The sequence below is a fragment of the Rhinolophus sinicus genome, linkage group LG01 (genome assembly GCF_036562045.2).
Source record: "Rhinolophus sinicus isolate RSC01 linkage group LG01, ASM3656204v1, whole genome shotgun sequence".
NCBI classification, from domain to species: domain Eukaryota; kingdom Metazoa; phylum Chordata; class Mammalia; order Chiroptera; family Rhinolophidae; genus Rhinolophus; species Rhinolophus sinicus.
In genome coordinates, this window is record NC_133751.1 from 184,194,976 (window position 1) to 185,340,669 (window position 1,145,694).

At 40.1% G+C, this 1,145,694-nt stretch overlaps 12 protein-coding genes, 5 long non-coding RNA genes, 1 other non-coding gene and 2 pseudogenes across 68 annotated transcripts; 9 read left to right on the forward strand and 11 right to left on the reverse strand.

Annotated features, from left to right (window-relative positions):
* Window positions 1-55,761: 55,761 nt before the first annotated feature.
* Window positions 55,762-75,034, forward strand: CPO (carboxypeptidase O). The gene is made up of 9 exons (XM_019727086.2): window positions 55,762-55,853; window positions 59,872-59,965; window positions 65,723-65,824; window positions 66,800-66,904; window positions 67,797-67,907; window positions 68,967-69,057; window positions 70,175-70,377; window positions 73,704-73,788; window positions 74,632-75,034. Exons 1-9 carry the CDS (start codon window positions 55,786-55,788, stop codon window positions 74,892-74,894), a joined length of 1,122 nt encoding a protein of 373 aa, XP_019582645.2. The 5' UTR covers window positions 55,762-55,785; the 3' UTR covers window positions 74,895-75,034.
* Window positions 75,035-139,492: 64,458 nt separating this feature from the next.
* On the reverse strand, window positions 139,493-139,624 carry LOC141568090 (small nucleolar RNA SNORA36 family). The gene has a single exon (XR_012491098.1). It is a non-coding gene; the product is annotated as a small nucleolar RNA SNORA36 family (small nucleolar RNA).
* A 15,267-nt stretch (window positions 139,625-154,891) lies between these two features.
* Window positions 154,892-239,772, reverse strand: KLF7 (KLF transcription factor 7). 4 transcript variants are annotated; one of them, XM_074341045.1, is made up of 5 exons: window positions 239,611-239,772; window positions 239,162-239,401; window positions 199,922-200,552; window positions 167,706-167,829; window positions 154,892-161,039 (listed from the first exon to the last, which is right to left on the reverse strand). In XM_074341045.1, exons 2-5 carry the CDS (start codon window positions 239,261-239,263, stop codon window positions 160,988-160,990), a joined length of 909 nt encoding a protein of 302 aa, XP_074197146.1. In that variant the 5' UTR covers window positions 239,264-239,401; window positions 239,611-239,772; the 3' UTR covers window positions 154,892-160,987. The 4 variants fall into 4 exon arrangements, with proteins under 4 accessions (XP_074197146.1, XP_019582468.1, XP_019582471.1 ...); XM_019726909.2 differs by having other exon boundaries at window positions 199,919-200,552; window positions 239,611-239,723; XM_019726912.2 differs by having other exon boundaries at window positions 200,124-200,552; window positions 239,162-239,726.
* Window positions 218,953-222,486, forward strand: LOC141573226 (uncharacterized). The gene is made up of 3 exons (XR_012498935.1): window positions 218,953-219,159; window positions 221,545-221,678; window positions 222,163-222,486. It is a non-coding gene; the product is annotated as an uncharacterized LOC141573226 (long non-coding RNA).
* Window positions 239,773-257,142: 17,370 nt separating the features above from the next.
* LOC109445030 (uncharacterized) lies at window positions 257,143-539,447 on the reverse strand. 6 transcript variants are annotated; one of them, XR_012489437.1, is made up of 6 exons: window positions 539,124-539,419; window positions 533,060-533,225; window positions 500,154-500,338; window positions 469,510-469,772; window positions 330,046-330,142; window positions 257,143-257,305 (listed from the first exon to the last, which is right to left on the reverse strand). It is a non-coding gene; the product is annotated as an uncharacterized LOC109445030 (long non-coding RNA). The 6 variants fall into 6 exon arrangements; XR_012489447.1 differs by having other exon boundaries at window positions 539,006-539,419; XR_012489430.1 differs by lacking the exon at window positions 533,060-533,225 and having other exon boundaries at window positions 539,124-539,447.
* On the forward strand, window positions 539,421-598,663 carry CREB1 (cAMP responsive element binding protein 1). 6 transcript variants are annotated; one of them, XR_002136985.2, is made up of 10 exons: window positions 539,432-539,665; window positions 557,010-557,131; window positions 562,901-563,047; window positions 563,798-563,839; window positions 569,577-569,677; window positions 577,309-577,451; window positions 582,075-582,257; window positions 584,140-584,290; window positions 592,519-593,086; window positions 594,353-598,663. XR_002136985.2 is itself a non-coding variant. In XM_074341067.1 (9 exons), the coding sequence occupies exons 2-9, from the start codon at window positions 557,018-557,020 to the stop codon at window positions 592,661-592,663; spliced, it is 1,026 nt and encodes a 341-aa protein (XP_074197168.1). In that variant the 5' UTR covers window positions 539,421-539,549; window positions 557,010-557,017; the 3' UTR covers window positions 592,664-598,663. The 6 variants fall into 6 exon arrangements, 4 of the variants coding, with proteins under 4 accessions (XP_074197168.1, XP_074197179.1, XP_019582472.1 ...); XM_074341067.1 differs by having other exon boundaries at window positions 539,421-539,549; window positions 592,519-598,663; XM_019726913.2 differs by having other exon boundaries at window positions 592,519-598,663.
* On the reverse strand, window positions 558,679-616,700 carry METTL21A (methyltransferase 21A, HSPA lysine). Of its 12 annotated transcripts, none has more exons than XM_074312103.1 (6): window positions 615,098-615,212; window positions 614,738-614,828; window positions 614,119-614,297; window positions 612,483-612,594; window positions 611,470-611,559; window positions 603,583-605,287 (listed from the first exon to the last, which is right to left on the reverse strand). In XM_074312103.1, the coding sequence occupies exons 3-6, from the start codon at window positions 614,263-614,265 to the stop codon at window positions 604,890-604,892; spliced, it is 747 nt and encodes a 248-aa protein (XP_074168204.1). In that variant the 5' UTR covers window positions 614,266-614,297; window positions 614,738-614,828; window positions 615,098-615,212; the 3' UTR covers window positions 603,583-604,889. The 12 variants fall into 12 exon arrangements, with proteins under 12 accessions (XP_019582481.1, XP_074168241.1, XP_074168204.1 ...); XM_074312125.1 differs by lacking the exon at window positions 614,738-614,828 and adding an exon at window positions 605,428-605,525 and having other exon boundaries at window positions 605,127-605,287; window positions 615,209-615,340; XM_074312105.1 differs by lacking the exons at window positions 614,738-614,828; window positions 615,098-615,212 and adding an exon at window positions 615,645-616,700.
* On the forward strand, window positions 608,845-609,674 carry LOC141567077 (intraflagellar transport protein 20 homolog pseudogene; annotated as a pseudogene).
* LOC141567084 (uncharacterized) lies at window positions 612,528-670,454 on the forward strand. Of its 5 annotated transcripts, XR_012489480.1 has the most exons (8): window positions 612,528-613,147; window positions 614,790-614,976; window positions 615,128-615,592; window positions 629,261-629,351; window positions 636,286-636,411; window positions 660,485-660,578; window positions 662,281-662,338; window positions 669,835-670,454. It is a non-coding gene; the product is annotated as an uncharacterized LOC141567084 (long non-coding RNA). The 5 variants fall into 5 exon arrangements; XR_012489475.1 differs by lacking the exon at window positions 612,528-613,147 and having other exon boundaries at window positions 614,311-614,976; XR_012489477.1 differs by lacking the exons at window positions 612,528-613,147; window positions 629,261-629,351 and having other exon boundaries at window positions 614,313-614,976.
* LOC141567928 (large ribosomal subunit protein uL6 pseudogene) lies at window positions 623,334-626,253 on the forward strand (annotated as a pseudogene).
* LOC141567085 (uncharacterized) lies at window positions 626,474-674,730 on the reverse strand. The gene is made up of 3 exons (XR_012489481.1): window positions 674,108-674,730; window positions 629,321-629,410; window positions 626,474-628,540 (listed from the first exon to the last, which is right to left on the reverse strand). It is a non-coding gene; the product is annotated as an uncharacterized LOC141567085 (long non-coding RNA).
* Window positions 674,731-674,999: 269 nt separating this feature from the next.
* CCNYL1 (cyclin Y like 1) lies at window positions 675,000-710,730 on the forward strand. 3 transcript variants are annotated; one of them, XM_019726924.2, is made up of 10 exons: window positions 675,006-675,518; window positions 685,981-686,055; window positions 687,665-687,699; window positions 693,021-693,121; window positions 696,188-696,223; window positions 698,110-698,161; window positions 699,270-699,389; window positions 703,351-703,517; window positions 707,266-707,428; window positions 708,603-710,730. In XM_019726924.2, the coding sequence occupies exons 1-10, from the start codon at window positions 675,293-675,295 to the stop codon at window positions 708,720-708,722; spliced, it is 1,095 nt and encodes a 364-aa protein (XP_019582483.1). In that variant the 5' UTR covers window positions 675,006-675,292; the 3' UTR covers window positions 708,723-710,730. The 3 variants fall into 3 exon arrangements, with proteins under 3 accessions (XP_019582484.1, XP_019582483.1, XP_074168281.1); XM_019726925.2 differs by lacking the exons at window positions 693,021-693,121; window positions 698,110-698,161 and having other exon boundaries at window positions 675,000-675,518; XM_074312180.1 differs by lacking the exons at window positions 675,006-675,518; window positions 687,665-687,699.
* Window positions 710,731-712,374: 1,644 nt separating this feature from the next.
* Window positions 712,375-722,434, reverse strand: FZD5 (frizzled class receptor 5). The gene is made up of 2 exons (XM_019726926.2): window positions 722,294-722,434; window positions 712,375-721,994 (listed from the first exon to the last, which is right to left on the reverse strand). Exon 2 carries the CDS (start codon window positions 721,736-721,738, stop codon window positions 719,975-719,977), a length of 1,764 nt encoding a protein of 587 aa, XP_019582485.1. The 5' UTR covers window positions 721,739-721,994; window positions 722,294-722,434; the 3' UTR covers window positions 712,375-719,974.
* LOC109445100 (uncharacterized) lies at window positions 722,433-807,561 on the forward strand. Of its 2 annotated transcripts, XR_012489503.1 has the most exons (7): window positions 722,433-723,431; window positions 739,496-739,620; window positions 740,998-741,124; window positions 747,817-752,674; window positions 791,238-791,422; window positions 800,912-800,976; window positions 802,582-807,561. It is a non-coding gene; the product is annotated as an uncharacterized LOC109445100 (long non-coding RNA). The 2 variants fall into 2 exon arrangements; XR_002136996.2 differs by lacking the exons at window positions 739,496-739,620; window positions 800,912-800,976.
* On the reverse strand, window positions 766,548-935,600 carry PLEKHM3 (pleckstrin homology domain containing M3). 5 transcript variants are annotated; one of them, XM_019726927.2, is made up of 8 exons: window positions 935,444-935,600; window positions 918,693-919,645; window positions 900,496-901,425; window positions 872,823-872,968; window positions 862,711-862,904; window positions 840,185-840,248; window positions 796,527-796,684; window positions 766,548-772,982 (listed from the first exon to the last, which is right to left on the reverse strand). In XM_019726927.2, the coding sequence occupies exons 2-8, from the start codon at window positions 919,348-919,350 to the stop codon at window positions 772,805-772,807; spliced, it is 2,328 nt and encodes a 775-aa protein (XP_019582486.2). In that variant the 5' UTR covers window positions 919,351-919,645; window positions 935,444-935,600; the 3' UTR covers window positions 766,548-772,804. The 5 variants fall into 5 exon arrangements, with proteins under 5 accessions (XP_019582486.2, XP_019582487.2, XP_074168279.1 ...); XM_019726928.2 differs by having other exon boundaries at window positions 935,532-935,580; XM_074312178.1 differs by lacking the exon at window positions 796,527-796,684 and having other exon boundaries at window positions 772,854-772,982.
* Window positions 935,601-974,190: 38,590 nt separating this feature from the next.
* Window positions 974,191-978,022, reverse strand: LOC109445040 (gamma-crystallin F). The gene is given in 5 exon segments (XM_074330814.1): window positions 974,191-974,370; window positions 974,373-974,592; window positions 975,137-975,142; window positions 976,343-976,582; window positions 977,990-978,022. Coding segments are annotated over 5 exon segments (549 nt in total). The 3' UTR covers window positions 974,191-974,320.
* Window positions 978,023-981,983: 3,961 nt separating this feature from the next.
* On the reverse strand, window positions 981,984-984,241 carry CRYGB (crystallin gamma B). Its single transcript, XM_019726937.2, has 3 exons — window positions 984,086-984,241; window positions 983,745-983,987; window positions 981,984-982,259 (listed from the first exon to the last, which is right to left on the reverse strand). Exons 1-3 carry the CDS (start codon window positions 984,092-984,094, stop codon window positions 981,984-981,986), a joined length of 528 nt encoding a protein of 175 aa, XP_019582496.2. The 5' UTR covers window positions 984,095-984,241.
* A 9,009-nt stretch (window positions 984,242-993,250) lies between these two features.
* LG01H2orf80 (linkage group 01 C2orf80 homolog) lies at window positions 993,251-1,012,356 on the reverse strand. 7 transcript variants are annotated; one of them, XM_074312186.1, is made up of 10 exons: window positions 1,012,133-1,012,351; window positions 1,010,355-1,010,436; window positions 1,008,535-1,008,617; window positions 1,006,807-1,006,894; window positions 1,006,323-1,006,394; window positions 999,573-999,660; window positions 999,170-999,291; window positions 995,122-995,204; window positions 994,777-995,019; window positions 993,251-993,585 (listed from the first exon to the last, which is right to left on the reverse strand). In XM_074312186.1, the coding sequence occupies exons 1-10, from the start codon at window positions 1,012,171-1,012,173 to the stop codon at window positions 993,567-993,569; spliced, it is 921 nt and encodes a 306-aa protein (XP_074168287.1). In that variant the 5' UTR covers window positions 1,012,174-1,012,351; the 3' UTR covers window positions 993,251-993,566. The 7 variants fall into 7 exon arrangements, with proteins under 7 accessions (XP_074168287.1, XP_074168285.1, XP_074168289.1 ...); XM_074312184.1 differs by having other exon boundaries at window positions 995,122-995,207; window positions 1,012,133-1,012,350; XM_074312188.1 differs by lacking the exon at window positions 1,006,323-1,006,394 and having other exon boundaries at window positions 995,122-995,207; window positions 1,012,133-1,012,356.
* Window positions 1,012,357-1,025,983: 13,627 nt separating this feature from the next.
* On the reverse strand, window positions 1,025,984-1,044,595 carry IDH1 (isocitrate dehydrogenase (NADP(+)) 1). 3 transcript variants are annotated; one of them, XM_019726940.2, is made up of 10 exons: window positions 1,044,467-1,044,595; window positions 1,043,269-1,043,342; window positions 1,040,774-1,040,910; window positions 1,036,560-1,036,851; window positions 1,034,708-1,034,813; window positions 1,033,129-1,033,306; window positions 1,032,028-1,032,179; window positions 1,029,261-1,029,401; window positions 1,028,542-1,028,704; window positions 1,025,984-1,026,930 (listed from the first exon to the last, which is right to left on the reverse strand). In XM_019726940.2, exons 3-10 carry the CDS (start codon window positions 1,040,893-1,040,895, stop codon window positions 1,026,840-1,026,842), a joined length of 1,245 nt encoding a protein of 414 aa, XP_019582499.1. In that variant the 5' UTR covers window positions 1,040,896-1,040,910; window positions 1,043,269-1,043,342; window positions 1,044,467-1,044,595; the 3' UTR covers window positions 1,025,984-1,026,839. The 3 variants fall into 3 exon arrangements, with proteins under 3 accessions (XP_019582499.1, XP_019582502.1, XP_019582503.1); XM_019726943.2 differs by lacking the exon at window positions 1,044,467-1,044,595 and adding an exon at window positions 1,043,743-1,043,881; XM_019726944.2 differs by lacking the exon at window positions 1,044,467-1,044,595 and adding an exon at window positions 1,043,506-1,043,846.
* Window positions 1,044,596-1,050,798: 6,203 nt separating this feature from the next.
* Window positions 1,050,799-1,120,679, forward strand: PIKFYVE (phosphoinositide kinase, FYVE-type zinc finger containing). 8 transcript variants are annotated; one of them, XM_019726947.2, is made up of 43 exons: window positions 1,050,799-1,050,900; window positions 1,054,383-1,054,563; window positions 1,056,181-1,056,333; window positions 1,056,600-1,056,635; window positions 1,059,365-1,059,483; window positions 1,060,183-1,060,354; window positions 1,062,169-1,062,376; window positions 1,064,163-1,064,252; window positions 1,067,414-1,067,552; window positions 1,068,875-1,069,032; window positions 1,070,464-1,070,575; window positions 1,072,061-1,072,208; window positions 1,072,752-1,072,919; window positions 1,078,617-1,078,676; window positions 1,080,306-1,080,435; window positions 1,080,865-1,081,045; window positions 1,081,733-1,081,807; window positions 1,084,474-1,084,581; window positions 1,087,691-1,087,831; window positions 1,088,486-1,088,612; window positions 1,088,868-1,090,024; window positions 1,092,010-1,092,110; window positions 1,093,302-1,093,373; window positions 1,094,028-1,094,199; window positions 1,096,152-1,096,330; window positions 1,097,893-1,098,006; window positions 1,098,397-1,098,505; window positions 1,098,610-1,098,764; window positions 1,100,374-1,100,464; window positions 1,102,998-1,103,058; window positions 1,103,935-1,104,072; window positions 1,104,818-1,104,938; window positions 1,106,638-1,106,733; window positions 1,108,220-1,108,303; window positions 1,109,182-1,109,279; window positions 1,110,889-1,111,053; window positions 1,112,153-1,112,212; window positions 1,112,884-1,113,060; window positions 1,113,893-1,113,996; window positions 1,114,715-1,114,843; window positions 1,115,935-1,116,196; window positions 1,116,619-1,116,693; window positions 1,117,386-1,120,679. In XM_019726947.2, exons 2-43 carry the CDS (start codon window positions 1,054,392-1,054,394, stop codon window positions 1,117,499-1,117,501), a joined length of 6,333 nt encoding a protein of 2,110 aa, XP_019582506.2. In that variant the 5' UTR covers window positions 1,050,799-1,050,900; window positions 1,054,383-1,054,391; the 3' UTR covers window positions 1,117,502-1,120,679. The 8 variants fall into 8 exon arrangements, with proteins under 8 accessions (XP_019582506.2, XP_019582513.1, XP_019582505.2 ...); XM_019726946.2 differs by having other exon boundaries at window positions 1,050,851-1,050,988; XM_019726949.2 differs by having other exon boundaries at window positions 1,050,851-1,050,988; window positions 1,056,603-1,056,635.
* The last annotated feature ends 25,015 nt before the right edge of the window (window positions 1,120,680-1,145,694 follow it).

Sequence of the window (1,145,694 nt, forward strand, 5' to 3'; positions counted from 1 at the left end):
GACTTTACAGTGTAACCAAAATTATGGCAGATATTAAAATGCCACTGATGTCCAAAAATAGAAAGAAAAGTATGTTAAATAATATTTTATAGTGATTTGTTTCCTAAGGAATTCAAAGAGTCTTACGTAGCAGCAGTAATGTGACACACGCATATCAGTAACCATAAAATAGGGCTATTATGAGATTGCTTACTCTGTGTAGGTTGTTGTGTGCTTTTATTTAAATTATTTCTTCTGTGGACTAAATTGTTTCCCAGTGACATGCAAACGTAAGTGCACCTCTGAAAGTTTTCCATGTTCAGGCAGGATCTGCTCTTAAAAACACGGTGACGTTTGCTGTCACCTTAAAAGGAAGCCAGTGGGAAAACTAACTAGGACCTGGTCTAAGAGAGATGAACTCAAGCTTCTTACTCCCAATTTAGTTGGGTCTCTGAGAGATGGATATATATACCTATGCATATAGTGTCTGTGCACTGGTCCTGACTAATTAGGGAGCTCTGATTTCATTAAATAGAATACATTTTTAACAAATCAGGTCTTCTAAGTGCTTTCTTTTATTTTCACCTAATATTCAGAAATGTATCTAACACATAGAAAAGTATAGAGGGCAATATAACAAATTTACCAACTACCAAAAGTTAACGAAGTTATCAGCTACCAAGATTAAATAAATATTAAACTTAACAGTTTGCCATGTTTGTTTCAGATCTTCCATGGGGAAGTGATGGGAAAAAACAAAATACTCCAGATAGAATTGGGAAGGCTCTTTCCAAGCCTATTCCCCTCCATTCTCAAGGGAAACCCCTATCTTGAAGTAGACAGGTGTCCCTTCTTTCCATGATTTTATGTTTGACTAGGTGTATGTGTATGCATAAGCAATAGGGATACAGATTATACAGAATAAATGGCATCATTATTATACATATTCTACAGCTTGCTTTTTTATTTAACATTATGTGTTCTAACTCCATATTGATACAAGTGGACCTAGATCTTCATTTTAACTGGTTTAGAATTCCATTATATGAGACACACCATAGCATGTTCTTCCATTTCTCTAAGCTTGAACATTCTGCTTGTTTCTAATTTTTCTCTAGTACTAACAATACTCTAATAAACATCTTTGTACCCAGAAGTAGAACTGCCTATTTATATAATCCATCTTTTATTTTATTTTTCTTATTCATTTGAAGGAGTTATTTAAATTTCTTCATATAGTCTGTTGTTTTTATATAATGCAAATCTTCTTCAAGTCTATGGTTTATTTTTAAACATGTTTGTGCTCTCTTTTGTTCCAACTTAAATTTATCAATTCTTTTCTTTATAGTTGGTACATATTGTCTTGTTAAAAAAAACACAACCCTTTCTTTCTAGATTTAGTAAAGATAGTAACTTCTAATTTCTACTAAACACTAGAGTTTTGTTTTTCATATTTAAATCTTTAATCCCTTTGGAATGTTTGGGCGTAGTGTGAGATAGAGATCTAATTTAATATGCATATTTTTTCTATATGAAAACAAGTTTACTCCTTGCCAGTTTTTGCATTTTCCATTTTTTTTCTCGCACATCTGTAATGTCACCTCTTTCACATGGCTCATGTGTAAGGTAGACATTACAAATGCTCACCAGTATTTGGTTATCCTGTCCTTCCTGGATACACCAAGATTCTACTTCCCAGCTCTTCTCCAGCTCAGCAGGGCCACATAACTAGTAATGGCCAATGACATATGAGCAGAACCCATGTTTGTCAATTCTGGGATGAGACTGAAAAATCTTTGTTCAATTTTCCGCTTCCCTGAAGAATGTGTGCTGAGATGGCAGAGCCACAAGATAGAGCTGCCTGGACTGTTAAATAACCTCACAGTTATCCATACTAACAGCAGGCACTGCATGAGCAAGAAGTAAACTCTAAGCGCTAAACGGCTGAGATTTTTAGGGCTAATTGTTACTATAGCTTATTCTGATTAATACGCCATGGTTCTGCTTCTGGGCTTTCTATTTTGTTCCATTGGTCCATTTGTCCATCCAAGCACTAAAACCACACTGTCTTAATTATTTTGGCATATGAGAAGTCTTGGTTTTTAATAGGGCAAGACTCTGTCCCGCCTTCTCTTTCTTATCTTCCTTGACTTTTTACCTTTCCAAATGAGTTTTGAAATTATTATGAAGGGTAATGAAATTGCTGCTGAAGCTATGATTAGAATTTTATTAAATATATGCTTTAAGTTAGCAAGAAATGGCATCTTCATTATATTGAGTCTCCTATCCAAAGGCATGATAAATCTTCTCCATTTATTAGGTTTAACCATATTAAAATGCCATTTTTGTAGATCAAAAGTGTTCAGGAAACAAAAGTGGACTTGAGCAACTTGAAAGACATCTCTTGTTTTGCTTAGAACATCTGAACATAATCAAGATGTTATTTCTCTCTAAGTTAATTTATAAATTTAATGCAATCCTAATAAAACACCAATACCAACAAGCTCCTTTTTGCAACTGGACAAGTTCATTCTAAACTTAATAAGGAAAAATAAACACACAAGAATGTTAGAAAAACACTAAGAGGAAGTATGAGGAAAAACAACTTTACCAGATATCAAAGCACACTCCAAAGATTCTGTGATTAAAATAGTATATGGTACTGACTGGTATATGATAGCCAGAACAATGGAACAGAATAGAAAGTTCACAAATAAACCACCTACGTGTAGAAATCTAGTATATGACAAAGGCGATATTTCAAATCACTGGGGTAAAACCACTGTTTTTTCGTTTTCTTAACTAAATGATGTTGATACCACTGGATAGCCACTTGGTAAGAGATAAAATTAGATTCACTTTTAAAAAAACAAACTCCAAATTAATTGGAGATCTAAATATAAAAAAAAATAAGACTATAAATGTCTGGGAGACATGGATAAATTCCTCCATAACTCAGATGTAAAAGAAGTCTTTATAGCTATGATTCAAAACCAGATTTAATAATAAAAAAGATAAACTGAGAATATTCTGTCAAAGAATTGGGCTGTATATTTTAAAATGTCAATGTCTTGAAAGACAAAGAAAGAAAAAAATTGAGAAATTTTTACAGATTAAAGGAGACTAAAGCAATATGATAAATAAATGTAATGTACAATCCTGGATTGGATCCTGTACTGGAAGAAAAAGATATGTTATTGAAACAATAGGAAAAGTTGACTGTAGATGGAAGATTAAATAAAAGTATGAATTAAGATTAGATAAAAAATATTGTATCCTTGTTAAATTTTCTGATATTAATAACTTCGCTATACAGTAGTTACATATGATAATATCCTTAACAGGAAATACAAACTAAAATAGTAAGGGGCCTATCTACCTGTCATCTATCTACCTACCTACCTCTATAGATATAGATATTTTTTCAGTGTCATGATGATCATTTAGGTTATTTCTAGTTTTCTGGTATTATGAACAACATTGTGATGTACATTTTTGCCTATGTATTTTGGTGCTCACATGAAAGCTTTTCTTTATGGTATATGCATGAATGTGGTTGAGCCAATGTACATGTCCATCAGCTGCGTGTAAGTGTTACTGATATTCCACATTCTTGCCATCATGTGGACTGTACGACTTTACAATTTCTGTTAATCTGGTGAGTGTAAATAGCATCTCTTTGTGATTTCACTCTGTATTTCCTCTATTTCTAATAAGGGGACAACATTTCGTGGTTTACTGGCTCTTTGTGTTTCCTCTTCAGTGACATGCTTGTTCATGCCTTTGCCCATTAATTTCTTTGTCTTTTTTACTTTTAGGAGTTCTAAATATTCTGCATACTAATCTTCTGTTTACTGTATGAATTTCAAATATCTTCTACCAATGAGTGAATTATTTTCACATGTTAAATAATGTCCTTTAATGTCCAGAAGTTGTTCACTTTGGTGTAGTCAAAAATATCAGTATTTTCCTTTACGGTTTCTTTGTTTATTTGGTCATATTGAAATAAATTCTTTCCTAAGTCTATAAAGTTTTATTTAAAATTTTCCTAAATTAAATAGATTTTTGTTTATATTGTGAGAGAACTAATTCCATATTTCAATATGCATAGCTATTGTCCAAGTACTAGTTACTCAAAAACCCATCCTTTCTTCACTAATATGTGAAGTCCCTTTTATGATACATCAATTTTCCATATTTGTATGAGTCAGTTTCTGGACTTTCTGTTCTGTATTTCTTTTTAATTTATTTTATTTTTTGGAATTTTTAAAAATTAAATTTACTGAGGTGACATTGATTAATAAAATTACATAGATTTCAAATGTACAATTCTATAATACATCATCTCTATATTGATTTGTGTGTTTGTCACCCAATTTGTATTTTTTTAAATTTGTTTATCCCACACCAATACCATGCTATAATGCTATTTCATAACGAGAGCTTAGTATGTGTTCGGACAAGTCATCCAATCTTTTTCTTCTTTTTATGTAGAAATATTGTTTTCCTGTTATTGGCAACCTTTGTCTTCAATACATATTTTAGAATCTGTTTTTTTCAGATATATTAAAAATCTGGTTGAGATTTTGATTGGAATTACATTGAATCTATATATAAATGTGGAGAGAATTGATATCTTGGGTTTTCCCACCCAAGAATGTTGGTATGTCTCTCCATTTATCCAGTTTTTCTTATATGTTCTAGCAATGCATTAAAATTCTTTTTATCCAATGACTATGTTTGTAGTGGGAGAGCTTTGTTCCATATTAGTTCTACTTGCCATATTTACTGATAATATTCTCAAACTCTGGTAAACCATAAATCAGATCAATGTTTTTTAAGTTTTCTCAAAAAATTAATACTCTAGTGATCAAGGTTAATAGTTGTATGTAGAAAGTATTAAATAAAATCTGCAAGAAGTCTCGGTTTACTTGGAACTAAGATGGGTTGAAACAATTTACGATCCTAACCTGAGACCTTCCTTTATTAACTTCTTCCCTAATCTTAGACCTATTACAACTGAGATTTCTTTTCCAACTTGTAATATCAGCTCTTTATTTTAGACTATCTATGTAAATCCTACTTTCCCCCCTAGACCTTCAAATTACGTTAATGGTTTTCCCATACCCCAAATGCTCAAAAGCAAGGATGTTTCTCCTTCAAATTTTTATTATGAAAATTTCAGTCATAAATTTTGCAAGAACAGTAAAATAGAAACCATATACCGACCACCTAAGTTCTATAATTGTTAATATTTTCCATATTTAATCTATCTACCATATGTATCATCTATCTATCTATCATCTATCTATCTATCTATCTATCTATCTATCTATCTATCTATCTATCTATCATCTATCTGTCTATCTATCCATCCATCATCTATCTATCCATCTGTCAAGCATCTATCTATCATCTATCCATCTATCAATCATGTATCTATCTATCTATCTCTCTATCTATCTCTCTATCTCCATCAATCTATTATCTATCTGACTATCTATCTTAGTCTGCTAGGACTGCAATAACAAAATACCATACAGTGGGGGACTTAAACAACAGGAATTTATTTTCTCTCAGTTCTGAAGCCTGGAAGTCCAAGATCAAATTGTTGTCAGATTTAGTTTCTCCTGAGGCCTCTTTTCTTGGCTTGCAGGCTACTGCCATCTCTCTGTATCCTCACATGGTCTTTTCTCCGTGCATGCAAACTCTTCCTGTCTGTTCCTCTTGAGGACACAAGTCCTCTCAGATTAAGGCCCCATGCTTATGACATCCTTTAACCTTAATTACTTCTTTAAAAGCCGTCTCTAAATACAGTCACATTGATGATTAGGGTTTCAACATATGAATTTGAGGGGAGGACACGACTCAGTCCAAAATTTATCTATCTATCTATCTATATCTATCCATCCATCCATCCATCCATCCATATCATCTATCACCTGTCTGTCTTGAACCTTTTCAATGTAAGTTCCAGTCATCATGACCTTTGATCCCTACATATTTTAGCAAACATTCCCCCCAAATAAGCACATCTCCTGCATATCAAATGCTACTATACCATCTAAGAAAAGAAACAATAATTTCCTAAAACCAACTAATATCAACTCCATATCCAAATTTTTCCGGTGGTGAATTTTCTACTTCTATTCTCCCTTCTGCCCTTATTAGTCAGTGTTTTTCTGCAAAGAAGGGCTTGTATCATCAAGTAGGGATAAACTTTAGTTGTTTCTAAATAGTCAACTTAAATTAAAACACCAGTTCTTACCCTGGGATTCCTAGTGACGCGAAGATACACTATGGCAGTTTTGTGAGCCTCTCAAAACTGTATATACGTACATTTTTCTTGGGAAGAGGTCCATCGTATACTCAAGGTGTCTGTCATACCTCAAAAGATTGAGAACGACTTTTCTGATATTCCTGGTTATGCAGTGTCACACATTGAGTTCCCTGTGTTGACTCAGACGTAAGAATTATACCATTTAAAAACTAGAAATATGTTCTGTTTCAGCATGTATATTGTTACTTAAAGGCCAAATAGGAGCTCTCATATTTGGAAAAGTGAAGGGAAATAAGCGCAACTGTTATATAAATTAGGATCCGGTCCGTGATGCTATTCTGAAGGATAATGATTTCTTAGCTTAAATCTTATTCGGTATCTTGATCACAAGTACCATTAAGGGAAAATAGTGACTGATCTGGGTTCTTTGCTGGCCTGTAAAATTAAAACATACCCTAAAAATTAAAGCATCATCTTTTGCAGACAAGCACTAATGACTCTGGGGCTGGCAGGTTAGTTTAGTTCAAGCATTTCATAGACGATTAAAGTTAATGAGTAAAGTGTAAGCAGGACTCTACTTAATGAATGTGCTAATACTTTTTCATGCTGCAAATATTAGTGCTGCTTTTAACTGCAATATACAGAAGATTAGGAGCCAATTCATTATACTTTGTTTAATGAGTTATATTTATACAATGTAATGGCATTGTTAAATTCACACAGTACCCTCCTTAGTATTCAAAGCACTTTATTAGAGCATACTATTTTAAGCTCAAAGCTGTCCTTTGTCAGGAGGGAAGGCAGGAATAATATGCCTATTTTGACATGGTGGTTATGAGCCCAGACTTTGAATTCATGCTGTCTGGGTTTGAGTCCTAGCTCTGCCACTTACCAGCTGTCGGATCTCATAAAAGTTATTGACCTCTCTGTGTCTCAGTTGTCTTACTCAAAAAGTGGAGTGAGTGACAGTATTTACCTCATGGCATGCTGTAGGATTTGGTAACTCCTTATAAAGGATTTAAAGTAGTGCTGAGCACATGGCAAGTCTCGTAAGTGTGTTATTAATATTACTAGTTACACCTGTACCCTCACGATCCATTTTCCACAAAGCATCCAGAGTGGTCTTTTAAAACTGAGAATTTCTTTATGTCACTTGACTGCTTCCAGTACTCTGGGTACTGCCCATTGCCAGGGGAACGAAATCCAGACCGCTCACCATGGCCATGTATAGTCCGGCTCGGGCCTCATTCTTCACACTCCTCTTTCTCCCCACCCCTGGCTCTGTGCTCCAGACACACTGGTCTCCTTTCCCCTTCCCAAGCACACCAAGGCCTTTTCTTCTCCAAGGCCTTTTCCTGGACCTCCCTCCCTCCAGCTCCTCAGACACCCCCTTATGTTCACATCTCAAGGCAGATTCAGGAACACAGGATGCCTTCTCTACCTTATCTAGAGATGTCCACCACTGCCACCTCCCTGTTTAATAAATAAAGGAAAAGGTTTTTGTGAACCTTGGGGTTAATGGCATCCTATTGTCTTCATAGTACTTATCACATAAACAACACATAAGTATATACAAATTCATGTATCTGAATAAATTTGTAGTGGTGCAAAAGTCCTTTGGACCTCAGACTCTCTCTGGCTTGCAGGTACTATAATTCTTTCCATATGGTCTTTTAGACAGTGGTCCTTAAAATTCAATGACGGCTGGGCCCACCCCCAGAGTGTCTGATTCAGTTTGTCATGAAAGATCTCTTTGGGGAGGTGACATTTGAGTTGGGACCTAAGGAATGAGAAGGAGTCCAATCCCATGGGAGCTGAAGGAAGCACGTTCTAGGTGGAGGGAACAGCATGTACAAACACTCTGAGCTAAGGAAGTAGTATAGCATTTGAGTCACAGAGGAAAGGCTGGCATGGCTGAAGCTTGGTGAGTGAGTGGGAAAGACTTATAGGTTCAGTTTGAAGAGGAGGCAGGAATTGGATCAGGCAGTGCCCGACTGGCCATGGGGAGAGGGGAACTTTTATTCTGAGCACAGTGGGAAAGCTTGGGAAGGCTTTAAGCAGGAGAGAAACCTGGTCCATTTCACACTGTTTTAAGCCAGTACTCAGAGAGCCTCGTAGGTGGCAAAAATGCAGTAGTAGGATTCATTCTACCCCTTCTCTGAAGCAATCGTCAGCTCCATACTATCCTCTCATTGCATTTGTTTGGATTAGAAAACTGCCATAGAACCACTTGAAGGTGGGCTTTTGCCATTGTCGCAAACAGATCAATACAGTGTTTGCCTCCATCCCAGAGTTGGAGGGAAATCTCAAGCTCACAGTCTCTGCTTAGGGAACAGCCCAAGTAATTTCTCATTCTGGAGGAATTTCATATTCTGCCTCACCTGTCCTATTGTCCGGGCCCTGCTGATTGGACCAGGGGAGACACCAGGGGAGCCAGAATACAGGCAGGTCGGTAGTTTGTGATGTGGCCCGGCACAGAGCTTTGCCCAGCAAGGTCAATGATAGCGAGCAAATCGCTCCAAATAGACTCTGCTGTTTGTAGCAGCAGCAGCAGCAGCAGCAGATGGTAGCGGGACTAGGAGCTTACACACGGAGAAACGTCATGAGAGCAGAATTATGAGGCAGTTAGAAATAAGCAGAACTGATGGGTAAGCATAAAAGGCAGAGGGAAAATGCCCAGAGCAGAGGGGGCTGCCTGGTTGTGGCAGAAGAGGCAGAAGCCAAGGCGAAAAGCTGCTGATCTCCAACTGGTGGAGAGTCAATTAACGTTCGCCTCTGGGAAGGGGAATAGATGGAAGCAAAGAGGACCTGATTTCTAGAGGAATGTGGAGTCCTCAAGGGTGATCCATCTCAGGCAGCTGGAGCAGATCTGCCTTGCCTGGCTCTTCCTGAGGTCTCTGCCCTGATGGTCTCATTTCTACATGTGTCCCAGAAATAACTTCCCTGCCCCCCCACCCCAATACATGGGGTATTACCTTCCTCACTCACTCGCATTACTGAAGCCCTTAGCCAGAATGAAGCCTGACAGCCACACAACACTTAGGGACGTCTTGTTTACTGATTTTCCTTTACATCCCTCATCTGTACAACTCTATCCATAATTTAGGCCAGAAAAAATAACGTCTTCATTTTAAGTTGAAACTTCAGGTTCAGATTTAGATTTACCTTTAGAGAAAGAAGCAAATACCTGCAGTTACCAAAATATGAGATAGACTAATTTAGTGAGTTACTATTGAATAACATCCCCTCCTAAAATATAATTTCTAATTAACTGAGCTGCACACTACGACTTCTATATTTATACGTATATAGAACTTCTAAAAATTAAATGTAAAATATAACAACATTTTCTTATGGATGCAGGAGAAATGCATCACTTCTCTGTTTAGAACCATTTATTAGTGATTCATAACCTTTAGAACACAATACCCAAATTCTTAGACATGCATGTGAGACCCAGCCCTACAGGCCTATTTTTCTTCTCCTTTGTCTCCTGAAAGGCAAAGGTTCTGCTCCAACTGTATGGAACCACCTACAATGTCCCAAATAGCTGTGCTATCTCATGCCTAACACTATTGGACAAAACATGGCTGTTCTGGGAAGCTTCCCTCTAACTGCTGTCCCCGCTGGTTTGAGCGAGTCTCCTTCTCTGTGCTTCCATCATACCTTGTACTCCTTCATGTTGTGATGTGTTCCACTGGCCTCTTCTGTTTACATGTCTATTCTGGGCTTGACTCTGAGCTCCCAGAAGGCAGGGACTCTGTCTTTCTCTTTCTTTAGTACCTAGCACAGTGTCAGGCCTACAGATCGTGTGACCCACAGTAAATGTTTGTTGAATGAATGAATGAATGAATGAATATAGATTGTGCTGCAGTCTCCGACAGAGGTATGACTGGGGCTTGCCTCAGGAAGACAGACCTGTGCTCTCAGTATGACGCTACAGAAAATGCCTAAGCTCCTTCTTCACACACCATTCCTGATGGTGCTGTGCGTGGGTGGCATGCTCCATGAAGTTTCAGGATTTCCAACATTGCCCACCACCCTGAGTCCTGCTTAGAAAGGGCCAGCATGGTATGCAATCCCTTCTTCTACATGTGACAGAGATGAGGGGATTAACATCTTCTGCCACAGGGAACAGTGCTTTTCTAGTCTCAGTGCAGTATGGCTTTGATTACTTTTTAACCATCCACTTGGATTCTACCCCCTTGCCATGGTTGATGCTTACTCAGCCTGTAGGTACTAAACCTTATATCTCACCTCCTTAGAGGTGTTTTCTCTCTCTTAGGGCAGCTTGTCCACTCCTTTGTGGCACCCAGCACAATTTGTACGTATGTATTTGTTTCTTTTCTGCCTCTCTGTGAACTGGATGTGAGCTCCTCAAGAGTGGATATGGTTCCCAATGCAGTAAGGCTCTTTGTCAGCACCTGGTGAGCAACTGGCAGGATGTGTTTGAGACAAATTACCCTCTGGATAAGTGTCATCCTCTTAATTGGTGTGCTCAACTTTGAAAAAAAAAAATCATGTAATATAATTCTCAAAAAACTAAGTGGGAGCTAAGAATTCGTATTATTTTACCAATAAGGAAATAGCCCAAAAAGAGATGGACTTGATCAAAACAACATGCAGTGAGAGGAAAAAAGTCTTGGGCCCAGGTTTTCTGACACAATGCCAGTGTTTTTGACCTCTGCACTTACCTTTAGAGAAAATTTTAGGACTGCTGGACAATAGATGGCTGTTCCAAAGTTCAGCCCAATGGAGACCCTGTTGTCCCTGTGGTCAGTGCACATGAGGGAAGAGAAAGAAAATCAACAGGGCGACAATGAAACAATGGTAGACAGATCCAAATGGCCTATAGACCATGCTACTTACGTTTGTTCAAGTCACTATAGTTACCTAACTGATTATGAGACATCAAGATCCAAATCTGTAATTCACACCGAACTCCCTGTAGTCTCCCTTGTCTGCCATCTCATCTTCAGGAAGCTTTGTATGAACTGAGTTGCTCAGTGTCAACACTGAGGCCTTATCTATCCAACAAGAGTTAAGAAAACGCAAACATAAAATTCAGTTCAGTCAAGACTTTAATTATTGGGTGGGAACCAATCAAAATGAGGCTCTGAGTTCATGATTCTAGTTTTCAGAATGCCCTTTCATAATGAACACTAGAGAAATTTTCACTTTCAAAACATATGATTTGTACATAGTAGCGTAAAGCGCCATGACTCAGAAATTGTAGTGATGATATCTACATATTATGACAAAAACGGCTGTAAGAACACATAGAGTTAGTATAAGCTTCTCTGAAGTTTGATTATCAGATAGCATTGACTCATGTCTCTGTGAGTTAAACGTTGACAAATGTCTGTGGACCTTCCCTTTTGATGTCACGTTGTCTGTTAAACTATAGAAATAACTTCTTATCTATTGTCATAACGAATTCAGATGTTTTCATGCAACATTCCTCAAATGATTTTGACCGCAATCCACAATGAAAGAAAGAGTTATTACTTTAGCCTGCGGTAGGAACTGGGGAGGCCACTCACAATGAGAGGCATTTAGACTGGATCTTGGAGGATGAAAAGGGCTTTGCTGGAGGATTGAGGAGATTAGTGTGTCCCTGGTGAAGGGCCAACATGAACAGAGACTTGGAGGTGAGATATATTTGCAGTGGGTACTGAGAGTTTGTGGAATTCCTGCGAGCCTGGAGGACAAAGTGGGAACGTCGGAAGGCAAGGACAGGGAAACAAGACTGGGGAGGCAGGATGAAGCCAGGTCAAGAAGAGCCTTATGACATAGTAAGTCATTGAGGTTTCAACCTGAAAACAGTTGGGAAGTACTTCATCATATGAAATAGTGCTCACAAAATTAAAGACAAAGGTCGGCATACAAAGACATGAACCCATACGACCCTCTCCAAGTTAACAACTAAACATACATCTCTTTACTCCTGGCATTCAGCAGAGAACATTAAGAACAGAGACAGACTTTCTTGCGTAAGTAACATGCAGCAAGGATTGTTTTCATCTATGATCTACATCTGTTAAGGTGAGCTAGTATGCTGAAACCCAGGAATACACTGGGACGTGGTTTAGAAACTCAGGTGTGGAGTTGAAAAATTGGATTCCTTTTAGCCATGCTCAACTTGGAAGTCTCTGGTCTGACGTGACACTTAGGCTAGGCCTTGGGTTTTTGTTAGCTATAAATGAGGAAGTGAGACTAGATCAATGATTTACAATAGTGGTTGGCAAATTTGTTTTCTATAAAGGGCTGATCATATATATTTAGGATTTGAGAGTTTTATAGTCTCTATCACAGCTACTCATCTCTGCCATTGCAGCTCAAAAGCAGCCATAGGTAATATCTAAATGAATGGATGTCGCTGTGTTCCAATAAAACTTTATGGACACTGAAATATGAATTTTGTATAATTTTCATATGTCATGAAGTAGTATTCTTCTTATAATCTTTCAACTGTTAAGAAACTGTGAAACCCATTCTTAGTTTGTAGGCCATAGAAAACCAGGCAGTGGGCTGGATTTTAGCTCCTGAATCATTGTTAACCAATCTTTATAATTCTATAGGCCTTATTTACTTATAGGAAAAAATGTAATACTTTTTAAAAGTTCAACAATAGTATTTTTCCAATTTTTTTTTACATTTAGCAATTTATTTTTTAAAAATAGTCAGTCTGTATTGACAAAACTTATGCTGGTTACAAGGGTGCTTGCCTTGTGATTATAGAGATTTATTGAAGAACATTCTATAGGACCAAAATAAAATACTTTTCTCATACTCCCACCATGATCCCAGAGTAGTTTAAAGAGAAATTACTTCACCAATCTTTATATTGTCACTCAGAGGGATAAGAGGATATTTTTAAAATACAGCATTAATATTTTTAAGACATTGTTTTTAAAAATGAGGAAGGGTTGAACATACAAATATTCCCAACAGGCAAAAGGTAGAAATAACCCAAATGTCCAGCAGTGGATGAATAGATAAACATAATGTGATATATACATTCAATGGAATATTATTCAGCCTTAAAAGAGAATGCAATTCTGATAGATGCTACAGCATAGATGAACCTTGAAGAGATTATAATAAGTGAAATAAGCCAGACACAAAAAGACTACTATGGTACACTTCCATTTATGTGAGGTACCGAGAGTGGTCACATTCATAGAGACAGAAAGTAGAATGGTGGTTGTCAGGGGCTGGGGGGAGGGGAAATGGAGAGTTAATGCTTAATGGCCACAGAGTTTGAGTTTGGGAAGATGAAAAAGTTCTGGATATGGATGTTGGTTATGGTTGTAGAGCAATGTGAATATACTTAATGTGAATGTACCACACTGTGCTCTTAAAAATAGTCAAAATGGTCAATTTTATGATGTGTACATTTTACCACAACGATTTAATAAATGAGGTAGAGAGCAATGAGATGGTGAACATAGTATCACACAAGACACAAGGGAAAATGGAGAATAGGTGCAGGACTAAAACTTAGTATCGCGGTATAGAACTCTTTGAACACAAAATGACCATGGCCACTTCAATTTAATCAGTTTTTTTTGACCATCCTATGTACTACCAATGTATGTTTTTTGAATATTCTATTTCAGAGTGCATTATTTCAGAAAATCTTCTCAACTGACAGTTTACAAAGGAAGAAACAGAGGTTCAGAGAGGTTTGTTGTCAAGGAGCCAACAGGAAGGTTGCAAACCCATGTGTGTGCCTCCAAAGCTTCTGTGCTAAGCCACCATAGGACCCCGCCTCCCTGAAATTTCTGAATCCACCCATTTTAGAGTGTTGAAATCCTCTGTCCTTGAATACAGGATTTTCAGGGTAATTCAAGTTGCCACTGTTACCTCTGAAGGAGAGAGGACTCAGTAAACTGCATTTCCTGAATGTCTGGGCCCATGGCACAGGGCATGTGAGTTGTTGGTTTATGAAAAGGCCAAAAGGCTGATGCCATGTGCTGGCAGATGATGGCATGCGCCACGTTCATTTCTGTCTTCACTCTTGGCAGAATGACTAACACAGCCTTTTAGCCCACAGATTCCTACCTGAAATGTTTACACAACACCACTAAATAATAAATACGTGCATGCCTTATCTCCCCCGATTGACTGTAAGGGCAGGAGCTGAGCCTGTTTAATATTTATATCCTCCATAAGATCACACCCTGTGCAGTGCTTTGTACCAAGTAGGCACTCAGCAAATATTTGTTGAATGAATGCATAAATGAATGTTAAATAATCTGCCTCCAGATTTTCCTTTTGTTTCAAATTTTCTCCTCCATCTGACATATGCAAGTGCCTTCCGTGTCCCTTTCACGGATATTGCAGATGCCCTCCACTATTTTTCAGTTCTTCTGGCCCGCTTTTTCTCATCACTGCCAAAACAGACTGGGGGCCAAAAATAGATCCTCCTTGACAACTTTACAGAGGACTTACGTCCCCGATTCCTAAGGTAGCAATACCGATTCTGTTAGAGCAGAACGGGAGTTTCATGACTGTCACATGCTTGATTTTGCTTGACGTTTAAAAGGGATAAAAGATTTCCCTACATGGTGGTTAATACAAACACAGATCACCCTTGGAAGGTGGGGTTAGGGACAAATAGAGGAATGTTATCACAGAGGAGTGTCACAGCTTGTCTTAAGGATGCTTAAAGATATTTGAAAAGGAGACAGAATTCCAGTCTCTCTCTCTCTTTCCCTTCCTCTTTTCTCCTTCCCTGCCTCCACTCCTGCCTCCTTTCTTGTTGTCTTTCTTTCTCTTTTTCTTTCTTGTGATCTCTGGTTTATGGCAGTCAGTGACTCATATGTGTTTTCAAGCCAATGTGTGTTATGAAGACATAAGACAAGAATGTGTAGAAAGACATATTCTGCCATAATGCTGATTCCTTTGGATTAAACTTGGGAAAACCCACAGCAACACATACTGTCTCAATCTAGAATTATCTCTAATGCATCAGGGATACTGCAGGATGGTAAGAAGATAAGACTGCCACAAAGCTAATAATACAAGGGAACATCTAAGTGTTAAGGGATACTAACAAAGTTTCCATGTATGGAGAGTTGGTTATGTGTCAGGCACCATACCAGGGATTGTATACTTATCTCTTGAATTATAGCTTTAACTTACAACCTCAGTGCACAGGTGTGGGGAGAAGGGGTGGGGAGGCCGAGGGGTGTAGTGGGTAGTGCCAGTGTCTGGAATCACATCACCAGGTCCTGGTTCCAGCTGTGGCCTGGCCTTTCCGTGCGACACAGAGAGAACACTCCTTCCTAGATATTCAGTGTATACAGCCTCTGCTACTGGCCATGTGACCTTTTGAACATGGATGTCCCTGTCCCTTTCTTTGCTTCTATTTCCTCATCTATGAAATGAGAATAATCACGGAACTTAACTTACAGTGTTGACATTAAATGAGATAATGGACGTATAGTGCTTAAAACAGTGCCTGATGTGGAGCTAAGAGTCTGTGAATATTAGGTTTATGACCTTGAGGCTCAGAGAGGTTAAATAACTTGCCAGCATTCGCTCAATACATTTTTATCAGAACAAGAACTTAAACTCAAACCTGACCAATCCCAAGGTCCCCAGATCTTAACCATTTCACCATAATGCTAGTTCAGCGTTCAGTCATTATGGATTAGTGTGAGAAGGGGGAATGCGAGAGGGCTTGAGAATGGAGTAGAATTTACTGAAAAAGAAATGGAGGCTCGAAGTTTTGATGGAGAAAGATCTCTTGATTAACAAAATGTCCCTCTTTACCAACGACTACCTCTGGGTTTACTTTCTTTCCTGCCAGCCAGACTCACCCTCCTTCCAGTGAAGATGAGACAGCAGCTGAAATACCCAGCACTGAAGATGCTCTGAGGGTTAAAAACAATACTTTCTGCCTCTCCTTGAGTCTCCTAGAAGGTACTCTGGGTCTTGGTTTCTTTTGCTCTATTTTAGGCTTGACTTACTAATGTGCACATGGCTTTAAGAAATAAAATCTTGTATTTAGCACTTAATTATATACATATTTTATTTAAGTTAGAAACAATATTTATAAATGCGGCAGGAAAGGTGTACCATCACTGCTCTTCTTGGGAAAACTAGGATCCTCTCAAAATTAAGGAAAAAGAGGGACTATTTATATATATATATAATTTCTATATCAATATATCTATATCTCTTTTCTATCTCTGTTTCTTCTCTATAGTTATCTCATCTCTATCTCTAGCTCTCTCTATACCTATATCTATATCAGATGCAACAGAATTTGGGGAGACCTCTTAGCTTTATGAGCACAGGAAACCGGCTGGCAGGAATGTAATCTTTGTAGCTCGCTTAGTGTCTAATTATATTTTACATTTCTAATCTTAGTCTCGGCCAGAATGATGGTCTCCCTCTCCTTTTCCTTCTCCACCGTTGGGTTCTGGAGTCTTTAACAGTTTGTGAAGAGAGAGGGTGACTGGCTGGTAGGTAATGCACAGAGGAGGAGAGATCTTGGAGGAGGGGACGTAAGCAGGCATTAGCGAGGTCTAGGAGCCTGGTACAACCAGAGCAGGGAAGAGGAAAACCCTACTGCTGTGAGCTCAGAGATTCCGCAAATAGACCAGGGAGGTCACTCACCAAAGCGTGCTATCCTCTGGTTCTGCATGGAGAACCTTACTTGCATCCGCAACAGAGAAATGACTAAACCTTTCTGGGATTCCCAGTCTGCATTTGACACCTTTTTGCTGCTCCCCCTCCACCCCACTACCAGCTGTCGGCTGCATTCCCTTTATAAGGAAGACTGGGTCATGAAGACGTCCTAAACGGGCCCATTTAACCATTGACAATAAGATCATTTTGGTGACTAACCGTACCACCCCTCCTGCTATTGTAAGGGGCACAGGTCTAAGTAAAATGACTAAGCTGTTTTATGTACTACTCATTTTTCCCTCTTCACCCCGCAGTCTTAGATCTCTGGAACATTTTCCTACCTTACAAAATCCCTGGAAGTACCTTTGAAAAATCTTGTAATGGTTACATTTTGTTTCCAATTTACATCATGCCTTTCTTCAAGGTTTCATCACCTCTTGCCTGAACAACTGCTATAAACACCTTATTGGTCCTGGTATTTTCCAATTTACTTTGTAGCCAATGCTGGAATTGTCTCTCTAGATCACAAATATACACTTGTCATTTTCCTACTTTTCATTGTCACCTGATTTTTTTTCTGAAGCTTCAGTTTTCTTTTTTTCCTCAATGAAATGTAATATGGAATCCCAATCTATAAAGCACCGAAGCATCCCTGCTCTTCAGAGAAAGTGGGGTTGGGTGCAGACAGAATCCCTGCTCACTCAGCCTGTCTTACGACATCTCTTGCCCCTTGACCTTGACCAGTCTCTGGCTCAGTGGCATCCACAGCATCCCTTGGCACCCATTTTGAGCATTAGCATCCTAAGCATATGGCCCAGGCGTTTGTCCCAGTGTCCTCTTTAGGTCTCTTTCCATGTAACTTCAACTCCAGGCACTCATTGTGCTGTCCGCCTTTGCACTGTCTGCTTCCTCTCCTCGGATGCTCTCCTCCTCCTGCTACCCAATCATCTCCTCTCATCCTCTGAGAAGGAGCTCAGATGTCACCTCCTCTTAGAACCGACCACCACCCCTGGAGAGAGTTGGTCACCCTCTGTGTCCACGGCTTTTGCTGGACGTCTCTGTTACACTGTTACTACATGGCTTGGCAGGGCTCTATGTGCATCTGTGTCTCCCTCACTCGGTTACCAGGCAGGCCATGTCTTACTGTGTTTGTTCCCTCACGTTGGTTCTTATCACCTCGCACAGTGCTTCTCCATAGCGGATTGTAAATGATCATCTTTGGTGAAATGAGGAAAAACTGCAGAACCAAAGAGTATCTTGAGCTCATTGATAGCTTAGCAAATTTGGTGAAAATAAGTGAACTTGCTCTACTTCTTTGTGGAGTAAACTAACATTGTGTTTTTTTTCCTTTAAACCATATCATCAAGACAAAATAGACATTTTAGGCCACATTTTCAGTCAAGATGTCCAGAGTCAAATGAAATAGAAGAAAATGGTTCCCTAGCATTCCTGGGACGTGATCCTACTTCTCTCTCAAGGCTCAACTCATACATTCCCTTCTGTCCGGAGGGCTTTGTTGGCTTCTCAGTCTCAAGTTTGTCCTTTTTATTCAAGTCTTCTAACAATGATTGTCTCTGCTGCATAATCCATTCCTGAATTTCCTGCCTTGGACTCAATCAGGATTTTGAGTTGAAATATGTTGTTCCATGGAAGCAAAAGCTGGATCGCATGGCTCTCTGTATTCTGTCTCCTCTGTTAAGCAACAAAGGACTTGAATCTCCAAAGACTCTTTTATCAAAACCTTAGCCAAGAAAAAAAAAAATAATTCAGGGGAAAGAAGGCTTGCTGAAACATATGCCATTTGTTATTTTGAGCACGTGGGTCTTCTTTAGAAGTCTTACAGGAAAGTAAAGATTACTATCCAAATAAAAGGAAAATTACTTAGCAGCTTCCACATTTCAAGGATATGGCATGATTTAACTAAGGGCAAAAGATGTCTTTGCTCTGAGAGTCCAATAATGGGAACCAATAGGTATACAAAAGAAAGTACCAGGTAAATGAGCTAGTTGGCCTTTTTCTCTAGTAGGCAGGAAGGGCTGGGAACTGGGAGATAAGGACAGTTGGAAAATGGGTATTTTGCTAAGGACAGTGTGCCCCAGCATTACAGCGGCAGGTTGGGGCCCAAGGCAAGAAAGTGCTGGTAAGAAATTTCCCTTGGGGGTATGGATGAGGAATTAAAAGTACAGTATTCTCTTGTATTCAGTTTCCAGTTGTTTATTATCCCATGAGATGCTAGTCCCTCTTCATTATTCCCAAACATTCAGAAAAGTCTGTTTTGCACAATGGCTTTTTGTTGGTGGTATATGTCAGAAGAAATGAGGACAGAGGTGGCTGCATACAGTGTGGAAAGAGGAGAGTAGTCACAGGAGAAGGGAAAGGAAGCAGGGATCAAGAATTCTGAAGAAGCAGGAAGTCTGGGCAAGGGGTAAATAGGATGGCAATAGACCTGTGGGGAATACCACAGATGTACATGTCCAAGTTCATGGATTGGGGACTCAAACCATTGTATTTGGACATGAAAGGAAAGGGTGCCCTTTTCCTTTTGGGCTACAAAAAGAATGTATAGCAAAAGAATGGGCATAGTCTATTACTAGCAGGGGGTGGTGCTTCTCTCTAGTAGCAGGTCTATTTTAGGACCTCAGTAAGACCTGGGCATCCTGATTTTTAGAGGGCTCATGTCACATTTGTTACATTAAATAAATAGAATACAGTATTTTGTTGCAAAAATGTGAAATCATCTTTTTAATTTTGCTTTTGATATTATTATATATGCTTGATATAAGTGTTAGTTTCCATTTTAGAGTTTATTTATTTTGGACTTAATATTTTTTTTTAAGCTCAGACATTAAACATTAAACACTTTCACGGACATTTGCAAAGCTTGTGAGCCTTCAGCTCTGTGCTTAATATAGCTAATGGATAAAATGTTCATACATGAAAGTAAACTCTTTCTTCCAGAAGTTAAGCCAATTCCCAAAGAGGCATTATCAGCTTCCCTTGACAAACACAGAGATTTAACTCACACCCACAAATGCTCGATTTAGACCCTGATTTTTCAAACAAAATTTCAGTAGGTTAATTAGAATGCCATAGAAATAATTTTTAGTGTAGGTCTTTATCTATAAGCTTTTTGGGTATCAACTTGGGTCTTGTTTCTAATAAAAAAAAAAAAAAAAGCAATGCACACAGTAATTAGTAAATTATAACCTTCTAAGTAAACCTCAAGACCTGATAAGAACTCTAATTTTGTAAAGTGTTTTCATGTCAAGAGACTATTTCAAGTACAGGTTTTGTAGATATTTTTCCTTTTAAATAGAATGCCCTTAGCTAGTCGGATGCTGAGCAGGGTTGCCTTTAATTTTATCTGGCCAAGCTTCCCTCCATCTGTTTTCCCAGAATGCTCTCATTCTCTCCTCCAGATGTTTGGCACAGCATCTCAACTTGATGTCTATTTCTTCTTGTTCTCCTTCACCTCACATGAACCTTCCAAGTCATAATTCTTTGGAAATAGACACAGGGAGCTTTATTTCAAATTGCCATCTTTTACTTAAGGAGTTCCATCCCTAAGGTCAGTACAAGTCAAAAAAAATTTCATTCTCACTATAGAATTTCTTGGCTGTGTATATTAAAAGAGAAGGAAAAGAAAAGAAAGAAACCAGAAGTACAAGACTGTTAGGCAATATCCTCATGTTCCCATAAGGCCAGAGGCTCAGGACTAGGAATTAAACATCCAGAATTTTACTTCTGATTCTTTTTTTTTTTGACGTTCGATTTACTGCAAACCGAAGCTATTCTATCAGTCACTCCCTGGCTTCAACTTTGATCAATGCCTCTATTCAATAGGGGGTCAAACACCTGAAGGGAAATAAAAGAATTCTCTGGAACATATGGCAGGGCAGGATCATTTGTGTGAGCCTGCTCAAAAGACGAATGGTTCACATTCCCTGCCCTCTCACTGTGTCAGTGTTCTCTGCCGCTCAGCTAATCACACACAGTCTTGTGCTCTAGTTAATCCACAGCTTCTCGAAGCAAACTAAATGAAAATAAAAGTTTAAATGTCTGGAAACTAAATCATGATTTAAAAAAAAAAAATCTAGTGGCATGAAAAAATGTTCCTGACAAAGTGTACAGCATGTTAGGAAAATTCTTTTCTGAGACCACCTGCTGATATTCTATTTTATAACTGGAAAGAATACTGCCTTATGTCCAAAACTTAGATAGAATTACAGCTTTTTGACGAGGGAGAAAAAAAATACCCGCAACCTCATTAAGAACTTAGGTAGTTTCCATGCTGCAAAGAAATTTGCAAAATAGAAAAGCTTGTCTTCCTGTCATTGGAAGAACAGTGTCTTTTTCCTAATGTCTCATCTTTACCCTTTTTCCTTCCATCTTACTGCCAACATCTGGCTGAAGTCGGTATGGGCTCATGCCCCACTTGGGCAATGGCCTCCAGCACACAGCACCCCTCTTGCAGGCTCTCCCAGATCCCATCCATCTATCCTACCAGTACTCCTTTCAAGGAGAACCCTGCATTTGTTTAGAAGAAATACCTCATGAGGTATTGGGGGAAAACCAAGCACCAAAGACTTACCCTAGGGCATGAGTGGAATTATTCTGAGAGACAAGAAGAGCAGCTTCTTGCCTGTGTCAGAGGAAAGGGAATAGAAAAACAAAAAGCAGGGAATGGGAAATAGAAGAAATGGACCCAAGGTGATGGCGGAAGGTAGCTCTCTCTGTGATGTAATCTTTCCCCAGGACCCCCATTGATCTTTAGAGAGTTACTGAGCTCATAAAATATTTGAAGGTCGTGGATTTTGGAATTGTGGAAATCTAGGAGGGAGCTGTGCATCTTATCTCCATAGATATATGCAGCATAGGAGCACGGAAATATTGGGAAATGAGAGGAAATAAATGTATGGAGAATGAGAGCAAAGTACGGGAAATGTATGCAGGGCTTTTAGCAGTCACAGGTTGTGGCATTAGGCTCCAGTCCAAGCTCCCAGGACATGGGTAAGCTGGCTAAGTTCTAGGATAGACCGTGAATGATTTGCATTACTTATGGAGCTGACTTTGAACTTATCAGCCTGACAGTCTAACCTTGTATGATCTTGCTTTGATTGACTAAATTCCAGTCTCTTCCCAGATCTTTATTCAATTTAGCCAAACTGTGCTGGTCATTTCTCCGTGAATGTGAATATTAAATTCCAGTATCACCAGTTATACTGTCTCAATGATCTTGGGGAAGTTATTTAGCATTTCAGAATTTCAGTCTATTTATCTAGAAGTTATCTGAGAATAATCTCATAGAGTTGTTTCAAGAATTAAATGTGGTAACGTGTAAAAAATGTAAGCTGCTTCTCACACTGTAGGCATTCAATGAGTCTCACCTCCCACCCGTTCTTTCCCCTTTGTGCCTTATGCAGTTTTTCTCTTACTGGTCCTTTTCCTGGCTTGCTCTCCCATACAAAGTTCAAAGTCTAACTACTTTGAACTCTAATACTTTATCACATATGGCCTAGCATTCTAGTAATTAACAACTCTTTCACCTCCTCTTGCAGATTGTAAACACCCCAAGAACATTGCTTTTTATATCCCTTATAGTGTCTAGAGAGTTTGCAAATAGCATATTTGCAAATATCTACTGAATAAATTCTTCATTATTGTTTACCAAAATGCTCCACATGATTTTCAATCATAAACATTTAAATTTGGATTTATTCCATTCATTCTCGAAAATAAGGCAGAACTTCTCTACTAAACATTTCTGACTCTATTTTCAAGGATCGTATTTTAAATATCGAGCCACATTCCCTTGAAGATGTCTAGTATTGCCCAGGTCATAACTAGTACATGGTTTTGACGTAAATCAAGTTAATAATATGAAATTAAATAGAGCTTATTTCAAGCTCCACAATGATGAAAGAAGGAAAAGTAAATCATTTAGAAAAGAACTGCCAAACATTGGACAACCTGCTAGCGTAAAAAAATGAGATGTCCCTTTTCACCATCTCTAAATTATTCAGATGGCAGGTATGCTTGTTTTATGTTGTTGCTTATGTTTTCAGTTGAGGAGTAAACTTTGCCCATAAACAGTTAATCATCTGAGCCTTTTGGAAAACTTAATCGAGAGGTCATTATATGCTTTGCTTCCTTGTGCCGCCATATCTCCACAGCATATCAGCAATCCCAGTGACACACCACTCTGCTGCTAATTCATAGGTATGTTCAGAAGCACAGATCACGGCTCTCAGACCAGATGTTTGTAGTCTCTCGCTGCGATTAAATTCCAACCTAGCGCCATTTGAAAGAGATCAAGAATCCGCAGTTCTAATTAAGAATATTCATGAGTTTGCTCCTTGGAAAGCCAGAAATCACATAACATGCCAGAGTGGGCAAGATTCTGTCCTTCGAGAAAAGAAAATAAAAATGCCATTTTAAATAAGTCACCAGGTAGACACTACTGGAAGTTCTGAAGTATGGGATTGAATGAACTATTTGAACTTTCAGTGAAACCTGTCTTACTAAGAATTTTAAGGGCTGTGTCAGGGGCTCCTAACACTGGCTGCACATCATTATCTGAAAAGCTTAAAAAGGAAAATCGCCCATGCCTGGGCCCACCTGCAGGGCTAGTCTAGATCAATAAAAAAACAACAACAACAAAAAAACCCCCACTTGTTTTTGGCATTCTCATCTCCACACATGAGGAGCCACCTCTAGACAATTGCTATGGCAACTATGAGAGTGTTCTTCTTAGACATTACAAATGAGAATCCAAGGCATCCTCAGTTGGACTAGAAACAGGAACCATGCGTAGCATGTTCAAGTAGGGCCCACCAACCCTCCAACCACATTAGGCAATGTAGAGGCTTTCTGCTATACCTGTGATAATTTATCAGAGGTTCCTAATGGCATCGTCAGGAGAAATATAGGAAATTGTCTTTATTACGATACTTGCCTGAAGCGATAGGGTTCACACTTTGTGCACCATTTTCTGTTCAGTTCACTGTGATCTCTAGAGTTAGAACCCTTGAAAAGAAGTGGAGGACAGGGTTGCAAGTTAAGAGACCAGGGTTCTCTTCCTGCCATTAACCAGCTGTGAGACTGGGGCAAATCGCTGGACTTTTCTTGGTAACAATTTCTTTATCTAATAAAGGAAAGGTTTCAAGAGCTAATTTTAGACATGTAGGGGTTGGAAGGGGACTTGGAGGCAATGTGTTTCTCCCTGTTGTGGACATTTGCTTTGGATCTTCCCAAATCCATTTCTCCTTTATTCTGTAGCAGACTCTTGGCTTTCCTTTTGAAATCAATCTCCCCTTTGTTTGGTTCTGTACTGACTCCACCTCTGGCTCCAGAGGAGGGCATCTTGCCTAGGTCTAGCCAATGAAAACACTGCATTCCGCATTCACACAGTGAGTGGTGTGGCTCCCACACCCCTTGTTCAGTAAGTGGTTTAGGGATGGAACTGAAGTCAATCAAATCCAATGCAATTTAATTCTGAGACATTTTTTGGAATTGTGGTGAAAGGCAAGCTCTCTTCTACTAGGCTTCAAGTTTTTAGGAAGTAAACCTGGAGATGTGAGGAGTCATCACAGAGGGAGAACATGCCTGAGGATTAAGCCAACACAATAAAAATCAGAGTTAATAGATGGAGAGCAATACTGTCCTGGTGATGTAATGTAAAGCTCCTGGATCCAGCTATGCCTGAAGCTATTATATCCTTTTCAGTTATCTAAATCAGTAAAGCTCCTCCTTTTAAAAATTGAGCCAGTGCGAACTTGACTTCGTTCATGTGCATCAAAGAGTTCTGATTAACACAAACCTCTCATTTTATAGGCTTAGGAAACTGACACCAAGGGTGATGACTTGTGCTGACCTAGATAAAGGCAAAGGCAAGACTAGAACCTGCTTCCAAGCTTCTCAAATACTTGCAAAATTCACCTAAACCTTAAATTAAAAAAATAGATGAAGGTATTGACATCTTTTAAATTTCATTTAACTGATGTCCCAGTAACATCAGTCTTCTTGTAATTCTTGATAGATTTATTTTCTTGTAGCCTTTTGCTGTCTCTGAATTCACTTATTTTGTAGCTAGTGTACCTATCTACCAAGTTAATGAGAAACAAATGTAGCAACAATTCACCATTCAATTTAATGTATTGGTACAGTCGAGATTAAATAAACAATAGGTTGTCTGCGTTTCTTATTTTTCAATAGATTTACTTTTCAAATATATTTTAAATTGAGTTTTCAATATATTATAGCATCAAGACCTCAATTTCCGTTAGAGGCAGAAGAGATGGCAATCTTACAAAGGAAGAATATGGAATTAGAGCTTAATATTTAGCTAAAAATTGAGCTCCATCCACGGTCTCTCTCAATCTAGCTTGTGAATTAATAGCCAAATAATGAAATGCTTTGCTAAATCTGTCAATCTAGCTTAAGAGCTTCATTTTCCCCGACTAACATGCTCCCACACCTTGTTCATCTCTCCATTATGGCACTTACATTGAATGCTTATATGTCTGTCTTGCCTATAGGACATTGAACCCCTATATGTCTAGGACCTTGTTTAAATGATCTCCAAGTCTCATGAACACTCAATCATTATGCATTCTCTGCACGTGTGGAGTGGAGGTTAGAACACAGGACCATTCCCGATTTATTACTTAGAGCATTGAACAAACATGCTTTTTTTTGACTGTCTCCACGGTCTGGTATCAAGTTCATTCATCTGCTAGTAGTATATGTGAGAAGTAGTCTAATAGATTCAAAGTAATTCCTGGTTTTGAAAGCTTCCACATGGACCATTTTTAATCTAGTAGAATCTCTTGGGATTTTAGACCCTGAAGTGTCAGATCTAATTGTTCTCTTTTCACGTTCATGCTTTAGTAGTCTTCTAGAAGTGATATCATGGACTGACCGTCAGAAGCTGCATGAACTGGGAGACTCTACATTCTCAGATTTTCTCGAATCTTACTTGTTACCCTCCCCATTTGTCTCACATTATCTGCGGCACCGAAAATGTGAACTTTTTAGTTTGATATACCTTGAACTATTGACTCAACCAAAGGGAGACTAGAATAAGGAGTTCTATCATATTATATCTACATGTAAATTTGTAAAGTTTTACCCGACTCAGAATAGAGGTCGGGAACGCTTTTGAATGTAGGAAGGGGTCATAGTCAATGTATAAGGGCTTAACTATTGATTATTTAAACTAAAGAAAGTAGAGGAGGGATCAGAGCAATGTTCATTCTAAAAATAAAAGAACACATCTAGTTTTCAATGGAGATTTCAGTTTTCTTTTTCCATTTAAAAGTGGAATATTATTTTAAGACTTGCTTATTCACATAAAATGTGAGGCCAAGTGAACAAAGTATAAGATCGCATTCATTTCTCACAACATCCCTAATAAAGTAAATATTAGCATCCTCATTTTATAAATGAAAGACTAGCTTTAGGGAAGTAAATTGGCCATGGCCACGTAGACAGTAAGCAGCTGAACTGGATTGGAAGGCGAGTGTGTTTCCCTTAGTTTCTGTCCTGACCACTCTGCTACATAGCTTCTCAAAACATGGCCTCGACAACGTGATGGTACCTTTATATATTACGTGTCAGCTACCACGCTCCATGCACTATATTCATTATCTTTGTTAACGATCATGATGATCCTGTGACTTCAATATTGTTACCTGCACTTTAGGGAACAGGAAACCAGCCTAGGTAATATCCCCAAGGTCGTAGTAGACCTCACGCCACTCATGCCTTCAGCTCACATTTATTAAACACAGCCTCTGTGCTGGGCATCACAGGATCAGAGTTGGACAGAGAAGGAAACATGATTTCTATTCTCAGGTACTTTAAATGTTAGTAAAATATTTTTTGAATGAAGGGGTTGACTCATGGAAAAAGACAAAAAGAACAGAACAGACATTGTCAAAGCATTAAAAATAGTAATGTCTCTGAAATTTGACTTTAGACTCTCCGAAGGACCCTCACACACTCCAGCACCTCCCTGGAATGCTCTTTGAGAATTGCTAAACTGAGTTTAAGCCATTTGCTTTCTAGGAATCTATGAAGAGCCTCTGCTTTGACTCTTGGGCTGTAAGAAATCACTGGCTTCCTTTCTAGTCTCCTTTGGCCTGACACTTACCGCGTCTCTCCTACCAGGAAGAGCTTCACCTGCTGATGCCCAAACACCCACCTGCCATCTCACTATCATTCTGTCTGTCTCCTTTCCTTTCCTGTTTGTAGGCACCGCCAATGATGAGCTTCTCCCATCGGCTGCCCAGTTCTTCCTGAAGTCCCTGCAATCTGCCATTATCCTCACCCCAAACACTATTAGTCCAAAGGTCACCAGTGACCCCTAGTTACTGGCATAATGATCTCCACGAACTTCTGATTACAGAATCAAATCCAGATTCCTTCAACTGGACTTTCCTGATTCCCTACAATCTGACTCAGACCAAAGTTCTGTTTTCCTTCCCCATGACTCTCTGATGTAAACAGCTACACTTCAGCAAAACTGGTTTATTCCATGTTTCCTGAAGGTATTTTACACATTTTTGTGTCAGGCAGACATAGCAGTTGTTTTATTAGGCAGAAAAAGTATGGGTCAGAGTACCCGTAAAGTAGAAGCTCAAAGGATAGAGAAAAGTGAAGGTTCAATTCAATTACGTAGAATTTTTCTATTAGAAAATCTAGAGGGAAGCTGTTTTCATTTCAGCACATGTGGGTGATCTGTACCTTAGAGTTCAGGGTGTGTGTAGTTTTTAATTACATAAGGGATGAGTTAGAGGGTACTTTTCAGCACTTAGTACTTGAATCCCTTGGTATAGGGCTTTGGGAAAATTTTCCAACACATTGATCCTCAATTACCATCTGAATAAAAGGGAGGTGATCGTAGTACCTGCTTGATAGTATTGATTGGAGAATTAAAAGAACTAATGCACATAAAATGCTCAGCATAGAGAAGGTGTTCAGGAAGCACTACTTATCACAGTAGCTGCCATTACAGCTGCCCATATGCGTGCCTCACTCTCATACCAAATGTATTTGATTCCTGTGGCTGCTGTAACAAATTACCACACCTTGGTGGCTCGAAACAACAGAAACCTATTTTCTTACAGTTCTGGAGACCAGAAGTCTGAAGTCAAGGTGTCAGGAAGGCCACACTCCCTCTGGAAATTCTAGGGGAGAATCTGTTCCATACCTCTTCCAGATTTTAATGTCTGCTGGGATTTCTTAGTGTTCACTGGCTTGTGGTCATATCACTCGAATCTCTGTGTCTGTCTTTACATTGGTTTCCCTTCTGTCTGTGTGGGTCAAATCTCGGTCTTTCTCTTATAAGGACACTTGTGATGGCATTTAGGGTCCACCCAGAGAATCCAGGATAATCTACTTATCTCTAGATCCTTTCGTTAATTACATCTGCAAAGACCCTTTTTCTAAATAAGGTTGATCAAATAGGACTTGGATATGTCTTTGGCAGCTGTTATCAGCCTATCCCACCAAATCAGAGACTTCTTGAAAGGAGTAACCCATTCCTTGATCTTTGTACCACCTATAACATCTAAACTGTGCATAGACGATGATGGGCTCATGGGTGCTTATGAGTCATCAATAAGTAAATAAGTGCACAGATAAATAACCAAAGACGTTCATGCTCGGAGCAATGATGAGAGTGTGCGTACCTAAGATCTGACTCAAAACAGTGACGGTGTCTAGCTAACATCCACTGAACGAAAAGCCTAATATTACATATTTTATCACGAGTCAGTAATTTGATATGACTATCAATTAAATTATCAGAAAAAGTTAATTTTTCAATTAAAGACTTTATAACGTGTACTAAGCTAGGACCCAAGCAGTGTAGTTCTGTCCTGAGTGGTTTCCTGCTCAAAGACACACAACCCACAAAGGGATTCCAATGCTTACCGCACTTCTCTCTCAGGCATTTAAAGGTGCAAGCATGAGTGCACAATAACTCTTATAATATCCCCTGTTCTCTTCTAGTCTCTAGTCTACTCTGGAAAAACTGAGCCTCTCATTTGACCCCAAGTAGCGCTCCCGTACACGGTGTTCCACGGTGTTGCCCTTTCCACAGTGAATGTACCTCCGTCCTCTGCTTGCCTTACTACCCTCCCACCCAGGGAGCCGGGGGCGGCCTGGACACTCTAGTAGGGCATGGCAGGAGCAGGCATCCGGGGGACGTGGGATTGATAGCCACTCGGTGGCTGAACCAGCTGGCTTTCACTTCTTGCCTCCTTACAGTGTTCACCAATCACAGAAATGTATCAGCTCTCCCCTGGCTCTATAGACTTATCTAGAAATCAGATGTTTGGCAAATAGCCCACTGGGGTCCAGTCAAAATAAGATGACTAATTCCTCAACCAATGTGAGGTTAAAAAGACAGAATCTGTTCGTGTGCTCAAATCCATTTTCTTTCTTAGAATCTTCGAAATCACAAAGCATGCACCACAGCAGGCCCTGCAGTTTTCATTGCCGGGGAGGAAATTCAAAATAAAGGCTCACTACTGAATGGATTGCTCAGCCAAAGGAGAGCCATGGTGCATTAAATTCAATAAACCACTCAAGCTTCTGATCGAATATATTATGGGAACACTATAGGCTACAGTTTAAAAGATTAGTCCAGGAAGAAACAATATACTACTGTATTGGCTTTCTTGCTAGCAGTCTCAGCTTCAGGCACAAGACATGCTACCTGATAGTTGCCATGGTAACCATGCAAGTGTTCAGTTGGAGCATTTTCAAATGGAAAAATAGAACATCATACACGCGTCTGCTGTTTAAAGGGAAAGAGGATGGGCAGCAGCTTGGGAAATGGGAGTCTGCGAGTATAAATTCTGCAATGTCAGCGGCTGATGAGTCTTCTGATTTTTGTGAGGCTAGTTGAGACTGCCACAGCACACCTGCTGGTGGGTGTCTAAAATTGGTGGTATCCTGGGTGAGCTTCAGGGGGAAATGGGTGACAGCTGCGTCTGAAACACTGTGACGTGTGGAATGTTTCTGTCCTGTGGAGACTCGGGCTTATCATCTTGCCCAAATATAGCTCTCTGATGTCTCACTGAATCCAGCAGACCCTCTGTTCATAATGGAGTATGTATCCACTCGCTTAACAGCAATCTGCCCTGACTCTGCCTCCTATACACCAATTATTTGCTGGTTGTAGCTTTGGAAAGATTGAGGGATTCATTCAGTGTTCATCCAATGGTCCTTCCAGCTTATCTGAACATTGCCCTAGAAATTGAGGTTCATGCCTTACCTCTGTCTGCAACTGCCTCACCCCACAATCACTACTCGCTCCCTAGCATTTCATGCCCTTTCCCGTCTGTGGCCATGATTTGCAGCATGGCTGCTTGGTTTTCTATCAGTTGTCAACTTCGTAGGCAGAGGTTGCAAACTACCCACAGGGGCCATATCTAACCTTTTGTTGGACCTCCATAATGTTTAAAAAACTAAACCCACATTCAATCAGGGGATTTCATTCCCTATTCTGGCAACTCGAAACCCATGCTCTTGGAATGGCAGCAATTGGCTAGAGCTAAGGAGTAACTGCCCTCATTAGATCAAGGTCATACTCCCTCACCCTCAGTGGTGGCTGCGTTACTACAATTACTTCCCTGCCTGGCTCCTGTAACATCTGAAAGAATGCCTGTCCTTGAGGATAATATCATATGGTATTCCTCGCCCTATGTTCCTAATGCATATTTATTTCTTCCAGAGCCTACCAAGTTCCTTCACTTGGTAGGTGAGCAGTATAAATTTATTGAGTAAAATCAAAGGCAATATCATTATTTGATGGGTACTTACTGCTTACTCAGGCTCTCCTCCTCAGATAAAGTGAATCTGAGTTGCCTGCATGCTTGGTGATATGCACAGCCTCATAACAACAAAACTCTAACTAGGGGAAGGGGTTTCTGGTAGTGAGAGTTCCCCTAGAGGCATGGCCCCAGTTCAGTAATCTTTCTTTAAATGGATTCAAGGGAAGACTGGGCAATCCTGAGGACCTATGCCATGGCGGTTACTGCAGGGCTGCTCTATTCTTATGGTGCTCAACCATCATCCATCCATCCATTCATTTAGTCAGCCATTCTATCAGTGTTTACCAGAAACATTTCACAACCAGGCATTACAGAGAGTGACGAGAGTGCAAACAGTCCAATCCCTTGTCATGGTGCTTACACAGTCTAAGGGACTTTTTCTTTTTTGGACACAAAGGACTAAAGCACCAGCTAAATGGACTTGATGACCAATTGCAGAGAGATCAGACAAGTCCAACAAGGAGGAGGAGGAGATGGGGGAGTAAAAAAGACATTAATGGCCCAAAGATAGATGAAAACTGTTTAACTTCTCACTACAAAAGGAAATAAAATTAAAACATTAATGACATGTCTTTATATCTACTCAACGTGGCAAATAGTATTTAAAAAGAATCATGATGACAACTGTGGAGAATGTGTGAGGCAATGAGCACTCTTGTTTCTTTTCATGGGAAAGCAACCTGGAAGTCTTTTAAGAGGGCTACTTGGCAATAAATGTAAAAACTCTGTAAATATATTTTTTTGATTTAGTTATACAATTTCTAAGACATTCTCAAGAAGTAATGAAGGATGTGCACAAAAATTTAGCTGAAAGGATTCAGAGTTGTTAATAATAATAACATAATGGTACGTATAACTAAATAATAACTAAAGCGACTAGTATGTGTTGAGCACTTCCTATGTGTATCTCTCCCCTAAGGCACCAAACAACCCCTGCAAGAGAGGTGTGATTGCTGGTGAGGAAGTGGCTTGGAGAGATTAGTAACTGGAAGGGGGGGCTGAGCCCATTTGGTGATCACACCATGTTTCTGTTGCTTCTAGTAGTGAAAAAAAAAAAGTCAGTCTTACATTAGGAAACTGACTTAATAAATTATGAGCAGCCATACTATGGAATGCTAATCAGCCATAAAAAACAACATAGATGAAGATACATTGGCTTGAAAAGATGTTTGGAAATATACTACTAAGCTGGTTATCAAACAGTGTTTATAATATGGTCCTATGTGTGTAAAATAATTAATTTATAAGCGCATATAAGCATAGAAACATCCAGAGACGTGGATACCAAGGTTCAATCAGTGACTACATTCGGGTGGTAAGAGGATTGTTTCATTTTTTTCCATCAATTCATTTTTGTCTTATCTATATATTTTTTTTTAAAAAATCTGTATTGTTTATGTAAAAACTTTTATATTTAATTTTTAAAAATATTGTGTCATTATTGACTTGGTATTAGCATTCTGAATAATTATATGACACTCTGACTCTCACTTCCTGAACTAATATTGCTTCTCCCAGGGTGTTATAAAAATCATCCTGGATTGAGAGCAGGCAGACCTGGGTTTTAGACTGAGTTCATCTACTGATGTGCCCAGGATATATCCTGAGGCAAGTTACCAGCTCTCCTGGTCTCAGCATGATGGTGGCAGGAAGAGTTGAACTCTGAGGCCACCTTCCAGCTGTGATATGCCATGTGCTCTTACGCATTCACTTGCTCCTTTGGAGACAGCCTGTAACCATTTCCAGTCTACAGGAAAAGGATTTGAGAATGTGAAATCATTTTGGTCTACAAAAAAGCGTGGATAAACACCTTCCTAACCCATTTTAAGAAATAATAACATGACATTTATAAACCACTTTGCACAGTGCTTATGAATTCCCTCCCTGGAGGCTCTGTGTTTGACTCTAGTTATTCTAGTGATTTACATGCCTGCATTTGGGTAAAGCATTTGCAACTTTCCGGGGGGAGGAGGACACTTCCTCCTGAGTTTACTGTGGATTCAGTGTCCCCTATTATGCTGCTGGTGCTAAATGTGTCAAGACTGGTTTCTCTGACACAGAAAATGCCCACCCCACCCCATCCACTCCCCAAATGGTGTGACTTCACTTCAGCCCTATCCTTCTTCCCAGCTGTATCTGAGGGCAATGGTCCTTCATGAAGGCAGCTGAGCTGGACTGGGGTTGTATATATACCAGAGTTGCAGCTTCGCCCCATAAGGACAACTTAGAGCAGCAGGAACCACTATGAGGAGGGCTCCTTTTTCTCTGAGAATGAAAAATTTGAGTGGCGTTTGAAATCCCGTTTCCTACAAAACAATTCGAAGGCTGCTGAACTTCGGTTCCACATTTGGGGGTTTCCATCTCTCAGTATGCCAACAGACGCCCTCGCTTAGTACGTTGCACTTGATAACTGAACAGATAAAATAATGAACTTCCCAATGCATACGCCGTGTTGTTTAGATACTTTAGAATATGTAAGTTGCTAAGTCAGATGGTATCGTTTAGAAAGTTGCTAGGTGGTCTTTTTCCATATCACATGGAAAGATAAGAAACTGAGATAACACACGTTATTTTAATTTTGAGCATTTCTGCTAAGGAACTTTGGTGTCTTTCTCATTGTTCAAGCTAATGAGCAGGCACAAAGGAGTACATAGGCAACAGCCAAACTAGAAAGAGGCAGACTCTGGACCACAGGGTGGTGGGTGCTTAAGGGCCTGGCCCTGAAGTCAGACACATCTAAACTCACATTTTCACTCTGCCTCCTGTTACCATGAAGTCTGGGGGAAAACCTGGTCCCAGAAATCCCATCTGTAAAATGTGGAAACCGAATGAATAGCCACTTCATTAGGGTTGCTGTGAAGATTAAATAAGAGCCCTCTGTCAGGCATCTAGTTGGTGTCTGACTGACCCATAGTAAGTATTCAATAAATAGAAGCTGTAAACATTCCTATGAATAAAATGAAGTGTTTAATCTCTTTTATGAGACATAGCCCGTATGTAGTATCATTGGATGTGAAGCAGGATAATAGAAGATGAGCTGAGAGGAACAGATTAGAATACAAATGACTGATACATTGCCTGTAGTTTGCAATTATAGAAACTGGGCAGAAAAAATTATGGTAACCACAGGATACTTTTAGAAGACAATCTGAAAAAGGTAAAAAGATAATGCAATACTGCATATTTTATGGATGCTTTTCTTTGATGTTTCAACATTTATTGGATTGTTTAGATTTTTTTTTTTTCAGCTGTCAACTTCCATTTGGAAAAATCTTAGTTGAATTATCCCTTAATGTAACTGGTCCTGTTTCTTACTCCGTTGTTTATGTATTTCTCTCCACTACCAGATTGGATTACTTGATTACATTTATTCATTCATTTAGTAATTAATTCTGAATCCTTACCATGCTCTAGACCCTGTGCTAAACACTTAGCACAGGTGCATTTCCTGCCCTCCAGGAGCGGCCAGTCAAATACAGGGAGAAAAATAAGTGTGACCTTTGCAAAGTTTTCCTCTCCTCCGGCCTTCTAAGGAAAGTCAGCTGCTGAATTCTCCTTTGTTAAATAGGTTCAAAGTATAATGAGTCATTACAAATGCTATTGTAGGAGGTGTCTTTGGTACAATGGGGGACCTGAAGTGGGAGAAGCCAATTTAGAAAGGGAGGTGCAGAAAAGACTTCATAGGAAGAAAAAAATGTTACAAAGACCCATGTCATATATAGTGTCTTAGACGTGTTGTCCATTGGACTTCGTTGAGTTTTTCCAGGTTCAAAGAGGAGTCTTCTCCTTCAATAGGTAGTGGATTCTCTCTAGGTGGTCAAATGAGATGAGACCAAGAGCTGTGGCCCAAACAGGGGGGAAAAAAAGTCCATCAGGATAACTTTTAAGAACTAACTTCTGGGGGGAAAAAAAAACAAATTCTGAAAAATGAAATGAAAGTGAATTTAGACTTAAATTGCCTGGAGCATGGATCCTGAATTTGCCACTTAACAGTGTGTGAACTTGAATGAGGGATATAAACTCTTTTAAGTTTATGTGCCTTTAAAATGGAAGTAGTGATACCAAATCCACAATGAGATAAAAGTATACAAAATCAGCTGGCAAAATTTATGGAATTTAGAAGACTATCATTAAATTTTAGTTTTTTTCTTTTGCTTCCAGAAGGCAGTCCAGAATATTTTGACCAACCCTCCTCTCCATCATCCCTCCACCTGGCTGATTAGCAGAGGAGGATCTACATCAGATGGTATCACTTAGAAATTCAGATATTTAAGGCTTGATTCAGTGATCCCTTCCTGGGTCATAGTTCAATGCTCATACCCTTTACTGATTGTTGCTTTTATCAGCTAGGATTTTAATTGATTTGTATTTCAGATTTTAATAACAGTTTTTAGGGTTGCTTTCAGCAAAACATACCACTTATTTATCTAAGTATGGCACACGTTTTATTTAAGTGAGATAAGTAGTCAGCTTAAGTCTAAAACAGAGTTATCGGAAGTCACAGAAACTTTTAAATTTATATCAACAATTAATTCTCTGTAGCAATGTTAAATCAATTGGTGGCTATGCCAGATAAAGGAGAAAAACAGTGAAGTGGTGACACAGCATTCTACCAGGAATTAGCTATGAGGTGAAGGGAAACACACTTTGAAGGTGAGAAGAGGAAAGACGGAAAGGTGTGTTACAGAAGTGGCTACGCCAGCCTTTCACAGAATCATATGAGAAAACTCTTGACTGTATAAACTCACTTGGCTTTTGTGCAATGAGTCAACTTGATAGCTCTAATGCTTGAAATACACCTTGAAATTATTATGTGTTCTGTGTTTAAAATGGGAAATTGAAGTCTGACAAAGTCATTTGGACGAGTCCAGATCTCATGCGAAGGAATTGGTTCAGAGCTGTTAGCACAGCAGATTTCTCGGTCCATTGAGAGCTTGATATAGTAGGGGAATCTCCTTGTGATTCTTTCCATTTTCAGCTCCAGACAAACTGCCCTTTCTGGGTCTTTAGCTTGTTTTAGCTTGTTTCTCTGATTCTTTTTTTAGTGTCTCTCAGGAAAGTTTTCCTCAATTAGGTGCTCACTGTTCCAAACCTTTTGCTTCTATCCCTCTCTCCTTGCTCTCTGACAGTTGTTTGTTTCTTTTTTTTTTCAACTCTTTGAGAAACCACATCCTACAGAGATCTCCTAAATTTATTGTTCTCCACTCTTCACTCATTTCTTGGGTATCTACTCAAATTTCTCCCATATATTTTTACAATAATATTTCATATATTCACTCTTTCCCTCTACCTGGTTGCCAACATATGCAGCTGCTTCTTCCTGAGTATTGTGAAAAGCCATCCTCTTTTCTGTCAAAAGGGGAGGAAAAGATTTTATTTCCAAACCCCAAATTCTAGTTAACCATATAGGAAATGAATGGCGTCCCTAGTCAACTGTTTAGTCAATTTTTTTCCCCCTCTTGATTTTACAGCCCTGACTTCTCTTGGCTGGGTCAGCTGAGGCTTGGGCAGCCACCAACGTCATTTCCATTACCTTCACTCCACTGTTCACTTGGTTACCTTGTCCAGGCAGCTGCAGTGGACACAGCTAAAAAGGTAGCATGCTGTATGCCTGCAGCCATGTCCTTGTTGCCCTGGTCACTGGGAGGGCTTTCTTGGAGGGCTTTCTATGGAGGAAACAGTCTCTCCCTCTCACCCTATTCTTCCTGGCCAAAAAAATAGATAGTTCCAGCCTGTCTGGGGTAAGAGAAAGAAGTGTTTTTCATTTTTATGCACCTTCCCACAAAAGGAGGAGTGGTATTTAAATATTTGGTGTGATGGTGAGGGTTGGGCAACTACTGGTCTGCTGTTGGGTAATGTCTGAAAAGATGTAAGCACTTACAGCCTCATTTGCTTTGTCTCTGGGCTTTTTTTGTTGTTGTTTGTTTGTTTGTTTAGTGTCCGGTGTTCAAAACAATGTAATAGTTAGACATTTCACCCCTCACAAAATGATAACCCCCTGCCCCCAATCTATTGCCCCTCTGACATCGTATATACTTATTACAATTCCATTGACTCTATTCCCTATGCTGTACTCCATATCCTGTGACTATATATATATATATATATATATATATATATATATATATAAAATTATAGTTGACATACAATATTATTCAGCTTCAGCTTCAGGTGTACAGTGCAGTGGTCAGGTATCTATGGGGTACATTTATACAATGGAGTATTACTCGGCTATAAAGAAGAATGAAACCTTACCATTTGTAATGATATGGATGGACCTAGAGCACATCACGCTAAGTGAAATAAGTCAATCAGAGAAAGACAAATACCACATAATCTCACTTATATGTGGAATCTGAAGAACTGAATAAATGAGCTTTGTCTCTGTTAATAGGGCCCTCTGCATGCAAAGAGGATGAGGCAAGAAGAGGAAATGTAGGAGGGAAAAACAATTCCTGGTTAGGGCGGGGCTGGAGAAAGTCAGTTGAATTTTTATTGCAGTTCTCCCAAAATGCGGATTAGCTTCCACTAGAAAGGATGAAGACCTTTTAGATGCCCAAAGAGACCAGAACACAGTGTGAATTAAAGAGCAAAGAGGTAACAGTCTTCCTTTCACCATAAGAAAATCGTTTTCAATTTCTCCCATTAGGCCTCAAGTAATAAGGTAAGTAGATTTTTTGCAAAGCAGGTCTATTATGAGCATCAAATTCTAAACATCTTGCTGTGCATACAGCAGTTACATTCCAGATGGGTCGAGGCATGGCTTGTACTTTTGGGATTTTTATGAAGGCTTCATCATGTAGGCATGAGCTGTTATTAACTCAGTCTCTAGCCCCCTGCCCTCCCCAGAGGAAGGTGGGTGGGGCTTATGATCATGATTGGTCTTGCTGGTCAAGAATTGCTTTATTAGAACAAAAGATCACCAAAGAAATTCCAAGGGATTTAGCAACTCTGTGTAAGATGCTCCCATCACCCCCATTACTCAGGAAATTATTCGGGTTTTAGGTGCTCTATATCAAGAATCAGAGTCAAAGACCAAAAATTAGAACACAAAATGCTCTTAATACCCCTATCACTGAGGAGATCGCAAGGGTTTTAAGAGTTCTGTGTCAGGAACTGAGGTCAAAGACGAAATATTAGTAGGAACTGGGGGCAGAGCAATATATTCTTATTATTTTATACTCATTCTTACTCTAGAGCTTCAAGCCATATTCCCGCTCAAACTTACACCCCTTCCTTTTGGCTAATTCCTACTTGCCTACCCTCAAAACGCCCTCTCTCGCAGACTAGGTTAGATGCCCCACTTATGCCCTGATATATAGGCATATTCTTACTTTTTTATAGCACTCATCACAAAATACTGAAATGACTGCTTTCCACCTCTGTCTTCACCACTAAAATGTAAACTCTGGGAAAAGGACGTGTGTATTTTATTTTAGTGTGTCTTTAGTACCCCTCAGAGTGACTGGCACATAGTAGGCATTCTACAAATGTTTAATGGAGGGGTTAACAAAATACTAGGTTTATGGAAGTGGTAGAGGTGGCAGTTAATCACATATATATTTTCTAGCTGTCTGTTATATTTTATAATCTCGGTATCTAAAGCAGTGCTCCTGGGTGATTTTGATAGTGTTTGCTAAGGAACCACATTTTGAGAAGCAAAACCACACTTTTGGAAAAGGTACAAAAAACAGAACACTGGGGTTAAGATCCTGAGTAGGATAGAAGTGAAATGAAGCTGAAGTGTCCCCATTCTTTCAGACCTGCCTGCTTTTCTCCCCGCCCTTTAGATGCGGGCTCTTCATCCTCCCTTAATGAAAATCTATTACTTGGAAAGCATTCACAGACTCCTGGGTTAAATGGCAGAAAAGTTTAAATGACTGTGTTACTTGTTCAATATTGTTTGCATTTCTTAACAAGGAAGAAAGCTCCTGTTTGTTTTGAACCAAAGGAACAGAACTCTAATTATGCAATGTCAGGTTTAAGAAGCTAGTTAAGGAAACAGGAGACCACACTCATAGGCGACTACACACTGACTCGCTTAGGAAGCACAGCACCGAGAATGGTGCCCAGTGCTGGGTAGGAGCACAGGCATATTTGTTCAATCAATAAAGTCAGACCCGTCTAGTGTATCCTTCAGTGAAAAGAAAGGACACAGATTGTATGTGCACCGAAAATCTGAGCCACCGTGAGCCTTCTGGCGTCGTCCCTGAGACTCATAGAGAAACTTAAAAAACACACACATCCTACCTAAAGAGTACTTGTTCACTCCTCATAAAAAACTAAGAATAAAATGATCTTAAAATAGATGTCATTCTGGCTGAAAATGTGCACATTCGGTAAATGATTCACTTTATTATATAGGCAGAAATAAACATAGATAACTCACTTGGGGAGAGCCATCAACTACCGGATGCTTGGAATTAAAAGTAAGGAGAAGTATGAATTTCTGTGCCCCATTTTTTGCATGCTCCTACCAGTAAGAAAGATTCTGTTATTTCCAAATGTAGAGATTTACAGTCTCTGATTTTGGGAAATTTCTCTTGAAACTGTTGGTGCTTCCAAAAATGGGTGGTCAGAGAAGACCTATGTTGTAGAGGGTGAGAGCTGTCACAGCCTTTATAGCCAACAGAAAGGACACCATGCTGTGTTCTGGAGCATTTGTTACTTCAGTGAGGACACTTTGTGATTCCTTGTGCCTACCATCAGGAGCCAGCAAGCAATGCTGATGGATGGTTAGGACTCACACCCTGACTCCAGTACTCCATCAAGGTTAGATATGCTCCACTTTGCTGCCTTTTTGGTGGTTTTGTGTTTGCTGCACTCTTTCCTGTCTTTTATACATGCCTCCGTGTGACACTTATTGATATCACTGTTGCGATATTTGGGCATGGTTCCAGGGAAGCTCGGATTGGCTTTTACTTTTCCATCCAATCACTTCATCTCAGGATTGGGAGAAGAATTCTGGAAATGCCATCACTAGTTGGCAACTATCACATTTCTTAAGAGAAGAAAAATCTTCTCTTTAAATATGGTTTAGTTGGAACCATATTTCTTGTGCTGGAATGGATTTAAGACAAAAAATATATTGAACACTTAGGAGGCATGGGCCTTGATTTTTCAACATGTATCTTTCGTGTGTTAGGAACTGACGATGTATATTTGTCCCCTTGGGGATCTTCCTTTCCTTAAGCACTAAATCGCCTGCTCAGATGTATAAAGTATCCACAACTTGAGTGGATGTGCTTTGAGAACATACTTTGAGAAGGAGGGGAGATTAAAATCCTACTTTATTTAGGTATTTTATGTTTACAAAAAGGAAAAAGATAAAGTAACTTTCTTTGTCTAATTGACAATTTAGAAATGAAAGGCATTCATGCATTGAGTGGAAGGAGGAAAGGAAAAGCTGTCTTTTTTATGCCTCTCTGGCAACTATTTCACATCAATCATTCTTAAGCCTGCCATCCAGGAGCCCCTGAGAGAGCTCCCATGGTCGCCTCGGCCCTTGCCCACGCCTGTCTCCATCGTCTTAACTTTCCTCCATCCAACTATAACCCAGCTCATAGTGGAGGTTACCACCACCAAACAGCTCTTTAAACCTGGCCAACTCTGACAACTGTTACTCTTGTGCTATGTCCACTCTGTACTCGGTGGTTCTCACGGCGTGGTCTCTGCCCCCGCAGCCACCGTGTCACCTGGGAACTTGTTAGAAATGCACATTCTGGGGTGCAATTCCAGACCTGCTAGATAATACAGTCAGGGGTGGGGCCCAGCGATCTGTTTTAACAGGCTCTCCAGGTGATTCTGATGCAGGCCCTAACTGGAAAGATCTTGCCTCCTACTTTGAAAATGAGGTTTAAAAGACTGTTCTTTGGTCTTGGTCCAAAGTAGTAAACAAGTAACCACAGAACAAGTATTAAACCCCTATGTGGGGACAGAGCCAGGAGTGCAGTTTCCAGGCTCTTGGTCTCACGCAGAAAGGTGCTGGCTTGGGTAGTAAATGGCCATCAACTGTGATCGGATGGACGTCAGCTGTGGCTAGTTGGCTGTCAGCTGTAACCAGTGAGCCATTGGCCACTAATATAAGTTCTGTGGCTACGCTAGCAGCAAAGGGGGCTAGCAAGAAGATGGTGGCTTGCAAGCGCGGATTGTAGTGAGCACAGCGGAGTGTGGCAGTGTGTGGATTGCGGATTCAGTGGCTTCTTGTCGTGCAGGGCGGTCTGCAGGGTCTCTGCTCCTGCTCCCCACATAAGAACACAGGACATGGTGAGGCCAAAAAGGAACACCCATGGAGCCACAGATAGGGGACTCATACTACCATATTCTCGCTGGCAGCTGGGTTGGAGACACAGGAAGCAAGAGCCACACTGTCCGCAATCCGCCATCCACTTGTCTCTGCCAAACAATCTCACTTGCTAGCAATCCGCTTCTCTGCAATCTGCAATCCACACTCCGCCGCTTGCTAGCTCAGCCACTATCTTCTTGCTAGCCCCCAGTTTTTGGTAGCATAGCCACGGCAGTTATATTAGTGGCCAATGGCTCACTGGTTACAGCTGATGTCCAACTAGCCACAGCTGATGGCCATCCAATCACAGTTGACGGCCATTTACTACCTGAGCCAGCACCTTTCTATGTGAGGCCGAGAGCCTGGAAACTGCACTCCTGGCTCTGTCCCCACACTCCTGCTTCCTGCGTCTCCCACCCAGCCACCAGCGAGAGTATAGTGGTATGGCTCCCCTCCCTATGGCTCCATGGGTGTTCCTTTTTGGCCTCAGCATGTCCTGCGTTCTTATGCGGGGAGTGGGACCAGAGACCCCGCATGACACCCTACTAACCAATTAGTGACAGCCCTGTGTTTGAGAAGGTCAGACAATAAGTATCACTCCAGGAATTGCATCTGAAAGTTAGCTCATCCCTAAACTCCACAGTTGAAAGCTAGCCAATCCTGAAACACTCCTACTTCAGAATGTCTTGAACACCGTGGTTACTAAAACCTTTTATGATATCAGGTTTTGCTTTGTACAGAGAGACTGAGATTTATAAGATAGTTCTCTGTTGCTTAGTAAGCAATAAATTTAGCTTCACACACATTTGTTTCACACACATGTGACTGGGAATTTCATCCTTTAACAAAGAGATCATTGGAGATTTTGAGAAAGTCAAAATTTGTATTGAGAGAAGATTTACCAGCATTGTAAAAACTTTGGTGATGAAGGCTTTTGTTTTTAATTTCTTTTTCTATTACAGTTGACATACCATAGTATATTAGTTTCAGGTGGACAACACAGTGATTAGGCATTTCTATACCTTACGAAGTGATGATGATGACGACTTTTGTGGAACATGACATGCCTTGTTCATGACATGGACCAACTATGAATCAGACTAAAGATTTATTAAGTGATCAAAAATATACAAGAAAAAAAGAATGAGATATATACACATAGTGTTAATAGAGAGTCAACGATGAATACTGACTTTATAAAAAGCTGTGATATAATAATATCAGGAAAACAGGGAGTGAAGAAATGAAGGCATGAAGGGTGCCTCATAATTTTCTATAATAGGAAACCAAGAAAAAAAAAAGAGATACAAGGCAGAATTGGAAGTAGATAAAAATAAATGATGTCACAATAGACCAATTAAATTTTAACTATTTGTTGAGTGCAAACTTTGTACTATTAGATGCTGGATGTATAAAGATCAAACTCTGTTGGAAGAGACAGGCTGTAAGTAATTTCATACAATCCAAAGAAGAAATGAATTAATTCTGACGGTGGCAGTTGTGGTGAGAAAAAGTTGCATAGAGGAAGTCATGTGAGTTAAACCTTGTAAAGATGAGTAGGCACTTCCTAGGTAGACTGAAAAGAGAAGAGCATTCCAGACTAAGGGAGTAACATGGGCAAAGGCAGAGGTGTAAAAGTGAGAATGGAATTTTAGGAATAGTGAGTAATTTGGGGCAATGCCAGCAGTGAGGCTAGAAAAACAGTTTGGAGCCAGGATATAAAGAACCTAAACACTATCATCAGGGGTTTAGATTTATCTTGTAGGTCTACTTTTCATTTCAACCTAAAGGAATATGTTAGTTTTAATGTCTTGGTATAACCCTAAGTTGGATAAGACAAAACTTTACTGTTCTCAACAAGGGTGCACAATGATCTAAATTATGCACCCCCAAAATTATATGTTGAAGCCCCAACTGTTAATGTGATTGTATTTGTAGAAGGAAGTTTTTAAAGTTAAATGAGGTCATAAGGATGGGGCCCAAATCTGATAGAATTAGTGTCCTTATAAGAAGAAACACCTAGGCGCATTCTCTCTCTCTCTCTCTCTCTCTCTCTCTCTCTCTCTCTCGATCTCTCTCTCTCTCTCCCTCCCTCTCCCTCTCCTCTCTCTCTCAGACACAACAAGCAGGTAGCTATCTTCAAGCCAGGAAAAGGGCTCTCACCAGAACCCAACCATGCACCCCAATCTCAGACTTCCAGCTTCCAGAACTATAATAAAATCCTGTTTATTATGCCACCACATCTACAGTATTTTGTTATGCCACCCCTCACTGACTAATGCAAAATGCTACTGACATTTGTTGGAGAAATCCTTCACTATACAAGATTGTCCCTTACATTGCAGGATATTTAGTGTCTCTGGTCCCCAACTATGAAACACTAGTAGAGCTTCTCGGTCACTGTGACAACCAAAAAATGTTCCTATACATCTCTAAATGCCCCTTAATGGAGAACAGTACTGTTCCTGGTAGAAAATCAAAAAAAGAAGCTATTAGTAAGACTACTATAATGAAAATAGGATTCATCATACATTTTCCTGATCTCTTAGTCATGTGACCTTCCTTGTTTCCTGCACATGTGGTTGGGAAATGTGACATTTCTCTCAGAATGAGAAAATTATAGGATCAACATATGATAGAAACTTACTGTTAAAAATAAAGAAATTATATGTATCTATACATATATGTGTGTGTATATAAAATCTCGCAAACATAATGGCTTAAAATGATAAACATTTATCTAGCACATGAGTCCATGAATTGGCAATTTGTACTAGTTCAATGACGGAGACGTCTGCTGGTCTCTGTCAGCTTGCTCAGGCATATGGGGGCAATTAGATGGTCCTGCCTCTAAGGGTGGCTGGATGTTGGCTGGAGCACTGGGGGCAGCTGCTCTCACCATCTGAAAGTCTTGTCATGGTTTCTTCCTGTGTGGCAGAAAGGTTCCAAGTGCAGCCAGAGGGCAAACCCTAAGACACAAATGCTTTTCATGTCTCTGCTTGCGTCACATTGGCTACCGTTGCATGAGCCAAAAGAGACACATGGTCAGTCTCAGAGTCCATGTGGGGGGATACCACTGAAGCATGTGGAATCAGGGAAGGGGCAGATTTGTGGCCATTTTCACCCTGCATCAATAATTGGCAAAGGATACTGACCAAAGGCTTGACCACAAAGAATAGCAGATCATCACATGGAAACTTCGTATCAGTACTAGAGATTAAAGAAATGCACATTGACATTGGCTTCTAGCCTTCATTCTATAGAGGGGAAACTGAGGCCCGAAGCCTTGCTAAGATCATACAATAGATGTCTTGCCAGCCTAATGACTGAGCAAGGTCTCCAACACCAAGTCCAGCAGTAAAAGGCAAATCTGGGTTCAAACTTGGCTCTACTACTTCTGTAACTCTGTATAATAACTCTGAGCCTCAGTTTCATCTCCGTGGAATCAGAAAAATAATAGCTACCTCACAGATTGTGAGGATTAAGTGAGATCGTGTGAAAATATTCTGCAAAGCTTCTGGTTCCTGCTCAGTCCATGCCTCCTTCTTCCATTTCTATGATGTACTCGTAATTTTGTAAAACTAGCAAAAAAAAAAAAAAAAAAAAAAAAAAAAGGCCAAACAAAATAAACTAGGAAATAAACAGATAAAACTAAGGGCCAAGAAGAAACGGCTACATTTGTATATAACTGGTACTCTGTTTCCGCGAAAATAAGACATAGCCGGACAATCAGCTCTACTGCGTTTTTTGGAGCAAAAATTAATATAAGACCTGGTATTATATTACATTATATTATATTATATTACATTATATTATATTATAGACCCGGTCTTATATTACATTAAAATAAGACCAGGTCTTATATTAATCAAAAGACACAGTAGAGCTGATTGTCCGGCTAGGTCTTATTTTTGGGGAAACGGGGTAACTGTTCATACAGTTATTAATTCAATAACTATTGAGTGTCTCTCTGGGACTAACGCTGTGCTGGCCCTGGAAGTCCAGTGACAAACAGAAGGAAGCAGGTCCCTGCTGTCATGGAGCTTATAGTCTAAGGGCAGAGATGGACAACAACTAAATCATCACATCAGTAAATATAAAATTTCAGCCTTAATAGTGCTATAGAGGACTCTTGATTAGTGCTAGCAGGAGAGCATATAATAGGAAGACATAACCCACTTAGGAGTAGGAGAGGGCCAGGGTAAATCTCCCTGAGAAAGGAATGAGTTGAGATATGAAGGGGATGGTAATCTTTGTGTAGACCAGGATAGGATTATATGAAAGTGTCAAATCATGTTGTCCCTGTAGAGAATGACAAGGAGACTGCCTTAACTCTTACAGCAATGTGACGTCAAGGAAAAATATTACCAAAGTTGGGATTTGGAAAGTGTCCTTTGGGGTCAGGGTGGAGAACAGATGGGAGGACAGAAAGAGTGGCTGCAGGTAGACAGGTAGATAAATTAAGAGAATATGGTAAGAGTTTTGTAATTTACATTTTAGTTCAATTTTCCATAAAGTAACTGTAGACCTATTAATGTACTTTGGCAAATCCTAAGGAAATACACCCCAAGTACTTGTATATTGAGCCAAAGTGATTGGTGACTCACATTAGACTGATAACATTTTAGAATGAGTAAAGTTAACTAAATGGGTTTCAGACAGCTATGCTAGTGTTAAAATCTACAGACATTTTTGACAACCAACAGGCTATATTTGTTTTATCACGATCAGTTTTAAAACTCCATGTACCCCAGCTAGGTTTCCCCAATCTAACATAACATTGCAGAAGACTAAGTGAGCTGCACTCTACTGAGTGCAGCAAGATAGTGTGGATGATGTGAGGATGGAAAGTGCAAAACAAGGTGAATACACCTTTATTCCTAAGGAAAACTCATAAACGAAGTTCACAAGTAAAAGTGGAGTTTTTCCTCTGGCTTGGGTACTTGGTTTAAAAGACTTAGAAGTAACACTCAAGTTTAAGAGCAGTATTAGGAAAGAAGTCTACTTATTCATCAGTGAAGGGGTTCAATCACACGTGCTCCCCAAAGAAGGCTGAGAGGCTGTTCTCGCTGCACCAGTAATTATACTTGATCTGCTAATCAGATTATAAGAAATAAGGCAATGTACAAATCTTCAACACACATGCTCACCATTAGCATCACCCATCATGTACCAAATGTTTGGTACTTGATAGTACCTTTTCCTACAATTGCAAAGTGCCTGTGGAAATGATGACATTTCAAATATTTCAGCTTAATAAGAAATGGAAGAAGTTAGAGGTAGATCTGGGAAACATGCAGCTATTTCAAAAGCCATTTGTAAAATATTAGCGAAATTGGTGACCAAAAATAAAATTTCAAGTTGCTGCTGAATCTCCTAGAATAAGTCTAGACCACACTGAGCAATGAACATTTTTTTTTTCCTTTTCAGAATAAAACTACAATTTCCAAAAGAAGAAAGTTTTGGAGATTCCTGGAAATAACAGATAAATAAACTACCTTAACCTGCAACCCTAAACTATGGGAAAGAGTATGGATTTTGGCAAAGATGGGTCTGGTTCAAATCCCTGCCCTTAGCTGGGCAAATCTCATTGTCCATCTGAACTTCAATTTCTTCATGGAAAAAACAGGGATAGAAGTTATAACCATTCAGGGCAGATGGGAAATTGAAATCAGGTATTATATAAAGAAGTCTTAAAGAACATTCTATTAGAACATTAGAGTTCTTTCTCTAATGTTTTTTCTCTTTCACAGACTTAAATGAACTTCGTAGTACACATTCCCATTCCTTCCGAGGTTGGCCAGCTTGATGATAATGACTTTCCAAACAACACTGGAAGTTTGACTTCCTTCTCAGTAACAATTGTACAGACTTCTCAGAAGTCTGGGATACCTCAGATAAAGCTTGGATGTAGGCTTCACCTTGGCTGCAGTTATTTGAAAATACTATTAGTTGAATTAATCTTACTCAAAATCCTAACTAAGCAAAGATTCTTACTTGGTTTTCATCTAATCTTTCCTTCTGTCCCAACAATCAGTAGACCATGAAAAAACTAAGTGCTGTCAGAAAAAATTGTAAAAAGTTACATAATGGACCACAAAGGTTATGGGGTACCTACAATGGAAAGACTAGACACTGTCTAGAATGCTGCTTGTGGTTATCTGTGTCTTTCATTGCCTCAGATCTATTTCACAACTCTGTACATTGTAGAGAATGAATAATAATCCAAATGATTCTTATCCATAAAAATACAAAGAAATAGTTTTCGGTGGAATACAAATGACTAATTTTGCATCTTTTTGGAAATTCATTTCAACATTCCTTGTTTCCTATCTGTCTTTCTGTGACTTCTTTGAACTGGTTGTAACATCTTATTGGATCTCTCATTAATTAATGCATTAAATAAAATGTTTGATCTATATTCATTTTATATAAAAGTCTTGATTTTATGTTCTTTTTAAAAATTATTTTTTTCAGCGTTTAGTTTAGAATGACCCCAGGACTGGGCTGGAGGCATGAGAGGTATGCCAATTTGATGCACACAAAATGGTTGCAAATTAAACTTGAAAGATTGGGGCAAGTGGGATTTTGTAATAGTGACTTCAGGTTGCCATTGGATTTGAGAGGAGAAAGCGATCAGGGTTGGAGTAGTGTCAGAGAAAAGGTATAATTTCAGAGTTGGGCTTCAGACAGCACAGAGGAGATGGAGATAGAACTTGTCTGAGGGGTAAGACATACTCTAAGCTAAGACCTGGTGGAAATCACCATGGCCTGCTCAGAGAGATTTGCTCTTTGACAAGGCTTTGAAAGGAAAAGTCACAATCAAGGCTTAATTTTATTTGGCATCCCCAATATAGAAGGCAATAGGTGCTAGAGGCTCTCAAATCTGACTACCCATTAGAATCACCTGTGGAAATGTAAAAATGCTGATGCCTGGGCCCAATGGTGAGAAATTATAATCTAATTGGTGTGGGGAGTGAGGTGGAGAGAAACTCCCCCCAGGCGATTCTAAAATGGAACCAAGTTATTGAATTACTGTGCTATGCAACGTACATATGCTCTTTGGTTTAATTTAATGCTCATAGTAACCCCACAACACAGGTATTTTCATCCTTGTTTTATAGATGAGAACACAAAGTCTCAGCAAGACTAAGTGATTTGCCCAGAGGGGCTTCAGTGACTTGCTGCTGCTAAGAGAATGAGAAAAAGTTTGGTGCGGGTGGGTGGTTTGTGGATAGTTTTTAATGTTGCTATTATATTGTTTCATTATGAATATAGAATTCAGTCATTCACCATATCTTTATCAAATACCTATCACTATATGCCAATCTCTGTTCTAGAGACTGAGAGTAAATATGATGGTCAAAACAAAGTTTCTACCATCATCCTGATGAACTGAATGAGAGTGGGCTACTGGACCATCTCAAAGAGGAATACTCCAGCTGAGAAAAGAGTAACAACAGTAGTAACATAGCATTCCTCTTGGGTACTAAGGAAACACTAATACATGCAAACGCAACCTACAAAAATGAATACAAAGATCACAAAATGCGATCCCCCTGGGGGTCTTGTTAAAATGGAGAGTCTGGGGTGAGGTCTGAGGTTGTCTGGGTCAAGCTGATGCTGCTGATGCCCAGCCCACATTTTGATTTTTGGTTTTAGGTTTTAGTATAGTCAATGAAAACCTCTGTGACTCAGTTTCTCTTTCAGTAATTGGAGTCAATAATTAATCCTACTACATAAAGATTGTATTAAAGTACACTGTCTGGACATAGCAAAAACGATTAACTTGCTTTAGAATTCTATTATTTGCTTCACATTTAAAAGACTTCCCATCAGAGTAACATGGCATCATTCTAGGGCTTTAAGCAAATGCTAATATAAGCAAGCAGAACATAGGAAAGCTGGTTTAAGGAAGATCCACCCTTCACTGACAGTATTATTTTCATGCATGGAAATAACAAGTAGGAGTCTTGTGAAATTTTGGGGGTCTAAGTGTAAAAGTGTGCAATTGAACTTTTTAAATGTATTTGGGTCTATTAAACCCCATTAGTTACAACTACTTTTCTGTGTATAAAACTAATCTCAGTTTATGAAATAAAGTAGGAATTTCACTGGCATTCTTTTATAGAAATTATCTTAGAGACATAGGCAAATTCACAAGAATAAGAATATAGAAATTACATTAAATCAGGGATATTTTGTATAAGAAGTCAATTATTCTGGAAAATGTTCTCATTTTATAAACAGAAAGCTAAGATTATATATAGTTGATTTTAGTAGCTAAGATACAGCTCATTTTTGAGAGAGGCTACATTTCAGAAATGCATTTCAAAAATCTGTTTTTCTAGTATATATAAAACTAAGAACCCCTCCACCCTCTGCCCCGCCTTTAGGAAAATCCTCTTGTGAACTCTATGTTAAAAAATGGCATGGTAAAAGAGAAAATACAGTTCCACATTTTTCTGTTTGGGGATTTTAGTTTTTCTCTTCTATATAAGGTGGTTATCATGTTGGAGCGGTCCTGTGTAGAACTATAATTTAGTTAGAGATCCTTGCTACTAGTGTCAGTGATAATTACACCACATATTATTTGATGATTTTTATAATCTTCAGAGGGTTTTCACATACATTGTTTCATTTAATATGCTCCAAAACTCTGAGTGGGAGGCCAGGCAGGTATAATTGTTTATGAAGGAAGACAGGTGAGGCTTGCCCCAAATCACAGGGCTGTTAAATGGTGGAATCAGAATTAGAGTCCAAGGCTTCGGATTTCTAACCCAGTGCTCTGCACTTGGGCCATCTATTGCTGCACTGAGGTTCTGACAATGAATGTAATAATCTGTAATGATCTTGCTAAATATAGTATACAGAAATGAGAAGGTGTAGGGTAGTGCACCTGGGGCAAAATCCAGAGAAGGAATCCTGTTCTAATTGTATTGCCTTCCCTTTATCTATTTTTTCCAGTTTTATCAAGACATAATTGACACATAACACTGTGTAAGTATAAGGTGAACAACCTGTTGAGTTGATACATTTCTATATTGCAAGATGATTACCACCATAGCTAGCTAACACCCCCATCACACCACGTAGTTAGCATTTCTTTTTTGTGGCGAGAACATTTAAGATCTACTCTTAGCAAAGTATAAAATTCGGTGTTATTAACGATCTATAATCACCCTGCTCTAATGAGATCCCCAGAACTATTTTTGCCTTCTAACTAGAAGTTTGTATCTTTTGACCATTTTCTTTATCCATTCATCTGTTGATGGATGGTTAGGTTGTTTCCCTATTTTTTTGCCTTCCTTTTAAATACCTTTGAGAGATCGATAGAAGTAAAGCCCCCAAATTATAATCCTCTTTATCAAGTTTCCAGAGGCATGAATCAGAAGTGTTCTCTTTGAAAACTAGTTGGTGGCTGATGCTGAATGAGATATTATCTAACTGGGAAAGAGATGGAAACTATCCAAAGGGCTAATTCCCAAGCTAATTGCCCTGCTACACCTTGGTTCTATGCCTATCTCCCCACTGCCACTCCTAAGGCAGGTTATTGAGGATTCTGGAAGAAATCCAAGCTCCTCTCTGGTACCTCTTCAGTCTCCTTACCCTCTCATCTGCACTCCTGGCACTTGAGAACATGTATTTATTCCCTGTTCCTTTTCCTTCCCCTGGTGATTTAAATAGAAGACACGTTAGCACAAAAAAGAAAGAGCAATGTGTATCATCTCTACCAAAAGTCTGTTGACCCTGCCACACAGTACTATGAACACATTAGACAGAGCAAGCAAGCAGTGAGATAGAAAACACTTTTTTTAAAAAAGCCAACTAGTATGGTGTGCTATTTTGCGAGTGTGTGATTTCCTACGTTTTGCTGGCCGTGTTTTGGAAGCCCGATAAAGCTTTGCCATGTAGGATTGTCCCTGTTCTTCCAAAGTTCAGTTTCGTTTTTGTATTTGTCCACAAAGTCCAGAAAGGTTCTTATAACTCAAGGCTAATCATATTCATTTATTTTCATTTGTCTTGGAGTCTGGTTGGTGTTTTGGCTGCATCATCTGAGAAGCAGATGCCAAGATGGAGTTGGAAATGGGAGAGATTTATAGGGGTTAGTCCCTGTGGAAGAAAACAGGGAGAGGAAGCAGGGGAAGGCAAGGAGAACCACCCTTCAGAGACTCATACAGGCCTGACACCTGTTAAAGAGATGGAGAAGAAGGAAAGACTGGATAGGAAGAGCCTCTTGCGGGTCCAAGAAGATTGATCATAGAAGAATCCTGCACAGGTACAGTGGTGAGCCCTTGTGCTTAACCAATTCTGCACTCAGTCATTGGAGGATGTCCAGGCAACACTTAGTCTCAGCTTGAATACTGAGTCAGATTCTGAAGGCACCCATAGCCCGAGAGTGGCATCAGTTTCTTTCTTGAAAGTAGATCTCAGTGGGGGCCCTCCCAGAGCTGCCACAGCTGAGCAAAGGGAGCAGATAGTCACGGAAAGATAAGTGCCTAGCTGTATATGTGAGAGGCTTGATCTAGCCAGTGGGTTTATACCATCTGACAAGAACATGAGATTTATGCATGCATCCATGCATCCCCTCATTTAATGCCTTAGATGGCAGCAACAATCTCTGGCGCTTCAGTCAGAACAAGAAGCCATCCTTGGTGCTGTCTCAGAAATTAAATACAGATTCTGCTTCTTCTGCTACTAAAGCCATAATTTCTGAGTGACAACCAGCCTATTACCTCTCCCCAATCTGCTTACATCCCTGTTGTGACCATAAATCAACCTATCATACGTCTGAGACCAAGTCCTAACCACACCCGAACTTCTGCCATTCTGACACACCTCTTTCTTGAGTCCTACTGGTATTTTGCTCCCCAGGAAGGACTATAATTCATGTTCTAGCTCTTTGACTGAGTGTTCCAAGTATAAAAGGCACATGGCAAGTGAGGAGCTTCACTGCAATGTCCTGAGGTTCAAGGTTAATGAGAACAACTAAGGAGCAGCAGACTTGGTGAGCTGGCTTGGCTGTGTGCCTTCCAATTATTAAGTCACTGAAACTGTTTACCTCCCAAATGACACTGGCCTTTGGTAATAATATTTCATAGCAACCTCTCTCCAACTAATATGGCAACCAGCCATGAAAAATCGTGGGCATCATTTTGAGAGCACATTATTTTGGAAGATAAAGATGGTGGAATTGTCTAGGACTTGGCAGGTAATTAAAAGAGGTTGATTTTTCAAACAAATATTCCTGCCGGTTAGAATTTAATCTTTCTCTAAATCAGCAGTCTCTAAGGCCCTTTTATTTTTTTTCATGCCACTACTGACTCTATCAAAGAACATGGTTCTCACCAATATAGAAACCAATTCCCCCCAACCCCAACTCCTTTTTTTCTTTTTCTTTTTTCAGGACAATGTTTATATTTTGGCAAGCCTCTCATGTGGCTTAAAGAAACACATGTGTTTGCAAGGCATTCTCTCAAGTAGTTTAGAGAACATAAAACTTTCAGTAATATTTTTGGGAGTGAATTTTATTATTATGGCTTTAAAACACAATCCAAATAAAAACAAGAATTCTATTAGTAGTTGCATATTGTAATAATAGAGTTGAGAATAAATTTTACTGCGATAGAAACTATAAAACAGCAATAATAATAAACACTATTATTGTGAATAAATCGTGTTGAGATGACTAACTAGAAAGCTATAAAACATAATGATAAGAAATAATCTAATCACCAGGAGAGATGTGATAATAATTCACCCTTGTTAGTGAAGAGCTCATGGTTCCAGTTCATTGGCCCCGAGTTCTCTAGGTTACTGCTTGCATTCCATAAGATTGCAGAAAGATAATCTTTGGACTGTAGGCTGGCAGGAGACCACATATTACAGTGAAATTGGACATGGGGATTGAGGAAAATCCAGTTGTCAGGGACTGCTAGGAAAACCCTTTGTAGTAATGCCAAATATCATCCCAACATATTTAAAAAATTATTTGCAGGTTTCTACTAACAATTTGTATGTATTATTTGACTCTGCATTTTCACGTACTTGATAATTTTATGTTCATTTTCTTCAGAATAACTGAATGGAATTACATATCTGTTGGAGATGGAGGTCGGGGTAAGCGTATTCTAATCTTGCTTTTTATTTAAACTACCCATACATCCCTCTGCCTTCAGTCCATTTGGTCCCATTTCAATTAGCAGGAGAATGAAAAGCAAACACCTCAATTCCTGTGTTTCACTCTCCCTCTGTGGAGCTTACAGCTCCATTAAAACCCTTGCTTCAGAGTTACGACTGCCGAGGTGGCTGCCCTGTCCCTGAACTTGGGTGCGGGGAAGAGTGTCGTGGGGGTTGCATTTTGCCCCTTGTTCTGAACATCATCAAAGTTAAAATTCCAGATGTCTAAGTGGATGATATCCCAAGGCGGCAATGGAAGAGCGTAACAATGCAGCTTCCTTTAAGGTGTCATTAACTTAGGCAAGCTATGCTGATGGAGGTTTCTATACTCATTGACTCCACTCTCTCACGTCCCTTTCTTTCTTTAACTAACTCCAGTCAGGTTTTTTTTTCTTACCACATGCCACAGTCCAACTTAAATTGTTCTCCTAAGGTCTCCAGGAACCTTTATACTGCTGGATAAGATTGCTAGTTGTCAGTCATCTGACTTGACTCAACAACATTTGGCCCAGTTGGTAAGTCTCACTCTCACTTCCCTCACTTGGCTTCTGGGACACAACAGTATCTCAGCTTTATACCTACCTCACTGACTGTTCTTTCTCAATTCGCAAGGCTGGATTCCTCTCTTCTACCAGACCTCTAAATTGTTAGATCAACTCCAGGATCAGTCTTTTTTTCTTTCCTTCCAGACACATACTCACACCCTAGCTGAGCTCCTTCATGTGGTTTCAACACCATCTCTTCCATGCTGAAGAGTCACAGATTTATGTGTCTCGCTCCCCCGTCCCTCTGAGTTCCAGCCTGTCATAGCTGCTGCCCACTTGACAATCCTCTGGATGCCTAACATGCATCTCAAACTTGTCAGAGCCAAATAGAATTCTCCACTTTTCATCCTTCCACACCTATTCAACCCTCAATTTTCCCCCTCTCATAAAAAGTCACCACTATTCACTTCATTTCTTGGCCCCCAAGTCTAGGAGCTGTTCTTGAGTTTCCTAATTCCTCCACACTTCATATTCATTCCATAAGCAAATGTGTTGGGTCTGCTTCTAAAATGAATTCTCAGTGTGACCATGTCTCACCATTTCTCCATGACTGACTAGCCTGAGTCGCCATCGTCTCTCCCCTGGAATGCTATGGTATCCTTCCAGCTGGTCTTTTGTTTCCATTCTTATCCCCCTCTTGTCTTCACTCTATGCAGTAGCCAGAATAATCCTTTAAAATATAAAACCAAAACCTTTTCAGTGATTTCTTAGAGTAAAATCCAAAGTCCATGCTATGGCCCATGGTTTCTACAAGAGCTGGCTCTTGCTTATTTCCCTGATCTCATCTCTATCACTCTGTTGCTCCCACTTCACTCAAACACTGGTTTTCTTTCATTTCCTCAATTGCACCAAACTCACTTCCTCCCTAAGACCCCTGCAAACGCTGCCCCCTTTACCTAGGACACTTTTTCTACAGCCCTTTGCATGAACTACATCATTTAGAACTTAACTCAAAAATTGTCTGAAATTAGTCAAGAGAGTCCGCTCTATCTCAATCTACTCTTGGCCGACAATCACCCCCTATCTCCTTAATTTGATTTCCTTTACTTAAAATTGTATTATTTTTTGGTAGAGCTATTTTTTGTTCTCTCAACTCTACCATGAGTTCCATAACAACAAGGACTCTGTCTGCCTCATTCATCTTTGTATTTACTCATCTTTATACTAGTGCCTGGTATATAGTGAGTACTCATTGTGTTTTTGTAGGATGAATGAATAGATGAATGAATAAATATTGGGCAAAGAATTTAGACTGGACCCCCACGTGCCAAATACTCTGTGTAAGTCTTTGACTTCTCTGCACTAAACTTTGCCTTGTTCAATTAGACTTTCAGCCGTAATCTTAACCCGGGCCTTTACTTTTACTGATCACTGTTTGAAATGTCACTGTTTGAGATTCAGGCATATCCTGGGTTTGTCTGAAAACATGGTAGGGTGTCTGATAGTGAGAAGAATGTGTGGGAAAATCCACTTGAGAAAGTATTTTAAATAATTTCACTGCTCATATTTGGAGAGAACTGGTTTTGTTTAAGAAGCTGGTGATGTGGACTGAGGTGGACATCAGAACAAGAGAAGGCACTTGACTCCAATTGAAGCCTTAGATTTGAGAGTAGAATGAAGATCGTGAATAATTAGTATGCCTGCTGTGACCAGAGCAGAAGACACAGCACCTGTTACGCCCAGGGACTTTGTGGTGTGAACAATGGGAGTCCAGGGGGTGGGGATTCCTAGAAATAGGGAAGAAACTTCTCTCTGGACCTGGCGGAGTCAAGGGCTTGTGTAAACTCAGTTTTAGAGGAGAAATGAAAAACCAAATGGTAGTGCTTTCCACTACTTAAAAAAAAAATCTGTTTGAGGACATGGTGGAGTTAATGAAGCCGCTATTCACATATGTTTCTGCTGAGATATCAATTAACTACCTTATCTTATCTTGATGGTGGGAGCCAACCCCTAGATGCATTCTCAGAGACACTTGATCTATTGGCCTGCAGGAGAAGCCCAGGACTTTCTAGCTCTGTCTACAGAAGAATGAAGCCTCTGCTTGGTACCCTTTACCTCTTGGGGATGCTGGTCCCTTGGGGATTGGGAGATGATAGGTGAGTAGGAAGTGGGAAGAGGGGCTCACTATTATTATTTAAACTGTCTAAACAGAAAGTTTTTTTCAAGATCAGTGCAGCTGGATTCTCCCTATGCATACATACCACCATAAGAAGAATAATGATCACTGAACTTTTATCATTAAACATTAATAATCTTTGAATAAATGAATAAATATCTAATAAACATTTCTTAGCACAATGTATAATAAATATCAACAGATATGTCATGTTTGTGATTAAAAAAGGAAATTATAATGAAAATTCTATGTCCCTTATTTATATGGTTTCTCATCGGTAAATCACATTCTAATTATCAAGAAAAAATGTTTAAAACTACAAAATAGTTTCAACAAAAGATAATTATTGCTAATATTTCTGGATAGCTAGCTAGCTAACTAATTATACAGTACTGTTGTCAAAATTTTTCAGTTAAATTGGTAAAAAATTTTCTATGATATTTACAATTCATTTAAAACACATTGCAACTGCTAATAATATTCCATCATTGTTACCTTATGGGGCATTTATTTGATTTCTACTTTGTTATTTTTACAAATAATGCCATGATGAGCATCCAGCTACATCATTTTTTTTTGGCAAATCTTTGATTATTTTCTTAATGTAAGTGATAAAAAGTGTTATTACTGGGTCAGGAGCTGAGAAAATTTTAAGAATCTTGTTACACATTTCCAATTTGCCCTCTAGAAAAGTTGCATCAGTTTATACTTCCAACAACAGTATATAAAAGTACTTTTTAAGTATTTGCCAATTTGATAAGTGAACAATACCCATAGATGACTTCTTTTGCATTTTGTTGATTTCTAATAAGGTTATTTTGTCTTGTTTATTACTAATTTTATTGATTTATAAATTGCCCGTTCATGTCATTTGTCCATTTTTGTGTTTTTTCTTATCATAATGAATCATAACTTCCATAAATATATACTATGTATTGAACTCTCTCTGTGTGTGTGTGTGTGTGTGTGTGTGTGTGTGTGTAGTGCAGTTTCTATATAAAGTATAGTTTCCCTTGTTAATATGTAACTCAGTATTTTGCTCATTTGTTGTATCTCATCAAGTCTGTATAGTTATAAAGTGTTTCTTCTTTTTCTTCATGGTTAAAAAGTCTTACAACAAACGTTCTCACAGAACAGAGAAATACACTCTGATTTTTGCCCCAGACTATCTCTGTGATCTCAACGTGTCCCTTAGCTTCATAGGCAGCCTGATTTCATATATATAGAGAGTCCAGGATCTATGTGATATCAAAAACCTGTTTGGACATTGGCTTTTCATTTTTTCCATTAGTTTACTTGGCTTCATATAGATACTGTATTTACCTCCCTCTGAGAGTATTCATCTATAAATTAAAGACAAAGATGCTTACATTTTTTTATAGAACTTTGACTAGGAAAAAAATCAACTTGCTTAAAAATATCAAGAATCTTAAAACTTACACACCCTGCTTCTGGAAATCTAGACTAGGGAAATAAACTAAAGTATGGATAATGGAATATTATTCATCCATTAGAGTAATAATTATGAAAAATATAATAGCATGGGAAAGTACAAGTTTTATGCTAAAGGAAAGATGCAAAATACAAAATGTGATAAAATATGTAGAAAAATATAAGAAAAACTATGTACCAAAATGGTAATTATCTTTGTTGAAATTTTTTCTGTCCCTGAACTATTCTCCATTTTGCAAACATTCTACAATGAAAATTCATTAAAACTTTTATTTAAGAAAAAAAAAATTGCCAAGCCTAGGTTAAATTATGGAAATGATTCAGTTCAGGCAGTGAGACTCAGATGGAACAGCTTCCGTAGGACAGCTCTTGATGACTACATGACTACACTGGAAAGAAACATTTCTAATCTGCTAGTCCTGATTCTAATTTGCTGTTTTCATTTTCATTATTTACTGATATAAAATAATGTCCACTTTCATAGAGCTCTGACCAACTCAAAACACAGATTAGCTGCCATATTGATGCTCTTTATTCACTATGATTGATGTAATGATAGTCTAGAAAACTCACGCTTCACAAAGATGACAAGCTCTATCATCTTTCTCTCATATGTATTACATATGCCCCAAAAAAGTATAAATCTGTTGAATCATTTGGAATTTAGCAATATGAATTAGATGCCTTGAGAATGTTCATTCTGTTTGACCTACTAATTCATCTTCCTGGAATGTAACTCAAAGAAATAAACAGAAATGAGCACAAAAATTTATGCAAAAAGCCACTAATTCCAGAATTATTTACAATAGCAAAAATCCAAAAGGGGAAACAGCTTTAATATGCAGTACAGATGACAATATTTAAATAAATGATACTATGTAATATATACTTACTATCAAATATAGTCAGTTTTTAAGTATAATGTGTATGAAGAGTTTTTATTGGTTTGAGGAAATGTCTCTAGTAGAATATAGAATACACAGGAGTGAATACAAAATTATAGATAGATATAATCTGTACTGTGTTTAGGAAAAAAAATATTCACAGATAAAAGCTTGACAGGAAATATGCCAAATAGCAACAGGTTAACTTAGAGAGGTGAGAAGATTGAAGATTCATTTTTCTCGTTTCCATTTTTCTCCTTTCCATTTTTCTCCTCCTTTTTCTCTCTAAACTTTCGCAGTATTTCACTACCAGTATAAGCATATGCTAATTTCGTAAGCAGGAAAAAAAAGTTCAAAAATACTTTACTGTCATGAAATCCTTATGAAACCATTTCTTTGCTAAGTGTGTGAAATACAAAATTTGCCTCAATCATAATTCATTGCTAGTTTTTTTGCTTCTTTATACATTCCAGTCAAAATTTCATCAATGTTTGATCTTCAGTATTTATTAATAATGTACCCCAAAGGATTATTTTCTCTGTTAGACATTTTATGAATTCTTATTTAAAAAGAATACACAAAGTACAATAATCTTTTCATTTGATTGGTGAGATAAGACTGGTGGTAATTTGGGGGATTAGCTAGCTTTTTCCTTCCCTCCCCACATGTATTATACATTGTACCAGAAATTGTCTAGAAATAGGGGAATGTCTTTTCTAAGTATATGGTTTAAACATTGCCTGAACTAAGTGTTTGGATTTCTAAGGTTTAAGTATTATGTTTAATTTCATGCAAAAGAGATAAGCACTTTTAATGTCATGGATTTTCACTGAAATCCCAGACAGGTCATGTTTTTTTGCGTATGACAGGGACCCAGTAGTTCAATGCCGGCCTTAGGGGGCAACATACACATTTTGCACACCTCAGCTGGGGGAAAGCCAAACTTTGGTGCTTGCGGGTGTACAGTTACCTTTAATCTATCCCTTTCTATATATGAAATTGCCAGGGAACACTAGTCCAACTGAAACAGGAATTCATCAAGTGCTAGCCCTGCTTTTTACTATACTCACTTTCCTATCACTGAGAACATAACTGTGATAAAGCCAGACCCAAACATTTGATGAACGACACGAAGGAAGAAACCGGGTTGCTCTGAACAGCCGCCATCCCTGGTTCCAACACTATCGTGAAACCATTTCCAATGATCTCATTTCCTGGCAGGACATGACAGGCAGGACAACCAGTTCAAAGAATGAGGAAGAAGGGAGGACTAAAAAGATATCCTTCTTATTTGTTGCATTCCCTCTCCTCTCCTCATTCCGAAAAAGCACTAAAATTATTTTCCAAAGAACTTATACTGCAAATACTTATTTTGCTCGCTTTGTTATCCAAAGCAGAGACAGAAAAAAGTGTTCAATGGGCTAACAAACATTTTATGTCTAATTTCTAGGGTCTGATAAAAACAGGATTTAGCCTATGTAACAAAATCTTCAGGGGAAAAAAAATAACCTGGAATAATAGTATTTACCTTAAGGAGGTAAATGGCTTAAGTCCTCCATATGCTGTGAACATTTGTTTCTACTACCTTTTTCACCAGCCTTCCAACCTTCATGAGATGTCGGTTTCTTCAGTGCTTTCTGTCTGACTTTCTGCCCTTTGCAGATCGCGAGTACAACACAGACAAGAGGCTGTGGACAAGACTCCATGGAAGAACCTGGAGACCTATTCTTATAACAGATACCACCCCATGGAGGAGGTGAGCAAGTATCCATGGCGGGGGGTGGTGAAGGTTACAACCACCTTTAGGATGGGCAGGAATGGTTCACTGTTACTATCCATGGTCTAGAGAGGCTCAAAATGTGAGGTGGAGATTTGCCTGGGCACTGAGGTCAAGGGATTCCCAAATATCACCCACCAACCAACACCACTGAAGCAACAAATCCTGTTGACAGGAAATAAAAAGGCAAATAAACAACAAAACGAAACAGAAGGGAAAGAACACCCCAACCAGTTTTGCCAGTGTGAACATAAACCAGAATTAACCTTTACTCTCGCTCAGCAAGTTCTTGGCCAGTTTAAGCAGGACGGAGCCAATGTGTATATTGGTGTGGGATATGGGGTGGAAAAGCCTTATGGCTGAATCATATTTAGCTGAAAACGTGGTAGTTCTTGTTGGATGCAAGAGACAATCAAGTTTTTAAGAGAAAAGAAGTTTTTCAAAGAAATACGTATATTGTTACTAAGATAAGTTTGGTAATTTCCAAAACTAGTTACAGTAAGAAAAATTAGCTATATACACAAATATGTGGGGGGTGTATGTATGACATTATGCAAAACTTTTTTTTGAAGTATACGTTTTTAAAAATAGAATTGCTGGGTTAAAAGATATGCGCATCTAAAGTTTTTTCTTCTTTTTTTTATTAGTTTCAGGTGCACAAAACAATGTAATATTTAGACGTTTATCATTTATATCCCTCACACAGTGCTAACCCCCCTCCCCCATCCACAATCCCTCTGACATCACACACAGCCATTACATCTCCACTGTCTCTATTCCTAATGCTGTACTCCGCTTCTTGTAAGTATATACACACACACACACACACATATGTAAACTTGTAGTTGACATTCATTATTGTTCAGCTTCAGCTTCAGGTGTACAGTGCAGTGATCAGGCATCTACATCTTCCCTGAGGTGGTCTCCCTAATGAGACAAGTGTCCATCGGATACCCCACAAAATCTTTACAACATTATTGATTACATTCCCCAAATTAACTTTCGTAACCCCGTGGCAATCTTGTGGTTACTGACTGTGCTTTCTAATCCCCTCACCTTCCCCCTTATCCCCACCCCCCCTCCCATCTAGCAACCCTCAGTTTTTCCTCTGTCTCCAAAACTGTGATTAGTTCATTCACTTATTCTTTTCTTTAGATTCCACATATAAGTGAGATCATATGGTATTTGTCTTTCTCTGTCTGACTTATTTTACTTAACATATGTTCTCTAGGTCCATCCATGTTGTTGCAAATGGTAAGATTTCTTTCTTCTTTATGGCTGCGTAATACTCCATTGTATAAATATACCACAGTTTCTTAATCCAGTCATCTACCGATGGGCATTTCGGTTGTTTCCGTGTCTTGGCTATTGTGTATAGTGCTGCAATAAACATAGGGGTGCATTAATTTTTTTGAATTAGAGTTTTGGATTTCTCTGGATAGATAACTAGGAGTGGAATTGCTGGATCATAAGGTAGTTCCATTTTCAGATTTTTGAGATACCTCCATACTGTTTTCCATAATGGCTGCACCAATCTGCAATCCCACCAATAGTGCACAAGGGTTCCCTTTTCTCCACATCTGTGCCAACACTTGTTGTTTGTTGATTTATTGATGATAGCCATTTTGACTGGGGTGAGGCGGTATCTCATTGTGGTTTTTATTTGCATTTTTCTGATGGTTAGTGTGGTTGAGCATTTTATCATATGTCTGTTTGCCATCTGTATGTCCTTTTTAGAAAAATGTTTCTTCATGTCCTCTGCCTATTTTTTAATTGGGTTGTTTGATTTTTTGCAGTTGAGTTGAGTGAGTTTTTTATAAATTTGTGATATTAACCCCTTATCGGATATATCATTGGCAAATATCTTTTCCCATTCAGTAGGATCCCTTTTTGTTTTATTGATGGTTTCCTTTGCTGTGAAAAAACTTTTTTAGTTTGGTGTAATCCCACATGTTTATTTTTTCTCTTACTTCCCTTGCCTGAGGGGATATATCGGTAAAAATCTTACTCCAGGTAATGTCTGTAAAGTTTCTTCCTATATTTTCTTCTAGGAATTTTATGGTTTCAGATCTTACACTTAAGTCTTTAAGCCATTTTGAATTTATTTTTGTAAATGGTGCAAGGAGGTGGTCCAGTTTCACTTTTTTGCATGTGTCTGTCCAGGTTTCCTAGCACCATTTATTGAATAGACTGTCTTTACCCCACCGTAAATTCTTGCTTCCATTGTCGAAGATTAAATGGCCATATAGGCATGGATTTATTTCTGTGCTCTCTATTCTGTTGCATTGATCTATGTGTCTGTTTTTATGCCAGTACCATGCTGTTTTGATTACTGTAGCCTTCTAGTATAATTTGATGTCAGGTATTGTTATACCTCGCACTTTGTTCTTATTTCTCAAGATTGCTGAGGCTATCTGGGGTCTTTTATGGTCCCATATAAATTTTAGGATTATATGTTCTATTTCTGTGAAAAATGTCGTTGGTAGTTTGATAGGAATTGCGTTGAATATGTATATTGCTTCTGGGAAGCTCTTCATCTCTCCTTCAATTTTAAATGATAGCCTTGTTGGATAAAGCAATCTAGGTTGTAGGCCTTTGTTGTCCATCACTTTGAGTATCTCCTGCCACTCCCTCCTCGCTTGCAATGTTTCTGTAGAAAAGTCATTTGATAGTCTTATAGGAGTTCTTTTGTATGTAACCTTCTGTCCTTCTCTTGCTGCTTTTAGGATTCTCTCTTTGTCTTTAACCTTTGCCATTTTAACTATAATGTGTCTTGGTGTGGACCTGTTTGGGTTTATCCTGGTTGGAACTCTCTGCACTTCCTGGGCTTGTATGTCAGTTTCCTTCACCAAGTTAGGGAAGTTTTCGGACATTATAACTTCTAATATGTTCTCAATCCCTTGCTTCCTCTCTTCACCTTCTGGTATTCCTATGATGCGCATGTTGCTGCGCTTGATGTTATCCCAGAGGTCTCTTAAACCACCTTCATTGTTTTATATGCTTTTTCTTTTTGTTATTCTGTTTGGGTGATCTCTGCTAACTTGTCTTCTAAGTCGCTGATTCAATCCTCTGCTTCATCTAACCTGCTGTTAATTCCTTCAAGTGAGTTCTTTATTTCAGTAATTGTGTTCTTTAGTTCTAACTGGTTGTTCATTATGATTTCTCTATCCTTTTTTATGTCGTGCTCCTTAAACATTCTTATCATCAGTGTTCTGAACTGTGTCTCTGATACATTGGTTACCTCTATTTCATTTGGTTCCAATTCTGGAGGTTTCTTCTGTTCTTTTATTTGGGACATGTTTCATTCTGGCTGACTCTCTGTGTTTGCTCCGATGTATTAGGTAGATCCCCTCGGGTTCTTAGTTCTTGCTAGGTTATCTTAGGTAGTATGTGTCCTTTATATTTGACTTGCACCACTTCCTTCTTCTCCTTTATGTGTGCTCTAAAGGTGCTCTTGTGTTGTGTACATTTTCCTGTTAAAGTTGTCTTTAATTGCTTTCAGCTTGTGAGTAGGTGGGATTGACTGCTAGGCTGAGTAGTTTTGAGACTTGGCTCTGTCCACAGCAGGGTGTTCTGCTGCATGAGGGTTGACCACTTAGGTGAGGTTTGGCCTCTATGGGCTCTTGTGCCTGTGGAGAATTCCCTCTGGGTGTGTCACTTGTAGGTCAAACCCGGTAGTACTCTGGTTTGGTCTGGAGTTGGCCTCTGGGTGTATTGAATCTTATGCCTCTTAAGCTGGGCCCCGGTGTAGAGCAATTTCAGAACAAAGCAAATCACCAAGCACAACAACAACAACAAAGAAAAAATCAAATACATTCACATGTGAAAACAACCCATAACCTACACTCAACACAGGCAAAGATATCAAAGATAGAAAAACAAAACAAAACTAAAAAAGCAGTGCCAGTCTTGGCTTAAGCCCACCAAGTAATCTCCAGGTTGTCCTCTACTGTACCAAAGAGTCCTCTGTGTGTTGTGCATGCAGAGCCAATCACCTGGTGCCCAGAGTGATGTTGGGGCTGCAGATTTACATGAGTGGGGCTGAGGGGTCTGGATGGTAGTTTCTACAAAGTCAGTGCAATTTCTGCTCTTGTCTGCACATATGCGCATTGAGAGTATCACCACCAGCCCTGTGCCCAGTTCTCCTGAGTCTTAGGGCACTTCTTCCGTGTGTGTGTGTGTGTGTGTGTGTGTGTGTGTATGTAGGCAGGCCAGAAAGGGTGGGGGCTGGGGGTGGAGGAGTCTCTTCTCTCTTAGCCCAGCAAAAATCACACTCTTCCTGGACTCTTCTCTGGGTCAGAGCCACACACCAGTCTTCCCAGAGCCTGAGCACTATGGCTCCTCTGTAATCTAACACTACTTCTCAGTTCAGGGGACAGTTTAAGTCCCTGGAAGGGCAGGGGTAGGATTGGGAGAGTGCGGGGAGGGGCCCAGATATGGAGTTTGTGTCCTTTGTCTGACCTGGGGCCCAGCTGGAGGTCTCAGCTGAGGTTACTGCCTCAAATGCTGGATATGCTGCCCCCTCGGCAGGAGAGATCAGCTGTGGGACGCAGGAAAAGAGCCCACCTCCTGGCTTTTGTGTTCTCTGTTCCATCCTGGGATCCCCTGCGTCTCTGCAGCCACGGGTGCCGGCCGCATCTCCACAGCTGCGGATGCGGCTGTCTCCCCACTCTGCTTCTTCCCTTTTCCCCTGCTCGCCCAATTTGCCCACCTTCAAGTAATCCTTGTGAGTCTCTTAGCTGTTTGCGTGATGAGCAGAGAGTCCTTTGATGGGTTATAGATGTCCCGTTTGTGATAAGATCTGGAGGAGAACTCAAAAAGTTCGCCCCGTTGCCGCCATTCCTATGACGTCACCTACTATATAAATGTACAAGTTGTCCTCCATATAGACTTTACCACTTATTCTGTCAATATTTAGAAATATGTTATTATTTTTCAGAATTTGTTTCAAATAATACAAGAAAAAATTTAAAGTACGGGAGATATCTTATTACACCCCTATGACTGTCTTATGTTTGTGAATTCCCTTATTCCACTCACTCGTGTAGAACCGTGGTTATTGACTTACAGGCAAAAATGTAAGACCTTTCCTTTCTATGCATGTTGTGAGACTTGTAATTAAATCAACATCTATTCAGCTCTCCCCAGTTTAATCAAAATGGTTATCTTGGGCTTGATTTAGAAACTTCTGTTGGCATATTCTGTGAAGGACATATCCAACTCATCTCTAATCTTGGAACCATGGAAGTTAGCAAAGTATTTTGCTGAGATCCATAAAGACTGAAGAAGACCCTGCAAAATAAGCCTGACCTGAAATTTCTGGAATGATTGGGTGCCACATGAAATCTAAGTCTGGTGGCCATTTGAAGGATGTATTGTTGTATAACGTTTCTGAAGTATTATCAGTGGGTTATCGAAATTGTTCATTCTCAGCAACTTGTTTGTAAAGTTCAACAGGGTGGCCTAAGACCTATGTCCGAGTCGATTTTTAGAGAAAACGGGAGAGGATGGGTAATAATTCATTGGTTTAGTCCTTTGGTTGTTTAGCACACAGCTATTGCAATGCAGAAGAAAGAGTACAGAGTTCAGTATCTGAAGGAAAGAAGCAGTTATCTTAATTAGAGGCAAGCAAACAATCTTGGTACAGAGTTCAGTATCTGAAGGAAAGAAGCAGTTAATTAGAGGCAAGCAAACAATCTTGTTATTGATACCTGCGATCCTCCCTGGCTGTTTCAGATCTATCAGTGGATGAACCAGATAAGTGAGAAGCACGCAGAAGTGGTGACACAACATTTCCTGGGGATGACCTATGAGACTCGGCCCATGTATTATTTGAAGGTGAGTGAGAAGGCTGAAAATTGTTACTGGGGCAGAGGGGTCTCTCCCACCCAATCCAAGGATATTTGTTTACTATTCAGGGGCTCTAGTCAGAAATGTAGACACTGTGAAAAGAAGCAGTCCAGAAAGACTTTGCCTTTTCCACCCCAAACTGGGCTTTTAAAATTCAAAACTTAGAAAGGCTTCATGTTAATTATCTGGGTGGAATCGAGTTCTGGAGCAAAGAGAATTTGGGATAGTTCGGTGGGACCATTGGGGTAGGATTTAAAAACAGTAAGACCTAGAAGTAAAAGAGCTTATTCCTTTGTTTTCTCCATGCTGGGCCTACCTCACCCCGGCTGAGGAACTTGGAATCGTGGATGACAGGGCTGGACAGGAACTTAAACGTTTTGGCTGAGTGGCTGGCTCTGTGAAGCCCTGGGTGCCTCCAGGCTTTCATGGAGTTGGGAGAGGAGGGGCTGCATAGGGAAAACACCCTACTCATGCATACACCAGAGCTAGTTCACTTTTCACGTGTATTTTGAGTTTTAAAAAAATATGTATTGTTCTTTTTAAAAACCTTATTTTCCATAAAAAGGATCAAAAACCATAGACAACCTTCAGCTTTTGGTTCCTTCATTTTATGGTTGAGGGAACCAAGACCCAGGGATGCAAAGTAACTTGTACAAGGTCACACAGTCAGATAATAACCTAGCCACGGCGATAACCCGATCTCTAGCCTCCCTACAAGGCTTTGGGTGGGGGACATGGGGAGTGAGCATGTGGTCCTAAGAATAACAGCCCAGGTAAACAACAGGGGTAACCGAGGAAGGGTCAGGAAGGGTCATATTGGTAGGTATCTCTGCCAGAGTCCTCGTCTCAGACTTGCAATCACAGAGTAGAGTAAGCAAGGGAAATAAAAAACCTGCTAACTTTGCACAGTGGCTTACAATAATAAGTGATTGTTTGGTAATGGAGCACAGATGTTCCCTTCAGATCAGCCTGCCATCCAATAACCCCAAGAAGATCATTTGGATGGACTGCGGAATTCACGCCAGGGAATGGATTGCCCCTGCTTTTTGCCAATGGTTTGTGAAAGAAGTAAGTGTCTTTAGCTCTCTCAGAATGGTTAACCACCCCACAAAATACCTGTCGCATCTTGGCTTTATAGAAAGCTTCATTCATATGTTGACAATGCAAGTCTACCGAGCTATTCCTTCTCCCAGAGGGAAATGAAATTAATAAATAGCTTCGCTGAAAAGTGAGGTATTCTGATCTTTTCCTAGTGCATACAAAATCATGTTTATTGGAAGGTCAATATATCTAAGAAAGAAGAAGGAAATATATCTTGGAAGTTAGAGATGAGTGAATGCTGGTGCTGCCTCTTTCAAATAGTCTTGGGCAAATTTTCCAACACTAAAACCCCTAGTTTCCACCTGCAATAGGAGGATGAAATGACTACTTCAGGGGTCTGTTGTATGGATTAAGAGATTAACATATGGACAATCAGTAGCACAGTGAATTTTTATGTATTCCCATACCCCTCCCTTGAGGGAATAAAAAGCTTTCAAAAGTAATATAAGATACTTTTTGTGTCAGTCTCTTCAGAAATCCAAACATGAAGAATTTAACCCATAAAGAGAAATTCTTAATTGGTTCCTAGACCGACAGCATAAAAATAACTGGGATCTTGTTAGAAATGACAATTCTGAGGCTCCACCTCAGACCAACTCAGACCTAGCGGTGGGGGAGTAGGTGTGGGAGCGGAGTCAAGCAGTCTGTATTTTAACAAGTCCTGCTGCTTATTCGGATGCACACTGAAATTTGAGAACCTCCACCATCACCAATAGGCAAAAGTGAGGTGAGCTGGAGGGTGGAGGGAAGTTGGTTGGATATGTGGTCATCTCTTATGATTCAGTTGAAATCATTAAAAAATGAAGAGAGAAAAGACCGCTTTCCAGCATCATTCCAAATGTTTCTCTTAAACTTCCAGATTCTACAAAACTATAAAGACAACTCAAAGATAAGGAGGTTCCTTACGAAACTGGATTTCTACGTGCTGCCAGTTTTTAACATAGACGGTTATATCTACACTTGGACAACGGTGAGTAGATGGCGTTTGGTCCTGGGATGAGTTCATAAGCTAGATCTTGACTCAGGTTCATTTTTCTGACCTCGGTCATTGCAGCCATAGCAATGTTTTGTGGACGTGTAAAGAAAGAAACCCTATTTGGGGTAAAAGTCAACCGAACATTTTTAAGGCAACAATCTAAGTCAAGTTTAGTATCAAAGAGACCTTTTTAGAGTTGAAGTCCTCCACAGGTTTGCTTTGCTTGTTTGGACATATTCCCAGTTTTCTAGCCATATTTAACTTTTCTCCCACTCTGTCTTCTTAAAGTTTGTGGATGGCCTGCCACCTGGTTCTCCTCAGACCAGTTCTAGAAGCATGAGGGGCACAGATGATGTATAAATACTAACCCAGCCTTCGTCTTTCATTGTGATCATTTACACAGGGGGCAAACATCTCATAAAGCTTTTTACATAGCAGACAACTTCCGCTTTAAAATGTTTCCACAGCATATTACTCCACAAATAAGAGACTCTGTTTCTAGAGAACATTCATTCCTCCTCCCCCCCAAGCACTCCCCCAAAGGCTTTCATGGGACCCCTTTCTCTGCAACAGCCTTTCGCCCGGTATGTGAATGAAGTCCATCCCCGTGAACTTGTCTGGTGAAACTTGTCTTTATTCCCCTCTCCACGCACAGTCTTCTGTTTCCAGAGCTGTGCAGAGACTGTCTCTGATACATCTGGAACAGCCTTGTTCCATCTGCCAAGCTATTTCCCTTTCATCCTGTATCGCTTGGACTCACAAAATGACTCTCTGAAGCTTTCCCTGATTAAGCAGATCACGTCCCCCAGGCACTGCTAATCTGCTTGTGAGTAAAAGGCCTCGGATTTGATGGTTTACAATGTTCGTGTTCTTGGGGGTTGCTAGCCTATCGGCAAGAATAAAAATTATAAGCACAAGCTTCATCATATTACAGGCAAGTTCTTTCAGAGATTCCGAGGAATGACTATTCATATTGGAGGACCACCCGTCACGACTGACACTATGATTTATGAGACCTTCTGATGGCAACATCCTTATGTCCCTCTGTCACAGGATCGGCTTTGGAGGAAGTCCCGTTCATCTCATGATAACGGCAAATGTTTTGGGACAGATCTCAATCGAAATTTCAATGCATCCTGGTGTAGTAAGTACACGGTTAGCTGATGAATTGGTGAACAAAAAATGGAGTTGAGAAGCCAGGAAAGAGGTGAATTACTAAAGAGAGAACTTTTGAAAATAAGCGTCTAATTTTGTACAGCTTTCTGAGCTTCCCTCTAAAGAGATGTATTATCTATAGAGTAAAAAGAGGTAACACTTAAGTGCAGCACTCTTCTTCAAGTGAGGTTGGCTAACCAAAGGCAAAGGAGACGTAGACCAGTGTGAATATGTTTGAAATCCATCACTCTCTTTTGAAATATACAAATTGTCATAAAGAGAAAAAAATGCAGAGAATCATCCTTGCAGATTACTGTACAGCAGGAGGGCAGAAGTAAACAAGGTAAACATTTCCTTCTCCTGAAGGCATCTTCATGTTTCTGAATCTCAACATGCCCCATGAATTGGAAGTAAATAAAGAGTTAGAAATGGTGAGGAGCTGTCTGGTTAAAGACCAGATGGCAAGAGTTAAAATTCAGACGTAGTGGCTGTGTGATATTGGAAAAATTGCTTCATCTCCCTGTTTCACTTTTCTCTTATTTAAATGTATCCCACAGTAATACCATCTTACCAGCAGGTTGCTGTGGGATTAAAGGCGATGCCACACAGGAGAGGCTGAGCCCATGTGCACAGCATGTAAAAGGTGCTCAATGAATGATGGGCTTTACCATTTTTGTTGAGGACAGGCTACTTACTTACTTGCAAAATATCTCTAACAAGACTCAAACCAGTAAGACAGCAAGAGAGAAACTTAGGCCAATGAGACTATGTCAGAGTCTGGCCTCGGAACCTGAGAACTGGTTTCAGGGCCCACCACAAGCTTAAATAAAAGATTCCTGAAAATGCGATTCTATTTCACATCTTCCTTCCCGGGCCGTGTAAGCATGGAGTTTGTTTCTAAACCCAAATGTCAGCCCTTCTGCCTTTCTGAGTTGCTCCTTCAATGACTATCCTAGTAGACGAACTTAACCAGACTTACTTAACTAAGCAACGTCAACAAGCCCTGATTCCATCCACAGATGCCCTGAGCAAAAATGAGTCCTTGCCCTCTGTCAGTTCTAAACTGAGATCGTGATGCCTTTTTTGTGTTTTCCTGTGCATTCCAGGTATTGGTGCATCTAAAAACTGCCAAGATTTAACATTCTGTGGGACAGGACCAGTGTCTGAGCCTGAGACTAAAGCTGTTGCCAGCTTTATAGAGAGCAAGAAAGAAGACATTGTATGTTTCCTGACCATGCACTCTTATGGACAGCTCATCCTCCTGCCCTATGGCTATACCGAAAATAAAGCAAGTAACCACAAAGAACTGGTAAGACCAGAGCGCCAGAGCCTGTCGAGAAGCCTCCGTAGGACCCTTGCTTTCCTTTCCCTGATTTCCATTTCCAAGATTTTGGCTCCAGCCCCACTTTTGTTCTCTCTGCTCTTCCTTATTTTCTTTCTCCTGATTTTTACACCTTGCCAGATGCCTGCTGGGAAGGTTTCAGGTTAAATGCTGCTTTACCTACATTAATTAACCACCTGTTTCATAAAATGTCAAGTTGGGAGACATCTTAGGTCTTCGTCTATAATATAAATGAGATGACTATGTTAATAATCTGCAGGAATGTGCTTTCATTTCTGTAAATTCTCTTGAAGCTCCGTTCAGCAATTACAGCTTTTGAACTGTGCTTTAAAGAACTCGCCAGCTGTTAGTGGAATATGGCATATCTAAAATAACACGGCTAAATAATATCTACTCTCTTCTCTGCTAAACACAATGCTTTGTTTTCTTCTAAATTCTGCTTCTAGTATTTGCCTGGGAGTGTTTGTAAGGGGAAGTGCCAGTGAAATCCAAGCAGGGGCAGCGAACGTGAGCTCTGTCTCATCCAGGTCCTTCTCTGAAGCTGTGTTTACCTAAGCAGAATTGGTGGGCAGAATTGCTAAAAAGTACTTAGCGCTTCGCCCTTTTGTGAACCTGAGGACAATAGATGCGAGTCAAAGAGAGGATCAATTTCAGATTGTAATATTTGTATCTTTAAAAAATTTTTTTTTTCCAATTTTCAATTGTGGTAAGATACATATAACAAAAAATTTACCATCTTAACCATTTTAAGTGGATAGTTCAGTAGTGTTAAGTATAGTCAGGTTATTGAGCCACCAATCTCTAAAACTTCTCGTCTTGCATAATTGAAACTCTGTACCCATTAAATAACAATTCCCCAACCCCCTTACCCCTGGAAATCACCATCCTACTTTCTTTTTCTATGGGTTTGACTACTCTAGATATCTCATATAAGTGGAATCATACAGTATCTGTCTTTTTGTGATTGACTTATTTCACTTAGCATAATGTCCTCAAGGTTCATCCATGTTGTGTCATGTGTCAGAATTTCCTTCCTTTTTAAGACTGAATAATATTACATTGTATGTATAGACCACATTTCCTTTACCTATTCAACTATCAGTGGGCATGTGAATTGTTTTCACCTTTAGGCTATTGCAAATAATGCTGTTGTGAACATAGGTGTACAAATATCTCTTGAGATCCCACTTCAATTCTTTTGGGTATATAATCAGGAGTAGTTGCATCATATGGTAAGTCTATTTTTAATTTTCAAGGAACCATCATATCGTTTTTCCATAGCAGATACACACACCATTTTCCATTCCAACCAACAGTACACAACGGTTCCAATTTCTCCACATTCTGACCACCACTTGTTATGTTCTGCTAATCTTTTTTATTTTTAAAAAATAAACTCTTCATTGTCAACAAATGCTGGAATGGATGGAGACTAAGCTCACTCTGTGCTTAAGATCACAGAGGTCCGGGGACCCACTAGTTCTCTTACATGTCCTGTCCCTGTCCCACTGGAGCATGACCCATAAAACACATGTCTGGGCACAAAATGGAAAACGACTGTAGAGTTTTGCTAAAGGGAGTCTTTCCCCCAGCAGTCAAAAATAACATGCAAAATAAATTTACAATTTACAAAGGGATTTTACAGCCATTATTTCATCTGACACTCATGACAATATAATAAGCTCACTTTGGGATGTGTAAATTGAGACCTTGAGTTAACTATATTTCTAGAACCTCTAAAGGTAGTGAATGGTGGAGCCCAGACTGGAACTCATATCTTCAGACTCCAGAGGTTACATTCATCTGACCACCTCACACTGTCTCTTTCTGCTCAGGAAGTGTTTACAATTTCTAGAAGGGGTTATCAGTTTAGATGTTCAGTCTACTGTGTCCTACTTCCCCCTCACTTCTTAGCCCTAGAAGTTCCATTTCTTAGTATAAAGAAATCTGCAGGAACAGAGATTTCAGTTGAGAAGCCCAGAACTCTCTTTATTTTCCAGTTTCTGGAACGTTTGTCATAGATGTCTACTTTCTACTTAAAGGGATCTGTGACAAACACAAAGGAACCACCAAAGACAGGCCATGGTAGATCTTTGATGTGACAGGCCTCCCACCAGCAGAAAAAAGAGGCCCATGACCCCAGTATTTGTCTATGGAATTTCATTCCCTTCTTGGTTCAGGAAAACAGATACTATGTGACCATTTTGCAAGGTTTGTGTTCAAAGTTTAGAGAGTCTTGTGCTGCTGATTGGCTGTGTAGTTAGAGCCCTCTGGCCATAGGCTAGAGGGGACAAGAAGGTAGGAGGGACCTGGGGCATTAATGTTGCCATTACGGGAAAGTAACTAACTCTAAGATGGGAATTACAGACAACCCTTTAGTACTATATTCAGAAATTGGCAAACTGAATTGAGAAAGATTGCTTCAATGCTATATCATTTATAGTCTCAGGTGCTGAAGAGTTAACATAAACATTCATCTCCAAGAATTTTCAATTAAAAGACAGTGTAAAAATTTTGCCACTTTATCTTTACGTAATTGAAGCTAGCTAGCAGTGGCTTTAGGTTCTTAGAGGTAAGCTTTGATGGAGTGCACACAGAATCGAGCCAACTTTTCAAGGTTTCCATTTCTAGTATTATTTAAAACTACCAGAGACTAGTAATTAGTCTCTCTATATTTACAAAACCAAAGATGTGTAGAAATCATAATAAATATTATACTGTGTGATAGACAACTTGGCAATCACTATGTAGGGGAAACATAACTATATATAGCCTTGCTCTAAACTTCTCTGAAAATTAGAACAGCTATAAGAATTCTAATGTTTTACATGCTGACATTCTTTCCATTTGAACTCTTCCCATACCAACCCTGCATCCCTTCCCAAGCTTCTCCTCCCACATACATGCCAGGGCCTTCATCAACCTTATTAAAAGGTGACAATAGTCTATTTAGAGGTAATGAGACTGAAATAGGGTGATGGTCCTGGAACTGCAACTTGGTAACTATTTGAAAGGAGAGTCACAGATGACTGCAGGATTTCCCATGTATTTGGAGGAACATGATAAGCCAGAAATATGAAAAACCCTCACTTATTAGGGCGGAAGATGATGAAATTGGGTTTGAGAGGGTTGGTTTTGAAGTATCAGCAGGCTACCTATGTATAGATGTCCAATGGAAAGTGAAAAAGATGGTCTGGAACTCTGGAGATGGATTTGGACAAAATACCAAACCCTCTGGATGGTTGGTTTTATTTTTAACACCAGATATCTCTCTCTGCATTTCCCACCTCCAGATCCAAGTTGGACAGAAGGCAGCCACTGCATTGAAAGCAAAGCATGGAACCAATTATAAAGTTGGATCGAGTATAGATATTTTATGTAAGTATCTTTTTTTCACCTCCTCAATAGTATCTAAGTCACAAAAGAAGTCAGTGGACTTTGGGGAGTGGGGTGGGCAGAAGAGGGAGAGAGGAGTTCCTGGGATCAACAGGAAATTTTACAAATCAAAATGACCAAGGATAAAAGACAGTCTATACAAATCCAGAATTATGCTCTCTAGGGATAAGGTGTGAGCTCAAAGAAAAAAAATTAATACACTGGCTCAGACCAGAACTCTTTCTGGCTCCAGTTAAAAAGAGCTGGCAGGGAGAACGCACAGGAAGGATGTTTTCCAGTGGTCCTTGGTCAGTTGATTCAGTTCCCAGAGGACCCCTCAGACTAAGAAAGCAGAACAGGTGGGGCCCAAGAAAGGATCTTAAAAAAAAGAATTTAGTTAAAAGGAGAGTGTGCTGCTTTTCCCCATCCCCTACCACCACCTCCTCCACCCACCAGAAGACCACCTAGATAATATTTGGATAATATTTTTCCAGTTGGTTGGTTTGTTTCTGTTCCTTTATGTGTCGGTTTACATTTGCCTTAGAATATTAGTTTGTCCAGTCTTTGATTCAGCTGAGAAACAACCACACCTCTGCTACGTGCCAGGCATAAGCCCAGGTGCTTTGGGGAGAGAGGGGGAGGGGAGACAGAGAGGCTAAACAAGATGTAATTCCTGCCTTACAGGGGCTTACTATCAAGGAGAAGGAGAAGACAGCTTCCATGAGAACCTGACATGAAGGACATTAATTATTTTACTGGATTGAACCTTTATTCCTGAAATGGCTGCTAGAAATCTATGCTTTCACTATATAATTTCTAACTCTGCCTTCATGGTTTCATTTGTAGATGCCACATCAGGCTCTTCAAGAGACTGGGCTCGGGACATTGGGATCCCCTTCTCATATACATTTGAGCTGAGGGACAATGGTACATATGGATTTGTTCTGCCAGAAGCTCAGATTCAGGCCACCTGTGAGGAGTCCATGGCAGCTGTACTCTCCATCCTGGATGATGTGTATGAGAAATACTGGTATTCCAACAGTGCTGGAAAGATGACATCTGCCACCATAGTGCTGAGCCTGCTCGTGTCCTTCATGCATCTTCTCTAAGTGTGTCCTCCCCAAGCCTGCTCAGCCCCAATGGACGTGGAAGTGATTGCAGGGAAGGTGTTTGCCGTCCTAGAGGAATCAAAGAATTTAACTAAAAGTACTTTCTAGTTCAATAAAGGTAAATCGTGTTTGCGTTGTAATATTTGTTTTGCTGGGGATTAATTTTTATTACTTTAAAAAAGTATAATATTAGTTAGTGCTACAACAATGCTGCAAACCAAACCACTCTAAAATTCCATGGCTCATGAAGCTATAGGTCAGCTAGGATCAGTTTTGCTGATCTTGGCTAAGCTCATTTATGCATCTGAGGTCAATTTTAGGGCAGCTGCCCTGGGGTCTAGAGATTTTTTTTTTTCACCACCTAAATTCTTTGAAAATTTTGCTTGTGCCTTTGAGCCAGGTTTACACTTAAGTTTGTGTTTTTGAGTGACTAGCAGCATTCAGAAGATATGTAGCATAATCTTTCTCTCTCTATATATATAACTATTGCTGTTTTTATCTACTTATTTACTTAATTGTCCAAAAGAAGTGTTTTGAGAATCTACTATACAGATTTTGCTAAACTCTGGGATTACAGTGGTGAATAAGGTAGACAAAGTCCCTGTCCTCTTGGAATTTCTATTCCAGTGGCTGAACTGGAGGTGGTAGTCATAGATAGTTGGAATGGGTCCACTGTTGCATACCAGGCAAGCCTTAGCCCAGGGAAGCCATAATAATCAAGAGCACAAATCAGCTAAATATTGCAGCTTGTGACAGGTACTAGAAGAGAAATAAAGAGGAATTGGAGAGGTAAACAAGGGCCAGATTGGCTGCTTACGGGTATACAGGCATTTAATTGTGTTATGTTTTCTATGAAAACTTACGTGCTCTTAAGGTAACATCTATGACTGTCATTTCCTATGTATCTCCCTGTGACACCTTGATGTGGTTCTAAGCACTTGTCAGGCTTTGGACGAATGTTGTCGCTATGACTGGCTGACAGGGTATCCTTGGGTGTTCAGTCACCCATTTCCAAATTTCCTTGTTGGTCCTGTCACCATACACTCCTTGGTTGTAACCCTTTTATTGCCTTTCTTTGTCCTCTTTATTTCTTCAGGTTTTGCCAGTGTGTGTCTGATAAGAGTCAGGATGGAAAGTGTCAGAGGCCATGGGGCCTCATGAATCAGAGAACAGCTATTTACATAAAAATGCCAACTCCACAATTGTGGCACTGTCAGGAAGAAATGGTTGGGTTTCATCAATGGTCAACCTAGGAGGGAAGAAAACTAGTGTGACCAACCAAAGCCATATTCAAGAAGAAAGCCGAGGAGCTGTGTCTGGAGACTGAGGTTATCAGCTTTAATCTAGGCTGTGTTTTAGTTTGTAAGGCTGTCTTTTGACAATTCGGAGCTCTGAGTACTATAGGAGCTCTGATTTACAAAGCTTAATGCATGTCTAAAGAGTGAACCCATAGCAAATAAAGTTGGAAGAGAACAGATGGAAACACAAGCGGTCAACTTGCCTAAAACCTCCCACTAAGATTCTGCCAAGAATCAAGGACATACTCATAGCTTTCTTGGGGACTTCACATGGTTCTAAGGGTAGAGGAGACTAAGGACCATGATGTATTTTTCACTTCCTGTGAAAGGATCCTAAGAGCAAGGATAGATAGGTGATGAATGACCATAATGAACTTTCTTAAGGACATTTTCAACTCCCTGGCCTTAAATGGCAATAGTTTGGAAAAACTTCACTGCTGATACAACTAATGCAATCTTGAGACTATTCTGTGTTGTGGCATTTTTGTGTCTTGGATTTTATTTTACCCTACTTTAAAGCTAAGAAGTTAGCTTGTTACTGTTTCATGAATAATAGAAGACATGATGCCCCTGAGTCAGAGACAAAGGTCATTATTCCTCACAGCCCAGTAAGCTGTGCATAAGCATCAGTACGCTTACACTGCAGGAGATGTAGAGTCCAGGTAACACCTGCAAATGCAGTGAGGTGTGTTACAGGACAGAAACACTGAGCTGGAGGACTTCATTGCTTTTCCAGTAAGCAGTAAGCAACACTGATCTTTATTTCAGAAGAAGACATTTCCTCATCGCTTATGGTTGCTTCCTTGCTGCAAACACAACTCTGAGAAATGGACTAGGTAAAGAGTGGCCAGGGCCTTGCTTTCTTGGCATTGCCAGCAAAATGTATAGAAGAAACGGAGGCCCATGGCAGACTGTCTCCCAACAGGCTTTATGTATTAGGTTGAATCATATGAAATTGCTGTTTCCAAACATCGAAAATGTTTAAGTATTGGTGATTTTATATGATTCAACATAATATTATCGCAGTGCTAATAAAGGTGTCTTCATGATGCCTTTTAAAAGATTTTTTAGGAAATTTGAATATACTGCATTTTCTGTTACTATTTCTTTATTCCACCAAACTCTGTCAGTGCTTTTTTTCCTAACTATTGCTATATATGATCTAGATCTTCTTGACTTACAGGTAAATTTAGAGTTTAAGATGATGCAAAATGATAAATTCAAATGGTAGCCAAGCTTTTAGCTCTAATTTTTTATACATCAATGTTAAAATGAGTTCTATTTTTGTTTCCACTATGTGTGACCGAGCTCCTGTTTCCCTTCCTTTTCTTATGCAGTTTAGCAATCTTCTGATGTGTTACTGAAAATGCATTCTTCATATCACCCTAGTACTATTCTAATCATCTGCATATAATCTGAATCAGGCATAAATTTATTATGGCACAAAGAGAAGCCCACTGCTCAACTGTATAAATTTGTGATACTAAATACAAAGGAGTTTTTTTTTTAAAAAACACTAACATGAATTCATTATTAATTTCCATTACTACATGTAGTAATCAAAATACTTTATGTGTATTACCTTGTGTAACATGCATAAGAACCCTGCGTTAGGTACTTTTATTTATTTGTTAAAGAAGCTGAGACAAAGAGAAGGAGGGTAGCATGCCGAGGGTCACTCTGTTCTTAATAATTGTTGCTTGGTCAAATAATTTATTGGAACAGGATGTCAGAAATACTGTCTAGTGGCCACTGCCAGTGCTTCATCTGGATCCCTTCAGGCCCCTTCTCCTGCATCTCTCTCTGTCTTTGATGTGTTTTTATCCTCCAACAGCTCACACATATGTGACTCTTTTTCCAATGGCTGCCCTTGCACTACCGCACATACTTTGCCTGCAGCCACAGAGAGCTAGAAATGTGTGGAAGTTATATCCATCACCAGAAACTCCCAGCTGTTGCTTAGATGATAAGTGATGGGTCCGGAAATATGAGAGCTCAGACCCCTTACAGTGGGTTGAGGAAAACTCCCAAGTGTAACTCATAGTCAAGAGATCCTGTGGCATAAAGTTGAAGTCACCCTCCAAAGAACTTTCTCTGAGGTTACACCCATCATGGCTTCCTCCCTTTCCACGTCCTGGGGCTCCCATTCCCTTACCAGTTTCTCTTAGGATCACCTCTTGAATAAACCACTTACATGTGAGTCCTCAATTCTGGGTCTACCTCTGGGGAAGTCAATAGAAAACAACCTCCTTGGGAGTTGTTTTGAAAACAATACATTCTTAATTTCCTAAAATGATTGTTAATGAAAGTATTACTATTATTTAATATTCAGAATATGTCTGGGGATTACATTGTCATGCAGACAGAAATATTCTTATTTTGAAGATGTTATCATTCTAGAACATGAGGATTCTTGTTCCAGATAAGACTTTTACTTCAGGAAAACATATGCATTCTCCAGTTTGGTCTCTCTATTGAAGCACAGTAAATAAAGGTGAACTTTTATGGACTTGTAAATTTTGAAGTATTTGGTGTTATGATAAGACTATGAAAAAATAATAGCCACTTATGACAGTTTTCTACTCTGCTGTAATCAAGTCTTTCTTCAGCTACCCTGAAAAAAGAATTTTATTTCTTTCTAAGTAGTCACTTATTTAAAATAATAATAATAATAATAACTACAAAGAGCTTAAATGGTGAGTGTATTAACTCCTTTCCTACCTATGTATTTCTTTTCCATAGAGCTCTTACTATGTATTTTTCTGAGAATTTTTCTTTTTTAAAAACATATTTGTGCAAGTCAGCTTTAAAATAATGATGCAAATCAAAGGTGAACAGTGTCTTTTCTCTTTACACAGGTGGTGCAAAAGCAACCACAGAAACACAGAGGAGGCAAAGAGTAATGTGTATTCATGGGATTGAACCCTCCCTTACCCCATCAAAAGAAAACACACACACACACACACACATACACACAAAAAAAACCAACCAAAAAAAAACAACAACCAGAAACCCAGCTGTTGAGGTGCAGGATCCTGAGAAGATAAATTGGAAAGTCAAGTGGGAGTCAGGTGGTTGAAGGTGCTGAATGCCAGACAGGAGTTTAGACATTACCCTCAAGACGGTGGGGAGAACCCACGTTTTTGTACAGGGAGGGTAAAGATTAGTCTGGAAGGATGAATTACAGTGGCAGCTGCAGGGGAGAAGTCTGAGGCCAACAGTTCAGAAAATATTACACTGTGCACATATAAATTGAATAAGACTTGAGTTGGTGCCATAAAGGTGGAAACAAAGGGGCAGAAATAAGAGATGTTGTTTAGAAAGAGTTAATGTGCGGTCTGTTTGAGTAGGGAGATGAGAAAGAAAGAGGGTTGAAATTATAGTGAGGGCTGATTAGAAGAACTGTGGTATTGTAAGATGATAAGAATTTGTTGTAAGTCATCTTTGTTTCATCTCTACCTGGAAAGGTATACTAAACAAATGCTGAAAATCGAGTTACAGATCCATGGAGCGAGAGGGGAGCAGTGTGGGAAAATGAGGAGCCATTTAGTTTCAGACAGGAAGTAGGAAATACAAAATTGTAGCGTTGAAGTGTCAGTTGAAATTTTGGGTTTGTTTTCTGAAATTAAATCAGATCTCTAGTCACAAACAATTTTCATTTCAATCTCCTGTTTCAAAATTTCGTTCAATGTGGAACTTTGGCAAAAGCTTCTAAAAAGTTAAAAAATATAATAACCACCAGCTTCTTTCTGTACATATGCTGATTTTCCCTAAGACATTTATTTTATAATTAGGCTTGCAAGTCTATCACTTTAAAGGTTGACTGATTTCTGTGGTGCAGTTGTTTTAAAAGATTTGTTTTGTAGCAGAATTCTTATTTCAAATAAAAATTTTCCTTAAAGTCTGATATATAAATCAAATCAAAACAAAATTGCTCCTGATCTGGGGAAAGAGATAGGTAGTGGGTCTGGAGATACTCTTCTAGCTCCACCTCCAATTTCCCGGCACTCCTGAAGTGCTTTTTGTTTGTTTTTATTTTTCTAGGTCCTACCTGTCCAAGTATTATTCATGGGCCAGTAACATCAATCTCATCTGAAAGCTTGTTAAAGGTTCAAGTTCTTGGGCATCAGAGCTTAGGTTTAACAAGATCCCTGGGTAATTTGATGATCTTGAAAATTCAGGAAGTGCAGTAGTCCTATATGCAGTTTTGTTTTCCCCTGGTTTCCACTAGTTTAATTTACCCCCAGTTAACTGTGGTCCGAAAATATTAAATGGAAAATTCCAGAAATAAACAATGCATGCGTTTTTAGATTGTACGCCATTCTGAATAGCATGATGAAATCTGACACCGACCCTTTCTTTCCTACCTGGGATGTGACTTTGTCCAGTGTATCCATATCTGGAAAGCATGTTAAAACAGATCTGTGGGCCACATAAACAGATCTGCTGTTCCTCCTGAGGTCAGACCCTGATGTTTTGGGCCCCAGCACCATTTCCAAGAAAGCACAGTGACCTTGATCTAGCTCAGGTTAGGCATTCTGCTACCATGGGCGACATCTCCCAAATTACTACTTAAAAGAGACTTTGCATATCAACACACTTGACACATGCCAATGTAGATGCTCAGAAGATAAAATAGGATATTCTGTTTATTTGCTCGGAAATGGTGAAATAAAATATAAGTATTTTGTAAATAGTGAACATTGGTAATTGTGATTCATTGCTACAGTTACAACTTCCCTCTCCAATTTCTCATTCTTTCATAATTTCTTCTTAATAGCTTTCCTCTCTTATTCTTGTTTGTTTGTTTACATTAATCCACCCAGTCTACAGAAGGACAAGCTGAGTTTTTAAGATAACAGCAGTGGCCCTTTGTTAAGTCCCTGTGATATAGCAGCAGTTAAGAACTTGGGTTTTAAAACCAGGCTTCCTTCATGAAGAGACATTGTTCTAAAGAGGACATACAGATGGCAAACAGACATATGAAAAAATGCTCAACCTCACTAATCATTAGAGAAAGGCAAATAAAAACCACAATGAGATACCACCTCTCCCCAGTCAAAATGGCTATCATCAATAAATCAACAAACAACAAGTGCTGGCAAGGATGTGGAGAAAAGGGAACCCTTGTGCACTGTTGGTGGGATTGCAGATTGGTGCAGCCACTATGGAAAACAGTATGGAGGTATCTCAAGAATCTGAAAATGGAACTACCTTATGACCCAGCAATTCCACTCCTAGGTATCTATCCAGAGAAATCCAAAACTCTAATTCAAAAAAATTTATGCACCCCTATGTTTATTGCAGCACTATACACAATAGCCAAGACATGGAAATAACCAAAATGCCCATCAATAGACGACTGGATTAAGAAACTGTGGTACATTTATACAATGGAGTATTACGCAGCCATAAAGAAGAATGAAATCTTACCATTTGCAACAATATGGATGGAACTAGAGAACATTATGCTAAGTGAAATAAGTCAGACAGACAAAAACAAATATTACATGATGTCACTTATATGTGGAGTCTAAAGAAAGGAATAGATGAATGAACTAATCAGAAACAGTCTCAGAGACATAGAGGAAAAACTGAGGGTTGCTAGATGGGGGGTTGGGGATAGGGGGGAAGGTGAGGGGATTAGAGAGCATAATCGGTAACCACAAGATTGCCCCAGGTTACGAAAGTCAATTTGGGGAATGTAATCAATAATGTTGTAAAGATTCGGTAGAGTATCCGATGGACACTTGTCTCATTAGGGAGACTACCTCAGGGATGATGTACATGCCTGATCACTGCACTGTACACCTGAAGCTGAAGCTGAACAATAATGAATGTCAACTACAATTTTATATATATATATGTATATATATATATGTATGTATATATATGTATGTATATGTGTGTGTGTGTATATATATATATATATATATATATATATGTATAGTTACAAGAAGCGGAGTACAGCATTAGGAATAGAGACAACGGAAATGTAATGGCTGTGTGCGATGTCAGAGGGGTAGTAGATGGGGGGAGGAGGGTTATCACTGTGTGAGGGATATAAATGATAAATGTCTAACTATTACATTGTTTTGTATACCTGAAACTAATAAAAAAATGTTAAAATAAATAAAAGTAAAACCAGGCTTCCTTGGTTCAAATTCCAGCCCTGCCCTTTAGCTAGTTCCTTGCTCTTGCCTACATTCACTTTAGCATGATTTTATCTTGGGCATGTGTACTTTCCCTTTGCTTGATTTGGGGCTCATCCATGAGGCTTGCTTTGGCTATTTGTTATATAGGCGGGAGTGTCCCTGTGCTAGCTCTGAGCCTAAGACTTATGTGGTCATAGGTGTTTCACTTTGCTGCTTTCATCTCCATCACCACCATGGGAAGAACATGTCCTAGCTAGCCCACTGGTCCAAAACAGGGTGAAGGATAAACAGAACAGAACTGCCCCAGCTGAAGCCAGCTTAGTGCAGCCAACCTCCTGCAAACCCAGAGACGCATGGCCTAAATAACTGCTTCCCATTGTATGCTGCTAAGAGTTCACAGTTGTTAGTGACATAGCGTTATTGCAACAATACCTAACTGGATCTTCTTTCAGTTTCTGAATTTTCTCTCAAATAACTTGAGGAGATCATAACTGTACTTTTTTAGAGGGTTGTAGGGATGAGTAAATGAGACAATGCATGTGAGGTGCTACATCAGCTGCCTGATACACAGGAAACAATCAGTTTGTACCTGTTATTATTACTACTATGCACCAGGAGTTTATGTTCATGATTTTCATCTGTGTGTGATTCAGTTTTCCCATCTGCTAAGTGGAAAGAGATGAGGTTTTAAGTTGGTGAAATTCCAAAAAAATATTAAAATTGCTATATAAATATGAGACTCTGCTATTTCCGTCACATTCAGAGAAAGAAATAAGAGTCAGTTCCAAGTGAGCTGCTGCAGGGGCTCAAGCAGAAGAAAAACTGGAGGGAGAAAACTTCTTTGGAAACTCAAACCAGAAACTACCAATGCAACCACTCCACCTCTGCCAACAGATTAGGAAAGGAAGACAAAGGATTCCTTCCGGGAACTGATGACAAAGATGAAAAGACGGGGCCAAAGACACAGCCTTAGGTTAGAAGCCTGAGTCCCTGGAATCAATCCTGTATGTCTGTATTTTACTATTTTGATGTAGTTCTTACAATTCATCTCCCCTTTGTGTCATGAGATTTGTACCTTGTTTCAGACACTAGATTTCCTTGGGAAGGATGTGGGACTACTACCATGACCTTGTCAGAAAAGACGGTGTCTGATTCTCCTGCCATTGGAAGGCTGTGTTTCCAAATCACTTTCATTATGGATGCTCTCCAGGGCTAAAGGTAAAGAAAAGGACACACCCATACAGGTACCATGGCAGAACCCTTGATTCAGCTTTGTTTTCCTGGAGACAGCCAATGCGAGGTGCTAGCAGAGCTTCTCAGATGTGTGTCTCTGCAGGTCCCGGATTCTCAAAAGACGAACATTTAAAACCTGCTTTCCATATGAGGCCAGGGAACAGAAGAGAATGGGAAATACCCCTGACCATTCCTTGTAGGTGCTAACCCAGCGGTCAGCTCATTTGTAAATATTGCTGTGGCCCCTACTTCTCCCTAAAATAACCAGGAGGCCCAAGCCTTAAAAACCAGGCTTGCAAAAAAGTCTCGCTGCAAAAGTCATTTTTAAATGAGTGCTAAGACCACTTTGGCTTGGGCAATGGTTGTGATGAAGTCATACAGACTTTATTAAAACAGAATGTGTATGCATTTTTCTGGGGAAAAGATACATCAATTTTTAAATTTTTCAAAGTATCTTCCAAAAGATAAGAACTACTGATTTAGAGGGACACTAGTTCAATTTAAGCAATTCAGTTAATTCATTGAAATTAATTAACTCACTAATGAGAATATTTTCTTATTTGTCTTTATGCAGATAATCATGTATTTGTTATTTCAAAGGAAAGCTGTTGGTAGAGAAATCCATTCCCCCATTCTTGTTCATGTGATGACGAGGCTGATTATCTTCCCAAAAGCATTTTGTTCTAGCCAAAACCTGAGAACCAACCAGCTCTATCTATCTAATCAGCAAAACTGTGTTTTGGAAAACCCATGGTGCTTCAAAAACACAGTCATGTGCAGACCTTCATACGCTGTGAGTTTAAGTGGAAACTCCTAGGTGCTTTTCTGTGTCATCACTGCTTTCTGCAAACAACTCATGAGTTATCCCAACACGCCTGTAAGGTGGAATCTCAATAAACAACAGCTACGGAGCAACGGGCCGGAGAACTCGGGGCTGTCTCCTCTCCGATGCTGTGCCTGAGTGGATGGATGACTTCTGCCCTAAGTCCTCGGTACCAGCTAATGGTGTAAATAAGGTTGCAGGTTCGTCAGAAGATCCCGCAGGCAGGACTGTACTGGTGCCAGGCACTCATTTACAGGAAGCAGCGTCTGCTGCCAGCCTCGAGAGCAGAAGGTGGGAGTCAGCACAAGTGGCCTCCCCAACCTAGTTACTTGGTTTTAATTAAGATGACAATGACAACACTGTTGTTTCCTTCAGGAATTAGTGCTTCCAATTGTGAGGGGCAGGAGAAGATGGTTCTGGGCAGCCAGATATGTGGTGCTCATGATAGACCATGACCAAGGTCTTGTTTTTCGGTTGGTGGCATTGGAAAAGCCATGACAGCTGGCCTCCTGTATAGAGGGTTTTCCAGGAGATGGCAGTGCACTCTAAGTCTGGATCTTGGCTCTGCCTGCCATCCACATCAACCAAAGAATATTGTAATTGAGACATAACATTATAATGCATTCCAGACCACACAGCTGCTCGAGTGACACCTCAAAACGCTTCGTACTAGTCTCAAAGTCATTGTAAACAGGGAAGAGAGATGGAAGTGAGATGGGGGTGGGGAGAAATGGATGTGGGCTCTTCACAATGCTGGGCATTGCTGTCTGTGGAGTTTCAGTACCTCCGGGCCAAGAGCTACCCTGATACATGTTTACAATCTTCCTGGATTCACCTCTGAAGACCAATAAAGGAAATTGAAGGACATGTATTGTCTGCATTTTAATTTATAGGTTTACAAGAAATATTTCATTATTCTAATTCAGGGGGATATAAAACATTTTTCGTTTTTAAATGAAAGGTCTCCTTGTTGAGGGTGAAAAGCATAGCAAATCAGTCTATCCCCTGAGAGGCAGGGCTGTTCCCAAGATGGGCCCCAGGTTCCAGGCAGCCAGAGGCATGGGGATGTGGGGGTGATGGGGAGGCGGGGGAAGCAAGGAGGATACTGGCCATTGGCCGAATTACTGTGTGTGACGCACAGAAATGTATTCATGCTGACAGCATTACTAGTGACGCAGACCGATACTGTAATTCCCAAGACCTGACAATGACATCTCAGGGCAGAGGAATGAGAGAGATGCTAAGCAAATATCTTTCCCCTGAAAGAGGCTGCTGGCTGAGGTGCTGGTTTACACAGGCACATTTATAGGAATGAAGGAACCCGATAAGATCAAGGTCAGGTGGACTGCAATGACTCTTCAGTATGTCACGTAATTTACTGGATGTGTTCATAGCTTGAGAGCTGAATCTCTATTTCCAGGGTTCTTATTTATATGTTTTTGTTTATAACCCCTTGGACTCTGCCAGAGACCTCCATATGGATGAGAGAGCAGTGAGGTCAGCCAGGTGGATTGCTTGGAAATCTGTGCAAAGGAAAATGATACTTAAAAAAAAAAAAAAAAAAAAAAGAGGCCAGCTTTTAAATGTCTTTGAACTCCTCCAGAGTCTTTATGTGGTTTCCCTTTAATCTTTATAGAAAACTAGTTGCTTTTTGTCTTCCTTAACCCTCTTCCACTGGAACTCTGTTCTATATTCTCTGAAAATCCTTTCTTCCGTGAAACTCTCTCTTTCTTCCACACTCTTACCTAATTCTAAGAGTAACCCTCACTTAGAGCCTGAAAAGAGTAGATAATAAATGCACAGAAGTCATAGTTCTACGCTTTGCTGATAGCACTTGAAATATGCCTGCCTTTGCCACAGCCAAGTGATGCTTTAAAAGTTACTAGAAAACAAAGCAAACAAGCGAACAAAAATTCGCAAATGAAATTTAGCTTTGAGTGTTGAGGTGATGTTCTTCCAAGAGGCCAGCTCTCCCTAGCAGAAACCAGGCTGCTTTCTGGGCAAGTAGGAAAAAGTATTCATTTTGCAGAGAGTGAGAAAACCTTCACAGAGTGTAGAACTGGACTGTTCAGCGTGGCCAGTGATAGTTCAAGGAGCGCTGTCAATAATCCAGTGAGGCAGGCAGGGAGAGAAATGCTGGGAGGACTACAAAACAGGCGGACATGCTCGGTGGAGACTCAGCGAGAGCAGGAGTGAAATGAAGACCCCTCTGGGCAGTGCTAGACAGACGGTTCAGATGACCGCCAAAGAATACTTTACAAGAGGAATTCAGTGGAGAACACGGAGGGGATGAAAATGATCAGGGAAACTTTCAAATAGTTACACTCTGGTAGAAAAGTTCTATAAACAAAATAGGCGAACATTGGGAAGATCACAGAGGAAATGCATGTTACCTGCCTGCATCATACATGATAACAGGTATCCCAGACAGAACACGCAAATAAAGCCCTAAGACATGGACCAGCCTTGAGAGACACCAGTTACCAACCCTGGTGAGAAGAATGCATGGTCCACACCAAGCTCATTCTTGTTTTAACTGCACAGGTCACTTGTATTTACTTCTTATAATATTTATGAATCCTCAGAAGTAAATTATTTTCCAAAAATGGCTTTATGTTTGAGTCTTAATCAAAGGAATCAAGCATTTGTCTGATGCTCAAATATCTGAATCCATGTGTAGTTTCTGCTGACCATCTGGCAGAAATGTTATATCATTAGCCATATTTAAACTTGTAAATATCAGCCAGGAAGATAGAGGAAGTGTTGCCAGGATTATACAAGTTATTCACCAAAAATGGTGTCTACATTGTACAGAAATGGTGCAAACTTAAAAAGCACCTCATTCAAATTCAGCAAGCATTTGGGGCAATATTCTTTCTCCTCCATCAGAGAGAAGTATAGAGTTGGGTTCACAAGGGAAACCCAGATCACACAGTTCCAGAATGTGCAAGCCTGCAGTTTTTTAATATCTGGATGTTAGAATGAGACAAATTTCACAGGCCAGTGTAGGAAAATTGGTGGGAAAGATATTGAGACATCTTGTATATGAACATACTACTGACCCAGGATTTTATGTGGTTCCTATTGGTAGTAACATTTGCATCGAGTCATCTGCAGATCTGAAATAAGCATTTTCTTCTGTTGTTTTTTAAGTTTAAATGCACAAGACTAGGAACAACATCTTAAAATCATCTGGTCTAAACTCTAATATTTTAGGAGGGGAAACTCTATAAAAAACAACCCAGTGAAAAACAAAACCTAACCCTAACTAACCTATGTAGTTAGACCTGGGATGGTTGCCTCTGTACTGAACAGGTACAGACTTTTTTCTTGTCATTAGTTCCTAAACAATACAGTATAACAACTATTTACATAGCATTCACATTGCATTATGTATTATAGGTAATCTAGAGATGATTTAATGTATACGAGAAGAAAGTGCGTAGCTTATATACAAATACTACCATGTTTCCCCGAAAATAAGACCTAGCCAGACCATCCGCTCTAATGCGTCTTTTGAAGAAAAAAATTAAGATAAGACCCAGTCTTATTTTAATATAAGGCCTTAAAGCAAGGAGCCTTTTAATATAAGACCGGGTCTTATACAATATAATTTTAATATAATATTTTATTTTATAATATAAATATATTTTATAACATAATTTTATTTTATTATATTATAAATTATATAATTTTATTATATTGTAATTTACATTATATTAAATTATATTAAATTAAGTTATATTAAAATTATATATAACAATTATATTAAATTATATTATATATAAATTATATTAAACCAATATAATTTATTATATTATAAAATAAATAATATTTTATAACATAAATATATTTTATAATATAATATACTATAAAATTTTATTACTATAAATCAATATATATTTTAATATAAGACCAAGTCTTATATAATAGAATATAATACAATATCATACCGGGTCTTATATTAATTTTTGTTCCAAAAGACACATTAGCGCTGATGGTTTGGCTAGGTCTTATTTTCAGGGAAACATTGTATATATACTATTTTAGATGAGGGACTTGAGCGTCTGTGGATTTTGGTATCCGAGGAGGATCATGGAACCAATTCCCCACAGATCCTGAGGGACGACTGTATTCAATAAATCGTAGCTAGTATTATCATTGTTAACCTTCAGTCTCTTGTTGGACACTTGCAGGGACTGTGTGGGCTCTTGGGAAGAAAACCTATTCCCTCAAATAGTACATCCCTAATCGATAGCAAGCTCCTTCTTACTCAGCACAAATCTGTCTTTGCCTCTCTCAACTCAGCACTTTATGTGCTTCTTTTACTCTCATAAGCAGCAAAAAAACAGCCCTATTTCTTCCTCCACATGACTTGTTGAACATCTGAACTCAGCTATTACTGTTACTTCTAGAGGTCTTCTCTCCTCTGGTCAAAACACTCTTGATTCCATTTCTCATAAGATTGCATTTCCAGATAACCCATCTAACCTGGGAAATGTATTTTAAAATCTCTCTGTCTGTTGCATCTAGTAAGTAGTAGGTGCTAAATAAATACAGATTCCTGTACTTCCTGAGTTCAGGTTTCTAAGGCCTTAAAGCAAGGAGCCTAGATCTGAACCCACCTCTGCTCTGACAAGTACAGGTTACAGCAGGATCTACCCTCTCCCACACCTCTGGCTTCTACTTAATGTGACATGGATACATTCAGTGAAACGTGGCCTAAGATGGTGAAACCTTTCTTAAAAGCCAACTCATGCTACAACAAGCTCATGGTCGACCAAAATTCCTAGGCTCTTTCTTTTTTTACTAACCATTGCCAAATCAACTTTCTCCCTATTATTATAAAATGAATTGTTAACCTAATTAAAGCTTTTTCATTTAACCCACTACCTATAATCTTATTGTTTTGGACACTAAATCTACCGAACTCTTTCCATATCCCTGTTTTGTCACCTAACATATTAGCTACTTCTCTCAGCTTGAAGTATCCCCTGAATCCAATCAGTACACTGTCTCCATCATTAATAACTATGGTGACTGGAACAGAGCTAGAAATCACCTTCAGGGTGGTAGAGTTCATGAAATGACACTCCCTGGACATGTTACTTTCATTAGTATCATGGACACCCGTAATGTCATCCAACAAGTGGCCTTTCTTGGAGAACTGCCTCTTCTCTTTCATGTAGCCACACGGAAGGCTTCCAAGATGTGTTTGTATAATGCTACATCCGCCCCAAACCTTTGTTTCCTGGCTATGATTGATTGGTCCAGGGCTTAAATGATATAAGTGGGTCAAATTCCTTCTCTTGGAACAAAACATTGGGACACTGGAGTCCAATCCAAACTCCAGGACGCAAGAACTCTGGTATAACTGTCTTTCTCTCTCACCTGGCCTGGGACGTGGAGAAGAAAACAGTGAAGCAGGTGCAGAGAAGATGTGAATGTGCTCCTACTGAGGCTTGCCTGCAGCCCATAGGTCCTCTGTGGCACCCCAATTCTTTATAACACATCCCCCCTTTTACAGTGAAGTCACTTGGGCGGGGCGGGTTCTATTACTTGAAAACAGGAAAGTTCTAATTCATTCAAAAATCTTCAAATTCTTGTAACCCATTACTTCACCAAACCCACCTTGAACCAAGGCTGCTAATTCCCATTTGTTTGTTAGTTTGGGCTTTGCTTTTCCTGTTCTATACCACTTGGCCTCTGTTTTAAGTCAGGTTCTCTAGAACAAGAGCCTGAGAAGAGATTTGGGTGGTGTAATTTGTTGAGAGGATGCTCTTCAGGAAGAAGCCATAAAGGAGTGAGGGAATCAGAAGGAAGGGGAACGAGGTGATCTCAGCTAATGTCTACACCTTGAACAGAGGCACAGAGGGCTCGGGAGACAAACTGCACTGCAGCTTGGTCTTAGCTTTTGGAAAGGGGGTGGGATTTTTGTATTCCATCAGTCAGTGATTGGCTGGGGGCAGGGAGGAAGACAGGGTTAACTTCCTGTGCAAGGCTGCTCCCATCAGCCAACAGTAAATTCTCTGGAGAACAGGATGGCTGTAAGCTGTTAGCAGCCAACATTCACAGCAGCTGGGAAAAGGCCCCTGAGCCTGGTAAAAGGGGTGTGTGTGAGTGTGGGAGGGGGGGTACCAACTGTGTGTAGGACGACAGCCTTCTTTGATTCTAATTATTAAATCCATCTTCCTTGTTCTAGCATGCTCTTTCAAGGATAATTCCTATCAGACCTCAAAGGACACAAAGTCCCCCACCTGATGAATGCCAGTTGTCTTTTTCTGCATTTTATCATTACATTTACTCTTCATTATTCTGCAAAATATGTTGAAATTGGCATCAAGAGTAGTGACTGTTACATGAATGGGGTCTGTTTAGGACAGGAGGTAGACAGTGGTACTTATCATGGGTCTGAATATGGTAGTATGTTCCTGGGATTTTGCTGCCTGTATCCATTTCCCCCTCTTCCATGATGATAGCATCCCAGATTTCCATTGGGGAAAAGCCTCCCAGGGGAAGTGACCCCACTCTCTGCTCCAGGGGTGAGCTCTGATAAGCTTCAACCAATCTGCAAAGCACATCCAACCCCTTCCCAAGTACAAGGACTGCCTTAGAGATAAGTACGTGACCCAGTTTGGGCCAATAAAATGCCAGGAGACTTTTCCTTAGGGTTTCAGGGGGAAAAGCTTCCTTGCTTTTGTTAAAGACTATGAAAGATACTTTCTCTTTTTCTGACTGGCATGGGGAAAAGATGTGATCTTTGGAGCTGTGAAATTATTTCTTGAACCTGACCCTGGGACAAGCCTGAAGAAAAGATCTGACTCTAATGGTGGAAAAAAGGCTTTTAAATCAATGGAACCCCTAAGAATATGTTGAATCTCTGCATTAATCTACACAGGAAGCCATATACCCCTGAACCCATCAGTATGTGAACAAACAAATTCCATTATTTGTTTAAGCCAGTTTCAAATGGGGTTTTGTTTTCTGAAACATAAACTGTCCTAAGTGATAGACTGCAAGGAGTGGGAGGAGGAATGGATTATAGTCAGGGAATGTCACCACCCACTCGTTTTTGGCAAACTTCCACATGTAAACCCTCCCCTTGAGTCCCGTCCTTTATTCAGACTTAAAAGCAAGAATAGAGAACTAAGCATCCCTGATAACCCCTCATACAGCATCTTAACCTGAAAGCTGAGTACTTAGCCATCCACTGCAGGCATCCAATTTTAGGATTTGGTTTCTGGTACACTAAATCATTGACATATCAGCTTCATTTGGGAGACCTCCAATTGCTAGTAGAGTTTAGCAGAAACATCTCTTGAAATGAGAAGAAAATGACCTCTCCCACGGGGGCCTGTCTGTTCTAAAGTTTATTAATAAAACATGTGATTGAAACTGTGCATTAACCTGCTGAATCTACTTTGGAAATAGTGAGAGTGCTCAATGTAGCTTAGGGGTTACATGTATCATTTGACACCATGGTCCACGCTGTCCTAGAACTGGTCCCAGGTGTGAGCGGGCCGCAAGAAGCTACTCTGGACCACTCAGAAGACCCCAGGAGTCCTGATTTAGTCCATTTCTCTTCATCTCACTTCCTCTGCAGAATCTTTCTAGAGCTGTCTAATATAAAGGCTATTGTTTTTTGCCTTATGCCCAGAGGTTATAGCACCCCTGAATGATCTTTTTAAAGTAATATTCCCAGTTATTATCATGGTTAGATATCTCTTTTTTCTTTTCTTCATCTATGGTGCCTAATGCTATCTTTGACCAGATGGAGAATGAAATTAAAATAAATATAATGTAATATAAAAATAAAACAGAACATATTGCTTTTGCAGGGCAATCTGGGCCCAAGATTTTCTGCAGTGGAAATTACTGGCTAAATAAACCTATCTCCTCATTGACACAAAGCTGAGATGAGGGACTCGTTACAACAACAACAATAAAAAAAAAAAGACAAGAAAAAAAGAATAAAAGGAAAGACGTGATTATTTCCTATATCGAAGTAAGAGAAGTTTTGCCCAAATAGAAAATTATTGAAGTAGAAAGTTTTGTTTTTCTTTTTCCATAAACACCATCAGCAAATTCAATAGCATCACAGTCCAGGTGCTACAGGGGATGAAAAGACGAATAAGGAGAGTTATCTCCATAAAAGAGCTTCCAGTTTAGCTGGGGAGAATACATATACATGGAAGGGAAAATAGAACTACAGGGCAGGCAGGTAAATTTGAACAAAGAAATTGTTATAGCTATATTCTGACAGATGCTGTCATATAGGGTGCCCTGTGGGGTCTCTGGTCCCGCTCCCCACATAAGAACGCAGGACATGGTGAGGCCAAAGAGGAACACCCACAGAGCCATAGATAGGGGAGTCATACCACTATAGTCTCACTGGCAGCTGTGTTTGCAGACACAGGAAGCAGGAGCCACATGACCCACAATCCACATTCCACTTTTCTGCCAACCAACCAACCTCACTTGCTAACTGCAATCTGCGCTTGCTAGCTCAGCCACCAGCTTCTTGCTAGCCCCCCATTTTCTGCTAGCATAGCCACAGCAGTTATATTAGTGGCCAATGGCTCACTGGTTACAGCTGATGGCCAACTAGCCACAGCTGATGGCCATCCAATCACAGTTGATGGCCATTTACTACCCGAGTAAGCACCTTTCCACGTGAGGGCGAGAGCCTGGAAACTGCACTCCTGGCTCTGTCCCCACAGATGCCCTGCTCCCTACAATTGCTGCATGAGAAACTCTTCCTTCCCCATAAGACACTGCCTATACAGAGTGGTTGAATAATAACCTTGACCACTTAATCATTATAGACTCTGCTTCAATAAGGAGATTTTTAGTACAAGTAACAAACAGACTCACATGTGTGAAAACAAGAATTTATTGGAAGGACCCATGTGTATCTCATAGAGCTCAACAACCCTTAGGCTCCAGGGAAAAGAAATAGGAACTGAACAATCCATAAGAAACAAGGGAGCTATTGCCAATCTTTCTATCACTGGGGGATCACTTGCCTCTACTTCTTTCCAAGTGCCCACTCTATTTTTTTCTCTCTTCACACCAGCTCCTTTTGCACATGGTAGAACATTAAGGGCTCAGTCATAGAACCACATCACCTCCTGGCATCAAGGCTTCCAACTAATGGATTGCCACCCTAGATCCAAATTCCTAGGAGAAAATCTCATTGACCCACGTTAGGTCCACTGTCCATCTCTGATCCAATCAACTACCAGTAAAAGAAGTGTCAGTCAGTACCCATAAATGTAGCTACACAAGCCCACCCATTTGGACCAGTGGATAGTTCTTAGAACGGTGGTGAAATGGAAGCTGGGCAGACACAGCAAAAGGTCTTTTGCTTCAAAGTCTGTTTACAATTCATTATATTCTTGGCAGTTTACTGCACATTTCCACTTACGATCATTTCTGAGCTTACAAACCCATAAAAGAGATCCTTCTCCTTCACTAGAGTCTCTGATTTCTCACTGACATGTACAACTCAACCTCTCAGAACTCCGTTTCCCATTTCTAAAACTTAAGAGCATGACTGATGTAAGTATGTACTAAAGTCTATAGCTTCAGATGGGCCTATGTTATAGTCTATATTCTTTTCAAGTATTCTCTCTTTAAAACCCATGCACATACTACATGAGCATATCAAAATTAGTAGAGGCAAAGTTTTATCTGAAGGATTTAAATAGGGAAGCTTGGGAAAGGCTAAAAAGCCACACTCTGCCTTATCACATGCCAACAGGAATACCTGAAAAGTCAAGAAAGAGGGGAGCAACTAATTGTGGAGACTTCTCCATGCAGAAGACTGATCAGAGGCCACACTACAGTCTTGGTTAGGTATTTCTACTGATATCTTGATTATTCCTAACCAATTATATAGCTCTTTTGTTCTTATTCTTCTTCACTATGTTGAGTGTTAACAGAGGATGCTGAAGAGAACAAGCTCTAACATTTCTTGAACATTTACTACATGGAAACCACTTTATGTAATGTAAGGATAACCATGTCATCTCTACATTAGCTTCACGAGGAAGCTATTACTGTTGTTATTTTGCAGATGAGAAAAAGACAGCTGAGAGAAGTTGAGTGGCTGGCCATAGTCAGCTAGTCAGCCTATATTTGTCTATGGGTGGAATATGCCACCTCTGGCCACTACTCAGAATTGGCTCCCCATACTGATGTCTCCCTTAAGTTTAGATATGTTTTATTTGATGGTTGCACATCCAGTAGAAGAAATGCAGAGTTTCTAGGTCCTATCTCTGAAAATGCAGAGGTTCTAAGTCCTTAGGTCCTTCCTCTGAATTGAGTAGATATGCAAACTTAGGATAATCAGTTCATTTCTATAAGCCCCCCCCCTTTTTATTTTTTCATTTTGTGATGAGAAACTACACATAAGAGTGTCAAGCTGCAAGCACCATGCCAAAATACTGAAACCAGTGACACACATATCAGTATGGCCTCCTTAGGACTTTTGTTTTATAAATGGGGCAACAACCAAAGACCAGAGAAAAATATCTACCTGGGCTCCTTCCACCTTTAATGTTTCATGACTCTGAGTGAGAAGAGAGAACAATCCTCAAGGTTTATCTGGTCTCCTCAGCCAAATCTTTCTAGAAATTTTTTGGTCCTGAGAACACTCAAAGGGCTTTCTTCAAGCCCCTATCCTTCCTGCTTTCTGAGTCCAAGAGCTGTGATGTCAATACATGGGGGTGAGCTATAAAGTCAGTGCAGAGCATGCCGGGTGATAATTCACTTCCTATGTGATTTGCACATTTCATTGTGTCATTTTTGTCGTTCATTCCACATATTTGGCTGACTTATACTCTAAAGAGGCATGCACTTTAAGGGGTTCCTTTTCAGAATGAGTACTTGCATCAGCAGAGCTGCCATGCAACCTAACTCTAGGTATAAAAGAACCCTCTGGATTGTGCAACCTGAGGACTAGTGGTGGCTGAATCTACAGCACGACTTTGACTTTCTTGCTCATAATCATCACACCCAAGGAGTCAAAGGGCACAGCCTGGTTAGTCTTTGGTTCAGGTATCACATTTTCAATCCAGAGATTTTAAATTCAAACTTCACTACTTGCCATTTGATCTTAGGCAAAGTATTTAACCTCTCTGTGCCTCACTTTCTCATCTGTAAAACAAGAAGAATATTCATTCCTACCTCACGGGATTGTTGTTGAAGATAAATGTTTATGTTTCACATAAAACGCATAGCAAAATGCCTAGTATATACTAAGTATCCAAACAGGTTAATATTATTATCCCTCAACTCTCTCTCTCTCTCTCTCTCTCTCTCTCTCTCTCGCTCTCAAGAAAAAGCAATATTTTGAATATAATACATAATGGTCATTTTATCGCATAAGCAAAACATTTAGGATTTTTCTATTCTTTAAGTTTTCAAGCAAAATTGTGGGTATAAAATTCAGAGCAGGGCCAAATTGAATTTCCAGGAAAGTAATATCTGAGAAGCTTTTAAGCAAGAGAGAGGTTTGTTGGCTGAAAGGCATAAACACATCTTAACCTTTGGAATCAGAAGGGGAGCAGACAGCATGGCTGGCCCCTTACCACTTACTGATGAATTTCTACCTGCATGAGACCAGTGTATGTTAGCCAAATTTAACTCCATTCCATATCTCTGCTTGCTCTTTCTTCCTTCCTTCCTTCCTTCCTTCCTTCCTTCCTTCCTTCCTTCCTTCCTTCCTTCCTTCCTTCCTTTCTTTCTTTCTTTCTTTCTTTCTTTCTTTCTTTCTTTCTTCTTTCCTTCCTGTCTCTCTCTCTCTCTCTCTCTCTCTCTCTCTCTCTCTCTCTCTCTCTCGGTATTTATATCTTTAGAAGGAGCTTGGAAAAACAGGTGTATTCATGGACTAAAGCTATCATGAGGAATGTGGTATCATGTTGAATACTGTGGGCATGCTACGTAGTGTAAGATTATCTACTTACATGCCAGGATCACATATATAAATAGCTACTGGGATCAGACAGACAACATAACTGAGTGAAATGGACTGACTTGGAATTATGGGAGACCAGAAAACACATATTCTCTCTAAAGAAGGCAACCATTACTCTGCTCCAGGCTACTGTTGTCATGTTCATTGAGTGCTACTAGATCTTTCCATTTTTAAATAGAAGTAGAAACTTTGGATTTTAATATCAAACTTCTCAAATGTTCAATTGTTGGAAAGTCATGAAAAATTTAAAATACCAGTGGAGTCAAAGTCTTAGCCACTTTAGAACACCCAGCAGTAATCAGAATTTGCAGATGATTGGTGCGTGCGTGTGTGTGTATGCGGGGAAGGAGGCAGTGTGAAAGACTTCAGTCTCCACTGCATTGTTTTCACCAAGCAGATTTTTGGTTAGTTACAAAATCTTTACTAAGGATAAAAACAACTTTCAAACTTCTGCTCTCAACCATAAGGGAGTAACTGGTACCAGATTTGCCCTCCTATCATAAACAAGTGTAAAGATGGTGAAAGTATAAAAGGTATCTATTTTCAAACATTAAACAATAGGCAATGAACGATTGTGATGTCTAAGAGAAGAGAAACATACAAGGTGAAAATCTGTGGCTGTCTGCTAGGGGACATTTCCTGCCACAATGTAGAAAACTGGAGCCCAAGTGGAGTGGCAGTTTTGCTGGCTTGAAAAGGTAGAGGTTTCAGACTGCAGAAGTACTTGGAATTTTTAGGGCAAGTTACTAGAAAAGAGGGAACTCCAAAAGGGGGGTGTTCCAAAAGTCTATGTGGGAATTTACCTTATGTATTTTGCTGAGGGCTGGGCTGAGACTTTGCAGAGCAAGACTCAACAAAGTCTAGTAGAGAGCAGCAGCTGCAGGGCTGCTAGCTGGATGGAGAAGTAGGATGTGTGCAATGCTAGGAAACCTCGAAGCTCTGGTGCATCCAGAGTGGAGAGGCCTTACTGGTGAGCACCTTGGGCATCAGTTGAGAAATCTAAAAGACCATACTTCAGGAGTAAGGATCAATTGTCTTCTAGAGTAAGGGCCACACCAGAAGATTAAGGTTAAAACTAAAATATACCTGTTCTTAAAAAGGAATAAAACAAGGGCTAATAGAACCTAAAAGATCCTCTAATTATTTAACTATTTCCCAGAACAAAACTCAACATTCTTTCAAAGAAGATGACATAATTCAGATCTCTACAACAAAGCATCCACAAGGTCCATCATACAATACAAAATGAAGAAATATGGGAAGAGGTGGAACAATGTGACCCATAATAATGAACAAAAGCAATAAAAAGAAACAGATCTCTAGATACCCTAGACAAGACAGATAAGAACATGAAAGCAGCTATTATAACTATGTTCAAAAAACATTCTAAATATTTTTCAATATATTAAAAGAAAAGGTGGTCAGAAATTAAAAAATGGGAAATATCAACAGAAAAATGGAAACTATAAAAAGAATAAATAAAATCCTAAAACTGAAAAGTACAAATTCTAAAATGAAAAATTCACTGAGGAGGCTTAACAATATATTGGAAACTGCAAAAGAGTTAGTGGATATGAAGACAAATCAAGAGAATTTATCCAATCTGAAAACAGAGAGTAAAAAATGAACAAAGATTTATTGATTTGTAGGACAATGACACATAGTCTAACACATGTGTAATTGGAGATATAAAACAAGAGAGAGAATGGAGCAAATAAACATATGAACAAATATATGAAGAATTAATGCCGAAAGTTTTCTCAATTTGGATAAAAATATTGATTTATCAATCCAAGTAGCTTGACAAACCCAAGAAAATTTGTTTAAAAATAGATCATTACAGGCACATCATAGCAAACTACTGAAAACCAAAGATAAAGAGAAAATTGTAAAAGCAGCCAGAGGAAACAAGAAGACATCATACATTCAAGAGAATAATGTGAAAATGGATGATTTCTCACCGGAAAAAAAATTGATGTAAAAAGACAATGAAATGACACCTGTAAAGTGGTGAAAAAAACAATAGCAACAACTCTCTACCAGAAGTCGATATTCAGTGAAAATGTCCTTTACAAATGAGGGTGAAATGAAAACATTTCCAGATAAATAAAAGTTGAGAGAATTCCAGCATGCAGGCACTACAAGACATGCTAAAGGAAGTTTCTCAAGCTGAATGAAATAATACCAGTTAGAAATTTGCTCCTGCTAAAAGGAATGAAGAGAACCTAAAATAGTAAATATGGGATTAAATACAAAAAATATGTTTTCCCTCTCTTAAGTTTGCTAAAGAAAATTCATTCTTTAAATAAAAAATAACAAAATTGTATTTTGTTATTATTTAAGTACATGTAAAATATGACAAAAGCACAACAGATAGTGATTAAATGTAATTTTAGTGTTTAAACTTTCACCCATTTTGGTACAATAGTAACTCTAAGTAAATTATAGTAAATTAAAGATGCATGTTTTAATCCCTATAAAAGTGGTCCTCAAATTTTGGTGTGCAGACTAACTATATAAGCATCATCTAAGAATTATTTTTAAAATGTGAACTATTGATCTCTGCTGAGACTTACTGAATCAGGAATTCTGGGGAAAAGGCCCACCAATTTTTGTTTTAAAAACCCGAAAATAAGACCTAACTAGAAAATAAGCCCTAGCATGATTTTTCAGGATGATATCCCCTGAACATAAGCCCTAATGCATCTTTTGGAGCAAAAATTAATATAAGACCTGGTCTTATTTTCAGGGAAACACGGTAGGTGGTTTGAAAATCACTGCCTTAGAGCCACAAAAAGCAAACCAAAACAATTACAAAGATGTGTTTCTAAGGTAATGGTGAGAAACATAGGAGCAAAGGCTCCTCAACTCATTTTATGATAGCAATATATCCCTGATGTGGAAACCTTACTAAGACATTACAAGTAAAGACAATTACAGACCAATATCTCTGATAAGCATGGATATAAAAATCCTTAATAAAATATTAGCATTTGAATTCCATGAAATACAAAAAGAATATACATCATGACCAAGTGAGGTTTATCACAGAAACACGAGTCTGGTTTAATATTTTAAAAATCATTCAACATAATTAACCACATTAACAGGTTAAAAAAACAAAGAGAGAATAATTGTGTGATCATCTTAATAGGGGCAGGAAAATATTTGACACAATTCAGCACTCATTCATGATAAAAACTTCATAAGAGAACTCCCTTAGCCTGACCTACATCTGCACCTACAAGAAGCCTAACGCTAATGTCATGTTTAATGGTCAATCTTTGAGTCTCTTCTCTCCAGCATTGAGAGCATGCAAATTCCATCAGTTCTACTCAAATTGCATTGGGAGTCTTAAGAGAAAGAAAAAGAAATAAAGGGCATAAAGATTGGAAAGGAAAAAGTAAAACTAAGTTTATTCATATATTTACATGATTATTTATGTAGACTATTGTAAATGTATTCTATATATATAAGTAACAAACAATTGGAAATGAAATTTTTAAAAATATTTCAAATAGTATCAAAAATATCAAATCGCTAAGAATAAATTTAATGAAAGGTATGCAAGATACCTTTCTCATATACCTATGAGAAAATAAGTAAAACCTAAAGAAATGGAGACATATACCATTGCTCTTGATTGGAAACATCACTATGTTAAGATATCAATTCTCCTTAAACACATCTAAAGATTCTACACAATCTCAATCAAAATTTCAACTGGCTTTTCTTTGTGAAAATTGAGTGGAAAATTTTTTTTAATCTACAAGAAAATCCAAAGAACAGACTAGCCAAACAATTTTGAGAAAGTTGGAGTACTTGCACTACCAGTTTTAATCTTTCTATAAAAATATGCCAAACAACAGTGTGGAATTGGTGTTAGGATATTAGAATGCAACAGAATCCAGAAATACACACATATAAAGTCAGCTAATTTTCAACAAAGGCACCAAGGCAATTCAATGGAGAAAGGAAATCTTTTCCAAAAATGATGCTGGATATGGAAAAATAAAAACAAACAACAACAAAACTGTGACCTCCCCCCACCTTTCATGATATACAAAATTAATTTTAAATGACTTCTAGACCTAAACATAACAGCTACCATTGCAAATTTCTAGAAGAAAAACAGGAGTATCACTGAATCCTGGCATTGGCAGACTTTAGGCCACAAACAAAAAACACTAACCATAAAAGAAAAAAAAATTTCATCAGCTGGACTTTATTAAAATTCAAATTTTTCTCCTTCTCAAAGACTGCAATTAAGTAAGTGAAAAGGTAAGCCTGGGAATTTTCGAATCCAAGATGGCAGAGTAGATAAACATTATGCCTGCTTCCTTCCACGAACACATTAAAATTACAACTAAATCATAGAACAATCAACCTGGAGAACCATCTGAAATCTGGCTGAACAGAAGTTTTATAGCTAAGGATACAAAGAAGCAGCCACGTAGAGACTGGTAGGAGGTGTGGAGACGCAACACAGGCTGGCCCCAAACCTCTACGATCATTGAGAACCGGGAGGATATCTAGGCCATGGAGGTTTCCCCTGGAGGAGCAAGAGATCCCAACTCCACACCAGCCTCCCCAGTGCAGAATACTGGTGCCGGGAAGAGGAGCCCTCACAACATCTGACTGTGAAAAACAGTGGGGATTCTGACCATCCAGGTGGGATGGAAGGCTGCGGGGAAACCCAGAGGTCTTCTTAAAAGGCCCACGCACAGACTCTCACTCATGCACTTACCTTGGTCTCTGATGGAGGGACAGTAACCCAGGAGGCATTGGAGTTACTCAGGGGAGCAGACTGGGGTGTGTGGCTCAGGTGAGGGCTGGAGGAGTCACCATTTTTCCTGTGTGGGATCCTTCTCTCCTGCAGCCCACAGGTGGATGCCATCTTATTTGTGTTGAGCCCTGCCCCACAGGCCAAATCTAAATCTGATTGGCCTGGTGAGCTCCACTGCTCCACTCTGCTGACTCTCTGAGACTTTACCCCACCCAGTTTAACCAACACCGGAGACACTTTCTCCAAGAACAGCCAGCTCTGCTCCTATCGCACTCTTTTGAAAAACTATCAGAATCCACAGGACCCAGCCAGGCAGTCTCTGGCCTCGGTGTGCTCTGTCTGAGACTTTTGTTGAGTAGCTCCAGGCTCAGCACTGGCACCAAACCAGAGTCTACATTAACCGGTTGACCACAACTTTTCCCAATCTAGTGACTCCCTGAGACCCTGCCTTACCCAACTCATGTACCGCAGGAGGTTTTAGAAGGGGCTAAACCATAAGGAAGCCAGCAGGTGGCAGCAGGCCAGGGGTTGTCCTTGTTTTTTGTGGAGCTACCCCAGTCTCAGTATTGGTGGCAGCTGTCCTCAGTTCATAGCGTGGTTTCTCCCATACACCTCCAGGGCCAGCACAGGCAACAAACAACTGCGGATCACTTTGTAGCTCTTACCAGGTAGTCCCGGGCCAGTCACAGGCAGTGGGTGACCTCGGCCTGCACCAGAGCCCCTCTCAAGAGGCCCCAGAACTAACATACTTGGAGGTTTGCTTCAGACCATAGTACAGCACCACCCAATTAGCCCCACAAGTGGCACACACAAAGGGTGATCTCAACAAGTACCAGAGTGTGGTAGGGCAAATCCCACACAGTGGGGTAACCTCCCCACCCCCAACGGCAGCCCATAAGCTGTGGATGTGGCCAAACCCCACAGCCAATCAGCCTGAGAGTCCATTTCACCCACTGACCTACCAATAGCAATCAAGGCTCAACCATAGCAGGAGGGCATACACACCCACACAAGGGACACTCCTGGAGCACCCAGAGAAGTTGACCAGGGAGACTGTGCCAGGACCACACAGGGCACCTAATACATATGGCCATACAGCAAAGATTGGGAGACATAGCAGATCTACCTAATAACACAGAAACAAACAGAGAGGCAACCAAAGTGAGGAAACAAAGGAATGTGTCCCAATTTTAAAACAATATGAGAAAACTCCAGAAAAAGAACTAAACAAAATGGAGGCAAGCAACCTACCAGATACAGAGTTCAAAACAATGGTTATAAGGATTCTCAAGGAATTTAGTAAGAACTTCAACAATGAAATAGCAAGCATTTAAAAAGACATACAAGGAGAAACTATAAAAAAGAACCAGTCAGAAGAATACACTAACTGAAATGCAGAATGCCCTAGAAGGAATCACCACCAGAGAGATGAAGCAGAGGATAGAATCAATGATTTGGAAGACAAGTTACTAGAAGACACTGATCAGAACAGCAAAAGGGAAAAAGAATTAAAAAAAAAGGAATAGTTTAAGAAACCTCTGGGACAACATCAAGTGTAACAACACTCGCATCATAGGGGTACCAAAAGGAGAAGAGAGAAAACAAGGGATTGAGAACCTATTTGAAGAAATAATGACTAAAAACTTTCCTAACCTGGCCAAGGAAATAGAAATACAAGTCCAGGAAACACAGCGAGTCCCAAATAAGATGAACCCAAAGAGGCCCATACCAAGACATATTATAATTAAAATGGCAAAATCTAAAGAGAAAGAGAGAATCCTAAAAGTAGTAAGAGAAAGGCAACTAGTAACTTATATAAGGGAGCTCCCGTAAGATTGTCAGCTGATTTCTAAACAGAAACTTTGCAGGACAGAAGGGATTGACACAAAATATTCAACATGATGAAAAGCAAGGACATACAACCAAGATTACTCTACCCAGCAAAGCTATCATTTAGAATTGAAGGACAGAAAAAGAGCTTCCCAGATAAGAAACTAAAGGAGTTCATCACCACCAAAACAGTATTACAAAGAATCTTAGAGGGCTGCTTTAAAATAGAAAGAAAAAAAAAAATCAAAATTATGAATAATAAAATGGCAATAGCCACATATCTATCAACAATTACTTTCAAAGTAAATGGATTAAATGCTCCATTCAGAAGACATAGGAGGGCTGTATGGATAAGGAAAAAGATCTATACATATGCTGCCTACAAAAGACTCATTTCAGATTGAAAAACACACACAGACAGAAAGTAAAGGGATGGAAAAAGATATTTCATGAAAATGAAAAAAAACTGAGATGGCAATACTTGTATCAGACAAAATAAACTTTAAAACAAAGGCGATAACAAATGACAAAGAAGGACCCAGTAATTGCACTTCAGGGTATTTATCTGAAGAAACCCAAATGCTACTTCCAGGGGACATGTACATCCATACGTTCATTGTAGCATTGTTTACAATGGCCAAGATGTGAGGCAGCCTGGGTGTCCGTCAATGGAAGAATGGATACAGAGGAGGTGGTGCATGTGTACAATGAAATATTGCTCGGCCATAGAAAGGAATGGGTTCTTGCCATCTGCGGTGGCATGGATGGACCTGCAGGGTATGTGCCGAGTAGAGTGTAAGACAGATGCTATGTGATTTCACTTATATGTGGAATCTAAAGAACAAAAGTAACAAACAAAACAGAAACAAACTCGTAGATACAGAGAACATATTGATCGCTGCCAGATGGGAGGGGGGTTAGGGGTGAATGAAAAAGGGAAGGGATTAAGAAGTACAAGTTGGTTGTTACACACTAATCATGGGGATGTAGGGTATAGCATAAAGAATATTGTCAATAATATTGTAATAACTATGTGTGGTGTCAGACGGGTGCTAGATTTATTGTGGTGATAGATGGGAGGAACTGGGGGGCAGGGTGAAAAACATGAAGGGATTAAGAAGTACAAACTGGTAGTTACAAAATAGTCAGGGATGTAAAGTAAAGCACAGAGAATATAGTCAATAATGTACTATAATAACTATGTAGAGTGCCAGGTGGGTACTAGACTAATCAGAGGGATCATTTCTTAAATTGTATAAATGTCTAACCACTGTGCTGTACACCTGAAATTAACATAAAATAACATTGAATGTCAACTGTAATTGAAAAATTAAAAAAGGGGAAAAAGGTAAAGGGGAATGAGAGGTTCAAATTTCCTGGTATAAAACAAATAAGTCATGGGGATGTAATGTACAGTGTAGACAATATGGTCAATAATATTTGACAGCATGCTACGGTGTCAGATGGTTGCTGCACTTATCACTGTGATCACTTCTTTAGGTATAAAAATGTTGAATAACTATTGTGTACACCTGAAACTAATATAATATTGTATGTTAGCTATATTTTAATAAAAATCTTTTTTTCTAAAAAAAAAAAAGGCAAGCCTGGGAAAATATATCGCATTGGTTGTATCTGACAAAAATCTCATCCATATTTATAAAAATCTCTTATAAATCCACATTTACAAACAACAAAACTTAAAAATGGATGAAAAACATAAACAGACATTTCAAAAAAGCAGACATATGGATGATCAATAAGCATGTGCAACAAATGCTCTGTATCATTAATTATCAGGGAAGGTCATGAAGGAAATTTCCAGTATGAAGGAAATGTTCTATATCTTAATTAAGGTGCCATTTACAGAGGTGTATATTTTGGTAGAACTGATTGAACTTTACACTTAAGATTTATATCTCACCATGTGTATATCTTATCTCAAATTAAGGAAGTATGAACAGCTTAAATTTGTCTAGCTAATTCATTGCTATTCTAGTATTTTTATTTGAGAGTAGATTTGTTATTAATTTGTTTATTTTTTATCATTCATTCATTTATTCAGCATTTTCTATGTACCAGGCTTAGGGTTTTAGAGAAAATAATCTGTCATCAATTTGATTATGACTGGGAGAGCATGTAAGGGTAGGATGCAGTGTGCAATACCAATAAATGCAATTCATTTAGGAGATTATAGCATTAACACAGAAAAAAGATCACTGGGGCATGAACCAAAGAGTTGACATTGGGATGGAGAAAAGGAAAAAGGAAACTGATTTGAGAGAAATTTGGAAAGTGTACTCAACAGGATTGATTAGATTTGGGGGGCAGAATAAGGAATACAGTAAAGGGAGAAATATAGGTCTTTTAGATCCCTGTCTTAAGTCACTGAAGATGAATGATAGTGTCCAGTGATCAAGAAAGAAAATATTAGAGGGAATGGGTTAGGACAGAAAATGGGTACGGGTAATGGGCAGATAGAAGATGGTGGGCCCAGCTTCCAGCTTTGCATAGATTTAGTTGAGGTACCTAAGGGAGACCCAAAAGGAGAGGTCAAATCATCAATTGGGTAAAACATCAGAACACTGAATTCTAATTAGTTTCTACTTTGCAGTAGAAATTTGGGTTGGTCCCTGTGTATTCTTTTTCAATCTCATCTATAAAATGGACTTAATTCTTCTGATTCCTTTCACCAAAATATTACCTTGACTCGGTTTGACTCGGTTTGTATTTTAGGGAAGAAAAATTATCCCCAAACTTTAGATCTAGACTATTAGGAGCTATCATGGTGGTAAAAAACCTATGGGTTTTGGAATCAGGCTGACCTTGATTTCAATCTCTGCCATTTAGCAGCCAGGTGAACTTGGATACATAAATTTATGCATACCAGCCTCAATTTCTTCTCCAGCAAAAGAGGATTCAGAATCGTATTTTGCAGCACTGCTGTGATAATTACAAGAACTCCTGTGTGGAAAAGGACCTCTCTGAGAACCTGGCATCTAGTTAATATATACCCACGTACCAGTAGCCTTCCTTTCAGATGACGAAGGCATGATATTTCACCAACGAAACAGCCCTAGGTAAAAGCATGACGTATTATTACAAACCCTGGACTCTATCCCCATCCTTCTTCAAAGTCCAGGCTTTTCTCCCTTCTTTTCATCATCAAAATCAGCTCTCTGGAGAGGATGTGACATCAGTCATTTGCCTTTCATTGTTAATGAGCTTGCATCATCCCCTGCCTCACCAGGGAGACCTCACATTCCAAGCCTTTTATGTAACAATAGAAAGAATGGCTTTGTTTCTGGTGAAAGGCTCAGTGTGCTGGTTAAGAAGGGGGCTGTGCAGAGCAGGATACTCTTCCTGAAGCTCCTGAAATGCTACCTATGAAAGTACCTAATTCTCTCTTCTCTGTCTCCGAGTGAGTAACTTAAAGCAAAGGAGAACCCTATTTCACCGTACGTAGTGCACAGACGTCCCTACTAGTCCTGCGCAGCTTCACTCTCCACCTGCCTCCTCGTGTAATCACCTCCCTGGCTTTGTAGATTTATTTTGGATTTCTATTATTATGTTATTAGTAGTTGTAATTCTCCATAAGAAACAAATGAGGGAAAGGGCAGTATTTGTCTATTATTTATGACTCTTTAAGCTAAATGTCTGCAGGTTAATTAAATTGAAAAGTACTCCCCCTGGGATGTACCAGGTCCCTGGTGGTCCAACAAGGTAATAAAACCATGGTGAAACGGAAAGCATTATTGTGTGGTGCTTTATTCTCATCAGCAATGGCATCCAAATACAAATTTAGTCAATTATTGGGTGATTCAGAACAGGTTTTCTGGGAATTTAATTATCAGAATGGTCTGTGTGGGCACCGTGGTCGCTCTGGGGCAAATGAACTCGAGTTGCCCAGGGGCCAGTGGTCCCATGTCCTGATTGAAGACATTTACCCAGAAAGTGACTGCTGAACAATAAACGCTGCTCGGGTTTTATCAAAGAAAGTGTCGACCACAGCAGCAACCTCTGTTAGGGATATGTGGTGTGTGTGTGTGTGTGTGTGTGTGTGTGTGTGTGTGTGTGTGTGTGTATTTAAATCACCTCGTTTTCTTTGTTTCCCCAACCTCCTTCCATTAATTCATTAGTCTTTGTAAGCATCTTAAATTCCTCCAAACAATAGGATCTGATGTTATCAGATCCAGCAACAACAAAATCAATAAAGATTTTGGAGGGGAGCAGCAGTTCTTCTGACTGAAAAGCAATCTAACCCATTTTTAATTTAATTTGGAGTGCCATTATTTCAGGATTCCAAATGCTATGGCCGTATTAATCATGCAGATCCCACGTCTTATTGAGCTGTGGCAGAAAATTACTCTGTTTTGTGACCCTGAGTTAGCAAGGACAAGCTGGGCAAACAGCCAAGGTTCTATAAGCTCAACAATAATAATAGTCTGTACTTAAAGTTACCATGATGACTATTAGCCATCGGCTCTCCTGATAGGAGTGTCATCTCTTCAAAACCTGTAGCTATTTGACTTAGCACTTTCTTTAGTGAATGAGAAATATCACCAAATAAGCTTATCGTTTTTGCATGAGTGGACAGAAGGAATAAAACAAAGACTGTAGAGGAAAGCTATGAAGTAACGAAAGATAGAAAGGAAAAGCAGGTGTAGGTATGGGGAGGAATTTGCGGAAAAAAATGAAGAGACTGACCTTGTGAAGGAGGGCAAAAGCCTCCCTTTCCTAGAGAGTTGTCTTAGGGTGTTTGATGAACTGGAGATCTATTTCGAACCCATCTGCTCTTCACCAAAAGAAAAATAACTCGGTGACCTACTTCCTATAGAAGAGCAAACAGATATTAAATCCCAAAGCATTTCAGTCTGCATACAAGGCTTGGATTCTCTTTTTTAATAGCTATCATTTATTGAATTCATGTTGTATGCAGGGAGTTCACAAGTTCATTGCATACATTAGACTTACCTCATTTTTTATTGCAAAACCTGCACTGTATATATTTTCCTTATTTTATACATAAGGAAACTGAACCTATAAGAGGAAATATGTAACAAAAGGAATTTTGATCTGGAATTCCAAGCCTCCTCCTTATTCTGTATCACCATGCTTTTTTTCAACAACTTGTAAAGGTATTTTATTGTGGCTATTTGTTTTAATAAAGAGTTCAAACATAGCCTTCCAAAATGTGTTTTTCTTGAGTTAAATAGATATCCAGGCTCTCAAATAAGTACGGAGATGTTTGATCATTTATTCTCTCTTTTTCAGAGTATTCAGAAATATTTCAGTTTGTTTTAAAAGCATAACTAATTAAAAAGGGCCTTTAAAAAATAGGCATGTGATTAGTTTGAAGATAAACTCTTCTCAAAGTCTTAGAAATTAGCTGCCAGGGAAATGTGAAGCGTGGACTGGAGGACAATTCATGTATCCTATGCTAGGCTAACTTGTGCTAGAAAGTTCTATAAATTCTGGCATCAATTCTTTTCAACATCACAGACTTACCTCCTCTGTGCCTCATTAGAAAATTAGATTAGTGGTCTTAGTCATTATCTCATTTTGCAGAATGGTCAAGGATGAATTAAAAATAGTAGCAAAATACTAATTGTTAAAAAACTATGAACAAGTTTTTGTTGTTGTCCTTGTTTGTTTTTTTTTTTCTTTAACTACTTCAAAAACATTAATTTCTTCAACTTAGCTTCTAGGGAATGAGGACACAAGTGTCAATACTTCAAGTTCCCCAGTAAAATGGGAGTGTATTATTGACCCTGAGGAGCACAGAGGTTAATTTATTTGCAAAAATCACCTCCTGCCATATGCTCTGGGTGGAAAAGAAATTATGTGAGGCCTCATGAGAAAACAATCATTTCCCTCGCTCCACATGCTGCCCCTACCCATTTCCATTTGTTTTGGGTGTGTGTTGGGAGAAGAGTTGGATTCCTGGAAGCCATATAGGAGAGATATTCAAGTATGCTTGAGTATATCAGAGCTTAGATATTTTTAGTGTGTCCATGAGAGAAGCCACAGGGATCAAGAGGAGTATTGTCAACACGGATGACAGGCAAGCACATTTTGCAGGCCCAGCAGAATTTTTGCGGTCTATCTGTCTATCTATCTATCTATCTATCTATCTATCTATCTATCTATCCTCTATCTATCTATCTATCATCTATCTATCATCTATCAATGATTTGCAAGCCTGGGTAAATTGAATTACTCAGCATTGATTATAAAGCAGATTAGTAGGCAAGCCCAGAAGGTCAACTTGTTCACCACTACCACTCGTATCCTTTATCTCCACCCGAAATTATCCTTCAGGGAAATTACTCCCATCTTCAATCCAATCTATAAAGATTATGGTATTTTCACAAATTATTTCCAGTAAGTCAAATAAGAAAACACTAAATTTAAGTCATAACTGGTTGACATTTGAATTTCAAATTCACGAATGGACTCATGAAGAAGCTTTCTGATTTTAAAAGATCCTTCTTTTAAATTGCATTTTGGAATGGTGTACAGTGGATAACTGTTCTTCGTTTTTGTGTGTGTGTGGTTTTTTTTTGTTTTTTGTTTTGGTTATCTAGAATCCATCCCAATTCCCTTTAAGGAAAGTATATTTACCTCAAGGTGTATAGTCTGGGTGAGACTGTAAATAAAGTCTCCTCAGCTTCCCCTAGATTAGAGATAGAAAAGCCAGGTCACCAAAGCCAGGTCAATCCGAGCCTCCCTCCTAAACACCTTGAAGGTGGCATGCACCCATCTTGGCAGCAGAGGCTGGTGAGAGTAAATCTTGAAACAGAACTCTACAGCAATCCGGTTCCTTTTTTCCCCCTTAGTCCAGTTCCTCAGTTTTCCCTTCATTCTGTGAGCTTCCCTTAATGATACTCCACACCCCTTTACAAATTCCCATTTTGTTAAGTTAGTCAAAGTATATATATATATATATATAAATTAAAAAGAAAAGTCAGCTAGGATCCATTCCTTTTGCTTGCAACTACATACTTACATACTTTAATGCAGGATCTTAAAACACTAAGATGAACTGGAAGTAATGATGTTAATTTAAGACCAAGGTCTGACTGAGCCAAGGATGTGGATGACTTGTTTTAAATACCTTCTGCTTTGCTCTCATTTCTCCCTTATATCATTTTAGAAACATCTAGGGGAGAAAAAAAATTATAGTGGAATCTCTTAGTCACCAAATCTCTTGAAGTAGTCAAGACTTAACCTTTTTGCATTCTGTACCCTAGATGGTAGTCTCAGTAACCAAGCCACTTCTGATATAAAAAGCAAATAAAATACATCACTTAATAAAAAAATAAGACCAAGTTAGATTTTCATCTGATATTTTTCATCAGTGTCCCTTCAAGAGACAACATTGGGTAATTATGAATGAAATGAATGTTAAATTCTGTATCAGACCATGCCAATTCCTTAGCTTTGTAGATTCCAAAACCTGTTCCAAATTAAGTATTTCATTATCTTTAATGTATCTTCTAACCTGATTCAGACTCTAGGATCCATTTTGTAATTTGGGTTCATTCATAATTTACTTTTTAGGAAATTATTTTATGAATAACAGCTAGAGAAAATCATCCTCCCTGTTCTGCTCTAAGAATAGGTAATATAGGTAATATTATGAAGTAATAACAGCAAGTTAGCACAGGTTTCCTTGGATGCTCAGATAACAAGCTACTTTGGTAACATAGTGGCTGAGCTCAAAAGAAAGGAAGTAGAAAAGGGAACTAATATTTATTGCACACATACTCTTTGCCAAGCTTTATGTTAGTAATTTATTCTCCCCATTTTTTAAGAAAAGGAAACTGAGGCTTAGAGATACTAAATTTTTTTAATTTAATATGTGTACACAGTTGTTGAAGATTTACCATCTGCCAGGAACAGTGTTAGGCCCTGGAGATACAAAGATAACTAAGGTAGAGTAATAAATGGCAGATCCATGCATTCAACTCAGGTCCATCTGTCTTCCAAGCCTAGGCCCTAACTTATATGCCTCCCAAGGAACATTCCCTAGGTCAAGATCATGTCTCCTGACATGAAAATGAGACATAGCACCTCTTTTTCTAATGTATTTACATGAAAAAAACACATTCTTGAGAATTTTAAAAATTAGAACCATTTCTAGGTATAGTAAAAGAATTTTATAATTCTCAATCTTATGATTTTAATTTTCCCAAGAGTCCTATAAAATTGAGAACATTATCACACTCAATTTACACGTAGAAAAAGAAAACAGAACTTAATGAGATTACATAATGAAGATCCTAGAATGAACAACAACAAAAATGGTTATCTGGGCTTAACAGTTTAGACAAGATATCGAATTAGCATAGATTATTGGCTGCCCCAACTTCCCCACTGTACCTCAATCTTGGAGACACAACATGCGAGTATAAGAAGCTAATGGAACACAGACACTTAGTAATTTACCACTAACTGCAAGTAGCCCTTGGGAAGACCAAAAGTGGTAAGAACAGCGTTGCAAGGTGGGTCAGAGGTCAAGGAAAGGGAATGACTGGAGAACAGTTTCCTCTGCTTTATGTTCATTGTTTTAGCAGATCCCTGCTCAACCACTGCTGCCTGAAGGCAGGCAAGAGCCCATCAGAGTTGACACAGCCTCCAGGCAGTAATGGAGCCAGTAGACCATGGGGAATGTGAAGCAAAAATGTCCAGTTGGAGAACTGTTAATAGAGTTCAGACTATCAAGAACTCAATGGGTAGGTTGAACAGCAGAGTGAATGAGCATAGCTGAAGAAAGAAAGACCAAGCAAGGATTTTATATAGGGATTGCTAATGAAAATCTGTCAATGGGGGAAAACGTGGTGGATTTGACCATATGAAAATTAAAGACTTTCATCTTTCTATAGACAAATCAGCAAAATATTGGGGAAAAAGTATTTGCAAAAGTGATGTGGAATTGATATCTAAATATATAAAGAACTTTGCAAATAAGCAAGAAAGAGAGAGGAAATCCAAAAGAAGAAAAAATGGGCAATGGATATGAACAGGCAATTGACAGATGGGGAAATGGAAACAGCTACTAAGTATGTAAAGATATACATACTCATTAGTAATCAGAGAAATGCAAATTGTTTTAAATGACATACCATTTTTATACTCACCAGATGGGCAAAAATTAGAAAGTGCTGGCAAGGATGTGTGGAAGTTTTACCCTCACTGGTAGAGAAATTATAAATTGGTGCAAACATTCTGTATAGCAACTTGGAAGTGAAATAAAGTAGGTGCATCCCCTCACTACTCAGAATGCTACTCCTGGGTATACACTCTAGAGAATTCGTTGCTCAGAGATCCACAGGAAACATGGTAGTAGAGGTTTATTGTAGCATTATTTATGGTACAAAAAGTTGGAAACAATCTTAGTATTCATTAGAGAATCTAGGTATCCACCAGGGAAATGAATAAGTAAAATGTGCCACATGCAAGAGTCAGAAATAGTATATGCATGTACTGGAATAACCAGGTGGATGAAGACGCAAGGAACTGGATACATAGAGAGAAAATGTACAGGTGTCAAAAGTACTATGTTTGATTAAAAAGTAAGAAAGAGATTGAGATTTATAACATATGACCATCTACATAACTTTAAAAAGCATATGTAAATGATACATACAATTTTCTAAATAAACATGAAATGTGGATTAGAAGAATCTATGTAAAACTCTCTTGATAAGGTGATGACAGGAGTCCCAGGGAGGGGGTAGGTTGGGGATGGGGACCAAGGCAGAAACAGAAGAAAATAAGATGAAATAAAATAATAACATAAAATTAGGAGCCTTGCAGGTTGAGAGTGTTTCATTAATTGTCTCAATTCTGTATACCTGAGATAATAAACAGCCGTTGGAGTCCCTGTAACAATTCTCTCTACTTTAAAAAGTGCTATGGTCAGAAGGTATGTTTTCAAGTTCTTGAAGAAGTCCAGCAGCAGAAAGCAAACTGGAATTGAAAAAAAATAAAAATGCCACTTACAGATTCTCTTGGCTTATCACTCATTTATAGGCAGCTGTGGAATTGCGAGAGTTATTCTATCGGTTTTGAAACAAGTTTGCTGCAGAGGAGTGAATGAGCAATGGCGTTTGTGTGAGTTACATTTTCTCTTTGTTCGCACAAAGTGACCACCGCTTGAGGATTAAATACTCGATCAAACCACTCTATGTTTCTGAACACATAGCTGATTGCCAGGAAATGTGCAGGCTAGAAACATTCCTACACACGTCAGGCACCTCCAAGTCTCTGCCTTCTTTTAAAACACATAGAGACACTGAGAAGAGCATAAACCCTAAGCAAGTAGAAAGTTCAGACAGAACATCAAAGGTGGCACCTCAAATAACTTTAATTAGTCATCTTCCTACTCATTGTAGGGAACAGTGACTATAATGGGATTGCATTGCCCTCTTTATTTGGAATCAGAAAATGTGCTGTTTGTTAATAAATGGGACCCATGCTGCAAAATAGTGTTATGATGTAGGTTTCTTCCAAGCAGATCTTCAGCACGGGAAAGAGTCTCCCCAGCTCTGGAGTTCTAATAAAAAGCAAGATGAGACCCCTTTGCATCTGGCTCCACTCTATTCTGAGCTGTTTAATGTACCAGTGCCAGCTCTTTGCCACAAGATGTATATTTAGCATATTGGAAGGAAAACCAAAAGCAAGGATTTTACATGGGAGCTAATCTGATAATTATATGGGTATCCAAAAGCCAGACAGTAAGGGATAGTGAAAACAATATAATTAAATAAGTTGAATGAGGCAGGAAGACTAGAGGAGAGGAGACTGGATGCTGAAGACGTTTTATCCAAGAAGGAAATCGAAAGATGAATTTGATGCAGAAGCACATTCGCTCTCAGAAGATGGATGGTAGTTAATAATCCCAAACCTCCCCCTTGACCCAGTGTTCAGTTTTCAGCAAGAATTCAAATTGTGCTTCTAACTGAAAAGAGAGCGGTAAGAAAAACCAGGGAGGAGTTAAATTTTAACAACATTCCAGGCCAATTCTTCTAATTCCTGAGGCCTGGGAATGGAGATGGGCCATGAGAAATTTGGGATCCCTGAGAATGGCATTCTATAAATACCGATTATTTTCAGTTAACATTTTTTTTGCTATCAGCACAGCATTTCCATTTGCGAAAGTCTTCAGCCATTTCTGAAGCCACCCAAATGATGCCTGCAAGGAGCTGGCCATTATTACCTCCAGGTCCCGGGTGGTAAGGCTGGGAGGATAAGTGAGGCACCCCAGGGCACAGATTTCATTTTGAGGCATCAGGTGCCAATACAGGATTATCTCTCCAAGTTTCTGACTCTTTGTACATCAAATAAACCTTTCCAGGATAAAACATAATCGTAAGACATCTGCTGTTTAAACCATGTGAGAAACTCCCCTGATCAGTGGAGACCTCTTGAGATGTAGCATCTACCTTTAGAGGTACCCAGCACGTGTTCTTTATGATTCCCCTTGGTAACGTGGGGTGTACATCATGTTTATTCAGCAGCAAGGACAAGAGACTCGTTTAAAGAACCAGCATTGAATAGGTACCAGACCTTCCAGGTCACTAGCAAGATAGAGACAAGTCATAAACAAACACATCGGTTTTTTGTTTTTTGTTTTTAACTAAAGTTTATTGGGGTGACAATTGTTAGCAAAGTTACATAGATTTCGGGTGTATGATTCTGTATTACATCTTCTATAAATCCCATTGTGTGTTCACCACCCAGAGTCAGTTCTCCTTCCATCACCATATATTTGATCCCCTTTACCCTCATCTACCACTCCCCTCTCCACTTACCCTCTGGTAACCACTAAACTATTGTCTGTGTCTATGAGTTTTTGTTTCTCATTTGTTTGTCTTGTTCTTTTGTTGTTTTTGGTTCTACCCAAAAAAACCTGAAAACATTTATCCGTAAAGACGTGTGTGCTCCAATGTTCATTGCAGCTTTATTTACGGTGACCAAGACATGGAAACAACCAAAATGTCCTTTGATAGATGAATGGATAAAGAAGTTGTGGTATATATACACAATGGAATACTATTCAGCAGTAAGAAAAGATGAAATAGGACCATTTGTGACAACATGGATGGATCTTGAGATTATAATGCTAAGCGAAATAAGTCAGACAGAAAAAAACACATTGGTTCTTAAAGGGTACCTGTGTCACTTAAGGAGCCCAGCAAACTGCTTGTTCTCCTGAGAAGTCAGCATGATAGGAATAGAAAGAGTGTCGACTTCATTTGGAATTAGATGTCATTTGATGCTTGTTCTCCACCACTCACTAGCTGAGTGAACTTGAGTTTCATTTCCCTCATCTGCAAAGAGGAGGAGGTTCCAATTGAATAGGGTGGTTATAGTGCCCCTTCCCAAACTCGTAACCTCCAGAACCTCAGAATGTAACTTTATTTGGAAAGAGAGTCTTTGTAGATGTAGCCAAGTTAAAATGAGATCCTTAGGACTGGCTCTAATCCCATAGGACTGTTGTCTTTAGAAAAAGGGGAAATTTGGACACAGACAGACGATCACAGAGAGAACACCACACAAAGATGGAGGCCTGGAGTAATGGATCTACAAGCCAAGGAAGGCCAAAGACGGCTGACATATCACCAGAAGCTAGAAAGAAGTGAGGAATGATCCTTCCCCTACAGGAGTCAGAGGGAGCAAAGCCCTGCCATCATCTTGATTTCAGACTTCCAGCTTCCAGCACTGTGAGACAACACATTTGTTATAGCAGCCCTGGAAAGTTAATTCATTGTAAATATTAAAAGCAATTACTTAATGTAAAGCACATAGAGGGTCCTCAATAAATTCAAGTTCTCTTCTTCAAAGAAAAGGACTGACACACTGGAAAGCAGACAAATACTGCTCACTTTCTCTCTTGAAACTCCACTCTGGTCTGACTACATGGCAGGTATGGGCCTTTGAATCTAATAGAGCAGCCTTAAATTCTACAGATCAGTGCCAGAGATGATCTGGTTTCCTGGGGGATCTCTGGGTTAGAAAGGACTGAGGACTACACCAAAATTCCTAAGTCTGAACTAGAGCAGCGTAACTCCTGACTGGAACATAAACTGCCATTTATTGGGAAGAGCTGGGATGCTTTCCTCCAAGGGACACTGGGACATACTGTCAGGCCAAGTCTAACTCCTACACTCTGGGCCCCACCCACCCCATAGCTCGAGACACTCCATACTCATCTACAGACTCAAGCTCTGGCCAAGGTCTTGACCCTATAACCCTTAAAGAAGCAACTGCTTTGAGGAGCCATTGGCTGCACTGGTTGAATATGGACCCTGGAGCTGGACTGCTTGGGTTTAATCCTAATTCTGCTACTTGCTATGTATCCTTGGGCAAGTTACTCTCTAAGCCTCAGTTTCCTCCTCTGAAAAATGGGTACAATGATAATAGTACTCAACCTATGGCCTTATTGTAAGGATTAGTTGACACAACTAAAGCATATGGACTGGTGTCCAATATGTGGTCAGTACTATGTAAGTGTGTGCTGTTATTGCTACTATTGTTGTCATTAAGATCTGATCCCTACCTGCTCTCCAGTACTAGCAGCTATTTCCTCACCCTAGGCCTGAAGCCCTTGTCTTGATAGCTTACCTAGTATTTAGTTTATCTAGAACTAGGACCCAAACTAGACACTTTCTACAATCTCAACCCATTGTCCTGGGAGCGAACCCAGGGCCTGTGGCCCTGCTGTCCCCCAAAGACATACCGGATGTTACCCACCTGTGAGGATGTTGCAATGCTTTGAATTCTCTAATCCTGAGCTCCACCCTCTTATGGTGTCACCTAATGATACTCTGTGTTAATCCCTCCAGTGATGGCAAATGGCAGAGCTCTAATCTGCCACCTGCCAGCCAGAATAGACTTGCTTCGTATCTTAGCAGCTGGACTATCCCTGAAAAATCTGCCCAGACACCCACAAACAGGCTGGATGCCTCTCGTTTGCTCTAACTTCCTGCAGTATATGGAGTTATTTCTAAATCGAGATTGGATGTTTCCTCACCCCACCAAAATGGAGTGTACTCATTTTGACCACAAAGCTTCGAAAACATTAAAAATACATGGAGACTACATGGGCAGGTGACAAATACATGGGCAGGTGACAAAGTCTATTTAGTAATGACAAACCCATCATTCCCAAGGTGTTACATTTGATTGTATCAAATTATAAAATTAAACAGAATAGGAAAGGCAACATTTGTAAGACTTTATAAAAGTCTCATTTTGCAACAGTCATTCTCTCTAACTGCTTTAACGGGTGGTACTTAGAAAACAACAACAACAACAAACGTAAAAAGGTAAATCTTTTCCTGCTCCTCCTTTCCTTAGGATGACTCTACCTATAAGGTGTTAATTAGTTGAGTTCTACAAATTGAGATCCAGCGAACATGTAAGGAGGGAGGCTTGTTAAAGCTGACTTTGGCAACTACCCATTATGTATCCAACTCTGTGCTAATTGCGTCACACAAATATATAATTGAATCCTCATAATAAACTTGTAAAAGGTACGAATTCTATGTTTGCTTTGTTTTTTTTAATACAGATAAGGAAACTGAGGCACAAAAGAGGTGAAATAACTTGATCAAGATTCAAAACCTACTTTAGATGAGATTTGAACCTAGGTCCAAGTTCGGACACTAAGTTTGAGAAATAAAACTGCTCTATATTCTTTCTTCCTTTTCCAATTGATTTTGGTTCCTACAGCATGACAGTGTCCAACTAGGTCTGCTCCTTCCAAATGTATTCAGCGACATTTGCTTGTGAGAGCCACAGCCAGCAAACACTGCCCTCATTGTCCCCAGCATAATGCAAAGTCACCGTGGCCCTGGGCAGCATGGGCAGCCAGTTCCTTTGCAGTTTCATTAACTAACCTTGGGGGAAGCTGGGATGGAGAAAACACTAGAACTTCAGTTCTCCCAGCCAGCAGCCAGCCTGGCCCACGGACAGAGATGGAATGTGACTGGAACCTGTCTCAGGTGATGGCTTCCCTCTGGATGAGGTAGGCCCTGAAAGGTGATCTGTAAAGAATTCGAGTACGTTGATGAAAATGAAAGTGGAGGAGGGACCTTGGTGAAAATTTATAGGAATGTAGGCAGGAAATGGGTGGCAAAAGCTTTCCCTCAAATGAAAGAAAATGGCTTAGGAAGTTGAGTCTGTACCCCATTCCTGTTTCCTCCTCATCAGTCTATCCCTAAGTAATCTTCAGGGAATCGGAGTGGCTGCTTTTTTCCCTGGCAATAACGGGAATTCCAACGACAGGCCAATTAGAATACACCCGGAACTGCCAGTAAAATGTTTCACTGACTTTATTGGTTTCAGAAAACAAGTGAAAGGAATCAGACACAGTCCAGAGCCTTGCCAAGATGCGAATCTCTTCATGAAGTAGATTGGGGAGGGTGGGGGGACACACATGGGCTCCTGATCTGTCTTCCTTCCTCCAATGCGCTGCTTTTAGCTGCTGCCACCTGTGCAGGGTCCTGCAGGGTCATGAACACCAGGTCACCACACAGACCTGAGCTGTAGTCCATACTTCCCTGAATATCTGAGCTTCAGTAGTTAATCTGAATCCCTGGAGGATTCACTTTTTTTTTCTTCTGAGCCTCAGTTTCCTCATTTGTCAGTTTCAGGTGATGCCCTTTAATACCTGTCTCAGGCATTGGTATCATTTAAGATCTTAGAGTGTGACCCGTCACTTAGAAATGAAGGGACGCTCTTTATCCTTTTTCCCCTCCCGACAATACTCTGCTGGGTTAGTTTTTTTCAGTGTTTCAAGCCTTGGCATAAATTATCCTTGCTCCTATCGACTCCCTCTTGCAAATGCTGCGTGTGTGTATTTGCGAACGTGCGTGCCCAGCATGTCTGTATCCTTGTCATTCTTTCTTTGTTCTTTCCCGAGGCTTCTGTGAGAGTAGCAAATGGAGAGGAATGTCCTTGGCCAGCCCCTCCCCCTCACTAGGCCAGGGATGGACCACCTACTACCGACCCCCTCTCCATCCATCTCCCTTCCCCCATCCCCATCAGTGCAGGTGAAGAAATGAAAGCTGAGGAAGAGTGATTCGATTATTTGCCTGACCTTTGCCAGTGCTGGAAAGTGTGTAGATCCACGTGCTTTCCTCCAGTGCCCCTTTGGGGCTTTTCTGAACTCGTCCCGGAAGGAGCCTTCCTGTGGCTCAGTCCAATCAGCCTCCGAGGGCTGGACTTGGTTCAAAACCGTTCCGCGCTCCCCCCAGCTACCCCAAGCCTGCCTTTATCCCACATCGTGTTCATTACAAACAACAATTACTGACAGTAATTAGCTGCCCAGAAAGACAAGGACGTTATCTGTGCTCAGCTTTACTGAAAAGACGCATGAGCAAACCTTATTGAGCTTACACAATAAAGTACATTTGAAAATCCCCTTTAGAATCCTCGAAGACATGACCCTGGCTGCCTCCTTATATGTAGAACCAATTCCCCTCTTTATTGGGTTGGATTTCCCTTTGGGGTAGACTGCAAATGCTTGGAGATAAATTTGTCTTTTAAAAAACTGTGACTTTGTTACTTTTGACAATCCCATCGTTTGATTAGAATTAGTTTACCACACACCATTTCTTGGGTTGTAACGCGTCAGGTCGCCTTGAAGTTGTCAATATTGAAGCAAAACCGGCAATCAAATGTGAGGCTAGAGAGGGCAAGGTTGAGAAGTTAGGACTATTTAAACCACTGGAGAGGTTGGGAAGCCAACTTACCAAAATAGCAGTATCAAAAAAAAAAAAAAAATTCTGAAAAAACAAATTCACCACCAAACAGTTTCTACTGCTCCATTTATTTCAACTAGTGTGGTATTAATAGAACGCCTAACAGCAGGGAGTTGGAAAATAAATGTATTCTCACTCACAGGGGAATGACTAAATGACTCACAAATGCAAAAATAAATAAATGGTTCCCTATGAAAATCTGAAACTATATTACCCTGCCTGAAACAACTAAGCTTTTTAACTGTAACCTAACATGTTAAATTCAATCAGTTTTATTTGAGGCCATAGATAGATCGAGCAATCAATCTCCATTATCCTGGGCTTTTTTTCATCTTCACAGTGCTATTTTTCTTCCTACGAGACATTTCAGTTCATTTCCTTGAGCCTTCTTCAGTTTAATGGCTGATTTTCAGACAAAAAAAAAAAATTTTTTTTTCCCTTTCTCTGGAGGAAACAGGAGGAAGAGAGCAATGAACAACAACCACAAAAATGTAAGAAGGGCATGTTTTAATTCTATGTAGTAAAGAGAAGAAAGGAGGACACTGTAAAAAAAAAGATAACAGGTAGATAAATAACGTGTGGTACAGCTTGTTTCAAATGCTATGTTAAATGTTAACAGGTGCTGCCTCCTGACACTATAAAAAGATCCACTTTTTGTCTCCTTTGTAATCTGTGCACAGGTAGGCCCTGAGGACTTAAATGAGGTCATGCCAATTAACTCACCGGTTTCTGCAATCAGAGTGATAATGACGTCCTTAGCAACCATCCTATCGCTATGGCACCAGCCCGCTGCTATAAAAACCCTTTTCATCTATACTAGTTTTAGGTTAGGTGGCCAAAGCTGTGATCCTGAAATCCACAGACAGAATTTGTGTTAACCATCCCTCTTCCATCTCACTCAGGGACATGAAATCTTTTCTCTCAAAAAAAAGGAGCATGAAGAACAACATTTTCATTGGCTTCAAAAGTTAAGGATTGGGCCTTTTCACAAACAAACACAAATCGTCAGATGGCTCTGGAATCATCCCCTGTGAAGGGAAGCTAATGAATCTTATCTTTCAACTTTATCCACCCGATTACACTGTACAGACATACCCCTTGCATAAAAACGACTTGTTGCTGGACGGCCTTTATCAATAAAAACTTTATCAGTTACTTCACAGGATAACAATTGATACTCTAAACACTGCTAAACCAAAAACATCCAAAACACCCAAGGGTTTCTTCCCCTAAAAATTTAAAAAATTCTTTAACATTTTTCAGTTCTCTGGGGATACACTGAATACACACAACAAATAGGAGGGAGATCAGGAATATGTAGTCAGAAAACGCATTGGGTGGGCAAATTTATCTCAACAAGCTTCTCTAGGTATAAGCATTATAGGCTGAGCCAACATTTATTATACTGAGGCTCTCCTATATTCCCCCTATTATATGGGTCACTTTGGGAAATCCATAAAAATCGAAGACACTTGCGTGTGTCTTTATTTCAAGGAACTTAAAATCTGTTTGGGAAGAGAGAGAGAGAGGCATCTGAACAGCAATGACAACAAAAATTGATTTAAGAAGAGAAGTCTTTATGGTATAAGATTTTCAAGGCACCAAGACTTTCTTGAAAGACTTCTGACAGTATAAGTAATAAATAATAAAGAGGAAGGAAGGAAGGAAGGAAGGAAGGAAGGAAGGAAGGAAGGAAGGAAGGAAGGAAGGAAGGAAGGGAAGAAAGAAGAAAGAAGGGAGGAAGGAAGGGAGGGAGGAAGAGAGAGGGGGAAAAGAAAAGAAAGAAGGAGTAATCAGCTTGAGAAGCAATCAGAGACTAAAGAACAACTGAACATAGCAGGAAAGTAAAAAGAAGGCAGTTGAATGTATCTCAGGGCCTTTGCATTCATTGATCCCCTGGGTGACATGTTCTTTACTCAAATCTTTGTATAGCTCATTCATTTTCATTTTTATGTGAAAATGTCTTGCTTTGTACTTTTTCATTGTTTCTATGCCATGCCCCGCCATACCCACAGAAACAAGGATTCGGTCTATCCTAAAATAGTGCTAGCAGAAAGTAGGTTCTCAACAAATCTGTTGAATTAATTAATTAATTAATTAATAGGAAGAGCACGTTTCAGGGGATGGAAGTTGCACATTGGAGGAAACAGTGTCTGGTAAGAGCAGTATGCATCATAACTAAAGTAAGCGCTGTGTTCTCAGACAGATTAGCTTAAGCACTGATGATAGTGTCAGGTAGACCTGGGACTTCAGAGATGATTTGCAGAGCGGACATTATCTATGTCAGCAGTTACCATATATTTCTCATTGGAGGATATCAATTCTTCGTTTTCCTAATGGATTCCAGTAACACAGATACCCTGAGTGCTGTACACAGCTCACTGATTGCTGGGCAAACATTATTGAAGTGTCAATATTTGCTCTTTTTCCTAGAGCATCATTTTCAAAAAGACTGCAATTCATTTGGGGACACTTCTCTTATGTTTAATGCACAGGAAGTGCCGATACAAACTAAATCTTCATTTTATTATGCTTTACCCTGGCTCTGGTCACAGGGATGGCTTGACTTACCAGTGACCATGGCGGTCCTTAAGCAGCTCCACAAATGTTCCCATGAGATGCTGCTATTAGCAATTGGTACATAGTACTATTTCCACCCCTTCTGATGAGCCCTGCAGTTTAGAAAAAGAGACCCCAGAGGGGGTTGAGTCATTTATGGCCAAGGTTCTTGATCCTTCTATTCTGGACTATGTTAGATGTGGCAGCTGGCCTTTCTCTCTGACCACCTTATCCTCAGCCTCTTGGGTTAGCCTGAACCAAGCTTTAACCAAAAGTTCAGACTTGGAACAAGGACTCGTTCTGCTATCATGTGACTGCATTATTGCATGGCTAAACACATACAACATGCTTTGGAACATTCTCTTCCATCGTGACAAGCAAATCTGTAGTTCCTTTTTTTTTGGTTTGTTTGTTTTGCCTTAGAGAGGAGCGACTTGGCCTGGGTAGAGTCAGTGACCTTGAGGCTAGGTCCCTATAACTCATATGGAGGTGATTTTTCTTACACTTATTTCCAGATGCAAATAGAGCCATACTCCAGTGCTTTCTGTCTTCTGGGAAATTCCTGTAGCTTGCTTCTCCTGGATCATGTGCCCTGCCACCTCATTAAATGGTGCGTGCTATTCTAGCCCCAAGCAGTCCCATTTCTCAGGGTTACTTTTTTTTCCCCCACTCCTACTGGGTGAGAATTCCAAACTTGGAGTCACACCAGACCATGGGAGTTTAGACACTGTTTTGATCAGAGCTTTTGATCCTGACGTCCCCGAACCTTCCTGTGCTTCTAGGCCTTGATACCAAACAGGAGTTGAAGATTTCAATAACGGCTTTATTCCTTCTAGCCACGTTAATAGTAATCGAGGTGCTTCTGAAAATGAAAACAACCTATGATAGCCCTAAGATGTGATCTGGTGTGATGTGCCAGGCAGAAATAGTTCTGATTAGCCATCACCGGGCCACCTAGACTTTCAGTTTACTTATAATCGTGTTTCAAATAATGCTATTCCCAGTTAGGCAGCTGATCATTGTAATTTCTGGTAATGAAATGGCTAGGGAGCCCACTCTGTGCTGGGAAGGGAGCCAGAGCCTGGCATTTTATGAGAAACAAGTGTTATGGTCCAGGACAGACAGCTGAAGCCAAGGTGCTGCTTGAACATTTACAGCATGTATCCGTTGAGTCTTTATCTAGTGCCCTCTCTCATATTGAAGACTGATACATTTTCCAAGGGACATCCTTCAGCTTGGAAGCAACTCTGCAGAAAGTGAAGACACTGATAATTGTTCTTTCCCCTTTGCACTCTTTAATGCGCCAAAGAATCACTGTTGGCCTTTGACGATGGCAAAGTCATGTTCTCACCATGGTCAATAGCGGTTTGATTGATAACTTACACAACCGGCATCGATAAGTAATCATGGAGCTTTTTTGGTGAAAGTTATGAAATGACTCTGGAGAAGAGCTCTCTAGATGAGAAAAAGAAAGAAAAGAAATAAAAAAAGAAGGCTTGCAAAAGGTGTGGGATTGTCAGCTCTCCTCTTTTTTCATGTTTCGAACATCTGATAACCTCAGGTTCGTTCATAACAAAATAATCACCTGGCTTCAAACTTCTTGATCTTTAGATATTCCAGCAAAAAGCGGAACCCCAGAATCTCCATGGCTTCTTTTCAATATATCAAGCAGTTTCTTGTAGGTATGAAAAGCTCATCCTCCTCCAAGGTTGGAATCCATCTCTGTTGGGTCTGTAGCCGTTGATGACTTGGCAAACTACGTTTCTCAGACTGCCTCCTTACCAGGCTGCCGGCCAGCTTCAACCATGCAGGAGGCAGGAGGAAGGGCAAACCCAGGCAGGTAGCTCTCTCTGAGCTTCAGGTGACAATTTATAGCACTGGTTGAACTCCTTGGTGGTTTAAGCCCCTCCCTCCAAGGTTCCAACTTCCACCAGGTCGTCCCTGGCTTCTGGCCTCTGGCACGTCACCTTTTCCCTGTATTTCTTCAGTCTTAAGGGTGGCAGCAGCTTCCTGCTGTTGTTCACCTCGGGGCTGCTTCACCAGCTCCTGTTTGGCTTCTCGTTCCTTCCACCACCTGCATAATCAGTTCTTGTATTAAATTCCCTCTGTTTAAAATACTTAGAATGGTTTCTGTTTTCCTGACTTGACCCTGATATCACAGCCCATTCCGTTCTTTTCTGAGACTACTCATTGGCTACAGACACAGATTACACCTTTACTAAGATTTCAGGTCATCTAACCAATAATTAAAATTAGTATACGACCACAACAATAGTCAGAGCATCTCTCGTTACTCACCAGAGTTTATGGTGTCTTTACATGCAGCCAGTACCGCACTAAGCCCGTTACATGACCTCATCTAACGTTCTCAAAGCATTCTGAAGTAAGAATGATTTTCATTATCCCCATTTTCTAGATGAGGAGATTGAGGCTGAGAGAGTTTAAGTAACTCGATCAAGGTCATGCAGATCACAAGTAGCAAGACTCTGACCTGAAAGTATGTTCATTTCAAGCCCCTTTATTTTAACCCCTCTGAGAATGTTGATGACAACCAAAGCCACATTGCAAAGACACAACAACTCCAGAGTGTGTAATCATTCAGAGTTCTGAGCAGCGTGTCTTTGAATAACACTGTCCACTCCCTGTCTTAACCTCTTGGGGTTATTCCTTCTGCTTAGAGGCATTAAAATGGATATTCTCTACGTGTCAAGGACACGGGGGAAGAGCAAATGCCCAAAGATGAGGGCGACTATTAATCTCCCTCAGGGTGCTTGTGAGGGATGAGAAAACCTTCTTCTACTCAAGGAAGGCAGCCTGGGCACCTGCTGGATGCCTGCTGGTCTCTGGCTGCCAAGCGTGTTCTCTGAGCTCCCAGCGGGTCTGGGCTGCCAAGAGAGCCACCCGCTTCCAGGACCGGTGCACAAGCTCTGAGCTCTCCTTACCTAAGGGCTAAGAGATAAGCTGCAGAGAAAAATTAATGCGTGAAGGAAGAAACAGTCCTAAGAGGAGGAGGGGAGGCTTCTGAAAACAAAAGGGAATTGTCTAGACACATGCTTTCTGTTGGCTTCTCCCCTCCCTTCTCTTTCCATTTTTTTCTAAGCTTTGTTTTCAGACTGATTTGCCTAAGCATTCCTGTTTTCCCTTTTCCATGTCTAAATATGGGGGAGAGAGGGTCAGGAATAAGAACAAAATTAGCCAAACATTTTACCTTTGGGACTGAGTGACAAAAATAACAGCCCAGTTTCAGCTCTGAATCATTTCAATAGCATTGGAAGCATGTGGAGGAGCGGCACTGGAGGGCGAGCTGGGAAGAGAGGGGTTAAGACTCGCGCCCTGAATTAGAACTTGATTTATTGCATGGATCAAGTTCACGTTCCTCTCAGAGTCTGGTTTTGAGCAAAAGCGATGACTTTCGGTCACACCGTGCATGAACATGCCACCTGTCTCCTTCTGGGCACTGGTGAGACCCTGCAAGCCCATTGCTTACTTTGAAGTGTAGAAAACATCTTTGGTCCTTCAGCCCAAAGGTGTGTCAAGAAATAAAAATAGTCAACTTTCTGTTATCTGGAGGCAGCTTACCCAGTTTGTGATTAATGAAAATGCTTGGATCTTCCTGCTTTCTTCCACTTGAACTTGCCATGACCACCTCCTTCTAAAGAGGCAGGCAATGGGAAAGAATTGAGAATATTAGCAGATTGGTCAACTATTGTTGTTTGCTTCTAAGCAACGCTGGTGTTGCTTGTTTAGCTGTCATTTTTCTTTTTTTTATTTTCTTTCTTTTTTTTTTTTTTTGAGTGCACAAAATTGTTTTTGAATATCAAAAAATCAGGAGATACAGGTAACCCTTCCACTACATTCTGGTTTAGATCTAACAGTCATCATATTTTCAATTTGACTGTGTGAAGGAAAGAAGGGGAAAAAAAACAATACTCTTCTTTCCCTTCTTGTACAAACCAGTGAATGGTACATGTGTGTCAGTGCTTGAGTGGCTAATTGCACACAACATCTTTTTCTACCCAAAGCCCACAAATGCCATAATGATTTAACACTGCAGTCATAAGAGCTATTGAAAATACTGGTTTTATGAAAAGCTGGCATTTAAATATAAATACAAGGATGGTGTGAAGGAAGAAAGCAAAACAAATCCAAAGATAAATCTATAAAAGATAAGTGTCTGCTATTTTAATTATTATTAAAAAGAAAACGAAAAATAGCAGTGAGGAAAACTGAAGAAACATGTGTTGATTGAGAGACAAAGGAACTTCTTTTAACACTGAGAAATTTGCTTCAGCAACAATTGTCACTGGCATATTCTGCCCTTACAAGGGAACACATGGGTTGATATAAAAAGGGCTTTTTCAATTTTACTCTCTAGTTTGAAAATAACTGGCAATTACTCTGTCTCCTTTAAACACACTCCCCTTCTGCCTTCGGCCCCTCACAGCACAAGCACTTAAGAAATAAAAACACCACTGGGTCCGCCGGTGCTCTGCTTTCCCCAAATAGTGAAGTCTGGCCTTGATGGACCTAGATAGAGTGTGGATGATAGAAATAGGAAGAGAAAGGCTGTTTTTAAGAGGAAATCTCCTTTTCAGTCGAGGGCAGGCCTCCAGCATCACCTGAATTTAAAACCTATTTCTCCTCTGTGAGCCTGTCAATAAAAGACCCAGACAAAGGGCACAATTTTATGAAATAATATACAAAGGTTGCATTTTGAAGACTCTGCCTACTGGCAGAAGGTTGGGGATGAATTCAAAGGTTACAAAGATATAGGACAGGGCAGCCACGCCAAGTGTATTGAATAAATAGGAAATTTTACAGTAATTCAGAGCAGGGGTAAATCATGGAAAGCTTCAAGGAGGAGGACAGACTTGAGTTGCAAGGGAAGATAAAATAAAAGTGGAAAAATATAGTAATCATCCAATTTTTGCAATGCTCACCATTTGGAGACTTTTCTTTGAGGGAATAATATCATTTAAGCTAATGCTTTGGAAAACTTAACCTGAAATGCACAGGCTCATGCTACAGGATCTGTCCCCTGAGTTCTCCCAGGTTGTCTGGACCTTGGTCTTGCCCCCTCCCATCTATTCTACAGAGTGCCCCAGAGGGATCTAAAACTCTAATGGGAACCTAATGTGGCTCCACTATTTAAAACTCTTCATGGTTCCTTATTGGTTTTAGGAGAAAATCCAAACCCACAGACATAGTTTATAAGGCCACATTCATGCCTCCATCCTCAACTCTCCCCTTCCCAACACTGATTTCAGCCATGCTTTCTCTCCTACCATGTTAGAACAATAATCCCTCCCACCCCACCTTCTTCCTGACCACCAGAAAACCTGGTTAACTCCTATGCATCCTTCAGGCCTCACCCTAAAGATCATTTCTTCCAGAAACGTAATCTGATCCCCTAGACTAGGTTCCTTCCTCCTCCATATCAGCACTTTTCTGGACTCTCTGGATACACTGCTGACAAATGAGCCATGGTCCCTGCTCTTGGTGGAGCTCCCACTCTGGTGGGAGAAGACACAAAAACAGCAAATAAACACATAAATATACATGATCATTTCAGGTGGCATTAAGGACTGTGATGAAAATAAATGGGATGGTGGGCCAGGGACCAATGCGGGTAAGGAGGGGGTCAGTGAGTAGGGTATAGTTATATCCTCTTAAGTGGAGTGGGCAGAGGAATGTGGGTCCCCTCTCATGCGTTTCTCTGGTATCCTGCACTGCCCCATCACAAGTGGGAACAATCCAATGTGGTAAGTGCCATTTATTCATCCATACTCGCCATGAGATTATAAATGCAGGCACAAGGCCTATCAATTTCTTCATCTTCCCCTCATATTTACAATGGTGCCTGGAATATTATGCTTAATAAATATTTCTCGAATAAATGAGGGATTCAAAGGGTAAAGACTTGAGTTAGAAGAGTATTATGGTTATCAGTTAAAGTTTATAAGGGTCTGAGCTAAGATAGTGGTATCAGATATCAGGAGTGGTATTGTAGAGGAAATATCAACAGGACCCAGTGACTAACTGAAAAAGGATAGTTCAGAGGAAGAAATAGGGATACGCCCTTGAAGGCTTTGAACACTTGTTACAGGGAGAATAGGAGACAGCTAACTATTCACTGAAACCTCTCTCCTTCTGGGCACACAGCTAGATAACATTACCCAACCTTCTCTGCAATTAGGTCATATGACCTAATTGCCAAAGTTCTAGCCAATGGAATGTGAACAAACTAATATGTGCCACTTCTGGTGCTGGCCTAAATATGCTTCTCACATGAGTCTCAATGCCCTTTCTCCTCTTGTCATCTGGATGTCAGCACCTGAAACCTGCTTGGAAACCATGCATTGAAGATGGCAGACCTCTATCTGCCTGACCCCTGGATGACAATTAGAGCAGAGCCTACCCTTCTTCCATCTCTGCCCAGCTGAGCGATCCGGGGCAAAGCCGGTGGATGTTTCTACCTGGAGTTGTTGTTAGATCATGAACTGTTTCTAGATCAAGAAATGAACAGAAATAGGTAAGTTAGGAGAAAAAAATGGTTTAGGTTTGGGTGTAGGAAACACTAATAAATTTGATGTTAGAAAGTGGCATATGAACGTTCAGAGAAGTATTTAGTTGAAGATGTCTCGAAGGAAGTTGGAAAAGCCAATCCAGAGTTTAGGCCCAGGTTGGGAATGTGATTTGTTTACAATGAGTGGGTCAAGTTGTGGGAGTAGATGAAGTTGATAATAGAGAGGAAATAGAGAGCAAATGGGCAGAATCTTTTAAAATCACTACATTTTAGAGATCAGGAAGGAGAGTAGACGTCAAAAGGCGCTGAGAACCCAGGAACCGAGTGTCCCAAATCCTGTGGAGAGGCCCCAAAGGAAGGTCAGGGAATTTGCCGGTGCTGAGTCCTGGGCTGCAGCAGACCTCAGTAGGAGTAGAAATCAGATTGCAGATGGGTGGCATGACAAGTATGTGTATTAGTATCTGTGGAATACTCATTGTGTCTTCCAACAATGTTGGCAATGAGAAATTGAAAAGTACGTCAGTGGCTAGAGAGTATTGCAGACAAAAGCCTTGAGGGCATGTGGAAGAGGAGAGGAGGACCCTACAGACGTTGAGACAGGGAAGGAATAAGGAATGTGAAAATGTCTGGAGGAGAATTTGAGAGGTGACGCTGTGAGGACATGGGTTAGAGATGCAAATCTGCCAAAAAGGGACCCTTTTCATACGAGACAGCAGTGAAGAAGAACATAACCCACAGCTTAGACTCTAAGAGGGTAGAGAAGGTGGGAAGGAGGCAAGGTGCCACGCAAGGGGCAGGTGGCAGGGATTTGACCACCGTGGGGACCAGATGCACCTTTCCGTCTGCATCTTGCTGGCTCTACCATCACCCGCTTAGTCTCATTTCATCTGGACGTTTCTATGCACATATCTAGTCTTACCTCACCAGGTAGATGTATTTCTTAGTCACCAAGTCATTCGACTGTGTTGAGTACTAAGGACTTGGGGCCTGAATGGTGCCTGAATATCTGAAAAAGCTATGATAATTATGTGAAAGCCAATACACTGGTTGGAAGAGTTAAAAAGAACCATATTTTACACTCGTAATAGATTAATATGGAGCCTCTTCTGGAAAACAGACAACTTCTCTTGCATTGTACAATCCAAGAGACCTGGATTCCTGGGGTAGAAAAGGAAATCTATTTTCTGCCCTCAGCGTAGAGCCTGAAGTGCAGTAAGAGCTCAGCAGATGTTAGCTGCCCTTATTAATATTATCATTAACAGTTCTCCCCTGGGGGGTAAAATAGTCGGCCTAGAAATGTTATGACCAACATTAGACCAAGGGCTCATTGATCACTGCAGCTGAAGCCCAGGACTTTCATGGCACGACTTTCATAGAGGGGATGGGGGGAGTAGACAAAGGAGGCAGGATGACCGAGGGCCTGGGCTTCCCACTAATGAAGAGGGTCAAATTTATACTTTAATCATTTCACCAAATGAGGTGGTATCTTCAGCCTCAGAGTTACCCTGACAGGACTGAAAGTAGCCATTCATCATATAACTTTAAACTTGTGTTCCATTTTTGGATCACACTGCCTATGGTTCCCCAAGAATTAATATTTTCCATAAATCTTTAATTATTTTGCGAGATTAAATTGCATTGCAATCTTATATTAAGTGTTATTAGGTTAAATGTAAACATGAGTTACAGAATTCAAAATGTGCTAACTATGTAAATGATTTTTAAGCCTCATTTTCATTTTTTTATTTTCTTTCTTTCTTTCTTTTTTTTATGAAGAAGCCCTAACACATCAGAAATGAGACTGAGAGTTTCTTGCTAGAGATTACCTAGTTGAGTTATTTTTAACCAATGGAGCTCATATGAGTCAGGGGTGGAATTTCTTGAAAACCAACACCCCACCCACCCCAAGAGTCTGATTCAGGAGGTCCGAGTGTGTCCAAACATGCATCTATTCCAAAACACTCCCCAGTATTCTGACCTCAGTTCTAAGATCCACTGATGGGATCCAGGTGTCTCTCCTGATGCCCCATCCAGGGCCCCTCCCACCGGTTCACAGCCTACATGTCATTTATCAACATGTGCCCTGACCCGGAGGGCCTGGGGCAGGTGCCTTTGCAGTTTTTCAGTATTAGCAAGTGAGTCCTTTGTTTCTTGCCATCCTTAGTGAATAGAGCCCTGAAGCTGGACATGCTGTGATGCCTCCTAAAAGCCCTGTGTATCTGGTTTCAGAAACAATAAAATAAAAGAGCTATCTCTCTTTCTCTCTTATAAAATTTGGTTTGGGAGGCACATGTCCCAAAACTTGAATTACTGATTAATAAGGAAGCTTGCTTTATGAACGGGACTTTAGTTTCTATGCCACGGGGCATGGAAATGTGACGGATGGTGAATCCTCACTTTCTGAACGTAGCAGCCCTGAGTCGGGTGCTCTCAGGACCCTGGACTCTATGTCTTGTCCTCGGGGCACTCCTCCTGAAGAGGGGCTGAAGTCAAATGGCCTGGCTCCTCCCCTCCAGGACACACAGGACCTGGGACAGCTGGCCCCTGGTGCTCCAGGAAAAGACTGAGCATGTGTTGGTGTGTCGTGGACTCCTGAGGGACGGTATAGGACACAGATGCTGCCTAGGAAAGAATCGACCATGTGTCATCTTTGTGCTTCCAGAGGGTCGTGGCACATTAGCATTGCTCCTGGTACCTCTCAAAGGGACAAGGCATTCTGTCTCCAGATTTCATTCAAATTCTGGACTTAATGTCTGCACATTTGACACTCAATCATATCCTGCCTCGTGAAATCGATTACCTTGTCTGCTGTTGTTCTATTATTTTATATGAGTGTATCTCATCTCCCTCATTAGATTGTAGGTTCCCTGGGCAGGAACTGTTAAGTTGTTCATCTTTGTGTCCCCACAGCCTAGAGCCGAGGATGGGATTTCAGATCAAATGAACAAAAGAAGGCAGGAAAGTAGCCCCAATTTCGTTCTAATTACTGGTGCTATTAGCATTAAGTCGCATGCAAAGATGTCATCCTTCGGCCTCATCCCTAACTGGCAGAAAGATGAAGAGCAGGAAGGCACATCACTGAGTACAGCTGTGTTAGGGCAGCTCTCTGCAAATAAATGGATCTGGGCTTTGTCTGTTACTTGGCAATCATCTATGGACATCACCATTTCAAGTTCCTGAGTTTCCTGAAGATTGGAAACACCAAGAAGGAAGATAAGAATGACAGTGGATGGCAAATGAGGTTATATGGCTTTGGATTTTTCTGAGTTGAGGTCCAGACCACGTTTCAGGAGATGATATATAAATGGCGAAGGGCCTGAGACAGTAAGGACTCTGAAATACAACTGTTAAGAGTGTATGTAAACCAGTATCCCCTGGTATAAATAGGATTAACTTATTTAATCCATCACTTCTACTTCTAGGAATTCAACTTGAAGAAGTAATGTGATGTGTGCAGACATACATCAAAGTAGTTTTTGAAAATTTGAAAATATTGGAAACAACACCAATGTCTACTAATGGGAGATTTGTTGAGTAATTTATGACGTGGCTATACAGTGGGATATTATGAAGCTGTCAAAAGGTCAAGAAAATTTTAAATACTGTATTTCATCATTTATAAGATGCCTTTTAAAATATTTTAACACCTCTGAAGTTAAGATGTGTTTGATAGTCTATAGGACCTACTGATTATAATCTGCAGCATTCTTCTGTTCTTACTCGTACATAATCTTACAATCACAAGTGTCTTTCATTCAGTGAAGTATGGCATACTGGCATGGAACAGACATTCAATTAAAAAAGAATCTTACAGAACACTGTATAGATAAGATCTCATTTAGGTTAATATGTACTCATATGTTGATTTCTGTAGCCATGTATCAAATTCTTAATAGTGAATGTTTAGGTAGGGTTCTAAGAGTTTTAACTTTGTATTTTTTTTTTTTTTTTAATAATTTGCATCCTTCATATATGATTAGAAAAAAATAAGGATATTTTCAAATTAATCAGTTGCTTTGTCTTATTCTTTCCACTCAGTATGAGGCCATTACTCTGAGTGAGAATTTTGGGACTGACTGCTCACCTGGGAGTCAGGTGAGAAAAACGATGTCTTCTTCTCTTGAAACCATGGTCACTACCACGGTGCTTGGCTCTTCATCCAGACAGCTTTGTGTCAAGTAAACTTGCACGGTTGAGCTCCGTTATGACCTGTACTACATTTAGTCTAACAGGATTGATACCGCATTTTCTTATGAGGAAGACACGGAGGGGTTGTCAGGGGACTCTGCTTGGTGAGGGGAGAAAGGCAGAAGAGACAAGGTGGTTGTTTGAGGAAAGAAGCTAGATGTTCTTACCATGGAAAACTAAGGAATAGGAGAGAGAAAAATACGGCCTTTAGAAGCTAAGTCTGCTCTTTCCCTTCCAAGAGCCACATAGGTTTGGGAAAGGTGTGGTCATCGCGATAAGATTACCTTCCACCAGGACCTTGGGATTGAACAGTAACTGCTTCAAGGGGGAATTCAGAACACAAGACTAATCGCTTAAAGCTGTTAGGGCTTTTAAATTGTTTTGAACAGTTAATTGTATTACATTATTTAAACAACCATAATTAGGTGATAACCAGAGTCATTTAAATCTATTTCATGTGTGATTTTAAAATTTCTAAGCTTTGTGCTAACTAAGTATTATGTTATCAACTAGACTCCTGTTCTTACCACTTTTGCTCTCAGTAACTTTTTAGCTGCTCTTATCTGCCATTTTAGGAGTATCTCATCAGTAAAGGCTCATTGTGGCTGGCCCGTCTGTTCCATTAATAATTTCTTAATTAAATGAGATGACAGCAGCTGTCCCCCTTGTCCTCCATACCTTGTCACTCTCTTTCTTTCCAAAGTAATTTTTTTTTCTGATCTTCCTTCCCACCCCCCTCCCTAACACACACACACACACACACACACACACACACACACACACACAGGCTTAGCTCCTGGTGTCATTCACAAATGGATGTGAAATTTCTTCTCTGATCCTCACCGCCTACCCCAATCTGTTCCCTCTCTGTCTTCCCGATTCCAGTTCCATATTCATTTCTCCCTTCAAAACCCTTTCTCCCTTGTTACCATCTCCCATCTCTAGTCCTTTCCGTTGTCTTGAGTTACTTTTCTGCTGAGCACTGGTTTTTTTTTTTTTTTCCCCTCAAACAGTTCAATCACGTTTCTGTCCTTTTCTGTTTCTCTATATATTTCAGCTTGTGTTCTTAATATTCAGTAATAACAGCACAGTCCTTATGAGAAGACAAAATTAGTGCCAGCTTCATCATGGAAACCCCTTATGACCTCGAAACTGTCAGCATCATATAAACAATCCCCACTGCAGCCATCCATTTATTTATTCAATTCCAAATATTTTTTTCCCTAGCGATTTTTTAAATGAGAAATGGAGAATGTTAACTTTGGAACAAGTAGTCTCCTTGATACCAAAATATAACTCCCAGGAGAATGTGTTTCTTAAGTCGTTCATATTCCAGGATTGCCTTTTACTTTGAGACTGTGTTGTCATTGTTTTGAAGTTTTTTCTCTTGTTGTTAGGTAAAACAGCTATGAATTAAAAAAAAAAAAAATGTAGGATTATTTTAGACTCAAGAATAAGAAAAGTGACTCAGGAGTCAGCCCTATTTTATCCAAACTGGCTTGTCTATTCCGGAATTGTGTATGTAAAAGCATAGATAGAACTAGAAAAGCCTTCACTATTTTATAGATGAGGGCCCTGAGAAAGTAAAGCTTTTGGACTTGTATTGTCCAATAGAGTAACCACTAACCACATGTGGTTATTTACATTTAAATTAATTAAAATGAAAAAAATAAAACGTAGTGTTCCCTTGTCACACTAGTCACATTTCAAGTGCTCAATTGCCACAATGGCTGGTGGCAACAGTATTGGACAGCACAGATACACATTTCCATTTCAGCACAAAGGTCTACTGGGCAGCCCTGGTTTGGACTATGCAAGGCAGATTCTCAAGGATCTGGGATTCAGTCTTTCTGTAAATTGAAGACCCCAGTGCCCTGCAATAAAATTTATTTTGTAGTCTTAGAGTATAGGCATCTAAGAGGTCAGATACAAAGGGAAACTGAATTAAATATAATTTCATATGGTTGATCGCTCATGAAAAGATGCTTTTCAGCTTACAAAGCATTTTCACATCCATTATCATATTTGAAGCTCAGAACAGCCCTGTATGACAGAGAAAACAGGTGTTCACATCTTTATTTCCCAGAGGAGGAAACAGCAGCTCAGAAAAATTAAAACTTGTCGAAAACCACACTTCTTTTAAACTAGGACATAAACCCAAGTCTCCTATTCCAAATCCCTTGATCTTTTCATCATGTCAAAAAGCACCAGGAAAATGGACATTTTTAAAAAAATTATGTGTATTAAAAACATTTTAGAAGCCAGGTGCTGTGTCAAGTGTTTATGTGCATTATTTCATGTAACCAGCAGCCTGATCTTTAGTTTTAAATGTCCAACTGCCTTCTTGAAAAGTCTGGTAAGTTCTTGAAAGTTTGGTAAGTTCTCCAACGTACAGTGTCTAAGGCAGCATTGCAACAGCCTAAATAAATGAAGGTGGTCTCACAGAGGTGGAAAAAATTAAGATGCTTGGTGTATCTTTTAGAGGTCAAACTCACTAGATTTGTTGATTGGGAGAGAGAAGGAAACTGATGAGCCAAGGAGGGCTGAGGTTTTTCACATAAGCAATTCGATGGATGTTGATGCTGTTTACTGAGGCAGAGTGGTTGTTTAAAAAATGTAAATCAGAAAGAGGACCCCTCTGTTTAAATTCCTCAGTGGATCTCCAGGTCTCTTGGAGCAAAACCCCAATCCTGACCTTGCCTTACAAGGCACTTTGTGACCTAGCCAGTCTCTAGCCTCTCTCCTACTGCACACCCTTTTGTTCCCTGTGCTCTGGCCCCAGGGGCCTCCTTTCTGTTCCTCCAGCTCTGGAATCCCATCCCCTCCCTCAGCTTTGCTCTTGTTTTCTCTGCCCAGAAAGTGCTTCCTTAGCTCTACCCATGAAAGCTCACGCTCTTCTCCCCAGGTCTTAGTTCAAATATCACCTCCTTTGAAAAGTCTCTTCTTGCCATTCTATCTAAACTAGTCCACATGTCCATGATCAAGTCTACATTACCCTGTTTACGTCCTTCGTATCACTACATCACATTTTATTTAGCTCATTTACCTGTTTAGTTCCTGGTTTATTATCTAGGTGCCCAGCACCTACGTTTACTGAGCTCTCTTCCTGAACCTCAGTGGAGGGACGGTGTGTCGACGGGCATCGGAGACATGAGGGGATGGGGAGGAGGGGACTGAGGTATGTGGCTTCAGTAGAGGGCTGAAAGATAGTTGCTGTTTTCCCTGTGTGGGATTCTTTCCTATGCAGCTGGCAGGCAGGTGCCATCTTTCCTGTGTTGAGCACCCCACCCCACCCCTCCATGCCCCTGGTCAAATCTGAATCTGAATTGGTCTGATGAGCTCTGCTTGCTCCACCCTGGTGACTCAAGCCCACCACACTTAACTCCATACCACAGAGGTTTTATCAGGGGCTGAACCTTATATGAGCCAGCAACCAGCCACAGGCCTTGTTGTGTCCTTGCTTTTTCAGAGCTACCCCAGGCCCGGTACTGGTAGCAGATGTCCTCAGTTTGCAACACAGTTTCTCCCAAATGTCTCCTGGTCCAGCACAGGCAGCAACCAACCTTGGATCGCTTTACACCTCTTACCAGGTAGTCCCCTTTTATTCACAGCCAGGGGCTGACCTGGGCCTGCACCAGAGCCCCTCTCCAGAAACCCCAGAACCAACATACTTGGAGGTTGGCTTCATCCCACAGCAGAGCACCACCCAATTAACACCACAAGTGGCACACACAAAGGGCAGTCTCAGCAGGCACCACAGCCCACTGGAGCAAATCTTAATCCATGTGGTAAACCCTGATCACAGCATTCTGTAAGCTGTGGACATGGTCAAACCCCACAGTCAGTGAGCCTGAGGGTCAATCCCACCCATGGTGTGCCAATAACAATCAAGGTTCAAATATAACAGGAGGGCACACACAACTCACACAAGGGACACTCCTGGAAAACCAAACACAGGTGACCAGGGAAACTGTGCTCCACAGTGTACATACTACATAAGGCCACCCATTCAAGACTGGGAGACGTGGCAGATCTACCTAATACATATGAGAAAAAAACAGAGAGGCAGCCAAAATGAGGAAACAAAGAACTACATCCCAAATGAAAGAATAGGAGAAAACTCCAGAAAAAGAACTAAACAAAATTGAGGCAAACAACCTACCAGAGACAGAGTTCAAAACACTGGTTATAAGGATGCTCAAGGAACTTAGTGAGAACTTCAACAAAAAGATAGCAATCATAAAAAAAGGACATAGAAAACGTAGAAAAGAACCAGTCAGAAGTAAAGACTACAATAATTGAAATGGAGAATGCACTAGAAGGAATCACCAGCAGACAAGAGGAAGCAGAGGATCAAATCAGTGATTTGGAAGCAAGGTACCAGAAAATACCCAATTGGAATTGCAAAAGGAAGAAAGAACTTGGAAAAAAAAAAAAAAGGAGAAAGTTTAAGAGATCTCTGGAACAACATCAAGTACACCAACATTCACATCATAGGGGTACCAGAGAAAGAAAGAGACAGCAAGAGATTGAGAACCCATTTAAAGAAATAATGACTGAAAAGTTTCCTAAACTGGTGAAGGAAGTAGACCTACAAGTCCAGGAAGCACAGAGAGTCCCACACCAAGACTCACCAAGGCCCTCACAAAGACACATTATAATTAAAATGGCAAAGGTTAAAGACAAGGAGAGAATCCTAAAAGCAGCAACAGAAAGGCAACTAGTAACTTATAAGGCAGCTCCCATAAGACTGTGAGCTGATTTCTCAACAGAAACTGCAGGCCGGAAGGGACTGCCATGAAATATTCAAAGTGATGCAAAGTAAGAATCAACAACCAAGAGTACTCTACCCACCAAGGCTACTATTTAAAGTCGAAGGACAGATAAACAGCTTCCCAGACAAAGAAAAGCTAAAGGAGTTCATCAACACCAAACTAGTAATTAAAAGGAATGTTAGAGGAACTTCCTTAAGACACACACACACACACACACACACACACACACACACTAAAAAATATGAATAATAAATTGGCAATAGCTACATAACTATTAATAACTACTTTTAGTGTAAATGGATTAAATGCTCTAATAAAAAAAATAGGGTAATAAAATGGATAAGAAAACAAAACCCTTACATATGCTGCCTACCAGAGACTCACTTCAGATTGAAAGACACACACAGACTAAAAGTAAAGAAATGGAATAAGTTATATCATGAAAGTGGAAAAAAAAAAAAAAAAAGAAGAAAGCTGGGGTAGTAATACATATAGCAGACAAAAAGGACTTTAAAATGAAAAAGAAGGACCCAGTAATCCCATTTCTGGGTATTTATCCAAAGAAACCCAAAATGCGACTTCAAGGGGACATGTACATCCATATGTTCATTGGAGCATTGTTTCCGTTGGCTGAAGTGTGGAGGCAGCCTGGGTGCCCATCAATGGAAGAATGGATAAAGAGTAGGTTGTACATATATACAATGGAATATTGCTCGGCCATGGAAGGGAATGGGCTCTTGCCATCTGCAGCGGCATGGATGGACCTGGAGGACATTGTGCCAAGTGGAGTGTGTCAGACAAAGAAAGACAGATGCAGTGTGATTTCATTATATGTGGAATCTAAAGGACAAAATAAACACATGAACAAAACTAAACACATTCATAGATAGAGAACATTTTGATGGTTGCCAGATTTAGGGGAGGGGTTGAAAAAGTGGGTGAAAAAGGAGCAGGGATTAAGAAGTACAAATTGATTGTTACACAGTAATAATGGGGATGTAGGGAATAAAACAAGGAATATAATCTATAATGTTGCAATAACTATGTATGGTGTCAGATGAATACTAGATGTATTGGGGTGATAGATGGGAGGGGTGTTGGGGGACAGAGTGAGAAAGGTGAAGGAATTAAGAAGTACAAATTGGTAGTTACAAAATATTCATGAGGAGGTAAAGTAAAGCATAGATAGTATAATATGGTAATAACTATGTATAGTGCCAGGTGAGTACTAGTCTAGTCAGGGGAATCACTTATTAAATTATACAAATGTCTAACCATTATGCTGTACACCTGAAATTAATATAAAATAATATTGAATTTCAACTGTAATTGAAAAATTAAAAAAGGGAAAAGGTGAAGGGGAGTAAGAAGTCCAAATTTTCAGGTATAAAACATATAAAGCATGGCGATGTAATGTATAGCATAGTAATATTGTGATAGCGTGGTACAGTGTCAGATGGTTGCTGGACTTATGGCGATCACTTTTTTAGGTATATAAATGTTGAACAACTATGGTGTATACCTAAACTGATATAATTTGTATGTTAGCTATGTATATGTATAATATATGTGTGTATATATACACATATATATATATACATACATATATATGTGTGTGTGTATATATATATATTTTTTATTTTTTATTTTTTATTTTTTATTTTTATTTTTTTTGTAGGCTGGGAAATAAATGAATATAGTAATACTTTCTATCCAACATCTTCCCTAGCCTGTTTCAATGTCCCAAAGTTTAATTAACAGAACAGGGGGAGCTGCCCTGAACTGAACTCAACACTTTGGATAGCTATATTTTTTTTAAATAAAAATCTTTTTAAAAAATTCCCTGCGTTTGTTCATTCATTCATTCATTCATTCATTCATCAAACATTTATTGAGAATTTACAAAGTCCCAGGCACAACAGGCCACACTGGGCAAATTCTGGCTCTTCAGAAGTGTGACACATTCCTTGCTTCAGCTTAAAATCTCAGTTTAAAATATAGCTTAAAATCTCCTTTTGTAACAAAAGAATTAGGAACAAACAATTTCTTTGTCTCTCTCCCCTCCCATTCCAGGCAACAAGAATCTCTTCTTTCAGATAATTTTCTGGAATGGAGATTTTGCAAGATATTTTAATAACTGATTGAAATAAAATATACGTAACTTTATTTGGGATCATCCAACAGATTTGTCACAGTAGACTGAATTCTTAGTGACACAGTTGTGATCCCTTAAGTTAAAGACATTAAAGGAATATCCTGGAGGGGGGAGGAGTAGAAAGAACACTGAGTTGGGAATTGGAAACCTGTGTTCTAGTCCCAGGTCTATCTCTAAACTAACCTTCATTAGTTTAAAGTCACAGTTCTTTAAAAATTTCTTTCCTCATCAACATAATGGAGAAAAAAAATGTGTATCCTAGCTCCATCATAGCAAATTGTGTGAATCCAGTGAAAAAAGTTAATGTAAAAGGGCTCTGAGAAGCCAAATGTGCTATACAATGTATTTCCATTATCTCAGGACCTCATTTGCTCCTTAAAAGGTGGGGAAGGGGGGTGGGTCAAAGGTACTAAGGGACATAGAGTGCTATTACCTTTCCAACTTCATTCTTTCACTCCTACATGCCTCTGAGCCTTTGGAGATGCTATTACCTCTGCATGGAATGCCCTTTCCTCACTAATGACTTTCTAGTCTTATTTCAAGACTCAGCTGGAACCTTACTTTCTTTGTACAAATGTCTTGATTTTTCTTAGGTAGAGACATTACTCCTGTGTTTTTAGAGTGATCTGATATATTTCTCTGATTGAGCTCACATCATTATAGTGTCATTATCTGCTTATAGATCATGAGATTAGAAGCTTCATGAGTGTAGGGACTGTCCATCCTTCATAGGATTGTCTTCTCCACATCCCTCTTCTATTGGCAGCTCATTTCCACCTACACCCATATGGTTATCATAGGCTCCACCATGTTAGTCCAATGTAATACCACCCCTTACCCCCACTTACTGGTTGGAGGTGAGTACCTGACCGAAGCAGAATATCTCATCTCAGAGGGCAGAGCCATTTGGTTGAGGGAGAGCTCCTGGTCCAATTTAGGAACTGGAATTGAGAAAAGGAAATCAATCTCTTTTGATTTTTGAAGCAATAAACTTCAGTTATTGGCAGCCTTGTTTATTGACATGTGGGCAAAAAATAGTGGAAGTTTTTAGAAATAGAAGAATGCAATAAATGAGCTGAGAGGAACAGAGCTGAGCTAGAAGGCCCTGAGCTCTCGAATCCCCATTTCTAGTCATTCTAGAAGTCATGTTCCACGTCTGGGGTTTCCACGATGACACGCTTGTATTCCTACAATGAATTATCCCTTAGTCCTAATAATGAATTCCCCTTTGTGCATAGACCATTTCAAGTTGAATTTCTGTCACCACCCAAAATAAATAAGTAAACAGAAATATAGAGTCCTAACTAATATAAATTGTCTCGGGCATCTTTGAATCCCCAGTGTTGAACAGTCTTCAGCTTATTGTATTTATTAGATAAGTTTGTAATTAATTAACCCTGACCTCAATTCCTATGTCATACAGTTTTCACAACACTAAATAAAAATGCCCGATCTTATAAATGACCAAATACAATAATGCAGGTATGTTCTTAACCTTTAAACATGGACTAGTTACTTTAACAAAAATATAGTAAAACTCACTGTTTGAACAAACTTCCAGAATACTGTAATAACCTAATTATAATCATAAACATCTATTAAGTGAACCAAATCTTTGGGCATCTCATCACAGTAGGGTCAAATTTGCTAAATGAAGTGCTGATCAGCACGTGGTCAATGGGAAAGACAATTAACGAGAGAGATGTTTTCACCTCAGCTCTGTTATTTAGCACTTTTGTGACATTGGACAAGTCACTAATCTCCCTGTGCTTCAGTTTCTTTATTCAAAAGACAAAGAAGGGGTAAGAAGTTGGGCTTAAATAACATCTATCGTACTGACCTTACAAGTTTATTATGACTATTAAATGAGGTAATTTATTAAAGCTATTGACAGCTATTAAAACAATAACCAAAAGGGATATAATTTTCACTATTATCCTATCCTATCACTAGTACCTACAGAGAGCTGTGATTGAAAAAAACCGAAATAATCAAATCAAATCTTGCAATCCTATAATAGCTTTACTATTTTAAGACCTGCAACTGGTGATTGGTTGGTGGAAAACACTATAAAGTTCCTCTTAGAGAGAGGTAGTGGGTGGGGGAAGGGTGAAGATAGGGGTGGGGGGGTGGGAGTGGGTAGGGGGATATCTCAGAACATTCATCTAAAGCACTCTGCGGTGCCTTTCTCTTTTCAAGATTTTCCTCTCTTCACCTCTCACTGAGTGCTACTTCCCAAGACAGAAGCCTTTTACAATAATAGTAAGTTAGACTTGCCTGACATTTTATTTTGAAGGAAATCCAAATCATTTAACAAGCAAGTATTAGACAGCCAAGTGGCACAGCGGAAGCATGCTGGGCCCATAACAAGCAAGCACTGTCTTTTTTTAAGGACTGAGCAAACTGGCCCCATGAGAGGATGCACCCAGAAGGCCACGCTGCTGGTGAGTGACAGATCTAAAAGAAAATGCTGAATCTTCTGCTCCTATCTTCTAGGATCCATTAACAAAGACACTGTTCTTTCTACACAAAAATAACCAATGCAGGAACACCTCAAAATGCTTTCCCTCAGTTGTGAAGGAAAAGGCCGGAAATGAGTGGGCGCTTAATCACTGCTCCCCTCTGTGCTGAGCTTCCTGCCCCTTCTTCCTCCCGGTACTCTCCAAGAATCGCAGGAAATCAGACCTCTAATATGGGAAAAATAACACTTAGCAAAGAAAATGGCAAACGTTTCCACGGGTGTTGTTTTCTGAGAACACATTGATTAGGTGTTTTTGAGGATGCAGTCTCTGGAGAAAGAGCAGGATGGAACCCAGGAACCACCCCTCCCTACCCTCAGCATCTTTGGCAATTCCACAGTTGAGAATCTGAACTGGGCAAGAATTGGGGAGCTACAGGCACTTGGGGTGGCTGCAGGAGAGAAAGAAAAGAGAGAGGCTGTGTGCCATGAATGGAATTCCTTCCTCTGCATTTTCCTTCCTTCCCTGAGCCCAAAGCAGAGGTCACCAGTCCAAGACTTGGGGTGAGTGTGAATGGCGTGTCCATTTTCTCAAGGACTGTGATTAGATTGAGATACAGGAAACTCTCCTCTGGAGCGTTTAAGCTTTCTGTTAGTAATGATACTAACAGCCAGCACTTACTGAACATGTAATATGTGCCAGGCCCAACTCCCATCATTTCCATGTACTTCTTAAAACTATCAAGTTGCTAACAGAGGCTTGGACAGTCAACATGGAAGATAATTCATAATTAATGTCTGATTGTGTTTCATAGTGCTTTAACATTTATCTTTGAATACAAAGGCTTCCAGTGTTTTGGGAACTTATTCTAATAACATAAAGAGGAAGTCCTATTAGAAAGACCTGACACAGACTTGGCCAATTTCTCTATCCAGCCATGTTTATGCTTTTCTATACCAGTTAAGTGTTAGGGTTTCAAAGTATCTCACCAAGAGAGTGAAGGCTGCAGTCCCAGTTAGGTAAAGAGAAAGAAGCCATCTGTCATCAAGGTATGCAGAATTATGTAGGAGAAAATAGCATTAAACATAAAATGAAAGTTTACCTCAGAAATACTGCAATGTAGATGATAAAGGTTTTCCTTAATGTGCTAAATTGTGCCTTTTGTGATAGTAGGGATTATTTCAGTCTGTTGCCATTTGCACATCCAAAGTGTAACACAGAGATTAGCCAGCTTTAAAATTCTCAACAGAAGAGATCCAAGATGGTGGAGTAGATAACGTGTTCCTTCCATCAACACATTAAAATTACAACTAAATTATAGAACAACTAACCTAAAGGACTATCTCAAGTCTAGCTAAACAGAAATTTTGTAAATAAGGATATAAAGAAGAAGAAGCTACATTGAGACTGGTAGGAGGGGTGGAGATGTGGAAAAGGCCCAAACTTCTGTGTGGTGGTTGAGAATCAGGAGGGATATTTCAGCCAGAGAGGTTTTCCCCGGAGGAGCGAGAGACCCCAGCCCCCCAACACCAGGCTCCCCAGCCTGGGGTACTGGTGCCAGGAAGAGGAGCCCCCACAACTTCTGGCTATGAAAAACAATGGGGATTCTTGCCATCTGAGTGACACGAAAGACTGGGAGAAACCCAGACATCCTCTTAAACAGCTCACGCACAGACTCACTCTTTTACAGGCACTCACCTTGGGCTCCAGCGGACAGAGAGTAACTAGGGAGGCATTGGAGACATGGGTGGGGGGGAGCAGACTGAAGTATGTGGCTTCTCAGGGAGGACTGGAGGACAGTCGGCATTTTCCCTGTGTGAGGTCCTCCTCCCGTGTAGCGGGCAGGCGGGAGCCATCTTTCCTGTGTTGAGCCCGCCCCCACCACAGCCAAATCTGAATCTGATTGGCCTGGTGAGCTCCATTGCTCCAAGCTGCTGACTCACTGGGACCCCGCCCCACCCAACTCCCAATACACCAGAGGCACTTTCTCCTCAAGCAGTCAGCCCCACCTGCATTGCATTCTTTCTTGGAAAACTATCAGAGTCAGGACTCAGGTGGGTGGTACTGGCCACACTGTGTTCTCAGACTTTTGCTGAGTAGCTCCAGGCTCAGCATTGGCACCAAACCAGAATTTACATTAACCTGGATACCACAATTCTTCCCACTCTAGCGACTCCCTGAGACCCTGCCTCACCTAAATTGCATACCACATAAGGCTCTATCAGTGGCTGAACCTTAAGGGAACTGGCAGGTGGCAGCAGGCCTCAGGGTGTCCTGGCTTTTTGCACAGCTACCCCAGGCCTGGTACTGGTGATAGACGTCCTCAGTTCGTAGTGTGGCCTCTTCCACGCACCTCCAAGTTTAGAACACAGGCAACCAAAGAAGGATCTATCAATCCCACTTCAGGGTATTTATCTGAAGAAATCCAAATGCTACTTTAAGGGAACATGTGCATCCATATGTTCGCTGCAGCATTGTTTACAATGGCCAAGATGTGGAGGCAGCTTGGGTGTCCATCGATGGAAGAATCGATAAAGAGGAGGTGGTGCATGTGTACAATGGAGTATTGCTCGGCCATGGAAGGGAATGGGTTCATGCCATCTGTGGCGGCATGGATGGACCCGGAGAGTACTGTGCTGAGTGGAGTGTAAGACAGAGAAAGACAGATGCAATGTGATTTCACTTATATGTGGAATCTAAGGAACAAAAGAAACAAACAAAAAAGAAACACACTCATAGATACAGAGAACATATTGATGGCTGCCAGAGGGGAGGAGAGTTAGCGGTGAGTGAAAAAGGGGAAAGGACTAAGAAGTACAAATTGGTTGTTACACAGTAATCATAGGGATGTAGGGCATAGCATAAGGAATATTGTCAATAATATTGTAATAACTAGTAATAACTATGTGTGGTGTCAGACGGGTGCTACATTTATTGGGGTGATAGATGGGAGGAATTGGGGGGCAGGGTGAAAAAGGTGAAGCGATTAAGAAGTACAAACTGGTAGTTATAAAATAGTCACGGGGATGTAAAGTAAAACACATAGAATATAGTGAATAATATGGTAATAACTATGTATAGTGCCAGGTGGGTATTAGACTAATCAGGGGGATCATTTCTTAAATTATACAGATGTCAAACCACTATGCTGTACACCTGAAATTAATATAAAATAATACTAAATATCAACTTTAATTGAAAAATTTTAAAAGGAGAAAAAGGTGAAGGGAAATAAGAGGTCCAAGTTTCCAGGTATAAAACATATAAGTCTTGGCGATGTAATGTACAGCATGGGGAATATAGTCAGTGATATTGTGATAGTGTGGTACAGTGTCAGATGGTTGCGGGACTTACCATGGTGATCACTTCTTTAGGTATATAAATGTTGAATAACTGTGATGTACACCTGAAACTAACATAATATTGTATGTTAGCTATATTTTAATAAAAATCTTAAAAAATAAAATCCACATTCCTCATTAAATTTTTGTTTAATGAATAAAAAGAATGAGGGCAAAGATGGACCATTCTCTGGGACCATTCTATATTGCTATCCTATAATTTTCGTATCAAGTTCTTCTTGAAATTATGTGATCTCAGAATTTAAGAATAGGAAGGACTTATAGATTCATCTCATCTATTCTATTTGTTTTTCAGGAAAGGAAAAGCAAGGCCCAGGAAGGCTAAGTGATTTACTTCAGGTCACACAGGTCACAAGAGGCATGGTTAGAGCTAGGAAAATGTTTTCTGACTCGTCATCACTGTTCTTTCTGCCTGTACCCCATGCTGCCTCATACAAGTATTAACAAGAATACTCATCTTTGTCTATACTGTAACAGAATTATGTGGTTTCCCCCACACATACACCATCCTTGATTGCTGCAGCTTTTCTCTTGGTTCTTATGGAACTGTTTTGAAAGGTGCTCTGATTTTTTTTTTTTCCTTTTTCCCTCCTAAATCTTTTGAAAGAAGATGTAGCAGAAGTGTGCATGAGGAGGAACTGGTCGTCCTGGAAAAGAGAGTGGGTCAGTGCATGCGTTGGGGTATAGTATAAATTATGAACATAAAAATAGAACTGTTTGCAAAGCTGTGCTAGACGTTTTGAGATCCTTGACCCCAAGATGAAGAGGGAGACTCTTGGGCATTGCACTGAGGAAGGGCACCAGGGTTGCCCATCGTGTCCTCCTTGCCCATGGCCCAGTTTCAGCTCTGGGAGAATGAACACCATAAGCCTGGTTGCTCTTCTGCCCTTCCCCTCAGCAACAGCGGATTCAGCCAGTGACCATGGACCTGAGTCTGGCCTATTCAATCTTCCTTACGAGAAATTAGAATAGGAACCTGGAGTCTGTGCCAGTGGCTGTGGGTAGCCAAGTGACAGGTCCTGGAGGAAGGAAGATATGCTGGGCCATATGAAAAGGCCAAGGAAGGAAAAAAGCACATTTGTGAAAGGAAGGGCAGAGCAATAGGCAAAGAAAAACAGAAATGAGAGTGAGAGAGAATGAGATGGGAACCAATGATTCTCACATTCTTCAGGAATTACTTTTCCCACGATGGGTTTTCATGAAATTCCCAGTATCATTTTATTAATCTTTTTATCTTGACATGATCATAGTAAATATTTGTTCTTTGCAAAGGGATGTTCACTTTTGGGTGAGAGAAACCAATAGATCAAAGGTTGTGTTTTGCTATTAAAGGGGCAGGTGAACGGGCACTGGAAAGGACATACAACTGGGAGAATGAGGGGAAACAGAAGAGAAGAGAGCCTGCAGAAACAGGGAAGGGGACCAAAGAAGACCAAAGCATCAAGAATTCCAGACTGGCGAAGCAGAGGGGAGTTGGGTGACAATGGCTGCTTTCCAGCTACCCCACTGACTCGAGGCCCAGCCCGCTTCATTTTCCATCCCCAAGAGCCAATCAGCTGCTCCTCACCACAGCACAGAGAGATCATCAAAGAGATTTAATAATGGTTGGCAAATGTCAAATTACATTGAATCTAAACCAAGTCCCAGACATTTAGAGCTGTGTAGTCATTAACAATCAATTAGTGAGCTTGCTTTTCAGTCAAAGCATTTTTTCATACCCTCTCCTTTCCACGACAAGGAAACAAATGCCTGGCTTCTTTTCCCTGTCGATGGCTGAGCAATGCATCACTCCTTGGGCTTCGTCAGGGAAGGAACAATCTAGTCCCTGTTCTCATTGTGGTTTCATCTCCTTCCTTGCTCCCGCAACAGCACTTTCAGGAGTGGAAGGAAATGTTAAGTGGCGTTTGTACATCCCGTCCTGCAAACACGAGCTAAGGAAAGAGAAATCGGTCATTTTTCTCTTTTTGTTGGGAATCATGAAGCAATAAACGGTAAAGAGGATGGACAGAATCATCTAAAACCTTTTCTCTCGTTGGAAGGAAGGACGTTGGGCTCCTGCACCTTGAGGAGTGATGCACACCAATTACACAAAGAGGGCATTCGGTGAACTCATTTCACCTCTAATGGCCCATGTTCTGAGGCAGCGGGATTACATTCCAGCAACAGAATCGTAAACATTTACCACAGAACAAGACGTCTCTCTATTGATTGCTGAGTATCTGCTTCATCCTTCCCTTCCCAAATTAGCTCAGATTTACGGCAATTCCCTTCCTGTTCCCTGAGCCAACCACCTCATCTCTGGGATGCTGCGGGTCAGAGGAAGGAGATAAGCAGGAACCTGTATCAGAACATTTTCAGAAAAAGCTTTCACAATCATTTGAAAATCCCTCTTTGCTCCTATTTTTCGCTGCTAGGTCTTCCACAGGCCTATTTTTAGAATAGCTTTCACAGAATATGCAAAAGCTCATACTGTCCAACTGTGGCATGGATTCCTTCCTCTAGTTTAGTTGATAAAATATGGACATAAACCTGGGCTTTGCTCAAAGGGCTTTGCTGACAGCAGACTCATACGGGGTCTCCCAAGCTCTTAGTCCCAGGTACCTTTTGCTTCAAAGATGAACTTCAATGGCATGAAAGTGGCAGTGATGAAGGAGGCAAAGGTTTGAAAAAACAAATAGGACTTGACACAGAGAGGGCATCGCTGGCATTTCAGAAGCCAAGGGCAGGGCCCAGACTACAGTCTTAATACCCAAAGCAGTGAGTTCTTCAGGCCGGTAACAGGCTGGCATTCCTATGCCCAGGTTAGGCCCTCTGCCAGAGACCATCTCAGCACACGGCATGAGCTGCCAAGGCCAAATAAGAGGAATCAGTGAAAACCAACAAAATAAAAACTCACTGTCTCCAAAGAGTTACCACCAGAGGTCTTGTCTTAAAAAAGGCCCAGAGAAGGTCCATGTTAGTACACTTTCAGGAGAGTTTCTAGGACTTTCCCTGATCTGCCACCTTCTTGGAAGTCACCCAGTAGTAACTGGTGGTAGGATAATTATCGTCACAGATCCCAAGAAAATGCAGTCCAAGGAATAGACATACTACACTCTGAACAGATCATAAGTATATATGAAAATCTATACTTTCACAGGACAAAAATGACAGAACACTTAGTTGCATTTTAAAATGTTGCTCTGCTTTCTAAAGGAGTGTTGAGTTTTCAGACTCCGAGGTGCTCTGAAAATGGCACCAAAATAACATGTTAAAATGCAGATGTCTAGTTCTTTCTCCTGAAGAACAAGAGTCAGAAAATTGCATTTTTAAAAAGAACTTGATTCTGATGCCGGTGGTCACTGGCCCACACCCTGAAAAACAGCACACCTGAGAACCCTGAGAAACGCTTGCCTGGCTGCTTGCCCCTCCCCACCTCCTGACTCCCAAAGTTGGCCACCGGTGTCTATTTTGTCCCCATGCATTATCCCCACATCTCTCATCTTCCTTGCACCTAAAGCCATTTCTTATGAAATGATAGAATAAACCGATTCACATTAAGGTACATAGCTGGGTTCTGCATGTACCGTGTTTCCCGAAAATAAGACCTAGCTGGATAATCAGCTCTAATGCGTCTTTTAGAGCAAAAATTAATATAAGACCTGGTATTATATTATATTATTATATTATATATTATATTATATTGTATTAATTTATATTATATTATAGTAAAGTAAAATCGGATCTTATATTCATTTTTGCTCCAAAAGACGCGTTAGAGCTGATTATCCGGCTGGGTCTTATTTTCGGGGAAACAGGGTCTTTAAACAGAAGTCAGTTCCAATTTTGGGGATGATGATGTTGCATAAATCAAAACCCACCTATGTTGTAATGGACAGGACTGTGAGCTAAGGGAGAAATTTTATATTTGAGATTTTTACAATTCTGACTCTCTAAGATTCACCAGCTATTTTATTATTATTTTTTTATCATTGCTCATGTGTCTTGTTAAGAAACATTCAAAGGGGTATGTGTGTGGCCAACACATCTATAACTTGCATGCCCCAGTGACTCACCCACTGGCTGGCATATGACAGCGTTGAACAAATGAGGTTGTGTTAGAATCTGGCAGTTTTCTGTTTCTAACTCTACCGAAGGAAATCAGGAAAACAATCAAAACCATCCTCTTAGTAGCACCATTTAAATTATGCTGAAAAATGGACACCCCCTCACGGGGAGACAGTGACAGTATATGGGTACAGAGGAGAAGGGGAGAAGGAAGAAGGAGCTCCTGGAAAGAAGGGGCCAGGTCAATGGGGCAAGACCAGAGAGGGAAATCCAATGTGGGCTTTGGAGCCAGTTTCTCACAGTGATTTTTGCAGATACCAGGAGGCAGAGCGGATGAAGAAGGGAAAGAGGAAAAGAGAGTAAATGGAAAGAAGAAGGAAAAGAAAACAAGACAAAAAATCAAGATTGGGAACAGAAGGTGTTAAAAGTTCCCAGAACCAAAGACAAGATTTAAATTTTAGCCATTCATTGTCACCATATCCTAGATACATATGCTAGAGTATAGTTAGCTATTTCTAAGCATGGATGGAAAACGACTTTGTAACACATTTGACACTGAGTCAATTCATTTAAGGTTTCAAGTGGCCAGTCTTTCGGTCTTTGCTGCCATGAGTTCATCGGAGAAAGTAAATAAGCACAGGGTGTTTATTTCTTACAGCCTGGGGTCTTTGACTAGCAATCCCATAATCCCAGCCCACGTACTTCTCAGAACATCTGCAGACTTAACCCCAAGGACGTAGCATGTTGTGTAGCTGCCGAAAATGTATCATCATTGCTTTGGCTTTGATTTTAGAGTCCACAAATGGTGATCCTTTAACTATTTCCCCAGTGCCTCAAGTACATTCCCATCTTTATGAAGGAAGCTTGACTTCCTGCTCACAAGACCAAAACCACAGAAGTTGTTGCTTCAAGGAACAGAATCAAGCCCCATCACCAGGGATCTTCCATTATTATCTAACTAGAGGCCACCCAGTCACTAATAGCTGTTTCCTACGATAAGCTCTGCAGTCCCCAATTTCTGTGGAGTCTTATTTTGATCACGTAGGAGATTTTGACAGCAACAAAATATTGCTTCTGTCCCTTTATGAAGTCATTTGATAGCCCGTGTCTCCGCCTGACTGGCTGCTTACCCCTCCCCACCTCCTGACTCCCGAAGTTGGCCATCAGTGTCTATAATTTTTCCCTATGCATTATCCCCACATCTCTCATCTTCTTTCCACTTAAAGCCATTTCCTATGAAAGAATAGACTAAACTGATTTACATTAAGGTACCCATGACAGATAAAACATAAAGCATTACCTCTGCCTGGGAGTTGTAGTTTAAAAATAGGGAAGGCTGTAGGCAAACAATAAATATTTAATTGAAGACTATCAGCTGCCTGGAAGCTCATGGGAAAATATTTGGGGCACTGACTTGTGTGTTTGTGCGCATGCAGAGGTGGTGGCCTTGGGATTCCAGGAAACTTGCCATGAAGGTGAGCACGTTTTTCGAAGCCGTGTTTCATAACATATGAAATGTGTTTTCATAGCATTTGTTTCTAGGCACTGACGGAGGGACATGAGAAAGGAGTAATTTCCTTGATGCAGTCAACGCCTAATGGTTAAGGCTCCATTCCCAGAATAATGGCATGACCTGGCCACAAGCCCATCCACTGAGAGTGCCTTTCCCTGAGGGAAGATGGGTGTTCGAAGGATGGGAAAGCAAGGCCAAGAATGCACGCTCACTTCACTTATGGCCACATTATCTTCTTCCTCCTAAGAGACCTCTGGGTCCTTAAGTAACTTCCCAGTCATCAAATCAGTCTTTATTAAATTTTCACATGCACTTAGTTTTAGATTCAATTTGAAATGTGCTCCAAGGAGCATCATATGGACTAAATAATTAGCTAAAGAGGAATGGTACAGAATAGATTTTAGAGCATGGCCCAGAACCGTGCCTCTCCAGTACCACCAGTAGTAATGGAGTCTTTTAATGTAACACAAAGATGAGCACTTTTATTTTGAATTATGTATTTATTTTCATTTGTATTTAAAGGGAAAACAGTCAAATCCATGGTTTCAGGAATATTTTTGCTTAGGATAAAGCTAACACAGGTATTTACGTTTTTTAAAAGTGGATCAATTTAAAGAAAAATATTAAGGAAGTAATCGTGCAAGACTATTGCAAGCATCTCAAAGGTCATACTCAAGGGACTCGAGTCTAAGAAACACTGCCAAGATTAGTAGAGCATTAATTACTGCATAGCAATAACCCTGGTTGACTCCTGTTCTGCAAAGGGTGAGCTGTATGACCTTGGGCAAGTTGCAACCTCTCTGAGCCTCAGTTTACTTAAGTATAAAGGTGGTAAGTATAAAGGTGGCATTTAAGGAGAGCTCCAAGATCCTTTCCAATTCTAGCGAGTGATGATTTACCTATATTATAGGTTACCTTCTGTGACTAATTGGGAGGAAATGGAGAAATTAAGTCAGTGTTTCCAGTGGTGATGTCATGGCTAGACACACATAAGCATTGAGTTAGTTCTCGCTTGCCCAGAAGCAGTGAGGGGTAGAGGAAAAGTCCACTAGATTGTCAGGGGGACCTATGTGCCAACTCTACTACTTACTGTGTCCCTTCACAAAGTCACCTGCCCTCTTTGAACCCGTTTCTCTATTTGTGAGGGCAAAGTGTCATGGTGGTAAATGATGTCTATTCCATCACTGTGCATTCATGTTGCGCAGCTCAGATGCAGTTTATGTGAAGTGAAAAATTCTATGCAAACATAAATCTTGTTTTCCCACGCTCTTGTGTGTTTGTGTAACTTCATTATTTTAAAATAGAATGTAGCGGTATGTGTAACAATATTATGATCAGGCAGAATTTTTAAAAAGGTAATAGGTTATGTTCCAGCCAGTCAATATTGACAGTATTTAATGGTTCAGATAAAATGTTTAATATTGGAGAAGGAATGGTGAGTTGGCTTATTGTGGATAACCCAGAAAACCATCACCTACCAGTCACGTCAAAATCTCATTTCAGTGAAAAGTTTTAACCATATCCTCTTCTAAACCTATCATTGTAAGTGGAAGATGATGAGCTAGAGACTAAATTATTTATCTATTCCACTGAACTCTGCTTTTTATGAGGCTCCTTTCCATTAGCCCAGAATTCCCAACTGGATACACAATCTCAGATTATAGCTGTCACGAAGTTTATGCACTTATTCCCCTAGGAGGCCTGGGTACATTTTCAGAGTACTGCCTGTTGAATTCGAATTATATTTGTATTAAGTTACCAAGCTTGATTCTCTGATTCTCTAGTTGACGAGGAGATAAATATTGCTAGAAGGTGACGCAAATAACTTGCAACTTCCAAACAGCAATAATAGCACAGCTGAGAGTAGACTCACTCAGTATGAAGTGTAGAGTCCTTTACTGGGGGTCAAGCATCTCCCTAGTCTGGAGTCACCCCTGAATTTATATTATATTGCAAAAATGGACGCTCAAAAAGTTGTGAAGTGGGTAAACTACTTTTAGATATATTTTAAGCACAGGTTTATGTTTCTAAATATGAAAGCTTCAGTCATCCAGAATACTCACGTATGGAAACCACCTCGTTTCCTTATGCCAGATAGATTAGACTGACCACCTTTTCAAGATTTCAGCACAGTGTAGCTCATTCCCCATCTGAAATGTCCAATTCGATATGGTTTTACAAGGCAGGCTTATTGTTGCCTTGTTCCAAGTAATACCGCAAAGCTATTTTATCCTTCCTCATGCCAAGAAATTTCAAGAAACTTTGGTTATGAGATGGTTAAATTACTCCTCTGGTTAGTCGTGGATCTACTAAAGGACCGGGGACCAAAACGTAGGGTTGCAGACTCTGGAGCCAGTGTTTTTCCCACTGGATACTGTAGTGTCTCGTCAGTTAGCCCTGGGTTGCTGTGTTGACCAGCTCACTAGTCTGCTCAGAAGACGTGGCAGCTAATGTTTTAAAATTTTAAAAACATTTTGCTGGCCCCTGCAGTATCTATTGTTCTCTTTACCTTGTTTGGTTCGGATGAGAACACAATCACTCAGCTTCCCTGCCACACCGATCACAACCTTTCTTACACCTGCTTTCCTGTTCAGAACGCCTCTGCCAATGCAGCCGGTTCAGTTCCTATAGCTGCAGTCTTGACGACTCACTGAAAAGTTTCTTGTCAGGTTCATTTGATGAGGGATTGAAGTGATTCACTATTGTATCCGTTTCCATAAACCTGAAGTGTGAAAAGAAAGCTTGAGTAGTACTGCGCCCCATGTAAGTGGCACGTGTTTATTGTTTTCTTGGGGAATCACTCTGCAAGGGATGCTGGGAGAGCACCAGCCAGACTCTCTACTTTCCTCCGTACTTTGATGTTCTTTCCTGGAAGTTGTGTGGAGATTTTAGTCAGTGTTCTTTTCAGTTCTGAGAATCTCCCTAGGCCTTTTCATCTCCTTGTTCTTGGTGTTTGAGGCAGCTTATATTTGCACCTAACTTTTTGTACCATGTATAAACCCACTCCCATAATTCCTCTGCCTCTGGTTCGCCAGCTCTTCCCCACTTTGTCACCAAACCATCTCCTGTAAAGTGACTCCTCCCACTTCTCACCTAAATTGTTCCCTCTCACCTTTGCCCTTCTTCACTCTTCCACAAACTGCTTCAAGGTATCCTTTCTAAATATGCTATTTAACACTATTCCAGAACAAACTTTCTCTTTTTCTCACCAAATAAACTGCTTTCAATAAGCCTCTCCTCAGCCTAACATCCCATAACCCACCTCATTCTAAAATACTGCTTTTCATAACCTCCAACAATTTGCTCCTTTCCTCTCTTCAAAAAATAAAAATATAAAAAAAACCCATAAAGTACACACACACACACACACACATTAGAAAAATGACCTAATACAATCTTTTGCCTTCCCTTTCTCTCTCTGAGAAAGAAAATTCTCATGAGGTATATAAAGACCCATTTGTGTCTCTTTGAGGATATTTCTTTCCCAGTGAAATAAGCTCAAGAGAAATACAGTAAGGCATTCCAAAGCCAAACACATTCTACTGTTTATTACACATATTACATTCTTAAATAAAAATGCGTCACATAACATTTTTTGCATAGATATCTTACAATATACCAATTTAAAAAAGAATTATGAAACAGACCAGTAACAAAAATAAATTTTTTCTTCATTAATAATTTTGTAACATTAACATACCACCATCATATAATACAAATAATAGTTTTAAATCTTAAGACTTTTGTACAGCAAAAAAACTTGACAAAGTAATATATTTATATATATATATATATATAAAAAGCTTAAAAAAAATAAAATGTCAAAAAAAGGCATAACCAAGGGCTATAAGACTGGGTACTTCTGTGATATATTATAAATACCAGAGAAGGCCTGAGAGAATGTGACCGGGGAGGTGGGGGAGGGGAGGGGGCTGGGAGTAGGTCTCTCCAAACACACTTGTTAGACACATCTGGCAAAAAGAAAATGTATAGTGCAAAAATAAATTTCTTCAAGCCAACTGTTAAGAGGATAATAGAGATTTAAAAGAAAAGTGGTGGTGGCTGGGAAGTTGTGTGGTGGGAGTGGGGGGGGGTGGCAAGAGAGGAGTTCGGGGAGAATGGTGGAAAGGAAGGGGAGGCTTCAAAAATATTAAACATTTGTTTTTGCCTCTGTGTTAGCAAGGAGATCTTGGCCATAACAGGTGTATTTTTCCTCCCTGGAATGAAGCAGAAGTAAAAGATAAGGAAATTAAACTAAGTCTGGGTATAGATAGAAAATGCATGCTGGGGGGAAAAAAAAGATTGAGAACTAGCCAATGAGCTCAAAAGCCTCTCAGGACCTAGATTTGCAGAAATTATTCTGTCTCTGGTCCAAAGGCCTAGGATTAAAATGTCCCCTCTTCCCACCCGCAGCCCCTCCCCTTTATGTGGAACTCCCAGTGTGGTTTCAATATACTGGCAATTATAAGCATCCATCCCCCAAAAAAGATATTAGGCACTGGTGGCTACTCCTCTTAAACGTCAGTAGCCTGTTTTCCTTCTGCGAAGGTACAGTAGGTACATATGCACATGTCTAGGTGTGCGCACACATACCACCCTCATTATTCTGACGTGGGGTCCATTTTATGGCAGTAGACAGAAGCTGGAGTCAAAGCAATTTACGATTCCAAAGCTCACAGTTGAAAAAAATTGTATAAACAGTCCCCAACAAAGAACGTATTAACCTTCCCTCATGACGGCTGAGAGGGAGCCCTGTTTGGAAAGAGTATCTTGTTTGGGATATTTGTGAAGTGATGGCCTAGAATTTCTCTCTCCATTTTTGATACCTGTGTCCCGAGGACTTACACTTAAATGCAAAACACCTGAAGAATACAGTACTAGATCGGAAGGGTGCACATAAGAAAGTTAATTGCAGCTTTATTATCCCCTTTTCTGGGATCTATTAGAAACCAACAGAGGAGGTTTAAGAGAGTGTTAAAAGCGAGAGAAAACCCTGAAGCCTCAGGCAGTTAGTCATGGGATCTCACACTGAGAAGCAGTTTTTGCTTCCTTGGACACGTTTTTGTTGTTCCATCTCAAGTATTCCCAAAGATCCTCACTGAGGAAAGTAGGCCATCAAGGAGGCACTGATGTGTACTCAGGCCAGCCTCTCTAGTTTTCAAACTGAGATATCACCATGTTTGCCGAAATTCAATCCAGACCCAGAATGCGAATTCTCTCCTCCAGCCTCCACCCCATGCTTGGCAGGTGGCCATTTCTGGAAGATGCCAGGGAAAGCTTCTGCAAGTACATTGCAACCAAGTTCTACTTAATAAATTGTCACTCTGGCAAAGATTGGGGTGCCAAATTGTGGCCAGACATGCTGGCCTTTATAAAATTAAAAAAAAAAAAAAAAAGAAACAATGAGCCACATTTTCATAGTTAAATGTGTTGCATCTCCCTGACTTTCCCTACCTTCTTCCTTCTCTTAAAACCAACTCACGAGAGAGACAAATGCACTTTGCACTGTATTTTAGGTTTGAAAAAGTGATCTCCATAGAGGAAACCATTTTGAACCAATAAAGCGAGTCACTAGGATTTTGTTGTTCTTGCCACTTGAGTGTATTTCTCTCGACTTTGTCATGGAATTCAGGAGTGGGGGCTACAGGCAGAATCCTCTGAGCCACTGGATGCACCGCCCTGAAAGTCTCATTTATTTCCCCTTTGATGTACACAGACATGGCTAATCTGGAAGTTTATCCCAAACAAAAGTCCTAAAAAAAAAAACCTTCTCTGGCTTCTAGATTCAAAGAAGATTTTTTAAAAATAGGAATCAGTTCTGCTAATCATGTGTGAGGTTGGCTGTCTTTTTACCCTGTTAGAATCAGGCAATCAAAGATGTAAAAAGGGCACAAGAGGTGCAGAAGGGGAAGAGACGGGGCATCTGAAGGGCTTTGCAAGGGGAAGCACGTACAGAGGAGAAGGAAATGGTCAGCATGAAGTTCATTTTGGGGTCTCCAATATGTTTATAAAATGCAGCTTTGTCATAGAATCTGAACATCTCTTTTTTTTCTGGACATAACAATCATCACCACCAGGCATTAAGTTGGGCCAATTAACCATGAGTGGGGCAGGAGGCCAGTCACTAGGAGCAGCATATAATTTCAGGTTTCCACGTCTCTGACTTACAGCCAGGTGGTAGGAGAAAAAAGCACAACTTGAAATAAAGACAATTGTCAATGGCTTAGAAACACTCTTGTTCTACACATCACATTCTGAACCCTGGGTACAGTGTGCTTGAGAGGGCAACCACGAGAAACACCAGGCCAAATTTTTCCTTTCAAATTTGGGATCCCCTGGAAGGTTAGGAGGTAACAATTTAAAGGAGAAAGCAGTTTAACGTGTTTCAAATGTCCATTAAAGCACTGTTTTAAATAACCGGTCCTCTTGGGAGCAAAATATTTTCATGTTAATTCTTGGAAAGCCTGTTCACTCCAGCAGGCTCTTTACCAACCATCTCTTCCATTTGGGAGATGATGGACATTTTATCACAAATCCGTTTCCAAAATGATTGGAGTTACCCCACTCCCATGGATAGGACTGGTTATTTATTATTTACAGGTGTCAACTGGGCTAGAGAAGAACAGTTTCAAAGCCATACACTTAGCACCCACCAAATTCTCAGGCCAATTCTCACCATCAACGAATGACTCTGAAACAAGCAATCCCCACCATCACGGTGGAGCGCACCCTACTCTGAGAAAGGTCAGGAGCAGATTACAAAGGACCTCACTGATACAAAAGAGAGGAATTACTGAACCGTTCAGACACATGAAGACCAAAGGGCCTTTGTTCCACCACATTCAAATGAGATCTTTTCAAGACCACAGATGATAACAGGGAGCAAACAAGCAATGATTACTCTTTTTCATTCTTTTTTTCTTTTCACTTTCTTTTTAATAGAGCCTTGCATTGGTCAGTTCAAAAATTAAATTAAGTATTATAAACCCTTAATAATAGCATTTCGAGAGGCAAGAGCAGCTCCAGCTGGGGAGAGAACATTTATAAATCATGGCAGCCACGGCTAATGCCATCACCGGTGTGTGCGTGCATTCATGCTGGAGGCTGCTACAGAAAGGGAAATCAACGAACCAACAAAATCTGGGGTGTCTAAAGTTTCATCTAGTGCACTGACTGGAGGTGCTACAGTTTAATACAGCTGAGGTTCAAGGTCCCTCACGCATCCTTCATCCAGAAAGGATGCACCACACATTCAAATATAATTCCATGGTACGCCCTGATGGACTGGCCACAAAATGCACTCAAATGCAGTAGAGAACTACGAGATTGTCAGCAAGCAGTGCTCCAGAAATTGTTTCTAAGTCATGTATAGTTTTAAATCTTTGGAATAAAACTGATTTTTTAAAATACCCTCCAACTGACATATACATAATTGCCTCCGGCAAATGGGCAGGTTTTGTATGTGTTTTAGGGTGGTTTTTTTGTTGTTGGTATGTTTTTGTTTTTTGTGTATTATTTTAGTATTATTATTTTGTCTTTTTTGGTCTAAATAGAAAAAAAGGAAAAAGAGAAAGAAAAGTTTAAGGGCCAGACCTCAGGATGCCCCAAGTGTCCAATTGGCAGCTACAGCATTTGTGACAAGTAGGCTCCGTTACCCTCAGACGAGTAGTTTCAACATTGCAGTGAAATCAAAGGTTGCAGAAAGCTCAGAAACCAAATGCCAAGGATCTTGAAGGTTGCTGTCACAAACGTATTTGTGGTTCTTATATTATTATTTCCTTTTAAAGACTTCAGTTTTGCATCCCAAATAGGTATGGGGTGGCATTTTAACAGTCAATGAGTCAAACAGTCAAAGGAGGGTAGGAGGGAAGCCAGCTGGTATGAAGGAGCAGCAACCGTGTGCGGACCAAATGCCATTTTTGTTTTTTAGACGTGTCTTGAAGGGATGGTCCCAGAATATACAAAATATACAATCTGTCCTAATAACCACCCCGCTTGCTTGCATAGGCCATTTAATGGTCCTAAAGGCAGTCTTTGGAGTTGAGGCCAGTGCCAGCTAGCTAAGAATGCGGGTAGATGTGTGTGGGGGATCAGAAGTAAGGAATGTAAACCCCTCTGTTCATCCTGCGTGCTCTAGGTCACAAGTCAAGATGGTCTAGCCAGAAAAAAAAGAAAATTAGAAATATGTCTCTCCTTTTAGACAGACCACGGGAGAACCATCTCAACCTTTTCCTTAAATGTTCACCCTTCATTCCCACAATGGCATTTTGAATGGTGTGTTTTAACAAGTGGGGTAACGTGAGCTCAGTGGGGATGAGAGAGGAAGACAGGATGATGGTTTTGAACTTGGGAGGCATCCTCAGTTTTCCCCACTCCTGGAAAGAGTGATATTTTTGGCTTTTTGTCAGGTCATAACCCGGTGTTAGGTTCAATATGCAGCTGCCCTTTCACACTATGACATTTATGCTGAAACTGGTGACAGGGTAGCAATGACACACAGCACTGGGTTGATCACTATGAGCTGAGGTCATGGTGCCTCAAGGGGATGAGAGAACTGTGATGTCCCATCTGATTGGCTGCTTCGAGAGCTGGACATCCAGGTGCTGAGAGAGTCCTGGAGAGGTTTAGTCCATGGAGAAAAGATAAAACATTTAAGCTTCCAAATAAGCTTTTCAAGTTTTCATTAGCAAAAACAGAGAGATTAAAAAGAAAAAATCTAGCACTGGCAATAAGGTGAGGCTCAAGGGATAGACTGTGATTTATCATCAAGGACTTTATTCTCTTGGCCACTTTGCAGTCATGCTAGAAGTTTCCAGAATCCCTAGTGCATATGGTGTGCAAGAGTCAAAAAGTAAGAAAAGAAAACTCCCTTAAGAGTGAAGTCTAGAGAAATGCAGGCCAGAAAGGTGTAAGGTGTTATTCCAGAGTCTGCCGCTGCTAAGGCCGTTGGTATCGACTGGAAAGATCTCAACGGTACTAAGAAGAACCAAACTGATCAACAGTTCTTTGAGGAAGTCGGACGCATGGACTAGTAGGACTTTTCACACACAAAGGACAAATAAACCAAGAGTTAATTTTGGCTACCAAACTGCAATTTGGTTTTCTAGGTCATTTTCCCCCAACTATTTAAAAAGAAACATTAGTGCTACACATATGCAACTTTAAGACGTTGTACTCTCCTATCAAGTTGCATTGAGAAGCAAGTTAAATAAGCCCCTCTTACTGCCGTCCACCTGCAGAGACGTCACATCCATTTTCTTTGATTTCCATTGGCAACAGCGGGAAATAATTCCAATAGTGCTGAAGTGAGCAGCCGGTCTGCCTTGCTGAGTTCACCTGGTTTCCTTTTTCTTCGTCTTCTACCATCTGGCTAGGGCAAGGCATAAAGAATAGATGTATATATTTTAAATATAGCTGAGTGCAGGACAGTGTGTTTGTGTGTGGGGGGTCTGTGCATTTGAGCGTGGTGTGTGTGTGTGTGTGTGTGTGTGTGTGTGCACGCACAGAGGTTTATAAGTGAGAACTTTCTTCTGCGAGGCAATGGGTCCTCGCCTGAAGTCCAGTCCCCTGCCTCATGACATTTCCTTCAGACAATGGCCGATGCCATGGCAACTCTGGCCTTTAGGTGTTTAGATATGTCTCTTCATGTGGAGGGCAAGATGATCAGACCTGGAAAAACACCTAGGAAATATAAACAACAAGGATATGAGAGAGGTCCAGGTAAAGAACTCAACTTCCATCACCCCTTAGAAAATGATTAACCATACCGTAAAGAGAGACAGCACATGTACTGATAAACAAGACAGTGTTGGGGGGAGGTGAGCTCAGGGGTCAGATTGCTTGGGTTCAAATCCCAGCTCTTCCCATAGCTGTGTGACTATGAGCACACACAGTCACCTCTCTGTGCCTTAATTCCTCCTCAGTAAAAAGGTGGTAATTACAGCAGTGACCTCCGAGCTTGGGTGTGAGGAACAGAAGAGCTGATCTATGTCAACTGCTTAAACTACTGCCTGGCACATAGGAAGATCTCAGTGAGTGTTAACTATTATTATCGTAATTGTCATTATTGAAGAAGAAACGAATGTGCACATGGTTTGGAAACGACACGTGTCATGCTCATATACTATAAATACGCTGAGAATGATTAGCCTGTATCATCGAGTGGTGGAATGTTAACATTTCAACACCCAGATTTCAGTCTTGAGCTTTATAATTAAAGCCCAGAAACACTGCCTACGGGTCTACACAGACACTCTACATTCAAGTCAAGAAAAAGAATGAAGCAGGGTTCCCATGTTCACTAAGTATGGTATAACACGCAGGCATGTGCTAGGTATTTCCCCAACATTACCCCAGTAACATCGCCAGCAACCTTCCCCGGTAAAGTATTCACACCCTTCTGTGTGCGTGTGGTAAGGAAACTGAGCTGGTAAATGACAGATTTGAGATTAGAGCCCAGGCGGATCTGCGAGCCCACTTTCTCTTGGTACCTAAAGCCCACCACTGAGTGCCTTCCTCAGCCTTCAGAATGAATGCAGCGGTTGTCTTCACGCCTTCCCCTTTCTTCTTGCTTTCCCTTGGATAGCTACTCTTCTGTGTACTCAGTTGTATGGGGCTGACCCTCCTCCTATGGCTGAAGTTATGACCATAGTGAACGGCTAAGAGACAGTCACATGACCCATAAAGGCCAATGAGAGCCAGCCCTGGGACATTTGCCGAAACTTGGAAGGACGTCTGAGAACCTGGGTCCAGCCAAGCCTAAAGACAGCTCTCATTCTGTTCTTCTAAGTTACCCAAGCTAATAAATACCCTTTGAGGCTCACACTAGTCTGAGTCAGGTGTCTATACAGTCTAAGTACTAGATTGGGCATTTCCATACCCCCCCAGCCTACAAGCTAAGGCTCTGGCCAGAATCCCAGTGAAGTCAGCACATAGACAGCAGTCACTCTTAGCTCTGGGTGTGTGCTTCCCTTCTGGATTCTTCTCCTAAAACTGGCTACTCTTGTACCTGGGAGAATATCCGTAGGGTTTCCTATTTGGTTCATTGTTAAAACAAACAAACTAAAAACCCACTTTATCCCCTGACCCCGACATTCTCCACACAGTCTGTTTGTGTTCATTTCTTAAACAGGCACATGTGCAGGAGAGAACTCCACAGAAACGAAGCAAAACAGAGCAAAGGTAAAATGAAAAAACACAGAAGAATGGGAAAAGTACAGCAGTAATCATTCTAATCCAATAACATGTTAAATAATAATTATTCTAATTATACCCACTTATTTCAGGCCCTGATTTAGTATGAGTAAGGTATCTGGATGATCCCTTAGCATGCCATCTAAAGGGGATTTGAGTTACTATACGACAGTGATACGTTTTCTCTAAAAGCAAGTACTTGGCGTCACTGGGACACAGAAAAGCAATACAGCCTGCAGGGAATTTAGCATTTACCATGCATAGCTCTGTCCTGTCCTGAAGGTACACTCGGCAGTGCCTACTGTGTGTGTTCTTTGTTTCCCTTCTTCCCTCTGTGCCTCCCTCCTTCCTTTTCTCCTTCCTTTCTTTATCCCAACAGCCTAGAGAAAGAAGATCTAAGTTGGGAAGTTCTTTTTGCAGGTATTTCCCTTTTAAAGTTAACATCCTTACAAGAACCCTATGAAGAAGGTACCATTCTGGTATCGCTATTACCAGATGAGATATTCGTCATAAAGAGGGAAAGCCAAGATTTGAACTCAAGTAGGCTGACCCCAGAGCCCATGCTCTTAGCCACACCTGCTTTTTAGACTGAGAAGAAAGGAGAGCTGAACTGTCAATTTGAATTTGTAGGTAGAATAACAGATGGTCCCCTCCCACCCCAAATATCTACACCTAATTTCCGGAACCTGTGAATATCTTAGGTTACAAGGCAAAGGGGAATTGAGGTTGTGGATGAAATTAATTTGCTAATCAGCTGACCTTAAAATAGGGAGATTATTCTGGGTTATCTGGGTGGGGCCAATGTCATCACAAGGGTCCTTAAAAATGGAAGAGGAAATTGAAAGAGAAAACCAAAGAGATTAACAGTATGCGAAGAACTCAACAGCTTTGCTGATGGGGAATGAGGTCAGGAGACAAGAAACGTGTCAGCTTCCCAACCTCTAGAAGCTGGAGAAGACAAGGAAATGGATTCTCCCTTAGAGCTTCTAGAAAAAAGCACAGCCCTCCTGATACCTTGATTTTAACCCAGTGAGACCTGGGATGGACTTCTAACCTCCAGAATGGTTAGATAATAAATTTGTAAAGCTACATAAAAGTGATACTAAATTTATGGCAACTGGTAATGGCAGCAACTAGAAAACTGATCCCAAACATTAATCTGGTCAGGCTTGCTCAGTAAAGTCCTGTGAGAAAGCTACAAAGTGGAGACCAAGTATCCTGCCTGTTCAAGAGGGATTTGAGATGGTCAGAAGTAAAGGAGAGTCTTGGCAGCAGACAAAACCTCTTTCCTTCCCTTTTTGTACGCTGGAAACTTAGAGGATAATAGTGTTCTTGATACACAACTTCATTTGAAATAACCATTCAGTCACGTATGTGTTCTAGACTTATTCTGCCTTTACCAATTGCCCACTTGGGCTGGGTACCTAGCAATGGGTACAAGCATCTATTTTTTACCCTTCAAGTTCAGGACAAAAACAAATCCAATCTTGAACATGCTATGAAATGTAATTGCTCCCTTCCATAATCAAACTAGCACCACTATTTGTTCAAATTCTAGGAAATATATGATACTTAGAATTAGACTGGGTCCCTCACTAGGGAGATTTTATTTAAATTCAATACATCAGCAAGATATTTAGTCATGATTAATTAATATTTATTAATTTATACTTACTGAGCCCCACACAGGAATAGTATAAGGTAATAGATAAACTCAGCATCTAGAAATGCAGACGCGAATCATTCTAAGGGTAATATACCCCCAGAGGGTATTTATGATGATGCAGCAGGCAGATGACCTTAAATAAGAAGGTCCTCAATGACTGAAATTTGTTCATTACAGAGAACTAGTCAAACCCCCTAGTGTCATTTCTTTTGCTTATGAAAAACGCACACTAAACTCACGTAGGGAGAAAGCAACAGTAACCCTGTAAGGCGCCAAAGAGCTAGATACTGGCTGGTATTTCTTACCACCTGTAAGTGGGCTGACTCAATATGAGAGATCCAAGGGCCTCCTCTCAAGTGCCTAAGAACTTGGCGGCACAGTCTGCAGAGATTATAGCTGTGCTGAGTCAGCAGAAAAATGGCCTGCATATCACCCGTTGTGGAAACAGAGCCCTTTTACCTCCATCAGCAGCCTTATGCACTCCAGGCTCAGACACAAGAGTCACCCTCTAGCAGCTGGTTACTCAGTGGGCTACACGGTTCAGCCTGATGGGGGGGAAATGACAGAGCCACCTCACTGCTTTCTCCCCCAACCTAACCCTGAAGCCAGATCACAAAACCCAATGTCTTGAGGGGTCAGGCATGTAAAGTAAATGAGGGCAGTGGCCCAAGTGTAAGAAACACACAGCACTATCTGATTCCACTTGTGAGAAGGTAATAATATGAAGACTTATTTGCTCTCTGTAAGAGCAGCCAACAGAGCAATAGGGATGACACATGTCAGCTGACGGTCTGCCTTCATGTGGGGAGACCACAGGAGTGGTGGCAACAGTGAGAAATTAGTGATCATACGGCCCTCTCAAATGAGTAGTGATTACTATTCAGCTCCAGGAAATTATGGCCACATGGGAACGTGAGCCCACTGTTACCAGGTCTGATTTTTCCAGACAAAGCCAGAAATATAGAGATTTTTGTGGCCTCTAGCGAGTTTAAATGTTAGCAAAACGAACACTTATGTACTTTTTTATTCTGGCCTAGCCTATAGGCAAAAGAAAAGTATACATTAGACGTGGTACACGCTTTAAGGAAAGGAAACCCAGTACTAGCGTAGACTCTGAATAAGGTAGTCAGATTGCTCAAATAAGGAGAGACAAGCGGTAGGTTTCTTATGCTCGTACACACCGTGGTACCAATAGAATCCAGTGTCCTGCTAAGGGCTACAGATGCCCTCTGAGAAGGTAAAAGTCTTCTCAGGAATGCCAACTCCCTGGTCACTCCAGGCTTTCCTTTCATCTGCTTTGGGACCACTCCAATTCCTGATGCCACCTCCCAGACCTGCTCTATTCTTAGCACAGTCACTGCAATTGAAACGCCAGGTGCTGCCTCTCATGAGACACTAACGAGAGTCCAACCCCTCATTTCTGACATTGTCAAAACTGCACTGATGATTGGTCAACGCCACAGAACTTTGAGCTACTCACAGTCTCTCCCAAATACCATGTCACGGAATTTGTACCATCTGCTTAACAAATTTCTAGCTCCAGAAAACAGTGCATTTTGATGAAGAGAAGGAAGCACAAAACTAACCAAATTACCCCTCTCACATCACCGCCACTGGAATATCCAGTTGGCTTGAAACATTTCTCACATACATCACACAAACAATCAGATTTAACCTTAATATGTCAACTGCTGAACAGTTGTACATTTCAGTCAGTTGACTAGAAGAAATACTAACTCTAGCAATTTCCCCATAAGAACTCTTTGTCCATTTCCAAGGATTATGGCAATCCATAACGCCGTCTCCAAGTAATAGCCTCACCATCCTTCAGGGATGGGAGACGCGTGTGTGTACCTCCTACTACCATCCTCTAACAACTCACAACTCACAAAGGACTCATCTTCATCCCAGTGCATATCATGCTCTCCTTCAAAAGACAAATAATCACCCTCTATGTAGCTTCTTTATTGGTAGCCAGGGCTACAGAGGAATGAACTTGAGTTGGGAGTTGCGGGAAGATGTCAAATAAGGAGAAACATGACTGAAGCATAATCTGTAGAACAGCTGCTGGGACATCTAGGTAATGGGATAGAAATTAAAAAACAGGTTGTGTTCTTGGGTTGCAGGAGAGAGCTCCGAAGGAACGAGAGACAATAGCTTCATGGAGCGTACTTCCTCGGCCCTGGGGTGGGAGGTTATCTCTGGGCTCCAGGAGGCAAGGGGGCTTTATTTAGTTCTTCAAGAAGGAAGATAAGAGGAAAATAGCCTCTTCAGGAAGGAGGAAAAAAAAAAGGAGGAAAAACATGAATGCTCCTTTATAAGCATTTTAAAGGAGCACCAAGCCAAAGGGCCACCCGTGAGACTTGGCCACCCTGCCCTGCTCTCCAAACAAACACATACTCCTCTAGAGGAAGGCCTGGTGAGGGGAGGTGCCAGCACGGGGACCGGGCAGGCAGGATGCAAAAGCCATCGCGTTTCCTCCCACGGAGACCCAGGCCTCTATGGACATCCTGTGTGCCCCTCCTGCCATCCTGCGAGCTGCTGCCCAAGCAGGGGAACCCTGCGGCTTTCAGGGCTTTTATCGTATTAGAAGCATTTTTCTCATCATAACCGAGACCTTTAGTATTGCATTAAAAAGATGGTTAATTTTCTTAAGCTTCCTTTTAAACACAGAAATAGGATTAGAAGGCTAACACGCTCAGATGCAAGCCCATTATTTGATTATGTCTAAACCTAATCCTGCCTTCACCTTGGCCTGCAGAGTCTCCATTTTGGGGTTTATTGGTTGATAATGCCAAGGCTGTCAGATACTATTACTTGTGTAGTATCTGTTGCTACGTGCTCTTTCTTCCACTATCAAATGCTGAAGGTTTGAAATTGAATTATAGGATGCATTCTCAAAGCCTCGCCATCTTTTAGACCTTTGTACCTATTTTCAAAGGAAAAAGAACGGTTCAGGCCCCCAAAGAAAATAGGAAATCTCTTCTGTAAATTCCTTTCTAGTAATATTTCAGAGGAAAGCCTTGTAACTAACTGTCTTTCCGGTAAGCAGGCTTTCTACTCTTTCGTGTTATTAAGGAGGAGGGAAAATGGTACTGATGTTAATAAACACATAAGCAGCAGCAGCAGTGACAGGTGACCCTTCTCTGTCCTACTACTTTTCACATTATACTAAAATGACCTGTCCATCATCTCCTGGAGGGTAGGAACTGTGTCTTACTGATATCCAGGGACCAACACGGTTCTTGGCCCAAAAGTTGGTGTTCAGTAAATACATGCGTAACTAAACTGAGAACTCGTAGCTTCCCTTGGTTACATGCCAGAAGGCACCCTATATCATTGGTTTTCTCAGTGGAGCAGTAAAAGGCATTCCCAGGCCCAAGACTCTGGGAGAGAGGCTCGTGATAAACTGAAGAGCACAGGGACAGCCCACCAACCACCCACCTCCCTGTCTCCCTCCCGTCCGGGCAGATGCTAAGTTCCTTTACCTGTCGCAGTGGTTGCATTTAAAGGGCTTTGCACCTGTGTGTTTCCTGTAGTGCCTCGTGAGCTCATCGCTTCGTGCAAAACGCCACTCACACCCTTCCCATGAGCACTTATAAGGCTTCTCACCTGCAAGAAGAGATGGAATAACCGCGGTTAGTGACAGGAACAAAAGGGCCGCACACCTCATCAGATTCTGCTATCTGTTCATCAGTCTGGGAAGAGGGCTGTAGAAATCGTTCTTGAAAGACTACATTTCCTAAACACAGGTCATCACATTTTCTTCAGTCTTTCCATGTTTTTTGTTGTTGGTATTTATTTATTTATTTTTAACCTTCAAAAGTGGTTTCACAAGATCCTCAAATGTGGAGCTGTCATTTCAGTTCCCAGAGTCAAAGCATTTTCCTTGACTGGTGAGGGATCAATTTTTATTTATTTTCTGTTCCCTGGAGCACTTTGACCCCCACAGTCCAAGCAGAAAGGAAATGTGCTATTTTCATCTGAACCACAAATGCTTCTAATTCTGTTTTTCTCCAGAACCTACAGCAATTTACCATTTCAGCCTTTTTAGTCTCCTCCCTGCTACCACAAACTGCAGCCAGCTAGCTGCCTGACCAGGCAAACAGCTCCGGTCTCCCAGAACCACTGCTCCTTCCAGTAAATGGCAGTGGACGGTCACGAGAAAGGGCTACACTCTGAGAGCAAAACAAACAAACATCACTTGACGGTTGCTGGCATTTGTATGCCACACACTCACCCCGTCCTATTTAAGAAGCCCATAACTTAATGACTCCAGCGCGTTCCTATTAGAGAGAACGTTCACAGTATAACAAAATATTTTTAAAGTCAATGTGTAGAGCGAGATTTCAGCCACAGTAAAGCTGCTTCGACGCATGAAATTCGAGCTCTTGTGTTCAAGTGACCTTTTCGCACAGTAAATACAGATGGAGGGATACGGAAGAAAAAGTACACGACTTTTCCTCAGACTTTTTTTTCTTGTAAACCCATCAATGTCTGTCACCAAACATGACAGATATTTACCCTTCCAACTGTATGGTTTGCTGGTTTGAATTAAGAATAAAAATAATCTTTAAAACCCCAGGCAATCACGCGTTACTGAGCCAGCAACTGAGAGACAGGTGAGCACAGCGGTCGTGCGCTCTGAGGCCCACCTTTTTGAGCTCAGTTTTCAGTTCAGACCCTCACTGTCTACGTTAATAAACCTCTCTGTGTTTCTGTTTTCTCAGCGATCACAGGGTGTACCTCTTAGGAGTGTGGAGAGCATAAATTAATATTATGTAAGTTAATATGTATTATCTGTTCATTAGAACAGAGCCTGGAACATGGAAGACTCACATAACTGGTCAATATTATAAACTGCCAAACCCCAAATTTCAGGGTCCACAAGTGCCCGAGGACTATTATTTCTCTGTTTTTAATAGCTAGCTCTTCACTGGGCAGCACTTAAGTAGACATTGCCCAGGACTATACTTGACTCACTTTCTTCTTTCCACCTTTTTTCTTCCCTTTAAACCTGACTACAAAGTGTTCACAATTCTGTATTTGTATCACCTAGAATCAAACCAAACATGATTGAAAATTTTATTTCATTAAATCGGTGCCCTAGTGAGCCACTGCTCTATAAGACCCATAGAGAAGAGGAATGAGATACGGGGCATTTCTTTTTAAGGGAACCAGGAGGACATGAAGGAGAGCTGGAAGCACAGGAGGAAATCCATTCAGCTTTGGAAACCAGTAAAAAAAAAAAAAAAAAAAGAATCACTGAGTGGTGTTAAAAGTTCACTTTCTGGATCCTTTAAGCCAAAATTTTAGAAAAGTGCACCTGCTGAAGAGAAAGTGAAGAGTGGCACTGTCAAATCAACTTTGGAGGTAGCACCTCGGATCTTTCTGAGTTCATTACAGACACCGTGCCTCAGTGTCCTTATCTGTCAAATGGGGGTGAGCTTCCTACATTTATTGTGAGGTTTCAATAAGCTGTCGTGTTTAAACATGTTTCTTATGCCTGGCACAGGTAAATACTCAATGCATTTGAATTCCCTTTCCTCCCCAGTGCCCCTGTGTCCTCGGGGGCTGGTGAGGAGACAGGTCTCACTGGATGTCAATAAAAATGTTCAGAGCTCAGGCTCCAGACAGATGGGTCTGGCGTCATGCTGGGCAACCTACATATTGGAAAATGGAGTCCATTTAAGTTTAAAAGATATTCTCAGTGTATTGATGGAGAATGGACCAGAAAAACGGAGTATTCTTTAGATCTGCTCTGAACGAGTGGGTGCTGAAGGGGAAAATAAGAGACCCCGGTTGGAGAGAGAAGTGCCCTCTCAGAGAGGCGTGCTGGCTTCCTTCTTAATGCTGTTGATGACCCATGCACCTTTGTTACTTCAAGGAAATCTGACATGGTCACCATCACCACCAACAACAAAAGGAAAATGAGGCAGCAAAGACTTTAGAAATTCCCAAAGGCCTTCAAATGCCAAGTCAAATTGGAGGTTCCTGGAACCATGGGGCCAAACACACCCCCAAGTGCCACAAGGCACCTGGAAATCCCATGACATTCTACAGCAACAAGCAGACATCCAGTCCCCTAAAATCAATCCCACAATCGAACTGACGTGTTCATCACAGGCAACCACAGTCTGAGGGACACAGGAAGGACAGAGAGAAAAGGAAGGAGATGAAAGTGCATGTCTTTGGGTACTTTTGTTTTTCATTTCAAACTGTTTGCTTGTGAAATTTTTTAAATTAGTTTTATTTTGATAAATAAATATCAAGGGTTTAGTTATATCCCAGAAGAGAATGTATGCTCTTAGTTAATTCTGGCACAAACCAACTATCCTATCCAGTGGCTATTTCAGTGTCCCTTTTTGTCCACTCTGTAGACAGCAACCACAGGGAGCCCGACTTGACTCCGAAGCCTGTGCCCTAACACGGTTTCCTGCTTACAGGGAGGTGCTTTACAGAACCATCCTGAGGACAAGTCCTTTTGTACCCTGAGAGTTTAGTCAAGTTATACTATACTGATTCATCAAGCTATTTTTCCAATGTCTGATTAACTTACCTACCAGTTGCCATTTCTGCAAATACTCGCTAATAAGAAATTTAAAATGACCAAGAAAGAATTCAGCCAAATGAAGGAGCAGGGCCTGAAATGGGCTGGGTTAAGAAATCAGAGGAGCAGAAAGAAAATATAGAATTGGAAACATGACTGAAAATTAAGACTCAGGAATAGTGGGGTTAGGCTGACCCCATTTCCAGGTTCTGTATCAACTTCCACAAACCAATTTCTACTCACAAGGCAGGTCAGTGAAATTATGTCAGTATTTTGCATGGCCAAGATTACATCTCCCTACACACCAGCACCCACTGCTTGATCCTGGGGGAAGAACCACCTATATCCACAAGGCCCTTTCATCCTGACAGCCTACCTGAAGATTTCTGCTCATCTTATAAAAGACTTAGGTTTCTTTCTTTATAAAAGAAAGTCTTTTTAAGGAAGGAAAGAAAGAAGGAAGCAAGAAAGGAAAGAAGGAAGAGAAGGAGGGAAGGAAAAGAGGGAGGAAGGAAAAAAGAAAGACGAGAAATAGGCAGTTCAATCATAATTGGAGCAAATGTCATGCAAAATCTGCTTATACCTCACCCTGCCTCCTCTCCTTGCTCCACTCTGTATTATCCCTGGGTACAGAACAGAAAATATCACACCCCTGCACAACCTTATACTGTATGGCACCCAGAATAATGTCCCCATTCCACTCCCTGCACCTCAGGAGCGAGTGAAAATGTTCAAGGTAGGTCTATGTGAGACAGCCTGTATGAGGCGCCAAACATCAGGACTCAAGTCCAGAAGGAGTGTGTGAATCGAGGCAGGCACCACCCAAAGTGGATGGACGGGGCGCCCGCAGTGCCAGAAGTGGAGGACACTCTTCAGGACCCCTGCTTTTTAGGAGGAATATCAGCAACTCATTTTCCTATCTGGAAATTAATCCTAGGAAACTTGTTTCCCTGGGGGAGTCCATGTCACCTCTAAGGTGACAGTAAGTCTAATCAGGTATAAATAGATTTATAACCACACCAGGGCCCTTAAAGAGATTTAAGGAAGCCTGAAAAACAGGACTGACATTTAGAAGGTTGAATCATGGCGAGAATTCATGCTCTCCCACAAAATGGCCTCTGAAATGCAACGTGGTCAGAACCAATGGGGCATTTTTTAGTTTCTTACGGAGTAATCCTCCCTCTGTTGTGATCATTACATTTATTGATCAAAAACACACAATATTTAACATGTCCTTCCAGTATATGTGGATTTATTCATGAATTATATACATGTACTCATGTCCTAACATACTAGGATTTTATAAAGTGTGCACTAAATTTCTATTCAACATAGACATTTATAAGAATTAGGGTAATTTAAATAGAAATAGAAGTTATACATTTTTTCTTCCTGCACTCAAAAACCTCTGGTGCACACCCTATGTCAGAGACTACTGCCGTTTGGTACAAATGAAAACAGCGTGGCTCCAGTCTCACTGGCCTCGGCACGTCCACTCTTAGCCCCCTCTGTCTATTCTCCCTACCGCAGTCAGAGCAATCCTTTGAAAATGTAAATGAGAACATGTGTGTCCTTTACAGGGGACCTTATTCTTTATATTTCTATATAATTGGTTTCTTTGACATCCTCTGGATTTCATTGTATGCATTTAAAACATTATTCTGCAAAAGGTTCCACAGGCTTCAGCAGACTGACAAATAAGTTGAAGACCGAAAAAAGGTTAAGAAGAAATTCAAATGTAAATGTTCCAGTGGTTTCCTATCCCTCTCAGAATACAAGTGAAAAGCCTGGAAGGCCCTCTGTAGTATACAGTCTCCATGATCTGGCCTCAGCCGCCTCTCTAACCACACCTCCTACTGCGCCCTCCTGGATTCACCATGACCTATCTCGAATGCCCCCACCTCAGGGCCTTTGCACTTGCTCTTCCCGCTGCCTGGAACTCTGGCTCTCTCACTTCATTCACATCCCTGCGCAAATGCCTTCTCCTCAGAGAGGCCCCCTCTCACCATCCTCTGTAAAACAGCAGAGTCTGTCACCTTCTCCACACCACGTGATCACTTTGAAGTTTGATGGCGTATTGTTTGTATGTACTATTGTCTGCTTCCCCTACCAGAACACAAGCTTCATACAGGCATCTGTTTTGCTTACTGTGTTACCAAGAGCACTCAGGCAGGGCCTGGCTCAATCCTGTGGGTACATTAAGTGAATAAAGCATCGTGATTTGCAACAAAGACCCAAGTACTCACAGAGGGGCAGGACAGCCTGTGTGATTTCAGTCTCTCTCATTCTAGGTATTGAACTGGCTTACGAGGAGAACATGTTTGTTTGTTTCCTTGTTTAAACCTGGCCACTCTTCTGTGACAGGGACTAAAATGTGGAACACTACAATGGATTAAATATTCCTTCACCATCAAAGATCACTTTCCACTTCTTCCCTATCTGTCCACGTCTCAAAAATGAGTATCCTGAAAATCTTCTTGAAACCTTTATCATACATCTGGGACCAATCTCCCAAGCAACATCCCCTCTGGGAAACCAAGTGCGTCATTTTATGGAACTCATTTGTAAAGGCTCTCGCGGAAGAGGTGTTTGGGAGAGCATAAGTGATAAGTCAAACATATTGCACCAAAAATTTGCCTTTAAGATATAGATTGCAGCATGAAATATGAACATGTGTCACTCTTGCATTCCAGGTCTAAAAACCCTTTGAAAATAAACATCAATAATGCAAATTTTCTGCATCTATTTCCTGATCTGCAAAATTTCAAGTTCCTAATCCAATTCCTAAAGAAACTAGGATTTCCGCATGCCCAGATTTCTGTTCAAATTAATTTTATCTATTTTTTTTTTTTCTATTTTCAAATGTGGTTACCGGATTTCTCTTATCTGGACATGTCAAGGTCCTTGTCTGTTTAAGACTTGGATTAGGAACTTGAAATTTTGCAGACCAGGAAATAGAAAAGCAAAATGGAAAGGAGGAAGAATACTTTGTAATGGGTTTATATTGCCACTGAGTATATTTAGAGGAAATCGGGAAAGACCCATCAATTGCTTTCACAAGGCACTCGGCAGCACTACAGAATTTCAGCCACCTGGGGAATAAAGACCTTGAAAGAGAAAATGTCACGAAGCTTTCTGAACCCTGGAGAAAGGGTAAGCAGTAAACATTGCTCCATGGCTCGGCAATCCCTTCTCGGGTGTATGTGCTGTAACTGAAACATACCCCCAAGTTATCAACTCTGCTTTGGGAAATTATCTCCAAGTTCCTCTTAATTTTCAGCTGAATCTTAAATATTGTCTTTTTTCAAGGTTTTTAGATTAGGTGATAGATGGAAAACAAGACCAGGCCTTGTATTTCCAGAATTTCAAAAGCACATATACGTAACTCCAGCATAAAATAAGTATGTACTCATTACGCATGCTCCACGCTGATTTTTCCATTCATCCCTGACTTGACCCAAAGGTCGACAGGATGCCAGGACCTGAGCTGTTGAACCTGCACAAAGCGCTCATCACTTTACAGAACGTACATTTACTCTATTGTTTTTTATTCCTAAAACAACTTATAAACAATAATTGGCCCAGGTGAGGTTAACTCCTCACAGCCTAGAGCACTACCTTAAAACAGTTGTCTAAAATAAATCTGTAACCTAAAACTTAAACCATGTCCTCAGTGAGGTTTAGCTCCTATGTCAGAATGTGGAGACCACTGAGAAAGGATTCTGACTTCACCCCACAACTGTTGACAACTGTGGGGCAAATACAGTCGGCAGCAGCCACACGTGGCGATGAACCCTGGAAACATGGCTGAGATGAACACAGCACTGAACTTCTAATTTAATTTTAATTAAAATTTAAAAACCAAAGCAACATAAAGGATATGTTATACTCTTATTCTGGTAAAACCACATTTAACTTTAACCATTGAAAATTTAGCATATGGATTGAAATATGCTGTAAATACACAATACACACTGGATTTCAAAGACTTAGAATTTAAAAGTACGTAAATATATCTCATTAATAATCTTTTCATACTGATTTTATGTTGAAATAATATTTTGGATATACCGGTGCCAAAAAACCGTATACAAGTGGACACTTTGGTCAGTGTTGCTCAAGCAGTAGTTTGCCGTAATCAGAAGTGTCTGGACGCTGATGGTAACCACTTTGAGCACCTTTTGTAATTTCAGAAGTCAAACGTGACTTGTATTCATCTTTTGTTATCGGTATATATTGAGTATCACGATCTTAATACAGTTTTCCTTTCCTAAAGTGTGTATTCATTTTTTTGGCACCCTCTGTATTTGTTTAGGTAAATTATTTTTCACCTCTTTTTACTTTTTAAAGAATGTGGTTACTAGGAAATTTAAAATCACATACATGGCTTGAATATATTTCTATTTTGGACAGCACCGGTTTAAAATACATTTTCTGTGTGGAAACCCCACCATCAACTCAAGGATAAGGGCTCATCCTTCCTACACTTTTCCTCATGCCTCGCCCAAAAAGCTTTGTTACCACCTCAACTTCCAGACTCATAAGTCCTAGTATGCATTATCTCCCAAACACCTCATCTCTGTCCACAGGCGAGCAGGCAAAGCCAGATGCTAAAAGTACAGCCTCTGTAGTGTGACAAGTTGGATTGAACCAACATTAACTGTTCATTCTAAGATGTACTGAGCAAAGACACTGCTGGAGATTAGGGCTAAAAGGGAAGGGTGTCTGCATCAGAGTTCCCAGGTGGCAACGCCCCATGCGTTACCAATGACATAAGGCCTGCTGTCTGATCCGTGCACGTGTGTGAACGTGTGGAGGAGGGAATCTCTAAGACTCTGGAGGACCAACGGTGGGCCTCCCTCAATGCCTCGATGAAACCTGAATCATTGCGCTAGTGGTGAAAAAAGAGACTAGTTATCGAAAAAAATATGCGTTAGTCATCGAAGAACAGATTTTTATAGTTCTGTCTTTGCCACGTAATGGCAATGTGGCTCCATAGAGTCTGTTAACTTCTTCTTTAGGACTTATTGCTCTTAACTGCATGGAAAAGGAATGAACAAAAAAAATCTGTTCTGCTTCCTTAGAGTTATGAAGATTCAGTGGAATCAAGTACACGAGAGTGACTGGTCAATTACAAAGTCCCAAATGGATGCAAGGTGTTACGATGATGACGGTGATATGAAAAGGGAATTTGCAGGTATGCAGGAGGCCAGGGAAGGCTATGGGAACAGAGACCTCCATCACCTCTGTGTGCAGGGCAAGGGCCTGTCCATGAAACTTAAACTGCAGCCCAAGCATCGCACTGAATCACTTCTCACACCCATCGGGCCTGGTGAAGCACAGCCAGGAAATACACAGGAGTAAACAAACCAGTAGGGCCATATTCCATTTTTAATGGCTGTTAATACGTCGAAAAAGTTCCTTTGGAAGTGGAATGTAAGATTCTTGGTGAATTCGTTTGAAATGTTGGAGGAAGACTGGATAGGTCATGATAACTGGCAACCATCCTAGGTGCTGAAATAAGTATAGCTGTTGGCAATTAGAATTTTTACAATGTGCAACCTGTGATTTCAATACGTGTGTTTTTAGATACCATAGCATGTTTCCCATAAGCCAAGGAGTATCATAATATTTTCAAAGTCAAATTGATTTTTTATTTAAATATGAATGTATACATTATTCTAATATTTTTCAGTGAGCTGAGTGACGTACAACTAATCCCCTCCCCAAAAACAAAACAACAAAAAACTCTACAACGCTTAAGAATGCAATTCTCAAAAACTGTAAACTCACTTAAAAATTTAGATGTCATCTCTCATATCTGAAGCTCTATGTTCGCAAGTTGTGAAATAGGTAAGCATGACCATTAGGGGACACAAATGTTTTTCTAGCACAACAGTTCATTTTTTAAAAATTTTTTTCTTGTTTTGTTTTTATTCTTTTTTTTCTTTTGTTGTTGTTGTCCAAGATTAATTTAAAAAAAAAATTTATCAGCATTTTGAGAGCTAAAGCCAAAGACAGTTTAATGTCAATTTGGAAATTTAAGTATACATTGGTGATACTAAAGTTACAATAAACTTAAGAGCTAGACATATACTAAATTTGAAGGGAAAGGTTGTCAAGATGACAACTACACCATGTGAATTTATTTGAAACAAATTGGTAGGACATTTCTTCCTTTTGGTGGTAAAGGTATTACTTTGTAGGCCAGATTTCCACAATTCAATTTGATGTATTTAGGTAAGAATTTGATTATTAAAAAACATGAATTTTAAATGCACAGTCCATCTTTGGTTTTGCATTCAAATGTAAAGATACCTATACTGCAGAGGGCACATGCAAGGATAGTCTATTACTACCCACGGTGACCAAGCCCTTAATTTTTTAATAACTTTTAAGAATTTAATTTCAGAAATGAAGAGAAAGAAATGTTTCTTAGCCCCACACAGCATGTTCCAAGCTTAGTTAACAGGAGAAGTATCACCACACCACCCTGAAAGTGATGGCCTCGCTAATGCAGAAGTGTGCCCTTCAGAAATAAACCCACACAGAACAGGGACCCTCCCCCAGGGATTCAATCAACTGCAGAGGCTGGCAACTCGGGGGGACATCTTCAAGTGGGTACAGACAGAAATTTATTCTTTTTACATGGAGTGTGGTAGTAAGAAAAAAAAATAATTGTGGAGCACACCGCTTTGAGCGAGGACAGGCCTGCCTGACACCTACTGAGGAGGATTTGGGGGAGCCTGAGGGCAGTGTGGGAGAACTGCGTACCTTGGAGTCATGGGAAGGGATGGGTGTGGAGGGCCGGGACAGGTGGGTAGGGAGGGGAGGCTAAGTCAAACCTGACCCAGTCCAGGACCCATGGCAGTCGTCAATTGGCACAGATCACATCAGTTGGTGATGCCTAATTTATCATCCTAGGTTCACTGAATTTTTCTTTCTGCTAACTAAAAATTGGAAAATATAGGCCTGAATAACTCACTATTAGGATGCAAAGTTAACTTTCTGCTACATATCTTACATATATAAAAAGAGATGGATGCATAGTATAAAAAACCCCCAAGAGTGGATAATCCAAAAAACCACTTCAAATCTGATTTTGGAAGCTATTCAAATGATTGCTGAAATGATGGGTTTCCGTGTCCTGGATTTGTTCTTATTAAACTAAAGGTAGTCTGAATTGCTATCCCCTGATTACACAAACAAAGATGGAGAAGAAATGGGCTAAGCATATCAGTGTTTTATAAGGCAATTTGCCCTACAATTCAAAAGCCAAAAAGGTAACTTTACCCTCAAGAAGCCCCAACTGGAGAATTTACATAGAAATGATGGGGATGGGCTCTCCCATGGACCAGCGAAGATTCAAGTTGAACAGATAATGATCCAATTCCCTAGAGACTTTTAGAAGCAAATATTAAATCAGTCAAGAGTTTAAAAATCAATGTATTTACATAACTCTTCCAACATGATCACACACTTTTTTTCAGAGATTGAATTTCCCCATTAGCTAAAGCAACCCAAATATGTACCTTTCCTAGTATGAAGTCTAAGAAAAGAGTAACCCAAAAGAAAATTTTCAGTTTCTTATTTTGACAAATAATAACCTAAGACAGATGCTTTTCACATATCACTGCTATGTACTTAGAAGAAGATAGCCACAGAATCACCTCACTTATTTTCCTACTCTTATCTACCCACTGCTCCCTCCATGAACCCTCACTCGCCAACACCCCTAAGCAACCCTCCCCAGCCTTTCCCATGTACTGCGATGTTCTCTACTCAGAATGGGTCTGTTTTCTACGTGTCACACTGGCCTGAAGTATTCCCTGCTCAGAAAACTATAGCCTTGTCTGAGTTTTCACCCTTTGGCCACTTATATTCTATTGCTTGTAGATATTTATCTTTTTATGCTTTGATCTCGTGCCCTGCTTTTCCCCACCCACATTACATGGAAAGTACTTTTAAAATTTTAATCTGGGACATCTTACACGTTCAATGCAATAAATATGATTGAGCATCCGATGTGTGGCCAGGCACTGGGCTACATGCTTTCCTACTTGCCTCTCTGTCATGACACACAAGGTGTAGCACAGGCTCAGGTACATTATGTGCACTCGACAGGCCTGCTAATTAACACATCAGTGATGAATCAAAAATCAACAGCATGAAAGGCTTTGTTACCGCCTTACCTTCCAGCTTTATAAGCCATAACATACATTATCTCCGAAACACCTCATCTCTGGCCATGGGTGAGCAGGCAAAGTCAAATACTTAGACTTCTGGTCTAATTCACTGATGGTGAAATGCAGCCTCTCCAATGTGACAAGTTGGATTTAACCAACATTAATTGGTGGTTCTAATACGTACTGAGCAATAACACTGCTGGAGACTAAAGCTATAAAGAAAAGGACACTGAACTAGAGGAGTTCGCATGTGGGAAAGCCTCATGCGTGCACATGAACAACACAAGCCCAGATATGTTGGATAAATTCGTGTGTGTGGATGTGTGGAGGAGGGAATCCCAAGGACTCTTCAGGACCATTAGGGTAGGCGTCCCAGAGATGAGTCTCACTGAAACGTGACGGATGCCAGGGACAGAGGCAGTGGGCATTTCAGGGAGAAGGAATGGCACGTGCAAAGGCCCAGAGAAGAGAGACAGCGGTTTGTCACAGCTTAGGTGAAAGGTGAATATATGAGGAGGAATTTTAAGAATAGACTGGAGAGGTGGTAAGAGCCAGACCTGTGGGCCTTGGAGGACAGAAGGCCAGGTTTAGTGACCTTAGTGTTCCCCAAACTTAGTATGCTCAAGACATGTCAAAGACCCTCGAGGAACTTGATTGGACAAACATACCCACATATTACTGGCACTTGTTCAAACCTTCCTTTAAGTGCTGTAACCTAAATCCTCCCACATCTTCTTTCTGCTGTTCCATCATAAAAATAATTGGGAAGAAAACACAATGATTGAAGCCACCCATGGAATCCACATTAACGCACACACACACAAGCTCCCTCTCCCCCCAAATCTGCAAACAATTCAACACAAACATACTGACACCCACATATGTAGAAACACCCTCACACAATCTGTCAGCCTACATACCTCTAACCTCAAACAGCCTTAATTTTGTCAGTGCTCACCCACAGCTATAAAATATGTTCTCTTCATTCTTCTACTAAATTTTTATCTTGCTGCAAAAATGTCAATGCAATTTGACTTTACATGTTGGAGAGGGGGAAAATGCAAGAAATATTAAGATGTGGTTAATTTGACTCTATATGCTTGCTCTCTCAAGTTGTGAATTTCCTAGTCACTTCATATTAATCCAATATGCAATATTCTCACAAAATGCAAAATGTAACTTGTTTCTATTCAGAACTTCTGGCATTCCACAGGAACCTAGTTTTCATGCTGTTATTTTGATTTTGCAACATGCCACACACTAGAATGAACTAGGATTTTTCCCTTACCATGTTATACATTCAGAATTCCAGATCTCAAATGTTTCATGTTAAAATGTCTGCATTTCAGGCTGAAAAGAAACTGTTCTTAAGATTAACAACACAGTAGAAACTGCCAGTTACCCTTCTATATTCATTCTCCCCTTCTCTATAATAAGAGACCCCCCAAAAAAATTTTAGTTGGGCTTATTGCTACCCAAAATAAAGGCTCTATTTCCCAGCGTCTTTGCAGTTGCCTGTCGATACATGACTAAGTTCTAGCTGATGAGATGTGAGTGGAAGTGACAAGTGCAATTTCAAGCTGTATTTTTTTACAGCTGCATGAACACTAGGTTCCTGGAAAGCAGGGCTGGGGGCAGCCATCTTGAATTGCACAGGCAATTCCTTAACTGCAATGGGCAATTCCTTAAGTATAGAAACCCTCAGGGTGGGGGAGCTATGGGAAAGAAGGAGTCTGGGCTTCTGACAACTTCTCAGAGCACAGCTTCCCGAGAGCCTGGACTTTTATGTGAAAGAAAAAAAACACCTCTATTATCTTCAAGCCTCTGTTGGCTTGGTCTCTGTCACAAATAGTTTCATTTACGTTCTTATTAATTCAAAGGGTAACAGAAACTGATGAATGAAAATGATCCATGCCCAAATGGCCAAAACATGCAGTATCAACATTGTTTCACATCTCGATCTCACTTCTTTTATTCAGAAAGGTTACCAGAGCTTCTATAAATGGTGTCTCATGTGTGCGAGTACAGTTTAGTGAAAACACACACACACACACGAGTCAACATCAGGAGACGTGGGGTCTAGTCCTCGCTCTTCCTACTTACTATATGATCTTAGAAAAGTGACATACTCTCTGAGTCTCACTTTTCCTCCTCTGCAAAATGGGCGAACCCCTTCTTTAACACTGGCCTTACAGGACTACTGTGAAGTATAGAGATGATGTCTGTGGAGGTGCTTGGTATACTGTAAAGCACCACACAGGCAAGGTGATTATTTAAATATTCCAAACAAAAGTCTTTCTTTATGCAAGTGGCTCATATCAACACCCAGTGTCCAGATATACTTTGCTTGTGAAGAAAGGGCCTGTTTTCAGCTAAGATGGTTGGAGATCGGTGTTTAGGTGTTAGGAGAGGGCCGCTTCCAGGGGCTGGTCTTTCATTTAGTTGTCGGAGATGACACTCCAAGCCCCAAGTCCTCAGCTGACAATATGTCATTGATTACAAAGCCAAAGGATTCAGACCAAACACCACAACCCAACACCATGTATAGAAAAATAGCCCAAAGCTTGTGCACTACTAAAATATGGTGTATATATAGCTCACGACACGATATGTGAGATATCTTATCCACTGAAATATGTTTGGCTCTTCTTTCAGATCTATGGATGACAGAATCAAACCCTGATGAGATGCCTATATTTTCCTTCTCACAAAAATATACAAAATGCTATACAGAAACAAACTAGATAATAAATGTATCTTCCAGAGAAAATACCTTGAATGATCACCCTGTGCCAAGACTTGATGGCCCAATTCCACCTAACCTCGATTGATGATAGTGTTTAACAAATCCTGGGGAAATGTGCTGCTGGCTAATATTTATCAAGCATCCATTATGTCCTGGGCACTACATGACCCTAAGGGCTTTCTGTATATTCTCTCCTTTAGTCCTCTCAATAGCCCTAAGAGATACATGCAATTATCCTCCATTTTACAGATGAGGAAACTGAGGGTCAGAGAAATTAAGCCACTCACCAAGTCTCCCAACAGTCAAGATTTAAACCTAAGGTGGTCTCACCTTCAGAGTCCACAGGCTTAACCACTATATCACACTGCCTCTTATTTAACTGTCAACAATTAAAACAGAATAAATGTTTATATTCCCTTTGGAAAAACTTATGGATAAAACAAATCTTTCAATTGGAAAAAAATGTCAGAACTAGCTTGCCCCATGTCTGATGGTCTCATCTTTAGCTCATACGCCTACTCGCTACAGAACCTCAGTGCGGGGTAGGCAGTCAATTTTCCCCAGAAGAGAATGATACCACGTATCAACTTGACCAGTGTTTTTCTATTTTATTCCCTTCACTTTCTCAAAAACCATCTGTGTCACCTGATACAGCCTTAGATGAGCCAAAGATGGAAAGCCCCAATAGCAAAGCAAGGCTTCATTCTTGGGCTGCCTGAAAGCCCTGAAGCATAGGAAGTGAGAATGAAGACAGTTCGATGTTGGGCTATTTCCTCACAGGGGCCGGGCTCTCCAGCCTCTGCCACATCCTCTCCCCACCTTGACCAGAACTTGCAGAGAAGAGGACCTGGAGTGTGTGTTCTATAGAGAGACACAGTGGGGCTGGAGAAGCAGGCAGGGGCCAGACGGCAGGGGCTGAAAGACCCGCTCGGTCCCATGTGAGTCAACAGAAGGCTCCTAAGCACTTGAAATGGGAGCAATCTGAGCGGAGATGTGCTCCAAGTGTAAAACACATGCCAGGTTTCGAAGACTTGGAAAACATAAAGAATGTAAAATGGCTCATTAATCATTGTTTATATTGATTACATGTTGAAACAATAAGTTTGGCTATACTGAGTTAAATAAAGTCTAGTATTAAAATTTATGAATTAGCACAACTAATTACTTTTTAAATAAAGCGGCTAGAAATTTTAAAATTATACACATGGCTTGCATTATATATCTCTTGGACCGTGTTCTCCTGGACTGTGTTTAAGAATTTGGACATTATCCTCACAACAATGGCAGCCATTGTGAGCTTTTAAGCAGAGGCATAACATGATCAGATTTGAATTTTAAAAATATCACTCTGGCTGCAATATGGAGCACGCACTGCAGAGGGAAATAGGCTGATGTGGGGAGATGCTCCAGGAGGCTCTACAGAGTCTGGGGAGACAAGACAGTAGAACATGGAAGGAATTACTTCTGGCAGCAGGGATGGAGAGAGGTGAACAAGTACAAAACATAGCTGGAAAGTAGTGCCAGTAAGATATAGAAACAATAAGGGAGAAATGAAAGGGTGTGTACGAGGAATGCCTCCCAGGGTTCTGCTGTGAAGAGTGGTGGGCATTCAGCCACCACTGTCTAGTAATTAGACATCCAGGTAAAACTGGTCCGTCAAGTCACACTGGGGTTGCAGTCGCCCCTCCACATGAAGTTCCCCTGGAAGGGGCATGAATCATGGATGATCTGGGTACTTTGGAACTAGTACATGCTGTTCCAAAGTGCTTTCCTTTTGAAGAGCTCCCAGTACAAGTAAGTCAAGATTCTGCCAAGATGAGAAACACTTTGGAAAGCTGTCGGAAATGATGATGGTAATTGCCGCTGAGACCAGGAAATGGGTTGAAAGCACAGCAAATGGGACGGACTGTGGTGGAAACCAGGAGGGAGGTGGTCTTGGCTCCTGAGCCCCTTCCTGACTTCCTGTCTAGGAAATTCCAGAAAAATATTGCAGAAGGGGCTCTGGAGTCAGACACGGATGTAAACGTCACCTCGGCCACTTATGAGCTGGGTACCCCCGGGCTCTTCTAGCTTCCATTTTCTCCTCCGGAGGATGGGAAAATCACCACTACCTCGGGAGGCCACAGGGCAATGAGAGAGGTACAGCCCCAGCAGGCTGCCTGATCGCAGACAGAATGCCCCGTCTGGGACTGGGACCACCCTGCCTTTCCCCACCCTCCTCCTTGGCTCCAGAAAGGGGCGGCAGCTGTGCATGAACCTCACATCCTCCAGCTGTCTCACCCCTCACAGGTGAAAACACAACAAACCTCAAGAAAAGCTGAGCAGGTTGCTTCGTTGTAACCACATGGAGAACCAAACACAAGCCTGGGCTTCTGGGACACGGGAGGTACGCTCCTTCCGAGGCAAGCGTGATCATGAACCATTGAAGAGAAGCTCTGCTTATTAAAATAAACGAACAAAGGATGCCTTTGCCACAGCAGCCACTTTAAATATATACATATATATACGTATATATATGTATATATATACGTATATATATATATATGTGTGTGTGTGTGTGTGTGTGTGTGTGTATATATATATACACATATATATATTTTTGTTTTCAGTTATGGCTCCTTCCAATCTGACCATCTTCAGAGGGTCCCTTATCAATTTGGGTAAATTAGCAGGCTTCTCCTCCGTATGGAGCTGTAGCCGTAAATCACAAATACGAGTGCGTGTAAAATTATATCGCATGGGCCCAGTGTAATAATAAACACATTTATATTTTACAACTGCTGTTTTCTCCACCTTGGAGCCGGCTCCCTGCCTGGGCCCCAGAGGCTCGCAAGCACTCCCCCTGCTGCCCCCGTCCAGCAGTCTTGCTTTGTGCGCAGTTTTCCTGCCCCCTCACTCGGCTCAGACCGCTATCTGCCAAATGCCAGCCGGCTACTCTTTGTGCTGCGAGGGGCAAGGAATCATACACGCTCACGGCCCTCTGTGCAGCACAGCAGAGACACAAATGAGCAGGTGACCTTTCAAACCGTGGCAAAATGGGCCCTTGACCCAGAGACCTCCAAACTTCAGTGGTTTCACTGTCTAAATCAGCCAACTGAAAAGATCTACGTTTGTACAATGTGATTGTGTTTACACAAAGATTTAACGCCTCAGTAGAGCAAAAGCTGTTCAGTTAATTTTAATTATTGCTTTATTCTCCTCACAACAGATTTTTAAAAATGTTTAACAGTGAGCTCGTGGTAATTGATCCCATAAGCTTTGTGCCTATGGTCCTCCTAGCTCATGCGATGACAGTAGTGGGAAAGATGTATGAAAGGTTTTGTTTGGCTGAAAGGATTCTTTCCAGTCCCTGACTTTGCTTATTAACCATTCTTGTGGAGAAGATGGACGCCAAGGAAAACCACAGAAAAACTTCAAGATCTGACTGTGGGAGGGGGAAAAAGACACACAGGTGGGTTAGAAAGTGTTCTAAATGCTTAGGGGCAGATTCTAAGCCAGCGAAAGGAGAACAGTAAATGGGGATGGGGACGCTGCCAATCATAACAATTTATTAAGGTTATTTCTTTGGCAGGTAGAACCAATAAAAGAGGGAAGTAAATTTGAAAATACAAAGATGCACAGGAGCATAGGATTGGACAAAAAACAATCTATAGGCAAACAATCCTCAAAAAGTAGAGCCCTCAGGGGTCATATGTGCTATTCCTTCTATCTTCCAGGAATTTGTCTTTTGGTGTTAAAACCTCTTCTTTCCTCAGATCTCTGGAAGACAATGCAAGTACCCATCACCAGGAGGTTCCCGTAGATCCTTTGGGCAGAATGTTAGAAAAGCAGCTGTTCTTCGCCACATGCTTTTGTGAACACAGAGGAGAGACTGCTGCACACAGCAGCAGAATCTTAACCTGAGTTTGGGATCTTTGCCCATTAGGGGATTTATAATTCCTGTATTGAGCGAGTGTTTTTCTCCTTAAAACATTTAACACATCCATAAATACCCTTCAAAAAGTGGGACAAAAGGTGGATAAAACAACATTATCCTTAGCTGGATATTTATCACACAAATAAAATAAAAGCACAGATTCTTTGTTCAAAATCCCCTAGCAAAATTCCTGTGTGCCTTAGATAGCAATGTGCAACTTACACATTGATCCATCCATCCTTAGCTTCCCCCAGCCTCTTCTCTAAGGCACCTCCGTTTGGATTTAGTGATAAAAGAGGACTGCTAAGGTCCATTCTTTAAAGAAGTCAGGGAAGTTTCTATTTACAATTTCTCTCCACAAATTTTTTAAAAATAGGCAAATGCACTAGTACTGAGATAATATTTTGAGAATCAATACCTTGCGTTTGTTTGCATCTTCAAAACTAGCTTGCTTCCTTAAAATAGAAAAAAACAACAAAAACAACCCAAAGATCAAGGATTCTTAACTTCAATCAAAATAGAATACAGGAATATGTAAGACAATTATTCAGTTTTCTTAGCTATTCTGAATTTGTTGTCACATTGGACAAGTAAGATAATAACATACATGTTACTTAGCATGTATATGAAATAAGTAGCAAATATTAAGCCATTTATTTTGCTGAACCATAAACACAACTAAATTCATTTATATCCTATTTTAATTTAGGCCCACAAAAGAAATAGCTGATTTCTAAAGGCAATTATTTTGAAAGGGATACACTCTACAGTTTGGGAGAGAAACCTTTGAAAGATAATTCTCTGAGCCTCAGTTTCCTCATCTATAAAATGGGAATAAGAATACTTACCACACAGGTTAAGTGAGATCTAAATGTAATGAGGTACATGAAAGCACTTGGTAAGCTATAAAGATCAGTACGGGTGACATCACTGCTTACTTACTTGGATAAAGCCATAAAGTAGAGGCAGCCATTCCCAGACTTGGTACCCAATTGCCTTCTGATTCCCAAAGCCACCTGAGTAGGAATGCCTCGGCCTACCCTCTTTAGCACATCTGCTCTGGGGAGCTGACTAAATAACCATTGCATGGTCAGGTCATCAAGACAAATATTACTAATTCCCTACTGGGCCTAAAACTGTGGCCCAATAACAACTGTGATCCAAAACATGGCACTTACCATGCCCCCAGGAGGCCAGCTCACTAATCGCCATCTCTGAAGTGGCAAAGGATAAGCTAATCTGTGTGAAAGACACAGATGTCACGTACTCCCTACAGCCACATTCACATGTATGAGAAGAACCATGTCAGCAGTATTATCTCCAAACAGCAAGGACAATGCCGCACAATTATAATAGCATATTGTCCATTGTGTTTGGGGATGACACATCTGACAATGTTATTTTCTATGCATGTGAATGTAGCTGAAAGGGCCAATGCATAATTCACATCTCCTGACAAAATGCAAGCATAAAGTGTGTGTCCATTAGATAATGCCATTTAAATCCTTTTACCTGAGATCGGCCCTTCCTCCCTAAGACTCCAAATGCTTCACAGTACTTCCCTGAAGGTGCTGGGACTCGTGCATGAAAGGAACTGCACTGAAGTAGCACATACTTCCATATAGTTTTCCCCAATAAAGTTCTATTTGCTGACTGAAAACACTTATTCTCTGTCTTATTTCTGCCCTAACAGTCAACCTTCTTTTTGATAACAAGGAAACAACTTATAATTCAGTAAGGCTGCTGTACATGAGAGGACAGGTAGAAAATGATCGTTAGTGTCTGGTCAGCTGGGCCCATCTCCTGGCTAAAAGCCTCCCTCCCATCTACCAGCCTGGCAGCTCATGTGATTCAATCCCCTGCCTCAGCAAAATCTCAAATTATTACAGGTCAGGAGCCTTCAGTGAGAGGGGAGGGGCTATCGCTTGTGAACAGCCACCATCACAAATGTGAAATCTAGAAAGCTAAGCACCTAGTAGAGCTGGAGAGATTTCCCTCATGTCACAGGGGCTAAAACAGCACATCTTCTAAGTCCCAACAGAAATAATAAACGACATACTTTTTATATTTAGTCAATTTTTAAAAGATTATAAAAGGGAAGGCAAGACTGGTAGGTAGTCTTCAAAGGATGAGGAAATATTTTGCAAGCGGTGTGGCATAACGCAAAGAGAAGTGAAGGACAGCCAGGGTGCGTTAGGCCAGGGTTTCTCAACCAGGGTTGGCATTTGGGGCCCAGGGATTCTTTGCTGTGTGGGGCTGTCCTGTGCACGGTATCCCTGCCCTCCACTTACCAGAGGCCAGTAGCAACCACCCCCCTGCCCGCCTTCTGAGCCAACCAAAAAATGTCTCCAGACATTGGCAAATGTCCCCGAGGGGCAAACTCAGCCCAAGTTGAAAATCACTGCATTAGGCAACGAATGACCTCACATTTGACTAAAATCTTGCTCTCACACATAACGGCCTCTGTAGTCATTGAGTGGAGCCCCAATACCCTCCTTGAACAGTCGTGTGACTTTCACATTCCTGCTGGAACCTCATTAGCCTCCCGAGTTTCTGAAGGGTCAGGGAAGGCCCAACAGAGTGGATCAGCTCCTGCAGTGAGCAGGCAGCCATGTGAGGCAGTAAGCACAGGGTGCCCGGCTGAAGGGCTGAGGGGGGCTGAACCCAAGGCTTCATCTGCCCCATGGAAGGGGCACCTTTTTCTGATTCACACAAAGACACAATATGGGTTAGCAGCAGCCCAGCTGGACAGTCAGCAGCCATCAGATTCCTCTTTCCCAGGTTTTTATCAACTGATTTACCTCATATACGAGGTAGTAGCTTTGGGTGGAAGTGAGACTCAATGAAGCAGGTTTTCGCAACCTAGGACAATGGAATGACTGAAGTGGCTACATGCAGTATCTCCTTTCCTCAAGCCCCAAGGCCTGCTGTGCTCCCACTATCGCTTTAAACATGGAGACATCCAAAGAATAAAGATCTACCTGTCCAGAAAAGCCTAAAGGAAGGAAGCTTGAAGTGGGTCCTATTGTTCTTTCATGGCTTGGCCTAACCATGCATACATCAGCCTTTTCAAAGAACCCTGCCTTGGGTTTCCCAGGTCTTACCAGAGTCAGAATGCAGATACGTAACCACACGCAATGAATGGATGAAGAGTGGTGGACAAGACAAACACCCAGGACATCTTTGGACTTTTCATCCCATGTCCTTGCTTCAGCTGACTAGGGACGATCCATAATACACATGGAATGTTGTTATTCTGAAAATCTGCCATCAACAAAGACTAAACACTCAAACTATCAAAACCACCCCCTCCCAAAGTCAGAATAGAAAACCTGGCAAGCGATGAGGAATGTTCTGACTTCTGATGTCTCCTCATAATCAAATAGCTCAGTCCTTTAATGGACAAATACTTCTGAATGATTAACCACTAGTCCTCTTAATAGAGATAGAAGAAATAATACTATACCTGCTCTGTAGTTACCCTCTGATAATAAGGTTTCCTTTTGCAGTTTGAACGCTACTAATGGCTAGCTGGTTTCCTTAAGATCTATGGAGCACTGCAATATCCTGTCCATCATCCTAGCCTAGTTTGAGGCCTTCTATCTATTTTAAGGATACTTTAAGCAGAAATGATTCCACAGACCCTGATCTGATCTTATAGTGGCAGGGCTTGTTCTCAGAATAGGGCTTCTCCGGCTTCATTTTCAATAGGGGATGGTCGATCTCATTAGTATGGGAACCCAGTATCAGCCATTAGCGTCAAGAAAGAGTTGCCTTTGCTAACTATTTCTGTGCACAGTCACACAACATGCTCTGAGTTTTCTCAATAAAACAGCTCCTTCCCAGGGGATGAAGTTGCCTCTTTAAGGAGCCCCAATTTACATACACTTTCTCAACCATTTAAAGTGAAGCCTCCTTGAAGCATCACTTCACTTCTAAAGAATCTTCCTCCCTACACTTCCAATGAGAATTTCAATAATGATGAAATGGAAACGTCTATTTAAATAGGAGGTACAACTATGTGAAAAGTAATTACACTTTTTTTAAAAAAAAAATCACAAAACTGACTTTAGGTTTAATTTTGCATCACATTTGTTTGTTTGCTATAAGAAAATAAGGTGTGCAAAACATGCATTATTTCTATGTAAACGTAACATATCATCAAAAAGTGCTTGAGATATGTGTTATGCACATCATAGGAATGAAATCCATAATGCAAATTCATGGGCCTAGAAGCTTCCCTTTGCTCCTTCTGAATGAATAAAACAGTTGGGGAAATCCCATAATCACTTTTAGTCCATTTTATTTCTTACTTTATACCTGTATGGTACCAAGAAGAATGGCTACAAAGGACTTTGGTCCATTTAAGAGATGAAGTGGCAATATCCTTAAGATGTTCAAGATGTTGCTTTGCTATTAAATTAGTAACTTTAAGGTTTGCACAAATTCTATCAGTGCCCATATCAAATATAGATGTGTAATAATTTGCCAGTTCTTTCTTAAGAAGACCAAACCCATCATTTAAGTAGTAAGTCTTTAAATGTCTTGTTTCTTTTAAATCACATCCAAAAGGTATTCAGAGAAAAGAAAGACTTCAAGATTCTAACGTGTTTTCATAGCTAAAGGATTTAGTTGAGAAAGCAGGATGAGGGGACGCAGGTGCCAGACATTGTGTAGAATTTGCACTTATGCTCCATTAATTGCCAGCATATCTTCTTTCCCTTTCCCCTTCCCTCCCCCTATTAAATCCCTCTGGAAAACAGCAGAGCAGCAGGCCCAGACTGGTACCCAGCAGCAACACCAGGAGCAGAAGTAGCCAATTAGCCTCCAGAATACAAAGGGGGGGGGGGAAGGATGCAGTTACCTAGCAACCAGAAAGAGCAGAAACAGCTGTGTAGCAGGCCCAGGCTGGTACCCAGGCAGAAACAGGATAGCCAATTAGCACACTGTATTTAATGCTGATGTGGTTTCCTAGTAACAGGCTGTACAAGTCTGTCTGTTGCATTTTCTTCCTCTCTTCCTCACATTTTCCTCAATCATGCACAGTATTACTATTTGCCCTAATTACTGTTTCTCCACTGCTTCAAGCGGCCATTATTTTGTCCCCAGAGAAATTGGAAGAACTCAGAAAAAAATCTTCTGTAATGACAGTATTTAGTTTCAAATTCAGATTAGCTGTAAGCCTTGAGACACTAAACAACAACAACAAAGAATGAAAAAAACAAAAAAGCCAGCAAATTGCCTTCTGCCTAAATTTCTAAGTAGCCTATGGTACCTTTTCTACATGCTAATATTTACATGTGGGTGAAGCAAAAAAATTTTTAAACGCATACTTTCGTTTTGCCATACACTACATTTTCAAATTTCAGAGGCTCAATCCTCTGTGTACTTGAATTTATTCATATTGATTTTCTGACACTGTCTCCTGAACACTAGAAACATAAAATGTCTTATTACCTATATCAGAGAAGGTAGATGTATCTTTTGTTGCTCTTTTTAAAACACCAGTATTAGTTTCAACAGGCTCATGACCAACTGAGAATTCAATAAGAAGAATCATTATTTCCTTTCTATAATAGAAGCTGAGTACAGGCGAAGAGTGTGTGTATCCATGGTACGGGGATTCAAACAAGGTTAGAAGTTCATAATCACAGCAATGAATTCCAGTGAAGTGACATTAAATCACACAAACACAAAATGAAGACAGAAAGCTTTTAAACAGGACTACTGCACGGCTATTCTAAAATTTTCCGTACTGCATCTTGCTACACTTGTATATGCTAGAATATGTACCAGAGTCCACCTTTTAATTGGGTTCTATTCATCATGGCACAGAATATATAATTCTACGTTGTTTAGGGCATCCATTACACTCCTAGAACCTCCCTCACTTAAGTGGCTTCAATATTGGAACAATCTATAGTCCTTCTTACAAAATTTCTCTGATATGAAAACAGCAAGGGCTCCAGAGGAAGGCATTAGACATCATAACATACCTAACTGGGCAATACTCTACCATGAAGGAAAAGAACCTTCTCCACTGAGGATGGCTTCTGCTTCTTGCCCACAACAAAAGGATTGGATTGATGGCTTTTTATCAACTTTCGCTCACCTAGTGAAATGGTTGAAACTATGTTATCCCAACAAACTTGGGATTTTAAAAAATTGTACATTGTATGCCTGAAAACAGTATGTGCCATACTGTCTTACGTTACTGAATTCCATAAGTTAAACACCAATTATATTAACAGAAAGAGGATACGTTCTGAAGGCAGAAACAATAGAAACCTAACTTATGTTTTATGATACATGGTTTCAAATTAGAAATGCATTTTATTTTGCAAACAAAATAAAAAGGGTCTAACCGGAACGCAGATGACTTTTGAAGGGAAGAAAGGAAAAGATGTGGAGTCCAAAAAGGAAGGGGTCTGCCAAGCAGGTCCGGTTTAGGACAAAGCTGGGCTTAGGTTCCATAAAAACACTGGTAATGGGATGCCCTGGTCTTCTATTCCTAAAAGCTTCTGATGTCCAATCATGGGTCAGTGACCAACTCAATAAGCACGAAAGATAAAGGAGAAGGTAAGGTGAACAGAAATGTAGGACAGACCATGGGAAAGTTATTCTCACTGCAGACACTCGTTGCAGGAATGGGAAACAACTCCATCACTGGTCAGCCAAACCAGCACATTAAAAAGTTACTAACTTTTGATTTGAATGGTGTCGCTTCTACTAACATTTAACTTAATAACTGTCATGTCAACATATTTTTTTTTTTTAAATGGTTGGAAAAAAGTTCCTCTTACAAAATGTAGAAAATCTAGTAGCAGGGGAGGGGAAAGGTGAAAGTGGAGGTGGGGAATGCTGCTCTAGCTTCCAACACACCCTGGTCTTTCTCCCTACTTGCTTGCAGATTCCTGAAATTCCACTCACAGTTTCCCGTAAGTTAAGATTTTAAAAAATAGTAATAAAAGATTCCAGTGTTTTACACTGGTTGATGAATGTGCAATCTACCAATCAACAGTGTATTGCTACCCGATCCTTTCTGATGTAAAGGAGGGTAAAGAAAGGCTTCCGAAGGCAGGAAGTGACTCAGTACAGTACTGGAAAGCACCAGGCACAGGATTCTTAGGTGGGGCATGGGTAAGGACGGAACTGACATTTTAGGAAACAGGTTTGCCCAGAGCCATTCAGTTCACCTCCATTAGGGTGGGGACAAATCAAAATATCTGGTCGGAAAGGACCAGGCTCTCTTCTTTGGTATCTGAGTAGTATGGCAGAGCTGTGAGTCCCATTACACATATGTCCGCGGCAGGCTGAATTCCCAGAGTTCCATTTGCTTATCATAACTAACTTCCGTATATGAAAAGTATGATTCTCATCATCCATTTTCAAGGTTTTAACTATAATTTCTACTAAATTCAATCTGGATGGTTTTCTAAGAAAGACATATCGTTTTATAAATAGTTTTTCATCTGTCCTTATATTAACTATTTTTTTTTTAAAAGAGTTCAAAGTTTTTTAAAAAAAGGTGTTTTTTGGTTTTGTCCCTATTTTTACACATGACTTTCTTAAACTTCTTTTTTCCTGATTCAAACAGTATCACTCTATGATTGTTTCAACATCAGGAGATATAAGAAAAGTATCACCTACCACCAATTCATTCTTATATCCTCTTAGCCTGTACATTGAACTTTCCTCAAACCTCCTGACATAATATGTACAAAAGAACCATGATCATCGTGGACATTAACGTTCTTATCATAACAGAACAGCTTCTGAACAGTATCTATTTATTAAAGGGAACAGTTTTCTTTCAAGTTCACACTTGGCCTTCCCAATGTCACCCCTTCATTTGCACAGACTTGTCATGGCCCTCTTTTTCTCTTCTCTATCAGAGATGGCCTAACTTTTAAATCTTCGAAACTAAAAGTTAAATTCCTCCCACCATTCCATCAAAAAGCGAGGTCCTCAGAGGTGGAGGAAGGAATAGTGTCTAGTATAGTGGGTGTTTAATAAATATCATTTCCGATGAAATATGTATTAATTTCACATTTTTACTTTCTCCTCCGTTCTTATTTTAATCTGTTTATGTACTTTGTGACTACCAATTATCCATTAAAAGGACGTCTGAAATAGGCATCTCACAAAGCCTACATTTATTACCATATTATAATGATAAAATAAATGTGCTTGCTCTGTATATGCCATCGTATGCAATTTATGTTTAAATTGATCTCTATAAATGTTAAGACCTAGCATACTGCTAAATTATCATGGTGAAACTCAAAGATTTTCTGAATCATAAAATTCTCCCATCAATTGTCTTCCACCACCTCATTCATACTCCTTCTTTACAAACTCTCTGAAACTCTTGAATATACTAAATCCAAGCTATCAAATGCTCCTATTAAACTCTCTCCACCTTGTGAACTGAAGAGTTAACCCTTATTCCAGTTTGCATCCCATAATTGGGGTTTAATGAGTTTCTGCCTCAACTCACGGATAAACTTCATCAGCAGCCACGTGACTCAGCGTATTAAAGGACCTTTAATGTCTTAAAAATGTATTATTGCAGTTGCTATTGTGTAAGGTCAAAGAATTCTTATCTATGGTATCACGGAAATTGAAAGTGGTCGATGGGCCCCCCATAGTTCTAGACTAAGGTATATAATTTTGTCCTACTGATATGCCTGACCTTGAATTAGGGTTTCTATTTATATAAATTAGCGTATTATCACATTGGTATCATTTAAAAGGATGAACAGCATCAATAAACGTGCTGTCCAGAAAAAGAAAAGTGACTTTTTATCTCGGAATCATCCACTGAAAGGAGCCACTACTCTCATTTAAGCCTCTGTCTTCCTGGAGCACCTCCATTCTCTGACGGGCCCCCCCTTTCTCCTCTGCTGGTCACTGCATGGCACCACACTTGACATCTATGGAATGACTAAATGAACAAAGTGAGTAAGAAGCAAGATATCCAGTAAATAAGATACAAGCCTAAGGGACAGGAGATATTGGTCAAATTTTAATTCTGCCCATGGGGGCATTGTACAACCTGGGCTACGGCATTTTTACATTTTGGGTCCTCAGTGTTTCCTATATGTGATGATAATGCTTTACCTTTCTTATTTCATAAGGCTAGAGCGTTAACATTTGTCATTTTAATGAGTGCATTGGGACTACCACAGGAAAGGCTCTCTTTAATCCTAAGGTTAAAAAAAAAGGTTTAATAGTAATGACCAATAATAGTAGCTACAGCGGTAACAATAATGGGTACCAGTAATGGGTCTGGAAATGGAAGACCATTCCTTTGTAATTTCCTCATTCTGGGTCTTAGTCACTTGATGAGGGAATATGTTTAAAAACCTTCCCAACTTTTATCTATTTAGAAGACACTTAAAGTAGTTGTCATTGTCAATTTGTATTTAACTCTAAGTTTCTCATTTCCTGTTAATAATGGGTTACTAAGAAAAATATCTACTTGACTTCTTTTTCCCTCATTAGCATAAAAAAGCTTGGACAGGAGCAATAGTGCTTTGTTCAAATCCTGGCCCAGCTACTTAGGAACCACGTGCAGTTGCACAAGCTAGTTGACCTCTCCGGATCTCGTTTCCCTCATCTATAAGAATAGTACCTATATCATTACATTGATATAGGATTAAAAGGGCTAATATCTGTAAAAGACTCTGAAAAATGCATAGCAAGTGCTTTATAAGTATTTGATGAATAATAACTTATTAAATTTCAAACTTTAAAGAACTTTCATTACATGTGTAAAATAAGCACTTACACAACACATCTTTTTATGATATTTTAGCCCCCCTTTTATGTGAAAACAAACTATTTCCCTAAATCCTAATTAAACGTAGAGATTGTGCCTCATCTTGATTCATTATGACCTGCCCCCAAGCAGACATAAAATGCTCAGTAAATTGCACACTTGTATGACCTTTCCACCTGGAAACACCCCTTCACATGCTTCAGTGCAAAATGTAGAATGTCCTCCTCACCACCCACGGATTAGACTAACGCAACCCGGGTCCGTGAGAGAGCCCTCCACGTAGCACATGTGACAACACGGCCTCTTTTCTCCCTCCTCTGTGGCCAACCACCAAAGATGGCACTGCTGGCCTCTGTCCTGACTTTCCTACTAGTATAAATGTGGACATGCTCTTAGAGAATGTCCACATTAGAAAAGTCTTCTCATTGAACACAAAGCACCACTTTAATCATAGGCTTTTCTTTTCATCTCAGACGTGATCAAGAAGAAATGTGAAAAATAATTTTTGTATTTTTGCATAGAAACTACTAACATTTTAACAAATTGATTTTTGCTGAAAATGAGAATAGAGTGATTTTTTTAAAAAAACTGAAAGTGAACGTTCCCCCTGCATTAAAATACAAGAATTATTTAGCAGACTCCAAGAAGATGAATAAAACTATGATCATAATGGTGGAATTATTGAAAAAGAAAAAAATATATTATACGAAGACCAGAAAACAGTGGGAGAGAAAGGTCTGTAATGGCCTGGCTGCTCAAGGACATCTTTATGTTCATGCCAGCACTAAGTGCTCTTCCCAATGAATAAACCATATGTCCATTTTTACATGCTTCCTCTCACTGCGATTCTGCTACTCCACAGGATCTCTTTGTCCCAGGCCCTGCCTCGTCTTCTTCCATCACCCCCACCCCATCCTCCTGGATCCCCCATCCCTAACTTCACCTACTTGGGCAACCAGTATTTGTGCTGTAGCTACCGACTTGAACATCTGCTACCTAAAAAAAAAAAAAAAAAACAAGAAAAAGAAAAAAATCACCTCATTGCCTAACATCCTTCAGGGCAAAAAGTTTAAAGGATTCAGAATCCTCAAAAAATAGCTCTGGGATGGGGGGTGGGGGGAACATACTTTTCCAGCACAGTAAATTCTATCTCTATAAAGATTAAGTGAATAACACTTTACAAATTCCTCAATGAAAGCAATCCCACATCACCAACAAAGTACTGTCTTTCTTATGCACAGACAGGGACCCATGTACTTCATTTTATTTCATTTTTCCAACTGTGTCTCTTTTTCAACACATTACCATATAAAAGAGAGCATATATATAATTCTAGAGAACAAAATGCCAGTATTTCCCTCTTTCTCCTGGATGTTTTCTCGTCTTTCTTTTTTAGCCTGTCCCCAAACACTTCCCCAACTGAAAGATAAGGAAAATTTTTCACCAAGTTAAAGTGAGCCCTGTGTGAAAAGAGCTTGCCTGAATCCAACCCTAGCCCATTTTTTTTAAACTTCATGTCGACATTTGGTCAGCAGCTCTCCCAATCACTTACAGCACCAGACTCTTCTCTAACCTGAATTCCCATCACCATACACCTTTGCCCTCAAGCTTTTACTAGTCCATTTATCCTTGATATGTTTGCACTTAACATTTGATTCCATCCTTCGTGCTTTTTTCATTATTCTTAGTTCATCCACACCACATAAATTATCACCTTTGTTTTCAGTTCCCCAAGTGCCCCATTCACACCAATTCCAAATAAATACTTCTGATTCCCATCCATTTAATCCAAATTAATTCATATTCTCTCGCCCCATCCTCCACCCCCAACTTCTACCTCCCCCCCCCCTTTCTCTTTCTTGTAGCACCTACTTTTCCCTCCATGCTTGCTCTGAGGATGCAAGGCGATTGCTTCCTGTGTTGTCTTAGGAAAGCCCTATCAGCTTCAATGGGCCAACGTTTGCACGTCCAGTTTCACCCTCCACAACTGGCATCATTGAGCATCACCACCCCCACAATGAAAGTATGAATGTGGGGACAGAAAAGCTTCTTGCCTTTTGCTGGTATTTAACTTTGGCTAACTGGCTTATTTCTAGTTTACAAAAAGCTTTTTTTTAAAAGCATTGCCCATTAATATCAACAGCAAGAGTAGTAACAACAAGCAAGCCCACTCCTGCCTTGAATGAGCTCTTACAATCTGCCAAGTATTTTACATGTAGTTACTCATTTAATCTTCCAATCTAGAAGCTAAACACAATTATCCCTATTTTACAGATGAGAAAACCGAGAGTGAAGATAAATAACTAATCCGGGTCATAAATCTAGGAAGTGGTAGAACCAGAACTCAAACCCAAGTTCACCTGATGACAGAGTCCTGCCCTCAACCACTCTGCAATGCTGCCTTTCCCATAATGCATGGGGACTCCCTGAGTGAATCCCCTAGGCAGAGGAGTCTTTCCACTTCAGTCCACCAAAGGCAAGTGGTTATAGGTACTGGGGAACATAATGAGCTCCACCTTGATATTCACTCTGAGAAGATAATGCCCAAAAAACAAAGCACCAAATAATCCATCACTTCCAAAGAGTTCTCTTTCTGACACATCTTTTAGGAAGAGGGGATAAGAAAAAGAAGAAAATGCTCTGGACTTCCCCCACCAAAACAAGAACCTCTGATGCCTCACACTAGGTAGGACGTAGCCTGTCTTAGTGTCAGTAATTCAGAAACATGTCCGTAATTGTGAATTCCACACCCCGAACAAAATTCGACATTCTCCCCTCCTCCTGCTTTCTCTGGTTTCCTGTAGGGAGCAGGAGATGAGTCAGGACTGAAGCCTGGGAGCACTGCAAAGTCTTGTCGATACTTTACTCACTGACTTGAGAAAGAAACGCCTTTCAGAACAACGGCAGAGAAACGACGCTGACCACAGGAAGCATTAGCCGTGATACATGCGGAGTGGAGAATTCGAACCCAACGTTGATGGGAAACCGTGAGTGGGACTCGGAACCGAGCCACAGGGCTCAGAAGTTATGTTAGGAAACCTTCTCGGGAACCAGCAAAAGCCACCAGGGAAATGAAGTTCCAGATTAGAGGAGTATGTGCCTCCGTCCTGTGCCTAGGAAGCAATGTCAGTCTGCATCCTTCCGGGAGAAGAACTTGGCGTTCAAAACGGTGATTTCTTCTAGTCACATATGAGACATCCCTACTTCAGGCAGGGTATTTTGTACCGAACAAAGACATTTCACAGGCTGCCAGAACATTAGAGCTCAAAAGGGCCTTGAGAGGCAGATCGTCTGACAGAGGTGGGCAATGAGGCCCAGTGAGGTAAAGCGACACGCTCTAGGTCACAGCGCTGGGGAGTGGCAGAGTTAAAACTAGAACCCAGGTCTTTCTGATTTTCCAGCCAACGAACTTTGGACTGCACATTTCCTTGTGGCACAGTCCACAGACCACCACAGAGCACCAGGAAGACAAGCAGTGAGCCGCAAAAAAACTCGCACCAGACACCTCCTAACTGAGATTCGTCACCACTCTCCGACAATACTCTTACTCTGTTGCTTGTACTTTCAGAGTTTTCCTTATTCGGCTTCTACTGTGCAAGTCATAGCACAGGCAATACACTGTCGGGGACTCATTTAAAACCCCCAATGACAGTAATTGCTCCTAGGATGCTACCAGCACGAAGAGACGCTCGCCCTAAACTTCTACCTCAAAGCGGGGAACAGATACCAGCTTCAAGGAAAATGCCAGTCTCAGCCTTGTCTCTGTAGACGCCACTCTTCCAAATTCTCCCATCGCTGCAAAGATCACTGATTCCTGGGAGTCCCTGCAGAAGTTGTGAGTAAAATACACAGCACCCCTCCGTCCCCACCCACCCCTACCACACACATAGCGTGTAATCACTTTAGCAACTTCTCAGTAACAAGCTCATTAAAAAGCCATTCTGCCATCTCTCCATAAAGCACGCGCCCGAGAACAATGCAAAAGAGGAGATGCCAATTAATTATAGAATGATCACATCTAATGAACTCTGAAACCCTCCTGCTGTCAGTGACTTTGATGAAAAATCAGGGATGCTGGGAAAAAGAGTGAATGGGGACACCCGGCTCCCTTGTTTAACTACGAAATCTTTCCAATGTACCACCTCACATGCCAGTGTTGGTCAGAACTGCAGGACTACACTCCTACAGCCACACTCCTAAAACCGGCAAGTGACGAGTGCCTGGATCACGCACGGCTCTGCGCCCCGCAGCCAGAGCCCCATCCGGGCACCCTCAGAGCCGTGGTCAGCATCGCCTCAGACAGTATCACTGCCAGCAAGCGACCAAGCCGTGTCCTGTACTCGAGACCTCTCGAGACCTGAGGGAACCCGTGAGTGAGTTCTCCGCTTCCCCGCAGGCCCTCCTGCCTCTCTATCATGTCCTAGCCGGCATGGATGCCACTTCCTGGAACAAAGGAAAGCCCTTCCCCCTAGGAGGTTAGAGGAGAAAGAAGAAACCACGTGCGGCCAACTTGTACCACTACCTGTGTGAGTCCTCTGGTGGGCCTTTAAGTGGGAGCTTTTTGTATAAACTTTCCGGCACCCGTTAAACTGACAGCGGTGAACCCTCTTCTTGTTTTCGGGGCAAGCCTCAGCCCCTACCCCTCCTTGTTCACTGTCGCTCTGTCCACTCTTAACTGTCCCAGCTGCTGCCACGGCTGCCGCTGCTGTTGCCACCCCTCCCACCTTCACTGAGCTGAGTGCAGCCTTCTTGGCCACCAGTTTCAACGTCACCGTGCCATCCACGGCTGAAAGAGTCTGTGAGGTTTTGACCAGATGGCGGCTGAGCTCCGGGGACGAGGGGGGTGTTAATGAGGTCACTGCGTTGAGCTGGGCCTGGTTGACGGCTGTGTAGCTGTCTAGAGAAGAGCTGGTTGGCTGGAGGCTGAGGCAGGTCTCAGAGAGCAACTTGTCCCGAGAGAGCAAAATGTCCACTGCCGAGCTCTTCTCGCAGATGGCGGCTTCCACAGGGAGCAGCAGGGGGTCCAGGCGCCGGAAGCTCTCCTCAATGCACGGGGGAGGGGAAGCATGGAGGAAACAGTCCAGGTCCTCACCGAAGGTCTCGGAGATCCTCCTGGGCTCTGTCTGTAGGTAGCGTTCCAACTCAAGGCATGTCTGCAGAGGGGAAGGAGGGAGGGAGAGAAACAGCCATCAGAGGCAGAGAACACCATCAGGCCACATGTTGACAGGCAGTGGAGGAAGAGTCAGAAAGCTACTGAGAATGGTTTCATGGCTCATGTCTGAAATTCTCCTGTTGACAGGTCTGCCCTTGTGATTTACTCCCTGAATACTCCTGAAGGGCTCATGAGGATACACCATATGCATGCGACTACTGTAATGGACAGGGAACTGGAGGCCCAAACGGGTGACCTCACACCATCAAGACCCCAGCGAACGTTCACTGTTAAAATGATCTCCTGCCCCACAATCCAGTTCAGCGGGTGAGACGCTCCGGCATCTCTAGGAGTTCCCATGTAACCACAGAGCAGACAGAATCAGCCAAGGTTTTTTCATACAAGACTCCCCATAGTCCAACGTCATTTTTCATATAGACTTGAGCAAATGACAAAACTAAAGTCCATTTTCCAACTTGTTCTGAAGAACAAACCAGGGCCACCCAAACTACACGGTGGCCTCAGGCACAATCAGCCAACAGCAAGCACTGCCCTGAGCATGGATTCCCTAACCTTCAAGAATGAATATTGTTCAAAAGAATGCTGCTGTAAAATCTCTGATGCACCGGACAAAACCCCTATTGTTCAGAGCAAGTTATTCAAAACACAACTGCTACACATCTTATAGCAAGGGGCATGAGTCCATTACAATGATTGAACATCTCTGCCTGTGTGATAAAAATAAGTTCAAACACAGCTATCTGACTTGTTGAAGACAGGAACCAATCTATTTCAACATAAAATTTTCACCTGGTAAAGATATAGAGGGGAAAAAAAACACCCAAAAGTTCAGAGTTTCAAGAAATCTTTATCCTTGGTGCTCATAAGTGTTTGTAACATGGTGGAATCACTTTTGTGGAAAAAGTGGACATTTAAATTTGTGGTCTAAAAGCTCTCCTCATTAAAAATCCCACTCTTCCAGAATCTTGAATAAACCATGGTGCTAATTTACACCAGCAGCTCTGTTTGTTCTAACTTCTGGGCTTCAACAAAGAAACACTGGCAAATTTAAAATGTGACTTGCTCCTAATTTACTGTCTCCGTAGAGCTTCTCTGTCTTCAACTTTTATTCTGTCACAAAGTCTTCTAGGCTTTTATTCTGTTAAGAATGTATTTTAATGATATACCTAGTTGTATTGTACCTGTCAAGGATTTTATTGTGGTGACATTTCAAAAGATTGGTTTTAATCTGCCTTCTGGTAAAACTCTGCATTACTGAGTAAGAGAAACAGGTGTTTAGCTATGAATCACCTTTGGGTCTCACTGTTGATTTTTAACAGTATAAACTAATGATTGGTTCTAATCTTCATTCAACACTCACGTCATAAGTGTTCATTCAACTATTGTGTTCACAGCAAGGTGCAAGGCTTTCTGTGTTTTAGGAGAAAACAGAGTAATAGACCCAGTGATGCAGGTACAGAAGAAACAATTACAAGCTAAAAATGAGATGAATTCACAAGCAAGGTGATAGCAAACAGCAATAAAGTGCTGATTAGTTCTTCGGGGAGGAGTGGACACTGACTTCTACACTCTGTAATAGGGAGGTATTAATCAAGGCAAGCTCATCAGAAAAGTACCTTGATTCTATTTTACTTACTAATTAAATAGTAGTTCTGCTGACAAGCTTCCCACCACTTTATATTCAAAACCAGTACTTCTCAGGTCTAGAAATTTACATCATCCTCACTTGCCCCTCCTCTGAATTCCATGTCTCCAAAACTTCCCATTCCTTCTTCCATCTCATGGCTAGAAGTTATCGTTTTCTTCTCTCCAACGTGAAAATGCTCAGCCTTAGCTCCAGTCAGTTCCCTTCTGAATTAAAAGATTTTACTCCTGAAACTTCCCTTAAACCTCTTCTTCTCTTTTAAAACCTTCACCTACCAAGCACAGTGTCTGGTTCCCAACAGGCACATAATGTCTACCAAACGAAAATAAAGTCAACTTTATACTGTTACTTGGATCATTCTCCTCTACTCTACAAAAGCCATCTACTGACAACGCATTGTGGATTATGCTGAGGCCAGCAATTCTAGAAATGACTACGAATACACGTCTTCTGGAACACAATTGTAGTTAATGCTTCTTTAGCTTTGGCCAAAGAGCAGAACCAGACCTTTGAGACACGGATATGTTCCAGATAAAAATCAGCTGAATCATGGGTTATAAGAGGTCCTTGAGGACCTCTGCCTCATATGCAAGGACTATTTCACACTCCTAGTCACCACTGTCTATAGATAGAGTGTTTGTATGCCATGTCCTCTTACATACTTTCTAGCTCAAGATTTTAAAATCACTAAAAAGAAAAAAAAAATGCCGTGATTGTTAGGAAGCTCCTATCTCTTCATACTCGGAGTTCTGGGGAACCGAGATATTCTAAACACATTTACACACTCTTCTGGGAGGATTAAAAAAGAACCTATCCAGTATGCCCTAGTTTGAGTCCCAGGTTCACGTGCGTAACACTAATGATCGATCCAAGGATGATGAAGATGCCTCCCGTTACTAAAATCTGGGAAAATGTGGACCACTTAAGACAGGCTACCACATATATCTGAAAATTGGGCAGGAGTACCCATTAGGATGTGCTGGGTAGCCCTGTAAAATCATTATGGAATAATTTTTGTCTTGAGAAATTCAGTTTTTATAATATTGGCTAGAGATAAAGCTTAGATAGAGAAGGTTTTGTCAATCAGAAACTCATCAGGAGTGTTGGAGAGTAAAATGCTAAGGATAAGGAGGATTTTACTGTTACATTATTCCCAAGCCAAAAAGAAAGTATGTCTCAATGTTTTTTTTTAAAAAAAATGATTAGAAGAACTTCCTTAAGAAATGCCTATGATGTTTAATTGGAATTTGAGGTATCACTATTTACTCATAGATTTCAATACAAACATCGACACAGAGGTATATAGAGAAATAAACGTGTATATGCATGTATGAGGCTATATACATACATTGCCTAGCTCTGTCTATGGGAAGAATCTACAAGCAAAGACACCCCAGTAGCAGTGAGCATACCTGGCACAGAGATCTTGATTTCTAAGTATCATTATCCAACAAAGGAAGCAGGGCACCTTGAAGAAACAGTTGATTCAAAGGCCGGGTCAAAGGAAAGAAAAGATGAGCCTAGAATATCTTGTAGAACCAGAAGGTAAGAAAGTGCTCATAAAGTGATGGAGGTATGTCAAGAAGGAGTTCTCAATGGCCAAATCTGGACAATTTGAACAACAAAAATGAATAATTATAATAATGGGTTCTAACCCATGGAATAAAATTAATATCTATGAATCCATAGTGATATAAATAAATGGTTGAATAAACAAATGGCGGAGAAGGGTCAGCTCCTCCTTACAGTAAAATTACAATTAATAAACATAGAAGGAATGATGGAAACAGAAAATCTCCATTAGGCAAACAAAGTAAAAATGACTATAGGCAAGAATCACCAATGGATGTCAAAATTAGTAGATGAGTATGAGAAAAAACATGATACACGCCTAGTCTCAAAGTGTCCCCCCCCAAGATATCAATTACAAAAACGAAAATAATAATTTTACAGTAAGAAACCTGGCATTTACCATCTTAACCATATGATCAAAGTTAGCAGCACTAGTAATAAAACATATTGATATCACGTACCCCTGATACGATAGGCTGACAAGGGCACAATTTTCTGTGTCATTCCTGCCCAAAATACATAACCTCAATCTAACCATGAGAAAACCATCAGACCAATCCAAATTGAGGGGCATTTTACAAAATAACTGGTCAATATTCTTTAAAAGTATCAAGGTCATGAAGAACAAAGGAAGATTGAGAAGCTGTCACAGATTGGAGGAGACTAAGCAGATATGACAACTAAATGCAATGCATCCTGGCCTGGATCCTGGATTTTAAAAAGGACATCAGTGGGGAAAGTATGTATTTCAAATATAGGGTATGGATTAGTCAGTTAATAGTATTGCATCAATGATAATTTACTGGTTCTGGTCATTGTACTATGGTTACATAACATTAGGGGAAGTTGAGCAAAGTGTACGTGGGAACTCGGTATATGATTTTTACAACTTTTCTGTAATTCTAAATAATTTCAGAGAGAGAAAGGGAAGGGGAAGGGAGGGAAAGGAAAAGGAAAAGGAAGGGGAAGGGGAAGGGGAAGGGGAAGAGGAGAGGAGAGGAGAGGAGAGGAGAGGAGAGAAGAGAAAAGAGAAGAGAAGAGAAAAGAGAAGAAAAGAGAGGAGGAGGAGGAGGAGAGAACACGAGAAAAGAAAAAAGAAAAGACCCTACAGCAAACCAGCGTGTCTCCCAATTGCAAATTTGGTCATAGAGTTCAAATGTTTGTTTGTCCACCAGAACCAAAGATTTACTTTGTCCCAATGAAACTCTAGACTGCAAACTCCAAATTGGAGTTGGCAGATCTCAATTTAATGACATAAATTATGTCTGTCTGGTACCTTACCTTGGAGAAATGAGGCTTCCCTCACCCTGACCCAACATTACAACTGAAGGCTTGCGCGACTGGATAAACCTCCACCCCCTCAAAAATCCATTAGAGCCAGCAATGGGAAGGCGATGTGCCCACGTACAAAGTGACTGTCTTATTATTTACGAGTCACAGATGAGCTTTGTGAAGGCTCTCTGATATCTCCACTCTGAAATGCATGGTTTCTTCTTCTCCTAGTTTCCTAACAAACATCAGATGAAATTAGTTTTGAAATGATCCCCCTGAATTCTTTTTTTAATACTTTCTCCATTCTGTTCATAGGTTTATTACTTGTTGAAACACGCTTATTAAAAGTGATCATCCAAGACCTAGTTTAAAAAGGAAAAGAAATTCAGACCTATTACTGCCATGTCTGCTACTTCTCTGATACGTTTCAAAGGCAGAAGTTGACAGAGAACAGGATATCTCAGATCTTACAGCACAAATTCAATTCACCAAAATCTCCCTGCTGTTGGCAAGACATAGTTACTTTCATGGGATCAAGAAATATGTAAGAAATTTGGTCATATATGGGCGTGATGCAGCCAAGGCTGCCAGATAACCCGCTCAACCTGTCCTGTCTCCTCCTAAAGTACATGAAACTTGCCTGTCAGGATTGCAAATCTCTCCAGGCACTTTTGCCATTTCCTCTACAACCCTCCCCTAAAGGGTATCCTTCACCTATTTTTCCTCTCTTTACTTTCAACCTGTTATCTCAGATGGCAGAGATGTCTAAGTGTGTGAAATAGTGTAAAGTTATAGTTAGAACTTCCTGAAAAAATGAGCTACGCTGTTTTCCCGAAAACAAAAATTGATATAAGACCTGGTCTTATATTATAGTAAAATAAGACCGAGTCTTATATAAATTTTGCTCCAAAAGAGGCATTAGAGCTGATGGTCCAGTTAGGTCTTATTTTCGGGGAAACACAGTAGAATCATGTCACAATTCCCATCCACCACCAGCACTGTAACTAGATACATGGCAGGCTCTAGTCCAGGTTCCTCAATGCCATCCCTTTGAAACCAAGTGTTTGGAACATAAAACGTTCTAGTCTTTATTTCTGTGTCTTTTAATATGAACATAGGACAAAGTCATTGGTCCAGTATTTTTGCGGCCACTTGATAACTGTGTCATTATGAGTAATTATTTGGAGTCTTTGGATCCACGTGTACTTCAGTTGTGAGTCAATAAATAAACAAAAGAAACTACATTTTATTAATGATTTGTTTATGTAATAATATAATCATTGAAATAAAATGCCACCTATGTTTGTAATCAGTTATTAGTCACTTGTGTACCCTTTAGCTAGTGACATTAATCCCAAGTATTATACCTATTTCATTCACCTAAAAGGTCCGAGAGTCAAAAGTACAAAGAGAGAAAACAATTTGGGTAAAGAAGATCGATGCCAAAATATGGAGAGATACAGCTTCCCATGTCATGGAAACTTGCAGTCGTGCTTCTTCTGCGATCAGACTTTGATCCTGGTGGTGGTGACGATGACGATGGTGCTGCCAGTGAGGATGGGGGGGACTTGGGTTCCCAGAAAGAATGCTCCCCCAGGTACTTACACAGATGAACTGCACTTGGCTGCCCATGGGAACCCCTTTCCGACATTTATTGTGTGTGGTTTTGTCACGTGCTATTAACCATGGTGTCACAGTCCCCAGAGTCCGAAGTATAGAAACACGGAAGCCCAATCCCTCACCTGTCTTTTGGGAGTGTCCCAAAGCTTAATACGTTCTATGCTTTGAAATCTTCACAAACATCCCAGAATGGAAATTCAAAGCGACACAAAACAAGCTACGGGTAGTGGAGTAACCTGAGCTTCTGTTGCTAGAGGGGTGGGAGGTTCGGGGGGAGGGGGCACTATCACTTTGTGAGGGGTGTGAATGTCTACCTAGTACATAGTGTCATACACCTGAAACTAATAAAAAAAAGTGATCTTTTAAAATACTCATTCTTTTCCAACTTATAGATATGCTTTCACTTCACGCTTTTTAGCACAATCTGTATTCCTCTGACTCCTGACACCAGCTTGAAAACCTCTACTGGACTGCAAAAGTTGGTATTTATGAGAACTGTATGATTTTTTTTTTTTCAAAGGATGATATGATGTAATGGTTCTGACACATTTCTAGTCTTTTAAAATTAGGTCTGAGTTGAAGGATGGGAAAGGAAGTGGAGAGCACGGCCAGAGAGTTCTGGAACCATTTTTCTCAGGGTTGGAGGAGAGGGAAAGAAGCACCATTGTTACTAAGTTGAATAAGCCCATGGGAGCGCCTCACACACCAAGCATTTGAACTTTGTTGACCATCTTTCTGGGTGCAAAGCGGGTTTGAGGAGGAGAATCTAACTGAACCTAACTCATGGCTGAGGGGACGTATGAACCAGTGAGAAGAATCAACCCTGTGAGATCTAGAAAGTGATAAATATGAAAGTTTTAAGTAAATATTTACTTTTTCTTGACTTTCATTGCCAGAAAATATTAGGGTGAAAGGTTAGGAGAGGATGACTTTAGATTAGAAAGTGTGGGTAAGCAAGTATGCAGGAGAAGGGAAAACCTCTTCCTGAATTTTTTAGCTATTAGGTAAAAAGAGCACCAGCAGCAGCAGCACGCCCGAGGTAGAAGAGCATTACACAACACTGTCGGAACTGCTGACCGCCACAAATTAACCCCCGTCCTGTGACCGTGGAAGACTGCATTCCTTGCCACTGTTCCTTACATCAACTGGTTGCTGGAGCTGAAACCAAATGCAATAGTTCCTTCTAGTAATTTGTAAATTCTGAGAGACAATGCTGCGAAAATTAATTGAATGCTAAACAAACACGGAAGTTTAGAAAACTGCTACGGAAATCCCCTCAGCGTTTCTCCTCTCCAAACTATTCTCAACATACAAAGAAAAAATCTGTTTGTATATTTTTCCTTGGGGAGGTAGGAAAGGAAGGAAACTAGATGAGAGGCATGGGAAGAAGGTGGTATCTTGGAAAGAAATGGCCTAACCACCCCTCTCATCTTCTAAGGATTCCTTAGTTGCAGCACATAAAAGAAATCCCCAAACACCTCAAATATGAACTAAATGTTAATGTGAATTTTAAAGTCACATAACCTGGGCAGAGATGGGGCCCAGGTCTTACGTTCCTTGAAGGATGGCACTGCCCTCCTGCACACCTCCAACCATTTGGAACAGGACTGTGCTCCTTCCAAGTGTCGGGGATCCTCAAGACAAACGATCCCCACGAGGGACAAGATGGCCTGTGCACAGAGGCCTTTGCATCTGGACCCAGGGTCGTTCTTTCAGATGTTCCTTTGCAGAACATACCAATCTAAAGTCTGTGACTCTGGCCTCTACCCACAGTTGCAGCACCTACCCTCCATCAGCCCTTAAGAAGAGGCACTTGCTATTACTTGGCCACTGGACTGTAACTAAATTCAATCTTCTGAGTGGTCAAGAGAGACCACTGCTCACGCACAGCTGGATCCCATCAGAAGCTTGGATCTGCTATCATCTTATCTCGCAACTAAGCCACTATTTAGTTCAACACGCACTGGAAGAAATCCCATTTGTTACCTTACAGTTTGAAAACAAGTTTCATTAGATGTCCCTGCTTCGGTCATTACACTTTCACAGACAAAATGAAACTCATGCCTTGAGAGTCAATAAAACATCCTCCTCCACTAGAGTGAAGACCTACATCTGGGCTGAAAGTGAGGTTTAACATAGAAAAAAAAATGTAGAAGAGACACCCCCTAAAGAAAAAAGCCATCCCTGTGCATGAGTGCCAAGCAGTCCTTGCTTGGACAGGACAGATGGCACCCTGTCCCAGCACCTCCTGAGCGCCCAGGGGCCTAGGAGAAGGCCTTCCCTCCGAGGAGTGATGGCTTCCCAAGAACAACATGGCCTGACAGTTTTTCAGCTTCACCATTAATTTTCCATAAAGAGCAGTTTGCACGATGAGCGCTTGTGTCAGGCAGGGCTGATGCTTCAGAAACCTGTAATTATTCTTGGCTCCCTGCCCCCCACAGCCTCTGCACCTGTGTCAGTTCAAGGCACCAGCTGGCCATGTCCTGCTTCCTAAGCCTCTTAAGGGGGTGGGGGTGTGGGGCAGGGGAGCCTTCATTGGAAACCCAAACTCACATTACTTGCCTCTTCTTCCAAAATGCAAAAACAAAACAGCAATTTTAAACTCACCCATCTCATCCCTTCCCCCAACAGGTCTCGCCAAAGGAAACAAATAAACATTAATTGGCTAGAGTGCCTTCTTCACTCAAGGCCAAATGACTGAAAAACAGCAACAGGGAACTATCGTGGTGTCTGAAAACCTGCTCTTACTCACCCCCAGCCACTCCGGTTAACTTTGTACGCGCCCAGCCCAACCTCCTCGGGCCCCTTTGCACAGAGTGGCCACATGGGAACATGCCGAACCCATGACATCACCTCCCCTTCCTCTCCTAAATCACTTGCACAGGCTGACTCAGGCTACTGGGGTTTGTTTTTGTTTTTTTTTTAAAGCAAATTCATTTCACTGACTCTTCTGGAACAATGTTATATCCTTCTTAGTTTGGTTAATATACCTTTCCCCTATGCCCTATAAAAATATATATATACACATGCAATTGTTTCTTTGACCCAAAGCACAGTGTACAATGTACACACACACACACACACACACACACACACACACACACACATAAAGTTTGAATTTCCCAAGAACAGGTTCAAACCCCACTGGGGCCCTCAGCGGCAGATGCAATTTAGTGGCTGGTGATCACAGAGGATATTTTCAAAACTGAGCGAGTTTCCGACTCTGGTGTGGGATGTAGAAGACAATGTGGAGATGCTAAGAGGAATGTCTGTCCTACTCCTCAGACTGCAGAAGATGGCAGCCAAAAATGAATGAAACCAAGCCCTAAGCTGCTTTTCCTGACATGGAGGATTGTCCCTTTACTTAATTTGAGGCACTTGGAATTTCCCGAAGTAATTAAAGTGGCTGCCTGGGTGTGCCAGTGTGCCGCTCTCCCCAGCTAAGGAAACAGACTGGCCCCCCGTACACCGAGAGGCAGACGAGTACTGGCCCTGGAGCCAGACCGCCTGGGTCTAAATTCAGGTTATACTACCTACTAGCTTGCATTGCTGTTGGCAAATAACTTAACCCCTCTGTGCCTCAGTTTCTTCATCTGTAAAATGAGGTAATAGTACAACCTACCACGCAAGAAGGTGTGAGAGTTCAATCACTTGATACATGTCAAGTGCTTAGAACTGGGCTTGCAACACACACTATGTATGTTGTAGCTATTACATAACTACTGTTCTTTTCATTGTACTTCTAAGAGGACACTAAATATATCAAGGGCATAGAAAGGGAAAATCAGAAATCCCAAATTATTATCAAAGTAAAGCACAGCCGTTGAGTACAAAAGGTTAAGTAAGCAGGGAACTCCGGCTGGGTGACACCCCTCACTGGGCTCAGTTTCCTCATCTACCAGGTGAAGAGATTTCTAACGAACCTACTAGTGTGAGTTCTGTGCTGCTGTGAAATAGCAGCAGCATGGGTAAAGGCTGAAAAGTGAGATGGGCTCATTCACAACAGGTGCAAAGGAACCGACAATGGCTCTGCTGCCCGAGTGGGTGGTACAGAAAGGAGGCTGGAAAACCTGGGTAAAGGTGGTCCGTGGACCCTCCTCTTCACAGGGGCTCACAGCCTCGATTATAAAGCCTAGGACACTCACTAATCCAGGTTAACAAGATGCTAGGAAACTGATTCCCTAGTTCACCACGGACATCAGCACCTAAACGTGAACTTCACTAGAATGTGGGTTCTTCAAGGGCACCTAGACCTGTCCCTGACTCATGGTCTGCTTCAAGCATTTGTCAAATGGAGGATGGATGGATGATGGATGGATGGATGGATGGATGGATGGATGGATGGATGATGGATGCATGGATGGATGGATGGATGGAGCAATTCCCAAGCAAACAATCCAATTGAAAAGCAACAGTAACCACAATCCTGGTCAGCCAGGGGTCCAAGACAAAAGCCAAAGTCTTCCTTCTTCACGAAAAGAGCAGCAGAAACAATGTATATGTATTTATTACCAACATTTCTTGTAAGAGATACATCAGTATCTTAAGATTTAACTATAGATCATATTTACCTATTATCTCTTCAATGGTTTTCATTTGAAAAACATTTTTGTAAAGCTTGCAGTGTGGGACAGTTTTCCCAACTGAGAGGCACATTAGGTTCCTAAAAGGCCACAGGGCAGCCCTAAGCGTATGTACCTGTGCAGGAAGTAAAAGCCATTTCCTCACGCCAGAGAGTGACGCCCTCCCTCTTCTGCCACTTCCTCTTTTCTCCTGGCTTCCAGAAACCATGAGGAAGAGAAGCAATAAAGACAAGTGGAAAAGTTTCTATTTTCATCTCCCATTTTTTACTGATGAAAAGACCTGGCCTGGGAATCAGGTGCAATGCACCCTTCCCACACCACCTCTGCCTTCCCCACCAAACTACTGAACCTGAGCAGGGAGTTTACTTCTTTCTCTGCAAAATGAGTGAACCACACTCCCAAAGGCCCTTCCAGCTCAAACTTCTTGCTGGTGGTCCTTAAACGACTTGCCATCACTCTGACGTCCTTGCCGTGGCACATCGGACGCTCCAGGATCCGGTTGTGCTTTCCTCAACGCTTACCCTCTCCCATTCATACCAACACTCCACGCTCGGGCCTCCCTCAGAGCCACAGTGCCCGCTGTTCTTGCACCCAGAAAGCAGACTTCCCAGGTCACTGCACTCCATCCTGTTCATCTACTCTGTGCTGGCTTCATTGTCACCAGTTCAGGAAGTCCTTCTTTGATCTGTCTACATAAAGTAGCCCAAACACCCTATTCATTCTCCATCATACTATTGTATTACTTGCTTCTGAGTACTTCCCAAGCCCTGGACAGATCTACATGATCTCTCTTTCCCTAGTAAAACGGAAGTTCCGGGAGAGGAGAGACTTAATCTTCTACACCAATGAATCCGCAGCACTCAGCACGATGCCTGGAAAAGGCCTCCAAAACATACTAGTTGACTGAATAAATGAATCAACTGATTAATCAGTTGATTAATCCATCCTGGAATTCCAGGGAAGATGTGACCTGGTCGCTCCACCAGGAAATGTATCCTAAAATGCCCACCTCATTAGGTCAAAGGGCTCAAGTAGAACTCAGAAGGCCCTTGCTGATTCATACTCATCACGCAGGAGTAAAACAGAGCCTCTTCTCAAGACAAAGAAATCAGTCTTGGTCCTCACGTCTGCCCCTTTCAGACAGATGCAAAGAGGGCATTTCTTCTCAGCAGTGCATATTGCATCACACCCCTGAGTGTCACTCTGATGAACAGAACTCACCCCTCTCCTGGCCAACGCACCAGATGCTTAACTGCTGTCCTAAGAGAATAGATTCAAGAGAGAGGCTCAACCTACTTCGTATCATTTAGTGCCTTTTCCGTCACCTAAATAAAGGCAACTCTGGCCACTGGACTCCAAAATATTTGAGGGTCACATCAATTTGGTCCCCAATATTGGCATCCCCACATTCATCAGTACTTAAATGAAAGTCCTTCCATGCAAAGCCCACTCAAATACAGCTTGTGCTTTCTGTCATCCTAAGCAGCTGCACACTGCTCTTACACAGGTGAGGTCCTTGGAAATTCCTGTTTTGGCCCATTTTGGTGACTTTCCCATAAATTCCTAAGCGCAGAAGCATTTCATTCCTTTCAATTCCCTTTAAGAATTTTACATAAAAAGATATCTCTACTGAGAGGTGCCCTTTATTTCAGGACCATTATTTCACAGATAAGGAATCCTCAAACACTGCACCTGGAAGTGAGCCAGAATCCAATTAAAAGTGTATGGTGTTTGAACCAGGCAAGAGCTAAGGGTGAAAAATCTTCAATATAAGCTTTACAGGGTCGTGTGTGTTTGTGTGTGTGTGTGTATGTGTGTGTACACGTGCCTCTGACAATGAAACGTAGATTCTTTTTAATGTATTTTGGATGCCTTTTTCTAAACCTGCCATTGTTCCCACAGTCACAAAGCCATGCCCCTCTCTTTCTCATTACGTTAGGCAACAGGAATCTTTCACGTGCTGGCTGGAAGAGATGAGGGAGAAAGGGAAGCTTTTTCCATCATGTAAAGAAAACTAAAATTGTGTGTTTGGCCCGTTTCGGAACCACATTACAATGTAGCAGATTTCAAATTAACAATTTGGCCCAACTTGACAATCAAGTTTGCATTCCAGTAGCTCTGGCTACTTCACCTTAGGTAGCTTGGCTGATACCGGACGACACGCATTTCCAGGCGCACCAGGCGTTCACTAAAGAAGAGACAATTTAAATCATTACTGCTGTCCCCTTTCCCCTTTGTTCCTGTCTGAACCAATTTCCATATAGTTTCAAAGAAATCATCAGCCCCTGCAAAGGGAAAATCCCAGTGGAACAAGAACTACATTAGCAGCATAAGGGGAAAAATCTAATTTCCAATCCGGTTGCTTTGTTGTTTCAACCTCCAAGGAAGCTTGCTACATATGCACAACATAAATTAAGTTTTAAAACACCACCTTGATTTAAAATTAATAAAAACACTCATGGGAGAAAGGTGGTTCTTGGTACAAATCTCCTTACACAATGAAGGTCAACTCCACCAGAGCTTGTGGGTGGGCTGAGTCTTTGAGGTCTCAATCATCTCAGCCAACACAATATTTTCGAACAGCACATAGCCATTGAAACCAATGCACAGGCTACTTAATAGTTTATGGTGAAAGAATTCTAAGGCAGTATCCACATTAAGAATTTTGAAGCTACCTTGGTGACAGATGGGTCTTAATGGTCCAAATTAAGGGTTCTTTTTTTGGCATGATAGGATATGCCCTACTTACTGGAATAAAACTCATGGCAAGACACCCGTTTGACTACATCATTAATTAACCTGAACCACATACCAGAACATTGCTGCTAATAAAACTCCCCTATAAAGAAAACATGTTTTCTCTACTGAGAATCCTGGAATGTGGGCCCCAGCAAACCACTGCCTTAATTAAAGAGAGATTTTGATGTGTCTTAGATCTGCGATTGCCATGACATTTGGCCATTTTTGGCTTGATCTTCAATAACTTGAGTCCTTGCATGTGCTTTTTGAAGAAAGAAAATGGAAATGACATCTACAGTACCAGCATGTACAAGCAACTATGTGAACGAAAGGATCCGTTTTGCTAAAGTAGGGGATGCGCTATCTGGACTATTCTTAAAAGCACACTGAGCTCTCACCCCACAGCCACTGAATCAGAGATCTATAGAAACCTTCCATTTTCTCTACAAAACAGGGTGACAGAATCAGGAACAAAGCCATAACTATAGCAGTCAGGTGAAACTGCTACTTTTCTAATCCAATCTATATGAAATGACATATACTTTTTTACAGAGAGTTTTACTGTGAAAAGCTTCTGAAAATGCTCATCAGTATTTATCATGGAACCTCAGAGTCCCCCTGTGAGACCATGTAGGCAGCAAGGATTAAAATCCCCATCCCATTTGTGGGGAATCCACCCTAGTAAAGAAAACTGGGTTTTCCAGAGTTCTGTAGTCATACGGTCAATAACACCAGAAACAGAACCAAAAGTTTCTTGGCTACTAATAATTAAGCTTTTTCTGGTCCAACTCTGAACCTTCCACCAGTACCTCAAAACATTCTGAAAGTTCAACAAACTGTCATAACCTCAGTAACCTTGAAGGAATAGGATTCCTGATCTTCCCAAATTGGGAACACAATAACCAATCCCAAACTTCATTTCACAAGCCTTTCGACTACATATCTCTATGTAATTTCTCCTAGGGACACTGGGACAAGCGATCTTCATTTTGATAACACCCTTTATTAGGAGATATCTGAGATTTGCCCAAGCTATGCCGTATCTTGTTGGATTTTTTTTTTTTAAAGTAAATAGGATTTCAATCATTCCAACCCGTCAACATCAAGTGCAATCACTAAGATAGGAAGAAATGTAACTAGTACCATTTTTTAAGACAGGGACTGAGAAAATTTATAAATACAGTTTACCCTGAGGATTTAATTTTGTTTATTGGATTAATGCCAAATACATGAAAACTAGAAGTGATATACTTTTTATTTTTAAGTGGGAATTGAATCCGTTATCCAACATTTTAAAAACATTTCCTAACTTTAGTAAACATAAAAATATAAATTTGATTAAACCACATTCAGCATTCTCCCACCCTCAATGCCCTTCAGAATAGAGGTTCTTGGCTCATTTTCAATATCAGTACTATCAATCACTCATCCCTTTTGTTCAAGATTAAAATAGAAAATGCAGCTAGGAAAGGAATGGAAGCAGCAAGGAGAAAAGGAGGGGAAAGCAGCAATGGAAAACAGGTGAAATGCAAGCATCCCATTCCCGTGTAAAACCCTGGATGTCAATAGCTGGCTTTCCTCAAGTCACACACCTCCAACCAAGGGGAGCCATCAAACGTCGGGCAGTAGATCAATCAGCGTGAGGGCAAAACCGACACTTGGCCCTGTTCTCTACATGGAACCTGAGCATGAGTTTTGAAGTGGTGTTGTCTATAATCATCTAGTGGTAACGACCTGAAGAGAACAATGGCCGGTGGATAAAGGTTACTGTGATTCAGAAATCTGTGGTAGAGGAAGACCATCTTCATTAAAAATCAGGGAATTAAGCATCTTGTTGAGATGGGGTGTCTAATCAATCTTGGATATCAAAATCCTTCACCTTTGGGACTTTTTACAGGTATGTAAAATCAAAGGCAATGCGTGTCATGGAGACCCCACAGACCAACGTCAGCGGGATTTTTACCAGCTCCTCCTCTGTAATTAGCTTTGTGGCCTTCCTAAGGCATGTCCCCTTTGGCCCGTGGTTTCTCATGACCAACTCTTGCTTGTCGAAGGGACGCAACACACGAAGAAGACGGAATTTACTCCTCCGACCCCTCTCCTGCTGGAAGCCCCATGCCTCCAGTATCTGTCTCAGACTCTGGACTGCAGCTCTGCCTCATCTCCTAGATGACGTCCCATGATACAAGGCCACACGGTCGTCCTTGGGATGCTGTGCTACACAGGTGTTGTTTCGGAGGATGCTTTCCTCTAGAAGTTAACACTGCCCTTCCTGATACAAGCAAGTTAGGATTTGCAAACTCAAATTCCTACAGGGACCAGCAGGATAAGCTCCATTAGTGAAACAGACAAGAAGGGACAGTAGGGCTGGTGGGGACTGTGGTAACACATCCTACAGAGTATTCCTAGGAAACCCCTTATCTGAGGAGCAACCCAGCGGAAGGAAATTATGACTGAGCAGCACTTGCATTAGTCTTCTGTTCAGCTACTCCGGCCCAGGGCCATTCGGCTTGAATCCGTGCCCTGAAGAAGCATCTCAAACAAGAATGGGGACTCTGCTGACATGGCACCAGGAAATGTCAAGCAGGAGGAAGTAAAAGCTGTCAGATCTACGAGAGCCTGGAGGAGGTCGGGACCAAATTTTAAACTTCCCCTGGGCTAAGCACAGTGCTTGTCATAACCTGTAATTTCTCAATCAATATCTCCTATACGAATGTTTTAAAAATCTCGATTAGAAGCCCCTATTACCTCTCATTACATGCTCTTCTCTGGGGTGACTGGATCAGATCGGAACTCCGCTAGGTAAACAGGTTACACCCATGTGAATTCTGTTGGCCTTTCAGGGGCAGGTACTATTAATATACCTTGTACTTCCTTTATATTAATGTAGCAGTTATTTACTGAGCTGCTTCTTTATACCAGACACTTTGCTAGAGATGTCAGGGAGTCAATATCTGCCTACAAGGTGAGCCTGGTATAGTAGGGACAAGGGGATAGAAATACATCCAAGTAAAAATAACGGTCTTTGTATGACTAATACCTAGAATGAGTAAAGTGTTTGTTGTAGCAACATAAAAAAGGAACCAATTTACTCTCCTGGAGAAACCAGAGAAGGCCATGTGAAGACGTTATATTTCAGCTAGATCTTGAAAAATGACTGAGCTTTAGTCAAGTGGAGAAAGGGAGCAATGACATTCTAGAAAGATCCTACAACATGTGCAATGGCATATACACATGAAAGTCTCTGCTATGTATTTGGAAATGGATAAGAAGTCTAGGGGTTCTGATGCATAGGGTACGCAAGAAATGCACCCCTAGGGCCTAGAAAATGCCCAGTGTTTCTGGCTGACAATAATGTTGCTGATTTGCTCTGGACTCAGCTTTATAAGTATACTTACTAAGTGGCAATCTCTGTTTTTCTAGATCCTAAATCATAATTCAGGGAAAGATTAAGAGCTGAAAAGATACTAGTGAGCTCCCATGGTCATATTAATGTTGCCAAGTAATATTACTGAACCTAAATATTTTTTAAAAATCATGAGGCATTTTCCTTTTTACATCCGCGCTACTTTAACGCACACATATAACAAACCTTAAAATGAGAACATGGAGATAAATATTACAAAAAAAAGTTAGCTAAAAAAGTGCTACTGAGTAAAGCACAGAATTAAACTCAGTTCTGAGTTTCCTGGTAGCCACAGTGAAAAGATCAACCACGAGTTAAGAAAGTCTCATCATCAAATAAAAGAAACATTAGTTCCTCAGAGGTCAGTTTCTCTGGTTTCAAATAAAAGGAGAGGAGGACAAGAAAATATGAAAGAGAAGAACAAAAGGAAAGGAGGTGATTGAAAAAAATGTATCTCCCTATAAAAAAAAAAAAGGTGAAATTCCCTCATAAAAACCATCAAATGTGTTGTTGGTGAGGGGACCAAAGGTTCAGTGCCTGGGTATGTTTTTCTCCTTTGTAGCCTCTCTCTGTTGATGTTTTTCTGGCTTTCTAAGCAAAGAGGAAACCTCACCCATTCCTGTAGACATGCATTTATGACCACATTCTCCTGGCCAATAACCCTCAGCGGCTCCTCGAGGCACTTCTCAAGGGTGGAGTGTCAAGCAACTGGATCTGGTTATGAAGCTGCTGCTGCTGCTCCGCTCAGGTGGAATGCTGGCAAGTTCAGTGAGGGCTCCAGGGCAGAACTAACTCATTAAGGACAAAATTTGCGGGCACATTTGACCTTTGGAAATCTAGCCCTGGTCGGAAGCTTCCAGATTCAAAACAAAAGCTCCAGGGCTGGAAAGAGTTGCAGGAAGCACACTCTGAGTGCTGGGCCCATCCCCCACACAGTCCCCCATGACTGAGAGGCTCACGAAAAATCAATAGAGCAGCATTATTAACTCTGCAAAATCATGAGAGAGAGCGCTTCGCTCTCTGCCTGGGTGGAGAGGGAAGGTGGGGGAGAGGCAGGCTGGCTTCAAGGGAAAGGATGCTTCATTAACGTCTTAGCTCTGGGGAAGCCACCACCATGTAAGCTGAACAGATGAACCCGTTGTTGATAGCCTCCCATAAAAATCTTGCCCTTGGTCCAGGCGTCGTCATAGTGGAAGAAAGCATAGCTAGCAGAGCAAGGTCTGGATAACAAAGAGTTGTTGTTTGGTGTGGACTTCTAGAAAGTCATGCCAGGGGTCTAACCCAAGGCAGAAGTTTTAAATACATCACACAAATGTGACACTCTCATCTGCAGTCACAAATTTTAAAGCATCCCATTGTTGCTAATTTTTCACTCTGCTTTCCTGAGTCACCTACAAGTATCAAAATGAACACTTTCAAATGAAAGAAATACCGTGCTACTGCTATACCTCATGGAAATTAAACCACCAACTTATTAGTCTAGGACTCCGTCCCCCCCCACCTTCACCCCCCCTCCCGCCCCGCCCTCAGCTGAGTCACCACTTCCCTCTCACTGGTCATATGACCCAATCCCACTGCTTCTATCACCAAATCTGTGTCACCGACAAATCTCAGGCACACCCAATGAACAGGGTTCATTGACTCTTTCCTTCATGTGAAGATACGCCGCGGTCTCTCTGGTATCCTGCCACCATCCCCCGGTAGTGCCAGTAACTGTCACTGCAAGGCTGCAAATCGGCAGATGTTAAAGGTAAACAAAGTCAGTTTTCAGATATATCTTAATCCCAGAATCTTTCCTCCCATCTTGCAAATCAAACAAGTCTTATCTTTGTAAAATCCTAATTCGGCTTCTTGGATTCTGGCATTTGATTCTAAATGGAGGGTTAAGTACCCCCTATTGCAAATCACACTTACATCAAATCAATCCATTTGCTGTTAAAGAAGCATCACTCTTCCCAGAAAGGTTTTTCCTTTAGCCACATAGCAAGCCAGAATCAGACAAATGTGGCCTGATAAATTTATTGATATTATTCCCATCTCTCAACAGGGAAAAGGGCAACTCGCCAATACCGTGTTTCCCCAAAATAAGACCTAGCCAAACAATCAGCTCTAATGCGTCATTTGGAGCAAAAATTAATATAAGACCCGGTCTTATATAAGACCAAGCCTTATATTAATTTATGCTCCAAAAGATGCATTAGAGCTGGTTGTCTGGCTAGGTCTTATTTTCCTACCGGGGAAATACGGTAAGTCCTGGGGCAGAACAAAAGAAATGGATGCTCATCATATCTGTATTTTTAAAAATTGCCACCACTGACGACCATAAGCTACCTACCACTTTTACATACTAGGATGTATCTAATACGTAAAACACATGCAGTAACACATTATCAAGGCCTTAACTGACAGCCTTAGTCTAATCTCTGGCCTCAGATGATTTGCTATGTGACATGGAAAGACCCATTAATGTTTTCTTTTCTTTAGTTCCCTCATTTTTTTCCCCAATGGAAGGAATAACATAAATCTATTAGAAAAGAAGTTGAGGTTAAAAACACCTTTAAAAAATGATACATTTACTCAATGTTAATAAATAGAGACTATGAAATGTGACTTCTTTGCTTAGCAAGATTAAAACTCCAGCTACACACACAGCAGGAAAGTTATAAAACCGAGAGATTAGTAACAAATGAAAATACAGGTATCTGAAGGTTTTAAGTGTTCTCAATCTGAAATGTCTCTTCCATGTTAGATTCCTTTTGAGCAGTAACTGCAAACTTCCGGGGAAAAGCTGTGACAAGAACATTTTGGGGAAGTACATAAAAGAGCTATGAGATGGATAGGAAAACTCCTTGACTCTTTCAGATGTGACTAGGAAACTCACTGAAGAAATAGTCTCTCTTCAGCAACTAGGTCTCTGCTTGACACATCGAAATTCCTCAAAAAAGGAAGAGAGGAAGGAAGGGAAGGAGAAAGAGGGAGACATTAAATGAATGAATTAAAGAAAGCAAACCAGGAGAGCGATGTCACCAAGATGGTGACATAAGTCCTTGCTGACTTCACTCCCCCTCACGAGAAGAGCAACTAACAACTATTCATGAACAAGGCATCGCTGAGAGAATTCTAAAAAGATAACCAAAAAAAGAAATCCCAGAAGGGAAATGAAGCACAGCTACAAAGTTAAGCTTTCTCTCCTTTCTTCTCAATAATCCCAGTGGTTTATGGTGAACAAGTGTGATTATTCCAATGTCTTCCTCCCTTGGTGATGGATGACATACTCTGATCAGCAGCGGCCATCTGACTTCAGGGACAGGAGTGAGCTCTGTTCTGATGTGAAGTGGCAGAGCAGAGGCAAGTGGACAGGCGGACCAGTGAAGGGCGAAGGGGCCTGCCAAGCAGAGTCTTTTGGAGCCACGACTCTTCTGTTCTCATCTCTCCATCTACACAGCAGTTCCCCCCTTCGCCAGAGTTTCACTTTCCATGGTTTCAGTTGCCCATGGCTAACCGTGGTGCAAACATATTCAATCGGGAATCTCACACTGTGCCTAATTTAAAAATTAAACATTATCATAGGTGCATATAGGAAAAAACATTGTATATATTGGGTTCAGTCCTATCCGCGGTTTCAGGCATCCACGGGGGGTCTTGGTACACGTCTCCTACAGATAATGGGGGACTCCCGGACTCCTCTTCCAATAAGGCTACCGGTCTACAGTCCTCAAATTCTATTTTTATTGGCAGGTGAGGTTGGGTGACTTCAGGACCCACTAGAACCAAACATACCCTGGTCTCGCCCCTACCCGGATGTTTCCTCACCCCTTTCTGGCCAGTGTTCTCATGCACGCATGCTTTCCCGAGTCAGACCAACGTGACATCATCCCTGCTGACTCCTGGCTTCCTTCCTGCACCCTGAGCCCTTCCCCAGGCTTTGCTGAGCAGCTCCGTCCCCTCCCCTGGAATCCCACTGGGCACAATGCTCCCTCTTCCTCAGACTCCATGCTGTGCAGGGGAAGCTTTCCCTTGTCCTGTTTCCTGAGGGGCCTCCACTACCAGAAGTCAGTATCTTCCAGGATATCCTGGGAGTAAAGCTTTTTGGTCAAACTTCCTTTGACTGCCTTCCCTCACTCCTGCCCAATAGAGAATGTGATCAATGATACTGGAAGAACAACAACAAAAAGAAAAACGGAAAGAAAAGAAAAAAGAAAAACCAGTGCAGTGCTCACTCATCTGCCATCACCCTGACCCTTAAGGGATTTACTCTGCCCCTGCCAGGTAGGCCATGGGGAATCCTGGTGACCTGCTGTTCTGGGGAACAGACATGTTCCCACGGACTGGTGAGCCCAGAAGCCAGCAGAGGGTGGTGATAGGCTAAATACTGGAAAGGCAGAATGAGATGGCATTTCCCAACTGGGCCCGAATCCAGCTTTATCAATGATAAGCCTGATTTGTAACCTCTCTCTTTCTGGTTCCTATACGTATTTTGCCTAATAGGTTAGGCAAGGGAGAAGGGGGTTAATTTATTGGCCGCACTAAAAGAACAGCAATTGTACTGTAATTGCAGACAACTGTTAATAATCCAAACTGTTGAGCTTCTCCCTCGTCCCCAGCTCCCTGTCCTCCTTCTCCCCCAAACTGTCAACAAGTGCTTAGATGTCCTTTTATGTGCAACGTTTTGTGTATCAGCATATGAAGCAGACATTTTTATTCCTTATTTTTGTCATTTACACAAAAGATAATTGGCTTTTCATTTTAACAGCTCAGCGGCCTGGAGTGTAAAGCAGCTGGTGTGAGGGAGGCCTGGATTGCTTCTAGCTCCCCCTTCCGCCCCCCTGCCCACAGCTACCTTTGTCCTGTAAGTTCACCCCACCTTTCTAGGGGTTCTCTCCTACCACACCCACCCCACTCCCTCAGAGCAAGTGTCTCCAAATGAACTAAGTCATCTGACGGCTACAGAATAAGGTGTCACCACTGGGGGAAGCTGGATGAAGGGTGCAGGCGACTCTAGGTGTTATTTTTGCAACTTACTGTGAATCTATAATTATTTCAAAATAAAAAGTGTTTTTAAAATTAAGTCAGTCAGCGCTTGCTGGGAAAGCCACAGTGGAGGCACGTGAGCGTGCGAGGAGGACGAGGAGGAGATGGTGAAGCTCTGTGGTCACAGGACGTGCCGAAGGGCAACACCAGCCCGTAGCCTCTGCCATTTCCACGGTGTCCACTGGCCAGCACTGGAGCGTCAGCCAGTTCTTGAAATGTTTGACGATGGGTTTGATTTTCTTTAAAGGACAAAACAATGTTTTCCAATAAAGTGATTTGTTATGAACCCAGAAATGTTACCACTTGATCCGAAGGATTTTATGGTTGTTATTGTTGTTGTTTAATAGTTGAGTGAGTTGCTCTCCGCTTCTAGAAAATCAAAACTCAACCTTGAAAGTACATAAATATTTAATTTTGTAGAGAAAGGTATGGCTCTCCAGATGGGGAATCCGTCCAACTCATGATCTCAAGCATTTTACAGCCACACTTCCCTGCAAATCACATCAATGGCAAAAACCCAGCTGCATACTCAAGCGTTTTGTCACATTCCTGACCCCAGAATCAAATTTCTCATGTGGAAGGTTGAGCCAAAGGTACGTCCCGACAAATCTCTACAGATGTGGGTTGAAAGGCTGACATGGTGTCCCTCTCCATTTCTGTTTCCCCTTGAAAGTCTGGTGCCAGGACAAACTAGAAACTGTGAGCTTCAGGGACCCCACCCCACTTTACCTAGAACGAGGGGAGAGCTGTGTCTACATTCTGATCCAGACAGCACCTCAACCCACAAAAACAGAGATGGCTAAAGCCCTGGAGGCCTCTCCTAGACAGAGACCCAGCTGTGCCCTCTTTTCTACCAAGGTTCCAGGTGCGGCAGTATACACGTGACTCTTTGGACCAGACACTCTGGGCTCCCAAATCCTTGTCAATATGGCACCTGTCTTACGCAGCATGGAGATCTGAGCAGCCTCAGGGGTTCTGACCCAACACAGGCATTGTGGTCTCCATGTCAGGGAGATCTACCTCCCTTTTATCTACAGGTACCGCCTACCAGCCTTGTCCCAGGCTGGGATAAGAGTCCATGACCCAGAGAACACACGTGCTGCCCTGCGCTCCATCACCTGTGGGGCATAAGCTGGGTTTCCCTGGAAGCCAGGCTGGAAGGTCCTGTTACTAAGTTTAGGACTTCCTACCTCGGTAAGTCCCCGTCTTCTTCTCCTCTAACATGTGATAGTACATTGTTAATGAGTCATTTTAGCCTCACAGCTTCTACTTTCAGAAGCAAACTGTCCCCAGTGTTCTCACTTCTATACAAAACCCAAACTTCCTTCATCCCTGGATACCAACACACACATACACACATACATCACAAACGCACACAATTATTTCAGGAGAGTGATAAAATATTTGAATTTTTTAAAATGTATCTAAAAAAATAATTAAGGCAAATGTATTATCTTTATCCAGAAGGGTTGGTTGACATACTACATACTATGGACTAAGTTTGCTTTTTCAAATTTTATTTAAAAGCTAACACGTGCACACACGTACAAAAAAATGAGAAAGTTTTATGTCCCCACTGTTAGACAACCAGCAGGAAAAATTTTTCAATGTGCCATGAGTAAGGCACAAGTGACAGCCCCATTTGAACAACTAAGAAGCTACTATGCTTCTGCTCAGAAAACTGAATCAAATTGTAAGGAAGAATAAGGCCAAAAGGAAGTACTAGTTTAGGGCTTTAAACAAAAGCCTCCCGACCACAGAATAGAAAATACCATTGTATAGCATGTGACAGTTTACACAGCACTTTCACATCCATATATCATCTGATTATAACAATCCTATTATTATAATCCCCACATTGCAGATGGGAAAATGCAGTTTAGCAGTTTGCCTTGGTTATACTTACAAAGTCAGGACTAAATTTCAGGTTTTCTGACTCCAAGTCCCTTGAATTTTCTAACACACCAGTATTTCTCAAACTTCATTTTCATTCCACCTTCATGCGTTTTTACCAAATCAGTATTCCATATGCACAATCATTTCCCCATTATTATCATTTTTAATTGCCTCATTATGGCATTCTGTATTAAGGCTGCACATATTTAAAAATACCTTTCCTGTAAATGTCCATCAATAAAAGATAATCATAAAATTGAAAACAACAAAATCAAAATGGTATCATTAACTTTTAGCTGGATGTTTGCCTGTCATAAACTCTGGGCCTGAGATAGATCTGTTCTCTCATTATTAGAGATTAAAAAAAGAAAGGAAAAGATGGAGCAGCAGGAGGAAAAGAAGGAAAGAGTATCAACCCTTAGGTGTCAAAGACATAATGACCACAAAGCTGGGTCTTTCTCCTTGACTTAGACAGGACTGGGGGAAGAAAACTGAAAAGGGACTAACGCTTCCCAGGTGATTCCGATGTTATTCAATGCGATGTTATTCAATGCGGTGATCATGAAGGCCTTGGGGGTAGGGGGGCACCCTTTCAGAAGCACTGCCTTGAGCCAGACTGTACTGTGCAGCCCTGTGTTAACATGCAAACACATTTAAAATATTGCAAAGGGGCTCACAATTCTTGAAGGTCCAATACTGGCTGGGATTAAATAATGTCTCTAAAGGTCAGGCAGGTTATCTGTAAATTGAGAAGGGATTACAATGAGATGTCTAGTGGTCCTCAAATTCTAATATTTGTAAAGTCCTAGTCTCTGTGAATAGGGAACATTAAAAAGAAATCATGGGCGCCAAAGTAGGAGAAAAATGTAGGCAGGCACATCTTGGGTAAGCAGACAAATGTCTCACATTCTGCTCCTCTTTCACAGGAAAACTATACAAGGACATTTTAAGTCTATATAATGTGTCTTTCTTACCTTTCGTTTGCTTTCCTTTCCTCCCTCCCTCCCTCCCTCCCTCCCTCCCTCCCTCCTTTCTAGAAGTTTTTTTTGAGAAATATTTTAACAGTAGCTAATTCATACAGTAAGATAAAGTTATTAGTTTAAAAATAATTACTATATATGTTAACAAGATAATGACCCTGGACCTTTACTTAATACTCAGCAGTTTTTAAAAATTAAAAAAAAGTAATTGCAGATTGGAGAAAAGAAGGAATACAAAAGGATGGCATTTTTAACAGGAAAAGAATGACCCTGAAAATCACCATCTGGTCAACCTAAATGATATCCTTAGTAATACAGGGTAGCCAATAAAAAGAATAAATTTTTTTAAACACCACTAATGTAGAATAGCATCCTGAAAGCATTAGAAAATGAAGGCCAAGTGCCTTGCTGGCAGTGTTTGAGTGCCAAGGGTAGGAAGAAAGCAAATTACTTGAGTCTCAGGAAAGTACTTTATTATAATGCCCTGGAGTTCTTCACACAAAAAGCATCACTTCCTCAGTGAAACAAGTCATATAAAATCCACTTCCACAAAAAATACGTAGTGAAAGTATTTAATGGGATTCTATACAACATGCTTCCATGTCAGGCTGAGAAACCTTAGAACTGGTTACATGTTTTTCTTCCACAAAAAGGAGTTTTTCTCACCACTGACCAGTTGGGCCTCTGGGAGTGACAAAAGAAGGCATGACAATAGCAGTCTTTTGTTAATGAGGGCTGTCTGACTAAAAAAAAAAACACCACTTTTTGTTTGGTATTGTCCCATTTCATTCCCACTTAGACCAAGAAGAGGCTTGCATGCTAGGGAAACTCAAGAGGCAGTTTCCAAATTGGAAAATGTTGTAAATACCAACCAATAAGGAATGAACAGTGCTCTGGGGGCAACTGCTCAGCCCAGGGCAGGGAGAAGGGTAAGTCCAGACGGTCTTTTTCATCCCAGATTTTGTGATCAACAACAGAACCTGAATGACTAGGAGAAACTGAGATGCAATTTGGAAGCTGCTTTATAAGATAGAATCCCAAACAATGATATTCAAAATGCAGAGAAATCTAGAAAGAATTGAAAAACAGTCTGGGTGAGAATAGAAAGCAAACCAGCTTGAGACTATGATGAAGAAATAAAGGTTGTCCCCACATCACAGCATTTGGGAGAGGAGGCGGCCGCCAACATGGGCGTCACAAACCCAAATACATGCTCTCCAGGCCAGAGATCAGAAATGCAGCAAGGTGGAAATAATGGGGGCAAGGTTAATTGAAGAGCACACGATCTATCTAAAAGCATTCAACTTAAAAACAAAATTGAAATATGTGTGCTGGCCAAATTAAAGGCCTCTTCAAGCCAGTTCAGCTTAGGAGCTTCCTGTTTGTATTTCGGACACTCTAACTGTTCCTAACTCTACCCCACAGTACGCACGAGGACTGAGGACCAGACATCACCTCATTTGGTGACAAGCACAGAATGGTGGGTATATGTAGTAGAGCCAAAGTGCTAGGATTATGTTACACAGTGAGATGACGTTAAATCGAAAAGAAAATTAAATGACATTGAGGCAAAAATCCCGTGTGTGCCTTGGGTTCAGGTATACTAAACTCCCATGGTTCATTCTTTCAGAGAACAAATTGAACTACTTAGTTAAACACAAAGCTACAGAGAACTGGGGGAAGATGTACATAGGAAGAGGTGGTGCTAAAAAATACAAAAACAAACAAACAAAATCCAAGTAGTCAGAGACTCAGATATTTAATTTTTCAAAAACAGTAGTTAAATCTTTAGTTAAATTTGTCATAATGGCTCTGAGTAAGATATGGGAAACGGAGCTTCTGACTTCCATTTTACAGACAGGAAAAATGAGGTACTTAGAGACCTCACAGCTTAAATTTAAAAATGCATTTTTTTTAAAGTTACATATTCAAAGTTCCTTCTAGGAACTCCTCAACGAGCAAGGTAAAAAAGACCCTTTCTATTCTTGGTATTGGTTAATGTATATATTTTTAAATTGGATAAGCTTAAGACTCTCTTTTTTTAAGTGAAATTCCGGGGGGAGGGGGATCTCATTGCAAATTATTAAGTGGTGTGAAATCTTCCCAGGAAATCCATGAAGTGGGGAGAAGGATAAGAATATCCTCCACTGGGACAGCTGGAACCGTTCTTTCAGGGAGTCCCTAGCCTGCCAGCCAATGGGACTGCCCTCCCCTGGTTTCCATGTATCTAAGCAAACACAAACACATACTCCTCGGGAGAGAGAGTGCAGACTGCAAACAGGGCTGGGATCTCGGAAATAAATCTCTCCATAGGTGCGGGGCTAAACCTTCAATATGAAGACATAATCTTTAAGTTTTATAGCATCATATGCATGATTCTCCCCCCCTCCATAAAACTCCCAACACGAGCAACCACATCAAATTATTGCTTTTCAGAGGCCAATTCAAGAACACCCTACTTTATCACAGAAAGAATATTCCTTGTGTGTGTGAGTGCTTCCATTATGTCTTATTTGAAGGGGGAAAATGAAATAAAAATCCTATCTGAGATATTTATAGATCTCATAAAACCTGATTCACTCTCATAAGCTGCTGTAAGCTCAGTCATCAGGTAAGGCAGAAACGGCAGGTGTAGTAACCAGCACTGTATTTTATGTGCCTAATTCTGGATCTTAAAAAACAAACAAACCATATACTAGAAAAACCTAAGAGAAGTCTTAAATAAGACTGGAAAGGAAGAAAGGGAAATGGGTTGGATATTTGCATGAGCAAGCCAAGCAAATTCCAAGGAAGTCAAACTAGGGCCAATTTCCGGGGGCCATGGGTATTGCTAGTCTTTCTGAGTTCAAGTGATTTCGTGAGGGCCTCTCCTTTGGATGGATATAAGAATACCGTGTGCAATGCTCAGCACCCTCCCTGGATCTGTCTCTCATCATTCACCTGCTCTTAGATATTCTAGGGTCACTGGGATCTTAGAGAGACAAGTGAAACTATTCAGAAACGGGAAGAATAGTTGAAAATGGGACAGGAAAGAGCATTTGTTGAGTGGACGCTATGTGCCAGACACTGGACCAGAGAGCCAATATGCCTGCCCTTATGTAGGCATTAACTCCATTCCACAAATGACAGAATGAAACTCAGGGATGGTAAGTGGCTTTGTCAAGGTTCCAGCTCCGTCTGATTTCAAAGCCTCCAAGTAATGTGACTACTACAAAACGCTATGACCTTAAGATCTAGTATAGTCCAATCTTTTACCAATGAGAAAAAACAAGGCCCAGAAAAAAGATAGACCAGAGAACTGTTCAAATCCATACAGGTCTATTCGTTGTCAGGCCATGACCTTGGGCTTCTGCCTTGGAGTCTCCTATCTAACTGTAAAAATTCAGAGTATTGAGCTGACTGCCTGGGTTTGGATCCTGCCTCAACTACTTCCAAGTTGTGTGACTCTAGGCAAGCCATTTAACATCTCTAACCTCAATGTCTCCACCTGTAAAATGGGGATAAGCAGAATACGTAACGCACAGGTTGGTTGTGAGGACTGAATGAAATGCTTCATATAAGGTGCTCAAATGATATCATCCTTAGGAAGTCTCTGATATACATTAGATATTATGATGATGACAGAAAGAATAGCCAAGAGGACAGAGGGAAGAGGAAAATGTGTTCTACCACTGGTTTTGCAACTCATTTGCTTTGCAGCCACATTAAGACGACTTGCTTAATCTTCCTCTGCCCCAGTGTTCTCACCTCTGAAAGGGAAATTCTGTAATATCTGCCTGCTCCTTAGTTACAGAAAGAATGTGCCAATGACTGCAGAGTGTGAGCAAAACACCCCAAGCCGTTGAGAACAAAAGCTCAATACAGATGTTTGTTAGACTTTCATTAACAAACAAGGAAATCCCCATCACAGAGGATATCATCTCTGGGTCCATATTAAAGAAAGTGAGACCCCTGACACAGAGAGGCAAATGCACAGCTGAGGGCTGCGCAACCCTGGGACGCAGAAGTGAAGCCATGACTCGGTGTGACGTGGAGCCGCACCTCAAGCAGCTCCCAGATAATCAGTTCAGCACAGGGGTCTCCCCACAGAAGGCAGCCTTCAAGTCGTGGGCCTGCACTGAGCTCTAGTCACAGGGTCTCTAGCGACTGAAAGAACCGACAACTAAAGCTCAAAAGGTAGGGGGAATCTATTTCCACTCCTCTGTATGCTGAGCAAATGTGCCGCCTTTCCAAAAATAAGCGCCAACACTCTGAACACTCCATGGAGTTCCCGCTGGCTGGGCTCTGGGAGGTGAGTGAGAGCAGGTCGGGGGCAGGATGGCCAGGCACCCCGTCCCACAGCCCCTGCTGCACGGCTAATTGCCATTTTCACAGCTGGGCTGAGCTTTTCCAAAAGGCGTCCTTCAACCCCAAGCTCCAAGCGCCTCTCATGATGTTCCTCCTTGCCAACCATACCCCCATCAAAGACAGTTTATAGATGAAAGGATGGAGCTACAGTACATACATTTTTGCAAACATCGCAGTTTGAAACAGAGGCATTTCTAAGGCTTCTTTGTGAGGCTCACCACATGCCCATGGTCATTATCACAAGAGCTAAGCCTTCTGTGGACGGGGAGGCAGCCTCCTTGCCTGACTATCCTCAGCGGCAATTCTTCCACAGTTTATTTCTGCTCCTCTTACTAGAAACACCGGTCCCTTGAAATTCCGTATAAACAAGAGTCCAGTTCCAAACACTGAGGCCAGTAAGAAACATGGAGAGCTACCTCCTCCCTGGCACCACCCAGCAGACGTTCCTGCACGCAGCCAGTCCTTCAGAACCGCAGAGCAGGCTGAGGTCAGTGGAAAACCATGGCTGAGGGCCTCCTGAGAATGAATTATTTGAAGCACAGCGTGGCTGGAGTTGAAATGCCCAACACCACAAAGGTACCAGAAACGGAATCTGACCAGGTTAAGCAAACCTCCAGTGGGGCATAGGGAAAGGGAGCCAGATGGGTCTGCATTAGACACTTCAGGCTGATGGAAAGCAAAACATGATGAATGAAACAACACTTGGGCGTCGCTAGTAACCAATGCGCTAGGTGAAGTACAGCCACCAGCGCCGTCCTGACTTATTATTAACCTCTGCTACACTTGGATCCGAGCTATACAAGAAACGAACTATTTCCACATAAGCAGTAGGCGCCCACAGTTCTGATAGTCACGTTCTATAGGTTATCGGCTCAAAGCCTTGGCTACATATTGGAATCACCTAGAAGGTGTAAAAATCATTGAGGTCTAGGTTCCACCCAAAGGGATGCTGATTTCATTGGTGCACCCACGGCTGAAAACCACTGCTACAGACACAGGCACATCTTAAGTCAAGTCACATGATAATCCCTAACTCCCCCTTGAATGCCTACTGCGGATAAGGCTCGCTAAGAACCTCATGGGTTCTATGCTAAACGTTTATTATTGAAATTATAACTAAGGCACCAATTCTACTCTAAATCATACAACCTAACTGGGAAAATAAAGCAAACGGGAAAAAAAGAAAAGAAAAGGGAAAGCTATACTACAAGACAAAATTGAACCACGTAAGGAGGAAGGAAGAAGTTCTACACAAGAATGGAGTGAGCGCATCAATTACTGTTGGGTGAGGGACAAGGGAGGAGCTTCGCGGAAGAGGCAGCGACCCTCTGAAAGTTAAAGAATGGGGAGAATTTGGACAAAGAGAATCAGAGGGGAAGCGGGAGGAAGAAGGAAAAGTCTGACAGAAACGACAGAAATAGAGAGACAGAAGCAGGAAAAGCACAGTCATTCATTCGCATCGCATTTACTACACATGAAAGGGGGAAACTGTAACTACCACCTTAACCTAGTCTTGGAACATCTCGACTCTTAGAAGTTTGGCCTCATCCTATGTGGAACAGGGAGCCATTGACAGTTTGAAAACATAGTAATGGAAGTAGACAGTCTAGGGGAGGAGACACAAGCCGCCTTGAGGCGATGGCAGAGGGAGCAGGAAGTGGAAGACCACGATGAAGATGAAACACTGCAGGAGCCAAATGAAAATCAGTGATTTTTCAACTGATTAGATTCAAGGGAAAGAGAGGAGCCAAAAATGACTGGAGCTTCAAACCTAGATCACAGGAAGAAAGGTCCTATCAATAAAAGACACAGGAAAGCCAGGGCAAGGAGGAAAGAAATTGATGAGGGAAGCTTTGAATATATTCAGCTGAGGTGACCATGGGACAACCCCAAAAAGCCTGCAGTATTGTCAGTCCCATGCGTCCAATTCAAAAATGTGGGCCTGAAATGCAGAAAAATATCTGCAGTTGGAGATGTAGATGCGCTTTGAGGCAATAAAGTAGTCTCCATTGGGGAAGGAAATTTCGGTTTATAAGATCTTAGAAGTGAAACAGATCTGTGAGACAACTTCCAACAAAGCATTTTCACCATCATAACTACCACCGATTTGGTAGAGAAGGGCAAAACCTCACTGAGCCAAGGAGTGAAGAGCAGCATACATTTCCTTTCCTCGCTAAGGAAACTGTAAAAATTAGGCCTGTTTCATCCTCCAGACCCAAAAGGACTTTTTAAGGACCTGACTTTCTTCCTAACCGCTTATCACAATATTCAGTATTTTCTGCCTAAATCTGGAAAACATCACAAACTCACTGCCCATCCAACCCTCTCAAGAAATTTAAAAACACTTCCAAACAGTGAGATCAGTAAGAAACATGGCTCTGGAAGGTGAGTGTGCGAGTGGTAAGGGTGAAAATCTTGCCAGAAAGATTTCTCTGACTTGGTACATGATTGCTGTTAGTTTCATGCAGTCCCTTTGTTGGCAAGGTGTCAGAGACAAAGTCATGTCACATCTGACTTTTTTTTACATAAAACCCCAGTTCCATCATCCATCCAGCTCCCTAACACATATACGTCAATGCCTCTTCCTTACTCCCACTCCATTTGTTATTATTTAAGTGACAGTACATATATATATATATATATATATATATATATATATATATATATATATAATTAAAGTTGTAATTGGGGACTTTTGTTTTGTTTTCAGGACAATATACATTTTCCAGGTTACCACACATTATTCAAAGTGGAAAAGGGATTAAGTTACATACATAGGTGTTTTCTAAGATATTCACATAGGGCCCAGACAATTCCAAAATTCCATGTACTAGTAAACAGGGCATTTTCTTAACTCCCTTTATGGGCAGAGTGGGAGAGAGAGGGGAGAAAAGAAGGGGAAGTGACTCAAAGCATATTAAGAACAGTGTGGTGAAAAGCAAGCGAACTGATTTGGGCATCCGAGAGAGTCCTGAGCCCTGGAACCCCCACTGGAGAGAAAAACAGCTGTGTGATCTGGAGGCTTCCCTGCCTCATCTGGCTTCAGCAATCACTCTGTGCAACCCTACTGTTTTAGAGTTGAGGAAACCAAGACCCTTTTAGGATATGAAATTCTAAGATTCTGTGCTCCTAGCTTTGGTATAAGGCCTGGGGCCTGACTTTCAAAATGACCCTCAGGAAATGTCAATAAACCCATATTCAGAAATAGATATCGCATATGGCTCTACATTAATTATTTTAATTACCTCTAATCATTTCCGAATGACACAGACATGCACGCTGTTTCCTGGCCATTACGGACATGTGTATTCACACTGTATACGCATTTGGTCTAAAAGGGCCACCAGCCCCGACATGCCATTAGCTAAAAGCACAAAAGAACTTAGTAGTAAATCTCAAGCATATTTTATAAACAAGGTGGTAACAAAGCAGATAAATACAGATAGGCACAGATCAGTGTTCAAAAGCTCAGAGGACTTAAAGTCTGTTTTTGGCACTTGTGTTCTAATTTGGGACGGCTTCAAACATGCTTACTGTCCCCCACTGCCGCCAGCCTCATAGAGGACAGAATCCAGATGCAATTCAATGTTGCATCACTCAAACTGTATTTTGCACATGACTAGATTCAAATGAAGTATTTACTGTGAAATATGTTCCATATTTTAATATAAACAAAGAAAATCCCACAAGGTGTGCCCGGGTACATCTACCAGCTCAATCAAGAGTAGTTTCACTATGAATCAGAAATCGCTCACACCGAAAGCAGGCTGATGCGTGCGTGTCTCAAGGCCACTGCTGCTCAGCTGGAATATGCACACATCAGACAAGTGGTGGGCAAGCAGCTGGAAGAGCCTCGAATGGAGAGTGCAATGGACACAATGCACTTAGCAGACCACGTCCTCAGGGTCACACCAAAATACCAAGTAAGGGAAACAAAAAGGACCCAAGGCAGTAAAATAATTCTCCAAATCAGCAGCAGAAAATAAAGGCCAAGTAGGGGGAAGAGCAAGATCGTGACCAATCTTAGGCATGTCCTGTGAATGGTGATACCTCATGTCGGAGACTCAAACTAAATTGAATAAGGATGGTTTCTCACGTGGATGTGTTCAGACGACACACAATGTAACGGGGGGGGGGGGGGCCTATTTCTTGTCAATGCTACATGTACCACTAATTATAACTGGAAGGCGTTCAGCGGACTTTAACACCTTTAGTAGTTGAACAGCTTTCTAATCACTCTACTTGGTAAGATTTGGCAATTTGGGTTAAAATATTCCCACCTGTTTATGTTAAGCAAGTACTCAACTGATTTGGGAACACAGGGGTTTATTTGTAGAGATTACATCTCCACCATGCACCCTTCTAGCACCACTCAGGTTAAGTTGGGGAGCTGTCCTGAACTTTCAGCAAATCCCAATTCCAAAGTACGGCTGACGGATACCACTGAGTGAACCAGAATCACAGAGGTGGTTTCTGCATTTGCTAGACTTGGGGGGTCCAGCAAAGGGGATTAAAACCCCTCACATGGTACTACAAACTGTAGAGGCAGGGGGCATCTACTAACCTGTTTGGTCAGCTATACGACCAACAGGGGCCAGTTGGGACCGGCCAGAGCAAACCGTGTTCTTTCCCCAGTAGGCACAGCGTCATCAGAGAAGACGGTAATGCCCTCTGGTACTCATAATTTAAAATACAGGAATTCTCTGAAGGGAGAAGAATCTGGACATGTACAAGAGAATGGCTACTTAAAGGCCCATCAGGACCCTCTCTAAACTTCCCGTTGAAGTGGGGAAGCAAATAGCTCCCACTGGCATTTATATTTAGAATGAACTAGGAGAGGAAGAGCCCACATCTGAATTCTGCAGGTCTCTGACATACCCACACATAAATCATTTCAGGGTGAGGCTGTCACAGTACATCTTCTGCTCTGCCCTTTAAATGGATTGGACCCCAACATCGCATTCTCCTCAGAGTAGGGAGTGGGGGTGGGAGTTTCATGGAGAACAAAGAAGTCACCACTTCCTTTATCCCACTCAAGACAGATGTAGTAAAAATATCTGCATTGTAACATTCATCTACTTTAAAATACCAAACTGCAAACAGGTAGACTGAATGATCACGGTTGAGAACCCCTAAATCTACACAAAGCTGTATCTATTAAAAAAACAAAACAAAACAAAACAAAACATGGAAATGAATCTATTAAAGAAAGACTAAATGTGTGATTGATTGCCTTAACATGTGCTTTCATTTGTAAAGCTACATTTATTTAGTGATTGCTTCCTTATAAAGAAAATCTGGATAACAGGGGCAGTTCTCAGTTTTTTTCATCTACCAAGTCACTGTTTCAAACAAACAAACAAAAAATAAAACAGACTTATGGTCACTGAAGAGCACACAATTCACATTAAAAAAAAAAAAAAAAAAAATGCCAGCTATTTTATCCTTTCAGTGTGGTTAGCAAGGCTCCTTTGTGTCTACAAATTTCCCTGGGTGGTGCTGTTGCCAAGAAATTCTAATTCATGACAAGGTTTTCCGCAAATTGGGGACAGAGGCAAACCTGCGGATGCAAGGACCCTACAGTGTGCTTTGTCTTTCTGGCTGAGACAGTACCTTCCTGCCCAGGCCTATAAAAGGCAGTATCACCAAATAGAAGGAGAAGCAATTTCGCTCACAGATCAAATCCCAACCTTTGTACCATGAGGCTGGTCTTGGAAGGCAACCATTTCTGTAGGCTGGCCCCTAGAGATGCCTCATACCAAAGGCCCTTGTGCCTGAAACCGAGATGAAACTGCAGCATGATGGGGACACTTTAGTTCTTACAGTGGCCAAGTATGCCATTAGTTTAAAACAATGGAGAAATGGGGGAGGAGGGAGGAATGTTCTATGATTTATTTATTTGTTTCCAGTAGCAGTGGAAATTTTTCTCTGAGCCAAAGGGAGGCCTGAAATTGACCCCATCTGCCAATTATGAATCAGCATTAACAACAAGCATAATTCCATGAGTTTTTAAGTAAACCTACCATGCTTGTCAATGGCATGAAACACAGCTAAGTGCAAATAAGACTTAGAACGTCATTATTTGACCGGCACTTGTGGAAAGAGGAGGCGGGGTACAAAGAATATATCCAAATTCTAAAAGTCCTTGTAGCTTCCCAAAGAAAAACCACCAAGAATATTGTATCAAATCCTTTTTATTTTCCAAGTCAGCAGTGGATCCAGAAAAATCATGATTTCTACTGGCAACAAAACTCATGAATGGCTCTCCCTTTATCTATCAAGTGGTACCCTGTAAGTGACTCCAGCTTCTGTTCTACCTTTGACTTTTTTCTACTTTTGCTCAGACAGCTCTTGGAAAATTTCCTGCAAGTTTCCAAAGAGCTTAAGGCTGGTAGCCTTAAGATGCGTGTGTCAGCTGAATTCCATAAAATAATAGACCACAGAAGCACAGTGTATTTTACAGTTAAATGACAGGCAGAGATGATGTTACTTGGGCCAAATGCTTAAGTATGCAGTCAGAGCCCAGGAATGGAGAGCAGTTAATGTAGAATGTCCATCTGGATTTTAAAATTACACCAGCAGTGATTTTTCAGAGCTGGAGCTGTATGTAGATAAGACATCACTGCCTAAAAACCCACAATGATGACCCCCGTGACAGGCAGACCATCACAGGCTCACTGACTATGAAGCAGGATAATTATCTCAAACCATACGTTTAAAATAAAATCCCCACATAGTCCATCCTCAATGTTGAAATGCACATATGTTCTTGGGTTTATCATCCAAGACACTCTTTCTCTACAAACAAAATCAGATGATTGGAATCTCTGTATTTCGCTCATCTCAAGGCTCATCTCACTGTTCACTCTCAGAAAAACATTTAATAATTGTTCCTTATTTGACCTCTAAAATCTGATTACTCCAGAGCATGAGGAAACTTCCTTCTGCCTGGGGTTCTTTGTAGCAACCTTCTTGAGCCTTTTTGAGCAAAGGCGTCTCAAAATTTCACCATGTGATGGTTGATTTGGAACCAACAGTTGCATATAACCATCCCCCCTTCTACAATCAGAAGGGAGGAGTGGTGGGGCAGGGAGAGGGAGGAAGGAAGAGAGAGCTTGGAGGTTTTGTCATCAGTATGAACCTAAGAGTCACAGTCACCTTTATATAGAGCAGTTGTAACTAGAGTCCAGGGCACAAAGCTCCTTGAAGTGACAGCTTACATAGGAGTGCTTCCCCAGAAGTTATGTTTCAGCATGGACTACGTGCATGCCTCTGAAATAGCTTGGTAAAGGGTTTTAAGGTGAAGATTTTAAGGTTTTGGCAGTTGGAGAAGATTAAGGCAAGAAACAGGGAGGGAGGTGTATGGGGAGGGGTGAAAATTCCTTTGCCTGCAGATAGAAACTAAGCCAGAGATTCCTTGAAGGGAGAGAGATGGAGAGGGAGAAGAGGGGGGAAAAAAAGCTGAGGCTACTGAGGAAACAATAGATCTAATACACCCCCTAATTATCAAACCAATGATGTTTCGTTACAGATCTGGACTTCCTCCTGGATGGTCCAAGCACATCTAGAAAAGCAGGTTTCCTCTGGAGAGGCCTTCCCCAAAAGCAGGCTTTACTACTGTGAAAACTTGAACCAAAACAAAGTTGTGTGATTCATCAGGAGGGAACGCTGTAACAAATAAAGCCAACTTTCTTCCCTCCAACACAGCTTAACAGTTAGTCACAAACAAGAGCTGCCTGAGGCAGGCTGAGTAAATCAACAGATTCCCTTCCCTAACCTGTCTAGACAGTTGCTAATACCCAACCATTTGACACCAGTGGGCTGACAGTGTGAAATGAAGGCTATTTCAGAAAATGAAATTCTGGCAACATTTCAGTATAATTAGCATATGAAATAAAAGGAGGAAAGAGATCTAGTGAGACCCTTCATAAGATAGTCTTGGTCAGGATGGAGGAAAAGGAGGCACTGATGAAATGCTTCCTGCAAAAAATGGTGAACTATGTGCATTTAGAGAGAGACAAAGTCAAAGGGATCTGCCAGCATCCTCGGGCAGGAATGCCTGTGCGGACCCAGACACCAGAGGCCAGTACCTGGAGGAAAACTCTCAGCTTCTAATCCAGAAGAGTTGCAACTAGTAACAATGGTAGCGTCAGAGGATCAGCTTTGTCACTGGGCTGGTTATACCAAAAGCCAAACCTTACTCGCTAAAGCAGCAACTGATACATCCCAGCCTCAAGCTGGCAAATCCCGCTTTGGATCCTGGCAGAAGAAATTCAGCCGTTCATTAGCCTTAACAAGCTGCTGTCACCGAGCTGAGAAGTTACAGGAGCAGCCACACACCAAGCCTCTCACAGCCCTCCCCAATGGCAAGTGGGTTTCTCCAAAACGGACTGTGCAAGCTCACACTTCCCATGTGCAAATCTGAACCATTTTCTTGGACTTTCCTTGGTGCACAGTGTAGAAATTTTACAGAGTACCCATATCCCACCCCCTACACCACCCCGCCTCCCACCCACCATCTTTCCTGCAGAATGTCCCCTTGGCAGCTCCTAATCCTTGCTGAGAAAACCAGGTCTTCGCAGCAGATCTAGCCTTTCCACTGACCAGCACTTCAGAAAACCCAGTGAACTTGTTACCAGCCCCACTTTGCCCTCACTGGGACACCTCGCCAACTTGGCATTGGTGCCCTTCAGCATCCTAGGAGTTTCTTAACTAGTCGTCTAAGACAAAGTCAGAGGCACGGAAGCACACACCACCTTCCGTAGGAGCTTGTGCTACCTGGAGAGAGACCCAAAACGTAATCAAGAGAAACAAGGGCACACAGAGTGTTTTCTTTCTGGAGACACTGCACCGGGAAACCTACACTGCATGGTCAGCATTAGACAGATACCTGTTCCTGTCCTCCTCCTAGGTATCTTTTGTCACTAGGCTCGGCTCGCCGCTGTCCACCTTCTAATTTCCAAATCAAGTTCCTATTCTGTATTGACACTAGCTAATTACTGGGAAAACACTCCGCTTTGCTCCTGCCCCCACCCCCAGCCCCCATGTGATGGTCGTCAGCAGCAGTTAAAAGAGATGAACCTGCTTTAAGGTACCAAGTCGGTACAGCTCGTGCATGTAAGGACGCCTTATCCTGTCAGCAATGGCTCGTAAAGCCCCAAACCACCTTCCGACTCTGTTCCTCCGAACCCCAGAAGTTAGGCAGGTCTCTGCTGGGGGACAGTGAGCCCGACAACGTGTGCGTAAGGATGTGTTGGTGACTGAAACGCAGGCAGCTCGACAGGCTGCTCCGCTCGGCTCACTAAGGGGTTAGGGGGTGGGTGGAGAGGTAAGCGCAGATGACTGGTTCCGAAAACATTTTAAACAACAAACAGCCAAAAACGGGGGGGGGGGGTAAAATAAAACAAACAAAAAATTCAAACCCGAAGCCCACACCAACGCAGCCCCTGCGTCTCCGCCGCCACCACACGATTTACACAAGTAATTTAAATCATTCACCTGCTGCCAGGTCTCCTCCAGGGATGGCAAAGCTGAGAAGTAGCCGGTGTCGTGGACAAGTTGTAGCTCCTGGAATATACTATAACTAGCCAACACGTCCATGCTGCTGCTGCCGGGCAAAACGGGAGGAGAAACCCTCCCCCGAACACAGTTGGGTCTGTTTGTTTGTCAGTCTGTCTGGCTCACCCCCCAAGAAGGCAGACATCCAGTGGCCCTTTTGTTTTGTTTTGTTTCAGTCAACTAAAAAGGAAAAAAAAAAAATCAATGCAGGAGAGAGGGAGAGAGGAGGTGAGAGAGGAGAGAGTGAGTGGGGTGGATGGAGAGAAGCATCCAGCGTGTACAGTGCAGACGGCTGCCAGGAAAAGGGGACTTCTCCACGGGAGTAACAATTCCCTTCCAGGGCTCTAATCACTCCAGCTCGTGGATCAGGAAGGGGGATGCAAACTCACTGACACGAAGCTGCCATCTATTTCTGCAGCGCTGTTCGCTCCTAATGCAATCTTTGCTCTTTATTTTGGGAGGTTGCATTTTTTTTTTCTCGCGATCGCTTCTCTCCCCCCTCTTCTCTTCCTTCCCCACCCCCACCCCATCCTTGCTAGTTTGTAGTCTCTTCCCCCTCCTCCTTTTCTCCTCCTCCTGCTCTTCCCCCTCCCCAAACTCCCTCCCTCCGCGCGGCTCTCCGCGCAGCCGTGGGATCTCGGAGGAGGGCGTCCATTAGGCCGCGTGTGACCATGTAAGGTAAACAGGGGGCTCATGAAGTCACTGAGGACCAATGGGGAGCGCGGAGCGCGACCCGGGGCGGGGCTTAGCCCTGGCGGCGAGCTCGGATTGGAGCGCCGCGGATCTCCCTGCTGCCTTACAAGGCGGTGCGAGGCGAGCTATTTTTAGAGGGCTATATAAGGGGGCTGAGGCGGCCGCGCTGCGGCCCGAGAGCGCGAGAGCGAGCGCGAGGGATGGGGCGGGCAGCGTCGACATTCACGCCGGCTCCCGGGACGCCGAGGCGGCCGGGCTCGAGCCGTACGCCGGCCTCCGACCCTCGCCTTGGTGCCTGGCGGAGCCCCGGGCGCCCGGAGCCTGCGCCCCTCGGAGGGGCGTGGACGCGGCCGGTCAGGAGGTGCCAGTGCAGAATGCGGGGTTAGGATGCCTCCTAGAGGAGGAGCGGGGCGGGAGACCGGCGGAGATGCCGTCGGCCTGGAGGGAATGACACTTCCCACTCCGCCTCCCTCCTAGGCACGGGGGCGGGGAACCGCGAGGGGAGAGGCCGTGCCCGGCACGTCCTCATTTACTAAAAAATAAACCGAAAAAAAGAAAAGAAAGAGGTACCAAAAGCCCCTTCACAAATTCCCCACGGGCTGCCAGAGTTGAGCGCTGCAGGGCCAGAGGAGGAAGTGCTACACAATGGCTCAGAACAAAGGGGAGCGGCGCCCGGACCGGGCGGCCTGCGTCCGCCTCCCGCGCGCCGTGCGCCGCGCGCCGTGCGCGTCCCGGCCCCGCCCCCCGGGCGTCCGCTGCCGCCCCAGCCGCGCTCCTTTTCCTTCTGGCCCGCAGCGGGCTGTGGGGGCCCGCAGTCAGACTGCCAGTTAGAGTTGATCGCAAGGGGACTTTTCGCTTGAGTGTGTATTAGGAAGAATAAAGGCTAGAGATAAGGCGCGGGCGAGAGCCGGCAGCTTGCTAGGGGGCTTAAACGTGTGGCTCCCCGTGTGCTTCGGGAGCGAGGGCTGCCCAGAGGCGGAACCATGCTGCATTCTGCAGCTGGCACGTAGGGGTGTGTAGATAGAGATCCTCTTATCTCTTAGGTGATAACCCTGCACTGCACAACGTGCGTGGTTAAGGTTGACCAGTTGTTTGCTTGACCTTAAATGGGTAGTGTGGTTCACGCTTCCTCAAAATGCACTGTGAGCTGAACTTCCACTTTTGGAATGATTGCAGAATTCAGCACTAATTCAGAGATGAGAAACTTAACTCTACCCTTATAAAAGACACACATCCATCCACCTGAATCGCCCTTCCCAGCTTTCCCTCCTTCTGAGTATGTGGGACTCCATGTCAGTATTTGAAAGATTCTGCTTTACAGAACGACGGCAATTTGAAATTCGGTATTTAGTAGGAGAAATTAAGCAGGAATTACTGGGATAGAGGAAAGTCATTTACTTTTTGATATCTGGAATTCTGCTGATCAGATCTATAGCTTCCATTGTATAATTAGTGCATTTACTGTGGTGTATATGCACGGAATGCCCCAAGGATCTTGGTGCATTTAGTATTATGTATACATATTCGTGGTGCGAGCTGATAAATAGTATAAAAAGGTTAAAAGTCATACACAAGTAAAGTGATAATCATGATAGTATACATATATGTTAGCACCAGTATGAGAAAGCAGCTCTGCCTCTCTTTGAAAGGTGTAATGGGCCTTTCCCAGAAGTAGAAAACCACTTAGAGCCATCACATCCCAATTAATGCTCTAATTTGATCCTTATGGTCCTTGGCGCTACCACGTACTAGCTGTGTGACTTGGAGCAATTTACTGCCTCAAACCCTCTGCCTGCACATCTCAGAAATAGGAATAGTGGTACCTGTCTTGCCTTACTGTTAGGAAGAGTCAAAATAATGTTTGTAAGTCACCTAGTATAGTATCTGGTGCCAGTAGGTGAATACCAAATGTTAGCCATCATTATCTCCTGGCTTTAGCTAAGTATTAATAAACGAAATAGTACCTGAACTAATTGGACCCATGGGGGGACATACCAGAGTCTTTAAGAAGGAGGGGAGGCAGAGCCCCTTCCAATTTGTAATAAGGTTCTCCCACCCCATCCCCCCATGCTGCTCCTGTTGTGTGTGGGGATAGGGAGGAGGCCATTGAGAAGCACTGGGGCAGAAGACAAGTTCATGGGGAAGTAATAGGGGAAACAGAGGAATTCGATATAGGAGACTTGAGAGGCAAAAGGCAAGACCAAAGCATATCATTTGATGTTTGAGACTCAAGTGAACTTCATTTTTGTTTTTGTGTTACATTATTACGATTTTTGAACAAAATATGGCAACCTACTATCTTGTGTTTGAAGATTTTACAAATAATAGTTAATATTTATTAAGCACTTTCAATATGCTGGGCTGTATGGCACATAAACATTTTCTATGCAATGTCTCATTTCATCCCTGTGACAACCCTGAGGTGTTTTTGTTATCTCCAACTTTATGGATGAGGATACCCAGGCTTAGAAATATTAACTTGTTCAAGGTCATACAACTAAAAAGCAGTTGAGCAGGGGTTCAAAATCCAGGAATAGCTGACTTTCAAGACTGTGTTCTGCATGGGGTACTCTGTGTGGTAAAAGATGGAGTTTCCTGGTTTTAAGTCAAGATTTGTTTATAAAAACTACTTGAGTGTGGAGAAAGGGGGCTTCCATTGAGGTTTTCCCCATGTAAATATCAGCCATCCAACTTACAAAATAACTCAACCAAAAATTTACAGTGTAAATCCTGAAAACCTCACTATGACATTTTTCAAAACATTAGAGAATATTTTAAAATTCATTCTAAGAGATTTATGCAACAAGGCCCTCCTAAAGGTACATTTTCAATATTAGTCCTATTTAGCTACTTTTTATAGCTAGAGACCTTAGGTTCGCATGGCAAAACACATGCAAAGAATCTGAATGTACAAGATAATCAACAAATTAAGATCACAGGGGAACTTCGGCAGTCAAAACAAAAATAACTTGTACTGCTGTAACTATTATATACTGAATGTCTTCTCAGTATACCTGGCATTTTACACATGTTCACATCTGATCTGCACCGCAGTTTTGTGAGGGAACTATTATTGCTCCATTTTCACAGGTGAAGATACCAAAGTTCAGAGAGGGCACATAATTGGCCCATTACCATATATCAGTCACGTGGCAGCAGCAGATTCAAATATAGGTCTGACTCCAAGTTGATGCCGCGGTCTGTCCTCTCCATGTGTTGCCTTAGGAGATCTAATAGTACTTTTAATACTATCACCCTTTGGTAGAGATCCTATAGGAAACACCTAAGAGTAAATAAGTTACTCCCCAAGAATCAAGAAATGAGGATATTTTATGACAAAAATGGTAAAAATTTAATATGTAAATAGACACAATCAAGGCATCGGGCTGTTACTACTACTAGAAAAGTTCTGCTTCATTAGTACAGAAGACCTTATTAGCATTGTGTGATTAGCACTGGTAATGCCTCCTTAAAGTAAATCTACTTAAAACAAGGACCAAATTTCAGAGCAATTAGTGAAAAAAGGTTTGCTGGGGACTTTTTTTCAAAAGAAAACCCAACGTTATTAAAATACATCTATCCTGTATTAGACAAAATTTATGTTGTAAGTACAGCTATGTCCTAATTATAGAATGAATAACAAATCAAGGTTATTTTTGGCCTTTTTTTTTACAAAATGTGAAGCACCTTACAACATGTTTTATTTTATATTTGACTTTTACACCTTAATCAAAAAGAGGGTCATTTTTGTAAAAATGTTTAAGGGTTTCATCAGTCTTCCCAAGGGTCTCAATTAATTCTTTGATATTCAAAGTATTCTCTTCTAAAGCATCAATAGTCATCATCCCTGTTGACTTTACCTTCATTTGTTTGCTTATAGATCCTCATTTGCCAGTTGCTTCACTTTCATTGACACCATGAAACCTAATACCTTGTGTAAGATTTGCTGTTTTACTTTGCAATGGAATCAAATATATGTGCATTATATTTAAACATTTACCACCGTGAGGGGAGGGGTTGGAGAAGGGAGCCTGGGGTTTAAACGAAATGTTTGCATGGGGACTAATTTATGAGTGGTCAAATCATTAATAAATACTTTCATGTACTAATGACCTTTGCTTTCCTTCACAGTCTTACTATAGTGGAAGAAAGTGTGAACATGGGGAGCATGCTTTGGTTGTATCATAGAAAAAGAGAGTGTCACAGAGGGAGAAGTTGGTAAACAAGACTGAGAGACATAGTTTGAATCACGAGGAAAATGTACGTAGCTGTACATACAATGACATACATACCTACACAGTGTCAGAGAATTGTCTCATGATTGGAGAAAAAGATGGCAGCTTCACCAGGGCTCTCATATCTTGGATAAAATATTCTTCAGGAATACACCTCTTTTGTTTTCATTCTGTGCTGAGCTCATAAGTTTGCTTCCCACTTGTTCTGCATGCAGGGAAGGAAGGTGCTGGTTACAACCACAGGTGCCTGGTGGTCACTGTGACAGTTCTGGTTGTTATTGTCAATGCAAAAAATGTTTTAGTGTCCCTTGCGCATTTAGTTAGCATGAGTCTGACTCTCTGGGTGCGTTCAATTTTGAGACTGACATGTTGAGATTTCTGGACATGGGATGGAAAAATAAAACCCTCTTGGTCTTGATGAATTACCAAAATATCTTGGCAGGTAGACTGCTGGTCTCCAGAAAATATTTTAATTTGGCCATTGACTTTTCCGAATTCTGTGGGTATGGTACAGTTAAATAAAAACCACTTATTTTTAAATAAAATGTTAAAGCCATCCCTGAATGTTGAATTTTGTGTTGCAGTGAGTCATGCAGAAAGGGTTAAAGGTGAGACCTGAGGTGCATTGCTGACGATGGGCATATTGCTCTGTCTCAAGTAGTCTATTGCTTCACAAAAATTGACTTCCCATAAGGATAAAGGTAAGGAATTCAAGAATTCAGCAAAAGTTCACTAGCAGGAATGTCCTGCCCAGACCTTGGAATGTTGGACATTCAAAGCCATTATGATCCGTGGTGCATAATTTCCATGGAGATTAGTATCTGTAGTCACTTTTCCAGCTTGAGCTGGAAGAGTCAGTATTGTCTAATGAAGAACAAAATCATCATCTAAATTCAATCATTAACATATATTTGTGCAAAATATTCAATCATGCAGCATGTATTGTGCAAAACATTTGCTCATTTAACATGTTATGAAAGTGCATAGATTGAAAATAGAATGGTAAACACAGACACATTACCAATGTCAGCTAGTAGTACTATATCTCCGAAGCAAGAAAGGCTTTAGAAGTGTTTGGTCCAACTTTCACAGATCCACTGCTTCCCTCTGCAACATTCCTTCTAGGAGATGCCCAGTTGCTCCAATGATGGGCAAATCCCAGCAGTGTGTGTGTGTGTGTGTGTGTGTGTGTTACATGCAGTTGACTTTTCCTTCATTTGTTTAACTTTCTAGATCCTCATTTGCCAGTTGCTTCACTTTGATTCCTGGTGACCCTATGAATGAGTGATGTCTACAACGTCCTATCCCAACAGCCCTGCTGAGCTCCTGTAGACTCGTGCCTATGGCTTCTTTAATGGAGTCAATCCATCTTATATTTGTGTCCTCCTTTCCGGCTGCCTTCTATTTTTTCCAGATTGACTGTCTTTTCCAAAGAACTCTGCCTTCTTATGCGGTGCCCACAGTAGGACAGCTTCAGTTTTGCCTCTGGCAATGTTTCAGGCTTAATTTGCTCCAGGACCCAAGAAACCACTAAGACTGAGCCTGGCTGGCTGATTTTCCCCATGGAAGAACAGTATTCCAGCTATTCAGGAGGTTCTGGGCAAAGGTGTTGGGAAAGAGAACAGGAGAAAATGAGAAAAGACTTTTAAAAAATAAAAAAGAATTCTGGCTCTGTAATGATAGAAACGCCAAGGCAATTGGGAAGCTAGTGAGAAATTAAGTTGCTAATGTTTGGGGGATTATTACCCTTTGCAGTGTGTGAAGTGCAGTTTGCAGGATTGTTATATTTCATCCCAAGCATTTTTTTTCTTGTGACATGTTGAATACAGCACAGCATCACTATTAAATATACATTAAATATCACTGTCCATGTTTTATCAGAATATTATTTTTCTTTGAAACATGCCATTTCCAAAGGGTTTGGTACATGGTTAAAGAGATTTAACAGCAGAATGCATCTCAGCTTTTGTAAAAGAAATCAATGGGAGAATAAGATTGATTTGATAGAAGGTCTCTGCGCGTCAAACTTTGCTGACAATGACCATTCCCTTAAGTGAGGGATACCTATTTCACAAGTGCCCAATGATGAGTTTTTATGTGTATGATAGATCTGGGTAGTTCAGAAGATTAATAATGTCAACAGCAGTTTTTTTGCTGATGGGTCGCTCATTTGAATTTCACTGAATTTTCTTTACCAGAAGGATGCTTATGTGACTGGTTAGAAGAATCAGCTGAGTCAGTTATTAATACTGGTTACTGCTCTTCTCAGAAGTGAGTGAGACAAATGCCCTAACCTTCCTTTATACAGTGTAAATGGGGGGGGGGGGGAAATGCTTCAGTGTCCACCTCAGAATGTTTCAAAACCCTCTCTCCCTACTGCTTTGCAATGCTCAAAGATTGTTCTAAGCAAATGTGGTCATGTGTTCCACAGGATCTTTCATTTGGGCCCCTCCCAAGCTGGGCCCCAGGTATGACATACTCTTCTGCTTTACTTCAGTGTTGGTCATTATTTGGGAAGATAGGGAAATCCCATTTGATGAAGGCCAAAAGGCAATATAACTCAGAGAGTCAACCTCCCTCCACCCAGCTTGTCCAAATGTCCAAATGTGAAATTCTACCCAGCTCTCTCTGTGCCACAAATGAACCTATCCTTTGCTTTTCTGCAATATTGATTTTTGATCTTTGAGAGATGTCTGTGTTAAACCCACCCATATCGTTTTTGTCCTTTCCAAGAAGATGTCCTTATGTGCAAGTTCTCCCTTTTGAGATTATAAATTCCTAGGGAACATTTATCTGGCCACTCTATAGAGAATCTAATGTCTGTTATTGTATACATACACTTTTTTTAAAACCAATTTTTAAAAAGATCAAGCAAAATATATTCAGTAAAATTTTAAAATAATGCTACTCTTTTTCCGGTATTGTTTGGACATGGTATTGTTTGTGCTGGCTTCTGTTAGGTTGGCCTAAACAGGAGGAAGTGTTATTACCTCAAATGATGTCAAATGTGGTTGAAAGAAAATAGAAGATCTAAGGCTCCTAGTAAAAATCTCTGTAATTAAAATGACCAAATTCTACATAATGTGTATGAGATACATTGTCAAAGAACCCACTTGACAGAGTGATTAAGAGAGAATCACTTTTTTAAATAAGGTACTTCTCAGTCTGTCAGGAAACAGCTACTGTTACATTTGTAACATATTAAGAGAGACTGTAATCTTGAATATTGTAACATTTCACAAAGTGATGTAATAACAGATTTTTCTGGGAACTAGTAATAATATTAGCAAAAGGAAGCTAACAAAAGGAAACCTGGGGAACAAAATTTTGTTAAATTTGAGTTTCTTTCACATTGTCCTGGGGTAAATGATGTCTTGATGCTAAATGACCTTTTAGCTAAATGATCATTTAGCTAAATGATCACAAGAGATCTTTAAAGATCAAAAGAGATCTACTTTAGTAGATCTAGTTTTGAAAATAAATATTTGGCAAACTTGAATTTCCCCTTTCTGATTTGTCTTTACCATAGCAACCTTCTGATCTGTAATTTCATCTTCTGAGTGGATTTACTTGTATGAGATTGCCCTTTGTAAACCTATGTATCAACTTTTATTTATTTACATACTCGTTTCTTATTTCTCCTATTTCCAGAGGGAAAGTATGAATAAAGACAATAAAATACAGGAATGATAATACAGAAAACTATTATCATTAAATAAAGACAGAAGTCAAATACCAAAGAATTAGGAAAGAAGAAATATAATGGGTATCCATTATCATTCCAGCTGTGTCTCCCATTGAACACTGATCAAGCTATGTTGTTATTTATAAATTAGTTTCTTGTAAATTTGTTTCATGTGGATCAATGCCCCTGGAACACAGAATCTCACCTTTGTGAACTTAATCATTTTTTAAACTGGCAAAACTAAGCTTCATATTTTTCAGTTCTGGTGGACCCACTAAGATATGCCCAGGTTGTCTCCTTTAAAGCCATATAATTTCATTTACTCAAAAATTACTGAGCACCTATTCTGTCAAGCAGTAGGTTGGGGGCAGGAGTTATAAGGATGAATGCAAAATGATTCTTGCCCTTCTGGAACTGACGTTAACTGAAAAGGGATTTAATTAAAAAGTAATGTGGGCAATATGGCAGACTAGATTATTGGGATGGACTCCCTCTATGTAAAAACAACCAAAATAAGCATTGATGAGCTGACAACAGGATAAGGAATTATTGGGCTAAAATCTAAGTGAAAGTAGGATTCAGCATCGCTTCTGGCAGTGAGCACTGTTAAACTCAATATTTCTAGCACTGGCTATATATGAGAAAGAGCTTTAAAAATACCATTGGGTTATGTGTGCTTTCAGCAAAGGTAGACAAGCAGATGCTGCATGAACCCCACCCCCACCCCAAGAGTAACTAGAAAATCTAGACAAAATATAAAAATTACATGATGAAGGTATTGAAGAAGTAACAATGCAGCAAGAACTTGCCAAACCTAGATCCTGGAGAGAAAGGAAGCCCAAAGAAATAAACGCAAAAATCAGCATGATTTTATCCCACTGAAGTAATTACCGAAGAAAAAGCTGAGAGGCTGTGAAGATGATCAGCAAACACAGCTGAAAAAGGAAGATGAGCAAAGTTTTCAGTAATTCAAAATGCTCGGGGTATAAATATTGGAGTTTAGAGTCCGCCAAGCCATTGGGCAAAGAGAAGTGTGGAACGCAGAACGGAGTCAGGATTGAAGCTGACTTTGAAATATTGCGATACCTGATTGGAGTAAGGTGACCTGTCCCTAGTCAAGCTGCCTTCAGAAGAAACGAGTAAATCCTCTCTCTAAAAAAATAATCCAGAACCTTGAACTAACTCTACAAAGTCCAATACTCACTTAAAAACAAATAGGCATAAAAAGGTAAAACTTCCTCAAAACCAAAATTAAAAAAACAGAAACAGACCCATAAGAAATTCAGATATTGTCACTATTAAAATAACTATCACTAATATAATCGGGAAATTAAATGAGAAGATGGAGACTTTTAGCATTACTGGACTACAGAAAAAGAATAAAATAAAATTTTGAAACTGAAAATCACAATAATTAAAAATGTAACAGAAGGGTTTGGCGGCAGACCCACTTCAATACTAAGGCGAGTGTGTCAGTCAGAAGGATGACGATACCAGATGAAGGTGTAGAGATGGGCTGGGGGAAGTAAATATAAATATTGATTCTCTAAAATAACAGTAATAAGGTCTATTAGGTTATAAATTATATGGAGTTAAAATAGTCCAAAAGTAGGGAAGTAAATGGACTTGCATATTCTAATGCCCTTGCATTGTGCCAGGACATGGAAAATTTACTATTGTGTATTAGACTTCAAAAAAATCAAAGAGCAATGTTATCATTTCTAAGATAACCACTAAAAGAAATAGTTTAAAAATATTAAATAACAATGTAATAAAGGGGGAAGAACAAAATTATTAATCTAGGAAAGGAGAAAAAGAAAGTAGTATAAATAGAAAACAGTAAGATGGTAGATTTAAACCTAAATACATAAGTTACTTCAATAATTGTAAGCAGACCAAAATGTCCAATTAAAAAACAGAGTCAAACTAATTAAAAAATAAAACTCAAGTATAATGAAATTTCCATTTTTGTAGATCAAAAATAGTCTAATATTGACAATTTAAATGCTTCAACCTGAAATGTATGCTGCTGATAAGAGATACTTATTTAACATAAGAAAAAGAAAGGTTGAGAGTCACAGGAAGAAAAAAACTAAACTATGCAAATATAACCAAAACAAAATTGACTTAGTTCGAAGAATATTAGACTTTAAGTTAATAAACAAACTAGACATAAAAAGGAATATTTTATAATATGCACCAAAAAGATACAACATTTCTGAATCTGTATGCACTTATTATTATAGCCTCAAAATGATAAACTGGAAGAATTAAAGAAGAAGTAAAAAAATCTACAATCATACTCATAGACTGTAATTTTTCTTGGTAACTGATAGAACAAACAGACAAAAATCAGTAAGATATGAAAGAACTGAGGAACAAGATGTCTACCTAATTGTCAAATATAAAATATGGCACTCAATGCCTGTAGAAAACATATTTTTCAACTGGATGTGGAACAGTTACCAAAATACCAAATTAGATCATATATAGTAGCACTGACAACCCCTGAGAGCTTGTTAGAAATGCGGAATGGCAAGCCACACCTCAGACCTACTAAACTGCAATATACATTTTAATAAAATCCCCAAGTAATTTGTGCACATAATGTTTGAGAAGCATTCTTTCAGGCCAAGGACCTCTCTTTTTCTGAACTTGTTGTAAAGCCTAGAGTCAATGCCATCTGGCCACACCCACCTACCTGACTGCTATTTACTCCGAAATAATGGGGTTGTTTCCTATGGTGTCACTTCTACTTCATCAATTAGCACCTTCTTGTTGGTAAGAATTAGATTTGAAGGAACTGCTGCTCTTCTTCCACTTCCTCTAACTCCAAAGAAAAAGCTATTTTGTTCCCCCTTTCCTTCATTCCCCAAATATAAAATCTGAAATATCTCCTCTTTACTTATCCTTTACATCTGAATAGGCTATCATATTTTCAAAGGTAGTTTCATAGCTATTTTAGTTGGTTGGTCCTGACCACAGTTCTATGATGTAGCTAGTGTTAAAATGCCAAGAGCATAGATTAATATTTCCATTTGTCAGATAAAAAAAGTTGAAGCATAGAAGTTAAAGCACTTGGGCAAAACCATATAGCAAATAGTGGCAACATCAGTGCTAGTATCCAGACCCCTTGTAATCTTTCCACCGTACAACTTTATCTCCAAAGTATTATTTCAAATCTCTGAGCAGTGTTGGAAGGAGAGCTTCCCATCCTGGCACCACTTTTCAAGCATAAACACTCTCTCCTCTGCGGAAAACGCTCTTGGCTATCCACTCAATGTCCGTGCTCCTTTGTAAATTTGCTACCAGAATCCTAATGCTTTGGTTAGAATATGTTCAGCTACATATACACTTACCCAGCCTCCCTTGTAGTTAGGGGTGGCCAGCGGCACAGTTCTGGCCAATAAAATGTAAATGGAAGTCTTGTGGGATGTATTAGTTTGCTAGGGCTGCTGTAACAAAGCACCACAAGTACTGGGCGGCTTAAACAACAGAAATGTATTGTCTCACATCTGTTCCGGGTCTCTCTCCTTGGCTTATCGATGGCTGTCTTCCTATTCGCATGGAGTTCACCCTGCATGTGTGTCTCTTGACCCAGTTTCCCCCTTTCATAAGGACACCAGTCATATTGGGTTAGGGCCCACCACAATGATTCCATTTAACTTAGTTACCTTTGTAAAGACCCTATCTCCGACTAAGGTCATACTCCGAGGTCCTGAGAGTTTGAATTCCAACCTATTTATTTTGGGGGAGTGGGGGGACACAATGAGTGGTACCAGGATAGCTAGCCATAACATGGGGGGCATGTGGTTTTCTGGGGAAGCTTTTGCTTTCCTCATAAAAGGAGACAGCCACAATGTGCCGTTCTCCCACTGTCCCTGCTTCTGGGTACCTTCTGACTGCCTCAGTAGCTGGAGTCGTCGGGCCTTATGGGGATTATGAGGGAAAAACCCAAAGAACTAAGGAGTTGAACCAACATTAGGAACTGCCTGACTCTTCATATCTTGTTACATGAGAAAAATTTACCCTTATGCTAAAAGTCCTGTAGTTGAGTTTCCTGTTATTTTTAGCTAAACACATTCCTAATGTATTACCATTTTAAAAAACAATCTGGCTTTACGTGATTTTATCAAAGTATACCAATTAATCCAGACCGAAAGTGCTAATTATCGGCAGGCTACGTGTACACATGATTTAGATTGAGAATGGTGTTGAATGAATCAAATAATGACATTCTGAAAACAACAGCTAAGAAAAATATGTATTTTGGAGGAAGTCCACCAACTGCCATCAAACACCCCTTTGTTCCTAGTTCTTGAAGGTGACTGGTGTCTTCCAGCTCCCAGTGCTGCTCTTGACAAGCCAATAAAAAGGGTCCTGCTTGCTATTCTTAGCATTTATATTGAGGCTCTGGAGTGAGAGAATGAAGTCACAACTTGTTCCCCTCAACAGTGGAAATTTTAGCAAGTCCCTCCGTGTACTTTTTGACGACTAAACATGAGATCATCTCTGCAGTTAAAATTTATAGTCTTGAGTGCACCTCTGTTCCTTTTCACATGCCACGTGTCCTGTAATGCTCTCTTGTGGAATTCTTTGAGAAGTCAGAGTCTAACAGGTGGCTATTGTGTCTCCAGATACAGTGAGTGTGAAAGAAAGCGCTGAGCAGAAGGCGAGGTACAGTTGCCAGTGAGCCAGGCAGGATGTCCTCCAAACAGGACAGGGCCTTATAAGGCAGGAGAGACGTCTCAGGAGCAAATCCTAAGGAGGCGTGCTTGCTCTCCGCTCCCTGTTACACGGTTCAGCACTTGCAGAAGCCTGAGGGTGTGTGCCTCTTAATATTCACTCCAGGTGCTTCTTCTGTCTCCCAGTAAGAATCGCCTCTAATGGACACTCTGATCCCCTTGAATTGATTTCATTTTCTACGTGTCTGCTTCTTGGTTCTAACCCGTATGTTTTATAAATTTCAGTCAAATAGCTATCCTTTCAACCATAATCATAATAAGAACACATTCACAGAAAAAGAGAATTTTCTTTCCCTCATACCCAGGCATTTTATTTTTTTTACAATGATAATTCTAAATACGTGAGTACCTATGTACTCAAACTGTACAGGAATTTTACACATACAATGTATAATACTCACTAAAAAACTCAGCAGCCTAGGCATCCATATCTCACTTTGTAGACGAGACCAAGAGAGATTAAATGACTGGCCCCCACCTACCCCCACAGAAGACAGGGCCAGTCTACAGGAGTCCAGCTCCCTCCATGTCTACACTGCCTGCCTGCATCCTGTTTTCTCTTCAGGTCTCAAAATCTCTGCTTTGTGAGCTTTTCTGATTTTGATTCTCTCAATCACCACAAATTCTACCTCTTTATCTCCTGGTCAGATTTTTGTTACTTATCTAGAAGATTGCATTATTGCTTTGCTTTTGCAGTGTCTTTCTCTTTTCCAGCTTTTAAAAAAAAATTCATTGAGTTTGAGAGTAGATCAGTATGTCAAGTTTTCTCAAAACATTCTTTAAAGCCATTTCTGACTTAAATGCCTAGAGGGCAGAGCTAAATGGGGCCACCAGGTAAGAAAGCAGGGCAGCTCTACACACTCAGAGAAGATGAGGAGGGAGAAAATGGAAAGGAAAAATCTTATTAGGATTTGTAGGTCAGGGAAATCCTTTCTAGCCTGGATTTTTAAATCTTCTGAATTTTAATTGAAAGTATTCCTCCAGGGTATTTACTTTAACATGACTGTGCACTCTCAAAAAAGAAAAAGAAAAAAGATTCCTTATCCATATTAGAATATTACAAATTCCAGGAAGACAAGATTGCATTAGAAGGAAGAATTTGATGATATGCCCTTTCTGCTTCGGACAGTAGCCCTCAAATTGCTGGCAACCACAAAACTGCCAGACTTCTATTGAGCATCTCTGCTGGGAAAAAGCTAACACTCGTGAGTGTGATACATGACTATATCCTTCCACCTAGAAATCACCATTACTTCTATTTAAAAAGTGAGCAATATTTCTTTCAAGATTTACGACCATCCACACCAGAAAATACCCCCAAATTAGACAGTAAAAGATTGGTTTTAATATATCTGGGGGTTATTGTTAGAAAGGTATGAATATTATTGAACAGAACTTGAAGTCACCCTGGTTTCCAGTTTGGGCCTCAAATGCAAACTATTGCTTATTTTTCATACAGTACACACACACACACACACACACACACACACACACACACACACACACTTCAAAAGATAGAAATTCTGAATCTTTTCCTTACAACAAAAGCAAAATCAATTGATAGCTAAGTGTTATTACTCTTTTCTTAATTCGTGTGTACATCTTAACCTAAACTAGAAATTATTATCTTCTTTCTGTGCATAGATGTATTACCATAACTACAACTGTCATTATTAGTAATAATGTGGATTACAATAATACACTAGTTTAAATATCACTTTTCGTCTTTCTGGCTCAATATAGTTTTTATATTGTGTCTTCTCATCTTCATCATGTTTGTATAAAGGAAGTTATTTGTTTCTGATTTATAGATGGAAAAATCAGGTCACAGAAAAGGAAGATGACAAAATGTGAGGTCAAAGAGTCACGAAAGATTGGTCTTTCGACTCACTTCTTACATTCAAATTATTTAGTTCTCTTTAAAGACCCAAAATGGAGTGCGGTCATATATGAGAAAGGAAAATCAGAATAGGGTTACCTAAGCAGTCAATTCAGTTTTCCGTTGAAAGAGTGCTTCCTCGTTAGAACATGTTTCCTAATTAGCCATCTTCCTTCCCAAATGCCTGTAGACATTGTGCAGAAGACTGGTTATTTAGGATGGTTTCAACGCTGACCCACCTGAGCCATGACATTTACTGGACAGCCTTTTAAGGACTCTGAGTGGAATTCTGATGCTATGACTAAGGGGTCATGCCTTTACTGCTTTACCCAACTCTTACTCACATTTTCCCAGCACGTGGCTTGTGAAGAATCACTTTGACCCCTCCCTGGAAACATACTTTCCCACAGTACCTCAGAGCTTCTGCTGCAATGTCCCCGCTTGACCCTGCGCTCCCTGCTGTGGGGTAAGAGGGAAGTTTCCCTTCATCAGGACCCCAAGCTAGAAGTGGTCTTGGTGCACACGAAGGATGCACAGTCTGTCCATTGCCCAGCCATGTGTTCCAATCCACTGCCTCGGGAAGAGGTGCCCCTTCTCTCCAGGTTGCTGCCTGATTTGTTGGAGCCAACTCCCTTCCCACCTCCAACCCTCGTTCTGTTCTGCAAGTCTTAAGGATCTTGGCAGTCACAGGAGGTTCAGAGATAACAGTATATGGGCTTAGCCATGACCTCCATGGGCAGCATTTGGAATACAGGATGGTTCAGCCCAAGCATGAAATGAGAAGGTGGATGGGTTTGGAGATGGGAGGGCCACAGCCACCCACTATCTGCAACCTGTGAGATGGCTGACCTCGCCATTAGCAGGGGCACGAATCAGTCTAACACTCGGGCTCTCGGGTTCTAGTTCTAGCTTAGGCACTGTCTTTGCCTCAGTTTTCACATTTAGACCTAACAACTTTTTTCTTGGTAATGACTAGGGAATACATTAGGCACATGCTCCCTGCTTTATAGACATGATTTCTATCAGTTATTAATTTTGAGTTATGTCACACCCTGAATTGACTGCCTAGGTAACCCTATTCTGATCTTCCTCTGAGAACCACCTCTTCTCCAGTCACAGCCCATGAGTTTCAGGGTGGAGTTGACCCCTTTTCAGCTCCAGAGGTGAAGTATGCAAACAACCTGGCCCATCAGCATTTCATATGTCCCTGGGTTATGGAGATGACTCAGGTGGGCAGCCAATCGGAGTGAATCTCAGAACTCTCCTAGAAGCTACCTGAAGAGACTTGTTCTGCCTCTATTTATCTGAGTATCTGGGTTGTCATGCTAGGAACCTACAGCCACTGAGACATACCACAAAGAGCCTGAGAATGAGCCAGCCCAGAAGAAGCAATGAAGCAGAGCCAGGAAACGGGTCCTGGCAGCCTTGTTGAGGACTGAATCACACTGACCTGAAGCTATACCTATTCCTACACTTTTGCTAATAAAATCCCTTTTTAGCTTAAGCCAGTTTGTGTTGGGCCCTCCGTCACACTTTCGATAAAAAGTCCACTAACTAGTACATTCTCTCATTTTTTTCTCACTGCTTAAATTTGTATAAAAACTGGCTGAGCTAATACACTGTATTGTTGTGAATAGCAAAGAAGATAATGCATATAAGGGAAATTTCAAGAGTATATACAGAAGTAAGAAAGACTATTCTTGTTCTGTCTTAAAGGTAACCCCCTCTGGCTATTTCCTCTCTGCAATCGTGATATTTAAAATCTGATTCCTGTGAAGAAATTCTTCAAACTGTGATTTATGAAAGACCTAGATCATTAAAGTTTACTTGGCTGGATTTTTATTTCATTCCTTTCAGAATTGAGCTACATAAAATATAACACCAAGTGAACAAGCCTCTCACCTTAAAAATCCTGCCATTCCCTAACCCCCAACCCGCTGTCACCAAGTTCTATCAAATACTTCCTTAATGTCTGTTTAGTCCATTCATTTCTTGGCACATCTATTGCCACTATCTTAAACAAGGTTCTCACTATGTGTGCGAATGGCTGAAATTAGATTGTGGTGTGTACACGTCTGAGGAAGAAAACACAGGAACTTTAGGTTTTGTTGGAGTATTGCTACATGACCCCCAAACTTAGTGGCCCAATACAGCAATAAACAGTTATTTCACACAATTTCTGTGGCGCAATTTTAAAGAGTGGCTTAGCCAGATGATTCTGAGTCAGGGCCTCCCATTGGGTTACAGTCAAGATATTGGTGGGGGCTGCAGTCATGTGAAGGCTTGACTGGGCCTGGAGACCTGCTTCCAGTCTGGCTTCCTTATATGCCTGGCAAGTTCATGCTGCTTGTTGGTAGGAGGTGTCTTCCATGCCACACAGCCCTCTCCATGGTGTCCTCATGCTGAGCAGCAGGCTTCTCGGAGGGCATGTGATCCAAGAGGGAGCGTGAAAGAAGCCACAGGGTCTTTTATAACTAAGCCTTGGACAGCATACCTCATCATGTCTACGATGCTCTTGTGGTTACCCAGGTCAGCCCTCTGTAATGGGAGAAGGGATCCACGAGGGCACAGAAAACAAGAGGCAGGGATCATGAGGGTTATCTTGGGGGCTGGCCACCACTGTTAGGGACAAGGAAAATTCAGTCTGGGATGTTTGGTTTTGAACATAAAGTACTTACCTCATCGTATGAAGATGGGATGGACAGGAGAGAGCCGGATTTATGGGTTGTGTTTCAGAAGAGACGTGTGCGGGAAGTCATCAGCACAAAGATGGCAGTTGAAGACGTGACAGTGAATAAGATCACGCAGAAAGAGGAAGAAGAACGTGAAGGACTGAACCACCAATATCTGAGGATGGATAGAGAAAGGAGAGGCTGCAGAAGAAGAAGACTGAGAAAAATCAACTAAAGAGCTGGAAGGAAAGCCAAGGTAGAGCAATATCATCAAAACCAAGACAGTTTCAAGGAAGAAAAATCTCTAACTTCCTACTGAACTCTAGAATTCTACTGAACTCTAAACTCTGAAATCCTACTGACCACTAGAATTCTATGATCCCCGTCGCAGCTGCAATATCAGGTTTTGAAGAGACTGATATAATTGAAATAGAACAGGAAAACTCCAAAGATCTTTGGAAGTCAATGCCTAACACATTAGTTAAATTTCTCATTGTCTTTACAAACACAAAATGAAGAATTATTTTGTTTCACGTTTGGTGGGGATGCAGGATTTTTTTGTTTTGCTTTACAAGTTGAATATTTTCTTTCTCTATACATCCTGTGCATAGATTTCCTCAAATTATCTCCTGATCGTTAAAAGAATACTCATTATTATCTGGAATATCCAACTTGGTTATCAGCCTCTGGTATTCTCTTCTTATCTCTGGAGGCAGCCATCATTACACTACGTTTTCCATGATTCTGAGGGTTGTAGAATCTCTAGACCACTTCTGAGATCTATGACGCCATGCAGTGTCACAGTTTGTAAAAATTCTGTCAGGCTCACAGTTTTTGATTGGTTGGTCGGTGCTTTGGCCATCTATAGTCATGAGAATAAAGCTTAAGGCAAAGTACCTTTAATAGAAATATGAACTAGTCATGAATACATTATTTTGTTTTGTTTTGCCTTTGAAAGCCTTCAGGTTGGATCTGCATGGCTTAGAGATTTGTTTTGTTTAGGACTATTTTAGTCAATCTATGATCTATTTATCCAGCACCTGACCAAATATATTTGCTCTGACCCATTTCATAGATAGCTGTTTGCTGTTTACTTCCCAGGGAGAAAAGTGCTTGGTCAGCCAAGGAAAATACTGCAAATGTTAGCAAGAGAATCTTATGTGACAGCTTAGCAAATGAATTCTATGTTGACCCTCTTCTCTATATTCTGAGGAGCTCAAGTTCAGATCCCTTTGGAATTGAATCAGGAGGAAAACAAACCAAATTTATGTTACTATCTAAATTGAATTCTTTCCATGAAAATGAAATCTACAAATGTGATTAAAATTTGCACTCCTAAATACCTTATAATAGTAATTGACAGTACTAATGGCCCCCATTTTTTTTTTTTTTTTCTCTCCTTCTGTCATTACAGAAAAGGCACAGGAAACATTTCATTCATTTCTTTAGCCACCTCTGGCACGGAAAGCAACAAACTTTATTTAACAGCTACACAATAAAGCATTTCACAATGGTGTATAAAGATAGTCTTGGCCAAAGAAAGCTACTGTCCAGTATGAATTTAGTTGTAGCTTAGCTGGAATGCCGTTGGGATGAATGTGTAGCCATCACTCTGGGGAATGTTACTACTTATGGGTTGAATTGTGCTTCCCCCCACCCCCCACCCTCCCGCCCCCACCCCCAAGTTCATCTGTTGAAGTCCTAAGTCCCAGTATCTCAGAATGCCTGTATTTGAAGATAGGGTCTTTAAAGAGATAAAATGAGAGTTAAAATGAAGTCACTAAGGTGGAATCTAACCCCATATGACTGGTCTGTCCTTATACATTGTAAGAAGAGGAGATTAGGACACAGACACACTCAGATGAAAGACTCTAAGAAGACACAGGGAGAAAGTGATCATCTACAATCCAAAGAGAGAGGCCTTAGAAGAAAGCAACCCTGCTGGTACGTTGATCTCAGAAATCCAGCCTCCAGAACTGTGAGAAAATTAATTTCTGTTGTTCTAGCCACCCAGTCTGTGGTACTTTGTATGGCAGCCTTAGCAAACTAATATAGCACAGTGTTGGGCATAAAAAGCTCTGCAGCTTGGATTTACTAGGCGATTGCGTCTCAGAATCCCAGAAATGCAAGATACACAAGGCAATGTGGTTCTCTCCTTTTTCGCCCCGTCAGTCAATTAGCCCTCTTCTGAGTCTCACCTCAATTCACTCTTGGATTTAAATGGTTTTTAATCACATATAACACATTACAATCTAACTTAGCCCCGATAATAAGTAGATAGAGAGCTACATTTCTTTCAGCACATGCATACACACGTGCAAACACACTTTCTGTGTTAATAACTAATAAATATTCTAGTAAGTGTTCTAATAGCCAACAAGAGGCAAATTCTTAGCAACCTGAGGTACTCTCATAAATGAGCTACATGGGAGAAATTCAGAGTCCATTTATGTTATTCGCCTTTAATCATATATTAAGACACAGGAATTTAATATGAATCTGTCAGGTATAGTGAAAAGCTTCTCCTAGACTTTTTTTCTTTTTTTGGCTTCTTAATTTAATTCAGAATATATATTTGGGAGAATGCCCACAAACATGAATTAAACATAGGAAATGGAGACCATTAACATATGAACTAAGTGCAATAAAACAATTTTTTAATCTGAATTAAATCACCCCAGTTAATGCAGAATGTTTATGAAATTTTTGCTCTTTAGGGCAACATGTTCTCTCCAGACGTCCAACTTCTCTGGAAGGGAGAGGGCAGAAAGGGAGGGAAGAACAGCTTCAGTTTACAAATGGAGAGACAAAGTCTCGAACGAAAGCCGGCTCTGCTTCCACCATTTAATGCTGGAGTCTCTAAGTCTTGCCTGGGCATGCCCACCTCTAAGGAAAATTTAAGCAGTCACGCTGAAAATATATCTTTTTATTCATTTCTTTGTAAATGATATACTTGTACTACTGCAGTACTACATACATTATAAAGCATACACCCAAAATAGAGATGTTTGTAAGGATGAATTTAAAATTCGTTTTCTTCTCGTGGATTATCCTGCATTTTCTCTGCTTTGGAAACCACTGAATTAGTGAGTGGGGTGTGGGAGTGGGGGGCAGCTCCTTGGGTTCCCTTCATACATCTGTTTGATCATCCTGCCTCTCTCCAGTTCTAAAACGTAAATAATGTTATGCACGCAAAGGAGCACATACCATGCCCTGCTTATACTCAGGCCCACCATATCGTCTCTCTAGAAACTCCCTGAGGATCACACATTAAACATAAACATATGGACTTTTCTTCTTTTCTGTTGGCTAGGCAGTACCTATTGCCATGCTATCATTGACCAAATATTCAACTTGAACGGGAATTACACTCTAAGGTATGGCCATATGTTGCACTTATACATAACGGTAGAAGAAAATAACAAAGGGATGAGACTGAGTTCAGCATTAAATATTTGGTCTCTGTACCTTCTGTAAGTGAACATAAATGTGTGGAATACATTAAGGCAAAGGTCTCCCCTGTCCAATATTTGGGAGCAAGCATTTATTTTAAGCTCAGCAACTCCTTCTGTTTCGCTTCAGTTTATTTTTATTTGAGTTAAATTAAAATCAATTTTTACATTTAAAACAGTAGGTATAACATGGCCCAGTGTTATAAAAACATTTCTATTTACCTATTGTTTTTTAAAGTAGCTTTCCCTGAGCAATCAATGATTAGGATTTCTGGGTCATGGATTTAGTGTGGTTTTTCTCTGCTCGGTTTGTTTTTACTTTCTGTCTCCTGTATTGCCTAAAATACCTCTGTTATGTAAAATTATATATCACGTAAAAACTACAATGTTCCTGTAAATGAAATAAGTCAAATATTTACATGTAAGTGAATGAATAAATAAATCTGAAAAATTGGTTGTTTCCCAAGTTGACAGGAGACTTTGCAGATCAGAGCAAAGCAGAGGATAGATACTGGTTTTTATATGCTGTCCCCATGGAAATGAAAGCATGGTCAGCTTGAGGCCCTTCTCCACCCCCAGTAGAGACATTGCTGCATTCTCTTACCCGGTCTGCATCTGATCAACAGTACCCCTATCTGTAAGGTAACTTGCTGGTCCTGCAAGATAGTCTCTCAGCCCTAAAACCAAAGTTTTCTTTATGTTTAGCTGAATGATGAATGCCCCCCCATCCGAGAAACCTGGAACTGTAAACCTGGATGATATTTCAGCAATAATCTAATAATACTTTTCTAGCTGAGGAAGTCACAGCCCAGAGAGATGTGTCACCTCGCTCAAGGTGACCTGTATGTTAGGGACAGAGCCTGGACTGTAACCCTGCCTTTCTGGCTTCAAGCTCATTAATAGCAGCTATGTTGACTCCAGGCTTAGCACATTTCAGATTCTCGAGTCGTTTGTCCTGGCTTATTAGCTCCATTTATGGCTTTATTATTGTTGTAAGGAGTCTCAAACGATTTGTGGCAAGAGGTGGGGACTAAATATTTATATTGCAAAGTTCTGGACAGTTCTCCTAATCCCCCATCCAGTGCTCATTCCACAGTGGATGACATGTCAGCAGCCTGGGGCTCACTGTTATTTCATGGTCACTGACAATATCTGCCGTGTCCCAGGGCCGTGAAGACGTGCAGTAGTGAGCAGCGTCCTGTGCACACTTATAGGCTTCCTTCCTAACTGGAAATTCCTTGATAATAATTTTTTTCAAGTGTTTTTGCAGGTAAAAATAGAGGCAATTCAAATATCGATTCAACAACTTACTCTGTAATCAAGAATAAAATTACCAAAGGTGAGAGTAGAAATCCTTGTTAGAAGCCATGAGAATTTGGAGCTTTAAAAAATATAAAATAAGCATCTATTTGGGGGAAGGGAAATTTGTATAAAGTAGTTTCCTATTGACTTAAGAACTCAGAGATAAAAGCTAAAAAAGAAACATTTGTATAGATGGTCTGAGACAACATCAGTCGATGCAGAAGCAGATGATGCTTAGAAGGTGGGCGATATTATTTCTGGGAAATACACTTGATCTTCTATTTCTGACATCACTTTACTTTCTGTGGAAATATTCTGTGATATCAGAAAGGCTGGGAGGTGGAAAATCACAAGGTCTTTGACATATTTGTAAAAATATGTATCTCTATAATACTTGCGTGATGGAAGGACAGGGACAAAAAATACATCGACTATTTCTGACCCTGAAAACACAACTAATTAGCAATAACACCAAAAGGAATAGTAAATTGAGCTCATAGGTCAGGTAGGATGTTACATAAACAACGACTTGTAAAAATTCAGTTATAATCCACTTAATTATCTTGTGCCTGATGAGTGCTCACAATTGGTGTTGATAATCTTTTGAACCAAGTAAAATCATAAGGAGAAAAGAACCTCTTACATTAATATTTTATATATTTGTACTTTTATGATCTCTTTCTACTCTTTGTTTAAAACACTATAACTAAGGTTGTGAATTGTATAAATTCTATAGACCATCTATGTCCTGATAAGGAACGGTGGCCATTCTTAGAACAATCTGCCTTTAACTTACTGATCTTAAATGAAGGCTGTCCATCATTGCTGGAACAGGACAAGGTGAATTTGATGCAGTGAACACACATCCATCATATGCGAGGCAAGGAATATGAACTCTCTGTTTTAGGTAAGGCTTAAAGAGAATACAAACCCTTCCATGGTCCAACACAGAAATGGGACTCTTAATTATTCATTCTGTTGGGTGTTGGTGGGTGGGTGGTGTTGCACACCATGAGAAACAGATGTGAAGAAATGCCAAATTCAAAACCAAACCATTTTAGACATAAAAATTATATTGAGGAATAGACTATTACCTATTTTATTTTCTAGATTAATATAGAGAAGTGTTCTTCATCTTGTTTGAAACCTAAAACGCTAACATATAAAAGTGTATTGATTTCATCTCAATAACAAGATCAACAGAAAAATAATAGTGGTCACACTGTAATTAAAGGTTTATGTTCTGTGTATGTTTATAATCATAATGATAGAACCTCAAGGTGTAGCATCAAAGAATTAGCTTATTTTAAAGCAATTATGTGGGAGGGAACTAATAAAATTACATTGACATTATATACACTTGTCTTTCTACAAGAACCACAGCAATCAAATCAAATTAAATTTAAAAGAATGCACTAAAATACTCACTACTCAAAGGTGATCAACAGATCTTCCTTAAGCACCTAACTGTGATAATTAGGAGGGTAATGTTTGATTTGCCCATAAAACTCATTATTTCTTTTTCTATTTCTGGCATTCATTTACTTCATTTACCTCTGACCCGTTTAGTATGGATCTGGGTTACTTTTAAATTAAAAAGTGCATTTTGAGGTAATGAGAAGTCTACAAAAGGATTATGGATATAAATAAAATATAGGCATTCCCTAAGTTACAAATATCCAACTTATGAATATACCTACACATGAGCGGAGCCTTGGAGAACAGAAAATATGACCAGTCTTGCCGACCCAAGGATCACGCAGGTAACAAGTGAACAGAGCCACTCTCTAAACGGAGGAAGCCACTAACCAGGCCACTGAATTATTACCATGTGGGAAGAAGGAACAGCAGATTCACATTTTTATATAAAATCTCTGAATGTTTAAATGTTGGATACATCAATTCAAAACTTTTTAAAATACTGCATAGGCCACGCAAAAGACTTCTGTGAGCCACCATGAACCTTCTTTAACATAAAACTCATGATATGTAAGAGGAATAATTCTCTAGACACTCTTATTTAAAATGTATAAAGCTAGTCTGTTCTGTTTCTAAACATATTTCGAGAATATAAAAGAGCTCATCTATGATTGGTTCATAAGAAAAATATGTTAATAGAACATAAATAACACATTGATTCACACCAAGTTTTCTGCCCGCACATTAATGCTTTGTGTCATATACAGAGGGTGACAAAAAACTGTATACACATTTTAAGAAAGGAAAAAACTATATTAAAATTGTAATACAATGAGTGACGCAAGCATTCATTTGATTAACACCATCTTTTGAGCGAATGTCACACTACACATTGCTACATAATTCAACTTTGAAAAGTAATCCATAGATAACATCTCTTAAAATGTGTATATGATTTTTTGGTCCCCCAGTAGTAAAGGCAGCTGAACGCAGAGTACATTGGCCTAGCTCAATGCAGCAAGTCACAGAGGAATATTATATTGTTCTGTTCACCCTGTTCTGTCTAAAATGTGACCTTCTCATAGTTTTCTGCAATCTTTTGTGTTCTGGTCTTGTCTCCATCACCTGCAGACTTGATACTTCCTTTAACATTCCTTTTATTAAGCCACCTTCATTTTTTAAAGTTTTATATGTACTATAGTATATAGTTACTAAGAAAAATTAGCGTGACTTTGATTTATAAAATTCTGGAATTGAAATTATTGTTTTATTGGTACTCTGTTTACAATATTGCCTCAGTGTTAATTGGTCTACCTCAATCTTATTTTTCCCAAAAGTGCTGCTATTTTTGGTGTGGGCTTTTGCAGAGCACATTTTATTTTGCAGGAATATATTTATCACATTATTGCAAAAATGTTACCCCTCATTGAAATGTGGAGGTAAGATTTCAAGTTAGATCTGTTCACTAATTAATTAGTATCATTAAACCAGACTCAATATATAGTAGTTCCCCTTATCCATGGTTCCGCTTTCTACAATTTCTGTTACGCAGGATCAACTGCAGTCCAAAAATATTAAATGGGAAATTCCAGAAGTAAAACAATGCAGACGTTTTAAATAGTTTGACGTTCTGAGTAGTGCGATGAAATCTTGGGCGGTCCCACCCCATCCCACCTGGACCACGAATCATCCCTGGTCCAGGGTATCCATGCTGTATATGCTCTCTGCTGTCTCTGTTATCAGATCAACTGTCAAGGTATCAGTGCTTGTGTTCAAAGAACCCTTATTTTACTTAACACTGGCCCCAAAGTCCAAGAGTAGTGATGCTGGCAATTAAGATACACCGAAGAGAAGTTGTAAAGTGCTTCCTTTAAGTGAAAAAGTGAAAAGTTCTCAACAAAGTATCGTATCATCTCACATCATCACAAGAAGGGTGAGTATAGTATATTTTGAGAGAGGGAGAGAGATGCCACATTCATATAACTTTTATTATAGTATATTGTTATAATTGTTCTACTTTATTATTGGTTATTTTTCTTAATCTCTTACTGTGCCTTTTTTATAAATTAAATGTTATTATAGGTATGTGCATATAAGAAAAAACATAGTATGTATAGGGTTCAGTACTATCTGTGGTTTCAGGCATCCACTTGGGGGTCTTGGAACATATCCCCCATGGATAAGGGGGGACTACCATATGTGATTCACTTTGGGCTAAGCCATGTGGTCTCAGTCGGTTCATGGAGATATAACAAAAATACCATAGACTAGATGCCTTAAACCACAAACATTTTTCTCACAATTCTGGAAGGTGGGAAGTTCAAGATCAGGGCACTGGCAGATCTGGTGTCTATTAAAAGCCTGCTTCCTGGTTTGTAGACAGCTGTCTTCTTACTATATCCTCACATGGAAGAGAAATGGGGAGGGAGAGAGAGAGAGAGGGATCTGGCCTCTTCTTCCCTATATTAGGGTATCAGTCCCATCATGGGAGCTCCACCCCCACGAGCTCATCCAAGCCTAATTACCTCCCAAAAGCCCCATCTCCAAATAGCATCGTATTGGGAATTCAGGCTTCAACATATGACTTTTGGGGGGACACAAACACTCAGCCCATAGCACCTTTCCATATATTGTTTAATTTTTTCAAGAAACTTATCAATAACTATAGACCCGTTGGGAATGATACCAGACACCCTGCTGGATCTGAGGACATAATGGTGAACAAGACAAATCCAGCCCTTACTGTCGTAGAGCTAAGCTCCCTTATTGTCTTGGTGTACTAAACCCTATTACACATGCTTACCTGCCCTAGACTAAAGACTTGTCTATGTCAAGGGAGCACTCTCAGCCCCAAAGGGTAAGAGAGTGAAAGGGAGCCTGTCACTGCATCTGGGAGGGGACAGGGGTTCCTCCCATACCACATATCTGCCAACCCACAGCCCCCTCACCTCCACTAAAAGAAGCTACAAACTCCCAGGGGCTCTTTGTTACCGAATCACTCTTGCCTTGCTCTGAGCTCTCAGCTGTGTGATCTCTGATCTCAGAACTGGTTGTTGGGATGTGGTCTTTCTGGGGTTTGAACCTCAGCTTTCCCTGTATTTTCTAACTTAAATTGCTCCTGTGCTCATAGTTCTCAGCTTTCAGTCTTCCCGAGGCAAGTATTCCCTATTCCTTCTCAGCCCTGAGAACTAATGTCTGCATTTGGCCAATGCTGGCTCCCTGCAAAGGGGCGGGGGGGTGGATCTTGTGCGCCATTCTTGCCCAATCTGGGACTCCTGTCATGCTGTGGAACCACTGTCCCATGGAAACAAGGTGCCTACATGCCTAGCTAGTTCTTTAAACCTCATTCAATTTATAATCGAAAAAAAACCTATGCTTTGAAGGGTGTGGCTGGGAAGAAAGAAGAGAATGGGCTTTTGAACAGTGGGAAATCTCATGGAAAAATCACAGAAGAGAAAGGAATAGACTTTACTTAGGAGATAGCAGAGAGTACAACGGAAGGAGAAATGCTGGTGATTAAAGAGAGGGATTGATGTAAGGGTTTAGTTGCAGTGAGAGGGAATTTATGAGGGACCTTAATGTTAGAGTGAAAACTGGGACCTGTTAATAATGTAAGTGTAAGGAATTCTTGATCAGAGGAGTAACATGATGGTCTCTATACTTGAGGATTGTTGCATTACCACCTGGTTTTAGTAGGATTGGACCAAAGAGAGATGAAATAGAATAAACATATAAGAGGCTCTATCTATCCATCCATCCATCCATCCATCCATCCATCCATCCATCCATCCATCCATCCATCTAAGAGAACCCAAACAACCGGGGGAATTTGGAAATTAAGGGAAGGTACAAACTCAATGGACATTGTAAGAGTTTTTAGGAAGGAATTAGGAGGAACTTTGTACATCCAGATCATCACGCCATCTTCAGAATGGAGACCTCAATCTAAGGAACCCTCCAGTGTTGTTGCCATTTTGAAGATCTTCAGATAGAAAAGTCATGGAAACAAAGGAATTTCCATAATGAATGAGACCTTTGGCCCACTCAGTGGGCCATTGACCACAGAAATGGTGATGCCCTAAGAGCACCTGCTTCTCCTTCAGGAGTCCAGACGTGGGGTCGGAGGACCACCAAGTACCTCTGTGTACACACATGGTTTCAGGCTGTTGAGGTGCTGAACGCAGACTATGTTGAAGTGCATTTCAGGATGTCATGTTAAAGGAATGGCTCACGCACCAATGACAAAAGTCCACTGCAAATAACACGATTATTCTAGCTCTGGCTCTCCCTGCATTGAGCAACTTCCACTCAGGAAGGAAATGGAGACCTCATGCTATCGTTTTCTGCTGTGAGCATGTGGGAAGGTTGGTCCTCACTAAAATCACTACCCCCAGGTCCTTCACTTTCAGCGTCTAATCCAAAATTCAAATCTTCTAAGACAATTTCTAAGGTTACTCCTAAACTTGGTGTTTTTCCTGGCCCAGAAGCCCAAAATATACAAAACCAATTTCAAGGAACAGAAAGTCTCACAAACTTTAGAAATTAAAATGTCAATAAATTAGACTATAAATGACTATTAGACTGTAAAATTAGACCACAGATACTCTTTCTCATAAAGGGCCCCTATGAATATCTATCTTTTTCAGTGTTTCGTAAGATTCGGGATCCATTCATTATTTCAACAATATCGCTAATGCACTATGTATGCCACACAACTGTGTGTTAACTTGGCACTTCCTGTTATTTGTTTTGTAATTATATTCTTTAATCATTTTATGAGAGCTTCTAACTACTATAAATTCCCTGTGGGCACAAACCTAGTGTATTAATTTCTGAGTATCATCCTGTAGTGTCCACTGCTATTTCTTGGTACACAGTGGACATTCAATAAATGTCCTTCCCATAAGATCAAGTTGTTAGGTCAGAAGAGAAGTCAATGGATTATAGTTAGGTCTAAATCTTTTGTGACTGGAGAAGAAAGAAAATGGGCAGGTATTTCAGCTTTAAAATGGCATGGGAATTTTTTTTTCTTTCTTTCTCTGAAGCAATTCGAGTAGATGATATTGGATTTCCCATGTAGCAGGGATCATGGAAGTGCAATACAAAACCCAGATGACAGTATGAAATGTATTTTGTGTGTATTCACAAAATTCCACAGAATCAATCACCATCCCTTTGACCGAGTTAATATGAACTCCAGTAGCAGTAACCCATGTACCTCTAATAGAATTCACCGATGGGAAATAGTAACAGTGCCCGTGGAGGCATTACCTTCACTGCCAACTGTGATCTATGGATGACAGCCTCCCAGAAAACACATTGACACAATAGGCTGTAATGGCTCAGATGGGGCCTTTATGTGATGCAGGGCCAGTGATCCACAGACAATGTCTCGCCGGGAGGTTTCTCAATTGCCTTCTCCAAAGCTTTCCTTCATGCTTTCAGGGCTTGTCCAGGTACATTTTGGAGCTCAGAGATGTCGGCCTGTGCTCTCAGGCTATCAAAGCTTGCCTGAAGTCATTTCCATTATGCTAATGAGCCGCTTCAAAGCCAAGGAGAAAATGAAGAATAGCTACAGATGGAAGATTTTCTCCAATTTGCAATGATGTAGGTGTAGCTGTGTTTGCTTATAAAGTGTAATTAAGCTCCAACAGTCAGATTTGGGCTTTATTTCTTATCGAGCCCTGTTAACCAGTTGGAAAGCTGCTTTCTCCACACCTGAAGAAGCCCTGCTACCCCTGGGGCGATGCCAGTCAGTCAACGAATCTCTGGAAAACGGACTTGTAATTGTGCAAGGTATTATTGTCGATGTCGGAGAATTGTTGGCTTCTGCTCTCAAGTTGCTTCTGATAGAGTTAGAAGAGGTGAGACTGACTCATGTGAACCCATGTGTAATTACGGCTATTTTGCTAGGCAGGTATATTCTGCACTCTGGACTGTTGGATGATTATACATTCAAAGCTGCCTAATAAACACCTGTACCTCGCTCATCATTGCTTTAGTACAGTGACACAATGGGCATATGACCTGGCACTGAGCAGTAAGTCAGTTAGGTAGTACATGGCAGGGGAAAGAGTGGCTTCCCCAGCGGATGCTGAAAAGACCAGAACCTGACATTCTTAGAGTAAATCAAGGGCATGTGGGAAGGACGACTGGGGAAAAGGGAAGAGAGAGGGAATTACTGACATTTAGAAATACCAACAATGGCGCAGGCACTTCAGAGGTTGCCTCATTTTCCCTTAAGAAAGGTTCTGTGAGGTAGAGATTAACATCATCATTTTACACATAAAGAAACAGCAGCCCCGAGAGATTACCCATCTTGCGCAGGTGACACTACCAGGAAATGATGCAGCCAAAACTCAGACCCAAATCTGTCTGCTCCAAAGCTCACACTCTTTCCACTCCACCATCATCCCCATCACACCTTCTATCGTCTTGTCCAAAGCAAATAACCACTGTCTCTTCCGCTCTACCTATGAATAGTCTCCTTCAAAATGGCCCCTGATTCTGGGGTGGGTGAGAGAAGGGAGAGATCAAGCACAAGAAGACAAATGTGAAGAACAGATTCAAGAGACTGCCTTCTGCCAATTCACAAACTAAGGCCAGGGCTGGTGTTCTGCCAGGATGCCCCCGTCTGGCATACCAGCCAGCATCCATCCTGACTGGTGAGCACAAAAGCCATTCAGAATGTGACATATTTTTAAAATATCATAACCTATGATTTCCTTAATGTGTACCTGAAATTTGAGGACTCTTACTTTTGGTTTTTGAGAGGAATAATGTCAAACCTGAATGCAGCTTTGAGGTTTAAGAAGGCAATATGAGTGACACTCATTGCTGGGAGAAAATACTGAGAAAAAAAAAATCAGTTCTTTCAGCCAAATGCATTATATATATTTTAAAAACCCTAACATTATTAGGAAACAAGCACAAGGTTTTATGTAAAATTTTAAATACATACTATAATTGGCTTGTGCTTTGGACTAAACATATGACATGGAAGACAGATTTTTATTGTTGCATAGATACTGAAAACACATAATAACTATTCTTCTAGCTACCCCAATCCGTTTCCAGTATTAATATCTAACTCCTCAAAGATAAGCACCTTTAACAGTTTAGTGTGTATCTAAATTTTTTTCTATCCATAGAGGAACATGAACTGTATCTGAAATATGTGTTTGTTTTACAAAAATTTTGTCATATGTACTACTCTGCAGCTTGTCTTTTATACATAAGATACCAAAGATATCTTTCCTTTTCAATGCATAAAGATCCATTTTGTTTATGTCCATTAATGCATGGTATTCTGTGTATAGATGTATCATAACTTCAAGCTTATTGACATATATTTAGAGTGTTTTCAATATTTTGGTATCTTAAACAATGCTACCCAAAACATCCCTGTGCATTTTTGCACATTTGCACATGAATATTTTGATAAGAAAAATGAATCCTTTAAAATAACTTGGTCTTGTTTTAGCAAATTAATGTCAAGTATTCATCTGTGCCTACTTTACAGAAATTCATGCATATATTTACTATATTGCTCTGTATAATTTACCAACATATTACTGTACCGATATGAACAATTAGAATTAGACTAATACATTTGGTAAAATTCTTGATCAGATACAATCACCAAATATAAGATTTCGTTTATAATTTTATAGCAATTTACTTTCAGCCACAGTTGATGGGCACCCATTGCAGTGAAAATCCAGCACTATCCTAATAGGTTGCAAAAGCAGTGTCAGAATTCATAGTAACTCAATGGGTACTGGAATAATCAGAGGTTTCTTGGAAGAGTTGGAACTTCAGCCATGCCTTGAAACATGAGGATTGTGGTCCCGACTTCTCAGGTTATGTGAACCTGAGAAGTCGGGACCACAGAGCAGAAATGGGCCCATGGAAAATTATACTTCGAGAAGAATCATGAGAAAGGGGTAGGAGAGGCAAAGTAAGGCTTTGAAAAATAGATGAGAAGGTCTAGATTTGGTATTGAAATGGGAAATCAGGACTAATGGACAATTTAGAAGAATATTTAACAAAGCTAGCAGTTATATGAAGAAGGGCTTGAAGAGGAAAGAAAAAGAGGTGTTAGAGCAACAGGAAGTCTAGGGTTTATAATTAACATAGTAAAACCCCACAAACAAAAAGGGGTAGTGAAGTGAGACATTCCATAGAAAGAACCATCATGATTCACAGTAAGGACTGCTGCTTTATTGAGAGCTTAGTTCCTGCCAGGCCTATGCTAAATCCTCTAGTTACATCATCTTATTTAATCCTCCTCGTGATGACCTTTTGAGTCTGTATGACTAACCTCATGGAAGAGGTATGCTGAGGCTCAGAGAGGTCACATGACCTGCCCAAAGCCACGGAGATTACAAATTACAGAGTGGGGATCCCAACCCATGTCCAAATCCAAAGCCCGGAACCAGAGCGGAAATGCAGACTCACATCACAAACATTACAAAGATTCCATTTTGTATTAGCTACTTAGCTTCAAAAAAGAGACAGTCCTTTTTCCACTGTGTTTCCCTCTTCCATGTTGAAAACTATACAAAGGTGGTTTCCTACAAAAAAAGACTAAGTTCAAATCACTTCTGGGGTAGTTCCACCCAGGCTTATGAAGTCCTTAAGGAATCAAATAGCCTAAATTCTAATACCCATTTAGTCTGCTCAATGAGTTACCTCACACGATGTTACCTAACTTTTAGGAACCCCACTTTTCTCATTTCCAGTGGGGGAGATGATATGACAGATGCTCCTAACCCCTAAATATTGTGGTGCTCTTGTTGTTTTGTACTTTTGTTGCCACGTGATGCTGATTAGAGGACTGAGCTAACAAAATCTAAATCTTCCTTGGCCCCCAGGACTAGATCTAATCTCTTCTAATTCCATTTTGCATTCATTAATTTAATCATGTACGGAATAAATATTTCTTGAGTACCTACTATGTGTCAGATGCTTCTCTAAAGGCTGTAGGTATAGCAAGGCACACAACATTGATCTTACCTGTTAGTAGAATAATGACAGCAAAGTTTTACAGTGTGTCCTTTGTTCCTATGTGTGATTTATGGATAGACTCCTTTTAACGTTTACACCAACCCTATGAGGTATTTCTTCCTAAGAATGAGGCGCAGTGAGCATCAACAACTTGTCAGCACCGGGACTTTCTCCGGCATTTGCATTGCCTCTCAGAATCACCTTGGCCATCGTCCTGACTCAGATGTTCAAGTGGCTCCATTCTGAGTTAGCTTCCCCCGCTGGCCCCGTACTCGGCTCTAAGGACAAGAACTCTAGCAGGACTCACTGCCTCGGCCAAGAAATGCCGAACTGGACGTGTTTACAAAGTGTCTTTCACCACAGAAACTGGCCACTTTGATGGGCATATTTTAGCAGGAAACAAGGTGGCTTGCTTTCCAAAGTGCTTGCTCTTGCATCTGATAATGGAAGGAGAAGAGCAGCATCTTTTTTTTTCTTTTTTATTGGCCCATAACCCTTCAGTTATGTGAGTATGGCACCAAATGACAGCTGTTAACACAGCAGGCCACCTCTTAGCATTCCAGTGACGGCTATATTAGTACCACCACAGCCCTAGGCCTGTCATAGCACTTCTTGAATCAGAGTGCCGCTAATTTCCCCCTTATAAAGACCACAAGATGGTATAGGGCCTGTGCCTTTCCATTTATATTGTTCTGCCATACAGCAGCAAGATCATGAATTTTAAATGCCGACTGTGATTTGGTCCTATAACTGCACTGTGGGCCCACTGCCATTACTGAGAGAATGGGGCAAAGTAAGTATAATAGTGTTTTTACAGTGAAATCTACTCACCATAAACCCTGAGGCCTAAGAATAAGTTCTATTGAGGATCCTCATTAAATACTAATTTCCCATCCTCTCCCCACTCTCCCCTCACCCTCTCGCACATTATATAAGCCTTATCTTACAGGACTCCGCATAGCACCAAAAGGAGCATTTTACTGCCTTGCAGAGATGCTGGTAATAAGCGGGAGAGATAGTGAAGACAGAGGAAGAAGACAGAAGAAGAAAGAACTGGAGGCCAGTTGATTGTGGCTTCATTAATAATTCATAACCTCTCTCCAAAGCAAGGCTTTCTCCTAACTAACTTTTTCTCAATTGATGTTACCACAATTGTCCTAAACATCCAGGCTTTGAAGCAATGAAACCAAATCTTTGCCTTGTCCTCACCTGGCCACCCACACTCAGTCACTCGGTCTGTGGATACTTCCTTTACAATATCTTACAATATTCCTTTACAGTACCTCTCACCTTCACCTTCATTTCCATTCCCACTGCTACCACTTTAATAGCCATCATTATAACTTAACAACTGAATTACTGCAATCATTGGCTTATCATCAAGTAGATAAGAATTCAACTCTGGGTGGAAAAAAAATCTGGGTTCAAATTCTAGACCAGCCACCTACTAGGTGTGAGACCTTGGACCAATTACTTAACATTTCCAAGCCTCATCTGAAAAATAGCTATAACAATAAGTAACTACCTCTCGGGTTGTTAAAATAATCAAGATAATACGTGCAAAGTGCTTAAGTAATTTTAAACTATTTTGCATAACCACGGTCTTCCCTCTTTACTAAGCTCAATATACCTATTTCAAGTTTCTTTCACAAAATAAAGCAGCAACAAGGACAGCTTCTCTTCCAAACCCAGACCCCCAGAGTATAAGACAAATACCAAACACGTAGGCCTCTCATTCAAGGCCTTTTACTATCAGACCTTAGGTTACCTACTCATCCTGCCTCCATTTCATTACTGTTCACTGCTCATACCCTTCCTTTCCCCTTCATCTCTGTCCCATCTCCATCATCCATATGTATGTAGATTTTAAGGTCTACTTCAAATCCATCATCCTTCGTACATATTTTCTTGATACTTCAACCCAAACGAGTCTCCATCTCCCCCAAACCCTGTAGTTGACACCTACTTCCCATGTGATTTATATGACAAAATACATACTGCCACTCTTGAACTTCTTCTTGTATATATTTACGTCTTATGTTTGTAGTTAAGTGAGGATGTCTCTTGTTTCCAAGCCAAGGGACCACCTTACAGGTAAAATTGTCTTAAAACAAAGCCTCTTGATTCATTAGTAACTAATTGCTTTTGGATGCAATCCAAAACACACACTTCTTACATGAATACCTAGATTGATAAATGATGGAAGAAAACGTCTTTAAACACTGTGAACTTGGACGCAGAAAGGACTGAGAAGATTTCAGTGTCCTCGATGCTGGGTTGGTAGTAACTGGGGTAAATGGCAACTGTCTCAGGCAGAGGCCCAGCCTCAAGGCAGAGGAGGCTTCTTCCAGATGCCTGAGGCAGGTCCCCGAAACAGGGAAAGTGTTCTTTGGGCTATGGCCATATGTCAATGGGGAGAGAGAGAATCTTCATCTCATGGGGCACAAACCAAGGAGGCATAGCCCACCTCACATGTTGAGGGACCAAAAGGAAGGAACCCCGTTCTAGACGACATCCATGGGCCTCCCACAGTATTCTTGTTTCTGATCATGGAATTCATCCCACAAAGCATGTTGTTTGGCTGGAGCCTTTTTGTATACAATGAATCATAATGAATAAGAAATAAATAAGGTACCAGTGTGTGAATGGACTCTATTTTATAAGGAGATGAATGGTCCTCATCCTCCATGTTTTCTTCCATCCTCACTAAGCAAGTCATCTGTTTTTCCCAGCCAAATTGAACAACACTGTCATTGTCCTAATCCATTTGACAAATAGAAAGTTAAGTTCCTCATTCCCAGGAGCCACTGACAGCTGGGCCCAGAGCACCAGAGGATAAACCAAATCAAAACCAGGGGTGTGCAGAGCCGTAGCAGGAACCAAAAGAAAGTGGGGGTAGGTTGTTCTTAGAAACTGCGTCACAATAGCAGCAAAGGAACAAGACAGGAAGGTCACTGGGAGATAATGATGACAAAAGCCAGGAACCAAATATCATGAACAGGAAAAAGAAGCAAGCTGATGAGAGGTAAGTGTTGGAACTATTATCACTTTCATCATCATCTCCATCATCATCACAGTCTCCTCTCAGAATCCTTTAGCCTTAGATGTGTGGATGTGTTTTAGAATTCAGAATTTTTGATACATTAAATTAATTTGAGTGCAGTAATATTTCTACAGCAAATCACACTAAGTGGGATTAAATAGAGCCAGTAAATAGCCTCTTATCAGTTCAGGTCAGGTTTTGCCACCAAAGGAGTTTTGACATCAATTTATAAAGAAACAAAACAACTTTTGCTTTTTAAAACTTGCGGGGAGGAGTTCAGAATTACAAATCAGACGAAGAGAAAACTCACAGACTAAGAAAACACTTACGTATGAAATATGAAGCTACGAAGTGTGTGAGCACCTCCACACCTGGTGGATTGCATCTCGGATGACGGGCGTCACCTCTACTGCAACGTGAGGAACGGAGCCCCAGGAGGTCAGCATGCTCAGTCATCTGACAACTTGCTTGCAACTTGAAAGCACATATAGGTAGGTGTAGGATTAGGGTCCAGGGAATCACGTTTTTTGTTGTTGTTTTGTTTTGCGGGCTATACAGAGTCACATGGCAAAGCCATTCGTATGCAGTGAACTCAGATTTCTCAGAATATTTTGATTTGTTGTAGGTTTAATTTAACTATATTCTGGAATCTGTACTCATCTCATGTTGCTGCTTTACCGGCATTGGGCCTTGCCGTTGTTCTCAAATGTCTCTCCCCGTTTTGGAATTCTTCCTTGATGACGTAGGGTGGTATTGGAGTAAACAGGGCCTCTTATCCTGATGTCAATCATTCACACCAGTGACTCCACTTCCTTCTAATGACCAATTTTAGGGACTGCATCTAAGGTTATTTAAAAAGTCGTTGGGTTCTACAATAATGACTGACAATTACCTGGTGTCATGAGGTCTTCAAAAGAGAGTTTTATTTAGAAAAGCAGATTTGTTAAAGTGGTAGAAGAAGAAGATCATGTTGTCCTCCCTAGTCTGCAGATCATATTTGTGCATCGCTGTCACAGCAATGCAAGACAATTGCCTGTCTACTCAAGCGTGCAGGGGACAGCTTTACTGACAAACATCCCTGTCCCTGCACATGGGCACCTCCCTCTTTCATCTGATACTCATTCCCTCCTGCAGCCACTCCTCTAGGCGGGGGCAGCTCCAAATTTGCTGTTCTCTGGTGTCATAAAGGCAGTGGCCATGCATCGCTCTGAGTGTGTCTCTCCTTCAGTCCTTCTTTCATGATTACCGACTCAGCTGAAACCATGTGGGGAGGAACAGGAGAGCAGATGGGGGGACAGAAACCACCCACCTTCCCTACCTTCTCTCTCTCAGTTCTTTGGCCCATCAATGACTTCTGCAAACAGGCACCACTCAGAACCATTTTAAAAGCCACAGATTTATCATCCAGAAGCTTTTCCAAGTTTCCTGGTGCCCAAACTCCCTCCCTCAAGTGGACAGCCCCTCTTTAGGAAAATAAATGCCTATTATTTGGGACTTGTTTTCCCCAAGTATTGGTTTTCCAGAACATAAATCGTTAAGTGACTTGTCACATCTCTTTCCTTTTAGACTGGAGTGCTGAGAAGTAAGCTGGTTTCTCATACTTGAACCTACAAAAAGGAGGAGAGTGGAGTGTAGCTGGGCTGGAGGAAGAAGGAGCAGTTCTCTCGCTAATGTGTGTGGAGATCCTCATTTGGCCACTATTAATATTAATGAGGGTAATCTGCCAAAATCCCTGTGCACTAAGATGAAAATGTATGCTCTGGTATACAGATTTCTTGTTACCCTGTTGATAATTCATTGTGTGATGTGATCAACTTATACTGTAATAATGGCACTTATACATCATACTTTGAAGATGCTTTTTATTGACTTAATGTGGATATTATTGCCATCGTTTATTACAGAGAAGTATCGTGTAGTAATTGAAATACAATATGGTGTCATTAATCATCCCGAATACAAAATGTTAACTTTAAACTGGTCACACTGTATTAAATGCTCCTCTAACCATAAAGCAATTTGATTTGCAAGTCTGTAAAAAGCTGGATGTTTAGGATTTACTGTAACCAGCACTTGGAACACATTTCTCTATTAGATTTCTCAAGTTTGCTTTAACTGAAATAAATTCATTGTTTTGTTTGGGCAGGTTTTCCCTGCCAGTGTGTACTTCCTTGGATATATGATGGAAATTATTTACATACAACGTGAGAACAGGATTGTTTCCTCATCTCTCTGGATTGACCCTAGTTTAACTACCATATCCATATTTTCAATATTTGATGTATCAGGACCTTAAATAAAGGAAGAAGTACTGTCAGAATAACAAAAAAGAAATCCCTGAAAATGAGAAGGAGGGGTGATTACAGATCTCCGCCCCCATATCATTCTGGAGTGCACTGTTCCAAAAGCCCCATTTGTTGGCCAGTAGTGACTGAATTTTATAGGTTAAATGAGTTGGGGTCTCATGTTTCTTTTCACACAGCTGAGTGTATCTAATTACAAAAATTGGTTATAACTTGCAAACCTCAGGTAGAAAAATATCCTTTTTCTCTTTGGGCTGAGTGATGCACAAAGGGAGAGTTGTTTGGTTTGGGATATAATCTTTATCTTGTAACTAAGAAACATTACAGTTCATCTTTAATGCGTCTTTTTATATTAGATAATATTTCTTAGATATATGACAATTTATCTACATTATTAAAGAATTCATCTTTAAGAAGCTGCTTTCTTTATTTCATTCAATTTATAAAAACAACTCTGGGGGTGGTGTATTCATAGTTTAAAAATTTGTACTGTAATTCCATTTCTGTTGAAAGTCTTTTTGTGGATTATGAAAGTAATGTGTGCTTATTATAGGTAATCTGAAAAATACAAAGAAAAAAAATTAAATCACCCATAAGGCCTCCAGGCAATATTTTCAAAGACCCATCTAACCATTTTCAATGGTGCAGAGATGTTTAAAACACTCATTGAAGATTGTTTCCTTTCCTTTTTATTTGAAATACACCGATAAGCAATTTAGGACCCTCTGTGTGATAAATACGTAACAGAGTGATTCTATTTCATTTCAAATTCAACTTTTGTGAGTACTGTAGTACTTCTTTTCATAGGGACATTTATTTTTGACCACTTTACAAAGAGATTAAAAAGAAAATGTAGCAAGAGTCCCAGAGGTAGTCTGCTTTGAAAAGCTGTTTACTTGCCTTGGGCATGATTTGGGAGGGTAAAGGTCAAGGATGAGTCACAAGACAGCCCCTGGGCTGTCCATTCAGACCTGCTCAATACTCTTTCATCTCTCTCTGTTTTTGTTGACACCAGCTGTGTCTACCTTAATCCTCTCTATGAGTTTACATCTTTTTTCTTAATAATCTATAAGCAGGCCATAGAAAGGGGGCATGTGCTGACTAGAAAGTAATGGTTGGGGAGCAGGTGATGGGAAGAAAAGGCGAAGAAAAAGAAATGTAATGGGCAGCAAATTCCTTTTTATAAATGTCAGAGAGGCCAACAGCATATTTGACAAGACTTGATTTGATTCAGAGCATCCGTGGAAGCTATGATTCTTAAACATTAGCTAATACCTGAACCCAAGGAATGTTAATATGCTAAATTTCTTGTAAGAAACTCAAAGTACTTCCAACAAATTATCTTTTTTATTTTGTTAAGTGTAGTAGATGACAAATATGTTTCATGATTTTGACGATTTTCTATAATCATAAACTTTAACTACAGTTAGCCTAGTAGATTGTATGTAGTGCTGGTATTTTGCATGTATATTTCCAATAAATATCACTACCTAAGTAGGATGTTCTGCCTTACTCCCCCTTCCCTAAAATATAAAAGTAGGGGTGAAATGACATTTTAATGGATTTCTGAACCCTTCAATGTGTGATGGGTGGGAAGTAGGTGGCAGAAGGAAAATCAGTGCATCTTGGTCAGATCTCTTGGTCAGTAGGAATATGTGACTGTGATGATTGGATGTGAGGGGAGGGTTTGAAAGAGAAAGAAAAGAAAGCAAGAGCAAAGACAACAAAATCCTGAATCCAATTAAAAATATATTAATTGCCTGACATCTAGATTGGTACATTTCACTGATGGATAATGTCGGACGATGGCCTCACCTGCAAAAGGCAGCAGGTTGGAACCCATTGTGTTGAGGTTTATAGAAAGAACAGTGCTGATGCTGTGATCTACAAGGAAAAACAGAGGGCAACGAAAGCATCACAGGCAGAGAATACCCTAGGCTACATCTAGGGAATTTTCAGCATGTTATTATTTCATTTCTCTTTTAAAGGAAAAAAAAATTGTTCATATGAACCACCAAGGTGGGGGTGGGGTGAGGAAAGGAAGGAAGGGTCATCTCTCCAGAGAGACAGGAGCCCAGCCTGGAAGTGATGGGTAAGGTTGAGATGCTGAGTGCTCTGCAGTAACCCGTGGCAACAGCCATTCCCAGAACAGCTGTCAAGCAGTGACTTAAATGGATGACCCAAGTGCTGGGTTTGTTTTCATTTGGTTGCTTGTTTTTTAACCCTGAAATATGACTTTGAACACCAACGGTCTCTCTTTTTTGGAAAAAAAAGCAAAAAATAAGCTGACAAATATTTTAGATACAGAATGCACCTTTTCTTAGATACTTGGGGAAAACAATTTCACTTCCAGGAGTGCCAAAGCACTGGTTAATGTATTACCCATAAAAGCCCAAATCCCAAGATTTAGTACGTGGCTTGTGCAAGCACTATCATTCTAATTAATGCTTTCTACCAGTTAAGAAAATAGTGCTACAAGCACCATTTCTCCCCTCCTATCCTAGCTTAGCAGAGGCATAGTACCTGGACCTGAGCCCTAACTCCTCCATCAGGTATTAGGTATCACACTCAAGGCTACCATGGACCTGCGCCATGCCTCAGTTTGTACATCTACAAAATGAGGGCAAGCATAGGACTTAGCTCCTAGCAAGGCTATGAGAATTAAATGAGTTAGTGTGGGTAAAGCACTTAGCACAGTTCATGGCTCATGATGAGCTGGCTATTGTTACCATATTCTATCAAATGCAGAATGCCAGCCGTTGAATGATACACCATTATTTTATGTGTCACTAAGAAAGAAAAATTGATGTCAATAAACTATAACACAATGCTTTTTACTTGCAGCTTCTCATTTGACACTTTCGCAGAAGTTCTTTCAAACTTACTAGAGATGTATTTTACCATATATCACTCTTGTGCATATATTAAAAGGGAAATATAAGTTAAATACTTAAATGTACTCCTAGAACTTGGCAGCATTAGAGCTTGATTATACTGAATTTCTTTTTGAATTATCACAGTTCTGTACCAAGACCACCAGGGAAAAGTGCTGATCACACAAAACAGGGTTTGTTAAATTTGCTGAGAGAGAGAAAGTGCCACCTTGATGGAGTCTCAGCGGTGTTTTCAAAAGAGGAGCCAGGGAAGAGCTGTAGTTTAGGGAAGTTTGCGGATAGATCTTCTTTATATCCCAGGGTGGTTTGGGGCAGAAGATAGTAAGTGAGGGCTGGGCTGTGATAGGTCAGAATTTGTAATGAGATGAGTTGCTGGAAAACAGTGGTCTTATCTTGGAACAAATAGGTCTGAACAAGCTGGTTAAAACACTTTAAACCCAGTTTGCTTTGCATAGTTTGTATAGTTAGTCTGCTTTGCTAACCATACTACGGTTTTGCAATCTGTGGTTTTGTTTTTATATCTGAACCACTGTCATCAATGTCCACATTTTTCCACCCCACATCATGCTCTGTGCCATTAAGCACATTGGTGATGCAGTGTTTCTTATTACCTCCGGGATTTCCTTGGCAGTAGCTGGCCCCATTCTGAAAGTTTGGATGCCAGTCACAATTGTTGCCCAGTTGATGGTAATTTTGATATGGCTCCTGATTTCAGAATTGACAAAATGAGAAAAAAATCGTACATCTCAGAATCCATGAAATACAGTAATAATTTCACAATACAATCTAATTCTCATCTTGGAGAACCAACTATGTATACTCCCATTACAGAACGAGTCAATTGTAGGAGATAAGTGAAAAGATGTGTCATAAAGTTACAGCAAAAGAGTCCTTATTTTCCTGTAGACACGTCCTTACACCCCGTCTATGAGCTCAAAGGGGAGTTTCTGTTATTTGTTTTATTCTGATCCTGACAATTTTAGCATTCATTTTGTTTCCTCAACTTAACGATTCACTACAATTTCAAGTCTTTTTCTGCCAAGAAAAGTTTTCTGGTAAGGGAAGAAATAATCTAAATCATATAGACAGGAAATGTCCCGTGTGCTTTGCCCATGGAATTGCTGTGCCAGGGGATGAAACTAGAAAAGATAAAGACACTCAAAGACATTTTTAGTTGAATTTTTAAAAATTAGATGGGTTTGAACTTCATTCTATTGTAACATTTTCAATGGCAAAAACTAAAACTGAGCACAGCGGCAGCTCCCGAGAAGATAAGTCCAAAGAAGACCAACCGTGTGGATCCTGACCTTTGGACTCACTGTGATTTCCAAGAAACAGTGAGTTTGTGTCTGTGTGTGCTCATTCGTATGACAGGTAGGGATGCAGAGGGAGAGAACTAAAAATCCATTGATAGTATTAATATTAGTATAATACAGTATCAATCTCTGAAAAATTACCCAAAGTGTCAAGCATACAGATCTATCACCTTATGACTGGTATGGATCAAGGAAGCATCTCATATATTACCAGGGTATATGAAACCCTTTCAAAGTCCCATATAGTAAATACAACTTGAGGCTCCAGCCCTTTCTCACTCCTGATAGAAATTCAAATTAAAATAATGCTAACTCAGAAAATACGAGGTGTGATAAAAACAATATGGTGATGTTTAAATTACAAAAAAAAAAAATGTTACAGTAAAAGACTCATTGCCATTAGTCCCCCTGAAAATACTTCCCCTCGCCTCAAACACATTTATCGCATTGTTCTTGCCACTTTCTGAAGCAGTTCTGGAAGTCCTCTTTCGTGAGTGTCTTTCAGGACTGTCGTGGCTGCCTCGATGTCCTGAATCAATTCAAAACATTTACCTTTCATGGTCATTTTGACTTTGGGGAAGAGCTAGAAGTCACATGGTGCCAGATCCGGTGAATAAGGTGGATGAGGACACACTGTAATGTATTTATGTGACAGAAATTGCTTTATCAGAAACCATGTATGACATGGAGCGTTGTTATGATAGAGGATGAAGTAGACACTCGTGAAAGAGGACTTCCAGAACTGCTTCAGAAAGTGGCAAGAATGATGGGATAAGTGTGTTTGAAGCAAGGGGGAGTATCTTGAGGGGGATTAATGGCAATGTGTCTTTTACTGTAATAATTTTTTTTTATTTAAACTTTCACTGTATCTTTTGATCACACCTCATAAGCGTAAAGAAACCCAACAGTGTTCTGATTTCTCCATGACTATTTTGATACTTTTTTTGAGATATGAAAAATCTGGTTTTTTCTTTTTTTCTTTTTTAACAAAAGAAATGTGAGCTACCCCTGCCTCGCTAATGTCCTGAGCATATGCTTTGCCTGCCTGCTGGGTAATCCACACTGGGTGGCATCTTGGTTTGTTTTGGATCTGGAAATGTTTTGGCTTTAGGCTCTGTAGAAGGAGACATTCAAATAAAATTGTGAATGTTTTTGTGTTCGTTTGTAAGCAAAACTCCCTCCCTTTTTCTAACCCAGTGTCAAACGGGTTGTTTTCCCTAGTATGATTCAGATTTTCTTCACTGCAGATTATTTACCCTGTTGGATTTCTTTATCTGAAATTATCCTGGGGAACCTTTGTGTTTGAGGCACAAAAATGATATGAAAAGTCAGGTTTTTTTTAAAAAAAAAGGCAAACCTAAAAGCTGAAGGTGGGTGTTAGAAGTAGTAAAATCATTCCTTGAACTCCTCAGAAGTTGATCAAAGAGACAGCCATAAATTACAACAAAGGCTGAGAGATCTAATCTGCTCTGAAAGCCAGCCAGAAAACAGGGAAATGTTTCATTATTTATTTCATTAATTCTGTGATAGCAATGTCTACTGACAAGATTTGCAAATCTAATCATTTATTCATGAAACGTGTCTGGTGGATTGCACTCAATGTCTTCCTTAGGTCTGAGCCTCTGTATGGCTGAAGCCCTTTGTGAGCTGCCAGCTTGCTCTCTTGCCACATATGACATTGGGATTTCCAAGGTCTTCATCAGGGACTTTGTCTCTGAGCTCATAGGCATATTCAAAGATGGCTGCTAAGAACAACCCTGCTGTAAGAACCAGCATGTGACCACTTTCCAGTATGAGTGGAGCCAACATGGTTACTTGTATTCGGAGAAAACGTTCTCTGAGAATCACAACACAGTGAGTGTGGTTCCAAGCCATTGTGCCGACAGGAATGAATCCTTCACACTGTATTTGTCTTGTTGCTACTCACCCTGATGCAGAGAAGGCTAAACCTGACTCTTGACTAAGACATTGATTTTTCCTGGAAATTTCCCCATGGTATTTCCAAAATCTCATCTTGTTTCCTTGGCAACAGCCTAAGCTTTATTCCCTATGAACCAATGTGGCATGATTCATCAGTAAACAGTGAAGCAGCCACCACCCAACTTACAGGCTTCCTAAAGATTTCCTGGAAAGCGATCCCTGCCCTGAGCTATTTCGCAAGCACTGTTGTTGATATTTCACAGAGTGCAGCTAAAAAAATAATAAAAGTCCCATAACCATGTGCATGGGGAACAACAGTGTTTATGGAGATAATGAAATGCAGAAATGAAAAACCCTCAGCAAAGCCCCTTTAGATGTGCCTAAGCTCTGTTCATTAATCTGTGATAATTGGACTTATTTGCAGAGGTTAACAGCAGTGGCACGTGGTAATTAAGCACTTACTTTCTACCAGAGGGATCGAAAATGCATCTCGTGTGACACATGTCCAGTCTTCATGACATTTTATGTTTGCTTTACAGCTCAGGTTTCCTCCAGGAGAAAGAAATTGTATTCTATACAGCTATGACCAGATATTACTTTCTATATTGAACAGCAACATTGAGTTTTAGTTGTAAGCTCTGGAGCGAGAGTGACCAAGGGTTAAAATCACTGCCTCCATCACTGACTGACTGTATCAACTCAGGCAAATTGTTAAATCCTTTTGCCTCAGTTTCCTCATCTGTAAAATGAGGATAAAAATACCTTCTCCAGAATGCTGTTGTGATGATTTAATAATGACAATGATAATGATAGCTAACAGTTATTGAATGCTTACAATATACCATGCACTGTTCTAAACCCCTTTACACAGGCCTATTAAATCTCATTTTACAGATGAGGAAATCAGAGCACAAGAGATTGAGCCGCTTGACTAAGACCAAGCTTTGGAAGCAAATAATTTAATTTATCTTCAGGCATCCAAGTCCCTCGAAAGCAAGCTTACCTAAAATGGGAATGGACTCACTGTTTTGAAAAACACATTTTCCCTCTTTCCTCTACAATAAGAATAATATTCATGCACTGAAACAACTTTATTCTTGGCAATAGTCATGATGTGGGCTTAGGCTATGTGTAGCAGCATAATCCTATCTATGAAGGAATCCATTAATAAAGAATTACTGGAATACAGAAAGGAGATGCTTCACTTCTCCCCAGTTCTAGTAATTACATGAGGACATATATGCAAAGCTCTTAGTTTGGTGCTTTGTGCATATTAAGTGCTCGGTGAACAGTAGCTATTTTTATTAGAGAAGTGAATGTGCAGAAGAGCTGCATAAACAGTGAACTCCATTTTTCACTTCACAGATGCACATGAATATGGACATACTCAAGAGCTCAGTCAGGCCTAAGCTCATACACAGTGGGGTTTGATCCATTTTAGTCAAAAAGTAGCTAGGTCATTTATAATATTAAAAAGGAGAAAGGAATGAAAGTGGACCCTGTCTTACACCATACACAAAAATCAACTCAAAATGGATTAAAGACTTGTATATAAAACCTGACACCATAAAACTCCTAGAAGAAAACAGGTGGTAAGCTCCATGATATTGGTCTTGGTAATGATTTTTTGGATTTGAAACCAAAAGCAAAGGCAAAAATAAACAAGTGGAACTACGTCAAACTGAAAAGCTTTTGCACAGCCAAGGAAACGATCAGCGAAAGGAAAGGCAACTGATGGAATGAGAGAAAATATTTGCAGACCACATATCCCATAGAGAAGGGGTTAACATCCAAAATATACAAGGAACTCATTATAACTCAACAGTAAAAACAAACAAACAAAACCCAGAAATGACCCAATTAAAAAATGAGCAAAGGACCTGAATAGATATTTTTTCAAAGAAGATATACCAATGACCAACAGGTATATATGAAAAGGTGTTCAACATACCTAATCATCAGGGAAATGCAAATCAAAACCACGATGAGATATCACCTCATACCTGTTAGGATGTCTAGTAACAAAAAGATAAGAGATAACAAATGCTGGCTAGGATGTGGAGAAAAGGGAACCCTTGTCCACTGTTGGTAGGAATGTAAATTGTTACAGCCACTATGGAAAACAGTATGGAAGTTCATAAAAAATTAAAAATAGAACTACCATGTGATCCAGCAATTCCACTTCTGGGTACATATCCAAAGGAAACAAAGTCACTATCTCAAAAAGATACCTGTACACCCATGTTAATTGCAGCGTTATTCCCAATAGCCAAGGTGTGGAAACAACTCAAGTGTCAGTTGACATCTGAATGGATAAAGAAAATGTGGTATATGTAAAATAGACTATTATTTGACCTTACAAAAAAAAAAAAAAAAAGCAAATCTTGCCATTTGTGACATGATAAAATTGAAGTGAAATAAACCAGACAGAGAAAAACAAATACTGCATGGTATCACTTATATGTGGAATCTAAAATAAATATTGAACTCATAGAGGCAGAGAGAGTAGAATGGTGGTTACCAGGGACTGGTTACCAGAGAGGCTGGTAAAAGGGTACAAACTTTCAGCTATAAGATGAATAAAGTCTGGAGATCTAATGTATAACATGATGACTATACTTAATAATACTGCATTGAAAAAGTAAAATTTGCTGTGAGAGTAGAATTTAAGCATTCTCACACACAAAAAAAGGTAAATATGTGAAGCTATGGATGTGTGAGTTAACTGGATGGTGGGAATCCTTTCACAGTGTATACGCATGTCAAATCATCACATTGCACACTTTAAATATATTACAATTTTATTTGTCAATTATACCTCACTAAAGCTGGAGAAAGAAAAGAAAAGGAAGGAGGGAGGGAAGAGGAAGGGGGAGAGGAGGAGAAAGAGAGAGGGAGAGAGGGAGAGAGAGAGAGAGGGAGAGGGGGAGAGGGAGAGAGAATGAAATAGGAAACATACCCAAAAAAAGGCAACCTAACTTTCCAGTCCTCAAATCCTGGTAAGTGGAGTTTAAAAGGTTTCAGGTCCTGAAGGGAGGTTTTACCCGTATTTTGAGGTTTTACCAGATGGAGTCAGAAGGTAACACTGGGATTACCGCTGCTTTGCCTCAGGCAGGGTTCTTTGCTAACTAGCATTCCAGGATAGCCTCACCTTGGTTCTCCTAGCTCTCCATTCATTCTTGCTGCTTGGAAGCCATGCTCCAGTTTCTTACAGGCAGTCTAGAATAAGACTCAGCCAGAGCTTGGCTGGTTTTCCACCCACAGCTGCTACCTTCATTAGCTGTTCCTGACTCCCCTCTCTCCTCACGCGTGTGCAAATGGGCAGCATGGCACTTGTTTTTGCAAATCCTTTTTTTTTTCCTTTGGCTTTTGAAAGACAAGCACTGACACTTCCCACAAAGAAAGACAATCCATGGGGGCACTCAGGAAAGAATTAGAGGAGCTCTAAGGAAAGATCTGGGAAGTTCTCCCAGCCCTCATTCACATGTGAAATCAGCCCCACACTTTCCTGCCATGAGAACAGAAGGCATCTCCAACTGACCCTTGGTTGGCCCTCACGTCACCTTTGTCATCTGACCTGAATTTCCCTGTGAGATCAACCTCATCCATAGCACTGTGTTACCGAAAACAGGGCAACGCCGAAACCATCACAGCCCAAACTGCTTCAGCTTTGGGGAGGGGGGCAGTTTTCTGAACTGGCAACAGATGGCATATTTTAGGGGCATTTTCCATTCATGCACAGAAAAGAGACACAGATGTAAGTAAGTAATTGTTCAAGAGTCAACCTTCTTATGCCACCATTCTGTGGTATTGTATGAACACAATACAGTGTACTTTCTAAGAAATATTTGTAAATCTCTTCAGAATGTCAAATTTCCAGCACATGCAGAGTTCTTTCTGTTTTCCTTTCATGAACTGGACCAGACAGAATGTGAATTCTGGTGTTTACCTACTCCCTAACCTGTGCTGTCATTTGATAGCTCCTTTACTTAAAGATTCCTTTCTCCCAGTTTATGACCGCGGATCTGCTGATGCAAAATAAGAGCTCTTTGTACCGCAACCCTCACCGATAAGGTTCTATGTGCAACTGTGAAAGTTGTGTGTCTTAGGTTGGAATTAAGAGAATCCAAGCTGAACGACAAAGATTGAAAGAGAAAAAGATTCCTCTTGTTAAAGTAAATTAATTAGTTGGATTTATACGAGGAGACAGAAGGGAGGAAGCCAGGCTGCGTCCCATATTAATAACTCACTTGGGAGAAGCCAGATTGGATTGAAAGCAAAAGGGGGGCACGGTGGGGGGACGACGCACACCATGCCACCTTATAAGAGAAGTAGTCTCGGTTTTCCTGTTTGCACTCCATAACCCTTACATACACAAACACACATCCTCATTTCTGACATGAAAATGATGTCATCTTTCTTTTTGACTCTCTAACCAGACTACATTAACCCCCTGCAGAGTGAAGACCAGCAGGAGGCTGCTTAAGGGACTTCAGGCCTGTGAATAAATGATGACCCAGTGGTTAGGGGCTGCAGCCTAGATACATTCAGGATGCATTAAAGCAATTAGCTGGAGGAGGAGTGAGAGCACAATTCCCAAGCCCCAGGAAGGACCAGGCCATACTTGGAACAGGCTGAGGAGCTCTACAGCCGAGGGCTGGTAAGAACCACTTAGCAAAATGGCTGCACATGAAAGGAGTGTGGAATTCACCTCTTTGGCCTTATTTGATACTAGTGCCATTTAGGGGGGGTTCCGGACCGTGGGGGCTAGGAAACGAATTACTTTTGCAAATCAGTATACTCAAAGCAGCCTTGTCACAGATGATTCCAAATCATGCTTTGCAAACTCATACGGGTCCCACTGGCTGAATCTGGCCTGTGGATGCTTTTGCTTGGCCAGACCATTCACTTTGGGCCAATATTAAAAAAAGAAAAATCAAGAGACTTTACAGAAAACCGGCACATCTGGAAATGGTGCCGACATTGCTACGTGACACCGATGATCCTGAGCTGAGTACCAGCCTTCCTCTTATGCCAGCCATGTGTTCTCCAGTTTACCACAGTCCTTACCACTCCCTAGTACCTGACTCCCAACCCACCTCACTCTTTTACCTTTCTCTGGAGCCCTTTAGGCATCTGAGTTTGTGACCTCTGCTTTAAGTGCCTCCTGAGTTAGGTTCAACCAGAAATAAGAGGTTACATGCTCGGATTCCTAATGACAGTCTGCACGTGGATACTCCCCAGCTCCTGCTCCCGAAAGGTGTACCTCTACCCTTGCATGGGGTCCTTGTACAAACGACCCCAGAGCTCTTTGTGAAGCCGCCACCTTCACAGACGCAGAGAGGCAGCTCTGGAATGCACACACTTGGCTATTTCAACCTGATCAGGAATAGCGGCCATGAAGTAGCAATTAGAACAAAGGCGTATCTGAGAACGCTTTTAAATTCAGTGACAACCACAGGTTTGGGCAGTATGGAGGCGCGCCAGAATGTGAACAGTCAAAAAATGTCACAAGATAAATCAAATGCCAGCCAAAGCAGCCTCAGAGATTCAGAAACTGCTTGGCATATTTTGCGACACTCGCTTCCTGTCGCAGGGAAATGTGAGAAGTAGCCACCAGCATGCATCCACACCCTAACCATGGTGCATCGTTCTGATTTCTCTGAACAGGCACTAGTCTCTTTCCATGATGTTCCTGCTTACTTAAGTCAATAAAGCTTTGTCTAGATTTTTCCTCTGGTTCAGATGAACTTCCAATTGGAAATGTCATTTAAAGACAAAAGAAAGAGCTCAGATGACTTAATGAAACCCAATCATACATCTTCTAAAACCTCCTCCACCTTCCTTCCCTCCTCCAAACCCTTTCGATGCTTTTTTCACTGCTTGCTTTCAATCTCTCTGCTTCTCCTTCCCAGCCATGCAGCCCAAATGGGAATGAAGTGCTAAGTGGCTGCTTCCTCCCTCCTCTTAGCTGGACCACACTTCCGGATGCCTCAAAGGCATCTTCCAGACTGCTGTTGGCACCAGCGCTCTGTGTTAGTAATCACTTTGCTTAAAACTAGAGGACGAGGCATATTTTTAAAAGATGGTTGAGAAACCTGGGTGACTATACTGCCGCAAAAGAGACTGCAGCAGACTGCAAAAAAAAAAAGAACCCGGTATAGGGTCAGAAAATAAATAATTCAAACTCTCCTCACATGCTAAATGAACCTTGGCTTATTTCATGCTCTCCTGCCCCCATCACCTGGACTTTTGCGTCCCTCCAGGCTGGCATGGGCTGGAGTCATTCAGGTGTGCGTCTTAATCCCGCCGGGAAACTTCTTCCGCTCTATTTGGATCACAGGAAGTGCAAGCAGGTGGATAAGCTTGTGCGCACTGCCCCGCGGGGAGGGGTGTCCTATGGACAGTGACGCTCCTCGGGGCATCAGCCACATCGGAGGAAGGACCACCAATGTCCTTTCACTACACTGATAGCCAGAGGCTGAAGCAACTTGGGATTTAGAAGGTATCTGTCTTCCTAGTTTCACCACACTCATTGTTCTTTAAAGATTCTTTTTTCCAACTTTCTTACTCAGCAGTACCACCAGCAACAACTAACGGCTTTCCCACCCCACCAAAAAAAAAAGAAAAAAGAGTTCTCATCTCTAACTCAGCTCCTGGAAGGCAGGCAGAAGCAAGCACGCCTATTGTCTGTCCCACAATACAACTTTGGAGTGTGGTGTTGTTTTCTCCCTCACATCCCAGGCACAAAGCCATAGAGGGCAGTAAGGTCTACGAACGCTCAATTTGCACCTAAGTTGTACTCACAGGCTTTTCTCCCTGATGAGCTTGGCAGGAAGAGTGGAAACTGGTCAGGAAACACATGAGCACATGTGCAGGGCTGAAAGGAAGATGTGAGCACGCCTGGGCACAAAGTATGTTTTGTTGGTCACGGTTTGAAATAAATACTGTGTGTCTTAAAGGTAATAGCACTGAAAGAAGATGGTATACTTCAAAGCAAAAGGAAATCTGGGTTTTGCCTTAAGAAATGTGCTCTTAAGTTTGGTAAAGTAATTTGTATAAGAATTCTTTCAACATTTCCCAATGGAACTTTTTGCAATGAGGAAATGTCCTGTATCTGCATTGTCCAATATGATAGCTACTAGACACAGGTGGCCACTGAACACTTGATTTATAGCTAGCGTGACTAAGGAATTGCATTTTTAATTTCATTTAATTAATTGTAATTTAAATAGCCACATGTGGCTGCTATATTGGACAATACAGGACTGGATGTCAAGACATATCCTATTCTCTGTTCCATTCTTTTGTTTTTAAACCAGTCTTAAGTATATCTAACTCCAAACACTTCCTCCAGAAACTCTCTCAGTATTATCAAAAATGAGGGAGGAAGGAAGCAAACACTGGATTAAGCTTCCCCTAGGTGTCAGGCCTGGGAAAGATGCTTTCACATGAGAACCTCATTTATATTTGGTTGAAACTTTACAGCTCTATTATAAGTGGTATCACTTTAATTTCATAGCTGAGGAATCGGAAGGTGATGAATTTCAGTAAATGGCCTAAAGTCATTTAGGTAAATAGCTGGCAGAACTGGAATTTGAGTCTTTGGATCCAGTCCAACAGTCTTTCCATTTTACATAAGTGGTGTTATTCCCAATGCTAACCCCATTTCACAGAGACGGAAAATAAGTCATTATTTTCCAGAAGAAAGTCTAGGAATGAGTGGTAGGCATAGAGCTTTGTGGTCTTGAGCTACAAGTTTCTTTAGATTCAAGCGCATGTTGAAAGTATTCAATGGAGGAGCAGCCAATGAACGTGAACTTCTTGGTGCCAATGGGGTGACAGGCAGGTCTCAAACCACCCGTTCCAAGTCACTCTTATTGCTACTGAAAGACTTTTGAGACCCGCAGGAGGAGTGTTCATTAGGCAAAAACAGTGTGCAGAGCAAGAAATTGGAGATGTTTCCAAAATGGAATGAACTAAGTCAGGGAGAAAGCACCCTACGTCCAAAATAACTCAGTGCCTTGACTTAGGGAGTAAGTTGGAGAATTATCAAGATTTGGGTAAAAGAGGTATTTTTTTCTCTTCCCAGGCTACAGCTGGAACCCCTGGCAGCAGTACTAACCAGCGGGGTAGTGAGGAGAAAGTTTTTCTCTGCTGGTAACCATGCACCCAAGAAGTTTCCTAGAAGGTGATGTTGATTGTAATGAGAGCCTCATTTCTGAGAGGGGGAGTTTGTCTCAATTCCCAGTCCTGCAAAGGCAGCTGGTGGCTGGGAAGCTGCCGCCTGGCATTCTCTCCAGAGAGAGTCTCAGCTGCTCTTGCCATCGAGAATTGTCACTTGGTTTAGTTTCCCAGGGTAGGGATTGAGTGTGGGGGGAGGGGAGGACAGTGGTGCTTGGCCCTCGAAGGAAGCGCTGACCATCCTGCAGGCGGCTTCTCACAGCGTGTGTCTGCCCCTACCCAGGCAGCAGACTTCAGTTACTCCCTGGTCCCTTGCTGGCTGTTCACTTTCTACACCAATGGGCTCTGAGGTGATAAGTTCAATTCCCAGTTCTGTCAAACCTGCATTTTCTTCCCTGACCTACTTTTCCCACTCTGCAGTGTTGGAACAATGCCTCGCTCTGTTCCTTGTTTAGACCCATCTTTTGCCTGAGCTGGTGCAGAAGCCCAGGCCTTTGCCAGCCTTTTTGCCTTGAATCCCTGACAAGTGTTGATGGCAAAGAAAAAAAAAAAAGCAGGGGGGTAAAAATCCTCTCATCAAACAGAGTTCAGCTCTCCCACAGATTAGCCCAGATTCTAGGAGGAGTAAATGCTCCTTTCGGAAAGGAAAGAAATCAAAAGGTCTTGTTTCTCAATTCACAAATTCACACCTCTCCCCTCCACCCCCACCCTGCCCTGCTTCCCAGCCCAGCCTCCCAGGCTCAGTGAGAAACAGCGGAGGGATGCCAACAATACTCCTGACCTACTGAGCATCAGAGATGCTGCTGCACTGACTGGCTTTAACGAGGCACCGTCCAAAATCGCTCCCATCCTCACCTCTGGAGAACTCGCCCTCGGTGAGCAGTTCCCTGAAAGGAGCACAAAGGCTCCAAGTGCCATCCATGGGTCTGGCCCCACCACAAGGTTTCTCAGGCCTACGGCCAAAGGTGCTATAAGGAGACTGGTGTGAACAAGGAGTCCATGAGGCAGCACATGGGAAGATCCTTTGTGATCTGAAAGCAAATGCAAGATCTGCAAATACATGCAGGGTAACATGAGCCAGGAAGAGGCGAGCGGGAGAGAATCACAATGAAATCAGCCTTTGCTGACTGACTGCTTTATACCAGGATGTTCTGTGTGCTTTTACATGTACTGAATCTGTCCTAAGACCCTGTGAGACGGGTACTGTTATCACCCCCATTTTATGGACAATGCTGTACAGGGCAGTGCACGGCTTGTCAGTGGTCAGGCTATGATACACACCCGCAGGGTCTGCCCAGGGCCTGCACACGTTACCTCCAGCTCAGACACTGCCCCTTGCCCTGCTAATGTCATTCTCCCATGCTCACTCTCCCCCACCTTCTCCATCTTACACTCTAAGGACAACCTGGTCTGCTGTGTCCTCCCTAGCACTCCAGCAGCCCTCTGCTTCCACTCTACCAACCCCCTGCCAAGACCACTCCGGCCTGGTTCCTCCACATGAGCCTGAAACAAGAGGCTCCTCTGGAACGCCCTCCCTACATCAGTTATTCCAGAGGTTTCCTCTCCTAAGAGGATCTGGGCAAGAATATCACCAGTACCATCTCGAGGACAGCTGCTGTGCTGGGCACACAGGGCCATGCCTGAGCTAGCACCCTCGAGTTGAGTCTAATCTAGGCGTATACATCTAGTCAGTCCTGTTCACGGAAGGTGTAAGGGGAAATCTATGGTACACGCGGGAGGAAGAGTTTCCTCTCAGATGAAAGGAGAGAGCCTCTATGAGGAAAACGCTTTTGGTTGCATCCTCTTTCCCGTGTGGTCTGTGGCTACGTGAGGACACATTGCTCAGAGCTGTAGCATCTATCCTGCAACCATGAGGGAATTTGCTGCTGACACGCTAAGGACAAAAATGTGAAGAGAAAAATCCCAGGAACTTGATGATGTCATTGAGCTGCTACACCAACCCTGGAACTGCCAACTTCCCGATTTTTGTTTGATAAAAAAAAGACTTTTAAATGTGTATTGTTAACCTACCACTAGTTAGGTTTTCTGTCATGTACTAGTAGCCAAAAGCACCTGACTGATAGAGGGACCTTAAAGCAGCTCTCCAGAAAGGGTGCTGAATTGTCCTGTGTCTGTCCCTTCCCGCCCCACCCTGACTTACCCATATCCTGCTCCCCTTCCCAAGAGGCTCTAGGGAAGATAACCCCGCCATCATCTGACTCATTTCCTGGCCTTTGCAATCACTACTCCATCTGCAGGGAGCGTTTTTCCCTGAATTCTCACAGAGATGCTGTCTTCTCTTTAACTCGTTCAAAATCACATTGACAGAGAGAAGTCCCCTGACCACCCAACCTTGCGTAGCCACCCAGTAACTTTCTGTGCTGTACGTTGTATGCTTCCATCGCGGAACAGCTCACTGTATTTTAATTGTTTAAAATCTCATTGCCTGTCTTACTCACCTACAGCATCGCCTGGCGCATAGCAAGCGTCCAGACATCAGTGTGCAATCCTCTGCTAATCCCCTGCGGTGTTTGTTGAAGTGTCTCAACTGGTCCTTCCTCTCCTGCTCCTGCTCCTTCTTCCTCTTCTTCTCCTCTTTTTCTTTCTTCTTCTCTTCTGCCTCCTCTTTATTCCCCTCCTTCTCTTCCTTCTGTTCTTTCTCCTTTAAATCTGACTGACACCCCTTATGCCTCCATTGATGGTGCAGATGAGCTCTTTTCCAAATTAATCTTCCCAAAGTGGGAGAATCACTGCCTGTGTCCAACACTGAATTCCCAGTTTTATCATTTCCAGTGCGACTCGGCTCTTTGGCTACCACTGTAAAGCGGGATGCTTTGATGGAAGGACAGTGTGGGGATGTTTTTAAGCTTCTTTTGTTCATTTCACTATATCATTATGGTGGTTTTCAGTCTTTCAGACATTTGAATCTATGTTTAATTATGCTTACTCCCAGAGGCTCCTTAAAAGCAAATGACACAATGTTTTAAATCAAACAAATAATATACATGAGGCTGCTAAGCCTTGATAGGCGCCTATGTGATCAGCTGAAGAGAATGACTCTGATCAAAGGGCCTGAGACACAGAGATTTTGGAGAGTCATCACCTCCCTGTCTGGCATTTCTAGCTACTCACGAAAAATCTTCACAAACTGGGAAGCTAGAGTCTTTGGCAACCCCAGGCTTTGCTCTCAGCTGGGATGGAATCTGCTAACCCTGATTGTTCTCAGTGATCAGTTTACTATGCAGAAGGATGGCGGTGGTTCATTTTCCTGCCAAAGGAGACAACATGGAGTCCATCTGGCTGCTTTTGGATGAGGAGAAAGAGGCTTTGTCATAGTCAGTTCACACAGCTACCACCAAATATCATGGCCTGGGCGGCTTAAACAAACGTTTATTCCTCACAGTCTGGGAGAGTCCAAAGACTCTTCCAAGGAAGCTGGGAAGTCCAAGATGAAGGTGTTGGCAGAGTCAGTGTCTACTGAGAGCCCTCTTCCAGGTTTTCAGATGGCTGTCTTCTCGTGATGCCCTCACATGCCTTTCCTTGCCGTGTACACATTAGGGGAGAGAGCGAGATCGCATTTCTGATCCTCATTTTATAAGGACATTGATTCAATTATGAAAGCCCTACCCTCACGACCCAATCTAACTCCCCAAAGGCCCCACCTCCAAAAATCATCACATTGGAGATTAGGACTTCAACATATGAAATTTTGTGTGTGTGTGTGTGTGTGTGTGTGTGTGTGTGGTACAAACATTCAGTTCACAGCAGGCTCTGCTACCACTTTATATAATGACCAACCTGTAAGACTGGGGCTTTTGACATCCTTTTTTATGGCAACCTGGCACTTTTCAGCTTGGGATGGGCACCTACTGATTCAGCCTGGTCAGAACCTAGTTGCCCTGCTTCTGCTACACTTTGCATTCTTCCCTTGTTATAAACACTGTTAGAAGGACTGTCAGTTAAGGCTCCTCACCTTGTCTAGCCAAGAAGGTAGCAGGAGGTCCAAGCTGGGTCAACCAGATTCTCATGGGAACTGTAACCTTGAACAGAACAAGGGCATACATTGAAGCCACCTCAAAACACTGGTACTTCCCTACAGAGACTATTTATTACTTGCTGCTACCTACATTCTCTGGTTCGAGTCCTTTCCAATAGCTGGTCTTCAGCGTTGGCTGTTACTAAATGACTACTACATGTCCTTCAATTAATTGCTTTCTTTCCTTATGAGTTGCCAGGCTAGCACCTGTAACTTACAATAAAAGGACCCTAAATGATAGACCTTTTAAATAACAAAGACTAGAGGTCTACCTTGCTCCCACCACTGAGGCCTCAGAACATATTTATGTGATAAGCCCCCTATTAATTCTTGGTAATAGTGTGACAAAGGCCCAAATCATTGCCAAAAACTCTGGTTCACTTTCTCTCTCGTCTGACATGTCACTCTTAAGTAGAAAACAAAAATGGCAATGGTAAAGGCTAAGGGAAAGACAGTCTTAAAAAAAAAAAAAAAACATGAAAAAAAACTTATCTGTCTTAAAAGCCATGAATGAAATAAAAGAAACTGTGTTCATTGCACCTGGCTCACATGATTACTGTGGGCCAGCCACCAATATGTAGATAGAAAGAAAATAATTGGCATAAGCTCCTTGAAATTTCTGCCTACGGCCTCCCCAAGGAGGCCTTGGGGAGATTCAGATAGCATTTGAACAGCCAGGGCTTAGTAATGAGAACTGACATGCTAGTGTGTAGTACAAAAGACACTTCCCTCCTGGATCCAGGAAAAGTACTTTAATCAGCCAAAAAGTTGCTACTGTAAAAAAATGAGGAGGGGATAAAATAACCTCCTCGTTTATTGTTTCCCCACCATTGCTCTGCCCGGTTCCCACTAACTGTACAAGCCCTGTGGCACCATCTATGCCTACCTCATTAATGCCATTTGCTCAGTGCTATGCCAGAAAACCCAGCTGATTAACGGGAAACCCTGAGCTGAAGGTTGCCTGGGTTTCAAGTTGCTTATGCACGCAATTCACACTCCATGTGTTAGGAGCTCCCTTCTTTCCTCAAATCACTCAGTGAGTCTGCAACATGGGAAATCGGCTATGAATTGTCTTGGGCTCCTCACTGCCAGATCAAACCCCCAGGAGCTTGTGGAATATTTAATGAGTTGTAAACTCAAAACAACCATCACAAAGAAAGATAAAAGGTTAAAACCACAAGCAAGGCACCCCAGAGTGAACTGCCTGAGAGACTGGAAAAGGTAAACTGAGAGAATACTCAGACTCCCTTGTAGAAGCTAAAGATAAAACAAGGCATGCTTCATGCCCGAGGCAGAAAATTAAAAATTGAGTGGATTCCATTCTGAGAGGTGAGGTCTCCTCCACTCCCTACTGTCACCCCTGCCCCCAGTAATCCTCTCTGGAGTCAGTCTTACCTCCTGGCATGTTGTGTTTTTCTTCGTCCCCTGGCTTCTAGCTGAAGCAAATAACCTGTTACTAATAAGTGTGGTTACCAGTGCTGTCAATAGACAATATTTTCAAGGCAATAATCATATGGAAAGCCTTCGTGAGGCATCAGACCCTGAGGGCTTCGGGAGTGCACCTTTGGGTACGTGTGCAGACCCCTCTGTACAGACGGCGGAGCACATCCTTTAAAACACTTTCAGAATCTAAAAGCTGGAATATGTCTAAGCTCATGCCCCCTTCCTGAGGGCATCCTACCTCGATTTATGGGTCTATGTAGGGTATAAAGACTTGCCCCCTTGCCAAGTTTCAGGACATTTCTGAAAATCTGTTCTGGATCAAGAGTGCCCTACAAAAAGTGGTAGAAAATGCTATCATTGCATTGCAGTTCAATATCTCCTCTGCTCAATCCTGCTTTATTTACTCCCTTAACAGTGTTGGTCCTGAGAGCATTTCCCCCAAAACTCATTGCATTAAAACAAATTAGAATAGACTAAAGTAGTCTTGAAACACAACCTTCTACCCAGTCATTGTAGGAATCCCCTGTGATATCCTTTAGAGAGAATCCAATGGCCTTCTCTCAAGCCTTCCCAGTGTTTGGGGTTCCACATTCTCACATAGGAGTGTGGAGAAGGCAGTGCCATATTGGGGAGGGCAAATCTCTGACACCAGTAGCCATGAAACACTGTAAGGTAATGAACTAGGGGCCAGAAAAGGAGAAGAGCAAAAAGATGATATGTAAAAGTATTAAAATGTGATGGCCCAGTAAATATGAGTATCTAAAAACTACCAGAAAAAAACAACAACAAAAAAAACCCCATCAAATAGTACCCTGGCATTTTTTTCCTTATAAAGTCTAGGTAATAAAGGAATACAGTGGGCCATCCTGCCAAGAGTGGTACAGAAATAACACAAGGAATTTATGATAAAGGGCCAAGGAAATGGGCAAGGAAAAAAGAGCTAAGAATACAAGGACATTACAGAGAAAACCAGTAAACCAGCCTCATGCCCCTGGCTTATCTCTTTTGCACACTGAGCTCCCAGAGGTTTCCAACAGAGCTCAGCACGGTGAGGCTGACACAGAAAGAGTTCGACTTGTCACATACCTAGCATGGCAGGGAAAAGTAGGGAAGGCTGGAAAGATGGAGTCAGCCAATTTCTAGCACTTAATCAGAACGCCAATTTTTGCAGTTACTGTTGGCAGACATGGTCACCACACATTATGATGCTGCGCCTAAACTGCTCCAGGCAATAGCGAGATGAAGAACAAGGGAGCTGGTGATGAGTTGGTTCAGGTCTTCTTTTGGTGGGAGAACCTCTTTAAAGGAGTTTCAACTGACACCAGAGTATGGGTCGTTCAAGTTCCAAAAGGGCAACAGGCAATGTGCGCAAGTGCATTACATGTCCAGGATAAGACAACAGGGAGTTGTGAGAACCGTGAACCTTTCCTAGGCTTTACCTAACAAAAACATTTCCAGACATTTTACTGGCTAAACTATGATGTTTGTGGCTGAGTTTGACTGCAGGCTGCCGTTTGCAACCCCCGTTCTAGACGATGAAGATCATCCCGGATTATCTCAAGCCATCACCTGCGGCTACCATTGTTCACACTCACAATTGAATTGGTGGCCTCACTGTTAGGTTTATGTTTTATTCCATGCTGAAAAAAAAAAAAAAATTGCTTCCCACATACTCCTGTCTGTGTCTTTGCTGCCACCATCCCTATCACCATTTCTAGTTCAGAAAAAAAGTCACTGCAACTGCCAAAATGGAAGGGAAGAAATTGACCAAGTGGAAAAAGACAAGTGTTGAAAACTTTGGTAGAAAACAAGGGGCAAGGTGAAGACTTCCAAGATTGTTCAGATGTAATATCCCAGCTCTTTATATAGAATCAGACTTCAGCATCTAAAGATAGCTTCCTCCCTCTTGAAGGAAAGGAAACATCTATTGAATACTTGGACTACGCCAAGGAAATGCCAGGTACCTTACCCAGAGGGGCCCAGAAGAAAGTAGGGGGGAGATGGAACTATAATCTTTATTTTTCCTTTTAGGCCATGAAGACTCTGATTCTCAGGCCACTTAATCTGTAGCTCTTCGGTTGATTTTCATTATTTAACAAGTCACTACACCTACAAAAGCAGGAATACAGGAACCAAAGGAATACTCCATGCATTATATGTTTGTAACCAGTAGCAATATAGAATAAGACTAAGAAAACATAAGCTTAAACTCTGAAAACATGGATAAGAAAGTTAGTCTGTTCCGAAAGCTCCTAAGCATTGACTGATGCCACACTCTGTTTGGTTCTCTGAGGCTGTGATCAAAGGGCTGTCCAGGCACCAAGTGGAGATGGAAGACAAAGGAAAGGCAACACATTCAAAACCAAAACCAAATGGAGCCATTTCCAAAACCCAAACCCAAACCAAACCTCATGTTGGAAAGTAAATGGATAATTTTTTAAACAGGAAGTTCTTCCAGATTGTTTTCCACCCACTTTATAGACAAAAGGACTGAGACCAACAGTGGTTACATGACAACACCAAGTTTATGTGCCAACTATTACTTCAGAGGTCAAGGATGTTGAGCTATATCGTAGCTTCTGTTTTAAACTTCATCTCCAAGTTGTTAAACAATTTTGCTTCATTCCTGAGATTATTTGTACCTCAGCCTCTCCCTCATTTTAAATCACCCTTCAAGTCCTAAAACTCTACATTCATTTATTTCATAAACATGTACTGAGCACCTAATGTGTATCAAGCCCTATTCTAGATGCTGGAAATAAAGTGCAGAAGTGTCAGTGGAGAAAAAGGCAGATAAGCAAAGAGCTTCTATTTCAAAGGGAAGATGTCTAGAAGCATTAGTTGGCCAAGAATATCAAATTTATTAATCTCCTTTGGTTGAAGTTAATTTTTCCTTTAGTTTAAATCATCTTACCCCTTACATAAGAGTGCTTACATAAAAAGAACTTAGGATTTCTTAGAAACTAGATCCAAAGACTTATGGGTCCTAACATGCATCAATATGATTATCACAGTATTAAAAATAACAATGTTAAAGCAGGTCACGGTCATTTCTGGCACCCACCCCATGACGTCTGGACACCAGCCTCCACTAGAATCTAGCAATGTCTGGAACCCATCCAACACTGAAGGGCACTGGAAGGGCATTACAGACAGACTGGTAAAAAAGGGAAAGGTAAAGAAGAGAAAGAGCGGAGAAATAGCCAGGAGGGAGAAAGATAATACTAATAAAAAGAGAAAGACAGAGCTAGAGAATTTGACACAGAGAGAGTACTTGTGTTTCTAAACAATAGGACCAATAGAATTCTGGGACGAGATTGAGACAACAGAGGCACCTAGAACATAGAATTTAAGGAGATGCTTACTCAAAGTCATGCAAGTACCCAGACGTTTTCCCTACCTAAGCCCAGCGCTGGCACGCAGGGCCTCTTATTAACCACTTCAGGGCTGTTGGTACCCAACACTGGCCTGTCATAGGTGAACTACCATCTACAGTTTCCCCCTACCGCATGGAGCGGTGTAAGAGCTGCTAGACTCAGGTTCCTTCTACCTCTTGGGCCATTTCCTTCCTGAAGCTGCTCTCTCCCTCTTCTCTGTTCAGGGTTGTTGAGCTGTTGAACACTTAGGGGATTGCTAATTGTTTCATGGTTGGAACTTTCATATCTCTAACTGATACATGAGCAATTTGAGGAGAGAGACATGTCTAATAGTCCACAAGGCCAAGGAAAGAGATGGGTACACAGTAGGTTCTAACTAAATGAATAATTGGTTGGTTAGTTGTGATGCTGCTGCTCAGCTATAGAGCTAGAAATAGAGATAATGACCTTCATTCAGTTCCTTATTTGCAGGACACCCAAGTCACACCTCATCTCCTGTACCACAAGAGTTGCCCTTATCATGTATCCCCTAAGCAAGCACATTATCCCACACAACAGGTGCTGTGTGAAGAGCTAGGGGAGACATTAAGGAAGTGTCAGAGGCCCCAGTGGACAACAATAGAAAAAGATAAGCAAAACATAAAACAACTTTCTCTGTGAAACAGAGAATGAGAGGAGATTTGAGAAAACTAAGAAACTATTATCTTATGTCAGTAAGAGAATGCCCAGATTGCCATATACCTCCATTTATGGGGTGGGGATGGGGAGGAGGAAATCAGTGTTTACAGCTGAAATTCAGAAGAACCAAATTTCCATAGACAATTCCCAATTTCCAATCCAGTTAGAACATTGTTAGTTGACATTTTAATCCCAACACTACTAAGTAATTATAGTCATTGAGTCTCTTTATGTTGATACATAATCCTCTCAGCACAAGGAGGGGTTTAACCACCATGTAACACCTGTCTGGGGCATGTCATATCTGCCCTGGTCATGTAAGTCAGCCTGGCCCATCAGCAGAGCAAGCACAACCTGGCCTGTACGGGTGAGTAGCAAACAATTGTAGATATTTAGGACAACCACCCTCAAACACCATTTATTTGACCTCAACATGCTTGGGTTAAGATCTGCTCTTGGCACCACTTCTAGACCACTGGATCTGTGGTCCTTTTTAGACTACCCTCTTTAGACTCCTTTTTGGACAAGTTCTCACCAGTGCTTGATCCTCAACGGCCCCTCTTCTAGCTTGCCAAACCCTGCATTGCTTCCCAGGGTCAACACATCTCTGGCCACATGGGACATGCCATGTGGCTGGTATCCTGACTGAGAACCCTGGTGGCCTGTGATTCAGACACAGGGAAGCAATTTACAAACCAGCAAATAAAAATGGCAGCACTTACCAAAGATTCCATTGGACTGGAAGGAGGTCTGAATGTGGTAGCTTGTGAAGCTGGGCCAAATCGCATCCCTGCTGTTAGTTAAGATGACTTACCTGGGGCCTGAGGGCACCTCGAAGGAATACATGATTTTTGTGTACTATCCGCATTCAAACATATGGACACATCTGATGGAGTGGGATGGAAGGGAGAAGGGGAGACCCCTCCAAGTCAATTTGCAGGGAGGGAAGGCCAGGCACCTAAGAAAGGTCACAGCATGAGGGCAAGAGCCTCATGGGTGAATCAGACTCAGCAACAGGCCTTAACAATCCAAGGAAAGTCTGGTTCTAACTTGAGTTGGTGTCAGATATTTAAATATTATACTCCCATCTCAGATGACTCATGTGAGTGTGCAGCAGAGAGAGAAAGGATAAAAAAGTATGATATGAAAGGCTGTTTTATCAAATCCTCTGATACTGCTGTGGTGGGATCCCCCTGAGCTGAACATAATGCAGAGCGAGGAGGGCTTTCCTCCAGTGCTTTCCTTCTCTTTTTGCCAAAGCCTGCAAAGTCGTCATCAAGGTCTGTGTGGTGGAGGATTGGTGGGTTCCAAGGCAGAGGCCAACCCTTTGAGTCCAGGAAAGAGGGGTGGTTCAGCTCAGCACACCAGAGGCCAAAGGACTGGGCTGATGTAAGATACCCCTTTGGGACTCTTAGGAAAATACACTGGTGAAAGTGTACAAGGGATGGAGGGAAACTTTGCAAACTTTGATGGAGTTGGTAGAGATGTTAGTACCGAACATAACGGGACGTTATTCTTGCTCACCTGTTGGGAAAGCTTGGGGATCTATTAGTCACACCAGAATACCAAAGATCCTAGCCCTTTTTTAAGGGTGTCAGGATATATCTGGTCTACCGGAACTAGTCTTACTACCTCGTCTCTGTCCTAATGATCAGAGGTCAGTAACAGGCATCTTCAAGCACCTGAGCCTCCATTATTACAGAGAAGTGGGCTTTTCCTATGCAGAGGAATAGGCAGCAGTTCATAACTACCATGCCCACCTGGCCCTTTCACCCCATCATGAAAGCCACCTTTGTTATCCAAAACCTTCTCTCCCTCTAGCAAAGATGACAGGAAGCCTTTATTCTTCCACGTGTACATCCAACGTGAACTTCGTCATCTGCATATTCAAATGCTGTGTTTATTGTACTCCAGCCAAAGAGGATGGATGGATGACAAGCGAAACTTACCACGGTGATTTTTTTTCCTGATTCTAATCATCCCAGACATGCCTTCAGCTTCCTCTCTGACCCGCCAAGCTTACTGTCTTTTTCCTTCTGTGGTCAAGTTGGGCACATCCTGTTGCTTGGGGTGAAGAGCCGTGAATCATGAATGAGAGGCTCTGAGAACACTGAGTCTCTGCTGCTTCACCCACATGCCCCAAAGAGCCTAGTGGGATCCACCTCTGACCCCGGTGGAGTTCTCCATCCATGACTGCTGCCTTTAGGAATGTGTCTATGGGAAGCAAGAAACGTATCAGATACAGTGGGATGGAGTCAGTGATTCTTTTCTTTCTATGCTGGATTGCAAGAGGGCCCAAAAGGCTTGTCGACTACACTAGTCAGTAGGCACATGGACCCGAGTCCTACTGCTGAGTCATTTCAATCTGTTTCAGATCCGATTTGCTCAGGGCATGGGAAGGAACAAGGCTCCCAGTGGAGATATCATATCATGTAGCCATGGGCCTAGAAGTATTTTTTTTTTTTTTTGGTAGATGAAATTTAGAAAAAATTTGAATATTTTATACTGGGGAGGTAGATTGCTGAGTGAAATGGTTGGGGAAAGGAAATATTAAATTCAAGTGATTCCAAACGACAGTCAACTGATCTAAATATTTGTCAAGCGGAATTCCTATATGCATTCTCACCTGCCTGAAATCAATATGTTGAAGTCAAACACAGCCATCTGCACCTGAGTATGGAGAAAGACCTTCTTAAACTTGAACTGGCAGCTGGGAAGGTGAGAGAAGAATCAGACAGGGAGCCAGGACAGAGGAGCTCTTTTCCACTAAGTCAGGGACCTGGAAAAAGTTGTGAATCCCCTAGAGTGAGCTTCTCAATTTTGTGATTCTATGGCAAGCTTCAGGTCGTCTTGATGTTGTGAGTAACTGTTAAATACTCAGGACAGCATATGCATGTTTTGAAAAACATAAGAACTTGTCTGTTGAAATGAATGCTTTCTCTTGTTGCTTTTACCTTGAATTGTTCAGGATGCAGACTTACTACTATGCGCAGCAGGCATGGGCAAGGCTGAGCATGCTATTTTCCTCACTTTTTAAGGAGTTTTCTTAAGACGCCTGTGTCAAGGCCTTCTCCTTCTGAGTCATTTGAGTTCTATTCCAAAACAAAAAGAGCACTTTGATTTAACATTGTTTTTCACCAGATGTCTGCAAGTTGGGAGCCATCTGGTGATAAAAGTAGCCCTGATGGTTGCTGCCTTCTGAGGTGGGTTCATGGAGGCATTAGCAACACATCAGACCCTGCCCTGAGCACAGCATGGAATGAGGTGCTGGTCCCATGAATATGCAGAGTGATCAGGAAGAACTGGGGGTCCTGCCATTCCCATTGGCCACAGATGAGCCTGTACAGCTGTGCAGCCAGCAGTGTACCCAGGGGCCAATTCCTGCCATGTCCAGTCACCCCACTGTGTAACCAAGGACATGCTGGGTCTTGTGACACACTGCCCTATGCCTGTGGACTGAAGGGAAGGCACTTCTGGTCCTCATACAAGCTCTTTATGCCCTCATCCACAAAGGGGAATGTGGCAATGAGCAGTGACCAATCTTATTGTCATCCTTAATATGGCAGATGGATTAAAATGCTCTCACTCCTTTACCTTTCCCTGTAGCCACACCTTCTGCAAGGAGACCCTGCATTTCCTCCCATCAATAAGTGAAGTTGACTCCCCACCCTTTGAATCTGGACTGGCTTTGTGACTCACTTTGACCAATAGAACACGGTGTACATAATGGTGTGTCACTTCTAAGCCTCAGGAGGTGTCCAGCACTTCTGCTCTTTCTCTTGGACCACATGATTACCACATGAACATGCTAGAATTTCTGGACAAAAGAGACACATGCCCAGTCCCACAGTCACCCTTGCTGACAGCCAAACAATTGCTACACTTCTGAGTGAAGCCTTCCTAAACCAAGCAGCCTTTGGCCAACCTGCCATCTGACCACAGATACCTGAATAAGCCAAACCAAGATCAACAGGACCTGGCCCCAGTCAGCAGAACTGCCCAGCTGAACTGTAGACTCATGAGCAATAATAAATGTTCGTTGTTTTAAGTCACTAAGTTTTGGGGTGACTTGTTACACAGCAGTAGCCAACTGATATATTCCCTCATTTAAGAGAAAGGGCACACGCATGACGGGGTGGTGTAACACTGTTCTTCAGGCATTTACATACTCATTTAGTCCATATTGCTCAAACTCCTGACATCTAACAGGTACCATTCCAGGCTCTCAGGATGCAATGTTCCTGCTCACCTAGAGTTTGCATTCCAATAGGTGAAGAAAAACCACAGATACATACACGAGTAAATAAATAATATTAGCTAGTATTAAGCAACATACAGACAATTTAGAAGGGTATATGATAAAGGGTAACTGTGTGTTTACTTTGCGTTTATGGCCAGGGAAGCCATGTTGAAGAAACATTTAGACTGAGATCTGAATGTCAGTGCAGAGGGGGGTCGTGTGAAGACTAAGGAAAGAGCACTCTATGCAGAGGCAAGAGCAAAAGCCCTGAGGCTGGAATATGGAGTGTCTCAGGGACAGAAAGAAAACTTCATGTGTAGAGGAGAGTGGGAAAGGGTGAGGGGCGGTGGGGGTGGGGAACAAAAACACATGGAGAGCTTTTAAGTCAGGAAAAGAATTTGGATTTATGCTAAATGCACTAAGCAAGCTATCATCACTTTTTTAAAACAAGAGAGTAACAATCTGATTAATGTTTAAATGACTCCATCTGGCTGATGGGTGTAGAGTGGTTGTTAATAGGCAAAAGTGGAAGAAGGGAATCAGTTAAGAAGCTCCTGCAATAATTTAGCCTGGGCCAGGGTTCTAGTAATGGAGATTAAAGGAAGTGTGTTTTAGGGGAAGAAGTGACAGGATTGGGGATGAACTGGATGCGGAAGATAATGGAGAGAGAGGAATCAAGGGAAACACCTAGATCTTTGTTCAGCAATTGGATGAACTGAAATGGAAGAGACTAGAGGAGGGGCAGGCTTGAGGGCAGCGCAACTGGAGTCTGAGAAGTGTCTTAGGACAGGGAGAGGCCCAGTGTGGAGAGCCATTGGGCTTGGGATCCTGGGGAGGGGTCAGCACTGGAGGAGTAGGTTGGGGGTCACTGGCATGAAGATGACATAGGCCTTGGACTGCATGAGGTCATCTGACAACAGTGATTAGAAGAGAGAGGGGCCCAGGACAGAGACCTGGGACACGCCAATTTATGGTTGAACAAGAACCAGCAAAGGAGACTGAGAAGGAACAGCCAGTAAAGAAAGGGGTGAGGAGGAGGTACAGATGGTTGGTATCATCGAAACCAGGAGGGCAGAATGAGCAAGGAGAAGGTTGTGGTCACTTGTGTTCAATGCTCCGGACTATATGGAGGACAAGAACCTTCCTGCAACCACTGAATTCGGCAAACATTTAAATGCCTTTTGCCCCTACAGGGCAGTAATATTCTAGAACACAAAATGGATTGCAGAATTCTTTTCTGGGCCCTTTGTCCCTGCAGGCTTTTGTCATTGGATAGCTGGGATTAGGCAACACCATCTGTCTCCACCCCTCTTAATCCCCATTCTCATAGGTTCAGTGATTCCCCAAACTCCATGACTCTCCACAGGCTCAGAAATATAATGATCCATCGGATTAGACAATACAGATTCTCTGGAAACTATAAGCTCCATGAAAACAAAGATGGTGTCTGTCTTGTTCATGTTGAATCCTAGCACCTAACAACAGTACCAACCCACACATGAATTCTTTCAAACATTGACTACATAAAGGAATGATAAATCCCATTTGACCTCAGTGCTGTATGTGGCTTCTCTTGGTAACCAGGTGCCACCACCTTATCCCCATGTGCACAGATGTGAGGCATTTTTTTCAACATTCCCCAAACTGAGGTTTCTTGGGATTGAGGTCCAGTCTTGCTCTTCAGTCTTTATAGGGTAGGATGATGTTATTGGGGCCAGGTCCCCAGGACCATTGCTGACCTCTCTGATGTGGGCTTCTCATTGGCTAGTGGTGCTTTCCTGGTGGCTTGCCCATCCCCTAGCTGGGATAAGTCATCCCCTTAACTATGTTCGAGGGTCTCACGTCCCAGGACATCGCCCTTAACAATTTCTAAGTATTTATTCTTGTGGACCTTTTCAACTGCTTTGTATTCAATTCACACATATGCAAGGTCTGTATGGCTGGATACCAGGAAAAGTCTGTGTAAGCTTGACCCTAAATATTGTCTCTGTCTACAAATCAAGGTTATAATACCTGGCACCGATATCTAGGAATGTCCATGTCACTTTTGACCTTTAAAAGGGCAATACTTTTAGTTTGGAATTCTAACCTTGATGCTTGTGTGTGAAGCAGCATTAAAGTTTGCACTTCCAGTAGTTCATTTGGACCCTTTCTCAAAGAAGGGCATTTAGCAACCATTCCAAATGAATCCAGAACAATTTACCTGCTAATCTGTGTGCAATTCTGTTTTCTGAGACAGTGAGGTGTTAGGAGGCCGAACACTAACCTCATGTGACCTGAGAAAAGGTCACCCTTTTGCACTTTTAAAATAATTTCACATTTAATCATTAGGCTTCTTATTCAACTTTTAAAAGCTTTTGTAATTATTCTGAGCTTAACTCTATAACTGTTCTGCTACCACCTTTTACTGTAAGGAACTCATATTTGCCTGGCCTGCAAAAGGAAATTATCACAGAAGCAAAATCAGATTTTAGCTGAAGTCAAGACACATATTAAATCTGATGCTTCAAAGCCCTTCCACCTCTGACAGGCTTCTCCTGGCCGTGTGCAGACACTTAATAAATGCTTTTGATGAAGGTCCCTCTGTCTTAAAAGGAAATTAGATTGTTCTGACGATATCTCCTCATCACTAAACTGTTGGTTATTATCCCAAAGCCTGTGATCCTCGAGGTGTTAGCAAATTGATTGTTTAATGTTTTGCATTCCTTTTTGTCCACATTTCCAGGGTCAGCAGCCACATCTACAATTTCCAATGTAGGTGACGTCTTTGTCCTTTACTGGTTTTTAGGGCATTTCACTGAACACACACACGCACACTCACACAATTTTTGTTCCAAAATAACTCCCCAAGCTCATCATTCATTCAGTTTGTGTATTTATTGAGGACCAAACATGTATGGACTAGCATTCGGCTAATCACTGGATATACATTGGTGTGTAAGATAACAGAGTCTTGTGCTTACGGAGCTTAAAATTTAGTGATTGTAATTTCACAGTGTAGTTAAGACTGTGGATAAAATAAACAGGTACTCTAATGAAGAATAAGTGGGAAGGCCTCCCCAAATAAGACAATATTAAGCTGAGATGTGAAGAATAAAAGGGGGAGGCAGAGCCTTAAAAAGTAGGTGGAAGGAAGTGATGAATGCATTTCATTTGGTGTAGGACCTGATGGAAGGCAAATGGGAGGGGATTTTGAGAAGAAGGTGAAACAAGGGTGGGGGTGGCCATGTTATCGGGAGCTTATAGGTGGGGTGAGCACACATTTCCGTTTGCCAACAACAGCCCTGGTTTAAATCTTTGTCCCTGTGTAATTCTCCACGGGGGCTTTCTTTCACTCTCAAAAGGGTCCTCGTTTGCACGATAAATAATATGGTCATCCCACTCACATCAAAGAGTTGGGATTGTATAATATATAAGATGGAAAAATCATTGAAGGATATTTAGCAGAGGTATGACAGGACTGGATTTTTGTTTCCAGAATGTTCCACCTGTAGTCTGAAGGGGCCAAGTGTGGAAGTGAGAAAGCTATAGTAAAGCTATTGCAGTGGTCCAGGGAAAAGCGGATGGATGGTCAACAGTGCATCACATTTAGGAAATATATTAAGCAACATTCTACCATCTTCTTTCTTTTCAAGCTCCCAGAGCTGATCCAGTAAACTAGACGCTGTGGTGCTCTGCCAAGACCCTCCTTCAGGACTGAGCACTTACTCCCCCAACTGACAAAAGTGTTAGCTGTTGGCTCACAGCTAAGTCCCTCCCCAGGAACTGCTGAAGGGAGCTGCTTGCTCTAGGATACACCCCCTCCCTGGAGGCAGCACACATCTAATTAATTGGTCAATATCGGGGTACAAAGGACCCACTGCCTTGCCTCAATTTAGGACTCCGAAGGGCTATCCCATCTCTAGAGCTCCAGGTGGCCCCCACGGAGGCCTCAGTTGCAGCTATACCTCCGTTCAAGATCTCCTCCTTCCCACCTTGCTTCCCTCACCCACAGGGCTTGCTCCCCAGAGCACTCCTCCCAAACCACCTGCATGCAAATCACTGCAGTCTGTTGCCGGGGGAACCTGGCCTCCAGCTCCAATGTTAGCACAGATTTCTATGAAAATGTGTCTTTAGCGTTATCTGTCCTGGCATCTCCACATCTAATCAAGAGGTAGCCTGGTATTTGCTTGGTGCTGTTCTGCTCACACATAAAGGATCTTTTCCTATTGTCTTTTATGTCCTTTGTAAATTGAATCGCCTAGTTTGTTGTGACCTGGATAATTTCATCCATAAATGGTTGTATTGGTTCATGATATTGGTTCTCTGTAAGCTGGCACCCTCCCTGCTTTTTATTGCATTTCAAGTGGTTATTTCAGATCTTGTAAAACAACAGCTCTTCTTTAAACACCTTGATTTTCGATTATCTAAATTTAGTTTCTTCTTTTGGTACTTGAATTATTTCCTTAGGGAATGTAAAGATCCCATAAATTCCTTTTTTATTTCTTTTATTCATGAGATTATTTCCAGTATTTCTAGATAGCAATTTGAAATTTATTGAAATAAATTACAATAGGATCCCCTTCTTTATGGCTCATTATCACTAAGAATACAATATATCATGGATTAAATTGTGCTCTCCCAAAACATAACTACAACCAACAAAAGACAGATGCTGCCTCATCAGAGGACAACAGGAGAGAGAGTTGGTGATCTTTACATAGTAACACATCAAGTTTCCACTCCCTCACAGGTGTAAGAGGGATAAATGGAGGTGATGGGGGATGGGGACCAGGAAGGGGCAGAAAATATTTACACAATTTGAGGACTTGCCAATGCATTCATTTAAGTCTCTTGATTGGTTTCCAGCCACCTAGCCACTCGTAGCCTCAGGGCTCCCTGACTGCTCATGGTAAAGGGTACATGGGAGGAGGGAGAGAGTATCCACATAGAATCACACACTTTAATCAATTCTCTCCATTCATTCATGCAACAGGTATTCTTGAGCACCTGCCACGGTGCCATGCCTGGGTAGCTCTGTGCTAGGCATAGAGCATCTCAGAAAGGTGTTCACGTCCCCTTCACCCCCCTCCCACCACCACCAATCACGACTTACAATGTGCCTCTTGGTTCTGAACCTCGAAAGAGTATAATAAAAATATTATTTTTCTTTTAGTAACTTTCTTTTCATATTTTGGATCTACTGCCCCGAGCATACCTTCTACAGTGGAAATCTTTAATCCTTCAATTAGTTTTACCAGCTATAAAAAGATTAGGTAGGTCTTCTTTAGTTGACCCAGAACTAAACACCGTTCTAAATACTTTTCAATAACTTGCTTACACAATAGTGTTTAAGACATTAGATATAGTATATATTATCACCTCCAGTTTTACAAAGTATGAGGAAACCAGTTAGAACTTCAGTTCTGTAATTTACAAACTGTTGGCTCAGTCTCTCAGAGCCTCAGTTACCTCATCTGTCAAATGGGGACAACACCTCACTTAAAGGATTTTATGAGGAATAAGATGGATCCTGGGGGTAAAGGCTTGAGCCATGCCTGACACGTTATATACATTCTAACTGTAGGCTCCTTTCATTTTTCTTGCCCAGGAACTCTCCATTCATTCATTCAACAGATAAGCACTGATGCTTAAATTGTGCAAGGTACTGCTTCAGACCCTGTGGACACACACTGAATGAGGAGGACAGTGTACCTGGTGTTATCTGGCGTCTATTCTGGTAGGAAGAAACTGACAGGGAATGAATAACTCAAGCAGGCAAACCCAAATGTCCGTTCACCTCATTTCCTAGGTTAACTCACTCAACTGAAGTAGACTTAATTCACTAAAAATGGGGCAAGCCAACACTTAGAGCTTCAGCAGAGAATTCTGTGGAAGAAAAGGCAGTATACGGAAACCAAGAAAGTATGAAATGACAAAAGCCAAGAGAGTGTTAAGGGTATGAGGTAATGAAGACATGATTCCAATTTTTATAGTCATGGGGCTTGCTTTACAAGCACCCCATCAACAGCATAACAACATGGAGCCCCACCACCAGCCTGCCGACCCCAAGAGCCATTTCAATGCTCACTTGCAAATATATCAGTGTTATGGGTTGAATCGTGTCAACAGAGTAAGTCATGTTGGAGTCCTAACCTCCAATGTATCAGAATGTTGACCTGATTTGGATATAGGATCTTTACAGAAATAGTCAAGTTAAAATGAGGTCATTGAGGTGGATCCTAAGATGACTGGTGTCCTTACAAAGAGAGGACACAGAGACACACACACAGGGAGAATGCCATGTGAAAATGAAGGCAGAGATCAGGGTGATGGAGCAGAAGCAGAGGAACGCCAAAGATTGCCGGGAAACCACCGGAGACAAGGAAAGAGGCATGGCCTAGATTCTCCTTCACACCCGTCGCAGCCCTCACAAGGAACAACATCTTGATTTATGATTTCTAGCCACCAGAACTCTGAGACAATCTATTTCTGCTAAGCTCCCCAATCCATTTCTGCTAAGCTCCCCAGTACTTTTTGCGGTACTTTTGCTGGGCAGCCCTAGCAGACTAACACAGCCGGTACGCAGAAGGACAACCGCAGGTCTTCAGGACTCTCTTGTAGCTGGGGTCTCCTGCCTTCATGTGCAAAGGACAAAATGGATTTCTGGGGCAGTGTGAGCCACCGTGGAACACTTCCATGGGCTTGTTCTCAGTGTTTGCAAATGGAGCTTTGCTGCCAGGACTTATAAAACCACTTGGCACAAGATCGCACAAGGTGAGTGCCTTCAGTTGAGTAAGGGGATGCTGTAAGAATCCCACTTTTGCCAAGAAGTGGCAGAGAAAAGGCTGCAAGCTTCAGAGGATAAATGAGACAATATGATGGAGGGTAGCAATGCCTGTGTGTGTTTATTCACTACAGAAATAGTGAGGAGAGCCTTCCATCAAGGAATGCGTTACCCATGTGCCCTTCAGCCCACGAAGTAACCACGGAGAAAGGGAAGGTGCAGTTCCTCCTGCCTGTTTGCCCAAATTAGAGATGGCGTGCTTTGACAGTGCACACACTTTGAAAGGCTCCTCTTTCACTCTGTTCCCACAAGGCACATGCTTTATTTCTCTTTTTTATCCTAAATTCAAAAGAAAAGATGACTTTTTTTTAACCTTCAAAATTTGGAAGGTCCCCTTCAGCTGTTACAGTTAAGCTGTTTCGTTGTTGTTGTTGTTGTTATTGTTTTGTTTTGTTTTTAATCATAGGGAGCAGATACCCACAAATGTGTTCAAGTCCAAAGGGGCAGGGAGTGGGGTAACTGTTGTCAGGATCTATGTGGAGTCCTAAGAGAGACATTCAGTTGAAACCAATAACTTGGTAACAAAAATAGATCATGTTTACATAGTATGCCGGACAGACACTCTGATAAGCGCTTTACATGTGTTAACTCATTGGTTCCTCACAACATCCCTATTAGGTACATACTGTACTTATACCCATTTTACTGATGAGGAAACTAAGGTACAAAGAGATTAAGTGCCTTGCTCACAGTTACCAAGCTAGTAAGTGATGAGCCAGGATTTGAACCAAGATGGGCTGGCTCTAAGGAATGTTCCTTTGAGTATAGTCTATGCTACCCCTTGGGAACCTGAATGGAGCTGAATAGACTAGGGATTTTCCCTTTCTCCTTTCCACTGCTTCTCTCCCTATCTTCTCCCCTCCTCCTTCTCTCTCTCCACCCTTCTCTTGCTAATCTTCTCCTTCTACCTCTCTCTGTGTCTCTCAGGATCTCTGTTCTTCCCTCACTTTTGTGTTTCCACTCTATTTTCTTTAGGCTGCTGACCAGCTTACTCTTTTTGTTTGCTCTGTGTTGCCTTTCTCTACCCAATAACTTCACCTTACTCAGTTTCTGCTCCTGTACACCTGCAGCCTGGACATGGCCCATCATGGCCCCTCCAACCCCACCCCCCCACTGCTCACCATCTCACTGGGATTTTGGAGTTGAGAATCCAAATGGACAAAATCCAATTAGATTAGTCCATTAGGTGCCCCTTACCCCCAATCCAATCAGCGGTGGCTACGTGTTGAGTCATAATGAGCTAAATATGGTGGCCCACGCAGGACCAAGGCCAGGGCAGCCACTGAGAATGATGCCTAGTAAGGAGAGTATCACCTTCGTTTTTGTAAGAAATACTGTCTACTGATCAATGCTGTCACAGATAAGCCTGCCTGTCAAATCCCTACCCCTTCCTGGCCCGAGCCTGAGTATACGGCGCCCCAGGTGTAATAATGCTCATGCACGTGTCTCCGTGCGATGGTGATAGCTGATTGGGAGTGAATAAATGAGAATCCTGTCTGGCTCCTCCAAGAGAAGACAAACATGCTGATCGCAAGGCATATCTGATCAAAGAGGGACCCAGGCGTCAGGAGGAGGCAAGAGACAGAGAACCATAGCGTTCAGTGCTGCAGCTCAGCAGAGACCTCCCTCTTCAGTACGCCACAGTCTCCTGTCTGTGTTGGGGGTGCAAGCTAGACACCCGAAAGGAGAAGCTGCCTGGGAAAAGCGACAAAAGGAACTCAGGTAAGCTCATGTTTGAACTTGAAAGGGAATCCCCATTTCTCTGGGAGAAAAGGGAAGAGATGCCGAGCTACAAGGAGGCTGGGCTCACAGAACCAAACTAAGCCATCTTGCTTAGAGCACATGGGATCGCTACCTCAGGCTTCTGCAGTCACTGAACAATGAACCAGGCTCTGCAACACACATCTGCACTTGCTCACCTGAATATATAAAGGTGTTTAAAAAGCAGGTCTGGTAACAATTTCTTTGTTTTTAAGCTTCCTCTATTCCAAAGAAAGTACTTAAATGATACATTACTGTGTTTCCGCATAATCTCTGAACAGATTTGAACGGACTTGTTACAGTGCTGGACAGTTGTCAGTATCTTGTTTTATCCCAGCCTTTCATGCCTTACAAAATCACTCCGACTTCCTTTTAGACATTTTTCTGTCCTCTTTGACACATTGGATTGACTGAAAACAGGTTTTCCATATACTTTGAAAACAGAACTATTTTGCGTCAAAAATAGAATCACAGCAGGCACATAGACATTTAAACAAAGGATACACCAAATCTCATATCCTGATAATCCCTTTTTCAGTGCTGTCAGAGACGCAAAACAAACCATCCTACTACTACATCAGAATTTGTGGAATGAGTATAATGTGTTGGTGATTAGCTTTGTCAACTTATATCTTAAATAACCCTCATTGTTTATGCCATGGTAGTAGAGGGTTCCCCTCTCCCATGTAGGAGGTCCAGAATGAAAGTGGGTTGTTGCCATGGCAACAGAACACAGGGCAGAGAACTCCAGAGAAGGGGGAGGAGGTCTCTATACCCAAGGCCACTGCCACAAGAAAGCCCCAGGCTCCAGAGCTGTGGCAGCAGAGCAGCAACCTGCTATGACTTCACATTGCCAGATGGCCTGCTGTTGACACAGGGTTCCCCCCAGCTGCTAATCATTTGCATAACTCTGGATCGTTCATTTCAAAGGAAAATAAAGAATTCACTTAAGCATGCCTTGATATACTTACCAGACAGTTTTTCTCTTTGAACAATCTAGTATTAGATACTTTCTCCAAACACCTAGCACAGTGCCTTACACGTAGAAGCTATTTAAGAACTGTGTATTTAGCTATTTATTGGATCCTTTCTTGAGCCATGGATTCAAGATGCAAGAGGACAAAAAAAACAAAAACAAAAAAAGCAGGTTCCCCTCATCAAAGAGCTCACTGTTCCATGGGTAGACAAGCATATATCAAGATCCATATAACCTTACACATTAGATTACGGCTATAGCCTTGCCGAGGGCATGGGAGGCTGGGGGAGGAGGGACTCAGCAAACAGGCACCCCCTGGAGCAGAAGGCAAGGAAGGGGAGAAAGGGAGACAGGGTCTGGGCCACATAATGTGACTCCTGAAGGATGAATAAGGCGCTAGGGGGGTCCTTGTTCCTTGTGCGTTTTTGTCTGCTTGCTTTGAGACAGTCCTCGCATAAGGGACAGCAAGAGCAAAGGCCTGAAGGTCGACAGCAGCGTGCCACATGGGGAAGGCTTATGCAGTCTGCTGTGGCTGAATACGAATCTGTAAGGGAGGGAATGATGGGCGCTGAAGCTGGAGACACAGGTAGCTAATGTGTCTGCAGAGCCTCCAAGCGCCTCCCCAGGGAGAGCTGGACTCCATTCTGGGCAATGGAGGCACTGACATGGCACAGCCTACCTTCTGGAAGGACTCTTACAGCACCGGTGAGGAGACCTGCATAGAGGATAACACTGCAGTCAAGAGGACCAGTTCCAGGCTGCTTCAGACATCCAGGCAAGAGACAATAAAAGCCTAATTCACAGTGGGGTATTAGGGCTAGAAAGGATGGGGGTAGATTCTAGAAACGTTTAGTGAGTAAAATCACAAGGCTCCTCAGCATGACTCACCTCCCCAAGTCTCTAAGACTCAAATCTCCATCCTCCTCTCCATAGCAGTTTAATTAAACACTAAGAAAATGACGGGCAAGGAAGTATAAGATTGGCAGCAACCGACGCTTCTTCAAGAGGACATAGCTTGTACATTCATTGAACCACTCAAAATGATCATAGTCACTTAAAACCCTATTGGCTGAGTTGATTGACAAGCAAAAATATTTCTTGGATTTATTCCAGTACACTGTTTTCCATCATTATTGGCCATCGAGTTCAAAAAAGAAAGAGTTTTAGAAAAATTCTGAACAATATCGATCAATGCCAACTCAGAGTGGCAAGCAAAACAAAATTGATAATGTTTTGTACTGCAATGGGAGTATTCCTCTGAGGCTTTCCTGGTTTCACAGTGAATAGTAATTTTGAGAGCATTCCTATAAAGTAGACAAATGGCAAAGGCGGTTGGTTTTATTTCGGTGGGGGAAAAAAACACTAATGCCTAATGAGATGAATTGACCTATCAGAGGCGAGGCTAGTTGGAGGCAGAGTTGGGGTTTCTGGGTTTCTTCTCCTGGTTTTATCATCGTAACCTATCCTAATGAGGTTATTGTATTTAACACAGCCTGTCCAAATCTCATCTGAAAAGAGGAAGCAAAGACCTTGGTAATTTTCCAGATAATTTCTTTAAAAGAAAAAAAAAGCAACCTCTCTTTCCTCCAAATTGTTTATAATTGATGCAATACAGGAAGTATCACTGCTTTTTAATGAGTTCCCAAACTCAAATTCTGCTATTTCATTTTTTTGAAATCTGCATTTGCCTGAAATATCTCAGTACTTCAAGGGCGGTTTTGCCTAAATTATGATAATAACCTCAATTTACTTCTTGGTGCAGCTAAGAGACTAGTGGGCACCGCATGATAGCTGGGCTGTAAGAACCAAGCCCTTCTTCTCTGGCTTGGGGTACATGGATACCCTTTGGTGCTGGGATTGGGGTGAAGGGGAAACCCCTTGCTGGACTGCAACACTCTAATCCTTTCTGTTTGCCATTACAAATTTGTGGGTGTTCATCATTTACTCATTTTGCATCTTTCAGGACTGCAACAGACTCTACCTGCTTTGTTTCACTTATATACAGGTGAAAATATAGGACTAATGAAGGGAAGAAATGGCTTAGTTCTTACTGAAGGGTCAGCCTTGAACTTGGTCTGTTTTTACATATATTTATGTGATGAGTAAATTAAGCTAGCAGTAATAAACCAAGGAAATGACTGCATTCCCTGCTTTTTTGCCAAAGCACATGTCCCAGTTCTTTGTCTGACTCTAGTTCCAGTACCTGACACGCTGCTTTTGTCTTTCTCTCATTTAGCCACTCCTCCATTACCCCGTTTTTCTCCTATCTCTCAGGATGGAGTCACAAACTCCTGGCTGCTTCAGTTCATTGAAAACCTTGTATTATCATGCAGTCCACAAGCAACAGTTTGGGTGAAAAGAAGAAGCTCTCCCTCTCCTGCAGCTATTCTGAGGCAGAATATGAGTCTATAGGAAGACCCAATAGTTTGCCTCTTTACTGGTGCTCGTGGACAAAAGCTTCAAATCTTGACAATGAACAGAGGCAGCTCCTTTGGACTGGCATGTGGGCTGTCCTGCTGGTCCCAGCAGTCAGAAGAGCCAAGAACAAAAGATGCTCGCCAGGCCACCCTGGTACCCGGCTGGAGCACATGGCGGATCTTACACAGCAGCTCCCCTGCACCTCCGCTCCCCTCTGCCCTGCCTGGCTCCCTGCACACACCACCCAGCATGGGATTCACTCTCTTCTGCACGCGCACATCTCTCACAAGGAGGGCCCCTTTCTGAGATTGAATCACCTCATTTTTACACCCTAAACAATTAGATGTGATTTCCCAAAATGTAGGAACAGTGAGTGAGCAGACTATCCAAATAATTGGCTGGAAGCATTTAAGGCAGGAGGAGAGAAAGGAGGGAGGAGGGAGAGGAATGGGGGAAGGAAGGCAGAGGCTTTGAGTCTTTGTTTCTCTCCCATCTGGCTGGAAGCCAGAGGGGAAGATCGAAGAGACCTCTCCTTTGTCCACTGATCTGACAGTTCTCCCGTGTTCCCACTCGGCAAAAATCAAAGTGGAATGCATTCAGACGTTCATGTCCATCGCTCACAGGTTACTGAGAAAGCTGTCTTCCCGTGCCTGGTGGAAGCAGGATTTCTATGCAGAATTTCTGTTTTCAAGGTCACAATAAAATTAACAGTTCCACTTTATCCTCTGTAGTCTGTCATTGTTAGCACTCTCCTAGTCCTCCCAGGGGACCAAAAGCATGTGCTCTGTAGCTTTAAGGGAAGAGAGAAGCCTTTGCAGGCTCTCTCTATCAAGTCTAGTTAGGTTTTAGCATGTAAAGTTCCAGGCCATAAATAATTCAAAAGGCATGAAGAAGATTTTCTTCATTCTCCATCTATCCCTGCACACAACACTCCCCCCCCACCACTCCTTTCTGGCTTATAACAAATGCTAATTTAATCAACTGGCAGTAAATTGTACCGGTTGCTGACTCACGCCAGACACAGCCCCTGTGGACTTCACAGAGCCTTGCCATCTCATGGGGAAAAGAACAATGAAGAACTAAGGTCCTGAGCTGCCCACCTTTCTTCTTTTGTCCTCCTTTGTTTCCTCCTACACCCTCCTCCAAAAAGGATCCTTCATAAATCTATCCCGGATGTGTCTGTGACAATTCACATGGTATCCACACGGCCTGCAAGGACCTGTGCCCTGTGCAAGTTCAGGGTCCCTGATGATGGGACGTCCCCAGTGGTTCTGAAGGCCTCTCTCTAGAAAAAGCCTGCAAGGCAGGGGGAGGGAAGCGAGGCACTGAGACGAAGGGTGGGAAGGGGAGTGAGGCAGAGCCGGCCCTTGTTATCCAAGCTGTGAAAGCATGTGTGTCAGGGAGGCCTCTGGAAACGCTGGGGGAAAGCTGATTAAAGGATGGAGGAACAGTTCCCATCAGGAGTCCTTTTCCCCTCACCAAGCCAGCAGGAATGGAGGCCACTGGACTCGTGGGGACAGCTGTGAATGGAGGGTGGAAGGAAGGAATTGTCTTGGAGATCAGTGAGGAGCAGCAAGTAGAGGGCTGGGGGTGGAGAGGATGGGACAGAAAGAAATGCCTCCAAAAAGAAACGGTCAAGAGATAGGAGCATATTTATAGGAAGCCTGAGGTCCATTTCCTTTTCCTTTTGCTCTTTTATTTTAGCTACAAATATTTACATTCTTTATAAATATAAAGAAACATTCTCCATCCCTACCCCAGAGGTATTCCTTTAAAAACCCTCCCCATCATGATCATCTAAATATTTGCTGAGCACTAATGTATAGGAAGGAAATGGAAGGTCGTTTACCCTCATCTTCAAATGCCTGCAAAGCACTTCCAGGGTTCCGGGCATCACCATGTCCATTACTGTGTTTGCTCTCTCCTCCTGTCTGCCCATAAAGGACAGCGTTGATAGCGTAGGCTGTCTTGCAGAGAGCCTGGGCTCCGTGCAAGGACCCATAGAGGCACAGTCACAGCTGACACTATTTTCACCAGATACCCTGTCCCTGGGGGTTGGAACACAGTAGGTCTAACTGCTTAGGTGTCAGGCTTATCATTTATTAAACCAATGGAATCACAGCAGAGCAGCAGGACTCCAGAAGGGTCTGACTCATCTGGTCACCAAACCCCACCCACAGTGCTGACGTGTCTTAAATTATTAAAGAGCTATTTTATATTTAATCATACCCACCCCCCTCATTGGATTATAAACTCCTCTGCCCAGGGATTCAGTGTGGGCAGGTTTTGTGTCCGTCTCCCCCAACACCTCCCACCCCTCCACAAGGCTTCAGAGAGCAAATTCAAATTTTCTGATTGGTTGCAAGAACACCTTAAGACTTGCCAAGTGAGAAACCCTGCCACAGCTACCTTATTTTCAAACCCCCCTCTGAGGCTGTTTTCTTCTGTGGTCTTTCTTCCAGGACGGCCGCTATGTCTTTGTTCCTTTGGGCTCTTTTTTGGGTGTGTGTCTTAGACCAACTGCATTGTTTCGTGCCCCTCTCTGAGGGTTTGTTTTCTAGAAGGCTCCCTGCTGACAAACAGGACATACACAATGCCAAAAGTGCCTTTGCCTTAGAACTACCAGAATGCACAATCGACTTCCTGCAAGAAGCCCAGAAAGGGGAACATGCAAGGAGCCCTCTTCTCCCCTAGCACCCTTTGTCCCTCCCTGCACAATATTCTGTACATCTTTCTTCTAATTAACAGCTCTACAAGTCTGGAGTCACTGGGAGCCAAGAGAGAATGGGCCCTGCGTGGGGGAGGCTGTTTCGCCAGCACACGCGTTCTAAGGCACGTGCTTCACTGCCAAGAATGGAAGGCGTGGTTCACTTTGTCCTTATTTGACCAGAAGGCTCGGCATGGAATGCTGCCTCAGTGCCTCTGCTGTACACTCCTGGGGCGGTCGTAAATAATCATGAGGCCTGCTATGGCTTTTTGGCTAACCATTTGCGCAGTAACTCAAATGAGGCAGCAGACATGAGTCAGGAGAGGGAAATAAGCTGAAGAAGGGGAGTGCGGAGAGCTTGGGCTTCTCAAGCCTCCGAGATGGCACTTTACCCAGAGACACTTGCTGAGTCTCCAGGGACAGACTGCAAACCCTCCCCCTTCACTGCACCACCTGCCAGAGCCATTTGCAAAGCAGCTTATAAGAGCAGCTAAGTGAGCGAGCGAGCCACTTGTCCATGCTCGATGCGTGAGGCCAACCAGGACCTTGCACATTGCTCAGAGGGGCAATAAAAAGGCATTAAATGTTGTATCTGTTCTGAACGTTCACAATTTGGGTTAGGAGTGTATACAAGCTGCGGACTGGAAGCTCAGGGATAACACTGGATCTGCAAGGTTAGGGCTGGCGGAAATATGAAAAGATAAGCGTGATTTCATTCCAGTGATCGTGGTTCCCTGTCCAGTAATCAGTGGACCACCAGATTTATCCCCCCGCCCTAGAGAAGGGTGCCAACAGCTGGTGGCCACAGGTCATGAAGCCTAACTTGTGTGCTTCATATTCTACTGGCAACAGTGAAAGGAAGGGCTTCTCCACGGGTCTGAAATAAAAGTATGTGCTGAGTGAGTGAATTTATTCATTCATAATAAAACTCAGGGCTGCCTACAACTTGTGTTTCTCCACTTGAAGTCTATCTCCCTCCACTCCTTAACAATTATATCAGCCTGCTCAAGCTGCCGTAACAAAGTACCACAGACGGGTGGCTTAAACAACAGAAACTTCTCTCCCACAGGTTGGGAGGCTGCGAGTCCTAGATCAAGGTGTTGGCAGGGTTGCTTTCCTCTAAGGCCTCTCTTTGGTTTGTAGATGCTGCTTTCTCCCTGTGGCTTACCTCCTCTTCTTCCACGACACCAGTCACAGTGGATCAGGGCCCACTCATAGGACCTCATTTTACCTTAGTTACCCTTTTAAAGGCTCCATTTCCAAATGCCGTAACATGCTGGGGTCCTAGGGCTTAGGACTTCAACATATGAATTTGGAAAAAAGACACAATTCAGCCCATAACAACAATTATGATTTTTCGTGTCGCAGGATCAAATATTAGCTCTGTCTGTCTAAATGGTCTGTTAAACACAGAGCCTGTCCCTGACACAGAAAGACTCAGGAGCTGTCCCTGCTGTGTCTGCTTACCCACAGGCACCGGCACTGCCCCCACCCACCAAGACAAGACCAAAAAATTCCAAGATGGTTCAGATAGTAGTAACAGAAAAGAAGGCATTTTTTTAGTATTAATTTTTTAGTGAACTGTTCCACTGGTGAAGGAGGGAGGGCAACAAATTCACCATTCCGGGAGCCTATTAACTCCTTGCCCCTCGTTTCTCCATGCCTCCTAGCAGACTCCCTCACTTTGACAGCCTGAAGGCGGCTTCCGCCTGGCTGCTTCTTTATCAACACCACATTAGAGCAGCCTATTTTGGTCACCAAAGGAGGTTCTGTTTGTTTTGAACATAAATTGGGATTCAGCATTTGATCGACAAGAGTTTCGGGAAAACTCCACATGGCAGGTTTATACCTGACTCTGTTCATTTTGTGCTGTTCCTCCTCGGGGTACCCTCAGATCCCATCAGGTGGCTTTGTCGCCATTGTCCCAGCCCAAAGTTACTTTACGGAGCCTCTTTTCCTAATTCGCAGAGCATATGTTTGTACCATTTGAAACATATCCCTTCTCAGGAAAGTACCAATCACCCACCCATTTCTAGGACAAGGGTGCTGAGACTTCTCGGGCAGTTACTTTCAGCCTCACAAATACAGAATCATTAAATGGGTAAGAGTCAATAAGTACACTCCCATGATTTGTTTTAATGCTTCAAAAACTCCCATTTAAAGTTGTTCTGGCTCTAACTGCATGTTCTGTGTGTGCGTGCATTGGTTTTTGAAATCTTCCTCTGAGCCAGCGTGCTGGAGACATGACATGTATGCCCATTTGAATTCTAGGAATGCACACTGGTCATATTTTAAGAGCATCTTCGGTAAATTAAGTCAGCGGTAGATATTGATGCTGGTATATACCCAAGCAGACAAGGAAAGTTAATCGTAAGAAAGAGGTGGGGAAAAGCTCCCATTTATCTTCTTCCTATCTCATAATTCAAACATACATTTCTAGAGATTTTTAAATATAACAAGAAGGAAGTCTTAATTGACCAAGATTCCAAGCCAAAGAGTCTAACCTCAATGAATTAATACGACTTATTTATCCACTAATTACAGGGCATGGAGCTGTACACTGGGCAATAGTTAGATATGTACATCTCTGTCCTCTAGGGTCATGGAAATCGAGTAAGGAGACACAGATACATAAACCATAATTAATGACAGAAGCAGGAAAAGCTGATTGGTTCCAACTCAGTGCGACAGACACTCAGTGCTATTGGGTTTCAGAGGCGGAAATGATGGTTGCAGTGAAGGGGTCTCAGAGGAGGTGATATTTGAGCCTGGATTAGGGGTTGGACCTAGTCCTAAAAGCAATGTGGGCTCACTGAAGGCTTTCGAGCAGGGAGAATGACATTATAACAAAACTGGTGTGGGAGGTGAGTGACCTGGCACAGGGTACAGGATGCACTGCCACAGGTAAGTAGAAAGGCAGGGAGACCAGCTTGCAGACTCTGGCAGTGGCCCAGGTACCAGGCAACTCACTCCTTAGTGGAGGGCTGGCAGTGGTGACGAGAAGAATGGATAGATGACACAGGACCTGTGAAGACCCAGCGGAAGGAACTTTGAGTCTTACTGACTGTGAGAGGCTGGCGACAGGGTCCTGATCGCTGCCCTGCTTACACGGAAAGACAGCTCTCCAGAGGGAAAGTCTAGGTCCTGGCTGGGCAGCTTTCTCACCGCCAACCCCTTCTGCACCCCCTCGCGACAGCAGAATCACCCAGCACACTAGGCTTTCCAGTGGGAGTCGTGGGCCATCCTGAGAATGTAGCCATGCCCTCTAAACAGACAGGAAGAATGCTCAGGGCATGGGACTCATTATATAAGACCAGTTGACAAACAGAAATCCCCAGAGTTCTCTCTGGCTTTTGTATCCCTTCAAGCGTCAACTCCCAAACCAGACCTCCACCCGGACTGCACTGAAATGAACATGGTCTAGCTCCGACCTTCCTCATTCAGGCTTCACATCATGTACCTCTGTCCTCTGTTGGATTTTTGTTGTGATTTTTTGCTGGCCCCATGAAGCATCCTGTGTCTTCCTTCCCCCTCTCCAACAGCCTTTATTTCTACTTGAGTCTCACATATGATCAGAGTGTGGGTGGGGGGACATGGGGGTTTTACATGGTCTCGGTTAAAATCACTCCATCCACTCATTCTGCGTGACATACTGAAGCTCCTGGTTCAAAGGTCCCCTGAAGCCAGACCTCTCTAAACTTTTCATTTTCTATAAAATAACCTACCTTTATTATTCAAGCTCTGTATTCTGCTCCTCGTATTTAAAAAGCCCCTGACACAGGCTCCTTGTTCAACAGTGTCACTGTGGAAAGGGCTCTGGGAAGGAAGGCAGAGCCCTGTCACTCTAGGCCCAGCTCTTGTATGAATTGGCCGGGTGACGTTTGTCAAAGCTCTTCATGTCTCTGGGCTTTAGTTTCTTCATCGGTAACACAAGGCATCATACAAGCTAATCTCGATGATCCTTCTAACTGACCTTCTGACTCTACAGGCCCCATGTTGCTGAAGCCTGCGTGAACTTGACTATTCACGTCTGGATCTGTGTTGCCACTACCTCTGCCTAACCCCACACTGGGGCCCATGGGTACCGTGTGACTGCCCCTTCCAAAGGGGCTGAGAAATTCAATGTGGTTCCTGAGTTTTGAGCACATGTAGATATGAATCGACAGCAGCATGAAGAAATAGAGAGTTGGTGTTTTCTTTTTTTGTGGGTGCAGGGAGGATATTGGGAAGAGTGAGGAAGGCGTGGGGTGGGAGTATAAAGCAAGGTCACTTTTAGGCGTATTAAACTGAAAACAGAAATGTCCAACTGACTGTTGGAAATTCCACACTGGTGGGGGAGGAGGTGTTCCCAAACTTGAATTAGTATAAAAATAGCCAGGTGATTCTTAGGGGGGTGAGGATGAACACAGGGCCAGAGCCCCAAAGAGACTCTCCATGGGGATAGTCTGATGGAGGTACCAACATAGAGGTAACAGTTGAAACTGGGGACCAAATGATTGCCTGGGGGAGTGGGGAGGAAGAAGATGAGAGGCTGAAGGACTTAACCCAGACAGACAACCATATTTTATGAGGAAAAGAAAGAGGGAACAGAAAGGTCATTAGAAGGTAAAGGAGGAAACTCATTTCCCGAGTTGCTGCTACCTGCTGGGCTCATCACGTACATCAACGTGTGAAAAATCTTGAGAAGGAATGATGTGAAAGCTAAGGAGGAAAAGTGCAGTCTAGGCGAGGTGACCTTGGCTTATGTAAGGAGCAGCAGCAAATGGGAAAAGAGAGGTCATGAAGCCAAGCCCAGGTGAAGCCAGCAGCACCCAGAATTTGCCACACCCCAGGAATGATAGATCTTGATTGTTTGCAGTAGAGATGGTAGCAGATACTTCCGGTGCCTGCTTCATACCCCGTCACCTACATTTAGACTCACGCTGGCAACACCTACCTCATGCTCGCTCCTACAGCACACTCTCTGCCTTTCTTCCTCGGGAACTTTTCTGAGGCTGTGGGAGCTTCACACAGGGAACACTCAGAGGAGATCATGCTCTTCCCCCAATCTTCAACTAGTGGGAGCTGAGAGCCAATGGCTCAGTGTCCCCAGCCCTTTCTGTATACCTACAGCACAGACCTCAATTACGCACCCTTATGCTGGCTTTTCCTCCTTTCCTGCCACAGTCTCCCCACCCCCTCACTCTTGTTTCCTGGGGTCAGATCCCAAATAATTATCTGCACTCAGTCCTTGTCTGAAACTCTGCTTTCGGGAGATCCCAGACCAAGACAGAGATGAGTCAGCCTCGGCGGTAGCCAACCAAGACATGCCAGCAAAGCTGGAATGCACATTTCCCTTAATGCCCTAAAACATAAACAACACATTTCTGCTCATCTCTGTCATGACCAAAGGCTGAGCTGTGTCTTGTGGGGCAGGCAGAGATGCTGCTTTGGATATGATCCACAGGTCCTCGGTCGTAAATCGCCTCCTGAGAGGGCGAACAGGCAGTCCTAGTTTTCAGGACTCTGTGTCAGAAACACAGACAACAGGCAGCAGAACGGAATGGCGCCTCCCCTTTGGAGGACTACCTTTCCCAGTATTGCAGCTGCAGCCTGGAAGCCTGCAGCAGTACGAAGCCCAAGAAAGTATTTTGTTTTGCTGTTTGATTCATCATCACAATGTTTTCAAAGCCAAGACAACCTAGCAGATGTGAAGTGTAAATGCAGTAGAAGAAATAGAAGGGTTTGAAGTCCCTTCAGTCATTTATGCTACTGGCTGGCATCTGTAGGCATTTGAGTCAGGAACTCCAACTTGAGCCTATTTGAGGGGAAAAAAGAGGGTGGGGACGGAGGGTTTGTCTTAGTGCCCTCTTCCATTGGGTCCCGTAGCTGTGTCCTCGCTATTGCCTAGCTCCTAATCTCCTATCTCTGCTCCACCTTGAACTTCTCTGATGGTTTTGCCGTTGATCACCTCCTTGGACCTGCAACAACCATCTATCTTTAATACAGCACTGCTTTCACTCTTGGAGGGATGGTGATTCAGGGAAGGTTAAGTATTTCCCTTTCCCAACTTAGAATCTGACCCATTGCATAATTTCCTGCCCCTTTAGGGCTGGTACAGGTCGCTGACACTGAAGTGTTGAAAAGAATACAAGGGAGTTTCAAAAGCCAGAAGAGGAAAATGAAAATCAAGGCTGATATCTATTCCTGGAGTCCCTCAGCTCTGCCATATCACGGAAAGCCCCTCACTGGTCCGCTCTCCTTGTCCAAGGCCCATCAGGTTGCTCAGGCTCTATTCCTCTTTAGGGCCTCTTCTGTCCCACCACCTCTCTTCTCTCAAAGGGCTACTTTCCAGACTCTAATATCGGGCTGCTTCTGGAGAAGTCCTTCTCTTCCCTTTTGAAAACTAACCCCTCAACTGTCTTTTGGCATAGGACCCTCTTACCCTGGGTTGTACTTTTTAAAAAGTTTTTAAGAAATTAACTGCCTTAATACTTGAATAACTGAAATTGCCTTGATAAAGCAATTTTTATTCTTCATTGGGCCAATGTACTCCTTTCAGAGGAGACCTAGACCTCACCTTTACATAGCCACAGGATTATCTAAAGATTTTTCTTAAAGAAAATAGAGTGAGGTGGTATTATTTCAGCATCAACTGAACACTCAGATGTTAGCCCTATCCTGAATTTGATGCATTGACTATTCCACTTACCCTCACAATAGCAAACACATCCTTTACCATCTATAAAGTTGCTAAGGCTTAATATTAAAAGGGAATAAGGTCAAACCTGTGGCCCAACAAGAACACTTGGTGTTTTCTGCCCCGTGTTCATTCAGAGCTAGGGATCTGAGAGCTGCCTCAGAGGCAGAATGGTCTGAATGCCAGACATCTGCACACAGGTTTCCCTTCTGTTTTTTCCTTTAATCTAGTACAATGATATTCAAATTTCAGTGTGGATAGAAATTAGAATACAGGGTTGTATGTTTTTTGGGTGACATAAGGGCTTTTCAAGGGTAATACTGAGTTTATATGATGTTCACGTTAGGAGTTGATTATGGAACCTAAAAATATCACTCCTAAGATGTGACTCCTATTTGATAAGCTTCCTTCAACGTGAGTTCTGCCAATGGACTAGAATTTCTATTTGGCTGCAAAATTTTAAATAGTACTTTTTTCTCTTTGGTCTCACTACCCTTGGAAAAAGAACTCAGCCCCCTCCCCCACCAAGCCTGAAATGTCGTGTCATGACCCCCTGATCCCCAATCACCACTTAGCAGCTTCTTTCTGGTGGAGTATAGGGAGAGAGAGTTGGGGAGGGGTCCTGGCTTTCTTACTAAGCAGCCAGACGACTTGGGTCTGCAAAGCTCAATAGCACCTGTTTCATCCTGACATTTGAAAGCAGAGATCTCCTTGGGCCCACGATATGCGTCCTGAATTTCTCAGCTTTATTCTGAGCCCTATTTCTTCTGTTGCTGCTTTTACCTCTGCGCATGTTCATGGTAAATGGTCTGTTTCTGTCAATGACTTTTTCATCTATGTCAGGGAAAGGCCCATTAGACAAATCCAATGGGACAAGTTCAGAGAGTTTGTCAGTTCTCGTCACTTTCATGTCTGGCTGTGCAGTGGAGCACAGACGCAAAACAGACTTGTCAAGATGGGCCCCTTCTTCTGGAAGAAGTTTATCTCAATGGAGAGAAACATGTGATGGGTTAAAAAACATCAAAATGCCAACAGTTCAGCCTGGGAACAACACAGGGAGCTGAAAAGAGCTGTCTGTGAATAAATTTAAATAAGTCAGACTCAATCCCCTGTGTACGGGGGAGTGGGAAGACAACTCCGTATCCAAGAGTGTCTGGGAGTGCTTGGAAGAGCCTGATACAAATGAGACAGCTGCCATTTCTTATCAATTATTTTCAACTTATCAATAATTAATCATTATTGATAGGAGAAATGAAAGACAATATTTCACGTCTTATTTCACTGAGAAAGTAAAAGAGAACGTCCACATTTTCCCATTTCCAAATTAACTAAGCCCCCCTACACTACTAATATTTAGAGATAGGACCTTTAGGGAGGTAATTAAAGCTAAATGAGGTGATAAGGTTGGAATCCTACTCCAATAGGAGTGAGAGCTTTACAAGAAGAAGAGACAAAAATCTCTCTCCCCACTTGCATGTACCAAGGAAAAGCCACATGACGACACAGCAAGAAGATGGCTGTCTATAAGCCAGGACAGAGAGTGCCTACTAGAAATCAACAAATGCCAGCTCCCTGATCCCAGACTTCCAGCTTCCACAACTATGAGAAAATACATTTCTGTTGTTCAAGCCACCCAGTCTGTGGTATATTGTTATGGTTGCCTGAGCAGACTAAGGCAGATCATGAGGAATTAAAATCTGTTTGGAGGAACACTAACACATCCATTTTAAGAGCTTTATATGTGAAAAGGCAACCGTTATTTAATATCAAGTAGAATATGGAGCAGGAAAGAGAAATGAAGTCAGTGAGATGGACAAAAAAACCTAGCAATTAATGGAATAAATAACCAGGAATGAAGCCTCTCTTCCAGTCTCAGGACCAGAGTTGGGCTTACCAAGGTTCCAAACAAAAGGAATTAATCATGGGAAATCAGACATCTCGCTTGGAGTGCACACACTGAGCTAGCAAATGGTGGGCAGCCCTGTGTGTGAGTGTTCGGCGCCAGTTAGAAAGATTTGAACTCCAACTTTTAAAAGTTATGAGGCCTTTGATATATTAATTTATCCATTCTTAATTATATATATATATATAATTCCCTCCCCATCCTCCCCTGGTTATAAAGAACAAGGAGCAATCTCTTGGCCAAGGTTCATTCATTCAAGGCCCCATACTAGAGAATGAGAGGATTCAAGATTTGAGGATGTGGGGGTTCCTGCTCACAAAAATACACAGTTCTGTAGGAGAGACGCTCAGAAAAATCTGAGCAATGCAAAGCTAGATTTGAAAAGCCATTGGATAAATTGCTGTTGTAAGACAGATTGGATGGATAGATTATGGATGGATGGATGGATGGTTGGATGTATGGATGGATAGATGGATGGAACAGTGATTGTTACAGAGAGAGGTTCACAGGCTAGAGTCTCAAAGCGTCAGCCTCTGGTTGTGTTTGACCTTTTTTACCATAGGCATTGGATATTCTCTTGCAAATTGGTAATACCATGTACATGACTCCTCCACTGTGAGCACCTGAGAAAAATGGACAATATCTTATTTGCTTTGTTTTCTCAAAATCCTATCCTTGTCGTGCTGAACTGGGACTTTGAAAATCCCATTGACTGTTGCCACCATTTTCTGAGCTGTCTTGTTCCACCTCTCATCACTGAGAATCTGTTTAACGAACTCATTCATTCATTGAACACATATTTTTTAAGTGCTTGCAATGCTGTGCACTGTTTTAAGTTCTGGGGATACATTACAAAGTAAATGTGGTCATATTCTGTGCAGAAGAAACAGAAAATAAGCCAAAAAAAATAAAACATATATTGCATCAGACAGTGATAACTACTATGGAGAAAAGTAAAGCAGGAAATAGGTACAGAACAAGCCAGAGTTGGGGGTGCCATGTTTAAAGGTGTGGTGGGGGAAGACTTACCAAGAAGGTGACCTGAGTTGGAGGAACAGCCCAGGCAGCATTCTGGGAGGGAGGCTCCAGCTGGAGGGAAGAGCAAAGTGTGGAAGTCGGCGTGTGCCTGGAATGAAAAGGAAAACAGTAGATAGACCATTGCATCGGGGCAGAGAGAGGGAAGGAGAGAAGAGGGGATATAATGTCAGAGAGACCAGGGGAGCGTTGAGACTCGGGTAGGGCCCTGTAGGCTCTGGTATGAATTTTGGCTTTTACTTTGAGCCATTGAGGGGCGATAGGCTCTCCCTTGGTTTTCACAGGATTACTCTGCCTGCTGGTTTGGGACTGAGATGTAGTGGTGGTAAAGGCAGACGCAGGGAAGCCAGTTAGGATATGTTCTGATAACCGACCAAGAGAGGATGGGGGTTCCAACCAGGTGTTAGTGGCAGAGGGGGTGGGACCATCAGCTTTTAAATATCTTTGGGAAATAGAGCCAGTAGGATTTGCTGATGGTTTGGGTGTGGAATTTGAATGAGGAGACAGCCATTACCAAGCACCGCTGGTATTAATCCTGGCATTGTTGCACAGCAACTTCTGCCAAGGGACCTCCATTAACTGAGTGGCCAGCCCAGTTTGAGTTGGGATCCTTCCAGCATCACCAGTCCCTCCACACCCCGTATAATTGTAATTTGGATTGATGGTCACCCCATCCCTACGCGCTCCAACTCACTCGTCACCCTGTTTCCCAAACCCCACCCAGGGACCATCCTATAACCCTCCATTTCGACTTCTCCCTGGCTGCACTTAGGTTCCCACAAGATTGGAAACTGTGGGTTTTGAAGGAGGAAAAGGCTTTACCTAGACGAAAATGGGTCTTAGTGGGGAGAGCGATTTCAAGCCAGGATAACTATTTAGAAAGCAACTATGACTACGTATCATAGCACTGAGACAATCAGAACAGCAAGACCAGACATTGAAAATTAGCAGCTTTCTAGTTTTCTACCCAACACCTGTTTCTAGATTTCAAGACATTTCTGGTCAAAATGAGATTTATACAGGACAAGAATAGATATCTAAAGAGAGTACCTCTTGGCAACTGTAAGTCTTAGTTATGACTGTTTAAGCAACTAAGAAAGGAAGAAGGGAGACAGATAGGAAGAAGAGAAGGAAGGAAGGAAGATTGGTTCTTTTTTCCCATTAGCTATTTTACAAAAATCCAGCAATAGTTAATTACCACATTGTACACATTTTTTTTACCTAACTTTTAAAAAGAACCCAAACTATCATTCCCGCTGCATATTATTTTATGATTTAGAGCAAGACTTTTGTAAAGCAGCATTTAAGAAGAAATCCTCTCAGGGAATGAGGCTGAGTAAGCTAAGTCTAACCAAACCATTTTTTTTTTTTTTTTTTGGTATTAAAACACCGCATAAATTCTTTAGAACACAATTGATGCAATAGATCCTGACTTCCTGCTTTTTGGATTCCTGATCAGGCTTTCCAGACATTCAGAAATGCTGGAGGCTGTGTGTGCACGTGTTGTTGTTTTAAAGGATCCAATACTATAATTCTCACATGTGGAAATTTTCCACTGACTTCAGTTTTACTAGCATGAACCACCAAATCCTCAAAGATTGTACTAGGGCAATTGGGAGGCTTCCTTCCAAACTCCTGGTGGGATAAATTATAAGATGAGATGAAGTAGTTATTTTCTATGGCTCGTTGTGTTTTTATTCCTCCCACAAACAAAATGCAAACCATCACAAATTAAATAGATTCCTCAACGTCCAAAGAAGGCTTCTCATGCTGCTTTTTGTATACTCAGCGGTAGTGTTGCAACAGATGTTAAAGGGCCAGCCTCAAAAGGAGGCTATGTTAGCAACAGGATGTGAAGGAAGAAGCGGAGACTTGAAGGCCTTACCCTCAGGAGATTTTGGTAGTGAAGTGGCCTGGTGGGTGAGCCTCAATTTCAGCCCCTTCCTAACTTCTTTATATGTCTCCCTCGGAGATCTTCCAGTTGCCCAAAGCAACGGGTTCAACAGAACAATAGGTCCCTAGAACCTAGCCACTTTCCCCTGCCTTAGTTATTGAAATAATCTTTTCGAACAGCTGTGATGATGACGGACTAGTCTACCAGACGCTACCCTTCACCTGTGTTCTGGATGAATACCTCTTACCTGTTTTTCTCATGCAGAGGCTAAAGGGGTCAGATTCACTGTCAACTAGAGAAGCTGGCACTGCTGCTGTTATTTTTGAATTTGTGGAACGGAGACCTGGAACTTTGAACTCTGAGATTGTATCCGGACACAACTCCACGCATGAATGATCCACTTGTCCACTACGGAGAGCAGGCACAGGGCCCCCCAAAGTCATAATGTGGCCCTGTCTCCATGTGCCTCCCTGCTCTAGCCTGCATCTGTGAACAAGAGAGAAAGTGAAGACCAGGCCTCCCTTTCTTATTGTGTACTATATATAATTTGGAAGTCATAGGAGTAGGGGGACCCAGTGACATCTGAAATAGCTCTGGGCAAGTCCCTCCCTCCATCATTTTGCAACCATCTGTCCTGCTCTGTTTCTGACCCTCACTTTACGCTGGCTGATCAGAAATATAGAGTGATGGTCAGCTTTGGAGGTACCCGTCAGCTTTGGGGGTTCTTATCCACCCACAGGCCTTTTCTAGGACCTGCTCTGCCTAATGCCACGCCCACAGGGCCAGCTCTAGATGTCCATGTCTCTGCCAGAATGAAAACATGCATAACAGATAACTTATTCAAGACCTAAAATCAAGTTAGTATGGCAACAGAAATGAATAGCCTCCATATTCTTTAACATACCTCTGGCTAGAAATTATAACTGAAACCAGAAGTTACAAGCTTCCACAAGCAGATTAATGAGAAACCTTATATGTTTGGGTTACAATCAACAAAAGGTGGTTTGAGTAGATAAATCTTTCAGTTAGAAGTTACATCTTGATAAATAGGTAAGTTATTATCGAATATTTATGTATCAGTTATCATAATTTAAGTTGCATCAATCCAGTGTCTGTACCTTATTTTAAAGCTGAGTTTCTGTCTAAGCCAGTTTCTTACTTCCAAGAGATTTCTTACAATACTAAAGATGTTTTAATTGTTCTAAGAATTCTTATCATATAGCCATGAAATATAAATGTTCACTACGGGAAACTGCGTATGTTGTAGTGTGTTATAGAAATGTGTTACTGGACATTGTGGTTTGACGACAACAATGTGTGTGTACTTGTTCTAATCTATGTTTGTCACAGGAGGTTGCCATAAAGCATCAATTAGTGATAATTAGCTCATACTAGTTCACTGCTCTAGATCTAATCTACTCAACCACTATAAAAAGCCAGTGCTGTATCTCTTAAAATTAAGAACGTAGCTAAAGGCATTGCTGCTCATAAAGATTTAGTTTACAAGTATAATTAAAGTGGTAATAACAACGTGTCTTTTAAACACAATAAGAACATGATTTGCCACATTAGTAACAAGGTCCTAGGGTTTCCACTGTTTTCAATTCCGGAAACAATATCCTCCACATTTAGTGTTTAAATAAACGAGTAGGTAAGTTGAAAAATGAAAAGAAAATCACTCAAAGGGTAATTCTCATGACAAACTGATTCAGATATGATGGGCATGTGGGGCTGTGCACAAAAATACCCATCAAGGAAGGCAACAGGTGCTAGGTGATCAATCCATGCACGCTGGATCGGATTTGCAACAACTGAAGTTTCTTTACGCTAACGTTCGTCTATTGCTGGAGACAGAGAAAACAAAGGTCAAGACATAACAGTATTTTCTGGAATGTTATCTAACCCCAGCCCAGGCTTCAAATCCCCTTTCTAGCCACAAGAAGAAGCAGTGAAAAGGAAGCTTGCCATCTGAGGTGTCCCAAGAAGAGAAGTGTGTTGCTTCTTCTCTAACTCACATCCTCCCACTGCCGTGAGCCCGGTTTAGGATGCTTGCACTGCCCCCCGCCCCCGTCACACCTTCGCATCTTGAATCAGAAATAATCAGTCCACAGGTATTCTCTACGTCCCCAAATGTACATACCTGTCCTGTAGACACACAGAGTTGCTGCCTAGCTTCCCCTTCAAGGGAGGGCTTGATGGGAGGAGGGCTGATAGCAGTCCTCCTTCAGATATCAGCTATTTCAAGGTCTGCCTCAGTGCGAAGACCCTCCTCACCAGGGTCACACTCTTCCCCCACAGCCCACAAACACTGGGGCGTGACTCCGGTAGGCAGTATTCACTCTAGCACTCCTGGCCAGGGTGGCCAGGGCCTTTTCAGGCCTGCATCACAGTTCAGCCTCTTCTCCTGCCCAGTCTGCTTCCAGTGCCCTCCCTTCACAGCTGTTGAACCTCGTGAACTCATTACTCGGGAACTGTCTCAGCATCTATTTCTATAGAATCTAACCTGGGACAGCTGTTACGTATTTCAATCTCCATGAGATTATTGCCAATTGATCAACCTGACAAACTCAGGTGAAGAGAGAGCGATGTCTGGAAGCTCAACAGACAACCTCAGTGGTCCTCAATATTTTAGCCTTTAGAAGTAAAATGCTTTCTTCAAATAAGAGCTTTTGTAAAACCATAAAGCAGAATAAAGTGGAGCAGCCCAACTGAAACTTCTGTGGCAGGCCACAGAGTCCTAGAGAGATGAAAATCAATGGATCAGTGGTTCTGAACCCCCATCAGGCACCAGAATCCATTGCGGGCATTTGGAAAAATACAAATGTTTGTCCCTCACCTCTGAAATTCAGTTTTAACATTGTAAAAGTCCTTCCGGTGAATCTAATAGACAGCTTGGGCTGAGAACTCAAAGGCATTTCCACCCTCTGCGGGTCTCTGGTTTCATAACACAAGAATGCCCTTCCTCCAATATAAAAATGTAAAACAGAGCCTCCATTATCCAAGGCTAGAGAACCAACATTGGCCTTTACACTAACGGAAGGATTTATTGTTAATTACTCATGTTAAAAAGTCACTTTGTATAGGTTCCTTTCTACCCTCTAGGAGCTAGAACCGGATGTGCAGAGAATCTTTAGGAATTGGTTCTCCTGACTGTCACTGTTTTTAGAGGAGATTTTCATTTTATACATCTTGTCAACAGAGGAAATAGCCGGGATATAGGCACTTCTCAAATGTACATGTCGGTCCCCAGGTTTACTCTCTCTAGCCCCAAACTACCTGAAAATTAGTATTGAATTTTCTCCAGTTGCTTGTAAAAGAGCACTCATTGTTTTAGAATTTGGTTCGTTCTCTTTATAGATGCCCTTTGAATACTTGATTTTGAATGGATTTTGTTTTGTTTTGGGGGTGCTGTTTGGTTTTGGGGGGTTAAAGTTGACAGCTAGTGTTAAAGTAGTATGTTAGAGATTATTTGTGGTCAAATGGTGCTCACGGACCCTTCAGCTCTTGGTTAACTTATAATTGCAGCTCCATTTAGTGCTAAGAAGACAGGAGCTTCTTGATCGCTGTATTTGCTGAGATTCCCGCTCTAAGGAAACTCAGATTTACTCAATGTACTCATCTCTAATTTGATTACAATACTAAGGCCAGAAGAATAGTGATAATAGAGTCAAGTTAAATGGCTTTGATTCTAGAGGGCTGACATATGCTGACACCAAATATCCTCCCCAGAGAAATATATGCTTTTATATATATGTTCATAAAGAATATGTGGTATTATTTTGTGGGTACTATATAAAAGCTTATATATATATATATGTGTGTGTATATACACATACATACACACACACAGATATGTGTACACCAGGGGTGCCAAAAAAATGTATAAAAGTGGACACTTTGTTCAACGTTGCTCAAGAAGTAGTTTGCCATAATCAGAAGTGTCTGGACACCGATGGTAACCACTTTGAGCACCTCCTGTAATTGCAGATGCCAAACGTGACTTGTATTCATCTTTTGCTATTGGTATATATAGAGTATTACAATTTTAATACAGATTTCCTTTCTTAAAATGTGTATACATTTTTTTGGCACCCTCTGTGTGTGTGTGTGTGTGTGTGTGTGTGTGTGTGTCTGTGTGTGTGTATAATAGTAATTTTCACTTGACAATAAATATCTGATTTATTTTTGAATAAATATTTATTGAAGTATAATATACATTAAGAGAAGCACACAAATCATACAGCTCAAAGAATTTTCTCAAGGTAAACATTCCCCTAGCAACCAGCACCAAAATTAAGAAATGAAACATCACCAGCATCAAAGAATTCCCCCGTTGTCTCTCCCTGTTTCTAGCCTTCAGTCACTAATATAACCTCTATCATCATGTATTAGTTTTGCCTGTTTGTGTACTATGTCAGTGTAATTACAGAATATGTGCTCTTTTGTGTCTGCTTTCTTTCTTTCAACATTATCCTTGTAAGATTCATTCATAGTTTATACATTTTCACTGATTGATAGTTTGTTCATTTTCACTGATTGAATACAACACAAACTATTTACCCATTCCACTACTGATGGACATTTGAGGGAGGTGCTATTATAAACACACCTACAATGCACACTCTTATAAATATATTTTGGTATATGTGTGTAAGCATTTCTGTTGCATATATGTCTAGGAATGCTAGGTGATAAGATAGACATATATTCAGCTTAGTAGGTACTGTCAAACATCTCTCCAAAATATACAAGTGATCAAACATTATGGTGTGTCCTCATCTACCTTATTCACTGGATCTGTCACCATGCGACTTCTGGCTCTTCCACAAAGTCAAAATGACCATGAAAGGTAACCGTTTTGATTCGATTCAGGACATGAAGGCAGCCACGACAGCACAACTAAAGACTCTCATGAAACAGAACTGCTTCAGAAAGTGGCAAGAATGATGCTATAAGTGTGTTCGAAGTAAGGGGGTGTATTTTGAGGGGGATTAATGACAATGTGTCTTTTACTGTAATAATTTTTTTTTTATTTAAAAATTCACTGTATTGTTTGATCACACCTCGTAAATTGCACTAATTTATATTCAGAGTTCATGAGAGCTGCAGTTGCTCCATATCCTTGCCAACACCCGGAATTTTTGTCAGTATTATTATCATAATTATTATTATTATTGTTATTACCATTCTGGTGGATAACTAGTGATGCCTCACCATGGTTTTATTATATGTTTTTCCTGATTATTAATAATGTTGAACACTTTTATATAAGTTTATTAAACATTTGGATATCCATTTTTGACTCCACTCAAGACTCTGTAAAGCTTCAGTAAATTAAGACAATGCGGCACTGGCATACACAAGTAGGTCAATAGAAATGAATAGACATTTCATACGTATATGATCACTTGATTTATGATAGACCTGAAAGTGATGAACAATGGGGGGAAATGTCTTTACAGTAAATCGTGTTAGGTCAAAAGCTTAGTCATATGAAAAAAAACAAAAACAAAAACATTTGAACCCCTACCTCACACCATACTCAAAAATAACTTCTAGATGGAGTACAGATTTCAATGTGAAGTGTAAAACAACAAGGATTTTTTTTAAAGAAAACAAAGGATAATATCTTAATGATAATGGGGAGAAAAACTATTTCATAAATAGGATACAAAAAGCACTAAGGATAAAGTAAAACAAGTGATAAATTGCAGTACTTTGAATTTCTGTTTATCAAAAGGCACCATTAAGAGCGTGAACAGGGAAGCCACAAAAGATATTTACAAGATATATATTTAACAACAGATTCATATCCAGAACAGATTGTTTTAAGCGATGCAAATTTTCCATAGTATTGTGTATCATGGTTTATGTTTACCCCCAGTGATGATCATTTACTGTGTTTTTAATTGTTTACTATCTAAAACAGTGTACTAATGAATTCACTTGTACATTTTTTTGAGTGTTTTTCTAATGAATTATCCAGAAGAGGATTACAGAGTCATGGGATGAAGCAAAGAATTTCAAACCACAAAGGCCAATGGAAAGATAATTTTTTCCAGATGGGTTTTCTCCCATCTTGCAAATCTCACTCTTAAACTCATCATCTGCAGTCTCTTTGCCTGGGCCCTGCCCAGTTTTTTCTCCTTTTGAAGATCCTGGCATAACTTAATCAAAGTACGTAGGCTTGAGAAGACTTGAGAATTGTGATGAGGGAATAAAAGGACATAATAAAATGTTTATATAAGAGATCTCGCTAATATTCTGTCACAGATTTTCTTCTTGGCTTCTCAATTTTCTAAAAGAAATTATATTTAAGGCAGATTTCCTTGAGCAGTATATCTTGCATGTTGATGGCAGGCAAGTATCCTGGGGTGTTTGAAATAAGGAATTTGTCAAGTATAAACTTCAATTAACTGATTAAGCTTTTAGTTACTAAAGAGAGGTTGCACATCTTTGCGTTTTCAACATTATTTATTGGAAGTATTTTTCAAATATATATTCATCTAATTTCCCACTTTAGTTAGTACAATATCCTAAATAAAACTGATTATTTCTTTACAGGTATAAAATCTTAAGATCCTCAGTGTCATAATTTGAACATTAATCTCCTCACACAGGATATTGATAAAGAAAGTATCTCTGGTACATTTTGCCATATATTAGACTATAAATGTCTTAAAGGCAAGGACTACATTCAAATTCTGAGTCCGTCAGGTATAAGGTTGGTAGTCTTGAGTGAGAGTATCTGATTCTCAGTGCTCTCGTGTGAAAGCAGGAAGAGACTGCCTAACACTCGGGTTGTTAGAAGAATACAAGCTGCTAGCGTATGATGCATGACACATAGTAGGACTCAGTGAATGTTCCTTGCCCTTGGCTAAAATAACTTTTTCCTGGATAAAATTTAAATCAGTGTAAGAGATGAGAATTTTTTTTTTTTCTGATACTAGGACATAAAAAAATTAAAGTTAATATAATTTTTTTTTTGGCTTATGAATTGCATCTTTCATCTGAAAGTGAGGTGACACCGAATTCCAGCAGACTGGGATTTCTAATTATTTGATTCTCGTTAGTATTTGGGCAAACATTCAGGCAGGCAACTTGGCAACATGTATCACATTTCCTTTGCCCCAGCAATTGCACTCTATTAATTTATCCTGAGGAAATAATTGAGCATGAACAAAGAATAAATGAACAGGATATTCACTGAAAATTTGTTTATAATATTAAAACATCAGAAGCAACCTAATTGCTCATCAAGAGGAGATTGGTAAAACACATTTTGTATCATCCATACAATGAAACATTATGAAATCTTTAGAAATTATGAGATAGCTCCATATTTATAAATTTATAAGATGTCCACAAAATATAGTTAAGTGAATAAAGCAAATTACAAAATAGTCTGTATTAAATACTTTATTTCATCTTTGTCAAAAATGTGTATATCTGTATATATGTATGTATGTATGTATGTACACGAAAAAAGTCTTGAAAAATATGTAACAACATGTTCATATATTTATCTCCCAGTGGTAGTATTATGGGCAATTTTACCTTCCTTTTTAATCCTTTTGTGTTTTCTCTGAATTATTTTACAATAAGCATGTGTTATTTCTATAATCAAAACTAGTAAAGCTACTTTTATTTTGAAAATTCTAAAACTTTAATTGGCAAAAAATGCCAACTAAATCTGTGCTAAGAAATTCTGAAAAACCCGACATTCTATGGGCCTTATCTCAGTCATCCTCAAACAGAAAGGAGAATTCTCATTATTGCTGTGTAGAGCAGGGATTTTCAACCCTGGCACTATTGACATTTGGGACTGAATAATTCTTTGTTGTGGGAGATTGTCATGTGCCTTGTAAGATGTTCAGCAGTTTTCTGGCTTCTATCCACTGAGTGCCAATAACACACACCACTCCCTCTCCTCCCCTCCACCCTGCCGAGTTATGACATCCAAAAATATATCCAGACTTTGCCTGATGTCTCCTGGGGGCTAAATCACCCTAGTTGAGAACCACTGCTCCAAGGAAACTGGAGACCTGGAATTAAACCCCGTGTTTGCCTCTCACTACCTGGGTAATTCAACCTCTCTGGGCTTCCACTTCCTCATCAGCAGAATGACTGTCAACTTTAAGATAGCTTTGGTGCTGAAACCCAGAGTTTTATGGATTAGCAGAAAATCAATTGGTCCAACGGGAAAGTGATTGGTCCACAGTTACACAGAAAGCCAAAACCACAGACAGAAAGGTAGCTATGTTTCCTGATTGCAATCATGCACGTATCCATTCATTCGTGTGACAAATATTTATTGAGTGCTTACTATATCCTAGGCACAGTTACAGGGACTGGGAAACAGTAATAAATAAGAAAATGAGATCCTTGCTTTCGTGGAGCTTACCTTCTATGGAAAGAAGCAAACCATAACGGTGCAGGTTAATAAATAGGAGTATTTTAGGTAAGTGACATAAAGTTGGTAACATGGTGATGGAATGGTGTTGGGGAAAGCGAGTAAGATTAGATAGGATGGCCTGGAAAGAGCCCTTGAGGAATTAATATTTGAACTAAGATCCAAATGAGAAGGACAGAGCCAAGCAACACTCAGTGGGAAGAAAGTCATGGACAGAAGGAACTGAAGTGTAAAAGCAGTGAAATGAAGAAGTTGGGACTGTATTAATGATATTATACCAGCAATGTGTGTATGATAGAAGAGTATAAACGAAATCGTGTCCAATTTTATTATTAATAATATGGGGAAAAGGTTAAGTGGAAAAGTAATCTCTAATTTTTCCACAAGAGAGTGATTATGACAGAAATTAAATCCAGAAAAAGCTTCACATCATGGCCTACCTCAATAATGCAATTGAAAAATTGTGTTTGGGGAAATTCTGGAAACACATGCCGCCAAAAGCTCACCAATGCCTTTCTACCGCCATTTAGTACTAGGAGTGGGCGTGCCAAGAAGATGTCTACTGAATTGCTAAAGCAATAAATTGAGAGAATAATCTTTTACATGGTTGGTATGCTCAGGGGGAATGGGTCCAGCAGATAAAATGATAACTGGATTTAGTCGACAATTTGCTTTGAGTAAAATGCCGAGCTTGTAAATTATTTAAAAATAGTCTGTCATTCAATTGCAGTGTGTCCTTTAAGAAATTTTAATCGATGCAAAACACATTTCTCAGACACAATCTTCCAACCCCTTTGAAACCAGCTATCGGTCTGAACAAAAAGATGTGACACAGTCAGAACAGTGTGTGCAATGGTTATGAAGAAGAGAGAATTGAGCTACAATCCCAGAAGCCAATATTATGACAATATCTTGCAACTTAGGAATTAGCTATTGCAACAGTCTGTAACATGGAAACATACCACTTGTTCAGCACCTTTTGTTCAAGGGCACTGAGAAGCTGAGGTTTCAATCCACTCACCAGAAACAATCAACATGCACATAAACTCTGTACATTTTGACTGAAAATGGATTGTCTGTTTGCTGTATTTGCCAAAAGCTCAGGATTACACAGAAAGAGAAAGGTGGAGGGAGAGGGAAGACATAACAACTGTCTGAAATTAGAGTATAGTGTCACCTTGAGAAGATGACTCAAGGGCAAAGGTATAGCACAGGATTTGGGGGTGGGAGATCTGTCACTCAGCTAAGTTAAACCCCTGTCACCCATATTGAAATGGAGAAAAACAGAGGCCATTCCAGATGTGAGCGGGGCAGATGGTCACCTTTTCTAGGCTAGCTGCCTTCCCTCAGTGTAGCAGGAAGCAGAGGTGGTGACTTCTCTTCCTTTGTGCTTCTCCAGCGCTGCCCAAGCCTTCACTGCTGGGTCACCTAGCCTGATGGCCTTCTCTGACTCAGCTATTTTTTCCCCCATAGAATTTTTTATTGGAGGAAACCGATCATTGTTCAACCCACAGTGCCAGGAGATGCAGCAGCAAAACCCCAAGGACAACAGAAAGTTCTGTTCCTTTAAGTTGAAACCCCTAGAGAAGATGTTTCAGTTTTTCCCTGCGTAGATCTGGAGGTTCCTTTTTTCTTTCTTTCTTTCTTTCTTTCTTTCTTTCTTTCTTTCTTTCTTTCTTTCTTTCTTTCTTTCTTTCTTTCCTTTTCTCTCTCTCTCTCTCTCTCTCTCTCTCTCTCTCTCTCTCTCTCTCTCTCTCTCTTTCTCTTTCTCTTTCTACTGCCAACATTGACATCAATTATGAAGACATCATCCTCAATTGCCACCATGGTCGCTCCAGTTTGGGGAATAAAACAGCACAATTAGGACCTAAGGACACCCTCTGAGTGTTTAACTGATGTTGGCTAGATGTTTGTTTTTAATGACTTGATTATCACTGGTTATCAAAATGTATATGTATTGATTTTATCCCTTAAATCTTAGATGCTAAATAATCTGTGAGGCCGTTAATCCTGAAAGATTTAAAGATAATAGATAATGATGTATTATTCATAAATGTTGTGCAGCAGGATAGCCATTATACAACTGTTTATCTCTAGCAGTATCATTTTCATATGGATCTACCATTATTTTGTTTAAACCAGATTGTCAACATTGTTTTCGGAATGTTGAGTTTTAAAATCTACCCTTGTAACAAAACTTCGGTTCCTCCTCTCAATGTAATACAGCCTCAGAGATGGCATGAGGACGAGGATATGCTTCCTTCCCTCCATGTTTGGCCCAATTTACACACAGCCACACTCACAACTCACAAAGACATGTGTGCGTGCTGCTGGGCTGTGCTATTGACTGCTGAATAGTTTCCAGCCTGTCTTTGTCCCAAGGTCAACTAGAATCAAGCTTCACTTTTTATTCTTCATGTAGGAAGATTTCTTCATTGGTAAGCTTATTTAAATTTCTTTGCAGATATTGAACCAAGTGTGCACAGGCTGCAACCTCCTGGGGCCTTCCATTCAGGGCTAAAGATAAATAAATACTCATATAGGGCAGCTTCTGGTGAAACATTAAAGATGGTTCTGATTACATGGCTTCCAGATTCTCTATTTTCTCTATGAAAAATCCGTGGTGGCAGAGAGAACCTTAGCCATGGAAAGAAAATAGATTTATAAATGGCTGCCCGTGGGGCTCCTGGGACTTAATGGCACAGGCCAAAGAAGCAGCTGATCTTGGCAAAGGAAGCAAGATAAATAAAATTAGCCACTAAATCAGCTCCCCTTAAAATACCAGCTGTCAATTCCCTCCAATGTTTATGAATTTGGGGGCATGTTACTGTCACAGTGTCTCACCCAGGATCAAATAGCACTGCTCCCTTCAATTGGGAAAGGGTCCCAGTTCGCCACACAGGAGAGGCTAAAGCAAAGGGTTTGCCTTTTTTTCTTTCACCCTCTTTCCGTTGTCATATGTACAAAAAAGAACCTAATCCAGGCCAACCAATACTTATTACTATAATGATTGTAGTTGTGATTTATTTTTAAACTATGCTCCCAGTGATCCCTTCAAAGACTGGGGCTGCATGTTTCTGCAGGAGATGATGCACAGGCCTTTTGGAAACTACCATCTGCTCAAAAAAAGTGAATGTGCTGATCGAGGTGGAGAATGGGTCTGGATAAGCAGAAATAAGACAAAGATGGGGATCTTGCAAAGTCGTGGCGGGGGCAGTGCTTTATCCCTCTCCTGTCGCTCCCCAGTGGGATCAGTCCTCTTCAGCTTCAGGAGAGAATTGGATCCTGCTTGAGGGGGACACTGACACTTCGAGTTACAGCTCTCCATCCAGGTAAAAATGGGAGACATGCAATAACAATTTAAAAAGCTAACCTTAAATGACTCGCCTGTTACTGCTTTGTAAGTACTAGCTCATGACTGCTCAGAACAACCCTCAAGATGGATAATATTACAGCTCTGTTTTTCAAAAGAGCAAACTGAATAGTTAAGTAGTTCACCCCCACTCCTGTCCTGGGAGGAAACACCATATAGACTTGGAAGCAGAATGAAGCACCCTGCTCCTGCTAGACATGAGGGAAGGTGACCAGTAAACCAGTCACATTCTGGCGTCAATCATTCCTACCCGAGCTAAAAGCGTGTACTTCCAGCTGCATATAGATTCTTCCAGCCTTGTGCGAATTTTCTTAGCATTGGTGGGCAGTTCCTCCAGGGAGAATAAGCTGGAATCACATGGGAATCATATCACATGGGTCTCTGAGGAGAAAATACTGTGACAAGTCCTATAAAGTCCTTTCCTTACACCCCCAACACACCTTTCTGAAGCTAGAGGGAAGAACCTGAATGGGATCAAACACAGACTAGTTATTTTACTCCTAATTTGCACCTAACTATGTCTTTTGGCTGGAGGGCAGGTGAAATTCCTGTTACACTTTATAGGAGCAAAACCATGAAGGTTTTCTCTTATGTTGTTGTTGCTTCTAAAAAACAAAAAGAAAGCTTACAAAGCTGAGTCCATAGTAAGCACATAAAGACCATATGCTGGCTCATTAAAGCAATAATTTTTTTTGTTATTGTTTATTTAAAAATACATGAAGCTTTTCCACTGTGCCTGGGATAAGAACTCTGTATAATCCATAGAAAATCACAATCTTTACCATTCTAAAAGTAGGGAAAATATCAGAATATAAACCAGTTAAATCCACACTCCACAAATTGAATAAAGGACCTGAAGTAAACCAGAAGGGTTGGCACAATTCAGGCTAGAAAAAAATATTTTTCACTAAAGTATAATACAAATTAGAATGCTTTATTCTTATAGCTTTCCAATTATATTATTTTGTTTGTGATTCACAGACAGTGAAGGGAGTTGTGGTTATCCCCATTTCCAGATTCAGACTGGCTGAGTGACTTGTCCAAGGTCATGGTCAGTGGTGGAGGGAACTTGGGCTACACATGGCCAATTATTTGACTAATCCAAGAAAATGGAAGTCATTGGGATTTTTTCTGCTTGAATTTTCAGCACAAGAGCTGGTGATTGACACAAATAAAAACACACACTTTATAAAAATGGTCTTTCCCCTTGACTCCATCTGGCCCCAGGTGAAAGGAAGTTATGTGCACATATGTCTGCACTCCTCCAGCCATGTTTTCAGTTTCTTCATATCAGGTGTGGATGAATGGGGGAGGACAGGTTGATGAGAGAGTCTCGAGAAGGGCTACTTGAATAAAAACAGGAAGACCAGTGGTAAAGCAGATGGTTTTCCGCTACCTACCTTCCCCTCTCCCTCCAAGTGGAAGGGACTGTCTCTCCTCTAACATTGCTGCCTTCTTCACTAAATTACCATGCTGGCACGTGGTGACAACACACAAGGTTTTTCCATAAATTTGAGTTTAAAGGGGATAATCCTGGATGTTAAATCATTAAGTTATATTATTCTTTCCAGGACATTTTTATAATTTCAAGCCATTTTCCCAGCTAGAGCTGCATAGTAAATTAATTAACTGCATTAGTAGTTCATTGGTGACTCTTACAAACATGCTTTTACTCAAAACAAATAAACACAATTCGCCAAATGTTTGTTCACATATTTTGCATCCACTAAAACAGTACTTATAATTTTAGGAGAAAAAGTATTCTTGGTAATTTTGTTTGCTTGCCTCATTTTTTTTTTCTTTTTTTTCTTTTGCTTGCCTCATTTTATCCTCGAAAGAGTTTTCATCTTCCAGTTAACGTATAGAATAATTTATCTATAATTTAGCTATTTAGGTGGTACTGCTTAACATAACTGAGGACTTTTTAGAAAGTAAGAAAGGTTGGGGAAAGGTAGTTATTATTCTAGTAAAAAAACTTCACTATTTTGGTATATATATATATTTTTATAACATATATGTATATGTTATATATATAAAGAAGAAAGATACACTATTTTTTCATCCTTAATGGTTGAAAATATGAAAGGCAAAAATCTCATGTTAGATAAACATATCACAAAAGGCACATAGATTGTATCTAGTGCTCTTTCCAAAAATGTTTTGCTTTACTTTTGTAAACAAGTGCTTAATTTTATAAAATAAATTATATGCAATGAAGAGAATATGCTTTAGCAAGATGGCCCCCAACTAAAGTGGGTAAGAAGCACAATTTGGGTAAAACTGTTTCTTGTATCAGCCATATAAAAGTATGCTATGCTCAGATTCTACGAGTAACTTGGATTGATTTTATGTGCAATTTAAGCTTTTTCTACACATACTTAATACACAGCTGAAAATCACATAGCATCAAAATACCCATGTATAAGGAGAAGATTTTTGTAGGAAGTATATTTACATGTCTTACATCTGCAGAAACCATTTTCTCCAAACTTGGCATAATTGATTTTATAAACTCAATTATAGTCATGGAACAATGGGTATATCTGAAATCAGAATACTTGAAATCAGCCCTGAGCCTCAAAACTGATACTCTCTGACTAGTATATCTCTGCAGAGAATGAGGTCACAAATATGTACACACATTTATGTGATTCCCCATGTACACCCTGTGCATATCAAAAGAGGCCTAAAATCCAAAGGTAAAACCACCCAAATGTCCACAGTGAAATAGATAAATAAATTGTGCTACATACATACAATGGACGCCTAAGCAGAAATTATAGTGCATTAACTATTACTACCGTGTTTCCCCGAAAATAAGACCTAGCCGGACCATTAGCTCTAATGTATCTTTTAGAGCAAAAATTAATATAAGACCCAGTATTATATTATAGCACAGCATAGCATAGCATAGCATAGCATCATATTATATAGTAAAATAAGACCGGGTCTTATATTAATTTTTGCTCCAAAAGAAGCGTTAGGTCTTATTTTCGGGGAAACATGGTATCCTCGCAACATGAATGAATGTCACAACCACAATTTGGGCAAAAGAAGCCAGACATGCAAGGAACAGTGTATTGTTTTATTTCTGTAAGGTTTTACAAGGAACAAAAATAAACTATGTTGTCGGAGGTCAGGACAGTGGTAACCCTTGGGGGTGGGAGGCAGTGAAAGGGAGGGATAGTGAGGGGTCTTCTGGAGGCCTGATGTCTTCTATTTCTTCATCTATAGGTTGCTTACACAGTCTGGTTTCTCTTTGTAAAAATTCATCTACCTATACACTTGGAATTTATGTCCTCTTCTGTTTGTAAGTTATACTTTAATAAAAAGCTTACTTAAAGAATAAAAAGACAGCTACTATAGCTCCCTTCCAACACAGCCAATGCAAAGTGCTACCCAGGGTTTAAGCTCTCCATGCCCTCTGCAGGGAGCAGAGGCCTCTGTATTTGTCAGAGACTCCAGGGGATGGGCTCTCACAGTCATAAGAAGAGCCCTGGTCTTCTCATACTGGTGCGATAAACAAAACATTGTCACTCTAAAAGAAGGGGAAACCCGGGGCTACTCTGAGCCAAATATCCCCTAATGTGTTTTTATTCAGCTTCGCCATAACCCAGTGACACTGAGCCAGTGACTCCTCAGAGGGGATGTCCATGGTTCTAGCCAGGTGAACTATTTGCCAAATGTGTGGACAGTCTCGCTTCCTGGAAAAGACCATGTCGGCTTTTGACAAAACAACCTGGTTGGGAAAGAGTGCTTACTGCAAACTGCCTCCAAGCATCACTCAGATTTGAGAGGAAGTTGTAAACACACTATTACTGTTCTGCTGCCAGAATGAAGGCATGGTCTGAACTTTTCTCAAGAAATGCACCAAAGCTAATGTATCCTGGCGTGATTCCATCCGGGGAACAAGGAGCTCTGCCGTCCTCTCCCAGACCATTGCTCTGCTCGGGAAACCAGAACTTCCTCAGTAAGCAAGACAGGGAAGCTCACAAGTGGGGAGACAAAGCCCAATGCTGAAATTGGGATTGGGGGGCAAATAACAATATAAACATGGACAACCAGAAAAGGCAATAGATAAACACCCTGTCATCCAGCAGGAACAAGTGAGAGAACTGAACATCGTTCACGACTCTGGCTCTGCTGTCTCTTTATATCTTATGTAAATTATTTTACCTTCTTGGGCAATGGGTATGGAATGCTTTCTCCAGGCAAGAAAGGCTGATGGTTCTGAGGGAAAACAGGATTGCCCTGCCTCTCTGGGCATGTATCCATGCGGCCCCAGTAAGAAACATTTTTATCAAGTCTGATATCATTCACCATGATCATGAAATTCTGGTTTCTGGCAAAATACACTAGCTCTGTAATCTTTAGTTCTTCTCTGGGCTCCTATCACTTACTTGCAGTGTCATCTTCAGCTAACCATTTAACCTCTCTGGGCTGCAAATATTTTGCAAACTGAAATTGCCCTTATCTTTCTTCAACTACTCAGAGGAGCAGGATAAAGGATGTCTGTATATTGCTTTGAGCGTTCATAAACTTAAGTGCCGCTGTGAATGTGAAGGCTAGCCCTGCTTGCCCTACCCTCCCTTCCCATCAACGTGGATAAGCCTCACCCAGCTCCACCAAGAGGACTGAGTCCTGCATTCTGCAAGAGATGGGGCAGAGCATATAAATCTCCTCAGTTAAGGAGAAGCTGGGTCACTCTCAACATCGTGTTGTTTCGAATGAGTGGACACTCGCTGCTACCCAAGCTCCTGCCAGAGTTTTTGACCCTCTGGTATTTTCCCTTTTCTGGACTTGAAGAGACTTTTAAAATTCTCAATGAGATAAATCCAGTCTTTGAGGAAGTGATAACTGCTAAATCATGATGAAGTTAACTTTTAGTACGCATTTTTTTAATTATATTTTTACAGAGGAGGAAGGACAGTTGGGGGTCAACAATTTAAAAAGAAGAACACTTTTCACTTCACAACTAAAGTGTTAGATGTTAGGGCTCAAAGAAGGTCCAAGAGAAATAAACTGAAAGCTGAGATTGTAATTCAAGCAAGGGGGACAGTACAATTCAATTTCACCCCAAAAGGGTAATTTTACATACAAGTTTTTCAAGGAACACATCCATGGTGAAAGTGAACTACCCCTGTAGACACGTTTCCACAGCCCTTGCAGTATTAAAAACACAAATTATTCTCTTAGTCAAGCATGTAATCACATATTTCCAGATGAGAGGCACAAAAAATGATTAAAGCTTTGGTAAATTGGATCTATACAGAGAGACTAATAGAAGTGGCTTCATGTATCCCTGAGAAGAAGAAAAGACCGGCAGGAGAAGAGGGGACTCTCAACCCTGTATGTAAAGCATTATGTGCAATCAGTGAATCTATGAGACTGAAGGGAAAAGCAAGGTCCTTAATGAACAACCACATACCCCTGACTTACAATGGAAGAATGTCTTTAAATCTTCGCTTGTGTAAGCCAGAAGGATACTCAGAACTATCTCTGAGTAATATCAAAATAGGTCTTGGGTCCACCTGAAAACTTTGGAGCACAGCTTCCTTTCTGCATTGGTTTGGTTAGCAGCAGATAAAAAACAGACGGACTTTGGGGGATACCTCTCAGAAATGGAATTTTAGGAACTCGACTACCATTAAGTTCAATAAGATGGCAGCAGTTTGATCAGGAAGTAACAGTGACTCTCCGCCCAGCTTCCTCAATTACCATCCAAATGTTATCACGAGTCTACATCATTTTCTCAAACAACAGGGCTGCCCTGGACCCATCAGCTCTATAAAATAGTTCTTTAGCATGACTTTTCCTGTTTCTGTAAGTGATGTCACCTTTTTTTCAGTCACCTCAGCATGATATCTCAGAGTCATTTTAGACTCATCATCTGTCTTCCTTACTCCTCACTGGCAGTCTGTCAACAATGCATATTGAATCATCCTTCTGTCTTTCTCATCATAACCATCCCTCCCTTTTTATTCCCAGGGCGAACATCCTAAGTCAGGTGATCATTAAGACACATCAGTAAGAAAATTAACTTATCTTTTCAATTCCTGTCTCTTAAATTCCAAACTCTTCCTCAGTGTTCCGCAAAGGGCAGACCACAGGTCACCTTTGAGAAAATCATCAAGGGAGCCCGTTAAAAATGTAGAATTTCCAGGCCCCAGACTTCTATATTAGAATGTCTGAAGTTTACCCTTAGGTATCTACATTTTTGACAAGCTTCTCGTCAGATGATACTTGTGTAGCCAAAAGTTTTAGAAATGCTCCTCTATCAATTCAATCCACTGGCAACTTATTCATTTATTTATCCAACAGCACATGCCAGGAACAACTCTTCTTTTCATCAAGCCATTCCATACATTAAAAAGTCTTAAGTGTGCTCATCAATAGTAGAAAATATAAATAAAATATGATGTATTCATACAATGGGTTACTATATACTGTGTTTCCCCGAAAATAAGACCTAGCCAGACAATCAGCTCTAATGCATCTTTTGGAGCAAAAATTAACATAAGACGCAGTATTACATTATATTATATTATATTATATTATATTATATTATATTATATTATATTATATTATATTATATAAGAACCAATCTTATATTATACATTATATTATATTATATTAGACCCAATCTTATATTATATTATATTAATTATATTATATTATATTATATTATATTATATTATATTATATTATAAGACCCAGTCTTATGTTAGAGTAAAATAAGACCGGGTCTTATATTGATTTTTGCTCCAAAAGATGCATTAGAACTGATTGTCTGGCTAGGTCTTATTTTCGGGGAAACACGGTAGCAATAAAAAGAACCAATTACTGCTAAGCACAACAACCTGGATAAATCTTACCAGCAATGATGAGCAAAGGGAACTAGATATAAAAGAGTACGTACAGCATGATTCCATTTCCATGAAACTTAAGAACAGGCTACTGTATGGTGATAGACATAATTGTGGTTACTTCTGTGGGAGAGTATTGCTTGGGGAGAGGCACACAGGGTACCTTCTGTAATGTTGGAATTATTCTAGAGTTTAGTCAGGGAAGTATTTATATGGATATATATGTGTGTTAAATAACAATTCATTCAGGTTTGTGCTCTTTCATATATGTAAATTATTCCTCAATTAATATAATAAAAATAAATAAATACAGTTACAGGATTAGAAGGTGGGGGAAGGAAGAACAAAAGGAAGGAAGGAAGGAAGGAAGGAAGGAAGGAAGGAAGGAAGGAAGGAAGGAAAAGGTAAGAGGAAGGGAAGGGAGGGAGGGAGGGAGGGAGGGAAGCGGGAGGGAGGGAGGGAGGGAGGGGAGGGAGGGAGGGAGGAAAACAGCTTGAGTGATTCATCATTGCCTGCATGGTAAAGTCTAAACTTCTTAGTATGTCTTTTAAGATTTTCCACAATAGATGTATATCCATAACCTAATTTTTTAAACTAAAATCCCACAGCTTCCTTTACATAAAAACTCTTCTCCAATCAAACTGACCTACTTATGTACAAATTTACTGAATAGAATGCATGATTTCTTAGCTTCCTCTTCTCCTTCTCATCTTAATTCTTTTGCAATTACACCCTCATCCACCTACAATGTTAGTCTTTCTCCATTCAAATCTTAACCACAATTCTGTTTCCACATGACCCCTTTTCTTGACCACTTGTCATGGGTTAAATTGTGTTCTCCAAAAAGTATGCTGAAGTCCTGACCCCTGGTACCTGTGAATGGCCTTATTTGGAAGTAGGGTCTTTGCAGATATAATTAGTTAAGATGAGGTGGTATACTACATTAGGGTGGGAACGAAATCCCATCATTAGCATTTTTTAGGAGAAGGCCATGTGAAGATACAGAGACATACAGGGAGAACAATGCCATGTTGGACACAGAGATTGGAGTGATGCATTCATCAGAAACTGGAAAAGAGGTAAGCAAGTATTCTCCCCCAGAGCCTCCAGAGGGAACCCTGAAACACCTTGACTTTGGACTTCTAGTTTCCAGAACTGTGAGAGAATAAATTCCTGTTGTTTTAAATCACCCAGTTTGTGGCACTTTGTTATGGCAGCCCTAGAAAACTAATACACCATTCCTACCCATGACCAGCCTCTTTTACTTCTCAATTCCTTTAGCTCCTAAATTATAAACAAATCATTTGGTCTCTGTGTAGCCAACCACCTACATGCCCACAGTGCTGTCCACCTTGTGGTATTAATGCCCTTGTGTAGCCCCTTCCCATATTGTTAAGACTGATCTGTATTACTATTTTGTATTTAATTACAATTAAATAGTACATTGTGGAAGTGATGTGTGGTTTCTGAGATCAGTTCATAAAAGACACTGCAGCATTTGCCTTGCTCTCTTGGACCATGTACTCTGGGGGAAGACAGGTGCCATGCCACTAGAACACTCAGAAAGCCCTCTGGAGAAGTATACATGGCAAGGCACTGAAACCTCCTGCCCAGAGCCCTCACAAGCTCACCATTTATGAGAGTGAGCCATTTTGGAAGCAGCTCCTCCAACCCCAGTCAAGCTTTCAGGTGACTGTAGCCCTGGCTGAGATCTTGACCGCAACCTTGTAAAAGTCCTTGAACTAGAACCATTCAGCTAATCCATTCCTAGATTTCAAATCTACAGAAACTATGTGAGATAATAAATGTCTATTATGTTAGGACACTAGGTGATGGGGTAATGTTTTCTGCAGCAATAAATAATACAACCCCTATTATCCTACACTATCTCATATTTCTTAAGTCTTCTTGGGAAGATTGTTTTTCTTCTCAACTAGATCACAAACTCCTTGAAAGCAAGTATCATTTCTTGTGTTTCTCTACATCCTTAACCATGCCTAATAACTACCGTGTTTCCCCAAAAATAAGACCTAGCCGGACCATCTGCTCCAATGCATCTTTTGGAGCAAAAATTAATATAAGACCCGGTCTTATTTTAATATAAGACCCAGTCTAATATAATATAATATAATATAATACTGGGTCTTATATTAATTTTTGCTCCAAAAGACACATTAGAGCTGATGGTCCGGCTAGGTCTTATTTTCGGGCGAATATGATAAAAAATATATATATATATACATATATATACATACATATATATATATGTATGTATATATATATATCATGGTACACACACACAGTGCTTGGTACACATGTACGAATGGTGACTGAATAAATGAGCATGGTGTATCCCATTAGATAAGCTTTACGAGTATTGCATTGAACCAACAACCACATCTCTCATTTAAAGACCAAGTTTATAAAAATGTCTGACACAAGGAATTCACTTGAGAAAAGCTGCATTTGAAGCCATTCTTCTTTCTGTCCCACCTATTTTCTTGCCTCTCTGTTGTTGCTTGTTGGCTTCTGAAATGTAGGTCACCTCCAATGGCATGACCTAATTAGGAGATGTAATTTAATAGAAAAAAAAAAAAATAAAAGAAATCCTCTGAGATAGCAGATTTGAAACAAAGAAAAGTGGTTCTTTCATTTTATGTTTTTGGCAATAACTTCTTTACTAAAGTTATCCCTTTTCCACCCCCAAGCTACACAATTTATAAAGCACAAAGAAGAGAGGTAGAAATGAGTTCAGGAACAGCTGGAAATGACGAATTTGCAATGATCACAGAAGGAGTAAGAGTAAACTTTACTTCACTAAAGTGGCTCTGTGGGGCTGCTTCTTGGCAATACAATGAGTGAGCCTTTAGAGGCAGAAGTATTGATGATGCTCATACAAAGTAACACACTCTTAGGATGGGAAAAGATCTTATGGCTCATTTAATCCAACCCCTCTGGAAATGCCATGACACCTGTTGTGTTCGTAACACAATAAAACTCTATATACAACACATCTAAACAATAGAGATTTTTTTGTCATACATTTGGCACTCTTGTTTTAGAAAAAGGAAAAGGGTAAGTAAGCTAAGCAGATTTTAAGGATTCATTATGAAATTAACTTCCAGGGATGTCATTGGGCCAGGTTGGATTCAATCCATCTCCCTCACCTCTTCCTCTCAGAGGCATGATGCTGGGTTCCTGTAAAATGCTTAAGTGCTTTCTGAATCACCCCAGAAACACTTAACTACACTGATCATAATTGAATGCATTATTAATTCTTTCTTTGAAAACTGATATTCCATGTTTGTCATTAGACAATTCCATTTATCCATCTAACATAACTTGAAAGCCTACTATGTGTACGACCTGCCTGATGGCTGACATTTATTAAGGTGAAAACTATTATGTTTACATTAATCCCATTTTACAGAAGTACATAAAAGTTAAATAACTTACTTAAAGCTAGACAGTGAATCAAAGGTAAAGTCAAGAAGAAAACCTAGACAATCTAACTATAGAAGCTGCACTCTTAATTCTCTACATTATTTTAAATTAACTATAAAACTAAATTTTTCGTCTACTTGTGATCAATGGGAATTTACTGCATAGATGGCACATCTATTTCTCTCTGCAAGTATCTTCTAATTGCAGGAAAGAACCACAGTCATTTTTTTAGCCTTCTTTCCATCCCAATACACCAATGAGACATGTCCTACTACCACTGATACCCATGACTCATGCACCGGTTTTTCTCCATGTTACTAAACAGTGTATTCTGATATGCCCTCCCGATACCCACGTCCTACGATGAATCATTACCCTAGCACTAAGGAGTTTCATTTTGAGCCTGACAACACAAATAGCTCTGGAGACCCACTCTTCAGCAAAATCAGTGAAAGTTATTTTCAAAAACAATGATTTAAAGTCTGTAGAAGTAGTCCTACTGGTATACAGCAAATGACGAAATATTTATTCATGAAAATCTGCTAAACCTCAATAAGAACTACAAAAGTTAGTGGCATTTAAACCAAGACCCACAGCCTTCCTCCCCTCTCCTAATTCACTGAGGTGGAGACTCCACTCCAAACTGCTGCAGCCAAGAGCACAGGGCTCCTTCTCCCTCCAGTGCCAGCCCGAGGGCTAGTTCCCTGGGAGAGGCAGGTGTTTGACATTTCTCATCATTCCCCCAGTTTCCTGTTGTTGAAGCTAAGTACTAGGTGATGGCAGCCAAGAGGTGGGTCTCCCTGCTTCTACCCAGCATCCACTTGTGGAACAGAGGCTCTACCTTGAAATGGCACTGCTGAGAATACTGGGAACCCAATAATGCTTGTTCTGGCTTCTATAGCTGGGTTCCATGCCAAGAGAGGCAAGATGAACAGACCTGGGGCAGATGGACCACCTCAACCACTAAACACTCTGGTTCTAAAGCAGATATGTCACTCAGAAAGGAGCACACCAGTGTCCCTGCCTCCAGGACCAGACTGCAGTTCGCAAAATTTGTCTGGAAGAAGAAGTAGGCCAAAGAACAGAGAATTCCAAATCCCTCTCCAAAGGATCTGATTGTATTTGCGAAAGAGTGTAAAGAAATTCAAATCGAAGGGTGCTCTCAAAACAATGGAAGTTGTAGTGAAAGGCATGTGGGAGGAGACTGATGAATCATTAGAGATGTAGACTAAAGTGCAGGACAGCTAGTTTGCTGTAGAGTAGGCGGGGTGCATCTTACTCTCCTGGGATAAGGACAAATTGCAAACACCTGACCTCAGAACTTTCCCTCCAAAGAAGACTGAATTTGATTGGATTAGCCTATGAAGCAATTTATGCCTCAGGGCATTGTTGAAAACAAAAGAGCAATCAGCCAGTAATTAATTGAATTTAATAGCTGGGTATGGTCAGGGAAAGAGATTCAAGAGAGCCCAATCAAAACTACTGTAATCCCACAGTGACTGTGGGTACTGTACCCCTGCAAAGCAACATCAGAGACTTTGCACTGTGGGAGGGGTGAGATGGTGAGGAGAAATGGACTTCACTAAAATATTCTAGCTAGCCACTAAACAAGTAAATTAGCAAATAAAAATAATCCTGGGAGAGACTAGCACTCACAGTTGCTACAATATATTGTCTACAATGCCCACTTTCTAACAACAAAAAAATTATGACATATGCAAAGAAACAATAAAGTATAAACTTTAGTGCTTTATAAAAAGCAGGCAACAAAAATTGACTGTAAGACTTTAAATTTAATAAAGATTTCAAAGTAGTCCTTTTTAATAATGTTGAAAAAACTAAAGGAAACCATGGTTAAAAAAGGAAAAGTAGGCATGATGACCATGTTACATCTAACAGAGAATATCAATAGAGATAGAAATTATTATTTTTTAAAACTACCAAATGAAAATTCTGATAAGTATAATAACTGAAATAAAAATTTTACTAGAGGGGCTCAATAGTAGATTTGAACTAGTAGAAGAAAGAAGTCACAAACTTAAAGACAGATTGATCGATTTTATTCAATCTGGAGAACAGAGAAAAAAAGAATACAGAAAAATAAACAGAGCATCAGAAAAGTGTGGAATATCGTTAAGTACACCTACATGTGCATAATGGAAACACCAGAAGGCAAGGAGAGAAAAAGCAGCAGAAAAAAATATTTGAAGAAAAAAATACCTGAAAAACACTAAATCTACACATCTAGAAAGCACAATGAATTCCAAGCAGGATAAACACAAACAGATCCACAGAAAATAAAATGTTGAAAACTAAAGACAAAGAGAAAATCTTGAAAGCATAAGTAAAAAAAAAAATGGCACATAACTTATAAGAAAATTCCAGTAAGATTAACAGCTGAATTCTCAAAAGAAACAATGGAGGCCAGGAGGCAATGGGATAACATATTCAAAGTGTTCGAATATAAATCTTTTCTCCAAGAATCCTACCTTCTAAAAATGAACCTACCTTCTAACAAACCTACCTTCTAAAAATGAAGGAAAAATAAAGACACTTCCAGATAAACACAGAAAATATGTTGCGAGCAGACTTGCCTTACAAGAAATACTATAGGAAATTGTTTAGGATGAAAACAAGTGACCATAGACAGTAAATTGAATCCATACTCGTAAATGAAGAGCACTGGTAAAAGTAATTATATAATTATAAAAGACACGATAAGTGCGTATTTCTTGTCCTTTCATCTCTTAACTGATTTTAAATTCAATTATATAAAACAACATGCATATAGTTTATATAACCTATCTGAAAGTAATATTCTTTCTAATAACAGCACAAAGGAGGTGGGTGGGAGCAAAGCTGTTCTGGGCTAAAAAAGGGATGTCAGAAGGTAACTCATAGCCATAGGAACAAATGCAGAGGACCGGAAATAACAAATACCAAGTTAATATAACAAAGGTTATATAAATATATTTGCTTTCTTTTCTTAACTTCTTCAAGGAAAGTAAGAAAACATTTTACAATAAGTACAACAAAAGAAGTAAATAACTTATATCCTGAAAACTACAGAACCTCATTGTAAGAAATTAAAGCTCTAAATAAGTGGGAAAACATCCCCTATTGATGAGTTGGAAGACAATATCGCCAACATGGCAATACTCCCCAAATTGATCTACAGTTTTAGTGTCATTTTCACTCTATCGGAATCCCATCTAGCTTTTTTGTAGAAATTGAAAGCTGATCTTAAGATTCATATGGAATTGGAAGGGATCATATAGCCAAATCAATCTCAAAAAATAATAATATTGGAGGACTGCTACTCTTCAATTTCAAAACCTACTACAAAGCAACAGTAATCAAAACAGTGTGATACTGATATATGGATAGACATAAAGATCAGTGCAATAGAACTGAGAGAGCAGAAATAAACCCATGTCTCTCTCATCAACTAAGTTTTGACAAGAGTGTCAAGACCATTCACGGAGGAAAGAATAGTCTTTTCAACAAATGGTGTTGCGACAACTGAATAGTCACCTGCAAAAGGATAAAATTGGACATTATGCCACATACAAAATTAACATAAAATGGATCAATGATTTAAATGTAAAAAGTAAAATTATACAATTTTAGAAGAAAATTTAGGAGTAAATCAGCATGACTTCAGATTTGGCAATGGACTCTAAGATATGATGCCAAGAGCCTGAGCAACAAAAGAAAAAACAGGTAAATCAGACGTCATGAATATATAAGACATCTGTGCTTCAAAGGACACTATCAAGAAAGTGAAAAGTCAACCCACAGAATAAAAGAAAATATTTGCAAATCATATATTTGATAAGGTATTTATATCCAGAACACATAAAGAACTCTTATAACTCATTAATAAAAAGGCAAATAGCTCAATTTTAAGATCAAAGGCAAAGAATTTGAATAGACATTTCTCCAAAAAAGATCTACAAATGGTCAATAAGCATATGAAAAGATATTCAACACCATTAGGCATCAAAGAAATGCAAATCAAAACTATAATGAGATACCGTTTCATGCTCACTAGGATGGCTAGAATAAAAAACTTAGATAATAACAAGTGTTAGTGAGGATATGGAAAAACTGGAAGCCTCATACACTGTTGGTGGGGTTTTAAAATGATGCAGCCACTTTGCAAAACAATCTGGCACTTCCTCTTTTCTGTATTATTTTTGCAAGTTTTCCATAAATCTCAAAATGTTTCAAGATAAAACATTTATTTAAAGTAAAAATAAAAAAACACTGCCCTAGGTCAGTGTTTCCAGCTTCTCTTAATTCTAGGAGTTAGCTTAAGATAACTGTATTTACTATGACCTTCCTTTGTGGAGAGACCAATGAAAACTTATAATATTTTAGGGGAAGAATGCTTCTGGAAAGTACAGGGGGTAGGCACCTCACTGCTGCAGAGCCTTCAAAAGGGAGACAAGAAGGAGAAACAGTGTGGCAGAGGTTGGCACCTAATCCTGGTGGCCAAATTTGAGCCTTGTTTGTAGAAACACTTAGGAGGTTAGAGTAGAATGACTCGAGAAAAAGGAGCGGACTCCTTGGCGGGTGGAGGGAACCAGGCAGGGGTGTTGGGTAGGAAGCAGATTCCCTAGCTGTTGTCTGTGCAGGAAGTCTATAGGTACAAAGCAAGCACAGAGCCCTCAAGGTTCCTCTCCAGGTCTCAAATTGTCATATTTCTCTCTTCCAGATCATTCTTTACTGCTCACAAGGCACAGAGGAGATACAGATGGCCATAGATATCTTTTCTCCTAGTACTTCCCACTGGGCTAGTATCCTGCAGGTCACATGTACTTTGGGAAATGTTTTAGGACATGCTCTTACCCCAATATTTTACAAACATAGACTCCATTGCCAAAACAGGCCAATGTTCAGGATCTAGGACTCTAATAAAAATAGTAAGACAAAAATCTGATCTGAATAGAGAAAGGAAATCACTTAAAAGACATTTATGGGACATTTACGATAAATCACACCCTAAATCAGGAGCTGGGGATGAGACATAAATGAACTCTCCACCAACTGCGGGAAAACTCACAACCCAGGTGAGTGTGGATGCGAGGCAAGGAGGTGAGGGAGGCAGTGGTCCGGAAGGGAGAACTTAGAAAACAAGATAAAGGAAAAACACAATGCAGTGCCGAAGGGCTAATAACATAGATCTAAGCCAATTTCTTGCCCCTCCTGCAGAAAGTCAGGTCAAAAAAATAAGTAAACAAATGACTCCCAAGGTTGTACGGAACACAGAGGAGACGAGGGGAGCAGTGACCCTGGCTAACGCTCATTGAGCGCTGACTGTGTACTTGTCAGAACCAGGCTAAGAAGTCGACGTGCATTATGTCATCTAATCAAACAACTCTTCAGGGCGGTACATTTTAATCCCCATTTTCCAAATTGTGAAATTTTGGCTTAAAGAGGTGAAGCGACTTGTCCAAGGACACACAGATAGGAACTACTGGAACTTAGAAAGTCTTTCTCCAGGTAAATATGCTTAAACTTTACACAACATTGTCTGGGCAAGGGATTGAAAGCTCAAATAAATAGATCATTTTCTCATTTTAAAATGAAACTTTGCACAGGGTGAAAGGTGGATATCTTAGGGATAGGGAGAAAGGGAAAAAAAATAATATCTAAGTCTTCCATCCTTAAATCCATCCTTAAAAACAGGGTCAGCCTCAGCTCATGAAAGAAGATGAAAACAGGAGGAAAAGAGGAATGGTAAGTGTGCAAGTGTTAGCCACACCTCTTCTGTAAGAGGAAGGAGGAAGCAGCCTTAGCTTCGAGTTAGCACTTCCCGTGCCAAATATTGATCCAGTGAGACAGTGACATAGCAGAATGAATTAATAAATGTGTCCTCAGAGCTATGATGTCTCAGAATAACATATGCACCTAGCTATTGTGCATTTTAAGGGGCAGGGGGTAGAGTGTATTAAAATGGTTTCCCAGGACAGTCCAAGGGGGGAAAAAACACATGCTGAACAATCGCAAGGAGTCAGAGCAGTTTGTTTGTTAGAGCTAAGAGATCACAACTCCTTTGGGCAGAAGCCTTGTAACTGCCTCAGTGCATGGTTCTTCCAGTTGAGGACACACATGAATGCTTATGAGTCCTGAACATATTACATACAATACATAGAAACCGGCCCATTGATGGTAATGCGAGGAATATTTTTACTCACTGAATACATGTGTACTCCCTATCTTATTTGGATATATTCAGAACCATCCTTAACTCTGACAAGAGGAAATCTGCAGGAGGGCTACATTCTTCCCTTCCCCTCTTTCTGACCCTCCACATACGGCAAGGAGTCTCTGCGGTCAGAGATGTGTATGTTCAAAGCCCATGCCTCCCACTTGTTGATCTTGCTCCAGGAACGTGGGACGCTAGAATGTCTTATTCAAACAGGGCTTCTTCTTCTGTGTGTCCTCCGAAAGGCAGGCTGCATCCTCAGTGAGAACATTCCTTGGCCAACCTCAGAGCCATGGACAGAGCTCATGCAGATGAGAGACCCTAAAGTTTAAAGTTCACTAGGTTTGTGGCAAATCTACCTATGACAAAGCCTTTTCCAGCTTGGCCCCAACCCAATCTGGCAGCTACTCCACCCACCAAAAGTATAGTCTGTAAAAACCTTACCACCACCTCAGCATGGCAACCATTCAGGGAAAGTGGTTAGGAAAAGCTCAAAGAGAAAGGTACATGCCTCTGAACACAGCGAAATCTTCCTGGAATATAACTGAGTGACAGCAGATATCTTGCCTGTCTGCCTTCCTAAACCGCCATAGTTGTCTTGGCACACCTCAGGGGCCAGCCTCATTGCCATTTGGTGCCTCCAGGGCTCCCGTTGGCAAAAGTTGGGCAACTTTTCCTTAAACCTAACCCTCTGAGAGTCTCTTCCTCCTTCTTAGCCCCATAATACCAGGGGCTAATCCCTCAACAGCCTAGGACACTGGCAAGGTGACACTATCTGGCCACAGTTAATAGATGGCACACCTCCATTCTCTTCATTCACTGTGCACTGAAGTGAGGAAGGGAGAAGAGTGTGGTATAGCAATGGCCAAGGAGGATTGTCTAACATGAAAAAACTTTTTAAGACAGAGCTGATGTTTTGGGGGGCTCCCCTGTACAGAGTACTGATTTCCCCAGCAGCCATTCTCTCACTTTCTTCCCCTACTAATCCTTTGGCCACTGTGCTCATACTTGCCTCCTACCACCACCCCATCTGCTCAAAGGACATCCTCTCTGATGAACGGGATGAATCCTCCTTATGAAAGGACCCGGCAACCCTAGAAAACCAGCAAAGTAGTCTAACACTTTCTTCAGCTTAGGACCCTCGGCCCTTCACCCATTCCATCTTTCCTGGTGCCTTCAGAGGCTCTGGCTCTCTCCCTTGGCCCTCTGAGGTCCAACTTTCAAGCCCCGTTGTTCTCTTGTGGGTGTATGAAGTTAATAGCATCCCTTGCTTAAGGAATGTGTCTTTAAATAGACAACAAAATCTTAAGCAAAAGATTTGAAGTCAATGAACTTTAATAAAACATCTAATATATATTTAAGAGAAACTTCTAGGCATCTTAAAATAGGGCATTGTATTCAATCCTTACAACCTCCTGTAGTGGGAAGAGTTAAAGAAACCAAGAGATTTGGGGGTAGTTAGCCAGGATTAGGGAGAGAGGGGAGGTGTCTGGGGGTGCTGGGAGGGAGTTAAATGACTTGTCACAAAAGTCAGAAGCTTAGGGGTTGAGATAAGCTGTCACTGTCATGAATTCTATCTTGCTAGTTTCTCTTCGGTGACACACACACACACACACACACACACACACACAGCACAAATGCCTTCGGGGGGTTGTGGTGGAGAGGTTACCAACATCAAGCCTAAGTCCAAGCTTTCATTTTGTATTCCCTGCACTGTGAGGGGCAGGCGAGTGTGTGTGTGGGGGGGGGGGCGCGGGGGGAGGGGGGGGGAGGGGCATCTAGAAGGAGAAGGACAAATTTAAAAGGGAAGATTTACGAGTCCATGAAGATGATTCTTCCAGACTCCTGAGTACAGGAGTATGATTTATTTATTTTATTTTCATTTGTAACCAAAACCTTCCCCTGACTCCCATTGGCCTCAGCTGAGAGGGGAGAGAGGGCCGGCCTGTCAGGCGTTGATCACCGGGCCAACGAGAGACAGTGTGGCGTGATGCTGACGCAGCCCACTGACAAGCCAGCCAGAGGCCCAGGGGGGCAGCTCTGAGCTGAGCAGCCAGAGCCAGGCAGGTAGGGAGCTGACAGCTGGGGAATTGCTAAGAGGCACTGGGCTGGTGAAGCGGTGGACTCAGAGAAGGTGTGATTTTGTGATGCATAAACCCCGTTGTTTACCCTGAGTCTTCACTTTCTGGACTCCATCATGTTCACCACCGTTTACATTTCCTCTCCGCCCACCCCTACATGATCAGCCAGTCAGTCCCCCCCATCTCTATTCTGTACTGTTTCCGTTCCCCGCTCCTTTGGGGAGAAGAAAGGGAGCAGATGATTACTCACTAATAGCATCAAATTATCAGTTAGTGGTCAACCAGAGAGGGACAGTCTGCTCTCCTCAAGGCAACCTATTGAACTGGGATCTGCAGGCCCCAGAGAAAGAACAGGCTATGGGGTTAAGGGCCTGCCCATGCCGTGGATTCAAGCATACATTGAGCAAAGGCACACGGTGCACGTGCTATGCAAGGCGTGAGGACGGCCTGGTCCACACTCCCTGGAAGGAGGCGTCCCAGAGAAAGAGGAGCTGTGTCCCCAAGCTGCAGTTCTCTTTTAAGAAACAGAAGTTGGGAGGAAAAGGAGGAGCAAAGCTTCAAGACTCTGGATAAGGCCTGAATCCTCATCAGAACCGTGACCCCAACATTCGCACTTAATATGTCCATTTACTGAGGATCACAGAATCCTTTGCAAAGTCAGTTCATGTAGGAAAATCTATGATCCTTTTCATGCAAAACCAATAAACAAAAAGAAAAGAAAACTTTACTAATCAGGTTGCATTTACCCATCTTGCCCTGTCACTTTTCGAGACGAAGTTTAAAACGATGTAAAACCCCTGTTGACCTCTCCCTGTCACTGCACATAACCACCCTGTCCTCTTATATCAGACAAGACAATATCATGATTGTCACTTATTAAATGAACAGGGCAGACACTGCTGATCTGACAGCTGAAGTACTCAGACTGTCTTGAACCACTGATTCTTAGCAGCCTGAGGTTGGTTACATGTTCTCTGGTTCTCAAGACCCATGAATCTGTGCCCCTCCACTTTCCTATCTGGATGAGAGCTTATATCATTCCCAGTCTACAGATGGAACAACAAAGGCCTGCTTGAGTGGATATGACTCTGAATCTGTCTTACGATCCATCCATTGTGTGTATGTGTGTGTGTGGGGGGGTTGGAAACATATTGTTGCCTCATCTGAGGACCACCATGATACAGCTGGCTTCACTCCATCATAGGCGCTTAGCTGCTAGCTCCATCACTGACATCTGCTTGGTGTAGAAGAAGTACATAGGTTCAGGAGTTAGAACGCCTAAGTACTAGACTTGGAACTACCACTTAGCAATTGTGTTGATCATATCATTTAAAATTCTCCTGTGGCTCCCTATTGAGCTTATAATAAAATCATAATCCTTTACCATGATATTCAAGCTCCTATATGATCTAGCCTTCGCCTACCTCTCTGACCCCATCTCTCTCCCTCTCCTCCTTTTCTTCCCAACCACACCAGCCTTCTTTCTGTTCCTGAAATCACCCAGGTTTGTTTATACTTTGTTGTCTTTGTACCTGCTGTTCCCTCTGCCTACAATGTCCTAAAAGTGCCTGGAGTCTAACTAATCATTTAGCAAATGATTAACAAACAGCAAATGATCACCAAATACTGAGTTACTCGATATGTAGATTAACCATAAGTATAGGACAACTATAAATCAATGCTACCCCCAAAACAATTCAAGTGTGTTTCCACATCACAGTCTCCGCACTTGCATAAGTTTGATAAGCTTTCCACTGGACTGTGCAAATGAAGTCGTCCCTGCTTCCACGGTTATTGTTGAAACAGCACCTCTCTGAAATAAGCCACTTCATCTCCTCATAAAAAATCCTGATGTCCAAAATAGAAACATAAGTGTGTTCTGTTAAAATGGTGGAGGGGGTATTTTTGCTATGTTTAGTTTATATTGAGAGAAAACACAACAAAAATGAGCAATCCATATGGTTTACGTTTCAAGTAAACCCCTTGCCTCTTGAATCTCCCTCTATCACTCCTTTTTTACAGTATCAGCTTCCTTGAACCCATTCTTATAGTGGTCTATTGTCTACACAGTGATCAAATTTAACAGATGCCCAATATGCCAGTAAATTTTAATAGCACAGAGTCTATGTAACAGTCAGAATGGAAAGATTTCCTAGCCTGAAATGCCTCTGTCAGCAACTTATTGACATGTGGCCCCCAATCAGTTTTTATCTATAAATCCAAGACCCACACTACTTAAGGTCAGCCAGAACTGGGGTCTCCCGGAATTGAAGAGACCCATGTGTTTTGGATTTTGATTGCATTCCAGAGCCCAGTAAAATGAAATGCCTGGCACACTGGAGGATACACACACACACACACACACACACACACACACACACACACCTTATTAAATAAGTGACTGAATAAATAGATGTAGTCAGTTTAGAGTAGAAATTAAACAATCAAAAGCACAGGCTCTAGAACCAAAGTGTCTGGGTTTATCATAAACCATAAACCAGCATTTTATCATAAATCAGCTTTATCGTAAAACAGCTAGTGTGACATTGTAGTTTGCTTAACTGCTTTGTGCCTTGGTTTTCTCACCTGTAAAATGGGGATAATAGCTACCTCATTGGTTTGTTGTGATGATTACATGAGGCATGGAATTTAAGTCTCTTAAAGGGTCCATTGCCCAGTGCCCAGGAGATAAAGGTTAGCTGGGATGGTAATTTTGAGCACACTACTGGCTCCCCACCTTGCCCATCTAAATGGAAGGAAGGACATGCTTTTCTATCATACCATCTGCCTTCATTGGTTCAGCCAGACCCAGGTTTACAAATGTTAAAAGTGCAGTGTAACACCTGCCTTTAAGTTTGTGTCGCCAAAGGGAATCTCATACCCAGCATAGCGTTTATGCTGCATTGTGATACACTGTGTTTTAAAATGTGGTGCTGTCAATTGATTTAAGTATTTTATTGGACAATTTTACTGTTCTTGTGCCCCAGGGCTTTTTAAAGCAGGGACCAATTTTTTAAGTCAAATAGATAAATGTAAAGTCGTTGCACTTCATATAACAGCAGTGTAAACGGTAGGGTCAGAATTTCCACTTGAGCTATTTAATTATTTGCCTAATAGCCTGGAGATTTTCCTAAAATTTAGGGGAAGAGCAGTAGGGGCTGATGGCTCAACTCTACCGCCAACATCCTAAACCCTTTACCTGGGGTCACCCAGGTCCTGAAATCCACTTTCTCTAGGTTAGTGCCAGTATGGGGCCACATGGGAGTCTGCTCATCCTGCTGGAGAAAGGTGGTCTGACCTCAACTATTTCTCAAGTCGTTTGGCATCCAGTTGTGTCTTCTCCATCAATGACAGAATAATGGACAATGAGTCATCATTTTAGACTATTCTTGCATACTGTTGCCCATAATTATATGGCAAGCAGCACATCACCTCAATTTTAGTACAAAATTGTTCTTTACTGTCCAAAATATAAACTGTTTTCTTATGGAAACACTGAAGTTAAAGAACTGTAAAAATTAGCATCATTAATAGAACATTCTAACATTACATACGTCCTGAAGTGATGCAGTAGGAAGCACACAGCATCACTTTTGAAGATCTCTTGACAAAAAATATTTATCCTAAATTGAACCAAGCCTTTTACAAGAAATATAGGGGACAGAGGAAAAAGCTCATCACCACAATAAAACAATAAGAAAAATCCAGAATGTGAGAAATCTTGTTCTACAAGATAACTGGCCTAGTCTCTTAAAAAAGTGTGATGTAAAAAAAGGGGGGGCGGGGAAGGAATCTGTTCCAGACTAAAGCAGACTAGAAACACCAAACGCAATGCATGACCTTGAATGAATCCTGGCTTGAGAATTAACAGATATAAAAGCCATTTCAGGGACCACTGGGGAAACTTGAATTTAACGATTAGATGATTTTAGAGAATTACTGTTAAAGGTTCTAAATGTGATTATACTGCAGAATGTTGGCGTTTGTTTTTAGGAGATGCATAGTGAAGTATTTAAATATTAAGTATTGCGTTCAAACAGTCAATAAAATATTAACAATTGTTGAATCTAGGTGGTTGGTATATGGTAAACAAATGTACCATCTTCCAGCTATTTTGTAATGTGAAAATAATCATGACAAAAGAACTTTTTAGATGTGGATTTTCCTGTGTGAGCTTCTGAAGCCATTAACAATTTCCGTATGTAAAAACGCGCATTTCTACTTCAGGAATTGGGGATTGGTGGGAAGATGAAGTCACATCTTTAAATTTGGGTTCTATGCCTTGTTCAGTGCACTCTGCAATTTCTCTGCACGCTTGGTCACTACTTCAAAGGAAATATGTGATCATTATTCTTTACATGTAATCTTTGCTAAGAGTTTGATGAGCAAACAGATCAGGTACACAATATTTTATGTATGGAATGTATCTGGTTCATTATTTATTAGACCAGAGCCTATACAATCCTCCCTCACTTAACCTAATCAAATATTATGTTTTCATACCCTTCTGTAAGGCAGAATTCAAAGTCCTAGACATATTAAAACGGGGGTCATCTTCCTGTTCCTCATAAGATTAGTTTATAAATCTAAGTGAAGGAATTTCTCGGCACAATAATTGATAAGGAAAATGCACCTTGGAGCCAAACACATAGTTTAATCATTGTGGTGAGAAAGGAGACAGACGTTTGATTTGTGAAATAGTCGCCAGGCAGCTTTGTTTAAATTGGCAAAGCCAGCATTATTATTTGGGGGTTTCTCTGTCTTTTCTGAGTCATAACCTTCAAAGTTAGCATTGCAATCACAAGTACGTGTATCTGAGGTCGGCAGGGGTGCTACTGCTCTTACTGTGCCTGCTCCTGTGTGTTAAAACCAAATCAGGGCACAAGTGTACATGAAATCATCCAGGCAGGGGTCAAAATGGGACTGCAAACCAGGACCTGAACAACGGAATAGATTTTGAATTGCTCTTGTTTGGAGGATTCACTCCCCTGGAGAACACTTTGCTACTTTCTGTAAAGCCCTCTTCTACTAGCAGGATGAATTCCCGCATTGCAAGAGCTCAACATATAATCTCATCTAGGCCCCCACTTCCGAGACCCCTCACCAAGAGAGTATTTTATTCTTTTCTTTAAAACCTAAAAAGATAACTCTGGATATTCATTCCATGCCATGTTTTCATTCTTTCTTTTATTCTTTGATGCATTAAATCCCCACTGTTCTAGGGACTTAGAAGAGAGCAGACAACATAAGGAAATCAAGATTCCTGCCTCTCTGAAGTTACACTCCAGTGGGGGAGTAGAGGTGGGTTAATAAGGAAGAGAGAACAATGATGACTGGGAGTGAGGGGGACCTATCATAGATATCGTGGTCCGAAAAGGCCTCTCCAAGGAGGTGACCTGGGAGTTGAGACCACTGATGGGAGTCAGCCATGTGGAGATCCGAGCAAGCGCATTCCAGGAAGAGGAACCAGTGACTGCAAAGGTCTAGGAGCAAGGCTGCAAGTTTGAAGGGCAGAAAAAAAGCCCAAGTGACAGGAGCATGGTGAATGACAGAGAATGAAATGAAATGTAGGTCTTGGTTAGGAGATTGGACTTCATTCTAATTGCATTGGGCAGCCATTAGAGGGTTTGAATCAGGAGAGTGGCATGATCTGATTTACACTTAAAAAAGACCTCTCAGCTGACGCTTTTGATCAGGACTATCTCCTCACATTTAGCCCAAATTCCTCCTGCTGCCACTGAACTGCATTCTCACTCCTCACAGCGAACAGATGCTACTTGATGCTGATATCAGTTCAGATGCCTGAGGAAACATCAGATGGCTATATCAAGATTCCCCAGAAGGCTGGAATGAATGTAGTAAGAAGACCAGGGTGAGGCTCATCAACCTGAATTACAAGCAGAGACCACAAATGAAAATAAAATCTGTTTCCAGCACCCCTACCCCCCTGATGGCGATGTCAGTTCTTTCCTTAGTCCTAAAAACTCACATATTCTCACTGACTCTCAAACCCCATGTCCCCACCAAACAATCCACAGCATCAGCAACACTAACGTTACGGAAAGTAGGCTCTAGTGTTCACGGTGGGGAACGTATTGTTGGTGTAACATGATGTTAATGTAGGATGGGTGGGACTTCCTGTGGAAAGTCTCTCCAGCAAAACAAAAATTTAACTGGTGAAAATTATGAAAATAAATATAAAATCGTGTACAGTCACTGGAAATTATCCTGAGGGCATTGAGCAAAAGGAGAAATATTCATTCAAGATAATCTACTAAATTTCCTAAGCAGAGCAAGTATCTCCAGTATGTTGGCTATGACCTGCTTCTTTAACTCCCCACTCCCAGTTCCACGTTACAGAAACTGTATCCTGGGCATGAGCAGTTAAGAAGATAGGGTCTTCCTCTCCCTAAACACACAGGCTAGAGCCATCGTTTCAGCACAGGAAGGGCACATTTACAGCGGCATTTCTCACTCCTCTCTCCCCCAGCCTAGTGCTACAGAAGCTCTATTATTCTTAGCAGGAATGGTCTGGAAGACAGGGGTCCTGTCCTAGTTCCACACCAGTTGTAGACCACTGGGGTCCCGATCACCCTCACCTCCACTCCATCCTAGGAGAGGTCCCACGTTGGGAATGGCAGGCTGGGAAGATCAGAGGCTGGCCCTGCCCCCACCCCCCCAGCCCCACCAGTGCCTACCCATAGACCTGGAGCATAACTCCTAGCTCTGGTGCAGTGGCACAGGGGTCCTGTGCAGGGGTGAGGCAGACCCTAAGGATGAAAAGTTCTGCAGCTCTGCCTGAGGGGGCTCCCTAGCAGAAAGGAGAGAACTCCGTACCTCAGGGTGTTGTTGAAAACAGTGGAGATCTTGGGAGAGAGTAATTAAGAGGAGTCTGGTAGCTCCAGGATACAAGCAAAACAGCAGAGCAGGGAGGAGTTTAATAGACTGAATCAGGGAAAGAGCAGCCAGGAAACTCCCTTCTGGGATCACAGTCAACCCAGGTGGAAGCCTCACTGGCACAAGGGGCTTAAACACAACCTCTGACCAAACCGTGAACAATAAGGTATTCTGACCCAGGGGTGACTCCTAGGACACCAGGCTTAAAAGTAAACACTCACCCCTGACTACCAGGAAGATTATGGGCATGCCCAAGGCTGAGCCTTCTTGCAGGCACTCAGAGAAAGAACCCAAGCTACTAGTCCTTGCCTGAATGTGGGACAATAAACACAAATTCCCTGAACTGTGATACAGCCTCTAACCCCATTGAAAGGAGCAAAAATCTAACTGGCTAAGTACAACCTTTGGCCAATAAGTGGTTTATGCCAACCCACACTCAGGGACCACCCATAGACAGGCTAAAAGATAAAACCAATGGGAAAAATATCAGCATGGATATGAGAGGCCACACACTGGGAGAAATGGATGTCACAGGATTGGTTCAACCAAGTCACTAAACAGACAATTGAGAAAGCCAAAGCTCGCATATTCTCACTGACTCTCAACAACCACCACTCTTGGGCGTAGGGGAGAGAATTAGTATTGGTTGTTAACATATGACAATATATTATCAAAATGTTCAGTTTCAAAAAAAAAACACACACACAAATAACGAAACTGTGAGCCATGCAAATCTGTCCTGGTGGTGTGTGGAGAAGTTACGTGGCATGATTGCAAGGGAAGGAGTTGGGGCCATAAGCACTAATGATCCCTATGACAAATCCATTCACTTGGGTTGAATTTCTCAAACTCAGCAACCACAGATAACTTAAAATGTTCAAGACAAATTTCTACAATACTAAAATTAAACAGATTGTTTCAAAATAACAATGATCACTGTTTCACATGAAAGAGAAAGAGGATACTGTTTGTACTTTGGTTAAGATATCTTTAGCTTAGGTCCGGTTCCACATCTTACTCCTTAGTTCAAGTAAGTAAGAAAACCCTAATTCACAATTGTGTCATTGGAAATAATGGGGGATGCTTGATGGCTCTGTCAGACAGTTCTAGAGAGTCAGAACAATCATGGGTCCAAAGGTTTTAGACAGCTTTCCTGCTGAGATATGCCAGCAGTATTCAATCAGATGCTAAACTGATAAGTACATCACTCTCAGAAATGGAAAGTTTGAATGTTTTAATGAAGGAGCTAATGGAAATGAATTCTCAGTCCTCATTTTGGTTGCATTTACCTCTTAAAGGTATTTGCTATTGTCCTCTTGAATTCTTTTCATACTGTTTTGAAATATGTGCAATAATATATCATTAATTTATTTTTCTGACGAGCAAAGAAAATCAACAGTTGAGAAAGAGTAAAAATCTCATTAATTAAGCCAGTTGCACCGCAGTTCAGTCTGATAAAGAATAATTGAGATCTTATCTTCGATATTAAAAATTATATAGGTTTTTGGTCTTAGATCCTAATGCAATAGATTCAGTCTATTCAAGATACTGAATATATGTTATTAAGATTCATCATTTGAACATAATTGAACATAGAAGTGGTGTTTACTGAAATTATTGACATCAAAGAAAAATGTTGAGATTTTTTTTGTGGTTACAATTTTTTGGAAGAAATTTTATAGTGCCTGGTAAAGTTGAAATTGCAATTGCAACCTATCCTTGAATTCAGTAATTCCTCTTCTAGATATAAACAGTATAGGAACTTCCACCACGTGCAGGAGGAGACATGCCCTAGACTATTCATATCAGTGTTGTTTATAACAGCAAAAAAATAAAATAAACAGTCCAAATGTCCATCAACAGGAAAATGGATGAATAATTATATATATACACATATATATATATATTTTTAAGGAGGGCACAGCTTACAGTGGCCCATGCGGGGATCGAATTGGCACACTCTAACCAACTGAGCTAACCGGTCACCCTCTTAAATAAATGAACTAAGTAAGCCTACATGTATCATCAACATGGATAAATCCCCCAAACCTCAGCGATTTGAGAAGAAAAGTTGTACAATTATATTAGAGTATGATACCATCAGTATCACGTTTTAAAACATGTTAATGACCTGTATATTATCTATCAATCATACATATACAGTAATATTATTAAAATAGTCAAAATAATAATAAATGTCAATTGAGCATAGTGATGTCTCTATTAGGATAGCATGGGCTGTGGTACAGCAAAAATCACATCCCCAAAACTCAGTGGCTTATAAAATAAAGACATATTTCTTGCTCACCTAGAGTCTGATATGCTAAAGGTGACCCTTTTTACCTTGATGCTTGGAAACAGGCCTCCAAGATGTACAGCCAAAAAGAATAGAGAAGATGCACTTTTGCTCTTAACACCTTAATCCAGAAGTGATTTCCACTCACAGACCATTGGTGAAAACTTTACATGAGCCCAACTTAACAAATATTTAGTGAGCTCTAACTCTCTGTCACAGTGGTAAATTCTAAAAGTGGATGGAAGCAAATGCCATCTGGAAGGAATTTGCAGAGGACTTTAACTGATTCTGAAATATTTTAACCCTTTCTTAAAATCTGAGGCTACTGTGGCAATGAAAGCCATAAGTTAAATGGTGGGTCCTTGAATGTCCACCGCACTGTTCTCTCTGTCTGCTTGTTTGTATTATTTCATTAATTTTTTAGCAATCAATCCCTCTTTTCATTTGTATGAATACCTTGTGCTTGATAGCCAGTGGGCCTTTCTAGGGAAAAGGAATCTTATAGTGTGTCCTCAGCATCCTGCAATCACAGGATGACCTCCTTTGATCACATTCACAAATTTCTACTATTTCCCTTTACACACAATCAAAAGAGCATATTGTTGGTCACCAGTTATTCTCTGGGAATAAAGTTACAGGTGGTTTGGCACCCACGTGCAACCTCTTTTATCCAGCAAGTGGTGACTGTATGTTTTCAAGGGTCAGATATTATTCTAAGAACAAATATGTTCTCATAGGACTTATATTTTGGAGAAAGAGGACATATGTTTGATCAGGAAAACAAAAAGTAGACAAAAATAATTTCAGGCCCTAAGAACTGTGGAAAAAACGAACACAGACTAATGAGATGGAGAAAGATGGAAGGGAGCCCTGACCCTGGGTGATCGAAGCAACGGGTACCTGAGTGACAAGCAGAAGACAGTCATGATCGGATCTGAGGACAGAATATTCCAGGCAGAAGGCATGTCTGGTTCCTTATTGAGCCCATAGCTAGTGATCCATCACACACAGTTAACCATTGAAAACCGAAGGGGTTAGGGACGCTGACCCCTGCTCAGTCGAAAATCACGTGTAACTTAATTAGGCCCTCGGCATCCACAGATTCCAGCCATGGATTGGTTGAATCTGTGGACACGGAAACCCGGAGATACAAAGGGCCAACTGTATATTTATTGAAAAAAAAAAATCCATGTTTAAGTGGACCCATGCAGTTCAGACCGCTGTTGTTCAAGGGCTAACTGCATATCCTAACACGGCGTCTCATAGGATGACTTATGGAGGCAGTGTTCAGTAAACATTCTCTCTTCCAGTAGCATGGAATTTTAGAAAAATATAACTTAAAGTCCTCAAACACTTCCCCTATCACATACCACACATATGCCAAAATTCAATCATCGATGTGCTGGTCCTCACACATGGAATTATAATTTCTTGTCCATCTTGTATGGCACTAATATTATGGGACTTCCATATGTGATTTAATAAGGGTATTTTGCTAATGTCCCATTCCTCTTTCTTTCCAGAAATAATGTTTTAATTAACTTTGTTCTTCAAACCTCTTGGCAAAACTTTTTCCTGTAACATTTTTACTGCAAGGAAAGAACCGTGACGTATGTCATTCTCTTCTCTATCTTTAGAAACAAAATGACTTACTTTTGTATCAGGCATTATTTTGTAGTTGTCCTGGAAAAACTGAATTGATTTACCAAGGAGGACAGTGGGCTTTAAGGAGATGCACACAGAAGTAATGATAGTAATAATTATTATTATTATTAATATTTATTGAGCATTTGCTTTATGCCAGGCATCACGCTAAATGCTTACATACATGACTTATTTAAATCTCACAACAACACTATGGGGTAGGCACTATTGTTATTATTTAAATTTTGCAAATGGGAAATTGGAGCTTAGGAAGTTTAAATAACTTGTCCATGGCCACATAGTTCTAGAAGCAAAAACTGAACTCAAGCAGTCTAATCCCATATTTGCATAGCAGAAATCTGACCATCCCATGCCTATACCACACTGCTTAGATGGGAGTGGGGGTGAAGTGAAAGAGAAAGTCAAAGAAGTTGAAGGAACCCTGGGCAACATAAGTAAGGAAGAGAGAGCTTTAAGAAAAGGGATTTTAAGAAGTTGTGAATAGTGTTCCAAGACCCTGAGAGTAGGAGCCTCCTTAAATTTTGCACCCCAGGCACTTACTTCTCTTGCTTCATACTAGTCCCAGCGCTGGGGAGGTGGGAGAAGTAGGAGGAGATGAGGACAGACAGGTACAAGGGAAGGATCCTGTAGGGTCTTATGTATTATACCAAGAACTCTGACTTCTACTCAGAGAGAGATGGGAAGTCATTGGAGGGTGTTGAGGAGAGAAATAGCATGATCTCATTTAAGCATTAAACTCTGGCTGCAGGTTGTTAACCGGGTGTAGAAGGGTGAGGGCTGGAACTAGAAGACCAGTTAAGAAACGATTGCAAGAATCCAGGCAAGAAGTGAGCGTAACTTGGACCAGGTGGCAGTGGGCTTGGGAGAAGTAGTTAAATTCTAGATAGACTTGAAAGTAGAGCTGACAGAATTTGCTGTCAGATTAGAGGTGGGATGTGAGAGAATGAGAGCAGTCAAGGATGACAAAGAAGATTGTACCCCAAGCAACTACCCCCAAAATGCCAAGTAATCAGACACCTGATAACAAGGCTACTGAATTTAGAGTTTAGAAGATGCTGGATGATCTGGGTGAGAGCATTTCCTGGGAATTGGTGGGGCTAGAGGTAAGGTGGAGCTAAGTTAATTAATAAATGAAACATAAGGAAGTAGAAGTAATGAGCATAAACTAACTACTCTTGTGACTGTACATAGAAAAGAGACTTATGGTAGCTAGGACATGCTAGGTTAAGGGAAAGTTATATATATATATATATATATATATATATATATATATATATATATATATTAAGATAGAAAAAAATGAGTGTGTTTATGTACTGAGGACCAGCAACCAATAGAAAAAGAGCGATTGAATGCACCTAGTAAAGGGAGGGGTATTAAGAGAGTCCCCTGAAAAGATGGGGGTGGGCATGTCTGCAGCCCAGAGCATGTAGAGGGGCTGGGTCTGAACAAAGGGAGAGTTTAGAGGGAAGAGGGGTGTGCTGTCACTGTTCCTAAGTGAGAGGAGCAAGAATTTGAGAGGGTTCTTGCCAGAAAGGTTATCCATTTTCTGTGAATGAGGAGGTAACATCATAAGTCAAGTGTAAGTTTGTTCAGAGTGAGAACAGTGAAACATTTTGATATCTTTTGGGAGAAATGAAGCCTAGGACTATGGATTGCAGTGAGGACCCAATAAAAGCTGGAGAGAATAAATATGTAGCTGAACCAACTCACATGGCTGTATGAAACAGACTTACATAGCAGTTAACTACGTTTATACAAGAAGATTTCCATCCACAGACACAGTGGACCTCATCCCCGTTTCTTAAAAATTGATAAGACATGATCTACAAGACCAAAGCCACAGTTTCAAACTATTTAAGAAAGAATAGTGCCCAAACTTTTCCATTCAAGGTATGCATAATCTCTGTCAAAGCTTAGTGCTAAAACAGGTTAAGGCAAAATTGGATTTATTTCACTGGAGACCCCTGCATCTCCTGCCTCTCACACAGTTTTTAAGAATCTATTTACTTCAGTTTTCAGTCTTGTCAATTTCAGCTCCAATTTCTCTGATAGTAACAGATAGCACACAATTACAAAAATTTTTAATTTTACCTTATTTTATTTTTAAATGGGGAGAATATTTAGTCTTTACCTAAAGCATGAATCTTAAAATTAAACTATTTCATTCTTGAAGCATTTCCCTCAGACTTTTCAGATTTCATCAAATCCTTTTTCTTAAGAAAGAGACAATTAAATGTAGTTGAAAACTGCCTTATCATTGCAGGAATTGTATTGTTTTTCCACTGGGCAATGTGCTTAGCAACTTGCACATTAAGCCTTCTATTAAGATTATATTAATATCATAAATATGCAAAAAGGAAACCACTCTGAAAGTTCAAAATAATAGCAATGGCCTTTCCCTCATGTAAAACCTTTTAACTCAAGCTCTCCATGCACTTTCCCAACAAGCATGAATATCCTGCCCAACCACTTTTGCAAGGGGCCATTTAAAATGCCAACCTCACTTTGTTCACTAACTCAAATTGCTAGTAAGGATTGTAAAGCAAACACCCGGTATAATCATGATTTTAATTCTTAATGTCTCCTACACAGCATTTATAATCTTTAAGAGGACCATGCCTCTAGTCTGTAAGAAGTCCCAAGTGGATGTCTCCTGCTTTGCTTTATTTTTTTAGCCATAGCCGATGGGGGGGAGGAGGTGGGTGTAGTTCTAGCAAACTCTCGCACCTGTGACTATTCACACCTGTGAGAAATACCCACCTCTCTCACACAGAGACACAAATGCACACTGATGCAATCATGGCTAGAAATGAATCAGGGCCCTTGAGGCAAGGGCCCATGACAAATGCTCTCTGAGGAGCCCCCAGGCAACTTGGCACACTGGCTATACCAGGGCCATTAGTGAACAAAGCACAGGTGAGTAAGGAACAAAAAGGAAAGGAGGGGCTCATGCATTTGGTTCCAGGGTTTGGAACACATCATCTTAAGGTGATCTCTGGGTAATTATAGAGTAGGAGAAAGGGAAACTGAGCTTTGGTCTGAGTCACATATGCAAACTCACTGTGAGATCTAGGGTGACTTCCTTTACTTCTCTGGACCTCAGTTTCCTCATCTCTAAAAATGAGGAAATTATACAATGACATCAGGAAGATTCCTTCCTCTTCCGACACCCTATGAAATACTCGTAGTCATTATTTCTTGTTCCCTGGAGAAAAATAGGGTCACAAATAGAATTGGAGGAAATTGTCCTTCTAAAAAGTATTTCGAATTCTCAAGGAAGTATGACATGTTCTCCATCATGTTTCAGCATTACTTTGTCCACTTGAAACAACAAACTAGCATAAACAGTGGATAGAAAACACATTTCTCTCTTCACTTAAATTCTGTAAGTGTCCGTGAAAGGTACTTTATCAGCATGGATACACTTCTGTGGACAGAATCAGTAGGAGCATTCCTGACAACCTCCAGTCTCCTGGAAATGTCTAATGTGGAGTATCTCTCACCACAATGGCTGATTTTGCTCAGTCACCATTTTTAAGACGTTACTCCTTCAAGTGTCTTTTTCCTGGAATCAAACCCCTGGGAGGCACTTATTAAAGAAGTAACAAAAATCCATAAACATGTCAGTCTGAAGGAGAGGTGGAAAAGAAAGGTAACACTCCCCAGCCTGGGTCAAGCTGAACTTAGGACTTTAAAATCACTGTTAGAGCCTTTGGGAGAGGGGAGCCAAGGAAAGATCTTTGAGAGAGAACAGCAGATGCTCAAACCCAGGCAGTAGCTACTGTGCCCACCGTCTCAAGAGCTCTACAATAGTCTCCGTCCCCCCATATCTGCGGTTTTCCATTCCAGGATTTCAGTTATCTGTGATCAATCATGGTCTGAAAATATTAAATGGAAATTTCTAGAAATAAACAATTTGTAAGTTTTAAATTTTTCATCATTCTGATCAGTGAGATGAAATCTCTCGCCTCCTGCTCCATCTTGTCTGGACTGTGAATCATTCTTTCATCCAGTATATCCATGCTGTATACACTCTCCACGTGTTAGTCACTTAGTAGCTGCCTCCATTAACAGATGGGTTATCAGAGAGAGAGAGAGAGAGAGAGAGAGAGAGAGAGAGAGAGAGAGAGTACATTCACATAACCGTTATTACAGTATATTATTATAATTGCTCTATTTTATTACTAGTTGTTGTTGCTAATCTCTTATGTGCCTAATTGATCAATTAACTTTATCATAGGAATGTATATATAGGAGAAAACATAGTATATATAGGGTTCAGTACTATCTGCAGTTTCTGGCATCCACTGGGGGTCTCGGAATTTATCCCCCACAGACAAGAGGGAACTGCCGTATTTCGCTTTTGAGAAAGTAGGAGGAGGACAGGAGTTGTCCCAGATTTTTCCTTATAATTTATGCCACTGGAAACCAAGTTTCTTCCACTGTGGAGGGTGTCTAAGGTCTTAGTTACTCTCTCCAAATGGAAGAACAGAGGTCCTATCGAGTAACTGGAGAGAGAGCGGAGCTAAACTGGGCTGTAGGTTGATTACATTTCGGGGTATACTTATAACTGATACCACTTTGGTCACCCCAGACCATTACTGCAGGAGAAACCTCCTTACAGTATCAAGATCCTACTTTGTTCTGCAACCACTTCCTGGTGTTCTTTGAAAGCTATAAAAATAAAACCCAGACACGTCACATCAGAAAGATGAGACACACACAAAAAAATCTTTGTAAGTTAAGAGGAAGCAGGTGTCTGAATAAGGGAGTTTTTAGATTGGGGAGAGCCATAGGAGAAAAGGAAGCTAGTTCTTTCTATTTCCAGAGAAAACGGGAAATTGTTTTGTTGAAGACTAAACCCGTATCAGGGCAGAACCAGATACAACAACTTAGTATTACTCTTGAAGTTCATCGTTCCCCAGGTGTCTTGGCCTAGGTATTTCCCACTTTCATTTAGCGTAGTAACTGTATCTCTAACACTGACATTTGCAAAACCAACCAGATGAGGAGCTATAGTTGATCTATAAGAGAACCTCCTTAGTGTACGAAAAATATGATTTACAAAAATCTATTTTTTTCATAATAACTTTCAGGAGCATGGTTATTCTAAAAAGTGAATACTCCTGGACTCAGGCACTCAAAAATAGTCAAGAAATGAAATTTAGTGTTGTTCAAAGGAATTTCACGTTCATATAGAAAACAATGACTTTCTATAAAAAACTTCACTGTTCATGGATGTGGTTTTACCTAAAATCATATTATTTCAATTGTGCTCATCCCACAAAAGTCGACACATAAACTACTGTGCTCTTTATGTATCAAGTCAACAACTATTCCATGCCTTTTATACGCCCCAAATGATACAGCTGCTGTGAAAGCTATACAGGATATGCAGCACCCAGCAATGCTTGGGATATGCATTTCAGTTGTATTCCCCAGTTACCCAGGTTCTTTCAGGTCATAAACAGGTTGCCATAGTCTTCTAAGAATAATCCATATGATCTGTAGCAAAAGTTTTCCAGATGGTGACCAATTGAATGTCCAACTATCCAGGTTTGCCAAGCCTGAGGGAGTTCCTGAGATGCAAGAATTTCAGTGTTAAAACTGGGAAGGTCTCAGGAAAACCTGGATAAGTTGGTCACCCTAAAGAGTTGAAGAAGAAATGAAATTAGTAAGTCACAGTAGTCTAATACTCACTGTAATCTGGTCACCAGTCCCAGTGTGCGGAGCCTTTTCCCACACCACCAAGCAATTCTCTGACACAAGCTGTCCTACAATTTAACTCAATTCTGACATCCTGTACCTGGAGATAGCATCACATCTCACAAGTTAAGGGCTTAGTCCTACAAGTCTGCCCCATCCCCACTTCAGATGCCACTCATAAATCCAGGTCGTCACCTGTGCTCTGACCAACTGGTTACATTGGACATTCCAACAACCCCTTCCTTAGATGTGATTAATTTGCTAGAGCAGCTCACAGAACTCAGAGAAACATTTTACTTAGTACATTACCAGTTTATTAGAAAATGATACAACTCAGAAACAGCCAGATGGAAGAGATGCATAGGACAAGGAATGGGGAAAGGGCGTGGAGCTTTCACGCCCTGTCCAAGCTGCCACTCTCCCCAAATGTCCACATGTTCCCTGACCTCGAAGTTCTCCAAACCCTGTCTTTTTGGGTTTTATGGAAGTTTCATTACATAAGCATGATTGATTAAATCATTGGCCACTGGTGATTGAACTCAGTCTCAGGGGTCAGGAAAGGGGAGGGGGCCATTGAAAGCTCTAACCTTCTATTCACAAGTTGGCTCCCCTGGCATCCAGCCCCCATCCTTAGGTGCAGTGCAAAAGTGACTTCATTAACATAACAAAAGACCTTTATTGTTCTTATCACTTTGGAAATTCGAAGGGTTTTAGGAGCTTTGTGCTAGAAATATGGATGAAGACCAAACATATATATTTTTATTATGAATCACAATATCACACACAGATGCTTGCCATCCCATCTTACTATGTTAAGGTAGCTCTTGTTTAAGGTAGCTCTTGTGTAAGACAGCTTACTGTGTTAAGGTAGCACATTGACGAAGAGCCAGACTCTAATTTCAAAGCAGATGTGGGTCTAAGTTCCAGCTTTGCCATGACCTTTTAACTTCTAATTAAACTTCTCCCGTACTGTTTCCTTGTTTGTGAAATACAGAAAACTATGAACTTGTGACAATTGAGAAAATGCATGTGAATTACTTAGCACCACTCCTGACACCGATGTCACATTTTATACACATCAAGCATTATTATCTCACAGATCACGCAGTTATGGATACTTCCGGTGTTTTAGTTATAGTGAGATTAATTTCAGGCCACGGTGTGGGCCAGCTGGGATGAAACCTTCCACCACAGGGCATTTGCTGGACCATAAGCAGATCAACCCTTTGTCCTTTCCTTAGTCTGAAGCCAAGAAATGGGTAGAGCTTAAGCAATGTCCTGTTTACCCAAGACTTTTTCAATTTCTCTCATCCAGCCTCTTCAACCAAGGTCTTTGCATGATTGCGCGCACATGTACTCACACACACACACACACACACACACCCCACATAAACACACAGAGACACATACACAGAGGTTTTTATACTGTTGAGATGGGAGCAGCCAAAAAAAAAAAAACCCATTTTTTTCCTTTGTTTCTAGACAATTTAGAAAGTATGAGAAAATGGTGTGGCACTACAGAGGGAGTAAAACATTGGAGAGACAGGGTTGGGGGTGGAGGAAGGGAGGAAAGACTCTGCACATTTTAGAGTTCCTGCTAAGAGCATTAAGGAAGCACCACCACCCAGTGTGTGTGACCTCCTGGTAATTTCCTTGGGGAGTCCCTGCCCGGAAAACCTTTACCCCCAGAATCAAGAGGAAGCTGAGCTAGGTAAATTCCCAGACTGAGGGGGCTGGGTGGGTGATGACCCAAAGGCAGGCTGGGACAAGTTTCCAGGCGGGGGTTTCCCCTTCCTGCTCTGACAGCCACTGAATGTGAGCTCAGCCAAGAAGAGGGGGTTGGGGGTGGGGGTGCGTGGCCAAGGATTATTGCTGGTATTTTCCTTTGTCTCTCAGCTTCCGGTGTTTGAAATGAAGGAATCTGAGGTTTTCTGTGGTCACTCTTGTCTGGGATTCTTTCCTCAAGAGGTGTTCAGGAGTATGTGAGGACTGCCAGGAAAGAGTGTGAGTCACAGCTTCTGAGCAGACACTATTCGGCTATAGAAATTCCCAGAGATATGACTTGTTTATAGGAAAGGAAACAGAGCTATTCTGAGCTGCCAGGGGAAGAGGAAAGCACTGCTCATTTTTTAAATGCTGTGTTGAAAGGTCATACCAGAGAGCAGAGTGCCAGCCGAAACCTGGTGTAGACACTGATGGCAGCAGTTCATTTGTCTACATTTTAGAGGGTATTTTGGGGCTTGGCATTTAAAACACAAGACCCATGGCACTGAAATGCCATACTTAGTGTTAAGCCCACAGGCATAAGCAAGCTCTGAATCAAGCCAGTGCAGGGCGGTGAGGGGGTGAGGGGAGGGGAGGTTGTTGGCCCTGGCTGAGGGGGCAGGATCTGCACCTTCAGGTGGAGGGAGAGGTACACACACAAAAGCATTAGCTTTGACAACTCTCTAACTCCATAGTTTGTGAACAGACCACTGATTTTCACTCCCATTTCAGGGGAAGTAAAAGTTCTGCCACCTTCCTACGATCTCCAGCTGGGACTGACATAAAACAGATTCACAGGGGAAAAGTATACACATTTTCTTTACTGTAAATGGGAGCGCTCACAAGAGAAACGAAGACCCAAAGAAGTGACCAGACCTGGGACTTACATACTTGGTTGAACAAAGAGCAGACAGTGTGGGAAAGTAACTGTAATATTAGGAGAGACTAGGGAAGATGAGCTATTTTAACAAGGTCTGTTTGTACAAATTTCTCTCCGCCGCATCTCTGGTATAAGAAGGTGTTCTTTCTCCTGGCACAGGGAGGGACCTCCACATGGGAATGCTCTCTCCTTCTTTTAGTAGGAAGAATGGGGAAGTCAAATTACCATTCTTGCATCTGCTGCTTTTCAAGTGCCTTTCACTCAAAGTAATCAATATGCCAAAGAAGCACATTTGGGGCTGGTGTGTCCTAAAGTCCTTCACCATATTCCATGCTGCCTCGTCTAATGTCTTTTCTTCATAAAGCTAATACCTGTGATGTCAACTGTCATTACCTTAAAGAATGGTTCTTTGTAGAATGTGCGCAAGGAGAGAAGCTCAGAGGGAGTCCCTCCAACTCTTGCTCCTACATTGGCCCATTTTCTTGAGTATTGAGTTTGGCCCTGAGGTGTTCATACTCATATAGTCACCATTTACACATTTGTCACTGTTAGCAGAGTCAGTCAGCTGACCAGAGACTGATTGCTAAGGAAAACAAAAAATCTACCGAGTATTCACAGATTCAACAATAATTAACCTATGTGATAATTTCATAGAATCCACATCTGATAAAATCAATACTTTTTCCTAATTATAAACATTTAAATCAAAATAAAAGGATGTCTCTTCAATGTGATAAAGGTGCTCTTGGCTTAAAATAAACAAAGATTAGGTTTAATAGGTAAACACTGGAAATATTCAAAATCAGAAAGAAACACAAAAGAATGTCCATTAGAATCATTATCACTTTAGATTCTCTGGCTAAGGCAATAAGTCATGAAACCAAAGGAATCAATCTTGTGAACTAAGATGTTAAAATACTTGAAAATCACATAAGTATATATCTGGGAAAACCAAATGAATTAGCTAAAAGCTTTCTTATTTAATAAAGAGTCATAAAGTGTCTTGGAAAAAGATAAATACCTAAAAAGCAGTTCTATTCCTGTATACTGGCAATAACCAGATAGACAATATAATGGGAAACAAAAGCTATTCAAATAGCAACAAATATAAAATATCTACAAACTCAAGGAGAAATGTATTAAAACTTTTAAAACCTTGATTGAAAGAAAATTTCAATAATTAATAGGACAAGTTACATTTTTCTTAGATGAAAACATTCAACTTAAAGATGTCAAGGCTTCTAAAACATATTAAAATAATTCTACTCAAACATATAACCAGACTTTTCTTGAAAGTCGTTAGAATTAGCATGGACTAATTGCTAAGGTTGGTGCTTATCTTATAACAAGAGCTCAAATAGGAAAAACCAGCAAAAAATATTCTTAGGGATCAATCTTGTCAGATATCAGAACCTCTTGTAAAACATCAATAATAAAAACTGTGAGTTTGATACACGTGTAAAAATATAAACCAAAGTAATTAAACACTTTGGAACAGATCTTATTCATATTTATAGAGGGATTTATAGTTTACAAAACTTTCTACCTGTGTTATCTCTTATGCTTTAAAACCATGCAATGGAACAAGTATATTATTCATAATTTTTTATAAAGCAATTGATACTCAGAAATTAAGTGAATTGCCCAACACAATAAAACTAAGGCAATTTAAACCCAGATTTTCTAACCTCCCAAAGCTGGCCTTTTTTTTTTATTATATTGTTCTCACAAAGCAATGGAGAATGGGCATTTCTTTTTTAGTGATGTTGAAATTAAATAAAAGAAAAATTTAGATTTGCCCCTTACACTATATGCCCCTGCTGAAAATAAACAAACAAAAATCTGTAGTTATTTCAAGATTTCAATATTAAAAATCAGGCTGTAGAAATCTTAGCAAAAAGTAGATAGAGACATGAAATTGAACTAATGTCTGTGATGGCGCCTCACTGAGCCCACTCATGGAGTAGGGAGCTATAATGCTTCCTATTCAGTCTTATCCCTCATGCCCCAAACCCCCTATCCACTCCAGGTGAATTTCTCATTATTATGAAGATGTAGAAGCCCCAAAGTGAAGTCAAAACTCTCCAGAAAATAAATGAAAAAAGCGTAGTCAATACATTTCTAGGGAGGGGTAGGATGATCAGAGAGTGACCAATTAGGAGCACGTATTTAAGAGTAAGAACCAACAAAAACGAAAAAAGAGTAAGCAACTAATACATAGTACATGTCTATATGTGTGGCAACTACTCAACTCTGACCTTGTAGCAAAAAAGCAGCCACTGACAGTATACAAAGGAGAGCCATAAATAATGGGCATGAAAGAGTTCCAATAAAACCTCATTTCCATAAATAGGCAGCAGGCAGGCTATGCTCTGACAACTCCTGTGTTAGACCATTTAAAATTAGTCAGCCCATTAAATTACCCTAAATACATTTTAGATAAGAAATCAGAAACCAAAAGAGGTTACTAAACTTGACTCCTTGACAAAAGACAGATATGAGTATTCTCCGTAGTCAGTGGGCAGAGCTGAATGCCCACTTAATGCCCTCTTGTGACTGGAAAGCAGGGAAGTGTGTCATCTTCTCATTGGAGACCTCAAATGACGTGGGAGTGTGCAACTGGATTTTGCAGATGCGAAATCTCAGGAGGTGGAAGAGAACCCCACACAGGTTGAGTTTCATGGAACTGGCATTTGTTGCACTGAACCAGGAGGGGATCATGTGTTGTGATCACTTTAGGAGGCAGGAAGCTATGGACTTTTTCATTTACCTCGCACACACCCTGTCCCATCCTAGACGTTGAGTCTGTTCGTCTGAACACAACGAGTCCAGTGGAGTTGAGGAGAGAGGTGTGTGCTTCTACAGGTATGAGAGGTGTAGGCCGATTGCTGGTTATTTAGGGAAATCAGGAAATCCCAACCACTGAACGGATCCAGAGCATTTCATTTCATTTCTTTGAGCCCAAGTTTCCCTTTGTGTAGAATGGAAATGTCTTTCCTCATCCTTTTTTTTTTCCCCCAGGATGTCAGAATAAAAAAATCTCTGTGTAAAGTTCATCGGTACCTCAGGGATGCATGTCAGAAAATGACACAGTCTCACTGTCACCTGATATCTCCTGACTGGCTCCAGTTCTTTGCATTTCTCTTTACACAGGGAGCTTTGCCATCTTTACGTTTAACATTTCTGGTCGGGGACCAGCGCTATGAAGCTGGTGCTTTGACAACCACATCGACAAGAGACCAAAATATATGACATATAAAGGTGAAAGGACAGTGACTAAGAGAAGAAAATGAGCTTTTAAACAAGCCTGACACCATCCAGCTAGTTTTCATATGGCCTCCTGTGAAAAATCTTGACATATTGGTACATTGCTATGAGTTATTTCTTCATAGAACTGGGGAGTGTGGCCTAACATTGTTTGATCTTGTAGAGTGTTATTTGGGGCTGCAAACTTATTTTATTTTAAGCTCAATGACATTTTATCAACAGTTAACACAGCATGAGTAGCGAAAACTCACTGCACTACAGTACATGAGGCCCCCACTATTTTGCTGCTTTATTTTTGTTAGAGTAGAGAGCTCTCTGGCTTGCTCCCCTTTTGATACTTTCTGTTTTTACCCAGCTTTCTGTGTATGGAGCAATATTTTTTAGTCCATTACTACATAGTATATGAATGCTTCCACAACACTTATTTATTATCTGTAATAATGAAAACTAATGTACTTCATTTGCCCATGTCAGCTGCATCTAAAAAGGGAAGACATTTCTCTCCTGGTCATGCTTAAGGAGGCAGAATGGAAAGGAGATGGAGATGGTCGTCAAGGAGTCCTGGGGTGGTTCCATGCTGGCAGACCTCTGCTCTGAACTAGAAGAACAGGATTCAAATACAGGCAGGGTTTATGCTGAAACCTCAGCAAATTCTCTCCTTTTGAGACTAAGACCCTCACAGTGTCTGGAATTTTATAATGCTTTCTGGCAATTCAGAAACTATCAGTCCTAACCTTAATTCAGATACTGATACCCTGGTCTTTACTACTTAAAGCCATGAGATTGTTTATTTTCTACTTGTAGCTTAATTTTGTTTTGTTTTAAGCTCTCATTCTTGATTTTTGTCCAAACAATAAGATCAGTCATACATTTAATCTGCTTCTGTCATTGAGGCAGCAGAAAAACCTACTGATTTTCCAATCTACTATGAGTAAGTTCAGCCTGTATGTAGTCACCCTACTTTTCACCGTCTCTGTGACAGTTTTCTCATCTGTAATACGACAAAACACCTAGCGAGGTCACTGAGTCATTGGAAGAATTACACGCATATAATAAGCAAGATTGCACTGTCTTTGGTGATTGACAACATGCATTTTTTAAATAAAACAATAACAAATTATGCCTCCAAGAAGATAAACACAAGATTTCTGGGGCGCTGTGTGTATCATAGCACTTTGCTAATGTTTGATAAGAATTCATCAATCAGGGCAATTGTGTTAATTAATAAGGATAAATATTGACTTTTGCAGTTCTATACAATTTAGCCCTCCCTTTTAAAAAACTTTTTATGGAAATATAACATGCATATGGAAAAAGGAGATAAATGTTATATTGTGATGAATTTTCATAAAATTCATCTGTGTAACCAACACTCAGATGAAGAAACAACACGTATTCCCAGCATCCCACAAGTGCCTCTGAGTGCCCCATTCCAGGAACTAGAAAACCACTGACTGACTTCTAACACTGTAGATTAGTTTTGCCTGTTTATAATTTTTTTTAATTTTTATTTTTCAGTTACAGTTGACATTCAATATTATATTAGTTTCAGGTGTACAGCATAGTAGTTAGACATTTATGTAATTTACGAAGTGATCCCCCCCACCATAAGTCTAGTATCCCCGGCCCCATACACAGTTATTGCAATATTATCTACTATATTGTACTTTACCTCCCCATGACTATTTTGTAACTACCAATTTGTACTTCTTAATCCCTTTGACTTTTTCACCTAGCCCCCCAACCCCTCTTCCCTCTGGTAACCATCAGTTTGTTCTCTGTATCTATGAGTCTGTTTCTTGTTTGTTTATTTTGTTCTTTATAGTCCACATATAAGTGAAATCATATGGTATTTGTCTTTCTCTGTCTGACTTATTTCACTTAACATAATACCCTCTAGGTCAATCCATGTTATCACAAATGGTAAGATCTCATTCTTTTTTATGGCAGAGTAATATTCCATTGTATATACTATGTACCACTTCTTTATCCAGTTGTTAATTGATGGGCACTTAGTTTATTTCCATATCTTGGCTATTGTACATAGCACTGTAATGAGCATAAGGGTACATACATCTTTTCAAATTAGTTTTGGGATTTCTTTGGATAAACACACAGAAGTGAAATTTCTGAGTCAGAGGTAGTTCTATTTTTAATTTTTTGAAGAACTTCCATACTGTTTTCCATAGTGCCTGCATCAATTTGCAATCCCACCAACAGTGCATGGGAGTTTCATTTTCTCCACATCTTCACCAACACTTGTTTGTTGATTTATTGATGATGGTCATTCTGATGGGTGTGATATCTCACTGAGGTTTTCATTTGCATTTTTCTGATTAGTAGTGACATTGAACATCTTTTCAAATGTCTATTGGTCATGTGTATGTTACCTGCAAATAATGACTATTGTACCTCTTCCTTTCCAATTTGGATGCCTTCTATTATTTTTTTATTTTGTTTTTTCTTGTCTAATTGCTGTGGCTAGGGCTTCCAATACTATGTTGAATAAAAGTGGTGAAAGTGGGCATCCTTGTCTTGTTTCTGATCTTAAGGAAAATGCTTTTAGCTTTTCCCCATTGATGATGATAGCTGTTTATAATTTTTTGTACATGAAATTATACAGTATTAGTACAGGCTTTTTTGTAGCTTACTTAAGTTTACCACATAAAGAAGTTTGAGCCCTGAAGAAATTTGTCTTTTCTAAGCTGACTTGAGGAAAGGGAGCTGGAAGAGGAGGGGGAGTAGAGAAACCACATCATTTCTCATCCAGACTGGGACACCTCTGAGAACGAAAGCAAGCACTATTCATAATAATACTGGGACAAAAGTCGTAAACATGACTGTCCCCAGCAAACCAGAATATGTAGTCACTCTGGTGAGAAGGGATGGTAGGAGGCAGCTGGAACACACTGGCAGGCAAAATCTATCTGAAAAGCCATAAAATAGAACCCATTCACAATGCCTGGCAGGTATGTGAGACTGGGGTTGGGGGCACACTACCCATAAAGTGTGGTCACTGGGAACACTCAGGTCAACACATATTTACTGAGTTCCTACTATGTGCAAAGCACCACAATGACGCAAAGATAGCTCAGGCACTGTCCTTGTAGCTCATAGTATAATAGTGGCAATAAGACAAGTTCACAAATAGGTAAACTGTAAGGAAGCTGCCAATCGAAATATACAAAGTGCTATATGGGTTCTAATGACATATATAGAGAGCTATATGGATACCAAGGAATGAGAGATCATGTCTGTTGGCAGACAGGAAGAAAAGCATCATGGGGAAGTAGCCGTTAAGATGAATTTACATTGTACGCCAGTGGTTCTCAATCTTGACTGCACATTAGAATCATCTGGGGAGCTTTTCAAACTCCTGATACCTAGGTAGTACTCCCAGACCAATTAAATCAGACTCTCTGGGAATGGGATCCAGACATAGGTATTTTAAAAGCCCTCCCAGGTAATTCCAGTGAAGAGTCAAGAGTGAGAAATACTATTCTAGAAAGATGAGTAGGCATTTGCTGGCAGGAAAGGCAGGGAAGAGAGGAGACCATGGAGAGAACAGCTGTTAGTATATTCCATCTTTGGTAGGCACACAGGGAAGAATCACCCACTGGGAATTAAATATGGAGGAAAAGCAGCAGGGCAAAAATAATTCAACCCTCTTCAGAAAAAAAATTAATTAATTATGAAACCATTTGCTAAGGCCAATAACAGGGATGGATGGGGAAAGGATGCACTGAACATCAAGGGAACTCAGAGTGGTAATAAATCCATCATAAATCGTACAAGCCATCTGATAACTTCTGTTCCTCGCATTAGCATCCCATTAAGGCTCTATTAGTGAGAGCAAGGAAACTGAATGAACCGGCTTCCTGGGTTAGCACTAGCAGCCGGGAGAGAGTTAACAAGCTGCAATCTAACAGGCACCTTTATGGACCTGAGCTCCATTTGTAAAGGATGCTTAGAGGCTCCAAACCTTGACCTATCACGCTTATGCTGCTCGGAGTTTGGGAGGGGGCTAGAATTAATCACAGCAGGGACACAATTTACCGATCAATACCAGCCAATTAGAAGCCTCCCTGCTGTGGAGAGCTCCCTTGGAATGCCAGATGACCTTTGCCCTTGACTTTTTGTGGGGGCAGATGTTGCTTTATCTCAACTACTGATAAGAATGGTATGGGGTGGGGGAGTGGAGCTCATTTCCCATCATGCCAACCCTGCCAGGGCTTCCTGAGGCTGAACTTTTTTAGGACTGATGCATGAGCCACCTGCTGGTGGAGGCTAAAGGAAGACAGGAATAGAAGTTATACCAGTAATTAATTCACAGCCAATGTGCCACTTTTTCTGTGAACTCATCCGTGACCTTCAAGAAGCCATTCACAGCAACAGAAAGCAGGAAACTCAGTCTTTTCAGTGAATTCGCTATTGTGTCGCTGCCTCTGCTATCTGTTGGGGGAGAGAAGATTCTGAGGTGTGGAGCACAGCCAGAGGTGGCCGAATTTTTATCCCATTAATTTTCTCTATTACCTAAGTAGAACCACCTAGAGGAAAAAAATTCTAGTAGCTACCATTGTGTCCTATGATCTGGCTCTGGGACTCAAAACAGAGCTTGAGAGTGGCCCCGGGACCTCCCATTCCCCCCAACGCCAGCCCCCCCCATACTTGTGTGATAGCTGTTTGCCATTATGTTTACAGGGTTGGGCCCAATATTTTTATCAATTTTCTGAAATCTTTGCCACAGAGTTAATATGCTCCAGAAGAAAACAAAAGTTTAAAGGAAGAAAAATAATTAGATAATTCTGGGAAGTGTTCTGAAGTTTATCGTTTATTTTTCTGTCATTTACTTCTTTAGTTTTATTTTAAGGAAAGCAATCTATTATTCATAGTCCTTCCTGGAGCCTCTAGGACTTCAGGCATTTGGCCCCATTTTCCTATTTGTTTCCTCTCTTCTTGAAGGCTTTTAATCATGGTTTCTTCAGATGCTCATTTCAAGAACACTTCTCAACTCTTCCTTTCCTAAGTATTTCTCTACCCCCAACCTCCAAAGAATCATGGTTTTCAAATGAAAAATAAAACAAAGTATTGAGCTGACTTTAGTATATACAAGGCCTGGGGCAAATCACACTATGATTTCCTCCCCTGCCCTTACCCCAATCCACAAGACTTTTTATTTAAGTCAAACTTGATATAAATGACTATCAAAAAATACCTTAAAACAAACTTTTGAAAGGTCAACCTAGGAATTGTGCATAGATATGATAAGGACAGCATCATAGCTTTTGCTTGGAAATGTAGGAACAAATGATATGTGTGTATAAGGTTCAGGACTATTAAACTATTTAAATGTACCACTTGGCAGGAGCTACCCTGTTTGTGTCTCCCCCTTTTCATACACTAAGTCCCTAAGTAACTAACTCTCTAACCCCTCCCCAAATGTTCAGCAGTCACCCCATGTCACCTGACCCAAGGGATGACTGTGCACGTTCTCTACTTCTGTGAGGAGGCAAATGTCTACCTTCCTTTCTCTTTTAAAAGCTGTTTGACCTCTGCTGTGTGGTAATCTTGAAAAGATGTTCAGCTTGAATCTCATGAGAGAAAAATTCAGACAAATCCAAATTGAGGGACTTTTGTGTGTGCAAAAGTGGCAAAATGTTAAAACAACATTGAATCTATACAAAGAGCATCAGGATTACATTACTTTTTCAATTTTTCTGTAGGTTCACCATTTTTCAAAATAAAAGCTTGGGAGGAAAAAGGAAGCTGAGGAGGACCAAGAAGCTGACGTCTCTAAAGCATTCTGAAATTTAGAGTTGAAGCAGAGTATAACGTCATAGAGTGTTGTCTAGATGTAACTTGTGCTTTGGTGTCTGAGATGTCGACCCTGCCTTCGTTTAGGTCCACAGAGCAGCTTTCACTTTTGTGATGGAAAAAAAAAAAAAAAAAAAAACAACTAACCAGCTTATAATTTCTGTAAGAAGGTTTGTTTGATGGTTTCAACAAAAATAATGGACATGTTTAATAAAAAATTTCATAGTCTAATGTAAAGTGCAAGATGATGCAGACTGTTCTTATAAACTTCCAATTTTTAATTTAAAATGTTTTGTCTTATTTGTTACTTTTCAAAATTTCATCTTGTGTTTTCCGAACAGGTTAAAGATATACCACTACTAATGAGTGAAAACAGTACTCAATCTGTTGTATTTAGTGGCCCATGAACTAATTATGATACTCACAAAATTTTTTCACACTGTTATTTGCCACAGGAAATGGAACAGATTATTAAACCAGTTTTTAACAAATTGGGAGGTTCTATATGAAAAACTAAACTCCCTTTATCAGGAAACAACCCCTCAAAGAAAAATAATACCATGTCGAAAGGACCAACTTCCTCATGAAGAGAATTTAAAGAAAGTTCTTCCTTTCATAAGCATTCTCACAATTTACTGAATCAAAGAACTCTGATAAATCGGCCAGTTTTCAGGAGGAAGCCACTACTCTAGACATGAGAGCACCCCAGAAATAATTTTTTATTAACTACATTAAGTGGTAAATAGGTTTTCTGTAGGGTGAATGACATCAAAGATGGATAATCAATTTAGTTTTGTCTAAGAAATCTTACACTAAACTATATCTTAAATTTCTTGATTTAAGGTGGTGATTCAAGACACACACACACGTATAGCATGATAGATGGCATGCTTCTAAATGAAGATTATTAGCTATGGTTATCACATTGTTTACCACTTTTGTATTTAAAGAAAGATACTAATCAACTTATAATTTCTGTACAGAGGCATATTTGATGAAATCAACAAAAATAATAAACACCCCTGATAAGATTTCATGTTCAAATGCAAGTATATCTCGACAGTTACATATATTTATTTACATATTTATATTCTATATTTTGTTATGTATTTATATTTATTTGTTTTTATATAAAATTGCCTAATGGTCCATACTTTAAGAGAGCATTGAAAAGTATAAGAAAGAAAGGACAAGCAAAGTTAAGACTGTCACAGCTGTGTATCTATAAAAGGAAAATATTCAGCACCATGGTGTATTTCCAACATAATTTACAAAGCTAATAGTCTGCATTCAGAAGCCTACAGTCCATGTAGCATGCTCTCTATACAGGCTCTGGGACTGATGATCAGAATAATAATTATCAGTAACTTTTTCTGAATGCTTACCCAGTGCCAGGTGCTACATTAAGTGCTTTGCATTCATTGTATGTCTCGTTCAATCCTCATTTTGCAGAGGAAGCACCTGAGACACAGAGAAGTTAAGTGATTTGCCCAAGGTCACACATTTGATAAGTGGTTAAGCTGAAGTTCAAATGCAACTTCACACCCCACACCCATGATCAGGATCATTCCAGGTACGGCCTCAAAGTGCTACTTAACAAGTGGCAATTTGTGGTCCAGGACAAGAAAGTGAGTGAAGAAGCTCATGCACAAGTCACATCAGAACATAACAAAAAAACAGTTTAACTTTTATGTTCTCCATTTGTTTTCCAGACAGGAAGCTCAAATATAAAATAATTGGGCTCAAATATGAGACAAAAGCTGCACAGTACTATCTGCAGGTGGATTGCAGTGCTTGGGGAGTAAGTCATGTGACCCAGGTCAATCTCCCACCGCTGTTTTGCGGGTCTCTAACACTCAAGCTCTGACTGACCGAGCTAGCGTCCCTCATACCCCACCCTACCTACTCACTGCCAGCTTGACCACGAGCCAGTGAACACCTTCACCAAAGCACGGAAAGGTTCTGCTAATGGGCAAAACGATCGAGCTGGAGACTAAACAGAAAAGAAACTTTCTCTTCCACAGATCAGAAATGTGGCTGAAGATGTTGGTTTTACCAGACTTGTGAGTTGAGGTAGATAATAGTGAATGAATATAAAGCATCAAGTACTGTGCTTGGCACAAATGAAACATGCAACAAACGGCTATTGTTGGTATGCAGTTTTTATCCCCATTCTCCGTGACAAAGTTTAGTCAGACATATTGAAGTCTCTATGTTGGATTCTATCTAGTGCTGGGGTGAGAGGAAGGTTACCACCACTGTGTTCTGAGCATGGCAGACAGATAGAGCCCGGGAACCCACAATTTTCTGGGAGAAACCCCAATTCTTTCTGCCCTTGAAGTAGTGGCACATACCAGAAAGGTGAAATCATTCGTTGGACAACTTGATTAGAACATGTAACTGAAATTGGGATCTTTGCCATCATGGCCTACACTCAATCAGGCTGTGTACAATCCATTATTTCATAAAATTTTTCATTTTAACCTGTAACTCAGGTACAAAGTTTTCTCAAGCTACACATTCCCCCATCTACATTATCATCAATTTCACATTATAAGTATGAAAAGAGAAATTTTTTAAGAAAAACATTTTTAACATGATGTATCATTTTTAATACACCCAAATATAAAGTTACTGTGTTTTTAGACATTATTTGGATTATTTTAATCTGTATTTTAAAAAAGGCTAACGTAATAGTTTTGGACACTTCAGACTTTTTTCTCTTTGCTCTGATGATGTTCTTTGCTTCTATTTTACCTTTAGTGTCATCTCTGCTCAAAACTAAACTTTTAAATTCTGTAAGTAAAAATTGGAACAACTTCTGGGTTTTGCATAGCACATTGCTAGTTCCTCAGTATACTCTTTGTTCTATTTTTGTAACATACATTTTTAAAGGTAATAATAAAATAAACTTTAACCTTTCAAATACTGAAATAAACCAATTCATGAGAGAAAGGACTAGGTAATAAGCAGAATGGGAAAAAAATGTCTAACATGAGTAGGAAGTCATAGAAAATTCCTAAAATATTGTGTATGTGTTGTTGCTGTTGTTCTTTTGTGTATATGTGTTTTAAGCAAGCAAATTTTGAGTCAAAAATATAAGAAAATGAGAAAATGTGTTCAGTTGCTTTTGAAGTCCTTTCATAGACAAAGATTTGTAAAGCAAAGAAAAGGAGAAAGTAATTGTGAAAATCGCGCAATTTCCTTGGCACCTGTTTTCATCAGCGAGCTCTAACCACACACGGGCACTTTGTGTCCATATTGTCATCAGGGCACTTTGTTCTTAGTGGCCGGGAGGAAGTGGCAATGTTTTCTCTATTTCTCTTCTTCCTCCTCTTTCTTCTCCTTTGTCTTTCTCTTCCTTTCTCCTTTTTCTCCCTTCCTGTATTTTTAAATACAGTTTGGTGTAGAGGGTCTTTCCTGATTGGCTTACAAGCATTGTCCTTTTTCCTGGTACAGATAACATTTTGTTGGAGCAAAGTAAAATCAGTGAGTTAAAACTCCCGCTGCCAAAGTTTCCCTATTGTGTCACCCTGAAATCTACAATGGAACCCGTGAAGCTCTTTTCATGTTTCCGTGAACATAGGAGCAAAGTCAAAGCCAGACAAAGATGAGTTAAATTGCCACCATATTTGAGGCTAAGGGGAAATTACTTCTGAGAGAAGTAACATGTTGGCTTAAATTCACTATGAAATTATAAATGACTAATGTCAAATCTTTGAAACAGAAATTGATGAAGAGGAGGGCAGAGATTGGAAAGGATGTGGAGCTGTCAGCAGAGGGGAGAAAACTGTGCAGAAAAAGGAGGCAAGAGCACTGAAGGTTAGCTGGGTCTGGATCTCCCCTTTGTCTTGATCCTGTTCTACCCTTCAGCTCATGAGTGTGCAAGTGTCCAGTTATATTCATTTAAAATCAGAGAAAATAAACACCTATCTCAGAAAAATGGGAACATCTATACAATGCCAGGCAGTCATGGCCTAATTGAGTCTCAGGTTTGGGCCAGCCAGAACTCCCAACCCCAACTCAGCTCCCGAAAGCCCCACCTACTTCCATCTCACCTAGGAGGTTGGGCAGAGCTAGAATTTCCAAATCCATCACAAGACGGTTGGGTGCTTTCCCATCTCTTGTTCCCTGAACGAGTGGGCATTCTGGTGGTGGATTTGTTGTCTTATCGACCTTTCACATTCTCAGAAATTTAGTAACCCTAATTCTGACAATTTCTAACTCCAAAAGTCCATGGCAAGAAGCCATTTGTCATTTGCTGAGCACTAATTTGAACATTGCACTTTCTGCAGTGGAGAATTGGCTTGTGAAACTAGAATATGTCACCGAATCTTAGTTGCTCCTTCCTCCCAAAAGTAATAACTTATAGGAAGTAAAAAAAAATTTGTTCCCAAAGTTTTGTCATAGCATTATTCCCAAATTTGGGCATTGCCAAAGCTCTCCTGATATATATTTTCTCCACGAATGTCAATAATCTATGGTAGTATTTATGTACACCATAATAATAATCACTCAATTTATTGAATGCTTATTATGAATCAGGCACTTTACAAATATCAGCTCATTTATGGTCAAAATAATCCTATAGCAGAATGTACTACTATTCCCATTTTACAATGATAAAATTGAGATTCAGTGAGTTTGAGCTAAGTGGAAATTGTAAAATATAAACCCGGGCAGTCTGACTTCTGAAGCCTGTGAGCTTAACCACTACACTGTGCCACTCTGCATGTCTCTAGCCACTATATAATGCCTCTACATACATCTTTTACAATAGCCCAGAAGCTCCTCACATGCAACTTGTGTTCTGACTTACTTGACTTCATATGCCTAGTGCCAAGGCCAAGCCTATAGAACATGATCAACATATGTGGAAGTAACGCATGGAGGAAACTCTCTGGTCGGTAGGGACACTCCTCTGCACTTTCCCGCTATATATCTGGAGTCATGGCTAGCTATGACACCATAGAAGAAGTGCATTGAATAAGGCTTTGTAATGTGATTTGGAATGAATAAAAGTTCCTTTCTTCCTATCTGGACCTTATGCTGATTTGAGGGACCTTTGGTAGCATTTACCTGGAGCTGACAGCTAGCATGCCTGTTCTACTAGCTTTTAGACCATTCAATGGATGGTTTGTCTTATCTTAACCAGAAAGTCTCTCTCTCTCTCTCTCTCTCACACACACACACACACAAACACACACACAAACACATACACACACACACACACACACACACACACACACACACACACACACTCCATCTGCTTCCTTCTTGACCAAAATTAGACTACACTAGGTGTAGTTCCCAAACTTCCCAAATAGACTAGCTGGCCCAACACCTTTCCCCCAATCCTGGATTCTTACTTCTTAAAGAGAATCAGGCTTGGAGAGGAAATGGGAGCTTTCCCTCTTCACTTCCCCATATTCCTAGCCTTGCAGGCTACTCTGGTTCCAAATGTGAACACTGCTCATTCTGAAGCCCAGGTGAGTTTTAGTCACAAAGGAAGCTATAATGTTAACCCCTCAACATCAGCAATGTAGTTTTGATAGCTATTCAGTTGGCTACACCTAGCGATGATGCTTTTAAAAGTGACTAGAGCTCCTTTTAGAAATGTCAAAGCTATTTGGAATATAATAACAGAATACGTTTTGTAAAATTATGTGTAAAAAAGCCATTTCTCTACCAGCTATTTCAGTGGACCAAAGAGTCTGCTTATTTCACAAGCCACAGGATGCCTTAAGAATATTTGTCTCATTATCCCCATTATTTTCCCCTCCAGGGAACTGTCCCTAATAAACTTTGCTATGTCTCTTCTCCTGGCTAGTTTTAATATGAGCCAAGGGAAAGATTTCAGAAAAGCACGAGTTCTTTTCTGCCTGGGCTTGCAAATTGTCTTTTGCTGCAGGTGCATCTGTTAGTAAAGATTGAGACCATCTGTGCAGCATAAGACAACTTGTTGAGAGATGACTCTGAAAAGATCCTCTTCCAAGGAATATTTAACCTCTTCGTACCTTTTCATGACAGGAGGACTGTTAATGGCAGCAGAAGATGAGTGATACCCTCTCATCAGCATGGCCATCTTAAAGTAATGCTTTCATCTTGAAACCAAGAGGATGTTGAGAACTTCAAGCGCCCCAAGTTACCTGAAAGGATACTCCAGGTTCAAACACCATTTAAAGTTCTCACCCTCTCTGATGGGGGCCCAGAATGACTGAGTTTGATAAAGATCCTCTTTGGGAAGATGAGAATCCTTTGGAGGCATTCTTAACATGCCCCAAAGGACCTCAAATCTAAAGCCAAATTCTCAGGAGGCTGAGAACATCAGAAAACTCCTAAATCAGTTCTCTAACCCACTTATCTGTTTTTTGCCGTAGTCTGAAAGTAAAATCAGCATGGTTTCTACTTAGAGGTTCAGAGTAGCCTGGGTATGAATCCCAGGCCCAATGGGTTCAAGACCCAACAGCAGTCGTGTTTGCATCCTATTTCCCTTGTAACTTTATTTGCCAATGTGTTAGCTGATACAGACGGCCACCCTATTCAAGCCAGTGAATGCAGACTCTTGAAGAGTATATGGTAATGTGCCAGGAGAACAAGAAGCCACAGGATAAACATGGTACATTTTCCTGGAGTGCCAATAATAAGGGAAATGCCATTATTTTAGAGCATTATAAACTAGAGTAGAATGCAAACTTGGAGTAAAATATAAAATTCATGGGCTTTTAAAATAAATCTTAAATATTTGAATGAATTTTGAGCTTGAGGCAAGAGCGTCCAGCTCCTTCCCCAGATCTAAGGGGGTATAAATGTTTATTTGCCTCCTGCATTAGGGACACTTTGATAGGTACACGAGAAAAAGTGTTTTAATATACCTCTCTCAGAGCCACTGGCATTTAAAAAAAAAGTCTTAATGGAAAAAAGAAATCTGCTACAAACAAAAAACAGAATGAATTAAGGAAAAAGTAAAACAGAAAAAAGGAGTTACAGGAGTCATCATATGTTAATGGCATTAGTCCTCAAAACACCTCATTTTATGAAGGTGGAATCTGAGACCCAGAAGGTTGAATAAGCTGGCCACCATCACATAACCACAATCAATTTGTCACTCAAAGTGACAAAGCCAAGGCCAGCGATGAGTGAGAACAGTGCGGTAAAGACAGCCTTATCCAAAGCCCCCATGTCATTGCCCACTGTCAACCATCTACTCCACTGGTGTGAAACAACCCTCCAAAGTTCCCCTAGCTGGTGTGTAGTCACCGCACTGCCGGCTGGCTCTATGAAGGACCCTTTCCTCACCCCTAATAGCACAGCCGTGCCCTGCCAGACTCGGGAAGAAGTGAGCTTAGGTTTATGCTTTCAGGAGATATTTCTCTTATTTTCCAGTTTTATTGAGACATAATTGGCATATAACATTGTATTAGTTTTAGATGTACAAGATGACGATTTGATATACCATGTATTTATTGCAAAGTGGTTTTCACAATAAGTTTAATTAGCATCCATCACCTCACACAGTTAGAATTTTTTCCTGTACTGAGAACTTTGAAGATCTATTCTCTCAGCAACTTTCAAATATATGATACATTATTGTTCACTCTAATCACCATGCTGTACATTATATCACGAGAACTTATTTCTCTTATACCTGGAAGTTTGTACCTTTTGACCTCCTCCACCTATTTTCCCCAACTCCCACCTTGAGCCACCACCAATCTATCTTTTTAGATACTACGTATAAGTGAGATCAAACAGTGTTTGTCTTTCTCTGCGTGAAGTACTTCACTTAGCATCATGCCTCAAAGTCAATCCACGTTGTCACAAATGGCAGAATTTCCTTCTTTCTTATGGCTGACTAATACTCATATATCTCTCACATTTTCTTTGTCCATTTATCCAGCAGTGGACACTCGGGCTGGTTTTGAGCAAACCGAGGGTGGCTGACCACCTGGACCCTCTGTCTCTGGGTCTGCCTGTATGTCTCTCAGGGTCTCTAAATCTTTCATCTACCCCTCTGTTTCTTCCATAGTTTCTATTTCTCTCAGTCTCTGCTTTTTCTTTTCTTCCTATGGATTTTCTATGTCTTCCTCTTCAACCCATTTCCTCTTTATTTGATTTGAAAAACTATCATCTGCTACCAAGCCTGAGGATATAAGCATCACAATATGTAATTAAAATATGTAAAGCAAGTGACAGCTCTAGTATATTGCTTCGAGTTTGTTGCATATGTATTAACTTATTTATTTATTGTAATTTAATTTGAAGTATTTCAGCACACTCTATGTGATCATGCTGCATATGTTAGTTAGTTTAAGCTTCCACTCAAGGGGCAGTCAGCTGCCTTAACGGAATATCCATACTCCTCGGGTGCTCAGTTAGCATAATATTTGAAAGGACTCCTCTAGAAGCAGCTCCTACAAATGCTCTGTTTTCTGTATCTCAATCAGCACCCAAGCTTTTCCTAATTAGCATAGTGAACTTTAGAAATATTTAAAGTGGCTATTTATTAAGTAAATTAAGGCTTTTTAGTTAGTATATCACAGAAGTTTCCACATATTTATATCACTCCTTGAATACCTCCTTTTACAGAAGTGCATTCTGAGTTCAAAAACGTTAGAAATGGCCTTTATTGGTGAAATGTAATTCAATATGTAGAGATTGGCTAAAATATTTAAGAGATTCTCCGACCCGTTCTTAAACAGGGTATCAGAAGCTAGCTGGACCGGTCGCCTATCTCTTTGAGATGATACCCAGGGCTTGATCTCTGCATGGTCCCAGGTCCAGCTATTAGCCAGGATGATTTCTGGTTGCCTGACCTGTAGGAGAATAGAATCCTGCTTCTGGAATATCAGCATATCTGCCTGAAGTGGACGTTTCATGCAAGTAGGGATGGACACAACCAAAAGGACAGAGGCCTGGATGTCATGCTTGCTGAGCAGGTTGTATGAGCTATTTTGTGCCCGCCTGTTTATACAACTGACTAATGTTCACACATGGGGCAGAATTTGCCTTGAGGTCTGCTTTAATTATAACGTGGTAGGAAGGTTGCAAGGGAATAACTAACACTCACCCACCTCAAACTTGTTAAAGACTCCTGTTGTCTACCAAAAAGACTTAAAAGTTGTACACTAAAAATTTGTTTAGGACAGTTCATAACAACAACATTAGCAAACAAATAAAGGCACCTTTGTTTCATCGTTCTGCTACCTCCAAAGAACTCTGAGAAGGAAACTCTGAGAACAGCTGGTATGATGACTGAGCCCTGCACTAAAGAGGCTGAGACAGAGATCTGGGTTTCCCATCACTACCACCACTTATCTGTATAAGGCATTTAACCCTCTGAGTCTCAATTGTTGTATCTGGAAAACAGGAATAATTGCTTACTTACACCAAGTGTCTCTTGAATTTTATAGGCTGTTAGTCAAAGAAATTGCAGCTTTACTTCTGGAGAAGGGTCACCTTCCACTACTTCAAAATGCTCCAACTCCTTTTTTTTTTTTTTTAAATTATTGGAGATTATCATTTTTATGGGTGGGAGCTTTATCGATAGTTTTCAGGCCACACAGTTCAGATATTTAAAATATACAACTCAATGGTTTTTAGTATATTCATAGCTGTGTAATCATCACCACAATCGATTTTATAACATTTTATCACCCCAAAAAGAAACCTCAGATGTTTTAGCTACCACCCCCCAATCTCCCCATTCATCCTCTCCCAGCATTAGGCAACCACTAGTCTACTTCGTGTCTCTACTTTCTGCCTATCCTGGATATTTCATATAAATGAAATCATACAACATGTAGATTTTTGTGACTGACTTCTGTCACTTAGCATAATGTTCTCAAAGTTCATCCAGGCTGTAGCTTGTATCAGTACTTCATTCCCTTTTATGGTCAAATAATATTTCATTGTATGGCTATAACCCATTTTATTCATCCATTCATCAGTTGATGGCCATTTGGTATATTTCTATCTTTAGTTAGTATAGGTAATGCTACTATGAACACTTCATGTACAAATTTTTGTGTGGACACATATTTTCACTTCTCTTGAGTATATACCTAAAAGTGGAATTGCTGGGTTCTACACCATATGATAACTCTATATTTAATCTTTTGAGGAATCATTCGACTATTTTCCAAAATCACTGCAATGTTATACATTGCTACCAGTATGCGGATTCCAATTTCTCCTCATTCTGACAACACTTGTTATTTTCTGTCTTTTTTATATAGCAGGTGTGAAGTAGTATCGCATTGTGGTTTTGATTTGCATTTCCTTGATAACTAATGTTGTTTGACATCTTTTCTTATGCTTGTTGGTTTTTGGTTACCTTCTTTGGAAAGATGTCTACTCAAATCCTTTGCCCATTTAAAAATCTTTTTGTCTATTATTGAGCTGTAACAAATCTTTATATATTCTAAATATAAGTCCTTTATCAGATACATGATTGGGAAATATTTTTTCCCATTAAAGTTGTCTTTTCACCTTATTGATAGTGTACTTTAAAGAATAAAAAGTTTTGAATGTTAGAGAAGTCCAATTTATCTGTTTTGTTTTTTTTTCCTTTTTGTTCCTTGTGCTTTTGGTGTCATAGTTAAGAATCCATTGCCAAATCCAAGGTCACAAAAATCTACTTCTTTGTTTTCTTCTAAGAGTTGTATAGTTTTAACTTCTACATTAGGTATTTGACCCCTTTTGAGTTAATTTTTATATATGGTGTAAGGCATACAACTTTATTCTTTTGATGCAGCAATCTTGTTGCTCCAGCACTATTTGTTGAAAAGAATATTCTTTCTCCATTGACTGATCTTGGCACTTTTATATTAAAAAAAAAAAAATCAGTTGACCTACAAAAATGTAGGTTTGCTTCTGGACTCTCATTTATATTCCATTGATCCATATGTCTAATCCTCTCCCAATACCACACTGTCTTGATTATTGTTGCTATGTAGTAAGCTTTGAAATTAAGAAGTATGAGTCCTTCAACTTTGTTCTTCTTTTTCAAGATTGTTTTGATTATTCTGGGTCCCTTGCATTTCAATATGAATTTTTAACTCCTTTTCAAATTTTCAAAAAGGAAAACTACTCTAGTGTTTGTAGGCTGCAACGTCTATAAATGAGTTTTGATTTTTGTCTTCTGGGTATTTAAAAGCAAAGAAATCTAAAATTTCTATAGTTCTGTGGTTTCAATACAGTAGGAATTTTCCCCAAAACAAGTTCATCCAACTGAACATTCTTTAAATTTCCTCTTGCACAATTTATCCTCCCTTCTCCCTGATGAGGGATCCTTTAAAATTGTTCAGTTTGAGAAGCTTTGCTTGCTAAGAATGGTCTCAGACACTTGGCCACATCTTCCTTAATTCCAAGCTTCTAGATGTTGTCACTGGTTAGTCAGAGAAGCAGAGGCAACAAACAAGAATTAGCCCAGTAGCAATTTAAAAATCTGAGGGGAAAAAATTTCAAGAAACATTCTCTGAAACCACTGTCATTTAAAATTCTTGATCCAGGCACCACCTAATAAAAAGTTGTATGTTCTCACCTCCTTCCTTCACTCCCACTGGTTAATGAAATGGTCTCAAGAATCTGTATAAAACTCCCCTCTCAAATCTCCAAAGAGGACATACAGATGGCCAATAGACATATGAAAAGATGCCCAACATTACTAATCATCAGAGAAATGCAAATTAAAACCACAATGAGATACCATCTCACTCTGTCAGAATGGCTATCATCAGTAAATCAACAAACAACAAGCGCTGGTGAAGATGTGGAGAAAAGGGAACCCTCATGCACTATATGTGAGATTGCAAATTGGTGCAGCCACTATGGAAAACAGTATGGAGGTTCCTCAAAAAATTAAAAATAGACCTACCTTATGACCCAGCAATTCTATTCCTGGGTATTTATTCAAAGAAATCCAAAACACTAATTCAAAAAAATATATAGACACTCTTATGTTCATTGTAGCACCATTCACAATTGCCAAGATATGGAAACAATCAAAATGCCCATCCAATAGATGACTGGATAAAGAAATTGTGGTACATATATACAATGGAGTATTACTCTGCCATAAAAAGAATGAAATCTTACCATTTGCAACAACATGGATGGATCTAGAGGATATTATGCTAAGTGAAATAAGTCAGACTGAGAAACATAAATATCATATGATCTCAATTATATGTGGAATCTAAAGAACAGAATAAACAAGCAAACAAAACAGAAATAGACTCATAGATACAGAGAACGAATTGATGGTTGCTAGATGGGAGGGGGTAGGGGGTACGTGAGAAAGGTGAAGGGATTAGGCAGTACAAATTGGTAGTCACAAAATAGTCACAGGGATGTGAAATACAGTCTAGGGAATATAATCAATAATGTTGTAAAGACTATGTAGGATGTCAGATGGGTACTGGATTTATCGGGGGATCACTTCATAGATTATATAAATGCCTAACCACTGTACTGTACACCTGAAACCAATGTAAAATTTTAAAAAACAAATAAGTCATGCAGATATACTATACAGTATAAGGAATATAGTCAATAATATATTGATAGAGTGGTACAGTGTCAGACTTATTATGGTTGCTGGACTTATCATGGTGATCACTTCTTTAGATATATGTGTTAAATAACTATGGTGTACACCTGAAACTAATGTAATATTGTATGTTAGCTATATTTCAATTAAAATATTTTTTAAAAACCCTCTCAAGTGAGCACATTGAGAGGCAAGGAAAATGGTGTTGAAAGCAATGGAGGCCTGCAGAGAAAGGAGAGGAAAGGATAGAGAAAAGAGAAGAGACAAGAATGAAAGGGGAAAGGCAAAGGAGAGCTCAGAAAGGGAGAGAGAAGCATATGGCAGGTATCAATTATTTACCATTTATGTACAATAAAAAAAAAATGCACTTTAACTACAGAAAGAGCACCAAATCCACTCAATAACCATTTAAAAGCATATGGAAATAAAATGCAGCCATTTAAAGGGCTGTAATAAATGTGCAATGCTCTTTGCAATGCCCCTGAAAGAATATAAGTGTTAAGCCTTGGTAAATTACACTTAAAAGTAAGTGTAACATAAAAACGAAATTAGGCATACAAATAACCTCACACATAGGCATTTTTTAAAAGTCTCTTTCAAACAGTTAATTAGAAAAGCCTCTAAGGAGCATAACTTTTCTTCTCTCGTATTCTTTTCTCTTAACAATAGAGGCTAGCAAATGGCAGGAAAAAATAAACAGAGATCCAGGGTGCATAGAAGGTCTGCATTAAATGGTCTGCCCTAGAAAAAAAAGGGGTGGGGGGCTAAATAGAAAGCACTGTCAGAATCGTTCCCTTCACTTATTATTGAACTGAATGAAACCCTTTAAACAAGCGTCACAAAAATATCTGGACGGCATCATAGGCTCTGTTTCCCAACTGCACATTTTAATAGCTTTAATGTTCTCTTCAAAATGCAATAAGCCAATCAGAAAGTACTATTAACTTCATGTGCCCATTCTTCATTAACATCTGCTGCATAATATAGTCATATTTCCAGTAAACCAGGCCCAGCATGTTCCAGCCTTAAAGGGGTGTAAGGGAGGAAAACTTGTCCCTTCTTCCCTTCTAGGTTCTTTGGCTGATCTAGTAATTAAATTGGCATAGAGTAACAGAAGAAAAATTTAATTTCATAATATGGGAGCTCATAGAAATATGAGACTCAAAGAAGTGACTAAAGCAGGCAGCTTTTATACCTTTTAGACAAGGAAACAGTACATTGGTGAAGTATTGACAAAACAAAGGGGTGTGGGCTTGGGGTAGTAAATTAGCAAAGAAGTAACAAGGTTTGTTTATACAGCCTTCTGGGCCCTAAATTTCTGATCTCTGGTGATGAAGACACCTACCCTTCTGGTACAGAGAGGGGACCCTTCACATGGGAGATTTATTTCCTGCTTTCAAGGGACAAAGGAGGGTCAGAGTGTCCATCTTGCACTGTCTGCTTCTTAAGTAACTTTAAATCAAAATAATCAACATGTCAAAGTGGCATATTTTGGGGTGGCATATTCTGCTCCCCTTCAGGGTAGAGAATGAAAAAGAGTTTTGCTCCAAAGGGACTGTAGCCATTAGATACTAGATTAAAGTAGGGGGCTGGGGGTGGGGTGTGGCTGCCGGCCGAGTTTGCTGTGTTCCAGCCTGGAGATGCCACATTAACCTTCAAATCACAAACAAGAGTTCTCTCATCAACCAACAGTAGCACCTGTTTTTGTCACCCTATCCCGTCAGCCCCCCAAATCTTTGTATTTGGAGCACGGTGTATGGTACCTACAAGATTTCATGAAGGCTGCCGCTTTGGGTGCCCTAGGAAGCCAGCTCTGAGACAGAGATGATCGCGCAATGTATTTTTAGGGAGTGCTCTTGGGATCTAACACCTGTGGAAGGGAAGGGAAGGAAAGGGAGGAAGGGAAGGGGAGAGGAAGGAAGGGGAGAGGAGGAGAAGAAGGGAAGGGAAGGGAAGGGAAGGGAAGGGAAGGGAAGGGAAGGGAAGGGAAAGGAAGGGAAGGGAAGAAAGCAAAATTGGGCAGAGGGAGAAGTCAGGTTGCAATGCAGTTTCAATGGACATCTCAACTGACCCTTTGGGAAGTTTTGAAGATGGACTGACCACTCAACACTGTCCCAATTGAGTGAGATAGCCAGGCTTCTCTACCCCTTCATCAGTCAGTCATTGGATGTAGCTGCCCAGGAAGGGGGCGTGGCCTTGTCAAGATTGCTCTCCTCATCTGAGACAACCCGGAAGAGGCTGACATCTGAGAGCCAGCTGCCTTCAGGACCCCAGCATCAGACTTTCAATCCTGAAAGAGGATCTGAGCAGCACATTTCCACTTCCACCAGAGCGAGCAAACAGAAAAGGCCTTTTCGGGTTCATCTATCCATTCAGAAAACATTTGGTGCATCATTTTAATGGGCGTGGCACTGATCTATGATGACTGATTACTTTAATGTCTTCAGGTACAGAGCACAAGAGTTTCATACTCACTGCCTCTCCCCTATTCTCTATGGGGCAGTACTATGTCAAGGACTCACCTGCCCATTTTACACATAGGAAAGCTGACAATGGAGAAAAGCAATCAGCCAGAGTCTTTTACAGGCAAGCCCTCAGTATTTAAAAGAAAAAAGGCGTCTTGAGGAGATGATAGCAAACCTTGCCTAGAAATGTAAGCAATCCACTAACATGGGTTAACAGATGGACATGAAAAGGAGAGATCTAGCTAATGAGAAGATTTCCTGAACCTTTAGATTCTTTCCTCCTCCCTGTCTTGTTTTCTATCTTTGTGGATGCCCGAGGGCAAGATTTAGTCCATAAATTATACTCTGAGCCCATTTTCTAAATTTCATTAAAAACATTTTTTCTCTTTTATCAGAAAATTCCTCTTTCAACTCTTACAAAGACACTCCTGGGTCTGTCTTATTACCCAATAAGTAACCTGCTACTGTTCACACTGACTGTAATCGAGCCTGGGCCGCTGTCCTAACAATCTACCTAAGTGTGCCACCGACCGCCAGTGGGCACCCTCGTGTGTCATTTTACTTAATAAGCAGGGCAAAGATTTCAGAAAAGGAAGAAATTTGATTATGTAGCATTGTAATGGCACTCATGTCTCCTATAAAGACTGAGTGGGGTCTGCCCCCCTAAAACCTCCATTTGCTCCACCATTGTACAATGGAAATGTCAGCTAGACTCCCCCAGCCCCCCACCCCAAGGTAACCTTTCGCTGCATCTCTCAGTAATACTAAACCATTAGTCATGCCTGGGTCAGTGATGTGTCAATAACAGAGTAATTATTGAAGAAAGCCTTAAGAGAAAGGACAGCAGCCTTGACTCAGAATTAGCTCGACCCAAACCGGCACCATGGCTTATTGAATAAATGAATGGATGTCGAATAAATGGCCCCTTTACATCTGGAGACCTAAAGACTGTTGATTCCATTAATCCAGCGGGTTATTTGTAGCTGCTAAATGCCTTTTTAGACCAATAAGTGGCATGGTTTTACTCTTGTTGACTGCGGCCCACTCTTCTCTAGTAGAACAAATTTACTGTACTTAATGGTTCTGGCATTTTAAGAGGAAGTCAGCAGGGCTGTTTGGAACACCTGCACCTTTTGTAGGGCACTGGATGCAATGAAGTACCTCTCCCCACTCACAGGAGAGACAATCTTGAGATCCTGAAATTGGAGACGCTAGACCTCTGATAGAAACCAAACAGCAAGGGGCTAATAAAAGGAATGAGGGACCATGAGAGAAGCAGTGTGGCTTTCACAGTTCAGGTCAGGAACCCAAGAGACAGATGCACACACTGGGAGAACGCCATGTGAAGATGGGAGTTATGCTGCTACAAGTCAAGGAACTACCAGAAACTAGGAGAAAGGCCTGGAACAGATCTTTCCTTGGCACCTTCAGAGGGATCATGGCCTTGCTGGCATCTTAATCTTGGACTTCTAGCTTCCAGGCCTGTGAGACAATCAATTTCCATTATTTAAGCCACTCAGTTTGCGATACTTGTTACAGCAGCCCTAACAAACTAATACATGGGGTAACAACTTGCAGCCAGCAGGCCTTGCAGGAGTTCTGTCCTCATCATCTCTTTGTTACCTCATCTTGGGCAAGTTGCGTAAACTCCTTGCTCTTCTATTTCCTATAATCCCAAGACAATAACGCATGGTTTACCTACCTCACAAATGTATCATGGGAGCCAAAGTGCAAAGGCACTTTCCAAACTCCAACAGAGTATTATGCACATTACATACAACACTGATGTGTCCAATACAGCATTCTGTATGGTAGTACCTTCTAGGGTTACCTCATCCTAGTAATATGGCCCAAGTGAAATGACGGAAAAGCAAAGGAAGTAACGTACCAAATAGGCACCAGCCAAAACCAGCTGTGTGAGGTATTTCCCTCCTACAGGAGCACAGGGGCCCAGGGAGGGACAGAGAGAGGGGGCTAGAGAACGTAGTGTGAATGCTCGATGGCAGCTTCATTCTGTGACCATCTACATGAGAAGCCATATATAATAGTTCCATAATGTTTCTTTTTTTTTTTTTTTTTAATAAGCATGTGTTTTTTTCTATGTTCCATTGCAACCAGAATAAATTGTGGTCCCTCACGTCCAGCTACTACATGAACCTGCATTAAAAAAACAAAAAGTCCAAGAAACAAAATGACTTTAAAAGGCAGTCCAACGATAGAATGTACCCTTGATATGATATGCTGAAAATGGCAGTTTACCTCTGTGGTCTTCCTCCCAAAACCCTACAATCTAAATCTAATCATAAGAAAAACATCAAATTCCAATTGAGGGACATCCTACAAAATACCTGCCCAGTACTCCTCAAAATTGGCAAAGTCTTCCAAAACAAAGAAAGCCTGAGAATCTGCCACAGCCAAAAGGAGTCTAAGGAGACATGACAACTAAATGTCATGTGGTATCCTGGATAGGATATTGGAACAGAGAAAGGACATGAGGTAAAAATTAAGGAAATCTAAATAAACTATGGACTTCAGTTAATAACAATGTATCAATGTTGGTTCATTAATTGTAACAAATATATCATACTAATGTAAGATATTAATAATAGGGGAAACTGGGTGTGGGCTACATGGGACCTTTCTGTACCATTGTCTCAGTTTCTCTGTAAATCCAAAACTGTTCTAAAAAATGAAACTCATTAAAAAATTAAAAAGGCAATCCAAACTTTGCTTTCATCTTTTGATGAGTATTAGATAAAATTAAATTTACAACTCACAAAAAACACTTCTTTAAAATACCCTTTCCTCTTCTCTTCAGATATACTCCCCCAAAATTCTCCAGAGCCTCTTGCTCTCTCAAATTCCTACACACACACACACACACACACACACACACTTCCTGATATCCAGGAACTGTGACTATTTTTATCTCTCGTCATCCGTTGCTGATACGATGCTGTCTTCACTGTCACCATTCCCCACCAATGCCTTCCCCAAATGTGTCACCATCAAGGCTTCTGCCCCAGCCAGCCAGTCACAACCCCTTTAGAAACCCGTATGACCCAGCAGTTCCCTTCTCTTCTTCCCTTGCTGCTCATGGGAAAAAAAAAAAAAAAAAAAAGCATGAGGCATTCCCTGGAATATATAGTTCTTTTCCAGATTTGTCAGATTTTCTTATAAGCAACTCTAGTGGAAAAATTTTAATGAATAAAATTAATTAAATAAATAAAATTCTCTACCTCAATATATGATAAATAGTTCAAAAGTAGATACTCGTACATCACTAATTCTTTTCCAGCTCTATAATTTTATTATTTTCTGTATATTCCACAGAATGCCCAGAATATCCAACAGTAACATCTTCTAAAGATCATAAATATTAGAGGAAGGAATCCATGAGCAAATATATTACACTAGGCAACATTTTCTTTATCATGCAGCCATGCCCATTTTGAAAAACTGTATTAGTACACCCCACATTTCATTCTCTTACTACCTAGATGTATGAACTAGTGTTGAGTTTAAGAAAAAAAAAATAGCAGTCCCAGTAGACTATATACAAAACCGGTACTATTCTGACCAATCTCAAAAATAAGCAAAACTAAGGATTATACTGGTCAGACATGCCTGGATATGTAATAGAACTATTTTTTTTTTTAAGAAGCAAGGGAGTAATAAGACAAAATTCAGGATAGTGGTTATTTCCTGAGGAAGGGGATAATTCTCTAAGTCTTACTCATAGATGAGTATTATATTTTGTAACTTACCTATACATTATATACATTCTTTGGTATGTATCAAATAAAAATATGTATTTTTTAAAAATAAGAACCATAATTGGAGTACTGTATCGGTCAGATTCCTACAAGCAGAGAAATCAACTTTGGCTTATTTAAAGAAAAAAAGAACTTATTATAAGATATTGGGTGGCTCACAGAATAACCAGAAAGATCAGACAACCAGGTGAGGGGGAAGAGGTAGCAAGCCAAGAGCTCAGGCAGCAGACCTAAGCTGGGAAGACATCACTGAGCATAGCCGCTACAGCTTACATTTCCAAAGCCCCTGATGAAGCTGACGCTGCCTCTCAAAACTGAATGGGGGCAGCTGCTGCCACCAGGCGTCCTGGTAGCTCTTGCTTCTCAGCACCTCTAGATTTAGTTTCCAGTGCTGGGTGGATGAGTCTGATTGGTGGAGCCCAGGTGATGTGTCTCTGTCCTACCTGCACAGGACACTGGGAAAATGCTCAGCTTCTATTGCAGCACGCAGGCTCAGCCTCCCCCAAGACTCATCAAGTAGTGAATCTCCCACACAGGGACAGAGACTTCAGACGCTGGGTGTCAAAACAATTGACAAATGTCCACTTTTTTAGTTGTTCAACATCAGCACTTATCCTTCATCCCATGCATCTGTTTTTTAAATATAGTGCTGCTTACGCAAGGTAACGATCTCTCATATAATGAATAAAGTGACTGTCTATCTTATGCTCAGAATGGGGGCCAAGACCCAAGGTCTCATCAGGTCCTGCACCCAGCTCCAAGGACAAGATCTCCTCTACGTGTCCATTCTTACCCTACTTCCATCATGAGCTCCCCCTCATATCCCGTAGACTCTAAACCAAAGTTTTAAGCTAATTCCCACCAACTCGCCCTATAAACATAATGGAGGATACAGAAAGAAGGATGAGGAAAAGAAGAAGAAACTTCAAGTATAAAAATATATGCTTAACCCAATTAGAAAGACCACAGCTGGTTATGAGTCAATAGGTTGCGTTTATGAAACGCCCCCACACATTCTACGGGAACTTTGCCTTCATCTAGAACCTTGGTAAGGAATTCTTGACCTCTTGGAGTGACCCAGAGTTTTACTCCTGAGGGAGCTCAGTCATTGAAAGTCCTATTTGTACAGGATGATTCAGTCTTCCTTTACTTTTACCACAGGGTGTCTACCCTCCTCCTTGTGACCCTCTGCCTCAGTGATCACATTTTCCTTTCAGAGTCAAGAACAGTCAACCCAGCAACACCAGAGAGAGCCCCCTTTTTGGCCTTTCCTCCAGTAGCATGAGGTTGTAGTTGGAGTCTCCAGAGTGGGGATGTTTTCATGAGTATATTAGGTTTCTAGGGCTGCTATAACAAATTACCACAAATCTGGTGGCTTAAAACAACAGAGATTTATTCTTTCACAGTTCCAGAGATTGTAGAGGCCTTTTCTGGAGACATCTGAAATCAAGATGTCAGCAGGGCCATGTTCTCTCTAAAGGTTCCTTGACTCGTCCAGTTTCTGGTGGTTCCAGATATTGCATGGTTATGGCAGCCTACCACCAATCCCTTACTCTGTCTTCACATGGCCTTCTCCCCTGTACGTTTCTGTGTTTTAAATCGCATCTTTATTTCTCTTATAAGTATACCAATCATTGGATTTCAGGCCCACCCTAAATCTAGGATGATCTCACCTCGAGATCCTTAACTACATCTGCAAAGACCCTATTTCCAAGTAAGGTCGTATTCACAGATACTAGGATTTAGGACTTGGACATATCTTTTAGGGGGACACAGTTCAACCCAATACAGTGAGCATCTACTTAGAACACACAAATTCTCTAACTCATTCTGAGATTTCTCTCTAATCTCATTCTGAGATGTCTAACTATATTCCTATTCCCCAAACCTCCAGACCAACAATCTTGTATTCATGCCAAGTCTCTGCCAAATCTGCAAATCATTACACCTGCTCATGAATCAGGATAGATCCTTATCGCAGGCTCTTTCCATCCAGACAAAGTGGGCAATGACACGTAGTGAACTAAAACTAAGGTGTAGTGACCTTGAAATGGAGAAGGGCCATGAAGAGAAGCTGCACTAACGTTGCTGCAGCTCCAAATAGCCTGGACACAGACCGATATCCCACCTGTGATGTTATTCAAGATGCCTTAACCCGATCAGTGCTTGTTAAAGATTAATATTTGTAAACTGTTCAGCTTTGGACAATTACACGCTGAAGTGATTAGCTATTTTTGGAGATATAGAACACTTCTCTATGGAGTAGGACTTCCTATAAATGTAATAAATATTTCTATTAACAACCATTCTTAAAAGAAGCCCATCCTCTGGCCTTAAATGGCTGAGACCTGGGTTTCAGGGAGGGTGGTTTTCAACTTCCAAATACCACTCATTTTCTATTACTCTGCATTGCCTCTCAAAATATCCCCCTGACAAGGGGAAATGCAGCCCCCCCCCCAAAAAAAATACACGCTGGGCCATATTCAAGTGTCACATAATTATGCACTGAGAAAATATTTAACCACACTTTTCAAGTCAGCATTTTTCTTCTTATCCTAACGGATTATTTGAATTTTAGAAAAATGAGACCAAGAATAGAACTGAGACCTTTTTGTTCCATTACTTTTGAATTGGAAAAACCTTACTATCTTCCTCCTTTGTATTTCTTTTTTTCCTTACTAAGAAATTTGTCACTCATGCTGTTTCTCTGACAATCAATTCATTGATCTTTGCTATTCCACTCCAGGAATATTTGAAATGCAAATAAGGTCACAGGTCTCTTTTCCATTAAAAAAGCGTCGTTCAGAAACAGTAAAATAGTGCAGTTCTATAAATGCCCCATCTTCCTAATACTGATATACACTAACCTTTCTTTCTCTTTAATTTTTCTTTTTTGTCAAAACAGAAAAATAAACTGCTAGCAAAAGCTTACCCTGGTTAATCTTCCAAAACACAGGAAATCACTATACTGGAATAATCTTTATTCATTTCACTAAAACCCCTCAATTTCTTAGGCACTAAACATCAGCAGACTTAGCAAAGCTCTTTGTATCTATCATCTACTCATGCATCATTCATGTAAAAGGTGACCTGGGTCCCATTAGTTGACTAGCTGATCTGAATCTTTTGGGTTACTCAGATAAGTCATTTCTTGTGGTCGTCCTTTTAAAATTAATGAAACAGAACAGAATACACGCTACTTAAAAGAATACCCTGCTGGGAATTTCTCACTAAAGTGAGGCTAATTTTTTTCTGTATTTCCCTTTTCTTTCTCACCCTTACTTTTCCTTTCATTCCAAAGGACTGTATTTCTGAATTTATTTCAGATCCAGGAGTACAGAAGATCAATGTCAAGGCCACAGCTGGGACTCAACACACATGAATTTGAATCAGTAACTGGCCTCTGATGCAAAGCCTCCTTCTCTCAAAGTGCTGTCTTTCTGCTCAAGGCCTTTGTTTCAGCCCCATAATAACAATGATCCAGTCACTCCTTGGATGCCCTGTTGATCAGAGCCTCATAGATAGTCAAGGTTTTCCCTATAACACCCTACAGATTGGAGTAATTGCTCATTTCCTTATTTTCCATGCAAGTATGACTAGCCCCAGGTATGGTTATGGCTTTTAAAAATATACTCATGTAAGTCTTGGGAGATTTAAATCAAAATGGTCACTATTCTGTTTGAAAATCCTTCATAGTAACCCCATAAATTTCTGCCAGAATTCCAATTCTGAAGCTTAACACACAAAGTTCCTGGAGGCTACCTGGCTTTCTACCATCACTTCCCACCTTTCTTACATGTACATTTGATTTCCATCATCCTGAGCTACGTTTGTGATGCCTGACATTCCCTCAGCCCCTCCATCATCTAGTTAACTCTTCCTCAGTCTCCAAAAGCAGTTCAACTCTGATCCCCCAAGAATCCTTTGAAATCCCCACCTTGATCCAGATATCCTTGTTCTCTGCTGTCAATTACCTTGGACCTACCTCTAAAATAGTACTTATCAGACTGCCATGCAGTAAATGCTAACTCACTTGCCGGTTTGCCATACTAGTTCAGAGCTTCTTTAACTCATCAATAAAAGCATAACTTTCTACCAATCCAAGTCTAAGTGTTAAAGAAATGGCTATTGGGATTGCCCAGTATCTAAAATGAGGATGCCCAATCTGACCAAGAATTGATGTTGTATTTATCAATATCCTCAATAACAGAATTTTTTTTTAAGTGAGGAATTTATCCTATAGTACAGGCCTAAGAATAATTCACCCTGTTCAATAAATTATTTACATGTAAAACTTATTTTAGTTCAGTTACAGATGTCAGAAAATACAGGTCAAACCATCTTAAACAGACACACTAAAAAAGAGGTGGTGGTGATTGTCCTGGGACATGTAACTGAGCAATTCAGGGCACACAGCTAGATCCATGGATAGAAATGATGGCATCAGGAATCTGTCTCTTTTCCTCTTTATGGATTTTACTCTTGGTCAGGTTCTATGACAGGAAAAAGAGATTGCCCCATCCACAACTCTAACCTTACACTGACCTTTAAATTAGGAAATTCCATAATGAACTGCCACATTCCTGAGAGTGGAAATAAAAGTCCCAAAGAGAATCTTATTGGCCCAACGTGTGTGACTTCCCATCCCTAAACCAATTACTATGGCCAATGAGATGCATTATTCTGACTGGCCTGACTGGATCAAGTGCCAACCCCTGAAGTGAAAGTAAGTCAGCCCCATTTAAAGTACAGGAACAAAATCCCCCATAAGACAAACGCATTGAGGGAGAAAGAAAAGGCAGATCAACACTGTAGATAGATCCTATGTCTCCCCTCCTTGCAGTATTTTGAAAACCAAAACAGAAAAGCATTCCTTAGTACCTTCCAAACATTTCTACTGCAGGGCTCTTAAGAACAAGGATGGGGTATATCAGTCAGGGTCCTACCAAAGACAGAACTAACAGGATACATGGAGATTATATACACACACATTTGTGTGTGTGTGTGTGTGTGTGTGTGTGTGTGTGTGTGTGTGTGCTCTATGTCTGGTGAAGGCTCACTTCCTGGCTTGTAGGTGGCCATCATATCGCTGGGTCGTCACATGGCAGCGAGCAGACAGAGAAGCCTTTTTGAGATCTCGTATTATAAGAGCACTAATCCCTTTTGTGAAGACTCCACCCTCATGACCTAATCCCCTCCCAAAGGCCCCACCTCCCAATACCATCATATTGGGGGTTAGGATTTCAATATATGGATTTTGGGGGGACACAGACATTCAGTCAATAACAGGATCACATTCTCTTTTATCTCCCCTTACTCAATCCTTCTCTCCCGACACATCTCATAGCCTAATACTACGAACACAGTAAATACTATATAAATATGCATGGAATAAATAAATGAACAAATCACATGTTAAGTGTCTCACTTGCTCCACTGAATATGAATGATTACTATTTTTCTCCTAATATAGCTTCTACTACATCAAGTAAAATAGTAAAGAAAAACAAATTTGAAGAATGCAAAGCATCTAGAAATATATAATTTTTCCATGTAAAATAATATAGGTATTACAGCAATTCATATCCTCAATATTATGGTCAGAATTCCCACTTGCAATAAAATTTGTAATTTTAATTAATTTACAGATAGTTTGTACGGCACTCTGTTAGGTGCTTCTAATGTTTTATCAGGAGACTAGCATGATAAGAAGCGAAGACGAATTCGGTTGTGATAGCGTGTAAGATAGATTGTAGAAATGCCTTAAGGTCAAACTTTAGGATTATTGAAATAGTCTAGAGCTGGAGAAGGATGATGACAGTGAAACTGGAAAGACAGATGGATTAAAAAGACACGGCATGGGAAGAGCAGAGAAGATTGGGGTTAATCAATTGCTATGGGGAGAAAGTTCCAGTGTTTGAGATGGGGTGAAAGAGAGAATGATGATACCTTAACGAGGCTGTAGAAGGAGCTGGCATGGGAGGTTTTTTAATGAGTTAGCTTTACACTCATTAAGTTTGAAGTTATGGAAATATCCATGTTGGCATTTTCCATTAAGCAGTTGATAATATTGTAATGACACTCAAAAGTCAACTAGCGAGTCAGGTTTGGACATAGCAGCATGATGGGCATCAGCAAAATCCAATTTCCTTCAAATCCTGGGCTATGTGTCTGTGTTATTACCGTGTTTCCCCAAAAATAAGACTTAGCTGGCCAATCAGCTGTAGTGTGTCTTTTGGAGCAATAATTAATGTAAGACCCGGTCTTATTTTACTATAATATAAGACCGGGTCATATATAATATAATATAAGACTGGGTATAATATATAATATAATATAATGTAATATAATATAATATAATATAATATAATATAATATAATACTGGGTCTTACATCAATTTTTCTCCAAAAGACGCATTAGAGCTGATTGTACGGGTAGGTCTTATTTTCGGGGAAACACGGTAAATAGTTCATCTTCAGAGCATTCCCCCAAAGAGAAGGTTACTTCAGCCTAGGTTCTTGGACTTTTACCTGAGGCACTTTTACCTGAGGGACTTTCTACTTCCATAACCCAAAATAAGTTCACATATATATGGAGAGAAAGAGAAAGAGAAGATATTATCTTCAAAACCACCATGCTTCTTCAGTTACCACGGTTTTTCATCCGCTGTTCACTAGACGTACCCCTTCCTCAGCAAGCCTACATCAACACTCTTACACTGTGCGCACCCGATCTCCATCTGTATTCTAGCTTGAAGAGCTTCATTAAGTTGGGTCAATAACCTTTACTGAGCATGTAATATGGTCCAGGAACTACGTTCACACTGAGGAAATAAAGATGATTAAGACCTACTCTCTGCACTACAGGAACTATAAGCCTGAGAGGAAGACATAAAAACAAGTAGTAAGGACAATAAGTAGGATACAGGAGGAAGAGATTTCCTCCACTTCGGGAAGGCATGCCAAAGAGGTGCCTATAAGGACACGTAGGAGATCACCAGGTGGAGAAGGTGAGAAGAAGCAGAGTTTTCCAGAGGAAGCACAGAGGTTATGAACTACATGGTCCACTAAAGAAACTAAAAGGGACTCAGTTAGAGGTTGATTGGTATATAGAATGTGAGGCAGCAAATGGTTGGTGATAAGCTTAAATGTAAGGACTAGAAGATGGTAGGGCTTGTTTGGTGAGACTTTCACAAGGCCCATCACAAGTAAATCTAACATCAGTAAACAAGGTATAAACTTGGAGCGCTAAGGACTATTTCCAGTTGTTGGAGGTTTTGGTGAAACTTCTGGATACAAGTCACTGCCCCAGACTCAGTCCTTGGAATTAGGGTCACTGTGATTCTCTTCTTCATCTAATCTGCTTTCCTCCCAATCAAGACCTCATTTGTTCTCATTATATTTATCCTATACCCTTTAGACTCCTATCAGACATTACGATTGTTTAATTGCAAGCAACAGAAACTTATTCAGACTAGTTTAAACCAAAAAGCTGAGTTTATCATAAAAGTATAGGAGTAGCTTACAGAAATTCAAGGCAGAAATGCATTTGGGCCTCAAAAGAGAGTGAATCCAGGTACCAGAGAAATATCCAAAAGATTCTCTTCATCTCTTACCTCTGCTTTCATCTGTACATTGTAGACTAAAGAATAAAGCTAAACGGGCATACTCTGCCTCCTGGGTGCATGTGGCAGGGAAGAAATACCCACCACACAGCAAAAAAGCTATCAGTGGTCCAGCTGCAGTAAGAATCTGTCTCTCGGTCATTCTCAATTCCAAATCCCCAGGAAAGGGACTCAGGTCCAGCCTGGGTTAGGGGCATACCCTTCTACCAATCCATGTGACTAGAGAGAGGGTCACCTTGCTTAAAATACACCATGGGGCCAGCCAGTATGGCCAGTGGAGGGGTTCATTTAAGCTGGGCATATCCTCTGAGGCAGTGTCCACACAGGTCACAAGTCCTAACATCACAGACCCCTGCACAACTGAGTCAGACGATTCCCCAGCCTTTCCCCATAGAGATCCTTGACTGGCCTTCTCCTGGTGATGGAGAATGTCCTAATTTTATATCAATCAGCATAACCAACATTCGCTAGCCTTCGACCTGTTTTCTCCACCTAACTCTGATCTTTGAACTAGGTCTTAGAGCCCCTACCTTACCTTTCACCCACCTTCTCAGCACAGAAGTCTCATCTGCCTATCAGGGATCCACTCAACCCAGGTGATGTGCATTTTTCATCCTAGATAATAGGTTATGATGTCATAGAAAAGCCTCATTTAAATCTTTTTATTCATTTCTCCATCAATTCTACTATTCTCATGCAGTCTGATGAATCTCTAGTTAACAAAGATTTGGGAGGAAGGAGTTATTATACAACAGATTACAGGCAGTTCTCACTTTGCATGGCACCATGCTAACTCAATTGTGTGCAGATTGGAACTGTGTTTTCTCTTCTGCACAATTCCATTGTAACAATCTCAGTTACCACTGAACTATGTAAAACGATGACACGGTTCTAATATGCAGGCATTTCAGTTAACATGGTTCATGCAAAGTGAGGATTACTTGTATTCTAATTTCATTAATGGACTAATGGACAAAAGATTTCCTTCTAGTCATGCATCTAACACCGCAAGAGTTGCCCTATTCTGTTCAGCTCCCTGTTCAAGTCTTATAGCTTTTTCAGCATCAAAAATTAGAGAGGTTTGTAGATGGTAAGTCTGGGAAATTTCTCAGGCTAACTTTCTTTCTCATTTATCCTGTCAATTTTCATTGTTATTCTTGGTACCAAGTTTATGGGAGAAAAAGGCGGCATTATATTAAAGCATAATTAGGATAATAAACGGGAGCTGTGGTTTGTTTTTGGACTGATTCCAGTTGGGTAGCACACATAATCACCTCTAGCTGACTGCTTGATGATTATGACTTTGACAAAGTGGCATTATTTACTGCTAATGGATGAGATGATGATTTATTACTAATTACTCTCTTTTTCTACAATTTTTATATTATGTTAAATGAAGGAGTATAGTTAGGGTAATAAATATTCACTAGAAAAAAATGTCTAGCAGCAGAGTTCATGAAACTAGACCCTGAATGCAGGAGCTATTTTAATTACTCAGGACCAGATGTTAGAAGAAACTGTGGACTAGACAGCATATGGTTAACTCTCTCTCCCATCGCTCCTGTGAGCTTCTCTTTTTTTCCTTCAGGAGACCTCACTCCACTCCAGGTTCTTCAAATCACTCCATCCACCTACTCTTAGCCTCGTTTTCCTCTCTCTTGATAAGATGTTAGTGAAAACTTGGAAGAGCTTAAGTTGTAACACAACAGTTTCCCTGAGTCATTTGGACTTCAAGAGTCTTCTGGTAAAAAAGAAAACAAAGATGAGATTAAGGTCCATTCCTTTCCAGAAATGTGGGTGTGTAGAGAAAGACAGTGACAGAGTGAACACAGTTAAATGTAATTGAGGGGTCCTAACTCTTATAAATAGTGGTGAGGCCTCTGGGGCAAGATAGGGTTACATTAACCAGTTAAAAATGTGCCTTTTGGAAGAGGAACAGATGCAGACTAGGGTTGTCCTAACTCGAGTGTGAGACTTGATGAGCTGATGTGACAAGTGAAAGAATCCATGTGCTGACATAATGAAAATGGGTGAGGATACAGAGAGCATTCGTTAATCAAATTCTTGAGTGCAAGGTTAGGAGAGGAATCAGGATAAAGCAAAGCTGAGCAAGAAAATAGATTGAAAGCCCTTCGAGGACAGGAGGCCCTCTTTGTAATCTCCACAATGACTACCTAGCAGTACCCAGAGCACAGAGAATGCTCTGAAGATGTCTTTTGACCGATTTTTGGCGGGTTGAGTAAAGCAGTGAAGAACAACATTCTCTGCATGCAGATCAATTAATAACTAATTTACTTAAAATTTGCAGACCACATGTGTAAAAGATGATACATTTTTGTTATTAAGAAATGCAGTATCATCAAATAAAGCATTATTCTTTTATTTCCCATTTACTAGAAGTTTTAATTGCAGGCTAGAATTTCATATACTTCGTAATTAGCACACACAGCAGTATCTGATTTTAATGTTGTACCTGTGATCAAATTTTATTGTTGAGTAAGTTGCTTTTGAAGTTGGTTTACCTTATTTTTTCCTTGACTAAATTTGTTGAACTCTTATTGTAAAATGTAGTTTCTTATAGCATCTTTTAATGTTATACACTCTGGTTTGAATTCTATTTTCAGACTGTGACCATATGAACTGCTTTATTAAATAACATAATGTAAAATGAATTTAATAATATTTTGAATTTTATGGAATGTTTATGTGTCATCACTGGGATCTCAGCAGAAGGGAAAACCCACCCCCATCCCAATCCTTAGACTCTACCAGAATTCCAGCAGTAGACACAGCACTGGACTCTCACCAATGCTATATGCTCAATATACCTGAAGAAGTGATGTGTGACCTGGGTCCTGAAGAATGGGTAGGAAGCAGTCCACCAGGCAGAGAAGAGTAGGATATCCTAGACAGAAAAAACTACTTTTCAAGGCAGAAAGGCTTACAGAAGACAGAGTGTTTGGGCAATGATGAAAAGCACTGTAACAAGAATGTACAGTGTGTGAGGGTAGAGAGGAAGAAAAATTAGCTAGTAAGGTTGATCAGAGCTAAGCCATACTAAGTATTTGCATGAACAAATTTTAACCTATAAGCAGCTAGAGGTTCAGAGGCTGTATTTGTCAAAGTTCTATAGAGAAACAGAACCAATAGGATATATATATCCTAGATATCTCATATCTTTAGAGAACCTTGACAAATATATAATATATAATGTATACATATATAATATGAGGAATATACATGAGATATATACACACACATGCACATACACACATGCACACACACACAGGGTGCCAAAAAAATGTATACACATTTTAAGAAAGGCAAAAACTGTATTAATTGTAATAATATATACCGGTAACAAAAGATAAATACAAGTCATGTTTGAGCTCTGCAACCGTGTTTCCCCGAAAATAAGACCTAGCCAGACAATCAGCTCTAATGCGTCTTTGGAGCAAAAAATTAATATAAGACTTAGTGTTATTTTACTATAATGTAAGACCGGTCTTATATAATATAACATAATATAATATAATATAATATCATGTCTTACATTAATTTTTGCTCCAAAAGACGCATTAGAGCTGATTGTCCAGCTAGGTCTTATTTTTGGGGAAACACAGAATTACGAAAGGAGCTCAAAGTGGTTATCATCAGTGTCCAGACACTTCTGATTATGGTGAACTACTGCTTGAGCATCTCTTAAAATGTGTATACATTTTTTTTGGCACCCCCAGTAGAATATGAAGTAATACAGTTAATCCTTGAACAATGAGGGTTTGAACTACGCAGGCCCACTTACATGGGAATCTTTTTCAATTGCCCCACGCAGTTCAAACCCACGGTCTGCAAAGGTCATGTGGCTGTTGGGAATCCCCATAGTGGAAGCCAACTGAAATCATATGCAGGTTTTCAATTGCATGGGAAGTCAGCACCCCAAACAGCCATGTCATTCAAGGGTCAACTGTATTACATTACGTATTACGTGAGGGATTGGCTCACATGATTTTGGAGGTTAAGTCCCACAATGTGCCATCTGCAAGCCGGAGACTCAACAAAGCCAGTGGTGTAGTTTCAGTACAAGTTCAAAGGCCTGAGAACTGCCGGGCCTAGGGTATAAGTCCCAGTCCAAGGGCAGGAGAAGACCAATGTCCCAGCTCAGCAGTCAGGCAAAGAGAGAATTCTCCCTTCCTCTAGCTTTTTGTGCCATACAGGCCTTCAATGGATTGGATGAGGTCCGCCCACATTGGAAAGGGCAATCTGCTTTACTCAGTCCATCAATTGAAATGCTAATCTTATCCAGAAACATTCTCACAGACACACCCAGAAACAATGTTGAACCAGGTATCTGGCATGGCATGACCCAGTGGTGTCGACATAAAATTAGCCTAACAGAGGCTAAAGAAGGAAAGTAATATGACTGTATCTGTATTTTAGAAAAATGATGCTGACACAATGTAGACAATAGATTTGAAACAGAAAGAAGCTGAAGAGACCAGTTAGGAGTTATCTAGTGAGAAAATCAGAGATGAAGGGTCCAGAAAAGACTAGATGGCCTCCAGGGATAATTCAGGAGTAATATCAATTATAATTTATTAAACATGGGATCAAGAGATGACCACAACATTTCTAATGTGATCCTGACTGTGTGTGAAAAATTTAATGTGAAATTGTTCTATATAGATTTTTTTTGAACAATTGCCCCACCAGGCTTTGGCTTCTAAAGGGTTAAACTGAGGAAAGAAATACTTACATATCATAAGGGAAGAAAAACTAACACGCTGAGTGTCTACTAAGTGCTGGCTTTAAGCTACACATTCACATCAGCTCTCACAAAAGCCCTGTGAGGCAGATGTCATTCTCTTTTTAGAGACTGAGAAACTGAGGCACAGACAACATTAATAACCTATGCCACTTCACACACTGGTAAGTGAAAGACTTTAAAAATTCAAAGTTGGGGTTTTGGGCTTTGAAAGAAACATTTTTTTCTACCCTTTAATACTGCCTCTCAGTACAATAAAACTCATCTTCATTAAACTCTACATTCATGTCAGTAATTTCATCAGAGAGAATACAAAAAGGCTTTGAATTTCTACCCTGGAAATAATAGGGAAAGGGGATTAAACAGTCATTCTAAAATTCTGAATATACACAAACCTCAAATGTCCTAGGTTCCATCAGCAGCTTCAAGTCTGGCTAGTGGAGCAGCCGCTAGAATTGTTTTGTGTTGGCTCATTTGTATTTCATTTGTATTAATAGTATTATTAATAGCAACAAGAATTATAAACACAATATACCACTTGTAATGCATATTAACATTTAGTCAGAAAAGGACTATTTTAAAAATTCCAAGAGACATGACACATTTTTTTAAAACTTGCAAAAATTGATTTTCAACCGGATATAGATTTGTTTGTTTATCAGATTAACATATCCCACCAGGTTCTTCCAGGATGGTACAATAAAGATTTAATGCAGCAGAGATGGTTGATTTTACTGGTTGAATGATTGATTAGCCCGACTGAATCCTAGTGATTGAAAACGTGGAGTGGAGCCAGGCTTCCCATATCAACTCTTCTTTATGGATTTTGAACCCCCAGGACTAAAAGATTCTATCCATTCATTCAATAAATATGTATTGAGTGACTTATATGTGCCAGTCATGCTCTGTATGCTGGAAATATATATCAGCAATAAGCAAGATAGTCAGGCATGGAGTTTACATTGCACAGCTGGAGAGGGGGGAGGAAAATGGACAATATTTTCTAACAAGCCTAGATAATTTCAGATAGTTGATTCATGATGTGAGGACAACTAAAACTGGTGACAGGGTACAGGACTATACTGGATAGGCAGGCAGGGACTCCTGGCGGGATGGTATTTGAACAAAGACTTCAGAGTCAAAGAGAACTACCAAGGCAAAGGTCTGGGGATAGCCAGGCAGAAGGAAGACAACACGAAAGTCACAAGGCAAGGATGAGCTTGAGATTAGAAGAGGAAGGCCAGTGTGGCTGGAGCACAGCTAGGGGAAAGTGTATGCGAGGAGGCTGGAGAGGTGAGCAGAGACAACTTGCGGGTTCTTTAAAGACTGTATATGGCAGGATGGCTGTCCCCCAAAGATTCATGCTGCCCTTTCCAGAATGAAGAGTTGTGTCTGGGAAGCGTCTCCCTGCCAGAGACTACAATTCCCAGCCCACCTTGTTTCTAGGTGGGGCCAAATGATCAATTCTCATCAATGAAATATGAGCATTGGAATGTGGTCATAGTAGTGCCACAGGAGTTAAGAAGTAGGTGTGCCTTTTCCATCCACTCTCCCCCCATCTGCCAGCTGGATGCAGAAACCCTGAGGCAGCTATCAAAGGACAGGACCACCAGCTGAAAAACCTGGGTCCCTGAATCATTTCAAAACCAGGATCACCCCTACTGAATGGTTACATGAGCCAGGGGTAAATTTTCATGTGTTAAGCCACAGAAATTTTGAGTTTTATTTATCACACAGCTAGAATCACCTCCACTAGTATACCTAATAAGGAGTGTGGATTTTATTCTAACTGCAAATAAATGCTACTGGAAGGTTTTAGGGAGAAGATGAAAGTGACCTGGTTTATGTATTTAAAGATCACTGTGGCTGCTGTGTGGAAGCTAAAGGTAAGAGAAGCTGAGAAAACACTGAGGAGGTGTCTTCCGTAATCCAGGCAAGAATTAACAGAATTGGTGGTAACAACAGAGGTGGAAGGAAATAGACAAATTTGAGATCTACTTTGGAGGTTGAGCCAAGTATTCTCTAGATGACTGGATGTCAAGGGTGAGGGAAAGAAGAGTCATAGGAGACTCCTAGCTTGTGACTTGGTGTCACATCCTCCCTCTAGTAGGAAAGCCTGAGGACTATGTTTGCTGGAGACATGCTGAGCTTTGTTTTGGCTTGGTTTGTTATTATACCCATTGTCCAGATGAGAAAACCAAATCTCATGTTTGGTAATTGTACAAAATAAATAAGTCATTTGTTTAGTGATAGTATGTAGTCTAAAGGAAACCCTTAGTAACTTGTTTTTACAACCAGTGAAGGGGAAATGCTAGCACTGGATTAAGTATTTAAAGTCACTGATCATGAAACTTTCCATTATGGAAAGTATAACAAAATTAAATAATAAAATTAAAGGCCATATGAATTATGTGGTGAATGATAAAATTCTGCCTAAGGAGAGTGCAAATATTGAATTATATATATTTTTAAAAAGCAGTTATCACCTTTTAAGCTGGTCTTTTTCAATTCACATCAACATGAATGCATATTACCCAAACGTTGTGAGCTATTAGAGGTCTGAAGGACTTTGAAAAGTACCCAGTAAAATCTTCTCAATTTAAACATTATACATCTAGTCCCATAAAAATGCCTTGTCCAAGGTGATGAAGCTAAGCAGTTTACCTGACTTGAAACCCAATACTACAAATCTAAATCTCAGCATTAAGACACCTTGAAACTATGTTAGAAACTAGAATCTCTAAAGCCAAGAATCACAGATGTTATATTTCACTTTGCAGTAGGTTTTTTCAATTGAATACTATTTCAACGAAAATAATTGACTGTTCAACTGAAAGAGGAGTCAACATAAAGAATATTGAATTCAAGTATCATTCAACAAATTTATACTCTGATTTTTATCTAATTCCTGTTTCCTTAATCATATGCTCTGAATTTGATAATAATAGGTATGATATTAAACTAAGAAAACAAACATCTGGGCTTTCAAAGTGCCTCGCTTCATCTATAAGAACCACACAGAAGAATCTGGAATAATCACTCAGAGAATGTGCATTTATACTTTATTTTTCGTTAAGAAAACATAAGACCTTTAGTGTGGTAAATTGTTTTTTGTCTCATGATATGCTGTTAATTAGGACCTCATCTGATGAACCCAGAGCTGAGAAAAAGGAGCTATACACCCCAGATTCCAGAGGACTAGCTAAGAAGTGGCCAAAACCTATCCTGGGAACTTCAGCCCATCACCCACAGCCTGCTGGCATAAAGAGAGAAGATTCTTTAGAGAACTACCTGGGAGTGGAGACAGAAATGGGGGTGCTCTGCCTTCCCTACCCCATGCAAAACACCCAGCCAAATGAAGCATTGACACAACCACTTGCATATATAAATATCAGCATCTAAGTTCATGACTTAATGATCTTAGGGAATGGAGCTAGAAAGAGTTTTTGAGAGAGCTTGGACTGTCCTCCAAGATGGCAGCTATCACTGAAGAATAAGCAAATTGAGAAGGTGACAGAGTGAGCAAGCTGAACTTCTACCAGCCAGCAGCAGAATAAACACAACCCGGACCATATGAATACCACACAGGGGAATCAGGCAGGCACCATCTTGAAAGGGCTATTCCTACAGAGCACTGGGGTCCCCCAAAAAGAAAGCTCAATCAGGTGTATAGCCAGTGCAAAGCACTGAGAGAGTGTCACAGTCAGCCAGAGAACAAACACATTCCCTATGCAGGACAAAGATCCCACGAAACACACTCCTGAGAGAAACCCAGCATTGGTGCATCTGCCACACAGAGAACACTGGCATCCACTATACCAGCACCAGCCAAGTTAGAAACTCTCACCATCTACTTCTCCTCCTTACTTGCTGGCTCACCTCTGTAAGTATACCGAAGCAGCAGCCTCCTGAGTGGAGACTTGGAGTAAATGATAAGATGGAGAACCAGAGTGAGACAAAACCATGCCTCACTGCCCATCTGCTATAAGGCATCACGTTTTCTCTGAGCACATGGGGCTGGAGGGCGCAGTGTTGGGGAAGGATCTTCACTTATATGAGAGATTAAATTTTTAACATTATCTTTGGCTGTGCTATTTAATACCGTAGTACCTCAGTTTTCGAACGTCTCTGTTGATGAACATTTCAGTTTACGAACGCCGTAAACTGAAGTAAATGCTTCTGTTTATGAACATGCCTCCGAAGTCGAACATGTCATGCAGCTTCCACTGAGTGCAAGATCCTCAGGCCTAGCTGTTGGCTGTTTTTTAACGTTTCAGAACTCAAACGGTCTTCCAGAATGGATTACCTTGAAAACCGAGGTACCACTGTACTTGGAAATGAGCTTATTTGATAACCCTTTGAAATTGACTGAAAAACTATGAGATCTGCCCACATTGTCATCAAGGAGCCAGAGAAGGGAAATGAGACCAAGTATAATTAAGGGCAGTCATGGAAGAAAAATAAATGTTGTTTCTTGGTTAAATCTCACCGAGTTTAGCACATTTAATAAACCAGTTAGAGTAGTAATAATGAAAACACTACTGAAGAGATCCAAGATGACAGAGTAGATTAACACTGTGCCTGCTTCGTTCCATGAACACATTAAAATTACAATTAAATTATAGAACAATCAACCTTCAGAACCATCTCAAGTCTAGCTGAATAGAAGCTTTATAGCTAAGGATATAAAGAAGAAGTCATGGTGAGACTGCTAAAAGGGGCAGAGACACAGAACAGGCTGGCCCCAAATGTTCAGGTGGCGGTTGTGAATCAGAAGGGATATCTTGGCTGTGGAGGTTCCCCTCAGAGAAGCGAGGGACCCCACACCAGTCTCTCTAGGAAGAGGAGCCCCTACAACATCTGGCTGGGAAAAACAGTGGGGATTCCGACCACCTGGATGGGATGGAAGGCTGCAGGAAATCCAGGCATCCTCTTAAAGGGCCTGCGCACAGGCTCACTCACTCACAGGCACTAACCCTGGGCTTCAGCAGAGGCATGGTGATTTAGGGGTGTCACAGGCATATGGGGGGCAGCTTGAGTTGTGAGGCTGTGAAGCAAGAGCTGGAGGGAAGTCGCCATTTTACCTTGGGGGGGGCCTACTCCCATGCAGCTGGCAGCGAGGCACAATCTTCCCTGTGCTGAGCCATCCTCCAACATCCTTGGCCAAATATGAATCTGAATTGGTCTGGTGAGCTCTGCTGGGACCCTGCACTACACAACTCCCACAATGCTGGAGCACTTTCTTGGTGAGCAGCCAGCCCTGCCCACATTGCACAATTTCTTGAGAAACTATCTGAGCCTACAGGCTCCAGCTGGACAGCAATTGGCCTTGGTGTGCTCTGAGACTTTTGCTGAGTAGCTCCAGGCTAAATTGGCACCAAACCAGAATCTACATTAACCTGGTGACCACAGCTCTTCCCACTCTACTGACTCCGTGAGACCTTGCCACACCGAACTTGTGTACCACATGAGGTGTTATCAGTGGTTGAACCTTAAGGGGGCCAGCAGGTGGCAGCATTCCTCGGGGTGTCCTGGCTTTTTGCAGAGCTATCCCAGGTCCGGTACTGGTGGCAGATGTCCTCGGTTCACAGGGTGGTCTCCCCCATGTGCCTCCAGGTTTAGCACAGGCAGTGAACAACGGCTGATTGTTTTGTAGCTCCTACCAGCTAGTCCACAGCTAGTCACAGGCAGTGGGTGACCTGGGCCTGCAACAGAGCCCCTCCCTAAAAGGCGTCAGAACCAACATACTTGGAGATTGGCTTCAATCACATCAGAGCACTACCCAATTAGCCCCATAAGTAGCATAACCAAAGGGTGGTCTCAACAGGCATCAGAGCCTACTGGGACAAATCCCACTCAGTAGGGTAATACCTGGCATAGAAGCCCATAAGCTGTGGATGTGGCCATACCCCACAGCCAGTCAGCCGGTCAGTCACACCCACTGACACACCCATAGCAATCAAAGCTCAACTATAACAGGAGGGCACACAACCCACACAAGGGACACTCCTGGAGCACCCAGAGCAGGTGACCAAGGAAACTGTGCCAGGACCCCACTGGGCACCTACTATATAAGAACACCTGGCCAAGACTGGGAGACATAGCATATCTACCTACTATATAGACGCAAACACAAAGAGGCAGCTAAAATGAGAAACAAAGAAACACATGCCAAATGCAAGAACAGGTGAAAACTCCATAAATAGAACTAAAGGAAATAGAGGCAAGCAACCTGCCAGATACAGAGTTCAAAACAGTGGTTATAAGGATACTCAAGAAACTTAGTGAGAACTTCAATGAAGAGATAGCAAGCATAAAAAAAGACACAGAAACCATGAAAAAGAACCAGTCAGAAGTGAAGAATATAATAACTGAAATGAAGAATGCACTAGAAGGAATCACCAGCAGATTAGATAAAGCAGAGGATTGAATAAACAATTTGGAAGACAAGGTAGCAGAAAACACCCAATCAGAATAGCAAAAAGAAAAAGAATCTAAAAAAAATGAGGATAGTTTAGAAAAGAAAGAAAAACACCACGAATGAGATGCTGAGTTAAATATAAGGAATGTATCCAGTCATAGTTTACATATCTAAGAGTCCTTTCCAGTCAAATCCAGTTTCAATGTATCTGCAACCAGGTGAAATGAGCTTATAAGAGGCCTGAGAATGGCTTATAAACACTTTAACTATTCATTATAAGAAATAAATTTGAGGGATATATTTTTAAAGGAAAGCCAACTAACGCAAAGGAAGCTAAGACCAGTAAACTGATATTACCAGGGAAGCAGTTATTAGCCATCTTCAAGTGGTATCTAAAGGCAAAAAAAGAATTAGAAGATATGGTTCCTATTCTTGGAATAGCTGGATGAAATAAATCTATGTTTAAAGAAAAAAACACACTAGAGAATAACAGAGCAAATTAAGTATAATCATGGTGTTATAATAAGAGTAAGAGGATATGTTCCTGTACAGAAATACAGACACATGAAAGTAGAAACATGGTAAAGAGGACTTGTATAATGACAAGAGGAGAAACACCACCCAGAAAGACAAAGGATATTGACAGTGCTTTCTTGATACAGATTACAAAGCTCGGATACAAAACTTGGATCCATGGTAAACAATGGAGATTTCCATTATATCGGCTTCCGCTAGCAGTCTCATTATAGAAAAAAAAAAAAAAAAAACGAGCAAGTAAGAAATTGTTAAGTAGCCTTGCTGAGAATTTTACTTCTGGGAAGGATGCCATAGGGAAATGGTTAATAGGGATTTTTTTCTTTTTTCTTTCTTTCTGATCAGAAAAGTCAGTTGGCAATAAACCTGTCAAGATGTTTCAGGAAAAGTGGCAATGGCATGATATTTTGGACTCCTAATTACTAAAGGAAATAAATGGAGATAGCCTGGATTTTAAGAAAATCAGTGTGCCTAAAGTTATATTAATGAAATAATGAAGATTGAAATGCAACTCAATCAGGAAAACTATGGAGAATTTCATTGGCAAAAGAATTTCTTTGAATTCAAGTTTGACCAGGGAGCCCTTTGTCTGTTTGCAATTGCAGCAGGTACTTTACTCTCCGCAGTGATCTAAGGTTTTGGATTTAAGTCTACATATAAGACAATTACTTGAATTAGATTGCTTTTTGAAGCACCTTAGCTATTCCAGGAAGATATTCCAAAGTGCATGGGTGGGTTTAGTAGTATAAATGATGCATCTTTGGGGAGACAAGCGTTCCTGCCTTCTTCCCAGTCGGTCATTGCATAATAACCCTGCTTGCTACTTGTTGCAATTTGGATTTGCTGTTCATAGTCAGGAGGCATAAGGTGATGTCCTCCCATTCTTTGGACACAACAAAGCATTTGAAAAAGACAAAGAGAACACTCTGAATGTTGGGGAAAGCTGTTCGGGTTAGATTTTTGTCAGTGCATATTAAGTTATGCTGACCCCAGATATTCTGATGTCAACTGTTTTCCACATCCACTAGAAAACCCTGATATCAGCAAGTATGTGGCCTGGCAAGCTGGGAGTATTAACCTGTGGTCCCACCAGGATCCTTCATCATTTGAACATGGCTCAGCCATAGTTTCCAAACCTGTACTATTCTCTCTTTGGATGTGATTCCTACTGCTACTCCCACTTATAGCAGACAGAAGTGATAACTATACACAGGTGAGGCCATCTCTGTCTTGATTTTTTAATTTGGCAGTTTCAGTTAGAAAAACATTACTCTTTTGCATGTTAAAGGAGCAGTGCTGAGATCTAAAACACAACATGAGGTCTGATTATTTTCTGAAGAAAATAACATCGTACTTCAGCAAAACTAGTTAGTCTGTCCTTTTACCACAAGATGTAAGCTGTAGATTATAATGGACCACTGAACAATTCAAACCAAAATTATAACTTCTGATTAAGTAGGATGGCCTGGTCTGCTAATCACCAATGTGGAAACCCATCCCTGAAGAATGTGGAGCCCAACATGACATGAGTCGCCATTGTGTGTGGAAACAGCATGATTTTATTTTATTTTTTTGTCTTTTCACTTAACTCCTTAGTAACTAACCTCATCCTCCAAATTCTACAGCAACAACCCAGTCAAGGCAATTAAGGACGTATGACCAGAGTCATGAAATAGCAGGTCGTCCTGGGAAGACATAGGCAGTATTCATGGATTCATTCCACAAATGTTTATGAGTGTGCAGCATGTGCCAAGTGCCAGGGGGGAAAAGCAGTGAATTACATTGTGACACTGTTGTATCGGATGTCTCCAGGACTAAAGTGCATGGTCCCAGCTTTAGAAAGATGTCTGTATTTCCTGTATAATCTTGGAACATTAACCCTTGAGTGACCTCAGACGTGATGAAAACTAGTAAATGAATCACTAAGGAAGCTCTTGTTGGTGAGTAATAGAAAACCCAATTCAAACAGGCATTAACAATAAAGTGAATTTATTGGCTCCTATCACTGAAAAGCCCAGAAATTAGGGATAATCTGATGAAGCCTCTGACTCCAATTTCAGTTATTCTCTTGGCTTTTTCTTCCTCTAAGTGTCAGCTTTATTTTCAAGCTGACTTCCCTCTTGGTGACTGTCATGGTTAATTTTATGTGTCAACCTAACTGGCCACAGGGTGCCACGATTAAACAGCATTCCCGGCCCTGTCTGTGGTGGTGTTCCTGGATAAGACTAGCATTTCAATTGGTGGACTCTAAATTAGACTGCCCGCCCCAATGTGGGTGGACATCACCCTATCCATCGAGGGTTTAAACACGAGAACAAAAGGAAGAGGAAGAAGAACTTTTCCTTTTTTTCTGCTTTGCTGCTTAAGCTGGATATTTCATCTCATCTTCCCCTCCCCTCAAATTGGGATTTACATCTTCAGACTCAGAATGAATTACACCCCCAGCTTTCCTGGGTCTCCAGCTTGCAGACAGCAGATCGTGGGACTTCCTCAGTCTTGAAAATCTCATGAGCCAGTTTCGCATAATAAATCTCCACATACATATGGAAATTATATATATATATATATATATATATATATATATATATATATATTGTGTGTATAGTATATTATTATGGACATACAGTATATGTTTTACAGTAACATTGTTATATAGTAATATTGGTTATGGTTCTCTGGAGAACTCTAATACAGTGACAAAATGGAAGCTTTAGTTTAGAGTTCACATTTCCGTACTAGGTCATCCAGAAAAATAGAGAGCTCCCCAAGCAATGCCCGAAAGTCACAGGCCTTCTGTGCATCAATCACAGTGGATAAAAGACTGATTGATTTAGGCCAATCCAGGTCAATGCCAGTCGAGGTAATCCCAGCCAACTGCGTAGCTGCTCTTCCAATGGTGAAATAGATACGAAGACAGAACCTCTGAAGTTTCCAATATCCAGTATGAAGAACGCAAGATTTACCAAATGTGTCCTCTTTAGGCAGAGGACTGATAAGTTATAGAACTTCAAAGGGTTTGCCAAGTTCACAGCCCCCTTTCAATGAGTTTCTCTCCGTCACAGGTCCTAATATTTAAACAGTGACCTGGAAACATTGGCCACAGATGGCCGGTCCAAGCAGGAGTACTGGATCCAAAGGCAGCAATCTCTTGACTGGTCTGTAAGTTGGTCTAGCCTAAGAGCTAAGCATTACAGGGGTCCTCTATACTGGATGGTGACTAACTGACCCAGTCAGATCCTCTTGAGGGTTAGCATGTAAGACACACATGTCAAAAAGTATGGAGAAATCTGACCTTCCGTGTAAGCTACCAATTTAGCCTGCCACTCTTTGTGGATGCCGGCAGAAGCCACAAGACACGTGGGTCAGAAAAAAGGATTTATTATTCACAGCACAGCAAGCTGCACGACTTCATATTTGCCTTGGTCCCCCTTGTCCCTCACCCCTCTAAGTCTCAAAGGGGTGACCCAGAGCAGCTGTATGCAGGTGTACATACCTGAGGGACCTCCAACTTAAGAAGCCTAAATCTTTCCTAATGAATTACTAGCAAACCTGCCCTCCCTTTGCCCCTAAAGAGACATTATCATACAAAACAGCAAATAAAGCTGCCCTCTGCTCTGAAGGGAGATACTAGCACCATTTTCCAAGTCTGCTCGCTCTACAAACAACCATGAAAAGACAGCCCAGAACAAAGCGGCTAATGCCTCTGCTCACAAGGTGTACAGAAATGCAAGAGACCCATGAAAAATCATCTCCCAACAACATACCATAGAAACTTGTAGAAACCAAGGGACACACAAAAAGTAGGTAGCAAGTGCTAACACGAGGCAACAGAAGTAGAGAGAAAGAAACTATGTAGGAATCAAAACTATTTCATAGCAGCAGGAGAAATAGGTACAAAAGAACATAGCATCATCATGCCATCGGAAGCCTGGTGATATTTATAAACATGAACTAGAATCACATTCCCTCATGGAAGTCGAATCACATAGCATTTGTTTAGAAGTTATCAGTGGATGTGGACAACGACCCACCTTGCGGATCATTTTGTTTGAAAGTGGAAATTTCTCACATTTTCACTACGGTACCCCTCATCATAGTGAAGTAAGTCAAGCTAGAATCGCTGGCTGTGTCAGGCTTCAGGGTTTTGTGGGAGATTGTATCATGTAGATGTGAACTAAATACTGGCGGTGATTCACATCAGAAAGTGAAGCATTGGGGAACCACCTCTATCACAGTAGCTGTTTATATTAAAGACACTGATTTCACCCTGGTTTTAGCTTCCTGCATTTTATCTCTTACTTTGCATCTTACTCCAACCTGCTCCTCTAGACAAGAGGTCCTTATTGTTATCTGTCTGTGGTAATAATAGCCAGATGATTCAAGATGTGTCCTTGTTAAAGTTAAACACAACAATTATCTCAAAAGGAAATACATATTTATTTTAGACACTAACTTGGCCTCTGTTTTCTATATGTCTAGTTATGGTTAGTTCATTGTACTTTTGTTGCCAAAAACACAAATATCTCATCTTTTTAGCATTATGTGTACACTCCAAGCAGGCATCTTAAGTTGTTATTACCTCTTATTTATACAGCATTATTTTACTCACTCCCACAACAACAACAATTGGAAAAAAAAAAGAACTTTCCTGCTCATTGATAATTAGATGTTTTGCTTCATTTGGATTTCCTCCAACAATCTTCTGTTCAGATTCAGCTCTTATAATTAATTATCCTCTTGCTGAACAACTGAAAACTGAAGTCTGACCAAAGTACATCTCATCCCACACAGATGTCCTAGTTACTCCACAAAAGGTTAATTAATCATAAGAGGTGCTTTAGAGCAGGAGGTGCTGGAAGAAATTCAGACCTGGTTTCTGGCAACATAGAAAATCCACCATCGTGCCCATTGCTATTGAGCTCACACTGAGAGGACCGCTTCAATGGAGCTAAAATTCAACTGCACAAAAGAGCTGGTGAATATAATATCATGGCTCAGATAATGGAGCACGCCATGACCCGGTCACCGATGATTCAGAATCCCAGACTGTGAGAGAAGGTCAGCCCTGTTTATCCTCATTTAACAGAGGTTCCTGAAACTCCCAAATCACAACAATGGCAGAAGGAATCTTCATTGTTCTCCTTTCTTTGGCTGGGGGCCATTTTATTATATGAATGAACCTTCCTCTCCAGCCAAAACAGTCTACACACAATCTTCCAAATACACCTTCCACTTTCCCAACCTGTGGTTTTCGTCGCGCTAATCCTCCCTGGCCAGGAATAGCCTTGCCTGCTTCCACTGTCTAGCCAAAGCCTATAATTCAGTCAAGAGCCTGTTCAAATACGTCCTCTTCAGAAACCTGCCCCTAGAACATTCCAACCCACAGGAAGTGCTTCCTCTTTTGATCTAGGAGCAGCTGGGGTAGGAACACTAGCCTGGGCAACAGAAACTATGCAATGTTGGCTCTAGTAAATGTATAGATCCTCAGCTTTCTGTTCAACAAAATGGGAACAATAACAACGCCATGGGCTTCATCATGAAGATTAAATAAAGAATACGAAAATGTCATTTTGTTGCTGCTCAGCGTACATTTCTTTGCTTACTTGATAATTGACCATTCTTGTGGTTTTTTTTCTTTGCTTTTTTTGCCTCTTTAACAAAGGATGTGATGGAAGGTCACCTTGGTGGTCCTTACAATAGTAATGATTGTCAAAGTAGCCACCCTTAGGAGAATAGGAAGATGGCTCCATTTTTCCAGGAATGAAGATGTCACGAATTGTGTGTTTTAAAGACTATGAGAAGATATTTTCTGAGTGTAGGGAGGAAACCGTTGGGTGAGCAGAGAAGGAAAACAGGTCAGAACTCTGAGACCAAGAATCTGAACCCCTCATATCCACGCATTGGCGGAGCCGTTTGTGGTACTGGAAGTGTCTGTGAATTGATCAGGGAGAGAGTCTGCTACAATGGGTCATGCTGCCAGAGGTAGTAGCATCCATAGGCTATGACCCTGATTCTGGCTTTCCTCACCCAAGCAAGGTGTCCTTCTGCTACCAGAATACTCCCCCAGACAGTAAGAGAGATTGCAGATGGATTTCCACATCCCTTTGGGAGGGAAGAAAGAGGGTTCCATATTCTGGAAATGAAAGGGAAGTACTGGTCTTGGTGACAGCCATAAACTGTTTCTTCACGTCTCATAAACTGTAAGCATGCTTTTCTCCTCTACTAGACTCTGTGCTCCTGGAGGCCAAAAACTAATTTTATTTTTTATTTTTTTCTATTTTCCTCAGGACATGGCTCAGAGCTCAGTGTGCACTCCGTAGTTTCCAGTTTGTTTCCGTGGGCCTCACTAGATTAGCCACTTTTCTCTTTCCCTCAGTCTTTCGTCTCTTGCTTATTGTTTAGTCATGATTTAAACCAAATTAAAGTGGGTTCTAAATCAATGTTGAAGATTCTTGATGGTTGATGTTTTCTCTTTGCTGAATGATTCACTCCATTTCTCTTGGCAGCACCCATTGAAATAGGGAAGTGATGAGCTTGAGGGAAGGAGAGAGTGAGAAGGGAGCAAGAAAGACATTGGAATATGTGTCTATGTATTGGGAGCAAAAAGTGCAACTTTCAGGATTAAGATTCTCTGAGAGAAAGGCGGCAATTCTAGTTCGTAAGTACAGCAAGGTGACAGTGCTGCTTCTGGAAAGGGTCAGGCCTTCCCAGCCTCCCTGTCCACCATGTTTACTTAGCTCTCCTTTGGAAATCAGTCTTGAACTGACAGTATAGGGAAGATTTCCTTCCTGTCTAAGATGTTAACCTATGAAACACATTGATGGAAATAAAAATATAACTTGCATTCAAAGCACTCTTATCCAAGGGTTCAAGTCTCTTTCCAAGCATGATTGTGCCCAGTCTAACAGGGTACTTATCAATTATCTTCATTTTTAAAATGCCAAAACTGAATCACTAACGTTAAATATCAAATTCAGCCTAATAGAGTACCTGCTACGGCAGCTCATATACTAAGTTCAGCCGAATAGAATTGGAATCCAATTCCATTACACACACACACACACACTCCATTATATATAATTATTCCATTATATATAATAATTATACATATGTAGTATATATAATTACTATAATTATTATTATTCAATGGCATTTCTGATGCTAACACAGTCCACTGTGCAGAATTCAGCCAGCACCTCTACAGAATTCAGCACTGTGCAGAAATGCAGCCAGGGAGACAATATTTAATAAAAAAAGAATTCTGAGACCACTGCACTCCCAGTTTTTCAAAGCCTTAAAAGAAATCCCAAATTTATTCATAATGGAGATAAATCACAGAATCTAAGGTACAAAATTATTTCCACAGCTTCTCCAATAAACATCAGAAAAGGCCTTGCCAGCTGCTGACTATTCAGGCTGCTGCTGTACAAAAGAGGAGCTTTTTCAAAGAATAACCCTTCCCTGTCCTCATGAAAGGCTACTAAGCAGGCATTACGAGCTTCTAAAAAGAACATGTTCCATTGCAAATCTTCTCAAAACCTGGTTATATTTACTCACTTTCTCAATTAGCAGATGTTTGAAGACCTGAAAAATGTCTCAGTGCTCTAACTCTATAGGCAATGACATATATACACATAACGACAGAGATGTAAAGAGATGCAGAGATAGACACATATCTTGTCTAGCCCCCTAACTAGATTGGTAAGCGGGTCGTGAATCCTAACTACAGCTAGTCTTCCCGCATCACCCAGGTAGATAACTCCGATGGTTTCCTCCTGGAGAGGGCTTCCTAAATGCGCGCTGATTGATGACTCAATGTCAATACGTGAGCTAATGCTGAATGGGTGTAAAAAGTAATACTGAGCGAAAGAAATCATTCCACTTCCTTACCTTTCCAACTGTAAAAAACAGTGCTCCACTGGGTGGTGAACACACAATGGGATTTATAGATGATGTAATACAGAATTGTACACCTGAAATTTATGTAACTTTACTAACAATTGTCACCCCAATAAACTTTAATTAAAAAACAAACCAAAAAGAAAAAAAACAGTGCTCTAAACTATGGAGGAAGTAAAAAGATTAGTGGTTTCCGGGGGTAAGGGAGGGGGACAAAGGAGGGATTACAATTAGGTCAGTAAAAATACTCTGCATGATACTATAATGATGGCTGCATGTCATACATTTGTCCAAATCAGTAAAATGTACACCACCACGAGTGAACCCTAATATAAACTCTGGACTCTGGGTGACAAGGATGTGTCAATGTCAGTTCATCAACTATAACCGTGGAACCTGTCTGGTGAGGGATGCTGATAATGGGGAGGCTGTACATGTGTGTACATGTACATATACACACATGTACAGAGGGTATACGGGAACTCTCTATAACTTCCTTTCAATTTTGCTATGAACCTAAAACTGCTCTAAAAAAATAAAATCTTTTTTTCTTTTTTAGGTGCTCCTTCATAATTCTGTGTAAAGACATATATGCTGTGCAGTGCACAACTCCAAAGGGAAGGCAGGCATGCGGTACTCAGGGAATTTTACCCAGCAAGGGTAAAGCTTTCGAAAGCAGGGGGACAGGTGGGCCAGGGAGAAAAGACACTGCCATGACAGGGGGCAGTAGCAACAACAAGGCCACCATGGTATAGGTTGTAGGGCTTTTTTTCTCCTAGTGATTTAAAGTGATACAGTTGAAGCTGTGTTTGGCACCAGAGAAATCTGGGTTCGAGTCCTAACTCTGTCTCTTACCAGATGGGTGTACTTGAGCAAATTACTAAATCTTTCTAATGCTCATCTTCCTCATCTATAAAATAGGTGGAATAGCAGCTTTGTTGTGAGAAATAAATATGCTAATTCAGTCAAAGTGCACTGACATGAATCGAACATTCGAGTAATTTAATTTCTTGGCCTTTCTGATTGCCTTCTCTATCAACACATAAGTTTTTGCATCAAAGCACAGGCTAAAGAGATCACTAGTTGACCCCACTTCTCTCATCATATTCTTTCTCAACTTTTAAAAATCCAATACCCCTGGACTATACAAAGGTTCACTTTCCCACACTCCCCATTGAGATTTATAGCTTTGACCCTTAAGATTGGTTGGAAAATTAAAAAGGCAAATCATACATGAATATTCCCCAAATCTCTCTCTCCAACCACAGGGGGCATTCTGGACGAGCCCACATGTCTGCATGTGGGTGAGTGTGGGTGTGTGTCAGAGGGAAATTTTCATTTGTGGCTCTCCGGTTACTTAGCCCCCACCAGAAGAATTCAATTATTCCCACAAGTCGAGAGGAGTCGAGTCAGCTGTTTTGTTTAAAGGAACAGGATACAACTCAACAACTCCAAATGCAAAACTGGGGAAAAGAACAAAAATTGTCTGGGTAGCTTAATAATCACTGAAGTTCTTGCCAGCAACCCAAGGCAGACTCCTACCACCTGATTGTTTTTCAAGACGAAACGCAAACGGCACATCTCTTTGCTTGATGATTTTCATCAGTCAGCCAGCTTGCTGGAGCTTGCGAAGCCTCGGCATAGACTATGCGACCCAGCATTGGGAAGGGCAGGGAGGACGTTTAGACTTCCTTCGCTTCTTACTCTGTCAGCATCCTGGCAGGAATCTGCCAGACTTGTTCAAACACATGACCCAATTTGTACCATTTGTTAGATAAAAGGAGCTAGCTATGCAGATCAAGGTGCCTGTGGCCGAGCACAGAGTTAAACAATGGCAGGAGAACATGTCCACAATTATCTGTCAGTCTGTGACAGAAAGAAGGGAGCTAGCAAAGCATGTACAGCGTGCCTCTAAAGAAGCCTCAGTGGGATCTGGGGGAGACTTTGGGGGGAGAAAAGCTTTGAGAAAAAAACAGATGTACCGTGCAAAATAATTTTAATAAATGCAAAAACCATCAAATCAGATCTCTACAACCTATCCTGGGTTAACTTTTTCATATTTTGCAATTTAATTTTCTTGACATAAGCTACATTCTTCAAAATTTGTCTGGTTTAATGCCAATCACATATACACACATACACAGCCATATTCAAAAAGACTAAAAAAATATTTTCTAGTCATAAAATTTGGGCTACAGTAGATATCAGACATCTCAGGGTTACCTTCTAGGATTTGCAAATTGTCTCTTTCTGAAACATACCATTTTGACACACATAGGTCATTCTCAGGCAAAGAAAGCAGAGCTTAGCAACTGCTTTACCAGAATTCACAGGCATTAATTTCTAACAAAGCTAACTCATCCATGCGTTTGGCAACACTATATACCCAGATACCCACACAGGTGTACACATACCCCCCACACACACACACACACACACACATTCTGCTCTATCAGCCTCTAGTCCTTCCTGCCTGGGTCTCAGAGAAACAGATTAAACATGTTCACCCACATTTACATTTTCTGTACTTAGAACAACCCTATTAGAACCACAGTCTCACTTTGCATTCTGTTCTTTGAGCCGTCTTCCATAAAGAAAATCTGCTTTCATAGGGAAAGTGCAGAGCAACGTCTAGAAATAGATAGTAGGGCTGAATGAACACTGTGTCTTTGACCTGAATTAAAGGCAGCACCAAGCAGAATCGGGAGAAAGAATGGCTCCCTCTGTTAGCCATGTCTGGCTATCATCTCTCCATGTTTAGTGCTAATAATACAAGACCAACCAGACAGACCCAACCTCTTCTCTCATTGAATTTACAGAGCAGTGGAAGAAAAAGACAAGTCAAGAGGCAATTTCATGGCAGTGTGATACGTGAGAAAAGAAGAGTAAAGAATGCCATTGGAGTGCAGAGGGATATGTCTAACCCTGGGAAGGGGTTAGGAGTTAGCCTGAGGAGGGCCAGGAGAGTGGAGGCCATGGTCAGGAAGGAGAGCCCAACAGGAGCCCCTGGGGGTCCCTTGTGGCTGGGGTGTCTGAAGGTTTCCCCAGGGGCATGGTGAGGGGTAAAGCTGCAGGGCGAAGTATGGATCCGCTAACAGAAGGCCTTCTAAGCCAGGCTAAAGATTTGGGGAGTCAGAAAAGTACTTTCAGCAGGGGAGGTCCCAGGATCAGATACGCTGTTTCGAAAGAGCACTCTGCCTGCAGTAGAAAGAATGCATTGGAGAGAAGCAGGGAGAGCAAGTAGGAGGCAGTGGAAGTAGTCCAGGGAAGAGCTGAGGGCAGCCTGGCTTCAACTCGGCAGTGAAGATGGAGAGAAGTGGACAGATTCAAGGAAAAATGAGAAATCTGAATCCCTGCCTTCCTTCAAACAAGTGACTAGGGATGACGCCCTGCAAAGGCGAGGGGGACGCGAGGTGCTTTTGCCTGATGTTCTTCAAGCACAAATTATCATTTCATATTTTCTTTTAGAAAATCACCATCTCTCATTCATCTTCTTCATTGAAATTCTTGGTAATTGAAAGAAATATGAAATCTATCATTTATTTTGAGCCCAGAAATGTCACAAAGTTCTCCTGGCCAATACAAATGGTTCATTTTGTAATCATCCAGCATGTATTTTCCACAGGACCTGCCCAGCCATTCTTTCATTCCTGGCACTTGTTCATCATTCCACTTTCTCAAAGTGAATGAGTGAGCAAATGGCAATCAATGTTCCCAATAAAAGTTTTAGGAGATAATTACAGTGATGGGAAATGTAGCCATTACAATAGTCATGCTGGGTTTGTTGTTATGCTACTAATCACACCAAGTTTTCTGATTTCATGTAAATTGCAGGTACCTTTACTCCAGTAGGAATCTCTATTAATAGATAATATCATTATGCTAATATGTGCTTAAAGTATGACTTAAGAATTTCAAGTGATCTAAGCTAGATATTTTAAAACACCCTAATAGCATAACATAGACGAACCAAAAAATAAAGCTTGTCACATTTAAGGAAATTATTTTTAAAGAAAGACACCTGTAATTTACCCATAAAAAATCAAATTATACTACTTGAGGCTGAATTATTAAATGTACACACTTTTTAAAATTACTCAACAAAACAGAAGGCCCAAAATGTTCCATTTCTGAGCTTTGGTTTATTGTTAATTCATGAGTGTTTATATATACACACTACAGTTGTGAAATGTGCATAGGTATGCCATCATTTATTCAATAGTTACTATGCCCAACACTATGCTAGGCAGTGAGGACCCTAGAAAAGAATAGAACATGCTCACAGGCCAGAAGGGGCAACTTACATTCAAATTAGTATGATATTGACATATGTGCCAACTAAAGACAAATGCAAGGCATTATAACGCTATAGAGGAATATGCCCTTAACTCAATCATGGAGGACTTCCTAGATGAGATGATTGTTAAGGTGGCTCTTGGCTGACAAGTCAAGACCTTGGTAGACAATTCAAACACATTGGGGGATAATCCAGGAATAGAAGAAAAAACAGTTCAAGGATGCAGAGGTCTAAAAGTAAATGGTGTGCTCTGGGAGCTGCAAGGCTAGAGCCCAAGGCCCATTAGAGAAAAGTCAGGAGAAGACGACAGAATCCTTGGTGTGCCATAGTAAGGTCACTGGAGCAGGGAAGAAGGACAGATAGATTACCTTGGACTTGCTCTTTAGAAAAAGAGAATCTGTGAGGCTAAGATACCATTTTTATATTTAGTCTATGACAGTTAATGGTAGGCCATGTTGACCATGTTGTCCAAATCATGACATGGGGCAGACTATTGGAAAACAAGAGTCTCCTTAGAAATTCAGAAAAAATCCCTCTTCTCTCCCACACGCTTACCTGCTAATTCAAACTCATCCTTAGTCTTTGGTTCAGCATCACTTCCTTAAGAAGCCTCCTTGACCACTCTGATTAGTCAATGACCCACATCCATACTGAGCCATGTTGGGAGTAGGTTGTGGCCTGCACAAGGTCATGGGCAGGCTGCTGAAAAGCACCTTTACCTTTCTGCCACTCTTCATACACACACACACACACACACACACACACACACACACACACACAGAGGAAGTGTTGAAAAGTCTCAATATTGGCTAAGGGCTTGGTCAGTGTTATCTGGGAGATGCGGTTAATTATCTAGCTTATTGTTTATCCACTTAACTCCAGCTTCACAGTCCTAACTTAAAATCAGGACACCAAGAAAGTGCCACTCTGGTGACAGAGAGGCACTGTGCAGGTGAGGAGCAACAGGGTAGCAGAAGAGACACTGGGAGGAGGGCCATAGTGGAGGGACCATGGAAGGAGATAAAGGCGAACCCCAGGATTGGGGACATTGCAAAGGAAGAGTAAGAACTACTGAGAAATGTCTATCGGATGGCACAAAGCTTCAAGTTTTCCATGCAGACAATTCCGGGTGGCCAGTAGCCTGACAAAATAAAAGCCACAGAATTACCAGTCTGAGTCTGGTCTTTTCACCTTCATTAGGAAGTAGTACCCTGTTTTATATCATTACATTTCTGCCACCTGCCTCGCCCTTCAACTCCTTTAAAGTAGTCCTACCCCCATTGAAGTCCGCAGCCTTCCCACAGGGCAGTTTGCAAATTACCTGAAGCCCCACTCAATCAAGGCAGCAGTGGCTATCCCTGCTTAGGGATTTTAATCTTTCCACATAAATCACCCCTCCTGCTCCTTAATCATGTGTGACAACTTGCAGTGACTGCATCTCGTGCTCTGAGTTCCCTGAAAGGTCCTACAAGCTAAGCAGAGTTAAGCTGAGTCAGTAACTTAGATGGAAGATGCAAGAACCCCACAGGAAATGCACAAAATGAGTCAACAGGCAACACAAGTCTCTCTGAACCTCCACTTCACACTATCTGGAAGAGGGACTCCCTGGGTCTAGAATCTCGCTGTTTTCTGAATGAGGAGGCCAGCCCACAAGCATCACAGCATACCCTCCTTGCCTCTGGAAACTGGACGTTAGACTAGGGAATCAGCTTTAATATACCCTGCACTGTGCTCCCAACTTCCTTTAAGAAGCAGATTGCCCTAATCAGAGTTATATCAGAAGCAATCAAGTTAGTATGGCAGGAGGACTTTGAACCAAACTGGGAAGAATTCTAGACTTTATCAAGATTCCTGCGCCATAACTGCTGGGAATGAAGCTATGGTCCATCCCTTTATTTTTTTCTGAATTTAACACCACTATAGTCCCATATTCTCTCATCTATTAAACAGAGACTCCTAGGGACAACTTCAGCTTCCTTTTCCTCTGAATGAGATGTTAAGATCCATGTAATTCTGTGTTTTTGCTTTATCTACTAATACAGGACAAGAGAGATGTTGCCAAGTGACATTTTTGTAATAGAAAGTAACATTTACATGAGTGCTTAATCATAACAGGCACCCTTCTAAGCACTTTACTCATAATAACGTGTGTTAAACTTTTCAACAACCCTACAGGGAGATAAAAATTGAGACACAGATTGATTAACTAATTTGCCCAAGGTCACACAGAGAACAAGAGGCAAAGCTGGAATTTGAACTCAGGTTGTCTGATCCCAGATCTCGTGGTCACCACTCTGCAGTTCTACCTATATTCTTTGGGATTATCAAGGTTTCTGCCTCTTAAAGAAAATTGGGAATGAAGGGAGACCCAAGATGGCGGAGTAGGTAAACACTGCGCGTGCTTCCTTCCATAAACAAATTAATATTACAACTAAATTATAGAACAACCAACCTCGAGAAACATCTGAAGTCTAGCCGGACAGAAGTCCCCTACCTAAAACTATAAAGAAGCCATGTCGAAACCAGTAGGAGGGGCGGAGATGCAAAACGAGCCACACACCTGCATGTGGCAGTTGAGAATCAGAAGGGATATCTCAGCTGTAGAGGTTCCCCCCAGAGGAGAGAGACCCCAACCCCACACCAGCCTCTCTAGCCCAGAGTAGTGGTGCTAAGAAGAGGAGCCCCCACAACATCTGGCTGTGAAAAACAGTGGGGATTCTGACCATCCAGGTGGGAAGGAAGGCTGCGGGGAAACCCAGACATCCTCTTAAAGGGCCCACGCACAAACACTCTCACTGCCAGGCACTCACCTTGAGCTCCAATGGAGGGACAGAAACTCAGGGGGTGTTAGAGCCATGCAGGCACAGACTAAGTTGTGTGGCTTCAAAACAAGTCCTGGAGGACAGTCAGCATTTTCCCTGTGAAAGGTCCTCCTCCTCTGCACCCAGCAGGCTGGCGCCATCTTTTCTGTGTTGAGCCCTCCCACTACACTTATGGCAAAATCTGATCTGATTGGCTGGTGAGCTCCAAAGCTCCACCCTGCTGACTCACTAGGGCCTCACCCCACCCTACTCCCCCAACGCCAGAGGCACTTTCTCCAGAGCAGCCAGCCCTGCCTGCAATTCACTCTTTCTTGGAAAACTATCAGAGTCTCACAGACCCCAGGCAGGCAGCAACTAGCCTTACTGTGCTCTGAGACTTTTGCTGAGTAGCTCTAGGCTCAGAAATGGCACCAAACCAGAGTCTACATTAACCTGGTGAACACAACTCTTCCCACTCTCATGATTCCCTGAGACCCTGCCTCACCCAACTTGCATGCTGCATGAGGCTCGATCAAAGGCTGAACTTTAAGGGAGCCCACAGGTGGCAGCAGGCCTTGGGGTGTCCTGGCTTTTTGCAGAGCTACCTCAGGCCCGTTACTGGTGGCAGATGTCCTCAGTTTTCAGCGTAGCCTCTCCCACATGCCTCTAGGTTTAGCACAGACAGTGACAACCATGGATCACTTTGTAGCTCCTATCAGGTAGTCCCTGGCCAGTCACAGGCAGTGGGTGACCTGTGCCTGCACCAGAGCCTCTCGCAAGAGGCCCCAGAACTAACATATTTGTAGGTTGGCTTCAGACTACAGAAGAACACCACCCAATTAGCCCACACACAAAGGGTGATCTCAACAGGCACCAGAGCCCACTGAGATGAATCCCACTCAGAAGGGTATGCCCCCTGCAAAGCAGCCTGTAAATCTGTGGACATGGCAAAACCCCACAGCCAAATAGCCTGAGGGTAAATTCCACCTACTGACATGCCAATAGCAACCAAGGCTCAACTATAACAGGAGGGCACACACAATCCACATAAGGGACACTCCTGGAGCACCTGGTGCAGGTGACCAGGGAGACTGGGCCCCACAGGGCACCTAGTACATAAGACCACCTGGCCATGACTGGAAGACGTAGCAGATCTACCTAACACAGAGAAACAAACTGAGAGACAGCTAAAATGAGGAAACAAAGAAATACATCCCAAATGAAAGAACAGGAGAAAACTACAGAAACAAAATGAAGGCAAGCAACCTACCAGATATAGAGTTCAAAACAATGGTTATAAGGATGCTGAAGGAACTTAGTGAGAACTTCAACAGAGAGAGCAAACATTAAAAAGGACATAGAAACCATAAAAAAGAACCAGTCAGAAGTGAAGAATACAATAACTGAAATGAAGAATGCACTAGAAAATGGAAATGAAAACAAACAAACAAACAAAAAAAGCTGGGGTACTAATACTTGTATCAGACAAAATAGACTTTAAAACAAAGGCTATAACAAGAGACAAAGAAGGACCCAGTAATCCCACTTCTGGGTATTTATCCAAAGAAACTCAAAACGCTACTTGGAGGGTATATGTGCATCCATATGTTTGTTGCAGAATCGTTTACAATGGCCAAGATGTGGAGGCAGCCTGGGTGTCCACCTATGGGTGAATGGATAAAGAGGTGGTACCTATATACAATGGAATATTGCTCAGCTATGGAAGGGAATGGGTTCTTGCTATCTGTGGCAGCATGGATGGACCTGGAAGGTACTATGTTGAGTGGCATGTCAGACTAAGAAAGACAGATGCAATGTGATTTCACTTCTATATGGAATCTAAAGAACAAAAGAAACAAAACGGAAATAAACTCATAGAAACAGAAAACATTTTGATGGATGCCAGATGGGAGAGGTATGGGTGAAACAAGGGGAAAGGATTAAGAAGTACAAATTGGTTGTTGTAAAGTAGTTATGAGGATGTAGGAAATATAGCATAAGGAATATAGGCAATAATATTGTAATATCTCTGTGTGATGTCAGATGGGTACTAGATTTGTTGCGGTGAAAGATGGAGGTGGTTGGGGGCATGGTGTAAAAGAGGAAGGGATTAAGAAGTACAAATTGGCAGTTACAAAATTGTCATGGGGCTGTAAAGTACAGCATAGGGAATATAGTCAGTAATATGGTAATAACTATGTATAGTGCAAGGTGATTACTAGATTAGTCAGGGAGATCATTCCTTAAATTATACAAGTGTCTAACCACTATGCTGTACACCTGAAATTAATATAAAATAATATTGAATGTCAACCATAATTGAAAAATTAAAAAGGGGCGAAAGGTGAAGGGGAATAAGAGGTTCAAATTTCTAAGTATAAAACAAAGAAGTTATGGGGATGCTAACATACAGCATGGGGAATATAGTCAATAATATTGTGATAGTGTGGTACGGTGTCAGATGGCTGCATGGTGATCACTTCTTTGGTTATATAAATGTTGAATAACTATGGTGTACATCTGAAACCAACATAATGTTGTATCTTAGCTATATTTTAATAAAAACCTTTTAAAAAAAGAAAATTGGAAGCATAACGAGAGCTTATGGAAATGATAAAAATAAAAAATAAAAAATGACCATGGAAGATGATAATCTCTAAAGTAGGAGCAAAAGCCACTGGCTCTTCCTGGAAACGTGGGATGAAACAGGGGACAATGAAGATGATTCAGCGGGAGGTGGACACGAGTTTTTACTAGTGGATCCAGCAGCCCACTTCGAGGTGTGGGAAAAACAGTGGCTAAAACCAAAGACCACCGGGCAGGAAGCGATATCTTTGACTAGAGTGGTTGAAGTCATGGTCATGAATATAAGCTGGTTGAGGGAGGAAGTGAAGAAATTGGCACTGAAGTAGAGAGCTCAAGGTCATGGGTGTCCCTCAACATGAATTATCTTCATCTTCACAACCATATTAAGGCTTCACAATCATCCCCATTTTAAAGATGAAGGAGTTTAATCTTACCGAAATTAAGAATATTACCCAAGGTCGAGCAGCAGGTGAAGTGGCAGTGACTAATAAACAGACACATAGTACAGCAGCCTGATCCAGAGGCTGAGCTCCTAGTCACTTAGGCCACTGCCTTCATGCCTCCCTCGAAGAATCAGCAGAGAGGAGAAAGACTTCAGATGCAAGAAACACCAGAGGTAACTGGGAAAGCAGGGCTTAGAAGCAGCAGGGAGGGGGTAATGTGCACATGGACAGGGTTAGTGTGATTGGAGTTTTTCTGAGTTTAGAGAGAAAGAGTAAAATGAAGTGAGCACACAAGGGCATTCTAGCAAGGAAGGCGAGGCTATCTCATTTCCTCAACGAATTAGAGCAAAGGTCATCTGCTAGAGTGTCTAATGCTATAGGGGTTGACTGGGAGCTCCAGTTTAAGACCTGGCACGTGTAAAATAGCTGTTGTGCTGGACTCCCCTACAAGCGGGTGTAAGCAATGATCTGAGCTCTGGGGGCCCTTTAGGAGCTGATGTTGTCTTTATAGTGAAACCATTTGCCCTGATTTTGTGCTTTTCTCCAGCAATGGCTGGAAGCACAGGAATACAATTAAAGAGAATGACTGGGGTCTTTTCCTCTGAGCTGGGGATTGCTTGCAAATCCATGAATGCCCCAAAGTGTTAAAATTATCCAGTTTCTTCTAAAAAGGAAAAGCATGGGTGCTGGTAATCCACAGAGCGAGAGACCAAGGCACACTGAACCTAAAGTGTAGCCTGCAAGTTAATAGTAAAGACACTGACATCAAGTTTGGGTTCTGCTCCCTGTGGTACCTCTTGCTCACTAGTGACCTTGGATAAGTTACTTAACCTCTCTAAGCCTCTGGTTTTTATCTGTAAAAGGGAGTATTACTTGAGCTTACTTCATAAGGTTGTTGTAAGGATTAAATGAAACATATAAAGCACTTAGCATGGTGTCTTAGACATAATAAGTGGTCAATAAATGTGAACTTGTATTAAGCCTCAAACAAAGACTTCACTGATATTTCTAGTTGCTCAGTGTCCTCACTAATCAGCATTCACTGGAAACCTGGTATCTCATGCATATACATGTATGCACTAAATTGTGTGAGAAACTAGATTCTCAGCCCTCGGCAGTGTCTTCAAATTGTCCAGCTGTGCTGATGAGTTCTGGTTTTCAAAAAAAAAAACCAAAGCGGTGGCGTAACAGACTATGAGTTTGTTCCTAGGGAAAGTAGCCAACTGTTCCCTATTTAATGCCAATAAGACCTTGACCTTTCCTGCTTTCTGTGTCAGCCTTCCTCTCATAAAGCAAACCCAGACCACGAGTCTAGCCAGAGAGTCGATATTAAATTAAACCTAGAATTTTAAAACATTGCCCAGGTCTTTCTCAATAATTACAATGCTTTTGAAGCATCAGACTTTCTGTATGGGCTCCCAAAGAGTTGCAGAAGAGAACTAGTATTGTTAATCCTTCTTCCAAATCTCTGCAGTCTATTCGGTGTCATTTCTTTTTTTATATTCTCTCAGGTGTAAATAATACTTGTTGCCTGGGATTGGGCTCTTACTCTGCATAACAAAAAGACTTTCTTGAAAATGTGATTAGAATACAAATGACTTATGCACTTAGCTGTGTTATGTAGCTACATTCTAAACTTCCTGAGAACTTCCTTCCTTTTTAGGAAAGAAAAATTATTCTTTTCTCTTTTCCTGGAAAATAATAGTAATAAAATACAGAAGCCTAATGACTATCAATGACATTCCTTTCTCTAAATTCTTCTGTTGACTTATGGAGTCTCTTCCAGACAACGTCTCTAATTGTGGAACGTGTTACTCTCTTCCTCATTTGGACCGGAATATCGTGTGCTTCTCCCATAGTACCTAACCAGCTCATAAAAGCAGAGCAGTGACCCAATACAAACTTTTTCATTGCCTAAAAATACTCTTTTGTTTAACTAATTCATGTAGAACAGGGGACCAAGCAGATAACTGAAAAATGAAGCGGGCTGGGCGTGAAATACTACAGAACAGTGGGGACCGAGGTTTTATGAAAAATGCATGTCCCATCGAAGAGGATAGCTGGAACTCAGCTCCAGCTCACTCTTGCCATGTAGCAATGTCGGCGCTGTGTTGCTAGACATTCCAATTTTTAGAGAGAAGGTAGATTTTTAATGTGAAATCTCCCAACTTTTACATGCTGTCAACCAATTAAAAGAATTAAAATTGTAATACAGTGCAGGCCCAGTATCATGTATCTGTGGGCCAGGTCCAGCTCAGGACCAACAGTTTCCAATGTCTTAGTTAAAGGAAATTCCTGAGAAATTATTACGAGTGGTTCAGACTCTCCTTATCTATCCTTTACACCAGACTCACCTTCAAGTAGCTTTGTTATCATGGCCGGCAGTCCTATCCTCTCTCTCTTCCTGTGGCAAGTCAGAGCAATGGACTGGCTATCAGAGCAACGCTCATCCCCGAGTCGGTACTGAACAACACTTGAAATGACTCATTCACACAGCCCACTGAGCCTTTTGATGGTATTGTACGAAATTGAAATGATAGTAATTGGTAGAGAAGGTGTCCAGGTTAAATGTTGTGACAAATCTTTGTAAAGGCCTGGATGATTTCATGATTCTAACATAGCCTCCAGCAAAGCCACCTAAAGAATGACATGGATAATCAAGTGTCACGCTTCAGATGTCAGCTGATTGTCTGCGATGCCAGACGTAGAAAAGGTCAGAAGGAATATTCCATTCTCCCCCATCTCCAACAGCTGTGAATTACTTGGTATATACCAAAGATGCCTCAAAAAATATGTCCCTGCTAGAGAAGGAATATTTAGCTCAATAATAGGTTTTTGTTCTTACCAGAATTTATCAACTTTCCCTTAATATAAAGCCCTGTCTTCATGCACCACTTGGAGCTAGGTAAGGCTCAGTACATTTTCTAAAAAGTAGCGCGACTAGATAGGGGGGAAAATTCGAGAACATAGAAATTTCATTAGGGTAATAAGCCAACATCTGTAGAACCAGATCACAAAATGAACTTTTTATTTTCTAACAAAATGAATTCTAAGACAAGTGTATTTAACTGCAGATTTACCTTACAACAAGAAAAAGAGAAGAGAGGAAATACTGATATGTTATACTAAAAAATTAGGGAGAAATTAAGGAAAAAAAGAGCAATATTGTAGGAAAGGAATTTTGCAATTATTCAGTGAAATTGAAAATTATCCTTTTTTCCAGTCATAATTTACTCCTCCATTGCGATAGATACTTTAGTTGTTAATTAAAAAGATAAGTTGTTCTTTATAAACAAGTTTATAAATTCACTAGAAATAAAATTTCAGCTCCACAAAGTATTACAGGTACCCCGAAAACTGATTTAAACTGTAAGACAGCGTCTGCAGGTGTCTATACAGCACGTATCTGCTGACTGCTATAGTCCAAGATTTGGCTAGGGAGTCCAATATCTGTTGCTCTACACTTTTTATGTTTCTTCTTTTGTAACACTTTCAGCTCATCTTGATTATCATCTATTTTATAAATCACATTAAAATCCCTTTTGGAACAAGACAAGATACACATTCATTAAGTCAACAATAAAGAGTTATTACATGTGCTTCCAGTATAGACCTTTGAATTAATTTTATCTATGTGTAGGAAAGATGTTGAATAAATTAGTCATAAAAAAATAATAATAAAAATAAAATGAAACACGACTGAAATTCCCTGAAGATGGATCTTGAGACATCGCTACATTTCTACCCCCAGCTCCTGGCACAATACCAGTCACAGAATACACTGGATAAATATTTATTTACTGAATTGATTAATGATGGAATGATTGAAGTCAATCCATGCCTCAAATGGTCTTGCTTTATAGTAATGCTGGAGCAAGGGGATAAAAAAGGAAGATGACAAAGATCAGCATCTTTAAATGCAACACGCAGTGCTTTGTCTTTGTTTTTAAAATACTTAAAAGAATTGTGTGGTAATTTATCGAATACACCCTGTCAGGAAAAATCTGAGGAGGCAATTCTACCTCCCCACTAAGTCTTAGTTTGTGCTAATTTGAAGTGGCTCCAGAAGTGAAGCTAAAACAATTAATTGCACTATTATAATAAGGAAACACTTTATGTTCCCTTGAAAATATTTAACAAGAACTTCAGTGTCAGAGAGGAAAAGATGCTGAGATATCAGCACCATGAAAGAGACATTAAATTTCTTGCTGCCTGCAGCCCTGTGGATTCCAGTGTCTGCTCCCCAACCCTGCAAAATTCACAGTTCTTTTAACGTGACACAGAGCTTGACAGAGAAACTGCAGGTACTCGAGTAGTGTCTGCATTGCAACAGATGTCAGCATCACGTTTAAAAAGAAATTGAATTACAGATGGAAGGAGCTTGGGAGTTGAGAGCATCTGTTATAGGAATCTGGATTTGAAAGAATACATTTGAAAAATAAGTCTCCTCAACTTCCGAATGAACGAAAATTGTTCACGATTCTCATTGCCCTGCACCCCCTCCCCCTCCGTTCGGCTCTTCCTCCCTTTCTGCCTTTTAGAAAGAGTAAGAGGAGACTGAAAATGTTCAACACTGTCAAGGTGAAGAATATTATAAGAAAACATTTCAGAGAATAATGTGTGGTTTTTATCACTGGAATGCCAATTAGCAATGCTAGAATATTCTAAAGATTCTTTTCAAATAATCCTAATATCCTTGCCATAATGAAAAAAACATAACATGCTGCCTGGGGATTTTTAGAGGTGACCTATCATACTTGGTCAGCATAAAACACCTAGAACCTTCACGTGACCTTTTTTGTTGCCACTGTCCATTTTGTTTTAGTTAATGTGAAAAGGGACCATTCAATTCAGGTAGTTGTCATTTCATTCAAAGAAGTCACTTTTGAGAAAAGAATTCTCGGATAATAGTTTACGACTCTAAGTAAAAATCACTCCTGATAAATATGACCCTTAAACTACATACGGGACACAGCTCACTCCTTCCCAGTCATGTTCAGACAATGGCTCGACCCACACCTGACAGAACCATTATGTGGACTGCAGGCTGCGAGGGAAATGGCTGAAAACACACTTGCTTTCACACAGGCCTAAACAGCATCTTCCAGGCTCGGTGTTCACACCCTTCAGTTATCCTCAGTCTCATCTCCGTTTGTAAAAGATGGATGATTTATAGATTTTAATCTGAGGGAAAGTGATAATCTGTGATCTCTTAGTGTCACCCTGGAGACCAGCTCATGCCTCAACTAGGCTAACTGTGCCTAACTGCCCCTAAGCCTCTGTTAGGACTTTAGTCTGCCCACACGCCCCCTCCCCCAATCCCACCACCACCACCACCATGAACTTCAGTTAACCCCTCAATGTCCTCTAAAAACTCGCTGAGAAAGGAGGTCTTTCTATGTTGTCCTCAGCATAGGTCCCACACCATTTGGTGCTGATTCAAGCTTTCCACCAATCAAAAGTGGGTGAAGGGAGATGAGAGGAAAGTGGAATGCTTTACTCCAAAACCGAAAGCAACTAAGCAAGAATAAATCCAGACCAAGGAGGCAGGATAGCTGCAGGTCCAAGGGGCTGCTTAAATATGGCTGTGCAAAGAGGTTTTTAAATGACCTAATGGAGATCACTGAAACTTAAAGCCATTGAGATCAATTATCTATACCAATGAAACTTATACTTCCTGTTACAGGGCTTTTGAAGAGCCTTCGACATGATTCCCTGCCTCGTTAACAGTGACTCTCCACTTAGGAGGGAAGTCTCCTATGTGAATGAGCTGGGAATCAGGATGCTTGTGGGTGTGTCATATGACACTTTCCCACCACTTTCACTCTAATCATGATGAATTCGATGGTTTGGGCACATCTGGCTAAAGTCAGGAGTATGAGGTAGTCACATCTGGAGTCTGGCATTATTTCATCTCTAATTTAATAGCTGACTTCCCAGTTCTGAAGCTGACAAAGGACTTGAGCATAGAAAAATGAAAAGATGATCACTAAACGTTACTGGCTTCGAAGCACTTGCCCTTGCCTTGGGGAAATTTATATCCTATTCCACTGAAGACACTGCTCAAGTGACCATCATAACTCAATAACACTGGTCAGAAGATTTTCCAAAGATTGACGTTCTTACTGATATTTCTTTAACCTACGGTTTGGGTCAAGCCTGTACTGCAGAGATGTTCCCTTATGCCATGTGCTGAAGGTCATCAGTTCACCAAGGAAAAAATATCCATTCTCACTTTCCAACTTTGCAATCCACTTTTTTTCATCTTCATTAACATTATTGATCCTCTCAATTCCTTGCACTGTCCTGAGATCATTATTTTTTAAATTTTATGTGTGTAGTGAGTAACTTGTTTTTTAAAAAAAATTTTTTTTATTAGGACAGCCTCAAGAGATCTCTGCTAAAATTTTTCTTAGAGCTGCTGCCAATTAGAATACCTTTGTCTTCACCATCTCTTCTGTGAATAATATTATCTCAGACATATCTTTACCTTCTTTAACTATAAACCCCTCATTTTAGGCCCCATGTTCTCAGTGTTTACAATCTAACTTCATGATCTTTTCATAAAGCTTGATGAACCAAAGAAATTTATTGTAAGACTTAGAGCCTCTGTTTACCTTGGAAATAGAATTCTTTATATAGATCCATGTGACTTTATTAAAATATCAAACTTTCAAAATATAAAGTAAAATACCATCTAACTGCTCCCTGTGCAATAATTTCACATAAATGAATTTAGTGTGTGCTTCTGTGGATAATACCAAGGGTAGTTATTCTACCACAGAAGGGGCTCGATAATAGAAGACATTACGTGACAACCTGAGGCTCCTCCAAAATTGTATTCCCCTTGGAAACAGCTAATGAGCTCCTACTATGTACAAAGTGTGAGACCAGGTGCCAAAGGGGTAAAGAAGGAACTTCGAGACAATCCTTGCTCTCCTAGTCGTTTATCGTCTGGACAAAAAGCAGACCCATAGACATAATATCAGATAATAGAACCAAGGCCAGAGGGAATTGGGAGAAGGTTAAGTGTGAGCCAAGCCCTGCGTAATCAGATTTGATAGCAGTATATGAGCGTCCAGTTGTCTTTGCTTTAAATCCTGCCCCAAGAACTAGTAGCTCTTAGAGCCTCCTGTCCAGGTCTGCAGATAGGACAGGTGACTTTAGGGTTGGGGACCATCCATCACAATTTACTATGATATCTATCTGAAGAAATGCAGGTCACCATTCTCCTCCTGGTCACCTCTACAAAATATAGATGGAGGGGGTGAGCCTCGAAAATGGTTTGTTAGTCTGGGTTTCACAAATGCAAAGCCCGAGAGTAATGAAGCCGTTGGCCAAGTTCTGAGAGTGGGTAAGCGGAGAGGCAATCCACACACAGACTGTACTCCTCATGTCATCACACTCTTCTCATGTCATCTCCACTGCCCGTGACCCTGGCTGCAGGCTCAGGAACGGCATGAAACCTGAACTGCTCACTCGTGACCACATCAAGAGGCTTCCAATCCCCTCTGGCCACTCTTCAGACACAGCAACCCCTCCCACAGCATTTCCAACAATCCACTTCCGACTACCTTTTTATGACTTCACAACACAGTTTTTCCTCGAATTTTATGGCATTTCATTAAAGCCGCCAGAAGGTGATACTGCCCCTTTTCTAGGAGTAAAATAAATTCAAGTTTTATCGCTTCTGGAAATGCCCAAGCAGCTGTCAGGGCATTTGATAGATTTTCTCAATTACAGAACTTGTGGAGCATTTTATACTTACATCTGCACCAAAGCCCAATATAGTAAGATGCTTGTCTTGCCTCCCTTTCTCTTATCTTGTGCATCTTTTTCCTTTTAATGAACCAATGTGTTATTTTTTTCCCTTTTATTTCTCCTTACCTCTTTTCTCTGCATTTTGTTTCTCTTTCTGCTCTTTGGTTTGGAGAATGATACATTTCTCATACAAATTTACATTGTTTGTAGAAGAAAAAAGAAGGGGGAAGAAAAAGAAAACCCAACCATGATCTATAGAAGAAAAAAAGAAGTAGATTAAAATTTAAAAGCAAATCAATTTTCCATGGGAGAACTTACTGCTAATAAAAGGTACACTTTGTACATGCAATATTTATTAATGTGACATGACATATGTTGAGTTTTTTCCTAATGGGATAGAGGCTTTGGATTGTGTGACTTTTTACACTAATAAGGTTGTTCATTGGTGTTTTTCTTCATTATCAACACACAGAGTATAAGCTTTCAGTGACAACTGCATGGATTATTCAAAATTGCCCTATCATGGACCCAGTGGATGCTAAATACATAAAAAAGGCTAATGTGTGACATGGACCATGTCGGTAGAATGTACAGATAGACTATAGTTACGACAAGAAAATTTATTTCACTGGCTTTGAATGTATCATTTTGGGGACAGAGAAGGAGCTTTAGAAAGCAAATGGGGTGATCAAAATATTGGTTTTCATAGAAATGCTTTTACTTAAATAACATTTTAAAACGTAGGTACTTTTGCAAACATTACCGAATATAACTTCCCCAGCAATCCTGGAGAGTAGGCTAGATGAGAGTTATTATCCCCGTGTTAGAGATGAGGAAACTGAGGCTCACTGTGCTTTGCCCAAAGTCAACAGCAGAGTCTTGAATCCAGTTCTTCTAATCCAGCTGTTTTTCCTCTTTGGTTGATTCCCCACCCCCCACCCCCAATACCTGACATTCTAAACAAGAAACAGTGAATTCCTCAATTTCTGGATAGCATGCCCTAGTAATACCTTAGAAGTATATGTAACTTTAAAGTCTTCAAAATGTGTTCACACCATTCTCTCTGAATTTCCCCTCAGCCATTGTTTATTCCATTATCCCCTTTAATTTTTTGTAGCCCAAATCACACACTGAAATTATATTCCTCATTTATTTACACACCCGTTTATTTTTGTTTCAGTTGTCAAGTGCTGTGTAACGCACCACCCGAAAAATTTGTGGTTTAAATAAAAAAACAATTTATTATTTCTCACAATGTGTGGTTGACTGGGCTCAGTTAGATGGTTTTTCTGCCCAACATGATGTAGTTGGGGTCACTTATGTGGTTTTGTTGAGATGGGAGCTGGGTTGGGCCTGAGTCATCCTCCAGGCACTTCCTCTGCGCGGCCTTTCAACATTCAGCCATCAAGTCCAGTCTTCTTTACAGCACAGCAGCTGGCTTCCAGAAAGGAACATTTCAAGAGCAAAAGCCCAATGTGCAAGAACTTTTCAAAGCTTCCGCTTGCGTAAAGCAAGTCACATGGCCATATCCAGAATCAATGTGGGTGAGGCCTACCCAAGGATGTGAATGTTACATGGTGTGAATCGTCAGCCAACTACGTACTGTAGTATCGAGAGAGAAAACTACTGGAACATCAACCCTATGAGGGAGGAAACGTTGCTTTGCTTACTTCTATACCCCTCGCATTAGAACAGTTTCTGGCAGATAATGGAAACAATAAATATAAATGTTTGTTAAACAAATGAATCAACGAATGAATTCACCCTATGAATGAAGACAAATTTTATTAACTTCATCTCTTTGTATTAATATAAACTTTTATTGAAGTCTAACCCCTTATGCTCCCTTCCAGTCATTACCCTTCTTAAAGTGTCACGACTATCTTGACTTCTCACACTATTAGTTTCATCTGTTTCTGAAGTTTTATATAAATGGAATCATACAGTATACACTCTTTTGTGTCTGGCTTCTTTCATCACCATTATGTGTGTGAGATGAATTCATGTTGCTGTGTGAAGCTGAGATGGTTATTCAATCTCAGTGTTGTATAATATTCCATAGTCTGAATACCTCCCATCGTGTATTTATTCATCCTACTGCTGATAGACATTTAAGTTGTGTCCAAGTTGGACCTATTATGAACAGTGTTATGATGAATATTTATGTTCATGATTTTTGGTGAAAGTATGCATTTCTCTTGGGTATTTCATCTATAAGTGGAATGGCTGACTCATACGATAAGCATCTACTCAGCTCTGAACGATACTCGCAAAAAATTTAGCCAAGTGGTTGTAATATACACTCCACTAGCAACATATGGGTGCTCAAGTAGTTTCACATCCTCACCAACACTTAAAATTATGTGTTTTTCATTTTAGCTTTCTAGGGATGGGTAGAGGTATAACGTTGTGCTTTTAATTTGCTTGTCCCTGACAATTAATAAAGGCAGTTTATTATTAATAGTTTGCTATGGCTGCTGTAACAAATTACCACACACTTGGTGGCTTAAAACAACACAAATTCATTCACTCCCAGTTCTAGAGGTCAGAAGTCTGTAATTGAGGTGTCAGCAGGGCTACATTCGCTCTGGAAGCTCTAGGGGAAAATCCATTCCTGATTCTTCCATATTCTGGTGGCTATTGGCATTCCTTGGCTTATGGCTGCATCACTCAAACCTGTTCCTCTGCCTATATGTCCCCTTATTTATGTGTGTATTTATGCCAAAACCTCCTGTGTCTCTCTCATAAGGACACATGTAATTGCATATAAGGCTCATCAGATTTCTTTTGCCATATAAGTTAATATTCACACATTCTATGGATTAGGGAGTAGATGTATCTTTGAAGGCCCATTTTTTTCAGCCACGGGTGAGCACGTTTTAATTTGTACATCCTCTTTTGTGAAGTGCCTGCTCTTTTGTCCACTTTTTTATTTGGTAGTCTGCCTTTTTCTTATTGACTTCTTTATTATTCTGAATACAAATCCTTTGTCAGACAGACATATTGCAGATTCTTCTCTCACTCTGTGGCTTGGCTTCCCACTCTTTAATGGTGTCTAGTTCTTACTTTAATGCAGTCCAATTTTTCTCACTTTTTAATAGATTAATAAAGAGGTTCAGAGAAGCCCAATGACTTTTCCAGGATGTGTATCTAATTAGAGGGAAGTGCTCAACCTTGCATCCATGTTACCAAAGTTCATTAATGAATGAATGGGGTTTTTTAGTGCTATAAAACCAGTGTATTTATAAATGCTTCCTTTAGTATTTAGAATTTTTTATGCTTTAAAATAATGAAATTTTGAATTAAATTTTTAAAACTTGGTTTCTTAAAATTCCAACTGGCTTCTTTGCAGAAGTTGACAAGCTGATCCTAAAATTCATATGGACACTCAAGAGACCCACAATAGCTAAAACAATCTTGATAAAGAAAACAGAATAGGGGGACTCACATGTCCTGATTTCAAAACTTACTACAAAGCTATAGAAAATAAGACAGTGTGATATTAGCATAAGGATAGATCAATGGGCAGTAGATCAATGGAATAATTTTAGAGTACATAAATAAACCCACATACCTTGGTCAGTTGATTTTCAACAAGGGTGCTAATACCATTCAAGGGTGGAAAATAGTCTTTTATAAAAAAATGGTGGTAGGGTTGACCTCAGCATGCTCTCTACCTTTTTGCTAAGCGGCTCTTAGCCTGGCACTAGTAGCAGCCAGCCTATGTTCACAGCATAGCCTCTCCCAGGCACCTCCAAGCCCAGTACAGGCAGCTACCAACCACAAATCACTTTGTAGCTCCTACCAAGTGGCCTAGGCCAGGCACAGGCAGAGGCTGACCTCAGTCTGCACTGGAGCCCCTCCTAAGAGGCCCCAAAACCAACACAGCCAGTGACTGATTTGGATCACCACGAGAGCACCACCCAGTTACCTCCACATACAATGCACCCAAAGGGTGGACTCAACAGGCAGCAGAGACCTGCTAAAGTGAATCCTGCTCCATGGGGTCAGCCCCCACACAATAGCTCATCTGTTGTAGTCATAGTCAGTACCCACAGCCAGTCAGCCTAAGGGTTAGTCCCGCCCACTGATATGCCAACAACAATCGACTCAACTACAACAGGAGGGCAAACACAACCTACACAAGAGACACTCCTGGAGCACCTGGCTCAGGTGACCAGGGGGACTGCACCCCTAGACACCTTCTACATTCAGGCCACTCTGCCGATACTGGGAGACATAGCAGCTCTACCCAATACATAGAAACAAAAACAGGGAGGCAGCCAGAATGAGAAGACAAAAATAAAAAAACATGTCCAAAATGAAAGAACAGGACAAAACTCCAGGAAAAAAAAAAAATGGAGACGATCAATCTACCAGATACAGAGTCCAAAACACTGGTTATAAGAACGCTCAAGGATCTCAGTGAGAACTTCAAAAACAAGATAGTAAACATAAAAAAGGACATAGAAACCATAAAAAAAGAACCAGTCAGCAATGAAGAAAATAACTAAAATAAAGATTACCTTAGAGGGAATCAACAGTAGATTAGATAAAGCAGAGGATCAAATCAGCAATTTGGAAAACAAGGTAGCGTATAACACCCAATCTGAACAGCAAACAAATAAAAAATTTAAAAATTTAAAAATAAGGATAGTTTAAGGGGCCTCTGGGACAACATCAAGCATAACAACATTTGCATCAGAAGTATACCAGAAGAAGAGAGAGAACAAGGGATTGAAAATCTGTTTAAAGAACTAATGAATGAAAACTTCCTGATCCTGGCAAAGGAAATAGATATTCAAGTCCAGGGAGCACAGAGAATCCCAAACAAGATGAACCCAAACATGCCCACACCAAGACACATCACAATTAAAATGCCAGGGGCAGCCAGTTAGCTCAGTTGGTTAGAGCGTGGTGCTGATAACACCAAGGTTGCCAGTTCGATCCCCGCATGGGCCACTTTGAGCTATGCTCTCCTAAAAAAAAACACAAAAAAACAAACAAAAAAAAAGAATTAAAAATGCCAAAGGTGAAAGACAGAGAGAATCTTAAAAGCAGCAAGAGAATGGCAGTTAGTTACATACAGGGGAGCTCCCATAAGACTTTCAGTTGATTTCTGAACAAAAACTTTACAGGCCAGAGGGGATTTACACAACTTATTCAAAGAGATGAAAAGCAAGGACCTATAACCAAAATTACTCTACCCAGCAAACCTATCATTTAGAATCAAAGAAGAGATAAAGAGCTTCCTAGACAAGAAAAAGCTAAGGAGTTCATCACCACCAAACCACAGTATTACAAGAAATGTTAAAAAGACTTCTTTAAGAAGAAAAAAAAGATAAAAATATGAATAATAAAATGGCAATAACTACATACCTATCAATAATTACTTTATATGAAAATGGATTAAATACTATAATCAAAAGACATAGAGTGGCTGAATGAATAAGAAAACAAGACCTAAGTGTCCATTGATAGAACATTGGATAAAGATGTGAGATATATACATATACATACATATAGTGCCCCAAAAATGCATAGACATTTTAAGAAAGGAAAAACTGTATTAATTGTAATATTCAAGATATAGCGATAACAAAAGATGAATACAAGTCACATTTGACTTCTGCAATTACAAGAGGTGCTCAAAGTAGTTACGATCAGCGTCCAGACACTTCTGATTATGGCAAAATACTGCTTGAGCGTAGATAACATCTCTTAAAATGTGTATAGATTTTTTTGGCACTTCCGATGTGTGTGTGTGTGTGTGTGTGTGTGTGTGTGTGTGTACACACACATATATATAGTGGAATATTAGTTGGCCATAAAATAGAATGAAATCTTACCATTTGTGACCTAGAGGGCATTATACTAAGTGAAATAAGTCAGATAGAGAAAGACAAATACCCTATGATTTCACTTATATGTGGAACCTAAAAAACAAAATAAACAAACAAACAAACAAAACAATAACAAACTCATGGATACAATAACAAACTAATGGTGCCACGTAGGAGAGGGGTTGAGGGGCTGGGTGAAAAAGGTGAAGGGATTAAGAAGTTACAAATTGGCAGTTACAAAATAGTCATGTAAAGTACAGCATAGGGAATACAGTCAGTAATATTGTAATAACTATGTATAGTGTAAGGTGGGTACTTGATTTATCAGGGGAGTCACTTCATATCACTTCATAAGGTATATAAATGTCTAACCACTATGCTATACATCTGAAACTAATGCAATATTGAATGTCAGCTATAATTGAAATATTTTTTAATTTTTAAAATCATTTTGAGACAATAAAGGTATTGTACGTTCAGACTCCTGAAATGCCTAACCACACAAAAGACAAAAATGTGCTAGAACACTAAAAATCATTGAATTATACACTTTAAATATGGGAAAATGGACAACCACATTTTTATTGTTCTACAGTAAACCACCTTCAAGTCACATTCTATTAATTTGAAACTTATAATAAATTTAGCAGGACATTATCTGATACAAAAGATTTATCATGTAAATGAATACTGTAAACATAACATGTTATGAAAAATGTTTAAGAAAGCTCATTTTACTTTTTAAAAATGAAACTCTTATCTACTTCTATAGCTTTGCTTACCAGTTTGCATAGTAACTGTCTGTCTATGAGTGTCTTTTCCTAAACAAAAATCCTGTCATAAACAGCTCAGAGTTTCCTTATTTTTATATTTCCAGTACCTAGTGCAGTGCCTGGCAAACAGTATGCATTCATTCAACAAACATTTACCAAAGACACTGTTTCAAAGTATCATACTCTGAACACTTTTAAATCCAGTTACCTAAAAACAAGTATTATGCACATCAAAAATTATTCTGTTTGATTCACTTCTTAAAAACAGCTTTATACAGAAACTTTTTGCTAACTTTCTTCTAGTTACATGTTTGTGTAAGTTATTAAACTTCACATCCTCACTTATTTACAAAATGTGGTATAATTTAGATTTTTCACTAATTCAATCCTTCCCCAAAATTAATTTGAACTAGTGAAGTTTCACTGTGCCAAATCAGTATTTGTGTTTTAAATATGCATATTCTTAGATCAGACTTTTCATCCCCCATAAATTCACCACCGAATTGGTCATCATGATCCAAGAAAGTTTATGAGTTGGAAATAAATGTAAATAAACTATTGGTTATATTTGCTTTAGAACTAATGTTAGCACTTTTTGGTGGTGGAGGTTACACAGGTGTTTGTTAAAATAGCTCATATTTCCTGCACATTGTTTACATTTTTCAAAATTACTAAAGGAGGAAGAAACATTAGGAAGCTGCCTTGAGTGAGAGTTGTTCTGGACCTGATGGGATGATGGGAAAGGCAAGGACAAGTAAAACAAATAGAAAGGAAGTTGGTGAAAGCGGTGGATGAGAGTCTGGAGCTACAAAGGCCACCGCTGAGCTCATCTTTTAACTACGTGTCGTAGAGTTGGTGGTGGTGTTCATTTCCAGGTGGGTGTTTTTTGTTTTGTTATAGTTGGTTGGCTTTTATATCTGTTAAATACCCAGAAATCACCCTTCAATTCCGTCTTAAATACATCCTCTTTAAAAGGACAGACGTGCTCATAAGTGATGAGCTTTCTATATCAAGCCAGAATCCAATTCTTCCATAGCCTTATTTGTATTTGTGTCTTCTTAAATTTCACCGACAATGGTTTCTAAGTTGTTCAAGGTATTGCAAGAAAAAAAAAAAAAGATAGATGGATAGAAATGTTTATAATACCAAGGGCAACAGCAAGCAAAGAGAGAGAGAAAAAAAAGTCCTTCCGATTAGTCATATTCCCTACATGAGACTGTATTATCCTTGTCTCGCCAGGCAAAGGTTACCCTTCTTCATAAATTTTATCCTGCCCACAAACCAATCTAATCATAGTACGTAATTTTCTCAATTCACTATTCTGCTTTTCTCCAACCAGCCCATTATTTTCTATATTTTTGTAATAAGCTACTACAAAATTGCATGTTTCATTAACACTTCAACATCTCTCTAGAAATGATGCATCCCTAAGTCAATTCCTTCCCACCCTGCATCAAGGGTGCTATATTCCTCAGTCTTTCACACCATAAAATCTCTATTCAATAAAGAGTAGTTAATTTTTGATCAGCGAAGTGGGGGTTGTAATATGTTTACAGCACTGGCAATATTACAAAAACAGAGAAGCAATATTTTATTTGTCAGTGAGGGATGGTAGAAAAGCATCAGATTGAGAATTGGAGGCCCTAGAGACCTACTAGCTGTGCAACCTTGGACAAATCGCTTTATCTTTCTGCACTTCAGGTCCATCTTCTATAAAAATATCGCCTCTCTTCTAAGGTGATTTCAGGGCTCAAATAAAAGAAGAAAGAATATTTGATAATTGTAAAGAGCTATAGAAACATGGGATGTTGTTGTTGTTGTTGTTATTTAAAATAACACATCACTTTTTAAAGGCCCAGCTTCCACTCCCTTGGCTGAAGAAAACCCAAATTGAACCCCCAACATATGCCCCCCATATTTATGATTGGCCCCAAACAAATCCTCCTGCCATCTCCTTGTATGGGGTTTTTTGTGGTTTGGGGGATTTTTTTTGTTTTGCTGTTTGGCTGAGTTATTGATTTTGTATCTTTCCTCAATAAGGAGAAGTGAAAATTTTCATAGGCAGAAATTCATCTCAATACATGCTATCATTCCATCATTTCACTGCACTAGGGGAGACAGCCTACAGAACCTTAAACCTTTTTTTAAAGACCCCGGTGATATATGAACATTCATTTCCAAGTGCTCCCACTAGAGTCATTCTAATCCGGGGAGCTCTAGGGACTGTTTGAACGCAGTCTATATGAAGTCATTTCTCAGGCACTTCTTCTCACTGTCATGTAGCCAACAGGCTGAATCAGCCACATACAGTAATGAAAACATCCTGTATTTATAGGAGTATTTCTCCAAGGGACATCCTTCACCAGGAAGGCCTGAAAGAGTTCTAAGAATTGAAGGACATATTTCAGACATGTCTAACCTGCCTCCGAATCCCTATAAAAATGGTCAGGATACCCAATCGTGCCTTTCCTCGCCTGGTGCTGTAAAAGGAAATGGGAGAGTTGTTTGACTTTATGGCTCTCCATGTCGTTGTGTCTTTTTGCTATTACATGGGTGTAGAAAAAATAAATAAATATAAGCTATATTAAGCATTGTGCCATGTCACCACCTCACCAAGCAGCTACATAACTTCAACTGTGAATGTTCTTTTATCTTAAGGAATTTTTTAAAACATCAGTCTGTACAAAAATAGTCTACAGGAATATAATTTTCAGATTTTTTTTTTCCAGACAAAGCTCTTGGCAGCTATTATAGAAAGAGAGGAAGGGGGGGGGGGGGGAAGAGATATAGAGGATTTGCAGCAAACCAGAGTTTACACTTTCTCTTCTTTAAAGTGAAGAGGAGTTGGACTAGATCTGCTTTGAGATCCTTGTGCTGCTTAAATTCTGGAAATATATAAACAAAAAGCAAATGAGCAGTAAATGATTTCATAATAAAAGATAAATTAGACATTTTTCAAAAGCTTTCCCATGGGTAGTCTTTATTTAAAGTGCCCTAAGAGCAGAAAGGTTCCCAGGATTTCTAGGACAAGGGGTTGTTGATCATTTCCTTGGTCATGGTGGGAGAAAAAGAGGGACTTCCCCAGAGGAAGGTGCTCACACACCAACAACCCTGTACTGGGCCTCCATGTCAGAAAGGCAGACATGATAATAAATCGTACTTGGAGAATGATGGAGGTCAAATCCAATCCATTGATCAGAGATCTTTGCCCAAGGGTTAGTACTGACCCAAATAGTGTGATTTTTCAACCATCCTCTTTGCTGTCCTAGTGAAATTTGGAGACTTGTTTACAACTCTGGATTTGTTTGCTCAAAACACAAGTTTGAAGAGGTGAAGCAAGTCGAGGGAAGAAGTGTCCCCTGATCACTATCTAACACCATGAAGATTGAACATAGCCACATGTCTGGAGCATCCACTCTGTGGCAAGTACTAGAAAGATGTAGGTATTGCCTTAGCACAGTATGGCCAAAAATGGTTTTCTGTTCTCTCCATGCCCTTGTCCCTTCCCACCTTCACCCCAGGAAGTGACATCAGCATAGTTACTCAAAGTGATGTCACCAGAAGTGGTAATATGTGCAGAAGGATGTTCTACTCTGCAGAATCATGGCATGGGGAACACCTCCATCTCCACACATGGAGGACCTTGAAAACACACCATCTTTTCCAATGATCCATCATCATTATCCTTTAAAGATGGAGACGGGAGCAAGAGTTTCATTAACCTTGGCCAATCCTAATGCCAGGAAAATGGAGATAGGACACTGGGAGGAGTGGGGTGGGGAGTGGAAGAGGCAGAACAAAAGAAAGAGAGATCAAGGGGGGGGGAAAAAGGTATTCTTTGATAGCCACCAAAGACTGACTCAGAAGGCCTGAAAGGCAACCCCATGGAGGAGGTTTTGCAGTTCACTTTGAACTCTGTGCATATTCCTGGTCATCTGAGCCTGAGCACTTTTCAGTAACAGCCTGTCGCTCAAGCCCTTCTAGATGCTTCAGGGTTACAAGATCCATATTGCAACCTACAAGGTTCAGAAGAAACTAAAGCCCAGAAAAGTTGGATAACTTGCACAAGAACACGCAGCTAGCAAGAAGCAGAGCCAAGATTCCAGCCCAGGGCCACCTGACACAAAAGGCTGTGTCTTAGGCACCACACAACACACCTCACGACAGCAATCCTGTGCTAGGCGTCCCCTATACCACTAAGGTACCTGAGCTGTACAAAAATTCAATATCCACCGTTCTCTTCAAAAGCTATTTGTGTTGATGGTATGTTTATTCACGTATTTCTAGGTGCATCATAATACTGGAAATTAACTGCTTCCACTACTCATTTCACATTTATTCAACACATAGCTCCCAGTTCTTAAGCCAAGCCAGGCATTGTGCTGGGTGCTTTAGGAAGTCACAGTCCACTGGAACAGATCACATTAAAATGAAAATAAGTGCTTGGTTTCCCATGGAACAGTAAGGCGTAACCAAGAGATTAGAGTTTGCTTATTGAGCTGCAATCCAAAACCACATTATTGGGCTATAATTTCCTATTTGATTGACAAGAAAGGACTGAGCAACTGGCCCAAGGTCAAGCACCTCGTCAGCAGCAGTTCATTTCACTTACTTTATTGTCTCTGACACACTATGTTTTCATGATTCACCCTCTCTTAATAGCCTTATGTAATGTTCAAAACATATTTTATGCTTTACAGACATTTTTAAAATTGAAGGCCAAAGAAGCAAAAGCGTCAAAAGCTCTCATTGGGCTGGAGCACATTTTGACTGCCAGTTTTAAGGAGAGCAGAGCGCCTACGAGGCTTGGCTTCCCCCCAAGCATGTTTCCAGGCTATGGAAGCAGTTAATTCTGCCCTAAATGCATGCTGTGTCCTCATCTCCTCAGTAGTCCTCTATCTGGGCTAAGACTTAATTGGTTTGGGTTGGATAATTCATAGTTCCTCATTAGGGCATCAAAACACATACTAGCCTCTCCAGTAATTTTCTCCGTTGAAAGAACATTGATTGGCTCCTTCATTTGGAAAGGAATTAGCTAAAGGACTCTTGGGTTTGTGAGGTGAGATTAAGTCTAGAATGGATAATTTCAAAGTATATTCTACAATCAGATTTCTTTGAGCTTATCTGTGGATCAAATTTCTCTTCTCTTGCTAAAACTTCATGCACACCTACCCAACTGCAAGTGCGTGTTAGTTACCTCGCGGGAATTACATAAACTGTAAGTATTTTAAAGTTTCACTTCCTGGTCTCCTGGTTTCTTTGTCTGAGATTAACTTTGTTAATGCACTGATAGGAAATGACCAAAACATGGCTTTTCTGCTGATCCTGACCATGAATGACTCAGTCTCCTGCTCCATTTCTCACTCTTGCTATAACGGGCTCAGTCAGTACCCACCCTCATCTACTCACCTCTACACATCAAAGGATGCTAACTGTGAATCCCTGCAATTCTCTTCTTATGTTTCTGGCTTCAAGAGGTGGGTCAGCACTCCTACAGGGCAAGCCATAAACGCTGGGGCTGGGGTGTTGATACCCCTGGAATTAACCACTGACAGGAGAGATTTGGTGGATAAATATCCCAGCCTCCTCACTTCTTAGTTGGGACAACTCTGAGGTATGTTCTACACTCTCTCCCTGAGTTCCTGGGCAGAATAAGCTCCAGTTGCCTAAAGTCATGACTGGCTTGATAACACACCCTCTATCGGCCTCTCCCTTCCCTGTCTCACTTCTTCATTCCACTGCAAGTGTTTCCTGGGGTCACCTCCCCCGTATATCACTTACACTTGACTCCTTGTCTGAGGGTCTGCTGCTGAGGAACCTAAAGTAAAATCGTTACTGTGGTCTGGTTAATCTTCAGCTTTCACCACCTGACATTTAAAACATGAGGTCACTGAGACAGCTGCCCTGCTGTGGTGGGGGCAGAGCTTTCTCAGTTGACTGTGTTCACCCTACAATCCAGACATATCTGGTCAGATCTGAGGACAAATGGAGTAAATCCATCAGGAGCTTGTTTTCATTAAGGTTCAAGGAAATTCCTGGGAAATAACTTACCTTAAAAGAAGAGTGAATTGAGACCTACCAGTTTGGTACAAGGACTTTAGATCACTATTGGTGGGAGGAGAGGAAGTGGGTTGGGACAGTGTTGAGTAGTGTGTTCATATACTTTTCTATATTCTCTTAGTCAGGATATCCTTACTCCACACCCATGATCATCTGAGGGCCCTCTAGTGGAGAATGGTGAGGGTGTGGGAGGGCAACAAAAAAGAAGGAGTGAAGTAAACTAGAATACATGAAATGGTTGCTTTCCTTATAGTTGCTGAAGGAGATCAAAACAGAAACTTGCTGTGTTTTTTGTAAATGTAACCCTATTGTTACCCTCAGATCGATGTGTCATGGGGAACATTAGTAAAATTTCGAACTGTACCCCATAAATATAACTTCCCTGACAGCAGCCTGCCTTGGCGCAGTCACGACATCCAATTCCTCAAAACTTGTGAATTCTTCTCTCAAGATAATATTCTGGGGCTTTCCTACTGGAAAAAAAAAACAAAGCTATCCCCTTCTCTTCAATCATACTAAACATGCATTTAGGTGTATTGCCGCTGACAGTCTGGAGAGGGCTGAGCGCCTGGCTTTCTTTCTTATTCCTCGCTTTCTTACAAAACTGACATGAGCCCTAGCTCATGCACAAAATTAGGAATGGGACCTATTCATGAGAGTATGGATTCTGAATCCTCCAGGAGTGTCCCATAATGCCCCTGTCTGTTGGTTTTGCCCTTGGCTGTCTAATTTGATGGAAAAATCTGAAGACTTCATGGAGGCAGCTATGTACGTCCCCAGCGACTTCACAGATGGGAACCCTGTAGTGACTAAGTTATTCCACCAAGTTTGATATTAGCTCGTGTTGAACATTCTCCTGACAGATCTGCTCATTACTTAACAGCACAAAACAACTCACTGTTATTAGCTATGACTCTCTCTTGACTTGATACATATTATGGTCCCATTTCCAGCTGTTTTTAGGGACGTCCTAAAGTCATCTGATGTGGTATTTTACATTTGGCACATGCTGCTCAACAACAGTTTTTTTCTAATTAGTCCTGGAAGCCTCAGCCTTAAATTCACAGTCCAATATTCCAACAAGTGAAGGCTATCCAACTCTGTGAACAAGTGCATTTTTAGGGTGAATGGAGGTAGGCAGAGCATTCATACTGCCTGAGCACATGTGGGCACATTTTGCAAAATCAACTTAGCTGCAAATTTAACCTGAAATCAAATCATGTCTTGGCATTATGCCTTGCAGGCATTATATAGTTGTTAGTTTCAATCACAAGAACAATTACTTCTAGTTATGGTGCAGACCAGTTTTTAAAGTCCTCAGGCCAGCAAAGTCTTCCTAGGATGCAGCTAGCTACAAAAAAATCAGTAACTGAAAGAAGTGTAATACTTTATACTTTCAGCTTTATTAATATTTTGTCAGTCATTTGGCAACTGGCACCGAGCCCTGGCACTACACCAAACTGCACGTGTATGGTGCCGGGAGAGGACAAACGCACGAGGAAGACATACCCCATGGGCTCAGAAAACGTGAAGTCTGCACGGAGAGTCAGACCACACTGAATACGCAGGCCGAAAACTGAAGAGAAAATACAGAACTCTATGGCAAGATGAGATAATAAATGCAAAAGACTTAGTTCCATGCCAAGGAGGCCTGCAGTAAACACTAAATGAGGAGTAGCTATTATTATTATTTTATTAGAAAGCTTACATTCATAATCACATAAACAGTGAGAGGGTACAAACTCAGGTTGGAGGGGGGATGAGTTAGATTATAAAGGTTGGGAGAGTCAGGTTAGAGCAGAAAAAATGATGTTAAGAAAATTATCTGAGAAGAAAAAAAAAATGGTTGTGCATGTGAACACACCCTAACGTAGAATTCAAAGGAAAAGGACATTGAAGCCCCAGGTAGGTCATTCAAAAATACCAACTGTTATCTCTAAGATGCAATGAAAGTAAACATCTGGTTCTTTGCATAATCTTGATCAAAGGAGCATAATATGGTTCGCATACATTTGGAGAAAAACCAAATGCATTAGGATTGTCATCAGGGAAGAATTGCACAGATGTCAAACCAGGACACTGAACCACTTTCTGTGTTATCATGACAAGGAGGTGAGTGCATAAATCTAATTTGGGTGACTAAGTGAGCGTTCCGAGAGGGCCCAGCAGAAGGTACAGGCCGCCTCAGTCGACACGCTAGGTGGAAACTGTGGTGAAGTCAAAAGGAAAAGGAAGGAAAGAAGGACTTTTCTCTGGGCCCACCTTTTATGCTCGTCACTCACCTTTCGTTGACACATTTTTGCTGGCCCCTCCTCTTGCCTCCAGGGCTGGGCATACGATCCAGAGCTGGCTCATCCATGTGTTTTTTTCTCATTTGCCATAGAGAAGGATTCAAGATGTGCCCCAAAAACAGTCCAAAGAGCACCAGGACTTTTGCTGGGACTGTTGCGAAGGTGGTGTTCTCTTGCTGGTGATGTTGGTTAACTGGCAGGGTTAATGCTGAGATCTCTGACAGTCCTCTGGCCATCTTGTGGGAAGGGTAAATCTGGGAACAAAGTCAGCACGGAGAGCAGCACTGAGAAGATGGAACAATACAGATACCTGGCACCATTGTTGGAGCATCTAACACGTGAGCTTCTGGATTCTACCCGGGACTTTTTCAGTTGCTTGGTTCGAAGTAATTTAGGTCCATTTTTGTCCCTTGACATAGAAAAAAAGAGTCTTCACAAAATGGTTTAAGTTACTATGCCAATGCAGTTGACTTGCAAATCTCATTACCTCTCTATTAACCCATTTGCAATTGCCTTTACAGCCTCTAAACAGGACAAAACTTCTGACATCAAGACTTGAATGTGTTTCAAACTGAGCTAACCGAGCTCATCATAATCTTTAGTCGCCTACCATTCTTTATCTCTCCATGTCTTTCTATTAGGGCTGGAGACTCAGTAAAGAAGCCCTGTGACTAGCAAGCATTTCCTACTCCTCCTTCTGCTAACAGCCTGTCCCCTTCTTTCCGTATCTGCCTCAGCCACACTCCACGTGGATTTGGGGGCTCTTCCACTCAGAGTTGGTGCACCACTCTTCTGGAAACTATAATTGGCCCAGGATTGGCACATGACCCATGACCCACGCCAGTTTCTGTCACTTGCAGGCTAAATAGAGCTGATAAAGTTTCTGCCGTCTCCTCCCTGCCTACGTCCAACCAGGCTCTTCTATTTTCAGGTCCTATAGTTTGGAGAGTTATTTTCTATTTCCCTTTTTTCTATTTTCATCTAAATTCACATTTTTTCCTAATTATATAAGAAAAAATGTTCAATGTTGAGGTGTAGAAAATATAAACAAATAGAGACAAAAAATACAATTCATTGCTTCTATAGGTTCACGTGATTAGATTGGGCCCACTGGATAATCTGTGTCTGTAACCTGACTCACATCTGCAAAGTCTTTTTGCCATGTAAGGAAACATATTCACAGGTTCCAGGGACCAGGGCTTGGACATTTTGGGGGCCATTCTGCCAATCACGTATAGCTTATCAATTTTGTTGCTCATCACTTTTTCCATTCCAAAAGAAATTCATACGTTCAATAGTAAAAGGTTACTAAATTTGGAGATTCCATTATCTGGTCATCAAGCAGTATATTCAGTTATGAAGTAAGGAAATTTGATCAGGCTTTTCTAGAGCTTACATAAAATATCCTCCCAAGGCAATTTTTACTCCATGCTCACCAATCAGAATTCTGATTAAAATTCACCTCCCAGGTAACTTGATTTCAAGAAAGGACTTCTCAGGATAGAGAATGCAAATAATTAAGTCAATAGAAATTTATATATATATATATATATATATATATATATATATATATATATATATATATGTAAGTATAAACTAATATATAAATGTAAATTATAATATATATTAGGATAAATCAAATATAAATTAAAATGATGGCATTCTGATGTCAACTGGAATTGGTAATATGAGTCAATAACCAAAAGAATGATTATATCAAGGAGTACTTGAAACATCCAATGTCCTCACTCTAATATGGTGGCTCAAATGAAGTGATACCCTGAGAGATTGGGTTACCAGAGCCACACAGCAGTCTCACCATATTCCCTCTCCCTACAATATGGTGATATTGAAGAGAGATTGGAAAATAACTTTTATATAGATGCTAACTGATATAACATAAGCATAAGGCTGTTCCAAGAGTGTCTGCCAAGACAGAAGAATCAGAAGCCCAAGACCTTGTGAGAAGACACTGATTTCTAGTAGGTAGGAATAAAGAGAGGAGTGGTAGATATCCCAACCAGGGAGGAATGAGCCATTCTGTAAGAGGTGCTACTTACCTAGCCTGCCTGTCTCAGCATATTGACTGTAATTGTTAGTGAGATCCAGTTGGCATCTCAAACAATTCCTGGGGATATTACTTATCAATGGATTTATAAATATAACTAAAGAATCCCACACTGTGGAATGGGACCCAAACCTATGGACATATGTGTTCTGCATACACAAGCATACTCATGTGATACGTATGTGCATATATTTAAATAGGATTCTGTATGGGCTTGGTGTTCATTTATAATCCCTTAGAGCTCTGCTTCATCTCATGCCATCTATGTGGCTAATGGGTCTGCATCAGAGACTTAAACCCTTTTGTATCCATGCCATCTTGTTTTTCAAGCAACCATACTTTTATATGATCATTTGACACTGTAGAGGCAGAAAAATGTTTCCTCTTTCCTTCTAGGTTCTTTGGCTGGTCTAATAATTAAATTGTCATAGACAGATTAGCAGGGGGAAAAAAATTTAATTTTGTATGAATGGGCGCACCAAAGATATGAGATTCCAAGGCAGTCAGGCAATTCTATGCCATCCTGAGCTAAGGAATGGAATAGGGGCCTGGAGCTCCAAAGGAGGGCAGGGCAATTCACAGGAAGGTAACAAGAGCAGATGCTTGGTAATCAGATGTTTGCCCTGACAAACAGGTAAGTCTTTCAGATAAAAAAAGTTATCTCTGGCAACAGATCTCATTCTGGGCATGTCCCCCTGTCTAAATTCTTTTGGACAGTTCAGGGAGGGGTAAAAGTTTTTCCTGAGTCTGCTGGTCTTCATTGCCTTCAGCTCAAAATAATCCATGTGCCAAAGTAGCATATTTGGGGGTGGCTTAGTCTGTTTCCCTTTAACACCAAATGCGACTTTTTCTTATTTATCATGGCTAAACTTTTGGAATGGGAGCTCTTCATCCACTGCTTCAACACCTCACATCAACATTCTTAGAATTGTACTTGTTTTATTACCGTATTACTTTCTTTTGTACTTTTTATTTTTAACTTTTTCTGTACTTTTTTAAAATGGTTATTTATTTACTTACTTATTTATCCATTCATTGCCACATTACTTTTATCACTCTGTTACAATCTGTGCACTCTCTCTAGATTCTTAAATCACCAGTTTAGAAAGAAACCCAGGCAGTCAACGAGGAAAGAAAGAAGTGCCACGCTCCAAAACTCCAACTGCAGCTGGACAGTATGAATATATCATAGGACAGGTCAACTGCCTAGGACTTTCATAAAAGCTTGATTTTCATTAGATTCCCCTCCAAGTTTTTCATAATCTAGGCTTTGTGCCCTGTGTTAATTATATTTCTGACCCAAAACCAACAAACTAAGAGGCTGCATGTTGTGAAGGAAAGTGTGCTGGACCCGACGCCAAAAACTGTGAGGTTTAGGGCCAAATCTGGAGCTAACCAGCTGTGTGACCTTGAACAAGTCACTTCGTCTCTCAGAACCGTTGTGCTCTCAGTTCTTCAATGAACAGTCAGTAAAATTCTGTCTATGATTTATTCCCAAAGTAATATCATTCTTTGATCATGATTCCCTTTCTTTTTGCTATTAATATACTGTCTATAACAATACAGTCTACAATTTTTATAAATCAGGCTAAATTTGTATTACTATTTCTTACTAAACATAAATTACTATTCATGAATTATGTAACACTAAAAATGAACACTGTGAAGTTTTGAAAACCATTTTGTTAAATTTATTTGAGGTATGATTCAGCAAATGAGGTATTTAACATACCACTGTGAAAGTGAGCCTTGGTTTTAAAACTAAGCAAATAAAAATTGGATCTAAAAAGCTGGAGCTAAGATTGGCTGGGGTCCATCATCTTTATGAGAGTAGAGGGACTTAGAATATACCATTTGCCTAATAACTGGGCAGATAATCTGGAGCAAGAGGGCAGGGGGTGGTAAATTGGTGGGAAAATTAAAGATACATTTTCCCAACTGTTTGATTTTTCATGCTGTTGAGTTTTGAGGTTATAGTATGTAACGAATATGAAACATCACTGGGAGGAAGGGAACTCATTTAATATTATGTTAGTTGTAGAATTATAACTAGGTGTAAAGCAAAGAAAGTAGTTATCTATTATTCATTCCTTCTGAATAGATATTTCCTGTCTGTGAATACAAAGCACGACTAGAATTCACTTGCTGAAACTCGGAGATGCTACAAGAGAACATTTCATTTTCATTTCATCTGACCTTGTGTATGATAATGGGGCTTCTTTAAAACACTGACGCTTGTCTGTTCTCCTTATATTGCACCTCTGAGAATTAGTTCTACCCTGGCCTCATAGAGGAGAAAATTAACCTTAGAGGGTTTCAGTGACTGTCCAAGTCAACCTACGGCTCTGTCTCTTTAGGCAATCCTGAACAGAATTTAGCACAAACACCAATCAAAGTAGTTATCTATGTATCTCTATACGACTGCCTGTACTATTTGAAGGATTTCTCTCACTGATATCTGAGCCCATTCAACCAGCATGTCAGATTGACCATAAATTAATATACCTTGTTGTTCATTCCAAGTGTCTCTAGATGCTGAGTGACCCGTGAGGACGGCTTCTCTTTAGCATGGTGACAAAAAAGAAGTATCCTGGCTAGAGACATTGTATGGAACATAGATATATCAACAGAGATGAACCTCAGGCTCAACTACTAAGTCAAGTGCCCTGTCTCCTGACCAAGGCCTAGATCTGAACCAAAGCATAAAATCCCAAGCTGCAAAGAACTTCAATAGAGAGATAAGACCCCCATTGTTTTACTTCTGTTGTTTGTTTTCTCAAACTAAATTATGCACTAAATCAACTTTAAAATTCAGTCAGATTTGACCTAGAATCTAATCAGACAATTTTGACCTAGAATCTAATCTACTCATTTTCTAAAAATTATTAAATAAGAACATAATCTCATTGAATTGATATGTCATCCAGTTCAAGCTTTCCAAAAATTGATGGCCAGATGGATGGATAGATGGATAATGGATGGATGATAGATGGATAGATTAAATGGGTGAAATCCCTTCCTGGACTAGAGTTACTGGCTCCAGCCTCTAAGAGCACATAATATACCCCTTCGTGTAGATACCCCTTTGGTAAAATACTGCACTGATTAAAAAGTGAATGTAAATTGTCTCTGATGAGCTTTGTATCATGTTCATAAGAAGGAGAAGTCTGATATAAAGTAGTAAAACAAGAATAAACAAACCTATAATTTGGAGCAGTCGCTCTGAGGACAATAACAAGGTTTTCCAATCTCCCAGATCATAATTAACAGCCTAAAGAATTAAAGGGAAGTTCAGGAAGGAGTACTTAAACCTTTTTGTAAATTTAAAAACAAGTAATGATCTCCATTGCTGTTCTCCAGGTTTATTCAAATTTGGACAATTAGGACAATTAAACATAAAACAGAGACAGTTCTAAAGAGGGAGCTGCAACAAAGCAGAATAATTGCTGGTCCGGGCTATCAAATTTACATAAAAAAGATTAAAAAGCTGATTTACATTTAAAAAACAAGATCAGGCAACATCTAAAATAGATAACACAACCCGCTGAGAAAAGCTCTTTTCATCAATAAAGGAGAAGCAAAGGTGATTACCCATAACAAAACTAATCTTCTGTATTGCTTTAATCACCTAAAACCACTGTTACTGTTTATTTGCGAACTGTTATGTGAAAAGAAAATACATCGCATGTAAAAGTGTCCAATTTCCAGGTTGTAATAAAACACGGACACCATCGAGATCCTACTGACACTTTCTGTCCATCATCTGCTCTCTTCTTTAGATCCTGTTTACTCTTGGTTATCATATTTTTCACCAATTACAAATCCACCCATTCTAGAACATGAAAATTAGCCCTGTAATTGGTTTAACAGATGTTTCCAGAATTGCAGTTCTGTTTATTGTTACAGCATCTCATGAACAAAGTAGATTGTAAAGCCCTTTCCTTCCTGGACTGAGAGACTGCGTGACATTTTGAGCTTTTTTTCAAAACAGCAAAATAATGTGATTATCTAAATTTTAATACGTGCCATCATCAGATCGTTTGTTAATATTTAGTACTGGTGTGCTTTTCAAGAATAGTTATTTACTCATTACTTCAGTAGCTTCTTGATTTAAGCTTGAGAAATCAAAAACACTGTCAAATTTAATGACAGACTCTAACAAAGACAGGAATCAGAGGGGCCTGCTGAAGGAGCTCTTATACTCTCTGTCAGTCACAAAAGCCCTACAGGAAGAACTCTGCGGTTATAACAGCCCCACTCACCTCCCCTGACTTCCTCTTACCCTCCATAAAAAAATGTCCTTTTCTTTGTTTGCAGGGGGTTTTGTATGTGGCTCAACATGGCTGCCCGTACTAGATTGTAATCCTTTCTTTTTTCACAAATAAATCCTTTTTGCTGAAAGAATACATGGCTGACTTTTTGTCTGTGGTCAACAACACTTAAACAGATCTCAAAATTAAGGGATCAGCTGCCATTGATACATATCTATCTCTCTCTCTCTCTCTCTTCTCTCTCTCTCTCTCTCTATCTATCTATCGATCTATCTATGCTGTTGTTCATAGAGCTTCTTGTTAAATCACCCTAGAAATTAAGAAAATGACAATTATCCTAGTCATGAACTTGGGTTCAGCAAGAAAAATGGCAAGAAGCTAAAAACCAGGAGAAGTGCCCATTTTAGCCCATTTATAAAGAAGTGAAATGCTGATGATATCAAGAGATTTCAACAAACCAAATGACGAGGATCAGAACACACTACCCCAAATAAAATACGGCACTTTGGTATATTGAACACAGGCAGACCTCAGAAATATTGTGGATTCGGTTCCAGATCACTGCCATAAAGTGAGTATCACAGTACAGCAAGTTGTAATTCTTCTGCTGGTAAAATTTCTAAAAAAAACACACCTATGAAGTGCAGTAAAATGAGGTATGCCTGTATTTTCAATTTATGGAGTTTTGGGCAACAGCAGGTGCAGGAAGGACTCTCTTTCCACCTTCTCCCCTAAAGCAGGTCATAAGACCTTTGATTGAGAGGTGCACTCCTTATATCCAGAGGAAAGGAGCGCCCTTATCTCTGAAGATAAAAGGGTGTCGATAGAAATCTCAATGAACAGGACTTGCTAAGTTTCCCTCAGTTTATGAGTCCTGTTTCCCATTCATCTCTACTGTAAAAAGGAAATGTGATCCCACAGGAAACAGAAAAAGAAAGTTATGGCCAAAAAAGTAAAAAAAAAAAAAAAGATATGATAAGAAGGTGGTCATCACTGTGGTCTCTTTTGAATTGTGGTCCCCAGTGTATTGAACTCCCCAGAAAATGAGATCATGTACTTTTATTGAGGAAGGCACCGATCAACACCTTCCCTTATCATAACTGTAAATGTATAACTTCCTACATCTGATTTATTTAAAAGTAACATCTATAAAATGTATCACAAAAGTTAAAGGACAAAATAAATGTAAAGCTAGGCCCTCAAGCCTCACACACATAGACTGAAACAACAGCATAAGAAGAACTCATACAACAATACTATTCCAAAACTTCAAGTCTCTCCTTATATATGTGGTTGAACTAATGCCTCACCTTCCATGGGAATAGTCGTAAAGGACTTCCAGGGATGAGAGAATCTTGGGATTAAATCCAAGAGTGAGGTAAAACTAGATTATACCTTTGGTTTTACCACTAATGTTCTCTAGGACTTGGGGTCAGTGGCTTAACCTTAGAGCACCGGAGCTCACCCATCGGCAAAAGGACCTTACTGACTTTCCTGCCAAGCTCTAAAAGAAAATGAAAAAGTGCACTGGAAACTGCAAGTCACTCTGAATCCCTTGGATAAAGGTCCTATAAATATTTATTACTGTTGTTATTATTATTATTACAGTAAAGCATGCTTCAGCCCCAGACACAATTATTTCAACTACACATGCAACACAACCAGGGAGAGAGGACAAAGCTTGCTTTCACTAAGTAGCAATATGAACTGGAATCTAGTCAGCATGCACTCATGTAATAGTTTTAAATGTCCACAATATGCTAATATGTGTCATATATAAAAGATAGACTGTACTTTAAGAGGTATGCAAGGAAAAAGGGAAGACAGGGCAAAAACACACAGAATAATAAGACATAAAAAGATATAACAAGAAGTGCTATCAACAAAAGAACAATGTGGATGAAACTCACAGATGTAACAATGAGTAAAAAAGGTCAGATACAAAAGAACACATATTGTATGATTCTATTTATATGAAGTTCAAGAACGGGCACAACAAGTCTGTTATTAGAAGTCAGAACAGCAATTACCTCTTACTGGTGGGCGGATGGTAGTGGATTGAGGACCATGGGATGCTGGAATGTGCTAGATCTTGGCCCAGGTGGTGGTTTCCTGGGAAAACACATACGTAAAAATTCCTCAAACTGCACACTTGAAGTGTATGCCCTTTATGTATGTTATACCACATACTTAGTTTGATTGAGCATAGCTCTGAGGAACTATAATGACTGGTTGTCAGAAGGATGCAGAGTAACTGGAGAGGGCCAGAGAGGGACAGGGTCCCTCGGAGAATGTTTTAGGAGTGTGGTTTCTGTGTGATGAGTGATTTGATTTGGCAAAGAGGAAGAGAGAGGACATTCCCCACAAAGCAATGACAAGAGGTTCCCAGATAGTATAAGACCATGTTCCCAAGTCATGAAATATACCACAGACCTACAGTGACAATGGAAGCCTCAAGGAGGAACGATCTGGCAAACACTCTAGCAGAACAAACAGCGAATGGTCTCTACGACTCGAGAATTTTGGTGATACAAGCTATCCCGAGGCGGTTTAGGATCAGAATATGTAGTCTTCTCACAACCGGTGAAAGTCAAAACTTAAACAACTGTTTATGTCCACAGATGCTTCAAATGGAGTAATCAAAACAGCATCTATTGTTCTGAGAACGTCCTGAGAAGCAGCCACTGCCAAATCAACTGCATGCGTGTAAGAGGAAGAGTACCTTTCTCTCTCCACCTCTCCCAGTTCACATTTCTTCAACAATAAGATCAGGAAAAGGGTCAGGGCCCCTGATGCAAAGCCTGAGACAGGAATCCTGAGACTGAGACATGATTTACTAGGGACGCACTGGAAAGAAAGAGGCTATTAGGAGGTAAGGGCAGCAGGCTAGGGAAGAGAGTGGGGACCAAGAGTGGACGAAGGGAGGCCCTGCAGAGCTGTACCCCTTTAGGCAAGGAACTTTGCCTTTTATAGCTGTCATGTCAATCACTGATTCAGGCTGGGTGGAGAGGACAGTAACTTCCTGTTGGCCCAGGACAATTCTTTGGAGAAAGGGAAGCTAGGTGATATTAGCAGCCAACACTCCCAGAAGCTGGGGTGGTGCCAGCCTCTGGTGGAGGGACCTAGGCTGGGCAATGTCCACTAGAGTAGCTACTTGAGCACTACACCCATCTTTGAACTAGCAGTTCATGTTGGCAATCAGACCAGCCCATTCCTTTCACACCATCCTCTTGATTTGCACAGCCAACGTCTAAAAATATCCCTTGGTTTTCCTACACAAGAAATATCTTCTTAATACCAAAGATGCAGATTGGTTTTGATGATACTTCATATCCCTTGTGTTAGCAGCAACAGTAAAACAAAGTGATCGTAATTAGCTCTAGATGGAGGCCATAAGCTCAAGCTCGCCTGCAGAAATGAATTTCCTTCAGATCCCAGGAAATTTGGGAGTAAGAGACAAACGGAATGAAAGTTCAGGAGGGGGGCAGAAAGTGTCTTCTCTGAAGCCATAAATCATAGAAATTGAATTAGATCATCTCAAATTGAGGGACAAAAAGCCAGTTATAGATCCATTTCATGACACTGGATGACATGGATTCCATTTGTGACTCACTGAGCAGCATTACTTATTCCGAGTGCTCCTCTGACAATGCAAGCACTTAACATGAAGGCATGTGTAACGTTACAGGAGGATGAAGGAACAAGCAAAACGCGACAGTTTGCCTCAGAAGCAAACTCTGAGAGCGAAGCACACGCATTTCTGAAGCTGCTCTCAGTGTGTCAAATTCTGCTTTGTGCATAGCTCAAAATTTATAAGATCCTATCCTCCTTCCAGATGCAATCAACACAATCAAATCATTGTTATCTCAACCTTAGGGCAATAGATCAACACTAGAAGACTATGATAACTGGATCCAGCCAGGGTAATAGAGGAGACTTTAATGAAGAGTTTATTTGCGGGTATGGGTAGGGCTAAAAGAAACCAACAAGGATGCTGAAGAGCCCTGAGGTTAGCAACAGCAGAGCTGTCACCAGCACTAGGTGACAGGGGGATAAAGCAGGGGAATGGAAGCTGTTGGAGAAGAGCTGTGGCCTCCAGGAGAGGGCTGCATCCTCTAGGAAAGCAAGATGAGAGAACAAATACCCCAGCCACTGGCTTCTCCCACCTTTTGATCACCTGTCAGTGCCACCCTTGTCTGAATCCATCCAGAAGCCAGGAAACCAGGGTCTGCCCAATGCAGTCCACACAGGACACAGAGCAGATTGGAGAAGGATGGAGAGTGGATCTGGGGCAGCAAATAGATAATACCCAGGGCAGTATCCAAGTATCCTAAGCGTGGAATTGACATCTCTAATAAACAGGTGGGAAGTTAGTCATTCCCTTCAATTTATTCCTTGTGGGAAGTGCTTCCTGTGTTATTGATAATAACTTCTGCCATATGTCAGCCACTGTACCAGATGCTTTACTGTTAGTTATTTTATGTTATTTAATCCTCATAATAATTCTGTGTGGTGGAAAATTAGCTTCGTTTTGTAAATGATCAACTTGAGGCTTAGAGGGGGCCAAGGACCTGGCTTCACATTATACAGGGAGGAAGTGCCAGCGTGGAGGGGAGACGGAGAACTCTGACGCCGTCGCCCTCGCTCCCTCCCCTGTCCTGCTTCCCTATGACAAAGATACGACCATTGTTCCCAACGCTTTAGAAGCCCTTCTTTGTGTTGCTGTTAGAGTGCTGTAAGGAGCCTCCCCCCTCCCCAAAATCAGTCACATTACTGTATAGTCACACATTTTCAACAACAACAAAAGATGGTGATGATTCATCCTCGTCATGTTCACCAGATGTAAGGCCAGATGACGTTTGACTATTTCTAAAAGTCAAATGAGATTCACCCTCAAAGGGCTGAGGGTATTAAAAATAAGCTTTGAATAATAACTCTAAGAGAGAAGTCTGCAAAACAACATCTGTAATGTCGGACATCCCGATTCAGAAAGTGGTGCCTTTAAAACCAACAACGGTTTTCCCACAGAATAATGCCAGGCCTCCGAAAGAGGCCCACTGTTTGTTTAAAGGAGCAGGGAAATCGGAAACAACTAACATCTCCAAAAATAGGGCAACGAGTAAGTAAACGTGTTTGCGTACTCCCTGTCTCCACCCCACCCTACCCTTCATCACATGGACACCAACATGGGAACAGGAACCGGCTTCCTTGCCCAGCTGCTCTACCCGCCTCTGTACACAGTAGACCCTCAGTAGTTACCTGTTGAATGAACGATGGAATGAATGAATGAATGAACGGGATTCCTCTTCCTTCCTAGAGCATAACCACTGTGTAAATGTCCCATACCCTTCAGTGTTGTTCTGTATGAAGAACTGAAAACAATGAGCACAAAGTGTTTTGTTCCCTCACATAGGAGGCCAGCAAATCATCTACAGAGCTATCTATGGGTAAGTAGGAAAATACATAATCCCCTACTCCTCTCGTCCTCTACACCACTCCCCCATGCTAGCTTCCCTCGCTCCCTCATACAGTCAAGTGTCAAAACAATCACCAGCTCTGCTTGGCAGACATCAAACATCCTTTTCTGGCAAAGCCATCCAGAAAATAATGAGTATTATTACATCTCCTCCAAGACCATGTAATCGGCTAATACTAAAAGTGCTAGGAGAGATGGCGTTTTGCTGGTTCACATCTAAAATTTAGACAATCAACCATGAATGCCTCAGGCTGATCACATGCTGGGAGAAGCAATAATAATATGTCTGGCCAGATTTCCCTGCCAACTGGAAGGCCCAGGTTGGGGAGCAGATGTGCTGTGGAGGTGATACATTTGGTTTTCAGTGGGGAGGGTCTGTGGGTCTCATCTGTCTTCCGCACCCCTACTGGTCAGCTCAGAGATCAGCACTAATGCCAGCTGCTTAAGGACCTGCTCTGGTGTGTATCCTCCAGTCCTGGGGAAAGACAGCCCCAAAGTGCTCTGTGACCCTGCCAGGCACTGCCAGGCATTGCTCACAGCCTCCTATTTCTAACGTGGAGTCAACCTTTCCTTTGCCCACAGCCAGAGTTTGGTGGCAGAGTCACCTTTAGGTGACTGCCGTATTCCCCTGCTCTGCTAGGAAGGTCCAGCTCCCGCATATGGAATCAGCCTGCAGATCCCATGTCGGCTAGAAGCCGCAGATGACCAACTGCAGAATCAATAGGCCTCTGTCGCTGCCACATGAGGGAGACCCCGAGCTTATCATCAGCATCATGATAAGTACCTATTTGCCTGACATCTCCTCAATCAATAACTTTGTTATTGTTTGCATTATCTGACTATGAGTTTGGTCAATACACCCAGCTAATGGGTAACACGAGCCAGGATTGCTTCTCAATTTTTTTTTAAGGTTAACTCTCTCAGTGCCAGGTAGAAGGAGTCCCTGAGTGAACCTTGTCAGCTTGACTTCTGCCTTTGCTGAACAGGGGTTTCATAGACACCCCCCCCCCACCCCCGCCCCAAGATATGGGCTGTCTTGAGACAGGGTGATTAACGTTGCTCAGGTCTAAACCAAATTGAATGAACCCTGCCTCTCTTTGCTATTATTTTCATTAGGTTTTCATAAGGATAGTAAGATGGCTGTGTGTGTGTGTGTGTGTGTGTGTGTGTGTGTGTGTGTGTACATGCATGTGTGTGTTTCCTTTACTTAATGCACTGGAAAGAAAAGAATAAACTTGTTAATGTGTGGATCAAGATAAACAAGGCAAATGGCATTAGCTGGGTGGAAAATGACTGTGGGCCTAAACAGGTTTTGCACCCCTCTGGATTATTAGCTGAACATACATATATATATGGTAACACCAGAATAAAAACCAATATTCTTGAATCGTGTCACAAGTCAGCTCCGTACACCGTATCAGAAGGGCCCTGACCATTGTCATGAGAATTACTAGCAGATGGCCTTGCACATGGTGATGGCTCCAGCTGGCCTCTCACCCGTCTGGGGATTGCACAGGGCTCTTATATGAGATCAGGCCCAAAAGGTTATGGCTAATAATAAAAAAAGGAAAGGAAACCTGTAGTAACACTAGTGTGCAATGCATAGAATGCTTTGATTTTCTTGTCCCATTAAACATATTTACTGGTTTCTCCAGTCCAGATGTAGTGGCAACCCCAAGTACAGAGGGAATAAACAAATTGCTTATTTATCAGAATGAGCCTGGGAGTGTCATCGCCTACTTCATCATTCTGCCTTTTGTGATTTTCTTTCCTTTTTTGATAGGTGCTAATATGTCATTCATATGTAACTGCAGTGGTAATGGGGTATAAATATACAGATCACAGAATGGTTTCCTTTTGAATAAACTAACTTTTAAAGTGTGCCGCAGGGTTTTCACATTCCAAGCTGCTGCTTCTTAGCTCATGACCTCATGGAACCCCAGAGCCAGCCTTAGAGCTCGTCCAGTCTGGCCTCCCTGATTTCTGAGCGGAGGCCCTGATAGGTGAGTGACAGCCCAAGCCACACATCTTGTCATCTCAGCACTGGATCTTGACTTCCTGCCTCAGCTCCTCTGCTCTGCAGGCCTTCCACACACTTTTTTACTTTGCTGTTCTTATTTCTCCACTTCAGATCCCTCATCTATTCATTTCTTTGCTGTTCATTAGAGAGGGCGTGGGGGCAAAGGGCAGCTGCTTAGAGGGAGGCACACACGACCTCTGTCATAAACCCTGACAATGTCATTCAGACCCTCTTTGTAATTTGTAAGGGAAAGAAGACCCAGAGGAGGATAAGAAAGTTTGAGAGAAGAAGGGATAAGATTTAAAAGGCGGTGGAGTGGGGGGAGGAAACTGGTTTGTGTCGCTCTACTCAGATGCAGGAGAGGTGAATAAATGCCTCCCCCCAAAACTCTCCTTCCCTCCTCCCCCAACTATTAACTTAACCTAAAGTCCTAACAAGAATTGATCCAGCTAACAAATAGATCCAAAGGGGCTAATGGGGTTGATAGGATGTATCATGGGAAAATATGAGTCATGGAAAATTATGAATGAAAAACGAGTGTAATCAATATATGACTGTAGATGTGAGAGCGCGGATAATGATTCCAAGGCACTGACTCCTTTGCTTCACAGCATGACTGATGGGGTTCGGGACATGCTAACCCAAAACGTGGCACCCGGCTGTACTGACTATTTTACGCTGAAGGAGTTTGAGAAACAGCAGGTGCAGGGAGGTCTCTCTGAACTGCCTGCCTTCCTTCCACTCTTGTCCTGGAGCAGGTCATAAGAGCGTTCGTTTCACCTGCAGGAAACGAACATCTTGTCTCCCAAGATGGAGGGACTTCAAAAAGAATCTGAACCAACAGGCCTTGCTAACTTTCCCCCAGCTTACTACCAAGCTCAGATCCCCGTGTCCTATCATTTTCCCATGACTCTCCACTCTTCATCAAACCTAGCATAAAAATACTCAGCGTTAACCATTTCTTCGGGTCTTCATTTCCTTATGAAGGCTCCCATGTCACCTAAAACTTATATTAAGTAAACGTGTGTGCTTTCCTCCTGTGAATCAGTCCTTGTCTGTTTAAATTTCAGACCCAGCTAACGACCCTAAGAGGGTCCAGAAAAACGTTTTCCTCCCCTGCATGACATTCCTCACCAGAAACCATGTGCTCTAGACGGGGCCACTCCATGATGACCAGGGCTCCAGCACCCCACGTCGATTGGCTTGACTGAATTAAAGTTATTTCTTCAGCCTTCTTGTCTTCTGGCTAAAACCAAATGGTGTGATTTCATGTTCACGTCCTGGTTGTTTTCTTTCAGTCATGGGATCCTAGCTTTCAATTTGAGGAGGTGTGGAGAGAGGAGGCAGACAGGTGATGCATGAACCGTGATCACGTCAGTCCGTGAAACTCAGAGAGAGTTCAGTGAGAAAGGAGGGACCGGCTGAGTTGTGGGGGCCTTCCGGTGTGTGGCATGCTGGGTTGGTGACCTACTCAGTACCCCAGACTTCCTAATGGCTGCTCACTTCCCCTTCTGCATACACATGCTTTCTTTGTTGCGTACTCCATGGCCTAGGATCCCAAATACTGACAAGGTGTCCCCACTCATGAACTGGTGGGTTTTAGTTAATGATTTATCCTTTGAAACACGGAGTCCCAATAGAGGACCGACTCAAGGCTTCCCGAGTCCCTGCTGGCAAACAACAGGATTCTGTAGAAGTAAGTTCTTTTAAGAGAGTCTGTCCTTTGCACTATAATCTGAAACAGCAATGCAGCTTCTTGGGCCATCTTTGTATGTGTGTTCCTCACACACAGAATGAAGTCGGAAGATCAGAGCCCTTGTCTGTCTCCACATTGGATCTCTCGATTGCTAGGCTGGCAGCGAAGTTACCTGATTCTGGTTTATTTGCATTAGTCCTACTAACACGGTTCCAAGTTCTCTAGCTGCCACATTATTTGAACGGGGTCAACTCTGGGAGGGAAAGGCTTGCTTTTCCTTCATGTAACCTCAGGCCTGATTGAATTAAGCATCTCCTCCCGCCCCGATTTATAGTCTGAAAAGTGTTCTCAAAGCAGCCCGTCGGTGTGCTATGTTTTTCAATGAGCTGACATGCAATATGTTAAATTGAAACACCATCCTGAGTGTCTGCTGCCACCCCGAGAGCAGTTCCAACAAGCACATTCGTCTCTGAATATTTAACTGCAAAGGGTCAGATAAATGAGCGGTGATTTCCTTTGGTAACTTAGCCCAGTTCTAGAAGCCAGTGAGAGGCTCTGGGCTCCTGGGGGCTTTCTGCTTTGAGGAAATAATCTTATCAATCTTATTTTATAAATCACAAATTCTTTTTCCCCCAAGATTAACACTAAAACTAAGAAAGCCCTAACATGTAGAGGTGGGAGGGCTAAGAAAAGTAAAGAGGGAAAAAGGAGAAAGGGTGTCACAGCATAACTGCCCTAAGTCTGTTGTCCCCTAGTGACTTTTTTGTTCTAGTATCAGGCCTCAGATGTCCTCCCCAGTTTGACAACCTGACCCCCCAAACTGCTGCCTAAGAATGAATGAAACCAAATTTCCCACAGGAAATGCCCTTTCCTCCTCTCTCAAAGGCTTTAGCCTCAAATGAAAACTGACAAAAGGAACAAATTAGATTAAATTGCAGCGTTAAGGGCTTTGGATTGCTCAGATAAAAGAATCTGCAGAGTTGTTAAGACTAAGCAAATTATCTTCTGCAACCTGGGGGGGAAATACAAAGTTGTCCTTCCTTCTGCTGTTCTTGATGGCCGTGGTGCAGTTTTTAATCGTCATCTGAAGATAATGAGTAGATGGTGGGAGATGGAAGGATTCAGGGAGGGACATCAACCCCAGCGCCCACAGAAACCAGGCAAGTAACACGCATGAGTGAAATTGGATCAATGAGAAATTTGATGGTATCGCTCCAGATTTTTAAACGTTAGCCACTCACCCGATTGAAAAAAAAAAAAAGAACTCCACATCTCCTTCAATGTTTATTGGGCATTTTCTATTTTATAAATCCACGCTGTTATTACCTTCAGTTCACCAATGGGGGAAAAGCGAGTCTCTAAGTGGCAGAAACAACACGTGTCCATGGCTGAGGCCACGTTTCATCCACTGCACTAACCTGCTTGGAGTTTTATAGATAAAGACACTTAGGCTCCCCGGGGTTAACTAATGTGACCAGGATTATAAAAGCGCAGGGTGACTTTTTAAAAATAAATCGTCAAACTACAGAAACTGAGAGTAGAATGGGAAGGAGACATGCTAGGAAAGAAAAGAGAAAGGAAGAAAGAAAGAACTACAAGGAAAAAAGATACGTATGTGCCGTTGTTAGACGATAACAGCCTCGTCCTGATGGCTTCCTAGACCAACAGATGAAGATGTTTCATTGAAAAAAAAAATGAGAATGTTCAAGCATAAATAATGCTGCGTCTATTATTCCCTGTGTTTGAAACCAAACGGTGGAAGAACCTCATCTGTGAGGTTCAAATTTAGTCTCCATTCTGTGATTTATGTAGGCAATGCTGCCCTCCCGTGGCCAACTTCTTAATAACGTAATTCTGTGTTGAAAATCAGAACTTTATGTTCCTGTTTTTCCCAAAGTACTTTGAAGAATTTTGCGCCCATTTAGCATCACATCTGTGTGTTTATTATTTACGTAGCACAATGCCCTCTCACATTTTTATGTCTAACCTGGGGTTGGGTTTGTACCATTTTAACATGTGCTTTAGAGAGCATGGGAGGAAACGAATGGAAAATAAATCACGGTGCGACTGGCCTCCTGAACTTGCAGAATTCCGTTCCTCATGACATAGATGTATTTCTCATGACAGAAAATTTAAAAGTGGTCCAGAACAGAAAATGTTGGAATGCCTTTAATCTGAACACGATCTGACAGAAATGACTACCCCCTTCCATTCTAAAGAAAAGGGTTTATTATATTTGAAGGAAACAATAGATCAGTTCATAAATATGTTTTTAAGGAAAAACAACTGCTCATGGTTGTGAATAGAAAATCACCTTCTGATTCCTGCAAGGACACATCATCTATAATTAGAGAGGTTACGGACCAGGGAGATTGTCAGGGAAGAACTACCACACCAAGAGTAGGCGCGGTGAGGCGATTTTCTCAGACCTGAATGACAACTGTCAGAGCGACTGACTAGACACCTGCTGCTTGCCCCCCAGCCAATGCCATGAGCCCTTGTCCTGGGAGAGGACGCACCTACATGAAACCCACCATGTGGAGAGTGGGTAGACAGCCACCCTCAGGAGAGGAGACGCCTTGTACGGAAACAAAGTTGGGGAGTGTTTTTGGAAGAGGAAGGAATCAGCCACCATTGAGGAGGTCCTTCTTAGGAGTATTGGCAAGTGAAAGAAAAATTTTCACCCAACACATCAATTGTTATTTTCAGTGGAACTCTAAATATAAAAATATTTGGAAGCCAAAAATCAAATATGCAAAGAGTAGATTGAGGCCTGCAAGGCACACTTTACTTGCTAATACACAGAGGGTGCCAAAAAAATGAATACACATTGTAAGCAAGGAAAACTGTATCAAAATCGTAATACTCAATATATACTGATAACAAAAGATGAACACAAGTCACGTTTGGCTTCTGCAATTACAAGCGGTGCTCAAAGTGGTTACCATCAGCGTCCAGACACTTCTGATTATGGCGAACTACTGCTTGAGCAACGTTAACCAAAGTGTCCACTTGTATACATTTTTTTGGCTCCCCCAGTATATGTGGCCTCCACTGGTGTTTTTTTTTTAATCCAAATATTTTACATAAAAATCCAATTACGGGTTTTTCAGTAAAAAAATCAGAAGACACCAGTGGGCCCATTTTCCCACTGGAGCTGAGGAGTGGCTGCTCCCTTTAGATGGAGCATGCCTACTATGGTGTACTCCAGTCTTCACCACTCCCTAATACACACACACACACACACACACACACACACACACACACACACACACACACAGTCCATTTCATTGATTTACAATACTTGTCTGCCATCTTTAGGTCTTTAAGTTATACACCTCTTTGCTCTAGCTCAAAGAAGTGTGATGCACACATTAATTCTCTAGCAGCCACAGAGCTCAGCAAATTTAAATAGCACTTCAATTTAAGGAAAGGAGGGCAAAGTTTGCAAGCACTGATTCTGATTTATCGCTTTCATTTTGTTTATGCTTTTCCTCCATTGTCTCCCTTCATTTTTAACAACTTCCCATAAGGGTTTTAGGGGTTATCTAAGTTAAAAGTTATCTCTAAAGTACATAAAGTTTTGGTAAAGAAAGTTTTTATATAAGTCTATATTTAAAATAATTAAAATAGACTAATGGAAAGCACATTGAATTAGGAAGCAGAAAACCTGGAATCTTATTCAAACCTTTTCCCCTGATAAACTCTATGGCATTAAATAACCCACTTAAACCCTCTTTACCTTTTAATACTCCATAAATAAGAGATAATAATACTTGTTCCTTCTACCTCACTAGGATATTGTAACAATAACCGTAAATCAGACATCTGAGTCTACAGAAGAAATGTATCCTATGAAGACCAAGATAACACTACCATGATGTAGCATTGGATTTAAAGTAAATATTAAAGTGTTATTCAAAGTGGACTTTATGAAAAAGGGAGTTGTTGCTATGTAATCATATCTTTGGAAAGTATACATCAAAATATTAATAATAGTTATATCTAGGTAATGGGATTTGGGATGATTTCCCCCCTTTGGTTTATACCTGTTTGTTTGTTTTTCTTTCCCTATAATGAACATATTTTAGCTGTGTAATAAAAAATATAACAAATAATAATTTCAAAGGCAGCGATTGGGAGGAAGAAAATAAAACTCCTACATTTTCAATTTTAATGGACTTGAATAATCACTGATTTCTACTGCAACCATTTCTAAAATTCCTTTTTATAGTTAGTATATGTTTTATGTTAGAAACCTGAAAAATAGAAAACTCCTGGGAAACATGCTCTAATATATTGCGAGCTAGCAGACAAACTGGACTAGTCAAAGTGAAATTTAATTAGCTGTTTTGTGCCTCCCCCTTCCTGGTATTCATCTGATCAGAGTCAATTAGGCAGACTGATCCAAGCCCTGCAGGAAGTTTAACTCTCTGGTTCGCCTTTTATTACAGACGAGGCGTGTGCAAACTGCTGTGCCTGCGTTTCCACATCAGCCACGTGGGGTTCGCGTTCCTAATATCCTCTAGTCATTTTTGCCCTTTGCAGAGAAACTGTCACTATACTCTGGGATTGAAGATCACTGTAAACCAGTGGTTCCTAAAACTGAGGGTGAAACTGCTCCCCAGGGGACATCTGGCCATGATTGGACACATTTTTGTTGTCACACTGGAGGAGCATGCTACTGGCATCTAGTGGGAAGAGACCAGGTTGCCACTAAATATCCAGTCATACAAAGGAAGGTCCCTGCAACAAAGAATTAGTAATAAGGGGTTGAGAAGTCTTGCTTAAATGAAAAATGCTCTAAGTTCATATATAGTATCGTTAGGATCTTTCTGGAATCACAGGGGAGAAGGTTATCTATTTGGGCCTAATAATCAAAATGGGGGACGTGGACATCATCTGATAATGTGAACACTGTCTGATAATTTGCTATTTCACAAAATACTTGCTAGTCCTTCTCATTCTAGCCATTGCTTACTATCAAATGAGATTATTTCTTCTTAACATTGCATGTATTTAAACTCCGTGGAGGGTGACACTACAAAGAAAAACCAGGCAAAGAGTTGTGAAGAACTCAGTGTGTCACCCTTTACATATCTCTCTAGCCAGGAGGATGAGCGAAAGAATGAACCAACTGCTTTGCTGGAATAAAGCAAAACCCACACCTACAACATCAAGTATGCTGATGAGACATCACTCCTTTCAAATTCAGAAAGAAAAATACTCTCAACCAGAAATGTGAAAGCTCAGGGCTGCATAAATTAAAAAGGAATTTTAGAAAACGTATTCTGAAAAGCAGTATTCTTAACAAAGGAAGATCAATTCCACACAAGAATTTTAAAAGCACTCAGGTTAAAGTAAAACAAAAGCAAGAAGATATATTTACACACAAGTGCTGTAACTGTTTTCCTTGGGAAATCACTCTCCAGAAATTTCTCTAAATAGGAAAATAAAAGGGTTTTAAATGCATTCTCGGATTTGTTTATTAGTGTGAATTATTGTTCCTTTTTCGGTTTGCAAACAATACGCGTATAAGACAAAATGGGGCTTCATCAGTCAAGGAATTATTCAGGATAAAAATTAGCAAGTTATTTTCTGGGGGTAAAATTTTTTTACTCGCTTTTAAAAATCCTATCACCACTCTATCTAGAGATAAGTTATGAACTAAGAACTGGAAAAAGAGAGAGCGATAACTCATGGAATCTATGTCTTTATTGTCTTTGAGCTGAATCTTTCATATTAATTATTAATATGTTATATTCATAATAGTCATTATAATCAAAACTCATTTGCCTGATTATTCCCTTTTTGACCCATAGGTCACAGAGCATCCTACTTATAACTTTGGTTCGGGAGGAAATTGAAAAAGGGAAAGAACACAAAATAGCCTCTTTTCTCTGTTGATTAACAACCTGTGTTGGGCCTCGAACCCCTGACCTCACTCTTTGGATTTGGTGCAACAGAGAGAGGGAGCTGGACAGTCTGGAGATGCCTGGGCAGAATATTGGCCAAGTATGTGGTTCTAGCTCTCATGTAGCTTAGATACCAGCTACCAAGAGGGAAAACTAGATGCGGGATTAGTGAAAGCCTAATAAAATTCATTTCAAACTACTGCAGGGTAGGGTCAAGAGTCCTGGGGTGAATCCAAAAAGGAACATGTGTGAGAGTTGAAATCAACATCTCTGCTAGCAGGTTCCATCTGGTCACTTTGCTTGACACTCAGCTCAGGAGCCCGTCACACTGGTTCACGGCATTCAGCCTGCAGAGCTGTTTCTCTCAGCCTCTGAAGCCACCTTAGCAGCTCCTTTTGTCTCCTCTGGCCCAGTGAAAGATGTGAACACACACACAAGCAAAATATGTGAGGAGCAGGGGAAAGGAGAGAAGGTAGAGGAGGGGAATGGGAGGGCAGTGGAGGGGATGACAATGGAAACACTCACGAAAACATACACCGGAGAAAAACAAGCCTGTACTTCTAGACTGATTCTATTTTACTTCTAAATAAACAATTAGAAATACTATATAATAGTAGCCCACTTTTACTGAGTATTTAAAGTTCTTTCTAAACACTTTGCTTATATTAACTCAATCTCCACACCAGTCTTCTGTAGTTTGTACCACTATCACCCCACTTTACAGATAGGGAAACTGAGGCACACAGGAAACTGGTACACAGCTAGTAAAAGACAGACCTGGAAGAGAAATCCAGGTGGTCTGATTTCCAAACCCATTCATGCTCCTTACTGTCTTATGTAGCCTCGCACGTACCCAAAACCTACACTGCAGGGTTACTGTTATATCCCGTATGCTATAAAGAAACTGAGAAGCAGAAAGGATGTGTGACCATCCAACAAATGATGATGCAATGAGAATCCAAGTGTCTAATGCCCCCATTATGTTCTTCTGCACCACTGGTCACATTTAAAGCAAATAATTTAATGAAAGCACCCCTGGAAACAAATTAACATTATGTACATTAACATTATGAATAAATAGAAAACAAAACATACATGAAGAAGATAATATACTCTTTATATCAGTCGGATCTTTGTCTAATTATTTTATAGATATGAATGCCTAAAATTGCAACTATAAGCCCCTCAAAGGCAAGAGTATATATTTCGTTTGTAAATATCCCAGTAAATTGAAGTATGCTTAAAAATTACTGGTAACATGAGTCAATCAATCATCCACTTTGTTGAGTGTCTACCATTAAGTGCATCTGGAGATGACAGGTCATAAGAAAAATAATTAATCCTAACTTGTGTTTAATGGCAAACAGAATAAATGAAATACTTTTAAAATCAAGAATAAAAGCATTCTCCCCTTATCAGGGGAACTCGATGCTATCTGGGGTGGCAAAATACCCAGTTAAAAACCTTCCCCTCTCCTAGATTTCCTTATGGTTCAAGATGGCCTTGGAAATCAGTGCTGTCTCAGTACAGATGGAAGCAAAAAATCGCAAGGTGGAGATTCCCGGAAACCAATCCACAGCCTCTGCCTTTCACCGGTTCACCACTTCCTCCCCCTTTTTCACGCTGGGAGCATAACCACGAATGCCTGGCAGTGGGCCAAGCCTACGATGCAGTGGGAAGGAGCTCAGGTCCCCAGTGCCTTCCTCAGGCACCAGCACACGCTCTGGAAGGCCGTGCCCAGATCCCTGGTCACATAAGGAAAACATCCCCCTTCTTGCTCTAGGCCAAAGAAGCCAGGTCTCTCGGCCCTGGAGCTGAACATAATCCTGACTGATGGTGAGTGCTCACTGGGTCTGTCCCTTTTCTCCCCTCACTAGTTTTGAGGAACACACACCTGCTAATTCTGCCTATTACATGGCCACAGGCCAAGATATGAGAAAAAAAGGAAAGAAAAACTAAAAGAGAAACAATAAAACATTGATAATCACACATTATGTAACTTTTACAGGTTTGATTATTTGGGGAAATTATTTGGAATGAAAAGAGTAGATTTGTTATAACATTTGTTTCCTGCAATGTCCCCCCATCTGTCTGTTTTTACACCCCATGTTGATGAGCTCACTGTTCGTGTTGCTTTCCTCTTACAGTTTCTTTAACATGAGGCTTTTGAATCATCTCCCACTAGACTTTTCCGGTCAACTTCAATTATTATTTCTCGCTCCAAAATGAAACTCTACCATGACATGTAGGATCTTCTGGACCACAATGGATTTGAAAGTTTATGTAGTTTATTCTTAGAGTTGACAGCTTTATCTCTCCTAAATCATAGCTGTTCCGCTAAAAAAGTTTTCATGTACCTACTAAGGAGTGCATTGAAGTAACTGCTTAAAAGGTGTTGCTAAAGGAACTAACATATTCTCTCAGGTGTTCAAGCCGTATCCTAAGCATCACTTAGTCATATAGCAGAAGCAAAAATATTGAAATCAAGCTCAACATTTTTTAAAGACGTTACATATATTTGAACTTCATGGAAGTTAAAAACATCACAAGGTTAAATAAGTTATTTTTTAAAAGAACTTTCAAAGTTGAAATGTCAATATATCATTGGTTCTTCACAGTTATTCACATATCTCAAGTGAAAACACCAGCTCACTTTGTTTAACTGCTTCATTATTGACACCCAAAAAAAGTTGGTTTGGGATTAGGAGTTACCAGAATGATGGCTTTCTTTGCCCCAAACATCAATACTCTTCACCTTTTAATGTGTGGACCTAACTTTTAACTTAGTCATGGGGGAAAAAAAGGTTCCAAAATAAACTTACTAAATGAAGAACCAAACTCAGAAAAAAAATTGCCTGGCATTTATTCAAGTTATATAAGCTCATAAATAACTAGGATATGAAGCTTAAGGCTGATGAATTACTGTGTAGCATGGGAAATTTATTTTCTAGGACAGTCTCTGGCTTTCAGATGCCTAAATTCCATACATCTCTTAAATACAAATGATGGTGCCAGCCAGATGACTCCAAAAACTCTCCTCTCCTCTCCACCGTCATTATTTGATTTCTTTCTCCTTCTCTCTCTCCTCTCTCCTCCTCCTCCCCAACGATAACCTTTGTAAGTGATCGCAGGACAGATCTGTAGGCCCAGTAGAGGAGGAAACAAAGGAGAATATGAGGGAGGAAAGAGTAAGCCTTCATCATCCATTTCTTCTGTCCATTACAATTTCTGACATCACTGGTGGGAGGTGGGGGACCGTCCTATCACAGCACACAAGCTCCTTCATGTTCTGGCTCTTTTCTGCCATTGTCTAAACAGTTGACTATTCCCAGAAAGACCCTCCCCAGCTCAGTTTGAGCATCAGCCAGTGTGGAGTAGGCTGCTCCCCGAGCTCCTAGGCTGTGCATTCTTCCCACGTACCTTTTTGCATATAACATCTTCCTCTCTACATAGTGAGCAACTTGAAAGCAGAAAATTTTTTCATCTGTATTTTCAGGGCCTAGGAGCCTTGCTCAGTGATTGGCTCAAAAAAACAGGTGGTGCCTAAAAAATATTTGTTGTAGCACGAAAAATGGGAATGAATGGCCCAGGACTTTTGCAATTGCCTCATCCCAGAGCCCAACTCTAGTTCTTGCTCCACTCTCCCCCCATCGAAAGTTACTCTTCCATAGTAAAGAAGGAAGATGAAGTTAATTAAGCTGCTGAGATCCAGAGTTACCAGCTATGTGCACCTTTGTCTCTAAATGGATAAGAAGAAGTGGCAGGGTATCACAGCAGAGGCCCAGACTTTCATGACATGGGTGGGGCTTTGTAAATGAACAAAGGTAAAAGTATGGCTATAGATAATAACAGTCAACAGTTAGTCAGCTTTTATTCTGTCTAGATAACATGCTACGTCTATGGTAACTTTTAATTCTTGAATCAACTCTATAAGGTCTTCATGTAATTCCTGAATTAGAACAAAGAAACTTTCTCTAATCCATTCATACACACGCAACAGATTTCTACCAGGCATGAAAAAAAATAATAAGTGTGTACATGTGGAATCTAAAAAACTGAACTCAAAGAGACAGAGTATACACTGTGGTTCCTAGAGGAGGCGGTAGGGGGTGGGGGAAATGGATGGTCAGAAAGTGCAAACTTCCAGTTATAAGATAAATAAGTTCTGGGAAGCTAATGTATTAGGCTGGTGCAAAAGTAATTGCGGTTTAAAAGCTTAAAAATAATTGCGGAAACCGCGATTACTTTTGCACCAACCTAATACAACATGGTAACGATAGTTAACAATACCATGTTGTATGTTTGAAAGTTGCTAAGGCAACAACTATTAAAAGCTCTCATTACAAGGAAAAAAATTGTAACTATGTGAGGTGATGGATATTAACTAAACTTATTGTGGAGATGGTTTTGCAATATATACATGTATCAAATCATTATGTTGTACACCTGAAACTTATACAATGTTACATGTCAATTATATCTCAATAAAACTGGAAAAAATAGAGCTGCTTCCAAAAGTAAAAAACAATACTACGTGTGCGGACTAGGTAGGAGCATAGAAAAATGTATAGTGAGAATAGTAACATAATAGCCATATGCCCAATAATCTACAGCCGTTCGAACATGTCAACATAACAAGGACTAAAAAGGAATGACCAGAAATGAGACCACTTGGGTTGGAAGGATAAGTAATGTCTTTTTTAAATATGTTGTTATTATTGTTGTTAAAAACCTGTAATATAATTTAAAATGTACTTTTAATGAATTGGACTTATGTTTCAATGAATATCAGGACCAACACATATTGGAGACTGTTCGAGAATTCTTAAAATTCTTAACTTTCCTTTTTGCCTTTTATTTTTAGTCTCTGCCTTTTCTCCCCAAATCCCCAAGCTGAGTACTCACTTCAGACACTGAGAAGAGCAAAGGAGAAGAATTAACTCTTGTTGAGTTCACAGGGAGACTGGGGGTGGGTGGGGGACTACAGGGGAGAGAGGGGAGGGGTGGGTATCTTAACCTCAACCTCCATCTCTCCATCAGCGACAAACAATGCTGCCTCCATTTTGTGAAAAATGACATATAAACACATCTTCAAATCCTTCCTTCCAACCAAATCAGCATCCCTAAACCCTGCCTATAAGGAAATTCTGGAGTCCAGTGGCGGAGTGTCTCCTGTGTGGCAGACAGAAAAGGATCTGTGGCCTTTTTCTATCGTGGAACAAAGGACAGAGACCTCCCTTTTGAGTGACGACCCTGAAGCTGACCAAGAATCAAGAGTTGTTCCAATTCAGAGATTTGCGCTGGCAGGTTTGCCTCCCACCCCACATCTCCTGGCCCCAAATTCCCAGACCATCCACCCACAGAAACACATATCCCAGACTGTCCTGCCAGATTTGGATCCTACCCCTGCCAACCCTGACAGACTCAGAAATGTGAGAATCCCTGACCCCAAAACCTGGCTGGAAAGGGAGGTTGGGGGCAGGTCAGGGCAAGGCAGCCAGGGCGAGGATCTGTTCCTGACTCTCTAACTCAGAACCAACTTTCCCAGGGAACTACTTCTTGATCTTGCTGATGTCTTTCTGTTGATCAAATAGGTTGTAAATTAACAGGTTTGTGTGAAGAGATCAGACAAACCTCGGCTTGGCCTTTAGACCACGTGCTTAAATGTCTCCTTCAAGAAGTCCATGGTCAGTGCCAAAGAATCAATTATAAATGGGCATTTGAAACCCAGCTGCTCCTAACTGACCCTGTCCATACAGTCAGTATGAGTGAAGGAGATGGGGGTCATTGCCAGAAGCTTTTAGAAGACAATTTTTAAATCGTTTATTGTCATGGCCCTGTTTTCTTGCCATATGCTCTTTTCCAGATAAATACATGCTTAAACAGGATTTAACTAATTTTTTTTTTATTCAGATTTTTAAAAATAGATAAATAAAACATTGCAGATATAGTTAAAGCCTCCCAAAACTCCTCTATGATTTCATAAACAGACCTCATTCTTTCAGGGGTGATTGTCCTGAATTTGGTGTTTCTCATACCGTGCATGATTGTAAATTTTCACTACATATGTATGTGTCCATCAGCAACGTAGAGTTTTATTTGGCACACTTTCAAACTTGACATAAATGCTACAAGGGATTTTCGTCTCTTTTACTCAGTTTTTGCTCAACACTGTTTGTGAAATTTATTCATATTACCATGGCTCTAGTGGATACTTATTATAGTATTTTATTACTGTTACTATGCACTATAGCATTTAATTGTAGTGTTCTATTATATAAAGCTTTCATAATTTGTTCCTTAATTCTCCTGAGGAGTGGAATAGCTGGGTGATAGAGTATGAACATTTTTAACTTTAAAGAGAACGTTGGTAATGTCTAATAAAGCAGTTGAACCAATTTATAACTCCTGCTCGCAAGGGTTGCGAGTTCCTGAGGTTTCACATCCTCAGAAACACTTGGTATTGTCAGACTCTTTAATTTTTGCTCATGTGATGGAGGTGACATGTAATCTCATTTTGGGCACGATATTTATTTACAGATTGAAGAGGGTTTTTGTTTTGTTTTGTTTCCAAAATGCTTGACACCTTCAAGCCACCACTGCTGAGCTCACAACTATGTCACAGTAGCACCAAGACATTACACGACTGTTAACTCTCATTTTCTCACAAGTGTGTAGTGGAGTTTTCTGGAGGCTACCTGACATGTGATACTGCAACAGACTGTGTGATCATCCAGCTGTCTTCAATTAAGCCAGACATTAAGGAGATCTGCAAAAAATGGAAAGCAAGGCCACTCTCCCAATTACTTTTGTCTTGGAAAAAATGCTTATTTTTCATTCTGTGGTTCAACCACTTTATTAGACATTATCAAACTTCTCTTTCAAGTTAAAAGTGTCCACATTCTACCACCCAGCTATTCCACTCCACGGGAGAATTAAGAAACAAATTATGATAGTTTTAAATAATAGAATACTACAACTAAAAAAATGTGTTAACATATAATGGGTTTTTATTGTTCTGATATGAATTAATAAATATTTCAGTTTTCATTTATAATGTGGTAAGAATCACTAGATAAATATATAAACAGAAGCTCTTTGGGGTCCTCAGTAATGTTGAAGAGTGGAAATGGGCCCTGTTGAAACCAAAAAGTTTGAAAGTCGCTGATATAGGGCATACTCTTTTGCTGTCATTTCCCACTTAAATTAATGACCGCCAACTTTTAAAAGGTGCTTCCCTCCATGGGCCAGCATTACTGCCTGAGGGTCACTTTTCCTTTGACCCTGTAAAGCAGGTGCTATGATGGGCCCCACTTGAGGGACCGTGAGCTGAGGCGGGGGCAGCTGGGCAGCACGCCTGAGGTCAGGCACTGGGGTTGGAGTCCAGCCTTGCTGCCTCCAGAGGCTCCCCTGCTTATCACCATCACCACCATGCTCGTTCCTCCCTCTTTACCAGCTCCAGCTTTCTTCCCTTTGTCATTCTCTCAGTCAGCCATCTTGAAACCATCTACTCATCTTTGTATCACCCTCTCCTTTTTCCTTGACATGATCTGAATTTTCTTCCCAAGGCAGCAGAGAAGTGAGGGGCTCAGAGGCTGGCTTCCTGGAGCTAGAACTGCAATAAGTGTGGTCAGGCCCCAGGCTTCCAAGCAGCCGAGCTAGGAGCCAAGGGAGAGTCACAGGATAGAGGCCTGGAAACTGACACCCTCCCCCTGCCCCCAAATGGGCAGAGCTGAGAGGGGAAAATATTTGCTAGACAAGTTCTAGAAAGAAAGACTACGAAGGCCCAGGAATGGATTTGTTTGCCTCAGGCCAATAGGTAGGGAGGAAGTGTTAACATGAGACATCTGCCTATTAGTCATGTCTGTCTCTTAATCTCTATTCCTACTCACTGACTTGCTTCATTCAGCAAATACAATGGTTTAATAAGTGGGTTGTGACTGCATAAAATGACAACTAACATGTTTTGGTGTGAAAGGACTCAGGTGCCTAGAAATGGGGCTGAAGAGGACGAGGCGACCCTGCTCATGAAGCACTTTGTAATCTGAGTTTGGATTTTACATGGAAGGCTTTAGCAAGGGAGTTACATGCGCAGATTTGCTCTTTACAAAGATCCTCTGGCTGCAGAGCGGAGAATGGATTGCAGGGGAACAAAGTAGGAGGCAGAAAATAATGGGGCCTGGAATTACCATGGGACTAGTGGGAATGGGTAAAATCAAGTGATGGAGGGGCAGGAAACAAAGATGCAAATGTTTCCGGTATGCCAAGAATTTGGGCCATAGCCTCCTAACTAGATTTCTCATCACCAGGCTTTGTTCCCTCCCAATCAACCCTGAGGATCACCACCAGGCTAAGTAAGCGTCCTTAAATAAAAAAAATAGTCATGGGAATATAGAGTACAACATAGGGAACCCAAGTATAGTCTATAAAAGTCAAATAACTATGTACAGTATCAGATGGGTAATAGACTTATTGGGCTTTGTGAAGTATATAAATGGCTAATCACTATGTTGTTTTGTACACTTGAAACTAAACACACACATATACATATGTACATACATAAAATAAAATAAAATAAAACAAAGTAAAATAAAAATACCACTTACCACATTGAGGAGTACCAGACAGATGACTGATTAAGTGCATTGGCTCTATAGCCAAACAGCCTGAGTTCAAATCCTACCTCAGCCACTTTACTGTGCCCAATTTCCTCATCTAAAAAATTAGAGACTGGGGGAGAAGATCCAAGATGGCAGAGTAGATAAACATGTACATGTTCCTTCCGTGAACTCATTAAAATTACAACTATATTATAGAGCAACCAACCTGGAGAACCATCTAAAGTCTAGCTGAACAGAAGTTTTATAACTCAGGATATAAAGAAGTCACATCAAGACTGGTAAGAGGGGCAGAGACGTGGAACAGGCTGGCCTCAAACCTCCATGTGACAGTTGAGAATCAGGAAGGATATCTCGGCCATGGAGGCTCCCCTCAGAGGAGTGAGAGACCCCAGCCCTACACCGCCCTCCCCAGTCCGGAGTACTTGTTCTCGGAAGAGGAGCCCTCACAACATCTGACTGTGAAAAACAGTGGAGATTCCAACCATCTGGGTAGGGTGGAAGGCTGTGGGAAACTCAAACATACATTTACACGATCTGCGCATGGACTCTCTCTCTCCCAGGCACTCACCTGGGCTCCTGTGGAGGGACGGTGACTCGGGAGGCATTGGAGGCTGAAGGCGGGTAGACTGAGGTATGTGGCTCTTGGCAAGGGCTGGAGGACAGTTGACACTTTCCCTGTATGGGATCCTTCTCCTGTGCAGCTGGCAGGCAGCCGGCAGGCAGATGCCATCTTTCCTGTGTTGAGCTCTCCCCCTATCATGGCAAAATCTGAATCTGATTGGTCTGTTCAGATCTGCTGGTCCACCTCTCCCAACCACCCCAATGCCACAGGCAATTCCATGAGAGCAGCCAGCACTGCCCACAATGCACTCTTTCTTAGAAAGCTGTTGGAGTACATGGGCCCCAGGTGGGTGGTGACTGGCCTCGGTGTGCTCTGAGACATTTGCTGAGTCGCTCCAGGCTCAGCACTGGCACCAAACCAGAGTCTACATTAACCTGGTGACCACAGCTCTTCCCACTCTAGTGACTCCCTGAGACACTGCCTCACCCAACTCATGTACCACATGAGGCTTCATCAGTGGCTGAACCTTAAGGAAGCCAGCAGGTGGCAGCAGGCCTTGGGGTGTCCTGTCTTTTTGCAGAGCTACCACAGACCCTGTACTAGTGGCAGCCGTCCTTGGTCCACAGTGTGGCCTCTCCCACATGCCTCCAACTTTAGGAGAGGCAGCGAACAACCACAGATCACTTTGTGGCTCCTACCAGGTAGTCCCCAGCCAGCCACAGGCAGTGGGTCACCTGGGCCTGCACTGGAGTCCCTCCTAAGAGGCCCCAGAACCAACATACTTGGAAGTTAGCTTCAGACCACAGCACAGCACTGCTAAATTGGCCCCATAAGTGGCACACAAAAAGGGTGGTCTCAACAGACAGCAGAGCCCACTGGGGTGGATCCTACTCAGTGGAATAAGCCTTCTGCATAGCAGCCCATAAGCTCTCATTGTGGCCAAACCCCACAGCCAGTCAGCCTGAGGACCAAGGCCACCCACAGATGTGCTAATAGCAATCCAGGTTCAACTATCACAGGGGAGTACATACAACCCACACAAGCGACACTCCAGGAGGACCCAGAGCAAGTGACCAGGGAGACTGTGCCAGGACCCCACAGGGCACCTACTACATAAGGCCACCTGACCAAGACTGACGGACATAGCAGATCTACCTAATATATAGAAACAAACACAGAGAGGCAGTCAAAATGAGGAAACAAAAAACTACACCCCAAATGAAAGAAAGGGAGAAAACTCCAGAAAAAGAACTAAATGAAATGGAGGTAAGCAACCTACCAGAGACAGAGTTCAAAACAATGGTTATAAGGATGCTCGAGGAACTTAGTGAGAACTTCAACAGAGAGAGCAAGCATTAAAAAGGACATAGAAACCATAAAAAACGACCAGTCAGAAGGAAAGAATACAATAACTAGAAGGAATCACCAGCAGACTAGATGAAGCAGAGGACTGAATCAGCGATTTGGAAGACAAGGTAGCAGAAAACACCCAATCAGAACAGCAAAAAGATAAAAGAATCCAAAAAAATGAAGATAGTTTAAGAGACCTCTGGAACAACATCAAGCATAACAATATTCGCATCATAGGGGTACCAGAAGGAGAAGAGAGAAAGGGATTGAGAACCTATTTGAAGAAATAATGACTGAAAACTTCCCTAACCTGGCGAAGGAAATGGACATATAAGTCCAGGAAGCACAGAGAGTCCCAAACAGGATGAACCCAAACAGGACCACACCTAGACACATTATAATTAAAATGGCAAAGGTTAAAGACAGAGAGAATCCTAAAAGCAGCAAGAGAAAGGCAACTAGTAACTTATAAGGAAGCCCCTATAAGATTGTCAGCTGACTTCTCAACAGAAACTTTGGAGGCCAGAAGGGATTGGCACAAAATATTCAATGTGATGAAAAGCAAGGACCCACAACCAAGGAAACTCTACCCAACAAGGCTATTATTTAAAATCAAAGGACAGATAAAGAGCTTCCCAGACAAGAAAAAGCTAAAGGAGTTCATCACCACCAAACCACTATTACAAGGAATGTTAGGGGGACTTCTTTAAAATGGAAAAAAAAAGATCAAAATTATGAATAATAAAATGGCAATAGCTACATATCTATCAACAATTACTTTCAATATAAATGAATTAAATGCTCCAATCAAAAGACATAGGATGGCTGAATGGATAAGAAAAGAAAACTCTTACATATGCTGCCTACCAGATACTCACTTCAGATTAAAAGACACACACTGATGGAAAGTAGAGGGATGAAAAAGTTATTTCATGAAAATGGAAAAAAAAAATACCTGGGGTAGCAACACTTATATCAGACAAAAGAGACTTTAAAACAAAGTCTACAACAAGAGACAAAGAAGGACCCAGTAATCGCACTTCTGGGTATTTATCTGAAGAAATCCAAAATGCTACTTCGAGGGGACATGTGTATCCATATGTTCATTGCAGCATTGTTTACAATGACCAAGATGTGGAGACAGCCTGGGTGTCTGTCAATGGAAGAATGGATAAAGAGGAGATGGTACATATATACAACGGAATATTGCTCGGCTATGGAAGGGAATGGTTACTGTTTCATGCAGCAGCATGGATGGACCTGGAAGGTACTATGCTGGGTGGAATGTCAGACAGAGAAAGACAGTTGCAACATGATTTCACTGATATGTGGAATCTAAAGAACAAAATGGACAACAAAGCTAGAAATAAACTCTTAGATACAGAAAATATTTTGATTGTTGCCAGATGGGAGGGGCGTTAGGGGTGTTGGTGAAAAAAGAGGAAGGGATTACAAAGTATGAATTGGTTGTTACAAAGTAGTCATGGGGATGTAGGGTAGAGCATAAGGAATATAGTCAATAGTATTGTAATAACTATGTATGGTGTCAGACGGGTACTAGATATGTTGGGGTGATAGATGGGAGGGGGTTGGGGGTTAGGGTGAAAAAGGTGAAGGGATTAAGAAATACAAGTTGGTAGTTACAAAATAGTCATGGGGATGTAAAGTAAAGCACAGGGAATATAGTCAATAATATGATAATAACTATGTAGAGTGCCAAGTGGATACTAGAGTAGTCAGGGGGATCACTTCTTAAATTATATAAATGTCTAATCACTATGCTGTACACCTGAAATTAATATAAAAAAAATGTTGAATTTCACCTATAATTAAAAAATTTAAAAGGGAGAAAAGGTGAAGGGGAATACGAGGTCCAAATTTCTAAGTATGAAACAAATAAGTCACGAGGATGTAATGTACAGCATAGGGAATATAGTCAGTAATATTGGCATAGCTTGGTAGAATGTCACATGGTTTCGGGACTTGTGGTGATCACTTCTTTACGTATATAAATGTTGAATAATTATTGTGTACCCCTGAAACTAATATAATATTGTATGTTAGCTATATTTTTAACAAAAATCTTTTTTAAAAATGAGAGACTGAAAATAGTGTTTCCATCACAGGATTGCTGTGGCATCTATTGCGTATGTCAGAGCACTTGTAACATTACCTATGTATGGTAATCCTTCAATAGAAAATTAATTACTATTATGGCATTCTTCCATTCAGAAACCTTTAATAGAAAACATCCTATTTTCCATTTGCTAGCATTCCGAGGCCTAACTCCCTAGATCCTTCATAATCCAGGCCCACCACACTACTCAGCCTTGTTTAATTCTATTCCCTCATATTGTCCCATAAATATACCACATACAGCACCTTCGTGCCTTGCTTATGCCGTTTCCCTCATTTCAAATGCCTTTCTTTCCCCCATCTACCTTCCACAATACTTCTGTCCCTGAAATGCTCATCACCACTTCTAGAAAAATGACTCCAAATGCAGTGACTGGTGACCATACCCTGTATAATCATTTCCCCCCCAAGCAGGACAGCATGTCATTCTGACCAGGAGGCTATCATTCCAAATAACTCACAAAGCCACTCATGCTTGTACCTGTCACTGCTATCTAAATGCTAAGCACTCATAGAAGGCCCAGAGCATAAACCTGTCTTTCCCATGCTTCGTGGAGCACTATAAATAAAAGCCCATAAATAAAAAATAACTGCGGTGCAAGTTAACGTCTCACCGCGAATATCAGCTATGAAATATTTAGAGGCTCTTTTGGGTTATTAAACAAAACCAATGTTGTGTGTTAAAAGGAGATAGTACCAAAAATATATGAATTAACTGACCAAACTATATTTTAGGGGAAACAAAGTCTTACCCTAAAGCATATGTATCCTTTTCCACTTCACATCCCTTTGTTTTTATGGCTTTATTGAGGTATGAGGGACAAACAATAGACGGCACAAATTAAAGTACACAACTTGGTAAATATCATGTTCTTTCACCACAAAGCATTAATAACAATCAGCGCTTGTACTAGACTGCTTAAAATTCTCGTACGTGTTCCAACATGATAGTGTAATGATAAAATCCAAGTTTGTCTACACTGAAGCTTTCCACACCTACAAGTTACTAATTCACCTACAAATTCCCCTTGGTTGGGAAAATGTGTTCCAGAATTTGAAATTCAGAAACAAAAAGAATTTCTTTTTTTAATGGAAAATGATAGCTTTGCATTTTCAACCAGTACACTGGAGGTACTTAATTTGCTTTGAGCTAGAAATAAAAGATTTGCTCTAAATTGGGCCGCTCCTTAACTATGATATCTCTATAGATTGCACTCAGTTCAGTAGAAAGAGTGTGTTGAGAGACAGGAAACCTTCCCTCCATGTTCTCAGAGAGGTTCGCAGAGGTTCAGAGTGGGAGAGTGCATCCAAATGGCATCATGCACCACACCCTGGCAAATGTTTATTTGTTATTGACTCACTTATTCAACCAACATTTACTGAGCCCCTGCTTTTTACTGGGCTGGGCACTCCAACCCCATCAGCAGCTTACAAAAGTATAGGAAGTTAGCTGCTAGGGGCTGCGAAGGAACCCAGTTACCATTTACTCCACCATGATGGCCCAGTCTATATGTTTTGGTTTCTGACTCAGTTTCCCAGATTCTTCTTAACTTCTCAATATTTTCTCACTGAGAATATTCCTTCTGAAACTGAAATATTTCCTGGAGTTCTAGCCTGCTTGGATTAGGCCCAATTGCCAACCCCTTTCCCCAAGAACTGGCTCTTACTCCTGAGCCCATAACTGCTGGCTAATGCCCAGTTGTGAATGGACACGTCATCCAAACCTGCCTGACTAAGAATCACCTTGGGCACTTGTCAGAATTATAGATTCCTAGGCCCTCAGAGACTCCGGGGGAAGGGAGGCTTTCCAGATGAGGAAAGTGAGGCTCCGAAAAGATGAAATTATAAACTCAAATCCACACACGTGAGTGCAGAGCCAGGAGCAGACCCCAGCTCCATTCGATCCCACCTTCTTTTGCGTTATAATTAGAAAATGGGGCCATATTTGCTTCAGCCCCACCCCCTTTCTTCCATCACAACCTCCTAGTCCACTTCCTGGAGTCATACACTTCTTCAGTTTCTTCAAGAATGTATCCTGTGTCACAAACTCAAATACCCACGACAGACAGAAGATCGCAGTACATGATTGAAGCAGGACGGGTGGCAGGGCATATGCAACATCCGCCGAAGGAGGGGACTCTGGAAAACTAGAGTCCTTCCATGTCCAGGTTACTCAGCTCCCACCAGCTGTTTCCCAGTGAGAATGTGGGCCCAGCTTCACTGAAAGATCTAGATTTTCAGGTGAAATCTCAAAATGTCACTCCCGTGATGACATTATGCTATGTAACACTCCATCTGAGGGACTTGAGAGAGAAAACCTGTGGCTGGCCTTGGAGAAGCAATCGCTGTGATGGGGACTGCCTATGGAGAGCGAGTGCCACGTGGCAGGAAACTGCACATGGACTCTGGGTGCTGAGGGCTTCCGTCCTGTAACCATGAGGAACTGAATCCTGCCAACAACACTGTGAGCTTGGAAGAAGATCCCACGTTCAGAGAGGCCTGCAGCCCAGCAGCATTTTCACGAGTCCTCTAAGAACTTGAGCAGAGGACCCAGCCAAGCTGGGCCCAGACTCCTGAACAACAGAAACGGTGAGGTAATAACTATGCATTGTTTTAAGCTAGCAAGGTTGCAGTAATTGCTTTTACAGCAACAGAAAACCAATGCACCCTCCCAGGCCTGCACTTCTTCAAGAGTGCTTCCAATTCCAGAGGTTCCCTCTCTCCATCTGCCATCAACATTCCTATCTGAGCTGGCTGTCAAGACAGACATTAATTTGGCAAACTGATTTCTCATTTATGATTTACCTGCCCCTACTAGGGATCCTTAGTATTTTGTAAGAGAGGACTTGGAGAAGTACTGGCCAAATCAAATGTGTAATTGACTCACAATGATGGAATTTCAGAAAATCACACAGAAAAGTAGAAGTAATTTTGTGCCCGGAGATGGTCCCAGTGGGCCTCAAGCCTTACCTTAGGTCCTTACCTAGGAATAAGTCCTGCCCACTGCAAAAACCCTGAACAATGGAACCAGGAGCCAGGGACAGCACTGCCACTTATGCAGAAGACGTACTGGGGACAGCTTCTGTTTTCTTTTCTGAAAAATAGGGGCGAGACCTCCCCTGCCTGCCTCAAAGGGCTATTGTGAGGACCATGCCCTCTGATGCATAAGTGTGTGATAAGCGGAAATATAGTATATTGGTCTCTGCCCCTGGTTACTGGCACAGAGCTCCTGAAACCCTTGTAATTTCCTGGGTGATAGGAGTGTCTGTTGTTCTACTGAGGCTACTCTTAATGGGCCCCTAGATGGGGGCTAGTCACTAGGAAGACAAAGCCATGATTAGAAGCTTGGAATGTTCAGCCCTACCCCTCATTCTCTTGAAAGGGGAGAAGGACTGGAAATGCAGTTAACAATTGATCCTGCCTACGTGATGAAGCCTCCGTAACAATCCCAATAGTATGGGGGTTCAGAGAGCTTCAGGTTGGTGAACATATCCGTGTGTACCAGGAGTGTGACACACCCCAACTGCACAGGGACAGGAGCGCCTGTGCTTGTAACCCTCCAGTCCTTGCGCTCTATATCTCTTCAGCTGTATCCTTTATCATGTCTTTCAATAAACTGGTCAATGTAAGTGTTTCCTTGAGTTCTGTGAGTTGCTCTAGCAAGTCAATAGAACCTGAGGAGAGGCATGGGAACCTCCGATGTATAACCAAGTTGGACAGAAGTTGTGGGTAACCTGGGGACCTACTGCTTGTGACTGGCATCTGAAGTGGGGGACAGTCTCAGGGTACTGAGCCCTTAACCTGTGGGATCTGACACTATTTTCAGGTAGATGGTGTTGGAATTGATTAGTTAAATTGCAGAACACCCACCTTGGGACGGGAGAAACCCTCACATCTGGTGACCAGTAGTGTCAGAGGTTATGAATGTGATAGTCACGTAAGAATAAAGGACAGACATAGAGAGGAAAAGTCAGCTTTCTTCTACTCAATGTGAAAGCACTCTGTGAGCAATGTACATACACATATATATGTATGTATATATACATATATATTTCTTTTTTTCCCCCACAGAAATAGATTGAAGTGATGAAGTACTGTGTCTCCCCAAATATAAGACCTAGTCGGACAATCAGCTCTAATGCGTCTTTTGGTGCAAAAATTAATACAAGACCCGGTATTATATTATATTATATTAATTATATTATATATTATATTATTTATATTATACTATATTACATTACATTATATTATATTATAGACCTGGCCTTATATTATAGCAAAATAAGGCTGAGTCTTATAATAATTTTTGCTCCAAAAGACGCATTAGAGTTGCTTGTCCGGCTAGGTCTTATTTTTGGGGAAACACGGTAACACAGATAATTTCAGCCCAAAAGACCCCAATGTACACATTCTGACGTCATCCCTGCAACTTCAGTACTGACCTTGCCCACGTCTATTGTCAGGCTTCCATTTCCTTACCACCTCTCAGTTTCAACCAGAGGCTGACATTTAACTTCTCCCGGCTCCCATGCAGCTGCCAGAGGCCAGGGGAGACTGAAATGGGGCTCCTCTCACAGCCCAGCATGTGATTAACCTGGGAGGAAGAGGCCTCCAGGAAGGTTGCAGATGTCTGGGGAGTCCCCTGACACCAGGCCAAAAACAGCCCCATCAAACTGCCCAGGCTCTGTGCGTAGTGAGACTGAGAGCACTGAGTTCTGCAAACCCAAGCATTGAAGCCCCTGAGAGTTCTAGAACTCTCTCTCACCCGCAGGGCTCCACTGTGTCCAAATCTGTATTTCAAATGGCAGAGGTGCGCTACCACTTTCCTCTGACACCTATATGGCTTACAGTGACATCTACATAGGCAAGGGGTTTTTATTGGAATTACATGGAGAAGAAAAAGAGTAAGAAAAAAAGGAAGAGGCTGATTTATCCTCCAGATAGTCAAACAAACAGAAAACACATAAGAAATAATGGCTTCCCACTTTAAAGCCAGGGGTTGAAGTGCAGGATCCCATGATTCATTGGAGAAGTGAAAAAACTCTTCTTCTTCAACTAAACTCAATGATTAAATTATAGAATTTAATAATAATGTAATAGTAAAACAGCCATAACAATCCTAAACAGTCACTGCGTTTACCATGTGCCTGACACTGTGCTAAACGTTTTCCACACATTCTGTCACTCACTCAACCCTAAAGGGAAGGTACCATTACCGACCTGATTTAACAGATGAAGAAACCAAGGCTTGGTGAAGTAGAGTAATTTATACAAGGTCATGCAACTAGCAAATGATAAAGCTGGCCCTTGAAGTGAGCCAGCTATGTCTGCCTCCACAGCCTGGGTTCTTAACCCTGGTACCATCTTGCTCGCTGAAAATGGATGTGCACAAAGATGCCCCCACTCTCCAGAAGAGCCAAGGATGCTGACCACAAATCTACTCCCACTACAAACTCATGGCACTCCCTTCTCCCACCCTTGTTCTTCCAAGAGCCTCATCAAATATGCCTGAAGCAGGGATTCTCTCCCTAGCTCCCCAAACCTTACAATGACCCTCCCCTCCTCAGAGAAAAGATAATAGGCCCCACACAATAGCTGTTCATATTAACAGTACCATCAATATCATTGCTACTTGTTTCTCTGGGTATAAAATATCAATGATATACTGAAGTCCTGAGAGAGTCTATGGACTTTAACATTTTCAGAAAGTGAAAATTCTCTTTACTGGAGACAATTTAACTAACTCAATTTCCCTTGCAACTTGGTGCCAAACAAACAAATCGATATCATTTTAGAATCCAAGGAAGAAGTTGATAGCTTTGTCTGGAACAATTTCCGTGGGTGGCCAGAACTTGACCCTTTCATATCATTGACGTACTTTGTAAAACCAGATTGGATTTTGATTGTTTGGCATCTTCTTTAAGGATTTAAAATTAGTAAGCAATGGAAAATGTGGAGCTAATAAGTTAACAATAGCATTGGGAAAAAAAGCATGGGTTAAAAATTATCAGAAGTTTGCAAGCTGAAATTAATATTGAATGCATTGGGAGAAGGTAAAGTTTTGGCCAAAATGAGAGTGAAAGCAATCGTTGGAGTAATGGCAGTCTCTGTGTGGAAGAGGAGATAATCATTTAGATGGGCATATGGAGGCTATCATGCATGGGAGTTTCACTCAATGTACCTGCTTATAAAGAAGGAAGGGAGGAAGAAAACAAAGGAATGAGGATCAGAAGCAAGGAAAGAGGGAAGAAGGAAGCAAGGAGAGATGAAAGAGGAAAGGCAAAAATGTGGACTCTAAGTTAAATCCAACAAGGGCAAGTAAAATCTGTATAACAGCAACCAAAAGATTTTCCAGTTCTCACCTCATGAAATCTAGATATTAAAAAATACAAAACAAAAAATATTAGATAATGTACTAGAATTCTTGGTATCAGAACTTGACCTGTAGTTCAGAAAATAATAATAGGAACGTTTAAGGCCACAAGAAGTAGAAGAGCATGGTAACAGAGAATATTGTGTTGGATGATATTTTTTTATCTAGGTAAACTAAATAGCAGTTTTCCAACTTTTGCTTTTCATAAGAATAGCTATTATTTATTGAGTGCCTTGTGTACCCATCTCTGTGCTAAACACTATTTGTAATACTCTATTTGATTTAATCTTCCCAACAAGTGTACCAGATAACTGTAATTACCCTCATTCATTCATGAGAAAACTGAAAATGAGAGAAGTTAAGGTGCTCAAAGAAACATGGGTATTAAGAGGCAGAGCTGCTCATCAGTGCCAGCTCTGTGTGACTAGGTAACCTGCTCAATCACAAGTGCCATTATCACCACCACCACCACCACCACCACGTACAGAGCAATTTACAGAGCACCATTTTTAATCCCCACCACAACCCCTTGAGGTGGTAACAACAGCTACTCCCATTTTACAAAGTGGGAAACTGAGGCTCTGAGAGGCTCAATAATGCCAAAGGTCACCTGGGTAGTAGGTTATGGAGTTGGGATATAAACTCAGACAAGCTGACTCCATGCATTAAATCACTGCTTGCTTCAGTATTCTGTACATTTCAGAAATAGGTCTAACGCTTGAAAACATTCCTGTTGATAAATGGCTTTGCTCTACTGTACTATGAACATGAGAATTAGCATCAAAATCAGGTTAAATTCAGCTATAGGTCATTTAATACAGAAACCTGTGTTTTGTGTGTTATTTTCATTTTCTCACTTTGATGGAAATATGCTGTAATGAGTCAATTGTGATAAGTCACATTAATAGTCTATAGAAATAGAAATTAAAAAGTTGTTTCTTAGTCTTACTAAAGCAACAGTGAATTAACAAATTAAGAGAAATACTGTAAACAGAAAACAGTATAGGAGGTGGCTAGAAACCCTTTCCCTCTACAGGCTTTGCAGTATATGTATATTTGTAGACATACACAACTTGGGCTATTTATTAGGTCTTGGTAACTGACTTGTACTTTAGGTAAATTTGCCTGGCAACAAATAGGAAAAACAATCAAGTTTGAAGAGCTCAGCTTATCTCCCCTTTTCCACTCTCTTTCTGCACTTTAACTTTCACAATACATTGGTTAAGTTATAGGTATTGATCTAACAACTGAGAGGTACTCTAGAAAGAACACATTTTATAAAACATGAATTAGTTAGGATAAGATAGGCTATGCTACATTAAAACATGCACCAGTGACTTAATGCCAGAAAGTTTAATTTCTTGTGCACACAGACTTCTGTGTCCGTTGGGCAACTGTCCAGTCTCTGTCCTTCATTTGGGGACTCAGTAACCTGGGCTACTTCCACATATGGCTTCACTATCTAAGGACATGACCTCCAAGCTCACAACAGCAGAGAAAGAGAGAGGGAGAGCTGAAGAATCACACACGGGCTCGTAAATGCTTTGGTTCATAAATGGCACATGTCACTCTGCTTACGGTTCAGTGGCAAATACCACTTATGGCCCAGAGAGCGTGGAAATGCAGGAAAGCACGTGCATAGCTGGTGGGTAATGAATGCCTCTGACACAAAGAATTACATACATGTTTTCGTAATACTACTACTACCACTACTACTAATACTAATACTACAACTAATAATAATACTATGTATTTATCATAACCAAAGTTCATTTTTCAAGGAACAAACTTTTGGTTTTGTTCATCAGTTCCACTAAGGTGATTTTGCTTCATTTTGTTTTTATCTTTAATCTGCCATAAACATTTCTACTCTTTAGGGTTAATTTTTGTTGTTCTTTTTATATCTACTTAACCTGGGTACTTTATGTTTAATCTTTCTTATTTTCTAATAAAAGTTTAAGACTATAAATTTCCCTCTGAATACCACTTTGGCTACTTCCTGTAATTTTGGTTTCCTTGTGGTTTACTTTCCTTATGGTTTCTCTTTTTCTAAATATTTTGCAATTTTACTCTGACTCCCTCTTTCTCCAGATAATTAATTATTTAGGAATGTGCTTTGTTAATTTCCAAATGTACAGGTTTTGAGTGGTTCTCTTCTGTTGTTTATAATTTCTTTACATCATAATCAACTAACATGTACCACCTATATGATATCAAAAAATGTTTAACTTGTTGAAATTTCTTTGGTCTGTTTTTTGTTTTTATTGTTTGTTTTTTTTGTTTGTTTTTGCTATATTCATCGTACTCTCTTAAGCAAGGTGTAGAATTACATAGGGAGTTTTTACCAAAAAAAACCTATAGCCAAAGTCTCCTTCAGACTACTGAGTCAGAATCTCCATGGGCAGATCCAGGCATTACCCTTTTACCTTCCCCTTCACACCAACCACAGAAATGACTCTCACTTACATCACTGGCTGAAAACTTCTGCTCCAACTATTTTGTAGATTTGGAGTTTGAGGAGTTGGGAGTTTGGGAAAAGATTGCAGGAGAAGCAGATTGGGTGTAATGGAGATGGAGAATCCTGCTTGATGACATCTAGTATCTGTATCTTGCTCATCTTTGTATCTCATTTGTCTCTGTATGCACAATGCCTGGCACAGAGAAGGCATGAAGAGCTGTGGATGATTAGATGAATCAATAGTTGCCTAAGCAACTAGGAGCATCATAATGATAGCTAAAGGTCTGTGCAACCGATATAAAACCCTATTTCATCTCCTGAAATATCAACACTTAAGAAAAGGTGTGACAGTGACACTGTTTTTGTATCTTCTCCCCATGCACGATGTTAAGCATATAGTAAACACTTCATAAGTACATCTTAAATGTAAGTTACAAGCATGTGTATTAGTTTCCTACTGCAACTGGAACCAATTACCACAAATTTAGTGACTTAAAGCAATACAGACTTATTATCCTAGAGTTCTGGAAGTCAGAAGTTCAAAATGGGTCTCCCTGGGCTAATCAAGGTGGTGCTAGGGCTGCATTCCTTTCTGGAGGCTCTAGGAGAGAATCCCATTTTCTTGCCTTTTCCAACTTCTACCGTGTTTCCCCGAAAATAAGACCTAGCTAGACAATCAACTCTAATGCGTCTTTTGGAGCAAAAATTAATATAAGACCCAGTCTTATTTTACTATAATATAAGACCAGGTCTTATGTAATATAATATATTATTATATTAATATATTAATTTTTGGTCATTCCATTCCAGCGCACCTATCACATTCCTGGAAGATTTCTAGGAGGATGGATACATGTCTCAATATTTGCCTACCCAGCTTTAGCGGTCACTGCTGAAGGACAGTTTAGTGATAGTCCACGTGCACTCCTGAGACAGAGCCCGCTGCCCTGATTTAGAGGCGGAGGCTGCTCCATGTCACCCTCTTGTGCAGAGGAGTAGAGAAATCCCTCCCTGTTTCTACCCAACATTGGCTAAAACTCCATGGAAAACATTTGTTTTCAGAGTGAAGTTCCCCAGAGCTTTTAGAATCCACTTTTTTCATCATTTTAAATCTACTTATTGGGAAATCTCTCTAAAACATATTACACAAAAATAATCATCATACTGAGTCAATACTGAATGAGAGGTCTTAATAGCATAAAATACATTATTCATTTCCTTGCCTTGAAAAGGGTACTCTAAATGCAATTTTAACTCTTCTTCCTGGCTGGGGACCTCAGTTCTTTGACTGTTCCGTAGACTGATAGAATACCAATTATTTTTTTGCATGTTTATGACATTTTGAAAAAGGTGGTTATTTTTTAGTTGTTGCTGTTATTCTGATTTTTTTGCCTCCTTTTGCTGTCAATGGTCACGTTTTGATCTTGAGTTTGTCAGCGTGGCTTCCCTTAGCAGCTTCCTTCCCCTTTTCATTTGCTGTGGAGACAGTAACTAGGATACCAAGCTAGCCAGAATTGTAAGTGAAACGGGGTTGAACAGGCCTATAAAGAGCTCTCTTTCAAGTGAAATGTGTGAGATTTAAGGCAAAATCCGAGTGACCTTGCACACAGGACTGCCCGTTCCATCTGGAATTCGTGACTGTTTGACATCTATTTGGCTGCTTAGTAGCTATTTTTACCTCTGCTATTTTTGTTCTGAATAGGTTAGTGTGAAATAGTTGTTTTGGCAAGATGAAATATTGCTATATTTTCCAATTTCCCAAAGCCTAGAAATGGAATAACACTTCCTCAGTCCTGGGATCGTGAAAAAAGAAAAAGAAAAAGTCATGACCCTGTCAATGCTTGTGGCAATGTGACATGAAATTAGGACTGCAACTTAAATGTCCATTAACAGGCGAACATGCAAAGGATGGCTCATCTGTATAACGAAGTAGTAAGCAGCTATGAACTGTGTATACCATATATACACGCTAACTGGCAGATCTGTTTAGTTGTGGGGGCAGGTGCACTGATAAAAAGTGCTGCTCTCCTGGTCCCCCAGCGGACAGTTCTGATATATCTCATAAGGCTGCTCAGGCGGTACCAGCAGGATTTAGCACATCACCCACTGCCCCACTCAGTAATGCATTCTTATAATACCTTTCTTTCCCTGCTTCATCTCCCCCAACCCCAGTCCTTACCTGCTTCCTGTGAGCACCTCCCCAAGTCCCTGCACACAGCCTTTGTCTCAGGCTTTACCTTTGAGAGAAGCCATGGAAAGAAAACTGTCAAGGGAGAAAATAGTGTTTAGAGAGGCTGCACCCATCTTGCAACCATGAGGGGAAGACCAAGAGAATTGCAAAGGAACTGACCCAGAACCATGGCATCATTGGACGACAGAGCCACCATCTACCTCTAGGCATCTTACTCCATGAAAACAATAACCCTCCATTAATTCACTTGCAGTTGGGTTTTGTGTGATTTGCAGACAAAAGTACTTCTTGGGAGTATTTTCTTCAGCGCTGACAGCAGAGCAATAAGGCCTCTGCGTGGGGAAGCTTGGGGGGGTGGGGGTGAACGCCAGGCAGCTTCCAGTGTATGGAGTTCGAGCTTGGGGAGGATGCTGGTTTGAGAGAAGCAGAGACAAAAGACAAAGACGGTCTGGTGGTTTAAATTCTTCTACCAGTGAATTCCTCTTTTTGCCTGAAATAGTTGACGTATATAGTTTCTATGACTTGCAAACAAAAATCCTGTCTAATTTAAGTATGAGCTCATTCTTATTTTACCAAAAACAAAACAAAAACAGACACAAAAAAACCCAGTTGCTGTTTATGTTCATGTAAGCATGGAAAAAATATAAATGGATGTACTAAATGGCTATCAGTAGTTATTACCTGGGAGAGTTGGAATAGAGGGAAGAACGTATGTATCACTTTTACTTTTACAAACTTCCTAATGTTTAAACTTGTTATAACCAGCTTGTATCATTTTTGTAACTTCAAAAGACTAAAAACTGCAGAAACAGAGATTTTAAAACGTGTGTTGTTTTATGCTCTTACGTTTGAGCTATACGGCAATTGAAAACCAATACACATCATTACAAACCTGAGAACCACTGCTTGCAAACCACCCAACAAACCTCAGACAACCACAAATCCCAATGCCTTCATAAAACCAGTACTAATGTGTGGAGTGAGGGCCTGATGCTGGGAAGTTGTCTCCAACTGGCCTGTGACTGTGACCGGCCAACCCCCAACTCACACACACATTACTTCCATTATTTCTCCCAAAATCCACCCCAAATAAGCCCATATTCTAAGGTAAAAACAAACAAACATAAAACAGTGTGCTTGCTATGCAAATGCAGCTTCAAAGAAAGCTCATCCACTCACCCCTTTCCATCCCAAGGCATTTCTAGACAGAAAAATCTAGAATTTGCACAGCTCCATGAGTCTGTGTAAACAGCCTGGAGAGTTGCTAAAGGAGGTGGGAAGTGTGCTGAGCCAACCTAAGCACACAGGCTGATGAGAAGGAGCCAGGACCAGAGAGGATGGGGCCATGGGAAACTGATACAGCTGGCTCAGTCACAAGCCACTTGGTAGGTGAACCAAAGCACATAATTATGGGGACATGACATTCTCAATGGAGATGGGGTCAGCAAGTAGAGCACAGACAGCTAAACGAAGACCAGGTGACAGTTCTGAGTGACGCCAGCAGAACCCCAAGTGGTGGCTGGAGGGTGGCAGTAGAATAGCTCTTGTGTGAGGCTGGGCGGGGGGGGGGGGGGGTTGGAGGCAGCGTCTGATGATAGGTGAGACCCAGAATTCTGGGCAGGGATACGGAGGCAGAAATTCGGGGTATGAATAGTAAGAGCTACACATGCATACTTACTATTAATACATGCCAAGTGCTGTAACCTCACACTTCACTTAATTCTCCCAAAAACCTTGTGAGGAGGGAAGTTTTATCATTTCCGTTTCTCAAATGAAGAAACTAAGGTAGATAGAACATATATGATTTGCTCCAAGTCACAAAGCTAATATTATTAGTCAGCTAGGGCTGCCATCACAGAGTAACACAGACTGGGGGATTTAAACAACAGAAATTTATTTTCTCAGCATCTGGAGACTCGAAGTCCAAGATCAAGGGCCTGGCAGGGTTGATTTCTGGTGAAGCCTCTCTTCCTGGCTTGCAGAGGGCTGCCTTCTTGCCGTGTCCTTACATGGCCTTTCTTCTGTGCACAGGTGGACAGAGAGATCTCTGGTTTCTCTTCCTCTTCTTATAAGGACACCAGTCCTATCAGATTAGGACACCATCCGTATGATCTCATTTACTCTTAATTACCTTCTTAGAGGCCCTATCTCCAAATACTGTACATTGGGAATTAGGGCTACAACATATGAATGGGGGGGTGGGAAAGGAAGACAGATAATTCCGTTCATAAAAGCTAGTTAGTAGCAAATACAGACAGCATGACTCCAGAGCCTAATATTCTTTGTGTATATTTTTACATTTTACTGAGGTGTAATGTAAATATAGTTCAATGATTTTTGAATAAATGCATCCATCCTTGTGGTGCACACTCCTAGCAAGAACTACACAGCACTCTTAACCATTACACTCTACCAGACTATCTGAGGACAGGAGGCGATGCCACTGGTCCATTGCATGGCAGCCCGGCCTCATCCCTGGCACTGCAGATGCAAAGCTCACTTGCATCAGGACATACTTCTGAGCTCCCTCCCACACCCCACCACATGCGGTTCCGCCTGCGCCAGCCCTCAGGCTCTGCTGCTCGGCTCTGGATCCCAGGAGACGGACCCTTGCCAGCTGGTTTCTCAGGGTATTTCTCTCCCTCCCTTTCTGCCTAAGGCAGTGTCTCTGGCATCTCCTCTGAGCCTCCAGCTCCTCCCAGGCAGTCCCACCATGGTTTCCCAACAGATGACCGTACTGCCTTCTCCACTTTGGTTAAAAAAGCACTTCCTCCCAGGTGACCTCCAGTTTAGAAGGAGCAGTGGCACCCTGCTGTTGTTATTCTTTGGGTTATGTTGCCATCCATTGTTTGGCTTCTCAGCTCTTCCTTCTCATATATAAACAGTTCTCTGCATTCAATCCCAAGTTTCAAATATTCAGCATGCTTTCTCTCTTCCTGGTTACACTCTCCTAGTACACTGATATGTCACCTACTTGTCAGGACAGGCTCAGAAACTGGGGCGGTTCTAGGCATTAGAGGGAGCCCATGCACAGAGGCCGAAAGGTACCGGAGTCGTTAGCAGAGATTTCTCTAAGAGGATACCAGAGATCGTATTTACATTTGTTCTCCACTTGTTGACATCTTGTTGGTCCATCCTGTTACTATATTAGCACTTGGCTCCAATTCATTCATTGCCCATGGCTCACCTGGATCTCTGCAAGCTCTCAAGCCTAGAGATGCGTCTATCACCTGCTTCTTCAGCTAATGTCATGACGCAAAGCTATTAATTGGATTTGTCAAACTGCCACATATATATATTTTTTAAATGTGTTTGCCCAAATGAAGTGGCAGGGGAGAAAACAGTGAGCGAGGAGAGCAAGAAGGGACACTTCAACACTGACGAACCTTCAACAGCCAGGGGTACCCTGCCAACCAGTTGGGTGTGGGAGAGGAAGCCTCTGTAGAGGCTTAAAAGAGGCAAAATGCCCGGTCAGCTCTGAGTCCAGTTTACAGCAGGCTCTGGCTAACTGTAAAATCCGTACTGAGTAGATCCCAGGATGACGGCAGAAGGACCTCCATCTATAGTTTGGCTGCAAAACTAAGCCTTGTCTTCCAAGAGCCTTTGACTTGAGGAGGGAGAACCGGGAGGCAGACTGCACCCACTGGCTCGCTGCCCTATATCCGGGGACTTCTCCAGAACGGCAGTGGTTGTGAGGCAAACTTCCTCTGTCAGCTCACACCACCTAAGTAAGAGCTGTTTGCCTGTCCTGACTGCAGGTGTAAAAGCCCCACTGTCAGGGGGTAAACACCAGCTAGTTCCCACTTCTCCTTCCCTCTCTCCGTGATAGATCACTTTAGCTGGGAGAACTGTTGTGAACCAATGGGGCAGCTAATGGGAGAAATGTTCACACACACACACACACACACACACACACACACAAAATAAATAAATAAATAAAGGATGAAAGAATCCTGTTAGTCACAGAGCTTTTCATCTGAACCGCAGAACAGGCTCTTGCTCTCTGTTAGAATAATAAAATCAGTCTTGCACTGTATCAGCTCCACAAACAAAAGCAGCTCCCTGGAATGCAACTCTCCGGGGCGTCTGAGTCGGATTTAGTTCTCATGGGGAAAAGCGTACATTCAAAGGAGAGATGGAGTAGCCTTAAGAAAGTCAAAGAAATAAATAATCTTGCTATTCAAACGAGGAAAACACAGGCTGTGAGGCAGCTCTCCTCTGTGGTTGATTCAACACCTGGTGAACACACAGCATGGTCTCTGCCCAGGCTGGAATTTTCCCACAGCAGACCGGCACCTGCAGAGGTCCAGCAAAACGCCAGGCCTGCCTTTTAGACCTTGGGAAATAGGGTGAGAAGGAAGGGCTGGAGAGCTATCTGATTCCAAAGGAAAATCACAGAAACCAGAAGTTATTGTAAGAGAAGCACCTCAAAGCAGGTGGCTAGAGCTATTTTAAGGGTACAGAAATACTCTTTGTGGAAAAATGTTTAGGAAAAGAAAAAACTCAGAGTGCATGAGTATCATATTATAGGAACAAAATGTTCTCCTAAATCAAAAGCCATTATGGAATTGGTTGTTTTAATAGCACGTAAGCACCTAAGCAGCAGTCCTGTGAGGTAAAGAAATGTGGGTTCGGTACCTCCATTTTACCATTCTTCATCCACCCCACCCCCATCTCGCTTCACTCCTGCCTTCAGCACGCCCTTTCCCCAAAGTCACCCAGGACTCAGAATTCTCTGAAAAAGAGAGTGTTCCTTTAAATTATTCATAGTACAGTGCTACTGACTTCCTATCTTTCCTTTCCCAGAAGTATTTGCTATGTAAGAATTCAGTGAAAATGAGCAATGCTTGAAACAAATAATGAATCACTGCTGGTAAAATTTCAGGCACTTGTAAAAATTTCATTGGGGGCGCGGGGAGTCTCTTGCCCACACCCTAAATGATACGATGTATAAAAATATTCTATAACCTTGACTTCTTTTAGAGCACTAATTCACATTATATTGTGTGAGAACATTATTTTTAAAATGCTGACTTTCAAAAGTTGAGATCACAATTTTCAATCAAAATAGCCATGTGAGTAAAGAAGGCCAGCAGAAAAATATTTATGAATTTATTTCAAATTTGTGTTCTCCTCCTCATGTTTGAACTTTTATATCAATAAAGGTACGGGAGGGGTGGCCGGATGGCTCAGTTGGTTAGAGCGGGAGCTCTCAACAACAAGGTTGCTGGTTCAATTCCCACATGGGATGGTCGGCTGTGCCCCCTGCAACTAAGATTGAAAATAACGACTGGACTTGGATGAGCTGCGCCCTCTGCAACTAGATTGAAGGACAACGACTTGGAGCTGATGGACCCTGGAGAAACACTCTCTTCCCCAATATTCCCCAATAAAATTAAAAATAAAAATAAATCTTTCTTTAAAAAAAATAAAAATAAAAATAAAGGTATGGGAAAGTTTTTTCAATAACCAGAAAACCTTTCTAAAACCCTGTTTGACCTTGTCATATTTCTTTTCTACCAGTGCACCAAATAATTTTGGCAGTGTTTTACCCAAATCACACTCTGGTCCCAGTAGCGATAAAATCCATCGGATGATAGTTCTATGTCTATATTTAGAATTATAAGGGATTGACATTCTCGTTCCTGACTATGGTAGACTACGGCCAAACACGGCTACAATACAACACATGTTCTTTCACAATATGACTTTGCCACTCCTCCCTTCAATAGATGGAATCTATTATACTTCCTCTCCCCTTTAACCTGGGCTCGCTTTGTGACTAGCTTTCACCAGCAGAATCTGGCAGAAGTGACTCAGTGTGATTTCTAGGCTGTGGCTTTAAGAAGCCTTAGAACTTCCATTTCACCTTCTTGGGGACCCCGAGACTTCAGGTAAGGAAGTCCAAGGAGCAGTGAGGTGCCCCACCTGACAGCTGGCCCCGGACATGTGAGTGACACCATCATGCATCCTCCAGCCCCACTCACAACCAGCCAACACATGTAGAGCAAAAGCAAGCCTTCCCCACTGAGTCCTGCTCAAACTGCAGATCTACAGCATCATAAGCAAATTAGTGCTTTAGGTTACTGTGTTTTGGGTTATTTGCTATACAGCAGTAGATAACCAAAACACTGATCTTACACAAAAATGACTAAATTGTATACAGCTATCCAGAATTGACACATCAAAGATGAGCTACTTTACCTCAGAAAGTGTAATCTGTCTCAGTACAAAAATGTAAAGGATTAAAGTCCAAATTATGCTCTGAATCAGAGACTGCTCCTTCAACATCCATATTTCCCTTCTTCTATGGTGGTGGTTCTCAAAGTGTGGTCCTGGACCAGCAGTATTAACAACACACAGGAACTGGTTAAAAATGCAAATTCTTGGCCTCCTACTAAATGAGAAACTCTGGGGCTGGGGCCCAGCAACATGTATTTCAACAAGTCTTGCAGGTGAGTCTGATGCATGCTGAGGTTTGAGAGCCACTGTTGCACAGCAATAAAACTTCTGATGTTCAACTGGTGTGCCTGTCCTGGGTAAAGACCAGGCAAGGTGGCTAGGTAAGGCAATGATGACGTTCTGGCCAGAAGAAGTAAGCAGAAATGGGGAAAGGGCTGTTCCCATCCCTGTCCCTTTCACCTTTATGCTGGCTGGAATTCATAGATGATTGCGAGAGCCCCAGAAACTGTCTCAGACCATGACATGATCCTGGGAAACGAAACGATGCACAGCAGAGCAAGAAGATGGAAGGAGCCTGGGACCCTGATGCAATGGAGCTGTCTCATTAGCTCTGGATTAACTCCCTGACTTCCTGAACATGAGAGAAATTTCTATCTTGTTTAAGCTCCCGATTTTTAAGTTCTGTCCCTCACAGTTAAATATAACCCTAACTTACACACCACTCTGATAAAGGAGTCCCCCCTCCCATCACCTGAGACATTCTTTGATATAAGAATATTTTCTTTGCTTGTCATAGCTAACCTTTGGATTATTTCTTAGTTCCTTATTCACTATCTCCCAATTTATAGGAAGCTCCATGAGGGAAATTTTGTTTTGTGAATCAGCATCTAACATACTTCTGCCCTCACCATAGAGACTTGGTGAATATTTACTGAATTGAATGGACAGATGGAAGGACGGATGTAGGCACACCAAATTTTGTCCACACAGTCTTTCAACAATGATAAACCAACAAGTCTCAAAATAAATCTTTCTTTTAAATACTGAACGTCCAGCAAAACTATCCTTCCCTCACCTCCCACCTCAGTTCCACATTTTATGAAGCAATAATATTAATAACCAACACTTGTATATGCCTTAATATAAGCCAAGGACAAATTCCAACAGAGGGCGTCCTATAACATACCTAATCAATATTCCTCAAAACTGCCAAGGTCATCACAAACAGGAAAGTCTGAGAAACTGTCACAGTCAAGAAAGCCTAAGAAGACAAGACTACTAAGTGTAACATAGTATCCTGGATGGGATTCAAGAACAGAAAAGGATATTAGGTAAAAACTAAGGAAACCTGAGTAAACTACAGACTTTGGTTAATAATAATGTATCAATATTCGCTCATTGCTCGTAACAAATGTACTATACTAATGTAACATGTTAATAATAGGGAACCTGGGGATGGGGTTGGGTAAGCGGAGAGGATGTAAGTATATATTCTCTGTGTTATATGCTCATTTTTTCTGTGAATCTAATATTGTTCTAAAACTAAAGTCTAACCACAAGATGGCCACGGGGTTTTGAAAATTAATTTGGGGACGTAATCAATAATGTAAAGATGTTGTAGGGTATCCGATGGACATGTGGCCCATTTGGGAGACCACCTCAGGGATGATGTAGATGCCTGATCTCTGCACAGTACACCTGAAGCTGAACAATACTGAATGCCAAGTATAATTTTATATAAATATATATATGTATGTATATTTATATATTTGTATGTATATTGTTACAGGAAGCAGAGTACAGCATTAGGAATAGAGACAGTGGAAATGTAATGGCTGTGTGCGATGTCAGAGGGATAGTGGATGGGGGTGGGGGGTTCACACAGTGTGAGAGATATAAATGATAAACGTCTAAGTTTTGCTTTGTCTTGTGCACCTGAAACTAATAAAATAAAAAAATAAATAAATAAAATAAAACTAAAGTCTACTAGTAAAAGAAATATGTCAAAAACTTACATATATTAACTCCTGTTACATATATTAATTCTCATAAAGACCGAGACAGGTACTATGAAGAGCCCTATTTTACAGATATTTGCAAAAGAGTACATTAAGTTGGTTTCCCCAAGTCCTTGAGGTTTAGAGTATATGTTTCTTCTAGATCAAAATTTATTTGATTCAGTCATTTAAATACTGTGTATTGATTACTGTGTGTCAGCCAGAGACTGAGCTTAGGTGATTCTATGAAAAGAGTCAAAATTTGGAAGGCAGAAAGGGCTTTGTATCTGCCTGCTGAAATTTAAAAGGCACAAGCAAACATTTTAGAGTGTGTACAATTCTAAAATGTGTCATATTTTCATGTTGACAGCACATACACTTCTCTAACAGCTAGAAACAACTGAGTTTGACATCTAATTATCAAGACTACTAATTTAAATATGAAGCCACCGGATGGTACATATTGTAAAGAACACATAAATCATACACCATAAGTTATAAAGCTGATTTGGGAGTGGATTTGTCTTCTCCCAAGTACCAAAATAGCTAAGGCTTCATCTATGAGGACAATCCCTGGTCTAAGCTGAAAGAACACCTCAAATGAGAAAAATCGCTATGTCATTGCATTTCTTTCTAAAGACATTCACTGTGAACTACCGTCACTACTACATTGGCTACCAGAACCTTAATGTTTTCATTACAGCCTATGCTGTTGACCAACACAGACGTGGCACCTTGGCTGGTCAGGCTGAGGTTCTGGCCCATGGACTTTGACCATGGGATGCTGGCAGTACTCACTATGACGCTGTACGCACAAACAAAAAGCTTGCTGAAATTTTTTTTGCAGTCTATGACCTATGGGGTTTGACTTCCATACTCTGAACCGTAATCAGGTAGTGTCCAATCTAAACATCCAGCTGAAACAGGGATTACTCTGCATCTGTGATTTCATTGCTTCTCGTGGTTCCCCCTCAGCTGCCTCGCTACTTCCTAAAAGTTCAGCGGAGGCATTAGCTCCTTCACAATGTTTTTCTTAACCTGCTCGGTGTGGGCCATTTCTAGACACTCCCATGGCACCTTGTACTGACCTCACAGGATTTGTTATAAGTCAGTACAACTCAACAAGTACCGAACAAATGCCCATGAGGCACTGCTCTAGGCACTTGGGAATCATCAGTGAACAAATCAAAGATGCCTGTCGTTGTGAGGAAATAAACTGTAATAAATAAGTACATTTTATAGTATGCTATACTGGTAAATCCCATGGAAAAAAGAAAACGTGGAGTGGATTCAAGGGGATGGAGTGGACTGGGGTACAGAGGCAGCTTCAGGATAGGGTATTAGTTAGGATGGCCAAAGTAGGCTTCAGTGAGAACACGAGATTTGAGCAAAGACTTGAAGAGGGTGAGAGGGTTAACTATAGATCCAGAGGCTGGAACAAGAGCTAGGGCAGAGATCCTCAGGCATGAGCATGCCTGGTGAGACTGGGAAACAGAATGGACTCCAGTGAGTGGGGAGTATGCCCCAGAAGGGAGTAGGAGGGGGAGAGAGAGGTGAAGCAGGAAACATCACAGATGACATAAGATTTAGGGGCCAACACAGAGACTTCACCTTTTACTCTGACTGGCATTATGCTGGGTTTTGAGGAGAGGAGAGACAAGACCTGACTTATTTTTGCAAGATTCACTCAGACCACTATGTTGCAAATAGAAATGTAGGGGGGCCAAGACAGAAGCAGAAAAACCTGTTATGAGATAATTATAGGTGAGAGTTGAGGATGCCTCAGGCTAGTGAAGTAGCAGTAGAGGAGGGCAGATGGGAGCCAGATTCTGGATTTAGAATCCTAGTGGATTGAATTTTTGGTACAACAGAGAGGGGAGAGCCAAAAATGACTCCGGGGATTTTTGTCCTGAGAAAATGACTGCAATGGAGTTATCATGAACTAATGTGGGGACCACCACGTAGGAAGCAGATTAGGATGTAAAAGCAGGAATTCAGAAAAGAGTATGAATTTGGTTGTCTGAAAATATTCTGTTGACACTTGCTGGTAAGATGAAATAAGCACAAGGAGAGTGGGTGTCAGTGGTTTGGAAGAAAAACTGGGATTTGGCAGAGGGGCACATTTTAGAAGTGCTACACTTCTAATTTCTAACACTTGATATCACAGACAACATTATGGGGGGAAAAAACAGAAATCAATATCTCTAAGTCAAAAAGTGATTCTGAAGAATTAGACTCTGAACATGGAAAAGTTCTACAATTACCTTAGACAATTTATTTACTTTTACCTTTTTATATATGGCCTGAGAATAAAATGTAATTTTAAAAACCATCTAAATAAGTCTAAAATTTTTTCAATAAATAGAAGATAACTTTAGTGATAAGAAATCACCGTGTAATAGTCTAATGGGCAATTTTTTCCTAGTGACACAAAAAATACCTTTAATTGGATATAATGAGATACAATTAAAAAAAAAATCTAATACTTACTAATCACTTACAGTGAGCCAGGGACAGCGTTAAGTCATATACAGAGAGAGCCAAAAACATGTATACACATTGTAAGAAAGGAAAAAACTATTAAAATTGTAATATTCAATATATACCAATCACAAAAGATGAATACAAGTCACGTGTGACTTCTGCAATGACAAGAGGTGCTCAAAGTGGTTACCATCAGCGTCCAGACACTTCTGATTACAGTGAACTACTGCTTGAGCAACATTGACCAAAGTGTCCATTTGTGTACATTTTTTTGGCACCCCCAGTACATGGAAGTTTTCATCCTCACAACAATCATATGACATAGTTCCCATTCTCCCTCCCCCCCTTTTTTAGACAAAGCTCAAAACAGAGAAAACCTGTCTTCTGTATGTCCCATACAATCTCTGTACTTTGCCATTTTCTCCCCTTGGAAAAAAGTCAGCCTCATGTTTAGTAATTCCTCACCTTTAAGAATTTTAAGAATGAAACCTTCAGCGTGGGTCTCCCACGCCTGCTCCATGTGACTCCAAGCACAGCTGCTATCTCTGCTGCACATGGACTTCTAATTCGTTTTTTGTGTCCTGTTTTCGGTTGTGTTTAGTTCCCTTGTTTTAGGTCAATAAATAGGCATTGGAGGAGGTGCTGGGCTAATAGGATGAGTAAAACTTTATCCCTGGCCTTGAGGCATTTACAGTCTAACAGGCTGGACAAATACATGAATGGCTAATATATTTCATAACAAGTGATGGATGCTCTGCTCTGTGTGTGCAACAAGCTCTGACAGTGAAGGGACAACTTGGGGCAAGCCCTAATGGAAAGAAAGAGGGTGTTTTTTCAATTCCTTTGGCTTCAGGGCAATTCTAGTAAACATTCCTGGGCTGTAGCTAGCCACTTAGGGAGTGTTTTGATTATAGCCCTTTCATAGCTTGCAACATGTGGGCCACAAGAGCATATGCTATTGGACTAAGATGATAGGCTGTAAGCCCTGAAAACAATTCAGTTCCGGCTTCCTGGAAAAAGTACGAGAAACTCTGACACACAATTACAAAAGCGTTCTACCGGTTCCACTCAAAACCACAATTACAAAAACTATTTATCACTGTGCCACAGAAGCGGTATTAGTAACAGTTACAGAGTGTTATACAGTAACATATTAAATAACATTTGCAGATTACAGGAATCTATACAGGGTAATTGTACTGGGGTGTAGGGGACCGGAGGAAAAAAGGATGTACTCAGTTCTGGAAAAAGATCGGTCCAGAGAGACTGCATGAACATGGAAGAAAAAGTCACCCTGTCAAGAGCCAGGGCTGGGAGCTCCAAATTCTAGCAAATTCAATTCCATTTTGCTGACATTTATAACCCTCATTCATAGTTTGAGAGTACGTTTACTAAAGGACCTCTTATTTTATGAGGATCTCAGAACTGGGAAGGGATCTGCTCCAACGGATGAGGATGAAACAAAGTATTTTTCCTGATCTATAGATGAAAGAGCCTAATGATATAAAATCTGAGTGTGCAGAGTCAGCATGCACTTGTGTATCCCCTCTAAGCTCTTTTGGCAACAAGGTATTTCCTGGAAGAAGCAACAATGTAGTTAATGCAGTGTATAGAAACACACACTAAATCGTCATTTTTGATAGGTCCTTCCTAAAAATGTATGTCAAATACTAAGATACAAGAATTTAGCTGACTGGACTAGATTCCTTGCTGAGAAAAGTCTACAAAAAAAAGGACACTGGCAGTCATGACATTGAAATTTTGTTAGGGTTCTTATTCTCATTTGTTGCCTAGGGATCTGTACAGACGAAAAGATCTATTCTCTCTTTCCCTATCATCCTTACACTCCCAAACAAGTAACCTCTTTCTAAATTCCTTATAGAAGGGGGCAGGGTGAGGAAGGGACACACGTTTAGGTGGAAGGAGCTTTTGAAAATAGACAGCGTCCCTTCTCCCATCCTATCTTTGGATGTTAGTGATATAAGTGTGTTGTGTGTGAAAAAGAAAACTTGAGTATCACTCATTAAGTATCTGAACATACAAGTCAGATACCTTGATACAGTTAGTTTTAGCAGATACAGTAACTCTTACCTCATAAGCTACCCATGTTTTCATAGCCTTTCACTATGCAGAGATGGGGGTTGCTTGTTGGGGCGTGGTTTGAACCGTTGTATCCTGTACCTGAGTTTAGGTAGTAACAATTCCTGTTAGGGCATGTGTCAGCTGTGTTGTTTCCCAATATCACCAGGACAATATACATGATTGAACAACTAAACAGAGATGAGATAAGTTTTATCAAGATGCATGTGAACCTCAGCATTGAGAGGTTCATATTTACTTACATATTGAAAGAAATGTCACTCTTCTGAAGAAATGTGCTCTGGTACTTCTGAAATACAGCCTATGATAAACTGCATTTTGCTTTATCACAGTAAAGCATCAGTTTTTAAGCCCCAAAACACATTTAGGAGGATGTTTTCTTTTAATAAACATGGGCATAAACATCACTCCTGATGGGAATGGAGTGAGAACCTAGTAAGACAGTTTAAAAAAACAAGAGAATATTTTTATATTACTAATGGCTTAGATATTTGACTATTAACACGAGTATAAGAGTAGTACAATCAAAAATGCAGAATTTGGACAGTACTGTAAAAAAGTACACTTGTTATCCTTAGACAGTCAAATGTCTCCACCTTCTCAGGGTTATTAATGATGTTTTCCCATGACTTCTTGGAAAATACTGCTGTTTTCTTTGGGTTCTTTCCAGGTACTTTATTGAGAGGGCAGGATGGAGGCAGAGAAGAATGTTGTAAACAATTTTATCATGAGAGGGTTGGGAATGCTGACCTCAATATGCTTCTGTTCTTTCTACATAAAATTCTCAGAATTGTGGAGGAAGAAGGATGGTCAGAAAATGTAGTATTGGCCATTTGCTGATTGTTGTAGCACAATAATTCTCAAAATATATTCAACCTAAAGCCTTACCTTTATATCCTAAATCAGTGCTTATAAAACTATCTGTGGTAAGCAACCACATTTTAAAAATTTCCAATTCATAGCAAATTTTTGTAAACTACAGTAGAAACGAATTACTAGAAAAGTAAAAATTTTTAAAGACAAAGAATATAAGATAAAAGCCCCCAAATTTTGTGTTATTGGTTTCAACAGGCATAAAATACTGTGTTAAATTGCTACTGAAGTTTAGAAATGCTTATTCTCAATTTCGGTACCCACCTTGTTGCAGACGAGTAACAAACTATTCCCTACCACAGTTTGAGAAGAACTGCCCTAATCACACATATACACAAACACAGGACATGTACACATCACAGCACACGCACAAGCACATCAGACAAAGCACAGCTAAATTGCTATCCATTTAAAAAATAATTTAAGTTTCTACTAAATTATTATATAGCTTTTTAAAACTCACTTTGGATGGGGAAAAAAAAGCTGAGAAAACAGATCTCCTACACACCCTCTCCCTATCCATCTAGTACCTACTCACAGAGGCAGCCCTCTAATAATCAAACCTGTCAGAAAAGCTATCGATGCCAATCCTTCTCCCCCAACCTGACCCTCCTCCTGGAGTTCTCTTACTCCTCACAGCTGCTGTCCTGGGGAGTCTCTCTCTCTTCTATGCAGCGGTTCCCTTTATTGTTCAAAATATTTGCTGCTCCTGCACTGGGGTTCATTATATTTCCTCACCCCATTGGCATCAGACTTGGCTATGCCTTGTGATATCCTACCCTATGGAAGCATTTTATATCTCTGCCATATAAAACTCAGAAATGACCACGTGACTTGCTTTGGCCAAGGACATGTGTCACTCTAAGGTGGAAGCTTAAGACAGATCTATCATCTCTCTCTTCTCAGAATGTCCCAGACAGAGGATGCTCCATTAGCCTGGGTCCCATTACAAAGGTGACGAGGAGCAGAACTATTGGATGGACATGATGGGTGAGAAGAAACAAACTTATGTTGTAAACCATGGAGAACTTGGTGTTGTTTGTTACTGCATTGTAGCCTAAGCTGACAGATACACCTTGTTTCCTGGATTTTCTTTTTTGGTTTACTCCCTCATTTTGGTAACACATATTTTCCAGTAGCCTCCTGAGAAAGTGTGCATGACAGACAAAGACCTGGTGCGTCTGAAGATAACAGAATACTGGACTTGAAGTCATTTCCCCTCAGAATTAGAAAGCATTAATACATTGTCTTCTAGCTTTCAATGATGCTATTAAGAAGCCCAGTGCCGTTGTCCTTCCTAGTCCTTTGTCTGTACCTTCATCCCCTCCCAGAGGCTTTTAAGTTCTTTTTTTATAACCAGTGTTCTAAAATTTCAAGGTCATGTGCTTTGATGTGGGCCTTTTTCAAGAGATTTAGATATCTGTTTCAATCGTAATGCTCATGCCTTTCCATCTTAATGCTCATATTTTTCAGATCCAGGAAAATATCTTCAATCATGTTTTTCCCTCGAGATCTTTTATTTCTTGTCTTTAAGAATTTAGTTTTATCAAAGTTACAGATGCTCATAGTTTAAAGAGTCAACAGCCTTCTCACTGAGTATTTGCCTTCCCTAGAAACAGCCACTGTGGATTTTTTCAGGTGATGCTTTGGAATTGACCTCCGTATCTCTACACAACATGCTTTAATTGTCGTAACTTGATATTTCTGCTTTAGGCATTACTTATTGACTTTTCATTATGGAAATGCAGATTTATTCTCTTCCTTCTCTGAATGCCCACCACATACATGCTCCTTTCACTATGTGTCACAGCTTTAATTAGATTAATAGAGCATTTACATTGTTTGGATCTTGTATTCTAGTTAGATTTGAGCGCTATAACTACAATTACTTTTCCTCTTCTGCCAAACTTCTTGTTTTCCCTGGAGTTAGTAACTATTGCTCTTTTCACTTACTTGGTTTTTAAAGCACATATCACTAATCAGAAACTCTTTACCAGTTATTTCAGTCTCATTTCAATACAGTCATACACATCAGACTTCCTATTTGGTTGGTCACTCGGCTGGATAGTTTGTCGGTTTCTCTTTCAAGCTTAAAATTTTCCTTAAATTCATTGGAGTACTTCCAAATGGAGGGCCTTTCTTTGCATTTCTCAAGATAGGATAGAATATATTTTAGTTAGCAGTTTGTTAGCAGGATTTGTAACTTTTAAATAGCCAAATGTTCTGTAGGCCTCTCTTCATACTCTTTCCCCAGGGCTGCAAATGGATAAAACAGGTATGGCCTCCAATTCCTGAATTCTTCTGGGTTTCTGTAGGACAGATTGGCTTTCTTCTTATTGCCATCCCTTCTGCAGGCACTTAGGAATCAGCTTCCTCCATTCTGCCAAGTCAGTTACCTTTCCTCTGTCCATCCCATATTCTCAATGTGTGTTGAATCTGTCAGTTGCTATAGTCTCCTTTCCTGTCTTTTGTCCTTGAGGGGCTGTACTAGAACTGTATTGCCACGGTCACAAGCACCACAAACATCATCGCTTAGAACAACATAAATTTATTATCTTATAGTTCTGGACGTCTGAAGTCCAAAATCAGTCTCTGTGGGCTAAAATCAAGGTGTTGGCGGGGCTGGATTCCTCAGGTCATTCTGGGGAAGAGCTTTGCCTTTTCTAGCTCCTAGAGGCTATCGACATTTCTTGGCTTGGGACTTCATCCTCTACTTCAAAGCCAGCAGAGGAGCACCTCCGAATGTGTGTGTGTGTGTGTGTGTGTGTGTGTGTGTGTGTGTGAGTGTGTCTCCCCTGCCTCCCTCTTTCCCTTACAGGCACCCTTGTGATTACACTGGGCCTACACATTAATCCAGGATAATCTTCCCATCTCAAAACCCTTAACTTAATCACATTTGCATAGTCCCTTTTGCCAAGTAAGATCACATATTCAGAGGTTCCAAGAATTAGGACATGAATATCTATGGGGGACCATTATTCTGTCTACTATGGGGTTTATACTTTCCTTATTCCTTTACTGTGGGTGTCAGGAATGAGCAAAGCAAAAAGCATGTGTTCAATCATCTTGTCTGATCCGGAGCCCAAATAATATGAGTCCTGGTTCCAATCACTGGGACACTTAGCTCTATTTCTAAAATAGATATAATGATCATATAGGAATAATAATCGAAATAGCCAAATAGCACTAAAACCTTCAATCCATCACACGAAATTAGGACAGGCCCCAGAAATGTTTTCATCAACTCTGAGTGCCACTGTTTGGGAGAGAATCTGGCAGAGTAGAAATGGGAGGAAAATGAATACAAAGTGTAAAACAGAACAAAGGAGTGAGGAAAAAAAGTTTTGAAGGAGGGGCATGTGATAAGAATATGAAATATGCTTGTCGTATTTCAGTAATACGGGTGCTACCCACGGACTAGTGGACAAGGGTCAGAGATGAGATATGAAGGCAGCATCGTACAGAAAAAGAGAAAGCTAAATTTAGAAGTGGGAGTTCTCAATTCAAACCCCAATTTTCAAACTTACAGTTTGATCTTGCACAAGCGAATTAGTACCTTGGTTGTACAGCTGAGGAAACTGAAACTCCAAGAGGTTATCTCCATTTAAATTAGCAGATATATATGCATGGCCCAAGAGAAACATCTTATCCCATAGCAGTTGAATGTTAGTTGAATCTGAAGCACAAAAAGACACTGACTGAAAACTAGCGTTATGGCTGGGCAATAACAACATGAAAACCCAACAGCTAGAAGGAAGCAGACTCAAAGAAAATTATCTTTTCCATTTCAAAAAGATGGCCTAGCCTGGCCACAAGAAAATGCATGGATACATACAATTGCAGATATTCTATAGCAACGCATTCCAAAAAATTGTATTGAATTCCTCCAATACGCCAAATACTATGCTAGGCACTGAGGATATAGCCATGAAGAAGGCTGATGTAATCAGAGATTACAGGCTCGTGGAGAACTAGACAATTAAACAAATAATGACAAGCAAGTGTGCTAAGTGTTTGATGGAAACAAACACAGTGCAAGTATGTAAACCAGACCAAGGTGTTTAACGGGGAGGTTGGGGAGGAGCTATAAGATGCTCAGAGGTAACGACACAGCCTTCAGAGCTCAGCTAGAGTAGGAGCTGGTGAAGCAATGAGGGCAACAACGCTTTGGCAGAGAGCTTCAAGGAGCCTATTCATTTGCCTAGGAGGGTAACAAGAGTTAGCCTGAGTCCTGCCACCCATGAAAGTGGCAATAGGGCTGAAGTCAGAAGAAAGAGTTCGGATGACTGTGGTGCTCTAGGATGACAGACATATGGGTACATGACGGAATTGTGACCCTGCTTTCTTTTCAGTGCACAGTCTCTCTTCCCCTTTTCATTCTCCAACCAAGCAGTGGAGCACCTGATTAAGGATGTGGGCTCTGGAGCCAGACTGCCTGGGTTCATAGTCTGACTCTGCCACTCACTAGCTGTAAGACCTTGGAGACATTTCTTCATCCCTTTGTGTTTCAGCTGACTCATCTATAAAATGTTTCTAATACTAGTATTTTCCTCACTGGGTTATTATGAGGATTAAATTAGCTAATATGTCAAAAGTGTTTAGAAGAGTGCCTGGCGCAAAGTAAACACTCGATAAATCTTCACTTGTTACCGCTACCGGTTTTAATCGTCAACCACTGGCCTTTTTGAAATTTCTAGGAGGATAAGAGGCAAACTTGGTTTACATGACATTGTTTTAAGTCACAAGCAAGATGAGAATGCAGCTTACCATTTGGTCCTCAAAACAGAAATGAGAAGCAACCAGAATCTTGCCGATCAGTTCTTCAGTTCTGACGTGGGGACATCAGAAACCTTCAGTGAGTCCTCAGCTCTTTCAGGTTATGGTAGATTCCCCTTATGCATGGGGGATTCATTCCAAGACCCTCAGTAGATGCCTAAAACCACAGATAGTACCAAACGCTGTATATACTATGTTTTTTCCCTACACATACATACATACATACATACATGTATATCTATGATAAAGTTTAATTTATAAATTAGGCATAGTAAGAGATTAATAACTATAATAAAGTAGGACAATTACAACAAGATATTGTAATAAAGTTATGTGAATGTGGCATTATTAAGAAAAATAAGGGTTACTTGAACACAAGTACTGCAATATTGATACAGTTGATCTGATAACCAAGTCGGCTACTAAGTGACTAAAGGGCAAGTGGAGGATACAGTGAGTATAGGCTGGACAAAGGGACGGTTCCCATTCTGGGCAAGATGGAGCAGGACGGTGTGAGGTTTCATCACACTACTCAGAATAGCATACAATGTCAAACTTAAGAATTATTTCTGGAATTTTCCATTTAATGTTTTCAGATCATATTTGACTGTGGGTAAGTGAAACAGTGGATTACGAGGGAGACTACTATACATGGAAGTGAGACAGAGATGGCTGGGAGCGTGGCCATGCTGAAATCAGACCCCACGAGAAGGCAACACTTTGGTGGAACCACCATGATTCAGGCTGCAATACAGAAACTCAGTATTTATAGACGCATCCAGAGGTGATTAGGCTGAGAGAGACCTGTTTAAATTAACCAAATGTCAGGAGATTAATATTAAATCCAGAATTTCAACTGCATTCACTCAACAAACATTTGAGTGTGAGCTATGTACAAGACGCCATCCTAAATATTCAGAATACAGCAGTGAAGAGAGACGCAAGTCCCTGCCCTAGAGGGGTCAGACAACACAGTAAGTTAGTGAAGTATATGGCATACCAGAAAGTGATACGTGCTATGGAGAAAAATACAGCAGCAAAGAGAAAAAGGGAAAGCAAAGGAGCAAAGAGAGAGGTGGGGTGTAGGGTGGACAGTTTTCATCACAGTAGGGAAAGGCTTCACAGAAAATGGAGACATCTGGGCAAAGACCTGAAGAGGTAAAGAGGACATAAAAATGTCTGGAAGGAGCCTTCTGAGCAGAGGGAACAGCACATGCAAAGTCCCTGAGGAGCGAGTATGTCCAAAGGGTTTGAGGATCAGAAAGGTGGCCAACAGGCCTGAGCAGAGGAGAAGGGAAGAACAGCAGAAGTGAGAGCAGAGAGGAAATGGGGTCTTGCAGGTCTAGCTGTAAGAATTGTTCTTTTTCTGAGACGGAGAGCTACGGGATAGTTTTGAACAGAATCATGGTGTGGTTGGCTTTATGTTTGAAAGGATCACTCTGGCTACTATACTGAGAACAGAATGAAGGGTATGTGTGGCTGATATAAAATCCTAGTCAAAGGTGACAGGAGCTTCAACCAAGGTGGCATCAGTGGAGATGGAAAGAGTGGTTGCATACTTTGATACCAACAGGGTTTGAGGACACATTGGATATGGGGGTGAACGAGTTACTGAGTTGGCCTCTGCGGTGGGAATGATGGAGTTGCCATTAACTGAGAGACAAGGCTGTAGGGAAAGGTTCTTGAGGGGATGGGCAATGAGGAGTTCAGTGTCAGACATAATAAAATGGAGAGGTCTATAAAACATCCAAGTGGAGATGCTGAAGTACTGGCTATATGTACAAGTGCGGATCTGAGACTAGGGAGTTGGGAGCATACTGACCATATCTAATGCCCTAAGATTGAATGACATCACTAAGGGAGCAGGTATAGAAATAGAAGAGGTCCAAGGACAGAGTCCTGGCATTCTCCAATATTAAGCGGTCAGTGAGCAAAGGAGATTAATAGTGACCAGTAGCACAGGACAAAAACCAGGAGAGTAAAGTGTCCTGTAACACTGAAGAAACAAGTGTAACAAGCAAAGAAGTGCTTCAGGGAGGAAGGAACGATAACTGTGTCAAATACTGCTGATGGGTCAAGTGAGACAAAGACTGAGCACAGGCCATTACATTAAGTGACACGGAGAGCACTTTTGGTGACTGCAAGAGATAACTGGAGATTTAACAGAAAATGAGAGAAAAGGAAGTGGGGTAGTGAATAGAGCACTGTTTCAATGATACTTACTGTACAGACAGAAAAAATAAATGGGGCAGTAGATAGAGAAGGAAGTGGAAAAGGGTTTTTTTGGTTATTATTGTTTAAGATTAATTTTAAGAAGAAATATATTAATTTACATGGGAACCATAACTAGTAAACAGACCAGGAATAGTTATAACATATCAGTGCTTTCCTCTTCTCGGTTGGAAAACTATTTGGAAAGTCCAATTCAAATCATGAGATTTTTTTCATGAGCTTTGATAACATTAATAGCACTGATCCCCAATTTCTAAAAGTATATGGCACAAAGCAGGTGCCACTCGACATTTATTTTTAGAATAAACAAGAAAAGTCACCATAGCCTTGGGGTTAGGCAGGAAAGCAAATTAAGTGATGAGAATAAGCAGGGTTCATGGAACTTGAATTTGAAGTGAGGGTGAAAACTAGGTTCAACAGCGGAAGCAAGAGAAAAATAACAGGAAAAGGAAGCCGTGGTTAGAAAAAAGATCTCAAATATCATCTTCTCCTTGAAAACTTTTATAATCATCTCACGAGACCCTCCCCCTTTTCTGGACCTCTCTTGCGGCACTTAACTTAATACTATGTCAAGTTATATCCATGTGCTCTTCTCTACTTTTATCTCCCCAATATTGACCATATTTTCCAATAAAAAATTAAGTAAAAAATGGGGGTATCTTCCAAATCCCAGAGACAAAAAAATGGATGCTGAAAGTTTAATATTTCTAGTTCATTTCTACAGTGTATGGAGATGCTAGAGCAGAATATATGATATTGAGAGACTAGATTTCAAAGCTGAAGTATATCCAAACTGCTTAGTAAAATAACTTGCACTTGAATGAATGAATGGTTGAATGAATGAGTGAACAAAGTGAAGTGCAAAGAGACCAGGAAAGAAGGCAAGAATACAGGATTTACTAACCGAGGCCCACTGGACCTTCACTAGGGCACAAGTGAGCAGGGGGAGTGGGCCTGCAGTCAGAAAGCACCTAGGAAGTCAGCAAAGTAACTATAACATAAAGAGGTACAGCCTAAATGAAGGTCAGTGTGAACAGAGAGGCAGAACATGAGGAAACTTTAAAATAATAAATGACCATATTTGGTAGGTAATAAATATAGACTAGGAGTAAATAATGCCAAGACTTTGGTATCATGTATAGGGACAGGGTAAGAAGAAGGGCAGGGAGACACTAAACTCAAATTTACAATGTATTTGACACAAGGGTGAGATATGCAAGTAAAATCTAGTAACAGGCAACATTTTAATTAACACTTAATATGTATACACATATACCAAACACTGTTCCAAGTACGTTTCCCATGAATGATCTCATTTAATTATCACAATAACACTATGACACAGGTGCTGTCATCATCTTTATTTTACAGATGGGAAAACCGAGGCACAAGAGTGAACAATTTGCCCAAAGTCACATAGCCATAAGTGACTGAGCCAGGATTTGAACCGGGATTTAAAAATATTAAGGAATTTATCCCAGAACCGCACAGATATTCATTGTTTATTCCATAAATATTTAATGAGTACCGCTATAGTCTAAACATTGTGCTCGTGCTAGGGATGAAAGGGAAGGGGAAAAGCTGGTGGTGAACAAGACAGACATGGTCCCCACAGGCTCAGACCTCACGTAGACACTAAATAAATAATTACAGGTACAATAAATCAGAAAAGGATGTTACAATTAGGTGGGAGAGGGTGACAGAAAAGAATTCCAAGGGAGGGGAATGGCATGTGTAAGTAACTTGCGGTGAGAGCCTACAGTAGGGGTCAGAAAGTGAAAGGAGCCTGGAAAAAATAAGATTAATATGGCTGGAGTGCAAAGCTAAGAGGACAGCTGGGGAGGCTAGGGAGAATGACAAGCCCAGGTGGTGGAGGGCCTGGTCTCCACAACAAAGAGCTTAGACTGTTCAGTACGCAAAGGGAAGCCACTGAAAGAATTCAAGCAGGGTAGTGAATTGATCAGATTTGTATGTGTAAAATTACGGTGGCTGCAGCATGGCAAATGTAATGGAATGCGCCACGAGCAATTCCGTAGCATATGGACGGTAGCTATTTGCAGCACTTCAAGCAAGAGATGAAGGTGGCTTAGACGAGAGTGGGGTGTGGAAAAGTGGTCATAGGAAGGGAGATAGGCCACAAAGTCCATTTGTAAAGGCAGACAGGTCTAGGTGATTGTGATGTGTGTCAGAGACATCTCAGGTTTCTGGCTTGAAATGAGTAGATGGATAGGATGCCTTTTACTGATCCCAGGGCTCCAGGAGGAGGGTTTTGGAGGGAATATGATATACAGGTTGAGTATGACATGCCCCAGTCATCCAATGAAACTGCAGTAATGGCCGTTGGAATATGAATCTAGAGCTAAGAGCAAGATCTAGGCTGGAGTTATGGGATGGCCAGTCTTTGGCAGAGCGTATCTGAAGGTACTGGAAGAGGATGAGCCCACCTAGGAAAGTGTATATGGTGGGGCTCAAGGAGAGGGCTCAGTTCAGTGGGATTCCAATAATTAAGAGTTGGATAAAGAAGGAGAAGCGGGTTGTTAAAAAGCAACCAGAGAGGTAATAGGAAAACTTTGCTATAACAGCAGAGGGAAGAGTCTATCTGGATGATGGTGTGGTCGATAGTGTCCAATGCTAGACGAAAGCCTCATAAGATGATGACTGAAGCTTGTCTGGAACCAATCAGAACTGCTTCAGTCCAGTGGTAGGAACAGAAGCTCCACTGGAGAGAGTTGAGAATTGGGACATGAGAGAACGTCTACGGGGAAAGAGACAACTTAAGTCATGGATGGAGAGGGATTTAAGGACTCTTTTTAAAGAAACGTGAGACTTAAACATGTTTAAATCCTAAACAGGAAAGCCAGTAGAGATGGAAAGATTGAAAATAACAGAAGGAAAGGGGGACACGCTTCAGCGCAAAGTCCCTGAGAAAGCAGGAGATGATGGATCCCGAAGGGAAAAATAAACGGGTACCACGGAGGGCAACTCTTGGTAACAGGAAGCCAATACGGGGTGGAGTTCAGGATTGGACCGTCTCACCAGCTTCCTAAAGACAGGTTTGCTTTAAGGGACAGAAAGAAAATTAGAAAAGACCTGAGAGCCCAGGGAGAGGGCTGCAGGGTGCAATGAAAAGGACAATGACTTCAACATCGTGGCCTTGGACGACCTCTGAGAGAGGAGCTTCAGTAGCCGCGAGGCAACAGAAGTCACACTGTCGGGTTTAGAGCCCGAGTGGGTGGTGAAGAACCGGGTGCGGTGGGTGCAAACCATTGCTGCAGAGAACAGGCTGTGAAAAGAAAGCGACACAGCACGATGCCAGAAAAAAGGCGGCAGGTGAGGCAGGAGGGCAGACATTTCGAAAGTGGCGAAGAGCAACCTCGGTCAGGGCAGGTCATTGCTAGGAGGCCCTGGAGGGCCGAAGATGACCCTGGATGCCCGCGCAGCCGGGCTGAACCCCGCAAAGACGCCACAAGTCCCGGAGCCTCCCCACCCCCACCCCCACCCCCAAAATAGAACAGTGTCGCCGGCGGCCGCCAGGTTTCTCAGCTGATTCCGAGCGGGGCCGCCAGGCCGGTGCAGTGAGGAGGCGAGCCCTCCCCACGGGGGCCCCGCTACACCCACGGCCCGCGCCGTGGCCTCTCGTGCCAGCGCCCGGCCTACCCCGGCCTTGGGGGCGTTTGCAGACCCGCAGCAGCCCCTCCTCCCCACCTCTCACGACTCCCGCATCCAGCCGCGTCCTAGACCCCGCGGCGCGCCTTCCACGTCCCGGCAGCGTTTGAAAGTTCCCGGGCCGGCGGCCGCAGCCACCCCAGCGCCCGCCGCTTACCGCCGCAGGGGTCGGCCCACACGGGGGTTTCCATCGGGTCGTCGACACCCCTCGGGAATTCCCCACCCGGCCACACACCAACCCCACTTCCTCTTTCAAATTTCCGCCGCTAGGTTTTATCGGTGCAAAAGCCCAGCGGGCTTCGACCCCTCCTCCCCCAGCTCGTCCCAGCCTATCTTCGCCGTCCTACTCCTGGCGGAACCCCTGCGCCTCGCCCGAAAGAGCCCGAAGGCCTTCGGGAAGTTCCGCCTCCAGCGCGAGGGGCGGGGCCGCTCGAGCTCCTCCGGGCCGGACTCGGCTGTTTCCGTGCGCGGCCGCTGCGCACTCGGCACTGGGCGGCGCTGGCTGGCTCCCTGGCTGCGGCTCCTCAGTCGGCGGCGGCTGCTGCTGCCTGTGGCCCGGGCGGCAGGGAGAAGCGGAGTGTTGGTGAGTGACGCGGCGGAGGTGTAGTTTGACGCGGTGTGTTACGTGGGGGAGAGAATAAAACTCCAGCGAGATCCGGGCCGCGAACGAAAGCAGTGACGGAGGAGCTTGTACCACCGGTAAGAGGAGCAGGAGGAGGAGGCAGGAGCCGGAGAGAGCCGGGGGGACGGAGGGGGGACGGGGAGGCGCCGGACACCCGCGCTCGGGGCCTTCCCCTCGCAGGAGGGGCCGCGGTAAAGATGGAGCCTCCGCCCGAGCCCCACAACATCGCCGCCGCTCGCAGCGAACAAAGAATAATGGCGGCGGACTGGAGCCAGCGGCGGCCGGGGCGGCAGCGACTCTGCCTGCAGCCAGCGGCGGCGCTCATGGCGGGGGGCGGCGGGCAGCGGGCGGGGTGGGAGCCGGCGACCAGGGGTGTGTGCGGGCGGCTGGCCGCGGTGAGCTGGCGCCCGCGTTCCCGCCGCCGCCAGGCCGGGCGGGCGCGGAGCCGGGAGCCAGGAGCCGCCCCGGGGGAGGCCGCCTGCCCTGCCCGGTCCATCTTGGCGCTGCTGGCCCCCATGCGGTTCGCCAGGCCCCCGCCGCCCGCCTCGCCCCCGGCCCGGCCGTCCGCCTGGGCAGCGCCGCCGGGGTGCCTGCGGGGGGTGAAGGAGGAAGAAGGCGACCGCGGAGGGCAGAGGAGGTGAAGGTGCCTGCCTTCCCGGTAGCCGCCTTGTCTGCCGTGCCCGCTTCGCGCGGAGAAGCGCGGCAACGTCTGACCTCCTCTTCTCCGCTCTCTCTTTGTGCAATAAAGTTCGAAACCAAAGGTTTCCTCTCGTCCTGTATTTTATTCATGCCCTTTCCCCCTGCTCCCACCACATTGGGGAAACACTGTTGTTTTCTCTGCTTGGTTGAGATGATGAGGGCTCGTGCATTTTTAGATAATTTTGACTCCCTCACCCTCGTTTTTGTGTTTTTTTTTGAAGTCAGTAGTCATGGAAATGCATTCTTTTGGGGAGGAAGGGGGTGCTAAGAAAAACATATTTGTAATAACTTTTAAAAAACTGTTGGGATCTTGTAAAAGGGAAGCTGGTGTTTGAAAACAGTTTCGGTTTTAACCCTTTTCAATAAGGTTATCACTTGAGATCTATCATTCTGAAACACTTCGTTGAAACGAATATTAGCCGATGTACTTTTGCTTTACATCACTTTTTTCCCCAACCTTGCTAACCGCGTTTGGGTCCTCGGGATTTCTCCATCCCACCTCCTACCCTGTTGCCCACATGTTTCTATCTAAACTTCAATAATATTGATAGATACTAACTAAAAATAGGCATTTAAAAGTATCCATTATTTGTCTCGCATGAAGTAGGTAACCCCAGCCTGAGACTGACAATAATTTAAGCCACAAGGCTTCTTTTCTTTCCCTGTTGGGACAAGTCACAGTAGAAAACGCATTGACACATTAAAGATTAAAAGAATTTTTAAAGAACCTGGAATATGACCTATTTAAGTTTGTCATACCTTCTTAAGAAGTTAGAATTTCATTCTGGCCTTAGCTTGCATCCGTTCTGCCTTCTAAAGGTTTAGTATAAAAGATACTTTTGGTTGCCAGATACTGAAATCTTTTACACTCACTGCACATTTCCTGATTTAAAAGTAAAGCCAAAATGGTTACTTTTAGGTGGTGCAAAAGATGAACAGGTTGTTTTAAAAATCTGTCACAGTATGATACAATTGATTAATATGTACACAGTTTCCTGTTAGGAATAAATATTGATTGGTAAAGAATTGTCTTCTGATTTTTCTGTATCCAAGTCACTTTTCCAAAACTTTTTTTTTTTTGCTGTATTGCAAGTTAAAAAACAAAACAAAACACATCAGCAGTTTGTCATTGATGAAAAACTTAAGAAGATGTAATAAAGAATTTTTCCATAAGGCTTGGGAAGATCATTTTATTTCCAAACACAAGAAATTACAGTATTGATGAAGCTATAGAGAGCACTGTTTTTCCTTAAGGTTTTCTGCAAACCAGCGTATGTTGAGTAAATTTTTTTCGTTATTGAAAATGCAGAACAATAACACTGTGAAATTTAAAAAAAAAAAAAAGTTTTCTGATGGATTTTTTTCTTCAGCCTTATCCAAAAGATCTTTTATTTATAGATTCATAATCTGTAATTCTTAGCTGTTCCAGGTAAAACTTTCCAAACTTTGTTATATTCACTAATTGAATATTCACTTGGAGCATGATATTAAATTATACTTCTATACCCTCTCAGGGATCAGTAAAAATCAGTTAAATCTGCTTGAACATTTATTTTTTAATGGACACCTGTATTCAGAAAGTGAATGAATTTTTAACAGAAATTGAAAAATGTTAGAAAATGTTTTAAATGGGATTTAAAAATCTAGTGTTACTCCTTTTGAATAATTTTTTTTTTTTTTCACGGAAGAGTCTAAGGAAACTTAGAAATCTGATCCATAAAATGGTACCTTTTTTTCCTGCTTTCTGAAATTCATCTTCTTGATTAGAGCTCCTTAATAGAAAATTTTGTTTCTTCATAGATAAGTAGCTTTGTTCTGTCTCCTAAGACACTGGGTTTTGTTTTTTGGAGTATATATGGTTACAATAAAACCAAGTATGTATCCCCCACTTCACCTCAATTTAAAAATCTTTTTCCATAGTAGAAAAAACTTTTCTTGTAACATAATGTTTCAATGTGTCACTGAAATTTATAATTTCTTTTATTCCATAAATACCTTGTCTGATACAGTTATATACACTGTTTTGTAGCAGCCGATGACAGTCTTATATCTTTCTTCACGAACAATGTTACTTCCAGTGTTGTCTTCTTTATTGAATAGTTAGAGCTCCAATCTGAATGTATGGATATAGTAGATAGGGAATGGGGAAAAAATGCAAGGATTTTTGATTTTCTTATGTGTGAACTCATTTCTACCACAGTATCGCTTGAGACAACAGTTTATGGTAATTCAAATATTTAGTTATAATTTACTGTGACAGAGAATGTAGTTAATGGAAAGAGCATTAAGTTTGGAATCACTTGTTACTGTCATGTGCCTCCCCTCAAGGAATTTTGTGACTTATGGGAAATTTCCTAATCTTTCTCAGCCTCAGTTTCCTTATTTGTTAAATTAGAGTAATATCACCCACTTTATATGGTTGTGAGATTATTATAAAGTACCTCCTTAGGGACTCAGTGATAGATACTCATTTTAAGTTTTATTTTAACTTCCTAGCTGTGGGACATTGGGCAGTTTCCTCAGTCATGAATGTACATGTACCTCAGAAATGTGAGGATTAAATAAGTTAATACATGTAAACTATAAAAATATTTAATACATACTAAATATCAGGTATTTCACAAGTGCTCAACAAATGTTTCCTATTATTAAAATTATTCATCATTAATGTTACTATGTTTAATACAGTGGAGCAGAAGCTGCAGCAAATCAAAAAATAAATTACAAATTACTTACACTGTCTTATCTCTACCCTAAAAGGGAACTTTTAGGGACTCAATGACTAATAAGGTAGTATATGTCATAAGAAAGCAATCAAAGGAAAGATCATACTTGGTAAAATAATGGAAAAGGAATATTAATAGTTTTATATTTCCAGTTTTATTTTTAATAAGTAATTCGCTCAGTTCATAATTCAAAACAAAAAATATAGGAAAAGTCGTGTATGTGTGTGTCACCCCCCACCCCAGTCACCCAAGTGTCACTGATTTCTTATCCTTTCAGAGGAATTCTATCTATACACAAGCAAATATGTATGTGTTTTCCTACCCCCCCCTTTTTATACAAAAGGTATATATACTATATACACTATTGTATATCTTGCTTTTTTCCACTTAAGATTGCTTAGCAATTGGTTTGTATCAATATATAAAGAGCTTTATTATTATTATTATTACTATTATTATTATGAGGCATGCCATCGTATGGATCTACCTGTATTTATCAACCAGTTAGTGAGCTGATTTTATTTTTAGGTCTTATATGACCTTTTAAACTAAGGGAATCTGTCATTCTGTCTTTATTTCTTAGAATGAAATATTTCATTAAATGAGAAATAGCATTTTGTGACAGGAATTTGTTATTTGAACTGCCTCAATTACCTTTTTAGCTTCAGTGCATGAAAAGTCAAATAAGCTGTGTAAGAATTAACTATGAAAGTGAATTTAACTCTTGTTGAGGTTCTTATAGTCCTGAACAGACTTCTACCTCCTATTACTGTTTCAGCCCAAAAAGTCTCTGTAGTTTTCTCTTTCTCGTAGTCCAGTCCTTTTTTTAAAGCAGACTGTTCTCATGGGATATATAACCCATTAATGCTGATTAGTGTACTAGCTTTCTTCTTGCATTTGTTTTTTACATATTAACTTATTTGATTTTCTAATATTTTTAGTGTAATTATCAGACTTTTATATTTCATACCTAAATAATAGTTTCACCTATATGCTTGTGTACTGAGATTTTGCTGCTTAGATAACCTCCTGCCCCAAAAGTCCTTGGTCAACCAGTTGGACCAAGTTAATACTTCTTTCAGCTAGAGCACAAAACAAGTTTCAGTACATCACTTTCTTTTTTTTTTTTTTTTCTTTTGGCTTTTATAAGCAGCATTTAACTATAGTACATTTTAAATATGCATGCTGTTAGTGTATTTATCTTTAAAATACACATGCTATGAATTTTTAAGTTTATTAAACTTAGAAAGAAAATGATAAATAATAATCTGGCAGCAGGCAAACAAACCCCTTCTTTCAAAAAACAAATCATTAATTGAAGCTGTTGTGATGTATCTCATTCTTTGTTTGCTCAAGTTGACAGTTACATATGCTAACATTTTTAATGTAAAAATATGCTTTACTATTATTATTTTGAGGATTTACTAGTATTTTATATAAAATATTAATATGTACTGTTTTTACCTGCTCAATACTGAAATGTTTACAAAGCACTTTTTACAGATTTGGGGAGATGGAGATAGATACTTGAAATCTGTAAAGGCTGAATATTTTCCTCCTGGAACATGTCTGGGCTACCAGGGAAATAAGTGATTTCTCACAGTATCGTGGCATCAGTGAAGATCATGAACTAAAGTAACAAACTAATAATGTGAAAATGGCTGTTTGTTTTCCTCTGCCATTTAATATATGAGTATATGCTAGCTCAGTCATTATATAAGAAATTAGCCCTGGTTAACTTTCTGAAGTCATAAGAAAAAAGTATGGTTTTAAACTTATTCTATGCTATCATATCTGTAAGTGTAGGTTTTTGAGACACATTTGAAACTTGGATAAGAATTAGCCATTTGTCTTTCTTCTCGTTTAAAATGCTTTTCTCCCCTTAATATATGCACACTTGTCTTGTGTCCTGTTTGTTTTGTTTTGCATTCTTCTCTTAGCTCTGTTTGAGGTGGCCCTATAAAGATAAGTTTTGTTATATTTAACCCAGAGTTTTGCTCACTTGTCTTCTAGGTTACCAAAAAGAAGGGGGAAAAAGATTAATCATTCATATTCAGGTGTTTATCCCAACAGATAAATAGAAGACAGTATTTTCATCTCCAGTGATGAAAAATTACCTTTATATATTTAATCAATTCTTGAGGCTAGTTACACAAATCTCAACTTTAAAAGAAAAAAAAAACAAAACAGTAGTACTCCTTTGGAAAACTCAAATGGCTGAGTTTCTGTTTTCTCAGGGTTCATGTAAGGTAAGAAAGGAGTTTACCATAAATGAGATGGGCTGTCTGAACAAAGATGAAAAGTCCATATTAATTTTCTTCCTGCCATTGGATTAATCTAGGATCTCGAAGAATCTACCAAGGGGCAAAGGTTTGGAGTGGAAGAGGTCCGAAGAATTGATGTTGATTTTTTTTTTCCCCCCAAAAGGAGAGAAGACTGACATTTGGTGGGAGAAGAGAGAATTAAGTGGAAGTTAAAATAGCTAAGTAATGACCTTGGTAGGAGTGGAGGTGGGTCTGAAGGTTGATTTATATCAGTAGTAATAGAAAATGTCTTTCCCAAAGATTAGTGAATCTTCTCTGAAAAATTAAAGATTTCTTTCTTTAATTTTTAGTGTATTCGATTGAGCTGGTTATCTGCATATGAGTTTCTGGTTATAATTATATGGCAGTATAGATGTAACTAAAAATGTTTGTTGTTTAGCCAAAGCTGAATAACCATTATTTTTGAGGATTGTTATACCTATTTGTGTAAGTGATTGGCAATGGGAGACTCAGAAATATTTTGTTTTTCATCAATTAAGTGAAAATATTGCTTATTCTGAACTATTTGTACTCTTAAAGTGGTATTATTTTCTTGAAAGTATCAGTAGCAGCTTTATTGTTTGCTCTGACCAGTAATACTGTGGTTTTACTTCCATTTAACAATTTAGTCATTTATCAATGAACATTTAACCATCAACTTTTTTTACTGTTTATGAAATAATCATAAGAAAATTTATTCAGTTAGGTATTTTTATAGGTATTAAATGAAGTGTTCTAGATGATATAAACAATAAAGCCTGAATATGTGGCTTCCATCCTCAAGGAACTTACAGTATAGTAGAGATGATAAAAATAGTATAAGAGAAAATGACTTATACATGGCAGTATATCAGTTTTCATTATGGTCTTGAAGGGCTATAGGAGCTTAAAAAGGTAATTTGGTGAGGGAAAGTTTTGTAAAAGAATTTAAATGGAATACTTCACTGGAGAACTTGGGGAGGTGTGTATTCTAGGAAGTGACATGGACAACAAAAAATGAAGACATGAAAGTAGAATAAACCTAATGGGTTCACAAATGGTGAAAAAAGTATTACATTAACTATAAATCCACATTATAAGGCACTCCACATGTAAGGCAGGAAGCTTTAAATTTCATGTAAGACTTGGAGGAACAATATAAACAGGAATGATATGATAAATTGGGCTAAAATATAGATTTCCTGACTTAATGCTCTCTCATGGTAGATTATATTGCAGTTTAAAAGTTGGATATCGTAGATTCTGTTTTAAACACCTTTATTAAAATATTCACATACCATATAGTCTACCAATTTCAAGTGTACAATTCATTGATTTCACAAAGTTGTGCATCTATCACCAGTCAGTTTTAGCGCATTTTCATTACTCCCAAAAGAAGCCCCGCATCCCGTAGCCATCACCCCTCAATGTCTCCATGCCACCAGCACGAGGCAACCACTAAATCTACTTTCTGTCTCTGTAGATTTACCTGTTCTGGACATTGCATATAAATGGACTTATACATACGGTTTTCATTGTGATAAGTTTCTTTAGCATAATGCTTTCAGGGTTCATCCATGTTGTAATATGTATTTTTCATCCCTTTTATTGCTAAATAATATTCCATTTTAAGGATATACAACATTTTATCCATGAATTCATGGGCATTTGGAGTTTTGGGCTATTATGAATACTGCTGCCATGAACATACATTTATTGCACTTGTTTTCAGTTTTCTTGGGTGTATACTTAAGAGTGGAATTGCTGAATTACTTGGTAACCATGTTTAACCATCTGAGGACCTGCCAGACTGTTTGCAAAAGCTACTGTACCTTTTTACATTCCCACCAGCGGTGTCTGAGAGTTCTAATTTCTTCACATCCTCACCAACACTTAGTATTTTTCATGATAGCCATTTTAGTGGGTGAGAGGTAGTATCTCATTGTGGTTGTGATTTGTGTTTCCCTAATGACTGGTGATGTCCAGCATCTTGTATGCATCAGCCGTTTGTATGTCTCCTTTGAAGAAATGTCTGTTTGGATCCTTTGCCCATTTTTAATTGGATTGTCTTCTTACTGTTGAGCTGTAGTTCTTACAATTCTAGATAGAAGATATATGATTTATAACATTTTTTTCCATTCTGTGGATTGGCTTTTCACTTTCTTGATGGTGTCCTTTAAGGCACAAAAGTTTTTTTAGTGTCGATGATTTTCAGTTCATGTATTTATTTTTTTGTGGTGTGTGCTTTTGGTGTCCTATATTGGACATCATAAATTCTTAATTATTGCAAACATTTTCTAAGTATCGCTAAATGCCCAGGCAAACAAAACACCATGATTTAATGAAAAATAACTAAAGCCACTAACTCATATTTGGAGTTATATCCCACCTCCTCTGGTCTTCCCTGTATTCTGTCCAGATCCATTAGTTGGAGGAACTGATGAAAAGAAGCAAAGACAAAAATCAAAAAATAACTTTAAGTGAAGCATTTTAATTTAAAGTACTATATTTTGAGAATCATTTATGAGAATTTATTATAATGTTTGTTGTGGGTGTAGTGTATTTCTCATAAACTGTACTGTATTTGGGTAATTCACATTTTATAAACTTTTACCATGAAGGAAGTAGTAAGTCCTTCATTTCTTACAGATGGCTAAACTGAGCTCTAAAGAATTTGAATAATTTACTTGCTGCTAGAGCCTTTTCCCTGGGCAAGTAATAACAATAGAAGCAAGTCTTCATCACTCTTGTAGCATCATCTCTTTGTGAAGATAATTTTCAAGGTTCTAGCTTTTATTATTTTTACTAGAATTTTTGTTCCTAAACAGTCGTTAAGGTTTATAAAAGTTCACTTGAAGGAAGTATTCTAGCCACAGTCTTGAAAAAATATATTGATTTCACTATCTTATTGCTCGGGTCTGCATCAGTATAATTACCACAAATGGCCAGCTCATGCTTTCCTTTTTTACATAATTCATTGTATTCCTAACATTTCAAAATAATTTATGGTTTTAAATCATTGTTATTCAACACATGTTTATACTTGCCCATATATAATACATATTTTATGTCTCATTAGCTTGTAAGCTCATTGAGAGAAAGGTTCTTGTCTGTTGCTGGGTTTTTTTTAAGTCCTTATAGTTTTTAGCAGAACACTTACTATGTAATGGGCACAGAAAATTTATTTGTTTAATGAATGATTCATTCTTGCTGGGTCACAAATTTGAAAGACAAAATTAAAAATATTGCCAGTTTAGAGTTGCACAGATTAAAGAAAGCGGACATATATGCTTTAGACAATTAAAGCTTACTGAAATTACAGATTCATTTTTTAAAAGCCAAGGAAATTAGGTTCATTTTCCATAGCTTAAAAATAAGTTTTTCTACTTTGAGTTTTTATTAATGCTGATGCTTTACCAACACTTCCTACCTCTGAAACAAGAAATAGCATGAAATTATATTAGTCAAAATGACTTTGCCAGAAGTCAGTACCAGGTTGGTAAAAAACTAGTACATCTACCTGAAAGGTTGAACTTGATGCTAATTCTTTCAGGATTAAAGATAAAGATAAAGATACCTAAATTTGAAGTAAGCCTTTTATCAGAACTGTACATAAAATCTTTGTTGTTGTCTGTCATCTATCAGCTTTGTGGATTAACCATGGCTAATTTTTAAATATAGTTCCAGTATACCTTTGGTGCCTTGAACACTTGGAGTTTTTGTAGTAAGCAAAACATAATTAAAATGATAAACATGTTGCTTAATAGTCCATTGCCAAGTACACAGAGAATTCTTCACTTTTTATAATGTTGAAGGCTGTGTGGTACAGCCCTGAATGGTCTTGTAAATTCCTTACAAATTTCTTAACATCTCTAACTCTGTGTGTGAAGTCAGAGCTAAAACCAGAACTCCTTCCTGTCTTACGACTCCTACTATAACACGTGCTGTCTCACTTCAGGAAAACTAAAATTTCACTCTTTTATGTCTAATTTGTAAATAATTCACCAAGAATACCATTTCAAACTTAGCTCAAAACAACTGTCAAAATAATAAATACTGATTTTATGAACTTATTTTTTAAAAACACTTGGACATTCATTTCCCTTTGAATAGTGATTTTTACATAGTCCCTCAGCTTTTGTTCAGTAAATGGAATAGTAAGCTATAAATATTTAAAGGGCATAACTTTTGTGGGTCCTTACAGTTTCAGCATTGAGCTAGTTTTTGAAGCAGAACTTAAAATTTGAAGACAGTTTTACTCTTTAGTCAACACAAAAATTGCTTTTCTAAAAGTAACTATATGTAGGGGGTGTATAATCCTTTTTTCCTTGAAAAAAAATCTCCAAAAATCCATTTAGTAGAACTTGATGAGTAGATGTGTATATAGGATCACTCCTTTGAAAGGCTTAAGGTGTAAAAATCTGTAAACATCACGTCAGGTGGGTGTTTGCAAGGAAAGAATGGCTTGAAGAGATGGGATAAAATGTTATCTAAAATAATGCATAGTCATGGTTGCTGCTTTGCTAAGCAACACTTTTTGTCTCTTGGTTACCAGATATGTGAAGGCTTATTTCAGAGCCATGAAGGAAAACAATGCATATATATTTTGCCAATACTTAAAAAAAAATAACTTTGATTTGAGAAAGCACTAAAGTTTTCTTATTGAAAGGTACCATAGAATTAGTCACATATTCTAGGATGGCTGTCATAAATCATGCAATACATTTCTATAAATCAAATAACATGTTTCTAATTCACTGCTATTAAGTAGTTCCTTTCAGGACAGTGTCTTTCTCATAGCACATGCTATACATTTAAAAATAATTTTACTTAGTAAGATTAGCATTCAGATATACTAGTAATCATAAAACTGCAATAAATCAAAATATAAATATTGAACTTAAAGCATTTTCTCTGAGTTGAGTGCAATAAACACATAAACCAGGTAATTAGTTTCATTAAATAACATTGAAAAGATTTCCCTTTGCTATATGCTGCCTTCTTTTTTGGTAGTGGTTGGGTTATATTGGCATTTACTATTAATACAAAGAATTTATAAAAATGTATGAACACATTTTCAAGATTTTATTTGTCTTACAAATGATTAAATCATATTGATTCAAAACACAGAGAATTAACTTCATATATAACTTTTCTTGCCTTCCTCTAATATCTAGACTAGAGGCTGAGGTATGGATTTGTTCTCTAATTGAGGGAGAATAGACCTTGGCAAGAGAACAGAGAAAACTTCCTGAAAACTGTCAGAATTTACTTAGTTTGATAAAGACACCAGTTTGTTTTATCACATTGTCCTGTTTTCTATTTTGTTAGGGTGTGATCAGTTTAATCCAATGTTTTCTAGTTGAAGTTGATATGTGTGTTGAGGGATGTGTGTGTACATATATATACATACATGTATATATACACATACAACATCTGAATATGCTGTTTTGCTATCTGGTTTCAGTGAAAATACGCTGTATTTAATACCAAAAGACTACTTATGATTAGCGTCAGAAACCAGGAACATTGCTAAATTGCCAGCATTGATTCCATACGTCTCAGTTCTGCTAGATTGGACATACTTGTGTGATAAAGATAAATGATACATATTAAAGATTAACAGCCCCCAAAAAATTATAAGGGAGAAAAAGTAAAGGGAAAGAGACAATGTAACATAATTATTGGTTTCTGGAAAGCTAAAATCTGTTGTATAGCACGTGCGCATTTTGCCACTTTCTTTAGTAAGACATGTCGAAGGTGTTAAAGAATATTAGCAAGTCTTTCAAACAGTTACAATATCCTAAAAACTAAATAACAGGTACCAAGTAACTATGTAGAAAGTATGTATTGCTCATAGATGTTTATAGATATACTTCTGCAAAATATTTTTGGTAATACATTTGAGTATGACAAAACAGTTGCTTAGTTTTAAAATCATGTGCCCAAATGTGCCTTTTGCTATGGTTACCCTGAAGACTTCTTTGGTTAAGACTTCTGCTTTGGTAATTTCCTTAAATCCCTGGACTTTTGAATCCGTAAGAGTTCAGAAGGAATCTGCTTGGTGTAGGTAGGGTGCAAGGGAGGTTTTGTTGTTGTTGTTCCTCATTTATAATTAAGGTCATTTGCATTTTAAAAATCAGCATGTATTCATATGTTGTTAGTTACAAATACATTATTTCTTCAGAGTCAAAATTCACGATTCATTTCTTTGAATACTTACTCTCCTAAACTGGATTAAAATGGTCATAGATTTAAGGGATTAAAAAGTAGACTAGGCTGTGGAAGAGATAGGTTTATTTTTCATAAACTTGAAATAGAATGTTTAGGATTGTAAGGACTTGGTCACTTAAAGGTCAAAATATTTAAGGAAAAAGAACAAGGTGAAGATTTGCATCATTCTTTCCTTCTTCGTAATGATTGTTAGCAAAACTAATGATACGGGCTTGCTTTCTTGTTTGATGAGCTTTACTTAGCTTGGTAGAGGCAGATAGATATGGAAATAATGCTGCCAGAAAATTGTCCCTGACTTGGTATGTAGTTTCTGTAAAAGTGCTGAGTAAGTGAATTTAAATGGTAGTTTAAATCAGTGAGGGTTTCACTGGTCAGCTTTTATAATCTTGAAAATCTCTCCAACATCCTCCCCAGCTTTATTTTTTACACAACATTTCTCACCATATGATTTATTCTACATTTTACTTGTTTACTTTCCCTGCTCCCACACACTAGAATATAAATTTACAAGGGCAGAGTTTTTTAAAATTATGTTTTGTTTCTTTATCCCCAGTTACTTGAACAGTGCCTGACGTAAGTGCTCAGATACGATACTGTAGTTACAATGTATATAATGTAAACTGTTCAAATTGAAGTATTGTTGGTTTTAGAAAAGTGAACGAGTTATTCATTTGAATTCCCTCAGGATATATTACTATATAGGGTAGAAGTAAAATCCATTGCAATATAAAAATTCTGAAACCAGTAACTTACTTTAAGAGACATTCTCATTTTGCCATAGTAGTTGCTTTGGAGTAACCATTATGTATTATCATTCCTTTTCTCTTTGTTTGTATACAAAATCTGACACTAGCCATTGACTCTGTCATTTCTCGTCATAATTTAAGCCTTTTCTCCTACCATTTTTCTTATCAGAAAAGTTCTCCTTTCTCCCCATATTTATCAATACTGTATTCATCCTCAGTACCTCTTTGGCATGCCATCATTCTTATTTATTGCAGAACATACTCTCTTTTAAATGTCATGGAAGCACCTATTTGGTACTTTGTTGGGCTGTTCATCTAAACTACACTTTAAACTTTAAATATCTACTGTCTTTACTCTGTAAAAGGGTACAAAAGTGATATAGCCCTAGTCAGAGAAATTTCTTGAAGCTTTCTAAGATGGAAAGGAAAGTTAAGAAAAAGGACTATTAAACTATATGATAACTGTAACAGTAGTTATGATGAGCAATATAATGAGTAAAAGAGACACTGTCCACCATATGAGAGAATCTTTATTGAATAATTGTCTGGTCTTGTAACATTTTTTAAAATTACTGCTAATTATCTCAAGTTGTGTTGCATTATCATGATTTTATATGTATAAATGGTAACATTTCTGTATTTGCCCACGTTCAAGAGGCTAGATGACCTATTTTTAGTTTCTTTTTACTATATTACTATATAGTAAAAGGAAATACTTCTTTATACATTATTTTATTAAGTGGCCTATGTAATTATGTGTGTGTGGTGTATATGCATCTTGTGGTGTCATTTCCTAGGATCAGAGCATTTAAAAATAGAAAGATCTTTTAATCCATCTCCCTTGTTTTTACAGATGAGGAAATTGAAACAAAAAGTTTGATTTGTCCAGCGAACAATTGGTGACAGATCCAGCTTTCCACCAAGTGTTAGGTTCCCTTTCTCAACTACTTATAGCAGCATTCATTGTTTGTCTCAAAATTGGGTGAATAATACTACAGAATCACTTTGTGTTTTATTTTTCATATTAAGAAGTAAAACTCCAAACACCATTATAGCAAAATGGTATGTATCTTTCTGAAGTGGTTTTAAATTTTTTGTTTTAGGAATGACACTATTTTGTAATTTGCTATAAATTCATAATTTCCAAAGGATTATGTTAATTTTTAGGGATAAATCATGAAAATCCCCAAGTGTTAAATATATCAATCCCAAATAAATTTTTAAAATTCAAAATTATTTGAAAAACAAGAATCACAAAACTATCAAGCTAATACTAGATTTTCAGTGATTTCTGAGATCTATTCTGTTTGTAATGTTCCAGGCCCAATATTTATGGAACATTCTGTGTTCAGATGTACATGATCTTTTTATTATAATGTTGTTCAGTGTTTTTGTTTTGCATCCCCGAAAAGCATTGACTGTATAATGATTAACAATTTCCTTTCTTCAAACAACTTTGGAAACCTGCTCTATTAATTGGTCCTGTGTCTGCATACTGCACTGCTGGCTAGATTGCTGCTGGATTAATAGAAAAATATTGTACACATGATACCATAGCATCTCTTCTCTCCCCACGTGAAGATATAAGCAAAAAGAACAAAAGTTTTCAAAGTCCAGAATTAATATACCCACATCAAATGCTAGTTTATTCTACTTGGGAGACTGCTATTTCAGTACCCTCCAGGCAAAAACCAAAGAATAGAGTCAGTGAGTTTCTCATCTGATAGAGATTGTTTTTCCTTAAATTATTCTCACCTCCACTTTGAGAAAGACCTGAATTTTCTGATGAAAGACAGTATTTGTACTGTTGCTCCAGTCATTGACATCTACGCAAGCTAAGAGTTATAAAAATGAAGAAGGCTGTCCCCTCCTCTGAAAAAAAGATCAGTAGTCTGCCTGAGTGAAATGGTAATGAAACACTGACGCTTGACATGGGGGAGGGATCCTATCCACTGTAAATATCACACTTTGTTTTAAAAAGAAGGAATATATTATGTAGCTGGGGAGGGAAGAAGTATGCAAATCGCATTCCTGTTTTGAATGAGTCCTTGTAACTATAATTACTTATGTTAGCTAGTGGTTTTGTTCCTTTATTATTATATATTCATAAATAGTTTCTGAAACAAAAAGTTGTAATGATGCCCTATACCTTAAATGTTAAAAAAAAAAATTTAAGTATCCCAGATGTATTAAACAAAAACAAAAGAAATATGGTCTGTACCTTAGATTGCTTTTAATTAAATGGTGGAGTGAAACTATATGGATGACAACATAGGTAAAAAAAAATGTGGCTTGAAATAAAGTCTTTTAAAAACAGTTTCATATACTCTGTCTGCGAAGGAGGTATTGTGATGATAAATTTGTATTTATCTTCATTTTCATTAAAATGATGACTTAGGGGTGAAGATGGAGAAAAGTATGGATTTCTGCTTTTATTTGGCTTGATTCAGTACTGTCCTCTAATGGATTCATTTACTTACTAAGATTAGGTTTTTTGCTTTCACATGTCATTTTATTTCAGACCACAAGTGTGCACAACATTTAGGATACATAAACTGTTTTGTTGTTGATGTTGCTTTCTGTTACTTTCAATGTCTTAAATGTTTTAGTTTAAAAGAACACAGATTGTAAGTATACAACGGAGTGAATTATCACAAGTGATAATAAAGTTATTTCATCACTTTTTTAAAAATTAGTTATTTTTACTCTTTGGAAATGGATAACAATTTAGGCAAAATTTAAACAAAGACAGTACTTTCATATAAAAAGTATTGAATTTAAAATATTTTGTCAATAGGTATCTCAAAATCATGATTGAAATACAGTTTTTGGGTCATAGTTTTAAAATGTTATCCATGACTTCTGGTATTAAAAGTTTTTACATTGTATGAGTAATGCTAAATCTTTGCAGAAGAAAAAAGATTAATACTAAAATATGTAAAAAGTAAGGCGAAAGTCATCAGACTATACACTTCTGCTAAATTTCCCTCTACTCAAAGCTACACTAAGCTTCCCAAATCTTTTTCCATGTACACACCTTTACAACAATGTTTTACTTGTTTTTAACATAAATTGGGGTCTATTTTCCAGTATATTTCATGACTCACCATTTCACTTGGTCTGTCTTGGAAAGCTTGATGTGTCATTACATAATAGACTTCATTCTTTTTTATTGCTTTAATTTCTTTAATGGTCTTCCTAATGATGGATACTTGTTTCCAGTGTTTTGCTGTTATCGAAAAAATTCTACAGTGACTATCCTTGAATATATATATACGTATATATATATATATATCTTTGTGAACTAGTCAATAATAAGTTTCTTATTGACTAGTACTTTCTCTGTATTCTAGATGTTATTGTGTTAACTATATGTGGCAGATATTTTCTCCCTGTGCACTTGTCTTGGTGGCTTTTGCTACATGAATGTCTTAAATAATTATGTAGTCAGGTCTGTTGACCTTTGCTTTGTCATCTGTTTCATGGATTCTGTATTTCTAAATTATTTATATTCATTTCCAAAGATATTTTCACTTCCATTTTTAGCTGTCACTTGTAAAACACTTTTCTTTTTATAGAACCCTGTAAATGATGGCAAAATGTATTAGTATGTGATACATTCTAATGGCATGTAGTAATCACATAAGGGTCCGTGACAATTTTGATTATCAATTTTCAGAGTTATAAAATAAATGTAATAAATTCTGGAAAAGCATTGGGGTTTTGTGTTATTTATGGAATCACTGTAAGTAGTCCTCACTATTAATAAATTCATTTTTGACAGGTAATATGCTAGGCATGGAATGATAGCAGTAGTACACAAGTAAGAAGTAATCCTTTTCATCGTGAATTCTCTACAGATGATCGCTTCCCCAGTTACCAGAAATTTCTCTAACCTACGTGTAGCTGCTGCTGCTAGGACTTGCCCTCCACTTACTTTTTCTGCAATCCAGTGCCACATTACCCAACAGATACACTAGCCATTCGCAAAGCAGGGTCCCAAAGTAAAAAAAGATCAGCCTTTATTAACTTAATCCAGAATTTTGCAGTTACAAAATTGTAAAACTGTTTTAGTGTGTGTGTGTGTATAGTGTGCATACTATACATAGGAGGAGGAATCAGAACACTAAAGTTTTCAGTGTTTGGGGCCTCTAGTTTGGCTCTGTGACTATTTAGCCCACCTTTTATCTTGATATCCTACAACTTGGGCTCTTGAAACTTGGGCTTATTTTGTCCTACCACCAGTAATTTCCTGTGGAAGTAGCTTATAATTTTTCCGCTTCTTCCCTATAGTAGGAGGGGATACCCTTATAGTAGATACCATGAAGCCAGTATCTCATAAGTCCTGTCGTCAGCTCACTTACATTCTTTACCCTCTCCATACCTGCTTGGTACAGTTTGAAAAAATTATAACTTCGCTACTACCCCTCCTCCCTTTGTTAGTAGGGGTGATTCATGGAAGAGAGGAATCCCTTCTTACATCTAGATGGAGTAATATCATTGGGAAGAAATAGCAAGGGAAAAGGAAGGTGGTTTTCTTTTTTGAAGGGACTAAAACTTTTACACTCAGCAAATTTTTATAATAATTCAGCTACATTATATTTTAACTAGATTTCTGAGTGCATTTGCTAACCTAACAACCACATATACCTATTTATAACTTGAAATTTGCCTTTAAAGTCACAAAAGCGCAAAGCACAGTAGTGCTTGTAACACTCTTCCATATTATTGTAGGTGACTAAATGACCATGGAATCTGGAGCAGAGAACCAGCAGAGTGGAGATGCAGCTGTAACAGAAGCTGAAAACCAGCAAATGACAGTTCAAGCCCAGCCACAGATTGCCACATTAGCCCAGGTATAAAATACATGGAATGATTCCAAGTTGTGTCTCTTCCAAGAGGAATATGTTTCAGACAAGGGAATTTAGTTTTTATTACGGAGATATACAGAGACTGAGCAGACTATCAAAATTCTGTTTACTTAGTATTTGCCTAATTTTAGGAATGATAGTATTAATTCAGTAGCGTAACAAAAATGTATTGTTAAACACTAGTACCCTATTTGTAGTGACATGATTCAAAGATAATTACATTTTAACTGATGGGTAGATTGTCTATTAAACAAGAGAAGAAAACCTAATATGACTGCTTTTTTCATATCACAGATTTATTTTGGGGCATGCCAATGCAGATAATCTGAAAGGCTAAGATTGCATATGCTTAAACTAAAAAATAGGATAAGCAAATAAATGGGCAAACAGGTAAATTTCAAGGATAATAGTAGTTTTTGTTTCCTGTGTATTTTAAATATAATTCATAATTCTTTTATTTTGACTAAAAGATTCAATCTCTACAGTTATATTCTCTCATCCTTCTTTTCCTTATGTATTTTTCCGCAAATATTTTATTAACTATTTGCATATATATGAGTAAGAAAGGTGGTTGATACAAAAACCGAATAACAAACATTAACCAGCAAGGTAAGAGAGTATGATACTGCCTCTTTCAGATAAAGGTTCCCAGGAGAAAATAATCCTAGCAGAGGCTGTGGGATGTTGAGCTTCACCTTCCCAAAGAGTTTAGCAGTTTTCCCAGCAGAGTCGCTGAGCAAGAATGGGACCTTGGTAAATAGACAGCGTACCACATTGAGCTGAAGTGGGGGCCAAAAACTGGACCTCCAGCAGGAATATAGTCAGAAGGGGTGGGCTGCTCTATAAGATCACCAGGACCCACCTCCAGCCCTCAGGAGTAGAAGACGCTTGGGGGTGAAGTAAATGTACTCAGGTGAGGTGGATGCAGGAGCACAGGAGAGCCAGGACTTCATCAGGGAAACTTGCACAGATAAGAATCGGGGCTCATCCCAGCGTTCGGCCCTCTGGTAAAAAGATACGCTGCCAGCAGAGATCTTGATGATGCCAACCCTCAACATAACCTTTCTGTTGGGTCTCACTATTCTGTCTGGCCTGGGTGTCCTCTAAGTCTGCTAAATAATGTCATTCCAGGAATTCCTTTACCCCTACTATCTTTCTCTTGTGGAATTTGTGTTCTTGATATAGGAAAGCATGTTTTCCAGAGGTTTCTTGAGCAAGTATGACTGGGTAAAGAATTCTTGATAAGAAAGTCATTTTTCTTTCAAATGTTGAAGGCATTGATCCATAGTCAACTTCTAGTGTTGCTGTTTGAAAAGACTAAATCCATTTCTTATTTTGTATCTCTTTAAATTACTTGGTTGATTTTTTTTCTCCCCTCTTCTTTCTCTATTTTTTCCAGGATCCTTGTGATCCAGGTGTTATACCTATACCATGTTTCCCCGAAAAGACCTGGCTGGACAGTCAGTTCTAACGCTTCTTTGGAGCAAAAATTAATATAAGACCCAATCTTATATTGTATTATATATTGTCTTATAGTAAAATAAGACCGGGTATTATATTAATTTTTGCTCCAAAAGACGTGTTAGAGATGATTGTCCGGCTAGGTCTTTTCGGGGAAACACGGTAGGACTGTTTTCTCTGATTTTCTCATATTTTCTCTCCTGTTTTTTATCTCTGTCTTTTTGCTCTCCTTTCTCAGAGATTCTTCAACTTCACATTCCAACCCATCTGTTGAATTTTTTTATTTCTGCTATCATGTTTCTAAGAGTTTGTTTTCTCGGAATAGTCCTTTTGTGTTTTAATAGCATCATGTTTATGTTTCACAAAGGCAGTATTTTTCTCTTATTGCTGAAAATATTAATTCGGTTTTAAGTTTTCTTCTCCCCTCATAGATTTCCCTCTGTATAGCTTTCTTTCCCTTCCATTTGTTCTGGTCTCCATCTTTCATATTAGAAGCTCTCCTTAAATGTTTAATAATTTGTAGTTGTCCGCTCAGGTTTAAAAATAGGGAACCCAAAGGCTATATTGGAAACTCTGTGGATATGTTTGGGACCTAACATCTATGAGTTGTGAACTTCACTTTATGGTGACTGGCGTTCCCAATGTTGGTTAGTGTCTTAAGTCTTTCTTCTGACCCTTGGCGTTGGTCAGGGTCACCAGAGAAAGCTTTAGTAATACCCTGCTTGTATGGTAAAGACCTAGGAGCCGAGTGTGAGAAGGAGACTGGGGTTTAGTGCCCCACCTTCAGCACTGCATGGTGTTAGGCTAAGTCAAGAGACCCTCCAGAAAATAAATCTCCAGTTCTCTGTCAGCAGGGGATACACTAGTTGTTCTCCCACAGGAAGTTGAGGGGATCCAATTGCTTCTCAACCAGCCTTCCTTATTTTCAGCCTCTCCTTTCATTCCACTTTCCAGGGTGTCTTAGATCCTGAGCCTCTTAAGGATTTTGTGGTGCAAAATCAGGCCTTCTCTACGTCTGCCTCATGAGTTGGCTTTCTGAGGTCTTCCAAGTTCAATACCATTCATCCTTCTGCTTTCCAGCCTTCAAAATTCTTAATCTTTCCCATTCTCCTATGCTCATGTGATTATACCTATAAAAATAAAATCAATTTCATAAAGTTTAATTGGGAATTCAGGAAGGAGCAAAATTGCATGCACACGTTCAATTTGTCATTATCAAGCAGTCCTCTAACACTTAAGACATTTAAAAACAGAATGACATGATATTCGAGTATTAGGAAAGCTAGTTCCCATTTACATATATATATATTTTTTTCCTCATTATATAGTTTTTTTCCCCTTGCTCTCCAAGTGCTTAATACATATATCATACATTTTTGACATAATTTCCTCTCATAATTCTGATACCTGTTAATTTTTTTTTCAGTTTCTAATACTAAAAAAGTACAATAAAATTCTCAAATCCAAGATCATTGTGATTTTATCAATGAACAGAAAAAAACATCCAGCCTAACTAGTAAAGGAAGAATATCAACTTAAAACAATGTGAGATGTGTTATTTTACATTTTGAATTTACAGAGATCTTTTTTTAAGTGGAAAAAAAATGTTGATTTTGACTATGAAAATGTGATTTTTTAAAAATTTTTATGAGTTTATTTCAGCCAAACTGATGATATATGCTGAGGAACAAGATCTCAAATTCTCCCAAGAATGTAAATTTTTGGATTTAAGTAGAGTTGAATAAAAAGATGATCATTGTAGCTTCTTGCAGTAAACAAATTTGAAAACCTAAATATGTAATAATGAATTTATTAAATAAATTATATACTTTTTTACTATTATGTAGTCATTAAAACCATTAAAGAAGACTGTTAATGGAATGGAAAGATATTTATAATGGATTCTAAAGATAAAATAGATTCCTTGATAGTGTATTATAAAAATTGAGTGTATATATGTACCTTTAAAAAACACCTAAATCTACTGCAAAAATATTAACAGTGATTGTCTCTGAGTGGTAGGAATATAAATTATTTTAAAATATTTTTGTATGTCTGTATTTTATAAACTTATAATGAGAGGAGTCATGTAGAATGATCAGGTTAGAAAAGGGATTATTCATTGAGTTAGCTTATTATATTTATCCTATAGAATACTCAGAAGAGGATATAATAATTGCTTCAAATATTAGAAGAGCTTTTATATGGAATTGAGATGAGATATTCTGGATAACTTCGGGTTGTGGTTCAGCGTAGGGGAAAGTATCCTTGGATTTATCAGAGATTCTGACCTTATAAACAGGCACTCTATGTAACACTAATGGAGGTAGTCCACAGACCACATTTTAAGAACCAGGTAAAATTAAGCAAGATTTGTAGTGGCCAGAGAGAAAGTAATTAATAAAGAAGGACTGCCTAACTGTCCAAAGATGGAAACTCATGGTTTTAACCTCTTACCTTCAGTAGGGATCTTCCCCGCAAGCTTCACAGTCAAATATTTGACTGCCTGCTAAACATCTCTGCATGTTCAGATGTTAGAGCAATTCTATCATCTTCCACCACCACAACCACCCAAAAGTTTCTTCTTCATGTGTTCTGTCTGAGTTGACAACGTAGCCTGCCAATTCTCACCCAAAAGTGGGTCATCTTTGATTCCTTTCTCAAGTCCTTCAACCAATCATTCATAAAGCCCTTTCTGGTCTGTCTCCTGAATTTTCATTAAATCACTTCTCTCATTCCCATCCCTGCCACATCTAGTGCCTCATTTCTCTCCTTCATTATCTCACCTTCACTACCATATAGGCTTTCTCGATTGGTCTCCTCACCTCTACTTTTTTTTTTCTTCTGAAATAAATATCTTTCAGACTGCCACTAAAGAGATCTGTCTAAAATGCAACCTCACTCTGATATTCAGGAGTTCCAAGCCCTTCAGTGCCTTTCCCAATCTCCTCAGGATAAAATGCAAGTTCTTCCATGTGGCACATAGAAAATTTTTCATGACTAGCCCATCTGGCCCCTGCCTCCCTGTTATTCCATCTCTCCCCACGTCCTGCATCCTGCAGTAACACTTAGGTGATCACTCGCTACCACGTACAGACCATGCTGTTTCTCTTCGCTTCTGCTAGTGCTGCCCTCTCTGCCTGGAATTCCGTTCAAGTTGTAATAACATGCCTAACTTGTATTCTTTGTTTCAGATTCAGATTCTTCCAAGCCCTCTCTCCTCTCAGGAGGATGGGGTACCTCTCCTCAGTGTGGTCATTTTTCTCTTCATAAACCTTATTACTTCACTGAATTATATTTATTTGTGTTCTTGTCCCCATTTCTTCACACACGTACCCCTTAAGGGCAGGGATCTATGTCTTTCTTATTTTTGTAGTTTGAGTTCAAAGTTTCTGGCACATGGGTCCCCAAGTGAGCAAATAAAATCCCTACTATCAAATGTGTACAACATAGGAACAGTAAGTACCATCTGATAGACAGGTTTGATCTACCAGCCTTTTGTACCTGGATGTTGACTCATTAAAATTGCCTTCTTTGTTCCTCAGGAAAAAATTGGTTTCTTTTATATTTTCTCACCTCTGCTCCTTCATTCTTGCAAAAGGAAAATAAATCCTTAAAATATCAACTAGTACCAGTTTAGTGATTTATTTGGAGGGGGGAATAGAAATTTTCAGATTATAATACCTATTACTACTTCATCATTAAAGAAAGGTATACTTATAATTACTTTAAAATGGAAGCTGTGCTGTATATTATAAAATGTATATTTGTTCTAGACTTAGTAGCTAAGTTTTGTCCAAGTTTGAGAGCAGTTATATATGAGAACATGGCTTATTTAACATGATATTATGAAGACTTATGTTTCTTCAATTCTAGCATATCCCTTTACCTTCAGTAAATTACTTAATCTCTTTGAACACTTGACATTTCTGTCTCTAAAGTGGAGATAATCCTCGTTACCCAGTCTTCATCTCTTTGAAGAGCAAAATGAGAAATTGGGTATGAAAGCAGGTGGGAAAATATAAAGCAGCATACAAACAAAGTGGTATTTAGTGTTCAGAGGAAGTCTGTTATGTATTTTGATATTACACTATTTTGGCTTTTCTCATTTGGAAGGATTTGTGGGTTTTTTTCTTTTTAAGAATATTAATCATTAGTTTCTTTCACAGTGATGAAGTACTTACCTAGCAGAAAGGTCATCTTTTTGCTGCTAAAACGTTGCTTTACACTGAACATGAGTGCTCCTTAGAAGGCATCTGTGATGGTAATTTTTTTCCATGTTCGACACCATAGGTATCTATGCCAGCAGCACATGCAACATCATCTGCTCCCACCGTCACGTTAGTACAGCTTCCCAATGGGCAGACAGTTCAAGTCCATGGAGTTATTCAGGCGGCCCAGCCATCAGTTATTCAGTCTCCACAAGTCCAGACAGTTCAGGTATGTGTATAAAAAGTTCTGCATCTGCTTTCATAACTGTTGTTTATAGCCATATCGCTCTCCTTTCATTAATTATGAAAATAAGAACATATATAGTTCAGAGTTTTTGTTTTACTTTACAATAAAGGAATATTCTGCATCTGTATAGTCAATGTATGTAGAGGAACATACATACCCAAGAATAGATGTGTAAGAAAAAATATTTTTCTTAAGCTGTAGAAGAATAAGAATTGATTGGGGAAAATCATTAAGTACATGGGATAAAGTAGAAATGTTTGGGAGAGACTAAGACTGATATACCTCAGTCAAGGAAAATTGAGATACAAAAATAGTAACTGTAATTGTTTTCTAAACATGCAATTGGGAAAAAAACACTTGTCAAAAATTAATAACCTTACCTAAGATATTTGAATTTAGAGATCACATAAAGCATTTGTAAAACCAGCTATGTTTAGGGTTCTAAGTTGGAGTATATAACTTTGAAATTCAGAAAGTGCGTCTTACTAGTCAGGGATTATACTACACGTTACCTTATTCTTGGGAGAGAGTGTACCTTTGGGTTGGATCCAAAGGAATTAAAGGCACATAGACCTCTGAAGGTGACTGCTCTACTTAATTGTAGGGAAGACCTAGAGCAGTATACAGCAGTATACATTTGCAATGAGCTTATTGAAGAAAAAGAAAAGATTTGAACATTCATTCAAGTAGGCCATAACCCCAGCCTCCCATTTCATATTTTTTGCTTCACAGTCTTCCTGTAAGGACTTAAAAAGACTTTTCTCCGGAACTCAGGTGAGTCCTAGGTCCTAGATTTGGAGAGAACTATTTTTAGAAAGGAAGGTGAGAAATTATTCTTTATGTCTGTCCTCTACAAACATGGAATTCAGGCTTGAATAAAAAACCTGAGAGATCTTCTAGGTCTAGGCCAAACTTGTTACTTACCTAGCCGTTAGTCTGTTGCTTAATTTCCTTATATATCCTTTCTCCCCACCTCCAAATGGTTGTCCAGCATTACTCTAACACTTTCAAAGGAAAGATGCTCTATCTCCTAAGGTAATCAATTTATAATTAGGGGTAATTGCTAAAAAATTCTTCCCTGTGATAAACCAGAATATGCCTTTCTATAATTTTACCTGGTGGACCCAGTTCTATCCTCAGAAACTATTTAACCAAGTTTAACTCCTTTCCTGTTGGACCACTTCCTATTCTCCCTCTCCCGCCCCCTTCCCATTTAAAAAGAAAAAGTCTGGACTAAACAATTGCCTATTTTTCTATAACCACTTATTATGTGGTATAGCTCTGATTCCTCATCACCATCTCTTTTCTCATGGGTGACCCGTTGTGTTTTTATTGAGTATGGTAGCCAGACTGATTGATATTTGTAGAGGGGAGAAGTGCCTCCTTTGTCCTGGAAGCATTCTGTGAACATTGAAAGGACATGTTAGATTTTGTCAGCCATATTATACTATTGGGTATTGAGCTGCTGTTACCCACCTCTGCTTCATTCTGTCCTTGGGCTTTTGGTTTCCTTAAACACTTAGTGGAAAAAAAGAATGTTTTCATGTGAATCATTAAATTGTATGAATTTCCATACTGAAAGATACTGGGATTGGAATTTGTTACCAAGTAGGAGACAGTGTTGTCCAGGTAAAGACCAAAGAATTTAATGTTTCTGTGGAATCACACTGACTGAGTTATAGTCTCCTATCCTATCAGTTGTTTCTTGTTTTCATTGACTGTTACCTTACTATTCTCCATGCTATGCCATTACTCATTCCCTACTTATATTTTCTTCTTGATAATAGTGGAAAGAACCTGCTAGTCAGAAGACTAGATTCCAAACTCACATTAATCTTTTTCTTTTTCACTTATAGTAGTAGGAGATCTATCTGTAAAGAGCACACAAAAATTACCAAATTATAGCCACAAAATTTAAGATTACAACTTTTGGTTATAATAGATGATGCTTAATTCTTTGCTGTAGTCTTCATTTTAATCTTTACTTTGCAGCAATAATAATAATAATAATAATAATAATAATAATAATTTGGACTTAGGGGTTATACAGCCCTTAACTATAGAAATGTGTTCATCTTTTTAAGAACACATTTTCCATTAAGGTGAGCTCTGCTTACAATTGAAAGCATGAATTCTACAAATAGAGACACAAATATAGTATTTTTTTCTTTAAAGGGCCTAAACCATGGAGACTTTATTAAACTTTAATGGTCACTTCAGCTGGTTACAGTGATTAGCATTAATAACTAGGAACTAGTTTACATCAGAAGAGGTGATCAAGCAAGGAGAGAAATGGCCCCTCAGACTTCTAGATGAGAGACTATTAGTATTCCAGAACAGCATTTCCAAAATATATAAGGTATAACTCTAAGGTGTGAGAGTAAGATATTAGGACTTCTGTTTATGTTTTTTTAATCCAGGAATATTAGAAACTAAGCTGTATTAATATTTCCTATATGGCTTGCCATTGGTGCCCTACCTTTGTCCTTGTGTGTGTGCGTGTGTGTGTGCACATATATATGAGTCAGATCTTACAAACTACATGAGGAGAATCCCCCAAAACAATGGGAGTGACACAAATGTATAGACATTAACAGTGGCATCCCCACTTTTCATTTGTTGGCTTTGGATGCATTTTTAATACAGTGCAGTTTAAATATGTCAGACAGAGAGAGGGCTTATGGATTGTTACCTTAAACTATTACGTTCATTCCTTCAGTAAATTTTTATTGATCATATGCTATGTGCCAGTCATTGGTCTAGGCTCTTTGACAGACAGCAGTGAACAAATAATACTTCTCTATTCTCATGAAGATCACATTTAAGCGGAGACAGTGAAAAAATATGTCAGGTGAAGATAAGAGTTAGGAAGTTGATTAAAGCAGGGGAAAGGGATAGAGAATGATTTGGGGAGCAGGGAGTTCTAATTTATGTCAGATGTTCAGGGAACGTGATGAGCCCAAGGCAGTGAAGGAGGCTAACCCATACAGATGAAGCAGGTCCACAGGCTCGGAAGTGAGAGTACGCTTCACATATCAAGGAGTAGCAAGAAGATGTGGCTCAGAGAGTGAGCAAAGGGGACAGTGATTGGAGATGAACTTTTTGATAGAATCTTTACAATACTTTGTAATGTGATGGGAGCAACAATAAAAATCTCTTGTACACCAGAGACTCAGTGGTTATCATGTAGCAATATGAGTTATCTAACGTAAGGATGAGTTTGTTTTTCACATAAGCCAAGTGTTCCAAAGTTTCCACTATTTTTAATGAGGACGAGCAAGGACTTGAAAGGGATTATATTACCTAGTTGGGGGGCGAGGGGAAATTCCCTTTCTGGGAGAAAACAACATGTATGTGAGAGTAACTGCTTTTTGAAAGAATCTTGTGCTATGGAGAGAAAACATTTTGGAAATAAAAGTTTAGAAACGTTTACATACTTTTTTTATTAACTGCAAACAGTATAAATTTATATACTTTTAAAACCTGGAAATAGAATTTTCTAAAACTATTCAGATGTCTTCTAGAGCTTTAATAGCTGTTGAACTTATCTGTTAAAATATGAAATTATAACACCTTTAATTAGCATACAGTAACTGAGGGCCAGGGAGATGAAAATGTACTAGGTAAATCTCATCAAAAGTTTATATGATTGGTAGATGAAAATGAAAATTAATTGTTTTATTTAGTAAGCTATCTTTAAGATTTTATTTTCTGCTATAAATAACACTTAAAATTTACAAATAAGAAATATATATGCTTATGTAAATTTTCCTTATTTATAAGGGAGATCTTCAGATCAAAACAGTTTGGCAATCATTGCTCTAGAGTTTTACTAAACTACTTGATCCAGTGACTAAAAAACTACCTAAACCATGAGTGTGAACTCAACCCAAGAAAAGTACTTTAGTTTCCAGGGAACCGCATATAATTTAAGAAAACATCTAATATTACCATTGCTTTGATTTTCGCTGATATTTTATTTTGAAATTTCAAAAAACCTCAAAATAGGACGTTCTCCTCCCCCCTCCCCCCATATAATAGGAAGTGTAGGTTTAAAAGAAAGTTGAGAATGTAGATCTAAAACTTCACAAATACAGTGGTGATTTGGCTTCCTTAAAATTTCTTGACTTATTTAATCTTAAGTGGCCAAGGTGAAAGACCTGTTTAAGGCACTCAGGAAGGGGCTTATGAGAGATGACAGGCGGTGAGGCATCTGTGTCAGTGAGATGTGAGAGTCGTCTGTGATACTTAAACGGGGTATCATTTCCATAGGGTTGTTACTAGTCTATTGAATATATATTAAACTATAATTAAGAGTCATTTGCAAAAAGGATTTTTGACATGATTTTTGTTTGTCTAAGAAATGTGGGACCACTGAGTGGTTTTTGGCTTTGTTTTCTGTTTTTTTGGTAGGTAATCCGTAGAAATTGGCTTCATAGCTCTCAGTAATTACTATATAGTGGTAAATTAATTATTCTGTCTGAATTGACAAAATCTTTTATTAGATCGGGGGATGGGGGTGCTTTTTTTTTCTCCTAAGAGCAATGGATCCACTGAGTTTAAATCAAAATCAAAGGTTATATATACAAAAGCAACATGAATTTATTTCATTTTGAAACTGGTCTATGGGTCATTTATGTAGCATGTTTTAAAGATGTTTTCATGACTTTCAACTTGGGAAGAGTGTGCCTAAGTCACTGTGTGTCCTTAAAAGAAAGTTGTAAGGATGAAGGTCAAAGAAAGAAGGCAGAAAGAACAATAAAGGAACTAATGTTCTGAGAAGTATTAATGGAGTTAAACACCTGTCACAGTACTATCCACTTTGAGTTCAGTTTTGTTATTCCTTGAAATTCTGACCTTCTACTGAGGCCTTTTCATAGCTCCTTATCATCTATGAGAAAGTCTGTGCAGACTTTGCTGAGCGGGCTACTTAAAGCAGCCACAGATCAGTGGGAAATTGTTCTGTGGGCTCCTTTGACAGTAACTACATCATTATTACTTTGCAGAGAGAATCACAGACTAAATTCAGCATTGCCCATCTTTTTACCTGTCATTTCTGGATTCCTTAAGTGTTACTTGTTAATTTTTAGGTCTTTGAGACTATACTTCTTACACTTTAAAGTGTTTGGATGAGGCGTATTACTTTATTATAGGTATATTTTGTGATTATTAGATTTCCCTAATTTCATTATCAAGTGAGTGCATATCACAAAGCCCTGTCAAACTGAATGCCCATTCTCCGGAACCCCTAGGCTCAGACCACGTACAGAGTACATTTGGGATTTCTCAAGTTCCTCTGAGTGTGTTTTTTCTTTTTGCCATTGCCATAAATTGCAACCTGGAGCTAACCCACACAGACCCTTTTGTCTTGGTTAAATCTGATTCTCACTCTGACAGCATCATGCACACCTAGTTCAGGAAAGAGCAAGAGGGTCTTACTTAGTAGACTCGGGAAACTTGGGAGTACAAATTTGACAGAGAAGTTTGCCTAAGTGAATGAACTTCTAGTCTAAAATGGTCTAAAAACACCTCTGGGTTGCTGCTTCTGACAAAACTGGTTTGAGATTGGACCCAATAGAGTACTGACACTTACAAGGATGTCTAAAACTGAGATGCCAAGTACTGACAGTGGCTTCACTACTTCTTAGTTTTGTGACTTGGGTAAGTTACTTAACCTCTTCGTGCCTTAGTCCTTCCATCTATAAAATGGATATAGTAATTGTACTCATCCAGTAGCTAATGTTACTGTATTAGCAAGTATTAAGTAATATAACACATTTGTGCTTTAGCAAAGCAACTGGCACATAGTAAGTTGTCGGTAAATGCTAGTTAGTATTATTATTATCCCATGTAAAATCTTTATTCAACTTACCATCATTACTTTTCAGTCCAGGGATACTTTCCAGAAATGCAGTTGTTTACCTTGAGTGTTTGCTTAATAAAAATTGTAGAGCCAACTTTGAAGCATTCTACATGAAGCAGAAAGTTTCTTCCTAACTTGTTAGAAACAACCACCAGGAACATGGTGGGGATCACCAATCTTATTTGTACAATTGTAAAGATATTCACAAGTGTTTACACAGTAAAGGAAAATATTTGTATAGTCACTATATAGACTTATGACCAAATATTTAGTCATTTATTCTTTCCTTCATGTCAGAAACCTTATTTTACTTGATAGTTTTTTTCTAACAACTATAAAAAAACAACTGACAGATAATATTAACGCATTCAGAATTGATTACATGAAGTCCTAAAAGAGACTACGCTGAATTTGGCTATCACAAAAGTTTCATTTTGACAAAATTTTTAGGTCCTCTGGCTTACAGAATAAGTAAAGGGACAAGGAAAGTGATTGGTGTGGTTATTTCTCATAAAAACTAATTTTTTTAATCTACTGAAGGATGTGTAAAGTTTATATATGTTCTTTTATGTTTGACTTTTTAAAATTCATAAAAATTGTATGGGAACTAAATTTGATTATCAAGATAAAGTTCTTCTTTATTTTCAGATTTCAACTATTGCAGAAAGCGAAGATTCACAGGAGTCAGTGGATAGTGTAACTGATTCCCAAAAACGAAGAGAAATTCTTTCAAGGAGGCCTTCCTACAGGTATGGAATTTAATAGTTGTTAAAAGACTTTAGAATCAGAGATGTCTGAAGACCAATAAGCTGCTCAGTTCAGGACCATATAGCTTATTAATCTTCATCTTGAGTTACTTCTCTCAAAATAAATTGAAGCTTATCATATAGAATGAGAGCACTTCTTACTCTGCACAGTCCTGGAAAAACACTGATATTTTTTTCTGCTTCTGTTTCTGTGGATTATGCCGCTGCTGCTTTTCTGTTAAAAAGTTTGGAATACATTTGATAAGGTTGTAGCATTTTCCAGTTACATGTCAGTTCTGAGATGATACTATTTATCTACTTAGCAACACATTTGCAAACCATTTCTGTACCATTGTTTATTAATTTAATAGTTGTTTCAGGGTGATGTTTTGTGGATATCCCTTAATTTTAGGAGCACCTTACTGTAGTTTTTGTATTCAGCTGTAGAAGTTGCCTGGTCCATGCCTTGCCTCCAAGATGAACCAAAACCATTTTTTGTTTTTTGAATATTATATATTAGCTTCAGGTGTATAGCATAGTGATTAGACATTTATATACTTTATGAAGTGATCCCCCAATTAGTCTAGTACCCACCTGGCACTATACATAGTTGTTACAACATTATTGACTATATTCTCTGTGCTGTACTTTACGTCCCTGTGACTATTTTGTAACCACCAGTTGGTATTTTTTAATCTCCCTTCATCTTTTTCACACAGCCCTCCAGGCCACTCCCCTCTAGCAACCATCAGTTTGTTCTTTGCATCTATGAGTCTGTTTTTTGTTTGTTTGTTCATTTTGTTCTTTAGATTCCACATACAAGTGAGATCATATAGTATTTGTCTTTCTCAGTCTGACTTGTTTCACTTAGCCTAATACCCTCTAGGTCCATCCATGTTGTCACAAATGGTAAGATTTCATTCCTTTTTATGGCCGAGTAACATTGCGTTGTATATATGTACCATGTTTCCCCAAGAATAAGACCTAGCCAGACCATTAGCTCTAGTGCATCTTTTGGAGCAAAAATTAATATAAGACCCAGTCTTATTTTAATGTAATATAAGACCAGGTATAATATAATATAACATAACATAATATAATTAACATAATATAATATATAAAACACCAGGTCTTATATCAATGTTTGCTCCAAAAGATGCAGTAGAGCTGATGGTTCAGCTAGGTCTTATTTTCGGGGAAACACGGTACCACAATGTCTTTATCTATTGATGGGAACTTGGGTTGCTTCCACATCTTGGCTATTGTAAATTGTGCTGCAGGAAACATAGGGTGTATATATCTTTTCAAATTAGTGTTTTGGATTTCATTGGGTAAACACCCAGAAGTGGAATTACTGAGTAGTTCTATTTTCAATTTTTTGAGGAACCTCTGTTTTCTGTAGTGGCTGCACCAGTTTGCAGTCCCAGTAATGCACGAGGGTTCCCTTTTCTCCACATGTTATTTGTTGATGTATTGATGAGAGCTATCCTGACAAGTGTGAGGTGATGTCTCATTGTGGTTTTAATTTGCATTTCCCTGATGAGTAGTGACATTGATTATTTTTTCATATGTCTATTGGCCATGTGTTTGTCCTCTTTGGAGAAATGTCTATCCAGGTCTTTGGCCTGTTTTTCAATTGGATTTTTTTCTTTCTTTTTCTTTTTCTTGGTATTGAGTTTTATGAGTTCTTTATAAATTTTGGGTATTAACCCCTTATCAGATATATCATTGGTAAATATCTTCTCCCATTCAGTATGCTGCTTTTTGTTTTGTTAATGGTTTCCTTTGCTATGCGACTTTTATTTTGATGTAGTTCCATTTGTTTATTTGTTTCTTTTGTTTCCCTTGCCCAAGTAGATGGATCAGAAAAGTATCACTAGGAGCAGTGTCTAAAGAGTTTATGCCTTTGTTGAGTTTATTCTTGTATATGGTATAAGAAGATGGTCCAGCTTCATTTTTTTGTATGTGTCTGTCCAGTTTTCCCAACACCATTTATTGAATAGGCTGTCTTCACCCCACTGTATGTGTTTTTGCCTCCTTTGACATAGATTAAATTACCATATAGGCATAGGTTCATTTCTGGGCATTCTATTCTGTTGCATTGATCTATGAGTCTTTTTTATGCCAGTACAATGCTGTTTCGATTACTATAGCCTTGTAGTATAGTTTGATATCAGGTAGCGTGATACCTCCAGTTTTCTTCTTCTTTCTCAAGATTGCTGTGGCTATTTAGGGTCTTTGGAGGTTCCGTGTAAATTTTAAAATTATTTGTTCTCGTTCTGTGAAAAATGCCATTGGCATTTTGATAGGGATTGCATTGAATCTATAGATTGCTTAGGGTAGTATGGACATTTTAACCATGTTAATTCTTCCTGTCCATGAACACAGTATATTCTTCCATTTATTTGTGTGTTCTTCAGTTTCTTTCTTCAGTGTCTTACAGTTTTCTGAGTACAGGTCTTTTACTTCCTTGGTTAAATTTATTCCTAGGTTGTTTGTGTTTTTTTTTTTTTGTTTTTTTTTTTTTTTCATGCAATTATAAATGGCATTGTTGTCTTAATTTTCTGACAGTTCATTATTGGTGTATAAAAGTGCAACCGATTTCTGGATATTAATTTTGTATCCTACAACTTGACTGAATTTATCAGTTCTAATAGTTTTTTGGTGGGGTCTTTCAGATTCTCTATATAATCATAACATCTGCAAACAATGACAGTTTTACTTACTCCTTTCCAACTTGGATACTTTTTATTTCTTTTTCTTGTCTGATTGCTCTGGCTAGGACTTCCAATACTGGGTTGAATAAAGGTGGTGAAAGTGGGCATCCTTGTCTTGTTCTTGATCTTAAGGAGAACGCTTTTAGCTTTTCTTCATTGAATATGTTAGCTGTGGGTTTGTCTTATATGGCCTGTATTATGTTGAGGTATGTTCCCTCTATTCCTACTTTGCTGAGAGTTTTTATCATAAATGGACGCAGGATTTTGTCAAATGCTTTTTGTGCATCTATTGATAATGACTATGATTTTTATCTTTTGTTTACATTGTGTATCACGCTAATTGATTTGCAGATATTAAACCAACGTTGCATCCCAGGAACGAATCCCACTTAATTGTGGTGTATGATATTTTTAATGTATTGCTGAAATCGTTTGCTTATGTTTTGTTGAGGATTTTTGTATCTATGTTCATCAGGGATATTGGCCTTTTGTTGTTGTTGTTTGTAATGGCTTTGTCTCGTTTCAAACCATTTTATACTTTTATATTTTTATTTATTTTTATTTTTTTTAGTTTTTTAAAGATTTTATTGGGGAAGGGGAACAGGACTTTATTGGGGAACGGTGTGTACTTCCAGGAGTTTTTTCCAAGTCAAGTTGTTGTCCTTTCACTCTTAGTTGTGGAGGGTGCAGCTCAGCTCCAGGTCCAGTTGCCGTTGTTAGTTGCAGGGGACGCAGCCCACCATCCCTTACGGGAGTCCAGGAGTTGAACCGGCAACTGTGGGTTGAGAGCCCACTGGCCCATGTGGGAATCTAACCGGCAGCCTTCGGAGTTAAGAGCATGGAGCGCCAACCACCTGAGCCATCAGGCTGGCCCCTCAAATCCATTTTTTTTATATGTAGAAATTTGCTTCATATTTAAAATCTCCAGGAAGAGCAATTTCACAAACTTTCATAAGCTTACTTAAGAGTTTAATAAACTTCAAACTTACAATATTCTTTGTTATTAATCTAAATTACTTTATGTGTATTTTTATTTTTCAAAGCGATGGTTAATATTTTTTCCACTATCTTCACAATTAAATTAAGAATCCTAAGTGAATATCAATAAATTGATTTTGAGGTCTTAAGAAATTTTATGTTACCAAGAATGTGTTGTATGCATTTATACTCATAAGTTCTTTTTAAAATATAGCTAGTTTTAGATTTTAACTTTGAAGTACATCTCATGTTAGTATGTAACACATTTGATCCTGAAGCACATCCAACCAGGTATTAAGAAACAGTGGTGTGGTTTGTCTGTATATAAATTCTATGCAAATCTTAGCCGTAGAACTTATAAATATGAGCTGTATGTTGAAAAAAAAATCTTTTATTTGCCTTAATTGACTTGTAGCCTATATCCCAGCAAATATCATTTAAATAATAACACCTTAATTAATAATCAAATAGAAGATGCCTGAAACCACACATATGTAGAGAAAGGGCTACTTTCTTGAAAGATTATGGTATCTTCCCTTACAGTCAAACTTCCACAGTGGGGTACCATTATTTTGTTTTAAGTTTATGAATTCTTGACACCTAGCCTCTGTGTCTTGATTATAACAAGATCTCTAATAACAAAGTCCTTACGATATGCTTGTGAGGTTAGAAAAATGAGGATTAATTGATAATGCAAGATGGGTTTTTATTGGAACAACCCAGCTTTAATTTATACCTAGAGGAAGTCCTTGAAGAGCTCTCACTTAATCTCACTTGCCTTGGTATTTTTACTAGCAAGTTAGCTGAAAGACATAGAAGCCATGCTTATCAAATTTGCAAATGACAAAACCTTAACAGGTAAGTATCCTAATGGATGGGAGCATAAGTACTTTTAAAGATCATAGCAGCCAAGGGAAAAAGACTGAAGTAGGATGAAATGTTGGCAATAATTGTAAAACTTCTGAACTTGAGTTTAAAATCTGTTATTTAAAGTATAGGATTCTGAGTAAATTCATTTTAAGAAGATAATTATGTTCTTTAATTATTACTGGTGGGATATAGTTGCCCAAAAAGCCAATATACTGAAAGGCTACATTGGTAAGAACCTAGAGTCTAGATTAAGGGAAGGAATTACAGTTGACCCTTGAACAATGCGGATTTGAACTGTGCAGGTCCATCTATATGCAGATTTTTCCCGTGGACCCATGCAGTTCAAACCCATGTGGTTCAAGGGTCAGCTAACAGTTGGGAATCCTCACACGCAGAGGTCTCACTTAAGTTGCAGCAGATTTTTGACTGCACAGGCAGGGAGTCCCTCACCCTCTCGTTCAAGGGTCAATGTTAGTAATTTCGCTGCTTGCACCACATCTGGAATGGACTTTAAGAGAAAGTGAACTGTATCTCCAAGGGTAAAATGACCAAGGTGGTCTGGAGCATCTGGAGACTGGAAAGAGAAGGCTAAGAATGATCATTGGCCTCATGCAAAAGAGAAGTAGATTTATTTGCAGGCAGGTCTAGAGTAGTCGTTTTCAAACTTTTGTTTAACCACAATCCACAATAAGATACATATCTTTACAGTTCTGTATATACCTACATACAGTTATACATATTCTTATATGCATACAATTACACATTCATATATAAATATACTTAGGTGTGTGTGTGTATGTGTGTGTGTGTGTGTGTGTACAGATATACACATCTGTATATGTACCTTTATATAGGCCTCTGAAGCAGAAATTCCACAAAACTACTTATGTGTGATGTTCAGCTATTTTTTGTTGTGTTTTGTTGGTTGTAACATACTTGTTTTCATGGCTCATATAGGGGTTTTGACCTCAGTTTGAAAAACGTTGCTCTAGAAACCAGTATTACTTAAAATGTGATCCACAGATCAAATTGATAAATCAGCATCTTCCTAGAAGTGCAAATTCTTGGTCCCCTCCCCCATACCTAATGAATTAGAATCTCGGGAAGGGAACCCAGGAGTCTGTGTATACCGTGCTCTTCAAGTGCTTCATTGTATGCTGAAGTTTGAGAAACAGTGCTCCACAGCAGTGACATCCAAAAGTGTGATCTGTCCACAAACTGTTTAAAACAGTTATGTTTCTCATTCACAAAAAGATAAAGGAGAGAAAATCATCCTTACAATAAGAATAGGTGTTTACTAAATGAAAACAGGCAGATATGGAAAAGAATAAGTAAAAAATCTTGGAAATGAGAAATACAAACCAGAGAATTAAAAAACAATGACAAACCAGTAAGTGTGATAAACTAGATACAAGTAGCTGATAAGACAATTGGTGAACTGGAAGGAAACTTAGAAGGTAACTCAGACTGGAGAACAGAAATAGGTAGAAAATGTGAAAGACAGGTGAAATGTCATGGAGAATAGATAGAATAAGGTGATTCAATAGTAGAATTTACAGAATTTCCAGAGGGGAAATTGAGAGAAAGAAAATGTTTCAAGAGATAATAGAATATTTTTTAAAACACCTGTAAAGGTAATTACACAGGTAAATATAAAAATCAGGATTACTGTAATTTTGCTTTGTAACTCCTCTTTTTTCCTATATTATTTGAAAGATAAATGCATAAAACAATAATTATAAATCTGTTAATGAGCAAACTGTATGAAGATGTAATTTGTGACGATAATATAAAGGTAGAGTTTTGATAGACTGTTAAAGCTAAGTTAGCAATTCAAACTCAATTGTTAGAAATTTAAGATGACTTAGGGTTTGTTTTTTTCCCTCTTCTGTGATCGTTATTCATTTGAAATATGGTGAGGTTCACTTGTTTTGTTTGTATTCCATTTTTAGAATTTTCCCCATCCTTGTTGATACTTTGTTTTGAATATGTGAAACGTTAACAAGGTTCCAAAAGTCACAGTTGTACAAAAAATATATACACAGAAGTGCCCGCCACTCATTTCTTCTGTCCTTTTTTACTTCTTTCCCACCTGACCCAGTAGAAAACTAATCTCATTAAACTCTGTCTTGTTTATCCTCTCTGATTTTTTTCTTGAACAGATGAGCAGATACATGTATATTTTCTTATGACACTTTCTTACACAAAAGTATCCATTTTTTGGATGAACCATAGTTTATTCAACCATTCTCCTGTGTGTGTAGGCATATAGATTGTTTCCAGTATTTTGCTGTTACAAACAGTGCTGCTATGAATAACTTTATGCATATGTATCTTTGTACTGTAGGAAGTACATCTTAAGGGTAAATTCTTAGAAGCAAGATTGCTGTGTTAAACACATTTGGTTTTGTTAGATGTTACCAAATTCCTTCCATTAGGGTTATGCAAATTTTATATTCCCAACAGCAATCAATGTATGAGTGTCTGTTTTCTTACAGCTTTGCTAACAGAACATATTGTTATACTTTCTTTATATCATCACCAATTATAGTCAAAAAGTTTAAAATCCGTTTTTGATCTTTTTTTATCCCCCTCAGTTTTTAAGAGTTCTTTGTATCTTCGGGATATTGGCCGTTTATATGTAATATATATGAACATTTTCTCCTAGTATTGTGATTGTCTTTCGACTTTATTTATTTTTCGTGTTCTTTACCATGCAAAAGGATTTTTTTTTTTTTTTTTTCGGTCTATAGTCAATTTTATTAAGCTCTTCTTTACTTGCTCCTGGATTTTGAATCACAGTCTTTCTTTACATTAAAATTTACATTTAAATGTAAATTTGTTTACATTTAAACTCAGAAAAATTCATCTGAGTTTATTTTAGTCCTTGTTTGGTTTCATTTTGACATAGATCCCTGCTTCTTTTTTAGTTTACTCTTATAAATTCTTTTATTTTAAACTTCTGTGGTAAACACTAGCAGCTTTCTACCAGTTTTCTGATATTTTCCTATTATTTGTATTTAGCCAATAACTGTTACTTTTAATTAATATAATTTTCTTTTTTTCTAGGAAAATTTTGAATGACTTATCTTCTGATGCACCAGGAGTGCCAAGGATTGAAGAAGAGAAATCTGAAGAGGAGACTTCAGCACCTGCCATCACCACTGTAACAGTGCCAACTCCGATTTACCAAACTAGCAGTGGACAGTATAGTGAGTAATAGATATTTCTGTTTTGGAAAGTGAGATGAAAAACTAATGTCTGCATTCTCCTTAAAGGAATCATAAGTGCCAACTCTTTTCTCAGTCTCAACTGCCATTATTATATTTCCTTTACTGTTCAATATGCAAATTCTGTAACAGAAGTACAGTAGTACCTCGGTTTTCAAACATCTCCGTTGACGAACATTTCGGTTTACGAACACCGTAAACCCAGAAGTAAATGCCTCAGTTTTTTAACACGTCTCAGAAGTCAAACATGTTACACGGCTTCCGCTGAGTGCTGTTTTCGAACGTTTCAGAACTCAAAGGGTCTTCTGGAACAGATTGCGTTAGAAAACCTAGGTACCACTGTATTTTCTTCAGGGTGTTAGGTAGGATTGCTCAAGTATGTAAACTCTTTAGATGGCCCTTTGTTTTATGCAGATGTTGGAGAGTCTTAGAAGTTTTTTGAACCACTACTTAAGAATTTTAGTCTTCATATAATATATGACGTTAATAGAGATATTTTCAGATTAAAAAAAAATCATTTTTTTTATTATGTTTAAGGCCTAAATGGTGTCATTATTCATCTATTGTAACACTTCATCTTTCCTTCTAGCATTTTAAAAATCATATTTAATGTTTCGTGATTGGGGTGGAGAGGTTTGGTTGCAGTCTACTAGTACACTCAATTATTCCTTCTAGTATAAAAGGTAGTGTAGTGAATTATGATAATGAAAACATAAGGAGTGCTGAAATTAAGACCTTTTTTTTGCTCACAGCAAGCAAAGATTTCTTTTGCAAAATTACTGGTTTCCATTTCTGGTGCTAGCTCCATCTGACACTTAGGTATCTCTTCTTATCTGTCACCTAAATCTGTTATAAAGTACTTTGAGTTCCGCTTTTGTTTGATCAAAAGCATTTGTGTGAATGGTACTTTTTGTTCTTTTTCCAGTACCTTTTTGCCTCCCAAAATGCCTCACATACTGATTTCTTTATTTTGATTTGTTCATTAAGTCCAGTACTGCGTATTATGTTTTCCCCTCTCCCTTCCTTAATTACAAATTAAATGTACACATTGAAACTTTTGCTGCATTAGTTTCCTAATGTCCTGGGGTGGCCAGTATCAGAAACACATATAAAAGTTTGACTCCCAAGTTAATAGTTATTCCAATTACAGCTCAACCTTGATTTGCATAACTAATTTGCGTTCTAACTGTATTAAAAACAAATTCCCCATAGCTCTCCCAAAGCTGAAACTTGATAGGAGAAGGAAGGTATTTTTCACGAAGCTTCTTGTCCACTCTGAAAGCTTAATAGAGTTCTGTCATCTTTTTCCTTCTTAAGTTCTTTGTTGGCAGGGATATACAGGTACTATCTATATACTTGTACGTGTGTAGTTTTTAGCCTTATAGCCAAATAATTTGAGTTATTCAAGATGTGTGTTCCAAGACATTGATACATGACTTCTGTTTTCCCCCTACTTCAGCACGCCTAAGGGATATAGCATGCTCCTGTTAGTGACAGTGATTGCACTCAGTGCAGCGATTCGCACTTGAACTAGAACGCATGCTTCTTAGGAAAGAGGCATATCAGAATCACAAATAAAGAACTGAAGTTCAGAAAAGTCGATGTTTAAGTTGGCACACTGCTCTCCTCTAGCAGCTGAAAATTGCTAGTTTTAAAAGGTTAATACTTTAAGAATTTTTAAAGCTTATTCATTATCTTTATACCTATTCTCTATATATGGCCTTGATGGAACTGATTTAAAGTTATATTCTTGTTCGTCATTAAGAATCAATATAATGACTACTTAGATATACAACATTTACATATTTCGTAACTTGTAAAACAAATATATGGTTGTGAACATTCAAATGGTAGAGGTCCCTAGTATTAATAAAAAGTAAAAATCATTTTCATCCCTCCCCAGCAGTAAGAGTTTGTTATATATCCTTCCATTCTTTTTCATTGTGTTTATGCATACACCTATTATCATGTATTTTTGTGCAAGTGAGACCTACATTATTTGTATACCATAGACCAGGGGTGTCCAAACCAGCCCGCAGGCCAACTGTGGCCCGCGATCCATTTTTTATTGGCCTGCAGCAAATTCCGAAAATATATTTAGTTTACTTAAATAAACCAGGTGATGCAATATGTACTTCACCTCGAGTGAGTTACCCAGCTGTTTGTGTATTTTACTGCATATGGCCCTTGGTGAAAAACGTTGAAAAAAGTTTGGACACCCCTGCCATAGACAGATATACACACATATAGTTATGTGTCTTGTGTCTTTAACAGCTACATTGTGTTTCACTGTATAAATATAACGTTTATTTAAACATTCCCCACACACACATACTGATGAACAAACATTTAGGACATTTCTACTGTCTCAAACAATGCTCCGTGAACGTTCTTATATAGGTATTAATGTCTCACTGGGGTAGCACTGAGGTAGAAAAATATGTGTCTCATTTAGAGCTTGAATTTTTTGTTGCACTCAATAAAACTGTAACCCACTATGTTTTCCTTTTGTTTTGGCTACTAGAATCTCAGCTAAGTTTATGTTGTTAATGTGTTCTTTCCATCTAGATTTTCCTATAGAGTTATTATGTACACCTAGAGACACCTGACTTCTTTTTCTTCTTTTTTTAATGAATTTAGTTTTATTAAAAGCTATCTCAAATCTTTTTGGAATAATCAGGTATATAAATAAATATCTAGAAAAACCATGTTTAATAGGATCAAACTTTAGACTACTTTCATATGTACATGATCTCATTTGATTTTTATAATGTTGTACTTACTGGCTAGAACCGGATATTTTTATTTTTACAGAAGAGTTAACAGATTCAAGTAACAGTTTAGTGATGGAACTTGGACTAAAACCCAGTTCTCCTCATAACTAGTTTTCTACTTCTTTCTTCCCACCTTGAGTTCATTGGTATGTACCAAGAAGAAAGCTCTTGAGTGTCAAATACAGTGGAATTTGCTTATTAACTATATGAGAAATTGTGGTTTGATTCTCTTAACCTTCTAATTCTTTCAAATTATCTGGCAGTATTAATCTCAGAATAGTTCTACATGTTCCTTTTGTTACCTTGTCTAAAAATTTACGGGATTAACTAAAGTGGATAATTTGTATACTCCTGTGCAAGTATCTTAATTTCTTCATGTATCATTTGCTAAACCAAATCATAGATTAACTGTTACTATTTCTTGAATGAACAGTAGATAATCAATTTTCCATATAGAGATGACTCAGGATATTAGTTACTAGTATCCTGACAATTTATCCCAAATTAATTCTCTTCTAACAGACAAAAAGTATGCTTAAGTCAGACATGTTGACTTACTTAGTTAAAAATCCATTATGCAACTTTATATGTAATAATGTAGTTTTTAGTCCTTCTGTTTCTGGAAAACTAGAACTCTAACAGGGAGAGTGCCTACAGAAGGATCCAACTACCTATCTCAATGCTGGTGTCTATAGGATTGCTTCTTCTAAATACAATAATGATTTCTTTCTTCCTTTTCTTTTTGTTTTTTAACATTTTCTGTGTGCTCTACCATAAAGGTGAATTCAGTTTTTCTTAGGAAGTGAAATATCTATTAGTATGAGCCAAAGTTGATTACTTTGAAACAGATGAATGACAAGTGTGGTTAATTAGTGAATAATCAACAAAAGATCCTATATTAGAATGCTTAGATATGTAACTTAGAAATAGCAGTATTTTTTTTCTAAGTGATGTTCTTGAGCTCTGATTTTAAACTCCATGAGAGAATATGATCATTAAGTTCCATAGGACATTTCAGTTGTTTCATTAAGTGGACTTTTATAGTTTTTACATTGCTAGCAAGTTAGAGAAAAGCATGTGTTACTGAACTGCTTTATTAATTATGCATTAAAACAACCATTTATTGGGTGCCTATTACATGCTCATTTCAGTGCTGCTGTGTTTCCCTGAAAATAAGACCAGGTCTTATATTAACTTTTGCTCCAAAAGATGCATTAGGGCGTATTTTCAGAGGATGTCTTATTTTTTCATGTACAACAATCTATATTTATTCAAATACAGTCATGTCATCTTCTGGAACATCGTCATAATGTACTAAATGTGTCCATCTGGCTGACGATCTTAACTGGAGCTTATTTTCAGGGTAGGTCTTATTTTCAGGGAAATATGGTAAGTATATTAAAATAAAGAAGAAAAACCACATTTCCTACCTCAAGAAATTTATTTCCTAGTGGGACAGCAAATATTAAACAATTTAAATGTTAGGTAGTTAATGCTAAAATAAAATATGGATCACAAAGTGATATCTCCTCTGAACCAAATAACATCAAAAGAAATTTAATATTTTATTTATATACTTTTTAGAAAATTGTTAACAGACATTATTATAAATTGTAACGTGGTTCATAGAGTGTATTTGTATTACAGAAATTGGATATGGGTTTCCTGAGCAGAAAGTTATTTGAGTGTACCAAGTCCTTCTTGGCAATGTTATTTGCTGTGATTTCTCCTAGCTTATGTCTTACAGATTATTCTACTTTGAATTTAGTGTGTTGTAAAAGTCTTACATGGTATTATTAAACTTGTAACAATAAAATTTGTTGGGTTTTAGTTGCCATTACCCAGGGAGGAGCAATACAACTGGCTAACAATGGTACCGACGGGGTACAGGGCCTGCAAACATTAACGATGACCAACGCAGCCGCCACTCAGCCGGGTACGACCATTCTGCAGTACGCGCAGACCACTGACGGCCAGCAGATCCTAGTGCCCAGCAACCAGGTCGTCGTTCAAGGTAAGAGAAGTCCGAATTCATAGGTGAGTGTGGTAAATCCTTTCACATGTTACAATGTTATAAACTCAGAAAAAGTAAGTATGATACTGTTAAAATGTAAATTTTTCTTCATTATAGATATTTTCCGTGAACTCTTCCATTATTCCAATTGGACCAAAATGTCATGGCATAAAAACAACTATTTTCAGTTTTAAAAATAAAACATCTTTCTTTAACACTTCTAGCATTTGGTGATAGAAGAAACAGGATAGGTTAGAGGGAGACAAATTGGGAATTAGGAAAGCTAGATTCTAGATCTAACTGTATAGATTTGCTATGTGGCCCAACCTCTCTGGGCCTCATTTTTTCCCATGTGTCAAATGACAGTTGCACTAAATCACTTATTTGGAGTTTCAAAATTCTGTTCCTCTGCTTATTATTCAAAAGGAATTTACATCATCCTCATTTCTAAGATCATCTTTTAATTTCAAATGAAACCATTATATTATGAAAAATCTTATACCAGTATGCAACTCTGCTGGTCTGTGGAGACAAGTAGTGTTAAATCCTTGATTAATTATAAAAATAGCTTTTTTCTGTTTTATTTTTTTATTTAATTTAATGGGTTTTTTTGTTGTTGTTTTCTTCCTGTTTGTTTCAGGAATCTTTATGGATAGGAGTTAACCATTTTTCTTTGAATCCATGTGAATATTTTAAGAATACGTTTTATGCCAGATTGAAAATTTGTATGTTGAGGCAATAATGTTTCTAAAAATATTTTCATTAATAATAGTATGTTTTGCCACTGTTAGGTATTGACAGTTGTGCCCCTTCCTCGTGGATAATTTTTGAATAATCCTAAACCATCAAGTAGAGAGAGTCACAATTTTTTTAAAGGGCCCTAATGTATTTACAGAACATATTCTGTTACTAAACAAATAATATTTGAAGAAGATAATATTTTGCTTATTAATGGGAGTAAAACACCTTTTCACTTTACATGCAGGTACTCAAAAATTGTAAAGCAGGATGTCAGTGAATTTGAATTCTGAACGTCAGTTTGAAGATGGTAACATGTTTAGTATATAAATCTTTTCCACTCAAGCTACACATTTTAATTGATGTTAACAAATATGGATAATTTTATAAAAATCTTCAAATTCTTTCAGATAATGTTAGGTTTCTTATTCTTAGGAGGGCATATTATTAAGCTGTTTTTAGAAGCAGTTTGACAAGTAGTGACTATGTTTCTTTTCATAAGTGATGATGGATCATTTAGTTAGAAGAATAAAACTTTATTTAGCTGTTATCATTTACATTAAAACAATGTTTACAATATAATTGGCATCACATGGTACACTTTTTCATACTTACATTTTGTTTCAATTAGAAATTTATAATAGTTGACCATAATGCTTTATTTTCTCTTCCATTTTGCTATTTTATGAAAAATCATGGTCGTTTTTATGTCGTGGCAAGAGTCTACTTGAAATTTTTTAATATGAATTTACCAATATCAAAGGAAGACATTGAGGACTATACTCTATCTAGGAAGACCATCCAAGCTGTGCCCTACTTTACCTTTTAGACTTAAGGTTGGTAAGCATGTTAACAACAGAATAGAACTGCATTCCAATGAAAGATAAATGAAAAACCAGGCAGACATAGGTTAAGACCTTTTTTGACCAAGTGTCTGTACTAATAAATACATTAAATTGAGAATTATTTCTTAGTAAAACCCAAAAAGTAATGGTTCTTTCAGAACATTTTAGTCAGAATCATCTGTTCCTTTTATTCCCCTTTTAATCTAAAATGTACGTTTAGATTGATGATTGACACATGTAGACTTACCAAGTCACAATGCTTCAGTGTCTTACATCAGGCTCACCATTTTTCTTTTCAGCTGCCTCTGGAGATGTACAAACATACCAGATCCGCACAGCACCCACTAGCACCATTGCCCCTGGAGTCGTTATGGCATCCTCCCCAGCACTTCCTACACAGCCTGCTGAAGAAGCAGCACGAAAGAGAGAGGTTCGCCTAATGAAGAACAGGTACATAGATTGCATTTACTTAGATTGTTGTAAGTCAGGTATGTCTTCAGAATGTGCCAGATGTGTGTTTTTGTGTCTTTTACAGCTGCTGACAGTAGGATCTTTGTGTTCAGTTTTTTCTGGTAGAATTGATGGCTCTTGCCAAAACTTCTTTATTTAATAAGCTACACTTATGAGATGGTTAATGGGATTATGGCTCAATCTTTGATCATAGTATAGTTCTCTTTCATGCAATTTCCCTGTGAGAGCTTTAGGGTACAATTTGCTGTTTTCACTGGGCTCTAACCAACTAGCTAGCTTATTTAAAAATTGTTTCTTTTCATGAGTAGTATACAGAGGGAGCCAAAAAAATGTATACACATTTTAAGAAAGGAAAACTGTATTAAAATTGTAATACTCAATATATACCAATAACAAAAGATGAATACAAGTTACATTTGACTTCTGCAATGACAAGAGGTGCTCAAAGTGGTTACCATCAGCGTCCAGACACTTCTGATTGCAGCAAACTACTGCTTGAGCAACATTAACCAAAGTGTCCACTTGTATACATTTTTTTGGCACCCCCGGTATTTCAAGAAGATCAAGAATATCATGTACGTATATTAAAATTACATGTTGCGTTAAATTTATTTGTAGTAAATAAATATGTGATGGCCAGGCAGGCCATGTCTTAATGAATGTTACCTTTGCTCAAAATAATAGGTTTAACTCCTAAGTAAAGATTCTTTTTAAAATAGATTAATTCTAAAAATACCTTGTTATTGACAAAAATCTTAAAATAGAGTTAGTCTTCAACAATAAAAATGCTACATATCAACAATCTATGAAATGTAGGCAAAAGTAATTCTCAAAGTAAATCCATAGCTTTAAATGGTCTTGTCATCAACAAACAAAACAAAATATTTCTTTTACTTATATTTACCTTAGTATTTTTGTTAGCTTAGGATTTAAATATTTAGCTTAGGATTTTAATATGGAAATGACTTAAGACAAAGTGAAGAAAATGAAAATACGGTATATAAAGAAATAAAAAGTTTTAAATTGGTGAAAATATTCCTCTGCTGTTCACCCCAAGATTCTTCAAACACTATGAATAAAGTGAAAGAAACATAGAGATTCAACTTAAAGATCTGGATTCAAGTCCTGATCTACCCCTTTTGCTGTGACTTTGGAAGAACATATTAATATTTTAAACCCCAGCTTTCTCCTTTGCAAAATGGGATCCCACAACCCACCCAGAGGGTTTCTCTGTGGGTCAAAGAAAATAATTCCTCCAAAAGCACTTTGTAACTGTCGTGCTGTGTTGAAATGTTTGTTTTTATGCAATTTCATGTTTCCCGTTCAATAAACCTTTTTCTTGAGATACTATTTATTAAGGGACTAGTATATGCTGTATACGTAGTTTTTTTTAACATATTATTTTATTAGTTCTACCTACGATGAGGGAGAAGCTTATCTTCCCTTTATAGAGGAGACACCCTGTTTCCCCGAAAATAAGACCTAGCCAGACCATCAGCTCTAATACGTCTCTGGAGCAAAAATTAATACAAGACCCGGTCTTATGTTATATTATATAAGACCTGGTCCTATATTATAGTAAAATAAGACCGGGTCTTGTATTAATTTTTGCTCCAAAAGACGCATTAGAGCTGATGGTCCGGCTAGGTCTTATTTTTGGGGAAACATGGTATGGTTCAGAGAGAAATTATATATCTTGACATGGTATTTAGAAATCAATAACTGGGTGTACTCTTTACTACTGGGGTTTCACACTTGTAAGTCCTCTCGAAGGACAGAGCTAGGAAATAGACATGTATACTACTTCATGTATGTACACATCTGTATTTTTGTATGTGCGTATTGCTAAAATAAACGAGTCCATACTAACATCTCTGACTCTGATCTGTAACCAGTGTTCATTTAAGCCTTCCTCCCCTGTGCTTATTTGTAACATCTTTCTCTGGCAGAAATTGGGTTTCCTATAAAGTACAATTTGTTTACATATTTATTTAGTATACAAATAAAATAGTTTCAAAATTGCTAACTTGGACCCTATGAGAAACAAATTTACCAGTTACAATACAGTATTTATGTACAGTTCATTTGTTTCTGGTCTTAAAGTACCACTGAAAGCACTGTTTTCAAAGTTCCTTAAGTTGTTCCTTTTTTCCTCCACCCTCTTCAGTGAGGTTATGTAATACATTTGCAGTACAGTTAGATTTGTCACCACCTTCATTCAATTTTAGGATTGCATATAGTTAACTTTACTTTTTGATGTCATGTATCTACCATCACTGTGCTATACAGAATCGTTATACCACCCTAAAAAGAATCCCTTGTGATACCCCTTGGAAGTCAGCCTCTACCCCTGCCATAGCCCCTGGAAACCACTATTTTCTTATATTTTTGCCTTTTCCAGAATCCTATATAAATGGAATCATACTGTATATAGCCTTTTGGATCTGGCTTCTTTCACTTAGCAAAATGCATTTAAGATTTATTGACAGTGTTATATGAATCAGTAATTGGTCTTATCACTGGTATTTCATTGTATGGATGTACTGTGGTGTTCATCCATTCACCTTGAAGTTCATCTTAGTTGTTTCCATTTTGGGAGGATTATGAATAAAGTTACTATAAACACTTACATACAGGTTTTTATGTGAACTTTCAATTCACTTGAGTAAATATCTAGGAGTGGGCTGGCTGTGTGGAACAGTAAGTATATATTTAACTTTATAAGAAACTGCCAAACTGTTTTCCAAAGTGGCTGTATCATTTTGCATTCCTATCAGCAGTATACAAGAGTTGCATTTGTTGTATATCAAGTGTTAAATTGTTTTACATTTAGGTCTCTGATATCTTTTAGTTAACTTTTGTATAAGGTGTGAGGTGTGTCAGGGTTCATTTTTTTCTGTGCAGACATCCATTTGTCCAGTACCATTTGTTAAAAAGACTGTCCTTTTTCTGTTGCCATTGCACTTTTGTCAAAAATTAATTGACCATATTTGTGTGGTTCTGTTTCTGGACTGTCTAGCTTATTTCATTGGTGTGTGTGTCTGTCCTTTTGCCAATACCATGCTATCTTGATTACTGTTAGTAAGTTTTGAATTTGATAATGTGAGTCCTCCATTGTTATTTTATAGAATTATTTTAGCTATTCTGGTTCCTTTGCATTTTCATATAAATTTTAGAATCAGATTGTTGATTTCCATGAGAAAATTTGCTGAGATTTTGATTAGGATTGTGTTGATTTTATAGATCAAATTGAGGAAAATGACATCTTAACAATACTGACTCTTCCATTCTGTGAACACAATATACTCTCCATTTTTCAGCATACAGATACTGCCATATTTTGATTTATACCGAAATACTTACAGGTTTTTGGTTTGGGTTTTCTTGGGGTGGGGACTATTTTAAATGGTATATGTGTTTTTTAAATGTAAATATTCAGTTGTTCATTGCCAGTATATAGAAATAAAATTGACTTCTGTATTAATCTTTTATCCTTTAACTATTCTAAATTTTACATGTTAGTTCTAGGAGCTTTGTTGTAGATTCTTTGGGATTTTCTAGATAGACAGTCATGCTGTCTGAAACTATGGACAGTTTTATTTCTTCCTTTCTAATCCTTATGCCTTTCCTTTTCCTTGCCTCATGTGTCATCAGTGGCTGCTTTCATGCTACAACAGCAGAGTTGCGTAGATATGACAGCCCATTCGGTTTGAAAAGCAGAAAATCTTTACAGTCTGACTCTTTATAAAATGTTTGCCAACCTCACTTCCATCTTTAACTAGAAAAAGAAGAGCAAATTAAAATGAGTGAAAAGAGAAAACCAGTAGATAAAAGTCAATGAAACTAAAAATTGGTTGTTAAAAAAATCAATACAATTGATAAACTTTGAATGCAAAAGAGAAAAAAAACAGGTAATATGAAAGAAGTTAAGATGTTAAGGGAAAGAATAAATCAAACATAATAAGAATAACACATAAAGGCAAATAATTAATTCAGTAAGTGTAGGTGGAGGACATTGAAACATGATCTGAATGAACTTTTTTCTAAAAATAATGTCTGTCAAAATAATTTCAGACTTTTTAGGCCATCTGTTTGCATGAATGCTTAGAATCATAAAATCCTGTGTCTGTACTGGATCAGAGGTCACCATGTCATCAGGCCAAACCCCTGGGAGAGTCCTTTCATTCTCTTCTGATCTTAAAAATATTTAGATAGAAATCTTTGAGAAGTTTAAGAGGCATGCTCCAAACTTAAGGAGTTCTTTAAAATTTTTATTTAGAGTTCATTTGAATTTTGTATTCTACTCCAAAATATAGTAATGCTTAGTTTAATATGAAAATGCTTGCCATCCCTCTACCCCATTAATTAAAATTGGTGCTTTAGAATGACATGCCATGATTATTCCCTGGTTTTGCATACTCATTAATACAAACCTAATGGTCTTGGTTTGGGACACATTGATCAGTCCCTTTTAAAAAAAAAAACAAATGCGGAAACAATCCTTAAATGGAAAGAGACCTGCTGGAAGCTACACAACTAGTTAAAAAGTATCATGTCATCAAATTTAGAATTCCTCTTTGGAGATTAGCATTTTGAAAGGATCGAAGAGATCTGCGTTAAAGAAATAAGTTAATTTTTTTAGCCCAGTGTTTCATTTTTTTCTTTTAAAAACCATTTTAATCTTTCACAACACTAGTATACAGTCAGTTCTCCATATCCATGGGTTCCACGTCTGCAGATTCAACCAACCGCGGATCAAAAATACTCAGAAAAAATGTTATGTTGTTGCTCACATGGAGTACTGTGTCGTTAGGCCTGTGATGGTTGCCGTTGTACTGAACATGTACAGATTTTTTCTTGTCATTATTCCCTAAACAGTACAGTATAACAACTATTTATATAGCATTTACATTGTATTAGGTGTTAATAAGTAAGTTAGAGATGATTTAAAGTATATAGGAGGATTTGTTCAGGTTATATGCAAATACATCATTTTATGTAAGGGACTTGAGTAGCCACAGATTTTGGTATCCACGGGGGTCCTGGATCCAATCCCCCTCGGATACTGAGGGACAACTGGACTTATTTTGGTAGAACAAAGTTGGGAGGTACTAACCTATAGGATCATATTAAACCAGCATGAAGATATAGCATTCATATGGGCACTTGTAGACTGAATTCTCAGATGATGGAGAGGAGAAAGGAAGGGAAACGAGATTAGTCAACCTTGGCTGAAATCAGACTTGTAAGTATATCTACATCCTCTCTATATTGTTAGACTAATTCACCACATACAGAACATCCAAACTGACTTCTGAATCATTTCCACTATCATTCTTTAGATTACTCTTGGCCTCATAGTACTTCCTGGCTTGTCTTCTTCAATGTTCAGTAGAATGTTGGGCCATTTTTAACTCATTTCCAAAAAAACTTTCTCAATGATGCAGTGGATTATACATTGTCCATATCTCTCTATCATGGCCAATACAACATTCCCCCCTCACCCCCCAAATCAGCTTGCATTATACGAAAATGCTCCTTTTTTTCTGAACTGATAGGTTCATGCGGATGAAAATATTAATGGAATTATAATAGACTACCATTTCAGTTATCTAGAAATAGTGTAATAGCTAACACATATGTAGCATTTACAAAATGCCAGCCACTGTTCCATGTGCTTTTCATATATCAACTCCCTTAATCTTCATAAAGCTGTTTGGTTTTTTTTTAATTAAGTTTATTGGGGTGACAATTGTTAGTACAGTTACATAGATTTCAGGTGTACAGTTCTGTAATACATCATCTATAAATCCCATTGTGTGTTCACCACCCAGAGTCAGTTCTCTTTCCATCACCATATATTTGATCTTCATAAAACTTATAAGGTAGATAATAATCTCTCTGTTTAGTCAGGAAACTAAGGTTAAGTAATTTGCCTGTGGTTACATAATTGAGAAGGAATAGAACCACTTAAACCTAAGATTCGGACACTGAAGATACTGCTCTTAACTCCTGAAGACCTAGAACCTTTTTACTTTCAACTCGTATGTTCATTCAGGTACTCGCTCTGTGCCAGTCCCCGTGCTACTACTAAGGACATTAAAGAAGATGTGGCCTTTATCCACATAGGAAAGCTTATTTGTTTAGACTTAGTAGCTTGATAAAAAATTTGTTTTATTTTTCATCTGTTAGATATTTTTTAGTGTGGTAAAAAACAATTTACCATCTTAACCATTTTTAAGTATATAGTTCAGTAGTGTTAAGTATGTTCATATTGTTGTGTGACAGATCTCCAGAACTTCTTCATCTTGCAAAACTTAAACTCTATAATATTAAAAACCCCTCATTTCCTCTCCCTCTAGTCCTTGGCGGTCACCATTATCCTTTCTGTTTTTATGAGTTTGACTATTTTAGACACTTCATATAAGTGGAATCATACAGTATTTGTCTTTTTGTGACTGCTTATTTCACTTAGCATAATGTCCTCAAAGTCCATCCATGTTGCAGCATGTGACCAGCCTTCCTTTTTAAGGCTGAAGAATATTCCATTGTATACATATACCACATTTTAAAAATTTACTCATATGTCAGTGGATATTTGGGTCACTTTCCACCTACTTCTTGGCTATTGTGAATAATGTTGTTATGAACATACATGTGCAGAGATCTCTTCAATATCCTGCTCTAAATTCTTTCTGATGTATTCCCAAAAGTGGGATTGCTGGGTCATATGGTAATTCCGTTTTTAATTTTTTGAGGGATTGCCATACAGTTTTCCATAGTGGCTGCCCCATTTTACATTCTTACCAACAGTGTACAAGGGTTCACATTTCTTTGCATCCCCATCAACACTTTTTTGTTTGTTTGGGAATGTTTTATAGTTACCATGTTAATGGCTATGAGGTAATTCCTCATTGTGGTTTTGAGTTGCATTTTTCTGATTAGATTGATGTTGAGCATCTTTTTATGTGCTTGGTGGCCGTTTGTATATCACTGGAGAAATGTTTGCTCGAATCTTTTTACCATTTTTTAACCAGGTTATTTTATTGTTGAGTTGTAAGAGTTCTTTGTATATTCTGGATTAACTCCTTATCAGATATATGATTTGCAAATATTTTCTCCCATCTCTTAAGCTCGCTCTTTCATTTCACTCTGTTGATTATGTCTGTGATGTGCAGAAGTTTTTAAGTTTGATGTAGCCCCATTTGCTTACATTTTTGCTTTTGTTGCCTGTGCTTTTGGTGGCATAGCCAAGAAATCACTGTCAAATCCAATGTCTTAAAACTTTTCCCATGTTTTTCTAGAAGTTTTATAGTTTTTGGTCTTAACATTTAAGTCTTTAATCCATTTAGAGTAAACTTTTGTATATTGTCCAAGATAAGGGTCCGGCTTTATTCTTTTGCATGTAGATACACAGTTTTCTCAACATCCTTTTTTTTTTTTTTTTTTTTTTTTATTGGGGAAGGGGATCAGGACTTTATTGGGAAACAGTGTGTACTTCCAGGACTTTTTTCCAAGTCAAGTTGTTGGCCTTTTAATCTTAGTTGTGGAGGGTGCCGTTCAGCTTCAAGTCCAGTTGTCATTGCTAGTTGCAGGGGGCACAGCCCAACCATCCCTTGCGGGACTCTAGGAATTGAACCAGCAACCTTGTGGTTGAGAGAGCCCACTCCACTGGCCCATGTGGGAATTGAACCAGCAGCCTTCGGAGTTAGGAGCATGGAGCTCGAACTGCCTGAGCCACAGGGCCGGCCCCTCAACATCATTTCTTGACGAGACTTGTGTTAGATTTTTTTTAAATGCCTTGAAATAATGAGTTTGTGAGATCTTTATATTTAAAGGATGTTCTTCACACTAAATTTTACCTTAATATTTTCTTAGTTATTGATATTGATAGAATTTCAAGTTTTACATGTACGATGCAAAATACTTTAATAAACAGTTATGTAATTTTTAAGTGATTGTTCAGCCCTTTAGGTTGTTTGTGGGGTTTTCATATTTAGGACCTTTTTTTAAAAATCAAACTTCTATGGTATATTAGAAATTTACATAATCCAATTTCCAAGTCATTCTATATTTTGTCAAATGCCAAATCTATAATAAAATGTTTGTTGCTTTGAACTAATCTCTAAGAAATAAACATATTCCAGCCCAAAACAAATGATACAGAAATGTTAACATAATTTTTCCTGTGCTTTTTTTGCTTATAGGGAAGCAGCACGAGAGTGTCGTAGAAAGAAGAAAGAATATGTGAAATGTTTAGAAAACAGAGTGGCAGTGCTTGAAAACCAAAACAAGACACTGATTGAGGAGCTAAAAGCACTTAAGGACCTTTACTGCCACAAATCAGATTAATTTGGGATTTAAATTTCACCTGTAATGGTGGGAAAAGGACTGGCTTGGCCACAACCAGAAAGACGAAATAAACATTTTATTTTCTAAACATTTCTTTTTTTCTATGCGCAAAACTGCCTGAAAGCAACTACAGAATTTCATTCATTTGTGCTTTTGCATTAAACTGTGAATATTCCAACACCTGCCTCCACTTCTCCCTCAAGAAATTTTCAGCGCCAGGAATCATGAAGAGACTTCTGCATTTCATCCCCCACCCTCTTCAAGAAGTAATCATTTGTTTACTTGTAAATTGATGGGGGAAATGAGGAAAAGAAAATCTTTTTTTAAATGATTTCAAGGTCTGTGCTGAGCACCTTGATTGCCTTAGGGACAGAATTACCCCAGCCTCTTGAGCTGAAGTAATGTGTGAGCCGCAAGCATAAAGTAAGTAAGGTGCAATGAAGACGTGTGATTGCCAAATTGACATGTTTTCACATTTTCATTGTGGATTATGCAACATTGTTAAAAGACACCCTCTAAAAAGGAATTTTTGTGGTGTTGAAGAAATTAGAATGAATTGGGAGTACTTTTTATGTACATTGTCTTCAATACTGAAAACTTGTCCTGGGTTCTTAAAAACACTGTATTAACTACAGCTCTTCAATAGGGCAGTTGTTGCTTCTTAGTTCAGTTCTGTATGTGTTCAACATTTTTGAATACATTAAAAGAAGTAACCAACTGAATGAAAAAAGCATGGTATTTTAATTTTAAATTGAAGAAAATGCAAGTACAAAGCTTGTTTTAATTAGTACTAAATTCTTAGTAAAAAAACGCTTTACTCAAACCAACCCTTTGAGTTATATAACAAGGTTTTTTAATAAATGTTTTTGTCATCGCCTTCAAAAATATTTATATTGTCACTCATTTACTTAAGATATTTCTAATTAAACTGTTCCCATTTGCACTTACATTATACCACCAACAGGAAAGCCTTCAAGATGTTAAGTAAAGAAAGTGATATATTTGTTTATAAAATGTTGTGTTGTAGAAAAACTTATTTTAAAACTTTTCCATATTAACATACTTTAACAGAGTATCGCTAGTGAATTTTTTAATGAAAGAAATTGTACGGATATAGTTCTAACAAGTACAGTATTAGATGTGACAAGGAAAGTAATTTTCTTCAGATATATTTGAATGACTGCTGTACTACAGTATTTGGATTATCATTCTTGCAAAACATTGGTTTTGTTTTCTTCTGAAAAGGAGTTATGCTTTAGCTTCCCAATATGCTGTATAGCCTTTGTCATTCTACAAAGGAGCTGCCTTTCTAACTCCTGACTATAACAGCCTGTGTTTGTGTGTATCATACATTGTTTCCGGTACTGCTTTTAATTATTATTCATTGTATTCACTAAGCCTGGTAAATCTAAAAGTTGCCCTTTAAAAGAAAAATAAGGTGGATTTAAAAAATTGGAGACCGATGTAATGTTAGATATAATTTCTCATTTGAGAAGGTTATTTCTTTTAGAAAAGTCTAGAAAATTAATGTTTTATATTTAGTTGTGTGTTGTTTTTTAAAGTTTACTTTGTTGATGTGTTAAAATGTGCAGATGGGTTTTAATCATTTGGTCCATTTTGAAAAGTAAGATTTTTAATATTTGTAAATGGTTTATTTTTGTTTGTAACAAACCATTGTCTTTTTTCAAGGATGAACAGAGTTTATGAAGGAGCATCATTCTAAGAATTGAGTGATGTAGTGTATTTGGACAATTCACCAGATTCTCAAGAAGGCTTTCAAACGACTGTAAAGTTTGATGTTTGTCCTGCTGAGCTAATGGGGAAAGTCATAGCATAAAAATTAATTTGTATACCAGCACAGATACGTCATTTTCCAAAACTGGTTTGATAGAAACCAAGCAAAATCACAAATCTGTTCACCAACTAGAATTTTTTATTAATAAGTCAAAATGTCAAAAGTGAACATTCTGAATGTCATAAGCTTTATAAAAGAAAATTGCCTAGTATTTAGCAAGTTATATTCTCTAAAGTTAAGTGTTTTTCAAAAGTTGGGGCTTTCTGTTCAATTAGAAAGTTGGTGGTCTTCTTAGTCCCTGATAAATCAAGGTAATCACTTCCATACTAGCTGGTTGGATTTATATGTTATAAAGACCTGGTTCTTTGTACCTTGAGGATGATTGCACTGGTATGAAGTCAGTTACTTAATGGTGAGGTAAGAAATGTATTCTGTTGCGATCTGTTTAGACCTTTGTAGACTTGAATATTTCGGTTTATACAGATAGAAATCATGCATCTTTTGTGTAGACTTTTTTTTTAAACAAGAATTGGGGTAAAGGTGTTTGTTTTTAAGCATGCAACTTTGAGAATTTTTATTAAGAAAATGACATAATAAAAAAAAAAAATCTTGTAGCCAAGAACATGTGGCCACATTACCAGTAGTAAATTTTTTTTCTCTTCATATTGGCCAAAAGGGAATGAAAATGTCATCATAGGAATCTGTACATATGCTACTGATTTGCCTAGAGAATAGTTTGGTATCACTTTGCAAATATAGGGCCATGTGGCACTTTTATCTATAGGACAGATTAACTCTAATAAAAATGAGTGGGAGTTTATTTTTGATATATTACTCTTAGGAGTTTTCAAGCTTTGATAGTGTTTAACTGAAAAGCGGTTTAGAAAGGGCTAGATCCAATGTGTTCACATTATTAAAAAAACCGATATCCGATGTAATTTTAAGTTCATTCTTTTTCAAACTCAAGTACCTTATTGGCAACCATAATACTGTCATAGGTGCTCTGTTCATTTAGATATTCTTGGGGGGAATGGCATTTGTATAATATATGTGTACATATATATATATATATATATACATACAGTATATAATCTGAAGCTCTGAGAGCTCTTAAGTCAGGAATGCTGAGTATTATAGTATATTGAGGTCAAATGAAAATTTACATTTTTCCATGTTCTATTGCATCCCTTTGGTAGTTTCTTGGACTGCATTACTCCAGCACTCATGATTGATTTTTGTCTTCTAATTTTCTTCCAAGCATTTTTTTTTATTGTTAGTTTTCTTTGGCTTGATACTTTTAAATATGTTACTAGTCACATGAAAACTCCCCTCCACCCCCAAAGTATTTGGTTTTTATGCTTTGTCTCTGGCAGCTATAACAGTGGTAAGACCGTTTTAAAGATAGCTTCTGAAAGGCGCCACTGATTTTTCAAAAATCATCCTAAGGGAGGAATTTGGTGTTTTCATTTGAGCAGGGATTTTGTCAGAAAATGTTTTGATGGCAGGTCAGCGGCAGTGCTAGTATCTGAAAGCACAATACCAGCCAGGCAGGCTGTCCGATCAGAAGTCATCTGGCTGAAGTGCATCTCTGTCTCTCAGGCCTAATCCCTACTATCATTTTGACCATTCGGGGTGACATGTGGAATCATACAAAGGCTTAGGAAGAAACAGCAGTGTGTTTAAACCAGATGCTTTTACTTACTTGAAGTGACTTCGATCTAGATTTCTTCTTTTCATCTTTAATGTTTTAAATTCTGTAAGCAGCTACAGTCAGCATAAGTTGGTCTCTTTATTTTAAAGATCAAAAAGGCTGCTTCATTTTGCAGGATTAAATAAAGCTGATATCGTAAAGAGTTTGAATTAAAGTGGGGTTTAGAAACAGTGGTTATACACCTTTTCAGTTATTTTCAAGAGGCTTTATTTAATTGCCTTTGTAGCCCTGAAAACTGTTGGTATATTGTTTCCCATTGATTTTAATACAAAAGTTGTATATTTATTTGGATTATATTTACATTATATTCTTTGTAAATGTTTGGTGTAACTTGCACTTTTAAAAATGACCCAGTTTGGGTATTAGCAACTTGAGAAATTCCCTCATCAGTTGTCAACCAACTTTTTATGTCTTTCTCCTTTCTTCAAATCATGGGACTTTTTTAATGAAAACTTTTCATTGATTAAAATATTTTAGCACCTAACGGCTAGCTTTATAGTTGTAAAAGAAAAAACACCAAGAAATTAGATTTGACTAGCCTGATTAATAAGATGGGTCCGAACCCTTATTCTTTTTCATCATGGATAAAAATAGAAAGAAAAGCAACTCAAGTGAATATTTATTTCTAATTTTAAATGAGACTATCCTCACTCCAACATTAATGCTGTCTATATGATGCCAAGATAATCCTTAATTCTTGGCATCATGGAGACCACATGGAATCATTTGACTAAATTTATTTCACTTTAAATTGGCTTTCTTAACGTCAAAGAAATGCTGCCTAAATCTGACTAATTTCAGATAAGGAGGGAGAAAGTGAAGTGTGCTTTAGTAAGCCGGTAGGTGAAGAGTTGTGGGATAAATTTGCTCACTCAGTTGTACAAAGCACAACTAGAACTTTTTGTTCGGTGGCTTACATACATCTTGAATAGTTTCAATGTTGATATGTTGACTTTTTTAAGTTGACTGCACAGTCACTGTACGTACTAGGAACTGGTTTCCTTGACTTTCTAGAATCAATGGCCAGGAAAGGCACTAATCCCTGAGGAGTTGAACATATCATGAAGCTGAGTCAGTATGGAAGAATTTCAAATAAATCAAACAGGGTGCTGAAGTTCCATCTGTCTCATATGCTTATGATAGGTTCTTACTGATTAGTGAATGTAGCTTAAGCCTTTGTATGTGTCCTCAGGGGGCAGACAAACTTTAAGAGGGACCAGGTAACATTTGAGTGGAGGGATTATATTTCAGGTGTTTTAGCTTGAAATTTATTTTTTAAAAAAATAAAAATAGAAAAAAAATAGAACAAAGCCTGTGAAGCAAAACTGATATTATAAACAGGCAAAGTTTTTTAGCACAGAGAGAAAATATTGACCTGTCTGCATTCTGGTACTGTGGGTGCAGGTCCTAGCATGGTATATAACGTGACACATTTTTAATTCTCACCAGCAAGAAAAAGGAAAATGAACAATCTTCAGGAAATGTCTTTGAAAAGGGTCAAACAGTAGGAAATTCAGATTTTACCTACTTTATACTGGCATTATTTAATACTTGCCTACAGAAGGATAGCATTTCCAAGCTTCTGTCTGAGGAGCACCTCAGAGGTGAAAGGAAATCTGAGTTGAAAAATTGGTAGGGAAGGAAGAAAATCCCTGCAGATAATGATCTTATATTAGTTGGCCAAGTGAAATGATCTATCATTGTGTTTGGGAGGTTTTATTTTCTTATGTTTTTAAAATTGAATTGGTAAATGCTTTATAGACATATTTTTATCCAAGTGCCACTCCAATTTGTGTATGTAATAAAATTATTTATATTAAAAGTGGGAAATAATTTGTCAGCATTTTTCTGAGTATAGATTTATTAGGGGTGGCAGAGAAGAGTGCTAGTTAGCAGTTTTCCATGTAAATTGTCCCCGACTGATTGTCCACATGTCAGTTGTCAATCCCACCCCAGAAAAGGAATTATTTCTAACCTAGATGTATCACTTGAAACTTTTAGAAACAAAATAATCAGGGAAGTTTCTAGAGAGAAAGGTGTTTGCTTTTTTTGGTTTTACCTTGAAGATTAGAGTAACAATACCTCCCCCCAAAACTATCAGCACAAAACAGGGTATCGATTTTTAACTCTGATGTTGCTATTGGAGTTGAATACTAAATAAAGAACTATAATGAGGGAAATACACTCTGATAAAATTTCCTATATTCTAGAAACATCCCTGTTTTGGTTTTTTTTACCCAAAACTTTTTGTGCTTTATCTGTGTAAAGAGAAAAAATGTACTGAGTTACAATGCATTTAATTAACACTATGTACATACTAGCTTCTTTGTGTTCAGAATGGTAGCATTGCTTTGTATATTAAAGTGATCCTTGTGGATTTGTGGAATATTGTCATAAAGTGCTTTTTCTTACTGTAATCTTTGTGGTATCAACTGTCATAATGCCCTTTTACACACATTTATGTGCAGTCACATAAACATGCTTTTAAAAACTCTGTTTGTCTCTTTTTTGGGGATGGGATCTATCTTGTTCTTTACTAGTACTGCTAAGCTGTATTTTCTTGGACTTAGGTTTATTTTGTTAAATGAGCGAAAGTTATGTTAGGCTATATCACAAGCTTATGTTGCACAGCAACAGAAAACTAATTCAAACAACAAGAACATATCTTCAGTTAATTTTTTACTGTTTTCCTAATTTTTAGCACAAGATTTCTTTGTTCAGTAAGATTGGACAGTGCCTGATTGAAAATTTTGAGATGTTACTACCCTATTGAGACAACCAACGGGAGGCATGACCACCTGTCTCTGATGTCTTCAAATGCATGTTTGCATTGGAAGAACAGAATAGATCACTTCTCAGGTCCCTGTGGTGATATCATAAAAGGGGTGCGAACGTGGTCAGTGTGCTCTTGGCTTAATGCATAAGAAGATTTTGATAACTTGATTCAGTTTCTGAAAATAGCAGTTATATTTATTCTAAAATACTTCTTTTAAATTATGATGTGTTTATTAAGCATGTCACACCTGCCATTGTATAATTACATGAATTTCATTCTACGAAGAGTAGCCACATAATTTATTGTACAATCATGTATTTTTTAAGAGTGACATTACATAGAGACGACAGGAGTAAACCAGGTTCTGCCTGCTTGCAAGCCACCTTCAAGTGCTAGGATGGACCTCCCATAAAAGCAGAGTACTTATCTTCATGTATACCTTTGCTGTCACTTGCTCATTTCACAAATCATTGAGGACACGCTTCCGGGCACTGTAAAGTCCCTGTCCTCAAGAAATGCTAATACACACAGCCAAAGAAACAATTCTAACATGTTTATATGAGTACAATTTTAGCCCTGAGCTCCAGACTTAACATTTGTCATCTCCACTAGAGGGTAAAACACAGGTCCAAAATAGAACATCTAATTTTTCCTCTAAATCTGTTCTTCAACTGTTTTTTTCCATCTTGTAGATGATGCCACTACCCACTTAACTGCTTAAGGCAAAAAAAAAACAGAAAAGCACTGCCCTAATATTCTTCCTCTCATTGTGCATTTTAATTTCTCCACATCTTTCTTAAATACATTGACCAAATTGGGGCTTAGAATTCCAATGCCCTAACAAATGAAGAGGAAAGATGATTTCCAGTTTGCTATTTTTGTTTTTGGTTGAGGTGCAATTCACGTAACAAAATTGACCAGTTTAAAGTGAACAATTCAATGGCATTTAGTCATTCACAATGTGCTACTGCCACCTGTATCTAGTTCCAAAACATTTTCATCACTCCAGAATAAAACTGTACCCATTAAGAGTTACTCTTAATATCTCCCTCCCTCCAACCCCTGGCAACCAGCAATCTGCTTTCTGTTTCTGTAGATTTACCTATTCTGGGTATTTTATATAAATAGAATCACATGATACACAACCTTTTGTGTCTGGTTTTTTTCACTTACAATGTTTTTGAGGTTCCTCCACATTGTAGCATTCGTCTACTTCATTCTTTTTTATGGCTGAGTAATACGCCATTGTGTGTGTATGTGTGAGAGAGATGTGCCAGTTTGCCAATTCATCTGATAATGGACATTCGGATTTCCATTTTTTGGCTATTGTGAATAATGCTGCTATGAACACTGAAGCACAAGTATTTGAGTCCCTGTTCTCAATTAAAGGAACTGTGAAACTTCCTCAGCAGCTGTACCATTTGACATTCCCACCAGTGATGTATAAGGTTTCCAGTTTCTCCACAAGCTATCCAACACTTATTTTGCTTAAAAAAAAAAAAATTATGGCTATACTCATGGGTGTTAATAGTGTGGTTTTGACTTACAATTCCTTAATGACTAATATTTAGCATCTTCATGTGCTTGTTGGCCATTTGTACATCTTTGAAGAATTGTCTGTTCAATTCCTTTGCTCACTTTTAATGAGTTTTTGTTGTTGAATTTAATGAGTTCCTTATATATTCTGGATATTATACCCTTATCAAATAATATGATTTGCAAATATTTTCTCCCATTCTCTTTTCACTTCCGTGATAGTGTCCTCATACTTACTGTTTTTTACCTTGGTTTTTTAAAATAATATGTACATTTGGAAAACACTACAAATGGACAACAGTAAAGTTTCTTTTGTATCGTTTTAGTGACAATCTGCATATGCATGCAAATGTATATTCTCCCTTTTTTACATAAATGGTGCTTATTCACTGAATGTATCTTGGCAATGGTTCAATTTTAGTATATGTACACCTGCCTCTAACAGGTATGTAGTATACCATTGTATAAAAGTATCAGTTTAACTGGTACCCTCTTGTGGACATTTAGATTGAAACTTTTGATTTACAGATATACACAAGTTAGTATATTTAGGATAACTGAGAAGTGGAAATTAAATGTGGCTTCATATTTGGAGGTTGTTTCCTAAGCATTATCAAGAATGCTAAATTAATAAAAATATGTTGGTTAGTATTTTTTGTCACACTTTCTTTTCTTTTTTTTTTTTTTAGGAAGAAAAATTAGAAGTAGCAGAACCAGTCTTTCAAAAGATTCTGAAGTAGGTAGGCCTTTCTTTTCTCTCCTCTGTTACACTGTTTCCCCTTCTAATCTTCCTCAGAAACAGTTGTTCTCAGCAAGGAAACTTAATTTTTCAGTATGTCATCTTTACTAGTGTTAAATTTTAACCCTTCCCTGGTTGTAGGAAGAAAAGCATAACATAAGATTTCAGAGCAGAATGAAACTTCTAACAAATTCTCAATTTTTAACGTGACATTGAAAAAAAAAAAAAAGGAAAGAAAGAAAGGAGGATTGCCAGTGCTAAGAGAACTCAAGTCTCCAGTTTCCCAGAACAGGGCTCTCTATATACTCACTGCAATATCTTGCCTCATTCTTGTTAAAAGAACTTGAAAATGCTATTTCTATCTAGGTAGAGGTTCTGGGGAGCAGCAGAATTATGACTGTTTCTCTGACACTAAATCACATGGTCTGCTTCACACACTATTAAGTCAGGCCCTGTATCTAGGACCTCTTACTAATACGAGTACACTGAAAACTGATTTTTAAAAGTACTTTAAAATTTTATTTTTGTTTTCTTGATTTAAAAATTGACAGGAAATGCTTCTATCTTTCAACCACCATAAGATAGCGATTAAATGGAATTGATGTTGGAGGTGAATCGCTTACTTAAGTTCATGATAATTTTGTTGTTGAGAGTAGGCTTTGTATTTTGATATCCCTGATACTTTATTTATCCCTTACGTTGGACAAGGAGAAATAAAGCACAGAAATTAGGCAATTTAATATAATAAAATAACTCATCTGTAAAGGAATCTGGGTTTTTCATGAGTAATGTTTATTGAACTCCCTTGATGAAGAAGGCACTGTGTTAACTTGAAATACAAAATACGAGATACAATCCTTGTCCCTCCGGAGTATAAATTGTATTTGTTAAGATAAAACATTCCAGACAATGTTGTTATCCTGCTCTGAAAGAGTTTTTAATCTACTGTTCAGTTAATTTAGATAAAATATTTTGATTTACTAGAATTCTGATCCTTTTGTATGAAAGAATAAGTGTTCCGCTAGAAACTATTTGAAGATGATACGAGGGCTTCAGATAGTTCTTTCGGGAACGAAAGTAAGATACCCATAAGAGGTCAGCTACTTAGAAAACAACAGTGTACTTTAGAGTGGTAGTCCTAATACATCTATTTTAACATAGCACCTTGGTGGCAGTATTTTATTTTAATTGGGGAAAAGGTGACTGATACCCAACTGTAAAATACAGTTAAATACTTAACTGTATTTAACAGTTAAAAGAAATAGCAATGTGAGAATCAAGGCTTAGTACAATAGGTTTAGACTAGGTTTCTATCCTTAACTTGAGAATAAAATGAGCACCCTTAAAATGCAACTGACGAGATAAATTAATCCTTTTAATGTAAGTGAAAAATGGCACAATTTTGTTGACATTTATAGTGGACACTGGCATCCTATCCAGATAGTATTGGCTCCCCAGCTTTACACACACACACACACACACACACACACACACCTCTGAAGCACTCATTTCCCAGCCTTCTGGGAATGGTGGCTGATGGCTGAGTCCCTCTCCAGGTATTGTCTTCGCCCTAAGTTTATACCCCTTGGAGCCACTAAAAAACCTACACAGGGATGTAAAATCCCGCTCCCTTGCCTTAATAATGCAGGGCCATCCCATCTCTGAATTAGCTGAGGATTTCCTGACTGCATTCCAGCCCAAATTCTCCTTCTTTCCCAGACCTGCTATTTTTACTCCTTCAGAGATGTTGATTTTGAAAGTAGTCCCATTTAAACTTTCTGTACCCTAACCTCCATTTCTGAGTCCGTTTCCTCGGGGAACCTGATCTGTGACAACATTTTAAACTCAAAGCCAAAAAAAAGAAAAAAGAAAGAAATCACTTGATTTTCACTTGGACAACCAAACAATTCCTGCTAAATTTTTCTTGCCTTTATTTTCTTCTATTAGGACAAGAAAAAAAAAATACCTTCAACTTTTTCTGGCAGCAGTATTCTTAGTTAATATTTTATGAAAATGTAAAACAACCCAATGACTGCTGGCTTCATGTGGTAGAGAATCCAGGTATCTTGAAGCTCTCCACCCCTACCCCACCCCCAAACCATTTTAATACCTATCTCCAAAGTTAGGGATTTTAAAGTAAAGGAGCTGAATTCCAATTAATATATTTATTTCTAATAACATGCCTACATGGCATTGGCCTTTCATTACAGTGTTGATGATGACATAGCAGGGCTTTTATTTTACTTGTTTTAAAAGACCTTCCATATTCATGGTATTTTATAGATTTGGTAAGCTATGGGTATTTCTATTTCATGTGCATTTATCACAATTCGGTTGAAATGGTACGTCACTGAATGCTCAAAACTTTTAATTCACCTTTATTAAAGTAAATCCACTATTTAAAATATAGTGCAGAAAATTATGCAGTATTTCCACATCCAAGATAGTCATTAAAAGGTTAAGAGGGAGGAGGAGGTCTTGTTTCTAATGTTTTACAAAGCAAATTATCTCTAGTATCAAATGCCATACTGAGATTACAATATTCTTGTGGTCTAAATTTGTTTAAGCTGTTACATCGTTAAAAACAAGAAATGGGGGGAGGGTGTTGGCGTGTGTGACTTCCTTCATCAAGTCCATCCAAGATAATGATGAAACAGTGTAGCCATCGTCTAACCCAAAGATCAATGCCTTCTAAATGAAATGTATCGTTTTCATTCAACAAATATTTGGTTATGATGTTAGATACTGGGGAGGCCACAATGAAAGAGGAAGAAGCATTCCTGGTCCTCAAGCAGCTTACAATCAGGGGAATTCAAATAAGCAATTACAAGTACAATATGGGAGGGGCTTATACTTGGGGCGCTAACCTCTCATAGAGGAGTGAGATTTAAAATTTATTTTAATTGTTATCCTATGCATTATAAGGATTATAAGGAGGCAGGGAAAGCCTAAGAAAGAAATATAAAAATATTTGAGAAAGGGGAAAACTGAAGGGAAAAACTGCAGCTTTTGATTTGAAGAAGATAACCTATTCATAGCACAAGATTTTAGGTGCTTTCAGAAAGTAAAACTTTATTTTTACTTATTCCTTTGTTTATATATGTAAATCTGAAATTAAGCCAAAAAACATGGTATGAGACCTTAGCAAACTCACATCCTAATCTCAAAACAACCAAAAGCATTTAAGACCTAATTGGGCAGACAAAAGATTTCAAGAGCATTAACAGCTCAGGGAATGTAGGTTAAACCTGTTGTTTTATCTTCAGAAAATCAGGAAAATGGGCTAAATGTATATCTCAGAATGTGTTTAAAATAATTTGCATGATTTAGCCTCTAAAACAAAACAAGCTCACTGCTTTGAAGATGTCTTCATCGTATCATCAGTGAAAACTGATTATCAAGAGGGAGCAAATGGGATACAGAAAAAACATAAACTGAAATCTCACACTTTCCTTTAATGTCAATTGAGTTTCAGCGTGAGTAAAATATGACTAAAAAGTCACAGTAATGGGACAATGTGCTGCTCTGTTTAAAACTGCACGTGTCATTTGTCCCTTGAGAACCTTTGGTTAGACTCTTGTACCATAAGCCATTTCATTAAATGTGGTTAGATTCCCAGTCTGAAGCCCTGCCACCCTTAATGTCGACATTCTTACTAATTCCAGCCAACTATAAGCCCTCCCTCTGGTTTCCCTTCTGTGCCTTGTAAATATGTACATCTTTTTCAGGATCATAGTGAACCTTACTCACAGTAAATTGCCTCTCCAGCATTGCTAAGAAGTTGTTATCCCGTTCATAGCGAATTCGGCAAGCTAAAAGAACCACGGACCGGTTGCTACAGAGGTGTTCCAAAGTTTGAAGAAGATCTGTGAATGTTTCTTCTAAATATATGATATCAGCTCCAAGTATCAGGTCAAATTCTCCAGGAGAAAAACTCCCCATATTTTGTCCCCAAGTCAGTTCCTTAACAACAGCTTTGGGTTGGATATGGAGAGGTAAGTTGGCTTGAACATTTGATTTAAGAAATTCTAATGCTACTTTTCGATCCGTGATAGTCACATGAGCACCTAGAATGTGGGACAGAGAGAAAGTAATGTGCACATCAGTACAACAAATAGGTAGCGGGGTCGAGTTAAATGGCAGGGTGAGTGTCTCTAAATATTCCTGAGAGGCAGAAGGTCACGCCCTTCATGGAGGGCTGCCGTACCTTAGAACAATGACCAGTAGCTCTTTCTGCATGGCCTGCTGGTAAAGTGAACCTTTGATTTGCCTCTGTGACATACCTGCTGTTTGCTGAAGTTGTACCTATAAAATGCAAGGTCCCAAGGGACAACAAGCTGAGGCTCTGAATCCCACAGGCAGAGCTGGCCCACTGCCCACGGAGGTCTCCCACTATATTTCATTCATTAGGTCAGTCTTATAGCCCGTACGCCTCAGGGTCAGTGGAATCCAAGAACGGAAAATCTGAGTGTGAATGACTATGAAGATGAGAAGACACCAAAAACAGGGAAAGCTTTCTTTCTGGGCTTAAAGCTTTAAAAGGAATCGAGGAAGAGATTAATTGGCTACTAAGACATCCTAGTCCACTTCTCTTTATCCTGTGAGGAAGCAGCGGACCTATATGTATTTAAGTGATATATATAATTATTAAAAAATGGTAAACATAGAAATTACTAGATTGTATTAAAGTACTATAGGTTAAAATGTGAGATCATGTTCTCTAAATGCTGTGTTGTGTATGTATACACTGTACATAGTGTATAAAATTAAGGAGGCAGTATTTTATTAATCTGTTTCTTGTGAGTTGTTTACCATGAACTAAAAGATCTGATTTTTTTAACCAATATGTGGGAGAGGCTGAACTGGTAGTTACTCTTAACTTACCCAGATGAGGGTCAGCCCTGAAATACCTCATCTACATTGTAGTAACAACATAATATGTGTAATCCTGTTTAACTTGGCCCTGTAAATTCTGAAATTTAAAATTATGTTTCCTTCTTTCGTAAAATTATTTCTCATTTGCATCCTCCTTCACTTTGTCATCTTCGTGGGTAATCCCCCTTGGGATTCCAGATCAGCGACAGGAAGCAACCATTTCAATGGCAGCTTATTCTGCAATGTTTCTTATCTTGACCCGTAACATTAGGTTAGGACTGTATGTAATTCAGTTTGACGTTGACAGTCCTGAGTGTGACACTGTGACAATGTTCAAGTTGTTAAGATTCTACACGCATGGACCTACCACTTGACCATTCATCGCTAGACAGCGTGCTGCCTGAGCAGCGTGAGCAGAAGTCAGTGGTACTTTCATCTCCCCTGATAACAGAAATCACAGACAGCCTTTATCTCTGGATTTCTCAGAGCTTAGACTTAGAGCTTTATCTCTGGATTTCTTAACAGTCTACAGAACACTCTTCTGGCAATACCGGAGTGATCAAGTCTTTTGCGTATCATCTCGGTGTTCATCTTAATAGCTCTCCGATGTGGACCTCCTCTGATGCCCGTCTCAGCAATTTCTGAGCCTACTCCTAACCTGCGGGGGTTGGAGGAGTCATAACAGGATCGTGATGTCAGCTGACCATCCTCTGTAACATCCATCAATTCTACAACTATTCAAGTGGCTACCATCAGCCATGGGACAAAGCCCTGCCCTCAGAGAGCTTACATTCAAGGGAGGCGTCAGACAATAGGAGGTTTTTAAAGAGTAAAACATCCAGTGTGATACTGTGAAAATGTTCAAGGAAAAGGAAAACTAGCAATCTAAGGAAAGAGACACGTGAAATGTCAGAAGCGAGGAGGGCGTGGGAATTTAGACTGCGTGGAAGGACTGGTTTCCTCAGGTAAAGGCCTGAAGGAAGCGAGGGGAATAACTGAGCACCTATCACAGGGAAGACTATTCCTGGCAGGCGGAAGAGCAAGTGCAAAGGCCCAGAGAGGGCAGCGAGAGTGGCTGGAACCAGTGAATGAGGAATAAAGTAGGCGATGAGGTCAGAGAAGCAACAGGAAGGGAGTCAGATCCCCCAGGGTTCATAGATCTTGTTTTGTGAAGGCTTTGGCTTTTTCTGAGTGAGGTGGGACGCCAGTGGAGATTGCTGAGCAGAAGTGCTAATGATCTGACTTCGGTTTTAACAGAATTCCTAGCAGTGGGGCAAGGCCAGATGCAAGGAGACAGGTGAGGAGGCCACAGTGACCCAGGCGAGGGAGGCTGGTTGCTGGCACCTTGCTGTGACCACCTCCAGACACCCTCCACAAGCCACCTCCCAAACACAGCCCACCCACAAGTAACCACTCCCTCACTAGTCACTGAGTTGGATTCCCCAAATGTCCATCCCTGTGGTGTTTTGGGGTTTCGTCTGTTTGGAGGGAGGGAGGGGTACAAAGGATGTCTTTAGTTTCTTTTAATCTATCAGTTTCCTTACTTTCTTTCTCCTTGCAATTTTGGGAAGAAACAGATCATTTGTCTCGTAGTTTCCCACAGTCTGGATTTTGCTGATTGTACCATTTTTATAGTTTAGCATGTTCCTCTGTCCTTTGTGTCTCCTACAAATGTTTTTGATTTGGATTTAATTTTTTTTAACAAGACTATTTCAGAGGTGGGGGGGGTGTTTTTCTGTAAGAGATATGTAATATGTGGTAGGCTCTATTTTTGTGAGATGAGCAACCACGGACACTCAATGTCCAGATCCTTAATTCATTAAATTCCTTTTGCATTTATTTGTTGAGAAACTTCTATAAGGGAAAGCTTTTTTCAATTACTATTCGGTTACTCATTGTGTATAGGAATTGTTTTAACAGAAAAGGCAGGATAAATTTTGCTCCTCTCTCCCCTTCTGTAAGCCAGATTTCAAAATAAAGAGTTTGTTTCTAAGCCTCCCCCAAAGACAACTAATTATTTTTTTTGTTGTTGTATAATGAACTCATGGATTAAACGTATTTGATGTATTACTGACGTTCAGATTGTCCTATCTTTTGCCAGTGGACTTTTGACACAACTCCACGTCATCCTTGACAGCTTCCTTGCTATCTGGTATGACAAGATATTCCAGGGTTGTCTTATGCATTTCCTGCCACACACCTAGGAACAGCCACTTAAGAAGTTAAAATAATTTTTTCGTTCAGTGGGAGAAACAACAGCAGGCTTATCTGGTGCTGGGAAGGATCAGGTGGGATGGGGAGGAAATGATACAGGAGAGAGAACCACTGGAGCAAAGGCAGAGATGACGGATCCAGCTGCAGGTGGGGGCAGAGGCAGCGGGGGTGGGGGCGGTTACAGCACTTCTCTTCTGATTGTTTCGGTCTTCTCAGTGAAACAAGAAGAAATGTCATCAGCTAAGAGTGAGAATGGAGGCAGGAAGGCTGGAGGTTTGCAGAGGAAGCAGTGAGGCTGCTCAGCAACATGAAGAGCCCCTTCGAGATTCCTGATCGTGAATTTAAAATGAGCCCCAGCAGCGTGTTTCCTCCAGCCACACAGTCAGCTGCACAGGTACAGGCCTGGAACAGGTGGAGAGTTGTACCTCACCTTGTCTTTAGCCTCGTGAAGCAGCAGCAAGGAAGGATGTGAAGATGGTAATAAAGATGATGCTGAAATGACTGCCTGGGATTTATGCTGGGGAAGGAGGGAAGTGAGGCAATACAGAGTTCATAAAGATGAATGGGCACTGACCCAACACAACCATGTAGCCCAATGTTATGTACAAACAGGTGCTGGAGCCCTGGCAGCAGCTGAGGTGTGCGGGCCAGATACGGCTGCTGCAGAGAGACGCTGCCTGCCGCCATCAGCCGGGGCCACAGCACACCGCTAGGAGGGCAGCCGCTATGGCGCCGGACATTCTGGGCGAAGCAGGCCTGCACTGTGATGAGCTGAACAAGCGAGGTGTTGGACCCAGAGGTTACCCAGCAGACCGCAGCGCTGCAGGAGGAGGGCAAGGTCCCTGTGGACAGAACTGGCCAGTTTCAGAAAATAGTTGGTGGTTTACTGGAGCTTGTTGACCAACTTACAAAAGAAGCAGAAAATGAGAAGATGAAGGCCAATCGTTGCTCAAATCAGAACTTGCTCAAATCTACAGCAAAGCAGAAAGCAGCCCAGCAGCTGCACCTCCAAGCACTAGTAGCAGAAAAGAAAATGCAGCTCGAAAGGTGTCAGGATGAACATGAAGCTCTGTGTGAAGTAGCAGCAGAACAAAAGGAACTTACTGACCACTTTAGTTTTCAAAAATGAACTGAAAGTTTCATCTTATAGCAGGAGTGAGGGAAGAAAGAAAAACCTCTGGGCCATTCCAGTGAGTTTGACTGATGACCCAAGTATGTTATGTGGGATGGTGTGTAAGCAATGCAGCATCTTTGCAGGCAATGAACCAGATCAGGTGGGCGTTTCAGATGTCACTGCACATTTGCTCAGGTGACCACAGTGGCCCAGGTCTCACCTCCTGCATTCAGAAGTCTAAACTGAGCAGTTTGTGAACTTGGATCTTTTTTTGTTTGTTTTTGTAAATTCACAAAGTTTTGGAAGAAAAAGCAATACATTATTTTTTTTTAAAAAAAGGATACCACAGCCTGCTGTCACTCACTTGGTAATGGAAAAAGTGTGTGCAAACATTTGTCCTCACTTTTGGTTTTTAGTTTTGTAAACAGTAACTTAATTTGTTAAACATTTGAGCACATATGTGCTAGAAATACAAAGACGAGCAAGATAAACCTTGCCCTCGGAGTCTCATGATAACATAGTTGTAATGCGACGTGTGAAGTAAAAATGAGGAACATGAGTGTGCCCAGGAAACTGTGAGGTTACAAAGGAGAAATTCTTTGAGAGGAGCAGAGGTCAAAGACGTCAAAATAAGGGAAATCTGAGCTTCCACTTTACAGATGTAGCATCAACCAGGAGACAGGCGTAAAGAACGGCGTTCAAGGCAGAAGGGACAGGCCAGAAAGGGACAGGCCCTGGAGCTTCCAACAGTGCAATAGCTATGAAAACCAAAGAGGCTGAAGGGTCAGGCAAAACAAGATTGCAGAGCCTTCCTAAGAAGCCTGGGATTTCGTCTTTAGGAAGGGGCGGGGAAGGAACGGGGCACAGGGATGTTTAAGTATGGGTAACCCATCACTTCTGCATTTCAGATGAGCCAATCCGACAGTTAGTGGGTGTTCCCTGAATTCAGGATGAAAAGCCTCGGGTTACAAAAAATGAAAATACTTGACATGAATAATGAGAATCTTTAGTGGGTTTTTTTCCCCTCTCTTTAAAAGAGTGCTTTTAGGACTATTTTTATAATAGTTCCATGACTTTTATAACAGAATCATTTCTTTTTATGATTTTCTAGTGTGCTCCTCTCTTACTCCAGAACTATTTATCTCCTGTGTGGCAGGTGCTGTACTAGGGCCCAGGACACACAGAATGAAGCACAGTCCCTTTGCTCAGGAACCAGGAGAGACAGACACGGGAAACACCTGCTGATAATGAACTGTGACCATGCTGGAACAGAAGTGGGGAGTATACCACACGCTGTGGGGAAAAGACGTAAGGCAGCAATTAATTTTGCTTTGGGGCAGGAAAGAACTCAAACAGGTAACGTGAAGTGGGGCCGGGAAGCACACATCTCCCTCTGGTGGGAACACTGTCTGCTGTTCTAGGCCCTCCCAGAACTACCTGGGGCCTTTTGTGACAATGGCTAACCAGCCTCTGGCTCCATGCTACTCTTCGAAGAACCTTATCTTGACGTTTGCAACCCCACAGAACCAGATTTCTAGAGCAGAAACAGAAATACTCAGAGAGGCAATCAACATTCACTGAGCCTTTACTTTGAGCCAGTCAATGAGCCAGCAGATTTCGACACAGATCTCATTTGATCCTCCGTGTGGAATGAATACAATTATTTCCTCAACTTATAGGGAAACTGAAGTTCAGAAGTTAAGCAACTTGCCCGAGGCCACACAGCTAGTAGGAGTTAAAGGAGGTGTGAAAACCAAGTACAACTCTAAACCTATGCACTTTACCACATGAACCTGTTGCTATTCCAGCCAAAGAAGTTGTGCATGAAGCCCTAGTTCTCAGGAGGAAACAAAAGAAACCTCATCCCCCCCCACCCCAGCCCAGTTAACCCCTCTCAGAAGCAGAAGGAAGTTAGTGTCGTGGAAAGAAAACAACGTGGGCTGTTGTGTCTGACAAGGCTGGTTTGAGTCTTAAGCTCCCGATGATTGGGACTTCAGAGAGTGGCTCAATCGCCCGGATTTGAAAAATGGAAAAGAAAAAGAATACCGAGCACACATGGGGACGCAATCAGGCCAACCCGAGGGGAACAAACGGCAGTGCAGCAGCAAAGGCCTTGCCAGTGACCAAGTGCTGTGGCTGTAGACGGACAGAAACCAAAATCAGTTTATATATCCTTTTATCCACCACCCCTGCCCATGTTCCCCATCAAATTTTGGAAGGCCAATCTACACAGAGAAAGGAATACTGGAAAAGAAATTAGTTAGGGAAAGGGCAGAAATAAGTTAGGTGCTGGCATCATCATCACTTGGGCCTTGTAGAAATGCAGGCTCTCAGGCCCTGCCCACACCTTTGGAATCAGACACTGCATTTTACTAAGAGCCCTAAGTGACAGTCCTGAAGTGGTGAATATTATCTGTGGAATCTTAGAAGCTGATCTGGCCTGTCATTGGCTAGTTCAAACTGTGTGAGCTGGAAATTGTACAAAGGAGTCAACAACCAATAATCAAATAATAATGAGGCTTAAAAAATATGCTAGGCCAAAATAATGTCTCTATACCAAACAAAAAAAATGACAAATCTTGATATTAATCAACTTATAACTATATACTGTTAAAACAATTTTTTAACATGTCAGTACCAACTGTAGCAGGGCTGACCCTTCCTAGAAGAGAAAAACCAGCAGTTTCCTTAGCAATGAAGGAAAGAGACTGTCTGCTCTATCTACCTCACAGAGTTAAATGCGCAGAAAGGACCTAAACTATATAAAAAAATTATGTATGTGAATAAGATAATTTTCTTTGAACTGAAAAGTAGCCTTCAGATCATATTATCTGCACCATAAAATTGAAAGGGGCAAAGCAATCTCCCATGAGAAGTATAAGGAACAGGATAAGAAAGAGAGAAGAAATTAGCCTTACTAGATAGAGTTAGCCCATACCTCATAATAACTACAGGGGAAAGAAAAACAATCCAGTAACAGGTTTGACATCAAGAAAACAGCAAATGTACCTCTCGATGAGTCCCACTCACAAAGGAGTGAATGAATGTGTCACACTCACCCAGCAGGGCCGCCACTATGCCCACCAGCCCTGTGCCAGCACCCAGCTCCACGGCAGAGCGGCCCCTGAGCTCCACAGCTCCCATCTCCAAGTATGTGCAAAGAACGACAGCCTGAGTCAAAACACAGTGTAATTACGATTAAGGTGCTTTAGGAGCTGAAGGGGTTTAAGCTGGTAGGAAGTCATCACACAACCCTTTCCCATTTTGAATCAAGGTTCAATTCCCAGTTTAACAACACTCACAGAAACTCAGTTGTTGCTGGGAGGTAATGTTCTAAAGCAAGCACAGACACGGCATCCCAGCATCCCACAGAACAGCTGCCCCAGGCCACACCAATGCCCTGACGGGAACAGCAGTGGCCAGTGACACTGCCCGCATGAGACAGGGTCCTGCTGAATCTGCGAAGTTTAGTTTCTTACTGTCACAGCACCACTCCACTCGAGGCTTACAAAACTCCTCTGGCAGAACTGACATAAACAGTCTTGGATATTGCTTATGGGAATGTCCAGTTCCTGAACCAAGCTCACGTCAGCAGGGCCGCAACTTCCCCCGAGGGAACAAGCAGAGCAACACCCGAGGCTCCTGGAGCTGTGTTCCTCCCTCCTGCATCGCTGACAGTCACCACCCCACAGGGGCCTCACCATATATTGTCCGGCATCAGAAGGTAAGTTTTAGCCAATGTTTGGGATATGTGTGAGTTAGCATTTGCACACAATTCTATACAAGCATTGTATACTGTTAACATAACTTTTAAATACAGTTTTCCATGGCCACATACTATTAGTATAACTAGCAATTCCTCTTCTTGGTGGACATTTTGGAGGCTCACCCATTGCTCACCATTATGCGTCTTTATTTCTTGGTCTGGGAATCCTTTTCATGTGGTATTACTAGAAGTGATGTTACTGGGTTAGAATATATTGATTTTTATTCCTAAATGTTTCTCTTAACTTCTAAGACAATGCAGACTATAAAATTGTATCTACACCAAGCATTTTCCCAACGTTAAATGAGCTGCCACTGAATCCCAGTTTGGTACTAGATTCTGACAGCAAGTCACTGTCACAAGAAGCTGATAACCATGCAGGGAGAAGAAAAAGTGAAAAAGCAATTATAGTATCATTTTGTGACCATTAAAACTATGAAAACTTAAAGAAAACACATGATCTTCACTTTGGGTTCTGTCATTTTACAATATTCTTTTTGCAGTATTTTAAAAATTAAACTTAAAAATTAACTTAATGAGTGTACAAAGCGGTTAAGGTTTCCTGTCCTCCCTCTCACCTCCTGGGGAAATTACTGGCAAGTCACTTAATTTCCCTTAGCTTTCCTTTACTCACCCTTAAAATGCAACCTATGTGGGGGGAGTTGGGGCAGGGAAGTGAATCTGATGGGTGGAAGCTTTTTTTGGAGGGGGTAGGGTGATGACAATGTTTTAAAATTGAGAATGGTAATGGTTGCACCACTCTGAATTTACTTTTAAAAAATCACCTGTATTTATACTATACACTTGAGATAAGTGAAGTGTATGGTATATGAATTATATCTCAATAAAGCTATTTTATTTTTTTTAAATAAAGATCAGCCTTGTAATCAATTGTAGATGTTTTCAGAGGCCCCCCAGGGCTTACTTACCGCGTCCCAAACCACGGCGGCGACTCCCAGCTGCTTCCAGTCCTGTTGGATCTGGATGGTGTGGTTTGCAAAGTTGAAGGTGGCAAGAGGCTTGTGGAATCGCTGCAACCCCACTACCGCAGTCTCGTCATAGGGCACCAGGGCCATTTCGACTGCGCTAGCTCTCTGTTCCCTTAAACCTGTTGGGCAAAAGATGCCTGCGTGACGCTCTGGCCAGAAAATGCATTAACGATTAGGTGGCCCCAAATGCTTTTCAAGTTCATTTAACAAGTTCAAAAGAAGGGGTGGGGGAAAACTCTTGTCTAATTCCTTTTCCATGGCTCTTCCTCCGAGTTTTCTGAGAAGTGAAATTTGGCTCTGAATTCGTACTAAAGGGTGTCTTTGGGCAAAAGCACCCAGAACGGTACACACTTCGCTGTTAGAACTCCGAGAATTCAGAGCCGCGTTAAGGGTGAGCAAGGCGGCGCTGCCAGCCCTGGGCCCGGCGGAAAGCAGAGCTTTCTAAACCGCCCAGGCCTGCAGCTGGGACGCGCTGCAGTCCGCAGGGTACTTTTTGTTTGGGTCTTGCCTCCACCCCTCCAAAGCGGTGCGTTCGCAAGTGACAGCCATGGACCCGAACCTGCACTTAGACTGAGTGTTAACGGCTCGATTATCCTGCCTTTTGACGCCAGCTGGATATATACGGTCGACGCAGTTCCATCTCCTAGAGACTGGAAGTGAAAAGACACTCATGGATTCCGAGTCGCTCGCAGAGAGAGCGGGAGCGCGGGTCCGGGACGGACTCGGGCATCCACCGCTGGGAGGCCTCTCCAGAGTACCCCACACGTGTCTCCGTCTGCCCCTCTAAAGGGTCGATAGGTACGCGCTTCCTTCCCGCGGGTCCCAGGGCTCTAGGAACCGGCGGGGTTGGGAATGGAAGAAGGGGGAGGGGTCCACAGGGTCCTTGGGGACCCCCTAACCGCGCAAGACGCCCACCCACCCCAGGAGTGACGCGATCTGTCCTGCGTAGGGCAGAGGGTGCACCCAGGCGGCCCCCGAAGCGGAGCCTGCGACACACTGAGGCCCGAGGCGCGGCCCCACCGCTACTTACGGCTCGGGAGGAGGCCCCGGCGTGGCGCGCGCTGCGCCTTCCCCGCCCAGAGGCCGGCTGCGGAAACGACCAGCCTTAAAGGGCCGGTGGGACAGGGGACCGGCCGGGCCCGCGCGGGGCGGCGCCGACTGGAGGAGGACGTGTGAGCCCCCCGACGACCTGCGTTGTCGGTTTCCCCCACCTCCCTGCCCCCGGGACAGGTGTTCCGCTAGCGCTGGGGGCGCGGCGCTGACGCACGTGCTGGGAGGGGCCGAGACGGGGGACGTTGCGTGGGGTATCGACCCTCACCCACATGGATCCACAAGGCGTTCAGGCTGCCAACTCAGCTTCCCCTGCCGCCGAGAGCGGCGTTGGCTGGAGAGCGAGGTGCCGAGCAGCGCGCAGGTGCGCAGAGGGATTAGGGTGCTCTGGCGACCGGTAAAGGGAAACCACCAACCTGGTACTGGCTACGCCCTGGTACTGGTGCCGCTTCTGTATGCGCTGGTTCTCGCGCGCACGCGTTTTGTTTTTTGTACTTGTGCGATTGCTTATTTTTAATTTTAAAGGTGGCAATTAGCAGGTGTAGGCGAAAGCTGGCTGCGAAGAATACGTGGTCACCCATTCGTCCTCGCATCACCAAAGCGAGGTCAGAAGTGGTGTAATTGTCCGCTTGGTGGCAATACAATGGGAAAGTGACAAAGCCCTTAACTAGAGCGCAAACGTGGAGCCAGCACGTGGCGCCCGGGCCTGGATTGTAAAACTTGGGGGGCGGGAGCCGGGGCGTGAGGTCGGCCCCGACCCTGACTCAGGCGGTTGCTGCAGACCTACGGCTTAGTCTTCTTCCTCCTGGGGCTGACGATTAGCGCCCCTGCCCTGGGGACACCCATTCTTGCCGTGAAAGCTCTTGACAGCGTGGCACCCAGGCCGCGTGCCCTTGGAAAGCGCGCGGCTGCAGTGAGCACTCAAGAGTGTGACCTCCCGGAGGGGAGCATCCTCCTTTTCTTTTTTTGCTTTGACCCTGACCTCCACCCCCTTCCCCCACCCTGCCGCTGCTCTCTCTCGGTGGATCTCAGCCCCGGCTGCACGTTAGACTGAACGCGAGCGCTTTTGAACTCCTGGTACCGCTACAGGAAAGTCTTAGTTGGTGTGCGTTGGGGCCCAGCATTGGTGTTTTAGACCTTCCCTGGTGATTCCCGCCAGCGGTCACCAGCGCGAAGCTCCGGCCAGGCCTGAAGCCCCCTCTCTCCTCGCCTCTCCCATCCCGCAGGGGGCGTGCCAGGCCTCTGTCTCCAACTGCAGGCTGAGGCCTGAGGGCACAAAGGTGACTGGAAGTGAACTTCGAAAGTCGCCAGTGAAGGTCGTTTCCTGTTTTGTTTTGTTTTTTGTTTTTTGGGTTTTTTTGCTTTGCTCAGTTTATTTTTCTTTTTATGTGATAGAGTATTTTTGAGAGCAGCTTTAATTTCACAAATTGGAGAGAAGGTACAGAGATTTCTCAGACACTCCCTGGCCACACACATGCACAGCCTCCCCCATTATCAACGTCACTCACCAGAGTGGTACATTTGTTACAGTTGATGAAACTACACTGATAAGTCATAATCACCCAAAGACCGTAGTTTACATTAAGATTGTAGTTGGACATTTTGAGTTTGGGCAAATGTGTAATGACGTATCTACCATTATGTTATGCAAAACAGTTTCACTGTCCTAAAAATCCTCTGTGCTCTGCCTATTCATTCCTCTCTCCTCCCTAACCCCTAGCAACCACTGATCTTTTTACTTTTTCCATAGTTTTGCCTTTTCCAGAATGTCATATAATTGGAATCATACAGTTTGTAGCCTTTTCAGATTGGCTTCTTTTATTTAATAGTATGCATTTAAGTTTTCATAGTTTGTTAGCTCATTTATTTTTGGTACTGAGTAATATACCATTGTGTGGATGCACCACAGTTTATCCATTTACCTGCTAAAGAACATTTGGTTGCTTCCCAGTTTTGGCAGTTATGAATAAAGCTCTTATAAACATCCATGTGCAGGCTTTTGTGTGACCGTAAGTTTTCAACACCTTTAAGTGGATACTAAGGAGTGTGATTGCTGGATCATGTGATAGGAGTATTTTTAGTTTTGTAAGAAACAGCCAAACTGCCTTCCAAAGTGTCTGTACCATTTTGCATCCCCACCAGTACTGAACGAGAGTTTCTGTTGCTCCGCATCCTCACCAGCATTTGGTGTTGCAGTGTTTTGGATTTTGGCCACTTTAACAGGACTGTTGTGGTATCTCATTGTTGTTTTAATGTGCATTTCCCTAGTGACATACGATGTGGAGCATTTTTTCTCCCAGCGTTATTAAGATGTAATTCATATTGAAATTGCATTAGTTTAAGGTGTACAACATAATGATTTGACATGTGTATATACTGCAAAATGATTGCCACTGTAAGTTAACATTCATCACCTCACATAGTTTGTTTCCTTGTGATGAGGTTTTAAAATCTGTTCTCCTAGCAAATGTCAAATATCCAATCCAGCATTGTTAACTAGTGTCATCATTCTACACATTATATCCCCAGAACTTATAACTGGAAGTTTGTACTTTTTGATTGCCTACACTCATTGCCCTCACCTGCCACCCTCCACCTCTGGTAACTATAGATCTGTTCTATGTTTCTATGTGTTTGGGTGTGTTTTTGTTTTTGTTTTAGATTCCTCATATAAGTGAAATCGTACCATATTTGTCTTTCTCTGTCTGACTTACTTCACTTAGGGTGGTGCCCTCAAGGTCATCCATGTTTTCACAAAGGGTAGGATCTCCTTTTTTATAGCTGAATAATATCCGCACGTGTGTGTGTGTCACACATCACATTTTCTTCATCCATTCATCTGTTAATGGAACTTATGTTGTTTTCATGTCTTAGCTATTGCGAATAACTCTGCAATGAACATGGGGTTGCATATATCTCTTCAAGATAGTGATTTCATTTCCTTTGGATAGGTACCCAGAATGGGATTTCTGGGTCTAATTTTTTAAGGTACCTCCACACTGTTGTACCAATTTACATTCCCACGAATAGTACACAAAGATTTCCTTTTCTCCACATCCTTGCCAGCACTTGGGATTGCTCATCTTTTTGATAATAGCCATTCTAACAGGTGTGAGGTGATCTCTCATTGTGGTTTTGATTTGCATTTCCCTGATGAGGAGTGATGTTGACACCTCTTCAGGTACCTGTGTCGTGTACCTGTTAAGCACCATTTCGTGTACTGAATGGTTTGGACCACTTAAAAATCTGATTGTTTTCTTATTGTTGAATTTTAAGAGTTCTTTTTATGTTTTGGGTAGCAGTCTTTATCAGATGTGTATTTTGCAAACATTTTCTCCCAGTCTGTGGCTTGTTTTTTGTCTATTCTTTCATCAATGCCACAGATAGCTTTATAATTTTATAGTAAGTTACTGTAGCTTTGTTGTAAGTCTGAAGTCAGTTAGTGTCAGTCCTCCAACTTTATCCTTCTCATTCAATATTTTTGTTGTTGGTGGTGGTCTTCTCTTCCTTTCCTTTTTTCTCTTCCAGTGTCTCCTTTCTCTCTCAACCTTCTCTGCCTCTCTGTGCTGTTTCTCCCACTCAGCTTTCCTTCTCTAAAAACCTCTCCTCTCCTTATTTTCTCTTTCCCTCTCATTGTCCCTTTCCTTTGGGGAGCCATTCTGGGGCATAAGAAAAAATATGTGCTTTGGAGCCAAAGAAACTGTGAAAATTTAAATTCTGTCTCTGACACTTTAATTGGGATGACCTTGAATAATCAGTAAATCTTCCTAGATCCCAGGTCCCTCATCCATGAAGCCTGGAATAGAGATTCTGCACCCCCTTCCCCGGCCCTCCTCCCCATTCTCCATTTTTTCTGCTGAAATCATCCACGGGACTTTACAAAACAAAACCTACCCAACTTCTCCAGCACCCCATGCACATAGGACATTTGCCTTACAGTTTATCTAGAAAGTTGTCATTTACTTTCCGTCAGCCATAATAGACAACAATGTCCTTTAGCCCTACCAATGTTCTAATTGGTACCAATTGGTTCAGGAAGCACCAAAAAGAATATTTAGAAATGTATGCAACTTGTATAGCAGTGTAGACATTTAAGTGGAGCTCTGGTTTTTTGTTTGTTTGGTTGGTTGGTTTTTGTTCTTTGTCTTTTTTAACTTCTATGTATTTTTAATTGTGCTTTTCCAGGACCCATCAGCTCCAAGTCAAGTAGTTGTTTCAGTCTAGTTGTGGAAGGTGCAGCTCACAGTGGCCCATGTGGGGATCGAACTGGCAACCTTGTTGTTAAGAGCACTGAGCTCTAACCATCTGAGCTAACCGGCCACCCACCCCCAGTACAGCTCTGTTTTTATCAAAATAAACCAAAACAGCCAGTGGTTCACTGTGAATACTGGAAAATAAGTTTTTAATCCTCGATTGAGCTGGGTATGTGGTAGCTTATATTATTTTAAATACCCAGTCTACCTTCTGCAGGCCTGTCCTCAGTGTCCCTTCCTGAGGAAGGGATGTCTCCCTGCCCTGTTGAAGCCAGGTGTGGCCATGTGACTTTCTCTGGCCAATGGAATGCGAATAGAAATGACGTTTGCCGCCTCTGAGCAGGAACGCCAGGTGTCTTGCACAGCTCACCTGAGGTGTCATTGCTCCTTTCTCCTGCTCTAGACCGGCGTGTCCCACATTGGGGTGCTCCCTAACCCTGGGTCGCCAGCTGGAGCAGAGTCACTGCTGACCTGTGAAACATGAGTGAGAAATAAACCTCCGTTGAGGTAACCATTGAGATCTGGGGGTCGTTACAGAATGACTCAGCAGAAGCTGACAGAACACAGGTGTGAAAGACGGAAATCTCAAATATTAGGTAGTCGTTTTTTAGGATGGAGGGCTTAGCTTAGCTTCTCAGTGAAGGGCCTCCTTCTCTGGAGCTCTGCCTAGCTCATGACTCCTTAATCACCCTACGCCTGGACTCCCCCGTGTCAGCATCAGCCTAAGACTACTGACCACTTTTATCCAACTGTGATTCTAAGACTTGAAGACAATTCTTCAGTTTTGCTGAGCATGTGAAAAAGGGTAGATTCAATCTCTGCATTATCTGTAATTCCAAAGTGCAGTGCAATCGTAATATATTGCTCTACATATGCTTTTTCCTTTAACAAGGGGAACTGGGCTTCTTTTTCTGGCCCTCCCCTGGACCCAGACAACTAAAACCAGGACAGGTGTGGTCATCTCCTCCAGCCCAGTGGGTTCCCTGTGCACCTGCAGGCTGTGGGAGTCTTCGTGCCCACTCTGCCCCTTGCGGGGAGCAGAATTTAGGGTGGAAATAGAATATACAGAAGCACTCCTGAAGCCTTTGGCTGATAGCTTTTTATTTTTATCCCCATGACTGAAAGTGCCTTTCCCCAATCATATGACACCTCACCAGAGCATAATGGTAGAAGGGTGCTTATTCTGTCCCACCGTTTTCTGAAACTAGTCCATGTATGAGGTCACAGGAGAAGCAGCCACCAGGCTGGGTAAATAATTTTCTCTGCAGAACGAGTGGCTATGTTTATCTGTTGTTATTATTATCTTTATTAGTCCAGCATCCGTTTCCCATTTTGCTGGTAGCTGTTCTCTTCTGCTAAGGGTCAGGAGCCCCGCTTCTGGAGCCCAAGAGGTTAGGTCACATCCCAGCCCTGCAGCTTACTAGCTGTGAGTCCTTGTGGGTAAGACACATTCACTTGTGCCTCAATTTGTCCATCTATAAAAAGGGGATACTCTGCTGATTGCATTAGTAAACAAAAAAGATAGTAAACTGAGGTTAAAATGAGTTCACGTATCTAAAGTGCTTAAAACAGTGCCTAGCACACAGTGAGGATCATGTAGCATTTGCTCTTACTGATATATGTTTGGGGTGGGATGGACCTTCGCTCTGGCTCCAGGACCAGGCACATGTCCCAGGCCTGGCCAATGAGCATTTCCTTCTATCTGGCCATGGGTGGTTCAGAAGCGGGCATGTGACCAAAGCTGGGCTTACCCACCACCCATCCTGAGACTTGCTGGGACTCTCAGAGAACCAGAGAATTGGGGATGGATAGAAGCTGGAGTTCCTATCGGTCATCTGGTCCCAAGTGGGCTGAACCAGCAGAGAATGGAGCCCGTGCAGGCGCTAGTGGAGAGAGAGGCTGCCTCCTACGGTGCCATGTGACCACCTGGACCCAGCTGGCTGGGAATTCTTAGTTATTTGAGCCATTAAATTCCCTAATTAGCTTAAGCCAGTTTGCGCTGCTTTTATTGTCCCCTGCAGAAGAAACACAATTCTGATTCATTCAGTTAAGGGCTGGTCCCTTAAACAAAGGAGATATAAAGTCACACGCATGTGGAGCCATTCTCCGTGGAGAAGCCAGGCTGCAGAGGACAGCTGGGGGCAGAGGGGCCAGGCTTCCTGATGGCTCGCTTGTCCTGAGCCTTTCCTGGCTACACCTGGGCTTTCCGGCCTAGGGGATACCAGTGTAACCTGATAATAAATTTTCCGTTCTTGCTTAAGCCGGCTTGAGTGCCCGATACATGCAACCAGAATCCCAATGGATAGTATATTTCTGTTGTTTGTTTTTAGGAAGTAATGTAGACAGAATACACATATTCTGTAAGGTCCTCCTATACAATTGGGTGATGGCTAACTTGCTATCATATTTGCCAAACAACAAATGTGATCCTAAAAGAGGAATGTGTGTTTGAAAGACAAGGCTCCTCTCCACACTCACTTTCAGCAGACAGCCAGAGTCAGCACAGGCCTGGATCAATGTTGGCGAAATGAAAGCCTGACCCCTGGCTGTATCTCTCCTGTCCATTGCAGGATGAGAAGGCAGCCCCGCCCTGTGCCCCAGCACTACCGCCCTGCGAGTTCTGTCCCCTCTGCCCCCAAGTCCTTCCATCAGCGGCTTCTCCTTTTTCTCTTTAAAAAAGTCCAAGGAGTCGGAATTCTAAGAGCGCTGCAGGCTTGCTGCCTCTGGGTCCTCCCTGCTCGTTCCTCTGCCTGCAGTCAGCCTCCTGCTCTCTGGCCCTCCTGAGATGCTCTCAGAGCTATTTGTGACCAATGCCAGGTCTTGCCTCTGTCCCGGACACCACACTTCACTATGGCATTGAACTTAGAGGCCCTTCTGTCTGGGGGGCTTCCTTCCTGGGATGTCGGGGCGTTTGTCTCTGGTCTCGCCCCCCTCTCCCCGCCTCCACTCTGCCTCTACCAGGAGGCTCCTCAGGCGCCGCAGCTGCTCTGAAAGCTGGCCTCTGCTTCCTACACTCTTGCCTGTTGAGCAGCTTCACTGTAACTTCAGGTCCAAAGTATTCACAAGGGCCACTTCCACACAAGTCCCGTGCTCCACTCAGCAGCCACTGCAGTGAAAGAGGAGGGAGCTTGAGATCGCAAGATTTGAACTCCCGTCCCAGTTCTGCTACTCCCTAATCGTGCGCCCACGTCACTACAACTCCTTGAACGTTGGTGTCCTTACCTGTTGGTGGGGTTGGAACCGAGCTACCAGTTTCGCTCTTGGCTGTGTCCTTTCCTAGCTGTATGACCTGGACCAGTGAATCAGCATTTCTGTGCCTCATTTTCCTCATCTGTAAAATGGAGATCTTACCATGACCCGCTGGCTTGATGTCTGAGGGAAGGTGGTGACCACACACTCAGTGCTGACACCAGTGCCTGGCATGCAGGAAACACATTTACTGAAAATTTGCTCTTATTTATTTCCATACTGGTGTCTGTTGCCCCAACTTTTTCCTAGGATTTGTAACCTTCCTGCCTTTCAGTGCCCACACTTGTAAATCTGTTCAGTGGCTGCGCCTGTAATCCCAAGTGTCTGTGGGGACCAGAGTGTCTGCCAGGGACTGGCCTGGTGGTCGGTGCGCACCCCGAGAAGAAGCCCCGGTTTCCCCTTTACTCAGTCTTCTCCTTGACCTTCTCCGCAACCTGAGCTGCTTGCTGTGGACAGTCGGCCTCAGACCTGAGGATGCTGAGAAGGGCTCACGTCATTTCCATGCTTCGGTTCATGTGTCTGAACTTTAAGACGCGTAGTGAGTAGCAGGGTCTTACTCCCGAATCCTTCTTTCCTCGTCTGAGGCAAGCCCTGTGTCCCCCGATGGGCCACCTGTCTCCTATTCACCCCCAGTGTCACACACCAGACATCATACTGGTGGTTAGAACACCACTGCTCGGCTGGCTCCTCAGCCCGCACCCCTGCAGCTGCCTCTGGGGTCAGGACTTGGCCTTGCCAGGTGATCACTCTGTTCCCCCTCCTAAAAGCCCACCGCCATCACTTCTCCAGCACATAATCTTTAGAGCTGTGCGTTTCACGGGCTCCCCATGGCCTACAAGTTCTTTGCATCAAATTCAAAGAATTAATTATTTTTTCTTTATACCCTGCCTTGTTTCAGAAAATGTTTAAGGCAGTATCCCATTATTGGTTTTTTGTTTGTCTGTTTAAGATTCTCCATGATCGTGAGACCTTCAAACTAGTTTTAGAACCTGGACCAAATAATTAGCTGTTTGTTTAGGTTGTTCGTTTGTTGGATGGTGATCTCTCTAGGGGATGTCTACTCTGTGCCTGATATTGTTTAGCCATCGCTTAGCCACTGTTAAACCGTGATCTGTGCCCTGCTCTCGGAATCTTAGGTTCACCTGGGGCTCCAGTCCAGAAAGTCAGTGCTTTAGTTTCCTAGGGCTGCCATAGCAAAGGACCACAAATTGGGTGGCTTATAATAAAAAACAAATGTATTCTCATTTTGGAGGCTAGGAGTCTAAAATCAAGACGTAGGCAGGGCCATGCTCCCTCCAGAGCTTCTAGGGAAGAATGCTCCCTTGCCTCTTCCAGCTTGCGATAGCCCTTGGCATTCTTGACTTGTGCCAACATCATCCTTAATTCTGCCTCCGTCTTCATGTGGCAGCCTTGTTCCTGTGTGTCCGTGGCTCCAATCCCCCACTCTTTGTTAAGGATACTAGTCATTGGATTTAGGGTCCATCCTAATCTAGTGTGACCTTGTTTTACTTGATGACATCTGTAAAGACCCTATTTCTAAGTAAGGTCACTGTCACAGGTACCAAGGGTTAGGACTTCAACACATCTTTTGAAAGGACACAATTCAACCCACAGTAGTCAGCAACCAAAGCAGCAAGGACAAATGAAGACAAAATTCGAATGAAAATACCTTTTAAAAAGAAACTAGGATTTGCTTAAAATGACAATTTTAAAGTAGAAACTGGTATAGGATAGCGGTTGAGAACACACGCCACTGAATCACAGCATATGAGCTTAACTCCTGCAAAGATCTATTTCTGCCCTTTCGTAAAAACAGAACAATAGTAATGCTTCGGTCAGTGGACTGTTGGGAGGTGGTGGGGGTAAATGAGCTAAAACATGTCCATTACCATGCATGACACCTGCACGTAGTAGTAGTTTCTTAGTAAGACTTACCTGTTATTCACTCGGTAGCAATAGTTGACCATACTGGTTTACTGTTTTTATCATTTAAAATCTTAGATTTTAAAAAAGCTAGACTACTTTAAATAAATTCATCATTATTAAGCCTTAAATCAGGCATAATTGTGCACTTGGGCAGACCTCATCTGTCATTTTGTAAATGGGCTACCTTGTACCCTTCCAGCTAATGTTCTGTTAAGGTAGCAAGGATTCTAAATATCAGGGTATAGCAACATTGTATCCCCTTGCCCTCAACTTTCTGCCCACTTGGCTTATCCTCTAAGTGAAGGTAAAATGGATTATAAGTATCAAGTTATTGTGACACTGTTTAGCCACTGCAGTGAACTGGAAGAGAGTGGCTACTTAATTTTATTTAAACTGAAATTTACCATAATGACAGCAGCATGAGACAACACACCAAGCCATCCACCAAGTTCAAGAGCTATTTGTTTATACAGTATGAAATTAAGATGAGTTTTGTTACGAAGGAATTTTTCGCACAGTGATTTTTCATTAATGTGGGCCAATGTAAATTGATTAGACTACTAATCTCCAAAAAGTAGAAGCCTTCGCTGATCAAATGCTGTCGTGATAGCAAATTAGATGCATTTTCCTGTTGTTCTAGAGAAAAAATGGGAAAGGGACAGGAAATTTCTTTAAATGTACTGTTAATATTCCTTTGTTTGTTTTGTTTGTTTTAGAATGCTCTATTCTAATCCAAGCTACTGTGGTTCATGTTTTCAATTAATCTTTTATTCAATGTTGTAATATAGATTAGTATTATGGTTGTGCTATAACCTCATTTTAAAGATAAAGAAATTGAGACATAGGCATTTTAAAAAGACAGCTTTCACATGGAGACGTTTAATTGTCATAAACTAGAGTTTAATCTGATCTCAGAGAACACATTGCCTTAAACTTCTAACCCAGCAATTCTCAAACTTTCTGATCTTGGGATCCTTAACATTTTTTTAAATTGTTGAGGATGCAGCCGCATCTACCGCATGGACGAACACCATTCTCAGCCACCAGACTGTGGACGTTCCAGAAGACGCAGACATCACTCTGAAGGGACTGTGGTTATTGGGAAGGCCCCAGAGGTACCCTGCGGAGGGACTTCAGTCACATCTGTGCAGAACTCAGTCTCCTTGGAAAGAAGAAGAAGAGCCACTGGGTTGACAAATGGTGGGGAGATAGAAAGGAACTGGCTGCTGTTCACACCATCTGTAGTCACAGACAGAACATAGGGTGTTACCTGGGCGTCCGTTACAAGATGAGGTCTGTGTGTGCTCACTTCCCCATCAACGTTCTTATTCAGGAGAATGGTTCTCTTGTCGAAATCGGAAATTTCTTGGGTGCAAAATATATCCACAGCGTTCAGATGAAGTCAGGTATTGCTTATTCAGTATCTCAAGCCCAGAAAGATGAGTTAATTCTTGACACTGATCTTATATCAAATTCAGCTGCTTTGACTCCAACAAGCCACAACAAGGATAAAGTTAGAAACAAGGATATCAGAAAATTTGGGGATGGTATCTATGTGTCTGAAAAAAGAATAGTACAGCAGGCTGATAAGATCTAAGTTGTCCAGCTATAGAAACACCAAGATATCGGATGATTCCTCAGACTTATTTGTGATATCTTAAAGATGCAATAAAAGCCATATGTTTAAAAAATAGTAATAAAATAAAATTATTGAGGACACGAAAGAACTTTTGTGTGGGTGAATATCTATTGATATCGATCATATTAGAAATTTTAAGTTTTAAGAAATTAAAACTGGGAACAGTAAGCTATTTGTTAATTCCTCCATTACGTGTTAACATCACAATTGACATTTATAGAGCACTTCCTCCTAGAACATCAGACTATACATTCTTTTCTAGAGTACATGGAACATTCTCAAGGATAGACCATATACATTGGGACATAAAACTAGTCTCAGCAAATGTAAGGAGATTGAAATCATACCAAGCATGTTCTCTGATCACAAGGCTTTGAAATTGGAGATCAGCTGCAAAGAGAAAGCAGGAAAAACTACACATTAACATCACAGGAGAAACACCATCATAGGTAGGGAGCCTCTGGAAAACTCCCTAGTACAGAAATGAGAGTGAAAAAGGCAAACGACCCCTTGATATTCTTATGAAAATAGTTTTGATATCAGGAATTCCATAAAAAGGGCTCAGAGTTCCCCGGAAGCTGCAGACCATACTTTGAGAGCTGTTTGTCTATTCCTTAGCCTTCTTAGCAAATCTATCTTCTTTGGCTAAACTACTGTTATTCAGGGAATAAGTAATCAAGATACTTTTAAAACTCTGAGTTTCTAACACTGGCTGCAAATATAGACTGTTATCAATTGTTTTGTTATCTTTAACATGCAAGCAAGTAGGCAGTAGAGAGTTCGTATTCTGGTAGGGCTCTGGAGGCTGCACACTTGTTCCAACCCCAGCTCCCTCGCTTGGCTTCATGGCCTGGAGTGGGTCACTTAGCTTCTCTCAGCCTCAGTGTCCTATCTGTAAAATGAGCAGGCTATTGGCATTTGCCTCGGAGGCTTGCTGAGAGGGTTAATTGAAATAATCTCTACAAAGAAAGACCAGGTTCCCAGCTTCCTTTCAGGTAACTTGGGGCCCTGGGCCTGGGTTCTGGCCAGTAGGGTGCCAGTGTAATGCCTCTGCCTAAATCCCTCCGCCCTCTGAGGAGGACAGACTGGAGGAGCTGGATCTCGAGTCACTGGATTGTGACTTGAACAAGAAATAACCCTTTGTTGTGTTAAACCTTTGAGATTTGGAGTTTGTTCACTGTGCAAATGTAGGCTGCCTATCTTTGCTACCACACAGGGCGGCTCTAAAGGGTGGCCTTGAAGGATTAGAAAGGAGAAGATCCGAAGATTAGAAGTAGGGTGGGGAAGGCAGAGGAAGGCATCTAAGCCAGGGATGGAAAATGCAAAAGCCCCCAGGCAGAAGAGAAAAACCATCCAGAGACCAGCCTTGAGCAAGGGGGAAGTGGCTTGAAGAGTAAATCAGGCCCCTGGCCGAAACCTTTGAAGTAACAGCCTGCACCCTGGAGGTGAGGCATTTCTGCTTCATCACTACCAGCTCCTCTGTGTGAGCCTTGAACCCTCGTGACCCCAGGGGTGCGGCTCACTGCCCTTGAGGACACTAGTATACAACCACTGAGTTATTTTAGTCTTAAGGATATTCAAGAAGCCTAACGCCAACGCTCAAGTTGGTGCCACAGAAGGATAACCATGTATCGCGTCCTGGTTTAACTATTCACCACCATCTTTCTTAAGTTCTCTGGCTTCTCAATGTCAAAGTTTTCGTAAGACCTCACTACCTGGAGAAAAGGACAGCAGGACTGCCCAGTACTACACGGAGGGAGCGCACGGCGTAAATAGCAACATGTGGATTTTTTGTTTTGCCAACGCCGTCGTGCTTGTGGTGCTCAGCTTTGTGGCAGCCGCAGCCGAGCCTGTTCTCCTTCAGCAACACAGTAGAAGCAGCAGCTTGGGCAGAAGGTTGCAGGCTTGTGTGTGTTGGGTTCTGCAATCACAGCTGTGGTTTTCAGAGGACTGCTGCATAAAATCTTTGTTGATTGAGTGAATGGATGAATGAACGCTATGATTCAGAACTGTCACACCAAATAATTACCCACCTCACTGTAAGAGTTTTTAAGTTCAAATTTCACTTGTTAGGCACCTTTGAGTCAATGATGCTGAAGAATTAGTCGTCGCTTTACTTTTTTTGTATGTGTTTCGTGAACCTGGGGCTCAGGAAGATCCACAGGTGGAGAAGAAGCTTATTGATGGCTGACATCTTCTGACGATTCCAAGAAAAGGACTCCTCGGCATGTTCATTTGTGTGTGGCTATAAGAGTGGGTTTCGCTTTAAGTTAGTTAGACCAAAAGTCATCATCAAAAAGAGAGCAGTACATTATCAAATAACAATCCTAGCCTGCCATGCCAAAATCACTCATTTACCCCCAGCAGTGCCCCTCCTCAGGTGACACAGGGCACGTAGAGGGCAAGTTTTCCTGATGGGATGTAAGAACATTTTCCAGATGGAATGATGGAAGTGGAATTACATACAAGTGAGACCTGCGGGGGTGGGGGGGCGGGGGGGGAAGGGGTGGAAGCAGCACGGGGGTCCAGGCAGGCAACCTCCGGGCAGCCTTGGCCTATAGATGTCATTTGTCCCACACCAACTTGGCCCTCGCGGTTTTGTTTTTTCAGTTTTGTTGTCGACCTTTAAAAGGAGGGAGATGCCAGAGAAAAATCAAGATCTCTGGCTTTTTTTGAAAATTCTGAACTCTCTGGCAAAAGTGGGTTCAAATGCCCACAAGACAGCCATAAGATAGCGCTGAGCCGGCTCTGGCCTCTTCGGACAGTACACTGTCTCTTCCATTGGCCGCAGTCTCCACTCCACCGTGTTTACCCCTAGCCAGCTTCATTCACTGACAATACTGTTGGGGTCTTTGAGAGAGCCCCCCCAAAATAGCATCTCTCTTTGTCTACTCTGGGTTCTAAACAAGTTGAGGAATAAAACAATGACTAAAGCTGAAAACTATCCCCTTTTTGTGTTACTAAGAGAGAAGAGGTTGGAGGGTGTGACATACGAGTATCTTCAGGCAAAACCAAGCTGACTTACCCAGCTGGGTTCCAGGCGACCCTGGATTAAGGTAGGCCTCCCATGTAATTCTCCTAGCATAGAGGAGCAGCAGAGAACGCAGGTCTGCTCCTGGAAGGAAAAAGGACAGACCTGAGCCATATGTCAGGAACAAAGGCAAAAGACTGAAAACAAAGACCTGAAAGGGAATCCAAGATGTGCTGGTGACATAGACTCTAAATTCAGGAAACAAGAGAGAACTGGAGCACGACTGGTGACCAGCCGAGTCCCAGGGCCAGTGGCTGAGGTATCATAATGGTTCATTGAGTGCCTAGCAGGTGCCATGCACATTTGTGACCCTGCAAAGTAGGTGCTGTCAACTCCTCTAGAGATGAGGAAACCATGGCCCAGGGTGATTCCGAAAGGCCAGGGGAGAGATTCCAGGGCCAGTCTCACTGGCTCCAAAACCCCTCCTTTCTCCCGGCTTGTCTTTTCGGCCACGTGTGAGTGGTTTCTTACGTGTCAACGTAAGAAATGTCCAAACCTGTAGAGAATTTTTATGAATTTATTTGAGCCAAACTGACAATTTCCAGAAGCAAAATTTCAATGGATTGAGGAAAATGCTCCAGAGAATGGCAGTTTAGCAGTTTATTTTATACATTAGGATAAAAGAAGGAGACGTAAGGAGGGTCCAATGAAATCCATTGGTGGTAGAATAAGAGGGCGGGGATAGCAAAGTGGGGCAATCTCGGGGATTGGATAAAAAATAAAACGAAGTGACACAGACTTCTGTTACACTGGTGGGTACAGGACAGATAATAATTCATATTGACAGCACACACAGATGGTATGTGGGGGAACTAGATAACATGAAGGGTTCTGTGGTCTCCTGCTCTGGTGCCGGAGGTTGTGCCTGAAGGGTCTGGAAAAGCAGACGACTCTGACATTTCAAAGGTATGTTATCTTAGATGTAAAAAGAGGCTAGACAGGCTCACTTAAGTTAAAGACTGACCTTTGTCAATGGAGCTACAGGCCTAGGACGTGACTACCACCAAGAATAATTTTTAGTTAGGAATTTGTATGTTCAGACCATACTATGTTGTTACTTTCGGTCTCTGAGTTTGTAAGGCCCGCCATGCAGGCCTCCCCTGAGCTTGTCGCGTGTAGTATGTGGGCCCCTTTTCCATCCACACTTCTGTGAGAGCGGGAGCAGCCTGCGGCCGGTGTCAGCTCCATGGAAGAACTGCAGGAGTCAGTGCCCTCTGCTGGGCTGGGACGCTGCAGCCCGCCCTACCCCTGGCGACTAAGCATCCTCGCATCTCCCTGCCAATAAATCTGTTGGTTACCTCTAGCTTGTGGTGTTGTGACCTGACCTTTCCCATCCTTGGACTGTCCTACCCACTCCACACAGCAGAGAAGATGGGGAAGGGGAAGACGAAATGGACCTTCACAGACACCATGTTTCACCCTCTCTGGTCATCAGCAGCAAGTTTTCCGTAAAAGCAGGAGAGCTATGTGCAGTAGAACTTTTTCTGAGGGGGTCTCTTGACTCCTGGTTTAGTGGTAATGCCACCAGCAGACAAACCTAACTCACATCTGCACAGGAACATATCACTCAATAGTACTCCAAGAGATCAACGATTAAAAATTCCTTAAGAAGAAATGTTTTTAGAAGGGACATATGGAGAATCAAAAAGGGGATAAATATAAGTCTGTATTTACAGAATCGAGTAAGGAGCAAAGAAAAGCTGAACAGAAAGGGCTGAATGGAGAAGCTTTCTCCTAAAACAGGTTTTTTCAGAGGGTTTGGATGCCAAAAATAATTCTGATACCACTCTCATTATAGAAGTATCCGAGGCTATAGCCACTAACTTTCATCAGAAGTAAACCCATTAGGTGGCATTGTAGACTTAGAAATGACCAAATAGAACATAGACTTTTTCAGTAGAAGTTTCAAATTTAAGACATTTTTTAGATAGTTAAAGTAACTCCAGGAGAAATGTTCTACATCATTAATGCTGAAATAAAAAAGAGCCAAACTTTGAAGTTAGGGCATAAGCAGTCATGAAAGAAATTACCATGGCCTAAAACAAGTGAGGAAGGAATGAACAAACATTTATTGAGCAACTACCACATGGAAAATGGCTAGTGGGCGTTCTCTGGTTTAATTTTCATAGTGTTGTAAAGTACAGGGATTATTATCCCCTTTTAATAGACCGAAACTCTCAATGCCAAAGGTCACACTGCGGAAAACGGCAAGCTTGGGGTCCAAAACTAGTTCAAATCCAGGTGTCTGTCTCCAAAGCCCCTTGTCCGTGTAAATCCTGCGTGCTCCTTCAGGGGACACCCGTGGGCCCTGGGCCTCACCTTCCCGTTTTCCCCCCAAAGTTTTCCACTAAAATCTAGTGAAAGATTTTTCTTCTTTTCTTAGGGAAAGGTATTTCCACAAAAACATTGGTGTTAAATTTCACTGTAAAGCAAGTCCCTCATAACTTTTATTTGCATATTGTTTCTTTTACTATTTCAGTTACATTTTTACATTATCTCACATGTGCAGTTCTCTGTACAGACACCTTACATGTTTACACAGTGTAACCGCAAAGGGGAGGTCCTGACTCATCTCCTCTATACTTCCCTTTGCTCCAATGTCCAGTCTGTCTTTGAATAAGCAGATCAGCCGCTGTTTGGGAGGCTGTGTGGGGAAGACTGCCAGTAGCCAGTACTCTCATTTCTCTGGGCTTGGCCTGTGTATAAAATTTGCATCAGAGGGCACTGGGTGCAGTTTACTGAACAGCAGTTTAAAGTGTCCATTGGTGGCGTCCCCTGGAAAGTGCTGGTTTATACAGCCAGCTGGTCAGTGGTGGAAAAAGTCTAGCTCCCTTAGAATTGTGTAAACAACTTACCTGCTCAGGCAGGCAACAACCCACTTTTCCGCAAATACCCAAGAGCACTGGGCTCCAAGTGGGGGAGCCCGAAAGGAAACATCACTGAGCAAGAAGGAATGTTGCAACTGCCAGTTCTGTACATCTTTTTAATCTACCCTTTAAAAATTTCGAGTTTCATGTGATAGGTTTATATGCATTTAATGTATTAGTATTTTAGTAGATAGACCTTATTAGTTCATAGACATATATTGGGAAAACATTTTTGAAAATTGTTTGCCAAAATGGGTGCAAAACCAAAAAAGCTTGGAGATGGTCTGCCTAGAGGAAGATAAACATCAGTGGAGGTGGTGGCAGTGAGAGCCTGCCCCTAAACTCCTAAGATCCAAAAGATAAACCTGAATTGCCTGGGTCATGCTATTGCGAGAGGAGACCTAGCCAGAAGCAAGGTATACTGGTACCACTCCCTGCTTTTCTTCTTACCAATGAGGATGACACCCTGTGAGGCTGCCTGAGAAGCAGATGGATTGTGACAGTCAGGACAACCTGCCCTCTCATTCCCCGAGCAGCCTCGGGCTGTGGCCCCCAGGACCCAGAGAGATTAGCCCTCCTCCCCAAAGTGAGGAGCTCTGCTGGTCAAAGAAACAAATGGCAAATGACATAAAAAGTTCCTCATCACTTGTCCTATGTTAAATGTACATTAAAACTGTTATTCTTCAACCGTCAATTACATAGATTTGAACAAATGAGGAGTTGGCAAGGTTAGAGAAACAGGCTTTCCCATATACCCCCAGTGAATGCGTATGTCAACTGGCTGAATCTTTCTGCATGCAGTTTGAAAATACTGACCAAGTGTTTAAAAAATCTACAGATCTACCAATCCATCCCTTTCTCCTCTGGATATTTTTTAAAGGAAATAATCAAATTTGTAAATAATAGTTTAAAAACATAAAGCTTGTTAGTCAACCACTTATTCATTCTACACACATTTATTGATGTCTTTTATGAAGCAGACTCTGCTGGATGCTGCAACACAGCACAGAATAAAATCAGTAGGGCTGTCCTCCTGCAGGTTATGAATAATTATTGCAGTGTTATTTATAATGGGGGAAAATCAGAAACTAACAAAATGACCAGCAGTTTCTTTTTGTAGCTATGAATTACTACACAGTCATTACAAATTGTATTGTGGAAGACACTGGAAAATATTCACATGAGTGAAAAAAGGGCAGTTAGCAAAATAGTGTATAAAATGTAAGCCAAAATCTCATGGCCTCGAGTGATCAGAGAAGGGTCACAGCTCAGTCTACCATGTGAGACAGAGGTCATTTAAAAGGAAAATACTTTGCTTTAGTGAGCAACAAAACAGAACAGAACAACAACAAAAAAGCATTGAGAAATAATGACCACCGTTTCTTTCTACTTCATGAATGTTTTCTGAGGATAATTCTGGGCAGAACTAGAGGAGTAGGTAACAACAGCATTGACAGAAGATTCTGAGAGGCAGGAAGACACATCTAAGGAACTACAGCCCAACTGAAAAGAAATGCCTCATCCAATATTTAAAAAGGATCTGCAATGTAATCGGTGAAAGATCCGTAAGAGAAATGGGCTTACTCACACAGTGTTGGTATAATCGTGCCTTGTTATAAACTTTTGAGAAGACAATTAGCAATATTATCAAACTTCTTAATGTCAATGCCATAACCTAGCCATTCCACCTATAGGAGTATACCTATAGGAGTACTTATGCCTGCATTAAAAAATTTGAATAAGGAAATGAAAATTAACCAACACATGCATAATGGGAGTCCCACAAGGAGAGAAGAGAGAGAAAAGGCAGAGAGAATATTGGAAGAAATAATGGCCAAAAAATGTTTCCCAAATTTGATGGACAAGATTAATCCACACACCTAAAAACTCAACAAACTCCAAGTGAGATCAACTCAAAAGTGACCCACACTGAAATACACCATAGTCAAACTGTCTAAAGCCAAAGATGAGAAGAGAATCTTGAAAACAGCAAGAGAAAAATGACACATCATGTACAAATGATCACTGGTGAAATTAACAGCTGACTTCTCATCAGAAACTATGTAGGCCAGTAGTCAGTGGGATGACATATTCAAAGTGCTGAAACAAAAAAGACGGACTCATCCATCCAGCAAAATATCCTTCAAAAATGGAGAAGACATTCAAATAAACAAATACCCAGGGTGCCAAAAAAATGCATACAAGTGGACACTTTGGTCAACGTTGCTCAAGCAGTAGTTTGCCGTAATCAGAAGTGTCTGGACGCTGATGGTAACCACTTTGAGCACCTCTTGTCATTGCAGAAGTCAAACGTGACTTGTATTCATCTTTTGTTGTACGTATATATTGGGTATTACAATTGTAATAGTTTTTTCTTTCTTAAATTGTGTATACATGTTTTTGGTACCCTCGGTATAAATAAAACCTGAGATAATTTATCAGTACCAGACCTGCTCTATGAGAAATACTAAATGGAGTCCTTCAGGCTATATGAAAGGATGCTAGGCAGTAATTGAATTCACATAAAGAAATAAAGATGTCACCCTTGACCATACTGAATACCAGGAATATGAAGGAAAAGTCCAGACGTACCACACACTTGGGACAGGTCTACCAAAGTCTCCCAACTTCACCTTCTATGACCATATCATGCTATAGGGATGAGCATTATGCACTATGACCAAGTGGGATTTATCCCAAGACTGTAAGGTTGGTTTCATGTCCAAAAATAAATAGAATAAAGGACAAAAACATGAGCCTCTCAATACACACAGAAAAAGCATATGACAAAATATGACATCTTTCTATAATTAAAACAGCAACAATAACAAACCCCAACAAACTAGGATAGAAGGGAACCTCTTCACTTGATAAAGGGCATCTGTGAAAAACCCACAGGTAATACTGTACTTAGAGCAGAATAAGGGTGTTTGCTTTCATCACTTCTATTTTATATTGTACCAGAGTTTCCAGTCAGGGCAAGAAAAAGAAAAGGCATCCAAATTTAAAAGGAAAATGTAACACCTTCTGAATTTGCAGATGACATCATCTGATATGTAGAAAATTCCACAGAATCTCTCTCTCTCCCCTTCTCTCCCCTCCCCCCCGACACACACATACACACACACAATTAGAACTAATTAGAACTAATAAAAAAGTTCAACAAAATTGCAGGATACAAGGTCAATATACAAAAGCCAATTGTATTTCTATACACTAGCAATGAACAATCCAAAATGAAATTATTTTATTTACAATAGCATCAAAAAGAGTAAAGTACTTCTGGATAAATTTAACAAAAGAAGTGCAAAATTTACACACTGATTTATATGAGCCACTAATGGACCCCCAAAAAGTGGATCTAAATCATAGTCCATTTGCTATTAGAAAGTATGGGTTCAGCTTTTTGGTTTAGGAAAAAACAAAAAATATTTGGGAAAAAAATGATCAAACAAATGTGTCCATGTTCATTAATGTTTTTATGGGAAACAATCTGATGGTACAGTAAGCGAGCCAGGTAAATCAAACAATGTAGGCATAAAGATAAATCATAAGTAAATGTCTGTGAATAGAGACAAGAGTAGGCTCCATGGGGATGATTGCTTACTGAGGTGGAAGAGAAATAAAATGGGTAAAGGAATAAAAAAGAAAAAGAGAAAAAGGTAAGACACACAGTGAGAGAAACACATTGAGAGGATATTAAAGAGTAACTCCAAGAAAAGCCGTATGCCGAATTTCAGGTTACCTTATCACCTTCCTCTTACTCTTCAAGCTTTACACTCTGGTTTCCTAATGCAATATCCAATCATACTGAATTAGACTAAAGTCTGATTTGGAGAGCTGATGACCTAATCTTCTTTTGTCTTAATAACATTTTGGGCAGAGTTAATAGCTATTTCCCTTTTGTATGACTTAACTCAACCTAAGAAATAATACTAGCATCATTTTACAAGGAAAGTCTAATTGGAATGTGAATGAAAGTACTATTGGCCAAGGACCTCTATCCCCTACTTATGTCTTATATGAAAATTTGACCCAATTACCTGACAATCAAAGGGAAATATCTTTCATCCTGTCATTATTTGTTCACAGTTATGCCTTTGGACTTGCGTAACGGGAAGAAAGCTCAGCACTCACATTCAACCAGAATGACCACCAGCTCTCAAGACATCTGATTTTTCTCGTTGCCAAGAACAAAGTGACAACTGATTTCAAAGTGTACGTACTTATGTAAAACAAATGGGGGGGGGGCATTTTTTAAGAAAATAGGGGATTGGAAGAGTATGTTGATGTCATCACATATTTGAAACTATATTTGAACAGTATAACCTAATTTATATTTTGTTGTGTTTGTCTCTGAATTTTCCATTTAATTTAACAAATACTTTTTGAGCTCCCACTATATGAAATGGAATGAGCCAAGCAATGGAAGGATACCAAGCTGTGTTAGTCAGGGAAATGGCTCTAACTCTAAGAAAGAGAACATCAGATTTCAGTGGCGTAACCCAATGGAAGTTCATTTCATGCTGTTCTAAGTCAGCAGGCAACTCTCTTCTACCTGGTGATCCAGGAATTCAGTCTTCTTCTATCTTGAGTTCCTGCCGTGTTCTTCTGCTTGGCAGAATCGTCTGCCTCAAGCTGCCCAGGAGGTGAAAGAGTGAAGAAGGCATGCCCAGACCAGAAGCAACACCCATCACTTCTACTTACATTCAATCAGTAAGAAGTTACTGGGCATACAAGGATGTGTGATATATTAGCCATGTAGTCCCTGGCAGGGCAGCACTTCCCTGCGACACCTTTACACCTGGAAAGGAAGGGGACAAGCTAGAGGTGTCTGTCATTCAGATTGTGTAAGATATAGCTTCTACCTTCAAAGAACCTTTGTCAGAGTACAGAAAGAAGTTCACAGGAGAGAAATGTTATGGAGGAGGTGGTATTTGAGATGACCCTCGATTGACAGGGAGAACTGCCAGGTAGCTTTGGGAAGAGGAGCATTCCAGAAGGAGTAAAGGCACTAACAAAGCACGGAGGTGTGGAGGGAATGTTGAGGAACTAGTTTTCCTGGAACAAAGCTTGGCATAGGGGAGAGATTAAGCTTTAAAGGCTGTTTAGGTCACTGTTATGTAAGGCCTTGAATGTCAGGAGAAAGAGTTTGAATTCCAAGCCTCCATTATCATGATGATCATGCATTCTTCACAAAGGACCCAGAACAATGACAGCATTAACCACAGACAAGCACATAATAGAAAAGACATTCAGCATGAAGGGATTTCATTTTTCAGATGGTAACAGTAATGACAGCCTTGTAGTGTGCTCACAGGCTGTAACAGGTTTCAAAATTTTGCATTTGTTACCATGTGTCTTGATATTTACGAAATACAATCCAAACATTGCCACTTTACTCTCACTCCGTCTCCCAGGCGTATCTCACATAGTGATCTAGAGATACCAGGGGTAGCCTGACCCACTGGCACCACAAACCCACAGTACCTCCCCTCTAGCAAGACAGACGACCTTCCCAGGGCTGTGAACTCCGAATACCGACACCAAACACTGCACATTCCACAAACAGGATTCCTCTCCTTCGACAGACAGTGTAGTTGTGATCTTAGGGTCAACAATGGCGTGGAATTCATACCAGAAATGTAACAGACATTAATATTTGTTAAAAACAATTCAGGTGCAAGGAGATGGGGAGGGCACAAGCAATAGCATCGTGGAGGCTTAGAAAGGTAGTAACTGGACTAGAAATTACACTTTTTCTGAAGATGGTTTCTAACTCTAGTGCTCTGTGAACTGTGACTTTCTTGAATATCCCTCCAAATCAGCAGTGGCTTTAATATAGACCCAGGTAGAATATTTAAGAAATTCTGATAGCAGATGGGATCTGACTGTTCTCATTGTGCTGATATATTAATGTATTAGTTGTCTTTTCTTTGGGGAACGAGGTAGGAAAGACACAATAAACAAATAAATAGATCACACAGAGATGCTACCTTCATCTCTTCCATAGACGTCTTAGTTGAGGCTCTTTGACCTGCCTTACCTGGTACTTTCTTATTTTTTTAGTTTCCATTTAATATAATGCAGTTTTGCAAAGCTGTTTTTAAGCCAGTGTTACCTTGGTTTAAAATAGCCTAAATAGTTAGGATATAAACTAGAGTTTAGTTATACTAAACTCTTAATATTATATACTTAATCTTATTTGCTTCACATAATAAGAATTATAAGCAATAATTTTCACAACAATCAATATTTTTGTAAGTTCACATGCATAACCATTGTCCCACTATAAAATTAACAAAATTTTTAAAAGATAGTATTTGAAGTTGGTGAGGATATTGTGAAATGAACATTCTCATTCACTGATGCTATTAATTTAAATAAGAACAAACTTTCTGAAAAGCAATTTGGCAAAAAATATCAAGGGTTTAAAATATCTATTCCATTTGTCTTGATTATATATACACACACAAACCGAGCAAAAAGGCACTCCTTCCCCAAAAACCCAAAGTGTTAATAATGGTGGTTATCTCTGGGTGATGGGATAATAGGTAGTTTTTACTTAGGAATTATGGTTTAAAAAAATTTTTTTTCCTCAGTGAGAAGTATTATTTTTATAATTATGGTAAAAATCCCTCCCACTATTTAAGAATATCTATCAAAAATTTTAATAAAATAAGAAAATATTCATAATATTCAGTGAGAATACCATATTTTATAAAGAATATATCAACTAACTATGTATGTATGTATGTATGTATATATATATAGAGAGAGAGAGAGAAATACATAACCATTCACCTAATAAATACATCTGTTTTCTAAGGCCTAAAATGAGGTACAAATGAACTCAGTCTAAAACCATATTTATCAATAAGTATTAGGATTATTGAAGTATGAATTATGGAGTATTTTTAATTTCCTAATTTATTTAACTTTTAATTTTTCAACACTGAGCTTATATTGCTTTTATATTCAGAAAAGAAAACACATAAAAATCAAAAAAAAATATCTCTACAGAGAATGATCATGTCATTCTATTCACTGTAGGATTTATAAATCATATCAAGTTGTCAGCTTCTTCACTTGTAAATTAAGGGGATTAGATGACATGTTCTCTAAGGTATCTCCTAGGTCTAAAAGACCCTAAGTCTATGAACCGTATAGCTGATACCTAATAAATAATTTCCAAAACAATGGACCTCCTCTATTATAAATCTAAAAAGGCCCTGACCTTGTGGTGTCATGATATAATACTGAGAGCATGGTTTTCGCATCAAAAAAAACTTGGTGAATATTTTGGCTGGGTCTCATTTTCCTCATTTGAAAAGTGGGGGTCGTAGCACTTCTCTCAACGGGTTGAATAGAAGTTGACATGTAATAACAAATCTGAAGGCCTTCTCATGTTGGCCGGCATGGAGTGGATGCTTTGTACATGATCGTTTTCTCAGTAATCCAAACTTGATCAGTATATTTGCTTGATTGTACTGGATCGTCTGTCGGTTTGCAGTCTTTGGATCTAAACTCCCATTTTGAATCCTGCAGCTGGAAGTAGACGGTGACCTTTGTGAGGACTAAGCCATTTCAGCTTTGGGAAGTTGAGAGTTTTAGGTGGGACCTGAGCTCAGCAGCCTATGAGGCCAGGTCTTCAGGGTTCTCTAGTCCTGTGCAGAAAGAACTGGGCGGCACAGGGACTGGGAGCAGGGCGGGAGGAGAAGCCTGCTTGGACGTTTTCCCTTCGTGCCTGCTTGCTCACCTGCTCGCCAGACTTCCTCCCTCCTCCCCTTCCTTCCTTCAGAAAATATTTAACAACACAGATTTTGTGGCGGTCTCAGTGCTTGGCATCGGAGTTTGAATATTAAGGGAGATATTGGGTCTGACCTTAAGGAACCTATAGTCTGGTGGGGGAGGCAGAGAGTAAAAAAAAATCAAAAAAAAATCACAAAACCACATGATCAACCCTGCACACAGGGTGCATCGATGGTTCAGAGGGAGAGAACTTAGTTATCTTAGGAAGGTGTAGTGGGCTACAGGACGTGGTGAGACAAGGTTTCCAAAGGCAATTCCTTCAAAGTAATTTTTCTTTCTGACAGAAGTAGATTTTGCTCCAGCACTCAAGATGTGTTTGGTGTGGGGAGGGGAGCCCCCCCCCTTCAGGAACAGCATGTGGAGACAGAATAGCGCGGCTTCTCCACTAGGGAACCTCGTGGAACTGAACTTGCCAATAGAAGCGTGTGAGAGAAGGAGAGGACCAAATGCGGCTTACCACCACATCCTGAAGGGTAGAGACCATGCTTAAGAATTAGGAACAGCAACTCAACCACAGAAAAACAAAACACCTGATTAAGAAATGGGCAAGAGACTTGAATAGACAGTTCTCCAAAGAAGACATACGAATGACCACCAAGTATGAAAAGGAGCTGGGTTTCACTAATCACCAGGCGACGGCCATTATAAAATAATAATGATGATAATAATATGTGCTGGTGAAGATGTGGAAAAATTGGAATGCTTGTGTACTGTGGATTGGAATAAAAAGTAGTGCAGCCACTATGGAAAACTGTATGGCAACTCCTCAAGAAACTAAAAGTAGAATTACCACATGACCCAGCAATTCCATTTCTTGGTATTTATCCAAAATAATTGAAAGCAGAATCTCAAAGAGGAATTGGTACACCTATGCACATTGCAGAATTATTCATTATAGCCGAGAGGTGAGAGCAACCCAGATGTCCATCGTGGATGAACGGCTAAACAAAATATGGTAAATACATACAATGGAATATTATTCAGCCTTAAAAAGGAAAGAAATGCTGTCACATGCTACAATATGGATGAATCTTGAGGACGTTATGCTAATAATGAAATAAGCCAGTCACAAGAGGGCAGATACACAGCGTGATTCCACTTATGTGAAGTATCTAAAGTTGTCAGACTCATAGAAACAGATAGTAGAATGGTGGTTCCCAGGGACTGAGGGGGAGGGGGAAATGGGGAGTTGTTTAATGGGTATAGAGCCTCAGTTCTGCAAGACGAAAAAATTCTAGAGAGCTGTTGCACAACAGTGTACATATGGTTAAGACCAATGTACTGTACCCTTAAAAATGGTTAAGATGGTGAATTTCATGTTATATGTTTTTTACTGCAATAAAAAAGAAAGAAAGAAAGAACTGGGAACAGTCTCTTAAAGGCAGTGGGCATTTTAAAGCTGGGAGGGACATGGCCACACCTGCATTTTACACAACAGCCTCTGGGAAAGTATTTCATGGATTAGTGGTGGAACAGACTTAAGCCTGGTGAGACCAACTGGAAAGTCTGTGATGGTCCAGACCTGGGTTGATGAGGGTGTGACAAGCTCAGAGAGAAACAGGAAAGATATGTGACAGCAGATGGGAATGCAGGTGTGGTTCATTATTCCTGAGGTGTGTAACCAGGGACACTATCCCTGTGGGCAATTCTGGTCATTTTCAAGTTTGGCATGTTGTTAATATTGCCTGGAGAGATTATTTGATTCAAGAGGACTCCTTGTCAGGAATTCACATGAACTGCTTTTGGCTGTTACTCTGTAGGCCTCTGGGACAGGGTCCTCTGCAATTTCCTCTCACCCTCTTTCTCTTTTTTTCCTTTTTTCTTTTTTCCTTTATTTTCTTTCCTCTTTTATGTTTTTTTTTTTAATAGTAGCATTGATTCCCTTGAATGCTGTCATTCACGTTCAAAGTCGCAATTCTCCTAAAGCCAATTGGAGAGAGTCCTAATTCAGGGAATATCTCTAAAAATTTAGAACTTTCTATTCATCTTTCTTTTATCTCCACTCCATGGAATTTCCCAGCAATGATATCATTCTCCAGAAATGCATCCTGGGTGAAACCTTTTTGAATCTCCACATTTGAGAAAAACCTTTGTAGTGAATGCTTTCCTTTGTACAAATGCCATTAACATGTGACTTCTGGAGAGTGAGTGTGTCACAATAAGTGGGTGAGAAAGACAAGGCCATCCTGAAATTCAGGTGCTGGGTGTCAGATAGGGTACTTTCAAGTGAGGGACTCTGTCAGGCATACGCCGCTCTTGGCACAATTCAATTTTGACTCAACAAAATAACATAGTTCTTTATGTCACTGGCTGTTGGGATTATTTGTGAAATGTGGACATCATAAATGCCAAAAGCCCAGAATGATTTCTTCTAAATTCATCATGAATGACCTCTGGCAAAATAACGTTCCTTGTTAAAATCATCTTTCATATTACAATTTACAAATTATCAAATCTCTTGTTTTTGTCTTTTGGTATTTCATTTACTGATTCCAAGTTTAGATTAAGTTAGAATTCCTCTAAAGATATCATAACTGCTTGTTTTTGTTTTCTGCTACTTTGGCTATTTAATTTATATGTTTAATTGTTAAATCTATCTAAAGTGGGTGTTTTGGGGTGTTTTTTTTTGTATAGTGTAAATTAAATTGGTTTTCAACATTGCTAGCATCCAGAAGTACATCTAGAAGGAGTTTTCTTCATAAAGTCGATAATTTTCATATTTTGTAAAATACTTAACAGTGTAAATGTGAGGCAATTTAAGTCAGAGGAAAAATGTTTTTTTACCCCACCTCTCTCTTGGAAAATATTTGAAGTACAGTAGTCACATATCTAATTCTCTTTGAAGGTACTTTTGGATAGAATCCAGGAAAACTACCCTTTCTAAAACAGATGAATGTTTCATCTGAAAACTTGGTGCACTTAAAAAAATAATTAACTCCCAAGCATGTTTAAATGTCTATGTTAGTTACTGTGGTACAAATTATATTCAGTAGAAGTTTCATGCTGAGAAAAACCACGAAGTACATAAGATGAATGCCTTCGCTGTGATTATTCTCTTCAGGAGCTAGAAAATAACTACTTAGAAAGATTCTGCATGAGGGTAATTGCTATTTAATGGAGAAAAACTAGGGGAAATAATTATAAGAGTGAAGAGATATTTCCTAACCATCTGTCATTTGAAAATAAGAAACAAAAAAAGAAAACATAGTATGTTTTTCAGAAAGACTTGGAAGTGATGCCAAAAGGTGATTCTCTGAAGGTACACCCACAAAAGAACTTTCCATGAAGACATCTGAGATTACTATATGTAAAAGTTCTTTCTAGAGCCATCACCAAGGTGTGTTTTACTTTTATGGTCAGTCACCTTTATTTGGCATTTCTACATATCCCAGGTGAAAGAACACATCCAGTTGAAATGTCAGTAATGAAGGAGGGATGCCAACAGAAAGACATGGCCTACCCAGAAAAAAAAAACCCACAAAAAGTAGCAACGGGGAAAAGCAATCTTTGAGTTTCTCATTTTGTTTAATGCATTGAAGAAATATTCATAAGCTAATAGAGGTCTATGTTTCTGAACCTACGTAGGCTTTATTCAGATAACATTTTCCTGATGTTCTCTTCTGTTGAAGTGGTATTCTTGAGCCTATAGATAGTTGCCCTGCCATGTGCCTCTCAGAGCTCTCCAGCCTCGGAGGAGCTTCTGATCTAGATGCAGAGCAAGGAGTAGGACCATGAATTATTCAGCGTGACTGGTTTGTTGTCGTTCAACAATTTAGGGGTTAATAACCAGAGGAGACAACAATACAAGATATGTTATGAGCCAGTATGTGATTAAGGGTGTAGCTAGAAGCAATCTCACTCGCCTCTAAATTTCCAGAGTACTTTATCTGTGCCTCTTATGACACATCCCCCTTTCTCTCCAATGTTACTGTTATTTCTCTCTTTTCCCCTTACTAGAGGGCAAACAACTCAAGGGCAAGCTCCAGGTCTGATTTATCTTTGATTTCCCCCACACAGAGCCTAACCTAGGCCTGCCTAGCATTGCCACAAGTAAACTTTTGTTATTTGAATAAAATGAGGGACACAGAGAATAAGTTTGGGTGTAAAGGGGGTGGGCGGGGGAGGAGCATGGGTGTGTGCGAAGAGTCTCATGTTGGACAAAAATAGATTGACAACAAGCAATAAATGTCTGAAGTGGACATTGTTTTTACCTCTGTAGCTTCCATTCGTCCTTTTTGTAGTGAGACTACCTTGATTTTATTTTTGGCGGGGAGGGAACTACTGCTCCCCTATTGTGTGTCCTTGGTGCAACTCTCATCAAGGTGGCCTGCCTTCCCTTGGCCTAGACAATCACACTCTCATGGAGATGGAACTCAGGCAGGACAAGGACAGAAACCTCCAGTGACTCACCCCAGTGGTAGCCTATCCACTGGGGTAACAGACGTTATGCACTTGGTCTTCCATCCTTTGGCAGATTAAAGATGGCTGCTCATTCTTTGTCATTCCTTCCATCAAGAGGTGGAGTCTATGTCCCTTCCCTTCACTCTGGGCAGGTTCTGCGACTGCCCTGATAAACAGAATACAATGGAAGTGACTGTGCCAGTTTCAAGATCTAGCTCTTCATAGACGGGCGGCTTCTACTTTCTGTCTCTTGAAAGGTTCACTCTTGGAGACCTGAGCCACCATTTAAGTCGCACTACCCTGAGGCCACCATGCTATGAGGAAGCCCAAGCTAGCCACGTGGAGAGGTCCTGTGGAGAAACAGATGCCCAGCCAGCACCTAGCTGTTCTAGCCATCCTGGCCCAAGTGCCCAACCTGTGAGGGAAGGAGTCCTCACAGGATTCCAGCCTCAGAAGCCTGAGGGACCCCAATGAGAACTTCTCAGATGACCCCTAAAACCACGAGAGATACTAATAAATTGTTGTTTTAATTCACCATGTTTTGAAGTGGTTTGTTAGCAGCAGTCGATAACTAGGACACGTCTAGATTCCCAGTTTTTCAGAATGGTTCAGTCTTCTCCGCATTTATAATTGTAGTATTGTCTTACATTCCCATCACACTGTGGTGGCACAGACATGCTAATGTGCATCATCTCATCTCTGCTTTTCTGTGCCTCAATTTCTCATCTATGGCGTGGGATTATAAGGTACTTTCATCAAAGTTGATGTGAGGAAAAAAATGAATGAAGACGTAAAGCACTTCGAACATTGTCTAGCACAAAGTAAGGGCTCACTGAGTATAGCTTGTATTATTTTTAAAAAGTATTGACCTGTATAATAGTCCCATGACCTAGAGGAGATTGTTCAGCTTAAATAGATTAATTCAGAGTCTGCAAGCTGCTGGCTTTGTTGGCCTGCCCAGCTTAAACAAATATTTGAATAAATTGCAGCCATTTAAAACCCGAGATTTCATATGAATATCTAGAATTCTGGCTTATTTGGAAACCAGGGTGGTACCTTGGCACTGGGCCTGCACTTCTGCAAGTCACTGACTGGCTCTTGCCGACCAGTGACTTCCCACGTTAGATGGAATCTGTGCTCTCCAGCTCACCATGGCTCCAACACCCCCTACGCTTACGTCCACCACCTTCTTTCATGTATGTCACCTGCCTGACCTGTGGGCATTTGTAACTCAAGGAAGAAGGAAGGAAGAGAGGGAGGGAGGAAAGATGGATTCAACAAGTGGATATGTTCTGACTGTTGCTACATCAGCAAACACTTTAACAATCAAAATGCGCTGTTTGGTTAGGAGGATCAAATCAGCCTTTGTAAAACATGAACCTATTTCAGTCACTAAGACAGAACAAATGTTTGAGTTGGAGGCCTACTCTCATTGAAATGCTTACGAAATATTTCTTCTTGAATGGGAGATGCTGTCTCTCTTTAGGGAGAACCTTGGAAAAAATGTCTATGAATGCGTTTGTAAAATGAGTGTAGACCAAAATATTTTTGAAATATTTTTTTATTGAAAGAAATAGATGTTTTTTAAGGAAAATTCTTATTTAAATTACTTAGCTCTCCTTTGCAATCTTCCTTTTTCTGTGTGGCCTCAATCAGTATTAAATGCATCCCCCCATGGCTAGGATTGCTGCTTTTTTAGAAAAGGAGTCTGTTTGAAGGAATTCTGTGCTCTTCCAGTAATTAAAATCCTTTCAGGATCCTTTAACTTTCTGCTTTGTCCCAAATTTTTGGAACTGTTCAGCTTTCATGTTTCATCCCAGGGAGGCTGTAGTTCTTCTCATCTACAATAGAACAGTGTGAATTTAAAGACGCCCTATCTTCCACGTGAGTATGATTGCAAATGTCTCCCCTCTCCCACTCCAGTTCAGAAGGGAGGAGAATCTCTGTCGTTTGCAAGCTGAGTATTGAGGCACCGGGTGTCCCAGGCAACCTGTTGAGGCCCTGAGTTTCCCTACAAGCCAGGGCTTCCACCTGGTCTGACAACAGAACAATGTGGGACCAGGGAGAAGCTTTATTTTCCTTGGGCACCTCTCTGGCCCCAAGAGCGGAAAGTCCACAGTTTATATCACATTTAACAATCTGCCAATCAGTCATCACCTAGGAAAGATGCAGGAACATTAAAGCAGCTCGTGTAAAGGTTATTATTAAAGTAATACAAACACAAAGAAAAACTGGAAGATAAGAATAATAGAAAAAAATCACCTGTGGTCCTATCATCTAAAAAATAATAAGGTTTAACATTTTGATGTAGTTTCTGTCAATCTTTTTTTTCTTAAAAATATTAATAATCATAGTAAATAATTTTGAATTTTTGGTCTTTTTACTTGACATGCTCTACTCAGCATTTTCCCATTACTGCTTATCCTTTATAAATAAAATTATAATCTCTACAAAATATTTCAAGCAGATATATCATAATTTATGGAATTATTTCCCTATACTTGTACTTTTGTTTCCAGTTTTTATAAATAACATGCTATGAACATCATAGCATACTATGAAAAGCATAAAGTTTTTCATATATTTAGGATCATGTCTTCATGTCAGAGCCTCAGAATTAGAATTACTGAGTCAAAAAAACATGGAAAATTTTATGGTTCTTGATGGATATTATTAAATTGTTTTCCAAAATGTTTTAACCAATTTAGACTGCCACCTCAAATGTATGTGAGGGAATGTATTGTCACCTCCTTGCCAACAGTGGGTACAATTAGTTTTTTGGATTTTAAATTGATTAGCATGGTATTTCACAGTTTTGATTTATATTTCCTTGACTCTAGTCAGAATGAATTTATTCCATTTGTTAAGTAACTGTTTTTTTCTTTATGTTGAATGTCATTCAATGTCTTCTATGTACATACACATTAACATTTTAGTGCTTTCTTATCTTTTTATGGGCTCTATATAAAGTGATATTAATCTGCTGTTACATGTGTTGGAAACATTTTCCTATTGGTTAGAATTCTAAAAAATATTTATTCATGTATTCAAACATAAAGAAACATTTAAAGAATAATATAGGAAACAGTCATGAACTTGCGTCCGGCTTTATTAGATAATATTTTGCCATAATTTCAGAATTCTTTCAAAAAAGAAAAACTACAAATTATAAAAAAGATATACTCTGTGTGATATTGATTTTTTAAAAATTTGTTGACACTTACTTTGTGACCTTGCATGTTGTCAGTTTTTATAAATGTTTCATGTGTTTGTGAAAAGAAGAAACATTGCCCATTTACCACTTGCAGTATTCTCTATCTTTCTGCTGGATCAAACTTGTTAGTTTTATTTTCTAAATATTCTATATACTTCCTAGAGATTTTTGTCTTCTTGGTCTAATAGTTTCTGATAAAGTTGCTAAATATTTCCCACCATGATTTTGGAATTGCATCTCCTTGTCATTCTGTTCTTGCTTCATGTTCTGTTTTTGCTTCATACATATTTTTTGTTTAATATGTAACTTTATATATTTTGTAACTATGTTGCTGGGTACATACAAATTCATGACTGTAGTGATTTTTTTCATGATTATTATGCAGCATGTTTTGTATCCAAGTTTTTTGCTTCACGTTCTATTTTGTCTAATACAGTAACTACTACACTGGCTTTTTTTCTTTCTTTTTTTAGTATTTCCTCTTTTTACATTTGTCTTATATTTCTCTTTTCAAACAGTCACTTTCCAACCCTTTTATTTTCTTTCAAATTTCATATGGCTTTAATTTAAGCATAATTTGGTGGTTTTCACCTCGGCTGCACATTAAAAATCACCTGGGAAATTTTCAGGAATACCCATTGCTTATCTTCCCTGCACTTTGCCTGCCCCACAGAGAAATTAAGGTGGAATTGCTTGGAGGCTAAACATGGTATTTTTGTTTTCATTGCAGTAGAAACATGTAACATAAAATTTACCATCTTAAGCATTTTTAAGTATACAGTTCAGTAGTAGTAAGTATATTCATATTGTGTCTGTAATGGATCTCCACTTTGTTCACATTAGTGCCACAGTAGGTGAGTTATCAGCCCCAGTCTGTAGGTGGCTCAACTCTTGGTCTTATGCTTCGCTCTTTGAAAATGTTTTCATTCTGTGTCCACATTGCTCGAGATTAGCAATGTGCACGTCTATTTTTCCCTTACTTTACTGGATTCTTTGTGGCATCTAATATCTGTGATGGGAAGAGTGTTGCCTAATTACACATAACCTGTCTTTTATCTATAATACCTTTAAGATTTTGTTTTGTTATGCTTGATGTTTTGAACTCACCCTGTGATGATTTAACTTTTTTATCCTTTTGGTATGTACACCATACTTTTGATATGATAATTCAACTCTTTCCCTTCATTTTCTTCTTCTGGAACACTCACAATCTCACCTCAATGCCCCTTAATTCTTCTCTCATATTTTTCTTTCTTTCTTTCTTCTTCTTCTTTTTTTTTTTTTTTTTTTTTGCCATGAACTGGGTGAATTTCTCCCTTCCAATTCAATAATTCTCTCTTTGAATATTTCCAGCTGAAAGTTCATTCATTTGACTGAACTCTGAATATCTCTGAATAGAGATATTTTAATGTGTATAGTTTTTAATGTCTATTTAGTCTCATTTATATCCACCTGTTGGTTGTTTCATTATTGAGTTTTTGCTTCATATTTTCTTTTTTAATGAAAAGGCTGTCTTCATTTACCTCTTTGAGCATTATCAGCACATTTATTTTCAGTTCCTTATCAAGCAGTTCCATAAATTATTTTATCTAGAATGAATTCATATTCCAGCTGGGGAGGTGAAGTTCATAGTCTTTCTTAAGTTAGATATTTTAATGTGGTTTTGGAATTTTATTTTGCAGGAGGCTCATTTTCAGTAGAAAGGTTATTAGTTTTTTATTTATTTCCTCTCTTTCCCTTCCCCTCCATGCTCACTCCTTCCTATCTGACAATATTGCTTTGGCTATGTAGCACCCTGGGGCCCCCAGCTTAAAACTGGGTACACAGTAGTATACTGGATTCCTAACTTACGTTGATACTGTAGATATCACAGAATCTGTCGCTATGTCAGACTGTATGTTTGAATTCCTACTTCCCAACATCCGCAGCTTTCCATGAGCCCATGGCTCTAAGCAATGGGTGAGCCAACTTTTTCTTCAGTGTCATATGACGAGGGAGCTCTGGCCCTAGTCTCTGTCCTTAGAGTTCTCTGTGTGAGGCTGTTCACTGTTAGTTAGTCTTCACTGACCTATGGGAGCTGATGCCCTGGACATGGGAGTGGAAGGCCAGTAGGTGTACAGCTGAACTCTGCCTCTCTTCATTGTGGTAGTTGTGTTTTTTCTGTTCCACGTTGGTATTTATATTTATGCTTTTTGAACCCAATTAAATCTTGTTGATGTCCCCTTTTTATATCCTATTTATGATTGCCATGTGTTTGGAATGGATATGGGGACTGAAGGTGGGAGTGGACGTTCTATCAGAGCAGAAGCTGCGACACCACTTGACCAGACAAATATTGTTTACTTCTGCTTCTATTTAATATGCAAAAGTTTGCGACTTTTGTGATCAAATATTACTTCATTCTTCTTTTGATTTCATACTTCTAACCTTAAAGAAGTCTCTCTTCCAGATGTTGGATATTTGCTTTTTCTACTTTGTCTGAAGAGCTTACTATTTTATTTTCATCCTTAGTTTTTAAATTCTACTTAGAAAACATTTTATTTTAAAGTATGAGATGAGCTAAAGTGAAAAGAGCATAAAGAGCTAAAATTTTCTTAACATCATGTATTGAAAAGTCATTTCTTTTTTCAATATCATTTCCTTAAGTATTATATATAATGGATTTATTTGTGAGCTATCTCTTTTGTTTTATTAATTTACCTCTCTAGTCATTTTCCAATAGCATTCTGTTTTAATTATTGCAGCTTTTATGTGTTTTCATATCAGGTAGAACTAGTTCCACTGCATTATTCTTTTTTCATATCTTTTTAAATAATTGAACTATAGTTGACATACAGTATTAGTTGCAGGTGTATAACATAGTGACGATGTTTTTATGCATTATGAAATGATCACCATGATAAGTCTAGTTACCATCTGTTACCACACAAAGTTATAAAAATATTATTGACTGCATTCCTTATGCAGTAGATTATATCCCCATGACTTATTTATATTCTTTTTTTCAAAATGTGTTTTAATTTTAATTCTTATCTATTTAGTTTTTCTCAATAAACTTTCCTTCATTTTTCGAATTTAAAAAATATCACATTGGAATTTTTATTAGTATTTGCATTAAACCCCCATATTCATTTGAGGAAAATTCACAGGAGTATGGCACACATTTTTTAAAAATTCCCATTATTATGTTTTTCACTTTCTTCTTATAGTTCACATTAATTTTTAAGGTAATTCTAGGTTTTTAATGTTTTCTTTCCCTTTTCCAATATTTTAAAAAATTAATTATTTGTACTCCATAGCCCAACTCTATCTTGTTACTGCTTTCTACATTGGCTGGACTTTATATCTCTTTTTTCTTATTAGTGAAAGCATTTCAAGGTATGAATGTACCTCTGGTTCTGAAGGAATTTCTTGCCGTTTTCAAAAAACTATGTTCAAGTTTTATTTGATATGCTGCTAGGTATTTTTCAGTTTTTGTTTCTGATTAAAAAAGCAGTAACCCTTAGTTATAGAAATTTATGAAAACCCAAAAAAGAAGGGGAAAGTCCAACTTGGAGAATAGTGAGCAGGCTGCTTTGTGGATGCCTTTTTTTAAAAGATGTGCCTTGAGGAACTTTTGACAGTGAAATGGGGGATGAGGGGACAGGGAAGATAGAAGGGCATTCCAGAGGGCAAAAAAAAAAGTATAGAAATAAAAATATTCAACATGGTTCATGGGACATTACTGGGTACATGGAGTAAAGATGGGCACAGATAAGGCTGGAAGTGAGTTGAGATGAGATTTTGGAGATCTTGAATGTTAGGCTAAAGAATTTGACATTTATATTCTGCAGGAAGTAAAAATCCAAGCCCCACATTTGTCCTTAAAAATCTCAACTTCCGGAACACACAAAATTCCTGTAAAGCTCTTTTTTGTACTACAGTACATAGAAGCACAATGTTATATTTGAGAATCACTATTTGTTCATTTCCTGTAAGACATGTTTGAATATAAAATGGGAGGAAAAGGCTTGTATTTAAGTTCCTTCCTGATTTTTTTCTCAAAAGGAGGGGGGGAGGTTACGCATTCATTTTCTACAATTGAGCACAAGCAAAACTCCACATCTACGCCCAAACTGTAAAACACAGTCACAGAAACAGCACTGCAACTATAAACACAGAAAACGTTTTATATTGCTAGAAGAGTAAATTTACAATCAGTAAAGATTCTTTGTAATGTTATCTAACACCTGAGAAGTCCATAGTTTTGGTTGTTTGCCCAGTAAGTTAAAAGAACTTTTAAAAAAAATCTTCGGTTTAATTTTTCTTGGTCTACGGCCCAATCTGTCACCGGTGATGAATAAGAAGAAATGTCTGAAATAGTTCATGTGCCGTTATCTGTGTTCATGTCTTATCTTCCTTGGATGGCCAGGACTGTTTCCTGTTTGTTTACTTATTTCATAAAAGCCCAGCATAGTGTTCCTATATTAAATGTTTGCTGAATTACATAAAAAGGTTTCAACTGATCTGTCAAAACTGTGAGACAACAAATAGCATCTTGTGATGTGTATGTAGATGTGAACATTAGGCTGGTAGTTAGAATCATGAGTCCAAAAGTAACCCAGCAGTTTCCTTATCCCTTTTCCTTGACTGGGAAGAACTGCCCAGTGAATGCTACTGGCTGATGAGGAAAAAGTTCTTTTAAAGATATTTTTTTTCCAAAATATCAATAAAAAAGTAAAAACATTTAGTGACAGAAAGTGATTACCATTAAATAAAAAGACCGAGTCACACATGAAATAGTGATACCCATCTTTGGGGGTAAGACAGAATAACAAAACCAGGCTCACTAATCCCCTCTCCAAGTCAGAGAGAGAGAGAGAGAGAGAGAGAAAATAATATCCTAGCAATGTGCAAGCTAAGGAAGGCTACACATTTTGAAGAATGCCATCCTGAGGTAGAGTGAGAAGGTTTCAGGAATCTTCTCACTTCTCATTTCTACCCCACCCTCCAGAGGCCACGGTGGCCTCCGGAGCACTTCTCAGAGGTGCTATAATTGTTCCTGGAAGAGCTTCTCTTGGCCTGGACTTTCTTCATCTTTTCATCATTGTCGTATAACATCCCTAAACCACTCTGCAGCACTGGATTAGAAAGTGTCATAAGACACAGCTCTTAAAATAGATTGGTGGAGGGGGGCGTGGATGGAAGATACAGGGAGATGTTAGTCAAAGGGTATGAACTTTTAGTTATAAGATGAATGAGTTCTCAGGATTGACTATACAGCATGTTAATTATAGCTAACAATACTGTGTTGTATACTTGAAAATTGCTAAGAAAGTAGATCTTAAATATTCTCACGAGACACATAAAAATGGTAAATTATGTGAGGTGGTAGAGGTGTTAACTAACCTTATTGTGGTAACCATTTTGCAATATATTGCATATATACCTTAGCATCACATTGTACACCTGAGACAAACAATGTTACATGTCAATTATATCACAATGAAGCTGAAAAAAAAAAAAAAAAAAGACATAGCTTTCAATTTGCTTATGGTCTGGTGGTGGAGATTCATTCATTCATTCAACATATACCTAAGTGCCACAAGTATATGACAGGATGACAGGAAAGCAGAGTATCTGCCAAATGAATGAAGCAGGTGCTGTAGGATTTAGGAAGCTATCTTCGTGGGTCAGATGGCCCGGTAAGTCTTTACCAAAGGACTCAATTTGACTGGGACTTGTAGAATTGGTGGGATTTGGACAGGAGAGAAGGAAAAAGTGATGGCTGCAAGTGTGGAGGCATGAGTTCAGGAGCCCTGAGAGAACTCAAGCAGGAAAGTGAGGTTTCACCCAGGTTAGGGAACCCCTGGGGGTTAAGAAATATGGGAAGAAAGGGAAGTGTGATAGTCAGAATAATGCCAGCCACCCCCCCAAGACATCCATGTTGTAATCCCCAGAATCTGGAGATGGGGAGGTTATCCTGGATTATCTGGATGGGGACAATGGAATCACAAGGGTCCTTATACAGTAGAGGAGAGCAAGGGGGTCAGAGAATGAGCTATGACCATGGAAGCAGAGCTTGGATGGATGGAAGGGAGAGGACCACCAGCCAAGGACTGCAGGTGGCCTCTAGAAGCCAGAAAGGCAAGTAAATGGCTTCTCCCTGGAAAACCTCCAGAAGGAAGGTAGCTATGCCAACCCCTTGATTCTAGATGATTGAGACCCATGTTAGACTTCCAACCTTCAGAATTGTGCAATGACAAGCTTGTGTTGTTTAGGCCACTACATTTGTGGTAATTTATTACAGCAGCAATAGGCAACCAATACAAAAGAGAAGTAACATTAAAAGATCAATCATGCAAGGCACTTCACATTAGTCCTTTTTAAAATAGTCACAACATCCTTACAAAGCTGGAGCTACTCTTACAGCCATTTTACCAGGAGGAAAGTGAGGCTTAGCGTGCTTGTGAAATTAACCATGGTCTCACACGTAGTAATCTACAAAAGCAGAGTTCCACTCAGTCCTACCCGACCCCAAACTGCTGGTCATTCCCTGCACCATGCTGCCTCGGTGAATGGGGAGACAATGAAGGTGTGTGAGCAGGGCAGGGAATTACTTCTCAGGAATAGCAGCAAGTGGAGCGTGAATACTCACAGCTCCAGGACGGAGCCTCAGACACAGCAACTGCTCAATCCATTCTGATTGTCTGAAAACAAAGTGACAAAGATGACCCTGCAGCCTCTTCGGTGATTTTACTCTTTCCTCTTCACCTCCAAGGTGGATTCTGATTTGGAAAAGGGGGTTTGTCCAAAGGTAGGGCAAAAGGAAAGTGAGGGGGAATGAGTGCCAGAGGGGAGTGGGGACAAAAAGAGGATTCTGTGGGGTGGGGGACAGGGGGTGCCACTAAAGATAAACTTTGTTTACCTCGACTTTGGCTTGAGGTGGCCAGGCTCCGATGAATCCCCATCATAGTTTTTGTAGTTATTGTTAATGAAGGGGCCAATCAGACCTTTCTCCATTGATTTCATCTAATCACATTCCTTTCCAAATGTTAAAATCTGAATTTCCTTTCCCTGTAAACAAATCTGTAGAATTATTTAAAATCAGATTTTTTTTCTCTGTGGATCTCTTGTGCCATGTTAAAAACTGATATTTATAATTTATACTTTAGAAGGGTGGATTTTATGCTATGTGAATTATATCTCAATTTAAAAAACAAAATTTAGACTATTCAGTTAAGTGTACTGGACGGATTAAAGTAAATGTTAAAATTTATCCTAAGATCAAAGTTAGGCTTACTTTCTAACCAAAGGTTACTACATTCTACATAGCATGTCAAATGAAAATTGTGTCTGCTCTATGAAAATTATTCTGGAAAGGCCCTTGAATTGCCCGGGGGAATAGTAATAGTCAGGATTAGCATATTCTTTACCATTTCTTAATAAATCCAGCTCTGCCAGTTATTCCTCCAGCTTTGGAGTCCATCACTGTTTCTATTGTTCAGCAATAGATGACGTCATTGGCTTTCATTTCAGGCTTAGGTTGTATGAAAAATACAATTTGAGTGTGCGTAGTTGACTCATCCAAAATTAAAGACATAGGAGCAATTTCACTCTATTCTTAAATTCTATTTACTTCCTACTATTTCATCTAATCCCTTTCCACACTTTTATTAACTTTATGATTAAGTTCTACTACCAAGTCCTAGAGAACCTTAACATTCTTTCTGTACATAATACCAGCCTCTGCAAAAAAACAAAACCATAGTCCTTCCACACAGACATACAGAATCTTTACATTTTCATATCTTTCTTTATAATAATTTTTCTATGTTTTCAAACAGTTGGGATCAGGATGTACAAATTGTTACACATTTTCTGTTTTTAGTTTTCTGATATATAAATAATGCTGCTTCTGATATAAATATGAACATAATTCTTGACCTTTCTGAATGCAGTTTTTCATTCTTAATATTTTGATTAATACCATTTAAATTTTGAAACAAGTATAGAAAAGTTGAAAGTACATACTTCAAAGAATTTTATTAATATTTTCCTTATCCATTTGAGAGTAAGTTGCCACATCACCCCTAAATATTTCTCAGTGTGTGTCCTTACAAATAAGAAAACTCTCCTACATAACCATAAAATAACAACAAAATTAACATTGATACACTACTACCATCTAATAATACATAGTCTCGTTCAAGTTTATTCCAACAATTGTTCCAGTTCTTCCAACAATTCCTTTATAGCAAAAGCATCCAATTCAGAATCAGTTTGTTGTCATGTCTTTTTAGTCGCCTAGATTCCGGAACACGTATTCAGCCTTTACTTGGTCTCAGGAGCTTGACAATCTGGAAGAGTACAAGCCCATTGTTTTGCAGAATGCCCCTCAATTTAGAGCTAATTGATGTTTTCTCATAATTAAATTTAAGTTTATTATGAATCTTTGGCAGGAAAAACACAGAACTGATGCTGAATTCTTTTTGCTTCGTATCCTACCAGGCAGTGCATGGTTGAAATGTATCCCACTCCTGATGATGTTCACTTTGATCATTTGATTAAGGTGCTGACTGCCAGCCTTCTGCTTTGTAAAATTATTTTTCCCCTTTTGTAATTGATAAATATTTTGTGGGAGGTACTTTAAAAGTATGAAAATATCCTATTTTTCTTTAAACTTGTCATTCATTCATTCATTTATTCGTGTAGATCAGTATTGACTCGTGATTCTTGTTTTATTCATTAGATTATAATCCACTGTTATCATCATTTATGTCAATGCTCAAATTGTCTCTGATTTTGCAGCTGGGAGCCTGTTCATGCTGGCTTCTGTGTCCTTTTTCCATGTCCCTTTTATTCTTAAAACACCTCTTTGTTTTATGGCACAGCAAAATATTCTAGGCTTATCTTGTTCTTTCCTGTATCAGCCCTGGAGTCAGGCATTTCTCCAAGGAAACCTGATTCCCCTTGGTGGTAAATGGTTATTTAGAAGCCAAGATGTATTCACTGCTATTGGGATGTTGCTGACCCGTAGACAGCATACACACAGGTAGACATTAACATCTAGAAATAGTTCTGTACTTACGTCTATATATATATATGAAAACCATGAGTTCACACTGATACCTAATTCCAATCCAATAGGAGAAATCTGGCTTCCATTATCTTTAAAATGCTTCTTATTTGATCAGTTCCCGATACGTAACTGTAGTCGGTTGAATGATGACCTTCCAAAAGACATGTTCACATCCTAACCCCTGGACCCTGTGAGTGTGACCTTATTTGGAAAAGGGGGCTTTGCAGATGTAACAAAGTTAAATCTCTCAGGATGAGACCATCTTGGATTATCTGGACAGACCCTAAATCCAATGACATGTGTCCTTATAAAAGACACACGCACAGGAAAGAGATACACAGGAAGAGAAGGGGAAGGCCACATAAAGACAGAGGCAGAGACTGGAGTTCTGCATCCACAAGCCACGGAATGCCTACAGCCACTTGAAGCTGGAGGGGCGAGGCAGGGAAGGATTCTCCCCTCGAGCCTGTGCAGCCTGGGCAGGTAGCACTGCCCTGCAGGCACCTTCAGTCAGACTTCTGCCCTTCAGATCTGAGGGAAGAGATTTCTGTTGTTTTACGCTGCCTTACTTGTGGTCATTTTTGCAGCAGCCCTAGGAGCCTCACACCTCCACTGCTACCCCATCTCCTGTGCCCGCGCCCTTTTTTCTCTGCTCCAGCTCTGACTACCCATTTTGAGCCACTTTCCGCATGCACACCCTCCTCGCCCCACTTGAGATCCCAACACCCCACACACCAGGACGCTTCCTCTGTGTGGATGCTTTTCTCGTACTGTTGCCATATATAATACAGGATGTCCAATTAAATTTGTATTTCAAAGAAGCTACAAATAATTCATGCAATATTTGAGACATATTTGTACTAAAGAAATTATTCATTGTTTATCTGAAATTCAAATGTAGCTGTACGTCATGTTTCATTTTGTTGGCTTTTATTTTTTAATTTTGGCTAAATCTGACAAATAAATTTGGCTAAATCTTCCTCCTCACCCTACTTAGGCGAGGACCTCTACCCCACTACACCAGGCCCCTTATCCATGGGATGGCTTCTACCCTCCACTGGGGCTCTGACCTTCACACCCACTGCTCTCTGACAGGTACCCTTTTCTCTCTGCTCAGACACTGATACCCCACACTGGGCCATCATGACTCCCCCTTCCAACCCCTATTACCATAGACATGCTTTACTTTGCCCCACCTACTGGCTTTAGGACTGAATTGTTTAGGAAGAGAAGAGAAAGGAAGGAAAGGGAATGGAAGAGGAAGAGGAAAGGGAAGAAGTATGATTACACTTTTAAGTATGGTTTATATTCTCCCTATAACAGAATGGCTTTTAGGGGAAGCAATGGCCTGTACTAGTCACGGTTCTCCACAGAAATAGAACCAATAGGATATAAACAGATATAGATATATAGATATGAGGAGAATTATTGTAGGAATTGACTCACGCAGTGTGGAGGCCAAGGAGTCTCACAATCTGCCATCTGCAAGCTGGAGAACAAGGACATTCAGTCTGAGTCTGGGAGTTGAGGCACAGAGGCAGGGGTGGGGGAGGCCTGGTGTACGTCCCCAAACCCAAGAACCAGGGGCTTTAATGCCTGAGGGCAGGAGAAATGGACACCCCAGCTCAAGAAGAGAGCCAAAAATTTGCCCTTACATCTCCTGTTTTGTTCCATTCAGACCCTCAACAGATTGGATGATGCCCACTCTCCTTGGTGAGGGTGGTCCTTCATTACTCAGTTTACTGAATCGAATGCTAATCTCCTACCAAGACACCCTCACAGACACATCCAGAAATAATGTTTTACCAGCTACCTGGGCATCCCTTAGCCCAGTCAAGTTGACACATAAAATTAACAATCACATGACCTATGTGAGGAATTCGTAGCCCTTTGTCAGTCATTAAATGGAAAATAAATTGTTTGAGGATTGCCTCAGCACAGTGAGATTTTAAAAGGTTCAAATATTAGGAGAAATACCATTTGCAGGGTGTTTAGTGCCTTTGCTTTTGATCTTCTCATCCTTTTACTGCCTCTGTTTTGTTAATGCATCTCATCTCTACACCGTCGCTACTCAGGATTATTATGAGATTTCTGAATAAGAACCCATAAGCGCCAAACTCTAAATCTCCCACCTTTTCTGAAACAGTTACTATCTTGACTCAACCAAACCTTTGATTGAAAAAAAGGTGGGATGGAGGATTTAAAACAGATCTATTATATCTCCTAAGTATGACAAATAGATCAATAATCCCACTCAGCCTTTTTTCTGCCCAGTTCAGTTGCTTTCCTCTTGAGTCTATCTCATCACCATTCTATTCCAGCCACCTCTCAGTGTCATGACCTTGGAGATCTGTTTTTCTAACGTTCTCTTTGGACTGATGCTGCACCACTATTTGTGTGCCCAGGCGTGGGGCAGACCTGAGGACCAGGTCTCTCTCCTTCTCTGTCCACTTTCTGTCGGCACCTCAGGTATTTCATCTTTGTACCATAGACTTGTTGCTCACTCACGGCCCCCTCCCTTCTGTGTCCTTCCTGTTTCCTGCTCCTCACACACAGAAATGTGGCCCTAAACAGCTCTTTCTCTTTAGTCTGAAGCTATAGGAAAACACTTCGTGGCCTTTTAATGATCTAGTTGGCCCTTTGACTTCTCTGTGTAACTTTTAGAAAGTTACAGGGCAAAATCAAATGTCAAGCAGAGTTTTGGTCTAAAATAATAACGAAGTTAGAAGCTCTGATTTAGGGAAGCAGCTTGATTTCTTAAGTGCTCTCTAATTATGTTTTTCAATTTACTCTCAAACCAATTACGACCCTAAATTGAAATGCCACGGTTAGAGGGCACATTTCTGATCAAACAAACCACAAATCCAAGTCAACCAGTCAAAGTATAACATGTTCTTTCCAGTTTTTATAGACATAGGAAGCAATAAATAACACGGGCTAACATGCAATAAAGCTGTTATCAGACTGTGAGAAAAACCTCATCTATCAGTAGTTACATGATAGCTTATGGCAACCTAATAAATTCAGATGCCTTTCATATGTTAGAATATTTTTCCATCACAAGTGAGGTACCAAGTCATGTTTGTCTTTCCAAAGATTCGTCACAGTCATTCCTACCAATCCTGCAGGAATCACACTGGTTCATCTGTTACGATTTAGGAGATTATGGCCAATAATCAATACGAACCAAAGTGATAAATGTGTAGTTGGCTCGTGTGAGATCCCATGAAGACTCATTTCAGGAATCATGCGGAAGAGTTGTGGGGATAAGGAATCTCAGCATTGCTGGAGCAGGAAGAAATTGGAATGAGGGGGTTAGACCCAACTATTAAGCTAAGAGAAGGAAAATTGGGAGAGAACCGCTGAATCAAGATCATGGCTGAAAGAGGGAAATGAATCAAGGCAGGTTTCAGATCAATGCTGCCTGGACGCCCCAGGCTTGCCCAGCGGACAGCTGAGGACTTGTAGCACTAGGCAGTTTCTGCTGTGAAATGAGTAGTAAATTCCCCCTCCTTTCCTTAGAGGACGGTCTTAAAGCCAATGAAGTGACAGGTGACAAAAAGAGCTTACAAAAATCATGGTGATGTCCTACACAGCAAGAAACACACTTGGTGTTTTGCTGTGTGTGGTTTTTTTTTAAAACAAACAGATAATTCCTACCATTACTCTCCGGTGAGGTGTCATATAATTGAGAAAAACTCATTTTAACGATGTAGATGAAAATCAGAAGCTACCCATCAATTGCCCCTAGGTTGTGCTGACCTGTATTCAGCCCCTCTCCACCCTAAATTTTTCACCACCAGTAAGGAGAATGTGGGTGCGAATGCCAGAGATCTCAGGAGCAAGAGTGGCCACTGACGTGGAGAAAAGGCTCAAGGTGACGGATGCCCTACTAAGGTAGGTTTCATTTCTCCCTACTGGGCTCTTTGCTTAGATTCAGGACAAGGAAGAAGCCCAATTCACTGCGTTGTTATGGTCTATAGGCAACCATAGCACATCCTTTACAAATTATGTTTCATTTGGGTGAGACTGCACTTTGGAATTAATCATACAAAAATCTTGGAAAAGATGCAGAAAGTAAATCTAGTTTTTCTGCTTGTCATTATGAAGCATGGTATTTACTTTATAAAATTAATTTGGTAGTGGTTTGGTTTTGAGGGTGTTTTCAGATGACACCTATGCTTTGGAATCAATTACCTACAGAAATTATGGAAACTGAGTTACGTGACTCATAAAATTATATTTAAAACCACCCGACGGGTTAAGTTTCAGTCATAAATGCACAAACTTTGCCTGGAGTTTTGAGCTGCTATATGAATAAATCCTTTCCATAGAAATGTTTTTCTAGTTTTTAACGTTTTTCTAATTATTAAAATAGTGCATCTTTATTATTTGAGACAAATTCTGAAATATGGAAAAGAAGCAGGAAAAAAATCAGTAGCCTCATTACCCTGAAAACATTATTAACATTTTAATATATTCCCTTTAAGTTCTTGTTGTGCAGTGTGTCCTTTTGGATTTGAACTTACACTGAAATAAAATTGAATATACCATTCATTTTATAAATTTCACATTATGTTGTAAGAATTTACCCATAACCTTAAAAATTATTATACATAAAATGTAAGTGGTTGCATAATAATTCCTCATGAATATAACATTTATATTGCATATGTAGATTGATTCAATTTTTTCATTGTTATAACTCTGCAATAAATATTTGTGCATAAATCTTCTTCATGGGGTTGATTATGTACTTAGGTTATATCTATGATTTTTAAAATCAAGGGACAAAACTTGATCTTCTACAATTCCTGTTTTCAAATGTATTTTATTTCAATTCAACAAAATTTATTGAGTATCTACCATGTGCCAGGAAACTTTTCCCTGTAAGCTTATTATTGTGTGTTTTTTAGTTCTGATTGTCAAAACCTTTTATATGCACTGTAGAAAACTTGGTGTGTGTGTGTGTGTGTGTGTGTGTAGAAAAGAGGAGGCATAGAAATGAGAGAATTCAGCTACCTTCTGTGTTCGGCTCATAGCATCTAAGCCAGAAAAGAGAAAACTCCAACCAATTAGAAGAGCAGTTGGAGGTTTGCCAGGCAGGGGGTGTAAAGCAGTGGGGGAAGACGATAGAAAAACATTTGCTGGGCACTTAAAAATTTTGCAAAACACGTTTACCAGTTAGCTACAAAGGCAATAGAGTGTTGGTTTATTTTATTTGATCTTTAGAATATGTCTGCAGGAAACCAGTAAGGCCAATCAGATTACTTCCTTCCCAGACTTTCTGCTCTTATAATTCTAAAATTTGATGACAACTGTAGCTACATTTGATAACTATGTTAGCTTACCAAAATGTCTGTTCAATCAAAACCCCCTATGAGAGCCACATGTACAAACTCTAGCTCTTGTATTTCAACTAAGAGAAGCAACACTAACCGTGTGATCACATGAACCAAATTTACCCCACAGCAACCATTTCCCAGAAAACTTAAATTTTAGAAAAACTAAATTAAATTGAACCTATTTCAAATAGGCCAACAGCTGATTTTCTGTCTTATGCACATACTTAGATGTACTATTTTGCTTGTCTGTTCAGGTTCTGCAGCAGCAGAGAAAAGAGTTTAAAGGTCGTAACGCAAAAATCTGGAAATAAGGTAAGGGGTTGTAGATAAATCTGGGGCAGGGGAATCAAAGGACAGTAAACTATTGTTATTAAATTCTCAGCTCCAGCGCTCGGTTCTAGCACAGAGCCCTAACTGCAAGGGCACTGCATGTAGTTGTGTGTTTGTGCACTGAGTAATCCTAGGGGACAAGAGTCACAGCGAGCGCTTTAGTGGTTGAGGACTCAAGCACTATAAGTCAATTTGTGAAGATAGATAGATAGATAGATAGATAGATAGATAGATAGATAGATAGACAGATAATTGATAGATAATAACTGACTAGATAGATGAGATATGGATAGATGATAGATACACAGATAGAGGAAGAAAGATAGATGATTGATAGATGACTACATAGATGATAGAGAGATAGAGAGATGACTTCAGAAAGAAGAATGACAGTAGATCATTGTATAAAGGTACTCATTTCTGAAGAAACCACAAATAGTGACAATCATGTACACAATTCAGGAAAATGAAACACCTTTTTCCATGGGAAATGTCACCTGCACAGTGTACCAGCCTGGGCTGGCACCATCGCAAAATTCTGTCAAATGCTGAGGCTATGATTGATTGTGTGTCAAAAAGCAATTTAAGAAAATAGAAATGTGTGGCATTTAAATGTCTAATCACTATGTTTTATATACACCTGAAACTAATGTAATATTGTAAGTCAACTATAACTGAAAAATAAATAATACTAAAAAAAGAATACCCCACAAGGAAAAAAATAAAATAGAAATGTAAGAAAATAGAAATTAATGCAATTTAGTACGTAAATGGTTCCTTAAACAATGTTCAATGGTGATGAAGAGGAAACTCAAAATGAATAACAGGAAAAACTACAAGCTGGTTTTCACTTTGCAGGAATAGTTTCTCTTGTGTTTCCACTACTCGCCTGTGACTTGAGCCTTTTTAAACCACTGGCCTCAACAAACAACTCAAAAGTCTAAGAAGGGGTGGAATCAGGACCCATGAGGGTAGATTCTGATCCTGTGTCTTCTAGCCTGGGCTAACCATAAAAAAACAAGTTTGCCATGAGACTGACTAATGCTTTCTAGACCTAATTTCTGAAGACGGCAGCTTCTTTACTCCGTTTCAGGGGCCAGAACCCTGGAAGGTGCAGTGAGACAAATGGAGAGTGTGCCCGCTCAGGAACTCCTTCCTATTCGTCTCATGTGTTGATGGGATTTCAGGATCTGATTAATTGGCTTCTCACAGTGCACGTACTTTTCCTCAGAGTCACTGTGCACCTTGCAAAGCTATACCCACTTTTCCTGTGCAATAGAGTGGAAACATATGAGCTCGGGGATCGGACAAGACCAGGTGTTGAACTCTGAGCAAGTGGCCTGTGCCTTACTTTCCTCATCTGAAAAATGGGACAGCAATGAGCTCCTCAAGGAGGGGTAATGAACACATGACCATCATCTGATACAGTGCCCGATGCACAAAAGGCTCAAAGAAAACAGCTAGTGCTGAGCAGCTGCTTAGTAAGGGAGAGGCTGAGCTTGGAGCCAGCCTGCCAGACTATAAGTGTTGGCGATGTCAGTGACAGCTATGAGAGCTTGGGCAGGTCACCTCCACTCTGGTTCCTCTTTCCTCCTCCCTAAAGTGGGAACAATGAGAGCACCAGCTCTGCGGGGAGTTGTGAAGATTGAATGAGTTAATACATGTACAGTACTGAGAACGGAGCCTGGCACACAGTAGGTTCTCAAGAAAAATCTTAGCCAGTCACTAGAATAGGAATTAGCAAATCATTTTACCTATCTCATGAGGTTGTTGGGAAGTTTATATAAAACAATCCATAAAAGCACTTAGCAAAGCTTCTAGGTAATATTAAGTAGTTGACCAGAGTTAGATATTACTTTGGTGATTATTATTACTATGATTATTGGTATTTACTATATTGAATAGTTCTGTAGTATAAGACATTTCTAACAACAATGATGTATTATTAGTACTGTACTAGATGCTATCATTAATTGGTAAAAGCAGTATTTTCACATATGTCTGAGAAAATATGTGAATAGAAAAAGGGTTACAATAACATAATTCAAGAAAATGCAAAATTCATTAGCCTTTCTGGAAACGTCTTACTTTACTGTTTTCCAACTCTGTTATCCAAATTTTCTGAGTTTTCAAAGTTTTGCCATTTACATTAGTTACAGATATATTTATTTCCCTCAAAGTAATTTGAGTCACTCCCCTGGTATTCAGCTAAATTGAACTCTGGTATTTAGTGTCTGTTGACTCAAATATGTTTGGCATCACTGGGGAATTTAAAACTACATACAGGCAATTTCATGATCCCTCAAACTCAAGATGACAGTATTATTATGGAGTGCACGTGTTGCTAAAAAGTTTAGTTTCATTTCTGTACTGAACCTATGGGCATGTTAGTGTCGAGTTAGCAATGGAAGTTACAAAGATTAAACTATAGTTTTGCAAACATTTTTAACAAAGTAGGCTAGGTACTCTGCTATTTTGCCCAAGAAAATAGGCGTGAGAATCTGGTAAGCTATGCAATAAGCCACGTGTAACTCTTTACTCACCCTCTTTCTAATTTTGAGCTGACTATACGTGGGGTGAAAATCAGTTCCTTTGCTTGCTACATCCCAGAGGCATATCTGATTCTCACTCATCCTGGAAGATACGGAGTCACATGAGATTTTCTTTTTGGTCTTGCCTAGATATTTCAGTGTAGAAAATTCCCTGATAGTGAAATTAAATTAAAAATCTAAGAATTCAGAAACTGATTAGCCTGGGAAGAATGTTTGTGGCTCTGGGTTTTCTACAACATGTTATTTTTCTAAGTAAAGAAGTAACATGAGGAGGCCCTTAGTACTGAATGACCAGACTTTGTCACCTTGCCTAGGTTTCAGGTTTTCAGAGGGCCTTTCAGAGGTCAAGAGAAACACAGGCCACTTGCATAATAAACTAAACCAAACCAAAGAAAAAGAGAGCGAGAGAGAGAAAATTCCAAAATAAGGTTAAAAATTTGTGGTATATTTAAATGTCGATATCTAAGAAGTAAATAATTCAACCCACACATGCACACACATACACATTCCATTCAATATAATTGCATCATTCCAAAGGTGATTAAGGGAGTTATCGGGGGGGTTATTAAAAATATTGGTTCATAGTTCACAGCAGATGTAGCCCAGTAATGACATAATGAGTAATGAGTTAAGTTGGACAGTGCTATCTTCAAACCTGCAGTGCTTTTCTGTAACTATAGGTATAACCAGGTGGCATTGAGCCTTTGTGACAGTGAAGACGCAGAGCAGTGACCCTCCTGTTATTGCCCTTCTTAGGCCCTGGGCATTTGCACTCGGGAGTATCCAGCTCATAGAGGTACCACTGCCTGGCTTTGTAACATCACTGGTGGTCCAGTGAGTGGATCAGCCCAAGAGTCAGGGCTGAACTGGCACGCTCACTCCTGGCATCCATTTGGTTTTTACCAGTTCTATGGGTTCATTGCTCTTTGAGAAAAGAACCAATTTGACCCCTTTATTTCCAATGACTGATAAGCAAAATGCAGCCTAGAGAAGAATGACAGGTAAATGTTGACGGAGTCAATAAGCCTTGGGTAGGGGGCTGTGGAGGACATGGAAAGACTGAGTAGAAGGCAAACAGAAATACATACATTCTTAGAGGAAGTTACTAATGAAGGCTCTTTCCATCAGAGAGGACCCCTCAGTAACAGAAGAAGAGTTTGGAAATGAACAAAAGCCTCCTTAGAGAAGCACACTGGTCAAAGTTTGGTCCAAGGCTGGGCTGTGTTATTGCTCATGCAGCCATTACCTCTGCCTTAATACTAGGAAGGCATGCAGTTTCTTCACTGGGCAGGGTAGCCATTAATTTTGTTCCCATACCTGACTACTGGAAAGTGTCCACTTCCCTGAAATTTTATTTGCAGATATCAGAGGAGGCTTCCATTTTCCATTCCCCAGGGGGAAGTCAGGAATGAGGAAGTGGGGGAGAGAGCAAGAGAGAAGGAGAGAGAGAGAGCAAGAGAGGAGAGTACAATGGAATCTTGGCAGATGGCAGTTGGAACCAGTGAGCCAGGGAGGCTTGAGTGGGGTGGAGGGAGCCTGAAGGTTGGGAACATGGGTGTAAGACACAGAGAAAGGGAACAGACATAAGGTTGGGGCAGGGGTAGGAACCACCTGGTCTTCAAATGGGGGAAGAGAGGTCCCGCTGAATGACCCTGTGGAGAAGGACTCATGGGAAAGTCAGGGGCTTGTTTACAATGACAGTTTATCCTGTTTATCAGATTGGGCAGTAGGATGGCCAGGCAAATGGCGGGGGTACCAAGAGGGCTTAGGACTTTGGGGGCCAGTGTCCCTGACACCCTTCCCCTTGCTTCTCCCTCTAAACTTTTAAAATACACTGCTAAATTATTTAATTGCTTAATAAGAGGGTTCCAGACATTTTGATACATTTAGTCTGGGCTCCACACAGGAGCCTAGGACCTTTGTTAAAATGTCAGGTTCAATGGCTCTCTTCTTTTCCCCAGAACATAATCGGAACTCCTTTCCAAGGCCTCTGGGATGCTTCAGGACCCAGTGGTACCCTGCTTTCTCTTCTGACCTCATCTCCTTCCATTCTCCCTTCAGAGACTCTTCCAGGAATCTGGCCCTTTGCTTTCCTCTGTTGCAAACAACCAAGCTCTAGTCTGGGGCCCTGGCACTCACTCTTCCCCAGATTCCACAGGGCTCACACCCTCTCACTTCATTCAGAACTCTTTCTCGGCCCCTGTATTCATGTATAGGGCTGCCATAATGAATAGCACAGACTCAGTGGCTTAAACAACAGAAATTAATTTTCTCACAGTTCTGGAGGCTGGAAATCCAAGAGCAAGGTGCCAGCAGGATTGGTTCCTCCTGAGGGCCATTTGTTTCTCCTATTCCAGGTCTCTCTCCTTGGCTTATAGATGGCCATCTTCTCCCTGTGTCTTCCCTCTATGCATCTGTGTCTAAACTTCTTCTTAAAGGGACACCAGTCATAATGGGGTGGGAATCGCCATCAGGATCTCATTTTAGCTTATTACCACTGTGAAGCCCCTATATCTAAATGCGGTCACATTTGGAGGAATTGGGGGGTTAGGACTTCAACATATGAATTGGGGAGGGGGTACAGTTTGGCCCATAAAAGCCCCTTGTCACAGAAGACTCCTTGACACACCCAAAATGGTGTCCCTATTAACTGACACACATTTATTCATTTATCTTTTGAAGGTCACCCTTTACTTAAATGTCCACCCTAGAGGGCCGAATTCTTTGTTTTGTTAACTGATGTATCTCCAGTGCTTAGCTCATCCCCTGGAGAGTAGCAGGCCCTCAATAACTATTCATGAACAGATGAATACATATTATGAAGCCATCACAAATTACTCTGCAAAAAAGCAATGACTGAGAAAGGTGTGCAAAGTATATTGTTAAGAAAGCACGTTTTAAATAACTACATGTGTAGCATAGTTTCATTTTTAAATCATATCCATGTAATTTATTAAAATAAATCTTGGAGAGGTATGAAACAAAATGCTAATAGTGGGTGGCTCTTTGGGTGGCATTTTGATTTATTTCTCTCGTTTATATGTGTTTTCTAATTTCTCTTCAGTGAATACATGTCACTTCCATAAGAGTAAAAAGACAATGAAATTCATTAAAAGTTATTAGAAGATATTTTGTCATAATTTTTCACTGAGAAAAGTTATGTAAGAAAAGTGAGGGAAAAAAACGTGATTTATCTTTTTCAACAGGGAATGGTGGGAAACACAGCAAGTGGGCAATTTCTCAGAGTCCAGTTGCTCAGAGCACAACCTATGGAGTCCACCCAGTCTGGATTCAAGTCCTCACTTGCCACTTTCTAGATTTGTCATGTCGGGCAGATCTGTCACATGTGCTGAGTCTCAGTTTCTCCTCTGTAGAATGGGGTGATGATGGCACACACAAGACTTGGAGCTGTCTCTCGTCTCTGTCACAGACTGGAATTTGATTCTTTTGACTTCAATGATTTGGAAAGTTCAGGACACCATGGCTGAAAGACCAGCCCAAAAGTTTGGCTCTCCCTCTTTTCCCTTTCAAGTGCAGGCCAAAAAATATCCAGATACCCCTCACACTGCTTCTGGGCACAAAGCTTGGACTGGGGGGAGATGAGTAAGGCACTTGCTAAAGGTGCCAAATTTAATGGGACACCAAGAATCTCAGTAATCCAGATCAATACTATTCGATATTTTAAAATAAAAGTTATGTAAAAATCTGTAATGAACAAAATATCAATAATGTCTCTTAATAAAGACGTAAGTATTACTGATTTCTTCTATGCCTTGGGCTCCATTATGGCTCAGCAGGGCACTTCTTCTAGTCCACAGCCTGAAAGTAGGGGACCTTCAATTATTCAAGTCGTTATTTATTATTAATTAATTATAATAAATTATCCAAATTATCCTGAGCCTCAGAACTGGGATGGCTCACTCTGTGATTGTTTGGCTTTCAGTCAAGGCCCTGGAAGGATACCGGTAGGGAATGTGTATTTTTCTGACCTTGTGCAATTCTTTGTCCTCTACAGACACCTACTCACAGTTGCTTCCTAATCACAGCCTTCTTACCTCCCTGAGGACTCTGAGGGGCAATTTCTCCCTATTCTTTTACAGAAACATGAAATGCCAGCAAAGCACGATTTCTGCCCAAAAGAGCACTAAGCAGAGTTTGCAGATGTTACAGGCTCTTCCCCTGATACTTCTGGAGAAGGGCACGCAGACCTTGGCATACCTTGCTTCAAAAACGGGCAATAGCAAACAGTGTGTTCATTCCATCGACTTCCCAGGAGAAGGAAAAATCCTTCTGTAGTGAGGTCAGCCGGGTTCCACGTGGAGAGCTTCCCTGAGGGGCTTTCATGTTACTATACCATGGGATTTTTGTGGGTATTAGTTTATGTAAAACACTTCAAAGTGCACATTCCCATGGAAATTTCTAGTTAAAAGTAGCAACGATAACATTTAAAACCTTGTTTTCATGCAGTGGGTTCATGTTACATAGAACACTTTATTTGCTGAAACCATAGGTTCTAAGTTGCTCTACGAAAGTAATCACTAGAAAAATGTGGTGTTAGCATGTAGATTTTAGGAAATTTCCCCTCTTACTTTTCTCAGTTTGATTTAGTGTGTATGTTATTTTCAAACTTATAACTTGGAACATCACAAAATAAACTTAACCTATGGCAAATTTGCTTCAAAAGCACATGCACAAATCTGTCTTCTTTCTAGCTACTAAACTCAGAGACCAAGATGGAAAAAGGATAATTTGGATGCCATGTAGCATACAAGACTTAGATTTGGTTACAGTAAGTTTACCATAATCCACTGTAAGGTGATGAACTTCATAACAGTGAAGAAACTGGCTTTGAGTGTTGTTGTTTTTTCCCTTTAATTGAAGGGATGTTGCTCATCACACTTTCCCCTTCCTTGCCCATATTTTTAGATTCATGTGTTTATCAGAGAAGGGAAGCACGCTGGGGTTATGTATCTGCTTCCAGTGAGGAGTCTGACGACTTCGAGACCAGCATGCTGTGAGGGACGTCCAGCCAGACCCACCTGCTCCAGCCTTCACAGGCCAGGTACCTGACATGTGAATGAAGACGCTCCCAGGGACTCAGGAGACATGACCTGGAGAGGAATTGAGGAACCCAGCTGACAGCCAGAACTGGCTCTCCAGATGTATGATCCCAGGTGAGCCATCTGGGGCCATGGCCAGTTGCTAGATCGACTCCGGCTGAGGCCCCAGTTGCCCTGGAGCAGGCATGAGCAGTCCCCACTGTGTCATGCCTGAATCCTGACCCACAGAACTGGGCGCATTATAAAATAGCTGTTGTTCTTAAGAAGGCGATAGGGGCACAGAAACCAGACACAGAGGCACAGACAAGAATAGAGAATATTGATAAATAAGGAATAGTCAAAACATTTCTCAAATTGTGATTGTTGGTACTCTTAATGCAACATTTTAATTCGTTTATCTTTCCATTCAAGAAAAATATATTGAGACAGCTACAAGCCAGAGATTATATTTAGTGCTGGGGATACAAAAAAGGAGGAGAAGGAGAAGGAGAAGAAGGAGGAAGAGGAGGGGGAGGAGGAGGAGGGGGAGGGACAGGGGGAGAAGAAGAAGGAGACGAGGAAGAAGAAAATAACTCTGTCCTCAAGGAGTGCCTAGTTTATTGGGGGTAGGGGGTCAAACAAATAAATAGTTGCCATATTATGTGTACAAGGCTGCTCTGTAGTAAGGGTTTGCATAAGGAACTGATTGCACTGAAGATACAGAATCTCCCAGTCTTAAAGGAGTGAGAGAAGCACTGCAGAGGAGGCTGTACTTGAGCTAAGCTTCAAAGTACACGTAGAGGTTCACCAGATGGCCAAGGTAGGGCAGTGCTAATACTATGGCTGCAAAGAACAGGGAAGACTGGGTTTGGACAATGGCTTCAGATGCTCCTGTGGTCTGTTTTGTTTTTTGTTTTGTTTTTTTGTTGTTTGTTTGTTTTTTTGCCACTCCTAGGCAAAGTATTGATTGCATAACCAGAGTATTTTTTTTATAGGAGTATTCTACATTATCTGTAGAATACTGAGAAGAAGCCGCTCATAGGGTATGTGGCATTACTACTGTAACCCTAGTCTCTCCAAACAAGCAGCCTACGTAAGCCTGGCTTGTTCAGCAAACTTACTTATTGGTTTGTTTTAAGAAGTATGCTTTCTACTCAAATGTGACTCTTAAGATAGGTTTCCTGGCCCCTACATCCATCCAGTTTGCTGTCCTAATCCCTTCTGATAGAAAAATTCTAGAGGTACTTCAGGGCGGATGCCATTCTATGAGGATAAAAACAGATTTGTTTCCACAATAGGGCAATAGAGCCATCATAAGGAAAATATACATCCTGAAATCTATGAGTTTTGTTTCTGGGTTAAAAAGACTTCTTCAAACATTTCCCTGATGTCAAGTTCAACGACACTCCTCCAGTGTTTCTAACATCAGTTTGATTTGAGGAGGCTGCTGTCAAAAATGTTCCTACAAGAAACATGTCAAATCATTGCAAGAAAAATGGTTCTAATTTCACTAAGGCAACTTGGCCAGGGATTCCATTTTGAGAGAGAGAAGTTGTTACATCTCAAAAGTACCAAGATATCACACAAATGGAAATAGTGAAACATGAAAATGTTGGGGAGAAAAGGAGCACGGGCATGACTGGGGTAAAAAAAGAAACTATTGAAAGCATTTAGTGTGTTTATTTATACTCTGCCTTGTTCCAAAGTGGATTTGGCAGTGAGTTTATTTCCTGGGCAAGTGTAGAGGGTGGTTCTCTTATGGAACTAGTTAAGTGCAGACCTTATGCTGTTATACTGTTTGGGATGGGGAGTAGAGCTGGCATCTGCTTTAGAAAACCAGGAGTCTCTGAACAGGGCACTTCCAGAAGAAAAAGGATCTTCCACGCCCCAAGTAGAGGTGACCCGAGGAAGCATGGGCAGAGAACTGAGAAAGATTTCAGGTTTCCTATAGCATATAGACAAATGGAACTGGAAGAAAATAAACCATTAAAAGGCATAGAAAAGGAAAAGGCAAAAGGAAGGCAAAAGGAAACTCCTACTCTCGAAACTGCAGGCGCTTCTTAGAGTTTGTCTCATAAAATACCCTAAGGTTTGGAACTGTAATCGCAGTGGCTATTTGGGGCCAGAACTGACCTGTCCAATGAGCATTAACTGCCCTGATGGTATGGCAGACTAACATTCCTATTTTTTTTCATAGCATCATATTAAATAAATGAACATTCTTATCTCAGCTGACTCACTTGGCAGAAAGAAATTTCCAGGCTGTGAGAAGATAGAAGGTGGGAGAATAGTTCAGAATGCATGGAAAAGAGATAGGTGGAAGAGGCACTGGACAGCTTAATAAAATATGAGAACCAGCACCATTGAATGCCCCCACTTGCTGAAAAATCCTGATTATAATTTTCTGAAGTTGGGAATGAGAGAAGTTCTGCCACATCAAATCAAGTATAGCAATTCTTGGCATTTTTGTTCACATATGCCTTTGAGAATACATGATAATGATAGACTGCCTGGGGGAAAAAAATGTACCTGTTACTTACACACAAAATACTACTCTTTAAGTACCTCTAGTTGTAATACTCATGCTGGAACCCCGTTAGTCAACACACATATCATATATAATCCTGGTCACTTGACTGCCATGAAATCTTTCTGTGTCTAACCTAGTTTCATTCTCTACTTTTTCTGTCCTCTTAGTTTAAGAAAAGGTCATTACAGAAGTGCTTGTATTCGTTTTTCACATATGCTTTCAAAGGGCTATGAAATTTTATCACAAATTATTCTTGAAGTTGAAACGTCCCTAATTTGTCTCCACAGATTGTGGCATAGAGTGCTAGTTACCTTCTAATATCCAATATTCTTCCTTCTGCATTAGTTACGATTACCTTTTTTTGAGCCTCTCTTGCAGCTAGGTGTCGCCATGTGACTAAGCTTTAAGCCAGTAATATGTAAGCACTGTGCTATGTGGATCTTCTGAAAAATCTCCTTTTTCTTCCTCCACCCTGCTCTCTGGAATAAAAATAACAATGACTGAAGAGCAATAACCATCCCAGGCCGTGAGTTTGAGGTGTGATGGGTAACATTGCCTATACTAGAAGATAAATTTCATGAGAACAAGCACCTTGTTTATGTTGGTCAACGCAACATCCCCAGCACCTAAAAAGTGTGTGACATATGTCAAGGGCACAGGTACTGAATGACTATTGAATGAAAAAAATGGATGGATGAAAGAATGAGCGAATTTACTCCAGACCCAAGTGAAACACTGATCATAAAGTCCTCCCCGGGCATCTTCAGCCATCAGTGGGCAAATGCAAGATCTCAGTTTCTATCACAGAATCACATTATTGCTTAGTTCAAATCACATTACTCCTGTTAGCTTCCCTTTGCTCTCCCAGACCTGCCACTGTTACAGAACCCTAGCAACCATTTTTGCCACCCTTCTTTACTTCTCCCGCCATATCTAGTCACCAAGTACTTCTATTCTGCCTCCCAAAAGATCTCAAATCCTTTCCCTCCATTCTAGTTGCTGTCTTTAGTCTGAACCCTCATTTCTCCCCTAGGGAATATAACGTGTCTTAATTGGTCTTGTTTCCTTCCATCTGCCTTATTGTCCTGAGTGACCTCACTACAAACCATCTGATAGTGACTCAACTTCACATCATTCCATCGGTTTATGTTTCCAGGATAAAATTCGAACTCTTTACCTTAACATCTACTTTGGGATCAGATAGATCTTGGTTTGAGTCCCAGGTTTAAGTACTTCCCAACAGTGTGACCTCAGACAATTGGACTCTGTAAGCCTTTCTTTTCTCATCTGCCTGAGCCCATTGACAGCAGGAGTGTTTCACACATGCAGTGCCTGGCACCTAGGTGAGATTTACGTTGGATGAAGGGAAAATATTTTAAAATCCACATCAAAAAATTATTCTTCCTTTAAAAAAAAAAAATCCTGACACAACGTCACTATTTCCCAAGTTTTACTTCTACCTCTATTTTCTGGTAGTCACGATGAAATGCCTGTGGAGAGATCCACACAGGTCTGGGATCAAATCCTGGCCCCACCCCTGAGCAGTCATGCGACTTGGGAGCGTTACTCAACAATTGCGTTTCAATTTCTTCTGTAAAATGAGGATTGTTTTGAACGGTTAAAGGAATACCTCGCTTGGAACGGGGTCGGGCGCATAGTAAGGGCTTGCCAGATGTTAACTATCATCAGCATCATTTTTATCACATCAGGATCGTGGTACTCCACTTGTGGTTCTCCATTTTGCATGAGAAAATGCTTTACACATTGTCGTTGGCCGAAAAAGTAAAGTCTGGAAACTCCTGCCGTGGAAGCGAGAAACAGGAGAAGAGCGAATTGGTGAATGAATCCCCTGCGTTTCCAAGTTGGAGAGACGCGTTTGGTTCCTGTTTTGCCGATGAGGAAGTGGAGGGGTGACGTGTCCTCAAGTCTCATTGAAGAGTCACAGTCACAGCTGTTTATGGAGAGTAGGACCAGGGCGCCGGTGGTTGGTCAAGTGACGGGCTTAAACTAGCACTTTTTGGAAGGCAGGAGAGGAGCAGTTAGTTACCAAAACGCTGAACAATTCGGGTGTAACTAAGTTCAGTGAGCAATGCATCAAATGAGTCAGCTGTCAGACCCGGTGAAACCAAGTTGATAAAAGAACAGGCTCGTTACTAACACGGACTTTCTACAAGGCCCCCTGACGGAGGACCCCTGGCAGCAACAAACGCCCGCGGCGCTTCCCGTAGGATCGGAAAGCAGGAGCCGCGGGCGATGAATGGAAACCGAGTCTGCGGCGCGCCGCGCGGGGGGCGGAGCGGGGGCGGGGCATTGTGAGTCACGTGCCTACGCTGCGAGGCGGGCGCGTGGAGGGAACTCTGGGCGTGATTGGTTCTCTGTAACCAGGTGACCGCAGGCCGCGTTCCGGTTGGCAGGTGCCAGCCGGCAGAACAGCCTTCATTCCAGAGGCGGCTGCGGAAGGAGGAGGAGCTCCGGCTGCGTTCTCTCCCCGCAGTGGCTACAGTTCTCAGCGCCTGTCGGGTCCCCACCCCTTTTAAATAAGCCGGGCTGGTCGCCGCCCTCACAGACTAGTCAGCTCGGGGGAGGCGGTAGCGGCGCGGCGGTGGGGGTGCGGCCGGGCCCGGAGCCCTGCCCGGGGCCCGGCGGCCCGGCGGACGGGCGAGCAGCGGGCGAGGCCTTGCGTGGCGTAGCCCGGGCTTAGCCCCGGGCTGCTCGTACCGGCCGCGCCATTGTTGGGGGAGGGGGTACTGCTTGAGCGCGGCGGAGTCCGTGGACTAGCGAAGGCGTCAGCAGCGGCGAGGAGTGGAATCGCCCCATGGGGAACACGCTGACCTGTTGCTTGTCCCCTAATGCCAGCCCCAAGCGGGGCCGGCGCTCGGGGGCGGCAGAGCCGGACTACGAGTCTGAGGTCTATGAGGCGGCGGCCGGGGACGCCGTGGCAGTAGCACCAACGCCGGCTGCCCCAGAGCCCACCGAGTTGGATTTCGGAGCCGGCGAGGGCCACCACCTGCAGCACATCAGCGACCGGGAGATGCCCGAAGGTGAGGAGGCGGCGGGCGCCGTCCGCTCTCGGGACCTCTGGCAGCCGCCGCCCCTAGGGTCCCTCGGGAGTGAGCCGCCGCTTCAGGCTCCTTCCTGCCGGGAGCCGACTTTCCCAGGCTAGGCACCGGGGACGGAGGCTGGCTCTGCTTGGCGTTCCCACGCCTGGTTCTTTCCCCTTCGCCGCCGGCCAGTTTCTTTCCCTCTTCACCACCCGAATGCCCAGTTCTTTCCCCCGTTCCCATTTCCCACCCCGGCCTGAGACCCTCCAGCCCTCGGCCCTTCCTGTTTGGGGCTCTATTGAACGTTTCTTGGGACTTTAAAAAGATTTGTGGGCATATTCTCTCCCTTTGCTCAATGAAAACTCGAACACCCCAACTTCGGAGTATCCTCCCCATCTCCCTGTCCTGCGCCATGGAAGACCCTTGCTCCCGCCCGTTAAGGTAGTTGATGCTCAGGACCATTCAACGCAAACATTTTAGGGTTTGTTATTTAAATGCAAAATAGAAATTGACCTAGGCGAGTCGGTATGGTGTTCTTAAGTAGGCTCTTTTCAGTTGCCTGGATAGAAGCTGCTTCATTCCTTCCAGCTATAATTTGAACACAGAAGGAGAGAAAATGGTGGGAGAGGGAATGTAAAATAACTGAACGATGTGAAATGTTACTGCCAGAGCTGCAGAGAATAGTTTTTTAGCCAAAGGAGAACCCACGAGTCTGATTACGTCCCATTTTGACAGAACACAAATATGTCTTTAGTCTTACTTCAGTGACTTCACTTTCACAGTTGCCGGTTCTAGAGACGAGGTGGGTGGGGGGGTTTGTGAGACTTGGTCAAAGTTTCAAAAGATAAAAATTATATGCGTTTAGACTTTAATTTGTAATATAGAGGTTTGGGAGTTAAGATGCCAGATCGTGCACTAGAATGTTTGTCTCCATGGCTCCCCCTCCTGCTAATAGAATCCTCTTCTACTTTAAGAACGTTGAGGTAAAAGTTCTTCAGACCTAATGGCTGGGGTGGGGGTAGGGGTTGGGGTGCCCAGGGAGAAGAGAGGAAATGTTTGATTTAAAATAATTCTGGGTAACATCGGGGCTAATGAAGACTGTGCCCTTTGAAGTAGAAAACGTATCATAAAGATGTTACGGCTCCATTGGTCCATTTGTTTAACTTAAATGCCAGAGATTATTTCATCATTTTATAGAGGAAATGTCTTATAGTTCTTATTCTATTTAAACTTTAGTTGAGCTCTTAATTTCTTGAAAAATTAGAATAAATAAAAAAGCCACCCGGATGATGTTCGTGCCTTTATAATTGGGAAGTACTCCTTTTGGACTGTTCAAATATTGTGGAAAAAATGAACAAATTATGAATTAACTAAGTGTATATTGAAACACTAATCATACCTTTAAATACAAAGCAAGTATTTGTGAGAACTTCTGCTATGCTTGATGTTGTAAGGTAAGCCTTCGATTGATTTTAACAAACCAGTTAGGTAGATGGATAGTGTTGGATGAGAGACCAAAGTAAGACCTTCATACAGTTCTTTTAAGATTTACAATATATTTTCAGTATATCTCATTTGGCCCGCTAACTACAAATAAGACCCGTACGTAATCTCCCTATGTTGCCGGTGAAGAAACCTAGGCTAGAGATCTGAAATGACTAAATGCGGCTACTGAATAGAAAAGGCTAACATGGAGGTGACAGATATGCCAAACTTAGTTCCTGGGGTACTTCAAAAGCTCTTTAGAATGCTTGTTGTTTTATAATTCATCTATGAAATAGGCCTGTCCTAACTTACTCCAGTGTTGATTATTTCCATTCAAAGTTATTGTACACAATTCAGAAGCAACATTTACCTCTCTATCCTACATCTATAAATCTATTACGATGGATAAGAGTAAAAGTAGAAGTCGTAAAATAGCATACATTTACCAGGCAAACAAATACATATATTTTAAAGTTTGTCCTGGTGACCTGGAATTGAATCCGAGACTACTAGTCCTGGACAAAGGGACTTTAGGAGAAGCTGGTAAGAGGGCAGGTAAGGTAACACGGATAAAGCACAGGACTATAAGTAGTGTTAAATCAGGAAAAAAATAGATTTCATTAGTATAGAATTTACCTTTTTATGTTGAACATGATAGTTAAAATTTCATTTCAATTTGTCTTTAATTTTTTTTTGCATTCCATAAAGTGATACAAGAAACCTCAATTTCAGCATTTGACTAGTACTAAGTTTCCATAGAAACAAGGTCAGAATACCAAATATAAAGTACAAGCATACTGAAAGTTTGCTTTTAATGTCTTTATTTCAGACAATTTTATATTTGTTTCCCTAGAAACTAAGAAAGACCTACTTACATGTAAAACATTTTGGCTTTTCTACAATGTAGAATTGAATTATTTTGGTTATTTACACAAAATCATACATGAATGATGCTCTGCCTTGTTCTTCTGAAACAGAACATGATTTCTTTAAGCCATTTCAAAGAGATATTCCTAAGAACCTACTCTGTTTCCCCGAAAATAAGACCTAGCCGGATAATCAGCTCGAATGCATCTTTTGGAACAAAAATTAATATAAGATGTGGTCTTATTTTACTATAAGACCAGGTAATATAATATAATACAATACAATAAATATAATATATTTAAAATAAACATATATAATATATAGTATAATATAAGACCGGGTCTTATATTAATTTTTGCTCCAAAAGACGCATGAGAGCTGATTGGCTGGCTAGATCTTATTTTCAGGGAAACATGGTAGTATAGAATTCATATAGACTTAAAAGAAAATTTTTCTACTACCTTGCCTTTATCTAACAGTATATCTAATATAACTGATGGTAGTATCAGTAAAAAAAAAAAGACACGAAGTTCCTGTTGTCCAGTTTTTTTATTCATCAACTTTTCATACAGCCTTTTATGCTCTGACCTTAAGCACTTTGCTAATTTGCTGGCTAAAGGTGCTCTCTCAGTGACCCCTTCTTATCCCCCTGAGGAGTGAGTAGGGAAGGAATTGGCAATATTATGTGGAAAAACTCCTGATGAACAGATCTTTCCTCTTTCCAGTGGCTATTTTAACCCCCTCCCTTTTTTTTTTTTTTTTTTTGCTTTTGTCGGTAATAATATTAATAAGCATTTAATGTAAAAGATTTAGAAAATACAGAAAAGTCATTCACTTATGCTCAGAATATCCAGATCTTTTATTAATATTCTGGTCTTGACTCTGTCTTTTGTATGTATGTAAATATATTTTGTTTATTTTATGAAAATGAGGTCACTATATGCTGCTTTATAACTTCTTGTTATAAAGAGAAGTAATGACATAAAGCTTCTTGAACTGTGCTTGACACCTAGAGAGTGCTCCAGGATATATTTCCATGCAACTGCGTGGAGCCCTACAGCATGCCTTTTAATAACCGTTCAGTGTACCATCAAATGTTGGAGTGTCATTCATTTACCCACCCTTTATGGTTGAGCATTTTTTAAAGTGAAACCGTACATAGTCCCATTATAATGCTTTATTCTGGCGGCACAGATAAAAACAAATGCATTGTACCGTCCTGTAGCTCGAGATGGTATACTTTCTTATAACCTAATTAGAATGTTATTTTGTAGTTAAGATATTTTCAAGGTATTTTAACATTAATTCTTATCCTAAATTAAAGTTACCATTGTTTTTTCACTGGACAGTAGAACTCCTCTTTTGGGTTTCTGTGGTTCTTGGTAGCCTGTCTTGTCTCTTTAGTTCTGAATACTACTCTAAGAGATCAGAAAGTAATGCTGGTCTTAGATAACAAATCGAAAGACAGCATTAGATAAAATCTTAGAAGATATGGGAAAGTTGGTAGAAACTTAACTGGTTTGGGGTATACTGAAACAGTTAGATGTTTATTGTGGGTACCATTCCAAATGCAGGACAAGACAAAATCCCTACCCTAACTCAGGTCTTTACATTCTAGGGGAGCCTAGGGGCACACAACACATGAACAATCAAGAAAGTCGGGTAGTGATGTGCTGGGAAGAAAGTAAAAGAGGGTAGTGACCTGGGGAGGAGGACAGTTTACATGGCTGGTGACAGCTGCTCTCTCTAAGTGACACTGAGCAGTCCTAAAAATGAGAGGGAGCCCTGTGAGGATGTGAGAGAAAAGGCTTCCATGCAGAATTCTTCAGATGGGAATACACTGAGTGCAGGCAGAGGACAGAGAGACCTGGGGAAGGCTGCAGCAGAGTGGAAGGGATGCCAGGAGGGAGGAATGTGGTGGATTAAGACCTTTATGCCTAGTGGGCCTTGACAAAAAAATACCAGTTTTAATGGGAAACCATTGTAGGATTATATGCAAGGAAGAAAGGAGAGAGGGAAAGGAAGGAAAAAAGGAAAGAGAGAAAAAGAAGGTACTGTGTGAGAATAGACTGTAATGCCAGCAAGGGTGGAAACAGGGAGACCAGGTAGAAGGCTGGGGCAGTGGTTCAGGTGGGAGCCAACAGTGGCTTGAAAAAATAAAAAAATAAAAAAACCAAGAGGCTAAAATAGGGTGACTTAAAGAAATTAAGTGAATCTAAAAGTAGTAACAAAGATATGAATGGACAAGTCACAGAAAAAGATTATGTTTAAACATGTCTTCACACATAAGAGAAATGTAAAATAAAACATACTGTAGTTTCTCTCTTATTGGAAGAAAATCCGTAAACTTGACACTGCATTGTTCGGTGAGGCTGTGAAGAAACAGTTACTTCTTGTATTGCTGATGGAAATGCAAAATGGTATGACCCTATGAAGGGGCCATTGGCATGATCTCCCAGCAATGCAGATGTATTAATCAAGAAATCCTACTTTGAGGAATTTATTCCAAAGACATACCCCATGAATATGAAACCCCATATTCACAAAGTTTTTGTTGCATTCTTTTCAAAAGAAAAATATTGAAAATAACTCATGTCCAGTAAGGGACTGGTAAAATAAACTGGTACATCTACACAGTGGAGAACGATGGAGCTGTAAAAAAGAATGAGATCTCTCTTTAATGCTATGGAGTGGTCTCCAGGATAAGTAACATGAAGAAAGGAAGGAAAGGACATGACAGAAGTAGGGGAAATACGTATTTGCTTATTTTAAAAAAAAAAAAAAAAACACCAGGAGAAATTCTCACTAATTGTTAGGCTATTATTCCTTTCCCTTTAGTGAGTAGCCAAAGTACATATTTGCTTAAGACGATACTTGGGTATGGGTAATGAGTGGACATTTCATGTGCTTTCCAGTGAAATGCTAAATGTTCACTTTTTGCTTTTGAGCTAATTTGTGAAAGCTTTGTTTTGTGATTTATTGTTCTTTATGTATAGTATTTAGACTGCTCTTGTATTTCATTTGATCCTCACAATGTTTTGAGTTAGGTAGCATAGGAATATATCTGTTTTATATGGGAATAAAAGTTATAGAATTATGCATTATGTGAATAGCAGCTTGGGCAATACTACTATTTTCTCACCACCTTTTTTTTATTATTATATTCAAATAATTAAGCTTTAGGCTTAAAACAGTAACACTACATCATGGGAAATGGAGGTAAATTGCAGCCCAGAAATGTTCTTAAAAGTTCAACAAAGTAAGCAAAGTACTTTTTAGAAATGTGTAAAAGAAAGGTGTACTTCACTATATGAAATGTCACACCTTAGTTACAGTCACTAAAATATGGATTGAGGATTAAAACAAGACAAGACTGAGAACCAAGGTGGAAGCAGCTACCCAAGTGGACTGGAAGCCAAAGTTAGGATTCTCAGAGGCTAGGAAAGCAGAAGCAAGGCTCTAGCGAGCAGTAGACTGAGGAACTGGGGGACATAGGAGTGTAGTGTGTGCGCTATGGTGAGGCAGGCCAGCTCAAGGCCTTCAGGTAGGAATTTACCTGAGAGCGGGAAAGTGTGAACTCAGAGATAAAATCATTAGTGTATATGGTAGTTGTTAGACTCTAATTGTTTGTGTTAAGGGCCATAAAACTAATACAATGTATAATATAGGGATGATGGAACAGTTCAGTAAATGCAGGAAGCCTTGAGTAACCAGGTGTCCTGCAGTTGGCCAAAACTGCTGACATTTCTTTTAATTGGAATATATTGAAATCAATGTCTTTCTGAAATATGCTGCTTCTATCAGGTAATTTGTTGGTCACCACATTCTCCCTCTTATATTTTGACAAGGAAAAATCATTTATTGACAGTTAACAATCACATAATTTTAACACTTTTAGCCTTTAATAAAGACATTTCATTTATTCTAAGTTGCCTGTATTTTTCACATTTTTAACATCTGTGCAATTGAGATGGATCCTAGAACTGATAGAATCTTAGATTCAGGGAAAAGCAGGATTCAGTGTCAGTGGTGTTTTGCAGATTTCTTCCTCTGAGGATTATTTACATTAAGACCTCAGTTTAATTTTAAATCATACTTTTCCTACATCAGCCTGTCATGCTGTCAAATTAAGTTGCAGTTTAAATTGGTAATACTGCATCTTCAAATGCAATTATACCCTCTAATCATGAGCTCAAGAATTTCTTCTAAGTTAAGACATTCTTAGAGGTTTCTAAAGAAATAATTTTTGGAAGGATTCAAATATAAGCTAAACAGTAATTTCCTGACATCTCTCTCAATCACTGTATGTGCATGCATGCCTGTGTGCGTGTTGGGGGTAATGCTTTGCTTGATAATTTGCAGTCTTACCTTTGTGATAATGAAAATAGTGCAATATAATTCATCATAGTTTCTTTAGGCTCTTGGGAAAATAGTTAAAGAAGAGTGCAGAAATACTGTGTGTGTGCATGAGTTTGCTGTCTAATGGCTTAAATATCCATTCTATAAAATAGTGATGCAGTATTTCGCAAAAAGTGCAAGTTGTATAGGAAGTTGTTGTAGGCTATAAACAGAAAATTATGAAAGCGTCATGCAAATGGACATCAGGGCCGTGGTGGCTATAATACACACAGTACTTACAAATGATAAGCAACTCACCAAAGTGGAGGTAGCACTGTTAACTGGGGGAAAATAGTCAAACTGTGTCATCAAAGAAATGCAAATTAGAGACACTGTAAGCTTCCTCATTCACCTCGTTAGGAATTTTTTCTCGATTATCCAAAGCTGGGGTAGAAGCTAAAACTGGAGTGATTGTTAGCATTATACACTAACATGCCCCCACCTTTTCAAGAAAGCAATTTAGTATTATAAGTTGAGCGATGAAAACGTTCTTTTTGGTCTGGTCATCTTATTTTGGAGGTCTTTCCTAAGGAGATAAAAAAAAATTATCAAAAAACACTATCTATGTGAAGCTCTTCCTTACAGAATAGCACTTTATAAGTACCTAAACCCCAACAATAGGGGATTGGCTAAGTAAAGTATAGGAAAAACACTTGAAGGCCCCTTATGTATCCATTAAACAGTAAATATGCTGCAATGGGGTGGAGTTCATTTGTCAGTAACAAAATAGAACATAAATTTTACACTGATTAGAGCTTTCTTTTTAAAAAGTATATAAAAAATAATAGTAATGATAGTAATGGTTGAGTTTATGGGTAATTTTTTTAAAAAGCATTATTTGACTCTTGCAAATTCCTGTTCATGTTTGTTAAAGGAATGAGCAAGTGACTTTTACTTATTAACACCTTTAGTGTGACCATTAATACTGCTAATTAACCAGGTCTCTTTCAGTTGCAAGTTAAAGAAAATCGATCTCAAAATAGCTTAGATTGTTTTTGAAAGTATCGACTTGTATAACCAGAATTCACAGAGTAAAAATCTAGGTCCTCCTGTCTCAGTTCCACTCGCTGTTGATCTCTCCTGAAAAGGCTTTCCCCTCATGATGGCAAAGGGAGCATCCACAGCTGCAGACTGTTTAAAGGTTCTAGAGTGCCCTGCCTTTCTCCTTGGGTTCTTGGGCTGTCCCAGGGCAGCTAGGATTGGTTGGCCAGCCCTGGGGCATGTGGCCACCCTAGAAGGTAGGGTAGGCGTGGCAGTGGGGCTAATTGTCATGGGATAATTTTGCTTTTTTATCCCCCCTTCATGTCGTCATTTTTTTTTATCCCAACCTTCTTGATTTTTGTATTTAGATCCACAGTAGCACATCTTGGTTTGGGGGAGGGAGGGAGAGAGGGGAGGGGGAGAGGGAGGGAGAGGGAGGGACAGGGGAGAGAGGGAGAGGGGGGGGAGAGGGGGAGAGAGAGAGAGAGAGAGAGAGAGAGAGAGAGAGAGTGTGTGTGTGTGTGTGTGTGTGTAAGCCTCCTTCTTTGATTCTAGTACTTACTTTTCCTGGACTTCCCATTGAAAAATTTCGATTAAACCTTATCATGCCATAGGCAAGTAGCCACTGAGATGGCTACTTTTACAAACATTTCTGCTTATTGTTTAGATTCAAAGGCATTGTGTTTGCTTTCTTTTTGGTAGGAGGACGTCTTGAATCCTTTCAGAAGCCTGAGGTTCGAGGCAGCTGTTAAAGTATGCCTGTGCACAAATGAATTAATTTGTTTTTCTAAATAGCTAACATTGTCTCATTTTTCAAATAAGTGGGAAAAACTCTTTAAAATAATTTTATGGGTCTTTTACATAAAAATGTTAAAAAGAATAATTTCTCCAAAAGCAGTTTAATAAACTTGAAATTAAGTGAAGGAATTGCCTTGAAGAACAAAGCAGTTGGTTTAGCTATATAAATTCCTAGTGCTGGCAGTACCATTAAAATGGATGGTTCAGATTCCTGTTAAACCAAGAAGTCCCAAAGTCGGTGCAAGATTCTAACTGTATTACTTGTAGGAAAAAAAGGATTCTAGGTAGAGAAATTTGTGAAATGCTGAGTTAGACAGTATTCGTTAGTAAACTAATTAGTTTTTAACATGTCAGTGTGCATGTTAAAGAACCAGAGATATAGTATATTTAGATTTGACCACCAAATGCCCTTTCAAAAAATAGAACCATTATTATGTGGTTTGGGAAATAGTGCCTTAACCATTACTCTATCAGGATTTTGGTCCACTTTCTTACAAGATTGGTTAAGTGGTTTGAGATGGACAAGGCTAAGAAATATCATAGGATTCTTTTTTAATGACTTTATTATTCCATATGGTGGCAACCTTTGTCTTATGAAAATTCGATGGGACAAAATATATGGTGAGGGAAGCATATAGATGATGTATTATAGACATATACATTTGAAACCTATGTAATTTTACTATTGTCACCTCAGATAAATTTAATAATAGAAAAATACTATTAAAAAAAAAGAAAATTCAAGTACAGGTTTTGTATTCTTGTCTAAATAGAAGACTATCCCACGTTGGTGCAAGGTGGACTGCAGGCAGGCCTATCTTTACACAGAAACAGCCATTTAAAAAAATTTCTTTTTTAGAAGCAGCCCTATGATCAGGTCTAGAAAGTATTCTTATTGAAGCCCCAAATTAATCATGTGGCATAGGAAAATGCGAGTTTAGCTGTGGAAATTGAAGGCAAAAGTTAAAAATCACTTTTACAAAAGTATTAAAAATTATTATAATGAAAGTGCTCTTATAGATTAGAACATAGAGCTTTTAAGCTATCCTTTTAAATCTGCCATGATGAATAGCCCCCTAATAAAGCACAGCTAACTCAATAAGTTCATTTGTTGAATAGACTTAGAATTAACCTAAGTGTCTAAAGAACATTTGCCAAAAACAACTCACTTTGTTTTGACATATTTGATATACTGGGGGTGCCAAAAAAAATGTATACACATGACTTGTGTTCACATTTTGTTAGTATATATTGCGTATTACAATTTTAATACAGTTTTTTTCCTTTTTTTAAACGTGTATACATTTTTTTGCACCCTCTTTGTTAGCTGGTATCTTGACAGTAATTCGCCACAGCATAACTTGCTACTTGAGACGGTTCCTGGGATGTGTTAGTAATATCAGCATAAAAGAGAGTGGTTGTATTTCTAATTGGTAAGTAGGAGAGAGAAGGCACATATATATCATTCATCTAAAAATTTCATAGATTAAGGGTGGCTGGATGGCTCAGTTGGTTAGAGTGTGAGCTCTGAACAACGGGGTTGCTGGTTCGATTCCCACATGGGCCAGTGAGCTGCACCCTCCACAACTAGATTGAAGAACAACGACTTGGAGCTGATGGGCCCTGGATAAACAAAATGTTCACCAATATTCTCCCCTCTCTCCCCCAATTTTTTTTCATAGATTATTTAGGTGCAAGTTAAAGTCTAAGACATAGCCTGGTTTTATTCCACATATGTGGAGAGATTCTACAATTTTGCATTTTCCCGGTAGAATTTTTATATTGTTGCCTATACTAAAAATTGTCTTGTTATCATTACTAAAAACTTCCCAAGACTGTTAAAAGTCCTTAAAATTAAAATTGAGTATTTTAAAAATCATGTATTTTTCTACTCAACTAAATCATCGCACCTTTTTCTCTTCTTCCTATACAGATTTAGCTTTGGAATCAAACCCTTCTGACCATCCAAGGGCAAGCACAATTTTCCTGAGCAAATCTCAAACGGATGGTAAGAAAATTTTTTCCTCTGAGAAAAAAATTGAAAACTGTTTCTGTTTTGTGTATTATAGGAAGTATTTAGAAGACCTCGTACATTGGTTTACATGTTTCACTTTTTCATGTATCCACTTGTCTTATTTTAATAGGCGATGATACACTTTTCTTTAGTTGTCACTGTTTTAGTGAGAATGGGTAGACTATCTGTTGACACATTTTGCCATCTCTTTATCAACTCAATTGGCCACATGATTTAGATGTGGCCTGTTTCTCCATACTACTATGTCTTTTTCCCCTTGCTCCAAAGAGCACACATTTTAAAGATGAATGATAGGATTTAGTTCACAGTTAGGTTTTCGTTTGAACAAATAAAATAAAAAAATCAATTGTTTATATATGAGGATTGAATTTGTGATTTTGGCCCCGTTTTACACAGTGCTCAACCAAATGATCCACTCTCACACGCAGAATTACGCTCCCTCCTAATGGAATGCTATGCTAGGGGTTTCCCAGGTTAGCCTCAGCACCAGAGACTAGTGTCAGTTTCCTGTGTCCTGCTTGTTTTAGGGTAAGAATCAGAACCGTAGTATTTTAACACTCCTGCCTACTTGCTTATTTTCCTTAATGTTATGTTAAATAGAGTTTACTTGCTTAAAAAGCCATACATGACCAAGTTTTTCAGTTGATTCTGATAGCAGGAATACAAAAAGTGAGGGTTCCATAATATCTGAAGTATTACAGCACAATAAAAAATTGGATTTCTAACCTGCATTTTCGTAGTGTGTGTACTTTGCCTGTCGTGAGCCAATCATTTTTGGTTAGGAATGCTGTATTTCAGTTTCTCCCAGAGCCACAGGCTGCTCACATGTAGAGAGAGTAGAGACAGTAAAAGAAAAGCTAGCAAGTGCCCCTCTGTCTTCAGTAGTAAGCAGTGTGTGCTTGCGATGCCTGTCCTGCATTAAAGGAGGCCGTATGGGAAACGAAGTGGAGCTGCTGCTGTTCTTCTGGCCTTTGTTAGAACAAAATGATGTCGTGTGCTTGTAGGTATGTTCAGTTAGGTTAGCACACTCGTTTTAAAATTTAAATTTAAGACAGGTTACTTTCCAGTTGAGTAAAGATCCATTTATTTTTTTAGTAAGGTGTTTCAGTTGATTCCCAATAAGTGGTTCAGGATGCTTGCAGGAAAGCTGGTGCATCTTGAGGTCTTAGAGCTGTTAACCACTAGGTGCTGGTAATCCAAGTAAGCCAGGTGTAAATGTAGAATTAGAAACTACTACTGGTTAGTGGTTCAGATGTGCAACAGGTAAACTTTTTTATTAGCTAATTTTCTCACCTGGCCTAATTTGCTTTGCCCTTTTCTTTTGTACATAGAGAGTCTTTCATTTGTACCTAATACAGAATGTTTGTTAGGTCAAAAAGTAAAACTAAGTTTTTACATTTTACTTTATGGGATTCATCTTGCCAGGTGATTTAAATGATAAATTTTGTTTGAAATTATAAAAAAATGAAATGGGTTTTTGTCTCATTTTGTATGTTGGTAATCCATCAGATAATTAGCAACTACTTTTATTTTTCTATGGCATTTGTATCAGAATTGATCAGTTAATTTTTTTTATTCTTAGTGCGAGAAAAGAGGAAGAGCAACCATTTAAATCATGTAAGTAAACAGTTGAAAAGTTAAGTAAGAAATTAATAGTTTGAATTAAAAGTATGTCGGCCATGATTCCTAAAAAATACAATGGACTCAATACTGTTAGCGTGGACCTCTTTTTGTAGATTTTCTGAATCTCTTTTTGTTTTCCTCAGTACCAAACACATATTCAGGAAAGTCTTTGGCTTAGTAATGCGCATTTTTTAAGGGTTTTGACATTTAAGTTAAATTTCAATAACATGATTGTGGTATAAAGATCTGCCTTAACATTTTGATCTTATTTTTTAACAAAAATATAATAGCTAAGTTAATTTTTAGCTTCCTGGCACAGCAGGTGAAAGATTAGCTTCCTCACTTCACCATGGATTTATTTCCCTCCTTCCGTTCCCTTAACATATATGATGGTTTTTACTAAATCTTAATCAATGTTTACATTATATAGACTGTGCAAATAATGTTCACTGCTGAGCCATATAGTTATCTGGCTGTACCTCCTCCGTGTACACCCTTCATTCTTTTTCTTAATATTACTGAAATCTGAGCACTTCTGCACTTCTCCAGGATAATCTAATCCCTCTCTTTCGAGCCAACATGATCTCACATAGCCATATGCAGTAAGTAGGCTGGTCTCCCTGCTTTCAAAAAAAATGCTTTTGTACCTAACAATCTAGTGATATGACAGAAAAAGATGAGTATCAAACAGAAATACTACATTTATGCTACATTAACCAAATACCTAGCAGTTCTTCATTTTTGTGTGTGTGGAATTAATTTCCTGACTATTCATTTGCCTGTTTTTTAACAGCTATTTTTCCCCCAAGTGTTGTAACATTTGTCACATGCCTATCAAAAATATTTTCCGTCTACTAAACACATCTGTTCCATTTTTTTTCCTTAGAAATGACATTCCCCAGCCTTTTGTTATCCTACTCCAGTAGAGACTGGTTTTCCCTACGCCTACTCTATACCTGTCTTCCTGGCATATCTCTTTGAAGTCATCTGGGATCTCACATAACTGCTCTCTTGTGTTGGACCCCCTTTGTCCTGGATTCCTGTGTTTCCCTCTGTCTTGTTATACTCCATTGTTTTACTGGAGCATATTTCCCTGGGAAAGAGGAAATGGGCAAAAGTTTTTTGAGATCTAGCCCTTCTGAAATGCCTATTTGATAAAGTATAGAATTCTAGGTTGAAACTAATTTTTGTAGTTCTAAAGACATTTCTACTGTTTTTTTCATTGATAGTGTTGCTCTTAAATCTGTTGACATTGTATGATACATTGTACATTACCAATTTTAGTCATTCCCCCTCCCCCCCTTCCTTCTCTGGAAGCTTTTAGTACCTTCTCTATCTCTGGGATTCTAAAATTTCATAATGTGTTTTGGTATGGACTTTTTCATTTTACTGGGGCCATTAAGTCTGCAGATCTTCTTTCAGTGCATTTTTTGTTTCTTTGATATTGTCTCTGTTCCTTCTTTTTTCTAGTATTCCTGTTATTCAGATGTGGAAACTCTTAGACCAGTATTCCTGCACAGATCTCTAAAATTTCCCCCCCTCCTGTTTTCCATTTTGTCTTTTCTACTTCTGGAGATTTTCTTGACTTTATACACCAATGCTTCTATTGAATACTTTGTTTTGTCTATCTTATTTTTAATCTATAGAATTCTCTTATTTCTGTCATTCTTTTTCTATAGCATTTGGTTCTTTTCACCAATGCAATTTCTTATCTTGCCGAGGTTGCTCAAGAATTATTTTAAGTTTTCTTTTGCTCCTGAATTTTATCACTCCCGCTAATTTCCTTCTTCCTGTTTTAATCTCTCTCACTTGTTGGCTTCTCTCAGATGTATGCTAGTTCCTGGGTATCTCTTAAGATCTAATTGGAAGCGCCAGGAATAAGCAGAACTTTGTTAATTGACAGGCATCACTGCATGGATTTGGGGGCCAAGCCTCTGAATTCTGAGCCTGCCTTAGGTTGTCTTGTTCCCGTCCCAGCCACTCTTTGTAGGTACCAAGTGTGATTCCTTTGTCCTGCCATGTAGTTACCACTCCTTTGTCTAATCTTCGGCTTTCAAACTTTAAAAATCCAATGCTGTTTATCCTATTGTGTAGAACCTTTCTTTTAATGCCTTTAATTCTAATAAGATATCTCTAAAAGGAAAGGGACAAGAAGTAGATTTGTAGTCAGTCCACCATGTTTAACTCATACTTAAAACCTATAATAAAGTGTAAAAGTTTAAAATTTTAATTCAATATAATTAATGATGTTAATTCAGATAGTTTTTTTATTATACCTATGAATTAGCATACTACACCTTTCTACTAAAGCCTTGATTAAAAATTCCATTTAAACCACGCACCCTGCCACATTGCTCCATTAATGTGCAACATAGATAGTTTTCATTAATTTATAAAGTGTTAGAAATATTTAAGTTAATTAGATATCATTCTTAATATCTACAACTTGTGGAAAAGTAGAAAGAAAAAAGTAATCTTCAGCTTTATTTTCTTAATGGGTTAAAATGAGGCAATAGGCATAAAACGTGGGGGCAAGATTTCAACAGGTACTTAACCTTTGATGGTTAAGGTTTGGGTTGTGACTTATTAGACTTCTTGGTATGATTATTTTTCTGTCTCTACCGTTGAACCTTAAGTCTACTAAATAACCTTTTCCCTTGTAAAGATTGTAAAAGTCCATCTATTCTGTCATTAGTGCTGAATGAATGAAGATAAAATACTGTTCTTTGTCCCTGTCTATTCTAGTAACCAACTGAAATAATGCCTGTGAACACTAAAACTATCAATAGTATTTTTGGCTGATTGATTTTTTTTGTTTGCTTGTTTATTTTTTAATTTTGTTTAGTACATATTTACATTTTGTATCCTTATGTTTGTCAGTGTAGTTTACTGAGGTTGTCAGCTAGCAGTGGTTAAGGCTTTAACCATAAAGGACAATTGTCTTAAATTTTCAAGCAAGATGAGGGAAAGTAACCTGCTGGCAGCTAGTATATCCAGACTTTGGTCAGAGACTTTTTCTGCCCACCCTCTAGTCAATACTAGATACTTGATACTGAAAGTTTGAGTAGTGGGGAGAAAGCCTGGGCCGATGGGGAAGTGTTCAGTGTTTCTTTGGTTGGATCCAGCCAGAAGACTATAAGTTGCTGATTTAGTAAATGAGCTCTCATAGGGCTATAAGGCCATGTCTAATTAAAATTTTTAAATGTTTGGAAACTAATATTTTCAAAGACAAACCAATATGCACTTGTAATAGAAAAAAATTTTTAAACAAAGGAAAATGAGAGCAAATATCTCTCAAAGCTTTACCAGCTAGTCTATATTTTGATGCATTTCCTTCCTATTCTTTTTACTCCCCCAACATACAGGTTTTTGGTCACAGTTGACTTTATTATGGTGTATTATATGCCATATTACACCTTAATAGTAGTGATCAAAAGATAACCTTGCATTTAGAATAAAAGTATTTGTATATATTTTCATTTTTCATGCTGTATTTGTTTTTTGAGATTCCAAAAGTAAATTACATGTTAACTGAATAACTTAAGGAACATATCAGAGTTTTAGATATAATTAAAACATTTCTATCATGCAGGAGAATTTATTCCTTCAAATAGTGATATTTTTCAAAAATATAATGTCTGGAACTTTTCATTAATAAGGAATAAGTGGCTTTTGCAGTAAAACATCTGAAACAAGCAAAATGGTATTTTATATAATGTATGAATATTTCTGATTATTGGCTACTGGCAATTTTTAAATGCTCTGTTTTTTAAAAGGCATCAACTAGATTTTCTCTCCCCCATCTTTTGTGTATTCGTGGGGGATACTGATGGGAGAGTGTGACAGCATGGTGAAAACTATTTTATATTAATATGAGGGAGGAAGGCTCATCTGAATTAGTTATAAAAAACAACAAAACCAAGCATATTAAAATCGTCAGTACTCTGGGATATTAAAGAATGCTACTTACAGTCACTGGGATTTGGTTATTGGCCTTCCTTTAAGGAAGAGAATTGTCTTAATTTAGGCTATTTCACTATTTGATTATTGCTGTATTGTTGGGCTCGTCACAAATAAATGGATACTTCTAAAGTGTTTTAAAAATAGTTTATTCTCTAGAGGGTCTCAAAGCATTCATTGTTACCTCTCCAGTACCACCACTGCAGATAAATTCTAATTTGTATCTGTAGTAAGATTTACCTTCCAATGGTAATTGACTTTAAATAATTTGTCAAACACTTTTTAAACTCCTAATTTGTCCTAGATTCTGTGCTTAGCAGCTGAAGGTAGGAGAGGAATCAAGTCCTCCTTCTCTGGAGAAGCTTTCTTTCTTATGAGGGGGGTAGCCTATAAGTAGTTGATACCATGTAACAAGTGGTGACCTAGCGGTATGAGTGAGTGTACTGAAAGGAAGACGTAGTGTGGCTGCTGCTAAAGGTATCATGGAGGTAGATGGGAGTTAAGCTTGTTGGGACAAGGAGGACAAAAAAGGCATTGTGGGCACCAAGAGCAGCATCAGCGAGGCAGGAAAGCATCCTGATGAGTGTCAGATAACTTAGAGAATAAAATTAATAAAATTTAGAAATTAATGGAAAGTATTCTCTGAGGTTCTCACTTGAGTAATGTTAATGACAGTCTTATTTAAACATGAAGTGAGAGTTAAATTCTCAAGGTTGTTTTATCTGTTTTTTGGATGTGAGAGAATCTTAAAACGATATTCTTTCATCCTCCAGGTAAGGAAACTGAGGCACAGAGAAACCTTTGGCCCTCTAGCTTGTTAGTGATAGAGCAGCCCCAGCACACACACCTCTGACTTGAAAATATTTGTTTTGCCACACTGTCTCCTGAACTAATATTTATTATTGGCTTTCAGTAAATAAATTGGCTTTCATTTACTGCAATAAAATGCTCTTGCTTCAATATTATATAAGGCATTACATGTTATTGTAGTAAATTAATTGTCGCAATAGAAAAATCTCAGCTGCTATTAATTGCTTAAGAAACAAACACTGAAATCTTATTCCAAACTTTTTACATTATTATAAAGGGAATTTATAAGAGGTATTGTCAGGTTTGGTTATAGTTATTATATCAAGGGCAGCATGTTATAACCCATTCCTCAAAACTTGTCTGTGGAAGTTACAGTATCTAATTGGTAGCCCATAGAGCTGCACATGATATCACACTCAAGTAGTTTATGGAGTATGAGAAAAAAATCTTAATGCTTAATCGTTTGACATTTTAACCACGGAAAAAATACACTTTTATAGGTTTAACTTACTGTGACATTTTCTTCTATTTCCCTTCCCCTTCAGGTATCTCCAGGGCAGCTCACTAAAAAATATAGCTCATGCTCAACAATATTTCTAGATGACAGCACAGTCAGCCAGCCTAATCTTAGAACCACAATAAAATGGTGAGTACAACTAGGTTGCCAAGGGCTGAGTGACAGACCCCCTTATGCTAAAACCATCCTAGCCATACGTAATTTCACTCATTTCATTGTCCTTTTCAGTGATCAGGTTAAGAAACTGGTGTCAATTATATATTGATTTCAGGGACCTAAATATAAATTTTCAGTTTCCATTTTAGTCTTTGAAGGGATGGAAGAAGGAAAGCCAGTTAGCAAATAAGAAATCCCAGAAAGAATACATATATCTTTATTTGATGCATTTCTGTTGTTAAGACATTGTTGAACATAATGAAAAGGAGAAGTGCTTTTTTTGGATGTTTCTAGAAAAAAGTATTTCTTTATTAGCTATAGGCCTAAAACAATGCATGCTACTTTGGGAGCTACTCTGCGAAGGAGGAACAGCTTGTCCCTGCTGGCAAAGTGTATCTGTACTTAACTTGAATTGGATTGTGCCAGATTTTACCCATCGTGCATTTTTCTCCTGCACTACTTCTGTGCGAAAATTCACTTCTCCTTCCTGTCCCCCAAAGGGGGAAAATGCATCAATCTAGTCTTAAGGAACAACTTTTCAAGCTAATTTCTTTGTAGCTAAAATTTGTTCAACTGAGGTTTTAATTTATTAGATATATTAAATTTATATATATATATATATATTTATAACTATATATATATATTTGTCTCCAAGACACTGTATCAATCCATATATGAAAAAATCACAGCAGAAAAAAATGAGAGCGATGAAGTTTGGGAAACAGCCATAGGTTCATGCTTAAGCGAACATGAACAGTGTCATGATGATGAAAACTCTTCCTTAATTTCTGGGAGCATGTCAGAGTCCACAATTGGGGATACACTTTAAAAACATTGTCAGATGAACCTTTCAAGCTTACTTAAGAGAGGGAAAAAAACCAAAACAGGGTGTAGAGCTTCCTGACTCCCATTGGGGTTGTCCAAGAAACATTAATGTCTCCTTGGGATAGGAATATTGACTTTTCAGAACAGTTCGGGAAATGCTACCTGAAAATATTAATATCCTCATCCCTAATTTTATTTTTCGGTCTTAAAAAAATAAGTAGTTTATACACTTAATTTTGTTTCTAACATACCAGCTTTTTTTTTGCTAATTAAATTATCAGTGACTTCTACTTTAATTAAAAACATCAAATTCACAATCATAATATACCTTTCTTCTCTCGCTTATAACAATAGTTGAGGTCAAATTCTGTTTCAGCACAGCCTAAGCCCTGTCTCTCTCTAAAGTCCTGAGCTTTGGCACCTACCGAGTCCTCATTGAATGTTTTCATTTCAGCCAAGACTCGAAATCCATGGGTAAAAACACCACTCTACTTTGGTTGGCTTCAGTCCACAGCTTCTTTTGAATTCAGAAGATTCTGATATTTCAGTATATAATTCAAAAGTAGTTTTAAAGATTAACTTTGCTCAGACAAGTAGGTTTCATGCTTTTCCCCAAAAAATTAGTCTCATTTTTGGAAGTACAGAAAGTTTTAATTTGCTTCATTAAGTTTTAAAAATAATTATTCAATACATTCACTATTGGTGAAATAAAGGTTTACTGACAAAATTAATAGAGCAAATTGGTTTTTAGAAATGAGTTTGAAAACTGTTTCTCATGGAATAGTAAGTAGTACATTGTTTTCAGTGGGATGGGTGAACCTTATTAGAATCACTTACGCAACTCTTAAAAATATGTCTCTAAACACATGCATCCTCCTCCCTCCCCCAATACACTCTCTTACTCTCACAGGACTTTTGATAAGCTGAGGAAAGATGTGAGGCATGATGATATGGACAAAAGCATCCAGGGTAATTCTGATCTTAACCCTAACTCGTTTGTTCCCACACTTTGTTGCACATAGCAATCACCTGGGGAGCTTTAAAAACAATCCCAAGTCATACCCAGTGCCAGTTAAATCAGAAGGTCTAGCGGTGGAAGCCAGGCAGTTTTTAAAGCTCCCCACATGATCCCAGTGTACAGCCAAGCTTGGAATCACTGCCTGTTAGAGTGTAGGAGAAAGAGAACTGCTTCTTACCATTGGTAGGACCTTGGACAAGTCAATTTTAACCCTTGTTCCCTTACCTGTAAAAATGGGTTGTTGAATTAAATGTCATCTCAGGTTCAGTGGTCCCTTTCAGCTTATATGCTTCAAATTCTGTGATTTTTAAAATCAATTTGAAGATGAAACTGTTTGAAGCACTATAGAAGTATCCATCTTTGATGCTAACAATGTTATCGGCCTTTTTACAAGTGCTAGTATTCTACAGACCTAGTTGTAAAATTCAGATTTGCCTTCCCTCAATTATTTTGAGCTTTATTTTAGAAACTTGAGGGCAAAGAGGAGCATATAATTTCACCAAGGGTTGCCTAGTACACGTCACCTGTGAATACCTTAGGAATCCAGTAACTTACACAGTGTCTGAGGACTTAACACCTGCTCATTCATATTTCATTTAAGCTAACTTGGAAATAACTGTTATTAATATTACAGTGTAGTATTATGCTGCATTGTTAGCACTGCTTATTTCAGGGTAGCTAGACCTGTCGATTTTGTGGGTAATTATATTTGCTATTAAATTTTCTAATAATTATGTGAAAGTTATTTTAAATGATTATTTGTTATAGAGCTCTTTATTTACCTTTAGGGAAATCATGGAAAATGAATGGGTATGTGGATAGTGAATTAAATGCAAGGCCTAATAACTTTTTTTTTTTTTAAGCACGAAAACTACTGTCTGGCTTAAATTTAAGCTTGTGTACACATAGATATAACTTGTACAGGATGAAAGGTTCTGTGGGTAAAAGGGCAAATGACAGGGGACATATATAATAACCGAAACATGTCTTCTAGCATTTTGGTTCTCCCACTTTTGCTAAAAGCCAAAGAACTGAAATAAGGGGGAAAGTGCCCATATGATACTGTTGTAAACAAGGATTTCAAGGCCCTTGGGCAGCTGGGAAGGTCTTCCCTCTCCCCCAGCCCAGCCCATTTAAAAAAATGTCTTCAGACCTAACATGTTAAAATCAATTGTTACGTTTTTTTTCCTCCACAGTGTGACCTTAGCAATATATTACCACATAAAGAACAGGTGAGTTTTGAAACCTGTCTTGTTATTCTAGCTAATAAATTTACAAGGTATCAAGTTTAGTGTTAGGTAATAACTATAGATATTATTTGAGTAAGCTGTACAGTACTTTTATTGAAGTGAATCATTTGTTTTTGTCTTAGGACTCTTAACCCTTAAGTCATTGAGAATCCGAAAGAGTATTTGTTTATGTGGGTCATATTAATACTTACTGTATTAGAAATTAAAATTGAGAATTGAAAAATAAGTCCATTACATGTTAAAATGGTTTTTACAGCACTATTGAAATTTTGAATTAGATAATTCTTTGTCGTGGGGGATTGTCCTGTGTGTTATATTTAGCAGTATTCCTGATCTCTACTCACTACGTCTTATTATAAGACCAGGTCTTATATTAATTTTTGCTCCAAAAGAGACATTAGAGCTGATTGTCTGGCTAGGTCTTAGTTTCGGGGAAACAGGGTTGTATCACCATTAATCTTATCAGAAAAGTTTTTAAGTATTGAGAAGTTGTCAAGTTCACAAAAGAAGGTACAACTTTTTCCAAATCCTGATTTTTTTAGCTTGATAGCTTTAATTTTATCATTGCCAACAAATATATTTACGTTATTTTCCTTGAAATGACAGGCTCACTTTGTTCATTTTTGAGAGAATGACAGTTGGACTATCAAATAAAGATGATATTCTATGAGGAAAGTGTCTTGTTCAGCTCACAACTAAGTCACAAGTGCTTTTCCTTAACACAACCATATTTTAGTATACAGAAGTACTTAGTGCGTACTTTCCACTTATTCAGAATATAAAAAGAATTAAGGTTTAATAACAGTATTAATTTTTACTACTTTATCATCGATGTTCTTAAGTAAAGCAGAATTTTTTTTCCAACTGCAAGTGGCAGTGAAGAATAATAGAATGACCTCTAGTACAGTGCGGTCCCACTGCCTTGATCGGTGCTCAGAACCCCGCTGTACCCACTTCTGCTTTTATACAGTCACTGCAAATGTCAGTGTAAAAGGCAAGGCCTTAATAATCCTATAAAAACAGTTTTGACCTCATGGGCCTCCTGAGAAGGATCTAGAGCAGGAGTGTCCAAACTGCAGCCCACGGGCCAACTGCGGTCCGCAATCCATTTTTAATTGGCCCACAGCAAATTCCAAAAATATATTTAATTTACTTAAATAAACCATGTGAGGCAATACGTACTTCACCTCGAGTGAGTGGCCCGGCTGTTTGTGTATTTTACCGCATACGGCCCTTGGTAAAAAACGTTGAAAAAAGTTTGGACACCCCTGATCAAGGGGAACCCAAGAGGCCTTCAGAACACATTTGGAAAACCACTGTTTAAATTAGCACAGTGTATTAGTGTAGTGAACTTTTAAGTCAAAAGACCAGTTACTTTTAAAATAAAAAGACAAGTTTTAACTCAAACTAATTAAAAGAGACGAGAAGAAATGCACAATAAGAATATAATAATAGAAAACTAATATGAGAAAAAAACAGGGAAGAAACATGAATCCCATATTCACATGCATTAAAATTCTAAAGAAATTATTGCCCATCACTATTGTTTTATAAAATGTTCTTGTGTATTCAAATGTGAGGTTAGAGGAGTGGAGATATATTTAGTTTACTAGCATTGCCTGTTAAGAAGAGTCAGTGCTTATAAAGGCATCTCTGGCTGGTCACTGTAGAAAAGATTTCACAGAATTTGATATGTTAAATTAAAAGGGGTCAGGAAACCCTTACAGAATCCAAGAGAAGAACTTGTAAAACTGCTTCGTTGAAGGCTAAGCTTCTCCCTTCACCCCTTCTTTACTCCCAGCAGATGTGTTACTAAGATATTAACAATTCCTGAGTTAGTGTTTTAAATGAACATTCTTATTTTATAGAGATGCAAATAGATCCTTGGATATTTTTGATGAGAGATCACATCCACTCACAGTAAGTGTCAGTTTTATTTAGACTGTACTTTTCTCTCATACAGTTGTGTTTATTTTGTGCTGATTTGCTTTACAATTAATTACTAGAAGAAAATTACTCCCTCTAGCTTGAAGTAAAAATCATTTTCCTTTAACTCTTCTTTCCCACCTCATGTTGTATCTAATTACTTTACAAAAGGGGTGTTGTATAAGGGACATGACAGTAAGAAGTGCATTTCAACTTTATATAATTAGTGAGCTAAAGAGAGTAAACACACCCAAATAACAGAAAATATGTCTTTTTAAAAGATAATTTTCAACAGCATCAAACAATATAAATACCAGGGATGCCAAAAACATATATACAAGTGGACACTTTCGTCAGCGTTGCTCAAGCAGTAGTTCGCTGTAATCAGAAGTGTCTGGACGCTGATGGTAACCACTTTGAGCACCTCTTGTAATTGCAGAAGTCAAACGTGACTTGTATTCATCTTTTGTTATCAGTATATATTGAGTATTACAATTTTAATACAGTTTTCCTTTGTGTATATATATAACTTTGGTAAATGTGTATACGTATTTTTGGCACCCTCTGTATTTCTAAATAAACCTTACAAATGTTTTAAAATTTCAAGAAAATTAGGAAACTATTTAAATTTTAAATCAATTAAAGTGGCAAAAATTTTTTAATTGACTTCCTCAGATGCTCTATAGTGACGTGTGGCTGGTGACTACTATATAGGACAGCCCAGCCTTAGCACCTTATAGTTCCAGGAAACTGAAAATGTTTTTTCAAAGTTAATTGCAGAGAAGTATGACATGATGATCAACAAGACTTTTGAGTGTAAAAATAATTTACATTTAGATAGAGTTCTGTGGGGGCTAAGATAGAAAGGAACAAATATAAAATTTCTGAGGTTGTACCTGTATTTTTCTTTAATGAATGGTGGTGAGTATTGTGTGGTATTTTAAAATCCCACTGTTTATATTTAAAAGACTAATTAAAAGACATGTCACACAATCAAAATTACTTTAAGGAGCATGTGGGTACAAGTAAAGACTGCTCTTGTAAGAGTACTCAAGTATTTTTCTTCAGTGGATACTTATATTGCATTTTCTTCTTCTTTCAGCGAGAAAAGGTTCCAGAGGAATATTTTAAGCATGATCCTGAACACAAATTGATTTACAGATTTGTTCGAACTCTTTTTAGTGCTGCACAGCTAACAGCTGAATGTGCAATAGTAACTTTGGTAAGCTATTTCCTCTTTCATAAAGTATCTTTTCTGTCTTGTACACAGGGTGTGGTCCTGTTTTTCACAAAAAAGTAGGTTCCTGAAATGATCACCAGAACTTTTAAGAGAAACCTAGCAAAGGAAGTAAAATACACACATTTGAGCTTAATCATTACGATTTAACATGCTGTCATTGCTTTTCTTACCAGAAAACAATTGCTATTAAAGGCAAAAGGAGAGATGCCTGGTGTCTCCCTCCACAGCTCAGGACACACACACATGCAGTGTGCACGTGTACACACACAGGGTTTGCTGGTGGGGTAGGATGGGGCAAGGACAGGCAGAGACTGAGTCGGTGCAGGTCTGAGCTGAGTCCCAGGCTGTATCCCCAGGCGGTTCTGATGTGTGTACTGATTGAGAACCACGGCCCAAAATTCTCTGTCCTTTGAGGATGGGTATTATTCCATCCCTGCTGTCCTCTTGTGCCCGCCTGTGACACTGCCTAGGGTTATGGTGCCAGCGGTCCTTGAAAAAGATTTGCTAATTGCCTGCTAAGCTACTGCCGTGTAAGGACCTTTGTGTCATCCATACAGAATTCCTATGGTAAGAGTCTATCATTTTGCATAAGTCTCATTCTAGTTGGAAGTGGTTGGTGTTGTATTACTCTTCCGTACAGCAAATCCATGTCAACTGCATGGTGTGGAGGAAAAGAATACTTAGGTCAGTGCCTCCTCCATTACTATTCAGTTAACATTTTGGAGAGGTGGCTTGTGCTTTTGAATAGAGACCCCCCTCAGTGGGCACTGGATCAGACACCAGCCTTTCCATAGAGCTGCCAGCCCTTTGGAGTGCTTAGTACATGCTGGAGAAAGGCAGGCATGTACTTCTACATGGAGAACTACGTAATGCAGGAAGGAAAGCATCTGGGTTTGAAGAGGGGGAGTTCTTTGTAGATAAGGTAAGCTTAATGTACTTGCGAGACAGCAGCGTAGCCGTGTCTAGTAATCCTTTAAATATATGGAATTGGAGCATTAATCTGACCTAGAGGTAGGGAATTAAGAATGGCTGTGCAAACGTAGAGACATTGTTTAGAATAAAAAGTGGATAGAGGTACTGCTGAATGGTTCAGTTGGTTAGAGTGCCAGCTCTGAACAACAGGTTGCCGGTTCAATTCTCACATGGACCAGTGAGCTGTGCCCTCCACAACTAGATTGAAGACAACGAGCTTCCACTGAGCTTCCAGAGGGGCAGTGGATGGCTCAGTTCGTTAGAGTGCGAGCTCTCAACGGCAAGGTTGCCGGTTCAATTCTCACATGGGATGGTGGTCTGCACCCCTGCAACTAAAGACTGAAAACGGCGACTAGACTTGGAGCTGAGCTGCGCCCTCCACAACTAGATTGGACAGTGACTTGGAGCTGATGGGCCCTGGAGAAACACACTGTTCCCCAATAAAATTTATTTTTTAAAAAAAGTGGATAGACGATATTAGAAGAGTAACCAAAAGTCGGTATTCGGTGGGTATTTATACAATGAGCAACTTCTTGGCAGCATTTAGTAGTTGACCACACTCTCCTTGAGCTTCTCTTATCTTAGCATCTCTTTGATTATTGCCTCCTGGTTTTCCTACCACTTTAGCCACTCTGGGGGTCTTGTCCCTTAAGTGGTGATCATCCTTACAGATATAAGTGCTGAGGATAGAGGTAAGAAGAAGTTGAAACAAGTTCTTGCCTTTGTGGAGCTTCTAGTGAAGAAGACAAGTATTTTTTTTTAATGAATGTTTTTAAAAAGAGAAATATTTCAACTAGTAGTAAATACCAAGAAGGTAAAGCAGGGTAAAATGATAAAGTGATTATAGGGGCTTACTGTTTTAGATAATCAGGAAGAGCCTCTTTAAGTAGGTAACATTTGAACCTTGACCTAATTGAACTGAGATAGACACAAGGAGCTCGGGCATTACCGCTGGAGGGGACAAGTGCAAGATTCTGGCCAGTGTGGTCGGAGTGAGGAATGAGGGAAAGAACATAGGAGATGAGGGCACAGAGGGGCAGTGCCCTACATTATAGGGCCTTGTTGCTTGCAGGCCATGGGAAGAAGTTAAATTTTTATTCGTTGGGAAAACTGGCAGGTCTTGAGCAGGGGAATGAAGTGCTCTTAATTAAAGAGGCTGCTTTGGGGAGAATAGGCTGTTGTTGGGAGTCAGAGTGGAGGCAGAGAAATTAGGAGGCAATAACTGATACAAGTGAGAAGTGACAAATAGAATACCAAGTGGTCGGATTACCAATGATAGGTAAAGATAACAAGAATTACTAACAGATTGGAGCAGGATAACTCAAATGTTATTAGGGAAGCTTAGTGGGAAGTCGGGATGAAGAGCTCTGGTTTGTATGTGCACAGGCATCCATGACCCAGCCAAGATTCTTTCCCGTGGAATGATAGTGGCAGGGGGCAGACTAAAGTCGGTTAAGGAAAGAATGGGAGATGAGAAGCCAGCATCAGGGCATTTACTGCGAGCAAAAGGAGAGGAGGCATTCTAGGGGTTGTGAGGGGTTACGATGGGAACAACATACACACATTCATATTGGGGAAAATTTCTGGCAGAGAGGGAGAAATTCTTCAAGAAGAGAATGTAATTCTGGGAACAGTTCTGCACAAATGGATGGGATCGACTTCACTAATGGAAGAGTGAGCTTCAGCAAGCAGAGGGGACTCTCGATCCCACAACTCAGGAGGACAAATGGTATACATGCATGGGTAATGGCACATGCCAAGTTTGTCAGTAAAGATGACAGGAATTTGAGAGATTGTCAGTGTTATCTAAATGCCTCTAATTATTCCCATGAAGTAGAGTTGAACCTTGTAAGGAAGTTCATTCTTAGGATACCTGAGAGAGCTGAGTTTTGGAGAATGGAGGCAAAATTACTAAGAACATACAATGTTCAATAACAATTTGTTTTTTAAAACAGTTGATTTTGGAGAACACTGGTAAATCTAAGCTGTCAGTCTAATAACTTTCAGATAGTAAACACTCTAAATTGGACTTACTGTCAAATGGCATATACACTCTTCTGCAAAGCACCCTTTGAGGTAACAGTAAATCACAGCATACCTCTATAATCTTGACTCAGCTGTGAACTTCACCCAGTTCTTTATAGAATAGACATTTAATACATGTAAAAGAAATCATGAAATCTCACTACCTGGCAAGTTTAGAGGAGTCCCAGACTGGCAGCTCTGTTACTGCCTTGAAATCAACAGAAGTGACTGAGCTTCAGACTATGTAAGACACAGATGAAGTTCATGAAATGTTAATGGAGATGTGAGAATTCAGGGACATGAGAAGGATTCTCCTTTGTACACATGTGTGTTCCTTAAAAAGGCATGAAGTACAGTAACACTTGACAGCTGTGAAGACCGGCCTCAAGCACACCGATTGCACTGCCTGTCCTGCTGCACAGCAGCCACTGGGAGGCTCTCTTGACCACCAGTTTTTATCTTCAGCTTGTGCCACAAAAGGACTAGTTACTATGAAAAGAAGATATAAATGGGCTCAGTATTACCAGGGATTTACATATTCAAGTATTATGTAAAATCACCCTAAACCTACCAGCCAGGTGTGATACATTGCACATGGTAGACACTCAGGTATTTACTGAACAACTTGAATCTACAATGGGCCATGTTTGCTGCGCTTTCCAAGTGGGGAAGAAACAACCCAGTGCATGTCTTCAGGATGTCCTTTACTAAGATGTCCATTCATTCCTGTTACCAAAATTGGGCTGGAAATTTGCATGGGTGGAGTAGGCAACCGACATGTGATTGCAGTTGTGATCTGGCCTCTGGCCTTTGCTGACTAAGCAAAGTCTCTAAAACATATAGATAAAAAGGCATGTCAAAAACAGATGAAGTCTGTCATTCCTAACAGTTCTTATCACAGCACTAAACTGAATGAAAATCAAAGACCAGTGCTCTACTTTTGCAGGTTTACTTAGAAAGGCTTTTAACTTATGCTGAAATCGACATTTGTCCGACCAACTGGAAAAGAATTGTTTTGGGAGCCATTCTTCTTGCCTCCAAGGTTTGGGATGATCAGGCTGTCTGGAATGTGGACTACTGCCAGATCCTCAAGGACATTACCGTTGAGGACATGTAAGTTTCTAAGGTTTTGGTGAACTTTTCTAACCATTTTCCAATACCTCATTTGCCCCATGAAGTGTACATTTTAAGGAATATTTTTAAAGGTTACATTATACAGAGACCTGTAATAGGCATAAAATTACATACTTTCTATGCACCTTTGGTATAACAATTCATATTCCTCATCATTCATTGGTAGGTCTTGCTGTGTTGTTGTAATAATCTGCTTGATGATTTGCAATGTATTTCTCCAGTGGTTTAGGCAAACATTTTACAGGCTCACTACCAGAACAACAGGACAGTAAGTATTTTCATGGCTTTCTTTATGCTATCAGGCCAGTCCATTTTTAAGGAGCATACATCTGGCCTTTGAAATAAATGCTTGATCACTGTTAAGGCATTAGGTCTCTACACTATAGCCTAAACCTGAGTCATATATTATATATTTCCTTTACTGGTCTTTCCCTCTTTTCTTCCTGAAGTTCTGTTGTTACAGAAACCATGATAAAAACTATAGCCACATATAAAGATTTCAGATCACTGTGTTCTCTCCTTCCCTTTTTAAGAGAATTGCACATGTTTAAAAAAGGTCCGATGAGTTCGGAAGCTCCTGCCTCTCAGGCAGTCTGAGAAGCATCACCCAGTGCCCATCCCATTTGAGTTTCCTCGGGCACTCAGCAACCACAGCAGCGAGTTGTGGGGCCATAGGTTAACCATGAGGGTGCTCCTCAGCACACTGACAGGGAAGGGAAACACCAGACTTAACGAGGGTGTTCGATCTGGCCACCTGGGCTGCTGGGAAGGGCCCTGAGGCTGGTAGCCAAAGAGGTGTTTCCAGCAGACTCTCAAAAGTACCCACTCGACACTGAAAATGTTTTTGTGGGCGGCATTTAGGAAAATGCAAAAAACATCTCTTGATTATATTGAACAGCATAGGGAGATCAAAATCATGGCAGGCGGTGGCACGAGTTTGTTTTTGTTACCTTTGCCCATTACTCTCAATAAGGCTGTCATTCAGAATTACCTAAGTGCATATTCACAACTGAAGTGAGGATACTTGTGACGAAGAGAAGGGACCAGTGGTTGTCAGTTGCTGTCAAAGTGGCTTTTGGTGAAAATGCCCGCTTTGATAATAGTGTGAACTGAGTCGTCATGTTGATATTGCTGGTAGCCATCTTAGCACACAGTGTGACAGCAAATAATAAATTTGAAACAAATGAAAGTACTTTTGGAAGTTGCAGAAGGTAAAGTGACTTTGATCACCACTATCATCAATCTTCAAACTAATCCCCTGAAGGAAGAAAAATTGGTAATCATGAACACTAATCCTGCCATGATGGCAGCTGAAAGTTTCTCAAAATCTGCAAATGAGCTTGCGGGGGCTCTGGTTCTAGTTAGAACATCAGAGAATGTGCAGGGAAGGTGTGTGGGTTTTCATAGATGTGAGCTCCAGGCACAGTGGTGGCCATGTCTAGCTACAGGAAGACTAGTGCTAAACAATGCTTTTTGTATGTGAACAGAGAAACACCAGGAGCTATGTTTATAATAGGCTGCTTTTGTTTATGATCTTTGGAAATTGGAAGGCATTACAACAGTGTTTAGTGTACATTGGTTTTGTCCCCCTGCTGTTGACTACAATTTGTAATGGTCTCATTTTGAGTCTAAATTGATAAATTGGTGTTTATCAGCTTTTTCTTAAAACTTTCCAACATCTATCTATCTATCTTTTTAGAATATATTTCCCTTCAAAAGAATAAGTTAAACTGAGCAGCTGCTATTCAGAAAATTTGCTGTGCCTGTAAATGGTGTGCTATTCAGCTCTCTAGCCATTAAAAAAACAAACGCAGAAGATGCATATTCTGTAGGCATAATGCTTTTCATCAGTGATTAAACCTCTATTAATAGACATGTTAATCCCACGAAGTACTGTATTTCTACATAATTAAAATGTATTAGTGGAGAAAGTATAAAAGGGATAGTGAAGTGCATTTTATTTCTGTAGTAAATTAAGTCCTGATTAGCTAATTATCAAAACATCTGATTTACATTTCTATAGACTTATGGCCATATGAACAGGAAATTAATTTTGGAAGTAGGTTGTTGGGTTTAAAGTTCAACAAATGAGAAAACTTCGTCTCTGCTCATATTCTGACTGTTCCCCATACAAATACAGAGAATATCAGGCCTGTGTTGACCTATCCAGTGGATAAAATATTAAAACTAAGAAACCAAAAACCATATTTTGCTACCTATAATGCGCTTTTTGCCCAAATTTGTAAGGGAAAAATAAGGATGCACGTTATACATGGGTAGTACTAATTCCGTATCTATATAAATGCTTTCAATTCTTTTATTTATGCTTATGAGTTAAAAGTGTAACTCTAGAAATCAATAACTATATCCATATGCAAAATAATATCCTGGAATACGATAATCGGTCTTGTTGAACTTACCACGAACTTGCAACAGTGAAGAGTTCTTGGCCTTCTATGATGCATAAATATCGTAAATTTGTTAATGGTACATAAATAAATGCTAAAATTCCTTTTATAATACAAAAAAAAGTACTTACCTGTAAACAAGTAAAAGTTTGAATTAAAACGGAAGATATTTTCCCTGAAAGTTTGGGCCAAAAACATGGGTGCGCATTATACACAGGAGCATGTTATACATGGTACAATACAGTATGTTAAAAAACAAGCCTCTTGTGTTTGTTCGGGTATTTATCATTTTTATGTAATTAACTCTCTAAAAAGGAATTACTGTGAACGTGGTACGATTTACTGATTTTATACTTACTTACTTAAACACTTGGCAAGTGATGGCAGTGTGGTCACATAGCATAGGCCTGCTCCCAACATTTTCCTTTCTCACTTGAATGAACTCGCCCCCTGTGGGTGTGTCCCATTCTGTTCCGGGAGGGTCTATGGGTGCTGAGCATTTCGGGGTCACATTCCCACTCTGGACACTGAGTCTGAGTCCAGAGCTCTATCGAAGGTTATATCATAAAGTGGGTTTAGCCCAGCCACGACAGCTATCTTTAATCTTTCTGCCTTCCAGAGTTTCAAAAGTGCCTACTATCTTGTCATAGTGACAGTTTCTCACCCCAGTAAGATTAAGGTGAACAGAAACTTGCATTATGCCCTTTGACATTAGCCCAGTGCACTGGGGCAGGGGAGGGGGTTCCCTTTCCTATCAAATGTAGCTTATTTATTTATTTGAGATTTATTTGAGATGAATCCTTGTTGCCTCAAGAGTTTTTCCCCCTCAGCGATAATAGCAGTGGCTCTCGATGGATCCATTTGTTGCCGTGGTGATGTGCCCACTGCTTTTGTTGATGCATCTCCACTTCAATAAAGCCCCTTCCTGTTATCTGTCGGGTGAAAATGTCTGCAAGTTCTTCAGAGCTAATAAACAGCATACATCATTCCTTTCATCTGCTCACTATTAGCGGGGCCTTGTGAGTGAGCGTGGAGCATGAATCGTACAGCTGCACTAATGGAACTCTGAAGAATGAGCCCCCGAGTCAGCAACACAAGTGTATAAGAGGGCCATAACCTCTTCCCCTCATCCCAGACGCAAAGTGCTGGGATGCAGAAAGGACCACAGATAGCTGTACCTTGCTTGAACATTAGTGTATCAATCCAGCTCAGTAGCCTTTGTTTGTTTCCAAACAAAATTTAGAGCCAGAATGATATTTTTGAAGATAGCCCAGTTGACTAAAATTATCCTGTATTGGTTTTGTCTCCTCCTCCCCCAGGAATGAGATGGAAAGGCATTTTTTGGAGCTACTTCAGTTTAATATTAATGTTCCTGCCAGTGTTTATGCCAAATACTACTTTGACCTTCGCTCCTTGGCAGATGACAATGACGTGATTTTTATGTTTGCTCCTCTTAATAAAGAAAGAGCACAAAACCTAGAGGTAAGGCTGGGGAATCACTAAGTGGGGCTTTTTGTCAGTCACCAGAGCCAACATCTGTGGATAAATCATATTAAGTAGTGATTAGGAAAATGGAAAGCTTTTTAAATCACTACATTGAAGAGCTTATTAACCCTTTCGTATTATATTTCTGGTGTCTTTCCTGGTGTCTGTCCTGTGACCATAATTCAGAATATTTTAAATCAGATTTAATCTGTTCTTAATGGTTTTCCATTTGATCCTCTACCCTTCCTTATAGCTAAACATGAATAGTTTCTTACAATTGTATCATTAATCATATCTACATACATAACCTACTTACCACTCTTCAATGTCTCATTCAGTTTGCAGATCCATGTCTGTTTTCTATATATACATCACAGTTCAATCCCATGAGTTTATTAGATGAAAAAAAAAGCATTAGTGACTCATCTGAGAGCCCTATACTTAGAATGTATAATGTGTGTTTCAAATACTGGGTATGGAGAGTACATGGGTTTTTAATGGAAATGGTAACATACGTGGGACAAAGTAGTATTTATGGCTTATGATTTTTGGTGAGTATACAGCAAAATTACTTGCAACTGAAATGGACACATTTAAAGTGAACACTTTCTGTGGTCCCTTGGTGGTACGTTTTTCTACCATAATGAATGAGCAAGTGAAATAGCTCCTTATGGTGCTTCAGTCATTAGACCTTTCCTACCTTCCATTAAAGTCCAGCACACGCCTGCCTCATTCAAATGTACTGAGAGTATACAATAACTAATGAAGACTGGGTAGAATTGGAATAGCTCAGTAAACAGTGGTTTTGCCCACATGTGTTCATTATGTTTAAGGAACAAGTGTACAGGTAACAGATGACGTTGCTGTTAGGAGCCTGTCAGAATGCCTTTGACATCTTTGGAAACCGACTTTTTAAATAATTTTAAGTTCCGCTTTGTTCTGGAAATCTAATCAGAGCCCCTAAGGGATCTACCTTAGTGAAATAACAGGAAACAGCATCCCCAGAACCTGGCAGTGTAGACCTCAGCTCCTCAGAGTAGCAGGAAGTATGAATTGCCTACCGTAGTGTGGATGTGTGGCTTACCAGTGATGCTTTCTTTCTGTAAGGTGGGAACCTTTTTTTTTTTTTTTTTTTAACTGTACTTGTGTTCTATTTGATTGCCTTTCCTAGGCCATTTCTAGATTGTGTGACGACAACGATTACAAAGACATATGTAGAGCTGCTATGAGAAGGTCTTTCAGCGCTGATAACGTCATTGGTATTCAGCGCTCTAATGCCATCATCTCTTAAGGGAAAAATGAGAGACGGTAACATCAAGAGTCTCATCTATAAGGATTGGAGAAATATCACCTCTTCTCCTCAAAAACCAGCAAAGGTAGTATTTTCACCTAAAAGACCAGGACATCGAATTCAAGAAATTCAAGGACAGCAAGGACTGTGCTCATAGGAAAGAATGGGACCTTGTCAATACAACACTGTCCTTTTTAATGTAAACATAGTTAAAAAACCACTCCAAAGCAAAAGCTCCCAACCCACAGATATTTGCTTACAATGTAGGCTGATAGCTGTGAACTACTTGAGGTTTTTAAATTGAAGTTTAAATTTTTTTAGACTTTAAAGACACTAACTATATGATGCCTTTGCTATTTTTCTGTCTCTCCTCCCCCCCACCCCCTCACTCCCCCATATTGCTGCATATTCCGTTAGCATCAGTGCAGTATTACCATTAAAACATGGGACTCCTAACCACTCCTAAAGCCACTGAGGAACAGACTGCAGTACTGTTAGCTATTGAAGGGTTTTTCCTCCCTCCTACGTCATTGAAGCTGCTGGTCATTATTGGCAATCAGTTTAAACCAAAAAGCTGCTGAATAACACTTGTCATTCAGATATTTTGCAAGCACTACTTATTAGCATATTAGCATGTTTGGGATAAGAGAAAGTATCAGTTATTGATTATCTACTTCTATTGGGTTAACGCTGCATATCTTACAAACTATAATGGTGCTGCTCATTTTCTGATGATTTTCCTTTGTTAAATAAATGTCTCAAAAGATATTTTTGTAATTCCAACCAATGTGGTGGTCCAGTGATAACAAGCAGGTCGTGAAATAGAAGGTGTACCACAAGTCAGTGCAGTTTTAAGCTTTGACCCACCAGGGCACTGATGCAGAAATATAAATGCTAGACTTACAAAACACTTGAAAGTTTAATTAAATTTCTCTTAAACTTAATTTAGTTTTGTAAATTTTAAGTATTAAGTTTTTAATCTTACAGTGGCTGAAACACAAAATTTTAAATATTAATCTTTTTTGATTCAGCCAATGTATTAATATTAAGCTTTAACTTTTTTTTTTTTTTAATGTGTGTTTTTCCAGGACCCATCAGCTCCAAGTCAAGTAACCGGCCATCCTAAGCTTTTAAATTTTTTGTTTCAGCCTATGTAAGATTAAAAGCTTACTATTTAAAATTTACAAAATTAAATAAATTTAAGAGAACTTCAATTAAACTTTCAAATGATGTTTTGTAAGTCTGTAGCACTTCTACAAGTATCAGAGTTTAAAATTGCACTGAACCTTTAGGGTGATACCTTGTATCTTGATAAAAATGCCCTATTTTAAAAATAGTTCTCTGCAGGGCTATGCTGTATACCTGCTTTGATCACCTCAGTTTCATTTTTCTAGATTTGGTAAAGGAAGATTATGAAGAGCAGTGTTAATTCACATATAATAAATTGAAAGGAATTGGATCCTAATAGTAGTGATATGAAAGTGGGTGATATCAAACAGCTTTTGTCCTGCATGTTAATCAGGCTGTAGGTGTCCCATTTAAGTCTTTCTATTTAAGAGGAAACACACAAACCTTAGGAACCCTTAACCTCAGGCTTTAAAGCGCAGGGAGTTAAGTAGTCAGACTTTTGGGAGATTAGTAAAATGTCACCTAAACTTGAAATATTTTTAAAAATATATGTTCTCAACTATGTGAAATCATTCTCCTACCTTCTGAAATGTATTCCTGGAAATTCTGCCTATAAACAAAGCATTTCTGGGCCAAGGAATACTTTCAGTATAGCAAGGCTTCACATTATATTGAAGGTTCCATCATTTTTAAAGGACAGAAACATAAATGATAAATAATACTATATAAAATATTACAATCTACCACCTCAAAAAACATTGTTTATGGAGTTCGGAGCTTGGAGATTCAAGTATTGATTGCAGTTTTATTTTGAAAAGAATGCTACAACTTATGTGGTTTTTCTTCCTCATGTTTATATTAAAAGCTATTTTAATTAAAATATGGCTAGCGTGTTTATAACACTTCTATTCACATAGCATTATGTCTCTGCCTAACTTACAAGTTTTAATCAACTCTGATAGTCTTAAAGCATTTTTAAACTGATCATAAGTTGGTTTGACCCTTGCCTCTAGTTAGGATGTAGTCATATCTTTGGCTTATGCTCTTTTCAACCTAAAGATAATTTATTACACTTAAAGCTATTGGCCATAGTACGCAGTGGCATGATGCATTAGATTATTGTGCCAGGAGGGAAAAGCACATTGGAAGATAAAATTGGGTAAAACATACCCGAGAGAAAGAAATTATAGGAATACTGGAGGTCAGAATGTGAGTAATTTAAGGATTTCAAGCAGTTAGAACAGGTCAGAAAATGGAAGAACAGGAACTGGAATTGTGGTTACTATAAAGAGGGTAACTTTAAACAAGCCACATAATTTGACTTTAAAATGCTATTTTCAGACTTACATTTCAGTTAGAAATTTACCAAATTCTCTATGATTACAACTAAGACCCTAGCTACTCAGCTTGAGCAGTACTCAATAAATCCTGATAGTGCGGCTGTATTTTCATGTACCTTATTTCACTACGTAATGTCAAAGCTCATCACTTACACTTGTTAAATTGCTGATTAGGATAAATAATCTGATTTAGTTCATAAAAAAAAAAAAGAAATCACAAATCACTGTAAGATAGTTTGCACCCATACCGTGTTTCCCTGAAAATAAGACCTAGCTGGACCATCAGCTGTAATGCATCTTTTGGAGCAAAACTTAATATTAAAAATTATATTAAAATAAGAGTGCTTCTTATATTAATTTTGCTCCAAAAGACTCATTAGAGCTGATGGTCCACCTAGGTCTTATTTTTGGGGAAACACGGTAGTAATACACTAGTTACTAAGCAGAATGCTGACATAGCTGAGGGGTCAAAGGTTAAAGTTTGGAGAAAGGACATTGGATATGACTAGTTTCAAGAACAAGTTGGTGGAATAAGTGGAACCAAAAAAATTGCTCTTTCCCCTTTTGCTTTAATTCTAGAAGGCAATACGGCCATTTTGATAATTGGGAAACTGAGTCAACTTAAGGTAAAAATACAAACACCAATGAACACAAGTGGATTCCCTCACATATCATGGGGCTTGGAAACTAGTTACTAGTGGGGTGGTAAATGTGGTAGTTTCCTTAGAGCTTTATTCTTGGGAAATAGAGTAATTAGACTATATAAAAGAGTACCTGATTTTCATGTAGTGTTTTTTTTCCTTTTGGAATACCTGAATGAAATTTTAACTGGTCTATTGTGAACTGAACTTTTAAAAGTCTTCATTACAAGGAAAAGACAAAGGTCTGACAAACATTTGAACCAAATGATTTTTGTATGTCAGTAGTTGCCTCTCAGCAATTTCATGTGGTTCATCCTAAGACAACAACCTAGGTCCCAATGGTTTTGGTTAAAGAGAAATGTCTTCCATGCTATATCAGATTCCAGCGGCCCTTTCTTTCACGTTTACTCTTAATGTGCCTCGTGTGCCCACACATTATTGAAATCCAGCAGTACTGAATCCTGGTTTTGTAATAGCTTATGGTTCATTTCTTGGTTTAGTTTTCCTATGTCTATAAATACGCTATTCCTTGATTTAAAAAAAAAAAAAAAAAAAAAAAAGCCAAAGCCAGTATTTACCAGAAAAGAATTCACTCTGTATTCAAGTTATGCAGTTTTGGGAAATGTTTAGCTACAGCATGCAGGTTAACTACAATCTTTCATCGCCCAAGCTTTCTCCCTAACCACATCTAAAATGACTAGACTGTTCCCTCACTCAGAAGCTGCATTCTTGAGTACAGCGCTACTTGGAAAAGCACTTGACTGATGGCAGAGAAATCTTCCAGGTAAGTGTTAGTTTCGATGCAGAATCTGTGGCTTATACCCCACATCTCTCAACAAGGATTAGATCACTTACAGTCTTAACTTAGCCACTTACCAACCTGGTCCTGACGCTGTGCCAACAAGCAATACAAAGATGTCAGAGACCTTCAGCAAAGCCTGTTCCCCTCGGGCACAAGTGCAATCTCTGGTTTCTGAGGCAATTTCCACTCAACTATTTCAAATGGGTTTGGAAGAGAATATGTAATGTGAAATGAATTTTGAGAATATCAGTTTTGGGTTTAGGATTTCTAGGGTGCAGAAAGAACTAGGAAAGTGAAATAGTTTAGAAATTAAGAGGAATCCAGTCAAATGAAAAAAGGTTAACAATTTTTAAAAGTAGGAACAGGTCAGGTGACGATTGTAACTGTGAAGGGAGCTAAGTCATTTGAATGCTTAGAGCAATCCAGTGGTCAGCATCAGAACCTAAGGTCCTCAAGAAGATATCAATAGTATTTACTTCAAGACCTCATGATTCTGCTAGTATTTTCTTAAAACATCGATTAGTTCATCCTACCCTTCTCAGTTCTACTAACATTTACTTTTAACCCCCCAGATGGTGGCCCCTTTATCACCTCAGTATGGGAGATGACTCTTCCAAGGGCAGAGCTTCAGTGTGTGGTCCACCTCCCATGCTGTTTCGGGCTCTCCCTCACAGTCACCTCAGCCTTCACCTTCTGCTAGTGTGCAATGGGGCAACGCCGATGTTGGGGACTGTTAGGATCCATTTCCAAAGCATTATCCCAAGTTCCAGGAAATAACAGGTTTCACATGGCTCACAGGTTAATCAGCTCCGTATAATCCCCCTTCATCCCCTCTGAGCCCTGTAGTGTTTCCCAAAGCAGCTATTCCCAACTTATTGCACTTGCTGACTCCCCTGACCTGCCCACGACCCGAGATGGATCTCAGTCTAGGCAGCACCCCCACATTGCAAACTCCAGAATCATTCCGTCTCACCTTAGGAATAGATGTCTTGCTTCTAAAGGTAACTGCTCTCATCTCATGGACAGGATTCTATCCCAACTCTAAAATCAGCCACCTCTGTCCAACACCTCCACCACCTTACTCCCTTCTGACTCAACTGCATTCATCTCCCCGATGGGATGCAGCAATTTGACTTTGCTCGGTCCTTTACACATCCTAGTGTTTGTAAAGATGTCCCCAGACCATCTGCCTCTCATCACCTGAAAATGCCCACGAAAAATGAAGTGTCTCTAAATGGAATGGAGAATCCTGGACTGGATCCTGGAACAGATAAAGAACAGTAGCGGGAAATCTGAAATCCAAGTGAAGTCAGGAGTTAATAGTCACGTACCAAGGTTGACTTGCTAGTTTTGACAAATACACTACGACAATATGTTAACATTAAGGAAAAATGAGTAAGGAAGGGGTATACAGGAACTCTGCATTATTTTTGCAACTTTTCTGTAAACCTAAAAAAAAAATAGCAAGCAGCAGTTTCTTAGACCCCAGACCTACTGAACCTCAATTCCTGGAGCTGAAGCCTAGGAATCTACATTAACAGCCCCAAATGATTGTTACGCAGACTCAAAACTTGAAAATCTAGTCTCTCCGTTCCTTTTCCAGACCATGCCTGAACAGCTGCTTCCTCCATGCTTTATTTACCTTAAACCTGCCTTAGCCTGATGTAATCCTTTAGATCCTCTGAACCCGAAGCTGTCAGTACTGCTATTATCCCCCTTTCACAGATGAGAAAACAAGCACTAACAGGTTAAGTAATGGGTACAGGATCGCACAGCCCTTAAATGGTGGAGCTGGGATTTGAACCCCTAGTCAGTCTATAGCCCAAGTCTACGCTCATAAAACCACTGCCTCTCAATCATGTTTCCATCTGTGACAAACTAAAGAGCTCTGTAATTAAATCACTAGAAGGACCACTATTACCAATAATACTCTGGGCCCACCTATTTCTCCCACCTTCTCCGTCCCAACAGTCCTTTTGCTCCAGCTATGTCCGTGCCCTTTCCTCCCTTTTCCACTGGGGGGAAACGAGCAATAAGAAAGCCCTGGGAAGACAGGCCAAGTAGAGAGTTCTGTGTAGGTTAAGGTACAGAGACACTCTTCCGTCAGGATCCAGCTTAACTAGAATACTCTGTTCTCCCAACTGTCCTAACTTACGAAGCAATCTAATCATGTTCCTAGCACTCACTCTGACATTAAATTACATCATGTCATATTGTAATTCACCTACTACTGGATTTGTCTTATCTTCCCCAAACAACATTGTAAGCTCCTACTTACCTATCTTCTCCCACATACTTATGCCTCAGAGCACTGCTGGAGAACACCGCATACCAGGCATTCACATGATGTCACGGCTGGTAGACTGGTCACTAATCTGCATTTTGCCAGGAGGAAACTGTGACAATAGTATCTCAGGTTTACTAATCCTCTGTCCAGATTATCAGGGAGGTGCCAACTCTAAATCAATTTATAGCCTCTTATCTGGACTCCTGGACTTGTACTTACAGCTTAATATCAAGTTGTGGATTTAACTGGTGAATGATAAACAGTTTTGGGAGTTCCTAATCCCCAACTAGACACACAGAAGAATAGCACCAACATCTACTCAGATAGGTTCAGTACAGAGTTTAGACGGAGAGTTGATAAAACAGAACGCAGTCTCAGGCTATGTCTCTGTTCTTACGTGTATTACCCTTCATTTCTTCAAGTGAATCATGAAACAGTAACAGGATCAGCGGGAGAAACCTATGAAGTATATTCAAGTAAAACAAGTTTTCATCTGTTTCTGATGATTGCAATTTTGCTTGATTTTCTTATTAATGAAAACATTACAATTTACATTTTAAGTACATCTGAGAATCTGATTATGAAGTTAGAATCCACATATCTCCTCAGATACTCTCAGAAAGCAGTGTCTCCATAAAAGCATGAGGAGAAAAAGAGTTGTACAGCATCTTTTTATTTTCTTTACCTTGCTTTAATGCACTTTAAAATTTATCTACATTAATTGGGAACAAAGAAACAAAAATAGACATTTCTTTGTTTTTCATAAATAACTACTCTCCATATTTGATAAAAATCTCAAACCATTATTTCACCTTCCCACAAATATAATACATACAAAATTTTTCTGAAATAATAAGGTCAGCAAATTAAGGGCTGTGAGACTAACTATAACCACATACACCTGGTTCTAGTGACTTCCAGGAACAAAACAAAACAAAAGACTTCTCAAGATGCTCTGGGCTTCCATTTGTTAGTGCTATGGATTCAGAATTATAATCATCTGCCAGTAATAATTTATAGATTCAAGTTGATTGTCTACAAATAAAATATCGCTGGCTCAGATCTGTGAGTTCTGGGTTTGACAGGACAGAGAAGCTACTGCATGGGACAGGCACTATACATATATGGAAATCATACAAAGTTCTGAATGCCCTGGATTCAAACTCCTGACTCGGTATGTGCCTCATTTGGCTCAGTAATCAATTCACCTGCACCAAACCCGTATCAAGTCACTAAATCTCATATATATAATATATATATTATGTATATACATATCCACAACACATACATACTACACATACAGTTTGTAACAACATGAAGTAATATTGTCTTAAAATGATACACCATAGACAGTATCCTGGCTGAAATAAAACCTGTAATTGTCACCAAGCTGCTAGAAGCTTTGAGAGTTCTAAGTCAGGTTACTTAGTGACTTACATCCTGCCTACCCCTCACCCTGCTTTCATGTCTTGGTAGCTTTTTCTTTCAGAACCACCCTCCCCAATTCAGGCGTACTTCTTTCCCAGGGTCACTGGATTGGACTTTGGAGGCAAGAAAGGGCCTGCAGAGGGAACAGGCCATTCTCAGCCACTGTCCCTCACCCCTGCCCAGATTTGTGATGTGCTCGGTCCTGTTTGCCACAGTCGATGTGAGAAAGCAGTTATTCAAAGCTTTGTCCCTCCAACCCCCTTGGTCTTTCTATAGTGCACAAAAGGGAAAGAAGCCTCTTTAGCAGGGGTAGCAGTTCATTAAAATATACAACTACATTTCCTAGCTCTGGGGGTCCCATTCTGTACTGGAGAGTGCAGGTCACAGATGCTGTTATTAAGGTTTGGTGTGGGATCCATGAGGTTTGCTCCTGGCAGCCGGTGTCAGGATTAGTGCAGCCCTGGCCCAGGAGGAAACAGCCTAATGAATACGGACTTGGAAACAGTGCTGTCGGCACATTATTTAAGCCTGTACGTGAACACAGTTACAGACAACACACACATACAGGCTCATCATGTGAAAATACGATGAAGGTTTGCAAGGATAAACCAATAAGGCACCAAGAAAAATTATTTTCAGCCAATTTAGACAATGTCAAAATGTGAGGAGGGCAATAATATAAATTAAAAAGTCTTCCTACGGTCATGTCAACTGATTCACTGAGAAGTCACATTAGTTCACTTAGACTCACCCCCTAATCTATGAAGACATTGCTTAAAATCGAACTGTGAAAGGACCAGCCTGGAGGCTGCACATTTGAGACGAAACTGAGCCCTAAATCCTCTCCAACTTCACAAAGCTGGCTGTGAAAAAGTTGCTAAATCACCCCACAACCTTTAATTTTATCATTGTTTTCATGTGTATGTATTGTTTGCATAATAAAAATGCAAATCAGTGGGGAAAATAGTGTGTGGGATGGAAATAGGGGGTGACCATAAATAGCTGCAGCTTCTCTACCCTGGGTAGGGGGTGGGGTGGTGAATATTAGTTAGCCTAGGGAAGCAGGTGGGCTTTATCTTTGAGGGAAGGGGGAGGGAGAGCAGGGTGAGAACAGAGACTGAAAACAAAGAGGCAGTTCTAAAAGTAGACCCAAAAAGCATCACCTATATTGCCTCTCCTTGGCTTGGTTATACTTTAACTATCTTATTTTTTAAGGTAAATTGGTTGTTCTTTGTAGCTTTGACATGTTGCCAAAATGAAAAAAATATTTTTTAATGAAGACTTCAATCACTTTCATCCACTCATCCCACAACTTTTAGATATACTGTACCATTTCTAGATTCCTCCACCAAGAAAAAGATGGAAGGGGGGCAATCCATATCAGGCACAATGACAGAAGGCAGCAGAACAATCTAGGTGTTCTGGGAAGATATACTAAACGAGGGAAGAGGTCAAGGTGATCAGTAAAGATCCTCATTTGAAAAACAGAATCTGAGTGGCCCTCAGACAGGAACTATTTCAAGGTTCTAAGAAGCAGCTTCTGAATAAGCATAGGAATCGTACATGAAAAGAGTTCGCTAGGCCACATGTACTAGTAGGTTTTGTCGACTCCACTGAAATTTTAATTTTGATTCAGAGGATAAAAGCAGTGCATTTTTATAACTGTGAACAGTTTTTGAGAGTCCTTAAAACTATAATAGCAAGCTTCTCCCCACAGCAGTGTTTAAATTCCCTATGGGAACTGTGCATTTATTTACTTAATATCTATGAAGTGAAAACTGACCTGGGCTTAAATCTTATTTTTCCAACTTTGGTATAAATGAAGCACAAATGCCTAGGCATTTTCCTAGGGAGGCATTCTCAAATTTTAATTGCTTTTCCCATTTTGGCTTCCTAAATTTAGTCCCCACTCAACCCTGGTCATTGGTATTTTGCTGGCCATAGCACTGTCACCCCCTTCTTCCGTAATGGCCTCACACTCTTCATGAATGAATGGTTAAACAGATTAGGAAAGCAAACATAATTTTCTAATAGTAAAGAAACCTGTGTGTGTGTGTGTGTGTGTGTGTGTGTGCGCGCGCGCGTATGTCTGCGTGGGTGTATGTGTATTTCTCAATATGTAGGCTTTCATATATAAATGAAGGAATAGTTAAGCAGATTAGGAAAGCAAAAAGAATTTTCTAACAGCAAAGTGTGTGTATGCTCATCAATACATAAGCTTTCTCAGAAAAAGGAAAAGAAAAATATACTGAGGTGGGGGAGGTGGAAACAGCTTTCCTCCTATAGCAGTTAACTGATCCATATTTTAAAAGCTTATGCACGTGTGTTATGGGTCTCATTTATGTTTTCAGAGACTGCAGGGAGCAATGTCTTGCTGCTTTTGGAATATCTGGCTATACACTAGTCCAAAGTCCAGGGACATTTATTTTCTCTCATTGCTGCCAATGTTTGTTCACAGGTAGCCAGCCTTCCTCCCCCAGTTCAAGCACCTCATTCAAGGATGGGTGTGGTTTCTAATCACAGCTCTCCAGGAGAGGAGGAATAAGAAAAGCAAAAAGACTGTTTAACATGATAAAGGAGGTGGGATGGGGGTGGAGCGGGTAAATGTTGGAAATTTACTTAATTACTGGAGGTATATCCATGTTAGTCCTTAAATCTACAAAGCAGCCCCCTTTAGCAACTATCACTAAGTACGTCCAGAAGAGAGGAGTGGGTTTACTTTTACCAAAATTATAACACAAGTTGTTTTGTTAAAAAGAACAACCGGGATCACTGAAGCCTGTTAAGTACCACCCACTCCTCTGGCACAGAGCTGCAATCTTATCCGTCCAGAATTCAAGCTTAACCAATTGCCATCCCTCAGGTCCTCACTACTCCAAATGTTTATACCGGACACTATAACGCTAACTCTAACGCATTCAAAATGCTGGTGCTGTTAAGAATGAGGATGATTAAAAGTATGTACTACAGAAAGGAAACAAGCTCGCTAAAGAAACAAGAAGGGACACAAAATCTTCAACACTCCCTAACCTTGTCACTTTCCGGAGGTCCTACCCACATTTCAAGCTCCCCCCTCGGTGTGACTTGAAGTTTCCCCTCAGGTAGGACTATAAGCAGGGAAAATCATCTGGGACACCTGAAGCAGTGGAAAGAGAAACAAACTGAAAAAGCACACCTATCAACTTCCCAGTCATAGCAATCCAAACTTTCACTGTTCACATTTTTTTTTTTAAAGACACAAGTATAGGAAATATATTTTCCAATTCAGAACACACAGTTCAAAGAAACCTGAACCAAGTGGAACTTCATTATAATGCCAACCTTAGGATTGTAAAGCCCCCAAAGCAAAGGAAATTTTGTTGCCAAAATGCAACAAAGTTAAAAATTAAGAAAAAATACATATAAATTAAAAACAAGGTTCCCCTAAAGAAGGCAGTAAGAAACACAAAACAACACAGGTGAGCTGAGCCCCTTTGAGAAGTCCTGGGACAGCTACTCCCTTGAAAGGGCCCTTTTCCCCTCTCCAAGTAGCCCCAGGAGGGGGCATCAGCACCGTGAAGGTAAACGGAAGTGACCTTGGCAAAGCTACCAAACAAAACAACCCCCCTCCCTCGCCCCGGGGCCTCCTACACGTGTGACAGGGACACCTGCTTGTGGTAGGTAGCTGCGGCAGGGCCCGGCGGCCCAGTCCTGCCGGTGAGCGCTGCGCTCGCCTCGGCATAGTCCCCAGCGGCCGTGGCGCCGCCGCTCTTGTGGCCCCGTCGCCGGCGGCGGCAGCAGCAGCGGCTAGTGAAGCGCCGCCACGACTCCACAGTCTTGCCGGACCAAATCCAGACGCCCGACGTGATGCCCACCACGAGGCACATGAAGTACTTGAGCATGAGCACCCAGTACTCGGGCTTGGCGCGCGGTTGGCCGGCGTCGGAGCCCGGGCACGCGCAGGTGAGCGCAGCCTCCCAGCTCTCGCGATAGTGCTGCTCGTACAGGTAGCAGGCCACCACGATGCTGGCCGGCACCGTGTAGAGCAGCGTGAAGATGCCGATGCGGATCATGAGTTTCTCCAGCTTGTCTGTCTTGGTGCCACCCTGCTTGATGACACTGCGGATGCGGAAGAGTGACACGAAGCCCGCCAGGAGGAAGAGCGTGCCCACCAGCAGGTAGAGCACCAGAGGGCCCAGCACGAAGCCACGCAGGGAGTTCAGGTTCTGGTTGCCTACGTAGCAGATGCCAGCCACCGGGTCCCCGTCCACGGAGCTCAGTGCCAGTGCAGTGATAGACTTGACACTGGGGATGAGCCACGCGGCCAAGTGGAAGTACTGTGCATAGCCCGCGATGGCCTCGTTGCCCCACTTCATGCCAGCCGCCAAGAACCAAGTGAGCGACAGGATGACCCACCAGATGGAGCTGGCCATGCCGAAGAAGTAGACCAGCAGGAAGACAACAGTGCACAGCGCTGGGCCTGTCGTCTCGTAGTGAATGTGGCTGTGCTCGCGGCTGCAGGCGACGCTGGCATGGCCCACGACCAGGCGAACCAGGAAGCCCAGTGACACGCACAAGTAGCAGGCTGAAAGGAAGATGATGGGGCGCTCAGGGTAGCGGAAGCGTTCCATGTCTATTAGGAAGGTGGCGACAGTGGTGGAGGTGGAGATGAAGCACAGCACAGACCACAGGCCGATCCAAAAGGTGGCGAACGTGCGCTCGTCTGGGCTGAAGGAGGGCTGGTAGCAGGGAACCGCGCAGTTGGGTACCTGGCCTGTCCGCACCTTGTTGTAGAGCGGGTGCGACTCCTTCAGGATAGGCACGAAGGGTTCCCGGCACTTGCACACGGATGGGCCCCCGGCAGCGCACTCGCCCCCCAAGGACGAGGCTCCTGGAGGGTTAGGGAGGGTGGGCTTGTTAGGGAAGGGCCGTGGGGGCGCCGTGGTGGCCTCGCTGCGGTTGTAATCCATGCACAGGACTTCGGCGTCGCGGCCCAGCACCGGGAGGCGGTCGCAGCTCATGCGCTCGGGCCAGGCAAAGCCGTACTGGCGCATGAGCGGGGAGCAGCCGGCCTTGGCGCGCTCGCACACTGAGCGGCAGGGGGGCAGAGGTTTGTGATAGTCGGGCAAGCAGATGGGCGTGTACATTGAGCACAGGAAGAAGCGCAGGTCTGGAGAGCAGTGGATCTCCACCAGCGGCCAGAACTGGTGCACCTCCAGGCCCGCCTCGTCCTGCGTGTCGTGGTTGAACTGGTTGGGCATGTGCGTCAGGTTGTAGCCGATGCCGCGGCACATGGGTACCGTGATTTCCTGGCACACCGGGGCCTTGGAGGCTGCCGCCGCCCGGCCTGCCAGCTGCGCCAGGAGTAGCAGCAGCAGCGAGGGCGGCGCGGACGGGTCAGGCCGAGCCATAGCCCCCTCCCTCCCCTTGCCTCCCGCAGCCCGCGCGGGGCCAACGCAGGCAGGGGAAAACGGGGCCGGGGCTTCCCTCTCCGCCGACTTGTATGTGGCGCCGGGGCTGGCAACCTGTTGGTTTCTTTTTCTCTTCCAGAAATCCGCCCAAAGATAAACTGTTTCGGGAAGGCGCTGCCTCCCTCCGCAGGCAGCGCTCAGCTCTTTGCCGGATAGGACTGAGGAGCAGTAGGACTCGGATTCCAGGGAAAGTACTCTTTAAACAAGAAGGTGGGGGAGAAGAAAAATTGTAACCACTCCCAATCAGAGGGGCGGCAACGGCTTAGTCCCAGCAAGCGGTCTCCAAATTTGTAGATTAACCTCTCTACCCTCCACCTCCTGAAACCAAACTACTGACTCTCCGCCCCGCCCCCGCCTCCCTTTCGGTTCGGCCCTCCAGGCTGGACCCCGGGGTCAGAGCGCTCAGCCAACCCCCCACCTCTCACCTCCACCCCCCCAAAAAAGGGCAGAGAGCCAGAGAGAAGAATCGGGAGAAGGGAAGGCGCGGGCTCTCACCTCCGAGGATCCCGAAAGAAACAGTCCGCAGCCAGCCTGGGTCCTACGTCCCTGGGACACTCTGCTCAGAAACGCGACTCAGAGCCAAGCTGGCACCGGGAAAGTTTGGCGATAGGCTGGGTATCCGAGGCGGCGGCACATGGCAGCAGGTGGGGGCGTCTCAGAGAGGGGGTCGCCCCCTGAACGCAGTCGCCGCACGCCGGTCACTCTCCCTCTCCTCCTCCGGGCCCCCCCGCATGATACGGGCGGGGCAGAGCAGGGGCAGGCCGTGCGTTACACCAGGGTCCGGGAGCCGGACGAAGGGCTAGCGCTCCTGCAGCACCTAGCGAGAGGAAGGCGGTGTGCGGCGGCGGCGGGGGGGACCCCGCCGCCTCACAGCACTGTGAACAGCCGGCGCCGGCCCCGCGGGGACTGCATGGTGCGCGCCAGCCGCCGCGTCCTGCCCGCCGCTCGCCTCCTCCCCTGCAGGGGGCTCCTAGCTCCAGCGGACTCCTGGTGGCGGTGGTGGCGCTCCTGGGACGCGCTAGGCTCGGCTCCTCCCCCGCGCACTCGCAACCCTTTCGCCCACCTCTGTCTGGCACTGAACGGCGCTCGGCGGCGGCGGTGGCGACCGCGGCAGAGTCACGGCCGCGGGCTGACTGGCCTCTCCTGCCCCGCCTGGTCACCTGCTTCTAAAGCCCTCCGGGAGGCCCCGCCCAGGCCCCGCCCCCTCGCGCTGGGGCTCGGTTGGTGGGATGCCCCGCCACGCCCTCCGCGCGTCCCCGCCCACTGCCCCGCGAGGTTGGCCTCTACTCTCGGCGCTCTCCGGCCCCGCCCGGAGCCGGCAGCCGAGGAATGCCGGCCAATCGAAGACCGGGAAGTAACGGGGGCGGAGCGAATGCTAATCACGCCTTCTTGAGACGGGGGGCGGGAAACCCTAGCTAGAAGTCCCAAAGAGTTCCCTGCTGGCGCCCACGGGTACGGGGCTCACTTTCCTGTAATGTTCTAGCTTATGAACCTTTTCTCTTAGGGCCGCTACCAGTTCAATCTGCAGCTAAGAATCCTTACAGAGTCCAGCGCTTGTTTAAAAGAACTGCTCAAAGAATCTTCCTTAACCGTGGCACCTGTCTCCCCTCTGTGCTGTCCTCATTCATACCAGGTGAGCTCACGTCGAGAGAAGGGCGAATGCTTACAGAGCCCCTACTGTGTGCGGAACAGAGCATTAATCGTTTACATTTTAATACAAGATCTCAGATCCTTGCAACAGTTCTGTTTCTTACAAGTGAAGACACAGGTTTAGAAACTTGAGCAAGGTAACCGGGTTAATAGTTCTCCAAGAAACCGCAGCCCAGACGATCTTGTCCTCCTGCGGTATTCGGAGCACCTGGCACATAGTAGTCGCTCAAATGGCAAACCCGGGATTCGATCCCAGGTAGTTGTGCCGAGGCATCCACAATTTTAACCACTCCCACCATATACAACAGGTATCTCCCAGGCTTTAACCTTTACTTTTGCATTTCGTAACAAAATCTTACGGTTGTGACAAGAAAGATTTTCTTTCTCTTTGGAAGACTCGAGATGTTTACTCCTTTATCAGTCGAGATTTAAAATCCCAGGCAGTTCCAGGTAGAGAGAAGGGACGCTGGCTCTCGGCTCTGTAATGGGAAGGGCGCGGGACCCCCTGGGAGCTGCTGGCAGCTTACGCGCCCACCCGCTCGCCGCGGGGGGCGGGACGCACAGGGAGCAGCCGCCGCCCGCGGGGAGGACCTGCTGGGCGCCTGGACTGCAGGGACACACAGTGGCGATCTCCAGATGGGTTTTTATGCTGCAGGTTTTAAATGTCCTAAAAATGCCTTTTTTCTACGTGTTCTAATTAAATGGGAAGACTGAGATGTTTAGCATACTTGAAATTAATTCACACGCTTACAAAAAGGGTTTGAATTGTTTCCCGCTTCCCCATCTCTTCCTTCTGGGAAGGAGGTGAAAAAAGGCTGGAGGGTCAGGGGACGTGCAGGACGCAGGACTGGACTAAAGGGGTGAGATAGGCCGCGGTTGTTCTTGTGTCCTAGATCCCATTTGTACAGATTGCGACGCTAAATGGCAAATCGCCCTGTCCTTTCCCCTTATCAAAAAGGCTTTGTGGGAAAATGAAGAATATGAGTATTAATCCCAGCCTCAGGGTTAAAAGTTAAAGTAAATATCAATAGCTTCACAAAAATCAAAACAATAAATATGTTTTAAATGTACACTAAATCTTTCATTCCCTGGACTTCTACAGGTGTTCATATTTTATCTCTTTTGTTTTTTGGAAATACTTGGCACTCTGGGTGGGCAAACTTCCCAGAGTTGAAAGTAGTGGGAGTTGAAAAACTATGGAATAGCAGTCAAAAAGAAAGGAAAACCCTCAGTGGAAAGTATGTGCAGACTGTGAACATGCCAGGGGAGAGCTGTCTCATTCTGTGCCCTTCATACAACATGTATATTACTGGGGATGGACAAGTGTTGGCTAATAATAAAAATTATTTGAAGTTGGAGAATGTTAATTACTCCTGCTGGAATTTAGCCAGAATTCTTGTGTTATTTCACTTGGTTCTGACTCAAACAATGTTATCTACTGGCCTGTAAACCACTCTCTTCTTAATCAATAGGAAATGTTACTTTTGCTTGGAGATCTCTAATAATAGTCATAATAACAGCAGAAAACTTTGCCAAAAGGGACTTATTTTGCATCGCATAGCTTTTTGTGTCATTTGCATCTTTGCTTTTTGTACATATATAACTTCAATTTAAAGGCAGTATAAAATACGCTGACGGTGTAACATGTATTAGGCTGGGTGCTAAATAATTCATTTACATTAATTAATTTAATACTCACAACAGTCAGATAAAACTGGCACCTTAGTGACTTGCTTATTTAGTTACTTATTTAGACATTGGAAAGAATGGAAATCAACATTTCTCCTGAGTCATAATTTATTTATTCAACAAACTCGAATACATTAAATTATTTGTAAGATATATTTTTAAGCACCTAGAACATTGCCATACATTCTAGTCTACCAATTTACTCATATAGCCTTCCATCCATCCATCCGTCCATCCATCCATCCATCCATCCATCCATCCATCCATCCATCCGTCCATCCAATAAACACCAAATTTCTGAGTTGAAGACACTACTGCTATATTAAACATGTTTCTACAAAGCCAAGTTCATGAAATTCAACTTCAATTATTGTTTAAGGTGTGTTTATTAACTCATGAAAATACAGACAATAATGCTAACCATTAGTAAGTGTGTGACATTTCAAAAGTTTTGCAGTATTGGTTTTGTTTTCTGTCATCAGTGAATAGTTACAGCATCTTTAATCTTACTAGGCTTGTATTGATTTTATATATATATATATTATTCTGTTGAGACCCTTGAGAGCTCAGTGCTATAATAGAAATGAATGGACAGTAGTCTTTGTATCCCCTTCGATACCTTGATAATCAACCCTGAAACAGTATGCTGCACATAAATGCCTTTGATAAATAGTCGTGAAATAAATGGATGAATGAATGACAACTAAGATTAACTTTTAAAACTCTAGCAACTGGCATTGAAACCTTGAATACAACTTACCTTATGAGCTATATCTGAGGTTGACTATATCCTGTTAAATGCAGCATGAGCCCCAATCTTGGCTCTGCCTTTACTAGCTAATCACCTAACAAGTCGCCTAACCGCTCCAGGTCCTCTTTCCTTGTCTATAAAATGGAATTACAAAATAGTTTTCTACCTCATAGAGTTGTAGTGAGGGGTCAATGAATTTATATGGGCAAGGGCTTAGAGCCATGCCTAGCACCTGGTAAGTCTATATAGCTCTTAGTTATTATAATTAGTGTCTACTATGGTTCATTCTATTTTTCTGTTTTCCCACTCTTGTATATTTTCTTTTGTATGTCACTTTAATAACGAAAAAAAAAAGTCATTTTTTTAGATGTACCTTATGCCTGAGTACACTCCTAGCTGTCACCACTGTCCCAAGTGTTTTCATATTAGCTCACTTTGATGCCATAGCGGGGATCATTTCACTTGCCCTGGATCAAAGTGCATATACCTGACATCAACAGCCAGCCTGTGAGCATGCCCAGTGCTGGCACAGGCTAGACACCCACGAGCCAGCGTGAACTCCTCACAGGTATTTCCAGACTAGCTCCTTACGTGTCCTAGAGCATTTCTGATTACGCCTCATCAGATCAGACACCTCTAGCCAAGAAATCAAGACATTAACTAGAGGATTAACATGATGAGTCATTTGTCCAGGTTTATAATGAGAATGTCTTGTTCACATCAGAAGTGGAATAATTCAGCTATAATCTTTAGTCCTCTCCCCTCCCCGACTGTGGTGGAGATTATAGAAAAGTAAAAGCTTCTTTCTTTTCCCCCAGAGGTAATGGAAGTACTCATCTTTCCCACACTGAGCAGCGGTTCTCAGCTGCTCATCACAGTCACCCAGGGAGCTTTAAGAAACACTGATGCTTGGGCCCTATTAAATCAGAATCTCTGATTGAGGGCCCCAGACACTATTTTTTGGTTTTGTTTGTTTTTGATGCTGTTTAGTTTTTAACTCTCCAGGTGATTCTGATTTTCAGATAGTGTAAGAGCCACTGGCATAGATGGTTTTATTATTTCCTCAGTACAGCCACAAACTTGGAGCTGACTGGATCTTCTGCCAAAAGGGTTAACCACATCAGTATGTAAAATGCAACACCTTGGGAGAAGTGCATTCTAGTCTAATTTCATAGGAGTCTGGGGTGAAGGACAAATTATGGAAAGCAACAGAATTGTAGTATTAGCATAGTTAGCAACAATGATGACCATAATAACAGCAATTGATGGGTGTGGAGCATTTCCAATGTGCACATACTGTGCCAAGCGTGTTACATATATAATCTCTTTTATTCCCAAGAATCCTGTAAGGTTGATGTTATTCTCCCCATTTTATAAATGAAGAAACTGAGGTTCAGACAAATTAAGTACCTTGTTACCCAAGGTTACATACCTTCCAACTTGGGTTTTCCTGACTCCAAAACCTAAGCTGTCATTGACTGCAGGTTTCATTGTAGTCCCTGCAATAGAGGGTCCTGAGAACCACCAGACAGTAAATCTTTAGATAAACAACTTCCCTTGTTCCTTAGCATCCCTTTCCCGGGGACCAGGGTTAATCTTCGATTTTAATGTGGCCTCTTGTGTGGGGGTGCTAAAGTGTGAGAAAGCTGAAGCCTCTGGATTCATCTAGAATCCGGTATAAATTTAGAGCCAACTTGTTCTTTAGGCTTTGCAGACTAGGCATGAGGTGGGATGTCCCTTAGACTAGATTTCAGAACCTCCCTGGTATCTTGGCAGAGGAAGCTTCAATGAAGTAAATATTAATGCTGTACGTGCTGTGACCCAAGCACTGGTGCGAGGGGCACAAACATGATGAGGCATGGACTTCCCAGGCAAGGCATGGTCGGGGTGCAGAGGAGGCACCTAGTCCAGCCTGGTGGCTCAGGGAAGACCCAAGCTGTTCTTGGAAGGCTGAATGTGAGTTAGGTGATCTATCACTCAGGGTTTAGTACAGGGAACAGAAACCATTCTAGGTATTTCAAGCAGAGAAAGATTTAATATGGAGACTCAAACATGGGCTTACAAAATTGTTGGAAGGCTGGAGGGGCAGAAGTCAGGGGGGCTACCCGTGGACTATTGAGTTCAAGTACGGGAGCTATTTTCCAGAAATCAGAATGTTGTTGCTGCTGCAACTGTTCTCCACACTTATGAAACTAGTGAGTAGACACTGCGACAGGACACTGAGCCCAACAGCATTGAATAACTATTAACATTACCTCTCAAACCTTGCTTGCCAGCAGCAACAGCAACAGTATGAAGCCTTCTCCTTGCATCTGCCTGCCAAATGTCACAGGAGTACACCTGGTTGACTGAATTTATTTCAGATCCAGACCCTAGCTGCAAGGGAGTCTAGGAAATATAGTTTTGATGTTTCGAATCTCTTCAACTAGATTACTAGAAGAAAAGAATTGAGGCCTGGAGAGGCAACCTTCAGTATCCACTACAGGTGAAAAAACCAAGAAGGACTTCCTGGAAGGACTCAGGAAAAGTAAAAGGCATAAGGCCGTGAAAGAGCACAGTACAAGTGAGACAGCTGGGCATGACTAGGCTATCAGGGGGTAATAGAAGCATCTGAATCAAGGTTTTTACACCTGAAAGTGTACTCTATCTAATCAATGTATTTTTAATTAATTAGATTCATGAATACACTCCACACATCACACTTTTTCATTGATATAGTACTGGATTAATTTAACTAATCTACTAATGAAGAAGGAGAAACGAAATGAGCAAAAAACACAAAAGAGAATAGACAAAAGTGACAGGTGATATTCATCCACAGAAAAACAGAACCCTAATCTTCAAGATTAATGTTGTGAACACTTGATTACCTACCAAGAGTCACCACCCCTCTCTCCTTCCTAACAGAACCCCAGTGTTTTGCTTTGTTTTCTTTGGGAATAAACCATTTTCTGCACAGCCATGTGCTTCAGGAGAGTCAGGAGCTTCACTCCAAGTCCTAAGAAGTAACATGGGACTGCTCCACCTGGTCAGGTTGCTCCCTTTCTTATCAGTATTTAGGTTACACATGCATGTGGGACACCGTTCTGGCCAATAAGGAAATGGGCCAATGTGAGATAAGTCTGTCAGGGGGCTTATGGGGAAAATTTTACTCAAAAGGAGAAACAATGTTCTTTCCTATTGGGTATTGTTTTGTCTGCATGTGATGCCTGCCACTGTGGGTGCCATCCTGCAACCATAAAAGACCTGAGCTGACACTGAGGAAAGATGGCATTGAGGCTGCCTGATCTGCCTGCCTCCAGACTTCTTATTATGAGATACAACATGTTGCTTATTTTTAAGCCAGTTGACTCAGTGTTTTCTGTTACTTATATCCAAAAACATCATAACTACTGCAGTCTATATACTTAAGATGAGGATATGCCCTCTTAAACTAGCTAATAGAAGTCTTTGGAGGAGTTTTAAGGACAAACATTTATTCCCTCTTTTTTACCAGAAAAACTGTTAGTCAGCTTCAAAATCATTCAAGATCCACTTAAATGTCACTTCTGTCAAAATGAGTTCTTTGTTACTGTCTGTACTTCCACAGCCTTTTCACCACTCCTCTGTAACAGCATTTTACTCATCCACTCTTTCAAACAAGTATTTATTGAGTACCTATTATGGGTTTGGTAATATTTTAGGCACAGGAGGTTTAGATGCATGGAGAGTCCAGTCTAGTGGGAAGACAGAAAATAAATGAGAATGTTGAAATGCGATGACTCTTATCAAAGAGGGAAAAAAAAGAATTCTTATGGACGCATTTAAAAGAGAGGCAAATAACTGCCTTGAAATTTATTTTATCATTATGTGATCATCTGTTCATATATACATATATATATATCAGTTTTTTTCCCACTAGATTGTATGTTCATGCAATTTCAATCCCCCACCCCTTCCGTGGGAGACTGTATTTTCCAAAGATGGCTGCAAAAACGTCTCCTGTCCCACGTGTTCTTCTGCAACATCACCTTGCCATTCCCCAGGGGGGAAAGAAGGTAGAAGGTCCTAAATCCCCTCCCCTTGAATCTCAGTAAGCTTGTGATGGTTTTGACCAATAAAATATGTTGGATGTGATGCTATGGGACTTACACGGAGAGTTCACAAAAGGCCATGAAGCTTCCATCTGGTTCTCTTGGAACATTTGTTTTCTTGATGTGAAACACTGGGACACTCCTTGGAACCTACACATAGATGCTCCAGTTGATAGTCGCGGCTGCGTGAGTGTTCAAGTGATCCCAGGCCAGGTGTCTGACATGTGAGCAACAAAGTTTCCAGATAATTCCAGTCCCCAGTCTCAAGTCAACCCAGATAGTCAAGCCTTCCCAGCTGAGGACCCAGGTATGAAGCAGAGATACACCATCCCTGCTATGTCCTCTCCCAATTCCTGAACCACAGCATCCACGAGCATAATAAAATGCCTGTTAATTTACACCATGAGTTTGGAGTGGTTTGGTACATAGCAGCGATAACTGGAATATCCCCAAATCTGCCTTCCTGTGAAATCTTAGATGACTCAGTGGAAAACTTTTTTTCCTTTTTACCTGACCCAGTTGGTGATCAACTTATGCACTGAAGCTTGAGAACTTTCATCCATCTTACTTTCATCCTATTGAGTCTCACTGTTGATGATATGCATGCGAAATGTCTAATCTTTTAAAACACAAATGTTCTCCATTGATCTTAATATCCCGCTGCAGTGAGTGCCCAGGTCAATTGTGTGTAGTGGTGAAAAAAGTACCTCCTTTTATCCATTTTAAACATGGTTCCTTTTCATCTCATCTTGTCCTCTTGTTCTTCTCCAAGTAAAGCGATTTCCATTTTGTGGGTACCTAGACACAGAGAACTGAGTTGAGACAATAATCTTTCTTTGAGCTGGTCACCCAGAAGGCCTCAGGCATGCTGGGACGTGGAGCAGTGGATTTCAGCTGGTGCCTTAAAGGTGGTGGAGCACTGTATTCTAATTAGTCACACGTTTAGTTCCGAGCTTATAAAAATAATAGTCTCTAAATCTTGCAAGAGGCAATGGGTATCTTCTTGTGGTGCTGCTGAACGGAGCTCCCTATCATGGGAAGACCATTGGCTAGTTCATGGACCGTCTGACTTCAAGTCTCATCTTGTGAGCCAGCTGTGTGCCCTTGGGCATAGCGCTTAACCTCTCCAGGCTTCGTTTTCCTCACTGTAGCATGAGATGATTCGCACAGAGGGTCCTGTGGTGCCCTTTGGCCTTTAACATTCTATGAATTCCGAGTATTTGCCAGTCATTTTGAAACATCTACTACGTGAATTCATGGGAAGAAGTAGTTTGTACTCTAAAGAGTGCTTGTAGCTCTAAAGGTCTAGAGAGAAAAACTTCCCCCTAAAAACGAAACAAAACAAAAAAACTTCTAGTTTTTAGAAAACAAATGTTGGGGGTGACCGGTTAGCTCAGTTGGTTAAAGCGTGGTGCTGGTAATACCAAGGTTGCTGCTTGGATCCCCGCATGGACCACCGTGAGCTGCATCCTCCTTAAAAAAAAAATAAAAGAAAGAAAACAAATGTTATGTTTTCCCCCAAACAGAATCCAAACTAGGCTTCAATTACCAAAAATATATTCCTGCTGTAATTGTTAAGTGACAGTCCTTGCAGCCCGAGTCCTTTGTGTTTGGGGTGCATTCCTAGAACTCCCTTCAGTCTTGCTTCCGTGAGCCTGTCAGTTCTCATAGCTGCACTGCTAACACTGGTGCTGGCACAGCTTCATGCCAAGTGATGAGAATGAATGGATGAGGTGACAGCTTCTGCTGTATAGAGGACACCTTGGGGAGGAAAATGAATATTATCCCAGTGAGTAATGCAGTAGGAACTAGTCAAGTGAAGCTCTAGCCTATTGTCTTCCCAACGCTTGTTTTCCAGGCAGAAGCAAAAAGCAGTCACCATGTGCGGGGCTTAGGGAAAGCACTCAGTCTCACTCAGCCTGGACTCATTTCACTTATTTCCTGATCTGCTCAATATTTCTCCAGCAGTTGTGATTCTTAGAACTTTGTGGACTCGAACTCACTTCTTAAGTTCTGCATCCTATTTTCTCTTACTGAATTTTCACTTTCCAACCCCAAGTGGGAGAAATGCTTCTCATGGCTGATTTTAAAATTCATTACAGAATCACCACTATTGAAGGGCTACCATGTGTTAGGAGGGTGGGTTGCTTTTCACTGGTGGGTTGACGAACTCGAGCAACAGCAACAAGTAGCGTGACAAGGCCCTGTTCGACAGAATGTATTTGCAAGTTTAAAAAGAAAAACAAAACCCTGAGCTCCATATAATTCATGGAGGATATAAAATCTTAGACAAAGCCTCAGGCAAGTAGGAGAATAACAGCAATGAAAGTAATAAAATAGTATATCTAGGGCCTAGAAGAGCTTTGTGAAGATATGTATTCTAAAGAACCCTCCCCTATCTTCCTTTGTAACATATCTGCTGTCACATACGACCACAGGAATCTGTTTCCTGCTCAGCATCATAATATACAAGAGTATTTTGATGTTTTTGTTAAGGCTTTCAAGGAAGGCTTGAAAGCTTCACAGCAACAGTTATCATAGTACTCTCTGTTGTACCAAGGGGGAAAACTGAAGATCATATAGGATACATTATTTGGTTGTTATTTATTTGGTGAAAATGAGATTAAAACAAGTCACAAGTGTTTCTCAGAGTGCTGCTACCCTCACTAGGCTGCCTTCTTGTGCTCAGTGACTCCTTGTTCCTAGCTATACAGGGACCCCCGTGTACAAACGCCACAGCTGTTCCCCTTCCGCCACGCCTACACATGTTCTAGCTGGGGGATGACTGTGAAGGCTTGTTGGCGTCAGAACCCTTCTGCCCGTATCGGCGACGCTGCGTCATCGCTTGTGGCCCAAAGGCATTCTGCAAGGATAGTTGACCGTTTGAATGCGTCATGAACTGGTCAAGAAACGAGTTACACTTTTTTTTTTTTTTTAATTCATAAGCTTTGTTTTTTAGAACAGTTTTAGGTTTTTAGAAAATTGAGCAGATAGTACAGAGAGTTCCCATATCCCTTCCTGGTCCCACTCACAGTTTCCCCTGTTAGCATCTTACATTAATGTGGTACATTTGTTGTAATGGATGAACCAATATAAATATCTTATTATTAATAAAAGTCCATAGTTTACATTGGGTTTCACTCTTAGTATTGTATATTCTATAGGTTTTGACAGATGTAGAAGGACAGGTATCCATCATTATAGTATCATATGCCTTAAAAATCGTCTGTGCTCCACTTACTCATCCCTCCCTCCTCCAATCCCTGGGACCATGGATCTTTTTACTGTCTCCACAGTTTTGCCTCTTTCCAGAATGTCATATAGTTTGAATCATACAGTAGATAGGCTTTTCAGATTGGCTTCTTTCACTTAGTAAAATGTACCTTATGGTTTTTAAATGTCTTTTCATGGCTTGATAGCTCATTTCTTTTTAGCACTGAATGATATCCCATTGTCTGGATGTATCAGAGTTTATCTACTCACCCACTGAAGGACATCATGGTTGCTGTCAAGTTTTGGCAATTATAAATAAAACTGCTATGAACATCCATGTGTAGGTTTTTGTGTGGATTTAAGTTTTCAACTCCTTAGGGCAAATACCAAGGAGAGTGACTGCTGGATTGTATGGTGAGAGTATGTTTAGTTTTGCAAGAAACTGCCAAACTGTCTTCCAAAGTGGCTGTGCCATTTTGTATCCCCACCAGCAATGAGTGCGAGTTCCTGTTGCTCTAAGCCTCACCATCATTTGGTGTTGTTATTGTTTTGGATATGGCCATTCTAATAGGTATGTAGTGGTATCACATTGTTGTTTTAATTTGCAATATAATGACATACGATGTGTAGCATTTTTTATATGTTAATTTGCCATCTGTATATCTTCTTTGGTGAGGTGTCTGTTTCGATCTTTTGACCATTTTTTAAATTGAGTTGTTTGTTTTTTATTGCTGAGTTGCAAGAGTTCTTTGTCTATTCAGATATAAGTCTTTTATCAGACATGTGTTTTATAAATGTTTTCTCCAACTCTGTACTTGTCTTATTCTCCAACGCTGTCTTTCACAGAGCAGATATTTTTTATTTTAATGAAGTTCAGCATATCATGTTTTTTCTTTCATGCATCATGTTTTTGGTATTGTATCTAAAAGTTGTTTAAATGTCTGGGAAACAAGCCTTGATGAGATCTTGGACTTCAGAAAGCAGCTTGAAAAATCCTGGGGAAATATCATGAGTGGTCCTTTTAGCATTTGAAGGTGACTGCTGGCTCCTGGTCAGCTTAAACCATAAGCACCAAATATCTCCAAACCTTTCCCATTTCTCCATCAGTGCCCTTGTACTGACTGACCAGGCCATTGCTTACATCTTTCAGCATGGACTCCACCAGTTTGAACTTTGTGAGAAGGAAAGATGTGGATTTCGTTTTTGGATATATCATTGCTCCTTAATCCTTGATGATTTATTAAATAAGTGACTTTTCTGAGGCTAGCAAAGGATTTAAGTCTTTCTAAAAAAATTATTCACTCAATCGAGTATTTCTAACACAGAAGCAGAGATAAACAACTCTGGTTTATTTTTTAAAAGATGGTGAGATATATAAATATATATATTGTGAGGACAGAGCCCCTAGAGCAGTTTCCAGGCTCTCAGCTTCACGTGGAAAGGTGCTGGCTCGGGTAGTAGATGGCCGTCAGCTGTGGCTAGTTAGCTGTCAGCTGTAACCCTTGAGCCATTGGCCACTAATATAACTGCCGCAGCTACGTTGGGGAGTCAAGTCGAGAAGAGTCAAGGGAAGTCAGAGAGTCGGTCGGTTGACAGAAAAGCAGACAGCAGGTCGCACGTCGTGTGAATCCAGCCTCCAGTGAGACTATAGTGGTATGACTCCCTACCTGTGGCTCCGTGGGTGTTCCTTTTTGGCCTCACCATATCCTGTGTTCTTGTGTGGGGAGCGGGAGCAGAGACCCCGCATGACACCCTGTGTGACATATATATATATATATATATATATATATATATATATATATATATATATATATATAGAGAGAGAGAGAGAGAGAGAGAGAGAGAGAGGTAGATAGATAGACATAGGTGTAGACATAGATACACACACACACTATTTAAAGTTCCTTGACTCTAACATAAGAAACTTCAAATTGGCAATGACATTTGTAAGGAAGAATAAAACAAAAACAACTTGCAACTGTTTTTGGAAATGTAGATGAGCAACAATTTCCCAGGTGTCCTTGTTCAATTACAGACCCAGCTCTTATATAAAGTAACTTTGGTAATCACTTACAGGATTCACCTTCTTGATCTCATTCTGCCATGGCTGGCTTGTTTGTAACTATATTACAGAACATCTGACAGTCCATCTTGTGCTAATGTTATTTGTTAATCTACCTCAATGGAGGCCCCTTTAAGGCAGGAACCAATGGTTTTCACTACCTAGCCCAGAGTCTTCTTTGTAGCAAGCCTCAATTAGTATTATTGAGTTAATTTGTTAAATCTTTATCCAGTAATACTTACTGAGTGCTCAAGAGAACTATAGCTTTGAGGAACCAGATTTATAAAAAGAATATAGGGAAATGAAGAGGATTCAGCAAAACCACCCAAAATTTCTGAAATGCTGAAATATAGGAAAAGGGGGGAAAAAGAAAGAGCATATTAATGATATTCAAGTATCTGAAGGAGTTATGTTGAGCAGGATTGTTCTTCATATCCTCGAAGATTAAGAGAAGAAGGAAATGTAAGCACAATTGTAGAAATAAAGATTCAGGAAGCATGTAAGGAAGACTTTTTAAAATTTATTTTTTGACTTTAAGATACTTAGAATCTTGGTGGAGGTAAGCAGAAAGCACGGACAAAAGAAACCATGGTTTTCTGTTAAGGGATGCAAAACTAGGATGACCTAGGTAAGCCCCACTGAAGAGGACACCAGATGCTGAAGATGGGGGTGGACACATGGTGTCCAGTTTCCCATCCACGTGCCCTTGGGTCAAATTAATGTACAACGAACAAGTCATTGATTGCAAGTGAAACTCAAATCAGTGCCTCTTACTTCCTTATCCATTCAGTGCAATAGAGTGTCAGGAGCAATGACAGTGAAAATGTAAAAATACTGCCTAGCCTCTCTGCTGGAAATCAGAGGCAAAGACAAAACGGCTTTTGGAGTGGCAGGGGATGGGGAGGGGAGATTCTTGCAAATTTGCAACATCATATAATAATAGCTCATTGTGGGGACAGAGCCAGGCGTGCAGTTTCCAGGCTCTCGGCCTCACATAGACAGGTGCTGGCTCAGGTAGTAAATGGCCATCAACTGTGATTGGATGGCCATCAGCTGTGGCTAGTTGGCCATTCGCTGTAACCAGTGAGCCATTGGCCACTAATATAACTGCTGTGGCTACGCTAGCAGAAAAATGGGGGCTAGCAAGAAGATGGTGGCTGAGTTAGCAAGCGCGGATTGCAGAGAGGCGGATGCCGCCAGCGAGAATATAGTGGTATGACTCCCCTACTTATGGCTCCGTGGGTGTTCCTTTTTGGCCTCACCATATCCTGCGTTCTTGTGTGGGGAGCGGGAGCAGAGACCCCACATGCCACCTCACACGACACTCATTTATGGAGCCCTTGTTATATGGGAAGGAACATCCACCCAACGACATAAGGAGGAGTCAAGGTATGAACGCCAGGAGGAGGAAGTAGCATTTCTAGGAGGTTACCTACATAACTAGCCCAAAATCTCAGCCGGTGACTGAGAGAGCCCGACACTGAACCTAGATTTCTATCCATGTCCAGAGCTCTTACCCTCACTGTCCTGCCTAGTGATCTTTGGACTTGGGACCTGCCTAAACAAATCCCAGGTCAATCCCACTGATTCCTGGCTGTTCCTAGGGGCTTTCTATAATCGGCCAATTTCAAGATCGGGGTCCATTGTGGCCAGAAGAACCTCTGCAGCTGCTTTTAACCTTGGCTGTACATTGCAATCACGTGGAAAGCTTTACAAAAATGTTGATGCCAGGGTCCCGCCCCTCTTGATTTAACAACTGGTTTTCAGCGCGACTCCAGCATAGAGATTTGTGTTTAACTTTTTTGTAAAAATCTTTTATTATTTTAAGGTGTTTTTCCAGGACTCATCAGCTCCAAGTCAGGTAGTTGTTTCAATCTAGCTGTGGAGGGTGCAGCTCATCGTGACCCATGTGGGAATCGAACCAGCAACTTTGTTGTTAAGAGCACCGCACTCTAACCAACTGAGCTACCAGCTGCCCTATGTTTAACTTTTTGTTGACATATATTATACATGTAGAAACGTGCACATGCTGTAAATGTACATTGCAATGAATTTTTATAAACTGAAGGTACCTGTGTAACCACCACCCAGCTCAAAAATCAGAATATCACAAGCACCCCAGAAACATGCATCTCCTCCCCACCTTACCCCACCACCCAAACACCATGCTGACTTCTGACAGCATAGATAGTTTGGGCATAGAGATTTTTTAAACTCCCCAAATTATTCTAATGTGCAGCCACCACGGAGAATGATTGTCTTACTGGTTGAAGGAATGGAAGTAGGATGAACTAAACTAAAAACATAGATAACAGGTAAACCAATATGAAAGCAAATAAGAAGAAACCCAAGCTACACTTATGCCTCAACTCTGGCGGCTGCCTCCCACTTTGCCTGTGCAAGTCTTATTATTTCACATTAGCAAGTCAACAAGGATGAAAAAAATTGTTTTTCAAACAAGATCTTTATAAACAACTTTCCTCTGCATTCACTGTTTCTTTCCCTTCTTCTGCCTTACACCCCCCCACCCCCACCCCCACCCCCACCCCCACCTCTCGCCCACTCCAATTCAAGCTGCTGTTTCTCAGTCTAGTTGTGTAGGACACAGCTCCCTGGCCCATGCTGGTATTATGAGCCTTGCGCTCCCCCGCAGCTGAGGCAGTCGGTTGCCAGTAGTCGGTGGGCCACTCACAGCAGCCTCACACGGTAGCCCATGGCAGCTCACAGTAGCCCAGCTCCAGGGAGAGCCATTGTTCACTGTCTTAGCTATAAAGGGCATAGCTCACTGGCCCATGTGGGACTCGAACCGGTGACCTGGGCATTAGGAGCACGGCGCTCCAACCACCTGAGCCACCGGGCCGGCCCTGCATGCACCTTCTTAATGAAAGAAAACCTGCCATCCTGAGGGTTGCCAAAATCACATTTTGCAGATAATAATAAACTTATGGAGTGCTTCCATGTACAAGTCACTTACTAAATGCTTCACTCAATATCTCATTCAGTTCTCACAACACCCAATAACAATAGGATCTCTTACTTCCCCCATTTTGCAGATGGGGAAACCTAGGCATAAAGTGATGAAGTAACTTGCCCAAGAGCACACAGTTTATAACTGGCAAAGCTGAACTTGCAGAGATTCTTCTTGCTGTGTCTCCATTGTGGTTTTTATTTTAAATGTCTATGCCAACCAACTTCTGCTATTCAATACCTAAACAAAGATTGACACCACACTGATTTCATTCTTTCAGTGCACAGTGGAATGAGCTGGGAAAGGTAGTAGAGAAAATCATGGAATTACTTATGTGTCCTGGAATGGACCTTGGTGATCCACTGTAGTTTTGCTTCCTTCTTTTATAAATGAGAAAATGGGCCAAGAAAGAAAGTTTTGGATGCCTTACCAAGCTGAATGAGAGAAAATTAGAGAAAACCCAAACCCCAGGGGAGGACTGGCTAGGTAAGGCCTTCATTGGGCAGGATGGGGCTTTGACCTACGTCCTCTAAACAACTTGTGGTGATTGATGTTACTATTATTATTTAACACTCGTGGCATATTCACATGTGAATATTGTTATTTGTATAATTATAAAAGTCTCTGTACAGTGAGCTTCTAATCAAAACCAGATAGAGAACTGATGGTCAGAAAGTTATCTCAAGTTGGAAACTGGCTCCTCTCAGGTTTCCCTGAGTTTGTTCAGTTGTTTGGATTTCATGTCATATATGATCAGCCTCCTAGCATATTTATTCTGGCAACGGAAGGGGTCGGCTGTGAGAGAAATCTCTTGGAGAAGTTTTCACTGAAAACTTGGTGTTGCATATATAAGTCTTATTTCGTGAGCACTTCCAGAGAGCAAAACAAATGTCAGAAAATGTGAGTCTTGTTGCTTTTCCATTTTTCTGCTCTAAGATTATTTTGGAGTTTCGTGGTGTTCATTTCTTTCCCTGTGTTTAGACATCTTCCTTACCTCTCGTCACCGCTGATGTCTATCTACTCCAGTTCCCCACATCCTTTCACTTGCTTTGTTCAGTCTTCTGGTCTTTTGGTATACAATCCCTTCAAACCAGAGTGTTGGGTCTGTTACTCTCTAATTTTTTTTTTTTCAGAGCAATTTTCCCAATATAAATTACCCTCAATTACTTTTCTCTCCCTTGAGCAGTGAATCACATTCTAAGAAGCCGTTAGGGTGGAGGCAGCTGGATACAGAGCTGGGACGTTTCAGCCAGTGCCGGCTTGTCACCTCATTCTGTTTACCCTGCTGCAGCGGCCAAAGTGCAGACTTGTGCTAAAGTTACCAGTGATGGAAGGGCCTCCAGTGCCCATTCCTGCTACTCCATGTACCTCTGTGAAGGAGTGACCATGTTTGAAAGCACTGGCCTGTGTTTGGAGGCAAGAAGAAAAATGAGCTCAATGTAGGATGGCTTGATATTTGAAAACTGTGTAGATTGCATAAGTGCCCCCAGTCTTTATCCCTTCCTGGATTACCACCCTCTGCATATGACTTTACAGTTTTTCTGATCAAGAGATGACCCACTGAGATTGACCGTGACGCCTGCTTTGGCCAGTAGGATGTTAGGAGATGTGATACAAGCAGAGGCTTGGAAGCGTGCTTGCATCCCCAGACTTGCTCTCTTGCATCTTTACTATTTCTGTGAAAAGAGCACGCCTGGGCTGGCCCACTGGTCTCAGGATGGGAATGAGAGATATGTGGGGCGAGCTGCCCCAAGGAAGCTGCCCCAGCCCATCCCAGCCCAGGACAGAACTGTCCAGCTGACCCAGAGATGCATGAACAAACCCAGCTGAGACTGGCAGGTCTTCACGTGCACTGCAGATGCCAGAGCTGGAGTAGGAAGTGATTGTTGTTTTAAGCTTCTGAATTTTGAGGTGGTTTGCTCCCCAGCAATTGCGATGACATCATGCCCTCTGAGACTATTGTGATGATTGTATGAGCAACTAGAAACAAAAGCACTTTGCAAATGTAAAACTGTGGGGAGTGAGCATAAGGGAATGCACTGTTGGACAAGCTCTGGACCTGGAAACTGAAAACCTGAGTTCAAATCCCCTCATGCCCCCAATTACTCTATAAACTTGGGCAGGTGATTTACATTTTCTGGGTGTTACCATGAAATTACAGCGCTGACTTGCAGACTCAAAATCATGAGCGCTTGAGAGGATGTTGGAAAATTGTGGGAGCCAGGCAGGAAGGGCCTGCCAGGAAGGAGCCTCTCTTAGCAGAAACATAATCTAGAATGAGCAAGGTGAGTTGGGGGCAAAGAGGACCACTTTGGCTGGAGACAGAGAGATGAGCTTAGAGAGCAACGCAGATAAGAGCAGAATGGTAGGTTGGGGCAGCACTGAGGACCTGGGACGCCACGATAAAGATCTGGAATTTTGTTCAGGTATTTGAACCAGGGGCAACATGCACAACACAGTGATTAGAGGCATGTAATCTGGCCACCCTATACCAAGTGGTTACCACAGGAGGCCTGAGGTTAGGAGACGCCCGAAGACCTCAGCAGGAGTCCCGGGATGCGGTGAAGAGGCCCCAGCTAGGTCGGTAGCTGGAAAAATGGCAAAAGAGAAGCAGACACTAAGGCGTATTCCTCAGCCTACTCTGCCTGGACACAACTTTGACATTTCCCTGATAAGTCTTGATTACTGCGACAGTTATTATTTTGGGTCTCACAGGTGTATAACACTGTTGATTGGGCAAGTACATGAGGGTCAAAGACAACCTCGTTCAGTTGTGTCTCTGTTTGTCTGCAGACTGTTACAGATTGGAAACTGCTGTGAAACATGTCGTCCAGCACATCCAGAGCTGCCCCTCGCCGGAAGCTGTGTCCACGGAGAGATGATACACGGAAGCACACTTCCTGAAAGCAAAGGCTAAGGGGTAAAAGTGGTTCTTGAAAGTCATTTTGCTAGTATCAGTCAGCACTTCAATTGATGTTTTCATTAAAAAGGGGAGTTACTAAAATAATAACATGTGGGTTATTTTAATCCCATTAGAAATTAAGTAGGTAATGAGTGCTATCATGTAAAGAGGTTTATGTTCTATTGTTAAGTGATAAAAGCAAACCTACTGAAATATCATCATGTACTACTTCTGCTAAAAACACTACATGTGTTTTAGGTATGAGTTCTGGGCGGCCACCCTCCAGCTGGGCACAGGGGATGTGGGGAAGGAGAGTGGAGAATGGAAAAGTTACTTTTTGCTTCTGAATTGTCATAGTATTTTACCGGCATGTTAATGCTTATAATTCTTAAAGGCATTTAGTTATTCCAGAGAAGAACAGCCCCCACAGTGCCTTCTTCAGACTCAAGCCGATAATAAGAAAATAGATGAAAATGCTTGATAGGGAAATAGAGGGAAATAGAGGCAGAGAGCATGATAGTAAAAGTCTTCCTTGATTCTACAGACTGCTTCTCCTGGCTAACTCCCCAGTGGAACCTCGTGTGGCTAAGAGTTTGGGCTTGTCTTATTGGGCAAGTTACTTATGTCTCTAGGCTTTAATTTCCTCAACTGTAGTATGAGGCTATTGTGATAAAAAGAAATAAGGTATATGAAGCATGACTTTGCACACGGTGGCCAACACCTAGTAGGACTTCAGTAATTACTGGCTATTACTGTTATTGTCTACCTGACATTCCAATCATCTATCAGTGACCTTGTACTTTTCCTTGACCCTTTAATTATTTACTTGCTTGACCCTCTACTAGAATGTGTGCTCCTTAAAGGTAGGTTTATAAGTTCTTTTAATTGTTTTTCTCCCTTGCTGACAAAATAATACATTCTTACTACCCTCCTCCCCTCCAAAAAAAATCTGCCTTTGAGGACCTGAACAGACACTCTTCCCAAGAAGACAAACAAACAGCCAACAGATATATGAGAAAATGCTTAACTTCACTAGCTATAGGGAAATGCAAATCGAAACCACAATGAGATACCACCTCATACCTGTTAGAATGGCTATCATCACCAAGACAAATAATAACAAATGTTGGAGAGGCTGTGGAGAAAAAGGAACCCTCATACACTGTACACTGATGGTGGGAATGTAAATTGGTACAGCTGCTGTGGAGGGCAGTATGGAGGTTCCTCAAAAAATTAAGACTAGAATTATGATACGACCAAGCAATCTCTCTTGTGTGAATCTCTCTACCTAAAAAATCTGAAAACATTTATCTGTAAAGATGTATGTACCCCTAGGTTCATTGCAGCATTATTCACGGTGGCCAAGACATGGAAACAACCAAAGTGTCCTTCGATAGATGAATGGATAAAGAAGATGTGGTATATATATACACTCTGCCATAAGAAAAGATGAAATACTGCCATTTGTGACAACATGGGTGGATCTTGAGATTATTATGCTAAGCAAAATAAGTCAGTGTGGGGACAGGGTCCCAGAGAGCAGTTTCCAGGCTCTCGGCCTCATGGGGAAAGGTGCTGGCTCGGTTATTAGATGGCCATCAGCTGTAATCAGATGGCCATCCGCTGTGGCTGGGTGGCCATCAGTTGTTACCGATTAGCCATTTGGCCACTAATATAACTGCCATGGCTATGCTAGGGGGTTGGTTGGTTGGCTGACAGAGAAGTGGACGGAGGATTGCAGCTAGCAAATGGGGTTGGTTGGCAGAGAAGCAGACGGCAGATTGTGGATCGTGTGTCTCCTGCTTCCTGTGTCATGACCAGCCGCCAGTGAGAATATAATGGTATGATTCCCCTATCTATGGCTCCATTGGCGTTCCTTTTTGGCCTCGCCATATTCTGTGTCCACCCACCAGAGCAGGAGCTGAGACCCTGCATGACAGTCAGACAGAAAAAGTCGAAAACCATATGACTTCATTCATATATGGGATATAAAACTGAAAGCAACAAATGAACAAGACAAACAAATAAGCAAAAGTCATAGACACAGACAATAGTTTAGTGGTTACAGAGGGTAAGGGGCGAGGGGAGGTGATAGAAGAGGGGAAAGGGTCAAATATATGGTGATGGAAGGAGAACTGATTCTGGGTGGTGAACACACAATGCAATATATAGGTGATATATTATAGAATTATACACTTAAAACCTATATAATTTTACTAACCAATGTCACCCCAATACATTTAATAAAAGTTTTTTTAAAAATCTGCCTTCATCTCAACCCCTAAATGTAATCATCGTAGACTGTGGTCATCTATAGATTCCTCTACAATAGGAGTTGGGGCCACACTGACTTTTTGTTCTAAAGGGCAGGATAGAAAATATTTTTGGCTTTAGCGGCCATGTGATCTCCATTACAACTACTCAATTTTGTCCTTATAGCAGGGAAATAACCATAGACAATACGTAAATGAATGGTGCAGGTGTGTTCCAATCACACTTTACGAAACAGGCTATAGTCCATTTTGGCTGGCACCTGTTCTAGAAATATAATAGAAATGTAATGTGAACCACATATGTAATTTTACATTTTCTCGTAGCCATACTAAAAAAAAAAAAAGTTTTACAAAAAGTGAAATCAATGTCACTAACACGTTTTATTTAACGTTATATAGCCAAAAGATCACGTCTAACATGTAATCAAAATAAATCATTATTGAAATAGTTTACAGCCTTGTTTTCATACTGAGTCTTTGAAATTTGCTGTGAATTTGGTACTTACAGCACCTCTCAATTTGGACTAGCCACATTTCACGTGTTCAGGAGCCACACGTGGCTCGTGGCTACCATGTTGAACAGCTTAGCTGTAGAATCTGGATAGTCTTTGGATACATATAATTACACACATTCTTAAAAGCAAAAGTCGTATACTATACATGCTTTTTTCACTGAATAATCTTTCTTGGAGAGCTTTCCTATCTTCCCATAAAGATCAACCCTTTTCAGGACAGTTCTAGTATTCTATTGTTTAGACTTATAATAATCTATTTTATCAGTTTCCTATTGGTGGGCACTGGTATTGTTCCTAATTTTGAATTGTTATTTAAAATAGTTCAGGGATTGTCCTTTTACATATAAGTCTGGGCACCTGTGGGAGTTTATATTTAGAATAAATTCTTGGGAGTTGAATTGCTGAATCAAAGGCTGTGATGACATTTAACTTTTTAATAACTATTGCCAAGCAAGAGAGCTGGAATTCTGTTTGTTTTTTCTTTGTATCTCCAGTTTGTTTGATCTAAATGGATAATTGTTAAAATGAATGGATAGATAAAAATCTCTTACCACTGAGAGAGAGAAATAATATGGAATAAAGTGCAAGGAGTTAACTGCGTATTAAGGAGACCCAAATTGAAACACTTTGGGTGGGTATAGTGAAAGGTGTTGGTTTGATGTTCAGTTAAGTGCCTCTGAGCTCGGCCCAATTCCAATTCCTGTCTCTCTCAGAAAGTCTCCAGGGCTTGGGTGTCTCTTGGACTGTGGCATTTTCTGTTAAACTGGAAAATTATTCTCCACGTCTGAAGACAAGTGGAGCCCCAGTCTCCCCTGTTTCTAGTTAAGGGTCCAGGTTGGGGATGTCAGAGGTGATTAAAGGTGCTGCCTCCTCCCCGGGGACACTGGGAAAATCCCTGCTCTTCAGGGATCAGACAAGCTCCCAGGATTCTGGAGTTCCATCATTGGGGTGTCTCTGACACCAAACCTGCTGTCCTTTTGTAATGAGACGGAGGCCACACAACCTGTCACCACTGTGGCAATTGCCAGTCTCCAATGCCCGAGAACGAGGAGAGAAAGTCTGACTATAAAAACCTGAATTTATCTCGCGATCTTTCCTGTGCCCGCACCTGCTGCGAGTTCTCCCCTGGCCCCTGGTCTGTCTCTCACACCAGTGGCTTTAGCCACACTCACAGCCCTGCCGTAGCCTTGCAGCCACAGCTCGAGCCTCTCGGCTGGCTCCCACCCACCAGCCCCTTCACTCATTCTTCTCTAGTTTATCCAAACCTCCTGCTGACCCTCCCTCCACCACCAGCTCAATCCTACAACCTGGCTTTTCTGTAGCCCTCTGGAAGGCAGGAACTAACTTCACCCCCCATCGGCTGCCTTAGTGCCTGGCATGTATGGGCACTTAATAGATGCTAGCTGAATGAAAGGACAAAATTAGTTTGCCATCCAAACTTCTACGTGGAGTAACTCACTGGACAAGCATTGACCAAGTGCCAAGTATATGCCAGGTACAGTGTCAGGTAAACAAGATAGACGGGGTCCCTAAGTTTGTGGAGCTCATGATCTCAGATTCTTTTCTGATCATATCTAACACTTACTGGGTCCCCAAACACCCGTGGACCACTCTGTTCTTTATTCATTCAAATATTTATTTGAGCACCTATTATGTACTAGCATTATGCTAAATATATGCTCTCTAATTTAGTCCTCACGAGAATGCTCCAAGGAAGTTAATACTGGCCCCATTTTACACATGGGGAAGTAGGATTAAGTAAACCCCCAAATCCACATATGCCCAGGAGTGAGTGGGGCCAGAATTCCAGCTCAGGTCTGCCTCACTCAGTATCCACGCCATTTGTCCTGGAACTCCATGTCCTGGCAAGGAAACACCTGACCCTTCAGGAATGAGGGAAGAGCATGCTAGACCAGGTAAACACCTGGAGCCCAGTGTGAAATCTGGTGTGTGTGTGTGTGTCTGACGTCCGTTCCGTTTGGGGATCTAAGAAGTAGGATAGTGAGAGAGAAGACTAGAAAAGACTGGACATAACTGACTGCAGAGTTCCTTGAATTGCTTTTCTCCGTATCCCTAAACCTTAGCCCTCAGTACCTCTCACTGTAACTTCTAAATATCTTCACTGCTTTACATGTGTTTCTAAATGGAGGCTCCCTGCAGATGTGAAGTGACTTGTCCAAACTACTGTGGCTCATGGTGAGCCTGGACTAAAATCTAAAGAGCCTAAGCTGCCTTTCCAGGTGATGTTCATTTTTGTGTTTTGAAATACAAGTCAGTGGTGGTATTGCCCCTTGGGTACTATACTCCGAGGGGATGCTGTAGGCTATAGAAAGGAGCGGTGGCAACTTTATTATTCAGGCCTTTGCCTTATATTCAAGTCCAGAGTCTCTGCTTCCCTCCTGCTCCCACGCTTCTCTCAGCTGCCAAACCGTCTCCCTCCCAAGGCCATGCCTTGGGAGCAAGGAAAGAAAAACAAGAGTAAGTCATTTCAGTAAAATAAGAGCTAATAGATCCAGGCAACATTATTGTAATCAGAACCACAGACACTACTGGAGGGGCGGGGAGTTCTGTAAAATAATAATGCTCACATTTTCCTCTCTTTTTCTCCCCATGTTGAGCTGTGTACTTTTCTGCCCTGATGATGTTTAAAATTTTGCCAGAGGCAAGAACACAGAGGGAAAATATTCCTGCCTATAAACAAGGGAAAAGTTTCATGGAAGGGACGTAGACATTTTGAGACTTACATTGGAATTGGCAGCAGGAAAATCTAACGCTCTGGAAATAATGATCGCAGCATTAGGTCACTTGGGCAATGCAGCCTTAAAACTGTTGCCTCAGCCTCTTTTCTCCCCAATTTGAAGCCACAAGAAGGATGGTTCATTCATTTGTTCAATAGTGAATGGGTCCTTATTATTTACAGGGAATCTGAAGAGCTGCAATGTGAAAACACAGCTCTCTGAGGTGACCGTGCAGCAGCAACAACCATACCTGTGCAGGGCTGACTATGAGGCCCCGTGGATGGTGAGCGGTGACCCGGGTCCCCTCTCTGGCTTTCTGCTGTGCTGCTCTCCATCCAGGGCTGAAGTCTCACTAGCAAAGCTCCCCTCTACACACACTAAAGGGCATCGCTGTGTCTCCCTTGGTCTTTCACATGACATGCTCCACTCCCACCAGCACCCTACTTCACCCCATGGGCGAATTTAGATATTATCAGCATGTGAAATCTGGGCCTGGATCCCCTGCCCTGGTGGATTGTGGAGGAAGGAAGCATAGGTTCCAAAGATGGGAAATCAGCCCTGGTAAAAGGTGAGCTGGAGACTACATGGGGCGAATTTTCTGGATCTAGACTAGACACCTTTTCATTCTTCCCTGGGCACATCCAGAAAGCCAGGGTGAGCATCATCTTTCCTTCACTGAATGCTCAGTGATGGAGATGCTGGCCATGTGGTCCCACCTCAGAGTCAGGGCAAGTGATCTGATAATGACCCACCCACATTCTTGGTGTGTCTACCTGACAATGTCCGCTCTTACCTCCCACCTCTTTATCATCACAGGCATACCTCAGAGATAGTGCCAGTTTGGTTCCAGACCATGACAAGAAAGCAAATATTGCACTAGAGCGAGTCACACAAATTTTGTAGTTTCCCAGTACATAAAGAAGGGATGTTTACACTATACTGTAGTCTATTAAGTGTGCAATGGCAATACGTCTACAAAAACAATGGTCATACATGAATTAGAACATATTTTATTGCTGAAAAATGCTAGTTATCATCGGAGCCTGTTAGAAAATGGTGCTGACAGAATTGCTGGATACAGGGTGGCCACAAACGTTCAATTTGTAAAAAGCACAATAGCTGCGAAGTGCAATAGAGCGAAGTGCAATAAAACCAGTTGTACCTGCATTGCTCCTCTTTTCCAGGTGAAGAAACTGGGACCCTGAGGAGCTGATTTACCCAAAGACAAAGAAGCAGTTTGAGGAGAAGCCTGGGCTGGCTGAGGTCTTCCAAATCACCCTCCACGTCTTCTTCTGCTGTACAATGCTGCCTCCTCCTCCATCCAGCTTTAATTCTTCCCCCCACCCCCTCCACCCCCCAATTCTCTTTGCTTCCATTTTATCCTGATATTGGATCATGAAGCCCTAAGTCAGAATGCAGAAAACAGTTAATTTTAATCCAGCAATTCCGCTTCTAGATATTTACCTAAGAGAAAACATTTGTCGTCGAAAAAGACGTTATTTTTCCCCCCATTTTTATTCATAATAATTGAAAACAGCCCAGATGTCAATTGACAGCTGGCTACGCAATCTGCGGTAAGTCCATGCAATAGAATATTACTCACCAATAAAAAGGAAAACAATTACTGATACACATGACAACATTGATGAATCTTGCAGACATTATGCTGAATGGAAGAAGCCAGACACAAGGATATACTGTATGGTTTTGCTTATATGAAATTCTAGAAGAGGCAAAACGAGACATCAGATTAGTGTTATTTGCAGGGGCTACAAGGATGGGGATGGAAAGCGTATGGGGGGAGGAGACGATTAACTGGGAAGGGGTATAAGGAAACATTTTGGGGTGATGAAAATATTCCATATCTTGATGGGGATGGGGATTACAGGTGTATGCATGTGTTAGAACTGATCAATCTGTATACTTAAGATCTGTCCACTTCAGTATTGTAATTTTACCTAAATTCTAAAAACGGGGGGACAAAATGTAATACACGACTGTTGCAAAACTTTACACAGAAGTAATGGAGTAAGCAAAAATTATTTTCCCACATCCAAATCTCCCATCTCTGTGCTGTGCTAACTGCTGTTTATTATTTCATGCAATAACCTTCCAGAGACTCTTTCTAGGTACGTACTTCCACATAAATGGGCTCATGCTGTCCACTGGCTGTAACCAGCTCCATGATAACACACAGAGCTAAGGGAAGGCTCTACAGGAGATAAGCAACCAGACTGAAATGGCCATTTCTGAGTGTCTATAATGGCCTATTTTCATGTTAAATATTAATTGTTTTTCCATGTTAACCTGCTCAGAAAGATTTTTGTGGATGCCGCTAAAAGGTAAAAGAAAGTTTTGGTGACATATTTTTCTAAATGGTTTCTCTTTTAATGGAGCTACACCCTCTCACCCATGTCATCCCTGGTTTCTTCTTTTCATTCCTGCCTCTCTTGTTGACATCTAAGGTGACGCTATTTAATCCCCAGTTGCCTTTTTTCCATTTCAATGGTGCCAAACACTTCCACCGGCTTGAGCCCTACTGAGGTGTGTGGAGAAAGTGCTGCTCTCTCATAGGTTAAATCAATGGTTCCCCAAGAATGAGGACCCCTTCTTAAGGTCTAAACACCCCAAAATCATTCCCTTTGACACTTGTAATATCTATTAATGAGAAAATACATGGAAATGAAAAGCTATTAATGAAATGTAATGTCTTTCATTGGATTTGCATTTTAACTACAACAGTTATCTACACTCATTAAAATAGTATGAAAATAATAACAGGAAGTACTATTTGTCATGTACTCATTATATGCCAAGTATTTTATTAAATGCTCTACGCACGCGATCTATAATTCGCCCCACCACCCTACAGGGTAGAAACCTTTATTATCCCTGTTGTAGAGATGAGGAAACAGGCTCAGAGAGGTTAAGTAACGTGCCTAAGCTCACACAGGTGAGAAGTGGTGGCCTGAGAATTCAGTCTGACAGGCATGAAGGATTTAATGCCACTTGATCCTGCCTCTTTTATTGACTTATTCTGTGGACATTGTTTGGCCTGCCTATGAATTCTCCAGCCCCTGGCTTAACCTCAGGGCCTCCTAGGAATCTGAGACCACCAGGAGAGTCACAGGCTCTTTGGGGAATGAGCATAGCTGCTGAGCACTCGGCCTGGAGTTGAGCTTCAACTTGTTCAGTAGTTGAACAAGTTCAGTAGTACAGGTACCTCCTAAATCCAGCCTCATTCTTGTAGCACATCTCAAACCCCGGAGCTTTTCTCGTGCAGGAGTAGACCTCTGTCTAGTCGGTTGTCCCTGTGTTCCCAGAGGCTGGAGGGGTTAACAGTTGAGAACTTGTTTGCAGACCATTAGAAACAATAATCACCTTGCCCAGTAACCTGATCTACCTCAAAAGAAGGGTCTTGATTTTGACAAACAGTTTAAGTGGCCTCTGTGTAAAGTGGAGGGGTGGAGCAGGCCCGGTTGCATTTCTTCTGGGCAGTTGGAATTTGTGTGGAAATCCAGCCAGCCCCAAGGGCCAATTCCTGGGCCTAGGGGTACTGAGCTCACACCCTGGTGGCTGTTTCTCCCCCTGGAATTCTGAAACCGGCCTCCCCTCTGTGTAGAGATCTGATACAAGCCCCCACATGGCTGCTTTCTCTACCCAGCCTGGGGGAGCGAGGAACTCTTTCGTTGGTGTTCAATGGACGGAGAATATTCACTGAATCTTTACTGTGGGCTCCAAGGCACGGTCATCTTTCATCCTCACCACTAAGCATTATGGCTCTTATGCCTCCCCTTTCACAGGGAGGAAGGTGAGAGTCAGAGACAGCTGTGTGCAGGGCGCAGCGCTGATTGTAAAACTTCCCGGAATTTGGCAATCACATGATTATTAAAAATGATTACATAAACTGAAAATTAAATAAATTATATTGAAAACAAAGGTAATAAATACTCAAAATTCATCACTTCCTAATGACTTCAGTAATTTCACTAGTGTCTGTGCTTCAGAGGTTATTGACGTCTGTCATGTCTGTATGGCAGGAATACTGTGCGCTGCCATACTTGTCTTCCCAAGTCTCCATTTTGTGGCATCGTGTTGGTAGTTTGAAATCCACTCTGGTGGGAATATTTACACCACAGAAATTAACAAATGTACAAATCCGGGCTTGTTTTTTTTTTTTTTTTTCATTTGTTTTTTTTTCCCTAGAGATCTGGTTGTCAAACATTTACCAGTACCCCTGTGCTGAGAGGGGTTAACTCACTTGACAAGGTCACAGGCTGGTGGTGGGGCCAAGTGTGCAGCTGACTCCAGAGAGTATGCCGCTCACTATGCTGTTCTACCTCTTAAACAATAGTAAAGTTTCTTCAACAAGTTAATTGCAAGGAAATAAAAGGGTTGAAGGAGGGTAAAAGACTGGGACTTAAAGACATAGTACTCAATCACAATATGTACACCTTATTTGGATTCTGATTAAAATAAACAAACTTTAAAAAAATTATGACATTTATGAGGCATTTGGAAATTTGAGCACTGTCATGCAGGGTGTCATGCGGGGTCTCTGGTCCCACTCCCCACATAAATACGCAGGATATGGCGAGACCAAAAAGGAACACCCACGGAGCCATAGATAGGGGAGTCATACCACTATAGTCTCGCTGGCGGCTGGATTGGAGACACAGGAAGCAGGAGCCACACTACCTTCAACCTGCCATCCACTTCTCTCTGCCAACCAACCCCACTTACTAACTGCAATCCGCTCTTGCTAGCTCAGCCACCGTCTTCTTGCTAGCCCTCATTTTCTGCTAGCATAGCCACGGCAGTTATATTAGTGGCCAATGGCTCACTGGTTACAGCTGACAGCCAACTAGCCACAACTGATGGCCATCCAATCATAGTTGATGGCCATTTACTACCTGAGCCAGTACCTTTCCACGTGAGGCCGAGAGCCTGGAAACTGCACTCCTGGCTCTGTCCCCACAAGCACTTACTAGATATTTGACGATGTTAATGAGTTACCATTTTTTAGGTGTGATAATGGTATCTTTTGAAGCGCTGGCTACTTCAGATGAAATGATATGATGCCTGAGATAGGCTTTAATAATAATGCTGGAAGGAAAAAAAAGTGAGAGGACACAGAGATCAGTGGTTCCCAGAGTGGTTGCCTGAGCAGCAGCATTAGCATCACCTGGGAACTTGAACATGCAAATTGTCAGGTCCCACCTGAGAAGTATAGAATCAGAAACTGAGGGGAGGTCCCACCTATCTGTGTTTTAACAAGCCCCCCCCACGTGATTCTGGTGCTCACTCAAGTGTGAGAACCTCAGGGTTTAGATGAAACAACGTTCGCCATGAGGTGAGCAATTGTTGAGGCTGAGTAATAAGTACCTGGGGTGAGGAAAGTCATAGGTTTGTTTGAAATTTCCTATAATAAACACTTTAAAAAATAATTATACCCATTGGAAGAGGAGAGCGTAGGTATGATGCAGGAGGTGTCACAGCTGGACAGCCTCTGGATCTAGAGCCAGACAAATGATTCCCAGACAAATGGTCATTCAGGACCATTGAATTGGTGCACATGTCTTTACTGCCTTTTGAATTAAAAATCCAGGCTAATGGCTGCATTAGCAAAGCTTTAACAGGCAGCTCTTTCCCCATCTGGCCAACCCCAACTCCTCAGGTTTCTCTGCTCAACTCCACCCCTTCATTTGAGGCCCTAGTTTTAATAAGATTTGATCCTGGAATCTCAGATCTCTGGGAGAAGCAACCATTTTCATTTTCAACTTCCAACTAAAGCCGCGAGACTTTAAAATAGCCACCCTTTAGACCTGCTTTATCAGCTACAGATGCGGTGCAATTAATTAACTTTACGAAGCCCCTGGCCACACTAGATGTTTAGCTTCTAGCCTATTGTAGTTCTGGTTTACTTAGCAGATATGGCCTAAGAGCCTGCAACTGTTTGCCTCCCTCTGGAGGGGCTGGCTTGGGCAGACGAATTCATTAGCTGGTATTTGCAGAGCGGCAGGAAACCAAAAAAAGCATTAGGTAAGTCTTTATTTTTGTGTATATATATTTTTTTGTTTCAAAGGTACTGAAAAAGGGATCCTTTGTCTTTGCCTGAACTCATACCCAAGTTATGTTGTTCTGTCTTGTGGTTGTCAGGTTGCCTCCTGCTCCCAGCCAACTTTCGTCCTGCCCATTTTTTTCTTTTTTTTCTCTCTCTCTCATTTCCGCTATTTCTCCCAACTGGAAAACTCTTTGGATTTCTATACCAGAAGATGGAATAGGTCTGTCTGCCCCTCACATGCGATACTGAAGGAAGGATTTTTAGCCTTTTGAGTTTAAATGCCGGACTCTTCCAAGTCCTATGCCTCCCACCCTTTCTAAGCAGCTGTCTTTTCTTGTTTTCCTTCCTTCCCCACTTCCCTCCCCTCCCTTCTCTCTTAAAAACAGTCCTGTGGAGACTTTGTCAAGAAATAGCAAGGGCATCCTTTCTAGAAACTGCACTTCCCAAAACTCGAGAGAAGAGAGAAGAAAAGGACTGTCATTTTCTTGTTGAGAAGAAAGAGAAAACAGAGAAGGGAAAGAACGTTTTTGGGGAGAGGGGGGCGGAGGCTGTTTGAACTCTGCCTCACCTGTTTCAAACATTAATCCCAGAATAGGATTTATTAAATGCCCTCTCTACATGATACTGGAGGTAAAATACAGATTTCAGGGCCACGCTCCAACCCAACTGAATCACAGTTTCTCGGGATGAACTCTGGGAATCTGTATTTTTAACAAATTCCTCAAATCATTTGGATGCCCACTGAGGTTTGAGGACCATGGACCCAGTTGGTAAGGCCCAAGGTCCTATTTATTAAATGCCTCCTAAATGCCAGGTACTGTGCAAGGGAGAGAAATAGCTTCAGCTTTGGTTTTGGAAAGGCCTAATTTCCAGGTGTCCTTTTAAGGAAATGAGACTTCATTATTTTATATCAATGGTATTTACTGGATGTTTATTGTGTGGCAAACATTTTAAAAGCCTCACACCTCCCCACCCCACCCAAATCTGTATGCTTGTTATACCCATTTTACAGATAAGGAAACTGAGGCTTGGAGAGGTTAAACAGTTTGCCTACATTACACAAATGTGGAGTCATGGTATTTAGACTTTTATACTTCTGGCTTAAAGCTGAGCAGTTATCTCCCCGTCTCTCTGAGTAGGACTGTGGTGGCCATATTTTCCACACTGAAAACTGAAACTCATGCTCTCACAGATATGCTCTGTTTTTGATAGACAGCGATTTATAGTATTTGCAGCCTGATTGGTTTCCTTATACCTTGGGCATGTATTACCCTGTTTTTCATTTTTAGGATGTTTTCAAAGTCAGATATGGTAGTCCTAGGCCTAGCTTGCCAAACCCACTGGGCAGGAGACCCCAGGCTTCCTCCCATGGTTTTGGTGATTTATGGATCTATTTTTAAATTATTCAACAATAAAGATAAATCAGAAGTTCCCATTTACCCATTTATTTTCCTCCTTAGAAGTAAGTTTTGTGATCAGTTTGGGGTATTTTCTTGGAGACATTTCAAATCTATGCTCTTGTACATACAATGTGCTTTCTTTCCTTAACATAAATGGAACACTATTGACTCAGTCTTTTTCACATAATGATTTAACTTAGACCTCTTTCTGTGTCTACCTTGTTCTTTTTTCTTCCTTGCAATTTTAATAGTAAAGGCGCACTGAAGAAGTTCAGTGATGAAAGGGGAGGAATATTCCTTAAGTGTAATTTAAAGTAAAAGAAAGATGATAGTTTTATAGTTATTTTGGAATCCAAGTTTGGAAATACATTTTTTATTGTGGTAAAATATCCATAACATAAAATTGAACATTTTAACCACTTTTAAGTACATAATTCAGTGACATTAAGTACATTAACATTATTGTGCAAACATTGCAACCATCCATGTCCAGAACTTTTCCTTTTCCCCAACTGAACTCTGCCCCCCAAAAACACCAACTCCCATTTCTTCCTACCCCTGTCCCTGGTAACCTCTACTCTCTGTGTCTATGAATTTCACTACTCTAGATATCTCATATACGTGGAATCATACAGTATTTGTCCTCTTATGTGTGGTGTATTTCACTTAGCATGATGTCTTTAGTGTTTGTCCATATTATATCAGATGTTAGAATTTCTTTCCTTTCAAAGGGTGGATAATAGTTCATTGCATATATTAATATGTATCACATTTTGTTTATCCATTTTTCTGTTGATGGATACTCGGGTTATTTCCACATTCTGATTGTGAATAATACTGCTATGAGCATGGGAGTGCAAATTTGTTTGAGTCCTACTTTCAGTCCTTTTGAGTATATGTCCAGAAATAGAATTGTTGGATCATATGATAATTCTATGCTAATGCATTGTTTTTAACTACTGCGTAATATTCCGTTGTATCTTTCATGTGTTTATTGGCAATTTAAGTTCTTTTTTTCCGTGCATTGCCCATTGTCTGGTGTGATTTTTAATGGGATTTTAGACAATCTTTATGTAATCTGGATATTTGTTTATCTGTTATATACCTGACAAACTATACACATTTAAAAATAAGTTCCTCTATCATTCCAGATCTAAGTGCTTGTCATGATCTTTTTGATTATTTAAGGAATATTTCTTGATGAAAAATTTTATTATAAAAACAGAGCACACAACCAGGCAGCCATCTGTACACAGCACAAGGCCTGCCTCATAGCAGGTGCTTCATAAACCTTTCCTGAATGACCAAGTTACTTTTGGACAGCACATCGTTTCATTCGTGTTTCCTTTTTAGGATTTACTGGGATGGGTCCAATCCAGAGACTAATTAAATTCTTCATGATGCCTCACAGCACAATTTTCCCTAAGTTTAACCTGTTCTACCAGTCTCAGAAAAAAAAGAAATTAAGCCAAATTGCTATGAAAATAATAGGTAATTTAAGTTTCTGCTAAGTGCAAAGCACTGTAGTGAAAGTGCACTGCAAAGGGCTTTGTCAAAACGAGAATAGTTATTGATTAAATAACCTGTAGATCAGAAAAGAAAACGGGGAAAGGGACAGTGGTTCTTAACTCAATCTTCCTACTTCTCCAGGAAATAAAATATCAGTAGTAATAGCTACCACTTATAGCATTAATAGGTACCAAATAATTGGCTGAATGTTGTACATCTGTTATTTTATCTTATTTAATCTTCCTAAGCATCCTGCAAGGGAACAATTATCATCCCCATTTGACAGATGTGGAGGGTCTAGTAAGTAAAGTCATTAGCTAAAGGTCACACGGCTCAGGATAAACGGTGGAGTTGGGAATTCATCCCTGTCCCTTTGGTGGCAGACATTGAAATCATCTGGATGATTATTCTATTCTATATCCATGGTACCCCAACACTGGATCAGGGTTACTGACAGAAACCAGGACCAGGAGTGGGTGACTTTGCCTGTGTATGTAGTGAAAAGGGAACAGTTAGGATATTGTGTGGTTTTAATCGGTGCCCCATGTTTGGGTGTGGGGACACAGGTTGGAGTGACTGTGTGTTCTGGAACCTCAGAGTTCCACAGCTTCACTGGCTGAGTCCCTTTTCCTCCAAGGATTGCTCCCCTGAGGTACTGCTGGTCCCCAGGACTGGAGGAGCCTCGTCAAGCTAGTGTGACGGCTCCAATATATCCTCCTTTGAGAACAGCTCCGCGTCTTCTCAGCGACGCTGCCTCCTGACTGTAGCCCACAGAGATCTATGCCTTTTCCAACTCTGACCACGCAGGGAGTTTGAAACTCATAACTGAATACACACTTCTGTTTTTGTATTAGTCTCTAAACTTTACTCCTTGTCACACCAGGCAAATAGTGACACCTCTCTGGGGCCAAAGTCCTGGGTTACATGTTTTGTACACAACAACACTTAAATACAGCACTAGACCCAAATATTGACTGATAACGTGTATTTATAGTGGACAACCATTTCAGAGCCTCTGTAACCTTAGAGTCGGCTGAGAATAATTAGGAGGAACAACTGTTCTCAGAGAGGAGAAGAAAGATTAGGAAGGACCCCTCGAATTGAATTTTATGATTCTGGAAGCAATGCTATGTACCTGTTTTTAAATGGAATCAGCAGAACTTAAAGGGAAAAACCCTCACAGTTTCAGCTATAATTTCCCTTGTTCTTATCCTAACTTCCCAGTCTTCGATGTAGCTAATTTTCTAGAATTTCCTGCTCCCAGGCCTGTGAAAACAGGGAGTGCCCCTAGGGAACCTGGAGGCAACGGTGGTGGGGGTGGTAGCAATGAAGATGAGGAAAAGAACCCACCTTTTACTTGGGGGACTGAAAATTAATCTGTCCTTTTGATGATGATAATTTAAAATAGCATTTGGAATTATAATTCAAACCCTAAAGGGGTTTTCTCTTTTCTGCAAGTCTGTGGATCATTTTTCTCTTTTCTGCAAGTCTGTGGATCATTTTAAGTACACAGGGGCCGAGAGCTCACTGTTCTGTGATTTGCATGCGCCATCCTGATTCTCGGCCATCTAGATTTGTTGTGGTTTCTACTCACCCAGCTGCTCTCATCTTTGAAATCGTCCCCAGATGATCTACTGTTACCTGTCTCAGTTACAGAAGTCCTCGCTGAAAGAAACAATGCACCTTGAAAATGGGATCCTTTCCCGCTCTCCCTGCTTTACTCAGTCTGTTACAACCCAGCGTCTGGATGACCCTCTACTGGTGTCATGCCCAGAACTGTGGTCCTGGCCTCCAAGGCCCTGTGGAGAGCCATAATTAACTTTAAAAGGAATCCTTTGACAACACTGGAGGAAAGGAATGTAGGCTAGTCTTAGTGCCCTTGGTAACCACTTGACTCCAACAGGTATTTCCCTCCCAGGTGTGGAAGGCTTTTTTTTTTTCATTTCACAGGTAAGACCAAGTGTGTCTACACCAGGGAGTCCCAAACTGTGGTTGTCAGCAGAATGTGTAGAGAGAGAGGTTGCTGGTTTCAATTCAAGAAGACAGAAAAGACTGTTTTCCCTTTAATTGAATATCTTTCTCCTCAGAAGGAGCTCAAAGGCTTGTGATTTGCACAGAAGTCTTTCTGAAGCACAAGCTTTGTGAGCAGACTTGCTCCCTGGCCCACGGCAAGGGTTGGTACTCAGGGCAGGCTGCGCTGTCCAATGTGGGAGCTTCTAGCCACATGTGGCTATGTACATTTAAATTTAAATGAAATGATATTAAATATTCAGTTCCTCAGTCGTATTAGCTTCATTTCTAGTGCTCATTAGCACACGTGGCTAGTGGTCTGTGTATGGGACAGTGCAGCTGTACAGGGTACTTCTGTCACTGCAGAAAGTTCTACTGGACAGTGTTACTTTAAGGCTGACCACTTAACAGAGGCCATTATACTGGTTCCACACAGTATAATGACCGGCACCATGGCCCTGAGGGACCCAAGTGAGGTTAGAGTGAGGATACTGAGTCATAATAAATCTGCACACATAGCATGGATATAGTCATTGGGATACAAATTTGATACTTTCAATAAACATTTCTTTCTTTCTTAAATACAGCACTTGATTCAGTGTCACTCAGATAAGCATTAGAAATCCTGTGCAAGCACAATTTTTGCTGTGCTGGAGTTCATAACCTATTTGTTGAGGCAGGCAATGAATAATAATAATAAGCTGTGATAAGCTAACAAGTAGACATTTACCCAGGAGTGATAAATTATTTGGACAGGGGAATCAGGGAAGATTCTCAGAGAAGGGGACATGCATGAGGTGTGATAAAAAATATAGTGAGTGTTTAAATGAAAAAACAAACAACTGTTACAGTAAAAGACACATTGCCATTAATCCCGCTCGTTTCCAATACACTTATCCCATTGTTCTTGCCACTTTCTGAAGCAGTTCTGGAAGTCCTCTTTCATGAGTGTCTTTAGTTGTGCTCTTGTGGCTCCTTCTATGTCCTGAATCAATTCAAAACATTTTCCTTTCATGGTCATTTTGACTTTAGGGAAGAGCCAGAAGTCACATGGTGACAGATCCGGTGAATAAGGTGGATGAGGACACACTGCAATGTTTTTATTTGCAGAAACTGATGTGTGACACAGAGTGTTGTCATGATAGAGGATGAAGTGTCTTTAACACATGAAAAAGGACTTCCAGAACTGCTTCAGAAAGTGGCAAGAACGATGGGATAAGTGTGTTTGAAGTGAGGGGTGGGGAGGGCGTATTCTGAGGGGGATTAATGGCAATGTGTCTTTTACTGTAATCCATTTTTTTTACTTAAACATTCACCGTATCTTTTGATCGCACCTCATAAGCAAAGTTTTGTTGGGTGATGAGAAGCTTAGCAAACAGATGAGGAGAATTCAAAATAGAAGGAAATACAAAAAACTTTGGGGAACTGTGAAAAGTTTGGTGATAGAAGAATGTGAAATGGTAGGAGGGAGAGAGGCAGGACCAGCCACCACATTTTGGGGACCTGGTTATATCAAGCATGGGGCCCTGTGCAAATGTACAGGTTGCATACCACGAGGCAATCCTTGTGGCAGGAGAGGAAGTTAAAGAGAAAGGTAGGACCGTGTTATCAAGGGACCCAAGTGACCGGCTTTCCAGTCATGCTTTGGAGCTTGTACTTTTGTCCTGAAGGTGACACAGAGACATGAGAGATTTTTAAGCTGGGGTGAGGCAAGATCAGGCTTTCATTTGGCAAAGATCACGTTGGGGCCAGCACTCAGGGGCTTGGCAGGAAGGCTGGTTAAGAAGCGATTTAAATGGCCTGGCAAGAGAGGATGAGGACAGAAGTGACGTGGGACAGAGAGAACAGGACTCTGAGAGATCGGTAGGCAGTGAACTTGATAACAGGACACTGATTGGATAGTGTGTGGGGGGTGGACGTGAACTCTGGGACTCAGGGTCTTCAGGTTTGAAGTCTCACTTGCTATGGACCTGGCTGGGATGTCCCCCACTGAGACCTCTTGTGCCTCCTTCTTGGTAGGTTCTGAAGTCTTTGGGTTCCCATTACCCTTCCCAGAGCAGAAGGCTGAGGGTGGAGGGAAAGCGGGATGTGCACAGCCTCCTGGCCAAGGTCCCTTTCAGGACCTCCCTTACTCTGTTTTCTGCACCGGGAGATGGTTTCCCTAACCCAAATCGGGAACCAAATCCGTCCCCCTCTCTCCTCCAGCCCTAGAAACACTGCCTTCAGAGGAAGTCCGTCATCATTGTTACAACATGCCTCCCTGGATTTGCATTTCCTGACTTAGGTATTTGTGACATTCCATGGGCCATTTTCAGAGGGTTTCACTTTTCATTTCCTGACTGAATCAGGACATGCCCTTCTTTTGGGGGTGGTGTTAGGGTGAGGGAGCCAGTGTGTGACAAGGCATTCACCAAGAGCTCTGAACAGTCCCACAGCACAGCAGGGAGGGAATAAAAAAGAAATCGCCACCACAGAGGACACCTCCCGCAGACTGCAGAAAAAGAAGCCGGTGTGTCTTCAGTGCCAGTGCTGGGGTGCGCCAGGACCCCTCTTTTTTCATAGGCTGTCTCTTCTGATTCTCATTACCGTGCCTGAAGGGGAGTACAATGAATGATGCTCCCCCCTTTTCCCCACCCCCCCACACCACCCTTACACACGAACACACCTCTCGAACACCATACTTCACCGAGGTCTAGAGAGACCTGCCCATTGTCACTTGCTGGCAGGATTTGGATTAGAACTCTGGTCTCCACATTCCTGGATGCTCCCTCCACCCTGCATCCCCTCCCATCTCAACCAAAGGCCTGGGAACAGCCCCAGTTTCTTTTGCTTATACTTTACAGTGAGACAGTCCTGGATAAATTTCTAAAATGGAGCGATTTTATTTAAACCTTGAATGGAATTATATCTCTATTAGCTTATTTGTAAAAAAAAAAAAAAAAAAAAAAGGAGTCTGGTCTGACCCAGAGAGAGGGAAAGGGAAGGCATATTTAATGCATTTGAAGGGAAATAAAAAATACACACAAGTGAAAGAGTGAAGTAGGTACAAGTTATGAATTGACTGCGTCGGGCTAGGTTGTTATAAGAAAAAATTTTGAAAGAACAACACATGAATAGCCTTGTTTGGTGGCAAGTCCGATTTGGTGAGTCTTTGTACTTTCTTGAAACTGGAGAGTGTGGTGGGGCCCAGGTGGGAGGAGGGAGAGAATGAACTTGGACATTCAGGAGACCAGCCTGGCTTGGGGAAAAGCCCAAAGCACTCTCCTGTGCTGCAGCGAGCTCCAACAAGCAGGGAACATACCCGGTCGTTTTAGGGATCAGTGAAGAGGAAGAGAGGGAGGAAAAACACCAGCCCATGAGCTGCCTGACAAATACTCCAACTGAATACCAGCTCAGAAGCCAAGGCTGCTGTTTCAGGTCTGTCTTGCATTTAAACTGGAATATTAATTTTACAAGTAGAAAAAGCTCTCCTGGACATAAAAGTTTGGCTGACAGAAAAAAATCCATAACCTGTGGGCTCTGGATGAAACGGCTGGGCCTCTGGGGGGCATCTTCCGGGCTGCAAAAAGGGCTAGGCTGCTCGAAAAAGTACTTGAAACAAACAAAACAGTGACTCTAAAACGTACCCATATGTCACGTTAATACAGAAAAATACCGTCTGTAATTAGTTACAAGCTTTAGAGAATAAAATCTAATTTACCTGTCAAAGAAAAAGGCTGACTGCCCCCACCCCAGACTGCTATGGGGTGGGGGATGTGGCTGGCAGGCCCTTTCCCTCCCCCCAGCCCCAACCTTTCTCCTCCCACCCCCTTTATTTGTGAAGACTGAAAAAAAAAAAAAGAGAGAGAAAAAAGAAAAGTTGGAAAAATCCTCTAAAGACACACAGTGTTCCAAGCACAATCAGGCCACTAATTACTGTTAAGCTCGAGCCCCTTTTTGTGTTCTGAGGGGGGCTTCAGTGTGTAGCAACCACTTGGGTCTTTTCATGAGTCCGGGCTAACTCCTGAATAGCAGATTTTTTTTTCCTCTTCTTTACAACATTTGCCGCCTGCCTTTCTTTTCCTTCATCTTCATATTCACCTCTCCTTTTTTTTTTTTTTTTTTTGGTGCTTTTTTTCTTTCTCTCTCTCTTTTTTGCTTTTTTGCTTTTCTGATAGCATTTTTCTTCTGGCTGTTGTGTTTTAAGTCTCTAAATGAAACTTGACTGCCCCCATGGCCGGCTGGAGAAGCACAAAGGCCTCCCATTCCACTGGCTACAGTAACGCCATTGTGTGTCCTAACAATGCACTAATTGGCGGTGACAATTGTGGAGTTGGGAGGAAGAGGGGGGCCGCTCTTTTCCAATCAGTGGGCCACCGAAATAAAAGGAGAGGAGGAAAAGGAGGAGGAGGAGGAGGGTGGGAGGCCCAGGTTCCTGATGGAGAGAGTGGGATAGACCCACAGAGGGGGTGCGGTACTGGGGTGTTTGCTGGGCTTTCTACATTAATAATAAAAATGAAGGAGAAAATAATTTTGAGGGGAAAAACCATGAACTTTGCTGTAGAGAACATCAGGGCCCTGGTGCTGAGGATGGGAAGGAGCCAAGGCAAGGTGTGGTGAGCGCCCATCCAGGACGGCTCTGTGGGAAGGGAAACCCAAGGGAAAGCCAACTTCCAGGTCCAACAGTCCGTGTTTCTGGAAACCAATGGGAAAGTGGGAGAGGCTGTGGAGAGAAAAGGCTCTGAGGAAAACTCCCGGCCCACCTGACAGGATGGTAGAAAGGTGGGCACTGAGTTGGTGCATGGTGAATCCCCATTTCAACCACATTTCTCAGTGAGGGGAGGAGGAATCCAGAAAGGGAGGAAGCAATTAGACCTGTGGTGTGGTGCATTAGACCTTCAGAAGGTCCAGGAGCCCCAGAAGGTGATTCTGACCTTTAAAATGGCCTTAAAGGGGATTGGGCAGGATGGTGGACAAGAACAATATGGCAGCCAAATAATGCTGCTAGGGTTCTCAGCGTCACCAGAGAATACGCAAGAAATGTCATCTGGAAACTGCAGGGCCCTCAGAGCCACCGGGAGCCAGCCTATGTCCCTCTTCACATGGAATGACCCACCTTCTCAGACCAACTTCAAATGTGCCCTCTCCCGGAAGCTTTTCCTGGCCAGGTGAGAGTGACCCACCCCTTCTTTCGTGCCCTCCCAGCTAGCAGGACCTGACATCTACTCCTCCCTTCCTGTGGGCCAGGCCTGGTGCTTCATGCCTTGTGTGCATTATGTCACTGAAATCTCACAACAGCCCCACACTATCCCCACAGAGAAGGCAAATGGGGAAACAGGCATAAAATGTAATTATGTCTGGGATTTCCTTTGTGATGTTTTTTCAAAAAAGTAAAAGAAAAACAAGAGTAGGTAAAACAAAGCAGGCACAAATCTAGTAATCCTCATTAGAAACACCCTGTGGTGGGCTGCTTGGAGGCCCTGGGGACGGACTGGTTTGGGGGCAGTTTGGGCGGGGCTGGCTCTCTGTCGCACCACATGTTGACACGTGTTTACTAGAAGCATTGGCACTTGGCAAGGTCTGTCAGCCACTGCCTGCCCTCTGCTTTGCCCTTTCAGCTGGTGTGGAATTGAATGTGCATGAGTGGGATTTTCTTCCCGAGACATCTGTCATCAGGCGTCTTCTCTGGGCACTGGGGCTGCCATTGGTTGCTCCCTGAGTTGCCTCACTCCTGGGAGGCAGTGAAAACGCCATTTGGGGAGGTTGACCCAGTTTAGAATTCAAATTTGCTTTTCTGCCTGTGCAATTGGAATTATTTCCTCTGCAAAAGGCTTGAATCTCAGAGCCAAATACCTCTGGCTGGGCTTGGGCATGCGTGCGATGATCCTAATGGAGAAAGCTTCTGGTTTATTTTCCTAACAGTGTGCACCTTGTGATATCCTCGGAACCTGACATTATTAAGAGTGTGTTATCATAATACAGCCTGGAAGCTAAGGCAATTTGGATGTCCTTGGGCCCAAAATTAATATGTGCTTTGTATAGTCTTGTAATGTGGAAGGCAATTTTCCGTAACAGTGAGAGATGTTCCTTTATATGTTTGAGATAATTTAGTTCAATGTTCATTTGAAAAAATTACTGTGCTAATAGCAGTTCTTCAGCTTCAGTACAAAAGATCATACTGGGAGGACATGGAAGTCACTGAAAGTGATTCTCCCATCAGTCTGTCTGGGAGCGTCTGGACAAAAGCTAGAGGAATTTCCCCTAGACCGACAGCTGCCTGAGGTTGTATGGCAGGATCCAAAATAGGGTATGAACTCATGAACTGTAGCTGATTTGCTTAAAACCAATAGCCCTTAATGGAGGAATATGAAATGAAGGTGGAGTAGTGAATTTCCCTATTGTTCAGGTAAATTGGAAGTCAGTGCACATAAATCAAAATTTCTGTCTGCTCAGCTATGGGAACAATTTGTTTTTCCTGCTAGACTTTCCTACCCAGGGTATGAAGAAATGGATGCAAACAGGGGTGAATGAACTGTATCTTTCTGCTGGGTATGTTTAGCTTCAGGCTTCCTGGGTATTACGTACCAGGGGCCTTTGTTCTCCTGGGGGAGGAATCCTCTACACCAATCAGAATCCAATATAATAATAAAAATAAATTGAAAACTTTTTTTTTCCTAATCAAAAATGTAGTTTCTATTGCTGCTGCTTTAGAACAAGTTCCAGGTAAGACCCTGGTGAACCCAAGTTCATTTCCCATTAGTTTCCTGCCCCTTAGCACTTCTAGCTTCTTATGGTGATTCTGAGTAAATTCATTGCTGCTGTGGGTAGCCGCATGTGGGAAGCATTGTGGGCATGGAGGAGAGCATGTCTTTTCTAAGACTGAACCCTAGGGAAGGTGTCTCATCAGTGAGGAATACTTGTCATCATTACAGTTGTTGACTTCCTAAAGGGAGCTAAGGGTGGGAACTCTTTCCACGTTTTCCATTCACCTGTAACTGGCAGGTGAGGTTGAAAATCATAGTTTATTAGGTGCCTGGATTTGGAATGGCTCCAGTCCATTTTCAAGTCTAGTTCTTCTACTGAACCAAGGCAAATCTGGACACAGCTGAAGGTTTCTTGAACTTCCAAGGCCTTTCTGGGCAAGACACGTCTCACTGATTTTCCATTTTAAATACCACTCTTCCAGAATGATGAGGTTCATGTTCATTGGTTGGGCTTGAACTAGGAATGGACTCTCATATGCATGCATTTGAGGACAATAACAGCATAACCAGGAGGAATGAAAAATGAAAGGGCAAGTACAAGGCTTTCTTTGTAGGCCAGCTTACTCACCTGTGGCCATGACCTGGCCACCTCTATTCACCAGGCTGTCTGGCAGTGGTATATGCTGATAAATAAGAGGCTAACCACACCCTGGAAGAAAATAAAGGGGATATAAAGGCAAGGTTTCATGAAAACGATTGTAGTCTGTGGACAGCAGGTTCCAAAGTACTGTTTTGTGTCTGCTGGGAAGAAGGGAGGCAACAGCTGTTAGCTGGAGGGCAACCAGAGCCACTCAGTCCCTCCACATCCCTTTGACATCCTTCTTTCTGTGGACCACCAGGACGCCAAGCCAACATTTATTTCAAGGCAACTTGCTTCACTTAATCTAGTGATTCTGAACTTTCAGAACACAAGGGAATCACCCAGACGGCTTTTAAGAAATACAAATACCCAGACCCCATCCAGGGAGATTCCAGTTCAATTGTCTGTGATAGGGTCCTGACATTTTGCTTTTGTTTTTGTGTTTCTAATGTGGGAACCACTGATTCAAGCCACCATCTTGAGCCATCATCAAAGGGCAGGTGATGGTGGGGGACACAATTATGGGTGATTCAAATCATCATCTCCTGAGGGTGGGAAGAGATGAACAGGACGATGTCTCTTTTCACCCTTCTGAAAACAACTTTGCCTATCTTCTTTTTATAACGCCAAAACTTCCTGGAGTTACCCAGCTCCCCCAGTTTACTACAGCTGGGGCAGAGCTAATCTATCCTGTGATTCAAATGAAGCCGGACTCTGACTATATTGTGTGTCTGGTTTGCTTCAGTGAAACATTAACTCATTTCTTTTTACCATAAATTGTGGCAGGTTTCTTGGGAGGATGAAGTCCAGTTGTTCCTTGGATAGCCTGGGTGTGAGCCCCGCGCAGTTTCCGGAAGGTGGAGGAGGCATGAACTTGTTTAGGTGTGTCTTGGGGCGTGAGGCTTAGGGTTCACCTTTGGTAAATCTTTAACCAGAAGTACCTTTTCTAGTCTTTTCAATGTCTTTCTTTGAGAAAGTGAGCTTAAGTGGTGCTTTTGGAAGGTTCTCTGTGGACAGTTGTTGCATCCCATGGTCTTTTTGGTGGAAGGTCAAGGGCCAGCCCAGGCAAGGCAGTGTAGATATTTCCAATCATTTCTCAACTCCCAGAGGGCTCTCTCTCACATAAACACCTACTCTTTACTTTTCACTCTTTGCTCCCAAAATAGGCTCTGCAGAAAGGACTGGCACCTTTGCCTGGTGGCCGCCTGCCTGGCACTTGTCCATCTAATTTGGAGAGTGCACAGGTAAGAGGAAACCAGGGCAAGAAGGTTTGAGGATGAGCTTTGGCAGGAAGGACATTCCATACCTGAGCTTTGGCAGGTTTATCTCAGAACTGAAAGAAATCACGCCCTGACTGGGCAAATAAGGCCCATAAAACTACATCTGTGTTAGAAAAAAAAGTTACACTCTATTTTTCATAAACATAGGAAGGGCTGATAAGAATACTGTAGGTTGATGAATTTAGAAAAAAAAAATCTACCTGTGAAACTAAGATATTTTACAGTCCTAGTAGCTCAGTTTCAGTCAAGCTCAAACTTTGACTTTGAATTAACCTCAGGGGCTCATCACGGGCTTTCGCCATCTTCACAGAAACAGTATCTTAGTGACGTTGTTGGGAGAAGGTACATTCTGCATTGTTTATTGAGGGAAAGACAATTTTATACATTAGGAACTGGTGCACTTAAATTATATGACAGATGACCATAAAAACCAGGGGGTCTTGTCAACAATACAAACTTCATTTTATATTATTACAGTAACTGATATTTTAAAAAATGATGTAAACAGAAATATGGATAAGTTATGCCAAAACAGAAATGACACATACATAAGTTAGCATGTTAGTTATTCCAAATCGCTCAACACAGAGTGATAAAATAGCCCAAATCCCAAATTTTAGTCAATTCTGTAGTACATGAGCAGAAATAAGGGAAAACGACACAGATCTGTCCCGGGAGTGAAATAACAGGTTATGCAGAAGTCTTCTGCATCTCTGTGTTCACTGCTCTTCATTTGCAACCTAAGCATTTTCCCTCTGTTTACCGTTCCTTAAAGACAGATTTTTTTTCTTCCTTAAATTTTCTACAGTAGGCTATTGGTTATTCACAATGAAATCCGAATAGGTGATCAGAATCAGAACCAAGGCCTCCGGAAGTGAAAGCCTAATTTAATACATCAGTGAATTGCCTACACCGAAATGTGTTTTATCACACTTCATCCAAGGGGCATCCTATTTCCCACTTGGAAAACAGGTGACACAATAAACAAAATTTTTATATGGTAAAGGAAAAAGAAATCCTTATTTTGTGTAATTTCTTAAGCTGAAAAAGGCTAACTTTATTGACTTTACAGATTCAAATCTGGATATCTGGTTTAACTTCTCTACCTATTGGCCTTGGTGATATCATGACATTCCCCTGAGTTTGGCTAATGAAAGCAAGCAAGCAAACAAAAAGAGTGATTTAAAAAAACAGCATAAAACCAAGTTAAAACATGATACGGTTTGCATCTTTTGTATTTCCTGGCAAAAGTGTCAATGGAGCTAAGAAGCCAATGTTTCTGCCATTTCACTTTAACGATGTGTTTCCCACCGGCATCCTTGTTTTACTTATAAGGTTAAGGCACCAGGTTAAACAAAGGTGAAAGGTCTGACATGCATATGGAATATGCAGACTCCAAGTGATCTATATAAAGAACAGCCAGTAGGGAAGAAGTAGTGATCCATGTTTAGGCGAAGGGTCCTGCAGGCTTCAAGTGGGCCAGGCAGACTAGACTAGAAGTACTAGGCAGTTCTGTAAGGCACTCCTATGGGGAAAAGAAACGAATGCGCTGGCCAGTGTGGAGGAGGAGCCACAGGCCCCAGTTGTCCACCAGCCGGGCTACTAGCCATGAGGCCTGAATCTGGGCTAGGGCTCAGGGTGACAAGCAAGGCAGGTCAAGGGAAGGGGAGGGAGGCTGGTCTGCAGCTCTACGGCCAGTAGTAGGGAAGCTTCACGGTGCTAAGAGTGGCTATAGGCGCCTGAATCTTCTACCTGACAACAACTGGCGTCACTCCAGACCTTTCTAACAAGATGGCTTCTCTTTCCACAGGGAGGAACCAAAGCAGAACAGCAGTTGTCTTTTCCCTTGAGTTGAACAGGAGCTTAACAATGCCTTCCATCACACCGGAGGCCACTTTATGAGGAAAGTGCCACATAACATGATCCTTTGGAACCCATTTTCAATAGAACCTCTGACCACCACAGGTGTGCTTCAGAGGGTATTCCACACATTTCTTTTGACTTTTACCTAGAGTTTAACAATGACTTGGATTTTATCTGTTAAAGTAAAATCTCACTAAAACACCAAACCCCACTAAAACACACTAAAGGAAAACCATCAAGTTAGAGATTTTTGACTACAATGAAATTAGAATTGTCCCCCAATAAGAAAGCTGCTGGGCACTGGGACTTACCTGTCAAAACACTGTCCCCACATGATAGAAATCTACATTTCTCTGCTTAGATTAACTGAGCAGGGCTTACTCAGCCATTACTGGGTTCAACCTAGAGCAATTAGTTCTGCTAGACTCAGGGTGGGAAGAATGGTACAAGGCGCATACATGAAGCTCCTAATGCCCAAGTACCAAGGAAAGGAAAACAGAGTATGTCTAACGACTCAATTCATGCCAAGAGGGGAGGTGTTCATTTTTTTCAGTCTTGTCTCACATTCTCTACTTTTTTACATTAACTTCGAGGAAGAAAAGTAGTGAGACAGAAAAACTCAAGAAATAAAGGGGGGGAAATTGCATCTCTCTTTATTGGGAGAAGTAAAAATATAAACTGAAATAAAATAACCTTTGTGTTGACTCCAGGCAGTATTAGAATCAGGAGGTAAAGGTTTACTTCACTATCTAGTTATGTTGATAAAGTGCGCCCGCTCCATGGAGATGAATGATTCTGCCCAAACATGAACAGCAGCATCAGCTTTACCCTAAATTAGGAGCAGAATGCATCTTGGCTTCCCCAGATAATGCTCCCTTTGCAGAAAGTGTTCAGTGTGGCATCACACTGCTCCCACCCTGATACGGTAATTTAGATACGGCCTTTCCTGGCCAGTGGGTTCAGAACAAACCCATAGGTTTGGAAGCCAAGCGTTTTCAGGGAGGCACAGGAAGAAACTATCCAATGTCAATGAGTGTGCACATATGCAGAGACAAAAACAGAGGCCAGACCCCACCCAAGGGAACTCCCTCCAGCTTAGCAAAGGCTGCCTGCGACAGCTAGAGTGATATAAACACCTCGGTTCTCACAGCAGCCGGAATGAAATCATGGCACAGCCCCTTTGCAGGAGTCTGAAGGATATCACTGAGTTAGTTGGAAGCCACAAATCCCAAGTGCTAGCAATACTCCCTTTTTGGTGGAGGCCTGGTCTAGAACAATCAAAGAGCGATTACCCTCAGTTAATCAAATATTAAAGATCCTAAAATGATTACCCTTTAGCACTGCAGACACGAAAATGATTATCATGCAGGCCCCTGAAAAGGCATTGAAGCAAAGTGGGAAGAGCAGTGTTTACTGGGTTTTCACATAAAGGGACTTTCAAATTTAAGAAAAAGCAGCTCTGGAAAGAACACGGCTTGCATTCCAGTTGACTGATTTTTAAGTACGTGTGGCCTTCCTACAGCGCTGCAAACTGAGGTCTATTTTAGGAACTGGCTCCTCTACGGCAGGGTTAGGTGCCAACATTTTGCCAGGATTGGACTGTCTCACACATGAGTTTCTGGCACTGTGAGCAGGGAGTCCCTCAAGTGATACACCAGGAAATGGGCCTTTCATGTCAAAAGAGGTTCCCCTGAATTGGCTGCCAGCTCTAGGAGATTAATTGACCATTTTCTCATGTGCTTTATGTGCAGGATATTTAATATGGGATGAAAAACGGAACATGAGGGAAACCAGGTATTAGCCTGGTTTTACGGAGGTGGTAATCCACAGATTTGCTTTTGTTTCGACAGTTTCTAAGCAGTGGAACAATTACCTAACTGTGCACCAAGTAATTTGTTAGGGTTGAAAACAGTGAGGGCCTTCATGTGCTCAAAGGCATTCTGGGCTGAAAACAGCAATTTTGAATTTTCATGGCAAACCCAGCTCCAAAGCTGGCTCCGTTCTGTCCTATCGGATTTTGGTGGTGGTGGCTGAGAGTGTTGCGCAGGCCTGCGGCCGGCACCAACCAGGCTGTCAGGGATATACACAAAAGAGAGAAAGCAGAAGCTGCTGGGATACAGTTCCAGTTCTGGGTAGCTGATCATGATAGCACACCTAACACTTCCCCTTCTGAAAATAAGCAGAAAATGATCTGAGTGGAAAGTTCTCCATAGAAGTCCACAGGGACTGCCAGTATTTAGCAGGGCCCTTGAAATGGGCACTGGCGGCAACAAAGGCTTTTAGAACAGTGATCCAGAATTTCACCCTAACTCTCGGGAGGTCTGACCCTGGGTGCCCGTGAGGTGGGCCAGGAAATTCTGTACACAGAGCAAGCATCCTAGAAAGGAAGGAGACAGCCTTGTACTCAGGTCTCCAAATGCAGTGTGCTAGGGATGGCCTCGCTGACAGTTGGAATCACAGGTACATCAATTATAGCGAAGTCAGAAGTAAGCTACAGTGACAGAGAGCAGGGGGTGAGGGAAAAGGCACTTTGCCATAGGGGCACACCTGTTTTATAATACGCAGATCTGTAATTCTCTTGTGAAAGATCCTGTTCTGCCATCTACTTTGAGGCTGAAAAATATAAATACTGTATTTCACGAAGGGGAGGAGGAAAGAGGAGATGACCGAGTTTGTTTGCCAAGCGCTAGTTTGAGATTTTCCACCCCTTTTCTTCTGTGTGCAACGTTCTCTACAACTAGAGTGGGGGGAAAATTAACCTGTTTTTTCAAGAGTAAAAAGCAGCGTGAGGTGTCTCATGAATGGGACCTTAGCCTCTTAATAAGTTTTCATGCCTTGGTTACAGCTACTGTATAATCAGAAAATAAATGCATGTGTGGTACTGAGCTATTAAGTGGAAATGTGTGGTCTGGGGCCAACGGAACTGGCATGTGTTGAGAGGTAAAATGCTTACACCTGCCTGCACAAAAGTCAGTCCAAAATGTCACGTCTCTAAATGGACGGAAGTATCATGAGTGGGATGTGGAAGGAGCAAGGCATGGGTGGGCGGGGGCAGGGGGAGAGCAATGGGGTTAAGTGTGCCATGGAGTCTGTGAGCCACTGATTCTCTGGATCCTAACAGCAGCGAAACTACTGAACCATGAAGGCAGTGGAGGCATCCGCTGAGTGGAAACACACAGAGTCTTCTCATATATTCTATTGAGCGTTGTTTCAATATAAGCTTATTTCTCTGTTCTGGAAAGAGTTAAGGTGGAAGCAATGGGAGCCATGATTTCCAGTGCCATTCTCTCTGCCATTTCCATCATAGTGATCCCTACGCTGGCTCTTAAAAGGGCACTACAAGGGGGAGAACCCTATCCTGCCATATGGCTAAGCAATTTGTTATATTTCTTATTCCTATGATATTATTTTTACACTTTGTGTTTTATTTTAAGGTGGCAATTATATATGTGTACATATATTTATTTAAACAGTATTAGATTTAATTCATTACTTATATTTGTAAGTTTGGTATTTTCTTAATAGTCTAAAGTTGGTATTTTGAAGTTCCAGGTTACTCTGATTTTTTAAAAAAACAATTAAAAATATGAAAGTAGGAAATGAAATTACAGTAGAAATGGTTAAATTGACAAACGTCAAAATGAAAGTGCAATGAAGAACAATGAGAAATAAAGCATTTAAAATGAATAGGTAGGCGATGCCTACACAAGATTCTGTGAAAAGAAATTATAAGATCATCTCTTGGATGTATGTACTATATAATCTTCCTAGTCTACAAACCGATGTATTTAACAACAATCCTAGGAAATTTCCTCAGGCCAGCACCATTAAAAAAAAAAAATCATAAATATCACCCATGAAACCCCTGGAAAACTGCTCATAAGACAGCCATGTTTACAACCTGGCAAATATGGTGGAGTGTTGTATCATTAGGCGGAGCTGGGATTCGTACCAGAAAATAGAGCAACAGCATGCTGTAACTCGTCACAGAGGTCTCTTCTTTTCTCAAGGAAAAAATGTTTTCTGACATTAACTTCAAAACCTGAATTAGCTTTCCTGATAAATTACGAGTGCGTGCTTCCTGTCAGACGGAGCTTGCACTCCTGGTCACCAAGCCGATCGGCTCAGTGTAGGTGATCCCACCTCTCTTGAAAAAACTGAGGTGAGAGAGCCAGGGACACCAGGTCCTGGAAGGATCCAAAAGTCATTCCTGTATTTTGAAGATTTTCTTATGCGACAGATGGTGATGGGTGCTTGCCTCAGTTACCTCATCCTCTGTGAAGGCTAAAAATAAATAACAAAAATAACACGGGAGGAATGCTTCCTCCTGTGTCCTGTGTAATAAAATGGCCCGAGAGCCAAAAAAAAAAAAAAGAAAAAAAAAAAAAGAAAAAGACAGTCTGAATCATAAAGCATTGTGTGTAAACCACGTTTTGCTTGGGAGCTAGCAGCTGAAATTCACAGCTAAATGTAACTCAGCTATTGGTATTTTTATGAGCCACAGAACCTCCATGGACCTTTTAGACATTGACTTTACGGAACATACGTACAGGTGTGTGTGTGTGTGTACATATATATATATATATATATAAATATATATATCTATATCTAGCTGAAGATGAGACATCCTCTTCTTCCAAAGGGGTCTAACTGGCTAGTTAGGAAGCCACTGGGGCTGATGGATCACTGAGAGGTCAATCCCTGGCCTTGGGCTCCTGCCGCGTCAGGTGTTCTGGTAGGACAGCTCAAACATGTTGCAAGCCTCCTCCAGGCTCTCATCCATGTTCAGCCTCCGCCAGAATGACTTCTGTTTCTTCTGCAGCTCTCGGCGGACACACCTTGGGCAGGGGACAGACTTTTCTTTGCACTCGGAATGGAAAACGGCTCCACAACTTTCACACCTGTAAAAGCCAACCAGGTATATGATGAGCAAGGTTGAAATGAGCAAGACACAAATGCCTGAAGTCCAGTGGCCTCTGTGCAGCTCTGGACACATTTTATTGCAGACAACCCTGACGCTGGGAAGTGGAATGACTCATAGAAATGAGCTCTTCCCTTTTCCAAATGTTCAAGGTTCAATTTCACTTGAAAAACTTTTTATTTATTTATTTTTTTTATTCCCTGATTAGAACTAGCTGGGGAAGAGACTTTCAGCTTACTGGTGGGACGGAGCCAGCAGTCAACTAACAACTCTGTGATCCTGGTGACACTGGACAGAGCTCTAGAAGCGCTGTGTCAGTTTCCTCTCCAGAGAAAAAGAAGGGTGTTAGTAATTCTAGGGTGAAATGACAGAAAATGAGGGTGAAGGGCCTCCCCAACTGAAAACACTCTGAATACCAGTGACAACCCCAGTGTTACAGCTATGAAAACTCAGCTTTCCACTTCAGTTAACATGAGCTAAGTGGTTCCATTAACTCCATGCCTTTATTTGACAATATGGAAAGGTAGATGACACATTTTCATTTTCTGAATTCTATCCTGTGGTCTATGGTTCTTCTGAGTTTTTGTTTGTTTGTTTGTTTGTTTGTTTGTTTACAAATTCGGGAACCCTTCCACCCTTTTAAGTCTACCTTTATAACACAAGTGGGAACACTAAAGCATGAGAGTGAGTTAGAGAATATATATATATATTTAAAACACACAGTTACTGTATTTTATAAGAGGAGACATTCCAGGTGGATGACTAGTTTGTTGTTTGTCTTGGTGAAAGCCTGCACAGGAGTCTAACTGGCTTGTTTTTATGGCAAAGTCTTTAATAGTGAGTAACCGACAAGCACAACCATAGCTGCTTCAGTGGGTAGCTTGCCAGTGTGGATTACTTTCTCATCCTTCCACACATAAGCGACAAGCCACTATTACCTTGTCCCTGAAGCCCAGGGAATTGGGCCCATGTGGTTTTATTCACCCAACAACATTCAGGGAGGGGCCAGGCCCAGACTGGGTGAAAAAATGGCTGTGGCTACAAGGGCCCAGCCTTATGTTTCTTTTGCTTTTCTTATAGTATCCTGAGTTTCGTTACTGGCATAGGATGGTCTTTGGAGCACCATTCCTTGGCCTGCCACTGACTTACCCCTGGCACCATCCAGGAGTTCAGAAAGTCAAAGGAGGAACTTCCCACCCACGCTTGTATCCAGGAGAGAAGGCAGTCACTTGGAGGGAGTGACACTGGAGAGAGAGGTGGCTGTATTTATCAGCTGAGAGATGGAAAAAGACAGAAGCTTCTACACTTAGCAGTCTCTACTCCCAGCTCAGCTCTCTGGGCAGAGAGAGTAAAACATGGTGGTTAGGAGAGCAAGCAAAGTGAGATAGCTGACTTCAAATCCCACCGTTAAGTCACACTCTGACTATATAACTGCTAGGGACTGAATTGTGCCTCCCTCTGCCTCAATTCCTATGGTGAAGCCCTACCCCTCAGTGTCACTGTAGTTGGAGATAGTGTCTTTAGGAAGTAATGAAGGTTAAACGAATTCACAAGGGTGGGCCCTGATCTGATAGGATTAGTGTCCTTTTAAGAAGGGACAGCAGAGCGCTCAGAGGAAAGGCTGTGCAAGGACTATAGCAAGGTGGCCATCTACCAGCCAGGAAGAGAGCTCGCACCAGAAACCAAGCTCTATTGGACCTTGATCTGGGACTTCCAGCCTCCAGAATTGTGAGAAATAAATACCTGTTGTTAGGCCACGCCTTCTGTGGTGTTTTGCATGACAGCCTGAGCAGACTAAGACAATGACCTTGATTGAGGAAGCTACCTCCCCAAGCTGAGCTTCAGTTACCATATCTGCTATGTGGAGTTTCCATGACCACGTACCTCTCAGAGGTGTTGTGAGGTTCAAATGAAGTAATGAATAAAGCACTTAGCACAGTTCCTGGCACACAGTAAGTGCTGAATAATACAGATAAGACTGCTCCTTCCTGAAAAGCAGCTGCCTGCTGCCTTTCTGTGTCTTCATTTCAACTTGACTTCTCCTATGTCACCTCAGTGACCATCTTGATCAACACCCTGATTTCAAAGATAAGAAAACTGAGATTCTAAGAGGGCCAGTGCTTATCTCTTGAGGACACTGTGAGTTAAAGACAGAGCTGTGACTAGAACCCAGGACTCCTAGCCACCCAGCCAAGGCTCTAACTGAGGCCTGGTCAGCTGAGCGAGAGCAGTGTGCCGTCGGGTAGGGAAACGCTGGGCTTTGAGTCCGAATACTTGTGTTCAAATCAGTAATCTTTCTCTGAGTGACACTGAGCAAGTCATTTACTTTCTTGATACTCTGGTTTCTTCATTTATAAAAGGCTGCCCGCAGCGATCTCCTTCCTCCTCACTGGTGTCGGTGAGACTGAAATGGGGGAATGCAAGAGGAAGGACCATTCAAATGGCAGGTGCTCTGAGGAGCAGCTGAGTGTGACGCCACCTCTCATGGTGACTCCAGTACCTGTCTTCTTGACACTGGCACTATACTGGCCGGGGTGGGTGACATGCTGGATCATCTCTAGCATCTCCCTGCCCCAGCCCCTTCCTCCTTCCAGGGTAATGAAGGTCAGACAGAGGTCTGCCTAGAGCCGCTCTCCTCTGGGCTGGCTCCTCCCCAGTGGCAGTGGCTTTGTCCCCACTGGGTCATACCTTTGTAACCTCCTGTCACTGAAGTGACACTAATGGTAACTTTATCAAATAAATTTCCTCCTTCCTGCCCCCTTTGCTCTGCTGAGTTAGTGATTTATACACCTAGGGATGTTGCCCTAGGGCAGTGATTGATAAGGAGGAAACCCTGGGTTCCTTCAGTGCCATGGCCTTATCTCTGCTGATACCACCCCCCCACCCCCACCTGGTGGTAGAGGTTGAGTCTTATCGAATATTTCTGGTGCCACAAACACCCACAGGGTGATGGAGGGACCAAGTACACCTGCTCTTTCTAGTCAAAGGTCAGTAACTGAAAAAAAAAGAAAGTGAGATAAAAAATTAATGATTTCAAAATAGAACCAAGTCCTGTTTTCTAACAATTTGTAACCCAGCAGGCATCTTTTGAACTGTGTAATGGATAGACTGATCAATGACCTTCCCAAATTCAGAGACTATTGTTAATTTCCCCCCTGATTTTTTCTTCTTTAAAGGAAAAGAATAAGGGCAGGAAGACTACGGAGGAAGAGAAACTGTTCTCTAACTTAAATTTTGTGGCGCTCTGTCATACAAATGTAAGGTACAAGAACAAGAAAAATGAAATATTTGCATTAAAAATGCAATACGTAGGCATATTCCTCTTTGAGAATCGGACTGGATTAAAGTCCTTTGAGAATAGAACTTCATTAAAAAGGACCTTTCATTTTAAAAAGTCACTGGCTCCTTAGTATTTACAGAATGTCCTGACTGCATTTAAAATATGATTTAACACAACTTTTCAGGAATATGTCTTTTACATAAGACAAATCTAGTGTAATCATCTGTGCAGAAAATTGCAACAGATAATGAAAGAGAAATGTCCCTCGGTGCTCCCGAGTGGTAAATCAAAGGAAAGTCAGCACCTTCGTTCCTAAGTCACCCAGTCCCAGCCATCAGCAGGTGCCCTGCTTTTGGTGGCTGCTGCACCACAGAGAACAAAGACCTGTGTCCTCCCTTTCCAGTGTGGCTGAGAATGTGACTGCAGGGAGACATACTGGTTACAGACCACAGCCACCCTATAGGTTTTTCCATTTTTTTCCCCCCCTGAAAACATCCATTTCTTTACTTAAGCGAAGGACCTCAACCTCACACGACTGACATTTTGGGCTGGATGGTTCTTTGTGGTGGGGAGGCTGTGCTGTGCGTGGTGGGATGTTTAGCAGCATCCCTGGCCTCTGCCCACTGATGCTAGGACCACCCATCCTCCAGTACCCCCATTGGTGATGACCAACAATGTCTGTAGACACGGCCAAAGGTCCAAATGTCCCCAGGGGGTGGTCATCCCGGTGGAGAACCGCTGACCTAACCTATCTGGGGAAGGCATCAGCTGGTCCCCAGGGAGGACTCAAGCACTGCTCCCCCCACGCTTATACTGATCAGTAAGGTCCAGCATAATATACTTATTCATATCACTTTCACAAATATATAGTTTAATACATCATTTACTTAAAATAGCTGAAACACATTAGCATTAACGATCTGCGGTTTCTGAAAATAATTTAGAACATAATTTAAGAGTCAATACCCATGACATAATTCTGTGCATTGCTCAGTAACCCTTAACTTCCTATCAGCTCACTCTGCTTTCTCAGTCCTCCCCGAGAGCCATCTTGGTGGCTGGCCCTCAGTCACACTTGTTTATCCTCTGGCTCAGAACCTCTGGGTTGTTTCTCTGTGGCACCCTTTTCTTCTTCATGCTCTGTCTAGGTCATCTAGCAAATCACAACCAAAAAGTTTTTGTATTTGTTTCACAAAATAAAGTGCTTTGATGTGACTGAAGCAGTTAGGCTTCAACAACTATTATAATGAAAGCAAGACCGGTAAATATCAACGTGGCCACTTACTGCAGAGGGGAGAGCTCGGCTAGAATGAGGATCTCTGAGTTCTTGGCCCAGGTTGGCCCTGGTATCACTGGGACGTTGGGTAAGTTCCTTCATCTCTGATCCTTGTTCTCCACAGACGAAAAAGAGAAGGTTGGAGGAGGTGGTATCTAAGGTGCCTACCAACTTGCAGATTTTGTGCAGGAGGGAAAAAGGCTACTCTGGGTTGTACCCTTCTCTTTCCAAATTTCCTTGCCCCGAGGTCTGTGGATGAATGAGTGGGAATGTAGCCTCAAACTGACAAGCTGGGGCTGGATGAGATGCGCCTTCAAGTAAAGAGCATTACTTTAAATTTTATTTATTTGCATTGATTAATCAAAAGCTATGAAATAGTTTATATGAGTTAGTACATGTAGCTCTGACTGTCAGGAATTTGGCCAAAAGGGACTGACTCTGCCCCTAGCTCATAAAATTTCCACTGAACATTAAAGATTGCTTTCTAAGCCTTCTCCTACCCTCATCAGCACCCCGTCTCCAAGAAGAAGAAGAAAACAAAGAATTGTTAAGTGTTGTGGGGCTTTTGTTTGGGGGAGGGGGTTGGCTAGAGGCAGTGGTCATTTACCACCCTGTTTGGATGTCTTTTTGTGTTTTAACCATGGAGACAGCCACACTGGAGTGAACCGAGTACCCATCAGCACTGGATACATCAGAGGATGTGGGATGAGAAAGGTGGAACTCGCATTCTGCTTTGGTGGAAGCTCCATGGGGCAATACCATCAATGATCCATGTGCCCCCTGGCAAACTGGTCCCCTTTCTTGGAACAGGGGCAGGGGACATCTCTACCATTTTGGGACAACACAAATCTCATTCTACGTCTTAGTAAAGGCACCATGGAACGAGACTCTACATTTTATAAACAGTCTTTGACCTAAAAATTAGCTTACTGACTGACCTATGGCAAGTGAGGGGGAAGTTCATAACCTACAAATATCAAAGTAAACTGCCTTAGAGATCGAACAGACACGAAGTTCTTATTAGAGTGATCAAAACCAAGAAAACCAACCTGCTGCAAACTAACAGAACTAAATATGTGCAGGGGAAAAGGTTTGCTTCTCAAATATTATGGCAAAGAAGCAAGAATTTCCGGCTGCAGACAGTTTCCTGTTCTGGAATGCTGATGATGTGAGACCAATTAGAGACAGGCTCGATGGCTTTGTCTGCGCCCTTCCAGATTCTAGCTGCACACAGGGAGGTCACAGGAAACTGCTAAAGGCCCCTGCCCCAAGTTGAGGTCACTGAAATACTTCTGCTCTGTGGATGCTGGGTCCTTCTGCTATATTTTTATTTTTGGCTCAGGCAATGACCTCAGATATTTCACTAGGATTCAAATTCAGGCTTCAGTTTGGTGGATCTCTGACAAGTGAAAGGACAGGCCCGCAGAGCAGGGCAGAGCTCTGGCTGATTTCCACATGGCAGAGCCTACAACGATTAGGGTGGGGTGCAGAAATAAGTGCACATTATTAGGCATGCGAGTGTGGTTTGGTGTGTAGCTACTATGTAAGACGCCCCATAGGACCACTACCTATTACTGGTTTTTCCAAGAAACCAAGATGATGATTTAAATCTCTCAGCTAAGGGAGGCAATTAGTGGGGCCTGGTTATTTTAATGTTTTGGTTTGGTGTTTTCTTCTGTTATTGTGTAAGTAAATGAACACAAGCAAACAACTTATAATTTGCTTCAGTAGGAAATCAGCCAATATCACATACGGTGTATACCTGCATTTGTGTGTATGTACTATGTATGTACTTACATATGTATGCTGTTTAAAATACACAGGACATGTTACTAAATATGCTAAGGTAAAATGAACTTAACATGACTTAAACAAATGATACGATCTAACAGAGTCATTCTACTGGGAATAGCAGGGTTAAAATAAAGAAACGTTAACACATAATTTCAATAAGAAACTGATTATGGTAGCTGCCGAGGGCTGAGGAGAGTCCAAGTTTCACAGCTGCCCCCTGGAGCACCACCTTCAGTCAAGCCTTGCGCCAGGATTACCAGAAATTCACACTCAATCCACACTCCCCAGATGCCCGGCTCCTCTGCAGCAAGAGAAGCAGGAGGGATGGGGAAAGAGAGCAAAAGGTCTGGAAACGTTGGGTTCCAGGACTAGCATAGCTCCTTGCAGAGCGAGAAATGGACCACATGTGGCCTATCCCATTTGGGATTGTTCATTGTATTTTTTTTTCTTTTCTTTTCCTTTTTTTGGCTTTGGATAGGGAGGTGGGGGCTTAAAAGGTATCCATATGGTTTGACTGGAATTGTATGAGACTGGAAAAGATCCAGCTCCTTTGGCCAAATGTCTGGCAGATTAAGGCGTGTATGTGCTAGCTTGTAAAGCTATTCCACTAGTTCTGGACGGTAAATGCACATACAGTACGATCAAAACTAGACATTTGAATTAGGCAGCATCTGTATGGCCCTTTGCCCTGTTTTTACATAAATTATTCTTACAGTAGCTCTCTGAGCTAAGTACATTTGGTTTTCTAGTTTTAAAAAGTCAGTATATAGACACAATGCGATGAAATAATAAAATACTGGTGGTTATCTGGTCCCAGAACTAGTAGTGAGTGATCAACTTTGGATTTGATTTCAGTCTTCTAACTTGAAATCTAGCCCTTTTCCCTGGTTACCAGCCACATGCTCCTTTAAGTTATTCAAAACATCCCCAAATACCTGCTAAGACTGAAATCTGGGAAGAACAGTTGGTATGTCCTGCAATGATCTTTTTATTTACCTCTTAATCCCCAGAGTTAATTAAGGAAGGCTTTTCCACGGACTGCACCCCACAAAGCATTTGGCTTAACACAGGTCTTGCACTTTTAGTTTGTAAACCAAGCTCAGCTAATACCTCTGACAAAAGCTTTACTTAAAATCTTGGCTGTGAAATAGAATGTAAACAAGGGTTAATTAATGCATTTGTTAATTTTGCTACTCTACTGGGGACAGTGACTCCATTACCTTTAGTGCAAATGCTTAGTAAATGCTTCTTGCTGATTTGTGGATGGTGACAAAACTTCTCAGTCATATTCTATGTAGCTGTATAAAACCATAATAGATTTGACCTGAATGCAATATCGTTTGGGGGATAGGAAAAAAACTGATATTGCTGACACTTCTAAGTGTTTTTATTTAAATATATTTTTTTATCTTATTGTTCACTTGGCAGGTCATATAATTCTCAACTACAAATGTCCATCTCTTTTGGGAATTACTTTAGGAAAATCTTACTTATTATTAGAGAAAGTAAAAGAACTGCAGGAGGATTCAAAAATTTTCTACAGTTTCTGGGGAAAGTTAGAATGTAATTATAGCCATAGAGGATCACAACTACTAAGAGCAATGGCTTTCTGTAAGAACTTCTAAGGTGGTTCAAAAAACGTAAGAGTCCAAGAGATGTTTCAAAATGTCTTGCTACATCTAAGACAAAGGAAGTGAACAGGAGACTATTATTAGGCTAAAGCAGATTAAAAAAAAACCAATAATCTTGAATAATCTTGGCTTCTATATGGATTCCATTGATTCACCGGTTTACCTTTTTTATGCAAAACTGAAACATGTACATGTCAAGTTTTGATGTAAGCTTCTTTAAGAGAAATAATAATTTATAAGGATTTACTTCTATTTAACATATTGTATTTCAGTTCCTCAAAGGACTAAGACACTTAATGGAGCCAAAACAAAAATAAATTTTCAAGCATGCGTACGTTAGAAAAATGCAAAAGTTCAGAAGGTAAACCAAATCTAGTTTTATGGGGAGCCTCATTAGTTGCTTAGGAATAAGTTAGCGATGTAAATTTAGAAAGAGAAAGGCATTCAAATAAAAGACCCAAAGTGTTTCCTCATAACTTCAGACTGTTCCCCATTTGTTTCCTTTCACCAATACAATTCTCTTAACAAGAGGCTATTACACAATTTTCTAATACTCAGTGTGTTCTAAGCCCATGGCTCCCAAAGTATGGTCCGTGGACCAGCCAAACCAGCATCACCAGGGAATTTGTTAGAAATGCAAATTATCGGGTCCCAGCCCAGACTTACTGAATCATAAACTCTAGGGTGGGGCCCAGCAATCTGTGTTTTAACAAGCCCTCCAGAGAATCTTATGAACATAAAAGTTTGAAAACCACTGTGCTAGGTCAATCATTTCCAAAGAGAGCAGGGCTAATATTAGACAGAGCTATTCTAAATATTTAAAACAAAAATAAGGACTTTGCAAAATGAAATTAGGAAGTGATATTAACTACTGTTTTCATATAGGGCTTTACATTTCAGAGCTATTATTTTCTCCAAGCTAATAGGTAAATCTCATTTTATTTAATTACACACACTATGTCATGGTTCATTGCATTTATTGTCCATATTTTTTCAATAAATTAGTTTATGTCCCTGCCTGTTTTATATTGACTTTTACTTGCTGATTTTTAAATATTTTTTATATTCAGGAAATTAATGCTTTGTCAGGTATTGAAAATACTTCTCCAAGTTTACTGTTTACGTTTGTCTTTACCTATAGAATTTTAATCATTTAACATGTTAAAAATGTTTTTAAAAGAGTTTTGCTTCCATGGCTTCTGGGTTTCTGTCAAGCTTAGAAAGACTTTCCCGACTTTAAGATTATAAAAATATTCACCCATTTTTTTCTTGTAGTACTTTATGGGTTTAATTTTTTTTCATTAAAATATTTGATCCATCTGGAATTTATCGTGATGTAAGGAGCATGGTAAAATCTAGCATTACTTTTCCTTCTACAAATGGCTATCTAGTTCCCAGTTCCTTCTATAGAATGATCCATATTTAATTTCACTCATTTGCTGTACCACCTTTATCATGGACTAAATTCCCATATTATTTGGGTCTACTTCTGTACTTTCTGAAATCGTGTTCTACTGATCTGTCTGTTCCTATGCCAACTGTATACTATGTATTTTATAATACATTTTTATGTCTGGTAGAAAGTGTCCTTTCATGTAAACAAGTTTAGAGGTCAAATTCTATACTGAATATACTAAAAAAGTTTACTGCTGCCCAATTTAATGTTAAATGAAAAAATTCGAAATGTATATAATCGATCAACTAAAAAATTACATTATAATTTTATTTATAAGGTTTACTTAAAATGAGATGCACTTGTATAAATATCTCAAGTGGTCAAGGACTAATCCTAGCTTTCGATATTTGACTTTTTGAAACACAGATTTTTTTTTTCATCTTCGTATACTGATAAAGGTATTGTACAAATTTGGTGGGTTAAACTAACAGACTGTTTACATGTTTATAAAATTAGGAAACATGGTTCAACTGTTTAATGTATAAATGTTTAGTAATTAAAATTAGCCTACTTTTTATAAACCAAGCAGGTACTGTCTTAGAAAAAATATTGCAATGATGCTTAAAACTTGGTATATATTAACACTGAATGATGGAAGAAGATGTGAACAACAATGCATGTTGTAGCAGCCCCTTTCATTTAGTGACACATTCTTTAGAATTTTTGTTTCCCATCTGCATATTATTAAAAGTTGGGTGGAATGGATAATCACAGTAATAAAAACAGTTATGCTGTGTACACAAGCAATAGACATGCAAGACACCCGGAAGTTACTGAAAATTTTCTTTCTTTCAACACTATGTATATTTATAACATACAGGAAGGAATACGGGGTGAGGCTAGATGGTAGTATATCAGCAAAGGAAACTGAAAGGCAACAACACAGTTGCTCACTGGGGGGATCCCAGGGGAGCCTTTAGCTGAGGTCTGGTTAGCCGTGTGCTGTGCTAACTAGTAATTAGCCTCTTCTCTTTTATTGTGTCTGGATGGTGGCCTGGGCAAGCTTTCTAGAACCCACAGTGAGAAAAACTGAGGTAAGAAACTTTCAGGTGGAGAAGAAGGATTAAGTACTGCTCTTAGGTACTTTCTAAGGTTCTTCCTCTGATTAGGTCTCTGTCTTTTAAACAGTATACCTTAAGAATGCTCTCAGGGAAGCCAGAGGAAAGGAGAAGTCCTCTGTCTTGCTTGCTGCTTTGATATCCACGTCATTTCTGTCCCTGAATCCCTGGGCTGGTGCCTCTCTCAGGCACTGATGAAAACCTTCCTCCTGGCTCAGGTGTCTTCACGCTTCACTCCCCCACTATTGCACCCTGCCCTGTTCCTCCACTCCGCCTTCCCCACTGCCAGTGAAACTTTGCTTGTCTCTTTTCGTTCTCAACTCGGAAATTTTTCTTTCACATCATTGATGTAACTGCTTTCCAGCTAAGTCTTTCAATTTAAATTTCTTTTCTCTACACCCTCAAGGATTCTCTTTCTAGGAATACAGTGTTAACACGCCTCTTAAAGAAAGGTTTTAAGATCCTTCAACCGCCCAACTCTCATGGCCAAAATAGATCTTTCAGTTTAAGTTAAATCAATTCAAGTGAGTGGCTTCCAGTGTTTTCAGGGCAGTCTTTAGAAAGCATCAACCATCACCGGAAGTAGCTGAGACTCATTAAGGATAGGTAGTAGAGTCTTCTGCCCTCCTAAGATGGTGTATGAAGCTCTGACAAAAGAGTGAGGCAGAAAGGGTACCGCACTGGGATCCCACTGCCTGAATCTTCCACTAGCTATGGCTGCAGTGTTGGGTGGGGATGTTGGTTTGGTTTGATGCGGGGTATGGGGGTGGGGTACCGGGGTTAGGGGTTGGAGGTGGGTTGGGGAAGGGTGAGTGTTGCGGGGGATGAAAGTGATGGGAAGATGATTGCTAAGTTCCCCCTGGCTCTACAAAGGTTCTATGTTCTGATATAATTCACTCCAAATGGCAACTTTTGTACAGTGTGTGAACATCTGTGGACTGGGCCTTTGTCCCTATTTTAAGTGTTCTGAAGGCATCCAGAACTGAACAGATGATTATTACTGGTAGCTATAGGTAACATATGCAGAAGTTTCCTGATGCAGCATTGAGTGGCTTAACATTCAGAATACTGAAGGGATTTAATAATGATATGATAACATACATTAGATACTGACATAAAACCAGAAAGGACTTTTTTAAAAACAACTTTAATATTACTATCTGTACTCCCATGATTAGTTGGATGAAAAAGGGTAGAATATCATAAACACATACCAACCAAACTGAGATACTATTATACCTTTTGTAATTCTAAAGCATAAAACAGTTCATTTCAGAACATACTGCTCAGTCTGAAAAGTCAACATTTTTTGTATGGAAAGGTAAATACTCCTTCTCTTCCCTATTGTGTATTCAGGTTACTTATTTACAGTCCCATAGGGAAGGAAAAAGCACACACTAAAAAATGACCTACGAGATGTTCTGAAAATTAAATTATCTGAGTAGCTTAGCAAAGCTCATATTTTTGACATTAAAATCTCTATCGGGCCAGTAAAACACATCTGTCCCTAACGTATAGAGCTATCACTCAATAAAGTCACGTATCTTGGTAACGACTACAGTGAAGGAGACAATTTCCCTGGAATTAGTTTAAAAGCTATTTAAAATAAAATATGTTAAGTATAGATTTGAAAAACTAAAATAAAGCAAACTCTTCATTTATTCATGAATTATTTACTGAACATGTACTGTGGGCTCTACTAGATGCAGAGGATGGAGCAGTGAGCAAAACAGAAACAGTCTGTTTCCTTATGGAGCTCACATCATTTCACAATGGTGGGCTGAATCACAATTTGAATTTATGTCTTAATCCTTTTGGGTAAATTCTAGCAAAATCAGTCAACTTTACTGAAAATACGACAAACTACCAAACAGATTACTGCAAAATGCTAAGCAATGAAGCTGAAGTAAAGCTCTTACTTCTTTTGTCAGTAAGAGCTTAAAACAGTGCCCGTGCCTAGTATGAGGTGGGGGTGGGGGTGGCTTGTCAGAGGTCACACAGCAAATTAGTGGCAGAGTTAGGATGACATGGAGGCTTCTTTATTCCTCGGCCAGTGATCTTTCTGTGGACTAGCTCGCCTGTACTTATTAAATGGATCTCAATCATTTTTAGAGCCAATTAAATTGGTTTTTTCCTGCAAAATTACCCACCAATAAAAGTTTATAGATTAAATGTGACTATCTTCCTGGATCTGATAAAAAAGCTGGATATACAATTATGTATACAATCTCAATTTTATTGAAAAGTATATATGCATGTATATGTTGGAGAAATTTTCTTCATACTTTTGTGTACTTTCCAAATTTTCTGTACTGAACATCAATTCATTTTATAGTTAGAAAGTTAAAATATGAATTAAACACTGATGAACGTTTCCCCCTCCAATCAACAAAAAATTAGGTTGTCTGAAATGGTTAGTAGTAAGATAATTAGCACACTATTAACTAGAAGCTTGGTAAGAAATGTGTTTAGGTGGAGATGACAGCCATCTATTCAAGTGACCAAATGGCTTCAAAAAAACAATGGTGGCCTCACCAGATAGGATTGTGTTTATAAATGTACCGTATTTATCAAGTGGCTTAATGGCAGAAAGGGTCAGGTCAGCCCTGAGGGTTTCACAAAAGTCGTGTCTGTGTTAGCCATTCTGAGACATTTTGACATGGGAATATAGGAGGCACAGGCCAAGGTGAAGTGTTATTTACCAAGTTACTCTTTGACCAACATTGAAAAGCCCAAAGAAAACTAGCATTGTGCTCGAGTTTTTATCACGGAAAACATTTATGGACACAAACACAGAAGAGCAGAATCCCATCTTGATAAGTCCCTACCCTGCTTTTGCCACTTAGAAAATCTGTGAGCTCTCTGGGCTGCAGGTTTTCTATCCCCACAATGTCTAAGGGGCTCTCCACACTCCCTTCTGTGTCTGTTTATGACTCTAGAATACAGGCAGGAGTCTTGTCCTCCACCATCAGTGTGAGAGGGCCACGGAGAAAGTTCTCCAATATGCTCCTCTTTGATACCAGTGACAGGAAAGAACAACAAGCAGATAAAAATGAATGGTTCCTCCGCAAAGGTACCTGTGAAGAGAAGTCCAAATTTCCTCTGGCTGTTTCGACGATCCCACACCTCATTACAATACTCACTGAATGGCTGCTTCCCAAGAAAAGCCACAGAAAGGAAATATCATTAAAAAAGTGTATATGCATTGGGGTAAGCTGTTCCCTCCCGTAAGCTCGACCTAGCCAAGGCTGTTGTTCTCTATTGTTGAACAGGATGTAACAGGACTGCCAACCACTGCCCACAAACCTGCTAATTAGGTGCACTGACAGTGTTTGTTTTGGAACCATTTCCCAACAAAGGAATGTGTCAAGCTGATTAGTGAGCAAAGGGTATGTAATGTATGTGTATTCTAGTCCAGATGAGGGCATAATCCAGGTATTCAGTCTGTTTGTGCAAGGACTCGCAAAAAACTGGAGGCTGAACAAATAGGAAGCCCCAGACCAGCTTCTGGGGAGTGCGTCTCTTGCCTCCTCTGGAGTTTTGTTCTATTCCCCGCCATTCCCACCGAAAAAAAATCCTGCCTGAACATGAAACTCTCTTTCAAAAAATGACAAACTATAACTGGCTCCCCAGAAAAGCGGAAGAGCTTTTGTAAGGTTGCTGGCAAATTTGGGGTTTGATGATTTTCTAGGCACATAAATAAATGTGACAACTTTAGGTAAAGCCATCTGCACGTTTACCTTCCATGGACAAATCCAAGGGAACGAAGGGCAACAGAAAACACAGCTCTTCATGGACTGTTCAAGTTGTGCTGAGAAAAGCTGTGCATCTCAGCATCTTCTATGGGAAGAAGTAATTCTATACTTTGTAATAAAGCCATTTCTTTCTCTCTTTTTAAACAAACCTTTATAAAGTTTGACTACAATTGGCTATTGGAAACTTCATGAAGCTTCAAGAAAGGCATAAAGTGCCAAGGCAAAGAACAAAGTCCATGCCCCAACAAGTCCTCAGGGGCAGGGTGGTATGGATTGCAATGAAATGCAACATGACAAAGACCAATTCAAAAGGTCAAGCGGGCTGGGAGGAGTCCTCACGTTCTTCAGCACAAGTTGGACATTTCTGGAGTTTGGCCAGATGGATGAAAGCAGTGGACTTGATTTGACTAAGTTCTTTGGGAGGGCTTCTTTTTCTGTAAGCTAACCTGACAGAATAGATTTTAAAAATTAAAAAAAAGGATGTGCTCTGTTAGAAACTCACTTGCTATGGACTTTTCCATGAGGCCAATGTTTGTTCTCTCTAGACAGATGTAGGAAATGTTCTTGAAATGTGTGTAGATTGGATGTGGTGTCAGAGTATGTTAACTCAACTGGTAAGAGTTTGGTGTTGATAAGTTCAAGGTCCTGTGTGTAATCGTTATTTCTTGGAGTAGAGGAGGGAGTGGTCAACAGTGCACACAAAGAAAAATTGGCAAGTAAGGCTCAATTTGCTTCTCCAAACCCCAGTGCTTTAAAAAACACATAACCCGTATAGAAGAGTAACCAGTGAGCTGTTGAAGGCCTCGTTGGATGCCTTACCTGACGGCAGTGAATGTTGACCTGGGCAGGCTGATGCTCATGCCACAGAAATACTTTACATGGTAGATCAGTTGCTTCAACCTTATATATAAGGCTGTAATGCTACTTCAGACTTTTACCATGTTCCTCTATCTTTGCAAGTATTTTTCCCCGTTTTATTGAGATAAAATTGACATACAACTTTGTATTAGTTTCAGGTATGCGACACGATCACTTGATACATGTATATATTGTGAAATGATTACCGCAATAAGTTTAGTTAACACCCATCACCTCACCCTCTTAGCAACTTTCAAATCTGTGGTATAGTATTACCTATAGTCACCATGCTGTACATTACATCCCCAGAACTTGCTTGTCTTACAACTGGAAGTTTGTACCTTTTTACCGACTACACCCATTTCATACCCTCTGTCCCCCCCACCCCACTCTGGCAACTACCAGTCTGTTCTCTGTATCTGAGTTGTTTTTTGTTTTTTGGGTTTTTTTTTAGATTTCACATATAAGTGAGATTGTACAGGATTTGTCTTTCTCTGACTTATTTCACTTAGTGCAAGTATTTTAAATTCTCTTAACCAATCAGTGTAATTAAAAAGCTTTGTCAGTGTTCTTCATGAAGGCTCATCATATACTTGGGAAAGCCGAAACACACAAATAATTATGGAATGCCTACTACATGAAACACACCGAATTCAGCGTTAGGTATCATCTTTGAGTATAAATCCAGCCAGAAATGGCACAGGGGGCATCAAGTCTTGAAGTGCAATGTTTTCCATAAGGAAAACTTGTGGGGATGATTTTTATCTGTCACATGAAAAAATCAACAAAGCCAAATGGGTCAGATGGAAAGGACAGAACTGATATATGGTAGGTGGTGTATTTTGTAAGTCTCACGTTAAAATGCATACTGAGTGTTTTGAGGGTGAAGTATTTATACACTTGGGATCTGGAAGCATTTCACGATTCAGGAATGGCACCTTCCCAGAAAAGTGTGAAGCAGGATGGTCTCCTTAGCAGTGTTGTGTCCTTACTAACAAGAGAAGACTGGTGATCTGTAGAGATATCAGAAAGCTGGACAGGAGGTGATTTAAGGATTTTTTAAAATCTAAGTCCTGGGTTCCCTTGTTGATTTATGCAACTTTTTTGCTTTTGTAGCCACTGCTTTCCAAGAAGTATTACAGCAGTATCTACATTCTAATCTTCTGATTCATAATTCTGAAAAGTTAGAGGTCTGATTCCATATTCTCAATCGAGGAAGGCATGTTTTGTCATTTCTATTTCTTTAGGATGTGGAATTTTATCACTGCGTTAACTGAATGTTTGTTAACTGAGTGTTTATCTCTCTGAAAGCTGGGCTTTTGTTTTAGTGCTCTAGGCGGTTAAATGCTGGATTAGGCTTAAGGAAAGCAGTTTTAGGACTCTGGATCTTCCTATTGTATTTAAAACCTTGTGATTTGGATTTTAGGGTTTTCCTATTTAAATTAGAGAGAGGTCTGTCTTTAATTTGTGCTGAGAGGAAAGAATATCTCTAAGTAAAACTGTCAACATTATCTTCTGAATGCAGGGGAGGGTGTGTGTGGTGCAACAAACGGGTTTGCCTACAAGCCTGATGAAGGCAACCTTTTCCAGCCTGACGTGCCTAGGGATGTGCAGAGGTGGGGGCTCCGCTGTGATCCCCTTCTCCATTCCCCTCACAACAGCTCCCCTCACCTCAGTCTAACTCTGGGTCTCAGCTCTAAGTGTGAAAACATCCAGGGTGGCAAATACATGGAAAATTCAAAATAGTTTTGGGGAGGCTTCTTTAATGATAGAAGTACACAATTTTTTCTAATTTCTTTAGGGGGTATGCTGCAAAAACAATTTGAAGAATACAGGTACAGAAGAAATAGTGATTCTAATGGAAAAAACCCTGGATTTTGGAGTTAGATATATTTGGGTTCAAGTTTTGTCTTGTTCTCTTGGGCCAACGTAATTGGCTTCTCTGAACCTAGGTTTCCTTCTTACTAAAATGAAGGCAATGATATTCCCTCAGATGACTGGCATACAGATTAAATATGTAAATTGCTAGCGTTAGCACCAGTAAATGTTAGTGCCATTCCCCCTACAGTCCCAGAACATTCTCTTTGTTTGCCAGAGGTGGTATTCTAGAAATTAACACTAGGGCTATATTTTTAAATTACACATTCATGAAGTTTCCTCCTGTATAACAATTTAATAAAGGAAAGAAAGTCTGAAGAGTTGACCAATGTTTGATACATGGTCATAATCAAATAAGCCTGTTAAAACCGACTATATTCTAATGCTGAAGTACATAAATCAGTGCTCTAGGGTACAATAGAGAGCTCTCTGGTATTTTCAGGAACCGTGAAACTTCTTTTTCACCTACAATGTCCATCATTCCTATGGGTGATGCTACCCCTTCTTGGAGCTCCAGGCTCACACCTTTCGCCATGGCTTCTCCCACACTTTAGCACAACTGCCTAATGGATCCGTAAGTGTCTCTCTTACTAGAGATGGTGAACTATTTGTGAGCAAGGAACATGCCATGTTCACTCTGTGTCTCCAGAACCTAGCCCAATGCACAAACATAGTACACTCAATAAATCATTTGTTGAAAGAATGAATAGTTCTAATGCTTATGGAATGTTTTTTACTGAATTATGCTATTCAATGGTATTTGGATTTCAGAGGATATTTAAGTATATTGCTGAGGACGTGGAGGTACTGAATTCAGCAAGATGGTCAAGGATATGTGGTAACAAATTCACTAAATACTTCATTTCTGAGATTTTTACGTACAGATTTTAAAACATGTTTTATTATGGAAAATTTCAAATATACTCTGAAGGAAAGAGAATAGTATAATAAACCCATGTGTATCTATCTCCTAGCTTCAACTAGGGCCAATCTCTTTCATCTATAGCTATCCCCTCTCTCTCACCATCAGATTATTTTGAAGCAAATTCCAGATATCATACTACTTCATACATAAAGATTTCACTTACGTACAGATTTTAAAATTTACCCACATTCAAATTTAGTTTTGTTTATCACATTTGTTCAGCACATCTTTTATGGGCATGTTTTAAATCTGCAACTCTATTTCTGATTACAGTTTTCTTTTACTAAGTCTTTTATTCGTGTTTCTTTTTGTCCTTTCCCATAGACTTGTATAAACCACTCCCAGTGTTGAACTGGAAACTGGACACCAAGGGATAGCTCATTGGGTTCCTGGAAAGCATTATCATCCTGGAATTCCAGGAAGGCGGATCAGGGCTCCTTCGGACTCAGATATTTGTGCAAGCTGAGAGCATTGCAACTGACCAAGCAAGAAGCAGAGGATGCTAATAAGTACGTATCCTTCCCTACTGGGTAACCACCCCCATAAGCCCAAAGATGTGCTAAAGTGGTCATTTTGGTTGTGAGAATCCAGCACCCTGACTACGACCACAGCTATCTTGGAGGACTGTCTTCCTTCTGGCTGTGATGCAGAATCACTTGGGAAGCCTTTAAAGGTATAGATTCTTGGGGTTAAAGAAACCCATCCAGTCTCACTGGAGATTCTGATGTGCAGCCAGAAGGGAGCAAGCACCTTTGCTCTAGTCAACGGATGAGTCCTGGGACTGAGGGCTTTCAAAATGTGTGTGCACAACACAACAAAACAAAACAAATGAAAAAAAAAACACAACAAAGTGTGCGTAACCCAGTGTCCTGATCTCCGCTTCTAATATTCTCCAAGAAAAGGAACCAAGGCTCCTTGAAGAAATGGCTGCCTCTAAGATTAGGGCAGGAAAAATTAAGAGCCTGGAATTTCTGGTAGTGCCAGAAAGAAATGTTCAAAAACAAAACCCCTACCCTGACTGGGGTATGTCAAAGGGACACAGGAGCCAAATGAGAGAGTTGAATGGCCAAAGCTGAAACAGTTTGAGCAACAAAATAAAGTAGTACTGGATTATAACCTAAAGTATAAACTAACTATGTATGAGTTCATACTGATAATTGAATAATGCAATTGAAAAAATAAATGCAGAGGAAGAGACAGGTCTTTCATGTAGAAGAATTCCATATAATTTTGTACAAACTCCTCTCCCAAGGCAGGGGGTACATAACTCCCCACTCCTACGTGTGGGCTGCACGTAGTGACTCCCTCCAAATAGAACAGTATGGAAAGGGGGTGGGGATGGGGTGAAGAAAAGTAACTAAGTGGTTTTCCACCCCAAACCTGTAAAACCCAGTCTCATCATAAGAAAAATATTACATATATCCCAGTAGAGGGATTCTACAAAATCCTTCATGAGTCCTCCTCAAAACCATCGAGGTCATAAAAATGAAGTCTGAGAAACTGTCACAGCCAAGAGAAGCCTAGGGAGATGTGACAACTAAACGCAATGTAATATCCTGGAACATATAAAGAACAGACGGTAAAAACTAAGGAAATCTGGGGGGGAAAAAACAACTATGGATTTTAGCTAATAATAATGTATCAATATTGACTCATGAACAAATGTACCACGCTAACGTAAGATGTTACCAGGCGAAACTGCGTGTGGGGTATATGGGAATTCTCTGTACTGTCTTTGTGATTTTTCTGTAAATCTAAAATTGTTCTAATAAAGTTTATTAAAACTGTTCAGCTCTGAATTTTGGGTCAACTGTTCAGTTGAATTGTTTTATTTCAGTAGACTTTATTTTTGGGGACAGTTTTGATTTATAGAAAAATTGAGCAGATAGTACAGAGTTCTCATATTACGACCCACCTCCCCCAGTTTTATCTGTTATCAACGTCTTGCATTAGTGCCATATATTTGTTACAATTAATGAACCAATATTGATACATTATTAACTAAAGTCCACCATTTAAATTAATGTTCATTCTGTGTTGTATCGCTCTATGAGTTTTGACAAATGTATAATGCCATGTATGTGCTACTACAGAATCATACAGAATAATTTCACTCCCCTAAAAATCTCCTGTGCGTCACTTATTCATCCCTTCCTAGCCCCTCTAGAGCCCCTGGGAATCACGGAATTTTTATTGCATTCATAGTTTTGCCTTTTTCAAAATATTTTACAGTTGGAATCATATAGTAAGTAGCCTTTTTAGATTGGCTTCTTTCGCTTAGTAATATGCAATTGGGGTCCTCCATGTCCTTTTGTGGCTTGAGAGCTCATTTCTTTTAGTTTCGCTGAATAATATTCCAGTGTATGGATATACAGCTGACCCTTGAACAGCAGGTGTCAGTTCGAACCCACGTTGCTCAAGGGTCATATCCAAGGCTGGGAATCTGCGTATGTGGAGGACTGACTGCAGTTATACTCAGATTTTTGACTGTGAGGGAGGTTGGCGACCCTAACCCCTGTGTTGTTCAAGTGTCAACCGTACCACCCATTAAAGGACATCTTGGTGGTTTTCAGTTTGGGGTGATTATGAATAAAGCTGCTACAAATATCTGTGTGTAGGTATTTGTGTGGACATAAGTTATCAACTTCTGTTATTTAGAAGTACATTGTTTACTCCCGAAATATGGGATTTGGGTAACTTCCTGTTATTATGAGTTTAATTTCATTACGGTCTAAGAGCATACTTTGTATGATTTTTATTCTGTAAAATTTGTTCAGATGTGCTTTATAGTCCAGAATATGGCCTCTCTCAGTGAATGTTCCATGTGAGCTTGAGAAGAATGTGCATTCTGTTGTTGTTGGATAAATCATGTGAATTGACAAAGGTGTCCATTGCATCCAATTGATTGATAAGGCTTTTCAGTTTAGCTGATTTTCTGTCTGCTGTTTCTGTCAGTTACTGACAGGAGTGTTGAAATCTCTAAGTATAAATAGTGGGGATATACTCTGTGTGTGTGTGTGTGTGTGTGTGTGTGTGTGTGTGTGTGTGTGAAATTCCTATATTTTTTCCTTGCAGTTCTATCACTTTTTGCCTCATACATTTCGATTCTCTGTTCATATATGTTAAGGATCGTTATGTCTTCTTTTTGGAGAATTGGCCTCTATCATTATGTAATGGCCCTCTTTATCCTTGTGTGAAGGATTGGTATTCTTTCTTTAAATATTCAACAAAATATTTGTTGAAACCGGTGAAGCCATCTGGTTTATGGGAAGACTTAAAAATGACTAATTCAATTTCTCTACTTGTTATAGGTCTATTCATATTTCTCTTTCTTCTTGAATCACTTTTGGTAATTTGTCTTTTTACAAATGTATTCATTTCATCTAAGTTGTATAACTGATTGGTATGAAATTGTTTATATAGTACCTCCTTATAATTCTTTTAATTGCTATTACTTTTTTTCATTCCTGATTTTGGCAATTTGTGTTTTCTCTCCTAATTTCTTGGTCAGTCATCCTAAAATGTTGTCAATTTTGTCGATCTTTTCAAAGAGCCAACTTGTGGTTTCACTGATTTATTGTTGTTCTGTTTTCTATTTATTTCATTGATGTCTGCTCTAATCTTTATTCTTTCCTTCCTTCTGCTTGCTTTGGATTTAGTTTGCTCTTTATCATCTAGTTTCTTAAGGTAGAATTTTAAGTTATTGATTTGAGAACTTCTTATTTTCTGAAATAGGTGTTTATAACTATAAATTTCACTCTATGTACTACTTTAGCTGCACTTCATACCTTTTGAAATTTTGTATTTCATTTTCATTCATTTCAAAATATTTTAAAATTTCTCTCGTGCTTGGTATGTTCTTTAACTGATGAATTTTTAGAGTGTATTGTTTAATTTACAAATATTTTGGGGTGTTTTTTAGATTGTTTTTTCTTTTTCTGAGGATCTTAATTCCATGTGTCAGAGAACATATCTGTTATGGTTTTGATTTTTTAAAATTTACTGAGACTTGCGTTGTGGCCTAGCAATGGTTAATTCAGTTAGAAACATTTCTTTTAATTTAATTTTTATTTTTTATTAAAAATATTTATTGAGATATAATTCACATACCATAAAATTTAGTCTTTTGAAGTACACAATTCACTTATTTTTAGTGTATTCACAAGACCATGTAACTATAACCATAATCTACCCCCATGGGTATGGTAAAAATCCATACCTATTAGTAGTCCCTTTTCCCCGCTCCCAAGCCCCAGGCAACTACTAATCTACTTTCTGTCTATGGATTAGCCTATTGGGGGTATTTCATATAAATGGAACATAAATGATGTGGCCTTTTGTGTCTAGCTTCTTTCACTTAGCATAATGTTTTCAAGGTTCTTCCACATGGCAGCATGTCTCAGGATTTCATTCCTTTTTAGGCTGAATAATATTCCATTGTGTGGACAGGCCACATTTTGTTAATCCATTCATCAGCTGATGGACATTTATGTTGTTTCCACTGTTTGGCTATTATGAATAATGCTGTTATGAACATTTGTGTATAAGTTTTTGTGTATTGTACATTTTCAGGTAGCATATGATTTTAGGCTATGAGCTAAGTACCTGTCCACTCAGGAAACTGGAGGCTGGAGAGTGTGTGTGTGTGTGTGTGTGTGCATGTGTGTGTATGTACGTGTGTGTCTGTGTGTTTATGCATCTATATTTCTATGTGTGGGGCCAACCAAAGTTTCTGGGTGTTTACAGAGTCTTTGGGTTTCAGAAGCCAGAGGGCTGAGTCAACTCTTAATATCTTAACTCTACCCTATATCCTTCAACTCTCCCTGGCTACATGCCTCCCTTCTGTTCTGAACCACAGTGTAAGTGAGGCCTGCAGGGTGGGAAATGAGCCATGACATTCATGACCAAAGAAGCTAGTGCACATACACAGAAACACTGCATATTTCTATTATGCTTTTCAGATGAAAGGAAAAGTGATATGTATCATTTGTGATTCAAGAAAAGCAATAGTAAAAACCCTGCTCTCAAGTTAGTGGGGGAAAAAATCATCCATCAATCAATGGATGTGATGATGCCCAAATATTACTTTGGTTAGAAAAATAATCCCACATAAACTCCCACTTTTCTCTCCTTTGGTCCTAAAACTTTCATCGCCGCACTGCTGTGCATTTGTGGACGAAAGCATGTGGTACACCAGACAGCTGTTCACTAGGGTCATCTAGTTTAATTCCTAGTAATTGATCCAGTTTTGGCCTTCCTCTGAGACTGTGATTTCCCAGCGCCTAGCTCTCTGTTCTGAAATGGTTGTGAGGATTCTTCCTCCCCTGTCTTCATTCTAAAAATGAACCTGAACACTCTTTGTTACCTGATAAGGCAGAGCTAGGCAATGTTTCTTTGCAACTTTGTTACCTCATCCTGGGGAAAGGTAGCGAAGTGAGTTGGAAATAAATATAGAAAACTGAAGGGAAAAAAATGTGCTCCGAGAATAAGGTAAATCTGATCTAGGGTAAGAGACAGAGATACAGTACTTGACTAAAAGTCGGCCTGGTCTGGCCAAATAAAACTCCATGTGACACATCCAGGTAAATGTTTATAAGACAAAAGATTCTGTACCTGCTTGTTGAAATGTCCTCAAAAGGGTAGAGGATCTCTCCATTGTTACAGATTTCACAGATGAACCCCTTCTGGCTACAAAGACTGCAGCTGTACACGTGTGAGGTGGCAAATTTAATGACCTTGCCCAAGAACGGGGCCAGCTTTCCCTCTATCACCTGCAGAAAGAGAAATGGGACAGGGAAGCAGATTCATTGAAACTGAAGTCTTGCAGATGAGGACTGGAATTCCTTTCCTTTACACAACAGGAAAACCTCTAATTATAATTTCTCAGCAACTCTGAGAAAGAAAAGACATAGTATTTTCGCTCCAAAAGAACTCTCTGGTTTAAACCACTGGAGGTTGGCAAATGAACATGTTGAAATTTCTTTTGTATTCGTCTTTCTTTGTAGTGTGGTGTAGGAGATGGAGGACCAGCAAATGGGGAACCCTACTTCCTTAGAACAACTTCACAAGTTATGGTGTAGGGTAAGAGGAATGTGGTGGATTTCCCAAAATAGATAGAAAACATACAGGGTAAATACGAATGTAGACTCTTACATTGTAAATTCAATAATACCTTTTCTCTGATGAGTTAATAAGATTGCTTTTTCAATATAGTTTTCCCCCAAGAACCTATAGCAAATGTGGAAAAATAGGTTTCTTTTGCTGCTGACAAGTACGTTAATATAAAGAGGTTGCAACTTGGCGGTCTGAGGGCCATATTCAGACCGAAGATTTTTTTAAAAAAACTTTTTTGTTTGTTTTAAGGACGGCACAGCTCACCATGGCCCATGCAGGGATCAAACTGGCAACCTTGGTGTTACCAGCACCTCACTCTAACTAACTGAACTAACTGGTCACCCAAGATTTTTTTTTCCTTTTAAATCTCCTAGCATTTAAAAAAATGAGCCAAATTAATAATTGGGAGGTTTCACATAAAAATTCAGATTTGGGGACTTCTTTTGAAACATCATTAGAACTAGCAAAACGAGGCCTGAATTCCAAGATGATGCTGGTCCTGCTGTGAACAGGGGCCACTTGTGGCTGCTGGGGCAAGGGTGCTCCTGTGACAGCTGTCCCCACTAGGCCACAGCGTCCTACAGCTGCCTGGCTCCCACAGTTACGTCACCTGTTGGCTTGCAAACACCCAGGAGTCTGGAACCGATGGTTAGTCAGATCTCCCCTCACGTAACTACTCCTACGTGGGCTTCAAAGCCTTCAGCAGTTCATACACTAACAAGGGAAAACGCTCTCTCATTAATGCATATGCCTATACATGCTGATTTTGATAAAAGAAAAAAAATGAAGATTAAATTTAATTGGGAAATAGTTGGAAATAATTGGAAATGGCTGGATACTTTCAAATGAATACACAGTTAAAATGACAATTTTACATGAAAATAACATCTGTGAGCAATGTAGTAAATCACACCTACAGAGAAATTACAAGGCCAAGGTGAATAAATGAGTAGTAACTGACATTACAAGAATAAAAGACTACAAGGAATGTAACAATAATGTAGTTTGCAAAAATAATGAAGCTATGCATAATACTGGAGATAAAAGCTAAAGTGGTTTTAAAACATCACAGAATAACCTCATGTTGTTTTCAAAATGAATGTAACAGTAGTTAACTAGGGAAGGGAACAAACTGGAAAAGCAAGTCTTCCACTTTATGTACAGTTGTCTTTTTGCAATTTTAAAAACAATGTGTATTATTTTTACATTAAGATGCAGAAAGCGAATAGTTTACTTCTTTATAAGACTGGATTTTCTTTTTCATAATAAAGAGGGTAGAAATATGCTGGATGATTTTTGAGTCAAGCAAGTACATTTTCCACCATTCTTGAATATACTTTCCTCTCTATTACCTTTAGAAAGCCATAGATAGACCTCTTTCTATTTTTATTTTCTCAAGGACCATTAACTTTGATAAACCCCAGTAAAGTGTACTTCTAATACCAACACATAATACACACTTTCTAAGAAATAACCACTACCAAATCATATACCTAACCACCAGTAAACACTTTCTGATGTGTCATAGGGTTATTTCTAAATTGTAGTAAAAATGCTTCAGCTCTGTTTGGTTTTACTTACATTACTCTTCCCTAAACAAGCAAGGTTCATGACACATTTAAAGAGAGGCACAAACAAACTAAAGTCCATTTAGGGGAAAACATCAGGATATATTACAGAGCAGTTCTGAAAACCAGGTGAGTAAAGGTTGTTTGAAGGAACTGAGGTTGTGAAGAGAAGACCTTGAGGAAGACATGAGAGTTATCATTAAGAATCTAAAGGGGAAAATTGGGCATCTTGTGCATAAAGCTTTTGCTCCATAGAGATGATTTCCTTGAGACAAAGGATTTGAACATTTTGAAGGCTTTTGAAATATTTCATCAAATTTACACTGCCAGCAATGTATACGTATTCCTATCTAGGGATTTAATAAGTTTTAAAAAATTACTTTGGGGATTAATATCTTTATAACATTTAGTCTCCCCATCAAAGAAGCTGATCTATATCTCCCTTTATTAAATCTTATTATTGCTTAATAAAAATATGTTTTCTTCCCTTGTACAAGCCACTCATATTTATTATTTAGGTTATTTGAAAGTTAAACTTTTGTATGATATTTTTCCCTATTAGCTGTTGCTAGTATATTAGAATATATTGACATTTGTGTACATCTTTTATATGACTATATATTACTGCATTTATAGGAACGCAAATCATTTTTAGGTGATTCTTTTGGGTTTTCTGAAAGTAATAACCTGGTCCCTTCCTTTCTAATATTATACCTCTCGTTTATGTTTCATGTCTTATTGCATTGCCCAGTACTCCTAAAACAATATTAAGTAATGATGGTGTTAGCGAACATTCTTGTTATTTAAAAGAGATTCAAACTGGAAATTATGGAGTCTACAGTGAGTGGCTCATTTTCTCCATCAGATACATAAATATTGTCATTCACCACATTTTATTGACTCTCTTTTTAAATAACAGCTTTATTGAGATATAATTCAAATACTACATAATTCACCTATTTAAAGTCTGCAATTAAATGGTTTTTAGTTTATTCACAGAGTTGTATACCATCACCCCCATCAATTTTAGAACATTTCATCAACTCTCCCAAAAAACCCTGACCCATTAGCAATTACTCCCTTTTTCCCCTTAACTTGCCCCCATCCCCCTTCGCCCAAGCCCTAAGCAACCAATAAGCTACTTCCTGTCTCCACAGATGTACCTATTCTGGACATTTCATATAAATGGAATCACACAATATGTGGTCTTTTGTGACTGGCTTCTTTCACTTAGCATAATGATTTCAAGGTTTGTGTTGATTCTCTTTTAAATATCTCTGTGTAAGTCTCTTTTTCCCATCTTGACCCAGGCTCTTATTCCTCTCTAACTTAATGAAATAATCTTCTAGTTTTATTTCCAATGCTACTCTTTTTCCTTTCATCCATCCAGCATATATATTAATCAGTTTTGGATATAACTTTCATCGTGTATCATTTTTTCCCTCAAATCTTGGTGAATTCTTATTTTATCATTAATAAAAACTTCACTCAATCATTTTATAAACATATATTGAATTACTATGTCCCAGACACATGATACAGGACTGAACTGGACAAAACTGGAGATTACATTTTGCGTGGTATGTGCGAGTGTCTCCGTAAGCTGATTCTACACTATTCAAATTCATTTTCCATTTTTTACTATATATTCGTATATTCTGTTGTGAGCAAACTTTACCCTGTGTCAAATAGACTTACTCTCGCTCTTGTGTCTTCACCAATGTCATTTCCTCTATCTGAAGTTTCACTTCTTAACACTTATTTAAATTTTGCCGAGGCTTCATGGCTCAGATCTATTCTGGCTTGATCTGGAAAGCCATCTTTGGCTACTTCAGCTGTTTGGATCTCTTGTGCTTGACATAATTTACTTTTACATCATGTAATTTAATATAGAACTCGATGTTGTTTTGTACTCTTTGCTATTGTTTAACATGTGATGGTTTTGCTTATTCAATTGTAGATTGGTGATACTATCTATAAAAAGGTGATTTTACCTAAAAAAGGGCAATTTTATGTGGAGCAACCTAAGAGAATGTAAGTTGCTTGAAGGCAGAGACTGAGTCTCATACTTGTCTTAAATATCCCCTTTTCCAGGCATCTAAGCTCTTGTTGACTGACCTAGGATGCTTTCTTGTCTTTTTCCTTGGCTGCAGCCGTCACAGCTTAGGGCTATCTTTGGGTCACAAATTTTTTCAATCACTCTGCTGTGTGATTTAGGGAGGCGCACAAAGAGTGCATGAACCTGGTGACAGCTCAGCTATTCAGGGACGCTTTTTGCTCCTTTGCACTTGATTAATTGTTCTTCCTATTTGTCAGCTTAGGTTCATGGCCATGTTCCAAAGGGCTGAAGCTGCTGAAAGTTTTTCCTCCAGAAAAGTGAGGTAATAGTCTATAAGTATATTTTAGAATTTACAAACATTTCTTTAATATTACAGAATGGAAAACTTTATACTTAGAATTTTCCAGGGATAAAGATATATTTAGGAGGTTTAAGTCTTATCTTTGAATGCAACTACTTGCAGCACTGGGAACAGAATCCAGCTCTTCTGGCTTCTGGTCTAGAGGTTTCATCACTGCAAAGAAGTAGGTTCCAGGTGTGACATCGCCTAGGGTTCTTTTTACAAGTCAGATATAGCTTTACTTTAGATAATTGCTTAAAAAGAAATCATGTGTCCTGTCTCCCACCATCTCCTCCTGCCCCCAATTCTTACAACTTTCACTTCCACTTCCCAGCCATCTTGGAGGGGGCGTAAGGTTAGGGCCATGTTCCACAAACACCAGGAAGGTGTCAGCCTTGAAGAAGACCAGAGACCGAGGAAACGGCTACTTCAGGTTCCCATGAAAGCAAAGAGTAGAAAAGAACTATCATGATGCCAACTCACCTGGAAATGGACTATGGGCTGGGCAAAGTCAAATGGCTGACGAGTCAACAAACTGGCCAACAAGTAAGTGTGACGCCTGAGAGAAGTGTGAAGCCTACTGTGTCTGCCCCAACTGGAGTGCCCCTAGAGTGACAACAGTCCTCAACGGGCCCAGCATGAGGAAATGTCCTACAAACCGTGTATCTAGAGTTGATCCAGGGGCATCTAACATTGCTGAGGGCAAGCAGGACTGACGAGGACACAGTAAAGCACAAAAGTAGTTCCTTAATAATACTGAACAAAGCTTGTTTTTTTTTTTTAAAAAAAAATCTAACCACAGTACAGTTTTTGCTTCTTGACAACTGGGGTGCACTTTTCTGGTGCGTAGTTAGATTCTTTAGGGAGTCTCCCAGAGCGACTGATATGACAGAGCTTTTGATACTCCCTCAGAACTTAGTTGTCTCTGGGTGTTGGGAAGCAGTGGGATGGAGAGGAAAACGCAAGGCTGGAAATTGCTTTACTTTTTCTTTTCCCACTTGCAATTAAATCAGTTACTGGTTAATACAACTTTGTAATAACTCATCAAAAGTCACAAGGCCATTAACCAGGTGGCCATTTGGATATGTCATACGTGATGGTGAAATAGGCCTCTGAGATGAGGTTAGTTATCCCTCTATGTGTGTTCTGCAAAGTGCCTGCCTACGTGAGCAAAATCACGACAAATTAGTGGGAAGCATACGTAGCTCTTCCCCCATCTCACTCCCCTGCACTCCACCTCCTCACCTTCTCCATATACCAAATGCCCTATCTCCTTGAGAAAAGGCAGATGTGCAAAATAGGGTGAGAGTTTGTTTCTGTTTTCCATTAAACTTAATTTCTTGTACTAAGGAAGGTACCAGTCTGATTTATTTACTGGGAGAGTGCGCGTAAGTGACTATTTCAGAGGCATTTTACTGACCAGATATTCAAAGAATACACACTTCCATTTGTAACTTAAAATGATGTGTCCTTTTATTGCATGATAGGATAAGGACAAAATGCCATGTCAAGCTGATATCTTCTTCCTGATTTTGCTGTTTTTCACTTTTACGGTCTCCCTACAAATTATTTTTACTGTCATTTCAGGTACTTCTAGAATTCAAGGAACCATCAAAGATCACCTCATGACCCAACTGGCTGACAGATACGCCAAATACGCTCACCCTTCCTGTTTGATGGCAGCCCCTGAGAGCTGCCTGGTCCAACTTCCAGTTCAGGGATACACACAGTTTTCCCCCTTCTATTCTGGTCAAGATGGTCAGCATTGGAATTTGAGGCCCGTGGCTTTCTTGCAGACTAAGACAACAGACTTTATTTGATTTACTTTCTTGCAGACCAATCAAAAATTACAATTAAGTTAAAAAATAACCTAGTGCTGCCTTCTCCAAACCACAGTTTCAGAAACAGCTGCTTATTACTCATGTGTGGCACCAGGAAATTGCAGTGTCATGTTCAAGGTCTGCAGCCAATAGAGATCTGTGGGATTGGGAAAAGGGCAAAAATGATTCTTTTATGTCCGTTACCTTCACTCCCTTGGCACCACCACAAAATGCAAAATCTACAGGGGGAGAGGGACAGAGCGCTAGTAACTTGGACAAGAAAAAAGAAAGAAAAAGCTTTCTTCCTGAATTTCTTTATGTATCGGCTAATTCCTTCCCCCCGATGTGTCAAGTTACCTTCCATTTGAATACAAGAATTCCTCAGCCATTGTGCAGCATTTAGATTCTGGACAACTATTGGGAATACTTTGATGAAGAGGACTGCTGCACTTGACAAATGGCCCCTCCTCTAAAAGTCTAACCAAAAGACCTCAATTCACGGTAAACAAAGCCACCTGCCACTCACTAGTAACAAGCTAGCGTGATGAAATGGAAGAATCAAAATTGTCACACATTTTAAATTGATTTCCAATATAATTTAGTTTGCAATTGTGTGCCAGAGGCCCATGCAAGGTGTCACTCACTATTTTGAGCGCCATTTCTCAGCATTAACAGGTGGGTGCAGTGAAGTCTAGGGATCTAGGCCAGGTGAGTTCATGGAGAGTTAACAAAAAACAGCCTGTGGATTCTGCTCAAGTTTGAAAACCCTAACACACAGAATATTCTGAGTCCTCATTCAATTCTAAATTTTACTCCCCTTTATCATAAGTCCTTAAAACATAGAAAATAAAAAGCATTCCACTATATTGTTCTTAAAAATGGAAAATACAAATTTAGGGGAATTTCCTATTTAAAAAAGTTTGCTAAAACTCCATTTTCCCATAATTAACCTTTGAGCTCCTTATCATGGCTCAGTGCTGGGATGTTTGTATGTAAACAGAAAACGGTGTCTTCTCTAATTAGCTGCTCCCCACCCCTCTTTATCTATTATGAGACTGCTCTAACCTGACAGGTTTTGGCTAATCAAATGCTTCATTGAGGCTGGAGTATGATGTCACCATTTAGCTCTTATCTAATCCTCTCCCAAAGGTGACAATTTCTACTTAGACTTTGGAAACTGTGTGATAATTTAAGCTGGGTTGATGTAATTGGGTCAATTTGTGAGTAGTCATCATCCTTTGTATCAAATTACAGTTTGCTTCCTGCTGGAAACTAAGTCTTAGGGAATAAAAGATAAAGGAACTTCAGTTTCATTTTTCTTCAGTGGTTGAAGGGCAAAGATGAACCCAAGAACGTCAGTTTCTTATTCAGAAAAATATTTGGAATGGGGTCTACTTCAGACAGTTTTTCTGCACTACCAGACAGTGCCTCAAGGGGTGTGTGGTCTAGTCAAGACACAACCTCGTGGAACTTCAGTGAAAGTATTTGCAAATTTAAAGTACAATTATGTGGTCCACATATTCTGAGCCCTGGAACAGGCCCTGAACACAGTCTGGTATAAGTATCATTTATGAGGAAAAATAATGAAAATATTTTAAACTGAGACCGTTCCAGAAAATTCTTACAGTATGGTCAGCAGAATTTTACTTCTCTGTTGAGTTGGTTATATGCTTGAAATAAACCTGATTTAGGTATCTATTATTCATTTTGGCCTTAGTTAGGACATTACTGACTCACCGAATAGTAAACAAGGAAAGGTCCTCAATGTTTTTTTAAACTCTGCTTACTTAACATATAAGATATCTGAGGCCCAGAGAGGGAATGTCAGCTGCCTAAGATCACCCAGCTGCTTAGTGACAGACCCGGACTGTCCCCTTAAACACCTTTTACTGCTGTAGAGAAAGGACTTTCTGAGGGCATCTGGGGTCAGAGTGCAGCCTCAGGGTTTGGTTCAGCCTGAGAATTCTGAGGTCACTGGGTGCCTCCTCACCTACCATGCAGAAATGGAAGTTTTCTAAAACTGACTCTGTCTCTGCTGCATGGAAGCAAGATGCATTGGTCTGACTTTACACACAGTTTTGATTTGAACTGGATCTGCCTTTGGCTGATAGCTAGATTTATTGTCCAACATATTTACTCCTTGTACAAAAATTCTCTTAAATGATCGCATCTTGTGTCAATTTCTGAATATGGAATATGGTTTTGAATAGCATCTGATTGTTGGTTGAACTACTGGGAAATTCATAAAGTAACACAAAACTATGACAAAAATGGACTTAACATCAACATGAACCCTAGGTTATTTACCAAAACTAGAGAAGTGATTTTATTAAAGGGAGAAGCATTGACAACTGGAAAAAAGAAACAAAGCAAAACAAAGCACCTTCCTGTATGCATGTATGTGGGAGAAGTGGAAGAAATATGGCTTTTCAGAGAGGACCCTCAGATTTATTTCAGGTATATAACTAACTTAACAGAGAAGCAAAATTCTGCTGACCATGTAATACACCTTAAAAGAAAAACAACAAAGACCCCGTGTTTAAAGGAAATAGAGACACCCCAATAAATTTAATTTAAAAAATAAAGGGAATAGAGAAATAGAGGAGAAATAAAAGCAACATTACCTGATCATGTAAGGGAATGATCCATTAAGAGTTGGGAGAGACATAAAATGCAGAAAGCAAAGAAGGGAAGGAGAAGTAGGGAAAAGATGGAAGCAAAAAAGAAAAAAAAGTTGAGAAAAATAAGAGAAAGGCAGTTCAGAAGCTCACAAAGAGGGGGGGAAAAAAAGGACGAAGCTGACTGAGATCTGAAATGGGAGTTAGAAGCCTTGGTTTCTATTCCTAGTTACGTCCCCAGTAAGCTGTGTGACCTTTTTTGTAAATCACTTAACTTCTCCAGACCTCAGTTTCCTCATCTACAAAACAAAGTGATTGTACTAAGTCATTCAAAACTGGATGATCAATAAGGATCCCTCTCAGTTTGAAGATTCTACAATTTTGTGATTAATGGAACAGGGGAAACATCAAAAGAAGCTTGTTGAATACCCCCAGGAATGTAGAAAGGAAATATCTGGGGAGACAGATAAAAGGTGAGTTTAGCCAGACTAATTAGAAGATACCCAAGGGAATTTTCAAAAGAAGTGAAATAATGTCACCAGCTTTTTATTCCTCTGCTTGCTGAGTGCCATTCAAAGGGAGTTAATGCTTTTTAGGACTCATCCCCTCACAGGTGTGCAACCAGATATCAGTTTTCCTGAAGACGTCTGGAAATCCCTTCCTTTCATCAATGCATTTAATTAGTTAATGTTTAGATAGCACTTAGGGATGAAAAGTACAATATAAATGCTCAACATTATTATTACTTAACAGGTTTTATGAGACTAGCAATGCCTAAGATTAAATGAGAAACCAAAATAAGTTCCTGGATAGAACATTGTGATCTAATAAATAGCTGGGTCACTGATGTGAGGAAAAACAAATCGTGCATATAAATTGAAATAGGGGCTCTTTATTAGCTTGCATGCCATTGTGTTAAGATGGTGGGTAATTTTTATTCTTTGCCTCAGGTGTCAACAAGTAGTAAACCACCACCACTCACTACTCAGCACTGATTACTTCACACATCCTGTTTTTCAAGAATATTATCTGCTGTAAGGTGTCTGTGTGCTGGACATCTATACACCCAGGATGTGGGTTGAAATACATATGGGAATTTAGTAGACAATAAAAATGTGGAAGAAGAAATTATTTAATAAATGATGCCAGGGCAACTGGTTAGCTATCACGGGAAACAAAGCTGAATCTCTAACTTATTTCATAAAAATGTAATTCCAGATAACTCGAAGATTTAAATACAAAAAGAAAGCTATAAAATTATTTTTAAAACTCTAAAAACATATTGGAGAAAAATCTTAGAAAGACATTTACATGGGGTATATATTTTTCTAATCCTAGAAACCATAAAAGAGTGGTAAATCTGAATACATAAAACTTAAAAATTAGTCCGATATAAAATACCATTTACAAAGTCATATGACCAAAAAAACTGGGGGAAAAATAGTCCCTATTTATATGAAAAATGCCAATTTCCTTAATATAGAAAGATTTCTTTCAAATTAATAAGAAAATGTCCAACAATATAATTGGAATACAAGTTAATGAAATAAATAGGCAATTCACAAAAACTACAAATGGCCAATAACATATTAAAAAGATGCTCAACCTTACTTACAATGGAAAAAAATAAAATAACTGTGTGAAGTTATATTTTATTTTTCAGATTGGTAAGGATTAAAAGTATTGTTACTACAGGAAGCTATTGTGGGTGTAGAAAAACAGGCACTCGAAAGACACTGAGTAGAAGTATAAATTGGTTCCACCTTTTCAGAAGGCAGGTGGCAATATTTATGAAACTACAAAGCACGCATATCCTTTAACCTGGCAGTCTTATGTTAATGATTTTATACTACGGATACATTTACACAAGTGCACAGGGAAATGTATGACGGTGTTCACTGAAGTACTGGTTCTAATAGAGAAAAACTGCACAGGTTAAAAATGAAGGTAACTTTTAATTACGTAGCTGATAAAAGAATGAGGTAAACCTTTATATGTACTGAATATATACATATGCCCAAATGTCCACAGTGTACTGTTAACTGGAACAAGCAAGATGCAGAAAGATAGTATAATTTGATCCTATGTGCAAAGAAAAATAAAAATGGTTAAAAAAAAAAGAAAAGAAACAATTGTAAATGTGTTTAAATGTATTATAGAAGAGAGCAGAATAGCTGTACCGTGTTTCCCCGAAAATGAGACTGGTCTTATATTAATTTTTGCTCCAAAAGACGCATTAGGACTTATGTTCAGGGGATGTCATCCTGAAAAATCATGCTAGGGCTTATTTTCCGGTTAGGTCCTATTTTGGGGGAAACATGGTAGTTAACAAAAGCTACCTCCACAGAGTGGGATGTCGGGGAGAGAAGGGCAGGCTTTAAAAATAGAATTCTATAATGAACTATCAGAATAAGAAAGTAAGAAAACAATTTGATTTACAATTGCATCAAAAATAATAGAATACCTAGGAATAAATTTAACCAAGGAGATGACAGACCTGTGTGATGAAAACTGTAAGAAATTGATGAAAAAAATTGAAGATGATGCAAGAAAATGGAAAAGATATTCCATTTGTAAGAATATTTAAAATGTAATTTACCCAAAGTAACCTATAGATTTAATGCAATCCTTATCAAAATAGCAAAACACAAACAGTCTGATTACAAAGGGCAGAAGATCTAAATAGACATTTTCCCAAAGAAGACATTCAAATAAATGACCAACAGGTACATAAAAAGGTGCTCAACATCACTAATCATCAGGGAAATACATATCAAAACCACAATGAGATATCATCTCATACCTGTTAGAATGGCTATTATCAAAAAGGTAAGAAATAAGTGTTGGAGAGGATGTGGAAGAAAGGGAACTCTTATGCACTGTTGGTGGGAATGTAAACTGGTGCAGCCACTATGGAAAACAGTATGGAGGGTCCTCAAAAAATTAAAACTAGAACTATCATATAACCCAGCAGCATCACTTCTGGGTATTTATCCAAAGAAAATGAAAACACTAACTCAAAAAGATATATGCACTCCCACATTCATTGTAGCATTATGTACAATAGCCAATATATGGAAAATGTGATACACACACACACACACACACACACACACACACACACACACAGTGGGATATTATTCAGCCATAAAAAGAATATCTTGCCATGTGCGACAAGTATGGATCTTGAGGACATGATGCTAAGTGGAAAAATCAGACTGAGAAAGACAAATACCGTATGGTCTCACTTTTATGTTGAACACACACACACACACACACACACACACACACTCACACACTCCTCAAGCCCATAGATATGGAGAACAGATTGGTGGTTGTCAGAGGTGGGTGGTGGGAGGAGTGGGGTGAAATGGATGAAGGGGGTCAAAAGATACAAACTTCTAGCTATAAAAATAGATGAAGTCATGGGGATGTAATGTACAGCATGGTGACTATAACTAATATTGTATTGCATATTTGAAAGTTGCCAAGAGAGATCTTAAAAGTTCTCATCATAAGACAAAATTGTTTAACTATGTAAGGTGATGGATGCTAACTAGACATTGTGGTAATCATTTTGCAATATATACCAATATTGAATCATGTTGTACAGCTAAAACTAATATAATGTTATATGTCAATTATACTTCAGTTGAAAAAAGAAATCTATCACAAAGATTCAAAGATAATAACTTCTTAAAACTAAAAAGGGGTAGTAAAAGTGGAGAGGGAAGAAGAATTTCAAGAAAAATTTGGGTGTTAACATTGGAAGACTATGTTGGTGATTGTGTGGATGATGTTTGTAATAGAGTTAAACTCTATTTTGATGTTTGACTGCAAACAGCTTTGAAGCCTCAGGCCTGCCTCTTCTTGCCCCACACCTGGGCAAGCTGATAGGAAGCCCAAGTGTTCTCCCTTTAGCACCTGGAGGAGATTCAATCCACCCAATCTCCTGCCTACTTACGGGAATCCTCACGCAGGCCCACCCCCTAACCACAATAAAAGTCCCAAGTCAGTCTGCTTTCCTTGCTCTCTCCAGCCATTTTGGATCGACTTGAACCACGCAGCTCATCCCAGAGACCTCAATTACGTAAGTAATAAGCTGTTTTGTACCTTCAAAAAATTCTGTGTTTTTTGATGTTTAAATAATGAATATGAATTGCCACTTTTATAATGTTTAAATTGTTTTAAAAAACCCAATGACAGCTCTACAAAACATGGCTTTAGAAATATATGAGTGTGACTTCCATATGCATATATGTAAACCTTGTAAAAATGCAGAAAACCTTCATGTTTTGGTTTTCTGGGACCTGTGTTTTCATTTCTCCCTAATAATATGTTTGTTTTCACTAAGATTCTTGAAAATTGCCTATTAGTGAATCTGTCGTGACTACATCAGACTCAATGCTTGTATCCACGGAGACCTGTCTGTCTAATCAGAATGTTTCCTGACTTATGGGTTTTTGAGGTTTTGGAAGGTAACATTGCCCCATTCAATTAGAGTGACTTATGAGATATGCAGAGTGTCAACAACCATATCTAATGCCAGGCAATTTAAGGTGGTTTTTGTTTATATAATTATCACTGAATTCTAGACATTTAATCTTATCTCTTTAAATACCTAACTGGGAGTTAGTAAGTAAGCAAGCAGTTAGAATGCATATTGCATTTTCTATGAATCTCACTTAAATGTTTTGAAATGACCAGGGCTTTTTCCTTCCTACCCTATCAGAAATAACCTCACTGATTCCATCCCCAGAAGCACATTATGTGATCTCCATCACTTGTTTGGTCTGGAAATTCCAAAACTTTTAGATTGTTTTGTAATAACAGAAAGAGAAACAGTATTGGTATCAGATTTTTAAAAAATCCATTCCCCATCTATTCAGAGGTCACAATAATTTCACATCACCAAGGGCAGAGGAAGTATGTTACCCAATCTGAATGTTTTTTTTTTCCAGTCTGAACATTTTTAACCACTTAGTTTGGTGTCAATCCAAAGAAAAGTCAATGAACTGCCTGACCTGCCTTAGACTTGGCCATAAGAAAGAAAGAAAAACGGGTTTTACAATAGGAGGACATTCAAAGACAACCAAAGAGAAAAGCATTTTGAATGGTGTGCCCACCTGTGACATGTTCAGAGGTTCAGTAAAATCTAAATGGAAAAGTGCCCCAAGGAAGGAAACCCAGTGAGCAGTCAGTCAACTTTCCCGAGGGCTGAGGACAGAGTTTGTAACCCGGTCCGGCATCTAACATCCTTCTCCACACCACCCCGATGGTCTGCCTTTCTCTGTTCTAGCATCTCTGTACCACCAGGCCAGAAGAAGAGAGAGACTCATTTAGATTCACTCGCTACTGCTGGTAGCTCTTGCAAAGGGGAAAACTATCAATCAGGGCAGGATTTTGTAAGCGTTGTCGAGGTTTCAGTTTTCCTTGGGCTCCCTGTCCTTCAGGAGCATTGTTGATTGAAAAAGTTTTAGTTAGTCTCTCACAATCTGTGTGTGTGTGTGTGTGTGTGTGTGTGTGTGTGTGTGTGTGTGTGTGTACAGCTCAGTTAATTGAAACTCCAAGCAGTTGTAGAGTAGCTCATAAAAACTGGGAGAAGAGGTTTCATCGGTTGTCTCTTTTGTTATAGTTCCTTAAATTAAGGGGTATGATACATAAGATAAAGTGCACAGATCTTAAGTGTACAAATCAATGAATTTGTAAACATGTCTGTGAAACTATTGTCCTGTCTGTTCTCTTGGTCTCCAGCCCCAACCACTGCAATTCAGTTTCTGTGAGCCACTCCCAGAAGCATCTCATAAAATAAAGAGTTAGCCACACAATAAGAATAGGGACATTGCTGTTACAGCACCCCCACAACAGTGATCGACTATTTAATACTGGGGGTGTATACACATTTTAAGAGATGTTATATATGCTCAAGCAGTAGTTTGCTGTAACCTGAACTGTCTGGACACTGATGGTAACCACTTTGAGCACCTCTTGTAATTGCAGAAGTCAAACGTGACTCGTACTCATCTTTTGTTATCAGTATATATTGAGTATTAGAATTAATACTTTTCCTTTCTTAAAATATGTATACATGTTTTTGGCACCCTCTGTATGTGTCAGTTACTGCGCTAAGCTCTAGTTCATTATCTTCTTTAAGATAACACAAGTCAAGCACTTAGAACAGTGGCAGGCACACAGTGGGCATAAAATAATAACTTATTATTATTATTTACTGGAGCCCTAAAAGGTCAGTATTTTTATGATTACCAATTTATAGGTGATAAAGCCGATGCTTAGAAAGCTTAAACCATTTGCCCGAGGTTGTTCAGCCTGAATGTACAAAGTAGCTGGACTCCCAGAGCCCAGGTGTTAACCACTACGCTTGAGTGTGTTCTTAGAGCTGCATTTCTTTAATGAAGCCCCCTGAAGCCTCTTCAGGCCCTACAGGATAAGGTCTCACCTCCTTAGCGTATTCAGCCCTAAAAGGCCTTCCCACCAGCTAAGTACAGACTGTCTTTCCATACTTGATTCTAGTTTTTATCTACCATCCATTCATCTCCTTCTCTCATGATGCCTGTCTTCTCATCATTCCCTGAAAAGGTTTTGATCTTAATAACTACCATTTATTGCTGTTATCATGTGTGATTTCTGGATGCTTTCTGTATTTCCAGCTCTTACAGCAGCTACCCAAAATAAGTAGTATCACACTCGTTTTACGGATAAGTAAACTGAGACACAGAAAGATTACTGTTAATCTTGTTTCATGGTCAGAGAGCCAAGATGCTTCAAAGCTGGAGTCTGAAGCCAGGCCAGCTGATTTCAGTGCTTGGTCCTTCCTCTCCATTCACGTGCTCTTATACCTGGCTCAAATGTTACTTAATTTCTAAGGCATTTTTGACTTGGCCACCAATTTGCCCCTCTTGCTCTGCTGCCTTTCGCAGGTATAAACAGATCACTAGTTAAGGGGGGATGGCTCTTGTTCCATTTCTATTCTAGGTTTTTCCAAGCGCATTCAACAATTGCATGAAAAAAGCTGAAACTGAATATTTCTGGAATATGCCTACTGCAGGCCTCGGAACCAAACATTTAAATTGCAACTTTGTCCAAATAAAATGGCAAGTCTTTGACCAGATGGGGTTATGGTCTAATGGCATGAACCGAGACGGCAAAAGGAGAAGTTGCTGCCAGTTAAACACCACATGTACTTTAGCAGAACCTCTAGGGGATGTGTGATTCATGAGCTCCTGGGACATGCATAATTCCTGAAGGATGAGCTAGCCAGCTCTCCAAACATGAGGACAATGGAGGATGTCTTCTGTGGGCAGCCAGAAAGGCCAAACTGGGCAATTTTTGAACTGATCTTGAAAAACATTTTATCACTGGAATAGCTAACATTCTTGTTGATTATGTAGGATAAAAAATACCAAAGCATTTGAACATTTGGTACATGTTCAGCTCCTTCTGTACCTCAGAAGTGAATATTAATGTGCAATCTGTAAAGTCTCACAACTTGACAGGCAGAGGCTGGCTCTGCAACTGCCTCCTGACAAGATTTGGCAGCCTCTGATTGTTGATCACTCAATTATACTTGTATTTCAGATGATAAAATAGTTACTTAATTCTTTAGCTTACTGTTTTTACATAAATGTAAGCTACACATGCATCTCTTCAAGTCCCAAGCTAAAAAGTCTCACTGTTGAGAAAAAGTACAAAAATCCAACTCTGAATTGGCACAATTATTGAAATACTTTAAAAAGTAAATTGGATTGACAAGATGATTCTAAAGGTGACCTGGAAGAATAAAAGAGTAGGCATAACTAAGACAATTATGTGAAACAAGAAGGGAGGACGTATTTGTGTTACCAAACAAAATAGATCATAAATTTCAAATAATTGGGACTGGTATTGAGGAAACAGGCCCCAAGACACATGTGTAATTAGATTACGATGAATTTGGAACCAAAGTCAGCACAGAAAGGAGGATTATTAAAAAGTGGACCTGAAATGACTGCTTAACCACTTCGGGGGGGAGGGCGGATCAAGCTATATCCTCACCTTATATCACGAAGTAAAATAAATCCCAGCAATTGATCATTAAAGGTATACAATAAACAAACAAACAAACAAGGAAAAGACAAGAAAAGGCAAAATATCATTTATCTGAACACGGGGAAAGGTTTTGCAGGTCTTAAAGCCACAGGAAAAAACTCACACAAGGCAAACCACGTCTGACTGACCATGTAAAGTTGCAAAATTCTGTTTATCAAAAAATGTCATATATAAATTCCAAGGGCAAACAATAAAACTAGGAAAATATCACACACAAAGTGTTGATAGCCTAATAATAAGGAACTCATATAAACCAAATGAAAAGAGCCTGTCTTCAAACGGGCAAAAGATGTGATCAAACAATTCATTAAAAAAATAATAGAAGTAGGAGAACATATAAAAAAATGTTTAGCCTCACAAATGATAAAAAGCAATAGTCAAATAATAATGAGAAACCTTTTTTTTTGGTCACTAAAATGACCAAAAATGTGTTTTTTTACTGACAACGGCTAATGGTCCAGTGATATGAAGAGAGAACTTGCTTATACTGCTGGTGGGTATAGACAGAATAAATTGTATCCAGAGCTTTTAAAAAGTTCAAACCCTCTGATTACAGTAGTTCCTGTTCTTAATTTATCTTAATCAGAAACTAAAAAATTTTGTACAAGGATGTATATCATAGTATTTATAATACAAAATTGAAAACCACTAAATGTCCAACAAAAAGGAGAAGGTATTTAACAGTAGTGATACACAGGAATTCAAAATAGCTAGTGCTTCTGAAGATTACTTAAGTTAAAAAAAAGCAAGGTATAAATTCATATATTGTAAAGAATGAGCCCTGTTCTATACATACATATATATATGCATAGAAAAGAACTAGCCGATGTGTATCTAAATGTTAGCTGTGGTGGTGGGCTAATAATAACACTGACAGCAGCAGCTAACATCAGCCAGGTATAGGATCTCATTTAATCCTCACGTCATATCAGGGATCTTACTACCCGTGTTTTCTAGACGAGAACACTGGGCAGTGGAGCTGGGACTCAAACTCAGGTCTACCAAGGGCTGGGAACTAAACCTCTCTGCCATGCTGCCTGATGACTATTTTCTCTTTAGTAATTGTCTATACTTCCCAAATTCTCTGCAATGAGTATACACTAACAATCTGGAAAAACCCACAAATTTTAAGAAAATGAATTGGGGCCAAGAGGCTGTTGGAAATTTTATGTTCTGCCCCATGACAGCCTGTGGTATGAGAGCCTGTACCATCACCGAGTCCTCTCGCTCTCCTCCTGGGCTGTGGGTGGTTCTCCAACTTCCCTTCCCTTTCTCCTCCTCTCTACAGTGTGAATCATGGAGTCATTCAGCCGGGTGAGGGAGGGAAGCCGATGGTGCATGGCGGCACCATCCCAGGGCCAGTCTGGCCTACTCATTTTCTTTCCTCTGCCTCTTGTCCTTCCCTCCCCCGACCCTTAGGCTTTCTAGCACCCCCTGGGAATAAACCTGGTTCAAGGTTCTGGTTTAACAAAACAAAACAGGGCATCCTGGGGTTAACTCTGGGCTGGCCTTTCACAGTTCTATGATTAAATTGCATTTTTCAGTGGTTCTGCCTTTAAACTCAAACCCTTTTAAAGAGAAATTTAAGGAGAGCAAAACATAGGAAACAGTGCCAAATGCCAATAACATATTTTAGTCGTTTGGGGAATGGGCAGCTTTAGAAACCACAAATTCCCACTTATGCAAGGGCTACTTGAGCTTTTTCTTTATTGCTTAGTGACAGAAGCCTGGCTTTAGACCATGGTCAGAGTTGTTCTCTCTTGTTTTCTTTTCTCTTTCTCTCTCTGAAAACAGTTATAAAAGGTCTGAGTTACCACAATGAGAGTTGGCTAATCCTACAGCTCTAATCAAATAACAAAAATCATTTTCCAAGGTATCAAGTCTATGTCTTGGTACCTGCTATACCTGCTCAACAAGCTCAGTTATATTGAACCATGCACCCTAAGTCTGGGAGGCTTCACACATACAACTTCAACACCAGTTGGCAAGGCTTTGGTACCATGTACTCAGCTAGGTGTTCTGTCTCCTTTCTCCCAAAACACGTGACTGAAAGGGGAAGCTAAGATGTGAGTATTGTTTTATAACTGTGTTTTCCAAAACTATGACTCGCACGTACAAAATGGAAAAAAGTCCCCAGCAAGTTCTCTTCTGTAGCCTTAGATCTATTCTATCAGGGATTATAAACCCAAACATCAGAGTCCAATGATGAGGTTTTTCTCAGCTAAATTAATGTGTGGTCCAGCCCGTCCCCGGGCATGAATATATAAACTGTATTACACTATCACCAAATAGATTGGAAATATGTTTCCAGTGAGCTCAGGTTTCCATAGACACTCCTGAAATTACTGGCAAATGTGAACTAGTCCCACTTGAGGATAAGTAGAGAGCAGTGAAAACAAAACAAAACAAAACAAAACTTCTTTATATGTTGAGTACTGAGCATGTTGGTGGTAAGCATTTGTAGGGTGTACAGAACAACCAAAGGCCAAGGAAATAGTCCTGGAATGAAGCAGCTGACAGTCATCTGAGTTAGCCATCAACTAATATGAGTGCAAGGGATTAATCTTATTATGTAGTGGTTAAAGTTGACTGATTTGGTAAAAATGGCAAACAAAGAACTTAGATAAAACAAGAACCATAAAAATGCTGGAAAAAGATGCAAATATCCTCAACAAAATACTAGCAAACTGAATCCAGCAACATATAAAAAAATTATGCACTATGACCAGTTGGGATTTATCCCAGGAATGCAAGGTTGGTTTAACATCTGAAAATCAAACAATGTAATATTAATAGAATAAGAGACAGAAACTACATGATCATCTTGATAGATGCAGAAAAAGCATCTGACAAAATCCAAGACCTTTGTGATAAAAACACTCAAACTAGGAAAAAAAGGTAACTTCTTCAACCTGATATAGGCTATCTATGAAAAACTCAGATATCATCATCCTTAATGGTAAAAGATTAAATGTTTCCCCCATAGATCAGGAATAGACTAGATGTCTGTTCTCATCACATCTATTCAACATTGTACTGGAGGTTCTAGTCAGGGCAATTGGGTGTGGGGTGGGGGGAGAAAGAAAAAAGAAAGAAAGAAAAAAAACACTCCAGATTGGAAAGGGAGAAGTAAAACCATCTCTAGTTTCAGATGACAAGATTTGGTATATAGAAAAGCTGGAAACATTTTGCTGACATGAAAGTCAGGGGGAAAAAGTTTAAATATATCTTTGAACAAGACTGTGTAACTAGATCCTCGTATCTTGCTTGTACTCTTGGAAAGTCTGAGTGACTAACACTATCCAGTTCAGAATTATGGAAACACGTATTAGTAATCCCGTTGCAAATATGCTAAAAAAGGTAGTGTTACTGTCAAAGCATGTAATAAATTCCTCATTTTCAACTTAAAGGAAGGGGATTATACGTATTTTTATTAATAGAAAATCAGTTTCCATTCTTCTTTCTACTAAATACGATGTTTCATACTATTTGAGTACATATTGAAAATATGTTTGAAGAGTCTCAATGAGTAGGATGCCAAATAATTAGCCTGCCTGGTATCCACATATTTCAGTCTGGCTCTGCTTTCTGCAGTACTCTGGGTCATGGCTACTCCCCCAGAAAACAAAGAAGGCATTAATCTGATAGGCCTGTCCCAGGTCCCCCGGTACTGAATCATGAAAGACTCCATGTGGACGTGGGGCTTAGAGTCAGACTAGAAACAAGCCATGGTCATTATTAAAACTGAGACCACTGGGGTCGATGAGGATGAGAACCTGTATGTCTCCCTACAGAGATCCTTTAAGGCACAAGGAAAGCCATGTAAGGGGCAAGGCTACTCAGATGTCTTAGAGTTAGTAAAATAAAAGCTCCACGCAAGCCAGTCATATCACTGAGTCTACAGAGTGACCAGGTGCTTGGGAATGTCTTGGTCTGCCAGCTCTCTAATTAGTTTCTACTCTCTTCCTCGGAGCGGTGACTATGGCAGCAGTCCTGTTGCTTTGGGTTTGCTGGCCTTGAACTTGCCAGACCTTCTGTAGCCAACTCAGACATATCCTGACAAACCACCTTAAATCTTGCTGGAGTCTGAACTTTGCTTCTCGTTTGTGCTTTGGCCCTACAGTTAATCCTTCCAAGTCTAGTTTCCTTGACATCATACATTTTGGGCGTCCTGCTCTCCCTTTTATAAATCTTTCTATATCTCCAAATGGCCTCGTTCTAGACCAACTCTGAAATCTCATGTAAAATAATGTGTTCATCAAAGCAATGAAGAACAGGAAAATAATGACCTTTAAAAAATTTTCTTAAATATGTCCAAGATTTTCAGCTTCTCTGTTCTCCTAAGTCCCAGTAACAACAGCAGCAACAGAAAAGAAAAAAAAGAAAAAAAAGACTAAGTATTTCTAAATTGTGCTCTGAACTCTCCATTTTGGAAGTGAAAAAGAAATAAACATATCTTAGCAAGTGTAAGTATGTATTCCAATGGACGGGTTGCTCACAGTAACTAGTTATTTCAGCAATACCTCATCTTTTAAAAATTATTTTATTAATAATTAGCATTGCAATCCCGATATAAAAACTATAAACCTAGAAAATAGATATAGGAGAATTTCACAAGCAGGAGCTCTTTAATAATTTCCCTGAAGAAAATGCTTGAATGCACTTTAGAAAGAAAGACTGGCGTGATTCCATATCACCCTTCCTGAAGTACTCAGGGCTGCTAGGCAACTGAGTGGCATCACACCATGAACAGAGAGAGGCTGAGCAACGGCACCCACATTTCATGTTTTCTAGATCAGTACAACTTCTAAAAAGTTTACAGTTTTTAACTTTGCCAAGTTAAGGACATTAAAAACAAAACCTAGTCAGGACACTAAAAACAAAACCTATCATCTGTCACCATCATTTCCCAAGAAAGGAAGATGTGAACGCCAAAAAAGTAGAAAACAGTATGCTTTTTGGAAAAAATATTTTAAACTGAATACATGTGGTGTTGAAAATTCACCACATTATTATTATTTTTCTCCCTTCTGTATGACCTGGTGAATACTCCATCCCAGAAGAGCCCTCAACCCATGGAGGGAAGTTGGGAATGTTTGTGATATGAGAACAAAGGACCTTATTGTTTGCCAAACCATTGCTTTAAAGTGAATTTCAAAAGAGAAGAATCAGGACAGTATTTCCCAAACTTTAATCATGGGAAAACACTTTCACAAACGTCATAACTGCATTCCACCTGTGTTATTATTTACTGAATTTAAATTAAGTCATTTGTTGACTTAAATAAATTTATTTAAAAATGAAAGTATTATATGAATACCATAAATGGAGAGCCAGTATCTCTTGCCATAAAAATCAAGATAACACAACTGCTGGAAGGCTCTAAGCCTGCAGCTAACTCTTCATTGAAAAGGAAGATTAATATGGTTCATGCCATACCAACACCAGAACAAAATTTTCTGTTTGATTTAACCTGAAGGACCGAAAGAGAACTGAAGGGGTATCTTTCTCATTTTATGTAATTTAATGTCATTTAATGCCATGACCATGTACTGCTTAAGAGCATATCTTGCACAAACTAATAATATCATCTTGTAGACAGTCATGGATTCAGAGGTGTCCTTACGTAGTATAATAATTAAGAGCAGGGGCAGCCGGTTAGCTCAGTGGGTTAGAGTGTGGTACTCTTAGCCACAAGGTTGCCGGTACTCTTAGCCACAAGGTTGCCGGTTCGATCCCCGCATCGGCCACTGTGAGCTGCACCCTCCACAACTAGACTGAAACAACTACTTGACTTGGAGCTGATGGGTCCTGGAAAAACACACTTAAATAAATAAAAGTTTTTTAAAAAATAGAGCACCTTAAAAAAATAGTAATTAAGAGCATTCGCTAAATCAGCCTTCCTGAGTTCAAATTCTGATTTTCCCAGGTATGAAGTGGTGACCTTTAGCAAGTAATTTACCTTTTCTGCCTAAGGTTTCATCTACGAATTGGGGATAACAATAATACCCGCTTCACAGGTTAGTTGTGAGGATTAACTAAATAGATAGATGTAAAGCTTTTAGCACTGTAAGCGACGCATTAAGAGCTCAAAAATGATAGTTACTCTTATTATCCCACACTTTGAGGAACACCAAAAAGTCTAGGCTTATGTTAAACTATACCAGGCATATAGTAATAGAGTCACACATTTCTGGAAAGAACACATAGCTAGGGGATAATGAAAATTCCTTTGCTAATTTGAGTCAAAACAAATAACTGAGTACATGTGCATCTAAGGCAACTTATTGTTCATTTGGTTTAAGTTTCCTGCCATGCCCCATTTTCTTGGTCAAGAGCAAGTCTGAATGATTCATTTTTGCTTTTAAGACATAGAACACAGTGTGTTTCATACAAAAAGGTCACACCATAGAGAACGGCTTCAGGATCTTAACTGCAAGTCACTTAACTGCAAGGCCATCCAAATACATTAGGCTTTTAATTATGCAATCAATGTTCCCTCTGTTTAGAATAAACAATAGAATTAACGTCAGATTTAACCCTCAGAATGGCTACACACGTTATGATTTAGTTCATATTATGAAATACAGTGAGGAAGGACTTACTCATCACTAAATCATCAAATAAATAAGCTAACATCAAAAAGCAGTAGGTCTAGAGGGCTCCTGAGATGGATTAGTTGGTCCTGAACAAGAAAGACATATTAACATATCCCAAGCTGTTGCCTTTCATGTCTCATCCCTTTTGTCCCTGGAACTATATTTAGTACAGAGAGAACAACAGCGCTGCCAGGGCAGACAAGTAGAAAGAGAGGGTATTAATTTAGTAGATCTTGGTCAAGGTTAGGGCAGGAGATAGTGGACAAGAACAGTAGTTTATTAAACTACAAGATAAGGTCATATTGGAAACTTAAAGCAACGTCTAGACCCTATATTGGGCCCACCTTGATGGTGGCCTCATTCAGAAGGATCTTGATGTTAAGAATATCTGTCTTCTTCAGTCCCTGTCCATTCACTGTACGACAGCTTCTTCCATCTCTGTAACATGCTTCTTGGTAATAACATCTTTATCGCCTTCCCTTCCTCACCACTCGACTTTGGTTGTTTCTTCCTCTAGCGCCCCAGGTTGAGCATTTCAGCATTCTCTTTTTGCTGTGATGACCCCCCATTTGTAACTTGCCTCTCTTTTCTCTATAGACCTCTTCATTGCTAGGCTTCTTCCGATTTGGCCAAGTTATCGTCCTCATTTGCTTTGCTCTTTCAGGCAGGTCTCTCAACTTTTGTATTGAATTCTGCATCAAACATTAACTATTCTTTCTTAAAAATGTTACCTATCCTTGCCTACTTCTCTTCTTCCTCCCACACTGTCAAGGACATTTTTTAAAAAAATTCCTTTACTGTACTCTTATTATGTCTATAAGCAATAGAATGTTCCAGATCCTGGAACTGGAATTAGGTCACATCTTCTAATTTTTCTTTGCCCCTTTTCCCTAGGATGTACTTCTTTTAGAAGGCTTAGCTTGAGTACTTTAGAGACCAAAAAGAGCAGAATAAGGTCAGATGCAATGCAGTAAAAACTCCTGTCCCCTTCCTTTACCGAGCTCGCATCTGGTCTGGGTCTGTAATCAAAAAGAATGCCCGGGGTTGGCGCTCAATAAATCTTAACTACTGGCAGTGGCTCTAGCTTTTAGTGAGCTCTACACCCTACCTACAAATGGCCTCTATGTTCTGGGGTAAATTAACTCTTCTGGATCTGTCTGATTACTTTATAATGATCTGAATGGGTCATTTATGAAACTATAACAGTGTCCTAGAAATGTCACTTTACCACCCAAATAAGGAGCAAAATCTTCACAGACATCCGTGGGGAGTCTGCAGTATGCTGGGCACTGGTCCAGGTGCTGGGGCTATGGGTGAACCACTCAGACAAGGCCCCGCTTTCCTGGAGCAATGATTTCCTGAGAGTGTTTAAGGGCCAAGGAAAATGATGGCAGTCACACTGGTCAAGGAAACTGGTTAAAACCATCCTACTAAGGAGGAGGGGACCACTTCGTTGGTGGATGGGCCACTATGTTAACCAATGTTCCACCTCCCTGAATTAGGATACACATTTAAGAGGGGGCAAGAGGTTTAAAAAAAAAAATCCTAACCCAACCCAAAAGATAATGGGAATCATCTGTCCTGCTTCATGTGCTAACCTATAATTTATGGAAGGATGGGAAGGAGAAAGTCCCTGAGGAGGCCTCGCCAAGTTCTGTGGTGAAAATTCAACTGTACTCCAAGCTCAGACTGGAAGAGGTGGGGGTGGAGAGAAGCAAGAAGCCGCAGGAAAAATAACACTCCTTGAGGCAGCCAGCTCCCTCTCTTCTGCCGTTTCTAATACCATTCCTGGGCCAAAATGCCTTCCTCCCTTCCTCCTGCCACCCTCCAGCCCTTCCCCATTCATAGGTTACTACTTTCTCCTCTCTGTTTTGCATGCATTTTTTAAGAATCCCAAACTGGCTACAGCACTCGTAACTCCTGTCCCAACGTCACGTGAGCAGTACAAATTATAGGCCATCCTAGGAAGCAGGTAGCTGGATCCAGCGAAAATGTGTTTAATAAAATAAAATGGACTTATCAGGAATTTTCAAATTGTGGAAAGGAGATGATTACCTTAAATACATGACCGTGTATAACATATATATGCATATACTCGTGCACACTTACATATAAAGTAATTTACTACTAAGAATATACTATAAGACCAGATAATAGAAAAGGCCCTCATTCTTAAATGCATTGTTACTTAGCATTATCAGCACACCCAACCGATTATGAGTTTTAGCTCTATATTGTATATAAAAAAGACATATTGTCTTTTTTGCTTCTTCAGTTGGGCTACTGTCACTTAGCTTTATAATATGGCTTTTAGAGGGTGTGGTTACTAGTATGTCAACTACTATTTTCAATGTAGTTTTTAATTGCCAGTAGTGGTGATTTTTGCTGAGCCATTTGCAAAAGCATTTTTATTACACATTTTAATAACTTGCTTAACATACTTCAATGGAATTTCAATATACCAGAATTTCAATATACCGGATGCCAACAAAAATGTACACACTTTAAGAGATGTTATCTATGTATTGCTTTTCGAAGTTGAATTGAATGATGTAGCAATGTGTAGTATGACGTTCGTTCAAAAGATGGCATTAATCAAATGAATGCTAGCATCATTCATTGTATTACAATTTTAATACAGTTTTTTCTTTTATTAAAGTGTGTACTTTTTTTTGGCACTCTCTGTATTTTTTATTAGTTTCCTTATTAGTCACATAAGGTAAATTATTATCCACGTCAGGGATGGAGAAATTGAGGCCATCTAAACTAGAAAAGATTGGTAATAGTGGTAGAAATAGGATATGAAATAAATGTCTCATTGTCCAGGCAGGGAATCCCCTTTGTAACATATCAAAGTTTCCAGTGTCGGTTAAGGTGCTCTTGCTTTTCGTGGACAGTGTTAACTGCAGTCAGAACAAAAAAATATAGAGGAGGAAAGCACCTGTGGTCCTTGGGTACATGATAAAGACTCATTACACTGTCATAAAGCAGCCAAACCTGTTAATATGACGGTGAGGGACTTTCAACTACAGCACTCACACAGCATTCACTATGGGACACGTATTCTTCTAAGCACTTTACAGATGTGTCACGCAGCCTCACAGCCTTGTGAGGTACGTACTTTATCCCCATTTCCCAGATAAGGAAACTGAGGCATAACAAGTTTAAGTAACTTGCTCAGGTTGTAAGGGATGTGGCTAAGATGCAAAGCCAGGCTGTCTGGCTCTAGATGCTATGCCCTCAACCATTATGCTAAACTGCCTAAACATGCCGCAGCTAAACAACAGACTACAGTTATTTAAAGGTTTACTGGAAAGTCAGGACCAAACAGTCCTAAGGCAGAAACAAAAGACAAATGTCAGTGAAGTCCTCAGTTCGCAAATGCTCACTTATTAAACACATTTTTTTAGGCTTGAATTAATGTATAGCCCCTTCGGAGTTCCTTCTCATCCCTGTCTTCATCTTCCTGGAACTGATATGTTCATTTACCTCAAACTTATGGGGCACCTGCTGTTGCCCAGGCCTGTTCTTAGTGGTGAGACCAGGATGCATAAGATAAGATAAAGGCTTGCATTCAAGGTGGAGTCTTTCACTTATGGATTATTTTTAAAGGCTCTTGGGAGCAGGCTTATGAACTAAGTGACTTAGGTGACGTTTCGTGTTGGGAAATGTGTAACACAGTCTTGGCAAGAATCATAAAATGGTCCCCTTTCTGCCCTTAGCCTGGGGACTGAGGACACCCTGCTAGGAGGGCTTGGCAGCACACTGCCCACCGAGCATGTGAGTCTTGTTTTACACACACTTTGAATTCAAGGAATCACGGTGTGTAGTGCCTACCACTTCACAAATACTTAACAGGCTGTAAAATATAGCCCGTAAGTCAGGGAGTGCTCATCCTTTCCTGATTGGCTCACAGTCATCTTTTAAGAGGACCGTAATTTTTTTTATTGCAAATATACATAACATTTACCCTTTTAACCATTTTTAGGCATATCTCATAATCACCTTTGTTTACACTTCATTGATTCCTCTTCTAAATACTAGAGCTTCTCCTCCACTTGGAGCCGTTTCATGGGTAATGAAATCGTAATTCACACAATTAGCTGGATTTCCTAACTCGCGTGGCTGGCCATATTGGCATCTCCGAAAGACCAGCTTTTCTCCTAACTTGAGGTGCCTTTGGTTCTGTGGTGCCTCTTCTCTCCCCACCCTTGATGGATTCAGAAGCTACTCAGAGGTCTGAAGTTTCTTTGCCTCCCTCCTCCTGGGCAGCTGAATCAACTTCTCTCTCCACGCCTTTCATTATCCCATTCCATCCACCCCACTGCCATCAGTGGGGTGGAGACTCATAGTTTATAAGTGCTGAAGAAAACCCCAGAAGCAAGAAACTAGAATAACTTGCTCCTGCTAACAAAACAAACCAGAAAACACAGTAGGGGCCAAGACCTCACAGTAGCAGAGTTCCAAATCCTTCCTTATCCCAAGGAGACAGACTGCCTGCCTCTCTATTCTAAGCTCAGGCAGTGTGGCTTAAGCAAACTCACAGAAGGAATTCAAGCCTCCAGATCCATTTTCAGCTTTCCCCAGATCCCCATGTGTCTTTTTATCCTTACTCCATCTTGCCTGGCCAAATGTGAAAGCCTGTGTAAAGACCATTCCATGTCTCCCTCTGAAAGGACTTGAATGTCCTTATGAACTGACTCCTGGCTGAAAATTCTGGACCCGTGGAGACAGAGAAAGTAGCAGCCAGCTGGAAAACAAAAAAAGAGTTATCTCTACGTTAAATTAAACTCAGATCTGCTTAATATGTTGGCCAACTTACGCCACAACTATGTTGGCCCTTTCTACCACCCCAAAGTCTTCTGTGGCCAAAATGTACCACTGTGCTGCTGTCTGACACTGTGTGCCAACGAGCCTCTGTGCCAAAGCCAAGTAACACCCTTCCTTCTTCGGGTTTTGGGGTAGCAGGGGGGGACTGCTAATTCCTCTTGTGACCACTGACTAAGAGCTGAGTGGCCAACAATTTGGTAAATTATATACACACCTAAAATGTCAGCTGCATCAGAGATTTTTGCTCTCTAGCCTTCCAGTAGCTGAAGGGAACCTTTAGCTGAAGGCAGTGCTAGAAGAGTTGGGTTTTCTAACCACATTTGTGGGAGGGATGCTAGCAGAACTCCAGGCATGCAGGATCCCGAGCAGCCAAGAATGATCTTTGATAAGTGTATATGCCGATGATTCAAACCAATGGGAAAGGATGGGAATGAGACATAGTCACAGTTATGAACACACACGTGCACATATATGCATGTGCACACACATCCACACACATGAGAGAGAGAGAGAGAGACAGAGCGAGAGACAGAGAGAGAGAGAGAGAGAGAGAGAAAGAGAGAGAGGCTCTACCGCAAAGGTCCTTTTGGAATCAGACTAGCTATAAATACATAAACACACACAGCCCTAGCTATGAATATAGAATGTGCTAACTCTGAAATTTGGAAAAACACAATGAAAACCAAATTCATAGTAACGTAAATCCATATGTAATTAACCTGCTTTCCCTTTGGGACTACAAATTAATATATTCTCTGGTAACGTAGTTCTTTGTTCGAGAATTATTCTGTTTTTGACGACTACCAGTCACTGGGTTGGGCAGAGTGGGACTGTTTTAACCACCGTGGTAGTGGTTAAAACTGACCTGTGAAGATTTTAGGGGCTATGGCCTCCTCGAGGGGACCTGGGCAGGAAGCTGAGCCCGATCACATTTATACCGAGTCTCTTGGGCGCTGGGATGTTTGGCATGTGTGGCGCTGGCACTCTGGGGTTAGTGATGGGTGCATGCACCTAGGTCTGTTCCCCACTTTCCCCTGTAATTCCCTCCTTCCACCCAGTGCAAGGACTTGGTGGAGCTTCAGCAATGGCAGGACTCGGCCTCACTGCCCGGTCCATCTTGGTACCAGTTTGTCTCTAGAAACAGAGCATTGGTGCTGGAAGCAGGCATCATGACGCAGCAGTTCAGAGTGTGTGTCCCTGCAGGAGGCAGTCCTTCGACTGCTGGGGAAAGTGTGCTGCTGGGTGTGTTCGTGATTCTTGACACAAACACGTTTTAGGTCTGACACATTTCATACAAAACTGAAGAAACCAAAAAGTGTGTGTGCTAGAGCTAGAACAGGACAGCTTGGGTTTAAATCCCAGCGCCTGCACGTTAGCCAGGCGACTCCGGGAAAGCTCATCTCATTTGTAAACGGTGGATAATAATACTATCTATCTCGGGGCGCTGTCGTGAGGATTAAATGAGGTAACCCGTGTCGGTTTGGAACAGGGTCTCGCCTAAAGATAGGCACTCAATAATAACAGTAACTAACATTTTGGAGGCTTATAATAAAAAGTAGATTATGGTTAATCTAATTATTTAGTGCAACTGTTTCACTTTCCAAAGATTTTAAGCACCAGAGAGGTTGTGACTTTGGTAAAGGATAAACTGTTGTCACCCTGGGTCACGTGGGTTTCTAAATGTCCCTCTTGTCTCCTTGACTAAGGGATAGGAAACGACAGTAAAATGAGCAGGCCCCTTGTCTGCTGTGAGACTGTACCTTCACTGAGAGATGAAGCAAGCAGACTGAGAACCTGGCCCTTTCTAGCTCCTTTTGCCTGTCACGTGATCAGTCCCTGCTCCGAGCAGGCAGTGGGCAGAGAAAGGAGAAAAACGTGAAACTCAAATCGGTAGTTTTATTACCTGCGATTCTCTAGACTACTTTCTCTCTGTACCCTTGACCTCTGTTCCAGTCAAGAATCCATTCACAATACCCTTACCCTGATTTCCTTTTTCCTTCAGCTCTAAACCTTCCCTTACTTGCAATGCCCCATCCTTTTATTGTCCCTTAGACACACCTGAGCTGCGATGGGCTTTCTGCTGTTAGTCCAATACAAACACAAACGCGTAGCTCACCAGATAACCTGATTGATGTAGCAAACCCACTAGGTGGCATATTATCTTCTGCATATTTTTACTGGCCAACTTGGGTGCGCTGGGCATTATTCTAACTGCCAGTGGATTGTATGATATTAAGAAAACCATTTATCTGTCTTTAAGGAATACGTGAAATCAAAATATTTAGCTTGTTTATAAGCTATCCTTCATATTTGTAAAAATGCTTAAAACTGAATCAAAACACCCAGTTAACCTCTGGCAAATGGAAATTTTGATACTCATTATGCAGAACTGGAGGGGCTGAGACCTGTCTGTCTCTAGGCCCAGGTACCTTGCTGTGCCCACTGCGCGGCTGCTTTATGCAAACCCCAGAAAGTAGATATAGGTAGAGTGATTTCCACAATCTAACTACTTCTCAATGGAATGAGAGTCCTAAAGCTGAAAGGGGCTATAAAAATTGCTGAATTCAACCTTTCACCTCACAAATGAGGAAACTTAGGACCCAAAAAGTGAAGTGATGAAGGCTGTTTCTACCCAAAATATGCCTGTGACTCTCCTCTTGGGAACAGATACAAAGCCAAAGCCTGGGGAAAGAAAGTAGTCCAAAGTTGGATGTACTGTATAAAATTGTCATTTAAAGATGCCATACTTGTATATCTTTAACACAGGTTGACAAGGTTGAGAATAATCCCTATGAGGGTTAAGTTAAAATCCATTAAAAAAAAGAAAAAGAACTCTGCTTTTATAGAGCCCTGAGAAGCGACAGGGATGGGGGTATTTTCAGAATAAGCTGTGCTTCCACTCCTAAGACTTAATAGAATACATGCATTCACAGGGACGCGTGGAATTTAAACACAATTCAACAGCAGTTTATTCTAAGAGTAAAGGCTGTTCAATCCAAGCTCCCTTCCGCCTCAGCGTTAAAGGGAGCTAGAAAGCCAATTACACTCTCAGCAGGGCCTCTCCCCTACTGTAAGGGAGAATGTACTGCAAATTCTACGTGTGCTTTACAAGCCAGTAAAACTATAATTGCAGGTGGGAAGGAACATGGGTTCGCTTTGTTTCTGCCCACATTTTAGTATGGTAAGCCCCTCCCTTCTATATCTGCAGAAATAGTGTGAACTCAATATATTTTGTTTAAGCACAAAAATATGTATTCTATGATTATAGAGAAAATATTTTTTGTTAAAATGGACACCGTATCTGTGCATTACCCACCCAAAAGGCATGCATTCTTTAAAGACACAGGTGCTGAAGATGCCTTCCTTTTTGGGGGAGCCAAAAACCCACCTTCTGAGGCCTTCAAAGTCTGAATGCCTCTCAGCCCAGACCAAAGCAAGGTGGTGAGGCTCAGAGGGCAACACCTGACTGCTCTAGCATAGCTCTGGGGAGCTCTCATTGCCTGGGGGGGAGGGGAGGGGCTCGGGGGAGGGCTCTCCAGGTACAATTCCCCTGGGGCCACTGGGGAGGGCTGGTCTAGACCACCCTGGAAGCAGGAGGAAGCTTTCCCTACCAAGGTGCTGCTCCATGTGGTGACTGCATAGCTGCTGCTACAGCAGGATCCTGGGGCCTAGACATCCCTGCCGAATCTGAGGGGCAAAAGTGGGGTGTAGCAAACATTACTTCTGTGGTCATGAGTCTGGTGTGCACAGAGGCAGAGTCTTGGTGATGCTGAAGAAAGCTACAGGGAGCCATTTAGGAAAGGTCTACGTTTCATAGCAACACTAACACCAGAACTTGGACCACTAGGAAAGCTCATATCTCCTCAGCCCTAGGTGTCAAGCAGAGTTCTAAGTGCTGTACACATATTAACTCCTCAAGCCTCACAAAAACTGCTTGGGGAAGGTACTATTATTCCCCACTTCAGAGATGAAGTGCTTCTTGAAGAAAGGTGACTTGCCCAAGGTCACCTAGTGCGTCTCGCATGAGCTAGCATTTGAGTGTGGGCAGCCAGGCTCCAGGGCTCCAGTGCACAACCACTAGACCATCCAGCCCCTCTGCGATGCCCAAGGTCAGGTATCATTACCTCTTTGAAGACCTTTGCTCCAGGCAGAAACTTCATCTCACATTGGCCTCACACTGGCCTGCTGGTCTCCTGACAGCCATCTTAATTTTCATTTCTATTTAATTTTCTCCCTCAAAAAGCAGTGCCAGGGAGAGGGAATGTGGTGATATGTTTTAAATATGATTTATTAACTGACAGCTCAAGGAAATGGAGGGTGTCCTTGCTGCCACCTGACCTTTGTCTTCGGCCTTCCCAGTGTTTGCATTGCTACTCTGACCTTGCAAAGTGACCTGGAATAGCTTGCTTGTTTCCTTGTGTGTGTCCACTTTCAGAGCCCAGCTGTCAGCCTGTGTAAGTCTGTCAATTAGTATCTCAAGGGTTTGGGATGGGGTCTGCAGCCTTTGGAGGAGCACAATCTAACACTAACCCCCAAATTCCTCCTCGTAATTGAGTATTCATTAGTTTGACGGAACAAAAGCAGGCATTCTCTATTATAAAGCAGAGGTCAAAACCAGTGACTGTGTTTTGTTTGGCCTGCAGAGTGTTTAAATATTGAGAAATTTCACATAAAAATACGGATTTCCGACTTCTCTTAGAAAATGGGAAGGGATGACAACTCTGGGGACACTGAGTAACAGCTGTCCCCTTCAGAGGGGTCGTTCTCTGGCTTCTTTTCACAACCGGAAGTCTCACTTTGGCCCTGCTTCGGGCACGGTGCCACTTGTCTGGCCTCTTCAGGAATCTGAGTCAACTAAACCCTGTTCTAAAGCCATCCTGCCCTCCTTTAAATGCGAAAGCGATTGGTGAGACTGCGTCTTCTATTGTGCCCAGCATACCAGTAGCTTTCCTCCTGTCCCCGGCACCTGACACAGTGAGTGGTGCATAACAGACGTGTCGCTTTCTTCTTCTATGATGGATAAATGAATGACTAGCTCTCAGGAAGAAAGTGAATTTGAGTGACAAGAAACCTGCCCAACAGCTACAGAAGTCCAGGCTTCTTACGGCTTCAGCAGCTTTCTGAATGACCAGTGCTGCTCCCTATACCTTCTCTTGATTTGTTGTGCTATGAAGATCTTCCTTGCTGTCACAAATGATTTTGAATCTTGTTTAACATTCCAGGAGCGAATGTGTTGATGGTTTAATAGGATTTAGCCAGAAATTAAAATAAAAACACAATAACATGAAGAGCTGTCCCACTCAGTCTTCTAAGTTTTCCTCAGAAAGATGGGGGTGCTCCTGTTGAAAACCAGCAAGTCCCAAATGTAGTGGAATTGCAGGCCACCATTATATACAGCCAACGGTTCTCTAGCTAAGACACACACGTGCTAATGCTGGACTGTGAGGCTGCCATGCTTGCTGGTTCCATTTCTGGAGCACCATTGAGTGAATGAAGTTGGTGAAAGTGCTAGAAACCTCCTCAACCCTCAACACCTGACCAGACAAAGCCTTCTTGTGCTTCCTCTGGCTGCCTGAGGACCACTTGAAAATGTGGTAGAAGGGCTGACGTGAGGCACCCTGGGTAAAATCCCAGCGGGCATCGCTAGATTGAGCAGAATCATGGATCACCTCTACTCTAAGTTCTTGGCACATAGGCAGAGCACGGGAGTTTGACTACAATCAGTGAGAAACACTTGTCCTTTTCTGAGAAAATGAGCCCTCTCAGCTTCAGGACCACCATGGCTCTGGGCACATAGTGTGTGCTTGATAAATATTTGCTGAATGAATAAATGAACAGGGAGAAAACACCCAGCCAGGGGTTTGGTGTTAGAGAATCGGGTTCATGTCTCAGGTGCACAGGTGGGATGGAAAGATTATAAACTCTCCCCTCTTTGCAGCTCTAGGCTGGAGACTCTTTCATAGACTCTATAATAGACTTTCATTTCTGAGGAAAGTGAAGTGATCCCAACATACTCATTCTGTGAAGGTTTGTTGAGATAATTTACAAAGTAATCCTGAAGCATGCAGACCGAATGTTCTTCAGAAATGTCCAAGTCAGTAATCAAAATTTTCTCCTGCTTTTCTCCATGACAGAAACACTGTGGATTAGGTTATTGAGGGCTTTGAGGCGACCGAGACCGGAAGTCCTCTTCCCATTCCTCTGCCTGGCTCACATCCATGGGTCCTCACATCTCAGTGCAGAAGTACAGTTTCTAGGAAGCCTTCCCTGGCAGCTGAGATACTGGGGGTTCTGCTTACTATTGCTGCAAAGCAAATTACTCCAAAACCTAGCGGTGTAAGATAATCATTTTATTATACTTAGATTCTGTAGGGCAGGAGTTCAGGCAGCACGGAGTAGAGATGTCTCGTCTCTGCTGCATGATACCTGTAGCCTCACCTGCAGCCTCCTAGAAAGCAAGGGGTGGGAACCATTTGGGGGTATCTTCACTCACCTGTCAGGTGGTTGTTAATGACTGTCAGCCAGGACTCAGCGAGGCTGTCAGGCCTTTCCATGGGGTCTCTCTTTGTGGGCTAGTTGGGGTTCCCTCCCAATATGGTGGCTGGTCAACAAGTGTGAGCGTGCTCATAGAGCACCAGGTTGAAGATGTATCATCTATTATGACCCAGCTTAGTAAGTCACATCACATCACTTCCGTGGCCACAGGCCCACCCAAATTCAGGGAAAGGGAACATAGACGCCACCTCTCAATGGGAGGAATGTCAAGGTCATAGTGTAAGAGGGGCAGGTGGAATGAAAGATACTGTTGCGGTCGTCTTTGCAAAATATAATCTGCCACACTTGGTTAGATGTTTCCCAAGTACCCTGGGTTCCGCTTCACTGACATAAAAAATGCTTGTCTGCCTCTTTCATTAGACTGAGCTCCGGGAGGGAAGGGCCTGTGACTTATTTAGCTTTATGCCCTCTGTTTCCAGCACATTGCCTGGCACACAGGGGGCATTTGACACATTTGTTGAGTTGAACTGAATAAAAAGGAAGAAGCAGAAGGGCTCCTGGGGCCCCATTTCATTTCTGGCTGTTGGTGGCATAAGGGAAGTTTCACCAGGGCAATAGAGGACAGGTGAAGAAAAGCACCTACGTGCCTTTCTGGGGCCAAGGCTACTCCCTGTGAGTGTATCCTGCAAGAGGGGAGCATTTGCTTCTCTAGGCCTCTTAGGCTGTACACAGGAAACACCTATAAGAATCATGACCAATTTCCTATTTCTCTCTTCTTGAGCTTTTTGAAACTATTTTTTCCCCTTTATATCTCTGTGCTATAAGCATGGCAAGTATGAGATTACCCAAGACGCTGCCTGTTTTTTGTACTCATACACTCTCTCGTGTAGTACAGCAAACAGAACACTGGATAAGGACGCAGAAAACCTTGGCTTCAGTCATAGCTCCATCACTCAGTAGATGCTGTGTAGCTTTGGCAAGCCAGCTAATTTTTGTAAGGCTCGTTTTTCTTGCCTATAAAGGGGGTATTACAAAGGCAGACCTGCCTGGCTTACAAAGTTGTTGTGGGAATGCTTTTTAAAGGGTAAAGCAAAATACAAATACAAAATGCTATTATTACAGGATACGGTGGTTTTACAATTTTCTTCCCATAAATGTGGGCCTGATTTAGCGATTGATTTCAAATGAATAGAATGTGATAGAAGTGAGGCTATCTGACTTCCAAGGAAAGGTCCTAAGAAGGACAGCTTCGCCTGGCTTCCAGTCCCCAGATCACTCACACGCCAGCCACCATGTCGTGAGGACACTTAAGGAGCCTGTGGGGAGGCTTGCGTGGGGAGGAGTGGCCTCGCACCAATGACCAGCACCAGCCAAACTGCCAGCTGTGGGAGAAGCCCACCTTGGCAGTCAGAGGCTTCTTCAGAGGACTACAGTCCTGACCAGCCTCTGGACTGTGGCTCCTCACACTCCACAGCCAAACAGCCCAATTAAACAGACTCTGAATTCCTGACCCACGGAAACTGTGGGAGACAATGAAGGTTGACTTGGGTTTTAAGTTACTAAGTTTTGGGGTGGTTTGGTATACAGTAATAGGTAACAACCGTGTTTCCCCGAAGATAAGATCGGGTCTTATATTAATTTTTGCTCCAAAAGACGCATTAGAGCTTATATTCAGGGGATGTCATCCTGAAAAATCAGGCTCGGGCTTATTTTCCGGTTAGGTCTTATTTTGGGGGAAACATGGTAATACTAACCAATCGATGGTGTGGCAGGCATTTCTGTTTCTCTGACCCTGTGATAGGTTAGTTTTGACCCAAATCCTTTCTTACCTGTTGCTAGTGAATAATCACGTTTCTGTGTGAGGTGCAGGGTGTGGGGCCAGGAAGTGGAGAGTCCAATTCCACCACTGGTTGGATCTGGAGGGTTAGATACCAAAGTAGAAGAGGGGGCCAGGAGACAGGGCCTCCAGGAAAGTGACTTCAGCACTGACTAAACACCACTCAATTCTGTGGCTGCCTCCTCATCTAGTACCATGCTGTTTATACTTGAGGGGCTCAGGTTTGGCTTCTGGAGTCCTTATCTCAGCTGAGCTCTTTCTTACCTGGCAGAAAAGGTTCTGTATCCAACAGTCAACAACACATGGTTATCTTTCTGACCTGGTTTCCCCAAACGAGCGGTAACTCTGCCGTTAGCCAGCCACATTTTCTGCCACAGCCCCTGAATACAAAGATTCCTCTGGGCAAAGACTGAACCAGCTGGTATAAAGAACAATCTGTATCACCACCTTGCTAATCACCTGCTTTAACTCACTCAACTAATTGGCCCCATCACCAAAATACCAAAAACCCCCACCCCACAAACCCCAGAAGTTGTGATCAGCAGGGCTCCCAAGACTGAAGGCCTCTGGGAGCAGTCAGAAGGCTGGGGCTCCAGCCCTGGCCCTTAGCAGCGGTTGTCACTCATCCCTCTCCCTCCGCCCATGATCTGAAATACCCTGGGAGACTGAACAGGAGGCATGAATTGTTCAGCACCTCCTCACAATACACCTGCTTTCCTGAGAGAGAGTGGCTTTCCATTTGCTCTGCTGCCAACCTGCCAATCCTTCAAAGAATAACATTCAATCCCTTCCCTTCCCCCCTGAAAGATTGCCAAGGGAAACACACACACACACACACACTTGCACTTTTTAAAGATCCACTTATTTCAAAGGCATAGTTTTTTCCATAGATATCTTACGGTCCTCTTTCCTAACTCCTTCATTGGTTGGAACAACCCTGGCTGACGTAGTTAATGGAGGTTTTAGTGATGTTTTAATGGAGGCCTCACTGCTGTCTCGCCCCAGGTTATGCTAAGGGGTGTCTGAAGGCAGTGCCGGCAGCAGCGGACACAGAACAACACAGGCAGGCTGTCACGCTTTGTTTTTCTGCTTGTTAAATCCAAATGCTCCTAATTAGTTATCCTGCCTGCTAATGCCTGGGTAGACAATGGCGTGGGGATCAGGGGTGCTGAGAGGCTATGAATACAAGTTCCTGGGGCTCCTGAGGCTTGGGGACTGATGAGTTGGTTGTGGGGATGGAGCCATCGTGTTCCCGTGGGCTGTGAATTCAAAGATGTCAGCCCCTGTGTGAAAAGGGTCATCACCTGTTACTTGTCCGGTGAAAGGGCTACTGCACTGGGTGCGCACTTAGGCTCGGCCTTTGTCTGCTGGCTCTGAATAGGGCCCACAGAGAATAACATTCTCTGAGTTTGTGTTTGCTTGGTGGGGCAGGACTATGCAAAATCACTTGCATAACTTCCTCGGAGAATTCAGTAAAGTATGTGGTTAAAAAGTGGCCTTGAAATGCCTTAAACATTGCCTTTTGGTGATCATATTTGCTAGCTAGAAAACACTAGAAAATCTTCACGGTAGGACCACCATTTGATTGACTTCTTCAGAGGCCAATTTTGACAAATGTTTAGATCACACAGATGACAATTCCTAAGCTCCATGGGTAAGGAGGATTGGCGAAAAAGGTAACTGAAAAGTTAGCTAGCTGTTCGGGAATGGTTAGTGTTCAGAAAGCGTGCAACATTGAACAACTCACTGTTGTTCTGACATATAAAATGCAGAAACTTTTATTCAGTTTTAGAATTCTGTGTGTTGTAATTTTACAGATCAGTAGTTCTAATATTTTGCTTAAGGGCTAACAGTAAAGTAGTTAGTTTGGTTTTCTTTTAGTTTGGTTTAGTGAGTTTAGGATAGATAGTGTTTGTATGTATTCATCCATCCATCACCATTAATTCATCAAAAGTACAAGCCCAGCTGCTTAGCATAAGTGTTGATTCTGTTAGCATAAAACAAACAGTGCAGACCGACCTAGGCAACTTGAGAAAGGTAGTGTGCATTTGATTTACTCCTCTCTCTCTTCACGGCTCTTAAGTGCTATGAGTCCTCCCCTCTGGCATCCTTCCCCACTTCACATCTCTTTCGTAAGTATTCCAAATTCCAGACTTTTCCACCCTTTTTTCATCATTCAACCTTATCAGTTGAAATCTCTCTCCCCTTGAATATCATACTATGTTTTCAGCTTATTAATAATAAGACACATGAATTTGTGCCAAAATAATAATTTGTTCTTTTCAGATACTATATTTCGTATTAATTAGAATCGAAATTGCCTTAACCTGAAGGTACAGCCTAGTTTGGAAATTTAAGGCCTAGGGAAGGTGAACAATAGGGAAATCGGTTTGTCAGATTGTCCCACAAGAAGAGTGTGTGTGTTGAGGGGTGAGGTGGTGGGCGGTGGAGGGAACCGGTGGGGAGGGGCTACTCTAACCGGCTGCCTCACCCCTGGGATCATCCAGTATCCTTTCTCATGAATCACGTACAAACACGATCATTCAGTGCTTAACTTACATATGCCCCAAAGGTGAGTAACACCAGAAGAGTTAGTCATTAATATACATTTTAGGTTTTTGTCACAAGAGCACAGGTAGCCAAAATTTAGAAGTTAAATCTGACCTTTCCTTTCAGCAAGTAGAAGGAACTTTAGAAGAATTCTCCTATCACTTACACAGTCCGAGGAATGACATATTAAACCAGGGTTTTGATTGGCTCCTTACGACCAACTACAATCTCTTGAACATTAACTTACATATACTAATGTATTCTACTGGTAAAATGTGGAACTTTCTTATCAGCATTAAAACAGCCAGGGAGACGTGAGTCAGGAGATGGTTTGTCACATACTGCACGGGGAAAGGAGAGAGGGAATGCACTGAGAGTTATCGTCCTCTTCCTGCTGTCCCTTTGGAGCTTCTCTTTTGATTGTATTTCCATCTTAAAGCTTTTCCATGGATTGTGATAATACTGGATAGACTGAAAATAACAAAACACAAATTCTATTCTATTTCCCCTTCTCGAAGTACCAAACCAGGAAAAAGCTCTCAAAAAGAATACCTCAGTTTCCCCATTCCAAACATGTACCGATACTTGTCCATTTGTTCACATGTGTTTAGCCATTGCCTGCCAGGCCTGTATAAGCAACCACTCTATCAGTTCCAAAAAAATCCACCGTGCATTCTCGCCTTCTGAAAGAAATCTTCTGTTTATTACATAAGATTTTATTTTCTGTTAGATTCACATTCAAAGAGCACAGATTTAATAGGTTTTTCTAGCAATATTCACTTTGCTGAACAGAAATTCATCTGAAATTCAAGACTTCAGAAATGCATAACTCAAGCTTCAAGGATTGGAAAGCCTCTGTCCCCCGCATCTGCTGCCTTCCTTGGCCCCACTACTAGGCCAGGAAGAGTACGTGGCTCTTATCTTACATGTTACAATGTTGACACTGATTATAGTCGGCCAATGACTTCGTGGTTCGACTACTAGCTTCCTGACGTGCTAGTCAGACCCCGTGAGCACCTTAATCACTGGTGAAACAGACAGTTCGAGACTCGGTGCCAGCATAGGCTACAACTTTTGCCAATAACTGGCCCTTACTGGCCAGTGGGCAGGGGACCACAGCTCCGAGAACTAGAGGGCACTCCCTTGGCTAAGCAATGTCAGTCTGCACTATTTATTTCCTCACGGTTGTCCAAGTGTATCATCGTAAGGGAGTGTGTGTGCAAAGAGGCCAGTACACTCAAGTAATGAGAAGGGAAAAACCTGTCTTAAATGTAACATCAAAAGCATTGAGGTATTTTGAAATCTTCAGCCAAAGTTTTGAATTGAGTCTATCTGCTAAAACTTTAGGGACTGTGACTTACAAAAATGAAAACAGAGCGGTAAAGAAGGTTGCAAATATTTTGGTATCAGAATTTCTTCAGCATCTTTATTTTAGGTATTAGTGTTTTGTGTACTATGTTATTTAAAAATTATGTATACTTAAATTATAAATCTACCTTTACAATGTCTGTTAAATTCTTACCTTTTTTCTTTTTGGTCAGGTAGAGTCTTAGATATCTACATTTTGTTTTTTTAAATAAAAGCTAATGGGGAAAAAAATCAAATTCAAGAGAAATATGTAGAAAGGAATCTATGCCTTTAAGGATATTTATTGTCATTACTGAGATCTATAACTCTTCATGTTACTTGCTTTTGTTTGTCTTCTCCCTGCAAAATTATAAACTGACATGCATTTTTCTAGATATTATTTTGTTTTGAAAGATCTGCTTTTATAGAGAATTTTATTTTAGGAGTGAGGAGAGGAATGAAACGGGAAAATAATTTACTCTACGACTCCTGAAGCTAACATAAAACAGGATGACGAAGCAGCCAGACAGAGGCCAAAATGGCACAGGACACCACAGGGCTGGCCATTGGGTCGGTTAGGTTGGGTTGCCTGCTCCCAGCGACACGCTCAGTCACAAAGCAATAGTATTTTCTTTTCTTCTGTGTTCCCTTTCCTTACATATTCATTTGCAAAAACCATTCTGATCCAGAAAACATGCCTGAAATTTACTCAAAAACCAAGGGATGGTGGCACAGAGGTGCCTTGCAGGACTGATAGCTTAGATACAGACAGATCAAAAGCTAAATCCAATTTTACCCATTTCAGGCAGAAAAGGTAATTGAATTAAACTTCCTCTAAATATGATAAGTTTGGGGATCTTAAAGCCAGGCACAAAGAACCAGTTAGCGTAAATGGATGCAGGGAACTTGAGCTGCCCCACCCACAGGGAGTTTCAGGAGCCGCTGCTTTGCCTCTGTCCCTTTCTTACTGAGGCTGAAAAATGATTAAGCTGCTTATGGCGCTCTGGGGGCTAATGATCTAGCCCACCAAGATTTAAGTAAGCTGCTTGGCATGTGTGGTTTGATTATTACAAGGGAAAGAACAGAAAATGAAAGGGGGGGAAAAAGACACCAGGGTATAAGAAAGCTTTAAAAAGCAGGTTTTATTATGGCAAATGGACACACTACTTTGACACTCTAAAATGAATATGGAATTATTCGGATTCTTTCTCTTCATCTGGTATCAAAACTCACTTCTGAAAAGTTTCCTCAAAGAGGACTCACTTTGGAGCCTACCCATTCTGTTTTAAACCACCTACGAGAAATACGTTGGTGCCTTTAAACATCTCAGTGATAGAGTCTGGGTCTTCAGACACTATGGTCAGGTAGAGTCCTAGAAAATACATAAATGCATAATGGGTATTTTCATCGATGCTTCTTCCCCTTGAACACCACCGGGCAATTTCCACCCCAGCCAGCAGATCGCCACTGCTGGGTTATGTGGTAATGGGCAGGCAGGACTGAAGGAGGAGGGAGCTGACATGCGCAGACAGGTTTAAACCTGATGCACGAGTGGAAATAAAAACCCTACTCTTCTGTCAGACCTCTTCCACTAAATGCTCTAAAACTATGCTTACTATTTAAAACAAAGTTCCTACCTTTGGGGACAAAGAACACAAAAGTCTTCAGTTTAAATGACTTTTTAAGATTGTTTTTTAAAGTCTTGAAAAATGACTGAAGGATTTGAACACAGTTTTTAAGTTGAACCTCATTTCTTCTGAGCAAAACAACCAGAGAGGAAAACAACAACAAACAAAAGAATAGAATCACAGCAGTTTGAGATGTTCTGAAAATTGTCACAATTATTTTTTTTAAATTGACTCTTGAAAGAATCAATAGGGAGAGGGAGAGGGAAAGCTTCTTAGGGAACGAGTTGTTGATTTAAATGATTAACCAAAGCTTAACATATTCAAAACTTCGGGTTAAACAGACAAAATATTGCTTTTCTTCCTGGCTGCTAACCTGTCAATCATTAAAAAGACATATACTCATTAAAATATAAAAGCACGATTTTGATTCTTATGTGTTCTGTTATGTTTTATTAAAATTTAAAGTCATCCAACTGTTTGGCTTGAGCACAAAGAGTTTAATATATTCACTGCCTTTTATATCTTTTTATCTCGTACAATTTTTTTTACAGAGATATAATTCACATACCATAAAATTCACTCTTTTAAAGTATACAATTCAGTGGTTTTAGTATATTCGTAAAGTTGTGCAACCACCACCACTGTCTAATTCCAGAACATTTTCATCAGCCCCAAAGGAAACCCTGGACAGTCACTCCTCATTCCCCTGCTCTCCCCAGGCCCTGGCAAACACTCATCTATGTTTTCTATCTCTATGGATTTGCCTGTTTGGGACATTTCATTAAGTGGATGAATCATATATATTCTTTTGTCTTTATGTTTTAGCATTATGTTTTCAAGGTACATTCATGTTGTAGCATGCATCCGTCCTTCATTCCTTTTTATGGCCAAATAGTATTCTACTGTGTGGCTACAACATCCTGTTTATTCATCAGCTGATGAAAATTTGGGTTGTTTCCACTCTTTGGCTATTACGAATATTCGTGGACAGGTTTTAAAGTAGACATATGTTTTCAATTCTTTGGTCTATATCTAGGAGTGAAATTGCTGGGTCATATAGTAACTGTTTAATTCTTTGAGGGACTGCCAAGCTGCTTTCCAAAATGGCTGTACCCCTTTACATCCCCACCAGCAATCTGTGAGCTCCAGTTTCTCTACAGCCTTGCCAACATTTGTTATTGTCCTGGAATATCTTTTCCTACTGTTTCTTTTTCCCCATTCTGAATAGAAATCAATTGACTATGAGGACTTGTAAAGAAAACTACCCTAATGACGGCAGAATTCGGTGCCACGACAATAACCAACAAATATACTTCCCCAGCGACAAAACAGAAAAGAAATGGCCCCTCTGAGTGCTTACCTGCTGTAGATCAGCGAGGGAGTACAGGTGGATCTGTTGAAAGAGGTATTCTCTGGGGAAAATTCTGGAAACAAGGACAGAAACACAAATGAATCGTGGTGCTGCCACAAAACACACTTTTTCTGAGAAGTTTCAGAGTCTTATTATTCAAGATCTCTTTCCTCTGCCTTCTCCCCTTTTCAACTATACTCCTTCCTATACCCTGTTAGAAACCTGTAATGATACCTTTTTCCAGATCTTTTTCTTCTTAACACAGATACCAAGATGGAAGTAAAAGTTTGATCTTGGATTTCTAATGTTATCTGAGGTGCTCCAGGTACCATGTAGTGGTCCAGGCCCGAGGGCCAGAGCCTCAGGTTTCTTGTACCATCTGTGTCCCTAACAAACTGTGTCATCTCAGGCGAGTCGCAAAACCTGGCTTCAGTTTCTTCACTGTTGGATGAAGGTGACTGAATTCCATGTTTCTAAATATCTTTCCAGTTCTACTATTCTGTCTAAATTAATAGATTTTTGAGTTGAGAAAATCAATTGGAGTGGCAACCTGTGTCTTTCGTCTAGAGGCTCCGATTTCATTACTAGTGACAGTAGCGTTGAATATCACATCAAAACTACCCTCTTACCTGCATAGTGATGGTAAGCTTTAGAACCTAGGTACAAATTGGAATAATGGAACAAAATATTTCAAACTGCGACTCCCTGACGAAGTCCAGTATTTCTGGCTACGGTCAATTCACAGCATCTGGATAAATGCCAGTGAATGAACTTAAAAATCAATAGATTATGGATAAGCAGGCAGGTACCAAAGTGCAGATGGTTAGAAAACACACACACCCAAACAAAAACAAAACTCATGATGCTAGCATTTTCTCTTTGTCTTACACGGTACTATGCAATTTTCTTGTGTTCAAAATGAAAGAAACCACCCATTTATCCAATTAACGTCCACGGCTGTCCTCTACGGGCCGAGCACTGTGCCAGCACTGGGAAGACAGTTATGATAAGACAGGATCTGAGTTCAGGAAGCACAAAGTCAAGTAAGAGGCTGATCATTACAATACAATGTGGTAACTGAAAAGAGGAGTTATGCACGAGATATTTATTTTTGGGATGGTCTAACACGATGGATCCCAACCCCGGCTGTCTATTAGAATCAAGTGGAGAGCTTTTAGAAAATCACAGGGCATAAGCATGAGTAGAACCCAGAAATCAGTGTTTAAAAACTGATTAAAACTCTCCTGGTAATTAGTGTAGCCAAAGTTTGCAACCACTGGCGTAATACCTAGCTCACTAGGAAATTCATTCGTTAGTCTTTCAGTTAAGCATACATTACTTGACAAATCCTAGAGATTAAATCATTCATCCTCCCTTTACCCAGCTTCTCCTAACGTTAGCATCTTAGACAACCATGGTACATTGATTAAAACTAAGAAATGAACTATTATGTAAAATTAGACTTTATTCAGATTTCACCAATTATTTCACTAATGTCCTCTTTCTGTTCAAGGATCCAATCCAGAACACAACATTGCATTTACAGATTTTTAAAAAAATACAGTAGTCCCACCTGAAACTAATATAAAATAATATTGAATGTCAACTATAATTATAGTCACGGGATATAAAGTACAGCATAGGGCATACAGTCAATGGTATTATAATAGCTATGTACAGTGTCAGATGGGTAGTAGATTTGGTGGGGTTATCACTTGGTGAGGGGTGTAAATGTCTAATCATTATGTTGTTTTGTACACCTGAAACTAATAAAAAATAAAGATGGGGGAAAGACTAAACCAACTTGAAACTAATAATAAAAAACATACTTAGTTTCCTAGAAAACAGATTCAAGTCAAATAAATAAATATAAAGTTCATTTAAAAAAAAAAAAGTAGTCCCTCTTAATCTGTAGTTTTGCTTCCTAGGGTTTAAATTACCCATGGCCAGAAATATTACATGGAACAGTCTAGAAATAATTCATAAATCTTAAATTGCACACTGTTCTAAGTAGTGTGATGAAATCTCATGCCATCCTGCTCCATCCTGCCCAAGATCTGAATCACCCCCTTTTCCAGCGTATCCACACTGTATTTGCTATCCATCCATTCATTAGTCACTTAGTAGCTGTCTTGGTTATCAGATCGACTGTCGCGGTATTGCAGTGCTTGTGTTCAAGTAACCCTTATTTTATTATTACAATTGTTCTATTCTATTACTATTGTTAATCTCTCACTGTGCCTAATTTATAAATTAAACTTTATCATAGGTATGTATGCATACCACAAAAACATAATATACATAGGGTTTACGACTATCCAGGGTTTCAGGCATCTACTTGGGTGTCTTGAAACGTATCCCCCATGGATAAGGGGGAATGTGTGTGTGCGTGTGTGTGTGTGTGTGTGCATTTGCAAGAAGACTGGAGACCTAAACATATGTGTAGAAAAGGAAACAGTCTTTCAGTGGGGCTACAAGAGTAGCAATGTACGATCATCTAATATGGGGACAGAGGATGTCTGAGTATGGTTGAATGGAAGGCATAATTGTTTCAAAGGTGATTGCTTTCATTTTACCTTATTTAAGGGATTTCATTATTAAGCAATGTGGCAGCAGGGCTGAAAAAGGGAGACACAGTGAACTGAGTAAATAGGCTGGAAAATCAAGGTTAGCTTCTGCCTCTTCCATTGGTTTATACAAACGTAGGTCTGCTAGAGAAATAGTTAGAAGGAAGGTGACTGCAAAGAACTGCGGCAGGGATAAATGCAGGGGAGCATATCTATAATGTTTTGCTACTTAAAAGTTCTTCCTGCTCTAAAATCCTAAAACTTCCATGACTGACAGTATACAGGATATAAGCTTTATTTATAAATTTACAGACCAAATCTTACTGGCCTTCCCTTACTAGAGTACTGTAGCCAGTCAGCTATCTAGTCAACAAACACTTATTGAGTGTTGACAATAAGCCAGGTATTGTGCTGAGTGTTTGAGATGGATATGTCAGTGAACATAGTTGATGAGCAACAAAGAGAATATCCAGTTTTAAAAATTTTTTTTGAGGTATAATCAACTATACCTTTACATTAATTTCAGGTGTACAACATGATTCCATATTTGTGTACATTGTGAAATAATCACCACAATAAGTCTAGTTAACATCTATTACCTTACAGAGTTACACATTTTTTTTCTTATGACAAGGACATTTATGATTTCTCTTAGCAACTTTCAAATATGCAGTACAGCGTTATTAACTATAGTCACCAGGCTGTACATTACAACCCCATGACTCATTTATTTTATAACTGGAAGTTTATACCTTTGAGCTCCTTTTCCATTCTCCACTCCACTGCATCGGGCAACCACCAATCTGTTCTCTGTATCTGTAAGTTTGGTTTCTTTTGTTTTTCGTTTTGTTTTTAGATTCCATGTATAAGTGAGATCACATGGTATCTGTCTTTCTCAGTCTGACTTATTTCACTTACCATAATGCCCTCAAGTTCTATCCATGTTGTTGCAACTGGCAAGATTTTGTTTTTATGGCCTAGTAATATTCCATTGTATATATACACCACATTTTCTTTATCCATCCATCCACTGATGGACACTTAGGTTGTTTCCGTAACTTGGCTACTGTAAATAATGCTTCAATGAACAGAGGGGTGCATATATCTTTGTGAGTTAGTAGTTTTGTTTTCTTCAGACAAATACCTAGAAGTGGAATTGCTGGATCATATGGTAGTTATATTTTTAACTTTTTGAGGAACCTCCAAACTGTTTTCCATAGTGGCTGCACCAGTTTACATTCTCACCAACAGTGCACAAGGGTTCCCTTTTCTCCACATCCTCACCAACACTTAGTGTTTGTTGTCTTTTTTATGATAACACTTTGAACCTATTAAAGTGGCTATCTCACTGTGGATTTTGGTTTGCATTTCCCTGATGATTAATTATGTTGAGCATCTTTTTATGTACTGGTTGGCCATCTGTATGTGTTCTTTGGAAAAATGTCTACCGTGTTTCTCCAAAAATAGAGAGCTAGCCGGACAATCAACTCTAGTGCGTCTTTCGGAGCAAAAATTAATATAAGACCCAGTCTTATTTTACTATAATATACGACTAGGTATAATATAATACAATATAATATACAATAATATAAGACCCGGTCTTATATTATATAATATAATACCAGGTCCTATATAATGTAAGACTGGGTCTTATATTAATTTTTGCTCCAAAAGACACTTTAGAGCTGATTGTCCAGCTAGGTCTTATTTTCGGGGAAACACAGTATTTAGATCTTCTGCCCCCCCTCCTTTTTTTAAATTCAAGTTTATTGGGGTGACAATTGTTAGTAAAGTTATGTAGATTTCACATATACGATTCTGTATTACATCATGTATAAATCACATTGTGTGTTCACCACCCAGAGTCATTTCTCCTTCCATCACCATATATTTGATCCCCTTTACCTTCATCTACCACCCCCCAGCCCCCTTACCCTCTGGTAACCACTAAACTATTGTCTGTATCTATGAGTTTTTGTTTCTCATTTGTTTGTCTTGTTCTTTTGTTGTTTTTGGTTTATATACCACATAGCAGTGAAATCATATGGTTCTCGACTTTTTCTGTCTGACTTATTTCGCTTAGCATTATAATCCCAAGATCCATCCATGTTGTCACAAATGGTCCTATTTCATCTTTTCTTACCGCCGAATAGTATTCCATTGTGTATATATACCACAACTTCTATATCCATTCATCTATCAAAGGACATTTTGGTTGTTTCCATGTCTTGGCCACAGTAAATAAAGCTGCAGTGAACATTGGAGCACACTTGTCTTTATGGATAAATATTTTCAGATTTTTTGGGTGGATACCCAGGAGAGGGATTGCTGGGTCATATGGTAATTCTATTCTTAGTTTTTTGAGGAATCTCCACACTGCCTTCCATGGTGGCTGCATCAATCTGCATTCCCACCAACAGTGTATGAGGGTTCCTTTTTCTCCACAGCCTCTCCAACACTTGTTACTATTTGTCTTGTTGATGATAGCCATTCTAACTGGGGTGAGGTGATATCTCATTGTGGTTTTTATTAGTGATGATTAGTGATGTTGAGCATTTTTTCACATGTCTATTTGCCATTTGTATGTCCTCTTTGGAGAAATGTCTTCTGCCCATTTTTTTTAAATTTATTTATTTATTTATTTATTTATTTATTTATTTATTTATTTTTTTAATTTTATTAGTTTCAGGTGCACAAGACAAAGCAATACTTAGACGTTTATCATTTATATCCCTCACACTGTGTGAACACCCCTCCCCCCATCCACTATCCCTCTGACATCGCACGGAGCCATTACATTTCCACTCTCTATTCCTAATGCTGTACTCCGCTTCCTGTAACCATATATATATATATATATATATATATATATATATATATATATATATATATATATATATATATATATAATTATAGTTGGCATTCATTATTGTTCAGCTTCAGGTGTACAGTGCAGAGATCAGGCATCTACATCACCCCTGAGGTGGTCTCCCTAATGAGACAAGTGTCCATCGGATACCCTACAAAATCTTCACATTATTGATTACGTTCCCCAAATTAATTTTCAAAACCCCATGGCCATCTTGTGGTTACCAACTATTTTCTAAACCCCTCACCTTCCCCCTTATCCCCACCCCCCCGCCCACCATTTTTCAATTGGGTTTTTTTTTTGTTGTAGAGTTGTATGAGTTCCTTGTATATTTTGGATATTAACCCCTTATCGGAAGCACTGTTTGCAAAAATCTTCTCCCATTCAGTTGGTTGCCTCTTTATTTTGTCGATGGTTTCTTTTGCTGCGCAGAAGCTTTTAAGTTTGATATAGTCCCATTCATTTATTTTAGCTTTTACTTCCCTTGCCTTTGGAGTCAAATTCATAAAATTCTCTTTGAACCCAAGGTCCATAAATTTAGTACCTGTTTTCTTCTATGCAGCTTATTGTTTCAGGTCTTATGCTTAAGTCTTTGATCCATTTTGAATTAATTTTGGTACATGGTTACAGGTAGCAGTCCAGTTTCATTCTTTTGCACGTGGCTTTCCAATTCTGCCAGCACCATTTATTGAAGAGGCTGTCTTTTCCTCATTGTATTTTTTTTTTGTTTCTTTGTCAAAAATTGTCCATATTTATGTGGTTTTATTTCTGGGTTTTCAATTCTATTCCATTGATCTATGTGTCTGTTTTTCTGCTAATACCATGCTGTTTTGATTATTGTTGCCCTGTAGTATAAGCTAAAGTCAGGGAGTGTGATACCTCCAGCATTGTTCTTTTTTCTTAGGATTGCTTTCGCTATTCAGGGTCTTTTGTGGTTCCATACAAATCGAATGATTTTTTGTTCTATTTCTTTAAAACATGCCATTGAAATTTTGATGGGGATTGCATTAAATCTGTATATTGCTTTGGGTAATTCGGCCATTTTAACTATGTTGATTCTTCCAATCCATGAGCACGGAATACCTTTCCATTTCTTTGTGTCTTCAATTTCTTTTAAAAATGCCTCATAGTTTTCAGCATACAGGTCTTTTACATCCTTGGTTAAGTTTATTCCTAGGTATTTTATCTTTTTGTTGCAAGTGCAAAAGGAATTTAAAAAAAATTGTTCTGAGATTTCATTGTTAGTATATAGGAATGCAATGGAATTTTGTACATTGATTTTGTAGCAGGCAACTTTACTGTATTCATTTACTTTTATTTTAAGATTTTATTGAGGAAGGGGAACAGGACTTTATTGTGGAACAGTGTGCACGTCCAGGACTTTTCCAAGTCAAGATGTCCTTTCAATCTTAGTCGTGGAGGGCACAGCTCAGCTCCAGGTCCAGTTGCCATTATTGGTTGAAGGGGCAAGCCCACCATCCCTTGCAGGAGTCGAGGAGTAGAACCGGCAACCTTGTGGTGGAGAGCCAGTGCTCCAAACAAATGAGCCATCTGGCCAACCAGGAGCTAAGTGGCAGCTCATTGACTTCATTCTAGTTTCAGAGGGCACACAACTCACTGGTCCATGTGGGTATCGAACCGGCAGCCCCGTTGCCCAGAGCTCGGGCTCTAACCAACTGAGCCACCTGTCCGCTCCCATTTATTGTTTCTAAGAGCTTTTTGGTGGAGTCTTTAGGGTTTTCTATATATAGCATCATATCATCTGCAAAGAGTCACAATTTAACTTCTTCATTCCCGATTTGGATGCCTTTTATTTCTTTGTCTTGCCTGACTGCTCTGGCGAGGACTTCCAACACTATGTTGAAAAGTAAAGGTGATAGGGGACAGCCCGGTCGTGTTCCTGAACGTAGAGCAAAGGGCTTCAGTTTTTCACCATTAATTACCATATTAGCTGAGGGTTTGTCATATGTGGCCTTTAAAATGTTAAGGTATTTTCCTTCTATACCTATTTTATTAAGTGTTTTAATCATAAATGGATGTTGTATCTTGTCAAATGCTTTTTCGGCATCAATTAATATAATCATATGATTTTTGTCCTTTATTTTGTTTATGCAATGTATCATATTGATGGATTTGCATATGTTGAACCATCCTTGTGCCCCTGGGTTCATGAACCCCACTTGATTGTGATGAATAATCTTTTTAATGCATTGTTGCATTCGATTTGTTAGAATTTTGTTCAGGATTTTTGTATCTGTATTCATCAGAGATATTGGTCTAGTTTTCTTTTCTTTGTGTTATCGTTACCAGGTTTTGGTATCAGGGTAATGCTGGCCTCATAAAATCAGTTAAGGAGTACTGTCTCTTCTTCAATTTTTTGGAAGAGTTTGAGTAGGATCCTCTTTGAAGGTTTGGTAGAATTCACTAGTGAAGCCATCTGGTCACGGACTTATGCTTTTGGGAAGGTTTCACATGACTGATTCAATTTCCTTACTGGTGATCAATCTATTTAGATTTTCCAATTCATGATTCAGCCTAGGAAGGCTATATGTTTCTAAGAACTTGCCCATTTCTTCTAGGTTATTGAATTTGGTGGCATATAGTCCTTCATAGTATTCTTGGATGATCCTTTGCATTTCTGTGGCATCCATGATAATTTCCCCTCTTTCATTTCTGATTTTGTTTATTGTGTCTTTTCTCTTTTTATCTTAGTGAGTCTAGCCAAGAGTTTGTCAATTTTATTAATCTTTTCAAAGAACCAGCTCTTTGTCACATTAATTTTTTCTATTGTCTTTTTGTTCTCTATTTCATTTAGTTCTGCTCTGATTTTTATTATTTCCTTTCTTCTTCCTTAGGTTTCATTTGTTCTTTTTCTAGTTCTTTAAGGTGTAACGTGAGGTTATTTATTTGGGATTTTTTTTGTTTCTTGAGATAGGCCTGTTATGATATAAATTTCCCTCTTAAAACTGCTTTCACTGCATCCCAAAAATTTTGGTAGGATGTATTTTCATTCTCATTTGTTTCTATGTATCTTTTGATCTCTCCTCTTATTTCTTCTGTGACCCAGTCATTCTGTAAAAGTATGTTGTTTAATCTTCATGTATTTGTGGTTTTTCCTGCTTTCCTTTTGCAGTTGATATCAAATTTCAAAGCCTTGTGATCAGAGATTATTCTTGGTATAATTTCAATATTCTTAAATTTGCTGAGGCTAGTTTTATGTCCCAATATATGGTCTATCCTTGAGAATGTGCCATGTACACTAGAAAAAAACATATAGTCTGATGTTTTAAGATGAAGTGCTCTATAAATGTCAATTATGTCTATTTCATCTAATGTGTCACTTAGGGCTGCTATTTCTTTATTTATTTTCTGTTTGGATGATCTATCCATAGCTGTCAATGATATAAACACAATGTAGTATAATTGTGTTTTAGTGAATTTCTCCCTTTAGTTCTGTTAATAGTTGCTTGGTATATTTTGGTGCTCCCTGATTGGGGGCATAAATATTGATGACTGTTATGTCTTCTTGTTGTATAGTCCCCTTTATGATTATGAAATGTCCATCTTTGTCTCTTGTTACCTTTTTTATCCTGAAGTCTGTTTCATCTGATATCAGTATGACTACACCTGATTTTCTCTGGATATCATTTCTGCCCATTTTTAATCGATTTTTTTTTTTGCTATTGAGTTATATGAGTTCTTTGTATATTTTGGATATTAACCCCTTATCAGACATATGATTTGCAAATATTTTCTCCCATTCAGTAGGTTGCCTTTCTTTCTGTTTGTTTCCTTTGCTGTGCAGAAGCTTTTCAGTTTGATGGAGTCCCACTTGTTTTTCCTTTTGTTGCTTTCGGTGTCAGATTCAAAAATTCATTGCCAATAACTATGTCAAGAAGCTTATTAGCTGTATTTTTTTCCTATGAGTTTTATGGTTTCACATCTTATGTTCAAGTCTTGAAACTACTTTGAGTTGATTTTTGTGTATGGTGTAAGATAGTGGTCCAATTTCATTCTTTTGCATGTGGCTGTCCAGTGTTCCCAGCACCATTTATTCAAGAGACTGTTCTTTCCCCATTGTATATTCTTGGCTCTTTTGTGTAAATTAATTTACCATATATATGTGGGTTTATTTGTAGGCTTTTCCTTACAAGGCTGGGTCCTTTTTGCTTCTAAACAGTTCATTCTTCTTCTCACAATAACTAACCAACTTCGGGCACAGTCATTTCTAATACTCCTTCAACACTATTTGAAAAGCTAAAGTTAGCTATGCATTTATTTAGTGTTTTTACGTGGTTAAATATATTTCACAAGTGGTTATTTTCTCTCTGCCTTTAGAAAAGATTCTAAGCCCCTCCAGCAGCACCTTCCCTACTTTCTTCTATCACTCTTCAGTATCTAATACTATTATTTACATGAGGTCAGTCATAACAGACATAGAGAATTAGAAAATGCAATGTATGCAGAAAAGATAAAGGAACTGAGCTTATTGTGTCTGGAGAAGATGCTGTGTCCAGATTTAGTGGTGGCCATAAAAAATACAGACTTTTAGGATAGATAATGCCAATCAGCTTTTCTTATCCCTGGAGGACGGATATTGAAGCATGAAAGCATTGAAGTCAAATATGAGAATAAATTCCCTGAGAGGGAAGATTGAGAGATATTAAAATGTGTCTCTTTAGTGATGCTTTCTAATGTAAGTAAAAGAAGAAAAAAGATATTTTGGAGCATTTTAGAGGTAGGAATATACTATTCTACTTTCGAAGGCAGGGTCAGATAACTTAAGGCTTACTCCTGCTGTTGGTTTGTTCCTCTTTCCCATTGCCTCCATCTTCAAGGCAGACTGAATTCGCAAGACATTTTCTGATATCTTCTTTAGGCATGCGCAGGGGATGCACATGGTAAATAATGACATAAAAGCCAAGCCCAGAAATATGTTGGCAACTTCCCATCTGGGTGATGCCTAGGGCTTTTCCCTGCTGTGGTTTAGATGTATAAGTTGGCCTGTCTGACAGGAGCTCTTTAAGAAAAGGATGGAATAAACAGGGACTCTCAGGGGCCAGTTCCCCTTAAACTCAGTGGTGAAGGGGTTGTGGAGAAGCCACGGGCCCAAGGCGTGCTCAGGTAGACTTAAGCTGCCTTAGGCAGACCTGACTAGGACAGGACTGGGCTCTGTAGGGGATGCAGAGATGAATTTGCAGCCACTTCAGGGACTGCTGGGGGAGCCATGCCTATCGGGAAGGCAAAGCGTGGCACCCCTTAAGAGAGTCATGTCAGCATTAATTTTTACTATTAATGTAGTCAATAAAGAATGGATGATTAGTTGCACTATTTGTCAGAAAACATGACTTGTGATCCAATCTCCCATGAATTTAAGATAAATGAAATCCAACCTTATGATCTCTGTGACTTATCATTATGGTGAAAACCTAAAATCAGCAGTCGATGCTGGGGACATAACGTGTGACAGGCATTGTGCGAGGACCTGGAGATTTGGAGTTTTTTAATGTCAGAATATGCAGACCAGGGGAGTAAACAGACAAGTAAGCAAACAGTTCCAGTTCAAAATGCAGAGTGCTGAGATCTAGGTGTACATGCAGGGGTGAGGGAAGCCTGCAGGACACCTGGTCGGGAAAGGGCTCAGAGAAGTGGATGGATGGGTAGACGGAGCGGGGTGGGTAAGAACAGAGACGCCAGAGCGAACATAGTGCTCTCTCTCAGAAAACCGACTGTCTGTACAGATGAAGGCACTGTTCTTATGTGCATGTTGGGGAGGGGGAAACTGCAGGGTATACACTTAGAAAGTTATGATGTAGCCAGACATGAGAGATCTTGAATGCCTTGCTAAGCGTCTACCCCAAAAGAGATGGGGTACCACAGAAGTGCCTCAAGGAGAAGAATGACATGGTTAGATTTGTGACTTTAAAAGATCACTGAGCAGAAGGGGGTGGGGGGGAGAGACTAAAGGGGTGGATAATTTTGGGGGGAAACTAGATGAGAAACGATGGGGCCCTGAACAGATTTTAAATGATTGCCTGGGGTTGGAGAGAAAACTACAGAAAGATGGATTTCTGTGGCAGAATCCACAGGTCATGATGACTAACGGGAAGTGAAGGCCAGGAAACATTTTGGGATTATTGTTTTCCAGCTAGGTCCAGTAGGTAAATGGCAGTTCCATTTACTGACATAGGGAACAAGGAAAAGAAGTTGTCTTTGGGGAGACAGCACACCTCAGTTTTGGGGACAGAGGATTAGAACTGTGTGTGGAATGTCCAATGGAGTCGTCCATGAGTCTAGGTAGATTTGTGTGACCCCTGCCCACAGGTGTGAGGTGAAGCCATAGATTGAGCCATAGCCCAAGACAGCACATATTAGAGAAAGAGAAGACATTGTACCCTGGGAAAACAGTACTATTTAAGGAGTGGCTGCAGGAAGAAGACTGGGAAGGAGCAGCTTGACCGGGAAGAGAAGAAGAGAAGACCAGCACAGGGAAGTCAAGGAATTTCAAGAAGGAAAAAGAGGGTCAACACCCTCTTCAAATGCAGTAGAGAAGTCAAAGGATACGAGGAAGACTCTCATGAGGCCTGAAAAGTGCCTGCTGGATTTGGCAAATGGGAATTCATGAGTGACCTTGGACAGAATAGTTTCAGGGGGGAGAGGGAAACCAGACTGCAGAAGAGAGAAGTGGATTACTCTTGTAAGAAGCTAACTTTAAAGGAAAGGAGAGAAACTAGGCCTAGCTAAAGAACTAAGAAATGACTCTTTTCTTAAAGATGGGAGAGCCTTGGGCATGTTTATGAAGAAGCTAGTACAGAAGCAGAAGCTGCAAGATAACTGAGAGCCTGGCCCTGGACAGGTCTAAAGGAAATGGGATGTGGACCCAGCCGGAAGCTCTTTCAAATACACATATTTGTGCCCACACACCCACTCACCATCATCCCCCACCCCATACTTTTTAAATTTTCTGAAACGCTTCAAGTTTTTACTAAAATGTTAAAAGGTAATTATTGCTTTCTCCATTGTTCTCTCCAAATGTCAGCATATTAGGAATCAAAAGCTACAAACGGACTGAAGGTTATCTGACTTAGCAATCCGTTGGTAAACAGGATCGTGGCTGCAGGAGGGTGCTTTCGGTTTTCTGATGAGGCTGCTGTGTTTCGGATTTTCTGTCCATTAAGTGACCTCCCTACACTGCAGGCTTATTCATTATCAGGTCTGACAGCATTTCTCCAGCAGGCCAGCCCTGCTCACACCAGTGCTAGTTCATCTGGTCAGTGCTGACACCAGAGCCAAAGACCAAACATGATAAGGAGAATCTACTCCATACCTCACTCACCCATCAAGACAAACCACATCACTGGCAGGTAGCACTTTCCAGTTATCTGACACCAAAGAACAATGAAGAAACCGGCTAAAGGATCAGGAAAACCAACTAGCACAATCATTTCTAGTGCCAACATTTTCTATGTTATCTTTAGAGTTGCCTGACACACCGAGAAGGTAACTTAGGCTTCATTATAGATTGCTCTAATGAAAAAGGTAGAAACGATAAAAATTAAAAAGGAAAAAGATCATGTATGATTCAGAGCCCTTATATTATGCAGCTGGTACTTGAGGTTAAAAACGCAGAGATAATTGCCTAAGAAATCAAAGGCAGGAGTCCTTATAAAAAAGGTAGGGGGTCCTCATTCCATTTGGTACCAGGACACGGAGTCAAATACATCAAGACTCATTTAACCTGACTAATTTCTGAGAACTTCCACTCAGTTCCCCCTAAGCCCTATGCTCATGAGAGAAAAGGAACTGAGTCAGGCTCTGAAGTAGGTGGACCCTTTGCAGGATTTTGATTGACTTCTTAATATCGCCATTTCCCTGAGGCTCAGTTCTTAAAGCTAGCTGCACAACTGGCATTTAAAAATCCAATGATAAAAATTAAAAAAAGAAAGTTTGTAATGGAAATATGTCAGCATATGTAATAGGCCTTAAAGACCTCTCTCTCTCTCTTTCTCTCTCTCTGTCACACACACACACACACACACACACACACACACACACACACACACACATACACAGAATCTAAAAGATAACACAACACCAAAGGACACCTCCAATTTTGATTCTAAATCATAAGGGTCTATAGGGAGAATATGGATAGAGGTGCATAAGGAATGATATAAAAAGGAAAACCATTTATTCATGTATTATTACTGTGTTTTCGAAGAATATGTGCTCCAGGGGACGTAATTTGTACTGAGCTGAGAGACCCTTAGTGTCTTTCCTTGGGAGGGCACATGTACCCACTCGGAAATGAGCAAAAAGCACTGTGAAGCACCCAGAGGGAGACGCAATTTGGTGTTCTTGATATGAGCTGCAAACTCTTCCTGAAATAGTTACATTAGGCTGGATGTGGACGGGACTTGTACGTCCAGCCATGCTCCCAGCTAATGGAAAAACAATTTTAAATCAAAGGCAGATATTTCGATAGCAACTCATATGGAAGAAACAAACTTCAATCATTTCTCTAGACACCTCATTTTGCTCATCTCATTGGCTGAAACAGTGGTAAAATTGCATCAGATATTACATCTTGGCAGATAGTTATGGGAAATAAGGGTCTCTTTTACCTGCTTATTCAGAAATTGTGCCTAAGTTTCTTAGCAACAATCTCCCTGGAGTAGAAATACTTGGAAAGCAATTTTGGTTGTGATTATTCTGGGGTCTGATTATAAAAGTGGCAGATTAATATCACAGTTATTATAGATCCCAGCTCAAATTCTTATGGTACTTTTTAACAGTTCCAAGGATATAACACTTTCCTGCAATAAGTTGTTTTTTTTTTATCTCTTAGAAAAGTATTTTAGATAATTAATGTATATTTCATTTAATCTCAGAATAAGATAAAATCACTTTCTAACTTTCTGAAGAATTTCTCAGTAAATAAAAGCTATGTGTACATTATAGTAAAATTAATATATAATTTGCTGGAGTTCCTTTTTCAAAGTTTATTACTTACTTAGTTTTGAAGGACACTGTCTTTTGCGACAGTCTGTTGGTCCCTTTATTTATATATATATATCCTAAACTCTATATATATAGTTGAATGAGATCGCTAGAAAAAATGAAGGGGAAGGAGCTATTAGATCAGGGGGTGAATTGACTTGAAAACCTTATGCTAGAAATCATCCAAGGGAAAAAGAATTCTTGAGAATGAGAATGGTTGCTTTCCAAAACTATCAAAACATCCTGTGTTTTAGTAGTTTCTGAGTCCTGATAGCTTCACGCAGCTAATCTGTTGAGACTAAAGCCCCAATTGCAGCTAATGACACTTTTAATTAGCTAACTTGAAAACTAGCCATTGAAAACTAGCCACAAAGTCTGGCTAACAGTAAATCTTACAGAGAACATAAAGAGTTGTATTCATTTATTGAGCTTAAAGAACTGTTATCTATACACTTGAAGTGCTAATAGTTACTAGTCTTTAAGGAGACTAATTTAGTGATAATGTTGTTGCTAAAATGAACTTATTCTTCTAAAATTCAATATTAACCAGACTTCGTTGGCTAATAACCGTACATTTAGAGCTCCGATTTCAGTTATAAGATATTCCTCATATGCAGCTCAGAGCCACAGCAAGTCTAGCCTGTGTAGATTGTGCGTTTTAAGAGCTAGGCTGCCCTAAAAGATGTGCTCTGCATAAGCCAGCCTCCCAAATTAAGTACATTCAATTCGCAACAGCATGCAATCTTTTCTCTCTGTAACAGAAAATCCCTCCACTTAATATGTCTGACTTTTGGGGGGACGGGAAAGTAGGGGGAGAAGAAAAGGTGTTGTTGCTCTGAAATGATCTTTCCCGGCTCATTTATTATTAGCTCATGCAATCTTTTGTTGGGTACACTGAATAATATCCCATTTACTTCTAAGATCAATGGTATGTAAGTGTGCTCACACATCAAAACACCATTTTGCTCAGTGATTTCACAATGCTTTAAACAGATAGTTACTGGCATAAAAAGACACAATATACTAAGTGAAATGATTGGGTTTAAAGTAGAAAGTACAGTACGAAACCATTTTTACATAGAAAAAAGTAAACTCAGAGGAAAAAAGTCTGGAAGGATACACTTCAGAATGGTAGAATGATGGGTAGTTTTCTTATTTATTTATTTATTTTTCCAAGTCAAGTTGTTGTCCTTTCAGTCTTAGTTGTGGAGGGCACAGCTCAGCTCCAGATCCAGTTGCCATTGCTAGTTGCAGGGGGCGCAGCCCACCATCCCTTGCGGGAGTCAAACCAGCAACCTTGTGGTTGAGAGCCCGCGCTCCAACCAACAACTGAGCCATCCGGGAGGCAGCTCAGCTCAAGGTGCCATGTTCAATCTTAGTTGCAGGGGGCAGAGCCAACCATCCCTTGCAGGACTCGAGGAATTGAACTGGCAACCTTGTGGTTGAGAGCCCACTGGCCCATGTGGGAATTGAACCGGCAGCCTTCGGAGTTAGGAGCACGGAGCTCTAACCGCCTGAGCCACCGGGCCGGCCTAGTTTTCTTATTTTTGTTTTCTATGATGAATAATATTTTTTTAATAAGAAAAAATTAATTGTGACCAAAATAAGTGGGTAGAATCTTGGTAACAGTACTGTATTCATTTAATTAATTTGTTCAACAACTATTTATTAGCCCCCCACTATATGTCAGGTATGGTTCTAGGCCCTGGGGATACAGCAATGAACAAAACAGATAAAAAGCCATGTCCTTTTGTAGCTTACATCTAATGGGAGAGGAGGGCCGCTGCACATGGCTGTTTAAGTGGAGCAAAGCACAGCCTCCATATCTACACATGAAGGCCTAAGAGAGGGAGATAGACAAAATAAAATACCATGGTATGTGGTGATCAGCAGAGAAAGAAATAAGCACAGGAAGCATGTGACCATGGTTGCAATTTTTAAAAAATTTGTTCATGTTTTTTCAGATTCATGTCACTATTTTTTAAATTTTAATTTTAAATTATAGTTGACATACAATATTATATGAATGATTAGACATTTATATACCTTACAGAGTGACCACCCCGGTAAGTCTAGTACCCATTTGACACCACACGTATTTATTACCATATTATTGACTATATTCCTTACGCTATGCTGTATTCTGCATCCCTGTGACTATTCAATGGTTGTGACATCAAATAGAGGGATCAAGGATGCTTCATTAAGGGACTGTTACATAAAGACATCAAGAGGGTAAGGAAGCAAGCTGTAGTTATCTGAGGAAAGAAAACACCAGTATAGACACTCCTGTAGAAGCCTGCCTGGTGTGCTTGACGAAAAGGCCGGTGTGACTAGGACAGAGTAAGTGAGGGTGGAAAGTGGTGGGAGAAGAGGGCAGAGAGCTAAGGGTGGTGAGACCATATATGGCACTGGCTTTTCCTTGGAGCAAGAAGTGAAGCTATTAGTTTGGATCAGGGGTGACGTCATCTAATCGACTCGTTAACTCCAGTTGTCGTCTTAAGAACAGACTGAATGGGAAGATCAGTTACGGCAATAATTCCGAGGAAAGATTATAATTCAGGGGAAAGACAGTGACTTGGACACAGGTGGTAGCAGTGGAAGTGGTGACAAGTGGATGTATTTTGAAGGTGAAGCTGACAGGATTGGCTGATGGATTGGAGGTGGAATGAGAGAGAAAGGTGTTTGCTCTGAACAACAGGCTGGACGGAGGGGCCATGAAGCCAGATGGGGAAGTCTACAGGAGGAACGGTTTGCAACGGGAGTGGGGGCAGGGATATCAGGAGCTCAGTTTTGGACACATTAAGTTTGAGATGCTATCAGGCATCCAAAGGACATTTCAGCCTTTGAACTTAGCCTCCCTCCAGTGAACTCACTAGAACGACAGCCCGCCCTGGGGTAACAAGGGCAGGACTACATAGGGGATCTTGGTAAATCAGGTGACATTAATGGGACCCCTCTAAGAACTTTGCAAACTGCTAAATTTTGCTTGAAGGAAGAGGCAGCAATGAGAGTCTGACTCTGTCTCTCTCTCTCACTCCCTCACCATGATAAATAATGTTAATAAAAATGACAATCTTTATGACACGAATTTCTCATTGTTCAGTAAAGCTGATATTTCACTGAGAACTAATACTGGATATAATTTCAAATAAAATGTGAAACCAAAGGCAGGAAAAGGCGGTTTCGAATGTAGAAGAATCACTTTTCATATTCTCTTGAGACTCCCAAGTTAATCTGTTAAATTGCTTCAGCGTGGTCTTAGCCAAGGACTAAACTTGACAAAAGAAGGACCAATGTACCCCCCTAAACTGACACAATTCTGCTCTAGGCAACTGGGAGAATAGGCTTAATATTGCCTATTGGCCTCAAGTAGTATTGGAGAGAAACCAGTTTTAAATTTATATCACAATAGAAACTTTGGATTCACCAGGCACCCCAAATCACATTTTGATGATAGAGAATGGGAAACACTCAAGCATCCACATTAATTTCTAGAATGTTTTTCCCTGGACTGGATGATTTTACTTCACTCAGAAGAGAAAATATGACTTAAATCAGGATTTCTGAAATGCTAGTCTAAACAGCTGCTATCGGTCTGCTGATGTTTTTAGCAGTCCAAGGTAAAATGAGAAAAGAATACTAGAATGAGTTTTAAATCTATTTGATTTTTAAAACCTGTTTGATTTCAGAGGCTGTTTGCCTATTTTTTTAGTGTTACTATGTTCTTTTATGAAATGATGGTGAGAAACAGGTGGTAATGTTTAAGTTTGTTTTGGCTAACGACATCTTTAAGACAACCCTATAGATATCTCCACATTTCTGTTTTAAATTTACAGGTCTGTGAAATGGAAAGGTCTGGTAAATATCGACCTAGAGAAAATGAACTCTTAGCGCTAAGCCAATTGTCATGCCTTGCTCTCCAAAGCTGACTGAGCTGGTAGCGAGTACAGGAGTAATCACACCATCCCACTCATGGGACAATACTATCTGCCACCTCCCTTCCTTCACACACTCCTAGATAACCTCAATCAGGAGAAGTAAAAGTTATTCCTCTGCAAACCACCATCACCAATAGCAGCCATGCTGGGGAAAGCAGCAGTAATCTGAGCATTTGAAAACCTGGTTCTAAGGGTGGACTCTACTATTTACCAGCTTTGTCACCTCAGGCAAGTCACGTTGCATCTCAGAGTCACAGTTCTTTCTCTTTCCAAACACCATCTGTCTACCTATCTAAATGCTGTTGTAAAGAACAAATAGTATATTTATGGGAAAGTACTTTTTAATTGATAAAATCATAATTATCTTACATGGGCAGAAGTATCAACATAAATAAATGAAATATGCTGGGTGTAGGAAAAACAGGGCAGCAGTATATTACATACCAAAAGGCACTGGGGTTTGGGGAGACAACAGGAGCAGCAGAGACTATAACAAAGCAGAGCGTCCAGCATCTAAAGCTGATTGCTGCTCTCCAGGAATGAGGGAAGCCCTGTACAAGCAGAACTTCTGATTTCCTAAGAGAAACGAGAAAGCTAGCTTCATTTTGCATGTGCATGAAAACTACCTATTATTATTATTAAAATCTCAGCAACTGTTTCAACAACTTTAAAACCTGGTGGGGCCCATCTCTGAAAGGCCAAACATGTCTGAGGGCCAAATTTGGCCCTGAGGTGCCCGTTTGTGGCTTCTGATTTACACCTATTTCCTACTGTTCCTGTGTTTAGCGGGAGACATGTAGGGCTGAGGCCCCTACCATCTCTTCTTAGGGTCCTTCCCAAAGACTTCCCTAATGGCTACTGATCCGGATGTGTCCTGACAGCGCTAAGATTTTCTGCGGCGTTCTTCATGCACCTTCACGTGTGGACACTGTAAATAATTCTTCTCGTAAAAAGTTAACTAGGCCTTGAACCAATCCAGCAGGGTCGCCATCTGGTAGTCCTCAGAAACAGTGAATTGTCAGCACTGTAAACATTTTAGACTTCATGGAAGACACTGACTTTTTCTAAATTAATCACCTCTGCCAGTCAAGATTTGCAATATGGGTTCAAGAACATGGCGTTCATTTAACAACAATAACAAAAAACAGTGAGGATGAAAACCGGACGGTCATCCTAATGAAAGGCCTAAAAGCAAACTGTGACTTCCCTAATAAGGCGACGACCAAAGTTGGCTCCCTGGCGGTCGAGCGCCAATACGATTAATCAGTCTGTTTTCAGTTTTCTCACGACAGCAATATTAACAGTTTGCTTTATTCTGTTTATATGGTGCTGACAAGTCTTCAGCATGTTGGGCCTACTTGCTGGAGATTAATGGCTACTCTTATACTGAGGTAAAAACCAGGCAAGGAGAGAATGCCTTTTACTACTAGATAAGAACTGGATTCTCTTTGCTCTTTTTTGTTCCTCTGCTGCCTATCAACTCTTCCCTCTTTGAATTCTATCAAGGATGTGTAAGATTAGTTGTGTCCGGCAGGTTCTTCTGTTTAAACTTCCCCGCTTTTGTTGTATACCCAGGTGAAACAAAGGGAAATTTGGATATTGCTTTCGGATAAGCTTCTCTCTAAAGGTACTGCTGGCTAATTTTGTTTTTAAAAAGAGAGATTCCATGTAAAAGTGAAAGATAGGTAAGAGATGGCCTCTGCTGACAGGACGTTAGCATATTAGGTAGGCAATGGTTCTCCTTTGTATCTAGGGTTATTTTTATAGACACTGAGGAAGGCAGAATTAATACTAAGTATGGCCCAGCTGTAAGAAATACAGACATCCCGGAAATATCTTTGCATCTTTTACTAAATAGTCACATTTCAAAATAAATAAAAAACATTTGCAGTAACAAGCCCTCGCTGCCCCCCCCCCCCCAAACAATCTGTACGAGTAATGCTTGTTACTGATGCACTTTGCTGTGTGTTTGGAAACACATGGTAACCTCAAGCATTATTTTAACAGCATGTAAGTACAGAGGAACTGAAATAATAATATTAATTGCTTTTGTTTGGAAGTGCAAGATATTTGAGACAGTACAGCAATATACCGGACTAGATTCGGGGAAGATATTGAATTCCACACTTGTAATTTAAAAATTTGTCTCATGTGAAGGTTCAGTTGGAGATGGAAGAAACTGAAGTGAGAGACAGACTAGTTAGAAGGATACTGCAATATTCTGAGACTCTGAACCAGGATGGTGCATTGGAAGTGAAAAGGAAAGATTTGAGACTTATCCCAGAAACTGAACCAGCTAAATCTTTTTTAACTGATGAGATTTGTTCTTCAGTTCATCTGATCATTCATTCAACAACTATTTTTGAGAGTTTCAAATAGCTCAGAAACTGCTAAGTGACATATAGGGAAGTAAGAAAAAGAATTTGAAGATGACTCCTTGCTCAAAATTGGGCTACTAGCCATCGTTCAGTGTTCTAGAGTGACACTGTACTAGACATTCCTTCCATCTATCCATCCGATAGTTCTTAAGCACTTCCCTGTGCCAGACACTTAGTACATAAGGGTCATGAATAAGTCCAGAGAAGGAAAATGAAGGGAAAGAAACTACGACTGCTGCCTTCCTTCTCACAGCCCTGGGAATGCCTTCTTCGTAGAGCTTCCATTCCTTTCCTGGTGGTCTGGCCATAGGCGCAGTACGTGGTGGTAAACCACCAGACTGCGGGGACAGCATAGGGATTCTTAGTCACCCGTATGAAGGGAGCAACCCTTAATTTCTAAATGTGTGCCCTGATTTGGCATGTTTGACCAAAGCAAAACAGTATTTCAGAAAGGTATCTAACATGATTGCCATGTGTAGATTTTTATATCATCTAAAAATATAGCACAAGAGAAACCAGCTTTGAGCAAAGCCAAAAGATACTGAAAATAATAGAACAAACATACTTTGAACATTAAAAATCTCATAATCTAGTTTAGTTGATAAATTAATTTGAGACATGTAATTCTATTGCCTTTCAGGGAAAGCCCTGATCTTTTAAAATTAAGATTTGCCTAGGCTGTATAAGAATATAAATCCTGACCATTTTCTAGTGCTTTCTGAAAAACAACTAGGTAATAGAATGACTACCATGGAGAAGTATTTTGCTTTATGGCAGCTGCCTTTTCATTATTATTTTATGAGAGCTTGTCTAGATATTATGTATTCTTCACTATCTACATTTAATTCTTTTAAAAAATGTCTTCTTCAGATGCCTGGGGTTATATCAGTTTCTTTGGATCTCAAATAGCAAACTATATCACTTTAATTCTTTCCAAAGGTTCGTATACATGTAGGCTTATCTCCAAAATCCATGACTAATGTATGTTTTTGGTCATTTCTATTAAAAAAAAATTAAAAGGTATTTTTAGGGACTTATGAACACCATCAACAATTATTTCAAGTATAAGCTAGTTCATATATGCCAAGAGCGAGAATTCAAATGCCAATAAAATCTAACTGTAAAAGAAGGAATTTGATGAGCACAGGCACATTTTCACTTCAGTTTTATTTTGAGGATCTGAGCCTGGTATGGACTTGTGTGTTCTATGACTTACTTCTGAGATAACTAAGCTATAAAAAGGCAGCCCGTACCGATGGTAACAGAAAAGGCAGAATCCTGGGCCTGCGCATTTTAATCCCAGCTCTACAGCCTGCATCACTTACCACGGTTGTTTCTCTACGGAAAATAAGATTTGAATAACTATCTAGTTATTATTTCCCACTGAAAAACGTTTTTAAGTTTGAAATATTTCAAACATGCTTATTTTTACTGATGATAAATAGGAACTGAAATTGGGAAAAGGGTAAAACACCACAGAAGTGGTCAGTGAAGACATTGCCACCATTATTACCGCAACCTAGAGGGAAGAGACGTCTTCACTGTCTTGGGAACTTGATCTATGGGTTAAAAGCCTGCAGTTATGCTGAGATATTGTTTTCATTTTGCTTGGCTCACCCTGATAGAGGACCTCGGAGGGAACAGGCAAAGATGAGCCCAGAGGGAGAACCACAGAATTTGAGACGGTCTACACTGGAAAGGCCCTTGGAGATCATGTAACCACCCTCTCAGAGCGGGAAAGAAAAGCAAACTGGAGCCATTTGACAGTTATGACTCTTACCTGCGGCGCAAATCCTCCGCCACCGCTGCCCGGCAGCTGAACAAATAGGCTCGCAGCGATTTGAGCCGCTGCCGCAGCCGGACCACGGTGGCCAGCGGCTCGGCGTGTCGGTACAGCATGGGGTTGTCCTGCTGGATATCAATCAGCGGCTCTTCGTACACGTACTCCAGAAACTCTTTGGCCTGCTTAGACACCTGCAAAAAGGCATCCTCCGTCAGTGCTGGTGAACCCTCCAGCTTGTCACACCTCCTCAAACTAGGAACCAGAGCTTACATAGCAAAGTCATATTCTTGTCTGAACACAGCCAAATGGAAAAGCCCATAATTTAAAAAAAAATATCAATTTTGGCTTCTCTTTCTTCCAGAAACCCAACTGTAATCTTGGCATCAAAAGGAATTCATTAATTCTGTTTCCTGATTACATGATAACATGAATCTACACCTGTGATGAAATGACACAAAACTATGTAGACCCAGTGTACCAATGTCAATGTTTTTTATATTATACTATAGTTATTTAAGATGTAACCAACTGGGGAAACCGGGTGGGGGTATACAGAGTTGCATAGATAGTACACATTGTACTATCTATGCAACTTTCTGTGAATCTATAATTATTTCAAAATAAAGAGAAAAGAATTCACGAACACTCACTCTGATTTTAAAGACTACATACATATATGCCTATATGTATGTATCTCCTATAACATTTTTTATAAGTAGCCACTTTCAGGAAAAATAGGTAAGCCATGCACATAGTACAAAATTCAAAAGGTATAAAAGGATATTTTTTAAAAGAAAAAAGTGAATATTGTATGCAGAATAATTACAATGCATAGAAAACAGGTTCAAACACATACTTTAGTGAGCAGGAAGGAGTTGTTCTTATTAGACTTCATCTAATGCTATATCCACCTCTGGCAGTAAATGATGAGACTATGAAAGTTGGTTGTAAAATGTCATTGTCATCAATAGAAATAAATAGCAGAAACACAATGCATCCAAGAGACAGAGGGAGTTGCTTAAATAGTGTATATCACGTGGGTATTTGGGAGAATCTTTACATACCAGTTCACTGATACTGAGACATGGATTGGCTAGTGATACATAAGAGTTGGCTCAGTTTCTATTTATGGAACGTAACACCTCTCCACAAGGTTTCCACCAAAACCTCTCTAGTCCTGGGAGTAAATCTGCTTATTAAAAAGAAAATTGAAAATCCACAGTTTCACACTCTATGCTAGAAGCTTATTAATGAAGTTAAATAGGATACAGTCCCTACTTTCAAGGGATTCACTGTTTAGTATCACAGACAAATATTTAAAACAAAAACACACATGTAGCACATAGCCTGTCATGTACCAGAAAAGAAATATGGATGAGGTCCACGAGTAGCTTAAAGGAAGAAGAAATCAACTGTGCTGGAGGAAAGGAGCTAGAAGCCAGGGCAGGCCTAGTAAAGCAGGTGACACTGGCTCGCGGTAGATAAGTAGAAATTCACTGGGTGGGCCAGGATGGGACAGAGGAAAGTACAACAAGCAGACACAGCCATGAAAACCCATCCATGTGTACATGTGATACCTAAATATATGGCTAGTGTGTGTTGATTAAAAACACGTTTAAGGGTGGCTGGTTAGCTCAGTTGGTTAGAGCGTGATGCTAACAACACCAAGGTTACCCGTTCGACCTCCACATGGGCCACTGTGAGCTGCGCCCTCCTTAAAATAACAAACAAAAAACCCCCCATGTTTATGAAGTTCAATATTGTCATTTTCTTTTATTGTAAAACTCATACAAAAGTTTGTTCCTTATATAGATGCAAAAATGCATCAGTATTTTTTTTTTTCTAATAGAAGTCTCACTTTTTTTTTTCTCATAAAAAATTTTTGAGGTTATCTGTTGTGTTGTGTGATCCTTTGGGGGTCCTAGAGAGTTAGAGTTAGAGATAATGAAGTTTACAGTCTCTGCAAATCCAGCTCACAAAGAAGCACCTAGAGTTCACCAAAACCTTTGACGATTTTACCAGACTGGAAATAGCCGTTGGTAGGGCTAAATAATGCCTCCCTTTGAGGCATAGAGACACAGGTACACGCCAGAGCATTTTGGTGTTCAGTGGAGAATAAAACAGGCATGGCCCTGTTCGCATGCCGCTCATGGTTTAGTGGGGAAAGGCAGAATTGGGTTCAAATATTGTCTTCTTCATGGTTCAACATTTGCTACATTAAAATATCTTAAACAAGGAAAAACCGGATGGTGTTCTGGGAAACGAAGTACAATCCACTTGAAACTGTTGCTGAAAAATGATGTATTGTACGATTCAATTAGTCTTTCTGGCTCTCTTGAGCAGTGTTTATACTGAGTCAGGGCCCTGCTGAATTGGGTTAACAATACTACCTTTTAGTAGGTGAACAGAAGGACAAAGGGCACTGGCCAGTCTCCCAGGCCTTAAAAGGCTTCTCTCTTCAGGTGGCACTTAAGCCCAAAAAGGGGGGAAAAAGTATTCTACAGAGACAGTAAAAGCAGTAAAACAAATGGGACAGCAGCTACTGACATCAGCATTCATAAACTGAAATTACTAAAGACAAAAACAGCTAGTTTCAATAACATCTAAGGCACTGCTTCACAGAGTTATTAGCTAGTATTAAGAATACAGAGCATATTGTGACCATGGCTGCCTGAATATGTGAACAAATCCCAGCCACGCTGAGCCATTTTTGGCAGCCAGGCTGAGCATATGCGTGTTGCTGAGAATCAACCACTTAGACACTGGTGAGGAAATTTTTGAGAGAACTCAAAATTCAGCATGAAATGTTATTTTTGCAAAATAGAGCGCTGTATCCCCACTGATTTCCTAAGTTCTAAATGGCCCTCCATGCTGGTATGAGGATTCCACTTTCAAACTCAACTGTAATTTAAAAGCTTTTTAAAAAAGGGTATGTTTAAAAATCTATACAGTTACTTAGAGAAGGAAGCCAATGATAATCGTAGGTGATAAAGTTTATGTGAGAAGAAGTCTCTTTCTTGTTACTATAAATATTACATGAGTTATATGTAAACACCAGATATATTCCACCTAAGAGCGAAGAGCTACTGTCCTACTTCTTGCCAACCAAATTATGAAAAGCCTGGGTGCTGTTTCTGATATACATGAAAACTCAGCTCAGAGGTACAGATGCCTGAGCCCAGCACTCTTTTTTAAAAAACAAAAATAAGTGGTTTTGGTTGGCATTCTTTTCCATGATCCCAATCCATTCACATTAAACATTTTTGCAGGGTTAATAGTTTATTTACCTATCGACCTATTACTATTTTACTAAATAATATTTAATGTTGATTAATAACATTAATATAAACTAAATTCTTTCCCTAGTGCTTTGATCTTATAAACAGAATAGTTTAAGCTCTAAGAACCCAGCTCTGTGACTGTGGCTTTGTTGCAGTTTGTGAACTGGTTCTCTCTTCCCAGCTCTGCAGTCTATATGACTTAAGACAGCTAAGAAAAAGTCCAGGTGGAAGTAGGTCTCTTCCCTGCCTCTCACTCAGGAAGTGTTGGACAAAAGAGCACAATTGGACTATAGTTAGCCAAAAACTAATAATAATGACCAAATCAGCTACATACAGTTTATACATATGTATACATCTGTATTTGTATGAATAAACAAACATATTTGTCATTTGATTTGAACATTCAGCATCGTTGGTATAGATTTATGCTGGTAACAGACACCTCTTAGAAACAAAGTTCTTGACCATTCAGGTTTATGTAATAATGAGAGGTTCTGGAAGAGTGTCCTGGTATGTTCCTCACAGAAACAGCCCTGGCTAGGAAAGTAATGGAGCAAGGGGAGTGTTAACCATAGACGGCAACTTGGAGATAACGCGGTGGCAGTGGTGGTGGCGGTGGTGGTGGTGGTGGTGGTGGTGGTGAGAACTTGTGTATTTGTTAAAGGAGGAAAATGTATCAGAATAAAACAGATGAGAACATAATCTTAGAATAACAAGAACTGGGACAGATAATCTAGTTCAGTTTTTCTCAAACTGTGTTCCAAGGAATACTAATTCTACACAAAAGATGTTCTAAGGTCCAAGAAGAAATATGCCACACGCCACATTCTTCTCTGGGTGATTCAAAGTGCAGCATGTTTGCATATTAAAGCTCGGGGATACCTTGTATTAGAGAAAACCTGCTTACTCCAGCCCTTTCCCAAACTTATTTGACTACAGACACGGCAGCTATTTAATGTTGTATAGGCTGTATATGGGGTGTGGGGGTGGGAGATGAAATCCAGTCTGGGCCCCCGACCACCAACTGGAGGAAGGGGCATCTTTCTCTAACTCGCTTCATCCTCTTGCCGAGCTGTGCGCTTCCAGGGCTGCATCCTCCTGGAAGGGCCCTGTTGCAATCATAAAGCTGGCCTAGCTGTGGTCCCCTGTGGAATTGTGAGTGACACCTACTAACACGTACGGAACTTGTTAATGCTCCATGGAACACACTTTGAGAAATGCTGAACTAGTCCATTAGCTGTAGTTAGTAGAAGAGAAAATTCAGTCCAAAGAGCTTAAGTGACTTATCTGAGGTTATTTTGTGGCAGAATTAGAACCAAAACTCAGATCTCTGGGTTCTCTGCTCTGTGCTTTCCAGCACGGTCTCCATTTACAGTTCTTTTTATTTTTTAATGACTCTGCCATAAACTATCCGCTCTTCACTCTTTCAGAGACGTGATCCCTGCCCCTGTTCAAATAGAAAGCAAGTAGGCTACAAATGGAGATTAACCTATAATGTAATTAGGCAGTACACTGGTGTGTGGTTCCCATTTGATTTTAACTCTGAAACAAAAACTAAAGTTCAGTACCACTTTATGTATCTAGAAGTCACTTATCTGTGTATTTGTTTACGGTCTCTGTCCCTCACAAGGAATTCAGGAGGCAGACACAATGGCTTCAATAAATACTTGCCGAACAAATGAATGCATACTTGACAGCACTCTGGCTATGACTTAAAACACACTTCTAACAGCTTGGTTATTTGTTTCTAAATTCACAACAAATTTAGAGGTAATGAAGTAGAAAAGGGGAAGGGCAGCTAGAGGCAACACAGTGACAACAGAAGTGACAGCTGATACTCAGGGGGAAAAGGTGCCTGCAAGAAGATATAAGGAATAGTATAGCTTACAATCCTGATTGAGGGCAATTTGGCAATATCCATCAAACTCCAAAATGTACATACCTACATCTAGAAAGTTACCTGCAGATAGTCTCACTTATGAACAACAGAACTTATGTTTACATGATGTATAAAGTTATTCATTGAATCACTGTCTATAATAACAAAAGATTAGAAAACTCTTAACACCCATCAAGGAAAGGATAGGTTGGATAAACTGGTGTGTGTGTGTGTGTGTGTGTGTGTGTGTGTGTAAAATTCATGACGGAATATGGAGTGGCTATAAAAAAAAAAAAAAAAGCCCAAGGAAGAGTTTTATGATCCAAATGAAAAGTTCTCCAAGAGCAGCACGTATACTATATCGCCTATTGCCATTTCTGTGTAAAAATCACATGTATGGAAAATTCTCTCTGGGAGGATGCATAAGAAAGAGTAATTTGGTTGCCTGTGGGAAGAAGAACAGATGGGTGGGAGAAAGACGTGGGAGGGAGATTATCTACGTGTATATGCCCTTTGTACTTTTTGAATCTTGAAATTTGTGGAAGTATATTATAAATTTGTGAATATAAATTTGTGTATATTACAACAAAAGTAAAAGTGTAGCAGTGGGTGGTAATCTATTGAAAAATAGCCTCCCACACCACATCAAACCACAAAAGTTACCTATCACAGAATGATCATATTTACAATTATAATTCTGAGGCATTAACGGTGAGTTTCTAGTACATATTTTCTTAAGTAGACTATATGGAACTAAGTGACAGTTAAAATTTATAAAATAACAAAAATAGTACAGTCACATTATTGAAAATTTGGAGAATAAAAATCGAGAAAGGGAAAAAAAAATTATCACCCCTAATCTTACCAAGGTCAAATAGCCACTCATTGTTTTGGTACAAGAGTTCCTTCCAGGATTTTTTCCCAATGCTAACGTGAAAAATCATGGCGAAATCTTAATGAACTCAATCTCAACTATACTACTTCTGTTAGCACTGTGGGCTGACAGAGGAGGAATTAGGAGATCTTAAGTTTAATTACAAATTGTTCTCAAAATCTCCAAATGACTCTGAACAAGTGGTTTTTCCCACCAGCCAGCTACTCCCCAGCCTCTGCAAGGGCAACAGAGCTTGCCTTGAATGCCTCTCAAGATAGAGAGATAGGAAATGGTTTATGTAACACGGAAAACCCCTAGCTAAATGGAATGTGAATATTCAGGCTAGGACACAAAAATATTTTTTAAAAGCACAATGGAGGGGAACTATTTAGGAAGAGCTAAGTTTGAGTTCCTTACCACCTCTGTGTCATGCTTGGTATTTTTTCAGTGGTTGTGGTGGGGGGTTAGGGGGAAGTTATCTTCAAAGAGAATTTCATTAGAAAATGGCCACAGAATTTGAGGATAGGGTTTAGCTGCTGGGTAATCCTAGAGCTCAATTCAATTTGCAATCCTGGAAAATAGATGAAATCCTGCTTTAAAAATAATTAGGATTATTATTACTCCAGAGGGCAGATAAGGAAGCGCTTAAGATGACAGATTTCATCCTGCTCTGCAAAACCATTTTTTCTCTCTTTTAAATGGAGAGCCAAGCCAGTCACGTACTTGCTATTAGGGAGAGCAGGCAGATCTAACAGAATGATGTCTGGTCTTGGAAACTGATAGGTCTGAATTGATCCTCACAATTAGGAACATTAAGTTAAATCCTGCATCTGAGCAAAGACAGACAGACTCTGCACTAAAAGGAATATAGTTACTTAATGCCAGTAAGAGATGATCCAGATAAAATCGACCAGCTCTGTTTTGGCTTTAAAATCTTCCCTGGTCCACTGAGATCCTGGGAAGGTATGGTCTGACAAAGGAGATTTTCCTCATGTGTAACATGGATGGAATGAAGGTACCTGATATCTTCAATTAGTTACCTATCCTCTCAAATTCAAACTGTGTCATTTGAATGGCCACCATCGCAAAATTTCTGCTTCCCAGAAAGACTGCCAGTGTCGGTGATGGTGAAACTGATGGTTGGGGAGGCCCTTACAGCTCATTGCTAGCGGATCTGGATTACCGCCTCCATTTCACAAACCATGCATGAATTTTTCATTTTCCTCCTTCAGTGACACCTTTTCTGCTTTAGCTCCACTGATTGGCATGCACTGTGTTGGCAGGTGCCACCAGCCTAAGCCCTCAGTGATCACGGGGCTAGGACAGCCTCACTCACTTGCTCTCTCCACACCTCTCTCAGCTGTCACAGCCCTGCCCCAAGCAGATTAATCTAAACTGTCTAAACCAAATTCAACTAGTGTTCTTTCCCTCTAAATAAGTTTTTATCTAATACACACATAGCAAATATATTTATAGCCTATATTCAGAGTGTCAAGTACAAGATGCAGAGGAGAGAATGATAACTCTGTCTCGTAGAGGGGAAGGGAAGAATCAGGAGAGGAAGTGAGGTTTAAGCTGGGTTTAGGATGTGCCATGCTGAGTGAGGGCAAGCGGAAGACAAGAGGTGTGAAAAAGCGTGGCAGGACTGAGGAAAAGGGGTGTGATCTTACTGGAGAGACTCATGGGGGTGGGCGTGCAGTGGATGAAGAGGCTAGAAAGGCAGGGGCTTGAGATTACACAAGGTCTTTATGTCAAGCTAACAGATTTGTGTTTATCTTCTGTACCATCATGGTAAAAGCCTGCTTCAGTTGAGCACTTATTATGTGCCAGACACGCACTAGGTGCTTTCTGTGAATCATGCATTTAAGCAGACAGCAACCTCAGGAAGTAGGCACTGTTATTGTCATTATCTCCATTCTGAATGCGAAGAAACTGAGACTCAGGAGGGTACGAAATTCACCCAAGGTGAGATTAGGATTTTTTTGAAGTATGATTGGGGCAAACTAGGAATTTTTTGGAATACTGTTGGGACAAAACATGAAGGTAGGAAGCGTGGCCAGGAAGCCACTGAATTCCTGCAGGTGGGGCATCCTGCAAGTTCGAGTTAGGGTGGTGGGACTGCAGGGGCGGTGGACAGCACGCTCTCAAGAGCTAAATCTCCACAGCTGATTTCTGCTACCTGATTACGCAGGACAGGTGTGACAGAGGGAAGTGTACAGCACGTCTCCAGCACTGCAGGGGTGACGGCTGGAGCCACGTGTACTGGGGGGACATGGGGCGAGTGTGATAAAGCCAACCTGGGATGTCCTGAGTATAGGCGCCCACAGGACAGCCTTCATTCTTTCATGTAATATACAATCCTCTCACCTATACTATGTGCCAGGAGCTGTGGTAAGAGAGGTTCCCTGTGCCCAGGGAGCTCACCTTCAGAGAGAAGACAGATAAGCAGCCGGCTGTTATATAAATGTGAGAATAATAAAAATTATGACGATAACTTCCATTCTTTAGTGCTTATCACAGTCATTTGAAGAGTGCCATTCATACAACTCTTTTAGGTAAACATATGAATTATAATAAAAACAAATGATTATTTGGCCCACACCATGCGCTAGGCACTGCTCTAAACATTTCACGTGCATTAACCCATTTCACCAGCAGCAACTGTACAAATTATTATTGCCTTCATTTTACCGATGAGGAAACTGAAACACAGACTAAATAACTGCCTCAGATTAGACAGCTAATGACAAAGCTACAACTTGAATCCAGGCAGAGCCCATTGTACAGATTAAGAAACTGAAGCTCCCAGAAGTTCAAGTAATTTGACCCCCAAATCAAGCACCTAATTAGAAGTGGAGGTAGGATTTGGCCAAATGCCTGTTTAACAACAAGCTCCTGTTATTAACCCCTAAATAAATGCAATTCTAAAGCCCCACACGTTCCATGGTGGTGCCATGGAAGAAAGCGAGCAACGCAGCAGATGGGGAGGGTGGGGAACATTAGAGAAGATTCCACCAAAGAGGACACACTTCTATCAGCTCTGGAAGAATAAGCAGCGATTCCACAGATGGATAAAAATATCTGGAATAGACGTGGAAGGATGATCTCTAAACAAGACAAAGGGCTCTTCTTCCTCCCAAGCTAGGAAGGGACGCAGAAAGGACAGGTACAAATACAGGTAGATTTGTAGGTATTCATAGTCAAATCGCGTAGCTTCAATTTGCTCCTTCAAGTAGGAGGCAAGGTCCTATGCTGAAAAGGATTGGAATGGGCATCTTGAAGACAGTAAAGATGGGGATGGTTACTGGGTAGAACAGGAGACAGAGCTGCCCGGGGAAGTAAACCTCTCATACTTTTCATGTTCATTTCAGACTTCCAAGATTACAGACAGGTGATAGCTATAGGTCCCTTCTCTGCCTACCTCGCTCCCAGGTGATACAGTTACCATGAAAGCAAGTCTTAGACATCGATTAGCAAGGCAGTATTAAAAGTCATCCAACCTGCTTTTGTAGACAGCACCTTGCATGGAAGGTTCATTTAAGGCAGATGTAACAATATCTGGCAGAAGGATCAGAGCAGCTGTCGTCAGATCAGGTACCAGAATTGTCTGTTACGTGGCAGGACACAAGACCATAAAAGAGTCCTAAGCCTAGAGTACCACCATTCCAGGGCGGGGTTCAATTCCTTGACTTGCCAAATTCTATTACCTGGCTTATGCAAAGGTGGAAATGCCATATAATTGTAGCTCACCGATTCACGTATCTCAAAGACAACTAGGTTGAAAACTAAAGTTGAGATGTCCATTAGTCAATCAATTCCACAAATCTCACCTTCAGGGGCAAAAGTGGAGCTGGAGAGAAAAGTGGGAATCGTCAGCACATGAGTCCTAGGAGTCTCCCGTAGAAGGGAGGGAGATAACGCAATCGAGTATAAAGTCAGAAAAGATCTTGGAGCTTTTATGAGACTGCCTAACCAAGTTTGCTTCCAATTCTTATGTTATTATCTTTGTAAGCCACGTGACAACCTTTGAACATCCAAATTGCTATTATGAAGCGAACTCAGTTTCTGTACCTACCTTATATTTTGAAGTATCCCAGTTGTGGACTATGCGTGCTGGGATGAGAAAACTGTCGTCCACGTGGCAGCTGCTGCAGTAATACCACCCACTGTAATTGCACACCTTGGCTTTCCCATTGGAAAGGCCTATGGATCGCTGGCATCCTGTTCAAAACAAAAGAAAAAAGTCTATGATTAGGTTACACAACCCTTAAGCTAAACAAAATTCCACAACAGGAAAGAAATTGCAGAGAATCCACGTATAGACATGTCCCCTCCTTCCTAGCCTGACAGCTTCTACCCGCTTGCCTCTTGCGGGAAACACTGAAACTGGTCCCATTTCTGGTCTCTTCTGATTCTCTCTCTTCTGCACGCAACTGCCAGAGATCAGCCTCTCTACAACCCCACTTTTATTCCTTGCTTTCCTCCTCAGAAACTCTTTTTCCACGGGGCACTTTGCTGCGGCTTCACATACAGGATCTTATAGAAACCACACATCTACGAGGGAGATGTTATCAGCTCTATTTTACAGATGAATAAACCAAGGTTTTAGCCAGGTTGGGTACTTTGTCTTGAGGTCACCCAGCCAATAAGAGGTGGAGCTTGGATTTGGCTCTAAGCTTGTCTGACTCTAAAATGATCCTAAAAACTGATATGTAGCCTTCCTTTGCCTACACAATCAATGAAAGGAATTTGTCCTTTGATTGGCCCCCATCTCACCTTTCCAGCTACTTACTCCTACTGCTCTCCAATGGGAACATAACCTCTTTATTCCAGTCAGAGAACTCTCCTCACTGTTCCCGAAATAGACACAGAGTGCTCACTCCACCCTCCATATCTTGTTTTCTCCTTGCACAACACCCTCTTCTCTGATCTCTACTTTGCCAAATCCTGCCCATTACTCAAGGCTGCTGCTTGCCTGTGAATGATTGCTAAGGCCCTTTTCCTGTCCAAGGAAGTCCACCATTCTGTGAGAAATGTGCTGGTACTGTGAGGGGAACCCGGTAATAATCATGGCCTCGCCACAAGGAAGCTTAGTTTTCTTTAGATAGGAGAAACTACCTTCTACTGCTGAGTACAGGAATTCTGTCACAATCAACCCAAAAGACAAAATGCAGAACAGGTAATCATGATTATATGAGCAGCATCCTTTTTCTGACATTTTCAGTCGATAGCTTTCATTTTAGAAATCCTTTCATGTGGCCCATTTCATGGTTGGGTGCTAAGAACTTATAAAAAAAATCTCACATTAAGCCTCTTTCACGATATGGATACAAAATGAATTACTACCACTAATGATGATGATATAATGGTCAGTGTTGCACCCTGTTTCCATTTGAAGGAGCTGAAACACAGTAACAAATCACCAACCTAAGAAGACACTGATTCGCATGAATAAAAGTATTACAAAACTCACAGAACTTTCATTTTCATCACAAATAAAATGGCAACAGTAACCAAGCAGTTTCACGGGGCATCCTCCAGAAAGAGAATTGGATTCTATTGTTTTTAAATACAAGAGGTACTGAAAGACAAAGTTAAATATATATATATATATGTATGTATGTATGTATGTATGTATGTATGTATAAGGTCAACTGTAATTGAAACAACAACAAAAAAAGACAGAAAGTAAGTAAGTAAATGTGTTGGTATTGTGCTTCAAGAGCTCAATACTCTTCCTTCCTAGAATAGGTATTTCTTTACTATTGAGTAACAACAAAATCCTAACAAGCTCCTGCTTTTCAGATTGCCTGAGGAATGAGATATGTGTGGAAGATAAGGAAGAACCAAACCCCGGAGCTGCTTCTGTGGGGCCGGAGGTGCTGTCACAATCACGTGGTGGTGACGAGCAATGGAATGCTGACTGCCCAATTGCCACAATCACTGACCACATGGCCCATTTGGCATTTAGCACATGTCTCCTTAAACTCCTATGACTTTTTATGCGCTTGTACAGCCAGAACCACACTATAAACTTCTCAGATCTACTTTTTATCCTCAACACTTAACACAGAGCACATAGCAGACCATCAATAAATGTTTATGTTGAAGGGAAGACAAACTGAATATTATCTGGCACACATACACCCACATACATATAAGGAGATTTTAACTTCTCATAGCGATCCCAGAACTGATCTTTCTAATCTGGTCACCTGCCTCTTGAAACAGCCTACTTTTGTTAATTTCCTTGTGAAAATATGTTGCCTAGTCTAAGAATTATACATTACACACGTGTTCATATGTGGCCTATAGAATACAGTTGAGTGGAAATTTATCTTCTAGATGCTGGGATGTTGCTGTTTCCAAAAATTAGTAGACAGTCAAAATGACTTAACACTGAACTGGCACTGAATAGAATTTAGTCTTTCCTAATGATTTAGAAAGTGATTATCATCTTGTGGAAATCCAGGATCCTCATTATAGTTAAAACGCTCACCACAGAATACTGCAAAAATAAATTTAGGTTCTGTTAGCTTATCAGTTGTTTGAATTTGAGATAGCATACACATCAGTAAGCATTTGCTAGATATTTCTATGTGCATTAGAAGGTAGTACTGGGTTTATCAGTCTATACTTTTTAATGACCTTACTGTAATTTTCTAGATGCAACATACATAGGCAATACTGAAATACACAAATTGGCATTTTGAGGAAGTATATGGCCTAAAAACGTGTACACCAACTGGGCACACAGGTCCGAAGCCTAACCTGCTGGGGGTTCAGCTATACGAGCTAACTAAATAGCTCACCACTTTGCACAGGTTTTCAGGCTCATGAAAGAGAAAGGCTGAAAGAACATGGCTCAGGCTCATTCAGGTTTTAGTTTACACTAAAACTCCTTCCTTCATCTAGCCCTTGGGTGTGTTTGCCTTCATACCTTGTTTAGAACCATGCTCTCCTACTCTTGGTGCTGGAATCACCCTTAATGACAGAAGCAGATTTCACCCTATCCGCACACCTAGGACAGCTCTGGACATGTGGTGTATGGACAAGCACAAGTCCAGAGTCAGGAGGCTTGGCCCTGCCTGGGGTACACTGTGAGCCTGACCCATCAACTCTAGGCCTGCTTTCCTCAACACAAAATCAAAGGGTTAGCCGGATCCGGTGGTTGGCCAAATTCAGTGTGCATCCGAATTTTCTGGAGACTTTGTGAAAAATGTAGACCTCTGCACCCCGCCCTGAGAGTTTGATTCTGTAGCTCTGGGGTAGGGCCCAGAAACCAGCATTTCTCCCCAACCACCCAACCACTATCAGGAACTGTGGTGGGTAAAAGCTGAGGATTGCCCCGATTGCTAGGTGACTGCAAAGGTTCCTCCAAGCTCCAAAACTCTAATTCTATCAATGAAGTGCAGAGGGTCTACAGACAGCTCAGTGAAAAGCTCATAATTAGTCACACAGTTAAAACAGAAATAAATAAAATTTTTGTTAAAAAATTTCTGTTATAATAGAAAAAAATAAAATTGCAAAGTTTCATGCTTTTACTGTATGCATACAGGGTAGGGAGAGATGCCACAGGAAAGGGAAGGGGACTGCCTTGTTTACTTTCTAGGCTTCCAAAATCAACATGCCAGGTTCTTAGTCAATTTCTAAAAATTTACTATGTAGAAACAACCTGACTTCATTTTACAAGTGTTTTTCCACAGCATTCGTTGTCCTCACTGAGAAGAATCTTATTTGACTTAGAAAGAATTAAAACTTTTAATTTTCAAATCCAATTCATTTGTCATTGAAAGGACATAGGATGGTCAGGAAAGAAGATTAGAAGATAGTTGCTGGCCTGATGTAGATTCATTTTCTAAAAACAACAGATACCATGTATCTGAAGAAGGAAACACCCGTTCTTTCAATTAACTGCAAAATTTCCTTCTTTAATATTACACTAACAAATCCTAGACTAAAAATGTCTGAAACAATTCCTTTTAAAGACATACAATTTGGGATTTCACCATCATTATGAGGTTTTCAACAGGGGAAAAAAATGTGTTTTCTTAATAATTACTGTTAGAAAAACACATTTTTTGGAGAGTAGCAAAGCTGGACTCTGACAAGCAACATTATGGGGAGAAAAACAGAGCTGTAAAGCAGAGACAAAAAAATAATTAATTGAAATAACTAATTAGGGCTTATTTACATATTATATTTGTATGTACTTTCAAATAGACTTTTCAACCATTTTCTAAATTAAAGGGCATTTGTAGTAGGGAACACTCCACATGTTGGATCAAAGTAAATACACTCTTGCCAGTCTCTTTTTGAAACTTTTCAGAGTGTATTCAATTCATAGGAACAAAAAACTATCTCACAAGAGAACCAACTGGCCTTTTTTTTTTTATTGCTTCCCACCCCACTTCAAATCTTTAATGAACACATGCTCTGAAGAGCTTAGCTTCTTCTCTGATACACTTTGGGAAACAAATATAACCATTTAACCGAAATCCTATTTACCGCCTGTACAGTCCATTTCCCAAACGGCCTCTTAAGACATGCGAAAGAATCTGTTGCTGGGGATTGAAGCAGAAATTTTGGCATAATTCGCCACACAGGCACAATCTTTCTACTAACAAGTGTACCCAGTTCGTTCAACTGGCTGCAATGTGGTGTTTTTGAAGCTAAGATACGAGGAGGAGCCAACCATCTTCTCTCTACTTCATGGCTACCAACTCAGCCCTCTTGCCTGACTAGCACTTGGGAAATTCATGGACATAAAAGTAACAAAGGCTGTGGCTGCATCCGGGTGAGTCTCTCTCACTAAGGAAAGACACACAATGCTTTCTAAGTGCATCACCCATGCCACCCCTTCACCGAATTGGGTAAGGCAAATCCAGTATTTTGTATTTGGAAGGTAGAAAATCTCTGAGAACAGGGGCAAATAAAATGAAAGAAGAGAAGGTACCTCTATAAAAGGAAGGAAAAGATACAGAGAGAGTGAGAGGACAAATTTCATTTCCTCTGTTAAAACAGAAAAAAACAACAACTGGAAAGTTGCATACCCGTTTTTACGGTATGCATACAGGGTAGGGAGACATGGCCACGGAGAGGGAAGGGGACGGCCTTGTACCTGCCTCCTTCCTTCCACCCAGTGTCCCGGCATGGGACAGTGAGCTGCGGTAAGTAAGCACTGTGCGAAATGCGGCTTGACGGCCTGGACGTTGATCATATGCTTTGGAGACCAGAATTTCCAAAATGAAGAAAAACAGAAATGGGGGTTCTGTGACTTGATATTTTACAAGAATTAGGAAAACAGTCATAAAGAACTTTGTTTTCCTAGCTCACAGTCTGTAACCACTGACGTATTAAATAAGTAGTTAAGTGTTAAACATGTACTTTTAAAAATAAGGTGTCACATTGGGTATACAATCAAAAATTCTGTTAATTAGCCTGGGATGAGCACAAAGTTGGGCAGTGTCTAAACAAAGGATTGTTGGACAGCGGGCAGGAGCAAGTTTTTCAATGTAATTTTGGTATCCTTTAAGGGAAGTGGAGGCAAAGCAAACCGGGGCCCCAGACCTGCATTACCTACTGTAGGAGGGGACGGAGATGGGATGTGAGACTGACCACATGTGTGCTCTCAATTTAGTTCCACACAGGGGGAGGTGAGGCGTCAGCACTCTACACGGAAGGGGCCAAGGGGGAGGAGCATTGAGAAATGCCTGCTTAGAGGTATAGTAGTCCTTCCTTACACGTGGGGGATGTCTTCCAGGACCTCCAGTGGATGCCTGAAACCGTGGAGAGTACCAAACTCTCTCTCTCTCTCTCTCTCTCTCTCTCTCTATATATATATATATATATATATATATATATATATAAATGTTTTTTCCTATTCATACATGCCTATAATAAAGTCTAATTTATACATTAGGCACAGGAGATTAACAATAACTAATAAGAGAACAGAACAATTATAACAATAAGGTAAAGGTGACTCAAATTCAAACACAGTGACACCATGACAGCTGATCTGATAACAGAGAAGGTCACTAAGTGACTAACCAGCCGGTATACAGCCAGGATACATAGGACAAAGGGATGATTCACGTCCCGGGCGGGACAGAGCAGAATGGCATTCAATGTCATTGTGCTACACAGAATGGCATGCAACTTAAAGCCTAAGAATTGTTTACTTCTGGAATTTTCCATTTAATATTTTGTGACCAAGACTGAGCGTGAATAAGTGAAACATCAGAAGGCAAAACTGTGGATAAGGGGGCACTACCATAAGTGAGCTAAAACTTTTCCCTCTCAAGCATCCAAGTTACTCTGTCCGTGGGACAAGGTGGTGACTTGTAAAGTAGAAGGCATCTACTTAGCCATAAAATCAATGAAAATATGAAATATCTGGGTAGCGAATCAGGCACATGAAAACAAACATCTCCGAGTATGCATTTTGTCTGTGACAATGCAAGCATCTCAAATGCAAGCATCTCAAATGCAACTAAAGTAACCAAAGAGGAAATCAAGAAAAATCAACAGTGTACAGCCTGGACTGCTAATGTGCATGGTATGGAAAACCGCTGGGAGTCCTCCCTTGGCTCACTTTCAACTGCAATGTCTCAAAACTCTTTTCCCCAGAATGTTTTAAGTCTCTTCCCCGGGGATGAAAACTTCATGGCTGGGAGGGAATACATATACAAGCATACCTCAAAGATATTGCAGGTTTGGTTCCAGACCACCACGATAAATCAAGTATCGCAGGGAAGCGAGTAGTGATCTTTTTGCTGGTGGAAGGTCTTTGCAACCATTTTTGTAAAAAACGCAACATCTGTGAAGCGCAATAAAGCGAAGCACAATCTTGAAATGTAATGACTGGTTCTTTCCAAAGCTGTACTGAAACTCACTTCTGTTCATCAGAAAAGCATTTTTTTCTGGTGGGCTTCATTTTATGTTTGTCTATAAATGGCCTTTATACCAGTGAGAGATTGTTAAAAAAAAAAAAAGAAAATGTCACTTATTGTTGTCCAAAACTTTGACTTAAAAAGTTGGGCTACATAGTCACTGGACTGACACGTTAAAAAGCGTGAGTAACACTTGGAAGGACACTTCCTGTTGTGGCCAACACACATGTAGGATAACCAAAGCTGCCACTTGTAGAGTGGACTGCAGTTGTTCGTAGGGCAGCTATGTCCTTAAGAACATAAGAGAAGTAAGTAACTCCTCTTGGACAAAATGGATGTACCTAACTAAAGGCTTTTCCTTTCAACACAGCAATATGGCAAATGTAACGCTTGTAAAGTATTAGCACTACCCCTGGACACAGTGAGGGCTCAGTACATATTATATCTAGAGCAGGGGTGTCCAAACTGTGGCCCGCGGGCCAACTGCGGCCCATGATCCATTGTTAATTGGCCCACAGCAAATTCCAAAAATATATTTAGTTTACTTAAATAAACCAGGTGAGGCAATACGTACTTCACCTCGAGTGAGTGGCCCGGCTGTTTGTGTATTTTACCGCATATGGCCCTTGGTGAAAAACGTTGAAAAAAGTTTGGACACTGCTGATCTAGAGAAACAGACAGAGGAAACTGAGGCTGAGACCAACAGACATCAACTGTCCAAGACAGAAGCCATCTAAGAAGTATAATCATGTGTTACTTGGTTATACACGCAGGACGAAGGGAACCAAAGACAGATACTTTTAAAAATCCAATTTGAATACTAATTGGTTTAAAATTTAAAAGTATTCTACAAATCTTAGGTGAAGTGACGTTTCTTTGCAATGAATATTTAAACAGGTAAGTCAGCTTTGATTTGTATGCTAGAGGTACCATATTTAAGTAAGAAATGAAGTGAAAAATCACATCATGTAATTACTGCTGATTGAAAATACAAGGCAGCGTGCCAGCAGACCCCCAAACCTCTCTCTTGCTTCAAGAGTTTTGGAAGGAACACACCTGGGCAGTCGCCCCCTTCCAGTTTCCAACCACCTGCCAGCCTCCTTTCCAGTCATAACCTCTGAGACCATCTTCTCGGCCATCCTCTGCCTCCAGTACCAGCCCACACAGACTTTTATGACTCGCTCCTTACTGCCACCCAACCATGAGCTCTCAGATTTGTCAGAACCATTCCGCCACAGTGGAGGCCGCCATCAACAGCCTGGTCAACCTCCCTCTGCAGGTCTCCTACACCCACCTCTTTGGGCTTCTATTTCCACCGTGATGATGTGGCTCTGGAGGGCGTGGGCCACTTCTTCCGTGAGTTGGCCAAGGAGAAGTGGGAGAGCACCCAGCTTCTCGTGAAAATGCAAAACCCGTGTGGCAGCCATGTCCTCTTTCAGGACGTGCAGAGCCATCCCAAGATGAGTGGGGTAAAGCCTGGACGCCAGAAGCCTCCATGGCCCTGGAGAAGAACCTGAGCCAGGTCCTTTGGGATATATGTGCCCTGGGTTCTGTCAACACAGACCTCCATCTCCATGACGGCCTGGAGAGCCACCTCCTAAATTAGGAGGTGAAACTTACAAGAAGATGGGTGACCACCTAACTAACCCGTGCAGGCTTGGCTGGGCGAGTATTTCCTGGGAAGGCTCACCATCAAGGAGGGGAAGGAGCCTCCGGAGCAAGTGGACTTTGAGGGGCCCTTCTGCAGCTGCCAGGCAGTTTTTCAACCACTCTGGAGCCTTCTCCCAAACTGTGAACCAAGTGGAAACAAAGCTTTAGGCAGAAAAAAGAAAAAGAAGAAGAAAATATAAACTAAAGACTTTCGGCTCTTGCTAAACTCTGTAGTGTTTGTTTGTTTAGTCTCGTAGAATGTTAAGATTATAAATCTTATTAAATAAATTAATAAATACCAAGTAGACTCCAATTCAAGTTAAGAAGTGTCAAGATTTATTGGTCTTTCAGGTAAACAATGATTGAGAGCCTAAAGTCAATATTTGGTCAAAATTTATCTTGAAAGGCAATAAATCTTGATTTTTGCTAAGGCAAGTAAGTAAATATGTGCACCGCTCTAGAGATTCTGACGGCTTTTCTATCTACTAGTTACCTTGAGTTATAGATATAATGATCTGCGACACAGAATTTCACTTCCAGAGAAATGATTTGAGTTGTTGAGTTACTTTTAATTTTTCTTATGATAAGATGCTTCAATTCTAGTATTTATAGTAGGGTAAGATAAGGAAAGCTTTATAATAAAATATTATAAATTCAGCACCTAGTATATTTAAATCAGTCTAAATTTAGTATTTTTTCATACTTGTTTTCCGTTTAAACTTTCTCATTAACTTCTGTCCCTGACTAATCTTTCCCCAAAGATTTTCAAGAAAATGGTAAGCAATTTAAAATGGAAATAATAAATAGGCAAATGGATAAACCAATACTTACATAGCGCTTATTATATGCCAGGCACTGCTATATGTACACACACACACTTCATGCTCTTATCAAGTCTATGAAGGAGGTATTATCTTCATTTTACAAATGAAGAAACTGAGGCAGATAAAGTAAGTCTGTCCATGGTTGTACATCAAGTAGAAAAGGCAGATCCTAAACGACGTGGCTGGTGCGGCTCTTTATGAGAAACACCAATGAGCTAAAGAAGGGAATTTCCACATAGCTATCTCTTTGTGGAAGATATACAAAAATGGTCTCCTTGTGGAGGACAATATGACAAGCACAGAAAATATGAATCAACTATACAAAAGTACATAATTTAGTTCACCAATAAATTTTTCTTAGGATCTCACAAGCATTAGCATCACCTCTGAATATGAAGTGGGAGGGGGCAAGAATACAAATCTATAAGGTGGAAAGCCGAAGAGCCGAGAGAAGAAGGAAGCAAGCATTCTCACTGTGGAGATCGAGGACGGCTGTGTAGACACAGGAACATTTGAGCTGGGGCTTAAATTAAAGAGATTTTGACAAAGGACGATTCAAGTCAGAAAAATGGGGGCATGTTTGGAAAACATTTAATATTGTAGTTGCCTGAAGTTCACTGTAGCCAGAGGGGTGTTGGGAGAAGAGCTTGGAATGATAAATTGAAGCTAGAACATAAGAATCCCGAATACTCATGGGGAGTAGTCCTTACTAATCAATAAGATACAGGAACAGCTCGAGTTGTTTGAAGCAGAGCAGCAATCTGAGCTTTGGAGAGATTAACTGGCAAGAAAACACTGGAAGGGGAAAGAACCCGTTGATAAGTTATTGCATCAGTCTGAGCTTGAGTGAGCTTGGGAGCAGCAAGGGGGGAAAAGAAGGAGATACTATGGAGACAAAATGTACATGATTTGGCAGCTGACTAATCAGGAAGCATAGCAAGGGGATCTCAAAGATACTGGTGATGTTTTGAGCCTGTGACTATTATATGAGAAATCTATCAGTCAGAAGGCGAAGGTGGTTTGGGGGAGAAAATGCTGTTTGCTTGAAGCATTAAATTAACAAAACAGAGTTCAAAAATTTTGAGCTAGCAGATCAACTGATGCCTAAAGCTCTGCTGATTGAGAGTAAGTCCCTTTTAATGTACAAATCAGTTTGATTTTGATTTTTTGTTACTTGTGACTGAAAGCATCTTATATATTTATACTGAATGATGGTTGGTGAGGGTTCTATTTCTATAACCTACTGCTTTTACTTAAATGTACCCCTTAACATGCTGTGGTCTTATTATATACCACTAGGTGGTATGAAATAATCAACATGGATTTCAGTAGAAGACACTTGTTACTTTATAAAGAAGTGAGGAAGAACCATGTGATGATGGGGCAGCCAGATAGCTCAGTTGGTTAGCGTGCGGTGCTGTTAAGAACAAGGTTGCTGGTTCGATCCCCACATGGGCCAGTGTGAGCTGCACCCTCCACAACTAGATTGAAATAACTACTTGACTTGGAGCTGATGGGTCTCGGAAAAACACACTTAAATAAATAAAAGTTTAAAAAAAAAAAAAGAGAACCACGTGATGAAAAGAAGACTTCGTTGGTAGGCCTTGTTTCTTGACAGCACAGTGGTTCACAACGAGGGGAGACTTTTGTCTTAACAGTGGACATTTGCAACATCTAGAGACATTTTTGGTTGCCACAAAAGAGTGAGTTGGGTACCTATTGGCATCTAATGGATAGAGGACAGGGATGTTGCTAAACATCCCTCAATGCACAGGACAGCCTCCCCGAACAAAGAATTACCTGGTCCAAAACGCCAATAATGCCACTGTTGAAAACCCTGTGATAGTACAAAGATGAGTGGCCAAAATAAAAGATCCATGACTGATCTTACTTTATTATTTTGCTCTGTAAGCAATGGATATGCCATCTTTTATGGGGAGGAGAAAAGGCCTTTCACCAGCTCTATTTTCTTACCTGAAAAAACGATTCATGCTGCTAGGTTAGCTTAGAGTAAAGAGGTGCCATTAAAGGGAGGCCTTCTCCACACTGCATCACCACCTACTAGATGGCCTGCTGGTAACACCAGCTCCAAGCCTTGGGCTCTTTCCTTCACAAATTAATCCTGGAGAAACACTTGGCTACCAATAACTCTTACCTGAAAAGCAACTACAGAAACAAAAGGGACCGAAATAAGCTGATTATTTTGGCCAGTGGTGGGAATAATGCTCCTCTGTCACAGTTTACCTCCCGCTCTCTATCAGCTCTATCTTAAACATGGGAGTACCAGGCCCCCCATATGGTACACCCTGAAACCCAAGGCAGGGAAGGAGGTCAACCTCGCCAGCCTGTAAGGAGGCAAATACTGGGCTGTGCTACTTGGAACTTACGAACTGAAAGCTTTGGGGGAAGATATCTTACTAAATAAACTGTCTTACTGGAATGTTCCTTTGAACCATCTCAGAGCCTGAGGCAAAAGGAAAAATCAGTCCTAATAGTCCAATCTCTATTTAAAATTGTATATTTTGTTCCTCATGGATTTTTTGGTATTCATTTTGAGTTTTAAATATGACACATTAAAATATTATTTATCTTGATTACTGAGGGTTTTTTGGCATTCTCTTGAATTTTGTACCCAAAGCGAGTGCCTCACTCCCCTCACCCTGGTCCCACCCCTTTTTCCTCACAGTGAATCCTTATCTACCCCAACTATGTTCTTTCTACAGTGATTTCCTCTGGTATTTAACATTGTATTAAACCACCACTAACTCTTTTTGTGGTTCCCCAGTTATATCTCTATCATGATTGTGTCAAAAGGTCAGTAACTGCCATAACCTCTGACTGGCTTAGAACTTCAGATTATTGTTTTGGTACACCCGAAAAGCAACCTGTCTTTCCTTACTGTTTCTGGCACTTATGTTTCCTTCCAGATTGTGGTATATGGAAGTCTCTACGTACATCAGCCTCCTCCAGTCTGCAGCTTCTGTCACAGACACTGTCCCACCAGGGGCCCCTCTCACTTCTTTCACATCACTCCCCATTCTTAATGCCTGTTTCTCTTCCCTTGTATTTCGCGAGAGTCTCATCTCTTTGAACTTTATAGTATCTTTAAAACACAACCTTTCCTCTTCTTTGTTAAAACCTCTGGGAAAAAAAAACCCTGACAGCATCTCTTAGAGTAATTTCTACTTGAGCTATTTTAGTAATGACAACAATTTGATAAAATTAAAGTCATGAGAGTGGATCTGAGTAGTACTAGAAACAGTCTCAAAGTGAAAAAGATCACTTTCATCAGCTTCCTTTAAATCCATGCTTGAATTTCTTCATTTCTCCCCGAAACCAAATTCCTTATGTTCTAGAAGATTTAGAGACTGCCTCGGCCTACTTCATCGCTTTCTTCTTTTCCTTCATGCCTTCTTTGGCCTGCTTTCCAAGCTTTTCTGTCTCTCTAAAAACACAGGTCTGTGACCACCTCCAAAGCTAATCTTTTAGCCATATGTTTAATTTGAAGATAGGTTGCTTGAATCAGTATTATTTTGAGTTAGTAGGTGGGAAACTCCTACTCCCTGCTCCTCATTTTGCCATTTGAAAGGAATTTCCTAGAGTAATAGTGCCACCTTCTCTCCCCATCAGTTACCCCTTCCTCCTCCCAGGTGGAGAAACGAGGTTATCTGACTAGTGAGCTTACAAGAACCCCGACATGCTCAGGGGTCCTTCAGCATGGCCTTCGGGACTCCAGCTGTAACCACATGAATAAGTCTATCGATGTTAAGGATCCATGATGTAATAACACATGTGATCTATAAGCAACACGTATGGATATTGAGATCTCCATCTTCCTGACCCCCGGGATAAAGAGGAATGATTTGAACCCTGTAAGGGTGATGGGCAGACAGACAGCATCCAATAATGGGACTGGGGAGGAAAAGGGAAGGCAGGCGGGAAACCGGAACATGGCTATCAGGGGGTGAAGATCAAGGAGATGAGGCTCATACAGGAAAGGGGGGCTCCAGGGGTTGCCAGGACACCCTGTGCATCATGCGGTACCTTTTACTCAGTTAAAATTCCTCATCCTACCGTGGATAAAAAACATCATTTTCCTAAAGGCTTCCCAGCATTGTTAGGCCACAGTCAGGCTTCCGTTTATCCAAGAGATCACTTGGGGAACCTCGCTCAGATTTTCTGGGGGGGAAATGCAGTGATGTACATACAATATTACTGAATTAAGATTTGGCCCTTTGGTTTGGCCAATATTTTGTAACATTTGAACTGTATTTTGTAACATTTGAACTGTACATAGTCAAGGCAGTTTAATCTTCCCTCAACTTACAGTGTCCCAGATGCTGGCCCACCAGACTGTAGAACACATCGGAGGCAGGGTTATAAAGCAAAGGCCACGCTCCTGCGCTCCTCATTTATTACTTATCCCACTGAGCCTGATGCTTTCCAGCCACCAGGCCGTGTGTGTCTACTGTTTTGTCTGGTCTCTAAGTGCCTGGGGGCTGAGAAGAACATCTTTATTGGTAAAGATAGAGAAAGAGATCAAGACTTTCAAGCTAAGTCTATCTTCTGTGTCAGAGATACAGGCGGGGTGATTTGAAGGAGAAGTGACTTTCAGCCAGGCTTTTGGTTTAGCCCCACGTGATTTACTTTACCGAAAAAAAAATGAAAAACACACCACCGTTGGTATCGGTACATACCTGGTTAGAATGTGATTTTCAGCCTGGTGACAACAGTCAACAGTATTATATTGTATACTTGGAAGTTTCTAAGAGCGCAGATCTTAAAAAGTCTCACCCCACCCTGTGTGTGTGTGTGTGTGTGTGTGTGTGTGTGTGTGTGTGTGTGTGTCTGTGTGTGTGTGTGTGTGTGTGTGTTAACCGTATTGTGGTTATCATTTTGCAGTATATACGTATATCAAATCATCACACTGTACACCTTAAACGTACACAATGTTATATATCAATTACATCTCAACAAAGCTGGATAAAAGATAAGTAAGTTCTGGGGGTCTAAGGTACAGCACGGTGACTAGTTAACCACATCGTGTTGTGTACTTGAGAGCTGAGAAGAGAATAGACCTTCGATATTCCCACAAGAACAAAACATGTTAATATGGGAGGTGATGGATGTCTTAGCTAACCTTAACATGGCAATCATTTCACCATTTGTACATATACCAAATCATCACACTGTAAGCCTTAAACTTACACAGTGTTGTTTGTCAGTTATATCTCAGCAAAGCTGGGGGGTGTAAAAGAATGTGATTTTCAATCTTTTGGAAATTGATACAAGCCTGAATTTCTTTGGTTTTGGAATCCCAGTTCCTTTCTAGACGTGCTATATAGCACACACTATTTTTAGTGAAAGCTAACGAATACAATGAATTTTGTTGGTCACCTTTATAATACCCATTAAAAGGGAAATGCTGTCTATTTTAAGCTAAGATTTGAGAGCGGTGTCTGAGTCAGAGAGTGGGGATCACCAAGTCACTAGATGTGCACAACATCCCACCACCTGAGCTTGGGCGCTGAGAGGGCTGTCACCAGGCTGAGCAGTCCAGAGCTGGCCAGTTTCTTGGCTGCTTCTGAAGCTGCTTGGTTTCAGGAAGACCCAGGAAGATACCACCAGAAATCTCCCATCCCCAGGTGGGTGCAGTCAGTGCTGGGAGGCACACCAGTAGCAGACTGGAAATGACGGAATAGGGTGAAAGGCCAGCGCTTCCTCATTCTCTGGGGGCAGCCATGTGTATCACTTATCTTCCTTTGATCCGGCTTCCATTTTTGCTGTGGAAATGGCCTGCTCAATGTCCTGTGCTGACGTGTAATAAAGAATGATCTGGTCTTCCTCCCTGACAGATAGCTTCTAAAACTGTTGGACTTTCCTGAGTGATATAGGCATCCGTATTATTCATGGGCCTCTTGGATCACAACTGAGTTTCTGCTAATGACATGACTTCTGATGGGCCACTAAATAGCTTCAGGATGGGGGGTGGTCCCCAGAAGGACCAACCACATGATTAGAGGGGTGGGGCTTTGAGCCAGCCTGACCTCTGGGAAGGGAATGGGAGCTGGAAAGTGAGTTCAATCACAAGGTTAATGATTCAAACGAGCATGCCTATATAATGAAACCCCAACAAAATTCTGGATGCTGAAACTCTGTGGAACTTCCTGGTTGAGGAGTACACCGGTGTGCTGGGAGGGTGACTTGCCCTGATTCTACGGGGAAGGACACAGCACCCTGTATCTGGAGCCCTCCCAAACTTTGCCTTCTCAGTCTCTGCGTTTGGCTCTTCCTGATTTGTATCTGTTCTAATAAAACTGTAATTGTGAGTATAGCACTTTCCCGAGTTGAGACTCATTCCAGCAAATTATCAACCTGAGGGGGTCGTGGGAATCCCCAAATTTGTAGTTAGTCAGTCAGAGTGCGGGTGGCCTGGGGACCCCTGGATCTTGCAGCTGACATCTGCAGTTGGGGAAGTCTCGTGGAGGATCAGGCTCTTAAACTCATGGGTTTTGTGCTAACTGTGGGTAGTTAGTGGCAGAACTGAACTGTAGTACACCAACTGGGGTTGGAACAGAATATGCAAAAGGAGAGAAACTCTGAAGGTGCAGTGCCCAGAGCAGGGGTTTGCACCCTATATTTGAGGAATCCTAGTCCTGCAAAAAGAGGGTCAAGTAAGTTTAGAAATGTTGCATACTTATCCCTCAGATCAGTAGAATAAAGGCTCTAAAAGTAGTCAAAAATTTAAATTAAAAAAAGTCCCTGGAAAACTTCACAATCATAACTAGTTTGCCAAAAGGGTAAGTTTTGGGTCCATCATATATTATTATTTTTTAACAACCTAGATGATTAAGTAGAGAACATGTTGATTACATCTGCAGATGACTCCAACCTAGGATTCCTAGAAAAGATGGTGAAAGCAGGAAACCCAATGGTGGGAGTGGGGAGGAAGGATTCAAAACTGAGGATGATGAGAAATATTTAGTGTGCCCGAGGCAGAGCTAGGGAGACAGCGATGAGCAAGACGACACAGCCCTTGCCAATATAGCATTTGCAGTTAAGTGGAGGAGACAGACATTAAATAAATAATTACACAAATGACAATATAATCTCAATTACAGCAAGTACTAGAGTAAGGTATTAAACTAGCATTACAGTGGAGGGAACTAAATAGGTCCTACATCAGTCTGAGGAGTTGGTTGGAAAAGGTGTTTCTGAGAAAGTGTTATTTAAGCAGTGACCTGAAGAATGAGTCGGGGGTAGTGGAGAGGCAACTGCACACGAGAAGGCACTGAGACGCATGGCAAAGACACGGTGCGTTTGGGGAACAGAGTGAAGTCAGAGTGGCTGGAACTTGTGTTGGGGGAGACAGTGGCAAGAAGGCAAGAGTTGAAGGTGAGGATGCGGGCAGGAGCCAAGTCATTTGGGATCATGGTAAAGATGCTGGTCTAAATGCCAAAAGAAGTGGGAAGCCATGGAAGGACTATAAAGAGAGGTCTGTCTACCAGGGTCAATTTCAATTTTAACAAGATCACACTTGCTGCAGTTAAGACAAGATTTGAGAAAGGTTAGACTAGAAGCAGGAAGACTGGTTAGTCCTCTAGGTGAAAGATGACCCAACTCGTAACAAAGAATATGAGACAGGTAAAGGCTATCTCAAAATTCAAATACAAAGTATGCTTATCAGGTATAAAAGAAAAACTAGGCATAATACTAGGATGTATTAGAAATAAGGCTAGAATGTGGGTAGAGGTCTTGAATTAATCTCTTCCTTTGTATTTACCACTGGGTAGAACCCTATTAGAACATCACTGTAGTTTCTAGAATGCAAGAAAGACATGGAAACTTGGACATTATCAACCATTGATACCTCAATGGTTGAAATGTTGGACATATGTATTAAAAACAGTTAAAGGAAATGTGCTTATGTAACCCAGAGAAAACCGAAGTATGGCTTGATTCATTCACTAAGAACATTCTATGGGCATGTCTGATGGTTTCTCAAACTTTGAATACAGTTAAATCAACTGTAAAGTTCGTTCAAATCTCTAGGCCAGATCCCAGAGATCCTAACTTCAACAGAGAAGAATCCAGCCATTGCTCCCCATATCACCCTCATGATGCTCATGCAAATGGTACTCCAACCACATTCTGAGAGGTGCTGGGTCCTGCCCTCAAGAAAGTCAGACACAAGTCATGGCCCAAGACAGGAGTCCAGGAGAGTGGAGGGGGGTGGGGTCGTGCAGTAGGAATGCTCAGTGCTACCTGGGGGATGAGAGCAGGGTGGCGATAGGGTAGTCAAGGGGGCTTGGAAAGAAGTCTGTAACCATGTAAAGGATTTTTCACACCCAGAAGCCTACAGCAAATAAAAATACAAAACTACACCCAACACATTGCCTGTCAACCCTGATCTCAGGCTCACTGCTTTGCAGGCCTGCAACATTTTTTCATCTGAAACATGTAAAGGATTTTAATGCTCTGTTTTCACTAATGTCATTTAATTAAAACATTTTCTATGTTAACATATTGTAAGGTATAAAGGCCTGCACACAGTCATATTTTCTACTGCTAAAACTAACTTTTAGTTTACCCCAACACCTCAATTTGTGTGACTATATGTGGCCCATGCTTGTTCAAGGAATGAATGACTGGATTAAAATATAAATTTGAGAAATAAATTGGTATTACTATATTACTAGATTTCCTTATTTAGAGATGTGATTTATTTATTTATCATTCTTTAATTTAAAATTTTTAAATTATTAGTTTCAGGTATACAAAACAACAGTGATTAGACTAGAGATGTATTTTTAAATGGCAAGTTTCTACGTAAGAATGTTTCTGCTTTTAGGCAGTATAATGGATTTTAGAAAACCTCTCAAATAGCTCTTCCTCTTAGAGGAGCCCATGAAAAGCTTAGTTTTTCAAGAAACTTAGCTAGAAATTAGGGAGAATATTGAGCTACCCTCCAGTCTACCCCAAAACCACACCTAGATCAATTTCTCTCCTAATTAAAGGTCCATAAATAGAAGCTTTAAACTCAATGTAGAGTCCAGTAGTACATTCACACTTCCTTTAAAAGTTTGGCTGGAAATGAACACATGACAAGAACAATGTTAACCATAAAGGAAGCTACAAAAAGGGACAAGAACTTTCCAGACCAAAGTATAGCAACAAAGACTGGGAGAAATGAACAGTTTAACAGCTTTAAAAAAAAAAAGGGGGAGAGAGAGAGAGAGGGAGAGAGAGAGATAGCACAGCTATGGCCTATGAAGTTCAGGAAGGTCTATCAAAAGATCCGTATCTTCTGAAATTCAAAATGATTTTATTCTTCTGAAACATATCAAAGACCAACATGTGACTTCTATGATGAAAATACCAGGAATAAATCAAAAAAGCAAATTTATATCCTATAAAATCAAACGGCCTACTTATATAAAGTGATCACATCTCTCTGAATTTTAGGATGTGAAATAGTTCAAAACCCAAATTATATAACGTTCTTCTTCTTCCATAGAGTCACATGACTATTCCAGTGTGTATTCATATTCTTAATATACATTTATTTTTATTTAAAATAATTTCCCGGGCTTAGAAACTTAAGACTGCAAAAATGGATAAAAAGCAAAGTAATTTATCCAATGATAGACATCGCAGCCAAGAAAAAGATTCCCATCTCCTGTCTTCTTACTCAAGTGATATTTCTATGGGTTTAAAATCTCTTCCCCAAAGGAAAAAGGTATCACTTATTAAGTGAGATTAAATGGAGGATCACGTTACCTAATTTTCTCTAAACTTCTATAGACATTGAAAGAATCACAAAAGGAGAGGTAGAAGGGACCGTATAGTACAAAGCCGTTCCTTCTAAAATCTCCCAGACGACCAGATGTGTTGGAAGGAAACTCAAAGACCTTCATGTTCAACTGTGTGCTATAACCACTCATTTAACTGTCTGGCTTCCAGTTTTCAATTTCTGTGAGGACACATAATGGGATTATCTTGTTCACTATGCATCAAGCACAATGCTTAGGACAGAGTAGGGCTTCAATAAATATTTGCAAAAGGGCCAAATTAATATAGCTCTTCATCTCCCAGATGAGAATATCGTAGCTCAGACAAGTGACTTGCCTTGAGGTCAGAACTCTAGTTCTTCCAGTCTCACGGGCCAGAGCTCTTGCCACTCTACTCATTTTCACCCATGGCCATCAAATCTTCTTACATAAGGGAAATCCATTCTACTCTGGACATTTCTGTTACCGTGGTCCAATGGAATCATACAAAGTAAGCCTATTTTCTAAGTGGCAGCCTTCGAGTATGTGGAGACAATTCTTGTGTCCTCCCTATTCTGGGTTACATTTGCATGACATGGCATTTGGTACTTTCACCATCGTATCACATGTCAATAGATGTAACTGTTTATTCTTCAAGAGCAGCGTCTATAACTAAAATTTCCAGGTGTGGCCACAGCCAAACATAATGAGGATATGTCCTCTTCTTTCTAGCTCAATGTTTTGTGCATGCTTCTGACGTAGCCACAGTAGCACAGATTCTGGCTTCCCCGTTGCCACATGTGTATGCCCACATGAGCTGCTGTTAGATCAAGTGTCCTCTACCTTCCATCTTTGCAGTTAATCTTCTGACTGTCAGTATAGAACTATCTATTTATCCCTATAAATCACACCTTGTTTGGCCCATTCCTCCAGCTTGTGTTTCAGAGTCTGGATTCTGTCATTCAGCTTATTAGTTGTCCAGCCTAGTTTTGTGAGAGCTACACATTTGATAAGTATGCCTATGATATCTTTATCGAGGTAATTATTGTCCTATCTGGGCAAATAATAAAAATAGCTAATCCTTATATAGCATTTACTATGTGCCAGGGACAGTTCTAAGCCTCTTTAACTCATTTTATTCTCACCAGAAACTTATGAGGTAGATGTAATTATTTTTTCACATATGAGATTTAACAATGGAGATACAGAGAGGTTAAGTGACCCAGTGCCACACAGTTAGTGGGTAGCAGATCTGGAAACCCAGCCAGTCTGATTCCAGAGTCCCTGATCTTAATTACTAAACCATGCTGCTTCTCATTATTATCATGTACTTTTACTGACAACCTTCTAGGCTTAACGGGATCCATCAGTCAACAATTCTTGAGTAAAGCTACCAATCATTCACAAAATGACATAACTGGAATTTCTGATGACCTAAGTTTCACTGTCTTGAGGGTTTTGCCAAATGCATCTCTGAACACTGAGTGCTACATAGCAAGGACTTCGCCTGTCTAGCCACCCCTCGTTTTCCTTTGTGCATCCTCAACCAGACTATAAAGTCTTGGGCGTCCAGACCATATCTATGCTTCTCTTCTATCTCCCATAGTAGCTACTACATGAGCACACAACAGAAATTCAAGTTTTATCCTTGATAGGTAGTGAAAACCAAGGAGATCTTCCCCTGAGTTTAATTCTGTAGGAAATGTAAGGATGAAGTTTGAAATGGGGAAGTAGGGTGAGATACCACTTGAGCTCTTCAGCTTTCATATTCTTTACAACCGGGATTCTCTGACACAAGCAGAGACAGGATATGTTGGTCTCCAAGCCAGTGGCCATGACGGCTTAACCCCTTACCTCCCAGTCCCAGTCTCCTGCTCACCTCTTTCAAGCCCCTCCTGCTCTCTTGGAGGGGATTCTACAAATCTTGGAAGAACACAGCCTACACCTCACCCTACTTTCATATTCCAAGATACCTGGCAGAGCATGTGTGTGGTATCCATGAGGAGTTTAATATTAATAAATGCTGTTGAAATGAACCCTCCACCAAACTCCATGTAAGGATTTTACTACCACAACCCCTCCACGGTCATATTCAAGGTTGGGGAAAATAAAACAACCCTTCAGAACAACAAACTAGACATTTCTCCTCTGAAAGACAAGAAACTAATACACTAAAAAACAAAATGACTTAGACAATACAAGGTGAGATGGCAACAACAGAGTAAACAATTTATTTATCTAAGCTGTTTTCTATGTTTTGGGGGCACATCTCAGTTTTCCATCATTGTCTTCTCCTCCAATTAGCTACCCTGTTTCCCCGAAAAGAAGACCTAGCCAGACAATCAGCTCTAATGCGGAGCAAATTTGGAGCAAAAATTAATATAAGACTGGTAAAATGAGACTGGGTCTTATATTAATTTTTGCTTCAAACGATGCATTAGAGCTGACTGTCCGGCTAGGTCTTATTTTCGGGGAAACACAGTACCTGTTTATTCCCTAACTCATATAATTCTTCATTATTACCATTCCTAGCAAGTGGGAGACAAATTTGAAAATGGGGAACTGGAGATATCAAGAAAGGTCAATTTTCTTTTTATTTCCGTCTCATTTCCTTGGTAGATCTGGCACCTTGGCTGCCAGAGGATCCCCCAATTTTTTACATGGGAATCAAACAGATTTTTGCTATGTTAGAATTTTTTTTTTAAGAGCATAATATACAACTTCCCTTCTTGACACTCAAAAACCTACAGATCTTTCTTTACCTAGACTCATGCTGCATAATCAGCTCCCACATTCAATTTCTCTTTTTCTTAAGAATTGCTATTCTGCATGATTTACTCTGAGGCCAATAAGTAACTAACTATGCCCAAATCAGAAATATTGCTTACTTCCAGACTGGCAGCTACTTAATGAATAATTAACCACTCCATACTTTCTATCGGGGATGCTTGTATTACCAGGGTAAAGAAAGGTATCCTTTCTGTCTAAACAATGTCATAAAACAGGCCTTTGCCAGAATGTCGCCCTCATTTATCACATGAAATGCCATGTGGTATTAACAAGGTCGATACTGTTTGTTTAACATATTTTGCTTTCATAGGGGCTTGAAATGATTTGTTTTTGCAGCTGTAACAGAGTTAAATTAGGGATTTAGGCTTGGTTTAGCTAGTTGGGCATATATAACCAGGGGCTATTAATTATCTTCCTGGAGTGCTTTGTCGTCTTCCCACAAGTTACAGCATCATTGGGGTACTGAGTTATCCCACAAGCAGCCAGATTCTATCCTCAGATAATCAATGCCTGCTTCTCAGGTACTGAAGGGAGACTAAATAATTGAAATTTCTGTTTCTAAATCCATAACTTTCTCCCCCCGCCATCACTGCCCGCCTGCCAACATGTAAATGTTATTAGTGCACAGGTTGGTTTTTTTTAAGTTGAGTAAGGAATTTAAGAGCCAGTCTTAGTTCAAAGACTAGTTTCAGACATCCGTTCCCACAAATGAGAAACTTAAAAAAAAAAACACTTTTCTGATCTTAAAGCACCAATGCTCAGCCCTTCCTCACACTGCTATTCTGCCTTAAACGGAGCAGGGGGAGAGGAGGAAGTTGGCTCCAAAGATAAACTTGTCAAAAGCCTGCACTACAATACTAATTCCTGTCTACCTGTTTGTGAATGTCAGCTGGGAGCAAGCGCTGAAAAGCTTTGGGGGGAAAAATCAAGGGGAAGAAGGGGGAAAGGAGGGGAGGGGAGCAAAGAGAAAATAGAGGGCAATTCTAACAAAAATGAAATCATACACACACACACACACACACACACTCAGACACACAAAGAGAGGGGGGAAAATGCTCCCCCCAGCTCAGTCCTAACAACATACTTCTTTATCAGAGGTTCATTGTCAATCAATTAGCTGAGGCAGCAGGGGTCTGTGAGGTGGGGGCCCCCAGGGAAACAATAGGCAGCCCTGTTGTATTACTATTTAATCACTTTTGCTAAATAAATAGAGCAGCCCCTGAGGTGCTGTCATGTCAAGGGAATTTATAACCAAAAAAAACTTCATTTTTCATTGGTCAGTCCTTTTTTCCCTTCAGGACAAGAGAGGGTTATTACTGTAGCCTTAAGTTCCATCTTTGTGTTTCTTGCCTTTGATTCCCACTCGGACCCTGCCACTTTCTGGCACTAATTTGTCAGGCTGAACAAAGAGAGGATTTGTACCTCCTGTAAGGTCTCAATTAGGAATGGCTTCTGCTGTATTATGTGCCATTCAGAAAGGACACAATGCCGGTAATTACAGGAATTTGCACTAAATGGCTGAAGAATTCACAGCACAACTACACACACACACACACACACACACACACACACACACATCTTGGGCTTACCCCTCCCAAGGGCTGGGGGGAAAAAAGGAAAGCAAAAAGCTCTAAAAGCTCTTAATACGAGAGAGATGTAATTACCAACAGCAGTCCCAAGAGGTTAAACAGCAGCCAAAGGAGTAAAACCATAAAAACTGACAGTGTGAAAATGGTGGAGGGGATCCCCCCGGCTCACTGCTTTTCCTGCTGTCTCTTCGTTCACATTTTCAGCTTCAGTTCAGAGTCAGGAACGCTGTCCCACAACGGGGCCATCCAATTTCACTTCCAGATTACAAAGCAGTAACAAAAGGAATGCTTTAAAAGGTGAGCTTTGTTTTGCATCTCTTGTCGAAACTATAAACCGGCTCTGGGCCCTTTTATTATAGTACTGTACTCAATTGCTAGGTTTCTTGATTGCAGGGAAATTACAGGAAAAATATCTGTGTGTACTAGTGCCAAGAAAACCATGCTATCTATTGAGGGGAAATAGGTATGTACACATGTCTAATTCCTGAAGAAAACAGAGCTGCTGCCTTATAATCTAATTTATACAGCATTTTGTGAACAACTTAAAACCACTTACAGGTACATGTTTCATAAATATTTTACTAAGCAGCATAAGTATTTGTTTTAGCATTAATATTTTAATATCACGGATTCTCCATTTCCAGACATAATTTTGAATCCCAACCACTAAAGAAGCGTACCCCATTTTCTGCTACAGAGGTGTTTCTGCAAAACTGTACTAAAGCATCACCAAATTGATTGTTCTTAAATACTACTTTCATCATGTGCTCTTCTGCTCAGGGGCCTTCTGTGTCTTCAGGGTGAAACACTAAGTTCAACCTTATCAAACTACCTTTTTTTGTAGGTCAAAAATGACCAAATATCTGTAATTTCACATAGCTCCACTTGGTACCACCTCTGACAGTTCTCTAAGCCCATGTGTGTGCCTCACTTCTACAGCTTTGTCACAGTTGTCACTTGGCATTCACAATGTGACGATTTGATTAATGTCTGTCTATGCTAGTGGATTGCAAGTTCCATGAGAGCACGGACCACGTCTACTTTCTTGCAACACTGACTTGTCTAGGTTCACCCACCTTTTGGGCACATGCTCAGAAACTCCGCACACAATAAATGGTGTAAATGAACGGAAGAACTTAATTTTCAAAGGCATGTTTTCAGGAAGAAGGAACAGCAAGTGTAAAGGCCCTGGAGGCAGGAATGACCAAGGTAGGCTCCAGAACGTCAAGAAGACCCTAGTGGCTGGGGTTTCCCAAGCATAGGGCAGCCATGGAGCTGGAGAGGAAGCCGTGGAACAAACCACACATAATCAAATACAACTATAAAAAGTTCAAGCACATGTTAAGAAATATACAGTTATAAATAAGCATGTATTTTCAAAACCATAACCTCAGGCATTTTTGGATGGTCGTGGTCCATTTTCTCTGCAGGGGCTCTTTAAATTTCAGAGAAGGATATAGAAAATTCTTCACCTACAGAAAGAATTTAGTGCAGCCAAGCCAACTGCACTATTTTGTAGATTTAAAAGCCAACATTTGTGGCTCCCCTAAATAGCAACTGAATGACATCATTAACAAAGAGCTACCCAGAGCAATCTTCCACTTTTAAAGTTTATTCATCAAAAATACTTAAAGAGGGAGGGCCTAAGTAGACATAAAAACTTACAGTCTAAAGAGGCTCACTAAAACCATGAAATATTGTGAATTAGCTTCTCCTTAAAATAATAGATAAAGCCAAGATCCAACTAGAAACAATTTACTGGACTTTTTAGCCTTCTGGTCAGTAAACGCACTGTGCAACCAGCTTTTTCACCAAATGAGTTTATGAGGATGCAAAGTTAGAGGACACAAGTACTAAACGAAGAAGCCAGCTGGTTTAGATTAACTGTGTTTGTGAGAACCATACATCAATTTTTAAAGTTCCATCTGCTATAATAATCTTTGCTATAATGAAGAGCCTCCCAAGTAATTTAAAAAACATTCAGAGGTTTGCTTAACAAGTTTCTTCTGCCTTTTTCTTTTGAGACTCTGCCCCCTACAGGAGATGAAGTATTCCCACCTAAGGTAGGAAAGCAGTATTCCTAGTGTTTCGGGAAAACCACGCGTATCGCAAGGCTGCTGAATGCAGCACTTTCCAATGGAAGAGAGAGCATTGAAATGAAATGAACATTTTCGACTTTGGAATTGGCCGCACTATTCAAAATAGGATTGACTTCTCCCCTCCCCAAATTAAAAACCTGCCGGTGCCTCATTAAAACTCCAAACCAAAGCATGAAGGTAAAAGCTGAGCAGAACACATGAGTTTCGGACTACATTATCCTGTCTCCTGGATTCCCTACCACCACTCATCCCCAGCCTATTCGCCAACCAGCCAAACTTAGTGACAGCAAAGGGAGGCACCCAAAAACATGGAACCAAAAGTAGCTGCCCAAAAGTTCCATCTCTGCCCATCATGCAATCCTTTTCCTAGTCTTTTCTACTTAGCTTCCTTCTCTCCCTGCCTCTTCTATTCACCTTTCTTTATCTTTTTCCTGTTTTCATTTCTCCAACTGCCAGATGCAGTGGACCTGCTGAATGGTACCCTCTACCTGCATTTCTCCTCCTCGAAGTGCTAGGAACACTGCTAAATGAGGTACAGAACAGTGCACACTCCCTCCGGAAGCAAACTTATGAAAGGAAGTGAATTAGGTGACAACTAGGTGACAATCCTTATGTTACCCCTGAGGCTTTTCATCCCTTTTTACAGAAAGTTTCCCAATTCAGTTATTTTCATCTCTGCCTTGAGAACTCAGCTATTCTCCCTGATAGATTGTTGACCCTGTCAACAATCGAAAACCACAGAAGTGTTCCACAATTTCAGAATGTCCACAGAGTAAGCACTCCATAAATTCCTGCTGAATGCCTCAACTCTGAAACGTATCTACTAGTATGAGACACTGAAATGTCAATCATTTTTAAAGAACTACTCCTCTAAAACCAGTGTCTCCTTATTTCAAAACCATTTTCCAAAAGTAGCTGGCTGGCTTAGAGAAGGCCTTTCCTGCCTGCAGATATATGCGCGTCACACAGTATGGCTTCTTTACTGACTTGGTGTTTTCGGTCTCTCCAGCCCTGCCTTGCAAGTTCCTGTTTCACCATCACTGAGATCCTCCAGGCAAAGTAGGGAGAATTCACTTACTACCCCCCTCTGCTTAGGTAAATTATTTTTCAATAGAAAAAGCCACCATCATAACTAACCTAAATTCAAAACGGGGGTTTTCAGTGTGCCACCAACTATTTGGCTTTTCAGTGCAGAAGCAAGCACAAAATTTAAAATTTGGTCTTGGTTGGTGGTGAGCTTCTTGTACATTTTTAAACAACATACTTAAGTCTGATATACTTGAATTAGAATCATCCAAAGCAGGCTCCCAATTAAAGTTGCCTTCATGGTAAATGTTTTGTCACAAATAGTGGGGTTTAGTGAAAGAGAAATAATTTGATATCATTTATAGTAGATATGTATTATAGGTTTGGTTTAGCAGGGGCTTTTTCCTTTCTAGTATACTGCTTTGGGGAAGGTGAGAGGAATCGGGAGTAGGGAAGAGAAGCCATAACAGGGTTTTAAGAACTAACCGATGACTGGTCTTGAAATCCACTTTGGGTCTCACGCTTCCACAGCAGTTCCAGAAGCCCTAGGCTTCTGCAGGATGAGGCACAGGCCCATCGTGACTCAGAGGTCATCTGCTTAATCATCATCTACCCTGATCCTAGTCACCTCCACAATTCAGTCCAGAACGACTTTTTAGATTCTACCGTAATGAAACTTGCCACAGTCATGACCAATGACAGTTACTGACTATGGATATTTTCCTTGCCTATGGAGGCTAGGAGTCAGCCTTGGGCCTGACTGTCTCTTATGAGACAATGTGTGACGTCCACATCACAGTGACCTTTATTTAAGAAGGCAGAGGAAACAGAATCACAGCACGCACAGGAAGCCTAACGTCTAGTCTGGGAACACTTCCGCCAAATTTTGATTCAATGGGGACTATCATCTCTGCTTCTACTTACTTTACCAGCACGGCATGAAGATAAACAGATGTTTTAATATAGCAAACTCCTTGAAGGAGAGATGCCTTTTAAACAAGAAGGAGCTGGGACTGGCCTATTGAGGGGATTTTAAAAGTGAATGCCAATTGTGGGGTTCAGAATTGGCCCTTAATGAGCTTTAGGCTGGAAGTTCACTTCCTACCTGCACATTTGAAGCTCTGAGCAGTGAGTCCCCGTTCCAAAGACAACGTCGTCAGAATGCTGAGGAAGCTAGTGGTCACGGACTGACGTTTGCTCTTCCTGAGCTCGCCTGGCTGGTCCTTGGGCTTGTTCCTCAGTGTGACTTGCAGGTTTTGCTCCGAACTCCTCGCCACATTGGCAGCCATCTTCAGAGCCTCCATCCACTCCTGAGCCCTCTGCCGGGTCTCAGCACGGAGGCGGAGGACATCTTGGGGGAAAATGACTTGAAAGCAAGAGTCGCAGTCGTCCAGGCTGTCCATGTGGACCGCCAGGCACACGTGCACGTTGTAGCTGAGCAGGGGGTCCTCGTCCAGCTTGCCGGGCTGAAAGGCCATGAGGTAGGCCCTGCTCAGCACGAACGTGAAGGCCTTCCAGTTGTTCTGCACAGTCAGCCTGTACAGCGTCCCCGACCTGAGGATGTCCTCGTACCGTGTGGGGTTATCCGAGCCAGGGCACGGTGCGAGCAGCTCACTGCATTTCCTCTGTAAACAGTGATTCTGTGTATAGGCCCCAAGACAGCCAAGGCCTGGCGAGTTTGCCAGCTCATCCTGCCGTCCCATGTAACCGGGCACAGCGGCGTGCACGACCTCCCAGAGCTTCTGTCCCCAGTCCAAAGCCTCCCACGGCGACTCTGCCTTTAGCTGTAGCTGAGTGTTGTCATACAGAACAGTGTCCACCAACCTGGCCTCAAGGTTGCCCAGAACAGATATGCTCTGGAAGTGTGAAAGCTGGTACGTGGCATAGAGGCTTTGATTCCCGCTGCTGTCCAGGCTGTAGAAGTACAAGTTGTACGGGGAGAGTTCTGCGTAGCAGCTTTGCCAGTAACTGTCATGGTCCTTTCTAATCTCCAGGTAACCCTTCTTCAGAATGTTTGGGAATGCCTGTTTGTGTTCTAGAAAGAAAAAAACAAAAAAAGCAAAGCATTACTTCATTAATATAAATGAACTGAATGAGATGAAAAGGCAGGTATAAGAAACCAAGCACATCAGGCGTCAGCATCCTTCTGGTTCAAACTGAACATAGGAGTAGTAAAATTCCAAAATAGTACCTAATGGACACGGTGTAATGGGGAAAATCTCAGGCCTGAAAAACTAGGGTGGAATTATGAGTACAGGGAGGCCATGTCCATGTGACATGCAGAGGTCTGTGTGGAGAACAGAAACACTGGAATACATGTGACTATCCCTGCCCCGGGGGCCCAGGAGACAATTGCACTTGGCCAGGATTTCTTGTTTTCTAGGTAACACTCTACAGAGTCCCAGATACATGAGACAGAACAAAATGTTCCTCCTGCCACTTGACCTAACTTCCTGCTAATACTCATCTTTCTCTAGGGTGGTGAAACCAGGAAGGGTCAGTGGAAAGGACGGAGCAGGAAGTATGCCACTCACAGACTCCTGTTTCTCAGACACCCCCATTCCTCTTCAAGGCCAGTTCATGAGCCTTCTGTCTTATAACCAGTTCTTCAGACTTGCCTCAACTAGCTCACTTACAGTTAGGTCTCTGCTTAGATAGCAATCGTGCTCACCTCTGAGCCTGACTGTTATTAAGCTGTTCCCACTGCTTCCATCAGCCACTACACACTTAACCCTTCACTCAGCTATCCCCTCTTCCACAAAGGGGGTTCGTCCTGACTCCACCAACCCCCACCCCCTTGCCTGCTACACACACCCCTGAGGCAGTATCAGGTACGCCTACTGTATTATTCCTCTTTGATGGACTCTTATCAAGCTGTATTATAATCATTTATTTAAATATCCAATCAATAAAATACATTTTGAAGTTTTTTGTTTTTTTTACTGTAAGCGCCCCGAGCACAGGGGTGAGATCTGTCTTTTTGTCTGAAAAGGACAACACATAATGCAATGCCAGTTACATGATAAGTACTTTAAAAATACTTGTTGAATTAGAAATAAAGCTGCTAACACAAGGCCCAGCATACAGCACGTACAATTCCCTTCCCTTCTCTTCCCCTGTGCTTCACAAGTTTATCCAGTCATGTCATCTTTAATCAATGACTAGCTGCAATATATATAAGTTTAGTGTTTTAATAAAAGGGGACATCACTTGGGAGACTTCTTGATATTTTTATCAGGCATGAAAATGCCAACCGTGCAAGAGGGAGCAGTCCTCCTTGGTCGAGATTTTCATTTCTGACATGTTTCCCAATCTCTTGTGCTGACACACATTGGAGACAGTCATAAGCTAATTGAGTCATTCCCTAAGGAAGACAAGTCACATTCCCAAAGGGTATGATTTCTGATCTTGGCTGAAGAAGAAAAGAGTAACACAGATCCAAATCTTAAAATAGCAAACCAAAAGAGAAAAGGAGAGAAATGAGGCAGAGAAAAGCCAATTTTACCTGCTCTCCATCTCTCGTCCTGACATTCATTAGTATTTCTGTGGTAACTCAAAAGCCATTAATTTCTTGCAACCCACACTAATCCCTTTGTAGAAAGAGATAATGGATGCCTAGGTTATCTTTCTTTTCTGAGAATGCAACAAGGGAGGCAGCACTGTTAGAGACACCGCTGCTGCCTCTTGGCCTCTCATTCCTGGCTAACGCTGATGACAGTTCAACCTTTCCCGTAAGACATAACCACGTGTCCCTCCATCCCCATCCTTCCTGTGACCCAGGGGCTCAGCTATGTGTCCCTAAGTAAAATAAAAACCACCTCTCTTGCTTTTAGCTAGGAATTTTCCTCTCCTTTTCTTTCCTTCCCGAGAGCTTTTTACAACAGCTGCTACTGTGAATTAAAAATTCTACCTTAATTGGGTCCAAACCAGCAGCAAACCTGACCAAAGCCTCATATCTTTTTGACTGTACCCATTAGGATGGTAGATGAGATGTCCTCTTACGGAGTCTCAAAAGTTTCCTCACCTTCTTGATACAGAATAAGGATAAAAACGCATTGTGTTTCAGTATTTTTCCCCACTTCGTCTCAGCCCTCTCTAAATAGGTATGTTAAACAGACAGAAAAGAGGTGAGTCGATCATAGCAAATGGACCATTTGTACAGGCTGCACTTGGTAGAGTAATTCTTGAAAACAAAGAATCAAGAAAAAGAAAGCAAATGTGATTAGAAAACTATTGGAAGGCCTGTTTAATATCAGAACTTATTAATATTTGGGTGTGAAGTATGAATTATCTTTGACTGTAGAGGAATGGAGAACTACCATTTCTGTTTAATTTCTAACAACTGCTACTTTCTATTGGATCTGAAGTTCAGTTAAATGGGGTTTTTTTTAATCGACAAATCAAAAGTTATATATTTAAATCTAAGCTTTCATTAATTTACTATAGTTCAACTTTTGTTTCCCCAGACCATATCATTTCAACTCATTTAATTAACCCATACACATTACTGTAAAGTGTTCAATTTTACAAACAATATATCTGTTTACTAGATGATAACTGATTCATATGGGACCACTGACAAAGGTTATCGTGACTTCCTCAATAAAATAGAGAATGCTGACCAAAATGAATTACTGTGACTATAAATTTCACCCTGAAACCATAAGACAGTAGTGGTTCTTTTTCTTCATGAAAAAGAAAAATGAAGAAAATAAAACCACAGAAGTCTTTGTTTCCCCATTGCTTTCCACTTCAGCTAGCATGAAGACCTGGTTTCAGTTCCTCCTCAATGAAGATCCCTTTTCCCTCTCCTCTCTGTCCTATCGTAACCCGTGCTGTGGCCTAAGGACAATAATTGCTCCTCCTAGTAACTGAAGAGGAAGAAGGGCATTTGCCTCATCATGTACTGGATTAATTTCCATACTGCCCACCGCATGCTTCTCTTGCCATTATTTCTTCTATCTGTTCTCAAAAAAGTTTCCATTCCCTAGGCCACCGCATCTTAATGGAGGTCTTAAATAGGCTCCCACTTCTAGTTTTCCTCCCCCGTGGCCATGTCACACACTGTTACCAGGTTAACCTTTTGGGGTCACTCAGCCCCTCCCATGCCCCCTCCTTAGGCTAAAACCCTTCACAAGTTTCCTGGTGCTACACAATAAAGTCCAAGCTCCTTAGCTTGGCCATAGGACATTTTATTATGGAAAATTTCAAACACACTCAAAAGTACATAGACGAGTAAAATGAACATCCCCGTGGAATCACCCCTCAGCTTCAAAAATCATCAAGTTGCTGCTATTCTTGTTTCATCGCTCCCACCCCACTCCAACTCTTGCTTTTTACTGTGTTTTTTGTTTGTTTGTTTTCTTTTGTTGTTTTTTTTTGCTGGAATATTTGAAAGCAAATTGCAGACATTTTATCATTTCTATTCTAAATACTTCAGGGCATATCTCTAACAAATACAAATTTTAAAATGTATACATGATACCATTTTCACTCCCAACAACATGAATATTTCCTTATCTAATACCCAGTCTGTGTCTCATTTCCCTAGATTGGCTCAAAAATTTGTTTAATACAAATGGTTTGTTCAAATTAGCTTCACGCATTGATTTGGTTCCTACGTCTTTTAAGTCTCCTTAAATCTGTAACAGTTTCCTCTTCCTCTTTTTCATGCCATGTGTTTATTGAATAAATTAGTTCATTGTCCTATAGAATTTCTCACATTTTGGATTTGGCAGAGTTTATCTTCATGGAATTATTTAAATGTTCCTGTTTCCCATGTTTTCTGTTAACTGCTATTTAGATCTCAAGGTTCAGCTAGATTTTTTTTTTTTTGCAAGAATATGTTACAGGTGGTTGTCCTAGGGCCATTCAGATTGATTAAGAGGGTCAGAGGATATTAGCCTGATATGCTATTATAAATTTCCCCAGGGACTCTTCATACAATACAGCCACCTTCTCCACTCCCCCACATTCCGGCCATGTGACCTGATGCTGTTTCCATTACTCACCAACTTTCATGCATTTTCTCTCACCATTCCCTCTGCCTAGATTCCTTCACCTCTGCTTGTCCGTGTTTTCCTCAACATGAGAGCGAGTATAAAATCTCACCTATTCGGAAGCCTTTCTTCTTCATCCCCTCTAGTTGAACACAACTGTCCTCCTCTGAACCCTCATCGCTCTATGGCTATATCACACTAATGACTCATATTTTAGATACTATTTCACATTCATCAAATATGTATTAAATTACATAATAAAATTATTTTAAAAAAAAAACAGTAAGAAATGTAAAGAAGCAAAAATAAATGTTTCTGCCTCCACATCCCAGTACCCACAATCCTCCTGCCCATACTGTGTACCATTTAATATGAAGCCTTTAGACATTATATATGTAATAATATAAACAATAATCAGGTGTGTTCACAAATATTAGCATATATAATTATGGAACACTTACATGCTTTCATTTTAGTTACTTTATGTAATGTTGTCTTTTTAAAAACCATCATGTCCCAGATCACAATAATTGAAACATTTAGGTAACCTAGTTTACCAAGAAAATCAGAACTGCCTGAGTCAGCAAGTGAAGTCACAAGAATAGGATTCTAAAGACCAGGCAACAGAATGAAAGACAAAAAGTAACATTTTAATGTTTCCATAGAACGCAAAAACCTATGCAGTGCCAACATTCCAAATCAAAATTATCTAGGCAAATTGAAAGGAAACAATTCTTGTCAATTCTTGTAACAAATTAATCAATGTGAAAGGAAGCCAAAGTGAAAGGATGTCAAAGCAGCCAATGAATGGAGTACTCACACTCCTCTAGCAGTTAGTACGCTCTGTCCCAGACAACCCAAAGGATTGCCTCACGAAGTTTAGCAGACACATTACCTTCCTTTTGCTCTTCATCATCTTTCTTTTCAGTTTCCCTACAGGTTATCCAGACTATCCTTAGCTACAAGGATAGATGATTTTAAGATCTGAAAGTCTAGGAAACAGGATTTACAACTATTAAACGGGTTCAAAAATAAGGGAGCAAAACAATTTGACACACATTGACTGAGTACCAACTACGTGCAAATCAGGATACTAAGCTCTGCTGGAGACACAAAGGTGACAAGTCCTCACGGTGCTTACAATTTGGTTTTGGTAAATGACTCTTATGAGACTTCTAGATCAATAAAAATTGATTAGCTCAAGAGAAAGAAACCACAGTGTTGCTTCAGAACAGACTCCTGCAAATGGTTCTTCTTCATGAATGGCCAACGCCAATTACCTGTTCTCAATGGTTATTATCTCTTCACTTCCAGATCCCATTCCCAGCTTCCCAGACCACAGTGCCACTTAGTTCAGCCTCAGCTCACAGCTCTGGCCCAGGTGCTGCCAGCACTACAATGACAGCCTGAGCATGAGCTAACATGAGGCCACTTGCTCAGAGGCACAGAGCTCCCTGAGAACCGTCCACCCACCTGCCAGCACCACTTCCTCCTCCAAGACAGCATGCTTCTCTGGGGTCACTTACCACCTCTAGGCTTCAGGACTCAGCTCTAGTCCCTGCCTCCAATTCTAGGGGGACTCCTGGCCTTCATCTCATGCAGACTGACCAGCTCCACCCACCCTTGGCCTAGAGTAACAGCCCCTTCTGCCACTGCCTGAAGCAGAGACAGAGGATAACTTTCACTGCCTGCTACTGACTGCCTGGAACCCTGTACTGAGAAAAATACTGAGACTACATCCCAATTTAGTGGGGGTGGGGGGCACCGTGATGTCACTGAGGTGGGAAACGATAAATGTTATGTATTTGCCATCTGATTTTAGGTCTTTATCAACACAGGTCTTTACCTTCCTTGACTCTCAAGACCTAATTTTCTCCTCCACAACAGGGACCTCCTAGCCCTCTTAGACCTCTTCATCATGAAGTACGTACTGACTTCCAATGTGGTACTCCTTCATGTTTCACACAGGCATTTTCTCACTCCTCCACCTCACCTACCTTCTATTCCATCCTTGTAAAGGCCTTTCATCAGGAAACACTTCTACTTCACGCCTTGTAGTCGCTTCCTTGTTTCTCTGGACTCCTTCCTCCCCGAGATTCTGTGCTCGATAATTAAAACCTGTTTTCTCATACTTTCCAGAATTAATCACCAACGCCAGATCACTACCTCTGTCTATATTCTCTGTTTAAGCCTAGCATGCTTGAGGAAGGTACTGAAATATTAGCCCAGGTGTGTTCGTCCGTTTGGACTTCCATAACAAAATACCATCACCTGGGTGGCTTGTAAACCACAGAAATTGATTTCTCCCAGTTCTGGAGCCAGAAGTCAGCTCAAGGTGCCAGCCGATTCAGTGTCTGGTGAGGACAAGCTGCCTGGTTCATAGACGGCTGTCTTTTCACTGTAATCTCACATGGTGAAAGGGGATGGGGAGCTCTGTGGGGCCTCTTTTATAAAAGCATAATCCCATTCATGAGGACCCTACCCTAATGACCTAAGCACCCCCCAAAGGCCCCACCTCCTTAAACCACTACTTCAGGTTTTAGGAGTTTAACAGGCGAATTTTAGGGGGGCACAAATATTCAGACCACCGAACCGGTAAACAGACTCATGTTGCTCAAATTCTATTATATCTTTAATCCTGACAACTCATTCTTTTATTCATTTCAACAGATCCCAAACGCAATCCCCAGAACAACTTTTCCACACCTTCTTTATTCTCCCCCAACGCCTAATTCCACTGTCTCTTCTTTAGTGCACGGTAGGTGGCTCCTTTAAATACACTGTACTTGGCTTCCCTGCAACATTACACTAACCCATGTCCTATACAAGTGCTCTAGGGCACAGTGGGTAAGGCCGCAGGTGCTGACGCCAACTGGCCTAAGTTGAAATTGTAATTCTGCCCTTAGTGGCTGTGTGACCACGGGCAAATTACTTTACCTGAGTCTCACTTTTACCATCTTTAAAATGGGACTATAATAACAGCACCTACCTCATTGTACTGTTTGAGGAAGTAATGAGTAGCTCTTAGAACAATGCCTGACATCATACGTATTCAATAGATGTTTCCTATTTCAGCTTTCTGGTCTCAAAAGAAGAAACTTCTTGCTCCCTTGTTAAAGCTTACTCCTCCCCCCCTACTCTGTACCCAATTCCTTCCCACTTCTTCAGAGTCTCTTCCTCTATAATATTTTTAAAAATCCCTCTATTAATCTCTTGTTTTCCAACATCCTAAGGTTTGTGTGTCTATTAAAATAAATCATGCACTTGATCCTACGTCTCCTATGGCTCAGTCTGTCTTCTTCCTTCAGATTTCAAATTGTCACAGTGCCTCCACTTCCTGTTCCACACAAACTGGCCTCTGATTATTGCTCTGACCTCGTCTCACATCAGTTCACATCCCTTCTCTCACTCCAGCCACAATCCTCTTAGGTTCTTTGAACAAGCCAAGCACATTCTAGCCTCAAAGTCTCTCAAGTTGCCAAACCTCCATTTGGAACCTCTCTCCCCAGGTCCAGTGGCTTACTCGTCTCCCTCAGTTTTTCACCTCAGAGATGTCATCCCTTCCCACCTTAGTTAAACAGCTCCCCTCAGTCCCTCTCTATCTTACCACCTTGCTTTATTTTTTCCAAAGCACATCTCTCCTTCTCCTTGGGGGGCAGAAGGGGGCCTAGAGGTCTCTCTCACACCCACATACTCAGTGGCTGGCTCCATAAATATTTGTTGAATGTATATACAAAGGACTACTCTAGAATCGGAGGCAACACCAAATGAATCAGACCCAGATCCTGTTGAGAGAGTTCATAGTCCAGTTAGAGCCCTTCTTTTTCTTGTCACAAGTCCCGCTTTCTCTTGCCACAAACACGCTAAGCTGCGTCCTCATCACCTCACATCATGATGGCTGGCAGAGCCTCCCACTTGGCTTCCATCCCTTCCCGTCTTTGCATCTGCCAATTCGATGCATGTATTCTTGGAACCTGAGGGGACGCAATAAACAGCATCCCTGTTCTTCACCCCAGTTTTAAACCAACCGAGATGGAGAGAGGGTAGACAGACACATGGAAATCCAAACATCAGCCAGGTGGAGGAAGCAGCTTGGAGTCTTCCTAAAGCCGAACCCTAGGTTGTACAAACTTACCTCTGAGCCACCGGCACGGACCACCACAGGCGCCCCCTCCTGGGGACTCCTCAGGAAAGCGTAATGAATGGAGGAGCAAGTCTAGAGGAGCAGACCAGAATCAGTGCTTCCTGTGAGAGAGGCTGAGTTATAAACGCCTGGTTTATCTACTAAACCTGCCCATAAGTCACTCCTCCCCAGGGGTGGAGTGTGCAAAGGAGGGAGACAGGCCAAGAGTTAGTCTAATTGATGTCCCTTTACACGGACACAAAAGCTACGGGAAAGTTCCCCACTACCCTCCCCCCTCCCAACTCTGCCAACTTCCAGACTTCTTGTAAATTACCCTTTTAATCTTGACTTTCAAGTAATTTTCAACTGTTTCTTGCCAAACATATCACATTAAGTCTAATTGTATGGCTTTGAAGATCCTCCATAACCTCAGCCCGCTACTGTCCTCTTCCAAACGCAGCCCTGTCCCAGCTTAGCCTCTAGCCCCCCCCCACCACCACCACCACCACAAACACAGGCGCACACGCGGTCTTTGCTCCACCATGGCTTTGTGCTCAGCCCGACAACTCGGCTGAATCGTCCTTTCCTCAACGGAGACTTCTCTGACATGCGAATCGATCACAACCATCTCTTTTCTTTACATTCCCGGTTAACAAAACACCGTATCCCAAGTCTATTTGTGTCATGTTATAGTGTTCAACTGTGTGTACACCAGAAACTAGAGAAACAAATTTTAACCTTTGGTCTTTATTCTCATTAGAGGCACATGAGAGAAGTGAAATGAACAGGAGGCACGGTAACCATGACACTGCCCCAAATGTCCATAGTCTAGTCCGGGATAGAAACAGACCTACAGTATACATACCCAGCTGATATCGGCTACACACAGCAACTTGGGGATCTTTCCCATCTAAGCTCTTTGCTATGGGCAGCAGTGATAGAGTGTAAGCCAATACACACTGGGTCAGTTTCCCTTCTCAAGTGTGAACCTGACCAGGAAATCACACACCCAAGTTCTTCAATGCAGAGGCTTTCTGCCTTCTGTGATGAGGGTAATCTCTTCTCTTTATAGAACTTTTTTGACCCAGAAAATTCGAAACATCAACTCTCAAACCATGACCATTTTTGCTATGGTAAGCTTTCCACTCCTTTCCTCTAATCTATAGAAATTAGGTATAAAATACTTAGGCCAGCAGACTTTAAGATAAATGGCATTTCATTCCTATATCTTAGGTAACATACAGAATCATAGAAACTTAGAGCCAGAAGGGACTAGAAATGCCTTTAGCCTAGCCCAGCAGAGGCAAAACCTGTCAGTTACTTAGCCTACTGGCTAGTACACGCCCCCCCCCCCCCCCCCCGTTTACCAACAGAACCCTAGTTTTGTTCAGATGTGGTGCCATATGCTTAGAGGAGATGGCCTCTCCCCAGCCCCACGGACAGAATCACGATTTGTTTCATCCAATCACAGTAATTCCATTTTCCTTTGCAGGAGATTGCTTTAGGAGTGGGCGTGTGACCCAGTTCTGCCTGCTGAGGGGGTGCTATTGGAGGCCTCTGGGAAAGAGACCCAGAGGATATTGCCCTGTCTTCCCTTCCTGACTTTGGCTGTTGATATCTAAGAAAATCATCCGTGGGCCTGCTGCAGCCATCTGTACCAACAAGGTGAGAGAAGAGACATCTTCTGAGGATGGCAAACCAAAAAGCTGGGATGTGCTTGGATGCTCAGTGGCCCTGGGACCAGCGACACATGGATCTTCTACGGTGTTTATTGCACACAGTGCCTGACATTCAGTAAGTGCTCAGTAGCCATCTGTCAGATGCAAAACAAGATGATAAATGGCCTTGCTACTTATGCCACTTTTAGTTGCGTGTGCTATTACTTGCGTCTGAAAACATTCTAACTGATTTAACAGATTTGGAAAGAGATTCCAGGAAGCAAAGTGACGTGGTCAAGGTTACATCTCAAAGTGTGCGAGTTGAGAGTGCAACTCCAACCTCCAGACTTCCAATCTGGATCACACTGTGCTTTACTTGTGGTGGAAGGAATGAGTCCGACACTTCCTCAGGCTTGAGCGACAGTATTATTGAGTGGTTATGTGTGGCCTCCAATGTCCAGCCTGGCTTGGGATGCTAGCAGCGTCACATACGAGCTGTATGGCCCGGGGTGAGGCCAACTCCTCTAAGGCTCACCTTCCTCATTTGTAAAATCAGGACAATGCCATCTGTCATACTGAACTATTATGAATATTAAATAAGATAAGCAATGAACACGTCTTAGCACATATTGGGCATAAAGTTAACTCTCATTAAATGATAGCTAAATGACAGTATTAATAACAACAAACTTCATTCAACTTGACTCAAGCTATAGGTAAGGAAAATTGAAAGAGGTAATTTCCATTGTGGAAGAAAAAAAGAAAAAAAAACCAAAACCAAAACTGAACTGTCCTGATTTTCCAAGCACCAACACACACAATTCAACCAAACACTGCGCATGTGACCATACTTGGTACAATACAAAGGTTTCTACAACAGGACTCATATCGTCAAAGAACTTCCAACCTAGTGTGGGAGATGGATGTACAAGCCATTACTTAGAATGTACAGCAAAATAAAACGTGCTGTGGAAACATAAGGTGAAAGGAAAATAGAAGTTTCACTGAGAAGGATATGGGAAGGTCTCAGGGAGGATGTGGCATTTGAATTGGTCATTGAAAGATAAGGGAGGACTTTGAAAAGTGAAAAGGGCAGGGAAGGTATTCTGGGATGAAGAGACAGTGTGAGCAAAGGCCCAGGAGCTTGAAAGCACATGGCACATTCAAAAATGGCACGCAGATGGGTGACGAAAGGGGCGGGCGATAAGGTTAGGAAGATATCTATGTGCTTTATAAGATTTATACTTGATTTTGTAAAAAATGGGGAACCATGATTCATTTTTGAAAACGGAGTAGCATGACAAGATTTGTATTTTAAGAAGGTAACTTTAGTAGTGTGTCAAATTAGTAACTACAGTTCTTCTTAGCCAAGAAAGATAAAATACATTAACAGAGCAACCACAAAAAAAGTCAGACACTTTATTTTCAGAGTTCCCATACAGAAATGCTAGGAATCAGAATGCGGGCTGTCGATGAGGCATGTTGGGTTTCCGAATAGCTGCCACAAGCCAACATTCAATAATCTAGCCAATGGAAACTATACAACCATATAAAATCAACTTTCTGTGACCTATTTTAGCAACTTCTTTGTACTGACTAATCTTGCTGAAGGGTGAATCATAAATTCAGCAAGAGACCATGTTCTGGTGACCTCACTTGTTCTAAGCCTGCAGGAATATTCCCACCTCTACTGGCTCCAAGGCTTTTAAGAAACATCATAATTGAAAAAGCAGTCATTTTCGTATAAGTCCCAAATTTGGCCTTTTTTTTTTGTCAAGTGAAAGATGGGGAAAAAGGGAATCGAAACAGAGTAACATAAAACTCAGGATAAAGAAACCATCCTGCCATGGTTTTTCTAGCCCAAAAGAAAATCTCTGCTTGAGACCTTCTCCTACAGTACTTAGAACAAGAAAATACAAGCATAGGAATGGTACCAGGTCGCCAGAGAGTGAAACCGACCGAAACAAAAGCCCAGCTGACCACTGCCCTTGCCAAGCAGATGATAATGTGAACACAGTCAGGGAGGGAAAGTCAGCCAGATTCTGGCAGTGTGTTCAGTTTCAGAGCCCCACAGCTAACGCAAAGCACTTCTTTAAAAATTTTTGATTTACAAAAGTACAACAGCAGTTCATCCAGAAGTAGAGTTACCAGGCACAGAGAAATTTTTCTGTGTTAAATAATTTCAAGCATACCTACATTTCCATTACGACCTTCCAGTGCCGATCTGACTACAGGAATAAGCTCCTAGACAACCATGAGTCAGGGTCAGTTCAAATACATCATAGAATGATGCAGTTTGAGAGTTGGGACGGATTAGAGAGATAATTTAACCTGCTTCACTAGGTTTATAACCAAAGGCAACAGACAAGTGCTTTTTCCAAACCTACATGGTGAGGAATTGAGTTGGGATGAGACACGCAGCTGAGTGTGCTTTCCTTACCGCCTCACCTTCCTCTACTACGTGTACACACTTACAGGTAGAAGTGTGTGTTTGTGTGTGTGTGTATAACCTATTTTTCATATTGATAACATACCTAGTGTCCACGTGTTTCATACGACTTTTTATGTTCTCACCTAAATACGCTCGTATGATGATATTTGGAGTATAATTTTTGTGACGTCAGGACCCTGTCTTCTTTGTCCTGTGGAAAATCCCCTGGAGAATATGACTAAACCATTACTCAGTGAACAAGAACTGGATGACAGTGATGCAAAGGGGTAAAGGGTTAAGCAGAGATACTAGTCAAGGACATGTTTGTCTAGAACTAAGATTAGTGGTAGGACTAGAAATCAGCCATTCTGGTAGCGGGATCGGGGCCTCCTTCAGGGCTCATTCCCAGTCACTCCTCGCTACAGCTGCCCAGGGCATGGCAGACCCGGGGATGGCAGTAAGGAAAGGAGCTGACCCTCCGAAAGCTTTGGTCTCCACCACCCATCTTGAGATTCTTTAGAAATAACTGCCTCTGTTGCCATCTGACCTTAGAGCTATTCCTTCCTATCAATCCATGAGCGAATCCTTTGCACATTGCTATCTAATCCCCAGGTAATGCAGATAGTGTTTACTAGGTTGGAGTCAAGCCACACACCAGTGACCTAGGAGGACCCACTGGTAAGTACCCTTCATCCACGTCGCACAGGCAACATTCCATCTTAAGAAGTCTGTCCTGAGTCTCTCTCTGCCTGAGGCAATGCAATCTCTAGAACGTACCTTTAAGATTCTAAGTAAGACTGAAAGAGGCAGTCAAAGATGGGGCAAAACTCCAAACCTTCTTTCCATGGTTACAAACCCACCGGGGCCAGTTCACTTAAGCTCTCTGCATACCTAGCATTCAACAATGTGCAATGCAGTTACAATCTTCCTTTTGTGGACTCGCTGGTCTCCTGAAAATAATATGGTCAGTTCTACACTGTCCATGTATTTTATTTAGCAAATATGTTAAATGCAAGAAACAATCCTTGCTTTTAGCTCAACTGCTTTTGTGTGTCTGTTTTTCCTGCTTTTAGTTTGATGAATTAACTTTAGCTTGATGAACATTATCCAGGTCTGTTTCTTCCACACTGCTTCCCATCCTCTACCACCACAGAGACTGACCGCCAATAAGGCTTTTGAAGTGGAGGGTTCTGGAGACTGAGAACTACTGGTTTCCAAAGGAAGGATGCAGCCTAACTTAGTGGTCAAGAACATGGACTCTGGATGAAAACAGCCTGGGTTCAAATCGAGGTGGTACTGTTACCAGCTGTGGGACTAAAAGCATGTCTGAGCACATACTATGTTCAGAGTGCTATGTTAGGTACCGAGGACAAAATCAACGAGTAAGAGACAATCCCTTCCTCAGCGACCACAAACTCTGATGTGAAAGACAGTAAATAGTTGATCACAAACCCAAATGAGAGAGGGAAACCAAATGAGAGTGGTCCATTTCCCATTAACAAACCACTTTTTAGCTATGAGAAGGCACACGGCAGGAAGGCCAATTCAAGAAATACTTATTGAGAAGCCATTGTATGAAGGCGACTATGCCAGGGAAAACTAGGAGTGACTGGGAGTGTCACCTGGATTCTCACTGATGAGTTTCAAACTCGATTAATAAAATAAAACTAATATTATTAAACATTCAAAACATTTATTAAATGCTTACTATGTACCAAACATGGTTCTAAGAAGCACTTTAGATGTTTTAACTCATTTAATACTCATAAAAAAATTGAGGTGAGGACGACTATTTTTCCACACTTTATGACAAGTAATAATAAAGGCACAGAGAGATTAAAATAACTGCCCTATTTACAGAGCTAGTAAGGACGGAAACTCTAACAGTGCAAGTTTAGTCAGTGTTTTTAACCAAGACACTACCTTGTTTGACCAGAAGGCCTTCTTCAGACAGGCCTGACCATTAGCAAAATAGCTGTCATTACACCTCAGCTACCTACTGCCCTCATTATGCCACAACCTGATTTGCCTTATGCGCAGAGCAGCATTTATCCTCAAAAGCCCAGTTATTCATCACCAAATGAGGCACAAAATGTAGCCGTCCTACCTAAGGAAGAAGACCCTTGGGCTTGTGGTCATGAAAGAAGGCGATGGAGGTTGGCAGGGGGCAAAAGAGGAGGAAGGGGAGGACGAGGAGGAGAAGAACCATTCCCCGTAAGCCTTTAAGCTACTCAAGGTGAGCTCAGAAAAGGAGCCAGGAAAAAAAAATAATCAACTGGAGAAAAACATTACCCAGTAATAAGCCCATGGGTAAGAAAGTGACAGGGCTACACACAAAATCAAGTTGACCTCATCAAAGGAAACCCATCTGACTAAATTTTATTTCTTCTGAGAAGCCTCCAGCCTCTCATTAACCCTCGCTAATTTTTAGAACAGCCGGAGCAGGAGATGGGAGGAGGATGGGTCACTTGTGGGCACTTTGAATTTCAAGTGCCTGTGAGACATTCCAACTGACATGTTCACCAGGCAGCGGGATATGGGAGTCTGGAGCTCGTGGAAAGTCTGGCCTGACCCCAAATCTCCAGCTCTTGCCAAGATACCACACCACCTCCCTCTGCTGTTGGCATATTCCTTCAGGAGAAACAATAAGCCTTTCTTCAGTTTGGATTGCTAATTTCAAAGGTTTTAAAGTAAACTTAACTCAGAGATCTTGGCTGATTTTGACTAGAATGCACCTGAATGTTGGCACCTGGCTTTCCCCACCTCCCTCCCGACCCCCCGCCAGTGCTATGAGAATTACAGCCCCCAGAGTGACCAGCCATGTATCTAGAACTCCTCTCCACCCCCAGCCCAAGAACACACAACCAGTGGGTACGCACTGCTCGCCCCTGCCCTTCACCTGGGGAGCAATAAAAACATGATTTATCCTGCCTGCTCTCTGGGGCATGCCAGAAAGAAAAAGCATCAGAAACTTGGCATGCCATTTGCGCAGCTTTGCTAATTCCTGCAGAGACGCATACCCCATGGATGACCAAAAGGTGGCCAGGTTATATTATATCAATACCTGCAAAAGCCATTTGTTACAGTTTATTTTTCAAAACGCCATTCAGAACTTACATTTCAACATCATTTAATATTCGACTTTTTTTAAAACTGAGAATTAAAAAATAATATTCACAACCATAATATACCATAGAGAAACTAAGGAAGGTCTGGTGCTTGCATTTATTATCCGAACAAGATAGGAAAAATAAAATGGAAATATGTCACCCTCATAACTTTGGTTGTATCGGGGATTTAGGATGGTTATGAAGGTGAGTGATAAAAATCTATGTGAACTCTTATGAAACCAAAAACAACAGAGGTTACTTGCTAATCAATGAGCACACCTGTCTGTACACGGGCTCGTGGCAGACATCTCATTCTGCCAGGCACATGGGTCACTTGTTTGTCCCCAAATATCTAATCAGTTACCAAGTCCTGTGCTTTATAATGTCTTTTTCTTTTTACTCCCATGGTCACCACCCTTTGGATATAGATGTTTCAGAGGGCTGGTGAAAGTCTAGGAGAGAAAACAAGGAATTACAAGCCATAAATTTGAGTGGGGGGAAAAAGTGTTTTAAAAGGATGGATTTGAACGGGTTGTGAAAATAAAGCAGCACCTCACTAACAAGAATGCTACCTGTCCTTAACAGACATACTAAATTATATCCTTGCCTCAAGTTACACCTATAAACTAATTCTGTTAATTAAAATGTTAAATGTACCAACAGAATACCAAGCAATGACAGACTGAAGTAACACTAAAATAGCAGTTAAGTACACAAAATCGTTTCCAGTTAACTGAACAGAGGCCAGCTAAATTAAGAGTTAAACAGAGTGATTGAAAATCATCAGTGATAAAAATGGATAGCCTGTATAAAGGGTTATCTTAAAGCAGGGGTGTCCAAACTTTTTTCAACGTTTTTCACCAAGGGCCATATGCAGTAAAATACACAAACAGCCGGGCCACTCATTCGAGGTGAAGTACGTATTGCCTCACCTGGTTTATTCAAGTAAACTAAATATATTTTTGGAATTTGCTGTGGGCCAATTAACAATGGATCATGGGCCGCAGTTGGCCCGCGGGCCGCAGTTTGGACACCCCTGTCTTAAAGGAACATGCTGAGGGAAACAGAGATGGCGTGTCATGTCACACAGAAGAGAAGGCTTGTGTGTGACTGCATGAGGACATGCTCATGGGCACATGCTTGTGCATAAAACATGAGGAAAAAAGAAATGCAAGGTCTACACCATGGGGTCCTAATGAACCTCTCTGACCTTTTCCTCTCACACCCACCGTGGGATCCTTTGCTCTCCTCACAAGGGCTGACCTGCTCTCTTCTGCACCTCCCATCTCCTCGCCTTTGTTCACACCATAATCCTGACCAGCTGTCCTCTACTGTGACTCTTTCTGCATCGTCATGTCCTTCGAGGTCCAGCTCCAGTTCCATGACCTCTCACATGCCCTTCCTGACAAGCCAGGCCCAGAAGTCGTCTCCTTCTTCCATCCTCTCAGTCACTCTCATTCATTACAAAAAAAATCCGAACAATAGAGTAAAACAAAGGATCCCTCATTAACATTTCAGTTGACCATCTATTTTGGTCACTACTGGGTGACTTTCTGAGTCTTTGTGAGTATCTGATGCCCTCAGCTAAATGAGCAGTTCTTTAGGCCAGACAAGGTGTCTTCGCACACCTTTAAATCCTTCATAGCACAAGGCCGTGCACAGTGTGCAACCTGATGAACACCTACTGATGTAAATAAGCAGTATCACACAACGTTCAAAGGAAAAATACCACATTAATGATGAGAATATTCTGACATACCAGATTAGAAAGGAAAAATTAACCATAGTTGTCTTTTCACTCAGCACCTCCTATGAAGATAGCAAGACCGTAGATTTAACGTCAGGTAAAGTGTGAAAGTAACTGGAAATGGGTGCTTAAGCCAGACACGGATATTGGAGAATAAGATTCTCATGAGGTACATGCAAAAGAGACCAAGGAAAACCAACAATGGTTCAACAGCAATCAGATATAAAAACATACCGGTATTTCCTTGAGCATCTTCTACCTTATTTGGGGAAGATGGCAGAAGAGACGGCCTGGTGAAGTGAGGGCCCTGAAGAGATGGCAGCTGTGATGGCGGCAGCTGCTGCTGCTGCTGCTGCTGCTGCTGCTGCTGCTGCTGCTGCTGCTGCTGCAAAGGCATGGTTTTGAGGATCACCCTCCAGTCCATTTGGGTAATATCTGACCTTGATCGAGCATGCCCTGGCTTAAAAGTCGACGTCTCATCCAATAAGTCATTCACAGAACGAGGTCTGTCCTTCCGACGCTGACAGACATTGAAAAAATTAAAGGTGGACACTTCCTTTTGTTCCATCCAAGAAAGATTATCTGGGGCTGTCCCTTTCTGGACCATAAACTGTTCTTTGGTAGGGAAGACATTTTGAGCTTTGGTTTCTAAGAGCCTGGTCTTATAGGGGTCCCAAATCATGCCCCCCTTGCCCAGGGAGGCAACATTTCTGATAGCACCGTTGTCCGTTAGGTTACTGAGTACCTCACGCCCCACCAGTTCAGGGACCTCCTGAATCCCATACACCTCCGCTTGCTGCACAGACTTCTCTAGCTTATTATCGAAAGTACTGAAGAAATCCTCAGTAACTTCCAAGGCCGGGCTGATATCATCCACTTCCAGAGCTTCCATGGTGCAGCCTCCAAGAGGCCTGAGCCTCCTAAGCCGGTTCAGGAAAGGGCTTCATGAGCATTCATCCATCCAAGTGGCTTTGGGCAACAGAGTTCTGGGAACAGCTGGAAGCAGCCTTCATTGAGCTGCCTGGAGCAGGCTGAGCACAGGGCAGTGGATATTTTCCCAGTTGTTAAAAGCACTTGCTAGCTGATTATGGCCATTAACAAAGATACTGAGATTATTCTTCGGTGAGATCTCTCTAAAGACCACAGGAAGTGTTTGTCAAAGCAACGCCACAGCAATCCTTAATTTCCTGGAAGAAAATCAACAGAAAAACATTGGCACAGGGTTCATCGTATTCTGTAGCACACAAATCTGCCCAATTACTTCTCATCTTCACAGCTTTTCTCCCCCACTCAAAGGTGGACATGCCTACACAGGAGTTCCACATCATACCCACTTTGTATTAGAATTTACACCCAGCAAGGTGGGATTCTTGATAAGGGGAATTAAGGTCCATAGGTTCTACTTACACAGAGAAGCCTTTGACAGCAGCTGTAAAAAGACTGCCCTGGCAAATCTCTGTGACATGTTGACCTAAAACAGTAAGCAAGAGACTAGGGATTCTGTTACTTGGGCCTGTATCGTGATCCGTCTGAAAGTCATAAATGCATGGGTCTTGTCACAAACCTTGAAAGCACAGATAATTTGTTGGGCAAAGGTGCAAGGGGGCAGTAGAGAGTGAGCATCTGTCCTTTTATTACACCCGAATGTACCGGTGCTTGCACCTCCTAGGTTTAGGTTATGTAATGCCTCGTGGTGACTCTGGACTTGCGAATTCCTCCAGGCATCCTGGGCGATGGCTTCAGGCTCCTTAAAGCTTTGAGGACTGGCCTGAGTACAGGCCCAGCCTTGGGGCTGGGCAGAAAGAATCCCAGCACTAACCCACTCTCTGGAAAATGCTAGATCTCCAAGGCCAGACCACATCAGAGCAGACTGACCGTGACGCTGCCCAATATGGTAAATACTAGCCATACATGGCTACTGACATTTCAATGTATTAAAATCAAATACAGCTCCTCAGTCACACTAGCCACACTGCATGGACTCAACAGCCACATCTACGTTTGTATCTTTGCCAAAAACCAAACTAAACAACTAGGCAAGGGAATTTTTTTTTTCCACTGACTACTTATAAGTAGGTTAAACTAGGCCAATTAGCAACACCTTTGAACACTGCTGCAAAGATACACAGATGTGCTTTCTTTTTTAAAACTGCACAACCTTTATGGTTAGTGAAAATCATTTTTAGCACCTAGGTCTTTATAAATCATTACATTTAAATCAACAGCACCAATCTACATTCTTTAATGTGTATGTAAATAAACTAGCATTGTATATATAGCGCTTTATTTTAAATGTATCAAGGAGGTTTGCAGTTCACAGGAGCTCTGTGGTTAACCTCAGAGAAAGTGATAGTGATGGTGAATTTGTCTACTTTTATATTTTGATATTAATATTTATCATGTTAGCACTCATCAAGAAAGGCACAGATTGATTTGTAGAGATCAAATTAGTTATAATATTTTTCTAGCTGCAGACAGGGTTTTGGTTTCTGTGTCTCCATGAGCACTGGAGCCTCCTGAATTGTGCAACAGGCTTTTACTACTGTAATTCTGAAACTTGGCATGTTTTTTCAGTTTCATCTTGTATGCCAGAGACTAAGAAAAAGAAATGCATAATAAACCTTAAAACTTTCAGTTCTTTCTTTACCATAATTTCAAATGAACAAAAGTAACAAAACATAAGTTTCCCATTTTATGGAAGAGGCACCAAGGTGCAGAGCATTAAGTTATTCATCTGCGATTACATTATGAATATTCCTTTTCTTACCCAGTGCTTAAAATTCAGTTTCAACTTCTTTAATCATAGTAGAGAGAGAGTAAATACCTCCAAAATGATTCTTTCTTTCTTTCTTTCTTTCTTTCTTTCTTTCTTTCTTTCTTTCTTTTTTAATCAAATTATCTAGGAGCATACTCTTCCGGCTCTCTGCCAGGGTATTCACAGACTGGAACTTCTACCCCACACAGTCGAAAACCATAGATTGTCACACAAAGGAGGGACCTGTGCACTCATCCTTTGAACCCCAACCTTTCACAGAAGGGTACACTGAGGCATAGAGAGAGTAAGAGGTCCCACAGACACTTTCGTGTGCATTGCCTCATTTAATCCTCATTAAAGGGCCGTAACAATTCAACTTGAGAACCATTTCAATGCTGTTTAACAACGCATTCTGGAAATCACTCATCTCTCCATCCATTCATTGTTTATTAAGGTCACACCACAGTCAAAACACTAAAGATGGAAAGATGAATTAGACATAGCTCTCGCCCTAAAGAGGGTCACGCTCTATCATGACCCTGGAGGTGAGGGAGATACCAAGAAAGTCTTCAAAAAGAGGTACTCTTTGAACTGAGCCTAGAAAACTTAGAAGATATTTGCCTGGATGGCTTTGAAGAAATTAGGAAGAATAAATGACTTTTTGGTTAGCAAGGGATTTTTCAAGTTTAGTGTCTATAAGTGAAAACCTCTTACTAGCTTGCCTCATTTACTTTTGAAATTAATTAAAAAACAACAACATATTTAGACAGGTCAAAATACGAAGAGGGCTTTCCTCTGACAAAGTGAACTGGGTAAAACCAGTGTGCGTGCGTGCAGTGTGGTTTGCCTCAGCACACAACTGGAAATCAGGAGCTGATCAGAGCTGTGTTCTAAACATGGCCCAGCCACACACTGGCTGGGTGGCTTCCTGCACACCATTGAACAAACTCTGGGGGCCTTCCTCAGCTACAAGAATCCAACAGAATTGCTAACATCAAATTGCTTCACCTATGGATCAGTCACTCAGTAGCTGTGCCTTTGAAAATGTAAACTGCTGTATAATTATGAAGCCTGCCACTTGACCTTCCCCATTCAACAACCACGTGCTCCTGGGTGGCTCTGGAAAGCTTTGTTGGCCCAACAAAAGCAAAGTCAGCAACCAACTATTTGTAATACACTATTTTCAGGCAAACTCAATGACCTATAGATATTTTATCTTATTTCTGTATAGAATACCCCTTCTGTAAAAAAGGGTTCTTTCCCCTATTTAATAGATTGAGAAACCAAGGTCCATTTGTTAGTGTGGTAATAAAAGCTCAACCCCAAGAATCCCATGCCCGCATCAAAAGGTAACAGGATGGAGAATCAGTGCATTGCTATTTTCTAACAAGGAAATCTGCTGTTTACAAGTCATTAGGCAAAGCTAATTACCAGGCTGGATCCCGCAGTCCTCCCACGCAGATATGAGCAATAATACCCGCCCGGCCCACACAGAGATGCCATGTTCTCCCGAGCTGTTTGGTACAAGTGCTGACTTCTCCCACTTGACTAAACGGCTTGTAATCAGAACTGAATGAGAGCTGAGAGGGTGTCTGGGGCCATGTAGTTTTAGAAGCAGCTGGACGATGGCAAAAAAAAAAGGCAACGCTCAGGACACCTAGGATCAACTGCTTCTGCCAATCCCTTTTCAAACCCAAGAACCAAGGGTGATGCCAAGTATGGTCAGCACATGGGAAAACCTTTGGTTAACGTTGCAGTTCACTGAGAATTGTCTAACACTCACATGATGTGAAAGATCCTCCACAAGAGGATCTGACCCTAGAAGACGACATTTCTGGACCATGAGGCTACAAAAGGTAATGATTTTTAGTGGTGCTTTATCACAAACACAAAGAAAGCACGTTGGTGACGTGCAGGTAAGCCACAGCAGCAGGTAAGGAAATGGCGCCCGTGTAGACCTCGTAAGAAGAGCTCAGGGGTCTTTCAGAGAAGGACAGCTAGAAACACAGGTGGAATCCCATTGTCATAGGCCTGGAGGGAACATTAAATGGTTACACTGTATACAAGTTTCAATAAATGAGAAGTCTATTGCCATGCAATACATAAGGAGTACAACATTTCTAGGAGTAACAGATACTCATAGAAACTTTGGAAAATACTGACAAATATGGAAAATAAAAATCAGTCATGATCTTATAATTCAGAGGAAATAAATCAATAGGTGTGTTTCTGTCCAATATTTAATTGGAATCAGATTATATACACAGTTGGGGCGCACCATTTAAATGTACGCTCAAAAAGCAAATACCAGTGAACACTTGCGTTGAAAAACAAAATGTCCCAGAGTGTGGGACACTGTGACACTTATACCTTACGACCTGGCACAAGTGAACTTTTCATCTAATAGCTATGCCCGGACCTCCTCCTTACACATCCACCAGTGTTCTTCAAATCCTGAGCCTCCTCAAACATTTCCTCCCCGCGTTCAGAGGCACCACCCTCTCTTAGTTTTCCTCTCATGTCTACCCTCTTGTTCTCAGTCTCCATCTTCCTCCTCAGTCTCCTAGTCGCCTCATCAAATGAGGGCATTGCCTGAGCTCTCGTCTCCAACCACAGCTACATGTTCTCCTTGGGTCGCTTTATCCATTCTTGTGGCTTCAATAATGCCTCTCTGTTCAAGCCTCCCAAATTTCTACCTTCAGTCTCAATCTCAGGCCTGACCTCTGGTCCTACACTCCCAACTACTTGTAGGAGATTTCTACCTGGCACATCTCATGGCAAAGTTAAGCTCAATTGGTCTGAAATCACACTCAGTTACTCATTCAATAAATATTTGCTGAGTGCTCTTTATGTGCTGGATACAGTTCTAGGCACTAGGGAGACAGTACCAAATAAAATCCTTCAGTGAAGCTTCCATTGACCACGAGGTTCAATTCTTTAACCTGACATTCTAGGCCTTTTACAATCTTAGCCTAACTTGCCTGTCCAACTTCCCCCTTCTCTTCCATACACGCTCTTTTCCTCCAAACTGGAATGCTACGTATATTGCTCAAATGTTATGCTTTCCCAACTCCAAGACTTTGCTTACAGTTATTTCTGAATACCTCTCCCCACCTCTACCTACTGAAATTCTATCCACTTTTCAAGCTTGAATGACACTTCTTCCATGTGCTTTCTTTGAGCCGTGATCCTAAAATGGTCTGTTCTCTCCTTAAACATGGACAGACATCCATGTCTTTGGTAAAGACCCCAAAACATACATTGCATGCTGCTTGTTCTTTCTGAAATGATGACAATAATAATTACTGTAGAATTTATCAAAAGCCTATTTTGTGCCAGGAACATTTCTTGGTACTTTATATCTCAAAATCTCATGATGTATAATGTGGGTACTATTATTCCCATTTTACAGATGAGGAAATGGAGGCTCAAAGATATGTAACTTGCCTGAAGTCACACGACTACCCTACTGGACTTACAGCAACTTGAGAGCAGTGATTCCACCCTATTCCATTTTTATAACCCCCACTGGGCCTAGAACTATGGCTCGTACACAATGGGCACTTAGTAAATACTTGTTGAATGAACAGCTGAATAAAGAGTATGTTTGCAAAGCACTGACACCTGTAAATATAAATACCACTCTGGTTTTCTGGAAAAGTATGTTTGAATTCATTACAAGCTCGTTGAAGTAAAATGTGACATGCTTTCCAAAAACACTATGTTGACTTGAGCTTTTAAAATTTTTCTTGGTAGAGAAAGCTTCTAAGCTATTGAAACCAGGTTTAAAAATAACATGGCAAAGGTCAGGTAGCTAAGACCTCACTCAGACCTTTTATAGAAACAAAAGCACCTATGCAGCAGTTGGGGATTATTTTGTGAACCACTCCAAATCAGTAGCTTGGCTGATCTCATTTTCCAGTGACTTAGAGCTCAAGCTTTTCCTAATACCAGTAAGGAGATATTCCTTTGAAATACCCTCAAGCAATCAATTTAAAGCATTTTTCAGTACAACTCTGTACTTGTTTATTGTTTGCCACTTGCAAAATCGTTGAGACATTTGATGCCCCAAGATGTTTTCCCAGAAACCAAACTAAATATAAGCAGGGCACTTCAAATCTCAGATTGCTTTGTTACTGAAGGCAGTAATGTTATTATGGCCCTATGTCAACCATGGGATAGAAGAGCCAAGGCTCCAGCTTGGGAAGCCCATTCCATAAAACCACCAGAGTGCCAACGTGTCCTGCTTTTAGAAACAAAACAGACAGACACAAATTTCAGTTATGGAAGTGTCGAAAAATGCAGACTCCGTGTTTTCCATTTCTCTTGACCTTTATGGCAGGGAATAGTAATTAAAAAAGAAACCAAAGAACCATTCAAGTTATCTTCATCGTAGGACTGAGATGAAGAAGGTGAAAACCTCCATCATAAAAACCACATGTTGCTAGTCAGCCTCCAGCTGCACCAGGAGTAACTGATGAGTGCATGTGGGTGCCACCCAAGCGAAGCCAGCTGGTGTGGGCTGAATATGAGACAGACCGCAACAACAACGTAATAACCACCCCAAAAAGCTACACTGAGACCCACATATATGCAAGACACCCAAAAAGAGCTGGGGAAGTAGCTTTAGATTTAAAGATCAACAGCTGTTAGAATTATTTCGAATCTTCTCCTTGAGCCTGAGTAATGGCGGCTGTGTTTCCAAACCCAATATAGGACTGAATGTCATCCAATTTTCTCACATAACCCGTCAAATTCAGTTAACCTGAGCAAAAATCATTTGGCTTTACTGAGAATAATCATCTTCACGTGCATGGCTTAGAGTATAGTTTACAAAGTGCTTGATAAGCTTCTTGATAAATACATGTAGCAATCTCAACAGAGAGAGGGGAATAACGTAGCAGGACTATTTTAAAGATGATGAAAGAGAGACCAAGATGACTCATCTATTATCAGTTGAAGTCCCCATGAGGCAGGAAAAAAAAGTTTCTGGAATCCCTGTCTAATTACTGAGTCCTGTGTGCCACCCAAATTCCACCTTTTAAATCACCTTAAATCGCTCAGGGGCCCTAGTGTTAGAAGGACCATAAACAAGGAGTAAATAGGTTGAATCCAATCCATGAGCTCCCCAGTTTTGAGTTTATTCAATGAGCAGAGGTGTGACAATGGGAAGAACAGAAGTTTCTGACACCATGGAAGGGTTCATGCGCCAGCACTGCCTTCTAAGCTGAATGACTTCCAGCGAGCCAGCCTGACCCAGGGCTTCTGGGCCCTCCTAATCTGCAAATGGAAATCCTGACCCCACCTCCCTTAGAGAGTTGGGAAGCACAAATGTGGATAAAGTATGTGAAAGTTCTTTGCAAAATCAAAAACAATTACTATTCCTATTAGAAGCTCTCTGATTCCTTACCACACAGCCATTGACACTCAACAAGCATTTTATAAGAGGATGAACCCAGTACCCAAACACTGCATTAGATGCTAGGAAAACAAAACAGCTCCTGCCCTCAAAGAACTTAATAGCTAGTGGGAAAACAACAAAAAACCAAGTGTAAAAAGGTGCTTTAACAGAAGTACAAAAAAGGTGCTATGGGAGCATAAACAAGGGATCATTACTAATCAAGGGACAACAAAGGGTCTTAAGTGACAGAATACAATTAAATGCCATAACAACATGTATACAAAGATGACTTCAGCTGAAAGAAACCAAAGACAACGGAAACAAACATATGAAGAAAACCAATCATACCTGCCCTAGAAATGATGCTGCCTCCGGCATGAAGCTCTCAGCATACAGTAACAGCTTCAAAGGTCCCTCCAAAGAGGGAGCTTTAAGTGAACTAACAAGTGCTTAGATGGAAGGCAAGAGTGCAAAGGGCTTCTTCACGAGCTGTGCACGCCTTTCTGACCCACAGAACACCTGGTCAATAGAAGGCCTTTCCTCAGTGGCTGGGATGTCCTGGGAAATGAATAATAGCCTCACTTCCTGTTGACGTTAATTCCTTAGGTCACTGCAGCTGATACCACTTTAACCTTCAGCGCAACAGCCAGTGTATGGGTTAGCATGTAGGTATTTACAAAACTGGTTCCTATGGGCATTTAGGGTGAATGTACAGGAGAGGTAATTAACTGATTTTTTTCTTTCTCTGTTACACTTGAAACTGCTAAAAAGTGAGCCTGGGTCTTTGTTAAATGGCACCTGGAGAGTACCGACCCATGATTAGATCTAAGCAAAAGGCAACTCACTTCTTATTTGAAAGGGCAGACATACTTGATGGTGATGGGCTGCATCCGGGAACCCTCCCTCCCTTTTGGACTTAATCTGTGACAACAACCTTGGCTACCAAGCAGCCTCTTACCAATTCTGTCAGGAAACAAGCGAAGCTGCCAAAGGCAGACAAAACATTATCTTTGAGCCTCAAAGATGAGGACAATTTAAGGCAAAATAGCAGATGAGTCTTTGTTATTCTACTATGGACAGCATGGAGGCCAGAGCATCTGACAATCATACAGGACAAAGGAAGAGTTTACAAAGTGTGAAGGAGAAGAACAATATAGGAATTATATTTTTGTCTCCAAATCTGGGTTTAAATTTCTTTTATTATGAACTATTATTAGTATGGAATGGATTTTTACAAAACAAGTCTGCAACATGTATACATTCTGGAGTTGAACTCTGAACTGATTGGCCCATATTTCTTTGACTGTTTTGAGCTGACAGTAGGATGACAATTGGGACTTATATAGTTGCCCAGCATTGGGGACTACTACTATTATACTCAACTCTAAAACTGTCCTTCAGAGGACTCCTTCAATTGAATAGACACATGTTAAGTGGGGAATGATGTGTTTAATAAAATGTTTAAAAAGAAAATAAAGATAGCTCTTATAACTCCTAAGCCAAGACCAAGATTAAAGAGTCATAGCTAATAATTATTGAGTACTCAAGGGTTAAGCCCTTTATCCGCAGTATGTTGCTGCATCCTCACAACAATCCTATCAGGGAGCAGTTATTATTATTACCACTTTACAGATAAGGAAATTGAGATTTAACAAAATGAAGTACCTTGTCCAAGGTAATATGGCCAGTAAATGAGTGGAAACAAGGCTCTGAGATGCACATGCAGTCCTGTGTGACAATTAATAGCAAAGTAATTACTTTGACCTACTATCGCTCAGATTTTACACACATCGTGCTTTGCATTTTAGTGTCAAACACCAGCAACTTTAACGAATATTTATTTTTAAATCTTTCGGTTTATTAATCCCACAAGTTGGAAAGTTAATTGCTAAAAGTCATCTTTACACCCAGGGAAATAGTTTATACTTAATTTACCAAAAAAAAATCACCTCTGTAATACTTCTGTGTCACTGTAGTTCTCTAAGGGAATGGAGGACGAGAGGTCCCTGAACAAGCAGGATAAAAGGCTGTTCTCTAACTAAATAGCTAACCTCAATTCTCTTAGTGACCTTGGACACAATACTTGGAATGTCTGCAAGGGTATAATAACTGTGACTTCGTTTAGGCCAAACAAGTGCTTTTGCAAATGTTTACATTGTCCTAATTGCCCAAACCTTTTACTAATGTTTCCCTAAGACATCATTTTTCATTTAGCCAATAAATAGAAACACTTGTAAAAACGTTTGCTTTAAAAAAGAAACCTGGAAATAAGTGTTTGTGTGGAAAGAATTAAAAGAAGTATTTTCAAATTAGATGTGACTATAGAAAATTCCAATACATTTTAACTATTAAGGCATGTCCAAATAAATTGCCTCCCTCTAAAACCAACTTAACTTTTTTTGTAGGGGTGATGGGGAGACAAATATCGATGCATGTGGGGTTCAAACAAAATAAAGTTGGCCCACAACCTTCAGTTGTATTTCTTAAATGTATTAAAAGATGAGCTACACCCAGGGTTTCATATGACCACACTACCGTGAAAATATAGACATCATATCTAACCTTTCAGTGAAGGGCAATTACTTTTGGATCACAAGATCTGGAATTAGAAGACCTGACTTTGAACCTTCCATGCACTACTAGCAGACGTGTAATTCTGGGCAAGTCATCGGAACCTGCATTTCAGTTACTTCGATGTAGGTCAAATAAGGATACCTGTGCTACCTCCTTCAAAGTTGTTTTGGAGGGTAAATTAAATGACATAATGTAGTACTTTGTAAACTCCAAAGCAGGGTACAAGATGCCAATAGGAGTCGTCATCGTCGTATGGGACCAGAGGGTCACCCACCACATTCTCTTTCATCTTCTCCCATTATAAACCAACAAACTGGTGGAGAGAGTGGTGACAGCAATTAGTTTAAGAAGCTCTGAGATAAGGTTTTAATGTACAGGGTTCCGCCTGTACTGTTCAAGGCAGCATGAGCTGCTTGCTATGCATCAGCTTTTCTGCTGGTCTTGGAGTGAAGGGATTCAGTAATAAAGATGCGGGATGATTCAAAAGGAGTATCTCTTCTCCAAGAAGAAAAAAATAAACAAGTAAAACCTTTCCTTGACCCCCTAAGTTCTTCTACAGCTAGGCTATTTCTCCCTCCTCCCTTTTTCGTCCAAGTTTCTTGAAGAAATTTGTTCGTTATGCTTCCTGATTCCATCTCTCACCACCCATTCACTCTCCCCACAGAAGCAACCTGCTTCTGTCCCAGCTGAAACTGCACAGGCAGAGGTCACCATCAATTTCCTTGTTGCTAAACCCAGGAGACTTTTCACTCCCCACCTGACTGACCTCTCAGTATTAGACCTATGGAACACCCACTCTTTCCATTGCTCTCATGATTTCCCTGACGCAATCTTTTTGGTATTTCTCGTTTATCTCTAAATGCCCCTTTCAGCCCCCTGTATAGACTCCCCTTCCTATGTGCATATCATAAATATAGGCGTATTCCTCCATTTCCCCCATAACCCTCTGCCTGAGTGATCTTCATTCCTGCGGTTTCAGCTACAATCCACGAGGTGGGTAAGTAACAGATTGTTCTCCTGAGCTCTAGACTAACCAATGCAACTGCCTTTTGGATGTTCCCTAACTTGTAACAGGCACAAATCCAAACTCCTCATCTTCCTGTCAACCTGCCCCTCTTCCTGGCATTCTCCATACAGTGAAGGATGTCATCCGCACGGGAAAGTTAAACATCATCCTTGGCTGTTCTGGCTTCTCCACCCACAATCACTTCAAATCAGCAAGTCATACTGATCCTGCCTCTACAAGATCTACTTGTTTAATCAATGAATCCCAAGGGTGGAAGAGAAGTTGTTCTGGAAAAGCTAAAGTGCTAATAAAAAATGGGTCAAGAAAACATGGGAGATCATTTAGCTAATTTCCTGGAGCATGAAAACTGCTGCTTACATTTCTGATGTTTTCTAACCTGTAATACATGTTCTCTGTTCTGTGACTTTAAATCTAAATTTGTAATCACAGCTACAGACTACCAGGTGAAGTGGATATTTAGCAATTTCCCAGTTAGATAAATGTCCAAAATTACACTGGATAAGGCAGAACAGGGCAGCTTTAGTTTGTGCTGAATTATAAATTGGTTACACTAATCAAGATAACTGAACAAATAAATCTCTACCACACTCATAAATCTGGCATATAACCAGGGAATCCAATCTGAAACACGTATCTCAAATTAACAGTTAATGAGTATCTGAAAAACAAACAGAATGTTAATGAAAATAGCATGCCTGACATCTCAATGCAATGGCCTCAATATTTTGACTTTGGTGTTTGCTCATAACTCATGTTGCCATCAAGATTAATTACACTCACAGACCAAATAAAGTTCTTACCTTATTGTTAGTGTGAAGGTAAATTTTGTGGGCTCTTTATTGTCTGTCTAGTAATATCTACAGTAGCCGATGAAATACAGCCAACAATGCATGGAATTTACTACTGGTGGTCATTTTTATCACATTATCACTCACTGCTGAGTCCTCTGATTTAGCTTACACCAGAAGTGCCAAGCTAGAGTACAATTTGCCTATTTATGAACCAAATACAAAATCCACCCTAAAAGAAAAAGGGAAATGAAAAAAGCAATTCCTCGCTAGACATTCCTCCATATGGTTTCTTTTAAGGGGTTAACATTTCTCTTGAAGAAAACCACCCTTTGGCTAGCAGCCAATGAGGCAACAGATACTTTCCGTATTTTTCTATAGGTGTGAGAGCATAGGGTAAAGTGAAAACAGGAAAAGGAGGCAGTGAAATAAATGAAGGAGTAGCAGCGGTCTCGTGCTCCTGGAAACAGTCTAAAGATGGAGTATGTTAAAAAAAAAATCCGCTCAAAATGATCTAACACTTTCCAGGTTTCTATTAAAATCAGGTCTTCTGAAACTAGTAATTAAAGTAGCACCATTTACCCGCCTGCTTCTTAATATGTAAATGTATGACTTGAATTCAAGTACTAGGCTACATACAACATTAAACTGAGCATAATAGAGTATATCAAGTTTCTGATAAATATTCAATAAATATTAGCTTTGGATGTTTTTTAATGCAGATGTTACTGGCCTAGGTACAGCTTGGTTTTCCTAGTCATCGCATGCAGGGTTTTTTGTTTGTGTTTATTTTGTCTTGTTTTTGCCAATGGTTGCATATTCATCATACATAGTTCTTTATTTTCCACTTGTATAATTAACGTAGGTCTACAGCCCAAAGCCTAAATTCTATCAATCTATAAGAGAGACTTTTAATAAAAATTCAACCATGTGCCTTCTTTTTCTATTATCTAAGGATGCCATTCAGCGTTCCTTCTACCACAAAGCTTTCACTGATTACCCCATCGAGAAACAAGTTATCCAACTTTATTCTCAACCTTTCCAACAATATTTATCATTTCCTATCCCATAGTTTTCCTTTAAAAAATCCCTTTCTGCCACATATTTAACATATTTATGGTTTTTGTTTTCTCCATTATTTGACTGGACAATGTTTTAGATTCATTGTATTCCCCAGTGTGCAGACTTAACAGCTTTCAAAATAATGTTTATTGACCATTGTGATTATCAACGACTATTACATGTGCATTGTTCAACATTTTGAAAATACAGAAAAGTATAAAAGGGAAAATAAACAATGCTCCATTGGGAAAAAAAATCACTGCCCCATTTTGGCCCTTTTGGCCCCTTTCCTATGTAAGTAGATCTTTCTGAGCTTTTTTAAACATAGTTGAGAACATACTGCAGATACAGTTCTCTATTCTATTTTTCCCCCACTTAGCAATAATTGGTAAACATCTTTCCCCAGTTAAAAATTCTTCATAAATATCCTTTTAAATGTCTGTATCACACCTTATCATTTTATGATACCATAATTTATTTAAACTGCTCCCCTGTTCTTGGGCATTTAGATCATTGCCAATATTTGACTTTTCCAACCAAAACCATTTTAAACATTTGTGAACATTAACTTTAAAATGTTTCTCATAAATTCCTTTGGGTAAATTGCTAGAAGTGGAATTACTGGATCAAGGGGTAGGAGCATTAGTGAGATTTTTTTTCATATATTCAGCAAACGAGCTTTTCAGAAAGGTTATAATATTTGCATACCCCTCCAGCATCTGAGAGTGTCTGCTCCACTGCACACTAACTGATGTTATAATTTTTTTTTAAATCTATGCAAATTTGAGAGCAGGAAAAATGATACCTTGCTGTTGCTTCAATTTCTTTTATTTGATTAATGGTAAGAGAATGCATTTTCCTATGTCTATTAGCCATTTCATTTTCTCTTCTATGTTTAGTCTGTTCCTGTCTTTTGCCTATTTTTCTGTTGGAGTCTGTATTCGTTTTCTATTGCTACATAACTTATTTCCACAAACTCAGCAACACCCATTTTGTATTTCACAATTCTGAAGGTCTAAGTCTGGGTAGCGTTGGCTGGGTTCTCTGTCAGTGTCTCTTTAACAAGGTTGAAATCAAGGCGTGGGCCAGGCCTCTTAACTAAAGGCTCTGCTAAAGAATCCAGTTCTAAGCTCATTCAGTTTGTTGGTAGATCCAGTTCCCTGTGCCCTAGGTCTAAGGTTCCAGTTTCCAAGAGGGGCCACCTCAGTGACTCTAGGCCTCCATCATTTCTCAAGGTTGCCGCCATTCCTTCTAAGTGTCCCTTCCGTCTTCAAAACAGCAACAGCACCTTCAGTCCTTCTCAGGCTTCAAAGCTCTCTGATTTCCCCAGCCGGAGAAAAAGCCCCACTTTTATGGGCTCTTGTGATTAGATGAGGCCAACCCAGATAGTTTCCCCCATCTTAAATTTAACTGTGCCATATTATAACATAATCAAGGGATATTTCATCACGTTTACAGGTTCCAGGGATGAGGGAATGCAATCTTGGTGTAGGGGCCTTTTTAGAATTGTGCCTGCCATAGACTCTTAGGCGTTCTTATAATTTGTTTGTGTTCTTTATGATGTCTCGCATGAATTCTTGCATGAATTTACCACATAAATGAATCTTACTAATGAATGCCAGAAGTTGCATATTCACAGAGGCAAAAGCAACTATGGATGGGGCTGTTGTGTGCTAATAAAGATTCTGAATACGTAACTTGGCTAACACCAATACTTTTAAAATTTTTTAATTGTGGGAAAATACACATTATAGAAAATTGACCATCTTAACCATTTTTTAAGTGTACAGTTCAGTGCCATTAAGTACATTCACACTATTTATGCAACCAATCTCTAGCACTCTTCATCTTGCAAAACTCTATACCCTTTAACAACTGTCCATTTTGCCCCTCTCCCCAGCTGCTGGCAACTACCACTTTACTTTCAACACTGGTATATTTTTATTGTATGTATTTATTAACAAAAATGCACATAGACAGCAATTACTACATTCATTGTCTAAGCACTTTTAAAATATTAACTCATTTAATACTCACAACAAACCTATGAGATCACTACTGTTATTATCCTCAGTCTACAGATTAAGGAACATAGCAAGTAAACTTTCCAAGGTTATGCCATAGAAAGTAGCCAAGAAGAAATTCAAACCCAGTCTGGCTTTAAAGTTCTTGCTATGAACTGGAAAAATATTTATTGTAAAGACAAACTCATCAGGCATTAATAGCATTTCCTTGATGTGCATGATTTTAAAACACTTCTCGAGTGTTTTCCTTCCAAAAAAATACATTAATAAATAAAATACTTCTCTATGTGCAATTTAACCTAATATTCTTCTACTGACTAAAAGTTAACTATATAACCAAGGTGACACAAATCTACTGACCTTTTAAGCCAATTATGGCATGAAGGCATCTTTATGAAGTTAATGAAAAAAAAGTGCCTTGTATTTCATTTTAGGTACACCAATTATAACTTATATGTGGTATTTAATAACAAAATATCTTATGAATGAATACAAATCACAATTCACTGTGACTACTAAAATTAAAATATTAAAGAAAAAATCCACCTTGGGCAAGTTCCTTAATCTTTCTATGCCTCAGTTTCTGCATATATAAACTGGGGTAATAATGATAAGGATCATAAGAATATTGTGAGGATTAAAGAGTAAAGATATATATATAAAAAAAAAAAAACCCAGGTGTTTCTCTTTTCCAAGGAGGAAAAAACTTCCAAGTTTACAAAAGCATAGCTCAGTCTCAGTTTAACCTGGTCAATTCATATCGGTCCTGTTTTGCAAGCCATGAATCTAGATCAGTCTTAATTTGTCTTTCATTTGTGTATCTCAGTAGTAACATTTTATTTGAGCAGCGGCTCAGAAATTTCCTTATCCTGATTTTTTAAGCTTAGTAATCCTCTCAGAAGAGCAAATCATGCTTGTCATGAGTCACACTGTGTCATTAACTATACATTAAAAATGAGCGGAGTCAACAGAAGGAACAATACTTGTTTCTTTGGGAGCTCCGCTTGATGTTAACAGCTCTGCTGAGGTTTGGTTTCTAGGACCCAGGGGAGGAAGCCGGAGCCAGGAGGATGGGGTAATAAAAACAACGCACAGACCAGGATCGGCTATTTCCACTGCTTTCTACTTATATACCTGATTCATAAAAAATAAGCAGACACGGCATCATGTAATCTCCCCTCACCCATTATCCACTGCAACGTAGTGCATTCTCCAGGATGAAATAAAAAAAGCATGGAAGAAACAGCAAATTCATTGCTACCCCGGGGAGCTTCTCGGATATTTACAAAGCTGTCATCCGCAAACCCTTCCCCCAGGGGTCAGCCAGGCAGCACAGAAGCAGGCAGATGCTCACCTGGCTGCGGCTGCTTCTTTCCCTTCACCTGCGAGGCCTGCAGGCTACTCCTGGCTGGGGCTTGGCTTCGGTAACCCGCCCGCCTTACCCTGACAGCCCGTCTGGCCGCAGACCTTCTCCGCCCGGCTCTCTGTTTACAAGCGGTTCTCGCGGTCCCACACTTAAATGCTTCCCCACAGTAGCCCGGGAAGCGAGACACACACACACAAGGTTCCAGGCCGTGAAGATGCCTTCCCTGCCGGAGGACCAAGCGACTAGGCAGGGCCTTCTGACCGCACCCACCAGGCCACATTATCTCTTTGTTTTCTTGTACACATTTTTTATTATACACATTTTGAAAACAATGGCGTGTGCCGCAGTCTCCTCATTGCTCTTCCCAATGCCCAGATGATGTTTGAAATTGGAAAATTTCACTTGGAATGTACCAGGGACTGGACCCCTTTTTAGCAGCTCCCTTGTCTAAGAGAATTACTCAGATAAGATTTTTGAAAATAGAACTATTGGAACCTGGAGATTGCTTCTCATTTCAGGTTTGGAGTTGCAATGAAAATCAATTTTCACTGCCTTTTCATGTTGCAGGCTGCAGGTTGAAAGGGGATGGTTTTGAGGGGTAGTCTTCAACCCTTGTTGGGATTCCAAGCTACACAAATACTGGCGGGTGACCTGGGGCCTCTTTAGAGACCCCATCCCATGTTAAACAAAAACCTGTGATGAAATGCATTCATCACACTGTACCAAGTTCATCTATATGCTCATCTTTCAGACCAGTGATTCTCAAACTTCAGTATGTAACAGCATCTCCTAGAACAGTGCTTCTCAAATTTGAATGTGACTTTGGCCAGTTTGCAAGAGGATGGTAGTCAGGCTGGAAAACCTTATTTGAAGTTTCCCACTTTTTTCTCCATCCTATCACACTTCTTAGCCATTTTCTCAATTTGTAATTACACAATTTATTCACCTTTTTTATTGGCTTCTTCAACCTCACCTATAAATTCCCTGAGGGCAGGAACTCTTTCGGTTTCACTCACTACCACATAATAGGTACAAAGCACATTGCCCAATCTACTATAAATGTTTGAATGAATGAAGAAATGGATGAAAAAAAAATGTCAAGAGACCAGAAAAGCAACATGATGGGAATCGAAAAATCTGATTACCTCTCCCCCTTAAAGATTAATAAGAAAATCTTTAACTGAAAAATATATATACTTTGGTTGGTGTTCAGAGTTTAAGGACATTAAAAAAAAAAAGACTGCAATTTAAGATACATTTTTTGTTCCCTGAGCATGTCATGTTCTCTTTTGCCTCAGGACTTTGGTACATGTGGGTTTCTCTGATGAGAGCTCTCACCCCTGCTCCATCCCTTTAGCCTGGCCAACTTTTCTTTGCTCTTTAAGAAGCAAGTGCCATCACTCCTCCCTTGGAGACCCCTGACAGAGGAAGCTGTTCCTTTTATGCAAGCTCAGAGGAACTCACATGTTCCTCTTTAAATGCATTCATCACACTGTGCTCAGAGGAACTTACATGTTCCTCTTTAAATGCATTCATCACACTGTACCAAATTCATCTATATGCTCATCTTCCAGACCAATGATTCTCAAACTTCAGTATGTAACAGAATCTCCTAGAACAGTGCTTCTCAAATTTGAATGTATGGGGATCTCATTAAAATGCAGACTATGATTCAGGAGGTCTGTGGTGGGGCCCCTTAATGAACTCCCAGGTGATACCATATTTTGAGCGTTACAGGTCTTGGATGTTTGTTTCAAATGCAAATTCCTGGGTCACACACAGCACAGGTTTTTATTCTGAAGGTCTACAATAGAGTACCGAATTCTGTGATTTTAACAAGTGCCTTAAAATGCTATCAATATAGGTGATGTTAAACAAAAACCTTTGAGACTGAAAGCTGTCCTGAAAGAAAGGGTTTATTGAGCTATGTACTAGCCAGAGAAAGGACCAGGTCCTGAGGCATGCAGTCTAAACCATCAGCAGCAGGGCTAGATGGAGAACACAAACATGTCCACCATCCTGAGGTTGACAGGTCTCTTGTATACAATGAATTTGAGGAAGAAAGATGTAAGTTGTTTTGAAAGAATTTACATTGGCTATAGATAAAGGGGCAGGAAAAGGTGAAGCATGTTCTGGGATAAGTGAATAGTCCATAAGGTAGAATTATTTGTCTCTGGATAGGTGGTGAGCAATAATCTGGAAAGTACATGAGTAAGCAAGATGGGTGGCATCTGGTGGTCGGCTATTCTTTCTAGATAATTGCCCAAAATAGCTGCCTGGAAGTTGATTCACAGTTTCAATATACATTCAGGAATGTAGGTAGTGTTTTGTTAGTGCAGCCCTAGGCTGCTAACTGATTAAATTGCCTTGTCTCTTCCTCCCACCCTCCAGCCTGATGTAATTTAATTTAGGACATCTCAGAATTTTTTTCTTATCAGTGATCAGTGGACCACCCTTTGAGAAAAACTATACGTCTATGCAGTTTGAGGGCAGAGCTCATGCTTTGACATTGTTTTTCCAACGTGCATTAAGAAAAGTGTCTGGCACATAAAATGCATTAAAAAGCCACATTTGCAGAATGAGTGAATTTACTTACTATCACTAATACAGATCCTTGGCATAGAACCAAGGAGGTGATACCAGAAAAGAGATAAAAAGTCAAAGGCTGAGAACAATTTCAGCTGGGCAGCTGCTGGCTCACAGGCCTCCATGTGGTCAGCAGGGGACATTTTTATCCTCTAAACTGAAAATATTTAAGTTCATGTGTCCATTCAAAAGGCTAACAGCAGCCCTACCATCTTTTTTTTTTTTTTTTTAATGGACTCTAATTTTATAGAGTAGTTTTAGGTTCACAGCAAAATTGAGCAGAATGCATAGAGTTCCCACTGCCCCTTGCCCCCACACATGTACAGCCTCCCCCTCTATCACCATTACGCACCATGGTGATACATTTGTTACAGTAAATGAACCTACACTGACACATCAATATTACCCCCAAATCCATAGGGCCACCTATCCATTTACACCTCTCAGATCTAAGAGTTACACTACCAATTAAATCCGCTTACTCAAGGTAGTTTGTGTTGTTTTCTGTCACTTACTACTGAAAGCATCTTGACTAACATTCCACCTTTCCAGACTTATCTCCCACTTACTGATTTCCTCCTACTCTATCAGCCAGATTCACATTTTTACCACTCCTGAATACTCTTTCTTACCCATTATTCTGCTTTAGGCTCCCCACTATATCTCTTTCTGCATCCCCCAAAGGGCAGAGACCTTGTCTTTTTCATCTATGCATTTTCCACAACACTAACTATGGTTCCTAGTAAATGATCCCAATAAATGTGCATTAAAACAAAATGAAATGCCAAATGACATGTAAAGAGATTTTATTATTACATCCCTTCATTAATTTTTTTTTCCTTTTAGCCTTCATTTACTAAAGTAATGGTCAATCCAGGATTCAACAAAGCAATGCTGTCTGCCAAGAAATAAAACAAGTCTCACCAAAAAAAATGTTTAAACTTAATCAGAAAAAATTTGGTGCTATTTATAGCTTAACATTTACAAGCCAAGTATCACTCACTCCATCTCCCCAAATATTCCCAAGTAAAGATGATTCAGATATTCATTCATCTATGTATTCGTAGAGAGAGCAATATAATTTGTCTCCTTAAGTAAGTTAAAAGCATTTGAGATGTAGAATACTAAAGTCGTAAATGGAGTCACTTGTTGAAAGTACAAATGAGACTGCTCTTCAGCTGTAGGCACCCAAAAGGCCGTACACTTGTTAAAATATTAAGACAGTTCAATATAGTTGGTAACTAGTTTCTGTTCCTTTGTCCCAAGTCTCTTTCCAAGGAACCCCTGCCCCACCCATTGTAAGATCCAGTGCCCAAAGGATTAATACCTGACTCTGTCTTGCTGGGAGGGTATCTACAGGACCCTACTCTTGCATTAGGACCAGAATTCTTTCTGATTAGTTCATAATCAGGCCACGCATGTGTTTAAGTCTTTTGACTATCACTCCTACACCCAGAAAAAAAAAAAGAGAGAAAAGCCTTTAGCAAAGCAAAATATTCAATAATTTCCCACCCTACCACCACATACTATGTCTTTTTTAACCAGAAAGATCAAGAATAAATGATAAGATCTGGCTGGTGAGCTCAGTTGGTTAGAGCATGGTGCTGATAACACCACAGTTGCTGGATCCCCGCATGGGCCACTGTGAGCTGCGCCCTCCTAAAAAAAAGTCGCTTACAGAAAATCTTCTTTAGTTGGGCAATTTGAATGTGGTTGTTTTAGTCATTCAACAAGCATGTACTACAGGGATTTATTGGTCTGTAGGTAAGAGATTCAAGGGTTAATGATAGCTTGTATAACGGTTACTGCTAAGCAGGGGCCTCCACTAAAAGCATAACTGTTGAGAGAATGGTTCAGAAAGTTAAAACCTTATACAAGGAAAACTGTCTCAGTCTTGAAGTGGGAGAGAAACTTTTTGTATGCTATATTCTCAACTTCCTTCTAGGAAATTCCTAGCATTCCTAATAAAATGCCTAAGCAACTTGTAAATTGTAGGTAAACTTTAATAGCATTAAGAGTTGTTTCAGGTTGAGTTCCTGAGGAGGCCAACATTGAGAGAGAGTTCAACATGCAAGGCGTCCCCTTGGGATCAGCATGTGTGTATGAGAGGGGACGGGAGCAGAATTAGGTAGAGGGAGAGGTACAGCAGTGAGGCCCAACAGCAACCTCGGCCACCAGTCCCACGTTAAAAAACAAAATTCAACTGAGTAAATGTTAAAGATCTTATTGGCTTTATTCAACAATTCATGAATTGGGCAGCATTCCATCTAGTGGATAAAAAGGAACTCCGAGGAGCTGTACAAAATGAAAGACTTTTTAAAGGCAGAAAGGAGCGGGGACAAGGAACTCAAAAGTAGATTGTGTAGCAAGGTCACTTTCCTTTATGGGACAGCAAGAGTCTATCAGGCAGATGACCTCCCTAGTGTCACTAGGTAAATCTTGATTGACTTAGTTTAAGATTCCATTTCTAGAAAAGTTGAAACTGTAATTAAGTATTAAGTCTTGATTTAGTGACTTGGAGTTTAGCCTAATAACTCCATTTTGGGCCTGCTGTCATGTTTTTAACACCCATGTAGACCTCAGTGGCAGAGCGGCCCTTCAGAGGATTCGGGGTAGTCCTGTACAGGGCCAAGAACAATAGTGTGTGGGCAAACTGACTCTCAGAAAAAAATGAAAGCTCTGATTTGTTAGTGTTTGCCAGTTTCCATGGTGTAAATACCACATCGTACCTGATTTCAAGCTCTGGATGTTGTGTCACTGAACAGGAAGTTGACAATGTGCAGAGTCAGGCCCCAAGAGTCAGCACAACACTGACCAGGTCTTCACGCTCCCACATCCACCAGTCAGAGGATGTGGGCCACTCTGGGAGGGGGTGGGGGCATGGCCTTGGGCAAGGTGTCTCTCTGGTGTTGATATAATCCCTGAAGGGGCTGATGGCCCAAGACAATCTACTGAAAGTAGTCCCAGCAACTAGGGCAACAAGTCCTATTCTGATGGGGCATCTGGGCATCCCATCACAGAGTTCATCATACTTGTCCTGGAAAATCATCCACCTTCCCACTCAACTGTCAGTCAAGGGTCTAGTCATCTTTCACCTTTATATGGTGGAGCTAATATATAAACATATGAAAAGATTACCAGCTGTCCCAAACTGTAAATATCCTGAGTACTGAAGGCAAGAAAAACTCCAGAATTTCAGAAAACTGGAGGGCTGAGTAAGCTGCTCAGATAGGTCTCTACAAAAAAGCAAGGGTTTGAGCCTGCCTCGAGAGTAAGTAGAATTGATGTAGAGAAGCAGAGGAGAGTGAATAGAAGCTGCATTGTCTTGCAGTTAGAATTTACCAGTTTTTAGGCCTTGAAAAATATGACTTCTTTGTGCCTCAACTTTCCCATGGGTAAAATAGGGATGGTGATGATGATAATAATGTAATAACAGTAATAATATTATCTACCTCAAAGTGTTGGAATAAGTTATTGCATGGAGCTAAATAGGAAGATACTACATTGCGGAGTAGTGTTAATACATAGATATGTATAAATAAAAAAGAGCAAAGTTTCATTTCACAGGAACTGAGCAGGCACATCCTGATATTTACAAGGGCCAGAAAACAAAGGAAACCCCTCAGCTTCCCAGCCCAAACCCTGTCCTACATCACAAAGCCACACCCATGTGCATGTAGACACCTCAGCTGCTTTGTCCTCACTTCACCTACCGCTTCCCCAGCTGTAGTCTCTCCTCAGGCCTATGAGGACACATTGGCTGCTGGATCAGCCCCCTCAAAGACTAGCCCTGGGGGAAAAGTCCATGCAACTCCGGGACAGCTTTCTGGCTTTTGGGGCAAGTAATTCTGAAGCCCCAGGTATCTAGTCTAGAAGGGCGGGGCTCCAGGTAGTCACTTCCTTAACCAGAGGGAGTTGCAGCCATCGGAGAACTGAAAGCAGAGCCTAGGTCAGCAGCCCAGTTGCCCAGATCTAAGGGCAGCATTTAGATGTTCTTATGGAGGATCAATTCTTTTAAAGCAATATTCCATCTTTAGTACATATGGAATTATGGTAAAATAATCACGTCATAAGGGAGGCTTTGGATTAGGGCTCAGTGCTTCCATTATCATCCTAGCCACAAAGCCTAGGGGCATGAATTTTACTTACTATAGTTATTATTTCTTATAGCACTGAGCACCATGATGGCCCATAGTAAGATCTAATGAACAACAATTATATTTGCAATGTGGAAGACCATTGAGACACCAGAATTAAGTTTGGTCGTCAAGAGCGAATTTTAAAAAGGTTTTTTTAAAAAAATAAAAAATCTAACCCAAGCTCCCTAAAAGCTGGATGCCCTTTTCCTTTTTTACATGATCTATAATGAACTTTCACACCGATACAAAAGAGCCCAATGACCAAAACTGTGAGTTCTTTAGCTTCTGCAGGATGAGTTCTTATTTCACACATTTTCACTAATTATTATGCAAATGAAGCTGTTACCCAACAGATCGGTTGTTAATGGTGCAGAGACAAGAAACCAACATCACTCAGTTAAGTGTCTGTAAGTTTATGCTTTTGAAAATAAACAACTTCAGACATTTAAATGATACTGAAGGAGCCCTATGCATAAGCGGTTCACCGTCATTAAAATGAAAGGCAGATCAAAGCTAAAGGGAGTGAGAACGGAATGGAACATTCTCTTAGTTTTCCGAAGGAGAATATTCCCTTGCCTATGGTGTCTTTCTAGAACTCAGAACCACAAAAAGGCTCTTTTTATGCTGTAACATAATCATTCTTCCCAGGAGTTGTCGTGTGTGTGTGTGTGTGTGTGTGTGTGTGTGTGTGTGTGTGTGTGTTGGGAGTTGCTTTGTGAGCCTCACTGAGCTGCACATAACTCATTCCCTGTATTTGTGTAACTGGAGTCATCTCACTTCCTATGCTAACCTGTTTTCATACTCAGTTTGTTCAAAAATTGTGGAGTCAGACCATTCTGGAACCCCTGTAAAATTCCTTCAGACAAAGGTGGGCAAGAGCAGGTTTTGGCCAGATATAATTTGCTATCATGTTTCTGATGTTGTTTTACACATTTTTATTACACGGTTGCTCATGATAGAACTTATTCATACTATCATATTGGGAATCTGACCCTTCCTAAATAAATTAGTTTGCTCTGTTCCTACATTTTCAGTCCAGGATATAACTAGTCTTTAAATATAACTACATAGTCTAATTATCAGGAATTAAAAAAAAGAGTTGCAAGCATCAGGAGAGAGGGCCAACGAGAAAAATATTCCAAGGATCTCAGTGTTCCTCCCATTAGTTTTGTCCCCTATTCTTTTTCTTCCACAGCTATAAAGCTTTTCACATTTTTCAGCTCTGACCAGTAGTCATGTATTGGGGTGACTTTATATTCTCTGCATTATTATGATTTAGGCCTTAAAGTTCTTAGAGAGAAGGGATACTTTAAAATCACATCCTGCAGAGAAATGCTTTAGTAAATAACGATGTGAAGCATTATCTTCAAGCATTTGAGGGGGTCCCCTGCCATTTGCAGGAAGAGATTTTCACCCAATAGATGACCCAATAGACACAGTGGTGCCTTTGATTTATGGAAGAGGAACAAACTTTCCTTTACCCTCGATGTTCTTCTGGCTGGTCTAATAATCAAATAGGCATGAGACAGATTAACAAGAGAAAATAACCAAATTTAATACTACGTATGTATGGGAACCCCATGTACATGAAAGAGTCAGAGATCCCACATGCAGGAGAGGTTCAAGGATAGAAAGGGGGACTGAGGGATATGACATCTTTTAACTAGGGATGAGGTAATGCACTTTGGGGGGGGCTTCAAACGTCATTGCAGGATGGTAAGAACAGGTGTTTGGTAATTAGAAGTTTGCTCTGCCCTACAGGTAAGTCAAAAGAAGTGATCTCTGATAATCTTTTATTATGGGCCAGGCCCCTGAGTCAAGTTCTTCTAGGTAGTAAAGGGCAGAAGTTTCTCTTGAGCCTGAGGCTAAAATTGCTTTTAGCTCAAAGTAATCTGCATACCACTGAGGCACGTCTTGGGGTGGCTCATTCTGAACCCCCCCAGATTCCTAGGAGGGATGAGTTTATGAAGGAAGAATAAAAGGAAGAAAGCAACATTTATATCTGATCTCTACAATAAGCTGAACCCCTCAACACACACACACACACACACACACACACACACACACACACACTCATTGGTACACAGACACACAGAGTTTGCTATTCTTCAGCTAATGGGATTGGCAACGCTTAAAGCAGACTGCTAGGTCATTGTCTGCGACCACAGCAAGGGAAACATTATTTAAAGGCCATTCAGACCCTAAAAGAAGCGGCTGAGCAGAGTAATTATCTGAGACTCTCCATTAACTAGGGCATCTTTGCTCTTTGTCTGACTTGGATTAATAAGGCCCACTAATGGGACCGTGGGGGAGGGGGCACACTAATGGTTGTAAAAAAGCCCCTTCTTGGCCCCTTTATTTCTGGGGACTGTCTTTAGAGATACTGACAGTAAAGCCAGAAGTTACCATACTGCAAAATGACCTTCACAAAAACTTGGTGTGGCCCCCTGCTGCTCAGAACTCAGGTTTTCAAAATTAGGAAACATCTTTGTCTTTTTCTCCTATTCCAAGGTGATTCCTCCCCCGCCCCCGCACTCTCCCTCACCGCTTCCTCTTACTGGTCCTTGGCCCTCCGTTTGCAGGGGAACTTATTGGAAACAGCATCACTCAGTGGTAATAAAGCAGAATGACACTCCTGGGCCATTTCTCCTTTCGCTTGCCGTTCCTGTTCATTTTCCAGTGGTCTGCTTTTCTAGAAAAATCGCCTGTCCCATTATTCCTTTTAGAATATGAATCTAGAAGTCAATCACACACTTACATTTCAAACTTAGAATGGCCACTTGAATTCAAACTGTTGTATTATAATCAGCCAGCTTTATAACGAAGGCCTCAAACACCCGGGGAGACTCTCGTGTGTTATTAGTTTTGGCTGGGAAGTGGCCCAAGCTGTCCACTTCTCATTTCTCCTGCTCTAACCCTAGACCAAGCTTCCATCTTCTGTCCTCCAGATGACTGCTGGTCTCCTAGCTGGTCTCTCAGCAGCACTATTGCCCTCCCACCCACCCAATCCATTCTCCCTACAACAGCCAAAGTGGTTCTTTCAAAACAGAAATCTAATTAAACATTTCAATGGCTTCCTATTCTCCATAAGAATATTTAATATCATTAATGAGACCCAGAGACGTCTGGCTTCTTCATCCTCTTGCATCATGCTCCTGCCAACTGGACCAGCCACTGCGGCTTTTTTCGGTGAATGAACATGTCATGCTCATTCCTGTCCCAGGGCCTTTGCACGTCCTCTTACCTGAAACACTCTTTGTCCTCGTAGCCCCCACTCATCCTTCAGCTCTCAGCTCGAGTCAGATCTTAAAGGAAGCTTTTCCTTAGTGCCCTTTCTAGGTTGATGACTTCTTTTTCCTGCACTTATAGCAACAGATACTCCTCCTTCACAGCAATGCAGCAATTAAACTTGTATTTGTTTGAATGGTTTTATATTAATAACTACTTTCTCATGAGAGTGTAAGTATCATGAGAATAACGATAAGCTCCATAAGCCATAACTCTGTCTGTTTTTGTGTGTCATTCTATCTTCAGTGCCTAGGACGATATCTGTGACTGAGTGCTTAGTAAATATTTGTCACGTTGTAGATAGCAATTCAAAGTACTGTACGCCACTCCTTCATGCCCATTTTCCATTTTTCAACCAAAGTTTATTCCCTGAGAGCTTCCCATGACTACTATATTTGGGAACTACCTATGTCCCATATTTTCCTGTTTCAGTATAGAGCGCCAAGTCTCATTTCCTATGGGATGAAAGACTAATTTTATAGCACAGGGGTAGAACTAAACACACATTCTTATTTCCTAATGAGTGGGCCTTTATGCAATAACATAGATTCACCAATAAACACACACACAGCTTTAATGATGCTTCTTTCTTCTCAAGACCCAGTGGGAAAGAAAATGGGGTGTATAGCCAAGAGGAGAGTCAAGGATTGAGATTCTCAGCACTCCAGACATACTGGCACAGAGATGGGTGGGTGGGATTATTCTGATTGTCTATGGTCCCCAAGAAAGCTGGGGACTTTCTCTACTGGTTGGAGAAAGAAGGGTGGGCCTCGGCAGGTGCAAAGTAGCAGCATGGATTGCATTGTGTTCTATTGCTTGGGACTGTTCCGGAGAAGAGGCCACCAGGCTGGCATATATGGGGACAGCTGAGCATTACCTGACTTACACTGAGTTGGAGCAGGCTTTCATACAGTGGGCTGACCAAATCCACATATTCCCATTTCTCATTTTAAAGAATAAAGCTACAAGTCAATTGCACACTTGCATTTCACATTTAGTTATGGCCACCTAAATTCAGACCGTTCTATTATAATCAACTTGCATCATGTAGCCTCAGGATTCCACTAATTTAGGAACAGTCTGGAAATTAAAGAAAGCCTATTATAAAGTTGTGTTTTCAGAAAATCTGAGGCTCCATAAAGGAATTGTCCTCCCGAGGCCAGTATATATGTTGTCCCTTAACCTATGTTAAGTCACATGATTACACGCATGGACTCCAGAAGCAATCAAGTTCAGAGGCAGGGCCAGGAAGTTTTCTGGAGCTGGTACTAGTGGAAGAGACTGCTGCAAATTCTTACATAATCTTTACCCCTATCTAAATGACTGGGAAATCCTGCAAACCTCCTAGCCTCAGTTAACAGGTATCCTAGGAACACTTCTCAGACCTCGAACTGCAGAGGATACAGAAGACTGTAACATAAGGTGTCTAGCCACAGGAACTGACAATCTAATGAATGAGACACTCGTACGTGTTTTATAAAATGAATGAAGCAACAAAATATGAGCCCTAAATTGTTGAGTTTTAGACTCGTGCCTCTAAAAATGTGATCCACAACTCGCAGCATCACCTCACTTGGGAGTACCATTAGAAATGCAAATTTTGGGGTGCTACCCCAGTCCTACTGAATTAGAATCTGGGGGTGTAGTAACAGGAGCAGTAATAATCTCTCCAGAGGATTCTGATACACACCGAAGTATGAAAGGTGTTACTATTAAAGTTGAGGAAAGTAGGAGTCTAAGTGAACTTAGAGCTGGGGGAAGAGTTTCAAGGAGACCCTTGAGTTTAGTGTGGGCCATCCTTGAAGGTCAGATGGGCAGAATTTAGAATAATGAAGGGCTCGGGGAAGGGCATTTCAGGCAGAAGGAACACAGGAGTAAAAGCCTGGAGAGGAAAATAAACATGGCATGGCGGGAGACTGATTGAAGCTGCAAGTCTGGGAGTGCTATGAAGACAAGGCCAGGTCTTGTAAGAAAGTGAGTTTTGGAAAACATGTTGCACATTAAAAATATATATATTGAGATAGTTTTTTTCTCATTTTGTAGGTAATATATTTTTTGTATAAAAGCCAAAAACATTACAGAAGCATATAGGAAAATGTAGAATGTTTTCCCATGATCTCCTCCCCGGGGAGAAAAAGGTAACTTCTATGTACAGTCCCTTCAAATGTTTTCTATGCATAGTCTAAAAGACCCTCTCCCCCCTCAAAAACAAAAAACAAAAACCAACAAACTGAAGTCTCCTCTATCCACAGCTTTGCAAATCCCTTTGTTAGCTTCACAATACATTCTCCACATCTTTTCCTGCCTGTCTTTCCCTGTTAGTTCTAAAGGTCTACCTTGTTCTTTTTAATGACCCCACAGTATTTCACTGCGTTGTGAGGTACTGCTTAATGAAGTGCCTTTCTATGTCACTGTTGCCTCTTATGCTGGGAAGAGACTGATGACAGGGGTGTTTTAGAATATAGTTGTGAAGATGGCTGTGCAATGTGGTGTGCTCAAACTTTGAGAAGATGAGCTGGAATGGAGGCCCGGGGGTTCAAAGCGGTCCGCCATCTCTTTACTTGGTAGTAATCTTAGTCCTCTATATCTATATCCATGCATATGTTTACCTATATCTTCATATGTATATCTATATGTGCATATCTATATATACATATCTATCTTTACCTATATCTCTGTCTATTTGTAGATGTATATCTATATATATATGCCTATATCTATCTAGCATTAAATGCTATGTAAAAGCAAAGTGCAAGACCTTAGCCCAAACTTTTCAAACAGTGTCTTTTTAAGAGAGACCATTCTCAACTCCACAAATTGTCACCATGTGCCAGCAAAGGTCAACAAAGTCAGTGATAAAATAATCCTCCTTGAAAAAACTTTGGCCTGAATCCCAAACAATTGCTGAGGTCCCAGAGTCTTAAAAATATGCATATAAACGTCAACAGAGCACATTTTATTACCTATCTTTTAGTAAATATTGCATTCTACATGGACATTAATTACGAGGATTTCCAGGTGTGCACTGGGCATCTAACCCATTAGCAAACACAGGCTCATTTCGAAGGTAACTTTGTAATGGTTCAGGACAGTTCCAACTCACTTTAGGGGTCCAGTTTGTATTTCCAACCCCTATGGTACTTCAAATACTTGTGTTTAAACAGTAGAATTGAAATAAATAATAGCACAGCAATTGCAAAGACAAAGAATCAGAACATGAGTTAACTTCAGTTGTCATGCTTTGTGACGATTTGGACTTTGGGTGTTTAAAACATAAAACAGTGAAACAGTGCAAACTGTATGATATTTTTGAGTGGCAAGTATCAAAATTTAGTTCATATGTTTCACTGCATTTGAATATTACCTTTAAAATAGAAATTTCTTCTTGTCTTTAATTTGTTGGTCTTTTGTAATTATCATTAAATTTCAATGTTATCTTTCATTACTGTGACCAACCAATAGGTATAAAAGTATAAGTTTTTTCTTTTTTCTTCTTGCCAAAAACCCACATCATTATAATTAGACAGTATTGATCCATAGTACCTTTTTTTGTGTAATATAATAATTTTTATTGGTATAATTATGTGTATATATATACATATACAAAAAAAATTTAATAAACTATTTCCACTGTCTAGATTTATTTTCTGGCCAGCACTATTATTTGTTTGATTTAATGAATATTACTGAAATTAATTTTGTCATAGAGGGTGGGGATATTAAAAAAATAATCTACTTTGCCACTGATTAAAGGGATCTCCATTTTAATTGACTTTAGTACTCACCACCAATTGTTTCTATGATTTACCAGTTTGTAAGTTTGTTAGAGTCCACCTAAGTAATTTTTTAGAAGGGTACATAGGAGTCACCCTTTTGGAGTGCTTCCAAATAGAAGACATCTTTATATTACCTTTCTCTGAATGAAATCATAGCTAAGTACTATTATATTTCAACCTCATTCCTTAGCATTCTGTAAGCATTGCTTCACGGTCAACAGGCATTTTGTGTGGCAGAGAAAGAAAATCTTGACAAGACTAATCTTTTTGTTTGTTTTAGGTAGTTTTTCTTTAAGGGGAGAAAATTGATGTGGTAGGATTTCCTCCCCTTAATCCTGTGGTTCCAAAATTTTGGCCAAATGTGTCTAAGTGTGGCACATGGTTTAGCACTTTTGATCTAGTTAAACATATGTATTCCTTCATTCATTATCTTATCTGGGATCTACTTTACAATGGTTCTGATTTCATTTTTTTCTGACACAACCTGACCAGCAAGCAGTCACTCATTTCTGCCATTTAAAAGCACCTGGACAATTCTGATCATGTGTCCCCTGGGGCTGTGTCATGTGTCTTCATCTCCACCCTCCAGTGCAGAATCTCTCTCCTATCATATGTCTGGTGATTGTGTATTTTTACTTGTTCCAGGTTCTTCTTAAGGAATAGTTGATTCGCTCTTCTTTGTTCCTTATGCTCTGTTTCCATCTTCTTAACTGTCATCTCCTTGTCCTGTTCTCTGTATTTTGGGAGTTATTTAACTTGTCCTCTACATCACTACAGCACCAATTTTGCTGTACCTCCAATGTAGTTTTTTTTTTTTATTCCAGCATTCAATTTTAACTTTCTTCCAATCTTTCCTTACAAAAAATTTTGTTGCATTTTCATTTCATCCCAATGTCTTCTCATATTATTTCCCTCTTTTAATCACTCATAACTTTTCCCTTTTAAAAAGTCCATCTTGGGTCGATTAAGGCTATCAGTTTCCTGACATTTTGTTCAGTATACTACAGTGGATCAATTCCTGGGGCAAGCTCTTCCCCAGAGTTTCCTGGAGGTTGTTTCTTTTCTCCTATTCTGTAAAAATGCCTTCCTAGGTCATTGTGTTTTGTTCTTACTCATCCTTGAATAAGATAAGCCATGTCCAGATTGAAGCTTTATCACCAGACATGCTCTCGAATCCATTCCCTGTCAAGTGTAATAATGCTTGAATCCTCTTCTCAGGTACATCTGGAGATGTCACACACACAGCTCTCAGATCAATCTCCCGGTTTCTGGAGCTTTCACCCACGCTCTCTTGCAGTAGCACCTGTCACTGTTGCCCACTCCAGGATTATGCCTCAATCCCTCCCCTCCCTTTCTTCCCCTAAGAACTAACACTACACAAGCACCTGTCATAATCATTTCCTTGCTTTTACTTCTATAGTTTTATCACCAATGTGGTAATGCATCCCTAAACAATTTAATTAATATGGACTTTTATTAACTTCATTTATGTGGATGTTTATATTTTCAGGGGACTTGCTTCTTTCACTCAATGTAACACATCAATGCCATCCTGTCAAACAGTCACACTCCCACAGGTGAGGAAGTTGGGTTTGTCACTCATTATGGTGATCGAGACTACATACCTGGGGAAGCAGAGGGTATCCCAGTAAGAGGGTGTTTGGATTTATTATAGGACTTGGACTTGTGTTAGGTGATTTGGGGGAGAATTTAAAGAACTGGGGCTTTGTTCTGGTTTGGATACCCCTGGTTATGAAGTGGGGTAATTCTAGCCACACCTAAAAGGAAGGAATACTAGACTGAGAATAAAGCTATCATGGGGAAAGAAGCAGCAGTCACTCATATTAGTTACATTAGAGGATATTTGGTCATTTTAATGGTTTGAGTAATAATATTCATGTCTTGTCTATGGTCAGATGTGATTACAGCATAGTCTTGTTTTTGTCTTGATCAATTGTGGTCACAGAGTGGCTTTGTCTGATGTTACATTGCGTGAAATTATTTATGTTCAACAGAACATCAAAGTGAATCTGTGAGTGGCTGATAGTATCAGAATAGCTCCTAAATATCAGAGGCTGCATTTCTCTGGATGATATGATTCATCCATGTCATCACATGTAGCTATAGTCTATTCATTTTCACCAGTCATAGTATTCTGTTTGGTACTCCCCACAATACACTTATCTATATTATAATTCAACCATATTTGACTTATTCACTCTACTGTTGATGAATGTTTGACATGCTTTCAGTTTGGGGCTACCCCATCCCACCCCACCAGCCCATTGCTTGACTTTCTGATGATTTAAGCGTAATACAGGCCATGGAAAGCTGCAAGCTCTAGAATTCACTGCTACGGTGTTTTTCCTCTTTGTTCCCTTCTCAGCATTTTACTTAGGGGGACCAGAACTTTCACTGTGCCACACATTTTCTGCCTCATTTTTAACTGGACACTCTTGAAAAGTTTAAAATGGAGATGGGAAGAAGCCAGTAAAGAGAGAGATTAAAGATGGGGGAGAGAGAGAGGGAGAAGAATGGGGAGAAGGTGGGGGGGTAGGGAGAGGGAAAAATCTATAGAGTGAGGTTACTGGTCAGGTGAGAGAAGATGAAATCCAAGCCTTTGTGGACGCGTTGGCATCTCTTCCATTGCAGAGTAAACACAAAGTTGTGAATTGTTGGATGAGCTTATGGGGAAGTAACTGTAATTACTGCAGTGGGCTGGGCTGGTCAGGGAAGGCTCTAGGTAAAATATTGGCTTAAAGCTGGATCTTGAAGTAAGATTGTGATAAGAAGAGCAGAAATGGAAGGAACTGGCTGATCTAGGGATACAGCAAACATTTTGTACATCAAACAGCAATGCTAGTATGGAGGGTGAAATTGTGGGAGATACTACTGGAAAGAGATTTTTTTCCTTCCTTTAAGACTTTAGGGTTGTCTTAGAAAGTGATTTTGTATGCCAAGATTATTTGCCAAAGTAATACATTCACCAAAGTTTTGAACTATTAATATTGTAATTTTATTTTTTTCACATATAAAATCTTTGAATCTTCTGGAAATATTCTGGATAAAACAAGTATGGTAAAGGACCCACTTTATTTTTCATTCCTAGCCAGTGTACTCATCACTATTATTGATGAATGCATCTTTCCTCTTCCTTACCTCCCATATATTTGACCCATCTACCTTTTTCACACATTAAATTCACATATGTATTTGGGTTTATTTCTCATCATTCTATTCTGCTCTAGTCTATTCAGCTATCTATTTCCTCTCTAGGATAACACATGTTGATTATTGTAACTTTATAACACTTTTTAATATATGGTTGTATTAATTACTTCACGTTATTCTTTCTCCACAATTTTTCTAATTCCCTATTTCCATTTCCTAATGAATTTTAATATTATTTTCTCAAGTTAAAAAAAGAAATCACCTTGGTGTTTTATTTGGTTCCATGTTCAATCTATAGATCAACTAAGAAAATTCATGTCTTTATAATTGTGAATAATCTTTTCTCTTAAAGAGAAGTCAGAAGAGGAAGAAGAAGAAGAGGGGGAAGGAGAGGAAGATAAGAAAGAAGAGACAATTTTCCTCATAATTCACATTTTAAAATAGAATGTAAATTGCATTTTCCCTCTGAATAGCACAAAACACTTTTAAAACATCATGTCAAGCTCTCAAACATCCCAAGAACATGAAATTACTGTTTATAATTTATAGACGGAAAGCCCAAGGTAGAATCTTGGCTAAGTTCTTTAACTTTTATATATTAATTCTTACATTTTTTCTTTTGAGTATGTATGTAGAACTGAGTATAAATCTTTCCCATCTTTAAGCTTTGGCAGCCTCTGCCAGAGGAAAATGAAATAATGGATGGAGTTAATAGAAAAGCGATGTAAATATGAGCAATCTCATTGAGGGTGACTGTATTCTGATACAAGCTACTTTATGCAAATGTTGACTCGTACCCCAACTTTGACTCTTATGCCACTGTCAATATTATTCCCAGATTATCCAAAGTGATAGGTAATAAACAGAAAAACAAATTTGCACTCATTCTTAGGTTCTTATACCTCTTAATTTTGAACAGTTTCCTTTGGAGAACCATAAAATTAAACGTTATTTTCCTGCAATTTTTCTCCTCCTAAATATTTGGATAACACACTAGGGTGGCTAAATGGATAGTTGGAATCTCCCGTGAAGATGGCAATCTGTAAAGCAAAGCTAAGAGAACAGGAGGTCCAAATGCACTTGGAGTACCTGGAAATTACACCTGGCAGCCAGCAACCTTTTGTGCTGCTTTGTTGTACTGTATTTTCTGGCAGCGGGCTTTCAAGGGTACCTTTATTTCACTGATTACTAAATTAGTGTTGGATTTAATGAGAGAGATCTGTCCTTTTATTTGTGCCTTTTTTCCTTCTTCTTCTTACTTAAAAAAAAAAAAAAAAAGATCAGCATCACAAAAGCTTTGTACATTTCTAGTTTGCTTTTGATGATGTGACCATTTGCTCCCATCTATCTCCATGGTAATAGGCTTCCTCCACCTCCACTTTCGAAGCCTCAGATACTTAGGAAGCTTCAGGAATGGAGCAGAGTTGCATGCTAAAATAATGCAGAGAAACAAATTGGTCTCTGTAAATAGGCCCCATCTTCAAAGCCTTCAAATAGTCTTCAAAATGTAATCCATTTTTCTTTGCTTAAAAATAGGTGTATTTTATTTAAAATATTCAAAAGGAAAATTTTGCATCTCAGGAAATGCATCTCAGTAAGTGCCTATATTCCAAAACAAGACTTGGACAGGATTTTAAAACTGGAAAGGCCTCAGAATTAATCTAGTCCAAGATTTTTATTGTTTCCTGGAGGAAACTGAGGCTTAATAGATTTCATTGCCTTGTGTCTCATCATAATTTGGGTCTGAGACTTATGTCTCCCGGCAAGGTATCCTTTTCCTGTTACCAATATTTCAATAATAATTATTAATTGTTAATATTATTGTTATCAATGATATTAATAACAGCTGTTATTATAGTAGTGATAAAAGAGTTAATGCACAGAAGGTGTGCTAGAAAATGCAAGTAACTATTACGTCCGTGCTATGCAACTTTTCACTGTAACTTGAAGTTCTTTAGAAGTTGATATTTCAGTTTTCAAATCATGTTCTCTTAAAGAATATACTCATAGAAATCAATATTCTTAAAACATGATTTATATATACACATATATACATGCATACACATAATTCTAGGATATAAATAATATATTAAGAGTGGTAATCTCTGAGTGGTAGCTATAGTTAACATAAGTTTTCTTTTTGATAATTTTCTGTATTAAATGTATATATGTTACTTTCCTTATAAGAAAAAAATGGCTTTTTATTTTTAGAAAAAAAAAAGTGCAGGTTTGATGCATAAGATGTACATCATTCATACGTGCCCCACTCCCACCATTCTTTTCCCATTAAATGCAAATAATTTATGGTTCACAATAGGCATATATATTCCGCTCTATCTACCTGGTAAGACTTAGCGCTGCAGCCTTCCTCATCATTCATGAAGTATCAGGGACTTAGCCACTTAGCCAGGAAAGAACTGACTGCAGAACCCAAAGTTTTTATAAGGAATATTTTCCTTCGCGGCTTTTTTTGACCCACATTTTGCTTATTATTTTGTTTAAGAGCTACTTTTAAGGTAAAGATAATATTAATTTATACTTCTGAGAGCTTTTCACACCTGAACACCTCAAAGTACTTCACGTGTCTTAACCCATTTACGGTCTCAGTACGCTATGTGTTTTGTCTTATAGATTCATCAGCGTGCCACAAACAATACCTAAATGATCAACTGCATCTAGGAAATTATGAGAAACCCTCTGGGAACAAAGAGGTGTCCAAAAATAACAATGGCAGTGCCAAGTATCCCACATGGTGACACTTTTCAGCCTATGAGGCTGAGAAAATATTCTGGGACAAAGAGACTCCAATTCAGAGATTACATCCGGGCTTGGTTATCTCTTAAGGTATCTGCCCTCAGGTAACCAATGTTCCATTGGCCTGAGCCGGCTGAGAACTTTAAATTCATCTCTGGTCCTGACCATGTAAAACATTGCAAACAACCAAGTTTAACCTCCATTGATTCTTTCCTGCTTGATTACAGTTGAAATCAGCTAGACTCATACCACTTTTATTATCAACCTTAATATTGATTTAATCCTTTTTATAGAAGGCTGTTTGAGACCTTGAGAAATGATCAAATGATCATTTCTCATATCTTCTTTTACACCTTCCTTAAACATCTCCCTGGGAACAACTCTAATTGGAGACTAGAGAAGAATAGAAAAGGAACATATAACTTATGCGGGGATATTAAAAATTAATGGAAAGTAACCAAGTATCTCAAAATGTTGTATCCAAAATAGATCTCTAGATTTTTGCCTCAAATCTGCCCCTTCTCCAGTAGTCACCCCTTTTCATTGTATGCTACTGATATTTACCCAGTTGCTCAAGCCCCAAACCACAGAGCCATCCTTGGCTCCCGTTTTCCCTTCACTCCCAAATTTGGCTCATCAGCAAGTCCTATTAGCTCGGCTTCCAAAAAATTCCCTCATTCTTCCTCTTTTCCACTTCTTTTCCTCTCCACAGCTGTGCCCTGGTCCAAGCTCCCTTCATCTCTCACAAGAACAACACAGTGACTCCTAACCAGTCTCCTGCTTTCGACCTTCACTGCAGTCCAGTGTCTTCATGTAACCAGTCAGCCAGATGTAACATATAAACAGATCATGCATGCCATGCCCCTGTCCAAAGCATCCCTTTGCACATAACAAAATCCAAACTCCTTTTTGCCTCAAGTCCCTACTTGATCTCTGGCACTGCCTGCCTCAAGCCTTTTTTTCCCAGTCCCTCCCTGCTCTTTCCTCCAGGTATTTGGGCCTCCATGCTGTCTGTCCTTAGCCATGCAGATGCTCCCATGGGCATGGAATGCTCGTCTCCAAGGACCCTCACGTGGCTTGGAGGCCTATTGACCTATTCATGTCGTTCAAGTCTCTGCCTAAATGCTTTCTCCCCAGGAGAGGTGGTACTTCACTCTATCTCCATGACTCACCTTACTCTTCCTCATAGCTCCTGTCACGACTTGACATTGTTATATTTCAAATACCTTAAATGTTCGTTTTCTGTCTGTGCCTCTAGAATGCAATCACTACAAGGAAGGATGTGGTCTTTCTTGTATCTACTGGGATCTCAGCACCAAGAGCAGTTCTTCACATAAAGTGATTTTAAAAATAAAAATACCACATTTAAATTTTAAAAGTTATCATTCTTAAAGTAAAATTTGAAAACCATAAAGCATGACTTGCCCTATCTGATTGTCTTCATCTTTGTTTTACTTCAAATACTCCAGATGTAAATGTTCTTTCATTGTGTGTTAACATTAGTTGAATTGTTGAGAATGTGTCTGAAAATGTGGATGAAAAAGGGGTTCTATAATAAATCTGACAAGTCCAGTGGCCAAAAGTAACCTCACAGGGAGATATGAACATAAATTCCTAACTGGGCAGGTCATGGTGGGTAGTCACACTCCAGGCATATAACTTCTTTAGTAAAAGATTTATCTTTGCCATAAGCAAGCCCTGTCCATTGTTCTTGTGCATCTAGGTGAACATACCTTTGAAATAACCACCCTCAAGAGAGCACATAATCTTGTTAACTATCCTGTAATCCAATCCCCACCTCAGTTTGGCTCAAATAAACTCAAAAAGTCTCTACAGATTTGGAAGTGTATATCAACAGAAGCATCTTCAGGTTGGTCATTAAGGTACATGTTGCTTATTGTTGTAAGCTCATTCCGTTTTTTTAATGATTAAAATATTGTCTTCTTTCTCTGATTTTGATTTTGTCCTTAAAGTTCGTATTATTTTTGCTGATTCAGGTTTCAGATAGTTTTGGGCTTTACAATAAACAGTTTCCAACAACATTTACTCCTGTTTGCCTTTCCTCTGATAAAGCATATTTTCCTTCACAAAAGTCTTTCCATTAATGATTTTGCTTATTGAGCTATTTCATTATTGTTTGCCAAAGCAAAAAATTATCCACCTCATATAAACTACTAACATTGCTTAAATATTTAATGAAGGATCTCAGATCTTTTTTTCCTGCTCTAAGCAATTTGACTCTAATTTCTTTTAAAAGCAGAATTCTGTTTTTGCTTTAAAAATTTGCATCATGGTTACTTAATGCTTTGACTTCTAATCCAACCAGTTTTAAAGCAATATGATATCTCTCTTGCAATTTCATAACATTCCTCTTTCCCTAAGTGTCCTAACTTCAGTAGGCACAAAATCATTTTTATCCAATTTAGGGTCTTTAAAAATATTCCAATCATTTTTTCTGGTGTGTTTCAGAGTGTTTTGCAATCCAAAATGACCTGTAAGTTTTTTCTCCTATTCTTGTTAAAAAAGAGAATCTCTCACTGGAGAAAATTTAAACATCTTTACAATTTTTCTCATTCTAAAACTTTAAAGACATCATCTTGCAGATCATACTGACAGGTTCCTGCTACATCATCTGAATCTGAACTAATTGCTTTCATATCATGTTCAGAATCTGTACTGTATTTGCTTCCTCAGCCAGTTGTTTTTGAGGCTTCATCTTTCAAGGTTTTGAATAAAACACTTTTGTTCCAGCACAGTGAAGTTAGCACAACCACCAAAACCTTTCCAGACTTTTCCATGACTGCTGTGCCATCACCAGTTATTAGTGGATTCCTTTGAACCAGTACCATCTCCATGAACATTGTTAAACTTTATTTCTTGTGGGAAGAATTATAATACTTGCCTTTGATTTCACAACAGATTTTTCTCAGGATTCAGAAATATCAATTTTTCAAGAAATTTTGGGAAGGAATTGCTGTGTCGAAACTCTCCACTGTAGCAGGTACTGGGTACATCACAGTGACCAAGACAGACCAGCTCCCTGTGTTATATAAACAAATGAACGAGCATTTCTGTTAGTGAAGGGACACTGAAGAAAACAGGGCCATGTCCCTGGGGGCGAGTGTGGTATATTTAGTTAGAATTGAGTTGTGGTGACATCTTTGAGCTACCAGTAGCCTTGGCTTAAATAAGAAGTTTATCTCTCTCTCACATAAAAAATACCTGGAGGCTGGTAGCACACACTCTGTTGCCCCCATTTCACAGTGTCATTAGTTTTCCAGTCTTCTATTTGCCCTTTTCCCCATCCTCGCTGCCATCTCAGGGTCCCAGATGCTTCCACAAGCTGCAGTTATTGCATCTGCATTCCAAATAATAGGAGAGAGGAAAATAGGATAAGGGCTTGTGTGCTTCCCTGTAAGGAGTCTTCTAGAAGTCCCATTCAACATTTCCACTTACATCCCATTAACTGGAAACATGGTCACAGCCAGCTGCTAGCAAGGCTGAGGAATATGGACGAGTATGTTGGCAGCAAAGTGCCCAGCTCAAGATCAGGGAAGGGCAGACAGGAGTGGGTGGTTTAGGAAGCCTTTCCTAGGAAGTGACAATTAGTTTCAAACTTGAAGAACAAGAAGCCTCTTGTTAGACGAAGGGAGTAGAACATTTCTGGCACGGGAAACAGCAGAAGCCAAGTTAGGTGACGGAGAATGCAAAATGCCTGGTGGTTTCACGGAAATAAGATCAGTGAGATTGAAAAGCAATGAGAAAGGAAGGAATGAGAAGGGAGAGTCTCAGAGATGGGTGGGTAATGGCTTGACTATACAGGCTTTTACCTGTCGCTGTGAAAACTTTGCTTTCATTTAAAAAAATTTTTTATTAAAAAAAATTAATTTGCACTGGGAATTAGGTTTAAAGGAAGGCAGTGCCATGCCTTAACTGCTTACTAGAGTAAGCGTGGCTATCATAGATGCTAAAGAAATCTACTCTTAAATACACTGGAAATGTTTTGGTTTTAATCCTGATTTCATCCTTGATCATTTAATAGGATGTGTCAAATTATTAATTATTCTGCCTTTTCTTTGTCTATAGGCAACATGTAAAATTATATTTGCTCATTGGCTGCCTCAACGGGAACGTAACATCACGTGGCAGATCCACAATGGAACAATTTCTGTGGGGCTGTGGGACACAGCAGATGTGAGGGACTTGGGCTGGTGGGGGGGGAGGGGAGGGATGTACTAACAAATCAGAAATAGTAATAGCATATCTGCGACTTGTGGTCAGTTCTTTCAGGACGTGTGAAAGCCAAGAATCTTTCATCATTCCTTTTCAGCTTCTTATCTTTTTTCTTTTTTAGGTCATTACACATTTGGTAGGAATCTATCTGCATTATACTATTGGACAAGATTATACAGCAACATTTACAGGTAAACTGACACTTCAGTTTTAGTTTCTCTTGGGTATTTTGTGCTCCTCTCACACTGTCAACGAGAGTTAAAACTAAGCAAAAACTACGGGAATTTCCAGCTCCCAGTTTCTTGACCTGTTTTGGAATTGCCAAAAAAGCCTGTCTGTGGTCGCCCTCTAGTGGACAAGTTATACATAACACTTACACTCCACCTGACCACCGTTCATTTCTAACATCATCTGCCAACACCTACTCATCCTTCAGGTCTCAGAGAGGCCTTTCCGGCATGGCCCCTCCCTCCTCACCATCTCTTACATATGGATTTATATGATCACTTGATTGGCATCCATCTCTTCCTGCTCTAACTTGATTGTACTCTGTGTGAGGGCTAAACACGTGTTAAGTTAACGAACAACTGAACAATGAAGGGCTTAAATGTCAAGTACCTTCATACTTCACTCCAGCTGACTGCAGTGAGTAGGAGAACATAAAAGTTCAAGGCATCTGTGCTCGAACTTTTCTTAAAGCAACTGATGCTATTTAAAAAATTTTTAGTTAAAGTAGAACTTATATGCAGAAAAGTATACAAGTTGTAAGTGTACTGTTCAATGATTTTCCCAAACTGATCGTACCATGTAACCAGTACCCAGATCAAGAAATAGAACATGACCAGAAACCCAGAAACCCACCTGTGCCTCTCTGGTCACTACCCCACCCCAAGTGTAGTCACTGTCCTGACTTTTAACAGCATAGATTCATTTGGCCCATTTTTATATTTCATAAAAATGGAACCATACAACATGTACCCTCTTATACCTGGCTTCTTTTGCAAATATTATATTTGTTAGTTCCATCCATGTTGTGTATATTACTTTGTGAAAATTTCAAAAGGCCAAAAATCACATTTACATAAAAATGATAGAAGGCTGCTTAAATTATCCCAAGTGATAACACAGCAGTGTCTCCTAAACTGAGCACAATCTTCCATATATTTGAGCAGCCCAAGAAACAACCTGCAAAGATGAGCTTTGGGCTTCCTAGGCGAGAACTCAATCCTCTGCTTCTCCCTTCAATTCATTTTATTACAAAGTGCTTGGCCTTCTCTCTCCCAGTCCAAATGCTTGAAATTCTACCCTAAGGTCCACACCTTTCTCTGAGTCCCCTGAATTTTGTCTTTTCCCTAATTTTCTTCCAGTCTTTTGACCTGTATGCCTCTTCTGCTCGTGTGTGTGTGTGTGTGTGTGTGTGTGTGTGTATTCCATTCCTGCCTGAAGGTGGATGGGCAATTGAGGCAGGGAGTGTGAAGTTGAGTGTGTGGGAGTACGAAGGCAAGAAGTGAAAAGGGATCCAAGATGGAAAAAATGGCAGCCAGAAATAACATACACGTAAAACAAATATTTTCTCCAGAAACACTTCCATCATCTAAAGGTAAAAAAATAGATTAGTTACAAAGAAAGGAATAAAAATCCACTAAATAATTTGTAACTATATTAAAGAAGAAAATATGGGGTTTTTTTCTTTAAAATGAAGGCAGGCTAAGCTTTAAACGAACTTCTATCCACATGTATGAAAATATTTGATTATCAATAGCTGCCCACTTGGGGGAGAGAATAGGGATGTGTTTGAAGTTGAGTGGCTCTGTAAGCAGCAGATTTATTATAGAATAACTCCACGGTGCCTACCTTACAATAAAGTAGAACACTGTCTAGTTTAAATACTGGCTTCTTGAACATTATCTAATTTGCTTCTCACAAAAGTCTGGTGAGGCAAATAGGGCAGGAATTCCTGTGGGTGTTTGAGAGCAAAAGAAACTGAGGCTCAGAGAGTTGCACAAAACCATGGAACCAACAAGAAGCGCATTGGATGGGGATGTAATGTACAGCCTGATGACCACAGTTAAGAATACTGTAGCGTATATTTGAAAGTTGCTAAGAGAGTAGATGGTAAAAGTTCTCATCACAAGAAAAAAGCATATAACTATGTGCAGTGATAGATGTTAACTAGACTTAACGTGATCACTTTCTGATATATACAAATATCAAATCATTATGTTGTACACCTGAAACTAACATAACGTTATAACATTATACTCGTATGTCAATTATATAATAATAAAAAATAAAATAAAGCACAAATCAGACATAAAAAGAGAAGCAGATTGTAGACTCGAATTCAGAATGTGTGACCTCACATCTAAACCTCTTCCTGCCGCAAAATCCTGCTGTTAGTTACTAGCGGGAGGTTTACAAAGCTTTGGTTTCAGAACTTTGCAGAAGTTCAAAGTCTGGTTTCCAAAATGAGATGACAGAGTAAAGGACCACATTAGTATATGGTTGTGGGGAGACTTGGCCATTCAAAGAAATGGGATTATTTTGTAGATCACTCCAAGACTTGCCTCGAAGAGATCAGCAAGTTCTTTAGCCCTATTTTTCAGTGTGTGGTAGAACAATCCTACAACTTTAAACAGTAATTCCATCCCAGGGTCTACTTACTTTTATCAATGGGAAGTTCTTACTGAACTCTAAATCCTTGCAGTAACATGTTAACAAAAAAACACAAAGAAATAAAGGAAAGAAGGAAGGAAGGAAGGAAAGAAGGAAGGAAAGAAGGAAAAAAGAAAGGATGAAAAGATTATAAATTCTAAGGAAGAAGAAATCACTTTCTGCTTCGAAGTTGCTAGGGTGCTGACCTGAGAAGTCAGAGATGCTATCAATAGACTCCACTCTCAGCTTCTGTGTTCCTAGTAATGATAGCACTGGGAGCTGGTTTGCCCACTGGTTAGCAGGAGTGTTTACCACATGCTGTGGCATAAAACAAATGATCAGTCTTCTTTGTGTTTTGTGGTGGCCATCACCTGGGTGGCAGGCATCTGGTTTTTTTCCTGCTTGCAATCCATTCTATTTTCTAGTACCCATTTCCTTTGGGTGAACACCTCTTCTCATGCTGTGTAGCTTAGGTCTCACTGACTCTATCCCCCAACTCCAGGATTTAGCTCAGGCTTTATCTTAGCCGTTTAGAGTATTCTACTGACCATGGTGACCGGCTCAGGCAAAGGGAAATTAACTCAAGCTAGACCGATGAAACTCAAGGCTGTCCATTGGGATTCCGAGATCTAGGAAGCAGTATGCCTGGAGCTTTGAGGTCCACCATATGGAAAGAGCCTGTGGAGAGTAAAGCCAACACAGAGGCAAGCAGAGCTGAGGAACACAGACAGAGAGTTCTAGAAAAGGACTCCTGATGATCCCATTTGAACTTCTACGTCCAGCCTTGCCAGAAGATTTTAGATTATGTGGACCAATAAATTCTTTTTGTTTAAGCTTGTGTGAGTCAGTTTTCAGTCACTTGCAACTGGAAGAGTCCTGTCCAATATAGGAGAGCAGTAATCTCAGTTCAGAGTTCTCTGCATTCTGACCCCAGGTAGGCTGATCTTACCTTTCCTATTTTGCTAGAAGACAGAAATGAAACCCCAGTATAGGTCAAACATAACAGCTGCTGCTCATCTTCCACTAAATCAGGGGTGTCAAAACTGCGGCCCGTGGGCCAACTGCAGTCCACAATCCATTGTTAATTGGCCCGCAGCAAATTCCAAAACTATATTTAGTTTACTTAAATAAACCAGGTGAGGCAATACGTACTTCACCTCGAGTGAGTGGCCCGGCTGTTTGTGTATTTTACCGCATACAGCCCTTGGTGAAAAAGGTTGAAAAAAGTTTGGATACCCCTGCACTAAATGCTCTCTCAGCAAAATTCAAAACATTTGGGGGATTAAGTGTAAACCATTGAAAATTTAGCTCTAACAAGTGAGATTATTTGTTCATTCAAGCTTCTTTAAGCAGTCAATTTTGCCTTTAAAGTTTAGTTTATACTACCATGTTTCCCTGAAAATAAGACCTAGCCAAACCATCAGCTCTAATGCATCTTTTGGAGCAAAAATTAATATAAAAACCTGGTCTTATTTTACTATAAGACCAGGTCTTATATATCATATCATATCATATATCATATCATATCATAATACCGGGTCTTATATTAATTTTTACTCCAAAAGATGCTTTAGAGCTGATGGTCCAGCTAGGACTTATTTTCAGGGAAACGGTATTAAAATATCTACAGAACTCCATTATTGTTGAAAATGAAAGCTGGAAAAATTTTCTAAGTTAAAAACTTATTTGTAAGACTCAAAAGAAGGGAGAAAAAGGATGAGGTTCATTGAACAATGTAGTTTTTCTCCCATATTCTTGGGAGAAGGGCTCAATGAATTTCAGATTTGTGGGGACAGCACCCCAGACAGCAGTTTCCAGGCTCTCGGCCTCACGTGGAAAAGTGCTGGCTCAGGTAGTAAATGGCCATCAACTGTGATTGGATGCCCATCAGGTGTAACCAGTGAGCCATTGGCCACTAATATAACTGCTGTGGCTACACTAGCAGAGAAAAGATGGGGGCTAGCAAGCAGATGGTGGCTGGCAAGGGCAGAGTGTGGATTGCGGATTGCAGAAAGGCGGAAGCCGCCAGCGAGAATACAGTGATATGACTCCCCTATCTGTGGCTCTGGGGGTATTCCTTTTTTGGCCTCACCATGTCCTGCGTTCTTATGCGGGGAGCGGGACCTGACACCCCGCATGCCACCCGGCATGACAAGTTCATATTTTCTGGCTTGTTTTCCAAAGGAGGATAAATAATGCCAGTTACTACTACGGGTATCAAAACTAGGGAAAGATGAGGGTTTTTAAGTTTTTTTTTTAAAGGTTATAGTGGTAATTTGTGGTGCTTTGAATCTTAAAAAAAAATTCAACTAACTTATGAAAAGGAGAATAATACATTGACTACACAATAACACAACTACGCAATACACAACGCACAGTATAATGATACTACAATAGACGTAACAACAACAGAAGCTTAAATACACTGAGTACTCGTTATATGCCAGGTTTTGTGCTAAACACTTAACATCCACTATTGAATTTGTCCCTCACAACAACCCTGCCAACCATCTTGTATAGTAAGCTTCAGGGAGGCTAAATAACTTACCTCGGCCTCCTGGTTGGTTAGTGGGGAAACCAGCATTCAAATCCAGGTCTGTCTGATTCTAGGGCTTAATTACCAAATGATACTCTCTGGAGTGTCAAGCCCTCCTTTGTTCCTAATTGTACACAAATTTAACTGAGGATGTTTTGCTTGCCCTACATGATGCTTTTTAAAAGTTTAAACCAGTATTTAAAAAAATCAGGCTGGTGGGTGTATAGTTCACATGAGAATGTACAGTTCTAGATTTTCATGAAAAGTTGTAAGATCTAGCGACCCTGGCCCTCCTTTCCCCAGGATGGGAGGCAGGGGTTATGTCCAGCGGCCCCCTCTTGATGGGGCAGGTCTATGCATAGTTGGTACAGTTCTCCGCAAATGCTCTGGTGGCATGCTGGGTCTCCTACTTGCACCCTCCTCCCATTTGTCCTTTGTCTTTAAGGAAACACAGGTTCAATTGTGTCAAGCCTGCTGAATACCTTCCATAGTTCTCTGTATCTGAAAGTACTTCATACCCTGTTCCAGCCCTTCCTTTCCAGGATCTTACCTGGACCTTCGCCTCCACCCACTCCTGATATCCTGTCCTACAGCCACGCTGGGTTCCTCACGGACCGCCCGCCTAATGCGCCATGCCCGGTCATGCCTCAGTGTATTTGTATCTGTCTCATGCTGTTCTGGTGCTATCAACGGCCTTCTGCTCTTTCTCAATTGCTAAACTCTTACTTATAAATTTAAACCCATCTCCAATGTCATCTCCTGAGGAAACAGAAAACCCCGCCATCAGGGACTCTCCTTACTTACCCACAAAGAATTCACATCTTTTGTGCCTTGACAGCCCTTCACACCCTCAGCTTCTACCCAGTTAACCACATTTTACCTCATTGAGTTAATTGTGGGTCTGGCTCTCCTGCTAGATTCTGAGCTCCTTAAGGGGAAAGGCCCTATTTTACTCCTGTTTGCATTCCTAAAACCTGCTACGATTGGCACAGAATAAGGTTCAATCAATGGTAGTTGCTTCTCCCACCTCCTTAATGGCAGTAATTATCTCACTATCGCTGAAATTTCTCTGCTTCACTCAGCAGCACTGGGACCTGTGACATAATAGATGCTCAATTAGCCTGTGTTGAACTATTGGTTGAAAGAATGTGTGGCTGGCACAGCGGGTCTTTACCTGTGTTTGAGCCCGTATTGATTTTGGCCTTCCTAGTACGCTTCGTAGTCCCTACCTGCTCAAGTGTCTCAGCTGCCCCAAATACCTATTGCTTGCAGGCTCTGCTCTTCTAATCTTAAACTAATAAGAAAGTCAGCTTGCCAAGACATTTGGAAGTCGGCCACTCGGGAACCGTTAGAGTTTACAGCCAGGATTCTCAGAAGCAATGGAGGTGAAAAAAATCCCAGATTTCCGCTGGACATCAAGCTCCTTCTGCCCGCCAGCCTCCTGTCCCTGTAGTGGGAGTTACATTTTGCTTGACTGGCCTCTCCCTCTTGTCCGAGTTCTCTTAGGTTTGGGTTCCTGGCACCTGGCCATGTTCTCCACGTCCATCTTCAGGGCTCCTCTTATCCCTTTTCTTGACCCAGCCTTAGGCACTGCTATGAAAGTTCTACCACCACGTCTTGCCTGGTCTTCTTGAGGACTCAGAACTCACTAGCATTTGTGCTTCTCTCTGACTTGGCGGTTTGCACAGCAAACCCTCCGTTGGAGTGGGAAGCCCTTCTCTGCTCCCGTCCTAGGTAACTGCTGTCAGCTGCATGCTGCCTCCATTCCTGCCGGGAACCTCCAGCATGCCTTCCAGAGCCTGTCACACTTTCCCTGGTTCCTCTCAGCTTTTACTTCCAAGTTGAAGTTTCCTGTCTTCTAAAGATCATGGACTATTTAATTCTTCAAGTAACTATCTAGGTAAACTTACCCTTCTATAAAAAACAAACAAGCAAAAATATGCATATTATTTTCAACTGAAGATAAGGAATAATAATCAAATGATATATACACGGGTTTTCAGTCCTGGGCTGACACAATTTCTTTTCTTTTATAAAAAATTCAAAAGGGAGATCACCCATCTCTAAGTATCAGTGTCATAGAAGGGGTCCGTGGCCGACCCTCACACACTCGAGCTGGTCCCTTCTTCTAAAGGGGTAAAGTGACCTAACTCCCTCCTTATTCACAAGATGTGAGTGACATCCTGCGCTACCTGTCCTTTTCTTGTCAGGAGCACCAAGAAACAGGTTTTCTCTGTTCTCTGACAGGAACGTTTGAAAGCCTCTTGAATGTTCTCTGACTGAGAGAAACTTACTGGGATATTACAACGCTTCTTCATTCTCGTCCCTTGTTTAACCGTACAAAGTGTCGTTTTGAGAAGACCCAGCCTATGCCTTAGGGTATCGTGCCCTAGAAACATGAGTGACGGTTGATCAAACCCATTCCTCCCCAGATGAAGGCAGGATTGTTGCGGGAGGGCAAGTTGCTGCCAGTGTAGGCCTGCAAATGTGTTGCAAGAATGTTCTTCAGAAGCAGGGACCCCATTAGTCACATCTTTATCATCTTGCTGACGATCTTGTATAAAAATGACAGAAGCGACAACATCCGGTCTGATTTCATGAGTGTTACAGGACTGAAATCTCCCCCAAACAGCTGTTTTTTGTTTGTTTGTTTGTTTGTTTGTTTGTTTGTTTGTTTGTTTCAAAGATCCCTCCCTTTTATTTCCAGTTCTCTAGGTGGGACATTTTCTCTGCCTCTCCCTTTGTCCCTTTCCTTCTCCTTGTGGAAGACAAGTAACAACTTTCAAGTAAATTACTGTTAGAAATGCCATGTCCGGGAAATAGTATATATGTTTCTGTCCCCCACCCCCATCTTCCTATGTCAAAGTGTGTCCTTATGCAGCACAGAGGCAGTATAACTTAATGGTGAAATGCGAAGATTCTGAAGTCAGAGAAACCTGGCTTCAAATCCTGGCCTTGCTCCTTGTATCTGTATATGGCACTGAATTAAGCGTTGTACTGTTCTGAACTTGCATCCTGGTTACATGCAGCTACTACCAGTACCTACCTTATATAATTGTGGCGAAAGGATTGAACAAGCAAATGGATTGGCACAGTGCCCGACACATTGGAAACACTATAAATATTGTCAATTTTTATTATTGGCTGCATGGCAGAAAGAAATATTGTCAAAGCAGCAGACCAGCCTTCCAAAGCTGCTGTGCTTTCAGCAGCTGCTCAATCCTTGCTCGCTGACGTGTGGGTTATAGGGCACAGTGCCAACAAGTCAGCTTTCCACATCTGGAAATCCATTCCAGATGCTTAAAGAATTTTGGTGCTTTCCTGTGTAATAAAACCTCAGTGGAGAATCATCTCAACAGTGCCAATTAGGTTTCATATCTAAAATTATAATAATGTGTATTAGACCTCATGGGGAATTTTTTGTTTGCCTCTGAGCCAATAGAGATGTTAAAATCGATAGCTCCAATGAGCAGCGGGTTAAGGAAGAGGTCCCTTCCCACCATGTCACCATTTTAAAAAGCTCCCTGTAGGGTGGCAGTTACAATGAATCCTTATTAGCAGGGATCAAGCTGAGATATAACAATTTAAATTGTTCCAGTTTTTATCATTAGGAGCTCCATTAGGCTGGCTCCTATGTCCCCCCCTTTCTCCCCCCTCCCCTTTTCTTTCTTTTAGAGTTTTCTTACTTTTTGGTACCACAAAATGTTCCAGACTCATCTTGTATTTTCTCTGCTCCTGTCCTGGAATTAACCGCTTCTCCTGGGGTCCCTGGTTCCTTTTATTGGAGAATGGTGCTTAGATGTAAAGAAAACACACGCTATTGTCTTCTTGTACACTACACACAATACTCAGAATACTTCTATATTCTAGTCACCAAATGTGTGGAGGTTTCTCTATACCTCAAACAATTCTGTGTCACCAGCTAGGGGTCGTGCAATTTAACTCAATTCTGACACGATCTATCTGAAGATAGCATCAGGTCCCACAGGTTAAGGGCTTAGTCCTACAAGAAAGCCTCCCACCACACTTTAGACACTAACCCCAAGCCCAGATGGTCACCTGTGCTTCCGATCAGAGGCTGCCATGACCCCCTCCTCAGGTTTGATTAATTTGCTACAGAGGCTGACAGAATTTTTTTAAAAGTTTATTTACTAGATTACAGGTTTATGATTACTAAAGGATTTTTATTAAAGGATTTTAAAGAGGTTTTAGCTTTTATTTGTTTGTTTAGATTGTAGATAGTGGTTTAAAGAAAGGCTTTTGCTAAAAACAGTCAGTAATAAGACCATGGCTATCAACATAGTTTCTTTCACAAAAAGTAGCTATTCCCTTAAGTATTTCTGAAAATTTCTTAGGACAGTCTTAGTATTCCAAAGACTCTATAGTTATACAGATTATTACATATTACTTGTTGTCACTTAAAATTCTTGGGCAGAACAGCCCATATGGAAGAGACACATTGGGCAAGGTATAGGGAAAGGGGCTCTGAGTTTCTGTACCCCGTCCCAGCATGCCACTCTCCCATTATCTCCATATATTCATCAACCTAGGGGTTCTCCAAAGCCTGTCCTTTGGGTTTTTATGGGGGCTTCATTACACAGGTATGGTTGGCTAAATCATTGCCCACTGGTAATTGAACTCCATCTTCAGCCCCTCTCCCTTCCACAGAAGTAAATGGTGGGGCTAAGGCTGAAAATTCCAACCCTCTAATTTCAGGTCAATTCCCCTGGCAACCAGCCCCTACCCATCCTGAGGGCTTTCACAAAAGTCACTTAAGTTCTCAGGACACAAAATGAGACAAACACAAAAGCAATACCTTTCCTAGGAGGAAATAGTTCAAGGAAATAGTTCAATAACCAATGAGTACCCAAAAGCCAAATTCACAAGTCATGATTCAAAGAACTAATTCTTACAAATGTTTTTCTCCTGCAAATTTGAATTTGGAAAGGAAAGGTCAAAGTAAAATTTTACCTTGCTCTCTTGACTGGGCACTACAGAGAGAGAGAGCGAGGGAGAGAGAGAGAGAGAGAGAGAGAGAGAGAGAGAGAGAGAGAGAGATCCAGGGACGCTGGCTTTGGTGAAAATTCTTATCCTTTGCTGACTTCTGCCAGATTTCCAGGATCCCATATGCAGGCTCTGGAGCAAGTGGGGTGTCCCAGCAGGTCCCATCTGAGTTGACAAAACTGTAGGGGAGGAAAAGTAATTTTCTTTTTATCCTTCTGAGTTCTTGGTTGAGAACCCCTGTGATAAAAGATAGATTATCAAGAGAAAAACAAATAGAAGTGTATTAACATGTAGACCTCATGTATACATGGGAGAGAACCAAAAAAACTGATTAGAGGTTGCCAATTCTCTGAGACAGCCCAAGCTACCACCTTAAATACCATCTTCTGCTAAAGACAAAAGAAAGAATTTAGGGTGTGTGTGGGGGTGGGGTGGGAGGAGGCCAGTTATTAGGGTTACCAAGAAAAGCATGATAAACAATGGTGAGGTTTGCTATATATGTCAAAGAGGCATATTTTGGGGTGGCATACTCTGATACCCTTCACTCACCAGCCAAGACCACCTGCTGTTGAGCAAAGTTGAGTTTCTTGGTATTCATTGCAAAAAGAGGGGCTATGCACTATGGGGCATTTCAGTAAGAAGGTGTTAGGAGGGGCCGTTACAGGATTTTATCTTGTGTTAGGTGCTTTGGGGGAGGGTCAAAAGGTGGGATCAATTCTATGACTGGGTATCTAAATATTATCTAAAAATTATCGAGGAGGTGGGAGGAATGGAGTGGGGACTAAACTTGTAATTGGGAAAGAAATAGCAGTCACTCATTGTGATCTGGAAGAAGGAGATGTTTGCTCATCTTTGTCATTTGCAAGGTTCTTGTTCTTGCGTTCAGTGTTCAGACACAGTTAGGGAGTGGTCTTGTTTTTGTCTCGCTGCATCATGGTTGCCGAGTGACCTCAACTGGTGATAGCATTCTATAAATTGTTTATGTTTGACAGGAAAACACGATGGCTCCTAACTGCCATCTGTCAAAGGCTGCTTTTCTCTCTCTCTCTTGACCAAAGTGCCCCACAGGGAACTCCTACCAGAGCAAGGGACCAAGGGGGCAGACAGTGGTGGTGGTTCTTAAGGTACTTAATCCTCCCGGTCAACAAGCATTTAACAAGGAGCTATGTCCTTCCTAACTCTAGGCTAAGCACCCTGGGAAACTACACAGGACATCTTCTCCTTTCCATGCCTTTAGACCTGCCCTTCTCTCTGCCTGGAATAATCTTTCCTTACTCCTTGTACTAAATTTTCATGGTGCAGCTCCAGGGCAACCTTCTTGCTGAACTGGTTGTAAGCATATTGAAATGCTTCCATGCTGTTTGGCAAATCACCTTTGCCCTGAACCTTAAGGCTCACCCAAGTCTCTCCCTTGGAATCCCAGTTTAGCCTCAGGATCCTGCAGTTGGCATCCATTTCGGTAGGTCAGTGCCTTTCCTTTATGGGTCCTTAAATACTTTACATACCACCCCCCAGGTGTCTCTCTTTGCTCATTCCCACAGAAATGTGTTAAACTCTCATGGCACGTATTTCCTTTCCCATTATAAATCAGTTTTGTGAATGCCTATCTCTCTTAGATATAAAGGAATATGTCTACATATATTTATTTTCTGAGGTTTTACAATGCTTGGTATATAGAAGGCCTCAATCACTGTCTGTTATATATTAAGCCAAATTGGTCCCCTGACCTTCAGGCACTCATGATTAAGGCAGTTTGGTGTGGAGAAAAAAAATTGTAAAGTTTTATTTTATTTCTTTTTTATTACATAATTCATATTTATTGAAGAAAAAATAGCTAACCAATAATTTATGTCATCTTGAATCCCACACCTTAGACACAAACACCATTCATATTTCAGTGTTGTTTTTTCCAGACTATTTTTTTACATGCACATACAAAGAAAACTGGGGTTATATTTTGCATGTTCTTTTGATAAGTGTTATTTTACTTAAAATATTATGAATGGCTTTAATGTTTTCACCACAATCACAACAAAATGGTAATGATGGGAGGTAAGGGATATGTTAACTAATGTTGGTGTAGTCAACAATTTACAATATGTTCATGTATCAAACCATCACACTGTACACCTTAAACATATACGATGTTATATATCAATTATATCTCAATAATGCTGGGGAAAAAAGAAAAACCAACAAAATAGTGTACTGTGATTCTTTGAATGGAGGTTTGTAACAGAGGGTGAGGGAGCAACAGAAAAATTTTAAATAAAGCCTATTTAAATAAATATTAAAGAGGAAGAGTTGTAAAGAAAGAGATTACAAAGTAGGTGGAAAGGCAAACCGTGGGACAAAGAAACCATGGAGAAGAGTCTAAAACATGGGTAGTAGAGCGGTGATCTGTGGAGAGTCTGAGGGTAACACAGCTTAGAATGGACTAGTTTGATTTCACGAAAAGCAAAGATGATGAGGTAAGATAGGGTCTACCTTATTTTCCAAGCTAGGACGCTGAGAGGGTGAGGCAGGTGGCCACAAAGTCAGTGAGTGGCAGAGGGTGCATTTCAAAGCTGGAGTCTGGTAGATAGCCATAGAGCTCTGGGATCTGGACTGCTTAGCATTCTTCTTCCATGTGGTACATCTGATGGAGGTTTTCTGGAATGCTGCACAAAGCCCAAAGGGGTTAAGAGCATGAACTATATTTGCAAGCTACATCAACAGTTCCCAGTTCCCACCTTCGAGATGCGTAAGCTGGGAGTAGGAGTACTCAGGCAGAAAGACAAACATCGCTTGGAGGATACTACTCAAAGCAGCTTCAAGACACACAGCTTAGGTATTATTCGAAAGAGCCAAGTTGTGTCTTTCAAATGCAAGGGTGGGCAGTAGAGGAGCCACACTGCACACTGTTCATTATCTCTGAACACACTTAGGTTCATTTGGGATATTTTAAGACCAGTGGGGTGAGGATATTTTTATATGTCTGCAGACACTGAAAAACACAGGAAGTCAGGCAGTGAGATTTGGAATGGGTATCTTTCCCCCCCCCTAAAGGATATTAAAGAAGACGTCTGTAAAAAAAAAAAAAAAAAAAAAAGATTCATGTACATACCATGGTAAGAAAAAAAATATAAAGGATCTAAAATAGAGTTGGTTGAGAAATCATAAATAAATAGGAGTTGGGTTTGAAGGTTAAGTGGAGGAAATATGGGAACAAGAATGCAGGATGTCTTACTCATGAACTCAAAGTTTCATAAATTAGAAGTGGATTTGTAAAACGTTGAAGACAAAGGGCTCTGTTAAAAGGCACAGTGCAAATGCTGGATTCCCAAAGGGCACAGATCAGCGGGTCCCAAAGGACCTGCTCTCTTGAACACAGATCAATTGTCATGCCTTTCTTTACCTTCTCACATGAAATGCTTACAATGTGTCACAAAGCTCTCAAACACTGCCTTTAAAATAAGATTTACACTTGCTTAATAAGAGCTTTGGCTAAATTATAAGTTTACTCTGAATACTTTGCATAGCATAGTATATTGAAAAGGTGCAAAATAATCTCATCATTCATTATTTTGGAAAAGGTTTTTAAATCATATTTGCCTTCCTCCTGGTGAACACTGGGGGGAGCTCTTCTCTAGATGAAGTAAAAGCCTCCTCTAAGCTGAAGAAAAGAAAGCTGCTTTATATAGTTTGTATTTATGGAATTTTTAACTTTTTAGTCTCTCTGGCACAAAAGTCTTCCAACTTTTCACTAAAAAAAAAGAGAGAAAGAAAAAAGAACTACAGGAACCATAAATCAGTAATAAAGAAAGATGTGCGAAACGGGGTACAAAGAGAAAGCGAGGATTTGGGAATGGAAAGCTGTCTTGTTAACAAATTCAGCTGAGAGTGAATTTAAGCATAGGTGGGTTCTAAAGACTTCTTCATAGTCTAAAAATCTTCTTTATAAGCAAGATAAATGTCTCCTTGGTCCTCAGGTGGTTCAGCTAGCCTAATCAACAAACAGTCCAAATTGGAAAGGGCTATGACTCCCAGGTCGCAGGGTCTCTGTGATTACCTGCAGGGGCTGTCTGCCCAGGCGTCCTGCTCTTTTCCTGCTGTGCCTGACTCTGCCACCAGGGCAGGCGTGTCCCTGGGAAGGGCACCTGCAATCTGATAGCTGCTCTGCCTGTGGGGTGGGGTCTGGGAATCTGCATTTTAACAAGTGTCCCAAGTGATTCTGATGCAGGTTGATCCTTAACTCACTATTGATACTCTGAAAAAAACACTGATTTATAAGGTCTAAATGCTCAATAATAACCAAGGAACATTTATATTATGCATACTTATTACACAGCATTTACTTCGTGCTTGGTACTATTGTAAGAGAATTAAAAATAATAGCTCATTTAATCCACATCAAGCCTTATGAGATGAAGAGTATTGTCACCCCAATTTTTACAAATCAGGAAACTGAGGCACAGAAATGCTAAGTAACATGCTCCATCATCCGTAGCTATTAGGTGGATTTGGACCCAGGCATTCTGGCTCCAGAGGCTGTGCCCTTAACTGCTACCCCCGACCACCCTTTCCACTCATACGTGTAAGAAAGCCCTCATTCGTCCCACCTTCATTTTTGCTGAGCCCTTCCGAGGAGCCTGAAAGGAAAACAGGACTACATGACTGCATGAAACACACAGGAAATATTTTGTTAGCTTCCAGATGGAGAAAAGTGTCCAGTAAAAATATTTCAGTAGAAATCCATGGCTCTCCTCAAAGAGCCCACTCTGGCACTCGTGGCCCCCAGTCATGGTAGCGCCTGTAGTCCGCTGGCCTCAGCAGGTACTGCCGCCCCCGGTAGTTGAGCGTCTCGTAGAGGACCCAGTAGCCCTCCAGCACGTTGAAGGAGTGGATCTCATTGAAGTGGAAGCCGTCATGAAGCGAGGAGCAGTCCTCAGTGAACTCCACCATCTGGCCTCTGCAATCTTCCTGCTGGTAGAGTCTGATCCTGAGGGAGCTGCTCTGTGGATTCGGCAATCAGCAAAGGAGGAAAAGTCAGAAAACCTAGCCTTTAGCAACCAATCACACACAGACCTGGGGGGATGGCCATGTCTTTATCTTTTCTATTTCAAAGGTGACAAATGAAAATAACAGCCAACACCAGGGCCACTGTGTACATTTGGGTAGGTTGTACAACGCAAAACTGAAGGGGGCACCATTCACATAGATCAAGATATAAATGGTGCTCCCTAGAGTTTTCTAGGGCCAAAAGCTACACGAACTATGCACGGGCTCTATTTAGTACCATTTTTAAGTAACAATTTTTATACGTTTTTTTTTGCTCTCTCCTTCATACACTTATGGTAGTCTAGGGCTCTCCTTGAATGATTAAAAAAAAATAGATATTAAAATAAAAAGACAAATATATCATTGTCAAAAGGCATTATTTTGAATCTCTACAGCATTGGAAGAGCCTAGGGAGGAAGTCAAATTGCTTTCCCACGGGGAGGCAGACTGGTGGCAATTAAGCACAGGCAATTCTTTAATATCTTCCTTTCTGCTTTACATGCTGCTACTTTCATATTTTGAAAACAAGAGCCATCATAAAGGTTAGGTTTTAGTTCTCAGCTCTAATATAAGCTCCAGCAAAATCGTTTTAGGTAATGAATAAAAATGGAAGCTCAAGATCACGAAAGAATCCTTTACAGATCAATAGATTATAAAACCTTTGGAAAAATGGAAACAGCCCAGGCTGTTAGTCCTGGGAAAATCCTGTCTGTCTTTCCTTGAGTGCTTGTTCTTTTATCTTCCTTCCCAGCAGGTACCCATTCCATGTCTTTCTTCTTCCACCATTAAATCCTCTTTAGGAAAGGCTCTCCTAAGCAATTCATCTTGCGGTATAAAAGACTGCTGATAATGTGTCATCCATGGTTTGTAAAGGACTCACGTGTACGTTTTCTGGCTTGATCTTCAGGACGGCCTGACACCTGTGGAGCACCATTATAAGCCCTTTCTTCTTTTATGAGAAACTAACGACAGGGCTTGCGGTCAGTAATTAGAAGAGTCAGGGCTGGAGAGGGGAAAGCCCAGATTTTCAGGCTCCTAATGCCAGTCTGGGCCCTATCCAGGCATTAACCCTCCGAGGGGGTTTCAACCTTCATGAAAGTGGTATAGTTTCCCTAGGACTCTGTCACAGTCAAGTTACAGAATCACTAACTGGAATTCCGGGCTGCTGGGCGTTAGTTGGGTAAGAGTGGGCTCTGCAGGAGCTGTTGGTGCCACGTTGTTGGTTACTTGTTTTGCCTAATCCAAAGGCAGGACTTGAGAGACCTTGATGTTAATAATCATAGTTTATGTTTTGGGGAGGGGGTGGCTTGACATGTGCCAGGTACCGTCCTTTCATCATCATCACAATTCTATGAATTAGCTACTCTTATTGGACCCATTTTACAGATGAGGAAAGAGAAATAGTCTAAGTTACTAGCTTAAGGCCATCTGACAATAAGTTGATTTGTTACTTATTCATCACCTGTTGCACAGACGCTCTGAACTAACACCCTGTACTAACTACCTATTCCCTGTAGAGGTGAGTTTAATTTTAACACAGTAAAATAAACTTTCCAGTTAGAAGCATTGCATTACTAAAGGAAAAGAGAATATAGTTAGAACCAGAACAAGAAGACCACCATTGCTTAGTATGAATACTGCATCTGGATCTCTGGTGTGGGTGTGACCGGAGGGCACAGAAGGACGCAAGGAACTGGACTCACACGGGGATGAGGCGGCAGGAGCAGACCGAGTCGCTGTGGCCCATCCTCTGCTGGCAGTCGGGGTAGTCGCCGCGCCGCAGGAAGCACTGGTGGCCCTGGTAGTCGGGGCGCTCATACAGCATCCAGCAGCCGCTGTCCACGCGCACCAAGTTGCAGTGGCTGAAGTAGGGCTGCAGGTTGGAGTGGTCACTGCTGCACTCGTAGCGGAGGCCCTGGAAGCCCCGGTCCTCGTAGAAGGTGATCTGCAAAGGAAGAATAATTCCCAATTAAATCATTTGCCCCCAATAGATCTTCCATAGAGGCATTTTGTTTTCTTTTCTTTTTATTTAACTTGTGTTCCGCTCACCTTCCCCACAACTGACTGGTGGACACGGATGAAGTGAGTTCAGTAGACGAAGCCGGCAGCGAAGAGGGCCTACATAGCAGGATGGCTGCTGCGTTGGCAGGAACAACACAAAAGGGGCCCCAAGGGTGAGTAAGGGGATTTCATGGGTTCCTTTTACATGCTGCATTCAGTGGAAATGCCTGTAGTTTTCCCTCATTCTCTGGTATATTCTAATGCTGTCCTCTACGAATCCTAGATGAGTCCCTACGGTTGCTTTTATTTGGGTTGTTAGTGTTTTCTAAATGTATCAGCACATCAGCCTGAACTTTTGACCTGAAAAGCATTTCTCTACACATATGATTCCGTTATGCCCCATGTATTTTCTGGGGGGGGAAAAATCTATGCCTTTATAGAAGTGCCTCAAAATTCCAGAGAGGCTGTCAGAAAGTAGAATGCCACAGCACTGACTAGCTTCCCTTGGTGACTGAGACCACTCTAACTTAAGATTTCTTTCTTTACACGATTTTCCAGTCCAATGATGGATACAAATTTGGATTCTGCTCTTTGCTAGTTTTGACTGTGTTAATCAGATGCTTTACTTCCCCTTCTGCGGCTGTACTTTATGTAACCAGAGGTCAGCCACTGGTAATCAGCTTGAGGTCAGACCAAGGGAGTGGTTTCTACCGTCACTGTGTCCAAGACTGGGAATTTTATTGTGTTATAGATTGCTCCCCCTTTTCCAGGGCTGGGGGAGGCAGCAAAGCTTCGTGGATTAAGAATGTCCACTTCGTAGCTGCATGCACTTGGCAAGCCACATAACCTCGCAGAGCATGACTTATTTCATAATACTCATCTTATGCGATATAGTATGTTGAATGATAAAGCAAAAAAGAAAAACCTGATCTTTGGAAGCTGGCCAGGCACTCAGAGCTCAGCCGTGTTATTCCCGTACTAGACATAAACAAACTCACAGAATACCAACTGCAGGCAAGGTGACTCTGAGATCATCATGAAATGAGACAAAATAAGGTCACTTCACAATTCTGTCTAAGTGCAGGCAAAAACAAAGTCAGTGTGCCACCCGCAAAATACGAAACATCCCCTCTCGCAGCTAAAATGATTAACTGTTACTTTTTTAAAAAATCAATTGAAACTTTATTCTTGTTCCAGACCCCCTCTGCATGAGTGGATTTACTGAGATATCCAATCATAAAATTACCCCTGCTTTCTGACAACATCCAATCTGGAGTGAACCCCTGCTTTTCTAGACCCTTTACCAACTCTCCCAAGCAAAGGAGAAATTCTATAATAGGTTATTTCTAACAGTCTCGTACTGAGACAGCTCATGCTTCCCCATGGTGTGTGTCTTCCCTTGATCTGACAAGTAATAAACTCAATTTGTTTCATGACAGAGGTTCCTGGCGGTCTTTGGCAAAAGGACATTGACATAAATAAATGGGACTATGTGTATAATGTGTTTGGCATTTACTTGGCAAAAATGAGTACTGAATAAATGTTTTACACTGGTAATACTGTGACATTATTATGAATGACATCAGTCTATTTATGTATCTCAAAGATATTTAATCCTCTCAAAGATGTCTGAAAAGTTTCTCCGCTACAAAATCATTTTGTGGTAAAATTTTTACAAAAGATAGTGGTTACCAGAGGGTAAGGAGAGTGGGGGGTGGGAGATGAGGGTAAGGGAGATCAAATATATGGTGATGGAAGGAGAATTGACTCTGGGTGGTGAACAACACACAATGGGATTTATAGATGATGTAATACAGAATTGTACACCTGAAATCTATGTAATTTTACTAACAATTGTCACCCCAATAAATAAATAAAAAATTTTTACAAAAGAAATGTGTAGGATGACACAAACATTTGATCTATTAATGGGCCTTTATAACAGGGGAGATGAGTAAGCAAAAGAGTGAAAATGGGAATGTTGTGTTGTCCCCAAGACCCTTTGCTCCTTGGTAATTCTAATTTTTATATTTTCTGAGATGTCAAATTAATGTTACAACAGCAGCGAATTCCAGAGTTTTGCTAGTGTCTGAGGTCCAGCCAGCAGTTGACCTTACCATCCACCTTTCTGCTTCCTAGTAATTAATGTAGCATTTATATCCTATATGTGATTGATTAAATGAGGAGAGGTCATTTGAGCCGTGGCCATATAGACCAAACTAGCCCTAACAAAGAGACTGGGTAAAGGACCAAAGATCACCATCATAGCACCAGCCTCTGGTTCTCTTTCTCAGCTTGTCTTTGATGACCATTCAATAAATGACAAGAAGACAGAGAGCAATCATTGAGCCACCTCTGCTTAACTCCTATGACATTCCTCTTGGAACAAATTGACTTTTGTGTTGAAAACAATATATTACTTCTGGTTTAAGCAACAGGTAGTTCTCACTTTTGCTTTAACAAATCAAAAAAAAAAAAAGTTGTACTTCTAAAGTCTGGAGGGGAGGGAATAAGACACATAATAATATTAGGACCTAACCCTGTGGCAGCAGAGCTGGCAGTAGGAGAGGGAACCCTAGGGAGGAGAACCCTTTGAGAGTATAACTCAATACAGCAGTTCTTGGCACTCCTTTATAGAATAGCTGCAACTTCAGGTTCTTTGCTTGGTAGGCCTTTTGTAAGGTTAAATAGGCCAGAAGGCATTATAGATTCAGAGGAAGAAAAGAGTGGAAAAAAGGAAGAATAAAATTTAAAATCTGGACTTAGTATTATAAACTAGGATTTGCAGGAAACACTGGTATGTGTAGAATATATAGACTGACACTGGCGTTATCTCAAATTGTTGGTTCATCTTAATGGGGAAAAGGTGAGAAGGATCCTATAGGGTATCCCTTCTCCCATTCCACTCTGGGAGGCTGCTTTCAGCTCAGACCCTTTCTCCTCTGTGAGGTCCCAGGGTTTACTTTAGAGAGTGAAAGGAGAGAAGGAGGAAGGATAGAACTAGGAGTTAGTTGGGGCATAAGCCCCTCCAGCACCCCCATCACTCATCATGATGAATTTTTCTTTATTTGGGATTAAAGAGAGGATATCATTTTCTCTGCCTGTGTCCCAGAAATGGAAGCACCTGATTTTCAAGAAGAAAAACTTATCAATGAGTTCTAGGGACTCTAACTTGATGAACTTCCAATTCAGGTGTCTCAGGATATCTTCCATGTCTGAAGTCTGTGATACTATGTCTATCAGACAAATAGTGTAAAATTTAGCACTCCAAGGAACTTGTGGCTTTCTAATTCATGTTTGATATATTATTATTTGCAAAGAGAGGTCTCTGGTGAATGTCTCCAGGAAGCCAGCCCTGGTGTTGAGAGTTTAAAGGTTAAAGAACTAGAATTTAGGAACAAGCAATACCAAATAATTCAAGAACCTATTTTCCGGGGAAGAAATCTTTATAAATAGCTGAACCATGCGCTCCAGTTTACCTGGAACAGTCCTGATTCATGCTTCTTGCCCCAGTGTAATCCTTAATCCCTTTCACTCTCAAAAATGGCTCAGTTTAAGAAACAAATTATACACTTGCTCTATTTATTAGCCACTTGGGTAGTAGATTTGGACAACTTGAGGGCACAGGACGGACAGAGTCTCTATCAAAACTGAACAACCATGTGGTTACAGCTAAAAACAGAGAAGAGAGGAGCAAGGAAGGGAAAGAAGACCAGGCCACCCAGCAGCAGGTTGGAGCTTGCAGACAACTGTCAAGACCTGGGCCATCGACTATTAAATCTGATATCGTTGTACTATGATATAAATGTGCCTCTCTCCCCTAAAACCTCTATAATTCAGCTGTCTGCACACATTAATGCTGCATGTGGGAAATGGTTCAGGAGTTAAAGGAAAAGGAACTATGTCTCTCACCTGGGTCAGTATGATGCATGGGAGGGATGGGGAGGCACATATGGAAAGGCAAGATGACCCACCCAACGCCCAGTGATCAGAGTGGATGGTGACTGGGAAAAGCATAAACCATCCATTCTCCCATTCTCGCTCTAGAATTATGAGACATTGGAATATATGAAACATACATATATATATATATGAATCGGAGTCATTTCAAAGGATGGGTTACTTCAGATGAATTTTGAACTGAAGCCGTCAGCTTCGTTGAGGAACTTTATAAGAAGCAGTCCTAAGAACTATATATATATTTAATTACTGCAGGATGTTATTGAGCATGATGTTTACTCAGTACCCTCTTCACCAGGACCCACAAGAAAATTTTCTTTTAGGTTTTACTACTGGGAATGCTTAGGGCTTGTCTTGAATAATTCTATCATTTGTTATAGCCTATGAGTTGTGGAACTGATCTGGTTTCCCTCTGCCTTGGCTGCTGGATCCAAATCTGATTCCATCTACAGACAAAAAAACACCTATAGAATAGAGTGAAAGCTGGCTTCTACTTCACCTCTGGCTCTATTTTTCTCTCCTACTTTTGTTTATCCTCTGACCCAATTTCCTCAGTCATCAATTTTTAATTTCTTTCATTTATTATATTGTGTATTTTTTTCAGTGACTTTAATCCATTCTTTAAAAATAAAGGAAACAAACATACAATCAAACTTCTCCAGAAAATTTCAATTCCTTATTTTCCATTTAGTATCATTTTCTGTGTATAGTCATCATGTCACTCAATTTCCTATTAAAATGATGAGGCTGAGTTTCCCTGTGTTCATGTGGTTTTGGTGAAAATCCTGAAATTCTTCTACAAAGCACAATTCTTCTATAAGCCGACGGTGAATTATATTTGGACTGGAAATCTCATGGAGGAATGGGGTATCGAAATGGAATTAGGAGAAAAGGGACACTGGCTGTTAGGATAGGAGTGCAATAGGTGAGCGGGACCAGTTTGTTTATAGAGCTAATAAAGGAAGAGTCTAGATGCTGAAAACGAATTTCCTCATCAGCTAAGACTTGGACTTTATAAGGACGATGGCGGGGATAACCTGGAAGGAGAACTTGAGATGTCTCTAAGAACTAATTCATCATTGTAGCTGCAAAAATATGCTTATAAGACCAACCACAAACGGCTTCAGCCCAACTGAATTGAACATTTCTTTGCGCGTCCATGATTTAGTCTTTAAAGGATGCTGGCACTAATAGCCTCTACTTTATCTCCCTTATGCAGCGTTGTTTCCCCATCTTAAAAACATGTGTCATTATTTGGCCAAGTGCCATTATTGCATACGAATGCTTAGTGGATTGAAAGAAAAGCAGGACTCTATTATTGCCAGAAACAGAAGCTACAATATTTTATTAGGTTCTAAAGGAGACACGTAGAGAATGTGACTACTTCAGTAACAATCCATGACACGTCTAAGAGAACCAACTTTGGCATTCGTAGCGCCCCAGTCAAGATATCGTCTGTACTCCCCTGGCCTCAGAAGGTACTGCCTTCCCTTATAGCTGGGCATCTCATAAAGAACCCAACAGCCCTCCAGCACATTGAGGGAGTGGATTTCATTGAGGTGGAAGCGATCCTGAAGAGAGAGACAATCATCTGTGATCTCTGACATTTGTCCTCTGAAGTCATCTCTTTCATAGATCCTCATTCTGTAGGTGCCAGAGTGCTGAGGTGGCAGACAGAAAAACAAAAGTACATGAACACAAATAGAGAGAAATTAAAGTTCTACTCCTGTACCTCCCTGGCCACACCTGCCCAGAAGTTCTCAGAGTTCAAGTTTGCTTCCAGAACAGCCATGCTGCAGAGTTAAAAAGCTTTCCGTGGACCTGATCACCCACTGTAATGAATCTAATGATTTATGGGTAAAGCAAGAAACAGAACTCAGCACCCCTTCAACTGCTACCCACCAGTGTCTGTCTTTGGGAATTAAGATTTGCCTAAAATAAAATGGATTACTTTAGTGCTTGTTATTAGAGAAAGTCCTTTTCAAAGGTAAAAAATGAGAGTCATTGGAAAGCCCAGTCTCATTTTGTATACCAGGGGTGCCAAAATAAAATGTATACAAGTGGACACTTTGGTCAATGTTGCTCAAGCAGTAGTTTGCTGTAATCAGAAGTGTCTGGACACTGATGGTAACCACTTTGAGCACCTCTTTTAATTACTGAAGTCAAAGATGACTTGTGTTCATGTTTTGTTATCAGTATATATTGAGTATCACAATTTTAATAGTTTTCCTTTCTTAAAATGTATAACTTTTTTTGGCACCCTCTGTATTACTCTTGTTAAAAAGGAATCAATTTTTAGCTACTTTCCGTAAAACCAATGTTTTAGTATTCACGTACACTATGGAACAGGATTACAAAGCTCTTGTAAAAAATTAAGATGCCACATTTTCCTTATCTTTGTTTTCATAACTTCAGTTACAGTTCAGGTTTCAAACTATTTGACTCGTCAGCTTCCTTTCTGGCCTCCTACCCTCAACTTACCCATTTCCTTCAGCTGCAAGAATCATTTTCATTAAACTCCGTTTGGATGACACCATATGCCCTGCCTCCTACACTTACTTCATTCTTCTAAGAACTCTACAATCACTCTCTAGAAAATACTGAATCTCAGACTAAAGTTTTGGATTTGGCCTTTCCATGAATTTATACCTCTAAGTGAGCTGATAGGTACTGATCATGGAATTAGAATAGAAACCAGAAGACAGGGTCCTATCTTCTCCAGGAAAATAAATAGAAAAATGAGCCAAAGCAAGCAAACGTATTTTTGTCAATTAAACCGACCCAGGTTGTATTTCTAAATTTTGTTATATTGAATTTCTGAGTTGATACGGCTTGGAATCACCACTTTAAGAAATTCTATCTTGAACAGATGGTAATTTCAGTCTCTATGTTCTGCTTTTCCTTAGTATATGGTCTTATAATTTTGATTACATTTAAAATATCAAATCTACAAACTTATAATTCAAAAAAAGAAACATTTCATGAAGAACAGGTTTCCATCTGAGACACTCGTCTAAAATGGACTGCACGCACTAGTCTCACTTGCACTTTCTGCTCCCTAATTGGAACAATTTGGTTGACGAATGATAGTTTTTAATGGCTTTCATTTCCAAAGAGACTGAAGACAAAGACAGAGCCACACTTACTTGAGGAATAAGGCGGCAGGAGCGGATGGAGTCACTGAAGCCCATCCACTGCTGGTAGTCGGGGTATTCGCCGCGCCGCAGGAAGTACTGGTGGCCCTGGTAGTTGGGGCGCTCATACAGCATCCAGCAGCCGCTGTCCACCCGGATGGAGTTGCAGCGGCTGAAGTAGGGCTGCAGGTTGGAGTGGTCGCTGCTGCACTCGTAGCAGCGGCCCTGGAAGCCGCGGTCCTCGTAGAAGGTGATCTGCAAATGGACGATGTGGGAGCATGAAACTATTTGCTTCAAGTGAAGATGCTGTGAGAGGGGGAAGGTGGAGCCTCAGGTACCCAGTACCTACTTACCTTTCCCATTTTGGATAGGGTGAGCAGGAGGTTTCGCTCGGTGCTTTGTGGGACTAGGGGGACGGCCGCTGTGTATATAGCTGCCCTGACTGCTGCCTCTGCAGGAAATCACACAAAAGGGGTTCATTTCGGTGAGTAGGGGATTTGCAAACTCTGGCTCTCTCTCCCCCCTGGTCATTAGGGTTAGCTGAATGGTTTACTCTCATTCTTTCTGGTAGGTTCGGGTTTTCTAATTCACTAAAGCTGTTGTTGCCACCAAAATGAAAAGAGTACTCTTTCAGTTGAGCAAAAGGATGAGCGAAATTCTATCCTCGTGCTTTTCTTTTATAGCCTACTTTGCTTAATTGACTCCTCAAAGGTAATTAAACTGAGCCATGTATTCTGCTCAGGGACTGGTGTTGTTTTTTTTTGAGAAAAAAAAATTCTTAAAAACCAGAATTTAAACAATAAGGAATCTTAAGGAAGAGGGAATCAAGTGAGGTAATCTGTGAAAGTGCTTTGAAGAGCGTAAAGCTTAGTTCAAATTCTAGATTCTGTGATTATCATTGCTTTTTGGGGGGCTCATCTTGAGGAAAACTGATACTTGACTGGATATTCATAGGCTCCTGAAGGCTGCAAATTCTTCCTTGTTCCTTTCTGTCCCTTGGAGCAAAGCATTGGCACATAGTAGGCCCTCAATACTTGGCTTTGACCTTACAGAAAGCAGATAGCTGTGGCCTTCCTCCCTTTCTCACGTCATCTTGGGAGCCTAAATTCTTCCTTCTGCTGGTGGCTGCCCAGAGTCCTGCCTGTTTGGTGTCTCTGTCCTCCTTCAAATGTTCTAAGATCTTTCTTTCCTCGTCACCATTTCAAACTCTTGCTCCCTTGATAAAGGTGATTTGAGTTAGTGTAAGGTATAATGTATAAACCCTCAAAATACCGCACCTGCTTGTTTCCTCAGACATGTGGGATGCTCGCCAGCCAACAGTGCCTGTTGATAGTATGGCTTTCACCTCTGAGGTCCCTGAGACATTTTCAAGGGGCTCATAAGGTCAAAAAAGTTTTCAAAACAATACTAAGATGTTATTTGTCTTTTTCACTCTTATTCTTTTACAAGTGTAGAGTGGAGTATTTTCCAGAGGCTATTGACATTAAAGAAATTTGTAAACATGTAAAACAATAAAAGTTGTCTTTTCATTAATTGTTTTTGTTTTAGAAAATATGGTTATTATTCATAAACATATGTTATGTATGTGAACATGTAATAGGTTTACTGTCTAAGGCTCTTCCTACCAAAGGGAAACCTACAGTGAGTAGAAGGTCTCTCTATTGGAATAGAACCGACACAGTATCCAGAAGATACCCAGGCCTTGGCATGACTCTCTGTGGGATGATAAAGAGTATGGGCTGGTTATAGGCTGGCTCCGGTCTACTTCTCAGCCAATGCCATGTGACATTGTACAATTCATCCCAGCCTCTTGCAAAAGTAGTGGCAGCACTAAAGGAGTCCTAAGGCAAACAATTATATTAAGACATATTCAGGATTCAAGTACAATACCTAGAAATAAAATACTGGGTCAAGAGGTTGCTGAGAGAGTTAGCCTTGTGTATGGATTCCAAAGTCATGGGAAAGTCTGGGCCTTGAGTTCGAGGCCTATACTCAAGTCCTCTCTGTTGTTTTGTTAGCTTCTGTTAGAGCATCAGGGATGTGGGCTAGGTCGGATAGTGGGGTGGCTGGTGTTTCCAGGGCCTGCACCATTGCTTGGTGGAGGAATAAGTATTGCAAACTCCCTGTGACCGTCGGTCTTACCTGTCCCAAGTCCTTCCTTTCACACTGCTTCCCCTAAAATTATTTGTCTTCACAGTATTAACAAATACCATGAAATTGTTAATAGGCGCTATCTGTGAAGAACACATTCAGGGAGCGATGGCTACATACATCCACACACACTTCTGCAGTTTTTGTTACTGCTTGTGTAATTTTTGGAAAGTCTCTTAACTGCCTCAAGCCTCAGTTTTCCCATTTATAAAATAGGAATGACAATGAAAATCAAATGAGATAATAAACTCGAAAGCACATGGTAAATTGTAAAGTAATAGTGGTGGTAAAATATATGATATTATTCATATTTTAATAATGCTGGTGGACGGTGGATGCAAAACCCAGGGGCATCACCAGCCATAACAGAGGCTCAGGGATGTGAGTGGTTGTGTGTGAGTATGTGTGCACATAGCAGATCTATTAGCTGATTTAGGACTGATTTGGCTAGCAGCAGAATTTCACCTTTTTTCTCATTTCCGTATCACTTTGATTCTTCATTACATTATAGCTACTCATGTATTCTTTCTATTAAAGTACTTTGGAGGTCTTCGAAGCAGTATGGAAAAGGAAAGTTGATATATAAAGAACAAGTCAGAAGAAACGTCCTCTCTCTCATTATTTTATTGAATCTTTTATGGTTACGTAGAGAAATAGTAAGAGTAGATACAATTCACCCTGAAAACAATGGGTGCATTTGTTCTCAATCTTAGCAGCCCAGAAGGGTTAACTAGGGAGAATTTTTTCCCTTTTTGTCTTCTAAATTCAAGATGTCTATGATGATCTGGACCAATGGAAGGAAGCTGTTCCCTTTCTGGAAGCTTATCAAATCCCACCCAATGTTCAAGGCTAGTCCCTTTTCCTAGGACGTGTCTTCTCAGAACCAGCTTTTACTTGTCTCTCCCTTCTCTGAATGTCTACATCCACTTCATTACCACCCAGCTTAGCACTTAAGCATTGCCTTGCTCATACATTTCTTCTTTTTCTGGTCTAATGTCTTCTACAAGGTTATAAGCTCAAGGGTAAGGACCAGGTCACACTTCTCTGTCCTCATAGTTACTTGTCAATTATTTAGCTGGATAAATAGAGCCCTGGAAACATGAAGAACGGTTAAACCAATAATGATTCCAATCCTATTTTGGGAAAACAATAACTCTCTCACATGAGGTCACCCATTCAGAGACAGAGAAGCCACTTTCTCCCACTCACTCCTCTACCACATTCCCTGGTTCTGATACTCTCCAGTTTTGTCCTGCCCTGGTGGCCAGAGAAGACTTGAAGGGAGGTAAAAATGGCTCAAAAACCTGCATGCTGGCGTAGGCGGACAGGAGGGAGGCCTTCCTGAGGGGGGCGCTAGAGCACTAACATAGCTATCCTGTTAAGGTCTCAGAACTTAGTTCTTACAGCTAACGAGGGAGGCAGGAGAGGCCTGCCTGAGAAAGAGAATGAAAATGAAAGAAAATGTGATAAACAACTTTTTTGTGAAGGAAATTAATGAAAGAGGTTCCTAGCCACTTCCTTGAATTTTAGAAGATATGTGGGTTAATGGATGAGACATTTGGTCTCGGAGGCTCCAAGACATGCTTTGTTATATCTCTTTGTATTAGTATCACTGTCGTGCGGGGCCGGCCTGTGGGGTCTCTGCTCCCGCTCCCCACATAAGAACGCAGGATGTGGCTAGGCCAAAAAGGAACACCCACAGAGCCATAGATAGGGGAGTCATACTACTATAGTCTCACTGGAGGCTGGATTCACACAACGTGCGACCTGCTGTCCGCTTTTCTGCCAACCGACTGACAACTATCCTTGCTAATTGCAATCCACGCTCCGCCGCTTGCTAGCTCAGCCACCATCCTCTTGCTAGCCCCCATTTTCTGCTACCGTAGCCACAGCAGTTATATTAGTGGCCAATGGCTCACTGGTTACAGCTGATGGCCATCCGATCACAGTTGATGGCCATTTACTACCTGAGCCAGCACCTTTCCACGTGAGGTCGAGAGCCTGGAAAGTGCACTCCTGGCTCTGTCCCCACAATCAGCCAACAGCTCAGTCTAGAATAGAAGGAAGATTAAGGTTCTGAAATAAATGAGACTTTTGTCGCAAATATTTGAATACTGAGTTGAACTCTAAAGTTATATACAACCTTTTTTTTTTTTTTGTCTTTAAAAAAACTGCAAAACTCTTTCTTAAAAAGACAGGTCTTATTTAAATCAGTAAAAAAATTATAAAGCTTGGTAACTCATGGTTAAATAAGCTTGTATAATTAGATATATAAGCTTACATATCAAAATACGTGAATGGATCTAATATAAACCTGGCTTCTTCACAAAACAAAACCATTCATTTAGGAGCCATTGAAGTTACCTGAGGCTTGTTAGAAGCTTCAGTAGAGATAGTTCATCACCCTCCTTCCTCTCCTTTCTCCACAAATGTTTTAGTTTATAATCTGGGTTTTCTGAAGCATTTGCACGCTTCTTTTCCTGGCTCTCTGGTAACCACCTACATGTCTCCCAACTGAAATCTTTTGAGTTCATCAGCACATCATTGACATGACCCTGTTGAAGGAAGCCATGTTTACTCCCATTTTTGTGGGTGGGATTGAACCTGCAGTGAACTTTACAGCACTCATGGGACTCACAGTGATGAAAATAATAATAGTTAATAATCATAGCCTACTGTATAAACAGTGTCTACTATGTTCCAGACATTATGCTGGGAATCTTATACAAAGTATGTCAAGTAGCCAACACAGCACAATTATTACCAGGACTGCCCCAAATATTTGAGAGACCTGGGGCAAGAGCATAAATAGAGCCCCTTCCACCACTCCATGGACTATGCTCCTCTGTCCTCACTCCCTCACATGTCCAAGCTCCACCCATATGTTCCTCTCGCCTTTACTTCTCACAAACAGCTGCCCTTTGACTACCAGTATCCTCAGGTGGATAGGCCAGGTAAAGACTCTCTCTTAGGTCTTGGAATCAAGGATCTATGGAGAGAGAATTCTGAGCTCCAAGTATAAGAAGTGTGGTAGGAGAATTGTGGGCATGTGCATTTCCCCCCCCATTTTTTATTGTGGGGAATATTGCAACTAGAAAAAAAAAAATGGAGTTCTCTGAAGCACCCAGTTCAGGCCAAGAACCCTGACTGACGAAGTCTAATCACAGAACTCATCACTATGAAGAAACAAATTCTAAAAGGTCCGAATAGCTAGTAAGTGGAGAAACTGGGACTGAAACTCAGTTGTCTCAGCTGCCAATGACTAATTGCTGGCTTGTTTTAGATATCATTCTAGATGAGCACGTCTTATATCGCCCCTAAATTGTATACTTCTTATAGTAGGTTCAATGCCATACTTTTTTTTTTTTAATTTGAGTGTCAGAAGGCCTGACACCCAAGTAGCCTGCTGTGTCCCTACCGACCCTGAGAATCTTGGCCCTAACATGAGTTCCTGTAAATTCTAGTGGATTGCTCAGTTGTCTGCTGCCAGGCTGACCTCTTCAGCCTATCTCTAAGACCTCAGCATTAACTGGCTATAAAGGGCTCTGTAATTCTTGATTCATTTATTTATGTGTAAACTTCTAAGACAGCAGTAATGGGTGACTGTCAAAAGGACACTGAGGATGTTCACTCTTCCTTGAGTTAAGGGAATTTTCTAGAAAATACCAAATTTATTCTGGCCCCTTTTCCTTATAAAATCCATATATATATATATATATATCATAACTAAATAAAAGTAATGGAGTGATGACTGCTACTTACTGAGCCTTTGCTATATGCTAACTCCTTTATAGGAGGTATCTCATTTATTTCCCATGAGAACTTGCAGTGGAAAAACTGAGGCTTGGGGAGGATAAGTAACTGGCTCAAGATCACACAGCCATTAGGTGATCAAGCCAGAAACCAAGTCCATGGACCTCCAAGCCTATGTTGGTAACCACTGAGATACACCACCTCAAAACCTAATATCATCTTACAGTGAAGGAATCACGGACCTCATCTTGTCCGCATCCCTCAGTTTAAAGAGAAGGAAACTTGTGGCATGCTGAGCTTTGTCAGATAAAATGCTGTTTTCTAAACCTTTCAGTTCACCAGATTAAAACAAAGCAAAACTTCAAGTTAATAACAAATAATAACAAAATTATCTTCAGTGAGACACTGGTCTTTCCTTTTAAAAAAGAGCTCATATTTTATTAGTCATCCAGCTAGAGGACAATGCACTATGATTTAGATAACCAGCAGTGAAACCCCAAATCCTCTGCATATTTGATATTGGTAAGAGTCACAGTATTATGATAATACAGTAGCTCCAATCCCCCAAAGGATGCCTGAAACCTTAGATAGTACCAAACCCTACATATACTATGTTTTTTCCTACACTTACATATCTATGATAAAGTTTAATTTATAATTAGGCACAGGAAGTTTAATAAGAATAACTAATAATAAAATAGAATAATTATAACAATATACTGTAATAAAGGTTATGTGAATGTGGTCCTCTCTCGCTCTCTGACAACTAATAGCCTACACGGCGACTAAGTGACTAACGGGCAGGTAGTGTATGAAGCATGGATATGGGGTGATTCATGCCCTGGGCTGGACAAAGCAAGACAGTGTGAGAGTTCATCATGCTTCTCAGAATGGCACGCAATTTAAAACTTATGAATTGTTTATGTCTGGAATTTTCCATTTACTATTTTTTGACCACTGTTGACCACCGGGAACTGAAATCTTGAAAAGTAAAACCATGCATAAGAGGGGGACTATTATCTGTGTATCTTCATAGTTATAGTTTATCCCATATGTTCCTTCAACAAGAAGGCATCTTAATTTAAAGAATCTTCATTATTTAAGGTTCTGGGCAGGGCATTATTTTTTTTAACAACTTTATTGAGCTACTTCATGTACCATACAGTTCACTCATTTTAAGTGTACAATTCACAGACGTGCAACCATCACCACAGTCAATTTTAGAGCGTGTTTATCACCACAATGAGAAACCCTGTACCCATTAGCTGTCATCCCTTATGCACCCATCCCTCCAACACCAGACAACCACTAACTTACTTACTGTCTCTATAGATTTGCCTATTCTGTGTATTTCATATAAATGGAATCATGTAATATAAGGTCTTATGTGACTGTCTTCTTTCAGTCGGCATAGTGTTTTTAAGGTTCATCCATGTTGTAGCACTTCATTCCTTTTTGTGGTCAAATAATATTTCCTTGTATGGACATTTCACATTTCATTTATCTAATCATCTGTCGATGGGCATTGGGTTGTTTTCAACTTTTAACTATTGTTAATAGTGCTGCTATAAATACTCATCCGTAAGTTTTTGTTTGAACACTCGTTTTCAGTTCTTTTCAGTATATATCTAGGAGTAGAATTGCTAAATCATATGATAACTCTATGTGTAACTATTTGAGGAACTACCACATTGTTTTCCACTGTGGATGCATCATTTTACATTCTCACCAGCAATTGGTGAGAGTTGCAATTACTTCCCATCTTTACCAATACTTGTAATTTTCTGTTTTTCCCCTCCTAGAATTATTGTAAGCATCCTCATGAGAATTAAGTGGTATTCTATTGTGGTTTTGATTTGAATTTCCCAAAGGACTAATGATATTGAACATCTTTTCATTTGTTTGTTGGCCAATTGCATATCTTCTTTGCAAAGTTGTATATTCAAGTCCTTTGGCCATTTTTTAATTGCATTGTTTGTACTGTTAATTTGTAATAGTTCTTTATGTATTTTGGACACTAGACCCTTGTAAGAAATATGTTTTGTAAGCATTTTCTCTCATTCTGTGTGCTGTCTTTTCACTTTATTGGTAATGTGCTTTGATGCATAAAAGGTTTTAATTTTAATGAAATCCAATTTTTTTTGGTTATTTGTGTTTTGGTGTCACATTTAAGAAATATTGCCTAATAAAAGGTCACAAAGATGTATGCTTAGATTTTCTTTTGTGACTTTTATGGTTTGAGTTCTTACATTTAGGTGTGTGATGTAGTTTGAGTTAGTTTTTATATATGCATGAGATAGGGGTCCAATTTCTTTATTTTGCATGTAGAGATCCAGTTGTCCCAGCACCATTGTTGAAAAGCCATTCTTTCTCCCACTGAATAGTTTTAATACCCTTGTTAAAAATCAGTTGAATGTAGATACATGGGTTTATTTCTGGACTTTCAAGTCTATTACATTTATCTTTCTGTCTACCCTATGCCAGTACCTCACTGTCTTGATTACTGTTGCTTTGTGGTAAGTTTTAAAATTGAGAAGTATGAGTACTCCTACTTTGTTCTTCTTTCTCAAGATTGTTTTGGCTATTCTGGGTCCCTTGCAATTCCAGGAATTTTGAAATAAGCTTATCAATTTCTACAAAGAAGTTAATTGGAACAGAGCACAATTTTTGCTTATGTAAATTTGGAAAGATCGTAGAGATATGCAGGATAGCAAATATTAATACTTCACTCTGCATAAAGTTTTTGATAATTGAGTCTTGATAAAAATTCATATTGGAGTCCAAAATAAAGTTGGTCACTGTTGATTTGAGGGGACACTGAAGATACATTAATTTCTTACATGTACATTTGTATAATAATTTAAAGATAACAAAGTGTGTTTACAATCTTTCTTCATCTTTTCATTATAATTATTCTGGGATTTAGTGAGGCAGGAATTTATTATCACCTGTAGTTTTCAATACAGGGATTTAGGCACAGAGAGGATAAGAAGTGATAAGCTAGTAAGTAGGGTAACCATGCATCCCGGTTTACCTGAGATTGAGGGGGTTTCCAGGATGTAAGGACTTTCAGTGCTAAAACGGAGAGTCCCTGGAAAACTAGTCTGAGCAGGTCACTCTCCTAGTAAGTTGCAGAGGCAGGATAACAATTCAGCCCCTTTAACTCTTAGTTTAACCCTTTTTTAACCAGATGACCTCATCAAATGATTTGACCTTCTCTGCTTTGAGAATTCTGCTTAAAACCCATCTCTTTATTCAGCTTCTCTTGACTAATATCTGAGACTTCAGCTGCATTAGCTTCTCCAGCAATCCCTTGTCTTTGGTGTCCCAGCCACAACTGGTTCTATGTTTTCTCCTTTATATGGGTTCCAGTCATTTTTCATTATGTTTGTTTTTCCTCTCTCCCTCAGATTTTGAGTCAAAGAGGCAGAAACAGTGCTTGTCTCTCTTTCCCATGACATGAGTGGGTGGGGACACCATAAATACTGTTGCCTAACCAACAGGAGGTAAGTAGACATTCAAAATACCTGAACTTTAAGGACAGGTAAGTGCCTGGGAGTTACCATTTATTAGAATTGAGTTCTTATTTAAAGATAAGCAAGAGTCACATAGTGTCAGGAACACAACTGGTCTATTTATTGCATTTCTCTATGGATCATAACAAGGAAAATACAGCCTAGTACAAATCGATGACCCGTCTCAAAGAGCCCACTCTGGCATCCGTGGCCCCCCAGTCGTGGTAGTGCCTGTAGTCCCCCGGCCTCAGCAGGTACTGCCGCCCCCGGTAGTTGGGCATCTCGTAGAGGACCCAGTAGCCCTGCAGCACGTGGAGAGAGTGCAGCTCATTGAGCCGGAAGCGATTGTGGATGCAGGAGCAGTCCTCAGTGAGCTCAGACACAAGGCCTCCGTAGTCATCTCTCTCGTACAGTCTTATCCTGTGAGAGCTGGTCTGTTGTGACAATAAACCAAAGAAGAAATAAATAAATTGTGTGCATCCTTGATGTCCATAAAAGTGACTCAGTTAGCCTGCATCTTCATGAAGCATGGTTTTCAAACCATCCCGACATATGTTTCCTCCCTACCCCCTCTCTTTACATTGTTGGTCTAACACGTTAGAAAGAGTCTTAAAATAAAACTCACCTGACCAGTGGACTATCTAGTGGAAGAAACACACATTGAAACAAACAGAATGAAAGGGGTTCCTCTGTAAGAAACCATCTATCACGATAGTATTTGGTGTTGTGATCTGCAGAGAGGATTTTAACTCCCTTCTCTGTTAAGACTGCCTTCAAGTGAATCCTATCAAGCTTGTTTTTAAGCCCCTTTGCACTCATATTGTGCAACAATTCGTATTTACTCTGAATCCACATTGTGCCAAGTCACTCGTACCATTTGAGTTTCTTGCCTCCAAGAAATTCCTATTTTATGTGTATCTCTTTTTGCATCTACAAATTTTGGTCTCAATTCTTATATCTGCTTGCCACATCACATGATTTGGTGTCACTGGAAAGCAGAAACAGAAACTCCACATGATGAAAATACACTAAGCAACACTGGTGAGGACCATGTCTTATGAAATCCTAATTAATGAGTTGTCTCTGACCCTTGTATGAAACTAGTTGATGATGACTCCTGGAAAATAAGAAGCCACTGGCAAGCTGAAACAAATTGTTAGTTTCTAGATCAGTATGATGATATACTAATGAACAATGCAGATAACGTATTGAAAACAATCACCAATGCAATTAGAATACATTATGCTTGTATTGTTCTCCCATAATCTTTTAGTGTTTTTACTACTAAAACAGAGTGAACTCAATAGATTTTTTTTATTTGCTGAAGAAGGTGGTTCTTATTTAAAAATTAGGGATCAGCCAGATGCTACCAAATTTAATTTTAGAGGCTATGTTGTGATTTCTTGCGCCCTAAAAATAATTTGTTGTCCTTGCGTAAGAAAAAAATAGAGGTTACAGTTTTTCATGATCCTGCTCACATTTTTTTTAAAATGCTTGAAAGTCAGGCATTGTTATCCTCACTGTGAACACTAGTCCTGAGTCGGAACAAGCTGATTTTTATAAACAGGAAGTTATGGCCACGGATCAATGATGCTTTCTCATCAGTTGGTTGAAGCAAGACTCACACAAGGAATTGCGCGGCAGGAGCGGACCGAGTCGCTGAGGCCCATCCACTGCTGGTAGTCGGGGTAGTCACCACGCCCCAGGAAGTACTGGTGGCCCTGGTAGTTGGGGCGCTCATACAGCATCCAGCAGCCGCTGTCCACACGGATGGAGTTGCAGCGGCTGAAGTGGGGCTGCAGGTTGGGGCAGTCGCTGCTGCATTCGTAGTGGCGGCCCTGGAAGCCCCGATCCTCGTAGAAGGTGATCTGTAGTAGAAAACAAGGTGACAGCAGGCAGTCAACTGGGAGGTACATCCCCAGACACAGGTGACACTCAATAGACATGGTATGGCACCTGGGTTGACTCACCTTTCCCATTGTTGTTGATCGCAGATGATCAGCGTCCAGTGTGATGGGGACAAGAGTGGCAGCTGGTATATATAGCAGGACAGCTGCTGTGTTGGCAAGAACAACACAAAAGGGACCGGGGGGTACTGCGTGAGGGGATTTCTATGTTGTCTCTTTTTTTCATTTGGGATCATGGGCCAGGGGGCTCTCATTCTCTCTGGCATTTTCGACTTGCCCTCACTAGCTCCAGTGAAAGGAACTGAAGTCAGCAGAGCCATTATGACCTTGGAGACAAAGGGCGCACTTCTCATCCTATGCAGCTCTCTAGAAATACATTACATGCACAGCATTTTGGAATGTTTGCCTATGGAAACTGCTGAGGTGAGGTTGGTGGTTCCAGCTGGTGTGACTCGTTTCATTCCTATGAGTTCAGAAGGACTTGAAGTGCTAAAGGCAACAAAAAATCCTCTCATTCTAAAACAATTACATTTCCTAAATTACCTCATCAGTATTATATGGCTTTGATAACAATATTTTGCACATGTTTATGTAGGGAAAAAAGATTAGAACATTGTATGTATATACCAATGTCAGTCATGGTTATGAATAAATGGCAAGATTATGGGTCTTAGTTTAATGTTTCTATTTCTCCTTTTCATTGTTTTCTGTTGACTTCATTTTGTATTATAAATGTATATTACTTTCATGAGTTGAAACAGTAAAATCAATTTTTAAATACATAACTTTGAGTTGATGGTGAAAAGCAGAAACTTTTGAAAATAGGCATATTTTGTCTTGTGATTAAACACATCTTCTTGGGCTAAAATAAAGAGATGTCCTGAAAATTAGTATCATGATTTGCCTGAGTTTTCCCTCCCTGATGTGTCACAGAGCCCAGATGACAGCCTGAAGTGCTTTCTGCCACCCTATTGATTTAGAAGCACTCCTCAGATACTCAGGGGTGACTCCAACCCCCAGCTCATCTTTTGTCATCCCTTGTGTATGTAGAAAGGCAAAAATCAAGCACCTGTGTGCTTCACGCGACCCATGAAGGGACTCTAAAAGGATATGCAACTGGAGCTAGCAGTATGACCACAATGCCATTTGTGAAAGTCCTCAGGCAGCATGTAAAGCAAGTGTGCAGATGTTAAAAGCAGAGACAGCAATAGCCACAAAGAAAAAATGTACCCTTGCGACTAGCAGTGCTACACAAAAATAACTGGGTGAAGTCCTATGAGGTTAGACACCTGGCAGCGTACCCAGGGACCATAGGTCACTGATATACTTCTCTGTCTCGCGCCTAATGCAGCAGGTCTACTGGTAAACCTCAGTTATAGCCATAACTGAACCAGTATGGGAAAGGCCGCATTGGTCTTTCCAGCCACAATCCCACATCAGAACACATTACCATCTTCAGCAGAAGTCAACAAACCACACGTGTGTTTTTGCACACATTAAAAACAAACAAACGAAAAACTGTTCTGCAGAAAGCTGGCACGTGGAAACCTTAAGAAAAGTATAATCTGTACTCACATTCATTTGGTCACATTGTTACTCAAATATTCACAAGCTTAGGCGTGTGCCTAATCAGCATTTTGGAAAGGTACTGAAAGACTGGAATATGGTCTTTTCCTCCTACTCATGACAGTCTAGTAAAAGAAAGCCTACACTCATTCTTCTGATAGTGCTTTTTTGAAATGTTTTTAAATGTTTCCATATGAGAACATAACAAAGGCAATCAATGACAGATTAATTTTATTTTGGATAGAAACTTCAGAAAATTGCCTTCGATTTCATCACTCTGCAATATTCAGTGCTAAACAAAATGTGCTACAAAGCCAGCCTGCTCTGACATAGAAATTCTCTGTATTCCTAGAATTCTCCAACTAACAGTCTTCCACTCACAATGAAGTAGTGTAAGATACACACATTTTTTAAGTCAAATGTAGCCATACAATTTGATTCTAAGAGAAGAACGTTCTACATCTAAAAATAATACTTCCGTGCAGTTTGCATCAAAAGCTAACTGTAAAAAAAAAAATGTATTGTCAAGAGGTGAAGTTTTAAGATGATGTTTCTTTTCCTCTCCCAGAGACTTTATTACAAAGCCCCATGGTGCAATCCCAAGTTTCTAAGTGACCTGCAGAATAAAAAGATGATTTTGTTATCAAGCATGTCAATTCAACATGGACACAACCATCAGCTTTCAATCTATAGGGAGTTAAGGTCAAATATCAGATACTAAATTGTTCAAAAAGATGAGTTAAAATGAATATAGGTACAAAAGAATTTCCATGGAACTGTTCTGAGGCATCAACTAAGAACAATATGTGATCCCACCCTGGATTCTGTACAGAAAGAAAGAAAAAAATAAGGACATTGTTGGGTCCTTAAAAATTTGTATATAGACCATAGATTAGATAAGACTATCAAAGTTAGATTTTGTAAAGTTCATAACTATACTGTGGTTATTTAAGAGAATGACTTTGTTCTTAGGAAGTACACACTGAGGTATATAGAGGTAAAATGATATGGTAATATAACTTCAGCTGACTCAGAAAAAAAGATATATCTATAGACAGAGAGAAAGAGACAAAGACAAAAGGAGAAGGGCAGAGACAAAAAATGATATAGCTAACAGAGCCAAAGGTTAACAATTGGTGAATCTGAGTAAAAGGTGTATGAGGGTTCTTTGTACTATTCTTGCAGCTTTCCTCTAAGCTTGAAATTATTTCCAAATAAAAGAAAATAATAAAGGTAATGCTTTCTTTGATAACCATACTCAAAGCGAATCATTTATTTCCCCCTTAGCAGTTGTGTGTTACCTTTGCAGCATCTTATTTTGAATTTCTTGTATATTGCTCTGAACTTTTACTTAAATTGCCCTCTCTCCATTTCTGCTAGAGGGGTGTTGAAGTCTCTGACTAGAATAGTGAAGTCATCTGCTTCTCCTTGCAGTTCCATGAGGTTTTTTTTTTACCTCATGTAGTTTCTTGCTCTGTTGTTGAGTGCATACATGTTAAGGATTGTTATGTCTTCTTGGAGAATTGACCTTTATCATCATGCAATTCCCTGTCCATTCCAAATTCATTTCCTAGTAATCTGCCCAATATTGACCCTGTCCTAGCATAAGGTATTGTTTATACCTATTTTGACTAATAATGTGCTATTAATACCAACACAGTATAAAGGAAATATTTAAAACTGTTTGTCAGAATACCTGGATTTTTAAAATGTAGTTTCTCCTTTTCCTTTACTTTATGAAGAAATTCAGTGGCTGGAAATAAATAGAAAATTCTGAATACAGCATTGTTTCATCTTAAGGTTAAAAAATTGTTTATTAGCTAAAAGACATGATGTAATATCCATAAACCATAAAGGAAAAGACTAAGAAGCTCAAGTATAGAAAATGAAAAACTTCTTCAAACAATAAACTGTGAAACATATTTGTATACATTTAATAAAATATTTGTCTCTTACTAAAAATATTTATTTCTTTAATTTATTTCTTGGTTATTTCTAACAAATCAGTGAGACATACATGTATGCATATTTCTATATATATGTATAGTAATATTTGAATATCACAAGAAATATTAACAATGGTTATTTCTGAGTAGTAGGAAAGGTGTGTGGGGGAAAAGGGGATACTTTTACTTTTCACTTATAATTTTTGTATTGTTTGAAATTTTTACTAAAACCATGTACATCCTTATTTGAACCCACAGAATAACAGCTGATTAACTTGTGAATAGCATTTCTCAAATGCTAAAAGGTAAGAGTGGTTAATATTTATTTATGGTTTACTCTGTGCAAGCTACTGTTCTAACCTCTTAACATGCATAATTTCAGTTAATCAACCCAACAATCATCCCATTTTGCAGAAGAGGAAACTAAAAAATAGAGAGGTTAAGTAACTTGCCTGAAGTCACGCAGATAGTAAATAGTGGGCTTTAGATTCAAACCCAGAGCATCTAACGCTGGGGGCTAGACTTTTAACTACCATATAAGTAAAATACTCCCAAAACATCTGGTATCAGTTTGGTCCGGTTTATGTTTTTAGACCTACTTTGTTCTTTGACCGTGTGTCCAAAGATAAATTTTTGGATGATTTTTGTTCTGTGGCATTTGCTTCCCTTGCAGAGCTGCTGGTGGCATTTTTATTCGTTGCTCCTCTTCTTAACTTCACACCTGGAAATACATGTAGTAACCATATCTGCACAACTTTTTTTTTAAAAAAATGAGTCTACCCAAGTTCCCTTCCAGAGTGCTTTGGTCCCATCACCAAAGTGTCTGAGAAATAAGACTTCCCTGATTTCGATAATGGAGGGAAATCAAGTCATAAATGCACCCAGTTCTTTTTAATTCAACCAGAGAGATCCGATTACTATAACAACTTTGACCTTACTTTGTGAATTTCCCTCCCAGTTTTACTTTAATTTCTCTAAGCAGATGAAAGTGAACAGACTTACTCTGTTTGTGGGCATATTCTGCTGCCTTGGGTGCTGTTAACATGGCAAAAGGATGCAAGGAGAGGTGGAAAGGTGTAGCATGGGGAACCTGAAAGGGAAAAAATGCTGCTTTTAAAAGCTGCACACACTTTGTGCTGTTAATGCCTATTAGTTACCGCTCTTGGCCTGTTGACCCAACCCATAGTTCTTAGATGTTACTACAGTCCACTGGTGAGGCTCATGTTTCATTCGTCATGCACATTCACGAACTGCCTTCTACTCCCTCGCTGGGTTCTCTTTACCTAGAATGCCATTTCACACACTGGTGCTCGTCAAATAGTTCCCTTTACCTAGAATAGTGACGTCCTCCTTTGTTGCCTAGAGGCTCTTACTTTGTCTAGAGGCTCCTACCTTTCCTTTGAGGTGTAGCTCAAATGTCACCTTTTCTGAGAAACTTGCCGCGACATCTCAAGACCTCAACTCTCCCATGCTGGCCTCCTGCCTCCCACCCCACCCCAAGACAGAATGATTGACTTGCTCATCTGTGGATTCAAAGCATGATGTCACATAGAACAAACCAAGTGTGTTATAGTTAGTTATAATCCACTGTCTATTGCACTACACTGGACACTTCTTTAGGGCTAGAACTGTTCCTTCCTTCCTTCATTCAATACGTTTCCATTGAGCACCTACGATGGGCCAGGCTCTGTTTTAGGAGCTGTAGTTAGTAAGACAGACAAAGCTCCTGCCTTTCTAGGGCCGAGTGAGGAGAGACAAAAAAACTAACTATTAGACAACCAGGGTGATTATACATTGTGATAAGTTTAATAAGTAAACTAAACAGATGATGTGTTAGGGAGTTACTGGGCAGCCACCATTTCAGATGGAAAAGACAGAGAAAGTCTCTAGAAGGAAGCCATGTTTCAGCTGAGACTGGTAGGATGAGCAGGAGCCAGCCATGGGAAGACCTGTGAGGCAAACGGAACAAGAAGGACTTCTTGGAATAAGCTTGTGCTTTCCACACATAGAAAGGAACCCTGTGTGGCTAGACCATAGTGAGAAAGGGGAAGATTGTAGAAGAGGCTGAAGAGGAACGAAGAATCCAGATCACATGGGTCCTTGTTGGTCATGGTACAGAGTTATACATTGAAATTGATTCCAGGGAGCAATGGGAGCCATTGAAATATTTTTAAGCAGTATTGTTACAAGGTCTGATTTAGGTTTAAAATGAAAAACAACTGCTATGTGGAGAATGGATTGGAGTGTGGAAGGCGGGAGGCTGGTTAGCTAATTTAACCTTTTATCTCCACTGCCTCAGAGAGTGCCTAGCACATAGTAGGCACTCAAATGTTATTGACTAGCTCAATAACTATGATTCTAGTAAAGGCAATAGTGGTTAACAGCATGAACTTTGGTGTCAAACTGACTGTATTTGAACCCAGGCTGCACCATCTATAAAATGTGTGATATTGGGCACGTCATTTAACTTCTCTGTATCCGTTTCTTCGTGTGATAATAATAATACCAGTACCTAGTTTATAGATTTGTGGTAGGGATTAAAGAGTTAGCATATGTAAAGTGCTTAGAATAGTGTGTGGCACATAATACAATATAGTAGCTTTAAATTTAATGATAATAATTATTATTACTGATATCTATCATCATCATTTTTCTCCCTGACTCAGTTCTCTCTATTGCATAGTTACCCATGGCGGCAACGTGGCCACCACCTCCCCCATAGGATCCAGAGAATGGTTGAGTGAATTGCTGACAAATAACTAATCAGAGCCAGGAGGCCTAAAATAATTAACATCTCACTGCAAGATAAACAATTTTCTGCCTCCTCACTGATAGAGATTGAGGTTTTATATTTACAGAACTCTTATTTCGAAGGAGTAAAAGTTGATTACACAATTCTCTTTATGTAGGCATTTGAACAAATATTCCATTTCATCAGTAGGACACTCTTGTATGATATATAACTGAGGCAAACAGCAAACAACAAGGACAACAAAACAAATAATTATTTTTAGATTTAGTAGGGCAGTAGAAAATTTTCTACTCTATTTTATCATACAAAGCTCTTAATGATCACACTTTTAATGATCAAGTCCCTACATAATTGGTATCCCTTTGAAGTAGGTAGAAATTTGTATTTCCACAGGAATTTGAGCTCAAAGATCATTGTGTAGTTTATATATAGATGGGGTATTTGGGGACTTTTTTTTTTTTAAGAAAGGGACTATATTTATATATTATTTTGTAATTGCAACAGGCATGACTGAGCAGAGACCTGGAAGAGGCCTGTGTTCCTGACAGCTCTGTGGAGCTGTGGTACCAGCCCTGGTCTGCCTACCTCCAGAATCCTTTTGCGTGAGAAGTAAACATCTGTTTTTCAATATTACTATGGGTTTTCGGTTGTATCCTACAGAAAACATGTATTAAACAATAAATGAGGATGTGTTTGTTCTCTTTGTTGATAGAACAGATAGAGCCCCCTTAGCAGGGGCAGTTCTAAAATTGACCTCAGTCTTTTATTCAAATGACAAAAAATACTTATTGAGAGTTTACTTCATATCCAGCATTGTAAAGAAGTAAACCTAAGCATAAACTGTCGCCTTCAACCTCAAGAAGCACCTAATCTATTCAGAAAGCTGACCCTAAAGCACAGAAAGTAATTGAAAGGAGGCTTTATACAAGTATGGGGCAATTATAGCTATGATAATAGTCCTTTAGGATAATGTATGCCAGATACAAGAAAAAGAGAATTGGCGTGAACACACAATGGGATTTATAGATGATGTAATACAGAATTGTACACCTGAAATCTATGTCATTTTACTAACAATTGTCACCCCAATAAATTAAAAAAAAAACACAGAGAGAATTGGCTCATATGTCATTCTTTTCTTTTAGTGGTTAGACATTTATATAGCTTATGCAGTGCTCCCCTCAGGAAGTCTTGTCATACGTCGTTCTGCTGCATTTCTGCACTTAGAAGACACAAGCTTCCCACGTTCTAGTTTCTCTGTTTACTGAAGATAGAACCCAATGATTTTAAAGGTCATTTCCAGCTGAAATAGTCTCTGAGTCCTGATGATCTGATGATTCAGGCAAGCAGTTAATGTAGCCTCCTGTGTGGTTTATATACAAAAGTGTTTAAAAGTAGGATGCAATTTAAATCCTAAGCTTAGAGTGAATCATAGCTTCTTTTTTCAGTTTAATGTAACTTACTCACAGCTTCATTGTATCAATGTAAAAGTGTTGTTATGATTGTTATTTCTTGATTCAAGTACTTATGGAGGGCCAAATTATGTCCAAAGCACATTCAACAAAAATTTCTTCCAACTGTAAGGGGAAGGGGTAGAAGATGAGATGTGTAAAGTCCTTTTCCTTTTTCCCTCTTTCTCCATTAAATGGAGCTGAAGAATATTTTTATTGCTTGCTTTATTTGTTGAAGGAAGATTTATGCTTATTTTTTCTTCAATTTAAAATTAAGTAGGACCGTTTACATTTATCTGAACCTAATTGTAAATAACTCCCTCTTGTGTGAGGTCCTTAGTTGATTTCTTCTATGGATCCAAGGTCCTCAGCAGAAACATGACTCCTTATCATGAATAAAACCTGAAGCTAATATTAATAGATTAGTGAACAACACTCGGCCTTTCTGTCACCAGGTGGCAGCAAATAGTTCTGAAGAAAGCCATCCAGCCTATGCACAGTACCCATATTGTATCATGTGGCCAATTCTGGTGGCCGGAAATTCTACATAATCTGATTAGTGTTCAACAGGGCTTTAAGGTCTTGTTGGGGAGGATTTTAGCTGTTGCTTGGGAGACATTTTATCCAAAGGAATCAAAGGTCAATCAAATATATAAAGCAATTAGAGAAGAACTTTTGGCAATAACTATTTTTTTTTTTTGAGCAACCCATCTCCTAGTTAAAAAGTTTGAAATTGTTAAGCCCCAAAGACTGTTTTAGAATAGCTCTTATAATTTGCAATCTTTGAATTGCCACATGAGAGGGTCTGGTATTCCTTATTTAAGATGTGGAGGAGCTCCCTGAGGGCAGCAGATGTGTGGCCACAGGATAAAGCCCTGAGCAGGGAGGAACTTGGGAGGCCCACAGAGGTAGATGATCCTGACTCTTGTATTTGTAGCTCAAATCATATCAAACACTTTGTGATATTTCATTGTCTAAAATACACAAAGTTTATGTTATATTAATAATACACATGGATGCTTGATGAGCTATTTAATTTTTGAATATTTAGAACAGTGGTTCTCAACCAGCTGTGATTTTGCCTCTTAGGGGGCATTTAGCAAAGTCTAGAGACGTTTTTGGTTGTCATGACTTAGGGGAAGCTACTGGCATCTCATGGGTACAGGATTACCCAGGGATGCTGCTAAACTTCCCACAAGGCACAGGCCAGACTGACTCCATCCCCTACACACAACAGAGAATTATCTGGTCTAAAATGTTGAGAAACCCTGATTTAGTGGGACATAGAGGAAATCAGATACCCAACCCCCGAATATCAGAACCTTAACTGTAGCTCGTATTTTGAGGTTACCAGGAGCCAAGCACTAAGGGCTTTACGGGTTCTAAGTCTCTTCATTGGCCACAACAACCCCATCTTCTTGTTCCTCTTTTTGCAAATGAAGTCGAGACTGACAGATCTGAGAAGACTCGTCTAGCGTTATTCTGCTGGTTACGGAGCTGGGGGAGCTGGGGTTCAAACCCCAGCCGCCTGCCTTTGGAACCCTTGTGCTTAACCATTGTACAAAGTGTCTTTCATGTACACATCAATAAAGGAGCCCACACTCATCCACTGCATCAATAAGCAAACGCAGACCTTTGAAGGAAAGTCCCTTCTACGAGTACATTATCTATTTCCCTTCAGCGCTGCTCATTATGTAGTCTATGTGCACAGCTGGGCTTTTTATTATGGGTCACTGATGGTGAGGACGGAGACCGTGGATAGCAGAACAGAGAAGGTGACGAGTCAAGGCTCTTTAATGAATAAGTGAGTGAACAGATGGATAGGTAGAGATTGGCTGGCCCCCCTCGAAACATCGTGGCTTCCCATTCTGGCTCCTTTAAATGAACCTGGCTCATCCAAGTTACTCAGACACCCATGTTCGCAAACCTTTTTGATTGATATCCTGGCCACTGGAGGGGTTCACAGTGTCATCCGCTCCAGAATGTCATTGTCCATATTTGCCCTCTGGCCACGTGAGTCAAGACCAACAGATCAGAAATGCCTGAGGCCTGACCTAGATCTCCCCAAGGCAACAGAAGATGGTGGTGGTGGGGGAAGCACAGTGACTGGAAACAGAGGGGTTTGGAGATCAAATATTTATGTGTATGTGTTGGGATTGGGAGCGGAGAGGAAGGGGAGAGGAGGACAACCTGAAAGGAAGAAAGCCACAGAAGAAAACAAGCAGGAATGTAACAGTATGGTTCACTTGGATCTCCAAGAAACCCAGAGAGCTGGGCTTTTTTTAAAAGCCAAGGGCAGCTTAGTTTCTGAACAGTATCAGGCCTGGGGTGATATGTCAGCGCCAATATAAGATATGGGAACTACGAGAAAAGCAATCTTGTCTGGCTTGCTCACCATTATATTCCCTGCATCTACAGCTATATTGAATGAATGAATGAATGAATGAATGAAGTTGAGACTAGAGTGACCAGGGGAACCTGAGTCTCAGGACTACAGCCAGGTTACATGTGGATTCAGATAACAGGACAGTTTGCTTCAAAGTTATAACTCTTAGTAAATATTTGGCTCCTGAGCTGGACCTGGTGGGCTCTTGACTTTATTCAGCCGCCCTGTTTGCAGTATGGTCTACGGGTAAAAGAACAAGGGAGGCAGATGCTCCTGTAGACATAGCCCTGCCCCTTCCCTGCTCTCCCTTCCAAATCCAGTGGGGACATGGAAAGCAATAGAAGGCCTGGATATGAGGGGTGGGTTCTCCCTGCTTCCTTCCCTGACTCCCTCCTACTACACATCCCTGCCCACCCCATTCTCCCTTTCCTGTTCCTCCTTCTAGAGGCATCTAAAGCTAAAGGGATCAGTAGTTCACCTCTAAGTAGCAGCCCATATGTACATGTTTATTAAATGTTCACACATTCATAAATAGCAAAAGCTGAACTGACCGTAAAGATCATTCAGAAAACTCTATCTTTTTAAAGGTCAGTATATGGAAGTCCAAAGAGGGAAAGGGACCTAGGGTTCCGTAGTAGTGGAGTCAGAACTCATACCCAGGGGCCTGGACTCCCACATCAGTGTTGCTTCTATTTCAGTGATTTCAAAGGAGTCTGATGGGAAGGAGAAATGTGGCAGCAGTCAACGAGATAATTTATCATGAGAGCGAACCTTGTAGATCTTGTCCTAGTTCTAGATGTTATGGTACATTGTACAAGAGTAGCATTTGGACTAACCAGATCTACGTTACAAAAAGTATAAGTGAAAAATTCTGTTAATCAGAAACAGAGGCAGAATCTAGACTCTAAGCCTGGTGCTCTATTTGCTGCCTCTACTCAGCCTTATGCGAAAGACATTTGTAATTACAAATACAATACAGTCCTCTATCTTAGGAAAGCATTTTATAAACATTTATTGGCCAATTAAGATATGAGTACATCTGGTTTTGTCCATTTTTATTTAAAACTGTTATTTCATGCCTGAAAATACAACATTATACCTGCATCAAATAAAGAAATTCTCTCTAAAAATCCCTTATATTGATAGTCTCAGGTCACCCCTACCTTGGTAGCACAAGAATTGGCAGAAGAATCAGCCCCATAAATTTTAAAGACTTCCTCAATTGGGATGCTGTTCTGTTAAACAACAACAAAAATATGTATTATCATATCACTGCTTTTCTTTTATTACAAAACAAAGCTATTATAGCTTCAGTATGTCTTGTATGGTGCCTGAGTGGCATAGGCACCGAATAAATAACTTCTGAATAAATGGAAACATCAGAATATCCAGATTCCAATTATTTATGTGTTTCATCTGGTTTTTTTGTTTTGTTTGTTTTTGTTTTTATTCCCCTTGAATAAATGTTTTCATAATACAAAATAGAAGTCAAAGTCTTTTTAGTACATAAAAATGAAACATTTACGATTAATAAATCCTAAACATTTACCAACATTGGTTGAAAAAGAAAATAAATATGCATTAATAGTACATTGTGCATAGGAAATACACAATCTCCATATATGCACATAATGTTCTTTTCCTTACCATTAAGATTCCAGCATAAGATGATAAAATCATTGCTTCTCTTTCTCTATGGTTTGGATATATGGGTCTGGCACGGAATGGCCTTTTCCTAAGAGAGAATATGAATAAATATGAATGTTTTATTCTTGTTGTTTTTGATACCTGCTGAGGTTATGACAATAGTCCATAAATAATCTCCCGTATCTGTGTGCTATGTACTTGTTTACAAAATTGATATGATTAATCTGCCATCAGTAAAGTACACATTTTGAATTCTGAATCTTCCAACAGTGGTGATGAACTTGCCCTCATCTATCCATGGATTTGCAGTTATCAAACATTGTCAGACTGGTCATTATGGTGGACAGTTACGGTTTTGCCAACCAGGAACCTTTACCTTCTTGTGGCAATTTGCTTGGGGGGAACTGCCTTATGCTACTGTAAGCCTCTGTGCTTCTAGGGAAGCAGACAACACCCCTGGATTCCAAAGATAGATAACAACTGTGGACGAAGCTAGTCAGCATCCCCCACTCCACCACCAGACAAGTCAGGGCAAACAGAGCCATTGAGACACAATTCTGTGATTTAAAAATAAAAATCCATTCTCTCCTGAACTGAATGTTGCAATACAGTGGGCTGAAAAGGAGTAGTGCCCACACAGAAGAAATAGTCAGGAGGCAGGTCCACTGACGACATGGTTTGAGTTTTGAATTGAGTCCTGCCTAACGCAGACCGACCCATGGACTCTTCAAACAGAGGCAATAAATCTCTCTCCACCTCCTCCTCCTTTTTTTTTTTTTTCCTTTCCTTAAGTCTGTTCAAACTGGATTTTCTGCTTCTTACAACTACATGCTGATACAACCATCCAGGACCAGGTGTGTGTCCTAAGGTCATGAAAACAGAAAAAATAAGAGACCTTTGGAATAGTTATTCAATTCTGGCCTCAATTAGTAAGAACGTTAGTTTCACGTTCTTACTAATTGAGTGTGTCTGCCTGGCCTACATGGAGAAAATGCCAATAATCCTGGAAAGGAAATTATTCTGTGATTCAAACAGCTCAACTCAGGTAACATTCTGATTAAATGCTTAAGAAGTTGTGTTTGATTGTCCTTATGAAAAGATTGCAGCCTTTAACTACATAATTGGCCATCTTAAAAAGCATGACATGTACATTATAAAGCACAGTCATGTTTCTAAGGCGGAACATTCTATGCAAGAAAGATTTTCATCTGATAGAAACAATTAGCAGGCCGGCACGGTGGCTCAGGTGGTTGGAGCTCCATACTCCTAACACCAAAGGCTGCCGGTTCGATTCCCACATGGGCCAGTGGGCTCTCAAGCACAAGATTGCCGGTTCGACTCCTGCAAGGGATGGTGGGCTGTGCCCCCTGCAACTAACAATGGCAACTGGACCTGGAGCGCCCTCCACAACTAAGACTGAAAGGACAACTTGACTTGAAAAAAGACCTGGAAGTACACACTGTTCCCCAATAAAGTCCTATTCCCCTTCCCCAATAAAATCTTTAAAAAAAAAAAAAATTAACAGAGATGCAACATATGTAAACACATATGTTTTACAACTTCCCCAAGTTGACAACTGTGGGATTTCTTCAGGTTTCTAGAAGGAGGGAGATATTCCCCCTGCAGTGTTTTCAAATCAGAGTGCCTCATGGTAGAAGACCCTACATAGAACTTCCTCCGTCATTATTCATAGTCACAGATTTAAAAAGCAAAACTATTTCAACTTACACTTTCTCCCACTCCAGCCAAGTGAGGTCTTCTGAGTGATGCAGCCACTGCAAAGCAACACTGATGGCCAAGTCATAGTGTGCCTGCAGCAGGAAGCACAGAGAGCAAAGGAACTGGCTTAGACGTTGGCCAAAGCACTTCTTGGGCCCAATGACAGTGGCACTGCTAAGCCTAGCCTACTGTTTTGTCAAATCCACAATGGTGAGGATCATCCACCCTGTCCAGGAACCTGATGCTCGGACAGAAATCATTAGGCTGCTCCAGGCATTACATTTATGTCCCACCAGAGCAGTTGTTCTGGGTTGTGTGGGTCAAAAAAGAAAGGACAGATTCTTAGAAAGAATACTAAACTGGGAATCAGGGAATCTGGGCTCAAATCTAGGTTCTGCCAACAATTTGTAGTATATCCTCAAGTGAGCAATTGGTGTTCTCTGGGCTTCCGTTTTCTTAAATTTTGAAATAAAAAAAAGGTGAAGGTGGAGGAAGAGGGACCCAGAAAATAACTTCTAATTCTGTGAGTAGACTGACAGAAATGCGCTCCCACGGGCAGAGGGGAAGTGGTGTGTCCACCTGGGGAATCCTGGGAGGCTTCAGAGAGGAGGCCATGGTAGAGCTGGGGCTTGAAGGATGCGGAGAATTTCTGTAGATGGAGAAAGACCTCCAGGTTGGGGAGCCAGCTTGAGTTAGACCTGACTAAGTGACCTGCTAAGAGTCCCAGAGACAGTAAAAAGCTGAGGACTAATTCGAATGTCCATTCCTTTCCTCACCCCCAGAAAAGGGAAGGTTGGTTTGGTTTTTGTATTTTAAGATGGGTTCTAAGATTCTATCTAATGCCAACATTCTCTAAACAATGGAATTATTTCTATTTCTTCCAGGGACTGAACCAAACTGAAAAGTGAATCCAAAAAAACAAAAGAAGAAGGAGGAGGAGGAGGAGGAGGAGGAGGAGGAGGAGGAAGAAAGAGAGAGAGAGAGAGAGAGAGAGAGAGAGAGAGAGAGAGAGAGAAGAAAAAGAAAGAAAAAATAGACAGTGATCCATTGTTGAAACTTAATCCAAAGGTTGATGCATGGACCAGCAGCCCTGACATCACCTGTTTGCTCATTAGAAATGCAAATTCCCAGACCTCCTGAATCACAGAGCCTTGTAATAAGACCGCATTGAAGTTTGAGAAGCAGTTAATCTAATCAATTTAATCTCTCCATTTAATGCATGCACGGAGAAGCACTTTAGAATAGCAAATGCTTATTCAGCTACGGGGAAGTCAGGGAGAGGGGGTGTGGGACGGAGAGATCCTCTCTTCTTTGTTAGGGCAAGAATAGGGAAAGCTGAGGGTTTACTCATTTCTTTTGAATTCATTCTTTACACACTTTCTTCCTTTATGAGAAGTAAACTTTTATTCCATAACATGAACCTGAGTTTCAACCTGAACAATAACACAAAGAATTTTAGGACTATTCAGTTCTTTGGTTTTTGTCCATTAATGCAAAGGGTAAAGAAAAAAGTATTACATTTGAGAACTACATGATAGCTAATCCTGTCCAAAAAATGTTAACATCTTCTGTGTAACATTTATCCTTGCACTCCTTTAGCTTTTGAATCTTTTCTAATAGCAAAAGTCTCAGGACTTTTATTTTCTCGTTCTTTTTGCTTTCAGTTTAATGAGTTGAAAAGCCCATATGGAGAATGCTAGGATGAGAAGATGAGAAAGAGAACATTCTGGGGGATCATGGTTCGCCTTATTATACACCTTGGATCCTGGTTCTGTCCCGTCATACACATATAACACAAATGTGACTCGCACCCGCATGCCTTTTTTTACCATATCATCTAGAAAGGTGAGTTGCCTTCTTCCTTTTGGGTCAAATTCATTTTCCCGAAGTCTGATGCCAATATAATCTCCCCTTAAAAGCAAGAGAGTAGGATTGAACCATTGGGAATGACACCAGGGCTCAGTCTGCAGGAGATGGTTCCTGCCCAGTCCCTCCCTCCTCTACCAAACACAAGAGCAGTCACGGATGGCTCTGGTAGCTGAGTTCATATTTCATTTGGATTTAGATAGCGATTCCGCAGTGCTGCAGACTCAACATGTCTAACCACCATTAACTGAAATCACATTTATCCAAACATTAAACTCACATAGTCCAAATAGAATTTATAGGAAGGCAGGGAGTATGATAAATCCCCACATGCAGAAAAGGTTTGACAAAACTGAAAGGATTGAGACTCACTGTTAAAAATAAAAATACCCTTGCTGCCCGTGTTAAACTTGGGCAGAATGTCCAAAGTTGATAACTTCAATAGGTGATATTTTGTGCAAATGTATTCTTTTGCCCGAAGACTTTTTCCCATTAGACTGCAGATACCCTTAGGAGGAGTTATGCATAAAAACATATTAGTAATTCCACTTTAGTGTATCCTTCCTTGTCAGATCTTTTCAGAACAGTGACTTTTGATAAGGCAAGGAGAGAATAAAGATAGAAAGGGTGCTATTTTGGGAAAGTCGGGAAGAGGAATGGATGCAGGATAAAGGACCCTGGGGTCACTGAGGTCTATCTCCGCAAATCTCTCAAGTTTACATAAGGCCATACTTCTGGTTGTCAATGTCTTTACCACTCATTTTGGGCAAGTACCGTGTGGGGGATATTTGTTTTTGGCTTTTAAAAGCTCTTCTTCTAAGTCACTAAGCTTTGTAATTCCAAGGTACTTTATTTAAAGTAGCCTAATGTATTCTTTGGCTATAAAATTGTATGTATATCACTTTTGAAATTCCAGTTCTATGTGGAGGAATTGGCATTCTTGATTACGGTTTGTTCTTTAGTATGTTGGCCTCCAAACACATACATGTAAACATGTGTGGATTCAAACATAGTTTATGCTAGCGTTTCTTAAGGACTTGTTAAAGGATAATTATCTTAGTTGGCCAAGAAAGGACATTTGATGGGGACTGTGACATGGTCTTTGATGAAAAGGGTATTATTGTTATGCCTATAGGACATATGAAATACAATATAACCCTTTTTCCCTCCTTTTTATGTGGCCTGTGACTTTCACCAACTTCTTAACAAAGTATCAAGTCAAAGAAAAGCTAGCAGAGGAGAACAAATTGTTTCCATGGGAAAACTTAATATTTTCTTTGTTTATTTAAAAAATAAAGTTCAGATGGCAAGAAAAAGGAAATGAATTATTGAGTTGAAAAGACTGACAATAAAAGAGGCAGAGGCTGCGATTTAAATGCTGAACCCTTGGATACATTTTTCAGAAATCTCTCCTACACCTTTGACCAGCAGGGCTGTTTCTAAGGCGCACCCCACCCAGCACAGGCTGACTAAGCTGTGGGCCCAGATCTTAGGCTCTAGAATGGGGATGCCTCAGAAACACACGCTGCTGGCAGAAACATCCTCCCAAGAGATTCAGCATCTGGCTTTGTGAATCCCCTCTGGCTGGAGACAGGGGTCAAATCATCTGGCTTTCTCTGATGATGCAGGAATAGAATCGTCCTTAGATTTTTAGCATCCTGCCAATATCCAGACCATCTAGGACATAAAACCCAGCAACTGCTGAGTGACATAAATGAAAGTTATTCTCAATCATACTTACAGGAGCTTTTTCATTTCCTTCTTCAGGAGCCTTCTTTCCATGATTAAAGGCTTAGCCAGCTGAGCAGATATCTGCAGCTTACACTGCACCTAATATCCTTCGGGAAGAACCAGCCTCTCTAAGCCTACAGCAGCAAATCAGAGAGAATTTGAATAAGGGATGCTGTCACTCCAAATACCAGTCATGGAGTCCTACGCTCTGGAAGGGATCCGAGAGTGTGCAGAGCTCGGGCCTCTTAGCCAGCAGGTTCCAGGTCAGAAAGCTGTCTGGAGGCCAGTGCACTGTACCTTGAGTTTATCTGACACCTCTTCTTTCTTCCAAGCTTTTCCAGCAGTCATCATTTACTTATCCTTGCAATAAACTAGCAAGTAAAACAGACATGGCTCGTGTAATAGTGAATGAGGCTATTTGGGCAGAACCATCCAAACCTGGGTGGCCTATGATCTGAATGTGTTTGAGTTGTGCACATTCAATATAGTGATTCCCAGTGAATCCACCCTGGTACAGTGGCTCATAATGGAGTTTTCTATAGAACCCATGTACAACTTCCTGTGGCCAGGAGGTCAGTGAAAGAACATGTGGTGATGGCAAATGTGAGGCCATGTCTTTAATCCCACCCCCACACTGAGCCAGAAATTGGAGTTTAGGTGATGGCATTGAAACAGGGCCCGGTTGGGACCCCCACAAAAGACGCCTTGGCCTTGCCTTTCCCTGCCCTAGAGCTTAACAACTGATCAACCCCCTCCCTTCACTTTGAGGTTGGAATGTCCCCTGTCCCAGTTCCTGAGTTTAGGATGTCCTCTGTCCCAGTTCACTGCTTTAGATAATGACCCTGAAACTGATGCTTGGTTATTAGTCACAATGCCAGCCCCCCACCCCCCTACCACCCCACCCCCTAGTGTTTGCTGATTACAATCTCTATGGCCTATCATTCTTTCCAGGTTACTGTCATCACTGCTCCTAGGTAGGTGACCACTTAGAGAGCCGCATTGCCAGAGGGGAGGCTCCATGCAGACCCCCCCCCCAACATACACACACACCATCATGTAGTGTCTGGAGGAATGCCCAGATTTTCCCTTAAATATCCCAGGCTAATCTGAGAATGTGAAGGCAGTTTTTGGAGGTGTTAACTCGCTGCCTTCTCAGACCACCGGTGCTCTGATAATAAACGCTTATTCTAGGACCCAACTCCTGTGTCAGTCTATTGGCTGAGCGGTGCAGGCAGCATAGGCCCTGGACTTGTTTGGCCTCTGGTTTCAGTGTCAAAAGGGTTCTGAAGTCACAAAAAGGAGTTTCCAAAAAAACATTATCACTATTGAATGGGGTGCCCAGGGAGGGGTATAAATGGGATGGCAACTATATCTGCAATGTTTTATTTCTTAATAAAAGGTTTAAAGTAAATTGTAATGGTTAATTTTATGTGTCCGTTTGGCTGGGCCACTGCCCCCAGATATTTGGTCAAATGGTATTTTGGACGTTTCTGTGAAGGTGTTTTATGGATGTTAATGTTTAAATCAGTGACTTGAGTAAAGCAGATTACCCTCCATTATGTGGGTGGGTCTCATGCAATCAGTTGGAAGCCTTAAAAGAATAAAGACTGACCTCTCCCAAGCAAGAAGGAATTCTGCCAGCAGACTGCCGTTGGATTTCAACTCTTCTGTGAGTCTCCAGCCTGCCAGCCTACCTTATTAGATTTTTTACTGGCCAAGCCAGCACAATCACATGAGCCAATTCCTTAAACTAAGTTTTATGTACATATACACATCCTGTTGGTTCTGTTTCTCTGGAGAACCCTAATACACAAATATCAGAAAAATGTTAATATTTATTGACTCTGGGATTATAGATTCGTGGATGTTCATTATATTACTTTCTGTACTTTTGAAATTATGCATCTGTTTTTAAATTGCTACTCTAAAAGTGATTGGGGAAAAACTTGAGAAACTTTTTTTTTCAGATGGTAGCAGCTAACCATTAAGCTTCATATTATTCAACTCTCCAAGAATAAGCAGATGGAAAACAGGATGCCACAAGATGATTTAAATGAATTCTTCACCAGATCAGCTGAATTATATTGGCCCATTCTTGCTGCTGCTACATCTGCATCAGCCTTGGATGGGATATGGAAAAAATGAAGAGGGAGAAGAAAGAAGTAGCATTCCATTGGAAATGGATTAACTATAAAGACAGTAATATGCTCTCTACAGGAGAATAAATCCGGAGAGAATACTGCAAGCCAGAGAATTGGCCTCATGGCCCAGAGAAGGAAAAGTGTTGGACCTGGGGAGGCCAGATGCCGGGATATGGTGTCCAATCCCCTACTGACTGGTGTGGCCGGTCAAGCCCTTGGCTCCTCTGCACCCCAGTCTCAGATGTCATCTAAAACATGATGAGCCCAATTGACATAACTAAGAGCACCTTTTGCCCTAACATTCTACAATTCCACAAAGGCTAGCATGTATTATCATTTTTCTAATCCAATAAGTTGGAAAAACATTTGTTGGTAGAACATTTGCCCTACCCCAATTCCTTGACTGGTGTGTGCGTGGGGTGGGGGCACTCACTTAGCTTCCATGCCTTTTTAAAAAGCAAAAAACCAAATATATGGTGACGGAAGGAGAACGGACGTTGGGGTGGTGAGCACACAATGTGAGATATAGAGGATGTATTACAGAATTGTACACCTGAAACTTATGTAACTTTACTAACCATTGTCACCTCAATAAACTTCAATGAAAAAAAAGCTAAAACCCGTAGCATTTGTTTTAACCCATTCTTGTTTTGTAATTCTGAGTCAGCCCTTTGAATTTCAGACTTACAAATGACAAGACTTGCATCTCTTGGTTGCTGTGACAGCTCCCTCTTAGACCCACCTTTCCTCCCCATTACCTTTCAATATAGCATAATATGCAAAGGTTTACAGCTTTAAAATATGTGCCTCTCCTTCCCCAAAACCACTAGGCTGGAGGTCCGGAGACGCTGGGAGGCTACTAACTAGCTGTGGCACCATGGACAAGTGAATTTGCCTCTCAGCGTTTTTGTGTTTACTCCTCTGTAAAACAAGCATTGAATGGTTGGACAGATCCCTTCTAGCTATAGAGTTCAGTGACTGACATGCATTGAGTAGCTAGGCCTGGTTGAAAGAGAGGGACATTGGCAGAGACCCTATTCAGTTTACATTTGAATTCAGCCAGTCACCCTTCTTTTCTGTCTATAGAGCTTTAATGAAAACAAGACCCTGGCTGGAAAGACACACAAAGGAGGGACTGGAAAGATGTCAGCTGTCTCAGGGATTAGTTGTTTCATAGAAGCCAACCCCTACAAAAGGCACAGCCCCTTTTATATGCCCTGAAGAACATCTGCACCCCTACATCTCTCATGCTATGTTCTATCAGATGCCCAGCTCGTAAGAAGTTTCCCATTTAGAATCTCTCACCAACAGGAGACTGATTCCTGTGCTTTTGTTCTCTCCCTGCTTCTGGAGGCCTGCGTGAGCATCCGCTTGGACTAGTGTTCACAGGCATCAGGACCACAGATGCTTTTTCTGTGGTTGCTGGGGAACGGTGACTGAATAAAAATAATTGGTTTTTTAAATACACCCCCAACTCCCCAACTGGAAGGAAAACGTTATACATTTGGGACAGGACTGTGATCCTGACCTGGAGTTCACGTATTTTTGTTACTTGAATAGGCTTCAGTTTCCCATCTAAATGATTAATTGGAAAGCCGAGAGGATGTGAGAAGTCCACCTCCTGCAGGGTGTTTTATAGCACTTGGCTGCAGATCCAGGAGTCAAATGGCCGAGCAAGGATTTCTGAGGAAGGCAGTGAGCCTCTGGCTCCTTACAGGCCGAGGGTGCCCCAAGCACTTAGGGTGATTCTACTTATCGCTACAGACACAGAGCAATGGAAATCCTGAAGAACCACACCATGCTTCAGGCTTTCGCTAGGTCTCTCCAATTGGTTCCTCATCGTAAATACTTCCTCTTTTGTTTAAAGCTTGTCGATGGTTTCTGGTTGTTCTTAGAATAAGATCTACACTCCTAACTATGGCCTGTGAGTCTCCTCCATGCCCTGGAAGGAGGCAGCTTGTTACTCTGGCCCATCTGGGCCTGGCAGTCTATCAATACCACTTAATCCTCATTTCCACGCCTCTCCACCGACCAAGTCTCCTGGTTACCTCAGATCTCAGGTGTTCTATCAGTGACAGTAAAACTCTAGATTTGGATTTTTATAGATGAGTTGTTCACACCACACTGAATTTATATTGTACCCAGAAGGTTCCAGGCTTTGTGAGCCTGAAGGTTATACAATTTGAATTTCATAAATGGAAGAAAAAGATTGCAAAATTTTGAATAGAAAATTAAATGTTTATTTAGAATCATTAATCACAAGTTATAAATTTTAAAGAGCTAACAAATACCACAAACATTAAAAACGTAGGGAAAAAAATCACAATATGAATATTATCTTTATTATTAGCTGACATATCCTAAAATTCTTTTTTTCTTGCATACTCTTTGATTACCTCTTACTGTGACAAAGATTTTGGAATATTATTTTCTATTGAGAGATTGGAAAGACAATTCAGTCTTTCCTCTACTGTGGCGATTTATGGTTTATTTTTAATTATACATAAAATATTAGAATAAACATAAGAATTGTTTTTCAGTTTACTGACACTATATTGCTAATGCCTCTTCTATATTGTTTTCCACAATTTCCTACTCAAGAGATGCTCCTTGTACAAAGGCGACCCCTGGAAAATTTTAGCCTTGACCTTGCTAAATTTGTTTACCCCTGCCTTCCCATCAGGCCTGCTTCCCCACACCTACCTACCCCCCTACACTCCAGCCGCTTACCTAAACATTTTTACTTCCAGGCTGCTTACCTAAACATTTCTTTTTTTCTTTTAGTTTCAGGTATACAAAACAATGTAATAGTTAGACATTTCACCTCTCACAAAATGATAACCCCCCTTCCCCAATAAACATTTCTTACTATCACTTTTGCCCAATGAGCATGCAGGATTCTAACTTTGTCAAGCCTTTTCTATTTGTCTCTAAATTTTAAAAATTAAAGCTGCGTATTTAAAATATGTTTGTAAACCTATTCCTCAATTAAGTTTGCAATGATTTCATTTGCATTGTGTTGGCCAGAACACACAAGTTGTCACTCTAAAAATATGGGTTCTAGAGTCAGACTACCTGGGTTTGAATCCTACCTCTGCCACTTGCCATCTGTGCAGTTACGTTTACCCAGATGGCCACACAGTTCTCCTGTACCTTACGCTTTTCTTAAAAAGGGATACTGACACTACTCTCATTAAGGTTGGGAGGCAGGGTGTTTCTCCCCTTGAATCTGGATAGTCTTGTAATTATTGTAGAAGTGAAACTGTGACTTTCAAGACTAGGTTTTCAAAGACATTCATGGACTATTACTCAGCAAACTATTAATACCCACGTATTTGGATGGATCCAAAGAACATCATGTACAGTGAATAAAGCCAATCAAAGAAGGTTACGTAGTGTATGATTCCATTTATTTAGCATTCTTGAAATGATAAAACCAGAGAGATGGAGAACGGGTAAGGGATGCAAGGAGACAGGTATGGGGGAGGGGAGGGTGGGTGTGACTATAAAGGGAAGCACAAGGGAGTCCCTTTTGTAGAACAGTTTTCTATGATGATTGTGGTGGTGATTATATGCATCTTAACATGGACTCAAATTGCACAGAACACACACACACACACACACACACACACACACACGAGGCATATAAAAACTACTGAAACAGAGTAAGTTCATAGTCTAGTTAACAGTATTGTGCAGATGTCAATTTTTGGTTATGATACTGGTCTATAGTTACAGCTGATCTCTCCCCTTTGGAGGAAGCTGAGTGAAGGGTTCATAGGACTCTATTACTATATTAGCAACTTCCTGTTAGCCTTAATTTTGTTTAGTTTATAAAAATTGTTAGTCACAATTAAAAAAATTTTTTTAAGGTGACACAGCTTTTCCCTGTCTCCTTAGGATGCTTGCTTTTGGAGCCTAGCTGTAATGCAGTGGGGAAGTCAATGCCATATGAAGAGGACACGTGTGGGGTTCTGGGTGACAGCGCCACCTGGGGTCCCAGCCAACAGACATATGATTGAAGAAACATTCAAGATGACTCCGGACATAGCCATCATGTGACCGCAACTGTATGGGAGGCCCCAGGTGCGAATTACTAAGTGAGAACTGCCTAACTGGGCCCGGCTGATGTCTCGACTCATGAGAGGTAACAATAAAATCATTGTTATTGTTTGAAGCTACTAAGTTTTGAAATAATTCAACAGATGACCAGACATCATCAGTATGGCCTGGGCACCTCTGTGCTCCCCTTTACTTATGGAATGGAAAAAAAAAAATAGTACCTGCATGACAAGGTTATTGCAAGCGTGAAGCCAGCAATCAAATGAAGATCTAGGGTCATGCTTATATGAGGTTAATAAATGTTAGCTACAATTATTATTGCGTATCTAAACTATAACCAAAGGACAAACAAGATACGGAATAACCCATTTAGCTCTGGGTCAATTCCAACATGACACTAAATGACTCGTCTCCTCTTGGCGATTGAGTGGCTTCTATCTTGAGCGCATCCTTGGATGACCTCTGTCCTCTGGTTTGTCTGTGGGGTAAATGTACCTTCTAAATATAAATGATGGTTCTCTTAAGGTATTCCCAACCCCAGAGTTACTCTTTCCTTCTATACAAATAAAAGCCTTCAGAGCTAAAAGTATTCGTGGGTGCTAATCTGCTCCTTGCAAAAAAGTTTTTTTTAATGGAAAATGTCTGTTGCTTGAACGCTTGAGCTATTTTGGAAGTCTATTACGTAATACACAACATTATAAAAGGCTGTACTTCTCTCTTTTTTGTTTGAGCACAGAGTGTGCTAAATCACATTCTTTGAGGCCCCCTTTTCACTACACCATTTATTATTACTTGTAAGTTATCCTTTACCTCCCACCCTACGTGTACCTCCTGACCAGAGTTATTGTCAGCGTCCCTATGGATCAGGTCAGAAGACCATCTTTGGAAGGAAGAATTGGCAGAAGGGGAGGCAGAATCGATTAGGAGGAGACTGGGGTCCTGAGACCACCTGCAGGGAGTCTGCATTTCCTCAAGGACTAATGCCTGGTCAGGAACCAAGGAGGGGCCATTTCATTCAAAGATGCTCACTCACTATGGCTGCTTGGCAGGGATACGCTGCTGCAAGTGAAGCCTGCAGGTAGCACTGGAAAAATACTTAGAACTTCAGACTTTGAAAAATGCCAAATCATTAACCCTCAAGTTCTGGTCCTTGCCCCATCTGTGTGTGTTTTGGAGGTTGCTTTGGAATCTGGATCCATTCTGGCTACTCAGCCGAGTCAACCTTGTCTGTAATACTTAATCCCTAGAGAGAGACTGGGGAAAGCAGAGGTCTAGAGAAACACACATGTCCACCCAGTGGGACAGTTTCTGTAACATTAATTTGAACTCTTTATCTGAGTTATCACAAAACAACATTAAAATACAACCTGAGCTTACTACGTCTTCTTGCTGAAGGTGTGAAATATTATGATAGTACATTTCCTGACATATCTGTGATTAAATGCAAATATGCATTTTATCCAGGAGATTCTGGGGGGAAATATCATAGAGTTGCCTGAAAACTAGGACAAATATCCCAGCAGCTAGAGAATCAAGAACTCCAGCCTTACAAAGGACCCTGCTTTACAAAGGAGCACAGCTGACCCTGCCACTCTCCTGACCCCACAACCGGGAGTTCTTAAGGGAATGACAATGACAAGCCCAGATGAACTATTTGAGAGAGGCTATGGATTCAGAAGTGGAAGGAAGGAAGGAAGGAAGCAAGCTGAAAAAGACAGGTTAAATAGTGGATCTCAGAGAAAGTCTCCTACAAATGAAAACTGCTGGTGACAGCAAGGGGCATAAAGTAAATAATACACCTTAAATTGTACTCATTAGGGATTACTTACAATTAATCATCCGCCTCCTCTTTTGGAAATGGTTATTACCCAATCAAAACTGTGTGTAAATTTACATTTAGTGGCTTTTCCTAATCCCTTTCCATGGTTCTCAATCATGAGCATTCGTAAGAATTACCTGGGGATTCCTGGAGCGCTGCCTTCAGAATCTGATTCAGTAGGTGGAGCCTAGGAATCTGCATTTGAATATCCAACTGGGGGTTTCGGATAGAATTCTCCAATTGGGTGTTCGGTGGCCCTTGGTTCATGTTTTGTCTCAATGACAGAGAAAAATGGTAGTTTGGCCTCTATCCTGCTACTTACTAGCTGACCCTGGGCAAGTCATTTTTATTCTCTGGGCCAGTTTCCCCCTGAGCAAAATGCAGTGATGGATTGTGGCAGGAATTAAATGAAAATGCCTATAAAGGACCACACACAAAAATGAATTCCCTCAACTTTTACCCTACTAAGGAATCGAACACTTACTATATTGCTTCTGCAAGAAGTTGTGTTCTAGTGACAAACAACTGAATTATCCAAACTTTTGAAACATAGTCTATTTGCAAGCTTGCAACTTGAACCTGGTATATGGTTAAACTTATTTACAGAAAACCATGCTGTCCAGAGAAGAATTTACTTTGTAGTGTTATAGACTGCAGTATAAATGCTAAGGTCATCAATTTTGCATAGAACTCAGCCTATACACTGCTGTTCCATCACTCTAGCTTACATGGGATAATTCTACTTACACATCCCAACCACTCTAACATGTCTAGAGTTTGTTACCCTCTCACCAGCTCAGGACTCTGCAGGGATTTTTTTTTTTTTTTTTTTTTTTTTTTTTGGGGGGGTCTAGCTCTTTCTCTAGGCACCTTTTGTGAAATCCATTTATTAACTATGTAAATTGAACATGGATGATTCAGTTTTGTTTTTTATGTAAATACAAAGTGAGTGGGCACTTGAAGTTTTACTCTTAATTGGCATAATTATGTCTTAAACACAATTTTCTCATTCTGCAAACTATTTCAAGTGGAAAGGCTTCTGTCTTCTTGATTCTGAGAAGGTATCACATGCATGTCTATTTCTCATGGGAAACTGAAAGCATTTCAAATGCAGTTGAGAATCTAAATGGGTTACTGCCTCATGTACAACGCCAACGATAAAATTTGAATACCACTTCTGTATGCAAAATCACTAGTGAGTCCACTGCTGGAGAGACAGAAAGATGTGAACTCAAACCACTTTCCAAAATGGGGAATAGGACTAAGAATTCATACGTAAGTAGGAAAATTCCATACTTTGATGTATCTTAAATCTCTGCCTGAGCTCAATTGGGAGTTTGTGAAGCTGTCACATCAGGCCTGATTCTTTTCCAGCAATTGTCTGAGGAAATGGAACACGTATCACTGAAGCAAGTGAGATGGTCACAACTGTGCAGAAGAGCAAGGAGTAAAGCACTCATTGTACAGAGAAACATGTTGCTTTCTCAGCATAGCTATAGGACACTTGAAGAATGTATTCATGGAAAATTAGACTCAAGTCAACTTCAAATAAATTCTGAAAGGCATTCCCATGATAAGAGTAAAGGAGCCAAGGTTCCTGGCTTTTAGCACTGATACAATGTAAGTACCTGGTATAGCATGACTTGTAAGAGAAGTACCCCTATCTAAAGGTTGTGGGTCTTATGGGACATTGATAGCCCAAGAGTGTCAGGATTAGAGGACATACTAAAATCTATTTGTTGGGTGAACTGTGTTCAAAGATATGAGAAATAAAAAAATCCTCATATAAAGAATTTGACCCAGATGGAAAAACCAGATTAAAAACTTTGGCTAAGATCCAAGTCGTAGGTCTTCATGGAATAGTACAGGGTGTGGTAATTAATTTGTAGGAATAAACAAGTCACCAACACGCAGGCTATCTCAAACAATAAAAATAGAAAATGATTGAAAGAAAAATAAACTCAAATAATTATAGCAAATGGAGTAACTGTAACCAGAAAAAAGGGAAAATTTTAAATAGGTGAAAGAGTAGTTCTAGAATATTAGAATAAAAATTCAGAGTCAAAGTTAAGTTTTCAGTTTCTATCATATAGTTCAAACATTTCAGAACTTACTTGGGAAATTTGCAGTATCAAAACCTGTAGGGAATACTTAAAAAGATCTTGAAGTAGGAAAAACAGCTCAATTAATGACTTGAAAATAGGAATATGTGATTCATTTAGAAAAATGTTCTGAAACTTAGTCTCTGAACATGTAAATAATGCACAAGGCAAAACAAAGCAAGGCCAACCAGGAAGACAATTCCTATGCATAAAACAAATGAAAGCTTCAAACCCAAAAAGTCCGAATAAGAACATGTCATGGATTCATCAATCCTTTCCTCCTTTCACCACTATTACACACCGAGAAGCATACCAAATCACTTTAATAGTATTTCTGCCAAAACTAAAAAATGCAAGGTCAAAAATGCCACAAAAGGCCCTTAAGCATCTTTATTCCTAATTCTGTGTACAATTCAGGTGAAATTACAGGGGCAGGGCATTTTAGAGAGACACTTTCTAGTGTATATTTTAAAAAGTTAAAGACAAGCTGAGTGGCATTGTGTCCCTCTATTAAAGGCAAACCAAAAGGCTTTGGCAGGAGCATAAGCCAACACTGGAGATAAAGTCCTTGGATGTGACCCAGGAGAATGTGGTCCTGTGCAATTAGCCTAAGGGATTCAAAACAGGTTTCGTAATATATTTTTTAACCTTTTTATGGTAAAATAAAATGGATACAAAACTATAAACAGACATACTTATTTCTCCAAAGGATCGTAACTAGTGACCCTAGCACTCTAGTACTTTCATTTGCTTCTAACTCAGATCTGTCCCTTACTGCCAGCATTAACTTGTTAAATACCTCTCCAGTCTCTGGAGATGCACCTTGAAAATGGTAGTCTTCCAACACTTTCTGCTGAGCCACTGGGGTGGGGGGGCGGGGGTCTGACCTGGAAAGGACCAATACATTCTATTGGTAGAAAAGGAAGATTGCGTGTAAAGGCCCTTCTCAGAGGAAGTCTCAGTTAAGAAAAGTAAACCGTGATACTGGGTGACCTAACATACGAGACAGTATTTTTCTTTAACTGCTTGTAAAATATATTACAATGCTGACAGGACCCAACTTGATGGAATCCCACTGGCCAAATGTGAGGCAATTTGAGCATCAAAATACATTATAGTGTTAGAGTATAACCCATTGAATACAGCAAGAATCCATGAATCCATACTGATATGAATGAATAAATAAATGGGGAGAAAGTTGTTCTTTACAGAATATAAATATGTAATATATTTATAATATTATGTAACTATAGAAGGCATGATAATTATAAAATCACCAATGCATGCTTCAGTTATAGGTGAATTTTGATGAAGAGCAGTATACTTAAATAGCATCTCCCTACATGCTACTTATGTTTACAAAGGGGAAAATGGTAAATTCACAGTAGAAAGCAAGGTGGCTACCACCATAACCAAATGAGCAAAGCTAACTTCACCAATATTAGGACAATCCATCTTCATATCCTTTCCTGCTTTCCCCACTATCATACACCGAGAAGCATACCAAATCACTTTAGTAATATTTCTGCCAAAAATAAAAAATGTAAAACTTGAATCTCATTGCAAGGAAACATCAGACAAACCCAAAGCGAGGGACGAAATAATTAGCCTGTATTCTTCAAAATGTCAAAATCAAGAAAAAGACTGAGGAACTATTTCAGACAAAAGGAGACTTAAGAGATATGACAACTAAATGCAATATATGATCCTGGATTGGATCTTGGAGGGGAAGCTGTAAAATTGATTAGAACAGTTGTAATTTGAATAGGGACTATATTATATTGTATCAGTTAAATTTCCTCATTTTGATAATTGCATTGTCGTTGTGTAAGAGAATGTGCTTGTTCTTCTTAGGAAATATTCACTGGATTATTTAGAGGTAAAGGGGCACAATATCTTCAAATTACTCTAAAATGGTTCAGGAAAAGAAAAACACAAACTTGTGTGTGTATATGGAGAGGAAGACAGAGAGAATATGATATTAACAAATGGTACAAAAGTTAAAAATTGATAAAAGATTATGGGATTTCCTCATACTATTCTTTTTTCTTTAATTTATGTTTTTAAATTAGTTTCAGGCGTACAAAGCAACTTAACAGCTAGACCCTCATACTAGTCTTAATACTTTCTCTGTAAGCTTAAAATATCAAAATTAAAAGTTACAAAATATACTACAGCACTTGCAAAATTCACCTCTGAGATACCATCCAAATTCAGAGTTGTTCAAGTTTCTTGTTCCAGAGGAATGAGAAAATGGGATGGTATACTTTCCCTGATATTAAAAATAGGGACTATGAAATAAAACCTCTAATAGCAGACAGGTGATAAAAGTACCTTTTTATCAGTATTTATATAAATAGTCAAAAGTATTCCTTAATATGTTTATATTAGTTTTTAATCCTCTCTTTTAACAGGAAGAGACAAGATCCTTAAATTGGAGGAAATTTTTGTTATATAAATATTCAAATGGAGTATGGGAAATCACTTGTCAGGAGTATCTTAGGATTGTATGTATCAGGCAAGAATACAGAGGAGCTGTGATTGTAATTGCTAAGATTAAAATTTAAATATTTTTCAGTTAAAAATTCCACTTAAGAAACAGTACTTGCAATTTAGAGCATTTCGAAGTCTAGAACTCTCGTCTCCTCTGCCCCTGGATTCAATATTATGTTAAGCAGCAGTCATTTTCTGGGTCAACAATTCTGATCCTGACGCTGTTACAAAATAATCCATTAGTTTCTAGATGCATTGGTCAGCATCTATTCATTTGCTGATTATTTTAGAACATGAACTGGTTCTTGGACAAATGTTAAATCTGATATTGGCGCAAGGCTTTGCGGCCACAAAAACTCATCTGATCAACTCCCAGGACATTTGTGAGCGCTGAAGGACCTACTTAAGATCATCCAATCCAATGCCATCATTCTGTTCCGTGTGATGCTTTCTTCTTCCATCCAAACCTGAAAATGTGCAGGTATAGTAGAAAGAACCCTAGCTCAGTTATAAGGATTCCTGGGCTCTAGGCCAAAATGGCCACTGATGTATTATGTAAGCTTCATCAGAGAGCCTCTCAATGCCTCAATTTCCTTCCCCATAGTACATTGCTAATGCTGGGATGTGGACCAGCCTTTCTCCAGGTGTGAGTTAGCCACTTGGGAAACCTCTGACTGGTTCCTTTCCCTCAATCCCGACATCTCCTGGGACCCACCAATCCCCATCCATTCAACTTTCATTGCTCAGGATCTACCCCATTCTCTCCATTCTCAGGGCCACTGTGAGTTCAGTTCAGATCTGTCATTTCCCACCCGAAATACTACAAGAGCCTCACAAAGGGTCTTCCTTCCTCATTGTGGCCACCACTCCCGCACTCCCTCCTTCCACTCCTATTCATTCTTCGTAAAAGCTGCCCAGAGTGCAATTTTTAAAAATGAAATTATGATCACGCCCCTCCCATCTTAAGCCTTCAATGGCTCCCTATTAATTTACATGATAATCCCTAAACTCCTTAGCACTCGCACAGACTCATGCCTTAACAGTCTGTGGTTACCCCTTTTGTTCTCTTTCTTTGACCTGCTTTTCCTCTCACTGTAGGATCCTGATCTTTCTGTTTACTTATCCATTTTCCCCACAATCAACTGCTTGAGGGCAGAGACGTTTCAAAATCAAATTCCTGTGGCTAGGACCTAGCATGGTGCCGGGCAACTAAAGTGCACTTGGTAAATAAATACTCAGATTCGTCATTAGCACTTAATTTTAATTAAAAGTAATAGTTTCAATGAAGAACAGGCTAGGATAGTGTTCAAAACCAACGTCTGAAAAGTCACATTTATATAAAGGAAATAAAATAGGCCAGCAGAAGTCCGCAAAAGGTGCAGCTTGTGTTATTGCACTTCGATGAAACATACTGTTCAGGGCAGCATAATCCTTAGGCCACACAAGGCCAGGAGGAGGGGACAAACACAGGAGACAAACCCCCAGGGAGTATTTATCCTGGATTCCAAACTGTTCGTGGCCTCCAAAATCTTTAGCATTTTCGAAACATTCAATTAAGACATCGTTACAAAAATGACTGCTGTGTCTTCAACACGTTTTGGTTACAACCATACTCTTCATTCCAATTCACGTGCAAGTTTAAGGTACAGCTTTACCTCACAGGATGGGGCACCTGTTACACCAAAACACCCAGAGCCCCAGGCCATGGAAAGTGGGGAAGGGAGTGAATTTCTACTTTACACAATTTTAGGGACCGATACCGTGGCTTAGTTTACCCTTTCAAGCACTCTTCATTTTGGTCATTTATATTGATCGGAACATGAGAAAAAGTGACAGTAAGTACGAATCAGCGCTAAAGTAATTCCTAAGCTACTAGTAGAAAATAAAATAAAAATTTAAAAAGTCCCCAGCCACATTCACAAAGGTGGCATAACTGTATGTACAAGAAAAAGGCTGTAAACTTATAGAAAAGATAAACTCTGACTTCAAAACAAATTACAAAATGGATTTTGCCCATACCCTTGAGTGTTACAGAGAAAAGTGTAAACCGGTGGCCCTAGTTACCAAAAATCACTTGTCCTCCTAGGCTGCGGAATGACCTTAAAGTTTGGCCTGAGCTAGTTTTATCTTCAAGTTTTCCCCGAGTTTGTCCATGAACTCAAATGTATTCAAGTAGTCAGAACGTTGCACACTGGTAAGAGGAGGAAAAAGAAAAAAAAGGCAATTTAGTTTGTTTCTGATCTGGTAACAAGCAGACAGAGGAAAAGTCCTAGAAATGCTACTTAAAGTAGCTTTCTATTTATTTCTAGAAAAAAACTGATTAATGTGAACAAGCTACAAATGTATGGCTGAAGACTGTGCTCAAGGTTTCAGGGGCTGACCCAGGCGGCCTGCAGTGGAAGCCCAGCCACACACGTTTGCAGTAGGTTCCTGGCCATGTAGCTTGGAGGGTGAAACTTTCACACAGCTTTAGTTCTGACTAATGCTTGGGAGACTGAAACCATCCCACTTTATGCTCCTCCTTCTTAAAAAAAAAATAACAAAACCTATTCAGTGTAAAACCATGCTTTTAACCCATATCCCCACAAATTGTCACGTCCTTAAATAAAGTTTTAATGATCTTATGTCTATCAGTGTCTTAAACAAACAAACAAACAAACAAAACCCAAAGGACAAGGGACTGGCTAACAATCCTGCTTATAATTCAAATAGGTTGCAATGTACCATATTGATAAAAAAATCTCAAATGCTATAATTCTTGCAGGAAATTAAGGAAAGAAAAATGTAGTGATTGAGTATATCCCCATTACTGGGGTATACTGACCCTGAGATTTCTGAAGACACACAGCTGGGACATGGGATTAGTGTTAAACTTTAGTGGTGTTTCTGGCGGTGAGAGTCATACTGTGTTTCCCCGAAAAGAAGACCTAGCCGGACCATCAGCTAGGTCTTTAATATAAGACCAGGTCTTATATAATATAAGACCGGGTTATAATATAATATAATGTAGTATAATATAATATAATATAATATAATATAATATAATATAATATAATATAATATAATATAAATATAAGACTAGGTCTTGTATTAATTTTTGCTACAAAAGACGCATTACAGCTGATGGTCCGGCTAGGTCTTATTTTCGGGGAAACATGGTAGTAACCAACCCTGACTTTGAGGGTGGAGTCTGATGAGCAGCTATTCCATCTGGGATCAGGTTCTCAGAAAAATCCTGGGCAATACCTGGGCCCTGGAATATCTGACTGCTGGTTACAACTTAAGGAAGGGACTGTGACAACTGGGAATCTAATACTTGTGTTGCTTACTTTTATCTGTAAATTGAAGAAAATTGGAGTGGAATACGATAATCTTGGGGGTTCCTTTGTTTCTGTCTGTAATTTTCTTGTTAAAGTAAATGGAACCTTGTCACCCAATGACTATCAACTAGATCAGGGCTCAGCAAAGCACAGCTTGGCCCATGGACCCAATCCAGGCTGCAGTCTAGTTTTGTACATACTTTGACTGGAACGCTGCAACATCCATTAGTTTCTGGATCATCTACCCATATGACAGCTTTCATGCCACAGAGACAAAGTTTAACAGTTGCCCAGTTTCAAAAGGGCTATATATTCCACAAAGTCTGAAATGTTTATTATCTGGTAATTCATAGATCGCGTCTGCTGGCCCCTGAACTAGATGATGCATAACATTTCCTGTAATTCCAAAAAGCACTGATGTTTTGAGTCCTGTGAGGACAAGTGGTAACTTGACCACAGAGCTCACGGTATCTTATACTTACTTGGGCAAACCTTTAATACAAGCAGCCAAGTCTTTGGTCATGAAGCCAGCCTCAATGGTCTCAACACAGACGTCCTCCAAAGCCTTTGCAAAGAAGCCGAGCTCTTTATTGTTATCAAGCTTTGCTCGGTGGGCTAACCCTCTGGTCCAGGCAAAAATGGAAGCTCAAAGAGAGAGAAAAAAACACGTATCAATCATACCAGCTACAGATATTCCCAAATGTTTCAGTTCCCAAAAGCAGGTTTGCTTTTTTTTTTTTTAGGTGACTGACTTCAGTACATACTATCCACATGCACTCTAAGTTTTAGGGGAGTTGGAAATATTTTACCAAATAGAGATTTTTTTCCCCCCTTGTTTATACTGGTCTCCCCTTCTCCTCCTAGGTGGTAATCTCTTTTTAACGTGCTGTCCTTGAAACCTGGTTTAGAAGGATCTATCCATGTGGGTTTGAGATTCTTAGCCATATGTGACATCTCACTGCACCAGAGGAAAACGGACAATGCTTATTGATAACATTCTCTTTTTCCACCACATGGAAAAACATCTATTATGTATATTTTAAGAAGCATATTCAAACAACTTTTATTAGAACAAATCAGCCGTTTGGTGTTAATTTTACCCATAAACTTTTGGATAGCCAAAGGAGTATGTCTGAGTCCCTTTGGAGATCTTCACTCGCTGGTTGGAAATCAGTGTAGAAAGCAGCAAACACTATCTTACCAATGGGATTGGTGGACGTCTCCTGTCCCTTCTGGTACATGCGGTAGTGACGGGTTACAGTACCGTGGGCAGCCTCTGCTTCTACTGTCTTGCCATCCGGACAAATCAGCACACTGGTCATCATGCCAAGAGAGCCATAACCTGTAAGCGGTAGAGCATGACATATCAGCTTCCACTGCACAAAGAGCACCGGGTCGCTCAGAGATGAAAGCAAAAGACTTCAACTTCACAGGTCTTGGTAAACAAAATAAACATGAGCATGTGTACTCATTGATAATACTGTCACTCAGAAAGCGGGATCCCTGCTTTCAGATCTCAGAGCCAGAGTCTGGAAAGGCCACACTCTGCCCTCACTTTCCATGTGAGAAGCACCTGCTCCATGATGGAGGGCTCAGGGGCCGAGTGCCTGCATTCCACCCTAATTCTGTGACTTCCTAGCTACGGTGGCTCAGTTTCTTACTTATAAAATGGGAGTAATAGAAACACCTACTAAATCAGGTTGTTGTGAGAATTAGACAAATACACATCTATTCACGAATAAATATGTAAAGTATATTCATATTCCTTAGAATAGTATCTGTTATAGAAGAAGAGCTCAATACACTACTGTTACTCTTATGTGCAGATGCTTTACTGTTCTGGGAAAATAAAGATGAATGAGTTGTCACCTGCCATCAAGCTGCTCACAGACTCATTAGCACAGGTAAGAAAAGGCAGGTGAAAAGACAGGATGGGATGGATCCAAGAGCATCCCACTTGCCCTGCTCTCTTTAACAGCCACAATTCTATTCTGTAACAGTTTCCTAGTTAGAGAACCGTATTACAACTTTTAAGTCTATACAATTGATTTTTCTTCTTTTATTCCCCCTTTTACACTCGTATTCAAAGAACCCTTTTCTCCGTTTTTGCTGTCTCCCAATAGCACCTCTGGAGTTCATGCAAATTTATAATAGGCTGCTACTTTTGTTTTTTGTTTTTTTATGTCTGAGAGTAAGTAAATAAACAATATACATATATTTTTAAACACATCTTCGAATATAGTTAGAAATTTCTGCATGGGGTTTCTAGTTCCCTTTGTAGGATTGAATCGGTCTGAGGCTTTAGCAGAAGTGTAAGACCATCTCTATGGTGCATTTGTCTGTCTATTAATATTAGGAAACACTAGTTGGTACCATTGTCAAAACAGAAGAAATAAATGCAGTGTTTGGTGTGAGTCCAAAGGAGTTCCTGCCTCTAGAGAAAGAAGAATACTGTAAGGACAGCTCTGCTGCCTTTTATCTGCTCAGCTGCCTAGAGGTCACATTTCTGTACAGGCTCTGCCCAGACCGCCTAGGTTCCAGGTATCTTATCAGTGTGCTATTGGACCCTGCACCTCAGAACTCCTATTTTGAAGTCCTCTGCGCCGCGACAACTGGACATTTACCTCTGAAATATCCCTCCACATACTCTCTTCTTGTTGCCATGAGGACATTTAGAAACAGTGGAATGACTGGGGTCCCTTTCTAAGAACTCTGATTATAAGGAAGTTCCCCTCATCCACCATGGAGTCACTAGCAGGCAACACTCCTTCCTCTACTATATTGCGAGGATTTACCGAGTTGTGCAACTCATTTATCTGACATAAACGTTATCTTTAACCAGTTGAGCTACTGATTTTCAAGCTGATAGGAGACACTTAACTTTGCATAAGAGAAAGAAAAAGCAGTACTTCCTGGGGAAAAGCAAACATGATGAAAGTTAACACAAACATTCATCAGTGGAGTTTCAAGTTGACGCAGCTGCCATGGGTAACTGAGATGAAAGGGTAACTCAGTGCTGAGGAAATCAGGGAGAGTTTCTGTTGATTACTCCAGACATGAAGCTTCTGGTTTCTGAATTTCTGTCAACAGCCCTGGGCTTCTTTGCTCAATTCCTTTGTACTTAAAGCTAAGCAGTGAATACCTGTGTTTCATATGGCACCAGAATAGCCTCCAGGGATGGCAGAAAGGGCATGAGTAGGGTTTCCGGGCGGGAATTCCTACCCGTTCACGGGAATTTTTTTTTGCTTTTTGGTTTCCGAATCCCGAGGGAAGTTGGTCAGGAAATCAGGAAAATCGGCTCCTTGAACCCAGGTGGTTGGTAGTACTGGCCGTCACTTTGTGGAAATGATTCATGGTGGAGAACAGAAAACAGTTTATATCTCGGGATTCGGGAACGGGAAAGTGGAAAAAATTCTTGAGGACGGGAGGGAATTCCCGCCCAGAAATATTCCCGCCCAGAAACCGTAGGCATGAGTGGTACCCGTTGTCAGATGGATGACCTCTTAGAGAAAGCCGCCCTGGTTATTAGACAGCCCAGGCCTCTCACTTTACCTCTTCCTTGCCCGAGTGACCTCCTTTTTTACATTCTCATCAGAGGAAAAATAAAGGCAGGATAAAGGAGTGATTTTCAGATCATGCACTTGGGCTGCCTGCTGGCGGCACTGAACCTTCAAGTGGAGGAAAAGGTTGAGAGAGAAAACTGTGTTCACACATCTAAGTCTAGAGCCAAGAGTCTCAACCCACTGAGTTACTTCCTATGCGTCTGTGAGTAGTTGCTTCCCCAGTCCAAGCTTCATTTCATGTTAGTTCAGAAGATGGACCTAGAGGCCTTGAGGCGCTAACCCTTCCTGACGTTTACAAAAAAGGGCTACAGAAGCCCCCTTCCGTTATAACCCGGGGAACTACTGTGGCCTGACCGACCTGCCACAGGCCGAGCTCCATCTCTGCTGGGTCCTTCAACTCCTTACCTTGGGCCACGGAGTCCGACTGTACATCACCATCATAGTTCTTACAGGCCCAGATGAAGCCTCCCTCTGATTTCATAGCTTGGGCCACCATGTCATCGATGAGCCTATGCTCATACCAGATCTTCTGGGCTTCAAACTTGGACTTATACTGCCTAAGAACCAGCAGAGAAAAGAATTAAAAAAAAGGAGGAAATCGGTTTTAAGGACACCATCTGCTTCTCTAAAGGGTTAGAGGGGTGGGGCTGGAAGCAGCACTTTTTTGTAGAAGCAGCACAAACTTGGGAATCTGAAAGACATGGGCTCAAATCGCTGCCCAATCATTTTCTAGCTGTGAAGCCCCAAGGTCCCCATCTATAAGGGCGATTTCACCTTCTTTGCAGAGATGTGAGAATTAAGTGAAACAGTAGTGTCCCAAGCACTACTTTTACAATTTTTAATACACTATGGATCAGATTCTTAAGATTCAGCTTACTTTAAGAATGTACTGAGGGGAAAAAGACAATTCTACCACTGGATATAATTTAGCAAACTAGGACAGCTTCTAGGCTTGGTATAGATGGGTAGTGGGGAGAGGAATTAAAACGTTTCACGAAAGACAGCGAAAAATCTGTGCCCTGGCCTGAACACTTGCACCTAAGAGGGAGTTCTACCATCTTAAAATTTAACATATGCTCACATATTGTTGAATCTAAAGTTGTTATAAATGTAGACTTCAGTTCAAGTGACTACAGCAAAGCAGTTTTAAATCCTAACAATGGGCTTCAGAAAGAAAGAAAACAGGCCCAACTCAGACATGCATATACTTGAAAAATCATAACTTCCTATCACTAACAGGGTACCTTTATTCAAACATTAAACAATTCTGGCTCTGAAAAAAAATAAATGTGGGACCCTTATTTGAGAACACATTTACCTTCGAAAAGCAACTTAGACTGATTTTGTTTCACTCCTGTTACATCAAGTTTCGCCCTTGTCTTTAAGGGATAGTGATGGCTTTTCACTCCATTTGTCCCAGGATCAAAGGGATAAGAATGCTAATTCTATACTACATATGCCAGCTTACTTGAGAAAAAAGAAAAAGGAATAAAGAACTATAGTTACTTGTCATATATGTCCTGAAAGATGTCTTTAAAACGTCCATCGTATTTCTTCAGAATAGTGTTTTTGGTGCTCAGATACAAAGGCCAATTCTTAGACAGAGCCATCTGGAAAGAACTGTGTGCAAAATCTTCAATTGACTTATCTTGATTGTACATCCCCATGGCAACACCACCACTCTCTGTAGGGGAACACAGATGGGAGAAAAAAGGAGAAAAGTAAATGGGATACAGTTGTAAGAAATCTAAATCATTCCACCACCAAAACACCCAATTCTTAGCTCCCATATCTGAGCCCAGGCTTCAAAAAGTCCCAGCCAAGTTTCCAACTTGAGTATTCCATGAGTTCCTATGGCACATAATAGGAGGAAAGTCAGTTCTACATAAGGACATTCTAACTTATTTTGAAAGGGCAAATGAGAAATGAGAAAAACATGGTCTTTAGGATCCTGAAGATACTGAAACACCGAAAGCTACAGATAAGAACCAGAAATGCTCAAGAAAGGGCAAATAATTTTGAAATTCTCTTTTCATACTTTTAAAATTTCAAACATGCATTTTAAACTCTTAAGTGTGCACTTAACTCTCAGCCAGAAAGTGAAAATTCTCCTAATTCCTGAGAGGATACTGCCAGTTCATACTGTCATTAGTAGAAATAATTACACTACATGTAATCACTGGTGTTTCACAACTCTTATTAGTTGAACTCTGTTGTTACTGAAAGATAGAACTTGAATCCATGCTACTGTCCAGGGCCAACGTGGGCTCAGACTGTGAAAGGTGCTAAAACTGGCAGAATTAGATTCCATTAAAATGCTACTGATGAGAGGAGAAGGAAAACAAAAACTAAATAACTTTTGAGTGTTTTTTTTTTTTGTTTTTTTTTAACTTTTGAGTTTTTGATTGAGTGCTTTTAATAGCTTCAATAGTGGAGAAAGAGGGTCCTGTTTTGTCAACAACTTTTGGGTGGAATTTGCCATTATGGACCTTTGAAGCAGCAGGATGGTGAACCAGAAAATAGGCAAAAACAAATGTGCCACTTCCACAGAATAAATACTCAGATGGGCAAGAAGAAAATTTCAGCAAATATATAACACAACCATTTCTGTATACATAGGACAGAGCTACATGACAGGTAATTTAGGGCTATTAACGTTTAATTTATATAATTCACACACAACAGATTCCCACCAACCTTCCCTTTGTGTTTTAAGAGAAATGCCTAATTATCTACTTGTCTTTGCCTATATGCACTTCCAATTAAGTGGCTAATTCCTTTTGTGCCTTTATCCGTGCCACAAGCAGGCATAGAAGCCAATTACTATTGTAGATTTTGGGTTCCATAGAAATGTAGATTCAAGTGGTACTTTTAGGCAGCTACACAACTAACTTTAAACCACCAGAAATAATGTTGTCTAAATGATCTGTAAAAAAAATGATCATTGGGGTGGTCGGTTAGCTCAGTTGGTTAGAGCGTGGTGCTAATAACACCAAGGTTGCCAGTTTGATCCCCACATGGGCCACTGTGAGCTGCGCCCGCCATGAAAAAAAAAAAAAAATCACGATAGACTTTAATTACATACCTTCAAAGTTATGTACCAAGTATGTCTTTTTTGGGGATCCATCACTTGGCGTGTAGGTTATCTCTACTTTTCCAGGACCAGGAACAACAAAATCAGTTGCTCTGTACTATGTAGGAGTGAGGGGAGGTATAAAGAAAAAAAAAAACCAACCAAACATTTTAACAGGAATTACAAGGAAAAAAGAACCATAGAATATAGAGCTGGAAGACACCTAGACAAATAGAGCAGTGTAGCTCAATCTCGTTTTATTTTGGAGATGGGGATGAAGACATCCAGAGATCCCCAAAGCTAGTTAGTGGTAGTGCACATTAAAATTCAGTATTTATTGGGTGCTACCATGCACAGGGCAGTGTTTTCAGTACTGATATGGAGAGAAGAGAGTATTAGCAAAGTATTTTTCCTTGGGACGCTCATGACCTAACAAAGACATACTTTCGGAGTCAGGTACCAGCAGATACCAGCCGTACCTATTTGTATGTATAGTGTAATACTAAGGACAGCTGATAAAAGAACTGTCAGATAATGACAAAGGTTCAATATCTATTCTATGCAGAATATTTCTGATATACAAAATCCTTTACTAAGGATGGTAATTCATTCCCATTTCTCAGAAGAAACCAAGGCACCAAAGCACCACGGATGCTTTGTAGAGGTTTATGCACATTTAAGTGATCAGGGATTCACCCTGAGGTTTGGAATCTGCAATCTGGACTTTAATGACTAGAACAACCATTCTTTCAAGTGACTGATGCCGAAATAACAACAAAAAAAGAAAAAGCACAAAAGTGAAAATACTGAACTCATAAGAACTTAGAGTGGTGTCCCCAGGATTAGTGATTCTGTACTACTCCCATTGACATCCCCTCTCCTGGGCCTCTGGGAGGTAATCTATAAAAGGACTGGCCAGGATGAAGGGATAGTATGAGCCACAGATTAGAACTAAATAAAACTATCCTTCAAGGACTGACCGGCTGACCTTGTCCCTAGAAACAGATTGTGGTCTGCGCTGGTCAGATTATTCTTAAAGATAGCTACATCAAAACCTCTGGATTTTGAAATTAGGGACTCTTGTTTTTAATGCTCTTTTCAGACATACACTGCTTTGTATGAAAGTCTGAAACCTCGGTTTCAACATGAAATTCTGATTTTGTTTAGTTGGCAGTTTTTGTGTTTAATTTGGCAGCCAGCCTACTTGTACAGAAGTACAGAAAGTATACTTTCTTTTCCAAGCAGGGAAGAAATACTTTAAAGAAACTGCTTTCAACAACTGAGTGAGTTTTTCCTTTTGTGTATAAGGTGATCATGTTTAATATAATCTTTTGTGGTTCTCAGCGCTGTCTGCACATTGGAATCACCCGGACAGCTTTAAAATGCCTGAATCCCACAGAACTTGGATTCAGCTGGTATAGGGTGGGTCTCAGGCATTGGAATTAAAACAAACAAAAATTATTTTTAAAAAGCAAAACAAAACAAATACCAAAAACCTATAAACGGACCCTTTTATAGCAAGGGTTGAGAACCACTGATTTGGTTGAACCACAGAAAATTAGCTTTTCAAAAATATCAGTATCATATGTTTAACCTAATAAAAAGACAAAGGAAGAAAGAAAACATGTCTGAAAAAAATCATTTGTGTTGAGATGGGTGTCTATCTCTAAGTTTTCCTGCATTTACTTTTATCTAAATGTGCATGAATATACAGATATACATATATGCATTTCTCAATTGTGCGCTTTGTTAAATGGGAGTAGACACCAAAAGATAAGAATGAAACACATATATATCAGAACTGCTGGGCATCCAAAGGCCATGAAAAAAGAATAGAAAATCAAATTATGCCAACATGACTTACTTGATCCCCATAAGCATGGCGACCTATGATGATGGGTTTTACCCATCCGCTCACAAGCCGGGGGATATTTTTGCAGATAATAGCTTCCCTGAAGACAGTACCACCCAGAATATTTCGGATGGTGCCATTCGGCGACTTCCACATTTGTTTCAACTTGAACTCCTCAACCCTCTTCTCATCGGGGGTGATGGTAGCACACTTGATACCAACATTATACTTCTTTATAGCTTCTGCAGCATCCTTGGTGACCTGGTCATTGGTGGCATCACGATTCTCTATGCCTAAGTCATAGCTGGGAGGGAAAAATCATAAGTAGAACTTTCAGGATAAACTGACAGGAGATTGAGGGTGCTACCACTCTATCTCTGCAACGTGATGGCATGCAGAGCTCGCCCTACAGAAAGTGAAGCCTCTAAACATATTAGGTTGGTGCAAAAGTAATTGTGGTTTTGCACTTACTTTTGCACCAACCTAATAAATCTCCCAAGTTTCAGCATTAGTGCACCCTAGACACAAAAGATGGCTGACAACTGGAAAAGCATTAAGAGAGGCTGGACTGCTGGGTCACAGCTCCTCATGTGGCAGCCGGAAGGTGTCTGGCAGGAACTGAATGGAAACCATCCTGCTCTGCTCTTTTGCCTGCTTTCACCAAATAGGGGCAGTAACAGCACCCTTTTGCGGACTTCCTTCCACACAATTAGCATAAAAATGCAAGCTTAAGCACCACCTTATTTTTTCCTTAGTAAATATTGTGTTCTAAAAATAAAGCTGTCAGAGGGTTTAAATAATTTTTTTGGTATTTTGGCATTAAAATAGTGGGCGTTATAGATGTGATAGTCAGTGCCCAAAATGCTAATGACTCCTTCGTAAATGCCAGTTACCATGTTTCCTCAAAAGTAAGACCTAGCCGGACAATCAGCTCTAATGTGTCTTTTGGAGCAAAAATTAATGCAAGACCTGGTCTTGTTTTACTATAAGACTAAGTCTTAGATAATATAATATAACATGTCTTATTTTACTATGATATAAGACTAAGTCTTATATAATATAATATAGCATAATATAATACTGGGTCTTGCATTACTTTTTGTTCCAAAGGATGCATTAGAGCTGACTGTCCGGCTAGGTCTTATTTTTGGGGAAACACTGTAGTCATATGATGAACCTTACCCTAATTCTTGGGTAAGTCTCTGTTCTGGAAACAAGCCTGCAGTTCTAGTTTATTGACTAAGTAATGGAATCAATGGACGGTTTTACATACCCCAGAGAGTTATAGCTTAATACATACCAATGACCAGACTGCAAGTTGTTCAGAGCTGAAAGAATGTTGGTTGTTCAACGGAGCATAGACACTGATTATAAAGCTTTATATAAAGTATGAAATAGCTTGTCGAAAATAGGGAAACAAAAGTCATGTGACAATTTATTTTGTTCTCCAAGTTTTTAAAAAAGTTATTCAGCTTTCAAAACTTGTTGGACCATGAAGCTTCTAGATATCTTTTTAGTTTTAGTATTTTCCTGTCTTTAGCTATCCCAACTCATGATGCAAACGCAAAGGTAGCAATCTTGATGTATTTCCAAATAAAAATAATTTCAGACTGCTTGGATGTTAAATAATTCACACAAGTGAAATAAAGCCACTGGCTCTTTTATCTTCTGGCATAGGAAATGCTGAGTATCTACAAATGTCTATTCCTAACTCAAACAAGAAGTGTGGTCAACAGTTTTCATGTTCATAGGAACCATCTGTCATCAGAAGAACCTCCCAGCAAATTAGTGGATTTTTTGCGCTCTTAACATTTCTAATAGGAAAGATTGAACACATAGCTGGACCACTGTCCAGCCTGCAGAAAACTAAACAAATGAATTGCTTCACCTCCCTCAAAAAGAATCAGTCATATAATAGTAATTTTGAAATTACCGACTTAAAACTTGTCTCAGTTCTTTCCCTGCCACCACGGAGTAGCGCGGAAGCAGAGCGGCTTGGTTACATTCAAGATCCAGCTCCACCTGTAACCCACTGCCATGTCTGAGGAAGGCACTGCTGCTGGAGGTGTAATGGACGTTAATACTGCTTTACAAGAGGCGCTGAAGACCGCCCTCATCCACGAGGGACTAGCACGTGGAATTCGCGAAGCTGCCAAAACCTTAGGCCAAGCCCATCTTTAGGTGCTTGCATTCAACTGCAATGAACCTACATCTGTATGTCAAGTCGGTGGAGGCCCTCTATGCTGAACACCAAATCAACCTAATTAAGGTGGATGACGAAAAGAAGTCAGGGGATTGGGTCGGCCTCTGTAAAATCTACAGAGGGAAAGCCCCATGAAGTGGTTGGTTGCAGTTGTGTGGTGGTTAAAGATTGGCAAAGAGCCTCAGGCTAAGGATAACATCAGGAGGACTTCCCATGCAAGAAATGAACACATAAACGTGGCTTTGTTTTTCAAAAAAGAAAAGAAAACATAACAAAAAAACAACTTGTTTGAGCCTCCAAAAATTCTTTGGTCTGTAGTTAGCGATTCTTTTCCTTTTAGGCCTAAAAGACTGTCCTTTAAAACTACTTATGTCTGAAAGCATCTTTGCAACTATTCTACTGCCAAGAACTCTGGCTATTCTTCTATTGCCACATAAAGTTCTGAAACAGGGGAGTGCTTATAAAATGCTTTGGTAACCCACTTGGATGATTTTTTTTTATGCTTCATTTCGTATATGCGCATGTTTGGTTGACCTCTGTAGGTATTTATTTGCTCCTGCTCATGGTTGCAATATAGACATTATCAACAGCTTAGGCTTAGAATAATTTAAAAATCTACACCCAAGCAAATATAAGAGGTCCTTAAATACAGGGCAAAGACTCAAGTCTTTAGGACACAAACGATTTAAGGGAACTTCGACTGAAAGGTGAAGGCTGTATTAAATTACTTCAAGGGTTCTTTCTGTACTGTATGAAAAGAGCAAAAGGCAATAAATAAAAAGGGGAAAAGGTCCATTGACTAGTTAAGTACAGGGATAGAAAAATAGAGATTGAAAGGACAAAACTGTTAACTATGGTTACTTTACTGTTTAACAGAGGATGTACCTCTATTATTTTCCCTTCCACGAACACCTGTGCTACTCTTGGCCACCGATTTATTACAAATAAAACTTGGACAGGAAACAGAGGCTTGGAAAGACCTGAAAATCATATTTCCATCACACACTTCTTGTCTTCTGAACAGTTACGTCCAGTTTTTTTAGCAAGGCTAAATTTAAAATAGAAGGTTCATGTGCACATATTTAGGTACTCTCCCTGAAGAGCTTTATTCACAAGATATATGATATAAAAAAGCTAGATCTATGTAAAAAAGCTAGTTACACCTTGAAATCACGTGGATTGCTACATGTTGTAGACACGTACCACATATGCAACATAGGATTAGAATGGAGCTGAAAAATTCCTATCACCTTCTAAGCCCTTGTAGCTCAACCCATTACACAAATACTTAACCATTGTGCTACAATTGCCTATGGTATTCAGTAGAGGCTTGTAGCGTAGGAGCTGTAGGGGAACAGAATTTGTCACCTAAAATATGCCTCTTTGGCATTAGGATTATTTTAGGCTGGATAATTTTAAGAAACAGCAGACATGGGAGAAGCTCTGAAAACCAAGTAGAAATTACCCTTTGTAAAAGGTATTTACATTTGTAAGTGAAACCTCCACTTGTAAGGGCTTCTCCCCCGCTATACCAGAAAGAGGGGGATTACTTGATCTCTAGAAATTTACCAGTACAGAAGAGGAAGACTTAAATATACCTAACACCTTACCCTTGTTTATAGTGCTTTTCCTGGTAAACGCCCATAACTGATGCCCCCCATCCCCAGCATCTTTTGTCTTCAGTGGAAGATAGTTTTTAAGGTGGTGGCTTCAGCCACTTTGGTGAGTTACTCAGTTTTCCTGGGTTGTTCCCATGTATACAGGAGGTATACATATTATTGAACTTTCGTTTGTTTTCCTTCTGTTCATCTGTCTTTTATTATAGAATGTCTCAGCCAAGAATACAGAAGGGTAGAGGAAAAATTATTTTTCCTCCCCTACAGAGCTATACAGCTGTGTAGTAGGCTATACCATCTAGGTTTGTGTAAGTACCTTCTATGATGTTCGCACAACAAAATTGCCTAAGGATGCATGTCTCAGAATGTTTCCGTCGTTAAGCTGTACATGACTATAATTGATTTACCTGTGCAGGTCCAATTCCACGTACGGAAAAATGAGTTTTTCTTTAATTAACTCCCAAATGATTCGCGTCATTTCATCTCCTTGCATCTCTACCACAGAACCACCATGGATTTTTTGAGACATTTTGAATCAATAAACCTTTAAAAAGAAAAAAAGATAAGATAGGTCACTGCAGTATAAAAACAAAATACAATTTAGTAACTATTAAAAGAACAATTCATAATATCACGACTGCATAAAAGCTAGTAATAACCATTACATTTACCAGTAGAGTTGAGCACGTTCTCTCTATAAAGCATTGTGTTACACGCTTTGTGTGTGGTTTGAATAAACCCTCACAACAGCCCTGAAAGATGAAAGTTATTTTCCTATGTAAGTTTGATAAAAGAAAAATAGCTTTTCCAAGGCCACCTGGCGAGCACAGGGGAGCCTGACCCTGTAAACATGCCCTTAATAATGTAATCATTATTCTTGACTGTTGGTTTGTCTTATAAAATTATTTCCACAATCTCATGCTTACTTGAACGCTCCTATCCAACTTCTCATTTTACTGGGCCCTTGAGATGAGCACATGTTGAGTGCTAATATGTCCCCTCTTTGAAGAGGCTCTTTTGGTTAAAATAACTACACTTGAGGAGATTCAGCAAGTACTTGCGACTCATCCTCAAGGAACTTTAAGTCTGAAAGTGAAAGATGAAGAATTCCTGGTGGAACTGTTTTCCTGGAGACAATAATGGATACTGGGGACGTCGCGCTAAATAGAAAAGTGATTTCTCAATGAGAGAAATCTGTATAGGAAATTCCTATGCCACTGCTCAGGACCCAAGCATGTCCAGTCCTCTTCTTCAGTATCCCACCCCATTCCTGCCCTGTTCTTCTGGCTGTTCATGGGTAAAGGTAAGCTGCCAGTGTGTGGCAATGGGGAAGCAGAAGGGTTCCTGGAAGAGATGTCATTTTGAGGAACTGAATGTGAGGGTAGCAAATACAAATCCATCTGATTCCCAGAAAGGGCAGGGGTGCACCCTTTGGAGGAAGCAAAATTATGAGGCTTAAAGGAAGGCCATGTTCTTGTCCTATGTGTGTTCCTTGAGAGGCTGAGGAAGCCCTGAGTCTGCTAAAGATATTTGTTTCCTTTCATTAATGCTCTAATGGACACTCGCTCCCCACAACCCCTGCAAACACCTGCAAATTGCTTTTATCCCCTTAAGTTACAGCTGAGGACTGGAAAAGTCAGGAGAACTGACATAAAAAATTATGAGGTAAGAGGCCTGTAAACAGTCCTCTTGAAAAGTGGAGTTAAAGTAATTTGGCCTACAAATTAAAAAAATGTAATGATCAGTAGACTGTAAGCCGCCGTTGCTTGTGACAAGCCAGGATGTGTTTCTCACCCCAGGCTCATTTTCACTTCCTAAATCTGCAATTCTAGAATCCTGCTTATTAGTGTTTAGGAAGTTCCCTAGACCACTACTGAGGAACCATCTGGAACTCAACTACAATAAAAAAAGATGACTAAACTGGTGTGGCTCAGTCACCTACTTCCCATTTGTAATTTCAAGTATAATTTACAGTACAGCTTAAAGTATATGATTCAGGCACACTGATTCCACTGTCACATCTGTCCTTGTATTTAAAACAAGACAAAACAAAAAGGAGGCAGTAAACTCATCTTGGACTTAATATTACATTTTCATGGCCATATCCGTGTAAAGTGTTATGCAAGAGTTATGACTTGGCTATTTTTCCTTGATGACAAATACGGTTAACAGAAGGTCACACACCATACTTGAAATTTCAATACTGATAGTATTTTTAAATTACTTCCTTTTCAGTTGAAATAAACATTTTGTCCAGTAATCTTTCTATATAATGCATACCTGAAATATTTCAGGTTTTTCTCACATTACTTAACTAAAATTTTACCACCTGTTAAACAAACAAGAGAAGCTTTATTGTAGACCCTGGCTTACTACAATGTACGATATTATTTAATTTCTTTTAGATTTGAATTCCCTGAGATTGAATTTAGGCTCCACTTGTTTCACTTCTCTACCCTTGCCCCTCAGATTTTCAATCTCCACCCAAACCCCAACTTCAGCAGGAAGGCCTTTTCTGACAGACCAGTTCACATAGTATAAAAGTAGCCTAATTCCAATCTCCTGACACATTTGCGCAATTCCAGAAAATAAATCTGGACTATTACAGAGTAGTTTAAGAAAACTACTGCTTACCCTACTTAATATTTTCATCAACTCCAAATGTTTATCCCTTTTTTTTTTCTTTAGCTGCTTTCATGAACCAGAAATTATTCTGGGCAAAAAAAAATAGTCCTTTGCAGAGAAGACGCTAGACTGAGAAACAAGGAAGCAGTTGTAATTTATTGTTGGAAATATTCCTGACTCATTCCCTTGCAGTGCTTCCGCCTACTTCTAAGACCAATTAAACGAAGTATTGTCATATCAAAGAAAATACAGAAGGGGAGAAATTGCTAATTCTTACCTTTACAGTGAGTCAACTTCTAATCACTCCAAATCCTCTTAATCTTGAAGGCTCAGCCGAGTTCAGTTTATGTCCTTAAAACAAACAAACAAAACAAAACAAAACCAACAGGGAATAGAAAGACAACATACAATTCGCTCACGTCAGAAGGACTTAGACAGCCGGGTTTATCTCGTTTAAAGTACAGTGCAGAGTGTACCCACTAGGGGCAAAGGGCAGTTTTAGGTCCGTAGGCACCTTGCAACTAAAGATTACGGGAGCACTAATATGTGCCTGCACACACTGGACGGTGCGTCCCGGTTCGTCGTCCGTTAGCTGGTTTTGGGGTTTGCACGTCCTTAGGTGAGGCTGTGACCAGCAGGGTCTTGGCCTGCATACGTCCTTGTGGCACTTGTGTAAGAGGGTTGCAACGAAGCTGGCTCTATTCCTCCTTCCAGGTTCCCAGGCCCGCCCCTTCCCTCTCTAGTACCGAACCTTTAAACCCCTGGCGCCGGGAACCAGCCAGGAAACGCCTCCTCTAGAACCCGAAATCCCCGCAGAGGTGGCGGTGTCTCCTCCTCCTACCCCGCTCCAGTTGCAATCTGGTGGCTTAGCGGACACCCCTCAGAGCTGGAGCACCGCCCCCTACACGCCCACCAGGCGGACGCTTCCACCCTGCCGCACCCCCAGTCCCTGCAGGCTGAGCTCGCTGCACACGCCCAGGTCCTCGACTTCTGCCTTTCTTTGCATTTAGCTCTCCACTGCAACACGTTTTCTTCCCTCTAAACCCAAGACTTAGTCTTCCACATGTCCTTGCAACTGCCCACCGCTCGATTTTTCTTTCTGCATGCTGATCTGAGCTTCTATTTGTCACTGTTTGCAACTTCACGCCGCCCAATATCACCCTCTGGTGCCCAAGAGCGGGCCTTCTACACATCCAGGCATCTAGCACCCTCCTCCTCCCTATTTCCCTTTCCCACGTGCAATAACCTGGATTTTTTCCCCTTCCTTGCGACCAGAACTCGCCGCTAAGTTCCTCCTTCCATACCCAAGATCTAAGCTTTCTTTCTTTTTCCTATTTCAGTCATTGGCGGACTCAAATCCTTTCCAAAAGCCAGGGGTCGGCCGGGGCCGCCCTCGCAGACTGCGGTTACCTGCAGGGGAAGGTACAATAACGATGAGGCGGGGGCGCCACGGCCACTCACAAGCTCATACTTACAAGCGCACACTCTGGCAATCCCAGCTGGGTCCCAGCTGTTTCAGCGTCTGACACCACCTCCGCAGAAAGCCACAGACCGGCACCGGGGTAGGCTTTTCCTCTTCCCGGCTTTTGTCCCCTCCCGGCCCGGCCCCCTCAGCCCACCTCCCGGAGCCCCGCCCCCGCCACGCCGCCAATCGCCGAACGTCGACCTCTCCGAAGTGGGCGGGGCAAGGGGGGCTAAGGGTCCGTCCCGAATGTAGCGGGCAAATCCGCGGTATAGCCTTCCCTGGGCTGGAGGTGGGGAGAAGGACGGCAGCGCCCCCTAAATTCTGCAATGTATTTTCATGGTGGAAGGACGTGAATGCCACCTACAGGCCGGAGAGCAGGGCGCTCTGGGGATGGTATTCTGAGACCCACGCCGCCAAAAGGCAAGCCTGCTTAGCAATCTGTTAACAACGCTGTTTCCAGGTCCGCAGTAAAGGCAAACCGGGAGACAGAGCGCCTGGACCCGTCCCATTCAGGGCACTTCCCGATGTGCGTTAATCTGGAACCATCTTTAGCTGGAGGACCAGTGCTTCAGACCAGGAGCACAGGGTCGCCTTGGGCGGGGGTGTTGTCGGGGGGCGGGAGGGGCCTTCTCGGTGCCCAGCTAGAATGCAAAGGATTGAACAGTTAACACAAGCAGACATGCCACAGTAAATAATTTCCACCACTATCAATGATGAGTTCTTTAGAAGCGTCTGTACCTAGTACATAGTAGTCCTCCCTTAAATGAGGTTTCGCTTTGGGTGGTTTCAGTTACCTGTGGTCAACTGCAGTCTGAAAACATTACATGGAAAATTCCAGAAAAACACAAACAATGAGTTTTAAATTGTGTACTATTCTGAGTAGCCTGATGAACTCTCCAGACTGACTGCTCTGTCCCACCCGATAGGTGAATCAAACCTTTGTCCAGCATTTACATGCTGCTCCCTTAATCACTTAGTAGCCTGCCGGCTCAGTTATTAGATCAACTATCTGATATTGCAGCATTCCCTGTATTCAAGCAACCCTTATTTTGGTTAATAATGCCCTCAAACCATTTACATAACTTTTATTACAGTATATTGTTGTAATTGTTCTATTTTATCATGTTGTTAATCTCTTACTGTGCCTAATTTATAAATTAAACTTTATCATAGATAGGTATGTATTGGCAAAACAGTTTAGTACCATCTAAGGTTTCAGCCATCCAGCGGGGGTCTTGGAATGTATTTTCCCTCCCCCCATAAGGGGGGACTACTGTAATTCTAATTACTACCATAAATAAACCTTATCGTTATTGCATTAGAAGATAAAGGTAATGAGGAGATTATTATCTGGGTTCCACAGAAGCTGGACTAAAGATGTGAAGCCTGAGAAAACAGTGGATTTAAAAACGGTTTCTGACCCCTGAAGGGAATTATTTTTTTGTGTATTCCTTACTCTTGAAAATATGAGGGGAAAACAGTATTTTAGATAATGATGTGTAGGATGATAGCATGCTTGTATGTTCCTGCCGGGGACTTAATGTCCCCAAATATTTATTTTTAAAAATTATCTCTAGCATCAGTAGCCTCGGATTATTACAATCACTCTTTGAAGATCAAGTGATATGAAAGTCACTATGCAAGGTGCATTTTTGACACTAGAGGGCACTGGTATTTTTCCTAAATGAAAAGGAAGAAAGAATACACAGGTATTGGGCTTGTTGGTTTTTAGGTGGATTAACAGAAAATAGCTATGAACTCCATATATTCCTGTAGAAATGATTATAGAGATGTACGAGCTTGTATTTCATCTCGAATCTCAGGCTCAAAGCCAGCTGAGATTGTAAATTTACTCCATCTTATATTGGGGTTCACAGTTTTTATTACTCTTTGCCCATTACTGAAAGTATTTATATTCATTCTTGTTCCAGAAAGGATTTGGGCAGCATTCAAGATACATACAGTATAGCACGATAAAAGACATTGAATATAAAATGAGGAAAAGACAGGATAAATATAGGAAATTATATAGAACCAAAGTGAATTTAATCACAAAATATATTCCATCAAACCCAAACACTTCTGGAGATGGGCTGCAAATTTGGCTCTAAACCAATGTGGGAAGAAAGGTAACTTATGGAAGTTTCAGCATCTAAAACAGTATTTCCTAAGCCAGTAATGTAGAAACTCCTTTTTCACTGAAAATAACTTTTTTGCAGATCAATTAATAAGTAATTGACTTATTACTATATATATATGCATAAAACTAGGTATTTGTTCCTTATGTTGCTAGCCCTTATACAACTATAAAATAACAAATTTATAGATAGAAAGCCTGGAAACAAAAGTATAATAGGTTACCATTAGCAACATTAATTAAATGTAGCAAATAATGTTTGGCTGAAGTTAAATTACTGCTTGAAATGTGAATATGAAACTGCAAAAAAGGTGGGCGTCTTGTGTAGAAGAAGAAGAAAAGTCTGTCTCAGCAAGAACTGTGAGGAATACTTAACATCTTTAAGAGCCAGGTGGAGGAAAAGGCCACCCAAAAGAGAATGAGAAGGACTCTCTGAGGGTAGTAGAAGAATCAGTAGAGCCTGAGGGAAGCCAAAGGATGAGAAAGTTTCCAAAAATGTTTGGAGAGGGCAAGGAAGATACATCCTGAAAATACTTTGGCAAGTAGAAAGACTTCATGAATGCCCTTTAAGAAGAAGAATTCTATCGGAAATTTGGAGAAAAGAAGGTTGACTGTGAAATGAAGATGAATGATTTATTTAGTAAACATAATTTTTGATGACTGCATAATTGTCCATCATTTGATTGTATTACTTTCATGTGGTTTGTGTTGGTTAGAAATTTGTTTCCTTTTTATTTATTTACTTTTTACTGTTTTAAATAACTGTGACAAACATATTTAGATATACTTTATTGTACTGGTATTAGCCTTCAGGCTTCGGTGTTCCTTAGGCTAGATGCTACAGTTGGATCAAGGAGTGTAAATACTTTTAAGGTGCTTATTAGATCTATCACATCATTTTCTAGGAGGGATATGCCTATCGATACTGTTAAAAGATAAATTAATTTTAATTCAATAATACTAACCAATATAAAAAAAGAAAGAAGGAAAAGCTATTCATTTATTATTTATTTATTTATTTATTTATTTATTTATTTATTTTTAGTATAAATAATACTTATAGAGGACTACAAGCATAGTTCCATTATAATAATAATTGACTTGGCAAGAATCATAAATATGTGCTCTGATGAAAGCTTTTGAGAAGGATATTTACATAAAATATCTCTTTACAGATAAAATTCTTCTGGAATTAATTTTTTTTATTTTAAATTTGAATATTTATTTATTTTTATTTTTTTATTAAATTTATTGGGGTGACAATTGTTAATAAAATTACATAGATTTCAGGTGTATGATTCTGTATTACATCATCTATAAATCCCATTGTGTGTTCATCACCCTGAGTCAGTTCTCCTTCCATCACCATATATTGGAATTAATTTGACGTCTGGTCTCAGGTGAGAATTAAAATTGATTCCCCCCACACACACCAAATGGTAGCCAGTTTTCCATGTCTTTTTCACAGAAATTAAACTGTAAGCTAATACAGATATTAGACTGTAAGCTTCTTGAGGACATGGACTGTGTCCTGTTCACAATTTTATCTCTAGTGTCTACTTAACATATTGTTCATCAAATTAGTTACTCAAAAATTTTTGTCAAATGGCCGTTTGGTTTTACCATTGTTAAACAAGGAGGCCCTTAGACTGAGGTGGTTCCAATGCCCTAGTAGTCTTTGTAAGCAAACCAAAACCTAAGCCTGTAATGCCTCAAGGTTATAAATTGGAAACCTGAGAACAACCAATCACAAACAGCCACCTAGGCTTTCCCAAATAAGGCATCTGCTTAAGCTATAGCCAATCAAATAATTTCCTTGCTTTGCTTCTGCCTCTTCTCTATAAAAATCTTTCCCCTAGCTTCTGTCCTGGAGTACTCCTAACCACTTCCAATTTGGAGCTCCCCTATTCAAATGCATTTTTGCCCAAATAAATTCTTAACATTTTAAATATGCCTCAATTTATCTTTTAACGCCATTTATAGAATTTCTATATAATTAGGGTCTTGATTGGGCTAACTATTCTGTTTATATGATCTCTGTGTCTGATTTATATTTTGTTATAAATTTATGAAATGTTAACATCTGGCATCTGGTAGACTACTTATAAAGGGACTTTTTTTTTTTTTTTTTTAGACAGGCTTGAGCATATTTATGGGCTGAAGAGGAAGAGTCATTGGAAAAGGAGAGGTGGAAGATATGGTGCAAACTCCCAGGGGAGCTAGGAGAGGTAGACTGGTGCTAGTAGGATTGAGCTGGGGAAGAAGAAGCCCCTTTCTCCCAAGGTTGAGGGCTGTAGGCAGGCCAGGGTAGATGTGGATGCAGATAAATGTGGTGTTGGTGGTGCTTAGGTTATTAGGGGTCACACTCAATAAACTCCGCTTTTTCACTTACCGTGTTTCCCTGAAAATAAGACGTAGCCGGACAATCAGCTATAATGCATCTTTTGGAGCAAAAATTAATATATAAGACCGTGTCTTTAATATAATATAATATAATACCAGATCTTATATTAATTTTTGCTCCAAAAGACACATTAAAGCTGATTATTCAGCTAGGTCTTATTTCTGGGAAAACAGGTTATGTAGATGAGACTCTCTGCTGAAAATGATAGTCAAGGTAGTGTGTGTCTGTGTGTGTGTGTGTTTGTGCGCGCGCAGTAGCAGTAGTGAGGAATGGAAGAGGAAGCTGACTGCCAACTCATAGGATGATTGCCCAGCTGAGGTGCTGAAGATTTGTACTGGTATCAGCCATCAGGCTTCGGTGTTACTCTCCAGTAGCTAAGAAGACAAACTCAAGGAAAGCTGGGTAGGGATTTGTCAAAACTCTTGAGGAAAAGAGCTTGCAGAATTTAATTAAAATAGCACCTCACTTTTGGTTTAATTTTCTTTCCAATCATTTCTGCCAAGATCCATAATTGTGATCAGCAGATTTTGACATGTTTTCTTCAGCTAATGGCACAACGCTCAACACAGGGCAAAATTATGGATAATTCAGGCTGAGCAAAATGGGGGCTTGGTAACTTTATTTGCACCAGTCTTTGCAATTCAAAATTTGAGTGAAAGATTAGCTATAGAGCTGTCGATGTAAGAAATGTCCACACCTGTAGAGAATTTTTATGAGTTTATTTGAGCCAAACTAATGACAATTGCTGGGAAGCAAAATCTCAATGGATTAAAAAAATGCTTCAGAGAATGGCAGCTTATTTTATACATTAGAATGAAAGGTGGAGATGTAAGGAGAGTTACATAAAATTCATTGGTGGTGGATTAAGAGAGTAGGAGAAAGGAAAGTGGGGGAGAATCTCTGGGATTGGCCTAAAAGTAAAACAGAGACACATACTTCTCTTTTACACTTCTGGTACAGAATAGTAAATAATGAACATTTACAGAACACAAGGGATGTAATGTGGGGAAACAAGATAACCTTGAGGGGTTCTGTGGTCAGGTGGTTTGGTACTGGTGGTTGTGCCCTGAAGGGTCTGGAAAAGATTACTCCTACATTTCAAAGGTATGTTATTTAGATGCAAAAAGACAACAGGTAGGTTCACTTAACATAGATGTGTCTAGCCTCCAGACCTGCTTTTAGTTAGGAATTTGGAAGTTCCGACCATCCTATGTGGTTACTTTGGGTCTCTGAATTTGTAAGGTCTGTCAGGAAGGTCTTCCCTTAGCTTGTTAGGTTTAGCATGTGGCCATTTTTGGTCCAGTCCACAAAACTACCATCACTTACTCTGGGTTAGACACTATGCCAAATGTTTTATGTGCAATGTTTTACTTAATTTTCAAACAACTATCTGTTCAGTGGGTACTATTATTAGGTCCATTTTACAGAAAAGAGGCATGGGCCTAAAGAAGTCAGTAATTTAAGGTCACGTGACTACGTAGGTATTGGCAGAGTCACGCAAGTCTGATAACAAGTCTTCTCTTGATAGAAGTGCTCTGTACCACACAAGTGAATATCACTCTGTAAGAACATTGAGCGTAGTTACACATTATGAGTGCCCACATAATCGAACACATACGGTAACTGCTGTCTGGCATTCACCCATCTGGTGACGCTGCACGCGTGATGCTCACGCGCGCAGTCAGTCTGGTTTCCTGTAGGAAGGCTGAGACAGCCTAACCTCGTCCAAATTGCCTTGGACGACTCTATCTGGGCTGGACTCCCTCTGCCTGAGCATCTGATCCAAGCGTCTCGCGGGAGGGGGAGAAGAGGGCGGAGCGTGTGGCCGGGAAAGTTGCGGATTGGAGGGGAGCAGAAACAGGAGGTGGAGCCTTGGAGGGAAGCAAGAAGCCGCAGCAACCAGGTAAGCAGCTTTGCTGTCTGCGGCAACTGCCAACTGCCTGCGTTCCCCGGTGCTACGATCCGGAGCCGGCTTCTTGTGCCTGAACCAGGTGAAGCTGCGGCTGGGGTGGAGGGGTCTGCAGGGCCCGGGCGGAAGGCGCAGATAAGGGCGGGTGCCTGGCGCGCCGCCGGTTGGGGCGGAGAGTAGGGAAGAAGGCCGGTTTGGGGAGCTCGGGGGGCCAGAGCGCAGGGGAAGGCTGAAGTGAAGGCGAGAGCCAGGGCTCCACAACCGCGGCTGGAGGCCAGGCTGCGACCGAGACTGGGCAACGAAGGGCAGAGAATCTGTGCCTGCAGTTAGCCGGCTCCCCTGATTCCCCCGTTGCCCCTTGTCACGCGAGTGGGTAAGGGAGCCGGGTGGGGCTGTTCCTGAAGAGGTTTCCTTGGAAACATTCGAAGTTCCCTTGTCCCTCCCTCTCTTTCCTGTGGACCTCCGCTTATTTTGGAGGTGCACAGTCCAATTCCTCCTCCCTCTGGTGGAGCAGCTCTCAGTCTGTCACAGATGCGTCCGTAGACTGGAAAAGAAAGTTCACGAGGTGCAGAAACGACAGCAATAGTGGGGTTTCAAATATGTGCATGCCTCCTTAAATGCTTGCCTCTGCTACTTGAGGCTATTCCGTTTCTGTCTGTGTTTCAGTCTCTGAGAAGGAGACTTGATTTCCCAATTAGTATTTTTCCCTTTGCTTAAAATGTTCCCAACGAGAGGATGAGACTGGAATGTAATGCATATTTTTAAGGAATTAAGGATCTTATGTCCATTGTAGAGATTATTGTTCTTAAGACATTCAAGAAATATGAGAAATACTGGAATTCTGTATTAAGCAAATTATCTTTGTTTATTTGATGTGTGTATATGTTAAATTCTCATATATTCAGTGCATCCTCTGTTGTAAAATTGGTACGATATTGACGGTACAGGTAGTTGTTTGTTTGGTATATTGCACTGTCATATTTCTTATGTATTTGAATCTAATTCCCGATTTATATGAATCTTGTTTGCTGCCACTCCAAAATTCCCACTCTATCAGGATTTTTACAAAAAAGAATCTTCAGTGGGTTTGGGGTTGTGACAAAGATTGAGCAGGTTAAATTACTTCCCCTTTTCTTTCTTTTCTCTCTCTCTCTCTCTCTCTCTCTCTCTTTTCTTGTGTTTTTAAGGCTGCCTCCCATTGCATACTTTGCCTTTTCTTCTTTGGGGAAGAATAATATGCATCACGCTGTGGTTTTCTTTTAGTGTTTCTGTTGGCATGTTGATCAAAAATTGAACAAAAAAATCTTTGTTGATGGGAACATTTCTAGTATTCAGCTGTCCTGGATTATTAAATATATTTTGAGTACTTAAAAAAGAAACTAGTTAGAAATGATTCCACTGATATTTGGATTTTTTCATCTGCCAAAATTTTGATATTGGCTGGTAGATCGGGTTTATTTTTTACATTTTAATATCTGATTAGCCTTCAGACTGGCTTAAGCATCAAGATAGTGTGAAGTGGTCTGCATATAATTGCAACTTTCAAATGAGAAGAGGCAAAGTATTGGTGATACACCAGAGATCTTTTGAGGAAGTTAATACTTTTAATTATCAGTTAGGAAAGAGTCCTAGTTTATATGACAGTTATTAAGCTACCAGAGAATAAAATGTTGTAAGGTATTTTTTTCAGGATTCTTGTGTCATGATGTGATTTTTAAGATTAAGTCTATGTAATTGCGTTTATGTTTCAGAGACTACATTTGCGGATTGTTTTCATTGTAATTTTTATCCTCATATCTCCATAGCCTAATAGAAGTTTTAGGTGGGTGGGTGACCCTTAGAAGTAACGCCAAGACTCTTTAGGCAGATTGCTAACTGCTTCTGATGTTACTTGTGTCAAAGTAGAATGCAGGCTGATTTCCGAGGCCTGAGGGTTATTGCCATCACGTTATTCTTTCTCTACAGTGCTCTCCCCCCCCCCCCCCTTTTACCTTTTGAAGTTTACGTTTGATGAATCTCCAGCTTATTTTCTAACTCTTTACACTGGACTATGGATTGTCATTACACTTTAGAAGGATTGTCGACTACTCTTCCCAATACAAGATTAACATCTTTCTTCCCTCTCTCCTTCCTCTTCTCTCCTCTGTTCCTTCCTCTTCTTCCTCTTTGCCTTCCCCCCTTCTTCCATTCCCGTAAACATTTACTGCCAAATTTTTGTTCAAGTCAGTGGTTTCATTTCAGCTTTGTTTAATTAATTTATTAAGTAAATTATTAATCAGGCAACATCTTGAGTAGTTAGAATTCAGATAGGCTAGGATTGGAGGTCTGTGAAGAGCTACAAAAGTGATTTTGTTCTAAAGAAGAATTCTGGGCTGAAACTTGGAGTTTAGTTACAACTCTACCACTGACCAGTTGTGTGACCCTCAAGAAAGTTGTTTTAGGTTAAGTGTACATTCGGTGCCTCAAAGGTAAAATAAAGTAGTAAGACCAATTCTGTGAGCCTTCCAGGATTTTGTAAAAATTAAATGAGATGGTAGATGTGATTTTGAAAGTGAAAGAGTTTTATAAGAATATAATGTCCTCTTTGTAAAGTATAAAGTAGATTACACACCATAGCACTTTGATGACTAGAGTTATGATGCATAGTTCATGGTTCCTGTCTTTTATTTGAAGTATTAATCAATATGGCAGAAAATAGACATATGTGCTTTTCTGTAATCTCCATCTGGTGATGTGTTTTCCTTTACTGCTTTGGTTGAATTATGAATTTTGGTTATTAAAAAAAAATGCCCTTTAAGATCTTCATTTTAATGTCTATATGAGTTTAGGCTTACAAGGAGAAAAACCAGGTTCATTTGCCTACAAGGAAGATGATGGGGAACAGCTTGTTGATTTGGGTAGTTCTCAAGGTGTTGAGGCATAGCTTGAGGTAATTTTGAAGGTTATATAGAAGTGTCATTAAGGGATGACTATTTCATTTTCTTTTCTTGGAAATATTTATCTTTTACATTTTTTAAAAGAAAAAATTGAAATAAGTAAAATAAAGCTGTGAGGAATTTATATGCTTGTGTAAAACCAGTTTCCCCCATAATTTTAAAAAGCTATTGAATGTCTTTTTCCAAAAAAAATCTTAAAATGAAAAATATATAAATTATGCAAAGATACATTTTTTCTTTTTACCTGCTCACATTTATGCCTTACGTCCAATTTTTAAAAATAATTTTGATATGTTCTGTAATTTGAGTAGCAATGTTGAAAATTCAATTGGCTCTATAATCATAGTTTTAGGTGATGGAGACTTTCTTATGATCTAGACCTCAGAGTTTTCAAGCTTTAATTTGGAGATTTGTTTGTTCTTTGGTTTTCACAGGTCTGAATTTTCAGAGTCAGATTTTCAGATATTTAGGGATGCTGTTTGGAATTAAGGTTTGGGCTTCCAGAGGAACATATCTTTAGCTTATTCTTTTTTTTTTTAGACTCATGAAATGGCCACAGATGATAAGACTTCCCCAACACCGGACCTTGCCAATGATTTGCCTCGATCTCCTACTAGTCCTTCTCATCTCACACACTTTAAACCTTTGACTCCTGATCAGGACGAACCTCCTTTTAAATCAGCATATAGTTCTTTTGTAAATCTCTTTCGATTTAACAAAGGTAAGACTTATTCTTAAAGATCAGAGAAACTACAGTTTTGATTCTCTGAAATTCTCTTGTTCAGTTTTAATGTCGTGTCTGCAAAAAAGTGAATTATTAACAAAGAGAGCTTTAATTATAGGTCACTGGGGTTTATTGCTTAAGAAAAGAAAGCTAGAGTTTTCACTGTAATTTTATTAATTGTTGGTAACTGAAGATTTGAATTGAAACTAAATGTTAAAAGGAGGACCCTTTTTAAAGTGACCATTTTGCCCCTTTCTTTATATGTTTCAATTTCCTTAAGTTCACAGAATGGACTTTGTTCTTTCAGGGGTTAATGGCCAAAAGATTTTTTTTTTTTTAATTAAAATTTATTGAGGGTGACAGTGGTTAGTAAAATAACACAGGTTTCAAGTGTACAATTCTGTAATACATCATCTATGTATCACATTGTGTGTTTACCACCCAGAATCAGTTCTCCTTCCATCACCATATATTTGATAAAATATTTTAATTAAAGCAATGAAACTAAAAGGATCAGCACACGGGAGAAAAGGTTCGTATTTTTTAAAAATGGAAATTATCAGCAGGTCTGTTGTTGACTTCAACCCTTTAGATAAGGTGTAAATGTAATACTAGCAAGTTAAAAGATACTTTTAAAGTGAGCTCTTTTTAAGTAATATATTCTTCACCTGGAAGAAAAATTAAGAAAACATGGATTACAACTTTTGCTTTATATTTGGCTGTATTTGAAATAGATTAGAAAGTGATCCCCTTTGTTTTAAGAAATTTGGGGTTAGTAGTTTAATTAACTCAGTAGAAATTTTAACTGACATTTATTAGTGATCATGTTTCAAGTTCTGTAAAAACTATTAGTCCATCTTTAAGACAATGATCTTATATTTTTAAAAAGTAAACCTTATTGTTTAGATTAGTTTTAGATTTACAAAAAAACTGAGAAGATAGTATAGAGAGTTCTTATATACCCTGTACCCAGTTTCTCTTATTATTAACATCTTACAGTATTAGGTAAGACAGTGTTCTTCATTCCTCTCTGGGTTAGTAAGATGTAATTGTACATTTTAATAATTATAATAATTGTACATTTATTACAATTAGTGAACCATTATTGATACATTATTATTAACTCAAGCATGTATTTTACTCATCTTTCTTCAGTTTTTACCTACTGTCCTTTTTCTGTTCCAGTATCCTACATTATATTTAGTCATCATGAGAGAACAATTTTTATTTAGCAAATGTTTATTGATCACCTACTATCCACTGGGTACTGTTTTAATAGTGCAAGGGATCTAGTCCATAAACAAAACAGAACCGCCCCCGCCACCCTCCCAAAAAATCTCTGCCTTTATGTGTAGTTTCCATTCTGTTTTCTTTAATGTGCTTAAGGTATTTCCAATGCAAAGTAGAACAAACTGAAGATCACATATACCAAGGATGTGATTATTGGCCTGTAATTTTGCTACCTTTTTTCAATGTTTCAAACCCTCATTTTTAATGATGCATGTTGTGCATATGTTCTTATGTTCTTTCCTGAAAATTTTCACCTATTTCCTTCTCTATGCTGAACTCTGAGTCTTAGTTTTTCAAATAATGCCAAGCTTTCCTTTGCTACAGAGAGAGCAGAAGGGGTCCAGGGAGAGCAGCCGTCTCTGAGTGGAAGTTGGACCAGCCCTCAGCTCCCTTCACGAGTGCAATCTGTGAGGTCACCTACACCTTATAAGAAACAGCTTAATGAGGAGCTCCAGCGACGATCTTCAACAGTGTTAGGTAAGACAGTGTTCTTCATTCCTCTCTCTCTTAGATTTTTCCAGTCACTGTTTCCCAGGGTGTGTATTGACTTACTGATTTAACTTTTCTGCTATTTGGAATAGTCAGGTACTCTTCAGAATGAGTGAAACTATTACCTAGGTAGTGAAAGAATTTGTAGGTACCTAAAAAAGAGAAATTCTTAAACATTTTTTTATTAAACTTTAATTTAGGCCAGGCAGAGATCTCTTGACTGTTTTTTGATTAATTGCTTGCTTGGCTTTCAGCAGAGAACAGTTTGCAACATCCCCAGGAGAACACAGGTTAGTTTCAGCTTTGTGAATGAACCCTGCCTCTGTCCTTGGGATGGCTAGTGAAATGTGATGTGCATGCTTCTGGCCGCAGAGCTCTCTCGCCTCCGTCAGCCGGCTGCCCCGTGCTCTTGGCCTTTTGTCGTGTTGGGGTGCAAAGTGTCGATGTGGCTGCATAAGCTGAGCTCCTCTTGCCTGTTTGTTCTCCATCCTGGTCTCCTACACAGGTTCAGCTCCTTCATTTTCATGCTTTTCTGATGGGTATAGGCTGGGGATCAGTGTCTGAAGTGAGAGGCTAGATAAAGTGAGTTGTTGATGTTTTATTTTTGTTAGAGTGTTAAACTCAGTGCTGTGGTTTGCCCAACTCAAGGTAATAGAAGAAAGTCAGTGAGAGGAGGCAGAATAGAGGGGAAGGGTGCAGCCTTGGAAATCAAATGGCCCTGAACACCAGATCCTGTCTTGTCTGCACAGTTTTCCCCATGAGATCTTCAAGTGAAAAATAGGCAGGTGCAGGTAATGGCGGGTGGCAGGAGGATATTTTATTGCTAGCTGGGACTTGGTTCTGAACCGTCTTCTGGGGGGGTCAGAAGGAGGAGGATAAATCACGCAGAAGAAGGGTTTCTCTCTAAGGACTGGAACAGAGCTGGCTGCATCACCTCTGCAGGTTTCCTAGGGCAGTGGGCCTCTGCTTGGGTTATGTCAGCCATTTGGAAGGAAGAATCAGAAGGTGGGAAGGGGGAGAGGGAGAAAGGAGCTCTCCTTTTACTCTAAGGGATGGAAGGAAGAGACCATCCCCACTTTAACTTTTAGCCTCAGTGAACTCTCCTTAGCTTTTTAACCTGACCCGTGGCAATTCTCCTGTTTTTGTTGAGGGAGCTCTTCTGACTAAATCCTGTGCTGAATTAAGATTAATCTAATCTTGTAGGGGTTACACATTGACAGCCTACTAAAGCTTGCTTTGGTGTTTTGATAAATTAGACTTTAAGTATCACTGAGTGGAGCTTGTAGTGTCTGGTTTGCTGCAGCCCCCACCATGCCTTACTGTGTTTTATCAAGTTCACTTGATTCTTTGATTCGACCTTAGCTGCGAGAGGCCCAGAAACCTGCGACTATTTGACCAATCAAGTTCTTTTTCCTACTAAAAGGCCGTAATTCCACAATTTGCTAGTTTTGTGACCTTAGGAAAGTCATTTAATTTACTGATATCTGTTTTATAAGAGAAGCAGCTAAGATAGCTTGTCTAAGGGCAGACGGAGTGCTGGACCAGATTTTCTCTGAAGGCTCTTACATCTTTATCTGAAATCTCTGATTCTCTTGGTTTCAGGAACAGTCTTGCTCCTCCTTTTCCAATGGTTGATGCTATTAATACTCTCCTATATTCCTAACTGGCTAACTGCAAGGGGCTTCACAATTAATTGTGAAGTAGAACCATTAGGATTCTAACAGCTTCCTTTGTCTCTTTTTTCCATTCATAAATCATGGGGAGTTGCTTTATATTGTGATACTCAAGAAAATTTGGTCATTCTAATTCTCATTTATTTTTATTCCAGTAACAACACAGGTATCTGCTAGGGCATTACTATTAGGACATTACTATTCATAAAAAGATAGTTTTCTAACATAGGTGCTGTTTAGATCGTTATTTCTGTAATTAAATTATCTTGGAAGTTCTTTGTCAATTTATAGTTAGATACCAACCTCTTTCTTTTTTTCCCACGCAACCCAAACAAAGCACACCTAAAACAAATCTAGCAAACAAGTGAGTTTGAGAAAGATGTAGGTGGGCTATTTTCCATCTTGCTTTGCCGTAGGTTATTAGGTTGATGAGGTTAAACGAATAGGGAAGTTCATTTTTTTTGTCCGTTTCATCCTCAGGTATTATAACTGCTGGAGCCAGGAATAGGTAGAAACTTCAGTAGTAATCTTGCTCTAAAACAAGGAAATGATACATGACAGCTTTGGCAGGCACACCCCCTTCCGACCACAAAGCTGGAATTTGGGCTTGTTTTATTATTGTTAGGACTGGACTCAGTTATTGCTGTTTTAAGTGTCAGTGACCCTTCCAGTTTGGAGCTGTAGGGATGAAGAGGTAGCTGGAAAGGTGGGATTGGAGTTCTAGCGATTCTTTGGCAGTTTTAATCTCCATGGACATTGCTGAAGGAAGAAACTCTGTGGGTAAATGACCATCCTGGACGTGCTGAAGTCTGTCAGACTCCTTGGGGACTGGGCTATAAATTCCTTTGCGATTCTCTGTTGCATGAGACATTGATATGTGGTCTGCAGACTGGACTGTTCCACCCTGCTGCTGACTGCTTGACTCTAGAGACTAGGCTAGGTTAACTCACTGGGATTGCTTTTTCTTCTGCTAAATTTCTAGCAGATATTTATTATGTCTTGGGACCAAAGGGCCCAAGAAATCATTAATGAATTTGGGGTCATTTAACCAATCCTCCCGTCCCAGGCGTCAAAATCATCTGTGGTCTCACACGGTGCTTGTCTTAGGTAACCCTTACTTGCTTGTGAAGTAGTGTTTTACATGGTAATAAGAAACACTTTCAACAACCTTTTACCTTCATAAAGACTAGTTTTAACTCTCGATTCATACCACTCTTTGGGAGAACATAAATGTGTACTAACGATAAGAGGCACTGCGCATCACATGTGTACATTGTTTTGCACAGATACTGGAGAACACTAACAGGTTGCTTTTTATTTTTTTATTTTTGGCAAATCTGACTCAGAAACAAGAAGGAAAGCAGAACCTACCTTTGGAGGTCATGACCCTCGTACAGCTGTTCAGCTTCGAAGCCTCAGTACAGTATTAAAACGCCTCAAGGAAATCATGGAGGGGAAAAGCCAGGTACTGTGTAAGGGCTTTAGAAGATTACATATTAATCAGTTATACCAGCCTCAGGCCATATTCACTGAAAATGGCATAATGTCCTTGAAAGAAAGTTCAGTTAGTACTTTCTCCAGCTACGAACACCGTAATTTTACACATAGGTACTTCATTTTAATTGATCAATTTTTTTCCCCTTTATAGTCAGTGGTTTTCATGTCCTGTTTAAGAAGTATTTAGCCCCAGGTCAGTAAATATTCTTCCATGGTTTCTTCAGGGAGCTTTATTATTTGTGTGACATTTAAGGGTCAAGCCTCCTTTTTTTTTCATGGCTGTCCCGTTGGACTCAGCTCCTTTTTGTTTTGGACAAACGATCCTTCACTGATTGCATTGTAAACCTTGACCTAAGTCCATATATGTGTGTGAGGGTGTGCCAGGGCTCTCTTCTGTTCCATAGCTTCAGTTTTTTCTATCCTCAAACTGGTTCTCTAACATTATTGTAGCTTTAGAATAAGTCTTGACGGCTGGTAATGTAAGTCCTTCAACTTTTTTTCTTCAAGAATGTCTTGGTCATTTTGGCCCTTTGCATTTCATTAGTTTTAGAAGTGGCTTGTCACTCTGCGAAGGAAACCCTCTAGGATTTTCACTAGCATTGCCTTTGCCATTGTGACTTAGTAATTGGTATTTTCAAGAAGCCTTCACATATTTTTATTGTTACAGGATAGTGACCTAAAGCAGTACTGGATGCCAGACAGCCAATGTAAAGAGTGCTATGACTGTAGTGAGAAATTTACAACCTTTAGGCGTAGACACCATTGTCGACTGTGTGGGCAGATTTTCTGCAGTCGTTGCTGTAACCAAGAAATCCCGGGAAAATTTATGGGCTATACAGGTAAATGCATTTTATTGACACTTTTAAATTGTTAAAGGTCATAACTGTAAAATAGTTATAATACAGGACTGATGTCAAGCCAGTTTTTATTTTGGGCTTTACATGCGAACCATGGGAGGCCACAGGAGAGGGGGATGCAGCATTGCTTTTAAGACTTTATAGTCGAATAATAACTAGACAGGGATAGATATGCATATATGAGTAAAAGAGAGTGTATTGTAGATGCTGTCAAAACATCCTAGGGACGTTAACATGTATTAGACAAGGTGGAGAGAGTAGATGACTAGTTTATATTACTATGTGAGTTTCACTTTACAAAATCCAGATCTTCCTTGAGTTGTATGATACTGTGCTTTAGCAAACTGCATCTTGCATTCTTCCGTAAATTCTAGCAATACAGAAATTTTAAATTATTTATTGAAGCAGAGAAAAACTAAACAATGGTGTTTGGATTTATACAGTGATTTGGGAGCGGAAAGTGGGTAGAAGTTACAAAAAAAAAAAAAAAACATTCTTAGACTCTCTCATGTTATTTTTATTATCATGCAGATTTTCCTTTTGGCCTTATTCACTATTTTTTTTCCCACTGAAACTGCTACAGAATTCAGAACTGAATTAGTCTTTTATCCGGATTATGGCTACAACCCTTGAAAAGATATTTTTACCGTTAGTTTTTTTCTACCTCCAATTTTTCATGCTCTAGTCGGTATTCATTGTTAAATGCTAATTTGATCATGTCGGGGGTATTCCCCTGCCTAAAACCCTTTCAGAGCTCCTATTACTCTTAGGATAAAATCCTGTCTTATTAATATGGTTTTTGTGTTAGTTTTCTAGGGTTGCCATAGCAAAATATTACAAACTAAGCAAAATGTTAATTTTGCTTAAAATACATGCATAGTTTAATAAAACAGTACTTTATAATAGTAGTCTTAAAATGAAAAAATAAAATGAAACAAATAAATTATACTTGATCGTAATTGTGACAAAAACACAGTACAGTTGACTTTAAGAAATCTTTTGTTCCACATCACATCAGTTTTCTAATTTTAATTGTAGAAAATTTAAGTTTGAAATGTTAAATAAAATGTAAGGTTTAATTGTCTTACCTCTTTTTTTAGTACACTAAAATGTTACAGAATCACACAAATACTTGATACAGAAAAACAGGGTAGAAATGACAGCTTATATTTGGGCAGAACTGGAATAAAATTACAGCATTTAAAAGTATTAAATATAAATAACCATGTTGTTTGTCCTTCCAAGAATATTTCATTTTCATCCTAACTTTCACTGCAAGAATTTCCTTAATTTACCCCCCATATTTCATATTGTCTGTAAGCCCATTTTGTCAGTTTGTTTTTAAAACAGTTCCCCCTTGTGGAGGCAACTCTTCATGGCTCCATAATGAAGACCCAAATAACATTTTTCCTCCTTCCTTTTTGTCTTTGTGTTGGATTATTTACTCTTATTTAAATTTTTTTGAATCTTGTGTCCCTTATTTCACTTTTAGAATCTTGAAAAACCAGTTTTCTAGTATAATTAGTTTTCTAGTATGATCAGTTTTCTAATACAATTGAGTCATATTTTCTTGTTATAAAATTTGAGGTAATTTATATAGTTGGATGATAGTTTTAAAAGTATATAACTGAGCTAACAAAATTATTTAACTTTTTAAAAATGTTTTTTGGTAGTCTTTACTTGAAGACATTTGCGTGTTATTAGATTAACTATTAACCCAAAGATTTAATACGTTTTGTTAGGTAATATGTTATTATTATCTTTTACTTAGTTTTTTTTTTTTTTTCCCTTTCTAGGGGACCTCCGAGCTTGTACATACTGTAGAAAAATAGCCTTAAGTTATGCTCATTCCACAGACAGTAATTCCATTGGGGAAGACTTGAGTGCTCTTTCAGATTCTGCTTCCTCTGTGTCTGTACTTGATCCAAGTGAACCCCGAACACCTGTTGGGAGTAGAAAAGCCAGTCGCAACATATTTTTAGAGGATGATTTTGCTTGGCAAAGGTACTGTCACTTAAATATAGTTTATATTTGGGAGATACTAGTTGTCTTGTGACCTATGAGTGCTTTTAGTTAACTTTTACCTTCTTGAATTGTTTCCTAACAATTCCCCATTTTCTCCTCTTTCTTCGAGTTGCCTCCAGAAGGATCACAGAATATGTTTATGGACAGAGATTATATTGACTAATTAAAATGTAAGCACTACAAGAGGAGAGACTTTATATCTTCCTTATTCACTGTTCTATCCCTGACACCAAGAATAGCGTATGACCTATATATGATCTTGATAATATTTATTGAATAGGCAATATAAGTTATTGATTAATAATTGCTAATGTAGCCTTCTTAGAGGAGAATGCTTATAAGATTTGTATTCATAATATTTACAAATGAAATAGATTTTTTTCCCTTCCTAAGGAACAGTTCATGTTTTTGCATATGTCTAAATATGCTATACTCACTGGTAGTGGAGGATGTTACTAACTTTTTCTTGGAAGTTACCCAGAATTGTTTGAATTAGAATCCTAGATTCATCAGTTTCTGATTGTTTTCTTTAGCTAAATTATTTTCTTATGCATATTTCTTATGCATATTTTCTGGCCATGTTAAAGAGCTTAGAGTTTTAATTCACATCTTTCTGATTAGTTCTTATGTCAATTACCCTTTAAGGGAGTGAGGAATTTGTATGTAACCAAAGAATTTAAACAGAAGTAAAAAATGAATGAATTATAGCTACATTCCATGTGTATAACTCTCAGGGACATAATGTAGAGTAGGAAGGAAAGTCACATTCATCTCTAGTGATTATTCTATTTATATAAAGTTCAAAAATATACAGAAAAAAACACACTAGTGTTTGTCTAGTGATACAAACATGGTATGCATACTTAAAGAAAAGGAAGAAACTGATAAATATGAAATTGTAGTTTCATTGAGGTAAGCGAGGGGAATGGGGTTGGGTAGGGGAACACAGGTACTTCAGAGTCTTTTAAATTGCTCATTGGGTGCATTGGGGTTTGGGACATCATGATTCTTTATATGTTACATGTATTTTATACATTTTAAAGGTTGATTCTTCATTTAATAAAACAAAGTATATGGATTCTTCAGTTCTTGCTTACTTTAGTTAGTAATGCCTTTCTGTTGTACCTGGCGCTGTTGTGTGAGACCAGAATTGGCACATGTGATTTAATAAAACAGACTGGGTTTGAAAGCTTCCTTAGAGAGATGTAGGATAGATGTCAGAGGGAATTGCTAATTGGTTAATGCTCACTCTCTTTTAGTCATCGTATCTCTGTCGTAGGTACCACTTTCTCCTTTGGACAGATGTAGGTGTGGTTCAGAGAGATTAAGTAATGTCCCCAAGGTCACACAGCTAGTAAGAGGTAGGGCCTGCCCTTGCACTTAGGTTTGTCTGACTCTGCATTGCTATTCCAGTGGGTTATAGGGACTGAGAATATTTTAACTCAGGATTTACTCCCCAAATTACTTCAACCTTGTGTATATCATGTGAAAAGGAGTTCTATAGGTATCTATCCAACCAATATTATTTTAATGGCATTCCATATACTTAATAAACTCTGTTTAATCAATCTTTTGGCATTTGATGTACTTAAGATAAAAAAACACACTGTTTCAACCTTAATTAAAGGAAGAAAACAAAAATGACCCACGATCTCATTATTGCAGAGGAAAACAATCTGCTTTTAAATCTTAAAGCATTTCATTGAAATTGGATTTACTTGTTACTGTCCCAAGTCATCTCAGTATTTTTCTTTTTTGTTTGTAGTTTGGTTCATCCAGACTCCTCAAGTACTGCTCTTTCAACAAGACTTGTATCTGTTCAAGAGGATGCTGGGAAATCTCCTGCTCGAAATAGGTAAACTGCCAAATGAAAACACTGTATTCTGTGTCTGTTTTTCTTTCTTTTTAGAGTAATGAGAAGAACAGACACATAAAAATGGAGGGGAGTGATTGTTACACACTTTCTGAGCTTTAAAAGCTGAATGAAACTGTCATTTCCCTTTTGCTAGTCAGCTTTTGCTTACACCATCTGAGTGGCTCTTTTCCACTGTTCTCAACTGGCTTGAGATCTTGGAACCTATACTTTCCTCTGCTAGCTTAGCAGATGAACTTACTTTCTATTATGTAGCAAACAGGAGATAACATAAGGGGACTTCCTCACTCTTAACACCACTCACCAACTTGATTACATTTGGAGTGCATCCTTCTCTACACCTCTTGACCAAGGTTTATTCTCCATCTGGATCTGATCCCTTCTCATTTTTTGTTAGGTATCCTATTGATGTTCCCCATCGTTCACCTCTCTCTCTGCTGACTCTTTAACATCAGCATTGACAAACTTAAGTCACCTATTAAAAACAAACAAAAATCCCTCCTTTGTGTTTCACCGCTAGTTACCTTTTTCTCAGTTGTTGCTTTTTTTTTTTGCCGCCCCCCCCAGTTGTTTCTTTCTTAGCTAAATTCTTTGAAATAGTTGCCTATAACCATTCTACACATGTTCATGTCCTTCTTTTTCAGTTTACTAGCTCTTACTAACATGCACACTTCCCCACTGAAAATGCTTTCGTTTTACAAGTTTAAGTGGTGAATATGTCATTGTAAACCTCAAGAACTACATATCTGAATTATGATGGTTTAATGTACTTTCAACTTATTCTTTCAACAAGTATTGTTAAGTACCTACAAACTAGGTATATGGAATAAAGCAGTGAATTAAATAGACAAAAATTTAAAACACCAAAAAACATAGGGAACAGGGATGGAGAGTAGAATTTTAAATAGTGTGCTCAGTGAAGCCCTCACTGCGAAGGTGACATTTGGGCAAAGACTTGAGGGTGTGAGGGAATAGCCACGTCTGCACTTTGTAGAAGAGTGTAGCAAGAAAAACAGGGAATAACAAATTCCTGAGTTATTAGGTTGGTGCAAAAGTAATTGTGGTTTAAAAGGTTAAAAATAATTGCAAAAAACACAATTACTTTTGCACCAACCTGCTATAAAATTGGGTGTTGTCATCATGTGGATGGTATTTAAAGCTATGAAACTGGAGATTGTCAAAAGGATTGTGGAAAGTGAGGAAATAAGGACCAAGATTGGAGAAATAAAGAGGAACTAAGAACAGGAGCCTGAGAAGGAGAGCCTGAGAAGGTGAGAGGAAAACCAGGAGAGTGTGTTGTCTTAGTAGCCAAGTGATGTCAGTTTTTCAAGGAATGGGGAGTTATCTTGCTGATATGTCAAGTGAGATGAGTGAAAACTGACCACTGGATTTAACAATGTTGCTAACCTTGATAGGCAATTTCCATGGGTTGTTTGGGGTTCAGGAGAGAATGGAAGAATTGGAGAGAGGAGTTTTGATACGGTGAAGGAGGGAAATGCAGCATAGGCGTGTGGAGTTGAGACGTTTTTAAAAGATGAGACAAATTACAGTATTCCTGTTGGCATGTGCACAAATGTAGAGATTGCTGTGCCAATTTACAGTATGTCTTTGTGTGTTTTGAATTAATGCTAAGATTGATGTAAGTCTTTAGGAAAAATGTAATTTAGTCAGTGAGTACTATCTCTAAGAAAAATTTTAGTCAGCACTCTTACAGTAGTAGGCTAATTAAAATATTTGACAATGAAATTGACTAATTTTTTTTTTTTTAAATTCTTGTTGCCACTATATCAGAAGATGTGTAGGGGTGGTTAGAATGTTAGACAGAGAAGTAGAATGGCTAATGCTCACCTTGGAAGATATTTTAATTAGTTGAATAAGATATAGTGGTAACTTCACTAAAAGAATATGCCAAGAAACGAGTAACTGATTATTTCAAAAATTTTGCTTATAGACTATTATTTATTTGATATCAGTGGTTTCTCATGAACCATTAAAAAAGACTTTTTGCTAAGCCTGTTACAGCCTATGAGTAATTTCTTAAATTTTAAAAGTATCTTCCTGCTGAGGAAAGCATCGTTTTTCAAGTGAGACCTGGTTTTGAATGACAGACAGCCCTATTATTTATTAGCTGAATTATCTTAGACAAATGATTTCATCTCTGATTCTTGATTTCCTTATCTGTAGAATGGATCTAGTAGTATTGACTCCATGGATGCTGTGAGGATTAAATGAGGGAAGATCTGTACATTGCCCTACTGAATGAGTTTATAGTGTCTGGCACATTGTAGATACTTCTGCCTTTTATCCTTTATATAGAAGCTAAAACTGGGTTTTATTTTTTCAAGGTAGAAGCTAACTAAATTTCTAGCTAAAATTTTTGTGCATATAAAAGTTTGCTTGGTGCTATTGATATTCTCTTCACAAGTCATTTATTTGGTAACTTTGGCAAGAGGCACTATTAAGGATATCATGTAAATACTCACACAGCGAGAGAGGAAACAGATTTTCTCCAGTTGTTTGTTGATCAAATGCAAAATATAATAATGATTGAGGACAATATTTTTAATGTATGTCTACTAATGAGAAGAAAGGAATTCTTTTTGGGGGGATAATATTTTGCTTAGTTTGGGTTCAAAGTGAGTGTTTCTGTCATCAGAACATTAGAGATGTTCAACTGAAAACAGTCTTAGTTCACTGGTTATGCAAAAACCATTTAACCGGTGGGCCGTGGTTTCCTGTCCCTGATCTGTAAGATTATTTCTGCATTTACATTGTGATTGTTCATATTTGTCACTTAAAAAGAATACTAATTTTCAGCATTTAGCAAGGAGTTTTTATCTATTTCCTTTGAAATATTACTGTTATATGAACTACATCTATAATTGTTTTCCTGTAATCTTTCTATAACAATTTTGTTTTAAACTTATTTTGAAATAATTTCAGACTAACACAGAAGTTGGAAGTATAGTACAGAGAATTTCTGGATACTCTTCTCCCAATACTATCATACATAATGTCATAACTACTGTTAAATATACCTTAACATTGACAAATAAGCATTTATTTAAAAATGAATTGTCACTGTAGCTGTTTATTGATGAAGAATTTACAACTGTGTTTTCATTTTTTGTTTTTATTTCCAGATCAGCCAGCATTACTAACCTGTCGCTGGATCGATCTGGTTCTCCCATGGTATCTTCATATGAGACATCTGTCAGTCCCCAGGCTAACCGAACATATGTTAGGACAGAGACCACTGAAGATGAACGCAAAATTCTTCTGGTACTGCTCCCGTATCTTTGAGCCATTGCTAGTTTTGAGCATAAAGAATGTTTATCTCACTGATTTCCTTTTTAAAGAAACATACAAATGAAATAGCCAGTTAGCATATGAATTAAATAGAGGAAATAATTAGCTTAAGTTTTTATTAGGATCACCTAAGCAATTGGTCATGCATTCCATACTCATATTGCCTTAATATTTTCTTGACCCCTTTCACCTCTGGCAGGATCAGAATTCAGGTGCCTACTAATAAGCGAGCTTAAGTTTTAGTTAGGTCCCAGATTGCTGTTTAAGCTTTAGAACATATTTCTCATACCCATCGAATACTTTTCAGACAGTTAGTACTATATGTTTATGTGAGATGATAATCAGTTGTTTATTGAATTTATCTAAGTGTACAATACTGTGTTCAGTCAAAGAAATGGAAGATACGGCTTTTGTCCTCAAGCTTGCAATTCAGAAAGTAGAAATGAGGTTGATGGGCAAGTCATTAATAATAAAAGAAGTAATACTTTAATTATAAAAAATAGAAAGATCGTTAGTTGTGAGGGAATTAGGAAAGGTTTTGAAGTGAAAGGCTTGGAGTGGACCTTGAAGTGTGGAATAGATTTGGGTCAGCAATGAGGAAAGCAAACCTTATTTAAAAGTGTGAGGAAAGGGATAGTGGTGAGCATAAGCGTGGCGTTTTTCATGGACTGTAGTAGGGTTTATTAATTGGGAGAGAGATTATGTTGGAATCTGTGGGCAATGAGAATGGGAAGTTATTTGGAGCTACCTGGTGGAAGGTGGTGAATTCACTCTTTACAAGTTTAGATATGGACCTGTAGGCCCTGAGTAATGTTGGAAGTTTTTGGAGAAGGGAATAATTCACGGAAGGCCTTTCTTTAGGAAAATTCACTCAGAAAAAAAATAAATTCACCTGACAATTGGGTGTAGGTGAGAATGGTGAGAATCTGGTGGAGCGAAGCCTACTAGAAACATTTACTGTAGATGAGTGTTGTCTGTTCAGTCTCTCCCCCTTCCCCCATCTCCAAAGAGGAGTATGAAATTTTATAATTAGATAACTAAGAGACTGATAATATGTGCCACTGACTGAAAAAAATTATTTGGGATAGTTGGTTTTCAAGAGAAAAGGTTAGGTTTGGAATTAGATGAGCTGAGTTCAAGCTGTTCCCCATGCATGTGTCATTTCTATTAAATTGTATAAGTTAGCTACGACAAAGACATCTGAATTGAATTCTTTGTGTGAATCTGCAAGTCACAAGAAAGAATCCAAAAAGGTATATAGCGTCCTTCTCAGGAGTAATTGCTTGTAATTTCAGGACAGTGTTCAGTTAAAGGACCTGTGGAAAAAAATCTGCCATCACAGCAGTGGAATGGAGTTTCAGGATCACCGCTACTGGCTGAGAACGCATCCCAACTGCATCGTAGGAAAGGAATTAGTCAACTGGTTAATTCGAAATGGACACATTACTACAAGGTAATGTGATCTTAAGAAAGACTTTCTGGTATTATTTAGTAATTTATTTTTAATGTGAACATAGCATTGTACATATAAGGGGAGCCAGGTTCTTTGTGAGTAGGGTGCTTTTGTTTTCTGCATTTGGTGTTTGGGGTGCTAATTAATCAGCCCTCCTCCCTTCAGGGCTTTAACCACTAGAGAATAGAGGCAAGGAGCCAAATGGGGTCACAATTACCTAATTTATTAAGAGCAGAAGTGTATAGTAATTCCCAAAACACTGAGCTCTGTAGTTAAGCAGGATTGGGGAACGTAGGTAGGCCCAAAGACAACACTGGTTTCTGCCACTGTTCCCTAATCTGGACATTGCAACCTGTCCTGAGAATTGGGTTCATGAGCCACACCTGGAGTGTCCTAGTGAGAGTTGTTAAAATATCACAAATAATTTGTAAAAAAGAGAGACAGCTCCTGTTGCCTTTCAAGGTAACATGTTCCCGAGCTTTTCTACTTGTTTAGGTTAGTGACTCCTCTCATGGGAACAAACAAGTATGTAGGAAGAGAGAGAAACAGCTTTAAGTAGTGAAGCCTTGCATTTCAGTTTTGAGTGTCTCTTTTTAGCTTTGTGCTTTTAGTCAAGTTACTCAATTTCTTTGAGACTTGGACCTCTCAGTTCCAATATGAGGAAAATATATAGTTTTTTGAGAAGAAGCTGTGAGGATGAAATAACATCGCTAAAGTGCTTTATAGGTTGCGAAATGCCATATAAATGCAATGTGTTAATATGTGTCTTATTTCATGGATATACATACCGTGTTTCCCCAAAAATAAGACCTAGCCAGACAGTCAGCTCTAATGCGTCTTTTGGAGCAAAAATTAATATAAGACCCAGGCTTATATTACATTGTATTGTATTATATTATATTGTATTATATTATATTATATTGTATTATGTTATATTAGACCTGGTCTTATATTATAGTAAAATAAGACCAGGGCTTTATATTGATTTTTGCTCCAAAAGACTCATTAGAGCTGATTGTCTGGCTATGTCTTAATTTTGGGGAAACACAGTATATACATTTTATACCTGTATCTGTAATATTTGGTATTGTCTTCTTGTCAAGACTGTAAGCTCCTTGAGGGCAGGAGCCAGGATATTCTCAATATTTGTTTTAAGTACGGGGCATGCATGCCTTGAGTACTTCAGAAATGCAGGAATTAGGTTTTGTTAGGACTGACTTACGAATAGGTTCTTTACTATGGTACCTCAAAAAATCTTTTAATTTGGCTTCAAGTCTCTCTTGTTTTATCCCTCACCTATCCAAGGACAATTTGAAATTCCAACTCTGATGAGGACGGGGAAAAAAAAATTTAGTTTGTGTCTCGTCTTGTACCTGTAAAATTATTCCAACTGCATTGTAAAAGTTTTCATTTTTGTTGGTCTTGATTCAGGGCGCAAGCTATAGCAATTGGACAAGCGATGGTCGATGGACGTTGGCTAGATTGTGTCAGCCATCATGATCAGCTTTTCCGGGATGAGTATGCGCTGTACCGACCACTGCAGGTAGTTCTCAGTGTCACCGCTAATGAGCATGTAGCGAGCTTGTTGTGGTCTTTCTTCATCTGTGGAAATAAAAAGTACTTGAATTACTCAAAGATACGTGTGTCTAACATGTTTACCTTGCTGTTTGAGGAAAGTTAAAGCATTTTTACTTGGTAGGTAGTGATGGTGGAAAACCTATCAGATTCAAACATTCAGTTGGTGTGGCGTTTCTTAAGTTTGGCCTTGTGGTGTTATAGTCTGTCATTTACCTTCAGTGGGTTTCAGATTTACTGTGTCTGTTTTTAGGACTGAGATAGAGCATACATAACAAAATGATTGAAAAAATTTCATGTCACCGTTGCAATAGGTATTGACTCATTAGCAGTATTACGTTGTATAGCAGTGGTAAAAGTGAATATTCTTTTTTTTCAACTTTAGTTAGGGAAGTGGAAATTATTGAAAGATAGAACTTTCTAAAAAGATATACTTTTCCTTTTGGTTTATGTTAATTTGATATATACATGTATATATATAATGTTTAGTAACACCTTTGTGAACTAAAATTAGAAACTCAGTGGTTAGAAAAGACAAATAACAAAAGATTGGTGTGGCGTTATTTGTTAAAATCTAAAAGCTGTTTTCCAGGATGTATCCTAGTTTGGTGCACAGGGTTAGAGTAAATTTTAAGCCCTGTTCATTCACTCTCAGGACTAAAGGATGAAGTGAAACACCATGAGATCTCTCTATTATGTTGTGTTCGTAACATACTGCCTAAGCCTACTGATTAATAAAAATGACAGTTTTTTTTTTTTTTTTTTTAAGATTTTATTGGGGAAGGGGAACAGGACTTTATTGGGGAACAGTGTGTACTTCCAGGACTTTTCTCCAAGTCAAGTTGTTGTCCTTTTAATCTTAGTTGTGGAGGGTTCTGTTCAGCTTCAACTTGTTGCTCTTTCAGTCTTAGTTGTGGAGGGTGCAGCTCAGCTCCAGGTCCAGTTGCCGTTGCTAGTGGCAGGGGGCACAGCCCACCATCCCTTGTGGGAGTCGAACCAGCAACCTTGTGGTTGAGAGGACATGCTCCAACCAACTGAGCCATCTGGGAGCTCAGCAGCAGCTCAGCTCAAGGTGCCATGTTCAATTTTAGTTGCAGGGGGCGCAGCCCACCATCCCTTGTGGTACTCAAGGAATTGAACTGGCAACCTTGTGGTTGAAGAGCCCACTGGCCCATGTGGGAATCGAACCGGCAGCCTTCGGAGTTAGGAGCACGGAGCTCTAACCCCCTGAGCCACCGGGCCGGCCCAAAAATGACAGTTTTAAGAGTGAAATTGTCAGCATGATGCTGGTTTATAACTTAGTTTCTACTAATTTGCTTATTTTTGTATAAATTTATGTGGTGGTTAGCTTTGTAAAAATACTGGGCTAGACCTTCTTTGTAGTGTGACAGCCTAACTTCCCTGTGGTTGCTATTGAAGGCGAATTGCTTAGATCCTGTCTCGATCCTTTCAGAGCACGGACTTTTCCGAGACCCCTTCTCCAGACAGTGACTCTGTGAACTCGGTGGAAGGACACTCAGAGCCATCCTGGTTTAAAGACATAAAGTTTGATGACAGTGACACAGAACAGATAGCAGAAGAAGGTGACGAGAATTTGACTAGTGAGTTTTAACTTTCTAACATTTTTGTTTTATGACTCATTACCGTAATATGTGATCAAATAACGTTTTTATTTGTTTAGTTGAAACAGTCCTACTTTAAGATTTATGGCTCCCAACTAAATGTAAACATCTGATAGCAATCCTCGTCCTAGATACAGTATTTTCTTAAGAAACCAACTTGTTAGGCTACTGGCGTTTTCAGATTTTGCCATAGTCTTTAGTTTGCAGCAGCTTAAAATAACTCTGAGCTAATAATGTCACAGCAGACAACTTTCTCACCTCTTCACTATGATATCAGACTTTCTCTCTGCAGAACCTCCAATATATTTCTTCATTTAAAAAAATTCGTTTTACATTTAACTTGATCAAATTTTATTAAGTCTACACAGAAGTACATGAAAATACTGTATCCATTTTGGTATTGCACATTGGGCTTGTATATTAAAAAAAAACATTTTTTTCCTTTCCTCCAATACCCTCATGAAACCCATTTTTTACTCCCCTCCTCTCCCTATATTTCTTTCCCCTCCCCAACACTAAAAGATTCTGCCAGTCCTAGCAAGCGTACATCAGTCAGCAGTTTCCAGTCCACAGTGGACAGTGACTCAGCCGCTTCTATCAGCCTGAACGTGGAGCTGGACAACGTGAACTTCCATATCAAGAAGCCCTCCAAGTACCCACATGTGCCCCCTCACCCTGCTGACCAAAAAGGTAGGAGGTAGTCGCCATCCGGAATCCAAATGCAGGCTGGAGACCTGGGCCGTAGGATCTCACGCCAGCTTGTCCCTCTGGCTTCCTCTGTCCCAGATGGCTGAGGGGATTTGGTGTGGGTTTTGTTCCACCCTTTCTCATTTGCCCCACACCTCCTCCCCATACCTTTTTTGGTTGGTTCCTTTTGTTTCTTGTTTTCTCCCTCAGGACCACCACACCCAGTTTAAAGCTTGTAGTCTTTGAAAGGAACTACATCTGACTGCTCTTCCCTTAGCATAATGTGCAACTTCCAAGGTGGCATTTCTTTGCGTTTATAACATGGATGTTCTGCTCTATTCATTTCTCTTTCTTCATTTAACATTTCAGAGCCTACTTGCTTATGCTGTTACCCAGTAGCTTGTTTTCCTAAACCTTTTCAGATACCTGAACTAGGCTGTGGGAAAAACATTCACATTTCCCAAAACATCTTTCTACTCTAATTTAAAATGCTTTTTATGTACATGCTGTGTTTATTAAAAAGTTCTCTTTGCTACAAAACGAATTCATTGTTTATTTTTAGCTATCTTAGATGACACTTGGGTTTGTTGACTCAAAAATAATAATGGATGTATTCAAAAAAACATTTGGTATAAAAGGAAAAATAAGGTAAACCATTACTAAAATCTAACATAGCAGTGCAGAAGAAATTAATGCTTTTTTAAAATGCGTGATGAAGTTTTCTCGGTTGTATAGAATTAAAACCAATTTAAATTTTAGCCATAAGATGGCATTATGTAAAAGTAAATGAATAAAAAATGTATCAGTAAGTAAATAATTGTGGGATTGCATTATGTTATAGTCACTGAAAAATCGTTATTATAAAGATGAAAGAATTTGTTCTATGATTTCACTTAGAGTTTGAATTTTTAACTTGTGTCTTTCTAAAGCTGAATTGTCTCCTCAGATCAGAAGTACTTGCTTAATTCTTTGCTACTCCCTATTTTGAGCCTAAAAATATGATCAGAAAAGAAAAGCTTATGACCTTAAATGTCTGTGCTAAAAAAATTGGAAACCAGCTTACATTTCTACAACAAATTTCTCATAATTGTTAATATTAGCCATTATCATCAAGATGTGGTAAACTGGTATTTGAGTTACAGTAATAAAAAAGGTATATCTTATTTAAAAATAGAAAATTAGAGAGGGTGTGGGAAAAGATGAGACTTAGCGTAGTGTTGAACATGAGTAAGATACTCTTCTTTATGGGAATCCTCAAAACAGAAATTGGAAAAATGGTGGAGAACGTTTGGGTGAGTATGGAAGGACAGTGAGCAGACGTGAGTGACACTTGTGTGAGAACTAACTGTAGACTGTGATCACATGGAGGATATTGGATGATGCCCTTGTGATACGAATTACAGATGTGGGTCAGAGGCGAGATCCGTCATGTGGAGAATATCAGTTCTCTGGACACATCTGTTGGCCATTTCATTTTGCTGAAAGTAGAGTGCAAAACACATCATTGACTTGCTGATGATTTCACCTCCTGGAAAGTTTTACGAAGTTTTGAAAAAATCATGATGAAAGTTGACCTGTCATCATAGAATTCATCATAGCAAAAGATGGACTGCTGAGCACAGTCAGACATTTACTTTAGGAAACCTAACTTCATAGTGTTGGGAGAGGAGTAGAACAAGAGGCTCCAATAACGACATTTTTATAGTACAGCTTCAAATTGTGTCTCTAAGGAAAAGGAAAGGCAGAGCACCTGCAGTTGGAAAAAAACCATCATGACTCTTTTGGAACCTTTCTGATGTCAACTCTTCAAGAAGATTGTCTACAGAAGTTATAAGAGGCAATCTTCATATAAGGATGGATCTGAAAGAGGGGCCAGTACTTAAAAAAAAAAAAAAGACAGGATACACAAGTCCAGATTGCATTGAAGTTTGGAGTAAATGCCAAGGATATTTTAGCAAAGATTAAAAAAATTGTAATGCAAAGAAAGAAAGAAAAATTAGTTCAGTTAGCAAAGATTAAAAAAATTGTAATGCAAAGAAAGAAAGAAAAATTAGTTCAGTTATTTGGGGGAGTTGTTTTAGTATTAATCCCCCGCCAAAATAATCTTATCAGGAAAGAACACACATGGTTAAGAGGAAAGTGAAGTTCGAGATAATGAAGAGATAGACAGTGCCTGTTATGTCTGTTGCTAGGTTCCGGCAAACTGTATACCAGATTATTGAAAGAATTTGGAGCTGTGATCATGAGGCCAGAGCATATCTTTGAAGAGTTGTGCAGAATAGAAGATACTTTAGGTGACTAGTAATAGATGCATTAAAAATTTTTAAAAGATGGGTTTTTGATGTGACCGAAAATTGGTCAAATTGTAGACAAATTTAATGCACAGAATGTACTTTGATATTTAGAAAAGGAATTGGTGGTGACTGGGCAACAGTGTTGGTTAACTAAAATAAGTCAGTCCGAAACAACCTTAATTCCATCTTGTATGGTGATATGAGATTGGTACATTAGGAGACCATGATAGACACTGTCATCTTTGATGTTAATAAGACTTTTGATGGTCTTTCAATAGCTTTGTGGACAAAGAGGACAATTTTGCACTGGAAATATGTTAAAGAGGTAGTTAGTTGTAGGCAGTGGTCATATTTACCTGTTAAAAGCACAGGCTCTGGAGTCTCTATGAGCCTCTATGTAAAAACACACATAAAGAGCTAATGTGTTTGGCAAATGTAAGAACCACTATTACTATAATGCATGGACTTGTAGTTTGTTTAATGGTTGTACCAAACATTGAAAGAACAATTAATTATTTAATTAATTTAATTAATTAATTAAATTTATTTATTTTTAACAGGAAGGGAATGCTTCTAGATTATGCTATAGTCCTTTGTCTATCCATATTCTGTGTTCAAGAACTTTTTTGGTCAGCATTTTGAATGTTTTTCAGATTCACACATCGTTAAAATATGGGAAGAACAGTTAGTGTGTTGGATAGCAGGATTGGAATTTAAAAAAATCTTAAGCAATAGACTAACCAGATGAAATTTAACACAAAGAATGTAATTAGGCTTAAGAAGTTTACTATTAATACTCTGGAGAAAGCCATTCTTAATATTTCAGGTGATGTTGCCTTTAAGTATCTGAAGAGTATCTGAAAGGAATGATTCTTATTTTGTATATGGCTGAGGGAAAAACTCAGTTCAGTAGTTAGGAACAGTGAGCTTTTGCTGCTGTGCCCTGGGAGTGTGCAGGTGGTGTCTGAAGGTCCACCTTTCAGAGTAACTGAGTATTGATACTGAGGTTAGGTAGGCTTGGTGACTTCTAAGTTCGCTTTTCATTCGGAATCTGTGAAATGAAAAATTGAGATCTGGAATTTTAAAAGAATTATTAGGGGGAGTAAGGAATCCTTTGGCCTGCACAGTAAGAATATAATCCAGGAAGTTCCAGCATCAGAAAGAAGGTAATTATTAGATTGATCTCTTGGGTCATTTGCAGCCTCAGGAGTCTACAATATAAGAACTTTATAAATCCCTTAATACATGTTCCTGGTTTTCACAGTTCTCTTGATAGTTTTTAGCATACTGAAATGAATTAATCTTTTTCTATTTTTCTTGTGACTTTCAAATTCAATAATTGATTTTTTCCCGCATTGTAGTTAAGGTGAACACTCATTACTGGAAAGTAAAGATGGTCAGAACGATCTAGTAGTGAAGTGAAAGAATAATAGACTTCTGCTTCTTTTTTCATTCCTCTTAAAATACAAATGAAAATGAGTGGTTTTTAATCTTTCTTTTGAGGTTAAAGGTAATACTAAATTTTTTCTTACAGATCGTTTTCTGTCTTCTAAGGCTGAGAAAATTTGGATTTATAAAATTGATTGAAATAGCTGCACTTAAAAAAATTGTGTTTTTTTCCTTATGTAAGCAAGCCCCTCATTGTCAGAAACTTATAAAACTTAGTGTGATCTTCTGGTTTGATTAATGTTTCACTATTGGTCTTGGAGAGTGATAGAATTAAAATGTATTTTATTATTATGTGCTGCAAGCAGGATTCTGAAGCATTCTTGGAAAGTTAAGAAGTAGGACCTAAAGGAGAGTGAAAATCGTGGCTTCCGTCAGCCTATCGGTCTAACTTCCTATTTATGTGCAAACATGGGGAATAGGAGCAAGTTCAACAGTACCATGAGGAAACAGTTGATCAAATCCCGAATGTGGGGTCTGCTTTAGATTAAAAAGGAACGAAGAGAATGCAGTATATGAACCTTGTTGGATCCAGGTTTGAGGAAAAAACATTATTAAAGCATTTTAGGGACAGTTAGATAAATTTGAATATGAACTGAGTTGATATTAAGACATTCATTGTCAATATTCTTAAATGTGTATAGAGAAGAATGCTCTGATTTTTAAGAGATGCATGCTGAAATATTAGTGGAAAAGTGCAATGATATATATAACTTCAAATGGTTGGGGAAAAAAGAGCATATGTATATGAGTATGTAGCGAAAAATTATTTTGGCAAGTTAACAATTATTGAATCTAGATGGAGAGTATTTCTTTATTTGAAAGTTTTTCATAGTAAAATGGGGAAATTCATCATTTCTGAAATATATATGTATATACATCTATACACATATATATATATATGCTTTAGTATGAAACATAAACACTTAAAGCCAATACCTTACTTGAATGAACAGGGGTTAGCATTATTTACTTCTGTGACGGAGGTGTAGAAATAAAGTGTTAACATCTATTTTTACTTGTCTGCACACTTGATTTTGTTGTATTTGGCACAGAACACTTGAATTTTCTAAGTAAAATTTTTTATCTGCTTTCTTGTTTGAAAGATGAGCATATTGGCTTATAAACATTGACTTTTGAAGCCCATTTGTTTATAAATGAAATCTACTTGGAAAGAATTTTGTGAAGAACCTATACCTTAAAGGTCTTAAAATACATTGTGGTTTAATTTGCATGGTAGAAAGAACCCCACTTGAGCTATGCTTGGTCACAGACCTAGAGGAAAGTTCATGGGGAAGTAAAGAATAAGTTTCACTTGTAAGAAAACTAATATTCTAAAAGTTCTAAAAGAACACATTCTGAGTATGTTCAGCAGTTATCGCAACCAACCATTGGGCAGTGTTTGGTTAGAATTTTTGAAAAACTAAAACTCTTATTAGAAAACTGAAAAATCCTTTATTCCCTGCCAATGTCACTTTTGTGTAATTTTTTTTAGCTTATATCCTGAAATTAAAAAAACACCGTATATTGTTTTGTGAGGTGGCTTCTCTATCTGTGAATTACCTCATGTAGAGACAAAGTCATCATTTATTAAATAACACAGTAATACATGAGAAAAACTATATAACTTTTTACATTTGTCATGCACATGACTGAAGATCTCAATTTCCATAAAACAGGTTAAGTTTTAATAAGGGAAAAAGAATCTGTTAAAGATAATCTAACATTACTGTTCTTGTTCTATATTTTAATTCAAGTCTATTAAGTTTAGTATGTAGCGTGTGAAACAAGTTTAAAGATACATTTTAGCCTGAAGTTTTCTTGAATTGGCCAGGCAGTGATGGGTGTAGTGTGAGTAATACTTTGCATGTGGGTGTGTTCTCTTTATAATTGTGCTGGCTTGTTATAGTCATAAGTCTCTCCTTTCCTTCCTCCTCTCTCCTCTTTCCCTGGTGTGCAGAGTATTTGATTTCTGACAATGGAGGACAACAGCTCTCAATAAGTGATGCCTTCATCAAAGGTAATTTTATCAAAAGCTGTACATGTGATGGTGTCTCTTACTCATGAGGATATACTTAGGCCTAGCACATTGATTGGTGCAGAGTAGGTACTGAAAATGTATTTGATTATTTTAGTATCATGGGAACACAGTTTTGAGACTGTTAAGAATCAAGAATATAAACTTGGGCTTAGTTTGAGAGAAGAAGGTCTCTGATCTGAAAAGTTAATTGTTTAAAAGCTTTTAAATAGAACTTGAATTTTATTATTTTAAAGGCATAACTATTTTATGCTTTCCTACAGCATGATAGCATGAATATAATGTTAAGCTTTGATACACGTATCATCAATGATTGTCAAACATGTCAAAAAGCCCACAGGCAGATCTCACCTAGTTGAGGATGCTGCTTGCCCTGTGAAGTTGGGAAGAGAAGTAGGAAGCAGGGGTAAAGAACTAGCTGCTGATCAATTTCTTGGGGCCAAAGGACGGGTAGAAGAGTACAAGCCTTTTCTTACACCTTCTCTACTTAGCTTACTGTGGAGTAAAGACATGCTTAACTTAATTGGTCCATAACACTCCACAGCTTAGGCCTTAGATAATGGGAGGGTTTCAAATACAAGAGAGAAAGTAGGGCAAGCTGGTACAAGGGAGGCCACTTGCAGCTGATGTCATAACTTAGCAGTGTTTCTGAATTCACGTCTTGGCATTGGGTTCAACTAGAAGTTTATAGAGAGCCGTTTACATAATTGAAACGTGCTGTCCTTCTATCTCACTTGTCTTGGACACATGCTTTAATGTGTAGTCTGCTGGACTATTTGCTTAAAACATTTTTTTTTGGTTTGGTTTGCTTTAAAGGGGAAGGATTAGAGAATTTTTATAAGCATTTCCCACCTCTTACCATTTATTCAGTCACATTTTCAACAGTTCCTTAGCAAATTTTTTTGTAAAGCATTTAGTATTACCTATTAATTTTTCATCTAAGTCCATTTTTATTCTTTTAAAAAATTTAACGGTTGTATAAAATTTTACTTGAATTGTTATTTTTCATGTTTTAATATTTCTTTATAGTTAATTTTTGGGTCTAACTTGTAAAAGTTTTGCTAAAGAAAAAGCCTTCGGTCCAAATCTCTAAAAAGAAACACAATTTAGAATTGTTTGAAGAGACTTTCTGCACTGTCTTTTACTGGTTCAGACGGATCAGAACTGAGCTTTTCTCTTTAAACTTTAGCACCCACACAATCACATGTTGTTTTGTCAGCATCCAGATTTCCATTGAATGCAGTTTTTAGTTTGTGATTTTATAGGGAAAATTAACCCCCCTCTTAATGTCCCCAAATAAATTAAAGGACTGTGAAAATCGCGTTTTATTTGCTTTTCAGAAGCTATATTTATATTTACTGGCTTGAGAGTCCTAGTTGCTTATGTAAATTTGCTTCTCATAGTTCTGTCTCTGATTGTGGCTGTTGGAAATATTGATGCTCCAATGCACACTTAATTCTTTTGTTTATGTATTTATATATGTCCCTGCCTTTTCACACCAACAATTTGAATTGGCCAACTTAAAAAAAAATAAATCGACAACTTCTAAATCTGTGAGTTGATGGTATTATACATTACACTGAAGTATTTCTTCTTTTACACTTTGCTTAGAATCTTTGTTTAATCGTCGAGTCGAGGAAAAATCCAAAGAGCTGCCTTTCACGCCTTTGGGCTGGCATCATAACAACCTGGAGCTGCTGAGGGAAGAAAATGGAGAGAAACAGGCCATGGAGAGGTTACTGTAAGGCAGTGAGCTTTTTGATTGGAATTTTCCATTTTTATAATCTTCAGTGACTTGATAGGCATGTGCATAGTTCTTTTCCTTATAAAGTCAAAATACTAAGATTACTTAGGAAATAAAGCCTGTTCTGATGAAAGTTTTTGTAAAACAAAAGTCCTAACCTGTGCTTATCTGTCCCCACTGTAATTTATGTGTTAAAAATTTTATCACATTAAAGGGGTTATCTTAATTGGAGATATTTACAATTTCATTTATGAGCAAATCATTAAGGTCTAGATATAATGCAAGAATAAAAGTGACCAAGAAGATTTTATGTGTGAGCCTTAATTCCTGGGCTTATTTCTTTTGTAGACTACTTACTGCATCTTCAGAATTATTGCCTCTGGCAGTATTGACTATACAAACTTCTCTTTTGTAACACTTTTATAGTTCAGCTAATCATAACCACATGATGGCACTACTCCAACAGTTGCTCCATAATGATTCATTGTCACCATCTTGGAGGGACATCATTGTATCACTAGTCTGCCAGGTTGTTCAGACAGTCCGCCCTGATGTCAAGAACCGTGATGATGACATGGATATCCGTCAGTTTGTCCACATCAAAAAAGTGAGCTCTGCTAATGCTTTCCTAACGCTGGGAACTGCTGAGATGGGCCTGATAGTAACTTGTCTCGTAATGGTAATCTAAAAAGTCGTTACCGTGTGGGGTGCTAGGTGAGGAGGGGAAGGTTTTTCTGTCTGCTCAGTTTGTTAGCTCTGCCCTTAGGGATCATGGAAGCCACTCAGGAAGTGAGAGGTAAATGGCAGGCGTGAGTTGGGCATGGAATGAGTTGGGAACCCAAGCAAATATAAATATAGTTTCTAACCTTCTTGCTTCCTCTTCTTGACTTGCCACTTATGAGAAGGCCTGTTTTTAGATTACTGTCGCTGTTCTGAGGAAAAGCAGTGAGTAATTGCTTTATTTAGATAGTAATGGAGTACTATATGTATTTATTTATGTTTTTTTACCAATGACACTTAATAGGGGTTTCAGTTGCCAGATGGCACCGATTTACTAAAATGAGTATTTTAGAGTACCAGATAGTACGTCAGAGTGGGAGGTGTGAAAATAGACAATTATGTTAGATGCCATTAATTACTGGTTGAAAGGAAGAACTGTATCCTGAAACTTTTTGGTCTGATTTTCGATTACATATTTGATAAAATAAAAAATGGAAATAAATAATAGTATCTATCAGACTGGAGTCTAAGAATGTATCATTGAATTTTATTGTTTTCTTCATTGTTTCATTAGATCCCAGGTGGAAAAAAGTTTGATTCTGTGGTTGTCAATGGATTTGTTTGTACCAAGAATATTGCACATAAAAAGGTAATGTGTTTGTCTTCAACAGTGAAGTCCAGCAAACCATGGCTGCTGTAGTACCCTCATCATGGAAGGAAAGGAGAGTGGGCATTGAGGAGTAACTTAGCAGTGTCTGCCATAGGGGCAAAATTTTGGAGGTTCAGGGAAGGTCTCCCAGAGCTGCTGAGGATTGGGATTTGGATAATGGAATTCATCAGACAAAAGAAGGAAGGGGGAAAGAGGGTGAGGCTTCCAGACCAACACAATGATAGGATACTAGTATCATTTCTCTCCTGACCCTGCCACATCTCAGAGAGGCAAGGTTTCCGTAACAGACTGGAGTCTCTCCGCAGGACTAGCACTTTAAGCTCTGTTTTCTCTTCTAGGGCTGAGCTGCAGAAATGTCACTGGCATTCTGTTCTTTCTCACCTTCTATCTTTACCTTCAGGTTGGAGGCCTCTTTCTAGCACTTGCACAAAGGAGTGGTGTGAGATAACTTGGTGTATTAAGGAAACTCAGTGATCCTAAGAGGCAAGATAGGAAAGGAGATGAGGCTGGAGGAAGCAGGCAACGGCTTTGAATCCCATTATGGATCTTGAACTTTATTCTGAAGGTCATTGATTCTCAAAGCCTAGTGTACATGAGCTTCAGGGTGGACTTTGTTAAAAAGGTAGATTCCTAAGCCCAGCCCTTAGAAATTTCCACTCAGATTTAGGGAAGTGGAAGAGTGGGGTGTAAGTGAAGTGTGGGGTTGCTTTTAAAGTAGACACTTGAAGTATTTCCAATGTCATTTGTTGGTCCTCACATTCTGAGAATCCATCGAACTATAGGAGTGTTCTCAATCCTTGCTGTGCTTCAGAATCACTAAGGAAACTTACTGAAAATAGAGATACCCTGACCCCACCTCTGGGAATACTGATTTGATTACAGTGAGAGCTCAGGCAGATTTCTAGTCTGAGGGACTAGATGGATGAACAACCTGTTTTCATTCTTTTCTAAACAGAGACTAATGATTTATTTTTTGTAAGGCAGTAAACCTGAAAATTGTTAATGGCAGTAGATTAAAAAAAAGTATGCCTGGACTTGACATTATTTCATAGCAATAATGCAAAGTCAGTATTTCTGCATAGAGTCTTACTAAAACAGCGCATTACCCATTAAAGTAGTACTATAAGCCAAATGAAATGATCTTCATTGAAACAGAGAGGTAAATATGTGGCGCTTTTCTATGGAATTGAAAATTGTGTGTGGGTGTGGTAGAAACATAGGCATGAATGACTGTCTTGCTGCACTGACCAGATTTAGAGATAGTCTTTAGTCTGTAGTTACCGAAAGAGCCTGACCATAGTTCCCTAGCTGGTGAATCACCGTTTTCAGGAGTATTTGTCAGTCTGGAGTCGTTAAGCTTGGTCAGTCTGAAATCCCCACTGCAGCCTTCAGGCCAGTCTGCCTATGTCTTTAGTTGCATGATTAGGGTATATTGTTTGGATCTCTGCTTCTGGAGAGGTTTTTTTAACTTCTTGTTACCCAATTGGCTTACCAATATATGAGTGCTTGGAAATAATTTCTATTAGAAATATATTCAAGAGGCATTTTCATTCTTTTCTCCCTCCTGTACACTTCTTGAATTTTTGAAAGGTTAAATTACACTTTCTAGATTGCTGATCTCTGAGAGTTTGTGAAATACCCTATCTTTTTTAAAAAATCTTTATTCAATTTATTAGAGTGATATTAATTAGTAAAATTATATAGGTTTCAAGTAGTGTACAATTCTATAATACATCATCTATATATATTGCATTGTGTGTTCACCACCCAGAGTCAGTTCTCCTTCCGTCACCTTATATTTTGACCTCCTTTACCCTCTTCTGTAATACCAACCCCTCCTCCCCTTACCCTCTGGTGACCACTAAACTGTTGTCTGAGGCTGTGAGTTTTTGTTTATTTGTTTGTCTTGTTCCTTTGTTGTTTTCAGTTTTATATCCCACATATGAGTGAAGTCATATAGTTCTCAGCATTTTCTGTCTGACTTATTTCACTTGGCATGATAATCAAGATCCGTCCATCTTGTCACAAATGGCAGTATTTCATTTTTTCTTATGGCTGAGTAGTATTCCATTGTGTATATATACCACATCTTCTATATCCAATCATCTGTTGAATACATTTTGGTTGTTTCCATGTCTTGGCCACTTTGAATAATGCTCCAATGAGCATAGGGGTACACATATCTTTACAGATAAATGTTTTCAGATTTTTTTGTTAGATACCTAGAACAGGGATTGCTGGGTCGTATTAAGAACTCTATTCTTAATTTTTTGAGGAACCTCCATACTGTTTTCCATGAAATAGCCTGTCTTCAAGCCCCATTGCCCTCTACTCTGGACTTGTTATCTCTTATTGCAGCATTAGAAATGAAAAGAAAAAATAATTAACATTTTAGAGGAGTAGATTAAAGTAGCATTAGTGAAACAAAGCAGGTTTTTGAAGAATTTTGCATTGCCCTGAACTAAATTATTTGCTTAGAAAAAAATAGAATATCACAAAGGAACGAAATGAGAGTATTTTAAAATGAATATAATGAGATAATCTATTTAACAGGAATTATGAAAGTATGACGTAAAGGTATGCTTAAAGGAGGTCTACAAAGCAGAAACTTGAAAAGCTTTAACAAACTGTTCATTTTTTTGTAGATGAATTCTTGTATTAAAAACCCCAAGATTCTTCTGTTGAAGTGTTCCATTGAGTATCTCTACAGAGAAGAGACTAAATTTACTTGCATTGATCCTATTGTGCTGCAGGTAGGAATTTACTGAAGCAATAATCTGGGGTGTTTGTATGCTGTGCTGCTTGCAAAATCTTGCAACTCATTCTAGCTGATGAAATTTGACAGGCAAAGAAACTTGTTTGCTCTTGTTTCATTTTCAACATTTATTATAAAAGACAATTTTTATGTCTTACACTTTAGCAGCTTACCAAAACCTCTGTCACTCTTGGGGACTATATGGAAGTAAAAGCGAAAATCCAGTTCCTGGTTGCCCTTCACATTTGGGTCATTGATTTACTTTAAGGGTTTCTCTTACCTTATCAGGTTCCCCCTGGTAATAACTGGTTTTAATACAGTCTTTTCTATTCATACACATGCTTCTAGAACATCAGTTAGTTTACACGCAACTGGTAAATGGGAATAATGTCAGATGGAAGTTGTGGTTTCCATGTGGTTTTTCTTAAGTAAGAGGGCCCAGAATAGCTATAGTAGGATTATAACCCTCAGCTGGAAAGAAAAACAGCCTCAGCTCAGTGGCTATGCAGGCACGGACACTTTTGGCTCTATTTTAGGAGATTAAAAGTGAGCTCCTGCTGGAAGGGCCCTCTCCCCAGAGATGTACCCCAGCCTTGGACGGCTGTTAATGGCTCTGCTGCTCAGAGCTCCACTTCCAGTTGTACTGTTGCAGTTGCTTTTGTACATTTTAAATTTCTCTTGAGGCAGTTCCAGCTATGCTGAGCTGCCTGCCCGGGCTGTCTGGGTTCTCTCTCCGGGTGCCAATTATTGTTTTTGTTAATGCTCTGGATATGAAGTTGCATAGGTTTAAAAAGTTTTCTGCCCCAACCCCTTTTCTCCCATAAATGCTGTTAATTTTAATTTGTGGTTGTTAAAAACAGGAGGCTTTCAGGAATGTGTATATTATATTATAGCAGAAACACTTATATTCGGTTCCAGAAACATTTAGGGAAAACATTACTTGAAAATTCATAGGTGATAGGCCCAGTTTTTCTAAGAGCAGTAGAAGCAATGTTTTTTGTACTGAATTCAGACACCAACAGGAACCTGAGTTGTGGTGAAAGGCACCGGGGTTTATGAAACGGCTCTGTTGCTTAATGAACCCTGTTACCTGGGGCCGGTTCCTCTTTGGAATTCAGCTGTGTACTGTGTTTCCCCGAAAATAAGACCGGGTCTTATATTAATTTTTGCTCCAAAAGACTCATTAGGGCTTATGTTCAGGGGATGTCATCCTGAAAAATCATGCTACGGCTTATTTTCCGGTTAGGTTTTATTTTCAGGAAAACATGGTACCAGTAAAAGTGAGAGGTTTCGACAAGGCTTTACCATCCCTTCTAGCTCTGATTTACCGTGACTCTTCAGTGGAGAGCTGACATAAGGATTGGGGTGAAACACAATTGTCATTTGTCCATCTAAGATCCTTGATGCTAAGGTTTCTTATCTCCCCAAAGGTGTCAGAAGAAGACTTTTGTAGGATTAGATCACAACTACGTTGATCATGAGCTACATCTTGGTTTCAGAGATGTTAAAATGTGAAAAATTGTGTGTCTCGAAATTGGTGAACTAGGTCATTGAAATCTACAGATATTTATTTACAAAAAAGTTGTACTTAAATTTATCCACTTTATTTTACTCCATTGTTGTAGTCAGGTTAACAGACTAAAGTCTTTTCATGTTAGAGAAGTATGCTCTGGGCAGTATGTACTTAAGAAACGTGCCTTTATTCATAACCTAGAGTGTCTTGTTCATCAGTGCTTTAAAACATAGTTTATTATATCTTTAATTCCTATCTTACTAAAGCTTTTAGTTTGAATTGGTAGACAATATCAGCTAAATTTTTTCTGACCTCCCCCTCCGCCTCCTTTTTTTTGGTCCACTCAGTGTGGAATGACCGAAAAATCCAAGAAGCTAAAACGTAGATCGAAAAAGGAGGATCAGAAACCAAGGGCAAGGAGATAATTAGCCTGAAGCTTTACTGTCTTCATCAGGCCGGCCTTGCTAGGTGTGTTGGTCTGCCACTGCTCCATTCCGTGCTCATGGCCTACTTCTAATTCTCCTTCTGTGTGGAGCCTGGCCCAGGCCTCTTTCTTTAACATGGTCCTTCATGTACAGTTGGGATAGTTGACTGGAGCTGCCATTCCTGTACCAGATGCCAGAAGTTTTATTCCAGTTATACTGTTGGAATTGCACAAATAAAGTCATTTTAAATGCCATTAAATTGCAATTTCGTAAGCAGAGTAGGAAGTTAACACGTTTCAGGAAAGAAAAATTCTGTTTTTGTTAAGTATGTATATTGTTATAATATACAATTTCTATCAGTGTAACCGAGGAAGGTGAGAAGAAAAATACTCCGTAACAGGGCAGGTTCATTGTAGGGAATGGGCTCGTCCCTGTCTGGTGGCACTGATCATGTATACAGCCTCGCTCAGAAAACACTGGGCATATGGGCAGAAGTAACAAACATGCTCACATGTCTAGTTGTCTCCTGTCTGAGTTGAGAAATTATATGAAACAATTAATGGATTGTATTGTTTTAACTGTGGATATTATTTATAGTATTCATTGGCTTTGAAAATAAGCCTTTGTCATGAAATTGTATTAAGCATTGTGTTTTAATTTTTAACTATAGCTGTTCTAGGTAGAATATGATCTATTGGGAGATTGAAATTAGGAAGTAGCTGGACTAGCCTGTTAGAGAGTTATTTATGCAGATACCCAAAAGAAAAGATACTCTGGTGTGCTTCAGAGTGTAAAAAGTAGAATCCTTAACTACATCAAAAACACTTAGAAATTGCTTTCATTTTGGGGGTTGTGAGTTAGGTTTTTTTTAACCTCTGAGAGCTAGCTAATTGGATTCTGGCTTTTATATTACAGATTATTAAGAATTAAAAATCCATCAAAGTAAAATTAGTGAGTTGGAGAATGGAATTTCTCCTGAAATTTGTTCCAGCATAATCAACAGTTTGGAGACATGAATAATATTCTTGATTGTGTTTGAATTAACTTACAGACTTATTTATGGACAAAGAAAACTTAGCTGACATTGATATTAGTAGGCAAACTAGCCTGATATTTAAATGTCTAGATCTTGACTTGTACCACATATATTTCTGATTTATCTTATTTAGGAAAGGGAATTCTTGAAGAATTATGTTCAACGAATAGTGGATGTTCGACCCACGTTGGTTCTAGTAGAGAAAACAGTATCTCGGATTGCCCAGGACATGTTATTGGAGCATGGCATTACTTTGGTCATTAATGTAAAATCAGTGAGTTTTCTTAGTTTTCTATTTTTATATCATTTAAAAGAAAAATCACATCTTTTAAGTTTATATGCATGTGTGGTAGGTATGCAGGGATCATTGATTATCTATTTCTTTGCTGAGCCACATATATTGAAAGTAGGATAGGAAGCATGGCAGCTATTTCACTATTTAAAACTGGAGAATCTCAGGCTGGAAGGAAATGTGATTAATTATATAACTCTCATTATAGGTGTCTGCAAGACCAAAGATGTAATAGACATTAGTTAATAAGTGTATTTATTGATCCCTGATTTTGTATGGGGAATTGTACAAGCAGAAAATGCTCTCGCCCTTGAAAAGTTACTCCCTTCAGAATAACTGAATTCCAACCCAAGAAGTGCCTCCCCTGCCCCTAGAGTAACCTGTACCAGTGTATGGTGCTTAAATGCTTTTTGATGACGTTATTAATGAGTGTGGTTTATTTTAGAGGCACGTTTTGATTACTAAGCTACTATGTACGTGTGGACTAATCTAGAATTTAAAGTCATATAATTATCAAAATTAAGGAAATTCATTGTGAAGGATAGTTTTAATTTTTCCTATTACCTTTCCAGATTAAATTTACTAAGGATTAAATTCTTCTCTAATTTCGTAATATAATGTTTTTCTTTGTTCTAGCAAGTTTTAGAACGAATCAGTCGGATGACCCAAGGTGATTTAGTCATGTCGATGGACCAGCTGCTCACAAAACCCCACCTGGGCACCTGCCACAAATTTTATATGCAGATGTTTCAGTTGCCTAATGGTGAGTGATCTTTAGCATCGATTCACCCTAGATGGGGGGCCTGAGGATATTGGTTACCTATCAGTACTTAGTAGGTGGTATCTACGGTGTTTACTTAGTAGCAGGTATCTACGAATGAACGTATTAGCAGGGGTTACATGAGGCTAGGCAACTGTGATCTTTTCTCTTACAGATGGTAAGGTAGTGAATTCATTCTGCCTTGCCTTCTGGACTGGATTGCCACCTATTCTTAACTTTCTGTTTGTTTATTTGTAGAACAAACCAAAACACTGATGTTTTTTGAAGGCTGTCCCCAGCACCTGGGCTGCACCATCAAGCTTAGAGGAGGCTCTGATTACGAGCTGGCTCGAGTTAAAGAGATCCTAATATTTATGATCTGTGTAGCTTATCATTCTCAACTTGAGATCTCATTCCTCATGGATGAATTTGCTATGCCTCCTATGTTAACGCAAAACCCTTCCTTCCATTCTCTGATCGAGGGACAAGAGGGTGAAGAGGCTGCACTGGAGCCGTTCAGCGGGAGTCCCCTCCCCCGGGAGCCTGGCTTCCCTGTGGAGTTTCTGCCCTCTGATGATGGCAGTTCGCTAGAATCAAGGCTTGTGTTTGAGAAGGGTGACCAGGAAAATAAAGCTGTTTCGCAGGATGTGTCCTCTGTGAGGCATCCGGAGTTTGCCACAGCAGCTTGCCCGGCAGGTATCCCCTACGCTCTCTTTCCATCAGTCCCGGAATCATTGTTGCCGCTTCATGTGGATGACCAGCAGGATGCCCTCGGCTTTGAGCCGCCAGAGACTTTGCAGCAAACAGATGAGCTACAAGACCCCCAAAGCCAGATGAAAGCCTTCAGAGACCCTCTCCAGGATGACACCGGACTCTATGTTACGGAGGAAGTTACCTCTTCTGAAGATAATCGAAAGACTTACTCTTTGGCGTTTAAACAGGAATTAAAAGACGTCATCCTCTGTATCTCCCCAGTGATCACATTTCGGGAGCCCTTCCTTTTAACTGAAAAGGGGATGAAATGTTCCACCCGCGATTATTTTGTAGAGCAGGTTTACTGGTCTCCTCTCCTCAATAAAGAGTTCAAAGAAATGGAGAGCCGGCGGAAGAAACAGCTGCTCAGGGATCTCTCTGGCCTTCAGGGCATGAATGGAAGTGTTCAGGCCAGGTCTATTCAAGTCTTGCCCTCCCACGAGCTCGTGAGCACTAGAATTGCCGCGCATCTGGGTGATAGCCAGAGCTTGGGGAGAATGCTGGCCGATTATCGGGCCAGAGGAGGAAGAATTCAGAAAAACTCAGACCCTTTTACTTATTCGAAGGATGTATCAGGTACTTCAAGTGGCAAATCAGGAAGCAAAACTGAGGGTGATGAAGAGAGAGGCTTGATTCCCAGCGATGCAGTGTGGTCAACAAAGGTGAGTGAGCCCACTTTGGGTGCTTGTGTAAATTGAGAATGTGTTGACAACTCTATTATTGGCAGGGTAAAAAAAAAAAAAAAAATCAAACATGACAAAACTGCATGCAGATTTATTAAATATTTATGTTATGCTTTCTTTGTGTCTTAGGTCTGTCTGCTTACGTGTTGCTTTAAAATGTGTGAAGTAGGAGTATAATGTAACTGGGTTATGAGAGTTTCAAGCTGAGCTCACAGTAAACTAGGAAGAGTTCTGAGTAAGGGATATATATGGAGCTGCTTAAAATTTCTGGCAGGATGACTTGGGTGGGACGTGGAGTGTCTTTGATTCTTTTACTGGTAGTGAGGGGGAGAATGGGAGATGGAAGCTTATTATAGGAAACGGAGGTGTTTTTAAAAAAACGTTTTATTTAGTTTAACATAAAACACTTTACATTGTTATTTAACTGACAGTGCTCTCTTTCTTTACTTTTTAAACAGAAATTGAGGGCAGGTTAAGGAAGATTTATTCATGGAGATATTATTGATCATGGTGGTAATAAAATTAACAAATTCATCTCTAGATGAGGAAATGCAGTTGTTTAATAAAATAAATTAAAAAATGTCCAGTTCCGCTGGTAGTCGGGAAAGTGCTAAATAATAATGGTATACCATGTTTTATTTGTGAGATTGGCAAAAAGGAAAAGTGATAAGAACCGTGGTTAATGAAGTACGGGAAAATACCTATAATAAATTTTATATAAATTTGTGTTTATACACATTTACGTAAATGTATAAAAAGTAATAGGGAGGTAGGTCTCTACTAGTTTGCATGAACATGTGTGTACCTTTCATTTAGGATCCCTATCTTTTATAACCGATCCCGCAGGAAGAAGTAAGCATTTTGCATAAGGATGTTTACAATTTATAGGAATATATGTACAAGGATGTTTACTAAAGCATTATTTCCAATTGCTTGCTGTAAAATGGACGAGTTGGATCTTATTTAGTGACCCAGATAGAGCCCCATGATATATTTTCAAGTTTTAAAACAGCAAGTTGTGTTTTAATATATGTAGCATCATCCCATTTTTATAAAAACAATCACCTGTTTGTACTTATGTGGGTGTTTCTGTTTGTAGTATGTGTATGAGCTAGCAACAAGAATGCATGGTTTTAAATGAGAAACAAAAACTCATAGACACAGACAATAGTTTAGTGGTTGCCAGAGGGTAAGGAGGTTGGGGGGTGGGAGATGAGGGTAACGGTGTTCAAATATATGGTGATGGAAGGAGAACTGACTCTGGGTGGTGAATACACAGTGGGATTTATAGATGATGTAATACAGAATTGTACACCTGAAATCTATGTAATTTTACTAACAGCTGTCACCCCAATAAATAAAAGAAAAAGAAAAAAAAGTGCATGGTTTTTAACCAGTCAAATCTGTCAATTTGGGAGGTTGGGTGGCATCAACAGAAGAGAGGCTTTATGTACTTCATGAACTTTTTCATATACCTCTGTACTGTGTGAATTTCAACAGAGAGCAGGTATTAACCTTTGTAATGATCAAAAATAGGTATAAAGTACAAATAAATAAATACCTTAGAATTTAGATTTCTGGGTATCTCAAATTGATGTTATATCTAGCTATTAGTTCAGACTGTTTCAAATGGATGGTTTCATATTTAATTAGCTATTTACTTCCAGAATAATTTAATATAGTTTTGTAAAAATAAAGAGCATTTAAGAAAACAAGCGTATGTAGACTTCTGTTTGTATTTTTATAACTTTAATTTAAATTTTTTTGTATTGTTTCACCACAAAAACGAACTGCTCGTTTTCCTTCTATTTAGTTTCTTACAGTTTTAAATCTTCACTAGAACTACCCTTCAGTGATGATAGGTGGTTTTAAAAATCGAGTGGACTGTGTTGGATTTGGGAAGCGTGCAGAGGGCCCGGGGTGTGTAACAGCTTCCGGGTGCTCACCTGTTTCTTCTCTTCCAGATGGACTGTCTGAACCCTGCTAACCACCAGCAACTGTGCGTGCTCTTCAGCAGCTCCTCGGCCCAGTCCAGCAATGCTCCCAGTGCCTGTGTCAGCCCTTGGTAGGGTCCTGTCCCCGCGCTCTATTGCACTTTGCTTAAGAACAGAATTCCAGCAGCTTAAAGAAATGCTTAGGATCTGTTTTCCAGTCCATGGCACGCTGTCCGCCATGTATGAATTGATAGAACTTTTAAACTTGGGAATTAAGTACGAAATTTCTCTTTGTTCATGGGTAGAAGTAAATGAGGTTACCTTAAAGTAAGAGTGAAAATGTGAGTCTGGAAGAGAAATTTGTAGTTATAAAAGCGAGAAAGTTGATATATAAAAGCTGGTTTTCAGCATTTTGATAACGTACAGTTTAGGCGGGTTTTCCTTTAGGCATCATTTTCATAAAAGCAGTCAGTCTTTTGCCTTAAGTTTTATCCTAAAACTTAATTCTAAGTATTGATAGAAATGCATTTTATAATGTTATAAATTATTTGTTTCAAATGATAGTCACAAAAACCTAGTCATTACGTAGTTTACCTTTAGTTTTAAAAGTACTGTGGAACATTAACTACTTGTTTTTGGAGCACTGTTTCCATGACAAAATGTGTTTTATATTTTAATTTTGGGCACCAGAAACACTTATTTCTGCCAGTGAGATCAGGGATTCTTCTAGTATCCGTATAGTTCTAGCAGGCTGACTGGGGGCTGGGGGAGCCCAGAGGAATTTTCCCTGGGAGTTTATGGACTCCTCAGGTCAAGGCCTGAATAAGATGTGGGGAGTCAGCAGGGGTGTAGGCAAGCTCTCGTGTTTGTGGGCATTGCTGTGTTACCTATAAGGTGAGGAACTGGCTCTCCTGGAAGCAGATGAGCTACATTTCACCATGCTCAGGAGTGGCGTGGCCTAGAGAGCAGGAGAGACAGGAGTCCCATGTTACGGTGACAGGGCTTAAAGCTTTGTAAAGAGACTTACTTCTTCCTAACTCAAATCAGTTTTACTGCTTTACTAGTATAGTTTATGCATCCTGATTAAATAGTTTCATGAGACACACATGGACTGGGAGTGGATAAGAGGCTGTAGTGTGGCTAGTCCAAACCTGTTTTTATCTGATAAGGTAAAACCTATAACGATAAAATAATATTACCTGCGTTAATATGATACTATATTATAAGCACATCAACAGATAATCGGTTTGTAAGCTCATGAAATGTCTTTGCTGTGTGGTCCTAATTACGATATGTTACTAAGAAATGATCTCTTCTTTTAGGATTGTAACAATGGAATTTTATGGAAAGAATGATCTTACATTAGGAATATTTTTAGAGAGGTACTGTTTCAGGTAAGAACAAATTTTCTCTTTATGTTCCACTTAATGCTTTTTCGATGCCTAAAACATAAACATGATAGAGTATTGCTGTCTGTCCTTCACTTTCACACCACATGTTAAGAGTGTCCCACGCAAAGAAGTAGTAGTCTGCTTCATATTCAACCTGGGGTGTCTTACCCAGTTCATTCCTCAAATCTTTGCCCACCTAGTTATCCTGCCAACCCTAAAACTTTTTTCTTTTAGGATGTTTGTTTTTACAGTGATTCAAATGAGAGGCAACAGAAGCCCAGGGTCTCGGTTTAAGTTTTAAGGCTATCACCTGCCACGTATATTTCAAAGAGCACTTTACCACTCCCCTTTGTAGAGAATAACAAGCTCCAGAAATGCCAGGAGTTTTAATAGGTAAAATGAGGTGGTGTTTTAAAAATGCTCGGCAAATTGAAGGCACTTAACAAGTGGGAACTGTCCCTGTACTGTAGTTGAAGACAGGATGTTGGACGGGAGGCCCCAAACAGTACTTGTCAGTGGTACTTGGAACAGACTCCACCCATTGTCCTTACTCTAGAGAGGATGCCGCACTTCCTTGGCAGTGGCTCTGATTAGCCAGCATTCATTGTACATCACTCCTAGCTTTGGGGTTAATGTGGGGACTTTGTTCTTGTCAAGGTCGTCTTATCAGTGTCCTAGCATGTTCTGTGATACCCCCATGGTGCATCACGTTCGGCGCTTTGTCCACGGCCAAGGCTGCGTGCAGATAATCCTGAAGGAGTTGGATTCTCCGGTACCTGGATATCAACATACAATTCTCACTTATTCCTGGTGCAGGATCTGCAAACAGGTAAACGTACCCTGTGGCTATAGTATTTCATACGATATCATGTATATCTTTATTCATATAGTTCTTTTTTTTGTGGGCGTGAGGCTGGTCTCTTATTTTGGATGTGGTGTCATTGGGCTCTTAGTTATTTTACCTTCTGGTGTTGTATGTCACATTTAATGTTTGCTTCTTGAAGATTCTATTTTAGAATTTGTCAGATATCTTGTCTAGTCCTGACAGTTCTCAATGATGTTTGTGTATTCATTCAGCAAACACTTACTTAGCACCATCTGTGTGCCAGGTACTGTGCTAGGCCTTAGGAATGAAAAAAGAACAGGATATGGCTCCTGTCCTCTAGGGGACAGACAGACTTACAACACAATAATTACAGTATGCTAGGATGTTTGTGTAAGTTTGAGCCTATATCTATGTTGCTATCTTAAGAGGTATAGATGAGGCCATGTTTAAATTGATCTCTATTGGTGTTTCATGTACATTCTCGAGAAAAGGACCATGTGTTTTATTTCTTCTATGTGCTTTTCTTTTATAACTCCAGAGGAAGTATTTGGTGCCAGTACTATGTTTTTAATATACATTTTTTATCCAAATTGTTTGCAGTGAGCATGTGCCAAATTTAACTTTATTGGCATCTTTATTGGCTTATTTTGGAGTGTGCTTTTGGAAGGCACATATGGGAATTACAGGTAAAATTATAGTGTGGCCTGTATCGATATTAGTGGTTGAGGAGGGCAAAATCAAAGTTAGCTCTTTTTGCAGTAGCAAACGTGCAGCCATGAAATCGTTTTTTGCAATTATCAGTCTTACTTTTTATACTTGTTCTCATTGCCCTTTAGTTCCTGTTCGGCAGCTGGTAATATTTTGTTGTAGAATATATGAGCTTTTGTGCATTGACCAGTGAACTAAATGAATACTTAAATTTGATCTTTATAACTTGCATACTTTGGTATATGCACTTTATTTTAAAACATAAATTTCCGCCTTTGGGATTACGTTAGAAAGGAAAAGGTAAACAGTATTTGTTATGCCAAAATGAAAAACTTCTATGTGTCAAAAAGTTATAATTAATACATTGATATATTTAATATTAAATTTCTGTAAGCCACAATAATAGAAAAATGGGCAAAAGGCACAACAAAGTAATTTAATACAGATCGCCATTAGATTTGTGCAAATAAATTTTACTTAGTGGTAGTCAAAGAAGTATATAAATAAAACAACAGTGAAGTGCATTTTTTTCCTTTGAAATCTTTGATCTTTTACAGTTTGAAATCAGATTTTAAAAATTCATAATTCCTGAGATTGGTGAGAAAGTGGAGGAAGTGTTATGCTGATACTATTGGAGATGGTGTAAACGAGTACACCTGTTTTGGATGACAATGTGACAGTGTCAAAGACCATATAAATGTTCATGCCCTTTGACCTACCAACTCCCACTTTTATTAATTTATTCCAAGGAAATAATTGTGGTTATTTATAAGTATTTATATACAAGAAAGTTCATCAGAGCATGATCAAAATAAAAAAACACTTGTAATGACTTAAATGCACATCAGTAGGGATTGGTTAAATATCTCCATATAATGGAATACTCTGTAGCCATTAAAAATCAAGTTGTACAAGAGTATTTCATGTGGGAACATATTTATAGTCTATTGCTAGTAAAAAATATAAAGGTTATGAAACTAATTACAGGAAAGAGTTTTTATATACAAATATGCTTCCTATACATACAGAAAGAAAGTCAATATGCTAGCATATTGATGTTGGTGGTGGGATTACTGGTGATACTGCCCTTCCCAGCCGTCCCTAACTCCACCCACTTTTAAACCTGTCTTTTGCCAGTTTCTGCCATCAGAACGTATTAGATTTATATTAGAAAAGAAAATACATTATTTTTTTAAAAGAGAGATTCTCAATATATGATTAGATAAGTGATTTATGTTGAATTTCAGGTAACACCAGTTGTTGCTCTTTCCAATGAGTCCTGGTCCATGTCATTTGCAAAGTACCTTGAACTTAGGTTTTATGGGCACCAGTACACTCGTAGAGCCAATGCTGAGCCATGTGGTCACTCCATCCACCATGATTACCACCAGTATTTCTCCTATAACCAGATGGTGGCATCTTTCAGGTAAGAAATCAGAGCACTTGTACACAATCACATACTCCCTGGAAAGCTTTGTGACTTTTCCACTACTGGGTTGAATTAATTTGTGGTGTGAGTTGTTCCCCACACCCACCTTTGCAAATGCAAAGGGCCATACTCTTGTGTGAAGATCTTTCAGTGTTATTTATTTAATCCTTCCCCTAGGAAATAGATATTATTATATACCCTCAGATGGAGAGCTTATAGTTCACTTATAAAGCTAGCAAGTGATGAAGTCATAATATGAACAGGTGTTACTCTTAACCACTGTTTCCGTTTTTGCATCTGAGAATTTGTCAGAATTTTTGCTAAGACATTAACTAGGATAATCGAATAATCGGACATAAGGATAATCGGATAGTCTAGATAGAGCTAAAATCACTAGTTCAGAGACGGGTAGTTACACTGCGGTATTAAATGATTTGAGAAAGCCTTCAGGTTCCGCCTTCAAAATATACCAGACTCTGAACACTTCTCACCACCACTTCCACTCTGGGTTGATCCTGTTACCTTTCACTAGATTATTGCAGTAGCCTCAATCAGTTTCCCTTTGGCCTTGACCCCTGCAGCCCTGTTCTCCACACAGCAGTCAGAATGGTCCTGTTAAATGAAAATCAGGCCAGGCCACACCTTCTAATGGGCGTTTCACCCAGAGTCCATTTATGGGCCTATAAGCTCCTACATGCTCTGCCTGCCCCCTCACTGGTGTCCTGGCTGGGCCTCAGTTTTATCAGGTAGGCTCCTCCCTGTGACCTTGCATTTGCTCTTCCCTCTGTGAACCCCCTCCCCCATACCCCAGACATCTGCCTGCTTTCCTTACTTCCTGTCTTGGTTCAGATTTCACCTGCCTTGACTCCCTATCACCTCATTCCCTGCTTTCCTCCAGCTTTATTTTTCTCCTTAGCACTTACCATGTGATATAATACACATTTTAAGCATTTATTTGTCTTGTTTGTTACCCTAATATTATTCCTGAATCTTGAGGGCAGGAATTTGGCCCTTGCTTAGTGCTGTATCCTTAGCACCTAAAACAGCACTTGACACAAAGTAGGCCCTCAAGAGATGTTTGTAATTGGGCCTATTTCCTTTTTGAAGCAAGAGCTTTTTAACCATGACCCTAGGGCATAGGTGAGGTATAGCACTTACTAGACGACTTACACCTTCAGGTGGAGAGGAAAGAGAGACTCCTGGAGATTTCTCAGGAGCCAGGAAGGTGGTGAGTACCTGTCTCAGCTAATTGTAGGAAGGAGTCCCGCTCCTCAGTTGTAGAGGTTTGTATCCTAGTCATGTTTGTTTTTAAAACACAGGAGGGATAAATGGTGACATCACAGTGCAGTGAAAAAACAAAATCCTTCCAAAATTGGGGAGAATATTTATAATGGTTCAAAGTTGTGTTCAGCATTTTTATAATTGTTTTAAAACACCATTTTATGGAAACTTTATTATTTCTTATGCCTCATAGGATTTAATTGACCATCATGATTTACTTTTACTCAAAATATTAAAATATTTTTCACTTTTCTATTACTTGTATTTTCTTCTCTCAGTTATTCTCCCATTCGGCTCCTTGAAGTATGTGTTCCACTCCCCAAAGTATTCATTAAACGTCAGGTCCCATTAAAAGTGTCCCTTCTTCAGGATCTAAAGGACTTCTTTCAAAAGTAAGTTTTAATTTCTTTCATCATCTTTTTTGTTCAGTACTGCCTGTAATCTATAGCTGTTTTAAATACCAGGTTTGTTCATGTAGCTTCCTTTGAAAATGTAACTAACTGCATTTTTCTAATTGTGTGTTGTATATGCATTATGTAAAAAAAATGAAAATGTAGACAGTACATAAAAGTATTAAAAAAGAAGACAAACCCTGTCAGACATAACTGTCAAAATTTATGTATACCCTTTCAGGTCATTTTTGTTCTGCAAAATGATATATGATTATTAATTACATAAAACATTATAGTTAAAGTTTTGTTTGTGACATCTTTTTTCTATCTATATGAGATTAGAAAATTTGATTCTACTTTTCTAAAGTGTTTAATCTTTATACTGTTAAGAGTTTCACAGGTTTATCTTGCTATTGATGAAAGACTTGCATCTTTGAAAACTGATACGTTTAGCAAAACAAGAGAGGAAAAAATGGAAGACATCTTTGCACAAAAAGAGGTAATTTATTTCTTTGACAGAAACCCAAAAGTTAACTGTTAACTCATTGGAAGTGTCTTTTGAGGTGTGTCTCAGGTGGCTGGAATTGTTTCTGTTTCTTGTAGATGGAAGAAGGGGAGTTCAAGAACTGGATTGAGAAGATGCAAGCAAGGCTTATGTCTTCCTCTGTAGATACCCCTCAGCAGCTACAGTCAATCCTCGAGTCACTCATTGCCAAGAAACAGAGCCTCTGTGAAGTGCTACAAGCCTGGAATAACAGGTATGACTTTGCAGACTGGTGTTTCTTTAATAATGTTGCAAAATTTGCTCTGCCATGATGTTTTTAATTTAAATGTCTTTATTAACTATGGACATTTCATTGTACTCTCAAGTTGTAGAAGGTTTTATTTTCTGTCTCCACTACCACCCCCACATCTTTTCATCTTTTAAAATAAATGTGCTAATCTTTAGGTAACTTGTGAAGATTAAAACTAAACATGAGAGTAGCCTCTAATGCTGTTTCAAATACTTATAGTGTGTGTGCTCATTGAATCTAATATATGTGAATTATTGTGTGTCTTATACCTTTATTTAAATATTTATTTTGTGAAATATTTCCCTTTATGCTTATCTAAGTGTTCAGTTAGATTATTATAGCATTTATTTGTTGAGCACTTGGATTATGCTAGGCACTAAGTAAGGCACTAGACGAACATCTACTCTTTTTTTAAATTAAATTCATTGGGGTAACATTGGTTAAGAATAACATGACGTAAGTTTCAGATATACAATTCAGTAACACGTCATCTGTATATTGCACTGTGTGCTCACCACCCAAAGTCTAGTCTCCTTCTGTCACCATATGTATTTGACCCCCCATTTCCCCCTTAATGCCCCCCCTCTGGTAACCACCATACTGTTATTTGTGTTTACATTTGTTTTGTTTATTCATGTTCGTTTGTTACTTTCTGTTTTATATCCCACATATGAGTGAAATCATACGGTTCTTGTCCTTTTCCATCTGACTTATTTCACTTAGCACAACACTTTCAAGATCCATCCATATTGTCAACAAATGTCAATATTTCATCCTTTTTAATGGCTGAGTAGTATTCCATTGTATATATGTACCACATTTTTATCCAATCATCCATCGAAGGACACTGTTTTTTCCATATCTTGGCTACAGTGAATAATGCTGCCGTGAACATGGAAATACATATGTCTTTCCAAGTAAATGTTTTCAAATTTTTTGGGTATTTACCCAGAAGAGGGATTGCTCTTAGCTCTATTCTTAATTTCTTGAGGAACCTCCATCCTGTTTTCCATAGTAGTTGTACCAATTTACAAACCCACCAGCAATGTATGAGGGTTTCTTTTCTCCACAGCTTCTCCGACACTTTTTATTCTTGTCTTATTGATAATAGCCATTCTAAGAAGTGAGAGGTGGTACACATTCACTCTTTTATTGGGTCTTATGAGTCCTACAACGTGTGTACTATTTTCATTTTACAGAGGAGCAAACTACGGCCTTACAAGACTTCAGAGATTTGCCCAAGTTACACAGCTGTTAATTGTCAGAGCTGGGCTTTGAGCCCAGGTGTACTGGTGCCTAAGGCCTTTGTTATGTTATGCTGTCTCTTATAATAACTTGCTATTCCTTTGTAAGTATAGTCATATCAGTAACGGCTCTTGATTAATTGATTAGAAATAAGACAAAAACTTAGTCTTTGTTATGTACAACTTTAAAATCTATTGCAATCAAAATGTTAGGAAAATCTAATTATTGTAGCTTCAAAGCTATAAGGAGAAAATTTGTAAATGTTATTTAGGATATTAGAAACAAAACCATATTCTTTTTGTTTGTTTGTTTTCCCCTTTAACTGTAGGTTGCAGGACCTTTTCCAGCAGGAAAAGGGTAGAAAGCGGCCTTCAGTTCCTCCAAGTCCTGGAAGAATGAGACAAGGGGAAGAAAGCAAGGTAATAAAATGTAGTTTTGTCTTCAGGCCTTTACTGATATAAATATTATAATTAATTTCATTTATGACATTTAGAAATGGTAGTTTAATATATACTTTATTAATAATATTAAATAGGGTTTTTCATTTTAAAGTTGTGAGGTTTCAAGGAGACATAACCTGGATTAATATTTTATCTTATCCTAAAATAAAATATATTATAATTTATTTGTTGGAAACATTTATTAAAAGCCATTGTCTACTGGCATCACTGGGGGTAGCATCTTGGTGGCAGTAGGTGCTATAAAGGACAAATTGTGGATGATGTGAGTGTATAATAGAGTTCTAATGTATTTTACTGTGCACTTTTGGGTGTTCTTTGTCTCTGTGCTTAAGAGAGAAGCTTTACTTAAGGGTCTGCGCTGGGTTAGTTCTACCTACTGATTTAATTAGCCATTCCGGTTAGTTTTGTCTTGCTGCATAACTAATTACCACCGGCTTGGTAGCCTAAAACACAAAGGTATTACCTTGCAGTGAGTCGGGTCTGACACAGTGGGGCTGGGTTCTCTGCTCAGTCTCACAGCTGCAATGAAGGTTTCAGCCAGGGCTGTTATCGGAGGCTCAGGGTCCTCTTCCAGGCTCATCTAGGTTGTTGACATAATTCAGTTCCTGGTGGTCATAAGACTGCGGACCCCCTTTTGTTGTTTGTGGTCAACCAGAAATGATTCTCAATTCAAAGAAGCTGCCTGCTTTCCTTGCCACTTGGCCCCTTCCGTTTTCAAAGTCTACAACAACAATGCATCAAATCCTCTTATGTTTCAGATCTCTACATTCTTTTGTGTCTGACTTCTAGACACAGATTTAAAGAACTTGTGATCAGGTCAGGCCTACCTGGATAATTCTCCCTACTTGAAGGTTAACTGATTTGGGACCGTAAACATATCTCTTTTTGTACAAGTGTATAATATCTATAGAGGAATATGTAATGGAATGATGGCTCCACGTACCTTAAATCTTTGTGTGACTTATATATAAATGAATTCTTCCTTTTTGTCTCATAAATAACTGTATAGGAATCACTTTTTCTAAAAGTTTAGGTGATAGGAAGAATAAGGATTACTGAAGATGATTTGTATAGTACTATTTGCCAAGTAGTCTAGGGCTGTCAATGGCTAGCACAGATTGCTGGTGGCTTTTCTATTTGCCCACTGAAGAAACTGCAGAGCTAGTAGTGTAAGACCTTTAATTATATATAGACACAGACTTGAAACTACAAAATCATTCAACAGATGATTGTCTTTTTTGAAAGATTGAAAGTTGATTTGAAAATGTGTAGCACTGCCTTTATATATTTTTTAATTTATTTTTTAATTAGTTTATTGGGGTAACAATTGTTAGTAAAGTTACATAGATTTCACGTATACAATTCTGTAATACATCACCTGATTATCACACTGTGTGTTCACCATCCAGAGTCAGTTCTCTTTCCATCACCATATATTTGATGTAGCACTACCTTTATATTCATTGATTTGATAAGTAGTTCTGGAGTGCTTTTGGGCGCTGTTCTAGGTACGAGGCATACATTTGTGAACAAAGGCCATAGTCACTGTCCCCAGTGAACATTTGCCTAATGAGGAGGAGATTGAAAATAAACAGATGAATCGATAACCATTTAAAAACCAATGGAAAAAAGGCTATGGAGAAAAAAACAAGGGAGATGGAGAGTATTGCCAAGGGAGTGGGTGATGGTAGATTATTTTATATAGTGTGGCCAGGAAGGTCTCTCTGGTACGGTGAGTAAATCTAAGAACGTTCTAAGCAGCAATCTAAGAAATTACTTTGTAATCAAATTGTACACAGAGCTTATAGTCATTCTAAAATATATCTTATCTATGGATAATGGGACTTGAGAAAGTCCAATGGATAATGAAAGGTTTCTAGATTTAATGGATAATCATAAGTAGCTCCTAGTTGCTTCAATACTAAGAAGTGAGCTACTGTTTAGAACAATATTCTCAGAGTGTGGTTCAAGGACCCCTGGGGGTCCATGACCCTTTCATGGGCTCTATGAGATTTCCCTTTTTCAATTACATATCAATGTGAGGCTGAATATTTTTTTTGTACACTTCAATCATAATAATGTAGCTCAATAAATTACATGCAGAAGCCAGAGGAGAATCTCATCTATTAAGAATGTCATCTATTAAGCTAGACATTAAAGTTTTGTAAAAGTGTAAAACAGTGCCACTCCATTACCATTTCTTTGAAAATAGCTATTTTTAAAATGAAAAGATACATTGTTTATGTTAATAGGGAATGGGTTTATTGTTATTTTTAAATGACTTAATAAATGCATATTCTAAAACTTTCTCAGTTTTAATTTCTAGTAAGGTAAAAATTGGAAGATCAACCCATATAAAAGCTGAGTGTCTTAATAATTCTTAAGAAATTGTAGGGGTCCTGAGACCAAAAAGTTTAAGATTCACTTGGTTAAAATTTTTTTTTAATGTGATTTTAGTCATATTAAGAACAAAGTGTTTTCTTTTCTACAGATAAGTGCAGTGGATGCATCTCCAAGAAATATTTCTCCAGGACTTCAAAATGGAGAAAAAGGTTGGTCCTTGAGTCTAATGATCACCTGCCATTGGATTTAAGGAAATTTCTTAGTCTAGTAATTGTTTTTAACTGCTAATTTTGAGAATTTTTTTCTGATGCAATTGTTCATAGACTTATTTTTTTCCTTCCTGTAGAGCATTTATAGCACTGTCAGTTTATCATAAGATTATCATAAAGTATATTACAAGAAGAGAAATTAGGTTCCTGAAATATACTATACATAGAGAAGGCTGCTGTTGGGGGAAGACCAAACAGAAGAAAGATCGAATTTTTGTTTTGCTTGTTCCAAAGTCAACTCCCCGGTTTTACTGCAAAAATCTTACAAAGTTTAACTTAATAGTTCTATGTTACTAAAATCACCTCTAGCTGTTTTTCACAGTAGTTCATTAACTAACTTGGCATCCTAGAAAATTTGTTGGAAAATTTACTTAGACTATTTTCGTAGAACAAGACCTCAACTTAGAGTTTGTGGCATTTTCCTATTATAATTAAATGAATTTTTACCCTGAAAATAATCATGTGATTTTTTTCTTTTCCCAATAGTGTCATGACTTAATTCTCTATTAAACTGAATGAACTAGTATTTAGGTAGGCATTCTGGTCTAATACAAAGAATACTGTGTAGGAGTCAGCCTTGGTTGCTGGTCACAGTGCTGTCACCAAGGTGTGATTCTAGTCAAATCATATGGCCTGTCTGGATTTTTGAATCCGTTTCTAAAATATGCACCAAAATGGCATCAGTAATTTTTAGGAAGCTAAAATCCTTTGGTTTATGAAGTAAAAATATGAATTGGCATTGTAGAAACATTACTATCAGGTAGAAATGGACTTAATGTTTTTAAATGACTCATGTAAGTTTGTGTTTCTCTTTAGAGGACCGCTTCTTAACAACCTTGTCCAGTCAGAGCTCCACCAGTTCTACGCATCTCCAGTTGCCTTCTCCACCTGAAGTCATGCCTGAGCAGTCGGCGGGAGGGCCCTCTGAATTAGATACAGCCAGCATATCTGAAGGTACAGTTCGTCACTTTTACTGTACTTGATCCAAAAGAGAAAAACTCTCTGCAGGCTTTTACACATGCTCTTTTAGGTATAACTTCTTATCATATTACTTACTCAGTTGCAATGTTTGACAGGTAAATATCTCAGTAATAGAATGTTATTCAGCTTCATCTAATTTCTGGGGAATATTCCTTTCTTAAGTCCCATGAAGCACAATTGTTGCTTTGTAAGAAATAAGAGAAATTGCAGGCATTTCTCCAACAACAAATGTTTCGTATGCCTTGCTTCTCTCTTTCCTTGCTTTCTATTAAACAGTAACTACTTAATTGTAGTGCAGACTTTAAAAATAACTTTTAAATTGTAATGAAACTTAGATGTCATGGCCTCAGTGCACACACATGACTGAGGGGAAGTGGTAACATGAACAGCTGTGACTAAATTCATGGGTGGTCAGGCAGTAATTCCATCGCGGCTACTGCCTGGCCTCTGCCATTGATGGCAGGGTGATCTCAGTTTCAGAAATACTGACGTGTAAAAAAAAAAACCCCTTGGAGTCAGTGCAGTGTATGCTTCATTGTTGCTTCCTGTTTCGGCCCGTAATAGTCATTCCTAGATCAGAAATTTTATAGCACAGTTGGTAATTATTGTGTGCATATACCTGTGTTCCAAAAAGGAAAAGAAATAAAGTCGATGCTTTATACTTTTTTTTTAACTCTTCCTGAATATCAACATATAAGTAGATTATTTTTCATCCTAGATGTGTTTGATGGACATTTGCTGGGTTCCACAGACAGCCAGGTGAAGGAGAAATCAACCATGAAAGCCATCTTTGCAAATTTCCTTCCAGGAAATAGCTATAACCCTATTCCGTTTCCTTTGTAAGTATTACAAAGAGCCAGTGCTTGTTGGGTGGTTTTATTTTTACTGAATTTAAAAAAAAAAAAAAAATCTCTCTATAGATTTACTTTCTACATATTTAAATATGTTTATTTAACTGTATGTGGGTATTTCTCAATCCTAAATTATGCTTCATCATAGTCTTTGGGTATAATGTAATTTGTAGAACATGTTATATAATACATGAGTGGGTGAAAAACGTTAATTAATGTTGCTTAATGCTTAAGTTTACTGGTTCTGAAAATAATTGTTATATGTGTATATATATACATATATTTTACACATATATATATATTTTTGTTGTTGTTGAAGATGTATTGCTACATTTGTTGATCTCAGAATCCTAAAAATTTTATTGCTGATCGTATATAGGATGATATTACCCAATAATTTACTGGGACATGGTACTTTTTCTAACAGTGGTGATGAATTACAATGACTCATACAAGTGTTTATGTGATCTTGTTTGTATTGGGCTCCCTTAGAGTGGGAAAAAATACAAGCTGGCTGTGAGAGTGTTTTGCTTCTCCGGCCGCTCTTGTTACATTGGGACAAGTGTATCCAAAAGGTGGACATTTGTTAATAAGGACTTTGTCCTTAATCTGACTTATGTATTTATTTATTCAGTCAACATTTAAACTTATTGATTGCCAGCTCTAGTGCCCCAGGGTGTAGTAAAAGATTAATAAGGAGAAATCACTGCTCTCGGGAGCTCACCGTCTTGGGGAGGAGACAAGTAGAGACTCACGATACAGTAGTCTTACATACTGTGATAGTCGTATGTAAAGATCCTTGTTTTCTCTGTTTCAGACTCGAATATCTTAGTTTCTTGACTGCTTATGGTTCTCTTTTTTTATGACCATTGCACATGCACTGGCTTTCTTCTTAGTCATTAACTGTCAGTCTTTCTCAGGAGAACTTGACTAGACCCTCCCCCCAGATTAGGTCTGTTTGCTATGTGCTCTCATGATTCCCTCATGGTACTTACCACAGAAGGTAATTATACTTATTTGTAGGATTATTTGTTTTTTTTACCCCACTGTACTGTATATTCTACCATGCCTATTTTTTTTTCTTCACTGTTGTATTGTTACCATCTTATACATGTTAGGTGCTTAATAATAGTTTTGCTCAATAAATAGGTGTTACACGAATGAATGTTTCCCTTGGAGGTTTAGGGTGGAGGTTGAGAGAGTAAGATTTGGGTTAAAATGGAGTCACACCATTGAGTTTCCATGTGATAATAGGAGAGTGGCTATGTTATGTTCTTTCTTACTGGACTAGTAGCACATTTCCACAATTCTAGAAGACTTTTCTTTTGGACTTAATAATAGAGCAAAGTCTTTTACGCTTATGTAAATCCTTTTTGAGATGAATATGGCCTAATGTTTTGGCGGTGTGGGAAAAGCTTTGTTTGGAGTAACTATTCCAGAACCCTCTGATTTGAAAAGTAATTCTGATAATTTTCAATTGCCTTCAAAAACTTTCTGTTGATATGTTTTCGTTGGCTGTTTGGTTCAAGTTCTGCATACATTTTGGCTTACTTAATTACATTCTTATAATTGTGCAGTATGTACTTAAGATTGTCCTGAGCTGTATTTGCAATGTGTTCATGGTTTGTATATGTGACTAATTGCTAATTTTGTTCTTATTTATTTATGTACCTCAAATTTTGAACAGTGATCCAGATAAACACTACTTAATGCATGAACATGAACGGGTACCCATTGCAGTCTGTGAGAAGGAACCCAGCTCCATCATAGCCTTTGCTCTCAGGTACTATTAATAGGGCTTTTCCACCTGTGGTTATATTTCTATATTTTATGTGTATTTATTAATCCCCTTGTTGTTGAGATCTGTCACATAGAACAGAGCAAAATGAGTAAATATAAGTAAAAACATACGCTCTTTGGGTGTGATAGCTTATTCTGTTTCTATCTGAAAATAGAAACTCTTTACCCACATAATTATAGGATAATTCTTAAGAAGGCTCCTAATAACTAAATTGACTAGGCAAGTTGTTTACTAGTCCTTATATCCTCTAACCATTCTTCCTTTATACTATAGTATGTACCATTGTATCCCTTCCTTCAATTTACTTACTGACACAGTACTTAGAACGTATTTGCCTTATAGCATGTGAATATCTCTTTGTACTCTTCATTGCATTTCCTTCCTGCTTCTCACACATAGCAGGTAGTTTTCTTACTTAGAGTAATGCTGTTTCTGTGCCTTAGCCCATTTATATGCCCACAGTAAATCATGTGTCTTAAAGAAGCATCCATCTTTAGAAATATTTATATATTATCTCTAAAAGACCAAAGCTTTTTAATCTTAACGGTATCTTGGCAGTGGTAGAACCTAGTTTAAGTAGAATCTAAGTTGTTTAATTAATTTTTTTATTGCAAGGTGTTGAAATTCTGATTTTTTTATATATTGGTTATAAGGAGTACACTTATTCAATAAATATTTGAATATTCTACAATATGTGGTATAGTAGGTATTGGATGTACAAGGGTAAACAAGATAGATTTATATGCCTCAGTATTTAGAGTTTACTGTTTGGATAATGAGGACTTTTCCTTTAGAAGATTTCATAAGAAAGATTTTTTATCATTGCCTTTTGGCCTTTATGAAGAAAGTATTTGCTTCTTGCTTTATTGCTTAGTCATACTACATTAATAGATAAGAAAGGTAGGAAAAACATATTTTGTACTATTAGGAAGCAAATATTCTAGTTGAAGTCACCTTTTTCTAATGTCTTGGCAAAACAGTACACCCTGAGATGCTTCTCTTGTTCCCTAACATCTGATTTGTCTAACTTAGGGCTCCCAGGCTGCTAGTCCAAGAGTTGGATTTTTGTTTTTCCACCAATGCAACATAAAAATAATTTTAATACCTTGAAATAGAAAAGAACTCTCTCAAGTTCCTTTCCTTTCTATTATGCTAAACCCTGAAGTTTCATACTTTTAACCCCTCAAAGTATTTGATCGAAATGTTAGTATGCAGGCCTTCACATTCTTTGTTTAGGATATTGATGCTGGTTGGTGTGTTGAGTAGTATTTTGTATTCTGTCTGAAGACATTGACCTTCTTCATGAAGTTCCTACTTGGTAACTTTTGTTCACTAAATGTATTTTATTTGTTTCATTATGGGTACTTACAATGATTGTATTTTTATACTGTAATACTTATTTGAAAGCATATTTATTTTAAAAGGAGAGCTTAATGTTTAACATTTTTTAACCTATTTCTACCCTAAGTTGTAAAGAATACCGAAATGCCTTAGAGGAATTGTCCAAAGCAACTCTGCGGACCAGTGCTGAAGAAGGGCTTCCAACCAATAGGTGATTTGTGACTGAATAGAATCTATTTTAATTGAGCTATGTCATTTTTCTAAATGCTCACACTTCAGTTTTATCAACATGAAAGTTTCTAGGATACACACTTATATTTTAGCCAATAATTGATAGAAGAAAATTCAAGTATAGCAAAAGACGTTAAACTCTTTCTTTAGATACTGTTTTCTGATAATTGCCACAAAAGTGCAGTGTATATTGCAGATTTAAATTTTAAGCATTTTAATTGTTTTTATTATTTTCATTAAAAAAAATAGTAATTTGTAAAATTAATAAGGTACTTACTGTTTGTCTTTGTAACTTAAAATATTTGTGAATTTCCCATAATAAGTAAACATTCTAATAGTGAAAACAAACAAACAAAAACCCCCAAGCCTCCAAAACCGTTTCTTTTAGTGTGTTCAGTATTCTAGACATTTAGACAGAAATTGTCATAGTCTTATTATTTTGATTCTTATAGAGACAGGTTTTCCAACTTTACTAATGTTATAAAATTTTATTTGAATTATATAATTATATATCACAATGATATGAGAAATATGAAATTGGTTATTTTCTGTAATTCTTTGATTTATCTATGTTAATATAGCTCTAATGGACTTGGGCAAAATATTATAAAAGCAAGAGCTTATGCTTTTATAATATTTTTCCATACACATTTATAGTATAACATTTTGTTTTTTGAAGTCCAATAGACATTTTAAGACTTTTTCTTCCATTTTCTAATCTGTGTTTATATAATTATGAATCAGATCTATGATATTGTGGGTGGGATACATGGGGAGTAGATTAACAAAGGAATCAGAGTACTTGTAGTTTTCTGTCTGAATAATCTAAAACCAGTTTTTCTTTGTTTTTCGTTTTAGTACTTCAGACAGCAGACCAAAGAGTAGCAGCCCTGTTAGGTTACCTGAGAGCAGTGGAGGTCAGACAAACCGTACAGCAGAAGCAGAACCACAACCAAGTAAGATTACAAATGGAGAAGTAGTTATTAGTTTTGTTTGTAATTGTGGTTTGAAGAAGAAAACACATTAAATAAGAAATGCCATCTGGCAAGGATTTATTTCTTCTGGTCTTGAAATATAATATGGATTTAAAATTTTTTTGTATATCCATTTTTATACATATTTTGCTTTTCTTTGATTCCTAAGTTTCCTGTCCTAGGAACTCACAGGTCTCTGCAGAAAGAAGCAGGATCTGTCTTTCTAGCTAGAGTTTTCAGATCAAAGTGTACAACCTAAGAAATACAACAGCAACTCGTTTTTGGTTGTTGGCATTGTGAAAAGAACTTCTTATGTATTATCTCCTTTCATCTCCACAATAACCACACAAGGGTTATTTAACACATCCCCATTTTTCAGAAAGAAAGTTTAGACTTAGATTAAGGAATTTGCTCAAGGTTATACAGGTAGTGGAGAACACTGGATTTGAACTTGGGTCTTTGTCAGTTGGCAATGTATTCACTGCAAGTAATAGAAAACTCGTGGCTTTTGGGGCTTAAACAAATGACAGTTTGTTTTTCTTGAATAATGTCTGCGGTGGTTCAGCTACTCAGCATTGTCATGACAACATAGGGGTAATTTTTCTATGAATCTCTTTAAGTTTTACCCGTGGTCAAAAATATTCCACTTAATCTCTACATTTGAGAAAGAAAGAAGGGAGGTATAAGCTGCAGCTGTTCCCTTTTGTGAGGAAAGTAGAGATTTCCCTTTAATCTCATTAGTTAGAACTGAGTCTCATGACCACCGCTTCCTGCAAAGGAGACTGAGAAAGTGGTGAGCAGCGTTGTCCTGGCTGGCTTATATAAATCATGAGTCATTTCCTGGGGCTGTACATGCCTCCTTTCTGTATCTCCCCACCCCAAATGTTGACTTCTGTTAGCAAGGAACAAGTAAAAGGCCATAATTGTACCTGGTACCTTCAGTAAGCACTGTACGATGAACATTTGGTATGGATTTTGTAGATGGTAAATGTACAAGATTAGAATCATATATACTAAGCCCACAGATCACACATATTAAGCTCAAAACCAAGTATAAAAGTATAGAGCAAGCTTTAGTAATATTTTTGGCCGTCCTGTACTACTTACTTTCTGATACATGTTAAAAACAAAATCTTATATTTTGCTGTGTTAAAATGTAAGAACACACATGTGACATAAAGATGTTACCTTTAAGTTTGAATTCTCGTAGCTTGTAACACTGTTTTGTATTAGTTTAATTAATTGTATTGTAATACTATAAGAATTCAGTCCTAACTTAATCTTGTTGCTTAAAATAGTATGACTGTCTTAGAAATACATTTTTCAAAGGTTTTATATAGAATTTCTCACATTTTTATATATAGCTATCAGATCATTGTTCTTTTTCTGTTTCTGATAATAAGAATGCTTGACTGCTCCCTCCCAAAATCCCTTAAACCTGTGGAATAATAATCTGTGCAAATGGGAATGTCAGTGTTACTCGTATTTATCACCCTCATGAAATGGTTACTGCTAACAAGGGAATGATTTGAAATTTTTAATTTTTCCACCTGCAATGATCTGTAATTAATATGTTTCCTCTTATTTTTAGCCAAAAAGGCTTCCGGAATGTTGTCCTTCTTCCGAGGGACAGCAGGGAAAAGCCCTGATCTCTCTTCCCAGAAGAGAGAGACCCTACGTGGAGCAGACAGTGCTTACTACCAGGTTGGGCAGACGGGGAAGGAGGGGACGGAGAACCAAGGCCCTGAACCTCAAGGTGCGTCAAAGGAGACCAGTTGTGCTTATTCTGGGCTTGGACTGACTGGATTTAGTTGCTTGTGTTCCCTGAAGCCTTAAGTAGATAATTCTTAGTGCTGAAAGCAGGGTATTCCTTCCTTCTCACATCTCAGTGTGGTAGAGTGGAGAAAGCATGGCACTTGCAGAGTCCACTGGTCTCAGATGTCATTGCTATCACTTACTGTGTGGCAGAATCAGAAATCCTTAGTTTCCATGCCTGTAAAGTGGCAAAGCAATGTCTTTTAAGGACTAAGTGACATTACACATGTAAAATACTTGTCTCATTATGTAACTCAGAGTGTATATTCAAATGTTTTTCTTCTGCTGCACCCTCAGATGTTTCCTGTCTTTTCCAGTCCCTGTAAGGTTGAGACTATTTGTGTGCACCTTCATTTTAATATTTAAAAAAACATGTCTACCTGATTGTCTTTGAGTATGGGAGTAAACCATACTGCTTCTGGGCTGTGATCCTTAAAAGGCATTGGTGCTCGGAAAAAATAATTTTGAAATGTGAAACTTGGAGGATGACTTGTTCTTCTAGATAATAAGAAGTACTCAAATCTACAGTAATTAGAGTGCCTCTGGCAGTAGTTTTGTCAGACAAATCTGTCAAATATAAAAAAGAAAGTAGCTCTGAAGTAGACACTGGTCTATTTTACATGTAATATACACATCTTAGTATACGATAAAGAAAGCCTGGCAAACTATTGGGGAAAGATTATTCTGCCCATGGGGAAAACTGCTCAGAGACTCTGAGAAACAAGCCCTGGAAACTATTAATGTAAGAATTGAGTTAGTATATTGCTACCATAGGAATGACGTAAATATAAGAAAAATTATTCTTTAACTGAAAGTCTCTATTTTTAATCTAAAAAATTGATCTTTCAAAGGGTACACACATTTTTATTGTGATAGTTTACATGGTTGAATTGTACATATAATCCTTGCATCAAGTGACTTGACTATGATAGAGAGTTGACTTGTTAGTTTTTATTGTGATGTCAGGGAAAAAAGAACAAGCAAAATGAAGTGATAACTGTTTAAAACTTTGGCTTTACTACTGATATTAAACCTTTTAGATGAAGTAGATGGAGGAGATACACAAAAGAAACAACTCACAAACCCTCATGTGGAGCTTCGTGAGTATGAGATAAAATCTTGTTGGTTTGGGGACATGGATTATAATTGAGCTAACTATTACTTGTGGCTTCTAGCTTCATACTAGCTTCATACTAGGTTCTTGAAATGAACATTAAGTGTGTGTGTTTTATTTAATCTAGATTTAGTTTATAAAATGTACATTTATTCATTTATAAAGAAAGTTAATTTATGAATTTAATTGAAATTAAAATTTAATTTATAAATTATAATTTGATTTAATTTCTAATGTTTAAATAATTATTTATTATGTAACCTAGAGCCACAGAGTCTTGACAAGGCATCTAGAATTGTGTGTAACTGTGTGTGCCCAAAATTTATCATCCAGAATAATATATATAGTAAAATTTAAGATGTAAAAGTACAGTGATGAAAATACAGTAACTGGTATATAATGAGAAATGGGTCTTATATTGTGTTTGATTTTTCTGTAACTATGTAAGGGTGGTCATCAGATGGTCTCTAATCCTCCCTGAAGATCCTTTTAGCAGAATTGTGACGATTACGGATGTAGTAGACTTAACATGAAAAACTCATGGAGAAAATTAAATGGTTGTATTTGGTGTGAGTGTGGAGGTCTGGGCAAGAGGAAAAAGATATTTCTGATCCATAAAAGCTTTGTTTTTATTTTCTTTAACACTTCTATGTATAGAATTTTCTGATGCTAATGCCAAGTTTTACTGTCGGCTCTACTATGCGGGAGAGTTTCATAAGATGCGGGAAGTGATTCTGGGCAGCAGTGAAGAAGATTTCATTCGCTCCCTCTCCCACTCGTTGCCCTGGCAGGCCCGAGGAGGCAAATCAGGAGCTGCTTTCTATGCGACTGAAGGTTTAAGTCTTTTTAATGACTAGCTAATTAAATAGCACCCATCTTTTTCCCTCAGACAATTTATGAATGACTGTAGCTGAGGTAGTGCGATACTGTCAGTTGGCAAACAAAGTTTTCTGGGTTTTTTTTGTTTGTTTTTTTTGTTTTGTTTTTACATTTGTGTTTTATGCTATGTCATAAAATATTTTAAAGAATATACATGCACATGGTATGTAATGAGAGACAAACATTGATCATATGCATATTAAATATTTTTTAGTCCTGAGTTTTCCAAATGTCATTAGTAACAAGAACTTCTTGAAAACTCAAAAGGGTACCTCAGAGCTAATGAGAGAAAGATAAAAGCAGAAATATTTGGCCTGAAAATAATAGGAAGGCCAAGTTCCTAACCTACTAAGGTTTGCAGAAGATCATGACCATTTGTGGTTCACATTTCATTCTCCAGACCCACTGAAAGCAAAATTATTTGAGATAATGCGGCAGGAACGATGTTGCTTGATAAGAACTTCCATAACTGTTACTTATTGGATTGCTAACAGAGGAGTTTATAAAATTTTAGTTACTAGTTTTAGAAAGTAGGTCATCTAACTATGAATTTAAGGGTGTTACTTTCTATCAAAAACAGGCTTCTTGACTCTATAAGTCCTTAGAAGCCCTTTCAACTGTTGAATTACTTGAACCATGTTCTGATCAGAATTTTCTCTGTGACTTCAGAAAATATTCCTTAAAAACATGAAGCAAACAAATCGTTTGGGATCTTTGGAATGATTTATTATAGATTACCTCAGTAAATACTGTGGGTGAATAAACACATGACATTTCTGCCTTGTAGATGATCGATTCATTTTGAAGCAAATGCCTCGTCTGGAAGTCCAGTCGTTCCTCGATTTTGCACCACACTACTTCAATTATATTACAAATGCTGTTCAACAAAAGGTAGAAATCCCAAACCGTGATCTATAATTCGAGTTTCCTGGGTTTTTTCACATCCTGAGAAATAGTCCTGATGGCAGTTTCCTCTGTGCCAAGATATGAACAGGGCATGGCTAGATCTCTGGTGTGCTACTGACGTGTGATAGAATGCCGTGATTTCAAGCTCTTTCCTACCTTTGCCAGTGAGGAACCAAGAGGTCTCGAGCAAGTTGCATTTAAGTAGTATACGTATAAAAGTCAATTAAAAACATTAAGATTGAATGAATATAACTGCCCATTTAGTGATTTGTAATTTGCTGAGACAGACATTTGAAATGTGTTGAGAAATGAGTGCGTGGGTCCCTTAGGCAGGAAGAGAGGAGGAGCCTGTGGCGCAGGTCTGCCCAGTTGTCACTGCTCAGTGACCCTCCCAGTAAGAGGATGAGGGAGTCACATGGCTTTTCTTTTTTCATTTATGATTTAGTTCATGTTATTGGGGAAATCCTATGTCATAATAGCATGTAGTGATTTGAGCAGTTGTGAGAATGTTGAGGAGCTAATGTTTTTATTGGCATTGCTGCTACTTCCTCCTGAGATTCAAGGGCTCGAGTTTCTTTCAAGGTCCTTCGGTCATATTCATAGAAAGTCCTGTTTGGATATTGCATGAATAATCCAGGTATCACTATTAAGTTACAAGTAATCATTCTTGATAAGAGTTAACTTTCATCTTTTCTTGATTTAGAGGCCCACTGCATTAGCCAAAATTCTTGGAGTTTACAGAATTGGTTATAAGAATTCTCAGAACAACAATGAGAAGAAGTTAGATCTCCTTGTCATGGAAAATCTTTTCTATGGGAGAAAGATGGCTCAGGTAAGGATATTGGACTGTGCAAAGCATTTAGCTACTAGAACCCTTTGTACTTCTGGTTCCTGAATGTATTGAATTAGAGAATAACATCTTCTGTGATGGTTAATATTAAACTGGTTACTCAGCCAAATTTAACTTTTCGCTAGTTGAACTCTATAAGAAAGAATAAACAGGAATATTGTGGACTGGTCCTAAAATTTAGCATATTCAGTATCCTAGAAACACAGAATTAAAGGGCGGGTAGACTTCCACCTCTCAGTTTTAAACATGGAGAAACTAAAACCCAGAGAAATTAAGTACTTTATGACAGTCACAAAGATATGCCTAGAACTCAGGTTTTCTGTGTTCTAGAACAGTACCCTTCAAAGTGCTGGTTCTTGAATTGTTTCCAGAATGTGGTGAGATAAGGAACTTGTACTAGAATGTAATTCAATGCACTGCTTCTTCATTGAGAATGTCTTGCTATGAGAAAAACATCAGCTGAACTAAACAGTGTGCTTCATGATACAATTGATTTACATTCTGGCACTAGCCCCTTATGTCATCATGAGCCAGGAACAACTGACTAGCAGCGGTCTGTCAAATAGACCTCAGGGCGCTGGCCTAGTATCCAAGTCCCCTGACCTTTGAGTCTGTTGCTTTTGCTACCATCCCAAAATTCCTAGAGATACTCTGTTGTTTCTAGGCTGCCATAGTAATTACAGAGTTTTGGTATCAAAACTTTTAAGTTTCGTAAGACTATTTGCATCTGGTTTTTAAACTGCCTTCTATTCCAGTGATACATATTTGGAGTTACTTGGTAATGTTTTTTAAAGACGATTAAATGGGTCAGTTATTTCTGAAATGTTTCAGTAACTGAGTACTTGGTATTTCATTTGATACAGTTATATCACTATGCATTTTATGTATTATACACTTATGCATGCATTTAATGACTTACGTTATACATGTTATGATTAAGTTTTTAAATTAAATTTAAAAGTGTATATAATGGTAGTAGATACAGGGAACCTTTCTGCGTTTTCAATTTAATTACAATTACTTAATCATTTGTAGCAACTAACAAAAATAACCGAGGATTTTCTTTCTGCTAGGTTTTTGATTTGAAGGGTTCACTTAGGAATAGAAATGTAAAAACCGATACTGGGAAAGAGAGTTGTGATGTAGTCCTGCTGGATGAAAATCTCTTAAAGATGGTTCGAGACAATCCTCTGTATATCCGTTCTCATTCCAAAGCTGTGCTGAGAGCCTCAATTCGTAGCGACTCCCACTTCCTTTCTAGTCACCTCATTATAGATTATTCTTTGCTGGTTGGACGAGATGATACCAGCAATGAGCTGGTAGTTGGAATTATAGGTAAGTCAAAAACATGCCTTGCTTATAATTCATGTTCATGATTGAAAACAGAATAAAATTTCAAGATCATACTGAACCTGGTCTAGTGATAGCTTATTGAATATTTTCACCAACTTTCATTTGAAAATTCGAAAGTAATAGTTTTTAAATTCTAATACCCTCTATTCAGTTTCCTCATTTCCATTTTCATTATCTTTACCAAAAATGTCTATTCAAAAGTCACTTATAAGTGAAGCCCCGTGAGGTTTTGTGAGGATTAAATAAATTAATACGGGGGAAAAAACCCTTAGGACAGCACTTGGCATATTGTCAGAAGTCAATAAACATTAACTATTGTAGGAGTAATAGTAATAGTAATTACTATAGTCATTTGCTTATGTTTATTAACATAACTTTACTGCTAATATTGCTCCCTGCAACAGATTATATTCGAACATTTACATGGGACAAAAAACTTGAGATGGTTGTGAAATCAACAGGAATTTTAGGAGGGCAAGGTGAGCAGCATTTTCATTTTGTTTACTCTTTAAACTGTTCTCATGTTTTCCTTATCAGTTGACATTTAAAAAATGGATATTTTTAAATTCTTAAAAAATAAGTGGTTATTTCTCATCTTATCATCATTTCCAAAATGATCCAATAATAAAGGGAGTTAATTAGGTGAGGAAATACTGGGTTTAAATTTGTGGTAAAATGCCAGAGGTTCTCAAAATGAAAAGTTGAAAAAAAAAGGGGGGGGGGCAGAGGTTCTAAATGAGAGGTTGTGTTTAATTAACACTTGAAATCTAAGTTCTCTGAACGCTGCTTGCCCCCTGCGCTTTCATATATCTTCATCTCTAGGCAAGAGCTAGGCTTTTAAAATAGAAACTCCAGGGGGGGTGGCCGGTTAGCTCAGTTGGCTAGAGCATGGTGCTGATAACACCAAGGTTGCCAAAGTTGCTGGTTCGATCCCCACATGGGCCACTGTGCACTGTGCCCTCCTTTAAGTAAGTAAGTAAATAAATAAATAAATAAATAAATAAATAAATAAATAAAATAGAAACTCCTACCAGGAAGGACCTGTGCCTCCTTTCTGAGACTGCTCGGGTGTATGTGTCTTTCGGGCAGTTTACATGCAAGAACGTAGTTGTTGAAGTCAGTTGGCTGATCATTTATGTGATAGCTTTCTTTTTCTCTTTCATAATCTTAGGTAAAATGCCAACTGTGGTCTCTCCAGAGTTGTACAGGACTAGATTTTGTGAAGCAATGGACAAGTATTTCCTGATGGTACCCGACCACTGGACAGGCTTAGGTGTGAACTGCTGAAATGAGGCAGTCAGTTGGAAATGGACCATGAAGGAAAGGGGGCTGGAACAAAGGACCAAAAATAAGCTGCATGTTTTATTTCTTCCTCCTATTCACCACTGTTCCCAGGGCCTTTCAGTTTTGTGGCTATGCAGGATGCCTGTAACTGAAGGGTTAAAGCTATGGATTTGCACTTTTTAGTTTTTGATACCTACAAAGTGGCTATCCCTCGGCTGGAAAGTTGTGTGCACATTTTTTCACTTAAGCTTAAATATAGACACATTTCAAGGGCTAAGATCAAATGTATGGTTAGAGATGAGGAGATAGGGGGAAAATGGGTTGTCATATTTGCTAACAATCTTGTTAAGAAAATAATGTCTCATAGACTGTGATTCTCTTGGCATCACATTTGACACCTTTTTTACTTGGAACTCATTTGTAGAGCTGGTGAATTTTTTGTTGTTGTTTCTTATGTAACAGTTTAATGTTTCCTATTATCAGAATTTCTGAAACCTTTAAAAAAATTCTGAATTATTCTATTAATGGCCAGTTAAATGGGTTGACACAATCTGTTCTTGTTTTACCGAGGAATTTGACTTAAATTGGGAATCCTGCCATGTTCTGTATCTTACCCTGTTTTCCAGTATGTTTGATGTTTTTCAGGTTCTGTCTTTACTTCTCTGTGGATGACAGGAGGCTACAGCCATTAACTTTAAGCCTTTTTACAACGTTTGTGCAATTTATATGTTAACCTGCATTTATCTGCACACACTTTTACTCTAGGTTTTTTCCCTCCGCTTTCAGGGAAACATCAGTAAATGAGTCTACAATGACTAAATCCCCAAAGTTTTAGTATAAAGTCTGATTAGGAAGACTGATTAATGAAGGATTTTTTTTTTCATGTAAAAAATATGTAATATAAAAAATAGGCCCGATCCAAGAAATTGGGTGAGAGAGAAGCACTTGCTTTTTTTTTGTAACGGTAAAGTGTCTTTTTCAATATAACCAGCAATATAAGTGATAGCTATAAAATTAGAAAGTTTCCAGTGTGGACATCCCTGTTTCCTAACTTTCTGCAGGAGTTTCTAGGCCAGTTCTGACTACTGAGAATTAGTAAAAGGTAAGATAGTCTTAGTAAGGAACCTCTTGTTTAATAAGAGTGGTTGTTTAAAAAGTGGTCAGAAGTACTAAGAGTACTAACGTAACTGAGTATTTCCTCTTGGCTTCTTTCCATAACAAGGCTATTTCGGGGATTTATAAAGTTGTAAGAGTTCTCCTCTTTTCAGGCTTCCTATAATATAGCACACTTTTTTTGTAACTTTCACATAATAATGAGAACAAATATGGATACATTCCAGTTACAGAGACTATAATACATGAAATAGGAACATTTTGGAAAGTTTGCTTTAGAGAATGAAAGCATTAGTTTGGTGTATGGTGCTTATTAGGAACGTGGTTTGTTTTGAACTAGAAGCAACGTGACCACGGATTTATGACTGATTTGATGATAAGCATTTTTTAAAAAATGTGGTGTGCCTTTTGAAAACATACAAAACACTGGTGATTTCAGTTTTGATATCAAAAAACTAATAAAGGAGTTGTACAGGAGTGAAACATATGTGGAACATTATTAGTTTCTTATGTGTCCAGGAGCGATGGATGTTGCATCTCATTTTGAATGCAAGCACTATTTTGTCTCACTGTTCAGTTTTTCTGTCAAGATACTTTGGGTTATTTATCCTGTCTGTTTCCTGCACCCCCAGTCATGAACACTCCAGTGGAAAGTATCTTCCCCTGGCTATAATCAGGTTGGTAGTCTCTTTGTTTTAGTCTTAGTACCATATGTGTGGCTTGGATCCTTCATTGGAATGGCTCCAGAAAATAATTATGTGTCTTTTTTATTTTGTTTTCCTTGTCCATAACTTGAAGAACTATTTTTTTAAAGTACTCCTGCCAATTAGATACTTTTGTGACTAAAAAAAAATCCAATATAATATAATCTGAAGTGATACTTGCTGCCTTGCAAGGGTAATCTGTCCTTTTAAAACTGTCTTAATGAAGGAGTAATATAAAATGTAATTTGTTGTGAGTGGTAGAACTGTATCCGTACCCCCTGCTGCTCATGTTTAGGCCACCCATATGTATGAAATATTTCAAATACTGTGCTACTCAGTGTTAAGCATTGAATGACGTTACCTCTCTTGAATTCCCTTTCGAGGCCTGGAGAATATTAATGCTGAAAAGTTAAGAATAAGGAAGAAATCTTAATACTTTCTTCCTTAGAATAAAATATGAATCCTGAGATTAATTGCTAGTACGTAGCACAAGAAAACTATATAAACATTGTATTGTGTAAAAATCTTATTTACAAATGTGAAGCTTTTTGATGCCATCAAAATTTTATTAAAAAAATAAAAGGATTTACTTTTTTCTTACCCAAGCCTGAGAAAAATAAGGGGAATAAGCTGTTACAAAACCTTTTGTAGTCTATTGACTGTTTTAAATTAATAGATACTCAAATTTTCCTATAAAATGTCCTGCTTATAATGTTTTCCTTGATTCAGCAGTGATTGGTTTTCTAGCTTTGGCTTTTATTGGATAGTGTAAAAAGTAGGGTTGGATTGGTTTTTGTGGCATTAATTTCTCCTTGGCATTTTACCCCTTAGCAGTGCACTTGTATAAAACTACCATGGAAAGTAATCTACTTGTAGAAAGTTTGCTTAGCTAATAGAGTGGAAACTATTGTGAGTGAGCCTGATGGAGAAATAGATTGGGCCATTCAGTACTCCTTAGTAACATACTGACTTATGCAGTGTTCAGAGCATATAGTGCAATGCCTTTTCTTGTTTTGTTCTTTTTTGTAACACAGGTGCAGTGTATTATAGAAATATTAAAATTACAGTCATGAGCATTTTTATTAATGCTTCTGTGCTGATTTTGTAAAAAATGTACATTATGTCTTTTGATGGGTTTAATTTTAACTAGAGAAATGATATTGTAAATCATTATAGCCTCTTCTAATTTAGTGTGAAAAATTCAATTAACAATATTGAAAATAGTCAATGTATTATATTGTATATATTTCTCTACTTTGGTTCTAGCTGTTTTATATGATTGACATGTTATTTAAGAAATAAAACTGCCTTGACCTTTTGAAGACTTATACTGTAAATAAAGAAGACTTACAATAAACTGAGAATCAGCTTCACTTAATTTTGAATCTGCTTGAGGAAATTAATAAGGGGAGATGGGGTTTGGTGCGCCGGCCTGGTCCCCGGCCCCTGGCCCCTGGCCTCTGTTGCCTTCTGTTCGTTCTCGCCCTATTTGTTTTCCAAGAATTTAAATCTTTCACCAATCCTTTTCCTTACATCACAGAAAGGGGATCTTAAATCATAGGTTCCCTTCCACCAGTAAAAAGCGGCCCGACCTTTTGTGCCGTTGCCCAGCCGGGAATCCTGAATCTGTCTCAGGCTGTCTCAGCTATTACTTTCTCCCATATTTAGAGTTTACCTGAAGTGGATCCAACTGTGCTGCAACTTGGCAGCTGTGGGCGTGGCGGCCCCTCATCAGGTGCCTGGACTCACCCTGGGTAAGTGAGAGACCAGGCTCCCACTCCCAGGGGCACTCAGATGGCACCGCTGCTCTGCTTTTCCCTCACAGTGGCGGGAAAGGCGCAGGCACTGAGTTTTCTGCCCTCACCTTGAAGTCGCTTGTGTCAGAAATTAATTTCTGACAAAATTCCTAAGGTAATGCTTAATGTAAACTAAGATTTTTTTTAACCTCATTTAAAAATTTTTGGTTAAAAAATAAAATGTATCATCTTAACCGTTTTCAAAGTTCAGTAGTGTTAACTATAGTCACATTGCACAATGCATCTCCAGAACTTTCTCATCTTGCAAAACTGAAACTATACCCATTAAATAATTCCTCGTTTCACCCGTCACCCCAGCCCCGGGTAATCACCATTGTACTTTCTGTTCCCATGAATTTGACTGCTTTGGGTTTGCATTATAAGTGGAATCATGCAGTGATTTAAATGAGTTGTCTTTTTGTAACTGGCTTATGTCACTTAATGTAATGTCTTCAACGTTCATTTCAAGTTGTAACATTTCGTTTTCTAAGGTTGAATAAAACTTCGTGGTATGTGTGTACCACTTTTTTTTACTCATCATCAGTGGACATTTGGATTGCTTCTACCTCTCGGCAATTGTGAACAACGCTGCTATGAACATGAGAGGAAAATGTGTCTTCAAGATCCTTTTTAAAAATTCTTTTGGATAAAAACAAGTGGGATTGCTGGATCACATGGAGGTTACATTTTTTAAAATTTTTAGAGGAAACTCCATACGGTTTTCCATAGTAGATGCACTATTTTACCATCCCACCAGTAGGACACAAGGGTTTCAATTTTTCCACGTTCTCTCCAACATCTATTTATTTATTTATTTATTTATTTATTTAGTCAGTCACCACCCTGATGAATGTGAGGTAAGACCTCATTGTGGTTTTGATATGAATTTTTCTGATGACTAGTGATGTTGAACATATGTTCATATACTTGTTGGTCAAAGTAAAAAGGTAGTTCTCTCTCTATTCATGACTTTAAAAAATGATTTTTAAAAAATCCGATCTTTTAATTGAAGTCCTGCAACAAGATAGACAATAGCATAACGAGGGAGAGAAAATTTTAATTAGTTCAATATGCAAAAATATGCCATGAGGTACCGCCAGATAGTTGTGATCTGCACACAGAAGAATATTATCGCCCGGACAGAGCGTGTTCTGGGGAGCATGGAACCCTGAGCCAGACTGCTGGTGTTGCCACCATCTTTGTCTTTTAGCTTCTTGTCTCGAAATTGCTGCATAACATCAAGATTGTTCAGGAATGTCTAGGTATAACGAATTGTTCTTTAGCTTATTGGCAGCAGAGCATGGTAGCTGCTTCCATATTTTTCCACATGAATTTAACAGACATTGCTGCTACTAACTTGCCACTTCATCTAGGAGAAGCCCACCTGGTCCCCCCTCCTCATCCCCTCCACTAACAGTCATGGTTCCCTCTAGTGATATCACTTAAAGCGCCAAACTACCACATGGTATCATGACAGACCTACTCCTTAGGAGAGTCCAGCTCAAGCTGCTAACAGAAGAGCACAGACTAACGTTCTAGAATTGATTCGTCTAGTAACATCTGCTTTGACAGTCACAGCACCATTGAATAGAGGCCCTGCTGTATCTTCCGTGCTTCATCGCTAACTGCCCATAGGTGCAAATTACAAGAACTACTCTTAATTGCAGAGGATTGCTTTTTGCTTCTGTCTGTTGGAAGTGAATGCAATTGTAGGTGACACTGAAGAAAGTGGATGAGATGGCTTTAGGAAATCCAAGCTCTTTGGTGATGATGGAAGGTAGGCACTGCCTTAACCCAAGCCTGGAAGCTGCTCTCTGGCACATTCTGTCTGGCTGCCACAGGACTGAGATTGTTATCTGCTACTTCTCATCAACATGGGGTTTACTATTCACAACCAGCAACACTTTCCTGCTGTATCCTTGTGGTAATAAGCCACCTGGTGAACAGAGGGTTGCTCTGGAATAAGTCAACCCATGGCTATTTTGCTTCATATCACTTTGGTTCTCAATTCTTGTTTGTTTTTGCAACGTTTTCCCAAATGGCTGTGTGTGCGTGTATGCAAATTCACAGGGAAAATTATCAATAGCTAGATGATTCTAAAACTTTTTGTTTTGCTTCCAACCAAGTTTAATTGACCAGGGAAAAGCTAAATTGTGTGTAATGGAAGCTGTCTTGACTAAGAGTATATTAATTTAGGTTGCCATCTATGAATAAACTGATGATCTAGAAACTTTTATGCTTAGATGATAATATAGATGAGATTTACAGATTTTAATTTTGGTCATTGTATTTGCTACAATACTTGCTGATTTAAAAAACTGCAAACTGAAATTGACAGTCCCTGCTATTATTACAGAATGATATGTACATTATGTGTAAATGAAGAATATTGTTTTCAGGGAAGCAACAAAATATCATTTCTAGAATAAGATAAATCCTAAGCCTAAGCAAATGTTAGTTTTACAGTTCATATGAAATTTCACACCCCCTCAGATTAATAGTACAGTATTGTCTATTCCCATTAATCTATTTTTAATCTATTGTACAAACTAGATGAATTTGTTTCTCAGTTCATCTATTTCTTTCAACCTCATCCCAAAGGTGGAAGACTTTCTTCTCCTTTCAAGGTTAACTCTTCTCTCGTCTTTTATTCTTCATCTCTTACTCTCATATCTTTTGCTGGATCATTCTCCAAAACGTAGCCCTTATTTTTCTTATCCCTTTAGCTTCTCTTGTATTTACTCTTTCCTTTCAATAGACTGGCATGTTGTAGTTCCAGTCACAATCACAGCCTTCTCCCTGAGCCTTCTCTAATCCAGTAATCTTGTCTTTCCTCTTCCATTGCAGGATTTTGCAAAGGCACTTCCCGCATTCATTGTTATTAATGTCATACTTCATGCTAACCTCACCTCACCCCTTGCAATCTGCTTTCTATCCCTGACTGATTGCTCCTTTGAAGATCCCCTTTGGTTTAGCATGCTTGTGAAATCTAATGGCCTAAATGCATGTTGATTACTGGTTAGAATGGAAAAGACATTTTATTTTTAAAAGCAACTAAATCCAGACAATACCTTCATTCATTCAATCAGCATACATGTATGGAACACATACTCTTGGCTGTGTCCTAGTGCTGCAGATGAAAGACGCCCCGCCCAGCCTCAAGGAGCTAGCAGTTCAGTAGTGGAAATGGATAGAAAACAACCATAAGATGTGAGGTAAAGACATAAATGTCTATTTTGTTGATGGAGGTAAATTTTTATTCAATGAGCAACATGACAAATTTGCTGATTTGAAGAAAGCCATGTTTAAGTGAATCTAGAAAAGAGAATTGTTTTTACTTTAATAATTTTAGAGAATAATATTACTTACAAAAATCTTTTATTTTTTTTCTTTAAGATGTAAACTTGTTGCAATCTTCTTTGTAAAGTGATGCATTCCCCCTGGGAATGTCAAGGAGAAGTTCATTTCAAGCATCTCTCTTGGAACATGCTGAATAGCTAAGGGATGGTGGTTCTGTAAGCTAAGGCTGAAGGATAACTCAAAACCCTGGTGAAGACACCTCGGTGAAATCCTACTTAAAAACTATCATAGTTTGAAATTGCTTTAAGAAGGCAGTGACCTTTCCTTACTCATTTTTGTGTCCTCAATAATAGTCTTTTGCATATTTGAACTAGAGACAAAGCCATGGCACTCTAGGGACAGAGTGCTACTTGTAAGTAGCCACAGTTTCTTCTATGTAAGCTGCCATGTTTTTTGTCATAGGACTTGGTTATCATGACCCTTACTGATTGATCCAACCGTTCTTTATGCCCAAAGCAGCCTTTTGCGTAGCCTAGATGTACAGAGCCCACCAGCCTATGAGGTGATCTGGTTTGAGGACTCAATCCAATAGAAAGGTTCCATGTTGGATGGTACTTAATGGATCCAATCAAATTCTCTTTTCTTGGTCATTTTGACTTATAAAGAAAGTTTTAGAAGTAGCGACTGTCTATAAACTGAGACAGCAGAGGGAGAAACTGAGAGGGAAGCTGAGTTGTGAGTAGCGTGGGGTCAGTGTAGGGAGGAAGAGAGAGCTGGCTTCTGAGCCGATGACCAGATGGCTATGTCTTCAGCATTTCTTTGAGTTGCCACTCAGGATAGAGATAACTTCCCAGCTCTCCATGAAGCCCAAATAAGTCCAGGGTTTCCTTTCTTTCCCACGTATAGGTAATAAATGCCCATCAGGTGACCTGGCCATGGCCCGAAAGTCTAACACAATATTTAGGCACTAATAATTCCAAAAGGAAGTATTAATGCTTTCATTGCCATATCACATAGTAACAGCATGCCAACTTCACCATACTAAAAACATCCAGCCTTATGTAGGTTTCTATGTTTTTCAGTCAGTAATGCTTGCATTTTTTGCCAAGATAAGATAGTGTTCAATGGTATTGCTTGAAATACTGTGCCTTTTAATGTAAACCAGCACTTTAAAAAGTACTACAAAGGGAACCAATCAGGTAAGCTTGGTTTTATCATCTATATTATTTTAGAATAGTTGTTATTTAAATCAAAATGCTTGCTATTATGTTCTAATGCATTTTGTACCTGTAAATAAAACCAGGACTGGCATACGTGATTTTTCATTAGAGAGGCTTTGTTCGAGGATGAAATATTTTTGGAAAGTTTGTCCTTGTTTGAAGTTGAAATTTCATGTTACCACAAGAATTGATCAGCAGAAGGTCTTTTACAATCTGTAAATTGATTTTGTAAGAGTACCGACATAGTTTTTGCTATTATTCTTGGACTTGCTCCCCAGCCCACAGAGGCAATTAAGGAAGAAAAAAGAAAACCCTCATCTGAGTCATCTATTAAAATCTAGGTTGACTCAGTGACATAACATTTTATTTCCTGAGCTCATGATATCTAATACATACCTTGGTCATGTTTACATATATGGGCTCTCTTCTCTGCAGTCAGCACTCCACTCTCCCTTCTATCTTTCCCTACTTTGTGCTCCCATTCCCAGTCCTTTTGATGGAAAAAAATGCCTCTTTCAAGTATCTAAGATACAGATGCTAGAGGACTGCCTTCAGCACCTAATGCCTTCCACCTCCCTCAGGGACTCGAGAATATGGGCTTTTTTTTTTTTTTTTCCCCAGTGTGCTTTCTATGAACACTAAACCAAGAATTCAGACTAAAATAGGGAAAAACTCAATTATTCAGACATGTTTGGTCTCAAAGACAGAGCTGGTATTCTTCCTTCGTGCCTGAGACTGACTTGAGCTCTAACAGAATCCCAATGTTTTAGTTTAATTAAATTATAAAACCAACTGAGTGGCCACGGCATTCAAGGGTTTCCAGGCAGAACTGACTTTGCAGGGCATCTGACAATGTGCACTGTCCCTAGTTCTCATTGCTCGTAGATTTAAAAGCATGTAGCAAATAGTTTAACATGATCCACCCAGGTCTGTCATGCAAATGTCATAATGAGGAAAAAAATTAAAGTATACATATTGAAAATATGCTGGTCTTTTCATGAAGATTCAAAGATTTCATTAGGACATGGACACAGAGGTAGGCAAGAAACAGAGGAAGCCAAATTACTTAAGGATTGTTGCTGGATGTGTATTAGGCTCCTACTAATTTAAGTCCTGAATTCATAGGCACGCATTTATTGCTAAGTTAAAATTATGGAAATTCTAAACAGAACCTGATCTATGATTGTGTAAATTTGGGTAGTTTTCCTTTTTGACCCACGTTGTTGGCAGATCTTCACTTACTGAAAATAATGACTCACATAGAAAGGAGACCCTCTTCTCCAATGAAAAGTTATTTATGTTTCAATAAAATTCAGTAATAGTAGTCACTTCCTCTCAAACTGGAGTAATGCTGGCGGTACATTACATACCTGCTCTCAGCTATTCTCTTTGGATTCCAGCCAGTTGTCACTACAAAGGATATAAAATGTTCCTTTGGTGAAGTGAGGATTTTTGTTCTGACAAACTGTCAGCCCTCACAAGTCATGTGCAGTTTCCATCTTTAATGAGGTGTAAAATCCTGGCCTATTTATATTAAAGGGTATAATTGTTTTTTGTGGTTTTTTTCCCAGAGCAATTTTACATTCATTTCCAATTTGTTTGCTAGCATTAAATCATAGATCCATAGAACCTAGCTATCTTTTGTAATTTCTCTCTTCTCTAGACAGGTTTATGTTTATTTCTAGAGAATAGAGAAATTAGTAACGATAGGTTCTATGGATCTATAGTATGATACTAGCAAGCAAATTGGAAATGAATGTTAAATCGTTTTCTGGGGGAAAAAAACAACAAGTTTTGCTTAACTTATGACATCTAACCAAGTGGTTATGTTTCATTTTTTCCCCAATCAAACAAGTCTTAAAATGAGAATTTGGTTGTCATAAAGCTCTAGCAAAATATTGTCAGTATTAATTGTGCAGCCCCCCTTTTCATGAAGTCAGCACCATAGAAAATTGATTGGGCATGTTAAATATTCAAATATTTTAATAAAACAAGAAATACCTGGTGTTAAAATCACTGTGATGCAAATATTTAGACAAACATGGTTTACTTAATGAATGAGATATTTAAAAAAGGTATTTCATTTTTATGACTGCTTCCTTTCTAAGCTAAACTTGGGTTAACTTTTTTTTTTAAAAGTAGTAGCAATGATGTAATGGAATTCCAGATTTGGTAGGGAAAAGGGATAATATCCCTGAGTTCCAATGTCAGCTCCCACCACACATTATCTCTGTGACCTTGGGTAAGTCACGTATCCTTCATAAAGCCTCAGTTTACCTGTTTCTAAAATGGGAATAATAGCTACCTTATTAAGTAAACAGAGGAGTGGAATTGCTAGGTCCTATGGTAAGTATATGTTTATAATGGTAAGAAATTGCCAAACTATTTTCCAAAACGGTTTACCATACTTGATTTTTAAAAGAAGAAACAGACTATTTTGATGCTATATATCCACAACCTTAGAGAATCAAATAGCTTCCTAATCTATGTAGGAGTTGCCTAGGTAATACATTGTGGCGAGTGTGGGTGGAGCAGATACACAGGAAACATGAGTTGGAACATTTTGCTTTTGTTTGCCCATCCCACCTCATTCCTGAGTTTGATCTCCTCTACCCCTCACAAGTGGATGGATTCTTCAGCCCTTTTCTGCTCTACTAGTTACAGAACGATCAGACAGAGGCAGGAAGAACTTACGCTGTTTCAGGGAAATTTTGACGTTACTCTGTACTTCGGATCTCTGGATGGTTATACACAGGTCATCCCAGCTGTCAACTTAAACTGGAGGTTTATTAGCCCAGCATTGACTAGGACACTGTTACTCTGAGGTGCACTTCATGCTGTTTGTGTGCCCTGGGTCAGAAACCTGGGGCCTCCGCATTGATCCCACTCCAAGCTCCTTCCTCTGCCTTCCCATTACTGTCCCATTGGGAGACCTGGGGCCCTGATTAATCATTATTATCAGCCTATTCTGCCTAAGAACTGCACCTATGCCTTAGTCAGTTGACTCTTTCTGTTTCACCCTAATGGGCAGATGTAGGCTGGCCCATCCCCTCAATTTCTGTACCAAGACTTTGACAGTAAAACTGTTACGTTGTCTTGAAATTCATCAGTGAAAAAACTATTCCAAAGGAAGTAGTTAAGGGATTGTAAGATGCTAAATATTTTTATTTCTTTTATTTTTAAGTGTAATTTTGGTCTACAGCAAGGACGATTTTCCTTTTATTATTTGTACACCATATACCAGTTTATTCTTAGACCTTGGGTAGAAATTTGTTAAAAGCCATGGATGCAAAATAGGTGTATATGTGTTGTTTCACAACCTCAGGAGTTTCCTGGGTGAAATCTGAAACTGGTCCCTGTATATGGAGGGCAATGAGAAGACTGGAGAAAGAGGCACACCATTCCAGATTGGTAGGTGGCAGGTTTAATAAGCAAGGGAATTATATATGAGGCTTGTCTTGGTAACTGCAAGATGAGTAGATCTCCCCACCCACCAGAGTCTTAACAATTTACATAGAGGCCTTACCTTGGTTCAGTCATGTATACCATCCAGATGGTGTCAACACGTTACTCTCTCAAGGTTATGTCTTTGAAATGGCTGCAGCTATGGGAATGGTGAGCAGAACATAGGTGTGCATTCCAAGAGCAGGGAAGGGGTGAGAAACCTCGGATTGCCTGGGTCCAGCTGGAGTGTCAACTGGTGGTCATGTGCTCTCAATGACCCACCAACATTCTGGGGTCTCTGCTCAACTGCTCCCATGTAGCGACTAGGAAGAGATTTAGGGGAGTGGTATACACAACGAAGGAGGAATAATAACCTTGTCAGGGACCCCAAGGCACTTTAGAAGATGTGAGAACAAGTCCTCACATTTTCTGGTAGAATTGTTTCAAAAGGTAGAAATGCTTAAATGTTTAAATAAGATTCTTGTGAAGCTCATACAACATCCAGTGACAACTCTCACAACCCTCTAACATTTGATTTATTCTGGTCGTATTGTGCAGCATAGAAAACCATGGTTATTTTTACCCTCTTTATCTAAATTTCTTCCAGCCTATAAATGACCCCAGGAAAACAATCTAGAAATACAACATTCCGTTGAAGTAATGAATAGGGAACATATTGATTGCTGTTAGCCGAACTTGAGCATGATGTAGGAATGTGAGGGCTGGTGTTGTTGATTCATAATGGAAACAGTTAACTATCACTTCTCTGCTGAGACTTGAGGAATCACCCCAACGAGCGTCAGTGGGGACCTGTGTGCTCTGGTCAGGACAGCGCTCCTCCATCCTGAGGGCCTGTTTTCCAAGATGAAGATAACAGTCTGGGAGGAGCAAATTGAGGGTGGGATATGGGGCAAGTTAAAACTTCTTCTTCTAGTTAGGACCCTCCATGTAGAAGACAGGAGTAGGGAATAAGTGTTTCCACCTGACCTTTACTTTGGAACAAAAGATATCCATGTGAGAAAAACCTAAATACCCCAACAACAGAGCAGATGGCCAAGCAATAGCATGTGTGGCACAGAAAACAAATGCAACAGCAGTTCGCAAAGTGGGAGTTGAGTATAGGCTGAATGGGTTAGAGCAGGTTTCCTGGCTAAGGTGGGGCTTGCCCAGGCCCTTAGCATTTGTATTGATGGAAAGAGTCGGGTGGAAATCTCACACCCAAAACGGGCTCTGCCAGTGGATTTGAGGAGATTTGAGTATTAGTGTCAGAAATACCAGGAAGAGTAGGGCATAATAAATATGGAGAAATGTATGAAAGCATGGAGGCTCATGATACCCAGTTTGGGGAATGTTGACTACGGGCTCTGGAGATTTGGGGAGAGACACAATGAAGCTTTTTAAAATCTGAATTCACCAAGTTCAGGATGGGTAAACCCAAAAACATCTTACCATTCTATTACCTCCCTCATATGAAATGGTACCCTGGTAGCAATTTAACGTAAAAAAAAGTTGTTAATTCAGTACTGTTGCTGAATGCTAGTTTCTTTAAACACACACACACACACACACACACACACACACACACACGTCTCTTTTGGAGAATTTTTCTATTAGATGAATTGTTATTTAAGCTGAAAGTTATAGAGTCCCATAAAACAATGAAGCATTTAGAGGATAACCACAAAAGGAGAGATTATTGTTATGTATGTATATCAAACTGATTCTGTTTTAATGTTTTGGATTGAAATAGAATAAGCAAAAATAGTATGAACATTTGAAACACACTCTCTGCTTACAATAGAAATAAAAGCTTTGTGCTTTAAAATATTGAACACAGAAAGTTTACTTGTATTTATGATTCTCTAAGTTACAATCATTACCTGATAATTTAATACTTTTTGTTAATACCTTTCTTTAAATAGTACAGGAAATTTATCTGTTCCAAGAACTGTGTTCTTTAATTTAATTGTATGTATGCTATGATTATTTAAAAAATGATCTGAGTAAAGGTTATTTAAAGAAACAAGCAGTGAAAGTGGTTAATAAACATGTCAAATGATGTTCCTTCGCTAATATTTAAAGAAATGCAAATTAAAATGAGATACAGTTTGCCTCTCAAATTAATACTTTAAAAATTGTTGCATAAATTTTAGGGATAGGACTGCAAATCAACATACATTTTTTGCCAATTGACGCACATAATAGAAACTATAAATATGTTCTTATGCTTTGACTCAGCATTTCCACTTCTAGGCTGGTCATCTGGGAGAAAGCCCGATGTGGTCTAAGGTATCACAGCAATGCAGTCAAGAAAACATTGCAATTCTTTCCTGGGCTGTAGTCCTTTTCACAGTGGTTCATTTTCTAGAATTCTACCACAAATTACCTATAATCTCCTAAATCAAATGTATTTGTAGGGCTCTGGATTTGAAATGGAACCCAGATGTGGCTTAAGGATTTGAAATGGAATCCCTGATGTGTCTTCCTACAACTTCATATTAAAAGACCTATGAAGACCTCATGAATAGGGAACATGAATGAGGAACATGAAGTTCCCTATTCAAGAAGATAAAAAAAAAATAAGTTTGACAGATAACTTATTGCCAGAATTGCTAACTACTAGGGCTAAACTGAGGATAAACTTCTTTGAACAAAGTAGCTCTGCCCACGTGAAACACATATGAAGAACCTGTCCACCACTCCCCTGACTCAGAGACCCCCAAATCTGGGCATTCATCTTCACCGTGTTCTGTGAGTAATTATTTTATGTAGCTTGACTGCTCTTCCCCACTTTTAATTTTCCTAAGTTTCCTCAAATACAGAAAGTTCCAGAAAACATTTGACTCATCAAATCTTTGATTTGTTCCGTATATCTGGCACAAGAAGGTGTCCCTTATTCCAGAGAAAGTCAGATTTAGATTATATTCATCATCATATTCATCTTATGATCATCATAATTTAAGCCCTGGTGAGTTCTGCTCACACAACACACTGTGTGTATGAAGTTGTAGGAAGACACATCAGGGATTCCATTTCAAATCCTTAAGCCACATCTGGGTTCCATTTCAAATGGAAAAATACATATCTCACATTGTGTGTGGTGATTGATGGATTCAGATATAGATACACACAGATTCTGATACAAATGGCGGTAGATAGTATAGGTATAGATACAATACAGCTATAATATATATTTCATGTACATCTGGACTGGAGCTACATCAATAACTTACTGAGTTGTGAGGCATAAATAAGTTGAAGCTCTTAGCACAGCAATTGGCATATTGCAATCAATCATATTTAGAGAGAGAAAGATACACACAGAAAGAGAGAGAGAGAGACAGACAGACAGAGAGAGATATCAGCTTTTTCATGTGTCTTCTTCTAAGGGCTAATTCCATCATGGGGGTTTCATCTCGTGACCTAATTACCTCCCAAAGGTTTCAATCCAAATAACATTACATTGGGTCTTAGGGCTTTAACATATGAATTTTGGGGGTCACAAGCATTCAGCCCATAACAAGTAAAGTGCAAAAATCTCAAGAATTTATATTCTCTATATAAGAATGTGTTAATAATTGGCAGAATTTTAAGTTTAAGTGGCAGTTTGTAATCTCTATTTTTAAAAAATATATATTTTTACTTTTCAGTTCTTGAACTTCCATATACAAAGGGACAATCTGATATTTTCTGCTTTTTGAGATCTGAATTGTTATTTACACTATTATCATCATGAATATCCTATAATCTTATGTTTGCAGGTATAGCACTTCATATTATTAAAACCAGCTTTACGTACAGTATGAAATTTGATTTTTCAAGAAACGTTCTATGAGATAGAGAAAAAAAATTATTTTTATATTCAGATAAGCTCCAGGGAGAATCTGGGGTACCTTGGATTATACCACTAGCACACGGTGGTAGAACAAGTACAACTAGAACTAGAACAAGTAAATAGTTGTGTTTTTTCTTTCTTTCTTTTCTTTTTAATAGTTGTGTTTTTCTCAAATGCACATGTACACATCCACATCACATCACATCACACATCATGTCACTCCAACAGGCAGTTCTTGGCATAACTGCACTCACGAAAGTCTGTGCTATGCTATACTCCTTGACTCCACCTTTCTGATGGCTGTAGCTCCTGACTTTGCTACTTTGATTCCTTTAGAAAAAAATTCCTGGGCTTCAGGAATGAAGAGCCACTTAATTACCCCCCACCCCCTTAAAAGTGTGGCTCTGTTTTTTGCACTGAGGTGATCATTTTTCATAATGAAAATGACTGAGGAAAAATGCCATTAGGGTGATTTTGCTTCTTTATTCTACCATCATACTAGTATACCTAGAGGATGTCACAGTATTGTAATATTTTTATTAGTTATTCTCTGAAGGGCAATGACCACATATGTTGCAATTACTGATCACATCACTGCAACAGCCCTCTGATATAGGTATCCCTCTCCCCTACTTCATTTTACAGGGAGCAGGAAGCTGGTTCTCAAGAGTTAAATAATCTAGGATCACAGATATCCTGACAGTTTGCAGAACCTGGATTTGGGTGCAGGGCTTTTCTTCTCAAAGTCAGTCCATCAATGCTGCACCATGCTTCCTTGGGGAGAGAGGCTACAATGTCATGAATGGAGTCATGAATGAACTTGCAACAGCTTAAGACCACGCTTCATACTGGTCCTAACACCATTGAAACTATAGTTCCACACAGTTTCGGGACGGTCCCACCTTGGGTGATGTTCCATAACATCCTTCAACACATCATGAGATCTCTTTCTTCTGTTATGTCCACTTGTGAGTCCCATTTCATCAAGACTTGAGATGACTTGTTAGGTCATGTGTTTATCTCCCTGTTCTTCCTGCATGTTTATCTATCGACTCTGTGTTGGTACATAGATATCGTAACTCCTGAAATCCTCTCTCTCTGTGTAATATGCATCCTTGTAAATGATGTGGTTTGAAATACCAAATAATAGTAATTGCTCTAGAATAGACATATTGAGATAAGAATCATAAGGCAAAGTAGAAGTGGTGAAATAAACATGACTTTAGAAAGAAAACTGTCAAAGACCATGTCCAAACTATTAGGATATGAGACATACCAAATCACTGCCCATATTTCTGAACTTCTGTTTCTCATGTTGGGTTGTAATTCTACCCCCAGAAGCTACAAACACAATTTTTAGCTGGTACCTACACCAGGGAAGAAAATACTAAATCTGACATCCAAGTGAGCACTCTTGGATGTAGGCAGCAAATATCCTGTAGACCAGACTCATTGGAGTATAGCAAACACATAAGAAAGAAATGAAGGATTATTCAAACCTCGTATGAATATGTTGAATTGAATCAAGTAACCTTAGCATCAACATCTGTGCCCCCTTCTTAGAATCAAGAGATTCTGATTAATAAGAACAAGGTGTTCATAATGTGAAGATGCTTTCATATCTGAGTTTCAGCATTAAAGAGTATTACACATTCAAGGTATTGGAAAAGACTACATTTCTAATAATTGATTTTCCATTACTTTGAACATTAGGAATATGCCATAATTTATAGAACAACACATTAAAAGCAAAAGTGTGTGCACGCATACACACACACACACACACACACACACACAATTTATTAGGGGAAAATCTCCAAATCCAAATAGACTGTCTACGCTCCTTGGTGCAGCTTTGCAGTATTATGCACTGTTTCATTAAAATTTTTCCTCCTCATTATTTTTCGCTTTGTTTTACTTAATTAACTTAATCAATTGTGAATTACTGTCAGTTATGTTTGCAGAAACCTGGGCAGTTTATTAACTCTCATAAATACCAAAAGATAACAGAAGCACTGGGGGGCCAATAATTAAATGCATCTTTTTAATTTCAACCTATAAATGGAATTTAGCTCATGATAGTTTGTAGGTTATTGTCAATGTGTGGACTCTGAAATAGCACCTTCTCCCCCAGTCTAGGCTGTATGTGACCTCTGAGGGGAAGTCCTGAATCATGGTTAAGCTGACTCTTCCATTACCTCTTATGTTGCGTGCCAGACATTGGTGTTTTGTAGCAAACTATCAATGAGCAAAATTTTAAGATCCTTGAAGGAAGATTTCTTTCTTTACAATTTTATTGCCACAACCTAGAAAAGGAAAAGCATCAGGCACATAGTAAGTGTTCAATAAGTATTTGATGGAAAGATGAACAAATTGTTTTTAGTTCTGTCTTTGAGAGGAAATATATATATATATTTATACGTAAATACATATATATACGTATATATATACATATATATATTCCTCAAATACCACATATCAGATATTTATTGAAAGTAAATACTTATTATCCAGTGAAGAATAATAAGACATGTGATTTGTTATTAGAAATCAATTTATTCATCCAGCCTAAAAATAAAATGATACAATAGAAATTAATTTGGGGGGGTCTTGATTCTTAATAGTCTTTAAGTCACAGAAATCATGGAAAAAACTAGATTTACTACCCTAAGCATTTAGTAAAAAAAAAAAAAAAAAGTTTATTTTTCTCTCAGAATAAAGTATTCTAAGTCTTAGAGCAGATACATCTTCATTATCATTACTGAAATAGTGGTTTCTTAATTTTTCAATATGTAGAGTTACACTTACACGCCTTGGTAATCTCTTCAAGGATTTGATGCCAGAATGGCCATGGAATTCAAACACATGTCTTATGCAAGAAATGGACCAGCAAACTCACTGTGGGTTTATAGTAATTGCTGGTTGGAAGTGTTTCTTGTTTGTAGCAGCTATGCCAGTACTCTAGCCATTTCCAATAACCAGGATGACTTACTGAATGAGTTAAATGGGTGTTCTTAGACCAGAACCTGTAAAAGAGGAGAAGAAAGACAATCACACTCTTATGCTCAAAATGAAAAATATTCTTTAGGGACATTATTTAGAGAGTCATTTTAGAGTCTGTATGTGGGACGTATGGATGTGGTTTGGGAATGTAATTAGACTGTTGTGTTAAAAATATTTAAGGGACTTCTCTCTTCCCCGAAGTTGTTATATTACTAATTAACTTGTCGCTATTTTGATTTTGTGCCATTTGACACATACCTAGAACAATCTGAGTCCTTGTGATAACACAACAAAAGCTTGAATTATCAAATTAAACTCTCTTGAATTCTAACTCTTAATCAGCTCCAAACTTGACTAATGATTCAAAATATCAGGCATACACCAGGCACAAATAACACAGCCTTTTCTTGAAGAAGTCTGAGATCGTTCTGCTCAGCTTCCTAAAATAGCCCTAGTCTCATGCAGTAGGGTGAGTTTTAGTTTTAGATTTAATAGACAAGCTTCTTTCTACGCAAGGCAGTTTTCAAAGAGACATTTTTTCGACCAAAAGGAGTAATTTGAGTTATGGAACATCTCTTCCTCATACCCCCATTGATGAACTGTTTGTGTGATCATCTCATTTGGTAGCCAACCATACACCCATCAATCTGTAAATTCTAAGTTTATTTACAATAAACAACCTACACAGAGATATATCCTCCTAACAACTTGACAGATATGACTCTTCATTATCTTTCCACTTCTAGTAAATACCATTAGTATGTTTATTGGGAAATCGGATCATGAACATGAGCACAGGAAAGCGCTAACTCCTCAGGCCGGGGCTGCCCAGACCCTGCCCATTCCCGAGAAGCCAGTCTTCAGGACGGGCCCCCGGCTGGCTCCTGGGAGATAAGCTAGCTCTGAGGTCTTGCAGCATTCTGCTGGATCAGTGTTTTGCATGCCTGAGGCCATGATGGCCTCAGTTTGACCAGGTAGTTTACGCTAACAAGGTGATCTGTGGGGAAGGTCTGTTTTTGCTGGAAGTGGGGCTAGGCTGGAGTAGGTGAGGTCAATAAAAACCCTGGACGCCAAAGCCCGGGTGAGCTTTCTGGTTGGCAGTGCTTTGCATGAGTTGTCGTGCATTATTGCTGGGAGAATTAAGCATGTCTCTGCAGCTCCACTGGGAGAAGACATCTGCAAGCTTGTGCTTGGTTTCTCCTGAACTTTACCTCATGTGCCTTTTGCCTACGTTGAATTTAATCTGTATCTTTCTATTGTAATGAACCATAACCATGAGTGTAATAGCTTCTGAGTCCTATGGGTCCTGCTAGCAAATCCTCCAGAGTTAAGACGGTGTGGGCTTGGGGACTCCGACTACAGCATGTTTATAAAGAAATTTGAGGTTTCTCTTTCCTCTCTGATAAAGAGAAAAGTTTGCAGGCCTGTTGCTTACCTTTTCCTTTTAGATAAAAGGCAGTAGCTTTTATCTAAATGTTTTTTGAATTAGGTCAGAGAGAGGTCAATATATAAATGCTAAGAATAGCTACTTTAATTTCTAAAGCCTATTTCTGTTTTATTAGAAACATGATGCATGTGTGTTATATTTAACTAATCAAGATATTCTTTTATCAAAAAATATTTGATGTCTAGACAACTCTTTAACCAGATGTATTTGTATCTCTTGAACTGTCCTGTAGAAGCAAAAGAATTTTGTGGGGGAAATAAAAGCAAATTTTATAATAGACCTTAATAAATATTTGACAAGCGTTGACTTCATAGTTCCAGAATAGAAACCAATGGGATATGGTACATGAAAGTCAGTAGATCTAAGTTGCCAACATTACGCTCATTCATTCATTGTGCTCCAAATGCCTGAAGGAGGTGCACAGTAGGATTATGCCATGCTTGGATATATTGGATGTGTGTGAACAACTTCTATGAAGAAATCATTTATAGTCTCACATACATTGAATCTCTTCAAGTAATTGATCCACTGATGGTCTCAGTTCCACTTGGACTGTTCCTAAATCAGTCTTCAGCACTCCTCTTAGACCCACTGTCCAATTTCACGTTCTCTTGAGTTCCCAACTTCTCCCCACCTGTCACCTGTATATTCTAATGTTACCAGAAATGCAACATAAGGAGATAAGATTAGTATATTTCCCCTCCAAAAACAGTACCCTTTCCTGCCTCCTCATTACAGGCAACACTATTCCCATTCTTTTGGTCCCAAGATTAGCAGGAAGGGATTTTTTTTAAACCCCACCATCCCTTTTACCTCCCAATGCCAGTCAGTGAACAAGTCCTGTTAATATATATTTTTTTCACGTTTTCTCTCAGCTCTCTCCCTTCCTGTGTATTTTCCTGCTTATCATTTTCATCCTCGGGGTTTGCAGCTGTACTTCCCCTCCTCCTCAAAACCACTATTCCAGAGCCCATCATGCTCTCCCACGTATCCCTCCCTTTTCACATGCTTTTCTCTCTGCCCTGAATGCCCTCTTCATATCCTCTGTTGACGCACACTGTTTTTCACATTCATTCCCACGTTTCCTCTAGAAAACCTCTCTTACCCGCACACACAGGGTTGAGTGGACTTCCACTGTTTCCATTTCTCCCTCATGGGAACACACTGGAGAGAGGACTGGATTGTTCTAGCTGAAGCTCTCGTGCCCAACGTCCCTGGTATGTTGTAGTTATTATTACAAGTTGTCCTCTTACATAGCTCCCTGGTTCCTCCTTACTGCATTTGTTCGACGAAGAGCAAACAGAACATTTTTTTCTGTAAAAATATTTTCATGTCTCAAGGTTGCAGTGAGTCTGACTGGCCACCATGCCATTCCAAATTCCCCATCTTAGCCAGGTAATGAGAGACTCCTACCTCCTGTCACTTCTCACCTTTCCATCCTCAGCAGCATACATTATATAATATAGCCATATTATATAATATTTATATTATAGACCAATTTTCTTGGTGAGTTCATGCCATGCAAAACACATAAATGCCCTCTCCCTTTGTCTTATCATCTAAGAAGCTTTGCAAATCTTCCCACCTCCTGAAAACCTCTTCAGGTAACCTCAGCTCCAAACTGATCACTCTCTCACTTTGCACCCTGTAGCTATTTTTGTGATATTATTTTGTCTATGTTGATATTTGCTTTGTCATATAAATTCTTTAGGGGAAAACAATACGTTCTGTTTCTTTTTTTAAATCAATATTTACTTCTTACAGTGAGCTTTGGTGTCGAGAAAGTGCCTAGTATATTGGTAACAAACTGTCACGGTTCCTTGTCTTAATCAAATTATCTTCTTTACGATTTCTTGTTGTTATTTTTTTTAAAGAGCTAGAGAAACAACTACATTGAAAATTTCAGCGTGCTTTTCTAATCCATCCCCAAATTAAAGTGTCATTCCTTTTCTTATGTAGGTTAAAATTCTCTTCTCAGTGTAATTTGGTACATTCTTGGGAGCATATGGCTCCCTGTGCTGTAAGACCCAAAATAAATCAACTGTGGATAAGTCATACTGCCTGAAATGTGACTAATCCTTTGGTTTAATAATAATCTCTTTCAAGATTGTGATTCTACTGGGAAGTTATCTTTGTGGGGAAAATGAGAAGGCATTGAGTAGACCTGTGACGTCCCATACAAATGCTGAAGGGCAGTATATAGGGGTAGGATAGGATAGGAAGAAAAGTGATAGATGAGGAAACAGAGGACCCAAGCTAAAATCTCCTCCATTGCCGTTGTGTATGTCCTTCCGCAAGTCACTTACCTTCTCTCTGAGTTGTAGTTTCCTCATCTAAATGGGTGCCATCATTAAACTGGATGCCTTAGTTTACCTACCTTTCAGAGTTGTTTGGGGGACACAAATATTTTGCAGGATACAAATTTATGAATGACATTTGTAAAACGTAAAACACTATAAAATATAGGTTATTGTTATTGTCAGCCAATTGTAGCCTTTTAATTCATGGTGTTGACTAGTCCAACCATATGTTTTCCATGTAAATCTTACTACTCACCGAGGTAGAGAGATTTTCATCACTAGAATTATTTTTTATAGAGGAAATATGGCTATAGATTTGTAGGAATGATTTAATTATTGGGAAAAACTTGGAAGATTTTTCAAGTGCTAATATTCTATAATTCTATGGCATTTCTAGAAGAGAGCCACAGCTTTTAGAAATGCTTGACAGAAGAATGAGTCAACTCTGAGAAAGTTGTATGATTTTGGAAAGAAAAAAAAATGGCGTTATTAGGGCAAAAGAGGTTACCTGTCTAGTCAACATTTGGAAGGGGTTGAATCCTGTTTACAAGTGACCTAACAATTAATGAAACCTAATTGTTCTCATCCAATGCCAACAGTTAGATGAAATTAAAAAAAAAAAAAAAAAAGACTTTGTGGGGACAGAGCCAGGAGTGCAGTTTCTAGGCTCTCGCTCTCATGTGGAAAGGTGCTTACTCAGGTAGTAAATGGCCATCAACTGTGATTGGGTGGCCATCAGCTGTGGCTAGTTGGCTGTCAGCTGTAACCAGTGAGCCATTGGCCACTAATATAACTGCTGTGGCTACGCTAGCAGAAAAATGGGGGCTAGCAAGAAGATGGTGGCTGAGGTAGCAAGCGCGGATTGCAGTTAGCAAGTGGGGTTGATTGTTTGGCACAGAAGTGGACAGCGGGTTGCGGATTGTGCGGCTCCTGCTTCCTGTGTCTCCAACCCAGCTGCTGGTGAGATTATAGTGGTATGACTCCCCTATCTATGGCTCCGCGGGTGTTCCTTTTTGGCCTCACCATGTCCTGCGTTCTTATGTGGGGAGCGGGACCAGAGAGCCCGCAGGTCCCCCCGCATGACAGACCTTATTATTATTTTATTTTTGAGAGCAGTTTTAGGTTTACAACAAACTTGAGAGGAAGGGACACAGATTTCTCATATATCTCCTGCCCCCACACAAGCATAGCCTCAGTGTAGTCAGTGTTCTGGATTTTGGTCATTCTGATACTGTGTTTCCCCAAAATAAGACCAGGTCTTATATTAATTTTTGCTCCAAAAGACGCATTAGGGCTTATGTTCAGGGGATGTCATCCTGAAAAATCATGCTAGGGCTTATTTTCCAGTTAGGTTTTATTTTTGGGGAAACACGGTAGGTGTGTAGTGGCATCTCACTGTTGTTTTAATTTGCATTTTCCTGATGACATGTGAGGTGGAGCATCTTTTCATATGCTTATTTTCCCTCTATATCTTTGATGAAATGTCTGTTAAGGTCTTTGGCCCGTATTTTAATTGGGCTGTTTATTTCTTACTGCTGAGTTTTAAGAGTTCTTTGTATATTTTGGATAACAGTCCTTTATCAAAAGTCCCTTTTGAAATATTTTCTCCTGGGCTCTGGCTTGTATTTTAACTCTCTTGATATTAGCTTTTGTAGAACAGAAAAAAATTTAATTTTAACGAAGTCCAGCTTATCAATTATTTCTTTCATGGATTGCATCTTTGAAGTTGCATCTAAAAAGGCATCATCATACCCAATGTCATCTAGGTTTTTTCCTATGTTATTTTCTAGGAGTTTTATAGTTTTGCATTTTACACTTAGGTCTATGATCCATTTTGAGTTAATTCTTGTAACGGGGGTAAGGTCCATGTCTAGAGTCACGTTTTGCATATGGATGTCCAGTTGTTCCACTACCATTTGTTGAAAAGACTATCTTTGCTCCATTATATTACCTTTGGTCCTTTGTCAAAGATCAGTGACGATATTTTATGTGGGTCTATTTCTGGGCTCTATTTTGTTCCATTGCTCTGTTTGTCTATTCTTTCACCAGTACCACACTGTCTTGATTACTACAGCTTTATAGTAAGTTTTAAAAGTCAGGTAGCCTCACTCCTCCAACTTTGTTCTTCTCCTTCAATATTGTGTTGACTATTCTGGGTCTTTTTCCTCCATATAAACTTCAATAGATGAGATTTTGAGACCACAGAAATAGTAATTTGATGGTGAGATAGTGTTATTATTGGTACATAACAAGCTACCCCCAAATTAATGACTTAAAGTAACTACAACCATTTGTTATCTCAAAAATCTCTAATCTGGGCTGGGCTCATCTCTGTTCCACATAGCATTAGCTGAGGCGGCTCAGCTTGGGCTAGAGTATCCATTTTTGACATAGCTCACTCACATGGCTGCTGAGGTGACACTGGTTGTTGCCCGGAACATCTGATAGGTTGAGAGTTGAGATCTTCAGTTGTGTCTCAGTGATTTTCTCTACTGGACTTTCACAGAACCTGGTGGTTAAATTTCAAGAGTAAAAGTGAGTCCCTAGAAGTGGACGCTGCCAGTTTCTAAAGGCTAAAGTTCAGTTCCACTGTATGTTATAGGTCAAGCAGTCACAGGGCACAGAATCAAGAAGAGGACACATAGACCTTCGAAGGGAAAGATTGTCAAAGATATTTGGGCACGTGTTTTAAAATCTCCATAGACAGAGAATGTAAAGAGGGAACAGAGGTCAGAAATCTTGGAGGGCATGGTTGAATTGGGAGTGTTGTTGGGGAAAAAGTTCTTACCTAATTATTCAAGACACAAATGAAAACAGCGGTATCTAACAAGCCAGGACAAGCAGATTTAAAAGAGAGGAAGTGGGATGGTGCCAAACACGTAATTATCCAACTTCTTAATTTTCTTTAGGCTTTATCTTGATTGAAGTGGGCCGTGGATTTATTATTTTTTAAATCCTCAGTAGGAAATTTTTAAGATTTGCTATTGCTTCTTTTTCATCATTTCCCCTTAAGCTACCAATTAATTACTGAGTATTTTATAATAGCCTTTGCATATTAACAATTATACATTGAATATGATAGTGTATATGAAAGTATTTTGTAAATACCAAACACTGTCATTTGTATAATTCTGTACAGCTGATAAAAGTTTCTTTCACTTTGGCATTATGTCATTTAATTCTCACACAAACACTCTGAGGTGAGTTGTTATTATTCATAACATCCTGCCCAGATTAAACAGACAGGAAACCACTTGCACATGAGCCACTGCATGTCATTTTGGGGTACAGACAGATGCCCTTTACTTGGGGAGTATCTTTTCTCTTGTGAAGTACCTGGCCGACACCTGTGTTTAAATGGCCAGGCTTTTTCCTGCTATTTGCTTACTTCCTGAGTTCCAGCCAGAAGGCCCTCAGGACTGAGCGATGGAGGCCTAATGGCACACAGCTTTCCAAACCTAATAGATACACAGAAGAAATATATGCCAACTGTTTGCTAGGGGCTTTTGATATCTGGGTTTAATGAATGGAGTTCTACCCTGGGTAAAATGGACAGATGCTTTATTAAACCATCTGCAAACCCTGCTTTAATTTCTAAACCTCTTCTAGTATTGCAGCCTTATATGGAGCTGAAGTTGTGATTTTAGAGCTATTAGCAAATGTTTATCCTCTACCTTCCTTCAAAATATCTTCCACCTTAAAAAGATGAATTCTTTAATAAATGATGCTATAACTGGTTAGGAACTTGAGAAATTTTAAATCACCATTAAAAAGTCATTTTAAAATGTTAAACGTGAAATTTTGAAACAGTAGAAAAGAACAAGGAAAATATCTGATGAAAGACACTCTAATTTTTAGAATGCAATTTCTTTCTTGGCCTAAAACCTAAGGCAAAAACTATAAAAGGAAAGATTGACAGGTTTAGATACATAAAAGTAAAAAAAAAAGCAAAAAACCCCCCAAAACTTCTGTACTGATTAAATGTTGCAAATGTTTAAATGTACATACTATTAGGCCAAAAGTAAAGTTGGAAAAACACTTTAGTAATTATTCCAGAAAAAGATTTAATATTCTAAATATAGATAGTGCTTTTCTGTATAAATAGGAAACATTCAAACTCACCACAGTCCTTTGTCCATTCATAGACTAACGGTCACAAGACTAAAATCATTAATTAAACAATGTTTTTATTAACAATAAAACAATACTAATCATTATAACTAACACTTATTGAGCATCTCCCCTGGACCAGACATTGTGTTTTTTTTTGTTTGTTTTTTTAAAGTCATCAGTTTGTAAATAATGTTAACTAATTATTCCAAATTTACCCATAACATAAGCAATTATGTATTTTATGGCGAAGGTCACAAATATCCTGATGATATCAAGCAATGATGTAATTATTTTTTAACTAACCTAACATTTTTCATTCACCATAGTTTATTATTTTCAAAAGTTTGAACACTTTCAGTTTGGAGCCTGGGGATTTAAACCTATTTATATGAATAGACCACAAAAATTAATTGTAAGTTCCAGCATATAGGCTTATCTGATTTTATTGAATTTCTAGTTGATAAAGAGCTAATAATTTTGGGTACCTTTTTTACCGTAACACAAGTTTTCTCAACCTTGTCATTTGACATTTTAGGACAGATATTTCTCTGTCTTAAGAACTGTAGGATATTTAGCAGCACCCCTAGCCTCTACCCATTACATGCCAGTAACATGTAGTAGGACACCCCCAAAATGTAACACAACCAAAAATGTCTCCAGATATTGCTAGATGTCCCTCGCGTAACAAAATTTGCCCTGGTTCAGAACTACAGCTATATTGCACAGTAAAGTATTCTTGAGTTTTGGGAGGGAGAACAAAGAAATAAAAGGAAAAATGGCTGGAAAAGTGTTTCTGGTTTTGTGAGGCCTAAGAAATATGAACAAAATTGTAATAATACTATTGCACAAAAAGGAGAACACATTAACAGTAGTGCCATAATGATTGAATATCTAGACCTTGGCAAATGACTTAGTGTCTTTTTCCTCATCTATAAATATAATAATAATGTGTACCTCACAGGGTTACTGTAAAGATTAATTTTATGTAAAGTACTTAGAAGAGTAACTGAATATAATAAAGCACCAAATAAGGTAATCTATCAGTACTATTATTATTACCATTATTTTCTTGCTTGAGTAGGATAATGTAACAGGTAATAATTCTAAAGAATTTAATCAAACCGAAGAGTTTTAGATAACAGTGACTATAGAGAGCTCTATTTCGAAAAAGAGCACACACTCACACACACACCAACCCCACACGACCTTGAATCTTAGAGTAAGTGGAAGGTGAACTTGGTAATTTTGCAGGTGTGTGCCTATGAGTCTATGTTGTATAATTTAGATCTCAGCTACTTCTGAAAATAATATGAGATTGTTTACAATACATACAAATAGATAATATTTGTTATTAAAATGGAGATTGGTGTGAACATTTTCAGACATGTAGAAATAGAAATAAAAGACATCCCTTTCTATTGTTTTAGAACAGGGATGTCCAAACTGCAGCCTGCGAGCCAACTGCGGCCCATGATCCATTTTTAATTGGCCCGCAGCAAATTCCAAAAATATATTTAGTTGACTTAAATAAGCCAGCTGAGGCAATACGTACTTCACCTCGAGTGAGTGGCCCAGCTGTTTGTGTATTTTACCGCATATGGCCCTTGGTAAAAAACGTTGAAAAAAGTTTGGACACCCCTGTTTTAGAGCAAGCCATAAATAATGTATACATTTAAAAAGCAAACCCAGTTTTCACTTTGGCAAGCACATGAAAGCCAATGGAATGGTGACAAATCTCAGATCCTCATTGTCAAGAGGACATGAGGGAATTATCATGCTTCACCTATGGGAATCTTTCTTCCCAAGTGTATCAGATCCTGGGAAACCGAATATTCTTCAACTCAATGTCTGTAAAGCAAGGTCTCTGGCATTTTGATGATTCTGCTTCTAAAAAGGGAGAGAGAGAGAGAGAGAGAGGAAG

Excerpts from the sequence above, each read along its gene's own strand:
- IDH1 (XM_019726940.2), bottom strand. The coding sequence starts at position 1,040,895 with ATGTCTCAAAAAATCCATGGTGGTTCTGTGGTAGAGATGCAAGGAGAT. Across the intron at positions 1,033,307-1,034,707 it reads CTTGGTACATAACTTTGAAG|AGAGTGGTGGTGTTGCCATG; the intron begins GTATGTAATTAA and ends GTTCCCCTACAG. Across the intron at positions 1,032,180-1,033,128 it reads TTTCAGGACATATATGACAA|GCAGTATAAGTCCAAGTTTG; the intron begins GTAACTATAGTT and ends GCTGGTTCTTAG.
- FZD5 (XM_019726926.2), bottom strand. The coding sequence starts at position 721,738 with ATGGCTCGGCCTGACCCGTCCGCGCCGCCCTCGCTGCTGCTGCTACTC.
- CREB1 (XM_074341067.1), top strand. The coding sequence starts at position 557,018 with ATGACCATGGAATCTGGAGCAGAGAACCAGCAGAGTGGAGATGCAGCT. Across the intron at positions 563,840-569,576 it reads GACTTTTCTCCGGAACTCAG|ATTTCAACTATTGCAGAAAG; the intron begins GTGAGTCCTAGG and ends CTTTATTTTCAG. Across the intron at positions 584,291-592,518 it reads GTTCGCCTAATGAAGAACAG|GGAAGCAGCACGAGAGTGTC; the intron begins GTACATAGATTG and ends TTTTGCTTATAG.
- PLEKHM3 (XM_019726927.2), bottom strand. The coding sequence starts at position 919,350 with ATGGAAGCTCTGGAAGTGGATGATATCAGCCCGGCCTTGGAAGTTACT. Across the intron at positions 862,905-872,822 it reads GGGATACTTCAAAATATAAG|GTGTCTAAGCAGGCCAAAGA; the intron begins GTAGGTACAGAA and ends GCCTTTTTGCAG. Across the intron at positions 796,685-840,184 it reads CCCTCGCTGATCTACAGCAG|GTGATAGAGGGAAAGCTGGC; the intron begins GTAAGCACTCAG and ends CTCTTTCTGCAG.
- CCNYL1 (XM_019726924.2), top strand. The coding sequence starts at position 675,293 with ATGGGGAACACGCTGACCTGTTGCTTGTCCCCTAATGCCAGCCCCAAG. Across the intron at positions 687,700-693,020 it reads AGAGCAACCATTTAAATCAT|GTATCTCCAGGGCAGCTCAC; the intron begins GTAAGTAAACAG and ends CTTCCCCTTCAG. Across the intron at positions 696,224-698,109 it reads TATTACCACATAAAGAACAG|AGATGCAAATAGATCCTTGG; the intron begins GTGAGTTTTGAA and ends CTTATTTTATAG.
- CRYGB (XM_019726937.2), bottom strand. Across the intron at positions 982,260-983,744 it reads CCTGCCGCCTTATTCCTCAA|CACTCTGGCACCTACAGAAT; the intron begins GTAAGTGTGGCT and ends CTGCCACCTCAG.
- PIKFYVE (XM_019726947.2), top strand. The coding sequence starts at position 1,054,392 with ATGGCCACAGATGATAAGACTTCCCCAACACCGGACCTTGCCAATGAT. Across the intron at positions 1,088,613-1,088,867 it reads GATGTTTCAGTTGCCTAATG|AACAAACCAAAACACTGATG; the intron begins GTGAGTGATCTT and ends GTTTATTTGTAG. Across the intron at positions 1,103,059-1,103,934 it reads ACTTCAAAATGGAGAAAAAG|AGGACCGCTTCTTAACAACC; the intron begins GTTGGTCCTTGA and ends GTTTCTCTTTAG.
- LG01H2orf80 (XM_074312184.1), bottom strand. The coding sequence starts at position 1,012,173 with ATGGAAAGAAGGCTCCTGAAGAAGGAAATGAAAAAGCTCCT. Across the intron at positions 999,661-1,006,322 it reads CCAATTCTTGTGCTACCAAG|GTTCCCCATGCTACACCTTT; the intron begins GTAGGGGTGACC and ends TTTCCCTTTCAG. Across the intron at positions 995,020-995,121 it reads GATCAACAACAATGGGAAAG|ATCACCTTCTACGAGGATCG; the intron begins GTGAGTCAACCC and ends TTTCTACTACAG.
- CPO (XM_019727086.2), top strand. The coding sequence starts at position 55,786 with ATGAAGCCTCTGCTTGGTACCCTTTACCTCTTGGGGATGCTGGTCCCT. Across the intron at positions 66,905-67,796 it reads GCCAATGGTTTGTGAAAGAA|ATTCTACAAAACTATAAAGA; the intron begins GTAAGTGTCTTT and ends TTAAACTTCCAG. Across the intron at positions 67,908-68,966 it reads ATATCTACACTTGGACAACG|GATCGGCTTTGGAGGAAGTC; the intron begins GTGAGTAGATGG and ends CCTCTGTCACAG.
- KLF7 (XM_074341034.1), bottom strand. The coding sequence starts at position 239,263 with ATGGACGTGTTGGCTAGTTATAGTATATTCCAGGAGCTACAACTTGTC. Across the intron at positions 200,553-239,161 it reads TGGAGGAGACCTGGCAGCAG|ACATGCCTTGAGTTGGAACG; the intron begins GTGAATGATTTA and ends TCCCCTCTGCAG. Across the intron at positions 167,830-199,918 it reads CCAGAGGACTCACACAGGTA|GTGAGAAGCCTTATAAGTGC; the intron begins GTGGTACAAGTT and ends CTCTTCTTGCAG.
- METTL21A (XM_074312105.1), bottom strand. The coding sequence starts at position 614,265 with ATGGCCCTGGTGCCCTATGACGAGACTGCGGTAGTGGGGTTGCAGCGA. Across the intron at positions 612,595-614,118 it reads CCGCCGTGGTTTGGGACGCG|GCTGTCGTTCTTTGCACATA; the intron begins GTAAGTAAGCCC and ends GTTTTGACTCAG. Across the intron at positions 611,560-612,482 it reads CATAGTGGCGGCCCTGCTGG|CCACAGCACTTGGTCACTGG; the intron begins GTGAGTGTGACA and ends GTCCGTCTACAG.